Genomic DNA, 1,153,433 nt, shown 5'->3' with positions numbered 1-1,153,433 from the left:
CTATCATTATGAGCCAAGACAATTTCTTTCTTAAGGTTATTTCTGCCGAAGAACATGACTAAGAGATACTCTTTCCCCAGCGATAATACAGAAAACTTATGTCAGAGGGTAGAAGCCATTTTAGAATTCTATCCAGAATGCGATTGTTTTATGAAATGCATACAATAATATAGAAATACTTTGCAATTTATTCTGAATATGATTTTTTAAGGGAGCAAAGGCAAGAGAACCATGAATATGTCATCTATGAAGCTGAACCATATGAAAGGGCCATTTCCATGGATTAAAAATAGTAATATGTATGTATATATACACACATATGTACATATATATGTCCACCTACTATATCTACTCAACAGCAGAGCTCACAAAACATTGTAGAGACAGCCGCAGAATAATTTTTTTTATTAGTGATTCATTCATTTGCTCCATTCATTGCTTCACACATTTGGGCTGGTCTAGTGTGTACTAGCCATGGAAAAGAGCACGTTAAAAAGAGAAAGACATCATCTCTAATCGTCAAGGCTTTAGGATCTAATGGAATTTGAGTCCTCCTGGTTTAACAGTGCAGTTGATATTAAACAAAGCTGCTTCCATCAAAACTTAAAGAAGCAGCACACTTAGCGATTTCGTGTGTCTAACCTCACATTGTTTATAATTCAATGACAAGAACAAATGGAGAAAATAAATTTAGAAGGAACTGTGCCACACAGGCCCTGAGACAAATGGAGTTTACAGTTTTGGCAAGCAGCCTCCAAGGTTTTTCATTGTTTGCTGGCATCCTACTTTGTAAATACCTTTCTTAGTTTCTCAGCAACGGTTCAGATATGACAAACAATTCTAGTTATCTCCTTTTTTGGTTTCAAAAATTAGCATAAGCACACATGAACATCTATCTTCTCATTTCTAAAAGTCTTTCCACATGAGCACTTAATCTATGACTCTGTGCATCTTACTTAGAGTCTTCCAAGAATTGTTCTGCAAACTTTCCTGGACACTTAAAGTTTCCTCTATAATGTTACTCAAAATTCTATCTTTTCTCGATTTGCTTTTCATGTCATTGGTCAGAGGTGGACACTTTCTGCTGTAGATATGGACCTATTTAATTCTGTCCTGCCAATGATGACTTTATTGAATTATACCATGTTACAAAGACAATTTCCAAGTCAGTTAACTTTGTTGTGCTCATATAGTTAAAATAATAAACCAAACAATAGAAAGCACCTTAGACCAGGCTAGTCAAATTCTCATATTTGAATTTTTGCTGCACAATAATACTACTAATATTTTTTGAACATTGGAATTGAAAAGGAATTCACTAGGAATAAAACATTAATAGCAACATTACTTTTGGTTCAATTATCCAAGGGCACAAATAATTAGCCAAACCGAGGTGGGCCATGAAACAGATACAACTTCCCCTACTGTGAATTTTGCTAAGCTTTCAGTTCCCTTAAAAAGGCAGAAACTAACATGTTTCACAAAGTACAATAATGACTGAAGTAAGAAAATAGTCTCTCTCTTTTTTTTTTTTTTTACTTCAAGACCTTTATATTCAAGGTTTTCCATCTGTTATTGGCAGAATTCATATCCTGGCCCCTAGAACTCAGGACTTTGTTCTAGGCAAATGAAGAGTTTAGTTTTCAAATAGAATTAATGTTTCTTGAGAACTGACTTTAGGACTGGGGGAACATCCTGTATCATCCATGTGGGCTCAACATAATCACAGTCATCTCTTGAAGTAGAAAAAGGATGAACAGGAGTGGTGTATTATGAAAATAAACCTACTAGCCTTTGACGGCTTTGAAAGTCAAAGCAATCATGAAGTAATAAATTCAGAGGCCTGTCAAACCAAGAAAAGTTAAAGAAGAATTCTTTTCATGAAGACATCCCTGAGAGATCTTGATTTTAGTGCAGTGATTTGTTCTAACAATCATTTGGTTTAAATCCATTTTGTATTTCTAACCTAAAACTGTATGAGATTGAATTTGTTATTTTCAACAACTAAGTTTTGGTTATTTTATTATAACAGCAAATACTAAACTAATACACTGTCTGACTTGGTTGAGTTTTAGAAACTGAAAAAAGAATTCACATGAAAGCATTTTATTAGGCAATGTTCTGTGCACCAGCAGTTTAGTGTCTTTCTTTAGAATAGCATGGAGTAAATGTGACCTTGTTTTCTTTAAAGGTCATCCAAAGTTGTTAGATTTTAGCTGGCATAAAGGCCTTCAAATTTTGAGTCAGTTTCACTAAACCACTGTTATCAAGAAGTATAAAAGTGTGTTATCTTAACATCACATATAAAATAAGCTCTCTGTTCTTCTCTGTTATTTTCTGTATTAAGTATCTAAAGTAAAAATGGCACTAAAGATGAGTTGTAGTAAAGTTGCAGCTAAAGTTGCAGTCTTTGCTCTCAACATTAACACATTCAATAGTATTAAGTTAAACAGTAATTTCCTTCTGCTCCTATATTTTTAAGGACTAAATTGAATGATCTATTTTGACCCTTTAGCTGAAAAGCATATATGTATACACAAATAAAAACAGAAGAAGTTAGTTCTTTTTCACACTTTTTTTTCATGACATGAACAAATCCTTTGTAATATGGAGTCTTAAGGTAAAAATAAACAATATAGAGTACATTAACATCATGTTAATATTTTTCAACCAGTTTTTTCATCAACAAGTGAACATTTTCCCTTGTATAGTACATTTATATAATAGCACATAAATTGTTTTATTAGGAACCTTAAGAAAAGACTGGAACTACTATTGGAAATAGAAAATAAAATTACATTTTCTATGAAATTTGGCTACCTTCACTTACTTTTTCTTTTTCAAATGTCTTTGCTGAAACAAAATTCACATGTTTTATATGTAATTTACTTTTTTTTTGTTTTGGTCAGTCATGGGGCTTGAACTCTGGGCCTGGGCGCTATACCTGAGCTCTTTAGCTCAATGCTACCACTTTACCACTTGAGCCACAGTACCACTTCTGGATTTCTGAATGGTTTATTGGAGATAAGAATCTCACAGACCTTCCTGCCCAGGCTGGCTTTGAATTTTATTCCTCATATCTCAGCCTCCTGAGTAGCTTAGTAATTCTAGCTTAGTTTACTTCTTTAATGGGAAAAAAAAATGGTTCCTAGCAAAGATATAGCCATCACTATGGACCATGTGAGAATATTTTTTCACTTCAGATAGGAAGCTTGTGTTTTTAGCTTTCCTTGCAGGTTTCTCAATCTATAGCCTTTAATCTATTTCCTAAGTTTACCTATTCTGGATATTTTATATAAATTGAATCATATGATGCACTTTATTTTATATAAATTGAACCCTAGGATACATATTCTTTTCTTAACATAATCTATTCTGGATTACCCATGATATGGCATATATCAGTAGACAAGTACCACTTCACCGTAGAGACACTTTCTGAAAAATGTACTGTAGAGACTTTGCCATTCTGTGACCATCAGAGTCATGTTTTATAATCAAGTATTATGCTTTATGTATAATACAGTTGTATTACTCTACTTCTGTATGACTGGCTAAACAGTAGTTTTGTTTATACCAACATCACCACAAATGCATGAGTAATGCATTGTGTTAAGATGCTATGTAACATTAGTAGATGATGAGAATTTTTCATCTCCATTATGAAGCGATGAGGCCACCTTTGTGTGTGACCATCATTGAAGAAAATGTCATCACACACATCACCGAACTATATTCATTATTCTTATGGATGAATAATATTCTATTACATGAATATTTCATGCCTTGTCTATCAGTTGATATACATTTTGATTATTTCTACTTTTTAGCTACTGTAAATAATTCTTCTATAAATGTTTGATAGTTATGTTTTTGTTTTTGCTTTATTATGGAAACGAAATGATTTTAATTTCCACTGGGTACATGCCTAGGACCAGAATTACTGGGTCAAAATGTAGCTATGTTAAATCATTTGAGGACTTGGATACCAAGGCATTCCCTGGTTTGCATTCCTATCAGCAAAAAAAATTTGAGAAACCTGTGAGAGGCATGATTTGATTTTTATCCCAATTGGTTTGATGGCTTGATTTTATAGCATTCATTCCTGTGGGAAACAATCCACCCCCAGAAGACCTGACTCACTTCTATAAGACAACATTAAGCTATTCATGAGATGCCATCTTGACCTAGTTATCTTCCTCTAATTCTAATTTAGGATTCCACCACTTCAAACCACCTCTTTGAAGACCAAACAACCAGTACATGGACATTTATGGAACAAGCCATGGCATATCTCAAATATCTGACTTATCAACACATAACTGCAGTCTTTCTTTTCTATGTAGAACTGATAACAAGGTCTCCTTTTTAAGTCTGATTTTGTCTTTATTTTTAAAACTTTTTATTATTATTATAAAATTGATATACAGAGGGATTACAGTTTACATAAGTCAGGTAAAGAATACATTTCTTTTTGGACAATGTCTTCCCTTCCCTCACTCTCTCTCTGTTTTTTCTTTCCAACCCACCCACCAGTTACATAGTTCATTTTCAACATAGAGTTCAGTGAGTGTCATTGCTGCATTTGTTCATCCTTTGGGGTCTTTATTTTTTAACATAAGCAACTGTCACTGAATTTTCTTCCAAGCACTTGTGTCTCCCAAAAGTTTTGGTAGATGTGTCTCCAGTACTGTTTACTTTTAAACTTGTTCTAGTTTTTTCTTATAATTTCTTTGTTAATATATTTGTCAATAAGGAATATATTCTAAATATCCCCATATACATGAATTTTCCAAATTTTGCTGTGGTTATAGAAATGCTTTGCATTATTTCTGTTTCTTGAGTTTGTTTTATGCCTAGTATATGGTCTACCTTCAAGAATGTTCTATGAGTACTGTGTTTTAAGAATGTATGTTTTAGCATGGCACAAATGGCTCATGCCTGCAATCCTAGCTACTCAGGAGGGTGAGATGTGAGATTCACAGTTTGCAGCTAGCCTCCAGTAAGAAAGTTTGTGAAACATTTATCTCCAATTAACCACTAGAAAATCAGAAGTGGTGCTGTGGTTCAAAGTGGTAGAACACTAGTCTTGAGTGAAAAAGCTCAGGGATAGCACCGAGGCCATGAGTTCAAGCCCTACAACTGACAAAAAAATTGTATGTTTTATTATTGGACAGAGTGTTCTATTTGTGTTGTCTCTTAAACATATTGTCTACCAAATATTCAGTTTCCTTTAGATACTCGGTATCATTTTTCCATTTATTACATGCAATACTGAAATTGTTATTGGTGTAGATCCAGGTACTCCAAATAGATTAGGACTGGCTATACATCCTAGAAAGCCAATTAAGGAAAGTAGTTCTGACGAAGTGGTGAAAGACACTATTCTTAGTGTGACTTGGCTGGGAAGATCAGAGATCTAACCGCCTGAGATATATCATCGAAGTGTTTACAGCAGTCTCAGTATCATACAGGAATGAGAAACAAAGGTGAGGATAAGTGTTTTTATGGTAGATTTTCTTTGTCTGGCTAGAGTCTGGCTGATCATTACCACAGGCCATTATTTCAGGACACATGTTCTCTGATGCTTTGGAGATAGTTTTTGTCTTTTATGCTAAGATTTTCATCATTAGGCCTGTCATTCCTAGCATCTAAGGTAACTGGGAAAATGACTGGGAGAAGTTAAACATAGGAAGAGAAACAACATAGAGCCCAAAACAAAATTTTTTAATGTTTTATTGCTAAGTGCATATTAATTTATGATGACTATATTTTTCTTAATCTATAGACCCTTTTATTATTATGAATTGTCACTCTCATTGCTAATATTTTGCTTTAATGTTACTGTAACCACCATGGTATTCTTGTTGTTTGTTGCATGATGTATTTTCCATCTTTTTTGTTTTCTTTTGTTTTGTTTGGTTTTTTGTTGGTCATGGGGACTGAGTTCTGGGCCTGGGCGCTGTCCCTCAGCTCTTTAGCTCAAGGCTAGCGCCCTATCACTTCAGCCACAGTGTTACTTACAGCCTTTTCTGTTTATGTGGTGCTGAGGAATCAAACCCAGGACCTCAGGCATGCAAGGGAAGCACTCTACCACTGAGTCACCTTCCCAGCCCTAGTATTTTCCATCTTTTAAAAAAATCTGTTTTTAACTTTTGAATCTAAATTATATCTCTGTAGGCAGATATAATTGGTCTTGTTTTTATATCATTCTAACAATCTATCTTTTGATAAAAATGGATTCCATTCATGTTTATTATTACTGTTGTTAGATTTATGTTATTGAAATTCTTTTTCTTGTGTTTCATGTGATTTCTGTTCTTCTGTTCATCTTTTTCTGTGTTCTATACATTATATTTTCTATCACAGAGTACTTCTTTAATGATTTTTATTATATATCCCAAGATAGTTCCTCAGCATTAGTTCTAGAGCTCACCATATACACCTTAATTTGTTAGAATCAGTTTCATATTTATAGACTACCTCTCAATGAGATCTAGAAACAACACTATTATAATTTCTTTCCTTTTCCCTTTTTAATAGCATATATATATATATATATTTGTATATGTAGACATGTATGTTTATTACATTTTATTACATAATATTCTATAAATACCCAACATTTCATAGTTATAACTATTACCTGATATAATTTCATGCTTCTTAAAAAAATAAAAACAAGTAAAAGCCTTCATACATTTACAGCTCCTGTTATATTCAACTTATTATCATTTCCGAATCTAGTCATTTGTTCCTGTAAATTTGAGCTACCATCTGGAATCATATCCTTAGTCCAACTGAACCCTGTTCCTATCCAACTTCTTTTTCTGTTATTGGCAAATATATTACATTCCTATTTTATTATATATGCTTTGTTTTACTCGGTTGCTATTTAAATTAGTTAAAAGGAGAAATGTGCATTTCTATTCCTATAATTGCATAATTATCTTTACAGGTGCTCTTGTGTGTGTGTGGATTTAAAAGAATAGTGTCACATGATCTCAGCCTATAAAACTTGTTTTAAAGTTTCCTGCAGAGTGGATTTGCTAACAACAAATAATGTTTTACTGTCTTTTATCTGTTTTTAGTTCTGAAAGGTTTTCTGAGAATAGGATCCTCAGTAGTTGGTCTCATTTTTCCACTGAGTACTTTGGTTGTACTATCAATGCCGCCCACCATCAACCACCATCATATCCTGGTTTCCATTGTTTCTGATAAGAATTTACCTTTACTCTCATTTAAATTTTCTTATAAATGATGAGTCATTGTTCTTTTGCTTCTTTTAAGTGCCATTAATGTTTTAGCCAAAAAAAGCATTTTTTTTTTACTGTAGCTTATCTTTACATAAATCCTATTTAGAGTTTGTTGAGCTTCTTAAATATTTAGGTTCATATTTTTTGTTAGATTTTGACACATTTTAGCTATTAAGTTTTCAAACGCTTTTTAGCTCTTTGCTCTCTATTCTCCAGATTTCATAATTTCTATTCATTTATCTTCAAGTTAAATCTGGCACATGTTCATTCACAAGACAGTTTAGAGTGTCTGTTTTCTTGGATTATGTATATTCTTGTTATTTCCATGTTTCATAACCCTAGTTAGAAGCCACATTATAAATAGTGTGCTAGAGAAAATCTAGCACACTATTGATACTGCTTTTGATATTTTTTAGTGGTTGACTAGATTATTTCAGGAGAGCAAATTATCTACTAAACTCCTACCCATTGGTTTAAGAAGGCTCTAAAGCTGTTATCTGAGGACACAGGTTTGGATAACAAATAATCACACTGAGATGACAATAATATTGGCAAATATTTACTTACTTCTTTCTTAAGCCATACCCAGCTATTAAGTTCTAATAATGTCAAATGATTCCCTGGTGTCTTCAACAATGTTCTTGGGCCTGAATTATTCCACAGACTGATCTACTCAAATTTGTCTATCTTTGAAGGGATAGCATTTTAGGACAGAGTTGAAATTTGCTTTTGCCAAGATAAGACTCCATCTAGCTGTCTCTTTTCCTGGCTCTGTCTAACAAATTAGCAACTCAACAATTTATCCTAGGTCCCAAATGAATTTACCAACCAAAAGTCTCTTCCTAATTACTTGTTTCCACAATCCTCTAAGCTTAAAATTCTCGATATTCTGTTCCAAATAAAGTCAGTTCCTTTGGGAAAAAATTCAGCACTTGAGATTTTATATTTTGTATTCTATTTCTAATTTTTTTATTGTGAAAATATTGTACAGAGGGGTTACAATTACATGGGCAAGATAATGAGTACATTTCTTATCAAGCATTGTAGCCTCCTCCTTTGTTTCCCCTTCCCATCTCTTCCCATCCTCCCCCCCCCCCACAGCTCTCACCCAATCCTCCCCACCCCCCCTCATTTTTCCCCTAGGAAAAATGTATATGTTGTAGCTATGATACTGGAATAGAGAAAATAGTGTGTTTCTCTATGTTTACCTTTCTTAAAATGTTTGAAAGAAAGGTGGGAGAATATAATCATATTATTCAATGTACATCTGTGAGAATGAAACCAGGTAAACTGAGAAGTTGGGTGGATTGGGAGAGATGAAAGAGAATGATGAAAGAATGCCATTGATCAAGATGCACTGTACTCATGAACTGACCTGTTGAATTAAAACTCCTTTGTGCAACTACTTAAAGGTAATTTTTAATTTGAAGTTTTTAAAAATATATTTGTTATCTATAAGTAGTTGTACAAAGGAATTGCCATTCAACAAAGCAGTTGATAAATACCATGTATCTTGGTCAATGTCGTATCTTTCAATACTTTCACTTGTCTCTCCCAACTCCACCCCTTCCCTCACTTTTCTTAATTTCAATGTAGGATGTACATTGAGTTCCTGACTGCTTCTTCCCCACCCCACCCCTTTTTTTTTTCTCTTGGAATAGCAAATCTAATGCTTTGGAAGGTATCAGCTCAGTTTGCCTCTCTCAGCCTCCATAAAAAGCAGGAGGAAGGACAGGACACAATACCATCAGTGGCACTACACCCAAGAAATTAAAATCTTTGCTCCACGAGTGAGAGATGAAAAAAAGGAAGTAGTTCTCACTTCTCTCTAACACTTTTCAAAAACTCAGCTGAAAGCTGAGAAGCTAGAAGCATGATAAATACCTGTCCTGTGATCACAGTCTTCTGTCCTAAAATCAGGATGAGAGGGAGTCCAGCACCCATGGTTGCACAAGTCTGGAACAGATTTTGCCTCTTACAAAAGAAGGAAGGAGTCTTAGTTCAAATATAACAAATACTTACTCTTCATGTCAAATTTTAGTACATTTTCTTGAACAAATATTGCTTTCTATTCTGTATCCTCTTACATCAATTTCTTAAGACTTCATATCGCATTTTATCTTTAAAGATTTCGAAATGCTTTGACAGAAAGTTCTCCATGAATCATAGATGAGCACTGGTGGCTCATGCTTGTAATTCTAGCTAACTCAGGAGACAGAACTAGGTGAAAATTGTTCAAAACCAGCGTAGGCAGAAATGTCTACAAGTCTATTACTAATTAATCAAAAAAGTGCAAAAGTATAAGTATGGTTCAAGTGGTAGAGCTCTAGCCATAAGCAAGAAAGTTGACTGAGAGCCAGAAGTTCTGAATTCAAGCTCTAATACCAGCACACACATACACACACACACACACACACACACACACACACACACACACACTCACACTCTGAATTATCACACATCCTTTGTGAAGTATGCATCATTATCTTTTTAGACAAGCAGTTGGTATCTACTCTATATCACAAATCATTTATGGTAGAAATTTAAATCATTTTTTAAAATGAACTTTGCTGCCCCTTCTTTTAATATATTGTACTAATTGAATAACGAAGTGAAAATATAGAAAAGAGATGATTAGTTCAGAAAAATTACTGAGGTATTTACTTGAGAGTCTGTGATATATTCACTAATTATTTTTGTACTTATTTTTCATTTATTTATTTTTATTTTTATTTTTTGTCGGTCGTGGGGCCTGAACTCTGGGCCTGGGTGCTGTCCCTCAACTCTTCAGCTCAAGGCAAGCACTCTACCACTTGAGCCACAGCGCCACTTCGGGCTTTTTCTGCTTATGTGGTGCCGAGGAATCGAACCCAGGGCCTCATGCATGCAAGGTAAGCACTCTACCACCAAGCCACCTTTCCAGCTCTGTCTTTTGTATTTTAATAAGGACTGTTTAATAATAATCTGTAAGTAGTTGTAGTTGTACAAAGATGTTTTCATTTAACAAAGCAATTTGTGAATACAATGCATGTTGATCAATGTCACCTCTTTCAAAATTCTCACCTACTCCTCTGACCCATCATCAGTCTTCATTCTTCTATCAATTTCCCGTTGCGCCCTCCCCCTCGTCCCCTCCTCCCCTCCTCCCTCTTTGAAGTACCCACTTTCGGATTTCTTAATAGGCCAGTAGTTAATACAAAAATCAGTTCTATGGGGATAACATTGAATCTCTCTGCACAGTCTATTTTTAACTTGAGATGATATTTATCTTGAGATAAAATATGATTATTTTGTAGATTCTGAGGGTGAGTTCTATGAAGAAAAATTTAAGATAGATAAGAATATTTAAATAAAGCAAACACAAATCTATAAGCAAATAAGTCATTATTACTCACACTTTATATTTTGACCCCTGTTAATTCAAAGCCATGGTGAACATACAAGCATGCAATATGCTTGTGGTCACAATGCAGCTCCATAAATCTTGAAAAATGCTTATGCTCTGCAAATTTTCATCTGGTTCACAAAATGAAACAAATTATTCTTTTACTTAATGTGTAATAATATGCAACTGAAATACTTTTCTAACACTTTATATATTTTGTATAATTAATATGTAAGTAAAGTCAGCCTTATAAGATAATAAAATATCTTTCAATTCTGCTAAAATGATATTTCAGGCACAAATTTCAGTAATTACACTAATTAGTTTTGTGTATACTTTCAAAGTTTATTTTAAATTTACTTCTTACAATATAATTTTTTTTATTTTTTAGAAAACTGAAGACCTTTATATGAATGGAATCTACACATTTAGCACCTCATGGTAAACAACATCCTAGAAACAAATTCAGCCAATAAAATTACCCATCACTAGGACAATTTGTCTACATATGATACTCAGACAATATGCAAAAGAAATTTCAAGAACTTTTCTTATAAGCAGATGAGGTTCCACTTCATCATCTTTCAGTCAGTGTAGCTCAAGAATTCATTTTTACTAATATTCCCAGGATGATTCTAATACACCCTAGTATTTGAGAATCTGGGATCAGAATATCCAAATATTAGCCAGGTACAATGGTTCAGGTCTGTAAACTTACCTACTCAGGAAGCTCATATCAGAAGGATCCCAAATTCAGGCCAGATTAGGTCTTCTCAACTAATACCTGGGAATGATGGGGCATGCCTGTCATCCCAACTATGAAAGAAGCTGAGGGAAGAAGGCCTGAAATCCCAGGGTAACCTGGACAAAAAATATTCACAAGAAGAAGCTGAATGTAATAGTGTAGCATTGTCATGACAGTTGTATGGGAGTCTGGGAATTTATCTTCATGGAAGAATCTGGGCATGATAATATGCAACTGTCAACCCAGGTATATCAGAAAGTATACATTTGGAGGATCACAGTCCTGGTGGCTGCCTGGGCAAAAAGTAAGACACTATCTCAAAACAGCCAGTATGTAAAAGGTCTGGTAGCAAGGCATCTGCCTCTCAACCACAAAGCCCTCAGTTTAAATCGTAGCATTGCCAAAAGTATTCAAATCCTAGAAAATAGATCCTCAATATCTAACCTTTTCTCTAATTCCCTAAATATAGAGAGGTTTGTTAACCTCCATAGAAGATACAGGAGCAATTAGAGAAGAGAAGGGGTAATGGGAGGGGAAGCTTTCATTGCCAGTATTTAGAGTATATGTGTAAGTAGACTGTGTAAGTCAAACGAATAAAATGGGAAATGTTTTGGTTGATATAAATAAATTACAAACCACATACACAATCAGAATAAATAAAAAATATTTTTAGTCATGTGTGAACAGACATAATCATAAGTCCTCAATCAGTCTTGGCATATGATACAGTAGTTTACATTTTATATTTCTATTTTGAAAAATAGACCTATAAAGGGTATGAGAAGAAAGTGATTTCTCTATCCTTTGTCTTAGGGTAAGTGAGTAATGGTACATTTAAGAGCTAGAATTTTTTCAAAGGTCATTTAAGCAAAGCACTTCAAGTACTCATTTTTTACAGAGACTATATTTTCACTCACGCACTTTTCAGTATTTCAAAATGAAATTGCTCTTAATTTTCACGCCAAAACATCTTTACAAAAGTTGTTACAGATTATTTCCAATACCTTTGCTCAGCAATTTGGCATCTACTCTATTCAGGCAACAAAATTCATATGGTAATAGTTAAATTTGTTTTTCACGAGGGGCCTCTGAGCCAAATTTTCATTTCCAGCCTGCACATGCTAAACTCTAGAAAGTGCTTAAACTATTTGAGTTGAACATGAGTATTTCTAAATCAATTAATATCAGATAGGCTGCCATTTTTTACGTAACAATTGCTTTTGATCTTATATTTTAGGTCCCAGTTAGACAGAAATGGGTTTATAGTTTAACTCTTGTTTCTTGGCTGCATGACATTGAATGTTAACCTTTTTAGAGATCACTTTCCTTCTCTTTAAAATAAAAACAATGCTTGGCTTTTTTGGTCAGGAGTAAGAAAGCTGACTAGGATACTCAGTACATAGTAATTGATTTCAATTTTTAGTGCTCCCTAACAAACTAACTCAAAACTATGGGATCAAACACTGTACTTTGATGCTTGTTCATTGGATGAAGAACTTGGGGAGGGACTTGTTTGTGCCATTCATTACAAATGTCTCTGATAAGGTTGGGCATACTTATAAGGTAGAATGCAGTCATCCCAAAACAGCAATGAACTGAATGTCACAGACAGCTCAGTTGAAGGCTGGCACTTGGAGATGTGTAAAGATCCAGCTCTAGTTTCCTACTGCAGACACTGAAGAATTCAATGAAAGGACCTCCTTTTTTTAATATTCTGTCTTTACTTATTTATTTATTTATTTTTATTTTTTATTGTGAAAAAAACTGTACAGAGGGGTTACAATCACATGGGCAAGATAAAGACTACATTTCTTATCAAGCATTGTAGCCTCCTCCTTTGTTTCCCCTTCCCATCCCTTCCCAGCCTCCTCCCCCCAAACCTTCCCTCTCCCCGCAACCAAAGTTGTAAAGTTCGTTTTCCACATGACAACTTGTACTTCTCATTGTTGCAACGGGTCCACCTGTATCCTTATTTAAACGACTTGTTTTTCCCCTTCCCCTCCACAAATTATACCAACATCAAATACAGTGAAAGCAGGGGTTATACTGTGGAGGAGGGACATACAAAGCAACAAAGAAATCATCTTATAAATGCATTAGAAACAAATGCATGAAAGAAAAAACATTTAAATACATATCTTAGGGTTCATTTTCTTAACATCACCTTATCTGACCTTTTCTGCTTGACTCATACATATACTAACTATTGCAAATGAGGGAAACCATGGGACCTATGTTTCTTTGGCCTTGGCTTACTTAACTTAATATAATTTTTTCCAAGTCTTTCCATTTCCTTACAAATGAGGCAATGTAATTCTTTCTGATGGAGGCATAGAATTCCATTGTGTATATATACCACATTTTCTTGATCCATTCATCTACTGAAGGGCATCTGGGTTGGTTCCATATCTTAGCTATGGTAAATAATGCTGCAATAAACATAGTTGTGCTGGTAGCTTTAGGGTGATCTTGTTTGTAAACATTTGGGTAAATGCTGGGTCATAGGGGAGCTCTATGTGGAGTCTTTTGAGGAACCTCCATACTACTTTCCAAAGTGGTAGAACAAGTTTACACTCCCACCAACAATGAAGTAAGGTTCCCTTCTGTCCACATCCCCTCCAGCATCTGTTGTTATTAGAGTTCTTGATTTTTGCCATTCTAACTGGGGTGAGGTGGTATCTCAATGTTGTTTTGATTTGCATTTCTTTTATGGCTAGGGAGGTTGAGCATTTCTTCATGTGTCTATTGGCCATCCTTCTTTCCTCTTCAGAGAAGTTTCTCTTTAAGCCTTTAGCCCACTTATTTATTGGGCAGTTGTGTCTTTGAGGATTTGTTGTTGGGGGATTTAATTTTTTGAGTTCCAGGTATATTTTAGAAATGAGACCCTTGTCCGTTGTATGGCTAGTGAAGATCTTCTCCCAATCTGTGGGCTTTCTATTGATCTTGCTAGCTATGTCCTTTGCCATGCAGAAGCTCTGCAACTTCAGGCAATCCCATTTGAAAGGACCTCATCGTAAAGGTATTAGCCATATCTGCTCAACCAAAGTGATGCTGACATAATGAATTATGAATGAAGAAGTCATTGCATCAGAGATAATAGGAAATAGCATGAACTTTTTTCCTCATCAGGAATGAGTCAGCTACTGCCATTGATAAATGCCCTTCCAAAAGCAGCAATGTGGCACCTGAGAAGAACAGCCAATCATCTCATTTCAATGTCATTATACTGGACTTCTTTCACCAGGTGTCATGCTTGTCTGAACTGAAACGTGGTTTTTCCTTTCACCCCTATTATTAGGGATAATAACTGGCCATAGTTACCAAAAAAAGGTACACATTGAGGTCATGCAGATGACGAAGATGCAGTGAGATGTCTTTTTTTTTTTTTTAATTTTCCTATTCTCAGAAATAACAGAATCAGCAACTAAGGATGAATTGCTGGGGTCCCTTCACCAAGCAGACCTGCTACTGGCCCAATGGAAGAGAAATTCAAAATGGATGGTAGAGAGAAAATACTGATCATAACTTTAGGACAAGCTAAAGTAGATAGGGCTATAATTCATTCATAACCCTCTGTTATAAACTCGCTAGTTTAGGCATCATGTTGAAAGTGATTTTGAAATAGATTGGAGAGAACAAGAGAAATGGAGAGGCTGCAGGAATGAGGGATAAGCGCAAAGGATGGCTGGAATAGGGCTCTCCACATCCTACTCCAGGAAGAATGTGGAAAGCTGTACTTTGAAGACTTGGACAAATCACAACTTGATAGTATTTGACACAAGACTAGGCTATGGCTCTCTTAATTCCTACATCATTCAGAAATATGGTGGGATAAGCACCATTGACCAATAAGAAGCAGGAAGTGGATGCCCACTTCTTTTGCTAGACATTTAGCCACTTTTGAAACAAAATTCTAAGGCTCTTCAGACGAAACTACAAAGTTGAATACGTTAGATATTCTCAATTCAGTAATACATCATTAATTTACTTTCTCTCTCTCTCTTTTCTATTAAACCTTCCACCACTTCTTACTTTAGGATATCACCTCACAAAAAAATAAATTTCTTAAATGGAAGAATGTCTTAGAACTTGACTTCAGACTTCTAGGATGAATATTAGGGAATTTAAGGTCACAAGGAAGCAAATTGGAAGAATGTTTAGAACAGAAACATGTTAAGCAGTTCAAGAGAGCTCTATTTCTACATAAAAAACTGAGAAATGTTTGTTTATTGGATCAGGACTTGGTACAATTAAATAATATTTGAAACTGGGGTTATTTCATTGTGATTTCTGATTCCAAGCCTGGAAAACTATCATAATATCTAGGTTCAAAAGAACTAGAACATGATACATCCAGCTCTGGAAAGATTTCAACATGACACTCCCATTTATGTCATTGGGATGGGTACATGAAGATCCCAAAACAATGGCTGGCTGGCCTTTAAACAAAGGGGAGTCTCCATTCTCCTATTGCAGATAGGTGATGACGCATGTCTTCTTTTCTGATTTCAAAACACTTCCAACTCATCTCTGAACAGTTCTCAATAAGTTTGAGAATTGGGTTTGGGGCTTGCAGGCATTTTTCTCGAATGAACAAATGATGAAAACCTGAACAGTTTTATGGTGATGGATGAGATTTAGATAGAGATTAGATAAAAATATAATTCAAATATGATTGTCAGCACATTTTAATCATTGGGATTTTCAGGTTTGACACAATTCCGACAGGAACACATCTAAATAAATTAAACCTGAACATTTGTAGTTTGAGAAAACTTCTTCAAACTTATCATGGTACATGACTCCCGTATCAAGAAATTTGGAGGGTAATGAATATTTTTTGTGCATTTTCATATTATACCCAAATGATATCTCTATGTCTCTATGTCAAGTTACCAATTGAAGGTTACATGATATTTTTTTTGTCAGTCATAGGGCTTGAATTCAGGGTCTGGTTACATGCTATCATTAAACATAGAATTGTCTTTTATAATTAGTATATTATTTATTTTATTATTAGTATATTCCACTAGGAAAGACCTGGGCTTAATAACAATGGTTGTAATGATATTATAACTAACACCACTGAACACTTTCTGTATCACAAACTATTTGCTAACATATTCACACATTATTCTATTTAACTGTCAATTGTATCAGGTAGGTCCTGATACTAACCACATTTAGTGGCTGCAATTACTCAGGCTCAGTGATATTAAAAAGTTCTATAATAACATCTAGCTGGTAAATCATGGAACAGATGAAATGTATTCCCAGAACCAAAAGAGAAGAAACATGCTTCATACTTCTCTGATATATGTAGTTGTAATTGTATTTTTCAATGTAAAGGGATGAGATTAGATTAAATGGTGATAGTTGATAGTCTCTTAAAATACTTTCAGTTCATTATAAAGATCTTCAACAATTCTAAAAAGTCATGTAGAAACTGAGACTTCGAAAGGACCCTTAAACTATATATTGCAATTGTGACAAGGCAATAGGACTTCATGTATATTTTGCTGGACTCTGTGCACTTAGAATGAAGAACATCTGTTCTTCAGCTTCAGTAAACATGTCTGTCGTCCTATCACCAAATGTTGAACATAAATTCATAAAACCTTTAGCTTTGTTGCTAAAGTATGTGGTCATTCTACTCAGAATTTCTCTCTTCTCACAGTGCCATTGTGTTTGAGCAAAGTGCCTTGGGGTTCCTCATGTTTGCTTAGAAAAAGGCAGCTTTCTGGATCCTCTGAGGATCCTGAGGGAACTTTGCAAATCATCCTTTCCCAGCTGTTCATTTTCCACCTGGATGTGTTCCAAGGAGATGATGCAAGGCTGTGAACTGGGACTCGCCTAGGATCCAGCTGAGGGGAAAGCCAGCAGGCGAGGTCATAGCAACATCAATATAAACAGACCCATGATTTGTATGGCTTTGGGATAGCAGGATGAGAGGTTGTTCTCCACAGAGGAGAGCACACAGACAAACATTCAACATGCTTGGTTCCAGATATGCTATTCATCATTTATTGGACATTGAGAGGAACTTCTGACGTTGTTTGCCTTTGTTGTTAATCTCATTCCACAAATGTTGCTATAAATTATGTTGCACAGTAGTGAAGCATGGAATGCCATGACCATGATGATGAACCAAAGCAGATTCACCTACTTGAGTCTCCTCTTCAATCAACTTTGCCTTTGCTCTCCCACTGGATTTTGAATATTCTTCAATGGGTCTGAAGTATGCTAACGTATCATGTTTCATGCCTGTGTGTTATCATATGCTCTCCTTAATTAATGATTTACTGTTCCCAATCTTATCCTACCCTACAGTGCACTGTTCCTCTCTTCTTCTTCTGTCACCATGAATTCCATGGTCTTGATTTGGCATGTAGTCCCCAGTAGATTTGAAATTAATATGGGATTTGGGCTTGCATATTGACAGTCCCTTCTAGAAATGATCTGTTAGGCCAAAAGAGAATTTTAAGCTCATTTGACACGAGCAACTGTACTTTCAAATGTGTTTCCTTCTGTTTCTCAGCCATCGTTATCTTCCCCATATTGTATCTATGTAATTGCATATTTTGATCAGCCCTAAAGAAGCATGTAGACATTTCTTAATTCTTTATACATTATTCACCTTATGATGCAGTCATTTTTCTCTATGTGTGTAGAAGAAATCCCAGCATTTTATAATCCAGATCTGAGCCTCTCCAATCTGTCCAAATGTCTTCCAATTTTCTCTTCACTAAAACAAATGCCAAAGTAAGTATAGGTAAGAGTGAAGGATAGGCAAAAGATGAAAGGTGGGTAAATGCAGTCATTATATTCAATGCACATTATGTAAAAATTGAAACACATAACTTGAGTGTAGGGGGGTGGGAGGAGGAAAATAGGAGAGAATGACAGAATAGGTGACATTAGCCAAGTGCATTGTACTCATTAACTGACTTAGGAAATTGGAATCTCTTTGGAAAACTACCTAATCTTTAAAAATAGGGTACCAAAGAAAAAATATTTCCTCCAAACTTCTAGCATTTAAAATATAGGATTTTAATTAATAACCTGACTTACTCTAACTCTATGTGAGCCAATATTTATATTATTCTCAAAAAACTCTTTGATTTAGTGTCATATACCTAGGGAAAGACATACAGAACCTGGAGTCCTTAAAAAACTCAACTCTCATCTCTTCTCCTTATATCTGTGTGGACTTGGTCAAAATAGCATCTCCCCAGGTCTCAGTTTTCTGAATTAAAAAAAAAATGATTGCCGTAAAACTAAGTTAAATTTTATTTTGTACAACATTTTGTTTATTTTTTGCTTACTTTTTTTAATAAAAGGAAAGCCAACTATTCAAGGAAAAAGAAAATAACAACCAGCCAGAAACAAATGCTCAAGAATAAGTGTGGAATGGCACATCCTATGCCAAGATTGTGCACCCTCTTCAGGAATGTAGATCTCTCTAAAAAAAGGTACAGTCTACTCTGGTATAATAAACAAAGGCTTCTGGAACCCAGTCTGTTCCTTTCCAGACACTGTCCAGTGCTTTATGCTTTCACTCTAAGGTTATATCCTTCATATCAAGTTCCTTGGCTTCCTGAATTCCCCTGCCAAATCACATCTCATTACTTTTGCATAAGCTATTCTTCAAATGTTTTTATATCTTAATCTCTTGAAGAAGATACAACTTCTTTATGAAGCTTTACCTTCATATACACATGCAAACACACAGCCACACAGCATGCATAACTGCACACACAAGTATTTGTATATCACCCTACTCTTTCACTGTGCCCATAGTATACCACAACAGTTCTAAAGATGAAGTGAAAGCTTGTGTGGACTTCCATGACTAACCTTCAAAACAGTAAAAAGCCTCTTGATATTATCTGTAATATTTTCTTCGTCTTTCCACATTTGAAGTGCAGCATTTCTAATTTTTATTTTATAATCAGGCAGGTCTTCTTCCAAATATCTTTTTGTACCAAAATAAAACACAAATAAGGAAAGTTCAGAGAAAGAGAAAGAAAGAAGGAAAGAAAGGAAGGAAGAAGGAAATGGAAAGAAGGAAGGTAAGTAGGAAAGAAAGAAGAAAAGAAGGAAAAAAGAAAGAAGGAAGTTCTGTTTGTCGGTAAAGCCTATGATCCAGGAGAATATAGGAACCATTGTTTGCTGATCAAGACAGGAATCATTATTATGGGGCAATATTTTTTGCCGATATTAGATGTTATTTATCTCTTTTCCAATCCTCTATCATTTTCTAAATGCTTGAAATGTATTTGATGCTTGATTAACTGCATTCACAGGAGAGCATTCTCATGCTATTAGAAATAATGGTTGCACTGCTACATAAGAAAAAGCAACATTATGAAACCAAGGTCCATTCTTACCCAGTCACCCTTAGATTAAAAATTGGTTGGTGCAGTTCACAACTTGCTAATAATTAGTGTTTTTTCTCCACACAAAATTAATTATAGCATCATAAAACTCAATGGCATTTGCTCTCCATTCTTCTCTGATCTGCATTCTGTTGTTTATTCTCATTTGTTCTGATAAGGTCCATTGTCTCTAATGTTGTTTCATAAAGGGTAAGAAATAAATCAATGGTATTTAGCTTTTCTTACCATCTGGTCTGGCAAACATCCCCAAATGAATGTTTAAATCTTTGTGCAGTTAATGTATTTTTGTCTTGTCTTGGGGAATCTCTAGAGTTAGAAAATCTGGGGTAGGAATCTTCCTTCTTATGTCACTGAGAAATTGGAACATTTCATAGAGATGACTTCATATTCAGCTATAGAGCAAAGGCTATAACTGGCTCGTTGAAAATTTTCACTTAGAACATGTTATATTTTACAACAGGCGTAAGCACACTTCCCTAAAAGGCCAGAAACTTGGAATCTGCATGAGAAGGGATATGAAACTTCCCAGCAGAACTTTCCAAAATTCTTGATCATACAATTATGAGAAAAGTATCTTCGTCATGTAAAGACTTTTTTAAGCTCTATCCTATTCCCTGACACCCATATTAAATGACTGGTCAAGATTCTCTTCTTCTATCTCTAGGGTATTTTCATGAGTCACTCTCCATTTCCAATGAAACTTCTATATTTCCAGCTAGTATTTCTAATAAAGAACATATCTGATGTTAAGATTCCCTTAATTGAAAGAGCATAAATGGTTCCATGTATAATTAAGAATATTCTTCTTCATCCCACATTTCTCTCATTAGATCAGAAATGGCTATGTGGCTTCCTGCTGGTTCTCCGAGTTATTCATTCTGGGCAGCCTGTCACTTTATAAGTACATGACTCCTCATCTCATTAAGAATACTATTCTTAGCTGGGTGGGCATGGGAGAGATGGGGGAGAATGATGAAAGAGATAACAGGGTTCAAGATGCATTGTACTCATAAAATGACATATTGAATGGGTGGAATTTGGAGAGATGGGAGAGAATGACAAAGGGAATGACAATGATCAAAGTGCACATACTTGAAGCATTCAGTTGAAATCCCTTTGTACAATCTCTTGAAGATGATAAAACATAAAAAAAAGAAACCATTTTGTACGACTACTTAAGGATAATAAAAAATAAAGGAGGGAGGGAGGAAGGAAGGAAATAAAAACAATGAAAAGACAACTCCCACTAGTACAAACCCTAAGCACCACTGTGCATTCACACCTATATATTCATACCTGTCCTCTTAACATTTTATAGAGATTTTTCCTATCCTAGATTTATTATACACCATAATCTTTTATCAATTCAAGGTCCAGCAGTCCTTTCTTTTCTCTTGTATCATCCATTTTCCCTATCTCCTGAATAGTTTCTAATAGCTTTAATTCAAGTTAATATCCATATTAAACAAAGGAAATCAACTCTGACTCACAGACAGCCTCCAGCTACCTCTCCACTCTGGTTTTCCCTTTATAAATTGTTATGTTCATTGCCTTTAATTTTTGCCTCCTTTATCCTTGAACTCCATATTGCTTCTTTTTTCTACTGTTCTTCTAAAACTTCTTTTCAATATCACCAATGGTCTCATCCTTGACTCAGTCCATTGACTAATTCTCAAAGCTCATCTCATACCCATCCCTTTAGGGTCTGGCATTGTTCAAACTCTTTTCTTTTTAAATCTGGCTGCCAAGATTTCACAAATGCCTGTTTATCCCCTCCCTCAATGTCCCTCCCTAGTTTGTTTTGTGATCACTTGGGCAAAAATGACTAAAGGAACAACTTAGAAGAAGGAAGTGAAAGGATCAATTAAAGGATCCATCACATCCATGCCAGGGGACCATGCAGAGGCAGACAAGCACAGGAGAAAGGTTATTACAAGGTTTATTAGAGGAGCCATATTTCTCCTGGAGAGGGAGCACACTGCAGCCTCCACTATCTAGGTAGCAGCAGGGTCTGAGGGATAGGAAGTGAAGTAGATGGGGTTCAGGTGGGTCTGGGCAGAGAGAGGGAGGGGCCAGCTCTGTGGTGGAAACTCTGGGGCAGGGAGGGATCAGGTCTGAGGGGAGCTGAGGACATAATGGTGGGCATAATGCTTACATTCCCCACTCTGCAGTTTAATAAAAATAGGGGTTACCAGGCCAGGGGTGGGGGCAGCAAGGGGGGCCGGGGTGACGGGTATGGGCAGAGGTCATTTCTTCTGGAAGTACTTCCTGCGGTCAAGGGTCAAGTAGTCAGGGGTCCCTGTACCATCCAAGAAGCATCGGCTTGATAGTGGTTGATAAAGGTCCTCCTTTTTCTATGACAAGAGTTACCTAAAATGCAAGCAATTAATAAAAGGCAAAAAATTGTTGTTAGTTCCCCAAGAGAAGAATATTCCATGGAAGGACTGATTCCCAGAAGGAGTGATCAAAGACCTGAAATTGCCTTTTCTGTCTCAGATTGGCGGAGGTTAGCAGAGATATTTAAAGGAACCAGAGCCAAGGGGTGTCCTGGGCTCTTTTGGTTACTTCCTGCTGGCTTGGAGGCATCGAGGAATCCCTGGAACTGGGGTCTTTAGGATCTGGGCCTGTGCTGGGCAAGGCAGGGCAGTGTGAATGATGCCTCTGGGTGTGCGAAGGAACAGGATGGCCTTGACTTGTTCCCAGGTGGTATCCTGGGCAGGGGAGGTTATCCTGTTGAAAGAGACTTTTGGAAAGATCAGGCAAAAAGCTGACAAGGTGACAAGGTCAGTTAACATGAATGACATAGGAGATCACACATTGGCCAGGGGCCAGAAAAGTTCCATTTGGAGTATAAAACCCAATTTCAGCCCATTACAGAGAAGGAGGAATAACTGGACTTGGGGCAAGGAATGGAGAAAGGGTGTCTAGGGTCTTTTGTGTAAATGGGTAGGGGAGAGCATAATGGACTGGTTGGGAGTACCAGTCAGAAGCTACTATAGATACAAATAGCAGGTAACAAAGGCAAGACTGTTAACTTTCTGTCCAGTTAGATGGTAGACAGGAATGGACATTAGGTGGACAAGCAACTGTTTCTCTAGACCTCTGGGCTGTGATTAATTTGAAAGGGCAAGCATAAAGTGTCTCCATTTAGGATGTCATCTCCTCTTACTCCTCTCTGTGGTTTTCCATTGTCAGGACTGACTGTCCTGCCAGGTGTCTTAGCATCCGTTGCTGGGATGGCTTGTCCCAGTTGGCATTTACCAGGTTTGGACTCAAGACCTGGGCACTGTCCCTGAGCACTTCTACTCAAGGCTAGTGCTCTACCACTTAAGAGTCACAATGCCACTTTCAGCCTGTGGCTGGATAGTTAGAGGTGAGTCTGGAGCCGTGGCTCCAGCCTGGCTCTGTACTGATTAGCAGGGAGATGGAGTTTTAGAGGGACTATGTGCTCAGGATGGCTTTGAACACAAAAGGAGGAGTCTTTGTCACAAAAGCCCTTTTATATTTCCAATTAAAGCAATAAGGATGTCAATGGGATAGAGGTTATTTATAACTTGTTAACAATTGGCTAACAATTACTTGCCAGAGTTTTCAAAGAAAACCCAGTAGATGTTTTTAAACTGGCACTGATTGGCACTCTAAGTACTGCCCATTGCCTCTGGGCGTCCTGTGGCTTATATCTTGGGCTACAGCAGGGTAGCCTGTTTAACACTCTGGTTTATAAAGCATTTTTCTGGCTGGCTGAGGAGCCTGATTTAGGCAGACCTCAATAGAGACACAATATCAGGTCTCTGATAATGTTAATTTATCTTTTTTACCTTGAAATAAATCTTTAGGACAATTTTATCTTTTAAACTTTTTGTCTGGGAGGCCAGCCACTCTCCACAACTTCCCAAATTTTCTCAAAGGGGTCGCCATTTTTGAATCCCTTTTTCTAAAGTTACTTTAATCTGCATGTAAATGCTGTATTGAAACACTGGGCTACACCCTTGACCTCTAGGGTGAAGATTTATCATTTGGCCATACAACTCCTTTTGGTCCAACTTTTGGGGATTAACATGACAAAAACAAATATCTAAGGTGGCTCATGTTTTATCCCAAATTAGCACGCTTTTGGTCACATGTGATGGAGCAAGGCTGGAGTCTGGGCGAGTCTGTGGCATTTGTCGCTGGTTACCTGCAAAATTTCTACATGTATTGGTAGTCAGACCTGGTTCACACTGGCTTTTGCAGACTGGTGCCACTGGTTTCATTCTGGTCCCTTAATCTTAAAGGGAGTTGATTGGCACACAGGGAGAAAATGAAGAATTAAAACCTTGGCCATAGTTTCTTTGGCTTATAGTCAGGTCACACAGTAGACAAGTAGACAGACAGATATGTTTGTGCACAGATTATAGAGTGTGCCTAGATTTTAAAATCGGCCATATAAAGTTTTTTGGAATTTTACTTTGCCTAATTATGATGGAACCATGTGGTCAGTTTAGAACACAAAACTTTGCCAACAAGAAACTTTTAGTAAACAGGAGACAAGAACAGACATGTGACATGATATAGTAGTGCCACTGGTCAGGTCAGAGGGGGGAGGATCACAGAATCAAGTTGAGTAGGTGCAAAATTGGGTTGATGCAAAATAGCAGCTGAGCTCCCACGATGCCAAGATGGCGCACCTGCCACATGGTCAATGCTTGAGAGAGCTAAAGATTTGACAGTGAGGGTGCATTGCTTCTGGCACAACTGGAGCTTCAGCTTCCACCCCCACTACAAAGGCAGAGGAGGGGTCCCACAGGGAAGTGGGGGCCTCACAGAGGAGGCCCTTCAGGGGAGGGAGCCTTGCAGAAGAGGCTGCAGAGGAGGGGGAGTGCCTCACAGGGGAGGCCACAAAAGAGGAGATACTTTGCAAGGGAGGCCACAAAAGAGGGGATACCTCTCAGGGGAGGCCGCAAAAGAGGGGGTACTTCACAGGGGAGGCCGCCTTTCAGGGGAGGGGGTCCGCAGAAGGGTTTAAACTTAAACTCATCCATACTTTTACCTTCAATTGGAAGAGAGAGGTTGAGGGAGAGAGAAAAGAAAGAGAGAGAGAGAGAGAGAGAGAGAGAGAGAGAGTTCTACCTGTCCCAGCGCTCACATACCGGAGTTTTAAATGTAGGGCCAAATTTGGTTGTAAGGAAATTTACTTATTTTTATTTTTATTTATTTATTTATTTTTTGGTCCGGTCGTGGGGCCTAAACTCTGGGCCTGGGCGCTGTCCCTCAGCTCTTCAGGTCAAGGCTAGCACTCTACCACTTGAGCCACAGCGCCTCTTCCAGCTTTTTTATTTTTTCTGCTTATGTGGTGCTGAGGAATTGAACCCAGGGCCTCATGCATGCAAGGCAAGTGCTCTACCACTGAGCCACCTTCCCAGCCTCAGGTTGTAAGGAAATTTAAGACAGTCCTTTTCTAATGTAAGTGATGGTGGAACCAAAATCTGACTGCAAGCATCCCCGGCATCGAATTTGGCTCAAAAAGTGGGAAACAACTAGTGGGAAATGTTATCACATTTTTCCAAGGCATCCCTCGGCCACAGAGGCCATCAGCTAGGAACTTTTCCAAGTTTGGGGGTTTTTTGGGGGGGGGAAGGCTCTGAGACCCCCTAAGAGAGGCAGAGCCTGCACAGTAATCTCATACCTGGAGGAAGGACTTAATTAGCCGGTGTTGGGCAGCAGGTACAGTGCTTGGTCAGGAGTAAGTTACCTTGTTGGTCCTCTGATGATAGGAGTATAGGATCTCAGGCTAGGTCCCAGGGAAGCTGATCAGACCCCCATCTGAAGTGGAGGGAGGGGAGCAAATCCACCCGGAATCTACCCCCCATAGAGCCACCAATGAAAGGATCCATCACATCATGGCCAGGGGACCATGCAGAGGCAGACAGGCACAGGAGAAAGGTTATTACAAGGCTTATTAGAGGAACCATATTTCTCCCAGAGAGAGAGCACATGGCGGCCTCTGCGATCTAGGTAGCAGCAGGGTTTGGGGGATCGAAAGTGAGGTAGATGGTGTAAGAGGATTGGACACATCCATCCCAGGGGACCACAAAGAGGCAGGCAGGCACAGGAGAAAGATTATTATAAGGTTTATTAGAGGAGCCATATTTCCCCCAAGAAGGAGCACATGGCCTCCGTCACCATCCAGGTAGCAGGAAGGTCTGAGGGAAAGGAAGTGAGGTAGATGGGAGTTCAGGTGGGTCTGGGCAGAGAGAGAGAGGGGCCAGCTGTATGGAGGGGAACTCCAGGGCAGGGAAGGGGTCAGGTCTGGGTGGAGCTGAGGACCAAAGGTGGGCATAATGCTTACAGGAAGCATTTATTTTAACTCATTGTTTCAGTCTGTTATGGCAGGAGGATAGTGGTAGAGTTGGACAGAAAACAGACTGGAGTAGAAAGAAATCTAGCCCCCAAGGACAGACCCCTCCCACACCACATTTACTTTCCTCAGCTTGGCTCATTTTCCACAATTTTACCACTTTGCAATAATCTACTCAAATTTTGAATCATTTCAATTGATTAAACCACATTAATTCAGAAACCTCATAAACTAGTCATCTTTAGAAATGCCCTCAGAGACATACCCATAGTTGTATTGTACTAATCTCCTAGGCATCCTCAGTCCAATCAAGTCGGCAATCATGATCAGCCATGCTAGGAGTTCTGCGAATTCCTTTGCAACTTTCTCCTTCGCTCTGCAAACTCCTCACAATAGATTACCCAGCATTCAGTTCTCAGATCCTTCTCTTTTCTTATTATATACACTCCCCCTTTAATATATTAGTCTTTGGAGTTTATATATCATTTATATAATGATGATTCCAAAACTTAAAATTTGTCTCAGGATTTCTCCATTCCAGACACAAATACTTACTTTACTGCCTAATTTTTATGTCAATTTTGAGGTTTCAGAGATAACTCAAACTCATCATATCTCCAAATCTTCTACTACCAGTTTCTGTCTGTTGTGCCCAGGTTGCAGGACCCGCACCAAGAAGACCACCAAGAGTCAGACTTTACAGCTGTTTTAAGGTTTTATTTAGATGGGCTGCAGCTTGGGCCTCGTCCTACCCTCCGACACAGCGGAGCCTAGGAGGAGAGCCCCAAGCTAAAGATTTGCAGGGCTTATAAAGGCACACAACCAACCAGATGTTTGGATTACCACCACGTGTTGCTCTGCTAGACAGAATTTGTTGATCTTAGGTTTAGTTTAAACAAGCAACAAGTGGTCACTGCCTCAAGACTTTAACCCTTCACTGTCAATAGTGAGATCTTCTTGTTTTTCAATTAAAATTTGGAAGTTATCTTTCAATCTTCTTTGAATTTTCTGACACCTCTTCTGCTAGCAGAAATGGTTGGTTCTATCTTTACATTGTTGTATCTACTACTTCTATCTTTTACAAAGCCTCTTTTATCTGGTTACTGAATTACTTCAATAGCTTCTTAACTAGTGTGTGTCTGCTTCCACACTGATTCTTCACAAACCTTTTCATTGGGTTCTTGCCCCAGAATTCATGCTCTGGTGCTACAATGAGGCCTTTGACATCCTACCATCTTCATTTCCCTCTTCCTTCACTCTCCTGTCTCTGTCTCTGGTTAGTTCTCTTCCAGAACTGCTGGCTTCTCTGGATTTATGAACATTCCAAGCATGCTTTGCATGCTTCTGTATTGTGGCTTTCACTGTAATTCCTGTGCCTAGAAAGCTCTTTCTTTAGGGTTTATCACTCACTCTCTTTATTGCAGTACAGTACAATGTAGCTGACAACTTTCTTATTCCACATGGGAACAAAAGTGATAATCATTCCGAACTCATCTTGAGTTTAAATAGATTCTGTGATAGGTGTTAAAATAGTCTCTTCTGATGCACAGCAGTAGCAGCGATTGCAGTTTTGTCAGTCATTTAATCACCACTTAATAATAGATACTCACTTTAGAGTACTAGTTTCCATGCTATCATATTCAGTAGGCTAAGTAAACAGCTGCATACATTCTGTCCTTGGGATAGTCACAATTCCAGAGAGCTTTATCTGGATGTAACCACTGTAAGTTCAGAAACATTTGTATTCCCAGTGAGGTTTTCATTGATCACTTTTGTAAAAAATAAAAGAAAAAAAAAGTAGTTGCCCCATTTCCTGCTGGTGCTTCCTTTTCCTCTTTCTTCAAAACCATTTAGCATCCATTGCTATTTCTGCCTGCCCCCACCTCCCTCTCTACAGGCAGAGATACATGCATGCTGTGCAGCTGAGTGAAGTGGTATTGTTACTGGTGTATGAATTCACACTGCTGGTGAGATAGAGAGAGGAAACAATGAAGATGTCAAATGGTCTAATCAGCCCTAGAAGCCAGCATAGATTTGACCATTTTTCTATTTAAAGCATGACCTCTTGGAGCATCTTTGAAATGCTTGTGTGGAAACAGATTTGGCACAGATTTCCATTTCTCTATATGTATGACCCTTTACTTATCCCACTGATCTTCTATTCATCATCATTTCTTTCCCCATCTCTCTTTTTAAATGTATGTTCACTTTGCTGTACTTTCAGTACACAAGAGGAAAAAAGCATTTGGCATTACTGATGAATCTTTATACTCTACTGTGCTAGTGTATTCTGTCTCTGGAAGGGTGAGCTTGCTTCTGAAGGAACAAGGACATAGATAAATTTGGTCATATACCCAATTTTGCCTTTATCTTAACAAATTAATTTAAAACTCCCATCTTAACCACTTAGTACAACTAAGTACATACAAAAACTACAATTCTCAATATGTACATGTGCATATTTACATGTATTCAAAACTAAAGTGAAAATAGGATTTAAGAATGGTTTTTGCAAGTTACAGATGTCCTGATAACTCATAAGGAGTGAAATAATATAAGGGCAACTCTAATGAATGAAAACATTTTTTATTTCACACTTCCCATGTCATTTTGCTCTATTTGTAAAAAATTGTGAAGATGACTTGACTATTTTAACATTTTTAATGGTAGTTTCAAGGATGAAAAATTGAAAACAAATCTTTGTTGCACAGTTTGATATTGTGACACTTCCATTTGACAAAATGAGTCTTTGGAATCTTTAAGTTGGTAGTTAAACATTTCTCACAATTCCAAGTCTATACAATAAATTCAAATGCTTAGTTTTCTAATTGCTGTAAATAAGTCCTCTTTACACCCTTTCAGATAGCAGACTTTTCTCTGCATGTTTAAATACCTAATAGATTTCTGAATAAAAAATAATTTTAATGAATGTATTCATATTTTACAGAAATTCAGGTATAAGCTTATGATGTAGAAACATATTGATTTCAAACCTTACATTTTTCCCATTTGCAGCATTTCAAAATTCATGGGGAAACCTCAAATCTTAAGTTTGAATTACTCAGTGAATAATTGTCCTAACTGTTCCTATATTCAAAATACATGCAAGTGTATCATTATGACCTTTATATTAATAAGTTTACTTTCTTTAGTAACTTGATTTAAGTATAAAGAAAGGAGAGAATTCAGATGTGTTAAACAATTTGCCATATAACAATATTCCTTAAGTCTTTACAATAGCTTTGTGGAGCATGCATTTCTACTTAGTTTCATTGTTACTGACTTAAGTTTCAAAAAAGTTAGGTCACAATTATTCATTTCAGGTAAAAATCATGTTAGAAGAAAAGAAGGAAATGTAAAATCCTCACTTCAAAGAATCAGCAGAAATAGGGCATCTATTTAGAGACTGAATAGGACAAAGGTATGAATAGACAGAAAAGACCCAGTTACTGGAACCAAACAAAGTGCAAAGCTAGGCATGTATCACACGCTACAGCCATAGTATGTGTATGTGGCTTATACAGTCCTCTAATTTTTCGTTAAAAAATTACTCTTGTAATTGAAGTGGGGTGATATGATCAAGGCTTTTTGTAACATGACTTATGCCATAAAGAAATCTACCTGAAAAAGGAGCTCAGGAAACCAACACAGATTAAGAGAAAGAAAAGTTTGATTACATGATCTAAATCTTGTTAATTTTTTCCTGGAGCCCTGATTAATATAATAATAATAATAATAATAATAATAATAATAATAATAATAATCCTTTGCTTCTTATGACAGTTGGAACTATGTGTCATTTTCAACTTAAAGAACTTTACTAAGAGCCAATATAAGATGTGATAGATGATTAAGAAACAATTGTCTCCACTGGGAATGTGAAAGATGTGAGTTCTTCTTTATTTTCTCTCTGTGTGTGTGTGTGTGTGTGTGTGTGTGTGTGTGTGTGTGTGTGTCTGGTAATATGCACTTATCTGAAGACCTTACAATAACCAATACTCTACCACTTGAGTCATACTTCCAGTTCTTTGGCTTTTCAGTTGATTAGGCTTGAAGCAATATCTTCCTACCTCTTCTTCCTATATAGTTGGTATTATAGGCATCATCACTTCGAGACTTCTCTGACTCTTCCAACTATAAACTTCAGTTACTCTATCCTTTAAGATTCACACATAACAATACAATATGGAAATTCTTGAACTCTGGAAAATTAGCATTTTCTCCTTTGTTCTATATTTATATAAAGCGTTTATAGCAGAAATGCTTGGTAAGAAATGTATGCATTATCCTGCCCATGTAATTGTAACCCCTCTGTACAATATGTTCACAAATAAAATAACATAAAATAAAAAAAGAGTTTATAGCAGAATTATTAACTAGGATATGTTAAAGCAATATGTTTCATTGTTTTCTGTTTAAAGAAACGGTGTTACACATTTGAAATAAATGGCTTATACAAGAAAATAACTTTTGAGACACAAGATAAAAATCTCAATGAATTCATTTGTGGACAGTTTCTCTTGCACTGAAAAAGTATGAGAATGGGAACATGTCTTCCAAAAATGGTATTTTCCCAAAGGTCATTTTAAATGTTAATCACTTAAAATTTAATAATTTATTCTGATTAAATTGAGAGTTACAGATATTGTTATCTCTTTATTTATCAATTTATTTATTTACTAATATGAGGTCTCCATACATTGCCCAAGCTGCTTTTAAAATTGAAATCCTACTGACTCAGCATATCAAGCAATCCAGTACAGAGGCAGGCTCTACCATATCTAGCAAAGTCATTTTCAAAAGTAGTAGCTGTTCAGGGACTGGGAAGGTATCTCAGCGGTAGAGTGCTTGCCTTGCATGCAGGAGGCCCTGGTTTGGATTCCTCAGCACCAAGCAGAAAAAGCCAGAAATGATGCTATGGCTCAAGTGGTAGAGCACTAGTCTTGAGCTGAAGAGCTGAGTGACAACGCCCAGGCCCAGAGTTCAGGCCCCACGACCGACCAAAAAAAAAAAATAGTAGTAGTTGTTCAAACATTGATGGCAGAAAAATGACACTATTAACTGGAGTGAGTTAAGGGAGAAAATTAATCTATGTCATTTATCAATTTACAAGTACACTCTACACATACATAGGTACTCAGGATCATCCTTAAGCCAAAAGTGGGCACACATTTCTTCTTTCTACACACAAATTTCTACCCTGTCCCTTACATGAATTGGATATCTCTGACTCTTAAGCCTCTATTTCAGTGTTTAAAGAAGAAATTAACTTAGAGTTAACTAGGCTTTGTGACGCATGATGTGATGTTCAGGCTGTGGTTTATGAACAACCTCAGTTAAGAGAATTGAGGTGATGTGTGGACCAGGAAAGAGAAGGGTGCACATAACTGCCCTGCTGCCACTGCTCTGTTGACAGCGAGGACTGAGCCATTCTAATCCCCTTGGATTTTTTATCTACCAAAACAGCTTGGGCCCATCAGCAAATTGCAGTGGCATATGGTCCAGGTTTACGAGTAATCTGGCACATGATTAAGGCAAGGGGGATGTCATCCTTCACTAAATACTGAAAATACTATCAAAGAATTTAACGGTATTTCAAAAAGTCAAACTGAGAAAATTATAATTATTAAATACCTCAACTCAACAATTTGGAGTTTTTCCAAATTAAATGTGTCTTTACATATAAGAAACTACCATGAAAATGATTTAAAAAAATAGAACCCAAGGTGTTAGGAATTAAGAGTCATGCCTTTCAGCATTCCATTGAGTGTGCTGATCTTCAGGTTTCTATGGATATACATATATATGTATGTGTGTGTGTATATGTGTATGTGTATATGTATATATGTATGTATATATACTGAGACTGTTTCAAGGGGGATCACACTTCTAGTTTCCTGTAGTGAGATTCCCTTTGTCCATTCAGATATATTCCCAGGTCCCAGTGAGACAATCTGGACCTTTCAAAGAATGATATGCTGTGATAAAGATGACAAGCACAATCATAGGAAGTATCTAACCTTACCCCTGCTTTTCAGACTGGAGATAGTTTTATCTCTACATGAAGAGGAAAATCATCTGGGGAGTGTATGAAAAGTATTGATGTTAAAAAGCTGCCCATGGAGGTTAGGGATGAACAAATCTTGAGTTCTACCCAGGCCTCAGCATCTTTAAAGGCATGCCCTCGTATTTCCACCATTCAGCTACTGTCAGATGCCACTGAATTAGGGCAGCATGCCATTGTGCCAGGTGGTACACAAAAGTATAGGATAAAGAATGATAAGAAATTCCATTTAATTCAAAATTGGAAAAAAGGAAAACTTCTATTGTCGTTTTCCCACAATTACTGCTATAAATATGCAGCAAAATACAAAATTCATATGAGATTTGGGGAGGTAAAATTATGTCTCAGTTACCTTAAAGAAATATGTTGTATTTATTCCTGTTTTCCTTTGTTTATCAGCCCCTTTCCAAAAGGCTAGAACATATAAGATATGATTTCACAGAGACTTGGAACTCTATATTTCTCCCTTTTGTTTTACTTACACACACAAAATTTTGTTAGCAACCTACTTAAATATTCATCTACTCATCAATTTAGGAGTATGTATATATGAAAAACTGATAATTAAAAACCTTGCATTCTAGCTTGTTTCTGTGTCTATTATAGATGTCACAGGTATGCTCACAGGACCTGGTTTACATTCTAATTCTCTCACAAATTATTTAACTATTATCATTGTAAGGTCCCTGAGTAACAAATCAAGCAACAAAAAGAAAGCAGGTAAACATTTGTCATCTCATTCTGCATAATGTTATGGTGATCTTCAGAGTGAAACTACAGCAAGCAGGTTTTCTAACATACTATTATTTTCTTAGGCTGCTTATTGGATGAAAGCTGGTTTATAGTGAAGAAATTTATAACCAAAAAATACAGCATACTTATAGGAAAGCAGTAAATTTTCCTTCCCCAAGATTCTAAACACCTATCATATGTGAGACAGGACAAGTTTGACTTCTCTGTTTTCTTCTCTTTGACCTTGCCAGTAATATCTGTTGGATTCAGGAGATGTCTAGCAACTTCCTCTACTGACAACCTACCTTCCTTATTTTTCTCCCATTTTTCTCTTCAGGGTTAATTAACCTGAAAGTACATATTGATCCAACTTCACTGCGGTGTTCAAGCAAGAAGGGGGAAGGGCATTTTATTTTACTCTCAAAGTAATTTTTTTCATGAACTCCTGCAGGGAAATCACCCACTGACTACTTGGCCAGTTGCAGAATCGCCACAGCAACAAGGTCGGTCACCTCATCATGTCAAGACCCCTGCGAAAGGCATCTGGCGGTACAGAGGGTACAGAGAGGAGTAGACATAACAGATTCATAATCATGGCCCTCTTAGAAAAAAAAAGTCTCAAGTCTTAATTGAAAATTATACTGACTATGTCTGTATCAGGAAAATTCCACAAGCACAAATCCACTTAAGGTCTTTACATTGGAGCAAAGCATCAAGGAGGCTCCAAAGTTCAGTGATGGATGGAGCAGGGAGAATGAGGAAATGGGAGAACTGGAGCTACTCAGGTGCTTTCCAACAGTGAAAGACTTGAAGTTGCCACCTCCATTTGGAAGGATCAGAGTTGATGTTGATGAGTGCCATGGAAAGTTGTTTAGGTGGACAAGAGCTTCACTGCAGTCTGCATTTATTTTAACACGAGAAAGCAAAAGGTCACACTGCATGAGAAAACTGTCAGCTGAACCAGAATCTACAGTAAAAAGCTGGAGCACAAATTTCCTGGCGTAGGCAGGAGTCGTGCACCTACTAAAGACATTAGAGTGAGTTTTGGCAAAGGAGTGAGCTACTGACTGCCAACGAAGGTGTTTTCAGGGATGACCGAAGAGAATTAAAGTAGCATAAAGGCAAGAAAGTAGAAGGGCACTAAGATGTAAGATCCCACTGCAAACCCAGGGAAAGAAACACACGTCACACTTAGGCATGAATGGGTCTGCTAAGAGAGGTCAAAGCCAGAGTGTACACAACTTCGGTGCCCTGTCCACTCCGCCAGCACACTCTGTTGAATTGCCAGCTAGCCCCTTTGCACTGCTAGTAACCGTGACTGCCTCCTTCTTATCTCCTATTGTCCTGATTTCTCCTGTGAATAATAACCCTCATTCAAATCACTCCTTTGATTGCTCCCCAGTTCTCCTGCCTCCTGCTATTGGCTCTGCCCACGATAACCCCAATCTGGCCAACCCCACCATCGCTGCTACCGAAAATAGTTGGAGAGGGAATAAGGCATAAAAGTGCAGGTCTGCCACACAAATTAATAGGGTCCAGTTGGCCCTTCACATTTTCCAGAAAATCCTGTCGTGTGTTTCTAATCAGCTTGCCTCTCACTCGACAGATTAACCCTTCTTAGCTTGACTGCTTTCACAAGCTTCTTTTCCCATAATCTCATCCTCCTCTCCCACAAAAAGGCCTCCTCTCATAGTTTACAGAGAACAATCAATGCAATCAGGTGAAAAACCTGTCCAATTTCACACTCACCCACCCACACAATCGCTTTTTTTTCTTTCTAGTTATTTTAACCGGTGTCTCTTTAGCAAAGATATCCTGTTCATCTTTCAGAAGTGAATTGCTCCACCCCATCCTACTCCTTCAAATGATTGAAGTTGTTCAATCATTTATTCTCATATGGTAAATTCTCTGATTTGTCCCTCTTCTACACATATGATTGCTCAAGTCTTTGCTGTGCAAAAATGTTCTTTTTCCCTCAGACCATCCCAAATTATAACTTAGTTTCCTTTAAGGTAGTTAGTTCCAAAAATTGTTTCTATCTAGAGACTTTGGTGTTTGACTCACTACCTCCCAGGTCTTGTTGTCCATAGATACCACACCTACCCTGCTGAAGTAATTCTTGAAAAGACAAGAAGGACATAATTCTTTACCAAGAACACTCTTATTTGTACCTGTTATGCTACCAACATTACTAAAAACAATTTTTGAGGCCAACCACAAAGACTCATTCCCTAATTCCAACTACACAGGAGGTAGAGAGTTGGAGGATTATTGTTTGAGGCCAATGCAGGCAAAAAAATATTTTTTTTAAATGAGAGAACATCTCAGTCAAACAAATCTGGACAGGGCAGTTTCACACCTGCAATACTAGCTCTGCAGGAAACATGGGCAGGAGACTCACAGTCTGATTTCAGCCTCAAGCAAAAATCTTAAGTCTTTTCCATGAAGAAAGAAAAAAAAAAAGCTTTTGTTCTCACATCTATTCTATTTTAAATGATAATGTATATAATTTCTGGTCTGCTTCCCAATCCCTCATTTGTTCTGGTACACTGCAGTAATTTCCTCTGTAACAAGCTTTTTCTGTGAATTACCCTGACTCTAGGAGGCCACACTCCTACTTTGCCACTTAGCTATTCCTCTTCATCTCTGTAGTGATTTCCAATTTCTTTGCCTGCTTTGTGTAGTACTGTTACAGGTTTATCCCTTGGCAGATGATGTATCTGTGGGATAATGTATCTGTGCTAGTGATAACAACTTACAATCACACAATAAATTCCAACTGCACCTCTCTGGTCTGGACCTCTCTCGTGACCTTTACCCTCTATGTGAAGCTGCCTGAGTGAATCACCATCCAGATGCCTACATGGACACTGTCAGCAAACCCCACCTCAATGTGCAACACTGGCTTCCCACCAGATCAGTTCCTCTCCCCAGACTACACTACCCTGGGGAATGCGAGCACCCTCCCACAGAGATCAAACCAGAAACCCAAATGTTGCCTTGGACCAATCAGCTTCCTTCTTCCCATTGCATATCAAATTTGTCATCAATTTCAATTCACTCTGCTTAAAAAAAAACTTATATTTTTGACATTCACCAATGGTAACTGTGTTTAACTTGCTTTAGGACTTCCTTATGTTTTACTTCATTTACTGTTAGAGTCTTTCTATTCCCATTTGTAATTCCCTTTAACCCATTTGTCCTCGCTACTAGTGTGACCTTCCCATGTCTTACAGTAGCTACACTGTAACTTCTGTCACCACCCTTTATAGTGTTATTTAACTCTGCCCTATATTGACATTCATAGTCTAGCTATATTCAATTAAAATTACTAGTCTGAACCAAGTCTCTCATACTTTCCAAATGTTTCTGTATCACCTTAAATGGACTCTCTTACCCACCTTCTCCTCCAAATTCATTATCTCATTATCAGCTCATTCTGAGAGGCCTCCAGGCTAGAGTAGGTACCTCTTCTTTTGCATCATCATTTGCTTCTTGTCATTGCAGAACTCATGATTCTGTCGTGTAATTGTAAAGCTTCTCTGTATTGCCAATACCCTGTGTATCCATCACCCCTCACACCTGGTGTCAAAGAGGCACTCAATATTGGTTAAGGAAATCATTTAATAGTAGATTACAAGTCAAATGAAATTTTATCTCCAGACGCTAATGGCTCACTCCTGTAATCCTAGATACTCTGGAGGCTGAGCTCTGAGGATCACAGTTATAAGCCAGCCTAGCCCGGAAGGTCTGTGAGACTCCTAACTTCAATTAACTACCAAAATGCCAGAAGTGGAGCTGTGATTCAAGTGGTAGAGCATTCTCCTTGAGCAAAAATGCTCAGACAATGCCCAGTATCTTAATTCAAGCCTCAGGACTGACACAAAATTAATAATAATAATAATAATAATAATAATAATAATAGTAATAATCTTTTATCATAACAGTTAAAATACAACTGAATAAAAATTTTTTTAAAAAAAGAAATAATATTTCACTAAGAGAAGAAGTTAAATTTAGTCCAGAGATTTTAAAAGTTTGAAAAATATTAGGAAATTGACTAAGTTTTGTTCCACATTAGGAGGCAACCACATTGTACTCTACCGTGTTATGCCTATAGTTTAATTTGGTTCTTTGTTAGTTATCAGTTTCTTATTTGACTATGAAGTCCATTCAACTGTCCATTGAAGTATATTAAATGTATGTTTGTATTCAGGCTTTCAAAAATGCAGACTCTATGGTTTCTTTTTAAAAAATTATTGTAAAGGTATGAATAGTAGGATTACAGTTACATACCACTCCTCACTCCCCCCTCTCCCCAACTGTAAAGTTCATTTCCAACATAGTGTCTAGTGAGTATCATTGTTGCATTAGTTTATCTTTTGTCCTGTTGTTTCTGTGATTCCTTTTCCTTTCCATGGATCAGAATAGCTTATATATAAGACAAAGGGTACAGAAAACTAAAACAGGAAGAAAAATAGAGATAACTGCATACAGGACATAATAAGAATCTCTTAGCTTCAATTCTTGGAGTTCATTTTGATGTGCTTCATTGTCCTATGCACTTAGCAATTGGACTATTGTGATCCCCTGCTAAGAATATCACAGTCTTATTCTAGTTATTACAAATGAGGGAAATCATGCAACCTATATTTCTTTAGGCCTGCCTTGATTCATTTAATATACTTTTCCCCAGGTCTTTATATTTCTTTATGTAAGGGGATATGTTATTCTTTCTAAAACAAGCATAGAACTCCATTGTATATTTATACCTCCTCCTCCTCCACCTCCTCTTCCTCCACCTCCTCTTCCTCCACCTCCTCTTCCTCCACCTCCTCTTCCTCCACCTTCTCTTCCTCCTCCTCCTCCTCCTCCTCCTCCTCCTCCTCCTCCTCCTCCTGCTCTTCTTCTCCTTCTCCTTCTTCTCCTTCTCCTTCTCCTTCTCCTTCTCCTTCTCCTTCTTCTTCTTCTTCTTCTTCTTCTTCTTCTTCTTCTTCTTCTTCTTCTTCTTCTTCTTCTTCTTCTTCTTCTCCTTCTTCTCCTTCTTCTCCTTCTTCTCCTTCTTCTCCTTCTTCTTCTTCTTCGCCTTCTTCTTCGCCTTCTTCTTTGCCTTCTTCTTGGTCTTCTTCGCTTTCTTCACCTTCTTTGCTTTCTTCTTCGTCTTCTTCATTTCTTCATCTTCTTTGTCTTCTTCTCCACATCTTCTTCATCCATTCATCTACTGAGGGGCATCTGGGTTGGTTCCATATCTTAGCTATGGTAAATAATGCTGCAATGAACATTGTTGGTTTCTTATCTTCTAAAAGTGCCACCTGTTTGCAAAAATACATTTTATACTCTGTCCTAATGCTTGTGTTTATGCAATACTTGTAAATTAGATACTGTGTTGTAGAGACTTGCGACATTAGATTACTGTTCTTTTATACCCAAAGGATGAAAAATAATTTCTCTTTTGTTTTTTAGTTCAGTTGGGAAATAGAATAATTTACAATTACCTTAGAAAAAAAAAAGGAAAACATTTAAAAGAAATTCAGGATCTAAAACAAGCTTCCCGATTAGCCTTGTCATCTCAACAAGAAAGTACAAAATATCCAGATACTAAGAAAAGAAGCAACCTAATTATGCATTGAATAAGCGACTTGTATTAGTCTCTTTGAATAACAATAACAAAATTCATTGAAAGATAACATACTCAAGCTGAAAAATGAGAGATGCTATAATTTATTGCTATGAATTTAGGGTTGTGCCCCCCAAATTCTATGGTTTGAACCCCCAACCTCTAATTTGACCTGGGATTCTCAGACTTTAATTAGGATTAGGTAAGGTCACCAGGGGGGGTGGGTCCCATGATGAAACTACTGTCCTTAAAAGGAGAGAAAGACAGATTGGAGCACTTGGGTGCATTCTCAGTCTCCACAGGGAGAAAATGCCTTTCTTCATTCCAGGGAGAGAAGACTCATCAGAAAGCAACTGTGAGGCAATGCTGACCTCAGACTTCAGCTCTAGGGCTAGAAAGAACAGTTTTCTGTTGTTTATGCCACTCAGTCTATAGTAGTTTATTATAGTAGTCCAAGCTAAGGGATACATTTATGGAAAACACAACTAAATCTTCCCACAGGAAGTTTTCTTTTTGTTTCTTATTTGTTTGAGACAGGATCTTATTAAGTCCTCCAGGCTGATCTCCAGCTCTGGGGCTCATGTGACCTTCTTACTTTGGCCTCTTTAGTAACTGGGATGAGAGGCATCTGCTACTATGCCCAGCTCGCAGGAAATTTAGAAGAAACTAAAGTAAAAGAAATATTTCTGATTTTACTCAATTTCTGCTGAAAAGTTATAGCTTTTCCATACTCCCACAGACTGAATCTCCAAACTCTTCTCACCAAGAATTCTGTTGATATTCACCCTTCTTCCTTAACTTTCACTTAAACATATACTTCTCAATAGTCTTTACACATTGATATAACTTTGGGGGTGGAGATATTACATATCATCAATTCAAATTTAAGACTGTCTATCCAGAAAGCTTTCAGCATCTTAGGACAAAGTTTGTTCTCAGGAGATTTCCAAATAAAGTTCAATTATATGCGCAGCTATTAGTAATCTCAGTAAGAATAGAATGAAAGATTTCCCCAACCATGACCCCAAATATAATTTTAAAAATGGGACTTAACCTCTCAGAGCCATTAAGTGTCCCCTTAATCTTCACAGAGTCAAAACCTAAGCCCCATAACACATTCCTCTCTAATTACAAACATCAGCTGTTCAGTTGTGAAGGTGTGGCTGATGTCAGTCAAACCGCAGCCAAAACAAGGTCAAGGTCACCATTTGTTATCTGAAGTCTGGTGCCATCTGGTGAGTTCTAAGGAATTCAGAACATTCCACCTCCACCGAAGAAGCCAAGGCACAGTAACCATTCCTGAAGACTCAAGAAAGAAAACAAGAAGGAATGACAGTGATCAAGATGTGTTATATTCACGGTCTGGCTTGTGGAATCCAAACTCCTTTGTACAACTACTTAAAAGTAAAATGAAAGGAAGAAGGAAAACAAATGTATGACCAAGCAAAGAAAATGCTGATTTGGATAGCCATACCTTCAAAGCAAGCTCATTGTCCCAGGAGAGGTTTTCAGCTCATCTATTCAAATGATTCAAACAATTTAAGTTGATATACAAGTGAATTGTTACCTAATCAACTGCCACAGATGGTTGCTGTCTTTGTCAAATAATCTCTCAGTGCTGCTGATATAAATGACCTTGTAACTAAATTATGGCTATAGAAACACATGGGCATGTTGAGAGATGCCAAATCAGAATGTGGGGAGAGAGAGAGAGAGAGAGAGAGAGAGAAAGAGAGAGAGAGAGAGAGAGAGAGAGAGAGAGAGAGAGAGAGAGAGAGACAGAGACAGAGACAGAGACAGAGACAGAGACAGAGACAGACAGACAGACAGACAGACAGACAGACAGACAGAGAGACAGACAGACAGACAGACACAGACAGACAGACAGACAGACAGACAGACAGATGGGGGGGTGGGAGGGAGGAAGAGAGAACGAACGAGAGAGAAGAAAGGAAAGGAACAGGATTCCCCCAACTTACCTGACAGTTTCAAAGCAATCTCAAACAGAATCCTAGTGGGTATTTTGTGGATATGAACAAATAAATTCTAAAATTTATGTTAAGAGGCAAAAGATTCAGCATAGCCAAGAAGACACTGAAGGGGAAGAACAAAAGTTACACAACTTCAAAACTTACTGTAAAACTATAGTAATGCAGACACTACGGTATTGGTGAAAGGAAAGACAAATGAAAAGAATACAGATCCTAGAAATACACTCACAGAAAAAAATGCCACATAACGTTTGACAAAGTAGTAAAGACAATATAATGGAAGGAAAAGAAGGTTTAAAATAAATGGTGTTAGAACAACAGAACACGCTCATTGCAAAATAAGAGAGAAAGTCTAAAGGGATGATATTTTGCAAAGAGATTTTTCATATGAATCAGCAACTAGAAGAAAATTCTTAAGTAGACTATTAACTTTCCATGATTCATGATCAAAAAACACAAAAAAGGAAAATGAGACTTCACTTAGTCTGGAATCTAATATTTTTTTTCCAGAGGATATCAAGAAAAATCTGAGTGATCATTTTGAAGTATGGAGATCAGGTCTGGCCGGCGCCATATTGGCCACATGGTGGATGGTAGGGTCTAGCATCTTGTCTTCATGCTGGGGGACGGCCCCCCCCCCATCACCTGCCTCCCAGGTGATGGGCATGCCTGGACCCCAGGAGGCAGGGGCAGGCACTTGGCTGATAGGTTATTGAATCTGTCAGTCTAGTGCCTGGAACTGGGAATTTCCTAAGGATCTGCCCCCTGCACTGACCTGTTTAGGCCAGGACCAGCCTAGCCGCGAGACTCCATGCCACGGGTGTCTCCGTGATGGTGTCCTGTGTCCTCTCTCCTGGCTCGTCTCCAGTCATCATGGAGTCCCAATTCAGCTCTCCATTGGAGCTGAGTTGGCTTGTTGGTATTGTTCTTGTTACTTCTTTCCTCTTTAGCATGTTTCCTAGCTGTGTTACGTGTATTTGCATGCTGTAGGCCTTTGTAACAACTGGTGGCCTGCAGCCTGTTAACTGTATAATAAAATATTCTATATTTTAAAATGTGGCTTCTGGGATGATTTACCTTACAACAATTTGACTTCTGAACTTATTTTGGCATGTCTAGGGGCATAGCTCAATTGGTAGAGCACTTACTTTGCAAATCCAAGGCTCCAAGTTCAAGCTCTAACGGCTAAAAAATAAAGAAAGAAAGAAAAAAGAAAATGAATTATTTTGTGTCAATTTTTCCTTTTGGAAGATCAGGCATAGTATAGTAAATTGTGCAAAAGGAATGAGATATGTTCAGAAAATATTACAAAGATAATGGCATGTCAAACAACATTTTAATGCTTGAAGTCCCACATCGCAGTGACAATTCCAAAGAAATGCTACTATCTCTAATTATATTGTGATGATTCTGAGCTCACGTATTTCTCTATGTCTAAGTCTCCCCCTAGCATGTAGGATATGCTGGACCAAAGTAAGTCTACTTTAGCTATGAGTAACAGCATCAAGACTTGATTTCAGGGTTTCAATTGTAGAAATTTAGATATAGAATAGAATGAGAGATAAAAATTTAACAATACCAGGCCAGGAACAAGTCCCAGCATCTTTTCACTTGACTCACCTCCATTGAGAAGTGAGTGGTCTGGCCCTAAGATCAACAGAGCCTGAGAGATGACTTCAGATAATCTTTTGAAATTTCTAGGAGATTCTTCTTTCTCATTTAAAAATTCACTGGCACCTGTGACTAACAGTTTGCTATAAAGCAAAAATTCAGCATAAGGCAAGTCCATATTGAACCCTATCCAAAGGGTTTTAATTACTGAATCACCAAAAAAAAATCTTGTTATAAAATGGATTTACCCAAAAGGCAGCCAGATGGCCTAGTTCCAATGTATTACAGAGGATAAAAAGAACAAGAAACATGTTGTTCCTCCACCCCACCCCCAAAGTATTTGCTGTGTCGCTTACAGGAGTCAAAGCCCAGGTAATAGGAAGAGGTGGATGACAGGAAAGGAGAGAAAGCCAGCTTTATAACGCCCTGGGCAGGCAACTCAACAGAATGCCAGAGATCCCAGCAGATGTGTGGGAAGAAGGTTCATCTAGATCAAGTTCATTGTTCCCCAAAATGTGGGTGCTTCTTGCCTTCATAAGCTACTGTATCTTAGGAACAGAAATTTTAATTGACTGAAACCCACTGTGCAAAACTGAGAATGGAAATTGGGTTCTCCACCTCCGCAGCACCTTTATTTTTGGCTATAAAGCTTTGGAAGGACAGCAGGAAATATAAACTGGGTATTGGTTGTGTCCTTTATTATTCATTCATTTACCCGTAGGGGGAAAAAAATCCACCAGAAACCATTCTGGCTCTGAGGAGCTTAAAGGAATATCCAAATGACTGGGAGAGAAGAAATTTGTGCCTAGAGCTTGTGAAGTGGAGACATCATTTGTTTTATAATGAAATGAAAAGTTATGATCTGTAGTATCTAGGAAGTTTGTCAACTGTCATGAGTCTTCTTCATAGTTTCATTCTGTGTACTTATCCTTTTGAAGATGGAGACTAGATCTTATTTATCACTAAAGCCAACACAGTTCCTGATCAAATGAAAGATACAAATTCATCAACATGCATTAATAAAATAGCCAATCTGCCCTGGTCAAACTTCTCTAAATCATGTGTGTGTGTGTGTGTGTGTGTGTGTGTGTGTGTGTGTGTGTAAACACACACACATATATTTGTATCTATATATACACACATACATATATATGTATAATGTATATACAAACAGCATATTATAGTTTAGAAAAGATAAAACAATCTGTAGGAAAGGATCATAGAATGAAATAGCATTTCATTTTCTTGAGACCTAAAGAAATTTAAAATACTATATTGCCTAGAAGAAGATCGATGATGTCTCAAGAATTTGAAAAATATCTAATATATAACCATCGTGAATTCCAAACTATTTTAATTATATCCATCCTATCTGGCTCTCCACTTTCTACCTTTTCTATTCCTGCCATAGAGTTACCCAAAGTATGGAAACTATTTTAAAATTAGCTAAGAAAAAAAATCATATGCTGAAGTAGATTTACAATATATATTAGCAAGCTCTTCCCTACAGCAATTTCTGAAGACTGACCAGATTGTAGCACATAAACCGCCTTGTTTGAAGTTCAGGATGAAGGAAGGATCAAATTGACAGGATTTCTAAATGGACTGAATACTAGTTTCACAAACTGGCCACAGAATTGGATATAAAAATGCCAATTAGATTACAAGTGCCATGTGTCCAGTAGACCTGATTCCTGGGCAATGTACATAGGAGAACACGGTAGCCCCAGTACTACCCTAAGTATAGCACCCACCTTACATAAGAACAAGTGGCCTGCAGACAATGCCACTCACTCAGGAGGTTTCACTGCAAACTATAGTCTTAAGTAATTTTCTCAAATGTCTGGAATTTTACAATTTGGGGATTACCAGTTTGTCGAAATGCAAATTACTCTGGGAGACTTTCTACGTTGTTTTTTATATAGAATGATTTAGCACCGGGGAGGTAGATAGATAAAGGTTCCAATTGAGGAATCCCTACCCTTTTCTTCTAGGTAGACAATCCTAAGAAAATAGGCCTTTAGAATGGCAGTATTTGGGAGTTCTTTTTTTAATTCATTCTAAGAAAAGATTTTAAGTTTTATTGTGTAAAATCATTTCAAGCAATCAACTGGATGCTGTATATAAAGTTTCATGGAGGTTTTAGAGAAGAATAAAAAGACAGGAAAGCAATGACCATTCCCGGAACTTGATGGCTAAGCATCTTTCTCTGTCTGAGAAAGGACGCCTTTTCCTTTCTGGTTCAAATGTTGATCCATGTGTTAGTTAGCTTTCCATCACTATAACAAAAAAACCTGAGATAATCAAGTTACGAGGGGAAAATGTGGGTTTGGGCTCTTGGTGTTTTTGTAGGCTAGCCCCTGTTTGCTTGTCCTTTCTGTGTTTGTTCCTGTGACAAGGCAAACACATCATGGCTGTAGTGTGTGGCCCTGTAAAACCTATAATAGCTGGCTGGGAAGTACAAGAGACCAAAAAGAAGAGCTGGAGTTCTGAACTTCTTTGAAGGTATGTCCCCGGTAACCCAAGATCTCACACATCTCCAAGTTTTCATCACCCATTAATAGCACCAAGCTGGACACTCAGACTTTAACTCATAAAGCTGGAGGGGTTATTCCAGACTCAATCTCTAATAAGCTGCATGATATTAGACAGGCCACCTGCTTTCTCTGTTACTTTGTTTCTTTGTTTATAAATACAGAATAATAGTATATGCCTCATAGTTTAGTGTATAGATAAGATGAAGAAATAAGATGTAGGCAACCTGAGAGGATGGATGGGGTGGGAAAGATGGGGGAGAACAATGGAAGGGTGACATTGATCAAGATGCATTGTACTCATAAACTGATAGATTGAATTGAAACATCTAAACTGCTACTTACAGTGTAACTTTATTTTAACAAAAGAATATACTAGTATTTGAAATCAATAAATTCATCACTTTGTTCCAGACAAGGTAGCAGGCAGCAGTACTTAGGGACTCCTAAAGTGAGAGAAAGCAAGTCAGGAGAAAAGGCAGATGTTAAGGAGCCTTAATAGAGTATAGAGTGGAAAGGGTTTATTCTACTAATTATCTCAGTCAGCGCAGGGTTATCTTTATTTGCCTACAACCCTCTCAAAAATACTAAAACCTTTTCGTTAGCCTTCTAGACTTCTTAATATGAATTTGTTTTATTTGATTTTAAACCTAAAACTACTATGTAACCGCTAAGCCTTCTGCCAGCACTTAAAATGAGCAAGTAACAGCAGAAAATATTTGCCTCCCCACCCTTCCTGGAGACTGCAGATGAGCCGTTCTTCATTTCACAATAGGATGAACAGATGAAGCCCGCCCTGTGGCCTAGAGATTAACACCCTTAGGCTGATGAGACAGCAAAACAGCAGACCTGGGCTCCAAATCCATGGCTTCTTCACCCTGCTAGCAGACTCAAACATTCAATAGATGGATTCCACTAACAGGAGGATTGAGGCCTGAAGATAGATACAATTGAAGAAACTACCTGCCTTTTAAGATCAGAAGCTCTTGGTTGCTAGTTAGTGGGTATTTGTTTGGGTTTAATGGGCAGGAGTAATGGAAGAACTATGCAGCTGTTGACATAGATGGATGGTCCCAGGGAAGTAAAACATGGTCAAGTGAGTTCCACCCTCTCTATCTGGCTGGACATGGAATCCTGCATGTGTCAGATCGATTCTCACACTTCACTCCTGATCTACCTCTTTCTATTCAGTCAAAATCGAAGGCATAGTTGTTTCCCTTTTGGCCTCTCAAAAAGAAAATTTTTGAAACTCATCACATTTTACTCACAAGTATATCTTGCATATATCGAAATATTTGGAGTTTCTTTGAGGAATTTGATGAAATGACATCATTATGTATGGAACAATTACCCAATCAAGACACAGATTGCCTTGGTCTCTGGAAGCTCATTTTCTGGTAACTATCTATCGCCTACTCCTCACTACTCCTTGGAATTTTAATTTCCTCAAACTTCAACTCCTATAAATACAATACCACTTATGCACTCTTTTCTACTTGTTCTTTTCTACACAGAATAATATTTTTGTCATCTGTTCATGACATTGAAGGTATAATTTAGCTTTATACTGAGTATTTTTTTCCTATTACACAATTTGGCATCTATCAATCTGTCTTGAACATTGGATGGTGTGTAGTTATTGAGTATTATAAAAGCTACTATGGGCATTCATATACAAGTTATTTGTGCACAGATGTGCCTTTATGTTGGGTAAATAATGGTAGTAGAATCAATAAAGTTTTAAACTACTCATGTATTTATCTTTACAAGGACTTACTAAACTGTTTTATAAGCTGTTATGCCTTCTTACCAATGTCAGAATTGTTCTATTCCGCATCATTGCTAACACTGGGTATTACCTATTGTTTTTATTTATTTATTTGGGGGGGGGTGGGGTAAGAACAGCTTAGCATGTGATCTAACGTACTAACATAATTACTGCGGCGTTAATTATGAGCACAACATTGGACAACAGGTCCATAGAATGTATCCATGTCGCTTAAATAAAACTTTGTCCTCCTCATTTAGCAATTGCAGCTTCCCAGATAAGAGTTTTTTACTCTTTTAGATTTAAGCCAATTTTTATTCTATAAGTCTACATTCTTTATTCAACTACTCTAGTGAGGGCTTAATGTGAATTATATTGCTTTGCAATTGAATTTCCCTGATGATTAATATTTTTGAAAATGCTTCATGTACTTGTTAACTGCTTATGCATCTACTTTTGGAGATGTGGCAGATTTACTTTTTACATTTCTTTGTGTGATTCTGTGATTTGTGAACATCATTTATAACAGAAAAACAACAAATATAGATACAGTAATTTTACTATTATATTGTATTACATTTGTACAAAATACTGTTAGTATCAGTATGGAATTTTGTGTCTTGAATATATGCCTTTATTGCTCATAGACTAGTTTAAATGTTGTTCTAAGCAAAATGTTGTCCAGATACAAACAGTTTAAAGATGACTTAATAAGCAATGAACAAAACTTTTTGCAATCTAGTTCCATACCCATTATGAGATATTAGTATTAAATTGGTTTTTATCATATATCTAAGAGAATTCATGATATTTCAAGATACCACTTAGTAGAAAGCATAAATAAGTCTTATGCACAAGGGTTTGGAAAATTTATTATCATTTTATGTATGTTAATGAGTCCACTCAATTGGCCTTTATATTTTCAGACACAGCATAGATAAGTCAATATTACCAATGCAATTAAAACTACAACATAAAAGAAATAAGTTTAATAAATGTATGCAGTTAATCTTATTTAAATATTTCATAATATCGTCATAAGTAATGAAAAATGTGTGAGGACATTTTCTAAATGTGGAACACATAGTCCATACTGATCCCAAAGACTCTTCCCTTTATTTCTTCCCCCAAGAATGCCATCCTATTTGTCATTAATAAGAAATTAAAATTAATTATTCCCTTGAAATTTTGTATTTCATGGAGAAAACGAGGAAGAGGAGGAGGAGGATGAAGAGGAGGAGGAGGAGGAGGAGGAAGAAGAAGAAGAAGGAGGAGGAGGAGGAGGAGGAGGAGGAGGAGGAGGAGGAGGAAGAGGAGGAGGAGGAGGAGGAGGAGGAGGAGGAGGAGGAGGAGGAGGAGGAGGAGGAGGAGGAGGAGGAGGAAGAAGAAGAAGAAGAAGAAGAAGAAGAAGAAGAAGAAGAAGAAGAAGAAGAAGAAGAAGAAGAAGAAGAGGAGGAAGAGGAAGAGGAAGAGGAAGAGGAAGAGGAAGAGGAAGAGGAAGAGGAAGGAGAAGGAGAAAAAGAAGGAGAAGAAGAAGGAGAAGAAGGAGAAGAAGAAGAAGAAGAAGGAGAAGAAGAAGAAGAAGGAGGAGAAGAAAAGAAACTTTATAGAAAGAAGAATTCTGTAGATCAGTCAATAGTACAAAGAGAATTGGGGGGAAAAAGCTAATTATCTTACTTACATAACTGTAACACCTTTGTATATCACCTTGACAATTAAAAAATTAAAGAAAAACAAAATGGATCTTGTATATAGAATTATTCAAGCACTTCATTCAAACCAAAGTAAGCCTCATAAAATACCTGTAAGTGTTATTAGAAAGTAAATGAAATATCCAAATGAAAAAGAGCATATATCTACTTACTTTTAGGAATTCTTTAGTATGAAATATTTAGTTATTTTTTGTTTATGAATTAAAACAATAGGAAGAAATGGTGTGGTTTCAATATGCATTTGCTATCTTCAAAAGTATCATTTAATCCACTGCATTCTTGCTTGCCTAATCATTGTTTTGTTTTGTTCTCTAGTGTAATATAGTGTTAAAAAACACAATTTCCTGTGTGTTAGTCATAGCTTATGTGTTTTTTCCCCCAAATCAAATACTGATATACAACCTGCCTGCTTTGCTAATATCTTCCTTGGAACCCTTCAGAGACAGATGTGTTGGCTGGCTTTCAGTTAACATTAGTATTTCCTTAAGGAGAAAATTATTCATTTAAAAATGATTTAGAGGCCGTTCTACTCAGAACAAAAATAAAAATAATTTTGTTCAAATACTTCTCTAACATTAAGTGAATCAAGATGTGGAAAAATTAATGTATTTCATGTGCAAATAAATGTATCACTGTCCTTTTAATTTCATCTCAACGTTTAGAAATTGTGGCTTGAAAATATACTAATTTCCTCAAGATATACATGATATATATCTCTATATATATCTATATATAGATGATAGTTTGCGCATTCTTGCTCATTTTGACATTGCATAATAAGAAGTAAAATGTAGGCTTGAGTTTGAAATTTTATAAAGAAAAACAGATTGAAAAACCTCTGAGGAAAGGGCAAATTCTTAGGTTTTTATTAAGGGCTTGTTTTGGACAAGAGTGCCAGACAGAACACTCTTGAATGGCTACTTGCTCTTGAGTAAATGAATGATTAATGTTGTTAGTGGAAAGACTTGGGGACAACAGATAGCTCAGCAAATCAGTCTGCTGTACCAGATTTATGAAGCTTGGGTTGATATAAATTGTTCTAGGAGACTCACAACCTTGTAATTCACTAGAGAACAAGGATTGAAATGAAAACATGGCCTTGATGCGGTCTTGGTTCACTATTTTCATTGGCAGATGTATAATTGAATAAAAAACAGTCTTGGTCTTTAATGAGCAGGTGAAGTATGAGAAATAGCCCGCCTTGAAGATAGTCTTCAATCTTCAATGATGGTTCAGGTGTAGAAAACAAAGGTGAATTTTAAAGGGGCAGAATCTACCCAGCCTTCCATTAGAAGACTCCTCAACCCATTTCCCCAGTTGAATTAAGGTATTTATTTTTGTGGTTTTGATTTGTTTTTTTTTTTTTTTTTTGAGCAAGAGGATTTTCTTAATGTGTTGCAAAGAGTCAAGTATATACAAACACACGGCTTGTCAAAAGATGCAACAGCTCAACATAATTCAGAAAGTTCTCTCACTTTGAAGTTTATTTTAAAGTCAAATGGAAACAGCCATGCATTCTATTATTAGCATGAAATATATGTCCACATCGACAATTGAAAGGGCCTTGCAGGCCATTAGGCTAAAATAACAAAATAGCTCATAAACATGGTATCAAGTGTTTATTATCACCCTCTTGCCATCTAAAGGGCTCATTCTTTCTAAGGCATCCATTTTATAGTTTATATTCTTTTTAGAAAGCTTTCATGCTCTAGCAAAATTGTTTCCATCACTAATGGCATTGTCTGAATTATATGGTCCTTTGGAACGTGTTTTTAGTTACTCGGAGAGGAGAGGCACTTATATTTTGTAAGAAGCACTTTCTGGATCTGAAATGATCAGTATTTAATCACAAGTGCAGTGATGAAGGCAAAGGAAATCAATGAGAAAATCAGGTAAGACTTCCAAGTGAAAAGCAAAGTAGAAATTTCGTATTTAAGTGTGGTCTTCTCAGTGGAGATGGGCTTTACATGCTGCGTTAAGAGACATTTTGTATACCAAATCAACTTCTAAAAACTAGTTTCTTTTTTTCTTCTTTTTTTTTTCTTGGTTGTGGGGCTTGAACTCATGCTTGGTCACTGTCCTTGAGCTCTTTTGTTCAAGACTATGGTGTAGCACTTTGAGGCAAAGCCCCATTTCTAGTTTTCTGGTGGCTAATTGTAAATAAGAGTCGTGCAGATTCTCCTGTCAGGGCTGGTTTTGAATCCATGATTCTTAGATCCCAGCCTTGTAGCTAGGATTACAAGCATGAGCCCCCAGTGCCCAGCCAGCTAGTTTCATTTTTTTTAATGACTATGTTGGCATAACTTAAAAATAAAAACTGCAACATCAGTATTTTGCATTAGTTTATCTGTTAGATGAAAAAGCTAGGTATTTGGAACCAAATAATTGAACATTTTTCTCACCTGTCACCTGAAATGAGAAGCAAGAGTATATGAATATATTATGTATACATATAATGCAAGTTTATATAAGTATATAAATACAATTCAGAAATTTTGGCAATAAAAGCTAAAATAATAAAAGTTCTTAATATTTAATACATCATATTACATAAGCCCAAACAAGGTTGAAAATGGTAGGTTTCTGCTCATTTGTGGAAACTAGACCTAAAAGACATGCATTTTCACGAATATAAGCATGGGTAAACATAGAACATTATAAATAGGGGATTACTTAGGAGGAGAGAGGGAAGGGGAAAAGAAAGGTGAAGGATAATTTTGACATGAAAGCTGTTGATCAATAGGTTAGTATACTAGCAAGAAGTTGAGCTAATGAGAGCAAACAAAGATGCATACTGACAAAAATAGATTTTTCCCCCTATAGTATGAAAGCACAATCCTCAGATCTCAGCCTTCTGAATAGTTAGGATCACAGGAGTGAGCCACTGGCACCAGGCCCTAACTGGTAATTTTTAAGATTGGGTCTTGCTTCCTGCCTAAGCATTCCACCTGTTTTAGGGTTCTTGAAATAACTGGGGTGAGAAGCAAGTATTGCCATGCCCGGCTTAGTTCCACTGATTTGGAGTCTCATGAACTTTGGGACTAATGTGAAACTGTGATCCTATCAATCTCATCCTCTCATTTAGCTAGGATGAGAAGTGCATGCCACTGTGCCCAGCTATTGGTTCAGCGGGAATTTCACATGTGTGCCTGGAACTTCAAACTGCAATACTCCAGGTGTTAGCCCTCCAAGTAGCATGATTAAGAGATGAGAGCCACTAGTACCTGGTCACCTGGTTTACTTATTAGGTAAGACCTTTCATGTTTATTTGTGTCAGCAAAAGATTTGACACATCAGCTTCTTAAACCTTTCACTCATTTTATATCTACTAGAGGTAACAAAGTTCACGTGTTATTCCCATGTATGCTTTTTTGTGCTTTTTCTCTTAATGTTTTTTAAAAAAATTTACATTTAAATTTACCACACAGAAATTCTTTGGTAGATTTTTTTCCCATTTAATGCTACATTCTGGGACTATATCCAGTTATTGTACATGAACAATACATTGCTTATTCACCCAGTAGCTCACAAGAAATAATTTGGTGACTTCCACTTTTTTACACATACTGATTTCCAATAAACACTTTTACCCAAGACTCCATTTCACCCTTTGCTTCCAGTGAAATCAGCCTGTGTTTCTCAGGGAATTGCCCCCAGACATTGATAATAGTGTTATTTGTGGCAGATTAGTTTCTGGCTTCTGGGATAACTATCCAACTTCTCATTACTCATCACGCTCACTACCCTTTTTTTTTTTTAATCCTTTTTTGTTTCATAAACTGAGCTCCTTCTGCAGGTAGAGTGCCTTGTTTTCCTGCTGTGCAGATCCTGATGGAATATTTTCATTCTCATGTTTTTCTCCCCAGTCCCAGACACACAAAATGATTTCCGATGTCCTTTACCTAACAAGGTATGCATCTGCTCTCTGGATCTTGTTCAGTTCCTGTGGGAGTCTTATTCTGATATTGCCTGGCCTCCTATTAACTTTCACTCAGTTTAGACCATAAATCAATTTAAGTCATCCTGTTTTAAAAAGAAGCACCAACCAATATAACACTTTGATCCTACAAAATTCTACTTCTGATATTTCCAGCCAATCTTCCAATTAACTTCTTGGCTGAATGGAATTGGGCTCTAGCTGATATTATTTCTCTGAAATTATTGTTATGAAAGACTCAAGCCAAAAACATTATTATTGAATCCAGTGGACAATTTTCCATCCTTATCCTACTCTATCAAGTACATATAACAAATATGACGTGTTGCCTACTATCCAGACTAAGTAAATGTCTTTTGAATATTTGCTTGAAGCCTTGTTGAAACTAAATCGAGACATAAGAAATATCCAAAAATGCTGCAGTGAACATAGTTGTGCTATATATCTAGGATAGTCCTAGCAGAGGATCACAATAGCTACGTACATAATTTTTTTTGGTCGGTCATGGGGCTTGAACCCTGGGCCTGGGTGCTGACCCTCAGCTTTTCAGCTCAAGGCTAGAGCTCTACCACTTGAGTCACAGCGCCACTTCCAGTTTTCTGGTGGTAAATTGGAGTAAGAGTCTTACAGACTTTCCTGCCCAGGCTGACTTTGAACTGTGATCATCAGACCTCCTGAGAAGCTAGGATTACAGGCGTGAGACACCAGCGCCCAGCTTGCTATATACATATGCCCATATAAAGTGATGTTAATTGAAATGAATTCCAAGATATGGAAACAAGAGAGCTTTTGTGCATTGTTTTCAGTTATTTCTTTTTTTTTCATTTTTTTCTTTGGTTTATTCCCTGTTGTCACTATTTTTTATTTTGGTACCCTTTGTCTTGTACATACATTTATCTGATTTGGGGAAGGGAATGGGAATCGCAGAAATGGTGGGACAAAGAGTGAACCACTGCAACAGCAATACTCACTAGACACTATGTTGGAAATGAGCTTTACAACTTGGGAGGGGAGAGATTTGGGGGGGAAAGTGGAAGAAAATGAGGAAAGGTGTAACACTGTTCAAAAGGAAATGTACTCATTACCTTTTTGGTTCCTCGGTTTCAATTCCATTGACTTCCGTATTTATTATTTATTTGCCAGTACTCGGGTTTTAGTTCAGGGATTTGTGGTTCTCCCTAGGCATTTGTATTCATGGATGATGCTCCACCACCTGAATTCCAGCTTTTGCTGGTTAATTGGAGATAAGTAGCATTAGGGATTGTCTGTCCAGGCAACCTTCAAACTGATAACTTCAGTTCTCAGCATCTTGAGTAACTAGGATTGTAGGCATGAGCCACTGGAAACTTCTGTTATATCTATTGTTTTCTGTGTTCTTCATTGCTAGAATGCTATTTTGCTCTTCTTTTTGTAGTTTGCCAAGGTAAGAATTTAGGTCATTGACTTTTTTTATTATTTAACCTTATTTTTTTATGATATAATACTTTTTATTAGATACTGTAAGTTTTCCAAATGGCATGAAGTTAGCTGTCATGTCACATATTTTGATAAGCTCTATTTTTTTAAGTTTTTCCATAAATTTTTATTTTCATTCAATTTGTCTCATCATTCATTATATCATTTAATTTCCAAATGTTTGGAGAATTTACTACTGTATTTTTGTTGCTTCTAATTTGATCCAATGTGCTTCAATAGCATAATCAATGTTTTTGAATTTTCAAAGCTCGTTCTATGGCCAATATTATCTTCTACACCATTAATGTTCCATGAGCATGTAGGGAATTTTATCTTTGGTTGCTGTTTGGGAGCTATTGCTCCATACATGTCAGTTATAAACTATGGGTTGGCTAGATTACTTTTATGACTTTTCTCCCTTGTATTTCTACCCTTTGATGAGAATGAATTATTTTAGTTCTCAGCTATAATTGTGGATTTTTTTTGTTCTTTAGTCTATCCTATTAACTTATGTTTCTTGTGTTTTGAGGCTCTGTTATCTTTTGTGATCATTTTGGTTCTGTTTTTGTTTTCTCAGAAGTATTGTTTAGATATTGTGTCCATTTAAAAAAATTGGTCATTGGTCATTACAAAATGTATTCATCTCCAGTATTTTGGGGGCTATGAACAAATTTTTTTTAAAATTTAATACTAATATACCTACTCTTGTTTTTGCGATATTTATACTTGCATAACATATGTTTTCACATCCTTTAACTTACAATCTATGTCATTCAATTTGAAGTGCGTTTCTTGTGGGCAGCATATCATTGGGAAATCTTTTATTCTACATTGATAATTACCATTTAATTTTTGTCTCAAAGAAGACATTAAGTGATTTAAAAAATCTATCTTGTTGTGCTTTACGTAGTTGGAAAGCCCATTTCTACTAGAAGTCTGAATAATTATTTATTATCTCATGTATATTGTGAGCATTCTATGTTCCATTTCCCAGGCTAAGTGTATAAGACTGACAGAAGAAAGAAAGCAGAAACAGAGAATGGGAGTGAACACTGTGCACTCATTCTCCTACGTTCAGCAAACATTTTACTGCTTTCTCTCATGATTCACTTATATGCACTAATCACACTTTAAATTTAACCTTTACAGAATTTATAACACTTGTGTTTTGACATTCAATGCCTGTCCTCACTTGTCCACTGGATGGCTGAGACCAGTACGTCTTTTCCATTGCATTCTCCCATTGTCTACTGTAGAGACTGACACAAGTTAGACATCAGCCTGGAAACTGAGCTTTTTTTTTTTTTTTTTTTTTTTTAAACAATTGGGGGTCTTCATCTCTATACTCTCCAGGGAAGCAGAATGTCTGCCTACTGACTTTGAACAATTTTTAACTATTTTTTCTTGGCAATAGAATGAAAACCCGATTCCTCATCCTTCAGTGAGTTGTTGGGGTCTTTTTACACAACTTCCCATAATTCCTGGTCTCCCCAGTCCCCACCAACATTGTTTCTCCTGTTCTGTAGGGATGATTACAAAGCAGAGTGCTGCGAATGGCTTATCAGTGGCCGTTTCTGGTGCTACCTGAAGCAGCAACGTTCTAAAAGAAATTGATTGGTAAAATAAAGAGGGAAACACAGATTTCAGAGCAGATACGTGTTTGGAATAGTTCCTACTCATGAGAAAGAACAAAATATAATATCTTGTTCAGTTTTCTTTTATAAAATGCTCACTTCACCATATCATTTCCTTGGAAATTAAAATTATGATTCTGAGTTAACTATCCTTTCAATGTCTTGGGCTTTCTTACTTTTCTTGTTTAAAGGTATACCTCTGAAGTTACCTTTGAGCAAAGATCTTCATTATGTCTGTTAGCTAGCCCTCAAAGCCACCTCCTATAGAAACCTCCTTTATTTCTGGGAATTGTGGCAATCTCAGAGCCATCATTTTCACTTTTTGTTTGGTTTTGCTCACCCTTAGAGGACATTAAATTTTTTATGTGTCTTATGTGAGTTAGAGCAGAGTAATGTTTTGCAACCAAAAGGATAATTCAAAAGCATTTTGATTTCTTGAGAACACTGTTAATAGACTGAAAACTGTGTAGCAGCAAAATGAGATGTCCCTCAGTGGTGTGGAGTTTGTCTAGAGTTGTTCATATAAAACAGGCCTCATTTCACATTAAATTTCATTTTATGTGATCAAGGTTTATTTTTAAATAGGCCACTCAGGATTCATGGTATGACATTTTACTGAGAATCATCAAAAGTCTTTCCACCCTTTGTCCATCTCATTAGAATATAACTTAGCACTAAATTTTCCTTGCTTTTGGCCAAATTAGCACAACATACATATTATATATGTATAGTATATATACATCATAAACTTTTTTGTAGAGCATACATTTATAAATAAAATAATAAATAATATAGGTTGAAGGCCCCTGGACATTGTAAAGTAACATATTAATAGAAAATGTTTTCAGGTGGTTTGTGTGTTTTGTTAAACAAGTTAAGAGTATGTTATTTACAGATGTCAAAGTCCTTCACATGAGTAATCACGGTCTTATGACCACAAAGTATATAAAAGTTCATGCTGTGAGTCATTCATAATGTTTTCAAATAGATAAATGAACATCCTAGAATTAACTGTCTCCACATAAAATACAAAATACAAACCATGTGAAAAATGACTTCTCCTGCATGTATAGAATTTAATAACAGGTTACCAAGAATGCTGGATGCATGATATACATCTTATTTTTGTTTAGGGAGAGTCTTCCTGAAGCGCAGCAGCTCCTCTTAATTATAATCATCCTAATGATTATCAGTTTTATTAATGACCTTGGTCAGGTCATAATTACTGCTTGAACAATACTTGATATACATGTTCATTTTACTGGAATTTGAAATCACTCTTGCTCTCAAGAGTGTTCAAAAACACTAAGTTATGGGAAAAAACCCAACACTTAGCAGGTGGGGACAACTTCTGTTTAAGGTCTGTATGTCTGTTGCTGATGATAGAATTAGAATACTGACTTACTTTTGTATTTTGTCTCTGATGATATTTCAATACTTTCCTAAAGGATTTTCAGAATGACAGCAGAAAGTATTACAAGGGCTAACTTCGGGTTAACTTCTGGGCTTATGCAGGCAGGCCAAGTAATGCTCTAGAGGCAGTAAAACTCTACCCATCTGCTTCTTAGTCTTATGAACAGTTTTTCATCTGGCAAACATCTTCCAAGAATTTATCCCTTGATCTTTTTCCTTGTGAGAAATCTCAAATAAAATGTAAAATGAATCACTTCCCCACCAAAAAAAATCACTCTAGTATGGCAAGAAGTAAAATTTGAACAACTCAGGATCTAATGTCGAAAGTTCAATTCACTGAAAATGCTGAAGAAAAGGGAAAAGGGAAATTATTATAATCTTTGTGGTGCATTTAATAGTGGCCCTTCAAGGTGACTACGTGATTATTCTCAGAAACTTTGATTGTTTTCCTACATGGCAAATTGAGAATCATCAGAAATAGCCATGCTAAGGATATGACACAAGGTGGTCCTGGATCATCCAGGTGACTTGAGTACAGCCACAGTGGTCCTGATGGGAAGAAGCAGGAAATCAGAGAGATGCCAGGTAAAAGAGAAGTTGGTGTGGTACACTTTGAAGATGATAAAGAGGACAGACAGACAAGGGAAGCTGAGGAGGTCAAGACAATGAATTCTCTTCTCAGAGATTCCGGAAAGAACTAATTTAAACCCAACTCTTAATTGTACTTTAATGAAACTCATGTTTAGATTTCTGGCCATCACAATTGTAAATAAATGTATTTGTATTGTTTTATACTATTGTTTTATAACTTAAATTTCATTGATTTAACTTAAGTGTATATTAATTTATAAATGCAGTAATAGGAAACTAATATAAGCTCTCTTCCCCCAATTCAATTGATAGCTTTTTTCAAAGTTAGAAATTATAAACACATATGCACTTATATCTAGAGTTTATTTGACTAATTTTTGATGTTAAGGGAGAAACATTCATTATTTAATGCAAAGTTGTAACCACCATTCAATAAGTTGAAGACTATACTATCTTCATGAGTCAATGAATGCTACAATTTTAAAGCATTCATTAAGTGGCTTTTTTTTTATAATTTTGAATTAGCATTTGAGTTAGCCTAATAAATACATCAGTCCAGTGCTTTCTGTAAAAAGTAACTTGTATATGGAGACACTGAACAACATTAATGCTATTGTAATTTTCTTCTTAAGTGTTTGGCTGCAATACTGTAAGCATACAAATGGAACTGGAAAAGTACACTGAATACTGTAGACCAAAATTTGGTACTTAATAATCTTTTAACTTTGATTAAAAATTCTCTAAGATTTTCTGGAATATCCAGTTCCTTTGGAAGAATCCCAAGATACTCATAAAAGTCCTGAAAATTCCCTTCATTTTTAAAAACACTAAGAATTTGTTCAAGACTTTTACACTTGAACATATTGTTTAAAATATAATCTTTCTTTCTGTGTGACAGCCTCACACAAACAAAGTATTTAAAGAAAATGAAGGTCTGTCATTGCTCTGTTTAATTAACAGAAACTTTTAGAATTAGAGAATGTTTAAAAAGAAGAAACTTTATTGTGATGATGATAATCATTTTATTTCACATAAGAATCTCAGCAGGTAGGGGCTGGGAAGGTGGTTCAGTGGTAGAGCACTTGCCTTGCATGCTCAAGGCCCTGGGTTAGATTCCTCAGCACCACGTAAGAAAAAAGCCGGAAGTGGTGCTGTGGCTCAAGTGGTAGAGTGCTAGCCTTGAGCTGAAGAGCTGAGGGACAGCACCCAGGCCCAGAGTTCAGGCCCCACGACCGGACCCCAAGAAAGAAAAAAAGAAAAAAAAAAAGAATCTCAGCAGGTAAAAATCCTGTTACAGGTGTTATCTGGTAGAACTAGTCAATTTTGCTTTATTTTGTGAGTTTTTTCTCTCTAATTACTTTTACAAATCAGATAGCAGAGGACTTAGTTTTTATCAGATATAAACTATATTATCAGTTGCATTTGCATAATTCTTTGAAAGAAGTTGCTAGTAAATTACACCATTAAGGCTAATTATCAAATTACATATTAAGGCTCATAGTTTCTTTTTGTAACTAAATGAGAGTTTAAAGAATTAATAGTGCTGAGAAGGTGGCTCAGTGGTAGAGTGCTTGCCTTGCATGTATGAGGCCCTGGGTTCCTCAGCACCACATAAGCAGAAAAAACCGGAACTGGCACTGTGGCTCAAGTGGTAGAGCACTAGCATTGAGCTAAAGAGCTGAGGGACAGTGCCCAGGCCCAGAGTTCAGGCCCCACAACTGACAAAAAAAAAAAAGAATTAATATTATTGTGTTTTATAAATAGACAAACGAATCATTAAAACTTTGAGACTTACAAATACTATAATTTCAGCCTGACACTTTGGCTCACACCTGTTATCCAGCTACTCAGGAGGCCAAGACATGAGAATCACAGTTCAAAGCCAGCCCAGATAGAAAAATCCAAAAGACTTTAATTCCAATTAACCAACAAAAAGCCTGAAGTGGGGCTGTGATTCAAGTAGTTGAGTGCCAGCTTTGAGCAGAAGCACCCAGGTACTGAGTTTAAGTCCCAGTTTCAGAACACACACACACACACACACACACACACACACACACACACACACACACACACACACACACACACACAAACACTTCATATTAGAGTATCATAAGAGCTAGTAAGAGCTTTATATACCTTCAGTGAATCTTAATGTCAGCAAATGACCTGGTGGTTTAGGATCTTCACCACTTAGTCCTTAAACTATGCCTCATTGTAAAGAAATCTAAGAAGTACATTTTAATATAAAGTTACATGACTTGCTATGTATTTTCTTCATCTTCTTTTGTCAGAAGAACACAAAATATAGCATCCTGGACATCATGATCAAGATGGGTTGTAATCACAAATTAATATGTTGTTAATTTAATTTGTAGACAAGTGAATCTGAAACATGATTATAGTAATCATAGGAATTAGAAAAGAGTTGCAATAGCCGGGTGCTGGTGGCTCACACCTGTAATCCTAGCAGCTCAGGAGTCTGAAATCTGAGGATTGCTGTTCAAAGCCAGCCTGGGTAGGAAAGTCTGTGAGACTCATCTCCAATAAACCACCAGAAAACTGAAAGTGGCTCAAGTGGTAGAGCTTTAGCCTTGAGTTGAAGAGCTGAGGGACAGCGCCCAGGCCCAGAGTTCAAGCCCCATGACTGACAAATAAAAAGGGGAGGGCAGCAATAGTGTGGACATGAGACAGAGAAATTTAAAAAATTACAATGAGTAAATCAAATTAAGTAAAATATGTCATTGGGAAAAGTACTTTTTCTTCACTCAATTGACAGAATTACATTCTGGTAAGTAAGTATTCTCATTATTGTGCCATAAACATTCACTGACCACAAGATTAATCTAATCCTCAGACTGGCATATGAACTCACTAATTCAACAAATGAAACAAAGGTCTCTAGCTTCACCAGTGTCTTTCTTTGATTATGTAAAAGATATTCCAGGGTTACTTTATGCACTGATATTACATATTTCCTTTCTTATATATATATATGAATATATATGTATGTAGATGTATATATTTGTATATATATATGCAAAGTCTTCACTTGCCAACCTTTTCCAGTAGTAAAGCTCAAATAAACTTCCTAAAGTAATGTGATGTTGAAAAACATCTATTCAAAGTGAACCAAAATAATGTGGTGCCAGTGGCTCATGCCTGTAATCCTAGCTACTCAGGAAGCTGAGATCTGAGGACTGCAGTTCAAAGTGAGCCTGGGCATCAAAGTCTATGAGACTTTTATTCCAATTAAATATCCCTCCCCCAAAAAAGCCAGAAATGTTAACTTCAAGCAAAACAAAAACAAAACAAAACAAATCCCCAAAGCTTAACCATAATACAATACACGCATGAAAGAAGAAGTAACAATAAATCCTAGAACACATATTTATAATATAATGATGCTTTGCCTTCTTACCTTTAAAAAGTAACATGTTAGTGGTTCAATCAAAATGTTTTAGCTACTTTATTAGGCATAATATAAATTTCATTTTAATCATAAAATAAGCAATAATTCACCCCTGAGCAATAACATTCAGATAACACATTCACAAACACACTCAAATGTTATTCCCACTAAGGATTTATTTTTAAAAATAGAGAATAATTTATTATTTAACTGGTTAGAATAAAGATCGAGGGAAATATAAGCAAATCTCTTCTCAAACAACTTGAAATATAGGGGATTTTAAACCTTTTACATTTTTGTCAAAATAGCAACTAACCATAGATGACAGATGCTGCTCCTTAGTCAATGGAGACTCAAATTTTACTCTGCATCTCATTGGGAAGGAAATATAAAATTTTAAAATAGAATTAACTTGGGGAAAGGCATCAGTGCTGCAACTCTTAGCACCAAATGTTTTTTCTTAGAGTACCAAATGCTTTAAGGAAAACATTCCAAGTATCAAAGTTTTCAGATAGATAAATATTTATGGATCAAATCCATAAAGAACAGACATTGTTATGAAATATATATAGATGCCTTCAAAACTTTCTTTCTAGGCAGAGTAGACACATAAGTTAGGAGTCATTTCCCACTTAATTGTTTTGCAACCTTATGCAACACAAATGGATAATGGATAAGACTTACTCATTTGTACACAGAAAGTATATCTTGACTCACATCATGTCCAGAAAGTTGCATGGGAGCTATTTTTCTCCACATATATAAAAGTGCCATAAAACTTTAAACAAAAGGAGTTATTCTAATCAATTTTCCTGATTGAAAGGTACAGAGTGTTTTGATCTTGTCCTTTGGTAAGAGAATGTTAACACAAATTCTTATTTGCTGGTTAGAATCATCAAAGAAAGGCGTAACACAGAACTGGTATATGTCCTTAAGGGCAATGAAATTGTATCTGTCTTTGAACTTCACAAATCTGTTTTTCAGCCTACATATAAACCAATGACTGTCCCTCTTCATTGAGAGCTCTCTGTAGTATCTGCATTATAAATCTCCATTACAAATTTATCATTTAAAAACAGTGGTTTATTTACATTGCTCAAGTAGCAAAATACAAGTGTGTTATATGATTCTGGAGAAATGTAAATTATCAAAGAAGCATTAGCCATAGGTTCTGTAGCATCCTTAATACTCTTAAAATAGGTGTGACTTGATCAGAAATGAAACATCCATTTAAGGAAATAACTATAGGTCCTGTTCCAGATGCAAATAGAGAACAGATGTCTACAAGAACTCACTGCAACAGGGTTGGGTGTACTATATCAGGCTTCCATGTTGGATTGATACACATAGATTCTGCCAAGAGTATCATCTGTGAACATGCTGGATATTTTGGAAAGGGATAGAATACCATTCCGGAAATTAACCAGGGCAATTATATATTCAACCAAAGAAGGCAAGAGCTTTGAGAATGAACTGAAAGAAAATGATAGTGCAGACACAGATAAAATTTTTATTTATGTATATGTGGACACATGGCTTTGGATCCAGCCAGCCAGAGACATAAATAAACTTGTGCAGAAGATTCAAGCTAGAGAATGCATGTGTGTGTGTGTGTGTGTGTGTGTGTGTGTGTGTGTGTATTTGTGTGTGTACATAAGGCTTCATGGAGCAGTGACATAAATCTGGACACCAACCAACAGTATCACTTCCGTCCTTTGAAATTTCCATTAAAAGCACAATAGGGGTAATTATACCAGGATGCTCCAAACCGTTCTTTCCATCTTGTGCACTCATATGCCCGCCAAACATGAAGTGTTCGCCTTTCTCCCTTCCAATGTGATGGTTGTTGAACTTATTTTTAGTGTCATTTGATAAGCCTTTGTGCTCACAGAGAGACATCCCACTGACCCGGCCACTGGTCATTGTCTATACCAGTTCACATCAAAGCAGGCGCGCTTTGTCAGGTTTCTAGTCGAATATCCATTTCGCATCTGAAGTACAGTATCGAAAGTGACTAGATCATTTGAGCTGTTTTCTTCAGCTGCTGCCTTCTTCCTCCCCCACAGTGCTTCTGCTCACGCTAACATAATTTGGCATCGTCAATGTGACACAACGGTGATTTTTCTAAAAGAAATTATAATACGTACATTGTCAATGGGTTTTAATGGCGACCCTCCTGAAAATTTAATTTATAAACTGAAGACAGGAGATCCTTTTCGCCTCTTAAATCACAACCAAGGTAGAGTGCTCCTCAAAAATCCAAGTAATTCGCACACAGTAATAGGTCATTCAATGTCAAAAGGCATAAAAAAGATGAGCAAAATCTTCACAGGCTGCTGCTTGCTGTTGCCTTTAATTATATTAATTAAACTTTGAAATTTTCATGCAAAGAGAGTTGCTGGCTTGTGACGCTGAAGAGCCCTTGGAGACGTGAAAAGTAGGAGGAAAAAAATTTTAAAAACCCTGAGTGGAAGCTTTGTACATATTGCTCCCTTAAATTAAAGGTAAAATAAACTCCTAGGTATGTTTACATATGTTAATGCTTTCTGTACTATGAAACCATAAACACAGGAAAAGAGGGAAATCTACGAGTCTCATGAACAAGGTCTTAAATCTTGAGTCTTTAAAGTCTGCTGTGGATCTTTGGTTTGAGGCTGTCTTCCTTTGGAATAATGCTCTGTTGATTTTCTTGTCCCAAGTGCATGATGAAAGAAAGGTGTCTTTAAAAATGAAGGGGCACCATCTCACATGCTACCAATACCTTGAGGCATGTTGTCTACATTTTGTCATGCATGTGCACTTTTCAGTACTAGAATGACAAGATTTTCTAGTCAGAAACTTCCCGTAAGGCATATTGTGATAGGGGGGCTTGGAAAGATTTTGTGATCTGACATCGCTAAAAGGCAATGGACTCCATTGTTTGCTTCGCCTGCTGGTACATTTCATACTCTGCCTGTGGCTAATGATCATGCCATAAAGAAAGCATGAGCGCCGTATTTCCGTGTTCAGAAGTCCTGGTTCCATTGAAGACTCATCATGGCTACCTGTTCTGTGGTCCCCGGTTTTGATGTCATCTTTACATTGTGGCTGTTGTGACATTTGATTCTTTTCCTAACATTGAAACAAGTTTTCTTGCATAAACCATACCATGCAGATTAACCTTCCTCTTTATTTCCAATGTCATGAATCACTAATTACCACTGAGCTTCAGCACCTTTCGTGAACAAGTGTTTGAAATTGTTTGGTGCAAATAAAGCAGAAGGCAGAGGAAACACTTTCTGACAGTGAAGAATGAAGCTTTCCCAAGAGTTTCTGAAATGCACCTAACTTTTTTCATTTAGATGAAATCAGCATTGTGAAAATGCACCATCTAAGTACCTTCTTCATCTTCTTGCTTTCCTTTTACTGATGTGAAACACGAGAGAAGTTTATGCATCGGCCCTGAGGGAAGAAAGAAATCAACGTTGAAATACTGAAACATTTCTTAAGAAAGCATATGAACATTCAGATTTTATACCATGACATAATAATGATTAATCATGGTGAGAGCAGTGTTCACATGAGACACTTATTCACACATTGTTTCTCTTGGGTCAAGGTCCATTTTGTATGGAAAAAATGTTGGGAATTAGAACTTTGTAATATTGTTTTATGTATAGATCTACTATGCTAACAACCAAGAAACAAAGCTACTATCTAATCTCTTCTCATAGAAAATTGAAATGGAAGAATTCTCTTATATAATCTGCTTCTAAAATGTGTATGAGGGACATATTTAAGTAGTGCCAGGTGCCTGTGGTTCATTCTTCTGATGCTAGCTTACTCAGGAGGCTGAAATCTAAGAATCACAGTTCAAAGCCAGTACAGACAAGAAAGTTTGTGAGATTCTCATTTCCAAAATGCCACTCCCCCCTCAAAAAGCTGGAAGTGGTGCTGTGGCTCAAGTGGTGGAGTGCTAGCCTTGAGCAAAAAAAGCTTAGTGATTGTGCTCAGGCTTTGAGTTCAAGCCCCAGGACTGGCACAAACGAACAACAACAAAATAGTGATACCTGAGGAGAAGAAAGCATGTGAATGAAGGGATGCCATCTGTGTGACTCTATTTTATGAAAGGCTTTTGCAAAAGAGAAACCAATTCTCTCAGTCCTGCCATTAGTGTAGACCATTTCTCACACTTAGACACAACCATGATGTATGTTTTCCAAATGGAGAGTATTTACTCTTCTATACATTTAAAACTCCTACAATCTATAGACAGCATTCTCAAAACATTCTCAAAAGAATCAATCAACAAATTAACTCTAAAAAAAAGACCACTAAGGGAATGCTTATTAGGTTAAATGTTTTATAGCACTTAAGAATTTTTATATATCAATACTGACATGATTGTATTATATGATCTTGGCATGGCAACATTTTACTAGACTAATAAATATCATAGATTAAAGTGGAAAAAACTGCCTTGCTTTTAATGAATAATGCTTTATGTAACCTTATATTAAGCAAAGTATTTAATTAATGAGCAATTCTATAGCAAGAATAAAAACCCTCACACCTTAATAGTGAAAATATTAACTGGAAGAGTGTATAGGATAAGCAAACTACAAAAATATGGTCTTTACCTCGAAGTCAAAGCAGACACTCTGAAAACATTACAGGATAGAATAGGAGAAACCCTAGGTCTCCTTGGCTCAGGCCGAAATTTTCTGAATAGAGACCCGGAAACACAACAAATCAAAGAAAGGATGGACAAATGGGATTGCATAAAGTTGCAGAGCTTCTACAGGGCAAATGACATAGCTAGCAAGATTAATAGAAAGCCCATGGATTGGGAGAAGATCTTTACTAGCCATACAACGGACAAGAGTCTCATATCTAAAATATACTTGGAACTCAAAAAATTAAACTCCCCAACAACAAATCCTCAAAGAAACAACTGCCCAATAAATAAGTGGGCGAAAGACTTAAAGAGAAACTTCTCTGAAGAAGAAAGAAGGATGGCCAATAGACACATGAAGAAATGTTCAACATCCCTAGCCATAAAAGAAATGCAAATCTAAACAACATTGAGATATCACCTCACTCCAGTTAGAACGGCAAAAATCAAAAACTCTAACAACAACAGATGCTGGAGGGGATGTGGACAGAAAGGAACCTTACTTCATTGTTGGTGGGAATGTAAACTTGTTCATCCACTTTGGAAAGCAGTATGGAAGTTCCTCAAAAGACTTCACATAGAACTCCCCTATGACCCAGCAATCCCACTTTTGGGCATTTACCCAAATGATCACAAACAAGACCACACTAAAGCTACCAGCACAACTATGTTTATTGCAGCATTATTTACCATAGCTAAGATATGGAACCAACCCAGAAGCCCCTCAGTAGATGAATGGATCAAGAAAATGTGGTATATATACACAATGGAATTCTATGCCTCCATCAGAAAGAATGACATTGCCCCATTTGTTAGGAAATGGAAAGACTTGGAAAAAATTATATTAAGTGAAGTAAGCCAGGCCCAAAGAAACATAGGTCTCATGGTTTCCCTTATTTGCAATATCTAGTATAGGTATGAGTCAAGCGGAAAAGGTCAGATAATGTGATGTCAGGAAAATGAACCCTTAGATATGTATTTTAATGTTTTTTTTTCTTTCATGCATGTGTTTCTAACGCATTTATAAGATTATCTCTTTGTTGCTTTGTATGCCCCTCCCCCACAGTATAACCCCTGCTTTCACTATATTTGATGTCAGTATAACTTGTGGAGGAGATGGGGAAAAACCAGTTGTTTAAGGATACAGGTGGACCTGTTGCAACAATGAGAAGTACAAGTTGTCAAGTCCAAAATGAGCTTTACAATGTTGGTGTGGGGGGAGGGGGAGTTGTGGAAGGGAGGGGAAGATTGGGGGGGAGGGAGGAGGCTGGGAAGGGATGTGAAGGGTAAACAAAGGAGGAGGCTGCAATGCTTGGTAAGAAATGTACGCATTATCCTGCCCATGTAATTGTAACCCCTCTGTACAGTATGTTCACAAATAAAATAAAATAAAATTAAAAAAAATATGGTCTTTAAATGGTTTTTCTATTCTTTGACTCAGGAATTTCATTTTGAGGATACAGTTCTCAAAAATGACTACATAGAGATTTAATGATATTTACCACAGAATTTTTATAATAGTGAAAAATATAATTTAATAATTTATCTTTATTTCTCTCCAACACTTCAGAGAATAAATTATGATTCATTTACCTAACTCATCATTCAGCCATTAAAGAGAAAATGACAAGTATAAAGAAAAATACAAATTGTATATATAATTATATATATACACATAAACACATATATGTATATTTCTGTGTAAATATACATATATTTATGTATGATGGCAATTATATGTCAAAGTAAAAGACTAACAGATAACACACTGATAAAGAGTGTGTTGTATGTTGAGTTGCATAGTTTCTTACTTACTTTTTCTTTTATGTATTTTCCATATATTCATATACATTCTATTTTAAAAGTTAACTTTAGTTTTCAAATTAATTGAGTAAGCAATATGAACTGCTTTATAGTTGTGCATATGTTTTTTAATGTCAGTGCAAGAATCTGTTGAGTATTCACTAACTGCAAACCATGTCAGAGCATTTCAGTGTTCAGTGAATATGTGTCTGGAATATATTTGACAGTTAATATTCTAGTGAGCTCATCTGAATGCAGGTCTCCTAAGAACATAGATTTTATCAATAAATCTTATCATCTATATTCAAAAACTTCTAAGAAATATATAACCTATAGATAGTCTTTAAAACCCCTAATCTGAGCTGGGAATGTGGCTTAGTGGTAGAGTGCCTGCCTAGCATGCACAAGCTAGGTTCAAATTCTTCAGTACCACATAAACAGAAAAAGTCAGAAGTGGCTTGTGGCTCAAGTGGTAGAGTGCTCGACTTGAGCAGGGAGAGACACAGGGACAGTGCCCAGGCCTGAGTTCAAGCCCTAGGATTGCCAAACAAACAAGCAAACAAACAAAAAAACCTTCTAAATTTGCAGACAGCAGGGGCACTTTCTTCTTTTTTTCTTTTAATCCAGTACTGGGGCTTGAATTCAGGGCCTGTGTACTGTCCCTGAGCTTTTGTCTCAAGGCTAGTATTCTACCACTTCTGCTTTCTAATGGTTAATCAGAGATTAGAGTCCCACAGACTTTTCTGCCCAGGCTCATTTCAAACATTATCCTTTGATCTCAGCCTCTTGAGTACTTTGGATTACAGGTGTGAGCCCTTGGTACCAGCAGCAGTTGCACTTTTACAATATAAAATTTTAGCAGTCTAGTCGGGCACCGGTGGCTCATGCCTGTAAACCTAGCTACTCAGGAGGCTGAGATCTGAGGATCTCGGTTCAAAGCCAGCCCAGGCAGGAAAGTCCGTGAAACTCTTATCTCCGATAAACCACCAGAAAACTGGAAGTGGTGCTGTAGCTCAAGTGGTAGAGCACTTGCCTTGAGCTGAAGAGCTGTGGGACAGCGCTCAGGCCCAGAGTTCAAGCCCCACTACTGAAAAAAAAAATTAGTAGTCTTAGTGAACTGACTGTCAAAACATCTGCACAGATCCCAGTTAGTTATCTAATTTGTTTGTTGTTGTTGTTTGTTTGTGGGGCTTGAACTCAGGGCCTGAGCACTGTCCTTGAGTATCTTTGTGCTCAAGCACCACTTCCAGTTTTTGAGTGGTTTATTGGAGATAAGAGTTTCATGGGGACTTTATTGCCCAGGCTGACTTGGAACTGTGATCCTCAGATCTCAGCCTCCTGAGTAGCTAGGTGTACAAGTGTGAGCCACTGCCCGGCTCAGCTAATTGTTTATGTGTGTTTGTGTGCATGTATACAAGTACATGGCAGCACACATACAACCTATGGTGTGCCTTTTATATCCTTCAGCAAATGTGAAAATAAGGGAGTCTCTTCAACTTCTCATATCACATCAGACTTTCTAAGCACATACACAGGATCTGGGGCATATATTTCTCTATTTGATTAACAACATAGAATATTCATGTTACCGGCACTTGTCAATGGAAACCTTAGAATCATTTCTCTCCAGATCTATTGGCATAATTTTTTTCAGAAGGGAAGCACTAAGTGAAATGTTAGCCATCTGTTTTTCTAGGTCAGTGTTCTTTTTTTTTCATTCTTTAGTTTATGAAGTCCCATGGGTTTACAGGTGTCTCCAAGGTCAGCAAGGCAGGGGTGGTACATATGGATGGAGCAATCAGGCACGACTGCAGACCTCTGAAACCTGTTTTGCCCTAAGCAGGTCTGGCAGCTGTTTTTTGTAAACTACAATTCTATACTGTAGGAAGAATCTGTCTAGGCTAAGAACGCAGTTTGATAGCTAGGAATATAGACATTTAAATGCCTACTAACTCAAGTCAGATCAGCAAGGAGCTTTCTACCCCTAGACTCAGTTTCTTCTTTTACAAATGTTTTTTATAGATCTGTGACAACAATACATTATTGTTATACATTTTGGTCATTACATCATTCTGGGTGAACTAATCTTTGTAGTACTTGGAGTACATTTTCTGGTAAGGCAATACCTTGACTCTGCTTATTACTCTGTCTATTTTTATTCTTTTTAGCTTTTGTTGTATTTTTTTCTATTATATTTCTTTAGAAGTCAAGCAAATATAAGTGAATATAAACTACTATAGATTTCTATTTTTTTTTTGGAGGGGGGTCCGGTAATGGGGCCTGAACTCTGTCCCTCAGCTCTTCAGCTCAAGGTTAGCACTCTACCACTTGAGCCACAGTGCCACTTCCAGCTTTTTTGTTCTGCTTATGTGGTGCTGAGGAATCAAACCCAGGGCCTCATACATGCAAGGCAAGCGCTCTACCACTGAGCCACCTTCCCAGCCCCCTACCATAGATTTCTTATGTCTCATCTTTCTCAACCATCATGAACATCCAAACATATCTTAACCTCTAAAATCCTCCACTACATGTTATCTCTCCCTCTGCCTTATACAAAAAAGGCCTTAGAGTATATACCTGGCTTCTATGCTATCCTTTCTTATTCTGGTAGGATTTAATGGAGTACTGTATAGATGGTTAATGTCCAATTATTACATCAGAGCAAAGTGAACATAGCTAATAGAAATGGATGTTTAAACATGCAAAAAAAGTTGAAACTATACTATTCTTCATACAATCTCAAAAGCTCTTCTACACAAGCAGTTCCTCTAAGTGTACAGACTGAAACTTAACTTCATTTTCTTTGCATGTTAGAAAAATATGATTCTTTACGAAATGAAAATATATAAGTATTTCTACTTTACTGCTTAGCCTGAGCTCTGTGTATAAGTTTTTCCAACCCAAACTTCCTCCCAGTAAAAGAAGGAACGAGGTGTACCAGGTATAAATCACAAATAAAACCCTGGTCATAAAAAAAGGCAAAATTCACAATCAGAAACTGTCAGCTTTAACTTTACTTAAGTTATTTTCTTTCAGGAAATATCTAAGTATCTATGAAAGTGAGGAACTGATTGGCAGAAATCATTATTGGCAATACCATCCTCTAGAGCCTCACAATCAATAAGAAAAGGAATGAGATATTCCCTCCAAAATGTCTGACACTAAATTACTATGTTGAAGTTAACTAGCCCAAGAGATGAAAGCAAGACACCAACAGGGATTGATCTGCTTGCTCTTGGTTGTGGATATAGATTCCAATTCTGTGGCAATATTTAAGAACTGACTTCATCCCCTCGTTTTTACTGTGGTCAGTTAAGAACAGCATTACCCAGACCAAGTACCATGTTTCTCCTCTCTTCAGCATTAAAATTCCACTGGCATTAATGCGTGTGAGTTCCTTTACTAGCTATCTGCACAGGATATATTTCACTGCTATAACCGTTACAGGATTATGCTCATCCCATAAATATCCATTGACAAGCTGAAGCAAACAACTGCAGTTTAGTTTAGACTTTTCAAACACAGATAGCTGATTTATTTATATCTCCACTTTTAAAAAGAGGTTACTAAACCTTCATTCTCTGGGCAATAGTAAACAATGTTTCAAATTTAAAATTGTACACAAAGCGCAGATACATGTTGATAGATATATACACAGAGACAAATGGAGCCGTCAAAGAAGTTGCTATTATAAGGAGAGACTTGAGGAAACAATAACCTTTCAGAGTTTTCTATAGAACAAGACTGAAGACCAGATCCATATTAATCACTGTAAAGAATGTGTGCTAGATTTTGCTCAAAACAAAGCTGCTAGAGTATGTGTGTGTGTGTGTGTGTGTGTGTGTGTGTGTGTGAGAGAGAGAGAGAGAGAGAGAGAGAGAGAGAGAGAGAGAGAGAGAGCTTGAACTCAGGCCAGGTACTCACCCTTTACCATTTGAGGCACACTTTTACTTACAGTTTTTTTCTGGTTAATTGGAGACAAGAGCCTCTCAAATTTGGCTTTGGACAAGGATCCTCAGATCTCAGCTTCTTGAGTTTCTAGGATTACAATCATGAGCCATGGGTACCTGGCTCAAAATTTTTGTGCACATAGGTGGCTCACACCTTCAATCCTAACTCAGGAGGCAGATATCTGAGGATCATAACTGAAAGCCAATCCTGGCAGGAAAGTCCTTGAGACTCTTACTTACAATTAACCACCAAAAAAGCCAGATGTGGAGGTGTGGCTCAAGTGGGAGAATTCTGGCCTTGAGCCAGAAAAGCTCAGGACAGTACCCAGGCCCTGATTTTAAGCCCCAGGACTGGTATACACACATCACCACTACTACCACCATCACCACCACCACCATCAAAAACAACAACAATAAGAAACACTTCAATTTTTAAAACTGAAATAATTCCACACAGTATTTTATTTTAGAAACATTCTAGAGCTCATTCTAGAACTATCCCATTTTAAAGTAGGAATCATACATCACATGGATATTTAGTATGCATCATAAAAGGGATTGATTAGTTTGCTTAAAATTTCCACCCTCAAAATGATTTTGTCTCTTTATTCTATCATGAGACTTGTAAAACTGTAGTGACTCTACACATTCTGTTCATATTAATTTTTGTAAAATCTCTCTTTCAATGTTTCTTGAAAGTTAAGCATAGAGATGGCAGTGAATGAAACACTGAACCATAACTCATAATAAAATATAAAATTGACCCTTCTACATTATAACTGACAGCAAGATATATACCTATACCTAGATTCTGATATAGATATAGACATAATTTTGACAGTTCTCTGGAAACCATTCTTGGAAATCCTCACCAAGGTTTCACATGAGTGAAAAGTTGATTCTCAAAACACAGATTAGATAAAGATACAGATGTGTACTCAAAATATAATCTATATATCTTATTAGTTACTTAATATTTATTTTGTTAGACACATTATGTGTGTCTAACATTTCCTCCGCAATCTCAATTAGAGTGCAGATTATATTTTAAAGCTGAACCTAAGATCTAGTTACATATGCAACCTTAAAAATAATAGAAACCTGAAAAAAATTATATAAATTGAAGCATCACTGCTTTTTTGAAAGATTAAAAAATGACCCAAACATTCATTGTAAGAGGAACAAAATAAATATACTAAAAGGATGAGTGTTACAGAACACTATATATTATGAGGCTATTAAAAAATTAAGATCTCTATAAGGGAATGACTAGGATTACTAAGGGAAAGATTCTTTGTCAAAATGAATGTAGTATGCGTATTATATGTATTTTTATATTACTAAGGGGAAAATACAGCAACATTAGTATATCATTATATTGTAGAAAGAAAAAGAATAACAATCTTTAAAACAAAATCAGTTATCAATAGGCAGAGAGAAGGCACAAAGAAGAATAAGGAAAGCTGTATATAGATACCTTTCAGAGGATTTTTTAATATGACACTAAATGTACACATGTAAATATTTACATTTGGGGATAAAAGTTATCTCATAAAAACTAAAATAGTTTTTATTAAGTAAAGGTAAAAATCTTCCCAAAACACAGGATATGGCAGAAAAGCTGACGTGGAGAAGGATGATACCATAGCAAGTGAGTATTTCCTTGAGAGCAAGGAAGTAGTTAGTTGAAGGACGGGAGTTGAAATAAAACCCTACACAATCATAAGGCAGGAGGACAGATAATTATTTCTTTCTCCAATGTTGATTTGGGCCTTCTTCAAGGAAAACAAGCATCCCACTGAGGGTCTGGGACAGAGCAAGACTTATGAAAACAATAGCCTTGTGAGATTAGGGCTTTCTCCAATCACCACTCTGTTAAAACTTGAGTAGAACTAAGAAATCAAGGCCCTGGTCAGCAAAAGGCTGTAGACAGGGAACCAATATAGAGACACATCTTTCAAGATATAGAAAGTCTTTCTGGGACTAAAGGTTATGATAGTTAAGGAGCACAGAGACATTTCTTGCAGCTCAGAAAGATCAGAGTTAGGCTGTTCAGGAAGAAAAAGAGAGAAAGCTCTACTGCAGGAAATCTTGATCTTGTCTCAAAATTGTTGATGACAATAGTAAACTACAACTAAGACTGCAATGAAACCAGACTCCACTCAACTATGACAGAAACAATGGAACATACTTTTTATAATGGTAGTATTATTTATACCACTTTCTCTATATTTTTATAATTCACACTAAGGAAAATGCACAAATTATAGTACACACAAAGAAGTAGAAAAATATGTCCCATAAACAACAGTAAATTCAGCCAATGTATCTAGCCTACATCTTGCTGTTAACAAATAAAGACTTCAAAATGGCTATAGAAAAAATATTTTGAAGCCTAGTGAGAAAAGTGAATGACATGCACAATCGTGTAAGGAACTTTAAGTCTAATGCTGGTGGTTCACTTCTATAATCCTAACTATTCAGGATGCCTAAGTTTCAGAATCATAGTTTAAAGAAAGCTTGGGGAAATAAATCTGTGACATTTATCCCCAATTAATCAGTAACAAGCTGCAAGTGGAGCCATAGCAGGCCAAAACAAAAACCAAAAATAAGTGAGACTGCAAAGTGTGGGTTCAAGACTCAATACTGTCTGTCTGTCTGTCTGTCTGTCTGTCTGTCTGTCTGTCTGTCTCTCTCTCTCTCTCTCTCTCTCTCTCTCTCTCTCTCACACACACACACACACACACACACACACACACACACACACACACACACCATAAGCATATTGGGAACTTTAATGGGAATTATAAATAAGAAGGGAATTTTAAAAAGCTAAAATGAAAATTGTAATATCAGAAATAAAGAATATATTTGATTGACATAAAAGTATACTAGACACAATGGATATAAGACTGATGAAGCTGAGGCTTCAAAAAATTTCAAATTGTGAAACAGCAAAAAAGGAATCAGATAATCTGTATAATATATAGCAGTGTTTCATATTAGTAATCAGGTTCTTATGAAGAGAGGAGAGGAAATGGGACAGAAATATTGAAAAATAATTTCTAAGAACCTACTAGAACTTAGGAAAGACATAAATTTACACATCAAAGAAACTCATTGAACGCTAAGCAGAATCAATGCATAGAAAAGCAGGAAACATACAAGATACCTTCGAGAAACATCAAAGAATACCATAAAAGCATACAGAAACAGCAATAAGCATAATGGCTGACCATTCCTTGGAAACAATGGCAGATACCAGACAATGGAACATTCTAATGCTAAAATTTAAGACTCAACTAAGAGTCCTATATCCAGAGATAATATCCTATACAAAAATAAGCAAAGTTGGGCTGGGAAGGTGGCTCAGTGGTTAAAGCGCTTGCCTTGCATGCCTGAGGCCCTGGGTTCGATTCCTCAGCACCACATAAGCAAAAAGAAAAAAGCCGGAAGTGGCGCTGTGGCTCAAGTGGTAGAGCACTAGCTTTGAGCTGAAGAGCTGAGGGACAGTGCCCAAGCCCAGAGTTCAGGCCCCATGACCGGATCCAAAAAAAAAAAAAAAAAAAAAAAAAAAAAAATAAGCAAAGTTAAGACATTCCCAGAAAAAACAAAAGCTTAGATAGTTGATCTGCAAATAAACAAATTAATTTACTCAGTGTGGAACAATGCTGGCATGAAATTACTAACTTTTGCTGGAGTATCTCTTTATCTCAAATTTTAACTTGTTATTAATATCACAAAGCAAAAATTTTATACGCTTGTGTATATATTTGTTCTTGGAAACTCACATATTGTGACAGTGCATTTGCTTTATGAAACTGACTTTAGCACATTTAAAGAGAAATTTTTTTATACATCATTAGTGCTTTAAAATGTATGTTAAAGACCAGTGTTGGTGGCTCACCTGTAATGTTAACTACTCAAGGAAGCTGAGACCTGAGTATCAGTATCAATGCCAATCTGGACAGGAAAGTCTGTCTCTAATAAACTACTCAGAAAAAGCTAGGAGTGATGCATGGCTCAAGTAATAGAGCACTAGCCCTGAGCACAAAGAGGCTCAGGGACAGTGCCTAGGCACTGAGTTCAAGCACTAGGACCAGAAAAAAAGTTTGTTAAGTAATTTTCTTCATGTATATGGCCCTAGTTATGTGTCCAAGAATGAAATTCTCACTTTAAAGACCCTTATGTCATATATGTTGTCAGAAATTAAAATATGCTGATGATTTAGCCTGTACTTGACTTATACAGATTTTCATGATGTTTTTATTTAAAAATAGCCACTACTATTTAATTGTTAGACAACTAAATTCCTAGCTATTTGGAGACTAATGATTATTTAGCAGACCTCCTAAAGAAAAACAAATTGTTAAAATCTTTTTAAACTTTTTAAATTGATATTTCATGGATTATATCAATTAAAATAAATTGTAAAAATGTACAATTTTTAAAGTCACTTTAAGGACAATTATGGATTAATTTCTTAAAGATGATAAGGAAATAACTTTTAATGAAAATCTTGCTAAAGCTTAAAATTAGTTACTATGAATCCCCAAAGTGAGTTAATTTTGAATAGTTATTTTAGACTAATATTTAGATATATGATATAAGAGGATATGTGATAAAAATATGACACTATCTCTAGAGAAACAATTTCAACAAAATGAAAATCATAAACCCTTAACAATCTTTTCATATAAAAGCACAGATATATCTATGGATAGATAATAGTGATTCTATTTGAAAATACTAATTGATTAAAAACTAATGAGTATTAAGTTTTCTGTATATACAAAAAGTACGTTGCTTGTTGGGCTACAGAAATAAAAACTGTTGGGGCTATACATATTTAATAGTCAAATAACAGTTAGCTGGGTGTGTAGCTCAGTAACAGAACACTTAACTAGAATTCACCAGTGCCAGAATGCCACACCCAGCACCATATTTGGAAGGAAAGGAAGAAGGAAGGAAGGAAGGGAGGAAGGAAAGAAGAAAAGGAGGGAGGGAGGGACAGAGGGAGGCAGGGGAAAGAAAGAGACAATAAGAAAGAAAAGAAAAAAGAGAAAGAAAGAGAAAAAAGAAAAACAGAGAAAGACAAAAATTATCAGCTAACAAAGATTATTTAGTCATGATATCATGTTTCTAAGAAATTGTTCAACAAAAATCACAAAACTGGTGGTGAAAGCCAAGCTTCCAGTGGCAAGTTGCAAACGGCAAGTGAACCTGGCAAGCAAACCTGTGTTTGCTATTTGGTGGATCAGAGATCTTTGTGTTAAGAAAGGCAGCCATGGAGAACACTGAAAATTCAGTGGACATAAAGTCCATTAAAACTTTTGAAACAAAGATCATCTATGGCAGCAAATCGATGGACTCTGGGATATCCTTGGATAGTAGTTACAAAATTGATTATCCTGAAATAATTAATAATAACTTTCATAAAAGCACTGGAATGGCACCTCAGTATGGCACAGATACAGACACCACAGCAGCCCTCAGAGAAACATTCCTGAACTGGAAATACAAAGTCAGTAATAAAAATGACCTTACACATGAAGAAATTGTAGAATTATTAAACAAAGTTTCTAAAGAATATCATAGCAAAACGAGCAGCAGCTTTATTTGTGTAATTCTGAGTCATGATGAGGAAGGAAAAATTTTCTGGAACAAATAGACCTGTTGACCTAAAAATAACAAGCTTCTGCCAAGGAGATTATTGCAGAAGTCTAACTGGAAAACCTAAGCCTTTCATCATTCAGTTCTGGTAGGATACAGAACTAGACTGTGGCATTGAGACTGATAGTGATATTGATGATGACATAGCCTGCCAGAAAATATCAGTAGAGGCTGACTTCCTGTGTGTAGATTCTATAGCACCTGGTTATTATTCCTGGCAAAAGCCCAAGGATGGATCCTGGTTCATCCAGACCTTTTGTGCTAAGCTGAAACTATGTGAACAAGCTTGAACTGATGCACATTCTGATGCAGGTTAACTGGAAGGCAGTGACAGAATTTATGTCTTTTACCCTGAGAAGAAGCAGATTCCATGTTTTGTGTCCATGCTCACTGAAAAAATGCTGATTATCTTTTTTCCTTTTTAGTTTCTAACCCAAATGAGAAAATAGTAGGTAATACTTTGCTTTCTTCTCATTTAAATTGAATGTGATAGTCTAGATGATATTTGTACCATACCACTTCCCAGAATGACAGTCATGCTACTTCAAACTCAGTCAAAGGTAGTTGAAACTGAATGTGAATAGGAACAAATAAATATAGAGCATGGTACCATTATTATGAAAGGCAATGATTATAAATTTCTATTTGTCATGATTAGTAAGATTTGAGGGTACCGTGCTATGAATTGCCAAGTAATTATGAGGAAGTTAAACACAGCAATAATGAAGTTAAGATCCTCTCTCCCTACATTATGACTGTGAAGTCCTCGCTTTTGTCAAACTGTAGATGTGGAGATGTGAAATCATAAGACCCAGCACTCTGAGATCCAAGGGCTTTGGTCAAATTCTTGAACTTCCATTTTCAAACTGATTTATGGAAATGAATTTAGATTGTGTTATCACAGCTCGTGGTTTTGTGGTTTGTCCTGAGCATGTTGTAAAAAAAATTACTATTAAAAAAGAAACTAAATATTTTATTTGAGAGAAAATATGAGTAAACTAAGTTGATTCCTTTAAAGGTAATGTATAACATTAAGAACTTTAAGGTGCTAAGATCTACCAGCAGTTTTAGTCTCATCTGTCTTTATACAAATCAGGTGAGATGTACAGACCAGCCAAACTTTTTAAACCTCAAACTTGATTATTTAGGATGATAAGAAATTACATATATTCCATTTGTACAATAAATAATGGAACATAAGGAAAATAAGGATAAATGGATCCACTAATGTATTTATCCATTTGAAAGGCCTTAACAAGACATGGCTCAGCCTATTTAACAGGAACAGAGCTCTAGCCAGGCTCTGGAGAAGGACCACCAGCTGACTTCTTCAGACACACAAGTATAGGTGGGTGTGGAGGATGTCTCAAGCTATAAATCACCATGTAATAAAGTAACCAACCCAGAAACTTCTGAAGTGGAACTTTTCCTAAGGTGATGGGAATCACGATGAAGACAATGATATTTGTTGTAAAATTGGTCAGCCTGTGCTTTTCTGATGAAGTTTATAAACCAAAGCAACAGCTTGATAATGTTTATACTGTAACCTGGATAATGTTTATACTGTAGTATGGAAAAGAGATACACCCAGGATTTTAAAGGCTTCCAGTCTGAGAGCCCCCCCAGAGCACAGGGGGAAAGAAAAACTCACAACTCGGTGCCCCCAGCAGAGGGGGCTCCAGGCTTCCTCCCTCCCCTCACTGATTCTCAGTCTGACATTTCACAGAAGCTTCTTACTCAGACAGAACTCATATTTGTAATCAACAGCTATTTTGTTTTGGTTAGATCTGTTAACTCTTTCTAAGTACATATATGCAATTGTATTTTAAAGTGTTTCCATGTGTCAATTTTATTTAAAAATAGTATTTTACATTTTTAAATTTCAAAACCTTTTAAACTTAAAATCATTTAAAAATATCACAAAAAGGTCTACTTACAAGTCAAAAATTATCCTAAGTAGGTAGGTAGATAGCTAGATGATGGATACATAGAGATGGATGCTAAATAGGCAAATGTTACATGCCTCTGTAGATATGGACACAAATTTAGCTTAGAGAAAAAAAAATTCTGATATTCTAAGCAAAAGGATGGTGTGTTTTTTGGTGGTGGTGGTGGTGGTGGTGGTGGTGGTGGTAGTGGTGGTGGTGGTGGTGGTGGTGGTGGTGGTGGTGTATGTGTGTGTGTGTGTGTGTGTGTGTGTGTGTGTATCTGTGTGTGCGTGTGTGTGCGCCAGTACTGGGACTTTAATTCAGGGCCTGGTCATTTCTTAGATTTTTTTTTTTTTTGGTCCAAGGCTAGAGGTCTACCACTTGAGCCACAATTCTCCTTCTGTTTTTTATTTGTTTGTTTGAGTGTTTGTTTACTGGTTAAGTCAACAAAAGGGTTTCAGACTTTCCTGCCCTGGTTGACTTTGACTGTGGTGCTCAGAGCTCAGCCTTCTGTGTAGTTAGGATTACAGGTGTGAGTCATTGACACTTGGCACAAATAATAACATAACTAACTGATCAGGATATGAACTAGATGATAGTAAAGTTGATTATTAGAACAACTATTCGCATGTTTTTCTTTTACAAGTTTAAGTATTTCCTTATTTTTCATTGTTTCTTTGTCTATAAAGTATATTGATTGCCATTTTAGAAATGGCTATAACATATCTTGCCCTATGGTATAAATACTAAAATAGTAGCTGAATGATCATTAAAATATCAATTTGGGCTTGAAATTTGGACTTGGATATCATATTTTATGTCCAAGATTTATCTAATACATATAACTGATAGTACTACTTGTAGGAATAGTGAAAGCTTCAACTTCACAAGTAAGCTATAAAAATAAAAGGCAATGTCTCATTCAGTTAAAATTAAAAGCTCAAAACTACAGTTTTTGCTAACTGACTTGTAATTAAACATAGCAGCAACCATTCCACAGACAAAAGGCTTCTTTTTGTTACATGAATATTCACACAGGTCTAGATGCCCTTCTTCCTGCTTGTGGACCAATGACTGGCAGAAGAGGAAGTAGCTTAACTACAGGATGTAAGTGTTCTTCACCAGGAAACAAGGAGGTATCAGAGAGTTGAACTTTATGTCAGTACTAAGCAGATGGCAGGAAGTGGGGTATGTCTCATGCTACAAGCCATCACCAGACAGTAGATATAAGTAGATATTCTAGGTCTATTCTGATTCTCAGATCTAAATGTATGCGTGTGGACAAGCAGGAAGGGGTCTTTATGAGCAGCCTAACCCTGTGTCCAGAACCACAAAGTACTGAAATGTTAAAATGATACCCAGTTAACGGATTTCATGGGCACTTATGTCCTTCTATGTCTCTGTTAGTCCTTGTGAGGAAACTTGGTATTTGAAAAATAGAATTTTTCTTCAGAGAAATGCCATAACTTCTGCTCCTTCTGTCTTTATTGATAAAATTCCAGAGGCTAAGTTATACAACAAAAGGAATAGGTCTATTTTTATTGCTTAGTAACATAATAAAATGTGAAAATGCAAATATAGTGTACTATATTTCATGTAGATCTCTAAGAAAACAAGTATCATTAAAATGTTTTTTAAGCTTACAGTGTGAATGTTTAAGTACCCGACTGTCCATTAACAAGAAAGTATTTGGGATTTAAAAGAATAATGTGTGTGTGTGTGTGTGTGTGTGTGTGTGTGTGTGTGTGCGCGCGTGCGCGTGCGTGCGTGTGCGCTTGGCCTCAGACTTAAACTCAAGGCTAGTGCTCTACCACTTGGTACATAGCTCTATTTCCAGATTTTACATAGTTAATTGGAGATGAGAGTCTCATAGACTTTCCTCTATGTTCTGGCTTTAAACCATGATTCTCAGATCTCAGCCTACTGAGTAGTAGCTAGGCTTACAAGAATGAGCCACTGGGAGCTGAAATTATCTTTAAAATAATGAAATATAGCACAACTATGTTTACTACAGAATTATTCACCATAGCTAAGATATGGAACCAACCCACATGCCCCTTAGTAGATGAATGGTGAAGAAAATGTAATATATATATATATATATATATATACATATGTATATATGTGTGTATATATGTATACACACACATACATAGAATTCTATGCTTCCATTAGAAAAAATGGCACCATCTCATTTGCTAGGAAATGAAAAGACTTGGAAAAAATCATAGTAAGTAAGCCAGACCCAAAGAAAGATAGGCCTCATGGTTTCCCATATTTGCAAAATAATGAAATATAACCTGATTAAGCACTTTAAATTACTATATCTTATTTTATAATTAGTGGTAAAAGTACTTAACCTACAATGAATTATCAGAGTTGTTCTTCCTTTGGTGAGACTCTATTAAAAAAATTAGTAATCCATCAGGAGCACCAGAGAATAGGCATTTTTTAGAGTTAGGAACAAGCAAGAACAAAAAGTTGGGACTACAAAAATACTACTAATAATCTAGTGTTCATAACTTTGCTTTCTTTGATCAAGTCTCTGGTATACTTTTTTATGACTCAACACATCAACATTTTTATTTTACCTTTTATAAACCTTGAGCTGTTGATAAAAATACATACATTTCTAATTCCATTTGAAATATCTTGTATCTGGGACTGCTAGGTGTAATTGTTTTTTTTTTACTGTGAAAATACTGTACAGAGGGGTTTTAAAGTGAAACAATCAAAACACAATTTTAAAAGCTTGTCACTTGAAAATAACTCTTCAGTGACTGAAACAAACAAAATGTTTTACTAGTCATGCATCAGTATGCCATAATAAAAGCTGTCCTGAACAACTTAACCTATCATCCTACTACAGATAGAAAGGCAATGTGAGATGACAATGAAACGTTTTACTTGAATGACATCCCTGAGGAAAATGCAACTACAGCAGCATTTTTTGTTTTTAGGTTTAAATGTGGTAGATCGGTCATGCTAAATACATATCATTATATTTTCCATCAAAGTCAAAACCAATCTTTCCAACTTGCATAAAAGCTGAATGGATAAACTATTCTTCTGCTGGCAAAGCCCAAATATAGACAATTGTATCAGCATTTTCACTCAGTCTTTTCTGACAACAACAGTGCACCTTGGAAAAAAAAAAGAAAGCCAACTGATCATTCTATGTTGTCCTATTAAAAGTCTGTTTTACTGACTTTATATTCACCTTCTCCCACTTTGTTCCAAATGACAATAGCATTGAAGTCTTTGAAAATGAAGATCACATATTTTGTGGGGGTTTTTGTTACTTCTAGTTTTTATATATAAAACAACGTATGCTTGTAGATAAGTCTCCTAGACTTTCCTCAAAGCATCTGGATATAGGAAGAAACAAATCTAAATTCTAGACACAAATATTGATTGAAAAAATAATGTCATATAAATCTATTATAGTAATTCCAAATCTTGCAGAGACTAAAAAGTGATGTGAATGTGCTATTTTTAGCTATAATTTAGGAATTAGCATATCTACCATTGATATGTTATTATTCAAACTCTACAAACTTGTTAAATTTAAAAGAATTATACTAAATTTTTTTCCATGTATGACTAGGGTGATTTCTTATTGAGTGCTATTAGAAACAACATCTTTACCAATCAGTCAGTGAACAAATTACTTTGCAGTAAGTAACCAGTAGCAGTATCAGGGTAACGACTGTCATCTATCCACTTAGCTTCATTATCACAAATTTTCTGTCCTCAAAGTGTTGAGCAACCAAAGAGTGAAAAGAAGATTTAACATCATTCAGCAATACTCCAGACAAGATGAGTTTCTAAGGCAATTTTTCTTCTATTACTATTCACATTTATGGGAAAAGACACTTTATGCCTTTAAAAAATGGCTTTGGAAAGTACTACTGGATCAGCATGTCGTTAAACAATGACTTTAAAGTTCTATGCTCTTAACCTTCGGAGAACTGTGTGTTTAAACTGATAGGAAAAATAATGGCCGTAGCTAACTTTCCTAATTCTTGAAATTCTGTGGAATTTGTAGTGATTAATTTGTGCTCAGTAAATCAATAAAGAATTTTGAATGAAAATCTCTTTCTAACTTACTTAAGAATTAATAATACACATATGGTCAGTACGTACACACACACACACACACACACACACACACACACACACACACATATGGACAAAACTAATGAGAATTTTCAATTTATCAAGCCACAGCAATCCACCCATTTCTATTACAAAATAAGTTATCGTATTATGTTACCTGTGAGATGGAAAGTGTACTTCACTTGATGTCCCAGGGTCCTAGTTCTAACTCTATCATTTTACAAGCTATGTGTCAACTTCCAATTTAGAAGGTTAAGTTAGCTTACATAAAGGAATGGGCAGATTGCCCTATTGAAACACATGTTGAGATTTAATTTTAAGCCTGAAAGGAAAATGAGAATTTATAAAGATCTGTAAAGATTTGCATGTTAAATTGTCTATTTCATTGTAAAAATAAATCAATTTCATCAAATGTGAAGACAGCTAAGCATAACAAGTCTATAGATATTTTTACAGGAACCAAGAAGTTCAAATGCATTTCTTCCATATGAAATCTGCTATGCGGTTATGGTAACTTCTCTTATAAGTCTTATCTTCATTTTCTACACCAAACAAAATGCCTGAGCTGGATACACTCCTTTGTATATCACAGTCAGATTTTCAATATGGAAGACACAATGGCTGAATGTGTCAAGAGATTTAGTATGCATACAAAGGAGTACTATTCAGTCTTATAAAGAAGATCTTCCATTCAGGACACAATTGAAGCTGAAGGTCAATAAGCTAACTGAAGTAAGACAGACACAGAAAGAAAAATACTATCTGATCTCATTTATTTGCAGAATCTTTTGGAAAAAAATGAAGTGAATAGAAAGGGAGAGTCAAATGGTGGTCACCTCAGATAAAGATGGAGAGGAAATATGGAGAAGGAAAGGGCTAAAATTTTCAATTAGGTAGGAGAAAGAAGTCTTCAGATGTAATATTGCATTATTTACTAAAAATAAACTAAGAGTAGGTTTACTCTTCTGCAATCATTTCACTGTGTATATGTATACAAAGAACTATGTTCATATTACACATATATAATAAAAATAAATTGAGATGATATATTTATTACTTGCTTAAACATAGTAAGAAGTAGAAAAAAAGCTGCTATCCAACTTCATACCAAATAGAATAGTTAAAATAGGAAAAAAGGAAAAAAGAAGGAAATAAGGGAAAGCAGGCAACTTGTGTTTCTCTGGGCCTGACTTAATTTGCTTAATATAATTTTTTCCAAATCTTTTCATTTCCTTGCAAATATTACAATACCATTCTTTCTGCGAGATGAGTGAAATCCATTATATATATGTATGTGTGTGTGTGTGTGTGTGTGTGTGTGTGTGTGTGTGTGATTTGTTCATTGAGGGGCAACTGAATCGATCCCATATCTTTGCAATGGTAAACAATGTTGCAATGAACACAGCAATGTGGACAGCTTTAGTATGGCCTGGTTTATATTCTATTGGATAAATGCGCAGGAGTAGAACTCTTCTGTCATAGGGTAGAGCTAAGATGTTGAAGTGATGACACAGATCAAGATGCATTGTACACATGAACTGCTTTGTTACATGGCAAAAAAATTCAATATATAACCTAAAATTTGAGAAAAGTGAGGGAAGGGGCGGGTTGAGAGGGCTTGGTGAGAATGTTACAAGGGGTAACATTGATCAATATGCACAGTCTTCATAAATTCCTTTGGTGGATGGCAATTCCTTTGTACAACTATTTCAAGATAATATAAACTATTCAACAAAAAGAAGAAAATAACAAATGTTGGTGAGGATGTAGAGAAACTGAATCCTGTGCATTGTTGATGGAGAGACACAATGATCTAGTCCTCATGGAAGACACTATGATGGAAAACACTCAGACAGTGTTGTCATATGGTCCCCAAATTCCCCTCAAAGAATAGAAAAAGAGCTCACAAAGATATTTGTGTACCCATATTCATAGCAACATCATTCACCATAGCCAAAAGGTAAACAAGACTCACATCTATTCCTGAGTAAAGGGATAAACCAGAGATTAAGGAGAGGGAAAAAATAAGGAATGGGATAATCATAAAAGTTCTAGAAATGGAATGTAGTGATGGTCACCCAATAACTACTGGACTGAACATATAAAAAATAACATGGTAAATTTTGTTTTGTGTATTTTGCTATAGTAAAACTTTTGTTATTAATTATTAGATTTTAAAAGCAACTATGATGATTTAAAGAATTAAGTGATGATACAAATTCAAGGTACACAAATGTTAAAAGAAACTCCATAAACTAGAAATAATCTATATTTGGAATATTGTGAAAGATTTTAATTTCATTTATGAATTTTGACAGCCTTTCATTAAAAGTTTCTAACATGAGGCAGGCCCTGGTAGCTCACGCTTGTAATCCTAGTGATCTGAGGATACAGTTCAAAGCCAGACCAGGCAAGAGACTATTATTCTAATTAACCATCAGAAACCCAGAAGTGGAGCTGTGGTTCAAAGTGGTAGAGCACTACTAACCTCGAGCATAAAAGCTCAGGGACAGCGCCCAGGCCCTGAGTTCAAGCCCCACGACTGACAAAAAAAAAAAAAAAAAAAAAAAAAAAAATATATATATATATATATATCAAGAAGCTTTTAATTTATTGTTTTAATTCATTTTAATGCAGCAAAAGTAATGATGTACACAAAAGTAATGGGTAATACATAGTTTTACAAGTCTATAGTGGGAAAAACATTTCATTTTTGAAATGCAACTGAAAATCATATGCTACAATTATTTCTATTCTCATCTCAATAGGAAATTTAACAGAGTCAAACAAACTCCTAACTCTGTAATAGGTGGTTGATAAATTTCAAAGTAGAAGAACTGTTCTAGTTGAGAGAAGAAGGTAAAGGAAGTGCTGGCTCTCTACCAGCCCTGGGTCCTCAATCATGTACGTTGGCCCTGGGAGGGGTCTTTCTCCCTATTGCTTGCCATCTGGCAAAGAAGACGACCACTACTGGGCTTATAGGCTTGGCCACCAGACGAAAAAAAAATGTAGTGACTCCAAGTATCTTTGAAAGATTATAGTTGTGGTTCTTTTCTAATATTTTGGCAACCACTAATTTTTCTATTTGAGATAGGCTTCACAAGCCCTAAGAATAATACTCAGGGGCTTTTCTCTTTTGCCAACACAGAAATATCTTGGGGTACTGAAGACATATATAGACATATATATATATATATATATACATATATATAGACACACACACATATATATACACATATGTGTGTATGTATATAAAACATATATATATACTTATATATGTGTATCTAAAATGGTAAAGCAGAAAATTATTACAATTTTATTTTAAAGTATAATTTTAACTATATCTAACTGCATTCCAGATGAATATAAGCCAGTTTCCTGACAATAGCAATAATAATAATAATATCATCGAACCATCATACGATTTATTATGTAGTTAGGGCTTTATAATCACTGGAATTATTTAGTCATCACAATTGGTCTTGTGGCAGTTATTTTTATGCCAAATTTCTAAGTGATGATATTGCCATTCCACTGAGATAAATCATACACTAGAATTTCTACAGAATGTAAATATCAGGCCCAGGATTTGAACCTAGAAGCCTAAAACTCCAATACCCTCATTATAACCATTACAGCATTACTAAAATTCCATGTATTGGATCTTTATATAGATCTTTTGTACATGAAGATAATGAATTATTGCTACATGGAAACACAGGGGAAAACCACCTACATTTTTGAGATGTAAAATTCAGTAGGAATATAGGCGTTAGATACATATAAATCAGAAGAATATCAAAAAACAAATATGAAACGTGTTAGGGGAAGCTATTTGAAGATGTCTTGACCTATTTAATATATTTAATACTATTTACCTCTGCTACCTAGAACCTGAAGTAGAACACAGAGTAAGACACAGGAAAGGCTGTGAAGCAGCTATGATAGGAGATAAATTCCATTTGAATGGAAAGCTTTTCAAGAATTAACTCACATTTCCACCTCCCTAAAGTTGTTGTCTGTATATGTGCTCATGCTGAAGACAAAGCTTTGCAATTATAAATATTGATTATTACTAAATAATTCCATACTGTAGTGTTTGTCTGACTCATGTGTTTGTCCTCTCATTCTCTTCTTTGTGATGATCACCTCATAAATAATGTGTTGTTTCTATCTTTAGAGGCCCTCTGCCCCAATTCTATTTCATTAATTCTAACTTTTCAACAATATGGAAACCAGAGAGTTAAGCATGCTAAAAATAGGCACAGGATAAAAATAAATGTAGTACAAATTTGCTGAAACAGTTCAAAATCTATTTTTACTGATCAGAGAATTATTTATCTACTTCCAATTACCACTTAAAATATGCTGTTGGTTCAGGAGTTATTTTCATTGCAATAACCTAAGGTTTAAAATATTTTGATCTTGTTGGGTGCCAATGGCTCATGCTTGTCATCCTACTTACTCAGAGGACAAGGATCTGACAATCATGGTTCAAAGACAGCCTGGGCAGGAAAGTCCATGAGACATTTATCTCCAACATCATCAAAAAGGAGAGATGTGGCTCAAGTGGTAAAGCACTAGCCTTGGGCAAAAAAGCTCAGGGACAGCACTGAGGACCTGAGTTCAAGCCCTAGGACTGGCACAAAGAAAAAAAATACCAATATGACCTCAAAAGGTTCTAAAGAATAATTCAATATTCTGGTTATATATGAATATAGAGTCATACTTTTCTTAACTATAATTTTAAAATTAAATCAGAATTTCCACTTATTGGTCAAAACAAAGCTTGGTTCAAGTAATCTACCAAATCTAATCAACTACACCAAACCCCACATTATATTTATATTCACTGTCAAGTAAGAAGTGCACACATATTCAAATAATTTTCTCAACTAGAAAATCTTGTAAATGTGTTCTGTTGTATTTCCTCATTTAAATGCTTGATTTCCACTTCTTTTGCATTTTCACAGGCTAAAAATAAATAGCTATTATATTTTATTTTTATAAGGGAAAGCAAATGAGTAGAGAGAGCTTTGGAAGGGTTGAAGTCAAGGACACCAGCTGCAAATATTTTATGCTTACCAATGTGTCTCTTTTCCTAAATTCCACTTGTGCCAACAGTGAGTAAAATGCTTTATGATCTTCTCTCAATCTCTCTCCCTCCCTCCCTTTCTCTCCTCTTCCCCCTCCCTCATTCTCTCCCCCTACACTGCTCTCTGTTTCTCCACTTCCAGATAAATGCCAGTCATTTGGCCAGGGCTAACTCACAGAAGGTGCAGCAGGCACAGATGGCACTAATGCATAAATGTAATCTAGCAAAAGAATGCCAACGCCAACCCAGAAAAGGTTCCAAATAACTGCAGTGCACTTACAGGAAGTCTGTGATTGGCAAGGTTAAAGCTGCAACTGTGAGAGCTCACTGTTTGTTCCCAGATCAACAATAGATATTCTCAAGTAAATGAGCATATTTCTTTTATTTTCCACACATGCATCAATATAGATGGCATTTAAATGGATTCTATATCCTTAGGAATAGTATACATGTGTATGCGTATATGTACTGTGGTGTGAATGGGAGAGAGATAGTGTTCTTACTCTGTCCTCAGACTGGGCTCAAATTCACAATCTTACAATCCTCATTCTCCAGCCTCCTAAAAGCCAGGGTCATGGTGATATTGCACTAAGAAAATAGCACGAAATAAGGATCATCTAATTTGTTCAACTATCTGAGCACCTTCTAGCATTAAATACATTTAATTATCTATAACCCCCTTCCACACATTCTCTTTTCCTTTTTCTTATGTTTGTTATAGCAGTTTCCACCTGAAGTCATCATTTGCCTATGAATCTGCAAAATATGCCTCCATAGTTATTCTCATTCATATCACCCTTCCTATGAATTCACATGTCATGGTTATTTTGCAAATCTGTTTACTGTCTCTTCAGCTACAGGTAAACCCCACCAAAGGAATAGTAGATCTCTATGTGTTCACTTATTTCTCTCAAAGTCTGGTAATAAATTATCAAGTGAAGGAATATTAAAGTAAAATGCAGGATTACAACCTTATACATAACACAGATTTGACACTATTAAACTTCACTATTTATAAATATACAATCTTATAAAATACTGATCCATGTTATCTTAAGGATATTTTATCTTTTTTTAACCAAATCATATGACTATACTCCCAAAGTGGAATGTTTAACAAATATCCATTACTGTAGGAGTACAATGGTACTTGTCTGCAAGGAGAGAAAAGGACATGAAAAGGAAAGGAAGGAGAGTGGAGAGAGATAGGAGGGGAGGGATGGGTGAGAAGTACACACTCTAACCATTAAAATAAAAACTCCATTTCCTTTAGACTGCCTGGGCGTGGCCAGCGCAAATCAAGCAGTATTTCAGTAATACCGTCTTACCTCATCTTTCCCATTATTCCCTTAGTTTCTAAGTTTTTACAAAATATAGTAGGTTCAATCATAATGAAAATGAATAGGGACAGATTTGAGGCAGATTGTTTTAAGGATAAATACTGAATATAGAAAGAGATGTTCAAAGTCTATCTGATTGCAAAAAAACAATAATTAAAAGACCTAAAACTGGGGGAAAAAATTCCAAGGACATATAGCTAGGGTGAGTGAATGCTCGACCAAAGTATTAATATGAGGAATCATATTAAAAATCAAATTGCAATGCATTGATAGTTATGATTATATGACTAAGGTATATGTGAGTAAGGGATGAAGAAGTCTTATTTTGGCCACAGATGTTATAACATGAAGATTTTTAAAAATTTTTATGGTTTTTCTTTTGTCAGTCACGAGGCTTAAACTCAGGGCATGAGCAATGTTCCTGATCTCTTTTGCTCATGGCTGTAACAACCACTTCTGAGCCACAGCTCCACTTCCCGTTTCCTGGTAGTTAATTGGAGATAAGAGTCTTGGGACTTTCTTACCTGGCTGGAACCACCATCTTCATATCTCAGCCTCCTGAGTCGCTAGGACTATAGGCTTGAGCCATTGGCACATGAAGGAATTTTAAACATTTTTACAGTTCATCAAAGAACCTCATATTTAGCTGGAGGTATGGATCAGTAGCAGACTATGTAGAAAATGCAAGGGCTGGGAAGGTGGCTCAGTGGTAGAGCGCTTGCCTTGCATGCATGAGGCCCTGGTTTCAATTCCGCAGCACCACATAAGCAAAAAAGAAAAAAGCCGGAAGTGGTGCTGTGGCTCAAGTGGTAGAGTGCTAGCCTTGAGCTGAAGAGCTGAGGGACAGCGCCCAGGCCCAGAGTTCAGGCCCCACGACCGGACCCCCCCTAAAAAAAAAGAAAGAAAATGCAAGGCTCTGAGTTCAAACTCGAGTACTGTCTACCCCTAAAAAAAGAATTGTTTTTTTACAGAAGGAACGTGTGATGGTTCACATTCACTGACTGCAATATAGTACATTTCAATTTCATTCCAAATGGCTACTAATTGAAAAGAATAACGCTTGAGTTAATGTTCTGTCAGAAGACTTAGCTCCCCCTAAAATTTTTTTGAACTATGAATGTCTATTCCAAAATAAAAACATAAGGAACTATGATTCGATTCTTAACTTGTAACAAAATGGTATTAATTAGAATATGACATGTATATAGCCTGATTACAAGTTATATATTCTGATTTTGAGATATTATTCACAGTTCTACACACAAGGATAAAATGTACATAATTCTTAGTCTCATCACAAAGAGCCTTTGAAAAGGAATAAGATGCTTCAGTCATCATTGTTAAGTACCCAAAGTAAAATAATTACTAAGGCACAGGGACATTTTTTTCACTGGATTTTTAACCCATTTGTATTTAGATACATTTTTTTATGACACAATGAATTTGCTATCTTTTTTTCAAACCTTCTATCCTCAGGTCTTAGTTAACTATCTTGCAAAACTATTATCATTCTCCTTCATCACTCAGCACGAAGACTAGTTGCAGGAATTTAGATGCTTTTCACACACATTTTACCCCCAATCTCACTTCTTAAATGAACAATGAAAATATTCTCCTATTTGTCTAATTCTTTAAAAGTTCCTTGAACTTTGAAGACAACTTATTTCCTCCTAAGTATTATGAGGAAATATTACTGTTAGTGGAGGAAATAGGTAAAATCAAGAACTAGTTAAGTGAAATTAAACCTAATAAATAAAACAGAAAAACACAGATAAAATAATCAGAAAGCTATTGATTTAAAATCATTGCCTAGTGTTGAACTAATTCACATTAAGCTCAAGTTATTTACTAAGCTTTTAATTATAATGATCTCTTGTCCTGATAATCATTCCTATCTAACTTACCTGGGTAAGAACTATCATTATATTTTTATGTTTATGCTTTTCTTTCTGTTTCTTGCACAGTGCCATACATAAAATCGTCAGACAGTGAATAACATGAATATCAATCCATTCAATCATTTGAAGACAGTTCTCATTATAATCTTGGTTATAAAGAAGGAAAATACTTTACTTTCCTTGCTATACATTCTTAAGAAAATTAATTGAAGAATTAGCCCTAGCTTTTAAAGTTTTATAAACACTTAGAAATGTAATTAAGCTTTTAACTCAGTTATTTAAAAAAAAAAAAAAAAGACCAGTCTAGATAGTCTCAACAGAAGTACGAGGAAAACAAAGTGTCCATTTGCATTTGTAATGAGGCAATTACTACTAATCAGAAAATCTCAAAAGATTCACATTTGGCTCAAGTAAGTTCCTTGAGAACAAATCCCATATAATCATCTAAAATGGCAAAAAGTCAAGAAAGAGAAATTCCTTGGAAAATTGTTTACAATATTCATAAATGCTAGTGGTTTCTATTTAAAAGCATTTGAACGTCTTCATTGAAAGATTATGATACAACCATAGAACTATCTATTTGGAATGATTCTGCCAGTAACTTGGGCCACTTTTTCCAACTCTAATTTGTAATTTGTATCTATTCTGATAGACATGCTACCTTGCTTGTGCCATTCTCAAACAACAGATTCGTTTCACTCTTTAAACTTTCTTTACTATTTATCTACTTCTCAATCAAAAGTGACTAGCTCCCATTTTTCACTTTTAGAAATTTGATATTCCACCTCTTTGCAAAGGTTATCATGAGGGTGATTATGAACAGTATTAGTGATTAGACCAAGGTGATCAATGGGAAAGACTAGGAGTGAAATAGCAAATAGGTCTTTCTATCTCTGAAGGCAAGGTGTCATTCATTCCTTGTTTGAATCAAGCTAAGCAGGACCTGCCAGAGGCTTTGCAAAGCCTAACACCACTTGTAGAACTCCTTCTTCATCCAAATGATAAACTACTAACCCCTAGAGGACATTTTTGTGACCCAAAGAATGGTGATAGAATAGCAGGAAGAGAAGAGAACTCTAGACCTCAAAGCCTATTAAATGTATCCAAATTCAGTCCCTACAGTTAAAATTAAATAATGCTGAAACAGTAGCACATCACCTTAAGTATTACTACTTTGTTATCCACAGTGGGTAATATATCGCATTATATATAGGAATAATTGCTACTGCTCTACTCATTAAAAACCATTAAATCATAAAACCATTTTAAACTGCTGTAGTAGGAGAAAAATGTTCAGATTTTTACAGTATCATATTCTGGCACTATACCAAATAAATGATGTGCTGCACTGCTTGAGGGAAAAAATGTGGACACGAGTTATTGGAATTAAGTGTACATTTGTATTCTGTGTGACAAATAAGAGGTTTTTTTTCCCACCCTTCAAAATAAAGAAAAAAAGGGCTAGCCTATGATTCTCACAATATAAAAGTCAAGCTGTAGCCCATATGGTTCATATACATAATTGTGAATTTCGTATCACATGCTTTGTGTTGGCCATTTTAATATCAATAGTTCGTTAATCTCTTAAATACATTAAGCATGTCCATCACTGCTGGCAAGCTCTTCTACCCTTTCCATTCTTATTTCTAGCCCAATATTTTTCTCCCCAATGTTTTGAGGTTTCAGCAAAGATGACTCCTTCCCACAAGGAAGAAAAATTTAAGTAAAATTACAAAATTTGTAACTGCCCAGAGATACCACCATGCCCTGATCTTCAATGTATTGATTTCTTGGTGACTCGAAAATCACTCAGTAGGCTAATGGATATGTAAAAAAAGTTAACTATGAAAGTCTCAGTTTTAATGATATGCTCTGAAGTTTGTTTTATTGTATAATTTAACCTATCAACAGAATAATTTTAAGCCTCCAAATTCCAATAATTTGTTTCATCTATTTTACAGCACTTTGTTGGAAAAAGTGCACTGATTGCCAATGTCTTGTTATCAAATGCTAAAACAGTTTTTAGCATATGCTGATCATTTATTCCAGGCTACTCACTGTTTTCATGTTTCCCATGTATTAACTCATATAATCCTCACTAAAAAACAAACAGTGCTTATATGACATTAAGATAAAGTTGGGAAAGAAATGTTTTCTTTCTTCATAAACCTACATAACGATTTGAGATCCACAATATAAACTGGAACTAACACACTAGGGTTTTGTTAGATATCTTAGTATCAAGGCCATTCAGACTCTTTTATTTTTTGTACTTTTCATTTCTCATCTTCCTCCAGAACACTTAGCCATCCCACCTCTGATAGGAACAGACTCATTTGATTACTTGAGTAGCAAGGTCCTTGTTACAATCAGAATTGGTTTAGCATGACCATCATTCATATTGTGAAAACTATAAAAAGCAAAAAGCAAGACATACTTAGTACACTCAAAATGGGAATGTTAAGCTGGGAGGTGGTAGCTCACACCTGTAATCCTAGCTACTCAGGAGGCTGAGATCTGAGGATTGTGGTTCAAAGCCAGCCCAAGCAGGAAAGTCCATGAGACTCATCTCCAAGTAAATCATGGAAAAGGCCTGCAGTGGTGCTGTTGCTCAAGTGATAGAGTGCTAGCCTTGAGCAAAAGGAGCTCAGGGTCAGGGCCCAGGCTCAGAGTTCAAGCCTCAGAGCCAGCAGAGAGAGAGGGGAGGGAGAGGGAGGAAGAATGTTTATTATTTGGCACCAGCATAACACATTTTAACTAAGAGCTTGCAGTTACCCTTTACTGTGGGTGGTGTCAAAAACACTTACTGCACGAGCAGAGAGATCTGTGTTTCCTTTGCCACAGACAATAAATCTTTAGTGTCTTCTCATGATACGCATCACTCCACTTGCTCTCAAGAGGCACTATATGGCTCTCTGGCCACCTCCCTCACCTTACAAGGTCATTTCTGAGTGATAATACCATTTGTTGAAAAAAAAATTAACCAGCGTTCACAATAATTAGCATGTACTTGGAAGTACTTTGACAGCAAATGTTATAAAATGCTAAAGATTAAGATTTCTTCCCCCACATAATGTGTACACACCTTTAATTTTATAAACATAGACTTATAAAAGATGTCTCTCTTATTTGCTAATATTACATATACATTATACAGTATTTGATAAATTAATTTTAACTTCAGAGAAAATAACTGCAGGTTAAGAATGAAAATCATAGTGCTCATATTTAACTTGCTAAATCAAAGTGGTTTTTTTCCCCTCAGTTGATAAGAAAAGCGTGAAAATTTGTTTCCTTGCTAACCTTTTTTAAAGAGAATCCATGAGTGCACTGACTTAATACTCAGAGGTCTATGTGATAAAACATCTCAGTCAAGCCTTGCCCTAGTTTTGTTTTATCCTTGGGAAACAGTGCCTCAAATTATTTTCTCTGTTCCCTCATTCAGATAAGAGGCATCAGCTTAAAAAAATAAATAAATAAAAATTCTAAAAGAAAGTGGATAAGCTCAGAGGAGTTATAATCTTGCACAAAAACCAATCAGCTAGTAAATTAAAAAGCTGATGTGATAGTCAAATCTGAATTTTTGACAATAAAGCTGGGAAAAATCACATAGTGCATGCAAAGCATGTATTATTCTAAACTTCAAGCACAATTTATTTTTGTTTTCTTAAAGTCTTAAATTAAGATACACAGAAATTCAGAAGCACATTTTAGATGAACTCTCCTGAAGAAAATAAACCAAAACAGATGCTTAGGAATAGGAGTCTTAAGCAAAATAAAGACTACACTTGTCTGAAAACATTTTCATTTTCAATCTCTACAGACAAAGGAATTTCTAAAGTAATTGAATGATATTCAGGATTATAATGACTTTAATTTCTGATTAAAATCTTTCCTCCATTTTCTTTTCAGTAATTTGGTGAATCTCCTTTACAGACAAAATGAGAACGGGAGGTAGGGAGGAGAAGGAGGAGAAAAAGGAAAGGAAAGGATGGAGAAAGAGAAGGAGAAAAAGAAGAAAGCAGAGAGGGAAAAGACCTCTAACAATAACCCAAATCTTTGAATTAAAGCAATAGTTTTTAATATGGGCTTTATAAAATTGTGCAGATGATTTATAACCTTTGAATTTTACTACTTTCATGAGTCAGCACAATTCTTACTTTCTCTGATCTGTCCTTTTGCTCTCCAGTATTTTTTTTCAGTGTGAGAAAAAAAGACTCTAAATCCATGGGTCATGCTTTATGATTCAGAAAAAATATTCTCCTTAATAAAATGTCTGGCTAATATTTAAAAAACTAAGGAGAAGAGTTCTTTCAGTATGCATGACAAGATGAAAATTAATCAATTTAGCTATAAAATGGATGTGAACACTATATTTAACTAAGAGATAAGCAGAAGGCACAAGTACCCATACACTGGATTGGACCATGGGACATAACATGGGTTTGGTACATGATCACATAATGCTTCCATGTCTGGGTGACTAAGAGCTGTCAAATGGAGGATGACAGCTAGTAATTATTTTAATTCTGTACATGTTCACCAAAATAAGGATGGCTGGGGTCAAGTGTCAAATGCAAGCCACTAATGATGACAAAACTAGATTCTGAAGCAGCAGCTGCCACAAGGGAGGTGGAGAACCATACTATAATAGTCCTCATGGAGCTCTTTCTGGGGAAGTGTAGGCTTCTGTGACAGGTTAAAATAAGTATAAACACCAAGCAATCCACATAGAAACACACAGGCAAACTCTTAAGTGTCCTCAAAACACCAAGAACTTGGTAGATGAGAAGTTTCTAGTTCCAATGTAAGTGAAAGCCTTGATGAGATCATATTTTCTCAACTTCTCCTAAAGGAGAACCTCATGCTTATGGGGACTAAATAAGACGTGCAACCGCTGGCCTGTAAAAGGTGTGAAATAAAGTTTAAGTTTTCTCCTAAGACAACTTGTCTCTTGAAAAAGGTCAAATCTAGGCTAAAATTGTTTTGCTATTAGTAAACCTGTGTCATTCCTACCAAAATTCACTGAAAAGACATCCTTTCACAAATACTGTAACTTGTAAATGATCATCTGTTATTTCTAAAACAAGATGCACAATGGTTGATTACATCAAACTTTGTATGGTTAAGAAGGAATAAAACAATCATTATATTGAAGTGTCTTCTCTAAATATTCAAAGGTCCAAGAAAGTCCACAGAAACTAGACAACTTCCGTTCTTAAAAATATCTCAATGCTCATTAGTTGGGGCATTATCAGTTTACATTCTTTTTAACTAGATGGTTATCTTCAGATGTTTCAGTGCTCGAAAGTTATAAAAATAAAGTAAAAAATTATTTTATGATATTTTTATTAACATTCTTTCATAGTCTATTTTAACAATATTATTTGTATCACCCCTCTGAAAATAGTCTTTAACATTCATTTTTTCATATATAATTGCTCATAAAACCCTGCAGCCCCTCATTTCTCAGTTATGATCCTCTTTAATTACATGTATGAGCCTTTTCCATGTTTTAGAAGGAAAAAAAAGACCTATCTCCAGTACCAACCAACACATCTAATCACTTTAAAGGATGAAGGCACTGAATCTGGGCACTGGTGGCTCATGCCTGCAATCATAGCTACTTAGGAGGCTGAGATCTGTAGACAATGATTCAAAACCCATTGAGGCAGAAAAGTCCATAGGACTCTCATTGTCAATTAACTATGAAAAATCTGGAAGTAGAGCTAAGGCTTAATTGATAGAGCCCTGAGCAAAAAAGCTTAGGGACCCCCACCCCCAGGATCTGAGTTCAAGCCATAGAACCAGCACACAAAAACAAACAAGCAAAAAATAAACAAGTAAACAGCAAGCTTCTGTAAATAACAATAGCAAGTTATTGGCTCCCAACTTCAGCAAATAGCATTTCTTCTTTTCCCTTTCTTCACCCCTCTTCCTACTCCCATTGTTAACTATTCAAAACATGTTTGTGTGTTTCATGCAACCAAAAATGGCAACATACTGCTAAATTGGAGTGAAGATACTATTGAGAGGTTAAAAAATTTGGTTTTTAACCCCCAAGAGAGAAAAATACCTGATGTTAAAGGTAAAGCAGAACTGGTCCTCAGCCCTTTCCACATTTTTGGTGATCTAAGTAGCCTATCTCATCTGTATATCCAGGAGGGATTTTTCTGCCAAATTCAGTATTTCCAACTCCCTACTAAGCATTTCCAACTCTTTCTTCCAAGCTCAATTGCTTCCTCGGCTGAATTTTGCTTGTTCTGCTTTGAATTTTTGTTGTTGTTTTGGCTTCACTTTATTCCTTATTCTAAATCATGCCTGGATCAGTTTCCTTTGGCTCGTGTCTTTCTAACTGTATACTACCTGTCACTAAACTTTAAGAAAAAGAACAGGGGCTTGGAAAGAGACTCGGTAGTAGAGTGCCTGCCTTGCATGCATGAAGCCCTAGGTTCGATTCCTCAGCACCACATAAACAGAAAAAGCCAGAGGTGGTGCTATGGCTCAAGTGGCTAGCCTTGAGCTGAAGAGCTGAGGAACAGTGCCCAGGCCTAGAGTTCAGGCCCCGCAACCAACAAAAAAAAAAAGAAAAAAGAACAACTTGTTATAAATTTTAGAATAAAAATCAATAAAGTATTTATTTCTAATAAGACAGAAACATAGGTTGTTTTTCTTTAGACTTAAGCATGAAAAACTAATGTAATAAATACTTTTTGGATGTTCTTTAGCTAATTAGATACACTAATATAGTAGACTCTCCAGAAACAGACATTGCCTAGATTTGTTCTCTATTATTTCCTCATGTATAAGTTCCTAAATAACTGAATCACAGTCCCAGAACAAATTCATACTTTTCCACCTTTTCTACCTCTACAAATACTTCAAGACTCCTTCCTCTGTAAATTCTCACCTCAACCCATTATTTGAAATGTTTTCTTCTGTAACTCAAATGACAACTAATGCCTACAACTTCATTTGGAAATCAATCTAGAAACACTTTTGTGACATGTCTTCTTGAAATGGATTGATATTTAAACAGTTCATTATTTTACTTTTTGTTCCTTTGAAAAGGTGATAAATTTATTGGATAAATATTTTAAGTCCTCAGACTGATTGAAAATTGTAATAGTTAAGATAAAGTTAACTTTATTATTAGCTCTTTCATTTCTTAATTCCAGCATACTTTTTAAAATTACTATTATTTTTTCACATGGAGCTTTCAACCAGATATACATACATATCCATATATACATATATATTTAAATACTTTACATCACAACTTATTCATACATGTAATACTGAGAATTAACATGAAGCAAAAATATTTGATCTCTTCAAAATATACTAGTAATACTATTATAGATTGTAAGATTTAAATATATGTGAAGAATCCATTTTTCATTATGATTAAGTGATTACATAAATTTCACAGTATTGTGAGATAGTGATACTTAGTTAAAGACACAAACACATTCTAACCTTCATGGGGCAAATTGTCTTTATCGTGGTCTATAAAGTTTGTGAATTCTATGAGCTTTGACAATACAGATATTTCTTTCACATCGGATGATATGTACATGTCTTTCCTTTTGCTTAGTGTCAGCTGTTTCCTCTTTCCCTCTCATTCTCTCCCTCCCATCGCTGCAACTGAGTTGGTTTTGATCAATGTCCAGTGCAGCTGATGGGTCCTGCTGTTGTATGTTTTCCTGTTTCCCTCTGTTTCTATGTCCTCCTCCTAGTTTCCCTCAGATGTGTACATATATACCATATATGTTGTCAGCAGCATGGGGTCATTTAGTAATGATTCAACAAGATGAGTGGAGGTCCTTTGTTTCTCGAGTCCTGTTTACTTTGTCATATCTCCTAGCATTTTGGATTTAACATCCACATATCAGGGAGACCAAGTGCCGTTTGTCTCTCTGCTCTTGGCTTAGCTCACTCAAAATGATTTGCTCTAGTTCCATCCATTTCCCTGCAAATGCCATTAATTTGTCCTTTCTAATGGCTGCATAATATTACATCGTATACAGGTACCACAGTTTTTGGATCCACTCATCAGTAGTGGGGCATCTGAGTTATTTCCCTATCTTGGCTAGTATGAACAGTGCTGCAATGAACTTGGAGGTGGATGTGTTCTTGTATCCTGGTTCCTGTTGCTCAGAGTAGATGTTTAGGAGTGGTATGGCCGGGTCATAGGGGAGGTCTATATTTATCTCTAGACTGCTTTTCAAAGTGGTTGTAAAGAATCCATTTTTTAATTAAAACACATAAGCATATGTGTATGATTTGCACATAGCACAATAACTTCCAATTTTCTGAATATGGATTATTATTTTACCACACTTAAGATATAATAAAGTATTTTGGTGATTAACTTTTAAAAAAGGAAATTAGAACTCAACTGTAGAATTCACTGTTTTTTTTTATTTTTTCTTGAGTTTTCTTAACTGTATTTTGGATTATGGTTTTTAAGACTTTATCTTTCACTCAATAGATTATAATGAATTGACAGCATGTAAGGATTACTTAGTTACCATTAAACTTCAAAAATATATCTATTTCTCTGAAGTAAGTTGGGAGTAAAGTGATAGTTTGTTGCTCATTTTTCTAATTTTACTGACAGAAAATTTTGACCAAATACTTAGAAAAGGTGAGCAAAATACATGTATTTTCCAATATGCTAAAAAGAATTGTACCATTCATAATTTTTAAAAATTTCACCAGTAATCTTATAACTAAAAAATATCATGTATCATCATCATTATTGCTCATTATCCAAAAAGATTGCAGAAACACACAGATAATGTCTATAAATGATAAGAAGGCTGGGAATGTGGCTTAGTGGTAGAGTGCTTGCCTAGCATGCATTAAGTATTGAGTTTGATTTTTCAGTACCACATAAACAGAAAAAGTTGGAGATTATAAAACATGTTTAATATATATAACTTCAGCTTTCTTAAAGTTCATATAGTTGATATGGATACTTTTAATATGTCTTCAATCACATAGATGCCTTTATCATTACTATTAATAACACTAGCCCAATTCCTTTAATAAAGTGAAAGTACCAGGTACTGGTAGCCCATGCGTATAATCCTAGATACTCAGGAGACTGAGATCTGAAGATCATGGTTCAAAACCAGCCCTGGCAGGAAAGTCCATGAGACTCTTGTCTCCAATTAAATCACAGAAAAAGACAGAAGTGGAAGCTATGGCTCAAGTGGTAAGAGTGCTAGCCTTAAGCAAAAAAGCTCAGGGACAGTGCCCAGTCCCAGAGTTCAAGACTAAAGACCAACAATAAATTAATTAATTAGTTAATTAATTCACTAACTGGTCCTATAAAAATCTTGGAAACTCCGGACTCTTGTGTGTGATGTGAGGAATGCAAGGCCAGGTTTTACACTACAGGACATAGGGTGATAGCACCCAGACTGAAGAAGAGCCAACCTTAGATGCTTAGCCTTCAGTTCCCACTTACAAACTAAGGATTTGTCTTAAAAGGAATGACTGGCAGTCTGTTTGCCTCAATTTTTATTAACACACCTGAAGTGATACATTAAAATCCATTTCAGGGTTGTATTTTTGTAGAATGGTGCTAAGCACACTATTTTCAGATAGATCAAGGGGATAAATTTGGCATGTAGAATCAGTTGCTCCATAGATCAAAATGAGGGCTCACCCTCAGAGAGAATGATCTGGGAAATAAACAGTAACAACATAAATTTAACTGACACGATGGTGAAATATTCTCAAAAGTAGATTTTGAAGGGGGAATTATAGACGGTAAATTATACAACTGTGTCAATAATATCCCAAACCAAAAGTTATAGCTTTTCTATAGTGAAGCTGAGAGATTTGATATGTTGAAAATGTAATTGGAGTAAGTGAAAAAAAAAATCTTAGCAATGAGATCAGACTCTTCCTTTTGGTTTGGTTAAGAACAACAATCTATTTAAATAGTTTAACAATAAGAATAATATACTAATTGAAAAAGAACAACCTGTTAACCTATTTGTGTCATTTAATTATATTATATTTCTATTTTAAAGGAAAGTACATAAGCCTTGTTGTCTTTCTTATACCTTGTCCCTGAATAATATCTAAATAATACCAAAAAATAAATAATTTTTCTGAACTGAGTATCATTCGTTAAAATACTCTTTATGATTCACATTTGCCATGAGATTCCCGAATCACTTCACTATTTTCCATTTACATGTTAGCCTTTTCAATTTTGCTTCATTCTCAATTTTTTTCATTTAATGTATGTGCCAATACATTACAACCCAAACTACTGAATTCTAAACTGCTGTGCATTTTCTGTATGATTGATCAGTATATTTTGAGACATAAAACAGAATTTAAATGTTGACTACACTTTACAATACCCTAAGAAAAGTTCCAACAGGTTAATACCACTGACTGCCTACCTCTCTGCATATCTTTTAATTAACCTGAGCGTCCCAAGCCTTGGGTTCTTTGTCTTTAAATGGGGGTAAAAATACTTTGGGTCAAGTTGTTTTAAGAATTCAAGTAACAAGTATAAGGTCTCTAAAAGAGTGTACAGCACATATAGCTACTCTGTTACAAGTGATGCACATATCATGTCATTATTGATGATATCCTCAATCATGATAAAAAGATGATGATTTCCCTAGAACTGTATTGTCAAGCAACTTGTCAGTTAAATGTTTGCTCATGTTTTGACTTTTGATCTCTGCCTTCCTAGTCTGGGAGACCTTAATAATGGTATGATGACCTAAGACACGTTACATCATAGTCATTCCTGAATTTAAGTTTCCTGTTTTAAAAATAAAACTAAAGGTTTCTGTGTTTTGGTAGATCCATATACATTCCTCTAATAGTATATTGCCTGCTATTTCTATTCTTATTCTTAATAAAGTATTTATAATCTATGTTTAAAATATTTAGAGCCAAAATTTAAAAAAATATTTAGGGCCTAAGAATTGTAGTTAAAATTATGTCAAGTCAAGATTTTTCTATCAATAAATAATATCTAAAATGTATTTTAATATCCAGTTATCAAGTCATATGAGTCTGATCTAAGAATAAAACTAGAATCAAACTATCCTTCTAGGATTGTTAAAAGCATTCAGAGGCTAGAGGTCAGAGGCTAGACAAGTGTTTTTTATCTTTGGTTAGCTTAAGGGAAAAAGGCCACTTAATAAAAGTAGTGTATTTAGCTGATTTAAATCAACATGATTGATTTTCATTTAACATTTGTCCACCATTATTATCCCAAGTTGAAAAATCAATTTCAATGTGACTCAATGGGAGAACAATTCCATGTGTCTACCTATATATATTTAATTGCAGGAACATATTCATACAACTTCGCTTATAAGAGTTGTGTTCAAATGATTTTGCAGTTGTGACAAAAGGCATCTATATCAGAATGACATATCAGAATGACAATGGAGATAATCTAAGAGCACACATTAAAATCTCCTTTTATGCCAAGAAACAGAAGTTTTAGAAAAAAGAAGAACCTTAGTATTAAAATTTAGCTACACTCATCTCTTTAACCTGTGTCCTCTTTACTTTCTTCCATGTATAGGTATTATCAATTTATAGTAAAGCATAACAGTAGTAAATATCCACCGTAGATCTACCATGGCATTATTATAGTCATTAAATATATTTTAAGATACTGTGATGAATCTATGTCACTTTTAATTTTCGAATAATTTGTGAAATGTTTGTATATTCATTAATCACAGATTGACTTGCGAAATGTATAATTACTAAAAAGGAGTATACATTAATACAAGCATACTTGAAAATAGCAAACTAATTTTTACCATCATAAATTCTTTGTTCATCAAAGTGAAAGCTTGGTCTTTGAGAAACATGGGTAGGTTCCTTGCAACAGGAAAGGCTCCATCTTTACAAACTCTCTTGGTTGGAATTTGACTTTTTTAAAAAAAAGACAAGACTGATAAAATGCTGAGACATTTTTGTGATCATTTATGGCTCTATAAACAAATAAGAAAACCGAGGACCAGTGATATTGGGAAATCTGAGCCAGTTTGAATCCAATCGACGAACCTATAATAGAGTTCTCAAGTCTGCATTCTCTCAATGCAGCTTCTTTCCAAAAGGTGTTTAAGGATCTAGAAATTGCTTGAATTTTGCTATCCTTTCTACAGTCTTCCTATCCAACTCCTTATCTCTTGCCCTCACCTAGAAAACAACTTGCAATTCCTAGAACAAGTAACATATTCATCTCTTTTGTGCCCTCCCCTATTCTTTTTCTCCAAGGGCACACAACAAAAGGGTAGGGAAGTTGCAGTGTAGGAAGGGACTGAATGACAACAGTTGGATGCAAAGGTCCCTGGGTACTACCTATGAGCTTTCTGTGGAAATTACTGCCACTTAGGAATAGCAGATTTTACTTACAGTTGTGTGCAAAGCTAAATTAAATACTACTGTAGAATAATATACACACATTGTGAATATTGGCCAAAACAATTTATAAAAGTGTAAATACAAAATTGAAATACTCAAAGCATTTGCTTGCCTGTACAGTCACTCTGCTTCACTCATTTATTCACAAGAAAGTGTAATACAGTAAAATGACAGCCTAAAATAATGTATCACTCAACCAATAGAAATAAAAATTCTGTCTTTGAATCCAGATTCTACGACTTATCAGCAATAAAAACTTGAAGAAACCCAGGCACCGGTGGCTCACACCTGTAATCCTAGCTACTCAAGAGGCTGAGATCTGAGGATCGCCGTTGAAAACCAGCCCGGGCAGGAAAGTCCGTGAGACTCTTATCTCCAATAAACCACTAGAAAACTAGAAGTGGCATCGTGGCTCAAGCATTAGAGTGCTTGCCTTGAGCTGAAGAGCATAGGGACAGCGCCCAAGCCCAGAGTTCAAGCTCCACAACCAGCAGGGCGGGGCGGAAACTTGAGGAATGCCACTAACCTCTCAGAGTTTTCTATTCCTCATTTCTAAAAGTGAAAATGATACCTAGCTCTTACCCCAAAGAGACAAAATTGGAATATCATCACTGGGCATACTTAAGACAACAGTTAATTAACAAGTGATGAATCAATCTGAGTTCTAAATCTTTCTTCTATAAAGTCCCACCCTTTCATAAATTACAAGTTCCCTCAACAGATGGAATCCTGTACCACCTCTCTTTCAATATATAAACAGCCCTTCATATACCCACTGCATACACACATATGCACATATGTGCACTGTAAACATATTAGAACATAGCTCTCCTTAACTATAACTGAGAAGCAAGGAAGCAAACCTTAATAAAATCAGGAAACATCCAAAGCCACCAATTCTTTTTTTTGTTTTGTTTTGTATATACCAGTCCTTAGGCTTGAACTCAAGGCCTGGGCACTATCTCTGAGCTTTTTTGCTCAAGGTGAATGCTCTATCATTTGAACCACACCTCCACTTCCAGCTTATGAAGCTTAAGGATTTTCCTGCTTACAATCATGATCCTCAGGTCTCAGTCTCCTCAATAGGCATGAGACACTGGTGAATCACTGGTGCCCTGATGGAAGACAATAATTCTTCACTATTCTAAAATGATCCTAAGCTGGTGTTCCAAAAAAAGGTGAAATGTTTTAGCGGGACAAAGTGTTCATTTTCCCATGAATCCACTTGAACACTTCATTCATTAGACCTACTGTATCACAATTTTTATAATTCACTTATGAATTATAATGAACCCTACTAAGAGGTAATATAAAATATATATATATATATATATATATATATATATATATATATATATATATATACTGATGTATAGGTCAGCTACAAAGAGAAACATTTCTGTTACAAATCTGCTTGAGAAGCTTCCAAGAGAATAATTCTAATTTTCTTTGGATGTTATCACTATAGCCCAGCTCAAAACTTTTACTGGCTTTCTGTAGCCTGTAAAATAAATCTAAACTCTTGACAGCTGCAGTCTTCTGTATCTCAATAATTAGTTAATATATGAAAAATAAACAGGTGGGTGAAATAAACATATGATTTCACTTTTATGTTTTATTATTAATGTTAAAGCAAATTATAAAAGGAAGACACTGCTACAAAAAAGAAGTATATCGCAAAGTCAAATATGTGATTATAAATTTGCAGACAATAATATTCAAACTATCAACAACACTACCTTGAAACTGAAAGTTAGCTCATTTCAGAAGTGTTGTGTGAAAATTAAAATAACTCAGTATGTTTTTTTATTAGAGTTCTAAGAGTAGTATGAAGTATAAAACTGAAAATATGTTTTTGAAAATGTTAGCCTTCTTTTTAAAAATAATTTTGGCAGCCAAATTACTTATGATCACAGAATTCATAGTAATTTCATATTGAAAAGTGTCGCAGCATTGTACCACACACTTCACAGTAAAGAGAGATTAATGACAAATATGATCACATCAGCCACAGAAGGAGGGGAAAATGATTTTTTAAGATAGCTTAATCTGTTTATTTCTGAGTGATTAAGGCTTCAATAGTAGAATATGCAACCTTAAATACAAAATTTATAGTTTATTATTTAAATAAACACTTCCTATAGCCTGCAATTTTTTCAGAGAAATAATACTTCCTACTTTTCATCTCTTTTTTTTCAATTTTTTTTATTCTCTTTCCCTTATTCTACCACTTGATTTTCCTTCTATTACAGCCTAAAATCTGACATTTCCCCTTCAGTGAAATAGTTTGTATGCTGGTAAACATGAAAGCAATATTATTCAGATTTACTGCAACTGCTGTACCTAGGGATTTCATTTGGATTTATTATTACTTGTCTATCACTTTTAACTGTCTGACAGTAACTGTCAAAAGGTGAAGACTTGAATATTAACCCAGGGGAATGTTTGAAAGATATATATGAAAATATTTGTGTAAGATGAACACACACACACACACACACACACACACTCCTACACATACACTTCTATACTCCTCTCCCTCCTAAAATTCTTATCTCATAAAAGGTCACCTCGTGCTGAAGAAGTACAAACAGTGTACTACATACAGGCTTAACTTCAGTATTAATAACTCAGACTGAAAACTCTTGACAATTAATTAAGATTAATGACAGCAGTCATTCCCTTTTCCCCAATGTAGAAATAGTCCTCTCATTTCCTCAAACTTCAACCTGTCTACTATTTCATATTCATTTCAGGCTTTGAAAACAGAGGTCCTGAAAGTAATCCTGATATTTGCTGCTTTTTGTAGCTGAGATTAACATTAGCAAATTTACACTCAACAGCTCAGACAGCAGCCCTACTTTAGGCTGTTAATGGAAAAAGAACTAATCTAGTTAAGAGTATAGAGCTAGTTCGTAAATCTGGTTTCAGAGGACATTTAAAACCACACCTCTTTTGAAAAATAGGATCTGAATTAAATTGCCAACCTTCTTCTCACTGTTTAGAGGAACGAGCATTTCTGTAAGTTGTATGAATGGGATCCTTGGAATTAACATAAAGTAAATGAGTAGGTAAGAGACTGAGTACCATTAAATTATATGGTTTGTTTGAAGACTATTCTTGCTCACAGCTGCTGCTCTACCACTGGAGCCGTCTTGAACCACCTATGCCTGCCCACTGAAATCTTTTCTTGTCTCGTGTATGCAATAAAGATCTATTTAAAAATAAATTAGAGTAATCCCCCAACAACAAATCCTCAAAGAAACAATTGCCCAATAAATAAGTGGGCTAAAGACTTAAAGAGAAACTTCTCTGAAGAAGAAAGAAGGATGGCCAATAGACACATGAAGAAATGCTCAACATCCCTAGCCATAAAAGAAATGCAAATCAAAACAACATTGAGATATCACCTCACCCCAGTTAGAATGGCTGAAATCAAGAACTCTAATAACAACAGATGCTGGAGGGGATGTGGACAGAAGGGAACCTTACTTCATTGTTGGTGGGAGTGTTAACTTGTTCAACCACTTTGGAAAGCAGTATGGAGGTTCCTCAAAAGAACTCCCCTATGACCCAGCAATCCCACTTTTGGGCATTTACCCAAATGATCACAAACAAGACCACACTAAAGCTACCAGCACAACTATGTTTATTGCAGCATTATTTACCATAGCTAAGATATGGAACCAACCCAGATGCCCCTCAGTAGATGAATGGATCAAGAAAATGTGGTATATATACACAATGGAATTCTATGCCTCCATCAGAAAGAATGACATTGCCCCATTTGTTAGGAAATGGAAAGGCTTGGAAAAAAATATGTTAAGTGAAGTAAGCCAAGCCCAAAGAAACATAGGTCCCATGGTTTCCCTTATTTGCAATATCTAGTATATGTATGAGTCAAGCTGAAAAAGTCAGATAATGTGATGTTAGGAAAATGAACCTTAGATATGTATTTAAATTTTTTTTCTTTCATGCATTTGATTCTAACGCATTTATAAGATTATTTCTTTGTTGCTTTGTATGTCTCTCCCCCACAGTATAACCCCTGCTTTCACTGTATTTGATGTTGTTATAATTTGTGGAGGGGAAGGGGAAAAACAAGTCGTTTAAGGATACAGGTGGACCTGTTGCAACAATGAGAAGTACAAGTTGTCATGTAGAAAACGAACTTTACAACTTTGGTGGGGGGGGGGAGGATTGAGTGGGGGGTGGGGAGAGGCTGGGAAGGGATGGGAAGGGTAAACAAAGGAGGAGGCTACAATGCTTGATAAGAAATGTACTCATTATCTTGCCCATGTAATTGTAACCCCTCCGTACAGTATGTTCACAATAAAAAATAATAAAATTAAAAAAATAAAAAAATAAATTAGAGGGGGCTGGGAAGGTGGCTCAGTGGTAGAGCTCTTGCCTTGCATGCATGAGGCCCTGGGTTCGATTCCTCAGCACCACATAAGCAGAAAAAAAAGCCGGAAGTGGCGCTGTGGCTTAAGTGGTAGAGCGCTAGCCTTTAGCTGAAGAGCTAAGGGACAACGCCCAGGCCCAGAGTTCAGGCCCCACGACTGGACCCAAAATAAATGAATAAATAAATAAATAAATACATAAATAAATACATAAATAAATAAGAAACATTCAATTTTGAGCAAAAATAAGCATATCCTAATAAATAAAATAAAAATAGAAATAACAAGCCTTTATTCAGAATTCAAGTAGTCATGATTAGAAATTTAGAAAAATGCTTAATAGCTATGATATACCTTTAAAAAGTGACAAATTCTAGCCCCATATAAAAATCATTCTTATGTATGAACATTTTTTGCCATATCTTAATAGAAAATAATTCAGTTACTAAACTTTATAAGCATACTGTCTTAATTTTCTTAGCTCCTTAGTTTCAAGCATCATGAAGATAAAAATAATCACAACAGAAACATTTAAATTCTTCAAAGTCAAATCACCAAGATCTAATTCATTTAATTATCAGTCACTCATTTTTTTCTTAATTGTACTAAAACTAAATGGGGTATTATTTATATATGCAATTTTAGGGCTGATGACATTGCTCAATGGTAGCTAGAATAACTGCTTAGCTAGCATGAAACCTTGAGTTCAAACCTCATTACCATAAAAAGAAAGTGTATACACAACTTTGCTCCTTGAATCAATATTGCTGAAATAGGACACTACACCCAGAATCAGAACTTTGGAATCTTGACTCTGCTCATCAGATTGTGGGAACCACAATGAAGTGCGTACATCTATTGGGCCTTAGCTTAAATACATCAGGTAAATACATGCGAGAACAAATGACTGAAAAGGGCATTATATAACGAAGACCGTAAAGCCATCCACAAGGACTACGTTAAGTCCAGTTAAATACAGATAATATGGTGACAACAAGGCATCCAAGTGGAAAATCATGCATGCTCTCAGAGATACGCAAGTAGGAGTCAGGAGGGAGGACAGAACTGCTCAAGAGTGAAGTGTTTAATGATGATAATAGTGTAGTGAGCGCCTCTGGTGCTCTCTAGGGGAAAGTGGGATGTGAGAACCATATCAGGGGTTAGGCCTTAGGAATCCATCTATGTTAGGAGAGCAAAGAAGGAAGAGAAACAAGAAAGACTAAGGGAGAGAAATTTCTCTTCACGATGGAACTTTAAAATATGCTAAATAAATAAAATATTAAATAAAATATGCTATTTGAATTTTTACTGAAGTATGTTTTGCAGACTTACAAGCTGCCACCAAACTAAATAAAAACCATGTATGTATGTGTCTGTGTCAAATCTTTACTAGAGTAGATATTAAAGCTATGTGAATAAAATATATTGGATTCATAATAGACTGCTAACAAATCATTAGTGCCAGCAAATGGCTCAAGTAGAAGATTTATTTCAATTGAGGAATTTCAGAAAAATGGTTAGAAATCTCCATTTATTATTCAAAACAAAATAGCAGAGTAGGTGCTGGTGGCTCATGAATATAATCCAACTACTCAAGTGGCTGAGTTCTGAGGGTCACAATTCAAAGCCAGCCCAGGCAGAAAAGTCCATGAGACTCTTATTTCCAATTAAACAGAAAAAAAAAAAAAAAGCCAGAAGTGGGTCAAGTGGTAGAGTCCTAGCCTTTAATTAAAAAGCTCAGGGACAGCACTCATATATATGAAATATATATTCCACCCATCTACATATGAACCAATATTGCTGACTATAAATTTGGTAATGTCTACATGCATTGAGCTTCAGGAAAAAAATCCTGAACAACTTAAGTTAACTTGTATTTAAAAAAATATTCTCTCAGTATGCTTGAAGATGACAAAATATTTTATTTATAAAATTAAATGATATTTACTCTAAGATAATATTTTTGTATCTTGATTATCAAAAGATTTCTGGACTATTTTAACCAAGATGTTTTTTATCTAACTTAGAAGTTAATACATAAAATGTGTCATGATGTTACTAAGTAGCAATAATAACTTTATGGGAAAATCAGTTATCTATCCACATTCTATTTATATGATTTTAAAAAATAATCTTTTTTGGTAGTTTTAGTGTCTGCATTTTGAATATTCTTCATTTCATTCAGGGAACCAGACTGAGTTAATACTTTTGCCAGCTTATATGCATAATTTTAAAAGTTTTATTTAAGCTAAGAAAGCATTCTTAAGCACTCTCTTTCATGAATTTGTTATTTTCTACTGAAATAGACATTAGTTGATGACATACTCAATGAGAAGATACATCCCATGGTGTGAATATGTTTTCATTAAGCATGATATATACATATATTTATGTATAGACTATCCTAGTCAGTGGATTGTAGAAATAACATGTTTATTACATGGATTATTCAAATATGTACAAACCAAATTATTTCAAATAAGCAGGATAAAATGATATTTTAAAGATGCCTTAAAATTTAGAGTCCACAGCTAACAAAAGGGAAAGCTACTAGCAGCAATGTATAAAATAAGAGTCTGGTAACATCTAACCAGTATTCTCATATCATAATTGGCATAAAAGAGGATAATACATTTCAGATTTCATGAAAATCAAAAATAAATATTAGGCTTAACATTTGTATACTTCCTCTGCTCTCTCATTTTAGTATTAAAAAGACAGTATAAAAATGTATGTTAGCTGTGAGCAAGTGGCTCATGCCTGTAATCCTAGCTACTCAGGAGGCTGAGATCTGAGGATCACGGTTGAACACCAGGCTGGGCAGGAAAATCTGTGAGACTTTGAATTTCAATTAACTCACCAGAAAAACCAGAAATGGAGCTGTGGCTCAAAGTGGTGGAGCATTAGACTTGAGCAAAAGAACTCGGGGACAGCACCCAGGCCCTGAGTTCAAGCCCCATAACTGACAAAAAAAAGAAAAAGAAAAAAAAGAAAAAAACCAGAAAACATTATGCCACTCTCTGTACAAGAAGACCTACCCAGACTACCCAGACCTTAGAGTCCCTAATATTGTTGCAAAGTTTAGCTATATGACCCAAAATATTTAGACTGAATCTAAAGACTAAAATTCAGAATGTAATTCTTTTAAAGCAATTAACATCTTTAATATATTTGTTGCAATTCTGGAGATGGAGCTGATGGCTTTAGGTATAATAATCAAGTGGGCTACTACCGATATACATCCACAGACCTCCAATTTTTAATGACTTAAGAGATGCTATTAAGTAACTCAGACTATCAAATAATGTAATATAAAAATAAAAAGAATGTTTTCCCAGACTGAAAATTGAACTCAGAATTTTCAATTGTTAGGCAAGTGCTCTACCACTTGAGCTGGGCCTCTAGAACAAGAAACTTGAAAAAATATTTAGAGGAAGAATGCAGTCACTAACAGCGTAATTCCAGGTATTAAAAGCATTCAGATAATAGATCACTTAACTCCAGGCTCCAAACAGCTCTAAAAAACTTTTACAAGTGATTTATAGCCTACAAATATGGTGGCTCGGAATATAAGATCAGGTGCTGAAAACCTCCGCTATCAGGCTGGGTTTTTTTTGTTTGGTTGGTTGGTTGGTTTTGTTTTTTTCAATTTGAGGATGAAGTGGCTTAAGAGTGCTGAGCACTGGGTGACATAAGCACAAAGAGTTGGGAGTAATCCTTGGAAAGTTTGGAATCATTGAGGGAATTGTCATTATACAGTGGCTTTTACAGTGGCTCCCCGCTTTAATCCTAGCTACTCAAGATACTTTGATCTGAAGATCTCTGTTCAAAGGCAGCCCAGGCAGGAAAGTCCTTGAGACCCAATTAACCACCAAAAAGCTTGTAATGGAGCTAAGGCTTAAGTAGTAGAGCACTAGCCTTGAGAAAGAAATAAATGACAGAGAGAAAGAAACACTCAGGCAGAAAGACAGGAAGGCAGGTAGGCAAGAAAGAAAGCAGGCAGGAAAGAAGGCAGGAAGGCAGAAAGGAAAAAGAAAGCAATCAGGGGCAGTGTCCAGAGCCCAAGTTCACCAAAAGAAAAAAAAAAAAAAAAAAAGCCAGTTTGTTTGTTTTGAGCATGAGAATTCAGAAGTAGAGCTGACAAAGATAGGAATGCAAATGTAGGAGTCGATGATGGAAACCAGAAGTAGTGCCTAAATTATTTGCTTTGGGAGTGGTCAGGCTTCTCCAGTGTCTTCTAAATGAATTTGTGCTACCTATGTTCACAGATCCGTTTTGTTTTGCCATATAGACTTCAATAAATTTAAATCTTGGAAGGTTTTAGATATTGTGCTCTGTTACAATGGAATTTTTGAAAAAGCAGATGGCATCATTCATTTCAAAGAATGCAGAACGCATCTGCATAGCTAACAAAAGCTCTCTCCGTGTAATATGGATACCTTAATTGAGAACTCACTGTGTACTTGCTGCTTAGTTCACCACTGACTGACAGAAACTGGGCCACACATTAGTATCTATCCCAAGGCCACAGTGCTCCCTGGCTATTTTCTGGTCCAAAGCCTACCTTTGAGCCTGCAGTCCTTCTTCATCTCACCCTGCTCTCTCACAACAGTCATGCATCTACTGCATGGGACAAGTAGCCTAACATTTATGAATGATAGTAATTCACCTTATCATAGAATCTTTATGTTCTTACCTTGTCCTGGAGCTTTTGCTTACCAGACTGCTATTTTAATTGATTCTATTGTCCTATGTGTATCATGCCCAATTACTGAGTTTTTGCAACCTTTTCAGGGAAAATTAAATAAATTCATGAGTTGAATACGGTGAGGAAAGAGCGGAGAAGCGAAGAAACCTCCCCCGAAGAAAAGTACTTGTTTTATTTTAGGTTTATAATTTTAATTTGGCATCTAACTACAAGTAAAGAAGCCTTTATAAATAACTAACAGGTTGAAGTGAATGTAATTTCCAGATTAGCGTATGTATATATATCCACCTGAAAATACATCTCTAATGATATATCCATTGGAATAAGAGATTCTATAAATTTAAAGGCAAATAAACAGTGGCCAAAAAAAAAAAAAACTCCAGTGGCTGCACTTTACTGCTGTTTACTAGGATATTTCTATCGACAAACTGTTCATTGTGGAATGAGGAACTGCTGTCTGAAGGTTAACATAACCTCGATTACAGCCAAGAAGGCCCTTCGAGATTTAATTGGCTTGTGGAACAACTCCAAAACCAGGGCGGCGCTTTCTTCTTTCTTTGCTTTTCTGCTGCTCTGACTCGCTTTTTAAATTTTTTTTTAAAAAAAGGAAAATGCATGGTCATGCATCATTTATAAATTACCTTGTTTGAAAAAAAAAAAAAGCTCACACACACACACACACACACACACACACACACACACACACAGAGCTTTGAAAACCAAACAAACTCCTGCTGTGGACTGGGGCATGTTTGATGGAGGCCCTTCAAAAGAGTCCACTGCTTAATGGAGGCTGTTTACGTGGAGACTTGGATCTGTACCTGCTGTCCCCTGTCACTCCCTGGAAACTGGGCGGCAGATGTTGCAGCGTGAAGGTGTCTCTGAAGTGGCTTTCTGTCCTCCTCTCCCCACCGCAACGGAGTCAAACTGCATCAGATCTCTTATTTGTGCCTAAGGCATATTTGGGAGCGCAGCTGTGTCCACCCCCGATCCTACCTTTGGTGTTTCAGGCCTGCAGGCAGCGTGTGGGAGACCCAAAGCTCCTGGAGCTCTCAACCACCTCTGCCCGCAGCGCACTCCGTCGCGGCGCGCACCGGGGAGGCCCGCAGCCGCCGCCGCAAACAGATGTTGGCGACAACCTGCAAGCGCGCACCTGGGCGCGCGGCCTCACCTGGCACAAGGCGCTGAAACATTCATGACCCGGAGGAGCTCCCGCCACCATCAAAGCCCCGAGCCCCGACGCAGAGCCAGCCTGCAGACCCCAGCACCTCGGTGGGAGCCAACCATGGCCGGGACCGGGCTTTGATACTTCCTGCCTGAACTCCAATTCCTTGATCAAGGACTTGAATTCAGCAGTGAGTTCTGGCATAAAGGAGTCCTGCGCGGCCCCTTGAGCCATTAAAGCAGAGCATGTGGTTTGAAATGCATGGTGGCTGGTGGCAAGGCTTGCCTGGTAAATGTGTGTGACTCCAGGTTTAGATCTGTGTGTGCTGATTTGTTTATGAAACCAGACTCTCAGGAGGCAGGATGTGCAGTAAACAATTTATAAACCAATGACAAGATTTTTTCTTTTTTCTAAAGTAGAAAGCCTGCTGTAGAGCAGGTAGAGGTTGTGTTATTTCGAAATATTAGTCACAGCTGGAAAAATAATTGTGGTTTTATTGTCTCTGGAGAAAAATAACTTTTTTGTTTTGTTTTTGGCTTTTTTTCTTTCTATATAAGGATGTGACTGTTCCTATACAACTCAGACATGAAAAAAGTATTCTCATTTGTGTCTTAGCAGTGTAAAACTCACCACATCCATTTCTAACAATAACAAAGTTTCCAGGCCTTCTTAATTGTTACAAAGTAGGAATTGCTTTAACACACACATCTCCTAGACCAATACAAATATTTCACAAATAAGTATAATTAAACGTAAATATTGCACAGAAAGCGAATTCACAGAATCATTCAAAAGATTCTTGTCATGCAATTCTAGCATATATTCTTTGGGAAAGTCCAAGTTGTGGTTCTATATTTGCGTGGGAATGGGGTATCTGTACTGGTACTACTTACCATAAATAAACAAAGCTTATTGCCTATGTTGAATTAATTCAAGTGCTAACCTTCTTAATAATGGTTGTGAAATGCAGAAAAACAAGAGGGGAGATAAAGAAGAGCAAAGATTTCTCAAGTTGTCTAAAGTGAAAAGTTGTATACTCATGACCTTGGTCAAAAAATTATATATATATATGTATATATATATATATATATATACATACATATATATACAACACTAGCAACAATTTGCAGCAAAAGGGCACTCATGCTATACATACCCAAACAAATAATTTTGTGTGTAGCTAGATTAAATAAATCTACTTTATACTTTCAGTTCAGTGAGAAATCTTATAATATATATAAAATTTCCTTGAGATGATAGGGAAAACTGAGGTTGCATTGTTAGATGGGTTTTCAGCTTTAACCTAGTGCTTTCAATTAATTGTGGAATGTCACCCCATTGAAAGATTTCCCCGAGGTGCCATACTGAGTTTTAACAGTGACTTGAGATATGAGAAAAAAAATTCAGGTGACAAAATGTGGGGAGCAGTAAACCTATAACGAATAGATATGATGCTGAAAGTGTAAAAGTGCATCAGGCACACATCAAATAATATATATTTAATTTAAAACAAAGCAATTAATTGAAAGAACTATTGATAATATGACACCAAATTTTGTGTCCCACATCTAAGGACAAATAAATAACAAATAGCATAAATGTAAAATTGAAAAAGAATGATTTCTTAGTGAATCTCACACAATAAAACCCTACCATCTTTTATCTATAACTTGGAATCTGAAGTCTTCAAAGATTTATCTTAAGTCTGTCACCAAAATATATTTGGAAGCAAAATCTAAACTGAATTAAGATTTTTTTTTCAGCCTCAATCATCTTGTAATAATTAACATATGAATACTAACAAGAGCAAAATGTCAAAGCAATGTCATTAGAAAATGATGTTTTATGACTGCTACTAAATGCTAGAAGAAAGACTTTAGCTCCTAGTTGCCCATCTGTTGTTCCCACCACATAAAAGCTCAAAAGATGTCTTCAAAGTCAAATGCTGAAGCAATGAATGAGCTTATTAAAGTGTGTGTACATGATTTTTGTTCATCACTTGAATGATGAAAATTTATTCTAATAAGACAGAATGTAGTAAATACTCTACGTAATGGTGATTTGCAGTAGACAATACTAATCCTGCTGCTCCTTCCAACCTCATCCCCATAAACAAACCTCATCTCCTTCCTGAGGTCGCATCAAGGACACCCGGTCGTATTGCCTCCTCAACAAAGCCCAGAGCGCATCTAGACGGCCCTAAAAGGAAATGAGATTTGTGAATTCCCAGAGAGTGACATCAGCTTCTACTTTAACAAAAATAAAGAAGTTAAGCACATTAAAAACTTGTGCAAGCTCTTAGTCTGAAAACTATAAAATGAGTCATTGGATCTACTTTAGTCCTCTTTGAAATTTTGGGAAGTGTGGGAGGTAGGAATTGGGGAATATAAAAGCTATAGTTGCTCTAGGAGGTTTAAGTTCAATGACACAAGTACATCTGGACAAGTACCTTAATCGGCGTGTACCACTTTGTCTGAGGAGGTTGGTGTGTAGATTTGGGCCGAGGTGGTTTGGGCCTGATGGGCTCCTCTTCTTCTTCAGGAACCGTCACCACGGCATTTTTGGCTCTTTCTAGCCTTGCTCCTTCCTCAGTAGAGCCTTTATCACCCCAGCGAACCTTTCAAATCAAGAGAACGCTGTTATTAGAAAGTTTGCTACAGGAACAGCTCCTATTAGGTTGGCTTTTGACTCTGAGTAAGAAGGTGGGTAGGTAGACTAACTCCTAACTTATCTTCAGAGATTTAACAGTTTTCATTTCTTTCCTTTCCCTTCTTCTTTTATTCTTTCAGTGTGCTGTCCCTGAGCTATTTTGCTAAAGGCTAGAGCTCTACCACTTGAGACAACTCTATTTCTGGCTTTTTTTTTTTCTTTTAAATATTCAGGTAAGGGGTAGGTTTATTCAGTAGACCTGCTGGGACCAGGCAAGGTTGGCACTCCGCGTGGCTGGGAAAGAGAGAGAGCAAGAAAAGAACAGAGAGTGAGCTAGAATAGAAAAGAGCAGCAAGAGCAAGAGCAAGAGCAAGAGAGAGGTAAGAACAGAGAGAGAGCAGAGAGCTAGAAACGAACAGAGAGAGAAAAGGGAGAGTCAGAGCTAGAAAAGAGCAAGAGCAAGAACAAGAGCAAGAGCAAGAGCAAGAAGAGCAAGAGCAAGAGCAAGAGCAAGAAGAGCAAGAGCAAGAACAAGAGCAAGAGCAAGAGAAGAAGAGCAAGAGCAAGAGAGCAAAGAGCAAGAGAAGAAGAGCAAGAGAAGAAGAGCAAGAGCAAGAGAGAGGTAAGAACAGAGAGAGAGCAGAGAGCTAGAAATGAACAGAGAGAGAAAAAGCTCTATTTCTGGCTTTTTAAAAATGTTTTTTACTGTAAACATACTATACAGAGGGGTTACAGTTACATGAGTAAGGTAACGAGTACATTTCCTATGGAGCATTGTTACCTCCTCCCTTGTTTTTCCCCTACCATCCCTTCCTTCCCCACTTCCCCAAACTCTTTCCCCCACCCCGAAGTTGTAAAGTTCGTTTTCAACATAGGGTCTTGTACATCTCATTGTTACAATGGGTCAACCTGTATCCTTATTTAAGCATTTTGTTATTTCCCTTCCCCTCCCCAAATTAGAAAAATGTATATACACGATGCAGGGCACCGGAATCAATCCAGTGACCACAGAGGTTATACCATGGGGGAAGAACATACAAGAGAAACAAACAAAAAAAATTGCATAGTACATTTTAAATATGTTAAAAACAATAGCAAGAAAGAAAAAACCACTTCTGTCCCTATCTTGGGGTTCATTTTGCTTAACAACATCTTATATGGTCATATGTACATAGCTTTTGTCGTTTTCTGCTTGTCTTAGACATATACAGTGCATTGGAGATAAGAGTCTCATGAGCTTTCCTTCCGAAGCTGGTATCAAACCACAAACCTCAGATCTCAGCCTCCTGAGTGGCTAGGATTATAGGCATGAGCCACTTTCTTACACTCCAACCAGAAGCAAAGAAATAGGCAGTTCTACCCCGGTCAATACCAAAGACGGCAGAGATAAGTGAAGCTCTAAGAAATATATAAAAAAGACCTGTCCAGGGTCCACTACGATACCACATATTAATGATTTATATAAAAGAAAAAAGTAAAGCCTTATAACCATTTTAATGACTTCAATTGGCAGATAGGGATACAGGTGATTACTGTTCATAGAAAACTATTCCTGGGTGGTTTTTTTTTTTTTTTTTAATAAGGCTTAGCTAGATGTTTTTACCTTTTCTTAACTACAATTTTAGAATGGGCTTTCAATTTCAAGTGGACCCCATTGAGTCATGAAAATGTATCTGTATATTTCAGTGTGATCAATGGTACTAGAATGTTCTTTATGAGGTTGTTAAAGTTGTCTTAAACACCATTAAACCTTTAGAGCTTGACAGTTGGCTTTCCTTCCAGAAAAAATGACCTTCTCTTTCAAATCACCGTGTCTTTACCTAGATAAACTAACATTTGTAAAAATCTTTAGAAAAAGCTAAATTAAATTACAAAGTCTAAAGTTTATTCAGGACACATCACTCCCAGTTAAAGAGTTGTAATTTTTAAGGAGACAAAGCAAAAATTGAAACAAAAGAGGATAGACAGTAAAATAAACATGAATGTCCTAAGTTAGGGAAGTAATTCAGAATAGAAATGTAAGTAGAGAAAATTTAGATCCATTCAGAACTAACAGATTTTAACATATACAGGTCTCGATGCTCTCACTATGTACATTCATTTTCCAAGTATAATTGGCATCTGATAACTGATTAAAAAGAAATTTGGAAGCTAGCTGAACTCCAGTTTGACCCAATGTGACTTCTCTAGGGTCTATACTTGTGAATATGGTTGCTGAGGCTTAATTAAATAAATTCATTAGCATTAGTTCATGAAGAAATTGATTCATTACCACAAATAATACTTTCTAGAAATTTCCTGTAACTCTTAAAAGCAATCATATGCATGCATGCATATATATTTAAATATGCAAACTATGTTTTAACTTGTAGATTGTTTAAAAGGACAAAAGAATAACAAGATGAATTGCTAAAGGAAATCTTAGTAGGATGTATACATCTAGCTTTTTAGCATGGAAAAAAATAGCAGCTGTAAGCTTGATAGCTAAATTCTTCTAAGTCTACTTGGCTTCCATTATTAACAATTGAGATTCCAAAATTTCTAGAGTATATTTGGATACCTTCTTTTCTGGAGTATCCAGAAAAGAAACAAAAACAGTTTTACGAGGATTTGGCAAAACCACACATTTGAAGCCGTTAAGGATTAGCTGTACTAACAGCTGTTATTAACATCAGCTCAGTTCCAGCTTCCTGAAAAATCTCATTACCATAGTACTTAGATGAATATTTAATTTAAAAGAAGAGTAGGAGAAAAATTCTAGGTAAAAGCTGTAATCCTAAAAGTAAGCTCAATTATGAACATTTGTTCTGTAATTCAGATGATCTCATAATTTCTACACTTTGACTTTCTCCAATTTATTTCTTGTAAAGTGAAGTACGCCATCACTTTGAATAGTTATCCTTTAAAACAAATTAAGTTTTGAACGCTTCCCCCTTTCTAAGTTCATATAAACATGAATTTACTTAAAAGAAAGCTCAATGCTATTTAATTCTCTGTTGCATCTTTATGTATATTTTATATACATATTTTATATTCCCCTTTGAAATTTCTTTGTCATTTTGCTTTGTCATTTTCTGCTCATTCTCAATTCTCTGTCATTAATGGAATAGACAATGTGGCCCAAATCACCCAAGAGACCCAGATACATTGAAAATTGACTGAGTATTCTTTTCTCAAAGTCTCTTTAACTGAAAAAGGATGGGTGGGCAATATAATTTCACATATTAGAAATCAATAACTTTTGAAAATTGAATTCAACTACTTGGGAATATGCATATGCTCTTTCTTTTTGTTTTGTCAGCATAAACCAATTCTTTAGGAATTGGTCCAGGATTCCCCCAAAGGTCCACTTGTTAAAGGCTTGGTCTTTAGCTGGTGATAATAGATAGTGGAATCTTTAAGGGGTGGAACTTAGCAGGAGGTCGTAGGTTATTGAGAGTTCCATCAAAGGGGATTGTAATGCACTGGTCTCGCTTTTTGCTTCCCAGCTGCCAGGAGGTAAGCAGTTTGTTCTACCATGCACTCCTGCTAGGATGTTCAACTTCACCACAGGCCACAAAAGCAACACAATCTAGGCTGGTATGTTAAAATTTCTGAAACTGTGAGCTAAGATAAACTTTTCCTCAAGTTGATATATCTCGTGTTTGTTATGGTAACTGAAGGCTATAGAGTTCTTACTCTGGAGCATTTCAGAGGCTCTTTTAGAAATAGATCTCAATGCTTGAACACTGGAATATTGCTAATGAAAGTGTAATATCAGTCATAGAATTTTCAGCAAGAACATTATCCAATTAAGACTCACAAGCTAATATATCCTTAGCTCATTTTAATATGGCATATTAGTGTGTGGATTTGGAAATGGATTAAATTTACTATGAGCACATATAATCCATGTTCATTTTCAAGCAAATTATGAGAAGACAGGAGATATATATATATATATATATATATATGTATATATATATATATATATGTATATATATAACACACTGAAAATTATTCCATTCAGAAACAACCTACTCACATTTTTAAGAATACCTTTCAAACTTTTTACCCTTACATACTTTTTACACACATATATTAGAATGAAACTTTAAAAAAAAACAAAAAAACCTAAAAGCAGTGCTGTGATCATCTTTCAATATTTGCACATAGTAATTTTACTAACTTGTTATGTTTGATACATACAGAAACATCTACTCCATTCTTGTCTGGTTTTCCACACCAAGAGAGATGCAACATAGACAAGGAGAAGAATGACAATAAGCTATAGTCTGAGTATGTCCTTTCAAACTGCTGAGATTCACAATTTGTGACAATGCAAACATATAAATTCTAGCACCTGCCTTTTATCATATCTTATTGGCAATGAAAATAACTCTGAAGAAGACATTCTGAAAGTATTCAGCAAAAAGGTGAAAGCTCCTAATAATGCACAATAATATGCATATTTTAAGACTAATATGGTGAAGAAAATGAGAAACACTGTCAGATGACTGACGAGGGGAATCTTTCCATGGAAATCTGAATTTTACTGAAATGTATAAACAGAAAATTGCCATGCTTGTGAAGTTTTTAAGTTATTGATTTTTGCTCGAAGAAATAGGACAAAGAGAATTTGAAAATAGGACATGCGTAATGCTGATAAAACACACCAAAACATCTTGACATGAAGTAACTTTATGGGATAACTAATAAGCAGAAACTGCAGGTATCTGTCTTCAACCATAAAGCCCAAGTGTCAATGACAAAATTCCTCAGATTGCTCCTTGGAAGGAGTGGTTGACTTACTTACACTTACGTAAGGAGGCCATTGCTGGCAATGACTGGTTATTATCAATTAATCCATCACTTGCAAAAATATGTCACAGAGATAGAAACCTCATTTGATTTGTAAGATATAATATTCCAACTCAATTATAATCTATACTTTAAGCATGCTGGAAAGTTCAGTGAATTCTATAAATAGCAATAACTATTAATTAGAATGGTTCATAAGTAGTAATTTAAATCTGTCCTACATTTTAAATGTGTTTCCTCTATTTGTGCTAAAGACTTACCCCTGCTTTTGAATATTTTAATATTTTCTCTTCTAATATATAACTACTAGATCTTTTCAAAGAAAAGCATTGTTACAACTTTTAAATAGCTGGCTTCTTCAAAGCTGATGATCCATGCAGTAATTTTTTCCAGCATACTGAGAAAAATCCTAGCTTTATTTGTGTCCTTCAGGATTCAAAGACTGCATCAAAGCAGTCCTTTGACTTTACAAAATTAGTTCTTGAACAGTTTTTAAATGCTTCAGATGATTCCATAGAAATGTATCCAGAAAAGACCCAGTGTTGCATAAAAATGGGCTATATTTTAATAGTGAATTGTGAAAAGTATTATTTTCATGACTTAAAAGCTGAGTAATACACATTCCAGATTTGCAGCTTCTATTTCCTTTTAGAGATACCAACCTCCATTCTTTTAATTCCTCCAACCCCTCGACCGCCATAATAGGAGGCATCTACAGTTGGCCATTTTTTATTCGGTAGAGGATCTTCTTCTTCTTCCTATGGAGATATAGTTTTTTAATACATTTAATTAATTTCTTAAAATATTATTGTTATTATTCTGGAAAATGCAAAAGTTATAAAGAGGATATACGAGTGTATATTGCATTTATGCATTCATATATAAACTTCAAGTTCTACAAGGTATAAGAAGTCCTTTCCTTCCTCAGATTTTAAGTATCTCCTGTCATCACCCCTGGGTCACCAGAACTTGTTCTTTAACTGTGAACCTCGTTGTTTATTCCAAATCTATTCATTGCCTCATATTTTAAAAGATAAAGCATTTATATTTTTTTGTCAGTTATGGGGCTTGAACCCAAGGTCTGGGCACAGGTCCTGAGGTTTTTTACTTTAAGCCACAGTGCCACTTCCAGTTTTCGGGTAGTCAGTTGGAGATAAGAGTCTCATACACTTTCCTGCCCAGGGTGGCTTCAAGCAGTGAATCTCAGATCTAAGCCTAATGAGTACCTAGGATTATAGGTGTGAGTCACTGGTGCCTGGCTTTCAGAAAGCATTTTAACAATCATTTAAAGCTCTCTCTCTCTCTCTCTCTCTCTCTCTCTCTCTCTCTCTCTCTCTCTCTCTCTCTCTCTCTCTCTCTACATATATATATATAAACACACACATATATATGAAAGTTTGAACTCTGTGAAGTTTGTAGTGAAAGGATAATCAATAGAGAAGCTTTAAAATGCAAAATAGCAATACATTTCTTATTTAATGCAGCCAGTATGATTCTGACTAACAGATTCATACAGAAAGATTAATTTCTTTGAACTTTAAACTATTTAGGATCTTCCAAATGTTTGAAAAGAAATGCCATTAAGACTGTTAATACATTATTATAAAAAGTAAGTTATATATCTATTGAATTATTAAGTCTTATGGCCAGTCTTTGCCCACCAAGGAAGGTAAGACCCATTCCTCTAGCAGATGAAAGAAATCACCTATAAAATAAAAAACGATAATGCGTTATCATCAATTAAAACATCAATACTTAGGTATCGTTTTTAATAAGAAATGGACCTGATGAAATTTGAGGATGACATCCATGCATAGAACAGAAAAAGACTAGTATCACTTTGTTAAATACTCATTTACCTCTTTCGGTGCAGGAGGTGGTGGTGGAGGAGGATCCTTGATAACCTGTCCAAATAAATAAATAATTTGCTTAAATGTAAAAAGTTCCATGGCATAGAGACAAGATAGAGTAAAGAAGTTTAGCAAGTTTTTTTTTTAACTTGGGTGAAACCTGCCCCCGATGCCCCCTTTGGAATCTGGGCTTACCCTTAGCTAAGTTCAACCATTTGAATGAAGGAGAATTGGCACCACAGGGCTCCTGAGGCTAAGAGCAAAGAAAAGTTTCCCATTCTCCTCATACCCTTGGGACCTCATTTTGTCAGAACTACCCTGAGACCATAAAACTATAACGAAATCTATGACTATCTTGTAGAAATCAGATGGTAACAGATGCTGGCTAGTCCACAGCTGTCTCAGGCCATGCAAGCAGATGAGCCAGCCATGTGAGAGAAGAATGGATCTTGGACTTCTAGACATGTGAAGGTGTCAGATGGTTCACCTGAAGGACATCTGCAAGAGGTTCCTAGTGTGACCCTCCTAACTGAGGTAGGCTAATCCACAGAACACTGAGGATGTAAGTTGCTTTTAACAAATGAACTTTTTAGTTAAGTTTCCTTTCCTGTAAACCATTATTCATGACACTATATGCATTCTTCATGTGAAAGAAATGGAGTCTTTGGTCTAATTTGAAATAGTACTGGGATAGTTAAACTTTTGCCTTTATGATAGAAAATATCTTACTAATGTCAATGGTTCCTGAAAATTCAGGTACATATTCAAGCTTATATCCTAAAGAGAAAAACCTTAATGTAACGGCTTCACTTCATTGAATATCAATATTTCAGATACGTTATTATATACTTAAAGGTTTAAAACAACTTGACTTTGAGGATGAATTGTCATATCTATTTCACCAAAGATTTACTGTTATTCATTAGAATATCACTACTTTCATGGCTGTTTTTCAAAGATTATTTGAAAATAAGTTATTTCCAGATAAGATGTCATGATATTTTCATCAAATTATTTGGGATGAAGAAGTAAATGAGAGTATAGGTTAAATAAGACCAACAAGAACTTGACAATCATTGAATATGAATAAGAACAGAAAGATTCATTATATTAGTATATTTGTAAAGCATGAGTGTGGATCTAAAACTTCAGAAAAAATATACAGATAATAACTACAGCTATATGAATATAACTGAAAATAATTGGATTTGGCTGAATCTTCTTTTAAATACTACAAAAAGCCAGGCACCAGTGGCTCATGCCTATAATCCTATCTATTCAGGAGGCTGAGCTCTAAGGATGGCAGTTTGAAGACAGTCCAGGCAGAAAAGTTCCCATGAGACTCTTATCTCTAATTAACCACTCAAAAACCAGAAGTGCTTCAGTGGCTCAGGTGGTACAGCACTAGCCTTGTAGACAAAGAGGCTCAGGGACAGTGCTCAGGCCCTGAGTTCAAGCCCGACAACTGACAAGAAAAATTAAATACTATAAAAGTGCTATTTATTTCTATTTAGCACTTATTTTATTCAGTCTTCATCTATCAATAAACATTCATTCTAGTTCCTAATATATTAGGAACTAAACGATGAAAAAAATCTATGATTTCTTGACATTTATTCAAGAGATAAGTACCATTAGAAGACTAAGATTTAAAATAATATTATACTCAAACAAAACTAATTTAAGACTATCAAACAATGGGTACATTTCCTTTATTATTATTATTAAGAGTATTATTATCACTACAAGTATTATTATTATTATTATTATTATTATTATTATTATTATTATTATTATATCAGAACAAGCCAGAAAAACCAGATTTGTCAGCAAGGTCAAAACCAACTAGTCATTCGTTTTTAAAAATGAACTCTCCTCAGCTTCCCAGTTTCAAGAAAGCCACTGTGTGTAACCACAAAATATTGGCATTATCTATAATCTTTGTCAGTTCTAAATGACTTCATCAAATTATTTCTATCTGCAACAGATTCTTTAAAACTCCCTCTCCATTCCTGTCTATCTTCCTGTACCCCTTCTTTTCTCTCTCCCTCTCTTCTCCCCCTTTTCTCCTTCTCTTCTATTAATTCCGCACCTTCCACAAACAAGTAAGAGTCTCTTGATACTACCAATGTAATGCTGCCAATTGTTCCTTCCCCAGCATTTTTCAGAGTTGATATTTTTATCCAAAAACACTAAGTTCCATGAAAACAATTTTCTGTCTTTCTTGCTTCTCATTGCATTTTCAGTATCAAGTTAATTATCCAATACAAATTAAACTTGCTAGGAAGTAAGGCAGACATTAAAAAAGGAAGTAGGCAGAGAGAAAATATGAGGGAGACATGAAGGAGAGGGAAAGCGGGAAAAGGAAGTGATGGGAAGCTGAAAAGGGACAGACAGGAAAAGAAAAACAGTATTCTTCCTATTCCATTCCCAACATAAATTCAGGGTTCTCAGGAGCATAAAAGTGTTGAGTATAACATTTTGAAAACACTCCAAAGGCACACAGATCCCAAAGTTCAATATTCTGAAAAAAAAAAATCCCACCAAATAGTAATTCAGCTATGTTTGCACTGCTGGAATAGAGAAAATCACTGCTTCACAAAGCAATTTGTTCCATTCACGCAGAATTAATCATTTGCAAGTATTTTCCCCAGATAAAGCCAAAGCTTCTCTCAGGCAGTTTCCATTTTTTAGTCCTGATTCTACAATGTGGAAACAGTCTGTCTCTCTGTCTGTATCTCTCTGTGTCTCTGTCCCTGTGTCTCTCTGTCTGTCTCTCTCAAACACACACACACACACACACACACACACACACACACACACACACACACACACTTTTTTCTTCTAAACAAGATGAATTCCAACCAGGTGCCAGTGCCTCATGCCTAAATCCTAGCTGAGATTTGAGGATCATGGTTTGAAGGGAACCTGGGCAGAAAAGTCCTTGTGAGATCTTATCTCCAATTAACCACTCAAAAAACCATAAGTGGGGCTGTGGCTCAAGTGGTACAACGCTAACCTTGAGCACAAATAAGTTCAGGGAGAATGCCCAGGCCCCACAACTAACAAAAGAAGAAAAAAGAAAAAGAAAAAAATCCCACTCTAGAATGCTAGAATGATTACCATATTTCTATTGAGGTTATCTACTTGGAAGCCAAATGTATCAGTCATTCCTCATGAAACGGATTTTAGTTATTTGGTGAACTTTTCCATTTCTTTAGTATGTATTCAGCTAGTTAATATATGGAATGGGAGGGCTGGTGCATATGGTGATAATTATGGGCACACATACCAGTCCCATTCCACAAAACCATGGAGTCTGTTCTTCTTGAAAAGATATGAACAAACTTGTTCTTTCTGAAATTTTGTATGAGTAAAGTCATGATCTGTTGTAAATTGAAAGTGATTTTGAAGTCCTGGCAAGTGTATTTTTTACATTGTTAATAATGAAAACAAAGCCCTTAAAGTTCTACCTACTTTAAGCCTCCATCTAGTAAATTCAGAGACACAACCGTCCTACAACAACAAAACAAGAGGTGAGACACATGTGTGCCATCCTTTTTAGTTATAACAACCATCCTTTATCAGCATCGTCGTGTGACAGACACTCAATTTGTCTCTTATTTTCATAAACCTGTGCATTTGCTATGCTTATCTCTATTTCAACTAGCGAGAACGAAGATTCTAATTTCAATAATTGTCCAAATACAAAGAGAAAACATGGATTCAGGTCCCTCGACCTCCAAAACTCTGAGCTCAACTTATGCCATATGACATGTCTTTAAAATAAATATTTAGACTGCCAGATTTTTTGAGCCGTTGTTACTTATTTGGATGGATGGGCTACTTCTTAAATGACAGAAAATCCAAAGTTATTTAAAGCTCGTGATAAGTATGTAAGACTTAATCATCATTTTGGAGGAACAAAAAATGTTAACAATGATGCCTAACATCACTCACCTAGAAATTCTGGTTGAGAAAATAAAATGGTTTCCTTGTGAGGCTTCAACATGCTTTGTCTCTCCATTCTAACACACCAACCTCATAAATAACGAGAGAGGGTGAAAATAATCTGGGGCCAAATGGCTCCAAATCCAAAAATGGCAAAAAATCTGTGCTATACTAACATTCCTACATTTCAGTAAAACTAGTTCAAGAGAAAAAGAAAGCTTAATGTTGTCCAAATACATTAAAAATAACAGTCATGAGAATCCCATTCTTATATTAAATAGTGGAAGAACACATTCATTTCAGAATAGGATGTATTCATATGCACCATATTTTATGAGAATTTGCAGATTTTAAAAGGCATAATATTGCCTACTTGCCAGGGTTTTTTTTTTCCACTTTGCATCCTTCAGCTCTGTATTGAAAATTCTGGAAAACACTTTCACCACTTTATGAACCATATGCAGAGTTTGATTCTTCTCCAATTTTTTTTCATTTGTTATTATCATCATCAGGGAGGATTACATCTCATCTACTTAGCTGCTAGAATGAAGATTTCAGTTTGGAGAAGAGCCGATTTCTTTTTTTTAAAAAAAAAAAAGGAAAAAGTTAGCTGCTTGAGGCAACAGTCCTTTTGATCTGCTCATTAACACTTTTCAAATGTTCGAGTGATATGGGCATTCTTTGCGCTAGAAAATGTCAGCACTGGAGCCTGCAGCCAGCTTGATGTGATCATATGTTCTGATATTCAGAAAAAAGTGAAAAGAGCTGTCAACATTGAACTGCTTTGGAATTAAAAAAAACAGATACTGTACAATGATTGTAAATCAAGTAGTATTTCAGAAGCAAGTCTTGCTAGTGACAAAGAAATGTCCAATTCATCAGAGATATCAGCTAAATGCCTAAGAGACTTTAGACAAGAGAGAACACATACTTGGTGTTCACAAGTCATTTTTTAAAAATATATGTCTGTCTTCCTTTCATTCTTTTTTTTTCTTCTGATAAGAGCAGAGGACTAGAATAGTCCATTTCTTCTGAAGTATGTAAACACAAAGCTTATTATATTTGTACTTGGGAAGCCTCTCTTTTATGAATTCCATAGGGTATCATGTTTTCAACATCCAGACCAAAATAGGGTTCAGGCTATCTCATTTTTTTTCCTTTCCTTTTGGCAAACTCACCAATGGTCAATGACTACTTTGCAGAAAATAAGTCAATGACCAGAAATGTGGGCAAAATTACAATGTGAAATGCCAACTGTGGTCTGGGAAGAATGGTGTGAGAGAGTATCCTGCCAAGAACTAAGTAAAGATGCTGCTGTCAGAGCAAATAAACCAAGGCAAGGAAGAATTTGATACCCTGGTTCATAAATGATGTTCTGTTGGAAAGCATCACCATGGAAGCGATATTTTCAAACATCACAGTATATTTCAATGAGGCACCCAAACATAAATCATTTTAATTAATGGTGCAAGGAAAGCATATTAAAATTAAACTACTCCTGTTTTATTGGCCATTCAAAAAAAAATCAGGCTGCTCTGAAGGTAACTTAAGAAAAGACACCACACCAGAAGTCCTCCTCAACAATAATGAAAAATGTTATTCTTCTTTAGCAAGAGCAGCACAGCTATTGTTGGCTAAGAAAATGATTCTAGACTGCATCATTGTGAACCTCAACTTACAAACTGGCCTTTAAAAAGTTAAGTTTAAATGGTCTTCTAAACTAAGATTCATAAGACGTTTTTGCAATGTCCTACATGTACTGAAGCAATGTGAACTTTTAATCCCCTGAGGCTAGAGAAGTTTGGCCAAGGACACTGAGGCTGAGTGAATATTTGTCATTTTTAGCATACCAGAGATTTGCAGCTCTCTAACCATCATGACCACTGAAGAAAGCCTTGATTTCTCACAAGTCTAGCCTTGCATCTGTAATGTGGTGTAGTAGCATTTAGTTATGTCAAAGGATGTATCTCTACCAAGGTCATTGTTGCTATCCTGATGAGTGAGACAACCTACCATAAACTCAGCATATCCTCTGCTAAATAATAATGAAAAGCTACATTTTCTGATATCACATTCATCATTCAGTACATAGTAAGTTTTCGTATAACCCTCCAATCTTCTTTTAAATTTAAGAAGGAAAGAAAAGGCTCTACTGATATCTTTGTTAAAAGGAAAACAGTTATGGAGGCTGAATGTGAAGATACTTGATAAGTAGGGCACAAACTTACACAGATGGTAAGAAATGGCATTACATAAAAAGAAGAAACTTAGCCAAGCACCAGTGGATCACAGATGTAATCCTAGCTACTCATGAAGCTGAGATCTGAAAATTGTGGTTCAAAGTCAGCCCATGTAAGGAATTCTGTGAGACTTTTATCTCCAATTACCACAAAAAACAGAAGTGAAGCTGACTCAAGTGATGGAGTATTAATCTTAAACACAAAAACTCAGAGACAGTGCCCAAGCTCTGAGTTCAAGCCTCAAGACCTACACACACACACAAAAAAAAAACCCTAAAAAACAAAAAAGGAAAACAAAAAGATGAAGAGAAGCTTTCTACTTACAGGGGAATTTAAAAGTCACTCTCTAGTTTTTCAAGAGATTCAATGGGTTTGTATCTAAATTTGAATACATATATACTGTTCATTTTTGCTAGCAATATTACCCTGAAAAACCTTCCAATAGATCCCTGGTGTGGAATAATTCTAGTAAAACAGATGCTTTAGACACTTCTGAAAATTGTAAACACATTTCATCCAAAAAAGTTACTCAGATGCAGAAAATGTATTTTATTCCGTCAATAAAGTATTCATATACCTACTTCACACTTATTCTTCCCAATACCAAAGGATTATTCTAATTCTATATTGTAAAAATTCAATAGCTCTATTCAGTGCTTTCCAACTCAGGAATATCAGATGATTCGGAAAACACATTCAGTTCTCATTGATCTTATAACAAATTGTTACAAACTTAGTGCTTTAAAACAACAGAAATACATGCATTTTATGTTGCTTCTGGAAGTCAGGATTCTGAACTGAATCTTTTAGGGTTAAACATCAGGTATTAGCAGATCCGGTTCCTTCTGCAGCTTCAGAAGGCCATATGCTCCTTGTCTTTTCCAGCATTCCTTAGCTTGTGGCTGCATCACTAATTTGTTTCTACTACCCATCTCCTCTTCCACTGTCAAGTTTTCTTCTGCATTCCTGTTATAAAAACTCATGACTGCATTTAGGATCTACCCAGTCCATCCTGAACAATCTTCATATCTCAAAAACCTTCATTTGATCTCATCTGCAAAGCCATTTCTGTCATATCTGGTTACATTCATGGATTTTAGAGATAAAGTCCTGGAGATATTTAGGAATCTTTATTGATCTGACCAAAGGAGCCTTTTCCATATTGCACTGATCTCTGCCATGTCTCGATCCACCCACGCTTTCCTTTCTGTGAGAGTCCATACTATCAAAAGCTTGACAGCCACTGCTTGAAAGACTTTGTGTTACTGAGGTAGAAGAATAAATAACTCTGAAAAATCAAGGTCCAAACTGTAAGTCATAATATCATCCCTGAATTGTTGATAGATTCCTATGTAATTTTATTCTCTGAACAATACATTATTTGATCATTTCCTAAATTATTATCCACTGTATCTTATTTCAAAATAGTATATAAGATATCAAATCACTGAACTGGGAACATGAGACATATATTGATGTTTCTGTTCAAGACAGGTCTTGATAATCACTCTTAAGCAGATCATGTCTGTGGAGGGGCACAGTAGACACCTTCTAAATGTGCCTAAGAACAGAGGCTATGAGCTTCTTGAGCAGGTTTTAAGTGAAAGAGAGGGGTTTAAATACTTAGTGACTGTACTTAAAATATATTCAAATACAAAGAAATGCATATAACACCAAGCCAAAACAAATGTTATTTAATTTCCCAGTGTTAAAATGTCTGTGGGCTTGGAGGTATGATTCAAGTGGTAGATTGTTTGCCTGGAAAGAATGAGACCCTGAGTTCAGTCCTTAGTACTAAACACACACACACACACACACACACACACATACACACACACACACACACACACACACACACACACACAAAGTTACATTATCAGTAACCGTATACAATCAAAATCATATTATCTGTAGTATTTTAATGCTGCTAAAAATGATTTAAATGGCCACCCTCTAATTTCATCCTTGTACAAATGTATTCTGTAAAAGTAGCAAAACAAACATCCTGCAATTGTACTGCACCACCAGTTTTAAATACTCAACAACTTTAAAAAAAAATCAGTTCCCCTTTCCTGTTCTTTTCATCGATTCTTTTTTTCATTTTTCTCCAGCCACTTCCATTCTCTCTTTTTTGTGTGTGTGTGTCCGGTCGTGGGGCCTGAACTCTGGGCCTGAGCGCTGTCCCTCAGCTCTTCAGCTCAAGGCTAGCGCTCTACCACTTGAGCCACAGCGCCACTTCTGGCTTTTTTTGCTTACGTGGTGCTGAGGAATCGAACCCAGGGTCTCAGGCATGCAAGGCAAGTGCTCTACCACTGAGCCAACTTCCCAGCCCCACTTCCATTCTCTTTAAGACTCAATCACCTATACTTTGCTAGAAATACTTTGCTCTGCCCATAATAAGTTGAACTGCCACTGACTTCTCACTTCAATTGTCAATAGAACTTTGTTGGACAGTCTTAATTTCCATCAAGACCAGAAATGGGCACTAGTGTACAGCAAATAAAAACTCTTTTCATGCAGTAATACAGAACATATTTGTCCACTGCCTTCTTGGTGTCCCTGGGATGATTTCGGGGTTCATAAAAGAAATGAAAGGCCTTCCTTCATAGGGTGCTCAAGAATGCTAGCCACCCTAAAACAGCCATATCTAGGATAATCAAGATTAGAACAGGAAACAGCATACACTGCTAAGGCAGGAAATTGATTAGATCAGCAAAGAGACAGGATGTTGCCTGTCTGTCTTTGAGTTAACTCTATGCCTCCTCCACAGGCCAATTGCTCTGAGTTAAAGGATTGTAAAGTTGCTTCATGAAAGGAGACTGAAGTAAAATTAATAATAAATATAGGGGTAATACTAAATACTACAGAAATTGCAATTAAACTGAAATCAGTCAGTAAAGGTGAAGGAGGGAAAGGAAATCTAGTAAAAGCACGCAAAGCACTACTATGATCTACAGAATATAAAGTTCTACATAATGTGCTTTTAATAAAGGGAACACTTTCATGTGGTAGGTATACTTTGAAAAAGGCCTTGTTTGAGATAACCTTTTCTATACAACCTGCATTATCTAAATTGGATGAATTGAAATATATTGAACTGTCTTAATTTACTACCCTGTAATAGACAGAGTAATGCCTCCAGAAAGTGGTCCATCACTTAAATCCCTGCTATTGTGAATAGATTGCCTTACACAGCAAAAAGGGATTTTGTAGAAGTGATTAAGATTAAGGATCTGGAGTTGGGAGATGATCCTGGATTATCCAAGTGGGTCCAACCTAATCCAGGGCTCCTTAACATTCGATGGTCTTTCCCAGTGAGGTTCAGACTCAAGGGGGAATGTGACAACAGATGAACCATCCAAAAGATTTCAATGCTGCTAGCTTTGAAGATGGAGAGGATGTGGCTTCTTGAAGATAAAAAGATAAGGAGGTTGACTCTTCCTTAGAGATTTAGAAAGAGCTACATCCCTCATATTCTTTCACTCCAGTTAAGTCCAGTAAGACCCATGTCAGAGATGTAGTTACACACATTAGATAATATAGTATTGTTTCCTTATACTACCAAATTTGGGACAACTAAAGAACTAATATTGGCTTCTAATCTTTCACCAGGCTATATACAAACATGAAAAAAAATGACACAAATGAAACTTAACCTAAAATGACTATTCAACAGAAACCCTAACATTAGCATTATGCTTATATCTAAAATGTTTCTTTTTCAGAGACAGAGCAGATTTTGAAATAGGTGATCCCATGAAGAGAAAATAAAACATTCAGTAAGCACTTAAATAAAAACAATTGTGGCAGATTACCTACTTCTCTCAATGAATCCAACAAGAAATGATCATTAGTTTCATAGAATTTTCCTTGTGTTTGAGTACTTCCCTGACACTTCTCAACCCTTCCTCCCATAAACCTGATACTGACACATTTTGTAAAAGATGAACTTTTATGATAGATATTTTCTCCATGTTTTTTAGAACTCATTACAGCAACATAATAACTGAAATTCTAGTTGCTAACTGTGAAACTGCATAGGGTCACATATATCTCAGATTTATTTTATGTCCTAGTGATTAAAAAAATAACTTAAAAAGAATTACAAATATTTCTTACTCACCACCTTGCAGCAAAGAGGCCAAAACCACCACATCAATCCAATGCCCAGAAGTAATAACAACACCAGAATAGCAATGAGGGCCGCGATCCCATTAGACTACAGTAGGCAAGAGAAAATAAAGTCTCAGCAAGGCTTAGGACAAAAATCTTACATGCATATTACTGTAAATAAACAGAAATTAATACACATAGCATCAAAATGTCAAACCACATTTTAGCAATTTTAATTATCTCAAATTATTTAAATTTTATAAATTTCTTTCTACTACATTATACATATATATGTATATATGTACACACACGTCAGGTTAAAATATAAAATTATAAATACAAAATCTTCCAAAATGTTACAGACTTTCAAATATGTCTTTTTAACGTAGAAAAATGTAGAAGAAAAAAGTCACAATTTGGAGTTACAGAAATGGTTTTATAGGGATTTTTGTGTCTTAGTGAGCATTGTATTGGTTCAAGCAGTATGGTATAGCTAGGTATGAGCAGCTCCGACCTATAATGCTATACTCAAGAGGCTGAGATCTGAAGATTGCAGTTTGAAGCCAGATTCTGACAGGAAAGTCCATGAACTTTTATCTTCAATTAGCCACTAAAAAGCCAGAAGAAGAGTTGTGCTCAGGCAGTAGAACAGTAACGCAACAAACCTCAGGGATTGTGCTCAGGCCCTGATCTGTGTGTGTGTGCGCGCACACACACACACAGACACACACACACACACACACACACACACACACACACACACACACACACACACATACAGATCACACATATTCTGCATCACGTAGCCATTATGATAAAAGGTGTATATCCTATGAAATTTCTCCCTATGAAATTTCTTCCCCAATATCAAGGTCAAGCATATGTCTTGAGATATAAGAGCCCAGTAACCATATAATGTTCCATTGCTAAATTAGGAAGCTTCATAATCTGATTCATGCAGCCCTAAGAATTGAGAATGTCTGGAATACCCAGTAACATTCCTACCAGGCCCAGCACTTATTGAAATAAATGCTCATTCTTTGTGCATTACAATTGTGAAAAAAGATTGCTATAAATACTTACTTCCCTTTTTCTTAGAACTTAACACTCCATGTTCACAAATAAGGGCAGGCAACTATTGACCACAAATCTGATAAAAGTTTAGTTGTTACTTTGTACTTTTTGTGCAAGAAAGGAACAGGAAATTTCCATGAACAGGAAATTCAGAAAATTGTGCTGACACTTGGAATATATATAAAGTAGAATGGCTGGTACTTTGTACCTATTAAGGATAGGTACTAAAAATTCTTGGTTTTCATTCACTATAAAATGGCTCTATAAGTAAAACTGACAAAACCACAGATACTTCCTGATAAAAATGTACATTTATTATAATAATATTATCATCTTTAATTATTCCAAAAATGGTCTCAAAAAATTGAAAGTACAACCTATACATGTAATCTTTATTATATTAAAGTCAAGTGTGATAGAAAATAGGCTTAGAGGAAGACCATAATTTAAATCAGCCTGACCTTGACATGTCAAGACTGAGATACAGTCTCTAACTTTAGCTCAGTTAATTGGATATCAAATCCATTTCCTTTGTTTTGGCTCTCAGGGCCATTATCAGAAAATAGAAAGTCACAAAAGGGAAATCATATTATTGTTCATATAACTTTATAAACAAATTTAGGAAAGGTCAAATACATAAGCTTCAGGCTTGTGATTAGACATCATACTATTACAAACAAAACTAAAGAGGAAGTGGAGTTAGGAACTAAGTAAAATAATACCCAGGTCTGCATCATGGGAAGAAATGAAGCTTTTCATTTCTACTCAGGACAGACCTCAGGTCAAAAGAATCCTAATTCAACATGTGATTGATACTTTTATTTAGCAAAATTGAATAAATATGATTGGAAAGCTGAAAGCATTTTTTATTCAACTAGAAAATATCTGATGATCCCCATGCTAGAAGGGTCTTCACATAGCCCACAAGTGACAGAGCTAAACCTTAAAGAAATAGCTGCAAATGTGAAAAGAGTGGGAGAAGACCCAACCGAACACCTGAAATGGGGAACTAACTGCACTGGCCACGTGGCTCTTCTTTAAAATTACTAGGCACTGTCTCACTTTAGGCTTTATCCTGGCAACTCTTTCTGCATGGAATATTCTTCCATCTGATGGTGTTCAAGGCTCAGTCCTTCACCTTCCTCAAGTCTTGACTCAAAGCCCATCTCAGTGAGAACTATCTTGACCCATTCTTTAATATTATTCCTTGACCGCCCCCTCTCTCTTCTCTTCTCTTCTCTTCTCTTCTCATCTTTCCTCTCTCTTACCCTTTCCATCTCTGACACAGCCCATATACCTTTTTATGAAATCACTTCGCTATTAAATTACTCCTATCTCTCTTACCTTTCTAAGAAGTAACAAGACTTAGCTAAGACTTCCTTATAAGCAATCTATAAACTCTGGATGAATCATTCAATCTCAGCTTCTTGCATAAGGCTGAAAGACAAGAAAAAAAGACTTTTCCTGCTTTGGGAAAAGAGGTCTAAACAAAAGACAACTGCAGATGAAGAATAAGAAGGAGGAAGAAAAACACACCATTTTAGTGAACTAAGCATTGAGAAAACTACACACAACAAATGTTTGTGACTTCAACGAACCACATTGTAGAAACTAGAAAATCTACACATTACAGCATCCAGGAAAACCTACAAATTGCAAAACATACTACAGACAACATTTTAAAATAAAAAACTATTTCCAAAATAGAAAGAATAAACATTAAAACGATCTAGAGAGTTCAAAAATGACACAAGAGTCCACCTGGATTCACTTATCCCGGTGACAAAGGCTTGTAATGACAAACACAACTGGCTTTGCACTGGAGATAAAACACTATAGTGTTTTATTTTGATTCTTAAGTGGGAGTATCTCCTAAATTAAAAATAATAAAATCATGAGATTTGAGAAATCTTAAATTTTGGTTCTGGTCCTTAAGAAGACAGGAATTTTTTCCCTCCCTTCCTCCCTCCCTCCCTCCCTCCCTCCCTTCCTTTCTTCCTTCCTTCCTTCCTTCTTTCCTTCCTTCCTTTCCTCTTTCTTTCTTTCCTTTTCTTCCTTCCTTCTTTTCTCTTACTTTCCTTCTTTCTTTCTTCCTTCCTTCCTTCTTTCCTCCCTCCTTCCCTTTCTCCCTCCTTCCCTCTTTCCCTCTCGGCCTGCCTTCTTTCCTTCCTTCCTTCCCTTCCTCCTTTCCTTCCTTCCTTCCTTCCTTCCTTCTTTCTTTCTTTGGTTTTTCTTTTTTCTTTCTTCTTTTCCTTCCTTTCTTTCTTCTTTCCTTCCTCCCTCCCTCCCCTCCCTCTCTCTTTCTTTCTTTTTTTAATGTACAGTATATGTGTGCATGTACACACACATACATGCACATGTACACTTGTGCACACCAGTCCTAAAACCCTGGGCCTGGGTGTTATTGCTGAGCTTTTTGCTCAAGGCTAGCACTTCTGGCTTTTTGGTAGTTAACTGGAGATAAGAATCTCACTGAGTTTCCTGTGATAGCTGAGCTCAGCCACTATCCTCAGATCTCAGCCTTCTGAGTAGTTAGGATTTTAGACATGAGTCAGCAGTACCTGGCCTGATTTACATTTCTTAATGAGGAAAAGGTACTTAAAAATAGTAGCCACATACTCATTCCAGTTAAGTAGTTCTTGTTTTCATGTTCTACAGTTTTATATCAAAGCTTTCCCTAAGTTCAAAAACTTAAATGTGTGGAAACAATACTGTCATATGAATCACATTTATATTTTAAAACATTGCATTTTAGGCAATAAAAATCAATAATCTCAACTAAAATACAGTTTTCAATGTAATTTAAGATACCAACAAGATATCAAAATCAAATTTATTACTTCTATGAGAAAGCACCCACAATTAAGATGCACAAAATACGAAGTCAGACATTAAGATACACTAATAGTTTGAAACAGGATATACTAATTCTAATCTTCACAGCAGAAAATCATTTCTACATTTTTTTCTAAGAAATGTACCATCTCTAATTCTTTTATCTGGATTTTCAATATGATTTTTGACCATCTCTAATTCTTTTATCTGTATTTTCAATATGGTTTTTGAACTGTGGAGCAACCAAGATCAAATATTTACCAAATTAAAATTCCTTTCAAACAAAGTTAAGTTAAAAAAGCTAAAATACATTCTATGTAAGTTTTTACTTGTGATATTCTCAAGTGGTATTCTTTGTTCCTTTTTCATTGTAGTAGTCAACAATATGGTAACTCTTAAGACTTTCTAGATAGAGTTAAACTAACTTTTTACTTACACATTGTGTAGCTGTGATTAATATTGAGCTTGAGATGATAGACTTTCCTCCATTAAAGCTCACTGAAACATTAAGAGTTCTAGAAGACAAATGAATAAACAATGATAAAAAATAAATTAGAAAGCATAGGATTGTAGGAGAGCCTTATCTTCTTATATAATTTAAAACTGGCCAGAAAATATATTTATAAAGTAAGGATCCTTACTTTTGATCATTTATTTCAATTTTTTCTTCTTTAGTAATATAATCCAATAGCCTTACTTGACTTAATTTTTCCTTCTTAAAAGCATTAGCATGAATAGTAAAATTAAGAAAACTCCTTAAGCTAGAGAAATAAAATCTCTTTCAGATTCACAAAAACCTAATTCAGGGGAAAATCCTTCAATCCAACTTACCTTATTTTTCCCTATCTCTAGATATTACTATCATCAAAGAACAACTGTTTCAGAACACAAAATTTGAAATAATATGCCATCAAGTAAAGAAATACAGAGAAAATACAAATGAAAAGGGGAAAAATGAAGAAAAACAGGAGAAACGATGAATGGATTTGTTGTACAACAGTTTGAGGATATTAAGACAAAAAAATTATAGACTCTAAAGAGAAACCTAAGTTTATGATCTCAGGATATTAAAATATCCACACAAGAATAAAAAAAAGGAACAACTTTTTGTTCCTGGCTAAAAAGTATTAAGTGTTGAAAAATATCTCTCATTTGAAAATATAGCTTCAACCAATAAGTACAATTTTTAAATTCAGGTCCTGTTAATTTATTACTTAAAATCAGTCCAGAATCTATATCTTAAATGAATAATACCTATAATAAGACAAATAACAAGAAGATGTTAAGGTATGTTAAAGAGATGCCACTGTGCTCTTCCTGTAAGCAGCCTGAGGTGACCTGTGAAAATGGCTCACTACTCTCCAGAACCAGAAAACCCACAAAATCATGTAAGTCACGAGGTTCAAATCTTCATATTCACTTTAAGAACACCAAAGACAGAGACCAGGCCATCAAGGGTGTGCATATCTGAAAAGTGACCAAGTATCTGAAAGATATCACCTTAAAGAAGCAATGTGTGCCATTCTGGCATTGCAATGGTGGAGTTGGCAGGTGTGCCCAGGCCAAACACTGGGGCTGGACACGGGGTCGGTGGCCCAAAAAGAGTGCTGAGTGTCTGCTGCACATGCTTAAGAATGCAGAGAGTAATGCAGAACTGAAGGGTTTAGATGTAGACTCCCTGGTCATTGAACACATCCAGGTGAACAAAGCACCTAAGATGCACTGCCGAACTTACAGAGCCCATGGTAGGATTAACCCATACATGAGCTCCCCCTGCCACACTAAGATGATCCTTACTGAGAAGGAGCAGATTGTTCCTAAACCAGAGGAGGACGTTGCACAGAAGAAAAAGGTATCCCAGAAGAAACTGAAGAAACAAACACTTATGGCGTGGGAATAAATTTAGCATAAAATAAATGCAAATAAATGTAAAATAAAGAAATACCACTGTTCCAAACCATTTTATAAAGTATATTACCATTTAATCAAAGCTATCTATTTACTAAAGCCAATGAGATTTTGCTAGTCTGTACACTATTAGGTTTTTTTAATACTTCAAAGACAAATTCTCATAAAAATACTAAATAACAGGAATTGAAAGCCAGTAACTGCCTTAACTAGTTTGAATTTGTAGAATTTTGTTATTATAGTCTTTGTAATAGAAACAGGAAAATTTTCTTCTATTGTCAAATACTACTCATTATAGAAAAGACTAATCAGATGCAATATCAAGTTTCAATGATTATCAGAAATTTCAGTGACTATCAGAGAAGTGAAAGGAAAACTAGTGTTTGCGAGGAGCCAGATGATATAGGCATTTTATGGGCACCCCTTTGATTAATCTTTATTAAAAGCCTTTGAACTAAATATCAGTTTCAAAATCTTACAGATGGATCCCATATGAGATCTAGAATTACTATCTCACAGAAGGTAGTGAAAGCTCAAATTCTACCTAATTTATAATTCTTTCTCACATGCTACTGAGGAAATGCTGGGATGAAAACTTTTAAGGTACTTCCACCCTTAATATAATAGCTGGATTCATACAACAATAGACATAGGGACAGATACTCATGAAGTTCAAGCTACGTTCTTACTCAAAGTTCAGAAATACTCCTATTTAAAATATAATGAATACATTTCAAAAAATTAATTTAAAAATGGTTTAAACTGGGTGCCAGTGGCTCACACTGCTAATCCTAGCTAACTCAGGAGGCTGAGATCTGAGGATCGCGGTTCAAAGCCAGCAAGGAAGGAAAGTCCATGAGACTCTTATCTCCAATAAACCACCAGAAAATCAGAAGTGGGTACTGTGGCTCAAGTGGTAGAGTGCTAGCCTTGAGCTGAAGATCTGGGGGAGAGTGCCCAGGCCCAGAGTTCAAGCCCCATGACGAAAGAAAGAAAGAAAGAAAGAAAGAAAGAAAGAAAGAAAGAAAGAAAGAAAGAAAGAAAGAAAGAAAGAAAGAAAGAAAGAAAGAAAGAAAGAAAGAAAGAGAAAGAGAAAGAAAGAAGAAAGAGAAAAAGAGAAAGAAAGAGAGAGAAAGAAAGAAAGAAAGAGAGAGAAAGAGAGAAAGAAAGAGAGAGAAAGAGAGAAAGATAGAAAGGTTTAGCTTGGTTAGCACTAGTGATTCATGCCTGTAATCCCAGCTACTCAGGACATCTGAAGACTGCAGTTTGAAGCCAGCCCAGGCAAGAAAGTCAGTGAGCCTCCTATCTTTAATTAAACACCAGTAAAGCCAGAAGTGGACCTGTGGTTCAAGTGGTAAAGTGCTAGCCTTGAGCAAAAAAAGGTCAGGGACATCACCCAGGTCCTGAATTCAAGCCCAGTTTCAGCACCAAAAAAGAAAAAAGAGAGAGAAAAGGGTTCAGCCAAATTTAGAAAAGAATGAGAATTTTGAGTGTTTATATCCAATTAACTGAATTTTTGCTCTATTCCAAAACAAAATGCCAAGTAGCCTATTTAAGAAAGGAAATTTAAACATAACTGCTCATTCAGCATAACTGAGTGCCTTGTTTTGATTTGTTTTGTTTTGATGACAAAGCATAACTGAATCCAAAGATAAGTTTTCTTTGTTCCAAAGTTCTCTAAAGTGTTTACTAGAAATCATTTGACAAGATAGGTCATGTTTTATTTGGGGGAAAGATTATTTTGATTCAGAATAATGCATGCTTGTTGGAGGTAATCTTACCTCCTCCACTTTAGAGGATTCTTCCCAATCTGGCAGTTAGATTTCACCAGAAAATAAACTGGGTGTTGCTGGGTCATGCTTCTAATCCTAGCCATTTAAAAGCTAAGATCTGAGGATCAAGGTTCAATGCTAGCCCAGGAAGACAAGTCCAAGAGACTCATATCTTCAATTAGCTAGCAAAAAGCCAGAAGTAGATGTGTAGCTCAAGTGGCAGAGCTTCAGCTTTGAGCAAAAAGCCAAGCAAGAGTTTGAATCCCAGAATTCAAGCCCCAGTATGCCCTTATGCACATGCACAGGGAATTTAGAAATGAACCAGTTCTCTGCTCAGAGAAACATTGACAACTTTCAGTGTTTACCAAACAGAATTAGAACATGAGATGTATTTTTAAATCTAAGTTCACTCAGTCTATGAAAATATGACTGGTATTAAGTAAAACAGACTTGGTATTAAGTATTAAATTTCCACAACTATGGAAATTTACTTGATTGTTCTGATATATGAACTTCATGGAAATAATAGGACATTTTCCTTCCTGACTATCTATAGTAGAGGCAATATCAAAAACAGCAACACTAATAATAATTACAGACTTTATTCACTTTTTACTATGATCAGACACATCAACTCATCTTTCCCATTTCATTCTCACAGTAGTCCAGTGAGTGCCACCCTAGCATTATTTCCACCTTCCAAATAAAGAAACTGAAGCTTAAAAACCAGATTTTTTTTCTGACTGTACACAGTCAAGAGAATTTGCTTCAGCACAGACTTTCAGTTCAAAAATTTTCTAGCTTACTCCCCACATAGTTGCTATAGGATCTTATTATTAATTTTTTCTCATGCATATTAATTTAATTCTCATGCATATTTATTTAATTTAATCTTCCTGTTTTTTAAAATATAGTCATCTATTCATAGTTATGAAACTGTATCACACTACTGTTAATTTTTCATTTCTCAATCTGAAAAATGAAGAAAATTATAATTATTTCAGTTATTCTGAAGGAAGAGCTTAATAAAATATGTTACTTCCTTCCTTTTTTTTTTTTTTTTTTGGTCAGTCATGGGGCCTGAACTCTGGGCCTGGGTGCTGTCCCTCAGCTCTTCAGCTCATGGCTAGTGCTCTACCACTTGAGCCACAGAGCCACTTCCAGCTTCCTTCCTTCCTATTACAGAACATCTTGGTTAAACTCAACATTATTGCTCTTTTGAGCTGCATGCCTAAATCTCATGCCTAAAACCATACTTCAACTTGGTTTGTGAATGTTTGCCAATAAATTCATCGAATACTCATGCTTTTACTAGTTAAATGAGCAAATATATTTTAATTGCCTACAATAGCAATAATAACTTATAAAAATTGCTCAAAATATGCTGTGCTTAGTAGCAGAGCTGCAATAGCAAAAGAAATTAAGTGTAATTAAATGGAAAACAAATAGACAATTACAATGGAGTAGTTAAATAAAATACATAGTCACGCGGTGGTATTAGAGGACCTTGTGAGAGGAGAGCTTATCAAAATAGGCTTACCATAGTCACCTAGAAAGAATGGTCAGTAATCAGGAAATGCAATTTTAAAAGTGCCCATGCACACTGAGCATCTTGCTTGCTTAAGCAAGAGAACAGCATAGGACAATCAAGTAACTTCATGTCATTTGAAATACCAGGATTGTAAGTGTAAGAATAAGGGAAAGAAAAGTGGTCAAAGTTATAGGAGCTTTAAACTACAACAGAAATATGGCACAAATTAGATTTCACAAATACCATTCTTGTTCATACTTGTACATATAAGGCATGATTCAGAATAATACAGTTTTAGAGTACAAAGATCAGCTAAGAAAGTCTCTTGTCTACTGGTCAATGGTGGCTCACATTGCCTAGCTACTAAAGAGGCTGAGATCTGAGGATGGAGGCTTGAAGGTAATCAGGGCAGATAAGTCGGTGAGACTCTCATCTCCAGTGAACTTCCAAAAAAGCTGGAAGTGGAGCTTCTGAATATTTAAATGGTAGAGTGCCAGGCTTGAGCAAATAAGCTCAGGGACAGTGCTCAGACCCTGAGCTCAGGCCCAGAAGAGACAGAGAGAGAGACAGACAGACAGACATAGAGAGAGACAGAGAAACAGAGAGACAGAGAGACAGAGGAAGAAGAGAGAAACAGAAAAAGAGAAAGGGGGAAAGAGAGGAGAGAGAGAGAGGAAAAGAAAAGAAAGTCTCAGTCTATTTTGAGTAAGAACTTAAGTAGAACAGAATCGGAGCAATGAGGGCATGGGGAAATGAAAACAGACATTAAGGGGAAGAATGAAGAGGACATGGGTATCTGAAAATAGAAGGTGAAGACAAAGGGATAAAGATGACTTAAAGGCTTTTGTCTTACAAGTAACTGACTATTCTTGTAAAGGAAACATGAAAAGGAGCAAATTTGGGCAAAGAGTCATGACTTCTTTTTATAAGTTTAGCATGCCTATTGGGAAATCCAATTTCCTAAGTAAACGTTTGTATAATAGATAACTGGATAGTGGACTTACTGATAAAGAGAGGATCTGGAGATTTGCAGCTCATCAGCAAGAAAAAGAAGCCTTTGAGAAGAGGAATTTATGGTTCAAGACACCAACCATGATGAAACTGACAGCTAAAGGAGTCTAAGAAGAAAAGGAACCTGGGACAACTTCTGAGAAAAAGTAAGCAGGAAAAGAACTCATGAAACATAGAGAAGTTTTTTTTGAGACAGACAGATTGGACCAAAATACAGATGATTCAGGGAGATAAAGGGACATTAAGTTTTTCTTTTTCTACATATTGGTTCTACATCATTTAACATTTGTTATAAACAATCTTAAGCTATTATTGTTCCATCCTAGGAATAGTTTCTAAGTGTTTTTCATGTAAACTGGTACTTAATAATGATAAACTACATACAAAAATAAATACCAAATTCATCTACAAGAAAAATTAAGGGAAAAAAAGTGTTTAAACAGGGATACAAGTTGACCCATTGTAACAATGAGATGTACCAGACACTATGCTGAAAAACGAGCTTTACAACTTTGGGGGGGGGGAGTAAGTTGTGGAGGTGGGAGAGAAGGGATGGTAGGGGAAAAACAAAGGAGGAGGCAACAATGCTTGATAAGAAATGTACTCATTATCTTGGCCATGTGATTGTAACCCCTCTGTACAGTATTTTCACAATAAAAAACTTATAAAAAAAGAAAAATTAAATAGCAGGGTAGTCATTCAACTGAATAAAAAATCAGTAAGTCCTAGTAACCACAATATTTTTATTTAATACCTAATAATTTACGATTGTTCCAAAATAGGAGAAGGCCTCTGTGAAATATGTCAGATCCTTTCTGATCTGAGATTTCATACATGGTTGAGATTTCCCAACACAGTCACTTATTTGCAAAGTATATTTGCTACTGGCTTTATGTATATCCAGTAGATCTTCATTTTATGATCCACTAAAAAGGATGAAAACATTTAATAAAATTGTGAAAGACATTTGCTTGAAGTAATAAATAATTTATGTCCAATTTGCACATACTGAAAATTAAACTGGCAACTACTCAAAAAGTTATTAAAATTATGGTGACTTAAGATATTTTGAAACCAAGTGCTACCATATTCTGAAGAGCTTTTTTTAAGTTAGCTTGATGAACAGCAAAGACGTAAGTTGAGCAAGGAAGCTTCATATTTGTGAACAGTTGAAATTTTTCACTTCTAGTTGTGCGTAGATTTGTGAATTAATATTTTGTCTAAGGATATTTTCTTTAATGTGGTTAAAAGATTCTTGAATTAAGCAATTTTTAGATAATGTGCATAACTAGAACACTATATATAATAAATATTACAGCCATTAAGATTATTAGATTTCAGGAGAAAAAAATATCTTAAGTCAAAGATATATTAAATGTCACATCTAAACTTGTGTTATGAATTTTTTCATATTACATTGAAAATCTCATTTTGAATGAATTTTAATAAAATAGTATAAATGTGTTGGAAAACAATCACTCCATTTTAATGACATTCATTTAAAAAATGTCAACATTTTAGTAATAATAAAAATGTTGATAAAAGAAAATTTTAAACTAATTATGTAAGCACATGCTTTTAAAAAAATATCCTCTTCGGTATCATATAGACAATGCTCTATGAACACTTTACATTTACCATAGAGTTCATTATCAATTCTAACTTTTAGAGAGCTCTTAAATGAGTCGAAATATGCTTCCCTTTACCTTACACTTTTTCTCCTTTCTTCAAAGGAATAAAGAATAAGTCAAAGATGGATACTAACGACTCACACCTATAAACCTAGCTTCTCAGGAAGCTGAGACCTGAGGATCTCAATCAGAAGCCCGACAGAGCAGAAAAGTCTGAGACTTTCTCCACTAAAACTACCAAAAATGCCAGAAATGGAGCTGTGGTTCAAGTGGCAGAATGAATGCTAGTCTTGAACACAATGAAAGTCAGGAACAGAGCTCAGGCCCTGAATTCAAGCCCCAAGACTGGAGCATGTGTGTGTGTGTATGTGTGTGTGTGTGTGTGTGTGTGCACGTGTGCACAGCAGTCAAATCATTTACAGGACATATTTTTTAGTGTTTTGGCAGAGCGAATGGGTCCTACCTGAATTGTGCCTTTCTGCAGTATTGTAAAATGTACTTCATTTGACATTTTCATGCATGACAAAATTTTGTGGAACCCTAAGATATGTATCCAAATGTTTTTTTCTTTCATGCGATTTTTTTCTAACACATCTATAAGATTATTTCTTTGTTGCTTTCTATGTCCCTCCCCCACAGTATAACCCCTGCTTTCACCGTATTTGATGTTGGTATAATTTGTGGAGGGAAAGGGGGAAAACAAATCGTTTAAATAGGGATACAGGTGGACCTGTTGCAACAATGAGAAATACAAGTCATTATGTCGAAAATGAACTTTACAACTTTGGTGTTGGGGGGGTGGGGGGCATGGAGGATTGAGTGGAGGGGTAGGGGTAGGATGGGAAGGGATGGGAAGGGGAAACAAAGGAGGAGGCTAGAATGCTTGATAAGAAATGTACTCATTATCTTGCCCATGTAATTGTAACCCCTCTGTACAGTATTTTCACAATAAAAAGAAAAGAAGAAAATTTAAAAAAAAATTTGTTGGCAATTCAACAAAATGACTGTGTACTCAACAGAATTATTATCACTTCCCCTCTTAAAAAACTATCTGGAACTGTGTATACTACTTAGGGTAGAGTTACAATATAGATTAGGTGAATTTATCACACTGATAAGTCTAATCAGAAAGCCACAAATTATGAGAAAGAAAAGATAAACATTCTCTTAGGAGAGAGACACAGAAAGGACCCTGAGCTTTACCCATTAGAACCACCAAGATTCTACTACATTCCAAGTGATGGAATAACCAATGTTCTTGTATCCATGACTGAAAAAAAATAAAGTTTCATTCCTTACCAAAGAGCCATGATGGGTGGGAGAAAGATGAAGTTACGGTTTTTAACACTTGCTACTAATACAAAGGAATTAGGGGATGTGTAGCTATGTATACACAAACATATAGGTACGTTTCTGTAAACAACAGAAGCTGTAATAAAAGAATTTAGTCAACCAAGAAAACAAGTGAAATTAATCAATTTGATTCCAGACAAAACAAGCCTGGCTTAATATTGAAAAAAAAAAAAAAAAAAACCAGGTTGCGGGAAATAAAAACATTTGATTTCGGGGCTGGGAAGGTGGCTCAGTGGTAGAGCGCTTGCCTTGCATGCATGAGGCCCTGGGTTCGATTCCTCAGCACCACATAAGCAAAAAGAAAAAAGCCGGAAGTGGCGCTGTGGCTCAAGTGGTAGAGTGCTAGCCTTGAGCTGAAGAGCTGAGGGACAGCGCCCAGGCCCAGAGTTCAAGCCCCATGACCGGACCCCCCCCCAAAAAAAAAACCATTTGATTTCTCTCACCCCTATTAAACACACTGTTCATCTCAGTGATTCTTTGGTATCAGGTAGTTAAATCATACATTGATACCCACCACCTCTTACTCAAAACACTCCGTTAAGTATCTTCCCACACTGCCTTTTAAGAGGACTAATACTATCATTTTCATCTGATTTAGATATTTACTTCATATTTGCCAGAAGATTCTGGCCAATGTTTTTGAAAGCACATTTAACTATACCATATGCCACCTTAAATCATCTCTATCAAACAAGCTGTAGGATAAGACTCCGGTTCGTTCTGTTCTGTTTCTCTTTCTTCACAATGTGTTTGTGTATATTTACCCAATTTGTTCTGTTCTTCTTGCCAAATTACAGGTTTGAGATCTCAACTCTTGCGGCGCAGCTGTGCTATTGTTGATGTCTTACAGAATAAGGGTCAGAGAATAAACACATGCTATAAGTTTGTGAGATACCTGAACATTATAAATTATGACGCTATTACTTTCAGATGGGGACAAATGGAAGGTAATTTTTCTTCAAACTTGAAAAAGGCATTTTGGTACCAACGAACTACAGCAAGAAATCCACTCGTAAATAATGTACAGCTTATGGTTGGTTAGGCAGTTTGCTTCATCCTCTGGTGTTTTCAAAGTAAAATGAGCCAGTAAAAGACAGAAAAAAAAACAGCCTCACCGCTACCCTGTATATACCTTCTTTCTGTTTAAATGCCTAAAAATCCACATCAAATAAGCATATATAATAAACATAGATCTTTCTCAAAACGAGTTCCTCAAAGTAGTCTCCTCGTAATGCTGGACAATCATATTTCTGAATAAGATCTGCTTGGGATCTTTTTAATTTTTGTTTATTCCATAATATCCATTTCTGAATGCTGAACAATATCTTATGGCACTGAGACATTCTTAGTTCCCTGTGTTCCCTGTGTTATTATCTTCATGTTAACTCTCTTTTAAATAGAAATCCACAAGCTCAATGTTTTTTTTTTCCAAAAAATAACCTTTTTATTAAAAGTGCAAATTTGGGTATAACACAAAGACAAGAGAAGACTTGCTAGAGCAGGCAAATGAAAAGAGGCACATGTCCATGGACCCAGCTCTGAGACCATGCATCTGGCTTTGAGGCTGCCCGTGTAGGGCTACTTCACCAGTGTGTTGTTAATTATTTAAGTGAGAGAACAGGGGGGCCCATCACCACATCTGTCACCCTCACACAGGAAAGACCTCTATTCATTGCTAGGCCAGATGTGTTTATTTGAAACATAGACTAACTAGCTATTTAATGGGTTTGAATCCTTAGCCAAAAGCTAATTAGGCAAACATATTAAGCATCAGTCACCTTACAAGGCTAAACTGTTTCAGTTGTGTTGGTTTTCATCCAATCTCATAAGCGCTCATCACCTACAAATGTATCTGAAGAAAATTCAAGGCAAAGAAAAAGGCCAAATTACCTGCAACATTCTAAGTAGAAAAAAATAATGATGTCCCCAAATACCAAATATGTTAATACATAAATTCTAAAGCTTTGTCTCACTGGTAGCCCATGCATGGTACAATTTGAAAAGCAAAGTAAGACAAAATAATTCTTTTAGATACCTCTCCAACCCAAACATTCTACAGCAGTGATTTCTCATAGCCAGAATTAATTGTAATCTTATGTTTGGCTGGAGGCACACTTAAGTAGTAGAGTATTAACTGAGCATGCATGAGGCCTTGAGTTCAAGCCCTAGTAGCTTTCCCTCCAAAAATAATTCTCTCTCAAGTATTTAGTATAGACGAATTTAGTATAGACGAATTTAAGTGGCCCTTATAGTACTCTATTGAAAAGCAGGGCTATATTCAAAGAGAAAACAAATTCAATGCCTGGGACGGGGTAGACATATTGCATTCTATAATTGCATATTGCACTCTATATTCATATTGCATTCTTACTTTAGAGAAAAATGTATGCTGCTTTCTTTAACATCATATAAATAAAAAGTCATGTCATTCTCTGTTCTTTTTTTTTTTATTGTGAAAATACCGTATAGAGGGGTTACAATTACATGGGCAAGATAATGAGTACATTTCTTATCAAGCATTGTTGCCTCCTCCTTTGTTTCCCCTTCCCATCCCTTCCCATCTCTCCCCCATTACCCGCACGGCCCCCCCCCGTCTCACCCCCCCACCCCCCGACTCCGGCCAAAGTTGTAAAGTTAGTTTTTTGACATAATGACTTGTACATCTCATTGTTGCAATGGGTCCACTTGTTATGTCCCCCAACCCCAAAATGAGTTGCTAACTATTTTTCTCATGGCTGTTATAGGCCCCTCATGACAATCAATCAACCCTTCTTCAGTTCTTTACAGTGCTAAACTGATATATTTGAGGAGAATTCATTCGACTTTTCATCTAACAAATGCCTAGTGAATCTGCTTGTCAGGTACATACTAAGGGGAACATGACATGAAATTTATCCTAACCAAAAGAAGCCATACGATAATAAAACTAAATAAATGATTTGGGAGAAAAATGAAGACATCTAAAGGGAGCAGGGTCAAGGGAAAGAGAAGATTTTTTTGATCAAATAAGGATACCAGAAAGATCTTTCTGAGAAGGTGTAACAGGAGGTAATATCTGAAAGGGAGGAAGGGCATGACACTTGTATTTTATAGAACACTGCAAATATCAGCATTTTACTCTAAATGGATGAGGAACTTATTACAACTTTAAGTGGAGCATAACATGAACCGAACCTATCTATGTTAACAAGCTCATCCCTGCTGGAATAAGAACAAAGGCAAGCCAAAAAACTAATTATCACAATAAGAGATGATAGTAACTTGGTCTAAGATAGGAAAGTGGTGGTAGTGCAGTAGTAAGCTGAGAATGAATTCTAGATATACTTTGAGATTAGAGCTGAAAGGGTAGATTGATGGAGTTTGTACCCAATAGAGAGGAATCAATAAGTCAAGGAATCAAGGAATCAATGAATCTGAATGATAAAAAGAATGTAGTTGCCAATAATTAAAATAGAAGAAGCATGTTAGGAGGAAGCTCACAGAGTGAGAGGGATAAGACTCCCAACATAACATTACAAATTCAATAAAAGGAAACTAAATGTCAATAGATTTGTCATGGCTAATTCAAGGAAGCCATTAAATCCATTTTTGTCCCTTGCATAGGTAACCTGCCTCAAAAGTCCAGTACCAATCTAATTTAGCCATAGACATGTTATCATTGTCACTAGATTATTATTATTATTATTATTATTATTATTATTATTGTTATTATTATATAACACTGAAAATGAATAACATTTGTAATTTATATAATGCAGGATCTTTGGATTGATTGGAATAGGAGGCTAATACTACCCAATTTGTTTGTCTAACTAGAAGTGTTATTCAAAGAATATCTTGTTATTCAAAACATATCTACAAAAGCAAAGTGTTCAAGTCAACTTAAAAATGCTAAAATAGTTCTCCTTTGATCCATAGAGGAAAATATAATCTTAATCTTCTGAACTCTAATCCAGACTTTGGGTTATTTCTCTGTTCTGTGAAAAGATCATTATGAAGTTCTCCCACAAGTAGTATTCTATTCATTACTCGAAACAATTGCCTCTACCACTATTGGAATGATTAAAGAATATTTCAACTATTTTCAATAATTTGCTTCATAATAGAAAGAGTAGGAAAAAAAATCACAAATGGAAATACTATTAAAATTATTTTGTATAGCTAGCTCAATTTAAAACCCTACATCCAAACTAAAGGTCTCTTATTTTAATCAGCTATCATAAAGTTTTATTAATACACCAAATATGCTAAAATAGACCTTAACATAAATGTAAGATAAAACACCTATTAATAAAAATGTTCAAATATTGTCTAATCTGAAGAATATCGTAATGAGCTATATTCAAAATTGTATTTAATAGTTACTAAATGTTATAAACACTCAAAATCATACTTCAGAACTCTGGATGAAGTATGTGCGTATATGTGTGCACATGTGTACATAATTTTAGTGCCCAAGAATTCAAAATTATAATCATGGCTCTGATGATGTGTAGCCTCTAATAATAGTTCTTAAACGCATCTAGGCAAATATTTATGAACTTTTTAATCAGTATTTGGAAACAAGATTAAAAACTACCATTTTCAGCTATCTAAGATAGATGATGTATAAATTTCAAACTATAATGCACATTCTAAACTGTAGATATAATAAGGCTACTAATTTATATTTGTTATTGTTTAATAATTTGTTGCTAAATGTTTTTAATGAAGTACTTACTCTCCAGCTTTATTCAGTACAGGTGCAGGACACAGCATAGAATCAGATTGTACACTTACTGGTTTTACATCTAAAAAATAAAATATCACTGAATTAGCCAAGTTTATGTAGGTAACAGAGTCCTGTTAATGATATGTAATCAGAGTTCAAGTGTTGATTATTATATAGATTAATATTTTAGACTAATGAAGAGGTGAAAATGGAAGAGATTATATGCTTCATTGACACATAGTTATTGGTAAATCATAAATTCAGAATTTCTAGAAAAGTTAGCATATAGTTGTCAGTACTATATAAAAATATCGCCCTTTGTTCTGTATATTTCAAATATCTCAAACCTTGAAGAATAAAATCCTTTTAAAGAATAATTTAAAATGAAAAGAAAATAAACATACAATTATTTCATAATTCTAACAAAATAGCCATATCTACAAATACACAAATACATTTTTTTAAACTTTCTTTATTTTTTTAATTTTTTTTATTTTTGGGTCCAGTTGTGGGGCCTGAACTCTGGGCCTGGGTGCTGTCCCTCAGCTCTTCGGCTCACTCTACCGCTTGAGCCACAGCACCACTTCCGGCTTTTTTCTTTTTGTTTATGTGGTGCTGAGGAATCAAACCCAGGGCCTCAGACATGCAAGGCAAGCACTCTACCACTGAGCCACCTTCCCAGCCCCCACAAATACATTTTACTAAGCTCAGTGCTTAAATTTTCCTGTTGATCTTTTTTTTTTTTTGGTCGGTCATGGGGCTTGAACTCTGGGCCTAGGCACTGTGCTAATTAGTGTGTTAAATGTTATCAGAGAAACAGCAAATTTATGGATGAGTCTCTCATAAAACAACTATGCCAGCATTTAGAGAATTACACTTTGGGGGGATTGTTTGTTTTATGTGCTGGTCCTGGGTCTCAAGCTCAGGTTCTGGGTGGTATCCCTGAGTTTTTTCACTCCAGGCTAGTGCTCTACCACTTGACCCACTTCTGACTTTTTGGTGGTTAATTAGAGATGGAATTTCCTGCCCCATCTAGCTTCGAACCTGGATCCTCAGCCTTCATGAATAACTATTCAAAAAACTTCTTGAATAGCTAGTATTATAGACATGAGCTATCAATGCCTGGAAATATATGGCTTGTTTTACAAGACAAATTTTTAGAATGGAAAATAATCATCTATAAGGAAAAGACCCCAAGCTTGTTCAGCTTGACTGTTTAGTTGGTAGTTGGAGCTCTATTTTAGCCACATTGTCAGCCCAAGTTTTGGCCAACTTCTCTGTCCAGGCTTCAAGCTGCAATCCTTCAGATCTCAGCCTCCTGAATGGCTAAAATTTTAAGTATAAGCCACTGACACTCAGAAGGGAAAAAATATTTTAATCGAGTTCCAAACTCTAATAATAGTGATAATATGACAATATGATAATAATATTGATAGTATGACAATTATCAATAAACACTATTGTGGGTGAGTAATGGAAATACAAAAAATACAATATAAAATCCTCTGTTTTCAAGAAACTAACAAATTATTAGAAAATTAGATTTAAGAAAACAATGGCAAAACTTAAGATACTATAGAAGGAGTCTGAGTCCAAGATAACTACTTTAGGGGCTGGGAAGGTGGCTCAGTGGTAGAGCACTTGCCTTGCATGCATGAGGCCCTGGGTTCGATTCCTCAGCACCACATAAGCAAAAAGAAAAAAGCCGGAAGTGGCGCTGTGGCTCAAGTGGTAGAGTGCTAGCCTTGACCTGAAGAGCTGAGGGACAGCGCCCAGGCCCAGAGTTCAGGCCCCATGACCGGACCCAAAAAAAAAAAAAAAACCAAGATAACCACTTTAAAACAAGAGAAGCAAAGCCAGGTGCAAGTGGCTCAGGCCTGTAATCCTAGCTATTCAGGAGGCTCATTGCTGAGGATTTCAGTTCAAACCCAGACTGGACAGCAAAATCCTTGAGACTCTTTAATTAACCAGCAAAAACCTGAGAAGTATAACTTTGGCTCAATTGGTAGACCACTAGCCTTAAGCTAAGTGGCAGAGCACAGGCCCTGAGTTTTAAGCCCAGCCTAAAATGCATGCATGAGCACATGCACGCACTCATGCACACACACACACACACACACACACACACACACACACACACACACACACACACACACACACACACACACTGAATAATGAGGCTACTTCAGAAAGAGTTAAGCACTTTTTAAATTATGAACATTGCCATAATTGCTAATTGTTGCTACTTGTACCGTACTTGTACTTGTCCTAGAATTTTTCTTTCTTAGTTGATTAAAAACTATAACATAGCTGATCTTTGTTGGACAAAAGAGGCAAGCACTTGATGTTCACACACTGTACAGATGTTAGTGTGCCATCGGGATTACTGGGGACCTACTCTTTATATATGTGGCATTTACGGTGTAGGTGCAGCGAACACTGTCATCCCGACTGCCCAACGTGACTGCTCTTCCGCTCAGGACAACTTGAAATTCCTCTAAAAGTGAAAAGGAAAACATACATTTTCATCATTGCTTAATGAAAAACAAATTCTTCAAGTTAAGATTTTACTTGAAACAAAAGTTATCAAGGCAAAAAGTGAGGCTTTTCTTCTTTGTTGTTGTTTTTAATGTACTATGTGAATTCTTCTTTCTTTCCTGTGTGTGTGTGTGTGTGTGTGTGTGTGTGTGTGTGTGTGTGTGTGTGTGTTTTCCTTTTCCTATGACTTATCCCCTTTGTCACTGTATTTGATTTGGTAACCTGGGTATTGTATATACAGTTATCTGAATTAGGGAAGGGAATGGGAACAGCAAAATGCTAAGACAAAGGACAACAGGAGAACCAATGCAATATCAATACTCCCAAGACACTATGTTGGACTGTACAACTTGGAGAGGGGCTGGGAGGGGGGAAAGTGGGAGGAAAATGAGGGAGGAGGTAACAAGTTTGACAAGAAATGTACTCGCTACATTATGTATGTAACTGTAACCCCTCTGTACATCACCTTGACAAAAAAAAGGTAAATATCCACTAAAAAAAAGTGAATTTCTGCATTCTATTCAGTCAGTGACAATGAAGAAACAGTTCTCCATTTCCAACTGGGCTTGCTTTCTTCACCACTTTAGATAAATGCAATGAAGGTTACTTTTAACTACAACCTGAAAACACATTATTTTATTCTCTCAATGAATATTTTCTAATAGTGACCAAGGGATTATAATTAAAATCTTAACAAACTTTCACAGACATACCAAATCTCCCAATTGCTATCCTTACAAAATGATCAAGAAAGAAGTCTCTCTGTTTTTACTTTTCCCACTCTTGGTTATTGAGTTTTGGATATACAAACAAAACATATAATGTATTCATGTACTATGTAGAACCATCACTGCATGCCTGAAAACATAAATGTTGCTGGGCTCTGGGGGCTCACACCTGTAATCTTAGCTACTCAGAAGACTTGAGCTCAAGAGTTCAAGGACATCACCCAAGCCCTGAGTTCAAACCTGTGACTGACAAAAAAAATAAAACAAAACAAAAAACACGAATGTTTTGTCTTAGTATGTCAATATATGTCTCCCCAATACAGAATTCTTCTCCACTAGCTTCTTTGCCTTACTAGTCCTTACTTTATTTTTTATTGCATACAGACTTACAAATTATCAGAGGTCATATATTTTATATTACTAATATCTATAGCCAGTAACTAAAAAATTTTAAGTACTTATTCCTTCCTATAGAGGCACTAATGTTAATGGAAGACATGCTACAAGAAAAGTTAAAATCGTGTTTACTACTTGATTACCACAGTGTATATCAACTATTTTAACAGTGATTAACTCTTACTACAAAGGCAAACTATGGCACATAAAATGTTGGTTTACTTGAGCAAATCACAGGTCATAAATTGGGCAGCTCCAAGACAGAAACAGTAAGACAAACATAGAAGTAACACAAAGAAACATCTGACTGGTAACAGTAGCATAGGACTTTATTTGGTTTACCCTGTCAGAAAGTCCCTGATTTCATGATTTCTAAATGTGGTTGCTTTTGACTGGTTGAGCTGAAGTCCTACTTTTTTTCTTTATTATATTATATTATATTTATTTACACAAAACAGGTCAAGCTTTACATATGTGTATAAATCCAGAATAGGTCTCTAGTGAGGCCTAACTGGTTTTGTCTGCTCAGGATTCTTCAGGCTTCATCTGCATTTCCCTTCATTCTAACACCTTCTATCTTCTCAAACTTTTCCCATCTACCATAATCCAACACACATACAGTCACTAACTATGACCGACAAGCTACAAAGCTATCAGCATCCAATGTCATATGAAAGAAAGCTCATGTCTATAAATTCATATAAAGTACAAATAAACATTTGATGCTGAAACATTATACATGCTGACATTATACATTTGACAGATACAGATCTAACAGAACAATCACTATCAACAGCCACTAAACTTTGTCTGCCTCTGTTTCGCCAGCTTCAAATCAGGGATTTGAAAACTGCCAGATAGTGTTTTGTGAAGCTTAGGTACAATTACATATGACGATGACCCAGTATAGAAAGAGCAAAAAGTAGATTTTAATGAAAAAGTAGTTATTATAGTAATATTACTTCCATTTTTTGTTTTCTCTATGAATTTGTACATCTCTGTCGTTAGAAAAGATGATCACTTCTCTTACGCATCTCAATGGTACTTCATTAGGAAGTATAGAAGGTCAAAGTTTAAGATTATCTCCACTGGGGAGGAAGGTTCTGTAGTAAAATAGACAATATATTTTCCCCTTTTATCCCTATTAGACTCAATATTTTTTCTGTTTCCAAGTTGTTTCAGGTTGAAATGAACTCTAGATCAAACCTGAAGAATAAAGAAAAATAAATCAGCAAGAATCAGACTCTCTAGACAAGGATAGATGGAAGGTACAAAATCCTAAGTTTTTTGGGGGGGAGGGTTGTGGGGTTTGTTGTTATTGTTGTTGTTGTTGTTTTTCTGAAGAAGCCATCTGCTTCTTGCAGACTGCCTATAAGTCATTTCCTTTTGTGCCTAGAGCTGGCAGATATCATATTTGGCCAGGTCATCAAGGCATGGAGCTCAAAATCCATGGATACCTAACTAGTCAGATAAAAGATTCCATATTTTATTTGCCATAAGAAAGGTCTCAAACATGAACTAAAGATACAGAATATTCTAAAAGCCTGTCACACAATATGCTCACTATTTAAAGTAGCACTCCACTCTTAAAAATTTGAATTTAAAATAGAAATATTTCAAGGAATTACTTTAAAAAATTCTTACACAAAAAAGATGCCAGAAAAGTTAATTTCTGCTATTCTCTTTGCAACATGAGTCTCAAATAATATATTTTAGCTAAGAAAAAAGTACACAGCTCTTACATGATATTTTAAATTTTTAAACACTTACCCCCAACACAGACACTTGAGGGTCTTAATTCCAGGATTTCAGTACATGACTTATCTAGTATCTAGAAAGGAAAAATAGGAGACCAAACTATAACAAATTATAACAAGTGAAGTGAAGTAAGGATTACCAGTAGTCATTCTTGAAGTACTTGAGGTCTTCTCCTCACTTCAAGACAAGGCAGAGAGTCAGGCACAGGTGGCTCATCCCTGTAATCCTAGCTACTCAGGAGACAGATCTGAAGATCATGGTTCAAAGCCAGCCTGAGCAGGAAAGTCTGTGTGATTCTAATTTCCAATGAACTTCAAAAAGTGTTGGAAGTTCAGCTGTGGCTCAAGTGGTAGAGCAGTAACTTTGAGTAAAGTAAAAAAGTTCAAGGACAGCAACCAGGCAGGTTTCATCAAAGGAAGGAGAGATGGAGAGAGGAAGAGAGGAAAACAAGAGGGAGAGGGAATGAGAGAGGAAGAGGGGGAAGAAAATCAACTTCTACATGTAAAACTACCAAACTTTAAGGAAATTTCTACATGGTGTATTTTAAGACTGTATACTGAAGGATTTTTACTGGATTAGAGTAAATCTAGGGAAAGGGCTGGATGCTTCCCGGAAGTCTGACAGTCAGTATGAATAGATAGATGGCTAAAATTTCCCTTCAGCATACACTCAACGCTGGCTTTTTCCATTAGGCAAAAGCAAGATAGCAAATGAGATCTTCTATTTAATAATGTTGGTGTGGATTCTATTTAGAAGTTCAATATGTTATCAATAAATAATCAGTTCTTTATTTGAGAGTGACATTCCTAGTTCATGCTCAGACTTAATTCCTATGGGAGTTCATCTGTTTTGTACATATCAAACATTACACTGGTAGAGCACAGAGTCCTTGTGGGAGCCAAATTTTATCCTCAGAAACACAGGCTCTGTATTCAGGCATTCCCAAGGCACTGAAACAGAATGGCTCTACTTCTGCTTCTCAGAAATATAAACCACTGTACAAAGCACAAGTCTACAAGTGAAAAACAATGATGAAACAAGCTGTTCCAAATAGCCACAACCCTGTCTTTATTTTTAGAACATCTCTGCACTACATTATCAACATCAGACAAATTCCAGATGATCTTCAAGCAGTGTTTCTTTTCTGAAGGAAGCTGAAAACTGAGCTGTGCAGCAGTTCATAGTAAGTTCTGCTACCAACTAGAACAGGAAGGAAGGATTGCAACCAGAAAAAGAAATGCCTCCTATGTTTCTATCATTAACAGTGAGATACAGATGCTCGATGCCTTAAACCAACTGTTGATCCAGAGAATTCTCACTGCTGGTGTGCATGCATCTCTCAAAAGAGGCAGTGGGCCTTGTAGTACTGTTAAAAATTATTTCCCAATGAATGCAATGTATTCAAGAATTGAGGACCATTTCAGGTTATTGTAGCCTCTTGGAGAAATGATACTCAAATCACTAAGATCTTTAAATATTTTGACATAATTCAGATAGAAGGATTCTGAAGGAAATAGGATAGAAAACTTTTGCAAGAGAATGCAGAGCTAAAACTTCTCCAATTAACAAAAATGGGCATTAATAGATATTGCTTTGGACCACTTGAAATTTTTTTAAAAAGAGGAGAGGTGAAAGGGGAGAAAAACTCAAAAGAAAAATACAAAATTTCTAGATATGTCTGCTACCAGTTCTGAAAACACTTATTTAAAAATAGATCACATTACAGGGACAATTGCATCTTTCAGTTTGTAATATCTTTATTATTTATTTAACCATTCCTCTTTCAGTATTATTGAAACATGTTTTAAGTAGAAAGGAAAGTTATGAGAGAAGTTAAAGGCTTCATCTATTTGAAATTGAAATCAGTGCTGGACGCCAATGGTTCCTGCCTATAAACCTAGCTACATAGGTGCCTAGGATCTGGAAGACTACAGTTCAAGGGAAGCCCAGGAAGAAAAGTCAAAAAGATGGGCTGGAGTTTAGCTCAAGTGGTTGAGTACCAGCCTTGACCAAACAAGCAGAATAAGCATGAGACCCTGAATTCAAACTGTGGTACCAGCAAAAGATGTAAAGAAAAAGAAATAAAAAATTATTTTCCTGAATCTCCTAAAGAAAATGTATAAATTACAAAAGAGCTAGGTGCTTGTGCTCATGTCAGTTAATCTAGCTATTCAGAGGACTAAAGATATTGGGGACAGCAGTTCAAAGACAACTCTAGCCAAAAAGTCTGAAAAGCTCCAAAATAACCAATACAATGCAGAGCTAGAGACATGGCTCAAGTGATAGAGCACCATCTTAACAAGCAAGTCAAAGAAGCGAGAAGCATATGTTCGAGATCCAAAATGCCCCCCAAAAAATTACAGAGGGATTTTTCTAGGGTCTATATCAAAGAATATGCATTCCATAACAACTGCTATGAATTTATTAAATTTATTGCTCTGTCTTACTAATACTGACCATTGCTCACATAATACTTACTAGTAAACGCTGGAGAATAAAGCTGTCTGCATATCTGAAACTACACTGCTTATCTCTTGCAAAGTATTTTCATTTTGAAGTAAGGAATCAGGGTGATTTAAGTAGTCACATTACATTAAACAAAGTTGGGCACTGTCCCTCAGCTCTTCAGCTCAAAGCAAGCACTCTACCACTTGAGCCACTGCACCACTTCCAGTTTTCTGGTGATTAAATGGAGATACTCACAGACTTTCCTGCCCAGGTAATGCATTCCTTGAAAGGCAGCAGTTCAAGTATGGAGTTATAAAATTATCAAGGCCATCTGATACAACCCAATTGACTTTCTTCAACATAATCTCATCTTCTCTAAAGTTTCTTTAATTCTTAAGATTTCTTTGATGCCAGGTGCTGGTGGTTCAAAGCCAGCAATGGAAGTTAAGACCATGAAACTCTTTTTTTTTCTTTTTTTTCTTTTATTTTATTTTATTTTATTTTATTTGTGAACATACTGTACAGAGGGGTTACAATTACATGGGCAGAATAATGCGTACATTTCTTACCAAGCATTGCAGCCTCCTCCTTTGCTTTACCCTTCACATCCCTTCCCAGCCTCCCCCCTCCCCCGCAATCCCAATCCTTCTCCTTCCCCCCCATTCCCCCCCCCCGCACCGACGTTGTAAAGCTCGTTTTGGACATGACAACTTGTACTTCTCATTGTTGCAACAGGTCCACCTGTATCCTTAAACAACTGGTTTTTCCCCATCTCCTCCACAAGTTATACTGACATCAAATATAGTGAAAGCAGGGGTTATACTGTGGGGGAGGGACATACAAAGCAACAAAGAGATAATCTTATAAATGCATTAGAAACACATGCATGAAAGAAAAAAAGCATTAAAATACATATCTAAGGGTTCATTTTCCTGACATCACATTATCTGACCTTTTCCGCTTGACTCATGCATATACTAGATATTGCAAATAAGGGAAACCATGGGACCTATGTTTCTTTGGGCTTGGCTTACTTCACTTACTATAATTTTTTCCAAGTTTTTCCATTTCCTAACAAATGGGGCAATGTCATTCTTTCTGATGGAGGCATAGAATTCCATTGTGTATATATACCACATTTTCTTGATCCATTCATCTACTGAGGGGCATCTGGGTTGGTTCCATATCTTAGCTATAGTAAATAATGCTGCAATAAACATTGTTGTGCTGGTAGCTTTAGTGTGGTCTTGTTTGTGATCATTTGGGTAAATGCCCAAAAGTGGGATTGCTGGGTCATAGGGGAGTTCTATGTGAAGTCTTTTGAGGAACCTCCATACTGCTTTCCAAAGTGGTTGAACAAGTTTACATTCCCACCAACAATGAAGTAAGGTTCCCTTCTGTCCACATCCCCTCCAGCATCTGTTGTTGTTAGAGTTCTTGATTTTTGCCGTTCTAACTGGGGTGAGGTGATATCTCAATGTTGTTTTGATTTGCATTTCTTTTATGGCTAGGGATGTTGAACATTTCTTCATGTGTCTATTGGCCATCCTTCTTTCTTCTTCAGAGAAGTTTCTCTTTAAGTCTTTAGCCCACTTATTTACTGGGCAGTTGTTTCTTTGAGGATTTGTTGTTGGGGGGTTTAATTTTTTGAGTTCCAAGTATATTTTAGATATGAGACCCTTGTCCGTTGTATGGCTAGTAAAGATCTTCTCCCAATCCGTGGGCTTTCTATTGATCTTGCTAGCTATGTCATTTGCCCTGCAGAAGTTCTGCAACTTTATGCAATCCCATTTGTCCAACCTTTCTTTGATTTGTTGTGTTTCCGGGTCTCTATTCAAAAAATTTTGGCCTGAGCCAAGGAGACCTAGGGTTTCTCCTATTCCATCCTGTAATGTTTTCAGAGGGTCTGCTTTGAGTTCAAGGTCTTTGATCCATTTGGAGTTGATTCTGGTGCAGGGTGATATATAAGGATCTAGCTTTTGTTTTCTACATGTAGTTAACCAATTTTCCCAGCACCATTTACTGAAGAGGCTGTCTTTCTTCCATTCTATTGTTTTAGCTCCCTTATCGAAGATTAGATGGCTCTAGGTCTGTAGGTTCATTTCTGGGTTTTCAATTCTATTCCATTAAGACCATGAAACTCTTATCTCCAATTAACTACCAGAAAACTAGAAGTGGCGCTGTGGCTCCAGTGGTAGATTGCTTGGGTTGATGAGCTCAGAGACAGCTCCCAGGCCCAGAGTTCAAGCCCCATGACCAAAAAAAAAAGATCTCCTTTGATTTTATGTTATACTGAGTGTGTAACTTGTCTCATCCATAAAAAGCTAAACCAGGATAAGTCAGGCTAAGCCAGGATGAAGTTAATTTTTGTGACAAAGCATCTAGCCCTTTAATTATTTTGAATGTTGAAATATTCAAATTATGACTGCCATAACTTAAAACAAAATGTTTATACAGTTAATAGAAAATAAATTGTGATCTAAATTTGTTTTTAACCTAGAGTTTATCATATTCTATATTCAGAAAACAACTCGAAGTCAAAATAATTTGACGTTTGAACATAGTTAACATCATTTTTAAATCAGTTCCATAAGTCAAAATAGCTCATAAAGTATTCTTATCAAGTAATTGTAAAAGTTGAAATGTTCAAGATATTAAGATGGATCTATTACATTAAAAATGTTGCCAAATGCTGTTGGCTCATGCCTATAATCCTAGCTACTCAGGAGGCTAAGAGCTAAGGATCACAGTTCAAAGCCAGTCTGGACAGAAAAGTCCCTGTGAGATTTATCTCCTATTAATCACTCAAAAACTGCACGTGGTGCTGTAAATCAAAGTGGTACATTGCTAGCCTTTATCAAAAGAGATCGGACAGTGCCCAAGCCCTGAGTTCAAGTCCCACTACCAACCAAAAAAACAAAAACAAAAATCAAAAATGTCATCATTATTCAACAACTGATGAAGAAATGTATTTTTGAACACTCCAATTTTTACCAAACTAAATAATCTTCCAAATGACAAACCATGTATAACTGAGATATTTTTCCCATTCTCTACTTCCATCATTTGTTCAGTTCAGGAATTCGTAAAGATGTTTGTTCAAATATATATTGCATCTGCCTTCAATATTTCTCATTAGAAACAGAAAGCATTTTCTACTGAAGATTGGTTTTAGTTGCCTAGAGAGACCCAATAGCATCATGGACCAAATCTACAAACCACATGCCATTAACAGAGCAGATCTCTTAAGTAATGTATACTCTAAATTCAAGTTTTATTATTTAAGATTTGGGGATATGTGCATATCTGTGTGTGCACAAAAAAACTTACTTTTCACTGTGAAAAAAAGTATACTACTCCAACGTCTTATCACTAGAAATAGTTTAAGGAATTTTATAAATGAAAAATAAATACATAAATTTTACCTATTTCTGGCTAAAACTTTGAGTTAAAACTTTCTACATTAGCTAAAAATATGGTCAAGAAAATTTTCTTAAATCTAGCATGATGATATTTATCATTTGTTGCCTCTTTAAATTTCAGTAACTAAATTTCTTCAGTTAACTCTCATCACTGTAATGGATACATATTATTGTCTGTTTCATAGGTGAGGAAAGTTAGAGCTCAGGTGGCTTTTAAAGTTGCTCTAGAACTGTTTGCTCTTAACTACTAAGGCAGATAACTCTAGGCTTGATTGAGAACAAAGCTCATTCTCCTAATCAGCTGTTAACACTGAGTAAACTGTTAAAATATTATCTGATTGCTTTATGCTACCTAATACATTCTAAAATCTGGCTTATATTACCTTCAAAAGTCGATATCTAAGCAGAAGTTTTTAGTTCTATCTCCAGATAGATATGTAGGTAGGATAGATAAGAGACAAAGACAGACAGACAGGCAGACAGACCAACAGACAGATGTGGTTTGGATAGGTGCTCTCCAATGGCACATGTATGAAAGTCTTGTTCCTTATTCTGTGAAGCTATGGGGAGGTGGTGGAACCTTTAATGAGGTAGAAACTATGAGGAGTCACCATCCATGGGTCATGGAGTGAAATTTCTAAAACAGAGTCATAATAAACGTTTTCTCTTTCTAAGCGGATTCACCTCCAATAATTATTACATACACATCAGCGTGTATGTATTTTTCCTCTCCCCTGGAGTATGGAGCCAGCCTTGGATAATTCTTTGATATAGAATTAGTTACTCCTTGGTCCTTCCCACCCAAAGTCTCATTACATTGCTGGATACACACAGTCACTCAGTTCTTTTCTGCAGATAGTAACTATATAGGTTTTTCTCTCCCTCCTCAAATATGCCATTTCAATACATCTCTTCTCATGTCACAAACTCACTAATATTATATGTATATATGTGGCCTTTCAGATAATCAAGATACATATGCTTGTGAAAACCCTGTAGGTGGAAATTTAAGTAATATAACTACTAAAAAGCAAGAAATGCAAACAATGAAGAGGGACATGTTTCCTAAAATGAGTTTCTAACCTGATTGAGAAACCAGATCTGTCTTCCTGAGTTCTATTTCTCTTCTGTTCTTTTTCTTAATCCTTTCCTTCTATCTGTGAGCCATGAGGTCTCCAAAACCTTTTTAATGGACAGTTGTTCCCATAGAGCAGATGCTGAGTAAAAGATAAAAATGTGGGGGCTGGGAAGGTGGCTCAGTGGTAGAGTGCTTGCCTTGCATGCATGAGGCCCTGGGTTCGATTCCTCAGTACCACATAAACAGAAAAAGCCAGAAGTAGTACTGTGGCTTAAGTAGTAGAGCTCTAGCCTTGAGCTGAAGAGCTGAGGGACAGCACCCAGGCCCAGAGTTCAGGCCCCACGACCGGACCCCCCCCCAAAAAAATGTGGGCTTCCAGAGGAAAGGGGTCTAGGCAGAGTGGCTAGTGGTACACAATACCATTTGTAACACCTGGGTTTACAAACTGGTGAAAATCTATCATAGGAAAAAAAGGTTAAAATATGAAATTGTAAATTCTATGTTTTTTTCTGTAAAAACTCTATATTCCAAACTATAAATTTAAATGCACATAATAAGATCCTTGGAACTTACTCTGTTAGTTCCAATTTATTTGTTTTGAATGTTTCCTTTAAAAATGTATGGAAAACCTTGCGCATGTAACTGTAACCCCTCTGTACAGTATCTTTACAATAAAAATTATATATTAAAAATGTATGGAAAAAAATTCCTGTCAGGTCTTAACAACCTAAACTCAAAAACCAAGTATTCCTCTTTTCTGAGTTAAGATAATGTTGCTAAGGAACTAAATATGTTCAATGCTGAGAAGTTTTAATTCTTTATTTTCTGTTGCTTCTAACTGGTTGTATGAAACTGTATGCTGTACTTTTACAATTCAGAAATCTCTCCACAGTTTTGTAAAATTGAAAACACTAATTTCATGGGATTTCTCTGTTTGGCAAGAGGGGAGAGGAAGAGAAAGACAAGGCTGTTTATGTCTCTCCTCCAGGTTTGGTTTGGTTAACAGTGATGCCAGATGCAGCCTTCATTGCCAGCTGGGACTGTGCTGCCTGTTGGCCTCTTTGAGATACAGATGTTTGGCAAGAGATGAAAGTAGATCCCACTGCTGTCCATTCTCTGCAGCCCAACTTGCATGAAGTATCAGAATGGTGTTTCACTCTGGATACTCTAAGCATGTTCCAAATTAGTGTGGATTGAGTTGACATCTAGTGTAATATCAAGTTGTAGAATTTCAACAGGCCAAATTGCTACACTAGAAAACAAGTGCCGACATGCACCCTGGAACTAGAATTGGCAAAGTTCGTGGGGCATTGAGAACCCTGGCTAAATCAGAAGCCCAATTGTTCCAACAATTTCATTGGTTACAAAGAGTTTTTTATCTTGCTTGTCTATTGGGTTACAATCACCTCTTTATAATTACTGGATAATAACTCGATAAAGTGATGGTGTTGTCAAGGAACTGTATATAGCATCAATAACTGGACAGCATGAGAAGGTCTGAGCTTTGTAAAAACCTTGACTTGATTTCTATCTTAGAGGTTGTAAGCTTTGGAGCCATATTGTGATTAAGATGATATAAATCCCTGAATGATTTTCCATAACTGGCACATGTTATAATAGCAAATATAGGACATTCAAGATGTAAAAACCTTATCACAGCCTGATTAATATAGAAATAGATATGGCTTTTTCATTCTGGTATTTTTAGGATAAAATGCAATTTACTAAGGGAAAAGTGATGGATATACTCAAGATGAAAATTTAACATAGAATAAATGTAGGTATCTCATTGAAGTAAAAATAGATTCTTTCCCCATATTTCAATTCACATACACTATTCAAACTTTTCCAACATTTGTATAACTCTATTAAAAATTCAAATTCTCATCTAACTGATTTGGAGTATATGTATACACAACACTGACAACAAAGGATAATTACAGGTAAGCTAGTACCATTTCTCTAAGGTAACAGAAGGAAGCATGTCAGAAAACATCGGTAAGGGTAAAGCGAAGTCTAATATCATGCATCTTGTTCTATTGAGTCAATGAACAGCTATAAACACTACAAAAACATGCCCCAAATATAAAAGATTCAAGTTTATAAGGAAAGATAAATAAGCAATACTGGTTTTAAAGGTACCAACAAATGGTAAGTTTTCATTACTTGCCATCCATGTGCATAGAATAAGCAGCTGCAACCATTGAAAAAACCTCTCCCATATTTTAATTGTTTTCCTTTCAAAATTCAGATATGTAATTTGTATTTTCTCTGTGGCTGCCAAACATCCCAAGCAAGTAATTTTTTTCTCTGAGAGATAATACTTTAATTCAAAATAATTGGTACTTGTAATCACGTGTTTTGGTTGAACCCAACTTTTCCGAATGCTTGGAGCTTCAAAAATGTCAGTTGCCCAACAGCATGCAACACTCTGACCCTTTGTAAACCCAGATACTCCCTTCCTTCATAAGTTAAGTAGGATCTCATTAGTGACAAAATCCTAAACAAGCTTATCCTAAGAAATCTAGAGAAGCATTGTAAGTTAGAATCATTTTCTTATTCTTCCCAACTGACAGCACAACACATACATAATTACATAATTCCAATTGAAGGAAGCAAGGAAGGAAAGAAGGAAGGAAGGAAGCAAGCAAGCAAGTAAGCAAGCAACATAACATAAGTTTTTTTATATTTCACAATCGCAATGTTATAGCAAATCATATTAGCAGGTATTCCTTTTTTTACTTCAACTCAGAAAACAAATTATGATTTGAAACAAACATTCATCTGCATCCTAATTTTTGTTTTTTGGGGGGGTTCATAATAATCATTTAGTGCTCCCTTGATGGATCAATAGGCTTTCCAGGAAAAGCCTTAAAACTATAATAAAAAGTAATAGTGAAAGTACAATTTGTTTCAGAACCTAAACAAAATTGTGTGTCAGCATATTTCTCATTCTGATGCAAATGTTATGCCCTAATACCCAGAATTGCCCACATTGCTTTTTATCAATGGGAACATGAAATAATTCTGCCAAGCATTCTGCCTACATATTGTTCCATAGGATTATTCATAAAGGCATACAGACAAAATGTTTCCCTATGCAATGACAATTTAAAAAACACGTTTTCTCCATTCTTCTATCAATTTTATAAACATACGTGTCAAAAGTTATAAGTTGTGGGGGCTGGGAATATGGCTTAGTGGTAGAGTGCTGGCTGAGGGACAGCTCCCAGGCACAGAGTTCAAGCCCCATGACCATCAAAACAAAGAACTGGTAAAGCCTTTGCAGGACATTCCATTTGTAACCCAGAAGGTTGATGTCATCAATAAAAATGTGCCATTTACCTTTGCCTGCAAACCACAATGCCGTTAGTTTTATTTCCTCACAAGACCGAAAGTATTTACTCAAAATAGATTTGATTTCCTTAACCTATAATTGCAATTCGATAAAGTATAAATAAGGAAAGAATAATGTTATGTAACATTTTCATACAAATACAAATAAAATACTGGACCGTGAGTAGAAGCTTGTAAAAAGAAAAAGTGAGTGATAAGCAACTGAAAGCAAAACTCACTTTTATCTTTTAGTTTCGTGAAATTGAGAAGAAGATAACTGATTAGACTCGATGTGAAAAAAATGTTCAAAGTGTTTGGCTATTACAGAAGACTTTACTAGCTAGGCTTTTTCCTAACCAGAGCACTTTCGCATCCTTTCTCTTCTGTGAACAATGCCTCCTTTCTATTAGAGACTCAGTTCACCACTCTACATAGTCCCACTGAGACTATCGATCACAATACCGTCTGTTCCCTCTCTGTCTTGACCCCTACCCTTGTCCTAGGGGCACAGGAGGCATATTAGCCAAACCGATCTAAATAATACTGACATCATTAGTACAACAATGAGCACCCAGAGCTGAATGTAGTGGTTCATTTATGTAATCCTAGTAGCTTGAGAGGCTGAGATTTGGGAGGACGGTGGATTGAGGCTTGCTAGAACAACAACAAAAAAAAGTTCACAAGATACTGCCCCCACCCACCTTTATCTCAAGCAATAGCTGGGCATAGTAACATAAGCCTGTTATCTCAGCTCTCCAAGGGCTGAGATCAGGAAGATTAAGGTTCTAGGCAAGGGTATTGAGATACCATCTCAACAGAAAAAAACTGACTGTGATGGTACACGCCTATCATCCTAGCGAGGGCAAGAAGCATAAATAGGAGGATTCTGGTCCAGGGTATCCCATGCTAAAAGAGCAAAGTTGGCTGAAGGTGTGGCTCAAGTAGTATCATACCTGCCTAGCCAACAGTAAAGCCCTGCATTCAATTCCCAGTACCACACACACACAAAAAGGAACATATAAACTAACTGAGCTCTTATTCGGGATGCAAAAGACTCAAGTGATGTTATTATACCAATAAACTTGCTGGCAGGAAACCATATATTCCTGACACCATTTACAATTCCCATTCTCTGCCATTCCTCCAAATATAAACTAATTAAGCAAATGAAATATTGGCAAGATTTACTAAGCAGGAAGATCCTAAGAACACAGTTGATTCCCCTGGATCCAGCTGTCCCGAATATTATTTTCTTCTCAATGTTGCAATCCATAGCTGGGAGAACTTTTTGCCACAGCTGGCTTCAATTCACCCTCCTCCCAATCTCAGCCTCTCCATTGAACTGGATTACATCAATGAGGCACCACACCTGGAGTGAGTTTTTTTTTCTTGTACCAATGATATTATTTATGTTTATACTAATGACATCAACGCATTTATTTTCCCCCTTAAATTCTTAGCTCTTGACATTTGTGATCAAAAGAATCTTCATATGATATCTCAATGTTGTTTGGATTTGCATTTCTTTTATGGCTAGGGACATTGAGCATTTCTTCATGTGTCTATTGGCCATCCTTCTTTCTTCTTCAGAGAAGCTTCTCTTTAAGTCTTTCGCCCACTTATTTATTGGGCAGTTGTTTCTTTGAGGATTTGTTGTTGGGGGGTTTAATTTTTTGAGTTCCAAGTATATTTTAGAGATGAGACCCTTGTCCGTTGAATGGCTAGTGAAGATCTTCTCCCAATCCGTGGACTTTCTATTGATCTTGCTAGCTATGTCATTTGCCCTGCAGAAGCTCTGCAACTTTATGCAATCTCATTTGTCCAACCTTTCTTTGATTTGTTGTGTTTCCGGGTCCAACCCAGATGCCCCTCAGTAGATGAATGGATCAAGAAAATGTGGTATATATACACAATGGAATTCTATGCCTCCATCAGAAAGAATGACATTGCCCCATTTGTTAGGAAATGGAAAAACTTGGAAAAACTTATATTAAGTTTACAATGTCAGTGTGGGGGGGGGAGGGGGTATAATTGGGTGGGGGGAGGGGGGAGGCTGGGAAGGGAGGTGAAGGGTAAACAAAGGAGGAGGCTACAATGCTTGGTAAGAAATGTATGCATTATCCTACCCATGTAATTGTAGCCCCTCTGTACAGTATGTTCTCAAATAAAATAAAATAAAATTTAAAAAAAATTATATTAAGTGAAGCAAGCCAGGCCCAAAGAAACATAGGTCCCATGGTTTCCCTTATTTGTAATATCTAGTATATGTATGAGTCAAGCGGAAAAGGTCAGATAATGGGTTGTCAGGAAAATGAACCCTTAGATATGTATTTTAATGTTTTTTTTTCTTTCATGCATGTGTTTCTAATGCATTTATAAGATTATCTCTTTGTTGCTTTGTATGTCCCTCCCCCACAGTATAACCCCTGCTTTCACTATATTTGATGTCAGTATAACTTGTGGAGGAGATGGGGAAAAACCAGTTGTTTAAGGATACAGGTGGACCTGTTGCAACAATGAGAAGTACAAGTTGTCATGTCCAAAACGAGCTTTACAACGTCGGTGCGGGGAGGGGGGGGCGGGGGGGAGGGAGGGGAAGGAGAAGAATTGGGATGGGGGGGAGGGGGGAGGCTGGGAAGGGATGTGAAGGGTAAACCAAAGGAGGAGGCTGCAATGCTTGGTAAGAAATGTACGCATTATCCTGCCCAGGATGTTCACAAATGAAATAAAATTAAATTTAAAAAAAAGAATCTTCATATGATAGAATTACTTAATTATTTGGAGGCAAAAGCTAACTTTTGGTGCTCAAATACTCCATTAACTATACTACAAAAATATTTTCAAGAACTTGATGGCCTTTATTTATTCATCCATATGAATTATGCAATGGTAGATTGTGGCTAGCTGGGGCAACATAAATTAGATGTTACTTAACACGCTATGTTAGACAATAGGCAAATTAAACCCAGGAGTTGGGTGAACCTGGACATGATTTTCATAGCATTGGTGTGATGATGAGATGCCTCGTCTCATTCCGTGTGAAGGATCATTATTAGATGAGCAGAACTCACAATCTAATTTATCTTTACATCACAGCCAGTCCTTTATTAATAGGAGCCTTGAAAACTTACTTCCAATCACGAGTTGACCTTCAGCATTTTTATTTCTTTTCTCTCTATGAATATGTTGTTATAACTGCTTAGACGTTAAGCTTTTCATCAAAGTCTGATTTTACAGAGTTTTCCACAAGCAAGCAGTCAAGATTCAAAGCACAGCCTGCAAACATCACTTAAGCTAAAATCTTATCAGAATATTTATTATGTTCTCTCTCTTATAAAAATCACCTGCCTGGAGAAAAAATGAGTTTGCAGTGTCTTCACAGTCCATTTGAATATACTTTCTGACACCTTTCTTGGATACTTTTCCAATAAAACAACAGACATTACTGAGTAAAATGACTTAGCTCCAAATGTCATATGAAGCATTTATTTCCAAGTTACTTCTTGAAATATATATTACACATTTTCCTTTTAGAAAACATCTAATACAGTGTTATTTAAATGTCCTACAAGAGATAATCCCCTTCCTATTTATACTCCTATACTTTCCAATTAGCAACTGATAAAATCTGGTAAGACCTGCCATCGGATGTAATTTTTTTTAATTCTTTGACACCAGGGTATAGTTATAATGTTATTTTCACAAATGGTTTGTTTCTTTTTACTTAATACTGTCTGAGGTACTCTTATTTAAATATAAGACTCAGGAAGTAATTCTGAACTGGGAAAATGCAATGCTCCTGTTTATAGAAAAGAGGAGTAGTCACAAAAGGACACACTGAATTTTTGTTCTTTCCACATGATTCACCTCTCTGTGGCTTTGTTTTATTTTTAATGTTTTCTTCCACAGCACTGAATTGCGCAACCCTCAGCTAGAGCCACAAGGTACTCACGTGTCAGTCTGATTTTTAGTAGTTCAAATAAAGTTTCATTTTCAAATATAAATACTGCAATCATCTCTCCTCCCCCTTCCCAAATAAAAGAGTTGTTGTCTGTTTACAATTGTAACTTGAAAAAAATAGATGAATTGCATACTTGTATCTGTGGCCAAATAGGGGTAAAAGAATAAATGGATGCACATTGACAAATCTGAAATTTTCCAGTTTTAACATTTCACTGAATCTTTAGTTCCCTTAAAGAATGTTCCCCACTGGAATTTTTTCTCAAGCTCAATTTGACTCTAGTTTCTTGTCCACCAGTTTCTTTCAGTTCTACTCCATAATACTGTCTACTCAGTAATACTGGCCTCACTGTAAAAGCAGATTTTACTGTAACTGCTGCTAGTGATTTACATATTTAGGAATAAAATATGAAAGTAACTTTTGACTCCTCTGTCCTTTTAATCCTGTTATCCAGTGATTTCCCAGATTCTACTAGGTTTTAATGCTTCTCAAACTTATTATTTTGTTTCTAATTCCACTGCTATCACATATATCATCAAAATCACCAGGAGCCAGTGGCTCATGCCTGTAATCCAAGCTACTCAGATCTGAGGATAACAGTTCAAAGCTAGCCTGAGCAGAAACACTGTGAGATTCTCTTCTTCAGTTAAACACCTAAAATGTTTTAAATGGAGTTATGGCTTCAATGGTAGAAAACTAACCTTGGGTACAAAAGCTCAAGGACAGTGCCCAGGCTCTGTGTTCAAGCCCCAGGACTGGCACAACAAAAAGAAGAAAGAAGTTCATGCATGTGTTTCTAACGCATTTATAAGATTATTTCTTTGTTGCTTTGTATGTCCCTCCCCCACAGTGTATTCCCCGCTTTCACTATACTTGATGTCAGTATAACATGTGGAGGAGATGGGGACAAACAAGTCGTTTAAGGATTCAGGTGGACCTGTTGCAACAATGAGAAGTACAAAATGTCATGTCAAAACCAGCTTTACAATGTCGGTGTGGGGGGGGGAGGGGGGTATGATTGGGTGGGGGGGAGGGGGGAGGCTGGGAAGGGAGGTGAAGGGTAAACAAAGGAGGAGGCTGCAATGCTTGGTAAGAAATGTATGCATTATCCTGCCCATGTAATTGTAACCCCTCTGTACAGTATGTTCTCAAATAAAATAAAATAAAATTTAAAAAAAAGAAGAAAGAAGGAAGAAGAAATACAAGGAGGAGGAGGAGGAGGAGGAGGAGGAGGAGGAGGAGGAGGAGGAGGAGGAGGAGGAGGAGGAGGAGGAGGAGGAGGAGGAGGAAGAAGAAGAAGGAGGAGGAGAAGAAGGAGACGGAGAAGAAGGAGAAGGAGAAGGAGGAGAAGGAGAAGGAGGAGAAGGAGAAGGAGGAGAAGAAGAAGAAGGAGAAGGAGAAGGAGAAGGAGAAGGAGAAGAGGAAGGAGAGGAGGAAGGAGAGGAGGAAGAAGAGGAGGAAGAAGAGGAGGAAGAAGAGGAGGAAGAAGAGGAGGAAGAAGAGGAAGAAGAAGAAGAAGAAGAAGAAGAAGAAGAAGAAGAAGAAGAAGAAGAAGAAGAAGAAGAAGAGGAAGAGGAGGAGGAGGAGGAGGAAGAGGAGGAAGAGGAGGAAGAGGAGGAAGAGGAAGAAGAGGAAGAAGAAGAAGAAGAAGAAGAAGAAGAAGAAGAAGAAGAAGAAGAAGAAGAAGAAGAAGAAGAAGAAGAAGAAAAGAAGAAGAAGAAGAGGAAGAGGAAGAGGAAGAGGAAGAGGAAGAGGAAGAAGAAGAAGAAGAAGAAGAAGAAGAAGAAGAAGAGGAAGAGGAAGAGGAAGAGGAAGAGGAAGAAGAGGAAGAGGAAGAAGAGGAAGAGGAAGAAGAGGAAGAAGAAGAAGAAGAAGAAGAAGAAGAAGAAGAAGAAGAAGAAGAAGAAGAAGAAGAAGAAGAAGAAGAAGAAGAAGAAGAAGAAGAGGAAGAAGAGGAGGAAGAGGAGGAAGAGGAGGAAGAAGAGGAAGGAGGAGGAGGAGGAGGAGGAGGAGGAGGAGGAGGAGGAGGAAGAGAAAGGGAAAGAAGAAGGAGAAAGGGAAGGAGAAGGAGGAAGAGATGAAGAATACAGGAGGAGGAGGAGGAAGGAGGAGGAGGAAGAGGGGAAGAGGAAGAAGAGAAGTAAGAGGAGGGAAAGAAGAAGAGGAAGAAGAGGAGAAGTAAGAGGAGGGGAAGAAAGAAGAAGAAGAGATGAAGAATACAGGAGGAGGAGAAGGAGGAAGAAGAAAAAGGAGGAAGAAGAGGAGGTGAAGAAGAAGAAAGAAGAGGAGGAGAAGGAAGAAAAGGAGGAGGAGGAGGGGAAAAAGAAGGAAGAGGAAGAGGAGAAAAGAAAAAAGAAAAAGAAATTATCACAAGTTGTATGTATTAGCAAATATTTGCCATGTTACTCAGAGACCAACAAATCAGGAGATAATGATTTTGTATCTGGAGATTGACCTGACATAAATCCATTCAAGGCAAAGAGTTAGAGGCTTCCCTAGTTAGATCTTTGGGCTAGTTTTATTTTGAAAGACATAGAATCCCTGTACCTAACCTAAACCCTAAAGAACTACAGTTCATAGGAATATTATTTCCCTCTAACAGCTGGGTTTCTTCAATGAATTTCTGATTAATATTGCAGGCTACTTCCTCTCTACCAGAGATATCATGGCTTTTTTCTGAATATGATGACCTGACATTTTAAATCATTCCTATCATAGGAATACTGAGTCTCATTCCCCATTTGTTGGCTGGGTCCTGATCCCTTGGCCTGAGCACTGAGGACTAGTGCCCAGTCAAACACTTAAGACTGTGAAGTTATGCCAAATAAAATGTCCTCTTAGGACCCAGTGGGTGAATTTGATTCTATTACATACTAGCATCTCATCCTTTCATACTGAAAACCTTGACATATAGATATTGCTAAGATATCTACCCACATAGACTGCCCTTCAGAAAGATCGATACCTTCCTCTTACATGGCCCTAGCTTCCTGTTCTTAGCTTCCTACCAAATGTTTCAAAGTCCAATCCCTCTGACCTAGATTACTCTTAATCATTATTTCATAAGGCAATAATCAAAGGAAGCATAACTCATCATTGCCATTTGAAGAGAATTTTTAAACACTGAGAGATTGTATTATGGATAACAGCCAAACCACATGGCTAGGCAGTAAGTGGCAGAGCTGGAATTGGTACTGGGACTTCCCTTTTCCCAACCTGTATTATCTCCACTACATTCGCTTTCTTCTTACCATATTCCTTGAGAACGTCATAAAGAAGTGTTTACCTGCCTCTCCAACTTACAATCAATCAATACATTCATATAAGAGAGCCCTTCCTAAACCTGTATGACCATCACAGAAATCTCTGGCTTCAAATTGATATTAATCTTTCCTTGATTATTTGTGAGCTGAATGTCAGTTCCCATCCAGGTATGCAATGATCTTCAGCATAATTCAACAGCCACATGCCAACATTTATCCCTCATCCTACTCAGCTCAGGCTGTGCTCCAATTTTTAGGGGCCAGTCCAAACCCCACTATAAAAAGCTTTCCATAATCACATCACTGAGCATATTCTATTTTCATGTCATTTTATATTATAGCATTTCATATTTTATATTATTGTTTTATATTATCAGCATTTAACAACAATTGCAATGTAAGATTCTTTTTTTTTAATCCATAGTCTAACTCACTAACATTTCCCTCCTCTGAATCCTTATGATATGCAGTAAATTTTGCAAGTAATTATGTGTGGATATATGTGTGCCAATACTGGTACGTGAACTAGGGGCATTGCACATTCCCTTGTTGGTTGTTTTATTTTTTCTTTTTTCCTTATGGATGAGGTTCTACTACAAGAGCCACAACTCAACTTCTGGTTCTTATTGCTGGTTAATTGGAGATAAGAGTCTCATGGTAAGCTGAGCACCAGTGACTCATGCCTGTAATCCTGTGTATTCAGGAGGCTGAAAACTGAGGATCACGCACGGTTCAAAGCTAGTCTGGACAGGAAAGTCTGAGAGACTCTTAGCTCCAATATGCTACTCTGAAAAAGGCAGAAGTAGCACTGTGGCTCAAGTGGTAGAGCATTTACCTTAAGTACAGAGAAAGTCAGGGGCAGAGCCCAGACCTGAGTTCAAGCCCCGAGACCAGCAAAAAAGGAAAAAAAAGTCTCATGGTTTTGTCTGCAGGCTATGGCTCAGAATTCAAATATCTCAGCCTCCTAACTAACTAGGGATTATAGTTGCAAATTTGATATTTAAGTTTGTGTTCGTTTTTTCCAATCCTAACACAAAGGCCTTACGGATAGTATCCTCAGTAAATGAGTGTTTGAAAATTATTTAACTGAGGAAAGAAGGCAGAAAAAGAAATGTATTCTACCACTGTTTACTTGAAATAAACAATAAATTTTGCATTTTCATATATACTAATTAGGTTTTGAAGTAACACCAAAGAATATTACATACATGTTTTCCTGGGTAGAAAATCTAGAACTGTTGAAATAATAGATTTTGTAAAATATTAAAATAGAATGCTTAAATTGTTCCTTAATTGAATAAACTTGTGAAAATGCACTGAATTGTTAACATCAGATGCTCAGAAAAAAGAGGTCTTTGTCAGTCTGTTGAATTTTTAATTATAAAAAAAATAACTACTACAGTATTTCTTCTTTTTAATTATAATGAAAAAGGTCTTCAAAACTAAAACCTCTACCTTTTGTGATTAAAAACTTGATTCATAGCCAGTAGCAACTTAATAATATTTGATATCTTACACAGTAAGAGGAAAAACATATAAGGCCAAGACAATGCACATAAACACACACACACACACACACACACACACACACACACACACACACACACACAAACGTGTTTAAGATAAAAAAAATTCTGTTAATTTTTCTCAAGATTGACTTCAAAGAAGTTAATGTTCTGACAATAAAGAAGCTAGAAGTACTTAAATAGCCTCTAACAAGAAAAGAAACTGCCCATCAATTTAGCAAATATTTTGCCTTTATAGAGACAAATTCTGAAAAACTTAAGTTCTCTGGTTTCTTCCATTTGCTTATTAGCTTTATGTAAAACATTCATAGTACACTAGTTTAGCAAATCATTAAGAATAAAAACCTTGTATTTTTCCTCAGATTGTGAGGATTTGTTTTAAACATTAAATATATATTTTTTGAGTAAGACAAAACTATGTAACAACTCAAGTTTGAAACAGAACTCAAATTTTGAGGTTTTGTTTATCACTAGGAGTAGAGTAATTTCTGTTCTTGAAGAGGTATGAAGAAATAAATTTCTTCAAATTTCTATAAAGCGTGCCAAAATCCCAAGATATTATTACCATACTGAAAATTTCTCAGCAATTATTGGTCATGAAGGCTCCTTTTCTTAATGCTGCCTCTGCTAGACATTGCTAAGGTTTCCCAAGAAGCTAGTTTACTCCTGAGAATGACTAAGTCCACCTTTTATGACTAAGTATTTTGAACTTTGCTATATGTTACCATAGGAGTTATACCCATCATCCCCCCTGTGGACAAAACTCAAGAGACCAGTTGGCAACTGGTGGCTAAAATATTACACACCTTTCTTATTTCAGCACAATTTATGCAACTAAATGTCCAGCAAGAACTTCAGTCCTGAAGGACTATATTGTACTTAGAAACTACATCCTAGTTTCTCACTGCAAATAGAAACATGAAATTTAACAAGAAAATATATAAAAATAACCAAATGTCAACTTTATTTCCTTTGGTGGTCAACTACTAATTTCTTGGCGTGGAACATTTTAAAAATAATCCATTATAATAGGATATTGTAAAGCTAATCTGTCATCTGGAGAAGTCTGAACTAAACTTTTATATAGAAAAATTAATAATTTTAAATAGTTTATATGTCCTAATGATCTATTTATTGGGGGAGTCACATCAGTCGAATTTTCCTTCTTTTTGCATTGCCTGACCTTTTACCTGTATTTAAACCTTAAATTATACAGATATTTAAACTAGACACAACTATAAAATTTTGCTACTTTTTACACTATAATTTTTCCTTAAAAATGATGTAATAATAAATATGAACTCCCCCAAATAACTGAATCTCTGTTCCATTTTGCATTTACATTGGTTTGACCCCTACATGTACTGAAATGAGATTGAACCAAATTATGTATTTTCTCTAAAAAGCTCCATTAGCTTTTTTTTTAAACCACATGATACTAAAAACAAAATCAATAAATCTCACTCTGGGTTTCTATCAAATATGATCCTTAAAGAGTCAATTCTAAACAATAGAGCCAAAGTTAGGAAAATGTAAGGTGTAAGATGTTGTTTTCCTTTTATAAATATCTAAAGATTAAGGGAAACAGTTTTGTTAGAGAACATATATTATCCACTTCCACTTTAGGACTGTGTTTTCCAAAGTATCATAAATACTTAATAGCAACTGTTCCTAGTACGTACTTCTAGCAAAGGCAGTAAAACGAAACATAAACCTCAGCGGTGAAAACCAGGAGCATTGCTTGGCATTCATCACGCCTTCCCCAGGCCCCACTCAGGAGAGCCAGAGTCTAATGATCACCAGAGACAGCTCCGCTGAATCCCAAACAGATCTACGATGAGTTCCAGGAAAACTATTAATCATCTAAATGGAATGAACAACTACTGCAGTCAAACATTCTACCAGTAGGTCAAGTTGCCTGAATGAGATCTACCAGCGTTAAAGGAGCCAGTGATCACATCCAATCCAAATTTTTATTTCATATTTCTCCTAGAAAGCCTAGAGAAAGTCTCAAGATATCAAAATAGTGAACTCCATATTCAAAGGGTTGGAAGTGTCTGAGACAGTTTATGGAAATCTTAAACTAGAAATCACAAGCAGAGGATGGCAGAGCCAAGGGTGCAAAAATTAGTAGCAATATCCTGATCTTTTTAATCACACTGTGTTTGCAATAGCAGACAAACCTCTCCCGCCCCCTCTCTTCCTGCTGATTGATGGCCACCTATACCAGCTGGTTAAGTCCAAGTTACAATGGGAGATGTATGTACAGTTATCCTCCTCTCCTACCCCCCCTCTCCCCAAACATACTCACAGAATTGATTATTCCTTTAAGAGCTTGAAATCCACCTTTGACAGGAAAGACTTGATCCTTGGAATCGGCAATTCTTTCCAACTTTAGAGAAAGGTGAAAGTTTAGTGAAGGGAAGACTGAGACAAAAATACCTTATAAACTTACATCTGAGCTCCTATGTAAAACTAAATTTTTAATTATGTTTATATGAAAAGTTATTCCACAGGAGTAATTCACTAGTGTGGCCAGTGTTTAAGGCGGAGGACTGAAAGTGCTGAAATTGGTGTTATTCTAAATGCATCGCCATTACATGCACTCAGGCCAGCCACAACCCCCTTGCATTGGACTCAAGTTCCAATTTCTACATAGCACAAAACTCCGTCTACCACTGGCACAAGACAAGAATCTAAGCCTCACAAAAAGAAAACTGCATACATAAAATATAAATGTAAATGTAAAATGACTTTGTGAAGAAAACAGGGAAAGCTATCAAAAACGATACATTAAAGGGAGAACTCAAAACATTAAAGGAGATGTTAAAGAGACACTAAAGGAGAGTCAAACCATTCTATAGAAAATCATTACAATAAATCGCTATAATGGGTGAAAATAATTTAAATATCCTTCATGCAATCACACGATTTAAAGTTTAGAAGATCTGTTGTTACTCACCTGAGCTTGTTCGAAATCAAGGACGCCAACACAATAAACATTAGCACCAAGTGATCTGGAAGTCTTTGCCTACAGACAGTAGGAGGGGAAGAGGGAGGGGAGGGAAAAAGGAGGAGAGAGGGAAAGGGAGAAGAGGAGGAGGATAGGAAAGGGAAGAGAAAGGGAAGAGGAGAGGAAGGGGAATGGGAGGAGAGAAGGAGGAGGAGAAGAAGGGGAGGAGAGTGGAGGAGGTGGAGAAAAAAGGATAGAAGAGGAGGAAGGGAAGGGGGTGAGTAGGGGAGGAGAGAAGATAAGGTGAGAAAATTATTCAAATATCAAGTCTTACTGGCAGAGGCAGGAAGTTCACTGGAAAGATGTTCAGTTCGGTACTCACCTCTTTCTCTGCATATGATGGCACCAGACCGTCTAACTTCCCATCTGTCAGAGCAATTATGATACTGGAGGTCTTTAAGCCTCCTGCTTTCCGAATTTGTTCATTCGCCTGAAAATGAAGAATAATTATCCAATTCACAATTCCATTTTAACTTTTAACCACCATGCTCCATCAAGCTGAATTTATAAGACTGACAAAATAAAAACATTACTGGCTAGCTTTTCAAAGAGGATATTTTGTGTTAACTCTTTTACTTTTAACATGTATATTTTTTACTTGAAATATGTGTATTTTCACCTATATGTGTATATACTACTGGGTTCAAATGTACAGAGCATTAACTATGGTCTGAACAATACCAAAGAGGAAACTTCCTTTAGAGATGAAAATGAAAATGTTTCTAAGGAAGGTCTACAGTAAGTGGAAATGATTTTATAACATCATTTCCAGAATAACTGAAAGCATTTAGAACATTTAAAGATAAATGTGTAAGATTGACAAACACTTGAGAAAAAGTGTATTTCATTCTTTTTTGGCCTTTCATGTATGTTTGTTTGTCCAACCCCATATTTACATATATGTACATAACTATTTTTGTAATATTTTAAAATAATTTTGGTTACTATGCAATATTTTCTTGTTCGTTTAAGTTTCTATATAACAGCTTGAATAAAAATATTAATATATTAATAAATACCTACATATTGGTTATCTTGCAAAAAATAAATATGCAAAGGGGTTTATAAGCTTTTCTAGAGAATTACATTTTATTACAGAATAAGAAAATACTTTCTCCCATACTTACACATGCAAATTAACTTACTAGCTTTAGTCCTTCATGGATATATGTCTCCCCTACAGGGCTAACATTCTTGAGATCCTCCAAACCTTTACTGATTTTGCCTCTGAAAATAATGAGTCACAATATTAACTTTAAAAAGAATTGAGCAAAGACTACAATAAACACTTCTCAAATAACATGACAGTATTTCAACAAAATCTTCTGTGACAAAATAGAGGGTAGACTTTGAGGACAGAGAGTTGTTCATACTCTTCAATTTTAGTAAGTAGTTAATAATTTCTGTGTTATACTTTGGTTTGTTTTTCACAGAGTATAGGCTGGCCTAGGTTGACAATCCTTCTGTCTCGACCTCATGAGTATCTGGGAATTCAGACAGGCCTAAATAATTTCTATATTTCTAGCATGAAAAAGTAAAAGTACAAAATAATGTCTTGAACACAGACAGCTTCAATGGTATCTATTTTACTAAATGCTAAGGAATGAAACAAAACTACAAGTATTTATGTAGCTCAGCTTCACCAAGAAAGTATTTCATGTGACTATCAGTTTTCTAAATCACATTACTGGACTCTCACATGAGAAAATTAACACTTCTCTAGTTTCACAAAACAAAAAAGTCTTATGCCTGATTTATACACCTTTATAGTATCTTTTACATATTCAAATACCACTACATTCTCTAAAACACTGTAAGTACTTAATATGTATTTTATAAATGAATGAATAAATGGACTGATAGCTGGCTGGCTGGCTGGCTGGCTGGCTGGATGGATGGATGGATAGATGGATGGATGGACAGATGAATGAACCAGAGTAATTGATTCTTGACAGAGGCTATATGAACAAAAAAAGATGAGAGCAAAGAATATCTTTTATCATGACTAATTCATTTTCTATTTAAATGAGGTATGACTACAGTATTATGAAGACCTGTTTTGTACGGATGAGTAAAAGAAGACAATTTTCAGTTTTCAAACATAACTTTAAAATCCCTTTAAAAAATTCTACAAGTATTTTAAGAGAAATAATATCACAAAGAGATGTCTTTGAGATACTATTTTTGGAAGTCTTGGTTTTCAAGAAAAGCAAAGAAAGTCTTTTGAGATGTAAAAATATAATTTTTGGCAGTTCTGAGGTCTGAACTCAAGGCTTTGTGCTAGACTGGCACACAGCCACTGAGCCATGTGTCCAGTTCACAAATGTAAAATTCATGAAATGGTAAACAGAATTCTAATTCTTTGAATAAAAATATGAATGTGGCTGAGTCCTGGTGGCTCACATCTATAATCCCGGCAACTCAGAAGAGTGAGATGTGTGGATCACTGTTTAAAGCCAGATCAGGCAGATAAATTCAACAGACACATTTCCAATGGACTAGCAAAAATCCAGAACTGGAGGCCTGACCTGAATGGTAGAGCCCCTCAACTGGTAAAAGCCACTATGAGCAAAAAGGAGATGGAATGTTCTGCAAGTTCTTGGATCAGCAAAATCAATACTCATGAAAACCATTTAATATGATCCCCTTCAACATTTCAGTGTCATTCTCACCAGAAAAAGGAGAAATATTCTCTAAAATTCATTTGGAGCACAAAGGCCTTGAATAGCCAAAGCAATCTTGTGCAAAGGAGTAATTCTGGAGGCATCACAATGTGTGACTTCAAATTATACTACAGAGCCACAGAAACAAAAACACCTTAGTACTGGCATAAAAAGTGATGGGGAATGATGGAATAAAACAAAAACAAATCTACAAATAAGCTCAGGTATAGCCATCTGATTTTTTAACAAACACACCAAAATCCTACATTGGAGAAAAAATAGTTTCTTCAACAAACAATGTTGGGAAATCTGGACATGTAGAAAACGGAGTCTTTTTTAAATGCTAGATTTTGAATATTTTCCTATACTCAACTGTTTCCAGCTCTCTATTCACTACCATATTCCACTTCTATTGTGATGAACAATTTGTCTCTTAAAAACACTCTACTTTAGGGGCTGGGAAGGTGGCTCAGTGGTAGAGCGCATGCCTTGCATGCCAGAGGCCCTGGGTTCGATTCCTCAGCACCACATAAGCAAAAAGAAAAAAGCCGGAAGTGGCGCTGTGGCTCAAGTGGTAGAGCGCTAGCCTTGAGCTGAAGAGCTGAGGGACAGCGTTCAGGCCCAGAGTTCAGGCCCATGACCGGACCCAAAAAAAATAAAAATAAAAAAAAAAAAAAAAAAACACTCTACTTTAAAATAATTTAACTAATTTCATTAATTAAATTTGATTTCACATTTTTACTTCTCAACTCAATTGGAAGTTTGCAACGGGCTACCCGTGTCTTTCATTTATGATGTAGTCCCCTGCTATGCACTTAGTACATGCCTTTTGCAAAGTAAATGCTCAATAAAACTTTCAATCTAACAGAAAATTTCATAATTCCACAGATGATGGAGTGTATTACATAATTTATAAGCTTGTTTTATGTAAATATTTATGTTTGATGTCTATGGAAACAACTCGAAACTGATTATGACTGAATGCAGATAAAAACCAAATATTTGGTGCTTCCCAGAAATGAGTGGCAGTGTGTCCTCAAGCATTAATGTTTGCTGCCAAAAGGAAAAGGAACAAGACGACTGAAATGTGAATTTGCACAAACAGATTCTTCACAGTAAAAATAGCCTTCCCATTCCATTCAGATCAGCTCACCACCACATCAAGGACCAGACAACAGGAGAACAAGACTTGGGATGGAGCAGACTGAGCATGCCCAGTTTGCTATCCATACACAAGCCTGCCACTACGATATCCTAAACCACCCTGCCTTGCCATAGCAATAAACTGATCCTTGCCTGTAGCTCACAACATTAACACACAAAGGCCTACTATGGGGTTTTTCCTGGGTAAGTACCCAGCCCATCAGCCTCTTCTTAATCAGTTTAGGGAAACTGGAAGTCAAAACAAGACAAAGCAGATATCAAAGGACCTAAACTTCATTAAAATAATAGTAGTAATAATAATAACAATTTCTAAATTTCTAAACCAGTAAATCATTAAATGAGAAAAAGTAGAATTATACAGGAGGGTGAACAGAGAACTCATTCATAGACATTGTGGTCTTAAAGAAAACTGGAAAGGAAGCAGGGCACCGGTGGCTCATGTCTGTAATCCTAGCTACTCAGGAGGCTGAGATGTGAGGATCACAGTTCAAAGCCAGCCTGGGCAGGAAAGTCTGTGAGACTCTTTCCAATAAACTACTCGGAAAAGGCCAGAAGTGATACTGTGTCTCAAGTGGTAGTGCAGACTCCTTGAGCACAGAGAAGCTCAGGGACAGCTCCCAGGCTTTGAGTTCAAGCCCCAGGAATGGATGATAAGAAGAGATGAAAAGAAGGGAAGGGAAGGGAAGGGAAGGGAAGGGAAGAGAAGGGAAGGGAAGGGAAGGGAAGGGAAGGGAAGGGAAGGGAAGGGAAGGGAAGGGAAGGGAAGAGCTTGAAAGGGAAGTAAGCAGGGAATTAAAGAGGAGAAAGGAAGAGTGGGAGAGAGGATGAGAAGTGGTTATATATAAAGGTAAGCTCAAAGCTACCATCAGTTTAAAAGATCAGCTTCCCAGGGTTTAGCTCTCTAAGGCACAGTAATATTGAAACCACTTCAGTATTTGTTGTGATGATGTTGCCAAGGATACAGCTGTCACGCAAAGTCCCCTGTAAAGAATGACAGCAGAAGTTTCTTTGTCACCCCTCAGTAGATGCTATACACTTCCCCGTTTCTGTTATTTACAACTATGCAACTTTTTTGTGCCTGACTATCAGGAAGCCTACAGTAAACGTCTTACTTATTCACCAAATTCTCTTAAGCTCCTATAGTTATCAATCTGCTTCATTCTCTTCTCCAAGATCTTAACATTTATTACTTTTCAATTGTTTAGTACGTTATTATGTTCTGAAATATGTTTTGGAAAGAGGCATGATTTAAACATATAAAATGGTTGATTAAACTTCTGGCTTTGAAATTGAGGATCAGGGAAATAAACTCTATAGTCAACTGGAAGAGGGAGACCGAAATAAAGGAGAGAGAAAAGTTTTAAGAGAGAGAGAGAGAGAGAGAGAGAGAGAGAGAGAGAGAGAGAGAGAGAGAGAGAGAGAGAGAGAGAGAGAGCCATATGTAACAACTAGTATTTTTAATCTATGAACTTTCAGTTTTTAGTGTCTCACAAATTTCTCTGCTGAGAAGTAAATAGAAAAGGGAAGATAAGGAATGATTCCACATTGTTCTAGTTATCCAGTCAGGATGAAGAACCTCTGATCTAACCTAATTTTTAAACCTTCTCATTTGTTGGAGAGCTCTTTCCCTCACCTATGTTGCCATTAGTCTATTTAAGAGGTTTGAAATGAACAGAATAACCTCAAACTGTGGACACATTTTCTGTGATAATATAGATTAAGGTGACCATAGGCTGGTAGAGAAAATATGGGTTAATTCCAAGTCCCAACTTGTTTCTCATCTATAAAATAGATATACAGACACCTTACCCATGGGACCATTGTGAGAATAGATGGGGGCGGCTGGGAATGTGGCTTAGCAGTAGAGTGCTTGCCTAGAATGCATGAAGCCCTGAGTTGGATTCCTCAGTACTACATGAACAGAGTAAGTTGGAAGTGACACTGTGACTTAAGTGGTAGAGTACTAGCCTTAAGCAAAAGAAGCTCAGAGACAGTGCCTAGGCCCTGAGTTCAAGCCCCAAGACTGGCAAAAAAAAAAAAAAAAAAGAATGGGGCATAACAAATACTAAGTAGAGGAACTACTGACATCATTGCTGATAGTGGTCACTCGTTTCTTGATTTTGTTCATCTAGTCTGTGGTTCCTCCTGATTCTAACCAGAGCTTCCAAAGCAAATTGAAGGGCAATGTTTTTTAATGTAGAGACCAAACTGGGAGAAATAAAGGAAAAATTAAAGAGGAATTAAAATTTTTAAATTAAATAAAGGAAAAATTAAATTAAAAATCTTGTGAGAAAGTCCTGGAGAAGAATTAAAGCAGGCCCTTTTATGCACAGGTAGATTCAACCAACCATAAATCAAAATGGTTTTAATTAATCTCTACTAAGCACATACATAAAATTTTCATGTAATTATTTCCTAGCAACTATTACCTACTATTAATGGCATTAGATATCATGAACAGTCTATAGATGACTTAAAGTATATGGCATTGTATATATACATACCTCACTGTAGTATTTCAATAATATGCCGTCTTGAAAAACAGAGTTACTGTGTAAAAATTTTCTAGACTTTCATGTAGACTAATTTCCTCCCAAAACTAGATGCACCAATTTATGTTATCAATTATTTATGGAAAACTACTACTTTCCCATAGGGAAATTTTAACTCATTTTTAAAGAATTAGAATAAACTATTTCAAATAATAAAAATGTATATATTGTCCAAATGTTATTAAATGACTTCTCTATAATTCCCTACAAATTTTGTCTAAGATCTACTTTTTTCTTAAGTAACTGAATTGTGTGTTCAGATCAAACAATTACAACTTTGTCAACTGGGGGCAAATACATATATTTAAATTAAGTCAGAAATACACAAAATTGACATAGAAGAGTAGGACTGAGAAATGTAGAAAGCAAGGCTCTATCATGTGGTACATCTATAAAGACAGATGACATAGGGTTAATAAGTCAGACTAAGAAGACCCAGAGTACAGAAAGACCAAATATTCTAATTGGGAAACAAGCTTGACATGTTCCTAACACAGGAAGATTGGTTTAGACTACAGGAGAGCTATAGAAGGGGACTGGATCTTTGAGACCATTGGGAGGCATTTGCTTTCTGTGCTAAGACATTGTGTTTTAAGCATAAGGGTGGCAGGATCTGCTTTAAGCTTTAAAGGGTCATTCCCACTAACACTTCTTGGTACTTCCTAGCTGTGTCTCTTTAGACAAGTTACACATTTTTATTAGCTTCTTTTTCCTCTTTTGTACAGTTGTAATAGTAACTATCAATTACACAAAATTGTCAGGAGGATTAACTGAGGCTTGCGATTTTGCACATTGCCTACTGCCTGGCATATAATAACTGTTGGATAAACATTTTCTACTAAATCAAAACTACACCATTAACAGAATGTGATTTTTTTTGTTTTTTGCTTCTCTTGTATCTTCTTCCCCCATGGTATAACCCCTGTTGTCACTGTATTTGATTCTGGTGCCCTGAATCTTGTATATACATTTTTCTAATTTGGAGAGGGGAAGGGAAATAATAAAATGCTTAAATAAGCATACAGGTTGACCCATTATAACAATGAGATGTACAAGACACTATGTTGAAAACAAACTTTACAACATCAGGGTGGGGGAAAGAGTTTGGGGAGGTGAGGAGGGAAGGGATAGTGGGGGAAAAACAAAGGAGGAGGTAACAATGCTCGATAGGAAATGTACTCATTATCTTACTCATGTAACTGTAACCCCTCTGTACAGTATTTTTACAATAAAAAACATATAAAAAGAGTATTTTAAAATAATAAGCATATAAAAATATGCTTATATATTTTATATATAACTGAAAATGTTCCTGCCATAGTTATCATCTTATTTCTGCATTTACATGACATTAACACCTTATGAAATTTTTAACAGAAGATATGGCACTGCTGTCACTACCTTTTGGGTTTGCCTCATTCTCTACAGAAAACCTTTAGCAACATCCTAAGAAACATGAAAGAGTTTACAAAGGTAATGAAGATCATGAAGAACGGAACTGAAATTGTGAAACTTGTACTTTTCCTTTGCTTACTACTGCTTTCCAGATTCTACAGCTAAATGAGACATTGAAAAAGTTTATATGTAGTCAGGATTCTAGTTTCTAGGCTTTGAAGCAAAGTCCCAGAAGAGTTGTAGGGACATTTATTCAGTGCTCATGTATCTAAATATGCAAATTAATTTACACACTTAAGGTTCTGTAATAGAAGAAAAGTAATCCTAAAGCCCAATATAGAGACCATGGAATTTTAGAAATTACTGACTTAGTAACATTAGTGAAAGAACAATGCAGAAATAAAATGGCATGCTTATTGAAGACTACTCATTTTTCATGCAAAATATATTTACATACATCATCTTTTGGCTTTTTATTTTGTGTGTTTGGAGCTTGAGCTCCAAACCTCAGGCTTTCTCTTGGATAACACTTGGTGCTCTATGACTTGAGCCAGGCCTCCAGTTTCTGCATCTTGCTAGTTAACTAGAGTTAAGAATATTGAGGATTTGTTTAGCCTGCTTGAGTCACTGGCACCTGGCTTATCTTGTTCTTATCTTTCATAACTTTCTAAGAATACTTAACAGATTTTATATCCGTATTTCACAGACAAAAAGACTGACACACTGAGTAGATGACTGACCTCCAAATCATTAAAGGGAAATACCAGAACTCTCACTCAGAATTTCTCAGTGTAAATTCTGCCATCCCCAAACCAATTTAACATATCTCAATTAGTGAAATCCATTAAAAGAAGTATTTCTAACTACAGCCAGAAAAGGTTGCAAATAATAATATTTACACACATCCTGGAATATTATAAATCCATGTAAGCAGGCTAATATTCTCTTTATATAAGTATAATTCTTCCCTAGTGACTAAAATACCACCATATTAAAATACTAAAATACTAGTAGTAGTAGTAAAGCTTTTATGTCTTCAATACTTTTTTTTAATTGGACTCTGTTACATTCTCCCACAGTTTCAATTCTTGTATCAGCTGCGTAAGATAGCCTTTTCCATCATCATTATCATCACCAACATCACCACAAAGAGGTTATCCTTAACCATTTGATTAGTAAACTGGAAGAAAGAATTTTAACTCAGATAGACTTGGTCCAGTATTAAGTTCAACATTATACGGTCTGTTGAGAAAGAAACCTCTTGTCACACCCATTTTAGTTGTTTCTCTGACTGCATTCCATCACTGGTAATGAAAGGATCTCTATCATAGACAGAAGATGTAAACTCCTTCCATGCATGTCTAAGCATCTGGGCGACCAGCTACTACACTTCATCTTCAGCATACTGGAGAAGCATATGCCAAATGCCTAGCAGAGAACCTGGCACAATGTATGTAGCTGTCAATTACTGAGTCTTTGTGTCTGGCATTGTGCTAAGTGCTTTTCTATCTATATGCATGCGGTAAGTGTTAAAAATTGTTCTTTTTTACTTGCTTCTCTGGATCCAAACCTGGCTGTTTGGAAATTAAGCTGGGTAATGGAAAATCCTTCTCTTTATAAAGGCAAAAATTTTTTTTCACTAAGCAGGGAAGATTGTTGTACATGGCTACAAGGAACTAATGTTGGTCTAAGCAATGATTAGAACCACATGCCCTCAAGAAATTAAGAAAGTGGCGTGCCAAAGGGAAGACTGAAATGCTAAACTGGAGCCACCATTTATAGAGAGATGTTTATCTCCAAGACAAGGAAAACAGTGAAAACATTAGATGCTTGTATGCACAGCCTTTCACATCCAGTTAGTGCAATATCAATTAATTCTATCCTTGAAACCCTTTTACTTTCATGCTTTCTTGAAAAAGGTCAGGAAGCACCCATCAATTTTTAAATTGATTTTAACCAGAGACTTGTATTCCACAAAAGTTATCAGAAATTTACATAGCATGCAAAACAAAGTATTCTGGCCTCCCTTGTTTAAAACTACAGATTGGAGAACTTGGATTCCAAAATAAAGTTAGTCCCATGCATTCAACAAGAATGCATCAAACAAGATCTTGTAAACTTTGTGCTAGATTAAGTAGATATCAAAACAAAGACACTCAGCCCTGTGGCTTATGCCTGTAATCCTAGTTACTTTAAGAGGTTGGGATTCAGAGATTGATGCTAGAGGTCATCCCAGGTAAAAAGTATGTGAGACACCCCCCCTCCACAAATCTTAACCAATAAAAAGGCTGAGCACAAGATTCAGGCCTGTTATGCCTGCTATGAAGGATTACAGTACAGACCAGCCCAGGCAAAAAATAATAATTAAAGCAAAAATGCTGCAGGAGTGGCTCCAATCATAAAACAAGTTTGTAGCAAACATCCAAACCCCAGCACTGCTGGGAGAAAGGAGGACTTACAATTATGTAATTCATACTTCAATAAGCAAAACTGATTCCATGTAGACATTCTTTACTATGTCAGTGACTACTTGTAACATCATGTTATGATCAAATGATACAGAAATTGTTGCATATAATGTATAGAATTGTAAATATATATATAGAAATTTATTGGTGAAAGAAGAGATAGAATGAATGCATACAACAGATATAAATATGTGTGTATGTGTGTGTTTCTTTATAAAGTTGAATATATTCAACATCAGTAAATCTCAGAGGAAGATTGAAATCCAGGAAGTCTGTACTACATTATCTAAGTAGAACTCTCTTATCTTTCACCTCCCAGTCATCCATTCAGATGCCTTGTGAACTAATATATCACATCTGGATAAGAAAAATGAAGATCTCTTTACAGTTACAGAGAAAGTTAGGAAATGGTGATTATACAACCAAGACAGAGATCCGGGCTTTACTCTACCTTCCACAACCACTATAAATGATAATGACTTTTGGATGATCTGTTCTTTTATATTTCTCCTATCTCCTCCCTCTTCTATTAGTTCAGAGATCCAAACTGTCTGTGCTTTCTCCTGATTCCACCCAGAAGAGTGAGTTAGCACATGGGAATATCAATCATGCTTTAGGATTCATCTCTCCTAAAAGCCTGCAGTGAAATGATAATGCACTAACCTGTCTCCAGTTAATGGCAAAATAATGGTTGCTTGAGAAGAAAACACAATGAAAGATAATCTCATTTCAGGGCTGCAAAACAAGAAAAGAGGCAGTTAAAACATGTTCTAAAGAAATATTGATACAATACAGAAGGGTGGCTAGCAAATCTTTAAAACTGGTTGCACCGAAGACTGTAGGCTTCTTTGAAATGGAGCTAAGTAGATAAACTCTGTTTAATATCCTCTATATGTTGACTTTGGTTTAGTCAAAATAACTCTCAGCTCTCAAATACTCCTCCATAAACCATCAAGATTTATATTTTAAAAGAGAGCAACTGAAGAGATATATTCTAGAACATACTTCTTCCCTTGTTCCAGACACATTCTAGTGACTCTCATACTTAAGGATGGAGAGCCACCAGTTAGATTTTGCAACCACAAGTACTGTAAAAGTCCATAAAATTTTATACTGAAGTAAGAATACTTGAGTGCCAGGGGGAAAAAAAATAAAGAAACTAACAAGATGGTTTGTGACAAGGCCTTTTCAATTTTTCTACCTCAAAACTCTTATTACCAGGAATGATGCCCAGTCAGCTGCACCTTCCCAGGAAGATACAGGAAACTGTTGAGAGGAAACTCTATGCAAAATTTGCTAAGATCTGAAGCCACAGCTCTGAAACTAAAACCTACAAACTGCAGGTCAGCATTATCTCAAAAGTTTACACATCCTTCTCTTCTGTCGTCACCCTTCGTGGTAGTTAACTAGGAACTGAGCAGCTGGACATGAGCCAGGGAACAGTGTATTATCAAATTTCAATTGGCAAACCAGACCAATGAATAAGAGTTTCATTTTTCTTCAAATGTTGTGTTGGAATGATCCATTGCTTTTGAGCAACGCTACACAACATTCTGCACATTCAGAAGATTTATAAACAACTGTCTGTTCTGCTTTGACATTTCAGGATAAAGGGTCTTGTTTATTTTTCTTTCCGAGACAGCTTTACCTAAGACCCTGCACAGAAATGAGAGTGCTATACTTGCCTTTTTAAGCAGGGGACTGATGATTGAGCATGGACAGGCATACATTTTTATAGGGATTACTTCACTGCTGCCAATAACTGAAAGCAAGGATTGCCTAGGCCTCTACAGATTGTTTGAAGTTACTTGCAACATGACTTTCAAAATGTTTTGATCATCCAAGCCTGTTTTACAGAAAACATTTGGGCTAACAAGACTGAAAGAAGCAATATTTAATGGTACAGCTCCTATTCATGTCCTTTCCATTATCTTGATAAACTTGTACTTGCTCATTATTTTTTTTCTTTAAAATAAAAAGGAAAGGGAGGAAAAGAAAAAAAAGCCCCAAAAGCCGAGAGTCCTTGGATTATTTTTAAATTGGAGATGCCACTAATTCCTAGTTACCTCTTAAATGAGAGAGTAAGCTGGATTTCCTAGCAGTAATGCTTTTTATAGAAGATTGCAGTCTTTCCTAGTGAAGTTTATTGCATATATAGAACAGTTAAATTTTAAACCAGCCACACACCCACACGTTGTGTAAACACAAGTCATTGCTTTAAAAACACACACAAGTGCTTTTTCTGGTAGTGGGTTATTAACACATGTTCATTTGAAGTTTTGCAACACTTCCTTTTCTTTTAAATAAGGATGTCTACAATGCTAAGAATTGTGTGGAAAAGAAAGATATACACATATATATATGTTATGGATACTATTAGCATAAGATTTATTTTTAATGTGATAAATTACGAGAAAGCATAACAAATTCAAAACAGATGAAAACTGGAAAAGGAAAAGACATTTGGAATATTATTTGAAGATGTTTCTCTAGAGTGTGAGCCAAGTTTCTGTGAGCCAGATGAAGTGAGCCCCCAAAGGGCTGCCTGAAGGGCGGTACTAATGACAAGTGTGTGATAATAACCACCTTGAGACAGTTTTGTAAAAATCAACATTTTGTGAAAACCTTTCTGCAAAAGGTTTTATGACAGGGGAAACTCTATACTTTGGTCTCCTTTCCTTCTCCTGCCAAGAAAAGTAAAATAGGAAAAAAAAATTACCTTACAAATCTCTCTGTAAGTTGCTGGACAAAATTGTAAATTTCAATCCAGTTATTTGCCACACTCCCAGACCTGAAAAATGAAATTGTGCTGATTAGAACAGAAGAAGAAGGAAGAAGAAGAACAGGAGGAGGAGGAGGAGGAGGAGGAGGAGGAGGAGGAGGAGGAGGAGGAGGAGGAGGAGGAGGAGGAGGAGGAGGAGAGGGAAGAAGAAGAAGAGGAGGAGGAGGAGGAGGAGGAGGAGAAGGAGGAGGAGGAGGAGGAGGAGGAGGAGGAGGAGGAGGAGGAGGAGGAGGAGGAGGAGGAGGAGAAGGAGAAGGAGAAGGAGAAGAAGAAGAAGAAGAAGAAGAAGAAGAAGAAGAAGAAGAAGAAGAAGAAGAAGAAGAAGAAAAGAAGAAGAAGAAGAAGAAGAAGAAGAAGAAGAAGAAGAAGAAGAAGAAGAAGAAGAAGAAGAAGAAGAAGAAGAAGAAGAAGAAGAAGAAGAAGAAGAAGAAGAAGAAGAAGAAGAAGAAGAAGAAGAAGAAGAAGAAGAAGAAGAAGAAGAAGAAGAAGAAGAAGAGAAGCATGGGACTGAACAATGTGACGATTTCTTAATGTCTTCACTACTTTTCCTACCTCCTGCATGAAAATAGATACCCTGTGCTGAAACTTGGGCGCTAGCCAGTCAAGGATGTCAGCCTGTCTTTGGAGGGGAGTAGCTGTTTGGGAAAGAGTAATACACGCGGCTTTTCACAGTCAAGTACAAAAGCTTTCTTTGGCAGGAAATACAGCCACATTGACTATATTAAGGCTTTTCCTGGCTCCAGTGAAAGCACTGTGATCTGGATAAAACGAGGCAAACTTTACAGCATGTGTGCTAGTGGGGAAAGAACTCGAGAGGTCAAGGAAAAGTCTCGCGTGAGTCTCTAGTAAAATTGTGTGTGTGTGTGTGTGTGTGTGTGTGTGTGTGTGTGTGTGTGTGTACATGCTACCACAGATGGTCACATTTCTCAAGAGACCCCAAGAGTAGCAAACGCTAAGCAACTCTGCAGAACCGTCCTCACCCCAACCACCCCCCCCCCACACTCCCCAAACTGTCTCCAACCCCAACAAATCCGCAAGCTCGCTGGCCCTGGTTAGGGAGATTGATAGCAACAGGGCCACAAAAGCAGTTTTCCAACACCCCTACTCAGGACGCCCGGACTCCTGGATCTCCCCAGCCCCAGCTGATCCAGCGCCGCCTTCACCCACAGACCCTCCGGCTTCTCCCCCGCGCCCCTCCCTGCCTCACTCACTTGTCCAGGACGAAGTAGAGGTCAAAGGCTTTCTTGCAGGAAGGCTGCTCTTCGGCTCGCAGCAGCCCCCCGGGATCGCTGAGCGCCAACAACCACAGTAGTCCGGGCAACAGCCAGCTCCCGGGGCCGCGCGCCGGGGACCGGCTGGCCACCATCCTGCCCGCGGGGGCCGGTGACCCCCCTCCAGATCGCAGCCCCCCTCTGCTCCTGCGGCGCAGGGACACCCGGGAGACCGGAGTCACCAGGGACTGACTGACCACAGGGGCCTAGGGGGGGCGCAGGCGCCCAGGGCCGGAGCCTGGGAACGAGGAGGAAGATCCTGGGGAGGACAAAGGAGATTCGGTCGCCGCCGCAGCTGCCGGAACTCCAGACGAATCCCGGGGGAAGCGCAGTCAGGTCCTCAGGCGCCTGATTCTGGAGAGTTCCCGCGGACAATGGAGGTCCCAGGGCCACAGCTCACAGATTAAGTTCCTTCCCGGCCTCCAGCGCAGCCTCGGGCGAGGGACGCGCACCCGGATCGGGGATGCAGGGTTGGGGATGGGGGGGGGGGGGTCCCGCTTGCTTCCCGGAGGACTGAAGTCCGGCCGCTGCGGGACTGGCCACCCCTCGGGGACGCAGCGGCCCGTGGCACAAACTTGGGAGTGGAGCCCCTTCCAGGCTGCTTCCTTCCAAGCGAGCGAGAGAGCGCTGGCCCAAGTCCTTCCTCGCGCCGCACAACTTTTTTTTTTCTCTTCCTTCTGTTGCGCTGGGGCGCGGCGTGGCCGGGCGCTCCCCCAGATGGGAGGAGACCGAGCGGCCCCCCCGGGCGCCCGCAGCCGTGCCAAGGCCCCGGGGCGGGCTAGCGGGCAGGAGGGCGGGCGGGCGCGCGAGGGCCCGGGCTGGTCTCGATGTCAGTGTGCGCTCCTCCCGGGGCAGGGCGGGCCCCAGCTGGAGGCCGCAGGGCCACACTCGCACACTTGTGGGTTCGTGCCGAGCTGAAGATGACTAACGCAGGCCAGATTTCTGAAGAGGGAGAGGAACTGAGAAAAACAAATGTCCCCTGGGCACTAAACCTACGGACTTATTCTGCAGGCCTGACCCTTTTTCTCCAATGATGCAGGAACAGCTCTCTTGGGTGGTGTGGGGACTCAGGACCTGAGATCCCCTGGGAGGGATGGCCTGGCTCACACCTTGCCCCACCCCGCCTCCACTCACAATCACACAACCTAAAAGATTAAGGGAACTTCCTTCCTTCCTTTCTTCCTTCCTTCCTTCCTTCCTTCCTTCCTTCCTTCCTTCCTTCCTTCCTTCCTTCCTTCCTTCCTTCTTCCCTTCCATCCTTCCTTTCTTTCTTTTTTGTCCTTCTTTTCTTCTTCCTTCCCTTCTTCCTTACTTCCTCTTTTTCTTTCAAAATATTTCATCCCAACTGTCAATCACTCCCGGCTCCAACTGTCAAGAATTTCATGGAAATGGCAAATGCTTGAGGAGACAGATATACTTTGTGCATTATATATGGAAATATCAATACTGACATGTACAGTTTTTATGGTTTTATGTATAAGCTACAAAATATAAAATCAGGTCTTTGTTTTGGTTTGTGTTAGTCAGTTCTGGGGCTTGAACTCAAGGCCAGGATGCTCTTCTTTAGCCTTTGCACTGAAGGCGCTACCATTTGAGCCACAGCTCCACCTCTGGCTTTTTGATGGTTAGATGGAAATAAGAGTCTGACAGACTTTTCTGCCTAAGTTGGATTCAAAGCACAATGCTCAGCTCTCAGCCTCCTGATTGATAGCTAGGATTATAGTTGTGAGCCATCAGGCAGGCTCAGTTAGTGTTATCCTAGAGCAAACTCACCAAACTCTTGAGGAAGCTTAACTTCCTATGCAATTTCTCTACTTACTCATTCTATATCCTCAGGATGTCCACCTGTGACACCACCCTTGCTTTGACAAACTAGCTTTTCAACTTAAGTCTCACTGTATCCCAGTAACTGACAGTAACTGAAAGTGTAAGGTGTCACTTCCTCTTTCTCAGTTAACAAAGCCATCTAGTTTATGTGGTGCCTACATGTTGTCTACCTTTTGGCACCTCTTCTATTCTTTGATGTGTACATGTAACTTTTCATTTGAGTTACCTCTGATACACACCTAGATCTGTGTGGGATAACAGTTGGGAATAGAAAACAGTTACTATAACAAAGGTTTATTGAATACTATTTGCCAGGTGCTTTTCAGTTTAATACATAGAACAAGACTAAAATTCTCCTCTTTCATATAGCTTACAGTCTGGTCTCCATTTTCAACTTTAGTCTTAGTCAAAACAGCAGTGAAGCTATTCTGTACACCTTTTACAATTCACATGCCATCAAGATACAATTGAACAAACTCTGGAAGGAAAATCTGCTACAAAGAGTGACAGGAAGTGTTATGTTAGAAGAGGAAACAAGGTGAAGAAACATAAGACATGATGCTAACCATGTATTCTGTTCTTGTGATTAAGTATTTTAAACTCACATCTATTGGCTTCCTTTTCCCTTACCTTCTTGACTCATTGTCTACTCAACTCCACTCTACAAACTGGTCTAAGGATTCGCCTTCTTTGAGGCCCAAACTAAAGAAAAGGAACTTAATTAAAAATGTCTCTTTTTTTTTCTGGGTACCAGTAGCTCACAACTGTAATCTAAGCTGCTCTGGAGGTTGAGATCTGAGAGCCATAGAAAAGCCAGTCCAGGCAGTAAAGTCGGAAACTCTTATCTCTAATTAACCACCAAAAAGTCAAAAGTGAAGCAATGAGTCAGGTGATAGAGTGCTAGCCTTGAGCAAAACAAAACCAAACAAGACAAAAAAAACAAAACTCAGGGATTGTCCCTAGGTCTGAGTTCAAAATGCAGGACTATAGTGTGTGCACACGCACGCCCGCATGTGTATGCGCGCACACACATACACACACACATACACACACACACACACAGAACACCTCTTTTCCTCAAAAATTTCCAGTTGTTCCAGAATTTTGGGTTCATCTACACAGCTTGTCCTTGATTATAAGTCTAGCAGCAGTGACAGATATACTAAAATGCATTGTCCCTCCTTCGTTTGTTTACTTGCAGTTTGCTCCTGAGCTAAGATCTATAAAGTAAATCAGGAAATGGCCTTTCCTAAAACAGAACAAAAAAATTAACCAACTCACTTTCATCTAATAAACATTTGTGGGTAATTCCTTAATTACTAGGATGACCAGCTGTCCCAATTTATTGCAGACTTGGGGGGGGGGGCGGTAATTCAAGGACATGGGCTAGAGCTAAAAGTGGGTCAATCCCTCCCAGGGATGGTCTCCAGTAAATGAGATAGCTAGTCAGGCTTTTCACAAGCAATGAAGAAGCCAAAGCAAGCCTGAGAGTCTCTCTAAGCTAGGAAGTAGAGATAGCATCAGCAATATTTGCCCTTTACCATTAGAGAGAGGACTCAACATCATGTCAGCTGGAGCCCAGCCGGGCAAGGTTACAAACTGATTTTTGAACCATGACAGTCATGCTGGCATCCTGTCTACTTTTGATTTTAAGCCAAAACTAGGAAAAGGAAGGAGGAGAGAAAAAGAAAAAGGGAGAGAGACTTTAGACTAATATATTTACACAAATAAAATGGAAAACATTTTAAATTTTAAAGTTTAAACATCTAATTATTTGGTTTAGGCTACAATATGTTGCTTTACAATGCATTTGTGCCTCACTTTTTGAAACCTAGTCTTTGTACCAGGTCAGACTTGTAACTCGATTTTAGAATGTATCACCCTGGTGAACACCTATAATACTAGCAGCCAGGAGTTCTAGGGCAGTCGGGCCACATACGAAGACCTTATTGAAAAACATACACATACACACACACATACATACATACACACACACACACACACACACACACACACACACACACACACCACAAACAAACAACAAAAAAAAACCCAGTGGTTGGAGATGTAGCTCAGTGGTAGAGCACATGTTTACCAGACGTAAGGTCTGGGTTCAATCTCCAGTACAATACATCCACAAAACATATTATTTCCTAACACCAAAATATGAATGCTAATACATCCCAAAACATTTTAGACTTAGTTTAATGAACAATAATACCATGAAATTGACACTCGATGGTTACTAGATTTTGCTGGCTTTCTCATTGTCCATTTCTACTGCCTGAAGATTCTGTTGATGTGTATTCAATTTATTTATTTATTTACTTATTTTGGGCTGGATTGACTTTGAACACAGGGCATGGCATTTACACTACCAAAGGCCTGAGCCACACTCCAAACCTTTTTTGCTTTAGTTTATTTTTCTAGTCTGGTCTCACTTCCACAGGGGCTGATCTGAGATCCCTCATCCTCTAACATTGGCCTCTCATAACCAGCCACCATATGGAGCCCTATATTATTTAGCTACTACACTTGATTTAACAGTTGTTTACTGATACTTACTGTGTATCTGGTACCATTGTCAGTACAAATACTAGACTTTTTGCTTTTAAAAAGTTGCAGTAGAAATTAACTTCTTCTTTTTTTAACCTAGTAAACAACAAAAATGTCAAATAAATGATAATAACAAAATAAGACACTTTTCAAAATATCTTTTTGGTACTAAACATAATATAGTCTATGTTATGGCATCCAGGACAGCAGCTCTGACTCTCCCAGGACTTTCCTGCCATCCTGGAAGTGACTCAGATTCACATCACATGGGAAATGATTCATTATATGGTGTCTACTGTGATTCAAAGGAAGAAAATAAATCTCTACCTACAAATGACAAAGCTTATTTCAACTTTTATCAGGTAGAGTCATTAAAGAACTAAGTCTCTCCAGGTCTGAAGTAGTTCCCTAGAGCAAATAAAACACTTCTGGAAGCTACAATCACTTCTAAATAAGTATCTCTACATCTGGCCACAGGGATGCCAAATGTCAGTGAATAATGACCAACACCTGCACTTGGGAATGGACATGTTGTGGATACAGTTTCTCAGCAACATATTTGAGACTAAGGTTGCAGGTAAGAGGTATGTTGGGGCATGCTCCCAAGAGCAAAACTTATGGAGGAGGAAGGAAAAAAGAATGGTCAAGAAGAAGGAAGAACTGTAATAAGACTGCACAGGAAACCTCAGACAAGTTCAAAGGTAATTCTGGAGCTGGGCTGGTCTTTTATAGTTCCTTTGCATTAAATGAATCAAGGAAGCCAGTGTTTTATGTCTCTTCATGGCCAATCATCAAATGTGGGTCGTCCCTTTAGAAGGTACAAAACTTCTGGTAAGGGAGATACCTCTGCTGCCACTGGTCAATGGCAAACTCTTATAGTGGGAACGAGTGTCCCAATCCTGAAGGAAATGCCTGGGCAAATACAACTACAGAATCTACCATCTGTGCCCAGAGCATTCACAAAAAGCCCCAAATATCCAAGAGCTACTGTAAGGAGTATCCTCTCTCATGTGAAAAGCCATGCCTTCACAAGTCAGCTCAGGCTTGTACTGACATCTTAAAAGGGTAAAGTCAAAGGACAGAATCCTTTCACCAAGACTTTCTATTATATCCCTGATCCAGGTCACTTTCTCAAGTCTCAATGAAATTAGTGTAGTAATATTCTGTCTCCTTATATCATTTGCATATTTCAATAGTATTAACATTCTGAAGGACAAAAACGATCATATTAATTACATACCAAGATAATGTCAAGGTAGTATCATTTCTTAATAATTTAAAGGCCTCACACAGGATCACACCTTTGATCTATATCCTACCTATAATAACTATAAACCCCTCAGATACTTCATGTTTCAGAGAAACTATGATGGTCATTGTTCCCCACCCCCAACACACAGTTTCTCTTGAGTCTTACCTCACTTTGTACCCCCATTTCCCTAACACCACATTCCAGATGTCAACGTCTGTCTCCTGTCCATTCCCACCGTGAGCAATTCAAGTCAAAAGCTACAGGAAGGACCAACTAAATAGCTGTCAGGGTTGAGAGAAGGGAGTGTTAGAGGCTGAGCAGAATATGCAGAGTGCCCCATAGCACAGAGAGAAGAAAACTGGAGCTGCCCCTGCCCCAAGGTAGACAGAGATGAAGCCTGAATCTAGGCTATTGGGACCTGAGAAGGTTGAGGGAGATGTCCACATAGGAAGACAATGGCTTATGCTCAACGTGCCTGAAAGAACAAGCCAAGAAGTGAGTCGCAGGAGGGAGTACACTGTTGTGGCTTAGCCTAAGCATGATGAGGAGGACTCCTAGAGGAGGAAGTGAAGCAGAGTCCTATAACAGTCATCATATTGTAGGGGTCCCAGCATAAATAGACAGAGAAGACAGTCTACGCTCGGAGTCAGTACGTTATCTCAGAATGTCAGACCATGGCGTGGGGATGATAACATGTAGGCTCTAAGAGCCTAGGCATTGCATATGTAAAGGAATTCTGGAAATAGGAGAGAATCCAGAGTTGGAGATCGAAACTGAAGCACATAAGAAGGTGTTCAAAACGGGGAGAAGTTTAGAGTGAGGGATACCCTCTAGAAGTCTCCTAGCCCAGGTGGGTTGTAGAAGGTACCCAGGAGGGCTGCAGCTAAGAATAGTGTCAGTCTGAGAGGGAAGCAAAAAGACTTGTGTATGCAGAGAAAGGCATGGGCAGATGGCAGCAACAATAAGCACTCTAGCAAGATGAAGAGACCCTGCTCCAGGTAAGCTCAGCATGAGGATCAGGGCTGAATGAGAGTCAGAGGGATGGTAATGTCAGAATTCAAGGAGGATTATGGAACTGGCTTGTGGAGAGGATGTGTGTGGTAATGCAAAATTGACTCATTCAGGGAATGTCTTCTTCTGTTAAAGTTACTGTAACAAAACCTCATAAAGTATGGGACTTAAATCACAGAAACTGGAATCTAGGAAATCAAAGACCAAGGCATTGGGTGACTCAGGGCCTAATGGAGGTTCCTATTATTAAATTGGGTTTAATTTTGCAGGGACTCATACATCGAATCATAGCAGTGGAAAAATGGTTAAACTGTGCTACATCTATACCATAAATGACTAATGAAAATTAAAAATTAAAAAATTGATACATACAACAACTTGGATCCATCTCAAGGAAAGTATGCTGATTTTTCTTTTAAAAAGCCAAACTAGCCGGGCACCGGTGGCTCTTGCCTATAATGCTAGCTATTCAGGAGGCTGAGGATCACAGTTCAAAGCCAGCCCAGGCAGGAAAGTCTGTGAGACTCTTATCTCTAATAAACCACTCAAAAAACCGAAAGTGGCATAGTGGTTCAAGTGGTAGAGTGCTAGCTTTCAGCTGAAGAGCTGAGGGACAGCATTCAGGCCCAGAGTTCAAGCCCCATGAACGACAAAAAAAAAAGCCAAACTTAAAGGGTTATATCCTTAAGTAGTCTATTTATTTAGCATTTTTGAAATTATTAAAAGACAACAAAGCATAGAAATTGACATCTCATTGGTGATCCACGGTGTTAGGATTGTAGTTGGGAGGGTATGAGTATGGCCTTAATGGGGTAATTCAAAGGAGACCAATGTTAAAGGAACAATTGTGTCTAGCTTGTGTGCTAGTTATTATTATTCATAAGGAATAAAACTGCAGACAACTATGTAGAAATATAAAACTAAAAAGAAATCGTAATAAACTTTGTAGTTTACTCCAATATCAATTTCTTACTTTATCTTGTGGTGTGGTTATTTAAGATATTATTATCTAAGGAGACAGGGTAAAGGACACACAAAAGAACCTTCCTGCACATTTTTTCCCCATTCATCTCCCATTCATTCTAAATAAAAGGTTTCTTTTTAATGAATGATAGAAACATAAAGCTACAAGGTAAAAATTGTAGACCATGAGTCTATACTAATATAAGAAAGCATATGAATTAATTCAAAGGTTGATAAAAATAGAATGTTATTAGAAAATTTATACCTATAAGCTATAACAAGAAAAAAATTAAGAATCCAATGTATATCCTACAAAATTAAGAAGAGTGAGGGAAGGATGTATGAGAATGTTGATCAAGTACATTGCAGTCATAAATTGCTTTGTTACATAAATGACAACTCCTGTACAATTACTAGAAGATAATAAAAACAAAGCTAACATGAGCAAATAATATCAAAGTTTAAAAAAGTAAAATAAAGAAAATTAATCAAATTTACATTGGGTAAATCTATAAATCACGGGGTAAATCACCTTATCAAAGTCAACACCAGTAATCATGGAAAACAAATGTATTCCGACAGGATCCTCATAGTGTAGAATGCACTCTCATACATTCAAGTTTCCCCTTCAATCAGAACTAAGTTATAGAGGGAGAGAAGCAGGATACAAGGAGCTATCCTTGCTGGTTCAAATTAAGAAGCACATGCAATGCTTTGCAGAGTGAGCTGCTGTCCTGCAGTATAGTACTGGATTGTTGTTTGGAAAGCTGATTAGTAATCCACATGTCCTTGTGAGATAGATTCCTCTTAATATATTTCTTTCAGTAAATTCAGATTCTGTCTTCAAAGACATAGACAAGTCCTAAGTGTCTATAATCACTAGGAAATTTGAGTTAGTCATTTGGCTGGCATTTCCAATTCTGATTTCAAAATATGATAAGGAAAAGTCATGAAGAATTGTGAACTTTTAATGTATGCTTAACATTTATTTGCTATTAGTCCTCTTCTGATAAACTCAGATAACCCTGAAAGACAGAAAAAGCAATGTTAGATTTTCAATGAAGGAGGAAGTGAGCCAATATAATTTGAGATTTGTACTTAAACAAGCAACACAAAAATATGGGTTTTAGATAATGAAATTCAAAGAATGAGATTGATTATAGAAAGAGACAGATCAAAATGGAGACAAAACAAGTTACAACTAGGAATGATTAAAATAGTCAAGGATATAAGTAATCTTTCAATCTGTCACTCCCAGATTAAACAATTTGCATATTTATACATACTTCTGAGTTTATAATATATAACAAATTAGAATAACTTAAAATAGTAATACTTATTTTGTGTCATAAAATTTAGAAAATAATAGAAACAATTTTCAATAATATATGGTTTTTAAGGTGCTTCTGTATACATATTTGATTTTGTTATTGTTACTATAAAAGTGATGTACAGAGGCATTACAGTTACATAAACCATTTCTTTTGAACAGTGTCACCCATTTCCTCATTTTCTCCCAGTTTTTCCTTCCTGTCCCCCCCCCCAGCAAGTTGTATGGTTCATTTTCAACATAGTGGTTAGTGAGTATCCCTGATGCATTTGTTCACCATCCTCCCACCATTTCTGTACTCCCTTTTGTCTTCCCCCAAACAAAGAAAGCTAAAAAAAGGACAAAAGTACAGTAAACAAAACCAATAACAAAGGGGGGAAAAGCGCTCTTGTTTCCATTTCTTTAGTTCATTCCAATAAATATCATTTCATATGATTGTATGCACATAGCTATTGTGCCTTGGTAATCCTTTCCTAAGAATATCCTCCTATGGTCTCACTGTGTGAATGTTTAGAGTCTAATGTACAAGTGTATTTTGGGGGAGGAGGGGCAGGGCTGTCCCTGAGCCTTTTTGTGCTCAACGCAACTCTACCACTTGAGCCACAGCACCATTTCTGGCTTTTTCTGAGTAGTGTATTAGAACTGAGGGTATCACAGACTGTTCTTCCCAGACTGGCTTCAAACTGTGATCCTCAGATCTCAGTCTCCTGAGTAGCTAAGATCATAAGCATGAATTACTGATGCCAAGTGTATTTTTTTCTTTTACCATCCAGTGTGTTTACTTGTAGATTTATAGGCATGTTCTAGTAATGACAAATGAGGGAAACCATGCAACCTGTTTCTTTGGGTCTGGCTTACTTTGCTTAACATGATTTTTTCCAAGTCTTTCCATATCCTTAAAAACAGTACAATATCATTCTTTCTGATGGAAAGTATAGAATTCCATTGTGTATATACACCACATTTTCTTGATGCATTCATCCCCGAGGGGCATTTGGAATGATTCCATATCTTGACTATGGTGAACAATACTGTAGTGAACATGGTTGTGTTGGTTATTTTAGTGAGGCCTTGTTTGTGGTCTATTGGATAAATGACTAGAAGTAGAATTGCTGGGTCAGAAAGAACCTCCAAACTGATTTCCAGAGTGGTTGGACAAGTTTACATTCCTATCAACAGAGCAGTATTGTTCCCTTTTGGCCACATCCCTGTCAGCATCTATTATTGTTGTTTTCTTGACAATGACCATTCTAACTGGCGCAAAGTGGAATCTCAATATTGTTGTAAAATGCATTTCTTTTATAGCTGGAAATGTTGAACATGTCTTCAAGTGTCTATTGGCCATTCATATTTCTTCTTTTGGGAAGGTTCTCTAAGTCTTTAGCCCATTTATTAATTGCATTGCTTCTTTGGGAATTTATTTTTGATGGCTTAATTATTTAGCTATAAATACAGGCTAGTAAATATCTTCTATTCTGTGTGTTTCTATTTATCTTGTTAGCTATGTCCTTTGCCATTCAGAAACAGTTTGATGAACATATTGGATTTTTTGTAGCACAATTTAATCTTTATGCCATTTCTTTTTAATTTTTATTTTACTGTTTTTTATTTTATTTTATTGTAAAGATGCTGTACAAGGGATCACAGTTACGTGAGTAAGGTAATGAGTACATTTCTTGTCAATCATTCCCACCCCTCCTTTGTTTTTTTCCTACTATGGATTTTTTTAAAGAAACATGTTTTCACCTTTAAACAAGATAGCTTTTAAAAATTTTTATAATCTATTTTTTAAATACATCTTTAAGCAGTTGTTAAAAGGAAGTTCAACGTCAAGTATGAGTAAAAAATTATGAGTCATAATATTTGTATGTATATATATGAATATGGAACCAGGTGACTTGAAGGGAGGGATGGGGTTGGGAGACATGGAGGACAATGATTAAAAGGATAACATTGATCAAGTCAGCTTTTGATGCATTAGTAAGTGTTTCCTTCTAATTCTTCCTTGTCCAGAGCCTTCCTCAAAAAAAAAGTATGTTATTCTGAATAATACCTAAGTGAAAATGGTCTCATTCAATGCATTCAACTGAGAAAATTCTGGATTGGCTACATCCTTGCTCCTCTATCTTCAGTCTTCTAAGGTGCCAACAGTCAAGTTTCCACCATGTCCATAAAGAGAACTGTCTCTTTCAGTCTAAGCACTAATTTAAACACTTTATAGGCAACATGAAAAATATCAGACTTTCGAAACTGGTTTCTTACTTGTTGATCTAATATTTTTAACTCAAAATATTTCAGCTCCAAGGTATTTTAGCTTTAGATATTTAACTTTCTTTAAGATTGAAAAAATTTGAAACGTAATTTTCCTCTTTAGAATGAATACCATGATTACTTTAATTAAAAAGATTTTTCACGTTTTGGAGGCCTTGTGTTTTTCATGGAAACCACTGTGATTAGTGCAAATCCAACTTTATCTTATCAGCCCATATGGCCCATAGATAATCCATCCCAGTTTTCTTGGGAAATCTTTGTAAGAAAGTTGTCAATCATCAAATGGTCAATGGATTTGTAGTGAATTTGGGTAACAAAAATACAACTGTAGTTTCAATAATACTGGGCCACAAATACCCCAGGATACACATTTTTGTTTGTTTGTTTTTAAGATTAGTCCATCAAAGGTTTGTTTTTTACCTGATTTTCATACATAAAATGAAAAGAGCTCCAATTTGGATAAAAGTATTTTTTAATTTATTATTCAAAAATCATTTAATGTCTACTCTTGGTAAGGCACTCGGCTATGAATTTTGGAATACATGAAGTTTCTGAAGAGAGATGCCGTTAATGGATATTGTTATACAGAAAAATTAACCAGAATACCAAGATTAAAATGAGTGCATGATAAAAGAAAAATAAATAAATAAATTCTGTTGGATAAAATTATTTATAGTATCTGACCTATATTCCTCTAAGTCAAGTTCACCAAACACAAGTTAACTTCGGAAACTGTAAGGAAATGAGCAACTTAAAAGGATATAATAATTGAGGATATCAAGTCAAATCAAGGAAATCAGAAGAACCTATGAAATTTAATTAATAAAATATATTAACAGTGATTCATCAGTTGTATCAAAACTAATGTACTTATATGACATGTGAATAATAGAAGTTGTATCCAGAAAACAAAAGTAAAAAGGAATTCCAAAGATGGAGAAATTACTTAAAATTCTAGAGATGAGAGTTTACAGAGGACAGAAGATTCAATCTTCATCTTAAAAATGGGTAGAACTATAAATGTTGGCACAGATGAGGGCTGAGGACTCTTAAAGGGGAGAGTGATTGTCTAGTAATCTCAAGCCCTGGAGTTCAATCCCCAGTACAAAACAAAAAGAGAGATTACGATAGATGGCAGAAAAAAAATGTGTAAAAAGAAAAGATCTAGGCAACTTTCATTTCAGGGTACGAGAATAATAAGATGAAATCATTAATTGGGATAAAATCATACTACAAAACAATTTTTAATATATATTTTTATAGTAAAGATACTGTACAGAAGGGTTACAGTTACATGAACAAAGTAATGAGTCCATTTCCTATATAGCATTGTTACTCCCTCCTTTGTTTTTCCCCTACCATCCCTTTTCTCCCCATCTCCCCAACTCTCCCCCAACCCCAACCCTTGCAAGGTTGTAAAGTTTGTTTTCAACATGGTGAAGTTTGTTTTCAACATAGTGTCTTGTATATCTCATTGTTACAATGGGTCAACCTGTATCCTTATTTCAGCATTTTGTTCTTTCCCTTCTCCCCAAATCAGAAAAATGTATATACATACATATATATATATATTTATATATAATATGCAGGACACTGGAATCAAATACAGTGACAGCAGGGGTTATACCATGGGGGAAGAACATACAAAGAAGTAAAAACAAAAAAAATCACATTATAAGTACATCAACAAGAACAGCAAGAAAGATAAAATCTCTTGTGTCCCTATCTTGGGTTTCATTTCGCTTAGCATCAGGTTATATGACCATATGTACATAGCTTTTGACCTCTTCTGCTTGTCCTGGACATATACTAGCTATTGCAGATAAGAGAAACAATGAGACCTATGTTTATTTGGGTCTGGCTTACTTCACTTAATATAATTATTTCCAAGTCTTTCTATTTCCTAACAAATGGGGCTGTGTCTTTCTTTCTGATGAAGGCATAGAATTCCATTATACACACACACACACACACACACACACACACACACACACACACACACGTATATATGTATATATATGCCACATTACAAAACAATTTTTTACCACTTCTTACTTTGTAACATAATCTTAAATTCTAGAGTTTGTTTTTGTTTTTGTTTTCTTTAGACAGGGCCCAGACTGGCCTCAAACTCTTGGTCTCACGTGATTTTTCCACCTGAACCTCCTCTAAAACTGAAAAGATAGCTATGTCCTTCCACTCCTAGTTAGACTGGAGGGGTGGGAGTCTTAATTAATATCTTTTAAATAGGGGAAATTGCTTTGACATATCTATATTGGTTTACAAGTTACCCTTATTAGATTCACTTCCTCTATCACTCTCTCCCCTCCTTAAAACAATCTAGCAGTTTAATTGCTCCATTTCCTACATAAAGATAATGTACTTCCACAATATTTGCTCTTTTCACCCTCACTCCTACAATTTACTAGATATATAATTCATTTGTCTGTGTGTGTGTGTGTGTGTGTGTGTGTGTGTGTGTGTGTGTGTGTGTGTGTGTGTGTGCTAGTCCCGTGTATTAAACTCAGGGTTTGAGTATTGTCCCTGAACTTTGTACTCAAGGCTAATGCTTTACCACTTGAGCCCCACAGCTCCACTTCTGGCTTTTTTGAATTGGAGATGAGTCTGACAAACTTTTCTGCCCAAGCTGACTTTGAACCAAGACCCTTAAATCTCAGCCTCCTGAGTCACTAGGATTATAGGTATGAACTACAGATGCCCCTCTATAATTAATTTTTTCAGATGTGCATTGATTGTTTGAAGAAATTTCACTGCGTTATTTCATCTTTGCAGTTGTTTAATTACATTTACCAGCTGAATTACTCTTTTCCCCTTCCTGACTGCCTATTATTCATGTTTTCAGTGAGTTTTGTTATACGATATTGATATACATATACAATTTCACAATGTTTCACTCCCTAACAGTTTCTTTTCCTCTCCCCTACCCTTTCGTGCCTTCAAACAATTTTAAAATTATAAATATGTTCTCTATGTATGTTTACTTTTGTACATATTTCTGTATGTATTTATATTTATGATTATTTTTTATATCTAGCTTCCACATATGAGCAAAAACCTGGTTATTTGGCTTAATATGATAGTATACAGTTATATTCATTTCCCTAAAAATGACAGCATTCCCTGTATTTTGTCTCCTCCAGGGTAGCTGCATCACACATACAACAAATAATGCAATAACAGATTTCCATAAAGTTTATGTAAAGACATTGCTTATAGAACCAGCAGTTTTTAGAACCAGCAGTCACCATTCATTTCAGCCCTGTCCGTATCAATGAGCAAAGAATCATAGAATAGTGAATGGACTTAATGGAACAGAAAGAAACTTACTTTCACTGGTCATTTGGAGATGTGGAGGGATACAATAAAAAGTAAAAGATACAAAGCCCAATTTTCGTCAGTCCTGCCAACCACCTGTTTTTATAGCTTTATTGGAAGCAGCCATGTCCATTTGTTTACATTTGGTGGATACTTTTTGTACTACATCAGCAGCAGAATAACTGAAATAAAGACTATGTGGCCCACATGCTGAAAATAAATATTATCTGACTTTCCATTAAAGAGTTGCCAAATTATGCTTTATTTAAAAATCTTTAATAGGGTTGAAAAGTTGGCTTAGTGGTAGAGTGCTTGCCTAGCATGCATGAAGCCCTAGGTTCAATTGCTCAGTACCACATAAATAAAAACTTCCAAGTAGATGAACCTTCTCTGTAGATAATACAGGGACAATCATAACGTTTAAATATAAGAGAGATTGAAAGAGAGCAATTTCCAGAAGGATATTTAAGTGATAGTCATAAGACAAATTATAAAGGAAAGGCAGATTGAAACTAGTAGAAAAATGACACTTTTAAGAGGGAGAAGGCCAGCATATTTCCATGCCTCAGAGAAAAGTGTGTAATCTGGAGAAAGCTATGCCTGGAAAAAGCTGAGCGGCCATGACGTGGGTAGGCTGAGAGGAAATAAATCGCACATGGCAATCTCATTGTTGAAACTGGGTATCTAACATGTTGACAGTAAACAGTGAGCCAACATTTTCTATTCAATCCATAGGGTGTACTCAGAAGGAAGAAGTAAATTTGATGTTAGATACCAATATGAACTAAGTAAGGACAAGAGGAAAACATACCTCATGGAAATAAAAAAAAGGCTCTAAAGACGTATCTGCATGGATGTAGGGCCTGTTCAGCCTTCAAAACAACACAATCTTGGAAATTTGAAATTGAGGCTTGGATCAAAATGCACCCTTTATTGCAGCTTAAATTCAGAGTAATGATCACATAACCAAAACATGACAGAAAGCTTCTTCCTGAAAAAGTAAAATAACATTTCTTAGAAATGGGGTACTTGAAAGACATCTCAAGAGGTGCCTTTCATAACTAGTGCAAACCCGTTTTTGTTTTGTTTTCAGGTCATTGAATGGAGGGAACAAGATTCATGTTACAAAATTTCTACTTAGTGTACGCTATCATATTATTTATGCACTCGATTTCCTGTGTCTAATATATTTTTACATTAAGCTCAATTACAAAAACGGCTGAAAATGACTTCTACAGTTCATAAAAATCAGATTCAACATTTTGATTGATAATCTAAAAGCTGTTAAGGAGAAATAGAATGCAGTACAGGTTCAATCAACAAGCTTCTGGTTTTGTTTTGTTTTTTTTTTGAAATTTTGACCTTGACAAATTTGCATTTTAAAGTCATTCACTAATGATTTCCTTTCTGTGGAACTATTATTGAATATAAACCAATGAGGCCAGTAAACCCAAAATCAACATGATATAAAAGAGATTGTAGATAAATTCAATGCACCTCAAGATGATTGGTTTAAAACTCATTGAATTTTTTGGTGTTTGAATTAATATTATCTTTTGTTCATACATGACATAGTACAGGAAGAATCATGCGGCAGTCAAAAAGAATAAAGCAACCAAGTTGATATCTTCACTGTTCATCATTTCCTTGACACTTCTATCAGAATGGTTTTCTGCCCTGAATTGACAGTCAAAACAGAAGCACTTCACATAGAATTTTAAACTACATTCATGTTAAGTGGTAACGCGATGCCATACCAAACTCCTGAGATCAAACACATAATTTCTCTTTTCCCTGAAGGAGACTTAAGACATGCATCATCCCTTTTAACTAGTAATTTTTTCTACAAGAGTAACTTGTAGACAGTAAAGTGCCTTGACATTCTTCATACATGATTATGTTCTGAGATTTAAACTGAAAGCTAGCTCCGTGGGGAAAGAAGGCAAAACGAGTGTTTTTAAGTCTCCTGGTTGGGGTTTAATAAGAGCTCTAACACTGAAGACTGAAAATGCAAGTCTGGATAAAATAAATTTCTGAAGAAACATGACAAAATATTTTTCAGTCACCCTCTTGCTAAAAGCTATGAGCTATCCCATTCTTAATGTATTAGGGGGACAAGCCCCTCCTCATGAACATCGACTGTTGTTGATCCTACTCATTCAGAGAAAAGGTTAGAGGATTCTTTCTGATACTTTTTTTTTTTCAGATTTATTGGTGTCAGGTGTATAGACAAGTGTCTCCAAGACGTCTTGTCTCTGAGTACCTTTGAGCAGGTTAGTCACTTTCCATGAATTAGCCTCAAGCCTCTCTTGAATTGTCTGTATTATCTTCAGATTAAGCTATTTTTCAGACTTTCTTCTTTCTAGGGATCTGTGTTTAGAGCTTTTATAAAAATGAAATCATCTTAGTTTCAAAAGGCACTTTGGGGGGGGCAGGTGCATGGGGTGGGGGAGTGTTGCTAGTGATTCTTGAATCCATCTCCAGACTCTACTCAGGAGGCCCCTTTCCTCTGTGGTAGCATCTGTCTGGCTGTGACAGGCAGGTGCCAAATGAGAGGTGGAGAGGACATAGATATCCAGGAGCCAGGAAATGCATCTTGGAAGGTGAGCTATGTAGTGTGCCTTAAGGAATCTTTCCCTTTGGGCTTCACAGGGTTTCTTCTTTGTATTAAAGAAGATGGCAGAACAGAAGTATCCAACATGTGCGTGCTCCTCCACCAAAACAAACAAACAAACAAAAAAGCAATAGGTAAACAGCTGCATATTGAAGCAACGTCTGGAAAACACTAGGATTCAAGATGAGAAAATCTGTAAAACTCCGGAGACTTGGGGCAAAAGCAGAACAAGAGAAGAAAGTTATCCTAGAACCTGCCATCCCTGCTCCACATCCAGAAGAAGCCTCCTTTCCAAAAAGATAAAGGTAAGAGACCCAGGAAACTGCCAGCACAGATGCTGACAACTTTCTCTATTGTCAGGTTTGCAACCCTTATGGGTAGGCAGCCTATCTAGATCCAAGACCTGGCTAGATAAGTGACCTTAGCCTACCCAGGATTGGGAAAGGAATTTCCCTCTTCTCCTAACAAACACTCAGGAGCCATCCAGGGAAGAGACTTATTGGAATTTGGACTGATCTAAAGGTCTCATATGCTGTCTCTGGACCCCCACAGACATTCCAGGATGCTGGCTCCATGAGTGGCCATTGCACAATCACAAACTTGGCTCAACAGAGTGACTGCTGAGAACACGGCACTCATTATGGGTTCTTGTGACATGGAGGGGGAAGAAAGAGTAGCTCTCAGGAACTAGAGGAAAGGGAAAGATCCATTCTAGACCTGGGGCATGGCCAGTGGTCTGTGGTTTTACAACAGGCCACTGGCAGTCACCTACAAAGTTCTATCCCTATACTTGCCTGTCATTGTCAGGGAAGAGACAATGCAAGTTCAGAGAGAAGTTAGGTGACCGCAGCTGAATTTTGCTCTGACTCACTCTTGTGAGCCTATCAGTGGAAAGGACTTTTGTCAGGCTTTGGTGGTGAACCACTCCTGCTTCATCTCTGAAAGCACTAGAGCTGTGAGAACTGGGAGAGGGGAGCGATATTCCTAGACTTTGCTCCATCTCTTGGTGTGACGCACAAAAGGGCAACTGAAGTACCATTCTTAAGCTGGCATTCTTTTTTTTTTTTGCCAGTCCTGGGGCTTGAACTCAGGGCCTGGACATTGGCCTTGAGCTTCTTTTGCTCAAGGCTAGCACTCTACCACTTGAGCCACAGGCTCCCTTCTGGCTTTTTCTGTGTATGTGGGCTTCATGCATCCTAGGCAAGCACTCTACCACTAAGCCACATTCCCAGCCCCTGACATTCTTATAGTAGTAGCAGAAGAACTATACAACTTCTTTCACCATCAAGGTAAGTCCCATCCACAGATCACTTCACACCTAGTCTGATCATGCTCTACGGACAAGACTCAATATGAATGCCACAGGGGGGATGTTGTGATTCAGGCCATCACTGCTTTTCAGTCATGCACCTAGTCCCATACCACTGTCTAATCAAAAAGACAAGGGCTGCAGACCCTTTAATGCTATTAATGCAGCCAATGAAAGAGATCCTTACAAAAAACAATGTGAGCAGCAACAAAATTCCATCACCTGATCTGGCCTCCAGTCCCATTTAGGAGCAGCCACATAGGCTGCACCACACATGTTCTGCTGTAGATTGTCTATTACATACTGTCTGAATGGCTAAATGTGTCCCTACTCTCTGTGACTTACAGAAACCGTGGGTCTCTATCTCTATTATAGTATGCAGTATATTACAAAGAAATTATAGGAAGTTATCCTAAACTACCCATCCAGAAATAAACAGCATTAAGATACATCTTCAGGAGAAAGTTCCTTACTAAGAAGGCCATTCTATAATAATGGTAAAGATATGCTTTCTACCATATACACAAATCTCAACATAAGATTCCAAGAAATATAAAAACCCATGGTAATGCAATAACTCCAAACATCATAACTCTCTAGTAACAGACTATAAAGATATCAAGATGGTTGCACTGCTTGATAAAGAATTTAAACAAATTGTTTTTAAATACTCAGTGAGGTCTGAGAATATACAAATAAGCTATTAAATTAGGAAGACAATGCAGATTGTGAATGACAAATTTACCAAAAATATAGAAATTTTGAAAAATAACCAGTCTAAAATCTTGAAGAGGAAGAACTCAATAAGTCAAATAAATTATTTAGTTGAAAGTCTCAACAAGGAACTAGATCAAGTCAGGTGCTGGTGGCTTATTTACACCTGCTATCTTAGTAAACCAAGATCAAGGACAGAAGTTAAAAAAAAAAAGACCACAGGTCTCTTATCTCTAATTAACCACCAAAAAGCCAAAAGTAGAACTGTGATTCAAGTGTAGATCCAGCCTTGAAGAGCAGAAATGCTAAGGAACAGTACCCAAACCCTGAGATCAAGTGCCAGTAATGGTACAAATAAAAGAAAAAGGAAATGAAAATAAAGTATATTGAGTGGGCAAAAGAAAAGCAGAACTAAAAAATAGATTTTTCAAAGTTTCAAATTCAGACAGACAAAAAGAAAAGAAGAAAGAATCAAGACTTTCAAGGGCATCATTAAAGTTATCAAACATCCTTATCCTTGGCATATCAAAGATAGGAAATAAGGGCTGAGGATATAGATGGACTACTAAAAATAACAATAACAGAAAATGTCCTAATGTTTTGGAAAGGCATGGACATCCAGGAACAGGAGAGGCTTACAAAACCCAAATAGACATGAGCAGAAAAGATCCTCAGTATAACATATTATAGTCAAACTGGCAAAGGTACAGGATGAAAGAAAACTTGTGTTAATCTACAAGAAGGTATCACCATATCACAGTTAAGAACAATCCCATTAGAATCATGGCAGTTATCTCAGTAGAATGCTACAAGTTAAGAAGGCATAGGATGATGTCTTTCAAATCCTAGAAGAAAAAAATGTGAGTCAAGCTGACTATACTCAATGAAGTTATTCTTTAGAAATGAAAAAAAACTTCCAAGTTATGCAAACCTGAGGGAATTCATGGCTATTAGAATGGCCTTACAAAAGATGCTTATGGGATTCCTCCACCCAGAAATAAAAGAGAGAAAACTATCCTTATGCTAACATGTAAAAGCATAATTTCCATTATGATGGTATATATAAAAAAGAGAAATAGAAAGTAACCAAACATTAGCAAGAAAAAATCAAACCACAAAAATGAATAAGAGAGGGCTGGCAAGGTGGCTCAGTGGTAGAGCGCTTGCCTTGCATGCCTGAGGCCCTGGGTTCGATTCCTCAACACCACATAAGCAAAAAGAAAAAAAAGCCAGAAGTGGTGCTGTGGCTCAAGTGGTAGAACACTAGCCTTGAGCTGAAGAGCTGAGGGGCAGGGCCCAGGCCCAGAGTTCAGCCCCCCCCAAAAAAAAAACAAAGCTAGTAATTCAAAAATGAATGAGAGAAATAAATGAACAAAGAATATATTCTATACTAGAAGAAAGCCAACAAGATGATAAGTACATGCCTATGACTTTGAATAATATCAATGAATGCAAATTATCTTCATTAAAATATACAGACTGGATTTGATTGCAAAACAATCCCAATAACATGCTGCTACAAGAAATTTACCTTCCCAGTAAAGACATAGACAGATTGAAAGTGAAAGGATACAAATGCAAAGTAAATGGAAATTTGCCCACAACCAACAAGTAAATGTATTTTTTTAAAAAAACAAGAGTAGTTGTACTAATGTGTGACAAACTAGATTTTAAGGTTAAAATAGCTCACCAAACAATGATCAACTAACCAACTTATCAAGGAGATACACCCACTGAGAATCTTACATACTTAGCAATAGAATACTTAATTTTATTTAAACACCAAAAAAACCACCATGAAACCTAAAGGGGGAAATCTATTAAAATAATTCGGGATAATTTCAGTAGCTTGCTTTCACCAATAGAGAGGTCAGAGGAAAATGCAACACAAATTATCAAGGATTAAACTATACTATAGCTCAAATAGACCTAATAGATAGTTACAGAACATTCCATTCAACAGCTGCAGAACACATATCCTTTTCCAGCAGTGTTTGGAACTTGATCAAGAATAGACCATGTATTAGGCCACAAAATTAAACAAATTTTTTTCAAAAATATTATATCCTGTATCTGATAATCATAGACTAAAACCATAAGCAAGATAAATCACCAAAAAATATACAAATATATGGAAATTAAACAACATTCTTCTTCTCTTGTTTTTTTCTTGTGGGATATGGAGTAGTTGTGTACTTCTGAGCTTTGAACTCAGTGCACATGCTAGACAACAATTGTATCACTTGAATCATACACCATGTATTTTTGTCTTAAATTTGTTTTAATTTTTTGTGCGGAACTGGGACTTGAACTCAAGGCCTGGCCACTTTGCCTAAGCTTTTTCGCTCAAGGCTAATGTTCTACCACTTCAGCCACAGCTCCACCTCTGTCTTTTTGGTGGTTACTTAGAGGTAAGAATTTCACAGACTTTCCTGCCTGGACTGGCTTCAAACCGCAATCTTCAGACCTCAGCCTCCAGAGTAACTAGAATTATAGGTGTGAACCACTGGTACCTGGCTAGTTTGTTTTTAGATCAGCTCTAAACACTTGTACTTTTGTCTAAGATGACCTCAGGGTATAATTTTCCTATCTGTAATTCCTAAGTATCAGGTATAAAAGATATGTTCTACTACACCCAGACTGGACAATACAGTTTTGAATGAGTATTGGGTTATTGATGAAATCAAGCCGGGTGCTGGTAGCTCATGCCTGTAATCCTGGCTACTCTACAGGCTGATATCTGAGGATCACTGTTCAGAGCCAGCTGGGGCAAGAACATCCTTGAGTCTCTGACTTTCAATTAACCACCAGAAAACCTGAAGTGGCCCTGTGGCTCAAGTGGTAGAGTACTAGCCTTGAGCTGAAGAGCTGAGGGACAGTGCCCAGGTCCATAGTTTAAGTCCCATGATTGACAGAAAACAAAAGAAAGAAAGAAAGAAAGAAAGAAAGAAAGAAAGAAAGAAAGAAAGAAAGAAAGAAAGAAAGAAAGAAAGAAAGAAAGAAATTAAAAGGCTTTTTTAAAAAAATCTTGAAACAAAAACAGAAACCTAGCATCCAAAAACCTACATAAGACAGAAGATGAAGTTCTAAGAGGAACGTTTATTTCAATGTGAATAAACAACTTAATGCTTCATCTCAATAATTTAGGAAAATAGCCAGGCGCTGGTGGCTCACGCCTGTAATCCTAGCTACTCAGGAGGCTGAGTTCTGAGGATCGCGGTTCAAAGCCAGCCCGGGGAGGAGAGACAGTGAGACTCCTATCTCCAATTAACCACCAGAAAACCGGAAGTGGCGCTGTAGCTCAAGTGGTAGAGCGCTCGCCTTGAGCTGAAGAGCTGAGGGACAGCGCCCAGGCCCAGAGTTCAAGCCCCACGACCGACAAAAAAAAAAAAAAAAATTAGGAAAATACTATTCACACAAAAACTGATAGAAAGAAATAATAAAAATATCAACAGAGATAAATGAAAACCTAAATGAAAAATTTAAATGATCGATACAACAAAGAATTGGTTTTATCAAAAGAGACAAGGACTGAGGGCAAGGCTCAAGAAAAAGAATAGGGAGTAAGTAAAATTAACAAAGTCTTATCTAGACTAACCAAAACAGTAAGAGATCTAAAAAGTAGACATCACAACTGATGCCACACAAAAATCATTAAGAGATGAATTTGAAAATATATATTAACAAATTGAAAAATATAGGAGAAAAGGACACATATGACCCACCAAAAGTGAACCAGGAGAAACAGAAAACTCCCATTATTTGTAATTGGTTTAAAATGAATTTTCTACCCCTTTGCTTTGAGAGTTCAGTGCAGAAAATCAATTTCCTGGACCGATATGTTGAAATGATTCCTTTGTCTTCTCTTGGAGTTTGAGTTTCAGGCCTAAAATCACAGAAACAAAAGCAAAACTAAAATTGTATTGTATTAAATTAAAAAGCTTCCATATACCAAACATAGTAAAGGGATAATCTACTCAATGTGAAGAAGTATTTGCCAAATATTTACCTACAGAGTATTTAATAACAGTATTATCTGGACTACTTGCAGAACTGAAAAATCTCAACAACAACAAATAAGCTAATCCAATTAAAAATGAGCAACCAGTCTGAGTAGAGCCTTCTCAAAAGAAGAAATGCAAATGAAAAATGTGCAATATTACTAGCCATCAGGAAAATACAAGTCAAACTACAATGGCGTACTCTCTTCCCTATCACACCGGTTGTTATGAAAAGATTAATGATAATAATGCTAACTATAATTCTCAGAATCTTTTTGTTGTTGTTGTTGGTCATGGGACTTGAGCTCTGGGCCTGGGCACTGTCCCTCAGCTCTTCAGCTCAAGGCGAGTGCTCTACCACTTGAGCCACAGCACCACTTCTGAATTCTCAGAATCTTTATGCATATCCAGGTATAAGGAACCCTTATATATGGTTAGTGGTGTTGAAATTAGTATATCTACTGTGGAAACCAGTATGGAAGCCCAGGTGATGGGCTATATCTATAATTCTAGCTGTTTCAGTTGTGGAGATAGGCAAGAGGATTGAGAGCTTGAAATCAGCCTAGGAAAAGTCTATTTTAGTAACAAAAGTATAAATACAAGGGTTGGAGGTATGGCTCAAGTGGTAGAACACTTGCCTAGCATGCATGAGGCTCTGGGTTTGATATCCAGAATCTTTCTTTCACATGTGATTGGGATTACAGGTATGTGTCACCATGCCTGGCTCCCCCAACCTACTGTTTATAAATTACCTTCCCATGAAATTATCCTATTTGAATGTTTTCAAACCATTTCATGCTGGGAACATAACTGGAATAGTGTGTCCTGAACAACACTAGCCAATGTTTTGATAATTCCAAATTTATTTCCCATTTCTACCCTGATCCTTCTCAATCACTCTTCCTGATTTTTATTAAAGATTCACTCTTTCACTTCTTCACTAGCTCTTTAAGTTTTCTGTTTCTCTTCTCCATAAAGTGTAACCAATCCAATTTTTAAAATGCATTTGACATTCACACTAATGCATGTATGATATAAATACTCAATATACTGCCTTACTCTGTCATTAAGCTGAATGAAAGTGTTTGCATATTTTCCTTAATCCCAAAGAATAAATATGTAGTGGCAGAAGGCCAAGCATCTGTTGCAGGTGGGTTATGGTCAGATATTTTTGAGCTTGTGGGCTTAAAGGGGTTGTGGTTGAGGACAGGAACTGTCAACTGTCCAATTCAAAGCTGTATTTAAAGCACTTAACTTTCTCTCTGTGTGCTTTGAACGTGTTTGGTGATAAAAGCATGGAGTGGGTAGAAAACAAAAACATATCAGTATGAAAACAGAATACTTAGGTACAAGAAGGCATAACTTTTAAAAATGGAATCTTTATGAAAGGTCTCTAAACTCATGCATGGGACATTTGCTTACTAAATATTCAAGGGGGGGCGGGAAGCCGAGAACAGTGAGGGGTAAATATTGTATATGTGCTATAGATGTTGTGTGAAAATCCTACAGTGAAACTCACCAAACTAGTTAAAGGGAAATAGGAGAAGGAAGGAGAATTAAGACAGAGAAACACAGATGGGGTGATTTTTTTTCCAGGTTTCATTGTTCTATTTTCATGAAATGCAAGCACACAACTTTTTCTATATCATTCTTTTCACCCTCATAAGCCCAATTTTCGCCCACTAGTGCTCATCCCAATGAATCCTGTTTCTCTGTTCCCTCCCCCAGTCCCTTCGATCAATAGCCTTCATTAAGATTCTTCATATTGACTCATATATAGTTGCAATGTTTTTCAACTGTACTTTCCCCCTTTCTATTTCAATGGTGTGAAGTTTATCAGATAAATAAACATTATACATACCACGATGAAACTCCTTTGTGCAATTAACTCACACTAATAAAATATGCAAATATTTTTCTTCATTTTAAAATATATGTAATCATATATTTATAAACATATTCTCTATTACTCCCTGTAACCATTCTCTCCTTCTTTAATATGGCTAAGTCTACAGTTCAACTAAATAAAATAAACATTTAAGAACTACACAAGTATAAAAATGTCCTAAGGACTTTTTTTAAATAGACACATTAGAGGAACAAAAAACTGGATCGTCTGTACCTTACCAAATAATAACCCAAATAAAAAATATGCTTCTAGACATGTACAGATGGCTGTTTTATAATCACTGAAACTTAAGAAGTGATGAAATATGGCTGGCCTTTAGGTTTTCTGGATGAAGTCTATTACAGAATGATGCAGCATCTGAGGATGCAGAGGATGTATAACAAGTGTTATCACCAAAATAATGTTGGATAAAGTCTTCAGTGGAGCAGAAGTAAGAACACAGCCTGGGGCCTTGGAAACCTTCTGTTCGACCCGTGGCACCGTTGTCTGCCATCGTATCTAGTCTGTACAGAAACCTTATTTTAATTTCACTTGGGATCCATATGTTTCTACTGACCTTTCCTTGCAAGGATGACTTTTTTCCCACATTTTGCTATTTTCTGCTTTCTAAGCATGTGGATTTTTTATTTAATTCTTTTGGTTTTGTTGAAGTGACATTTTCCTAGCTAAGACAAACAAAGCTTCTAACATAAGGGTGGTGATTAAAAGAGTTTAGTAGCATCTTAAATGTATACACAACATCATAAAGAATGCTTCAGGCAGCACATTCTATATTCCCATACTCACTGTGGATTTTGATGCCATATTTGTTTAATCCAAACACATTAATTTTCTTTGGCTTCATTTTTACTGAATTCATCCTCATCAAATTCTTATCAAAATGCACTAGAGTTCATTTTAGTCAGTTTTTTAAGGGCCTTCTTAAAATTCATTTATAAGAATGTTAGAAAACCATCTAGGTGTGGTGATGCCCAACGATTATCCAGCACTTGGAACACTGAGGCAAAAAGGTTGTGAGTTCAAGGCCTCACCAAGATTCTGCTTCAAATATATATATATATATATATATATATATATATATATATATATATATATATATATATATTTGAGCACTACGTGGATCCATTATTCATTTTTAAGCCCTGCAAAAAAGTTTTTAGATTTTTATGTAAAATATGTAAGTGTCCAACAAGTTGGTATGCCTGGAACCAAACCAACTGTAAAATTGAAATATACCTGAAAAATAGGTACCACACAGTCTGTATGAAGCCACAAGCCACAATGCACTTCCATCAGTATAGTAATGAAGGGGCTTAATCACCAGACATGCATTATTGGTAGAAGGTTTCAAGAGGCCCTGTACACCATCACTTGATGATATTAACCAGTAAGGTCACTCCATAACAGTGACTTTCTACCAAACCACTTAAATTGCCATGAAAACTTTTGCAAACTATTTTTTGGTAACTTTTGTTGTGTTTTTTTATAGGGGAGAGAATGTACAGATCAGGGAATATCAGCACTCCAGTCTATTTGGCACTTATACTTGTCACTGAGAGAGTTATGAGATAGTTATCTACAATCAAGTTATTGTTTCTGACTTGCTTTGGTAGCTATGCTAATGTATAGTAAACTGCTATAGTTTTCTGGGTTTTGAAAACACTTTTTGCTTAATTCTTACCTTCTAACAAAACCATCTGTAAAATGGTAGTCTACCTATTGTGAAGGGCAATGGTAAAATGATTTGAAAGAGGCTATGTAAAAATGCTTTTATTAAAACTAACCATCATTAATTTTATAATGGAATCTAGTGCCTACCCAAGGTAGCTACTATATCTTTTCATTCATTTGTTTGATACCTGTTCTACAATGGAATTTGAATGAGTTAATTTTTTAATCCCATAGGATTGATATTGGTTTAAACTAAACAATGGACAAATATACCTATTTGCTAGAAGTTTTACTGCATTAATTTCTCATTCATGTCCCATCTGTTAATGCCTCTGTATGTGCATTTACTCAGAGTCATATTTGTTCCTCTTCTTACACTGAGTTGATTTCTACACCTTCATTTAAAAAGTTAGAGGCTGATGGTATAGAGTACTAGGTTAGAGACCTGAATTCAAACTTAACATGCAAAGAAAAAGAACAAAGAAAGAGGAGGAGAGCAAAGAGGGGGAGGAGGAGGAGGAGGAGGGGGAGGAGGAGGAGGGGGAGGAGGGGGAGGGGGAGGAGGGGGAGGGGGAGGAGGAGGAGGAGGAGGAGGAGGAGGAGGAGGGGGAGGGGGAGGAGGGGGAGGGGGGGAGGGGGAGGGGGAGGAGGAGGAGGAGGAGGAGGAGGAGGAGGAGGAGGAGGAGGAGGAGGAGGAGGAGGAGGAGGAGGAGGAGGAGGAGGAGGAGGAGGAGGAGGAGGAGGAGGAGGAGGAGGAGGAGGAGGAGGAGGAGGAGGAGGAGGAGGAGGAGGAGGAGGAGTTGTTTTGCTCCCAATTTTAAAGATTCCAGTCCATGATTATGTAGATCTGTTGTTTCCCAAAGACCTCTTACAGTGTCTGCCACTTTCAAATACAATGCTCGAAACCAAGTCTTTACTTCATAGGACTTTTAGAGACACTTAGCTCCAAACTAGATGCCTGGTATCTCCAAGAGCAAGACCTCTGGTTAAACAGTTGACATCATTGCTTCTGCTTGACCAGAAGAGGGTAAAGACAGAGCTAGAGTGCTTCCTAATCATACTGTGAACCTTCCATCCTGCTTTCTTTCACCCTTCATTTTCATTCGGAAGCACCAGGTTCTTTCCATTCCTGAGCATTTCCCAAAGCTCAGCAACTTTAATTAGGTCACTGATAGCTTATGCTTCAACTTGCCTAGGTCTGCTCAATCAGTCACTATGTATCTCTCTGTTTGGCAGCTTCCAAAATTATCAGTTGTGAGTAATTGAGAGGTGAGGTCTTATACTTGGAACTGGCAAACCAAATCTACTGATCTACAGTATTCTCAGTATACTGTCCTCTCCAAAGCTGTTTTGGGAATGAGATTATCCAATTTCCACTTAAATCTACAATTAAATAATCATATACAAAAATCACTTGTAAGATTGCTTCCCTTCCTCACATTTTTCCTAGACTCTTTGCTCATCTCTGAAAGACTCTCACCCACTAGAACATATATACTTTTTGTCCTGTGCCCAACACAGGACAAACCATTACTATTATTCAGTAAATAATCATAAATATCTATCATACCTCAGCGAGAGATTTAATTCAATTTAACAAGAAAGATTTAGGATTTATCTTAGTGATTTTTCAAAAGGAGCTATATTGTATCAATATTGGTAGAATGATTATAGGGATTGGTAAAGTTTTTGTTTGGTACTTTTATCTTCATTAGTATCACAAAATAGAAATCTTTCTTAAGATACTCTAACTTTCTACTTTGGATTGAAAACTTAGTCCTTTGAGGATGCTATAATATGATAAAGTGGGTAAATAGTAAGCATCAGACATTTATTCCTTACCATTCAGGAAAATGGAAAGTTCAAATGTAAAGCACTAACGGATATAGTATCTAATCAGATTTTCCTGGTTCTTCTGCCTCTCAACATGGCAAGAGAGCAGGTGAGCAGGTGAGCGGGCTCTGGGCAGGCAAGGTGAGGTGATGGGTGGGTGGGGTCTCTGTACAAAGACAAGACTCCCATTCGTGATAGTACTGTTCTTATAACCTAATCAGTTCCCCAAATCTCACCACTTGTATCATCATCTGAAGAGTTAGGACTTCAACATAAAACATTAGAGGGAGACATAATTTCCATCCCGATAGAATATGAAACTTCAAAAAAAAAGGAAATACATGGACATGATGTTTGTAGGTTTTATATTAGATGTTCACTCTCAACTCAGATGTTTTAAATTATGTAATGTTATGTATTTTTCACTGATTCTTCTAATGTCTGCTGGAGTAGAAAGTCACTAGCACGATGAAACAATTTCAGTTGACTTGGCGGCTTCCCATTCTTTCTTCAAGTACACATCTACAAAGGCCTTCCACAGGAAGGGCTGGGAGAAGGACAGGTGGCATCTGGTTTTTAGTACCATCTGTCCTCATGGCACATGCTAACCAACATCAGTCTACAAGGGAAGAGAAGGAAAAATGAATTTAGGAGGACAGAAATTTTTCAAGAAAAGCTTAAGATCTTAAAAATACGAAGCCACCTCTTCTAATTGGAATCTTGTGTTTTTCATCTTAATATTCTCACTCAAACTTCTTTCTTTCCTGTTTGTCCTTCAGCCAGCTCTCTGTACTCCTTCCCTTATGCCCCAGGATCTATTTCTCCAGGCCCAGGCTGTTTGTTTCTGTCTCACAGCTGTCTTGCTGCCAATAGGGTGGGATGATCAGGCTAAGCCAAGCTATCTGGATAATGTCATTGCTGGCAGAAAACGAGATTTGCAGCAGTGATGCACATTGTGCCTTTCTCACATTCCGGACACTCCCAGGAATCATGTGGGACCCACTTACACAAAATTGGCTTTCCACTTCATTCATCTGGCAGCCAAGACCTGTAAACTAAATCCAGTTTCCAGAAACAGCCGTGGTAACATCCATATCAAAACTGGTTTGTTCTATTCTCCAAGTATAAAAATTTTGTTTTTATTTGCTTTGACAAGTACTCCTGCAAGCAGTGCTTCTAGAAACCATTCCAACCATTATTTTTACTGAGATTTAACTTTTTATTGATCACAGAAATAACCGCAAGTGACATACAGTGAGCACTTTTCTAGGCTTAGGCTAAATGGTTTACATATCTTGTCTCTCTAAATTCTCATAACAATTTTGTCTCTATTTTACAAATAGCATGCTAAGAGCGTGGAGAATTGTTGTATCACTTGCATAAGAATATGTGAGTTGAGACTTAACCAAGACCTATGCTAGAGCCTAAATTCTTACCTACTCTCTGCCAACCAAGTGATAGAAGAATTTGTCATCTGTAGCTTACAAGGCAGTACCAGAGAATTGGTATCACTAGGAAAAAATTAAATATAGACTCATTAAGGAACTGAATGTTTTTTATACTGGGGGTTGAACTCAAGACCTTGTTCTTCTTAGGCTGGTGCTATACAACTTGAGGCATGCCTCCAACTGAAATGCAGACTCATATGAACTGTTCTGAATTAAAATAATATTTCTTTCCCCAAATACTAATGAATACCAAAATGTATCTTAAAGTAAGTCAAAATGAAGTTATCTACATTTTAATATTGGAAACACATTCATAACTATCACAATGACAAAGTAATGACCATGAAACCTTGCACAAGTAATTTCTACTCTTCTATTTTAATACATTCATGTTATAAAAACACAGATTAAGATAACTACCACTGACTTCTAATTTCTATTAGAAATTAAGATTAAGATAACTAAACTACCACTAAATGAGGAATCAAAAACTACATTTAGTACAAACTCAATTATTCACTGGCTATGAGAACTCAATAAACAATTTACTTACTCTTTCATAATTGAAAAAAACATTGTGCAGTAAGAGGGCTGGACTGAACACACACATGTTCTCTCCAGCTTGAAAATTCTATTATTTCAATTATGTAGCTCAAATGACCACCATTCTTTTTCTGAACAGGCCCAGAGGGAGTTCCTAAAGAGGAAAACATACCAGGAGATTCAAAATAACAAAGAATCTATCATTACAGATCAAGTCCAAAAGTTCCCCATTTCTAAAAGATAAGTAATTCTAGTCTTTCAATTGTTTGTATCATATAAGTGTTGTTGAAATATACCATAAAGATGCTTTTACCTTGAATATTTGTCTACTCTTTCTTACTGTTACTTGTTATTTTCTCTTCTTATTTTAAACATAATTTATTCCAAGAAGTTTTCCTGGACTTTTTCTGGGAAGATAGTGCACACTTCATGCACCTTGGTGCACACTAGTACTTGTTGAATTTCCTAGTACACGTTTCATAATGTATTATACTTGGGAAGTATAATCAGGCAAGATTTCTTATCTTTCTTTTTTTGGATTCCTTTTTCTTTTCTTACATGCAAATTATTTAAAAGTTACCTCTTTCTAATGCTTTGGGGCAGAAAAATGAGCATACCTTTCCTCAAGTAAACCATCCAATTATTTAGATGCAATGATGTCACTCATTCATCAAATACACGAATACCAAGGATATGTTGTCAAAAGTAAATGTCAAAAGCAAGGAGTCCATATTAAAACTTCTTGTAAAAAAATCTATGTGTTTCATATCAATATTATAACTTGTAATTTAGATATTATGAGTCAAACTCATAATATGAAAAGTAAGATGCCTGAGAATATTTGTAGGCAAAAACCTGCCTAGACAATAGAGAAAATATGATTTTCTTATTTAGGTTTTTAGATCTGTAAATTCTGTGTTGTTACCTAGTTTCAACTAGGTAAAGTAGAACGTAATTCCTTTATATCATTGTAATCAAAGGAAATTAGCAGGGTTATTGACTGACTAAAAGTAAATAAACCTCTTCAACCCAGCCTCATTGGGGACTTTTTATTCTTCAGTAACTAAAGGAATTGTTGTATATGAGGGTAGAAGCATCACATTTTTAAGATCATCCTATTTCACCTACTTTTCTAGACTTCCAGTGTGTGTGTGTGTGTGTGTGTGTGTGTGTGTGTGTGTGTGTGTGTGTGTGCGTGCATGTGCGTGCGTGCACATGCGCCAGTGCTGAGTGTTATCCTTTAGCTTTTGTTCTCAAGGATAACATTCTACCACTTGGGCCACAGCTCTACTTCCAGCTTGTTGGTGGCTAATTGGAGATAAGTCTTGTGGACTTCCTGCTGGAGCTGGCTTTGAGTTGCAATCCTCATATCTCAGACAGATATGAGCCTCCGGCTCCTGATTCCATTCTTTATCAATAATAAACCCTAAAGGATTCTTGCATCAACTTCCCTCTCTACCCTTGCTTTCCTTTATCTTGCAGCTGGGTTGGGTGTTACTTGTTGTTGCATTTCTACAAAAAAAAAAATACCCAAATGGTATAATGGAAAAATACTTCTTCCATCTATCCTGTTGTCATTTTATTCAACAATCAGATCCTAAGATTTTTTCTCAAAATTTCTATCAGAGAGAGAGACAGAGAGAGAGAGAGAGACAGAGAGAAAGTATGTGAGAGAGAGATCCTTAGAATAATAAGTGATCTCTTCTGTTCCAGGAAGTAAGGTTGGGAAGAAATAATAACCCAAGGGAGAAAAAGTGATAAAAAACAACTGCTTATAGCGGTGTTTGGAGAAAATTATGTAAATATTTATGCAAAGACAGCTTTGCATAACACGTCGAGCTACATCAGAACTGCTCGTGCCAGTGTGCACAGGCAACCTCACAGTTGGATCAACAGCCTGAAAAGCAGATGTGCCAATTTCCTGTATTTGATTATGATGATTCCTAATTATGCCAAAGCTGTGGCAATGTCCTTCCCTAGAATGACTCTTAATTTTGTTTTGCTAAACCACACACACATACAACCTGCTTTGGTCGTGGAATTCATTGTCATGTTAAGTCTATGAAATACTCATTTGTGTGCTTAGTTGTTTGGAGGACAATGGTTCACATGGATACTACTTTCTTTTATAATTTGGTATTCTCAAATTCACAGGGAAATAAAAGAAAGAAAACATGCCTAGTGAGTAGCCACGTTGACTCACATCAATGAGTATAGACTCACTTACCACTGTCAACAAATTCAAATGCAGGCATATAGTTATTAAAAGCCCCCTTTACTTGTTATTTTTTTCCGTACTTATAGAAAGAATATCATAAACAAGTAAACTTCAGAACCCTTTATGGTTAGGCCAAGTGACGATTATAATTATGAGAGCACTTAAATTCTTAGATCTTAGCTATATGATAGCTGGGGAGAGAAAAGCAAAATATTATTCAATTCAGTCAAAAACATTCTATTTAAGCCTTGTAACCAGATTTGAATTGATAAACCTTTCTACCCATCCAATACCAGCTCATATTTGCTTTACAATGTAAAATATGCATTTTAATTAACAATCCTTTCTGTACACAGCACAGAAATCCTAGGAGTTGTACATCCTTATATCCTTTCTTAGAGATTTAGAGATGAGCACAAAGAAGTTAAGTTATGCCATCAAAATAAGCCACAGAACAAGATCTTAAAGTCCATGGATCAGTATTTGAAAGTACATATTTATTAACTAGGCTTGATCCTTACAAAAAATAACAATAGGTAAAATTTGTGTCTGGCTTTCTACTATAACCCTTTTTGATGAGTTTAAGTCAGAAGGAGACATACTTACTCCCTAACTTCCTGACCAATGAATCAAGTATGCTACCAGAACTTTAGCATAACCAAGTTGGCCTTGGTGTTTATGTCTAGCAGGTAAGATGCAAACGTAAGTAAAGGTGATGAAAAGTTTGGTGGAAGAGAACTATGACAAAGAGAACAGCCGGCCACAGGGAAGGCAGCATTTCAGACACTGGCAGTCATCTTGAGCCATCTTTTTTATTGGGTTAAATAGTAAGAATTGGAGTGCTTAAAGATGGTTTTCTGACTAGTGGGTTTCCTTTTTGTTACCTGGAAGGTGGTGATGCCGAATATTTGCTGCCCTGTTCTTATTTCCTCATTCTCTCCTCCTTACTTTCATAGTCCTTTGCCCCCATTTCATTATCAGGCAACTTTGGGGGTATCAGCTGATCCTGCCATCTGCAAGTTCCATAGGCCATAATTCTGGAACTTTCCTGCTCTTCTACTAACTTCTTCCACTACCCCCTCTAATTTTTTTAGGGGGGGGTGGATATCTTCTATTATCTTCAAATATACAAGTACATAAAGCACAAGGTCATAATTCAACACATGCATAGATGTTACATGATGATTGAATAAGGGTAGTTGACATTTCTTCCTCTTTTTAAAATTTTAATTAACATAAGTAATTGTATTCAGACAGAACTAACTTCCATTTCTATCACTTTCTTCTTAATTAGTACTAGGGGTTGAACTTAGGACCTTGTTCTTGCTAGGCAGGTAGTTTGCCACTAGAGAGATGTCGTAAGCTCATGGCTTCCACTTGTTTTTCCCTGACCATGTATGAGATAGAACAGTACGAGGTAACGCATCTGTTTATGTGCTAATGTGACTTCTGTAGCTCTTTGCCCATTCTTATTTGGTTGGTTTTTTTTTTTTTGTACTTCAGTTTTAAGAGTTGTTTGTATATTTTGGAGAAAATCCTTTATCATATATGCCTTTTACAAAATTCTTGAGGGCACTATTTGCAGAGCAATTTTTTTTTATTTTATTGCAAGTTTACTTGCTTGAAATAAAAATAATTTGGTTCTTTTGTTTTTTTTTAATTTTATTTTATTTGTGAACATACTGTACAGAGGGTTACAATTACATGGGCAGGATAATGCGTACATTTCTTACCAAGCATTGCAGCCTCCTCCTTTTGTTTACCCTTCACATCCCTTCCCAGCCTCCCCCCTCCCCCCCAATCCCAATCCTTCTCCTTCCCCTCATTCCCCCCCCCCCCACCGACGTTGTAAAGCTCGTTTTGGACATGACAACTTGTACTTCTCATTGTTGCAACAGGTCCACCTGTATCCTTAAACAACTGGTTTTTCCCCATCTCCTCCACAAGTTATACTGACATCAAATATAGTGAAAGCAGGGGTTATACTGTGGGGGAGGGACATACAAAGCAACAAAGAGATAATCTTATAAATGCGTTAGAAACACATGCATGAAAGAAAAAAACATTAAAATACATATCTAAGGGTTCATTTTCCTGACATCACATTATCTGACCTTTTCCGCTTGACTCATGCATATACTAGATATTGCAAATAAGGGAAACCATGGGACCTATGTTTCTTTAGGCCTGGCTTACTTTGCAGAGCAATTTTTTTTACTTTAAGGAAGTTTAGCTTTTTAATTCTTTCTTTCTTAGATTTTTTTTCTTTAGTGTGGTACCTAAAAAAATTACCAAAACATCTACACATATCTAAGTTTTCTCCTATGTTGTCATCTAAAAGTTATATAATTTCAATTTCTTTACACTTATTTCTGGGATGTGTTTTGAGGATCCTGCAGCCTGGGCAGGAAAGAACATGGAGATTCTTATCTCTAGTTAACCACAAAACCAAAAGTAGAGGTGTGACCCAAGTGATAGAGCACCAGCCTTGAGTGAAAAAGATAAGGGACAGTGCCTATGCCCTGAGTTCAAGCCCCAATACTGACAATACTGGAACAGAATAAAGAACAAAGCAAGAAAGAAAACAAGGAAGAAGGAAGGAAGGAAGGAAGGAAAGAAGGAAGGAAGGAAGGAAGGAAGGAGGGAAGGAGGGAAGGAGGGAAGGAAGGAAGGAAGGAAGGAGGGAGTGAGGGAGGAAGGAAGGAAGGAAGGCAGAGAGGAAGTAAGGAAAGGAAAAGGAAGGAACAGGAAGGAAAGGAAGGAAAAGGAAGAAAGGAAGGGAAAGGAAGGATGATGAAAAGAGAAGAGAGGGGAGAAAGAGAGAGCGGGAGGAAGGAGGGAGGGAAGGAAAGACAAGAAACAGGAAGAGGAGAAGGGAGGAGAGAGGCGAATGGTAGGGTAAGTGTAGTGTTTGAAGCATGAACAAAGTATATATAGGAACTCAGAGGAAATAGCATTTAATTTTGTGTAAGTAGAACAGCAGAAGGAGAGAATCCCTGAAAGTATTCTTAAAAGAGGGTTATATATTAGCTAAATAGAAAAAGGGAGGAAAACATTAATTCTGCATTAATATCACATAAATTGCAAGTAAAATGCAGTGTGTACTGAAGGAGCTACAAGTTATTATTTCTGAAATAAAAAACACTGGTGAAGGATGGTGGGATGGTAGTTAAGGACCAAGTCTTCCCACTATAAAGCTCATGCACCACCTTAGGGCAAGATGGATTATGGAGGAATTGCTAAGTATTGTAAGACATTCTTCAAGTTTTGTTGAGAAACACTTATTCCTTCCTTGGGCCCATTAATTAAGTATAATAAGCAAAAGCTAGGTATCCCAGCCTCTTTCATTTTTGGGTGGGGGATGGAGGGGATCAGTCATGGGGCTTGAACTCTGGGCCTAGGTGCTATTCCTCAGCTCTTCAGCTCAAGGCTACCACTCTACCACTTGAACCACAGCACCACTTCTGGTTTTCTCGTGGTTAATTGGAGATAAAAGTCTCACAGACTTTCCTGCCCAGGCTGGCTTTGAACCACGATCCTCAAATCTCAGCCTCCTAAGTAGCTAGGATTACAGGCGTGAGCCACCGGCACCCGGTAAGCCTCCTTCATTTTGTGTCTATGTTCTTAACCCTGGGCTATTCTCTTATACAGTTACTCTGCACCCATCTCAGAAGCCAGGAAGAAAAAGACAATAGACTCGACCTCCTGCTAATCTCTCTTATTATAATGAAGATTCACCTGGCCAATTCTAAGACAAGGGACAGTCAGACTACTTCTAAAAATTCCTCTGATCATCTCTGACACTCCTGTGATTTGGGACTGTTATAAACTATGTATACCTTGTCACCCCTTCCTCTAACTCACCCTATTGAACTTAAAGTTCATCTCTATACACTGGAAGATGGCTGAATGTGTACCAAAATGCTGTCTTATTGTGTCTGCCATTAATGAGTCTCTTTCTCTGTTCTTCACCTTTGTCTTTTATCTGCCATATTGAATCAAGTGGTCAGACCTGACAAGTGGAACTCCTGTTGTGAAAACAAATTTTACTGTAGCTAGCTGAGTTAAGTTTGTTTGGAAGCAATTCATTCCACTAAAGGGATTTCAAAATCTCATAACAGTGATCTATTTTCAATTGATTTATAAATAAAATAAGATATTGTAAAATGATTTCATGGACAAAGTTTATTATAAGGTTTCTGAAACTTGGACAAAATGAAGACATATAATCAATACCAGAATGATGGCAATTTGCTCAGAAAAATCCATTTTGGAGATATGTTTTGAATTAATTGACTTTTCTCTATTCTCACAGCCAGCCCATCTTGGTCCTCGTCATTATCCTTCCTCTGGAAAATTATATTAACATCCTATCTGATTTCTCCTTTCTTACTCTTAGCAGTCATTTGAGCATATTTTACAAAGCACTTAAGTTTTATAAACTACAAATCTAGTGTCATTCTCCTCCTAAAATTCCTTAGTAGTTATTTCCTCTCTTTAGGACGAGATGCATATTCTTAGTATTATGGCACTGCCAACAACACCAGTACATCTTGGGCCATTCTTTCCATATATTTTATGCTATAGGCATACCATCTCCTTCCTAGGTTTGTCTTCTTCAATGTCTATGAACATGCTAACAGCTAATTCATTCTGCTCAATACCTGGTAATCTTAAATATCACTTCCTCACAATAGATATCTTCTCTCAAATACTAAATGTCCTCCAAATCAACATGAAGTCTACTTCAGGTTGAGTTCTCTGGGAACCGATTGAGTTCACAGATCCCGAGATGAAGTTAGGAGTAAATGTTTTTATTGGGGGTGGGGGGGAGGTTTGGAGGGGATGAAGGGTTTGGGGAGGGAGCCAACACCTGTTCAGGAAAGCTAAGGAAGCAGGATTGAGTAAGGGCACATTCAAACTACAATGCCAACTTGACCCAAATCTTTAACAGTACATCTAAGAGACTTGAAGATTGTCAATTGTAGTGGCTGAGCTCTACACAGAAATGTCTAGGGCCTTTTACTTCAGTCACTTTCTTTAGTCCATTTGTTTAAAACTGGAATTAAGCCTAATGACCAAAGACAAACATCTAGCCAACAGTTTTGCCTCTGGGGAGTGAGTTCTTGAAGGCAGATCTGAGAAGCCCAACTCCACATCTAACACAATATCCCCATCTCTTTGCCTCAAAGCACTTGATACATTCCTTTTACTTATAATTTCAAATTGTTCTTCATTCTTGGCTTTGAAGTTTTTGTATTTCTGACATCTCTTCACTTCAAAAATGTCCTCAAAATTCATATATGAAATACTGGATCATATTACTAATTTTTCAGCTAAACAGTCCTCTTGAATTGTAGCTGCCAGTCTTCATTTATCTGGTCCATGCCAACCTCCTCCACCAGAGAGTTCCATGAGAGTAGAGGTTTTTTAATACAATGACTTGTGTCTTGTGAGACTGCAAATGTTTTCCAAATGAGTAAATAAACCTTGCTGATTCTTGAGGATAAATTACGAATGGGATCATTGTAATTGGGATTCTGAGAAGTCAACACATTCAAATCACCTTGTTAGTAGCTTAAGAGAATTCTTAATGTTCTGTTCAACATTGGAGATATAAAAAGACATGATTTAATGGTAACCCAATAATGTAAGAGCTATCTAAAATAATGGTTATAAAACAATCCGTCCAGATGACTGAGGCTTCTGTAAAGATTCAGAGGATTCTGATGCCCCTTTGAGGGTCCTTGGTAATTTAAGTTATAATCTCTAGAATATTTTGATCTCGGACTCCTTTGTGCCCACTCTGTTTGCACTTGCAGCTCAGCATAACTTATTGCCTGTGCCTTTTAGCATCTGAATTCCTTTCACCTTTTGCAATATATAAAGTAATAGAGATCTACTGTGGATAGAAGGCATGGTGATTCCATCAGCACATTCACTAACAGATACTGTGTCCTAGTCCCTCCCAAATCCAACTCTGCTTCTTTCTAGGTTTTGAAGATCTTATGTTTCTAACAACTCTTCTCTCTAACAAATCCCTCTGAATTCTGTTAGGTCAAATGAGGTCATACTGCCCTCTCATCAGGCAAGCAATCTTCCTACTTGGTGGCTTATATACTCCTGATTGTAGACAGGAGGGGCAATGGCTATTAAGGCCATCTGAATATTACAGATTTTAAGATCAAACTACTGAAATTTTGACAAGGCCAATCTCTGTCCAATTTAGGCTTCGCCTTATGATTTTCAATAACAATTTTTGGGAGGAATATAGGTCATTTACATGTTACAATTTTTTAAGTAGCAAGAAAAGCTTGGAGACTCCAAAGATGGTCCATTTGATACCTTCACACAGGGATAACCTCATCCCAAATGACCATTAGGAAGGTTCATACAATTTCCTCAGTAGGGTAGCTAATAAAGAAGATCTGTAGAGCTGGAGTTAGATCCAAGCTCTACCATGTATTAGGCTTCATCATACTGGGCAAATTGCTCAGACTTATCCGTGCCTACATCTTCTAGGCAAAATAAAAGCATCCAATCTCAAGATATTGGTGAATATTATTAGACCTGGCCATAGTGGCTTTTACATGTAATCTAATCTTTCTAGGAGCGGAGACAGAAGGTTCAAGTGAAGGAGACCCTAATTTAAGGAGACATGTCAGATAGAGACATACCAAGACCCAGGTGAAATGCACAGGTGAGCCAAGCATGCAAAATGGGCCAGATGGAAACTAGATATGACAACTGAGCTCTCAAAAGTTGCCACATGTGTGAAATTTACAAAGAAGCAGCCAGTCAATAAAGTTCACAAAAATGGAATTAACAAATCAGCAAGATCTCACTAACTTCAAGTCTGTGACGACTGAATCTTTCATGTTGCCTGTATGATAATAAGTGTTGGTCTCCTTATTTTCTGTCTCAGTAAATTCTTTTACCAACTTGTAACTAAAACAAAATCCACAGTTGATCACAGTTTGAGGCCCATGTGGACAAAGTGGGAGACCCTTTGAAAGAAAATAAAAATTATTAAAACAAAAACAAAAATAAAAACAGCCAGGTGCCGGTGGCTGACACCTGCAATTCTAGCTACTCAGGAGGCTGAGATCTGAGGATTGCAGTTCAGGCGCTGTGGCTCAAGCGGTAGAGCGCTAGCCTTGAGCCGAAGAGCTCCATGACAGGGCCCAGCTGCAGAGTTCAAGCCCCACAACCTAAAAAAAAGTACTTATGTTTCAAGCACAGAACAGGCCTCTAGAGTAAGCCCCAATGTATTTAAAAGTATATTTGCAAGGATTGAAGACACAAACATTTTCTGGCATGAAATATGCTCATGAAATATTACTAATGATTGTTATTACTTAAATCACATATCTGCTTCTGCTCAATTGACACTATCTCTCATCTCCTTTTCTTTTCCTCCCTATATTTCTTTCATCTCATCTCAGGACTTTTTCATGACCAGGAAAAACAAATCCTTATCTACTCACACCTTCATTGAAACATTAGCGATTCATTGTTATTGGAAAGCAATATTGTACAATGGTTGGGTTGGTGAGCTCCAGAGATGGATAGTTCTGTTCTTTGTTATATATTCAGTTTTCCTCCCTGAAATATTCACATAATTTGTTTAATTGTGAAAATGCCATACAGAGGGGTTACAATTACATGGGAAAGGTAATGAGTACATTTCTTATCAAGCATTGTTGCCTCCTCCTTTGTTTCCCCTTCCCATCTCTTCCCACCTCCCCCTGCCCCCTGCCAAAGTTGTAAAATTCATTTTCAACCTAACGTCTTGTACATCTCATTGCTGCAATGGGTCTACCTGTATCCCTATTTAAACAATTTGTTTTTCCCCTTCCCCTCCACAAATTTATACCAACATCAAATACAGTGAAAACAGGGGTTATACCGTGGGGGAGGGACATACAAAGCAACAAAGAAATCATCTTATAAATATGTTAGAAACAATAGCAAGAAAGAAAAAAACATTTGAGTCCTTATCTTGCAGTTCATTTCACCTAATATCAACTTATCTGACCTTTTCTGCTGTCTCAGACATATATTAGTTATGGCAGATAAGGGAAACCATGGGACCTATGTTTCTTTGGGCTTGGCTTACTTCACTTAATATAATTTTTTCCAAGCCTTTCCATTTCCTAAGAAATGGGGCAATGCCATTCTTTCTGATGGAGGCATAGAATTCCATTGTGTATATATACCACATTTTCTTGATCCATTCATCTACTGAGGGGCATCTGGGTTGGTTCCATATCTTAGCTATGGTAAATGATGCTACAGTAAACATAGTTGTGCTGGTAGCTTTAGTGTGGTCTTGTATGGTCTTGCTTGTGATCATTTGGGTAAATGTCCAAAAGTGGGATTGCTGGGTCATAGGGGAGCTCTATGTGAAGTCTTTTGAGGAACCTCCATACTACTTCCCAAAGTGGATGAACAAGTTTACACTCCCACCAACAATGCAGTAAGATTCCCTTTTTGTGTCTGCTTCCTGGGATTTTGTGAATAAAAAATGTATAAAGTACATGGTAGATATATGTTCTGGGTAAATATTAACAGGTTTTCCTTTCTTCTAGGTTTTCAGATTTTTTTCATCAGGAAAGAGAATTGTTGATAACCTCTGTCTTGAAGGCAGATGACAAGTTACTTCTAAAAACTTCAAACTCTCAGTTGAAGACCTTGCTTTAGCCACTCTCCCCCGTGGCCATCTGTCTTTTGTTGTTGGGTTTTGTTTTTGTTTTGTTGTTTTGCTCAAGGTTAGTGCTCTACCACTTTGGGTCTAGGCTCTACTTCCTGTTTTCTGGGGTTTATTGGAATCAGAGTCCCACAGATTTTCCTGCCGGGGCTGGCTTCAGACCATGATCCTTAGATCTCACCCTCCTGAGTAGCTAGAATTATAGATGTGAGCCACTGGTGCCTGGCACACCATCTGTCTTTTAACTATTTTTTCCCCTATTTTCCTGGAAGATTTTTCCCTGTTTTGCTTGTCAGTAAGTCAGTTTATACTCTATGTTGTTCAGATTTCAAACCACGTAGTGGCTGGTGAATCATTTCTTTATTCTGCTTCACCATTTGCTTTTTCTCCCTTGAATTCCCAGGGAGAAGCAAAACAAGGAAGTGAAATGATATTTAGACCAAAACAATAGTCACAGAAACTCAAGGCTGGAAAGATCTTTGAATAAGTCTAATTCAAGTGTTAATCAAAGAAACCTTGTTTCTCACTGCTTGTCATTGTAGAGCCCTGAGTTCTAGCCTGAACTCTTCTTCAGTGTCACTCATGAGACCATGAGTATAAGCACATTTGTTCAGTAATAGATTTTCTACATTGAAAAGACTCTGGAAAATGTTATCCTTAACAAAAGAGGTAGGAGAAAGAGAAAGGGAGAGGAAGAGAGAAAGGGAAGATGAAAAGAAGACCAATAAGAAAAAAGGAGTGAGTTGGGCTGGGAAGGTGGCTCAGTGGTAGAGCACTTGCCTTGCATGCATGAGGCCCTGGGTTCGATTCCTCAGCACCACATAAGCAAAAAGAAAAAAGCCGGAAGTGGCGCTGTGGCTCAAGTGGTAGAGCACTAGCCTTGAGCTGAAGAGCTGAGGGACAGCACCTAGGCCCAGAGTTCAAGCCCCACGACCGGACCCAAAAAAAAAAAAAAAAAAGGAGTATGGGTGAGAGCACAGGAAATGAGAGAGGCAGAATAAGAAAGAATTTGAAGATACCAATAGGAAGTAAACAATACAGACTAACCCTGTCATAATTAACCTAGCGATTAAAAGAGTAGTAGTAGGGATATGCTGACTGCTCACATTACAACTTTACCACTCTCGAGCTAAATAATCCAGGAAAAAGTAATTAAATGTTCAGTGCCTCAATCTTGTTATCTTTAAAATGGGGGTGATAGTACTACCTACCTCACTTTGTTTAATAAGATTATTCGTGGAAAGGGTTATATCTAATACCCAGAATGTAATAAGTGCTCAGTAAGTGTGCTTATGGTGATTAGTGGTTAGAATATTAATTCTTACAATTAGGGTGATCCTAACAATTGTGTTTCTTGAATTATCACTATTAATAGTTTCTACCAACCCTAAATTATCTACTAATGCAATAATTAGGAAAAAGTCTTACCAGAGATGCCCAATATATTTATCAGTGATATTGAATGTTACTATCTCACTAAGAATGTGTTAAAGAAAATTCAAAAAAACAATTTATTTGATTTAATTTATTTATTTATTTTTTTGTAGGTCGTGGGACCTAAACTCTTGGCCTGGGCGCTGTCTCTCAGCTCTTCAGCTCAAGGCTAGCACTCTGCCACTTGAGCCACAGCGCCACTTCCAGCTTTTTCTGCTTACATGGTACTGAGGAATAGAACCCAGAGCCTCATGCATGGAAGGCAAGCACTCTACCACTGAGCCATGTTCCCAGCCCCAACAAACCAAATTTTTAACAACATACCCAAATGTGCTGCAAACATTCAGGAAAAGAAAAAGTCTAACTACATTTTACATTGGATTTAGTGTATTTTAGACTCCCTAGTGCCATCCTACAGGCAGGACCTCTTGCTTTAAACCCTTAGGGTGTAGAGGAAGACCTAGATCTCAGTCATGGTATATGCTTCCATACACTTCACAGGGAGCTCACCATACATTACAGCACATGCATATAACTGTCTCGGGTACCTGAAAGTAAACAAAGTGGGTAACCAGTCTTGACTGTTGAGCCAACATAAAAGATCTAATCAGAAATATCTTCTCATCAAGCTGTTCACTTATTCAAAAGTTTACTGTAGGGGCCGGGAAGATGGCTTAGTGGTAGAGTGCTTGCTTTGCATGCATGAGGCCCTGGGTTCGATTCCTCAGCACCACATAAGCAGAAAAAGCTGGAAGTGGCACTGTGGCTCAAGTGGTACAGTGCTAGCCTTGAGCTGAAGAGCTGAGGGACAGCGTCCTGGCCCAGAGTTCAGGCCCACGACGGGACCCCCCCCCCAAAAAAAGTTTACTGTATCCCAGAATGTGTTGACATGTTTACTGTGATTTGCAAAAGAAATAATAATAATGGAGACATCTTTTCCACTTAACAGGAGGTTTCAACAATTAGGCTCCTTGAGGGTTTTACAGTTCAAGCAGGTGAGTGACAGACGTGATTATGATCACGAGAAATGGAAGCTAGATTACCCACATCTTCTGGAACCCACCTCTCTCCTCTGAAGTGCTTCACAGGAGGATGGGAAGGGAAGATCAGAGGGTGGGGGAAAGATGGGGGAGGTGAGTAGTACTCAAGATTGACTCCCATTCCTAATCCAGGCTTATTGTCTAGCCCTGCTGAAGCTTTTGGTCCTGAATCATGTATTTTTCAAGTTAAAGGTGAACGAATCTTATTGTCCATTGTCATTTAGAGTCAGCTACAGAAAAGACAGATCTGATTTTAAACTGAGAAAAATAAATAAATAAAAAATATCCATGAAACTGTCAAATGATACACTTCCACAAATACATTCACAGCCCAGTGACACATATTCAAGCTGTTGTTATCAACTAGTCAAAGCCCTAATGTTTCTTGGATTTGTGTTATTTGGAGATTGCAGAACCTGAGCACGTTCCCTTTCACCATTATCTGACATTGTCATTTTATAACAGTCAGAGCAGGATATGAGAATGCATCCCAATGAAGTGGAAGACAATTATATGAAAACAAAGAAAAAGAAATTTCGAGACCAGGCTTTTGCCACTATTCATGGTATTGCCATCTAAAAAAAATGAAAACAATTATTTTACATATAGTTGCAATTTCCATAACTTTTTAGCCACACTACACATTAAACTTTCTCAATTATCTTAAGAATACTTAATTTCTAAGGTTACTCTGTATTAAATATCCTACATTCTTATAACCCTACCTTCTTGATCCCAAAAACAGAGTCTAAAATCATGAGAAGAAAATTTATGGCAAAATACATACTCTTCATCACTTTTGTTTCTATATTTTTAGTTTTTCTTCTCAGAAAGGAGTAAGAAGCTCTTACTCAGGCTGGGAAGGTGGCTCAGTGGTAGAGCACTTGCTTTGCATGCCTGAGGCCCTGGGTTCGATTCCTCAGCACCACATTAGCAAAAAGAAAAAAGCCGGAAGTGGTGCTATGGCTCAAGTGGTAGAGCGCTAGCCTTGAGCTGAAGAGCTGAGGGACAGCGCCCAGGCCCAGAGTTCAGACCCCACAACTGGACCCAAAAAAAAAAAAAAAAAGAAGCTCTTACTCATCAAAAGTCAGCTTTGTTTAAATGTGGATTTTTTTTGTTTTATTTTAGAAAGGGAATGGCTGGGGGCGAGGCACAGTGGGATTTGAATTCAGAGCCTTATACTTGCTAGGCTAGAGCTCTACTACTTGAGCCATACCTCCGGGCCTGCTTTTTCCTATATATGTTGGAGTCTGGTGATTTGTCTGTCTGTCTGCCACATCTCCTAAGTAGTTAGCATTACAGGAAGATGTCACAGGTGGATGACTGTTAGTTTATTTTTCTATAAATAATTTTCACTTAACTCTTATGTTTATTCCAATGAAAAGTTTAATCCTGCTAAGTTGTTTTAGTCAGTTACAGAAATGCTTTAGTACCTTTAAAGAAAGAAAAATCTGTCATTTCATGCTTTTTCCCTTTCCCTTCTTGCTAAGAATAATCTAAGTTCTGGGGAAGCCTTTTCTTTGTCTGGTATCATGTCAGAAATGTGTATGAAGTACACCATTCCTGGTTGTCACTAGCCAATGCTTAGTGTTTGGAAACCACTCTGTCCCTTGAAACATGTCTGAGACTTGAAGACCATTTCCTATCAGGACCTACCATCATCAGTTTGCAAACACTAACCCCTTTTGGGATTATTGCCTATGTTTAGCCCTTACCACTGAGATGCCTGGGGTTCCAAAAGGCTGCCATGAGACCTATTCTCAGACAGTTCCTTCAGACCTGGTTATCTTCTCCTAAGTCATTGTACAAGGATTAGGACTTCTCTATACTCTCCAGCTTAGATGGTATACTCTATGAAGTTCTACCATGATTCCATCTATTCTAAGATTTTCATTCAGTTAACCAGGCTTTCTTTCTTCTGACTTTCCTCTGAGGTTGACAAGTAAGGAGAACCCTTTCTGGCATTAGGAGAGCCCTTTTTTTCTTTCCGACTATTTGATGGGAATTTCATCTCTTCTGTCATAAAGGGCTGACAGAAAGAGAAAGCACTAACTTTGGAACTCTTTACAGTTTCTGATATAGATTATTAATAATCTCTCCCATCTACTGTTAGCATTACTAATAAACCATTGCTGGGCACTTTTCTCAAGAGACACAATGCTTAGGTTGATGTCAGTATAAGATTTACCATATCTCTGATGTTATATAGATCAATCTTCTGAGTTTTTTTAATGTTACATTCTTTTTTCTATATTACTATTGGTGTCAATGCATTATACAAGAAGATTTTAGGTTAACATGGGTATATATTCATACAACTTTGATGTAACTATGATCTGACTCCATCTCCCATCAATCTTGGGAAGATTCACCCTCTCCATCATCCTCCCCTTCTCCTCAAACCATTCTCAACAAGCTTTATTGTTCATTTTTTTTGAAGATTTTTTTCTTCTGGAAAAACTGCCATGATAATAATAAAGATTCCTATCTCAAAGAGTCATTGTGATTAAATAAACTAGGCACTTAGTACAGGTTGGGAATATATGTGGTAGTCAGGAATATAGCAAGAAGTTACTTTTGCTACAGTAGCTGTCAAAACTATTATTTCTTAAGAATTTAAAAGTAATTTATATCCTGCTAGGTTCTCTTGTGTTTCTCAACTTAAAGCAAGAACCCACAGTCCATCTGAAGAAACTTTGAAGCATATCATGCTACTCTAATGAATGTTAATGCCAATGTATACCATTTACACTTTACTGAACATAAGTCAAGTTGTAGTGACAATTAAGACAGGGACAATACTAGAGAGAAGGCTACCTCTTTTTAAATTGTGTCTAGGTTTATCTAATTTTAGAGTTAGGATATTTAATTTAAAAAAAACTCATCACAAAATTCAACCCATTCTATGTCTTTCAGCTATCACCATACTGTGCTTTGGTATTGCTTCCTAATACCATTCCCCTAGCACCACCACAGAAAGCTAAATATTATCACTCTCCTTTGAAGTGACACCTGTTTCTGTCCCTTATGAAGCAGGTTTTGCCTATTGAATCATTTTGATTTTGCTTCACTTGTCTGCAACTTCCACCTGGATTCCCAGTTCAGTTTCCTTTCCTAAAAGTGTCTACTTCAAAACAAAAGGTTACAAATAAGTGTTGCTGAACTAAATTTAAGAGGCCATGTCTATGACATATAAGTAAGTTGTAGAGCAAAAGATTCTAAGCATTACTAGATGAAATGAACTTAATGAAGTGTACTAACAGACATTGAGTCTTCAACGGGTTTAAATTATAGCTTCTCAAGCTTTGTACAAAAGTCTTCAAGGTCTTTTTTATCATTAAGATGTGGACATTGTCAGCTATATGATAAAATAGTTATGAGGACTAAAGTTACTACCAAATTCTTAACCACAGAATTTGGCATATAGTAACCACTAGTTAATAGTAAGTATTAAGCTTGGGAACGTGATGTGCATAGTACCATAGTTAGAACTCAAGGCCTTATGCTTGCTCGCTAAGCTTGTTTGCTCTGCTGCTGGTGCTCTACTTGAGCCACTCCTCCAGCCTGGCTCTTTGCTAGCTATTGTGGAGAATAAATTTCTCAAATTTTTTATGTTTTGTTGGGGTTTGAGTGGAGATCCTCTATAGTGCAGCTTTCTGAGTAACTGGGATTACAAGTGTGAGCCACTGGCATCCCAGCTATGACACAAAATATTTTATACTTGCCTTGAGTTTTCCTTACTGATTAATTCTGACTGAAATTATTTAATTAGAAAATTAGAAGTTCAGGTAGACTGAAAAATGCCAGTCTAGATACCCATGTCCTAATTGCCAAAGTTTGCAGTTGTTAACCATATATGTCAAGCATGCACTCTGCAGATCTGATTATGATAAGCATCTTGAGATTAAGAGACAGTTGTGAAATAACCACATGGGTTATGAGCAATCACAAAGGTTTCATAAGGAGGAGGTAGAAGATGAAAGAGAGGGTAGAAGATGCAAAGATAAAAGAGCAAATTGTAATGACTATGAGCCACAACCTAGGGGCAGCTATCAGAAACTAAAAATGACAAGGAAATGGGCTCATCTTCCTGTAGGAACCAGTCTATTGGCTGGTAACCCTACAGTAAATCCCTTGACATATTATAATTCTGTAATACTGTAATTGTAATACCTCAAGACCATAGCAATAAATATATAGTAACTCAATAAATATATAGTAATTTGCTATTGCAGCAATAATAAGTACTGAAGTTATGTACCATCAAGGTATGGCTACTACAACAAACAATTTGGTAATGTATGATAAAGTTAAACATACATTTACTATATGAGCAAACAATTCCAGCTCTAGTTACTTACCCAAGAAATATGAAGACATGGGATTTTATACAGAAATATTTATTGCAGCTTTAGTCATATTGACTGAAAACTGATGACAACCTATATGTCCATCTATAGGTGAATGAATAAACAAAAATCACATTTAAATAATGAAATACAATGAAAAGATGCTACTGGCAGAATAACACAGGTGAATCTTTAAAATATGCTAGCTGAAGTGACAACAGTGTACACACTGTCCTTCCCTTCTGATAAGGTCTAAATAAGGCTAAAATATTTTTATGTGGTAGAAACCAAATTGTCGATTGACTAAGAATCTGAGGCAATAGTATAAAGGAATGTAACCTGGGCTGAACATCTTATGGGGTTCTGTTAGTTTATTGTGCTGGCCTTGGGGCTTGAACTCTTGCCTTGAGCACTGTACCTAAGCTTTTTTAGTCAAGGCTAGTGCTGTGCCACTTGAACCACAGTTCCACTTTTACCTTTTTAGTAATTAATTGGAGCTAAGAGTCTCCTGGGAAGCTGGGTGCTGTTGGCTCATGCCTGTAATCCTATCTATTAAGGAGGCTGAGGGTCTTGGTTCAAAGCCAGCTCAGGGAAGGAAAGATTGTGAGACTAGCCTTAAAGCAAAAGAAGCTCAGAGACAGCATCAGGCTCTGAGTTCAAGCCCCAGGACCCCCTCCAAAATTTTTTTAAAAGTGGGGGGGTAGGGGTGGGCTTTCCTGCCAGAGCTGGCTTCAAACCATGATCCTCAGGCCTCAGCCTCCTAGGATTATAGGTATGAGTCACCAGATCCGATTGCATTTTATGTTTTGATTGTGGTAGTGGGTGCACAGGCTATGTAAATGTAAAAATAACAAGGGCCATTATATTTAAGACCTTAATGATACTGAGGAGATAAGTCTACATGAGATTATTAAATCCACATGGATTCCAATGTTCCTATTTGGAAATCTAATTTTCAGAAAATAGTACTGAGAAGTTGCATGAACGAATATTTATTTGTAGAACTGAGAAGCCTTAAGATGCTGTTCAAAATACATAAAACATGAAAACTTGCTTTAGAGTATCATTTTGGGAAAAGAGATTGTCCCTTGGAGCAAGGCATATGGGTGAAATTATCTTCTATGTAGGCTAAAGAAATCAAATCTCAGCAATTCTATATAATTTGGCATAATTAAAAATCAATTTTTCAACTATCTCCATTTCATTATCAAATGTTAAAACATAAGCAGTTCATACTTTTCTTAGAAAGTATATATATATACACATATATAATATTTAGTATATTATATATTTATATATCACATATTCAAATGAATATCCTTTTCCAATGTATACTTTAAAAATTATAGTAGAATGGTTATTTTATTCCATCAATTGAATTTAAAAGATAGTGTATATTTTTAAAGCATTTTTATATACTAAATGCTGTCGGTTTAAAACACCCTGCATATATTTACATTCCAAATCAGTGTCACTTGCATCATATGTTACCATAGTAGAGTGTTTCTTCTGTAGTGAATTTAAAAAAAGAGCAAAAACGCAAAAACAGGGTATTCTTAAGCAAGCAGACTTTGACAAGCTGCTCTGAACAGCTTAAGTGCATGCTTTTTTGATTAATTCAGGTATCTATAATTATCTAAAAAGCATTCTAGATAGAACCAATTTCAATCAAATTCAGGTCACTCCTTCAAAGTCTTCATGCCTCTCTTCACTGGCTAAAATGATGGTTTGGGAATACTCTCTTCTTGGGTGGGAATAACACAGTTAAGATTACAATCTATTTTAAACTTAAAATGAAGTAGGGGGAAATATACCTCTAATCCCAGCTACTTAGAAGATTGAGAAGCTGATGATTGAGGTTGGAAGCCGGCCTAGGCAGAAAAGTTCTTAAGACTGCATCATCAACTAACCAATATAAAGCTGGGCTTGGAGTAATGGTTCAGGTGGTAGAATACCAACTGAGCAAATAAGAGACTGGCGCAAGAAAGAAGCCTTAAATTCAAGCATGGTGCCAGCAAAAAATAATAAACAAGATGTCAAAGAAGTATACGTTTGTATGATCTACTCCTATTTGGTAGTAGCAACCATAATTGTTCAGGAAGGATGAGAGGTAGGGGAAAGGCTATAATATTTATGCTTTTATCTTGCTTTTGGACACAACTAGATGAAATATAATAGAATTTAGATGGACTATTTTAGTCTTTATGAAAATATGCATATGAAAATCATAGTCCTATAAATCTTTTTTTTTCTTTAGCTGGAAAGGACTTGAGTGAATTCAGAAAAGCATGAAGTTCTATTTAAAAGAAAAAAAGAATACAATGATTTTCTTCTTAAGATGGAAGATGGAAGATTTAGAACTTCTACTTCTTATTATAGAATAATATCTGCATTGTTAAATATTTAGAGATAGTACTTCTACCAGAACAGGTATCTAGCCTGTCTTCCCCACCCCCACCACTCCATGGTAGGTGCCTAGGTACTTAGGGAGTATCAACCCCATATTTTTCAATTTTTTATTTTTATTATCCATTTATTTCAGAAAATAAAATGTCATTACTATGCTGTTCTTAATTTTTTCTGTAAAGATGTTTTATAGAATTTTCAACATAATTCTCTTCAAAGCAATCAATTCCTTTCTGCTAAAAACAAAAAACAAAAAAAAAACCCATCTACTATTTCCAACATCTTATAGCCCTTTTATCCTCCTAGTAAATCGAAACTTCAAAATTCCCTAAAACTGAAAATTAACAAAGAATACAACTTTAAGTGTGGTTTTCTATTTTTATTGGTATATCCAAGTCCACATATAGTCCAGAAACTGAAATTAACTATGTTTGAGGGTAGGAAGACATATTTTAAATGTCTTCTTTTTGAAATGAAAATAAACCCTTCTTGATTGTTTCTCCTTAAATAGCCCTACTTTGAACCTTGTTTGTCAGCTGGGGGAACTGAATATCCTTAACTTGAATGGGATAGCGAGGTAAGATAGTATTGATCGTAACAGAGAAACAAACAGGAATTTTATTTTCTGTATGATGTTTTTAACTATTCTTTGTGTCTAACTGGGAGGCAGTGAATACTGATTATAAAAGACACACTGGTGCACCCAACTTCAGTCCGTTCTATCCATCTGGGTAGAGAAAGTTTGACAGGCGTGCGTGGGTGTGGATGTGTGTTATGAGAATATATAAGCAGGAATACAGGCTTGAGAGAGCGAGAATGTGAGAATGAGAAAATGGACTGTGAAAATTTAAGTCTACCCCAAATCCTGATTAACAAGACTGCTATTTATCTTAACTCATTCAGTAATCGGGGCACATGGACATCTTCCCAGGCCCCCTCCCCAAAGAAAGCGTTCTCTGATTAGAAATGCAGAACCAATAGAGCTATCTATTGGTTCTGCTATCTGAAATGCTTCTCTGGCCCTTGACTTTAGATGTCTATCAGCAAATACAGATAGAAAGGAGAAGTTCTCAAGTTTAACAACTATAACAAAGAGTGGGAGAGTAGAATGGTGGCAGTAGTGTTAGAAACAGATAATCCAAATATAGACTTCTTGTCCGGTGCACTCCCTTTGGCCCTAATATCTTAAACTCTGTAGACTACTTTCATTAACTTTGCCTTATTACTTTTCTGCCTAATTCCTATTGTTGGGTATATTTTGGGGTTTTCTCCTTGATTTGTCTTTCATCTTCCAATTCTTTTAGCTTCTCTAATTTCTCACTCTTTTTTCCTCATGCCCCTGTTATCATTTATGTCAGCTATTACAACTTTTCTTTCTTGCCTTTAAACCATTTTTTTTTACAAATTTTAACATTTCTTTTCCTCTATAAAAGTACATTTCTTAAAACTTTAGAAGTAATGGGTAATCTGATTATTTTAGTAAAGTAGATAATACTGCCAGCCCTTCCTTGGATTAATTTACTTCTCATTTAGTGAAAGTGCACAGAGCTAATTAGTCTGTGAAAATGTTCTCGGAGAAGAAAACGGCACCTGTCAACTACTGACTCAGAGTGCTGTTAGCAGTAATTAGTATTTATAGGTGGTTTTGACAAAATTCTTCTCACTAATACTATGTAATTCTCACACATAATGATTACTAGAGTTCTATTTTATGAAGAAAGAACCAAAACTTAGAAAAGCTAAGCCCCTTGCTAAAAGTCACATAATTCCAAATGGAAGAACAGAACACAAACTTAGTCCATTACTTGCAAATACCATTAGTTTTTGTTGTTGTTGTTGTTGTTGTTTAACATGAAGTTCTGGCCAGAAAGTAGGTTTTAAAGTGAAACTTATCATATAAAAAGTTGTACTAAAGAGGCAAAGTCAAAGGAAGGGGGCAGACAAAGGGAGAGAGAAAAGGTTAATGAATAGAGTCATAGTGGTCAACGTACATATGTAAAAATAGAACTTGGAAAACTGAAAAATGAATGGGTGGGTTGGGTGAGATGGTAGAGAATGGAAAACTGAAAAATGAATGGGTGGGTTAGGGGAGATGGTGGAGAATTATAAAAGGGGTGAAATTGATCAAGATGCATTGTACTCATAAATTGACATGTTGAATTGAAATCCCTTTGTACAACTACTTAAAAGATAATGATAAAGAGGTTTTCTGTGAAATATAAACTATAACATCGTTACCTTAGAAAGCTTATGCAAGGGGCTGGGAAGGTGGCTCAGTGGTAGAGCGCTTGCCTTGCATGCCTGAGGCCCTGGGTTCAATTCCTCAGCACCACATTAGCAAAAAGAAAAAAAAAGCCGGAAGTGGTGCTGTGGCTCAAGAGGTAGAGTGCTAGCCTTGAGCTGAAGAGTTGAGGGACAGTGCCCAGGCCCAGAGTTCAGGCCCCACGACCGGACGCCCCCCCAAAAAAAGAAAGCTTATGCAAGTTACATTTCATTACTGTCTCCTCACTCTTTGATCAGATGGTGGCTGTCCTAAAAGCCAGATGAGAGGACTATTGCCTGTTTTGTAAATAATATTGAGACAAATAGCCACAAGAATTTGTTTATGCATTGGCACTCCACCATAGTGATAGGGGTAAATGGATACTACAGGGATTATAAAACACAGAGTGCAAATAATATTTATTATTTTAACTTTCTAGAAAAATATTTGCTGATCTCTTCCTTAAGTGATTGTTTTGCTACTGTTCATCCCTAAAAATTCAATATAAAAGAGGAACCACATTTTAACTATCAAAATACAATGTTCATACAAATTATGTCTATGCATGGTTGCTAAATTAATCATTTTCAAATTGTTGTCTATTAAGATTTGGTGTAAGTCACTGTGAACCCTGTATGTGTGAGAACCCTGTGTGTGTGTGTGTGTGTGTGTGTGTGTGTGTGTGTGTGTGTGTTTGTATGTGTGTGTGTGTAGGCGCGCGCATACTGGGCTTGAACTCAAGGCCTCCGACTTTGTTTGGCTTTTTTTTCTTTTTTTTTTTTTTTCTGATTATAAGAGTCTCAGAGACTTTTCTGTCCAGACTGGCTTTAAAACTTGGATCCTCAGATCTTAGAGTACTTTTTATTAGTTATTGAAAATCAACAGTATTAAAATGATTAGTTATGGTCCAGTCATTTTAAACATATAAACTCAAAGCATAGAAGAAATTTCTGGGGTTTGAGGTTGTTTTCAGCAGGGATTGTGCTGATATTGGCTAGTTTTTCCTAGACAAGAATTAACTGATTTGCTTAAGAAAGAAAAATATTGAGAAATGTTTCTGTGTTTTACAGAGATTAAATCTGTTGGATGTTTGCTGCCTTGTCTCAATAGTAACTAAACAATATGATGTGACAGATGTTTGAGAAACTCATGTACTAATTATACATCTCCATTTTTAACTTCTCAACTGACAATACTATTGATCTTAAAGAGTCACTTTTCTTGTCTCTTATGGAAACCAAAAAATAAGTAATAAGAATGCATATATATGTTTTTATGGATAGATATATACATGCATGCATATATACATACTTTCACTTGTATGTGTCCCTCAAAGTTCATATATTGAAATTTTAATTCCTCTGTGGAATAGTATTGCCAGGGAACTTCTAATAAAAGCTGAGTAAGTCAGGAAGACTTTGCTCTCATGAAAGAAATCATGATATTATTACAGGAGTGGGTTCATTATCATAAAAGTGGTAGCATAAGCTTGTGTAAAATAACATTTGTTATTTCAGTGCATAACATATCATTTGATCCATGTTATTTAAAACATTGACCAGTTAAACAAATAGTTAGGAAAGGTAAAGCCATAAAGGGACTCATATGTATTCAAACTTACGGACTGCAGGAAAATGCTCTCCTCAACAAGAGGCAAATGATAAAATAGTTCAACAGTGTGAATTTGAGGTTCTTGTTGAAGATTATTTTGTAAGCCACTACCAGGATAAACCACGCTGGTGCTCTTGTCCCTTAGCATTAAGGATCAGCTATACCAAGTCTTCTTCTTAATATACATAAACATAACAGAGAATAAACTAGAGTGTTTCAACAAAGCTTTATTTAATGCCTGAAGGGAAAAATATACATAGAAAGAAACTTGTATCTCAACGATGGCCAATAAAGCACTCATTCCAACTAGATAGTTGCTCTTCAACTTACAACCACGCCATGGCAGAAGCTTTCACATTTTTGATTTCTGGTTGGGAATAGCCCTCAAAGTCAGTACAACATAAAAGAAATGTTTTCTAGATCAAAAGAGAGAGAGAGAGAGAGAGGGAGGTAATGATATAATGAGAGAGAGGAAGATGGAGAAAGGTATGGGAAAACATAGAAACACAGCTATAGATAGGTGGCAATAATCATATCTCTGATAGGAATAATGACTATCACTATTAGACATCATTATTGTAATTGTAACGATCAGAATAGTATTCTGATAGACATTTGAAAAGATACGAAACGAATCTAACTTGGCCTTGTGAAAAAGCAATATTTAGCTCTCCCAGGCCAACAAGCCAGGCCGTTGTGGATGCGATGAATGGAGCAGAGGATGGTTCTCTTCGAACCTTCCCGCTTCACCGGAGCAGAGGCTTTGTTCAGCCTTCCGTACATCCTGGGAGATCCTCGTAGGACTCGGTGGTGGCTGTGGCGCACAGACGTCGTGCAAGCGCCCAGCCCGGCACTGGCTTCTGCGCGCATCACTCCACCTCTCTCCCCTCAGAAGTTGGGAGACATCAACCACCACCCAAGACAACCCTCACCAACCGAGAAAGCTTCCGTAGCAACCAACTGGCCCGACTTTTTTGGTGTCTCACCATCTAGGAAAGCCAGTTCCAAGGGTGCATTCAGAGGAGCCGCCGGGAGGGACCGGGATCCGCCGTGCAGGCCATCTTCCATCACGCATCCTCTCTGCACACTCGCGCCAGCGTTAGGACACAGCCTCCCTCTCCACCACTACCGGATAAACCACCCTGGTCTAGTCTTAGCCTGAGGTTTGACCCAAGATGGCACACCACAGGCTTGTCATCGAACCATCCATTTTCCTATGGGGGGTGGGAGGGGGGGGTGAACAAACCAACCAACCAGTCTAAGATCGTGGGCAGCATGGATGTCAGGAACAAAGAACCCTGAAGAGCCCACCCACCCCCGATCACCCCCCCACCCCTCCCCACCCCTCACCCCTCCACCCTCACCCCAGCCCCCAGGCGCCCAGGCCAGCCTCACTCTGACTCCGAGGCCCTGCGCGGGGGGGGGGGGGGGGGGGGGGCGGCAGCGGGTTCCAGGCCTGGCCTCGCGCCGCCCTGACCAGTGGCGGGCATCGGTCGTCGTCGTCGCCGCCCTTCGTCGTCGTCCTGGTCCTGTGATCGTTGTGTCGTGACAACGACACCCCGGGGGGTCGTTTGTGCGACGACAGGTACACAGGTGAGCTGCTGTAGCGGCCGGGGGAGGGGCTCCGCGGCTCGGCCTGGTGGCCTCTGTCTACCCGCTGCTCCTCGGGGGACCCCACCAGCAGCGACCCTGAATCAACAACCTCCTCAACGGGCCATGGCGACCTCGGCGGCCTCGCAGCCGCCCCTCAAGGGCATCTTGAAGAACAAGACGTCGGGGGCTTCCACGGTGGGGGTCACGCCCCAAGAGTCTCGCCAGAAGGTGGAGGAGGAGATGAATAAGAAATCCCAGAAGTGGGATGAGATGAACATCCTGGCGACCTACCACCCGGCAGGCAAGGACTACGGGTTCATGAAGGTGGACGAGCCAGGCACGCCCTACTTCACCCTGATGGACGACGACCCCGACATCTTCTCGGATCCCAAGGCCTCCTCGGGAGGCATGGTGAGCCCGGCCCTCCTGGCGCAGAAACTCTCGGCGGCGGTGGGCTCCGAACCCAAGTTCCGCCTGCGGCAGCGGGAAGGCAGCAGCACCGACGAGGAGGGCGGCCTCTCGCCCCAGGACCAGGAGAAGAGAGAGAAATTCGAAACGCAGCGCAAGCTGCACTACAGCGAGGGACTGAGCATCAAACTGGCCCGACGGCTGCTCTCACAAGAACTCTTCGAAGATGACGACGAAGACGTGGGGTCTGGGACTGCGGAAGGGGGGACGACGAGCAGCAGCGCCAAAGCCAAAGCCGGAGCCTCCTCGTCCAGTCCCGGGTCGACCTCAAAGGAAAAACAGCAGAGCAAATCACCCAGTTCCTAGAAGCAAACCCGTTCTGGCTCTTGGCCCTGGTCGGATGCAACTCCCTGTCACTCTATCCACACACCTCGCTTCCTTTGTCGTCCGCGATGTTGGTGACTTAAGTACCAAACACGAAAAACCCCAAAACAAAAACAAAACAAACACACCAAAAAAACAAACAAACAAACAAAAATGCACACCCGTTATGACCTATCACCAAGAATTAAATGGTAATCTCAGAAAAAAAGAAATGATTGGACTGCCAATGCCTAATTCCTGTAGATATGCTTTTTGCCTCTTGAAAAGTCAGTCCAAAACAACTCTTAACTTTCGTTAAGGAGAAGCTGGTTGATTTGTATAAGATATTCTATTCCATAGTTTTTCATGCTTTTTGAGGTTTAGATGTACATTGTCTTTGGGGGTAGGGGAGTAGGAAAATAACTTTATTTTTTTGCCAATGCTAGATGTGATAACCTCTTAGACAAAGCTTGATTTTTTTTTTAAATCAAAAACCAATTGGAACAACGGGATTCATAGATGAATCACTATAGTCAACCTAGAAAGTATTTTTTTTTAACACTTCTACTTTGTCTACTTGGGAAGGAGTATAAGAGTTACTGTTCTGTGTTCTGACCGTTATATTTCCTGTTGAGTTTCTTTATGCTTACAAGTAAAGGATTTAAACTTTTCTCACAAAAATCTAGCTTTTTTTTCACAAATAAATTATCAATTAAACTTACACTGATGTCTGCTCTGAATGTTTCTTTTGTTACACTGTGCAGACCAAATTAGATTTTCTAACAAATACAATCCTATTGTAGCTGTTTACACTCTCTGAATAAACTTGTCTTCCCCTCCTGCTTTTGTTTCCCACTGCTTTCTTTAAGTGCACATAGGGTTGTAAGGGTTGAATTAAAAGAAGATGAAGGGTTTTTTTTTGTTCTTTTGTTTTATTTTTGTTTTTGTTGGGGGGGGGCAGTCGTGGGCCTGAACTCTGGGCCTGGGCTCTGTCCCTCAGCTCTTCAGCTCAAGGCTAGCGCTCTACCACTTGAGCCACAGCGCCACTTCCGGCTTTTTTTTTCCTGCTTATGTGCTGGGGAATCAAACTCAGGGCCTCATTCATGCAAGGCAAGCGCTCTACCACTGAGCCACCTTCCCAGCCCTTGTTGTTCTGTTTTTATAAGTCTTACTATCTGTAAGTTATACAGAGGAATTACTATTCAACCATTGAGTAAATAAGTACACTGCATCTTGATCAGAGTCCTCTCATCAGTTAACCCATCCCTGAAAACTTAACCTCTCCACTCAAATTTTCTAGTTTTCAAAAGATATTCATTGAATATTTATGACTGCATTCTTCCCCCTTCCCTTTCCCATGAACCACTCACCAGTTTCCTGGTACTCATTCTGTTGGATTATGAATTCGTTTGCCTAAGGGATTAGACGATTTGAGTTCTCTCCTGTAAATACCATACTCCAGTTAATATGTTTGTATACACTTGCATACCACCCTGTATGTGTTTACTTGCAAATATATATATATATATATATATATATATATATATATATATATATATATAAATTAGATCTAGCTTCTACATATGAGAGGAAACCTACAAAGGGATGGCAAAGTTTGTCACAACATTAGAAGCTCTGCTTTCTCTCACATAGTCTGTCAGTTGCTGTAAATAGAGAAATGACCATTTTCCCAGCAATGCCTACTGGTCCTAATAAAAAAAAGGCAGACTAAAATCAGGACAATAGTTAAGAAATATAACGTAACTGTGCAATGTCTATATCTCTCTGACTTCTAGCATGAAAATTAAATGGCTATAAGCTCATTTGACTTAGACATTAGTAAACAATTGGTTATTTTGTAAAATGAGAGAGAGAATTGTTTGTAACCAGCGTTAGTTCCTGGATGACCAGACAAAATAAAAGAACTTTTTTTTTCAATTTAAAGATTCTAAACTGCCCTGCTTTGAAGGAATATAAAAATGTACTTTATTTCAGTGGAGTACTAATTGCTTGGATTTCGTTTCCTGAAATAAAGTGGAGACCCTGTGGATCTGGGTTTAGTGATGGTTTCCTTTCAGGTAAAGTGATTTTAACATATTTTTTTGTTTATACCAAAAGAATTTATCATAGGAACAAGCTTTCTAAATTACATATATATAAATCATATGTATAGAAATTATATATGTATAAAATGTGATTTATAAATTATATATCTAAGATGTATATATACGTGTGTGTGCATGCATATGCATATATATGTATGTGTGTGCATGTGTGTGATCTATGATCTAAGCTAGATATTTCTCCTTTGGAGCAAGCTATTTATGAATGTTCAGTTCTAGCCAAGGTAGATTTTGAATTCAGTTTTTAATTAGTATTACCTCTTCTCTTAACTCTTTAATATCACTTTCTCTGTTCACTCATCACTCTAAAATCCAGCAGGAAGTCTCTTTAAAGACTAAGACATTATAGTATAAATGGGTTGTTAAAAGCAACTTTAATTTCCAAATTAAAGCAAAATGCCATTTTGCCCTAGAGAAGGAGAAATGATTTGGTCACACCTATTTGTGAATGCCTGCAATCCCAGCATGTGAGAAATAGGGGTATGAATATCAGGGTTACAGATGTATGTAGTTGGGGCAAAGAGCACGTGACTCCATCTGAAGAATAAAGCAACAAAGGGGTGTGGCCCAAGGTCTGAGTTTAAACAACAGTAATACCAAAAAAATTAAAAATTAAAACAATAACTTGATAAGGAAGCAAAATTGTAGAAGAGCGACAAAATGCGTAACAGTCTTGCCAAAGTTGTAGAAACATGTGCCTGATGTAAAAACTTGTAAAAAAAATTAAAAAACTGCAAGTCTAAGTATAGATATGAACTGTGGAAGAGGAAGAAACTTATTCAAAAAGAACCATATTGCAGAACCATGTTCAGTAAATCTTGAACTACTATCCTATGGTTTCAAGGTATAACAATATTGGAGTGGGGATAATATCTGCCTTTAGAATCCTGTTGTGGACTGTGGAGTAATTAAAGAGACAAATATTAAAACATCACCTAGTCTTTATTGCTTAGAATCACTTACAGATCAAGGACTTGCCTTTTACCTATTCATTCAGTCACAACTGACAGTGAACCACAACAAGCAAGTGTGAGTGGAGGGCTTGCCTCTATAAAACTTGTGACAAGAGCCAAAATTGTGTGTGTGTGTGTGTGTGTGTGTGTGTGTGTGTGTATGTGCTATGTACTAGATCCAAAGAAAAACTATTGCTACATACCTGCCTAGTTACCTAATTCCTTCTTCCAAATGAGATGATCAAATGTCCTCTTTCCTCTCTAGGAAATGAGGAAGAATATGACATACATGTCACACCAGCTAAAATTTCCTATACAGAATGACTGAGAAGTGGGGGAAAACAAGATATGTACCACTCCTTCTAGGTTGGGCATGAGTAACTGGGGATCTGTCATCATCTGAAATATCATAGCTTCCTAGAAGCCTTGACATTTTCTAGGTGCTGTGAGGAAAGCAAGTATTTGGTAATACCTGAGACTACAAAGCAAGTATGGACTACTATTATCTACCTAAAGAATACTGGAAAATGAACTATCCTGAATTGCTTCATTGAGTTGAGTTTCCTACACACAAGGAAGCCTGGAAATATGAAGATTCTCAAGGAAAATCTTCAACAGATGCTAAAGAATTATGAGATTAAAGAAGACATTGTTTTAGTTTTTAAAAATAAACGTTTTTTACATCAGTTTTAGGTCCCCAACAAAATTGAGAGGAAGGACAGAGATGTCCTGTAACCTTCCCCTTAACATGCACAGCTTCTCTTAAAAACATCTCTAATCCTGTCAAAACTGTATTTCAGACCTAGTTTTTAGTCTTACCTTTTTCTTGTCTTAGAAAAAATGAAACAGCTCAGCCCTGGTGGCTCATGCCTATAATACCAGCTACCCAAGAAACTGAGATATGAGGATCACGGTTCAAAGCTGGTCTGGACAGGAAAGTCCAGGAAACTCTATTTTCCAATTAATTCCCACACACACACAACAACAACAAAAAAACGAAGTGGAGCTGTGGCTCTAGTGGTAATGCACTAGCATTCAGCAAAATAGCTCAGGAACAGCACCCAGGCCCCAAGTTCAAGCCCCAGTACTGGTACACACACACACACACACACACTCACACACACACACACTAATGAGTCTGGTGCTGGTGGCTCATGCTGTAATCCTAGCTAGTCAGGAAGCTGAGATATGAAGATCATGGTTCAAAGCCAGCCCAGAAAGTCTGTGAGACTGACTCTAATTAATCAGAGAAAATAAACAGAAGTGACTCTGTGGCTCAAGCAGTAGGGCCTTAGCCTTGAACAAAAAGGAGCTCAGGGACAGCACCCAAGCCCAGAGTTCAAGCCCCAGAACCCAGCAAAAAATAAAAATAAAAATAATGAAACAGTTGTCTAACTGTTGGGTTCAGAAAACACAATTGAAAATAGTATCAGAAAATAGATCTCTGGCTATTGGAGAAACATTTGTGCTTTGGTAGGAGAGAGTTAATATGGTAGAGTGTTAATAATTCCTAAATATTAAATGTGTGAGTTTCATTCTTGGAAGTTTCAAACTGATTTTTCAAATCTAATATTATGTTTGATGTTTTAGTAAACTTTTTTCAAATGAGATATTTGCAAGCCACTAACAATTTCTACTATACATGAAGGCATTTAGGTGAGCAAACCTCACTAGTCAATGTTTCCTAATGAGGAAATGAGGTATTTCCTGTTTTACTCCAAGTAACTAACGTCAACAGAACTGTGTAACTCATTTTTGCTCAAAAAAAAATGATTGAGCAATGTTTGTGTGCAAATGTTCTGCTTCCCATAATGTTGTACATCCCTGTGATTTTTCCCCACCTCTGCTGATTTAGCCACTTCTCAGCAATCTATTATACAAGAAATTTACATTCTGAATGCTTCCTTACTTAAAACTTAAAGGGAGTAATGGCTGTGTGGAATTTTTCCAACTCATTGGTAGATTTCCCCAGAGAAATTCCTAAATACAAATATCTCCACTTTCAGTCTTTTTCACTATTTCCTCTACTAACTACCATCTCATCCATCTATATTCAAAAAGTGAACATTATTATATAAACTGAAACCAAAACAAAATACATATCATGACATATGTAAACACACAAGTGTATTGTGTGTTTGTGTTAAAAGGTAGGTAATGTTACTATACCTACTTTTTATGGCAAGCAATATTGTTGGCTGAACAATATTTCATTCTTACTTCTACCTATTACAGCCTTTAGGAAAAAGAACAAGTTCTTTTTCAGTGGTTAAATACCAATTAGGTCAAGTAACATTGCTCCAGGCAATGAGATAAGAGTTGCTAAATCTTCTTGCAACTGAATCCTTTGAATATTCTTCTAGAGGAACCCATACTAATACAGCTGGTATAGTAGCCGCACAATGTTATACCCATGGTGAACTGGTATGGGCTGCAAGGTGTGGAAGAGTAAATAAGATGTAGAGATCAGTTTTTTCCTGCTCTAGTTAATCCATATTGGATAGAACAGTAACTTTTAGACTGTGCTGGGCCCTAAAGCCATTTTATAAAAGAAAAGTTTGCTCCATCTTGAACTCAAATGTTGAGGAAGAATGACTACATCTTGTTTGTGTAAGTAGGACTACCATCATTCTACCACACACTATGAGGCACAAATTAATAAGGAACTAAATTGCAGAAATAAAATGTTGCTACCAATAACTTACCAAATCATTAACCCATGGACACATGGGGATACCAAACTTGTATCAGAAAACCAGGCCTATGAGCTTATGGAACACACCAGGCCAAAGAATGATACAACTTCCTCACCTAGTCCAAATAACAGCAGGGCCACCTAACTCTGGGACATAGTGACACCCATTGACATCATAGGAGATCAACTAAATCTGTCCCAGCCTCTTTGGCTCCATAGAAACCCCCTGTTCAATTGCTGGTCAGACTTAGTTGGAACCCAAACTGTGCTTTGATAGCCCTGTGCCACAAGACCTCTGTAATTTATCTTCAGTGACCCTCTGTATCTGTATCAGATCTCTGCTTTTTCCCCCAGTAAAGCCTCTTTGACAGGAACTGCCACTTGTTTCCTTTTGTTAACCCATTTGGTAACTACGGTATAATAGCTGATTTGAGAGTTAATATGAGTAATGAAAGGAAATAAAAGAATCTGTGATTTCCAGTGGTCCTGGCTACCCAGTGAAACCAGTAATATTGAATTAAAGCCAACAAAATTGATGTAGCATGTTAATTTATAATTATTCACTGAATTCTGACATAGAAAGACACAAGGTATGTTTCTGACACAGCTTAGTCATTTCGCAAGGTTAATGCAACCTCTTTAGGATTTGACAGACCAGGGGACATGATCTTATCATGATCTTGATAAGATCTAGCAGGAGTTTAAGTGTGCCAGTGACATAATGAAGGAAGAAAATTCACAGTGTCATAAGGTAACAGAAAGTGCAAGCCATTGATGTCATGTGAGTATTTAATGAAACCCCCATTTTCCACATTCAAAGCACAGATTGTTTTAAAATCAAGATACTGGCATTGCATCAGCTTTAAATAAATATGAATTCATAGTTCACTGGCAATTCATGCCAAAGTCATGATCCTGGTAGAGAAAAGAAGACAAACCTAGAGTAAGAACAATTATACAAGTACATGTATACACATGAAAACCATTAATTTCCTAAAACTCCTTACCTTCACTAAAGCAACTGTACTTCTTGGTATACTATCACAGTCTCATTTTACCTGGAGTCCATGAAAAGGCCTTACCTGAGACAGATGGCCTGCATCTGACTTCCAGCTCCAACTTTGCTCATGGCTCTACATGAATATTTCTCAAACTTTAACCTGTATATGTATCCCCTGGAAAGCTTGATAAGTCATGATATAATGCATCCCTAGAGTTAGATATACTGATTTAGTAGGTTTAGGGTAGGTCTTGGAAATTTATATATCTAACAAGAAGTCACATTTCTAGAACTACGACTTCAGAAAAATAATAAGGACGATCTCTCCACACAGTTTAGACTAGGGCAATCTCCTGAGGCAAAAAAAAAAAAAAAAAAAAAGTTTCTCACCAAAAAGAAATTTGTTCATCATAAAAACTGACTCGGTTTGAATGACTCAGAATTAATCTAATAGAGAAGGAAGAATATATATAGGTATTCATTAACTGCAGACACTTCAAATGACAGGATACTGTGAACCAAACTGCTTTAAACCCTCTCTTACCTTACTGCTGGATCAGGAGGCTGAGGGTTGCAACTCAAAACCAGCCTGGATAGGACAGTTTGAGAGATTCTTTTCTCCAATTAACTACCAAAAATTTAGAAGTAAAGCTGCAGCTTGGGCTGGGAAGGTGGCTCAGTGGTAGAGTGTTTGCCTTGCATGCATGAGGCCCTGGGTTCTATTCCTCAGCACCACATAAGCAAAAAAGAAAAAAAAACAGAAGTGGTGCTGTGGCTCAAGTGGTAGAGCACTAGCCTTGAGCTGAAGAGCTGAGGGACAGTGCCCAGGCCCAGAGTTCAGGCCCCACGACCGGACCAAAAAAAACGCTGCAGCTTACATGGTAGAGCACTAACTTTGAACTCAAAAGCTCAGTAATAACATCTGAGCCCTAAGTTCAAGCCCTAGCATAGATACACACACACACACACACACACACACACACACACACACACACACACACACAAACACACACACAAAATAGTAAAAGAAATAAATTACTAAAATTGCCTTGATAGAATACTGACAATAGGATCAACAGCTCATTGAAAAGGGGATTTATTACATTTGACCCACCCACTGTGTCCCTCAATGGGCTTCAAGGAAACTTCTTTTATTAAAACAATAAGGAATGTATCAGATCAGTGAGTAGAGGTGGCTGCCCTTCATAAATCAGAGATAATAAGAAGGGATGCTACTTGAGATTTGGCCACCCTAGTTTCAATAGGTAAGAAAGGATTCCAGAATAAGCAATGTTAGATTGATGCACTTAACACAAGTGGGGGAAGGGATAGGCAGCGAAACAAGAATGACAGTTAGGAATACTACTCATAGAAGCGTATAGCAATTGCTAACAGACCTTGAATTTCTAAGAGGCAAACTACATGAGGAGAGAAAATGGGCACTACCTCACTCATATAACCAGAACAGAACAAAAACAAGAGTAGAGGTTGATACCAACTAGCTCAATGAGAAGACATGATCTTTCATGCAGTCTGGATATCTGAGTCTGTTCTCAGACACAGAATTCATTGTTCTTCGGTGACATCGTGGTATATCTACCAAGGAGACATATGAACTTTCCAATAAACTTAAAGCTAAAGCTGGCATCAGGTTGTTCTGCTGGCTGGTTGATATGAAATAGGGAGAAGCAAGCCTAGAGAAACATCTATAGGAGTTTCCATGAGTCATGGTAATCACAGATGGAATAATCCATAATAATAACTTACAATAATGCCACAATAACTGAAGGCCCAAACCATTACGGGTGAAGATTTGAAATAACTCACTTGAGTAAGAAACAAGCAGAAGTACTAACTATAGCTAAGAAGAAAGTAGATGTGTACTAGCGGGAAAAAGAATACTAACTTCAATTACAAACTTCGTATTAACTGTATGAGTGTGATCTGTACTTTTTCCCACTTAGCTACTTGCATTAAATGGTTTCTTTGGAATTACAGTATTATTTTGTATTTCCAGAGCTGTGATCTGAGCGACACATTTGAAGGCTCAGTGACAGACCTGGTCATGGGTCATTAGTACATCCAAATGTTACTAGGAGGAAGTTTGGTCGATGCTGCTAAGGCTCCAGCTATATCTCCTCAGCTTTTACTATTTGCTCATGCCAACCAAGCTTCAAACTACAGCACCTACATCTTTTACCTGGTGCCACCCATGCCTACTTTCCCTCCACACAGAGCAGAGGGAAGTTCTTGAAAGCGAGTGTCCTACAATATCTAATCTATTCCAACCAATGACTGGTGAACATGGAACATAAACAGGCCAGCTCCCTCTGCTGTAAGTAGAACAACCTCATGTCAGGTTCTACTCTGTTCTGTCCTACATTAGAAGCAGCATGGTAGCATGCTCTTCACTGGCTTCTCTCTCCCTGGTCTCACTTGCCTACTTATTTCTTAGAAAAAAGGAAATGTTTTCATAGATCCTCTCCCCAGCACAAGTAAATACCCCACAACAAGTAAATACAAGTAAATATTGTTTTTGTTTCTGGAAGGGCACCTATGAAGATATACACGTAAACAGAAAGAAAAAAATCAATGCTCTTTCCTTTTCTTCTTTGGAACTCTTGGCAGAGTTCTAAATCCTCAGATGCCCATCATCACAAAAGAATGTCTAATGGAAATTAAAATCTGTTATGAAACTCTAGGGACCTGAAATGGCACCTTCAGAGCCTTTCTCTTGTGATGTTTATAAGAAATGTATAGATTCTTATGCAAAAGTGAGTTAAGAATCAGAGGGCTGCTGGTATTGTCAAAGCCTCTGAGGACTAGAAGGACTGGAAGTAATGGTAAGACTTGCGGTGGGGCCAGCTCTGCACATGAAGAATTGCTGCTGCCTGGCCATGCCATGATCTACCACACATTTCAGATACAGATCTTTGTTGGAAACTCCAATAGACAGCCTCAAAACTATAGGAGACTAAAGACGTTTGCCCAGGAGCCAAGAAAAAACTCAAAGTCCCATAGAAATCAACTCCCATTTTGCCCATGACCAGGAAGAAACAAGTCTCCTGGAACCCAAGTAGCATCTTCTAAGTAGGCAGCTGACCTTTCAAATGTCTGGATGATTATATCTAGAGGGGTGGCTTTAAATCAGAAAAAAAAAACCCTGAGATTATTTTAACTGGCAAGGTTAAATTCTACCACCACACGGTCCGCATCATGAAGCAAAGGAGTTTCAAAAAAAGTTATGTGCATGTCCCACTCCATGTAGGTTTTCAAGAAATAACTGAACATGTACTTCTTTATATGTACTTCCCTGCCCTTGTTGAGGGAAAACACTCTTTTGATAACTAATTCTTTTTTTTGGAGGGGGGGTCCCGGTCGTGGAGCCTGAACTCTGGGCCTGGCCGCTGTCCCTCAGCTCTTCAGCTCAAGGCTAGCACTCTACCACTTGAGCCACAGTGCCACTTCCGGCTTTTTTCTTTTTGCTTATGTGGTGCTGAGGAATCAAACCCAGGACCTCATGCATGCAAGGCAAGCGCTCTACCACTGAGCCACCTTCCCAGCTCCAACTAATTATTTTCATGCATCTGTAACCTAGGTCAAAAGTACACATTTCCACTTGAATGGATATAGAGGAAGAGAAAGACAAGTACTTCAGCACAGCAGGCTACACAGAAAAACAGGAAAGTCCTTGGCATACAGTCAGCTATACTGACCTGAGACCAGGAAAGAGATGGTGTCAACAGTAAGACAATCCTGGACCTCAGAGAACTTAGAAACTGGACGATTAGCAGACAATAACTTTGCTTGTCCCTTTTCCTTCTCCTCCAAAACTCTTGTCCCCACTCACTCCCAAATCAGTCTTATGTCTTATCATAACAATTTAGCCATTCTAAGCTCAAATGCTATTTAGAAAGTTAATCCCATATAAAGGAAATCCCTAACTACCTTGAACTGAAAGAAGTTTATTCGGAAAAAGAATGAAGTCTTTGTATATTAAAACTCATTTAAAATATGAAATGGGACCAAACACAGTTTTGTTAGGACAGAGAGAATTATGAATATTTCAGTTACTTACCTATGCAAATTAACCTGTACTCCAAGCCCACATCAATCTTTTTTTGTACATTTTTATTGTAAAAATACTGTACAGAGGAGTTACAGTTACATGAGCAAGGTAATGAGTACATTGCCTATCGAGCATTGTTGCCTCCTCCATTGTTTTCCCCCTACCATCCCTTCCCTCCCACCTCCACAACTACCCTCCAGCCCTCCCATCCCTCCCCCTCCCCCCCACCAAAGTTGTAAAGTTCATTTTCTTTCTTTTTTTTATTGTGAAAATACCATGCAGAGGGGTTACAATCATTTTCAACATAGTATTTTGTACATCTCATTGTTACAATGGGTCAACCTGTATCCCTATTTGAGCATTTTGTTTTTTCCCTTCCCCTCCCCAAATTAGAGAAGTATATACACAAGATGCAGGGCACCGACATCAAATACAGTGAAAAGGGGTTATATCATGAGGGAGGAACATATAAAAACAAAAACAAAAAAAATCACATGGTATGTTATAAATACGTTAGAAACAATAGCAAGCAAGAAAAAATTGTGTCCCTATCTTGGGGTTCACTTCGCTTAATATCATCTTATATGGTCATATGTACATAGCTTTTGACCTTTTCTGCTTGTCCTATACATGTACTAGTTATTACAAATAAGAAGCCCACATCAATCTTAAGGATTATGCCTTAAAATACAACTCTGTAGAATACTTTGCAAAGTGGTACAGTAATTGTAAATACAAAATAGAAAAGATCATGCCACATATACAATTTCCTATTCTGACTCAGGTTTGAGAGCATGGGGAAATCACAAGTGGGAAATAGGCTTTCTGTAGCTGGAAGTCAGGGGACTGTTGATAACGAGGGGACCAAGGGGATCACTAAATCCTATTGAGGAGGACTGCAAAGCAAAATAATTAAAACCCAGCTTTGCTACCAGATGGGACTGGATTTTAATCCCACTTCTGCCACCTGCTACCTGTGCCATCTTGACCAACTTAGTTAACCTTTCGTAGAATTAGCTAAATGTTGTGCAGATTAACTGAGATCTTATGAAGTTTCCACAGCATCAAAGAATTCCAATAATTATCATCTTTTCATCCAGTTCATCTAGGAGAGGGAGAAGTGAGACCTAACATAAATAGAACTAAGGCTACACAGAGTACCAGGGAAATATAGAAAGCAGAACTAAAACAAAACAAAACACTGCAGAAGGCTCCTTGGTTTTCTTTTTTTTGGGGGGGGGGGGGGAGGGGGTTTGGGCGTGGGGCCTGAACTCTGGGCCTGGGCGCTGTCCCTCAGCTCTTCAGCTCAAGGCTAATGCTCTACCACTTGAGCCACAGCACCACTTCCGGCTTTTTTCTTTTTGCTTATGTGGTGCTGAGGAATAGAACCCAGGGCCTCAAGCATGCAAGGCAAGTGCTCTACCACTGAGCCACCTTCCCAGCCCAGCTCCTTGATTTTCTAATATATGTCTTCTAATAAATCACAGTAAACTTTTCTATCTAGTCAGAGCAGCCAAGTGCTCAACCAATATGATACCGACCAGGCCATGTCCTGCTTCCTGAAAATCCTTTGGAGTCCATCTGAGCTTATACCCAATCTGGGACGTCAAATAAAATTATTTTCAGGCCCTTACCCAGAGATTCTAGTTCAAAATATCCTACTTCATATTTGCAAAAAATATGAGACCCCTATATTTCTTCCCATTTTTGACTACTGTTCCTATTTCTTCTTTTTATTCTTCCTCTATTTAGTCAGAATTTGCATTACTTTTAGACAAAAATTAGAAACAGAAATCCAACTCAATTCTGGTAGCTGATGACTATAACTCTATAATCTGGAGGCTCAGATCTGGAGGACTGAGATTCAAAGCCAACCCAGGCTAAAACAGAACAAAACAAAATCCATGAGACTCCTATCTCCAAGTAATCAACAAAAAGCCAATTTGAAAGTGCTAGAGCACCAAGTAGTAGGGACAAGGTTAAGCAAGCATGAGGCCCTGAGCTCAAACCTAGATACCAGAAAAAATAAAAGATTAGTTTTCAAGAGATCTTGAAATTCTAAGAAACTTATTTTTGAAGAGTAAGAGCAAAAATTATATCATAAATATGTAGGGAAGAGTTAGATAATCTTCTATTTTCCACCTACCCTGATACCTAAGAAGAGATGGAGTTTGTCTACCTGGAAAGAGGGAGCTTGCAGGGCAGAAAAGAATTAGACTTGTTAGTCAGTTTTCCACTACTGTGACATACACAGCTTACAAAGAAGATTTCTTCTGGTTCACAGTTTTGGATGTTTTGGTCTGTGGTGTTTAGCCTCATTGCTTTGTACCTGTGGCAAGCCCAAAAATCATTGAGGAGCGTGAGGTAAGGTAAACCTGCTCACTTTGTGGCAGCCAGGAAGTGAACAGAAAAGAGAAGGGTCTAGACTTCAATATAACTTCAAGGACATGTCCCCCTAATCATCTCAAACTAGGGGCTCCCACAAAATTTACAACACCTAGAGGAAGATGGCAGATTGCTACCCCATACCATTTTTCCCATGACTCTATCAACTAGAAATCAAACTTTAAGAAAAAGTGTCCAAGTAAGATAGGGGAGGACACTAGTAGAAGTCTAGTCCAATAGTGGCTAGAGAAAAAGGTTAAATATTAACTTTAAATCTCTAAAAGGTAAAAAGAAGCAACTTTTCTTGGCTAGAGACTGAAACCAAATTATGTAGTTGGATAGGATCATTTCAGTGTCTTTTATTTTTTTCTTATTTTCTGTTTCTGGCAAGAGCCACCTGTCAAACACTCTGTACCATAACTGTCATCATGTCCTATATTGTATATGGAAAAAATGAGCATTAGTAAATAATTTGACTAAAGAAACATAATAGAAATGTACTGAATACCAGGAAAATCGACTTCATATTCTAGTCTCTTAATCATGCTGAGATCAAAATATAACATATTAAAAATATTATTTTTAAATTGTAAGTATATGTTGGAATATTAAGAATTAATTTCAAATAACAGTATGCCTATCCAGCCAATATGTCAGGTGTTTACTGGATGCAGATGCTTTAGATACTGAATAGAGACTATGAAGAACTATCAAGTATCACCAAAATTTCTTGTCTAGGTCCTTACCAAAACTTTAGGGTCTATTTTCTCTCTGCTTTGATGGTGTGTGTGTGAGAGAGAGAGACGATGGTTATGCATGCTAGACCTAGAGCTTGAACACAGGGTCTGGGCACTATCCCTGAGCTTTAGGAGCTTAAGGCTAGCATTCTACCACTTGAGCCATAGCTCTACCTCCAGCGTTTTGGTGCATAAACAGAGATAAAAATCTCATGGATTTTCCTGTCCAGGCTGGCTTCTAACTGCTACCCTTATATCTCAGCCTGTTGAGTAATTAGGATTACAAATACGAGCCACTGGCCTCAAGCAAAAATTTACTTTTACTATATGCTTCTAAGTCTAATCCCAAAAGTAGAAATTTATTTATAAAGGCTCTTAATTTAAAAACAATTTTTATAGTTTGAGATCAAAGTGAGCCAAAACATATTAATTGCTATCTATAAGATTTTTCTCAAAAGAATGTAGTCAAAAATTCAATGGAGCCGAGGGCCGAGTGCTTGCCTTGAGCTGAAGAGCTCAGGGACAGTGCCCAGAGTTCAAGCCCCATGACAAAAAAAAAAAAAATCAATGATATGGTACAAAATTAAGAAAAGTGAGGAAAGGGGTGGGGAGTCGAGGGATGGGTGAGAACGTTGAAAGAGGTAACATTTTTCTAATTTGGGGAGGGGAAGGGAAATAACAAAATTATGAAATAAGGATACAGGCTGACCCATTGTAACAAGACACTATGTTGAAAACGAACTTTACAACTTGGGGGGTTAGGAGGGAGGAGTTGAGAAGGTGGGGAAGAGAGGGATGGTAGGGGAAAAACAAAGGAGGAGATAAAAACACTCATTAGGAAATGTACTCATTATCTTACTGATGTAACTGTAACCCTCTGTATAGTATTTTTACAATAAAAATATATACAAAAACAAGAAAAGAAAAAGGAATAAGCAATATCATTCCTATGCATTGCCATTGGGAAAACTGCAAACCCCAGGGTCCACATTGATAATAAGAAAATTGCAAAATGAGAGCCTGTAGGCAGACAGCTACTTCTCAGCAATATTCTACCCCATGAAAAGTGTACTTGTCAAGGCCGAGTTATGAACACCAACTGCATTTAAGGTTAGCCAATGAGAATTTAATATGAGCCATTCATTTATAAGGAGTCTGAATAATTTAAAACAGAAAATGAACAAAGATAAAGGTGGGTAACCTGAGATTTGCAACTATGTAAAAGCATAACTAACACTGAAGCCCTGAGACTGAAGGCTCAGGGGGGAAGAACGCAGCATGGCTGGCGTCGGGAATGGAAGCCACGCGGACAGGCAGCAACTCCTCGTACCGGCGGCAATCACATTTGATCTGTTCAACAGGTACGAGAGTCATGGTGAGACTCTAAGTCCTAGAGATTCCACTCATAGGAAATACAGGGAGAAATTGATTCCTTTCTTCTAGATACTTTCAATTCCCTACCTGTAATCTGTGCTACCTATTGGGCAAGTTTGACCAAAAGAAGTGTGTTTGTTTTCCCATTGCTGTGACAAAAAAAAAAGACATAAATAACTTAAAAGAGAAAGGGTTTCCGGTAGCTCAGAGTTGCACAGCTTTCAATTCATGACTGCGAGGCCTTGGTACTATGGGTGTGTAGTGAAGCTGTACATCATGGCAGAGGGCTATGGTGGGGCAAAGCTGCTTGTATTGTGGCCAGGAAGTGGATGATAACAGAGGGAGTGTCCAGGGACACATATACCAAAGGCAGGCCTATTAACGACCCAACTGCTCCACCTGATGATATTCCTCTCACCTCTTCATAGCCCATGTAGTTCTAAATTCACCAATGAGTTAACACATTAATGATGTCAGCACCCTCATGATCCAGTCACCGCTCAATAGTGCCACCATCTGGGAACCCAGTTTTTAGGAACATGAGCCCTTTCCAAACTATAATAGTAAGAAAAGAGGTTTCTGTATTACAGATCAGGGTCCTAAATGGAAAATTAATCAGCACTGGAAGAAGCATGAATCTTTAGTGAACATCTAGCGATTTCAACTGCATTCCTATGTGAAATGCATAAAATGAATAATGATTATGTATACCTTACTAAATATAAAATTACCTATCACAATTTTAAAAGATAGTACAGACCCACATCTTAAAGAGCAATGGCAAATTCACCGAGAGACTGATTGTCCTTGCCTAAGTGTCACAAAAACAAGTAATCTGGCAATTAAGGTAATGAATATTAAGCTTTGAGACCCTTCACTTACACAAGTCCCTTTTAAGCACCAGGAGAGGTATGAAGAAAACATATTAATATGATCATATTTTGTTAATTCATAAAAAACTTATATTTAAATACAAGTAAGACTTTTTATCTTTGTACTGTAAACCTTCTATATTATTCGTGGCGTTGTTGGAATCTAGTTAAAAAGTAAAGCAAGGGCATATTGAGTTTGACTTTCTTGAGGTGGACTCACATGCACACTCAATCCAGGCTCAATTTATGTTATTTTGAGCCATTTCATTAGAGAAGTGTCTCCCCATGATACACCTCAATGTGCTGACTTACTTGAGGTTGTGACACAAAAGCACGGAGCCAGACTTGTAGCAGAAAATGAGAATACCCTTGTAATATATAATAATAAAGGAAAAATACGTTCAAAGAGTTCTGACCAGGAAGCTGCTGGTCAAACTCTGTGGCACCTCACCAAGTACCAACTATGCAAAACTGTGAGAGACAAGTCAGCTCTCATAATAATCAATATGGAAATTCTCTCTACTGATAAATATATCAGATAATGTATTTGATACAATTATAAATTCACCCCGTCTCTTCTGTTATAATCATAGTGAAATTATACTTGATAAAATGTGTAGAAATCCATGTAACTGAAAGGCACCAGTCTGTAGCCGTTTTACAAATAGCAAGGATGAGCATGTGGAATTGGAGATGATGTTTATGCATGTAACTTGTGAATTATAGAAAAGAAATTTCAATTAGCTATGCAAAAAATCCATTTCCTTTATTAAAAATGATCCTACATAATTTTTGAAAAAGTATTCAAAGTTTATGTATCATAAAGTAGAGGAAAATATCATAAAGTTATCATTTATTTCAAAATTACATCACTCATCTTGTTTTCTGGGTTTTGTTGTTTATCAATTTTCTAAACTATTTATTTTTTAATGCTTTTTTCTCCTTAAATAGTCCTTATTCTACCTAAATTTTTATTTGTTTTCTATCTTTGTCTTTACTGAACATCTCAAAAATTCTACAGACTTCAAACCCAATAAAATCTGGATTGTGCTAAAACACAAATTTTAAGGTCTACTTAAAATAATGTCTCATTGTATACCACTAAAATGTGAAGCACATTAGGATATAATTAAATTTATGAATGCAACATTCTGTATGCTTCTTTCCAAAAATATGGTTCTGAATTATCAATGAGATCGTTGATGGGAAAGCACTCTGAAAAGTAGTAAGTGCTATATCAATGCAAACTACCGTCTTTATGATCCTTTTAAATACAAGCATCTGGAGCTCTCAACATTTGTTTGATAACTATTTAGTGATCTTCCACTAAGTGCATGGCACTCTTGGGGATGTAAAGGGTATAAAGATGAAATACTTTGAATCTTGCCTTCAGGGAGTTCACCATCTCCAGCACAAGAATATTGTATTGAATCTATGTTGGTGATTTTCAATGTTTCCTCTTATTGCAATTCACATTTCAAAGTGGAGGTGACATTCCAATAAACACATACACACACATTCCTATACACACTAAAACACAGGTTTCACAAAAGACAGCACTTCATGTTTACCATACCCCCTCTCCTCTTTCTCTTTCTGTCTTTCTCCTTTCTTCTCTCTTCTCTTTCTCTCTCTCTATCCCCTCCGTCTCTCTCCCCCACATCCCTGTCCTTCTGTTATAGTTTTCTACTTCATTTTGTGAAATACTGGTCATAATCCTGTAAATCAATTCCATACCCTCATAATGGATCATAATCTATCATTTGGAAATACTGTTTTATATGATCATTTTGTCCTGTAGTGTGCGTACTTAAACATTTGGAATAAGTATAACCAGAATGAATATTTCTATTATCTCTAATAGAAATTTTTATCCTATTAGATGAAAGGCTACTGAAATCCTAATAGACCTTTGCTCTCAATCATTCATCTATTCGTTAGGTAAAAGACATGAGCTCTTTTTATATATACTATATATTCATTAGCACATGTGTGTGAGAACAAATACTCGCATGCCTTCACTTCCTGTATCTATATGTTAAATTGAATTGCTTTTGCCTGATGACAACTGCAATGAAAGCTCCCTGCAGGGAATCACAGGAGTCTGAGTGAAGGGGTTATTTTAGTGGTTTTTCACCATCCGAGAACTGCATTGAGCCACAAGAGCTTTCTGACAGGACTTGGCAAGCTTTACATTGTAGACAAGATTGTTTATTCTGTTGGCAAATTGTTCATAACAGGGTTTGGCTCTCTTTTGAAGTATTTGTGAGTATGTATGTACATGTATATGTATACATTGATTTTTTTATTTCTACATAATGTATAGATACAGATGAATATATGGAACATTTATCTTAAATCTTTATTGGCAACATTTATCCTTGAGATTTCATGTCATTATAATGATAATTAATTGTTTACTTGGAAAATACATCCTATTGATAGAATATTGCTGAGATCCTACCTTCTCACCACAAAACTTAATCTATATTTAAAATGAACTTTCTGTCATCAACTCCACATGTCTCAGAAAAAAGATATTTTCAATAAAGGCAGTAAAAAAAATATGCTTTAAAATACAAAAAATAATGTTTGTCAGTAGCTGCTGAATACAAGGCTTATTGAATTCATTTGTATTTACCTCTACAGAAATGATACCATTGTTCTTTTTATACTGTACTTTTAAAAACTGTTTTGTTTTGAAACACAGTCTTCAACTTAGGGCTTGGACATTGTCTTTCAGATTTTCACTTACAGCTAGTTTCAACCACTTGAGCCACAACTCCGCGTTGGCTTTTTGCTAGTTATTTGGAGACAAGAGTCTCACAGGTTTTCTTTCCTGGGCTGACTTCAAATTGCAGTCCTCAGATTTTAGCTTCCTGAGTAGCTAGGATTATAGGCTTAAGTCACAAGTACCCAGCTATAAAGCAGTCTTCACCATACTTTGTCAGTAAATTTGCTTCCTTTGACCACATCAGGAATGAGTAAAATCAGACAAAAGTATGGACATGTCCTTGAAACTCGGGGAACCAAGAAATGTCTTTGGTATAATTGCTGGAGCCATTCCTTGCTCCACATGGTTGCTCTGAAAGCCACAGCAGTATGTTGAATAGCTATGGAGATGTAGGATTGTAGGATGAAGGAAATGAATACGTAAGAAGATGGAGCCACCAGTTATTGCAAATATATGACTCCCAATTGCCATTTGTGCAATTTTGCTTTTAAGTCGGTTGTGCTTTGTATTTATTAGGTGAACACGAATTGGGCTCACCAAATTTAGTAACTGCAGTTCTTAATGCCTCAAATCTGTACATATGGTTCATCTCTTGAGTTTGTCTTTGCTGTGACCCATTTTTCACATAAATCTAAAATTTTAATATCTATACTAGTCTAGATAATATCACCTTTAGGCTTTTAAAATATATTAATGCTGTTTTCCTAACTGTACTGTCTTTTCTCCCTTTCCAAACCCACATCCCGCAAAATCAAGCTTGAAAAATTCTCCCGTGGAGTCTTCTCTGGTCAATCCCCATGAAGTGAATTCCTGCATGGTCTCAAGACTTTCTATTCTTCCTCCTCTACAAGATTATACATTCTTGAGAGTTGAAACTGTGTTGTATTTATACCTTTTCCTCCATGGCTCTAATGGAAACTGATTTGGGGATATTAATAAACAGAACTGTAAGGAAAAGTGGGGGGAAATGTAGCAGTGAGCCAGCACTGGTGACTCATACCTATAATCCTAGCTACTCAGGAAGCTGAGATCTGAGGATCACGGTTCAAAGCCAGCCTGGGCAGGAAAGGCTGTGAGACTCTTATCTCCAATAAACCACCAGAAAAATGGAAGTGGCACTGTGTTCGAGCACTTGCCTTGAGCTGAAGAGCTGAGGGACCTGTGCCCAGAGTTCAAGCCCAACAAGTGACAACAACAACAACAAAAAACGCAGCAGTGGTCCTCACTGGACACAGAGCAAGTGAACTATACATAAATTCATGGGTGGAGATGGGAGGGAGAGACTGGGAGAGAGTGAAGGAAGCGAAGAGCCTGTACAAAAGGAAATGTACTCATCACCTGACTCATGTAATTGTAATCCCTTGGTATATCACTTCTCTAATAACAATAAAATAAATTAATCTAAAAATAAAAATGAGATTAATAATAAATAATAAATTTAATTCATTGATTCATTCATCTGTGCCTACTCTTGCTTTTTTACTCTTCCTTTTTCTCTCTTTCTCTTTTTTGCAGGGCACTGTCCTTGAGCTCTTTCACTCAAGGCGACCACTCTTCCAGATTGAGCCATAGCACCACTTCTTGTTAATTGGAGATAAGAGACTCCCCGACTTTACTGCCTGGGCTGGCTCCAACTGCAATTCTCAGATCTCAGCCTCCTGAGTAGCTATTACAGGTGTGAGCCAGAAACACCTGGCATCTACTTTTCTTTTATTCTTGAATTTTTCAACATGTATTTATTAGACATTTATCAAGATAGTTTTTTATTTAATTTTATTTTATTTGTGAACATACTGTACAGAGGAGTTACAATTACATGGGCAGGATAATGCGTACATTTCTTACCAAGCATTGCAGCCTCCTCGTTTGTTTACCCTTCACATCCCTTCCCAGCCTCCCCCCCCCAATTCCAATCCTTCTCCTTCTCCCCCCTTCCCCCCCCCCCCCGCACCGACGTTGTAAAGCTCATTTTGGACATGACAACTTGTACTTCTCATTGTTTTTAGTTGTTTAGAAACCTGGTTCTTTCTTTCCTTCCTTTTTCTTTTCTTTTTTTTTTTTTTTTTTTTGTTGTTGCTAGTCTTGGGGCTTGACTTGAGGGCCTGAAGTGTGTCCCTGTTTGGAGTTTTATTTTGTTTTGTTTGCTTTCTGTTTTGCTCAAGGCTAGCACTCTACCATGAGCCATAGCTTCACTTCCAACTTTTTGGTGGTTAATTGGAGGTAAGTCTCCTGGCCTTTCTTGTTCCTGCTGGCTTTGAACCACAATCTCCAGACCTCAGCCTTCTGAGTAGCTAGGATTACAAGCCTGAGTCACTGACACCCAGCTTATTACGTGTATTTCTAACTGAAGAGGTCTCCTTAGTAGAGCAGATAATCTAACTAGATCCAGTTTAATAATACCACCAGGATAGCAATTTATTTGTTTCTGCCAACTCTGTGGTTGATTTCCTTGCTAAGCAAGACTTCTGTTTAAAGATGACAACTTCTGTTTGTGGTCCCTGAATAAGTATGATTTCTCAGTAAGTGAGGTCTAACTGTAGAGAGTTTCTCATTCCTACTTTATAGTTCTCTGCATATTTGTTTGATCTCCCATACTTGGAAGGAGCAAAATGTTCCTACACATTTCTCTTACTGTTTTCCAGGAAGCATTTGGAACCTTGATGAAATTCAACTATAACTTTCTTTTGTCTTGCTTGGAATTCAGTATTTTGTATGATATGAGAATCCAAGCATATCAAAATACTAATGTAGAGCTGGGTGCTGGTGGCTCATACCTGCAATCCTAAATACTCAGGAGTCTGAAATCAGAGGCTCATGGTTTGAAGCCAGCCCAGTCATGAAAGTCTGTGAGATGCTTATCTCCAATAATCACCAGAAAAGCCAAAGTGGAGCTGAGGCTTGAAGTGGCAGAGTGGTAGCCTTGAGCTCTGTGACAGTGCCCATGCCCTGAGGTCAAGCCCTTGGACAGGCACAAGAAGAAGAAGAAGGAAGAGGAGGAGGAGGAGGAGGAGGAGGAGGAGGAGGAGGAGGAGGAGGTGGAGGAGGAGGAGGAGGAGGAGGAGAGGAGGAGAGGAGGAGGAGGAGGAGAAGGAGGAGGAGGAGAAGGAGGAGGAGGAGGAGGAGGAGGAGACAAAGAAGGAGAAGGAGGAGGAGGAGAAGGAGAAGCAGGAGCAAGAGGAGAGGGAGGGGGAGGAGGAGGGGGAGGGAAAGGAGGAGGAAGAGGAAGAAGAAGAAGACGAAGAAGAAGGAGGAGGAGGAGGAGGAGGAGGAAGAGGAGGAGTAGCAGGAGGAAGAGGAGAGGGAGGGGGAGGAGGAGGGGGAGGGAAAGGAGGAGGAAGAAGAAAAAGAAGAAGAACAAGAAGAAGAAGAAGAAGAAGGAGGAGAAGGAGGAGGAGGAGGAGGAGGAGGAGGCGGAGGAGGAGGAGGAGCAGGAGGAGGAGGAGGAGGAGGAAGTGGAGGAGGAGAAGGAGTAGGAGGAGGAGGAGGAGGAGGAGGAGAAGAAGAAGGAGGAAGAGAAGAAGAAGGAGGAGGAGGAGGAGGAGGAGAATTATTAATCAGGTTATGGTGACTCATATATGTAATCTTAGCCATTTGAGTGCTTAAGATTAGGTTCACAGTTCAAGGCCAGCCTGGCATACATGTTAAGACACTTTCTCAACCAACAGGCCAGGCAGCGGCAGGCACTTGTCACCTCAGCCATTTGGGAAGATAACATGGGGAAGATGCCAGTTCCTGGCCTGCCCAGACAGAAAAGTTCATGCGGCTATCTCAGTGGAGGAATCTTGGTACAGTGGTACTTTCTTCGTTTCTAACACATTTATAAGATTATTTCTTTATTGCTTTGTATGTCCCTCCCCCATGGTGTAACCCCTGCTTTCACTGTATTTGATGTTGGTATAATCTGTGGAGGGGAAGGGGAAAAACAAGTCGTTTAAATAAGGATACAGGTGGACCCGTTGCAACAATGAGAAGTACAAGTTGTCATGTCAAAAACGAACTTTACAACTTTGGTGGGTGGGGGGGAGGATTGAGTGGGAGGACGGGGGGAGGAAGGGATGGGAAGGGGAAACAAAGGAGGAGGCTACAATGCTTGATAAGAAATGTACTCATTATCTTGCTCATGTAATTGTAACCCCTCTGTACAGTATTTTCACAATTAAAAAAAAAAGAAGAGTAAAATAAGTGTATCATGGTGCAGGTCCAGTCAGACAAAAATCAAGATTCTATCTCAAAAATAATCAGTGGAAAAAAGAGTTGAAGACATGGCTCAGTAGCACTTGTATAAAGCCATGGAAAAGAAAAATTATTATTACATGGGAACATTCAAGAAATCTCAGGTACTAGTGTTTCATACCTGTAATCCTACTCAGGAGGCTGAGATCTGAGGATTGCAATTGGAAGCCAGCCAGGGCAGAAAAGTCCATGAGACTCTTATTTCCAATTAGAAGAGCTCAGGGGCAGAGCTCACTCCCTAAGTTCAAGCCCTCAACTAATAAGAAAGAAGAAAGAAAGAGGGGCTGGGAAGTTGGCTCAATGGTAGAGTGCTTGTCTTGCATGCATGAGGCCCTGGGTTTGATTCCTCAGCACCACATAAGCAGAAAAAGGCAAAGTGGCACTGTGGCTCAAGTGGTAGAGCACTAGTCTTGAGCTGAGGACCTGAGAGACAGTGCCCAGGCCAGAGTTCAGGCCCCACAGCCAACAAAAAAAGGAAGAAAGAAAGAAAGAAAGAAAGAAAGAAAGAAAGAAAGAAAGAAAGAAAGAAAGAAAGAAAGAAAGAAAGAAAGAAAGAAAGAAAGAAAGAAAGAAAGAAAAAGAAAGAAAGAAAACTTCAAAATAGAAAACAATTCAATTACTAATGGACAAACAAAATTGAACTGAGAATTCTCAGAAAAAATATAAATGACTAGTAAACACATGAAGAAATGGTCACTATCCCTGGTCACAAAAAAAAATCCAAATCAAAGCTACACTAAGATTCCATCTTAATCTAGTCAGAATTATATCTATCAAGAAAACAACAAACATTGTTGAGGCTGAGAGGAAGAAAAGGAACCCTCGTACAATGCAGGTGAGACTACAAACTAGCATGGCACTATTGAAATCAGTATGGAGATTGTTCAAAAAACTTTCCCTATGACCTCATTATACTACTCTTAGGCATATTACCAAAGGAAATAAATAAATGTACAAGGAAGAAAAGATACTTGCATATTGATGTCACTTTGTTCACAGACAAAGTTAGGAGTGTGTGAGTAAACACACACACACACACACACACACACACACACACATACACACACACACTAGAATGAAATCCACAAAAGAGAGAGGGAATATGGTAGAGATGGTGAATTTGTTCAAAGTACGATGTGTACATGTATGGAAAATCACAATGAAATCCCCTCATATTACAAATATACATATGCTCAGAAAGAAAAAAAAGGAACAAAGTAAAAGTCCTCAAGTGTATTAAAGAACCAATTTTTCCAGACAGTTTCAACTACAATAAGAACAATTTTATCCTCCACCTGCTAACACCAACAAGACCCTAAGTTGGTAATAGTTGTTCTGATGAAATTCTGGTTGGCTTAATATTAGCTTTTCCTAGTGTTTAAATTTTACCTTCCTGCTTGGAACATTTCTATAGTATAAGAATTAACATCATTTTTAAGTATTCAGTTTCTCTTAATGTTCTTTTTATCTATTCAAGAATGTATCTTAGATCTCAAACTAAATTCAAGGTAGTTCACACATCCTGCAGGCCATTTCCCCACATTCTTCCCAGTACCCTCAAATGATCATTGCCACTGCAATGAAGAATTATGAGGTGGACTATGAGGTGGAGAATAGTTCAATAAGCTCAGCAAGAAATGGAGGTTGGGCTGGGAAGGTGGCTCAGTGGTAGAGCATTTGCCTCACATGCATGAGGCCCTGGGTTCAATTCCTTACCACCAAATTAAGCAGAAAAAGCCGGAAGTGGTGCTGTGACTCAAGAGGCAGAGCGCTAGCTTTGAACTGAAGAGCTGAGGGACAGCGCCCAGGTCCAGAGTTCAAGCCCACAACCGAAGAAAGGAAGGAAGGAAGGAAAGAAGGAAGGAAAAAAGAAGGAAAGAAAGAAAGAAAGAAAGAAAGAAAGAAAGAAAGAAAGAAAGAAAGAAAGAAAGAAAGAAAGAAAGAAAAAAGAAAGAAAGAAGGGAGGGAGGGAGGAAAGAAAGAAAGAAAGAAAGAAAGAAAGAAAGAAAGAAAGAAAGAAAGAAAGAAAGAAAGGAAGGAAGGAAGGAAGGAAGGAAGGAAAGAAGAAAGGAAGAAAAGAAAAGAAAAAAAGAAATGGGGGGTTGGGGTAGTGTAAATGAAAATTTCACATTAGAGAAGTATTTCAGGATTATAATCAAAATAATTTGTTAACTCTTGGAGTTGATGGAAAAGGAAGAATAAGCAGAAATAAACAGAAATGAAACAAACAAAAGCACTTATAAACAAAAATAAAAATCAGACTGCTTTTCTAGTTACTTGTTACCTCAGTAACTTGAAAGGGAGAATTGGATGGGGGGGGAAGGGAACAGAGACAGCAAAACAGAAAGACAGGGGAGAGAGAATCCATTAAAAACAGTGAAGGAAAGCCAAAGAATTGTCTTATAATAGACCATTTTTAACCTATAAAAATGCCACGTTTATTTGATTCATTCTAAAAGAACTAAACACAGACAGGGTCATTCTATTATTGACTATCTCCTTGGCACTTTACAATTTTCCTTTGGCAATATTATGATTTTGTGGCTTCAGAAAAATACTCCGTGGTAAGTAGTATTAGCCTCCTTGGCTCTCTAAACTACCAGACAATCTATAGATGGTTTCATTTTAATAATAATAATGCTAGATAAGAGCACTTTCATAAAGATTATAGCATACTAACCTCATAGTAATATGCCCCAGGGAAGATGTTATCCTGATCACAAGCTCAAAGAAACAAACTCAGAGAGGTTAAACAGTTGGGTGGTGACAAATCGAAAATGAGTTCTGAGTACTCTGTTCTTTTGCACTTTGCATGAACTACTTTCAAAATGGAAAGAAAGAGCTTAGGTCTATTACCCATTAGCAATGTCCAGAGTAGCAGAAGAAAAAAAATCAACTTTTATTCCCTAAATCGTGATTATTGTACACTGGCTCAAATGTTTACAGCAGTGTGAAAGCTATTAAGTTTATCATCATTCCCCCTTTCAGACTACTTACATCACTACATGAATCTGAGTCGCAGACACCATTAGACAATCTGCCTAAAATACTCGTTCCTAGTGTTATCTGTTCTTGCCTCACGTCTCTGTGTTTTCTGGAGAACATGCCTAGTAAATTTTTTTTCTGCTGTTCACAGAAGGACTGCAGAAGAGTCTGGATTCTTTTTTAATTTGAAAAATAAATAAATGCCCTTGAAGCATGATGAATGGTTGTATTACTAAGATTCTTTTGTTGCTATGAGCTTCATGAAATACAGAGTTCAGTAGTGGGGTTCAAGGTTAGAGGGAGAAGACCACACAAACTCGGAGCTTTAAAAAAATAAGAGAGGAAAACATGGTTTATTAGTTATACTAGTTACAGAATGAACAGCATATTGTATGTGCTGTGTTAGAGGTATGTTATGAATAACAAAAGCCCTGGAGCATTTACATATTTGTTTTCAGCAATCCTGGCAGTTGGATTTCACCATTCTATGCCTCTTTGCCAGAATCACTAAACACTGGTACATATGGCATCTGAAGTACCATATGCCATAGAAAATGTTAGCTGATGCCTATACTTCTATATTATATTTCTATTTCAGATTTTTGCAGTTTGAACAAAGAAGAGTAGAAAAAAGAAAATATTGGACAAGCAGTAAACAGTAAAGTGAAAAAAATGCCTTTAGAGAAAGCAAATAAAGAAAATGAGTCTACCATGAGCTAACATGGCTTCTATGGTAATGAATCAAATATGAGAAGTAATTGTTTCACATTAACACATTTACATAGCCTTTCATTCTATTATTTTGGTGCTAAAGATTGCAACATGAAGAGTGAGAATTGGTTTATTTTTTTTACCTTATTCTTTCTGACATTTCTTGTAAAAGCTCAAGTTTTCCTTTGATTGGAACTAATTAGCAAGGCTACAGTCTGCAACACCTAAAATGTTTCCAGTTAAAAAACAATTCAAATATCAGAAATTAAGTTTGGAGGGTGGGGGGAGAGGGGAGGCTGGGAAGGGAGGTGAAGGGTAAACAAAGGAGGAGGCTGCAATGCTTGGTAAGAAATGTATGCATTATCCTGCCCATGTAATTGTAACCCCTCTGTACAGTATGTTCTCAAATAAAATAAAATAAAATAAAGAAAACAAAAAAAAAAGGAAATTAAGTTTGGAATGACTATTCAGGTTTTTCAATGGGATTTTCCAGTTAGTATCCAGGGTTATTTTTGGGGGTCCTTTTATATAGGAGTGCTCTAGAATTAAAATAGATTAGATTGATGGCTTAGGAGCGATGGGTGACAATATTGTCAGACACTTTGTACTCATATACTGTTTTGTAGAATGGGAACTTCTTTGTACAACTACTTAAAGATAATAATAAAATAATTAATTAATTAAAAATAGATAAGATTGAATAATCATCTTTGTTAAAAATACAGAAACAAGCAAAAACCTTTCCCCCAAACCCATTATATATCAGGTCATCCCATTGGGATGAATATATTTCGAATATATATGGTTGAATATATTATTCCTGGGGGAGTGGGAATGAGGTTTCTAAGTGCAAGTTACGTTTTAAAATAGTGTTGAAAACTGAACACCAAGCTGGAGGCATGGCTCCAGTAATAGAGTTCTTCCCTAGCAAGTGAAAGTCCTGAATTCAAACCCCAGTACCATCAATTAATTAATTGAAAGAAAACTGGACAGAAAGTAGTCAGCAATTTAGATGGCGGCCTAGAATAAGTAGTGCCCAAATCTCTGAACACAGATAAGGTCAGATAAATGGTAAAGGAGTGAGTCCAATGGTGTAAAGGTGAGTATAAATGTTAGTATGAAGAATAGAAGTTAAAATATTTCAGTTAAAATCATTTAACAATATTACTAGCCCTAAAGTACACTGTATAGTGCTTTATACTTTAGAAGTATGTTCACAGTCTGTCTCACATAAAAGAAACACTTCTGGGGGCTGGGAAGGTGGCTCAGTGGTAGAGCGCTTGCCTTGCATGCATGAGGCCCTGGGTTTGTTTCCTTACCACCACATAAGCAAAAAGAAAAAAGCCGGAAGTGGCGCTGTGGCTCAAGTGGTAGAGCACTAGCCTTGAGCTGAAGAGTTGAGGGACAGCGCCCAGGCCCAGAGTTCAGGCCCCACGACCGGACCCCCCCCCCAAAAAAAGAAACACTTCTGCAAGTTAGATAATAGTACTTCTCTACACTGCAGATGAGAAAAACAGGTCTGAAAGGCTTCCCTCTTGTCTATTGTAACTATACACCGGAATTACATTTCATTGTAGAAATGCCCCTGCATGAATTAGAAGGAGATTAAAAGCAAGATACCCTGTTCAGATGAATTAGGCCATAAGATACAAAAGTTGTTCCTATAAGTTTAGTATTGGTAGAGGCTGTGAGGAAGTGGAGGTAAATTTGAGGCTGGGTTTCCATGTCTTAATCATTCTCTTGTTCCAGGTTCCCAATGTGCACAAAGAAAGCAAACATACATCCATGCTGGTCCACAATGGCAGTGTTCACCTCCTTCCCAATGCTAAGTCTATAAAAATAAAGAACTAGATGTATTTTTCCCAGTAGGTCATGGTAAAAAAAATTATCATACTTTATAGTCTAAATCAATATCAATTGGTGTTACCCATAGCTCAAAGTCCAAAACCAAGCTGGCGCTCTCTCCTCTCTGAGTCTCTAGGAGAGAGTCCTTTCTTGCCCTCTCCCTCATAACTCCAGGAATTCCTGGCCTTGAAGCTGTACCAATCGAAGCCCCACTCATGTTTCTCTGTGGCTCTTTCTCTCTCTCTCTTTTTTTTTTTTGTCGGTCGTGGGGCTTGAACTCTGGGCCTGAGCGCTGTCCCTCAGCTCTTCAGCTCAAGGCGAGCACTCTACCACTTGAGCTACAGCGCCACTTCCGGTTTTCTGGTGGTTTATTGGAGATAGGAGTCTCACGGTCTCTCCTGCCCGGGCTGGCTTTGAACCGCGATCCTCAGATCTCAGCCTCCTGAGTAGCTAGGATTACAGGCGTGAGCCACCAGCGCCCGGCGTGCTCTTTCTCTCTTCATCTTCCCATATGTCACTCTTCTGTGTGTCTTTTCTCGGACATTTGTCACTGGATTTAGCAAAAATGCATCCAATTCATATTGTTCTTGCTTTTTTCAAAAATTTATTTGAGGGCTGGGAAGGTGGCTCAGTGGTAGAGCGCTTGCCTTGCATGCATGAGGCCCTGGGTTCAATTCCTCAGCACCACATAAGCAGAAAAAAAAAAGCCAGAAGTGGCCCTGTGGCTCAAGTGGTAGAGCGCTAGCCTTGAGCTGAAGAGCTGAGGGACAGCGCCCAGGCCCAGAGTTCAGGCCCACAACCGGACCCCCTCCCCCACAAAAAAAAATAATAACAAGCTTAGCAGGGTGCCTGTGGCTCACACCTGTCATCCTAGCTGTTTAGAAGGTTGAGATTTGAAAATCGCAGTTCAAAGCCAGCTTGGGCAGGAAAGTCTGTGAGACTCTCATCGCCAATAAACTACCAAAAAGCCAGACATGGAGCTGTGGCTCAAGTGGTACAGCACAAGCCTTGAGCAAATGGAGCTCAGAGACAGTGCCCAGGCCCAGAGTTCAGGCCCCACGACCAGACCCCCCCTAAAAAATTATTTGAAAATGCTAAAATCAGAGGGCTTTGAGTTATGTAAGTTGGGCAAACAGTATATTTCCTTCTGGAGAATGTCACCCCTTCCTTGTCTTTCTCCCAGTTTTTCCTTCCCATCCCACCCACAAGTTGTAGAGTTCATTTTCCTTTTTTTTGCATTGTATTTTTTGTCTTTTCTTTTTTGGTATTGGGGATTGAACCCAGGATGTTGCACTTGCTAGACAACCACTTTGCCAGTCATTTTTAACATAGTGTTCAGTGAGTACTATTGCTGCTTTTGTTTACCCTTTGTCCTTCCATTTCTGTACCTCCTCTTACCTTCCTAAAGAACATATAGACAAATAAGCAAGACAAAAAAGAAAAGAAAACAAGCTAGGAGTTTGTGGCTCGTGGCTGAAATCCTAGCTTCTCAGGGGGCTGAGATCTAACAATCATGGTTTGAAGCTAGCCCAGGCAGAAAAGTCAATGAGACTCTCATCTCCAACATCTACTCCGAAAAAGCTACAAGTGGCACTGTGGCTCAAGTGGTAGAGCACTAACCTTGAGTACAAAGAGGCTCCGGGACAGTGCCAAGGCACTGAATACAAGCTTCAGGACCAGCAAAAAGAAAAAGGAAAAAGAAGACAAAAACAGCAAAAAACAAAACAACTTTTGTTTCCATTTCCTGAAGTTCATTTCAATAAAATTATTTTATATGATCAGATGCACATAGGCATTGTGCCTTTGTGATCCTCTCCTAAGAGTTTCCTCCTTTGGTCTCACTGTGTGTGAATGCCTAAAGACCTGTATAATTGATTTATGTCCCAGTGTATTTTATATCTAGCTACAGCATATGAGAGAAAACAAATTCTCTGAACTTGGCTTACCTCACTTAACATGATTTCTTCCAGTTCCATCCATTTCCCTGCAAATGAATGTAATGTAATGTAATGTAATGGCTGCATAAAAGCCCATTGTATATAGGTATCACATTTTTTTGATCTGCTCATCTACTGTAGGGCATCTGGGTTGTTTCCACAACTTGGCTATTGTGAATGGTGCAACAGTGGACATGTATTTGCAAGTGTTTTTATGGTATCCTGCTTGTTATGTCCTGGGTAGACACCTGGAAGTGCTATGGCTGGGTCATTGGGAAGATTTATGGTTTATGTGGGGGTTTTTTGGCACCTCCAGACTGCTGTCCAGAGGTGTTATATTAGTTTACATTCCCATCAACAGTGCAGTAATGTTCCTTTCTCCCCACATCCAAACCAACATTTGCTGTTGTTTGAAATCATGATGTTGGCCAATCTAACTGGAATGAGATAGAAGCTCAGAGTTGCTTTGATTATGGTCAGGGATGAAGAGCATTTCCTCATGTTTCTTTGCCATTCTTACCCCTTCTGAGAAATCTCTCTTTACTCTTTGCCCATTTAGTGATTGAGTTATTAGCTTTAGGGATGGGTTAGTTTCTTGAGCTCCTGGTACATTTTGGAAATTAGGCCTTTGTCCAATGAATTGCTGGTAAAGATCTTCTCCCAGTCCTTTGGCTCTCTTTCTACTTTATCAACATGTCCTTTGCTGTGCAGAAACTTAGTTTGATATTATCACATTTGTCAAGTCTCTCCCCTATCAACTGTACCCCTGGAACTCTTCAAAATGTTTCTGCCTATGCTTGTGAGTTCTAGTGTTTCTCCTATTCCCTCTTGTAGTAGTCTCAGAGTTTCAGGTCTGATATTGAGGTCATACGGTTCTCACCTTGAGATCAATAGCTGAGATCCATCAGCCAAGACTTGTTCTCTTTTTTTATTTTTTAAATTTAATTTTATTGTCAAAGTGATGTACAGAGGGGTTATATTTACATATGTAAGATAATGAGTACATTTCTTTTTTATATGTTTTTATTGTAAAAATACTGTACAGAGGGGTTACAGTTACATAAGTAGGGTAATGAGTACATTTCCTGCCAAGCATTGTTTTTCTCCTCCTTTATTTTTCCCCTATCATCCCTTCCTTTCCCACCTCCTCAACTCCTCCCTCCCTCCCCCAACTCCAAGTTGTAAAGCTCATTTTCAACATAGTGTCTTGTGCATCTCATTGTTACAATGGGTCAACCTGTACCCTTATTTCAGCATTTTGTTATTTCCCTTCCCCTCCTCAAATTAGAAAAATGTATGTACAAGATGCAGGGCACTGACATCAAATACAGTGAAAACAGGGTTATACCGTGGGGGAAGATCATACAAGAGAAATGAAAAATCACATGGTACATTTTAAATATGTTGAAAATAATAGCAAGCAAGAAAAAACCACTTGTGTCTCTATTTGGGGTTCATTTCACTTAACATCATCTTATATGGCCAAGACCGGTTTACTAAGCACACTGTATATATTTACAGAAATATTCCAATAAAACTCCTATATAATACCAATTGTATGCTAATTCAATTAATAAAATAATAAAAATAGCATAAGAAGTGGATTTGGAGTTATTTAAAACCCAGTTCACTTATTTTTTTTAATACTCCATGAAATTGCACTTGTTATAAGTAAGACAGATACCAAATCTGTAAAGACTTGCTGCTTCTAGAACATTCAGGCCTAGAGAATCCCCACTCGGCTGCTGAGAGACACAATGTCTCCTCCCTCAGGGAATTCCCTGGTCCTTCTCTTTTCAATGGTGGCCCTTGTGTGCCATAACCTCTGGATAGCGTCATGCAATCACAGACTTCCTCTAATGTGCCAATCTACCCAAATAAAGCTTGAATGCACTGCTTCTAGATCATCTAGTCTCATCTTTTCCCTACTCAGCTACTAAATGCAGCTCATTCCCCTACAAATAACGAAGAGAATGGCACAGCCAGGCTCCTGTTTTAAGAATTAGCTAAGTAGCCCCCACCACTTTCCAGAACTATGCTTTCATCTTTTTTAAGAATGCCACATACGAATGGATCAAGAAAATGTGGTATCCATTGTGTATATATACCACATTTTCTTGATCCATTCATATACTGAGGGGCATCTGTGTTGGTTCCATATCTTAGCTATGGATAGTTTCTCTTACTTGCAATAATTAGTACATGTCTGAGAAAAGTAGAAAAGGTCAGATAAGATGATGTTAAGTGAAATGAACCCCAAGATAGGGACACAAGTGGTTTTTTCTTTCTTGCTATTGTTTCTAATGTATTTATAAGGTACCACGTGATGCTTTGTATGTCCCTCCCCCATGGTATAACCCCTGTTTTCACTGTATTTGATGTTGGTATATTTTGGGGAGGGGATGGGAAAAAACAAATTGTTTAAATGGGGATACAGGTTGACTCATTGCAAAGATGCTATGTAGAAAAACAAACTTTACAATTTAGGTTGTGGGGGGAGCGTAGTTGTGGAGATGGGAGGGAAGGGATGGGAGGGAAAAAACAAAGGAGGAGGCAACAATGCTTGATAAGAAATGTACTCATTACTTGTTCGTGTAATTGTAACCCCTCTGTACAGTATTTTCACAAGAAAAAACTTATTTAAAAATAAAAAAGAATGCCACATACATACATGTGCACTTTGCCTGACTTATGTAACTGTAACCTCTCTGTTTTTGGCATTTTCAAATAAAAATAACACAAAAGAATGCCTATACACAATATCACAAGTTTTTTAGATTATCCTATTTCACTCTTCCTAATGCTTTGGAAGTTAAACTGAGATTTTTCTATATATCACTACTTTATTTATTTTCCTTGCTAACCAATACTTCATGGGTATGAATCAAATGTATCATCCACTGAGGATATTGAATTGTTTTTAGTTTGGGCAGTTATGAATAGAGCTCCTATGGATGTCAGTAAATAAGATTTTGTAATTTTTTTTATCTTGCTAGGATAAATAACAAAATCATAGAGAATAGGTTATGAAGTATATGTTTAACTTTTTATGTTTAAAACACTGGCAATGGGCTGGGAAGGTGGCTCAGTGGTAGAGCGCTTGCCTTGAATGCTTGAGGCCCTGGGTTTGATTCCTCAGCCTAAGCAGAAAAAACAAGAAGCCAGAAGTGGCACTGTGGCTCAAGTGGTAGAGTGCTAGCCTTGAGCTCAAGAGCTGAGGGACAGCACCCGGCCAGAGTTCAAGCCCCAAAACTGACACCAAAAAAAGAAAAAAAAAGTACTTACATTTGTATGGATCCATTTCAGGATTTTTCTACCTTTTTTCCACAACTGCTCTGGAGTGATTGATGAGTGTATTCCTTTAGCAATGTCACATCATCCTGATTATTAATAGCTTCAAAGTATGGCTAGAGGTCAGGGGTTTCTAATTCAGTAACTTTATTTTTTTTCAAGATTTAGCTACTCTAGTTCCTTTGCCTTTTGATGTAAATTTTAGAATCATCTTTTCTATAGTTAGAAAAACTTCTTCTGTAATTTTTTTTTATTATAACTGTGTCAAATCTGTAGATTTGGGGGTAATTGAAATTTGTCCTACATTGAGTGTTTTACTCCATATGTCTAAAGCATGTCTCTTCATTATATAAATTGTCTTTTATTTACTTTATCAGCATTTTATAGCACTCAGAATATAGATACTCCATAGTTTGGTTAGTTTTATTACACGATATTCATCATTGTATGGGCTGCTTTTATAATTTTTACAAAAATAACTTGGTATCAAATTGTTCATTGCTAGAATGATTATTGTTATGTGTTGATCTTGTGCATTTGTTTTCCATGACCTTGATTAGACTATGTTTATCCTCATATTTCAAAACATATTGCTGGGAGTGTGTAGGTGTGGATACAGACTCTGATAGATATAGATACATACATTACTGCTGAGGATCAAATCTAGAACCTCAGGTTTACCAAACAAGCAATCTACAGCTAAACTACAACCCTAGGCTTTGGGAATCTTTTTTTAAATTGGAAATCCTTTCACCTATAAATAAGGAAAATTTAGTTATTCCTTTTAACTACATATAATGTTTCTTGCTTTATTGAAATGACTATGATTTCCAGAATAAAGTCTAATACTAATAATGAGGGCAGACATTCTTGATAGCCTTTAGTCACAGGATAGGAACTTTCATTCATTTTCTCTACAATAAGTGCAATATTAGCTAGAGATTGTAGATGGGCTTTTTCAGGTTGAAGAAGCTCACTTTGACTCCAAATTTTTATTGAGAATGGATGTTGACCACATTCAGAAGAATGAAATTAGACCCTATCCCAACTTAGATATAAAAATCAACTTATATTGGGCTAAAGACTTTAATACAAAGCCTGAAAATGTAAACCTACTGATATAAAACAGTGAAAAAATTTTACAATGGAGTATTTTTTCACCATCTAGAAGGACAAAATGATGTAACTTGTAAGACAATGGATGGAATTGAAGATGATGTTCAGTGTGCTAAGACAAGTTCCTAAAAACCACATATCACATGTTTTCTCTCATATGTGGAATATGGGCTTAAAATAATGACGATGATAACAATAATGAGTGTGCAAGGAAAAGAATCTGTGGTGAGAAGAAAAACAAAAGGGGAAGAAGATCAAAGTATTTTTGTGTGTAGTTGTGTATGCTATAAACAAAAAGCATGTATTCTTTCTGTATAGATGTGTGCGCACATACACACACACACAAGATAGCACTAATGTGTCCCACCAAATACTGAAAAAGGAGAAAAGGAGGGAGGGGTATGGGAATGTAAGCAAGGACACTGCACACATCTATGAATTTATCATAATGAGATCCCTTGTACTAATGTACCATAATGAAATCCTTTCATACTATAAACTCCTTGTACTATTTTTGCATGAACAAAAAAATAAGTGTAAAGTCTGATTTTTAAACAAACAATTAAAAATCCATTTTTGACAATTGTCTTAGCAAAATGGTTTGCGATATCCCCCAAAATACCAGAAGTAAAACAAAAATAGAAAAACAGGATTTCATTGAATTGAAAGGCTTCAACATAGCAAAAAAGCAGCAGAGCAAAAAGACAACTTACAAAATAGGAGAAAATATTTTCAAATCATACATTGAAATGTGATACCCCAGATACATAAGAAACTCAGGTAACTCAATAGCAAGAAAACAAATAGCCCAATTAAAAATAGGCAGAAGACATGAACAGACATTTCTCAAAAGGTATTCAAATAGCTAACAGGTATATGAATAAATATTCAGTATCACAATCATCAGGGAAACAAAAATTAAAACCACAATGAGCTATCGCATCACATCTGTTAGAATGGCTTTTATTTAGAAGATAAAAGATGGTTTATGTTGATGAGGGTGCTGGGAAATGGAAGGGAGCACTAGAATACTGTCGGTGCGTATGTAAATCAGTGCAGACATTATGGAAAACAATATGGAGTTTTCTCAAAAATTAAAAATAGAACTGCCATATGATCCAGAAATTCCACTTCTGGGTATTTATATCCCAAAGAAATGAATCCAGCGTGTGAAAGAAATCTCTCCATTCTCATTTCAATTACAGCATTATTCAGAATAGCCAAGATAGAAAATCACCTAAGTGCCCATCAGCAGATGAATGGATGTAGACAATGGGGTTCACATTCATGACAGAATACTTTCACCTTAACAAGGAAATCCTGCCATTCATGAACAAATACATAAACCTGAAAAATATTAGATTAGTGAGCTAAGGGAAGCTCAGAAATTAAATACTATCAGATCTCATGTACATAGGAAATCTATAAAGATGAGATTGAAGAGGTAATGAACAAAGCAGTGGATGTCAGAGGCAGGTTAGGAACTGTGGGGAAATGGGCAGATATTGGCCAAAAGATATTAAGTTTCAGTACAAGAGCAGGATCAAATTCTAGAGATCTCTTTTCCAGTATGTTGATTATAGTGAGCAATGAAGTACTGTGCAGTCATAATTTTTTCAAATTTCATTTTTATTATCTTTAGGTAGTTTATGAATACAATATATCTTGAGCAATGTCAGCCCTTTTAACATTTTCCCTCATCCATTCCCTACCTATCCCTTCCCTAATTCTTAATTTCATAAGATACAAAATTTTATTAAAACCTTGATATGAATAGTTTCACCATAAAAAGTTAAGCACATGATTTAATCATTGAACAATGTAAACAGGTATGAAAACATCCTATTTTCCCCACTTCTATTAGCATATATTTGTTGTACAGAGTGGTTTAATTTCTATTGTGACATTTTTATATATACATACAAATGTCCAGGTTGTGTTGTACTTCATAACTGCATACAATAATTTTAATAATGTATGTTGTGACAGTAGAGATAACTGAGCACCCAAATCCATTGTGCCACTATTCAGAGTAGGCAACTTATGGAATCAGCCTAGATGCCCATAAACACATGGATCCATTAAGAAAACCTGGTGTATATACACGATGGAGTTTCCTTCAGCCATAAAGAACAACATTTTACAGGAAATTAGATGGAAGGAGGGATCATCATGTTATATAATAAGCTAGATTCAGAAAGGCCAAGACTACATATATTCTCTCTTATGCAGAATCCATAATTTTAAAAAGTAGCGGGGCAGGACGGCACATGCGTAAATCTAGCTTCTTGGTGAATACAAACAGGAGGGTGATTGTTCCACTCTAGCCTACATGAAAAGTTTAGTACTCTTTCTGAAAAACAATCTGAGCATGAAGGTACACATTTACAATTCCAGATGGATATGGTAGCACATTTCTGTTATACCAGTTACTTGGAAAACAGATTTTGCAGACCAAGGCCAGTCCAACAAAAATCATGACATATTATCTGAAAAATTAATAAAGCAATACCACCACCAGCTGCGGGCCAACACAGGAAACTTTGGAAGAAATTCCAGCCCCAAGCTCTAACAACCATTTAAACTATTTTCAATAACAGCGTGCGCTGACTTTAAGTACGTTCACATTGAGGTGCAACTTTTATCATTATCTCCAGAATGTTTTCATCACTCCAAGCTGAATCTCTGTACCCAAGGAGCCATAATTCTCCTATCCTTCTCCTCTCCTTCCTCACCATCCCACTTTCTGTGTAAATAAATGAAATTACACAAATTTGTCTTATTTTGTCTGGCTTATTTCCCTGCATGCAACGTGTTCAGGTTTATTTGTATTGCAATTCATAACAGCATTCATTTTTATGGCAAAGTACAATGTCAGAATATGAATATTTTGTTCTGATTATCTATTTATCAACTGGAAGATGTAGTTTCCACTTTTTTAGCAATTATGAATAGCTCTGCTAGAAACATGTGAGCACATGTTTTTGTGTGAATGTATCTTTTTAATTCTCCTGAATGTGTATCTACTAGTGGACTTGTTAGATCATGTAAACTCCCTTAGAACTCTCAAGTTCTTGCTAACACTTTTTACTGGTTGTCATTTTTTTCTACAGCCCTGCTAGCGATAGACTCCCATTGGGTTAAGTATACTGATGAACAAGGCTTGAGTTCAAACTGCAGTACTAGCACACATGAAAAAATAAAAACACATAAAGGACTGAGGACATAGCTCAAGTGTTCAAGTGCCTGACTAACAGGCACAAGGCCCTGAGTTTATACCCCAGTGAAAAAAAGAAGTGGAGCTGTGGCCCAAGTGGTAGAACACTAGTCCTGAGCAAAAGCCTCCTGTCTTCCTCCATCTTTTTTGCCAATAGGCTTTAGTTGAGGTTCCAGAGGAAAGGACAAGATAGCAAAATTGGGAAGGGGGAACATGTCTGCCATCTAACGTTTATACAGATTCTACACTCAAGGGATAGAAGGGATTTCCTCCTGCTGTGGGGTTGATTTGTTATAAGGTAGTCATATTTATTTATTTATTTACTTACGTATTGCTGAAGTCTGGCTAGCCTCCCTGTGTCATCAAATGACCAAGTAAGCACAGCAACACTGGTCATGGCACCGGAAACCACAAAATGATGAGAGGAATGCTCAAAGAAAGGAAGTAAAAGAGAAATCCTCAAACATTCCTACAGGTCTTAGCTTGTCAAGCTTTCCAAGACTTCGGAACATCTTTTTATAAAGAGCTGATTGAAATGATTCAGCTCTGAAAAAATGATTGTTTAGCTGGGAAGGTGGCTCAGTGGTAGAGTGCTTGCCTTTCAATGTATGAGGCCCTGAGTTCGATTCCCCAGCACCACATAAGCAAAAAAAAAAAAAAAAAAAAAAGCCAGAAGTGGCGCTGTGGTGGAGTGCTAGCCTTGAGCTGAAGAGCTGAGTGACAGCATCCAGGCCCAGAGTTCAGGCCCCACAAAAAAAAAAAAAAAAAGATTGTTTAAAACATAGATGCTTCAGTTTACAAAGTCCTTTCAGATTTTAATTCCAAGCCAGGCATGGTAATTTGTAACAGTAATTCCAGCACTTGAGAGGTAGAAATATGAGGGTCATGAGTTCCAAGCCAGCCTTGGCTACATAGTAAGACCCTCATGTAAAAACAAGCAAACAAACAAAAAAAAGAGACAATGTTTTATTTCCAACTGGACACATCTTTTGTTGTTTGCTGTAGGGTTTGTAGGGAATTGTAATGGTGAATAACTGCTAAGCAAGTTGTTCTTTGTCTCCTCCAAGACTGATTCTGTATCCTACTCTCCTCTGCCTGGCTCTCTCTCCCCAGAAGCCAACCCATGCAAATTTATCTCATGCTCTAGCACATTGCTGGCTAGTTTCCAGCTAGATTTGGCCAATGCATTCCAACATTAGCATGAAATTGGAGCATGAAAGAAAAGAAAGGTTGATTATTCCTTCAACCCTCCTTTCTGTACTACTGTCTTTCTGGTGGTAGTATGTCTTCATTTCTTATTCTCCTCTATGATTCTCCGGGCTCTAGAAATACTAATTTCTTTTCCAACCAATACTTGCTATACTAATTTCAGTGTGACTCATTGTCTTGGTCCATTTTCTGTTACTATAAAAACAAGCCAGATTCCAGTGGCTCACATCTATAATTCTAGCTACTCAGGAGGCTGAAATGTGAGGATCATGACTCAAAGCCAGCCCAGGCAGTAAAGTCTGTGAAACTCTCATCTCCAATTAACCACCAGAAAACCCAAAGTGGTGTTGTGGCTCAAAGTGGTAGAGTACTAGCCTTGAGCAAAAAAGCTCAAAGACAGTGACCAGCCTCTGAGATCAAGCCCCACAAATAACAAAAGAAAAAACAAACAACAACAACAAAAAACCCTAACTAAGATAGTAATTTACAAAGGAAAGATAACTTATTTTTGGCTTATGGTTCTCAAGGCTAGGACAACCAAAAGCTGGATTCCAACTTATAGGCCTAGTAACTGTACCATAATGTGGTGGGAAAAGAGGAGGACCAGCAGACTTGTCTGAATGGAAGAAGAAGCAAAATAGCTATAGTTGTTGTCATGAGTTTGAGATCACTTCTGGAAAATCCTGCCATTAAATTATAAAAATCAGATTTCTGGGGCTGGGAAGGTGGCTTAGTGGCAGAGTGCTTGCCTCGCATGCATGAGGCCCTGGGTTTGATTCCTCAGCACCACATAAGCAGAAAAAAGCCGGAAGTGGCACTGTGGCTCAAGTGGTAGAGCGCTAGCCTTGAGCTGAAGAGCTGAGGGACAGTGCCCAGGCCCAGAGTTCAGCATGACAAAAAAAAAAAAATCAGATTTCTACTTTGTGTGTAGGACAAACTCTTCACCCCATAGTATCAACCACTTCATTTGTTTCCACAACTGCTTCCCACTTAGTAGCAGCCTCAGTGGCTGATTACTTTTTCCTGCTGGGTTTTTGGGAGTTAATATCTTTTTTTTTTTTTTTAATATAAGTTGTTGTTGTTGTTTGGGTCCGGTCGTGGGGCCTGGGCGCTGTCCCTCAGCTCTTCAGCTCAAGGCTAGCACTCTACCACTTGAGCCACAGCGCCACTTGCAGCTTTGTTCTTTTTGCTTATGTGGTGCTGAGGAACCGAACCCAGGGCCTCAGGCATGCAAGGCAAGCGCTCTACCACTGAGCCACCTTCCCAGCCCTTAATATAAGTTTTTTATTGTGAAAATACTGTACAGAGGGGTTACAGTTACATGAGCAAGGTAATGGGTACATTTCTTAACAAGCATTATTGCCTCCTTTCTTTTTGTGGAAGTGGGAGGGAAGTGATGATAGGGGAAAAACAAAGGAGGAGTTAACATCTTTTAAAACTAAAAGTGGTTCATGCTTGTAATCCTAGCTACTCAGGAGGCTGAGATCTGAGGATCAAGGTTGGAAGCCAGTCTGGGCAGGAAAGTCTGTGAGACTCTTCTCTCCAATTAACCACCAAAAAGTGAGAAGTTGAGCTGTGGCTAAAGAGGTAGAGAGGCCAGCCTCCAGCAAAAATCAAGTGTCCTGGTTCTGATTTCAAGCTCTAGAATAGGCACACACACACACACACACACACACACACTTCTATGTGTGACCTGACCTTTAAGCCTTAGGATAACGCTACAAGGCATTAATAGCATTAACCCATTTTGCATATGAGGAACTATGTCTTAACAAGTGAATCACACACCTAGTGAGCCACAGAATTAGAGTTGAACTTACCTTTCTAGCAAGAGTCATTTCTTTATTTAAATGTACAAGAAAGTTCATTCTTGCAAAGGCAAATTAAGTCCAATTTTGTTACCTGTTGTACAAACACATTAATCAAACTCAAGCTCTTATACTAAAATAGACGAAAGTTAGAAACTTCTATTTGTGTGTGTGTGTGTGTGTGTGTGTGTGTGTGTGTGTGTGTGTGTGTGTACTGATGCTGAGGCTTGAACTCATACTTCACACTTGCTCAGCTTTTGCTACTCAGTGCTAGCTCCCTCACTTGTGCCACACCAGGAAACTTACAGATTGGACTGGGAAGGTGGCTCAGCGGTAGAGCGCTTGCCTTGCATGCATGAAGCTCTGGGTTCAATTCCTCAGCACCACATAAGCAAAAAGAAAAAAGCCAGAAGTGGCACTGTGGCTCAAGTGGTAGAATGCTAGTCTTAAGTTGAAGAGCTGAGGGACAGCACTCAGGTCCAGAGTTCAGGCCCCACGACCGGGCCCTCCCCCTAAAAAAAATTAACTATAACTTTCTTTTTTCTTTCTTTCTCTCTCTCTCTTTCTTTCTTTCATTCTTTCATATATTTTATTTTTGTTGTTCATTATTTACTTTTGTTTGGTTATTTTTGAGGCAAGGTTGTTCTATGCTGGCCTATTTCATTCAAGGCCTTTATTTATGATAAAATCTGATGATGACTATTATTTGCTACCAACATTAATCTTCCTTTGCTCTTCAGTTGTTTGATAAGAATTATGGATTGCAACCCAATTACAGTTCCCAACATCTTAACCTTATTTTTTTACACTTAAAGGCTAGTTTCCCCAGATTCCTTTGTAGGTATGTGTGGCTACATGAATATGTTCAGCTAATGCGGTTACTAATAAAGTCATCACAGTTCTTTGTCCCTGTTCCCTTTCTTCTACTTAAAATTCTGATGTGATAGCCAGGCACTAGTGTCTTACACCTGTAATCCTAGCTACTCAGGAGGCTGAGATCTGAGGATCATGGTTCAAAGCGAGGGGCAAGAAAGTCCATGAGACTCTTATCTCCAATTAACCACCAGAAAATCGAAAGTGGCACTGTGGCTCAAGTGGTAGCTCACTGGGCTTGAGCGGAAGAGGTCAGGGACAGCACCCAGGCTCAGAGTTCAAGTTCCATGACTGACGGAAAAAAAAAATGCTGATGTGATAGCAGTTACATTGCCATTATGAACTAATATATTTAAGGTTGGTATATAGAAAAAAACATGGACTACAAGATCATAAACAAATGTATAAGATGCCTAGTTAAATGAGTTACAGATAAATCATGAATATATTTGTAGTGTAAATATGTCTCAAATGTTTTGCTGCACATATTAGGAGTATGTGATTTTATAAACAATAGCACACACTGAGTAATTACATTGTGACCCAAAGTCAACATATTCAGGTTGCTAGATAAAAATTTGTTTGGTTCAATTTGTATACTAAATGCCACAAACGGTAATAACATTGAATTTTGTCATTATCATTTTTATTTTTTAAATAATGGATGAAAGGATATTTATAAAGCATGTGTAAAGCAAAAGATAAACATGACATTGGACACCAGGCTTACCCACCCCCTACCCTAAGCCAACCTATGTTCAATTTTCTTTTCTTTTTTTCTTTCCTTTCTTTTCTCTCTTTCTTTCTTCCTTCCTTCCTTCCTTAATTTCCTTCTGTCTTTCTCTTGCTTGCTTACTTGCTTGCTGTCTGTCCCTCCCCTCTCCCCCTCTTCTGTGTGTGTTTGTGGGGGGAGGGGTTCCTGGGACTTGAACTCAAGTTCTAGATGCTAGCCCAGAGTGCTCAAGGTGAGCCACAGTTCCACTTTTGGCATTTTTTTTCTTTTTGCTTATGTGGTGCTGAGGAATTGAACCCAGGGCTTCATGCATGCAAGGCAAACGCTCTACCACTGAGCCACCTTCCCAGCCCCACTTTTGGCATTTTGGTAGTTACTTGAAGATAAGTGTCTCACAGACTTTTCTGCTGAGGCAGACTTCCAACTTCGATCTTCAGATCTCAGCCTCTTTAGTACCTCGGATTACAGGCATGAGCCCTTGGTGCTGGCTGTTCAATTTTCTTTGACTTTTAAACATCCTTTCATTGGGAAGTCTAGAAACAGGACCTTTTAAAATGTAGCTAGGACAGCCTAGCAACCCCCTTCCCTACACTGATTGCAAAGCTGAGAAGCAACATTAAAAATAAGAGAGCATTCTATCTCCCGAGGTAGAAGTTGGTTTCCACCGAGCTACTTAGGTTTCTAGACAGAGGTACCAGATACAATCCCACACGGGGAAGTGTTTGAAGTTTGTGGGGTTTCTGTGTATTTTCTGAGAAGTAACCTCAACCTCCAGGTTTGGGGAGCGGTTCCTCTTCCTGTCCTTCAGCTCAACCCATTCAGACAGACCGCTGCCCGAGCCTCCCTCCTGAGATCTGCACAAGCTTTCTTGCCAAATGACTCTTCGCTCGGTGATGTCCTCACGGGATGCGTCTGTGGGGTGCCTCGCATCCCTAGCTCCCTTTCATCTTCTCGTGTCTCCACACATTGTTTCCTCCAGTCCTGGTGCCAGGGTGGGAGGGAACCATGCTCCACGGCCGCGCTCTGCGATTGGCTGCCAAGGCATGATTGGCAGACGCGCTCTGGGATTGGCTGCCAAGGCATGATTGGCAGCCGCATCTCGGTCAGCGCTTTGGCACGCCGCAGAGTAGAAGCCCCGCGCTAATGAACGCCATCTACACCTACCAGATGTGCCACTGGGTGACATGCCAGATCTTTTACATAATGCCATTCTGCCGGACACGAGACAGCTGGGGGTGGGGAATATCTTCGCATGGAGCCTGTCTTTCCTTTTTTTATTTCATTTCATTTTGAAATCCAAGCCACTGTCCAGGAGGCCACACCAGCTTCTTCAACTTTGGGTTCAAGCGTCTAGTGGAGGGTATTTTGTTTTTCTTAGAGACAAGCTTCCAAGCTGGAGAGATGAAGTTTCCAGAACAAGTCCTCTCCACCAGCCCTCCCCCGCCCCAGTCTTCAAATCGGTCCCCTGCCCTGGTCCGAAAGCAGGAAAACTCCAGGAACCAGAAAAGCAGCCCTGAACCGGAGGAAGGGAGCGGCGGTGCCGCCCACCCGGGCTTATCCTGGTGCGCAGTGGGCAGCGCTGAGTCCCCCCCACTCCCATCCTCGGTGCGATCGCTCTCGGTCCCCCCCCCCTCCCCTCCACCGTCCCCGGGAGAGCATCCATCCCCAACGCGCCCTCCGGCCAGCGCCTGTCCCGCCGCGTTCCGGCCAAAGTGGTTGGTCGTGCCCGGACGGTGGTGGCGTCCAAACCCCTCCGCCGTTGGGAGAAGAGTGGGCCGGACGAAGTGGGAGGAAGAGGGAAATGAGAAAACCGCTTCTGCCGGGTGTGCGCGCCAGGGTGTGCCCGGAGGGGGAACAGCGGGGTGGAGAGGGAGCGATGCCCAGCTGGTCCGCTCCACCGTCGCCAAACTTGCCAGTCGGGGCAGATCCGGAGGACGTGGGGAGGGGGGGGCAGGCTTCTGCTCTCCAGGGACCACGCCCGCCACACCCACGCCCTCCCCGGGCACCCGCCCCACGCTGCCCCCTCCGCAGGCGGCGGGCGCTCGCTGCCAGGCCCCCTTCCCTCGCACCCCGCCCCCGCCGGCGGCCGAGGCTCCAGATGGCTGCTCCCGCACGCGGCTCACCGGACCCCAGACGCAGCCCGGCCGCCTCCGCCAGCCGCTCCCTCCCTCCCAGCTGCCGTGGTCCGGACCCGGGACGCGCGGCGACGCAGGCGGGCGGGCGGACTCTCGATCCAGCTAGTGCGTGGGGGGGGGGGGGTTCGGGACCGACCGTGGCCGAGAGCCGCAGAGGGGACCGCAGGAGCTCCGCTCAGGAAGCGAAGCAGCCCACAGCCCGCAGGTAAGAAATCCCGCGGGAGGGTGCGCACGCCGCAGCGGGGAGTCCCACTGCCCGGGGGTCCCCCCAGCGTTCTGCCCCCGCCGTCCGCCCGCGCGCCCCGGGCCGAGCAGCCGGGGAACCGCGGCGCTGGCGGGACCGCGGGAGCCGCGGGGTACGGCCAGGAGGGGGAGCCCGGCACCCCGGAGCCCGGACCGGACGCGGCTGCTACCGAGATGTCCGGATCCCCAAGGCTATTGGGGTCCTAAAGGTGCCCCCCGTGCCTGCCAGAGAGAGGTGATCATCCCCGATCATCAATATCTCTCTCCTCTCTCCTCTCTCTCTCTCCTCTCTCTCTTTCTGCCTCTCCCTTCTCTTCCCTCTCCTCTCTCCCCTCCCTCCCCCTTTCTCCTCCCTCTCCCTTCTCTCTTCTCTTCCCTGTCCTCTCCTCTCTCTCTCTTCCTCCCTCTTTCTCCCTCTTCCTCCCTCCCCCTCTCTCTCCCTCCCTCCCTCCCTTCCCTCTCTCTTTCTCCCCCCTCTATCCCTTTTGCATAGTGCCTTCCCCTTACTCCGTCCTGGGCCCGGGGAGGTGGAGAGAGAGCGGTGTTGTCCACAGGTGCCCCTCGCTGAACAAGACGCGTGAAGTTCAGTGGCGGGATCGTGAGCCCCTTCCTCCCAGCGAAAATTCAAGACCCCAAAGTGTCCCCTTCGCTCCATACTCCCCCGCGCACGCGCGCGCGCCCTCTAAAAACTCAGGTTCCCCCCCCCCCCCGCCGCGGTACTGTTTTCTTCTGGAAGCAGTTGCGCTGGAGGAGGGGGGGTGAGGAAGAGACAGGTGGGGGGGGAGGGACAGCCCGGGGTCGCTGGGTCCCCGATCTCGGCCCCCAGCTGACATTCCCAGTAATCCCCCCCCCCAGTGCGCCGGCCAGTGCCCTCCCCCCGGTGCCCTCCTCGCGGGCCCAAGGCTTTAGACCTCACAGGTTCCCTAAGCTCCCCGAGTTAAATCCCCTCGGAAATACTAATCACCACAACAGCGAAGGCAAAATGTGTGTCCGTGCGCGGTCTGTCTTTAATCCCAACGTAATTCTGGAAAGCAGAAGCAGACAAGAGCTCGATTAATCCCTCCCCACGTGTCCTTGAGATCTCTTACCGAGTGGACTCGGTTTCCCCGCACCAGCGTTGGCTTTCGTGGGGAACCACAGTGCAAAAAGCACAAGCCTCAGCGCACTGGCGCATTTATGGCGTGCGCTTACTCACCAACCCTGAGGTACAAGTGGGCTTCCTAGCCGGGACGCCAGGAATGGGACCGGGATGTTGGGCGAGAAGCTCTTAGGTGTTTGCAAGCCGGGTTTTGCACCGGGAGGCTGTGCGCGGAGGGAGGATCACCCCCCGCCAGGCCCGGAGTTTGCTCCCCTGGGGCCTCTTCCTTGCACTTGAGATTTCACTACCATGTCGTCCAATTAATCACATTTCCCTTCTCCCATTTTATTCAAACTCGTCTTTCAGTTCCCTCATAATCGTAATTTGCGCCATTGCCTTTTATCTTTGATTAATTAGGAAGCTGAAAATGATCGTGGAGGGTCGGGCCAATAAATTAGCTTTAGGAACAGACGGACCCAAGTCGGGGGGGGGGGCTGCTGAGTGGGTGGGCACTGCGCCCTGACCCTGGTGACTTGGGAGTGGGGGCGTTACCCTAACTTAGGAGTTGAGGAGAAGGCTCCTTGGCCACCCGGGGGGGAGGGGCTGCTGTTGAGCTATTCCAGTTTGGGCCTGAAAACGAAGGGAAGGGTGGATGGGAGCACTCGTGTTGGACTAGGCCTTGCTGGACAAGCCAGAATTTAGGTTAAAAGTCTAGGCCTTGATGTGGTTTGAGTATATTCCTTTCCGAGCTAGAAAGTTATACTTACTTGTCCATTGAGATGAAGACTGAAAGATTCAAAGGTTAGTGACTCCCTGAGTCCAAGGGAGAGCTGGAGAGCTCCTGTGGCTCCTAGCCCTCCCTCGGGCAGGGCGGGGGGGGGGCGGGGAGAGGCTCCCCTAGCTGCATCCATGAAATCGATCACGCCTCTAGACGGCTGAAGGAGAGCACTTTGGCACTCTTCACAGCTTCGTCCCAGCCTCTTTAGCTTTCAATTGAAAACCAATTAAAGGTTTCTATAAATCTGTTAGCGCCCCTTTTATCTAGGGACCCCTGATGCATGCGATATTGCCCTTTAGATGCCTCTTCCGTGTTTTGTTTTACAATTGTTGTATCAATATAATGCGGCCTTTCTTCTCCTGTCTCTATAGATACAGATACACAAGGAGAACCAAAGCTATTCAGGCTCCTCATTTGTCCAGCAGCCTAACAGTGGTGCCCTTTCTCTACGGCTGCTTTCCCTGCTTCAGGAACAGCAGTTATGGTAGAAGCAGATGGCTACTGATTGGGAGAGCTTTGTGGCTCTAATGCTGAATACTTTATGGAAAAGGACTTTATCATGCATCGTTGGGCAGAGGAACAAGGAGATGAGATTTACAGCCAGGAAAAATAAATCTTTTCCCAAGTTGTGGCACCTTCTCACCAGTGTCTCCTTTGCCTCTCCTCTTCCAGGTCAGACGCAGAGGAATTGGTTTTATTTTCTTTGATCTGCCTTTCTAATCTCAGCATTTTTTAAAAAGCATTTTTTAAAAGTCTGAAGAAAGAATAAGTCTAAGAGTCCGAACTTTAGGAAATAACGCAGGTGGTAGTTGCTGTGTCAGAATTCTCTGACATAAGGAGCAGAAGGGCAGGGTCTTAAATGTTGTTTGGGGGTCATACTTTCCCATATGTCCTAGGTGAATCCTCAGGACCTATCTCATACCATGATCAGTAAGGAACACCAACAATAAGATGGTAAGTGCTCCCACTGGAAAAGTTAGAGAACACAGTCACTGAAGGCCAGAGAAAGTCATACAGGTATGATATAGATATGCCTCCCACTGAGAAAGGGTGAACTGTGAAGAAGATGACATCATGTCAGTGAAAGTAAAATTTTCAACTTAAATCAAGCTTCCGGTTTGGGAGAATACAAAAGTGTAACTCTCTGCTGGAGCCCTAGTTTATCCCATGATAGGCCCATATTTTTCCTCCTTTCTTCCTCTCACCTCAACTTCAGGGACACAGACCCTTTCTTTATCTGGCCTTTCTCCTGCCTTCAAAATGTTTCTTGTGGAGAAGTGTCACTCCCTCCCAGAGGTCTTCCTCTCTCAGGAGTTGTAACTGGAGACACACCTAAATGTTCCTTAGTATAGTCATGTCTGACTCCTGGAAGCCTGGTACTAAGAGAGGGTGGCTAATCCCAATGCTGGGGCTCTCTTCCCACTTCAGCACGAGTCCCTGTCCTGCTTTTTGAAATGTCCTCTTCCATTCAAAACCCAATTGTTGATACTTTTCATGTTCTCAGCTTATTTCCCCTGCCTTTTGCATTCCTTTACCTAGCTCTTGGAAAGTGAAGAGGAAAAGGCTGCTTCCAAAAAGGTCACCTAAACTTGTACTCTAATCTTTACCCTCCCTGCAAATACTAGCAATCCACATCCCAGAAGCCCAGAGAAACATCTTCTGGAGCAAAAGCAGTAAATGGATGTAGTAGGAGAGCTGAGATTTCAAAATTCTATTTGCCCACCATGTCAAACTCATACACTCACTTGGGGCATCTCTCTTCATGCCAGACCAAGTGCTAGGCCAACCCTTTCGCACTTAATTCCTATAATGACCTTTTTTAGTTAGGTGTTGCTATCTTTGTAGCTCCACCTGTTTCCCCAAGAAACAAAGCCACAGGGATGCTAACTAGTGGCCCAGTTCGCCCTCAACCCAAGTTTATCTTTGCAATATTTGTAACACTCTATGAACTGATGAGTTTACTATATACTTTATAAATGAAGAAACCAGGGAGTTCAGAGCGCTTATGTAATTTTTTTTCACTGTACAGCTAGTAGCTTGGTTGCAGATCCGGAGTTTAAGTGTTCAGGGACCCCGCCCCCTATTTCAGCTTTTACTTACCATGTCCTATAATCCTTTAGAAAGAGGGGACTGGTCCTGGGTGCCAGGGCTAGGCTGGGGATTTCGTCAAGGCAGAAACTTTGGGCGAGGGGATCAATGAAGCCCCTGCTCCGCATTTGGGCACCAGGTTGGAAAAAGAAGCTCAGCAGTGCATTTCCCCACTCGACAGGGGGCTCTGTGAGCCCAGCTGCCCACCTAGTTGTGGGGTGCAACTGACATGCTGATGCCAGCCACAGCTCCAGGCTCCCCTAAGCTCCACGTGACTGCTTCTCTGCAGAGGTTTCCTGTTCCTTCCCAGCTTGCTTCTCGGGTGTTAGGGAGGACACTGAGGCCCACCCTGAGGTCAGAGCTCCTTAACCCCCTGGGAAGTTAGGCTGAGCTGTGGTGGGTCACCGACCTTGGCTTTTTGCTAGGACTTTAGAGTTAATGGTTGTGTATTTTCCATCCCACATGCATTAGGCCTTGCCATCTTGGCTCCCCATTTCTAATGTTACACCCCAGCTCATGGTATCTCCACCAGGCCTAAGGAAAGTAGTCCCGAATAAGCACGAAAGAATTGGAGTCAGCAAACTAACCCTTCTTTCCGAAACCGATGGAATGGAGGAGCAGGCAGGAAGAGCAATTAGGTCCTCCCAGTTACATTGCTGAGCCCATCAGCTGTGAAAGGGGTCTTGAACAGATTCCTTTGCCGACTCCAGCGCCCCTAGAAATAAAGACATCTCCAAATCCCACCTAATCACTTAGAAAACTGATGAACAATAAACTTACCAGATTTTTCTGGTGACCAAGCAAAAGCAGTATTACTAACAAAAAGGTAACCAGATGCTGGAAATTGTTCAAAGTGCTTGCTCTGTAAGCAACTCAGAGCTGGTGATAATTTTGGGGAAAAAATGTCTCTTTAATTGCTTTCAAGTTGCAGAGGAGGCCAGAAGCATCCATATACCCAAGAACTTCCCTGGAGCAGTAGTATGTAGTCTAGTTTCCTGGTGGTTTTGTGGAGTAACTAAGCTTGAGTTGGTCCTTCTTGGTCAATCTCTAAAGAGACTGACTCTAAGGAGACCAGTATCTTAGTCTAGTCTCTACGGAGAATGCTCATTGATTTAAAAAAACAAAAACAAAAACAAAACAAAGAAAAAACAGAAAAAGGCATTACAGTAAAGCTACCAGCACAACTATGTTCATTGCAGCACTATTCACCATAGCTAAGATATGGAATCATCCCTTCAGTGGACAAACTGATAGAGAAAACATGATATATACATACAATGGAATCCTACTTATCCAGTAAAAAGAATGATATAATACCATTTGTAAGGAAATGGAAAGACTTGGGAAAAAATATGTTAAGCACAGTAAGTCCGGCCCAGAAAGAAAAAAGTTGCTTGGTGTCCCTCATATGTGGTAGCTAGAATTAGCCTATAAACTAATGAGTAAACATATCGGGTAGTATGCAAGTGGTTACAAATGCATTATCTGAAACATGGTAGGTTTTAGGAGAACTCAAATAGGGTAATTCCTTAGAAAGTCAAAGCCTAACAGGGTAAGCAAGTACTTGTAAGGGGAAGGGGACAAGAAGTGAGAGTTGGAAAAATGAATTCAGAAAGGGGAGGAAAATGCAGTCAAGAAATCAAATGTATAATCTACACAATTAAGAAAAGTAAGGAAGGGCTGGGAAGGTGGCTCAGTGGCAAAGCACTTGCCTTGCATGCTCGAGGCCCTGGGTTCGATTCCTCAGCACCACATAAGCAAAAAGAAAAAAGCCGGAAAGTGGCGCTGTGGCTTAAGTGGTAGAGCGCTAGCCTTGAGCTGAAGAGCTGAGGGACAGCGCCCAGGCCCAGAGTTCAGGCCCCACGACAGGACCCCAAAAAAAAAAAGTAAGGAAAAGGGTAGGTGGGGTGATAATGCTGAAAGGAATGGAGCTGATTAAGATTCATAAGCTGCTTTGTTAAATGGCAACTCCTTTGTACAATTACTTTCAAAAGTTACTTTAAAAACAAAAAGGTACTTATCCAGTGCTAAAATGAAAATAGCACTGCTCCTGGAAGACGAATCTGACCTTTTGCTCAGAAACTGGTTTCCCAACCCATGTTCACCCTCCTTCACCCACTGAGTTCTAACTGTGATCCTAGAGGCCAGCATTAGTACCTCCAGAGGAGAGGTGACTAGGCTAGGATATCCACAGGGCAGTTAGTAGGAATGGGAAACATTGGCTTCTGTTCTTCCAGGGGAAGCAGGGCTAACTGCACAGCAAGGTCTCTAGGGCAGGTAAGATGACTGTCTGATAAAGGAATGCATACTTCCCAAGGCACTACCCAGGACACTTTTCTGCTTAGAAATGGTAGTTTAGCAGGAGGTGAATGTGGGCATTAATTCCTGAGAGGCAAATGGATGGAGGTTAGGTAGCTGCACTTGATCACTGATTTCCCCAGGTGCTTCTGGGGTGTCCATGGCTCCTTGATCCTGTGACTTCTTCGTGCTCCAAATTTACAGATTGCGCCTTTGCTTCTATAAGGACACACTTCTTCTTTTGCTCAGATTCCAACTGCTGGTGATTTGCTTTCTTTGATGAAACAACACAAATGTCACTAACTGGAGTGGTATCTGCGTTTCCAAATACTGTAAAGCAGGGCTTTCCTTTGAGCTTGTCCTCTGGCCTTCTTTGCAGCCCTTAGTACCTTCACTATGCCTGCTACTAAGAGCTCTGAGACAACAGAAATCAGGCATGTCCTGGTATAAAAAAACATTGCCAAGCTTTGCCTTGTCTCCTAACAGGTTCAAGGGTCACTGGACCAGAGCTGTTAATGAGTCTTCCAGAAAAAAAAAAAAAAATAATGAAATATGCTGTACTTGGTGCCTTGGTTTTTCTCTGGGGGTGGGGGCACTTTCACAACTGCAGGGAAAACAAGTGTCTGGAAACAGAAACACTATCCTACTAGGGCCTCCAGAATAAATTCTAGAATGTTAGTGCTTTGAGTCATCTAGTATGCACAGGCATTACACAGTAGAAGTATACTCCCTTTATAACTCGGCCTACTTTGCCTCTCCAGACCCAGTTGCTCTGTTCTCTGACTTCACATGAACTATTTTCCCAAAATCATCTTACATGAAAACATTTACCATAAAGCACTGGTTACTTTGTGGACCTGAAGCCAAAGAAAATAAAAACCTGAAATTTATTTTTTCTAATTAATTTTTGATAGCCTTCACGCCCACACTGCCTTAAACACACATACGTACCCATTGTGACAAGTTGATCTTGAATTCTTTCAAAGCTTAAGTATTCACATTGAAGAAAATCTTGTATTGTTGGGTTTTTTTTATTGTGTTATATTGGTAGTTTTAAGTGCTGTGAGAATCATTTGCATAGCTTTCTTTGTAATGTTTGGGAAGACATCTTCCATTGATATTGATATCAAATTGATTCACAGAACACTTGTAATTCATTTGAATTCAAATCATGAAAGGTGGCTTTTACCAATTCAATGGATGATATAAGCTGGGTAGTAGTTTTGTGTTTGGTGAGCACCAAGTTTCTTACAATGTAACATAAATCATCATTATTGTTACCAATTGATATTGGGTCTCATTCCCTCTTGTGAAAAGTACACCAAGGACAGGTTCCAAACTAGAAAGGCCTAGGTACATGTGCCTTTGCTTAGGCCTTTTCCTTAGAAGAGCCATGCTTTTTGCTGCTCATCTCTAGAAACTCAAAACCCCACAACTCAGAAGATCAGCTGAACTTAGATGCCAGGGATTCAAGTCTACACACCATGTAGCAATCAATGCCTCTCTCAGCAATTTCATACTTAATAAAGGAAAGGGGGAGGAAATTCAGATGGGGTAATATCCTTTCTCCTGCCTAAGTCAATCTGATATAGAGTCTCTCAGTTCAATTACATCCCAAAGCCTATGCTCAGTCTTTTCAAAATCTCACTTAAGTCTGCTGGACATCCCCTGGTCCCAGTGTGGCTAGATAGCTTGACCCACAGGATGAGGTCACTCAGATTGAGTGACTGTGATCTGGCTACATTTCCTTCTCCCCACTCTATACTGATAAGTTCAGAGGCTGTGGTATCTGATTCTAAGAAAAGCATTGCATTTGACAGAAAAAGCAGCTCTTCCTTTCCAGATCTCTAAACGTTCATGTGGCCAGGAGTATAAAAGCTGGAAGAATCCAGGAGGTCAAAACATTGGGTAATGGATTAAAATCACACAAGCAAGTATAAAACATTGATCTTAGATCTGTAGTAGATCACTACCGTTTGCTTTCCCTGTCAGAAGTGATATCCAGAAGCTACTGAGCCAGAAGACTAAAACTCAGACCAACAATAAGGTGATAAAAGATGAGTATTACAGAGCTTTCAAAGAATTAACTGTCAGCTGAACCTCAGCAGATATGTAAGTGAAGCTTGAGGGGAAAGAGAGAGGGAGAGAGAGATTTAATTCTGAGAAAGGTAAACTATAATTGAAATAATGGCAATAGCAGTAGCTGCAGTACCATTGATTAAGAAAGAAGGAAAGCCAAAAGAGAAATGGTGAGTCAGGAGTAATGATCCCTGTCTTTGGGAACCTGAACTCTCTCCTGATAGTCCTGAACTTATGCCCTTTCCAAGACTTGATTGAGAAAAGTGTGTTTATTTATCATCCAAAGGACCAACTGGATAACTAGGTGAGGAACAGATTGACAAACTGCTGACATTGCCTGATTCATTGGAATGCTGCTGTCTTCAAGAGCAACTTTCTTTTCACCATGAATTGTCATAGTCATTTGTCAACCAAACTACTGCAGGTGTTCCAAATCCTTGCTTTGGAAATTTGGATTAGAGGGTGATGACAAGATTTAGGAAGAAACAAAAAAGTAAACAATGTACTTGCATTCGACAAGGTAATAATCTTCAAGATAATTCTTTGCGGGATTACTACAGAAGTTATAATATTTTAGACCCCAGTTCCAGATCTTGGAGGAGAAAGAGCTTTCATACTCAAAGTTTTACTGAGAATCAGATTTCTTTTCTTGTTCATTCTCCACCCTCTCATTTAGGTCATAAAAAGAACCACTCTGAGCATCATTCATCAATTTCTTACACCTTTCTCTTCTGTAACAACAATGCAATAGTCTATCCTATCCTATCAGAAGCTTTGCTAAATAAAGCATACAAGGCAAACATACTCATTCTTTGTTGCTTTTCCTCTAAACACTTAATTGGAAATAAAATCCTAGAGAAAAGAGCTCCAAATATAGGCATAAACCCATTGTTCCATGTCAATTACATAAACCTATTGAATGGGGTATGTTTTATGGTACTTCCTGAGGCTGAATAAATGCCTTAACCCTTCACTTAATATCAGTGAATTCTAACAAGTGATTCCAAAGTAGTTTATTCATCATTTTAGCCAAGAAATTTCTGCAGAAATAAGAATAAGTTCTGGAATTTCTTTATCTCTTATTAATGCTTGTCATTTAGACAATATTGTCAAATGAAATATGTGCCACTTAAAATACTAGGAAGCTTTCCAAGTAAGAATTCCAACTTAATCTTATTCTGTGTGTGTTTTTTCTTATCATGTCATTCATTTGATCTATAGAAAGAGCTGGTTGGAGACATAAAATGTGAGGAATTTAAAATTCTAGATATTTACTGGGAGCAGGAGGAAAAATCTATTAAGAGGACAAATGAACTTGAGATGAAACATCTTATGGCCAAATTCCTTATAAAAATACATATTTTAAAAATCCTATCTTTGATTTAGGAAACTATATATATCTACATATCTATATCTATACCTATATCTATATATATATGCTTGAGATTTGAAAGGTCAAGCTCATCTACAGCCAACTTAAATACCAGAACTACTACTTTGTACAAACTGTAGACAAGGTTTCTGTACTCCCAAGAGATACAGGATAAGATGAAAGGAGACATCCCCTATAATTCAGAAGAGTAGGGACAGCAAAATGTCTTCCATTTAGTTCATTTTCTAGATGTTCACCTTTTGGAGTGGATAGTTTTAAGTTTACAATAAGCAAGATGGTTATTTAAAAAAGTTACTTGCATGAACAGATTACCTTTTCCAGGAAAGACAATCTTTGTATCTTCTAAAATACAAAGCAAGCACAAAGGAGTGATCTATTCAATTCATTAATGAAACTAATTAAATTCCTCAACCCCTCCACCCTCACCTACTGCATTGTCACCTGTACCAGGCTATAGTTTCTATAGAATCACAACTCTCTCATGACTGCTTTCCTAACTTATTGTTCTTTGGATGTGGACCCTCTTTCCCTTTCTTTTTTTTTTTCTTTTCTCCCCTCCTCTTAATTCGCTTAAACGTCTGAGTACTATTCTTCAGTCCTGAGGTTCAAGGTGTTTAAGACCATTATTTGCAACATTTCTATTCTCCTACCCTTCCATTGGAGAAGCAATGGGGGGGGTGCTTTTGTGGTGTGTGTGTGAGAGAGAGAGAGAGAGACAGAGACAGAGACAGAGACAGACAGACAGAGACAGAGAGAAAGAGAGAGAACATGAAAGAAAAAAAGAAGAAGAGGTGAGCTAGATATTTCAATGATTCAGCCAGTCAGTTGGCAGCTAAATACAGCTGTAGATTTCTACATGTAAATAATACAGCTGGGGATTTGGACATGCAAAGGCCTTTATTGCACTGAACTTCTTAGATACACTATTTTAAGCTGTTTTTGCATAAGAAAAACACCTGCAGGTAAATGAAAACTGCAATTCTACAAGGTTTCTTGAAAAATCAGAGACTAATCTGAACGTTTAGGAAGATTTTTGCTCTTTCTCTCAACATAAAGAGGTTTCATAGCCTTCTTTCCTGGAGTCTTACCGTAGTAAAAGTCTCAGCTAATCAAAAAGACTGGACACTGACCAGGAACAGGGGTACTGACCAGAAAAAAGGGGGGTGGTGGTAGACCATGAGAAAGGAAATCCCTCACCCTTTTATTTCTTTTTTTTTTAAAGTTCCTTGGTGCCTCTGTACCACAGGTGCCTTGTTACACCCCTGAGCTCCAGAGAGAGAGGTCTCACATTCCCAAGAAGATCAAACTAATAAAAGAAGATGTTCTTTGCCAACCTTCCATACACTCACCTCATTTTAACCCCTATGGCAAGGAACCCGGGATTGCCTCCTGCTTAAATCATGATTCTGCTTCTTGCCCTTCAGCCAGTATGCTAACAATCGGATTTATCCTAAAGCCGAGACTGTCCTCGTGAATGCGGCAGAAAGAAGCGTGGGTGCGCGTGGGTGCGAATGGAGGGGTCGCGCACACTATTCAAGGGCCTTTATTTCCCTAGGATCTAAGAGAGTCGAGCAGCAAGGAAAAGAGGCGGAGAGTCCCCAAGCTCTTGGTGGCCCCCAGTGAATCTCGCTTGGTGGTCCCCAGTGGAAGGAGTCAATTTACACGCTGTTAAGGACCTCTAGTCATTAACATGCATTTCGGCACTAAAGGACAAGCCAGCCGCTATGAAGTGGCTTAGCGCGCGAACTAGGCTGTTGGGATGGTGCGGGCAACTCCATCCATTCCTTCCTCCATCACCCGCTGCTGCAAATGAGAAGCTCTCCGGAGCCCATTATTTGGTAGTTTGACACATTCTCCTCCACTGCTAAGTCTTACGATCCCTGCCACCCCCGTGATGGGATCCTTCCCGGACCCCGCTGAACACAGCCTGCCAAGGAAGGAAAAGCAGTGATGGGCTGGATGCAGTCCAGTAACTTCGGCTCTCCTCAGCCACGTCCCCTCCCATTAGCACCCAGGCACCCTGGTCCTGGGAACTGAACGCCTTGTAAAATCCCCTTCGGGGTCTGGTAGTGACCCCACTTTAACCCCTTATCCTATCTCTGGGGACACGCAAGGCAAAGCCAAGTTCACACCAATGCATACCCTTTGCGAGTTAGGCACGGGAGGGCTTGGAGGTGTGAGCGCTTCAGAAGAGAGCGGGTGCTCTTTGAGCTTTAGCAGCTCCAGGCAACCAGCTTGCAAATCAGTTGGGGACACGAGGGACAGAGAATCTCTCCAGGCTATTCCGAACCCTCTCTGGTCCTCCGAACTCAAGTGCGAGGGATTATGCACGGAGTTTGGGTGCACACTACATGTCCAGGTCTTGGTCCTACATCCTCCAAATGATAGGCAAATGGGAAAAGACCATCTCCAGTCCTTTGGGTACCTTTCTTGCAGATCCCGAACTTGATTGAGTCCTTCTGCCAGCCCCAAGGGCCCCACGCCTTTAGGAGGTGAGCCAGGCTGCTCTAAAAGAGGTGTTGCCTGTTTGGGAAAAGTGCTCAGTATCTGCTAGGCGCCGGCAGGCTGGGGAGAAAGGCTGGGAGGCAGGCGCCGCCGGAGGGAGCGCCCAGCCCAGTAAAGAGTTAAAGGGAGGGGACGTGGGCTGTCACGCGTCATTGGGCAGATTATGTGCAGCAAACAAAAAGTGTGTGTCTGCGTGCCAGTCAGTCACTGCATCGGGTCCATCTGTACAACTCTCTCCGTTTCTATTCCTCTCTCTCTCTCTCTCTCTCTCTCTCTCTCTCTCTCTCTCTCTCTCTCTCTCTCTCTCTCTCTCTCTCTCTCTCTCTCTCTCTCTCTCTCTCCCCCTCATCTTGTCTTCTCTTTCTCTCCCCCATCTCTCCATATCTCTCTGTAGGCAGAACCTACAAAGCAGCAACACCGACATCTCTTGACATGGAAATACACTGATTAAAATACGCCAAAAGAAACACTAGCTTGCGTCCTGCCGGTTTCAAGTGGCCTTATTTGGGCGATTGGATCCTGACCTTATTCCTGGTAAGTCTATTTGCATGGATGTAGGAGGGGGATGGGAAGAAGGCAGGTTCAATGGGGGGAGAGGGGAAAATGTTGTCCTCCCCTCTCCTCATTATCCAGAAAGGGGGGGGGGAGGATTGTGGAGGGGATCTCGGTTGCCAACAAGATTATACAAAGAGAGGAGCTGGTGGGGAGCACTTTGCTTGGGAAGCAAGGGACTGGGGAGCGAGCAGCCTCCAGACAATGCCTTCCTAGAGGAGGGCTGGAGCGACGGCCGCAGCTTTCGGGGCGAAGGTTGAGGGCTCTGGGGAAAATCGGCTGGGAGGTTGAGAACCCGGGACTTAGAGCAGCAGACGGAGCTGTGAAAGATTAAGTCTCAAAGGCGACCGCGCACGCGAGAGCAATCCTAGTCTATTGCTCAGCGGTTATTGTGACCGGCTGGAGGCTGGGAAAGCAGCCTCAGCTACCCCGACCGGTTATCAGTGCCGCGTATCGAGGACCTGGTCGCCGTATTGTTAGGTAGGACTGCATTTTAATGACTGCGTCCCTGCGGTTGCTCGAAGTGACCCCCTGGCACAATGAAACGCCTGTGTGAAAGACTTTTAAAAAAGAAGAGGGAAAATAGGGCATAAAACATTGAACTAGGCAGCGTGTAAAAGGGGAGAAGAGGGTTCCATTGAAAAGGAGACGTTCTGTTTTGGTTTTAAATGTATTTTAATTTGCATTTGAAAATCTAGACGACTGTCTTGCACGCCACACACTCACATACAAAAATGCTCCGAGTTCGAGATGTATCCTATGAACTTTACCGGTTATTTTCTTTAATTCTGTTCTGTGGAAAATGCAGCCCAACACTCACCACCGAGGACATGCAGAAAATGAGTGGGAAAAAGAGAGACCAAAGTTTTGGGCTCTGTTAGCTTCAAAACAGGGGAAAACACAATCAATCAAACAAACAGCACCACCTTGTAATCACATTTGCAAGACTAATTGGTTAATAATAGTCATCATTGTGACAATAACCATTATTAGTATTTTCTTTCACCAATGGCTTTGCAATAAAAGAATTAGATCTCCTCTTTTCTGTTACTTCAACTACACAAAATGGACATAAATTACTATCTATGGTGAGATTACTAGGAAAAAATCAACTTATGGATAATTTGATCATGTGGTCGGTCAGTAAAACAATGTCACTAGTTCAAATCTAGTTTTAAAAAACTTCAGATACCTGTTTTTAAAATAAAAAAGATAGTCATGTGGGGGGTGTCCAGTGGCAGATGAAACGAAATGTCCCTTTATGACAGCTTAATAAAGAGCCCTCCATTGGGGCATTACTTTCTAAATTACTGTGGATTAAACAGCTGGAGAACGCACGGAGAGCTATTCAAGCAGGACTGCCCTCTCTTGCCCAAACAGGATTGTATCTGGGGGAAGTGAGAATTCACCAGTCATTACACACCACATTTCAGACAGGGGACACTTCAGGCCTGCCCTATACCTGCTCACTTCATGGGCCACATGTGACTCAATCCACCCTCTTGTATAACAAGGTAACTGGGATTCAACCTCATCCATAAATAAGCATGTCGAAGAAAAAATAATTACCTCTGCTTGCTGCTTTTAATTAAAGCCTCAGAGGGACAGTGTTGGATTATGGTAATGAGCAGACATACGTCCCTTCTTGTAGGCTGCAGAGAAAGGTTAGCTGACACAGAATTAGTGGCCCTGACACTTCACTTGAAATCCATTCGCTATGCTCCACTGTCTCTGCCTGCTTGCTAATGCTGTTTCCCTCTTAGGAAGAAAGGGGGGAAAACCAGCTTCCAGGCATCGAGTTCAATATATAAGAGTAATAGAGCTTTTCCCCAAAGGCAAGAAGTTTTTCTCTAGTCAGGAAAGTCTATATTTGATCGATATATATACATATACATATATATACATATAACAAAATATCTCCTTAGCCTTTATCCTCAAAGTACTCTCCATCCATTCCCAAACTAATGCAGAAATAAGCTAGTCTTTTTAAGCAAATTCTTCCTAGCATTTAGAGGGCTTCTGATCATTAAAAGATAAAGGAAAATACTTCTAAAATTGGCATATTTGGAACATGTCAGACTACTTTGCTTTATTTGTTTAGCAAAGGAGCTATGCAAGTGTGTTAAAAATATGTCTGGTAATTGAAATGTTCTGGCTGCGGTTGTGGTTGTAGCGGTAAAGGCAAGAGTGTAACTCGCTTCCCTGTCCTTGTGTCTGTCTCCAGTGATGGAGGATTCGGGAATCCAGAGAGGCATCTGGGATGGGGACGCCAAGGCTGTGCAACAATGTCTAACAGATATTTTTACCAGTGTTTATACAACCTGTGACATCCCGGAGAATGCTATATTCGGTCCCTGTGTTCTCAGCCACACTTCTCTATATGACAGCATAGCTTTTATAGCTCTCAAGTCTACGGACAAGAGAACAGTACCCTATATCTTCCGGGTAAGTCTCAGCTGGAGCGGCAGAGGCAGATGGAGGGGGGGGGGTAATATCCTGTTGAAAACCGATTAAGATCATTTTAGTGACAAGTGCAGTCTTTGAAGACAAAAAATAATGCAGGAATGCAAGCAATCCCGGTGTATATACCGAAATTTTTTCAAAGAGTAAAAAAATGTATACTTAAATTGTAATTGATTATAATCGGAAAAGAAAACTCGAATTGTAACGATTGTTGTGGAACAAAGGGCAACATTTGATTTGGGATGCTGAATATGTCCTAAAGAGTACCTCAGACAGGTTTCCTCTTGATGATCAAGACTTTCTACATTAATAGGGAGATTTCACTGGGCTGAGGGTATTGGTGTTAAGTACTTTTTAAAAAGTATTGGTCATGTTACATTCTGATTTAAGAGGCCTCTTCCTACATTTTAGTTTCTTCAGTAACATTAACTAGTGCCCAGAGGTTCTATTTAAGTAAAAATGTACTTGTTTGGACAGTAAAACATCAATAAGCCCCATCTGTTTGAATTCGAAGACAACAGGCCTCTCACTCCCTATTCTTTCGCTAAAACAAACAAAAAACACTTCTAACGGTTCAAACCACAATTAGCAAGATGGGAGGGCATAGAATGATTTCTATGACCTACACTTGCTTTTTACTTCAGAAACACAATTCTACTTACTTTAACAACGTGCAATAGCTTTGGAGCAAATTCTGGAGAGGCTAACACTAATCTGCATTGCAAGAAGAAACGTTGCTCATTTCTTATTCAACCAATATATGAAAATGATCACGTGAACGATCTATATAATGGCTACAGTGTCTCAATGGATAGTTATCTTGCCCACTAGTTACAAACACTTGGGCTGATTTGACTCTCGGTAGGATGGCTTCAGATAATTCTTTGCAAAGCCAAAAGAAATGGTCCTGGCTCCTGTGGCTTCAGTCTCTCACGCGGGTCTCCTTTTCTTCTTGTCTTCTTTCTACAGGTAGACACCTCGGCTGCAAATGGCTCCTCAGAAGGTCTCATGTGGCTTCGACTGGTCCAATCAGCCAGAGACAAGGAAGAGCAGAACCTCGAAGCGTATATCAAAAACGGACAGCTGTTTTACCGCTCTCTCCGCAGGATTGCCAAAGACGAGGAGTTACTAGTTTGGTACGGGAAAGAACTGACTGAGTTACTCTTGCTCTGCCCCTCTAGATCCCACAGCAAAATGAATGGTAGGTTGGCTCAAGACTTCCTCTGTGGGCCCTTGGCTAGTTGGGTAGAGAGGATCGCAGAGGGAGTAGGGACTCACCCCCCTGAGCCTTGGCTGGTGCTTCTGGCCCACCTTTGGCATCTCCGAGGAAGCGTCTCAGATGGAAAGCTTCCAGGACAGACAGGTGAGGATAAGTTGGGGCTCGATTACGTGGCTCCCCTAAATCGGGCGGGAAGCATGAGGTCAGATCGGATAGTAGATTCTTTCCTTGGGCACTGGGAGTCTGAAAGGGAGAAAGGTTTGGAGGATTTGTGAAAGGGGGATGCAGGCCAATGGCCTGGGAACGTCGCTGAGTAATCGTGGTGTGTGTGTGTGTGTGTGTGTGTGTGTGTGTGTGTGTTTGCCAAGCAGGGTCGTCCCCCTACACATGCCTGGAATGCAGCCAACGTTTCCAGTTTGAGTTCCCTTACGTGGCGCACCTGCGTTTCCGCTGCCCCAAGAGACTTCACAGCGGCGACCTGAGTCCCCCAGACGAACAAGGCGGCGGCCTGGGCACCAAGGACCACGGGGGCGGCGGCAAAGAGCAGCAGCAGCCGCCGCCGCAGCCACAGCAGCAGCCACAGGAGGCCTCGCTGGGTCCCAAGTTCTGCAAAGCCGGCCCCCCCATCCACCACTACCCGGCCCCCTCCCCGGAGAGCAGCACCCCAGCCGCCAACGCCGGCGGCGCCAGCGCGAAGCCATCCACGGACTTCCACAACCTCGCTCGGGAACTGGAGAACTCGCGGGGAGGCAGCAGTAGCTGCTCCCCGGCCCAGAGTCTGGGCAGCGGCGGCGGCCCCGGCCACCAGGAGGCGGAGCTGAGTCCCGACGGCATCGGCGCGGGCGGCGGCTGCAAAGGGAAGAGGAAATTCCCGGAGGAGGCCGCGGAGGGGGGCGGCGGTCCGGGGGTCGTAGGGAGCCGGGCCCGCTTCGCCGAGCGGCCCCTGCCAGCCTCCAAGGAGGACCTGGTGTGCACCCCGCAGCAGTACCGCGCGTCGGGCAGCTACTTCGGGCTGGAAGAGAACGGGCGCCTGTTCGCGCCGCCCAGCCCGGAGACGGGCGAGGCCAAGCGCAGCGCCTTCGTGGAGGTGAAGAAGGCGGCGCGCCCCGGCGGCCTGCAGCCCGACGACGCCACCGCCGACGGCGGGGGCCCCGCGGCCGAGGACAAGGACGCAGGCGGCGGTGGTGGCGGCGGCTCCTCCACGCCCGCCACTGCGTCCCCCGCGGGCACCGAGAAGCTGCTGGCCCCGCGCCCCGGCGGGCCTTGCCCCGCGTTGCCCAGCCGGCTGGAAGGCGGCAGTCCCGCGCGGGGCAGCGCCTTCACGTCGGTGCCGCAGCTGGGGGGCTCGGGCGGCGGCGCTGCCGGGGGCGGGGCGGGCGCCGGGGGCGCGGCCGGCGGCCAGGGCGCCGCGTCGGACGAGCGCAAAAGCGCCTTCTCGCAGCCCGCGCGCTCCTTCTCGCAGCTGTCCCCGCTGGTCCTGGGCCAGAAGCTGGGTGCGCTGGAGCCGTGCCACCCAGGCGACAGCGTGGGGCCCACCAGACTCTACCCAGCCGCCGCCGATCCCCTGGCCGTGAAGCTGCAGGGCGCGGCGGAGCTGAACGGCGGCTGCGGGGCCCTGCCGAGCGGCGGGGGCGGCCTGCCCAAGCAGAGCCCCTTCCTCTACGCCACCGCCTTTTGGCCCAAGAGCTCGGCGGCCGCGGCGGCGGCGGCGGCGGCGGCGGCCGCGGCGGGGCCCCTGCAGCTGCAGCTGCCCTCGGCGCTCACGCTGCTGCCGCCCTCCTTCACCTCGCTGTGTCTGCCCGCGCAGAACTGGTGCGCCAAGTGCAACGCCTCCTTCCGCATGACCTCCGACCTGGTGTACCACATGAGATCGCACCACAAAAAGGAGTACGCCATGGAGCCCTTGGTGAAGCGGCGGCGGGAGGAGAAACTCAAGTGCCCCATTTGCAACGAGTCCTTCAGGGAGCGCCACCACCTCTCCAGGCACATGACCTCGCACAATTGACCCGGAAAGGATCCCACCCCCACCCCCACCCCCCTCCTCGCCCACCTCCCTTCGACCCCCAGGCTTTCCTTGCGCTCACACAACACGCACCACCTGCTGCAGGAACAAACAACGCGAGGACCCCCCCACCCCACCATCCATCGTTTCCTTGCGACTGGACAAATTCCTGCACACAGACACACCCTCCCAGGGACCTTCTCATTCAGATGTTTACCCGGGACACACACACACACACACACACACACACACACACACACATACACACCACACACCTCAGCCAGGAAGGTGGATTTCTGATTGGGTGGGTTGTTTGAGGGGCGTTTTCCTTTGAATGCACGCATTTTCACTTTCCCAAAAAAAAAAAAAAAACAAAGGTACATTTTTAAAAATGTCATATATTGCAACATATTGATGCATTTGTCATACGTTTCTACTTAAATTATTAAGCACTTAACGGTTTAGATGTAATAATTCTATGTAAGGGGAAATTTTATTTTAGATATAAAGTCACGGAGGAGGGGGAGATGGTTTCTGCATTTCTCGACGACAGCTTGTGTTCTTATAAAAATGAGCAAAACGAATAAAAAGGGTGGGGGTGGCCATTCAGTTTTAAGTTTCCAGGGGAAAGTGCATGTATCATGAAGTGATTATGGACTTCAGTGGAGAATGTCATCAATATGTAAATATGTATTTCCTTTTAATATAAAGTGAAATTTTGTGCCAGTGACATGGAATCTGAATAGTTATGTGTTTCTTTTATCCCTGGAAAGATTTATTAAGCTTTATAGTTTATCCAGGTATGTTGGATGCTTTCACAATAAATGACTATTTTCTTCAAAATAATTACTTGTAAAGTTTTTAACATTTGTTTTTGGAGTCAAGTGCTATACTTTGTTTACTTTTTTGTGTGAGTCTCACAGAAGAGGGGGGAAGATAGTAGGAAAAATAACCCCCATTTACGGACTTACTATACTCTAATTTTCAGTCTAAAAGTTTTATCAGCTGGAAAATCTTTATTGGAAAATGTCGATCTTCATTATTTCATTTTTGAATAAGAAAACAATAATAGAGGGGTCCATTTTGATGACTGTGTAAGATGCATACAGTACATTTCCTCTGTGGTATTCCCAGACCCTATCAGTGTTTGGTGATTACATTATACCGCCTTCAAATATATGACACATATTTAGTCTTCACCTCTCAGTATCTTTTCCTTTCCCCCTCCCCTTTTATATCTTTTATATCACTTATTATTATCATCATCATTTTAGGTCTAGATACCACAAACAAAGTAAAACATGTGATACTTTACTTTTGAGCTTGGTTTATACCATTCCACATGATGATCATCCACTTGTCCATGAATGACATAATTTCATTTTATTTATTAATACCCCATGAGGTATTTGCATGTATATGTATATGTCATTTTTAAAAACTCAATTAATTGGTTATTGGCCACCTCTGATGATTCCTCACAGTTTGGCTCTTTCTTATGAACAGAGCTGCACAGCATTGAGTATGTAGGTATCTCACTTGCATGATTTATATTCCTTCAGATTATATATGCCCAAGTATGTATGCTCAAGTGGTATGGTGGGAACATAAATCAGAGACACCTGCCACGTAACTTGTCACTAGGATGTCAGTATTCTTTTCAGCAGCAGGATACTTCCCATCTCTACAAATGTCCAGAGATAAATGATTTTCGGGTCTGCATCTGGGAGACCAGGTGAAAAAGACCACTTTAGGTTCCAGTGATGAGGTTGACATGGACTTGCCCTGCAGGACCTTTAGCATTCTAGTAAGAAACCCAGTAGAGATTTTCCCTCAAACCAAGTTTTTAATCCTAATAAAGTCTAGTGTGCGCGCGCGCGCGCGCGCACACACACACACACACACACACACACACACACAGAGTCTTTGAACAATACTACCAGGAAAAATTATAGTACAAAAAAACCTGATAACTTTTCTACTCTACCCATTCCGTTTCTTAGGAAAGACCATTATGTCATCTTCACATACTACCCCAAATTCTTAAACAAACTATACATATGTAAGTATATATGGTAAATACTGTACTACTAGACATAAAACCAAGTGTCCAGTATTGCTGTAGATGTTAAGGCTAGATCCTTATAGCCTATGCGGTCTCTGTGGTCACTCTAGAGATATGTGAGAAACAGTGCACTGGTTTTGCTATCATAAGAGTGAGATTTCCCATTCTCTCACCCTTTTTCATGTTCTATTAACATTCCCCTAAATCTGATATTTGTGAGACAGTCCAAAATGGGACATTTACAAAATATCTCATTACAATCTTTTCAGTGATTTCCTAAAGAATTTATAAGTCTTCATTATTTTAAGAACACCAGAAGACCCATTGTGATTAGAGTAGGAAATAGGTCTAGACTAGGTGCAGGTCAAAGAAATCTACTGTGAGTGTGACCAAGGTTAGGGGGGAAAAAAAGCAATGAGCTTCTTTAGGATAACCCAACATTCTTTCTTGTGTGGTATTTTTTTGAGATCTGTTTTCACAGTTTTCCTAGGCAAGTTTTCTGATTGCCACTCTCAACCCTAGCAAGGAATGGTGAGAGCAATTCAGAATTCCAGTCCTGACACTTCTGTTCTTGGCGACTATGGCTGTGCATCATTGCTAATGTCATTTGATTTAACTGTACATTGGCCTTCTCATCGGTCAGATAGATGAGGCACATTCTACTAGGCTTGCAGCACTTCTTAGAAGTCCTTATAAGACATGCCTTTTTCTAATGAGCTAAGCAATTGAACTTGAAGGAGCTTTCTAGAGAAAGACCAAGATGATTAGTTATGTAGAAAACCTGAACGACAGGAAGTGAAGATATTTAGGTGGGGCATATGGGAGGTGGTGCTTAAAAGATCCTTAAATCACGAGACCTGAAAGGCAGACTAAATTGTCTATGCCCCGAAGAGTAGTGGATTTCTGGAGCAAAACTATTAAAAACAAACCTGTTGTCCTGGGATCTAATTTAAAAGAAAGAAAAAAAAAAGAAAGCCAACCTTAAATGCCCTTTTCTTCTCTAGCTGATCCTTCTGGAATCTCCTTTTTGGCCTCATTATCTGCTGGGAATTTAAACAGGAATGAACTGGGTCTCTGGAAATGTATGAGCACATACTGCTTTTTGAAAAAGGCTTTCCCCTCCCCACCCCACCCCCCAATCATGACTTTAAAACTTATGTTTGAAGATACAGACTCTGCTGCGGGGGGGGGGGGGGGGGGGGGTTCTTTTGTGCATTTGCGAATTTTAAGGCAGCAGAACCTCTTCTGAGTTATTGCCCTAAGATCCAAATGGAGGCAATCATGGCAGATACTTTAGGATATGATATCTATCCTGTTGATCAATCTGCACACTGAGGCGACCTTGGCTGGAGGTACTAAGGGAAGGATGCCCAAAGCTAGTTTTACCACAAGCCAAGACAAACTCAGCACTGTTTTATTTTTATGCTGCATTTTCAAGCTTTCAGATGTACTATCATCCTCTCTTGTATTTGAGCCTTTCCAGAAAGGAGCTTTTAGTGTTCTATCACCCGGTCTTGTCTCCCCAGCAAGCTGAGATCGCCGGTCAAGGCTGTGGTTTACATGTCTGCACACGGCTGTGAAGAGATCAAGTTCACAGGATCGTGCGGGGCATCTAGACAAATTGGTACCACAAACTCCCCCCACCAGGTGGCCAGATCGTTCCACCCAAGCCGAAGGCCTGATCATCCTGTGAGCAAGCATAAGAAAAGCCGGTCCTCAAGCCAAACCAGTTGCTTCACCGGCATCTGTGGTGTGTCGGTCGGTGGAAGAACGCCAGGAATTGACTCTGCTTCTAGGGTCTGCAAATTCTAGGCGGGTTCCAGCACGGATCCTCAATCCACTCGCACCAGACCTTAGCAGGAAGAGTCGCCTTTATTTTCCAGCCTGTGCTCGCAGCGTATGGCCATGCACCCACCAGCCTGTGGAACTAGAGGGGCCAAAGGGTTGTGCGTGGCATGCATCTCTTCAAGGGTCCTGGAAAACAGACAGAAATCGAGCCTGGCTCGATTGGGAAGGTTCCCAAGGTCCGCAGCACGCAGCACTCACTCTAGAACTGTGTCCCCCACCCCCACCCCCCGACAACGCCATGGCCTGCGTGTTGCAAGTCACCGTGGCATTGGGGACTCAGTAGTGTGGACACAGTTGGACGCTGCTGTGTTTGGTAAGGGCTCAGAGGAGCCAGACTCTCTCCCCCAGCCCTCTAGACTATGCTAGCAGTGGGCTGTTAAATCCTCCCTCCCCCCACCCCACCCCAATGTTAATTCATTAGGCCAGCAGCCCGGTGAACTTGACCTCTAACTGGGAACTCTTGAACAGCCAGCATCGGAAACACTTAGCCAAGAGTGTTATCTAGCTCCCTTCAAGATCGCCAGCCGCCTCTCTCCTCCAGGGCCTCTCCACTCTCTCAGTGCCTGTCGAGCTGCAGGCTGGGGTGGAGGGGTGGAGGCGGGCGCGCAGTTGGCTGCGGTGGTGGGGACCCTGGCACAGATGCGGTGGCGCTGCGGGTCACCACCAACGCGCCGCGCCACGCGGAATGCCATCCAGCACCTGCCCGCAGCTTTGAGCTAGTCTCTTTTTCTTCTGTCTTTGCTCAAGTCCAACTTCTCAATGAAATGGGCTCATTCTCTGGCATCTCCTGCTTTCTATATCCTCACCTCTTCCTCCTCACTTCCATAACCTTCCTGTCTTTTAAGGCCTTGTGGAGCTTTTTGATTCTGCCTGTGGTTTTATGAGGCAAGTTCCCTGGGTGACTTTCCACCACCGAGGTAACAGGCTCCTGGGGCTGCACCAACAGCAGCCCATCTGGAAACTGCACTGAGATTACCTGCTCCTGGGATTGGAGGAGACTAGCAAGCACCCACCTCCCCCTCTCCCTCTCAGACCCCCTCCTCTCTCTCTTCCTCCCCCCCCTCTGTCTGTCTTCTCCATCTCTCTCTGTTTCTGTTTCTGTCTCTGTCTCTGTCTCTGTCTCTGTCTCTGTCTCTGTCTCTGTCTCTGTCTCTGTCTCTGTCTCTCTCTCTCTCTCTCTCTCTCTCTCTCTCTCTCTCTCTCTCTCTCTCTCTCTCTCTCTCTCTCTCTCTCTCTCTCTCTCTCTCACACACACACACACACAGAGCCAGTCTTCCTAAAACTCCCCCAGCTTGGAAATCGCTTTTCCTTAAAGGTGAAAAAGAACGTCCATGGGAGCAGAACATGGATCCTGCCCAAGAGTGGAGCTAAAAAAACGGGGGACGGGGTGGGGTGGGGGAGCAGGAAGCAGGGTTGCCTACTTTTCCTCTTCTGAAAGGATCTTAATAGAGTGGAGAGTCCCCGAATATTGAGACAGAAACCCATGCTAGCCGGTGGCCTGAAGAATGGCTGCCTTCAGGTGTGAGGAACATGGCTGGCCCGGAAGAGGGGCCCTTTCTGCTGTACAGATCACACCAACTCCTAACTCCTAAACCTTCGCATTCTTCCACTTTACATTTAGGACTTAGAACTGTTTAGAAACATGACTAACCCCTCTGTACTTCACCCTTACGGCAAAATATAAGTAAATTTTTAAAAAAGAAAGAAAGAAATGTACTTATTCTCTAGAACTACAGGATAAAAGAATAGAAGAAAAGCTTTTTAAAAATACCTACTTTTTAAATCTCTAGGGGCAGAGAACTATGTGGCATAGGTGTCTTGCTTGCAATGACTGGTTATGTTCGTTATTATTTATTTTATGCCTTCACGAGTTACGTGTGTTCAAGAATCTTTAACCATACATCCTCATGTGGATACATAAGCAAACATATAGGCAATATATATGGAAATATAGAGAGACAGAGAGAGATACAGGTATGTATATATACTACATGCAGATTCATATATACAAACACCACACATTCATATTATATGCATATATATGTGTGTGTGCATATATGTATATGCACTAATATGGCAGAAAGTAGCCTTAGTCATTTTCCTTTATTGACTTGATTTCATTCTCACAACCTACACAAGCACAAAGCTGTTGAGGCCCTCACTCCATAACATTTTAGCATTCTAGGATTAATATTACTTTCATCCTGGAACAAAAAAAGTAGATATAAGCAAGCAAGAAAAAGAATACTAGCTCTTCATTTAGAACTATGAAATTCTGTGGCCTTTTTGTCAATGCATTTCTGTTTCCTTTACTTGAACATATGAATAACACCACCTATAGACTTGCCACAGCATCTTGAAAGGACAATAAAATTATACATGCATACTTCCCCCCTGATATTACAAATGGCTGGCCTTCCTGCTATTTGAAGATGCTTTCAGCCTCACCTTGACTTCCTTAGGTTGTCAGGAATCTTTTATGGTTTTCACTCCTTTGTAAGAATGCTTGATGATTTTTAGTCTGATGTGTGAGTAGTATTTGGTTTGATGGTGTACATGTGTATGTAACTACTTGGGACTTCTTCCATATCCAAAGCTTACAGGAGAATCACTATAAAAATAAAAAAAAAGTTCTGAAACATATACCCAAGCAAGCCTGTAAGTCCATTCATTTACCTATATAAAGTTTTAATTGGCTTAACTTCAATGATCCTGAATTATAAGTGCAGTTATCTGACACTATTTAAAAACTATAAGCCAGTATGATATTGAAGATAAAAGGACTATTAGAGCATCCTAGCTGCAACTGCCCTGCTATAGAAGAGATCGTCAAAATGCAGAAGAGCAACTCATTGCCCTTCCTGGTTACTATATAATAAACAGCACTTTGCTTAAAAAACAATGTTCTGCTGCTCTACTTGCTCCCTCTATAGACCCTGGAGATCTATGGTAGATAACCATCCATCAGTTAAAATTAAAATAATCCAAAGGGACTTATGATGCTAGATGAAGATTTTAGTGTTTTTAAATGGAGTGACTTATAATGCATTCGTTTATCATTGATAACCACTGTTCCTTTACAATGGAGATGTGAAGAATTTATGACATCTCTTCTCCTTTTCAAATTCTTAGGGGAAAATATTGAGATCTTTTATGCAGGTAAAGATTCCAGAGGTATAACCCCTTTGAAAAACTATTTTACAGTTGAACAAAATTGAAGCTGGAAACGTGATGTGTGTGTGTGTGTGTGTGTGTGTGTGTGTGTGTGTGTGTGTGTGTGTGTGTGTGTGTATGTGTGTAAGGTCAAAAGAAGGGGGTCAGGCAAATGGGGAGAGGGAGGGTGAGCAAAGGCAGTCATAATATTCAAAATACTCATGTGAAAATGGTATCTGGTAACTTAAGTGATGGGTGGGATTGAGAAAGATGGGAAGAATGAGGAAAGGAATGCAGTATAAGTACAATGATCAAGATGGAGTGTACTTATAAACAGCCATATTGAATTGAGACTCCATTGTGCAACCACTTACAGATAATAAAAAATAAATTTAAAGAAGATCCTTTCAACCAAGAAATAACCGACAGCCTAGAAGGATGACACTTGGGGCTGGGAAGGTGGCTCAGTGGTAGAGCACTTGCCTTGCTTGCATGAGGCCCTGGGTTCAATTCCTCAGCACCACATGAGCAAAAAGAAAAAAGCTGGAAGTGGCGCTGTGGCTCAAGTGGTAGAGCGCTAGCCTTGATCTGAAGAGCTGAGGGACAGCGTCCAGGCCCAGAGTTCAGGCCCCACAACCTGACCCCCTCCCTCCAAAAAAATAAATAAATAAAAGGATGAGACTTATCAGGAAAAAAAATCTGGACTAACAGAAACAAATTCATAGTTTCCCTTCACTGCTCTTTCCCAAAATATCTACCCAACAATTCCAAGTTTTTCCATTCCTCTTTGGGTGTTTTTCAAGGGAAAACAACAACAACAACAACAACAAAACAAAACAAAAACAAAAAAAATGCCCAAATTTCAGAACAGAGATTAAGAGACCATGGCTAAGGTTTGACCAAGATCTCTATGCACAACTGACCCCAGGGCTGAGTTCTGCACAAATGTGCAAGGATTTCACTTCTCTTTGGGGGTTCATCTCTGGTGGTTGTGCCAGTGTTGCACAATTACCTATGCAACTCAAAGTAGCTTTTTTCCTATGGTTTGGTAAAGAATGAAACTTAAAAAAAAAAAAAAACTTTTGACAAAGCATTTGATGGCTTCTTCCCCCTCCCCCTTCCCCCTGAAAAGAAAAAAAAAAGATGAATTAAGATCTGTTTCCCCTCTGGCAAGATTTTTCACTGGGTCTTTGAGAAAGAAAAAGGACAGCCCACAGTGACACCCAGCCTAGAAATCAACGTAAGTCATGCAATTAGAAAACCTTAGTATCTGTTCTGTTCACTCTTTTCCCCTAGCCACCCCAGGAATCTATCCTAGCAACCAAGTGAGAGCAGAGGAAAAGAAAGGGAGAATATTACTGCAGGGTCTGTCCCAGAAAGATAAAAGTCAAAATTCTGGGAGGGGTAATTAACTTTTCCATTAAAATGCTTTCAGTGAGAGTACAAGTTGAACTATTTGCTTTAGGAGGACTAGGTAGAGATAAGTAATGAATGTCAGAAAGCTTATCTTCAGGGACATTTAATCTGCTTTCTAAATTCCATCCTCAGTTGCCTCTTACTTTTAGACTTTATTAGATCTGCTTTTCCTTTCCCCTCCAGCAAGGAGGTTGTATTCAAAATTCCCACCGGTGTGAACAAATAGCCAGGAAGAAAGTTTGAATTTATACAAAGGTACTTTTTGGAAGGCTCCATTTGCTTTTTTTGGCTTAATTTCTAATTTTTGAAACATCTAAGTAAAGGTGAAACATTGGTATGCAGAGTTCTTCTCCACCCAGGGTGACACTGCCTAGAACAGTTTCCAAATCAGATGGATTTGATTTTGAGGCCGTGCTTTATTATGCTTCCAAACATGCCTAAACTTAAAATCAGGGGAGCTATTTAGAAAACCTAGCTTTCAAAAGTCAAATTCCATGCTTAGTCAAGATAATAACATGGTAAAACAAGTTTCATCAAGTTACACATTTGTCAGTAGCTCACATCTGAATTTCTTAAATCCTTTAAATAGTCAAAAAACATTTATAACAACTCAGAAGTAGACTTGTTATTTTATCTATCTATGAATTACAAACACATTCTGTGGGATGGTAGCTTTCCTTTATAAACACTGTAGGACTAGAAATTTATTATCTATTATTATTATTAGTAGTAGTAGTAGTGGTAGTAGTGGAGTAGTAGGAGTAGCGGTAGTATTTTTTGAGAAAGAGGAGACAGAAGCTCACTATGTAGTCCAGGCTGACCTTAAATTGGTGATTGCTCTGTCTCAGCCTCCTGAGTACTGGGATTACAAGGCCTGTATCACCATACCTGACAGAAGATATTTATGGTTCAAAATATTTAGTTTCTGGGAGTCTATCATATTAGCTGCTGCTGTTGCTCTTCCTTCTCTTCCTCCTCTTCCTCCTCCTCTTTTTCGTTCTCCTCTTCTTTTCCTCCTCCTTCTTTCTCCTCCTCTTCATCTTCTTCTTTTTTAGGTGGTAGGACTGGGATTTGTACTAAGGACTTGAAGTGATCTACCAGTCCAGTCCTTTTTTTCATATGGCTTCTGATTTTGGTTTGAACCATGAGCATCCTATCCACATTTCATATGTAACTGGAATTACAATTTGTGCCACCACACAAAACCTATTTGGATGAGATGGGGGTGGGGGGTATTGTTAACTTTTTACTTGAGCTAGCCTCAAACTGTGATTGACTCTCCTGCCTATACCTCTTAAGTAGCTGGAATTATAGGTATGAACCATCCCATCTGATCTTCACACTAGCCTCTTACAACAGTCTGCTCAGGGTCTCAGTCAACTAGAAGAAAATCAGACAAGGATGTTGAAAGAGGGAATCTACAATGACTTGATCTCATTGATTCAGTAAAGAAGGACTAAAAACAAAAAGGTAATTTCTCCAAGATCCTCATTCTCAGAAACTTATGAATAATAGCCATTAGCAACTTACAAAGGAAAGAAAAGTAACAATGACCATAAAACATACCCGAGTTCCGAGAGGAAAACATTCCCTAACCCAACTAGATAGCTGTTAAAAAAACACATGTTTTATAGATAGTCAGAAATGTGATATGGTTCTTATGTAGAAATCAGAACCTCACATGTAAAGCAGTCTTCTTCAAGTCCTAGAATAGATGTCCCTTGATCCACACTTAGACTAAGAAGGGGTTAACACTAGCTCTATGAGAGCTTAAAATGTAATATAAGTAAAAATGCTATATGTGTGTAAGATATGTAAATGTAAGATATATGTAAATATAAACATATAAATGTATGTATTATATATATATATATATACATACAGTATGCCTCTGTGTGTGTGTGTGTGTGTGTGTGTGTGTGTGTGTGTGTGTGAACCCGTGCTGGGGGGTGGGTTGAGATCAAGACCTGGGCACTGTTTCTTAGCTTTTTGACTCATGGCTGGCACTCTACCATTTGAGCTATGAATTTATTTCTGGCTTGTTGGTGGCTACTTGGAGATAAGAGTCTCACAAACTTTTTCTCCCCAGGGCTGACTTCAATTTATGATCCTCAAATCTCCATCTCCTGAGTTAGCTAGGGTTAGAGGCATGAACAATCAATGCTCAGCAAGAGATATTTTAGAAAATGTAATATGTGGGAAATGTCGAGGATAAATAGAATTGTATAGTTATAAGTATAGATTGATTTTTAAAAATCTTCAGTGATATTCTACCTTTGTTTCAGATTGATCTGCACATTTTGTTCTTCCTTTCCCATTCAAGTTTGGGTCATACTAGAAACAATAAAAGTTGTAATTCATGAAAAAAAAGCCCCTATTTAAGAAAACTTTTAGATAAAATCTTCACGGGAAACTGTTTAAATGTTTCTATGCCATTACTCCCCCGAGTTTCATTTCATTTTTATTTTGGGGGTTTTTGATACATGAGATTCTCCAAAACTACTTATTTGTATTATAAAAAGTCACAACTTTCACCAGTTCAAGCGCTGACACAAAAGTCCTAAGGTTCTCAATCCAAGCTTGAGAAAGCTAATCACACTAGAACTGAAAATCTTTTGAGTTCCCATTTTGTCTCTGCTCTATTGTGCCAGTCTACAACAATTGCTTCTCAGCCAACTGATGCCCGGATAGAAACTGCCACTTTCTGATGGGGAGGGGCTTTAAGCTTCTGTAGATTCAGAAGCTACCAACATCTGCTGCAGAGGCGATTGGTGCCAGGAAACCAAGTCTCCATGCATTATTCTTCTATGTAGAACTTAACCATGAGTCTTGGGGGCCAGAAGAGCTCAACAGCCCCAAGTAGATTGCTGGACACCATGAACAATCACCCATCAGTTCTGACACTGTTCATTAGCCTTGAACACATTAAGAGCTCCTGTAATGCATCCTGTATGTTAGCTTGTCTGCGCTAACTTAGCCTCACTAACTTTCTAGATAGGTAAGGGCATGACAGAATAAAAGATTGAGTGCAGTCTAATTCTGGGCCACAGCTATAAAATGCATACCTATATATGTACACAGAGAGTGCTACTAACAAGTCATATTAGGTGGCAGGAGATTTGACAGGTGATCTCATTGTGGCTATGCCATTTCCTTACTGTGTGACCTTGAATGAACTACTTCTCTAAGCTTCAGGATTTTCACCTATAAAATAAGAAAGATGAGATCAGAGTTCCTCAGGCCACAGAGTCTGTAATGCATATTAGCAAGCTGGAAAAGTGGGTTTTCCTGTATTGCTGGAGATTCAGAATGAGTGGGACAGTGGCTGGGGTAATGGAATTTAAGTTTCTATCTTTTTTGTGCTTCTCCTCTACTTTTGGGAAGTCTTTGTGTAGATCAATGGTTCTCTATTATGTTCTCATTTAAAAAATCCTGCTGACCAGTCCACCAAATTAATTCATATGACTGTCTGGGAGTAAGGTCAGGTCATTGATATAATTTAAAAATATTTTTTTTCTGCAGCAAGGGTTGAGAAATAAGTGCATTAGATGATTTTCCAAAGTTCTTAGTTTTCAAAACCCAATTTCCAGTCTAGGTCTTTGGGTCCATGTTATACTGCCTCAGTTTATAAGGTTGGAGGTGTGGCTCTAGTATAGAGCCCTTGCCTAGCAAATACCTGCCTAGCAAGTGTGAGGCCTTGAATTCAATCACCAGTGCTGCCAAATGATAGTAGTGATGATATTAAATAATAAGAATGATGACAATATGGTATATGTTGTATGTTTCCTAGCTTTTAAGGCTGAAATGTGTCCCCCTCCCCTCAATACATTATTGGATCTTAATCTAATATGACTGTATTTGGAATTATGGGTTTTGATGGGAAAATTAAGGCAAAAAAGTGAGGTATCCATAGCATATCTTTATTTAGTATGTATGACTGATGTCCTTCAAAGAAAGATGGGTTAGGACATAATAGAGCAGAAGGTGACTATGTGGAGATACGGTGAGAAATACGACCTTGTTCTAGGCGTCAAGAAGAGAGAAAGCTCACTTGCCAGTACCTTGGTGTCAAACTTCTCATCTCCACAATTGTGAGAAGATAAGCTCTTGTTGTTTAAGACATCGAACTTGTGGTCTTTGGTTTTGGTCACTCTAGCAAACTACTCAAGACAGAGTTTATCCAAACCTACTTGAATAAAAGAAAATATTGTCTTCTTAGTTCAGAAACAATATATTTTAAGTAAAAGCACAAGTAAACTTAAAACAAGAAGCCACCTTATCTATATATAACTGACGAATGGGATTTAATAGTATACCCTCCTTCGAGTCATGATGGAAAACAAAGTTTAGGGATAAGTAAAACATTTTAAAATACTATGAACTATGCGCAAGGATGATATGTTAAGTAACAGGACTAAGAAAGAGCAGGATTAAGAAATTTTCAGTGTCTTTTGATATCAGCAATAAATAATATTATATCAAAATAATAAGTCACTACTAAAATTTCAATGTAGTTCTATAAGATTTAATGTTCACTGTAATTATGGGCTCACTGTAATTATGAAATACAACTTATTATTTTGGTTTTGAGGCTGACTATATCCCTAATTTCCACATCTCCTTGTTAAGCTTTCTTTAATGTTAATTTTTCAACAGTTTACTCAATGCAAAAATTACTCAGATAATTCCATCTTTTTCCTTACTTTGGAAAAACACTTAGATTGTAAAGAAAAAGATATATTGCCACCTAGTGGAATATAGGAGGAATCAATTTTTGTAATTCAGGTTCTAAACTGCAAAATGTTTAAACTACAACCAATGTCTTTAACTGATTTTTAGTTATTAAATAATTATGCCATGCTAATTAAAAATGCCTTCCATAGTTCAGTATGACATTACTTTAAGTTACAGATTTTAATGTTTTAACAACCACTTAGAGGCTTATGCGACTGCTTTATGCTCTGTCATGACATTGCACATTGCCTTTCTCAAAGATACATAACTAAAATGATTTTTAAAAAATCAACAGCATGGTAAATTCACAATGTAAGTATAGTAGACTTAATTTGAACCATTCTATCCCTGGATGTATTTCCTCATCTAAAAATATGCGGTTTAACTACATGACTGTTAAGATATTCTCAATTTTAACAAAATAAGGCCATACATTTACAATAGACTTACACTTTTAAGGTCAAGTTGTTTTTTTTTTTTTTTTAATAACTAGGGGATTGCTCAAGTTTGGCTTAAGAAAAGTGCTTGTGAGTGAGTAGATGTTGTTCTTGGAATAAGGTTTCAGCACAGAACTAAAAGAAGCTTATTAATGGGAAGGAACTTCCTATCTATTTATTTGGTTGCCAGGTTGCCAGAGATTTTTTTTCTCCACAAGAGTAAGGTCACCTGGCTAATTTTAACTCCAGCAATTACATTTTTATCCAGCCAAGCGATCCTTACAACTTCTCTTTGGATATACCATCTTTTATTGTTTCCTGTCCTGAAGTTTAAGGTAAAGTTGTTATCAAGGGATATACTGCTTTTGACTTTTAGCGGTGGTGGATGGAGGATGATAGTAACTACTTAATGACCCCCAAAAGACCTTTTCACCATAGCCCAGGAAAGGAAAGGAGAAGTTTAATACTTCTTTTAGTAGCCCTTGGTATGTCTTGAGAATGTAGCAACCCTTAGTCACTTCCATACTATGTGGATGTCCTGTGGAAGGGTTTTATTTCAGATGATGTCACTCAGGAGAGCTTAAGTGATCAAATTGGTTTGGATTAAATTGTTGGTTAAATTTCCTTCTATACAGCACAGAGATAAAAGTATCCCTTTAATCATTTTCCAAATAGGATGAGTTTCATGTGAAAATGTCAAGAAGCGTAAAGGAAATTAAGAAGTATGTTAAATTCTGGACGTAATGAAAAACTACAAATAACTAGTTGGCTACAATTGCTTAACTTTAGAATATTAAGTTATGAGAAAACACAAATTGTGTGTGTACCTAGAGGACATAGAAGAGATTAGTATTACTTTCTGGTGATAGCAGTACTTTCTAGTGGCTCCCTTGTTTCACCTTTTTATTCTTTTCTCACAACAACAACTAAAACAAAAAAAAGAGAGAGAAGGAATAATGGTTAACTTTTCAGATTATATTTGGTCTGAATAAAGTCTGGGAAAATTGGAACGCTGAAAGGAAGAAAAAAGATTGGATCTCATTTTTCTTTCTGAAATTTTTTTTTGTGTGTTCTCTTTAGAAATAATTCTTAGGTGAATTTTACAGAACCTATTGCCCATTTTACCTTCTCTTTTGCAATAAACAAGGTAGCAGAAAACTTTGAGTCTAAAGTAAGAGGACAAAAACATCCTGCCTTCTTAAGTCCTATTGTTTTTCTTCTACTGTTTTTATATTACTAATAATTGAGCAGCCAGAATCACCTAGTTTCAGAGGTAAACATATCAGTTTAGCATATAAAGTACTCTGTTCTATCTCACATTGCTTTTATTGTCAATGTCACCAGCCTATTATGGATCTTCTAATTTCTCAATTAGGCAGCTAGCTTCCACAATACAACAGGGAAGAGGGATACTACATGCCTAAAATCAACAGTTAGATGTGACAAGGACAAATTAAAGGTCATGACACATGTCAATAGGGAAACAATTTCTACAGGTTTGAAAGAAAAATCATTTGGATTGATATATGACTTGAATTTCAACATAATTTATTTGTTGGCTGAATTGACACATCTGTCAAATTATTATTATTATTATTAGTAGTAGTAGTAGTAGTAGTAGTATTAGTATTAGTAGTAGTAGTAGAAGTAGTATCCATATGATTATTCTCCTTAAGATGGGCACTTCCCTATGTTGTGATAGTACTACTAGGTAAGCAACCCAGTGATAAGATCTTACCAAGTAACCTGTAATTAAAATAATCCATTTTACAAAAGATACCTGAAAGACCTGGAAAAAAATCTTATTAAGTGAAATAAGCCAGACCCAAAGAAACATAGGTCCCATGTTTTCCCTTATTTGCAATAATTAGTATATGTCTAGGATAATCTTAGCAGATGAGCAGAATAGCTCAATAGCTATGTGTATATGACCATATAAGTGATGCTAAGCAAAAGGAACTCCAAGATATGGACACAAGAGTTTTTCTTTGTTATTGTTGTTTCTAATGTACTATGTGATTTCTTGTTTCTTTTGTGTGTTCTTTTCCCTACGGTATATCCCCTGTTGTCAGTGTATTTGATTTTGGTACTCTGGTATTGTATATACATTTATTTGAATTAGGGAAGGGAAGGGGAACAGCAGAATGGTGAGACAAAGGACAAGGGGGAACCAATGAAATAGCGATATACACAAAACAATATGTTGGAAATGATCTGTACAACTTGGTGGGGTGAGGGTGGGAGTGAGGAAAAGTAGAAAATTAAAGGAAGGTGTTACAAGTTTGACAAGAAATGTACTCATTACCTTACTTATGTAACTATAACCCTTCTGTACATCACCTTGACAACAAAAAAATAAAATAAAATAAAGAAAACATCTCAAGTGCAGACCCATGAATAGTACTTTATATTACTTACTGTTTCAATTGTGCTCTTTACAGTTTATAAATTATTAGCTGATAATTAATCAAATTATTGTTTAATAAAAAGAGGTATATTCCCCCAAATGCCTGCTCATTTGCTACACATTCCAGGGAGACTAATCTTAGAAAGGTAAAGGTCTTATTTTAAAAAATGAACAGGGATTTCTGAAGTTGTACATGTTAAATTCCATGCATTTTTGTATGGTCCTTAATAGAAAAATGTGGTAGCCTAATGTAATACTTTGGAAATGCTGTTGCTACACAGAATTTAGAGAATGTTCTGCTGGAAAAATGTCTGAGAAACATAGTCTTACAATACTGATCTATTTAGGTAATAACTCTCAATTCTATTCAATGCAATTATACATATGCATGATAAGAAGCTTATTTATATTCCACAAAACATTCATTTTTGGCAAGCAGCCTAGATTATTCTAGTGTTCTAAGAGTCAAACAAATGCCCCAGAGATTCCAAGTCTTTGTTTCTTTTTTCAGTATTTCAAAGCCTAATAATGCTTTGTCCTCTTGTTGCTTCAGTCTAAAAAGTACACTAATTGACAAGTGACACAAGCTACCTCGATGCATTCCGTATCCACTTTAGAGGGAGAGCATTCACTAGAGAATTATACTTGGTAGCAGTAACACCTTTGTGTATTCGAGTGAATATATTTAGCTGTCAGAATACAGGAGAAAAGTCACAATTCCGAGTGTTTTAGTTCACTCTGTGTTTCCTTTTAGCTTTCTTTATTAGAACATTGGTGAGACAGAAAGTAAGTCAGAGTTAAGAATTACGCAGCTAATAAAAAATATCCAGATACTGAGATCCCTGGTAACTTGAAGATTAACCAATGACCTTCCTTCCCTTTTCTAGACTGTTGGAAGGTAGAATAGAAGAAGAAAAGGGAATCAGAAGGGAACCTTCCACGACCACTCAGTGGCCATTGCAATCTGAACTGTCACCAAAAATCTAGGTGACTCCATGTTCTGTTCTGTTATCTGGAATATTGAACACTATGTGGTGGTATAGTAAAGTCTTCAGATAAACTATGGAAATCTCAGTCACATCGAAGATACTAAAGTAAAAATGATCATTTTCCCAATTCCCCCCTTGCAGGTGAATTTTCCATTCCCTGTGGCTCCAGAGGTATAAACATATTTCTTCCATGTGGACATGGAGAAGAGATTTCCTGTGATCTTTCTGTATATAGAAAAGGATGATGGGAAACAGTGGAAAAATATGTCCAAGGATCTAAACTGTTTCCCCTTACCTCCTTTTCTGAGAATTGAAGATAGGAAATGAACACCAAGTCCAGTATGAACCCAGAAGCCTCCATTCCTCAGAGTAGATTCCTTATCTTCCCTAAACATCTTAGTAAAAAATCCATCCCCTCCCTCCTCCCCCCTACTGTTTTGGAAGCTCAGCACTCCCCAGCTCCCTCCCCTGGTGGTCTGGAGGTCTGGAGGAGCCCAGGAATGCTGGCCTTTAGGGCATAGGCCAGACCTGTTTGCTCACTCCAGCTTGGAGTGAGCTGTGTGGGAAGGTGCTGATAAATTGGCTACTTCAGAGTCTAAGATGCTTTCTGAGCGTTTGTATATACTGTGAGACAAGCTGTCAAATGGTCGCTAAGGAGTCTGTATTCTAAAAGAATTAAAGCATGGATTTTATTACCATACTATCTGGTGAAGCCCTAAAAAATTCTATGTAAAATACGTTCACAGATATATATATATATATATATATATGTATATATATATATACATATATATATATATATATATCTTTGGAAAGTAACCAGCTAATTTCTTTAGATTTTCTCCTTTTTTAATTACTTAAGTGCTAGAAGAATCTGAACCAAAGTAGATATTTTATAATAATGGTCTAAATATAATGGTCTATAAGTCATGTAAAAAAAAAACAACAAAAATCATACAGGGTAAAGGAGAATTGTTTAACTCAGTCTTAGCTGAATGAAGTTTTAAAGTAAACATGAAAAATAGACAAAAGTAATATTATGATTATACATTATTCTATATCCCATTATCTTTTCAAATTTCTATGACTAAAGTAGGGTTGAACTAGCAAAGGTTTCATAGTTACTGAAGCCACACAAGTCTTATAAAATGGCATAGTATTAGCTGGAGAAGACCTACACAGAGTTCAGCTTCTACAAATTTGTTAGCTTCCTACTTGGATGTGTTGCTCACATGGTACAGGACAACTATGGGGTACTGAGTTCAAACCCTGGTACCATCTCTAAGTAATAATTTTTAAAAATGCTCAATCTTAAAATGACCACTGTTTGTACATATTTATTGGGGAATGTCTATAGAGTAACTGTCTAAAAATTCTCTTACCTGAAGATAATTAGAGTGGACAGATAAACAGTAAACTGGGCCAGGTTTCATGGCACATGTCTAAAATCTTAGTATGGGAATCATTCAGGGTACTTCTATATGTGATTTGGAATTTGCATACAATTTCTAGGCTTACAGGGAAAATTTCCTCGAATCCTGCCTTCCCTTTCCTACTCTCTTCCTTGCCCTGCCTTGCACACCCCTCTCTTTCCCTCCCTTTCCTTCTGCCCTTCTTCCTCCTCTTCCTCCTCCTCCTCTTTTTTTCCCCTGTGCTGAGGATGCTGGGTAAAACCTCTACCATGGAGCTATATTCTCTGGCCCTAAATTTCTTATTTTGTTTAAATTTTGTTTCATTTTCCCCCAACCTTGGGGAGGGAAGGGGGAGGGTGGGCGGCATCTATGTATGTATGTATATATGTATACACACATATGCTTGGTGAAAGAAATCACATCTTTTACATGGTGAAGATTTCTTTCGCTTTTCCCCTTTTATTACATCACCATAAATCAACATCTTGTGAGCTTTTGAAGTGAATTTTCTTCATGTTCCTGAAGTCAGAGAGCAATTGGTGCTGATTGATGACCTTGTTTAGCAGATGATCTGGGCTGTGTCAGAGGATTGGACTTACTGCAGAATCCCAGTGCTCCGCATGCGCGGTGTCAGTCTTGAAAACGTGTGCTGTGGACCTGCTACGTGGGAGGTAAAACACCTGGACGGATGAGCTCGGCGGTTCTTGAGTCTAAACGGTATCTGTCACAGGCTGAACAAACATGCATTTTGCCCGATAAGCTGCATACAATGTGCAAAAGGTGTTTTTAAAAGTTTACCTTGTTTTAAACATATTATTGTACTGGGGGAATGTGTGAAACGACTCAACTACTGAGTTTTTAAAAGTTGAAATCAATAAAACTAAGCACATGTGTGTTTCAATATGTGATCCAGATTTTAGGTCTTCAGTGACTCATAATTAAAAGAAGAACCATCCCCCTCCCAGGACTCACCCCCTTCTCCCCCCCAAAAAAAGAACCAACGTTATTTTATTTATTTATTTATATTGTGAAAATACTGTACAGAGGGGTTACAATTACATGGGCAAGATAATGAGTACATTTCTTATTAAGCATTGTAGCCTCTTCTTTGTTTCCCTTTCCTATCCCATCCTCCCCCCACCCAACCATCCTCCTCCCCCACCAAAGTTGTAAAGTTCGTTTTCAATATAACGACTTGTACATCTCATTGTTGCAATGGGTCCACCTGTATCCCTATTTAAACATTTTGTTTTTTTCCCTTCCCCTCCACAAATTATAACAACATCAAATACAGTGAAAGCAGGGGTTATACCTAGGGGGAGGGACATACAAAGCAACAAAGAAATAATCGTATAAATGTGTTAGAAACAATTGCATGAAAGAAAAAAACATTTGAATACATATCTTAGGGTTCATTTCCCTAACATCACCTTATCTGACCTTTTCTGCTTGTCTCAGACAACCCAGATGCCCCTCAGTAGATGAATGGATCAAGAAAATGTGGTATATATACACAATGGAATTCTATGCCTCCATCAGAAAGAATGACATTGCCCCATTTGTTAGGAAATGGAAAGACTTGGAAAAAATTATATTAAGTGAAGTAAGCCAGGCCCAAAGAAACATAGGTGCCATGGTTTCCCTTATTTGCAATAACGAATGTGTCTAAGAACCAACTTTATGACTGAAGCTAAGAGCCCACTAGAGGTCACTTTCTCAACTTATTTTCCTTAATAACAAGAATTCAGCCTTGATTACTGTTGCATTCTCTTTTACACATTTATTTCATTAGACATTCATGCGAAAACTTTTTTTCCTTCCAGAACAATTTTTGTTATTTCTCAAAACTTTCCCCCATCTTCCTGATACTTATTCCTCAGAACTTCTAATTATTCCTTGGGATCACATATCCTTAATTTCCAAGTACAATGTCTATTGTTACATTTGTGTGTGTGTGTGTGTGTGTGTGTGTGTGTGTGTGTGTGTGTGTGTGTGTCTGTGTGTGTGTGTGTCTGTGTCTATGTCTGTGTCTATGTGTATGTGTACCAGTCCTGGGATTTGAACTCAGGGCCTATGTGCTGTCCCTAAGCTTTTGCTTAAGGCTAGCACTCTCCCACTTGAATCAATCCCCACTTGCAGCATTTTTGTAGCTAATTGGAGATGAAAGTCTCATGGACCTTCCTGCCTGTGCTGGTTTAGAACCAGCATTTTTATACCTTAGCCTCCTGAGTATCCAGGATTATAGACATATTGTTACATTCTTAATAATCTTGTGAGTACCTAATCAAATCTGTACTACTTCTCATTATTTAAAGGTTTCTACTTCAGCCTAAACAAGCTGTGTTTATTTCCTAAAGTTTAGCAAACCTTATACTGCTGTCTTAGCAGCAACAAATCAGAAAGTATACAGATGTTTTAAGACTGTGAAAAAAACTGTTTGAGGGCTGGGAAGGTGGCTCAGTGGTAGAGAGCTTGCCTTGCATGCATGAAGCCCTAGGTTCGATTCCTCAGCACCACATAAGCAAAAAGAAAAAAGCCGGAAGTGGCTCTGTGGCTCAAGTGGTAGAGTACTAGCCTTGAGCTGAAGAGCTGAGGGACAGCACCCAAACCTAGAGCTCAGGCCCCACGACTGGACCCCCCCCCAAAAAAAATATCTGTTTGATTTCTGCCTCTTGCTACAAACATCAATATTACTGAAAAATGTTGCATGAAAACTTTCTGAATTTTAATCTTTGGAATTTGTTAGTCCTGATTTGATTTCACTAGTGAAACTATTTTTTGAGCTGTTGTTTTAAAAAATCAGTAGTTTATGACTACTGATAGAGCACTTTCTTAGCATGCTTAAGACTCTGGATTCAATCTGTAGCTCTGCAAAAAGCAAGCAAACAAACAAAAGGCCAAAGCTGTTAAGATATAAATGCTTGGTGTATTTTGTTTAACTAAAGGGTACTTATTGGACCATTTTCTCAAGCTAGAGTATGACAACCTTCATACTCAGGTGGTTTAATTACTTGTGCATAAGAAGTAATATTACAAACATAATCATGTGTATACACTATTATGCCATCTACTATAATCTTACATTCTGACTTCCCAAATGCTTAATATCCCCTTCCTATATCCATGACTATATTGATTTAATTTTTTTCTCCACTCTCTTTACAATTCAACCTAAATAGGCAGTTTCAAACTCAACGCTATATTCTCATTCATCATCATCTATTTATGTGTCCTGTAACACAGGCTGCTTTTACAAAATTTCTTACACTCTTGAAAAGACATTGCTGCTGAAAATATGTAATTCTGTCAAAAAAATGTTAAAACATCAGGTGTGTTCTCAATGATTGCATGTGTAATAACTAATTTTAACAGCATTATTTGCTAAAATTAAAATTGCACATGAATATTTAGCCTGTGTCAAAGGGTGAATATTACAGATAAGACTGGAGTTTCCATTCTAATCTTCAAATCTTCTCCTTTATAATTCCTTTTGTGTATTCTTCCCGATCTTTTGCTAAACATGTGCACTCTAATGTATGCCTACTTAGAATATATACTATACTATTTTGGGTCTATATGTATTTGAAATTGATGTTATAGACCACAGAAAAGTTCCATTTAGGTGTTCAAGTTTTGTTCCATAATAGATATTAGAGATATATGTTGTTTACTATAAGTCTTTCTCTCTTTTGAAGGACACATACTGCCCTTGAGAATGAATATACGTGTAGTGAACTTACTCATTTTTATTAAGAAGAGCGTTTAGTCTGCTTTTCTCTTCCCCTCTTACTATCTGGTCACGTATATCTTTGTATGTATGGTCAAGCACTCTTCTATAGGAGGTACTAGAATATGATTGCTAGACCACAGGAAAGGGTGGGGGCGGTGAACACTTTAATAGATAACACCAACTTACTTCTCCAAGTGGTGCAACAATGTCTTAATTAACAGACTTCAAAAATACCAGGTTCCTTACACTTTTTTTTCCTGCAGGTGCCATCAAACTAAGTTGTTATTCTTTGAGACTTTTTGTTTTTGTTTGGTCGGTCCTGGGCCTTGAACTCTGGGCCTGGGCACTGTCCCTCAGCTCTTCAGCTCAAGGCTAGAGCTCTACCACTTGAGCCACAGCACCACTTCCTAAGTTGTTATTCTTATTTGAAAATTACCTATTAATTCTATTTAAATTAATCATCTTTTCATAATTTATTATCTGTGCTTCCCCTTCTGTGACTTGTTTGTTCTTTTTTGCTCAGTTTTTCATTCTATCATGTACTTTTTCTATTAATCTTTGGTTTTAAAACACCTTATTTACAAATGTTATTTGCTATATTTATGCACCAGTTCATCTTTAGTTCTGACATTGCTAATCATTTCTGCCTTAAAGATATCATATAATGTTGAATTTCTCAATTCTTTGGATTTTGCTTTTAGTATCTCGCAAGCCCATTTCTATCCCTAAAACAAGTGTGTTATCTTATGTCTTTTGTAATTGATAAAGCAATTATATTACTATTCCTCTCATTTAGTTCTTATTGTACAAGCGTTATTTTCATGTGCAACTATACAAATCTCTTCTCAGTCCTTTTTTGCTCAAGTAAGTAACAAAGATTCCTGGTATTTTTTTACAGGTTTTAAATTATACTTTTATCATAATGAGAATTTAAGAAAAATTTTGGCATAATTATTCCTTATTTTATTTAATTCTGCAATATTTCATATAATTTATTATACTAATAAATTATTAATATTCAGGTATTCTTGTATAACATAACATTGTACTTAAAAATTGGTAACTTTTTCTAATTTTTATTCTTCATTTTTGTCAAAGTTATCCCTGTTATGGAATCAGCTTTTCAAAATTCTACCAAAATTCTATTGGAAGTGAGAATGACACTGAATTTACATATTAATTTGGGATGAAATGGTGTATTGAGCATATCATTCATAAGTGTATCTCTGAAATTTTATGTCAAGAACATTCTCCAGGTGACTTATAGTTTCCAGTTGACTAGTCTTGCAAGGTTTCTTCCTAGTCGTGTCATGGGTTTTAGTACTGTGAATCCAACCTTTTGTCTTCTGCCCATTTCTGGTAAATGGAGTGTGAAGAAAAGCCACAGATGGTTACAGATTGAGCTTGTTTCTTTCTATTTTGCATCTTTTTCATTGTTTTCACTAACAAGCTGCCTTAAAAAATGGGTTGCAATTAAGTATGGATCCAAAGGTTGACTGTTTAAGTGATTCCTCTTTTAGAAGTGGTCCCTCGGGTTAATTTTAATTATTAATTCTAATAATTTGCCAGGCAATTCTCCTGAATGGTTTTAATGTCAGTGATCATTTCATCACCAAGTAATAACAATGTGCTTCCTTTTTTATCAAGATATAAGCTTTTACATAACTTATGCAATGCATTGCATTAACAAAGACCTTTAAAATGCTGAGTGGAAGGAACATTGGCCATTCATGTTTTCATTAATTATAAATAGGAAAAAATTAATACCTCATTCTTATGATTTTTTAGGGGGGGTTCTGGTCATGGGGCCTGAACTCTGGGCCTGGGCGCTGTCCCTCAGCTCTTCACCTCAAGGCTAGCGCTCTACCACTTGAGCCATAGCTTTTTTTTTTTTTCTGCTTATGTGGTGCTGAGGAATCGAACCCAGGGCCTGATGAATGCAAGGCAAGAGCTCTACCACTGAGCCACCTTCCCAGCCCCTCATCGTTATGATTTTGCCAAAATATTTTACTGCCACCTTTTATTCAGTTAGGGAACTTTTTTTTTTTTAATTCGCAAATAACAATACAAGCAACTAACCTTTGGATCCATTCTTAATTTGTTGTTCTAAAGCTGCTTGTTAATGAATACTGTTGCAAAGATATAAAGAACATACCACTGGCATGTTTTTTTTAAAATACCAAATTAAACACTTGTGTAAACTGTAAACACTTTGTCCTTAGCCTAGGTTAAATACAGTTCTCTACCTATCACATGCCAGCACTACACAACTAAACATGGTTAGTAAAATATACACAATCATGCTACTGCTCACACTTTAAGTTCAGGACTTTGACTAAGCACAGCCCAGAAATCTTGTTATGCTTCACGTGTTCATTGTCTTGGAAAAGCTCCCTGCATCTGCAAACATGCTGTATTCCTTTTGATTAGCTATGTGTCTCTCTGCAGTTAAGCCATCTAAATGGATCTTGGGATTTATTGAACATTTAGCTGAAGAAATTATTCTTTTGCTCTTTCATCCTCAAATTTTGTCTCATTCCTGGGCCATTCCCAGGACAAAAATATGGTAATATCTCCATACAACATTCTCCTCCTCCTCCTCCTCCTCCTCCTCCTCCTTCTCCTCCTCCTCCTTCTCTCCCTTTTTCCCTCTTCCTACTCTTCTTCCTCTTTGCCTTCTCTTCTTTTTCTCCTTCCTTCCTCTCCACCTCCTCTCCTCCCCCCTCTTCCTTCCCCATCTCCTATTCCTTCTTTTTCATGTAACAACAAAACTCCTTGAAATACTAATCTTTGCTCACTTTCTCTTCTTATATCCTTTCTTGACTCCATTCCATAAGGCTCTCTTCCACAACACTTCCATGATACAACTCTTGGCAAAGGCACTAATAAATATCCTACTGTAAGATCCAATGATTATTTTTATCTTTAATTAGCGCATACTGCTTATATACTCTCTTTGAGACATTTTCCTTTGCTTATTTTTTCTTTTACTGACAAGTAGTGGTTTCTACCTTTATTTGTTTTATTTTTGTGATACAAATTAACAAGACATTAAAACCTTTTTTGTTTTGCTGTTACATACGGTCAGCTTCCTAGCAAGATATGAGTCCCCACAAATGGCTGTTAGAAAGTGAAGAATAAATTGTGTTTCCTCCTCTGTTAAAGACAGAACCCTTCATGAAATATTTTCTTTATTTGCCTTCTGAAATGCCTATCTTGGATAATTCCTCTATTGAAACCTTTTAGTTTCCTTGGTTGTTTGCTTTTTATGTCCCTTAACTCTTACTTCAGAGGCATACCAGAGTCTACTGCCTGACCACATTTCTTCAACGGTTCTACTTACTTGTCCTTACTTATCTTGTCCTATGTCTTTAAACATCATTATAAGCTGGTAATTCCTAACCAGATAAACCTGTGTGAACCACTTTCTTAAAGTTCAGACTGATGAATACCCAGCTCTTATTTGATATCTTCAATGGTTGTGTAACAGACAACCACATTTTAATATGACCCAGACATAATTCTTAATATCTAACCCTCTCTCTTATGATACTAGTTGTTGCATTAGAGCAAGTAAATACAAGTTATATACTCATGGGTTCTCATACTAAAAAATCTTTTTTTTTTGGGTCCGGTTGTAGGGTCTGAACTCTGGGCCTGGGGCTGAGCTCTTCAGTTCAAGGCTAGCACTCTACCACTTGAGCCACAGTGCCACTTCCAGCTTTTTTCTGCTTATGTGGTGCTGAGGAATCAAACCCAGGGCCTCATGAGTGCAAGGCAAGGACTCTACCACTGAGCCACCTTCCCAGCCCCCCTAAAAAAATCTTGAGTTATACTAGATTCTTGTATTTGTTTTTCCTACTCCAGAATTCATGATGACTTTAAGATCACTGATTTAATAAAAATAATATCCCTGTGTTACCATCTTTTTCTTCCTACTCTGAGTAGATCTGATTTAAATTTCAAAGTAGCTATTCTGATAGTGATACTGAGAATTGACTATAGAGGAGGGCAAAAATAAAATCAATTTGATTAAGAGGTATTATAAGAATTCACAATGGAGATGGTTGTAACTTCACCTAGGCTTTTGGTGGCAAAGATAGTGACAGTAAAATAAAAATCATGGATGCTTTCCATTATGAGAAAACTTAAATATATTTGGATTTTAAATATATATGCAACCAGGAATAATAACCACATGTACTTATACCTATCTTCTAGAAGTAACAGTGATTCATTCATGAGTAATTCTTTTTCTTCTGTCTTCCTACTCCTTGTTTTACTGGATTATTTTAAAGCAAGCTCTAGGAGCCAAATTAGTTTGGTATGTAATCTTCAAACAGTAATACTATATCTGGGTGCTGGTGGCTCACAACTATAATCCTAGCTACTCACAAAACTGAGAGCTGAGGATTGAAATTTGACGCCCGCATGGGTAGGAAAATCTGTGAAATTCTTGTGTCCAATTACCCACCAAAATAAAATAGCCCAAAGTGGAGCTGTGGTTTGAGTGACAGAGCACTAACCTTGAGCAAAAGAGCTATGGGCCAGACATGGGCTCTGAGTTCAAGCCCCAACCCCAGCAACCCCCAAAAGAAGTGATACTTTTAAAACATAAATTATAACCTTTAAAAAGTTAAGAATAAGCATCATTAAATATCAAATCAGTGTTCAATTTTTTCCCTATTGCTTTATGATAATTTTATAATGTTTGACTTAAGAATTAAATTGCAATTAATTTATGTATGCCTTATCTATTTTTAAACCCAAAACTTCCAGCTGGGCACGGGGGTTCATGCCTGTAATCCTAGCTACTCTGGAGGCTAAGATCTGATGATCATGGTTCAAAGCCAGCCTGGGTAAGAAACACTGTGAGACTCTTATCTCTAAGTAACAACTTTCAAAATAAATCAATAAAATAAAATAAAAGCCAGAAGTGGCATTGTAGCTCAAGTGGTAGAGCATTAGCCTTGAGTGAAAAAGTTCTATGATAGTGCTCAGGCCCTGATTTTAAGCTTCAGGACTGGCACAAAACAAAACAAAACAAAAACTTAATCTTTCCATCCCCTTAAAATGTATTTCACAAAAAGAGTGGACATGTCCTATAAAATATATTATGTTCTAGATTTTTCTTACTGAAATATCACATCCCTCTGGCACTTTTTCTTATATCTGGCAGATCTTTAGAGGTTGGTTATAATTCTTCTCAGCAGTTGCACATCTGATTGTCTCCTTTAAGAATGATAATTATCATTTATATCAGTGCTTTGACAACACATGATTTTGAAAAATGGTGACATTCATTCTATACTTTAGTTTTTACCTAGAATATTTCTGTTTCATTTACATCACTTCAAAAAGTAGAGCCTAAGACACAAACTTGGCTGCAAATAGTTTACTGTGGAAAACGATTCCAGAAAAAAGGACATAAGGGGAAGGGAATGGTGTGTTGTCAAGTTGGTCACCACTGTGAGCAATGGTAATACAATCACACTGGGATTTCCTGAGGAGCGGTACAGAATACACTTCATAAATGTCTCATCAACCACAAACAGGCAAACTAGCTCTGGTCCCTTGTTAGCCAAGTGTTGATCCATGGAGCATTAACTCCTTTCTATATCTAGCTTATTATATAAGAAGTAAGCCAGATACATTTCAGTAAATAGTCCAAACTGAAGTGATTGAATCTTCCTAGAGCAGGAAGAATGAGACTTATTGGTACAGCTAATGTGTTTGTAGTTTACAGTCCTGGAGAATGTAGAGCAAGAGGCTAGGAGACAGTGAAAAACTTCTATAACAAAATCTTTATAATTTTTGATCACTACAAAGAATAAAAAAGTAAATTGATCTCACTTTATTTTCATTGTTTTCAGAATAATGAGTTCTTTCCTTAGAACCATAACCAAGATATAGTAGTGCATATGTATGTTTTTTTAAGATCATAGTGAATTGATAACATAAACATATTTAATAGGGTTAAATCCATTTTACATAAATCCTATGGGAGTTTTTCTAAATATAGCTAAATTATTCAATTTATTAAGTTGGCTCCTGAGTCTTGGAGAGTCTTAACAGTTTTCTTATTCTCAGGTTTAACAAAACAGCAAATTTCTGCTCCATACCCGATGAGCCATGAGTTTAAGAAGTACAATTCTTCTAATAATGATATTTAGAGATTACCTTTTGGATAGCAGAAATGTATATGGTCTGAAAACCTAGGCAACAGAACTTCCAGAAAGGACTTGATACAGAGCATGAATGAAAGGGGGTGCAATAAAAAATAATTCTGTCTGGCTTGTTCTGTGTCAGCTCAAGATGTCTAGAAGCGTAAGGTTGTCGGCAAGTGAGAGAGCAAAGGCATAGGAATTAAAATGGAGTATGATCTGGACAGGATGAACGTTAAGTGTGGATATGTAATTAGATATAGGAGGCTGGATTGGGTGCATAAACATACAGATATATGTATCATCATGAGAATTCTTGAGCTCATCAACAAATACAGTTAAAGAAATGAAAGAAACCAATGACAAAGTCCCCAGACAGGTATTACTCCTGATTAAGAGGTTGGTGAAAAGAGTGGAAATCAGAAAAGGTGTTAAAAATAAGACATGCCTAAGAAAGAGTGTACAGAGACCTACCAAGTCAATGGAGGTGGTATCATTGAGTCCAGGTGAGAAAAGTGTTTCTCTATAGATTACGACTAATTGGGTTGAATGCTGCTGAAAAGGGTAAAAATCATCAAAACTGGGAATTTTTGGTTATATTCAGCACCTTCACAACAATAGTGATAGAGAAATTTCACTGGTCTATTTGGAATAAGCACAGAACTGAATGATTGTAAGCTATATATGCCAAAGAGTTTATAAATCTTTTTTTTTGGGGGGGGGGGTCCGGTCGTGAGGCCTGAACTCTGGGCCTGGGCGCTGTCCCTCAGTTCTTCAGCTCAAGGCTAGCACTTTACCACTTGAGCCACAGCGCCACTTCCGGCTTTTTTCTTTTTGCTTATGTGGTGCTGAGGAATCGAACCCAGGGCCTCAGGCATGCAAGGCAAGCGGTCTACCACTAAGCCACCTTCCCAGCTCCCCAAAGCGTTTATAAATCTTTTTGTGTCAGTGATTCCTTCCTTCCTTCCTTCCTTCCTTCCTTCCTTCCTTCCTTCCTTCCTTCCTTCCTTCCTTCCTTCTTTCCTTCCTTCCTTCCTTCCTTTCCTTCTTTCTTTCCTTCTTTCTTTCCTTTCTTCCTTTCTTGCCGTGGGGCTTGATCTCCTGGTCTGAGTGCTGTCCGTCAGCTCTTCAGCTCAAGGCTAGTGCACTACCACTTGAGCCACAGCACCACTTCCGGTTTTCAGGTTTATTGGAGAAAAGAGTCTCACGGACTTTCCTGACCGGTCTGGCTTTGAACCTCAATCCTCAGATCTCACTCAGCCTCCAGAGTAGATAGGATTACAGGCATGAGCCACCGGAGCCCGGCTGTCAGTGATTCATTTATCTATGTGTGCGTCCCCACTGCAACCTCAAATGACCATAATTTAAAAATAAACCTTATCATCTAATGGAGCAAGAACCTCTTCCTCACTTTTCAGAAACATCTTCAGAGTTCTTGGTCTTTTACTCAGTGTAGACAGCAACAAATGTTCCAAAAGATTCCACATATTATCGAACTAATTGGAGCATTTAGCCAAATGGCTAGATTTCAGACTCAATTGCTTTCTTATACATGGAATCAAACAGCTAGAAAATTTGATTAACAAAAGGTATTTTAACCAAAGCATTAAAGAACGTGAAATATGTTGGCAGTAAAAACATTTGTTTTTCTTCTTTAGGAGGAAAATTATAAAACCTTATTGAGTTTTAAAAATTTATAAAAACTTTATAAACCCTGTTCTCTTTAATTTAAATTAAAACCTAAATAAATGAACAAGTATATCATGCTCACTGAAAGGAGATTAACCATTACAAAGGAAACAGTTCTTTTCATTGTATTATATCATAGGTATTGAAGAAGAAGATAGAGTCGTAGGGAACATTTGCACTTCTGAATGGGAAGCAGAGAAGTCAAAATAGAGATTCTGCAGGATGCCTTGTGTTCTGCATTGAGTGTCATGGGAGAATGTTTGGGAAAATAAGGCTGGAAAACATTGTCAGAAGGACTGAACAGCCCCTATTACCTCTGGCTGTTAATGAAGAGTTTTTATATCTAGGTAGTATGAATCACTGCTGTATTTTGAAAGAAAAGTTGCACAAAGAGATGTGGATGGGTAGAATGGAAATGGAGACAGTGATCTAAGAAGCTGGAAAAGATGCCAGTTCAAGGTGACAACGATTAGTCAATAGAAAAAAAAAATGAAGAAAAGCATTGAGAAAATTTGGCTTGACATTCAGACTGAGAAGGAACATAGCAGAGTTAACAGAGAAGATTGGTGACCATGGAAAATAGTATAATGTTTGTCCAAATTTTTATTTCTGAAAAAAGTAAAAGGCTGTGACCAAATAGTAAATTTTACTTTATCCTGTGAATCAATAAAATACTGCATCTTTTTACTTTCTAGAAGCCTCATAATTTCTGATATGACTATAAGCTTTGTCATTGTCTTGATTTCCCATGACATCAATTTGCATCAGTGGTTCTTTTCAAGTTTATGACTCTCTTTCTCGTAATCTCAGCTCATTCAAGTTTCAGAACAACACAGTGAGGCTGGTTTAGCAGCATTGACTATATTGCAAGTGAGAAAATGGAAAACAGTTTTCTTTCATGGTCATAAATAGTTGATTGTTATAAAGTAGAACTAAACTAAGTCTGTTTGACTTAGCCATAAATAACGATGCCATCATCAGTGTTCCCAGTTATGTTGCTGTGGACACAAGGAATGGATGAGTCAGAGGCTACGTTTGTGCAACTTCATTTAATCATTGCTAATTTGGCACACCTGAATGTTGTGAATGTCATGCAGTCAGGATGGTGCCATAGAATATATAGCTGGGGTAGGAATGAGCAAGCAGAAATAATTATCAGAGAATGCAACACAAGCTGTGTAAAACTTACAAGTCTGTTCTGATTTGACTTGAGAATTTAGGCAAGCAATTCTCTCTTGTCAGACTAGAGAGAAATTCTAAATGTTTTAAAATAAAAGTTGAACTTTTTCAGTTACATTTAGCATGTCTTATAGGATTGAAAAATTAGAAGGGAGCCCAATAACCAGTGTTCTAAGGAAATTAGACTGAAGAATTAGTGGAACTTTGTGCTGGTTTTGAAAGGACAGATTTTAGAAATATAAATGCTGGAATTCCAACATAGATAATTTCTTTTTTTAAAACATTTTATTGAAAAGGTGATGAACAGGAAGGTAACAGTTACATAAGAAAGGCTATAAGTACATTTGTTTTGAATCATTGTTACCCCATCCCTCATTATCGCCTTATCCCCCCCAAGTTGTAATGTTCATATCCCACAGAGTGTCAAGTGAGTATCAGTGTTGCTGTGGTTCATCTGCTGTCCTGCTGTTTCTGTGATACCCTTTTCCTTCCACATATTGCGTTGTCTATTATGCAAAACACGAGGTACAAAACACTAAGAGAAACAAAGAAAGAAAAAAACAATTGAGAAAAAAGAATGAACTATATACAGGGTCTAATGAGAGCCTCTTGCTTCTATTAGTTGAAGCATGTTAATATGCTTCATTATATCTAGTCCTATGCACTAAGCACTTGGGTTATTGAGAACCTCTGTTAAGAATATCATATACATATTCTAGTTCTTACAAATGAGGGAGATCATGTGACTTTCTTTTCTTTGGGTCTAGCTTACTTCACTTAATATGATTTTTTCCATGTCTTTCCATTTCCTTAGGAATGGAGTGCTGTTATTTTTTTTCTGATGGAAACATGGAATTCCATTGTGTATATATACCACATTTTCTTGATCCATTCATCTACTGAGGGGCATTTGGGTTGGTTCCATATCTTGGCTATGGTAAATAATGCTGTGATGAACATAGTTGCACTGGTGGTTTTAGTGTGGCCTTGTTTGTGGTCATTTGGGTAGATTCCCAGAAGTGGGATTGCTGGGTCATAGGGGAGCTCTAAGTGTAGTCTTTTGAAGAACCTCCTCACTGCTTTCCAGAGTGGTTGAACAAGTTTGCACTCCCACCAACAGTGTAGTAGCATTCCCTTTGGTTACATCCCTGCCAGCATCTGTTGTTGTTAGATTTCTTGATTATGGACATTCTAACTGGTTTAGGGTGGAATCTCAATGTTGTTTTGATTTGCATTTCGTTTATAGCCAGAGATGTTGAGCAATTCTTCATGTGTCTCTTGGTAATTCGTATATCTTCTTCAGAGAGGTCTATCTTAAGGTCTTTAGCCAATTTTTTAATGAATTTTTTTTCCTTTGGGGGGTTTGTTTTGAGGGAATTTAATTTCTTGAGCTGTTGGTATATTTTAAATATGGGACCCTTGTCTGTTGTACAGGTGATGAAGATCTTCTCCCAGTCTGTGGGGTTTTATTTATTTATGTATTTATTTATGTACATATTTATTTATTTTGCTAGCTATGTCCTTTGCCATGCAGAAGCTCTGCAGTCTAATGAAGTCTCATTTATCCAGCCTTTCTTTGATTGGTTCCAGAATTCTAACATAGATAATTTCTTAAATTTTTAGAAAGGGCTATGGTAGAGAATGCCTGTAATCATAGTACTCAGGGGGGGAGGCAGGAGAATCTCAAATTCAAGGCCAATCTGAACTAGGTAGCAAGATTACGCAAATAAATAAGTAACAAGATTTCCCTCAGTATTGCTGCTACTTGGTAGTAGAGTTGTTACCTAGAATGTAGAAGGCTCTGGGTTCAATTTTCAGTTCCACAAAAGAAAAAAAAACTAGAAGCAAGTTTCCATACAATCATGTTGCTTTAGTATTAATATGTTTAAAATGACTATAGCTATTATTCCTATTAGCTAAATTTTAAACACTTTCTAAGATAGAATAAAACATATTGTCAAAATATATTTTAAAAATTCATACAATGGTCAGGCATTGATGGCTCATGACTGTAATCCTAACTACTCAGGAGGCTGAGATCTGAGGATCACAGTTCAAAGCCAGCCCAGAAAGGAAAGTCTGTGAGACTATTAACTCCAATTAACCACCTGGAACCGGAAATGGTACTGTGGGCTCAAGTAGCAGAGTGCTCTTCTTGAGCTGAAGATTTAAGGGACAGTGCCCAGCCCAGAATTCAAGCCCCATGACAAAAAAAAAAAATCATCCATTATATACACACAGCTCTCATTCTTTATTCTCATTCATTCTCTCTGTCTCTCTGTCTCTCTCTCTCTGTCTCTTTCTGTCTCTCTCTCTGTCTCTTTCTGTCTCTCTCTGTGTAGTACTGGGTATTAGAATCTGAATCTTGGAATTAGGGCTTGCTTGGTTGGTACTCTATCAGTTTAGCCACATCTCCAGTTCTTTGCTGGTTACTTTAGAGAAAGAGTCTCTTGTAGTTTTCTGATCAGTTTGGCTGCAAACTGTAATCCTGTGGATCTGAGTAGATAGAATTACAAGTTACAGATATCTGTCTTTCATATTATTTATAGACAGACAGACAGACAGACAGATATTGGGGTTTCAATTCAGAATTTTGGCTTGCTAAGTAGATGCTTGGCCACTTGACCCATTCTTTAAGCCCTTTTTGCTCTGGTTATTTTTCAGATAGGCTTTTGCTTTTTGTCCATGTTGGGCTTGGGTTACAATCCTATTTGTGCTTCCCATCACAGCTGAGATGACAGATGCATACTACTATATGCAGGTTTTTTTTTCTTTTCTGTTGAGAGGAATTATGTGAATTTATTTTGCCTAGTCTGGCCTGAAATCACCGTCCTCCAGATCTGAACCTCCCATGTAGCTGGAATGGTAGGTACATGCCAGTGCACTGGCTATTGAGTGAGTTAGATGGCTGGCCTCAAACCTCAATCCTACCTATCTAGCTCTGCTTCCCAAGTGTCTGGAGTTACAGGCATGAGCCACTGGAGTCCCACCCTGACTCCAGTCTTATGGATTTCCATTTCAATACTCAAAACTAAAAATTATTGGAAAACAAGTATTTGAGGTTGCTTTTTCAGGTTACTTGTGTACAACTTTTGATCTATCTATCTATCTATATACAGAGAGAGAAAGAGAGAGAGACAGAGACAGAGAGACAGAGACAGAGACAGAGACACAGAGAGATAGATATGTTACTGTAAAGATACTGTACAGAAGGGTTAAAGTTCATTTTCAATATAGTGTCTTGTACATCTCATTGTTACAATGTGGCCTTAATATTTTTGTTCATACTGGGGTTTTGGTCTCACACTTGCTAGGCAAGCACTCTACCACTTGATCCATGACTTTAGCCTTTTATTCTTTAGATTAAGCTGGTTTTAGAACCATATCCTTCTCAGATTCTCATGTAGTTGGGACACAGACACACGCCACTCTTCCCAAGTTGTTTTGAAATAAGGTCAGACTCACTTTTTTGCCTAGGGTTGGCCTTGATCTATAATTCTCCTGCTCTCTACTTCCCAAGTAGCTGGAGTTACAGACATTCAACAAGATGCCCGGTTCCTGGACAATTTTTCTTGTAACTTCATTCAATCTTCCCATAAAATTTCTCTCCCTGGGCCGAGCCCAGGTGGCTTCTGCCTGTAATCCTAGCTACTCAGGAGGCTGAGATCTGAGGATCACAGTTCAAAGCCAGCCCCAGCAGGAAAGTCTGTGAGACTCTTACCTCCAATTAGCCACCAGAAAACTGGAAGTGGTGCTATGGCTCAAGTGGTAGAGTGCTTGGCTTGAGCTGAAGAGCTGAGGGACAGCACCCAGGCCCAGAATTCAAGTCCCACAACTGACCAAAAAAAGCAAAAACAAAAAAACAAAAACCCTCTCCCTAGTGCCCTTTCCCCCATTATTACAGTGGAAATAGTATTTTTGGCACCTATACTTAGATTTTAATCCTACCACTTTCCTGACAGTGTGGCTTTGGAAAATTTACTTTGTCGATGAGCTTCCTTTCCTTCATTTTAAAATTACTCTTATGACACATACCCCTTGGGCTTGCTGTGAGGTATCAGAGGAATGGCATGGAAATGCCGAGCATGCACTGTGTGTCTTATATGGAAGGTAATGGAGGCTTTTTGTTTTTAAAGCTGCTTGTTACTTCTTCCTTAAACTTCTGCTTGAGGGATTTGTTCACAGAAATCATTCTGCACTAAATGGAGCACTTCATCTTTTACAACCCTAATTTCTTTCCCCTCTTCCCCATAGGTGTGTTTTCTTTTCTAACAATGTACAATTCTGTGCACATTTCTGTAATTGGTCCATTTACACATGCTTCATTCAGATTTAACTGCAGAGTTCTTTGTGAAAGGAATGCACGGGCAGATTACTGGTGAGTAAATTGAGAGCCAGAAATTGTAAAATAACTTCCTCAAATACACATGGTACTGTTGCTAGGTCTCTATTTCTAGGTCTATTCTTGATGATATGGACCTGGAAAAATATCACTAAGTACAGTCTTTGAGAGACAAAGAAGGCATGTTTTCTCTCATATGTGGAAGTTAGATATAAATTATAAAGATATATATAAACATATGCATATATGCACAAATGTATTAACTAAAGTATGATGTGTGCCAGGGGGATTCTAATGGTATAGCTCCTTTGAAAACTTAACTTACTGTCTAACAAAATGAATACCAGGAGACTGAAACTACATGTTATAGGGGTGAAGAGGTCAGGGGAGGCAGGCAGATGAATAGAGAGAGGAAGAATAGGAGAATGCAGTTATAATATTCAATGTATATATGTGAAAATGGAACGAGGTAAATCGAGGGATGGGATAGGGTGGGAGAAATAGGGGAGAAAAGTGAAAGGGGTGACATGGATCAAGATTCATGGTGTTCACGAATTGACATGTTGAACTGTCCTTCTGTAAAACTACTTAAAGATAATGATAAAAGAAAATCAAGTCTGCAGTTCTATGACTTCCGTCTTGTTTAGCATGTTAAATTTCTTTGCAATTGCTAAATGACAAGTTTTTGTTAGCTTAACAGAATTTGAGGGCTCAAGAAGTGCTGGAAGGGGTTTTGGGTTACAGTAAGGAGGTGATGCAGAGAGGCTTGGCTACACATCTTTTGCATGTTCCAGCATGCAAAAAAAAAGGCTGGGAGTGACCATTTTCCAAACCCAAAAGAACACTGCTGTGAAACGTACTCAAGTATAATTATCCCCAGCTTCTTCCATTCAACTTGTCTTTCTGTCTTTCACTATTCATGATCGAAGAAAAGAAAGAAAAAACTTAAGGCTTAGATTGTTAGCAAGAATTTTACTAAGAAAGCGCTTTACCAGATGAATCATGTTTCCAGCCCTTTTGCTTTATTTTTTATTTATTTATTTTTTAAAATAGAATCTTCCAATTCTCCCCGAGCAGTCCTCAGACTGTGATCTTCCTAGTCCTGCCTGCCTCCTGGGTGCAGGGACTGCAGGCATGTACTGCCACACTCTTGTCTAGGCAGCTTTGAAATATTTATAACATTCTTTTTTTTTTTTTTGTTGTTGTTCATGGGGCTTGAACTCTAGGCCTGAATGCTGTCCCTCAGCTCTTTAGCTCAAGGCTAGCACTCTGCCTCTTGAGCTACAGCTCCACTTCTGGTTTTCTGAGTGGTTTATTGGAGATAAGAGGCTCACAGCCTTTTTTGCAGGGGCTGCCTTTGAACCGTGATCCTCAGATCTCAGCTTCCTGAGTTGCTAGGATTACAGGCCTGAGCCACGGGTGCCCGGCTTTGTAGCACTTTTAAAACTTTATTTTTCTCTAAAGGTGAAAGGTATATCTTATCTGCTCTAGTTGGGTGATCAGAAATGAATTTTAATGACTTTTTTTTCAGGAATAACGAAGTTTAAATTTCTTTAGTATTTTATTTTATTTTTTAATATATATTTTATTGTAAAGATACTGTACAGAGGGGTTACAGTTACATGAGCAAGGTAATGAGTCCATTATCTATGGAGCATTGTTACCCCTCCTTTGTCCTTTGTTTTTTCCCTACCATCCCTTTCCTCTTCCACCTCTCCTACTCCTTCTTCCCCCCTTTGCCCCCCCAAAGTTGTAAAGTTCCTTTTCAACATAGTGTCTTGTACATCTTGTTGTTACAATGGTTCATTAGTGTTTCATAGTAGTCACACATATTTTCTCATCTGACCTTCATAACAATCTTGTCAATAAAAATTGCAGTCTTAAAATTAATAAATAATGCCTAAAAAGTATCATAACACATTTATTTCTCCCATCCTAATGTTTGAATTTCTGTAAGAACATTTTTTTGAAATCATATACTAGCAACTATAAAAATGCAACTAATGGAGAATATCAGGGCTTTGTATGAAGCGAATGAAATTGTTTTCTGGGTGTCATTAGAGACAGTTGGGTTGATAACCTACCATAGTCAGTTATAGTTTATAATCACAACTGAATTTGTTTAAACTGAGCAATTCTTCATTGCAATACACTTTCTATGCTGTTTTCTAGGTCAAGCATTGAGCACAGGGAAAGAGGGAGCTGAGTAAAAAGCCTCTGTTATTCAGCGAGGTCACTAGTGTTAAGCACAATTCAGCATTTCCTTATTACAAAACATTCATACAAAATATCATAATGGAGAGAGGATGTTGAAATAAACAATTTGCAATGAGGAAAACAGAAAAAGAAATCTGTTGAGGGAAACTATTTCTTAGAGGGAGGTGTGATGGAGGGGGTGAAGTTGATTGGAATACAGCCTTTACATGTGTGGAGATAAACAGTGAAATCTCCTCTCCCTGCTTAACTGATATACGTCAATAAGAAAAAAAACACACAACAACTAAAAAGCAAGCAAGCAAGAAAGTGAGCAAGCAAGCAAGCACACAAGCATATGAAGAATTAAGAATACGAAAAAGATCATAAAAACCAAACCCAAGCTACCAATTTCCTTGAACATGTCTCATGCAGAATGTTCTTCCAAGATTTAAATCCTATACACAAGTCCTTGAAGTCAAAATTGTTGCAAAACATTCTTTCTTACTGTGACAAATCCAAAATGAATTTGAACTATTAAATGTTAATGAGTAATCCTAAATAGAATCGTGTTCTTACTGTATCACCTGCTTCAATTTTTAATTTAAAAAAAAATTATCAACATATTGATAATCCATACATACATAGCACATAAATTCTAAGATGCTCCCTATAATTATATCTAAAATAATTTTGTAGAGTTGAATATATATATATATTGCTATTTTTTTATTTTTTATTGTGAACATACTGTACAGAGGGGTTACAATTACATGGGCAAGATGATGAATACATTTCTTATCAAGCATTGTAGACTCCTCCTTTGTTTCCCCTTCCCGTCCCTTCCCAGCCTCCCCTAACCCTCCCACCCAATCCTCCCCCACCAACCAAAGTTGTAAAGTTTGTTTTTGACATGACAACTTGTACTTCTCATTGTTGCAACGGGTCCACCTGTATCTTTATTTAAACGACTTGTTTCTCCCCTTCCCCTCCACAAATTATACCGACATCAAATACAGTGAAAGCAGGGGTTATACTGTGGGGGAGGGACATACAAAGCAACAAAGAAATCATCTTATAAATGTGTTAGAAACAAACGCATGAAAGAAAAAAAACATTTAAATACATATCTAAGGGTTCATTTCCCTAACATCACCTTATCTGACCTTTTCTGCTTGTCTCAGACATATACTAGATATTGCAAATAAGGGAAACCATGGGACCTATGTTTCTTTGGGTCTGGCTTACTTTACTTCATATAATTTTTTCCAAGTTTGATTAAGTTCTTCCTGCTGCGTTGCCTTCTTGACATTTTTTTCCGGTGACCACTTTCTATTTTGAAGTCAGGCTTCTTTCCCTTCTGCTAACTTTCCATACCTTTAGAAGAACACATGAATACTTGGAATACCTTTTCACACTCATACTTCCTCTCTCTGAGGTTTCACTTTCCTTCCTTTTCCTTTCTCAGGGATCCAATTTCTCTTCTCTCATGTCCCTTCATAACTTTCCTCCCTAGTCCTTTCTTCCCAATGGAGTCCTCAATTCTGGAGAGCAAAGAGGAGGGGAGAGCAAGTGGGAAAGGAAGGGGGAAGGAGAAAGGGTCAGGGCAGGGACAGGGGCCAGGCTGGGGAAAGGGCTGTTCTTGCTTCTCCTGCCCAGCCTTCCAACCCATCACTTTTCCACTTCCACAATTCCACCTTCCTCCTTTACAAAGGTGCTCATTCTCTCTGTTCTTCCTATCATTGGTAATTTCTTATAATTGGAAAACTGACTGGAATTCCTTCAATCAATACTCATATCTTCTTGTTTTGTGGGTTGTGGGGCTTGAACTCAGGGACCCTGTGCTGTCCCTGAGCTCTTTTGCTCAAGGCTAACACTCTTCTGCTTTGAGCCACAGTTCTACTTCTGGTTTTCTAGTGGATAATTGGAAATAAAAGTCTCACAGTTTTTCTGCCTGGGCTGGCTAGGAACCGTGATTTTCAGATCTCAGCCTCTTGAAGAGCTAGGTATGAGCCACCAGTGCCTGGCAAATACTTATATTTCCTTATTTTTCACTTGGTACTCATCTTGTTACAGCCTTCAGGATAAAAAGATAAACTGGTGGCAAACAGGAACAAGTCATATTGTAGTAGTCACTATAACAGTTACTATTGGAGTTTAGGTGGACAAACTCTCTCTAAACACTTCCTGGGGTTCCTTCTCCTCCTCCTCTTCCTCTTTCCCCCACCTCCTCTTCCTTCTTTTTCTTCTTTTCTTGTGTGTGTGTGTGTGTGTGTGTGTGTGTGTGTGTGTGTGTGTGTGTGTGTGTGTGTGTGTGTGTGTGTGTGCTTAACTGGAGGTAAGAGTCTCAGATCTCAGATCTCAGCTCTCAGCCTCCTGAGTAGCTAGCATTAAGGCATGAGCCAGTGTCTGGCTTCCGGCTTGTACTTCTTAAATACCATACACTGTTAAGGTGGATCTTGGTTTAACACTGCTAAAATCCACACCAGAAGGGAGTGCTGTGCTCTTGATGTGAAGTCAGTATTGCATATAAAATACCTATACATGGCGGATTGAGATGGTTTTCCCCCTTCTATTCAATGTCTGTGGATCTTGTCAGTGTCTTAAAACGGCATATCTTTTGAGTACTTAAAGAAGCCTTGAGAGTGTACACACTCACTTTAATTCACACAGAAAAAAGACATATTATTCTTTATTTTCCAGGCCCCCATGGAAATCATTCACAAGAAAAATCCACAGGCATGAAATCAGGAATAATTATCTCAAAAACAGGCAGTAGTAGAGACACATGATAGCTGTCTTCAAATAACCAACAGTGCTATTTGTTGTTGTTTTGTTTTTTATCGGTTATGGGGCTGGACGCTGTCCCTGAGCTCTTCAGCTCAAGGCTAGTGCTCTACCACTTGAGCCATAGTACCACTTCCAGCTTTTTCTGCTTATGTCTTATGTGGTACTAAGGAATTGAACCCAGGGCCTCATGCATGCAAGGTAAGCACTGTACCTCTGAGCCACTTCCCAGCCCTCCAACAGTGCTATTTGAAGTTATTAAATGGAATAGCAATTCAATAACTACATTTCTTTCCAGAGGATGGTAATTAGACCAAAAGCAGATTTTTTTTTTACTGCTATAATGAAAATGAGGGAACCTTTCACCTCATTTTATATTTATATAGGTTGTGTAGGTTAGACTCCTTTTCTGAGGTTTGGCTGCAGGGAGTATTTATGGAAAGAATTTATAGTGAAAGTCCTTCAGACCTAGGTTGATATATCAGAGGAACTTAAAGGAATGTATTAAACCCTTTTGTCACAGTTGTTCTCAAGGAGAGCTGATTTTATTCCCCAGGAGATATTGGTAAGCTCTGGAGACATGTTTGGTTGCACACTGTGGTGGGTTGCTACTAGGAAGAAGCCAGACATGCTGTTAAACAACACAGGGTGCTCAAGATACTACTGCCCCGAAACCAAGACAGTGCTCAGGAGGAGAATCCAGGCCTATCCAGACAATAGCCTCATTTGCAAAGGGAATTCCAATTAGTCCTGCTGCCTAATCCTGTTTTACATGTCAGAAGGAAAACTTTACTTCATTCTTTCTATGTTTTCTATAAATCTTTACCACCCTACCCTTCCCTGGTGGTTGGATAGTTGTTTAAGGCTTGGTGGAGAACATAAATGAGGAAAATGCTTACCACTGGAAAAAGTTATCCTTGTTAAAAGTCTTTCCACATGAGCTAGTCTCTGGTGGCTCACAGCTTTAATCTTAGTTACTTAACTACTCAAGAGGCTGAGATCTAAGGATCAAGATTCAACTTCTACCAGGGAAGAAAAGTCTCTGCGACTGTTATTTCCATCAAAAAGTCAGAAGAGGAGCTGTGGCCCAAGTGGTAGAGTGCCAACCTTGAGTGAAAAAGCCAACTGAAAACATAAGGTTCAGAATTCAAACCCCAGTACTGGTATATATGCACGTGCATGCGCGTGTGTGTGCACACACACACTGTTTTGCATGTTTAGAAAGACACAAACAACTTCATATGTCTAAACAGCCTGAGATATTAGTTACAATCCTTTTATCTCTGTGCTGCCTCTTTATCCAATCCCCACCTAAGCAAGTGGCGGCATCTACACAGCACTGAATTAGACAGATTTCATGGTCTGTAGAAACCAGACAAAACTTATAACGCTGTACAGCACTAAATCCAAGTGCTTAGGAGAATTTAAAGGTTTTATGGATAAAGGCAGGATAAGAGAACTTATGCACAGGGAATCACAGGGACACAGGTCAGAAGTAGCGCCCTCTGCTGGTAGATCTAATGGGAGACCCTCCCAGGTTGTTGGGAAGTTCAGTCTGGAGCTTTGTGATTCACACAGCCTTGTCAGAATGAAAGAGATTAGACAAAAGTGACTAGTGGATTCATTTTGAGACAGAACATATGTAACAGATGTTTGAAGATCATGCTACCATAGTTCAAGAAAACAATGATCAGCCCAGTGTCCTCTTAGATTAACAACTGGTTAATAACTTCTACCTCCTAAATTACCCCAGAGGGGGACAGCTCAGGGATGACTTGTTAAATGTAGCCATTATGACACAGTGAGAACTAAGAAGTGAACTTGATTGTAAAATTTACAAAATTGTATTTCCTTTGTCACATACGATACCATGTGCATTTCAAGGGACTTGAATGTAATTCTGCAGTACTGAACAGTGTTTGCAAAAAAACCCCATTGGTTCTCCTCAACCATTCATGACCTGTTTAAGATAACATTTTCCTACCAACTCAGCATGGTCTATTAGTGGGTTGTGAAATCAAATTAGCAAGTTATACACATTTGGACAAATGAAAATTCACATAAAAAAAAAGAAACATCACACAACACGTGGTTCGCTGAAACATTGCTTGGTAAAAGTGTGCAATAGAACCCACCAAAATGTACTGCAGATATAGCATTTCAAAGACACAGTTCCAAGAAGTCATTTAGACGCATTCCATTTTTGTCTCCTTCCCAGCATATTCTCTTTATAAGGACTCTTTTATTGCCACACAACTTACTATACTTCCTCTCCTAAGCTTTTTACTCATCTTCTTCCTTCTTAAATATTTTCCACAGTCCCATCTGGAATTCACGTTGTACCAGGAGGTAATTCCATGACCTCTTCAAGGATAATTTATTTTTATTTTATTTTATTTTTTATTTTTGGGTCCTGTTGTGGGGCCTGAACTCTGGGCCTGGGCGCTGTCCCTCAGCTCTTCAGCTCAAGGCTAGCGCTCTACCACTTGAGCCACAGCGCCACTTCCGGCTTTTTTTTTTTTTTGCTTATGTGGTGCTGAGGAATCAAACCCAGGGCCTCATGCATCAAGGCAAGCGCTCTACCGCTGAGCCACCTTCCCAGCCTTCAAGGATATTTTAAAAGGCGCTCTTTGTCTTCTTGCTCCAACTCAATCTTCATCTCCCCTGAAGACCCTGCTTCCTCTAGTATTCTCTGAAGTCACAGATGTTTCTGTCAAGCTGCTTGTGCCAGAATTACTATAAGGGTTCTTCCAGACCATCGCTCCACTTTCTTCCTCACACCTCAAGCTTTGCAGCTCCCGCAGTCAGAGCATACCACCTACCCGCTCTCTTGTTGAAGACATGAAAGGATGTCTCAGTCTCTTGACTTCTTGAAGACATTGTGTCTACCCGTTCAATATGACTTCTGTTTTTCCTCTTATAAATTACTTCTGCACTCATATTGTATGTCCTTTAATACCCTAGCCTCTCAATTCCTTGTTCTCCTTTTGTCTCTTGATCTTATGCCACCCACAGCCACAGTCTAATGCCTTAACCATGCTGACTAGTTTTCACTTAAGTTCATGGCCATTTTCTTTAGCTCTGTCCAGCAATTCAATTATTTGTCTTAGTCCATTCTCCCTCCCACTCTCCAAGAGGCTGCTTCTCTTTTCCAGACCCCAATGTCTTCTTTTCCCTTCTTACTCTCAGATGAAGCAAAGTCAATCAGAACTCATTCCATGTATTGCTAGTCCTTCCAGTCTTCATGATTATCTGTATCCATGATTGCTTAGTCTGGTCCCATAGCTGAGCTTGCCTGTACTTTTATCTTAGACCAACTCCTATGCAAATGTTTCTCAACTTTCAGTGATTTTTACTGTCTAGAATGCTTTTGTGGTCATGGTGGGGGGTGGAGGGTTAGGGGAGGGGGTGTGGAGCACAGAGGCTCCCGCCTTCAAGTGGGTAGAGGCTAGGGATGTTACTAAGATTGCACAATGGGCAGGATGTCAATGGTACCAAGGCTTAGAAATCCTGTCCCACTCAAATGCACAAAATCCACCACTTCCATTTCCTCTCCCTATCTTCTTTGCATCCTTAAGTTGTTCTTCTCACATAATCATTACTATACTCCCACAAACACACAGTTAATTTGTTCTTTTAACACAAAAGTTTCCGTCAGGTGTGGTGGTTCATGTCTATCATCCCAGCATTCAGGAGACTGAGGCAAGAGAACCACAAGTTGGAGGCCAGCCTGACCTACACACTGAACATTTGTCTCAAAAACAAATGACAGCCACAACAACAAATAATCTTCCTCACCCTCATAGTTTCTTTAAGCTACTTCTCCACTTCTATGATCCCTGTGAGCCATCAGCATTGGTGACTAGGTAGCAAATCTTATTTTCCAAATTTTATTTTCTTACTCTTTTTTGAGCCCATTGTGATTACAATTTTTGTTAGTGTTTATGATAATAATGTACTATGCTGTAAAAAATCATGGTGTGTGTGTGTGTGTGTGTGTGTGTGTGTGTGTGTGTGTGTGTGCACGCCAGAACTGAGGCTTGAACTCAGAGCTTCAAGCTCATATTGTTTTTTCACTCTACCTGTTGAACCACATCTCTACTTCCAGCATTTTGCTTATTATTTGGAGATAAGTGCCTTTCAGATTTGTCTTCCCAGGCTGGCCTTGAGTTCAATCCTTTGATTCCAGCCTCCAGAGTAGCTAGGATTATAGGTGTAAGCTACTAATACCCAGTTGGTGTTGTAAAATTTAATGATCAGTTCTTATTCACCATCTAATTTGACTTTTAGATTTGACATGAGTGATCTCCTCTTGCTTTTTAGATAAAGTCTTTAAGTAGTTGTACAAAGAAGTTGCCATTTAACAAAGCACTTTTTGAATACAATATATCTTCAGCAATGTCACGCCTTTCAATATTCTTCCCCATTCCTCCCAACACACCTCTTCCCTCATTTTTCTTTTTTTTTTCTTTTTTTGGGTCCGGTCGTGGGGCCTGAACTCTGAGCCTGGGCGCTGTTCCTCAGCTTTTCAGCTCAAGGCTAGCACTCTACCACTTGAGCCACAGTGCCACTTCCGGCTTTTTTCTTTTTGCTTATGTGGTGCTGAGGAATCGAACCCAGGGCCTCATGCATGCAAGGCAAGCGCTCTACCACTGAGCCACCTTCCCAGGCCCATCTCTTATTTTTCTAAAATGTTGTAGGATATGCATTAAATTTTTGACTGCATTCTTACCCCCTTTTCTCTTAATTCTTCTCTAGATTTCTGAGTTTTTCTCTTACTTTATTGGCTGGGGCTTTTATTACCTTTTGCTTTAACTTTACTCATAACATAACTTTGAAGTATGTAGGTTTCTTTTTAATCTGTACTCGTTTCCTGGATGCCATGTTCTTTTCTCATAGCTTTATGTTTTTATATGCTGGGGCTTGAACTCAGGGTCTGAATGCTGTTCCTGAGCTTTTGCGTTCAAGGCTAGTGCTCATGGGCCACAGCTCTACTTCTGGCTTTTTGTAGTTAACTGGAGGTAAGGGTCTTTTGGATTTTCCTGCCTGGATTGGCTTCAAATCATGATCCTCAGATCTCAACCTCCTGAGCAGCTAGGATTATAGGTATGAGTCACTGACACCCAGCTGGTTTCTGAATTTTGATCATTAGAACCAATTTCTTCCAACACTAAACTTTTATATTCAAAGTATATTCAATATTTTTATACCAAAATAGAATACCGAGTTTTCTCTCCCAAACTTATTCTTCCAGAAATCTTTCCTATTTAGATGAGTAGCATAGCCATTCTGTCCATTTGCTTGGTAAAACAAACAAAACAAAGGCTGGATGTGAGCTACATATAGTGCAGTCTCAGCACTCAGGAGGCTAGGATGGTAGGATGATGAGTTCAAAGCCAGTCTGAGGGCTGGGAAGGTGGCTCAGTGGTAGAGTGCTTGCCTTGCATGCCTGAGGCCCTGGGTTCGATTCCTCAGCACCACATAAGCAAAAAAAAGCCGGAAGTGGCGCTGTGGCTCAAGTGGTAGAGCGCTAGCCTTGAGCTGAAGAGCTGAGGGACAGCGCCCAGGCCCAGAGTTCAGGCCCCACGACTGGACCCCCCCCCCCCAAAAAAAAAGCCAGTCTGAACTACACAGTGAGTTTAAGTCCAGCCAGGTCTACAGAGCAAGATCTTGTCTCAAAAATACAAATGACTGTTATTTCTAGCTTCCCTTCTTCCCTTCCCTATACTTTTTATCCCTCAGATATTCCTATTCCTCTATTAACAAATTATATCTATAATTCAACTAGTTCATTTTATTTCTATTGCAACTTTAGTAGTCCAAACTACATCACCTTAGAATTGGATTCTTTTGGGGGTAATCTCTTAGAACTTTCAGCTTTGACTGGAGTCCAGTACATTCCAGCATACACTCTAGGTGTATGCTCTATCCAACACAAGAGTGATCATTCAGAAAATTTAAGGCAAGTCAGGTAATTGTGTTCAGAACTCTTCAATGACTTCCTTTATATCTCGGAATAAAATTCACAACTTTGTATGGTCATATGTGCAACGCCCCCCCTCCCCTTTGACACGGCCACATCTCTCAGTATCCTTCATTGTCTATCAATCACATTGACATCCTCGTTCTTCCTGAACTATACCCAGCATGTTTTGTTTTTCCAGAATGTTCTTTCTCTTCACAGTGGCACAGCTTGGATCCTCACTTTTCATCAGCTGGTGGCATTTTGTCACAAAGGTCCTCATTGGCCAATCCCCTGTAACCAGCAGCATACCTTGCACAGTCTGATACTGTAGTGTACAATATTGTTATTTATTTAACTTTTATTGTGAAGATGCTGTGCAGAGGGGTTACATTTACATGGGTCAGGTGATGAGTACATTTCTTGTCGAGCATTTTTTTTTAATGTGTTTGTGGTCATGTGCCTCCACCTATTGAAGTAAAAGTTCCACAAAGGCCATTGTTCTTTGATCACTGCTTAAACTCTTACCTCTGGAACCCAGAACAGCACCTGGAATGATGTAAAAACTAGAAAAAGAAACAACCTTTTCTTATAGATAAATGAGTTTTGATGTTACCACTAGTTTATATTTTTAAACCATCACCTAAACTTATCACTCAGTAGATTAGAAAAATATATAACCGTAAGGCACATATTGTACTATATTACAATGAAATTGAAATTTATCTTAATTTTACTTGATTTTATATTAAAATGAACCTGAGCTTTCTAAGTCATCTCTCTCTGGAGCAGGATTGACATTTCTGGAATGTTGTCTTCCTAGAGGAATACCTTCTTGCATGAGACAATTTGTCAAGGCAAACATGATGAAATATTAATGGTGTTCTATCACATTGAATTAAAATGTCTTTACACGGGGTGTCAAGGCAACATCGAAATCCAACATAGCCACAATCCTCAGTGACTCACTGTTGTTCAGAACTTTTAGGCAGCAATCTGGCATGAGTAAATATTTACTCAGTTGAAGCATATGAGGGAAGAATCTTACACTCATCTATAATTAACCATCTTGATGTAGGGTCTTTGCACAGTGAAGGAGCGGTTAAAGTTGAGCTCTAACAAGATGTGCTACCTCTGAGTCCCAGTTCAAGAACTCTGGGTCCCCAGAGTTGTAGAAGATGTCCAGATGCTCATCTCAAACTCCTGTTCCTCGAGTAAAAAAAGAATTAAATACGTAAATCAATACACAAAAAGTAAAACACCACGGAGGTGCATTTTTGTTTTCCCCTTTCTATGTTGCTCTCGGGTGCCAACTTCTTTCTGGCACATGAGCTGTAGTGACTTTCAGGTCTGCTGGCATCTTGCAGGCTTCCCTGTCCATCATGCGGTGATCTTCCCAAGCCACTTTGGAGCCACGGGCCACCACTTCCACTCCCATTACGGTCCGTTTGTGCTCGTTCAGGGGGTACCTGCCATCCTGCTATGACAGTCTGTTCTGCCTACTCCGCTATCCTGTGCTGTCGTCTCTGCGGTTTCTCCCACTATCAGTAGTTCCTGAACTCTGGTTGCCGACAGCTTGCCAACAGCACACTCTATGCCCTTGTCATCGCTTGCCTGCCACACCTGCTGCTGCCACCTGTCCCAGTACCTTGCCAACATCTCCCCTACTGCCTTCATAGCTGGCCAAGCTCCTTCAGGAGGATAAAGGGTATTTTTTCCCCCTTTCTTTCTTGTAATAAGTGGCTGCTGCAGGACAGTCACACAACTGAACGTTGACATCTGGGAAATATCATCATCTATCCTTGAGATGGTGAGCTACTTAGTCTCATGGCTGCCAATTCTGAGCTCTGTGATATTTATTGTCCTACATATATATATATATATATATATATACATATATATACACACATACATACATATATAAACATATATATACATATAAATGTATGTAATAAACACACAAGCATATAACTGTACACATGTATATACATATATAAATATATGGGTATCATGTATATACATACACATACACAAATACATACATATTTCCTGGCTTTCTAAGAGCTGCAACCTCTACAGAAATAAATGCCATTACTTAAAAATTTCCTCAGGAAGTCTTGCTTTGGAAGTCTTCATCACTGATTCTCATATCAAAGTTTGATATGGGGAGAGAGGGAGGGATGTATAGTTGACAAAAGTTTGATTCCAGCACCACTGACACATTAGCTACCAAGCATAGAAATAAGTCCACCATGCCGGGCGCTGGTGGCTCACGCCTGTAATCCTAGCTACTCAGGAGGCTGAGATCTGAGGATCGCGGTTCAAAGCCAGCCCGGGCAGGAGAGACCTTGAGACTCCTATCTCCAATAAACCACCAGAAAACCGGAAGTGGCGCTGTAGCTCAAGTGGTAGAGCGCTCGCCTTGAGCTGAAGAGCTGAGGGACAGCGCCCAGGCCCAGAGTTCAAGTCCCACTACCGACCAAAAAAAAAAAAGAAATAAGTCCACCAAAAAAACTGTATATTGTTTATAAGGAAATCTAAATCAAAATACAATTTGAAGTGAATGGTAATGTTAATAAATGATCTATAAAAGATAACTATCTAGGATATTTGCAAGTAAAATATGTCCTAGAATATTCACTTTTTTTCTAAGTGCTAAAGGAAAGATGGAAAGGAAGGAGGAAAGCAATGAAAGAGGGAGAAAAGGAGAACATTGTTTATATATTAATAAAAATTAAGGTTGTTTTTGATTTTCATATGTATAGAATAATAGGTTAAGACAATGAAGAGCAAAAGATAATTGATTCAAAACTTATGAATATACTATTTAAATAAAAATTATTATGCAAATAAGAGGATTATTTGGGAAAAGAGTAGTTTGAAGCAACAGCTTCTAGAAGTAGAACTGCCCATTTTAAAAGAAAGTCAACATGGTCTATACAGGTCTCTGGGAATTCACACACAGTGAGACCAAAGGAGGACATGCTTAGAAGAGGAATACAAAGGCGCAATACCTATGTACCTCTGATCATAAAATATTTATTGAAATGAACTCCAGGAAATGGAAATAAGAGGTTTTGTTGTTGCTGCTGCTTTTGTTTTCCCTTCATCTTGTTTGTTTTTTTTTTTTATCTGTTTTGGGGAGGGGAAGGAGGGGCAGAGAAATGGAGGGATAAAGGGTGAACAAATACAGCGGTGCTGCTCACTAGACACTATGTAGAAAATGAACCACACAGCTTATGGGTAGGGATGGGAGGGAAAAACTGGGAGAGAGTAAGGAAGGAGTGACAATGTTCAAAAGAAATGTGCTCTTTACCTGACTTATGTAACTAACAGTAACCTTTCTGAATATCACCTTTATAATAACAGTAAAAATGCATGAAGAAACAAATCAATCAATCAATAAGCAAATAAAAATAGAAAAAGTAAAAAAAAGTCTATTTTGTTTTTGAGCAGTTGAAATTGTTGAAAAATACCTTAAAAAGTTATTTTCATCATAATATTTTATTTTTAACTTCCAAAATAGTTTATCATTTTCAATGCTCTTTAAATCATTAAGGATAGCTTTATAAAAATATAAAGCTCAAATAATGATTCTTGTAAAAGTGAAGACTCAAGAACCTCAGGGACTTAGGAGAATGAGGCAGAAGGATCTACAGCCTGGCTTATACAGTCAGATCCTGTGTCAAAAAAGGGAACAATCTAGGGGTGCAGCTCAGTGGTAAAGTTCTTACAAACATGAGGTCTTGTGTTTAGAGAAAAAGAGTTCAAGCATTCCCTGGGGACTGTGGAAAGTTCTGTAATGTTTTGAAAATGAATCTGACCATATATTTTGAAATAAAAAGTAAATTTATATAATATGTCTCCCTACCCATCCCAATTATAGAAAGCTACATCACAGGAAGAAGATCATTGGCACATTTAAAGTTTTATTAATGCATTTTAATAAATGGAAAAGGAAACTGAAATAACTTGAATAACTATTAAAGAATATGAATTTATTATGTATCATCCTGTATAATATAAAACATCTGTATAAGAAAGGGAATTAGATTCATGTGTATTAACCTAGGGTAAGAGACTACCTTTACTATGCTTTTATGTGAAGAAGAACAACCACAAAGATTATATGAAATACTTATCAAAACTAACAAAAGCAACCCAAATACATATTTTGAGATAGATATTTCATAATTATATTTTTAAAGGTCTGGAAAATACATTAATTAATATTATTTCTATTTTTAATATACTTTTTATTTGACTATATTATTTCAAATACCTAAAATCTGAGATGTTTAAAAAGTGTAGTACTTGTTTATAATGTTATATGACTACACATGAAGTTATGGTTTTTCAAGGATTTCTTTTGCATTTAGATATTATAAAAAATAATTTTCCCAGTCACAATGACTAATTTAAACCTAAGTAACCTTCGGTTTTCATACGTGAAAATACTTATTAAGAGTTGTTCAAGCTTAATGAAGTTATGGCCACAGGTTTTTGTCACCTTTCTGTTGCTTTATTTTGTTTCAGGTTGCCTGGATGACCTTCCTGCCTCAGCCTCCCAAAGGGTGGAGCTTCCCAGGGAATGCCCCACTCTCCCTGGCTCCTTTGTCATTCTTTGGGTTAAACTTGGGAATATATTCAATGAATGTCAAAAAGTTACAAATCCAGGTGTAATCTTTCAATTCTGTTTTCTATGCTAAACTCCAAATCTTTAAACTCTGTGGCAAAGGATTTCCCTCAGTTTCTTAAGACATATGTTGGTTACCACTCTTCCATTCTAGTGTAAGATAAGTTGTTTTGTTTTGAAAACACTTATACTTATCTTTCTGCCTAGTTTGCAAAAGGTCAGAGGTAGAGCTGTGGCTCAAGTGGTAGAGCACTAGTCTTGATCAAACAAACAAACAAAAAACTCTAGGAGAGCTCCCAGGCTCTGAGTTCAAGACCCAGGACACACACACACACACACACACACACACACACACACACACACACACACACACACACACACACACACACACTGACTTTAGATATCAGAATCATAGGATATTTGCTCTTACCTGTTTTTGGTAGTTTCCTATATTTTTAAATGACATTTAGATGGAAAATCATACCACTTTTAAGAAAAACTTAAAGTAATCTTCATTGTGTTTGAGCAAATTCTTTTCCTCTTGCTAACTCATTAGTATCAATGAGTATGTTTCTATGAATCTGGCACTATGTAATTAATGAGGCAATTGGTGAACTGAGCTGATGAACAAAGTGATGCTAAATACTATTTTAATAAAGTGGCTGTAAAAGTATTATGAAAATCATTGATTAGTGTCTCGCTGAACCCAAGGTGAGGTTTATCCTACAGAAGCCCTGCAAGTGTTGTTCCAAGACCACCTGCATGAGAATTGCTGAATGCCACTGCAAGTTACTTCCTTTCCCTATGTGCAATAAACATGTAGTTAGCAGACAGTGTGACATTGTGACAGATGGTGAACTGGCACATCCCCAAAACTAAGGAGAAGACTAGACAGTGCTTCTGTGATGAGATAACTGAGAGTAATCTTGAAAGAGGACAAAGAGGGATGAGGCAAAGAGACAGAGGGAAGTCAAGGAGATGGGAGAGTAGACTAGGAGTTCAGGAAAGCAGATCTAGTTCATTATCAATGAAACAATGAAATGGAAAGATAAGCAAGGGCCAGTTCAAGAAAGCCCTTGTAGTCCATATCTGTGTATAATAAGCAGGTTTGGACTCCATCCTTAAAATGAGGACAATTCTCTGAAAGATCTCAAGCAGGGGTTTAACAGGGTTGGATTTGTAGTTTGATATCCTGATGGCAGTGAGGGGCAGGACCGAAGAAAACCAAAATAGAGGTAAGGAAGCAAGTGGAAGAAGTCTGGTTGAATGGAAAACTGGCCTTGCGGACGCACAGAGAAAGGGAAGGATTCCTGGTTATTAAAATGGTGAAAATATCTTAGTGGTTCTAATTTTAGTTATTTGAAGAACTTGTTTCATCTATTGTAGTTGTATATTTTATAATCCAACTATCCTACTTCTGTACAAGTTAAGAATTGGAATTAGGGTCTTGAGCATGCATGACATTCTGGGTTTGGTTCTCAATACCAAACAAGCAAAATAATAGTCTAAGTTCTTAAGCACATTTAGAATCAGAAGTTTATTTGGTATGCCTTTTTTCTTCTCACAGGTGACCATACACAGCTTTAGTTTCTTTTTAGAGACTTTTCTATCCTTCTTGAATTTCTACAATTGTTGTGCATAGTGGAATCTTCCTAACTTCTCTGCACCTTTATTCTAACAAACACAAATGTTGTTTGGATGTGAGCTAACATGATAAAAGATATTTTGACTCTTCTGGGTCTTGTTAATATAAGAAAGATTTGTCACACACTTAAGTGGGTTTTCCTTCCCTCCCTCCCTCCTTCCTTTCTTCCTTCTTTCCTTCCTGCCTGCTTGTCTTCCTGCCTTCCTGCCTTCCTTCCTTCCTGCCTGCCTTCCTCTTTCCTTCTTTTTTTCCTCTTTCCTTCTTTTTAAAACTACGTTTAAGTATCCAATCTGTCCACATGTCACATCTTATTTGGTACGTGGTATCAGAAATGTCGAAATCTGGACATATCCACAATCTTTGGCACCTTCCCAAAAGTTAAATGAAATTCTCATACAAATGAAAGCTGTCTGTGTCCTGGCAAGGTAAAATTATACTGCTTGTCAGAATTTTTGTCTCAAAGAGAACAAAGTGAAGTTTGGGAAGATGAAATGAATATAATCTTGTACTGTTGAGGACTATTTTCTTTGTGGCAAGAAATACTAGTATAATCATGTGGGGATTTTTTGTTGTTGTTGTTTTTTACTTTAGGCAACTTTGGGCACACATGAGAAGTCTCATCTTCAGGGTGATAATCTTCTCCCATGCTTTTTTTCCCCCTTTCCCCTGTTTTCTACTGACTCTTTATGATCCTTTTCAGAAATAACTATTTTCTCTCTTCTTTGTTAAGTTTAGATGACTTATTTATTTAACTCAAGTTTAAAGAGTATTATTATAAATTGGATACTTAAGTGACAGAATTTCCAAGATTTTCTTCTTTAGAAAAGCACAGCTGGAAATAAAACATGGATTCTGGTACCCTCCATCTTCTTTATACACTTATCTGATTTGGGGAAGAGAAATAACAAAATGCTGAAAAGAAGTACAAAGGATGACCCACTGCAACAATGATACTCAAGACACTATGTCAGAAATGAACTTTACAACTTTGGGTGGGGGAGGACTTGAGAGGGAAGGGATAGTGGGAGAACAACAATGGAGTGGGTAACAATGTTCAGCAAGAAATGTCGTCATTACCTTTCTCATGAAGCTGTAACCCTCTGTACATCAACTTTACAATAAAATAAAAAATAACTCAATGTTGATGCTGAAAAAGGTTTAAAAAATCCTTAATATCCCTTGAGGTTTATACATAAGAAAATGAAATCCATACCATTCAAGTGATAGTGATATGTAAAATGCCACAGGCCAATTTTTCTATCATGCATTGTAGCTTGGTTGAAACAGGCTTTGATGTGGTCAATGTAGACTGAGATTAACAGTAGACATAAAAACTTTTTGTTGTTGTTGCTGATCCTTATGTTTATGTCATTGGCCCAGTTTTTATATCTGTGTGTGTGTGTGTGTGTGTGTGTGTATGTGTGCACACGCACACACATGTGAGTGTGAGAGTGTATGTGCTTGTCCTGGGGCTTAAATTCAGGGTCTGGATGCTGGCTCTGAGTTTGCTTTTTTCTCCCCCCATCAAGTCTACTGCTCTACCACTTGAGCCACAGATCTACTTCTTGCTTCATTGGTAGTTAATCAGAGATCAGTCTCACAGACAGACTTTCCTGCCTGTGCTGCCTTCAAACCACTGTTTTCAGATATTAGCCTCCTGAGTAGCTAGGATTATAGGCATGAGTCCCCAGTCCCCAGCAAGTGAGTCCAGTTTTTAAAACTACCTTAGTGGGTTGAAATGCTTTGAGCCATCTAATCTAATGGTTTTTTTCATATATATATATATGTATATATATATACATATATATATATATGTATAATGTATTTGTCGGTGGTAAGGCTTGAACTCTGGGCTTGGGCACTGTCCCTGTGTTCTTCAGCTCAAGGCAAGCACTCTACCGCTTGAGCCACAGCACCACTTCCAGTTTTCTAGTGGTTTATTGGAGAAAAGAATCTCATGGACTTTTCTGTCCAGGCTGGCTTTGAACCATGATCCTCAGATCACGGCCTCCTGAGTAGCTAGGATTACAGGTGTGAGCCACCAGCACTGGGCTCAGAATTTATATTTTACAGAAGAGAGATGGATAAATGACAAAGGAAAGTAAACTGGTCCAATCATATGCTTTCTCAATGTCAGAGCCAAACCATGGCAGATTCTTTCATTCATGCATACAATAATGCATTCACCCATACAATAAATATTTTTGGAGTGCCTTCTCTGCTACAAGTAATGTAGATTCACTTCAGTAGGGACTAAAATAGCAACCCCATTCCTCAAAAGTCCACCAGTAAATTATCACTGGGTTGCTATATATCCAATATTAACATCAGAAAGAGAACTTGGAAACATTTAATTGTGGAATAGGAAGAATTCCTAATGGACCAAACCTTGAGTCTTGTGGCCTCTTCCCATAGTCTAAAAATATAAAATATTCATAGTCTTTTGCATCTGCTTACCATATCGATTCTTTAAAAGACTGAGTAAACCAACTTTTTTTTTTATGTACTAGCCTGAGGAACTAGGAAGAAGAGAATGATCATTAATGCCCATTTCCTCCTGGTTCTTGTGTTTCTGAGCTTCTGTGGTGGGTACATTCTTCTCTTTGTTTTCTGGTTCTGTTTCAGTTGGCGAACTGAAGGCAAAGTTTGTAGGTTTACAAATTTTCAAAGCTAGATCTACTTGAGTGGATCCATCATGGTTCAGCTTTTTGTCCAATGCAAAAGATTGTTAAGCCGAGCATCGGTGGCTTATGCCTGTAATCCTAGCTACTTAGGAGACTGAGATCTGAGGATAGCAGTTCAAAGCCAGCCTGGGCAGAAAACTCCGTGAGACTCTTATCTCCAATAAACCACTAGAAAACCGGAAGTGGCGTTGTGGCTCAAGTGGTAGAGCGCTCGCCTTGAGCTGAAGAGCGCAGGGACAGCGCCCAAGCTCAGAGTTCAAGCCCCATGACCGACCAAAAAGAAAAAAAGAAAATGACTGTTAAGGATAACAAATTGTAGAATCTAATTCTAGATGGCATGAGGCTGGTGGGAGGCCATGTGTCATGTCTTGGTTGGAAAATAAACTCCTATAAGTTCATATAAAAGTGATCAACATTTGACTTCATTCCTGTACCTTATACTCATAATGCCAATTGTCAGTTAGATACACTGACACTTACACAACGCTTGTCTAATCATTAGCAGTAATTTGGTAAGGGGGAGTTAAGAATCTAATAAAAAGAATTAGGCTTATTCTAACCTAATGTCTGGAAAAGATATTGTTGAAATAAAAAAAATATGTCATGAATATACTGTCCATTCAACTCTTATTTATTTATTTATTTGAGAGAGAGAGATAGTGTGCTATGTAAATGGGAAACTTGATGTGACTGATAGGGGAAGGCAAAACAGGGAAGACCAGGGAGATGACAGATGGGGTGATTCTGACAAGGTGCACTGTACATAGAAATAAAGATGTTAAATGGTAACTCCTATGTATAACCACTTGTAGATTAAAATATAAACTTAAAAAAGTAAAAATAGGGCTGGGAAGGTGGCTCAGTGGTAGAGCGCTTGCCTTGCATGCCTGAGGCCCTGGGTTCGATTCCTCAGCACCACATAAGCAAAAAGAAAAAAGCCGGAAGTGGCGCTGTGGCTCAAGTGGTAGAGCGCTAGCCTTGAGCTGAAGAGCTGAGGGACAGCGCCCAGGCCCAGAGTACAGGCCCCACGACCGGACCCAAAAAAACAAAAACAAAAACAAAAGTAAAAATAGGGGACACAAAGCATTGTAGAAATGACACTCTGTGGATTTAATTATTCATGCAGGGATATGGGAGATAGAATGAAACACTGAAAGTATGTCGTGGAAGGACCTAATCTAGATTTGGGGTGGGGATGAGTCAGGGCAAGCTCATCTGAGAAAGATTTTAAATGAAATATTAGTACTGTAAGTAAGGAAAAGGAAAACATCGGGTTCATGGAGGGTTCATTTCAGGAGATAGAAGTGCAAGTACCTTTTCTCAACATTTGTCCCCTCTTTTATGTTTTCCCTTTGAAGGGTGAAGTCTGGTACACTGGCATTTAAATTGCATTCCACATTTCTTAGGGCCAATTAAAACTAAGTTAAGATCTTGATTGTGGTGATAGTTTCATGACCACGCCTTTATAAAAACTCAGATAAGTACAGCAAAAGAATGAATTTTATTGCACATAAATTAAACAAAATAGTGCACAAATTAAATCCATCACTGACTCCTTCAGTGTGTTCTTTTAGCAAGAAGTAGCATGAGAGATGAAGTGTGCTTCCTGGAAATTGTAATCTTCCCCTTGGGTATGGAATGCTCAGTCTCTGTTTCATTTGTTTGATTGTTGTATATTTCTAACACAAGACGGTCTCTTTAATAAAGCATTAACGTGTAGACAAGCTAGGGAAATCCCCTAGAAGAAAAATATGTTTTGTAACATACAGATTTGACAAATGAAGTGCCATTTTTAAGGCTTCATTCTGGCACTACATGACAGGTGCCTTTGTTATCTAGAAGAGATATAGCTACATTCAGAAAAACACATGATAGAGGTGTCTGAATGCCATCACTCTTGTAACAAGAAGGCATGAGAGATCATTATTTCATAGCTTGCAAGACTCTTGTACTATTGTACCATTGTTAAATTGGAGGGCTGCCATTTTTCTGCCTGTCATCTGATAGCATTATCTCATATACTTATAGCAAAAGAAATACCTTGTGATCTTACTACTCAGGTTAAATAGTATTTTCTTTACCTTTTACAAAATTGAATTAACCTAACTTAAAAAAGAATGTCTATCAATAAAGAGAGGAAGGAGGAGAGAATGTAGTGATAATATCAATGCATGTCCTACACAGTTAAGAACATTGAGGGAGTGATTGGATTGGGAGGGATGAGGGAGAATGATGAATGGGATGACATTGATCAAGATGCATCAATAAACTGATTTGTTGAATGGTAACTCCTTTTTACAACTAATTGAAGAAAATATAAATACAATTTTTAAAAGCGTGACTATTTAGATGCATTTGTTAACTTACATCCTCAGTCTCCTCTAAACTTATTTTTTTTTCTAAAATCGACTAGAGAGAAAAATAGAGATTTCATTTTCATGGTCAACAGTATTACAATGTGCCGGATATGGATATTATTGATTCATAAGCTCCTTAATTTTTTCTGATGTTGCTGTTTTTTTTTTTATTGTGAAAATACTGTACAGAGGGGTTGCAATTACATGGGCAAGATAATGAGTACATTTCTTGTCAAGCATTGTAGCCTCCTCCTTTGTTTACCCTTCCCATCCCTTCCCAGCCTCCCCCCCACCCCTCACCCAATCCTCCTCCCCCCCACCAAAGTTGTAAGATTCGTTTTCGACACTTGTACATCTCATTGTTGCAATGGGTCCACCTGTATCCCTATTTAAACGATTTGTTTTTCCCCTTCCCCTCCACAAATTATACCAATATCAAATACAGTGAAAGCAGGGGTTATACTGTGGGGGAGGGACATACAAAGCAACAAAGAAATAATCTTATAAATGTGTTAGAAACAATCACATGAAAGAAAAAAACATTTGAATACATATCTTAGGGTTCATTTCCCTAACATCACCTTATCTGACCTTTTCTGCTTGACTCAGACATATACTAGATATTGCAAATAGGGGAAACCATGGGACCTATGTTTCTTTGGGCCTGGCTTACTTCACTTAATATAATTTTTTCCAAGCCTTTCCATTTCCTAACAAATGGGGCAATGTCATTCTTTCTGATGGAGGCATAGAATTGCATTGTGTATATATACCACATTTTCTTGATCCATCATCTACTGAGGGGCATCTGGGTTGGTTCCATATCTTAGCTATAGTAAATAGTGCTGCAATAAACATAGTTGTGCTGGTAGCTTTAGTGTGGTCTTGTTTGTAAACATTTGGGTAAATGCCCAAAAGTGGGATTGCTGGGTCATAGGGGAGCTCTATGTGGAGTCTTTTGAGGAACCTCCATACTACTTTCCAAAGTGGTTGAACAAGTTTACACTCCCACCAACAATGCAGTAAAGTTCCCTTCTGGCCACATCCCCTCCAGCATCTGTTGTTTTTAGAGTTCTTGATTTTTAGCCATACTAACTGGAGTGAGGTGGTATCTCAATGTTGTTTTGATTTGCATTTCTTTTATGGCTAGGGAGGTTGAGCATTTCTTCATGTGTCTATTGGCCATCATTCTTTCCTCTTCAGAGAAGTTTCTCTTTAAGTGTTTAGCCCACTTATTTACTGGGCAATTGTTTCTTTGAAGATTTGTTGTTGGGTGATTTATAGGTATATTTTAGATATGAAACCCTTGTCCATTATATGGCTAGTGAAGATATTTTCCCAATCCGTGGGCTTTCTATTGATCTTGCTAGCTATGTCCTTTGCCATGCATAAGCTCTGCAACTTCATGCAATCCCATTTGTCCAACCTTTCTTTGATTTGTTGTGTTTCTGGGTCTCTATTAAGAAAATTTCAGCCCATGCCAAGGAGACCTAGGGTTTCTCCTAATCCATCCTGTAATGTTTTCAGAATGTCTGCCTTGACTTCAAGGTCTTTGATCCATTTGAAGTTGATTCTGGTGCAGGGTGATAGGATCTGGCTTTAGTTTTCTACAAGTAGTTAACCAATTTTGCCAGCACCATTTACTGAAGAGGCTGTCTTTCTTCCATTCTATTTTTTTTTAGTTCCCTTATCAAAGATTAGATGGCTATAGGTCTGTAGGTTCATATCTGGGTTTTCAATTCTATTCCATTGGTCCTGAGGTCTGTTCTTGTGCCAGTACCAAGCTGCTTTGATTACTATGGCTTTATAGTAGAGTTTGAAATTTGGTATTGATATTCCTCCAGCACTGTTCTTTCTGTTGAAGCTCCTTAATTTTTACCACAGTATGGCTGAGATTATTGCTATCTCCATTTTTATAAGTGAGGACACTAAAGCTCAGGTAAGAGGCCTGCTGCAGGCTGCAGGGCAGAGAGAGAGAGAGAGAGAGAGAGAGAGAGAGAGAGACAGACAGACAGACAGACAGACAGACAGACAGACAGACAGACAGACAGACAGACAGACAGACAGACAGACAGACAGAGACAGAGAGACAGAGAGAGACAGGCAGAGAGAGAGAAAGAGAGACAGAGAGACAGAGAGAGAGAAAAAAGAGAGAGAGAGGGAGAGAGAGTTGTGTCTGTCTAAGGGTTTTGTATGCTTCATGTTACCAGAATCAGTATGCTAGTAGGGAAGTATAGTACATAATGCGGGGTAGCTCATGCTAACCCCCTATTTTATTTAGCTCTATGCTGATTTCTTCCTTCCAGAGACCTGCATCTTATATCAATTCTTAATCCTGAAATTCACACTGAGTTCAGCTTGCTGCAATTCCTTTTAGGGACTATCACCAAAGAATTATTTCAATGACGAATATTAATTATGAAACAAATGTAAAGGAACTGTAAAATTTTCCCTCTTTATCAATAAAAGATGATAAAGATTCTAAATAATAATGTCAAATATTAGTAACAAAACAATGGTGATCTTTGCCATTGAAATCCACAAGTCATTTATACTTCTAAGCTTGTCCCCTCCTTTTTCCCTCTCTTCCTTCCCTCCCTCCCTCCCTTTCTCCCTCTTTCCTTCCTTCCTTCCTTCCCTCCCCTCTAGCTCTTGTTCCTTATATAGCCCATACCTGGAACTCAAAGTCCTCTTGACCCCTGAGTGCTGGGATTACAGATATGAGTCACCACACTCAGGATAATTCTTTTCTTTAAAACATACAGAACTTTTAATTATGTCTTGCATCTGCTCAAAGCTGTTGCTAAAATAGCATGTTGTATTCAACATACAGTCCAGTAGTGCACCTTCATCCAAACAAATCAAACCATATGACAGATCAAATAATTCAGTAAGAGCTCCTAAAAGACCATTCCTAAGCTTTCACACTTAATTGGGAAACTCTCAAAGGTGCATTATTTGTTTCTTTGTTTCACCAATGGAGAAATTGAGGCAAAAATGATTAAGATTTTGTTTTCTCTAACCACACAACCCCTTATGAAGTTATTCCGGTGAGTTAATATGAGATTATCTACTTTAATTTAGGACACATGGTTTTAACTATTATGGCATGAGGGCACCTGCTATAGAGGTATTTTGACATGGAAATCTGAAGAAAAAAATCCGTTGCAAACAACTTGCCAGTTATCGCCGTAGAGCCACACATTCTACAAAGTGTTACACCGCTGGATGCTAGGAGCTGAGAAACGGACCCTGGTGACTTTTGCGACCTGTATATAGTTCTGGCAACAAAAAAATGTCACTGAAGACAGTTGAAAATAGAGTTGGACTTCTTTACTTCAATTTCCTTAAGTGTTGTCTTTTAGAATAAATAGATGAATCTCATGCACCTATAATCTACAAATGTTCGTGAAATTGTCTTTAGCTGTACCATTTCTAATAGGGATTCACAATCCAACCTTGTAAAAAGCTACCTGACCAATCCATTCTGCCATAAATTATGATATACAAGATCCTTGATTTTGTTTTACTGCCTGCATTTCTACAGGTCAAAATTATCTGACTAAAAGATTTCTAGACTCAGATTCATATTTTGATATATTTAACATAAAATTTTATTTGTTTAATGACTGCATGCATAGTAACACTTGCTTTTCATTTCTTTCAAAATCAAGGGCTATCAATATAGAAATTATTACCAGTTTTTTACAGAAAATATACATAAGGTTCTGAAGTTTGGCCTCTCTCTCTCTCTCTCTCTCTCTCTCTCTCTCTCTCTCTCTCTCTCTCTCTCTCTCTCTCTCTCTTTCTTTATCTGTCTATCTATCTCTCCCGGCACATATATGTGTTTATTTGCAATGGGGTTATAGAATTAGATTTCAGACCTCACTTTTATTAGAGATTCTTTCCACTCTTCCCTCCCTGCTGTCTACAAACTATCTTGGACCTCTATGGTCTTCTGCTCTGCTCTTCTGGAATTTGAAAAGAGATTTGGATATTATCATATTCTTTGTTCCAGGTGTGCCTAAGTGTTGTTTTCAAGAGTGGGTACCATGAAGAATCAGCCGTGTGTATAATGCTGTCCCTATCTTATGGCTCCAAATCCTTTTGTGGTTGTTACATGAACTGCTCTCAGGAAGCAAGGTTGGATATGGTAAATAAGTAGTATTTGGTTTGTTTGTACAAGAATGGGAGTAAATACTGGACTTAACTTGTCCTTTCCTGAGTTCCCCTCACACTTAACTCCTCCAATTACAGGGTGGATGAAACTGTAAGAGAGTTAGCAAAAACACATCAAAGCATCAACTCAGTCTAAACCTGAATGCCGTTTCTCCCTGTTTGTTTTGCCAGGTGACTCTTGAGCAGAACTCAGGTACTGACGTACTAAAAAAGAGGGTGTTTTGTCCATGAGCCTGAAATAGTGGATCTCAAACTGGAGAAGTGACCTTCAATCATCAAGTCCATCTGTTCACTCAACAATTAATTATCGAATACTAAGAATGTATCAAGCATCGATCTAGGTTTTTCACAACTATTTGTAAACCGAGGAAAAGTTTCAATTAACATTGCACTTACAAACTAGCAGGGTAATGCACAATATCTAGCACTCATAATAATATGCAAATATATAATGTATATACATATATGTATATACCCTATAGTGAATCCAGTGATAAAGAAGTATATACTATAGTAGGTCAAGTGATAAAGAATAGCCAAAGTAACTGACTCCTGGAGCCACACTGTCTGAGGTTCCTGAGATGGAACCTCAGCTCTACCATGTCCTATTAATGTGACTTGATTAAGTTACTTACCTCTATAGGCCTGCCCCCACCTTTTTCTCTGTGCTAATCCTGGGGCTTGAACTCAGGACCTGGATGCTGTCCCTGAGATTGTTTTGCTTAAAGCTAGTGCTCTACCATTTGAGCCACAGCTCCACTTTCAGTGTTTAGGTATTTAATTGGAGATAAAAGTCACAAGGACTTTCTTGCCCAGGCTCGTTTTGAACCATGATCCACAGATCTCTGCCTCTTGAGTAGCTAAGATAACATGTGTGAGCCAATGGTATGTGGCTTTTTGTGCCTCATTTTTTTATGATCTAAAGACTCAAGACCAGAGTGACTTTTCCCTAAGGTAATTATGAACATTAGCTGAATTAATATACAGCCAATTTCCCTGCCTTATCGTGGATGCTCTGTACTGTATATTAAAACTACCATGGAAAAAATTTTAAAGGAAGAGTAGCATGGTATTATAAAATATGTGAAGGGAGTCAGTTTTTATAGACATTTATGTAGCAAAGACTTGAAGGAGATGAACAACTCAGCCAGACACTTGAGAGAAGAGCAGCTCCAGCTGAAGGAAAGGCCACTGGTAAGAATGTGACATTGATTTGAAAGAATATCTAAGAAGCCAGCATGGCTCCAATAGGGTGAGCCTGGAAATCAGCTGGACACATGGCAGACATTGGGCAGATTTTAGCTTTTATATTGAGTCAAATAAGACATGATGGATAGTTTTATGAAGAGGAGTGTCATGAACCAATGGTTACCTTTGAAAAAAAATTACTTTGCTGCATTGAGAATAAATTTCAACAGGTCAAGGCCAAAGGCAAATAGACTCACAATTACAGGCACCACACTTAGGGGCTTCAGGGAACCTGGCAAGAAGACTTTGGATCAGGAATATAGTTGGGAGAGAAAGCCAAAGGAAGGTCCTGATGGATTGCATATTGGGAGAGCAGGAGAAAGAAAAATCAAGGATGAATCCAATTCTCCTAATGGTCTCTCTTCTGCACTTCCTGCTTGAAATTGCATTTGTCCACCTCATTTTCCATTGGTATCCCCAAAATAGGAAAAACTATAATTTGAGAAAGAAGAGTAAGTTTATGAGACAATGGGGCAGAAGCCAGAAGCAGCCACCCAGAGAAAGAAGACAAGCTGGCAGCTCCTCTCCCAGAGCATCATGGGAGCAGTTCTAACTAGAAAGAGATGCAGAGGGTTGATTACCATATACAGCTCTATGGGCAATCTTTTATAGGTCAAAGTAGGCTCCAGAAGTTTCCCTGAGCCAGTATGGATTTCTCTATAGCTTGAGCTTAGGGAACAAAAAGTTAGGGTATTTTAAAATGAAGAATGGTGTTACGGTCTTGTTGAAAAAAATAACTTTAAATTTTTGCTTCTTTTCCTCTCAAGCTTACTTTTTAAATGTTGCTGTTTTCCTCAATCTTCTATCTGTGAGTATAAGCCATATCTACATACTTAAACGGTCAAAGAAAAATCAATTGTTTCAGGAATCAATTCTGACTTCTTCAATGATGTCTGCTATCCTAGTTTCTTCTGACTTTACATGGAACCAGCTTAGTACCATCCGGGCACTCAGAATGTGACTTAAGGAAATTATCATAGAGGGAAAAGCTTTTTTGTCTCAATGTTCATATCAATGCTTCTTTGCTTTCTCTTCTTTTTCTCCTTATGGTCCATCCCCCACTCCTATCAGCTGAATATGCACCGGTACCATTGCTCCTATCTGTTAAAGTCGGTTCATTTAGAGAGGAATTTTCTTGGAATCTGAGTGCATTTATTCACTCATGAACAGATGTTGTGGCCCCGGGCTGCAGTTCTTGGGAGCAGATAGATAAAGGAGAAGGATTCACCAACATCTTCTGTCAGAAGTCAATAAGCTGTCATTCGGCCCTCCTGAGCCCTAGGCAGGTGCTCTTCTTTTCTTCTGACACTAGCAAAGGTCCCCGAGCCCCCATGGCAGTCCTGTTTTAGCACTTAGCTGCTCCACTGACAGGTGTTTCTCTGTATAACCAGACAACAGGTGCTTGCTGGGTGCAGCATGCCAAAAGTCAGAGATTTGGAGTAGAAAACAAAGCCCATTTGCAAAAAATGATTACTGTAATTAAGAGCTATGGTAATGCAAATGATGAACACGCACATGCACACACACAAACACTTATGCTACTCTTCTAAATCCTCAGGCCTCACGATTTGAAGAAATGACAGCAAATCAGCCAGTATTACAATACACTTTTAAATGCAAAAGTTCTCACTCCTTGGGGTAAGAAGAGCAAGACATTTAAACGATTATGTAGCAGCTTCTGAAGCCATTCTTTGCTAGGATCTTCACGTAGGATTTACATTATCATGCATTTTGGAGATTACAAGGCAGTATATACCAAAAGGAGATTACCTTTGGGGACCTTACAATTTACTTGCGATTATACAAACCCAGGAGAAAAGTGAAGAGGCAAAGTCATAAGCAAACAACAATGCCTCTTTATTCAGTGATGACCACAAAAAGTTTCACTGTGTTGCCCCTCTGGCTCCCAGCAGGAAATTGCTTCATTTGCAACCAAGAGAAATCGTGATTGTAAAATGCTGTGAAGTCTTCAATCCCTCCCTTAAGTTGCTTCAAAGACAAGGCAGACAGCAGGGTGGATTGCATTAGGTAAATTCTTTACATACAGGCTGAATATACACTAACCTACCTCTGCCCTCCTCCCCCTTCTTTTTCCTCCTCCCCCTTCCCTCCTCCCTTCTCTCTTCTCTCTCTGCTTTCCTCTTCCCTCTTCTTTCTGCCTTTCTCTCCCTGTCTTTCTCTGTGTCTGTCGCCTGTTTGTCTATCTGTCTCCCTCCCTCCTTCTCCCTTTTTGAAATAGGGTCTCCTATCTAGGTATGATCCTTCTCTTCCAAATAGGGTAGTGGGGCCTACAGAAGTGTAGCACAGGTCACTGTCCCCAGCAAAACACTTTTTTTCTCCTCAGGGTCCACTCACTGTTTCATTTGCATCAGCTACTGGAATGAGAAGAAGAAATTTAGACCGGAAACACTACATAGTTGCACATATGCCTAAATCTCTCTGATATTAGAACTAATAGCAAAGTCAATTACAAAGGACAGAACGGGCTTTGCTTTGGAGGGAGAGCAGGTAGCATGGGGTCAATCATGACATGTGTATCTATGGGAAACACGCACAGGGAGCCCTATCTTCTATGGCTGGCTTTCTACTTTAAGAACAAATGCTTCTCTGCAATCAGACATGGCACAGTAAGAAACTGAGGTCTGTAGTGCTTTGGGACCCAGTACATGGATGTACCACAAGCTAAAGCAAACCTTACCACTAGATTAGTGGAAAATACAGGAGTTGATAGGGGGGAAAATGAGCTCATTTGGGTCACAAAAGACCTCCATTTAGCAACTAAGGCTACTTTATTATTTGGCATTACCCAAATAGCAGAAAGTGGGTACCCATGGCTATTTCTCAATGGCCACTACCTCATGGCTCCCTCTTTGGAGAAAAGCAGTGGACTCTGGAGAAAGGGAAAGAGGCGTAAACTCTTCAAACCACACTTCACTCTCTGCTGTTTTCTTCTCACATAGCCAGCTTGTTCCACCCTTCTCAACCTGCTCAGCCTGCTCCTTTACCCACAGGCTATTTGCTGTTGTAGCTGCTGCCAACTGGGCTGGTAGGAAGGGAAGCTAGACCTGGAGGGAGCTGAGGGTCCTGGAACCAGTGTGGACTGAGGACTCCACAGGTTAGTTCCCACTCCGTCTACAAGGCAAATGTGCATCTGCCTTTCTTAGGCAGCTGTGACAAGAATACCAAAGCCAGGGGGATTTTAAACAAGAAGCATATGCATGTATACACACACACACACACACACACACACACACACACGCACACGCACACGTCACAATTCAGGTGTCTGCAAAATCTGAGATCAAGGTATTAACACAGCCAGGCTTTGGTGAGGACCCTCTGTATGAGTTCTTCATCTGGCAGGCAGGGGTGGGGGTGAAGCCAGATGTTTCCTTGGTCTCTTCTTCCAAGGGCATCAATCCTGTTTTAGGGTCTCTATAACCTAACTAAATACTGCACCATTTCCCAATACCATCACATTGGAGATTAGCGGTGCAACAGCAATTTGGGAGCAATACAGACATTCAGTCCACAGCACCTCCATTTAAAATTATATGAAATTAGAGGTCGTTGGGAGATCCCCAAGATGTCGTTAGCAAAAAGTATTACCTGTTGTTCTGTGGACACAGCCTCTAGCATAGAAAGGCAACAAGAAATAGGGGGCCTGCAAGAATTTTTATTAAAGCCAGGATTGAAGCCATTTTCCAGAACATGCTGTAAACCCCTGAGCTTTTGTTTGCTGAGATCAAACAGAGGAAAAGAGGCCTGGCCTTCCCGTTGCACAGCGTGGAAAACCACAGAGCAGATAAACTCAACAGCATGTTCACACCTCCAGGAGCAGCGATCTGGCTGGACCGAGGCTTTGTAACAGAAACCTGGCACTGCAGCAACCTGCTGCAGATTAGGAGCCTCCTGGGACTGGTTTGCACAGCCCTGGATTGCTCATTCTATCCCACTGTCTGCTCTTGTGCATCTCTCCATGTACTTTAGGATGTGTTCCCTGGCATCTTCCTATAACCAGAGGAGAGTTGTGGGTGGGGAGCTTGGCCCTTGGGTGAAGGGAACTTTAGGCAGGGATTTCTTTATCTCATGTCTTTGTTTGTTTAGATTCTAGACATAGGGTAGAATAATGCATCTAGAAACCAGATGATAAAGAATTTCCCTTCCAGGATTTCCTCAAGGGAGACAGGAATCTTGGAAGGAAAACTCAGATGCTTGGGGGTGTAGAAATGATAGCCTGAAGTGATAGAGCTTGTAGACTATCAAGGCTGCAATAGGTAAGCCTGGTTAACCTATTGTATAGTTTTGTTTTTTTTTGGGTCCGGTCGTGGGGCCTGAACTCTGGGCCTGGGCGCTGTCCCTCAGCTCTTCAGCTCAAGGCTAGCGCTCTACTACTTGAGCCACAGCGCCACTTCCGGCTTTTTTCTTTTTGCTTATGTGGTGCTGAGGAATCGAACCCAGGGCCTCATGCATGCAAGGCAAGCGCTCTACCACTGAGCCACCTTCCCAGCCCTTGGATAGTTTTTTTGTGTGTGTGGATTGTGTGTGTGTGTGTGTGTTCTGTTAGGTGGTTGTGAGTTCTTTGTGTTTTTTTTGGGGGGGGGGGTTCGGTTGTGGGGCCTGTACTCTGGGCCTAGGCACTGTCCCTCAGCTCTTCAGCTCAGGGCTAACGATCTACTACTTGAGCCACAGCGCCACTTCCGGCTTTTTTCTTTTTGTTTATGTGGTGCTGAGGAATCAAACCCAGGACCTCAGGCATGCAAGGCAAGTGCTCTACCATTGAGCCACCTTCCCACCCCTCTTTGTGGTTTTTGTTTTCTTTTTTGAGTGGTTAGGTGGTAGTGTTAGGTGGTAGTGAGTAGACACTAGTCTTCCAGGATCATCATCTTCATCTAACTAGGAGCATGAATGTTCTCCATACCTTGCTTTCTGGCCCCAAGAAAGGGAATGAGTGAATAGTGGATCAGCTGTGAGCACACCTGTATGCCTCAGTTATGGGAAGCTTATCCAGACATCCTTGAGATAGTAGAATGTTTCTAGTAAGAGGATTTGGGCAATTGCCTACCAAAAATGTGGTATACATCTATGTTCTCTTTAGGGTAGAATTTGTAGGAGAAAGTCAGCCAGGGTGGCCAAGAGTAGCCAAGATACTGAAATGAGATTTTTTTCTGGGGGAGGTTGCGGGTTGTGGAGCTTGAACTCAGGGCCTGAGTTTTTCTGCTCAAGGCTAGTGCTCTATCTCTTTGAGCCATAGCTCCACTTCCAGTTTGCTGGTGATTAATTGGAGATGAGTCTCATGGACTTTCCTGCTTATGCTGGCTTTGAACAGCAATCCTCAGATCTTAGCTTCCTGAGTAGCTAGGATTGTAGGTATGAGCCACCAGAGCCTAGGGTTGAAATGAGATTTTTTTTTTTTTTTTTTGCCTCTTCAAATGCTGAACACAGACTTGGCAAGACTGGAACTGCACGCATGGCCTAGTAGTTGGGTTGGAAGGTGTGTTATCACCATGCAGTTGTGGAGGGAGCGTACCTCATTGACAGGTCTTCTGTGGTCTTCACAGTCTCACTGGTCAGTCTTTGCAGCACTTTTTAAGGAACTCAATGTGGTTTGGTCATAAATTTAAAAAAAAAGTGATAGTATCTACTCTACTTGTGTGAGCACTTTCTCCCTACTATAAAAGACAGTTTAACAGCCCACCTCCGCTTATTCTGAGAGTTTAATCACACTTAAGCACTACCCACAACAGACAGACACACTCTTGTTTCATCTCAGTGAAAACATCCCCTATTCCATAGACTCTAGAATCCAGAAGCACACAGCATGCACCTGTACCAGCAGAAAGAAGGTTCCATTTGACAGTGCTTTACATAGCCCGCCAGGTGCTGTGTACTTCTGTGTATGATATAGGCCCTGGCTTCTGCACAGTGACTTCATCCAATGTTCCAGGTGACTTTGTTTTTTAACAGCTTCCTCCATGCTAAGTACTTTGTTTGCGGAAGATTTGATATGCTTTTCATTACTGAAATAAGACATCTTAAGTGAATACTCAATAATGGATCGGGCTCTCTCTTTGGCTTATGAGTCAATTACCACAGACTTTTCATTAAAAATGACCAATGAAGAATGTATCATAGCTTCATTTTCAAACGCTTCAGATATGTTTTTTAGGCAGAAGTATTCCAAGAATGCAAGTCAGGTATATTTCTCAGATAAATACTAGACAGGGTATTGCATGGGGGGGGGGGGGGGAATTCTCTGTTCTCAGGTTTCCTGAAGTTGGAATCCAGTGTGCGGGTCATTAATCATTCATTGGGGTCGGACCTCCCTTCCGTGGCACGTCTGAGTAAGCCGAAGAGGGCTGTTAGCTAATCCTTCCTGCCAAAGTGATCCTGCAGCGCCAGGGGACAACTGGGCGGTGGAGACACGTGCTGGTATCCAATCCAGTCCCCATTGCCTGGACCTGAGCATGGGCGAGCCTGGGTATGTGTGTACAGTATCTTCACTCACCTGCCTGAACACACATTCGATGTCCTAGAAGGACAAACAAACGAGGAATACGTTCCATGGAGAGAATAAGACCGAGAGAGAGTTTGCGATAGGAAAGCAGCTCCAGTCGTGGCGTAGTGATTCATAGTGGTTTTCGAAACGCTGAATGTACCCATGCTTGGGCTCATTAATAAACCAGCAACAACAACAACAACAACAAACAACAACAACAAACCGTCCTAGTCTCCCAAGCCGCCCCTCCAAAGCTTTCCCAAGTGGAGTTGAGAATTCGGGTTTGGTTCTCGCCGAAAGCACCTGGGATCCCTTGCCAGGGGGCAGTGGGGAGGAGGAGCTGATGGAATCTAGCTGGCAAAAAGAAGAGCAATCTGGAAAGACATCAGGGCACCGGGTAGTGAAGCGTGTACTGCCTGCCGGGACACTTGTGCGCGGTAGAGGTGGCAAAAGAGGCAAGCCCGATTCCCACGTTCCCACCCCCCTTCCCCATCCCTTCATCTCCCCCTCTCCCCGCCCCCCCCCACCCCTCCAGGTTTCTGTCTAGGTCCCTGGAGGACTCAACTGGGAACCGAATTCCGCGCGCGCGGTGTGGGTTGTCGCGGTGTCTGGGTCCAGGTGGAGAGGGAGGTGGCGGCGGCGTGGCGCTTGAGAACGGCTTTGGGGTGCGCGGCCCTGGTGTGGGCGCACCCAGCGTCCGGGGTGCAGCCGGCCTCTCCTCCCACTCACTCTCTCCCATCTCCTCCTTCCTGCACACCCCCCTCCCCGCCCCCGGGGACCCAGAGGCTCCCTCCCCGCACCGGCCCCAGTGAGTACACAAAGCGGGGTGAGGGGAAGCTTCGCAGGCGTTCACGGAGCAGTGAGATCACTGGCGTTATAAATATCCCTGTGCCAGCGCGAGATCCGCTCGGGTGGCCTCTCTCTCTCTCTCTCTCTTTCGTCTCTCTCTCTCTCTCATCTCTCTCTCTCTCTCTCCCTCTCTCTTCCCCGAGGCTATGTCCACCCAGGGCGGCGAGGGGGGCAGCGCCAGAGGCTCGCAGCCGCGCGGGGGCTACAGAGCCCAGAAGCAACCCTACAAGATGCACTTAGGACCCCCGCGGCTGGAAGCATGAGCTTGCCCTTCCTCCTCCTCCTCTTCCTCAGCCACCTGATCGTCAGTGCTTGGGCTCACGGGGAGAAGCGTCTGGCCCCCAAAGGGCAACTCGGATCGGCTGTCACGGACAAGAACCCGGGGGACTCCGGCGACCGTGGGAATAGTAGTAGCGCGCGTTGGTCCTCGTCTTCCTCTGCCTCCTCTTCCTCCGCCTCCCTGGCGTCTTCGGGCAGCCCGGGGAGCGGCGCCGAGCAGGGCAGCTTCCAGTGGAGCCCCTCGGGGCGTCGCACCGGCAGCCTCTACTGCAGAGTGGGCATCGGGTTCCATCTGCAGATCTACCCGGATGGCAAAGTCAATGGTTCCCACGAAGCCAATATGTTAAGTAAGTTGTTTGCTCTCCTTCCAAACCTGTGCTAGGCGGGATGGTAGAGAGGTAGCAGGGCACGCGGCTGGGCATTCCCGGGTTCACATCCTGGAGCCCCAGCTTCTGGGACGCAGCCCCTGGTCCCAGAAAACTGCCCGGGGAGAGCCTGGATGGAGATGCGTCTTGATGGCGCACACGCACCCCTCGCTTGGGCATGAGCCACTGCGATTTTGGAGGTACAGGTTACCCACAGGCTCTTTCCCGGACAGGCACCTTGCTGCCAGGATGCCTTGGTCCCAAAGATGAGCTTCTAACCCTGCCTAGAGAAAAGCTTCCCCTTCCCCGGCACTTCCTTCCTTCTCGAACGATTTCTCACCTTCGGCTTACAAACTAGGCTGGGGCTGGCGTTTGTCACTAGGAGTCAAAGTGCATCATGTTTTCCTATGCATAGCTTAAGTTGGTTGGTCGGTTTGTTTGAGGAATGAGAACTCCAATACTTCTTTGCTCTACGTGCTACCGTGAATCCCCAATTAGTATCGTATGAGCATATGCATACACCTAAATGTGTAGATGTCTATGTGCACATGCGTTTGATCTGTCATCTATTTATCTGTCTGTATCTATATTTGGCTAGATGGATAGATCCATATAGATAGGGGAAGCAGAGGTTCCTGTCTGAAAGAAGGCAGTGAGGTCTGGAAAACTGGGTATGTTCTGAGAAGACATGATGAACATTGTGATTACTAACTCCAGGAATTGGGTTTAGCGATGTTCAGTGTGTTAAGACCTTGTGAGAAGGCTGGCCAGCTTTTTCATTGGTCCCCAAGGACAATGAGAGGGAAGTTATTTATTTAAGCAAAATACTGGCTAATACAGTCAGTATTATACAGTGCAGAACTTTTAAAGATGAAAACAAGTTATACATTGTCTTTCTGGGTTTCCCCATTAGTCTCTCTCCCTCCCTCCCTCCCTCCCTCCCTCCCTCCCTCTCTCTCTCTGTCTCTCTGTCTGTCTGTCTGTCTGTCTGTCTGTGTCTGTCTGTCTGTCTGTCTGTCTGTCTGTCTGTCTGTCTGTCTGTCTGTCTCTCTCTCTCTCTCTCTCTCTCTCTCTCTCTCTCTCTCTCCTTCCTTCCACTAACTTTCTAGAGCATCACAAGTGCTCCTCTCATGTCTCACACTGCCTCTAGGAAGCTGAGGGGAAAGATGGTTGAAAGGTGGCTTGGGGATTGCTTTTCTTGGGGGGAAGGGAGAAAGAGGTGAGATTAGTCAGCCATATAAAAAGCACAGCTCGGGCCTCTGGGATACCCAGGAAGAGAGGAAATATGGCCAGGAAATAGAATCCTAGGCACAGTCACCTGCCCTCCTATCAGCGGGTTAGCTCACAAGTGTACCTAACTTGTTGTCAAAGGCCTTTTTGGCATACTAGGCTTCTTATTCAGGAGGAGCCAGCAGTGCAGGCTTCAAAGAGTGCTGACAGTCTAGCAGGGGCCCATGAAGTGCTTCTTTCAGGGGTGCAAACATCAATGGCAGGGGAGGTTGGGGGAGGTTGGCTGACAAGTCTCTGGAAGGGTTAGGGGGCAAGGAGCAAAAACCCTAGTGATTCTTACCAGGATAGGAGCAGGTTCATCTTCTGAGCGTTGCATGTGTTTAATCTTTTAGGTTTTAAGATTCCAGCTGGTTTAGGCACACACACACACTGAGGTGAATCTGAGCACTCAGAAGAGGGTGGGCCACATGCAATACCTAAGCTCCTCAGAGAAACCTATTTTGGGGGTTTAAAGTTTATTTCGTCCTATCAAATAACTCCCATCTTTGGGAGGAAAAAAAAAACAATCTGTTCCAGTGAAGGTGAGTTTTCTGATACTTAGAAGCACAGAAGATTACTTGTGTTTGTATTTCTATTTATCTGTCTCACATTGTAGATTGTCAGACACCTGAGCTTATTCTCTACTGAGAAATCTTCCCTCTTCTTTTCAGGAAAAAAAAAACAACCCCTATTCTGTTTTTGTAGTTTACCTATGAAATCAGTGCCAGCCCAGGATAACCTTTGTGTGCTTAAGGAAAGTCCCAAAGTGGCCAGGCAGCAAGCAGCAGTTGGAGCCCAGGAGCTAAATCAATGTGTCTAGGGATCTCTGAAAACAAGGCACATTCCCAAAACATTTACCCTTTCCTCTACAAAGACACCGCAATTAAAGATTTTATAGCTAGGCCTTGCTAGTGAGGAAGAACTGATCAACAAAGAAAAGCATTTCAGCTAAAGAAGACATTGACCCATTATCTGTTTTTAAACAAAATACAACTTATTTTTAAAACCATCTTAAAAAATGTCTTCAAAAGAGCAGGAATGTCACCTGAACAGTGACTGCATAAAATGTAATTAGCTCTTTCCTAAAGTCTTACTGTTCAAAACAATCCAGTGTTCAGTCTGTGTCTTTCACATGAATTGCTTTTATTCACTTATTTGTCCATTCGTGCACTTGTTGTAGAAGACACACTGCACGAAATATGGTTATTTTGGTGCTAGCTTTGTTGTTTCATTTGTTTGTTTTCACAGAGGAAAGTATGTCTTAAAATTTTCAAGTCATAATGATGGCTTTGTGATGGCTGGGCGGGTCAATACTGCTTTGTAAAATTTTACTACTGTTGTTCAATTAAGACTATATAGCACAATCTTATATTGAGTAGGTTGGTATATAATTGAGAAAGTTAAAAAGGGTCTCTGTCCTAAGATAGCTACGAAAAAGGAGCAGCAACAGCTTGCTAATTGCAGTTGGTCATTCACCTCTTTGAAGATAGCCCTGGATAGTTTCCGGACATTATATAAACTGTGGTGTTGGTCATGGACTTTTGCTTAGAGCATCTGAAGAAATACTGTGTCTTACAAGAGAGGCTGGGTGAGCTGGGTCAAAGATCAGAGAGGATAGATTGGTTTTCCATTATCATCTGGTTCTACTACTGTCAGAGAGTTAGCAAGAATAGAAAATTGATATTCTTCTTTTCTATAAGCCAGCTACTTCAGAAAAAGTGAACATTTTGCCCTGGAATTTCACTCTAGTAGCTATTAAGCCCAGTAATTTTATTTGTCAGACAGAATGAATATCTGTGTATTCACAGTTTGCATTCAACAATAAATATTTTTTCAAATTGTGAATATTTTCTAGTCTTATAATCAGAACTATAGTCTGCTCATACATATTAAAATATGATTTCTTTAGTTTAGATGTGTCACTTAGTCCAGTCTTAATTTCTTTTAAACAGTAACGATCCCAAGTTTTAAAAATAGAAAAGAAAACCACATTTATTGCAAAAAATCCTTTATTATGAGGAAATATTAGGGAAAGATGAAGAAAATAAATAAGACAAATACATAAAAAATAAATAAGAAAAATGAATAATCCAACCATTGTGCAGGAACAAACCAATTTATTTAACTTCCATGCTTCCAAGTATCTTTATGACCTAAGGTTCCAATTGACTTACCTGGTACCAGTAAAATTAAGAAATCAAGTGACTCAATCCAGGGAGGAAAAGTTGAAACTTATGGCTATGTAAGCCAGAGCATTCACAGAGAATGTAAAAGATCTCATTTACATTTTTATGACAGAAACTCTAAATTTTACTAATTTTTTTAAAACTCTGGATTGCTATTAGTTGGTGTCATTAGTCATTAACCCTTGATAAACCACATAAACCTTGATAAACCAGGCCTTTATAAACCAGGATTGAATCAATTGTTTGGAGCTCAAGTGGAAATTTTGTTACTTAATAAATCTCAGATTTGATAAAGTGGCATAGCATACCTATTATTACATGGATGCATGTAAAGAAACTTCAGTTTTAAAATATTCTTCTTTAGGAATTTTTAGATGAGCAGTTTGAAGCTTCTGCACAAATGGGGTATCTATATTATTCTAGATTTAGTCATCAAGTCTGTAACTCTGTTGTTATCAAGAGTACTTCTATATTAGTAATCTGTATAGGATTAAGGTAAAACAAAATACCTACATGTGTTTTCTTATTGAATTAAATTTCCTTAATAAGTTTATTTAAATAAATAAAATTAAACTAAGTAAAATTAAATTAAGTAGAATAAACTGGGTATGTAATCTCAGATGCACCAAGAAATTCTTGCCTCTCTCTCCACCTAGATGTCCACCCTGAAATTCTACCAAGGGAGACTTCCTTATGTGAATTATTGACCCACTTCTTTTAGTTCTCCTCAACATGAATACCTTAGGGAAGATAACACACCATCACTAATACTCTCTTGTGAGTTAATTTATATGGAAGCAGCCCCACCATCAAATAGGAGATGACCAAAAGAGCAGTAACCAGAACACATGTCCTTATATGAATACATATCAGTTGTCTTGAAGCAGGGAAAATGATTCTGTGAGTGTCAGAGAAGACAACTGAAGCTTCAGGCAGTCATTGACTATGATCTGTGAGACAAGCTTTATCTTATATGACTTTGCTGAAGTATACGATCTTGGCACTCATAAGGCAAACACTATGGATTTTCACTGACACCCCCCTCCCCCCCCAATGCTAAGTCATAAAAAAGTCAATGGTAGAAAAATGTTTTCTGGAATTTATAAATGGGCAGTATAATGTACATGGGCTTAAAATACTATGAGCAATTCTCTAATGAGCTATTGAAGTATTGTATGAGGTATTGTAAAATAAGTAAAATAGCCTGCTATATTTCAGGAAAGGGAGCAGGAAGTTACATTGTGAGGCAGATAGAATTTACACCAATCTTCTAAAAAATAAGATAATGTGAAAGCATTTCTAATATTGCAGTGTCATAATCTTAATAGTGAGTCCAATTTTAAACCATAATTACATTAACATTTAAAACATCAATACTGATGTTTGCTTGTGTGAAAAATAATTTAAAAAATTTAAGTGCACTTTTCTCTGTTTACTGTTCTTCACTGTAATAAATAGAATTTGTTGTATAAACATTTGTTTTTAAGCTTCTGGTTCAATTTCTTAAAATTATCAGCTCTTTCTACCCTCTGGTAAGAACTCATTTGTACACAGAAATTTATTAGGAAAAAAATCTCACACAGTCTATAGAATTCATTGCAATGGAAGTTATATACTCTGTATATACACAGATTGCACAATGTATTTACATATGCAAGTTAAATGGGTCAAAATGAGTTTTCTTTTAAAAATAACATATAAGAAGTAGCATTTTTATTAAGTAAGTATTTATGAAGCCCTTTTATCTCAGGATCTTGAAAGTCAGCTTGAAAACACATGCTTATGAGAAGGATTTTTGTTAGTATTATCATATAGTTTTCATTAATATACAATTGATTTGCATTTATCATGCCAGATAATTTTCCAGAGAATGAAATAAAAACTTCTAACAATGCATCTAACAATGCATACATCAATAGTAGCCTAGTCTACTTTTCAACCAGCTCCACATTGTCTCCTTTGTATTTATCAACGCACATAGAAAGTTTTTTTTTTATGTTTTCTTGTCTTGTTTTTGACAACAAATGTTTATACAGAATTCACAAGCAAATCATGCTCTGCAAAATATCTAAAATAAATATGTAATGTTCCCAATATCATTCTTGTATCAGATGTTCTGGGCATATTTTAGCAATGCTATTATATTATGCCTTTGTAATTTAACTTTGTAAAGTTAAATACACTATGTTAACATGGTAGATTCGTAATTTAGTGGTTGTAAATACACTACTTAGTTTACATTTGCATAAAATACTTTATATACATATATGAAATATGCAATCATATTTATATAATTTATATTTTTATATAAAGTATGTAGCGCTTATATATCTGTAGAGTAGTGTAATTAACTAAAATTGTAGTCTGTGTACTTTGCTATATGATACAGTGACATGCTAACATGGTTGAGTGGTAATTTAATAGTTGTAAACACACTACTTAATTTGCATTTGTATAAAATACTTTAAATACGTATATGAAATATGCAATTATATTTATATAAGTAATTTATATTTTATATAAAGTATGTACAGCTTATATATCTGTAGAGTAGTGTAATTAACTAAAAATGTAGTCTATGTACTTTGCTATATGTTACAGTGACAATTCTTTGAAATCTTTTGTGTGTATCACTGTTGGACAACTTTTGTTACAAATTCTAATGCAAACAGCATTTTTAAAACATTCTGAAGGAAAAGATGTATGGGGCATCTTTTTTTTTTTATTAGTTTCTTTTTTTTTTTTTTTTTTGGGTCCAGTCGTGGGGCCTGAACTCTGGGCCTGGGCACTGTCCCTCAGCTCTTCAGCTCAAGGCTAGCACTCCACCACCTGAGCCACAGCGCCACTTCCGGCTTTTTTCTTATGTGGTGCTGAAGAATTGAACCCAGGGCCTCGAGCATGCAAGGCAAGTGCTCTACCACTGAGCCACCTTCCCAGCCCCCTTTTATTAGTTTCTTACTAAAGTAAAAGTAACTTATTTCCTCCCTTTTTCCATAAAAATAAATATTTTATTGTTATTGCTGGAAGCCAGGTGCTAATGCCTCTATTCCTAGCTACTTAGGAAGCTGAGATTTGAGGATCATGGTTTGAAGCCAGCTCAGGCAGGAACGTCCATGAGACTATTATAATAGCCAACAAAAACTACCAAAAACTAGAGCTGTGGTTCAAGTAGTAGAGTGCCAGACTTGAGCCTAAAAACTCAAGGACAGCTCTTAGGCTTCAGGCCTGGCACAAAAGAAAAAGAAAAGAAAAGAAAAAACCCTAAGTTGTAGCCGAAGTTTTCCTAAGATATGTTTTATTTTTTTCTGAGCCAAGAATATTCGTAATGAAAGTATTGTTTGAGTTATTTCCCTTTCTCCATGTACTTTCTAACCAATTATTTTTAAGAAACCAAGTAAGAAGCAATATTTGTTACAATTATAGGTGCTCAGTTTTCATTGTGGTATGCACTTGCTCAAAATTTATTCATATACATTATATATACTCTTTTTTTGTCAAATGAATTTTGTATGTATAATTTTAGTATAAATGCTTCAAGCAGTATACATTAACATTTTGGGATATTCTTTATCCTTCCCTCTTTCTTTTCCTTTTTTCCTGCTTCCCTTTGTTCCTTCTAATAAAGATTCTTTCTTAGGTCTAGTGAACTTTGTTTTATGTGTTTACTTATTGCAATTTCAGGTAACTAACAAAACATTATGCTTTCTCATATAAAATTCTATGTGATTTTATGCTAAATGAGCAGCCTTCCCAATTATATGTATATGTATATGATTGTGACTTTTATCTTAAAATATTTGAATTGTGGTGAGCAATTCTCACGACTCAGTAGATGTGGATTTTGCAATACTGAAGGAGAAAGACATACTAAAACTACCTATGTCAGAAGTTACAAAATAGTAACAATAATGAAATAACATATCTCATTAATTTTTTAGGACATGATTAAAATGCAATGTGTCTCAAAGCATAATCCATCAAACAGTTCACTGAGATAATAATTTCAAGTTATTACATTTTCAGTATCTTGGTATGTATAGAATTTAAGGGAACCACCAGAAACAATTACGTATGGTATATACTTTTAATTTGCGATAATTTGCGAAGAGGGATTTATTTTATGTAAATTACAGCTCTTTTCCAGGCTTTGGAATGACTTATACTTAAAGTGGTATATTGTTTTCAGTGCCAATTATAATGAATGCAAATTAGTTTTTAAGAGTTAGAAGATGTCTTTTCTTTTAGAACTTGAAAATAGTCTATTATCAAGCTTTTTTTTTTACTAAAAGCAACTTGTTATGTACAATAAAAATAGGAAGTACTGATGAAGCAGAACCAAACTTTTAAGCTTTGAAATTAATCATCATAAATTAATACTTGAATGCAAGCCATTTTAACATAGTGAATAGCACAAAAAATAAGTGTCTTAAGTACTATGTTTTTACTTGCAGTAATAAAGCATATGTAGAAATTTAATTCTTCACAAGGATATGTAGAAGAGTTTGTGTTTTATTTTGGGATTTCTGTCATCCTAGGTATTTTGGAAATATTTGCTGTGTCTCAGGGGATTGTAGGAATACGAGGAGTTTTCAGCAACAAATTTTTAGCGATGTCAAAAAAAGGAAAACTCCATGCAAGTGTAAGTAGAATCATTTATATTTGCTAAAGGTATTATGAAGATTTTACTTTTGTAACGTGCTATGAAGTGACTTCCCAATTAGTTGATAAGGCTGACAACTTGCTCAGAGAATTTAAAATTTTTTCTTATAATACATACTTATAGCCAAGAGAACTGTTTGCATGTCTATTAGTAATCATTTAAGTATTTTGGGATTTTTTTTGTAAAGGTATTATATAACCTGACAAAATTTCAGAGGTAAATGCATTTGGAAATAGCCCTCTCAGAATAGTTGATACCTTTTATGTCTTAGAAAGGCCCAAGGAAGAGAGAGCGCTATTATGGTAATAAGATATTATATAGCAGTTTAATTTTACAGGTTGATGTGATGGCATGTGTGTTTAGTGCTTAATATTAAGTTTGTAAATGACTCATGATGCTGAAACATGAATGAAAGTAGTTATTTTTCCTTAAAAACGTTAGTAAGGGAGAAACCATGATTAACTCAGATATCTCATAGGGAAAATTGATGAATTTGAGGACTTTTATATTTTATTTTGTATTTTTGTCAGATCAAATATAATGGCTATTAAAGACTAATTTTGCTCTTAAAAACTCCTCTGTATAGTATTTTCACAATTCAAAAAGGAAAAAAATTTCAGTGTTCTCTCTCTCTCCATATATATATATATATATATATATATATATATATATATATAGTCAATCATGGGGCTTGAACTCTGGGCCTGGGTGCTGTCCCTGAGCTCTTCAGATCAAGGCTAGCTCTCTACCACTTGAGCCACAGCGCCACTTCTAGTTTTCTGAATGGTTTATTGTAGATAAGAGTCTCATGACCATTCCTGCCTGGGCTGGCTTTGAACCACGATCCTGAGTTTACAGCCTCCTGAGTAGCTAGGATTACAGACATGAGCCATTGGCGCCCGGCTGCACTTCTATGTTTTATGATCAATCTATAAATTATTTCTTTGCTTTGTTATGAAAATGTTCAGCCAACTGGAAAATATGAGATATTTAAAAGTTAACAAAATATGTCTAGATTAAGTTTCCCACTCTCAGAATTTGTTTATTTGTATTAATATTCATGACACTTAGAAGTGATTTAAGCTTTTTTCCCTGTGGTATTTCTGTGTCAGTTCTTTATTTTCTTTAGTTTGTATTAAATAGATGGCCAAAATATTACTCTCCAAATTTTCAAAGTATTTTGATGATTTTCAATTAATAGTATAACCAACTTAAACTTATTTGTATTTTTTTAATTGTATAGATCTTTACAATTTCAGTGAGATTTCTTCTTGGTTCTATGTATAAGACTTTGCAACTTTCCATTCCTTAGCATCCAGAGGTGATTTGCCAATAATTTTTAAAGAATACTGTAGCGATGGAGCGAGTTCTGTAGTTATTTAAATGAATCAATATGTATCATGTGCTTAAAACAGTACTTGATACTTTAAATACTCAATAAATATTACCTATTATCATATGTAATAAGTTATATATAATATAAATACAATAATTTACCAGTCTTGGTTTACTTAAAGAGCTTGAAAACTTGTTAGATTCTGAACTCACTTACTAGCAGAATTATAATTTCTCTTTTTCATTTTCTGAGCTGATTATTGCACTGTTGCAAGTTATGATATAATATTTATAAAATAACCATTCAGATTGAGCAATTGAATATAATTGGTGTTTTCATTTATTTCTCTTAAGAAACAAAATTATGAAAGACAGACATTTCATTTTATTTAATACAATATTTGAATTTTAAAAATCTACATATGGCTTTGAAAATAATGATTAAATACTTCTGAACAGATTAATCTCTCCTCAGTGTACTTTAAGGTTGTAAAAGATTGGAACATCTTCAAACTCTAAAAATCATAATAATGTACAATATGTGTGAAGGGACTTTTATTGCTTTGTTTGTTATGGGTAAAAATCTTCACTTTGAAAACAATTTTGATTTATGCACAAGTCTATGCAAAAATTAGATGAAACTTGGACCTGCTTAAGATAATTGCCACAGACAGTAAAGTATTATAAATGGATGCCAATTAGAAAGGTCAAACCAAGAGGTTAGGATACATGATTCCTCTGTCAAAAGCAAGTAACAAATTTCTAGAAATCTGACCCAAATGTCTAAGGAGGACTAGTGGGAATAATGCAGATAATGCAAAAACAGCATCTGTTATTCTTTCTCTTCTTGGCAGGCTAAAGTTATTTCATGGAATAATGACTTTTACACACTACAAAGCAAGTCTTGCTCCTGTCATTCACCAATGCTCTTTGATAAAAAAGTCATTCTGGTGACTTTGAGCTGAATCGTAGATAAAAAAATTAAGCCCCATGATTATGTGGATTCTTTTAAACCTATTGTCCAAACTACTTTCTCTTATCTGAGCTTTTACTAGCACTGTGTGTTTTTTTTTACTAGCTGGAAACCTAATTAAATTATAAAGTGATTTATTTTTAAAGAATTTGATCTAAGAAATAAGTATTAATCCTAGTAATTATCAGTTTTATGCCCAGCTGGTTTCTTTCCTGTTTTCAGTTTCTAATTAAGCATGTTGAAAATATGTCTTTATAACTTTAAATGTGATTATTTTATTAGATTTAATTTGTATACAATCACAGTGTTGCCATAAAAGGCTAAGATTAAATATATATTAGACATGTAATTTAAGAGTTGTACCGTGGCATATAGAGTATCTATAAGGTTGTATTTACAAAGTAAGTGAGAATTAGAAATCTGAAGTATTGATGTAATTTGGGGGCAAGTCCTCTCCTATTACAATGAAAATATTCATAGGTAATGGTCAATTTTCAACCTGATTTTTTATGCCAATAGAGTATTAATTAGTTACCAGGCAGGGGTAGTTCTGTAAAATTTCTTTCACTTACACTATCTTATTAGATAATGAGGTGAGGAAAGAATCAAGAGATGTGAACTGTTTTCCTAAGGTTACAAAGTAAAGTGATTGGACCTAAAACTATGCCCTCCTACTTTTTCTTCTTTAAATACTATAAAACTCTGTAGATGAAAGTTTACTTAAAATTATGTACTATATTTGAGACCAATTACATTGTTTCTATCTATTTATAGGATCAATTAAGTGCAGGACTTAATATTTGCACATAATGTTAAAAATGAGCACTATAAATTACTTCCTAAGAGTAATTCAAACACTCAGCTAAATAAGTAGGAAATTTTAGACATGCAAAGCAACAAATTTCCTTCTTCTTGTCTCTCTCTTTCTTTTTCTCTCTGACCAGCTCCTCTTTCTCTCTCTGATTCCGAACTCCTTTTTGTCCTAGACTTTCCTCAACATTTCCATTTATCACTTTTATCTCCAGTACTTGATTTTAGAGTCTAGAGAGTTGGGACTACATCTGCCATAGAACTGAACACAGACTTTTCTAAGTGTTGGTTCTTCAATGTAATGATGTGTCTCATAAGGAACTCCTCTCCAGATGAACGTTCAAAAAAGTAAAAATAGTTGCTTTGTTCATAGAAGTCTTCATTTGCTCTCATTGTCAGTGGATACAAAGATTAAAACAATGTTAGGATGGAGCAGTTAGATTTAGGAGACATTGATGCTGGGGACATTTTCTTTGTGTGTGCTGTTTGTCAATTCCATGAGCTTTTTGGTTTTGTTTTGTTTTGTTTTGTTTTCAGCCCCACCTGTCTACATACCTGAGGTTCCCTGATTGGTTTCAACTTTCCTTAAAACTTTTAGTATACTTTAAATATATAAAACAGACAAGTTCTTACCATGCAGTGGTTTTCAAACATTCCTTACAGAATAAGGTTTGTTGTCTTCTCCTTGTCAAAATGTGTCAGGCATCATGGAGAGTAGAAAGAGGTAATTGCTTCCCAGAGCGCTGCAAAAGTCAGGGCCATCCTTGATCTTCACGTTCTCAGACTATGCCCTTCCCTGCCTGTGACTACCCCTCTGTGTGTTCCTGTTTATTCAGAGTGAGTCCTTATTGAACCCTCAAAGAAGTTTCCTGAATTTTTCTGAGGTGGGTTCTGATGTTAAGAGTAAAAGCCATTGGGGGGAAAAAAGCCATTGACTGCGTGGTTGAGTGTACAGTCTGATTGCCTAAGGCTGCGCTATATACCATTTACTGGGTCATTATATTTAGTATTTCTATTCTTTGGTTTTATCAATAGTAAAAGTACCAAAATTGTAGTAACCACATGAGTTAATACATATAGAACACTTAGAATTTGAAAAGCATTCAACTTAGTATTTAAACGGATCCTCCTGAATATGCTGTCAACTGGTTGACTATTCACAGTTTCTTTCTTCCTAATTTTGAGCTTAGGCAACTGTGTTATTTAGGCTAGCCTCTAAAACCCTACTTTGTATTGACCTTTTATGCTTGGCCCCAGACTTAATGTTCATCATAGGCTGAGCTTTCCTTTCGTCAAAACCAATTTGGGAGCCAAATTTCTAATCTCACACTCTGCAAAAAGCAAGAATTTCCTAGTCATAATCTTGTTATTTGGGGGGAAAGTCTTGCTATCCATATGGTTTAATTTCTCTAAAAAATAAATGGATAAAGAAAATACAGTAAATATATATCTATATATCTATATCCTAGGAAAGGCAGTGCCATATTCTCTTTACTCTTTCATAAAGCTTGATTGCTTGTTGTCTGTTGGGGGAAAAACATGTTAGCTAATTTTAAAGATCCCAAGTGAAACATGTGGTAGAATTATTTTTGTTTCTCAAGGTTTTAGAGGATCATGTTTGGAAGGAGGCTAATTGCAGAGTTTACGAAACAGGCATGGAATGCACCCTTGATCAGCTTAAGGAAGGACTAGAGAACCCTCCTTTTCTGGATTCACAGGGTGCCAGCTGGCTTATCTAGGGGAGAGTCTAGGCTGGACTTCCGGCACTGGGAGCTCAGAAAGGAGGAGTTGACAGCCCCTAAAGCTGAGCATGTTTGATGAAAGTGGATATGGGACAATAGGTCTTATCATCATTAAAAAAATAATCTAGTAAACTCTACTTTGTGGGTCAAGACGGTAAACTACAGCAAGACATTTGCAAAGAAACATCCTTTCCCCTGAACTGGTTTCCTGTGACATAGTAAAAATTAGATGCCCAGTAATTCTGGTCACCCCCTCCCCCTGCCACCACACACACACACAAAGCTTTGTCATTGCCATTTAAATTTGCTTTTTAAATTTAATTTTATTGTCAAGGTGATGTAGAGAGGGGTTACAGTTGTATATGTATGGTAATGGTACATTTATTATTGAACATTGCTACCCCTCCCTCATTTTTCTCCCATTTGCCTTCCCCTCCAACCCCTCTCTCAAGTTGTAAAGTTGATTTCCAACATACTGTCTTGCGAGTATCATGGTTGCGTTGGTTCACCCTTTGTCCTTTGTCTCACCCTTTAGTTGTTCCTCTACCCTTCCCCAAATCAGATAAAGGTATGTACAAGATACAAGTACCAAAATCAAATACAGTGATGTTTCACTGTGCAAGTCTGGTGAGAAGGTGGACTTCACTGAGGAAATTTGTGTTCAATGAACTGATGTGCAGCATCAGAGATGCATGTTGACCTAAAAGAAGGGATGGTATTACATTTCACTGATGGTTTGGGGAATGGCACTTGGCATTTATCAGTATTTTAACTTGGAAGGACTTGAAAAAAAGTTGAGAGACAGATTTGGTTATCCTACATAATTATTAGAAAGGACATTAGGAATCAGAAGTTAGACGTAAGTCATATGCCCAATCTGGCATGTGGTAAGCACAAGGATTTAAATGGATTGATTTTTTTATTTCCCTGATTGAAAGTCAAATAATAGTATCTGAATAGTCACTGAATTACTATAAAAGGTAAATAGATTAGTGAACTGGTATTTGATAGTAGTAGCCTTGAATAGCCCAGATTTTTAGAACAATTAAGGGTATCAGAAAGAAAGTGTCTGTCATCCTTTACTTTTTTCCTGATTTGATCTTTACTTCACCTGTATCAGAATCACCCAGGATGCTGACTGAGGCAGTACATTTAAGTTCTTCTCCTCACAAGAACTAAAACAATCTTTGGACATAAGGCTTAGAAAAAAAATCCACATTTGAACTGACTCCTGGAGTCATTTTAAGTCAGTTTCTGGAAAAAAAAAAGAACACAACAGAAGTCCTCTGCCTCTGAATAGAGATAGAAGAACCTGCCACATGAATATGCACGCAAAAAGGAAACTGCCTAGAACATGATTTGGTCAATAATTGTTTTGTTACAGTCCATAGTAACATCTCAATTTTTGTACTTATTATTTCTTAATATGGTTTTCTCAGGAGAAAGAGACAAATAAAAAAACAACTAATTGAAATGGAGACTTAAAAGTGATTAAATAGTTCACAAAGTCCGAGGTTTATACTAGCATCACTGTTCATATCCCTTCTATAGCTGAGAACTGTGTTCTGAGAACTGGCATTTGCATTGCTCCCATTCATTCATTAACAAGACCCTCCATCATCATAGAATATATGATCGTTGCTAAGAAACATCTCTGTTAACAGATTTTTAAGAATATTGTTTCAGAAAGAATTATCTATTTGGTTTAATTGATCCTCTGTTTAATTACAATTTGATAGAATTAGTCTTTTCTAGAGTGTTCTATTTTGCCTAAGTTTGGCTTTTTAAAAACTTGATCAACAACGTCCTGTTTTCCCTGCCCCCAGCCCCCCCCCCCCCACACACACATACACACATACACAATTTCTGAGTCAAGGTCTGAATATGGAGCACAGGCTTGCTTCTATGGCTAAGATTACAGGGAAAAACCACCTGGCATCAACATGACTTTCATTAAGTATCTGTTATTTTTACTTTATTTTATTTTATTATTTTGTTAGTTGGGAGACTTGAACTCAGGACTTGGGTGCTGTCCCTGAGCGTTTTTGCTCAAGACTAGCATTCTACCACAGCTCCACTTCCGATTCTTGAGTGGTTAATTGAAGATAAGAGTCTTATGGACTTTTCTGCCCTGGCTTTGAACTGCAATCCTGAGATCTCAGCCTGAATAGTTAGGATTACAGGCGTGAGCCACCAGCACCTGGAAAGTTATCTGTTATTTAAAATGGACTTTTCCTTATAAGAAGAAATGAATAGACTCAAGATGGTATCTTCTTACTATTTTTTACAAAAAGAATTTAATTTCTTTGGCAGTGTATTTTTCCTCCTTGGAATAATTTGAATATTCAAACACAGTTCAATTTGTGTAAGACTTATTTGTTCTGAAAATTAATATTAAACTCATTTAAAACTAATGTCAGTATTAAACTACAATGAATTAGTTGATTTAAGCATTTTATTTTGACTTTTAAATTATGGCTTGTTGAGTATAACATGAATGAAAGAAAATTAAAGACAGAATCCAGATAAGTAAGTTAAGATACATCTACCTATTTTTCTTGGCAGGACCAGGACAATATATGCTGTTTTCCTCTCTAGAAGTGACAATCAGCATACTGCCTGGTGTGTGTTAGGGTCAAACATCTATTAAGACTGAATTTGGAACAAAAATAGAGATGATGATTATTTTTGTCCTGGTAGCTAATGGTGGTAGGGAAGTGAAGAGATTTGTTTTAATTTCAATGGTTTATTTGAAATTACATTTACCTCCCTATTTGACCCCGTAACTGAGTGACAACCTGCATTTTTTTTTCTTTTTTCATTTTTTGTACTGGGGATGGAACCTAGGACATTGTGCTTGCTAGGAAAGTGCTTTGCCACTGAGCTACATCCCAGCTCTTGCATTTTTTCTAGAGAAATATTTCTGTTATCAAAGAAGCAAATGTTTTATTAAAGGATGGCACATGATTCAAAGGAGAGCTTAAACATGAAGATGAGAATAGAAACCTTACTATCCAAATTTGTTTAGCAATCCATTCATATGGTGACTGTATTGTCTGATATGCCAGGTGTGTTAGTGAGTACAATGACGTACTACTTGCGCTTACTATCTTCCCTGAGGGACCAGGAATCCTGACAGGAACAATCAATCTTTCAAGAAGAAACTAAATCTCCTGATGAAAAACGTTTCACTGAACTATTTGTTCAAATGGCTATGTTCTGTGAGAGGTGGACGAATTTTTCAGACAAAACATTAAATAAGAAGTCAATTAAGAAAGCCAAAATAGTCCTATTGCTTTTACTCTAGTGTTCAGGAAGGAATTAGAACAGCTGAAATGCTGCATAATGTGTGAGTCCTGAGAACTCTGTGCTTTCTACTCTTAGTGACATCTAGGTGACCCTGGAAAATTCTACAGCCTGATCAGCCATCTCTTTAAAAGGACTTCTTTTGAGAAACATCTTTTCAATATGAGTCTGGAGGGGAAAATGACAAAGTCTTTAGTTAGAATAATTTTAGGGGTATGGTAGGTGAGTTTTCACTCCTGAGGAATTCTTGGATAGGATTGATATAGGTTTTAAAGCGAACTTGTGTGTGTGTGTGTGTGTGTGTGTGTGTGTGTGTGTGTGTGTATTTTAGTGACTTATTTTGCATAATTGAAAGTTGAACTCAGAGCCATGTGCTCCATTACTTGAGCCACATCTCCAATCCTCAATGACATTTTTTTTTGGGGGGGGGGTCCAGTCGTGGGGCCTGAACTCTGGGCCTGGGTGCTGTCCCTCAGCTCTTCAGTTCAAGGCTAGCACTCTACCACTTGAGCCACAGCGCCACTTCCGGCTTTTTTCTTTTTGCTTATGTGGTGCTGAGGAATCGAACCCAGGGCCTCAGGCATGCAAGGCAAGCGCTCTACCACTAAGCCACCTTCCCAGCCCCTCAATGACATTTTAAGAAGAAAATATTTCTCACATGTGCTAAGCAAATGTTCTAACACTAAGCTACAGGTTTAGCTCCTGTCACTCTATTAAATAAAATGTTCCATGTCTTTCTAAAATGCTTGTCCTTAATGAAGTCAGAAAGATTCCAGATGATGGTAGCTTTTATTTTAAAATAAAACTTTGGGATTATCTAATTAAACGAGAGAGCCCTCATGAGAGCTACGCAGCTATAGACAAGTCTATATTTAACTTGTAAGAAAGTAATAAAAATGGCAGCAGTAACTGATTTTCTAAAGCAATGTAATCACAATCATCCTTAGCCTAGGCCTCGGCCTAGGACAGGAAGAGATGATTCCACATACATGTGGTAGTTCTTTAATAATACACTTGCTTTCAGCCTGCTAGAGACCAAATCTGGAAAACCATCAGTAGACTGGTGGAAGTTAAACTCATAGTCCTGATATGGCCGTCCCTTAGGTAAACTGTTACATTTAAGGTAATCTGCTATTGGAAATACTCTGGTACTTGGGTCTCTTCTGATATTGTCAGGACTTGGCGCAAGTCTTTGTGGACCTCTGTAAATTGCTTTACAGTATTCAGATTTTTAGATTACAATGTTGGGATCTGTATTGTAGAAAAATGTTTTAGAAAAACATTATTAGAAAAAGCAAGGAAAAAAGGGTTCTTTTATTCCTGTGAGAACTTTTCTTGTTTGATATAAAGTCACTCAGCCTTTAGAGATTTTATATATTAAGATGAACTGTTTCTTTTTCCCCAATCCCAAAAGGTCTATGCAAACAGAACTGTATGAAATTAGAAACCTGGTAGTCTAGATTCATGCGAGATTGCTAATTCTTTGGGAGTTATGGATTTATTTTATTTGGATGAAAGATATAGATCTCTATACTAGGACAAATACTTTGATTTTTTTTGCAATAATCCTGTGGTCAGAAGGCATGTGGACAAGAAGCTTAAGATTAAGAGCACAATTGGCAGAATTGGTATTTGATGGCACATCTGACTCCATACTCAAGTTTGTCTTCTACTACATGTCTTCAAATTCCTCAGAATGGCAAGTCACAGCCTTCAATGTTGCTATGGACTTTCTGTGGAAGTCTCATCACTGGTTCTTTCTCCTAGCCCTCCCAAATGGATGACACACCACCAAACTACTTAGAGGGGTTCAAAGTATCACATTGATCTTTGAAGCCCTCATTTCTGATTCCTGAAAATTCTCATTTCACCGCCTCTCTTATAGCAACTCTAAGTAACTATATTTGAAGACACGATTCAAAAATGAGGTTTTCTAAGATGGCTTTCCTGCCCACCTTGCCTCTCTAAGATGTTCTTCCTCTCAGTTGTCAGTGAGCCTTTTGCATATTGCTGTCACAATTCTGTTCATCAAGCTGTGCCATGGTCCATGTCTAGTTGCCTGCTTTTTCCCGGGCATTTTAAGGCCTGATTGTGTGTGTGTGTGTGTGTGTGTGTGTGTGTGTGTGTGTGTGTGTGTGTGTGTGTGTGTGTGTGTGTGTGTGTGTGTAGATATGACGTTTTGCTGATGACTCAAATGGCTTTTTTTCATCTTGGAATCTGATATACTGACCTGTTTCACATGTGTAAAGATACATTTTTTCCTTAAAGAACTTTAGCACATGCAATATTAATTGGGCCATATGTTGCCCCTCTCTCAGCAGCATGAATTACACTGATAACAGTGAAAAACGTATGCTTGTTTCAAATGAATAATTTGATCCTATTTCTGCAAACAAGTATTCATTCATGTTTTACCAGGCAGTTATTTCTTAATATACAGTCCTATTTTGTTTTCTCGATAATGCGTTAGAACAAATTTTAAAGTTCCTTTTGCAGCAGGAACCATTTAGCTGTATTAAATAAAATGAAAAGTTCTAGTTCTCACATGAAAATACATTGGCATTATGTCTCCAAATGAACAGAATATAGTGATAAATGATGAGTAAAGTAGGACTATAGAAACAAAACTTAAGAATTTTATAAAGGAACTCTGAAAGAAACAAGCATGTCTTTATAAAAGGAAACAGAGCAGAGGGGCCAGTAATCAATCAAATTTTGGATTTCCTTTTTGGTTCTAAGTCCTCATGCTTTGTTACATGTTGAAAAATATTGCTACAACTTTAATTTCCCTTTTTCCCCACTTTTAGGCCAAATTTACCGATGACTGCAAGTTCAGGGAGCGATTTCAAGAAAACAGCTATAATACCTATGCTTCAGCAATACACAGAACTGAAAAAACAGGGCGGGAGTGGTATGTGGCCCTGAATAAAAGAGGGAAAGCCAAAAGAGGCTGCAGCCCGCGTGTGAAACCACAGCATATATCCACCCACTTTCTACCAAGATTCAAGCAATCTGAACAGCCAGAACTTTCTTTCACAGTTACCGTTCCTGAAAAGAAAAAGCCACCTAACCCTGTCAAGCCAAAGGTCCCCTTGTCTACACCTCGAAAAAATCCCAATACAGTGAAATACAGACTCAAGTTCCGCTTTGGATAATTCTCATCTTCATTTTGGGAGAAACTACTCTTTACTCTCAGGAGTTTCTGCAGGTGTCTTCAGAGCTTTGAAGAACTGTCAGACACGATCTCAGACTGAACTTAGACTGTATGGAAGTCAGGTCATATGTTTTGGTTTGACTAAAACAAAAAAAAATGCTTTCTTTGCTATTAACAGAACTGGATTCTGTGTTTTAATACAGGGAGTATACCGCTTCAGCTCAAAAACACATAAAGCCTTTTGCTTTGTGTTTAGGGGATATTTAGAATTCCACATTTTTCAGAAAGTTAAATAGTCTGGACTATGTATTTTTCTGACCTTTAGAGATCCACTTGAAAGAGCAGACATGATACATTTTATTTTTTTGGTTTCCAAAGAATATTTTGATGCAGATAAAATATTTTATTAACTTTTTTGTTTTGTTTTTCTTAAAGTACCTCTGCATTGAGCATATTTTCTTACTTTTATTATTCTAATTAATATGATGAACAATCATTTTAATGCTGTTTTTGAATTACATATGTGTTCCTAGCTTATGTGTAACATGGGTATTTCCTTTGTATTTTTTAACTGACTGTGTTTTTTTTATTATTTTATTAATCATACCTCAGATAATGTAAGCTTAGTTCAAGATTTTCAAATGCTTAAATTCTCCTCCACAAAACCAAAGGATCAGCATGGATTTGTGTGTGTTGACACAAATTCATAGCATTATGTGGAATCCTACCCCTTTAGTGGCCAGGGTATAATGGTTAGAAGTAAAGAGACAACAGAACATTTTGGTGAAATTAAAAGTTGGAGGTTAAAAAAAAAGGATTAGAGGTTAAAAGTACACTAAGTTTGCAGCATTTATTGAGATCTAAATCTGTCTTCCTTGGTTTCTCTTTTCATCTACCCCTGCCCTCATTCTCAAACAGCTGAAGGAATACATTTTATTCTGTCCATCAAGCATACACTATGAAACTGGAGTGCTTAAAAATACTTCTCTGACCTTGTTGTCCTTACTGTACAGATCCACAGGGAGTAGCCACTTATAAGGGGCGGATGGAGAACTGGAGATGAATCGTTGACCAGTTGCCCATGTTGAGCCCATTGTCAAAAATTCTTATTATTCAGCTAGATACCTTTTGAAATTCCTATCCTAAAAGGAATCATTCCAGTGAATAGATCTACCCTTTTATAAAGAAAGTTTCTGATGTATATTTTTTACAAAAATTCTGGCCTGGTGATATGGGAAACTTAATTTGGGATTTTGATGAGCTGAAAGGCATTTTATGCTCAGCCCCAAAGTTGAATGGTGGACACAAATCACAGTAAATACAACTGACAGTGATCTACACCATTTATTTTCTTAGATAATCATTTTTATGGAGTTCCATGAAATGCAAATGTTCATCTTATATTCAGAAATGTTGCAATAAAAAAGCTATAGCTAATGTTTAGAAGTATGTCATTTATAGTAAAGAGCAAAAGTTTGTGGTTTGCACTTATGTATATTTATAGAATATTGATGAACTTTTATTATTTTTTTCTTAACGAAGTTTGGCTTATTTGGTGCAGAGCGAAAATGTATAAAAATTGAACTTTGCTTGTCCCCACAAATTGTATCATTTCAATGGAAACAAACTACTCCTGTATATATTATGTATATAAAAATCCATCTACCAATTAAAATATTACCCATATACTCTCGTATAGTATAGTAATTCATCAAAGTCAATAATCTGACTAAAAATTAGTTGCATTCAATGCATGAATTTAAAGTATAAAAAATGCTACAAAAGTTTAAATTAGTTTGTTCTTTAGATTATTCTTGGGTTGAGTAAAATAATGTTTTCCAACAAGCACCTCTCTAACTGGCAAAACACCTTATATACAGAGCACAAAGCTACAAATGCCCTTCTAGTTTTTTCTAATCTATTGTCAAGAATCGTGAACTACATACTGAATTCTTAGACTATATAAAGTATTTAAATTGTAAAACAGGAAACTACTATCTGTGTTTGTAAATGGATAAAGGGCAGATGATAAGAACAAACTAATATAACAAATAGTTTACACTAAAATAAAAAGAAATTACTTATCTTGTACTCTTACTTTTATTTGATTTACATATGACAGTTAAATTAGGATAGCTACCAAATATATATTATGCAAGTCAGGACTCATTAATTTTAAGTTTTAAAGCCCATCTAAAATTTAAAAACAAATTATCATTGTCTGCAGTTTACTGATCATAAAATTGCATTTGATTAATGCTTAGTTAAGCATAAATTTACCTAAATTAATTCTACATGGACTCATATAGATATAACATGCATAAATATAACTCCTTAGTCCTAAAAGCGTATATAGTTTTGGAAGTAACTAGATCTAGCATCAAATGAATGTGATAGTTATTATGCTTACCTAAAAATAAATGCCAGTGAATCTTATACTAATATGTAGGGACTCAATTTATTTCAAAGATAGATGACAAATGTCTTCACTCAGACATTTTAGTTTTATATTGTTTAAAATTTAATTTACTACTTATTTGGAGCATTTCTAGAAATATATGTTTACAAATAAGCCATGTAAAATTGAATTTTTACTTCACAAAGTCAATTTACTTCATTCTAAAATGAGCCCTTACATTTAAGAATATGGGTGTGTATATAAGCTACTCTAGTGTTTTTGTGTGTGCGTGTTGTTTTGTTTTGTTTTTAGTTATAATACTCTAGGAGTTGGAAATTATGTGACAAAAATGAGGGATGCTGGCAAAAGTTGCTTTTATGTATATATATAACCTAGTAACTGAAAAGGAAACATCAAACACCAAGTAGGAAAATTTTCTACAAAATTCATCTTACAGTAGCAAAATGATTTTCTTACCAGTAACATAATTTTTTGTTTACCTTTCCAAGTGAGGGAGAAACAAAACCATGACTTCTCACACTTTCAAAGGCAAAATGAAATTAATACACTAATGAAAACTCAAATAGATTCCGGTTTTACAGTTGTAATGATAAAGATAGTAAATGCAATGGGAAAAAAAGAAGTAATTTCTCAAAGGAATTCTACACTTCCTTTTTAAGGTTTTACTTCATTGCCACATGTGAATTTTGTGCATATAATATTTATTTATTAAGCCAATGATATTTTTTTAAAAAACATGTTTTTTTCTTTCTTTCACAGAAGGAAACTTTGAGATAAATGAGAATGGTTCATTTATGGTAGGCAGTCCAATTGTACTGGATAGTTTTGAAAGAAGGTTTTCATATGAATAGACCCTTGGTTCTATTTGAAAATCTCGTCAGAGGTGGTCTTTTTAACATCAAAGAAATCACAAAGAGCATCAAACCATTTAAGTGAAATAGCATCAACCAATATTTAATCAATGTTATTTAAAATAAAAGAGGTAGATCAAAAGTCTTATATATATTTTCAATTATTAAATTACATCTGGTTTGACTCTGTCATAGACATCACATTTTTGCCTCAACTATTGGATCTCCAACATCACTTTCAGCTTTATTAATGATTATGTGAGTCAAAATGTTAACAGTTCTACTGAGGTAGGAAAAAGGGACATGGTTCTTCTTCAGATGAAATAATCCATAGCCAGATAAAACAAGAAAGCTACATGACAATGTCCAGAAAATAATATAGATTTTTTTTTCTTTTAAAAATATCATTTTAGTTTAAAAAACAAAAGCAAAACTCAGGGCTGGGAATGTAGCTCAGAGCATTTGCCTAGCATTTGCCTAGCTTAGGTCTTCAACATGAAAACCGTTGTGTGAGTGTGAAATTGGATCAAGAGACTTACAAAATTGGGATCAATCCCAAATTTAGTGTTTTATAAAGGTCATTGAAAATTTGAATGAATCCAAACAGGAATTACCAGAATGGTATGGTTATTGGTAATAAATATTCTAGAAACATAAACATAAATTTTGAGTATCTTTTCATGATTGAAGTTCCATATTCCCCACATGTTTCACAAAGAAATATGAGCAATATTTATTGGACAGCCGAATAAAGACAGCTCACAATTCAACTTTCTGTCACCTTTTTACTGACTTTTCTACTGACTCAAGAAGTGGTTTTTCTGAGATCCTGCCTTGTATAAAGCACCCAACTATTTCCTCAGTATTTTTTCAGTATATATATATATATATATATATATATATATATATATATATATATATATATATATGTAGATACTTGCATCAGTGTCCTCTCGTATTGTCAAACTCTGGAGGGAATACATCTGATCTCATTGAACTGTGCACAACTTAACATCAGGCTAATATAAAGAATCTAAGAAATTCTCTTAGCTGATAGTAATTTTGAATGACATGTCCTTCTGACCTAAATATTTTATAAAGGCAATTAGATATTCTACTTACTCGTAAAGCTTAGTATGTATATTTCTAGGTTCCTGACATATGCTAGTTGCTCAAAAATGATTTTTTTTAGGATGGAGAGAGTTGCAACATAAGATTTGTTTAAAGAAGATAAAGAGAGCCGGGCGCTGGTGGCTCACGCCTGTAATCCTAGCTACTCAGGAGGCTGAGATCTGAGGATCACGGTTCAAAGCCAGCCCGGGCAGGAGAGACCGTGAGACTCCTATCTCCAATAAACCACCAGAAAACCGGAAGTGGCGCTGTAGCTCAAGTGGTAGAGCGCTCGCCTTGAGCTGAAGAGCTGAGGGACAGCGCCCAGGCCCAGAGTTCAAGCCCCACGGCCGACAAAAAAAAAAAAAAAAAAAGAAGATAAAGAGAATTTCATGTTAGATACAAGACAGCTCCTACAATAAGAACAGGAATGTCCACTGGCCTCTTGTCCTTGAATTTCTTACACACGAATTTTGAGATCAAACTAAAAGCATCTGGCCCTTCAAGCTGCATTTATGTATCAATAAATTAGTTATCCTGTGACACTTCAATTTCATTGGCAATCGTAAAAATAGGTTATATGAAAATTCTGATGGTTTTGCTATTTGTAGGACAAACAAGTAATCCAGTGAGATGTCAGTAGGTAACAGAGGAGAGTGAAGACATTTCTTCTTGGTAAGTTATTTCTAGATGTGTTATTTTTTTCCCTTTCCTCAGATAAATTCCCTCAGAGAAGACTTTTTCTGTACCCTACAGAGAGATTAGTGAATGCATAATCACGCAGTGACAGGTCCCAATCCAATGTGTTTCTCATTAAATTCTCTGTTGTCCCCTCTGTGGGAAACTGAAAAAAAAATTTTTTTATCAGATTTTCATACATGGAAGTGAATTTCTGCTGAGGATGCAACATAGTGTCTTTTGCTCTCCAGAGAGCAATTACGACTGTGCTTCCAGCGGTAGTAATTCATTTTATGATAGGGCTCTCTTTGTGGGATGTATGCATCCCATAGCCTGTTTTCATGCTCTGACACAGGTATATATATATATTTAAAAGTTTGCTGGTTGTCCTACATTTGCCTCAATAAAAGGCTCCCAAGGGTAAATGTCGCTGTGTACTAAAATATTAAATTTACCAGGAGGATATACAAAAACCTCCAAAACAGCCCTCATCCTAATGGAGCATGAGAAAGAACAATTTTAATTTTTGGAAAGGAAAAGCAACATGAAAGTTGTATGTTCTCATTTTTTTTTTTTGCACAAAGGATGCCTTACAAAGGGGTGCAAACATGTTTTCTGTTTAAGTCATTAGAACAATAACACTCATCACAATGGCTTCCATAAACTCACTCTAAGGTTTGGAATTCTTGTAAATTGTGATTAGGAAAAGAAATCATTCCAATTCAGGTTGCTGCATTACTTGTCTTGCTGTGGTCAGCTGTGGCCAGCTCTGACTGTATTTACTTTAGAAATCATACTGCCTAAAATTTATAGCCTTTGCTGTCTAGAGAGAATGAGAAAAAATGAGAGAAAAACACATATGTTCCAGCTTGCTCATATGGAGCACAGACCATAAGACCTCAGGATTCATCTAGGGAGTTTATTGTTGAATGATGCAAAATTAACTCTGTTTAGCAAAACCCCAAAGTCTAAAGAAGCCAAGGCAAACTAAAACAATAATGATTTCTTGGTTGCTAATAATGCATGACAGAAAACCACTAATAAATTCCACATGAGTACCTTCAATATTCATTTAGCACTGTATAGTACACCTGCCATTTTGATGGAGTTCTGGGGATAGAATTAAATATGATACCTGTTTGGAGGAAAACTTGAATTTTGCTTACATTATCAGAGCAGTAAATTCTATCTTTTGAATGTTATATACAGTTCTCAGTAGGTTAAAAGTGGGACTTATTCTTGCTGAAAAAATTTAACATGTTAGCATAGTGTGTCACCATGTTAGATTCAAAAGACTGAGCTGCAGTTTATAGCATATGTTTTGGATGTAACTCACAAATGTACTTGGTATGTTTGTTGGAAATTTATAGCATCTTTTCTGGGTTATTGACCTACAGGGTATTGTCAAGGCTGCAAGGTTTTTTTTTTCTACTCTCTTTTAAAGATAGAGGATTCATTAGAACATAGAACAATAATATATAGGAATTTTTTAGGGGAGACCTCAAATTCCATCTGTTACAGACAACACTGACCTAACAGCTAGAAATGGATGCATGATTTCAGGATTTCTCAGCAACTGGAATAACTGTCTCCTGCTTTCCAGAATTCAATTCATTTCACAAGAATGACAATAGTGCAGACATAAGGGCTGAATTAAAAACAAAATCAGGATGCGAATGTGGTCCTGAATCTTGCTGTTTTCTACCTGCTTGCTGGGGGAAAAATTGCTAACAATTTAGCACATTTTTAATAAAACATCACCTCCCACTGTTGGCCTTCAAGGAAGGATTATATATCAGACTCCTTTGGAGAACAGCTGCTGTTTTTTGGACTGCTGGGATTAGTGCAAATGAACCTCCCCCAGGACATTTGAGGGGGCTGGCAAATGTTGCTGTATCTACCTTGGGTGTTAGAGACACCTTCGCAGTGGTTTCAGCCAGCGTTCCTGTAACGTTGGCCTGCAGTCAATAAATATTTCATGTCTCTTTCCCCAAGGGTGTGCTCAGAGGACCACCCTGCAAGTGTCTGCGTCTGTGGTCACAGCCTCACTCCGTGGGTGTAGAGGTGGGTGTGGAGCCAGAGGCAGGATGGGTAGGCAAGATCCAATGTGGTTAAACTTTGGGATCACTAGTCTGGCTTTAGGGAATCTGGAGCCTACTTCATGTCAACACCCAGTCTGGAAGGAGAAGCATGTCCACCAGAGGATTATCATCAAGCATCAGTGTGACTCACTCAAGGGTTAATGGAAGGGAACATTCATAAGAGGTGAGGTTGCTGGTTAAGAGAGAAATAGAGGCCTCTTATATTTTTTTTCACTAGGTAACACAGAATGACTTCTTCGCTTGAGGAAATTGATTCATAAGGTTTTCAAAAGTTCCCAAAGGGCTCCAAGTGAAAAAGGATCTGTTTCCTTTGTAAAATAGCATCATGAGTGATACATGGAAGAAGAACTCACTAAGTGAACATCTAATGAACCAAGTGATTCAGGGATTGGTCAAGAGTCTAATTGCCTAACAATGAAACTCAAAGGTCAGGGAAAATAGAGACAACTTTGTCTGTCTCACATTGATTTTGAGGGCCTGATAGGAAGCTTCCTGTTGCTCTAAAAGAAAGCAGCTCTAGCTATTATGTATTATAATTTGGTTGGCTTGCTTGGTTAGTCTCTGGTTTCAATAGCTGTGAGTTGAATAATAATACATGCTAAACAGGGCACTGAATGTTGAGAATCTAGAGATAAACAAGACAAGTTTCTTCCTTACACAAACTTAATGGGTCTAGATGGATAATGGATATAGTCATATACATGCTTTGTACTATAGTGGAGGGTTTGAGCTCTGGGTAAAATACTAGTACGGCATTTTACTACAGCAGTCACTACTTTACCTTTGAACAGCCTTTTTTGGTTTTGGCTCAATGATCTTAGGTTTCAGAATACATTTAGTTACTTATTTCATTAGAGGCAAAGGCAAATAATCAGAAAGGAAGTGAAAAGCTTCTGAGATGTTCCTGGGGACCTTAAAGTGTAGTTGTCCAGGTTCCTTCTTCAGTGCTGTGACACATCCCAAGTTTTGGAAATGCAACTGGTAAAGCTGCGCCGCCCCCCCCCCCCCCACTTCTTGGCTTTAGAAAAGCCTTGACTAAAGTCATACTCATTCCCAGTGGTTTTTATTCTAAGGCCACTGGCTGGCTGATTCAAGCATACAATTAACCCAGCTTGATTATGACTGTAATAAATTTTAAGGGCTATGCCGTCTTCTGACTCTGCTAATATCAGCTGAGGCCTCAGTTGTGAATATAAGATCACTTTTTCCCTTTAGCTTGCTCTTTTTCACTTCCATATAAACAGAGACACATGTCGAATACAACCCTCACCATTAGTCGAATTGCAGACAAATAAGCCTGATTATCAAGATACTCTTATTATTACAAAATTACATGAGCATCTTGCATTAAAAATTTTAAATTGTTGTTTATAAAGATGTTTTGCAGGGGGATTAAAGTTACATAAATAAGGTAGAGTACAATTCTTTTTGGACAATGTCACCCCTTCCCTTGCTCTCTCCTAGATTTTCCCTCCCATCTCTACCAAGTTGTGTAGTTCATTTTCAACACTGTAGTGAGTAGCCCTGCTATAGAATCCTGTATTTTTTATTTGTTAACCTGCAGCCTATTTATGAATAACATTCTTGAAGTCTTCCCAGTAAATCTCTATACCACTGTCAGCTCCAGTGTTCCTAGATAAAGGAATTATGGTTAGTAAAAATGAAGGAGTACTATTAAATTGAAAAGAAAACTCAAGCAAAATAGGATCTAAAAGAGATCTTGTTTTTATATTTGGAGGGAGATATTTCCACATTCTCATGGGCATAAGCATTTTTATACAATACTCATAATTCACACCAAAATCAAAAGTTTCATTGTAGCTGGGTTCTAGTGGCTCATGCCTGTAATCGTAACTACACAGGAGACTGAGATCTCTGGATCATGGTTCAAAGCCAGCCCCAGCACGAAAGGCTGTGGGACTCTTATCTCCAATAAACTACTCAGAAAACTGGAAGTGGAGCTGTGGTCAAGTGGTAGAGCGCTCACCTTGAGCTGAGGAGCTGAGGGACAGCACCCAGGCCCAGAATTTAAGCCCCAAGCCAAAAAAAAAAAAAATCATTGTCTACACAAACCCTGAAATACTTATTCAAAACATGTTCATAAGGCATTAATTCTTTGCTCACAAAATACTAGCTAGGAGCATGTGTTTCTAAGGACTGTTCTAAAACACATAGACTGTATTTCCGTAAATGCACCTGTGACTTATCATGAACATTTCTGAAAGTCTCTCAAAAAGTAAATCACTTTCTCCTTCATGAGACACATTATTTTTTTAAACTTATTTTCCAAAAAAAAAGGATCATCCTCTGGGTGTTCAGACGGTTCCTTTCTTATCTCTGGCTTTTCCTTCTTTTACCTGACTTTTCAACCTGAGGATCACAACACTCAATTTCTGCCTTTTTTCATTCATTCATTCATTCATTCATTCACTTTGCAGCTTCATTGTTCTGATCTCATCTCAACTTTAAATGTCACACATGAACTAAATCAAGTTTACATCTTCAGCCTGAATCTCTTCCTGAGCTTTGATTCACATAATCATCTGCCTGCTCGCTATTGCTTCTTGGACATCTAGCAAGAAAATAAAAAACAAGTCTCACACTCAATTCTGGTTCTCAAGCAGGTAAAGTTTCCCACTTAAAGAGTTTAACAAACAGTATGGTGATTTATTCAATGACTTGAGCCAAATAGCTAGAGATAATTCTTGTGTCTTATCTTTTTGCACAAAGCATTTATTTAGCCTATTAGCAACTTTCATTAGCTAAATCTTCAAAATAAGTTGGGCTCTGCCATTTCTCTCTGTCAGTGTTCAGTACTTAGTCTAAATCATCTTATTAATATAGCTTCCCAATTTTAGCAATGGATACATTGGGTTATGGCAGAAATGAATGTCTTTTATCCTCATAAAATATAATATTAAGTGTACACCTCAAATTAAGAGTACATCATCAATATGTATATTGTATTTCATATACATATGTATATTGTATTTAATATATATATTAATTTGGTGTACACCATCATACTTTCATTACAGTGTCAAATAAACTTGTATCTACCACTGAAACACGTCTCCAGTGCTGGCTATTTTTGAGATGAGGTCTTGCAGACAAGCAACTAGACCAAAATCTTGTTTTTCTCCTTCTACCACCTAGACTAATAAGCGTATTCTACAATACCCAGCTTCTTCCATTGAGCTAGAGTCATCTGAACTTTTCTGTCATGTCTGGTCTGGAACCGAGATCCTTCTGATATTAGCCTCCCACATATCTAATGATAGGTGCATACCAGGGCACCTAGCGATCAGTTAAGAAGGCTTACTTCTGCCTTGAATTAGTCTCAAACCACAATGCTCCCAATTCCAGCCTCCCAAGTAGCTAAGATGATAGGTCTGAGCCATCATATTCTATTTTTTAATGTTATCAAATAGCCTTAATCTTATCATCTTTGAAGTAGGTTATCTTTTTGAGGTTATGTTTACTTTGGAAAATAAAATGAAAACACATAACTTAGATAGTTTAGGTCCAAAGTCTGTGATGGATAATGCCTAGAAATGTTGGATGGCATATTTTTTCTTATTGGTTCCAATAAATTGAGTTGACAATTATTTGATACTGGCTTCATTTTATTTCTAGATCATATATTCATTAATTATTAAGTAGTCAGTTTCAAACCACACAATCAGCAACAATTAAAAATAAAACACGTTAATGTTTAACAATATATCAAATGTAGTTTTAAGATACCATACATGTTCTTATCAGATAATATTGATCAAATCTACAATCTGCAGATAGATTAAAATGATGAGAGAATATTTTCTTCTCTCATTTTTTTTTTCTGTTGGTCATGGGGCTTGAACACTGGGCCTGGGTGCTGTCTCTCAGCTCTTCAGTTCAAGACAAGCCACAGTGTCACTTCCAGTTTTTTGAGTGGTTTCTTGGAGATAAGAGTCTCATGGCCTTTCCTCTCTGAGCTGGCTTTGAACCGTGATTCTCAGATCTCAACCTCCTGACTAGTTAGGATTACAGGTGTGAGCCACTGGTGCCCGGCTTCTTCTCTTTGTTTACCCATGTTTGTCTTGTTTCATTGGTTATACAAGTTTTCTAAAGCTGCAATCATTTGAATATACTCTTTATTGTGGGAGAGCTATAGTAGTCTGTGTTCTGAAATTAATCTTGCCATGAATTCATTGGAAAGGTTTGAACATCTTATTGGGGGTTGACTTGATAATGTATAAAATTCTCTAGCACTGTGAACTGGCTTTTCTACTATTTCCCTCTAGCCAGTTTTCAAGTTGGATGCATTTAGAACTGAGTTCTCTTGGCATACCATACATGTTGCAGAGAACTCTTTTCTTCCACCGTAACTTTGTTGACATCTGTAGGCTCCCTTTAGAAACATCCTGGTAGACAGCCATGGTTAAGAGGAGGCTTTCTCTTAGGATATGCAGTCACTGAAAGTTTTTAAATGATGTACTAAGTAGTGACAATTTAACATTTACTTATAGGCAAGGGGTGGTTAGCTTAACACTTAGTATAACTGAATGGGTGAAAAGACCAACAAACATAGGTTCATGTCTTTTGTTGCTGTACATAAATTCTCAAATACCTTTTAATGTCATTCCATTCTAGGTTGAAAGAGAGTTAGGCAAACCCCTAAACTCAGCTACTAAATTAAAACTTTGTCTTCAACTTAACTCTCCTAAGATAAATCACACTTCATTAACCTCTCTTCCTGAAGTTCATTTCAATTCTAGGACTCTTTTATTCTTTCTCAGAGTAAAGTCTTTACAAATGAAAAGAAAGGGATGGAGAAAATATCTAACAATTATAAACATGACTTAAAAATCAAGGCAAAGACATAAATGTATACACAAACATAGGAAGTTGGACTAAGTTGCTGCTATGGCACTAAGTCTTTTTTTTTAAATCCAAAGTTTAATAAAGTATGTAAAGTATACTCACTAGTAGTAAACATGTTGGTTAGCCATCTGCTCCATCAATTATAATAAGGCATTCAACCTAAAGCTTAGTAGGGTAGAAATACAAGAAGCAACCTTAAATATTTCAATGATATGCCACATATTCAATGGTAACTTATTAATTCAGAAAGCTCATGATCTTGTCTCTAAGAGTTTTGATAAGATGAATTTCCCAAATGTCTTGAGTAGGAGAAATGAGAAGATTATAATTGTCAATGACAACATGGAAAATGAGTAGACAGATGAATTTACAAAAAATGTTTTGTCTTCAAAATATAGCCAAAGGCAGAAAAAGGACACTTGAGAAATGCAAAAGTTATGACCACTCATATGATTCAATGTAAAATGTGTCACATCTGGACAGTAGCCTCATGTTCGCTATTGTGCTAATTGAACTATGTACTTTTGATGCATTCCCTATTCATGTTAGAGTAGGGAACAAATGATAGAAGAGTCATGACAACTGAACACACTGGCTATCTTTCTTCTGTGATTCTGAGTCAGTCTCCTCAGTGGATTACTAAACACATTCCAGAAATCTCATAAGTTACTACTGGTCTAAAAATGGATATAATTAAAGATGAGTAAACCTACCGCAGAGCTTGATGTAATCTTTAAGCTAATTAACAAAAACTATTTACAACAGACTTTTATTCCACTTTTCTAATGATTGCATATACGTTACTACAAGTTCATGGGTCTTTCCATTACAAAAAATGACCCCTGTATCAGCATAGTAAAACACAGAAAGGAGATTTCTGCATTGTAACAGATCTAGAGGAAGCTGAGCTAGTTATTGTGGTAGGGAACAACAACCATGGCCAGCTCAAATGTAGGAATTCTTTATGAATTCCATTAATGTATAGATTTACCAGTAAGATGCCTCTGGATGTGGGAGTACTAAGAGTTGGAGGAAGCCAATACCCAAGATCTGATTACTCAAGCTTGGTTGTTTTTATTGCTATGCTACCAGCTGCTTTCTGTGGGGAGGAGAGAGATGATTCACTTGGAAAATTCTCCTTCTTTTCAGGATTGGCAAAGTGTTAGTAAATTGTAGAAAACAAGGCTCCATCTTCTAGGATGTTCTTAACTCAGACACCACTCCATAGCAAGACTTTAGTTTCTTTCTTTATTTTTATTGTAAAGGTGATGAGGAGAGAGGTTATAGTTATTATATAATGAGTACATTTCTTTTTGAACAGTCTTACCTTTTCCCTTGTTTCTCCCAGTTTTTTCCCCAGTTATATGGTTCATTTTCAACATAGTGTCTAGTGAGTATGGAAGACTTGTAAGTAGTAGGAATTTTTGGTTAATTTGTTTTATCTTCACAGTCCTATTTGACTATAGTACAGATACTGTGCTGAGAACTTTCACCTTAGCTCTTTAGACCTTACAAAAATTGCTTGTGTTATATAAAGCAATTTCTCCCTTTGGAGTTCTAAGAAACTGAAGTTCAGACATTATATCAACCTGTCAGGGTCACAAGACAAAGTTGAGTATCAACCAGGTTGTTTATTTCTTGTCTTCTACCTGCCACACAGAAAGCTATTGTTTACTAAGTTTTAGTTTCTACATGATGTAGAAACTCTATATTATAAATAGCTCAAAATCTAATTACCCCTTTTCTGTTGAGATAGAACTAGGGGTGATATAGAGTTTAGAAAAGAACAACAAATGATCAGGTATAAGTTTGGTTGGCTGAGCCTGAACATGGATGGAAAAACATGGTTTGTATGTTGGTGCATATGAGAAATGCACCACAAACTTACAAACTATGAAGGTGGGAATGGACTACAGACTTGAGTTTGACCTGCTTTTGTCACTTGGTACTTCTACAAATGCTCACCGATCTTCTGGTATATTGAATCATTTTTTTCCACGCTAATCTTTTGAGAAATAACAGCATTTTTCTTTCCATAGTTATACATCTAGCTATGCCTAGCTGTACTTTCATATTTCTTTTAAAATCAAAGAATCTGCAAATTACAAGAGTCAATTGTCACAAAACCCAGCACCTAAAGCTTATCTTTTGAGATACCTTAGTCTCATTATAATTTGACCTGGTATTAACTTTAGAAGTTGTTGAAAATATTCCCCTTTTTCTCAGCTGTCAAGATCCAGTTGATATATCGCAGATCCCTAAAGCTATGTAGGGAACTCTCCCCTTAATTCCATCCACTTCATTTCTAAGCATCTGTAATACGGCCGGCTGGGTTCAGTGAGAGTTCTGCTTGCTATGGGCGTGAGATCATGCCCTGTGTAATTACAGTGAGCGTGCAGTGAAAATATGTGGTGAATATAATGTCAGGAAATCATGCAAATTTTATTATCATCAGTGAAGTGGTAGCTGGTGGAGAACTTGTCAGTATTTGCAGCTTGAAGCCTAATTACCTTGATTTACTTGTAGTACCATTCATAACCTTGCTGCCGTGCTGTTCCTGACAGCACTTCAGCATTTTACAAGAAAGGAATAATGCCATGTAAATAATTTAAAAACAATAAATCATTTAGAGTGGCTTTAAACCAAAACCTAATGCAGTAGCTGGCTGAGTACTTGCTATACTTGACAGGTTGCTGGCATGCAGAATACATCTGCGTCTAGGAGGTATTTACTCTTAACATCCACAAATCTAAATCAGGCAGATGCAAGGAAAAAAAACGAGACCTAAAGCCTCCTCGAACTTGAGGAGACCTTTTCCCCTCTTTGACGTGAAATGGCAAGTAGAGAAATTAAAGTCTGTAGAGCATATTTCTTCTTTAAACAAGGATTTGCTGAGTTATGCTGGCTAAGTGACTAATTAAAGCTGCCTCTGGAGCAGAGCTGGCTGAGTGTTAAAGGGATACTTCAACATGCCTAAGGTGGCACCCCCAACTTCTCTCACCCCATACCAGAGCTGGATGGAAAAGACTGAGAAGTCTGGGAGCAGCAGGAGAAAACCAGGCTGATAGGTCACAGCTCCAGGAGGTCAACACTGCTTTCTTCCTGGTCATTTCTCCTCACACAAAGCAGATAATGAAAAGCAAAAGCCCTTGGAGAAACCTTCTGCTTAAGAGAAAAAGGTAGGATGACTTCCATTATGCCGGAGGGGGAGTTGGGGCTGCCAGCTGCTTTTGGACAATTGCGTTCCTACTGGGTGCCAAGCATGTCATTATCTCTTTTAATCCTCACAACAATTCTCTGAGGTAGGTATGATTATCCCCTTTTATAGATAAGGACAAAACCTGAGTTAGATTAAGTAATTTGCCTGAGATCACCAGCTAGGAAGTAACTATCAGGATTAAGTCTGAATCTGTCTGACTCAGCCAACACTCCTTCATCCCCTGCTCAGATCCCTCCCCCTACCTATAGGTTTCCTTGCTTATGAATTCACTGGCCTTTTGGACATGGTTTTGAGGGTAGTGCTCTGAACATTCAAAGGATGGAGAGGGAGTCTGAAAGGTAACTTGACAAGCTGTGTCTAAAACAGCTCTCCTATGCTTCCCAGCAAGGGTCTTCTGGCTTATTCTGCCCAACTGAGCCATAGGCCATAGGTGCATTTGCAGCATGCCTGACACACCTGTTAGGGCCATTTCTTCTTCTGAGTCACTTTGCCCCGCTTTCCCAGGAAGCTTCTTTCCCTTATTATGTATATCTCTTTGAGGAGACATCCAAGTCTATTGAAACCCAAAGTGTGTGTTTGGTTTTACGTGTTTTTTTGTTTTGTTTTATTTATTTTTAGAAAAATTTACCAGTATTCAAATAGTTATGCCTTTGATCTTTGGTTCTCAAATGTTAGTCTGCCTGAGAATCACATGGAAGGCTTGCAAAAAGAGATTGCTGTTTTGGGAATTAAATATTCACAATGCAGGACTCTGGCTTTAGTAAATGTTGGTTCCTGTTCCATGTGTTTTCCTCACTGAAGGGGATCTTATGGATTTCTAGCCTTTGAAGTTCAGTTTCTATTTACCAGCAACAGTTTCCTTGAAACAATAAATTCCAGAGGAAAATTGGTAGAACATTTTAACCAATTTACTTGTATGGTGTGAAGAAGCAAAAGAGTGACATATTTGTGCCCACCCATGTATATATATAGCATAGCCAGGGGACATGCTAGTGTGCTATACTTGAAGAAAACCAGCATGCCTTTGGACAAGTATTCACTCAAATGCTCAAAAGCCTGTAAAATGTTTTGAGGGAAAGCAATTTATTCTTAAAAAGCTAAGAACAAATGACAGAGCCTAGCAGGTACAATCTACCAGTGGCTTACTGGTGTGATTAGGAGGTTAGTGTCTTTGCTAGAGGCCCAGCTCTGATGAGAAGAGATGAGTTCAGGGCTGAGGTGAGCCAGTTGTGAAGAGTCTTTCTTTGTATGATGAAAAAAAAATCATTATGGAAGAAGGACTCTGGTGGGCTTTTCTCAACTATGTGGGATTCTCAGAGTAGAATTCTAGGATCTGAGCTCAACAGCATCACCTGGGATCTTGTTAGAAATGCAGATTGTCTGGTCTCACCTGGCATTTACTGAACCAGAAACTTTGGGCATAAAGCCCAGAAAGCTGTTGTAGCAAGTTCTGCAGGGGATTCTGATACGTAGGAAAGTTGGGGAACACTGTCTTAGCACAACTTTTTAAAGGAAAGTATCAAAAGGTTTAGAGAGTGCATTGACCTAAGATTTTAGTTGTGATTCTGTTTGACTACCCCTAGTAGAGATTTCTGTAAGGACAAGTAAAACAAGAAGAAAACTTCAGGTAGCTTTTCTACTGGAAGAGTGGTCATTCTCCACTGCAACTGGATAATAGGGTCTCATGCAGGTGCTTTAAAAATACCATTCAGTGCGTTTGTGAAATCTGATGAATAATAAATACAATTATGTATTGCCTAATGACAAGGTTACTGTGCATTTTGAGGACTGTGTCATTCAGTAATTGAGTCATGATGAAAATATCAGAGCATACTTACACAAACCTAGTTAGAATAGCCTAGGCCTTATGATGTGTGCTGTGGCCATTTGCTTCTAGGCCTGTGATGCACACATCAACGTGAGGGTGTATCAAGCTGGAGAAAATATTATGCAAGCAAAAGGTAGTTTTTATACAGTCTTAAAAGAGGATAGGGGAAACGTATAAAACATTAACAGAGTGGTTGATTTCATTATTGAACTTTCTGCAGGGCCATGTGTAATTGGAGGTGCCCCTTCATCCCAAGAGCAGGTCAATGAGTTTGTTTATATAAGCATCACCACATGTAGGCGATTAATGTGTTGCACTACACTACCACAATGGCTATGATGTCACCAGGTGATAGGAATGTTTCAGTTCTATTATAACCAATGGGCCAGTGTCCTACATTTAAGTCTGCTGCTTCATGAGACAACGTTTCCTATAACTATGCCATTCCAGGATACCTCCTAGAGCCCCCAGGCCTCCAAATATTTTTAAGAGCTCTTCAAATGGTTCTAACATTGAGAGTCTCTAGTATTTCTGACTCGAATGGCTTGGGTTGAAAAATCACTGTTGTAGAGACTTACCTTAGAATATCACAGAATTTAAACTTGTGAAAGTTAGTGATGATCCCTTAAAGTGAAATTTAGTTTTGTGCTAGAAGGTGACAGCTACTGTTCAGTTGAGTAATTGGAGCTTCTGCCACAATGAGTGGAATCTCCAGACCATCAGGCCACTGTCCTTGCTCCTTGCATGACCTTATTTCACAGTTTTATAGAGCTATCTGGGCCCATACAGAAGTACAGACGGCCACCTTTAAAGCAAGTTCGCACTGTCCTCAGTGCAAGGGAGAAATAGTAAAATGCATACGAAGAACTTTGCTTTCAGATTGAGAAATTCTACATTACATTGGAGTACCTGCACTTCTATCAACAATGTCCAAAACTGAGTCAAACAATGGAAATATCCTGCCTCTGTACTGTTCAAAAAATAAAATCTGTAAGAAAGCTATGATCTTAGTTTCTTCAGCCCTTATGTAAAGTGGCCATTTGCCTATTTATAGCTTACACATACCTATGCCTTCTATATGTAAGAGAGCATGTAGTCCATTGCACCACAGATTTTGATCCATGAATCTTATTCTTTGAGGCTTTTCATTTATTAAATTTAACCTTTCACTTGAGTACATGAAAGTGATGTTCCAAGCAAAGTGTAGAAATTACTAGAATTATGTTCACACAGCAAAGAGAGAATGTCTATTTTGTTTCTTCAAACTATAAAGTCACAAGGAACAACACATTAGCTGGCCGCTAAAATCAAGTTTTCATAAAACAGATTACCCACAGAAGGTAAGATGCTGCTCAAATGGAACTTGTTACACTAGCATAAGATGTGCTGATGACTCTTTTATTATTATGAAGCCAACTCAGAAGCTAAAATTGAGAAGAACTTGGCTGACGTACATTCTTTTCCTCTCATAAATGATGCTCCAGACAGCGTATGAATCTAAAAGGTACCATATGAAGCGTATCAAACAATTATTACACTCCATTCATCATGGTTGGTTTCAAATGCTGAGTTTGGAAACCATGCAGGGATCCAATTCTAAATGGAGTACTTAAGAAGGAGACAGATAGAGCCTCTGTCTTTATTACCCCTGTACTCCATCCCACTTGCATTTAATGCTGTAAATATCTCTTCTGCTGTGGCATAAAGGATGTCTTTCTTTTCTTTCCTCTATCCCCCTTCACCTTCTTTCCTCTTTGTCTCCTGCTCTAATATGTTTCCAACTATTAAGCCAGTTCAAAGTGTCTTGTAAACGTTTGTAATTGTTGAAGCACAAATTAATCATTATATTCCAATTTCTCTTTCTTTTTTAATAAACATTGATACACATGTGTGTATGTACATAGTTGCAGATTCTTCAATTAACAGTTTCCTTTCCTTGATCCCAAACATGATCTTGAAGGCAATCATATCACTTTAACACAAAGTGTTAAATCGAATTGAAAAAAATATTGTAAAGGTGATGTACAGAGGGGCTACACTTACATAGGTAAGGTTTTTGAGCTGTATTACCACCTCCTTCATTTTCTCCTGTTCCTCCCCACTTCCCTCCTCCACAGGTTGTAAAATTCATTTCCAACATAGTGTCTGGTGAGTATCACTGTTGCATCGGTTCACTCTTTGTCCCACTGTTTTTGTGATTTCCCCTTCCCTTCTCTAAATCAGATAAACTTGTATGCAAGACAGAAATCAAAAATGGTGATAACAGGGAATAAACCAAAGGGGAGAAAAAGAAAGAAAAAAATATAACTTCAAACACTACAGTAACAAAAAACCTCCTATTTTCATTTCTTAGAGTTCATTTTGATAAGCATCTTTTTATATAGGCACATAGCTATTGGGCTATTGTGATCCTCTACTAAAAATAGCCTATCCATATTCCAGTTATTACGAATGAGGGAAACCATGCAACCTATGTTTCTTTAGGTCTGGCTTACTTCACTTAATATATTTTTTTCAAGTCTTTCCATTTCTCAATGAATGGTTCTGCCAAACTAATATACACTCAGTTCTTCATGGATAGCAAAAGTCTTATCTGAAGGGAGTGAGGGTTAATTAGAGGAGAAGAATGAATGAAAAGAGGAATGGTGGGCAAATTGAGTCATCATACACATGAAGACAGATGAAAATGAAGTTAGGAAAGGAGAAGATGGGTGGGGTTGGGGTGTACAGCAAGGGAGGGTGACGGAAGGGGTGACACTAATCAAGACGCGTTGTGCACATAGATTCAATTGAAATCCCTTTATACAACTAGTTGAAGACAATACAAAATTATTTGAAAACCTTGGTGTTGATAAATGTCTGAGTGTAAAATTGTTAAAAATATGAAACAAAGCTAGCCAGGTTAGAGGACAACTTCTTAAGCCTTTTCTGTGACTGCATACATTTCCTATTTAGAAGCATGTACTGCAATAGATCTGAAAGCAGAACTAAAGTTACGTTACAGATTAATCTGTTTCTTCTGACATGGGTCTTAAAGTTTTTCTGAGAGTAGCAATTCAGTTTTTCTCTTTGTCTCCCTCTGTCTCTGTCTCTTCATAAAAGAGATGATATTTTTCATGAAGAAACTTCATGGCTGTATTCCATAGAATAAGCCTTGGATTCTGGAGGCCATTGCTTGAGGTCAAAAGGTTGCCTCTGAACTGTTCACTCTCTGTGCTAAAACACTAACCTGACAGTTGAGCTGCTTGATGAGTGTACCCGAAACACAATTCTAATGAAGACAGTTAGATGGGGATGATAGATGGACTTGGGACTGAAATGGAGAGACATGTTGAAAATGTCATGGTATTTTGGGAACATTACAGATTTCTTGTCTAATTTTTTTTATTACTTTGCTATCAGACTTGGGCCAGATGCTAGTAGTTTTAAACTTTCTTTTAAAAAGGTAATGTGTTGCAAAATGATTCCAGAAGCAGTTTTGTCTGTAGAGAGAAATAGCCATATGTAGTCTATATCAACATTTTATGATATTGGGGGCATGGGCATTATGGATTTAATTTACAGACTGATATTCTATAATATTGTTTATATTACCACAGACTTACTGCCACCTTGGGGATATGAGAATGTTTTTCTGTACTTTTCCAGGTAAAATAATTTTGTAACAAAAGTCATCTAATTTTGTTGAATCAGAGACTACCGACTATGTATTGTTGGAGAATATACTCTTTAAATAATAGTATCTTATTTTAGCAGAAGAGTAGCAGTGGGTTTCACAGTTGGGAGGCAGTTAACAAAGGAAATAAATGTCAATGCAATTCATATTAAAGAAAAAAAGTAAAGAAGAAGAGAAATGTCTTATTGGAAATAATTACACAGTAGTGAAAATTAGATTTTTACGGAATGAAAAATCCACAGAAGTGTCTAAGTATACATTTGGATATAGTAAATTCAGTGGGTTCATTTATGGCAAAATTAATTTGGAGTGTTTCAAAATAATTATTAAAGAGTAAAACGTTGTTGCCCAATAAATAAGTGGGCGAAAGACTTAAAGAGAAACTTCTCTGAAGAAGAAAGAAGGATGGCCAATAGACACATGAAGAAATGTTCAACATCCCTAGCCATAAAAGAAATGCAAATCAAAACAACATTGAGATATTACCTCACTCCAGTTAGAATGGCAAAAATCAAAAACTCTAATAACAACAGATGCTGGAGGGGATGTGGACAGAAAGGAACCTTACTTCATTGTTGGTGGGAATGTAAACTTGTTCAACCACTTTGGAAAGCAGTATGGAGGTTCCTCAAAAGACTTCACATAGAACTCCCCTATGACCCAGCAATCCCACTTTTGGGCATTTACCCAAATGTTTACAAACAAGACCACACTAAAGCTACCAGCACAACTATGTTTATTGCAGCATTATTTACCATAGCTAAGATATGGAACCAACCCAGAAGCCCCTCAGTAGATGAATGGATCAAGAAAATGTGGTATATATACACAATGGAATTCTATGCCTCCATCAGAAAGAATGACATTGCCCCATTTGTTAGGAAATGGAAAAACTTGGAAAAAATTATATTAAGTGAAGTAAGCCAGGCCCAAAGAAACATAGGTCCCATGGTTTCCCTTATTTGTAATATCTAGTATATGTATGAGTCAAGCGGAAAAGGTCAGATAATGTGATGTCAGGAAAATGAACCCTTAGATGTGTATTTTAATGTTTTTTTCTTTCATGCATGTGTTTCTAATGCATTTATAAGATTATCTCTTTGTTGCTTTGTATGTCCCTCCCCCACAGTATAACCCCTGCTTTCACTATATTTGATGTCAGTATAACTTGTGGAGGAGATGGGGAAAAACGAGTTGATTAAGGATACAGGTTAGGGATACAGGTGGACCTGTTGCAACAATGAGAAGTACAAGTTGTCTTGTCCAAAACGAGCTTTACAACGTCGGTGCGGGGGTGGGGGGGGGTGGGGGGAGAAGGCGAGGGATTGGGATTGGGGGGGAGGGGGGAGGCTGGGAAGGGATGTGAAGGGTAAACAAAGGAGGAGGCTGCAATGCTTGGTAAGAAATGTACACATTATCCTGACCATGTAATTGTAACTCCTCTGTACAGTATGTTCACAAATAAAATTAAATTAAATTTAAAAAGAAGAGTAAAACGTTGTTATGTAGTTAGTCCTAGGAAATCAACAAGTAGGAGAACTAATGAGTAAATCCAGCCAGAATATGACATACAAGAGTAAAATACAAAATCAATTTATTGTATCATTATACTCCTGTAATGAACAATCCGAAAAGACTGAGTAAACAATCCCACTAAAAATAACTTCAAAGTGACTAAAGTGTTTAGGAATAAATTTAAAAAAGGAAGGATAAAACTAACACTTGAAAAACTATATACCACTGTTAAAATGAAAGTAAATATTTAAGAACACAGAAATATATTCTGAGCTCATGGATTGGAAGATATGTTACTGTTAGGATGTTAAAATTCCCCTAAATTATTTATGGATTCAGTACATCTCATATGAGAATTCCAGCTGGCTTCTTTATAGATACCAATCTTAAAATTCATGTGGAAATTGAAGGGACTTACCCCAGCCAGAATAATTTTTAAGGAAGAACAAATTTGGGAGGATTTGCACATCCCAGTTTCCAAACTTACTACAAAAGAAATCAAGTATTACTATATGGAAAGGTATATTATATATACACATATATCATGCATGTGCATAGAATAACACATTCTTAAATAATATGTATACATTATATTTTATCCATAGAATACCCAAAAATAAATTCAGATAATCTGATCAATTAATTTGATTTTCTCTTCTATTCCTTCTTCCTTTCCTTCTCTACTCCCAGCTCTTCGTATATAGGGTCTTACTATATAGTGCAGACAGGCCTCAAATTGTGATCCTCCTCTTTCAACCTCCTGAGTGCTGGGATTACAGGCCTGTACAACCAGGCCCAGAACTTTTGATTTTCAACAAGGGTGTCAGTACTATTCAAAAGAAAAGGAAAGAGTCTTTTCAGTTAATAAATCTGTGCTAATTTGAAAGTCATTGAAGAATGAAATTAGACAATGATCTCATTCTTCATAACTAATATAAAAAATTAACTTGAAATTTATAAAGGGATTCAATATAAATGAAATTATATAACACATTTTAGATATAAGCCATAATTCCAAATCAATGTTTCAACTGTCCTATTATTTTATCAAGGGGTAAGCTAAGCATTGTGGGAGATTTAGAGAAATGCAAGATATGGCTCTTTTCCCTGAGAAGATTCATAGCAACAGAAATCATTCATGACATGAATGAATGAAAATTTCAAGAAAAGAAATAACAAAGCAAAAATGTTCCATGATGAGAATTTTATTCATTACATGTGATTTCTTTGTGAAATCCAATAGTTGTCTCCATATACTCTGATTTTTGGGGATTGTTTATAATCAATGTAAATTTATTTTTGGCTTACATGTTTCATGAAAGAAAAAATTGATGAAATAAAAGATAAAATAATACAACTTAGTTGGTTTTGAGTGACATATACCTATAATAATTGTAGCTATGCAGTAGGTTGAGATCTGGAAAGTTGTGTTTCAAGGCTAGCCTAGAGAAGAATAATTCACTAGATTCCATTTCTGAAATAGCCATCAAGAAACAGGGCTAGAGGTCTGGCTAAAGTGGTGAAACATCACACTAGTAAGTGGAGAGGAACTGAGTTCAAATCCCAATACTACCAATGAAACAAAACAAAAACAGAACTACACCACTCTTAGATGTAAACATAAGGACAAGTTTATCTTAACCTTGTTTTTAGTATCTCTTTCCTACATATGTTATACTAGCATGAGCATCAGAAAAACAGAAAAAAGATGCTTTGAACTCTATTAGAATTTAAAATGTACACTTCAAATAATACTAAGCAAAAGTTTTTTTTTTTTTATTGTGGATATACTGCACAGAGGGCTTACAATTACATGGGCAAGATAATGAGTACATTTCTTATCAAGCATTGTTGCCTCCTCCTTTGTTTCCCCTTCCCATCCCTTCCCATCTCTCCCCCCCTCCTCCCCCCCCACTCACCCCTCCCCCTCCAAAGTTGTAAAGTTCATTTTTTGACGACTTGTACATCTCATTGTTGCAATGGGTCCACCTGTATCCCTATTTAAACATTTGTTTTTCCCTTCCCCTCCACAAAGTATAACAATATCAAATACAATGAAAACAGGGTTTATACCATGAGGGAGGGACATACAAAGCAACAAAGAAATAATCTTTTTTTTTTTTTTTTTTTTTGGGTCCGGTTGTGGTGCCTGAACTCTGGGCCTGGGCGCTGTTCCTCAGCTCTTCAGCTCAAGGCTAGCGCTCTACCACTTGAGCCACAGTGCCACTTCCGGTTTTTTCTTTTTTGCTTATGTGGTACTGAGGAATTGAACCCAGGGCCTCACGCATGCAAGGCAAGCGCTCTACCACTGAGCCACTTTCCCAGCCCCAAAGAAATAATCTTATAAATATGTTAGAAACAATAGCAAGCAAGATAAAAAACATTTGAATCCTTATCTTGGGGTTCATTTAGCCTAACATCAACTTATCTGACCGTTTCTGCTTGTCTCAGACATATACTAGTTATTACTAAGCAAAAACCCTCAGGATGAGATGAATCAGTTGAAAATCATAAATCTGATAAGGAAATTATATGTAGAATACAGAAATTCCTACAATTTGATAGTAAAAAGACATATAACCCAGTTTAAAACCCAGGCAAAGGATGTGAAGAGAATTCTTCACAGAAGATATAGCAATGGTTAAGAGACAGAAAAAAATTATGCGATATTTTATTTTTTTTAATTTTATTTATTTTTTTGTGAACATACTGTACAGAGGGGTTACAATTACATGGGCAGGATAATGTGTACATTTCTTATCAAGCATTGCAGCCTCCTCCTTTGTTTACCCTTCATATCCCTTCCCAGCCTCCCCCTCCCCAATCCTCCCCCCCCACTGCACCAACGTTGTAAAGCTCGTTTTCGACATGACAATTTGTGCTTCTCATTGTTGCAACAAGATATGCAATATTTTAATTCATTAGGGAAATACAAACCAAATCCACAGTGAGATTCCACTTCACAGGTCCTGGGATAGCTATAATAAAAATCTCAGGTAACAACAAGAGTTGACAAAAATGTGAAGACATCAAAACGCTTATACACTGCTGCTGGGAATATAAAACAGTACAGAGAGTTTGGAAAGCTTTGTGGTGGCTCCTCAAAAAGTTAAATACAGCTGGGTGCTGGTGGTTCACGCCTGTAATCCTAGCTACTTAGGAGGCTGAGATCTGAGGATCGCAGTTCAAAGCCAGCTCTGGCAGTAAAGTCTGTAAGATTCTTATTACCAGAAAACCAAAAGTAGAGCTGTGGTTCAAAGTGATAGAGTGCTACCTTGAGTATAACTAAGCTCAGAGATAGATCCCAAACCCTGAGTTCAAGGCCCAAGTTTGACTTTAAAAAAAGTTAAACATGGAGGGCCATTGTACCAAGCATTTCTACTTTGTGTTATGTCCAGAAATGTATCTATACAAAAACTGTATAATAATATTCATAGCCTCAAAAGTCATAATAGTCAAATGATGGAAAGAATCCAAATATTCATGAACTGTTTTATATATATATATATATATATATATATATATATATATATATATAAACTACTTTACCAAAAGTAGTTCAACGAATCTTTAAAATATTATGCTGTGAAAAAGAATTCAGTCACAGAACACATGTTTTGTGATTCTATTTATATAAAATGTTCAGAATAAGGCAAATACACACAGACAGAAAGTAGGTTATTGATTGCCTAGGGCTGGGGATGTGTGTGAGTTTATGTGTGTGTGAGTGTGTATGTGTGTGAGTGTGTGTATTGAGGGATTACTAAACTAAACAGTGTGAAGGTTTCTTTGGGGTTGGCTAAATATTCTAAACTGATAGTGTTGATTGATGCACATATTGGTGAATGTGCTAAAATAAACCTATCAAATTATCCATTCTAAAAAATTTTTGAATTTTGATTGTGAACTATATTTCAAAAAAGATTACCAATAAAATAATCTTATTTTGAAACAATAGTTATACTCTGAATATTAAGTATGTGGTATTAAGTATATTCAGCATGAGGTTTCTAGTAAGTAACACCTATGAAAAATAGGGGAAAATTGCAAACTATTTTTTGATGAGAACTTTGGTCTGGGTGCATAAATATCCAAAATACTTCTAAAATATGGATTCATTTAAACTCAGTGTGTTATTTATTAGCACTGTGAAGTTAATGGCCAGAAAGGTCAAGGGATATGAAATAGGAGAACAAGTTCTTTGGGTTTTTTTCATTTTAAAACAGGTGCACTCTATCTTCAGAAACAGTTGGTGTAACCTTTAGATCCATTTATTTGGTTGCTGATAACTGAGTAGAAAATACTATTTTCAGAAAGTAGAGTCTTGCCAATGAACTATACATTATTTATAACCTATTATTCTTTTCTAGCCATGAAAATAATCACAGGGCATTGAACCAGAATCCTGAAGAGCTGGCATGAGAGCCAATTTGGTTGCCTCTTGCGCCTGCAGGCTTTACTACTTAATCTGAAAAATGTTGTAGGTACAATAATTTGGATTCTGCCTTCCTAAAGCTGGGCTCTAAGTGAGCCATTCATTTCTGAACTAAAATTTTTCTGTTTTTTTTTTCCTTTTGTCATCTTTCACCCTGTGCTTTTCCAGACCCAAAATGTCAAAGTATCAAGCAGATGGAATTACATTTGGAGCATTGCTTTGGTTGGGAATGACTCCATGCCTTTGTAACTTTTTTTTTTTTTTTTTATAAATGAGCCGTTAATAAAAAATTCATTGAATCCATTTCTCTGCCTCAATTAACTACTGTATCTAGATAAACATATTTCATAGTGTAAAATAAAATCAGCACAGTGCATTTGCTAAGGACCCTAAGCAGTTTTAGTAGGTTAGACTGTTGTTTAGTTTCTTTAGTTGACAGTAGCTGAAGTGCACTTCATGTACTTTAGTTTCATTCATCCTCCTTTTCCCTTTCTCTTCTTCCCTCTCTCCTCCTTCTTCCTCTTCTCCCCTTTTACCTTTTTTTCCTCCTCCTACTCTTCCTTTTTAGTTTGTATGGCCCTTAGAATCTACGACACTTCCTTTGACTCCATTTAAGCTGAAGGTAAGAATGACTTCCTCTTTGCAGGTCTTAGTCCCATGGAGCACCATGCAAGGACATTTTGTTATGCCCCTTAAAAGAATTGACAGTGTAATTTCCTTAATGAGCAATTTACAGAAACACCTGTTTCTGATTGGCAGTGCATTATTTCAGCTTTTATTTTCACTTTCTCTTCTCCTTTCACATTTTGGCTTATGGACCTACATAACGAGGATTAGATCTTAATGCACTGCTGAACATAGCTAGGGAAAATGTGTGGATAAATGCTGGAAAAGCCATTGACCAGGAATCAAGTGTCCATCTGGCTTCTGTTACTTGATCTGCCACTGGATACTATTTTCTTCATTCAACAAGTATTTTATGGTGGCCAGATGTGGTGGCTCAAGCCTGTAATCTTAGCTACCCAGGAGGCTGAGAATGGGAGGATTGTGGTGTGAGGACAGCCTGAACATAAATGTTCATGAGACTTTAACCCAACCAACTATGATGTGAGCCTGTCATCCCCAGCTCCATGGTAGGTGAGTGGCATAGAATGCATCTGTCATCTCAGTGACAAAGGGAAGAACAAATGGGATCATAGTCAAAGATGATCCTGGTATAAAGCAAGACCAGCTCTTGAAAATAGCCAATACAATGATGTGTCTGGGGCAGAAGACCGTCATCCTAGCTACTCAAGAGTTTGAGATCTAGAGGAACCTCATCTGAAGCTAGCGTGGGCAGAAAGGTCCATGAGATTTCATCTTCAAAATAACCAGCCAAAAGCAGGGTTCAGGGTGTGGTTCAAATGATAGAATGCCAGCCAAGCAAGCAAGTAAAGTTCAAACCCTTGTACTGAAAAAGAAAAATCAGTACAATAAAAGACAGGTGGGGTGGCTCATGTTGTAGAGTGCTTGCTTAACAAGCATAGTGACTGAGTTCAAATCTAAGTCAGGAAGGAAGGAAGGAAGGAAGGAAGGAAGGAAGGAAGGAAAGTACAATGCACATGAGGAACCATGTAGCCCAGCACTCAATAGCAAATGCTCCTGACTATAGATGTAGACATGTCGTGGGACATGAACCATTGCATAAAGTGCCTTGGTGCTGATTATGGATGCTTCTGTCTGTCTTGCTGATTCAGTGTACTTCATGGTGGGAAGTGACTATGACACTCAGTTCTGTTCCTGCTCCTACCAAGGAGAGACATACAAGTGGCCAAAATATGTTCACCAGGGCCCACATCCTTCTCTACATCCTTCTCTATTACACTTCAGGTACCCAGGGTTCCAGAATTTCCTGTAAATAGGGACTGTATGAGACCCATGCTCATAGGCAACTGTGCAGACTCTGCCTTAGAAGTGGTTAGGATAGGAGTGGATCCGGATTAAGTGCTGCTTGGACCTCTATATGCCTGTGAACCACAAATGAAAAGCAAATGGGAGTAGGCTCAGGCCAATCAAATAGTGAAGCTGACCAGGGAGTCAGTATTGACTATTGGTTATGAAAATATCCTCCTGTCATGTATGTTTCTATGATCACAGAATCTCTTTGATTCTGCAGGGAACAGGGCTATGTACCTTCAAAGCAAGTTAACTGTAAATTGTTAACTGTTAACTGTTAAATTGGTTATCATCACACTTTAAACTGGATGCCAGTGGTGCATGCCTGTAATTCTAAGTACTCAGGAGGCTGAGATCTATTGATCTCTATTTGAAGGCAGTCTGGGCAGGAAAGTCTATGAGACTTAACTCCAATTAACCACCACAAAGCCGGAAGTGGGGTTGTGGTTCAAGTGGTAGAGCACTGGTCTTGAGCAAAAAGCTCAGGCATAGCCCTCGGGCTCCAAGTTCAAGCTCCAGAATGAGCATCAGAGAGAGAGAGAGAGAGAGAGAGAGAGAGAGAGAGAGAGAGAGAGAGAGAGAGAGAGAGAGAGAGAGAGAGAGAGAGAGAGAGAGAGAGAGAGAGAGAGAGAGAGGAGAGACAGAGACAGAGACAGAGACAGAGAGACAGACAGAGACAGAGACAGAGACAGAAAGAGACAGACAGAGAGACAGAGAGACAGAGACAGAGAGACAGACAGAGAATATCATAGTTTAGTCTTCTCTGTTCCCAGTTTATGAATCTTTTAGTGTTATTGACATTTTCTTCTCAAAACCCTAAACAATCATACCATAATCTCTTCATTTAACTTTGATTGCCTGTAACAGGTAACCTTGCCTGGACTATGACTCAGTCCCTGGATTCTTTTCTTCTCTCCCTACCTTAAATCAACCTAGGTTTTCCATTTGTACTAGAAAAGCCTATGTTATTGTCAGTCAATTAATTAAATGTATCTTTTTTTTGTCAGTCGTGGGGCCTGAACTCTGGGCCTGGGTGCTGTCCCTCAGCTCTTCAGATCAAGGCTAGCACTCTACCACTTGAGCCACAGCGCCACTTCCAGCTTTTTCTGCTTATGGAACCCAAGGCCTCATGCATGCAAGGCAAGAGCTCTACCACTGAGCTACCTTCCCAGCCCAATTAAATATATCTTTGACAGCCCATTTACTGACTCATGTGTTCTTTCAAACAACAAAAGGTTTAGTCTTGTTTAAATCCACACATGCTCAGAAGGCATTTAACAGGAAAACAGCCAGCACGTTAGAACATCCTAAGCTCTGAGTTTGGTCTTGATACCATCCCTATGTGTCTGCTTGGATTTTCTCATTTTTGATGACTGTTTCACAGCTTCTGTGAAAACGTCATTCTTTTCTGGCCCTTAGTGAGGGGGCCAACCTTTAAAAATACATTTTTCTTTAGCAATGTAAAGTAAAAAGAAAGGGACACAAACAAACTGCAAAGCACATTATGCTTCGCTCATCAAGTACTGTCTGTTTTGCTATCACACAATAATTGAAATCTTAAACTTCTAGTTCTTAGTAATTATGTAAGAAAACAATTATTTCAAGAGGCAAAGGCTGGAATAGGGGCTAGAAGGGCTCAGATTCAAAACAACAAAGTTATTTTAAGGAGCAACACTAATGATCCTTGGCTGGGATTTTCAGGAAGACTGCCAGGGGAGCTTTGGGTTGGCAAGGCATAATGTTCTTCAAACCATCCCGTAGCATGGCTTCACCTGTGGGAAAAGCTGATTCTGCAGGCTACCTTGGCAGAGAAGATGCAGGAATTGAATCTTGCATTGGGGCTGGGGAGACTCAGGCAGGAGCGCCACCCACAGGAAATTAAACTAAATGCATTACTTAGAGGACAAACCAAGATGCTGCATGGAAGAACTATATACATCTCTAGGCTGGAAGTGACAGTCAAGGTCATCTTTAGGAAAGTAAAGTACAGTATGGTTCAGAGGGCCAAGTTAGGCAAGGACAGATTTAATCAGTAGTAAAAAAAGAGAGAGATTGGTATGAATGCAGTGGATAGATTAAGTCATTAGGTTCTAGACTGACTCCTGACATAGGATCAAAAGCTAGCTGTTAAATTGATATTTTGATTGTAGATCTCATGGGTTGAAGATAAAGAAGACTTAAACGAAAAAGCAGACAGCAAGGTCTGTTTTATGTAGCTCATTTCTTCCAATTAACTTCACATTTAACTATAACTTGACAGAAATTAATTATCACAATCTTTTAATAGGAAAAATGAGATACAAAGGGTTGGAGAGTTTGACTAAGATGCCAAAGTAAATATGTTTAAGAACTAGGATTAGGCCTTCATTGTCTAAAACCTAAACTCATACTGTGTATCTATTAAGTTTTGACTCCTCAAAATATTTTTCTCAAGAAAATGACTGCCTTCTTGACCTACCGCAAAAGCTTCATTACTTTATATTTGTGTAAGTATCCAAAGACCTACATTAAAATCACATTCAAATCAAAAAGCTATTATTTAACATTGATTAACATGTGGAGGAACAAATCAGTCATGTATATTATAATAGTCAATAAATTATATAGCTTTTTAATGGAAAGCAAATATTTCATGAAAATAATAGAATTATTCACTCCTCTTGAATAATTATAGAGGTCAAATATCCAGAATCAGTAGGAGACTAATTTTAATAATGTTTTTAGGATTTTGAATTAACTATTAGATTTCTCTTTGTACATCAATACTTACTTGGAAAAATTTAAGTGATTGAGGTTAATTAGAATATTTGCCAGTAGCCACACTGTTCTTGACTGTTTTTTATTATAACAGTTCTTTGAGGAGATGAGTGGATCTTTAATTGAAGCAAGGGATAATATTGTTAAACTACATTTTTAAGAGCCCAGGAACTGACTGTATACCACATGTTCACTTTCTGGAATATGTAACCTATTGGGAAACATTAGGGAAGAACATGGGCTAAATAACTGTGCTGCTCTTAGAGTGGTTGTTGGAAAGGCTCTCAAAGTACTCTGAAATCAATTTTTATTATCAGCCCTTTACAAAACCCCTTCAAGATCCAAAGTCTAATAATTGGCTCATGAAACTAAATAATAAAAGAAAAGGGGGAAAATTGGAAGCATGGTGCATTATACATTGTATAATAAATGGAGGCCTAATTTATCAGTACCAGTACACTTACTGATTGATAAGTATGCAGATAGAGCTTCATTCTAAAGCTTTGGTCTTAATATCTTCACAGACTCAATATGGCCTTTGTGTTGTATTACTGCCACACCCTTTTTGTGTCTTCCTGTTCAATCAATCATGGAAATCCAGGGAAACTATTAGGGCTGACCATGAAAGAAAGCTATTTCTGAAGGTAATAATAATCTAAAGAAATAAAAGCTGGGTACCAATGGCCTGTACCTGCAATTCTAACTACTTAGGAGGCTGAGAATATTCTAAGCCAGCTTGGGCAAAAAAGTCATCAATAATCCATTTCCAATTAACCAGTAAAATGCCAGACTGGAGGTGTGGCTCAATGTGCCAGTCATGAAGAAGAATGCCCAGAGGCACTGAGGATTTTTTTTTTAGTGTCCCAGTACTGGCACACACACACACACACACACACACACACACACACACACACACACACAAATTTACAGTAAGATGTGGTCTGGTAAATCTCTATTAGAATATCCGTATGATAGTTAATATCCTGAATAAACATAGAGAAGGACACGCTTTTGGAGAAATGTAAGAAAGCAGAAAAATAAAAATGTTAATGAGGTAGTAGCACGAAAGGGAACCACTGGGCATCCTTTAATGGACTCATGATAGTATAAATTTATTTATGGCATTTAAATAAGTCTGCATTAAAATACCACTGCAACACAGTAGTGGTCAGAAATATTCACTCTTAAACTAGGTACTGGTGCCTCACACCTGTAATTCTAGCTACTCAGGAGACTGAAATCTGAAGATCAGCCTGTGCAGAAGAGCCTGTGAGACTCTTATTTCTAATTAGTCACCAGAAGACCAGAAATGGTGCTGTCTTAAAGTGGTAGAGCACTAGCCTTGAGCAAAAGTGCTCAAGGACAGTGCCAGGCTCCTAGTTCAAGTCCCATAACTGACAAAAAGAAAAAAGAAAAACGAAAAGAAAAAGAAAATGAAAAAAGAGAAAAAAAAGAAATATCTTCTCTTGGTTTAAAAAATTATAATTTCAATTTTATACTTTTTCACAGAAGATAGCATTTTTTTTCCTGTCCCTAAAGATCCAGTTTCTTACATGGGCTTTGGTGGAGTCTTAGGTCAGCTCCAATGACTCTAAATCAACATGGGAGTGTTCAGTCCTTCCTGAGTTCACAACCGCTCCTGAGTTGTGAGTTGTGCAGCTCATGCACTAATGTAGCTAATAATGGTTGGTGCACCCTGACCCCAGAGACTGTCACTTTTGGGCATGCCTTGGATGACTGTGGTCTCTATTATTGTTTTCAATGAGGAACTTCTTCATGTCCGTGTGCTTGGACACACAACAGGAGCTTGTGCTTACAGAGAAGAGGCTGCAGATAGAGACATTGAAAAACATTGTATTGGAGTTTGAATTCAGGAATTCAGGAACTGGAGTTTAAATTCCTCTGTTTGTGTTCTACCACTTGAGCTCTACCTTTAACTCAGCTTTTTGCTGCTTAGTTTTGGAGATGTAATCTAGTATGAACTTTTATGCCAAGGTTGGCTCCACCATCTTCCAGATCTCAGCCTCCTGAGTAGCTGGCATTATGGGTATGACCCACTGGTACCAGCCTCAGAGCCACATTTGGTATGACTATGGTTCTTGTCTCCCTCTTTATCTCCACTGCCTCTCTTCATTTGGAAGCAAGGACCCTATTCTTACTTATTACTGTTGGTATTATGCTCACCTTTGGTCCTCAGCTCTACCCACACCTGGGGGCCCCCCTCCCATTCCTGGAGTTCCCTCCATACAGCTGGCCCCTCCCTCTCTCCGCCCAGACCCACCTGAACTCCCATTTACCTCACTTCCTGTCCCTCAGAACCTCCTGCTACCTGGAGGCCATGTGCTCCCTCTTGGGGGAATATGGCTCCTTTAATAAACCTTATAATAATCTTTCTCCTGTGCCTGCCTGCCTCTGTATGGTCCCCTGGGATGGATGTGTCCAATCCTCTCAGTTCCTAGGAAGCACGTCAGTCAGCACCTCTCTCGATCGCTCGGGCTCTCTCTGTATCTGTCTCTGTCTCTGTCTTCTGTCTGTCTGTCTCTCTCTTATTCTGTCTGTCTCTCTCTGTCTCTCCCCCCCCCCCCATGGGCCCTGAACTCTAGGCCTGGTCTCTGTCCCTCAGCTCTTTAGCTCAAGGCTAGCACTCTACCACTTGAGCCACAGCACCACTTCTGGCTTTTTCTGCTTATGTGGTGCTGAGGAATGGAACCCAGGACCTACCTCGTGCATGCAAGGCAAGCGCTCTACCACTGAGCCACCTTCCCAGCCCAATTTTTTTGATGACAAATATGTTCAAATTATTTGGCTAACAATATCATTATTCGTGTCTGAATTTTCTTAAAAAGAATATCCATCCTATATTTTTGCACTTGAAAATTAAATTGGTGACGGTAAATGGGAAATTTCCCCCAATGACTACAGTTAATAACCTTCTAAGCTAGCATTTGAGGGCTTGTTAAAATGCAATTTTATCTTAAATTAGCCACTTCAATCCCACTGCCACATTGTTTCTTACAAATCAGACCATATTGCTAGAAATTCTAATTCCAGTTTTATATGACTGACTGGCCATCTGGACACATAGTGTAGAGGGATATTTTAATAAAGCCATTCCTGCCAGCCAGAGTGTAGAAAATAGTCCTATTTTCTAAGTTGATCAGGATGGAGGGAGTACCTTCTTGCCAGAAACTTCGATAATTCTGTACCTTAAGTGGGACTACACGTAAGGAGAGAAAAGATACCTGCAGTCTTACCAGCTCTAGGGGTATGGATAAAGATGGGTGCAGTAACCATAGGATCAAAGCTGTCCAAGAAATTTTTTGTAGGGTAAACTTGGTTTAAAAAAATAACCTTACCCAGTGGCTCACATAGGATTATACCTGTAATACTAGCTACTCAGGAGGCGAAGATGTGAAGATCAAGGTTTGTTGTCAGCCTAGGCAGCCCAAGCAAGAGATGGAGGCTTGGAGTTTAAGGCCCAGTACACGCTCATGCACACCACACAAACACACACACACACACACACACACACACACACGAATACATACATTAAATAAATAGAAACTAAAAATATTAGTCTTCTTATTTATTGCTAGAAATTCTGCTACTACACAAAGGAATTCATTCAGAAATTGCAAGATATTAGATATTGGGAGGTAATTCAGTCTCATGTAGTGGAACATACCTTCTCTGTTTAAAGTGATGTGCTCCTGTATGCTTAATACCGCTATGTTGCATTTATTTATATATCTCTGAAGAATGTATTAGTATAGGTGTGTGTGTGTGTGTGTGTGTGTGTGTGTGTGTGTGTGTGTGTGTGTGTGAACATGTGTGTGTGTGCTATGATTCAGGAGCCTGTAGTCTGTTTAAGTCAACTCTCTGAGCAGTTTGGGAAAAGGAGGAAATGAAGGAGGTAAATGGGGAAATATTAAAATAGCAGAAAAGTACTATGAAGTTAAGTTTCAACTGTAATTCACCTGAAGCTTTATGTCTAGCATGCTAATCACTGCATTCTGATGATGCTTACATCAGTTTTCACCCACCACAATAGAAAGCACTTTCAGAATATTACCAGCTGTAGTCCCTTCTGAATAGTTGACCTTTTTGAAGGACTAAGTGATTTCTTACAGGTTTTAGTAGGTTTAATGAAGCCAATTAGAAATGAATGTGTGAGTGATTGGTGTTTGGTTTAAGGATCATTGCTTTAAAATTCCTTTATTAGTTTCATGGTAAGGATAAAAATGAATAGTTTTATGACAGTTGTCTTCTTGCAGTCATTAAATCTTAATTGAGTACAAAGTATATTCTAGATACTATTTTCAGTACTGAGAATGTAGTAAAGAAGTCTGGGTAGATGATATTCTTCTCACATTGCCTTCACATTTCACTAGATGAGTGTAAATATGTGTGAGTAATTAGCAATATGTAGAGAATCAGATAATGGGATTTGGCGGACTTGGTTACCATGGCTTGGGAGTTTGGTATTCTCCCTGGTGTGTATCTGATAACCTGATAAGAGAATGACAGAAAGGAGCGGAAATGATCATGCCAAGGAGAGAGAGAAGGCCTTCTGAGCCTAAGGAAAATGATCATCATAGATTCTGCAGACAGAAAGAAAATAAGTATGAATGCATGGTACTGGGGGCTAAGGTAGTTCATTTTTTCCTTTGGTTTATCCCCTGTTACTGTATTTGATTTTATTACCCTGTGTCTTGTATATATGTTTATCGGATTTGGAAAAGTGGTGAGACAAAGGACAAAGGGTGAACCAGTGCAACAATGATACAAGAAAATATGCTGGAAATGAGCTTTACAACTGGGGGAGGGAAGTTGGGTGAGGGAAAGGGGGAGAAAAATGAGAGAGGGTAACAATGTGCGGCAAAAAATGTGCTCAACTGTAACACCTCTGTGTACATCACCTTGACAATAAAATTAAATTTAATTAAAAGCAGAGTGAAATGCAGGAAACTGATTTGGAATTTTTTTCATAATTGCAGAAATGTTGTTGATTTTAGCAGAAGAGTGACATGATCTTCTGGGTATTTTTAAATAAAAGACTCCTTTACTGTGGGGAGTCTGGATTAAAGAAGAATATGAAAGGGAAAGTAGTAACTTATTAGAATTTTACAGGTTAAAAAATGGTTCTGTCTTACACTGGGATGGGAGCAGTACAGATGGAAAGAAGTATATGGATTAGAAATTATGTACTGGCAGTTGGGAAAACTAAGCTTGTGCTTAAGTGAACACCTGGGTTCTTGGCTTGAGTAACAGAATGAATGACATTGCCCTTTGTTGAGAGTGCATCACTGTGGGTAGAAACAGAAAGCAACATGTTCGGCCATGTTAACTCTGAGATAGCTAATAGACATACAAGTCAAAATGTCAAGTAGACAGGGATGGGAGTCTGGCATTTCGAGAAGAATTTGAGACTAATGTTGTACATTTAAGAATCTGTAATATGAAAAAGTCATTTACCATCATAGAATTAGATGAGATATTACCTAGGGAGAATATATAAGGTATAGTGTTTTAACTAAGAAGGTGAAACTTTTGAAGTAAACAAAGACGAAATGAGTAGTATAGTTTGAGTGTGGTGTATGGAAGATGAGAAAGTATTTCACAACCAATAGATGAGTCAGCATGTGTTCAACGCTACACTCAAAATGTCAACCAGATTTGATTGCCCGGAAGTAGCTGATGACTTTGGAAATAACAGTCTTAGTCAAGTGGTGGTAAAACAGTGTAGCTGGTGATAGCTTAGAAGAGATGAAGGAGTGGTGATGGTAATGACAGACTACTCATTCAACAAGTCTTTTTTTAAGGAAAATAATTTCAAAAGAGTTTGCATCTTTTAAAGATGTCTAAACCATAAATAGATATGTATATGTAAACATATACAGGGTTATATACATATGTGCCCAAACATCTAAACTATGGTATATGCTGGGGAGGATTCCAATGGAGAACAATATCAGGTGGATTCCTTTGAACAATACACTTACTGTTTAACAAAGTGTATAATAGGGAGTTGAACATGTGTTGTTGGGGATAGATGAAACCAAGGGGAGAGAAGGAGAGAGAAAGGGTGGGTGAATGCAGGCAGAATATTGAAGTACATATGTGAAAGTGGAAGTAGGTAAAATGGAACCAAGGAATGGAGGGTTTGGGAGAGATGGGGGGAGAAAGATGAAAGGAGGTGATATTGATCAAGATGCATTGTACTCACAAGTTGACAAGTTGAGCTGAAACCCTTTTGTACAACTACATAAAGATAATAAATAAGTAAACAAATACATATAAGTAATAAATATGTGACACCTAGAATATATTCATATGAGACTGGCTGTGATTTTCAGAGCAGAGGAAACAAATGAGGAAGTGCCCCACTGCAGAATGAAGAGTCCTTGAGGAGGTAAGGTGAGATTGTATCTAGAGCAGCAGAGGACATGTATGACATTTCATAGAAGTGCATCCCTCATAACCAAAGAGAGAGCAAAGGCCATCATGAGCATCGGTGAAGGAAATCATTAGATTGGGAACATGATCACTTGTACGTCTATATTAAGCATGGGGTAAGAGTCTCACCTGAAAACAAGTATGGAAAAAGATGCCATGATCAATAGGGAGGGATGTAGAGCTGTGGCACAGTGTGTTCCAAAGGAAAAGGAGGTATGTCTACAAATAGGAATGGAGATGTGATGTTAAAGAAAGCATTTAAAAATAAGACAGTAATGGTACTATGATCAGGCACACTTTTATTTGTTGTACTGAAATATGTTAATGAAATCCAGTGCTTGCTTCTGCCAAAGCACATGATAGGTGTTCAGTCATACGGCTGTTTCCTTTGGATAAATTCAAACACTTAGTGGGAGTATAAGGAACAATGTATTACAGAATTCTGAAGCTAGATGTGCCTTCAGAAATCAGGTAGTCATACCTCATTCTATTCCAAAAGATAAATTTATTTCCTGCTGATTTCTTCTTCTTCTTCTTCTTCTTCTTCTTCTTCTTCTTCTTCTTCTTCTTCTTCTTCTTCTTCTTCTTCTTCTTCTTCTTCTTCTTCTTCTTCTTCTTCTTCTTCTTCTTCTTCCTCTTTTTCCTCCTCCTCCTCCTCCTCCTCTTCTTCTTCTTCTTCTTCTTCTTCTTCTTCTTCTTCTTCTTCTTCTTCTTCTTCTTCTTCTTCTTCTTCTTCTTCTTCTTCTTCTTCTTCTTCTTCTTCTTCTTCTTCTTCTTCTTCCTCCTCTTTCTCCTCCTCCTCCTCTTCTTTGTTCTCCTTCCAGTTCCTCCTGCTCTTCCTCCTCCTTCCTGCTCCTCCTGCTCCCCTTCCTTCTCCCTCTCCTCCTCCTCCTCTTCCTCCTTTTCTTTCTCATCATCTATGTCTTCCCCTTTTTCTTCTTTTTTTTATTTTTTACCTTTGTGTTCTTTTGGTAGTGACATTGGAAATCATGGCCTTATGTGTGTTAGACAGGTGTTCTAGCTCTCGAACCATGCCTTCAGTCCTTTACAATTTTAGTTATTTGATAAACAGGATCTCTGATTTTCAACCAGGGCTGGCTTCAGACTGTGATCCTCCTACCCATGCCTCCTATGAAAGTGGGACTGCAGACACAAGCCACCATGCCAGGCTTGTGTGTTGAGATGGTAATCTAAGTTTTTGTCTGGACTGGCCTGCTATTGATTTCTTCAAATACATTGTTCTTGTATTCTTTCTATTATGTCTGTCCTCACATACAGACTGACTTACATTCCATACTATATACATGTTTTCTTTCTTTCTTTCTTTCTTTCTTTCTTTCTTTCTTTCTTTCTTTCTTTCTTTCTATCTATCTATCTGCATATATACATAATAAAACCACACATACATTTTTTCATAGTTCAAACAAGTTTTTATCTTGGTTATTCACAAATGTATACCTCAAATCTGTCAAGGTTATTTCTATTCCTTTACCCAACCAACTTGATTAGAATATCCCTGAACAAAAGCATCTAGCATTATTTTTCTTTTACTCTGTAGACCAAGAAATGTGCATGACTTACCTTTGCTTACCTTAAATGATTGCTGATGTGAATAAGTTTCACCTTTGTTGCAGTTCAGTTCAAGTCAGTCATATAGACAGAATAAATAGATCAAAACACTTTCATTGTGATTAATTGACCTGTAGTCAGAGAGTGTTTCATGTCCTGGTAAAAGCAGGGCTGAGTCCCATGAGTTCAATTAGCTCTTAATGGAATTGACACCCTTTCCTTTCATGCTGCTTTTAGAAAGTCTAGTGATCTTAATTTCTTTTTCCTTTCTGCATTGGCTTAGCTGTGACTGAGATTGCATTAGTACCATAGCCACAGAAGTACTTGAGTACCTGATGAGTTCTGACGTTGTACTCAGAAGCTAAAAAGAAGATGCTGGTTTAAAATAGATCATGCCTCTCCTCTTAGGAATTCTGTAGAGGTCACTGCGTATTTTAGAGGGGCTAAATATACTCCTCAGAGAGGCAGTCTGTTTCCACCTTGTCTCTGGGGTTTTAGAGATGTCACTTTTTATTTTCTCCTGAAATTTCATCTGAATTTCTTTTTCAGCCACAAGTCACTGCTTCCTCTTTTGAGTTAAGTACCAGCAAGTTTTCATTAAATATCCACTACATCATTATATTCTTATTCTGAGCCAGCTAAAGTTTGATCTGAAGCAAAAATCTGCTGATTCTTGCTCAAGGGTAAAGTGTGTACTGAACTTGAAATCAGTTTCTTGTCTGTATAAATCCTTCTTCATGTTTTCTTAACTCCATCTTTCCTGTAGCTGCTCTCACATTCAAACTTCCCCTTCTCTTCTGTATCCTGACCTAAGACATTTTCCTTTCTACCTCCAGACATTCACAGCTGTCAGGAGAATTTCTCAAACTGCAGTGCTGAAGATCAATAGATTTAAAGTTTCTCTTTTGCCTTTTATTTTTGGCTTGGTGTATAGGTTGAGGTGTGAGAGTGTGTGTGTGTGTGTGTGTGTGTGTGTGTGTGTGTGTGTGTGTGTGTGTGTGTGGTAACATAGGTTCTCAGGATCTTATGCACCGTTTAGCTTGTGTTCTCAAGGCTGGTACTTTACAATGTGAGCCATACCTCCAGTTTGTCATTTTTTTTGTTTAATTGGAGATATGAATTTCATGGACTTTCTGGTTGAGCTGGCTTTGAACCATGATCCTCAGATCTCAGACTTCTAAGTAGGTAGGTTTATAAGCATAGAGTGCTGGTTAAGAGCAAGGTGAGATATCTGTAAATGCAGAGCACAGAATGATCTCTTCTGAGTGATGTTCCCATTCCCTCATGGATACATCCTGAACCATCATCAAATTTATCCAACATGTTTCTCTGAACATCTTCTCTTCTTCACCTTATGATTTTAACACAATTGATTCACTCCTATGGCCATTTAATCAGTGCTTCAATTTGTTAACCCTATATGTCTAATTGAGCACAGAAGGTAATGTCAGGTTTCAAACTTTCCTTAATCTCCTCTAGTTGGAATTGAATTTCACTTCTCTGAATTTGTGTAGAATTTCAAAACTATTCCTATCTTGTGTCATTATTATACTGGTATTATCAAGTTCCTTTCCAAACCCAACAAATCAGGCTATTATATATATATATATATATATATATATATATATATATATATATATATATATATATAACATTCAACTTCCTGTGCTTTGACTCTAAGGAGTATTGATAGCAAATATTTTATAAGGTGAGATATTCAGGTCAAATTGTGTATACGGGAGCTTTTAGAAAGTGCTGTGCTGGGTGACACACATTCTGTGTGTCTCTCTATACCTCTATGTGGAAAATTACCAGATAAATGGGACAAGTGTGTACTGTGTAAAAGGGTTCTAAGCATGTGCAACAGTATATATTTAAGACTTATTGGGAAAATATGATGGTTGCTTTGAAAAGGAAAGCCATCTTGTGTACATGATACACTTCACAAGGGCGAGAGAAGGTGCTAGATGAGGGTCTATAACATGGTCTCATAAGCCATGTTAAGAAAGAACTCAAACATAACTATTCTGGGAGCTACATTGGGTCTCATGCCTATATTCCTAGATACTCAGGAGGCTGAAATTAGAAAGATTGTAGTTCAAAGCCTGTCCAGGCAAAACTCTTATGAAACCAGATTTCAACCAACAAAAAGCTGCATAGTAGTGCCTGTCATCAGCTACTGAGGAGGTATAGTTAGGAGGATTGCTGTATAAACTGGCCTTGGAATAAATGAGACATTATTTAAAAAAACAACTAAACACAAAAGGTTTAGGGTATATCTCAAGTTATAGAGTGCCCGTCTAACAAGTTCAAGTTCTTGAGTTTGAACCCTTGTATTGAAAAAAAAAAAGGATGAACTTGGGAAACTAAAGTTTTGGGAGAGGCAAGGGCCAAGACTACCAGGTAAGTTGGTTCCAGGAATCACTCAGAGAAGCTGAGGCAATATGTGAGAGGCTCTATATTCAACAAGCTTGCTAAAAGCTTCCTAAGTCTTGTTGCCTACCAGGAAATCAAGCAGTTCCCCGAAACAGCAGTCCCAGTGAATGACTGAATACTCAAAGCATCCAAGGGAATAGGAAGTAGTACGTGACCACACAACTGAAAATTCACATTTGTATATAGTAGTAGTGTCTGTTAGACATATATGAAAATATGATTTGAAGCTCAGATGTGGGAACCAACTAAAATGTACATTAGGGAAGCATATCCCTGGAGAACACTAAGAAAGCAGTGACATCCATAGTATCCCAAGAACTAGAATGTACAGCATTAAAGACCCAGGATAAATATAGCAAGAATAGACCAGGCATAACCCCTAAGAAGGTGGATAACATGGCAGGTATTACCAGATACCTCTCAGTCCTAACTCTCAATATCAATGGACTTAACTCTACAATTAAAAGACATAGAGAGACTAGCTGGATCAAAAAACAAGAACTGTCCATCTGTTGTCCTCACGAGACACATCTTGCCAACAAAAGCAGACACATTCTCAAAGTGAAAAGTTGGAATAAAATCTTTCAAGCAAATGGCCTACACACAGGCCAGATAGCAATTCTAGTATCAGATAAAATAGACTTCAAATTAAAATAAGAAGAGACAAAGAAGGATGTTACATACTAATAAGGAAAACTCTGCTACTGGAGGATATAACAATTCTAAATATCTACAACCCAAATGCTGGGGCACCAAACTTCATCAAACACAAACTACTTGACCTAAAAATACACATAGGACCAAACACCTTGATTGTTAGGGACTTCAACACATCATTGTGACCTCTGGATAGATCCTCCAGGCAAAAACTCACCAAAAAGAGTTCAGACCTAAATAACTGCATTGACCAACTAGACTTAGCAGACATCGACAGAATATTTCACCCAGAAATATCAGAATATACATTCTTCTCAGCAGCCCATGGAACATTCTCTAAAATAGATCATATTTTAGGTCACAAAGCAAATCTGTGCAAATTAAAAAAAATTGAAAGTATTCCTTGCATCCTGTCAGCCTACAAAAGATTAAAATTAAAGCTCAACAGTAAAAGTGATCATAGAAAATTCTCTAACTCAAAGGCAATCCAGCAATTCATATGGGACAATAAAAGGCCCCTGAATAGTAAAAACAGTCCTTAGTAGGAAGAACAGTATTGGAGGAATATCAATACCAAACACCAAACTCTATTAAAAAGTCATGGTAATAAAAACATCTTGGCACTGGCACAAGAATACGCCTGAAGACCAATAGAACAGAAGACCCAGAAATGAATCCACAGACCTATTGCCATCAAATATTTGATAAGGGAGCCCAAAACACAAGTTTGAAGAAAGAAAGCCTCTTCAACAAATGGTTCTGGCAGAATTAGCCATACATGTGCAGAAAACTGAAGATCTGGCATCACAATAAATCAAAGAAAGACTAGATAAATGGGATTGCATCAAATTGAAGAGTTTCTGCAATGCAAAAGACATAGGAAGCAAGATAAATAGCCTACAGAATGGGAGAAAGTTTTTACCAGCTATGTATTAGACAGGGGCCTCATATCTAAAATATACTTGGAGCTCAAAATTTAACTCCCCACAAATAAACTCTCAAAGAAATAATACCCCAATTAATAAATGGCTAAAGACTTAAAGAGATTCTTAAAAGAAGAAGGAAGAATGGCCAATAGACATGAAGAATGTTGAACATATCTGGCCATAAAAGAAATGCAAATCAAAACACATTGAGATCCACTTCATCCCAGTTAGAATCACCATTATCAAGAAACCTACAGTAACAAATGCTGGCAGGGATGTGGTCACATGGTTGGTAGGAATGTAAACTTGTTCAACCACTCTGGAAAGCAGTATGGAGGTTTCTCAAAAGACAAAACATAGAGCTTCCCTATGACCCAGCAATTCCAGTCCTGGGTATGTATACAATAGACCACAAACAAGGCCACACTAAAGCTACCAACACTACCATGTTCATTGTAGCATTGTTTACCATGGCCAAGATATGGACTCAGTCCAGATGCCCCTCAGTGGACAAGTGGATCAACAAAATGAGGTGTATATACACAATGGAATTTTTTGCTTCCATCAGAAAAAAATGGTATTTATGCCATTTGTAAGGAAATGGAAAGACTTGGAAAAAATTATATTAAGTGAAGTAAGCTAGACCTAAAGAAACATAGATTGCATGGTTTCACTCTTTTGTAGTAATGGGAATGTGCCTATAAGTCTACAATTAAACACACTGGATGATATATCTATATCTATCATCCATCTCTGTGTGTGTGTGTGTGTGTGTGTGTGTGTGTGTTTGTGTGTGTACTGGGCTACGACAATTACACAGGTCTCTAGACAGTCACACAATGAGACCAAAAGAGGATATTCATAAGAGCAGCACAGAAAGGTTCAATGGCTATATGCATATGATCATATAAAATAATATTTCATGAAATGAACTCCAAGAATTGGAATTAAGAGATTTTTATTGTTGCTTTTGCTGTTTGTGTTATTTTTTCCCTTTATCTTGTTTATTAGCTTATTTGTCTTTGGGAAGGTAAAAGGGGGCACAGAAAAGGTAGGACAAAACAGCAATTGTACTCACTAGATACTATATGGAAAATGAACTATACCACTTGTGGGTGGGGACAGGAAATAGAGAAGGGGTGACATCGTTCAAAAAGAAATGTTTTCATTACTTGATTTATGTAACGAACTCCTCTGTATATCCCCTCTACAATAACAATAAAATATACAATTATATATACATATATATATATATATATAAAACTCTAACTTTTCAAAACTATGTCTTATGAGAATTTATCTACTTTGTAAAATGCTACCTGGAAAGAATTAAAAAGTACATGCTAAGTGGAAGAGGAAAGAGAGGGGGGGGGACAGACAGAGACAGAGACAGAGAGACAGAGACAGAGACAGAGATCAGCTAGTGTTAACCAGATTCCCCAGAAGGGAATCTTGAAGAAATGAGAGTAGTCAGCAGGTCACTGTTTAGAATTTGGCAGTATAAGGACAGAAAAATATTTGTTGTCCATAATGGTAAAAAGGTCAAAGTTGACTTTGGTGACAAAGGTGATTTTGGGTTATACCAGATTGGGGCAAAAAAGGGAAGGCAAGGAAACGTACACCATGGTGATCAACAATTCTTTCTAGAAGCTTTGTTGTGAAGTTCAAGACAGCTTATAGCTTAGGTTACCTGTGAACTTGAGGGACGTGTGTTTCTTAGTTCTCTTCCTTTTCCTTTTCCTCCTACTACATTTAATAGGAAAGGAGGTAGGGGAGAGAAAGATGGAGAGAATAATCAAAGCCAGAAGTGTTGTGAAGAGAGGAGATACAAGCAGTATAGGGTTAAGATTTAGGAGAAGGTAGATTTCTTCTTTTGAAACAGAAGGGATGAACAAAGGATTAGAATGAGTATGAATAAGCTTGTATAACTCATGAGGAAATCCAATTCTGATGATTTCTACTTTGGGGAAAGTAATAATAAGGTTCATCTGCTTTGAGACAGAGGAATAAAAGATCAAAGAGAGAAGAGAAAACAGGAAAGACAGTATAGAAAATAAAAGAAAAAGTAAATGATGAGTGCTGGGTACCTTTTTGAAACTGACAGATCTGCATCAATTGTGTGGCCAATTGTGTGTGTGTGTGTGTGTGTGTGTGTGTGTGTGTGTGTGTGTGTGTGTGTGTGTGTGTTTGTAACAGTCCTGGGGGCTTAAAATCAGGGGCCTGAGTGCTGTTCCTGAGCTTTTTGGCTCAAGGCTGGCACTCTGCAACTTGAGCCACAGCTCTACTTCTAGATTTTTGATGTTTAATTGGAGATAAGACTATCACCTGCCTGGACTGGCTTTGAACCTAGATCTTCAGGTTTTGGCTTCCTAAATAGCTAAGATTACAGGCAGGCTTGAACCAGTATTGTCTGGCCTTTGTGTGGCCATCTTTCACTAATTACTTGACTTGTTTTCTGAGTGTTCAATCACTTCCTGGGAGTGCGGTTTCAGGGTAGTGCTTGATTTCCTTATAGGCAAAGAGGTTTAGGGAGCTTGAAGCATGCTTATTGGGAATATAGAGCCCTAGGAGCCCAAGTTTTACTTTACTGGAGTTGGCTGCAATGGTCACACCCATCATCTAGTCTGTAACACAAGAGCAGTTTTCATCCTTTTCTTTTCTTTTGTTTGTTTTGTGCTGGTACTGCAGCCTGAACTTAAGACTTTGGCTTTGTTTGTTCCTATCTATTTTTGCTCAAGGCTGGTGCTCTACCACTTGAGCCACACCTCCACTTCCAACTTTTGGGGGGTTAATTGGAGATAAGCGTTTCATGGACTTTCCTGCCTAAGCTGGCTTTGAACAGGGACCCTCGGATCTCAATCTGCTAAGAAGCTAGGATTACAGGCATGAGCCACTCAGTGCCCATCCTAGTTTTCATTCTTTATCAGGGGCCCATATGAGGAGTCCAGGGAACAATTCCATCTTCTATCATTTTTTTTTCTGGAGTCTTTCTTTCATACTATCAGATATTGCGAAGAAAGGAGAAAACCTGGGAATTATGACACGAATACATTCTGTGTCCACCAGTGAGAAGCAGACAAGCCCTAACGGAAGCACCCGAGAATAACAGATGGTGTGGAAGCCCAGTGACCTCATCATAAGAATAGCTTACATAAATTCAGTGTCATCGTTACTGCGAAGCTCAAAAGAGCTTATCTTGGCTCATGATGAAGCAATAGCTCTCATCTACAGTCACAGACACTTAATAAGCAGTTGGGCAACTTCAGACACAAATCTCTTAGCAGAGTGAGCTGATGTTTTTATTTCCGACAATATGGTCATGTATTAAGTCTCTCATAATGGAGCTTTGAGTTCTGAGTCAGAGTTCAGCATTTATTAGCATTATTAAGCAAAATGTCCCCCTTTACTGTCATGTGAACAGGCTGAGGCATATTGTCTATTCGTTTTCTTAGCTATCATAGATTATCACTAAACATTTGGGAATAGAAAAAATATAGTGTTTAATTTGAAATTATTTGCATTACTTCTGCAGGTTGGTGTAATACCAAAGCCTGTTTGTTGCAAATAGATACCTTTTCTTTGCTGTTGTTATTGCTTGGTTTTGCCTACCATTTTTAGTTTTACATGATACCTTTTTTTTTTTTTGAAAAAAATCTCAGTAACTAGGATAAAGATGGCATGCATTTTGTTATTCTTACATGACATATGCTTCTCATTTCCTACATCTTGGAGTTTTGTGTGAATATACAAAACCCCTGCTTGTCTTTTGGCAAAGAATGGAATTTCTGAGATTGGTGATAAATTCCAGAAGTCAATATTTAAAAATGTTGGACTTGAAGTAGAAAAAAGGATGCTACCCCAAATAAAGTATTTCTTGATCATAATAAAGGTTTTACCATAGGAAAGAGAGACCTAATAAAACTCATTCATTTTTTTGCTGTCATTCTTCATGCATTTTCTCATTCACCATTTCGTGTTTTGAAACGTAAGTTGAAAGTTGAAATAAAAGACAGTTAGGTTTATGATAACTAAAGTTTTTGTGTTTGTAACATGGCTAAACTTACAAATTTTCTTTTTCATTTCACTTTTAGTAGAGAACTGTGAGTTGCTAAACACCCTAAGTGTTTAGAGGTGTAGTAGTGTACTGGAATCATGGACTGAAAGTATTTTCATGGTTGGTAAAATTTAGATCCTTTTGGGATTACTTCACCAAAGAGCTGTTGACTACGTGACAGATTTAATGAGGTTTCACTGGAAATGCACAATCCCAATGGATCATACTAGAGTGATGGAACCACTGTTTACTAACTTAGAGCTAAGGCCTTGGAATCAAAGTGTTATAAATGTAAACATTCCTCAGGTACTTTATTGTTTCTTGTAAGTGATGAAATCTTGAAGTAGGAGGATTTCAAGACCAGTGTAGAACATATCATAAAAGCCCTCTAGAGATATGAGCGGAGCTCAGCAGTGTGTGGTCAATACTGAAATCCTTTTGACCTGGAATATCCCTCAGTAGAGAACATAGGTGCTGACTTGCAAAGTCTTCATTCATTTACAAAAATTTCCCCCACCATTTCCCCCACTAGGTAGTCAGCTTCTTTCCCTCGACTCAGCTTATTGGGCACCTCACACCTGTCCAACCAATTTGTTGCTTTTCTCTTGAGAGAACAAGAATCTTCTTAGAAAGGCAAGAATCTTCGTGACTTTATATCTCTGAATGTGCTATCCTTTGGTCTTAACATTTGTGCCATTCCATATCACTTGCTTACTTATTTTGTTTTGTTTTTCCCCTACTAAATAAGCAACTGTTATCATTGGTTCTGGGTGGCTCTTCAAAACCTCTTGACTTCTGCTTTCTCTTTGTTGTGGGACTGGCAAAAATTCATGTTGACTTTTTTTTTATTCTTTGGAATTTTGACTAAGTCATTTAAATTCATTCTTGTGACTATTTTGAGAATGACACCAGTGTTACTTTCCAAGTGAGTTTTTTTGCCATGATTAAAAGTATTTAGAACAGGACTGGCACATGGGAAGGTCATATAAAACATTGTACACTACAGCCAATATTTATATTCTTAGTTAGTGGCTAAAGCTGCTCTAAGCTTTCCATCATGCTCACTTCACCTAGAATCATGACTTTCAGGAAAGACTCAGAATTTTAGATTACCAACAAATCAAGATCTAAATCCTTTAGTGTTTTTGCTGATTTACAGTGATTTGATCTCCACATCAGGAATGATGACGATGATGATGATGATAACGATGATGATGATGATAACGATGATGATGATGATGATGATGATGATGATGATGATGATGATGATGATGATGATGATTTTGGTGCTGGTATTGAGATTTGAACTCAGGGCATCAAGCTCTTGCTTAGCTTTTTTTGCTCAAGGATAGCATTCTATCACTTGAATCCTATTTCCACTTCTGGCTTTTTTTTTTTTTTTTTGCTGGCCAATTGGGGCTAAGTATATTTCAGATTTGTCTGCCCCAGCTGTTTTGGAAACATGAGCCTCAGATCTCAGCTTCCTAAGTAGCTAGGAAGCCACAGGTGAAAGAATCAATGAAAGGATGGGTCATATCCATCCCAGGGGACCACACAGAGGCAGTGAGGCACAGGAGAAAGATTATTACAAGGTTTATTAGAGGAGCCTTATTTCCCCCAGAGAGAGAGAGAGAGCACATAATGTCTAATATCTTTTCAGATATTAGATAATATTAAACTGCTGCTGATTGCTTATTTTATTTATTTATTTTTATTTATTTTATTTTTTTAATTTAATTTTATTTTATTTGTGAACATACTGTACAGAGGGGTTACAATTACATGGGCAGGATAATGTGTACATTTCTTTTTTTTTTTTTTTTTGTCGGTCGTGGGGCTTGAACTCTGGGCCTGGGCGCTGTCCCTCAGCTCTTCAGCTCAAGGCGAGCGCTCTACCACTTGAGCTACAGCGCTACTTCCGGTTTTCTGGTGGTTTATTGGAGATAGGAGTCTCATGGTCTTTCTTGCCCGGGCTGGCTTTGAACCGCGATCCTCAGATCTCAGCCTCCTGAGTAGCTAGGATTACAGGCGTGAGCCACCAGCGCCCGGCTAATGTGTACATTTCTTACCAAGCATTGCACCCTCCTCCTTTGGTTTACCCTTCACATTGATTGCTTATTTTAATGCAAATACTAGTCAATGAAATAACCCATCTTTTGGCACATAAACCGAGTACTCAATAAATGTTATTACTGTTATTATTACATGTTTTCTTTCTGTTCTTTCAAATTCAGTGATTTTTGCCCTTAAAAATAAAGCTTTAAGTGCTTTCTAAAAACATTGCATAACATTTTGTTAAATAAAACTAGCATCACATAGATTAGTGTATATCTATGCCACTTAAAATTGCACATTTATAACTTCCCGGTTTTTTTAACGAGAAATTAAAACTAGAGGTATGGCTCAATAGTAGAATCCCTTGCTTAATCTGTGGCCCTGAATTCAAGCCCCAGTGCCACTCACCCCACACTCTGTGAACCTCTCACCCAAAAAGAAAAAAAGAAAACATAACATTGTGTAAGAGAATTGAAAGAGAAATACTTATATAAATTTAGATGATGATGATGATGTAGTTGTACAATTCTATAAATCAGGCTTTTAGTACAATGCTTCTTGGTTAATGTCACCTCTTCCTTCATTCCTCCCCATTTTCCACTTCCCATCCCCTACCCTCAAGTTACATAGCCCATTTTTTTACACAATGTATATTGAATATAATGACTACAATCGTTCACCCTTCCTCCCTCAGTTCCTGTGCCCTTTCTAAACCTTTTTTTTTTAAAGGCCCTTTTCATTATGGCTTGACTGAAATTTAAATAGCAAAAGGTAAAGAAAATTATAAAACAGAAACTTGGAGCCAAAAGAGGTCCTCAAAGATACTTCCACTGGAGTTTTTTTCTTTCCTTCTTTCCTTTTAAATCCATGAATTGTTCCTGGCACCCAGAGGTCATCAATACTTTGATCTTTGGGTTACAATTTGAAGTAATCGAACAAAATCACGAATGCCCTCTTTGTAGGGCTTGCTCCCAAGACCATTTTCCTAGACTTCTACGTTGGTACACATTTGCAAAGTACTGGTGTATTTCTGTCACTCACAAAACGTGAGGACATGAGCTTGCATGGCTTTTTAACACTTTGAGCACCTGAGCATTGTCACACTTGGGGTGTGTGTGTGTGTGTGGACTTAAACTTTTCCCCACATCTCTGGGAGGTGTGAATCAGTCGGCTGGGCCAGAACTTGAATGTGGAGTGGGGGTAATTTGAGACCCAGTTCCGCAGGGTAGAAGCTTTGGAGACCCCTGGAAACGCAGGGGGCGGGGCTAGCAAGCCAACGCACAGCCGCCCGCAGCTGATTGGAAGGAACGAAGTAGGCGGAGCCTTTCCGCCCCTCCCCGTAGCTGCTGTTGCTAGGGACGCCTAAGCCCAGGCAAAAACAATGGCTCAGGACGATGCGATGACGGCCGTGGACAACATCGTCACGCAGTTCAACACCTATGAAGATTTCCTGGACTCGCAGATCACCACCGTGGACTTGTACTACCTGGAGGTGAGGCGGGGCTCGGCGGGGGCTCGGCAGGGGCGGCGGCGCCGGTGCGCAGCGTGCGCCCCCTGGCGGCGCGCGGCGCCATGACCGGTCTCGGCTTCGGCCCAGCGGCGGAGAGTCGGGTCCCGCCCGGCCTGCGGAGCCCCGGCCCCAACAAAACCCTGTCTCCCCGGTCACAGCGCAGACCCTGGCCCGCTCTCGCTGCGGAGAGCCTGGAATTGGTGCGCTTTGGCCTCCCCTGTCACTCGCTTGTACCCATCAGCCCTGCTGATCTGGGGCAGGAGGAGGGGGAGGGGGCAGGGGGAGGGGAGGGGGAAGGGGGAGCGAACAGGGGGAGGGGCAGGGGGAGGGGAAGGGGGCAGGGGGAGGGGAGGGGAGCGCTGTAATTCAGGGTGGAATAAGTAACTCAGAGAAACTATTTTCCTCTGGGGTGCAAATTCTACTCAAGGAACAGAACACAGGTGTGATCTTGGCCAGTTGGACCCATGAGCAACCACCCCACTCTAATGGATTCCCAAAGTGCCTAAGTAAATCTCTGTCCACGTTACAAGTGCGGGCATAGAGTTATCAAGTTGTTGTGGAGGGGAGGAGGAGGGGGAGGGGGAGGGGAGGGGAGGGGAGGGGGAGGGAAAGAAGAAGAACAACAAGAAGAAGGATCGTTCTCCGCCTCCACTGTGTTCTGAGAACTGGCATTTGCATTGCTCCCATTCATTCATTAACAAGACCCTCCATCATCATGGAATATCATCATTGCTAAGAAACATCTCTGTTAACAGATCTTTAAGAATAGTGTTTTCAGAAAGAATTATCTATTTGGTTTAATTGGCCCTCTGTTTAATTACAATTCGATAGAATTAGAAATGTGCCAATCTGCCACATTTCTATTTACTCTGTATATTAGTGAACTGACTGTGGAACTCCAAAGTTTGGATGATAATGCAGTTTCATTGGAATATAGACGACAGGTTTGAAAAGCATTTATCTTTCAAAAGCACATTCACGATTTTAAGAGAAAGGCTCTGATTTCAGCCTCCCATGTAACTAGCATTGCAGGGGTGAGCCCCTGCACCTGGCTAACATAATGTCTTGAAATATATATATAGATAGATAGATATAGATATGTTAATATACTAAATAGCATATATTATTTTTTTTATTGTGAAAATTCTGTACAGAGGGGTTACAATGACATGGGCAGGATAATGAGTACATTTCTTATCAAGCATTGTAGCCTCCTCCTTTGTTTCCCCTTCCCATCCCTTCCCATCCTCCCCCCCCCCCAAAGTTGTAAAGTTCGTTTTCGACATAACGACTTGTACATCTCATTGTTGCAATGGGTCCACCTGTATCCCTATTTAAACGATTTGCCCTTCCCCTTCCCCTCCACAAACTATACCGACATCAAATACAGTGAAAGCAGGGGTTACACTGTGGGGGAGGGACATACAAAGCAACAAAGAAATAATCTTATAAATGTGTTAGAAACAATCACATGAAAGAAAAAAAAATTGAATACATATCTTAGGGTTCATTTCCCTAACATCACCTTATCTGACCTTTTCTGCTTGACTCAGACATATACTAGTTATTGCAAATAAGGGAAACCATGGGACCTATGTTTCTTTGGGCCTGGCTTACTTCACTTAATATAATTTTTTCCAAGTCTTTTTATTTCCTAACAAATGGGGCAATGTCATTCTTTCTGATGGAGGCATAGAATTCCATTGTGTATAGATACCACATTTTCTTGATCCATTCATCTACTGAGGGGCATCTGGGTTGGTTCCATATCTTAGCTATAGTAAATAGTGCTGCAATAAACATAGTCGTTAAATAGCATATATTATATACCATATATTATATACTATTATCTATGACATATCATAAATACAGTCTATATATTGTATAGATAATATATCTTTTATATACTGTATATATAGAGCTGCCTAAATAGAGCTAATTAATATCTGTTGCCTTACATAATTACAATTTTATGGTAACAATACTTAGTCTACTTTTAAAACTTTTTTTTCTGTTCACAGTACTTACTGATTGGGGCTTGATCAGGGTCTTGTGCTTACTAGCTAATCTTTCTACCACTTGAGCCATGACTCCAGCCCTTTTTGCTTCAGTTAGTTTTTAGATAAATTATCATATCCTTGCCCAACGTAGCCTTGGAATTAGAGACATACAACGCTGTCCTGGCCCCTTCCTAGCATTTTGAAGTGCATGATCTACTGTGACTATAGCTAGTTAATATAGATTAGCTATAGTCACAATATATATTTCATAAAATTTTATTGTAAACGTGATGTACAGAGGGTTACAGTTACATAAGTCAGATAATGAGTACCTGACCTATAATAGGATTTATAGACTAAAAATCTTATATTGGAAAGAAGAAAGATCTAAAAATTAATGATCATAGCATTCACACTGTGAAGCTACCTAAACACCAAATTAAGTCTAAATAAGTAAACAGAAGGAAGATGTTAATAAAGATAAGAGCTAAAATCAATGAAATAGAAAAATTGAAAATTAGAGAGGACCAATGACATAGAAATTGTTCCATCAAGTATCAGGAACATAGAAAGGGTATACCTCAGGACCTCGGGCTGACTAAGCAGGTACCTTGCTAGGTGAGCTGCATCTTCACCGCATGGCTCTCTGGTTTTATTTTTGGATGCAAGTCTGTCTACTTTTCAGAAAATTCCTCTGGATACTAGAAATAGGGGACTGTCATGTGTCAGCATTGACATTATACTTTAATTGGCATTAGACTTTAAGAGAATTATTTTGGGAGTTGGGGAAAAGGTTATGTCAGATTTTGTAAGTTATTTTAATCCCTCCTCTTTTCTGACAACAGGAGCTTCCTGGAATAATTTTCCTTGACTTAGTAGTTTTTTTCCATACAAATTTGCTTTATTTACGTATTTTTATTGGTATTGTAAAGGTAATGTGCAGCGGGGTTATAGAAAAAATATTAAGCAAAATAAGTCAGACCCAAAGAAACATAGTTTGTGTGGTTTTCCTCAGTAGTTGTAACTAGAATGTGCCTATTAATCTACAAGTAAATACACTCGATGGAAAAAGACAAAAAAATACATGCTAAATTTTACAGGGCTCTAGACGTTCACACTCTTCAGAGAGGACCACGAAGGCTCAGTAACTATGTACACATGATCATATAAAATGTTTTATTTACTCATTTATTATATTATCTTTAAGTTCTGCCATGGATTTGCCATCGAACAATGTTGTTTATCAATACAATGCCTCTCCATCAATGTTACCCCTTTCAACCTTCTCACCCCATCCCTCCCCATCCATCCCTTCCCTTACTATTCTTACTTTTGCAAGATATACATTGGATTTTTGATAACATTCCCCCATTCTTCTACTTTGCCCCTGACTCTATTTTCCAATTAATATTGCCTTATTTTAACACTTACTTTTTGATCTTCAATCCTGCTCTTTATCTTCCTAAGAAATTTTATACATTCAATAGAAATTAAAACTGATTGTATGTATATACAGATACAAATACATCTATGATTTAATATAGGTGTGCTCTTGACTAGCATGTTGCAGAGATATAAGAAATACATTAACAAAGTGTAGAGATGATGAGTGATTCCGCCAGCTACAAAGGTTGACGTTTTGTTTAATCAAATGATTTTGACTACTTGATGCAGTCTATATTATTCTGCTGATTGCAGAATAATCCAAATGGTTTTGTCTAACCCAGATAAGGCACCAAGGAGTACAAAATTCACTGAGTATGCAAAATAAACATAGCAACTTCTTAATGATCTATAACTGTTGACCATAAGAAGTTTTTAGTCTTACTGAAGCGTACTACAGTCTTTCAGAGCTGAATCATTTCCATAACTTTAATTTTAGTAGTATATTTAAGTAAACTTGTTCAACCACTTTGGAAAGCAGTATGGAGGTTCCTCAGAAGACTTCACATAGATCTCCCCTATGATCCAGCAATCCCACTTTTGGGCATTTACCCAAATGTTTACAAACAAGACCACACTAAAGCTATCAGCACAACTATGTTTATTGCAGCATTATTTACCATAGCTAAGATATGGAACCAACCCAGATGCCCCTCAGTAGATGAATGGATCAAGAAAATGTGGTATATATACACAATGGAATTCTATGCCTCCATCAGAAAGAATGACATTTCCCCATTTGTTAGGAAATGGAAAGGTTTGGAAAAAATTATATTAAGTGAAGTAAGCCAGGCCCAAAGAAGCATAGGTCCCATGGTTTCCCTTATTTGCAATATCTAGTATAGGTATGAGTCAAGCGGAAAAGGTCAGATAATGTGATGTTAGGAAAATGAACCCTTAAATATGTATTTTAATGTTTTCGTTTCTTTCATGCATGTGTTTATAACGCATTTATAATATTATTTCTTTGTTGCTTTGTATGTCCCTCCCCCACAGTGTAACCCCCGCTTTCACCATATTTGATGTCAGTATAACATGTGGAGGAGATGGGGACAAACAAGTCGTTTAAGGATTCAGGTGGACCTGTTGCAACAATGAGAAGTACAAAATGTCATGTCAAAACCAGCTTTACAATGTCGGTGTGGGGGAGGGAGGGGGGTATAATTGGGTGGGGGGAGGGGGGTAAAATTGGGTGGGGGGAGGGGGAGGCGGGGAAGGGAAGTGAAGGGTAAACAAAGGAGGAGGCTGCAATGCTTGGTAAGAAATGTATGCATTATCCTGCCCATGTAATTGTAGCCCCCCTGTACAGTATGTTCTCAAATAAAATAAAATACAATTAAAAAAAAAAAAAAGAAAATGCATACACAAATTAGCTCACTGGTTAAACAACTCCCAGGTCTATGTTGCTGTTCCTATTAAAGAATAATTCCACTAGGTGGAGACATTTGCTCAGTTTTGTGATCAAACTAAATAAAGTGTATAGCAATAGAGAATCTAATAAGAGTGCTTCAGAAACAAGACCCATAGCTTTGGGCCTCCCAGCCTTGTAACTCTGTGTGTGTGTGTGTGTGTGTGTGTGTGTGTGTGTGTGTGTATGCGCGCGCGTGCGCGCGCGCATGATCTGTATGTAAATATCTTAGTTTGGTTACTAAGCTACTATTATAAAGTTAACATATCAAAACCACTCCCCTTTTCCCCTCCCAGTTTACCATAGTTAAATATTTTATGTAGGTCTGTTGAAGTCCATATCTGGGAATGCCTTTTAAAACTTGAGGCAATTTCTAGGTAGTCATGATTGAATTTCAGTGTTTTTTGGATTAATAATGTTGTTGTTGTTGTTGTTGTTGTTGTTGTTGTTGTTGTTGTTGTTCTTCTTCTTCTTCTTCTTCTTCTTCTTCTTCTTCTTCTTCTTCTTCTTCTTCTTCTTCTTCTTCTTCTTCTTCTTCTTCTGCTGCTGCTGCTGCTGCTGCTGCTGCTGCTTCTCCTCCTTCTCCTTCTCCTTCTCCTCCTCCTTCTCCTTCATAGTAATAGTAGTTGTACAAGGTTGCTTTATTTGACATGTCCATTTTGTATACAGCTCATTTTGACATAACCATCTCTCTGTTATGCCCTTCCTTCCTTCTTCCTCTTCCCAAACCAGTCTTGACTAGTTTCCCTCTTTCATTTCTATGCATGTACATAGATTATTATGATTATATTCACCCTTTTTCTTCATCTCTGTTTGTTCAGTCCACTCCCACTAGTACCTAGTGTTCAGAAAGTTTTGCTGTGGCATCTCATACTTTCAAATACCATATTTTAATATCATTGACTATATGTATGTGTATATATATATGTGCATATGTAGATCATACACACACACACACACACACACACACATATATACACTCACATATGATCCGGTACATGGTTAAACATATGTTTATGTTTTAAGGATAATATCTACAAATGATAGAGAGCATGTCACCTTTGTCCTTGGGAACCTGGCTTACTTTACTTAAAACGATATATTTCATATCCATACATTTTCTGGCACATGACATAATTTCATTCTTTTTTATGCCACAGCCTGTAACTTTGCATTGTAATAAGTTTGCAAATATATGTGTTTAATCCATGTAAATGCAATGGAGTTCAGTATTTGTTTTTATCCATTGAAAAAGAAAGTAATAGGTTTAGTATCTAAATTAATTGGTTTTGCTTGAATACTTTTATTTTAAGAGTCACTGTACATTGAAAGATTATTAATCATCTTAAATGCCCTGATTTGTTAGACAGTTCCTTCATTCAATACTCATGTACTAATTAATGATCTATAGTAAAAAGGTATATGCTGTTCTTATTGTATTTTAATTAAGATGGTAATGACTGAAAAAACTGGGAGAAAATGAGGGAGGGGGTGGCACGCTTCAAAGAGAAATGTACTTATTACCTGACTTATGTAGTTGTGACCTTTCTGTCCATTACCTTTACAATAAAATAAAAAAACTTTAATATGATTCTGTATTTTAGCAGTCAATTTTAATTGACAACTGAAATATAAAAGACCTAAACTACTGGGAGGATTTGTCAATTTGAAGCTTGTTGTGATTATCTTCTTGGGAGTCTACTTTTTTTTTATATCTACCAACATTGTATGGAAACAAATCTTTCCAATTAAGTGAGCAATTCATCTGTTCCACTTTAATTATATTTGAAGTTAAAATGTTGTGTGTCATCAGTTACTTAACTTCAAGGAACCAAGTGGGAAGCATTGAACTTTCTGAAAACAGCTGAATTCTCTTTTGGTGCATTTGATTTTTCAAAGTCTTTCTTCTATGAACACTATTGTTTCTAACTTTATTGTTTTAAAGATACACTATTAATTGTCTATTGCTGGTCTCAGAAATTTATTAAAAACACAGTAGACTTTTGTCTTTCAATCCCTCAGAGAAACTAGTGGTTGATGCTGTTTCTCCTTTCATTTTGTATCTGTGGTACACAGAAAGACATGTCTAAATTTATGGTGGAAGAGCTAGTTTTTAATATCTATTAACTAGTCTCACTTTAAAACAATACATTCAATTTGTCAGCTTACACAATTGCTTAGTATACATTGGGGGGAAAATACCCTCACTTACCCACACATATACAAATTTATTTTCTCCACAGGATGAAGGCCTGGCTCGCCAGTTGGTGGAGCTAGGCTACCGAGGGACTGGAGAGATTGTGAAAAGGGAAGATTTTGAAGCAAGGAAGGCAGCTATTGAAATTGCAAGGCTAGCTGAAAGAAATCAGAAAAAGTAAGTGTCCATATTCCAAGTCCAGATTTTGGTATATTCTAGGACCTATCAAAAAGTCCATTTTTCATTTTGCAATAATTTAGAAGCATTGGCTGGAGCAGGTTAAAACTTAGAACACCCAGAGCATGTGCTCTACAGATCAGGAACTGGAAGAGCTATAATAGACTTGCAGTAAAGTCACATGCAGCTTAGAGCTGCTAATTCAAGAAATACAAATACCAAAATATGATCATCATACCAATAAAGTGCTGTTAAAAAGTAACTCACTATTATTGCTTTTTATTCATTTGTACACTGAAAATATGAGTGACACTTGCCTTAGAAATCTTTGTACTTTGGAGGCCTGTAAACTTTAGTATCATTTATGTTCTCAGATTTATTAAACATTGATTCAGTCAACTACATTAACAATCTCTAGCTTTTGTTAATGTGACTAATAGGAGTTTATATATAATATATGCAATAAAATATGTTAAAATTTATAATGAGAAGTATTCCTGAAGTGAAGTGTATCAAACTGGTATGACTATTTCAAAATGACTTGACAAAGGGATCATATGATAAATCATTAATTTGTAAATGTTGGTAAGATGATAACTTTGAATTGCTATATTATTTTTATTTTTATTTAGCTTTTGTAAAATTCTAGAAGTGTGTGTGTATGTGTGTGTCCTAGAGCTTGAACTTAGGGCCTGGGCACTATCTTTAGGTTTATCCTCAAAGTTGGAGCTTTACTACTGTATAACAATTTCTGACTTTTTTTTATTGTGGGTGTGGTAAGTTGGAGTTAAGGGCCTCACAGATTTTACTTTTTGGGCTGGCTTCAAACTATGATCCTCAGATCTTAGCCTCCTGAGTAGCTAAAATATTTAAAATGTTTAAAATGTTTAAAACATTAACTATTTAAAATAGATTTTAAATATTAAATTCTTAAAAAATATTCTGTAATTATAATTAGATATTTGCAATGTATTCATTAGAAAAATAATGAGAGATGGATGTGTATGTGGGCATTCTAATGGTTATTATTTTAAATTGTTACTGTAAAATGTGGTACAGAGGGGTTACAGTTATATAAGTCAGGTAATGAGTACATTTCTTTCTGTACAATGTCACTCCTTCCCTTGATCTCTCCCAGTTTTTCCTTCCTTTTCCCATTCACAAGTCGTATAGTTCACTTTCAACATAGTGTCTGAGTACCACTACTGCATTTGTCTCTCCATTTCTGTGCCCACCTTGCCCTCCCAAAGACAGATAAAGGAGCAAACAAGACAAAAAGAAAACAAAAACAACAAAGAAAAATAATATGTTTCTATTTCCTGGAGTTCATTTCAATAAATACTATTTTATACAATCAGAGGCACATGAGCATTGACACTTTTTTTATAGCTTAAGAACCGTAGACTATTAGAATTTAATTTTGGGGGGGAATATTATAATTCGCCATTGCGGCCATAATAAATTATGGTTGAAACAGTTTCATACGGCATATCTCATCCGAGTCCTGTGACAGAACTGAAGTCTGCTGTTGGTTGAACTGGGCTGGAGGCTCTGAGGATTCCAGATTTCAGGACTGAAGTCCCCCATGTCCTTATTGGTTGTCATTTGAAGGCTATGTTTTGCTTCTAGAGATGATTTTCATTTTCATGCTTTCTATGGTCCCTTCCTTTATTTTTTTATTGTGAAAATACTGTACAGAGGGATTACAATTACATTGGCAAGATAATGAGTACATTTCTTAACAAGTATTGTAGCCTCCTCCTTTGTTTCCCCTTCCATTCCTTCCCATCCTCCCTTGGTCCCCCCCCCCCCCCCCAATCTTCCCGGCTTCCCCCAGTCCCTTCCTTTAAACAAGAGGGAGTCAGAAACCTCTCACCCCTCTCTTTCTCTTCTCCACTGACAACATTTCTCCTAATCTGGGCAGAGAAAGATCTCCCCTTTAATGAGGCGGGCAACCGTTCTAGATATTCTGAATGAACTCTGTATTTTAACATATTCTGCTTTCATTACACCTTCAAAGTTCCAATTTGTATGAAAAGTAACCTATCTATAGGCACATGGAAAGACATCCTTAAGGGGCATTCTACCCACTACAGGTAATTTACCTGAAACTTCAAGAATTCATTGTGCACACGTGCTCACTTTTAGTTTTCCTAATTGAAATGACACCAGCTGTCTGTGTGCAATCCTCTATGTGAGAATCAGTGTCCCCGTGTAGGGAGTCAGGAGCGGAAGTGGAAAGAACTCGGTGAGACTTTTGCAAGGAATTTATGTTTACTCACATGTAACTTTATAAGACATATAAACTCTTTCATATCAAGAGGAGTTGGCCTCATTTAAAGTACAAGTTCCATCTGGGTCACGTGTCCCTTTTGTGTTAAAGGATCAAAGTGGGTATTTCCTCTGCCATGGCCTTTTTAACTAGTCAGAGCTGGAAGTCATCAGGCTACTTAAGTGCCCGTGTTGGGAGGCTGATCCTCAGTTTCTAGGATCGGAAGGCCTTTCATCTGCAGAGCTTCTCTGGTTGCCTTTGTGTTGGGATGGGTCCCATATGTTGCTTCTTGTCCCATGTGGGAGCCACTTTGCTCTCTTCCCTGCTAGCCCATTTTTAGAGCTGTTGGCAGCAGAGCCAGCAGAGGGTGCCCGAGAGCCAAGAATATTTGCCCAGAACAATGGGGAACTGTGCTGGGGCATCTGATTGTCTATTGACACTGACTCAGAAACATTTGGTCTGATCTAAGAGACACCCCACGGTAACTTCTCTAGTTCTGCAGATCACGACTTAGGTCACAACTCTCTGGTGGAGCAATTTTTTAGAGCACCCATTGGAAAAGGTGCTAGTATCTAAAGATGTATTACTTACAATAACTTCATAGGAAAATTAAAGACACCAGAAAGAAATATTTTGATGAGGAGAGGTGCTATAAAATGTAAGGTAGGAAAACCTATTTGGGACTGTTATTAAATCATGTACAAAATATTTCTAGATAACTATAATGTGTTAAGCATTATGCTATATTCTGGGAATACAATAGAATGCAAGACCTAGTTTCTGCTCTGAAAGTTTTAGGGCTAGATAAATTAAAGAAATTATATTGTCAGTTCAAAAAGTTAAATATATTGTGACTATGTATGGCCCAACATTTCTGAGTATGGGAAATGAAAACATAGGTCCACTTACGTACTCAGCCATGAATGCTCATTACAACATTATTCATTGGCATGTAGCAAAAAGCAGGAACAACCCAAAGCCATAATGGACAAAAATGTACTATCTAATTTTAATAGAAGCTAGTGGCTGATGGTTCATCCCAGTAACCCTAGTTCCTTAGGAGGCTGAGATCTAAGGATCATGGTTCAAGGCCAGCTCAGGTAGGAAAGTCCATAGGATTCTTATCTCCAATTAACCACCCAAAAGCCAGAAGTGAAACTGTGACTAAAGTAGTAGAGCAGCAGCCTTAAGTGAAAGAACTAAGGGACAGCAACTAGGCCCTGAGTTCAAGTTCTGTTACCAGTACCAAAAAATAGCATAATGGAATACCATATAGTCATAAAAAATAGAAAGTACTGTTTCATGTTACAATGTAGATACATCATAAAAATGTAAAACTAAATGAAAGGAGTATCTAGACAAAAATATATTGTATAGTTCAATTTATTTAAATCTCTGGAATTGGTAAATACATAGGGTAGCTTCATCCTTGACAAGGCTTGAAATGAGGACTGGCAAATGATGGTTAACAGATAGGAAGTTTCTCTTGGAGGATGATAAAATGTGTAATTATAAACTCTCAAGGATTATTGTACATGTAGTGTGATATATTTTTTAAAAACTACACAACTGTTTTTACTAAAATTGTTCTCCATAGTATCTGATTTTTAGCTCAAAAGAAAAGATGATTAAGACAGAGGATAATGAATGAAACTGCAGGAACTGTGGTATCACCCTGAAAGACATTGTAAGTGAAGATTTGGGGGAAGGACGTGAAGAATAGGGAAAGGTCTTCTTTAGACATAACAGCTAAGTTATCTTGTAAAGAATGAGTAAGAATTCATCAGGCAAAGAGAGGTGTAAAAGTGAGAACATCTGGTCAGCCTCGATTCTGATAACTCTGCTGCATCACAAATCTTTTTCTCCATTTCTGTTTTAATTTAGGTCTTTATTTTCCTAAGACATTTCCCCCCCAAAACTATCCCAGCTAAGAGGCCACCATTCCCACACTGGGCTGTACTTGGTGGGGTGGGGTGGGAGGAGGGAGTGAACGAGAACAGGTTCTGTATTAGCCCTCAACCTTTTCTTTCAAACTATCATGTAAAAATCATGTTTAAAAAAGCTCTCATTTCTGATTGTAAGAGTTACAGATAGAAACTATCAAGGTTGGACAAGAAGGATGAAAATAGTTAGTCTTTGTAAGGACTGAGTAGTTTTTCTCTTGCAGAAGCTGATTACATTTTTTTTTTTTTGGTCAATCATGGGACTTGAACTCTGGGGCTGGGCGTTATCCCTCAGCTCTTCAGCTCAAGGCTACCATTCTACCACTTGAGCCACAGCACCTCTTCTGGTTTCCTAGTGGTTTATTGGAGATGAGTCTCACGGACTTTCCTGCCCAGGCTGGCTTTGAACTGTAATCCTCAGATCTTAGTCTCCTAAGTAGCTAGGATTACAGGTGTGAGTCACCAGTGCCCAGCTCTGATTACATTTTTAAGTGAGGAAGTTCCTTGCATATAGGCTCCTTTCCATTTTCAGTGAGAAATTGAACTGATTTCTATAGGTAGAACAGAGATGGATCTTGGGTGTTTGCTTCACAAGCTGAGTACTGGGCTCTTGTGGTCCAGTTTATGATTATAGCTGAATCATCCCTCTGGGTGGACAGTTTCTAAGATGAACTTGTAATATCAATAGCCATTTCACATTGGGTCAGTTTATTTAGTTGGATGTGAATGAACGCCTCTTGAAACTGGCTCTAACCTTACTTACTACAGTATAAATTCTGTAACATTGTTGGTAGGAATACTTTGTAGCTTTAATAGACCTTAATTGAACTGGGTTGGCTGTTGCTATCTTCACAGAAAACTTGGTAATGAGGCTTTGAAAGTCCTGTGAAGAGTTACCTTGAAGCACTGGAGGCATTTGTAGTTCAAGTATTAGAATGCCAGACAAGTGAGCAAGCTGGGTATGCACAAGGCCCTGGGTGCAAATCCTGGTAAGGGCAAAAAAGTAAAAGGATTGTCTGTTAGGAACTTAATTGTTCTGATTGTCTGTTAGATACTTAATGTACAGAGATTTCTGGGCTCTTTTCATGGGGAGCGGAAGGGGAGGCAGAAGTGGTGGGACAAAGAGTTAATTAATTCAGCAGTGATACTGATTAGACACTATGTTGGAAATGAACTATATGACTTGGGGGGAGAGAGGATTCAGGAGGGGAAAACTTGGAAGAAAATGGGGGGGGGTGACACTGTTCAAAAAGAAATGTACTCAGTACTTGACTTGTGTAACTGTAACACCTCTGTACATCACCTTTACAATAAAAATTAAAATTAAAATAAAAAGAGTATTTGTTGGGTGACTCTTAGGGTAGCATATTAAATGTAAATGTTAGACACATCCTCCAACTTTCTTATACTAGGTGATCTAATCAATCTATCATCTGTTAACCTGTCCTTTCCGGAATAATTTGTACTTATATCCTTCAATTTGTTTTTCACAATAGGAAATGGAACTATTAATGAAAAGAATATTCTTTTAATTTTATATGGATGACATTGGATAATAGGGTGACTTTTCCCACATAATATGGCTTTCTGTCATCTGATTGTTTAGTTTTTGGTTAAAGTTTTTTTTTTTTATTGTGAAAATACCATACAGAGGGGTTACATTTACATGGGCAAGGTAACGAGTCCATTTCTTATCAAGCCTTATTGTTGCCTCCCCCTCTGTTTCCCCTTCCCATCCCATCCCTTCCCATCTCCCCCCACCCCATGACACTCTCCCCTCCTCTACCCCACCCTCCAAAGTTGTAAATCTCCTGAGAACTGAGTGCTATAGACCTGAGCATGATTTGAAGGAATTTATATGTTTTAAGTGTGGCTTTGAAATGGTTTCAAATTTTTGCTCAGCTTCACATATCATAATTTTAAGCAGTTATTCTATCAAGGCTTGTAGTGCTCAACCTCCTCTCCCAGACCTCGACCATGCACTTGTGATGGGTTGCAGCTCAGAAGTTTCAGCAAGCAGACAGTGCAAGTAGGGCGTGCCCATGGTTCTCTGGGGGAGGAGACACAGATGAGAGGTGAAACAAGGCATAGGGACAGACCCAGGACAGAAGCTTGCTGCCATATTTACAGCCTCTCCCATTATAACAGAGAGCTCCCAAGTAAGAGCTTCCAAGTAAGAGTCCCATATGGGATACATCAGCTGGGTTTTAGTCCTCCTCTTGTGCCCAACCATTGCCAATCATTGGCTGGAGGCTGCCTCTAAAAGTGTGAACTCAGCTTGCAAATTGAGGCAATCCCTGAAGAGTGAACAGCTGGGTCCCTCAACTTACCAAGATCCTCACGGCTGGCAGGGGGACCTTTTGTTTTCCAAGGGGTATGTGTGTGATGCATCTCCACTTCTACCATAGTTCACCCCTGTTGCACACAGATCCACTTCAGTCTGGAGTAAGCTCCTCCAGAGCATCATGGCCATTTTCTCCAGAACGATGCTAGCTAGTGGGATGCACCAGAGCCTTTATTACTGTTGGTTTGCTAGCCACAAGTGGTTATAAAAGATATATGTGTACATATATATACTATGTATAATACGTATATAATTATAATCTTTAAGTAGTTGTACAAATGGGTCACCATTCACCAAATCAGTTTGGAAGTACAATGCATCATGATCTAGATCACACCTACAACCAGTCCTTATCATCTATTCTAGATCTCCCCAGTTAGGGTAGACAAGAACTCATTCACAGTCACAGTAATCAGTTGTCACCAGTAGCACTGTAACAATCCAGATGAGATAAGATTCACCATAGGGGATGTTCCGAACGCCATATCTGACAGTGGACCTAGCATAGACTAACACTTGGTCAGGGTTCCACCTGTCATCTTCTGTCCCCTAATACCATGTGTTAGGATCTTCTGCCTCCTCTCAGTCTGCCTCTTCTGGAAACTGTCAGGAGATAAGGATTGCAGTCTCCAACTCTATGGATTTGTCTTATGGATCTTTTTAAGTTTATTTGTATATATTATATATTTTTCATGTTATATGCATAGCCTTCATGGTTTTAATTTCTTTTTGAAACAAGATTGTATACTATACCATTATTTACTCTCTAAGCTTGATTTGTGGCAAAATTTATTTCATAAATCTACTTTTTCTTGATATTCATATAGCTAGGATTTCTTTGAAGAATATTTGCTTGAGATATTTTTCTCATATTTTTACTTTTACCTATAGTTATGCATTTAAATGGATTTTTATGGACAGTATATTTGAATCTTGCTTTTAAAGAATGCTCTGTCATTTATTCCCTTAAATGGATATATTTGAACCACCTAATCTTTATATTTGTCACCATAGATGTACCTGGATATATATTTGTAATCATAGATATACAAAGTATACCATGAATATACTTTGCCAGTTCTCTTGTATTTGTCAACTTTGTTCTTTGTTCTTTTTTTTCTTTATTCTGCTTTTCTTGGAATTTAGATTTAAAATAAACAATTCTGAAGTAATCTTCACTATTGACTTAACTATGTAACCTTCCAAACTTTCGGTTACTACTTAACAAATAAGCTGCTAAATAGATTGTGATATTTATCTTTTACTTTTATATAACGTCTACTTTCAAATGATATTAAACCTCTTATGAATTAAGAGTCTTACCATAGTTCTAGTAATTCATCCTGTATTTTGTGATACTTTTTTATTTTTTTGGCAGTAATGGGTCTTGAACTCAGGGCCTGGGCACTGTCCCTAAGCTTTTTTCACTTAAGACTATCACTCTTTGACTTTGAGCCACATCACCACTTCTGGTTTTCAGGTAGATATTTGGGGATAAGAGTTTCATGGACTTTCCTGCCCTGACTTACTTTGAATTGAGACCCTCAGATCTCAGTCTCCTGTGTAGCTAGGATTACAGGCATCAGCCACAGGTGCCAGCCCTGCTTGCCGTCTGTTTTAATTCCATCCATGTTTTAAATCCTGAACCTCACTGTTAACATCTTCACAAAGGACTGTGATTAAAATACTTTTTAATTATGAAAAAAACTTTACATTTTCCTCTCCCCCCTATATCTGGTCATCTTTGTGTACATAGCCATTACTGTTTGAGAGACAAATGCTTCTGAATGAGTATCTGTTTAACATGTCTTGTCAGGTCCATTGGTCTTGTGATGCATGTCCTCATCAGTCATTTGTCTGTAAAAGTGTTTCATTTGGATTTTAAAATTTTAGTCTACTCTCAGAAGTCCCTGTACATCGGTGCCATGGTGGTGGGTGCAGGCTTTATACCACCCCAGTCTCTTGTTCTTCCCTCAACAACTGAACATCTTTCTGTCATATGACTGACCTTTAATGTTCCGTAGTCTGTGGTCAGCCTGTTGTAGAGGTTGCCGTTTCTGCTGCATGAGCTTGGTCAAGATGATTGCTCTCTGAGCTCTAAGGATGGAAAATTTCTATCTCTTAGGCTTGTAGGGGGTTAAAGACTATAAGTGATTTATTATTACTTTGTATAATATTAGGTGTAATTTAACTAGCCAACTACTTCTTAAAGTACTATGTTTCAATACTTACAGAATTCCCATAATCCAATTCATTAAGCATGAATTTTCAGCTAACATTGTATTACTTCATGAGTTTTATTTTACTTATTAGTTAGGAAATAATTGGTGTTGTTTCCACATTTAGAACTCTCCTAGGGGGCTGGGAAGGTGGCTCAGTGGTAGAGCGCTTGCCTTGTAATGAATGAGGCCCTGGATACAATTCCTCAGCACCACATAGGAAAAAAGCCGGAAGTGGTGCTGTGGCTCAAGTGGTAGAGCGCTAGCCTTGAGCTGAAGAGCTGAGGGACAGTGCCCAGGCCCAGAGTTCAGGCCCCACACTCGGACCCCCCCCCCCAAAAAAAAAGAACTCTCCTAAAATTTTAACCTTTCTGTATGTAGAATTTATTACTATTATTTCAAATGCAGTGTTTTTCTCTTTTCTTTCCTGGCCCCTTCTGCCCCTCCCTCCCTCATTACCTGCTTGCCTTTTTTCCTTCTTTTGTTCTTTTCTTGAGACAAGGTATCACTGTGCAGTTCAAGTTGTCCTCAAACTCACTATGCAGTCCAGTTTTGCTGCAAAGTCATAATCTTCCTGATTTTGCCTCCCCAGTGCTGGGATTACAGGTTTGTGCCACTATGCATGGCCTAGAAACAACTTATTTTAATACATTCTGTGTACAAAGAGCCTGTAGGAAGTTTTACCTTATAGGAAGCTACTTTCTTGGGTAACTAAGTAAATATCTAAATAAAAATAATTTCAAATACAGCACTAAATCTCAAAATTATATTATGCTAATTAATGTTCACTATTAAGTAGATGTTGTATCATTACTGAGACTACATATTGAACTTTTTCTTCCTTCTTTCCCTGTATCCTTCTCCTTCACCTTCACTCTTCTTTTTTTCTCCTTTTTCCATACACAAACACACACACATCAGATAAGCAATTAATTGCAGATGACATAGGTAGTTTTAAAGAGCAATAAACCTATTTACTCATCCATTTATCAAGAAAATCACTTTTATTTCATTGTTCTTTTGTCTTATGCTTATGTGAACATGTTCATATATGTAGTTAGACCAAATTGTCCAGTAAAAGTACTCATTTCTTAGATAAATTGGCTGTCTTTATATTTGCGTTGTTATCATTTTTATATTTGATTCAAGGGATTAGCTTATTTTGAGGTTAAAATAAATTTATAAAGAAAATTTTTAGACAAAAATTATATAGAAAATTATATAGATTAATCAATAGTAAATATTTATTTTTTCCATAGATCAATATCCAAAATGTATTTTTAAAAATTTGAACACTTAAAGAGCAAGTTATCCAATCCAATCAACAAACGAGCAAAGGAATTGAAATAAATACATGAATAAAAGTATCCAACATCTCTAGTCACCAGGGAAGTGCAAACCAAAACAACATTGAAATTTCATCTCATTCAATCCTGAATGGTCATCATCAATAATACAAAAGACAATAAATGCTGGTGAAGATATGGGAGGTGGAAATTGACACTTGGAAGTGTTGATGAGGTAGCAACTTAGTGCAACTGCCATAGAAATCAGTACAGAGGTTCCTCAAAAATTTTAAACCAATTTCCAACTATAACACTTCTGGATACATTCTCCAAGGGATCATACTCAGCATACTTTAGAAATAAATGCAAACATATTCAACACTATCTAGGTAACATGTATCACAACACTATTGTCAAATAAGCAAGTTAATCTAGTTGCCTATTGATAGGTAAACATTTAAAAATGTAGTGTATATGTATAAAAATGAAGTGTTAAAGAAGAATGAAACTTTGTTGTTTGCCAGAAAATGGATAGAACTGGAGATTGTTATGTTAAGCCAAGATCACAAAAATAATTATTGAATGTTTTTCTCTTGTGTTTGGAGTTGGGAAAGCACAAGAAAATGAAAGGGGAACTAACAAGGAGATAGAAAGGAAGAATGGGGAGTAAGGGATAAGAAAGGGTAATAAAGGAAGCAAGTATCATCAAAACATGTTATATGCTTGTATGAAAATGTCATCAAAAAACTCATTACTCTCTACATTTTACAAAAAATAATTCAGGCTTTGGAGATCTCTGACTTCAAGTCCTGACATAAGTTCTTTCCAGCTGAGTTGTCAAGAGTAAATAAAATTTATACAGTTAACATTTTTTCTTTTGCTATTCAGAATATCATTTAGATGCTTGTTTTTGTTTTTAATGTACTTTCAGGCAAATTTGAGGACCTGTTCTCAGATTTACTCTACTTGCTTGTATTCTGCTACTGAGAAATTATCCATTTCAAAAAAAGTTTCTGTACTCTAACTTTTGTTACTTTATAATTTTTCATTTGTCTTTTATATTGCTGATGTCAGCCACCTTTGTTGTATTTTCTAATTTGCCATTAGTGTGGATCTTTCTGAAAGCACAGGTCTTTTGTTTTTACACCTCTTACATTCTACCACTTTTGTATCTCACCCATTTTTATCTTTTCAGTTAACAAAGGTCAAATTTCCAAGCTTGATTGCTCTCTCTTCTGGACTACATATCAGTTTTGTACTATAATATTGTCAAATCAACAATCAGATACCTTAATATAGCTCATTGTTCTTTTACTGAATTCTTCAGTAAAACAAAAATGCTAGTTAGTAAAATTCTGGTAATACTTTTTTTCTCTGTGAACTATATATTTTGATACATTTTCAAAATATGCTTGATGAACAGTTCTCACTGGAAATCAACAACAGACTATTTTATTCTTGTTCTTACATTCATAAATTTTTAATTCTTCTTACACATTGGATTGGCTTAGTTTATTACAACGTTCTAGCTATCTGGTGATTCTTTTTTTTTTTTTTTTTTTGTCAGTCATGGGGCTTGAATTCTGGGCCTGGGCGCTGTCCCTCAGCTCTTCAGCACAAGGCGAGCATTCTACCCCTTGAGCCACAGTGCCACTTCCCGTTTTCTGGTGGTTTATTGGAGATAAGAGTCTCATGGTCTTTCCGTCCCTGGCTGGCTGTGCACTGTGATCCTCAGACTCAGCCTCTTGAGTAGGTAGGATTACAGGCGTGAGCCACTGGCGCCTGGTGCTATTTGCTGAATTTTAATTTGCTTCATCCATCTCAGGTCTGAACGTGTTCCTGAGAAATAGCTTTCAAAACATTCTTCCTGCTTTTTCTCCCATTATTCTCTTCCCTTTGTGTACCAATTGCCTACAACCTGCATTTCTACAAAACAATGTGAGATGGCTTATGAGGGAAATAGTACATCTTGTGCCAATAAATGTTTAAGAGCTGATGAGAAAGAAAAGGAAATGTTGAAGAAATGGAGTAAGGCTGAGTTGGGGTTAATGAGCAAAATGTTTGTTGGCTTTAAGTAAACAGACCAGAGGGAAATACTTACATTGCCTTTTTTCCCCCTGAGGATGAGGCTTGAATTAATAGACTAAGCACTATCCCTGAGCTTTTGTGCTCAAGGCTAGCTCTCTACCACTTGAGCAACAGCTCCACTTCTGGGTTTTTGATGCATAATTAGAGTTAAGAGTCTTACAGTCTTTTCTGTCCAGGCTACTTGGAACCACAGTCCTAGGATCTCACCTTTGGCAGTAGCTAGTATAGCCACCAGCTCATTGCATAATTATTAAAATCCACTTAGAACACGAAATCATTGAATAGAAGAAGCATACATGTTTTTATTATTTATTTATTTATTATTAATTAATGAATTTATTTTTGGGGTCCGGTTGTGGGGCCTGAACTCTGGGCCTGGGCGCTGTCCCTCAGCTCTTCAGCTCAAGGCTAGTGCTCTACCACTTGAGCCAAAGCACCATTTCCGGCTTTTTTTTCCTGCTTATGTGGTGCTGAGGAATCAAACCCAGGGCCTCATGCATGCAAGGCAAGCACTCTACCACTGAGACACCTTCCCAGCCCCATGCATAGATATTTTTGACTCTAAGATTTAACTTTAATTTTTCTTCTAAGGAGCCACATAATGAGATAGAGTGGACCATATCTCAGGTAACACTCTATGACTTTAATAATACCAGAAAAAGTGACTCCTTTGTCCATTAGGTTCAGTAGTAAACCTTTAAACCTTTCATTCCAATGGTCTTGATACTTAGCACCACAGTTCCATATAAAGTCTTGCTATTGCAAAAACTAGTAACTCACCACTAAATGATCCAATCAAATTTCCTAATTTCATCTACCAACATTTATAGTTATTTCAATTTATTAGGTGAGTATGTCCAGTATTTTCCTCATTCTCTTTCCCTCATTAGAATTTAAAAAGTTGTAGATTCTCAGGAATAGATAATTTTCCTGTGTTTTGTAAGATGTCCCTTTGATGGATCTCTGATGTGATATATATGCATATACATATATATATATATATATATATATATAACTGGAATAGGACTTGGCATGGTTTCTATAATAACACTAATTATGAAGCTCAAGAGACCTTGAAACTGCTTGATTTTGCCTTTTATTCAATGTTTATTACATAGCAAGGACTCTTATCCTTCTTCCAGTGATTGTTTTCTTTACATAGCTTCCCTTATCCATTTGTTACATTCTCTTCCTTCAAAAACATACATATATAAAATATTTTAATGGCATTTATATTCTTTTTAATGCATGATTATGAAATACTTTGACCATATTCACTCCTACATTTTTCCTTCTACTCCTCAGCTACTGATTCCAACCTCCAACCAGGCCCATATTTGAAACAAAATGTGATTAAGAAAAATAAGGATAACAGGAGCTCAATAGCTATGTGCATATGATCATATAAAATGATATATAAAATGAGAGTTTTTAAAATTGTACTGTTTGTGGGTTTTTTAGTGTACTGTTTGGGTTTTTTTCCCTCTTGTTTCTATTTTTGATTTCTGTACCCTTTGCCTTATATATAAATTTATCTGATTTGGGGAGGAGAAGGGGTAGCACAGAAATGGTGGGACAAATTCAGTAGTGACATGCACTAGACACTACGATGAAAGTGAACTATGCAACTTTAGGGGTAGGGAGTCAGGAGGGGAAAAACTGGAGAAAATGAGAGAGGGGGTTACAGTCTTCAAAAAGAAATGTACTCATTACCTGATTTATGTAACTGTGACCCCTCTGTACATCAACTTAACAATAAAAACATTAAATAAGGGTTATATTTTCTTAAAAAATTAATAGAGGGAATAATTTGACCAAAATACATTATATTCAAATATAGAAATATCACAATAAACCCCTTTGTACAATTTAAAATTGTATAATTACTTAACATTTTATTGCTAATAAAGAAGAAAGCCCCCAAATTGTAATCCAATGTATCATTTATTCTATTATCTAATCACTCATATTTTCTACCAACCAAGGAATCAAAACTCTTAACTCTGAAAATACAAAGGATGATTGATAGAGATGCCATGACACTATGCTTAAAAGATCTAAAGACTCCACCAAAAAGCTGTTAGGTCTCATAAAATATTTTGGCAAAGTAGCAGGATTCAAAATCAATATTAAAAATTTAGTAGCTTTTCTATAGAATAATAACGGACAAATCAAGAAATTAATCCTGGGGAGTAATCCCAGAGATTTCAATGTAGATAGTCATATCATGTAAAAACCGTGCTGTTTAAAGCTGGGTGCCAGTAGCTTAGCCTTATAAACCTAGCTACTCAGGAGGCTGAGATCTGAGGATTACAATTCAAAGTCAACTAGAGCAAGAAAGTCTGTGAGACTATTATCTCCAATTAACTAGCAGAAAAATCAGAAGTGGTGCTGTGCTCAAAGTGGTAGAGTGCTAGCATTGAGTGAAAAAGCTCAGGGACAGCACCTAGACTTGAGTTCAAGCCCCATGAATGACAAAATTTAAAAAAGTATGAATATTTACAATGTACCGTTATGTTTTTGTTTACAAACACATTGTGAGATTACCATATGCTAATTAACATATGTATGTTTATGTGCATGCATATATTTGTATATATATGTATATACATGTATACAGGCCACATGTGTATGTGTGTGTGTGTGTGTGTGTGTGTGTGTGCGTGTATGCAAACTAAAAGGCTTCATACTTGTTATGCAGATGCTCCACAACTGTCCTGATATTGTTTTCTCTTGTAGTTATTTTTCAGTGTCATGTTTTTGCTCAGGCTGACCTAGAAGAAAGCCCTCCCATTTATGCTTTCTTTATGATCAAACTAAACCACCATGCCAAACTTATTACAATGGGGCCTTTAAAAATATTTTAATTGTTTTAGCCCAGCCGTCCTCAGACTGTGGCCTTTCCAATCTCCACTTCCTGAATAGCTGAGATGACAGGCAGTAGTCACTACACCTGGTCTTCAAACATATTTTTTTGTAAACACTTAACATACAATGGCATATGTCAAACATGTTATTTTCTATTTATAATACTCAGTTACTCTGTTCTAAAACTTTATACAATGAATTGCTTTAGCATCCAAATTATTTTTAACAATGGGTGATAGTCAATGAAATCTTTCTAGTGTACATATACCTCGTAGGAGAATTGTTCTATGCAGTATTGTACGTGGTCCGTTTACTGTAATTCCTTTTTTCGCTATAAGACTGAAAGATGTGGATACATCTCTGAATGGTAGACCTTTTCCTTGAGAAAGAATCTTACTGGGTTAAGGATTACCTCCAACTTGTGGTTCTCCTGCTTCAATACCTTGAGTCCCCCTCAGTCCCAAGATGGGGGGATCACAGTCCAGTGGGACTGTTTAAATTTAATTGCTGTGTTTCTGTGTTCCTTTTTTTTTTTTTTTACCAACTTTTCAGTGTATAACATTTTCCAACTTGTAGTTACTTTGTCTTTATTTTGATACATTTTTAATTAATGTATTAATGTATGATGTATATGTATCTTCACAAAAGTAGAGAGACCTGAGCATATTTTGTATATAATATTGTCATATTAACCAGTAGGAATAATGTAACTTTCATTTACTGATATGAAGCAGGATTGGTGAACTACACACGTTTTAATTTGTTTAATGCAGCTGTTTTGGTGAATGTAAGGAAGTAATATAGTCTCTATTTTATAGATGAGGAAACAGTACACACAGTGGTTATATCTAAATTTAAGTACAACTAGAAGGAGTTAGAAGTAATATTAAAACTCATTCTACTGTCAGAACTTGATTCTTAGCTACACTCTCCTGCCTCATATAATAAACTTTGTTGGTAAATACTCTTATCTTCACAATGCAACATTTTCCTTAGACATTATGCTACTTATTTTAAACTGTTAAGTCATAGGGAAAACCTAATATTAATGTAAAGTTGTAAGTATCAAATTGTTCTTGACAATATTGAGTTGGAAAGTATTTCATAGAATGGAAGATTCTCAGAATCCCAGTAGCCTGTTGAACTTACTCCAAATAGCAGATAGAGCTTTGGAGCTTTTTGATGACTAAACATTCATGTCCTTAACATGCTTACTTAACATAAAGTTAAATCAGTTTTGAAGAGGTGCAGGTGTGTTTGGGTAGCTTTTCTAAGCAGTGAATTTGTAACATTAACAAGTGTTTTTGCACCTGGATTTGAATAGTTTAACTTTCTCAGCCTAAGAATAAAGTGGGACTAGCATTTAATTTTTTTCCTGTAATTTTAATATACTTGAATTCTAAATAGTTTTGGAAAAGTCAATGACAGCAATAAATAAACAAAATTTGTTTACATAGTTGCTACAGAGCATTTCCTTTTAATAGAGATTATTGCTGTTTTGGAAGAAGTTAAAGTTAAAAAGGCTTCACTACGGGAACTAATTTATGAATTGCAGTGTTACCACATATAACTTTAATATGCTGTTGTTTTAAATTGTTTTCCTGTTTATTTTACCCAATACTAACTGACAGCTCTGTTTTTTTTTTATTCCTTTGTGAATATGGGATTGTTCCTGACAGAAAGTCTTGACATAGGTTTTTTTTTTTCTATTCAGAAATTGTGTTGCTTGATGCATCATTGTATAGTGACTCCTTGTTACTGTGATCCTACCTTGTATGTCATTTCCCCATAGACATCTTCCCACACTCCATCTAAGCCAGACAGCCAGTCACTTGCTAGCTGATCTGTTTAATTTTGCTCTGAGTCTCCTTTCTGCTACATGCAGCTCCGTTCATGTCTCGTGCCAGGGAGTTCTGAGTGAGTAGCTGTCTTTTGTTTTTGCTAACCAATGTCCCCTCAGAGTCTATCAAATCACTGGATAAGTATTTAGACTTGATTTAATGACTTTTTGATTTAGACTTGAGAGTTCCATTGCTATGTGGGTTTTGAATAAAGTGGCAGTGAGGTGATTTGCCATTCGAGTGATTTGTCATTTGCAGTGCAAATCTGGCAGGTAGATAGAATGGATGACAGGGTTTTAGTATGTCACCCACGGCCTAGTCTAAGAGTTTAGCAATTTGACCATGTAGTTTGAACCTACATTATTTTAAAATTACAAAAACTAATATCGATTTATATTTTCAATCTTAATTTTTATTGTGTTATAAAATGCTTAGGTAAATGGCTCCTGAGTGAGAGTTCTAGGTCAATTGTTTCATTGCAATGATAGATATGTTAAAATATTATACATGTGGGTATGTGTGTGTAGAAACATAATTTTCAAATAATTTTTTACTTAGAGTAAAATATACAATTTCAGTTTGGTAGTTAAGCATATTTACATTAAAATGCAACCATAAGTACTCTTTTTCAGAACTTCAATTGTACACAGTTTAAATAACAAATCACTTTTTGCTCATCACTCAGCTTCTGGCAATTTCTATTCTGCTTTCTTTTCTGTTTCTGTCCTATTCTGCTTTCTTTCTTTCTGTGTGACTCTCACTACTCTAGAAATCATGCACTCTTGTTGTTTTGTGACTGGCTTCTTGAAACAACATTCTGAGGGTCATATAAACTGCAGCATTCATCCAAATGTCCTTTTTGGAGATTGAATGACATAAGATTTTATGAATGTACTATATCTTGTTTATTAACTCATTAATACACATTATGTTGTTTGTACCTTTTGACTTTTGAGACTAACGCTACTATGAACACACACTTACAAATATTGAGAACCTGCTTTAAATCTTGGATATATCCAGAAGGAGGATTGCTGGATCATATGGTTATTTCACTATTAATATTTTTAGATGAATCATACTGTTTTCTATGTAGCTTCATCATTTCACATTCCCCAAAACAGTACATAGGAGTAGGTTACTCCTCATCCTAGTTAATTCTTGTTATTTTCGGTATGTTTTCTTTCCAGTTTTAATATCAGCCATTCTGATGGGTGTGAAAAGTAGCAGTCAAATTTTAACATAGGACATTAAACACATATCCCTTGATGGATCATGGACATTATGTTGGAATTGTTACAGGAGGTATAGACCATTATGGACCATGAAGCTTTGAATCTTGTTGGCTTCTATACCTGCCCAATGTAGGTGTCATCTCCCTGCACTGACCTGCCTTAATTTTGTAGGAAAGAGGTGTTTGACCTGGCTTGCCAGCAGTGTGTTTTCTGTTATCCTGCAGACTGGCACTATGTATCTTCTATGCTGGTCTCAAGAACCAGTGTTGACATGGCCCTAAAACAGACTCCTGATAGGCACTACAAAACTTCAGCAACACTAGCGTTTAGTCATGAGTAGACACCTAATTTATTCCTGACATTTAAAATATTTGAAAGGATGTTGTATGATTTGATTTTCTATTCATGAAACAAGGGTAATTTTTCCTACTAAGTCTCTAAATGTTATAACTTGCTAAATACTTACACATCTTCTTCTCAGTACAGGACAAAAGTAAATTATATATTATATAAAATATATTATGCAATATTAATTATATATATTTATATAGAGAACTAACAGTAACAATAACAAATGTCTCCCATAAGACCGAAGAAGAATGATTTTTGATAGATAATATAGAATGTTGGTATATTGGTTCAGGGTTTGACCAGCAAGCAGGTTATTTAATGTATTTGTAAATTTGTTTAAAAAATATCAAAGAGTATGCTATGAACCTTGTACATTTATATTAATTGATATATGTGTAACAGGCTTTTAAGGTTATCTTGTTGATATCAATTTGTATCTATCTATATCTATCTATATGTATCTATATCTATATTTTTCTATAAATACCCACACACATGTGTTACTATATAACTATCTTAGGACACCCTTCTGCTCACATCTAAATCAACAATACTATTTCAAATTTGACAAACAGCATTAAGTTTATGTAAGGACTACGAATATAAAGCTATACTCCATTTTATATATATATATTTTTTTTGGGGGGGGGGATCGGTCGTGGGGCTTGAACTCTGGGCCTGGGCTCTATCCCTCAGCTCTTCAGCTCAATGCTAGCTCTCTACCACTTGAGCTGCAGCACCACTTCCGGTTTTCTGGTGGTTTATTGGAGATAAGAATTTCTGGACTTTCCTGCCTAGGCTGGCTTTGAACCGCGATCCTCAGCTCTCAGCCTCCTGAGTAGGTAGGATTACAGGCATGCGCCACCAGCACCCGGCTTAAAGATATATTTTTTATTGTAAAGATACCATACAGAGGGTTACAGTTACATGAGAAAGGTAATGAGTCCATGTCCTATCGAGCATTGTTACCCCCTCCTTTTTTTCCCCTGACTATCCCTTTCCTCCCCACCCCCTCAACTCTGCCCTCCCTTCTCCCCCCCCCAACAAAGTTGTAAAGTTCGTTTTCAACATAATGTCTTGTACATCTCATTGTTACAATGGGTCATCCTGTATCCTTAGTTCAGCATTTTGTTATTTCCCTTTCCCTAAAAATGCATATACAAGATGCAGAACACCAGAATCAAATACAGTGACAACAGGGGTTGTACCATGGGGGAAGAACATACAAAGAAACAAAAAAAAAATCACATAGTAGTACATTATAAGTACATTAAAAAGAACAACATTGTAAAGCATCTGACAATACATTTTATAATTTTCTGGAGACCATGTTGTTGTTTTTATTTAGTCTTTTATTAGGTTCTGAGAGAGTATTCAGATATAATTATTAGATAATAGCCCCCAAACAGTTTTCAATTATATCAGCTAACACACTTTATTACTATCTCATCAAAATCTATGGCATATGGGTGATATTTTTGATTATATCTACTCTTCATAATATGCAATGCTGTAATGTAAAACAATGGCAACAGCAACAGCAAGAGTGGCCCACATATGACCTAGGGGGAATCATTTTTGATAGATAATGTTGGATTCAAGGTTTGAGAAGCAAGCAGGTTATTTAATAGGCTTTTCACATTTGCCTCCAAAATACCAAAGGGTATGCTATAAACTTACTATTTGCCTTGAAAATAACTTCTTCAACAGACACATAAGTCCTAAGTAGATATATGTAGTGTATTTTTTTCCTTTGTGATGTGTGTGTGTGTGTGTGTGTGTGTGTGTGTGTGTGTGTGTGAGAGAGAGAGAGAGAGAGAGAGAGAGAGAGAGAGAGAGAGAGAGAGAGAGAGAGAGAGAGAGAGAGAGAGAGAGAGAGAGAGAGAGAGAGAGAGAGAAAGCTGTGGCTTAAGTGGTAGAGTGCTAGCTTTGAGCACAAAATCTCAGAACAGTGCCCAGGCTCTCAGTTCAAGTTTGAGGACCTTCGCTAAAACAAAAACAAAACAAAAAAAACCCCAACAACACAAACTTCCCCCTCCCCCAATAAAACCCCTAAAAACCATCTCTTCAGTCCTTCTACTGGGGAACTGACTGACATGATGTTGGGTTGGCTGGGCTTATTTTTGGATCTGTTGTTAGTTGGTGAGTTGTCCTGGGTTACCTTACCTTGGTAGGATGATGCAGATTTCCTTCATGTGGCTTCTTAGTCTCCATCTGACTGGCATGTTCATATAACTCTTGGTAGAGGCAGGGATTAGTTAAGATTTGTGGTGCTAACATTGATGTACTGTCATTCCTATTCACCAGTCAGTCAGAGGGCCAGTCCAGATTCACAGTATAGGTAGACTCCAGTCACATATGAGAGAAACTGCAAATTTATGTTGGAAAAGAGATATATACAGCATACAGGGACTAGGTATTTGAAAGTTGGGTGCATTCTTTGTGATCAGAGTCACCAGTATCCTAAATTCTTTGCTCATTATTTTCTTGCTTCCCTTTTATAACAGTTTATTGTATCTATATGTATTCCTCAGAAGTATATATTTCAAAATTGATTGTTTGGGCTACAAAACATGACATTACTATGTGTAACCTTTTGAAAACTATATTCCCAAAAATATTTTATCATAAAGAATTGTTCACCTTTGTAGGTTGTTAAAAGAAACTCCAGCAGTCCAATGTGATTTTCTAATTTATTTGAGGGAATATTTTAAATTTAAGTTTTACTTATTTAAGGTATTCACACATACACACACACACACACACACACACACACACACACACATATTTCAAGTATCTTGTCCTAGCTGGTAATCCTTGTTTCCATTTTAAGTTTTTGGCAGTCAGATATGAAAAAAAGCTTGAGGATCAAGTTATTAGAAGCCACAGCATGAGCTCTATCTTGCATCTGCATCACCTTTTTAAATTTTAGTCAATTAAATGTTTTATTTTTATTTTTTATGCTGGTACTGAGTCTTGAACTCAGGGCCTGGCTGCTGTTTCTTAGCTTTTTTTAATGCAAGGTTGATGCTTTACCACTTTAACCACACATCCACTTGCAGATTTTTAGTGATTAATTGGAGATAAAAGATTCATGGACTTTCCTGCCTTGGTTGGCTCTGAACATGAGTCCTCAGCTTTCAGCCTCCTGAATGGGTATGGTTGCAGTCTTGAGCCGCCTGTGCCCAGCTAGCTATCTTTGCATCAGTTTGTATGAAGAGGAAAGATGAGAACTGACCTCTCTTTCATTCATGCCTTAGGTTGTTTGCTGACTTCTGAGAGAATGGTTAAAGCATGGCTGATGCTCCTGAATGAAGGGTAGAAGGAATAAGGAAAATTCCTTGCTTTTCTTAAAAAAATGGAATTTCTAGAATCAAAGCATACTCATCTTGATTTCTTAGATCATCATAGTACTTTCTCTGTCTTTGAGTTTTAGCATTGCTACACAACAAAATAGTTAAGTAGTACATTGAAAAAACACAAAAAATAAAAACAATGACCATATTTGTTAGGGAAATACACTTCTGCTTTAAAATGTTTATAACTAAGAATGTGGACTTAATCAGGTATTTTTATAAATGTAAACAGAAACAAAAATGCAAGAATTTCACTATTTTCAAATATTTTTAATAGTTCAACATAAAACATGATAAGTATTGGCAACTCTAAAACCCTTAGAAACATATCACTAGATAAATACACGCAAGCATTTTAACCAATGCTGATGTCAATTTAAATCAACAGTGCAGAGTGTAAATTTAAATTGCAAAATCCATATCAGATTAAAAATATTCTAAGACTCAACATTTTCACAAACGTATTGCTATACTTTTCTGAATAAATCTCTGGCCTTTTGTTTTGCTCTTTCTATGCTCTGTTTTAAAGGTGCTCCTGTAAAGCTTATTAGATTATTTCATTCTTGAGTTAGGAGAAGATGGATTTCTGTGTATATATCAAGAAGAAAACATGTTTTTAAAATGTCATCAAGATGTTAATGTTGATGGTTACTTCATGGATTGCATGAATTTTTATTTTGTTTGCACAGCTTTTCTATTTTAGCTTTTATAGAAAGTAGAAAGAAGTTATGAAGCAGTGCACTTCTAAATTTGTTCTTTACTGACAGGAATTATTCAAAGCACCTGAAATTTGATACAAGCCTTGGAGAAAGGTACCACAAAATGATAGGACACGATTACAAAGCAAAGAGCCTCAGAAAGAGCAATATATTTTTGGAAGTAAGGGCAAGCACACCACTTGGAATGTTTTATCAAGAGAGGGACACAGAAGTGAAAAGTAATCCTTCTGCTTTATTTGGCCTTATTGCTGTGTTCGATTTTGGTCTTTGCATTTGGCAAAGAATACCGAGACTCTGGAGATGGTCCAGCGAAGATCAGCAAAAGTGATGTAAGGAATGGGGGCTAGGTCCTGAGAGACAGCTCAGTGGGATCAGGACTGTTTAACTTGGAGGAGGGAAGACGAAGGGGTGATTTAACTGTCTTCAAGTATTTGAAAGGTTATTATATGGAAGATGCAGAACAGATGTTCTTTACTTTCACAGGAGACCAAATAAAAGGAAACACTTTTGAATTGTAGCAAGAGAAAAAGTTCAGTTGGTCATAAAGATGGACATAAGTAGAAAAAGGGATTAAACATTGAGACAGGTAACCAAGGACTATGGGGAGGCTCAGTCCTAAGAGAGCCTTAAAACAAGGAAGACATAGCCATCTGCCTGGGGTGATTTAAATGCCCTCCCACCTTAGTTGCAGGGAGCTACTCCGTGTCTCCTTTTGAAACACTTCCAACTCTTGAGATTCTATGCGTATTGTTTACACTCTTGTGGAGCTATCTGGAAGACAGTCAGTTAGGAGCATTTATCCCTGAAGGGAAGCTAGCATTCAGCAAAGGCAGAGATCAAAGAGCTACCTGCTATTTCTATGCAGATCTTTGATCTCCTCTTAACCCCACATGTCTTCAGTGTTGGGCCTAGGAAGAAAAAGTGTTTCTTAAACTTTTTTTTTCTCTGAACTTTATGGATCTGCAGTGGTAATTCAGGGGATTAAGGTAGCTACTTTTATATTGAAGATCAGGTATTAAATAAATTATCTCTCTTAATCATGCAGAGATTCCATGTTTCATTTTACAGATGAAGAAATAGAGGTAGCTAAATTTAGTTATTAGGATAAGAGCCTTTAACAAATCGATGCAGAATTTAAGCCTTGGCCTGCTTATTTTTTTGCTATTCTATGCAGAAGTTTTATAAGTTTAGATTTATCATTTAGTTCTTAATACTGATGTATATTTTCAATATTAATCGTAAGAATGAACTCTGAAAAGTGTCTGCATTTGGAGAACTGGAGAACATAGAGAAATCTGCATCAAATGAATGAGATACAAACTTATGTTTGGGATAAAATTTGATGAGGTTGTGTGATACATGTCATAGTTTAATTGTTGTCCTTCCATCAGTTACACTGTATATAACCAAGGAATTTTAAAATTATTATCCGTAAGCAGTTGTACAAAGGAGTTTCAATTCAATATGTCAGTTTTTGAGTACAGTCATCTTGATCAATGTTACCTTTCATAATCAAAGATTTATTTCCTTGGCTTGGGGAAAGGCAATGAAAAAGAAAAATGAGTGCAATATTTATTATAAATGCCTTACTGACTTAGAGATTTTCATTTTTGTAATAATTGTCTTTGTGGTGTGTGTGTGTGTGTGTGTGTGTGTGTGTGTGTGTGTGTGTGTGTGTGTGTGTGTGTGCACGCACGTGTGTTTGTGTGTTTTCCAAAGTACCTGTTCAGTGATATGAGCAGTATGGGTAATAGTTTAATTGGAGTGGATTCAAGAGAAAATAGAAGGATTAGAATTATACAGAAAATATAGAGCCCAATCTAGAGTCACATTGGTGTCATTATTTGAGTATTGACTGTGATGCTGCCCTCTACCTTTAGGTGGTTGTTAGGAGGCATCTCTGGGAGGAGATAATAATGTGTCTGAACTTATCTGTGACACATTTCAGGGTGGGGCTTGGGGACTGGAGAGATTTATAGGTGTAAAGACAGGAATTCGCCCTTCCAAATATAGCATATTACCTTTAATGAATTAAAGGTGCGTGAATTAAAACAGTGGGAAAAAAATCTGGGACAAGGAAGAGTCTAAGGAACTGGAGGAACTGTTGGATGTAGTTGACTTCAAATTAAAGGAAAAGACACCCATTTTATAGCTGGGTTTCATGAGTCACCAGAAGCCAGGAACTCAGAAATGAAGTCGATTCAGTGTGTCTCCCAGATCCTCATGCTTGCTCCTTTTTGTACTCGGCTGCATGTCTGTGTCATTCTTTCCTATCCTTAACTAAAAAGCCTGTTGCTCTGATCTTCTGTGTTTATGCCAGGAAATGACTGATAGTCTCAAATGTGCTTCTGTCCAAAGACTCAGAACTGATCAAAGTTGTGATTCATAATTGCACATTTCCTAGGAGAAAGAATCTACTTGATTCGGGTCCAGTCTATTCTGACTAGGAGGACAAGGTCATTTTAGCAAACAAGAATGCCATCCCAAATGGGAGACTCAGTAGTCTCCTTGGATGGAGTGTGAGAGGCATGCAAGATGCCCAAGAGGGTTTCCAGGACCATGGAATGTGGGAAATGGAAGTAAAGAAGAATATTATTCCAAATCTGATTTTTAAATAGAAAGTAGTTTATTTTTTTTCTAGAAGATCAAAGGATTTTCACATAGTTCTAACCCATTTTTTTTTAAAAAAACATTCTGTTTAAGGAAGAAAAAATGAATTAACGAAGCAAATGATTTTGAAAGCTTTTTTCTTTTGTTTCTTCACCAGAATCAGTTTTGCAAATGAAATCTCAGGAGTAACTCCACAAGATAAAATAAATCCAGGTGAAGTGTGTTGGATGTTGTCAAGGGCCATGGGATTATATTCTCTGAAGAACATATATTTGAACCCAATAGGCTCCATTTTATACTTTTCTTACATCTGTATAAAGCTACTTTTGAATTACTTTGGGGGGATTTCAGCTTTTGTAGTCAATTATCTAATTGTACCCATTATTCTGCCACAAATGTCTTATGTGAGAGTTTCATACCCATCTGTGTTAAGAACCATGAAAAGAGAGACTTTAACTTTTTAGTATAGCATTGTGACTTTACCCACACTAACTGCAACTTGATATGTAGAGTGCTGAAGCAATAGCTGTAACCAATGAATACTGATAAGTAAATAGATCTATTTATAGAGGGGCCCTGTTAACCTTTGAAAAGATTCTCTCAGCAAGACTCTAGTATTCAAAATAAATACTTGCTGAACTAAGTTAACTTATAAAATGTGTTCTTTATTACTAATGCTGTGTGGCAATATTGACAGTCATTCTTGATTAGCCAATGTGTGATTCAGGCCTAACAAATTACTGAAGTACTTAAAGCTGCTACTAATTTTTTTAAATGTCTTTATGTCATCAGAAGCAGGTGAGGTTTAGTGAAGTTTTCCTTTGGGTATAGGAACAATTAATTCACTTGGGGTCTTGACTTCGATTGCAGAATAAGAATTTATAATGTACTGTATGATCTTTTTTGTTTATTTTGTATGTTCTTCCCCCATGGTATAAATCCCTGTTTTCACTGTATTTGATTCTGGTGTCCTGCATCTTGTATATACATTTTTCTAATTTGGGAAGGGGAAGGGAAATAACAAAATGCTGAAATAAGGATATAGGTTGACTCATTGTAACAATGAGATGTATAAGACACTAGATTGAAAAATGAACTTTACACCTTGGGTGGGGGAGGAGAAGTTGGGGAGGTGGGGAGGGAAGGGATAGTATGGGAAAAACAAAGGAGGAGGTAACAATGCTCGGTAGAAAATGTACTCATGTAACTGTAACCCCTCTGTACAGTATCTTTACAATAAAAATATATATTAAAAAAGAATTTCTGGACAAGTCACAGTGATAGGAAAACTTGATGGAGCTTTATTGAGGAAGTAGATAAGCAGGTTAACACACATGCAGATAAACAGATACCTGAAAGGCAGGGGCACCTTGACAGACTATAGGTGCTCTCACAGGGAGCTAGACACACACACACACACACACACACACACACACACACACACACACACACACACACACACACACACACACAGCTGCTTGGGCTTTTGGGGTATTTATATGGTAAAGGCAGGGGTCTGGCTTTAACATTTTGTAAAAATAGATGATTTATCTAAGTTCTAATCAAACTTGGTGTTACTTTCTGAGTTTCTGGGTAAGAATGCTTCCTACTATAAAACAAATCCTTACATTTGAGATAAGGGGGCACCCTGTTATCTGCATTTGGGGCAGGAGGTGGTTTAAGTTTGGGGAAACAATTTTCTCAGGAAGGAATGAATCTTGTTATCTCTCTTTGAAGCCAAGTGGCACTTCTGTGTTTCTAAATACCATATTTCTTAGTTGCCTTTACCAGGCCTCATTTACCTTAAGTTATCCTGTTTCATTTTCCCCTAAATAACTTTGGTCCCTTAATCTTGAGAGAAGTACATGAAGGAATAGCTCCTGTATTTGCTGTAAGTTTACTGTAAGGTTTTCAGGTTGAAAAAGAAAAGTTTGTTCTGAAGTGCTGGTCCCACATGTGGTGGAGGTGCACAGAGAAGGGGTGGCATTGGGGTTAATGTAGAAGAGAGAGGGCAGGGAGGAGATGTCCCATGGCAGATGCAGTTACGTGACCTAAGAGTCCCAGATCCTTCATGGTCCAAAGGAGGCATGGCCAGGGCAGTCCAGGATATGACCTCAGAGAAAGGGGAGGTAACTGCCCCCAGGTGTGCAGGCCACCTGAGTAACACAGGTACTGGGAGAGATGTTTCTAGGGAAGACAGGTGTCATCAAGCATGAAAAACAGAAGGGGAGGAGGAAGTCTTTGTGTAGACTTGAATGGAGAAAAACAGCCCCATTCCCAGACAGAATGAACATTCTAGCCTGTTGATAACTATGAAAGGGACACTGACTCTCTATGTCTACTTCCTCGGGCAAGGGGCATCAGTATTAGGGGTGGGAGGCAGAGATGTCTGGTCTGGCCTGGGAGAAGGCAGCAGTGACTATTCCTTGGTGGTGAACATGCAGTATGTGTCTTTGGATGAAATCTGAAAAAAATCTTACAAAGCAGGAGCTGAGCAATAAGAAAAAAAATTAGAGGGTACACAAGTGGCAGAAGGAAGGGTTAGACAATTAGAAATTAAATGACTTTGTCGAAAACGAACTTTACAACTTTGGTGGAGGGGTGGGGGAAGGATGGGGGGGGAGGAGGATGGGAAGGGATGGGAAGGGGAAACAAAGGAGGAGGCTACAATGCTTGATAAGAAATGTACTCATTATCTTACCCATGTAATTGTAACCCCTCTGTACAGTTTTTCACAATAAAAAAAAAGAAATTGAATGACTTGGCTAGTTTGGCTAGATCTTATCTCCTGTGTTCTAGGCAGTCCTGGAGTTGGTGGAAAATGTCCCTAGCTACTTCTGACATCTGACAACTAGAAAAGGGAGAGAATATGGTAGACTGGTTAAGAATAAGCAGTCAGAAGCTGAGGCAGGATTGGAGTGATTAAGGGCCTGACAGGAGGCCTTGGTAGATGCTTAGATTATAGAGTATGTATGGGAGACCCAGGAAGCTGCCAAGGCTTACTGTCATGTGTCTAAGACTCACTTTAAGTTTCTGTCCAGTTGGAAGACAGATGTTGTGAACATTAGATAGGCTGCTCATTGGCTATTTTCTTTTGATCTCCTGGCTCTGGTTACTTTTGAAAGGGCAGACACAAAGTGACTCCATTGAGAATGTGACATAATCTTTTACTCCTCTCCATGATCCCTAGTAACCAGGACTGGCTTTGTCCTGGAGGTCTGCTTGTTGCTGGGATGGCTTGCCCCAGTTGGCATTTTTTGCTCATTGGCCTACGTGCTGTCCTTGAGCTCTTTTTGCTCAAGACTAGTGCTCTTGAGCCACAGAGCAACTTTCAGCATTCTGCTAGTTAATTAGGAGGAAAAGTCTCAGAGGGACATTTTTGTCTGAGCTGGCTTTGAACTGCGATTTTTAGATCAAGTGAGCCTTTGCCACAAAACCCTTTTTATTTCCAATTGAAGCAACAAGTTACAGGGCTTACCTGTAACTTGTCAAGAATTCACCAACAAATGGGGCAGTGTCATTCTTTCTGATGGAGGCATAGAATTCCATTATATATATATATATATATATATATATATATATATATATATATATATATATATATATATATATATATCACATTTTCTTGATCCATTCATATACTGAGGGGCATCTGGGTTGGTTCCATATCTTAGATTGATGAATAATGCTGCAATAAACATAGTTGTGCTGCTAGCTTTAGTATGGTCTTGTTTGTGATCATTTGGGTAAATGCCCAAAAGTGGGATTGCTGGGTCATAGGGGAGCTCTACGTGGAGTCTTTTGAGGAACCTCCAACTGCTTTCCAGAGTGGTTGAACAAGTTTACACTCCCACCAACAATGCAGTAGGGTTCCCTTCTGGCCACATCCCCTCCAGCATCTGTTGTTGTTAGAGTTATTGATTATAGCCATTCTAAAGGAAATAACAAAATGCTAAAACAAAGATACAGATGGACCCATTATAACAATGAGATATACAAAATACTATGTTGAAAACAAACTTTGTGGCTTTGGGGGGGGAGGGAAAGGATGGTAAGGGAAAAAAAGGAGGGGGTAACAATGCTTGCTAGGAAATGTACTTATTACCTTACTCATATAACTGTAACCCCATTGTATAGTATCTTTACAATAAAAAATATATATTAAAAAAGATGTAACCTGGAACATTGACTTTTGACATGAGAGGTTAGTGGCTAGAACATGAAGCAAAAATACAGGAAGGTTAACACTGGGCATTATTGTTCAGATCTAGGAAGCAATATGTGCAAGAAACCAAGGTTTTTTTTTTTCTTTACCGGATGTTTCATTCATTCATTAAAAAAAATTAGGACAGGAAGTGGCGCTGTAGCTCAAGTGGTAGAGCGCTCGCCTTGAGCTGAAGAGCTGAGGGACAGCGCCCAGGCCCAGAGTTCAAGCCCCATGACCGACAAAAAAAAAAAAAAAATTAGGACTGGGAAAAAAGAATTAACCAACAAAAACTTGCAAGAGTTATTTATCTGTGGGTCTGGCTAAATGTTGCAGAGAATAAAATCTATAATGACAAAACTCACTAGACATGATGAGAGTTTGCAAACAGCAACTGATTAACTGAATACTTTAGGATACTCATTGAGATTAAAACATTGTTGATATCACTAAGCCTTTGGATTACAATGAAGAATGCAGGAATTGGTGTCCTTTTAGGTCTGGCTTACGTACTTGAGAAATACACATTAAAAACTTGACAAACTTAATAGTGCACAAACAATTACTTTTGAAGATGGCCATAAAGAATGACATGGTGAGTTTATATCAGTGTATTAATCTTGACCTTATTTAAATCATGGTCAACTTAGTTATATACCAACTTTGTTCATAAACTTTTTCTTACAAATTCAAGATATACTCATACCATGCTTTAGATATTGACCCTAAAATACTATTGAAATTTAAAATTCCATGTTAGGCTACGGTACATATGCTAACTTACATTGAGACCAAATTGCATTGTATCAAGAGATCAGCTTTTTTTTCTTAAACCTTCCTTTTAAAAACTTTTCCAATGTTTTTCTTTTAATACATCCCAATAGGGAGTTTTTAGGAATACTAATTTTATTACCTATTTACCATCAGTTTTCTCTGATGGTGAAAAAAAATTAAATTGATCACACTTATGTTTATCATACTAATTCCCAATTTTTTTTTTTCTTGTCGGTTGAAGGGTTGAACTCTGGGCCTGGACACTGTCCCTCAGCTCTTCAGCTCAAGGCAAGTGCTCTGCCACTTGACCCACAGTGCCACTTCTGGTTTTCTGGTGGTTTATTGGAGATAATGGTCTCATGGATTTTCCTGCCCCAACTGGCTTTGAATTGTGATCCTCAGATCTCATCTTCCTGAGTAGGTAGGATTACAAGACAGCCATTGGCACACAGCTCTTAGTCCCAATTTTTAACAGTGGAGAGGATTGAAATAAGAAAAAAAGTCCCTACGCCCTCAAGAAATTTCTGTTTTGCTAAGCCAAATAAGTCTTGATTACAGTGCCAGCTTAACTTGAACAAGTTTACACAGACACATACATACACACATGTATGTGTGTGCACACGTATACACACACACACACTTGTGTATATAGGTTTATAGCTTGCAAAAATGAATATCAGCTGTAATCTGTTTTGGAATTCCAGTAGCAAAGTGACAGTATTTTGCCCAATATGATAGAACCATGTGGTCAGTGTTAGAAAACCTAAAATTTAAAAGCAAATTCTTTTTGCCAACAAACAAAATTTTACTCAGCTAACCAAGATCTAGGTAGCTAAGACATTAGCATACTAACCCATCTTTGAACACCTGACTTGGGTAGTATGAAAACCCACCACGTGGCTAAAATGGCAAAAAAAAAACAACAAGTCAGGATGGTAAGAGGATTTGGTGGAGTAAAGTAAGCAAGCATAGGAGACATGGGGGGACTGCGGATCAAGGGAAGTTAAAGTTAAGCAAGTGAACAAGCAGACAAGCAGGAAGGCAGGGGCACGGGGTGGGAGTGGGGAGAGAGTCAGAGAGAAAGACAGAGAGACAGAGAGAGATAGAGAGACAGAGAGACAGAGAGACAGAGACAGAGACAGAGAGACAGAGAGATAGAAACAGAGAGAGGAAAAAGAGAGAGGAAGGAGAGAGAAAGAGAGGAGGGAAGGAGAGAGGGAGGGAAGGAGAGTTTAGAGCACAACACTCAATAGAAGCAGAGAAATGGTGGCTAGCAAAGGCAGAGTCAGGAAGTCCTGCATGGAGTTCCTAAGGCAGTTCAGTCCATGAATGGAGTGGTCAGGATGCTAATTAGTCCTCAGAAAAAGAAAAGCTGAGAGAATTCTGCCATTCCTGATGCAAGCCCCTCCTGGGTTTCGGCACCATTATGTAAGGTTTGCTGATGGAAAACTGCCACGAGGTCTTCAGGGGGAAAAAGAAAAGTTTATTCCAAACTGCTAGCCTCATACATAGCGGAGGTACCCAGAGAAGGGTTGATATGTGGCGGGATTGGGATTCATGTAGGGATAGAGGGAGGGAAGGAGGTGTGGCCGCAGTGGATGTGGATGTGACGTCAGAGTCTGGGAACCTCTTGAGGCTTAAAGCAGGCCTGACAGGGCTGTCCAGGATATGACCTCAGAAAGAGGGGAGGTGACTGCCCCCAGGTGTGCTGGTCACCTGGGTAATGGACAGGGGGCTTCTGAGGAAGATGCCTGCCATCCTACATGGGAAACAAAGAGGGAGGGGGAAGTCTATGTACAGATTTACATGGAGAAAAGGGCCCTTTCCTTGGGCAAACCTAACCTTTTCCCCTAGTCTATCTGGCTTCAGTAAAGCAGTAAAAAAGAAATAATAATTGACTTAATGGCTTTTTTGAAAAGCACCCCTTTATAGAAAAAGCATTAGAGTAATACAAATTGTCAGTATAATTATGAGAAGACCAGTCGATACTCATTCTCATTTAACTCTTTGATACTCCATGATTAGTAAAAAGTCTGTGGGATGTCTCTATGATGGTCAGCTTGATTCTACCATTTAGAATTGTGCATTTAAAAATTAATTAGAACATTGATAATCTTCAAATTTATTCAGATGAGTTCTATTCACTTGTTTTATGATTAACATATTTTAATAATTACACTATCTTCATCTGCATTTTCTGTGTATGATCATTTTTTGTATTTAAAAAATAAAATTGTGCTTTTATTACATGATTATTTTATGACTCCATGCTTGACTGCAGTTTACCTATTGCATATTTTATTATTTTTATGTTTAAATTATTTTTGTTGTGATCATCTATGATCTGTTGTGTTAACAGGAGAGATAATACAGAATGGTATCATTGAGTAAGCAACAAGACTACTTATTTGTCTGATCTTTGTATATTGACACATTTTCTTTCCCATCAGAAATAAAAGAAATATGCCTTTTTTGACATTTCACTTCTTTCCATGAAGTTTATCCTGCTAATAATCACTGAGGGAAGCTGTGAAAAAGATGCCAGATAATTGATAGGTATTGTGTAAATTGAATTGCTAAATCATACTTGTTGACTTGAAGATTGATTTACAATTATTTCTTCTTGTGTAAATATGGAAGCCTAGTGATTTTACACTGAAGGCACTAGAGCAGTAGTTTATCATAGTAAAGCAGCCCTATGGGAAGACCTGAGAACAAACAAACACTTTACCTAGTGGTGGCTCTTTCTTGAAGTGATTATTCATTGTTTTAAGTCTCCAGTTTAAAGGTAATACATTCTTTTTCCTGGGACAGGCAGATTAGCTCTGAGATAATTGTTTCACAATCGGATGTGAGTTTGAAATACAGACATGTCACCTACTCTATTACATTTAGAAGTGCTTTAAGTGCTTTTCTCTCCCCCCCACCCCCCGCCCCCTTGGGATGTAGGGTGGTACATTGCGCTCTTGGAAGATTTTCACAGCAGGAGGTTGTGATATGCTTCATCAATCTAGCCTCTGTCCCTAGCTCTGCTCTTCAATTTCATATCCTGTTCTGTCCCCACTGAAGCATAGCTGTGTTTTTGCTGTTCTGTATCTCCAAACTCTTCAGCAAGTTGAGTTCATCCAGTGTTCCCGGCAAATTTCCCTGTAACACTCCCTTTCATTTACTGTTGTAAAAACTAACTATTCTCCTCAATAACAGCTTTGGACTGCCTGCTTCTTGCCTTTCCATGTTGCTTTGCTTATTCTTTCATGAAGTAGCTATATATCAAGGCCTGCTCTGTGTAAAGCATCACTTTCTTTTTTCCGCTAAGGACAATGTCTTTCATACACTTCTCATTATCGTATTATTCTTATTATCCTACCATAAAATCTTCCTTGCTGTTCCCTAAGAACCTTTTTCTTTTCTTTCCCCTGGATCTCATGGTATATTATCATACAATCTGTGTTTTTTCCCAAGTCACATTCTGTTCTGCATTACGATTTCTCATGCAAGACCGTTAGTGTTTCTATTAAATTACAGACTCTTTGAGGCACACACAATGTGTCAGTACCTCTCCATCCCTAGCATGGTTCTTTGTAGATTCTCATGAGCATTTGTGGAATAACTAATATTAGATGTTAAGCCAGATAAATATAGACTGTTTTCTACATTGAGAAATTGTTAAAGTGATATATTTACTCTGTAAGGTTTTCTGGTCTTGCTTTCAAACTTTCTAAAATAATGAACATTTATTACACATTTTGTAGTTACATGAATTTTCATTTCCCTCAGATTTCTCCTTACTCAAACTATCTAGACAAGAAGGAGAAGAAAACGACATGATGTGAATCTACAGGCTTTAATTTTTAGTTACCCACCTCTATTGGAAATAGATCTCTGTGATTAGACCTTCAGAACCCTGGGTAATCCATGCAACTGTAGCAAACTCTTTTTTTCTTTGTTGACTGTACTTTTCCTTTTTAATTTTTTATTATCTTTAAGTAGTTATCCAAAGAAGTTCCCATTTTACAAAAGAGTATAAGAAGACAAAGTGTCTGACAATATTGTCACCCATCACTCCTAACCCACCCTCTCTCTCACTTTTATTTTCTGTCTTTTTAAAAAATTGAGATTGGTGATTACATAAATTTCACATACTTCACAGGATTGTGGAATAGTGATACTTAAAGTCACAAACACATTTTAACCTTCACAAAGCAAATTGTCATTATCATGGTCTATACAGTTTGTGAATTCTATGAGCTTTGACAATGCAGTTATTTCTTCCACATCAGGTGATGATTACCTTTCTTTCCTTTTGCTTAGTGTATGCTGTTCCCTCTTTCGCTCTCACTCCTCCCTTCCCATCGCTGTCTTTGGGTTGCTTAGTTCTTTTCATCAACAGCCAGTGCAGCTGATGGGCCCCTCTGCTGTATGTTTTCCTGTTTCCCACTGATTCTGTGTTCTCCTCCTAGCTTCCCTCTGTTGCGCACGCATGCACACACACACACACACGCACACACACACACACACACACACACACATATACACACACACACCATAAAGGTGGTCAAGAACATGGAGTCGTTTAGTAATGATATGACAAAATAGTAGCAGTCCTTAGTTTCTCAAGTCCTGTTTACTTTGTCATATCCCCTCACATTTTGGATTTAGCATCCACAAATCAGGGAGACTATGTCTCATTTGTCTCTTTGCTCTTGGCTTACCTCGCTCAAAATGATTTACTCTAGTTCCATCCATTTCCCTGTAAATGCCATTATTTTGTCCTTTCTAATGACTGCATAATATTCCATTGTGTATAGATACCACAATGTTTGGATTCACTCATCAGTAGTGGGGCATCTGGATTGTTTCCATATCTTGGCTACTGTGAATAGTGCTGCAATAAACATGGAGGTGCATGTGTCCTTATATCCTGGTTCCTGTTCCTCAGGGTAGATGCCTAGGAGTGGTATGGCTGGGCCATAGGGGAGGTCGATCTTTAGCTTTCTGAGGTACCTCCAGACTGCTTTCCAGAGTGGTTGTATTAGTGTACATTCCCACCAGCAGTGCAGTAGGGTTCCTCTGTCTCCACATCCCCTCCAGTATTTGTTGTTGGCTGAATTTAGGAAATTGGCCATTTTGACTGGGGTAAAGTCGTATCTCAAGGTCATTTTTATTTGCATTTCCTTTATAGCCAGAGGTGATTCCTCATGTGTTTCTTTGCCATTTTTCTCTTCTTCTGAGAAGTCTTTCTTTAGCTCTTTGGCTCATTTCATGATTGGTTTGTTAGATTTGGGAGGGGTTAGTTTCTTGAGTTCTGTGATATAATGGATATAACCTCTTGTCTTATGTTTCCCCAGTTAGTTGGCTTTCTTTCTACGTTGATTGTTATTTCTTTAGCTGTGCAGAAACTTTTTTATTTTAAGGTAGTTCCATGTATTGAGTCTCTCTCCAATTTGTTGTGACCTTGGAATTCTGTTCAGGAAGTTCTTGCCTGTGCCTGTAAGTTCAATTGTCTCTCTTAGTCTGTCCTCAGTAAGTAGTTTCAGATTATAAGGGTTGATGTTAAGGTCTTTAATCCATTTTGAGTTGATGTTAGTGCATGGTGACAGGCTAGGATCCATTTTCCCAGCACCAGTAGTTGAAGAGGCTGTGCTTCTTCCACTGTATGTCTTTGGCTCCTTTGTCAAATATCAACTGACTATACATATGCAGTTTTATTTCTGGATCCTCCAATCTGTTCCATTGGTCAATAGGTCTCTTTTTGTGCCAGTACCAAGCTGTCCTTGTTATTATGGCTCTATAGTAGAGCTTGAAATCTGGTATTGTGATCCCTCCTGCATTCTTTCTTTTGGCTATTATAGATCTTTTGTTGTTCCATATGAATTTTTGGACTGTTTTCTCTATTTCAGTAAATTACCTCATTGGGATTTTAATGGGAATTGCATTGAATTTATATATCAATTTTGGCAGTATGGCCATTTTCACTTTATTAATACTGCCTATCCAGGAACATGGAATTCTTTCCTTTTCCTGGTGTCCTTTATGTTTCTTTTTAGACTTCTATAATTTTTATGAAATAGATCCTTTACATTTATGGTTAATTCCTAGATATTTTTTTGAGGTGATTGTGAATGGGGTTGTTTCCTTGATTTCCCTTTCTCCTTTTCTACATTGCTGGTATACAGAAAGGTGACTGAATTTTGTGGGTTAATGTTGTATCCTGCTACTTTGCCAAAGTGGTTTATAAGCTCTAAGAGTTTGGGAATGGAGCTTTTGGTATCGTTAAGATATAAAATCGTGTCATCTGCAAAAAGAGATAGTTTAACTTCTTTCTCCTCTATGCAGATCCCTTTAATGTCTTTTTCTTGTCTTATTGCTCTGACTAAGGATTCCAGAACTATATTGAAGAGGAGTGGAGAGAGTGGGCATCCTTACCTTGTTCCTATTTTTAGGGGAATTGGTCTGTCGTATAAGGCTTTTATTGTTTTAAGGAATGTCCTTTCTATTCCTATTTTTTCCAGAGCTTTTAACATGAATGAGTGTTGTATTTTATCAAAAGCCTTTTCTGCATCATGGAGACAATTATGTAGTTTTTGATCTTGGATCTGTTGATGTGATGGATTACATTTATTGATTTACATATGTTAAACCATCCCTGCATCTCTGGGATGAAGAGTACTTGATTATAATGTATGATTTTTTGATATGTTTCTGGATTCTGATGGCTAAAATTTTATTGAGGAACTTTGCATATGTGTTCATCAAAGAGATTGGTCTGTAGTTCTCTTTTTTTGTTGGGTCTTTGCCTGGTTTGGGGATGAGTGTGATAATGGCTTCATAGAAAGAGTATGGGATTGCTCCCTCTGTTTCTATTTCTCTGAAGAGCTTGAGGAGCATGAGTATTAGTTCCTCTTTAAGGGTCTTATAGAATTCCATAGTGAATCCATTTGGTTCTGGGCTTTTTCCTTGTTAGAAGACTTCTGATTGTTTCCTCTATCTCATTGTAGGTTGTTGGCTTATTGAATTGATTTATTACTTCTTGGTTCAGTTTAGGCAATTTGTATTTCTCTAGAAGTTCATACATTTCTGCTAGGTTTTCCTTTCTTAGTGAGTATAGAGTCTGGAAATAGCTTTTTTTTCTTTCTTTTTTGGTCATGGGGCTTGAACTCTTGGCCTGGGTGCTGTTCCTCAGCTCTTCAGCTCAAGGCTAGTGCTCTTCCACCTGAGACACTTCCTGGAAGTAATTCTTTATAATTGTTTGGATGTCTTGGATGTTTGTTGTAATTTTCCTGTGGCCTCCCTGATCTTATTGACTTGGGCCTTCTCTCTTCTTTTTTTAGTTAATCTTGCTAGAGATCCATCAATTTTATTGATTTTTCAAAAAACTAGATTTTTGTTTTTTTAATTTTATTTATAGTTTTCTTAGTCTCTAGCTCATTAATTTCAGCTCTAATTTTGGTTATCTCATTCAGTCTAGTAACTTTAGGATCAACTTTTTCTTGGTTCTCTAGCAGTTTTAGTTGCATCATGAGATTGTTTACTTGGTCTGTGTCCATTTACTTGATGTGTGCTGTAGCAAAATCTTATAGGTAAGCCAATAGTTTTGTTGTTTGTTGAAGGGAAGAGAAAGGAGATTTATTTTGTGGTGCTCATGGGAAGACAACACTTCAGTGCATCTTTGTCAGTCTTTGGAACTGGGTTCAAAGGCAAGAGGCATGCATAACTAAGAGTCCCAGCCACATGCCATGCTTCACCATTATCTCAGTCTGTCTCTTGGTGAAGTTATTATTTCATCTCGTAATAGAAGCAGGGAAAATGCAGTGACTATAACTTGGCAGGTGGACCATCCTGAGCTTTTTATCTTTTCTCTTTCTTTGGGGCAGTTTTACATCTTGCCACAGGTTGATAAGAGGCAGGAATTAACTGTCTGAGGGACAGTTTGCCTTGTATTACAAGATTATTGATAAATTCTGTCCTTTAGGGATCTCAAGGTGCACAGGGGCCAGCACTTTTTATCCAATTCCCAAAGATCTTTCATACAAAACCAAAACCAAATAAACTCCACCATTCTGGTTAAAAGTCTTTGTCATCCATTTACTTTAGTATGGCATTGTAAGGAATATCATATGTGAAAGGATTTTAGAAAGAATATTTTACATAGAAATCATTTTTTAGAGGTTAACAAAGTTGTTAGTAAAATTCTATATCATGGAGAAAGCCACCGAATATAGTTTTCTAAGCAACTACTCAAACCCTATTAGTAGGATCTTATATTCATTTCTAACCATCACCAACTGCCACTGTATGTAAAAAAATGGAGATATGCTTGGCTGGTAATGCTTAGGAAATATTATTACCTATATGTTTTTCTCTTTTTTTGTACTTTTTTATTGTAAAAAAATGCTGTACAGAGGGGCTACAGTTACATGAGCAAGGTAATGAGTACATTTCCTATTGAGCATTGTTGCCTCTTTTGTTTTCCCTCTACCATCCATTTCCTCCCACCTCCACAATTATTCCCTCCCTCCCTCACCAAAGTTGTAAAGTTCGTTTTCAACATAGTGTATTGTACATCTCATTGTTACAGTGGGTTTTTCCCCTTCCCCTCCCCGAATTAGAGAAGTGTATATACCAGATGCACTGACATCAAATACAGTGAAAATAGAGGTTATACTGTGGGGGAAGGAACATACAAAGCAAAACAAAAATCACATAGCAAGAAAGATAAAAGATATTTGTGTCCCTATCTTGGGATTCATTTTGCTAAACATCCATCCTATTTGGTCATATGTACATGGGTTTTGGCCTTTTCTGCTTGTCCTACACATGTACTAGTTATTGCAAACAAGGGAAACCATGGGACCTATGTTTCTTTGGGCCTGGCTTACTTTACTTAATGTCTCTATTTTTAGTCAGGGTCTTGCCTGTTGTTCAGGCTGGCTTTGGACTTATGATCCTCTTACCCCAGTCTACTTAGTGCTGAGATGAAATATGAGTACTCTAAAGCCTGATATATATATATATATATATATATGTATATATATTTATTGAAAACATTATTTTAAGAAATAGTCTACATAATAAAAATTAATAGTGGATAAATCATGGTATAAATGTTCTGTTGCTGATTCATGAAGTGAGCAAAATGTGACATGGCTAGAAGTGCCAGATCTTGCAAATGAGAACATAACATGCTCAGCTGAATTTAGTTGCTGTTTCAAAGCACTTTTCTCCCAATATTCTTAGCTATGTTCTGGTTTCTGGGATCCAAATAGTCTGAGACAAATGTTGTGATATAGACAATGCTTGTCTAAGATTTGAACTTTATGGGCTATAATTTCCATGTCTCCCACAGAGGGTCAGAATACTAGTACTCCATTTTTCTCAAGTAGTCAAATAGATTTTCGTGGAGTTCTAAAACTGGATCCTGTGGGGCTTCTTGAACTTTAGCAGTGCAAAATTTCCAGAGGTTGATATGCTAAGCCAATCTTTGATGGTACAATATTTTGTTCTTGCATCCCATGTAAGATTAGGCCAACAAAAATGGTACTGCTGTACTGATTATAGTTGTTGAAGGCTAGTGGATAAATACAAGGTACTGGGACACTGTGCCTTCAGATTATGCTGCTTGTGGGACCCATATATTGCCCAATGGAAGGTCTACCTGCAGTCTAATTTACCAGGGAAACTGGTTTTCTCTCTAGTACCAAGGAGGTCCTTTCAGGTGATCATGCCCCAGGCCACTGAAAGACTTCAGACATGTGTTCTATAACATCATATGAAGACATATTTCTTCCTATTAAGATTCTTCTTTCTGTGGCTATGGACTCTCTATAGGCTCCTGTATACTGTTAGTGCTACGTAGAGGGTTGCAGTTTCAAATCAAAGGAGTTCACTTTCTAGAAATGCAGTGAATGTGCTCTAAAAAGTTCAAGAAGTGGCTCCACTAGGAGGTCCATTTTGTATTACACAATTCTAAAGGGTATATTTTACATTACCCAAAGAAGCTTTTAGTCAATTTTTCCTGCCTGTGCTGGCTAAGCCTCACTCTTGTAACCATCATGAATGAAGCACAGTGTCATCTTTTGAGTCCTGGCTGCCAAGGTGTCACCAAGGGAGAAGCCGTTTCCAAAGAAATGATGTAACCAGCATGAAAGGAGTGGCAATAAAGAACTAGAGAAGCAAGAAGATCTATATTTCATAGCTGAAACTGGAGGACATTTTATTAAATGAAATAAGACAGACATAGAGAGGCAAATATCACATTTTATCTTACATGTAGAAATAACAAACAAAATTGGACTTGAAAATAGAAGCGAGATTATTAAGGCCTGGGAAGGATGCACATGTAAAAGGTCATATGGATATGATGTGTGCATGATGTACACAAGGACAGTGATAATTGATATATAATTAGTTGATAAATCGCTGTTAATAATATTGAATAATAATAATAAATCGCTGTTAATAATAATGAAATTATCTTTATCATTTTAGTGCAAACAAGTTCCAAAGTGCCATGACATTATGCATAAGAAGGGTATTGTTACATTTTCATTCCTGACAGAGAAAATATTAAGCAAGAACAGCATAGAACAGTAAAGATTATGGAGGGATAGCTTCCTACTTTCTCTGGAGGAGTTACTAGCTGCCTAGACATTTGGGGAAATCTTCACATTCACTGATCAGACAAATTTAAAAATAACTAAGTACTAGCTCTCTACCTATTCTAATCCATTGTCATCAATCACTGGATGTATTAATAAGGAACTTCCATATATTATTTAATTAGATTGTGTAGGGGGAGGGCTTGCACATATCAATGGATCCCAGTCAGAACCAGCATAAAGTCCGTGAATTGTTCACAGGACCTGAGAGATAGGTCCGTGTTTTACTTACTTGTAGAGTGAGAGAATCTCTCCTCTTTCTCAGAAATCTTACAAAGCCTTGAAGCTACAAGACATGGCCCTTGTAGTGGTTTGAATTAGTGTTGGAAACTTAATTTCCAATAACTGCAACATGTTGGGAATGGGGGCCTGATGAGGGAGGATTGGGCCAGATGGGGGTCAGGTAAATGGATTACTGCCTTTATTGCAGGAGTGGGTTCTGGAAGAAGGACTAATTTGATTCCCTTTTTCTGTCTCCCTTTTTACCATGGGATGGCACAGCAATACAGCTGCTGCCTTGTGCTAGTCCCTAGATCTTGGACTTCCTGGCCTCTAAAACTGTGAACCAATAACTTATTTGTCATAAATGACTCCACCTTTTCTGCTTGTCTCAGACATATACTAGTTATTGCAAATAAGGGAAACTACGGAGCCTATGTTTTTTTGGGCCTGGCTTACTTCACTTAATATATTTATTTCCAAGTCTTTCCATTTCATAACAAATGGGGCAATGTCATTCTTTCTGATGGAGGCATAGAATTCCTGTGTCTGTGTGTGTGTGTGTGTGTGTGTGTGTGTGTGTGTGTGTATCACATTTTCTTGATCCATTCATCTACTGACAGGCATCTGGGTTGGTTCCATATCTTAGCTATGGTAAATAATGCTTGATAAACATAGTTGTGCTGGTAGCTTTAATATGGACTTGTTTGTGATTATTTGGGCAAATGCCCAAAAGTGGGATTGCTGGGTCATAGGGGAGCTCTATTTGGAGTCTTTTGAGGAGCCTCCATATTGATTTCCAATGAACCCCAATATAGGAATACAAGTGTTTTTATCTTTATTGCTATTGTTTTCGATGTATTTATAATGTACCATCTGTTTTTTTTGTTACTTTTGTATGTTCTTCCCCCATGGTATGACCCCTGTTATCATTGTATCTGATTCCAGTGCCCTGCATCTTGTATATACATTTTCCTAATTTGGGGAGAGGAAGGGAAATAACAAAATGCTGAACTAAGGATACAGGTTTACCTATTGTAACAATAAGATGTATGAGACACTATGTTGAAAATGAACTTTACAACTTTGGGGTGGGGGTTGGAGGAGTTGGGGAAGTGGGGAGGGAAGGGATGGTAGGGGAAAAACAAAGGAGGAGATAACAATTCTTGATAGGAAATGTACTCATTACCTTACTCATGTAACTGTAACCCATCTGTACAGTATTTTTACAATAAAATATTTTAAAATGACTCCACCTTCGATACTATTTTAAAGCAGCACAAAACATTGACAGTCATGGATATATATATGGAGATGGAGGTAGGAGAGGGAATGTCCTCTCTTTTGTATGGAACTGAAATAAAAGAACAGTTGGGCTAGGAGTTGGTGGCTCACATCTATAATTCTAGCACTTTGGAGATAGAAGTAGGGGTATGGTGAGCTGGAGGGCAGCCTACACTATACAGAACATACCAGACAAGCTTGAGCTACATAGTGAGACCCTTCCTCAAAAACAGCAAAGCAAAAGACCAGTTAAGATGAATGGATTGAGAAAATGTGGTATATATACACAATGGAATTCTATGCCTCCATCAGAAAGAATGACATTGCCCCATTTGTTAGGAAATGGAAAGACTTGGAAAAAATTATATTAAGTGAAGTAAGCCAGGCCCAAAGAAACATAGGTCCCATGGTTTCCCCTATTTGCAATAACTAGTATATGTCTGAGACAAGCAGAAAAGGTCAGATAAGTTGATGTTAGGCAAAATGAACCCCAAGATAAATATTCAAATGTTTTTTCTTTCATGTGATTGTTTTTAACATATTTATAAGATAAATTTCTTTGTATGTCCCTCCCCCATGATATAACCCCTGCTTTCATTGTATTTGATGTTAGTATAATTTGTGGAGGGGAAGGGAAAAAACAAATCATTTAACTAGGGATACAGGTGGACCCATTGCAACAATGAGATGTACAAGTCCTTATGTTGAAAAACGAACTTTACAACTTTGGCCGTGGGGGGGAGAGGGGGAGGGAGACATGGGGGGCAGGGGGAGGGGAGATAGGAAGGGATGGGAAGGGGAAACAAAGGAGGAGGCAACAATGTTTGATAAGAAATGTACTCATTACCTTACCCATGTAATTGTAACTCCTCTGTACAGTATTTTCACAATAAAAAAAAGAATCCACTCATTTCAACAATTACCATTAAAGTTTGGAAAAGTGTTTACAAGTTTCAAAATTAACTATTTTTTAAAAAGCAAAGTTCATATAGGAAGTGGTAGAATACTCATAGGAAGATAGAATCATATGGCATAAAGAAATTTTATTTTTAATTGCTTAAAAATGTATGTTTTATTTTGTATTTCCATGTGTATTAATAGTATTATGTGTACACTCTCACATACGTGTCTACGCCTGAATCTGTTGATACATATACAATGACAAGACAAAAGGTTTGTCTTTAAAATAGTTGAGAGTTGAGATGGAATATAAGACAATAGATAATCAATAATTGTGGAAGCTGGATTTAAGATACATGCAATCAAGTCAATAATATCAAGCATGGCAAGAATCGTTGCCTCTTCTTCTTCTTCTTCTTCTTCTTCTTCTTCTTCTTCTTCTTCTTCTTCTTCTTCTTCTTCTTCTTCTTCTTCTTCTTCTTCTTCTTCTTCTTCTTCTTCTTCTTCTTCTTCTTCTTCTCCTTCTTCTTCTTCTCCTTCTTCTTCTTCTCCTCCTTCTCCTTCTCCTTCTCCTTCTCCTTCTCCTTCTCCTTCTGCTTCTCCTTCTCCTTCTCCTTCTCCTTCTCCTTCTCCTTCTCCTTCTCCTTCTCCTTCTTCTCCTTCTTCTCCTTCTTCTCCTTCTTCTTCTTGAATTACCATGGCACTCTGTTACTATCTATTTGCTACACATATCTGCTTACTAGTGATGTATTTATTAGTCTGTTTTTTCATCTTTTTTATGGTTTACCCTCAATCTCTCATAGGATCTTTTATTCACACCATATGCCAAGAACATGTCTGATGATAGGCTGTCAATAAACATGTGTGGAAAGAACAGTAGATGTTTAGCACATACCTATTGAATTGAAAGCAGTGATTTCATAACAAGTGACAGAATAAATTCTTAGTTCTTGATCCAAGTAATTATGTTTTATTTTGAGAGATTATAAGGAATATTTACCATTATTCAACAGTACACATGAATTTTGACAACACAAGATACTTTGGGGATACTTCTGTTAGGTCAAGGTTTATTTTTACCCTTTTATTTTGTTTGGGGAAGGACAGGTTCAAGTGTCTGTGAAAATAACACTTAGTACTTATTTCTTTCTTTCTTTATTCCATTATCTGTCTCTAAGTCTTTTACTTGGAGTCTTTGTGCACACAGCTGTAGAAATAGACTTGCTTTCAATTAAATGGAACCTTGCCCGTCATAAGGCTCTGAACAGTCTTGCGTGGTACCTGCAGCAATAAAATCGGAGAGAGATAACGTGCCAAATTTTAATCACTTGTTGCCTTGTTACATATTCAGTGTGGAGCTGTTGTTAGTAAAAGGGTGGTATTGTCAGTTAAGCCATGGAATTGCTCAGGGAGTGATTTTACACTAGGGAATGGTTATAATCTTGTGTAAAAATAGAATCTCAGGTTAAAGTGAAAAGATCTGGTCAACAAACTTGATGAAAGCGGATCTCACCAGAAATGATTTTAATGTGTGTGTATGTATTGAAACTCATGGAGAAGTTTTCATTTTTTATTTTTTTATTTTTTGTCCAAGTATACAAAAGGAAACAATCATTGTGTCAACTGCTATGCACATGAACGGAAGCCTTTAGAAAATGGTTATCTGAATCTTCAAGATGCTTATTAGTTTTCTTTGTTTTTTCCCCCTGCTTTCACTGTATTTGATGTTGGTATAATTTGTGGAGGGGAAGGGAAAAAACAAATCGTTTAAATAGGGATACAGGTGGACCCATTGCAACAATGAGATGTACAAGTCCTTATGTCGAAAAATGAACTTTACAACTTTGGCGGGGGGTGCGGTGGGGGGGAGATGGGAAGGGATAGGAAGGGGAAACAAAGAAGGAGGCAACAATGCTTGATAAGAAATGTATTCATTACCTTGCCCATGTAATTGTACACTTCTGTATGGTATTTTCACAATAATAAAAAAGATGCTTATTAGTTTTCTTTAGTGATATTGGACAGATTTTTTTGTTGTTACTCATGAAGCTAGGAGTTGTTGAGACATATGAAATGATTAGGAAATGTATAGATACTACTAATTCTGTAGCGTATAAAAATTAGGAGTCCTGGGCACTGTAATCCCTTGGAAGAATTCACATTTGTAGACTCTCCCTATTTTTCTTCCTAATCTTTATTCCTTAAAATAGGAGCCATCTCTTGATTCAGTGTGAAGTCAATCCAGCTTTCTGTGTGTCAGGATCTGTCTCTTTTTATATAAGCTACTTGCTGAAGAGCACAGGGTAAGTGAGCATTTCATCAAGTTCATGGAATCTGCTATTTGCAGAATTCTTCTTGTGACTCATCATTATAGTTTGTAGTCTCATAGCTCATGCACCTATAAGAGAAAGACAGCTTAACAAGATAAAAGCACAAAATTGTGTTGAAATTTTAGGTGAACCAGTCTTCCAAAACGAAGATCCAAAGAATAGGTAAATGTGTGCCGTTCTATGTAATTTTGATGAAGAGGAGAAGGGGGATATATAGAGGGTAGGATCTAATCATAAACTGGGGAGGGGCCTAGCTAGGCCTGATGGTTCAGATTCTCCTCTGTGGCTCAGAGATATGTATGACCCTTTCCTCTGAGTTTGAGAGGACAGCTCATAAAGGTGGGTTTTATGATCTCCTTCAGGGGAGAAAGGTATTGGAAAGTTAAGAGGCACCTTCTTACTTCTGCTGTTTCTCAAGTGTTAAAGGTTACCACGTTTGGGACAGGGTGTTCTTAGGCCTTTTACTCTGTCTTCTTGTTGTTTGGGTCTATGACAGAATTCATTGCGAATCTAGCTTTCTCTTTTTTATACTCTGTAGTGAGTTGTACAGGATGTTTTCAGCACACTGCTGATAAAACATTGACCTGCCTTTAGTTTTTAGTTATTAGAGACTGCTGAGCAAGATTTTGAGGCACTTTATCAGGCTATTCCAATTTTTAAAACCTACTGGTTTCACCACAAAGGTTTTAACTTGTAGGTAAAACTCCCAGGGAAGTTAGACTCTCTTTTCTGTCTTTGCTATGTCACATATATGGTGTATTTAAGCTGTCTTACATACTCACAGAAAGCAAATGTGTCTGTCATTTCCTAAGTTTGTTTCTAGCTTGAACTACAACATGACAGGACTATTCACAAATTGAAACTCCAAGTTGTAAAAATTGCTTCCCATGCCACCCCGGGCTGGCTGTTAAGTACGGGCCAACATTCTACTCCATTTACCTCAGAAAGTGCTAGATTTTCATGGCCTGTGCTTATTTTGATGTGTCTCTCCTATTAACTCATCAATTTAAAAATATTTAGAGTATGAAGCTCACAGTAGAAGATAAAAATCACAACATTCTTAAGAGACATAGATATTCCTTGCTTTCTAGGAATCCTCCCATTGTTAGAAATGTTCTGATCACATAAAATCATATTTATTGAATTGAACTCCAGGAAATGGAAACAACAGGTTTTTTTTCTTTGTTTTTGTTTTCTTCTTCTTTTGTCTTGTTTGTTCATTTATCTGCCTTTGTGAGGGAAGGGGGCACAGAAATGGAAAGACAAAGGGTGAATAAATGCAGCAGTGGTACTTACTAGACACTATGTTGAAAATGAACCATACAGCTTATGAATGAGCACGGGAGGGAAAGAACTGTGGGAGAGCAAAGGAAGGGGTGACATTGTTTAAAAAGAAATGTACTCTCTATCTGACTTATGTAACTGCAACCCATCTGTATACTACAATATATAATATTATAATAATATTATATATTATAATAACAATAGCAATGCACAAGTGGTTTTACTTTTCTTGTTGTTTTTATGTACTTATAATGTACCATGTGATTTTTTTTGTTTCTTTTGTATGTTCTTCCCCCAAATTATAACCCCTGTTTCCATTGTATTTGATTCTGATATCCTGAATCTTTTTTTTTTTTGTTTATCACAGCTTTATTCACCATAGCTAAGATATGGAACCAACCTAGATGTCCCTCAGTGATTAACAGATTAAAAAAAACCTGATATATATATATATATATATATATATATACATATATATATCAGGTTTATATATTTTTATTGTATTCTTTTTTATATTTTTTCTTTTTTTATTGTGAAAATACCTTACAGAGGGGTTACAATTACATGGGCAAGGTAATGAGTACATTTCTTTTTTTTTTAAATTTAATTTAATTTTATTTGAGAACATACTGTACAGAGGGGCTACAATTAAATGGGCAGGATAATGCATACATTTCTTACCAAGCATTGCAGCCTCCTCCTTTGTTTACCCTTCACCTCCCTTCCCAGCCTCCCCCCTCCCCCCACCCAATTATACCCCCCTCCCCCCCCACACCGACATTGTAAAGTTGGTTTTTTTTTTTTTAATTTAATTTAATTTTATTTGAGAACATACTGTACAGAGGTGCTACAATTACATGGGCAGGATAATGCATACATTTCTTACCAAGCATTGCAGCCTCCTCCTTTGTTTACCCTTCACCTCCCTTCCCCGCCTCCCCCTCCCCCCACCCAATTATTACCCCCCCCCCACCCAATTATACCCCCCCCCACCGACATTGTTAAGCTGGTTTTGACATGACATTTTGTACTTCTCATTGTTGCAACAGGTCCACCTGAATCCTTAAACGACTTGTTTGTCCCCATCTCCTCCACATGTTATACTGACATCAAATATAGTGAAAGCGGGGGTTACACTGTGGGGGAGGGACATACAAAGCAACAAAGAAATAATCTTATAAATGTGTTAGAAACACATGCATGAAAGAAACGAAAACATTAAAATACATATTTAAGGGTTCATTTTCCTAACATCACATTATCTGACCTTTTCCGCTTGACTCATACCTATACTAGATATTGTAAATAAGGGAAACCATGGGACCCATGCTTCTTTGGGCCTGGCTTACTTCACTTAATATAATTTTTTCCAAACCTTTCCATTTCCTAACAAATGGGGAAATGTCATTCTTTCTGATGGAGGCATAGAATTCCATTGTGTATATATACCACATTTTCTTGATCCATTCATCTACTGAGGGGCATCTGGGTTGTTTCCATATCTTAGATATGGTAAATAATGCTGCAATAAACATAGTTGTGCTGGTAGCTTTAGTGTGGTCTTGTTTGTAAACATTTGGGTAAATGCCCAAAAGTGGGATTGCTGGATCATAGGGGAGATCTATGTGAAGTCTTTTGAGGAACCTCCATACTGCTTTCCAAAGTGGTTGAACAAGTTTACATTCCCACCAACAATGAAGTAAAGTTCCTTTCTGTCCACATCCCCTCCAGCATCTGTTGTTGTTAGAGTTCTTGATTTTTGCTGTTCTAACTGGAGTGAGGTGATATCTCAATGTTGTTTTGATTTGCATTTCTTTTATGGCTAGGGATGTTGAACATTTCTTCATGTGTCTATTGGCCATCCTTCTTTCTTCTTCAGAGAAGCTTCTCTTTAAGTCTTTCGCACACTTATTTATTGGGCAGTTGTTTCTTTGAGGATTTGTTGTTGGGTGGTTTAATTTTTTGAGTTCCAAGTATATTTTAGATATGAGACCCTTGTCCGTTATATGGCTAGTAAAGATCTTCTCCCAATCGGTGGGCTTTCTATTCATCTTGCTAGCTATGTCATTTGCCCTGCAGAAGCTCTGCAACCTTATGCAATCCCATTTGTCCAACCTTTCTTTGATTTGTTGTGCTTCCGGGTCTCTATTCAGAAAATTTCGGCCTGAGCCAAGGAGACCTAGGGTTTCTCCTATTTCATCCTGTAATGTTTTCAGAGTGTCTGCTTTGAGTTCAAGGTCTTTGATCCATTTGGAGTTGATTCTGGTGCAGGGTGATATATAAGGATCTAGCTTTAGTTTTCTACATGTAGTTAACCAATTTTGCCAGCACCATTTAATGAAGAGGCTGTCTTTCTTCCATTCTATTGTTTTAGCTTCCTTATCGAAGATTAGATGGCTATAGGTCTGTAGGTTCATTTCTGGGTTTTCAATTCTATTCCATTGGTCCTGAGGTCTGTTCTTATGCCAATACCAAGCTGTTTTGATTACTATGGCTTTATAGTAGAGTTTGAAATTTGGTATTGATATTCCTCCAGCAGTGTTCTTTCCGTTGAGGAGCGTTTTTGCTATTCGGGGTCTTTTATTGTTCCATATGAATTTTTGGATTGCCTCTTCTATTTCCTTGAAGAATGAGGGTGGAATTTTGATAGGTATCGCGTTGAATTTGTAGATAGCCTTGGGAAGTATTGCCATTTTCACGATGTTAATCTTGCCAATCCAGGAGCATGGGAGGTTTTGCCATTTTTTAAGTTCTGTGTTGATTTCCTTTTTCAAGATTTTAAAGTTTTCGTCATAGAGGTCCTTCACTTCTTTGGTTAAGTTAATTCTTAAGTATTTTATTTTTTGTGGGGCTATTACAAATGGAGTTGCTTTCCTAATTTCAGCCACACTTTTCTCATTGTTGGCATATAGAAAAGCCATTGATTTTTGGGGGTTAATTTTATAACCTGCTACTTTGCCAAAGTTTTGAATCAGCTTGAGTAATTTGGGAGTGGAGTCTATGGGATTCTTTAAATACAAGATCATGTCATCTGCAAAGAGGGAGAGTTTTATTTCTTCTTTCCCTATTTGGATCCCCTTTATGTCTGCATCTTGTCTTATTGCTGTAGCTAGGCATTCTAATACTAGATTGAAGAGAAGTGGACAGAGTGGGCATCCTTGTCTTGTTCCTGAGTTAAGAGGAAATGGCTTTAGTTTTTCACCATTGAGTATAATGCTGGCTGTAGGTTTGTCATATACAGCCTTTATTGTATTGAGGAATGATCCATGGATTCCTAATTTTTCCAGAACCTTCATCATAAAGGGGTGTTGGATCTTGTCAAATGCTTTTTCTGCATCTATTGAGATAACCATGTGGTTCTTATTCTTGCTCCTGTTGATGTGATGAATAATATTAATTGATTTGCATATATTGAACCAGCTTTACATCTCTGAAATGAATCCTGTTTGATCATGGTGTATGATTTTTTGGATGAATTGTTGAAGTCGATTGGCCAAAATTTTGTTGAGAAGTTTTGCATCAATGTTCATCAAAGAAATGGGTCTATAGTTCTCTTTCTTTGATGAGTCCCTGCCTGGTTTTGGGATGAGGGTTATGATGGCTTCATAGAATGTGCTCGGTAGTGAGCTTTCTCTTTCAATTTCATTGAAGAGTTGGAGGAGTACTGGTGTGAGCTCTGCTTTGAAGGCCTTGTAAAATTCCGCTGTAAAACCATCTGGTCCTAGACTTTTCTTAGCTGGGAGGTCTCTTATTGCTGTTTCTATTTCAATGCTTGATATGGGCCTGTTAAGCTGGTTTAACTCATCTTGGTTTAGTTTTGGCATGTCAATATTTGCTAGGAAAAGGTCCATTTCTGTCAAGTTCTCAAACTTATTAGCATAAAGTTTTGAGAACTATTTCGTTATAATGTTCTGAATCTTGGTTGTTTCCGTGGTGATGTTTCCATTCTCATCTCTGAGTTTATTAATTTGGGTGTGTTCTCTCCTTTTTCTGATTAGATTTGCTAAGGGTCTGTCAATTTTGTTAAGTTTTTCGAAGAACCAACTCTTTGTTTTGTTGATTCTTTCTATAGTTTTTTTGGATTCTAATTCATTTAATTCTGATTTAATTTTGATTATTTCTTTCCGTCTACTGGATTGGGGTTTATCTTGCTGCTCTTTTTCAAGGAGGTTTAGATGTGTCATTAAATTGTTAGTTTCCGATCTCTCCAATTTGTTGATGTAGGAGCTCAGAGCTATAAACTTGCCTCTGAGTACTGCCTTTGCTGTGTCCCAGAGGAGCTGGTAATTTGTGTGTTCATTTTTGTTGAATAGCATGAACATTTGAATTTCCTTTCTAATCTCTTCCATGACCCACTCATGATTCAGCAGTGTGTTGTTCAGCCTCCATGTGATACCGGACTTTCTTTGGTGGCTTTTGGTGTTGAGTTCTAATTTTATTCCCTTGTGGTCAGAGAGAATGCAAGGTATAACTTCAATGTTTCTGAATTTAGACAAGTTTGCTTTGTGGCCTAAAATGTGGTCTATTTTAGAAAACGTTCCATGTGCTGCTGAGAAGAACGTGTATTCTGATGCTGCTGGGTGAAATGTTCGGTAAATGTCTGTTAAGTCTAGTTGATCTATGCAGCTGTTTAGATCTGCGGTTTCTCTGTTGAGTTTTTGCCGAGTTGATCTATCTAGTGGGGAGAGTGGTGTGTTAAAATCCCCAACAATTAATGTCTTTGGATCTATCTGGGATTTGAGGGAAAGTAGTGTTTCTTTGATAAATTTGGGTGCTCCATTGTTTGGCGAATAGATATTTAGAATTGTAATATCCTCCTGAAGGAGAGATCCTTTAATTAGTATGTAGCGACCTTCTTTATCTCTTCTCATGAATTTTAATTTGAAGTCTATTTTATCTGATATTAGGATTGCAACTCCCGCCTGTTTATGAGGGCCGTTTGCTTGGTAGATTTTGTTCCAGCCTTTAACCTTGAAGATGTGTTTGTTTTTACGGGCAAGATGTGACTCCTGCAGGCAGCAGATAGAAGGGTCTTGTTTTTTAATCCAACTAGACAGTCTATGTGGCTTAATTGGAGAGTTCAGTCCGTTAACGTTAAGAGGTATTTGGGAGTTCCTGCCATGTTATCCACCTTCCTGGGGGCTGCGAAAACTGGGTTCTTCCTAAGGTTCTTGGATTTTCAGTTTGGGTGCAGTTTCTTGGCCTTTGTTGCGTTCTTGTTGGTTTTCTATGTGTAGGACATCTTTAAGAATCTTTTGTAGGGCTGGTTTGGTGGAGATGTATTGTTTCAATTTTTCTTTGCTATGGAAGGTTTTTATTTGGCCTTCAGTTATGAAGGAGAGTTTAGCTGGGTACAGTATTCTTGGTTGATAGTTGTTTGTTTTTAGGGCATGGCATACCTCATTCCAGGCTCTTCTTGCTTTGATTGTCTCTGCTGAGAAATCTGAGGTGATTCTAATTGGTTTCCCTTTATAGGTGATTGCCCTTTTCTCCTTGACAGCTTTAAGGATCTTTTCCTTGGTCTGGGTTGATCCTGTGTGGAGTATAATGTGACGGTGGGATGTCCTATTCTGGTCTGGTCTATTTGGGGTTCTAAAAGCTTCTTGTATCTGAATAGGCCTATCTTTTTGTATGTTTGGGAAGTTCTCTGCTAGGATCCTGTTAAACAAATTTCCTAGACCATTAACTTCTGTTTCTAGGTGCTCCTCTACACCCATTATCCTTAGATTGGGCCTTCTGATGGTGTCTTCCAGGTGTTGGATAGACCTATCATATTTCTTGGACTTGTCTTGGATGGTTGTATGTTCTTTCTCTATAATACCTAGGCTGTCTTCAATCCCTGAGATTCAATCTTCTGCATGGTCTAACCTGCTGTCAAGACTCTACTTTGTTTTTTATCTCTTTTCCTTCTAATTGGTCAGCTTTGATGGCTTCAAGTTCTTTGTTGAAGCTCTGTTTTAGGTCTTGTATGAATTTCTTTACTTCCTTAATTTGGTGGTCAGTGTTTGTTCTCAAATCACTTAGTTGATTGGTTATGGTTTCTTTGGACTCCCATTCCTTCTGTTGGGTTCCATTCAGCATTCCCTTTGTGGTCTCCCTGGCTTCCTTCAGCTCTTTGTTAATGGATTCCATGAATGACTTTAGTGATCTTTGTGTATTCTCTACCTGTTCTCTCAATTCCTGAATTACTCTTTGATTAGCTTCCTCCCGTCTGTGGGATTCCTGCAGTTCTCTTTCTTCCCGTTCGTGGGATTCCTGCAGTTCTCTTTGAGTGTTCTCTGCCTGCTCACGCCATTCCTCCCTTTCTCTTTGAGTATTCTCAAGTTGTTCACGCAAATCCTGTATCAGTTTTTGAGTAGCTTCCTCACGCTTATGATATTCCTGTATAAACTTCTGGGATGCCTCCTCTCTGTCCCTATCACGCTCATACAGAGTCCTTTGTACATTGTCAAACTTCTCATTTATCATGTTTGCTAGTAGTGTTTGTAGAGCTATTTGGGAACTCTCCTCTGGATTATTCTTTATCTGTTCTAATCCCTGATTATCAAGATTGGGAATTGAGATACCCGAATTTGCCATTTTTCTTGTGTTTTTCCGGCTTACTCGGCCCATTTGAGATGAAGATTGCACCAGTTTTGTGCTAGAACACTATCTTTAGGCAACCATCAACCAAAGTTTGCGTTTGTACAGTCAATAGTCTACAGATACAATCTAGTTCAACAAATACATCTATTCAACATCAAACGACTATATGTTAAAGGACTTCGAACCGCAGAAAAGAATTTGGAAAACCAGAAATTATTAGGATTAGGGAGAGATGTGGGTAAAAAATAGGAATAGATTGGTGTGGGGAGGCACAGGGAGAGTTAACTATGTCCTAATTACAATGCAGGAAATGGGTTGGGTAGGATGCAAGTAGAGAGAGAGAGAAAAAGAAGAGACGGAAAGGGGAATGAAGAGAGACCAGAAAAAAAATAGAAACGTAAAAATTAATGTTTTTATAGAGGTTAAAAGACCGTCTATTTAGAGAGGAATGTGAATATGTTCAGAGAAGGGGAGGGACATAGAGGAGATGTGAAAAACTTTAAGGATGGGAAAGGGAGAAGAAAAGATCAGAAGTTCAGTAGAGCTAGACAAAAAACAAAAAGATAATTAAGAAAGAAAGAAAAAGAGAAAGAAGACAAGAAAAGAAAGGAAAACGCTCATTCACATATTCCTAAAATAAAAATTATAAGATGAGAAAAAAAAAGTTACTGGAAAACAATTATTTTTTCAGAAGAGGCAAAAATTAAAGATTAATAAAAGTTTTAGAAGGGAAAAAAATTTATATATATATATATATAAGGTAACAAAAAACAATAAACAAGCAAAAAAAGGAAAAGAAGAAGAAGAAAAAAAAAAGAAAAAAAGAAAAAAAAGTCTTTTGATTTTTTTTTTTGGGGGGGAGGAGGAGTGGGAAGAATCCTGTATCTCCCTTTTGTCTGTAACCAGTCTCTTGTTGGAGTCTCTGGTCAGCTTGAGGTCCTGTGGCTTGATTGGTTTCTTAAGTAGGTTGTTTGGAAGAGGCAGAAAAATGCTCTGCTTTACCCAAGATTTTGAGATCCCCCTCCCAGGTTAGTTTTCTGGGAGGGTGATCTGCTTTGAGAATCACAAAAGAGGGGGATGTGGTGATGAGGCTAGGTTCTGGGTAGAGTTGAGGCCTTTCAACAAACAGTAGCTTTTCCCTGGGGCTATTTTGTGATAAAGCTCACAGCGCCCACCTGGAGCCATTCTCAGGGTTTCTGTTTTTCAATTGATTGTGGTGGCTGCTAGAGGGAGGGGCAGCCTCTGGCTCTGGTTACCCAGTGAGGTGAGGCACTCCAATGGCTGGCGCCTGAGCTGGGTGACTTTTCCCTGGATGGTGCTGAGTCTGGCAGGTCACTTCGCCGTTAAGTTCTTGTGACCTGCTAAATGACTCGTTTTATTCCAAGGCCTGAGCTGGAGCTAGCAGCTCCTCCGAGCTTTGTAGGTATCCAAGATGGAGATCACCGGTGCTGTGGGGGGAGGGGTAGCCTTCCCTCCTCTGCTTCCTGAGAAGGAGTGAGGATGTCGGGCTTGTACTCACGCCGAGTCTTGGATCCTGGGTCGTCTCTGGTCTGCAAACAGCAGGATGAAGATTTCCGCTCCTTGTTGGTTCTTGTTGGTGTTGAGTAGAATCCGCTCGTCCGCTGCGTCTGGCTCCTTCGTCATGGACTCTCTGTGTCTCAGGTATGACCCAAGGGTCGCTGCCGCGACCCTGCCGCCACAGCGGCAGCTGATGTGTTTCCTTGGCTTCCCCTCTCTTGTCTAACTCTCTGTCCTGTGATGGCACACTTGGTGTGATTCTCTGGCTTAGGACTGTTCACTGGAACTCTAAAACTGCTTTCTATGCGAGAGCTTGTTCAGATTCCAGCTTCTCCTCCACCATCATGAGTACATTTCTTCTGATATCCTGAATCTTATCTATATATTTTTTAATTTGGGGAGGGGAAGGGAAATAACAAAATGGTGAAATAAGGATTTTTTTAGGATTTGACCTTTTTTATATTTTTTGTATTGCAAAGATACTGTATAGAGGGATTACAGTTACATGAGTAAGGTAATGAATATATTTCCTATCCAGCATTGTTACCTCCTCCTTTGTTTTTCCCCTACAGTCCCTTCCCTGTAAGTTGATGTTGTCCTACTGAGTCAAATACCCAGCCTTGTTTCTCATGGGTTATTTTTAGGATTAAAGTCTTGCTTAGATGCATGTATCTGGACTTAAGTATGACTTCTTTAGGCTTCCTATACTTGCTAGGATCATAAATAAGTACATGCTATGGCATCCAACTACTTTCCATGGAGATGAAGTCATGGAGACTTTTCTGTGTGGGCTTGCTCAGACCCTTGATTCTCCCAATTTCAGCTTCCCATGTAGTTTAAGATGGTGTAGCATGTAACCCCTCTGTACGGTATTTTCACAATTAAAATAAAAAATATGGTATAGCAGGGGAGGGGAGGGTCTCATGAACTTTAATGCCCCGAGTGGCCTCAAATCACAATCTTGCCATTTTCAGACTCTCATTGAAAAGTTGTGAAAGATTATCTTTTTTCATGGAATTGGTCAGTTTTACTTAATTTGTCATTTTTTAAATATAGTTCTTTAGACTTTTTGTGGTTCTTTTGATGTACCAATGGTTTGTAGTTATATTCAATTTGTCATTCCTGACAGTCCTAGATTTTATTTTCCCTTTCTAGATCTGAAAGGTTAACTAGGCTTGATGATTTTACTGATTCTAAAAAAAAAATACCTTGAACTGGGAATGTGGCTTAGTGGTAGAGTGCTTGTCTAGCATGCATGAAGCCCTGGGATCAATTCCTCAGTACCACATAAGCAGAACAAGACAGAAGTGGTGCTATGGCTCAACTGGTAGAGTGCTAGCGTTGAGCAAAAGAAGCTCAGGGACAGTGCCCAGGTCCTGAGTTCAAGCCTGGAAAAGAAAAGAAAAAAAACAGAAAAAGTCAGGCTTTGTTCTGATGCCTTACTCTTATCATTCAGCTGTTTAGAATTTCATTGATATGTTTATTTTTCCCATCCTTTTTCTTGTTTAGAAATTATATATCTTTTGTTCCATTTAAAGTATGCTGTTTAGGCCTACACGTTTGTAGGCTTCCACACTGATACTTTATATTTTATTTTCATGTTTATTAATATATAGTTGATTGATGAAGTCGTGTATATTTGCATAATGCAAGTGTTTAATAAATGTGTATATTTTGATATGCTTAAGTCAAATGAAATAATGTATCATATAACATTCCATATTATACTATCTTACATATTTATTACTACTTTTTTGTAACAACACAATAGATCTCACCACAATTCCATTTTTAGGCATGAAATGCAATATTATTAACTGTAGACATCATGCTTTGCAGTAAAGCTTCATCTTTACAGTTGGTTTCCAGTTTAATTCTTTTGTTGTTTACAAACCACATGGCATTTGATTTTTATCCTTTTGAATTTGTTTGGGATTGTTTTATACTGAGAATATAGTCTATCTTGATATCCACTCCTTGGACATGTAAAGAAAATGAGGAATGGTTTTGGTGGAATCTTTATAATCATTGAGTCTCTGTTGGTAAATGATATTGCTAATTTCTTTTGTATTTGAACATCTAAATCTACTCAGTCATTATTGTGCTTTTATGCTAATGCCTAAGCTTCTTTGAAGAGGAACAAAAATGAAAGCTAAATGTAGATTTTTATGCATTCAGTACTGACAAATATGAATTAAAGCAGTTGTAGCTGAATGACATGAGTACTCTGAAGATTCTGTGTGACATTTTGTATACAAGATACATACTTCTGCCCAAGGATCAATGTTTCAAAATTAACCCCTAAAAGAGTAAAACCCAGTGCTAGTAACATTGTTTCCATTCTCAAAGCGTGGAGCAGCATTCAGCAACAATTTAGGCATCTAAACAAGATATAAAACACATTATTATTCACTGGTTGAAGGTGTTTAGAATATTTTGTCTTTGACTTCAACTTCTTATAATGCTTAACATATCTATAAAAAGACATTTTTATTTATTTTGAAATATTTTGAAATAGTTGCAGATTTAAACTTTCACTTGTCTTGATGTGTCTATTATTTTTGTCTATTAATTTAAAGCCATTAGTTACCAATATATTTGATGACATGAAAAGAAGTAAAGGAGAACCAGCAGATAATTTTAAGTAACAGCTCTTCATTTGTGCCAGTTCATTTCTCAGGATAACTTTCAAAGTTACTATACTAGACAGAATGTCAACGCAATAACAAATGAACCAGTACAAATGAAATTTCAGAAAAATAAGTTTTTGCTGGAGTCATGGCCCTACACCTTACCCCAGTGGTATGGCTTCTGGAATCTACTCTAATGTTATTCTTTTGCTTTGTTTGTGTAGTTCATCCCATAAATGACTTTCCTTTACTTTCTGATTAATTCTAAATTTTGTAAATTTTCCATACTCATTTTTCTACTATTCTTATCTACCTAGTATCTTATAAAATGTTAGTTTTAATTTGAAAATCAGCAGGGGCTATTCTTAATCCATATTCCCTAAAGTGATGCAGACAGGATTTAAGTCACAGAGTATAATGTTATAAGTTTGCATGATACTATGTGAAAATTGGGGATGGTGAAGGAACAGAATTCGAAACCTTGATCTGAGTAGCATCATGTATTTACAAACCAAATTAATTACTCTAGGAAAAAAAATACACACACATAGTAACATAGGAAGAAAGTGTTTCCTTGAGGGGAAAATTAGCTCATTATGGTATAAATATTTCAGCAAAAACACCATGGCATTCTTTGAAAGTGAAATCATGAATAGATGTAAACTAATATTTCCATAATTATTGATGCTGTGTTCACAGTATGTGTATTTTTCTTGGCCTCAAGGGTTTTCCCACTAAATAAAGTTCATTCCTTTTGACAAGAATTACAGAAAGAACATGAGGTTATTTTTGGGATGTGTGCTTGACAAGTTCACACAATGTACAGTTCAGAGTTCAAAGTTGACATCACAACACTGGTTTGCTTGACAAGTTCTCTCTGGCAAATAGCCTAGTAAAATTCTGGTACATTTCCACGCATCCCATCTGATATTCAAAAATCATTCATCAACTAGGACTAACAAGTCATTCTAAAGGTATTTAGATGACTATTAGCTTTGTTGGAATGTTAGGGATACATTTAATTGAAAACTCAAATATGTACTCTTGCCTAAATTTGAAAATAAAACATACGTTACACTTATATCTGTGAGAATATGAAATATCTTAGAAAATTATATAATTGTCAAGATATAGAAATTAGTATGCATTTATGCAATATGACATGTATATAGTATAAATGGAAACTTTTCAGAAATGTTTGTTTAACTTCATTTAAAAACATATTTCTCTAGCATTTGAAATGTGCCATCCATGTTGTTCATTTGTTCATTGTTCGGTGGATATGGTACTGAAACTTGTTGTCATTTTGAACTATAAACTCAGCTCTTTTGAAATCTTACACATTTGCTTTGCTTTCATCCATGTCCCTCACTTTCTCTCTTACCCTTTCCTCCTTTCTTATTTTTCCCCTTCTTTTTATTTTCTCCCCTGGTCTTTCCCCTTTCTTCTTCTTTCTCCTCTCTCTCTTCTATTTTTCATAGCATGTTTGGGGAAACTATTGCTTAGGGGCGGTTTTCTCTTTCAAGCTAATTCCCTGTTTCAGTGGCATCTGCTTGGGAATGTGGAAAAGTTGTATGTGGGATTTTTTGAGATGAACTTGTCTGGAACTTCACAGAGATCTTCTTCACCTAGAAGTTTGACCATTACCTCTACTATTTGAACTTTGCTGCTAGCAGCTTAGTCACCACTAAATAGTACTGACATTATGCCTAAAAATTATTTTCCAGTGGCTTGTTCCTCTAATGAGCATCCGATGTGCTGCTAGCATTATTCCTATGGCCATTTTTTATGTACTATTCAGCCTAGCTTATTGTTCTCTATGCTAGTGCATGGGGAACACATGAAGATAGCGACATTTTCTGAATACTATGGCCCAGAATTGTACCTAGTTCACAAAAAGAACACATGAGTATGACTTGAATGCATGAATTTTAAAAAAAATCTCATTTTTAGGTATAGTTAGGAATAACTGAAAAAGAAAAATAAATATAGGAGGTAATTTATGATGGTAGAATATTAGGGATGAGCACTTCTTCCTCTCAGGAGTGAGCCAGGGCACTGGCTTATCTTTAATGGAAGTCAGCTCCTACCTTCTTTGTGTGTTTTCCTAATAGAACACTCAATGAGTTTGTCCACTGTCAAAGAATAACAACTCTCATCTGAGGAGATTTCAAACAAGATACATTTGCCATGTGGCATAGTAAGAATTGAGCAGTTATTTTTCTGTAGCTATTGTCCTTATTTTGGTTCATCTGTTCTGAATTATGAAGAATCATAGAGAAAAGGGCTTATAAAGAGATAAAATTTTGCGTTTGCTCCTAAGATGATATATCTTGGAAACCATGGAGATGCTATATACTGGAGTGGTTAAGGAAAGTGTTTTATGTATGTGTGTGTATAACTCGTTTTTCTGAATGTGTTATAAATAACACATATCATTGTTTAGCATTATATCTTTTGAAAGCTTTTCCATAGAATACCTAAGTTTTGCTTTTAGGAATACAATAAAAGAAAGAAATATTAATGGAAAAATAAAAATGACCATTTTAAAGCTGGGTCCTCATAGCTTATGTCTGTAATACTTGGTATATACTTAGGAGACTGAGATCCAGAGGACTGAGACTTAAAACCAGCCTGGGAAGAAAAATCCATGAGAATCCATCTCCAAGATAGCACAAAGCAAGCCTAGAGGCATGACTCAGTGATAGGGTGCCAGACAAACAAGCAAGCCAAGCAGCCATGGGGGACTGAGTTCAAACCTCCATAACAGAAAAAAAGACTACGTTAGCCTTAAAAACTGATGTTTCAAAATCTGCCATTTTTAGTTTCTGAAAATTTTAAATTTATTCTTCAGAGAAAATCACAACAAATGGTTTGATGGGTTGAAACAGTTCCTTGTCATTAATTTAAATTATATCAAGAATTCCAACTTTAGCAAATACATCTCATGATTTCATATGACATACAGTTTTTAACTAGAACCATAAGTATGGACAATTTGATTAACAACTTTATGTAATGTAAAAAAATACATAATCAGTGATTTCATTTGCCGTTAGAGTAATTTTGTCATTAATGCAAGGTAAAAGAAGACATTCATTTTTTGTCATTTTGCCAGTTCATTCTTCTTTTTGAATGTTTTTATTATTTTTAAATAGTTGTACAAAGGCGTTTCCATTCAATGAAGTAGTTAATGGATACAGTGTATCTTGATTAATATCATCCCTCCCAACATTCTCACCCATCTCTCCCAACATACCCCTTCCCTTATCTATCTTAACTTTTGGTTTTGTGTGGAAATTTTTTGCCATTTAACAAAACACTTCATGTGTACAATACATCTTGCTCTGTGCCACCACTTCATATCTCCCCCCCACTTCGACTCACCCCTTCCCTTAGATTTCTCAGTTCTGTGGTCTATACAAGGAATTATTTCCTTCCTTCCTTTCTTCCTTCCTTCCTCTCTCTCTTTCATTTCTTTCTCTCTCTCTTTCTTCTCTCTCTTTCCTTTCTTTCTTTCTCTCTTTCTTTCTCTCTTTCCTTTCTCTCTCTTTCCCTTCCTTCCTTTCTTCCTTCCTTCCTTCCTTCCTTCCTTCCTTCCTTCCTTCCTTCCTTTCTTCCTTCCTTCCTTCCTTCCTTCCTTCCTTCCTTCCTTCCTTCCTTCCTTTCTTTCTTTCTTCCCTTTCTTTCTTTCTTTCCTTTCTTTCTTTCTTTCTTTCTTTCTTTCTTTCTTTCTTTCTTTCTTTCTTTCTTTCTTTCTTTCTTTCTCTCTTTCTTTCTTTCTTTCTTTTTCTTTCTTTCTTTCTTTTTCTTTCTTCCTTTTTTCCTTTCTTTCTTTCTTTTGTGGTTGTGGGGCTTGAACTCTGGGCCTGGGCACTGTCCCTCAGCTTTTCAGCTCAAGGCTAGCACTCTTCCACTTGAGCCACAGTGCCACTTCCAGTTTTCTGGTAGTTTATTGGAGATTGGAGTCTCATGGACTTCCCTGCCTGGCCTGGCTTTGAACTGTGATCCTCAGATCTCAGCCTCCTGAGTAGCTAGGATTACAGGCGTGAGCCACTGGCGCCAAGCTATACCATAAATTCCTGCCTGCATTCTCCCCTTCTCCCGCCCCCCCCATTCTTCTTTTCCTCTCCCTTGGCCCCACTCTCCTCTCTTGCATGTATTCATATTTTTGGTACAAATTTTGTTGGGCTTTGACTTGGTCTTTTTAGACTTGAACTATTTTTGTTCTCCATAGATTCTATTACACTTCTGTTAATTCATTGGTAACTCCTTGCTTGCCACCCATTGTGTTTACTTACAGATTTATAGGAACATTCTATGTACCACAAATGAGGAAAACCATGCAACCTGTGTTTCTCTGGGTCTGGCTCACTTCACTTACATTTTTTCCACATCTTTCTATTTCCTTACAAATGGTACAATGTCTTTCCTTCTGAGTAGAATTCCACCAAAGACACCCAATTTTTGTATTAAACTTGAAATTATAAAAAGACTTGAAGAAAAATACTTACGTGGAAAAATTATTTTCTATATAATCATGGAGAAATTTAGTGAAATTTTCCTAATTATTATACTAAGAACCTTTATTAGCTGTACTCAATGCTTCAATTTTTTAGTACCATCAAGTAAGAATACTATCACCATCTTCTATTATGGAATCATATCATATCTAAAAATATTTGGTGTTGCACTTATATATAGTCAATCACTGTATATATATATATATATATATATATATATATATATATATATATAGTCAATCATTGTATATATAATCAACCATTGTAAGTTTCTTATTCCAGTCATTTTTCACTAAGCAACTATAAAATATCTATTGTTTATTAGTCATTTAGTACAAAGATACATTGCAAATTTACATATATTTACACTAAAATTTTTACTCTACTTTGGTACCTTGTGAAAATTCCCATAAATGTTGGTATTCACATGATGCTCTAGTCAACTCAGTTCTTTCTATTCTAACAACAACTATGTGCAAATAATACTATGTGCAAATAAATAAATTACTTGTTGTAAAGCTGCAAAATAAAAAGTTGTGTTCCACAATAGTCCATTCTCTCCCCTTCTCCCACAAAAAAACTTTTTTTTAGGAGGTCATGTGACTTTAGAGTAAAGATTGCATTTTTCTAGCTTCCTCCAATGTGCTTCTGAGCATCTTCTGACATGCCCTTTAAAGGAGATATAGTTAGCTCGTTAGCCATCTTTTTTTCATCCTGTTGTCATCATTATGTATTCCTTTCTTCTCTTTGTAGAGAAGAAAGAACTACATGACTGAAAAAAAAACCCAGTTCCTCTTGAAAGCCCTGGACTACTTCAGACAAGAGTGAGAAAAGAGTAAATCTCCATTTTTTTTCTTTCCCTTTTTCTTTTTCCTTTCCTGTCCTCTTCCTCCTCCCCTCTCCTTTGCTTCTCCTCCTCCTCTTCTCCATGTTTGACCCTTTGTTACATATTTTAAACCAATAGCCTAAAATGTTGTGCCATATATGATATGCTCAAGAGGCATAGGCCAAATATGTAGCATATTAGCATATTATATTTGGTTTTTGGAGGTCGGAGGAGCACAAGTATTGGAGGCTAAAAGCTTGATTGATTCTTAAGGGTGCTGAGGCAAAACCATTGGTATGATTGCAGCTTGACATGTTTTAGCAGGCAGGCCACATGTTAACTGAGACCATAACATTAGAGAAAATCATAGAAGAGTGGCAGGATCTTGATGGATGTTGACTGCTTCTTGCTCTTCTGGCAAAATCCTATGACAAAGATGAACTCAGACTAGTCTGCAAGCAAGCAGAGGTGGAAAGGAATATAGTTTTGCTAAGAAAGTCTTTTTGTGCTGGGTTAGCAAAATAAAGTCACTGTGAGCCCTATAATTTGAGGCTTCTAAGGGTTGAAAAAGTCAACTCCTTCACTACTCCAAACCAAAGTGATTATAATTGGTGGCTTCAAAAGCCACTGCCTCAGAAGGAGATAAGCTCACTTCTCTGCCAGATTTGGGAGCCAGACCCAAGGCAAAATCGAATTAAGAGTGTTGCTTTCCCACCCAAACAAAACGGTTCAGATAGCCCACATGTAGCCTGTCTCCAAAGAGAGACTGAGCAAAGCACACAGGATAATGAAGACAAGCATCTTTCAGCTTGAAAACTACAACTAGATTAGATCTTTGGCTACAGTTGCTTACATATGGAACAAATCCAAAACAAATTGCCTAGAAGCTTACTAAGTTTTAAGGGAATTGTATGGATAAAGAGCAACAACATGCCCTGCAAAAGCCTGTAATTGTTCAACGTCTAATGAAATCCATTGGCTTGTCAAACCAGGCCCGGCAAGAAGCAGGCTTCAGTAACATTTCAGTCTCACAGGGGCGTAATCTCTCAAATGCTACTTGATTCCCAGCAAGGGAGAATACAGATAGGAAGGCACCTTTCAGAGGGTAGGACTAAAGACTTTGGAAGATACCGTGAATTTTTTCAAGACAAAATTAGATAGGCCGAACCAAGGAATGAATTCAACCATGATTGGGTCTGGTAATACTGTAACTTCCACCAAGTGGGATATGATTATTGCTATGGCCCAGCAGCCTTCACTCCTGAAGTCCAATTTAAATTTGCCATTTCCAATGCTTTCTCAAGCCTTGCATATTAACTACATTGAGGAATGCTTAATTTACAGTTTGGTTCAAAAAGCTCCAAACAAATGGCCTCTGTGTAAGGGACTACACACATCACCAGTGGTAAGAGACTTAACTGGGCACAGTACTTAATGGGATTTGGGGGCTTGCTCCCTGGTGGTGATGAAAGTGTTCTTTAAATGGTTGTACATGAATCTTTGAGATGGCATACCGAGAAAAGAATGTTAGCAGTTCACATTTCTATGCTTCTTACCTTACTTGGAGTTAGGTATGACTGTACTACTTACATGTGGATAATACAATGTGAGGAAACTTGATGGCATAAGCCCTGACTTGGGATATTTTTCTTTTAAAGTGTGTGTGTGTGTGTGTGTGTGTGTGTGTGTGTGTGTGTGTGTGTGTGTGTGTGTGTGTGTGTGTGTGTGTGTGTGTGTGTGTGGCTTGAACTCAGGGTGTGCATGCTTTCCCAGAGCATTTTTTACTCAAGAATAGTGTACCACTAAAGCCACAGGTCTATTTCCAGCCTTTTGGTAGTCATTACTGGAGATGGATTTTCTGACTTGGCTGTGAACTGTGGTCCTCAGATCTCAGACTCCTGAGTAGCTAGGATTACAAGCATGAGACACCAGCACCTGGATTGTTTATTTTTTATTTTTAAGGAATGTGTTGCCTTTATGCTCTTTTATCTCACAGTGTTTTTTGAAGATAGATAAGAAATGAGCTATCATGCAGTAAGAGCTAAAGTGATTTGTACTCATGTACTCTAGTATAAGAACCACAGGTCTATTTCTAGCTTTTGTCCCTGGGCAACATTATTTAGAAGACCCAAAATAATAGCCCTGAGTCACCAACCTTTAGAATGTGACATAAAATGTATCACAACAAATATTTTGATATTTTGTGTCTTGCAATAGTGGTATCAAACTTGCTACATAAAAAATATTAAAGTCTTAGTGACATAAAAAATAGACTGGTGGTTCATGCCTGTAATCCTAGCTACTCAAGAGGCTCTGATGACAGGATTGCAGTTCAAAGCCAGCGTGGGCAGGTAAGCCTGTAAGATTTTTTTAATCCCTAATTGATTACCAAAAAGCCAGAAGTGTGGCTCTAGTGGTAGAGTGCAAACCTTGAGTAAAAATATTCAGGGACAAACACCCAGGCCCCGAATTGAAGAAAAAAAAGGCATTCATTTTTTTTTACTGATGGTTTTATGGGTTGCTTGGAACAATTCTGTTATATTCATATAGTTTAATAATTTCCACTTTACATATCATCTCTTATCTTTTGCTTGGAAGTGTATGTCTAGCTAAGATTAGTATGTTTCATGTAGCTTCCAGGTATAATAACTAGATAAATGATTTTGGTGAACTGTCCCATACAAATATTCTGAAACTGAGCATCATCTAAGCAAATGAAAATTGAGGTGAGATCTCTAAGGCATCATTTAATATTGCATTGGTTGGAAATAAATGATTATGTCATTGCTAGTTCTCGTGTATATAAACACACACACACACACACACACACACACACGCAAACTCTTGTCACATTACCATCTATCTCTTTACAACTCCAAAAGACCTGGGATGTTTATCCTCCTTACACATGGATTGGTTCGCCTGACATCGTTTAATGGATGCTGGCAGAAGACCAAGACTTCAGGGTCTGAGAGGAAGGGGAATTTATTATTCACAGCAATGACAGCAGCAAGAGTTTCTGTTATTTGAATCCCAGTTTCCCAAAGAAGAGCATAACAAGGCTGAATTAATGCCTGCATATTCAGTAGGGTGCAGTTCAGAGGAGCAATCCTGAGAAGTGGAATGTCCATTTAAAAAGTAATAATCAGGAAGCATGCCTGCTGATGGCTCTATCTTTTAAGATGTTAAGTAAACCTACATTTTGTTCTAGAAATAAACACTATGCTACATCTTCTTAGTCTGCTTACTATTCAGATATCCTTGCAAAGGTATCATTAAACAAAAGACATTCAGTATTTCTGCTAGGATCATTTCTGGTAATATAAGAGATCCATGGAAAATTATGTCTCACACTACTTAACAAAGTCATTATTGACATCTTAACTTTTATTCTAGTAACCACATTAAAAAAATTAAGTAAGCCTTTCTGCAGCTTACAGCTGTTTGCTCATTGTCACTTTCCCTTCATTCTGGCTTCAAGTTGCACTATTTTCTATGTTTTCCTTTAACCATTCATTTCTCTCTGTTTCCTCACATGCATTTTGGGCTCTCAGGATGCTCCACATAGTCATGTAGGCAACAAAAAAGCATATTTGCTAGCTTATAATCTAGTTGAAGAAGTGAACAAGAAACATAAGTAAATGAAGCAACAATGAGAAGCAACAATGAGAAGCTCTAGGAAGACACTAAATGGGAAAGGAAGAAGACAGGGAGAGTGACTGAGTTATGCTTTAAAAGCAAAGACAGATGAGGGGCTGGAAAGGTGGCTCAGTGGTAGAGTGCTTGCCTTGCATGCCTGAGGCCCTGGGTTTGATTCCTCAGCACCACATAAGCAAAAAGAAAAAAAGCCGGAAGTAGGGCTGTGGCTCAGGTGGTAGAATGCTAGCCTTGAGCTGAAGAGCTGAAGGACAGCGCCCAGGCCCAGAGTTCAGGCCCCATGACTGGACCCTCCCCCCCCCAAAAAAAAAACAAAGACAGACGAGAAGGTAAATGGAATAAATATCAGACAGGAGAGAGATGCTCAAAGGTCTATAACAAGCCAACAGTAAAGTCCTTGAGTTTGCAATGGTTCTAGTGTATCTGAAGAAGAGCAAGAAGGCTCCTGAGTAGCTAGGATTACAGGCGTGAGCCACTGGCGCCTGGCTCCATTCCACTTTTTATTTTGGAAACAATTTCATCATGCTTCATTGTTACATTTTTATATGTGGACCATATTCATCTTAGTCCTCTTATATGGCACTCTAAGGTATGTATGGCTGGAAGTGTCAGAAAAATCTTAAGAGCTGCATTATTGACTGTTGATTCAAAAGTATTTAAATCATTTAGGATTTTTTTAGTTCCTTCTAGTGTTCATTGATTTCAAGCTCTAATCATCTTTCTTTTACAAAAAAATTGAGAAATTTTATGAAGGTACAGAAAAATAATGATCTGGTTGGTTTGTTTATCTTTGGGATGTTACATAATATAACATTATTTCATGGTAAATATTATTTTTTTGCCATACTATAAACATGACAATGTTAAACATCACATGACAAACTATTTAAGATAACTTTAGAAATAGGTAACTGTAAATTACCTTATCTTATCAATAGATCTAGGTCCCACCACTACCTAATGCTGGGGATACAAGGAGCTTTCTTCTGTGTTTTGGTGTAATTGAACACAGTGGAGAAACTCATGTCTCTGGACCCAATTTCTTGTTGTTTTATTATTATTTTACAATTTTAAGTAGTTGTTCACACAAGTTGGATCCAATTTCAAAAGTAATTTAATTCATTTTCAACTTAAAGAAGTTGTCAGGATGTTGATTGTAGGGTTTAAAAATATTCTGCCAAAATTATGCTATATTCAGAATAGAAACTTACCAAACATATTTCTAAATGAGAGAACTTTGTGCTCTGGGAAATGAGACTTTTATGGACTGGGGCAGTCTTATCTTCTTATGAGCAGAGTTAAATTTAAGAGTATCAGGTGAAATAGTTTATATACTTATTAGATATTTAGATCCTACAAGAAGTCTCTCATCTTCCTCAGATATATCTACTAAATTATATCAAATTCTTTGGCAGGTGATCTTATATCCCCAAAGGCCAAGAGTTACCATTTTAATAATGACATGGAAAAAAACCTCTCCCTTTCTTTTCTACTTCTGCTATTTGAATAGTGATGTTAATTAATGAGGGTTGTGATTTGTAAATGCAAGTAAAATCTTTTCCTTAACATTTGATTTATCCTAAGTTTTCAGATGAAAATTATTTATTATTTATTTTGTTATTGCTAATTATCTACTAGTAGTTACTTGTAAATAATTATTTTAATACTTCAGCTTTCATTATAGCTTTCCTATTTCCTTATTGCCTATTATAGTACAAAACAATTACAATTATTGCATGGCATCAGTGGATTACATCTGCAATCCTAGCAACTCAGGAGGGTGAAATCTAAGAATCATGGTTCAAATCCAGTCTAGGTAGGAAAGTCCATGAGACACTTACCTTCAATTAACCACTAAGAAGCCAGAGTAGAGGTGTGACTTAAGTGGTTGAGTACTAGCTTTGAATGAAAAAGCTTAGGGATAGTGTTCAGGCTGTGGTTCAAACCCCAGAACTGGCACAAAAAGAAGGAAAGTAAGAAAGCAAGTAATAAAGAAAAATAATTATCCAATCTGATCCTTGATGGCATTTTACATTTTTTTTTAAAATTTAGAGGCTTGAACGATTATGTCTGCAGACAAGGGACTTATATCTAAAATATAATTAGAACCTCCAAAATTAACCCCCCTCAAAAAAATCCTCAAAGGAACAACAATCCTAGAGATTTAAGAAACTTCTCAGAAAAATAAGAATGGCTAACAGACACATAAAGAGATATTTAAATTCTGGCCACAAAAGAAATGCAAATCAAAATGACATTGAGATTCCACCTCACCCCAGTTAGAATGGCCATCAAGAAAACTAACAATAACAGATGCTGGCAGGATGTGGCCAAAAGGGAACACTACTACACTGTTAGTGGGAATGTAAACTTGTTCAACCACTCTGGAAAGCCATATGGAAGTTCCTCAAAAGACTAAACATAGAGCTCCTCTATGGCCCAGCAATCCCACTCCTGTGTATTTATCCAATTGATCACAAACCAGGCCACACCAAAGCTACCAGCACAACCATGTTCATTGCAGTATTGTTTACCATAGCCAAGATACAGCATTAACCCAGATGTCCCTTAGTGGACAAATGGATCAAAACTGTGGTACATATACACAATGGAATTCTATGTTTTTATCAGAAAGAAATGATATTGTCCCATTCATAAGGAAATAGAAAGACTTGGAAAAATTATATTGAGGAAAGCCAGACTCAAAGAAACATAGGTTGCATGTTTCCCCTCTTTGTAGTAATTAAACTGTGCTTATAAATGTACAAATAATCTCAAGGGATAACTTGGCACTGGTGACTTACGCCTGTAATCCTAGCTACTCAGGAGGCTGAGATCTGAGAATTGTGGCTCAAAGCCAGCCTGGGCAGGAAAGAGCCTGGGACTCTTATCTTCAATAAACCACCAGAAAACTGGAAGTGGTTCAAGTGGTAGAGCACTAGCCTTGAGCTGAAGAGCTGAGGAACAGCACCCAGGCCGAGTTTAAGCCCCATGACCGACAAAACAACAACAACAAAAACCAAAATGCTTAAATAGGGACAGGTTTACCCATTGTAACAATGAGATGTACAAGACACTATGTTGTAAACAGAACTTTACAATTTAGGCGGGGAGGGGAAAAAAGGGAGGGAGGATGTAGTTGTGGAGGTGGGAGGGAAGGGAGTGTAGGGGGGAAAACAAAGGAGTAGGTAACAATGCTTGATAGGAAATTTACTCATTATCTTACTCATGTAACTGTAACCCCTCTGTACAGTATTTTTACAATAAAAAACATAGAAAGAAAGAAAAAAAACCTCAATTGATAGTAAAAGACAAAAAATGACACTTGGACATAATAAACATTACTCTAAACATTCATACAGTGAAACCAAATGTAGATATTCTTAGGAGAGGATCACAGGTATGTGTATATGATCATATAAAATGATGCTTATCAAAATGAACTCCAAGAAATGGAAACGAGATTTTTTTTATTTTACTTTTTGCATTTTTTTAATTTGTAGCCTTTGTTTTCTTTTGTTTTTAGTTTTTCCCCTTTGTTGCTGTTTTTGATTTCTGTACATTCTTTTTATGTACAATTTTTATAGTAAAAATGCTGTACAGGGGGTTACAATTACATGAGCAAGGTAATGAGTACATTTCTTACTGAGCATTGTTGCCTCCTCCTTTGTTTTCCCCCTACCATCCCTTCCCTCCCACCTCCAAAACCACTCCTCACCCCCATGATTTCTGTACTTTTTGTCTTGTATGTAAGTTTATCTGATTTGGGGAGTGAAAAGGGAAATACAGAAAAGGTGGGACAAAGGGTGAACTAATTCAGCAGTGATACTAGACACTGTGTTGAAAATGAACTAAAAACTTGTGGGAGAGAAGGGTAAGAAGGGAAAAATCTGGGAGTAAACAAGGGAAGAGGTGACACTGTTCAAAAAAGAAATGTTCTCATTTCCTGATTTGGTAACTATAAGCCCTCTGCACATCATTATTTTTCAATAAAAATAATTTTAAAAACCTTAAACCATGATCAAAAAGGAAATTATTACAAATAAAAAAGGACATGATGGAATATTTTCAAAAAGCAGAAAACCAAAAATTAACTGAATATAATACATCAATTTTATTAAAGGTAATGACATACCTTAATAAATTCAGAAAATTAACACATTTAAATTATGATCATTAGTTAGGTTTAGATTTTAATTTTTATTATAATGAAGTTCAATAAAGTAATTTGTTAGTATTTTTTAAGATTGCTAACCACTGTGTTATTTTTTTTACCACACATCTTGTTTTGTATTTATAGAAATGCCACAACTGAATAAAACTGAAAAAAATACTTTAGCAAATGTTTTTCTGAAGCCTTAAAGGCCCATAATGCCTTAAATGCTTTACATTTAATTTTATTTACTATTTATAGGTATTAATTTTTTTTATCATAGACTAATTTTTTTCAATGTTTGCTAGGCTACAGGTGTGATTTTGCTGAGCCACATCTCTAGCAAGTTATCTGATTTATAAAACCAAATATTTTGTCACTAATTGAGCAGTACAATGGGAAGTAACCTGTATTGTTTATTCCGTGCCATACTATTTTTTTTCTTTGTCTGGCTATGTCTTATTTTCCTGAAATAGTTATATAGCAGTGTAACATAGTAAAAAAATTATGTTGTTACAAAATTTTGAAGATATTTTGACATTACTCAACATAATATCAAGTAAATCTCCATACTCTAGATGTAGGGTAAATGACCAAAGCTAGGGAGTGGGAAAAAGACAGTTTATTGCTAAGTTTTACAACTTATATGAAGAAAGTTACAATGTTGTATTTGAGAAGGAACAATAATAGAAAATAAATAAATGAACTGATATTTTTGCCAAATATAGTAGGGATATTGTGAATCTATATTAATTCATTCAAAGTTTTTATTCCATTTGGATGGTTTCACATGGTAGCATATATCCTCACTTATCATCAGACTACTTAGCATCGCATGAGAAATACTTAAGAAGTATATTGTATTCCAAAGGAATGTTACAATGAACCGCTGACAATAAAGTATTCAAATTAGTAAGAGCCATACTTAAAACAAATTAATTACTGAGGAAACACTGGGTGTTTTGTGCACTGATACTAATGAAATGACAAGTCATAGTAAAGATTTACAAGTTCCTTTAAAACTCTGCAGTTCAGAAGCTTTATTGTTTAGCATTATGTGATGTTTACATATGTCAGTGTTCACAGATGTACTTTCACATTAAAAATGTTATAAAATGGTAAATACAGTAAATGCCATTCTGTCAAAGTATTATTTTCAACTAAGAACTATCAACAAACACTTCTTCATACTTAAGCATATTAGCTGGCTGCATTAGAGGTATGCAAGTTTTTTTTTAAATGATTGATTAATTGGGGGGAGGCAAGCTAAGAGGAAGGGTCTGATAATGCAGTATATCAACTCATATGTCCACAAATGAAATCCCACTTTTTTCTACTAAAAGTTTTGAAAGAAAATTGGAAAATATCAGTTATTGAAATATTACAAAACCTTTCCTACTACTTTGCATTATGTTTATGCTATAAACATAAAAACCCAGAAAAATTTAGTTTTCTTCCACCAAGCACACATAGATTCTCTCCCCAAAACACTTTAGAAAGTGATATTTTATAAAATATCATGAAAAGCAAAAACTCTGATTCTCTAGTTGGTGAGATGATCAGAGCTGAAAAATTCAGAGTTTTAAAATAGGTAATGAAGAAGGTAGTGGTTTCTAACCTGTCCAAATGGCTCATATTATAAGGTTGTAATCATTCTTTAAAATGTTTATTTTTTGGTGACAAATATAATAATGAAAGTTCTTGTGGCACTGCTGATTTCTTGAACCCTCAACTAAAATTACTGAATATTTTCCTCAAGCCTACTAATTTCAAAAGCCAGTTTTCATCAGAATAAAAAGGAGACAGAGCAAATCTGAAACAGGATACAGAAGATAAATCATTTTGCCAGGGAGTAGAAAAGCTTTTAGCTGCAAAACTTGAGCTTTAACACTTGAACCCTACTTGTAGCAGGTTTTTGAATCAGTGTTTTGGTTTTGGTTTTTGTTTTTAAATGGGAGCAATGGTTTTTCCATTTCCAAGTAATGATAACTCAATTCTGATAATTCTTTCTTGTACACAATTAATATATGGTATTTTTTCTATGAGAAATGCTTTCATTCAAACTCAATTAAGTATTTCATTACTTGATTCAAAATTTATAGTCTTTGGACATGATTGTGGTTTCTTTTCTTTTCTTTTTTTGACAATGTGCTTTCTACACAATGTTCCAATAATAGTGGTTTTAGATTAACTTAGTCTCCTCCTCACCTTTTCCCATTACTAGAAATAAATTATGTTGTTGACAAAATGGAGCCTAATTTGACTCAATTGATCAAATAATAATCCAGTGACAGAGTAGATCTCACAGATCTGAATCCTGTGTGCCACTTGGAAAACATTTCCTGGAAACTGACTTTCAGCAGTAAGTGCTTAGTCTTGTCAACTGTCAACTTGGGCCTAGCTGCAGGAAGACAGAAACTTAAGTTGAAAACATTTTATGGGAATGGAAAATATAAACCACCAATAGAAGTACAAATACAATTTCCAGGATGCCTGAGTTGATTAGGTCTTCACCCTATAGAAGACACTATCCTGGTAGTGGATACACTAAAGCCTGCCCTCTGCTTGGGAGTGCTGCCACAGAATACTGGCGCATGCAATCTGCTGCATGTTGTAACGTGCATCCTTTCCTTCCATTAAAAGAACATGTACCTTGGCCGGGTTCTGTGGGTATCTTTCAGTCAATTACATCATCCCGTTAGAGCCAACAGAACCTCAGCTATTCATTTCATTCCATACTTGTTCCTGTTCCTACCCACCCACAGAATAAATTATAGGACATGCGAATCCAAATTAGTTTTTCCTGGCTACTGCCATTTCTAGGAAAGAGGAGAGGATAAAATTACTTGTAGGATTTCTTCTGAGAATTTATTGGTTTCTTAGCTTGGTGAAGGCCACGGATAACCTACATGAAAGTAGCTAAGTTATGTTAACACGCTGCTTTTTGGGTAAAGGCATTGTATATATTGTAAAATATATCTGATGGTTGATTTATTTTATATCATAGAAATTTAATGCCTTTTTGGAGCTAAAGCCACTATTGTTAATATTGTTAACATTAAAGGGGCCATCAAATCAGGCTGAATGAGAAAAATGTGGGACAACAATAAGTTTGAAAAATAATGTAATTAAATTATTATATTTTACTTGATTACTTGTTAAGCGGTAGAAATTGTGGGGGTAGATTATGGGATTTGTTTGAAGGGATATAACACATTTTCCCAAATGAAAACATCTGCCCACATTGGTGTTTTCCATTAGTCATCTCCAGAGATGTTAATTTAACTTAAAACAATTCACACTGCTCTGCTGATGATTAATTTCAAAATGATGTTTGCATTATTAGTTGAAGTCAGAGACACCATGTGAAATGGGAGTGGAAACAGATGGCCATGATGATGCATGTGGTACTTTGAATGTTTACATTAAAGCAGCCCCTGGTGTTTGCATAGAGATTGAAGCAGAGAAGAAACTAAAACTGGCACAAGTTATTCACATGCCTGACTTAAAGAGTCCATGTAAACCCTAATTAGGTCTCAAAGAAACCACAGTCTTACCAAGTTTTATGTGACTGAAGTAACATGCACACACCTATTGTTCTGCATAGAACAGGGTAGGAAGTGAGAACCCAATCTCTTCTCATTATTTATGCTTTAAGAAAGGTTTGAAAATCATAGAAGATACTAGAAAACAACATGCTTTAGTCCACTGTACCTTGCATACCACAAATGTTCCAGTTTTTAACTGTCAACAGTGAACATATTTTCTCTTGGGATGCAGACAGAGATGTTTAACCTCCTTTACGGAATACAAAGTAAGAGGTGCCTCTTTACTTATCATCCCTTTAATTAATTACTTCCCAATTTTTATTTATTTTTATATTTTTGCCAGTCCTGGGGCTTGAACTCTGGGCCTAGTTGCTGTCCTTGAGACTTTGTGATCAAGGCTAGCACTCTACCACTTGAGCCTCAGCTCCACTTCTGGCTATTTTTTTTTCCTGTGCTTAATTGGAGATAAGAGTCTCACAACTTTTCTGCATGGGCTGGTTTTGAACCGTGATCCTCAGATCTCAGGCAGCTAGGATTACAAGTGTTAACCACCAGCACCAGCTTCTCCCCTAAATTATGTGCATATATTCTGTCCTAGAAGTTTTTGGTGTCAGTCCAGTATTCTAAAATTTAACCATATTTCCTTATCTCTTAATTGAATAATAGTTTTCACAACATTATATCTCAAAGTATATAATGAAATACATAATACAATAGATGGTCATAAGGCTCTTTGGAGATAAATTAAGCAAAACGAGAAAATAAATTGATGTTAGGAGTAGGGTTGTCATTTTAAAAAGGATGACCAGGGTAGAATGAGAAGAATATTGAACAAATATTGAAAGAATGTCATTAAGGAGATGTTATGTGAACAAAAAGCTAAATAAACCAAGCCATCAGCTTTGAGGATAGATAGGGATGAGTATTTCCAAGCAGCGGGTGAAGCAAGCACAGACACATTGAGGTAGGAGCAATGGTGCTGTGCTTGGGCATAACAGGAAGAAGACAGAATTGCCTGAGTGGAGTAATTTAATGTCAGATACCATCAGGGATATAAAGGAAGTGAATAGATTTATGACATGACATAATGTAGCTTCAATTTTTGAGACAGGAAACCACTGGAAGGCTTTGCTCAGAAAACTGACAAGATCTGGTGTCAAAGGATCTCTGCTTGGATATAGCAAGAAGAGTTGGTAGTGTAAAATTGGAAGCTAGGACAGTAATATTGTATTAGCCAAGTAAGACACAACACTATCTGGACAAGGATAGTAGTAGTAGAAGTATGGAGGAGGATTTGGTTGTACTTGTAAGACAAAACAAAAAGAAATTTCAGATGACTGGCTATGAAGTATGAGAAAGAGAATGGCTCAAGGATGACCGTAAGCAATTTGTATATTTGAAACCATGAAATTGTCACTCAGCTGCACGGAGAAGATGGGGAGAAGTGGGTGAAATCAGGAGTTTGTATTTCAGACATGTCAAATTTGAGAGGCTGCAATGGCTTGGATATGGTGTGAAGGTATTTCCCAAAGGTTCATTTGTTGGAAGTTTTGTGCTCAACATGTTGATGTTAGAAAGTATTTGTTGATGTTTAGAAAGTATTTTCAGGGCAGGAGCTTAGGGCAAGGTCCTTAGATTGCTGGAAGGCCTGCCTTTTCTTAGAAGGAAGCTCTTACAGAACCTCAATTAGTTGTCATGAGAGTGACTTACTATAGAAAAGCAAGCCTTACCACCTCTGGTCTCTGTCTTACTGTTTCATTATATAAGAGACTTTGCTTCACATGTTCCCAACGTGATGATATCCACCAGGATGCCCTCAGGAGAGGGGTCAAACAATGAAACTGCCAGAGCTTGAACTGCCCCCCAAAATGTGAGCTGAGTAAGCCTTTTATCCTTTACATATTACTCATCCTCAGGTAGTTTGTTATATACATAGACTAAGACAGACGTTAGGTAGATATCTATATAGAAAAGGAAAGCACAGTTGGATACAAGCTGCTTGCCTTCATCCTTGAGTCAACCTCTTTCTTATGGTTGAGGTGAGGTACTTGGAGATATTAATTTATGAATCTTACAAGTATGGTAGAATTTAAAATTAGGTAAACGGATAAAATAGAGAATATGTTTAGGAAATGAGCCCCGCAACTTCCCATCATTTAGAGGTTTGGGAGTTAAGGAAGAACCAACTAGCGGCAACAGAAAAAGGCTAGCAAGAAAAACCAAAGGAAGTATGATGATCTGGATAACAAGAGAAGAAAGTGTTTTGAGGAGGTAATTCATCATTCCAAATGTTTCTTTAAAGAAAAAAAATGCAGATGTTTTCATCTGTAAATGGGTAGTGGTAAGGTTCTTATTATATGAGGCTATGAGAACACATAAAAACGGAAGAGTTATGTACTGCACAAGTAGTTTGCATTATACCAAAATGTAGCCACTTCAAATATAACTTTGAAGTAGGCAGAATTAAAAAAAATCATTCAATTAAACATTCAATTGAAAGGCAAGAGTCACAATATTTGACAATCTACAGTCAACATTTTCCTCACCCTCAGAAATAAATCATGAGGGAAATTGAGTAATTTTGTAATTACCCAATGTCCCAACAGCATTGCTAAAAACCTAAAATCACTACTGGGGCAATTTGGAAAGTTGTTTATGGTTATTTCTGTTGTTTGGAGAAAAAAGTCAAGTAGGTAACCTTGTTGGTGGCCTTTAGAAATGTATTTTTTGTGTGTATTTTCACACTTAGGCAAAATTAAATGAGGTGCTGAAGTCCTTTGGCTTGAATGGATTGATAGGGTAGCAGGAAATTTTCTTTCAATATATTCTTTAAGTATTTGGAGTTATAAATATGTCAACTTGTGGTGAGTTAACTCATTGAGTTAGTACTTGTTGGCTCTCTCCCTATATTTCTCTGTACTCAAGCAGATAGGTTCTTTGTATATTTCCTCCTCTGTTTTTCTAGGCCTCCTGGCATGGAGTCCTGATGGGGAGGAAGGGTCCACCTTTTGTACATTAGGGAGAGAGAAAGATTTTCTTTCTCACTCAGTCGATTGGAGGCCGGTAGATCTTCTGTGTAACAAGGGCTACATCCCCTCTCCACAAAAGCACCCTGTAGAGTGGGACTAGGAAGCCTGGATTCTAAGAAGGAAGGGGCCGACCCCACCACAGATTTTATGCCTCACCTGTGATATAGGAAAAGCCCCAAACCTCCAGGTTCTTCTATTTTTTTTTCCCCATTGATTTCTAAGATACTGTTCAAGAAATCCAAGATAGCTTAAATCCAAGTTATTGTCCTAGGTTTTCTAAGCCAGCAAAACTGTGCTGCTCTACGAGTGGATCATTTTCAGATGTCCTCCAGGCCTTCTATAACCACATTCCACAGGAACACTCATTTTTCATCGAAGGCTCCATGCGTCTCCTTTGCCCTAACTAAAACTAGGCCCCCCCTGCTGAGGACACACGTTTTCTGGCAAGTGTCTACAGTAGAGACTATTTATTCATCCCATGCTTCACAGAGCTTATAGCAACTTGTTGTTTTTCTGAGTCATTATTCCCGCATCATCCACGAACAAACTTGATTCTACTTGGAATCTTATTCTGGACATCCATTTCAATCCTTCCATGACTTGTTAGCCTGTCTCTTGAGTTTGTCAAGGTCATTGGCACCTAGGTCACAATTTTCCTTATGTACACACACACACACACACACACACACACACACACACACACACACACACACACACACACACACACAGATACACATTTGGACTGAGTACTTCAGAATATGATTGGACAAATTTCAACTCTTATTTGGATTTGTGCCCAAATCTACCAGCTTCATCTTTAACTACATTAAGAGTTATACTCAGTGTTGATCTTATTTTAGATTGCTTCCTTTTGTTATTTCTGTAAATAATTATTTTAGCTTCTACTATGAACATTCTTATTTGTGTGAATAGATTTGCATCTCCAATATCAAAGAACTGAAACAGACCAAAACAACCAAACGATTGCCTTTTTCTCTCTGTGTGCCAACACATCTATGTTCATCATGATGACTCTATCCCATTTCTGTGAGTGGACTTGAGGTGAATGACTTCACTTGGACCCTAATCTTACCCCAATCTCGCTTTCCTTCTTAGAAACTTTGGGCAGGGGGACTGGGAAGGTGGCTCAGTGGTAGAGTGCTTGCCTTGCATGCATGAGGCCCTGGGTTTGATTCCTCAGCACCACAAAAGCAAAAAGAAAAAAGCTGGAAGTGGCACTGTGGCTCAAGTGGTAGAGCACTAGCCTTTAGCTGAAGAGCTGAGGGACAGTGCCCAGGCCCAGAGTTCAGGACCCACGACCAGACCCCCCCCCCTCCGCAGAAAAAAAGAAACTTTGGGCAGTAAAGAACTATCTTATTATGGCAGAATATCATGCTAACTCAATCCATCCTTGAACCTGCAATGTGTAACATAGAGCATGGTATATCATAGATGTTCAAAACATTCTTTGTATTCTTTGTATTTTCATATACTTTATTTATTTTAATTAGCATCTATTACTTGTGCAAGGAGCTTCATTTGATATGTCCAACTATGCTTATAATACATCGTGACCAGTCTCTCGCCCTCCATCTAAACAATTTCCCCTCAATCTCAATAAGCTTCATTATTCCATTTCACAGTTACATATAAAGTAATTAAATCATATTCACCCTCTTCTTTCACCCACCTTGTTCTGACTAGTATCCAACCTGCAGACAGGATCTGTTTTATTCCTTGCCATTCATTTCAAAACAAATTTTAATAAATGTATTTTCTCTCTCACATTGTCAATATCTTCCTTTTTACTTTTACTACCCTTTCACACTATCCTTATTTAAGTCAATACACTTAATTAAATGAATGCATTGGATCTTGTCTTCCCAGTTTACAGCAGCCGTAACTGATACTTAGTTGCACGTCAGTTTACTTACCTAGTTGTTTAACATCTCTTACTTGGTGATCTGTAGAGGCTTCATACTCAACACTCAGCAAGAAGTTCTCCTCTTCCTCAATTTCTCTCTCAATGAGTGACATAGTCCTAATAAGAGCACATATGGAAAAATTTGAGGTATTTTAAAAATAAACTACTATGCTAAAGACACAGCAACCAAATTAGAAAGACAGCCAACTAACTATTGGACAAGGGGTTAATATTCAGGGGACTCAAGTATACAGGGAAATCAAGAAATGAATCCTCCCCTCTCCCCCACCCAGACCCATCAAACCAATTACTAAATGGGCAAGGGAACTAAAGAGAGATTTCTCAGAAGAAGAGATAAAAATGGCAAAGAAACACACTAGGAGATGTTCATCATCCCTGGTTGTAAAGGAAATGCAAATAAAGACAACCCTGAGATACCAGTCAGGATGGCCCACATCCTAAAGTCAGCCAACGATAAATGCTGGAGGGGATGTGGAGAAAGAGGAACCCTATTACACTGCTGGTGGGAATGTACACTTATACAACCAGTTTGGAAAGCAGTCTGGAGGGTCCTCAGAAAGCTAAATATTGACCTTCCTTATGACCCAGTCATACCACTTCTAGGCATCTATCCTGAACAACAGGAACCAGTATAAAAGGACACATGCACCTCCACGTTTATTGCAGCACTGTTCACAATAGCCAGGATATGGAAACAACCCAGATGCCCCATTACTGATGAATGGATCCAAAAATTGTGGTACCTATATACAATGGAATATTATGCAGCCATTAGAAAGGACAAAATAATGGCATTTGCAGGGAAATGGATGGAGCTAGAAGAAATCATGTTGAGTGAGGTAAGCCAAGAGCAAAGAGACCAATGGCACATGGTCTCCCTGATAAGTGGATGTTAAATAAAAAATGTAAGGTGATACAACAAAATAAACAAGACTAGAGAAACAAAGGACTTCCACCTATCTGGTCGAATCATTACCAAATGACCCCATGCTGCTGATCACATATATGGTATATATATGCACATCTGAGGGAAACTATGAGGAGGACATAGAAACAGAGGGAAACGAGAAAACATACAACAGCAGGACCCATCAGCTGCACTGGACATTGACCAAAATGAACTAAGCAACTCAATGGCAGCAATGGGAGGGAGGGAATGAACAAGAATAGAGGGAACAGCTGACACTAAGCAAAAGGAAAGAAATGTACATATCACCTGATGCAGAAGAAATAACTGTATTGTCTAAGCTTATAGAACTCATAAACTTTGTAGACCACGATAGACAATTTGCCCCATGAAGGTTAGAATGTGTTTGTGACCTTAACTAAGTATCACTATCCCACAACACTGTGAAATTTGTGAAATTTATGTAATCACTTAATCACAATAAAAAATTGCAAAAATAGACATATAACATGAAAACTTGGAACACTCAAAAAATAAACTATTACATTTACAGTACTGAAGAACGGGGGTAGTATGGGAGGGAAAAATTGACCCCTCAGTACAATGGGTAAGTCAGTGTCTTTCTTCTGGCTTCCTACTGTGCCCTTACATGATCTCCTTTTCTGACAGTGACACTTCTCCTGTAAGATTAGGTTCCACTATTATGACTTCATTTAATAACAAATTCTTCCCTAAAATCGCTATCTCCAAATATAGTTTAGAGTTTAGGGCTTCAACCTAAGAATTTTTTTTGTCAGTGCTGGGGCCTGAACTCTGGGCGTGGGCACTGTCCCTCAGCTCTTCAGCTCAAGGCTAGCGCTCTACCACTTGAACCATAATGCCACTTCTGGCTTTTTCTGCTTATGTGGTGCTGAGGAATCAAACCCAGGGCCTCATGCATGCAAGACAAGCACTGTACCACTGAGCCACCTTCCCAATCCTTCATATGAAATTTTTATGGTACAATTCATTTTTGTCATTACTTTTAGGAGAAGAGAGGTTCACCAGAGTTATGATTTGCTATGTGTGCAGTATTAGTAGTGCATGCATAGCTTTGTGTGCACACACATTAAGGATCTGCCAGTTGGACCTGGTCTTCATTATCCACAAGTATCTGCAACATTTCATTTTTAAAGTGAAACCTGATTAGAGATGGATTAAAGTATCTATATTCAGCCAAAATCATGTTGTTTTTGGCTACCCTTGACTAAATAATAAGAAAACTAATTTTGACTTTTATTTCATGAAAAAAAATTACACACTCCAATCAAGCAGTTCTATGCCAAGTTTAAGACTGGAACAAATGCTCAAACCAAATTACAACTCCCTAAAATGTGGGAGGTTGCTAGTTCCTCAACATCTCTATACCATCAAGTGTTTGTTGCAATATTTGCTTACATTACTAGTAGTGAAGCTAAAGGAACCAAGTGCATTTGCATAATTCACGATACATGAAACCATCTGTGTACTTTTCCTACATTTGACTCTTTTGACCATTCATTAGGAAAATGGAGAGTATATTACCTGAATGTGAAAAGGATAATTTTCATTGGCTGTTCAAATTATGGTGCTGTTGTAACCATGGTGTGTGACGCAAAACTTTACAAATGATGGATGTCTCTCAATTTTCCAATATTTAAAACTTCTCCAAGCACTTCATAGCTTTATTCATAGAGTATATTCCAGGACTCCAAACTTCAAAGGCTTAAAAAATAAACGACAAACTAGCAAACTGTTTGTTTTTGTTTAACTAACCTTTCCTTTTTAAACACACTCTTTCTTGAATTTGCCATTTGCAGATAAAGTTAGTAATATTAAAATAATTCATTCTAAATAAATTCTAAGTGTGTTAACTTTCTGTGAGTTGGACCAAATGACATAGAAACTATAAACTCCAGAAATTTTATAACTTCTTCTCCCTTGTCAAAATATTTTGACATGTCCTAGTGAGCTTCACATTAAAAAGACACCTGGAGTATTATATTGTTTAATAGAAAAATGTAAGAAACCTATTTTTTTCCAGATAATTTTTGATTTTGTCGAAGACAGCTAATTTTCCTCTTTTGTGATGAGGCTAAACCTTTTTTTCTTTTAAAGGATGACATTAATATTATAAATTATTTCATAATTATAGTTAAAATATGTTCCTATGGCTAAATTATACTAGTTTATTTTTATAATTAATAGAAGAATATAACTTATATTTGATTCTTGTGTATGGAATATTCCAGATTATCTGTTAAATTACTATTCTTTTTAATGTATATGTTGGAGCTTACTTTTCAGCAGATGAAAGTCATAAACAGAGAATAGAGCCAGGTGTTGATGGCTCATGCCTGTAGTCCTAGCTACTCAGAAGGCTGATGAGGATCAGTATTTGAAGCCGTCCAAGCAGGAAAGTCCCTGAGGCTCTTATCTCCAATTAACTACCAAAAAACTGAAAGTGGAGATTTAGCTCAAGTGGTAGAGTGATACCCTTGAGCAAAAACAAAACAAACCTAAGGAACAGTGCTTAGGCCCTGAGTTCAAGCTTCAGGACTGGCACAAAATACAGAGAAAGAGAGACAGCAACTGAGAAAGAGACAGAGACAGAATAGAAAATAACAAGAGTATAGAAAATAATGAAAGAATAGAAAATACAGACAGAAGAGAAAAATAAAGACTATCAAAATGCCAATAAAAATTCTAGAAAACCCCCAAACCAAACAATAAACAACTCACCCCCCCCAAGTTTCTAACCAGGAATACAAAGCTGACAGATAAGGAAAAAGATAGGAGAGAGCTCCTTCCCTTCAGGAAGTTGTCTGAGTTGGGAAAAAAGGAAGCGGTGAACTTTGTCACCGCAGACAAGACACAGTAAAAGGTGGCAGAGGCAGAAATCTCAGAATGCACCACAAATCCTGAGGGCAGTTATGTATGTGCAGAGATGGCTCCAACTCCTCCATCTTTTACTGGTCCTCTACTTTTCCCATAGTCAAAAACCTCTTGCTATATTGTGAGGAATTTCAAACAGGTCTTTGGCCTTCACTCACACCTCCCTATGCCTTGAAAGGCTGTAAGAAGGAAAATAAAGAGAAGAAATAGTAATTCAATAAAAACAAAAACAAAACAGATGAGTACATGTAACCAATGTAACCTTCCAACATATTTTCAGCTCTTCCTCAATAACTCAGCCCTGTTTTTTTCTTTCCTTGCACATACATGAGTTATACTTCTGAACTAGGCAGTCCCAAAGAAAACAAAAAAGGAAAGCTTAAGGAATAAACACTTCACATGATTAGCATTCATGGCCCTGAGGATTGCAGTGGGCGCTCCAGGCTGTATTTTACCACACGGAACCAGTGTGTGTCTCTTCTTTCATTTAGCAGCAATAATTTCTCAGAAGAAACAGATCTTCTTAGAAGACTGGGGAGCATAGCAGTTTCCAGGATTTAAGGCTCCTGGTTAAAATGTTTTAAATGAAAAATTTTAAATATTTCAGGGTCCCTTGAAAATCAAAGTTATTTTCTGGTCATTTGAAATGCATATCAGTTAATGAGGGAAAAAAGTAGGTTTCATGTAATGCTTCTCTACACTAGAAAGTTGTCTTCCCAAATGTTAAAAAAAATGGCATAAAGTACAAATTAGAAAAACCTTTTGTGAACCAAGATCTCTCTAAAACCTTTCTGTGAACAGAAATAATGAACATGTAAGTAATGCGATTAATATTACAAATATGCAGTGTTACATTCCTTGGGGCTAAGTATCTTTAGACTCTAAAAATGGCTTATAAAGGCTAAAAAATGTTGGAAGAAAAAAGGCATATAAATATTTCTCTAAAATAGATTAAAAGTTGCTAGAGATGTGTTTTGAAATATTTAATCAGAGTCCTACTTTTCTGGTATGTTTACCAGCATTAGAACTAAGGTGAATTATCCTGCAGCCTTCCACTCCTACATGAATCGCTTTCCTTCTAATTTCCTGGATCCAGCTGTGGGATAGTTTCTCTCCTCTTAAGGCATTCTGATCCCTCAGCTCCTGGAATGAAGTCTAGTAATGACTCTAGCACTTGTACTACAATAGGTAGAGCAGCTGGTGAAATATATCTGTACCAAAAGATGGCAAAATTGTATGCCTGTTTGTTTAGAAACTTGAAGAAAGGCAATCCCATGAGTTTCTATGACTACAGAGAAGAGATTGTTCTTGACCTTTTAAAGCAAGATGATGGAGTCAGTATTTAGCTGAAGGCTGTGGAGAAAGCTATAGAGCTATTGACTCCTGCCTTATTCCCCCAAGTCAAGCAAAGCACCAGGTATCTGCTTGCAGGCTGGCCGTGCCAACCTGGGCTCAGCCAAAAGGCCTCATCACCTCAGGGGAGTATTCTACTCTGGGCCTGTCCAAGAACACAGCCCTTGGCCCCCAAGAGATCATAGTCCATGGTGGTTGTGTTTTTTTTCTTCTGCTTCTTCGTTAAGACCATATATAAACCCGGCCTCAAATCCAGTCTCTTGCACCACCTCCAAACCCTGCAGGAAAGTCTATGCCCCTTGCTGGCAATAAACAGTCCTAGCCTCTTGGTCTAGTGTATTCCTTTTCCATTCTCCATTTTCTTAACAACTATTTTGTGTCTTAAAGATGCATTTGAAACCATAGCCTACTGCCTTCACTTCCGTTGCTTTTTTGGAAGATGGGCTTGGAGTTTTCCGTGAAGAGAAGCCTACATTCACATGCTTGCAAGTCAGTTGGGAAGTCTTTTCCCAGATCAGTTGTTTGCTGATAGCTTGAAATGGGCCAAGGTGAAATTATTTATACCAGTGGCATTGTCTAATGCGATCAAGCAGACTGTCTATCATGATCAGACTGTCTATCATGATCCCCAGATAGGTTTAGGTATGTTGATGATAAAGAAATCAGATAGAGTATTTTTTTAATATATATATATATTATTGTAGAGATACTGTACAGATGGTTACAGTTACATGACTAATGAGTCCATTTCCTATCAAGCATTGTTACTCTCTCCTTTGTTTTTCCCCTACCATCCCTTCCCTCTTCACTTCCCTAACGCCTCACTCCCCCCCCCACACCCCAAGTTGTAAAGTTCATTTTCAACATAGTGTCTTATATATCTCATTGCTACAATGGGTCAACCTGTATCCTTATTTCAGCATTTTGTTATTTCCCTTTCCCTGTCCAAATTAGAAAAATGTATATACAAGATGCAGGGCACTGGAATCAAATACAGTGAAAACAGGGGTTATACCATGGGGATAGAACATACAAGAGAAACAAAAACATCACATAGTACATTATAAGTATATTAAATACAACCACAAGAAAGATAAAACCTCGTGTGTCCCTATCTTGGGGTTCATTTCACTTGGCATCATCTTATATGGTCATATGTACATAACTTTTGACCTTTTCTGCTTGTCCTAGACAAATAAGTTATTGTAAATAAGAGGAATCATGGGACTTATGTTTCTTTGGGCCTGGCTTACTTCACTTAATATAATTTTTTCCAAGTCTTTCCATTTCCTAACAAATAGGGTGTGTAATTCTTTCTGATGGAGGAATAGAATTCCATTGTGTGTGTGTGTGTGTGTGTGTGTGTGTGTGTGTGTGTGTGTGTGTACATACATACATATATATCACATTTTCTTGATCCATTCATCTACTTAAGGGCATCTGAGTTGTTTCCATATCTTAGCTATGGTAAATAATGCTTGATAAACATAGTTGTGCTGGTAGCTTTAGTATGGCCTCATTTGTCATCATTTGGGTAAATACCCAAAAGTGGGATTTCTGGGTCATAGTGGAGCTCTATGTGGAGTCTTTTGAGGAACCTCCATAATTATTTCTAGAGTGTTTGAACAAGTTTACTCTCCTACCAACAATGCAGTACAGTTCCCTTTTACAGTTCCCTCCAGCCTCTGTTGTGGTTAGATTTGTTGATTATAGCCATTCTAACTGGGGTGAGGTGGTATCTCAATATTGTTTTGATTTACATTTCTTTTATGACTGGGGAGGCTGAGCATTTCTTGTGTCTATTGGCCATTCTTATTTCCTCTTCAGAGAAGTTTCTCTTTACGTCTTTAGCCCACTTATTTATTGGGCAGTTGTTTCTTTTGGGGATTTATTGTTGGGAGATTTAATTTTTTGAATTCCAGGTGTATTATAGATATGAGACCCTTGTCTGTTGTATGGCTAATGTGGAATTATTATTATTTTTTGGTCAGTCGTGGGGCCTGAACTCTGGGCCTGGGCACTGTCCCTCAGCTCTTCAGCTGAAGGCTAGTGCTCTACCACTTGAGCATCAGCCCCACTTCCGGGTTTTTCTGCTTATGTGGTGCTAAGGAATCGAACCCAGGGCCTCATGCATGCAAGGCAAGCGCTCTACCACTGAGCCACCTTCCCAGCTCAAATCAGTTCTTTTAACTGTGTTGAAAAAATAAAAATCTTGCTTGTTTTTTCTTTTTTCATCATCTTCATTTTGCTCAAGATTTTCTCTTTATACCCATTTTTCTCTTTCCACTTTCTCTACTCTTCATTTAAAACTCGCTTTTCTTCTGGATTTTATCCAGAAAGAGTTTCTCAATCCTCCTGCTCCCTGTTGTGAACTTTTCTGGTAAACTTATAAGGTCACTAATTTGAGTTCCTCTTAGTGAACATAGAGAAAAATATATTCCCTTTCTGAGCCTTCCAACTCTGGAATGTGAGTGTAATTTTGTCTAAATAGTGTAGAAATTATGGGTAATTGATCTGACACAGGTGTAGATGAGACTCAAATGATTACCTACATGATAATTAACTTATCCAAAGGGAAAAAAGTTGATATCCCAGAGGCATAATGTTATCTATTTATTTTGCTTTCTTATAACTCTAACGAGCAGTATATATTTTCATGTTTCAATATTAAACACCTAAAATATATTAAAACAGAAGCTCCTTTTAATATAGAAGACATTGAACTCAAAGTTGAGCATAGGGTCCTCTGTTAACTTTAGAAACTCATTGGCAAATGCAGTTTAGAAAGGAATAACATTTCTATTTTTCCCTTGCCTTCTTCCATTATTATTCTCCTCAATGGGTGATCCTACATTTGAGACCTAAATAACATTGCTAAATAACATTGCTAAATAATGTCAGATGACTGAGTAAAAGCAATGAGCAAACATATTTTATTGAAAGTATAATCTACCTAAGTCTGAGCTAAGAGTAGTAAAATTTGAGGTCTCCAATCAAATCCAAATGAACTTTTGGAAAAAAATGTAATGGTTGTTTAACAAAAAAGACACTAAATGGCAAATTTCCTTTATGAGTTTAATACAGGAAGAATAACATTTTTCAGGCACTTAAAGTATGTTTATTGTGAAACAGTACACACATTCATGTAATGAATAAAACATAGCTGTCAGCTTACTGAATAGTTGTAAGTATACATGTAAAAATCATTAAAGTGAGAAATATGCAGAATGACTAATAACTGCTAAATCATCTTTCATCCATTACCACTTTTCAATCCTCCTATCCCTCCAAACATAACTACATTCTATTATGTTTATAGCTGTTCTGGGGTTTATAGATTCATAGGGGAATATTATAGCTGAAAAAATATACATCCTTATTAATTTCTGCTAATGTGAATTAAATCATTAATGGCATAGTACTCTCAGGGCCAAATTTGACAGCAAGTCATATCAATTATGCCAGTGCTCTTATTTAATATAATTTACTTGTTTGGTCCCCAACTTATTTTCATCTATCTGTTAAAATTACTTTATTTTATCTAAGTCCTTATTAAGTTCTCTCATGCAGTTTTTAACTCTAGTGAAAGAGGAGGAGGAGCAAAAAAGTTAGGAATATAACTTGATTCGGTGTGAGACTTTTGCTGAAGGAATTTATACTAGTAGAGTGTTCACAATAATGTCTCTGTGTCATCTTTGCAGTAATTTTCTTTCTCAGCCTCTACATTTCCTTCGCATAATGACCCAGAATAGTACAAAAGTTTTTAGACATTACTCACGAATATGAAGAACAAATCTCTGCTGTTTAGACATGTTACTACATGTATTATATTCAGATGCCTTCTTTCTTAAATGGACTATGAAGAACAAATAAGAAAATGTGTGTAGAAATGATTGATAAGCAACACAATTCTAGGCAAGTGCAAATTGTTGTATAGAAATTTTTGGTCATAAACATACAGTTTGTAAAGAATAACTAATAAATAATGAATTCTGAATTTCTTATTTATAAGTTTATTACTTAAAAATTCTAAATGTATAAATTCCATTTCTAGTATAATATGAGTGCATTATGTTTTGGGTCCGGTCATGGGCCTGGGCACTGTCCCTCAGCAATTCAGCTCAAGGTTAGCGCTCAAGGTTGAGCCACAGCACCACTTCCGGCTTTTTTTTTCTGTTTATGTGGTGCTGAGGAATCGAACCCAGGGCCTCATGCATGCAAGGCAAGCGCTCTACCACTGAGCCACCTTCCCAGCCTGAGTGCATTATGTTTTGAAATACAACTTATGGTAATATTGTAATGGAAAAATTAATTTTATTATTAGGAATATAATGTATATGTAGATAATGTTCTGCTTGTAAGCATCTCAGGCAAATGCAATTGTATGTATCATTAATGAATTACTATATACAAGATAATGACATCTAAGTTGGGGATAGGATAATTATCTTAAATTCATGAAATTATTAGATTGATTTAAAAATTACTTATTTTTTTTTATCCAAGACTGATAGCACAGCCACACTAAAACTACCAGCAGAGTCATGTTCATTGCAGCATTGTTTCTTATAGCCAAGATGTGGAATCAACCCAGATTTCCCTCAGTGGACGAATAGATTAAGAAAATGTGGTATTTATGTCATACAGGAATTCCACTCATTCATCAGAGGAATAATTTTGTACCATTCATAAAGAAATGAAAAGTCTTGGAAAAAATTATATTAAGTGAAGTAAGCCAGACCCAGACAAACATAGGTTGCTTAGTTTCCCTCATTTGTGGTAGCTAGAATGTGCCTATGAATCTACAAATAAGCACACTGGATGGTAACAGATAAAATGGGACATAAAAAATTATGCAGGTCTTTAGGCATTCACACACAGTGAAACCAAAAAAGGACATTCTTAGGAGAAGAACACAAAGGTGCAATCATATGTACATCTAATCAAATAAAATAATATTACAAAATGAAAGCAAGAGATTTTTTCTTTGTTGCTGCTTTTGTTTTCTTTTCCTTTTCTGTTGTTTGTTCCTTTATCTGTCTTTGGGAAGGTAAGAGTGGGCACAGAAATGATGGAGCAAAGCAGTGGTACTCACTAGACACTATGTCGAAAATGAACTATACAACTTGTGGGTGGGGATTGGAGGGAAAAACTGGGAGAGCGGAAGGAAAGGGTGAAATAGTTCAAAAAGAAAGGTACTCATTACCTGAATTACATAACTGTAACCCTCTGTACATAATCTTTACAATAAGAAGAAATACATAAAAGACTGATAGTATAGTACTTTATTAATGAAGCTATTATTTCACAGCCCAATGTAGTAGGATACATATATTTTAGAAGAGAAATTAGTTACAAATATATTTTCATTTTCTAGCCATTCACTTATATCACTAAGCATATTGAGAAAATATATCAAGTGAAATGAAATTCTAAATGAAATAAATTGATCTTACAAGCAAAGAGGTAACAATGTCAGTAATAATTTTTTTATGCTATTATCAGGCACTGGACTGAGTTTCCTGTGCATTAAATTATGTTGTTCATGAAATAACTTCCTACTCGGAGCTATCTCAATTATCCCATGTTATAGGAAGATCTTTGACTAGAGAGTTTGCATAATCTGTTCAGGGCTCATATAGCAAGTTGTCCAGCTAAAACATGACCACAGATTGCTAAACTGTATTCATAAACATTGACTACCCTAACATTATTGCACAGTAACTTAACATTACTTTTGATAATAAGCTGATAAAACAGAAAACTAAACTAACCACTCTAAAAGTGTTTTTTGTTTGTTTTAGAAACAACAACAACTCTAACCTAGTTCTGGTGGCTCATGCCTATAATCCTAGCTACCTCTGAGGCTGAGATCTGAGGACTGCAATACAAATCTAATCTAGCCCCGGCAACAAAGTCTATGAGACACTTACTTCCAATTAACAAGCAGAAAGCCAGAAGTTGAGGTGTAGCTCAGGATAGACCACTAGCCTTGAGCTGAACGCCCCAAGCTGAAGCCCTAGCACTAATACACACACACACACACACACACACACACACACACACACACACACACACACACACACACACACACACAATCCTAAACAGATTGCAAAGCAAAAAACAAAAACAAAAAAACAAGCAAAAAGCCTTGTAAAAATGAAAACAAATGCCTTCTTATCCAAACAAACACTTTAGCTAATGTTATTGTTATAAATGAGCCTCTAGATAATATATGGCACATTTAATACATATTTTATCTTAAAAGATCACTGTTTTACTATTGAACAGACGAGCAGTGAAAATCCTGTAGTGACATTAATTCCATCCATGCAACCATAAAAAGAATCCTTGCTAAATGCCAGCAAATGAGGTGGTAATAACTTCAGGCTACTTTTCTCAGCGGGGAGAGAGTCTGGGGTTGGGTAAAACTGCTTTCCAATATCTCATATTTTCAATAGAACACAGTGACAGGAGATTCAGGTATGCCTTAGGGGCTCATAACGCCGAGGATGTGTTAACAAATGAAATAGGATGGATCCATTCTACAAAAATGAGACAGGCTTGAAATGTGGCATTGGGATTCCACAGCTGAACTGCTGGCGTTTCTGCAGTGGAGAGACAGCACAGCCCTTGCACCCCTTCCCACACACCTGTGTTGACTTTGAGGCCTTGGCAGCACCTGACCCACAGTCATCCTTCAACTCACAGCTTTTGCTGTGCTTTCAGCCATGGCAAGCCACACTGCCTCTGCACTTTCACTAGCAAGCCCTGTTCTATGTTCCAGTGTTGACTTAGCAGCCTGAAGCTTGGACTCTAATAGAAATCACTCTGTTGAATCTCACTCGGTTTAGAATGTTACCCAGGAATTTTCTTAACTCCTAAACAAGAATTGATTATGTCTTGTAAACACTGTTGAACTTTAAAGAGGGGAGCAGTTTTCATGTAACCTTTTGCTTTTTTTTATGGACTTAAGATATTTCCCCTATTTGCATCTCTTGGATTTCACATTTCCTAACGGTGATGGGAAAAGAGATGTTTTTAACAGAGGTTGCAGATTTGCTATATTAAAGCAAAAGAACACTGCAAAATAGAGTTAAAGATTTTGGATGCTATATTTTTAATGAAAAGTGTGAGGCATATTATTTTTTTAACCCTCACACCTCTACCAGAAACTGATGGGTAATGGAATGCATTCATCTCTTGTTTTTTTAGTATAAAGTGGGTACTGTAGTTATAATCAAGTATGGTGAATGCAAATGAATCATTACTACATTCACTGATGGATGAAAATTGATTATAAACTGCTTAATAATGGTGAAAAATTTAATTAGCTGCTTCTATCAAAGAGCTTAAATTTATTAGGGGTTAAAGGTAAGCAAATGTGCCATTATAATATGATATAAATACAAAAAGTGCGGTGCAGAATACCCTGTGGACCTAGAGGAAAGCCCCATACCAACATGCTGTAAGGCCAGGCAAATTTGTACAGGGGAAGGTGTGATGAAGCTGAGCCTTTACAAATGAGGAGTGGTCAGTCAAGGAAGGTTCAAGATCAAAACATTGTCAAATTTTTAAATTTCAGGCTCAAGGTAAAATAAACAACTTGACATATTTTAATTTAAAGACCAATATAGTTGGTAAGTTAATTCTTCTTTACAAGTTCTTTTTTTCTTTTCCTTTTTTGGTATGTTTTTTATGGTAAAATTGCTGTACAGAGGGGTTACACTTACATGAGCAAGGTAATGAGGACATTTCCTATTGAACATTGTTGCCTCCTCTTTGTTTTCCCCCTACCATCCCTTCCCTCCTCACCTCCACAACACCCCCTCCCGACCCCTGCCAAAGTTGTAAAGTTTGTTTTCAACATAGTGTTTTGTACAGCTCATTGTTACAATGGGTCAATGTGTGTCCTTATTTAAGCATTTTGTTTTTCCCTTCCCCTCCATGAATTAGAGAAGTGTATATACAAGATGCAGGGCACTGACATCAAATACAGTGAAAACAGGGGTAATACTATGGGGGAGGAACATACAAAGCAACAAAAAAATCACATGGTACATCATAAATATTAGAAACAATAGCAAGAAAGAAAAAAGATATTTGTGTCCCCATCTTGGGATTCATTTCACCTAACATCATCATATATGGTCATATGTACATAGCTTTTGGACTTTTCTGCTTGTCCTATACATGTACTAGTTATTGTAAATAAGGGAAATCATGGGACCTATGTTTCTTTGGGCTTGACTTACCTCACTTAATATAATTTTTTCCAAGTCTTTCCATTTCCTAACAAAAGAGATTGTAATGTCATTCTTTCTGATGGAGGCATAGAATTTCATTGTACATATGTGCCACATTTTCTTCATCCATTCATCTACTGAGGGGCATCTGGGTTGGTTCCATATATTACCTATTGTAAATAATGCTGAGCAAAACATAGTTGTGCTGGTAGCCTTAGTATGGCCTTGTTTGTGATCGCTTGGTAAATGCCCAAAAGTGGGACTGCTGGGTCATAGGGGAGTTCTAAGTGGAGGAACCTCCATACTGCTTTCCAAAGTGGGAGCTAAAATAATAGAATGGAAGAAAGACAGTCTCTTCAGCAAATGGTGCTGCCAAAATGAATCACTTGTAGAAAACTAAAGCTAGATCCTTATATATCACCCTGTATTAGAATCAACTCCAAATGGATCAAAGACCTCGGAGTCAAAGCAGACACTCTGAAAAGATTACAGGAAGGAACAAGAGAAACCAAAGGTCTCCTTGGCACAGGCTAAAATTTTCTTAATAGAGAAACAGAAACACAACAAATCAAATAAAGGTTGGACAAATGGGATTGCATGAAGCTGAAGAGCTTCTGCATGGCAAAGGACATAGCTAGCAAAATTGATAGAAAGCCCACGGATTGGGAGAAGATCTTCACTAGCCATACAACAGACAAGGGTCTCATATCTAAAATATACCTGGAATTCAAAAGTTAAATCCCCCCAAAACAAATACTCAAACAACTGCCCAATAAAAAGTGGGCTAAAGACTTAAAGAGAAACTTCTCTGAAGAGGAAAGAAGGATGGCCAATAAACACATGAAGAAATGCTCAACCTCTCTAGACATAAAAGAAATTCAAATCAAAACAACATTGAGATTCCACCTCACCCGTCAGAATGGCTATAATAAAAAAACTCTAATAACAACAGATGCTGGAGGGGATGTGGCCAAAAGGGAAACCTACTGCATTGTTAGAGGGAGTGTAAACTTTACAAGTTCTTTAGAGGAGAGCTTAATCCTTTGTCTTAATTTTTATTTAAAAATTTTAATGTTTTTTATTGTAAAAATATTGTATGGAGGGATTACAGTTGCATGAGTAAGGTAATGAGTACATTTTCTATTGAACATTGTTACCTCCTCCTTTGTTTTTCCTCTACACTCCCCACCTCCTCAACTCCATGGAACCCCCACCCCCCAAGTTGTAAAGTTCCTTTTCTACATAGTGTCTTGTACATCTCATTGTTACAATGGGTCAACCTGTATCCTTGTTTCAGTATTTTGTTTTTCCTTTCCCCTCCCCAAATTAGAAAAATGTATATACATGATTCAGAGCACTGACATCAAATACAGTGAAAACAGTGGTTATACCATGGGAGAAGAACATATAAGAGAAACAGAAAAATCACATGGTACATTATAAGTACATTAAAAGAACAAGAAGAAAGATAAACTCTCTTGTGCCCCTATTTTGGGGTTCATTTCACTTAACATCATCTTATATGGTCATATGTGCATAGCTTTTGAGCTTATCTGCTTGTCCTTGACTTATACTACTTATACTTGCAAACAAGGGATACCATGGGAGCTATGTTTCTTTGGGCCTGGCTTACTTCAGTTAATATAATTTTTTCCAAGTCTTTTCATTTTCTAACCAATGGGGTGATGTCATTCTTTCTGATAGAGGCATAAAATTCCATTGTGGTATATATACACAATGGAATTTTCTTGATCCATTCATCTACTGAGGGGCATCTAGGTTGTTTCCATATCTTAGCTATCATAAACACCTTCTGGACCTAGAGGAAAGACCCACCGTACAGCCAAGGTGCTGTAAAGCCAGGCAAATTAGTACAGGACAAGGTGTGAAGAGACTGAGCTTTACAAATGAGGAGTGGTCAGTCAAATAAGGGTCAGGATCAAAATATTAAATGAAATTGTTGAATTTTAGGCTCAAGGTAAAAAAACCCAGCTTGACATATTTTACTTTAAATACTGATATAGTTTGTTATCAGTTAATTCTTCTTCTTTACAAGTTCTGTAGAGGAAAGCTTAATACTTTGTCTTAATTTTTTATACATTTTTTTTATTGTGAGAATACCGTACAGAGGAGTTACAATTACATGGGCAAGATAACGAGTACATTTCTTTTCTCAGCTCTTCAGCTCAAGGCTAGTGCTCTACCACTTGAGCCACAGCACCACTTCCGGCTTTTTTTCTTTTTGCTTATGTGGTGCTGGGGAATCGAACCCAGGGCCTCATGCATGCAAGGCAAGCGCTCTATCACTGAGCCACCTTCCCAGCCCCAATGAGTACATTTCTTGTTGCAAGACTGGGAAACAGACTCGCTATCTGATGTTTGCTCATTGTGTGGTGTTCTACCAACTGAGCCGGGCTTGCAACAACAGGTCTTCTGACTTGTGGCACATACTACACCAGTGGAAATACATGCCTAGCATGCCTTACAATCATACACTGCAAAACTATATATTTGAAATTTTGCAAATTACATAAGAATTAGAAATGTAATATACAAAGAAAACTTGATTATTTTTTCTATTCCAAGGCTTTTAAAGTATTTTCTACATAAAGTTAAGGTTTATGAGACATAACTTCAGGAAATTCTAGGTTAAGGAAGTTCAAGTTGATTTTTATTATTGCAAGATTTCTCAGACCATTTGACAAACTAATAACCTATCAAAATGGAGAAATTGATCTTGCTGGCTATGTCCTTTGCTATTCAGAAGCTCTGCAATTTCATGCAATCCCATTTGTCCAACCGTTCTTTGATTTGTTGTGTTTCCGGATCTCTATTAAGAAAATTTTGGCCTGTGCCAACAAGACCTAGGGTGTCTCCTATTGCATCCTGTAATGTTTTCAGGGTGTCTGCTTTGACTTCGAGGTTTTTGATCCATTTGGAGTTGATTCTGGTGCAGGGTGATATGTAAGTATCTAGCTTTAGTTTTCTACAAGTGATTAACCCATTTTGCCAGCGCCATTTGCTGAAGAGGCTGTCTTTCTTCCATTCTATTTTTTAGCTCTCTTATTGAAGGTTAGATGGCTATAGGTCTGTGGGTTTGTTTTTGGGTTTTCAATTCTATTCCATTGGTCCTGAGGTCTCTTCTTGTGCCAGTACCATCCTGTTTTGATTACTATGGCTTTGTAGTATAGTTTGAAATTTGGTATTGATTTTCCTCGAGCACTGTACTTTCTTTTAAGGATTGTTTTTGCTATTCAGGGTCTTTTATTGTTCCATATGAATTTTTAGATTGCCTCTTCTATTTCCTTGAAGAATGTGGTTAGAATATTGATAGGTATCACATTGAATTTGTAGAAAGCCCATGGATCTTCACTAGCCATACAACAGACAAGGGTCTCATATCTATAATATACTTGGAACTCAAAAAATTAAATCCCCCAACAACAAATCTTCAAAGAAACAACTGCCCAATAAATAAGTGGGCGAAAGACTTAAAGAGAAACTTCTCGAATAGGAAAGAAGGATGGCCAATAGACACATGAAGAAATGCTCAACCTCCCTAGCCATAAAAGAAATGTAAATCAAAACAACTTTGAGATACCACCTCACCCCAGTTAGAATGGCTATAATCAAGAACTCTAATAACAACAGATGCTGGAGGGGATGTGAACAGAAGGGAACCTTACTGCATTGTTGGTGGGAGTGTAAACTTGTTCAACCACTTTGGAAAGTAGTATGGAGGTTCCTCAAAGGACTCTACATAGAGCTCTGCTGTAACCCAGCAATCCCACTTTTGGGCATTTACCCAAATGATCACAAAAAAGACCCTACTAAAGCTACCAGCACAACTACGTTTATTGCAGAATTATTTACCATAGCTAAGATATGGAACCAACCCAGATGCCACTCAGTAGACGAATGGATCATGAAAATGTGGTATATATACACAATAGAATTCTATGCCTCCATCAGAAAGGATATTGCCCCATTTGTTAGGAAATGGAAAGACTTGGAAAAAATTATATTAAGTGAAGTAAGCCAGGCCCAAAGAAACATAGGTCCCATGGTTTCCCTTATTTGCAATAAATAGTGTATGTCTGAGACAAGCGAAAAGTTCAGATAAGATGATGTTAAGTGAAATGAACCCCAAGATAAGAACACAAGTGTTTTTTTTCTTTCTTGCTATTGTTTTTAATGTATTTATAAGGTGATCTTTTTGTTGCTTTGTATGTCCCTCCCCAACAGTATAACCCCTGTTTTCACTGTATTTGATATTGGTATAATTTTTGGCGGGGAAGGGAAAAAACAAATTGTTTAAATAGGGATACAGGTGGACCAATTGCGACAATGAGATCTACAAGACGTTGTGTCGAAAAACCAACTTTACAACTTTGGCGTGGGACATTGGCGGGTGGGGGAGAGGTTGGGAAGGGATGGGAAGGGCAAACAAAGGAGGAGGCAACAATGCTTGATAAGAAATGTACTCATTATCTTGCCCATGTAATTGTAACCCCTCTGTATGGTATTTTCACAATAAAAAATGGAAACATTATTTTTATAGTCTGCGGAACACATTGGAGGAAAGATCAAATTATACTTTATGTACATATTTCTGTCACTATTTGATTTTCAGCTCATAGGTAAGATGGTGACACATTTCTAGTCCAAAGCACAATTTGGATCATTGGCTACATGCTGATAAAGTACTTAATTATTTAATATGAAAACTGGTTCATTTTGAATAATAGCGAATGTAATAAAACTGCATCCATTAAAACATGCAGATTATATTTTACATTTATGTAAGCATATAGAACCCAGGGTAGCATCATGATCAGCTATCATATGGATACCATAAGCATGCTTAGTTGACACAATTAGCCTACATCTTGGAGTTTTAGATAGGAAAATAATCTTTATATTGGTACTAGGTGAATTAAGTGGACACCTGGAACATTAACACATCTTGGGAAGTCTTAGGAGACCAAGTGACAAAAAGCTCACAGGCTGTTGCCAGCAATTTAAAACACATGTTCTAAGTCACACAGGCCAAGTATCTGCTAATGGTTGTATCCAGGTTTTTATTTTTAATGCTTATACCCAGCTGTAGTAATTTAATGTGGGCCTGGGAAAATCTAGTTAATGTACTCTTTTTCTCATGTACTGGACACTTTTCTTAAATATAAGTTAATGCAAAAATTTTTATTGTGTTATTTTTCAGATATTATCCTTAGTCTTCCAGGGATTTCTATAGAAGGCAGTCCAAATGGACATTGTAATGAATATATGTTGTGATTGTTGTGAAAAGGCAAATTGAGGCACAATAACATTTGAAGGGTTTATTTGATGAACTCTATATGTGTTTCAGGAATTGGACATTGCTGAATCACAAGTACTTTTAGGGATTCTACCAAAGATATGGGGCTTTAATAGGTTAAACAGACCTAATGAAAATAGATTGGTTCAATTTCATATATGCCTGATGTTCTGCTCACAGAAAAGTACTATTATACTCCATGTCAGTTGTTTGCTTCTGATTGCTTGAACTTAATTTCTGTTTCATTCTAATGTAAATATCTTTGAGAACTGGCTCAAATTTTGCTGATCACTGAAAAATTAAGGGCATTTTCTCTTCCTATCTAGATTTATTTGCTCATCATTTTCAGGTTTATCTCTATGTTAATCTACATCAATTATTAGATGAATTATTTCAAAAATTACATCTTTGTGCCCTTATTTTGGTTTACACTCATAAAGCAAGTGTTGTCTCTTAGTAATTTTTGTCACTCAAGTCTGGTGTTCTAAAACCACCTGAGCCATAATTTTACTTCTAGCTTTTGGGGTAAATTGGAGATATGTTATGGACTTTCCTGCTGGGGCTGGTTTTGACCTGCGATCCTCAAGTCTCAACCTTTTGAGTAGTTAGGATTACAGGCATGAACCACATTTATATAACTATAGGTGAAGATAGCATAATGAAACTCTCCAAATAAAGATAATTATATTTCAAGAATACCATCTATTTTATATATTAAACTATTAAAATTCTAGCGCAAGGTTATTTTTGATCACTGAAGCTCAACTCCATCTAAAAGGCATTTTCAATGTAAAATACATTTTGCCCATAAGCATATTTAAGTCATTCTGTATTGATTTACCTCATAAATCATTTAAACACACAAATGATATTAAAGATCAACTGATGTCCAAAAACGTGCCCAGTCAGTATTCCTGGAAAAGTACCAAATAACCCAGCAGATGTATTTTTACATAACTAATTTCTCTAAGCCACATAATCAGAAACGGCATGTTCTAAGAAAATGATGTCATGTATGACAGCTGGGAATATTCAATCCTAGTACCTCTCAGAAGAAACAACACTGTTGAATAGGTTATTATAAGCACAGGCAAAGGATTTCAGGTTTTACTAAAGATAAATAGTCCATCTGGGCTCCAGTGGCTCCTGGAGAGGCTAACATCTAAGGATCTCAGTTCAAACCCAGCCAGGGCAGAAAATCTGTAACTCTTGTCTCTAATTAACTACAAAAAAAGCTGGAAGCAGAGTTGTGGCCTTGAGCAAAAAAGCTTAGGCTGTGAGTTCAAGCCCTACAACTAGCACAAAAATAGACAAACAAACAAAACAGATAAAAAACAGTCCAAATATTAAGCCTTCTTTGAAAATGGAAATGATGTTGAAAAGTTTGCAACTGGTTGTTTTTGGAATGTTTCTGTGTCACAAAACCAAAAGTATAACGTTTTTAAATGACCAACCAACACTGATGAAATCCCCCTCAACATATAGCAAGTGTTATATTTTTAAGATCTATGTATGACCCGACTCACTGTTAGGTATTGTGCTGAACTCAAATAAGGGTAGTTACTTTTTTTTTTAACTCTGTGGATGGTTCATAATAAATTAATTTATTTTACTGGGTTTCCAAAGCTTCTATGCAGTAATTTTGTTAATGTGATTTTTTTCTGTATAGAATGTAAATGAATGACTATAGTCACTAAATGCTGGTAAAAATTTTTAATACTGTAAAGGAGCTTGGAGACCTAGTCTGTATTTCCCTATTTTACAGATTGAGGAAATCATGTGTGACCCTGGGGTTTTAAAAGTCATTTATTTAAAAAAGTACATGCGAATTAGTGGCAAGGCTGGGATGAAAATGCAGGTAACCCTAGTTTTACACAAGGGACAAAGTGGGATCCTATGCAACAGCAGTACACAAGACAATATGTTGGAAATGATCTGTACAACTGGGGGGGGGCATTCATGGGGGTAGGGAAACGTAGGAAAATGAGGGAGAGGGTAATAAGTTAAACAAGAAATATACTCATGCCGGGTGCCGGTGGCTCATGCCTGTAATCCTAGCTACTCAGGAGGCTGAGGTCTGAGGATCGCGGTTCAAAGCCAGCCTGGGCAGGAAAGACCATGAGACTCCTATCTCCAATAAACCACTAGACAACCAGAAGTGGTGCTGTGGCTCAAGTGGTAGAGCACTTGCCTTGAGCTGAAGAGCTGAGCGACAGCACCCAGGCCCAAAGTTCAAGCCCCATGACCAACAACAACAACAAAAAAAGAAATATACTCACTACCTTACTTATGCAACTGTAACCCCTCTATACTTCACCTTGACACTAAAATTTAAAAAAAATGGAAAGAGAAAATGTATTTGAGCTATTACATATTTATTATTAACTACACGTGGTGGTATCAATTCTTACCATTCATTCCCCCTCCATTCTGTCCATCAGAGAAATTTCCAGAATGTGCCTTGTTTAGAATTGTGATCTAGTGCATGGCTAAAATTATCAATCACTTAATTTAGAAACTCCATCTAATGATGTGAGCAGACAGAATATTTTTGTCCTAGCAAACTGGGAATTTGAAAATATGGGAATACACTTTCTTAGAATGATAATATGAGAAATGGTTACTATCTGAACCTAGATAGTAATAAAAGAAGTGGATGAGTTAGATCTTGTAAAATGGCACTATAACTGCACAGGTGGCAACTCTATCTGGGAATATATAATTTAAGGAAAGACTTTATTATGCTTGAAATTCCTTTTGCAGAAGTGTGTACTTGATCAATAAGAACATCCACATTTGACATTTCAGTAATATCAGCACTGGCTCTACCAGCTTTTCTCTTTCATCTGATGATGAGCAGATATTAATGATTGAGAAGAAATTGAGAGGAGATTGAACTGTCATCTTCATCCAGATGATATTTCTGTGATTTCTTTAACAGTATTGTCCACAAAGTGTTTTGACAGTGATTAAAATACTATTCAAGATTATACGTTTCCTAAGTAATCTCTTAAATCATCCAAGTAACAAGACAGTTTTAACACTTGCACTTAATAAAATATCTTGACTTGTTGGCTATAGTGACACATGCATTTTACAGATAGTTCAAGTTACAATAATAATGAACAATGCAGCAAGATGAAGAAAAAGTTTTCACTGGGTTGACATCATAAGAGGCAACACTTTTTTATTTTACTGTTTCCAATAGTATAGTATTGGCCTGCAGTTTTGGTGCTTATTCGACTTAATTTTTCTTTATTCTCTCAACAATCCTATAAACTGTTAGTTTCCCTATTTTTTAGCTTAGCAAAGCATTATACCATAATTTTGGAACATTTAATGACTCCGTCATTAAATATTGACAGTAAATTAGGCGGTCCAATTCAATGAATAATGGAACAGGTCATATATAAAAGTTGATCTTTAGTGAAAATATCTAAATCATATTCATTAAAAGATATCCAATAAGGTTCATTTTTGTGTTAACAAATGTGTTTTATAAATATTAGCTATGAACTTATCTGAATGAGTGCACATAAATACTGAAAACAAAAATTGTTTAAAGAACGAAGTCACAGTTGAAAATTTTTTGTACACTTTGTTTACCTTTCTCTGAAAAAAGTAACAAATTTTAGTTTTGATTTTCCATTATTAATATAACTTCATTATAGAAGATTTAAGAAAATTATTATAAATTTCAGCATTGGCTAAAAAAATGGTGCAAACATGATTTTAAATGCATGTACATTTATATATCTGTACTGAAGGAAATGAGCATTGTCCTGTCATGAAGATTATATTTCAGTGTAGAAATGACCCAAGGTGATGAAAGAACATTCCTTGTAGAAAATCCTATCTTAATAATATAGATGAAATCAGCACTTACAAATCACGTTTTATAGGTACGTGGTAAGTTATACAGGATTCTAGATACTCGCTCACAGTGAGTCCAAAGGAGGATATTATTAAGTGGGTAATACAAAGGCCCAGTGCCTTTGTGCCTTTGGTCATGTACAATAATATTTATCGAAATGAAGTCCAGGAAATAAAAACAAAATGCTTTTGTCTTTATTGTAGTTTTCTTTCCTTTTTGTCCTGTTTGTTCATTTACCCATCTTGGGGAGGGTAGAGGAGCACAGAAATGGAGGAACAAAGGGTGAACAAACGCAGCAGCGGTATTCCTTAGACACTGTGTTGACAATGAACTATACAGCTTGTGGATGAGGGAGGGAGGGAGATACTGAGAGAGAGGGAAGGTAGGAGGGAAATTCTCCAAAAAGAAATGTACTTTTACTCCTCTTATGTAACTGTAACCTATCTGTATATCATTTTTATAACAATAAAAATTTGAAAAGGATTTATTAAGTCACTAAGATCAATGAATGATGAAACCATTAGGAGAAAGACTGGTAAGGAATTTTGTGATGGAAAGTGTGGACCTAGTATCATCTAGAGTTAGTAAAACTAAACAGAGGTAACTAGACAAGGGGCGTACCTGACAAGAAATATGGTGGTAAATATTTGCCACCATTTTAACCTGAATCTGATAACAATAGCTATCATGTACCTGATATATGGAAAAATAAAAGAAGAAGAATTTTTTAAATGGCATAAAATACAATATCCTGAAGAAATCAACACAATTTTGCCAGTGGCATGAATGGGTGAGGGTGAGTAGATATAAAAAGAATTGTTCTTACTTAAAAGACAAAACTAAATTAGACATGTAGAATTTATGATGCCAACTTTGATAAACTGATTCGATAAATGCAGTTTTAAAAGTAATTGGATATGTATGACATTAGTCAATCTTAATGGAGTCTTACTAATGTTTTTAGGCATGATTACTGTAATTATATAAGGAATATTTTCATGATATCTATAGAAATAATTGAGGGAAATGACATCATGTGAGGGGTTCGATTTAAATTGAGAAGACAAAGGAAAGAAAAAAAATGGGGAGAACAAAATAGTAAATGAGACAAAGATAGCAAAATGTTGACCAAAAGTTTTACTATTTATCACAATTTATGCTAGTGTCCCAATCATGTAATTCAAAATAATGTAGTAAGGCTCTTTTTTTGAGATATTGTTCTCCAATGTTAGTGGCTTCTCCAGGGCTACTTTTCCAGGTGAGACTTAACACTCACAATCCTTTCACTTAGCGCTGGAATTAAATACCCCCTTACCTAGCTATAAAGGCTCTTTTTATTTGCTACAGTGCCTTAGGTGATAATTCTCTAAATTTCATTTCTGAAATGAAGCATTTATAACCTTTGTGTTAGGATCATAATCACTAAATTGTAATGTAAGCAGATTAGTGACTATTAAATTCTCTGATGGTCTTAAATAATATTTAGATTCTGGGTGTCTACAGCTCTACAATGTAGACATTGTATGAGACTCCTGCTCCTGATAAACTATCCTTAGTTTTTTGAAGGTCTTCCAATGTTAGTGGTTTCCATACTTACAGGGCCACATGCCTTTTGAGACAAGTTCTAACCATGTTGTATAAACAATGCTCTGATAGGATCTTTAAATTCCAAAAGGGCTATGTTTTTCCTTTAGCACTCACCAAATTAGGGTCACGGATGTCCTGGGCCAGGTTTAAGAGCAGAAGGAAGAACTCAGGTTCACGGTCTTTGATTGCCAAATGTTAAATCTGTAGCTCTCACACTTTTCCCCCTTTGGGAAAAGGATTGACCTGCAAAAATAGATTGTAAAGAAACCCTTTTCTCTTACTCTGCCAGGGTTCTAGTGCTCCTCTACAGACAAATGTCCAGGATTTAGTTTCTGTGATCATGTTTTGTCTGTGGGTTGGAAAGAGATATGTGGTTACAAAGAGATATGTGAGTAGACCAATGCTGTTGCCTAAGTAGTTCTCATAGTTTTTTTTTTTTTTTTTTTTTTTTTTGTGGAAATACCATACAGAAGGGTTACAGTTACATGGCCAAGATAATGAGTACATTTCTTATCAAGCATTGTTGCCTCCTCTTTGTTCCCCTTCCCATCCCTTCCCATCTCCCACTGCCCCACCCCCCTGGCCAAAGTTGTAAAGTTCATTTTTCAACATAATGACTTGTACATCTCATTGTTGCAATGGGTCCACCTGTATCCCTATTTAAACAATTTGTTTTCCCTTCCCCTCCACAAATTATACCAACATCAATACAATGAAAACAGGGGTTACACCATGGGGGAGGGACATACAAAGCAACAAAGAAATCATCTTATAAATATGTTAGAAACAATTGAAAGAAAAAAACATTTGAATCCTCATCTTGGGGTTCATTTCATCTAACATCAACGTATCTGACCTTTTCTGCTTGTCTTAGACATATACTAGTTATTGTAAATAAGGCAAACCATGGGACCCATGTTTCTTTGAGCCTGGCTTACTTCACTTAATATAATTTTTCCAAGTCTTTCCATTTCCTAACAAATGGGGCAATGTCATTCTTTCTGATGGAGGCATAGAGTTCCATTGTGTATATACACCACATCAAGAGCAGCAAGATACGCAAATCAATTAATATAATTCATCACATAAACAAGAGCAAAGATAAGAACCACATGATTATCTCAATAGATGCAGAAAAAGCATTTGACAAGATCCAACACCCCTTTATGATGAAGGTTCTGGAAAAATTAGGAATCTAGGGAACATTCCTCAATACAATAAAGGCTGTATATGACAAAGCTACAGCTAGCATTATACTTAATGGTGAAAAACTAAAGCCATTTCCTCTTAACTCAGGAACAAGACAAGGATGTCCACTATCTCTACTTCTCTTCAATCTAGTATTAGAATGCCTAGCTACAGCAATAAGACAAGATGCAAACATAAAAGGGATCCAAATAGGGAAAGATGAAGTACAACTCTTCCTGTTTGTAGATGACATTATCTTGTATTTAAAGAATCCCACAGATTCCACTCCCAAATTATTCAACCTGATTCAAAACTTTGGCAAAGTAGTAGGGTATAAAATTAACCCTCAAAAATCAATGACTTTTCTATATGCCAACAATGAGAAGAGTGTGGCTGAAATTAGGAAAGCAACTCCCCTTGTAATAGCCCCACAAAAAATAAAATACCTAGGAATTAACTTAACCAAAGAAGTGAAGGACCTCTATGATGAAAACTTTAAAAACTTGAAAAAGGAAATCAAAACAGAACTTAGAAAGTGGCAAAAACACTCATGCTCCTGGATTGGAAGGATCAACATCGTGAAAATGGCAATACTTCCCAAGGCTGTCTACAAATTTAATGCAATACCTATCAATATTCCACCCTCATTCTTCAAGGAAATAGAAGAGTCAATCCAAAAATTCATATGGAACAATAAAAGATCCCAAATAACAAAAATGATCCTTAACAGAAAGAACAGTGCTGGAGGAATATCAATACCAAATTTCAAACTCTCTTACAAAGGCCATAGTTTTCTATATCTAAATTTCCACAGCCTCTGTAGGGGGCAGTATTGATCCATTGGTCCCGTAAAACACCCCACCTGCATTTAGTCCACAATCCAGCATTGGCTGGATCCCTCATTAGTTGGATTTGAGCTTTTATACAATGTCCCAGGTGGCATGAGATAAGATGTCAGGCATGCACAGAGTCAGGGCTCAAAGCAGGAGGAGGCTGTGTGCTGGGAGCTAGCCAGCTACTCTGAGTAGTGAGTACTTGGATTCACAACTCCATTTACTCCTGGAGACCACTATAAATTTAGTTGCAACCAAGGCTTATATGTTATATTTAAGATACCTTAATAATTAAATAAAAATGATTAAAACTTATTCAACCCCTTCTTTAACCTTTTTAGAACTTGTAATAAAATCACTTAGCTCCCTGTAATAAGAATTCCATGACAGAATTTAATATACTCCATTTCTGATGAGGACTCCCTTAAGCCTTTGAAATTTCTTTCCCCAATTTGATGGAGAATATTAAAATAATATTGAATAAGTCTTACTCTACCAGTATTTGGGTGTACCTCATTCCTTTATATTTCTAATTCTTTTTTTGGTATTTTTTATTGTAAAGATACTGTACAGAGGAGTTACAGTTACATGACTAAGGTAATGAGTACCTTTCCTATCAAGCATTGTATTTAAATTAAACTAAGTTATCATTTAAATTTATGGTATTTGTGATACTTAAATATAGAGGCTACCAACTTTGAATTAGACAAGATTAAAGAGCACATTTTTTCTACTTATCTTGCCCATATTTTTATTGGATTTTTTTTTACAGACAAATTGAGAAGACTAGAGAAAGAGAGAGATACACACAGGGAGGAATGAGTTCTCACTTACAGTGTTGCCAAGAACTTTTTCCTGAGTCTACAAGGCAGAGTGACACTAATTTAACTTCCTCTCAGCTATGCATCTTGATTATTAGCACCCACGAGAGAATTTATTCAGATGAATATTCAATCACAATGAATCTGTACATTGTCTGTTTTTCATAATTCTGATGGGAAATGATGAACATTAGCCTGCAAGCTAGTGCATGCTAATTTTTAAAATACGAACACAAATAAATTTGACACCAGTATTAATAACAATAAGATTGGAGATTTCGAAACTGTGAGTGGTATGATGTTTTAGCTTTGGTCTGGGTCATAGAAGATAGGAAAATAATATAGAAGAAAAGGGACACAGATGTAGAAAGTGAATATAGCTTTTCATTTAGCCTGCTTATGTTATAGATGGCAAGTAGATATCTAGCAAGAGATGAGCAGGAAACAACTTTACAATAAACAAATTACTTTCTTTGAGGGTTCACCTCCTATTACTATTAATAGCTATGCTCTATTAGACTACTAATTATGACTTCTGTTTTTAATTGACTATTGAGATTGCTCAGTTATGTCCTTTAAAACTCCATGGCCACTGAAGCAACCTTCAGACTTTAAATTTACTTCTTTGGTAGAATTTCCTATTTTGAAGAAACAAGATGATTATTTACTAATGCAAATTTGATAGCGTACTTGCAGTTGTAAACAATGAAACAATGATTTTCCATTGGCCTCTTCAAGGTTTAGTTAGTAAATAAATTTCCTCTGAGCCTGATGGACTGAGGAAATCTGATAAAGTGACCAGTGAGCTACTTCAGCTATTTATCACCCTTATAACTGTAACTAGACCTTGAATTTGTGTATATCTATGTACATCTTCTGTATCATAGCAATCTACTGAGTAGAGTTTGATTTTTGCATGTCATGTCTTAAGTATATTTGGGCACTTTCTCCCTTCTCTCTCCCCATGTCTGTCTGCAGCCTTAGTGTAACATTATTTCAATGATGTCAAATACTTTGGGAAAATTACCAAACCTAATGTTGAATTAACATCTAAACTCTCCGAGTTAGTAATTTTAAGCTAATGTTTAGTACGTTAAAAAAACATCTTCCTATTCTTGTCTTTCGGTTTGAGCCCCTTAGCTGATTTATATCTCACATTCACTTTTACTTCTACTTGATCCTATAGAGGAGAAGATCCTTGGGTCCAGAAACCTCAGAGTAGTTTCTGGCTAATAATGGTTGTTGGATATTGCATAAACATGAAACCAGTTGGATACATGTCATATTATTCTAGGAGCAGAATAATATATACGTTTTGGGAGTTCTCAACTTACATTGGTAGTAAATGTAACATGGTAGCATGACTTGTTCTTAGAAAAATCAAATACATTTGTTTGTCATCCGACAGTTCCAGCCCATGTCACTGCTGTTGAGCAGTCTCCTACATCACTTGAGCTAACTAAACCACTCCCTGATCTTTAACTTTCTGTCAGTTCTGCTTATTTCCTTTAAAAAAATCAATATTATATTTTTTAGTTATTCATGTTGTTATTACTGTCTTTCTGCTTGAATAGTATATGTCTAAGATAATCTTAGCAAATGAGCAGAATAATAGCTCAATAGCTATGATGTACATATAACCATCTAAGATGATGGTAAGTGAAATGAGCTCCAAGACATGGACATAAGAGGTTTTTCTTTGTTGTTGTTTTTTTAATGTTCTACATGATTTCTTTTTTCTTTTTTTTTCTCTCTATGGTTTATCCCCTGTTATCACTGTATTTGATTTTGGTACCATAGATGTTGTATATACATTTATCTGAGTTAGGGAAGGGAAGGAGAAGAACAGAATGGTGAAACAAAGGACAAAGAGGAACCAATGCAACAGTGATACTCACAAGACAATATGTTGGAAATGATCTGTACAACTTGGGGGGCGGATGGGGGAAAGTAGGAGAAAAATGAGGGAGGAGTAACAAGTTCGACACGAAATGGACTCATTACCTTCGATATGTAAGTGTAACCCCTATATACAACATCTTGACAATAAAATTTAAATTTAAATTAAAAAAAGAGGGTTTAGACCCAGTCTCTCTGCCCCTTTCTTGTGTTTCAATCCCATTTTCCTCTACGTTTTAGTGACTAGGACATAATAAGTGACATCTGTTGAACTAATAAACATATTAATGTGTGTGGTAAGCACTCAGAATTATAATCAAAGTGATCATTTACAGCAATCAAGGGTCTTAATTGTATTTTATCTGACTCCAAATCCAGAAGTTCTCCCATTAGTCCAAAGGGATATGTATTAACTTAACTGAATATATTTTAAAAGGAAACAGTCATAGCTTATGCATTACATTTTATTTTGTTTTATTAAAGAATATATAGATAGGCTAATTTTTCTATTTTTGGTGTTCTCCCACAATGTTAAAATGCAGTATTAACTTAGTTTTATAATGCAGGCAGCAAGAGGAAGAAGGAGGAAAATGATGAATTTGGCTAAAACAATCATTTCCTTCCTGAAATGTATATTTGCCTGGCTTACTTTACTAACAAAAAAGATCTACAGTAAGGACAAATTTTGCATTGTATATTTTAAATAACATTTTAGGATGTTATATAAGGAAACATTACAGATATATTTAGCAGCCAATTTTTGGTGATCGTGAATTTTTTAATGGTTTTAACAATAAGTTTAGTTGCCTATTTTCTTCTTGTTTAGAAAGTGAGTCTCCATTATTTGCTTAAATAGTTTTACAATTCACATCAAAGCTCCATTTTGTTAAGAATCTCTCAGAGTAATTATGCTATTTTGGTTAAATACAAAGTGACAATTTATTATTTAGTTTGACAGATTTTCCTTATATGACTTTGATATAAATTACATTTGAAATAAAGTATGCTAATTTAAAGTAAAAGGTGATTCAACAAGACAAGAGCAGTAGTATTCTAAAGGTAACTTTGTGTGTGTGTGTGTGTGTGTGTGTGTGTGTGTGTGTGTGTGTCTGGTCGTGGGGCCTGAACTCTGGGCCTGGGCGCTGTCCCTCAGCTCTTCAGCTCAAGGCTAGCGCTCTACCACTTGAGCCACAGAGCAACTTCCAGCTTTTTTCTTTTTTGCTTATGTGGTGCTGAGGAATCAAACCCATGGCCTCATGCATCATGCATGCAAGGCAAGCGCTCTACCACTGAGCCACCTTCCCAGCCTCTATAGGTAGTAACATTTTATATCTGATATTTATTATAAAGTATGACATTCTATAACAGAATTATATTAACATTTTTATTATAGAATATAAAATTTAAGCAAAAATGGTAGTTTTTTTTGGTTATTTTATAAATTGTATGTTTTATCCCTTCATCTCCCCACATCTGGGAATCTATATTTTATACACTATCCTATATTTCTAATCCATATTTTATACAATCTATATCTTATACAATATTTTTATTACATAACAATGTATAAAATTTTATTATGTTATACATTCCATTTGAATCTTTTATTTAAACTGTAAACTAGTGTGTTATGGAGAATGTTCTGAGGTATCAAATATTTTTCTGTAATTTTACTTTCTCTTTTTTTTTTGTCGGTCGTGGGGCTTGAACTCTGGGCCTGGGTGCTGTCCCTCAGCTCTTCAGCTCAAGGCTAGCGCTCTACCACTTGAGCTACAGCGCCACTTCCAGTTTTCTGGTGGTTTATTGGAAATAGGAGTCTCATGGTCTTTCCTGCTCGAGCTGGCTTTGAACCGAGATCCTCAGATCTCAGCCTCCTGAGTAGCTAGGATTACAGGTGTGAGCCACCAGCGCCCGGCTACTTTCTCTTTTTTAAGTGACTCATAAAAATGACATGTATTAATGGGGTACCCTGTAATTGCTGGGTACATATATACATTGTATAATATTAAATCATTTACAATATTTTTTATAGTGAACCTTTAAAAATAATTTCGTATACCTTTGTGTGTGTGTGTGTGTGTGTGTGTGTGTGTGTGTGTGTGTGTGTGTGTTGGTTGTGGGGCTTGAACTCAGGGCCTAGATGCTGTCCTTGAGCCTCTTCATACTCAAGACTAGCGCTTTACCACTTGAGCCATGGCACCACTTCCAGTTTTTTTTTAGTGGTTAATTGGAGATAAGAGTCTCATGGGGATTTTTCTGCCCAAGCTGGCTTTGAACCACATCCTCATATGTCAGCCTTCTGAATAGCTAGGATTCCAGGAGTGTGCCACTGGCACCTGTCTTCTAGCTTTTTGAAATGTCTACTACTGTATTGTGTATATTATCTATTTTCATCCTACTATGTAAAAGTCAACTAGAACCTCTACCTGTAATTACCAATTGATTAGATTTTTTTCTTGTCTCTCCCTACTCTCATTTTTCTATTTTAAACTTCTATAAGACTAACAGTTTTTAGATTTTTCATATGCGAGATAACATGGTACCCAATTTTCTCTTCCTATTTAATTTCACTCCATTCCATCTCTGTTGTTGCAAATGATAGGTTTTTATTACTTCTTATGGCTGAATAGTATATACTCCTCTGGTCTATATGTGAACCTTTCATTTATCTATTCATGAGATGATGGAATCTTAGTTTCTTTCTCTTTGTTGGAGATCATTAATAATGCTGCAATGAACATAACACCAAAATTTTTAGTGACATTGTCATAACATTGACCCATGGTGCTTAGATTTTATTGCATTTTATATTTCACTAGATACACTTTCTTCTTCTAATGTAGTATAATAATGATCTTATGCAAATGGAATTCTATTTCTATAACCCTGATACTTTAATGATCTACCCTTGGCTCTATTTCTGAGACTGGGCATTTTGCTAGCATTTGTCTTAGTCATCTTCCTTATCCTTTATGTTTTAATTTTGTGTGTTTTGATTTACATGTGTCTCTTACTAACCGTAGGTACTCCAGGTTATTTTTTTGTGTATTTATTTAAATGGTAAATCTCTGATAGTTAAGAGGGTGAATTTAAGTGTTTTTGGTCAATATCTATTATGTTTTGGTTGTGACTCAGATACATGAGTTGCTACTGCCATTTTGGTTTATCTTTTCTGAAAGTTTTAGTCACCCACTTCTACTACCCCTTCCCAGCATCAGAAACAGTATTTCTCTGAAGAAAACATCTCTTACTGAGAAAATAAGAGAAAAATACCTCTGGTATTTTCTTGCTATTTTGGATTATTGTATTTTTATAAAAAAAAAAAGCAAAGCTAATAGAGCTCTAAGGAATTTAGAAACCTATTTATTTTATTGAGTTTTTGATAAAAATGACAGACTTTGGCAGTTTTACTTGGAAATAAATTTATATTTAGTTTTTACAGAATTCTTAGATAAACTTCTCTTTACTTTGTATCCCAGTGCAGTTTGTATTCAATTCCATTTCATCTAAAATTTCCTTGGCCAATATATCCACTGATTTTTAGAAAGCAACTCTTTGGTCACTTAATTTTTCTATCCTAACTAGTTTCTCTGGGGAGCATATGATGACATCATGGAGACCAGATTTCTCAGAAGGTAGTGGGAACTCAAGAGAAAATGGCCTTCTAATGAATGGACTCCTCTTATTGGTCTCTTAGTACATGGAAAATACCTTCACTGTTCTCTTCTGCCTTAATTTCTACTTGGGAGAGCTCATTTAAAAACTGTTTCCTAATTTTTCACATACAAGTGCCTGATGTCTTTTATTAACACAAAACCCTATAGTTGAAATTTGTGCAGGTTGTAATGTATTAATAAGATTCATCAGTATCAAACTATCCTATTTTAAAGTGCATTAATTCTACTAGTCCAATAGTCTTCTCATTTGTGGGAATTACCTGTTATTTTGTTGGAACGGCTGTCAAAACAATAGTAAATTTATTCTACAATGGCTTAATACTTGTGGCATTTGGTAGTGCATGCAATAAGTCTTTAATTGCATTTGATAGAAATACAAGTTCCATCTGTCTCACACGTGTATCCTCTTCTGAGCAGGCACCAATGGCAGATCTGTTTCCGATGCTCATAAATAAGATACCAACAAACCCACAATATTGGTACAGACTGTTCTGCTCCAGGTTCTAAAATGTTAACCACAGGAAGTGATTTTAGTTCTTTTTTTAAAATCTCTTTTTCCTCCGCATCAGCCTCCTACGTGCTCAATGTGGCACTTCAGATTTCCTGAATCCTTAAAGTACTCAAAATTGCTGGAATAGCCATGTGGTAGGTGATCTTATTTATTTAAACAAAATGCACAGAAGGAAGCACTAAAACGAAAGCTATCTTAAGTCTAAGATTGTTTTAGTTGTTTTTTAAGAACTGCAGGTTTTAATAAAGTTAATTGAAGCTTGTAAATATATGTATCTAACGGGATAAGTAGTTCTGAAAATTTGTAAGAAAACTTGACCACTTCTAAGTCTACCTTACCCCATCACCATTTTTGGTCATTTGTATTTACACTATGAATAAGTGCTTATGGAGTTTTAAATTATGTTAAATGATTGCTTTAAAATTATGTGTGTTTAATTTATAAGTGAATGTGTTAGAAATGTTATGTTTTTTTTTTTTTTTTTTTGGGTCCAGTCGTGGGGCCTGAACTCTGGGCCTGGGTGCTGTCCCTCAGCTCTTCAGCTCAAGGCTAGCACTCTACCACTTGAGCCACAGCACCACTTCCGGCTTTTTTCTTTTTGCTTATGTGGTGCTGAGAAATCGAACCCAGGTCTTCAGGCATGCAAGGCAAGTGCTCTACCACTGAGTTACCTTCCCAGCCCGTGTTTGAAATGTTAGAACTCAGTTTTTCCCAGCAAATGCTTGCTTCCACGATATCAATATTTTCCATGCATCTATTTTCCACTATTATCATCTAAAGATGGTATATAACTTTGCATAGAAAATGACATATGCTTACTTTCTAATAATATGTATACCTATAAATATATAATTATATGTAAATGGATACAAATACCATGAATTTATTAAAATTAAACTATTCATGTAACTTTCAATAGGGCTCTAAAAATATTTTAAAAAGTGAATTTGTCTCAACATTTTTTAACACAAAAGTGTCTATAGTGTTTAAAAACAAAATTATTTTGGTGAATATTTATCATCTTTATTTTTCTTGAATGCAACATAACAAAAACTAAAGCATATTAAGCATGGTATTTCAGTAAACGTTTTGCTATTTTCACTTTAAAGATTAATTCAAATTATTATGATCATCTTTCTATGTCAATTTCAGTGATTTATTCAGCATCTTGCTATTTTGGTGTATTAGTTCTGCTCAATTTTACCTAACTGCACCACCTGGCAAACAATTTGACATTCTTTTATGTTTTGGGTGGTCCATGATTCATTATTCTTAATCAACTATGCCTGCTTTGTTAAGAATACTCTTATGTAATACTTTTCCTATTGCTTTTATAGTGTTAGATGCTTATCCTAGGATGAATGAACTCATATAGTATAATGTATATGATTGTGACAAATCAACTTTATTTAAGATCATGGAAAATCAGAATCTATTTTTATCAAGATTTATAATGTGGAGATTTCACAGTTGTCTGTTTCATAGGTGATTGTTAAATAAAATAAGGAGAAAATAAAGTATGTATATATTCATGTAAAAACCAAAGCCGTAGACTGGGTTGTCTTGCTTATCAATAGTTTATATTGATGCCGTAAAGAGCAAGTCAATATTAAAGTTGAGGACCCAAGGTTTACATTACATACCAACTTAAATATTAAATTTCCTTCACTAAGATGGTCTTTTGTCTTTTTTTCTAGATAGAAATAGATGCCAATGAAAGGATCATAATTTACTGCTTTTATCTTTATATGAACACTGTGTGGCATTTTTTTTCATTCAAAATCAACACCTGCTGGGCACCAGTGGTTCATGCCTGTAATCCTAGGTACTCCGGAGGATGAGATCTGAGCATTGTGATATTTAGCCAGTCTGGGTAGGAAAGTCTGTGAGACTGTGTCCCTGAAATTCAGGAACAGCTCCCTTAATTTTTGTCATAGACTGGAAAACACACACACACACACACACACACACACACACACACACACACACACACACACACACACAGACCAAAAACACAAAACAAAAGCTCCCAACACCTTGATGTTTTTTCAACTACTGTCGACTACGTCCATCTTCCTTCATGTATTCTTTTTTTTTTTGCCTATATTCCCTAATCTACTTCTGCTTAGAGGTCCTCCATTGATATTCTCTATTAACTCCATTACAGTCCAGTCCAATTCAATACAGCCCAAGCCAATCCAATCCACTTCTTTATCTTCCATTTGCCTTTTTTTCTTGGTTTATCTCATTCAGTCTTACGACTTCAATTACTGAGAATTTTCTGTCTTCTGTTCAGCTTGGTTTGTTTACCCAGGAAATAAAATTACAAACTGTAGTAGGTGTTAGAATAAGACACTAGAAGCTATGAAAAAAATAATTTTTTAAACAAGAGAAGATTCTGACCTAGTTGGCCAGAAGTAGTTAAAGTACCCTTTCTAAAGGAGCTGATCAAGGAGTTTGAAATTAGTGATAGAAATGAGGTATGGAACTGCACTGATCAAACATCATTCTAATAATAACAATACTTAACTAACACCCTTCAGTGTTACCTCATTATCTACAAAATAAAGTTAAAATTCTTTAGTTGAGGACTCAAAGTACTTCATATTCTAACTTAAATTATGTTGAATTTATTTTTATCTGATTCCTAGCATGCCTTCTGACCTGGTAACTGATTGCTAAATCAATTGTTAAATCAGCCTTCTAGGCTTTTTGATTTGTTCCATTTTCTTTGTATGATTGATCTCTTATTTCTATCCCCCTTGGTGAGCATCGCTTATTCAACATTCAAAGCTCAATAAAATATGATTGTGCTTTTGCAATTGATCCATCCAGTGGCTTTGAATAAAATATTTTCAGGGCTTTGGTATATTCTTATCATTCTTTAGAGGTAAGAAGAATGGATAAGGATGCAGGCTATTTCGCATCAGAATGATTCCTACATTTATTCACAGTGATATTGTACATGGTAATGATAGTACTTACTTCACACAGTTGTTGTAAATGTCCAGTGTTTACATATCTGAGAACAGTGGTTCATACATACTCAGTAGTCAGGTCTTAGTTGGTGCTATTACTATCCACTAATTTCAGGTTTCAAGCTCCTGGGAGACAGGCATATTCACACACACACACACACACACACACACACACACACACACACACACACACACACACAATTTGTAGACTGAATAAACAGGATGCCTAAGGATTACAAGTTAACCTTTAGTGAGGTGATGAGTGGAGATTTTCTTTCACTCATCAGAACTGTGAACTACATGTAGTAATCAGAGCAATGGGTGAATTGTGCAATCAATCATGGTTCAGTTATGAATTTTACAGCATCATGGTCAAGAAAGATATGAAACATTGTGAAAATAGGATACATATGTAAGTCAGCATGCATCATGCTGTTGCAAGGGTGCTTATTATGGAGGTTGACTAGATTTGGAAAGTTATAAGTGACTTTTTAGAGGAAGTGACTTACCTGTGTGGGATAAAGTAGTAGGCCTCACCTTGGTGCTGGGGGGATCTGGAAAGCAGGAGGAGAATATGGCAATTTGTCTGGGTCAGAAAATGCAAAGCAGATCCTGGTGGGAGATGGAACAGTGTGGGTAGGTAGGTATGTTGTAGAGCAGAATAATGTTTTATGTTATAAAAACAATGAGGATGGAGATATGGCTTAAGTGGTAAAGTGCCAGTGAGCAAGCAAGTTGAGCAAGAATGAGAACCTGAGTTCAAGTCTCAGCTTCCGCCTCCCACACAAATAGAGCAGTGGGAAAAATAATATTTTAAGAATTGTATGTGATCACTGTAGCATTTAGAAAAAGAAAAATGAGGTTGTGGATGTGGCTCTGTGGTATAGTCCTTACACTCTGTATATAAGATGCTGGGTTCAGTCCTCAGGTCTGAAAAAAATCTCAGCATGCAATATGCAAATAAAATGAATAAGATGATAGTTTAGGCAGAAGAGATGATCTTCTTAGGTAATTGTGGTTATGTTGGATTAGAAAGACTGAATTAGTTTGATGAATTTGGAAAACAGAAACAATAGAAAGTTTTAATAAGATACATTCTTGATCCAGAAAAACTAATAATTCCTTTCCAGAACTTACTTATATCCAGGAATAACTTTCAAGTTTCATCAAGGAGACAGCTTGCTTTGTGGACAATGAGGGATAAATCAGTGCTGTAGAAGATTATGTGGCATATTTAAGGGGGGTTGGCTTGAGAAGAGGCTAGCACAGGGTTTGCCAAGGCCTAAGAAACAAAAGTGAAAGAGTAGGAGAGAAAGACACACAGAGAGAAAGAAAGTGGCAGAGAGAATGAAAATACAAGCAACAGAATGCGCATTACCTTTTTCACATCTTTCCTAGAACAGAAGTAGATTAGGTACAACTTTAATTTCTTTCAGTGTTCTTGAGAACTACTGAACTATACTGCCAAGTTACATGTGTAGTGACCAAAATTTAATTGAGTTATTTCCTGAGCAGGGAAACTAACTTGGTACAGTTGAAGTAATGTTTCCCCCCTCATTAATTTCCCTGCATTGTTGATAACTTTCATGTGACATGGAATTCTTACTATCACCACGCAATGAAATAAAATGCCATCACCTTTCATGTGAAGTTGAATTTGTTTTGACAGAGACTAGGAGTAATATAATGAAGCCTTTTAAAGTAAAATTTGACAAAATGGCTGCTACTGTGTCTTATAAAATATTAGGCAGGAACAATGAGATATACAAGTCCTTATGTCGAAAAACAAACTTTACAACTTTGGCAGGGGTTGGGGGGTAGGGGGAGAGAATGGGAAGGGGAAACAAAGGAGGAGGTGGCAATGCATGATAAGAAATGTACTCATATCACTCATTATCTTTCCCATGTAATTGTAACCCCTCTGTACAGTATTTTCACAATAAAAAAAAAGAAAAAAATATTAGGCAGGCACCTGTGGTTCATACCTGTAATCCTAACTATTCAGGAGGCTGAGATCTGAGAATTGCAGTTTGAACTTGGGCAGAAAAGTCCAGGAGACTCTTTTTAAAAAAATTTTAATTGTGACGGTACAGAGGGGTTACAATTACATGGGCAAGATAATGAGCACATTTCTTATCAAGCATTGTTGCCTCCTCCTTTGTTTCCCCTTCCCATCTTCCTCCTCCTCACCCACCCCTCGCCTGGCCAAAGTTGTAAAGTTTGTTTTTCAACATAACGACTTGTACATCTCATTGTTGCAATGGGTCCACCTGTATCCCTATTTAAACGACTTGTTTTTTTCCCTTCCCCTCCTCAAATTATACCAACATCAAATAAAATGAAAGCAGGGGTTATATCATGGGGGAGGGACATACAAAGCAACAAAGAAATCATTTTATAAATATGTTAGAAACAATCACAAGAAAGAAAAAAAACATTTGAATACTTATCTTGGGGTTCATTTCACCTAACATCAACATATCTGACCTTTTCTGCTTGTCTCAGACATATACTAGTTATTGCAAATAAGGGAAACCATGGGACCTATGTTTCCTTAGGCCTAGGCTTACTTCACTTAATATAATTTTTTCCAAGTCTTTCCGACTCTTTTTTAAAGTTTTTGAAATTTTATTGTAAAAGTGATATACACAGAGGGGTTACAGTTACATAAGTCATGTAATGAATAAATTTCCTTTTGAACAATGTCACCCCTCCATCATTCTCTCCCAGTTTTCCCTATCCTGATTCCTGCCCCTAGTTGTATAGTTCATTTCCAATGTAGTGTCTAGTGGGTTTCACTGCTGAATTGGTTCACCCTTTGTCCCACCATTTCTGTGCTTCCCCTTCCCCCCAATCAAATAAACTTATATACAACACAAAGGATACAGGGCTGGGAAGTTGGCTCAGTGGTAGAGCGCTTGCCTTGCATGTCTGAGGCCCTGGGTTCGATTCCTCAGCACCACATAAGCAAAAAGAAAAAAGCCGGAAGTGGCGCTGTGGCTCAAGTGGTAGAGTGCTAGCCTTGAGATGAAGAGCTGAGGGATAGCACTCAGGCCCAGAGTTCAGGCCCCATGACTGGACCCCCCCCCCAAAAAAAAAGGATACAGAAACCGAAAACAGTGTTAGAAGGGAAAATAAACCAAAGAAAAAAGGAAAGAAAAACAAAAGAACTGAAAACAGTACAATAAAAAGAAACCTCTTGCTTCCATTTCCTGGGTTTATTTTGATAAGCATCATTTTATATTATTGTATGCGCACTTAGCTATTGATCCCTTTGGATCTTCTCCAAAGAATATTCTCCTTTGTTCTGACTGTGTGAATGTTTAGACTACTGTTTAATTAATCGTATCCAGGTGTAATTATTTATCTTTTACTATTCATTGGATTTACTTGTAGATTTATAGGCACATTCTAATTACAAATGAGGGAAACCATTAGAGTAATTTTTTTCAAGTTTTTCCGTTTCCTAACAAATGGGGCAAGGTCATTCTTTCTGATGGAGCCATAGAATTCCATTGTGTATATATACCACATTTTCTTGATCCATTCATCTACTGAGGGGCATCTGGGTTGATTCCATATCTTGTCTATAGTAAACAATGTTGCTGGGTCATAGAGAAGCTCTATGCTTAGTCTTTTGAGGAACTTTCATACTGCTTACCAGAGTGGTTGAACAAGTTTACATTCCCACCAACTGTGTAGTAGCATTTCCTTTTGACCACATCCCCACCAACATCAGTTATTGTTAATTTCCTTGATAATGGTCATTCTAACTGGTATGAATTAGAATATCAATATTGTTTTGCTTTGTATTTCTGTTATGGCAAGAGATGTTGGACATCTCTTTGTGTGTCTATTTCCAATTAACCAACAGAAAACTGGAAGTGATGCTGAGTCTCGAAGTAGTAGAACACTAGTCTTGAATGAAAAAGCACAGGAGACAGGGCCCAGGCCTTGAGGAAATAGGAAGGAAGGAAGGAAGGAAGGAAGGAAGGAAGGAAGGAAGGAAGGAAGGAAGGAAGGAAGGAAGGAAGGAAGGAAGGAAGGGAGAGAGAGAGAGAGAGGGAGGGAGGGAGGAAGGGAGGGAGAAAGAAAGGGAGAGAGGGAAGGAGGGAAGGAGGAAGAAAGGGAGAGAGGGAAGAAGGGAGGGAAGAAGACAGTATGAATAATGACCAATGTCTTTCAGATAAGACTATACTAAGCATTGTAGAAGGGTGCCCAATAAAGCATAAGAATATAAATAGTTCTGTAGGTAAGCCTAAAATAGTCCACTTTTAATTAGAAGCCTTGAAAGGTACTTTATGCACAGGGTTAACACACATACTATATGAAGAAAAGTGGCATTTTTATGGGCTTCCAATGAATTCCTATTCACTCAACCTTTGTGTTCTTAATAACTATGTCTGCTTGGTAATTTCTACTCATCGATGAAACTGAATGCACTTATTTTGTTTTATTATTTTTCTGTGTGGATAATGACATTTAGATATTAGTGAAAAATGTCATTTTAATCTCTCCCAACTTTACATGTAAAAACTGCCATTCATAAGTTTCCAGACTGGATTTTGGTAGGTAGGTATTTCTTAACATTAGTTTTCATTTTAAAAAGTTTTGGCTGCACTAAATTCAGATGGGATAATTTGAAACAGACTTTCAAATAAATTCTTGGATGTGGGAAATCTTAATTTTATATTCAGATGGTTACTATTGGAATCAGTGGGAGTTTGTATACATATGAAAATAATAGCACTGTAGTTGAGATAGTGTGTTTGTCAAAGGAGAAATCTCATTGAGGTTAGACTAGTTAAATAAAATTCTGCTGGTTTACTGTTTCTAAAAATGTTTTGAATTAACTGAGCTACTGTTCTTACATTAATTTAAATTATTCATGATTTTTCAGGAAAAGAAAAATTGAAGAATGAAGTTTAATTTCTCCATGATTTGAACTGGTTGTCAATATACTGATTCTTAGATTGTTGCAAGGAATCTAGGGAGTTTTACTCAATTGTTAGGTAGACAAAATTAATTTTTGGTCTCTCACTCTTTTATTCCTCCTCCTCCCCCCTCCTCCTTCCCCCTCCTCCCCCCTTCCTCCTCCTCCCCTCTTCCTCCTCCTCTTCTTCCTTCTCCCCCTTCTCCTCCTCCCCCTCCCCCTCCTCCTTTTCCCCCTCCCCCCTCCTCTGAGAAACAAATGAAGGTGATAGAAAAAGAATAAATGGAGATGTGTTAGTATTCTATTATAACAATGATTGTTAAGTTAAGGAAATGTTAGTAAAACATAAATAAAAGAAAGAACTAGAGGTGTGCCTCCAGTGGTAGAGTACCAGATGAATCCTGAGTTCAATAGCTAGTACCAACACACACAGTAAAAGGAAAGGAGAAAAGCTGTCCATAGGGCATGAGGAACCAATTCTGTGAACTAAAATCTAACAATATTTTGATTTTTGCATGAAAGAGCAGCATATTTTCCAGGGTTGTTTACATTTTAATTGAGAATTGAATTTACTTCTGGTTAAAAGGAATTCGTCTCTTGCTCATTTGAAGCTGAATGCCACATTGTTTTATTATGTATAGCTCTAAAGATGCTGTTCCTCTCAACTCTCAGATCTATTCATGCTCTGTCATGGAGATGTATCCCTTGGTATTTATTACAAGCATATATGTGCTTGAGTTGTCCCTTTATCAGCTTGCTTGGCCTTATGCATGGGTACCTGGTATCCGCACTGGGGAAATTCCATAGTGACAAGTTTTAGGCAGTTGTGTTGAGAGTGATGTTCTTCTTTAAAATTATACTTTCATTATCTTTAAGTAGTTTTTCAAAGGAATTACCAATCAGTGATTGAGTTAATAAGTATAATGAACCATTGATTGATTTTACCCAATTGAGAGTAATAATCTTCACAACATCACATGTTCTTGCTACTTCATATATTACTAACATAGGTCCTAATGATGTTAATTTTAAAATATTTTTCATGTATTTGGGAGCTTTAAGAATTGTAACCTAGGGCTGGGAAGGTGGCTCAGTGGTAGAACGCTTGCCTTGCATGCCTGAGGCCCTGGGTTCGATTCCTCAGCACCACATAACAAAAAGAAAAAAAAGCTGGAAGTGGCGCTGTGGCTCAAGTGGTAGAGCTCTAGCCTTGAGCTGAAGAGCTGAGGGACAGCACCCAGGCCCAGAGTTCAGGCCCCACGACCAGACCAAAAAAAAAAAAAAAGAATTGTAACCTATGAAAAGAATTCAGGTAACTTTTTAATGTAGTGCATTCAAAGTTTTGCATTATCATATGGTTTACAACACCAGTTTTGGTAGCATGACTTTCTTGATACTTTTACAAGTCTTCTTTTGGAAGATTCAGTCTTAATTGAAATCTAGTCTATCAACAAATCATGTTGATTCTGCTTAAAATAATTCTGCTTAAAATATATTAAATTTACTATCATCCATCTGTTATCACTTTTACTGTCCTGGACTAATCTCATTGCTGATAGGTATGTGATTTCTTCTGCTCCATTCTCTACAAGCTCAAGTCTGCTTCTTTTATGATGCGAACCCATTACCACTGTAAATGGTAAGCATAAAGCAACCTTGATGATGGGCTCTTAGGTTCAAAAATCTACTTACAGGGATTTGATTTTGGTTTCCTTCACTTAAAAATAATAAATTATAGCTGATATCCCTGAAGACAGATGACACTTAAAATAACAGTTGCATTCTTATACCATACACTGTAATTATTCGGATCCAAAATAACTTTAATTATACTAGCCAGATACATTTTTAAAACTGGTCTCAGCTGGTATACAAGAATAATCCATAATTGAGACCTTAAAAGTTATGTCATGTCTACTGTACTCTAAGGAGAAAATAAAATAAAAACTATATTTAGATTTTATTGAAAAGGTGTTATTTCTTTACAGGGGAGAAGTTAGTATGAATCTGAATTTTCCTGTTGATTTGCTAATTTTCTGAAATTGCTACACTTCTTTCCTTCCCTTTTTCTTTTCCTTTCCTTTCCTTTTTTTTTCTCCTTTCCTTCCTCCACTTACTTCACTACAGCCACACTGACTTTGACTGGCCAGGCAACTCTTATCACAAAGATTTTCTTCCTGATAATCTAACCTGCTCCTTCAGCACTTATTAACTTGGGATTTATTATATATTTTCTTATGTACTCATTTATATTTGCATATGTTCTCATTCCCTATTTCAACATTGGAATGTAAGCCTCCTGAGGACCGAAATTTTGGTCGACTTTTTCACTACTAATTAACTTATAAGTGCCCAGAACAGTGACTGAGTTATAGGAATATGCATTGAGTGAGTGAGTGGAGCAAAATCTTTTTTTTTTTTTGGGCCCGGTCGTGGGGCCTGAACTCTGGGCCTGGGCGCTGTCCCTCAGCTCTTCAGCTCAAGGCTAACACTTTACCACTTGAGCCACAGCGCCACTTCCGGCTTTTTTCTTTTTGCTTATGTGGTGCTGAGGAATCGAACCCAAGGCCTCATGCATGCAAGGCAAGCGCTCTACCACTGAGCCACCTTCCCAGCCCATCAAAATCTTCTTTACAATAAAATAAAATTAAAAAATAAATTTTAGAACATTTTTAGTAATTACAGCTTGATTATTCTCAATTTATTAATAATGTATTAAAATGAATAGATTGATTTTCAAGTAATAATCTTTCTGTACTAGTGGAAATGAATGTTGATTACCCATGATCAGATTAAAATTTTAGACAAAATCCAGGTTCACTGTCTCAGATATTATTCATTAGCGTTATGATCTGTATTTTCAAATGTGCCTCACTTTGGGGGTAAGAAGCCAAGCAAGTTGCTTTGGATATATCTCAGTTCTTTGGTATTTCCTCAAGTACCAAATGACTTAAGATTGAATTGAATTGTAATGATGAAAACCAAGTAGTGGTTGTCCTTAAGGCTAACTTAAAAACAAAATTAAAAATTAATTTTTATTTTATCAGAACTATATGAAGCAAAATCTTTCTAACCAAATCCCTTGTTTATACTTCCATTTAAATATTCTCAATGTCTCCAAATAGATCTGCACTATGAGAACCTTCTAGAATAGTAGTCATCATCAGCACCATATTCATCATTCAGAATTTATACTTTCTAAGGAATTACCAATATTTTAAAACATATGAAAGTATTTGGGTACATGAGAAATCTTTTAGGTGCTCTGCTTATGTCTGTACTCATTTCTTTATTTAAGGAGTAAGTACTTTAGAAAGTAATGTACCTTAGAATAATGCACATTAGAAAGTACATTAGAAAGTAATCTCCATTATGAAGATTATATAAAATCATTAGAATAGCCAGGTCAGGTGTTCTTGCTTGTAATCCTAGCTTCTCATGAGGCTTAGTTCTAAGAATCATGGTTCAAAGCCATCTTGGGCAGGAAAGTTCATGAGAATCTTGTCTAATTAACCATTCTTTGCGGTGGTGATGCATAGTGGCATTACAATTAGTAGTGGGCATTACACTGCTTCTGTTAAAGTCACTGACCTTAACAATCTAGAATTAGATAAGGGGAATTTTGGGGTTGACCAGATGTGTGAAATAGGTAAGCCAGAACCACTGAAGGAGGAGGAAGCAGGGGTGTGGCTGAAAATTAGGATGATGAAGTGTCAGTTAGAGTCAGTGGAAATACACAGCCAAGTAAAGTTTTGAACAAAAAAAATGTGGAAGCTGTTGGACTTCTTGGAGGACAAAAGAGCAAAACAGATTATGAGTTATATAACAAAGCATCTAATTCTGATAAAATTGCTGGTGCAGCTTTTGCTGAAAATAAAAATTCTGAGACTAACAATACTAATACTAATGGGACCCATGAATCTGATAGAAACAAGGAATCCAATAACCAAACAGATGTTAATATAAGTGGATTTGAGAACAAAATTTCGTATATAGTGCAAAGCTTGAAGGAGTATGAAGGGAAGTGGTTGCTTTTTGATGATTCTGAAGTAAAAGTTACAGAAGAGAAGGATTTCCTGAATTCTCTTTCCCCATCTACATCTCCTACATCTACTCCTTACTTGCTATTTTATAAGAAATTATAGAGTGTATTTTCCTTGTGTATAAAACAGACCTGGACAAACATTGGTAACGTTGATTACATCAAAGTCTTTAGCTATCTTTTGAAGCTATTGGATATTGTTGGTCTCTCTAGGTTTTTATATAGTGAAATTTGAAATACTGAAAACCATGTTAATTTTTAGAATTTATTTTCCTTAGTAGAGACTAGTGATGCATTATCTTCAGGGAACAGACTTGTATAGATTCTTAATTATCCAAAATGGAAGCATTTGAACACTTTGGGATTTACACCGTTCTTTTGTGTTTGCTTTTTAAAAGTGCTGTATTTGTATTCTCTATATTTTGGAGCAGTTACCTACATGATCTTTATAGGTCTGTGGTTTTTCACTCAAACATAATCTCATTCAGTACATTTAGTTTTATAAGTCATGAAGCCAGATCTTTGATGGGCTGTATCAAAGGCACAAAGTCTAGAACATGTATATTCACCATAACGTACATTTTGTGCCTTGAATCATTTTGGAAAGTGTCTTGGAAAACCTGGACAGTCCCTCTATCTTCATAAGAATTTATATATGTATTGATGAAGATGATTCTGTACTCTAATAAACTTTTTTGGGCATGGAAAAAAAAGTTTGGAAATGACACTGCAGCTCAAGTGGTAGAGCACTAGTCTTGAGCAAAAAAGCTCATGGTCAATTGAGTGAAATATGGCAGCTCTTTGTGAAGCTCTAACTGGGAAATACTAATTCCTATAGGGATTCTAGAAATGGATTTCTTTGACCTTTCAGGCAGTTGCAATTTATATAAAAGAAAAATCTAGATATTTCCTAATATATATGCAAAAGCCACAATGAGTGAGTGACAGTTGCTGTTTATTGTGTCTAGCAATTAGTAGATTGAAGCCAAGCTAGAGGTCTCCAGGCTTTAAGACCTAACATAATAATTCCAAGTTCGTGGTGAATTTCTTCCTCCCCTCAATATTTATAGGCTTATTCTGGAACACAGCTCTCCAGACACCAGAACAGGCCAAATGACAGGCTGCCAACAGAGCAGTGTTGGATATGGTTGAGATCCCTTCAGAATTCAGAACCTTATTTCTAGAGCTGACCTTCAGCTGAAAATCAGCTCTAGACATTTAGCCTTTTTATTGCTGTTGGTCATAGGGCTTGAACTCTGGGCTGAGCTCTGTCTTGTGTTATGAAGAGAATGTGATTCAGGGTTACAGAGTACCTTGTGCTCCCCCTTTCATGACTGAAGTTTATGATATTGTTTATATAGCAGCTTGAACAGATTAGTGCTAATACCTGGTACATTTCATGCCAGATGACAGTATCCCATGATGTTAGAAAAATGACCTTTTTATCCTGGTTTATTTGAATGCCAATCTAATTTTCTTTCTTATTAAGTGTTGTCCAAGACCTAATTGCAGGGGGAGTAAAATTTTCTCCATTATTGTAACTTCATAGATTTACACTTCTGTTTAGCTTTAGTGTATGGTTTTACTAGGCAGTTTCAACTCCAAACCATAGCTTTCCTTCTTATAAGTTTTAGAGATCATATTTTAAAAAGTATGAACAAAATTATAACATTATTTGAAACATAAGACAGTGATATTTAGAAGATAAGCTGGTCACTGGTGGCTCACATCTTTTATATAATTTAAGCTCTTTAGGAGGGTAAGATGAGAGGATCACAGTTTGAAGCTACTTGAGGCAGAAAAGTACATGAGATTCTGTCACTAAAATAATCAGCCAAAAACCTGGCTGGCAGCATGGTATAATGGTAGAATGCCAGCCACAGGCAAATGTACTGAGTGTGAGGTCCCTGTGTTCACTCTCCATAAGTAGCAAAATTAATTTTATGAGTACAGTAAAGTTTACATTAATAAAAACATGAAAATGAGATTCATCTAGAAAATCCCAAGAAATCTACCAAAAAAACTCCTAATCAATGAGTTCACCAAAGTAGAAGGATATACTATCAATACACAAAAATCATTTCATTTTTGTATTTTAATATTAAGCAGGTGCAAATGGAAATTTGAAACAATGACATTTATTATTATTCTGAGAAAAAGAAATACTTTGATATGCAAATACCAAAGAATGTTAAGGATTTTCGTGTTAGAAGTTTACTAAAACCTTACAGGAAATAAAAGAAAATCTAACTAATTGGAGAGGTATGAGTTCATAGGTTGGGTGGCTCAACATAATAAAGATGTCAGTTTTTCTCAAATCACAATGAATATCTACCAAAATCCTGTCAAAGTTTTCTGTAGAAAATCTGTATATAAGTCACAAGACTGAGTTAGCTAAAATAATTATTGCAAAGAAAAAGTATGAGGAATCACTCTACCAAATATAGGGGCTGTGTTGGTGGAGAGATACATTGATCAGTGGAACAAAATAATAAACCCAGGAATATACCTATGCTAATATCTAACTGATGTTTGATGAGGTAAAAAACAATTCAGTGGCGTAAAAATAATCTTTTCAACAAATGCTATTGGAATTAAGTGGAGATCCATATGCCAAAAGATAAAAACAAAAAAAAAACTCTTAACATCTTAAACCTCAGACAAAATGAACTTAAATTGAACACATACTTAAATATTAAACGTAAAACTTGTAACATCTTAGAATAAAAGATTGGAGAAAATATATAGGATTTAGAGTTGGTCAAAAAGTTTCATACGACATGAATAGGATTATCCATGAAAAGGAAATTAGATAAGTTAAACTTCATTAAAACTATAAATCAGATTTATATAAAATCCACTGTGAAAAGGATGCATAAAGCTACCAACTGGGAGAAACTAGCTGCATACCATATTTAAGAAAGTCAACAGAACTAAAAATAAGATCAGAAAAGATGATGAGGTATTAGAGCAAACAATGTATACAGATGACAAACACATAGAAAGTCAACATCTGTACGTGTGTGTGTGTGTGTGTATGTGTGTGTGTGTGTGTGTGTGTGTGTGTGTGTGTGTGTGTGTGTGTGTATGCAGAACTGGGAATTGTATCCAAAACTTCTGCCTTGCTAGGTAAGTGTTCTACCATTCTAGCTATGCTAATGGCCACATAACCTCTCAGTGATCAGAGAAATGCAAAGGAAACCGCAATAAATTATCATATACACCAATAAGAAAAGGCGAAAGATTTATTCGATCTGAGGGAACAAAAAAACCGTAAAGTTGTGAAAACACTAAATGCTGACAAGGAGGAGAAGCTTTATCGCTCACTTCTAGTGTAAATATAAAATGGTAGAACCATGTTGCAAAACAGCTTGAATGATTTTGTAAAAGTAAATATTCAATTATCATCCAACTCAGTAATTGCAGCCTTGGGCATTTATCCCAGAGCAATACAAATTTGTGTTCTTATAAACACCTGTACATTAATAGTCACAGTAACTTTATAATAGCAAAAAAATCTGAAATTAGCCTTCATGCAGTAAAACAGATGGATAAATCAATAAACTGTGCTACATATTCCATATGTAGTACAGAATAATTTTCAGCAATAAAAAGAAATGGCTTTTTGATTCACACAACACATTGGGTGAATCTTCAGGAGATTTTGCACACCAGAAAAATGCCAATCCCAAAGGTTATATACCAGTTATAAAGCATTTTTAAATGGTAACATTTTAGAAATGAGATAGATTAATGGAAGCCAGAGTGTTAAGGGAAGTATTGGATTTGCAAGGGTAGACATACACACAATCTGGAGTTAGGAATCTAACTTAGTTGTAAATCAACTGCTAAACATACATGAGACTGTGTTTAATGCCCAGCAACACACACACACACACACACACACACACACACACACACACATGCACTAACACAAGTGTAACTAGAAATCTAAATGATACTGGATTATATCATTATATCAATGTTAAAAACTAGGTGTGAACACTCTTTTATGATAAAAGCTCTGGAGAAGCTGGGACTCCATGGAATATTCCTTAATATAATAAAAGCTATATATACAAACCTACAGAAGCATTATGCTTAATGGTGAAAAGTTAAAACTATTTCCTCTAAAATCATGAACAAGACAACTCCTATTCAATTTGGAATTCCTACAAAATCAAAAAGGCAAGAGAAAAACATAAATGGGATCCAAATAGGGAAAGAAGAAATAATACTCTCTCTCTTGGCAGATTCCCTATAGATTCCTCCCCCAAATTACTTTAGCTGATCGTAAACTTTTGCAAAGTAGAAGGGTATAAAATCAATTCACAAGGGCTGGGAAGTTGGTTCAGTGTTAGAATGCTTGCCACGCATGCATGAAGCCCTGGGTTCGATTCCTCAGCACCACATAAGCAGAAAAAAGCTGGAAGTGGCTCTGTGACTCAAGTGTTAGGGTACTAGCCTTGAGCTGAAGAGCTGAGGGACAGTGCCCAGGCCCCGAGTTCAGCCCCCACGACCGACAAAAAAAAATCAATTCACAAAAGCAGTAGCTTTTCTGTATGCCAACAACATTCTTCAATGACATAGAGAAAGGAATTGAAAAATTTGTATAGAATAGTAAAAGATCCAAAAAAGCAAAAACAATCCTTAGCAAGAAGAACAGTGCTGGAGGAATATCAATGCCAAGCTTCAAACTTTATTACAAGCCCATAACAACAAAAGAGCTTGGTACTGGCATAAGAGTATGCCTTAGGGCCAATGGAACAGAATAGAAGACCTACAGACCTATAGCCACCTAATATTGGGTAAAGGAGACAAAAGCACAGGTTGGAAGAAAGGCATCCTTTTCAACAAATATCACTGGTAAAATTGGCTATTCACATGCAGAAAACTGATGCAATATAAGGCCAGGTACCATGAAAATATCACAGGAAGGAGTAGGGGAAACACAAGGGTTCCTAAGCATGAGTTGAAACTTCTAAGTAAAAAATCAGAATCACAGCAAATCCATTGTATGGCTAGTGAAGATCTCCTAACCCGTGAGCTTTCTATTGATCTCGCTGCCTATGTCCTTTGCCATGCAGAAGCTCTGCAACTTCATGCAATCCCATATGTCCAAACTTTCTTTGATTTGTTGTGTTTCTGGGTCTCTAGTAAGAAAATTTCAGCCTGTGCCAAGGAGACCTAGCGTTTCTCCTATTGAGTCCTGTAATGTTTTCAGGGTGTCTGCTTTGACTTCGAGGTTTTTGATCCATTTGGAGTTGATTCTGGTGCAGGGTGATATATAAGGATCTAGAGCTTTAGTTTTCTACAGGTGATTAACCAATTTTGCCAGCACCATTTACTGAAGAGGCTACCTTTCTTCCATTCTATTTTATTAGCTCCCTTATCTAAGATTAGATGGTTGTAGGTCTGTAGGTTCATTTCTGGGTTTTCAATTCTATTTCATTGGTCCTGCTGTCTGTTTTTGTGGAAAGATTGGATAAATGGGATTGCATCAGACTGAAGAATTTCTGCATGGCAAAGGACATAGCTAGTAAGTTAAATAGAAATGCCACAGAATGGAAGAAGATTTTTACCAACTATCCAATAGAGCTAAAAAAATTAACACCCACTCCAAAAACATACCCTCAAAAAAAAAAACAACAGTCCAATTAATAAATTGGCTAAAGATTGAAAGAGAGACTTCTCAGAAGAGAAAGGCCAAAAGACACATGAATACATGTTCAACATCTCTGGTCATAAAAGAAATGTGAATCAAAACCATATTGAGATTCCACCTCACCACAGTTAGAATGGCCATTATCGAAAAAATGAACAATAACAGCTGTTAGCAGGGATGTATCCAAAAAGAACTCTACTACACTTTTGATAGGAATGTAAACTTGTTCAACACTAGAAATCAGTACGGAAGTTCCTCTATGACCCAGGGATTGCACTACTGGACATCTATCCAATAGCACACAAACAAAGCCAAACTCAAACTACCAGCACAACCATGTTCATTTCAGCATTGTTTACCATACCCAAGATATGGAATCACCCTGGATTTCCCTCAGTGTGTTAATGGATCAAGAAATTGTGGTGTGTATACACAATGGAATTCCGTGCTTCCATTAGAAAGAATGGTATCTCTCATTTGTAAGGAATTGGAAAGACTTGGAAAAAAATTATTAATTGAAGTAAGACAGACCCAAAGAAACAGGTTGCATGTTTTCCCTCATTTATGGTAGCTAGAATGTGCCCATAAATCTACAAGTAAACACACTGAATGGTAAAAGACAATAAAGTATACTTGGACATGATAAATTCTACAGGTTTTTAGACATTCATACAGTGAGATTAACAGAGGATATTCTTAGAAGAGGACCACAAAGTCACAATCGCTATGTACATATGATCATATAAAATATTTATAGAAATTAAATCCAAGAAATGAAAACAAGTGTTTTATTTTTCCTTTGCCATTGTTTTTGTTTTGTATGTCAGTTTGTCTTTGGGAAGACAAGGGGAGGAGCATAGTAATGGTGGGACAAAGTATCAACAAATGCAGCAGTGATATTCACTGGACGTTATGTTGAAAATGAATTATTCAACTTGGATGAGTGGGTCTACAGGGAAAAACTGGACTTGGGGAAAGTGAGGGAAGGGGTGACACTGTTCAAAGAGAAATGTACTCATTACTTGACTTATGTAATTGTAACCCCTGTGTACATCACCTTTAGCAAAAACAATATATATCCTTCATTTAGAGTTTTCTTGCTAACTGATTTGTTAGAATCATTAAGCAGAAGCTGTATATGGTGGTAGGTGCTTAGAATCCCAGCACTTGTGATGAGGTAGGAGGACCAGGATGAAGGCCATTCTACACAAGTGGAGAGACCCTCTCTCACAACAACAAAGAACAAAATGGATTTAAGATATGATTTATTGATAGTGTACTTCTCTAACATGAGTGTAACACTAGGTTCAATCCTTCCTACTATGAAAACCCTTGAAAAAGTACAAAAAAAGTAAATTAAGTTGTGAAATTCTAGGATAATTAATTGTACACAGTGAAGGAAACTGGGTAAAGTGTGTGACGATATCTTTGTATTATTTCCATCAACTTCATGTGAACGTCTGATTTTCTTTTTTTTTTCTTTTTTGTTTGGCGGGGGGGGGGGGGGGGGGGGGGGGAGGGTGGGGGGGGCTGGGGGGGGGAGGTCCGGTCGTGGGCCTGAACTCTGAGCCTGGGCGCTGTCCCTCAGCTCTTCAGCTCAAGGCTAGCGCTCTACCACTTAAGGCACAATGCCACTTCCGGCTTTTTTTTTCTGCTTATGTGGTGCTGAGGAATTGAACTCAGGGCCTCATGCATGCAAGGCAAGTGCTCTACCACTGAGCCACCTTCCCAGCCCTGAACTTCTGATTTTCTAAATAAAAATATCTATAAAAATTTCTCAGTGACTTCCAGAAGAAATTCTAAGGTAAGAACTCTTAATTATAAATTACTACAATTTGGTGGAACCAGAATTTGAACTCAGTTTCTCATGCTTATTAGTCATATGTTCTGACAGGTGAGTCAAACCCTTAGCCCATTTTTTCCTTTTGTTTATTTTTTTCAGGTAATCTTTTGTTTCATCCCGGGACAGCATTTAACCAAAAACTTCCTGCCTGTGCTTCCTGGTTTATAGACATGACCCACTACACCCTGCCTATATTTAAATATTTAGCTTTTGTCTTATTTTATATCAAGAACAGTTTTTTTTTATTATTATTCTTGGGGCTTGATCTCAGGGCCTGGGCACTGTCTCTGAGCTTCCTTTGCTCAAGGCTAGCACTCTACCACTTCTAGCTTTTTCTGTTAATGTGGTACTGAGGAATCGAACCCAGGGCTTCATGCATGCTAGGCAAGCACTCTTCCACTAGGCCACATTACCAGCCCCTTTATTTTTATTTTTAAATGTTATTGTCAAGGTGATATACAGAGGGGTTACAGTTACATTCGTAAGGTAGTGAGTACGTTTCATGTCAGACTTGTTACTCCTTCCCTCATTGTTCTCCCATTTTTGCTCTCACCCAATCTCCCCCACCCCCAAGTTGTACAGATCATTTCTAACGTATTGTCTTGTGAGTATCACAATTGCATTGGTTCCCCCTTTGTCCTTTGTCTCACCATTTTGTTGTTCCCCTTCCATTCCCTAATTCAAATAAATGAACAGTTTTAATATCTAATTTTGTTAGTTGTTTACAAAGAAATTTTTGAAAATTAGGAATGGAAAGTTTACATTTAATTATATATATATATATATATATATATATATATATATATATATATATATATATATATATTACTAAAGCTTGAACTCATGGCCTTGTACTTAGCCTGCTCATGGATGGTGCTTCTCCACTTGAGTCATACCTCCTAACCTTATATTTCTTATGTAAATCTGATTCTAAGGTATAGAATATTATTGATTTTCTTTTTGCTCTGGGAATCAAACCCATGGACTTCTATATGCTAGTTAGGTACTCTCCCATGAGCTACATCTCTAGCTTCTATTGTTTTTTTTTTAAATTAATAATTTAAATTTTTTGATGAAATGGAGCTATGCATAGTATTTTCTGAGTGTGGGTGGGGGGGTTGGGGGCTTATTCATATGTGTGTCAGAAGTAGATGTTTAACTGACTTAATGCTGTTACCAGGAAGATTTAAATAATTTATATGAATCCTTAATTAAGCATGAAAACCAATATTTCATTGCAGTTGGAAAAGAATCTTGGCATAGAATAGAGCAATCTACTTCAGCCTTTAACTTTTCCTTCTTTATTTTCTTACAAGACTAAGTGTAGCTTCTTCTACATGTCTTGAATTACTCAGGTCACCTCACTGTACATCCTTTAAAACCTAATAGCAAGGAAAAATGGATGAACTAGGTTTTTACAGTTACAGGGCATTTTACAGCCTACAGAACTGAAATAATACCTACAGAACTGAAATAATTTTTACCATATGATAAGTTTCCATATTTTCAAGCTTTCTGTAAATTTAACAAAGGAAAGAAGAGAGAGATCTCTTCTATAAATCTTTTCTCCCTCACACACCACCTTGTGAAATATTTTTAAGTTTTTGTTTATTCATTTACTTATAATTATACATCAGGGTTTAAATTCTACCTCTGTAATTTTAATAATCTACTACCTGTTTGTGCCTTTCTTTGTCTTTATCAAAATAACCTATTTACCTCATAAGGTATTTATGAAGATACAGTATGTGAATATATATGGAAAGATGAGGCGAGGGATTCATGGGAAGCAGATGGTGTATATAGATGGTGGCACTTTTTATCATTGAACTGAAACACAGAAGGAACACATGGCATCAGTAATCTATTTTTGAAGCAAATATAGCTATGTTGAACACTTGTTCATAGATGAAATTTACTGTATTATAGAAAATAACTTCTAATTCAATCAATCTTTCTAGAAAATAACTATTTTAATTTAATCAATCTTTCTAGAAAATAACTACTTTAATTCAACCAATCTTTTCTAGTAGGACATAAAATCAAGGTATAATATAATTGTACTTTGTTGTAGTATTTGAAACCACTTTTTCATGTTTTGTTTGTTTTTGACTGAAGTAAATAGGGCTGATGCTTAACTACTTGCTTTAGAAGTCACTAGTTAGTAATGGTAAAGACAATAGCCACAACTTGACTGTAAAGTTAGCCACTGTAAGCACTTAGAGTCAGCTGCTTTTCCTTGAATTTTATTAAAAACCAAAATCTTCAAAGAACCTATATCATGACATTTTCTAAAGCTAATGACCCCAGACTCAGCACATAACCTAAACGGTGAAAAAAAGAGTCTCTTAATATCTCTTAATGATATGTGCAATAACTATAGTTAAATCAAGCATAAAATAGTAGGTCTACTTTTCTTTATGATTAAATTTACACAGTGATTATGTTAATGTCACAGTCTGTTAAGATCATTACAGAAATTATTACAGCAAGGCTATATTTTGAAATGAAAATTTCGGATTAACACACAAAGGTATATGCATTCATATTTAGCATTCTTATTTCAGAAATTACTAGCATTTTTAAAGATTTTCAAAATAATACTATCCTCCCCTAAATGTTTCCAGCAATTGGACAGATAATTTGTTTGTCCCCACTTCCAATACTTTTCTGTGAGATTGGATTGAGATAAATATTAAGTACAACCTTAGAGGAGGAACAATCCATATTTAATTTGTACTTAAATGATAAGGAAAGTGATAAGTAAATTCAACTTAATTTTACTTTGAAGAAATATAAATTTACAGATAGAAGCATGAACTGTATGTATGTATGTATGTATGTATCTTATGTATGTATGCATGTATCTTATATATGTATGTATGTATGTATGTATGTATGTATGTATGTATGTATGTATGTATGTATCTATCTATCTATCTATCTATCTATCTATCTATCTATCTATCTATCTATCTATCTATATGCTTTCCTTATCAGGAAGCAGAATCCACTTCCCTGATGATTATCTAATATCTGTGAGGTTGGGGAATGTGGGAGAAATATATTCTACTATAAAAAGTGTGTTTCAAATAAGAAAAATGATGTACCTAACTTTTGAAAAACAATGAATGCAACAATACATGTACAGAACTCATGTGGCAAACAGCTGTAAATGGTAATGCGAATACTTATATTTTAGATCTGAGGATATAGTTATCAGGGATTTTGGCAAAAACCTAAATAATAAATGTGAGATATCTAGTAGAATGACAAGTCATTAATAATAAAGAAATGAAGGGAAAGTATTGCAGATGTGATGTTCAAGAAACCACATTCCATGGGTTCAAATTAACCAGCTGTGGGCTTCAGGGAAATTGCTTAATTTCTCACCACCTGTATTGTCATTTGAAGCATAGTGATAATAAGAACTATACAACAGGGGTCTTAGAAGGTTGAATGAATTATTATACTTACAACAATAAGAATACTGAGCAATCAGTCACACACTCACTATTCTCATCTCCATTAGCTGATAATTTAGTAATTAACTGTTCATATCAAATTCAAGAAGAACCTTTCCAGGTTTGATTTCTACTGCAAGTGATTAGAGTTCTAAAACTTATCTGGGATTTGCTTTTTTTTAAATACCTGTTTCCACATTTATTACATTATTTGAAAATAGTAAGTTTGAAATGTTTTGTAATCCATAGATGTTTTTGACATGGTCATTTTACACTACGCAGAATGTCTATTAGTTAAAACAACTCTGTAAACATCCAATTGACTTCATTATGTTTCTCATAAATATAACTTGGAAGACTGCAATTGTAAACAGGAACCAGATGCTAGGAGTCTTTAACATATAGCTTCAAAGTTCTTGCACAAGAACAGATTTTCCAAACTAAATACAGTCACAAATATTTAGCTGTCCAGAACTACTGTAACAGCAAGATACATGGTGTAGTAAGCCCAGAAGGAAGGTCAAATTCATATTCTAACACAATTCTAGAATTTAAATTGATGCCAAAAGCTAACTGGTGCAAATAAAATACAATATTGGTTGGTTTGTACTACATGTACTCACTTAAAAAGTTGAATACTTAAATCAAGTAAATCCTCAATGTAATTAACATGTTTATTACATTCAGTCATGGGGCATATGAAGTTATAGTTTTATGAAGTACAAACTTGAAAATTAAATTGTAAGCATAAATGCCAGTAGGCTGTAAATAACTGTTTCCTCACAGGCCTCTTTAAGCCTGGATACACACACCTACAGGATATCATAGTGGTTAGGGCCCAGACACCAATGCTAGAGCTTTGACCTCCTGATTGTGTGGATATTTGTATGAACTTGTTTACCTTCTTGGTATGTCAGTCTCTTCATTTCTGCAGCAAATTATTCTAGTCACAGCTTCATAAAGTTCATGTGAGGATTAAAGTCACATACACACAGAGGGACACCTACCTAGCTAGAGAGTCATATCTCTGTAGTATTTGCTTTCCTCATATTCTGTTTCTAATCTTGTTTCTTTTCTGTATTCAAACAAGAAGCACACTGGGATTTTAAATAATATGTTCATTGTCATAGGCTAAAAAATGATAAAAAGCGTTGGCATTTGTGTGTTATCCTATCCTATCTGTTTCTGTACACTTTTCTTAGCACTAAGTACTTTCAGTTTGTATTATAAGGATACTATTTGTGTTTCCTACATGTATTCTTTTTTTTTTGGTCAGTCATGGGGCTTGAACTCTAGGCCTGGGCTCTGTCCCTCAGCTCTTCAGCTCAAGGCGAGCGCTCTACCACTTGAGCTACAGTGCCACCTCTGGTTTTCTGGTGGTTATTGGAGATAGGAGTCTCACAGTCTTTCCTGCCCGGGCTGGCTTTGAACCATGATCCTCAGATCTCAGCCTCCTGAGTAGCTAGGATTACAGGCGTGAGCCACAAGCGCCCGGCTTCCTACATGTATTCTTGCCAATGCTTTCCCTGTGTCTACCTTCTTACACACCAGTTGGATAACTATTTCTTATGCCTGTATCCCATCCTATCTTGCCCATCAGTTCCATACTACTCTTTTTCTGATGACTAGCTTTTATCCCCCAAACATATGCTTATTAAAATGTAACTGATTAGTAGCATTACCTTACTGTTTTCCCTTGATGGAAAACACTTCCCCATCCTTGGAGTAGGGAATTTTGGAATTGCACATTTTGACTGTTATTAGTTAATATGAATAGTTGGAGAGGTGAGGACACCTTCTTGGAGTTGGGCAGACTTTAAAGCATAGAGTGGATAGTTTCACTACTAATAGTTTGTGGAAGTAAGTATCATCTGAAAATGAAAAGAGACTAAGGTAGGTAAACACTAAAGTTTTTACTGAAGCGTTTTTGTTTATTTCGCATAGCTTTGCTGTTTATTTTCTTAAAAGTACCAAACCATTACACATATTGCCGTAATTTTGTGAGAACTAATTTGGTGTTCTGTGGATGTTCTTTACCCATTGTACTTCTCAGGTTATAAAATGATAGGTGCCAATATTAGTCAGTTTTCTTTAATAGAAGAAAGTATCTGAAGCAGCTAACACTGCGAAGAGAAAATATTCATCTAGCTTGAAGCTTGAATGTATAAAATAAGATGGAGAGGTGAGTGTTATTGTGGCCTATGGAGAAGGGGACAGGTAGCAATAGCAGCTGTGTGTGTGTGTGTGTGTGTGTGTGTGTGTGTGTGTGTGTATGTGTGTGTGTGTGTGTGTGTGTGTGTGTGTGTGTGTGTGTGAGAGAGAGAGAGAGAGAGAGAGAGAGAGAGAGAGAGAGAGAGAGAGAGAAACCAGTGTCCCCATAATTCCCTTTGAGAGCACACTTCTGATTACCTAAGAACATCCACCAGGCCCCATTTTTTGAAAGTTTCACCACTTCCTCTAAGAGTACCATCATTGAAAATCAAGTCTTCAATCATGGTCCTTTGTGGGACACCCATGAAAATGGATAGCAGTCTCCAGTAAATTCCTGGTAAATCCAAAAGACAGAAATCAGTCTATTTCATTTTGACCATTTTAGATCGCTGGCTTTAGTAGTGAGTATTTAAGTAATAGCTTAATTTGAAGGGATTTTAAATGAGGTTTAGTGATGAATAGAGATATTTGCAGAACTCCTCAAATGCAACTTTTGCATTCTCAGTTCTATTGACATGGGCATCTGCACTGGTTGTAGCTACAGTAATCCTTGGGCAAGTGTGAGCTTGACCAGAAAATGCACACATGATGCCAGTACCACTATACCAGTGAACAAAACCAGAGCAGGACCAGGACATCTGAACCTACTTTTCTCTTGAAGAGATGTGTCACTGACTCTCTGGGTCAGGAAGTCCCTTTGAAAAGCATGTAGAATTTCATCTTATAAGTAGAGCTATATTAAGGGGGAGCAGTTGGGCCATTGTATTTAAATAAATAATTTTAAGTAGCTGCTGAAGCTGCAATAGAAACTTCATACAAGTGCCTTTGGTCACTTCTAAACTAATATGTTAATTAAGCAAGACCTATAGTCCAAACTCACAGAATCTATGCTACAGATGTAGTGGAAAAAGCATCTCTGGCTGCCAAAAGTATAAAAATATTTATCATTAACAATATTAATACACTATTAAAGATAGTTGATAATAATTTCAAGGAAAACAAGAATTTATACTTCCATCTATAGGATTAGCTACAGTTACATATAATCCTGTATTTGACATTTTCAATATTTTCTGCTGCCTTTTTTCCTCTGAATTTCTTTTTACCTATTCACAATTAATAATAATCACTAAATAAATGAAATAATATTGTATATGTAATTTTATTACAAGTATCAGACAAATAGTAGATCAAGAATTTTACCAATTATAGTCTAAATTAACTTCAAGTTTTACTTTGGTTGAACTCCATGTGAACAACAATGTATGTTCTTTGATCCCAGATGTTACAAGGATTATATGCATTTGATTTGGTTTGGAGAATCCCAATTTGTCAGTTTTCCCAACAAAACTGATTTTCCATTTCCAAGTGAGAAATGATTCAAAACACTTGATTTTACTCTCAAAAGTGTTTTTTATTGAATAAAGCATACACATATCCCACCTGATATAAGGAATTTGAATGTGAAGTGCTGTTATAAGTTAAAAAGAAAACCCCTCTGGAATGGTTGAGGTTGCAGCTGTGCACCACAAGTAGTTGTAAAAATTTGCATCCAATCAGCTGCATCAGTTCTTGTGGTTCATCATCCCTACTGGTTTGCTTTAAGATGTGTTCCTATAAATATTTTCTGTCCATATGTAGTAAAAGAAAAAAAGTATCATCTCATTCTAGAACATGTTATTTAAATTGTAAAATGAAGGCTGACTTCTTTTCTCTTTCAATATTTTAATCTGTACACTACTTAATGATTTGGGTTATTTCAGCAAAGTAAAGATAATTTTGGAGGCTAGATTTATGTTAGGTAATTTTATCTCTAAGTAAACTCTAGGTCTCTGGGAGTAGCACAATGTCAACAATTCAGAAGGCACCTTTTATTTGTAACAATAATTAATGGTTTTATTATCTTTTTAAACAATAATATGAATGATGATAGTTAATGGACTTTTTTCCAGTCAATAAAACTACAAAAAATGATAACATTGTTACTCATGGAATCTCTCATCATTTCTATCCATAGTTATTGGAGTAAATAAAATATACATGCATACTAAAAGAGGTTTAAATCACCCCACATAAGATATTAAGTAGGAGTCTTCAATATATATGTGTTTTAAAAATGAAGGAAGAAACAACAGGCTTAGTGGTTGACTCCTGTAATCCAAACACTCTGGAGTCAGGAGGACCATGGGTTTAATTCCATCCTTCCTGGGCTACATAGTGAGACCCTGTATCAAAAAAATGAAGGAAATACAGGAAAAGAGACAACAGAACAATTTGAAATAATTGAATTTCTTGCGATGAACCATGTCACAAAGAATTTCTCCTATAGAATTATTATTGATAGCTTTCCAATAACATTATGGAATCCCTGATTAATGTTTTTTCCTGATATACTACAAATTCCTTTCCTGATCAAAAAGATGGCTTGTGATTTCAGCCTAACAAAAGAAGTGATTGAGTTGCCATTAGGCCATGAACTTTCCATGCTATAATTGGAAACCAAAGTTTGAGAAATACATTTTAAAAGGTGGGTTCTGCCCTTTGATTATGTTATTAATCTTTCAGGAATTTAATAACACCCAAACTTATTTAACTAAGAAGAGGTTGCTGATAATTACAATAAGCTTTAAGTGCCTATAATAGCAGGATGAGAACAAGGCAAGGTCAACAATAGAATAGGTCACAGTGTTAAGTCTTTAGTTCTTATAGTCGATGGGAAGAGAGTTGTTGGCTTAAAAGTAGGCAAGCCATCACCAAATTAAAGTGGTTGTTTAAAGTCAATAGTTTTCTTGAAGATATAATTGTCATCACATCAAAGACTTAAGCTTTATACCTTCTTGTCATTACTAACCACATTTTCTTCACCTTTGTTAATCCTCTCTATTGGTTTCATTTACTTCTTGAGTAGATTCTAGTTATTAAGAAAAAGAATAATTTTCTCTCTTTGAAAAAATATATCTAATGGAGATAAAAGCATGAGCATATCAAAGTTCAGTGACAGTTACAAAATTGCTCAAGTAGGCAAAAAACAAACATTTTAATATCCTATTTCAAATGATTGCACCAAAGAATAAGCTGTTTGAAGTTCAAATTTAATTTGATAATACCAGTTTTCTTAATGAACAGTATAAAAATCAGTAATGGACTAAACCCACCCAGGGATACACTTGTGAAATAGAAAAGGATAAATTGCTGGCCACACATTTCTTGAACTAAATTTCTATATTTAGAATATTGATAATTTTATAATATTCAAAACAAATATGAAATTACAAGCTACTCTCTAGTTGTTTTCATTGCTTATTCTCAATATCTAGTGACCACCACCAGATAAGTAAGGAGGAATAAACAAAATATTAGGACTCCTTAGCATGGGTAGGAATTTTCTAAGTAAAGATTCAGAGGCACAGTAAATCAAAGAAAGACTTCATAAATGGGGCTGCATCAAATTAAAAATTTCTGCATGGAAACGAATATAGACTACAAGCTAAAAAGTCAGCCTACAGAAAGATACACATAAATAAGCTATTTACTGGGAAGAATGTAGAGGCATGAAGAAACTGGATGCTTTTTCTATGATTTAAGAGTTCATGCAAGTGAACTAACTGAGTAGAATTTAGAAGATAGACAATTGTGAGTTTAAGTAGTAGTTACAGGTGATAATGAACTTGATAGCATGGATGTGAGAGTTGGTTGGTAAAATAGAAGAAAGATTCCTTGAACAATGTGAGGAAGCAGATGAGTAAATATGTTAAAATATGTTTATATAAAGTTTGAAGATACCAGGTTCATGATAGCATTGTATAAGAACCAGTGCTGGGGCTGGGAAGGTGGCTCTGGTACAGAGCTTGCCTTGCATGCATGAGGCCTTGCGTTTGATTCCTCAGCACCACATTAAGTGGAAAAAGCCAGATGTGGCGCTGTGGTTCAGGTGGTAGAGTAGTGCTCTTGGACATCTACACATAAGATCTGAGAATTAAGAACGGTGATAAACTACTATTCTGATTTTTTCAGAAAGAGAATGAGAAGATGAATACATCCCACTTGCTAGTTCTTTATGAGAAAAACAGGTTTATTTGAGTCAGAATTGTAGAAGACATGACTGTTCAGAATGCAGGTCACTTAATTTCTTTATAAACTTTTGGTATTTGTTTTGGAGCACACAGATTTCTGGGGGAAGAAAAGAAAATCTTAGATGAAAATTATGGAATAATGTAGAGGTATGAATCCAATGATGAGAAAATGAAGCAGCTTACGTGCTGGGTAGTGTGGAAAGCTGGGTAAGCAGCAGGATGACTGAGGCATTGCTACCTTTGGATGGCTATCAAGTTTCCCTGCTGAACTAAATGGGAGCATGGGACCATTGGAGTGCCCCAGATTGATCACTAATAACCTGGATTAAAACCAGGACTTGAGCCGGGAGCTAGTGGCTCACGCCTATAATCCTAGCAACTCAGGAGGCAGAAATCTGAAGATCATAGTTCAAAGCCAGACTAGGCAGGAAAGTCCATGAGATTCCTGTCTCCAATTAACCACCAGAAAACTGGAAGTGGTTTTGTGGCTCAAAGTGGGAGAGCACTAACCTTGAGCAAAAGAACTCAGGGACAGCACCCGGGGTCAGGCCTTGAGTTTAAGCCCCACAGCTGAAAGAAAACAAAACCAAACAATAAAAAAATCTAGGACTTGGAATTGAGTGGTATTTTGCTCAGGTCAGAGAAAATGCATAGGAGGAGAAGGAAGAGCATACACTGAGACATGCACGTGGCAACAAAGTGAATGCTGATAGGACAGAGCCATAGGATATGTATCAGACCCATAAGTGCTAATTGTAGAGAAGTCAAAACTTTCATGAGTGCTGGAGACTAAATATAAACTAATTTTTACTTTCATTTCTGTGATTTCACGGCTTAGCATTTTTGCTAGAACATAGAAAGCACTAGGTCAGTGTTTGTTGAGCAAATAGAAGTACAACGACTTAAAACTTTGAAGGATAATGAACATGTGTGAATTAGGATTGAAAAAAATAGGATGACAGCCTGGAATTGGCCCAAAACAATGAGAAATAATGTAATATAATGGCAAATATAAAATCATAAATTTATGTTCAAGAAGTCTCCAACCCAAGTACAGATGGAGGTAGTGGTTTGGTTGTGAGCCAGGCTTAAGAAAAGTCTAGTGCTACAAAATATAGGAAGTTTAATTGACCATAGCCAAATATATGTCAACACTATCACACAACTGCCCTCCAATCTTGGGTTCATAAATAAATTGCATATTGTAAGTTCAACAAGCAGGTGGGAAAGTAGCTCAGTGGTAGTGTTGCTACCTAGTATATATAAAGCTCTGGGTTCAATTCTGAGCACTACAAAAACAAAAATACATTTCAAAAGCAAGTCAGACTGGCCTCATTATGAGTTATTTTTTATTTTTAAAAATCTTATTGTAAAGGTGATATGCAGAAGGGTTACAGTTACATATAGCAGGTAATGAGTACATTTCCTTATTTTCTCCCAGTTTTTCCCCTCCCAACCTGCCCTCCCCATCAAGATGCATAGTTAATTTTCAACATAGTGTCTAGTATCATTGTTGAGTTGGTTTACCTTTCGTCCCACAATTTCTGTGCTTCCCCTTCCCCTTCCCAAATCAGATAAACTCTTGGGAAGACAATGTGTACAGAAATAAAAAACAGTGACTGAATGGAATAAACCAAAGAAAAAAGGAAAGGAAAACAAAAACAGAACCGCCAACAGTACAATATAAAACCTCTTGCTTTCATTTCTTGGAGTTTATTTTGATAAGCATCATTTTATATGATCATATGCACATAGCTATTGAGCCCTTTCAATCATCTCCTACGAATATCCTCCTTTGTTCTCATTGTATGAATGTTTAGTCTGCTTTTTAGTTAATCACATCCAGGAGCAATTATTTGTTTTGTTTTGATTTTTACTATCCATTGAGTTTAGTTGTAGATTTATAGGCACATTTTAATTATTACAAATGAGGGAAACCATACAGCCTGTGTATCTTTGGGTCAGGCTTAATTTGGTTGGTATAGTTCTGAGTTCTGAGTACAGAATTGTATGATTCATATTATGTTGAAACTGCAGTTTGTGAATGTTGAAATGGACTAAGATGATAAAGGGAACTATAGAGAAAACTTTTGTAGAGGGAGTGGAGGTAGAATGCGGTCATAATATCTAATACTTATCCTATGAAACAAGGAAAATTGAAGAGAGGGGCTGGGTTGGAAGGGAAGAAGAAAAATGATGAAAGAGTAATATAGATAGATCAAATGTATTGTATTATAAACTGATTTGTTTAATGGTAATCCCTTTGCATAATTACTGAAACATAATATAAATATAATATAAAAAACAAAGACTGTGATCATGGCTCAATAATGCCAGGAGTTGGACATTTGCTAGAGCAAAAGGGATGGGGGGAGAGGGAAGAGGGAGGAAAGGGAGGAAGAGGGGAGGAGAACAGAAGAAAGAGGGAGCAAGAATGGGAGCAGGAGATGGAGTGCAAGATGGGGAAGGAGAGGAAGAGGGAAAGGGAGGGGAGGGGCTTTAGACATCTTCCTGTCTTCCTGTTCTAGAAAAATACTACACTGAATTCTCACTGGAGAATCTGAAATGGGTATTTAGAAACAGCAGGTGATGATGAACCAGAGATACCCCATACTTGAATCTCCATCAATCTAAAACAAAACATCAGATGTATGCCAGAAGACATGGGTGGAAAAAGCAAGAGAGCGAAACAGCAAACAGTTGAGAGAGACTAGGTGAAACTTGAAAACTCTAAACTTTAGACTTATTTTTTTTTCCCAAAGGACTCTGGCATAAGATGTTAGACAAATTGGAAGAGAATGGAATGAATACTCTCCAATAGGACTGGAAGTAAAAGAGATAAAGACAGACTTAGAAAGCCTGGGGCACGGGTGCACATGCTGGCACAGTATAATTACAAAGATTAAGACAAGAGCTTCTCTGTACATGCACCAAGCATAAGCCAGAGAAGGGCCCCTGTCCTTACTGCTGAACTTGAAGGACAATCATCTCAGAAGATGTCTTTTAGTCAGACTTCTCAGCTGGGGAGAGTAGAAGACTCTTATTAAGTCTCCATCCATCCCAAATCCCAACCCCACCTTTACTAGCTAAACAAGTGACCAGTCCAAGAATCCGTGTGAGACCGGGAAAGAGTTATGACTTGGACTCAGATTTTCTTTGATGATTTTTTTCCCCCTTGGCTTCATAGAGGCTTTTGTCTTGATGTAAGCTTTTTTTTTCATTCTCCTGCCACAGAGATCTTTCTAGGTAAGATCTTATCCTTCTATTTATCCAGCTTACTTCAAGGTACAGTTCTGATCTTCCTGGAGATTATCATCATTATGACAGTTCCTCCTTTTAGAATTGTAGGAGTTCTGTCTTTCCCATTCACTACACAAGCTGTATGAAAGCAAGGACTGGATGAGTGCCTTAGTCTCAGCATGGATCACTATACTTGGCACATAACGGAAATTTCATTTTCTTTGATCTTAATGGATAAACGACTGATCAGAAAATTAATCCAAGAAATTAGTCATATAGAAGATATAGATCCTTTCAGTAAGACTTTTATTAACTGTTTCTAAGATGAAAGCAGTATTTGCATGCCCTATTTAGCAATTACATATCTCATAGCTCCTGCATTCAGGAGTATGGGCATAGGTTAGCTAGGCAGAGGTGCCCTTAGATTTTCAAGACTGTAAGGAAATAACAAACTTGAACTGAAACATAACTCTCAGTAAATTCTGACCAAGAAATTAAGAAAATGTATTCATTGGGAAAGTGGCTCAAAATAGTTTATTTTGGCATACAAAGTGGAAGATCCATCATATAAGAGAGAGCAGAACTTCAGAAATTCTCTATTCCATTAGGGATTCTAGTGTTTCCACTATTCAGTTTAAAAAATGTTTCATGTAAATTTTACTAAGACATACTAAGTTAAAATCATAAATCTCTAGAGTAAGAACATAGTCTCTGCTATTTATGATAATGCACACTAAAGAGCAAATTTAAACTACATAACTCATTTTAAGTATCTTTTTTCTTAGATTAAATAGTTACTGAAACATTAATAAAGTCTAATGATTTTAAATATCAATATGATCCTATGTTTTCCAATTTGTAAATGAATTCAATCAACAAATTAAAATTAAATAAATTAATGTAAATAACAAATTAAAATTTGTTGAATAAAATATTTGCCTTATTCATTGGCATTTACAATTTTGCATTATTTTAGTATAATGGTGACTATAAAGTCACATTCTATGATCCTAATTAAAACGAATAAATTTGAAAGTTGACATGTATGCATACCAGAATAGATTCACTTTGCTTTTTCTATTACAATTGCCCTTTTAAGTTTCAAGTCTATACACATTCAAATGTACTTTTAATTAATTAATTAATTAGTTGGCATCAGGTGCTTGTATTAGGGGGCTTTATTTTGACACTTCATATATGCATATCATGTATCTTTTTTTCAAATTTTTTATTGTGATTAAGTGGTTACATAATTTCCCAAATTTGACAGTATTGTGGGATAGTGATGCTCAGTTAAAGTCACAAACACATTCCAACTTTCCTGGAGCAAATTGTCTATCACAGTCTATAACATTTATGAGTTCTATGAGCTTTGCGATACAGTTATTTTTTCCACATTGGGTGATATGTACATTTCTTTTGTTTTGCATAGCATCCGCTGTTCCCTCTTTCCCACTTGTTCCCTCCCTCCCATCGCTGCCATTGAGTTGCTTAGTTCATTTTGGCCAATGTCCAGTGCAGCTGATGGGTCCCGCTGTTGTATGTTTTTCCCTGATTCCCTCTAGTTCTGTGTCATCTTCCTAGTTCCCCTCCGGTGTGCACATATATATGGCATCATATATGTGATTTGCAGCATGGGGTTATTTAGTAGTGATTCGACCAGCATATCATGTACCTTGATCAGACTCATTCTCTTCCATCACTCTCCCTTATCTACCCATCCCCCTTCTTAAGCCAGTTTCAGCAAGCTTTATTGTTACATTTCATAAGCACATATATTTTGATTATATTAACCTTTTTTCACCCTCTCTCTTATTCTTTTCCCCTCCCATTAAGTAATGAGTATTAAAAATACTCATTAAACTTGTTCAACTTTATTAAAGTTTCACCCACTTTTTAAGAAAAAAATGGAAGTGAATTATTTAATTTAAATTTGCTCTTTAATATGGATTAGCTATATAATATGGATTTAATATGGATAAATATCAGAGAGTACCCATACAGGAGTTTTTTTTTACTTTTATTTGGTAAAATGCATCATAAGTATTCAAAGTAGCTTCAACATGGTATTTTACATGTACTTATACCTTAATCCAGTTGACTCACACATCTACTCTCTTTTCTTTTTTTTTTAATTTAATTTAATTTTATTTGTGAACATACTGTACAGAGGAGTTACAGTTACATGGGCAGGATAATGCGTACATTTCTTACCAAGCATTGTAGCCTCCTCCTTTGTTTACCCTTCACATCCCTTCCCAGCCTCCCCCCTCCCCACCTAATCCCAATCCTTCTCCTTCCCCCCTTCCCCCCCTCCCCCCCCTACCAACGTTGTAAAGCTCGTTTTGGACATGACAACTTGTACTTCTCATTGTTGCAACAGGTCCACCTGTATCCTTAAACAACTGGTTTTTCCCCATCTCCTCCACAAGTTATACTGACATCAAATATAGTGAAAGCAGGGGTTATACTGTGGGGGAGGGACATACAAAGCAACAAAGAGATAATCTTATAAATGTGTTAGAAACACATGCATGAAAGAAAAAAACATTAAAATACACATCTAAGGGTTCATTTTCCTGACATCACATTATCTGACCTTTTCCGCTTGACTCATACATATACTAGATATTACAAATAAGGGAAACCATCTACTCTCTTTTCTTGACTCTACTAATCTTATTTAATTCAGCAGCTTTCAGTGAGTTTGGTTTTGCTGTCTTCTTTCACAGATGTAATGTATTTTAATGTTGTTCACCATTTAACATTTCAATTGCCCAATAAATAGTGCTTGACTAACCACATATACATAATATGGCTTTTATTTTAGAATGTTATGACTAAGCAACAAATCTATTTTTGAGTTTTGTCATCTCTTTTCATAGTATATTGTATGAGATCAAGAAAGGAGCTGTGTGAACTTGTGCTTTTTGGAACTATATTCTCACTATCCAATACCTATCTCAACTGGTATTGTGAAGATGAAATGAGATCAGTCTCATAATTCACTAATGGCATGTATATTTCATGCTGAGCATATCTAGGAAATGCTAGCAACTTCATGTTAACTCATCCTTCTCTTTGTTCTGAGTACCACAACATGCTTGCTTGCCATAAAATCACTGGGACTTGCTAGGAGGAATTTTTAGTATCAACAGTAGCATTTGTTCCTGTAAAATGAGAGCTACTAACTAGACTAGAAATCATTTTCATGACAAATTAGGGCAGGAAAAAATAGGAGGTATTGGGAATCTCTTTCTCCACTATGTTGGCTTTCTTTATCTTCATCAAATGCCACCTTTTTCATCCTTATATAAAAACTTTACTAGACGTGTGGTGTTAAGAGCTTGTGGAGTCAGAACTGGTGTGTTAAACTCCCTCCCTCACCAGATCATTTCTCATAGCTTTCAACCAATTAAGATTCTAACTACTTCACACTACAGGCCAAAGTCTGCTGTGGTTTCCATTTTACTGAAATTGTGTGACCTGTCTCACCTCCACACTTTGGTTCACGTCTCTCCTTGCCTGGTGTGTCCATTTTATTTAGGAATTTATTAGATGGTTTTAGGTATTAGTTTAGATTTAAAATGCTGTTCAAAGCTGGGTGCTGGAGGCTTACACCTGTAATCTTAGCAACTCAGGAGGCTAAGATCAGAGGATTGTGGTTCAAAGCCAGCCAGGGCAGATGACTCTCTGAGACTCTTAGCTCTAATAAACTACTCAGAAAAAGGCAGAAATGTCACTGTGGCTCAAGGGATAGAGTACTATATGTGAGTAAAATAAGAGCTCAGGGACAGTGGTTAGGCCCTGAATTCATGCCCCTGAACAGGAAAAATAAATAAATGTCTTCCAAGGTTCATATGCTAATTGTTTAGTCACTAGCCTGATGAAGATAGGGTCTAGCTGGAGGAAGTAGGCTACAGAAGACCCTGGTCCATGCTTTGCATTGTGAGGACATGAGGTGACAATTTAATGTTATCATGCACTCCCATCTTGATATTCTGCCTCATTACACACCTAGAACAATGAGGGGCAAGCAAGCATGGACTGGAATAGTCTACCAGAATAAATCTTTCCTACTTCTTTCTCTCCCTAAAACTCATGTTAAAAAATTTAATTGCTCTTATAAAGTAGCAGAACCTTTGAGAGATTCTGGATTAAAGTCATTATTGAGGGAGGAGGTCCTTTATTTTTTTTTAAATTTTTATTGTGAAAATACCACACAGAGGAGTCAAAATTACATGGGCAAGATAATGAGTACATTATTATCAAGCATTGTAGCCTCCTCCTTTGTTTCCCCTTCCCATCCCTTCCCATATCCCACCTCCCTCACTCACCCATATTCCTCCCCCCACCAAAATTGTTAAGTTCATTTTTCGACATAACATCTTGTACATCTCATTGTTGCAATGGGTCCACCTGTATCCCTATTTAAACGATTTTTTTCCCTTCCCCTCCACAAATTATACCAACATCAAATACAGTGAAAGCAGGGGTTATCTTGGGGGAGGGACATACAAAGCAACAATGAAATCATCTTATAAATATGTTAGAAACAATCCCATGAAAGAAAAAAAAACATTTGAATACTTATCTTGGGGTTCATTTCAGAGGAGGTCCTTTATAAAGAGGGAGTTTTAGTCCCCTTTTTGCTCTCTGCTCTTTGCCAGGGGATGATGCACAAAAAGGCCCACACCAGTCCCTTGATTTGGGACTTTAGCCTCCAGAATTGTGAGATACAAATTTCCATTAATTACAAACTATTCATATTGTGCCATTTAGTTATAATAGAATAAAATGCACTAAAATATTACTAACTTTTATTTCTAAATCTATGAAGTGACACATATCTTCTGTTATATCATGTGGGTTTTTTTGTTTGTTTTTTGTCAATTGTGGGGCTTGAAATTAGAGCCTAGGCATTGTCCCTGAGCTGTTTTGCCCAAGTCTAGCACTGTACCACTCTGAGCCATGGTTTTCTGGGGGTTAATTGGAGATAAGAGTTTCATGAGCTTTCTTGCCTGGGCTAGCTTTGAACCATGATCCTCAGATCTCAGCCTTTAGAGTAGCTAGGATTATAATGAGAACCACCAGCACCTTGCTCACGTTTTGGGTTTTTTGTTTTTGTTTTTGTTTTTAGCACAATGCATTTACATTGCTGCCTTCATTACTAGACTGTGTATTTCTTGATCATCAGAGTTATATTTTATTTACCTTGACATTCTCAGTCTTTAGAGCTGTATCTAGTTTGTAAAAGTTATTTAATGAGTGTTTATTAAGTGAACAAGTGAATAAATGAATAAATTCAGTGACAAAGGATTTTGAGGAATAGATCAATAGTATTTATTTACTAAATTACATAAAGCTTAATAACTGTGGAAGTATGAGGGACAGAGCAGAATTTATATGCAGCTAGATAGAAGAATAATAGAAAAATTTAAAACTTGTAAGAGAGATCAAACCCAAACATACAGATTTGGGACTTTTTTTTTTAAAGTTCATTCTGAAGATACGCTCCTTGGGAAACATCTGTTTTACATTGATTAATACACCTAAGGTCTACTAATTCTGTACTTCTTTTGTAGGATTTTTTCATGCTCATTCATGTATAAAACTGTGTATTGGCTATCTCCATTTGAACTTGTTACAAATGGTTAGTGGATAGCTACCATCTGCCAAGGTTTTTTAAGTGATAGGAGTAGGTATGAAGACAGATACATATTTTTTTATAAGTTTTATATTTGCTGAAGCAAGGGAGTGGGATAAAGCATTCAACCTATCAACAAATGCATATGTAACTTCAGGCAATTATTAGAACTATGAAGAAAATCAAAGGTCACTAAATGTCTAGAAAGAGACAGTCAGGGAAGATAAGTGGGACTGAGGGCAGGAGGAAGCTGTGCAGGCATCTGGTGGAAGTGTTTCCAGCAGGCAGTGTGGGAACAGAGGCCTGACAGGGCTTGTCAGAGGAGGGTCAAGGACAATTCTGAGGAGGACACAGAAAGTTGACCAGGAAAGAAATAAATTTAGCTATTGTGCTAAGGATTTTTTTCCCTGTGGGCAATGGCTGGGTCCTTGGAAGGCTTTGAGCCAAGCAGCCTGAAGCCGAAGCTGTCAAGTTTAAAAGGATTTCTATGAGCCAAGCACACTGATGGCTAACAACTATAATCCTAGCTAAGGAGAAGGCTGAGATCTGGATCCTGGTTCAAAGCCAGCCCAAGCAGGAAAGTCCATGAGACTTTTATCTCCAACTAGGCAGCAAAATGCCAGAAGTGGAGCTGTGGCTCAAGTGATAGAGCACTAGACTTAAGCAAAAAGCTCAGGGACCATGCTTAGGCCCTGAGGTAAAGTACCAAGGACTGGCATGTGTGCGTGTACACACACACACGGAATTCTCTGGGTGCTACAATGAAACATTAGTTGTAAAAGAATAAGAAAGATAAAAAGAGGGCAATTAGGAGACTGTTGTGACAAAAAGCTAGGAGAAAATAGGGGACTTGTGGCTCATTACTTTCACTTTGGCTGCTCAGGAGACTGAAATCTGAGGATTGTGGTTTGAAGCCTGCCCAAGCAGGAAAGTCCATGGGACACTTATCTTTAATTAAGCATCACAAAAGCCCTATGTGAAACTGTGGCTCAAGTGGTAGATAACATGCTAGTCTTGAGAAGAAAAAAAAAAAAAGCTCATGAGCTGAGGTCCTGAGTTCAAGCCCCAGGATAATCTCTCTCTCTCTCTCTCTCTCTCTCTCTCTCTCTCTCTCTCTCTCTCTCTCTCTCTCTCTCTCTCTCACACACACACACACACACACACACACAAATTCTAGAGAGAGATGGTAGTCGTTTTAAATTAAGGTAAAAACAGATGACAAAGAGGCTGATTCCTTGCTCTCTTCTCCTTGCGGCTCACCACCTCACCATTTAGATACAGTGGCTTTCTTCGCTTGGCAAACTCTCCATGTACTGTCAGGACCAGGATAGTGCTATGGGCCTAAGGAAAGAGAATTGAATTATACATGAATGAAGCTAAAAGGTGGTAGATGTCTCTTTTTCTATAATATGGTACAAAATCTTCACCAATTTATTTTATTTTGAAAGCAGTTATTTGAAAACAAGAGAAAAGTAACCATGATCTGGAGTAAGAAACTGTATGTTACCAATACACAATAGATACAGAATTTTAAATTGTATATTAATTAGCAAAGCCAGTCACAAATTCATTAGTATAGTGAAAATATTTCTGTGAATTCCACAGATTTGAGCTTTCAAGTGTTTGCTTGGGTATGTGGGATGTAATTGCAATGACTTCTCAAAAAGGATTAAAAAACCTGTCTAATCAGTGTGGAGGTTCCTCAAAAGACTCCACATAGAGCTCCCCTATGACTCAGCAATCCCACTTTTGGGCATTTACCCAAATGTTTACAAACAAGACCACACTAAAGCTACCAGCACAACTATGTTTATTGCAGCATTATTTACCATAACTAAGATATGGAACCAACCCAGATGCCCCTCAGTAGATGAATGGATCAAGAAAATGTGGTATATATACACAATGGAATTCTATGGCTCCATCAGAAAGAATGACATTGCCCCATTTGTTAGGAAATGGAAAGACTTGGAAGTGAAGTAAGCCAGGCCCAAAGAAACATAGGTCCCATGGTTTCCCTTATTTGCAATAACTAGTATATGTCTGAGTCAAGCAGAAAAGGTCAGATAAGTTGATATTAGGGAAATGAACCCTAAGATATGTATTTAAATGTTTTTTTTCTTTCTGGTGATTGTTTCTAACACATTTACAAGATTATTTCTTTATTGCTTTGTATGTCCCTCCCATGGTATAACCCCTACTTTCACTGTATTTGAGGTTGGTATAATTTGTGGAGGGGAAGGGAAAAAACAAATCATTTAAATAGGGATACAGGTGGATCCATTGGAACAATGAGATGTACAAGTCATTATGTGGAAAAACGAACTTTACAACTTGGGTGAAGGTGGGGAGGAGGATTGGGGGGGGCGGGGGAAGGATGGGAAAGGATGGGAAGGGGAAACAAAGGAGGAGGATACAATGCTTGATAAGAAATGTACTCATTATCTTGCCCATGTAATTGTAACCCCTCTGTACAGTATTTTCACACACAAAAAAAATGTGTCTGGAACTATGATCATGGTGCTTCAGAATGAATAGTAGCAAAAATATACCACTGTTAATGTTGGATATTTCTTTCAGAAATTACACAGACACAGACACAGACACACACACAGACACACACACACACACACACACACACACACACACACAAACTTATGGAAATTCTCAAGTGAAATGATTTAAGGTACTTTATCAAGTATCCTAATCTCAAGATATTTTCCAGATAATGTAATTTATAGAAGTCTTATTCAAAAAGTCCTTTAACTATGTCATAATTCTTTTTTTCTATTGCTGAAACATACACCTCCTTTCTTTTGTTTAAATAATTACATCCTTCAAGCAATTTAACAAATACTTTTATCCTATGCCAAAAAATAGTTAACAAAATAGTTTCTGTTTTGTGATGATGTTACTCCTTAAAGCTAAGCAAGACCGAAATCAAATAAGTCAATCGTATAGTGTACTTTAGAGGATGACCAGTGCAATAGAAAAGGAAAACAAGAGAGAGAGATTGGAGGAGGAGAAGGTATGCTGTCACTTTTTCATAATGGCACAGTAGAATTGGGAGGATGCTAGAAAGAGATGAAAGGGAAATGAGGCAGAAAGCAGAGAAAGTTTCAGAGAGAAAGTGTCCCATGCAAAGCAGAAGCTCATGGAAAGACTGTAGTTGTTCAGTGAGAGTTGATAGAACACAAATTTAGGACCTGTGGTATGGGGTCCACTCTGTCAATGGACAAACTTCAAAATTGCTTTGAAAAAGACTGCAGTCTTTCAGATGATTTTAAGTGGACAGAAATTGTCATGATGAGGGTATTTGGAAGAGATTTCCCCAATAGAAGAGAACATTGTACTTGACTTTCTGAGAGAGAGAGAGAGAGAGAGAGAGAGAGAGAGAGAGAGAGAGAGAGAGAGAGAGAGAGAGAGAGAGAGAGAGAGAGAGAAACCTCCTCCACCAGGAATGAATTTCAACGTAATCTACCCAGGAGGCACACAAGGCCAGTAGAGATTTACTGAGCAGAGGAGACAAAGACAAATCAGGGCGGCAAGAAAAAAAGACAGAGAAGGAGAAGGAAGAAGAAGAGGAAAGAGGAAGAAGAAGGAGGAGGAGGAGGAGGAGGAGGAGGAAGGAAGGAAGAAGGAAGAAGGAGAAGAGAAACAGAAGAAGAAGAAACAGCTAGAGGACTTTCTGAAAGTAGGGATTCCTCTGCTAGGACTATCCTAGGCATATACTAATTATTACAGACGAGGGAGACCATGGAGCCTATGTTTCTTTGGGTCTGGTTTACTTCACTTAATATGATTTTTTCCAAGTCTTTCCAACTTCTTATGAATGGAGTGTTGTCATTCTTTCTGATGGAGGCATTATGTGTATATACACCACAGTTTCTTGATCTATTGATCTATTGAGCGGCATCTGGGTTGGTTCTATATCTTAGCTGTGGTAAATAATGCTCCAATGAACATAGTTGTGCTGGTAGCTTTAGTGTGGCCTTGTTTGTGATCATTTGAGGAAATGCCTAGCAGTGGGATTGCTGGATCATAGGGGAGTTCTATATTGTAGGATACTCTTAGCAGAGGTTCACAAAGCCCCAAAACTATGTACATATGACCATATAAAATGATGCTAATCAAAATGATCTCGATAATATGGAAACAAGAGGGTTTTTGATGTTGTTGTTTTTCTTTGATTTCTTTTCTTTTTTGTTTGTAGTGTTTGCAGTTATTTCTTTTGTCTTTCATTTTATTCTCCTCTGGTTTATTCCTTGTTTTCACTATTCCTGCTTTTGGTACCCTTTGTCTTGTATATAAGTTAATATGATTTGGGGATGGAAAAGGGAATCACAGAAATTGTGGGACAGAGGTTGAACTAATGCAACAGCGATACTCACTAGATACTACATTGGTAATGAATTTTGCAACTTGTGGGGTAAGGGGTTAGGGAAAAGCAGGAGAAAACAAGGGAGGGGTAACACTGAAAAGAAGTGTACTCATTACCCTACTTATATAACTGTAACCCTTCTGTACATCACCATTACAATGAAATAAAGTTTCAAAAAAATCACATATAACATGATTCTCGAGTTGAAAGAGATGTGTCCACACAGATTCTATAGCTAGCAAAATTATGCTTCAGAAATTAAGAGGAGGGCTAGGATGTAGCTCAGTGGCAAAGCGCTTACCTAGCAAGTGCAACGTCCTGGGTTCGATCCCCAGTACCAAAAAAGAAAAGTTGAAAGAAAAAAAAAGAAATTAAGAGGAAATAAAGACTTTGATAGAAAATTTAAGAGAATGTTTCCACAACTTATCTGGACCACATGAATAACAATGAAGATTTTAATGCCTTGAGAAATAAAGTATTTATTAATCAAATATATTTTTTAAACTGAAAAAAAGGAAGTAGGGGTTCCATGAGTGGTGTTGATCCCAGGGTGTCTATGTCTTCTAAGTACACTGAGGTTTCTAGTTCAGAATTGGTCACCTGAATGTATGGTTACCTAGCAACTTCCCAGTTATCCTATTGTTTTATAACTCAAGCCTAGAAACAAAGGGCTTGGAGTTTTCTTACAAAGTTTTGTGACAGGGGTGTCTGTCTTTTCCGTCCCTTTTTAAAGTTATTTTTGTTCTAATAGAAGACTTACCAAAAAAGACACTCCCAGATCCAATTACTTTTACTTAGGGGCATTCTATCTCACTTAATATCTGAAGGCGAAGAGGGGTGATGGAAAGACTGTGGGTTTGCATGTTCTTAAATTATATGTCAATTTCTTGCTGTTTTAGAGATTTTTACAGACTTATTTCAGCTCCTAAATCTGGATTAGTTTTGATATATTTTTGTACTTCCTTGTCACTTTACCCTAGATGTCTTGCCTCAAAATAATGTGCACCTTGTAAATGTGGTTGTGGCTGCTGGGATTAAAAGCACAGGACAAAATGGGAAGGTGGTTAAGATGCTAATTTTAAAATCCAGGCAAGAGATGAAGATAAAATGTTGTCACCCACCTGTAACCCTAACTACTCAGGTAGAAAAGTCTGAGAGATTCATCGCCAAAATAATCAACGAAAAACCAAGCTGGATTCATGGCTCAAGTTAAGTATCAGTACCAGGCTAAAACCCTAAATTCAAGCTCCTGGACCCAAGTACTGGGACTAGCAAAGAAGAATAGAAGGAAAGGGAATAGGGAGAGGGAGAGAAAGAGAGAAGAGGATTAGACCATGATGATAGGAAAGTGAAAAAAATGTGATCAGATATATTATGAAGGTTACTCTCCAAAATTTTCTTATACATTTGTTATGAAACATAAAAAGAAATGAAATAACTTAAAATTATTAAAAATACCATGTGTTTAAATAATTTAATCATATATTCATAATATATTTCTTTATAGATTTCTTTTAAATGTGTTGAATATAACTTAAAATGTTTAAAAATGTGAGACAAAGTGCTAGTAATATACTAAATTTCAGTATCTTAGTTTTTGACTCAAAACATTTGCTTTAAACTGCCATTCAGGACACTGGGCACCAACTGAAGCAGACATAATATTCCAATTCAGAATTATGCTAAATCAATGTCTTTTGTTATACTTTGAAATCAAGAGAAAAACCATAAAGAGTATCCTGGACTGTAAGAAGTTCCTGATAATGACCTGTTAAATACTATTTCTCCCCTTTCTCATTGAAAAGAGATCCCTGTCTTGGTTCAAGGTCACAAAATTCCCAGCTTAAAAAAAATACCTTCCCAGGCTCCTTTGCAACTAGTCAACATTTTTGATTAATTACGTGTGAGAAAAATTTACTGATAGACTGCCTGAAAAGGCATTTTTTTAAAAAAAAACACAGAGATGACATGTTTCTCTCTATTGTTTTTTATTCTCTTGCTCCTACTTATGCTTGAGCAGAATACTGTATGTCCGCAAATCTCAAGTGGGTATTTCATCTCTCGGAAAGCTGGTTATTTGGTATGCCTGATCTCATCTTATTTTTTTCCAGTAAGGAAATTATCATAGAAAAGAATATGGTACTTTTTTTGGATTCTTTGATGTTGTGTTGGGAAGAAATTGTCAGAATATGGTATTCAAAAGTGGGAATTATTTCCTGTAAACTTTTTGACTTTAAAAATTCTCTTGTACTTATTACGGATGTAACTGTAACCCCTTTGTACATCACCTTGATAGTAAAATTAAATTTAAAAAATTCTGTGCAATATAAGGAATTGAAAAGTCACATTTATCTTGGAAGTCTACCTTCTAAATTGTCTGGTTGAGTAAAAATGGTCCCTTGCTTTGCCATAATTTTTATATGACCTTGAAATAATTCCTGTTCTTTTCGTTGGCAAAATAAGATTGCTATGTTCTCATTGATTTGCAATGACTAAGTCTCATATAATAAATTATGTGAATCCTGTCACATAGTAAAATCCAAATCAAAAGGTGGCTAGGTGCTGGTGTAATCCTAGTTACTCAGGAGGCTGAGATCTGAGGATAATGGTTCCAACCAGTCCAGGCAGACTCTTTTCTCCAATAAACTACCAGAAAACCAGAAGTGGTGCTGTGGCTCTAGTGGTAGAGCGCTCACCTTGAGCTGAAGAGCTCAAGGGACAGAGTTCAGGACCAGAGTTCAAACCTCATGACTGACAAAAGAAAAAAAAAAGGAAAAAGCAAAAGATCCAAAATGTTAGTTATTACAATAATAGAGTAAAATATTTTGCAAATAAATCTGAGTTACACATATCATTTATTTAAAAAAGAACAGAAAGAAAACTTCGCAGATCTGAAGGCAACCTTGGTCTGATAGAGTTCTATGGAGGTGGCTACCAAGAGAACATGAAGGCCTTCCCACAGGGAAAATGCTTGGAGGATTGCTAAGAATTCTGCCCTGCCTTGAGGTTTTCATTATTTTAATTTCACTGGGCCAAGCATCTCAATACTGCAAACATTATAATGATTTGTTGTCCTTTTGTTGTGTCTCTTTCACAGTTGACAATGTTTAAACCCTATGTCTACTATGTCCTATTGAATTCCTTGAAAGTATTGTCTCCATCTGAAAAGCTATTCACCTGCTCTGCTGTAATCTGAGTTGAGCAATGTCACATATAGGTCTGTAGAGCAGGATTTAAGAACTCATTAGAAATATTAAATCTAGAGGCAAGCACAGGTGCAGGACTTCTGGCTTCAATTTCATTTGCATAATAGCAGTTGGGTAATTGAAGCTGCCACTAGCTACCTGACTAAACACTAAAGATTAAAAATGTCATGTTCAAGCATTGTTCCCAGAATCTACTTTTTGGTTTTTAAGAAGTTGAATGAATGTTTTTAATGTTTATTAGTATACACAGGTGTGCCATTGTGAGATTCTATTTGTAAATTCTTTTACTGGAATGTTCCAGTTTTCTTCTTTGAGATTTATTTTTGACTACTCAACTAGAAAGGAAGATTTTTGCCACTAAAACCTTTTTTTTTTTGTCTTTTTTAGGGTGGGTACCTTTTTCAATTTTAATTATAGAAGAGCCTTAACTGTTGGCAAAACAAAACCATTTAACTTCCTGCCTCAGGGAAATTTTAAAAATAGATTGGACTCTAGGATTTTAGGAACAAACATTTAAGATTCAGTCATTTCTCAATGACTTTTAAAAAGACAAATTTTCAAACCCTAACAATAATTTAGTAATGTTTTTAGATCCTATTCAATGTAAATTAATTCTCTCTCTCTCTCTCTCTCTCACACACACACACACACACACACACACACACACACACACACACATACACACACACACACACTTCAAGGATCTTCATCAAAGCACTTATTACAAAATTCCTGAGAAACTTTCTACAGCAAAATGTAAAACATATATTCAGTTAGATACTAAAATATCCTGTAAAATGATATTGTACCAAACTGTCTTATGACTTAGGAATGTATTTTGATTTATTATGTAACAAATAAGCACAACAAGTAGGTATCTTTTATGTATAAATACTGGGAATATGGAAATGGCATTGTGGTTCAAAGTGATAGAGCACTAACCTTGAGCAAATATAGCTCAGGGACAGTGCCCAGGCTGTGAGTTCAATCCCTATAGCCAACAACAAAAACCAAGCCAAACCAAACCAAACCAAAACAAACAAATGCTGGGAATATATGTAAACATTGATTATATCTAGTGATTTCCTTAGAAGAATTGCAACGCAAATATGGAATGGAATACCTTGATTGATTTTTTGCCACCTGCCATGGGTAATGGAAAGAAAACAGCACTTTGATTGCTATTTATTTAAAAATTTTGAAAAAAGTTATAAAAGTGAGCTTTTTTTTCTGGTGAATGAGATGAAAGAGAACTTTATTTTTTCTTATGTTTATTTATTTATTGTTTTTAAACCTTAGAGGAAGAGTATTTCTATAATAAGCAAAAAGTATATACTTTTAAGAATTTTTCTTTTAAAATATAAGTGATCCACAAATTAAATAGGAAGTTTATTTACAAATAAAAATTTTCTCTTATATGCTGGTTAAGGGTTAGGACAGTTCAACTAATTTTTTTTTTTTTGGGTCCGGTCGTGGCCTGAACTCTGGGCCTGGGCGCTGTCCCTCAGCTTTTCAGCTCAAGGCTAGTGCTCTACCACTTGAGCCACAGTGCCACTTCCAGCTTTTTTCTTTTTGCTTATGTGGTGCTGAGGAACCGAACCCAGGGCCTCAGGCATGCAAGGCAAGTGCTCTACCACTGAGCCACCTTCCCAGCCCTCAACTAATTTTTTAAGACAAACTTTTCCATCTTATTTAGCTGTTGGCAGTGTATGCTGTCTTGATCTTAACAATTACATGTATTTAAGGAAAATATTCAACTAATCTCAGTGATCAGGTATAATATTCATGATAACTGATATAGAAAATTATCTCTTAAGGTTTTGATGATTGATTCTCTTAGAGTTTATATAATTTACTTTTATTTAATTACAGAAATGACCCAAGGTGGTATACAATCTGTTGGATATAAAATATAAAATCAGATTTTTAATTTTACACTATTTTTTGCCAGTCATAGGGCCTGAACTCTGGGCCTGGGCGCTGTCCCCCAGCTCTTCAGCTCAACGCTAGTGCTCTACCACTTGAGCCATAGTGCCACTTCCAGTTTTCAGGTTGTTTATTGGAGATAAGAATCTCACAGACTTTCCTGCATGGGCTGGCTTTGAATGGTGATCTTCAGATCTCAGCCTTCTGAATAGCTAGTATTACAGGTATTACAGGTATGGGCCACTGGCGCATGGCTAATTTTACACTTTTAAGTCTGGATTGAAGGAGTATTTTTACATCTCAGAAAATAAGCCATGGGCTGGATAATAATAGAAATATCTCTCAAGACATTTCTCGGAACTGACATAGCTACAGGAAACAAAAATTTGAATCACCCTAAAAATTTTATGAAAATAGTCATCCTCCATTTTATTGAAAATAAATGAATTTATTACCAACATTTTCAATTTTAACGTTGTCTATCTCTTCTTTTTTTTGTTTTAAAGTATAAGAATGATTGAAACTTTGATCAATAGGAGTAATCAGAGGAAGTCATAAGAATTCTATTCATCTTATTTCTGTATAATAAAAAAATAACAACCATAAAGATTTAAATCAAACTGACAGCTCACTCCTATGCCTGTGCTGGAGGAGATGATAAGAGTCACAGTTTAGCTAATTTATTTGTGCGTGACCGCATTAAGAAGAATCATGCTCAATCTGGGTAGGGCAAAGCTCCTATCATGAAAACAATAACAAGCCAGGCGCTGGTGGCTCATGCCTGTAATCCTAGATACTCAGGAGGCTGAGATCTGAGGATCACAGTTCAAAGCCAGCCTGTGCAGGAAAGTCCATGAAACTCATCTCCAATAAAATACTAGAAAACAGGAAGTGGTGAGCTCTTGCCTTGAGGTGAAGAGCGCAGGGACAGCACCCAGGCCCAGAGTTCAAGCTCTTCAACCGACAAAAACAAACAACAACAACAAAAAAACCCAAAAAGAATAATAACAGTGAATAAACTATGAAAAGTAGCAATGAAATATATTTTCTGTTTCACATTAAGCTGAACAGACATTTATTCTGATTTTAGAGCCATCTCTAATAATAGGGGAAAATAAATCATTTTCAAAAGTTCCAGACTGAGGAAATTAATGTCAGTCCTCAGCCATTTTTTGATTGGTAAAGTGGAAATAAAAATTAAGACGGATGCCACTTAATCAAAGAGAGTGGAATTGTACTGATAAACTGCTTTGTTAAATGGTACCTCCTTTATAAAACTACTTAAGCATAATTTAAAAATTAAAAATAAAGGAAAAAAAGTTTACAGGCGGATGAAAAAAATAAAGAAATTGCATTTGACCATCTGTAGTTAACCTATAGACCCAAGACCTTCAATCATGAAAGAGTGCTGTTTAGAAAGAAGCTGCTGGCAATACTAGGAATTGGAGTTTCCAATGACTGTATTTCTGTTGGCTGTCAGACTATTCCAAATTGATGATCCCCTTGAGTCAGCCCACTAGCAACCATCCATATAGCTTACTCTATGAACAGACCTGAGAACAATCAAAATCTGTTCATGACAACTTGTGAAACAAACAGGGCAAATCATAAAATTTTATTTCACTTCACCCCATTTTGCAATTATTATTTTAAAAAGTATAGTTAATTCCCTTGGAATTTTATTTACTTACTGAGCATATACCTCCCAATTTGCAAAACTATTCTGTACATGAAAAACAACAGCTTTTACTTTTATTTTAATATTAACATTTTTTTGGTTTACCACAAGAACTTTTGAGTGTCAGCAAAATAAGCCTTAACAAGCTAACTGCTTTGGACAAATTTTATACCTTGGGAGTAACTGATCTAACTCTGTGCTTTAATTGAGTGTGACTGATCCTTGCAAATATCTTGGGCAATTAATTAAAATTTTAAGGTATGTTAAGACACATATGGCTGTAAATGCTTAACAGTATAGGACACAAGTGATCCTACTACTGTAATTATGAGAAATAGTTTGCAAGAAATACTTTTGCATTGGAATACATTCAGGAGAGGGCTGTCAAGCTGGTGAGAACTCTAGAACTAATGAAGATATTAAAGTGTAACTAAAATCTGCACTGCTCACAGGGTAGGAAAAACAGCTTTAGTCAAGGACCAACAATCTCAGGGAGATGGAGGAAGTAACTAACTCCAAGCTCCATGTGGAAAGAAGGATCGAGGGCTCAAATAACTTTTAGTGTGAAGGTCCATTGGGACAATAGGCAGGAATGCTGTATCTAAGAGGGTTTTTCCTCCTCTGAGACCTGTTTCTCCTGTTAATTTTCTTTCTCTTAATGGAACATGGCCACAGATCTTTAAAAAAAAACTCAGCAAAATAAAATTCCAATTTATTGTTGGACACCATTGTTTCACACATATATCAAACAGGCCAAAAAAAAAAAATACCACAGCAACTTCATAGACAAAAAAAGGAAAAAAAAGTTTCTTATTTTTGGCCTTTTTAACCATCTCATACAAACCAACTACTTTATAGTACAGCTAAGTACACACACACACACACACACACACACACACACACACACACACACACACACACACACACACAAGTTACTGGAATGCTTGGAAGAAGATTTTTTTGTTGTTGTTTATTTTGCTTTTTTTTTTTTACAAGTTTTTTTTTCTCCTTTGAGATTATAATGAACATGGTCACACCACAAGTAGTCAGAAGGACAGAATGCTCTGAAGGCTGATTTGGTCATCCGAGGTCATTAAAAATGGCTGACCCCTGACAATCTGTACAAAAATATAAAACGTAAATAAAAAAAATACCAACAAATGTTCCTTTCTAAAGTACTTTTAAGAAAAAAGCAGGGCCTTGGAAGTTTTGGTATTTTCTTCCCCTGTTGCAAATTCTCCTTGTGGTTTTGGTGGGGTGGTGGAGAGCTTGATGATGACCTTTTTTTAGTCAACTTTTTAGTTTTTGCTGTCTAGTTATCCATACCAGTCTTCTTGGTATTGACATCATCATCCTCACCATCCTCAGCTGCCCGTTTGCTTGTGCCTGCTTCTGCCTCTTCATCTTCATCTCCATCCTCCTCCTCCCCCTCCTCTTCCTCCTCCCCCTCTCCCTCTTCCTCCTCCTTTTCTTCCTCGTCCTCCTCCTCCTCATCTTCCTCCTCCTTTTTCTTACTTTTCTTCATCATCTACCTCATTATCAGCCTCCTGCTCCCAATTTTCCTCATTAGGATTCCTGTTTTCAGGGGCGTCTCTTCCATTCTCTGCCTCCTCCACAGGTTCCTTCTTCTCCTTCAAGTCTTTGGTGGTGATCTCGGAGCTGGTGTCCACAGCCAGGTCTGACATGGTGGGGGCATGCTGGTGATCCAGTGCAGCGAGGGAAAAAAGAAAGGGCCTGGCTTACTTCACTTAATATAATTTTTCCAAGTCTTTCCATTTCCTAATAAATGGGGTGATGTCATTCTTTCTGATGGAGGCATAGAATTCCATTGTATATATGTATACCATATTTTCTTGATCCATTCATCTACTGAGGGGCATCTGGGTTGGTTCCATATCTTAGCCATGGTAAATAATGCTGAGATAAACATGGTTGTGCTGGTAGCTTTGGTATGACCTTGTTTGTGATCATTTGGGTAAATGCCCCAAAGTGGGATTGCTGGGTCATAGGAGAGCACTATGTGGAGTCTTTTGAGGAACCTCCATACTGTGTTTCCAAAGTGGTTGAACAAATTTACACTCCCACCAACAATGCAGTAGGGTTCCCTTTTGGCCACATCCCCTCCAGCTACTGTTGTTGTTAGAGTTCTTGTTTATAGCCATTCTAACTGGGGTGAGGTGGAATCTCAGTGTTGTCTTGATTTGCATTTCCTTTATGGCTAGAGAAGCTGAGCATTTGTTCATGTGTTTATTGGCCATTCTTATTGCCTCTTCAGAGAAGTTTCTCTCTATGTCTTTATCCCACTTATTAATCAGACAGTTATTTCTTTGAGGATTTGTTGTTGGGGGAGTTAAGTTTTTGAATTCTAAGTTTATTTTAGATATGAGACCCTTGTCCGTTGTGTGGCTAGTGAAGATCTCCCAGTCTGTGGGCTTTCTATTGATCTTGCTAGCTATGGCCTTTGCCATGAAGAAGCTCTGCAGTTTCATATATTAACTGAAGTAAGCCAGGCCCAAAGAAACATAGGTCCCATGGCTTCCCTTGTTTGCAATTTCTAAGATAAACAGAGAAGGTCAAAGGCTATGCATATATCACCATATAAGATGATGTTAAGTGAACTGTATCCCAAGACAGGGACACAAATGGCTTTTTCTTTCTTGCTATTGTTTTTAATGTACTTATAATGCACTATGTGGTTCTTCTGTTTCTTTTGTATGTTCTTCCCCCATGGTATAACCCCTGTTTTCACTGCATCTTGTATATACATTTTTGTAGTTTGGGGAGGAGAATGGATAGAGTGGGATGCTTAAATGGAGATTCAGGTTGACCAACTGTGATGAGGAGATGTACAGGACACTATGTTGAAAACAAACTTTACAATGTGCAGGGAGGGGGAAGACTTGGGGAGGTGGAGAGGGAAGGGATGGCAGGGGAAAAACAAAGGAGGACATAACAATGCTCAAAAGGAAATGTACTCATTACCCTACTCGTGTAACTGTAACCCCTCTGTACAGTATTATATATATATATATATATATATTATTACAGTATTACAAAATTACAATATTATGGTTTTATGCTGTATTATATATTTTTTATATATTATATTATGAGACTGACACTACCTACTGCGCTGAAGCACCTTTATATTATATATATATATATAGAGAGAGAGAGAGGAGAGAGAGAGAGAGAGAGAGAGAGAGAGAGAGAGAGAGAGAGAGAGAGAGAGAGAGTGTGTGTGTGTGTGTGAGAGAGAGAGAGAGAGAGAGAGAGAGAGTGTATCCGGGGACTCGGGTGAAAAAGCTACTGGAGTTCTTGGCTGAGGTGGCACACAGCGCAGCGGAGGAGGCTGAGGCAAGCTGGACCCAGGAACAATGCATGCACAGTGGCTTTTCAGAGCACCCAGTGGCCACAGATCGTGATCATCTACATCTAGCTATTGTATCTTCCTAAAACAAATATTGAATTCAGTCTTACAGCAAGTTATGTATCTTATGGCAGTACTGAAGGCTAAAGAGGGTAGTAGCAAAGTAATCATATATTAAAGTTTCCATTTTTCTAAATAAAGAGTTCATAGGTAACATTTTGACCACTCAGTGGGACTTCTTTTCAGCAAAGATTTAGGAGAGGTAGAAAGTCAAAGAGAGAGGGAAGGGGAGGACAATTGCAAATGAGTGACCCACTAACAAAGGAACTCATAATATGTAGTCTTAAAGAAATGAAGATTTAAGAGATAACATAATAGCTATTCTCAAGTATTTGAAGAGTTTCCTGTTGGACAGATATAGAATAATTTGAGAATTTTGTAAAACAGAGTGATAAAGAGTTAGTGGTACTTTCTGCCTTCTGAGAAAGGAACATTATCTGATAATGGGAATGGGGAAAAGAAATCCTCAATCCATTCTCCCAGTTTCCAGCCTGTTTCAAATAACCTGTGCATAAGTCACAGGACATAAAATTGTGACTACGGCTTGTCTAAGCAGTGCTGCATGTCCAGGAGTATGGGATTTAGAGGGGTTCACAAGGTGAGGGAAAGAAACACATAGAAGACACTTTTTTGGGTCAACAGTACATGTTTTTCTTGGGACCAACAGGAAATAATCTTTTGGATCTAGTTCTATAATTTTTAGTATAGTTATGGACTCTGAAAAACCTGGGGTGCCTGGGACAGGTACAAAAGGAATAGTGTTTTAACCAAAGCAATTAATTCAGTGTTACTGATAGTTTTCCATAGTTCATCATTTCTGAGTTTAGCTTTCTGGCATTTGTGGAAGTTCTGGCTCCATCTGATGTTTCTATAATGTCTTGTGCTTTACTTATACAGAGTAGATTCTGTTGTTTGCAACTGAGAACATTGGTGGTAAGCAGTGAATTCCTAGATACTTTTCTTAAATTCAACAGGAAAAATTATTTCCTGAAAAGAGAATCCAAATCTAAATAGTTGAAAAGGATTTTAAACTACCAAAGTGTGTATATGTGTGTGTGTGTGTGTGTGTGTGTGTGTATAATATATATGAACTATTTATAATTTGCAACATAATTAGCTATTTTATTATAAAATGAAGTGGTGACATTGTAAGAGGTAAAATGTCACAAAATTATGAATTTCTAATACCTTCAATAAAGGGCAAAATAACTAGCTTGTAAACTAAAATTGTAAGTGTAGCATTTTATAGCTATTTTGGTGGCACAAAGAGACTTATGATTAATTGACTAGAGAGCAATTTTAGACACTAAAAGTCTGTGTATGGAAAAATGAGAAGAGTAAGTGATCATACATCATGATATCTGGAAGATGTGTTATGTATTTTCTCCATGCATATGTAGGCTGCATTCCCATGTTTTAAAGTATACATTGTACACCGTGAGGTGTAGAAATAATGAAGCACCCTTTATATGACACAAATTATACTAATTTTTAAATAAGTTTTTTTTTGGTGAAAATCCTGTACAGAGGGGTTGCAATTACATGAGCAAGGTAATGAGTACATGTCTTATCAAGCACTGTTGCCTCCTCCTTTGTTTTACCCTACCATCCCTTCCCTCCCACCTCCACAACTATACTCCCCCCTCTTCCCTTCCCCCCACCCCACACCTAAATTGTAAAGTTTATTTTTCAACATGTAATAGACCTTTACAGTGACAAGAAGGGACCTATTTACCAACTTCGTTTAACTTTGGTCAAACTGTCATCTGCTCCTTCGATGGGGATTGTTCTTATCAGAGCTTCTAGCTACATAGAAGGATCAGAGAAGCAGATGACTTAATTTGTGCTCCGTCGAATTAAAACCTTGCTACAAAAGAGAAATTTGCTTCTGCTAAGAAATTTCATCGTCTATTTTGTCTTTCCCCAGAAACATTATGGAGATGCTATCTTGTGTGATTTAGACATAATATTAACAGAAAGTATACATTTCACATAACAGTAGAAATTAGAATTACTGCAATGCAGTTTCCCCTTAACTCTCCTTAACATTGAAGCAATATGATCTGTTTTAGTGTATTTCATATAAACAGACTTAGGTTTATTTGTACTCTTGGTTACTTCATTGGGGTTGGTAATTCTGACCAATATAAGTATTATGTATTTCTTCAAAAAACAGATGAATTATTTCAATCAAAGTTTTTAATCTAAGAGAACCTAAGATTTTTTTGATATGGTATTGCACATCATTTTCTATAGGCTTATTTGGTACCCAGTATAACTTTTAGCATTGCCAATCCTCTTTCAGTGATCTACTTAATATTTTAGACTCCTCAATTCCGTTATAGTCCTTCAAGACAGAACCTACACCTGATCACAATTCTACTTTTAGCTCTTGTTACAGTAACTGATGTAGTATGCTGTATAATAATTCATTTGTTTCACAAACATTTATTGAGGCACTCTGTTACTCATTGGGTATGAAGAGTTATGCAATAGAGGTAACATTCTTGCTCTTACTAGACTTGATTTAGGATAATATAAATTTCATAATAAAACACAAAAATAAATATTGTAAGGGAATAAAGGAAAATACAAACACTTTGTTGGAATGCATGGTAACCTTAACCTAACGTGATAGAAATTCCTAGTTGCTTACCTGTTTCCATGGTACTTGGCTACTGGTGAGTTGTTGCCATGGACAAATAAGGGAATGAATCTAGAACGTATTCATAAGCAAATATCCACCTACATAACTAATTAGATAAACTCAGATATAATAAAAGCTCAGGTCTATATGAATGCAATGTGTTTTTCTCTTGTCTGACTGAGGGCTGCTGAAGCTTTACTTTCTAAACCCCCTCTCTCACTTTCTGAATCCATGAAGAGATGATTCCATTGTTTCCATCAGCAAGTAGTTTGCTTAAATCATTCTCTTTCTAGAATTATTCTTTTCTATAATAAAACTTCAATTCTAGTCTGCACATTATTCAGCGGATTGCTCTTCATTTAAATGTGTCCTGGTACATTATTCAACCTAAATTAAAATGGATGTCAAGGCACTCAGGACAGGACATGCAGCAATTGCAGATTGGCAGGGATCAAGGACCAAACCAGGAGGAGGAAAAGAAGGGGATTAAGGGGAGGAAAATGGGAGGAAAAGTAAAAACAAGAGATGTGAGAAGGGATGGAGAAGACCTTACCTGAAAAATAACTAAAGCAAAACAGGACTGTGGCGTTACTCAAGTGGGAGGGTACCTTGCTTAGCAAGCCTGAGGCTCTGAGTTCAAATTCCTGGTCCAATGAACAAAATAAAGAGAGAACTCTGAGTGAAGATGGTTAGGATGAAGCAGAGGGTAAGAAATGGGTAGGTATGATCACTTGATCTCCACTGTTCTGATATTTGACATAAACCATGACAGTGATTTGGATAAGGATAATGACAAAGAAACAAAGGAATCTGAATGGACTCCAGACATATGCAGAGGGAGATTTCGTAGGACTTGATAAACAGTAAGTAAGAAGACCACATTAATTAAAAGCAACTGAAATATTTATCCCTGAAAAATGTATACTATAGTATATTTAGTATACATATGTTAGCGGATGTTCTGTGAAATGACAAAAAAGTAACTCTGCAGGAAAAATGGAGAACTACTGGTGTTGGCCAAAGTTAAGGAGTTTCTTATGAACTCCTTATAATTTCATAATTACTGTGAGCATAGTGATAATTGCTATTAATTTTATTCAATACAGATTAAACTTGCATATTACTGTAGGTTTTATCTAGCAATCACTGAGAGCTCTAATCTCTATTGGACATGTGTGACATAGATTTATGAATAGCCATGATAATATCACATCTAGTAGACATTTAGTCAATATTCACAGTAGTTGATTGGCATGCACAGATTATTATTCACAATTTGACTGAGTTGATTCACTATATCCAGCCCTTCTCTTCCTACATTTAAATACAGCTCTGAGTATGCCTAAACATGAATATGATAATGGTAGATTATATGTTTTAAGAAATTGTGTCAACTTAATGATCAGATATCTAAGAGTTTGATGAGGTAGGATTATCTCTGGCTTAAGAGGTTTAAAAATGGGAATCAACCCAGATGCCCCTCAGTAGATTAATGGATCAAGAAATTGTGGTATATATACACAATTGAATTCTATGCTTCCATCAGAGAAAATGATATCACCCCCATTCATAAGGAAATGGAAAGACTTGGAAAAATCATATTAATTGAAGTAAGCCAGACCCAAAGAAACAGTCTCTATGGTTTCCCTCATTTGTGATAATTAGTATATGTCTAGGATAGTCCTAGCAGAGGTTCACAATAGGTATGTACATATGACCACATAAAATGATGCTAATCAAAATGATCTCCACGATATTGTTTTGTTTTTCCTTCTTTCCTTTTTTTTAGTGTACTGTTTACAGTTATTTCTTTTGTCTTTCTTTTTTCTCCTCTTGTTTATTCCCTGTTTATCACTGTTTCTGATTTATATATAAATTTATCTGATTTGGGAAAGAGAAAGGAAATGACAGAAATGATGGGACAAAGGGTGAACCAACACAACAGAGATACTCACTAGACACTTAGCTGGAATCTTTATGACTTGGGGTGGAGAGAGAAGTCGTGGGTGAGAGAAAGTGGGAGAAAACAAGGGAGGGGGTAAACTGATGGAAAAGAAATGCAATCATTACCTTACTTATGTAACTGTAACCCCTTTGTATATCACCTTTACAATAAAATTTTTTAAAAAAAGATTCTGTAGCTGAGGTCCTGTGGTGGCACAGGCCTGTATTCCTAACTCTTCAGGAGGATGTGACACAGTGGATGGCAGTTTGATGCCACCCAGTGCAGAAAGGCCCAACTAACTTGCAAAAATCTCTACTAGCAGTGTGGCTTAAGTGGTAGTGTGCTAGCTAAGCTAATAGCCAAGCAAATGTGAGGCCTTGAATTCAAACCCCGGTAACCAGAAAAAAAAATTCTATTCCTTTGTGAATATTAATTACACATATAGAAAAGGATTTTAGACTTTGACCCTGGTGCCTCTTCCTTCCACCTTCTACATTTTAAAAATCTTAATATTTACATTTTCCCTAGCTTAACTTCTCATATGATTCAGGAATAATTATGTAAAAAAATATTTTCTAAATCTGCAAGGGTATAGCAACACACACACATTTCCAGACACACAAAGTACTAAAATATGAAAATACAAAGGAAAGAAATTATCTCCTTACATGTCCTGACGCATGTAAAAGCATACAGAAGAGCCTCTCCATTTCCTTTAATCCCCTTTTCTGGAAGCATTGGGTTTTACAAAGTTACAGAAAGCTGATTTTAAAAAAAACTTTAAAAACTATACTGCTAATGCTGGCTAAGTGTCATGGGGCCATGCTGCTGGTAGCTCTGTGAACTTTTAAACATTTGTGCCAATATTTGGTCAGGTGTGAGCGTTAGTGTAAGCCAAAACCCTGATAACCGTGGAAACTGTTCAGCTGAAGTACACGAGCAACAATAATATTTTGCAAAAATCATTTACTCTGTGGAGTTTCATATGTCATATAGAAAGTACACTTTTAACAATTACTTGTCCATTAAACAATAAAATATTTCATATTAATGTTCTTACAAAGGCATTTCCTGTACATTAGATTATGCAAGTTGCAATCAAATTTTGTAATAGGTTTTTCAGCTGACAACATGCCAACAATGTCAAAATGACTAACAGCCTAGCTTTAAAAAATGACTTCCTAATCCAATTATTCTTGTAAGGGATAGCACATTTCCAAAAGTTCTTTAGATGAAATATAAAATATATAATAGAAACAGTATATATGTATTTAAAATACATTTATTGTGGTGATTTGTCCATTCTTATTCCTAATACATATGCATATCTTTAATTCAATACTTTGTACTTGGTAGCACTTGGTACTACAATAAATAATACCAAGTTGTAGTGCCATAAGTGCTATTGTATACCATACTACAAGAAGTATTACCAGGTACAAAAATAGCTAGATTTTTTTTTCTCAGATTGAGGTCTAATTTTATACTTGGAAATTTATATGTGCACTTCTTCAAATATTAAAGATAATGTTTCTTCCTCCAATTAGCATTTTAATTTTTGATTTTTGTATTAACTATTATGTAATTTCCCTGCTAGTATTTTTTAAAGTAACTAAAAGCATTGATTTATTTAAGCTAAAAACTTTTTATCCTGTATTTTTCCAGGAAATGTTCAGATAGAAATAATTAGTTGTTAGAATGTAGCTTGGTTTCTTTATTAGGGTGGCACAACAAACAAGTGTTGGCTGAAGTCTGAATTAATAAAGACTACTAAAGATGACTGATCTAAGTGGGGAATACGGGGCTGTGTAACTGAGCTAACCATGTATGATTGCTTGTATAATTGGGAAAATGTAAATAGAGCTGCTTTTACTGATGTAATGAATGCCCTCAAATGGGAATGAAAACAAAATATATCCTTTCCCTGGCACTGACCCGTTAAATTCTTTCATAGCACAGATGTAACTGTACCCTAACCTTGAGCCAACCAGGTGAAAATCTCAACCAGAATAGTATGGATCTTAATACTCTTTATTGGAAATGAGTGGTTTATTTTATTATCTGAACTTTAAAGTGTTCTAATATGTCTCTTAAGTATTTGCATAGCTCAAAATATTACCAGGGAAGCTGCAGAAAGAAAAGGATTATGGAAAAAGGGAAATATTTTGCTAACATGAAAGCTGGCTTTGAAAAGGATTTAAAATATATTTTCAACAAGTTTATTGCTGTATCCAGCACTTTTGTTCTTAATGTATATGTGAAGAGCTAGATATACATGATAGTCACATTTATCAAAATAAAATTTGACTCTACATTTTTTTTATTCATTACATATGAAAACAATTTATTTGAACCATCAATAAACAAAATGGCTTAAAATGAAAAAAAAGAAAAGCAAAAAAAGAAAAAAGAAAACAAGGTTTATAAAAGGGAAAAAAGAAAAGCAATAAAGTTTATTTTTATACAAAAATAATTTCATTGAACACTTTCTTTTTTTTTTTTTTTTTGATCAGTCTTGGGGCTTGAACTCTGGGCCTGGGCACTGTCCCTCAACTCTTCAGCTCAAGGCGAGCACTCCACCATTTGAGCTACAGCGCCACTCCTGGTTTTCTGGTGGTTTATTGGAGATAGGAGTCTCACGGTCTCTCCTGCTTCTGCCTGGGCTGGCTTTGAACCGAGATCCTCAGATCTCAGCCTCCTGAGTAGCTAGGATTACAGGCGTGAGCCACCAGCACCTGGCTCATTGAACACTTTCAAATAAATATTTGAATAAACATTTCTGCAATACACATCATATCTTTTTTTTGGTCAGTTGTGGGGCCTGAACTCTGGGCCTGGGCACTGTCTCTCAGCTCTTCACTCAAGGCTAGCACTCTACCACTTGAGCCACAGTGCCACTTCTGGCACTTTTTCTGCTTATGTGGTGCTGAAGAATCGAACCCAGGGCCTCATACATGCAAGGCAAGCACTCTACCACTGAGCCACCTTCCCAGCCCCCACATCATATCTTTTAAATGTCTTTCATTTTGCTCTTCTGTGAGTAAAGACTTCAGAAATGGCCTGACTATGAGTTGGTCTCATTGGACTGAGCGGAGGTGCACTTACATATTGACTTTCTCACTCACACATTTGGGATCTTACTATTTTCACTACTCTAGCTAGTCTCTCTCACACTGTCTCTCTGTTTCTTTCACTCTTTCTCTTCTCTCAGTAGTCTGGAATCTTCCTATCTATATAGTTCTCCTTCCTTTTTGTCTCTTCTTCATCTTTTTTATCTTTGTCTCTGTCTGTCTGTCTGTCTGTCTCTCAGCTCATTGTTCAGGGTCTTTCTATAATGTTGGGATTGTCATAGTTGCTTTTCTTACATCTTTCTAATAGGAAACATCACGGTACTTCTCTCCCTGTTGCCTACTGTCCATTATACTTAGATTCAGGGTTGCAGAGTGGAAAAACTGCTCTTCATGGCAGGAGGGATGACATGATCACAACATACAACAACACAAAAGTAAACTCAGAACAATATTTGTCACAGGAAATATGGGGAAACAATCCATACAACCATCAGTAGTGAAGTAACTAAATGATAGTATCATCCTACAGTGCAGTATCTGCAACTGAGAAAAGAGAGAAATATCTCACTAGATCACAATGCTCTGAATAAAGTTCTCTGTGAAAAAGTAAGATTAAGCTAAATGTGTATACTAGGACACCACTTAGATATTTGAATATATAGCTTCTGGTTAGTTCACAGATACTAAAAACAACAAGAATGGTGGAAATAAATCTTTTTAAAAAATTGAAATGTATGTAGAAAAGAGGGAATAAAATAGGATAGATAGGACTAGGAGACATGCAAGCTAGATGTATTGGTTAGCTTTCTGTTTCTATGACAAAGTATTTGAGATAAACAGCTTATAATGAAAAAAGGTTTCAGAGGTTTCAGTCCGTGTTCAGTTGCCCTAGTTTGGGAGTGGGGGGGGCGGCAAAGGATGGGCCTATGGCCATGAAGAACATCATGGAGTGTGTGGAGTAGCAAAGTTGCTCACTTCCTAGTTGCTAGGAAGCAATGAAAGAGAAGAAGAGGTCAGGATTCCAATGTTCATTTGAAGGGACTGTCTCCAAAAACTTAACTTCCTTTTACTAGGTCCACTTCTTAGAGGTTCCATATCCCCAAATAATGCCAGAGACTGACAATGAAGCCAATAGCATATGGATTTTGGGAAACACTGAAGTTCTAAACCATATAACAGACTTCTCTACATTTTCTTTCAGTTCTAAACCATATAACAGACTTCTCTACATTTTCTTTCAATTACATATTTGAATTAAGAATTAAGTAAATATTTTTTATGATTATCAAAAAATTGAAATGTCTTAAAGATTAAAATAAAACCAACAAATAAACCTAATTGTGTATGTAGCTGGTATTAACCTGTTGCACTTTGCATTATAAATGTCTCTCAAAGGCCTGTGTGTTGAATGTTTCCCCCTTTCCTCCCAACCCCCAGGCTATGGCACTATTAATTGGTGGTGAAACTTTGAAGTGGTGGATTTAGTAGAAAGAAATTAAGCTATGGAGTTGTGGTCTTTAAAAGAATATTGGAAACCTAGTCTGTTCCTATATCACCCTTTGCTTCCTGGATGTAATGAGGTGAAAAACCAAAAGACCTCCTTCATTCTGTACTCTGATTCATAATGTGCTACAATGTCACTGTCTAGAAGCATGGAGCCAAAATCCAAAATCTTTGTTCCTGGTAAGTTGATTATTAGGTGTTTTTTTTATAGTGAATAGGAAAGAGACTTATACTGTAGATATTTTTAATGTTTTTATTATAAAAATACTGTACAGAAAGGTTACACTTACATGAGGAAGATAATGAGTACATTTCCTATTGAGCATTGTTATCTCCTCCTTTGTTTTCCCCTACCATCCCTTCCCTCCCCACTTCCTCAACTCCTCCTTCCTGCCCCCCCCAAGTTGTATAGTTCATTTTTAAAATAGGGTCTTGTACATCTCATTGTTACAATGGGTCAATCTGTATCCTTATTTCAATAGTTTGTTACTTCCCTTCCCCTCCCCAAATTAGAAAAATGTATATACAAGATGCAGGGTACTGGAATCAAATACAGTGACAACAGGTGTTATACCATGGGGGAAGAAGATTCAAGAGAAACAAAAAAATCACATAGTACATTAAAAAACAATAGCAAGAAAGAAAAAAACCTCTTATGTCCCTATCTTGGGGTTCATTTCACTTAATCATCATCTTATATGGTCATGTGTACCTAGCTTTTGACCTTTTCTGCTTGTCCTAGACTTATACTAGTTATTGCAAATAAGGGAAACCATGGGACCTATGTTTCTTTGGGCCTGGCTTATTTAACTTAAGGTAATTTGTTCCATGTCTTTCCATTTCCTAACAAATGGGGTGATGTCATTCCTTTTGATTGAGGCATGTAATTCACCACATTTTCTTGATCCATTCATCTACTGAGGGGCATCTGGGTTGATTCCATATCTTAGCTATGGTAAATAATGCTGCAATAAACAGAGTTGTGCTGGTAGCTTTAGTATAGCCTTGTTTGTGATCATTTGGGTAAATGCCCCAAAGTGGGATTGCTGGATCATAGGGAAGCTCTATGTGGAGTCTTTTAGGGAACCTCCATCCTGCTTGTCAGAATGGTTGAATAAGTTTACACTCCCACCAACAATGTGGTTCCTTTTAGGGAACCCTACAGCAGCTGTTGTTATTAGATTCTTGATTCTAGCCATTCTAACTGGGGTGAAATGGAATCTCAATCTTATCTTGATTTTCATTTATTTTATGGTTAGAGAACTTGAAATAAGAATGGCCAGTAGACACATGAAGAAATGCTCAACTACTGTAGGTATTTTTTAAAAAGAAAATTTCCAGCTCTAGAGACTTTAATTTTTTTTCAGACATTTGAGCACACATTCCTACTAGGATATACTATAAGGTTACTATAAGTACTACATAAAATCTTAAGTTGTTTTCAGGATCTTAATGGTAATATTAAAGCACTGACTTCTTTTTGCATTTGTGAATTGTGACATGAATGAAAAGACATTGTGGCTATAGGGAGTATAATTGGTACAGGGTCCTATTAGTTCCTCTACCCAGGGCACATCTTCCACAGGCTGGTTCCCCTTCAGTGACCAGTATAGTGAGGATATTTAAGCAGATGATTCCTGAACCCAGTTCTCTTTACTGGTGGACTTGGCTAAAAGGACACCCATATGATTTCTCTATCTGCCATAGTAGTCTAGGATGCTTCCAACTTTTCTCTTTATTCTCTATTCTGCCTTCAGCTAATACTATTCCATTTTCTCTCTGTCTTTCTCTCTCTCTCTTCCTCTCTCTCTCTACTATTTGGGAGTCAGATTTACATTGCAATTTACATTGCAATTAAAGAGGTAATATACAGGTGTATTCAGAGAACTTTATGCAATAAGTTTTATTGTTCTCTCCAAAGTCCCACAGTAAAAGCTCTCTTCTTTCATCTAGTCCCTTCCCCCATCTCTGTCTCTCTCTGTCTCTCTCTCTGTCTCTCTCTGTCTCTCTGTCTCTCTGTCTCTGTCTCTCTGTCTGTCTCTCTGTCTCTCTGTCTCTGTCTCTGTCTCTGTCTCTCTCCCTCCCTCTCTCTCTCTCTCTCTCTCTCTCTCTCTCTCTCTCTCTCTCTCTCTCTCTCTCTCTCTCTCTCTCTCTCTCTCTCTCTCTCTCCCTCCCTCCCTCCCTCCCTCCCTCCCTCCAGTACTGGAGCTTGAACTGAGGGCCTGGACACTGTCCCTGAACTTCTTTTGCTCAAGGCTAGCACTCTACCACTTCAGCCACAGAGCTATTTCCAGCTTTTCTGTTTATGTGGTACTGAGGAATTGAACCCACATTTCATGCATGTTAGGCAAACACTCTACTGTTAAGCCACATTCCAAGTCCCCCCATATAGGTTTTTGTTCATTTTTTTGTAACATGGTCTTCCTGTGTAGTAAAGCCTCACCCAAAATTCACTACTATGTCACTATACTGGTCTCAAATGTATTATTCTCAAATGTCTTATCTTTCCACTTTCCAAGATTTCAGATATGTGTCACTATGACTAGCTCCACAATATACTCCTATCCAAGCATTCAGGGATCACTCTTCCTGAGCTAAATGGTGCATCTCCCACCTTGTGTAGTTATTAAGAAATGCAGTATGAGCTCCCACAATGACTACTTTTCTTTGGTGAAGAATTGCCCCCTGGAATCCCATTGTATTAGGTAACAAACAAGAGGTCACTTTCTTTGATTTATTTGCTTTTATTGGCTTTCACTGCATAAATAGGATGAGAAAGCCAGAAAGTACATTCTAAATCAGGATTAAATATGTAGCTACATCTTAGAAGAGAATAAAAGTAGTTATATTTTAATGTTTTTCTAGAATAAAATCAAACACAAAGAACAATACCGTATTTAAGAAATAACTACAGAAAATTGGCCAGAAAAATAATCTATGCAGAGACAATTTCTCACACAGAAGTCAACTCACTTTGTTCCCTCAAAGGAAAACAAAGTTATCATGTAAAGGTAGTAATGTTTGACTGATTTAAGACACCAGTTATTTTGGGATTCCCACTCGGGTTTTCCTTAACATGGAAAATGAAAAGCAGCAGCTGTCTAGGGTACATGGGAGCACTTCTTGTCTTTCTTTTGTGTGTTTCTGACAGTGGAAATATTTCCCAGAGTAACATTTGATTTTTTAAAGACTCTTTCACATAGAAAAGGATATGGGAAGATGTGCCATTTTTTTTTCCTCAGTGCACTTTTGATACTTTCTTCTTTTTTTTTTTTTTAAAGTTGCCTCCTTTAGGAAAGTTATTAGAATGTAATTGATAGCTCTTGGAAATTCTATAGAAATTACATTACATACATACTATAAATGTTCCTAAACCATAAATCCCTGTAAGCATAACCCATATCGACTCAGCTCCTAAAGAACATTGTTTCCATCAAATTAAAAGAAAATAAAAACCACAAGAATAGTTTGCAAGACACAACCAGAAGCTTGAAACCACATGTAGGATTTAGTTCCACTATTTTCCCATCCTACCACACCTTCAGATCTTGCAAAGACAATCCCTTTGATATTAGAGATGGATTGTCCTGTTGAATTAATATTCAAAAGAACAGTCTTAAAAAGTTAACTAGGTGCTTTCTTTGTTGCAGATAATTTTGGATTAAAACTTCTATTTAAAAAATTATATCTCATTATCTTCATATGTATTAGCATATGTATTTTTTACCTGCATACACACAGATAAAGAAAATTATACAGAATCTAGGAAAACAAGCTAGTAATTCATTTAATTATATAATCAATAAAAGTGTCACCTTTACAATAAAAGCCTTTTTGTTCTATCTATCTATCTATCTATCTATCTATCTATCTATCTATCTATCTATCTATCTATCTATCTATCTATCTATCTATCTATCTATGTATCTATGTATCTATGTATGTATGTATCTATCTATCTACATTCATTGCCTGCTAATTCAACATACAACTTAAATTTTTTTGAGGGAAAGACACTGGTATAACATGTTTTAAAATTCACAACAATAAAAGACTATTCCTAAAAAAAGTTTAAAATGCAAATATGATTTCTTCTCTTTCTTTCTTTCCTTCCTTTGTTCTTCCTTTCTTTTCTCTATTCTTTTTTTTTTTTTGCCAGTAATGGGGCTCAGAATCAGGCCAGGGTTCTATCCCTAAGATTTTATGCTCAAGGCTAGCACTCTACCACTTGAGCCACATCTCCATTTCTGGCTTTTTGGTGGTTAATTGGAGATAAGCTTCTCACAGATTTTCCAGCCTGGTCTACCTTCATCCCATGATCCTTAGATCTCAGTCTCCTTATAGTATGAGCCACTGGTGCCCAGCAAGATATATTGTTATCAATTAGTACTATACAAACACAATAGATCAATAAGATGCATTTACCTTCTTCCAATTAATCAACAATTTTAAGTTTAAATACTATTGCATTTGTCAAGTTACATTTAATTGTATATAGAATTTTAAACTTGGAAGTGAATCATTTATGATTATAATTTAGTGAGTTAGAAAATATAAGAAACATCTGAGCATCAATGGCTCATGCCTATAATTCTAGCTACTCAAGAAGCTGAGATATGCAGATTGTGGTTCAAAGCCAGCCCAGATAGGAATGTTTGTGAGATTCATCCCCAATACACTGCCAAAAAAGGTGGAAATGGAGTTGTGACTGAAGTTGTGGAGCACTAGCCTTAAGCAAAAGAAGCTCAGAGACATTACCCAGATCATGAGTTCAAATCCCATATATATATATATATATATATATATATATATATATATATATATATATATGGGATTTGTGTATATATATATATACACACACACATATATATACACATATACCTATATGTGTATATACACATATACACACATATACATATATACCTATATGTATATATATATACATATATATACACATACATATATGTCATATATCATTATATGTTTCTGAAAATAATGTCAGAAAATTTACACCCAAACTAAAAATTGAATTTACAAATTGTATCCATTTTCTACTCACTTCCAAGGAAATAAAGGAAAAATATCTATAGGAACAAAAATAAAACCATAAAAGTTGAAGTCGTTGTTCAAATAGCCATGACATTCAAAGATGTTTTTAGTATTTATTTTGATGACAAAATTTTACTTAGAAGTAATAAAGAAAATGAAAATAAAAAAGAAGAGGAGGACAATGAAGATATGCCAAAGCATATCTTAGAAAACTAGGAAAATTGAGGGGAGAGTTTTTGTGTGATCAGGGAGGATGATGAAAGGGATGATATTGAATGAGATGCGTTGTTCATAAATTGATATGTTGAATGGTAACCTCTTTGTACAATTACTTAGATACTAAAATATGGAGTTGGGGAGGTGGGGAGGGAAGGGATGGTGGGGGAAAAACAAAGGAGGAGGTAACAATGCTCTATAGGAAATGTATTCATTACCTTATTCATGTAACTGTAACCCCTCTGTACAATATTTTTACAATACAAATATATACAAAAAAAGAAGAAAATGCAAATTCTGTGAGATACTAGTACATATATATGAGTTTAATTGTAAACATTCTACACTATGTAGAGCAAAAGGAACTTTCCTGCTCCAGTAATAGTGTATAATTTGGTTTAACAATTTTGGATACTTTTTTTTTTTTTTACTATTTTGTGAATTTGAAATTATGGATCATTCTGTATTACTAGCCATAGATTTTAGAGAATTCAATATTCAAGATAGATGTACAGGAATTCTAGCAGCATTTTTATAATAGATTCAAATGAGAAGAAATTCTGTGGTTTATAATTAAAATGCTAAATAAAGTATCACATAATCATATAGCAGAAGTCAGTATAAATAAGGTACAGCTACATACATTAATTCACATGGAGCACAAAAATATTCATGAAATAAATAGCATTTTATAAACCTATAATTTGTGATTCCATCTTTAAAAATTTTACAACCAGACAAAATTAAACTATATTGTTTACTAGTACTTATGTAATAAAAGGGAGTGATTACTGTGATGGAAATGGAATCAAGAACAAGGGTGAATATGAGAAAAGACAGAAAACAGGGTTGGAGGTGTGTTTCAGGTGGTAGAGAGTCAGTGGGTAAAAGCACAGGACCCTAAAATAACAGAGGCTGAGTTATATGTTTAAACATCTGTTAGAAAATTGGCTATAAATTCTAGAAATATGAATTGTAGGCCATGCCAGAATTCAATGTGTTTAAGAAAATCAAAAGTATTACTCAACAAAGAAGTTAACAGGAACTTTTGTCTAAATTAGAACATGGCTGTGCTTGATTAGCTTTCCATGAAAGTCTCAAGATGAAGATTTCAGGCCTTCCTCCTTTTCCTACAAACACTCTTTCTCATTAGAACATTCCCAATTATATATTAAAATTTTTGAGACAACTAATGTCACAAATATTTACTGAAGAAATATATATCTAAGTGAACTCTTAAGCAAATAACTCTTGGAAATAAGTATTTTGCTTTAAGTTTCCATCTTTAACTGTCATTCATTTATTCTTCCTTTTCAAATATTAATCTATTATTTTGAACATGTGTGATACAATGCATAAATGCCAGACTTAAATTAGAAAAGTAGCCTAATTGTCAGGGTTAGAAATATGTTTATAGTCATTTGTATAGGATTATATGATTCCTTTAGCTAATGATTAAACACAGTTAGTAAAGAGTAGCTAACCCATATTACCTTTAGTCCATTTTGAAAGTGGAGTTAAACAACTAAAGTATAGAGTATTTGCTTTTACAAAACACAGATTTTGTAACAGATTTCCTTTAATTCTTGAGGAAGTAATTTCTTTTCTAATATTTATTTAAGCATGTTTTTCCAGGTCACTATTAAATAAATCTAGTTAAATAAAGGTAATACATGTTAAAGATTTAATAATTCCTTACCACACACACTTTATATTGCCTTTCTGTCATTTCCAATATTCCCACTTGCAGAGAAATTCCAACTTGTCAGCTATAGCATGGTGTAAGAGTGATTACTTATGTAATTTTCCCCGAGCTCTAAGCCTTTATTCTCATGTATACATCTATATTATAATTACCTATTTATTACATCTTATACTTACCTATTTATCACCTATTTATCCTCACTCTATATATGTTTACAGGTATATGTATATGAGAGAATGAGAGTTCATATCTATATGTATGTGTGTAGATAGATAGATAGATAGACAGATATAAAATATCTAGAAATTAACCTTGACGAATGCATGTAAAATTATTAATGATCGTTGCCTTCTGTGCTGCTGGTATTTTTTGAAGCAAATTGGATCTTACTTAGCTATAAAGTTATAAAGTTCTAAAATTTTACAATAAAAATATTTTGGGAGGTGGTAGGAATAGAGTAGGCTTAACACCTGCAAACCTGTGGGAACTTGAGACTGTCTCAACTGGAAAGCTCTTTGATCAATAACAGGTTTTGTTTATGAGCAATGTGAACAAATTCTAATGAACTAAAAGGGGACTTACTGGAAGAACATTGATTGTCATAATTTCAAAGACAAAAATAGAAAAATATCATAGTATATTTGGGAAATAATTTTTATAAGTGTGAACCCTTGAGGTCTGGGTCATTTGTTTCTTCAGCAAAACCAACCTAGTTCTGACTGAAGTCCTTGTAAAACTATTTGTTGAAACCTTATAGAGAATTTCTAACATACTGATTCTGAACAGACCACAAACAGGAAATTGACAATGGGATTAGCAATTTATCCTGTGAGCAGTGGTGGAGTAGAGCATGTTTTCTGAGTAAGCAATTGACAAAATGAGTTTTACACTTTAGAGATTTAGTATTACAGCAGTGTATAGGATATAGGAACAGAAAAACGAATGAAACATTCCCAAATACCTGATTTTCCTTGTCTATGTGAATTAGTGGTTGTATTTCCCTTGCATTTGGTTGTTTGGATTATTATCACTGCTCCTGCAAACCCCCTAACCCAAAACTAGCAAAACAAAAGGAAGCATGGTCAATTTAAAGAGTTGTATTTCTAGATCATGAAACCTATTTCTAATGAAACCTGCAGTAATCAATGCTTAAATCTTTGCCCAAAGCAGTCACCAATCAGGCCCATTTTCTTTCTACCCTCCAGCACTGTTTAACTCAGCTAAAGTTTTAAACTTGAAACAATCCTCTAATTAATTCACTCAATATTGTTCTCTTCTGGCTGTTCTTCAAAGGTGTCAAATATGAATTTAGCCATTTTGTTTCCTCATGTGAAGTCTTTGGGGTTTAACAGCTCCAGGAAGACAAGGTCTAAGCTCCGTAAGCAGTCTTCCTAGAAGGAAAACATCACCCCGTGTTTTAGGACTGAGTGCCCTGGGTGTGAGCCCAGGTTTTCTTCCTGCTAGCTGTGTGGCCTTACTAAATATCTGCCATGGGATGTCTATGCAAGTGGCAACTTTTGCTAATAGTATGTGGTTTCTCCCTTGCTTCCCAAATTTACTTTCTATTTTGCCATTACCAAGACTTGTCTTGAAATTATTTCTCTTTTATTCCTTTGCAGTTATAGACACCTTTCCAATCTTCCACCCCTACTCCATGAATGGCTAAAAGTGTCTTATTTTTTAACATTCAGTTTAAGAATGATTGTTTTTCTTTGTAATGTTAAGTGAATTATTTTGAATAGGTAGAATCTTTTCTTAGGAACTCTGATACTATGTGTTAGCCTTTTCTCCTCCATCTTCTTACCTAGTCTCCCACCTTAGTTAGACCTTGAGCAAAAACAAAACTGCCTTTCCTTAAAATCAGGTGACTCAGGCCTTCCCCCGTAAACAGGTGACACAGGCTTTTACCTGAAAACAGGTGATGCAGGTAGCTGCAATCTCAAATGGCAGCCCCTTCTCAAAATGCAATTTCTCTCTACCTTGTTTATACAGATACAACTGTAAATGTTAACCCCTTCCACATGAACCCAGCCCTATAAAACTGTGCTTATAACACCATCCAGCTGTTACTCTACACCCATAAGGTAGCCTGTCAGGTTCCTGACATTAAAACTCCTTTTCCTATGTATGTGACCATATTTCTCAATGCTTTTCTTGGTAAGGCTTTCACTATGACCATATATATCTCTGTTAACACAGTTATGATCTAGTATATGTATATGGCTATACACTTACCTTTTCTCTGAGACTACAAGCAACTGGAATGGTGGGGAATTATAATTATTTTTCTCCTGAGACAATTCCTGGGACATAGTGGATATATAATAAAAATATAGAAAATTACCATATAGAGGACATGATCATTCATTTACAAATCCCTCTTAAACTCACTCTTTGTTACTTTAGATGTTTCTTTTGAATTTTCTTTAAATATAATTTCTGTGAAAAGTCATTTTTACCTTGATTTCCCCCCCTCTTTTTAAATATCTCAGTGACTTAATGTTGTAATGATGTTTTTAAACACTAGGCTAACATATGCTATCAAAATTTACTTCTCAAACATCGAAACTAGAACAACAAAATGATACATGTGGTTTCATTTCTGATTATCTCTGTATTTCTGGTGGACATTTTTTCTGTAGAGACATTGAAATACACTTCTTCCTGATAGGGACATCAATGGCTTCCCCAATCTTTCAAGGACAGAAACAACTTGTGATATGTGTGTGTGTGTGTGTGTGTGTGTGTGTGTGTGTGTGTGTGTGTGTGTGTGTGTGCCTATGTGTTCATGTTTCCTGGTCTTCTGGAGTTGTGCACATAGCAATTTAACTCATAATGCTTCCTTTTATCTACTAAAGACATCACACTCTACATTCTTGCCTACATTTCTTCTTATAATCTGATGTCTATCCACTACCAATACTAGCTTAGCTACCTCATAATTTTCAGTTTCTTACTTGAATTAATTATACTTAAATCACAGACAATTAAACATGTTTGTGGCACAAATATTTTGACTATTCGTGGTGTAATAAGGAGAATAAAATGAGAATGTAAATGAAATTAATTGTATCTGGGATGAGTATTGACATGGATATTTATATTATTTTTAGGCTAATTTTTATCATTTACAGATAAAGACTATACAGCTAAAATTGAAAAATCTAGTACACAAAAATGATTGTGTATATAATTTCTATGTCATAAAAAAACTGTCTGTTGGAATAAAGATTCGTGATTGTTGACCCCATTTGACAGTAAAACACTTTAGTGTAACTGAAGATTTTCTTTGTGCAGGACCTTGACAAGTGCTGGTAAAGATCTGCGGGACAATTTTCTGAAGGCCCTGGCAGTAAGGGAGGAAGACAATCGCACTGGGAAAGTGAGCGTGAGTACATTTCACCCCAAATCTTAATGTATGTACAGTGATTGCACAGTTAACACCAATAATGTCTTTTACTATCATCCTTCTAAAACAGCTTACGAGGGATAAAATATGGCTGTTTGATACTTGGATATTGTAGGAATATATGTACTGTGTCATTTCATTTCCATCACATCTGTAGAAGTTCTCCCCAAAAAAGTTGTAAAAGTAATATTCTAAACATGTCTTATAGAAGAAACTGATTGCAAACAGATTGTCATCTCCATTTTTGTGATAGTCCTGCTTCTTATGTCCTGTTCTTTTCAGTCTAATCTCATGTTTCACTCACAACCAACTTGTTATCACCCATGGACCTCCAATGCTTGGCCCCTCCTGTCTGATTTTATGAGATGACTAGAAGACAGTTCTAGAGCTTCTTTATAGTCTTACCTTGGAAAATGTGATAGAAAACATATAATACAAAGATACAGTCTGAGTTATCCAAGAGAAATTTGCTTTTGCTTTAGTAGAACGTGGGATAAATAAAAAATGTAAAGATTACCCACAAATAATAAATAATTATTACATATTAAGCATATTATATATACTACATATAGGCATGTATTACAGATGCTAGTGACAAAATTACAATAAGGTTTAAATATTCTAAGTTAAATTTAATATGAAGACACTCATGCTGAATTATAGTGACTTACAGAAAAACAATCAAAAGTGATGTGGTGAAAAATTTAGAACTACAGAAGAAATATGTGTATAAGGAAGTCTTATTTATGAATGTTTTCTCAATAAAAATATTGGAATTTTCCTATTAGGTTGATTGACAATTGGACATGGAAAAAATAACCTTAAATATAGTTAAGAAAAAGACAACAATCATATTATGGTTAGATGATTTAATATTGTAAATCCATGCTTGAAATAAGGGCTAATGTTAGAAGAGGCAGGCTGTGAGGGATTTTTTTTTGGGGGGGGGGATTTTTTTTTGATGTGAGGATAGAAATATTGACAGAAACTAGACTCCGCTGGGCCTTGCAAATTACAAAAAGGAGTTAGGAACGTGCCCAATTCTTAATAGAAAGAACAGCTTAGAAAGTTGGAGGAGAGGCAGAAAATTGTATTGTCATAGTTAAAATTGTGTTTCCTAGTTAAAGAGTTTCAAAAACTGCAAATGATCCTCAATGGTCAAGCCACAGATTAAAAACAACAATAACCTCTGATGAGAACAAGTTTTACTCATATTAAGGATGGAAGTGAAATTCTCTAGGTTCAGAAAATTATCCACAATTAGAATTCATATGAACAAACAGTATCAGAGACCTTAAGCTGGCATCTTTAACGATACCAGTTTACTTCTCAGAAATACCTTCTTTATGATGCTCGTGGTTCACACCTGTAATTGTAGTTATTCACGAGACTGAGCTCTGAGGATCATGGTGTGAAGCCAGCTCAGGCAGGAAAGTCCATGAGACTCTCAGCTCCAATTAAGTACTAAATCACAGAAGCCTAAAGTGGATCAAGTAGCATTGTGGCTCAAGTGGTAGAACACTAGCCTTGAGCAAAAATCCTCAGAGACAGTGCCCAGGTTCTGAGTTCAAGCCTCAAGAGTGGAAAAACAAACAAAAACCCCTTCTTTAATTTTGCTTTTCCAGCAGGATCTCCTTTGACAAAGTATTATCTGAACATTTATTCAGATAATAAACATAATAGTTATTATAGGCTCTTTACCTTCACTCACCCATGTTCTCTTAAATGTAAGTTTATCTAATTACTTATTACACCATTTCAATCATCATTTACCTTGGCGCAATGGCCTTCTAATTGATATACTTTTTTTTCTTTTGTATTTAATGCAGGGAATGTGTAGTCAATATTACCAGTGAGCTAAACATGGGAACTTTTTTTGTGGGGCTTGAAATCTGGGCCTGGGCACTGTCCCTCAGCTCTTTAGCTCAAATTTAATGCTTTACTACTTGAGCCACAGTGCCACTTCTGGTTTTCTGGTGATTTATTGGAGATAAGAGTCTCAAGGACTTCCTGCTCGAGCTGGTTTTGAACTGTGATCCTCAGATCTTACCCTCCTGAGTAGCTAGGATAACAGGCTATGGATGCCCAGCTTAAATGTTGGAAATTTGACACAAGGAAACAAATTTGTTAACTCTTTTTTTTTTTGGGTCCGGTTGTGGGGCCTGAACTCTGGGCCTGGGCGCTGTCCCTCAGCTCTTCAGCTCAAGGCTAGCGCTCTACCACAGTGAGCCACAGCGCCACTTCGGCTTTTTTCTTTTTTTGCTTATGTGGTGCTGAGGAATTGACCCCAGGGCCTCAGGCATGCAAGGCAAATGCTCTACCACTGAGCCACCTTCCCAGCCCTAAATTTGTTAACTGTTAATGGTTACTATCCACATCTGAGATTGTAGAATATCAGTCTTATGGATATCTGAACAGACATTGTTAACATAGAACACAAATCTCACACAATTCCTTCCTTGACTTGTATAGTATGTGTGTGTTTGTGTTTGGATTGTGTTTGTGTTAGGATTATACCTTCTTAATCTTGAAATAATTCATTCTGAGCTTGATTGGAAATTTAAAAGGCTTATATAATCCCCAGTGGTCATTATTGATAGGGAGTTAATTTTAGATAGTGGATGAGAGAAAATAAGTAAGACAAAATAAAAAGGTAACAAATATAACAATCAGTTTCTGCTTTGGATAGATACTAAGAGAACAAAACCTAGAAAACTGATTTGACAGAAATTGACTAGAGATTGGTTGGCTTCTTTAGCCATTATAACTAAGAGAAGCATTTGAGTAGGTAATAACTGTTGGCTTGCATGAAATGAAGAGAGTAGATGAAGAGTTGAGTGAGAAACATGTCAAGAAGGAATAGCAAATGAACACCAATTATGTTATATTCAAGAGATGGAAAAATCATATTATATCCAAGAGACAGATGAGATCAGAGAGAAAGTCATCAGACAGCTTACAGTACTGGGGTTTGAACTCTAGGCTTTGAATTTGACAGGCAGGCACTCTACTGTCAAGCTATACATCCAGGTCATATTGTCATATATTCTTAATTATTGTAATGGAAAGTCAATTGACAATCTGAAGATTGAAGTGACCTGATGTGGTAGATACTGTAGAAAGACTTACTTTACCACTGGTATATGATGTTGATCAAGACGTGAGTAAGCAGAGGCAGAGCAGAGGCAAGAAGACAAATCATAGTGTTCTTGTGGTAATATAGGAGTAATTAAAGCAAAAGAGTAGTAGCAATGGAGATGGAGAGATGCCAACTAGTCATGCCTATGTTTTGAAAATAGAACTCAGAGGGCTCATTTATAGCTTAATATGGAATATTAAAGAAGTAGTAAAGTAATGTGACTTCTAGGTTTTTAAGCTGAGCAAGTGGTTACGTCCTGGTGCCTTCATTAATGCAGAATAAATGTGAGATATAAATTATTTCAGCTCTCATTGAAATGGTTTTCTCCTGACTGTACTAATTCTTATTGGACACCCAAGTAGAGAAGCCGATTGGCTATTTGAGTGTAGATTTGGAATGTAGATGGTAGTCTTTGTTAGAATTATACATAGGAAAATTATTAACATCTAAATGGTCTGTAAAGCAATGGACTTAAGAAAGTTTAAGTAGCCAGAAAATATAAGGAGAAATCATGGCATTATGACCATCTTTAGGATACTCCAACATTTTGAGATCTGCCACATGTTCAACAGCCAGCAAAAGATTCCTAGTAGTAAGAGGTTGGAGAGGAGTCAGGTGACAGTGATACTAGAAGAGAAAAAAATTACTAGAAGAGAAAAAATAATCAAAATAAGAAGCAGACTTTATTGTATTAAATATTGTTGATAGGTCAAGCAGGATGATGTATTAGTTTCCAATGGCTGCCATGACAATGTTACATCCTGGAAGGCTTAAAACAAAATGTTATTCTTCACACTTCTGGAGTCCAGAAATATGAAATTAAGGAGTTAGAAAGTACATTTCCTTTGTAGTGATTTAGCAGAGGCTCTAGAGAAAGTGACCTTTCTTGTAGCTTCTGTGATGCCCATCATCCTTATATTTTATGTAATGTGGGACTATAAACTAAATGGAGAATTTCACCCAGAAACACTCTGGCTCCTAGTCATCTCCCTGAAAGAATATGCAAGAAATTTTACCATATGCTTTTAGAATTGCTTTAGTTGATTTGCATGTCCTTGGTAAAGCCTGAAGTACTAATTCCATAGCAGTTTTCAGGCACGGCTCTGATATTCTTAAATGGAGTTAAAAAATTAAAAGATTAGATTTTCTGTTCCACATTCACAACTTTTATCTTACTTTGACTCTGGTGACCCCAGGTTTCAAATTCTATTTTGTGCAGTTGACCCTTATGTATTGTTTGCTCCTTCTGGCCAAATTCAAGATATTCCTGTTCTCACTGTATCTGAAGTCGGTGCCCTGCATCTTGTATATACACTTCTCTAATTTGGAGCGGGGAAGGGAAATAACAAAATGCTTAAATAGGGATACAGGTTTGTCTCATTGAAACAATGAGATGTACAAGACACTATATTGAAAAATGAACTTTACAATTTAGGTGGGAGTGGGGATGGGGTGGGGGGCTGGTTGGGAAATGTAGTTGTGGAGGTGGGAGGGAATGGATGGTAGGGAAAAAACAAAGGAGGAGGTAACAATGCTTGAGAGGAAATGTACTCATTACCTTGCTCATGTAACTGTAACCTCTCTATACAGTATTTTTGTACAATAAAAACATGTTAAAAAGATACATTGTTGCAGTTCTATTTACTTAGTATGCACATTCATCTTCTCATAAGCTTACTGCTTTGACATGTATGTAATCTTTGGACTATGACCTGGGAGGGAATAGATTTGGGGGGAAATTAACAGTGTATAAAACTACTAAGAATAAACACTTGCTCCCCTTTAAAATTTTCAGCTTAATATTTCAGATGTTGTTGGCATAGTTAATTTTTTATTTATTATTCTTGGGAGGTTTAATCTGTTAAGCTCCCTGTATATTGTTATTAGTCCCATTTTATATGTGTGTGTGTGTGTGTGTGTGTGTGTGTGTGTGTGTGTGTGTCTGTGTGTCTGTGTGTGTAGCTATTAGATTTTGGATTTTTAGCATCTAAGTTTGTGAGTTATATTCTTTTTGTAAAAAGCTTGTTAAGTCAAAGGATGGGAGAGAATGATGATGAAAAGGGTGACATTGATCAAGATTTGTTGTATTCATAAACTGTTTTGTTGAATGATAACTCCTTTGTATAACTATATAAAGATAATAAAAATGTATGAAAAAAATAAATCTAAAATAAAAAGAGAAGTTATTTGTATTGGAGGTTATAGCTTAAAATGTAGAGTACCTGTCTAGTAAGCAAAAGGCTCTGAATTCAAATCCTAATACAACCCCAAATAAAGTAAAACAAATGGAGGTAATTTTATTTAAGAGTCAATATGAACTCATGAATCCTTTTTTAATTTCATGTATATGTGTGCACATTTGTTCTGTGTATATAGATACACATACATAACATGTGCTGCATATACAAAAACACACTTTTCTTCCTTACACCCTTCCCAAAATACATTTGTATTTATGCACTTCGTTTTTTAAAAAAAGAACTTAACTTCATGTAATATATCTGCAACTGCATTCAAAAGAATTTTGATAACTTGTATTTGAAATGATAGGTTAATTATTTTGTCAGAGTCATTATTTTAAAAATTTTAATTTACCCATTTATGTTTGAAAATTTTTTCTGATGTCTCACAGCATTTAAAACTTAAAACTTCTTTAAAAAATCAAAGATCATTCATTTCCCTTTGCTGTCTCAACTGTGAGCATGTTGTTTCCTGAGAAAACTGAGTTTTCTGATTCCTCGTTTTATGAAGTTTTTAATGCTATCATCACCATTAGACATATATCAGCCATTTGCTTAGGACAAGAGCTTAGCAGAGCATATTAAACAGGTCTGGATCTGGACACCCAGAACTTACATTTGAGGCCAAGGGCAGGGGATACAGACCCTTCTAACTCTTCAGAGAAGGGAACACCTTCTGTCAATGTAAGATATTAAAAAATGCAAATCTTCATTAGAACTAATGGAAAAGATACAAAAGTTAAAATTTTAAATAATGCTGAATGTAAGGGATGATTTTTTAACCTCAGGAAATATTGTTTTTTAGAGTGTTTTATAAATCCTTAAATAGTTGTACAAGGAGGTTTCTGTTCAACATAGCAGTTTGTGAGTACAGTGAATCTTGATCAATGCCATCCCTTTCATCTTTCTCCCCATCTAACAAACCCCACCCACCCCAGAAATATTTTAATAGAAGTAATAGAATTAAAGCGGACCTTTTAATGAAGACATATACCTCAAGAGTATTTAATAAAAATTTAGCAAAATCTTAGGTTGTGAAAATAAGATGATGACATGAAGAAAAGGCTGTATAAAAATTAAAGATATAAATTGGTTCGTTTTGGGATAACAATTTCCATTTATTTGTAGACTACTCTGAGTTGTGTAGGTACTCAATTTGTCTTTCTCTACCATCTTGTTGTTTATGACATAGTTATCCCATGGATTTCCTACTTCCTTCTGATTTTTAATCTTAGTGTCTTTCTGGTAATGATTGTTGATCACAGTATATCCTCTTTTGCCCTGTGCCTTTTTCAGAAATACAGCTTGCTTCAGTGTATTATCTAAACTCAAGATCGCATTGCTATATACTTCTTCCTAGATCTTTGTTGCTCATATACTGATTTGTTAAATTAGTCATTAATTGAATAGTGACAACTGGCTTTACAGCAGGCATACTAGGCATACTATGTGCAAGATGGCAAATACCTGCAGAACTTACCAATTCTTTGAGAAGAAATGAATAATCAAGTAAACACATCAATAAAATTAGAGTTGAAACCATGATAGATATTGTGACAAATACACAAACATCGGCTGGTATGAAAGGGCTTTGTGGGTTTTTGTGAGACATGAAAATGACTTCATAGATGGCATACTGATATTTCATGTTGAAAGCATCCCATGCCTTCAGTTTAGAAGAAAAAAATAGAATAAAGCAGATGCCAGAAGATGCCTTGCAGGACTAGATAAGAGAATATGAGAAGTGCGATGGTAGCTGGAATCAGAAAAATGAAGGTAATTCATTCCATAGTCATTTGGAGAGTAAACTTGACAAGATGTGGTAATAGAATATGGTCACATAAGTGAAAAAAGTGCTGACAGAACACTCTCCCTCATAGGTTGATAAATACGATGTGTTTGACTGTTGATGCACACACATATACAACCCCCCCCCCCCACACACATACACACATACACTCACACATTATTTTTCATTTTTACTGGGCTTTGAAGTTAGAGCCCTGTGCTTAGTAGGCAAGTGTTCTATTCCTTGAGCTCCAGTCATTTTATTTTAGGTTTATTTTTTCAGATAATCTTGCTTTTTGCCCAGGCTACCATTGAACAGTAATTCTCTCCTGAACCCTAATTAGCTCTGTGTCATCTCAGGTAAATCTACAACTCACTAATTTTCTTTCCCACTTTCATTCATTAAGTCTTATGTCCAGTTGGTCATTGTGCCTGGTAGATAGTCCTTGAATAAGTGTTGAGGAAGAAGGCAAGGAAGCCAGGGTGGTGACTCACAGCTGGATCTAAGGAGTCACTTGCTGTGGTCAGAAGCATGAAAAAGTGGCCCAAGGATGATTGATATCCTGGAAAGAATTTAGACCAACAGTTGACATGATCAGACATGTATTATAAAAGTACCTTAGCATCAGGAAATGGGAAGAAGAATATAGGGATGGAGAATGATGTATGAGGCAGGCAACACAACGGAGAGGCCATTATCATAGTTAGACAATTGATAATGAAAGACTGGGATAGAGAAATTAAAGAATTGATATTGGAGTTTAAATAACAAATTAAGAATTTGTGTGGTTGTTTATGTTGGTGCTAGAGATTGAACCCAATATCTCACATATGCTAAGCACATGTTGTACCACTGAGCTGCATTCTCAGACCTAAAGTGATTTGTTTTGATGTAGGAAATAGAGGGTTTTTGGAAGGCTGTTCTCATGCTTCTATTAGGGGGGGACTCAGTATAAAGTGAACAGCTGAAGGTAATTTTAATAATGGGAAGAGAACTATAGTACTGAACTTAGAGGATTTTTGTTTTGCTCAATGGCTAAATAAAAATAGACGTTGGAGATGCACCCGGATGAAATTCAAGTTCCAGACTTAAAGCTGATTGAGTACTACAAATTATTTACAAAAGCAATGCTTGATAAGAAATGTACTTATTATCTTGCCCATGTAAATTGTAACCCCTCTGTAAAGTCTTTTCATAATAAAAAATATTTATATTAGGAAAATTAGAAAATTAGGAAAAGTTTTGGTGTAGGGAGTTCCTCACATATTTAAGCCACATTGTCCTCTTCTTTTTTATTTTGTACATTTTTATTATAAAAATATTGTACAGAGGGGTTACAGTTACATGAGTAAGGTAACGAGTACATTTCCTATCAAGCATTGTTGCCTCCAACTTTGTTTTTCCCCTACCATTCCTTCCCTCCCACCTCCACAACTATACCCCCCACCCTGCCTAAATTGTAAAGTTCATTTTTCAACATAGTGTCTTGCACATATCATTGTGACAATGGGTCAACCTGTATCCTTATTTAAGCCTTTTGTTTTTTCCCTTTCTCTCCCCAAATTAGAGAAGTATATATACAAGATGCCAATATTTGCTAGAAATTTATTCATTTCTTCCAGATTCTCAAGCTTATTAGCATAAAGGTTTGAGAAGTATTCTCTTATAATGTACTGAATCTTGGTTGTTTCTGTGGTGATGTTTCCATTCTCATCTTTGAATTTGTTTATTTTGGTGTGTTCTCTTCATTTTCTGATAAGATTTGCTAAGGGTCTGTCAATTTTGTTATTTTTTTCAAAGAACCAGCTCTTTGTTTTGTTGATTATTTCTATGTTTTTTGGATTCTAGTTCATTTAATTCTGATTTAATTTTAATTATTTCTTTCTGTCTATTGAATTGGGGTTTAGCTTGCTGCTCTTTTTTCAAGGAGGTTCAGATGTCTCATTAAATTGTTGGTTTCGGATCTCTCCAATTTGTTGATGTAAGAACTCAGAGCTATATATAAACTTGCCTCTGAGTACTACCTTTGTTGTGTCCCAGAGGAACTGGTACTTTGTGCATTCATTTTTATTGAATATCATGATTTTAATTTCCTTTCTAATCTCTTCCATGACCCACTTGTGATTCAACAGTGTGTTGTTCAGCCTCCATATATTACAGGACTTTCTTTGGTGGCTTTGGTTTTGAGTTCTGTCCTGTAACACAGGGAGGCCGAACAACACACTGTTGTCCTCTTCTTTAAGGTGTGGATTAAAAAGTATATTCTTAGCTTAATATTGAGTTTAAATAGAAAATAAAACTACATATTGGAATACTGAATGATACATAGCAAGGACTTATGAAAATACCATTTCTGAACTATGATTATGATTACCAAAATTTTGACTACCAGAATTTTAAACAAAATAATGTAATAACATACTATGACTTTCTGGTAGTTTAAAAATATTTAGTGTTATTGTTAATAAGTACAATTCTTCTTGGACAATGTCACTCCTTCCTCTGTTTTTTCCCAGTTTCCCCCTCCCATCCCTGCCCACAAGTTGTATAGTTCATATTTTACATAGTGTATATTGATAAACGTAACTACATTTGTTCAACCTAGTGGTGGTTTTAAGAGAAGAATTAAATAGTTTTGAATTTCCCTTTACAAAATATAGGTGAAAGAGTTCTTTGTAACAAAGTTTCTTCTTCATTTCATTAGTGGTTTTAAGATTGTTAGCCATTAGCAAGATATTACAGAAATTCAAATATTTAAAAGAACACTTTACAAAGTGATTTTTAGTGCCATAGGAAACTCCAATCCATTTTCTTAATATTCTACTCTGTACAAAGCATTTTACTATTTGTTTTAGACAAAGATGGAAAGACATGGTCCCTCCTTACAGTATTTCTATTGTAACACAAGTATGTAGTTCTTTTATTTATTTATCTTTATTGTAAAGTTGATACACAGAGAAGATTAGGTACATAAGTCAGGTAATGAGTACATTTTTTTTTAACAGTGTTACCTCTTCCTTCATTTTCTCCCAGTTTTTCCCTCCTGCCCCTTCTCCCCCACAACATTTAAGTGGCTAAATAGCACAGGATAGACTGCCATTTTTCAGATGTTAGTAGCTAAAAATTCTTGATTTGTGAATGGAAACGACAAAAATAAAACATTCCCTACATAATCAGAAACTTATGATGAAAGATCACATACCATTCTGGGTGGGACCTTCTGATTCTTATTTTCCCCTGAATGTGACTATGTAAACAATTACATGGCTGACTAGTTTGGGCTTTGAAATATGCATTATTGGAGCTGGTATGAAAACATTGCTTACAACTTTTCCTTCAGAGTCATTCAAAGAAACCACTGTACCTGAGTCAGGAAAATCTATGAATTAGGCCGTTTCCAATATACTTATTTCCTGTGTTGAAATCTCTATGAAACATAAGATTGTGTTGTGTTTGACCAAAAACATTGTGTTGACATGATCTTTTCCCTCCTCTCTATTTTCCAATTTTTATAAAATGTTCTCTTTCAAGAAAATGAAGGTATTATACAAAAGTTTATTTCCTTTCTAATGGAACCCATGCTTTCCCACTAATAACCCCTCATGGAAATTATATGACTCATAAAAATCTTACTTTTATTTTAAACAAATGACATCACTGCAAAATAAAACACTTATCAACTTCAATTTCACTAGAAAAACATAGTGGATATATCTTTATCTTATTTTTTATTCCCTAGATTAAAAATATACTGATACTATGTGCTGAGACAAACAGTATGGAAAGAGTTGACAGAGCAATGGTATCTGGGTTTGTGTAGGGTTTAGCACTTACTGCAAGTTAAATACCTGACTCAACTTTATCCATACTCATAATGGGGAGATAATTTTTACACTATCAAGACATTTATAGAACAAAACTGTACAATGTGTAAAGCACATACCTGTCACATACATTTCTTTTTTATTACATACAGTTTTATTATCTTTATGTAGTTGGACAGTTGCTATTGAACAAAATAGTTTATGAATAAAATGTATCTTCATCAATGTCAACTCTTTCAACATTCTTACCAATCCCTCCCAACATACCTCTTTTCTCATTTTTCTTAATTTGTAGAATATTTATTGAATCTTTTTACTGTACTCTCCCTTCCTTCTTTTCTTCATTTGCCTCTCCCAGCTTCTTGACCCTATTGTACCCTTTGCAAGTATCCATTTTCTGGTGTTTATTTTGTTGGAGTATGATTTAGCCTTTCTAAGGAATTACAACAATTTGAGTTCTGCCATATTTCGGTTAATAGACTTGTGTACACTTGTATACCACCCAACGTGTCTTCTTACATAAATATGTAAGAATAAACTAATAAACTAATTCTGGCTTCCACAGATGAAAGAAAACATGTAACCTTTGTCTCTCAGGGCCTACATTCACTTCATGTAGCTTTTTCCAGGTCTGTCCATTTCTTTGCAAATGATGAAATATCCTTTCTAATGAATGAGTAAAATTCCATTATGTATCTACCACTTTTCTTGATCCATTCATTCTTTGTTAAAGCAACTTTTAAATAAGTTTTTTATTGTGAAAATACTGTTCGGAGGGGTTACAATTACATGAGCAAGGTAATGAGTACATTTCTTATCCAGCATTGTTGCCTCCTCCTTTGTTTTTCCCCTACCATCCCTTCCCTCCCCACCTCCTCAACTACATCCCTCAACCCCCTACCTCCTCCTCGTCTAAATTGTAAAGTTCATTTTTTGACATAGCATCTTGTACATCTCATTGTTGCAATGGGTCCACCTGTATCCCTATATAAACATTTTGTTTTTTCCCCTTCCACTCCCCAAATTATACCAACATCAAATACAGTGAAGTCAAGGGTTATACCGTGGGGGAGGGACATACAAAGCAACAAATACATTATAAATACATTAGAAACAATAGCAAGGAAGAAAAAAAACACTTTTGTCCCTATCTTGGGGTTCATTTCGCTTAACATCATCTTATCTGAGCTTTTCTGCTTGTCCTAGACTTAGACTAGTTATTGCAAATAAGGGAAACCATGGGACCTATGTTTCTTTAGGCCTGCCTTACTTCACTTAATATAATTTTCTCCAAGTCTTTCCATTTCCTAACAAATGTAGCAATGCTCATAAAAGAAATGCAGGTCAAAACAACATTTAGATTCCACCTCACCCCAGTTAGAATGGCTAGAATCAACAACTCTAATAACAACAGATCCTGGAGGGGATGTGGCGAGAAGGGAACCCTACTGCATTGTTGGTGGGAGTGTTAACTTGTTCAACCACTTTGGAAAACAGTATGGAGGTTCCTCAAAATACTCCACATAGAGCTCCCCTATGACCCAGCAATCCCACTTTTGGGTATTTACCCAAATGTTCACAAACAAAATCATACTAAAGCTACCAGCACAACTATGTTTATTGAAGCATTATTTACCATAGCTAAGATATGGAATCAACCCAGATGCCCCTCAGTAGATGAATGGATCAAGAAAATGTGGTATATATACACAATGGAATTCTATGTCTCCAGTCATTCTTTTATCAAGAAACATCTGGGCATATTCCATACATTGGCTATGGTGAATAGTACAGCAATGAATATAGTTATGCTTTGCAGTATCCTTGTTTCTAATCACTTGGATAAATGCCCAAGAGTGAAGTTGCTGGATTATAGAGTAGTTCTATGGTTAGTTTTTTGAGGAACATTCATATTGCTTTCCAGAACGGCTGAACAAGTTTACACTCCCACCAATAGTATATTAGGGTTCCTTTTTGTCCACATGCAAACTGTGTTTGTATTTTTGATGATAGCCATTCTAATTTGGATCAGTGGAATCTCAGTGTTGTTTTAACTTGCATTTCCTTCCTTCCTTCCTTGTTTTTTTCTTTCTTTTTTTTTTTTGTCAGTCATGAGTCTTGAACTCTGGGCCAGAGTACTTTCTCTGAGCTCTTCAGCTCAAGGCTAGCACTCTATCACTTAAGCCACAGTGCCACTTCCAGTTTCTGGTGATTAATTAGAGATAATAGACACAGACATTCCTGCCCAGGCTAGCTTTGAACCGAGATCCTCAGATCTCCGCTTCCTGATTAGCTAGGATTACAGGTGTAAGCCACAGGCACCCGGCTGCATTTTCTTTATTCCTCAGAATTGTTGAGCATTTATTTGTGTGTCTATTGCCCATTCTTACCTCATTTTCTGAGAAGTCTCTCTTTAGCTCATTAGCCCATTTATTAATTGGGTTGTAGATTCTTTGAGTGTTTAATGTTTTTAAGTTCTCAGTGTATCCTGGACATTATGTCATTATCTGATGTATAGCTTGCAAAAATTCCCATTGTATAGGCTGTCATTTCAGCTTGTTTATCATATTCTTTTCCATACAGAAACTTTTTAGTTTGATGCAATCCCACTTATCAATCTTATATACATTTTCAATTAATTATAATCATTGTGTACAATGTTAGGTCAGGCTGCCTAGAAAAATATCTTAGGATTCAGGTTCCATGCAAGTGACTTACTGGGGGAACTTCTCTCATTTGAATTTATAATGACATGAGATGAGCAAAGATAGCTCCAATGGAAATGTAGTTTTTAATATGATCATGCACAGATGATGAACTGTGTCATAGACTTCAACTTTAAGGTAAAGGGTTGTGTACCTCTCTATATCTCCATTTTGTCTTTCTCCTCCCATCAGTTAATCACTAGCTGTGATAAAGATGAAAGGGGGAAGGAGGAGGAAGTAGCAGGTAGACACCAGTAAGGTCTTATAACTGGGTGCATTTGCCAAGAGTAGAGGTCTAGAAGAGTTACCTCCAACATCTGCTGCAGAGCTGTAGTGCTATTGAGTGTGCGTATTTCCATATATAAGCTTTCTCAGTGCACTGGAAATTAATAAACTAAGTTGTTAATGCATCACATATTTAATGATAATTGCACCTCTCATTTACAAAGCCAATCACATGTTTGGTGAGAAACAAAAGTCGTAATAAGCCAGGCACTAGTGGCTTTCTTCTGTAATCTTAGCTATTTAGGAGGCTGAGATCTGAGGATTATAGTTTGAAGCCAGCCCAATCTGGAAAATCTGTGACAATTCAGTTTCCAAATAATCACACACACACAAAAAAAGATGGAAGCAAATCATTGGCTCAAGTGGTAGAGTGCCAATCTTGGGTAAAAAAAAAGACTAACGAACAGCATGCAGGCCCTTAGTTCAAGTATTATCCCCTGAACAAAAGTTTGAATAAATATTGACTTATATCCATGTACATTTTCTGGTTGTAACACCATGATAGAAATATAAGTCAATTGAAAAAGAATATCATAATTACTCACTAAGAAAAAAATGACAATAAAATTTACAAAATATTTAGAGCTAAATGACAGTAAAATTACTTTAACTAATATGTTAACTACAAGAAAAGTTGATAGGCATAAATTGACTCATTTAAACAACAGGAACAATGAAACTATATACATGTCTATCATTGTGACAAATACCTAAGAGAGACACCTTCATGGGTTTCTGAAATGCCATGGTCAGCTGTTTCCATTGTTATGAGCTTGAGTTGAGGCAGGACAGGACATCATGGCAGTAGGAGCTTATGGCAGAGGAGAGCTGCTTGCTTAGTTGTGGCCAGGAAATAGAGAGAGAGAAAGATAGAGAAGCATTAGCGTCTATCTTTCCAGTTATGAACTTCCTCCAACTGGGGCTCACCTCCTACTTCCGGCTCAATAATGCAATTGTATTAGGACAAGGAAAGAATGGACTGATTTGGCAGAATCCATAGAGTCCCATATCTTTGCAAAATCCTTACATCCAAGCCTTTAGCACATGAATCTTTCCAGATAGTTCAGGCTCAAACTGTAATAAACTATCAAACCCATGAGCTAAGGTACAAAAAGTCTTAGCAAAATAAGTCTAAAATACCAGAAGAATGAACATTTTGATAACAAGAACATAGAAATAGGATTGGCCATATTGGAAGTTGATTCTTTAAAACACTAATACAAATGATAAAAACTTTAACAAAACTGATGAAGAAAAAAAATAATTTGATGGTATGAATTTGATTTCAGGGTCCTGTGCTTGCTTGGCAATATTAGCCAATTAGCAATATTAGGCTCTTTATATTTTTTTCAGATTGTATTTTAGAAAAGGTCTACCTTTTTACACAGGCCAGCCTGGAACTGAGACCACATTTATGACTTCTGTGAAGCTGGGATATGGTCATACATTACCATGTCCTGATTATCTACTGGGATGGGGTTCTCACTAATTTATTGCTTTGCTGGCCTAGAAATATCATTTTCCCAATCTCTCCCTTCTGAGTAGCTGAGATTACAGGTGTGAGACACCACAGCCAGCATTGTGATGAAACAAAATTCGAAAGCCATAGTGTAGTTTTTAAATTAAAAAAATGACTGTAGAGATTGAATATTAAAAGTATTTTTATGTAAACATTTAAAATTAAATGTTGTGAACAAATGTTTAGACAAATGTATCTTGGCCAAAACTGGTATTGGAAGAAATAGAATTCAATACACCTTTAATCATTTTAATTGAATTAATAAAAAGTGACTTCTGATTTTTGTTAAGATAGTTTTGCTATAATATACCAGAAGATGATATACGATATTTAGTTCTAATATTTGGAAGGAACACACAATGTCTGCCTCCGGCGGAGTGGAGAGCAGAAAGGAGAGAGCAACCTCTTTTCTATTTGTTTTCTAAAGGTTGTACAAACTTGGTATCAGAGATAGTAAGAAAAAATTTAGAAAACTTCATTTGATTAAAGTCATAGGTAGTGAATACTTAATTATTTCAAGTATATTGTAACCTCATATGCATTCTGACCCAGGAGAGACTTTCATAAGACATTTAATTTAAAGCAATTTGTTAAGGAAATAGTCCACATTGATTCATAGAGACAAACCTATATGCAATCTTATCATCTCACTAGACAAGAACCATATTTAATACATTTTAATAAACATTTATTGAATGCTTTTTTGTATACACCAGTTTCTGGGGCTGGAATTCTAGGCCTGGGTGCTGTCTCTGAGCTTTTTCACTCAAGGCTAGCATTTTACATCTTGAGCCACAGCTCCACGTCTGGTTTTTTGTTGGTTATTTGGAGATAGGAGTCATCTCATGGACTTGCTGCTTGGGGTGGTTTCAGACTGTGATCCTCAGATCTCATCCTCCTAAGTAGATAGGATTACAGGCACGAGTCCCCTGCACTCTACTACTAAACACTTGTAACAGGCTGGGGATACATTTTATGATTCTTACAGTGGTTCTAGATCAGCTGGGAAAAAAATTTGATCAGACTTCATTTCAACAGCAACAAAAAGCCAGATGTGCTGGTATGCATATGTCATTCCAGCTGTAGGCAGATTATGGTCCTGGCAAGCCTAGGCTAAAATAAAAAAAAAAAAAAAGAAATTTCTGAGAACTAACCAAAGCAAGCAAAAATGCTAGGAGCGTGGCTCAAATGGTAGAAGCTCAAATGGCAAACATGTATTCTGAGTACCAACAAAGAAACAAGTGTTTATCAAGATATTTAACAATGCAGTGTTAAAGGCAAGCGGTATCTATGTTCAATTATGATATCTTTTATGTGCTGTGTGTGTGTGTGTGTGTGTGTGTGTGTGTGTGTGTGTGTGTGTGTGTGTGCGCACGTACGCACGCGCTCGTGCTACTGGGCTTCCAGGCCAATTGCTTTTGCTCAGCTTTTCCACTCATCCTGGTGCTCTACCATGTGGGCCACATCTCCACTTCTATCCTTTTTATTTTCTGTATGGCTAATTGGAGATAGACTCCCTCTTGCATTTGTCTTCCTAGGATGAATTTAAGCCAGCATTCTGAGATCTCAGCCTCCCAAGTAACTACGTTTATAGGCATGAGCCATTAACACTTGGCTCATAAATCTTTTAAAAAACCGTTTTCACAAATTAAAAAAAATACCAGACGATTTTATCAATAAAGGTGTAGACTACAATAGATGACTCAAAAGCAATGCAGGAAAATTGGTTAATAAGTAAATAGATATTCTACCCGTACTAGCAGTCAGAAAAGCGACAATGAATTTTAGTTCACACCCACAAATCCACAAAAATGAAGGACATTTATTACAAGTGCAGGTGAATAATGGACATGTAAGAAATCATGTCTACTACAGGTAGGCAAATGCATAGAATATTAAGAGCTTTTCATATTAATATGAAAATTAATATTAAGAGCACTGCAGAATAACCAAAATGTTCAAAACCACAAAAAATTTCATGCTTTTGAATCTGAGAATAACAAAGATCCATTCCAGTAATGTTTCCATTTTGTTTTAGAGTTCCATTTTTGGTTGACAGCTAAGGGAACCTAAACTATCGCCTTCAAAGAGTAAACTTATCATTAGCACAGTAAGAATCATTTAGCATAATCCTCAGGAAAATAAATAGTTCTAAGCTTTCCGTTGGTCTGACAAAATACCTGAGACATTGAATTTAGAGGAGGAAAGATTCATGTTAGCATGAAGTTCTAGAGTTTCGCATTCTTTGTGTGCTTGTGGCAAGGTGATCCTTCATGGTGAAAGAACATCAAAGCGGATCATCTCACAGTGATCCAGACAGGAGTAATAAGAACAAGAGCAAGCACAAGAAGGGACCACGGATAAGATACAGGCTTCAGGTTCCATCTTCTAAATTGCCACTAACTCCAAAGAATGCCTCCTAGAGACAAATTATCAGTAGATTAATCCATGGTTGAGATCAGAGCCTTCATGATCCAATCCACTACGAAAACCCTGCCTCTGGACACTTCTAAACTGGGATTATGTCTTCAGTGTAGGAGCCTTAGGGGAAAAGTTAATTTCAGTTGCAAGCTACAATGTGTTCTTTGTGTATCTAGAAAGATATTACTTCCTCTATAGCTGGTCCTTCATGATTTTTTTTCACATATCAGTGCAAATAATAATTGATAACTATTGAAAAATGACTATAGTTTTGCACAAATATAGCACAAAATATGGGGGGACCAGTAAAATATGTGTTGACTTCTTTGATATATACATATGTATATACACATTATACATATAAAGTATGGAATATATATTATGTACAGCATATATGATTATATATATGTGTGGACATACATGTGTTAAATTTTTGTGATTTATGTGCATACATATATAAATACATTATACACATATGAAATCAGTGAACATGCCCACTAATTTTATTTTATCTGCCCCAGTAACATATGCATAATTACAAGATTTTATTATGCATAATATTTGTATATTTTATTATATTTTATTGTTACATATTAATATTTTATTATATATAGTATTTTACTTGTTAAAACTAACAAGTTAAGGAAGAGAAAATTATAGATTTGGACATTTGGAATGAGATGGAAACATTCATCAGACTATTTGATATTTTTCTTATTTATTGATAAAACATAACATCAATATTTATGTCCTCAATCCACAAAATATAAGGAATAATTCTTTGGGTGTTCAATGGCTTTCAGTTTGTGAATAATGCAAAACAAGCAATGAGGAAAGAACATAAATCTCTCTCTATACAATATACTATTAGAACTGAATGAATTAAATGGTTATTTCACAACAAATAGTTCAACTTTTTGAATATTAAATGTGTACCTCATAATGAATGTTGTAGTGAAAATAAGCTGTCAGAAAGGTTTGGATTGATAACACAAAATGTTCAAAGTCTTAAAAAAGCTGTAACAACGATTATGCTTTAAACTGTGTGAAAGTTATCACTCAATCTACTTTGCAAAATGTAATAATAAAACCAGCAGAGAAAACCTCTCATTGTCATACGTAACAATTCTCATTTAATGTGTACTATTAGAATGCAATTACATTGCATCATATTCATACCTTTTTCTTATTTTCCAGTTGGATATAATTCATCATTTAGACTTAGGTATACATTCTCAGTCTGATTTTGCAGCACAAATAGAAATATGGCAATTATGTTTTCTTTATCTCTGGAACTCTAGTATACGGGAGAATTTCGACTTGACAGCCTAGATTTAAAGCCAATTTCTGTCAAGTTCAATGGGGTAGCTCAAAGGGCGTGCTGTTGAGCTGTTCTGTTTCTTTCCCAATTCCTGATACTTGGGGAGGTAAGGTGAGGAAAGGTACATCTGGACCATCACAAGATTATGTCTTTTTGATGAGAAAAACAGTGAGTATGTTGACAAGGGTTCATACACCAGGTTTAAGGTAACTGACTCTTGCTGTTCTCTTCATTTATTCATCTGAAGTAGAGCAGTTAAAGGGGAGGGTCCAGGTATGAGCCAATTATGCCATTAGTCTAAACGCCAAAAAAATAGAGTTGGCCATGGTGGTGCATTCCTGTAATGCCAGCTATTTAGAAGGCAGTGAAAGGGATTCTCAGTTTGAGGCCAACCTAGACAAAATTAGTAAGATGCTATGTTAAAAAAAGAAGTAAAAACAGAAGATCTAGGGGCATAGCTCATATGGTAGAGAAATTGTGGTAAGTAGGTTCAATCATCACTAAAATAAAAATAATGTAACATTAAAAATAGCCAAATAAATGCTTTTGAACTTAATTGGGATATATCTCATAATACATACATAATACATGATACGTATACATTGATAAATATTTACAATGCATAGACATATTTATAACATACACATACTTATGTATACATTACACATACTATATATGTTTATATATACATGTATATGTATATATGCTTTAGTTGTTGAGAGAAAAGGAAAAAATAGTAAATTATCTGTCACTCATTTTTCAAAAGCCTCTCATCCTAAAGGAAGGGGTGACTGGTAAAGAAGCACTGGACACTTAAATATTTTAACCTCCTTTGTACAATCTGTTGAAGTTTAGGGAAAAAAGCAATAAAAAATCTGTACTCCTTTTATTCATATTTAACTAAGTTTAAGGCCTTTGAAAATGCCAACAATTGCAATTGTAATTAAGGAAGTTGCATTTTATTGAGTACTTGCTTTGTGTTGCCTCTTGTGCTTTGTCAAATTACTGGTATAATATTATTTATAAATTTCCATGTCATTTTCATGACTGCAGGGTTTATAGTGATACCTATACTTTCATTCCTGCTACTGGTAATTTGTGTTATCTTTTTTTCCTTGAGTGTATCAGCTAGAGATTTATTAATTTTATTGATCTTCTCAAAGAACCAGCCATTAATTAATTTTGTAAATAGTTTTTTGTTTTATTAATTTTATTAAAGTCTGCTCTTCATTATTCTTTTTTCCTACTTATTTGCATATGGTTTGTTAATCTTCTAGTTTCTTAGATGGAAGTTTAGGTCACTGATTTGTGATCCTTTCTCTCATTATTTTGTTTTATTTATTTATTATTTATTTATTTATTTTGGGGAGGGGTCAGTTGTGTGGATTGAACTTTGGGCTTGGGCACTGTTCCTGAGCTCTTTAGCTCAAGGGGAGTGCTCTACCACTTAAGCCACAGTGACACTTCTGGTTTTCTGGTGGTTAAATGGAGATAAAAGTCTCACAGCCCAGGCTGGCTTTGAACTGTGATCCTCAGAGCTTAGGTTCCTGAGTAGCTAGGTACAGGTGTGAGCTGTGGGCTCCCCACTCCTTTCTCTTTTTAAAGTAGTTCTTTCAATGTTATTCATTTCCATTTGAGCTCTGCTGTTCTCCAGCAGATGTTTAGACAATCTCTTCCTTCCTTTTCATGTCATTTGATTACTTTCTACTTTTTATTTCACACATGAATTAGCTAAAACTTTTTTCAATAATTATGTGGCTGTTTTCCTCCTCCTTCCTTCCTTCCTTCTCCCTCCTTCCCTCTCTTTTTTCCTTCCTTCCTTCTTTCCTTCTTTCCTTCCTCCCTCCCTTCCTCCCTTCCTCCCTTCCTCCCTTCTTCCCTTCCTTTATTTTGTCTCACTGTGTGGTCCAGATTGGCCTCGAAATCATAATCCTCCTGATTATTGTAATTACAGTTATACACCATCATGACCAGCTAAATGTTTGTATATTTTCCAGCTTCTCAGATTAAACCAGGTTTTCTGAAATTGTCATCTGAATTAATTTTAATGACTCATTTCAGTTCTTTCTGTTCATGATCTTATCATTTACTTATGCTGGGGCTGAGCCATACAGGTATATTTCTGTTCCCTCATAATTACCCTCTCTTGGGCAAAAAATATGAGCAATCTAATTTATATGTCCTTGTCATTTTTATCACATATAACTTTGATTTTCTTTTATCTTAGTTTTTTATATCTTATTACTTAATCTCTGCAAAGATTTTGCTTTTCAATTTTTTTTCTGTTCCCTGGATATCTTTGTCTTTGATAAATCTTTCATATATATATATATATATATATATATATACACACACACATACATACATACATACATACATACATACATACATACATACATACATATGTTTTCATTACATTGGGAGCTTTTACTCAAATATGTAGTGATCCAGCTATTCATTCATATTAAGGAAATATAACATAAAAGCTGATAAAAAGGTCTATGTACTTGACTAGAGCCAACTTGTTGCTTGTGACACATAGGTTTTACATTAATTAGTGTTTAGAGGAGAGAGCTTGCCACTAGGCAGACATCTTCTTTCATATGAGGAAGTTGATCTTTAGTACCCAGATGCAAGCTGTCTAGTCTAATCTCGTCAGGGATTTTGTTCAATTACTGTAGATGTTACTCTTCAGTATGTTGCCTGATCACTGGAGGAGCATGATTGCCTAGCTATTGATGTTCCATTTATGAGGGTAAAGCATGTTCTTCCTTTTTGTCATGTTTTCTTTTTTTGATATGTGAGAATTTATTACCAATTAACATCAATTTCCAAGAGCTACTTAACCATCAAATAAGCATAGTTTTCCAGAATCTGTATTATTATTAAATATTGTTACATATTGTCCATATTATTAATAGATATACAGGGGCAGAATAAAAACAAATCTTACTAATCACATAAACCAGAATTTGTGTTTCACAGATTTTGAAATCAAAGTTGAAATAAAGAAGAGATTTTGGACAGGGCCACATACAAACGATAACTGAGTTTATAAACAGAATTCAGATCACCTAGATCTTATTGTTGAATATTCATCTTTGTCTGTGTTCTTTCTGCCTTTTCTTAGGTCTTCTCCATCCATGATGTTTAATGTTTGCATTTTCTGCTCACAGAGTAACAGACAGGTTTGAAATTATCAACTTCAATATCAAGCCTTTTCCAGAGGAAAATGTTCTCAACTGATCTTATTCACCACAAGTTGTCATGGTTATTGAGTAGAGAATTGAATAGCATCTAAGAAGCGAAGATGGTTGTACATTGTCCTCTTTATGAGTTTGAAACAAGAATATCAGTCATTTAGTCCTCAGCAGGAAATCTTCCCTCGGCACACTTTATCGCTCTGGTAGCTGGCATAAAGCAAATTGTAATTGATCTACTCATCTTAGCTCTAAATCAGATGTTTTACCTTCCAAATTATGGAATTGTTGGATCCTGAGCTTCATCAGATCTGTATGGCTAAGGTGGCGTTTCTTCTTAAATACAAACTCCTTTCTTTCCCACTCTCCCTCTCTCTTTTCCTTCTTCCATGAAATCAGACCAACTATGCCTGCTTCCTTTTCATTAATGGTGTCCAGTACTGGTTTGTCCAAATTCTGTATGTATTTGCTGTTTTGCAGCAGTAACAATATGACTTGTATATCTAATTACTCTGTATCAAGTGGATCAGTTAAAAAGTAATCATATACAATGGAATCTCAATTATTTGAGAGAATATGCTGGAATGAAAGTCAAATTTAACATATTTCTGTAGTGTTGGGGGCATCTGTGAACCTGAGAGATGGAGGCATTATGGCAATGATACAGCATACCACTTTGATTCTCATAATCTGAATGAAATATGTATTAAGTTTTGTAGCAAGAGAAATGGTGCACATAGTTTCTTGTACACTTTCTGAGATAGTGATGTTCTCCAAAATTCTTGGGAAAATATTTGGGGAGGAAGAATATCCAGTTCCAAAATACTTTCTCCTCTGGGGTAAGTGGAGTTGGCATGGGAGACAAAGCTCTTTGAGGATGACCCCTGCTGAGGGGCTCATGTACAGCTCTAGGGCTTTGTGGAATTTGTTGGAATGAAGAATTGAGAGGATTAAATATCTCATTTTCTGTTGTTATCATTGTGTGAGTGGGGGAAGGGAGAGAGAGAATGTGAACTGAGAGAGAGAGAGGCAGACAGACAGAGAGAGGGAACGGCAGGAGCTATGGAAAGAGGAACAGATAACATGTTTCATGCCAGTTTATCATAGGCTAAAGCATCTTAAAAATGAATGGAGCAAATTCCATCTTATTCAACTCTATTACATTAACTTTGTGCCCATTCCCTGATGGCTATGCATCTATTCCTCAAATAGCTTAAGTATTTCCATCCCGGCTTCTAATTTCTTTGTACGTTGTTATTTCCATCTCAACAAGTTCTAATAATTATTCTGTGAAGGGAAAAATATGCCTTATGTCATTACTGGTCTTCTAGGGCAATAGAAATAAATTTGATTTCACACTGTGATATTTGAAGATAGATTTTAGTTTTTCTTTAATTTTCTCTATGCATTTTAGCTTAAAATTGTGAATTCCTTTAATCACTGATTAATCTCTTCAGCATTTTGGATAGCTTCTTGAGACTCCTTAAGCCTCAATATCCCTAAAACTCTTTTTATTTAGAATTGAAATTTAGCATAAGTATATAGAACCACATTTTCAGGCTTCTCTTACTAAATTATTTTATTTGTAAGAACTACAATATTGTCAGGTATAATTACATTATTACACTTTGATTTTGTGGTAACAATATTTATTTATTTCTAATTTCACTGTTCTTATATGGTAGACCACAGTACTTGGCTGTTATGAATCATGATGCTTTTAATATCTTGTAGATATTTTTGCATGAAACTGTATATGGGTATCATTTATAGGTATACAGGACATAAATGAAATTGTTACGGTATGGGACAACACACACATGTACACACTCATGCACACAGATGTTTAGCTTTATTTAGTAGATAATAAGGAAAACGTTTCCAAGTGTCATGGCCAATTTGCATTCTCGGCAACAAAACCATCACTATTTCACAGTCTTGGCAGCATTTCAATTTTAATTTCTGATGTTAGATACTCTAATACAGTAATGTGAAATGTTACATCAGCTTTTAAAGGTGCATTTCTCTGAATACAAAGTTTAGTTTTTATTGAGATGTCTGTTTAAGTACAGTTTTCTACTGTGGACTTGTATTTTTATGTAAAGGCATTTTCCTGTACATCAGGGTTTGAAAGAATCCTTCTTGATTATATATACTGTGAATATGTTCTATAGGAGCTTACCTATTTGCTTTCCTAATGAAAATTCTTGCTCTTAACATTGAGCAACTTTCTTTTCCCTTATGGCTAGAAATTTTCCATTTCAGACCATCCAAATTATCCATTGATCACTAATACCTATTTTTTTGTTACATTCTAGAAATTTTATTGTTTGTATTTGGATTATTTAAGATAGAGATGACTAGTTTTCAGGTAATATGAAGTTGATACCTAAACATCAATTTACAATTACATCTTACATCTCTTGACAAAGTCGTCAGGCAGCATAGATCTATAAATATGGATTTCAATGTGGAAGCATATGTTGATACTAAAATTTGGAGAATCTTTAGTGTACAAGTTCTACAATATTTATCATTACATTAAATGAGTAGACATTGATTGAAAAAAAATTGAGGATAAAGCAGAGGAGTATGCAAGCATGTTACCCCTCAAGTAGACTTAGTACTTCAAAACCTGTTAGCATGTAGTATACTTTAAACCTATGGAGCAATGTGTGCTGTAGATTCTTATAACCTGGGTATTTCTTTCAGTAATACATTCTATGTATTGATATACTTCGTTGGTTTATGCCAAAGTGAAATCGCAACCTCACCTTAAATATTCTATTAAATCAGGCAGTAAGATTTAAATTAATAACAGATATTAAGCTATGTCCTTCATTCTGCCACACAATAGGCAACCAGCAAAAACAGGAAAGGAGATTGTATTTTAGAATGTATGTTTTCAAAGTATTCTCTAATTATCTGAATTCCATTTATATTTGTTGTTATTCCTTTTTTCTTCTCTAATTTTATTAGTTTGTGTTCATCAGTTTTAGACTTTTGAATACCTAGGATCGCAGATATGAGCTACTGCACACAATGCTAGTTTTAAAATGTAGGCACTTACAGAAGTAAACATTCCTCTTAACACTACCTTTGCTATGTCTCAAAGATTCATTTCATTTTCTTCTAAGAATCTTTTTATTTCTTTCCTTTTTCTTTGGTCATTTAGTGAGTTTCTTAGTTTCCTTGTATTTGAATATTTTCTGTAGTTTGCTATTCGTTTTTAGTTTTATTCCATTGTAGGCTGATAAAATATAGAATTGATTTGTGTCCTAAAAATATATTTTAGAGAAAGTTTTCTCTGGTATTGAAAAGAATATGAATTTTCAGTATGAATGAAATTAGTATGAAATTAGCTGGGGTATTCTGTGCATGGCTCTTAAGTTCATTTGACCGAAGGATTAATTCTGAAGTTTCCTTGTTGATTTTTTTTTGTCTGAATGACTTATTGGTGAGAGTATTAAAACCTCCATTGTATCTGGATCTCTCTTTTATGTCCAGTAGTGTTATTTTTATGAAATTAAGTGTGCCAGTGTTTTTGTGATGTATGTATACGTGTGTTTGTGTGTGTGTTTGTGTGTATATGTGTTGTAGCCCCTTGCTTCAATCTTTCCTTTATTAATATGAAGTGATCTTGGACTCTTCTGACTAATTTTGGATTGAAGTCTGCTTTGTCAGTTATAAACATGGACACTTCTGTTTGCCTGTGTGCTCCATTTTTTTCTTCTCACCATAAGCATGTTTTACTTTGTCAGTGAAATGAATTTTTTTGTAGGCAACAGATGGAGAAATCTTGCTTTACATTTAAGACTTTGCTTGGAAAATTGAGATAATTAACATTAATAATTATGATGAAATGTTGGTAATAATTTCCATTATTTCATTGTTATATTTTTATTTTTGAATTCTCATTTGTTTATCTAATTTTCTAGTAAGATTAATTTCCCCATATTTTTTTCTGATTGCATTTCTTTCTACATCTGTGTGTACAATCACTCATGAATTCCTTTAGTTTTCTTTGCTATCATGGATAATGTTTATTTCTTCTTCCATTTCAAAGGTCGGATAGTTCTGCTAGATACAGTAATATAGGTTAGCAGTTATTTTCTTTCCGGGCTTGAAATACACGATTCTGCATCCTCCTTGGTTTCAATATTTCAAATGAGGAATCTTCTGTTATTGTAATGGGCTTGGCTTTGTTTGTGACTGGTTGCTTCTCTTTTGGAGTTTTTCATATTCTTTTTTCTTTGTTCTGTGTACTAAGAATTTTACTGTGCCAGGGAAACTTTCTTTTCTTATATCAGCTACTTGATATAACAAAATGACCATTTCTTTCTTAAGATTTTGGAAATATTGTACTATTTGTCTATTGTTTATTGCCTATATACATTTGCATTCTATCATTTCCTTCTATGACTGTAATTCATAAGGTTGGTCCCAGTGTCTAACATGTGCCATTAATTACATCTTATTTTTTCTTTATATTAATGATCTAATTCATCTGCTGAGTTTTTATTTGACTTTTGACTTACTTTTATTTCCAGAATTTCAAGTTGATCTTTTTCAGAATTTCTACATTTTATTGAATTTCTCCTGCATATATCCTGCATATAGCTTCTTTATTTTTCTCATTTTTTAATTTGTAGTTTGAGTATTTACTAGTGTCCTCTTTAATTTAATTCATATCTCTTTGACCATTCTTTGGGATTCCATCTGCTTCATCATCCTTATTGTCAATTGTTGTGGAGTTGTTTACTTTCCATGTTAAAAATCTGTTTTTGTTTTTGGTTTTTGTCAGTAAAAAGTTTGTGGGCTCAGGCCTTTGTGATTACAGGCGCTCTGCCACAAGAGCCCCATCTCTGGTCCTTGGGGGTGTTGACTTTGATTATTATTCATGGTGCTGTATTTCTACCCTGGTATTTGTGCACCCGAGCGCAAATTATTGGTTGTAATAACATAGATCACCTCATGAATTTGCATGTACTTCTTGTCCAAATATCATGTTAATCTTCTCCATATCATTCTAATTCTAGTATATATGTTGCCTGAGTGGGTGCCTGTGACTTTTTATTGTTTCCTACTGCCATATATAGGGATAACAATGAACAATGAGTTTTGGAAAGATTAATCCATTTTCTTAGTGAGTCAAACCAGTAAGTCTAAAAATAATTTCCATGATCTCTAGAACTACTGGATGTTTTTAAACAAGTCTGTAAATACAAGTTCAAAATTTCAGAGTACTGAATTTATTTTTTTGTGTATAGTTTCATTGTAAAAATACTGTATAGAGGGGTTACAGTTACATCAGTAAGGTAACGAGTAACATTCCTATGGAGCATTGTTAGCTCCTCCTTTGTTTTTCCACTACCATCCCTTCCTTCCATACCTCCCCAACTCCTCCATCCCCCCACCCCGCCCCGCCAAGTTTAAAGTTCATTTTCAACATAGTGTCTTGTACATCTCATTGTTACAATGGGTCAACCTGTATTCTTATTTCAGCATTTTGTTACTTCCCTTCCCCTCCTCAAGTTAGAAAAATACATATACAAGATTCAGGGCACCAGAACCAAATACAGTGACAAGAGGGGTTATACCATGGGGAAAGAACATACAAAATAAATAAAAAATAGAAGACACCATCAGAGCTACTGAGTTTAAAGACCCCCGTTAACAATAAATACAAATTCAAAATTCTCTTAGTTGTACCTCATGATTATACTATTATGGGCTTAATGTAAAATGAGTTTCTACTTCTCATCATCTTTCTTACCATGATTATTACACTCTCAGGAAATCTTTAGGGTCTGAGAGGGTTGTTAGGGCTCATTTGTTCCTGAAATTTTGGAAACAATGTTTTTTTTAAGACATGTGACCAAAGTATAATATACTCCTTTAGCAACGAAGCAGTAGTAGTTGTTGATATCAGTAGAAAATATGTATTTTATACACTTTAAACTGAGTTACAAAGGAAAACTAAAAACTTTAACTTCATCAGATCTCAAAGGGAAAGTTTAGTAATACATGAATAATAAACAGGCAAAATATTTGTAAAAGGCAGGATGTCCAAATACCAATGACATCAGTTTAACATATATGAACCCCCTCCCCATGTATATGTGTATATAGCACATTACTAAAGTTCAAACAGTCTTTGGCCATGTATAAGGGCAATATAGAATGTGGTCTTCTGAAACAGTCTTGCAATATATTAGGCACTAAGATGCTTTCCTTCCATGGAAGGCATGCAGAACTTTTTCCCACCTGTTTATTTTTCCTTAAGCAAACATATTATCTGACCTAACCAGTCCAAAGAAAATTTTCTCTTCCTCCATGTGAATGAACTTCCCTCTTACCCTTTTGCTAAGTCCTGGAGGGTTTTTTTTCTTAATGTAGTCAAAAATCTTTTTTTTTAATTTAATTTTATTTTATTTGTGAACATACTGTACAGAGGAGTTACAATTACGTGGGCAGGATAATGCGTACATTTCTTACCAAGCATTGCAGCCTCCTCCTTTGTTTACCCTTCACATCCCTTCCCAGCCTCCCCCCCCAATCCCAATCCTTCTCCTTCCCCCCCTTCCCCCCCCCCCCCCGCACCGACGTTGTAAAGCTAGTTTTGGACATGACAACTTGTACTTCTCATTGTTGCAACAGGTCCACCTGTATCCTTAAACAACTGGTTTTTCCCCATCTCCTCCACAAGTTATACTGACATCAAATATAGTGAAAGCAGGGGTTATACTGTGGGGGAGGGATATACAAAGCAACAAAGAGATAATCTTATAAATGTGTTAGAAACACATGCATGAAAGAAAAAAACCTTAAAATACACATCTAAGGGTTCATTTTCCTGACATCACATTATCTGACCTTTTCCGCTTGACTCATACATATACTAGATATTACAAATAAGGGAAACCATGGGACCTATGTTTCTTTGGGCCTGGCTTACTTCACTTAATATAATTTTTTCCAAGTTTGTAGTCAAAAATCTTATATTACATCCATGTCATTTTTTGGAATCACTTCCATGCTGTAATATCCTGAATTATTTAAAACCATTTAATCAGCTTCTGTTCTAAGTCACTTTTCTTCTTTGTTAGCATAAATTTTTATTTTTCAAATCCAAATGTATTATTTCAAATCCAAATGTATTATAATACAGACTAGAGTCCTTATGCTGGTGTAAGATTTTAAATGAAAAATGTACTTTGTTTTAATGATTTTTATATCTGCCTAAGTTTAAACATTAAAAAATGTTTCATCACTCTATACAAAAGCTTTCATAGGAATATACCATGACTATTTATTTTCCTTTCTATCATGAAAAATGTCTTATTTTTTAAACCTCACAGGAATAATAATGAATTTTCTGTGTTCCCAAATAAAAAGAAAAATGTTTCTTATAGTTATATGTAGCCTTAATTCTGAGCAGAGATAGTAGGTTCTAGAATCAGAGTTTTATTCAAACACATTGAGCTTCTGACATTAGCTGAAACAATTTGGGAGATTTTTACAGCCTTTCCTAGGCTCAGTTTCTTCCATTGAGGAATGACATAGATAACAAAGGCTCTCCATGAATTATAGAATGCCTTAAATCAGATAGAATAGGTGATGTGCTTGAGATAGTTTCTGGTTTTTGAATGCTTAACAAATATTAGCTAATAGGACATAAATCTGAGTTTATTATATAAGCTATCAACATTCCAAAGAATCAGTAAAACAACACCCTCAAATGTTCTCCTGCCTTTCATTTCTGGATAATGAAATTGACTCAAAGAAGTGATTAGCCTATTACCTCCATCTTAATTATCAAAAAAGGGGAGGTGAAGCTTCTAATTTCACAAGTGTATCACTTAGCATTATTTAAAGTGGGCATGTATACTTCTATAAATTATTTTTCCTGAATTTTTAGGTTTACTAATTCGTATATTTATTAATTTTTCCTTTGCATTTATTGCCCTTGATTGCATACCATATGTAGTGCTTTTTGAAATATAAATAATACAAATAGTATTTCTTTTTGGTCAGTTGTGGCGTCTGAACTCCTGAACTTTGGGTCTGGGCTCTGTCCCTCAGCTCTTCACCTCAAGGCTAGTGCTCTACCACTTTGAGCCACAGCGCCACTTCCAGCTTTTTCTGCTTATGTGGTGGTAAGGAATTGAACCTAGGGCCTCATGCATGCAAGGCAAACACTCTACCACTGAGCTAACTTCCCATCCCAAAATTTTGGTTTTTGATGGTATTGTTTATGCATGACTTCTCTATGTATATCTGATTTAAATTTAGAAACAGGTTAAAAGTCATCCTAATGTCAGATAGAAGGTTAAAATAATCATAATTCTCCAAAAGATAGGTCTACATGGGAATAATGATTAGGGTGAGGGAAAAATGGGATTGCTATTGTCATCATTGACCTTTGTCTAGATGTTGGGGAAGCCAATCTGAAGGAAAGTTCATTGGATGTCATGAATCACCACAACACTGCACAGTCGATATTTGTTTGATTAACTCAAAAATGGTATGGGAATCATGAACTACCTCCTTGTCCATTTCCATGGAAAGTAGTAAATAATAGAGCAATTAAAAACATTCCCACTAAATGAAAAAAAAAGAAAGAGGAGACACTAGGTATATGGTCCCTAAAATTGGACTGCTTAGTAAGAATGCCTGCAAAGATTGATTAAATAAGTTGATAATTATTCTTGTGGCTCTAGCTTAAGAAATTATATAGTGAAAATGTGTAAACATGGAAAAAAGTTCAAAGTTTCAGTAGCGAATGCAAATGAAAATGCATCCAATTTCAAAAACACTAATTGAAAGAAAAAAACCACTTGTGTCCCTACCTTGGGGTTCATTTCATTTAACATCATCTTATATGATCATAGGTAACAATGCTTAATAGGAAATGTACTCATTACCTTACTCATGTAACTGTAACCCCTCTGTACAGTATTTTTACAATAAAAAAACATTAAAAAATCACTAATTGAGCCTGTTGCTGTGGTTCATACCCTTAATCTTTGATACTGTGAGAGCAAAGATGAGAAAGATCACAATTTGAGGTCAGTCTGAACAAAAGCAATTTTTCCAATAGATTATCATGGTGGTATGTGTGCCTATCACTCCGGCTAGGCAGGAGATTTAGAGTGAATGGATCACGGTTCCAACCCAAAAAAGTTCATGGGATTAGAACTCAACAGAAAAAATGGTGTGATACCTCCGTCATTCTAGCTGTCAATCTAAGCCATTTCAGGCTAGTCAAGGCAAAAAGCAAAATCCTATCTTAAAATTAATCACAGCAAAAAGGTGTGTAAGTGTTGCTCATTACAGAAAAAAAATAAACCAAAACAAGCCTGACTGAAGAAAATCATTAAAATTGCTAATAATATTTTACAAGGAGATTAAATATTAGATCTCTGCTTTACACTAGTTGAGAAAGCTAGGAAAAAGGTTTAAATACAGAAATTAAACATCAATTTGGGTTGATGAGAGACAATTCCAGGTTGAGAGACAAATCTATATTCTTTCCTACTTTGCTTAGCAGAGCAATGTCTCAGTGTGTCTGAGTCAGTTTAGCAAAAGGACCATACTGGAGCCCAAAGATTCCCACCTTCTAACAAGGCCATCCTTCAAGGGGGAGGTGTTCCTTGTTAAGGATCTCTTAGATTTTCCTTCTCCTCACTCTTGTAAATACATGCAGCTTGACTGGTGGCCACACCCTGCTGAGATGTTGACCAAGTACGTGAACATTGGCACAACAGATGATGCAAGGTAAGAGATGAGGACAGTATGTATCCTACTGCTTCTCTGCTTATCAGCTTTCAGTAACCTCTGAACTTTGTCTGTGAGGTATTGCTTGTGTATCCACTGTATAGTGAATAGAGTATAAGCAAATGTTCACATATTTGTAGGTAAAGATATCCAAGTTTGATATGAAAGCTAAAAAGACAAAAGTTAAGAATTATAAATTTTACTAAGTAAAGTTCTGACATGTTAATAGTCCCAATGTAAGCAAAAATGGAGACCAAAAATGGCCAAATGTGAAAATTGTATTGGTGTAGTTTACATAGCAATATATACCATACTTCCTTCCTTCAGGGGCTTATGTAAATATAAACACAAAATAAAATCCCTTCCCAAATTGAGAAATTTTACCCTCTCAAATGTAGCTATGATTGGGTGTTGAGAATTAACACCCAAGGATACATTTCACTGTTAGTAGAAACTGTTTGGTGATGTGAGTAGAAAAGTTACTTTTAGAAATTGTATCTCAGAAATATTTATGAATAAACATGTTACTTAACTATGATAATAGAAATATAAATAAATATTTATGTTTATTTTCATACATTGTTAGTACACAAGGGTATTTCACTGTAAGAATTTTATTGTCAAATATATATATGCACTACTTTTTCATTTAAATGGGATAATAATACAAATTCTAAATGCAGAATGTTTCAACTTGTACGCTACTCCATTATATGATGGAATATTATATAACTATCACTGAGTTTTCAGAAAAATAGCCGATGGCTTTCAAACTGCTGTCAATGTGTAATTTAGGAATGCAGTCCATCATCTGTCCTATAATCTCATCCAGACAGGCTATTTACAAAAAACCCTTATATCCTGTGTGAATACATATCTAGGATATTTTTTCCTGTGGTTGAATTATGGAAACTTGAATTTGTTTTTTTGCATTTCTCTTTTTTTCCCCTCAAATTTATCTCTACATATTATTTCATGTGGTCACAAAACCAAAATGTTCACTTGAAAAAGCAACATGGAAAAGCAAATTACATGTTGGATTCAATGTAGAGATTATAAACCCCGGATTTTCACTTGTTGAACCCATTATACTTGCCATTGCCAGACTTCCTTCCTTGAAGAGTTTGTCTTAGGGAAGGGATGACCCAAATCTAAATAAAATTCAATGTCTCATCACAGAAACAATTTAAAAAGAGATCTTTTTTTCTGAAAAGTTGGGTTTGAGGAGAAGGAAAGATTGTTTGAGAATCTACAGTTTGAGGGACTGAGGGTATCTAAATAATAAAGTTGAAGAGGTGAGGAATGCAAGATAACAGACTTTTTGCTCATTGCCACCACAGAAGACTGGCCAACAAGCGGTCAGTGAATTGGAAGCATATTTGACAAAATCATAGACATTATCATGTCCCTGGGAAATATTACAGTGTCTCATTCTCTAGACATATCTTTCCCATTTTGACATACTAACAAGTCAAGAGGACTCAGTATATGTATTTGGAGAATGCAGATGCGTGTGAGGGAGGTATTCCACATGGTGGCAATGATGTAAGATCTTGGGCAGGTGTCTCACAAAGTCAAGTTTATCCAGACAGATATAAAAGAGGTCTTGAGTTCCTGAGTTGGAGGGTACAATGGATGAGGCTGGCAACAGTTAAGCAAACTTGGGAGAGCCATGCTTTGAGATTGAATGCTGAGAAGACAAACACCAAAGCATGAATTATACAAAAGCATGGATTTCTTATTACATCAGCTGTCACAAAAGCAAGACTGATAGGTATCAATAACCTTCCGTTGGATCCTGGTCCCAAGGAAAAATTTAACCCTAGGGAAATGAAAATGAGAAAAGGGAGAATTCTGAACTGATCTAATATTTGTGTCAAAGGAAGTGTGTACACTAAAAAGGAAGTAACTGAGTTCATTTTATGTTGGCAAGGTCACAAGTTTTGCCACCAAGGAAAATGGGGTTTCACAGGCAACAGTTATAGAACTCCAGTTTCATGCCTGAGTAATATATATTGCATATCTTTATTCAAAGATCAATGCCTATTTGTAACTGTGCTTTAGGTCTTGTTGAAATAATCAGCTTACATTTTAATGAAAGGGAGCTGGATGGGTTTCACTGAAGAGATGTTTCTGTGCAGATGCATTTTTAGTTTACTTAGTTTAGTTACTCTAAGTACAGACTGGAAAACTGAAAAACTTGATTATAAAGCCAAGAGGAAATGATATTATGAAATGCTGCTTCTTACTATGTCTTTTTGAATTAAAAAAAATAGAAACAAATGTCAAAAATGTGTTTTCAAGAATTAGCTTACAGCTTGTGGTGTTTTATTCAGGCCCTAAACATAACCTGCAAATAAAATTTTAGCACTTGTTTATTTGTTTTTATAAGAATTAAAAACAATTTGCATGTGATCTACTATGATTTGCATATCATTATGCTACCTTTTGTTTGAAAATATTTAAATTATAGAAAAAAATAGAAGAATGAAAGCAACTTTTCATCCAAATTAACCTACTCTTACATATCCTTTTATTTTGTTTTTTCTTGCTTTCTTTCCTTTTTCGTGTATTTATTTACTTATTTATTTTTTAAATGCTAGTCCTTGATCTCGGGGCCTCATGCTTGCTAGACTGATAGGATACCTCTGATCCGTGCTTCCAAGATGAGCTATAACCTGCTTACTTTTAGTCTTTCCATCCTCACTGGGATTACAGGTACAGTTATATACAGTTTAACTTCCATGGAGACCTTTCTTTCTGACCTGACACCATTATTCCCTCAATCTCAGCCTCCCAGGTAGATCGAAATGACAGGCACACACCACTGTTCCCATGTATGTATTGAGAGGGCCTCTGAATAACTTTTTTTCCCAGACTGGCCTCAAATTTCAGTACTCCAATTATCAGCCTCCCAATTAACTAGGAGTATAGCACCAGATATACATTTTGAATTTTTCCATGTTTTGCTTAATGGATTGTTCTGAACTTACTTTACCCATGTAAAAGTGTCTTTTGGTATTATTTCATATAGCTTTACCTTATTAAAATTATTTTATAGTTATTATAAAGGTGATGTGCAGAGGGGTTATAGTTATATAAATAAGGTAAAGAATATATTTCTTTGTGGACAATTTCACCCCTTCCTTCAAGCCCAGTTTTTCCCTCCCATCCCCCCACAAGTTGCATAGTTCATTTTCAACATTGTTTCCAGTGAGTACCACTGCTGCCTTTGCTCACCTTTTGTCCCTCCATTTCTGTGCCTCCCCTTACTTTCTCAAAGACAGATAAATGAACATAAAGAGTAAAAAAATGAAAGAAAACAAAAGAAGCAAAAAAAGAAAAAAAACTCTTGTTTTTATTCCCTGGAGTTCATTTCAATAAATATTATTTTGTATTATCAGATATATCCCCGATCTTTAAAAAAGTTGAGTATTTAATTGTATAGATGTGCCAAGACTTGTTAATCCATAGTCTAAATGGTATGCTCTTAATTTCTTTCCTCTTAATTATTGTTGATCAAAACTGAAAACCAAAGATTTGCCCTGTATTTCTCCTCTTTCGGATTTGTACATTTAACTTGTAATAATACTTGCTGGAATAATTTGGTCTTTGGTTTATAGAAGGAAAGAATGAAGGGAGGAAAAATAGAAGAAAGGAATGATATCAGACAGCTAGATTTGGGGGAGAAGTAGTTCCTTTTTGTAAAGTGAAAAATACAGAGTCCCTCAAGTCAAGGTTATGACTACGGATAGGGTCTGAACTCATGGCCTTACAATAGCTTGGCTTATTGTGCTCGTATCTGTTTCTCTGTCACTTAATAGTGCCATTTGTCCTACTTTGTGCTGGTTAGTTGAAAATAGTGTCTTTTCTGGTTAGACTGACTTCAAACCTCAATCCTCCAAATCTCAGACTCGAAAATAAATAGGATGACAGGGAGAAGCCAGTAGCACGTGGCTATGATTGCCTTTGTTTGCCTTCCTTAGGAACGATTGTATGTCAAATACTTCTATTGTATGAAAAATAATATGCCAGAATATTTTCATCATATTTGAGCTTTTTAATGGCTGTCTTCTTAGATAGCAAGAAGCAAGAAGTGCTGCTTTAGAGACCTTTTCTGTCTTGTTCATATATTCATAAAAATGCTTTAGGTGGTCTGCACTTATTTTTAAAAAAGCCAGATGAAGTGCTTAACTGCTGTCATTCCAGAACATGGAAAGCTGAGACTAAAGGACAAGTTCAAGGCCAACCTGATCTAGAACCTGGAGGAAGGGGAATTCATTTTTTTTTTAAAAAAAAAAAAAGGTATCCCAGCATCAAAACATCATCACTACCACCTCCAACAACAACCAAAATGGAAGAATAAGAAACGGAGAAATAGTAAGTTTGGGAGAAGGAGGAACAAAAAGAGAGGAAGGGAAAGAAGGAGCAAGAAAAATGAAAATGCCTAGGATTACAACTGTGGATATGGAAGAAAGTTTAAAAATGAATTGTAGGGAGAAAAAAAAAGTAGAAAACACTCTGATATGAGAATTTCGGTCTCTTCTGACTTCAACTCAGGGAAACATTGCGTTTTCCAGAAAATCAAGGAAATTGATGGTGTGATGATAACTTGGCTTCTGGATGCAGATGGAAACTTTAGAAGGGCACTGCTTTGGAATAAGAGGTAAAATACCTGCTTTCTATTCCCAAATGCTGTGGGAATAGAAATTTAATTATGGTCATGAATCTTGCAGAGCTGACCCAGTATGGAAATTGCATTGAGCTAGGAGCCCATATAATATAACAATATAAGAATTACGTGAAGTAACTTTGCTTATTTTGACTTTAGGTTAGAACTTTGTAGAGACTTTTATAAAGCATCTTTTTCTAGCTAACATTTGTTTTTGTTTTTTTCACATTTAATGATAATGAAGATAGTTACATTAAAAATTTGGTGTGTGTGTGTGTGTGTGTGTGTGTGTGTGTGTGTGTGTGTGTGTGTGTGTGTGTGTGTGTGTGTGTGTGTGTGTGTGTGTGTGTGTGTGTGTGTGTAGTGTATGCCAGTCCTGGGCTTGAAACTCAGGGCTTGGGCACTGTCCTTGAGTTCTTTTGCTCAAGACTACTACCCTATAACTTGAGCCACAGCTCAACTTGTAGCTTTTTGGTGGCTTATATATATATATATATATATATATATATATATATATATATATATATATATATATAATATTATATATAATATTATATATAATATATAATATATAATATATAATATATATAATATAATATATAATATATAATATATAATATATAATATATAATATATAATATATAATATATAATATATATGTATATATATTCACTGTCTTTCTTATGAACCATGTTCCTTGTTTTTACCAACACTGGTAAATAAGTTCATGAAAGAAAAGGAATTGAAAGTCCAATAATACTATTTGCCTAACTTTTGGTTCCATTTGCTTATCAACAGTCGCATAGATATCAACATGTCTTACTGATTGCTTAATTCCAATTGTACCAAAGGGTGACATCCAAATATACATTGGCTAGGAGGACTTGGTTATGTATGGAATATACCTCATTTGGAATTCCTTTCTTAATTTATTGAAGCTAAATAAACAGGAGCCCGGCGCTGAGTGTACCTTGAAGGAGCAACTGGCAACTGGCAACTGCTCATGGAAAAGTTTCCTTTACAAGTTAGAAAAACATTTTGGCTTCATCATATAGACATATTCTGCTCCAAGGTCCATTGCTACTGTTTTCCGAATTACTCACTGGATTTGATGAATGGCACTTACTAGTAGTGCTTTTATGGCAATGTACAGATGTTGATATTTTCCATGATTTTCTTAGATTAAATGGATGTGGAAAAACTCATTTTGGATATAATAAAAAAAACACTTAGATTTCTACTTAAAAAAATTGATGAACCACATCTTTTTTTTTTTAAAGAAAGTTTGTTGAATCTGGGTGCCAGTGGCTCACACCTGTAATCCTAGCTACTCAGGAGGCTGAGATCTGAAGATTGTGGTCAGATGCCAGCTCTGTGAGACTCATCTCCAATAAACTACTCTAAAAAGCCAGAAGTAGTGCTGTGGTCAGGTAGTAGAGCACTCACCTTGAACAAAAGAAGCTCATAGCGCCTAGGCCCAGAGTTCAAGCCCCAGGACCAGCAAATAAAAAAAATAAAAGTTTGTTGAAGGAACCTGTCCTACTTGTCATTGGCATCGATGGAAAGTATGTTACCAATAAGATAAAGCTAAGAAGTTTAAGTAGAGTAATAGAAATAGTATAATCTTGCTGAGTTTACTAAATGGGTAAAAATATGTGTGTAAAACTAAAAAAGTGTGTAAAACAAGAATGTGTGTGAAAAAATATACCTGTTTGTATGCAAACACATATTCAGTGCACATATACATTCACTGAAAGTAACAGAGTATGTAATTTTAGAAAAGATAAAAGTGGGATTATTGCTTAAAAATGCTGCATGATAAAATCCTCTTTTGTAATTAGGATTACCTACATTTATATTTATTTATTTTTTAATTTAAATTTTATTGTAAATGTGGTGTACAGAGGACTACAGTTACATAAGTCAGGGAATGAGTACATTTCTTTTTGAATAGTGTCACCTCTTCCCTGTTTTCTCAAGATTTTTTTCCTTCCAACCTCCCTCCCTCCTAAGTTTTATAGTTCATTTTCAACAAAGTATTTAGTGAGTATCACTGCTGAATTAGCTCAGCCTTTGTCATTTATATTTATTTTAACTGGGCTGTTGTAGTTCAGATAATTGGCGAGATATTGAATTAGTGATTACAGACCAATATAAGGAATATAGGGATGAATTCCTGGAAAAGTTTCCAAGATCTTTAGTATATAAATATGTGCTGCTTGAACTATGTACTATGGTCAGTGATAGAATATGAGTTTCAAAATTAGTTTGCATTATGTGAAACATAATGATTTTAAATAAAAACTAAATACGACTTGCCTTTTGTATATTTAAAATAGCAAATATATCTAGTGTAGTAGTGGGATTAAACTCAAGGCCCTTCATACCAGCAGGTGCTATACACTTGAGCCATTCCTTCTGTCCTTTTGCTTTTTGCTATTTTTCTAACAGGATCTTGTTTGTGCCAGAGTTGTCCTGGACCTTAATTTTCTTATTTACATGTAGCTAAGATGACAAGCATGCAGGGTTTTTTTTTATTGGTTGACATGGACTCTCACGAAAATTTTACCTAAGTTGTCCTTAAACCTGAACCCTCCAGATTTTACTGAATGCCTAGGATTATCTCTCCAGTGATATCTAAAGAATGTTTATCATTATTACAGAGGTTTTTATGATATCACTTAGCTATGTTATGTACTCTTGATAATTATTGCCATATTATTTTTAACAATATTGCCAAGTTCTGGAAGCTTCATATTGAAATAAGGAAACTGATGTATAGAGGAACAACCTTGTAAAAAAAATGTTGCAAGATATTTATTGTAATTATGATTCTGTGACTTGCCACTTTGGGCTGGATTCAGAATCTTGAAGTGGAAGCTGTGTTTCTTTACCTGTTGTTTTCTATACTCCAGCTGTGGATTGTTTTCATCAATCTCCCTTACACATCTGGATGATGTGATTCTTTTCTAGATCATTTGTCATTCTATAGCAGACTAGCCCTGGCTCCTTCCTGTGGGAACCTTTACAAAGAAGCATCGTGGCTTAGTCCTGAAACCTCATTTTTCACAGTCTATTAGACAAAAAAAGAAAAGTGCATCAGATTTAGGGGCATTAGATTTAGGGGAGGGGAAGGAGATTCCATCTTCTAATGGAAGGAGTTGCAAAGTTATGTGAAAAATGAAGAAAAAGTTACCATGTCTATTACTTAATGAAGGCTGAAATGTAAGTTTTCTATTAGGAAAAATTAAACCATAAAATATCTCTGTCAAAAAAGTATGTGAATTTGTGTCGAGTGCCAGTGATTCCTGCATGTTATCTTAGCTACTCAGGAGACTGAGATCTGAGAGTCAAAAGCCAAGCCAGAGCAGAAACGTCTGTGAGACTCTTAACACCAATTAACCACACACACACACACACACACACACACACACATACAGAGAGAGAGAGAGAGAGAGAGAGAGAGAGAGAGAGAGAGAGAGAGAGAGAGAGAGAGAGAGAGAGAGAGAGAGAGAGAGAGAGAGAGAGAGAGAGAGAGAGAAAGAAAGAAAAGTGACAGAGTAGAAATTTCAGAAGATCTATGTTTACAAATTAACACTTTAAATTGAAAACCATCATTTTCTTTTAGTTTTTTTTCCTACATATATTGTAGCTCTGTCTATTTATCTGGCTTAATGTCTCTTACGTATGTGTGAAACTTACTCAGTTCTATGGAGGGTATTTTAAGTGCATGGAATATTGGTTTATCTTCTTCACTTCAAAGCAGAAATCAGCCATTAAAATGATTTTCAGCAGCAAATTTTATAGCTAATAAATATTTCTGAAACAATAATGCCAAAAAAGAATATAAGCTAAATACCACAATCTTCAAACAATATTCTTTAACCTCCCAAAATGTTGCAAGGTTTGCTCTGCATGGCTTACTTATTTATTTTGGAGATGCGGTGGTTTAAACTTACGGGTTTTACACTTGCTGGGCAGATGCTGTGCCAACTGAGCCATGTCTTAGTCTTCCTCCCCATTTTTTGCTTTAGTTAGAATAGGATCCTACAAATTTATCCACAACTGGCTTTGAACCATCATCCTCTACGTATGCCTTCTATATACCAGGAATTATAGATCTGAAAAACCATGCCTGGCTTATTTGTTGAAATGGAGTCTCACTAACTTTTGTCCAGGCTTGCCTCCAATTATGACCCTCCTGATCTCTACCTCATGAGTAGCAGAGAGTGTTTAAGTCATATTTATTTACAAGTTTATGTAGGAATATTTTTTATATATCCTATAAATTTCAAGCAATCTGGAATAATAATTTCAAATATTATAAATATTATTTTTGTGCCAATCCTGGGGCTTAAACCTAGGGCCTGGGAACTATGACTGAGGTCTGTTTGCTCAAAGCTAGCACTCTACTACTTGAGCTAGAGCTTCACTTCCAACTTTTGGGGGTAGTACAGTAGAGATAAGAGTTTTGCTGACTTCCAGGTCTGGCTTCAAACTGCAATCCTCAGATCTACCAAGTAGCTAGGATTACATGTATGAGCCACCAGTGCCTGGCTTAAATCTTCTTTTTATTTCGGGTTTATTCCTGAAATGAGTCAAAATAATAATGAGATTCAAAGTTATTTTTTCATAGAATACTTAAATATTTCAACTTTTCCTTATTTATATGACAACTTGTAGAATTTTTTCTTATTGTTATTTTATGTGTGTATATGTTTTCGTAGCCTTACAGTAATAGTTATCCTAACTATGTATTTGCACATTTGCATGCTACATTCTATACATTTGGGTACTCATATGTTGGCTGGCAAAATAATTTTACCTGAATAGTCCATAATAACTCTCAAAATAATAGAGTTCAAAGTAGTCAAAATTCTATACTGTGTTTGAATAAATCCAGATTACTTTAGTATTTCCAAATCACATAAGTGCACCATTTTATCAATGAGAAATTTCTTAAGACTTTCTGTTAGAAATGCTGAATAATGTTTATTAGTGTCTATAGAGCTGCAGACAATTTACATATGGAATTTACCTTTCTGCTTTATACAGTAGTTTTAAGTAATTTCTCAATCCAAGAGATTTTAACCCCTTCTTTGCCTCTTCTTTTGGGTCATCCAATATTTTACACGTAATAGAAGCTCCAAAAATAAATAACAACAATAAGATGAAGGGGGTGTAAGTGCCTGAGCTCACAGAAAACATTTCACTGATTCCCAGAATTCATAGCTACAACCTGGGTTTAATGCTGGAATGGTGAAAAGATCCACATTACAGGAAAAGAGCACATTGAAACCAAATGGAATGCAACTTTAGTGCCTATGGAGAGATTGCCATGTCTTGTTTCTATCTCCCATGTTATCTGTGTCATTTTTACTAGTATATATTAGAGATACATGACGAGATTTCATTTCCACACGTGTGTAAAATGTAATCCAATCAACTACAGCCCACCACTTCCATTTAACACTTTACCACGTACTTTGTCCTGTTATAGAAATTAACATTTACCTAGCCTCTTTTAGAGGTTTTATATTCTTAAACTCAATATCTCACTTTGTAACTAGAAAATTAACTACACAGAGTACAATAGTACAATAGTACATTGATTTAATTAACATAACTTAAAGAACTTAATGGTTTCATCAGACTAAAGCCAAAGCTGAAAAGTTCACACAGACTTTATTTTCAAGTCTATAAAATCTATGAAAGCACTTTTCCGAATGCCAACCTGTAGTTCATATTCACTGATCATAATGATGATTTTTTAATACCCAGATCTTGATATCAGTCCAGAAATTTGCTGTCAAGATGGTTTCATCTATCACCGTGAAATTGCTTTGGGTGGCCTAAAATCGTTATGTCATTATCAGATGACTTAATCATTATGTCATTATCAGATCAGAGATGAGTAGGCCACACTATCGTTTTATTAAATTGTTCTATCAGCTTCCAGAAATAAATGCAAATAAACGGGCTCCAAAGCTCTGTAGAACACACTGTATGTCTTTGTAACTTCATGGCTAAACAGTAAACGTAAACCACAGGAGCATATGACTCAATTACCCTGAGACAGTCGTGTTATTCCTGTCAGACTTTTTCCCCCTCATTCATCAGCGGAGAGCTTTCATCTGCTTTTAAAGTCATGGCCTCTGAAGTAGGGGTGAAATTACACCTGTCAGTAATAAATGTTCCTAGTGCTCTCTGTCATTTTTGTCATTTCACCAAAGAAATGAAAAAGGAAGTATAGCATATTCCATTTTCAGCTAATAATCCTTTCTTGTCTTTCTCTGTATCATTTAAAAATATTCTCTGGTTATGCAATGGTGCAGATTTTGAAAATATGCACTCTATGGGAAGGACATGAGAATGTTGGGTAAGGTTCCCAGGTGAGCTATACCTTACATTCAACAATTGCATTAAACTTACTTGACAGAAATATTTAACTATGCACCCAATCTACAATGGCAATCTAGATGTGCCCCTTAGCACACTTGTTCTGTTTATTTTTTCTACATTACACTCTAATAACTTTGTGGTTGCCCATAACACCACATAGCAGGCGCACCTGTGCAGCCACGTTTTTTATTTACCTAGAGAACAAAGTTAATGTTTTATCAAATCCAGGCCACACCTGGGCTGGAATCTTACTTGGCAGCTGAGTTCAAGTTAAAAACTGAAAGTTGCTGTTAGCCTGATATTTGAACTCCATTGAGCAAACTCTTGTGGGTTCTCTTGAAGGTTTTGAGAACTCAGCTTGTGAAGTCCCCACAACCAAAGGATGACAGGAGACCCAGGAGATGTGGAATACATAACCCATAGACCTGCCCCTCGCCAGTGTAGGTCATGACTTAGGAAATAAGGATAACTACATTGTGCTACTACCTTCTCACACTACACCTTGTCCCGGGTAGATAATTCTTTTACGAGTCAGTGATTTTTAATATATGCACAGAGTTGTGCAACTCTGTGTGAAATTTAGAAAGTTTTATTCACACAAAAATTAAAACCCTATTCATTTGCAGTCTCTCCTCATGTCCCCACAGCCCTTCTAGACGTAAGAGACCACTAATTCTTTCAAGTATTTTTCCCATGTTCACATGTTATAGGAATGCACTCATATAATATATAGCCTTTCATGGAAGAATTCTTTCACTAAGTCTTAATATAATGTTTTAAAGGTTCATTAGTGTATTGTTCTATTTACAGAAATAGCACATTTTACTTATCCATTTCACAGTTTGTAGAGTTATTTTTTTCCTTTCTCATCATATTTCATGGAAAACTTACTGTATGGTATATATTTTTCTCTTGAATCTATATCTGGGAATGGAAATAGTTAAATATAAATGTGTTTGGTTTCATGTATCTATCTGAGTGTGAGAAATGTTTTGATCAATATCCACAAACTGAAATAATATGCATGATTCCTGCCACCCTCACAAATCACTGATGATGGTCATGTTCTAATGCTTTTGGTTCTTTGTATTTGTTTTTTGCTTTCATCCCTTAAAGAGAGAGTATGTGCCAGTTATTTTAAATACCACTAAGAATACATGAAAATAATTAGCCACCCACAGTTACTAGCAAAACATGTTTTATTTTACACAGAATTAAAAAGGAAGTATAATTCTATAGTATCTTCATTTCTTTCTTTCTCTTCTGCCTGCTAGAAAGAAAAATGTCTCATTAAATTGGAAAACAAAGCATAAGACCTAATGCAAAGGATGAATGTACCCAGTTTGTTATTAAAGACTTAATTTAAAAAATACAGGCTGACATAATTTCTTTAGAAATGATTGCATGCAATATCATTAGGGTTTTATATGAAAATCCTACAGTATTTAACCTTCAACAACTACTATCCTTATTTATAAAAATAACCTCATCAATATATAAGGCTGAAAATGAATTTCTTTTTTAATATTATGTTTGTGAAACCTCTACATCTAGACAAATAAATAATTTGCAAAATCATATTATCACTATTCTGTACCATGTTGATGATGATGATGATGATGATGATGATGATGATGATGATGATGATGATGATGATGATGATGATGATGATTCAGGTACCATAGCCTGAACATAGGGACTTACACTTTCACTTGGCTTTCTTGCTCATGTATGATTCTCAACCACATGTCCCATTTCTTCAGTACAGCATTTTGTAGTTAATTTTAGAGATGGAGTCTCACATCCTTTTCTTTTTGGGCTGGCTTCAGCCACAATCCTCCAGGTCTCAGCCTCCTGAGTAAGTAGGATTAGAGCTGTGAGCCACAGGCACCTGGCCCTAATTCTTTTTGTATCAAATAATTTTCCATGATTTAATTTAAAACATCTCAATGATATTTCACTTAATGAGAGCTAGAACCTAACATTCTCAACTGTGTGAGTTGAGTACAAAATGCTTTTGAATAAGTCTATCACTGAAGTCTTGGACTCGTGCTTGGATCTTCTTCCATTTATCTTTTAGCTCTTAACAGGTTTCATTATCTGTATTTTTTGTCCTTTCAAAGATAAGACACTGAAAGAATCAAGCCATGGCAGTGCAAAGAGAAAGACTAACAGCCTAAGAGAGAAAGAAAAGTAGCAGTGATGTGCTGGACTTGTTATTTGGCTTTCAAGTAGATGATTAGCACATTCCAATCCACAGTTGATGGAGTTTATTACTCAATTCACAAATAAGCAAGCCAAGGCCCAGGGAGCAATGCACTATCCCCTAGACTACAACAGGGCAGTAGTGCAATTTTAAGATCAAGATATTTCATCTTAGCTCAGCAATGACACAAGTAAATCATACCAATCAATAAAGAAGCAAACACTTGCTCCACCCATTTCCTCCGCTAAAGTATTAGCTGTACTTTATGTTCTACTGATATACCTCCAACAGGGTTTTGTGAACTGCAGTCCTCTGTCAGAATCACCCTTATATTGCTTTTAGGGTGCTGCTTTAAATTAGGAAGGGTAAAGTGAGGCAGTAGGCTCATTAAAGTTTGAGACCACTGCCTTTTGATAAGACATTATTTCCATTTGCATGTTCAGATGGCGGTGCTCTGTAACGGAGTGTATTTCACAGCTCTATGGTACCCACAAAGACTAAAGCTTCGCCAAACCACTGTTGACAAAGACAGAAATAACTGTGACAGAAATAACTGGTGACTTTCTTCATCATTTTCTATAGATGAAGCATATTTCAATTCCCATTCTCCATTTTACTTTATATATAATTACTGTTTCCAAGCATGGAGTTGGGTCTTGTGATTTGAAACAGCAGTTTGTACACCTCTATTTTATCTATTAAGGATATTTCTGTGTTTTTTTCCACTGTCTTTTTCATGTTAAATTTATTCCTACTAAATGTTAATGGTGGTTTGCACTGAAATTATGCTGTTATTTCTATCTTAGTAGAGTTTTGATTACAGTTAACTATACCTAGAATATTTTCATTGTTCAAGAAGTGATTTTTTTTTGTCGGTCGGGAGCCTGAATTCTGGGCCTGGGCACTGTCCCACAGTTCTTCAGCAAAAGGCTAGAGCTCTACCACTTGAGCCACAGCACCACTTCCGGCTTTTTCTGCTTATGTGGTGCTGAGGAATTGAACCCAGGGCCTCCTGCATGCAAGGCAAGCACTCCACCACTGAGCCACCTTCCCAGCCCCTCAAGAAGTGATGTTTTTAAAAAAGGGAAAATGTGTTCCTGACAGAAAATGTCCTATGAAATGAATTTATGTGACTAGTAATGATTTGTTCCCATAACATTATATTTAATAGAGATGACAGACAGTCCGTGCCAGTAGTGAGGTTCTGACTTTAAATTAAGGTCCTTCTATTGAAAGAAGGTCTTGATCTAGATATCACAGATATTGTAATTAGAAGAGATGGCTTTGATTTGATGTGGATAATGAGGAAGCCTCCAGAGTTAGGCACTTTGCCTATGTGTGTACTAAGAAGACAAGTCATCTACTAAAACCGTGTCTACTAAAAGTCAAAGAAAATTAGTTGGGACAATTCTTCTCTCCTTATTCTCCTTTGTTCTTTTCATTCACTCTCCTTCCTTTCTACCCTTCCTCTTTCTTTTTTTCCCATTCTTCCTTTCTTCCTTCCTATTGAAAGATTAAATACTGAAAATCACTGGCAGTGCGTCTTCTTGTGAATGTGGTTACAAGTGTTGAATTTCAAAGCGCTAGTCCAATTTATTTTAAAATGTTGTGAAAACATTGCTTACACATGGTGTTAAAATGTTGTTTGAAGTTGAAATGTTTTGAAATAGTATCTGATCAGAAGAAAAAAAACATGATGTTAATGTCAACATGTGGGAAACACCTTTGGTTGTATTTTTACCAAAACATTGTGAGCAGTGTACATAATTATAGCCCGAAGTTTCCCAGTTATTCATTGATGCATTTACATGGTTGTCTACTGATTATATTTTTAGCACCATATTATGTTATGGATTTTCTCAGTGATAAAGAATTTTAAAATTATCTTTATATTTAATAGCTTCCTATATTTGACAAATATAGTTTTATTGAACAAACTCTTTCTTGCTTTCCACTCAATGCATTTTGACTAATACGGAGAACAGAATTTACTACTGCTTACTAATTGAAAAATAAATTTGCTAGATTTTAGGAACTCTAATCTGAGCGTAGGGAACTACAATGGGAGATCAAATACTATTCATTGGTAAGATAAACCCAGATATGGATATAAACTGAAACAAATGCAAAGTAAATAACGAAGTGCTTGTGTTCTTAATATTTGTAACAAAGTATTGGGAATTACTGCAAGTCAACCTAATTTACAGAACAGAGCTTTAAGAATATTTTGATTCCCAACTCTGGTATGTCTACATTAGACACCACCAATGAATGCCTTAGGAACCCATGGATCAAAATCCAGTAGAATTGTCTTCACAGTAACTTTGTCTTTTCTGTTGAACTCACCATAGTCTACAAAACCTTTAAGAGATATTAGGGTGTCTCTATTTAAAGAAACTATGTTAATGGTCATGGTCTGTGGAATGCAATGACTTTTTTTCTGGCCCCTCATTAATATCTTTGAAGTATAGAACTATTATGAGTACCCTCATCTCCATTCCTTCAGTCATTAAGGAGCTGGTAATTAGCACTAATTACCCTCTACTTCCCATCCTCCTCTGCAGGAGAAAAGAACTATTTAATTTTGCCAGTTAATATAATCTCAGATGTTTAATAACTTCACACACAGTTATCTTATGTTATTGCCTATATGCTATTTCTCCGTAAGTTTTTGTTATTTGTCTTCCCACCTAAATTGCAAAAATGTATCAGTGTATTTAGTACTAGAACCAGGCCAAAGTGTTCCTTTTTTTTTGTACATTGTTTATTGTAAAAATGCTGAATAGAGGGGTTACAGTTACATGAGAAAGGTAATGAGTACATTTCCTGTTGAGCATTGCTGCTTCCTCCTTTGTTTTCCCCCTTTATCCCTTCCCTCCCACCTCCACAACTACCCTCCCCCTTGAAGTTGTAAAGATCACTTTCACGTATTTAAGCATTTTGTTTTTCCCCTTCTGCTCCCCGAGCTAAAGAAGTATATATACAAGATGCAGGGCACCGACATCAAATAGAGTGAAAACAGGGGTTATACCAAGGAGAAGAACATACGAAGAAACCAAAACATCACATGGTATATTATATATATGTTAGAAACAGTAGCAAGAAAGAAAAAAGATACTTGTGCCCCTATTTTGGGGTTCATTTTGCTTAACATCATCTTATATGGTCATATGTACATAGCTTTTGACCTTTTCTGCTTGTCCTACACATGTACTAGTTATTGCAAATAAGGGAACCTATGAGGCCCATGTTTCTTTGGGCCGAGCTTACTTCATTTAATATAATTTTTCCAAGTCTTCCCATGTCCTAACAAATGGGGTGATACCATTCTTTCTGATGGAGGCATAGAATTCCATCATGTGTATGTGTGTGTGTGTGTGTGTGTGTGTGTGTGTGTGTGTGTGTGTGTGTGTGTGTGTATCACATTTTCTTGATCCATTCATCTACTGAGGGGCATCTGGGTTGGTTCCATATCTTAGCTATTGTAAATAATGCTGCGATAAACATACTTGTGCCAATAGCCTTAGTATGGCCTTGTTTGTGATCATTTGGGTAACCGCCCCAAAGTGGGATTGATGGGTCCGAAGGGAGCTCTATGTGGAGTCTTTTGAGGAACTTCCATACTGCTTTCTAAAGTGGTTGAACAAATTTACACTCCCACCAACAATGTAGTAAGGTTCCCTTCTGGCCACATCCCCTCCAGCATCTGTTGTTATTAGCATTCTTGATTATAGCAATTCTAACTAGGGTGAGGTGGAAATCTCAATGTTGTTTTGATTTACATTTCTTTTTTTTTCTTTTTATTTAATAGAGTTTTTATTGTAAAAACACTGTACAGAGGAGTTACAGTGATATGAGCAAGCTAATGAGTACATTTCCTATCAAGCCTGTGACCCCCTCCTTTGTTTAACCACTACCTTCCCTTCCCTCCCACCTCAGGAACTATACTCTTCCCCTCCCTCCCTTCCCCCCTTCCCGCCTAAATTGTAAAGTTCATTATTTAACATAGTGTCTTGTACAACTCATTGTTATAATGGGTTAACCTGTATCCCTATTTAAGCATTTTGTTTTTTTCCCTGTATATAAAAGATACAGGGCACTGATATCAAATACAGTGAAAACAGATTTCTTTTTTGGCTAGAGAGGTTAAGCATTTCTTCATGTGTATATTGGCCATTCTTATTTCCTCTTCAGAGAAGTTTCTCTTTTAAGTTTTTAGCCCACTTATTTATCTGGCAGTTGTTTCTTTGAGGATTTGTTGTAGGGGGATTTAATTTTCTGAGTTCCAAGTATATTTTAGATATGAGATCCTTGTCTGTTGTATGGCTAGTGAAGATCTTCTCCCAATCCGTGGACTTCTATGGATCTTGCTAGTTTATGTACTATGCCATGCAGAAGCTCTGCAGATTCATGCAATCCCATTTGTCCAACCTTTCTTTGATTTGTTGTGTTTCTGACTCTCTAGTAAGAAAATTTCAGCCTGTGCCAAGGAAACCGAGGGTTTCCCTATTCCATCCTGTAATGTTTTCAGGGTGTCTGCTTTGACTCTGAGGTATTTGATCCATTTGGAGTTGATTCTGGTGCAGCGTGATATATAAGGATCTCACTTTAGTTTTATACAAGTGAATAACTAATTTTGCCAGCACTATTTACTGAAGAGGGTGTCTTTCTTCCATTCTATTTTTTTAGCTCCCTTATTGACGATTAGGTGGCTATAGGTGTGTGGGTTTATTTCTGGGTTTCCAGTTCTATTTTATTGGTCCTCAGGTCTGTTCTTGTGCCAGTACCAAGTTGTTTCGATGACTATGGCTTTGTAGTAGAGTTTGAAATTTGGTATTGATATTTTTCCAGCACTGTTCTCTCTGTTAAGGATCATTTTTGTTATTTGGGGTCTTTTATTGTTCCATATAAATTTTTGGATTGCTTCTTCTATTTCATTGAAGAATGAGGTTGGAATATTGATAGGTATCATATTGAATTTGTAGATAGCCTTGGGAAGTATTGTCATTTTCACGATCTTGATCCTTCCAATCCAGGAGCATGGGAGGTTTTACCACTTCCTAGGTTCTGCTTTGATTTCCTTTTTTAGGTTTTTAAAGTTTTCATCATAGAGTTCCTTCACTTCTTTGGCTAATTCCTAGGTATTTTATTTTTTTGTGGGGCTATTACAAAAGGAGTTGCTTTCCTGATTTTGGCCACGCTCTTCTCATTGTTGGCATACAGAAAAGCCATGGATTTTTGAGGGTTAATTTTATACTCTGCTATTTTAACATGGCTCTTCTTTATGACCTCAGGCTTTCTGTCTCTAAACATATCAAGTCGCTGAATTTTGATGCTGAGATCATTGGGTATGAAGAAAATTGTGGTCTAGTCAGACACATTAATTTGCATTATTTACATTCTTTTTCTGCTGGTCAACTAAAAATATATTAAATAAATTCCATTCTCATCATCTTCCTCAATTGAGCATTAGGTGGCTAATGATGAAATTTTATTTGATGTAATAAGAATATGTGATGTTGGTATTAAAATGAGTTGTTAACTATGAGATCAAAGGGCTTTTTATAATAGAAATGAAGTGACAAACATTTTAAACATATGTGAAAGCCATATTAAATGTTAGTCATTAAGATATAGGGGAAGTTTGACGTGAATATTCAAAAATATATTTTACTTATGTGATTTTGACTACCTCAGCATTTTTAAGTCACTTAGGAATTAAGGACAATTTTAAAATTAGGATATTTCATCTGTATTATTGGATGGTAATTGTTTTGTGTGGTCTTATGAAAAATAGAAGCAAGATATGAAAATATTACCACAATAATAATAATATCAAGGTACGAAGAGTTTACTCACCAAATAATTACTTAGGAAACATTCATTCTGATATGTTAAGAATGAATTTACCATAGCTAAGATATAGAACCAACTGAGATACCCCTCTGTAGATAAATGGATTGAGAAAATGTGGTATATACATACAATGGAATTCTATGCTTCTGTCAGAAAGAATGGCATAGCTCCATTTGTAAGGAAATAGAAAGACCTGGCTGAAATAATATTACATGAAGTAAGACAGACCCAAAGAAACATAGGCTCCATAGTTTCCCTCATTTGTAATAATTAGTATATGTCTAGGATAGCCCCAGCAGAGGATCACAATAGCTCAATAAGACCATATAAAATGATGCTAATTGAAATGAACTCCAAGATATGGAAACAAGAGGTTTTTTAATGTTTTCTTTAAATGTACTGTGCAAAGTTAATGATTTTTTTCTTTCACTTTTTTCCTTTGGTTTACCCCTTGTCACTGTTCTTGAATTTGGTAGCCTGTGTCTTGTATCTATGTTTATCTGATTTGGGGACGGGAAGGGGAATAACAAAATGGTGAAACAAAGGAGAACCAATGCAACAGCGATACTCACAAGAGACTAAGTTGGAAATGAACTTTACAACTTGTTGGGGAGGGGAGTCAGAGTGTGGGAGGGGAGAGGGAAGTGGGAAACTTAAGAGACAGCATAACACTGTTCCACAAGAAATGTACTTATTACCTTACTTATGTAACTGTCATCCCTCTGTACATCAGCTTAACAATACAATAATTTTTTCTTAATATATATTTTTATTGTAAAGATATTGTACAGAGGGGTGACAGTTACATGAGCAAGGTAATGAGTCCATTTCCTATCAAGCATTGTTACCTCCTCCTTTGTTTTTCCCTACCATCCCTTCCCTCCTCACCTCCTCAACTCCTCCCTGCCCTCCCCCCTCAAAGTTGTAAAGTTCATTTTCAACATACTGTCTTGTTCATCTCATTATTACAAAAGAATGAATCCCATATCAAACACACTGAATCAAAATGCCACAAGGTGGCAGTGGCCTGCTCAAAGTGGTGGTCTTTATAGCTACACCAAAGGACCCAGAGGATCTGCCTTGTGTTGAAACCCCATTTCTATCGTATTTTTACTTTAAATTTTAAATTAAGTGGTTGTACAAGAAGTTTTGGTTCAATATGACTTACGAGTTTTTAAAAATAAACTTCTTATGAAGTCATGTGGAAATATCAGAATATATTTGATGCTGAACACTCACATGACTATTCCCATGGTCTTTCATTACTTTTTTCAATACTACAAGGAGGAAACAAGAAACCAAGAAGGATAGAAAACTTGACTCACTCTTGTTTCAAGGTTCTCTTAAAAGACTGAATTCAGTAGTATATTATCTTTATCTCTAAACACAATATAGCTAGCAAAGAGATATTCACTCACTATGCACCCATTAAAACAACTTTTAAAATAGTGTCTTAATCTCCAGATACGTATCACTGGCTGTGACAGTGGATTTGAACTGTGTTCCACATAGATGGTTTATGTTTCAGGATATATTGTATTGTGTGTAATACAATGATGTTATATCATCTCTTTTTTTTGGGGGGGGGGTCTGGTCAGGGGGCCTGAACTCTAGTCCTGGGCACTGTCCCTCAGCTCTTCAGCTCAAGGCTAGTGCTCTTCCACTTGAGCCACAACACCACTTCCAGCTTTTTTCTTTTTGCTTATGTGGTGCTGAGGAATCGAACCCAGGGCCTTAGGCATGCAAGGCAAGTGCTCTACCGCTGAGCCACCTTCCCAGCCCCTATATCATCTCTCTTTATAGTCATCATAAAGTCCATTAGTGTTAAGGTGAGATTGAAAGAATTTGTGACCATAATGTTAATTTCATTAATTTCATAATGTTCATTTTCTACTATGAAATATAACTCTTTAAAAATTATTGACTAATTTTCACAGAAACATGTTTGTACATAAATAAGAATACTACCAATAATCAAAAGCATTCAGAGAATAAGATGACATAAACTTATGGAAACAATTTTCAAATACTTCATATAAAATACAGAATCATTACATTGCCATTTTTATATTTCTTGGATTAAATACTAAATATTTCATGTTTTATATCTATGGGAAATTATATAAAAATATCCTCTGCCTCCCATCAGCACACACCAGATCCCACACCTGTATAAAACAAAATAGTTCAGTGCAGTGAATTTATACACACAAGAATCTTTGGGGTTACATTTCTATCTCTACCCTTGCTTGTTGGTATATTAAGATCAGTAGTATAATGCATGAGTCCATTTATGGATGGCTAATCAGTGACTGACTCCAAAGGAAAATTAAAAGAATAATAATGTAGAGATGGGAGCAAATATGGAGTTGTCAAATCTGGCCTGGTGATAAAGGATATATTGCTCTACTGTTAAGGAAATTCAACAAAATTATTGAGATAACAATGTGACTTTATCCCAAATGACCACTTAAAAACTTTGAAATGAATTCAATACATCCCGAATTTGTATTTTGGAAGCTTTATCTGCTCTGAAATTGGATTAACTTAAATTACCTTGCTATTGCATGAAGGACATAACTTGATCACTGTTGACAAGCTGATAGGTTCAGATTACTCTCTGTAATCCCGTCCAAGTTCTCCTCATTGGATTTAATTAGTTCATGTTTTATGTCAACTTTATGTAGACTGATTGACAACCTCTACCAATTCTTCTGCCTTCTGCACTCTGTTCCCTAGCTACAGGTAGTCAACTGAGCATTGGCTTTGCAATAAAGTATGTCTGAGTTCAAATTCTGGCCTAATCACTTTCTAGCCATACGATTTTTGGCAATTCAACATCGAAAAACTGTCAGTAATAAAAAAGAAGTTTGTGTTTAGGTGTTGGATAATGATGAAAACTAAACAGCACAAATATATAGAGTTCCTGGAAGACCAAGATCTCGCAGTCCTGTAAAGCTTCTATTTCTGTGACCACTATTTGCAGGTTCTGCACTTTCTTTGGTAAGAAAATGCAGGAGAAACCAGCCACCAGAGGATCACACTTGTAATCCTAAATGCTCAGGAGGCTGAGATTTGAGGATCTTGGTTCCAAGCCAGCCTAGTCATAAAGTCCAATTAACCATCCAAAAGCCAAAACTGGAGCTCTGACTCAAGTGGTAGAGCTCTAGCCTTGAGCAAACAAAGTTTGAGGATGGTGCCCAAGTACTCTAGTTCAAGCTCCAGGACAAGTGCACAAAAATTAAAAATAAGAAAAAGAGAAGAAAGGGGGAAGGGAAGAGAAGATGACAAGAGAAGAAAGAAGATGGGAAGAGAGAAGAGAAAAGAAAAGGCAGAAAATAATCATTAGGTCAGTAACCTTTGACAAAGGACTTATTAGTAATGACACTTCAAAGAGTATCTCCAGTAAAACGGTTCTTTCTTTCAATTATTGCCTCACACATTTGATGTGACATGAAAATGGAATACTTTTTGTAGGACTTAATGGCAAGTGAGAGCTGCATTCAGATTTATCTAAGAAGATTTGAATGTTCCCAGTTAAAGATCATTTCTTCCTAATGGGTAGGTTTAGACTACTGAACACTCTCAACTGAGTTCATATCACAATAGTCAGGAATAATTTAACATTAGATTCTTTAAAATTTGTTTTTGTATATAACTATAAAAGTTCAACTAGTAGTTGAAAGCAATTTTAGTCTTCTCTTCTGGATTTCTTTATCTATTTTTTAGTGTTTGCATGTTTTGTAAACTTTCTTTTCATTTTTAGCATTCTTCTCTGGGTGATCATTTGTTGGATTACTGTATCTATTCTTGCTAGAGTGTTGGATGAGGAATATTCTGGTTTGCAGGTAGATTATTACCAGAATGGGTTGATCATCTGATGTATGCCAGAAATATTGAAAATTCTGGAATGCAACAAAGACATTTTCTAGAAAGGAGAAAGTATATGAAGTTATAAAAGTTATTTAGCAATAATTCCACATAACAAATACCTCAAGAAGTTATTAATCCAATGTGATAACTGCTTTAACATGAAAGCATAAAAGAAGTATTGAGACAGGCAGAAAAGCAAGGTATTTAGCGTCTTAATGAAAGTAAGAAATTTCTAGACCACTTAGAGGTGAAGTCTGCTGAGGGAAACATATTGGGAAGAAAAGAAAATATTTCTATTAGAAATATTCAGGTTGGAAGTGGCACTGAAGCTCAAGTGGTAGAGTGCTTGCCTTGAGCTGAAGAGCTGAGGGACAGCGCCCAGGCCCCCAGAGTTCAAGCCCCACAACTGGAAAAAAAAAAAGAAATATTCAGTTAGCAATTTCCAATACAAGGTAGCAATTTCCAATAGAAAGAAAGACTTATTGTCATAGAGTGATACACTATGCTTGGAAAGTTTTAGCTGAGAGAGAGAAAACATTTGGATTTTAGCAGAATAAGCTGAGATTTTAAGTAAAACCAGATCAAAAAAGGCTTTCAAACTCATATTATTTTTTTATAAGCACAAAGAACTATTAGATTCTTTAATGCAAAGAGTTTCCATGATTATATTTTGGAATGAACTTCTAGATGTAAAAGGAGAGGCTAGCAACAAGCAACAATTGGAAGACTGCTGCCAAAATTCACGTGAGAATGAATAGAAGATGAACTTAGCAAAGGGCAATAGTACTGGACAGTGCTGTGACAGGCCTGATACATTCTTAAGAACAGAGAACTTTTACCTCCTTCGCCCCCTCCACAGGTCAGCACAGACAATTCTGACTACATCATGCTCTTTCAATCTAGAGTCTTCCCTGGTGAATTAAGCCAGATAATATTAATTAACATTGGTTCTGATTTGGATATACCAGAACATTTTTGTATACATGTATACAAATGTCTTTTATTTTTCTGAAATCATCTTTCCTCACAGTATGTTAGCCTCACTTCCCTTTGTAATTATTTTCATCAATATGCCCTAGAACATCTGGTTCTGATAGCTCAGGGAGTTTCTACTGTAAGGACTACTTCTGTTCCATATAATAACTCTGAAAGAGACCTATAAAGAAAACACAAAATATATTGTACTTAAAATGGGATGGGAAGGGATGGGAAGAGGAAACAAAGGAGGAGGCTACAATGCTTGATAAGAAATGTACTCATTATCTTGCCCATGTAATTGTAACCCCTCTGTACAGTATTTTCACAATTAAAAAAAAGTGAAATCAGTATCTTGTGAACCAGAAACTTCAAGTTGTGAGTATATGAAACTATAATCTGCTAAGAGTCTAGCTCCTACATAACAGTTTAAAATTTTCTCTAGGAAATACCAGCAGTAATTTTAATGACTTACTACTTAACCTTTGGTATGGAAATCACTCTTGTCAAATCTGATTCATCTCAGGAGAGGAGCTGAGAATGATGGTTCTGATGGTGAACATGGGACTCCAACTTTTCAGGACACTGGAGGCCAAAGTGATTAAGACTAATATGTTACATTTTTAACATTGGGAACTTAGTTAAGTTGTCCATTGTTTTGGTTACTAAATCTATTATCATTGATGCCACTATGGAGAAGGACATATTTTTTAGTTTGATTCTAAACTTATTGGGAACAAAGTTCAAAAGAATAATGAGGGCTTTTAATAAGAAAAGAGTAAAAAAGGGAAATTTCTTTCATTCGATGACATTGCAAGTTGTAATTCTAAAGTATACAACAGACTAATGTTGCTGGGAAGGTGGCTCAGTGGTAGAGCGCTTACCTTGCATGCATGAGGCCCTGGGTTCGATTCCTCAGCACCACATAAGCAAAAAGAAAAAAAGCCAGAAGTGGTGCTGTGGCACAAGTGGTAGAGTGCTAGCCTTGAGCTGAAGAGCTGAGGAACAGCGCCCAGGCCCAGAGTTCAGGCCTCACAACCAGATCCCCACCCCCAAAAAAAATAGGATCGTCAAGAGGACAAGAGTAACAGTGTTACATTACCTGCACCATCCCTCTCCGAAGACCAGGCAACACAATGAATATAGAGCTATTGCCCCCGTGAGAAAGAAAGGTGGAAATATTCCTAGGAATTTTTCTTGGATCCTCAAACTGGGCTGACAGTGAAACCCACACCAGGAAGACACCGTGGTATTATACTTCAGACTAGTACCTGAGATTCTAGACTTTTCCCTGCCAATGGGACCCACAGAGCCCCAGTTTGGCTGAGTCTGTCTCTGGTGTATATCTGGTGCATACTGCTTCTGGGCTAATGCTGATGGCCTTGAATTCCAGGCAGCCCTCAGAAGTAGGCAGCTCCCAGTGGTCCCAGACTTCTGGAATGTTCCAGCCTAGCACCAACTGCCTCAGATTTCCTTTGCTGTTCCTTTGCTGTGGTTGTTTTGGCTTTCCCAAAGCAAGTTTGTACAAACTCCAGTAACTTGAGAATCAAGAACAATCAGGAAGATGTGGTATCACCAAATGGGCCAATTAGGTTGCCAGTTACTACCCCTAAAAGAAAAATGTATGAATGCTTAACCAACTGCTCCAAAATAGCCCTTTTAAGAAAACTCAGTGAACTTCAAGAAAATATACTAAAATAATTCAAAAAAACAACACTGTTCAAAAAGAAATGTACTGATTACATAACAATAAGCAATGGAAAACTGAAATAGATAACATCAATAGTATCACTGAGGAGAAGAAAAATCTGTTTGAATGACACATTTTTGAAAAATAGCAAGTGAGGTGAAGTGAAAAAAATGATGAAAAAATGAAAAGGCTTATTGCACTCTAAGAAAAGATCAAATGTTTGAGGCATAGGGATTTTAGAAAGGGAAACAAAAAAATAAAGGGGTAGAATGCTTACTAAGAAATATTGACAGAAGACTTTTACAAATCCAAGGAAAGATGTACATTTCCAGATACAGGAAGGAATCATTCACTTGTAGAACTTTTGAATTCAGTGAATTTTTCATGGCTTAAAATCTATCATAGTTCAGAGGGAAAATGTTTGTTTAGTATGTACTAGGCCCAAAGTTTGTTTTCTAGAGCTATGAAAAATTTGGTGTTTTCACGCACTAATAGTAAACTATCTAGAAAATAATAAAGAAAATGTTCCCATTTCAATAGTTACAAAGTATTTAGAAACATATTTACTCATCTAGATAAAATTATTATATTGAAAGCTGCAAAATACTCATGAAAGAAGTTGAGTACACAAAGTAATGGAAAGGTACTCTGTACTTATGAGTGGAAAGAATTGAGTGCTAAAAATATCCATACTATCCCAAGTAATCTACAGGTTTAATTCTTTTCAAACCATCAGTGGAATTTCTTACAGAAATGGGAAAGCAAAATCTTAAAATTCATATAAAGCCACTGAAGATACTCAATAGCCAAAGCATTTTTTTCTGTGTTAAACAGATAAAACTAGAAGCATCACATTATTAAAGTATACTACAAATTTATAGCAATCAAAACATCATAGTACCAGCATTAAAAGCAGATATGAATCAGGGAACATAGAAGTGGCCAGAAATAAGTAAATGCATTTATAGCCAATAAATTTTCCACAAATGTGCCATGCTTTGGTTCTGAAATGATTCCACAAAGGCCACTTGCTACAGGCTTGTTCACCATTCTACACTATTGGGAGGTGGAAACTTTAAGAGGTGGAGGATAATGAAAGGGAGTTAGATCATTGTATATGTGCCAATAAAAGTGACATTAGTAACCTGGCTCCTCTCCCCCGCCCCCCCCCCCCCACTCTGCCTCTTTACTTCACAGCCATCATGAAGTAAACAAGCCTGCTCAACCATGTGATTCCCCTATGGTACACAATTTATCCTAAGTCCAAGAGCACTACTACCAACTGCATATAGATTTAAACATCTGAAATCATAAGCCCTAATAAACCTTTTTTCTTTGGAGGTTATCTCAGTCCTTTGTTATGGTGATGAAAATATAACTAACCCAAAAGCCATTAAGAATGAACAACTGGGAAAAGAATAGCTTCAATGAATTGTGTCGGGAAAATTGGATCTTTACGTACAAAGAAATCAAATTGGACACTTATTTCACACCATAGTAAAATTATAGTTCTAATGCATTGTATTGATGATCAGTGCTTCTGTAATAGTAGGTGGTTTGTGCGTTCAGACTTTTAAGCATTAAACATAAGTAACTTCTAAAACATAGATTAAAGCACCAAAGAAATGAAAATACTAGAAGACAATACAGGAGAAAAATCCTTATGACAACGCTCAGGATACAAACACTTAAGTGGATTCCATATTTAAGCAAGTGAATGGTTAATTATCCAGAGACTCTTAAGATAAGTTTACTAAGAGATATATTTTCCATAGTCATCTTAAAATTACAAATTACAAAGCAGCTTCTTGGTGTATAATATTTGAACATATTGTTTTAATTTATTTCTATTGTTACATAATAATTTTATGTATTTATCAGATCTTGTGTGAAATTTTGATACATGTATACAATGCATAATGATAAAATCAGGATAATTATTTTCAACCTCTTAAATTTTTATCACGTATTTGAATTTAGAAGCATAAAACTAATTATCTTCTCATTCTTTATAAAATATATAATACATTGTTATAAACTGTTGTTACCTGTAACTGTTTTTCTTCTGCATCTTCTCACTCCCCTCACCCCTTATTTTCCAGTAATTATTATTATACTGTCTTGTGAGAACGCATTTTTGTAGCTTTTTTAGATGAATGAGTATCTATGTCTAACTAATTTCAATTTCCAACTGCGATCCTTGGATCTCAACTTCTTGAATAGCTAGGATTACAGATGTGAGCTACTGGCACCAAGTGTGAGTTTATCATTTTAATGAAATCAACTTCCATGAATATTTTTTCAAATACTTTTAGTTTTAATCCATATCACTGTGTTTTATTATTGTTCTTGCTTTAATAGTGTTAGAAACAATTGTTAGAATTAGAATTATTGGGACACATTGAATCAGACTAATTGCTTTATAGTCCCTGCCCGCCCCCCCACCCCCAAGGCTGGCACTCTACCACTTGAACCAAACCTTGACTTCCTCTTTCTACAGTTTCATGATGCTCAATTTATTGATTTGTGCTACTGATCTAAATATTTGTAACACTTTGTACTTAGTAAATTTGAATACTAACCCCCTAAGGTGAGAGTTTTAGTAACTGAGTTACTTGCCAGAGTGAATGATATTCAAGGAGAAACCCTCATTAGTAAGATTAGAGTCCTTTTAAATGAGGGCCCAGAGAACTGTTTTCTATCTTCCAACCTAGAAAGAGACATTAATAAGAAAATTATATTAAGTGAAATAAGCCAGGCCCAAAGAAACATAGGTCCCATGGTTTCCCTTATTTGCAATAACTAGTATATGTCTGAGACAAGCAGAAAAGGTCAGATAAGTTGATGTTAGGGAAATGAACCCCAAGATAAGGATTCAAATGTTTTTTTTTCTTTCTTGCGATTGTTTCTAACATATTTATAAGATGATTTCTTTGTTGCTTTATATGTCCCTCCCCAACAGTATAACCCCTGCTTTCATTGCATTTGATGTTGGTATAATTTGTGGAGGGGAAGGGCAAAAACCAACTGTTTAAATAGGGATACAGGTGGACCCATTGCAACGATGAGATGTACAAGTTGTTATGTTGAAAAATGAACTTTACAACTTTGGCCGGGTGAGGGTGGGGGGTGGTGGGAGTTGGGGATGGAAAGGGATGGGAAGGGGAAACAAAAGCGGAGGCAACAATGTTGGATAAGAAATGTGCTCATTACCTTGCCCATGTAATTGTAACCTCTCTGTACGGTATTTTCACAATAAAAATTTTTAAAAAAGAAAATTATCTGACTGATCCAAGATTTTCCACTCTCTAGAAATATAGGAAATAAATTTTCATTGTTTGTAAGTCACTCAATTTTTAATAATTTTGTTATAACTGACTAAAGGTACTAAGATAATTAGTCTCACTATGAAAAACAATTCACAACAAAAATCATTTTCTCATACAAAATAGTTTTATTTTAAGGCCAATTTGGTTCTCTCTTTGCAAGGTCCAAATGTACCTTATTATGATTAAAATTTATTCATTTCCTTTTTCCTATTAATTAATTTATTCATACCTTCAATATATCTATATTTGCTCAGCATCTATTAGGTGCAAAGTAAAAGCTGATTGCTCATGATAAAACCCCAGATGCTGTCAGTAAGTCACTTGTCATCATTGAAATTACTGTGGCTGACAATAAGCAAAAATGAGTAAAAATAGTGATTATTACAATAGAATAAAGGAATGAAAGAACAAGAATAATGGTATGTGGGAGGCAGGGTAATTTTGAGATAGAAAAAATGGAGAGTTAAAAAATAAACCTCTATGTGGAAGGGTAGAATTTCACTGAATAAATATGTGTAAAAAATACACTATGTGTAAAGCAAAGGGGAATCCTGGGACTATTTTAGACTTCTGCTAGTTTCCATTATCCTATCTTGGGCTGTCCCCTGACATCACATTTTTTGAGAATAAGCTTAAATTGATGTCCTTAAAAGAAAATAAAGCTCTATGAATGGTGAAGTTTTAATAACCAGAATTTATAATGTGCTGAAAGATCACATAATGATGAATGGATGATCTATGGGTGAATTAACAATATTTTATGAATGTCTTAATATCATACTTAAGACAAATGATACTAGAACGAAATATGCTAATTATAGTTACCTTTCTTCCCCTGAAAATGCTTTTATTTGAAAACATTAAACTCATTTAAACATTATAGTCTTTTCTTAAAACTGGAAAACAAGTAAATTATAAGTCTATTATGAATGTACCGCGCTCAGTTCTCTCAAATGTGAAGCAGAGATCTGAGGACTGCCGTTCAACCAGACCCAGGCAGGAAAGTTGGTGAGATTACCCACAAAAGAGCCAGAAGTGGAGTTGTGCCTCAAGTAGTAGCTAGCCTTGAGCAACAAAGATCAGGAACAGCACCCAGGCACTGAGTTCAAGCCTCAGTTCTGCCCCTACCATGCACACACAAATTACCATGGCAAACTGAATGGACCTCATGACTTGGTTAATCTTCCATTCTTAAGGGGCATTTTTCTAGAGGAAAGCCTCTAACTTTAGAGTTTTATAAATGGCAAGATACTATCAGGAATGCTGATAATTTCCTTCCTGAATTTTCTTTGCTTCTAATTAAGACCTCAAGTAAACTACTCATTACAAAATAAAATTAAATCCTGCTCCTTTGCCTGCTTCTGAATTTCATGGGATTATAATTTATTTTTAACTGTACAGAATACTTTCCTCAAAGACTGAATTTGTATATTATCAATTATATTATTGTATAAGAAGGAATGGTTCCTGAAAGTAATTAGCCTTAATTACAGGCTTTTTTCCACATGATTAATATTTTCCCTCACTAAATATTTTTAATAATGTAGAGAACAAAAAGAAAAAAAATATGGAACTATTAAAGTCAAAATGGAATGTAAACTCTTGGTTACAAGAAGAAAACACTTGAGATGATATTGCACAGTATTTAAACACGAGTGCTCTAGAGCCAGAGCAGATTTAACTTAAACCAGTTCTGCTCCCAACTTCTTGGGCAAATTATTTGATTTCTTTCTCTTCAGTTGTTCAAGGGCAAAATGGAGAAAATAGGATTTACCACAGAATGCTATTTTGTTCTATATTGTTATGCTGTGTGCTTCATTATATGCCTTCATTTTATGATGTTATTTTCATCATATGTTATAGTAAGATGCACTTAAGAGAGTGCCTTTTGTTTCATAACATTTTTGTTATTTCTAGCATTTTCTATTTAGATACTTAAAACATTGTGTCATAGCTGCCCTTATCATAAGCTGGATTGGTTTGGAGCATACAAGTTGGAGAGATGTTGTACAAAACAGATCAGTGGGACGCTATAATTGGAACTTTAGAATGCGTTCAAAAGTACAATCACACTGCACCCCATAACTCAATATTTTTATAGTTACAAAAACATTTTAGAGGCTTTTAGTTCCTTGAAAACATTATTATAAACATCGATTATCATTTAATTATAGTTATGTTACAATTTTGGTTGACAGTTCTATTGAATGAATGCCAGCTGAACTAGAATTTGCTGAAATTTAAAACATGGGGAATATCTTTTGTATAACCTGAAATGAACAACCTGGGGATAGTGAAACACAATGAACATTATGTATTCCACAGAGGTCTTTGTAAATCATTTCTTGTGCTGTCTCCTGAAGGATTCCAATTACAACATGATCAATATCCTAAAAATTGTACTTTTCTTAAAACACCTGTCCTTCAAAAAGTAATGTAACTCATTTCACTTTATAAACTTGAAGTTATAAGGTAAAAATCAAGCTTTGTGTATATTTATATACACAAAGTTTCATTTTGACAGTTCAAATCTCTTTCTCCCAACTTGGCTTTAGTATAATACCATTAAGGCTGAAAGCAGCTAAAATTGTGATTATCATATCCAGTGGTTCTAATAATATTGTTTTCCATTAAAGAAGAAACTGTCATAGAATAACCAATTTGGAATTATATCATCTGATCTAGCTAGTTAAAAGATCTAGCATCTTTCCTTTCTCTTTTCCAGCTACAAATGACCTTCCTAACACACAGAGTCAATTTCTGTTTCCTGTTTTAATTCTTTTACTCCTAGCAAAAATAATGAAGAAAGCAAGCTTAAATTTAAAAACTTTGTTTAGCATAATATTTTATTAAAGTTTGAGATAAATCCTCCAAAGTAAATTGATTGCAAATGTAATGTATGTTACAACTGCTATGTCTTCCTTATTCTCTGTAAGTATAAGACTGAAGTGAAAGATTAACAGGCTGGTTAATGTATATGCTCATTTACATTTTTCACAATTAGTCTCAGATTCCTTGCAAGTAATGAGGAGTAGTATGCTAGAAATCAGATTTTTATGACCCATGTTATCATTGATGGTGGCAGCAAGAATATTACCATCTAGCATTTAAAGGCTAGATGGTAATATTCTAAAAACCATGAGCCCTTTCTTACTCAACTTTATTTGATCTTAGATCTCCTGTGAAAATGGCCCACTGATAATTGGGTAGTTTCATATTCTGATAAGAATTAAAATCATGTATTTCTTGGAAGAAACCTCAGTATAAATTCACTGATAACCAAAAGAAATGTACCATGAAAGTCAAAACTTATAAGCATTTCTGCTTTGTTAATAGAGAGCCCATACTGATATCATAAAGAAACACTAGAATACAGAGGTCAAGCAATCATGGTAGAAATATATTTTAGGAGGCTTGCAAAAACAAAGTGTAGGCCAGGCATGGTGATATACATCTGTAATCCCAGCCACTAATGAGGTGAAGGCAAGAGGATTGTAAGGTTGAGGCAAACTTGAACAATTTATTGGGAGCCCATCTTAAAACAAAAGTTAAAAGGGGCAGGGGGCATACCTCAGTTGTGGAATAATTGCCTAGCATATGGGAGAATTGCCTAGCACATGGGAGACCCTGGATTCAGTCCCCAGCACTGCTAAATAAATAAATACACAAACAAACGCTCATCTTTCACATGCAAATGGACCCCCTTATTCATATGTACAGACAGAAATGAGTGAGAAAAAAAACCAAGATCAGACAAAAAAAGTGGTTTTTTTCTTTCTTGCTATTGTTTCTAACGTATTTATAAGTTGCTATGTGATTTTATTTTGTTGCTTTGTATGTCCCTCCTCCACAGTATAACCTTTGTTTTCACTGTATTTGATGTTGCTATAATTTGGGGAGGGGAAGGGAAAAAACAAAATGTTTAAATAGGGATACAGGTGGACCTATTGCAACAATGAGATGCAGAAGACACTAGGTTGAAAAACAAACTTTACAATTTTGGAGGGAGGGTAGGGGGGAGAAGTGTAGTTGTGGAGGTGGGGGGGGAAGGGATGGTAGGAGACAAACAAAGGAGGAGGCAACAATCCTTGATAAGAAATGTACTCATTACCTTGCTCATGTAACTGTAACCCCTCTGTGCAGTATTTTCACCGTAAAAAAACTTGTTTGTTTGTTTTTTTTAAAGGAACATCTATCTGGCTGGACAGATCACTAGCTTAAACCATCATGTCCTTCACCTTCACATGTCTTTCATTTTAATGTGACTCAAGTCATCCCCTGAGTCTTCCCTTCTGACACTGTCTGTTATGAATCAATAGAACATTTCATGAATAATTATTTTGAACTTGAATTGAATAGTTTAAGATATACCTCTCACGGTAAAGTAAAAATAATAAAATATTTTCCAGAGTATAATTTTTAAAACACAAAATATTGTCATATGTCAGCATTGAGCTTCATATTTACATAAGAATGGTCAAAAGGTTAGTCCGGGATCTATAGAAATATTAGTATTTGATAACCACTTAGGTCAACCTCCTTCAAATTGCAATTGAGAGAGCTAAGGTAGGTTAAGAGACATGCCTAAAGTTGACTTACCTGGTAGAAATTTTTTTTTCTTAATTAACATACCCTAGCACACGTGTTATATTATGTAGACTCAGATAAGCTAAAAGTTAGCAAACAATTACCTATAGCCTGCTGTTTACTTATGTAAAAATTGCTTATCAGAAGAGCTAGGACAAGACACAAGTGATAGAGGACTTGTAAGCAAAGATCTTGAGTCCAAAGTCTAGTGCCACCAAAAAGAAAAAAAAGGAAAATATTTATCAGAACAGGCTGTGTTCATTTTTTTATATTGTCTACACACTACACTTACACAAATGTTAACATTAACTAATTCGAACACAAACTGTTACAAACCTAAAATGTTAACTAGTTCATTAAAGAAAAATTTGCCCATTTCTGACATAAGAAAAAAATGTAAAAAGTTAAGTGTACATATCCAATAATACTCAGATATTTCAGTCTGAGTCTCTAAGCAAAAAAGCAAAGACTATGTCTACTCATGGATAATACAAGTAGTTCCATAATAACTTATTTTCATTCCACTATTTTTTTTAAATCAGGAATTATAAGCCTGTTATATTTAAAAAAAGAAAAATGTTGGTATGGAAAGTCAGTGAAAGAGATATGGATAATATTTCTTAATTGTATTTCATCAAAACAAAAGGAAAATGAGAAAAATGCCACTGTCAGCAAGGTGTAATAGGTATAATAGAATATACAGTAAAAAAGGAGAAGTGATAGACATGCATTTTTCCCTTGTGAAATGCCTTTACTTTGGAAAGAAATGGTTGTCAATGCCTGTGTATTTCCTTGACAGATTATACCATGCTACACAATGGCAGCATTTGTCTTTGGTCTGTCGACCTAAGACAGTCACTATCGATAGGCCCTTTTTCTGTACAGGTAATAATAAGGTGGTCAGTCATGCAACCAAAAGATCGAGTTTAAAGTTAAAATTAAAGAGGAATTCCCAGCACTATAGCATTTCATTTTATGTAAAGCTTTCTAGCATTCAGGCTCGTTTCCTTGTCACAGAGACCCAAATGAGATATACAGGGTTGACAAGAAAGATAAAAACATGTAAGGTAGTCTTGTTCTATAGAAAAGGGGCTAACAGAACCACTACAACAGGGCTATTTGATGCTGTAAAGAGAATTGGAAAAAGGAGTAATGATCAAGAGCATATGACCTCTATCATGTCCTTTATAAAACATGACCAAGCAGTGGTTCAACTAGAGGTCATGATGATTTATGTCTGTGTTTTCACTGGGGAAGCCTCATTTACAGTCACAACAGGTTTTGCTTTTCTTCTGTCATACAAAGTTGTGTATCCTAAAAGTAAATTAACTTAAAGTATCGTAGTTGCTGTTCTGCAATATGAGCATTCTTTTTATTAACTTTCTACTTGCACAAATCATTTATGTAGAAGGGAAGTTTGGTAGCTGTGGGAAATTTAGAAGTGGGTCCAAGAGTTCCAGGAGATCCAGCTCACCAAACCTCTTCTTATTGACAGGTGAGAAAACTGAGGTAAAAAGGGCATTATTGCCAGACTTAAATAGAAAAGTAGGAACAAGACTGGTAGGCCAGCTTTGCAATGTGCCAGCCTTACTTCTTCTACTTGGAGAACTTTTATTTTATAGATTTTATTGTGTGAAAAGGAGTCAATTTATCAAAGGACTGACAGATTTGTTAAAGTAAATACATCAAGTACTGGTTTGTTGTATATATTTATGTTAATATATTTTAATGTGCTAATCAATAAAACAGAAAAAAGAACAGTTCAACATTTCAAGGTTATTTCAAGGTGAATTTGTGCTACTGTAACTTTTGAATACTGCTTAGCTGTTCTTCTTGGGTCTGATTTTGAACCCTACATTTGAATATAACATTGACGTGAAATGTACAAGCAGGAAAGGTAGCCATATTCCAAAGAAAGGAGCTACAGATTTTCTGAAACAAAAACACAAGCCCATTGATGTATTTTAAACCTTGAGTCTAACACAAGCCAGGTCTCCTTGAACATTCAGGACAAGTTTACAGCTCCCATTTTCATAGGCTAGATAAAATCCAGAGTTTCTGGGCTACCAAGATAATCACATTTCCTGATGGGAAATTGTATTGTTCCTATTAGATCTTACTAACTTGGAAATCAAAGGTTGATCCATTATCAGTGCATGACTGAGAAATGCTTTGAGTGCTTATCTCCCAAGAGTTCACTTGTTGGAAGCTTGGTCCTCAGGGTAGAAATGCTGGAGTGAGGTGGGGCTGTTGAGAGGTGTATTACATGGAGAAGGTTATAGAGGTCCTAGTCTCTGGAAAAGGTTATGGAGTTATTGTAAGATCCCCGTGAGTTCTCATAGTAGTGAATAATTTGTGATGAAGAGTATAGCCTCCTGGATCCCTGAGAGTGCTCACTCTCATTCATATGCTCTCAAATGATACCATACCATCCACTGGGAGGTTCTCAGGAGAGCTGCCTCCACAGAATGGATGAGCTAATAAACCTCTTCAATAGTTCCCAGCCTCAAGGGTCAACAATAGGAAATAAACTACTACAATATGATTCCAGTTACTTGAGGTACTTTAGAGTACTTCTAAGTAAGTGGGATATTAGGGTCTGCAATGGAGGAGAATGAGGAGTTGTCAATTAATGGTTAGAAGATTTCAGTTGAGACATACAAATGAAGACAGGAAGATTGGAGATGGATGATGGCAATAGTTGCACAAAGATCTGAATATCCTTCATGTCCACCTTATATGGTAATCATATATCCTAGTAAAAAATGATGAGCTAAGTGTGAGGCCCTTCTTGGTCAGGATGCTATGGAACTGCCCAGGAGTTATATCAGTTATATCAGTTCTAATTTGCATCATGCTAGGGAAATAAGAAGTCAAGAAATCTATCTAGAACGCTAGAAACAAGTATGTGTATGTGTATGCCAGGGAAGAATATATTGAGACCAGACTGGGCAGACAGCTTTGCTTACTTACCCAACCCAAAGACTGCAAGTTTTCTTTTCCTAAAGTAACTTGTGTTCAGATATGCCTGTCTTCCCACAGAGTAAACCTATCTGTACTCAGAACTTAATAGTCATTAGTCTGAAAACAGAGTGACATTGGGAGGATCCACATTTATATATATATATATATATATATATATATATATATATATATACACACACACACACACACACACACATACGTATTCTATCATTCGGAAAGTGATTGAAGGCATCACAGTAATCCACACTAGGGAACATCATGTAGCTATTAGAAAATAAATTTTAGTTCTATATCTGTCATACTCTAGGGATTGCTGACATATCTTTGTTAAGTGAAGGAAACCAGTTACAGAGCAATGTGCTTATTGTTATCTCTGCATTTATAATAACAAATAAAGCATGTGTCTGTGCATACCTTTGAATAGTATTCTACTATGATGAAAAGCATGAAGAGGATCCATATTAAATCATATTTACATTTGTTGGTTTTTGGTGGTAAGAATGAAATTAGGATAGAAGAATGAACATTTATACTTAGATCTTTTCACTGCTTCACTGATGAGAAATATTTTCCAAATTAAACACTAATGCCAAACTAGATCTACAAATTCAGCATTGTTATGTGTGTGTGTGTCCTGGAGCTTGAACTCAGGGCTTTGTTCTTAAGTGCTTTTGCTTAAGGTTAGTGCTCTACCAGGTGAACTGGTTAATTAGAGACAAGAATCTCATGGAATTTCCTGGGCTGGCTTTGAACCCTGATCCTCAGATCTCAACCTGCTGAGTAGCTAGGATTACAGCTTTGAGCCACTGGCACCTGGCTTTGACAAGTTTTTTGTTTTTTTTTTTGTTTTGTTTTGTTTTGTTTTTTGGTCAGTCGTGGGGCCTGAACTCTGGGCCTGGGCACTATCCCTCAGCTCTTCAGCTCAAGCCTAGTGCTCTACCACTTGAGCCACAGCGCCACTTCTGGCTTTGTGTGTGTGTGTGTACTTATGTGGTGTTGAGGAATCAAACCCAGGGCCTCATGAATGCAAGGCAAGTACTCTACGACTGAGCCACCTTCCCAACCCTCGACTAGTTTTTAATAGTGAACTTAACACTAGAAGCCTGGCTTGTTCTACTATTAAGATTCTTCTTTTTCTTTTTTCTTTTTTTAAATTGAAATCTTTACTGACATCATAGTTACTGGACTTTTTTTTCTTAATCTCATTTACTTCTATTTATATCCTTGTGGAATTATAGATCTTGGCCCTTGGAATGGAGAAAATAAGCATTTATGAATATTCCATGTATTTTAATTTAGACACACAGAAGATTTAGGTAATTCTAACTTCTGTTTTGTGAGTCAGTTTTGTGCCACAATTGAAAAGATTTTATTCCAGAGACAGACAACTTCTTTCTCCATGACTCTGGTCCGGATCTACATTCTTGGCCTCCTAACTGCTCTGCCTTCGAATTAGCACCCACTTTTTCAGTCCACTCTTTGAAAAGTATTCAGCTGAATCATAACAGTGAGTTTTAAATTAGTAAATTACTTCTCATTGTTCTTAGGATACCATGGCCATAAGCAGCTCTAAGCTCTGCAATGTGCCCTGTTGACCCTGGGCTTTTGCGCATAGAATGTTTGCTTTGGGTGATGTTTTATACTGGTATTCTCTACCTCATTAAGCCCTATTCAAGCTTAAGATCTCATTTTTTCTCAGAAAGGTCCTTCTGAGCCTTTCAGACTAGGCAAATTTCCATTAAGAGCTTACTGTAGTGTGACTCTCTCCTTTGTTATTATTATTATTATAATCAAGTCTAACATTTGGTTAATGTCTACTCTCTAGCAGAAATTTCAATTATTTTTATTCATCGCTGCATTTCTAGTGTTCAGTAAATGAGTAAATGAACTTGTATAAAAGTTACAGTCTACCAGCATTCTTTTGTTAGTTTATCATTTCATAGCATTCATGTTATAAAAAATCAGAACAATATGTATTTAGGTATTGGGATATGTTAAAAATTTAGCATAAAAATGAATGGATAATTGACCTGTCTTATTTAAAACTATCACTATGTTAATTTCTCATCTCAGTTTCTATTATCTGGAAATCTATTTTCAGACGATTATTTTATTTTATGTTTATATGTTTTAAAGAATTATCTTTATGTGTAGTAGCTTAGAACAATTCTTTATTTTACAATTCTGAGGGTTTGAAATAAGTTGTAATGGGATAGAGCCAAGCTGTTGGAGATTTGGTAGAAGAATTTGTTTTTGCCACTGCTCCTGGTCAACTGCATTCCTAGTTTTGTGACCCCTCTAGTAATGTTGGATTGTTTCTTTCCCATACTACCAGCTCTTTGGATTCTCCTCTGTTGCCTTTATCTTTTTCTTTTATAATGACTCCTAAGATCACAAGTAGCATACCTGGTAATCCAAGATAATCTTCCCAACTCAAAGTGAGTTGATTAACAAATGTCATCCCACTTTTACCCTTAATCCTCACTAGCCATCTATTGCAGTGCATTCACAGATTCTTACATCAGGGTTAGGATTTATCAGGGACTATAGGTTCATTCTATAACATGTATGTTAATAACAAGCACACACACAAGGGGCAGGTGGATATAAGTTAAATACTTTTAAAGTAATTGGGGAGAGAATATGTGATTGTAAACTATGATATGAGTAAAATGAAATACTGTAAGTCAGAGCTATTCCTTACTTTATTATGTCTTTTAAGTATTCTAACAAAATCACATTTTGTAAAATCTTGTTTAGAAACAAAGCACCCTAAGACAATAATGAATATTGCTTTCAAAAGATAATGAATGGTTATTCATTCTCTTTCATCCAATCTTTTTGTTGTGATGACATTGTCGCTGCCACCCACATTCTGTGTGGCTCAAGCTGTGCTGAGGAGACAATGGTTTTCCGAGAGTGGGACCGGACATCTGACTGAATCTCTGCCTTGAAGAAATTTTCTTTGTGCTCCAGCTTACAATATATGCCCCTATCTAGAAAATAGTTTTTCTTCTCTTACAACTCTATGACTTTTATGGTAATACAATCCAAGAATCATAGGGACCAGGGAAAGCTCCACATTGTATCATAGTAATCTATTTTGTCATGAAAGGATAAATGAAATGACCTTTCTTATATCAGCAAAACTGGAAACATGAAGACCAGGTTCAATTTCATTTAATGCAAGTTAGTGCCTAGATTTAAGACTGACTTAAAGGAAGTAGTGCTAGTAGTACTTCTGCATCTGCAGAAGCTGGGCTAATTTAATAAATTTAAGATGACCTTCCTGTGGGAGAACTCAGAATTTAGGATTTAGAATTTAGAATTTAGTCACCAGTCTTCTAAGTTGGAGGATATGAAATAACCAGGGGAAAAACAAGAGGCATTAACTGGATAGTGCTGGGTAGGTAAAATATTTCTCCATCACTGGGATTATTTTTAAGGTTGAGAGGAGATATTTTCCTTGTGTCATGTGCTACTCTTTCTTACAGTTCATGTATTTTCTGTAGCCTTCATGATTTTGAAGGTTAAGTGTCAATGTGACTTTGCTCATAAACATAGAAAGTTAAAAAATATGGGGCACTTTGGCTTCAACCCTGTGTTTTTACTGTGGCTGAGTTTCCTTCAATTTCAAGTATTCAGATTTTTTAGCATGATCTTGAAACACATCGTTCCTTCCACTATTTTGCTTTCAGGATTTAGCATTTACCACAGCGGTCCCTGAAAAGGCAGCATCATTTCCTAAATGTGGTAGTATCTTTGAACCACAGCTAATGAAAATGGAAGATTTTTAACTGCCAAACCACAACAGGGCCTACAGTGTCTGTAATCTTGCTTTGAGCTGGTACAAATGCATGTGTTTTGCATCTGTAGTAGAGAGGTTGGCCTTGACATTCCTTCATCCCATGCAATGTTTATTAAATAAAAGAAAAAGAAAGGAGTCAGCCATGCTTTACCCAGATGTGATATTTAGTCAGCTTGGAAATTCTTTCACCATGATTTTACTGTCACCCAACAGTATCCACCAATGCTGGTGTCCTGCATTGAATTTAAATTGATGATTGCTGGTGACTTATTAGCCCAATTTCTAATCAACAAATTATAATAGATCTACTGTCCCAAAGAAAAGGACTGCAGTTTGTTCCAGTAGAAGCTCTAGCCTTAGGATTATGTTTGCAAGTTCTATGTTTAAAATTTTTTTTTCTAAATTATATTAAGTGAAGTAAGCCACGCCCAAAGAAACATAGGTCCCATGGTTTCCCTTATTTGCAATATCTAGCATATGTATGAGTCAAGCAGAAAAGGTCATATAAGGTGATGTTAGGAAAATGAACCCTAAGATATGTATTTTAAATGATTTTTTTCTTTCATGCATTTGTTTCTAACACAATTATAAGATTATTTCTTTGTTGCTTTGTATGTCCCTCCTCCACAGTATAACTAACCCCTGCTTTCACTGTATTTGATGTCGGTATAATTTGTGGAGGGGAAGGGGAAAAACAAGTCATTTAAATAAGGATACAGGTGGACCCGTTGCAACAATGAGAAGTACAAGTTGTCATGTCAAAAACGAACTTTACAACTTGGGGGGGAGGGAAGGATTGGGTGGTGGGGAGGGAGGATGGGAAGGCATGGGAAGGGTAAACAAAGGAGGAGGCTACAATTCTTGATAAGAAATGTACTCACTATCTTGCCCATGAAATTGTAACCCCTCTGTACAGTATTTTCACAATAAAAAAAAAAGGAGAAAATGAAAAAAAATTTTTTCTAAAGAGAGCCACTTTGATTTGTAAATGTCTTCAAAAAGGAGAGAGAAGGTCATGGATGGTCATGAAAGTGGCCCTGTGGCTCAAGTAGTAGAGCACAGGCCTTGAGCTGAAGAGCTCAGGGACAGTGCCCAAGTCCAGAGTTCAAGCCAACCCCCCCCAAAAAAACCCAAAAAAACCAAAACAGGTCATTGTCACAACTTCATCATATTAGCTTCTGAAAAACAATGCATAAAAATTCCTATTGCTAGGTATTGTTTTTCTTGTTGTTGTTTTTGTTTGTTTGTTTGTTTTTGTGGGTTGAGAGGCTTGAACTCTGGGCCTGGGCACTGTCCCTCAGCTCATCAGCTCAAGGCTAGTGCTCTATCACTTGAGCCATAGTGCCACTTCCAGTTTTCTGGTGGTTTATTGGAGATAAGAGTTTCATGGACTTTGAACCGTGATCCTCAGATCTTAACCTCTGGAGTAGCTAGGATTACAGGCATGAGCCACCAGCACCCAGCAAGGCATTGTTTTCATTTGTCCCTTAGTCATAGATCCAAGACATTGGAAATCTTGATGTTTCTCTTCTTTCTTTCCTCCCTTTCTGAATATTCACTATACTAATTTTTTCCTTCAAAGCCAGAAATCATATTTCATTCTGTGAATGAGGTGACATATATGAAGAATAGATCAATAACTTATTTGGTTTCATAGAGTATTCTCTAATCAGACACCCAATAATGTGGTTTAGAATTACAGAATGAAAATGAAGAGACATTGAATTGTTTTATTTCAATTTTTTGAAAAAATACTAATTTCTAAAGCACTGTGAAGACCAGGATTTATTGTTCAAGGACATGGGCATTTCCTCCTAAAATGGCTTTAATCATGTAATAAAGAACATAGGGCACTTCTGGACAAGATTCTCCTCTCATCAAATTACAGAGAAATGGTCTTCATCCCATAAGATAGTCAAAGTCTTTTCCATATAAGTTTTAAACCCACAAAATGTGCTGCAGAGCTTTTTTGGGGTCTGCTAATTTGTTAGTTTATGAGCACAGTGTATTTAATTTTTAGACAAGTTATACCCTAAAATGAAATTAGAGCATGCACATTATAACACATGAGTACTTGAATAGAATTTGTAAATATCCATTTTGGGGTAGACATATATGTACCTAAAAGGCAAATGGATAGAGATTTAGGTAATACTCAAGCATTTTTCATGTGAAGACATGTGAACAGAAGCAGGAGACAGCCACATGCTAATAGATGTTCTAAAAAAAGAAATAAATCTTTTTATCTTCATACTTCCAGACCTTGCCACAGTTGGTTGCATGTGTTGGAAAACAATAAATATTTGTTAAATTAGTTAATAGATGATCTTGGCATACTTGTACAGAGCTCAATCATGCATTAGTTAAATCTCAGCTATCTGTTTAACACATGTTCTTATCAATATACTTAGCTAAATATCCAATCATTTTCATTGCAAATAGTAAGATGATATACTAGATAACATTTGAAGTTTTACATTTTATAGTTAGTCCAAATATTGTTAAAAGATTAGTTCAATAAAATGCTAGAAAATAATCCACTTTTTCTGAAACCCCTGTGTCCTTGTGTTCTCCAGGTGGAAGGTCACATTCATTGAAGTGTTTGCTTGCTGCTCATGTACTTTGTCTTCTCTACTTGTTTTATACACTTGTTTTATACACATTTGTAATCTCAGTACTCTGGAGGCTGAGGCAGGATGATTGAGAGTTGGAGCTACCCTGGCCTACCTAATGAGAAACCATCAAGAGGCAAAAAAGACACTTGTTTTTGTTTTCAAATTTGTTCATGCTACAAGTTCTTGTTATTTGCAATTAAATTGATGTTACCATTTAATTTTTTATGTTATTGGATCAGATATATGCATATCAAATGTAAGGAAGAAAATGCTTTAAAGAGCATTAGAGTTTGAAGATGACACATTAGAAGTAATCTGCGTAAGAAAGGTAAGAAACTCCATCGATTAGCTACGTGCTTAGAAAAGCCCTTGTTTTAAAAAAAAATGGCAATTACAGGGGCATTTGTATATTTTACATTTAAAAATTGCCTTTTCATGATTCTGTCTGCCTGCACTAGCCATAAATCACATACTCTGGATGTTAGCCTTCTGAATAACTAGGATGGAAGTCCTGAGACCAGTAGCATACACCTTCAGCATTTGTTGGCTTAGGGTTTTATGCCCAGGGCCAGACTAGACAGTGATTCTCCTACCTGTGCTTCCCATGTAGGTTGGATGACAGATATATACCACCACACTCAATTTATTGGTTGAGATAGTTGTCTCACTAATCTTTGGTCTGACCTGATGTTAAATTACAATCCTCCAGTGTAATGGAGATTACAGATATGTGCCACCACACCCAGCCTGATTTTAAAATATTTCTGAAAGATTCCCATTTTGCATCACATGTTTTAAATGCAAGTATCTTTCTTTAAGATAAATATGTTCATTAGACATCAGGGAATTTCCTCAAAAAATCACTGGAAAATATGTTCTTTTTCAAACAAACTTCCAATTTTGTACATTATTGCAAAAAGAAGTACAATAGTATGATTTGTTTTCAATACTGTACTGATTTTGGTTGGATTAGCCTACTAATAAATATGTGGGAGCTGGAAAGGTGGCTCAGTGGTAGAGCGCTTGCCTTGCATGCCTGAGGCCCTGGGTTCAATTCCTCAGCACCACATAAGCAAAAAGAAAAAAAGCCAGAAGCGGCACTGTGGCTCAAGTGGTAGAGCGCTAGCCTTGAGCTGAAGAGCTGAGGGACAGCGCCCAGGCCCAGAGTTCAGGCCCCACAACTGGACCCAAAATAAAGGAAGGAAGGAAGGAAGGAAGGAAGGAAGGAAGGAAGGAAGGAAGGAAGGAAGGAAGGAAGGAAGGAAGGAAGGAAGGAAGGAAGGAAGGAAGGAAGGAAGGAAGGAAGGAAGGAAGGAAGGAAGGAAGGAAGGAAATGAAAAAAAGAAACAAAGAAAGAAATGAAAAAAAGAAACAAAGAAAGAAAGAAAGAGAAAGAAAGAAGTGAAATAATGACAAAATAGTTTAATTTTGCAGCGTTTATGTATATAAAATGTAAATGTTATTTTAAAATAAACACCATGTAAAACAATGTTAAGAAAGTAAATAATTGCAAATTTTTCTGAAGTCAAACATTCATACATAGAGAACTTTAATTTTGAACTTTAACATTATAATTTTAAATTAACATATAACTTTGAAAAATCTGTTTAAAAATCTCAGTAAAACAAACAACTAAACCAAGAAACTATTTCATAGGTTGTAACTACTTTGGTTTATGCATAAAAGTGTGTAGATGACAATTTGTTAAACTTTTTCTTTCTGAAAGTCACAACTTTTTGGTCCTTAATTTAGTGTTATTTCGTTAGTATTTTTAATATTGCAAATCATTTTCTTTTTTTATTGTGAAAATACCATACAGAGGGGTTACAATTACATGAGAAGGTAATGAGTACATTTCTTATCAAGTGTTGTTGCCTCCTCCTTTGTTTCTCCTTCCCATCCCTTCCCATCTCCCTCCACATACACACTCCCCGGCCAAAGTTGTAAAGTTCATTTTTTGACGTTACGACTTGTACATCTCATTGTTGCAATGAGTCCACCTGTATCCCTACTTAAAAGATTTGTTCTTTCCCTTCCCCTCCACAAATTATACCAAATTATATCAAATACAGTGAAAGCAAGGGTTATACCGTGAGGGAGGGACACACAAAGCAACAAAACAATTACCTTATAAGTATGTTAGAAACACTAGCAAGAAAGAAAAATCTACTTGTGTCCTTATCTTGGGGTTCATTTCGCCTAACATCACCTTATCTGACCTTTTCTGTTTGTCTCAGAAATATACTAGTTATTGCAAATACTATGTTTCTTGGTTGTATGTATAATATACATTTTGTGAATTTATTCAGAAAGTCTTTATAACCTAGATTGCAAATGTTTTTCTTCTCTTATTTTTGCTTTGATATTTTGCTTAGGACAGTTTTTAAATGGCTGAATTTGTATTTTTTGTGATTTGATGAGTCAAATCGAAGCACCTTTTTGGTCCTCTCCAGAATGTTCTGTAGGCACATACATTTGTATGTGTGTGTGTGTGTATGTATGTGTATGTGTGTGTGGTGGTCTATGTGTTGTGGATTATGTTAAATGAAGATAAAAGTGAAAAGTACAACTCATATTTGAAATACTAATGTTTTGTATATCATTCAGTGTCACTTAAGATAAAGTCTAAGAGATTATGTAAGCAGTCCACAGATTTATGAATTTGGGAATCATTTCATTTATGAAGGAGCTTGACAATACTGGAGGGCAGATTAATTTTTCCCAAAAGGAATATTGCTTTTACAATTAAAAAAAACTAAGACATAACCTTTCCTGAAATCATGTATTAGAGTGGTTTTGGATATACAGAAGAAAGAATTCTCAGGAATATAAAAAGTTACATGAATGCTAGAAGATACAATTTAGTGCTATGATCCAGTCTTTCAAAACAGGCATTACAAATTAGGCTGCGAATGCCACACTAAAATTTTTATCTGATGAGAACTTGAAGGTGACTGATGATGCCAATAAGTGTTTCCCATTAAAAGTGATATTGTACATTTTTGATGAAAAAATACTACAGCTAATGGATGTCGAACTTTAGTGATGCCAGAAATATTTCATCAAGTAAATTCTCTGCATGAGGTAAACTTTCAGCAAGTTTAAAAATTTTTATTAACAATGTTTTATAAGATATATATTTCTACATTTGGCAAGACTATAGAGAAAAGCAAGAAATGAGGAACATAAATTTCAGGGTGGTAGTTTCCTCTGGGAGAAAAGGAAATAGGTGTAATCAGGGAGGGCAAGTAAGGGGCAAAAAAGTACTGGGAATGTCTAATTTGGTGGTGGTTACATAGGGCTGTTCAAATACATTTCTTGCTGGGTGTGCTTGGCTCACTCCTATAATCCTAACAACTCAAGAGGCCCTGAGTATCAAGGTTCAAAGCTAACCTGGGAAGGAAAATCTGTGAGACTCTTATCTTCAAAACTACAGAAAGCCAGTAGTGAACCAGTAGCCTTAAGCATGAAATCTCACAGACAGTGCCCAGGCCCAGAGTTCAAATTCTAGGACTGGCATGCTTGCACACACACACACACACACACACACACACACACACACACACACACAAACATACACACACACATACTTATATGTTTCTTTACATTATGTTTTAGTTTTGTCTGGATAAGGTTATAATATTTTATTTACTTTAAAGGAACAGAAATGCTTATTGTGAATACAGTAGTCATAGTTATTTGAATATATGCTGTGTATCAGGCTCTTCCTTGAAATCCTCCTCCTTCTTCCCAGTCATGTTCCCACATACTGTGGACATCCTACTTAGCTTGTCTCTTGGCTCTTTACTAAGCTGTCTGACATTTTCTCTGCAGAAATACCCTAGACAAGAACTCCTTCAATATCACAAAATGAGCATGAGCTCACCCCTTGTTGCCAAATTGATTTATCCTGCTTGGTTGCTGGTCTCAGATTCATTCTGGATGATTGCTCAAATGGAGAATGTGGATCCAAAGATCATCAAAGACAATATTCCCTAATTTTACTCTGTAATGTGAATGTGACATGCTGCTTTATTTCCGTCTTCATTTCCCTTTCTTAGTCCCATACTTCTAGGACCTGTATATGCACCTGTTGTATTAAATGATTATGAAATGGATATATACTTCCTCACCCCTCTCCAATACCTTCTCTTTTTATTTTTAAAACAAGGAGATAGGCTGTCTCAGGTTAGGGTTACTGCCCAGGGGTGCAAATAAGACTCCGTGCCTCTCTATTTTTAGTGAGGCCACTTTTACTATCTGTTTTTCTGCCCCTCACATGTAGTTTTCAGCCCCATTTGGATTCAGCTGTATTATATATGTTGGAAAAAAATACCAAATGGCTTCATTGATCTATGATGTCTCTTTTTCAAATTTATTTTCTCCAGAGTGAGTACTATAGCAACTTGATCTGCCAGTACCAACAAATTAGATACCACACTAATTTTAATTTGTTCTACTATGCTCTATATACTTTTTGGGGGGGCGGGTGTGGAAGTGGAGAAATGGTTTGTGTCCTGCTGCAAAGAACTTTCTCAGAGAATGCAATTCATTTTCATGACACCTGAACTAAGTTGAGCATTGTCATCAACACACAATATTTTCCTGGCTTCGGTGACATTTAAGATTCAAGATAAGCTGTAAAATACATGTCTTTTTTTTCTGAAGCAGTGCAATGTGTTCACTTGACAAATGAGTGTTCTTTGCATTCTTGTTCTTATATGAAAGAACCTGGTACTTTGCCTTCAAGAACAAATTGAAAAGATATCCAATTTTAACTTCATCTGAGCCTGGACTAATTACTATGGCACCATATCTGGTGAACCTACAAGTTATCAAAGGATTTCAATTTCTAGTAGTTATTACACCAGACAGGGAGTGAAGGAAGAATGTCCAGTCCAAGTTCAGAGCAAAATATTAAAGCTAATCTCACTTTTGGAATATTCATAAATGACAAAAATGGAGAGGATAATAATTACATCAAATATATTAAATAAAATGTCCATATGGAATTTTTAAATTAAATTGGCCACTTATTTTAATTCAATAAATGCTCATAAAAATAGTCACTTAAGCTGGGAAGGTGGCTCAGTGGTAGAGCACTTGCCTTGCATGCTCAAGGCCCTGGGTTCAATTCCTCAGCACCACATAAGCAAAAAGAAAAAATAGTCACTTAACAGACTAGTGGCTAATCAGAGATTCTTGAGAACGGAAAACTGACTACTGGTCTATATGTTGGAAAAGGTTATTTTGTAATATGAACATCTATGTTATTCTTGAAAACTCAAAGCAAAGAGTAATATCATAGAAAGTAATAGCACAGAAATTTCATCACATAGAAAGAAGTAATATCACACAGAAAGAAGTAATATCCTAGAGAGTAATATCACAGAAATTTCATCAGTAAATCTAGACAGACTTTTTTTTTAGGTCCTGGCTTTCAAAACCTTTTTTTTTCACACATCTCACAAGTGCCCTTTTGGAAGGCAGAGGCCTGGCATTAATGAGGACCCAGTTGGTGTTTAGAACTTTTACAAATTCCACAAGAGGAAAACGTGTTTGTTCCATATGGATCAAATCTGCTTGTGTTTGAAGTCAAAGCTTTATTTTTGCTCAGCTTTCTTCCATCACTTTCTGTGGTATTCCATCCATCCATGGATGTGGAGTGATAACAGTACTAAGTTTCTCTTCACATATATTGTGCACAGTTCTGCCATGATCTTTCCCTTACCCACAGACTGTAGGGTTTTTTTTAATTGATAGATTTTTGAAATTTTATAAGACATCAAAAGTGAATATAAGGTGACAATTTATTAACTTTCTAAAGATGCATGTCTGGGAGTTTTAAACTATTCAAAATTAATAAACACAGTCAAAGACTTTAGTGAAACTGATTTAGGATATGTGTTATCTATTAAATTATTGGTCATTCATCAAGTATACACAGGTCAATTTTAGTAATACAGCTTTTTGTTAAGCAGTTTCTCTGCAATGGCTAGGAAGACAGGATTTCCTAGGAAAGAGAGGATTTTCCTATTTAAAAAAACCACTACAGGGCTGGAAAGGTGGCTCAGTGGTAGAGTGCTTGCGTTGCATGCCTGAGGCCCTGGGTTCGATTCCTCAGCACCACATAAGCAAAAAGAAAAAAGCTGGAAGTGGTGCTGTGGCTCAAGTGGTAGAGCGCTAGCCTTGAGCTGAAGAGCTGAGGGACAGTGCCCAGGCCCAGAGTTCAAGCCCCACTACCGGACCCCCCCCCCCCGCCAAAAAAACTACAATAAAAGTTTTCTATTGATACCCAACTAAATGTTAATGAAAAAACAATTTTAAAAACAAAGATTTTAGAATCACAATATAATCTACGTCATGTGTATTAAACTCACACCTGTAAAACCAGAAGGATCCTTGTAGAAAGAATTGGTGTAAGTGGGTTCCACAACTACGCTGGCTTCACAGAGTTTTTTGCTCTTTTTTTTTGGGGGGGGGTGTTCCAGTCCTGGGCCTGAACTCTGGGACTGGGCGCTGTCCTTCAGTTCTTCAGCTCAAGGCTAGTACTCTACCATTTTAGCCACAGTGCCATTTCCGGCTTTTTTTTTTTCTGCTTATGTGGTGCTGAGGAATCGAACCCAAGGCCTCATGCATTCAAGGCAAGTGCTCTACCACTGGGCCACCTTCCCAGCCCTTTTGCTCTTTTTTTAAATGTCAGTTGAACTCAGGTCTAGGCACTGTCTCTGAGCTCTTTTGCTCAAGACTACACTCTACCAGTTTGAACTGCTTCCACTTTTCTGAAGCTTAATTGGAGATAAGAGTGTGAGCCACCAGTGCCCAGCTATTTTGCTCTTTTTAATATTATCTTTAAGTATTTGTATTAAATATTATTATTATCTTTAAGTATGAAAGGATTTCAGTTCTACATATGGATTTATGAGTATAACTCATCTTGATCAATGTCATCTCTTCCATCATTTTCCTGATATGTTGTTCTTGAAGAACAAATAAAGAACAATCCCTTCATCTTCTAAAGGCATAGTCCTTTTTTTTTCCTTTCGCAAATATGGTTTGGTTTTAAATACAATTCTCATTTCATTTTCTTAAAATGCTTGAAGCAGTGAGATGTGTCAATTGTAAGACACAGCTTTCCAAAGATGAGGGACAAAAGATGCCTAATAATATTCTCGAAGTGAAATTGAAATTGTGATTATGTGAATATCAGCTACTGGCATTATAAACATGGTTCCCCAAGAGGAAAACTGGAAAGCTTCCAACTACATTTTATAAAAACCGTTCACTTAAATCACAGAGATATTATTAGGATACGACCCCCCTCCTCGTTTCTAGGGAAAGAACTTCTCCTCACTCTCTAGTTGAAGGTACAAGTGGGCTGGCTGCAAGTTGCCTTAAGGATTTCCTCTAGCAGGCTCCTTCAATGAGCAGCTGTACCAAATTACCCCATAGAGTTTTGAATATGCATAGCTCAATGAAGCTTAAAGGGCATGCAAAGTAATTTTATCTTCTGGAAGGCTTCAATATTTGCACTGAACACTTTGAGACTTAAAAAAATTGATACACACCAAATTACTGTTGCAGTTTAATATGAAATAAGAGCATTATTAGCATGGAAAGTTGGAAAAATAATTTTGATTATTTCTTATACACTCTGCAAATTCCTAGTAACCTCGAAAGAAAGCTAGAGATATTTTTCTTTTTAAAAGTGTTTGAGTTGAGCGCTGGTGGCTCACCTGTAATCCCAGCAGGGCAATATGTTTTTCTCTTCCCCAAGCAGCACCAGTTGCCTCCAGGCCTGCAATGGAAAATGGACACAAGTAGTAGAAGATTATGAGGGCAAAGCTCACAGATGTGCTCTCTGCTTATTCTAGATACATGAGCATAAGATTTCATCTTCAAAGTTGAGGACTTCCAGAGGGGTGAGCTGGAGGAAGCAGGAAAAGTTCACAATTTTGGTTAACTCAGCATCAAGCAAGAGTAACTTTCAGAAAAGCAAATTTATCCACACCTTCTATTGCATCATCTGACTCTTACCTCTGGAAGTGTTTCCTCTTCCTTTGGATAGTACACAAATAGGTATCTTTTATAAGAGTTCTCTGGTCCTAGATCCCCCTCTACCCGGACTCTGCTCTCCCTTCTTTCCAGATCAGTCCCATAGAAACCACCCACCTCCACCTCCAGACCCTCTCATTACCTATCTCTTGCTCTTTTTCTTTTGTATATATTTTTATTGTAAAAACACTGTATAGAGGAGTTTTAGTTACGTGAGTAATGTTATGAGCATATTTCCTATTTAGTTGCTCTTTTTCCTTATTGGCCAATAACTACCTATTTAAATGGACCTTCATTTTCTTCCCAAATACAGCTTCTATTTTACATAATATTCAGAAATTGTCTGCTATGTTATATCTTGGGAATTCAGTTGTAAGGTATAGAAACAGAGAGGATTAGATCTACTTTATCTAGTCTAGAACTATAAATCAATCCATATTTTAAATTTTTCCTATGATAATTTCTGAGACTTCGCATTTTTAGGGTCTTTTTCACACATCTAGGATTATTTCTTAAGTGTCTTTCATTAACTTTTCCTTTTCTATCAAATCTCCAATCTAGACATTCACTAAGGATTTATTCCAGTGCCTCTTCACTCCTTATTACCTATAGTTTTTTGACAGTGAGAGTCAATCTCTGGACCAAATTTTCATTTCCATATCAATATCAATATTCTCAGTTCAGTCTTCAGATCTTTGTCATTGTATTTCCAGCTGGACACTTCTACTTGATTATTCTGTAACAAAAGGTAATATTCAGGAAAATCACAAAGGATTTTTATTTCTTCCTTATGAATAGATAAGACACCCAGCTGTGTGTTTGACAAAGATGATCACATAGAGGATGAAGAAAGAATTAATAGGGAAAAGTATAACATTTTGATTTTCCATAAATTGCCAAAGAAACTTAAAACACTTCTTTTTTTGCCAGTCCTGGGTTTGAACTCATGGCCTGGGCACTGTCCTTGAGCTTCTATTGCTCAAGGCTCTATTACTTGAGTCACATCACCACTTCCGGCTTTTTCTGTTTATGTGGTACTGAAAAATCGAGCCCAGAGCTTCATGCATGCTAGGCAAGCACTCTACCACTAAGCCACCTTCCCAGCACTAAAACACAAACTTTGAGGATCTCAACTCCTTCACCTTCTACTTAGCATTATCAAGGCTTAGTTCTGGAAAACTCAATTGTGCAATTGTTCCTCTAGTACCCTAATTTGTTTGCTTATACTTAATCATGAAGAAAGAATTCAGAAGGATGGTTTTATATATAAAGAATACAAAGGGGATCACTGCCTGTCTATTTGCAGGGGCTTGCTGAAGTAGAATGCTGGTAATAGAAAGGAAAAAAGACCTGAGGGTTAGAGATCATGTCTGTCCTTCTGTAACAATGCTGGTAAGAATATGAGGTGACTTTGGGAGCCTCTTGGAGGCTACTGGGAGGATTGCAAGGGAAGAGGACTTTCCTTGGCTCTTGAAGAATATTGTTCTGGGAATATCTGTGCTCCTGCCCTGAATGGAGACATAAAGGACGAATGATCTTTATCCTGGTTAGTAAGAGGATCCCTGAAACCATTATACTAACTTCGTTCAGTTATTCTGCTGTGGAAAGGCTGTAGACCTGGCCTGAGATCTATATGTGAGGAGGAGTGGCTGTACACAGCAGTGAAGCCACACCCATTTCTGAGGCTAGGCATACCAGTCAAGCTTGAGTCTGTGATGTTGTTGCAAACAAAACAAAAACAAACCCAAAAGCAAACAATTCATATTGCTTTCCAGAGTAGTTGAACAAATTCACTTGCCCACTAACATTGTAGTAGCATTCCCTTTTGGCCACATCCCCACCAGCATCTGTTATTTTTAGTTTTCTTGATAATGGCCATTCTAACTGGGGTGTGGTGGAATCTAAATGTTTTAATTTGCATTTTTTATGGGCAGAGATGTTGAACATTTTTTTAAGTATCTATTGATCATTCTTACTTCTTCCGAGAAGTCTCTTTTTAAGTCTTTAGCCTGTTCATTAATTGGGTTTTTGTTTCTTTGGAGGTTTATTTTTAGGGGTTTAAGTTTTTGAGCTCTAAATATATTTTAGCTATATGGTCCTTGTCTAATGCATAGCTCATTAAAAAAAAAATCTCCCGTTCTGTGGGCATTCTATTTACTTTGCTAGCTATATCCTTTGCCATGCAGAAACATAGATCTTCCCTATGACTCAGCAATTCCATTTTGGGGCATTTATCCAATAGACCACAAACAAGGCCACACACCAGCACAACCATGTTCATAGTAGCATTGTTTCCCATAGCTAAGATATGGAATCAAACCAGATGCCCCTCAGTGGACAAATAGACCAAGAAATTGTGAGAAATATATATATATATTCCATTATTTATATTATATATAATGGAATTCTATGCTTTCATCAGAAAGAATACTATTGTACCATTCATAAGGTAATGGAAAGACTTGTATAAAATCATATTAAGCAAAGTAAGCCAGACCCAAAGCAACACAGGCTCCATGGTTTCCCTCATTTGTTGTAACTAGGAAGTGCCTATTAATCTAAACATAAACACATTGGATGGTAAAAGGTGAAAACACACATTTGGATATGGACTCCAGATATTTGCACAGTGAGACCAAAGGAAGAAATTTTTAGGAGAGGATCACAAAGGCTTCATAGCTATGGGCATATGATCATATAAAATGATACTTATTGAAATGTACCCTAAGAAAAGGAAATGAAAGGTTTTATGTTATTTTTGCTTCTTGACTTGTTTTTTTAAAACTTTTTTCCCCTTCATCACTGTTTCTTTATTTCTATACGTTTTGTCTTGTATGTAAATTTAACTCTTTGGGAAAGGGTAAGGGGAGAACAGAAGAAATGGTGGAACAAAGAATGAACAAATGCAGTAGTGGTACTCATTAGACACTATACAACTTGTGGGGGGTTGGCCAGGTGGGAATAACTGGGAAAAAACAGAGGAAGAGGTGACAATGTTCAAAAAGAAATGTACTCATTAAATGACTTATATAACTGTAACCCCTCTAGATATCATCTTTCAATAACAGTACAAAAAACAATCCACAAAGAACAATAATTTATGTTACCATAAAGCAAGGACTGAACAAATTTTGTTCATCATACTCAAGCCAGGAAGAGCCTACATAGAGATCTAACCCCCAGAAAGATGAGGGAGGCAATGTTAGAAGGGTAAGTAAGACAAGTTGGACTGCGTGATGTGGTTGTACAGCTTTCCTGGCAAAGAAAATATGTATCTTGGGAGAAGTTTTACACCCTTGGTCCTGAGCAACCCTTCATATTCTATATTCTTAGTGAGTGTCTTAGACCACAAAAGTTTTCATTCTTTTTGTGTGTGTGCATGCCAGTACTAGGGCTTGATTTCGGTGCCTAAGCACTGCCCATTTAGCTTTTATTGCATAAGATGGTTTTCTACAGTAGTGCCACAGCTCACTTCCAACTTTTTGCTGGTTAGTTGGAGATCAAACTGTCACAGATTTTCCTGCTGGGGCTGACTTGAAGCTGAGATCCTTAGGTCTCAGCCATCTGAGTACCTAGGATTACAGGTATGAGGCCTGGTTTATAATTTTATGTTTTACATTTATATCCATGATCAATTTGAGTTAATTTTATGTAATGAGTGAAATTTAGGTTGAGTCTAATTTTTTATTACCTAGGAATGTCAAAATTACTTAGTTACTTTTGTGTACTTGTTGATTTTGGGACTTGAATTCAGGGCTTGGGAGCTGTCTCTTAGTTTTTCTTTTTCACTCAAAGCTGACATTCTACCACTTGAGTTTTGCTTCTGGATTTTTGGTAACCACCAAAAATTGGAAGTAAGATTCTCACAGACTCCTGCTTGGGATGGCTCCAAACCATGATCTTCAGTTCTTGGCCTCCTGAGTAGCTAGCCATGAAACACTGACACCCAGTCACAGGTTATCATTCTAACACTGAGCAGTTGCTTCAGAGTATCACAGGCAGCTAAGTAGGCCAAGGTGAGCATGGTGTCTCTTTGAGTCACTTCCCTACAGGATAGGCACTGGTTTATCTGTTCATTGCCACTAAACCCTTAGCCCCTCACTAAAGATTTCCACCTGCAATGAAGACTCTGATATCTCTGTCTGAACTTGTATTGTTGCCCTGGGAAACTTAAGGGAAATGAAGCTGGAGAAATGATGTGGATGCTGTAGTGTTTATGGTAATAAACTTATGCTAACCCATGAGGTGCCCTTAGTTGCCTTGGACAGGTGGGAATTAAATGACAGCTTTACTCCTTGCCATCTTCACTTAACAGCACTCTTGGCCCAAAGTTACCTGTTAGACAAATTTCATATCTTGCTGGAATGGCCTGATATAGTATCATTTGCCATTCCTGTTACTTGTGGCAAGTCTGGGTGTGGTAAAGGTTCAGTGATAGACTTAGTTTCAACCATGTTGGATTTCAGCTACAGCTGAACAGTCTTGATTCCTAGGACTCAGCATCTGTAGCAATTATTATTGTCCCTCAAGTCAAGAGGTCCTAGAGACACAGATCCACCCTGCATGAAAACAGTACACTAAACATTGACATTAGCTTCTCTTTGAGAATAGTGAGTGCTCCCTTGTGACTTTCATGAGTGGCTTCACAGAGGACAGTTGAAGTTCATTGATAAACAATTTCCCAGGGATCCTAAAGTCCAACAGCCACACTGAATGAAATCCTCACAAAGAATGCTTTTTAATTCTTGGTATATCATATCTAATTAATACCTGAGTCTGTCTGTCTGTCTGTCTGTCTGTCTGTCTGTCTATCTCTGTAACCTATTGGGGCTTGTATCTAGTAAAAACCTATATTGGAAGTTTATAGACATACTGATGATTTGTTTACATTTAAAAATTTTTGTGTATAGCAGGACAGGGACTTGAATTAGGGACTCATACTCTTGCTTGTGCTTTTACACCTTTACTTCCAGCTTTTTGCTAGTTTATTGCAGGTAATAGATTCACAGACTATTCTGCCTGAAGTTGACTTTGAATCATGCTCTTCAGATCACATAAGTTGGGGCTGGGAAGGTGGCTCAGTGGTAGAGCGCTTGCCTTGCATGCCTGAGGCCCTGGGTTCGATTCCTCAGCACTACATAAGCAAAAAGAAAAAAGCCGGAAGTGATGCTGTGGCTCAAGTGGAAGAGTGCTAGCCTTGAGCTGAAGAGCTGAGGGACAGCGCCCAGGGCCAGAGTTCAGGCCCCACGACTGGACCCCCCCCCCAAAAAAACAAAAACAAAAACAAAAACAGATCACATATGTTATCTAGGATTACCCGCATGAGCAAGTTTTTTTTTTTTTTTTAACCTTAAATTGGAAATGTCTATCTGGTGTAGGCCATCTTTTTGGCAAACAAAATTTGAAGCTCTTTGAAAGGCATAATATGATCTAAGTCTAAGTGACATTCTAGTGAAGGGTAAACTGCACCATGCTGTACTGTTTTCACCAAGAAACAAAAGCCAAACATTTCCTGCTGTCTCTAATGGGAAATTGTAAATTTAGAAGTTGTGATTATTAGCACTATGAAGAGAAACCCAGAGTTTCTTCCTTTAGTAAGTAAGTGGACCCAGACTTTTGCAAGCATTATTGGAAACTATCATATAATAAATGATAAGAGTAGCTGATATTCTTTGCAGTTGGAAATAATCAACAATCCTATTTAGCCATCAATAACAATGACCAATAATAGTTGTCAGTAGTTTGACATCTAAGATACCTTAGTCTGTAGATGAATGATTAACAATACTGAAATTATGTGTCAGATCTGGATAAAGGGGCAAACCCATATTAACATATGTTAATTTTCTTACTCTAAAGTATATACACAGATGTAACTCTTCTCATGGTATGTTTAAGTACTGATTTGGTTAATTTTTGCCAGCTTAGAAATTAGAAAGGTACTTTGAGGATAATCAAGGATAACCTAGCCTCTTTATAGAAGCCAGAGAAATTGAAATGAGTTTTCTGAGGTCTCATGCCTCAGTAGCAGTTGAGACACTTATTTTCCCATTCGCTTTAGGTTAAGAAATTACTTGGTGGTGAGGAGGGTTTCAGGAGAAGGGGGACATGGAAATGGAGGGAAGGATGTTGAGCAAACAGTCTTTATAATCAATGCACATTATATAAATATTGAAGTTAGTAATGTGAGGATAGGGATGGAATAGGGAAAGATGGGGGAGAATGATGGAAGGCATTATATTGGTCAAGATGCATTGTTCTTGGTCAAGATGCATTGTTCTCATAACCTGGCTTATGTGACTGAAACCCCTTTGTACAACTACTTAATAAAAATTAAAAAGAAATAATCAACAAAGAACAATAACTTATTTTGTATCATGGCAACATAAAAATAGAATTGCTTCTGTTCATCATACTCAAGTCATTATTTCTAGTGACCAGGCCTTTAGTAGGCGCTTTTGTCCCAGTGTCTCAGCCTCAGCTCTACAAATACAATCTTACAATTTATAAACTATACAATTCCTACCTCTCCCACAAAGAATTATCTAATTACCCTAACTGGAAGTATATATCTCTTACCTTAATTTTAACTTTTATGTTGAAATAGATATAGAGAGAGAATCTTAGAAATTATAAATTAGGTTCATAAAGATTTTTGCTATTTCATTGTTTTTAACTTTCTATAAGAAATGGTTTGCATTTTTGTACCTCCATAACTTTCAGCATTATTTTTAGATCATAAGAATTTAAATTTTTTAGATGAATGCTTACTTTTAACTAAAGCTTACAGAGATACAAATGTATTTATCAACCAGATTTTTTTATTCTAGTAAAATGTACATTATATAAAATCTACCATTTTACCAATTTTTAGTGTACATTTAATGGTACTAAATACATTTATATTATGCAGTGACCACAGGTACCAATCTAGTTCATATTCTTAAGGCTGAAACTCTGCATCCACTGAACAATAATTTTTCTCCCCAGTAATTAGCCCTACCCCTGGGAACCACCAGGCTCTCTGCCCCTATGGAATCACACGGTATTATTTTAACTGATTTATTTAGTATAAATTGTCTTCAAGTTTCATCATGTTGTACCATGTTCAGCATTTTATTCCATTTTAAGACTGAATAATATTTCACATTAGTGCATGCTATACGTTCATTTGTTGTTGAGAATGTTTTCATGCATTCAATTGAACTTTTCTATTGCTTTGGGAAAAGTGTGTTCTAGTTTTTTGTCCATGTCTTAATTGGGATCTTGATTTAATGTTGCTGTTGGCAATGTTGTAGGAATTTGTTTATATATTCTGGTTACTAATACATTTTCAGATGTGTAATTTACAAATATTTTCTCATTCCATGTGTTGCTTTTTTATTCTGTTGAGAATCTCCTTTAGTGAACAAAAGTTTTAATTTTATTAAATTCAATTTATCTAGTTTTTGTTACCTCTGTTTTGGTATCATAGCTAAGAAATCATTGTGAGTACCAATGTTCTGAAACTTTCTCCGATATTTCTTTCTGAGAGTTTTATAGTTTCAGATCTTATGCTTACCTCCATTTTGAGGTAATTTTTGTCTATAGTTTAATGTAATAACCCAACTTTAATTTGTTATAAGTAGGTATCCAGTTTTACTCTGTTTGTTGAAAAGAGTACACTTTGATTAATGAAGTTTCAGTAAGCTGTGAAATCTGGGGGTTGAGACCTCTGATTTTCTTATTTTTCAATGCTACTTTGGCTATTAGAAATCTCTTGAGGTTCCATATGAATTTCATTTATCAACAACATTTTTTCTCCTTTCTCAGCTAGGCAAGGGATCCCAAGAATAAAAGCAATTAGTATCTCAGGACTTTTATTACTGCATACCACACTATTAAAAATATTAATAATCTAATTATCAGAATACAATAGTTAAAAATGGAAACAGTTTTAGAAGTAGGAAAGTTAAGAATCAAGTTCCAATGTTGATTTATCTGCATGGTCAACAGCAAGCTACTGAAATCTTTTGATCTTGATTCCTCCATCATCAACTAGGAAAACTGAAATATTAATTCTGGTAACAGTATATTACTGTTCAAATCCCTTTCCCTACCTAGTCTTTACAAATTTTAATATTATGAGATTGACCTTCTCTGTTGACATATATTCCTTTCTATGGCCATCTATATTTGTAGGTTCTGTTATTATCAATTACAGACTCAAATTGGCTATTGTTCCATCTATCAGGAGGTTGATAGAGTAGAAGTCTAACAAAGGATGAAATATAGGTTGGACACAGATGTGCACAGAGAAATAGTCAGCAAGAGTAATCATCAAGTGTTTAGTGTCAGAGTAAATGTTTAGAGACTCATGAAGGAAAAGAATAAATTAAACATTTGGAATTTGAATGCTGGAAACTTGAGCAACAAAGGACATTTCTACTTTGACATCAGAAAAAATTAGGTCTGTACATTTCTTTACTCAGGAACCTTTAGATGTAAAAAGACAGGGAAAGACAGAAATGTATTTGGAACACTGAGAGAAAGGAAGAGCATAAAGATCAGGATGAAATTAGAAATGCAATGTAATATACCATGGGATTAGCCAATGTGATTTAATAGATGGCAAAAGGTATAAGATGTATAATGTGATCAGAATTGGTGTTTACCGTGAAAACAGTTTTCACTGTATTTGATGTTGGTATAATTTGGGGAGAGGAAGGGAAAAAACAAATTGTTAAATTGTTTAACTAGGGATACAGGTGGACCCATTGCAACAATGAGATGTACAAGATGTTATGTCGAAAAAGGAACTTTACAACTTTGGGCGGGGGGCTGAGAGGGGAGCTGGGAAGGCAGGGATGGTAAGGGGAAACAAAGGAGGAGGCAACAATGCTTCATAATAATGTACTCATAATCTTGCTCATGTAATTGTAACCCCTCTGTTGGTATTTTCACAATAAAAAAACTTTTAATAAAAAAATCCAAAAAAATTAGTGGTTACCTAGACCTGGGCACTTTCCCACTTTTATTTGCTCAAGGCTAGTATTCTGCTTGACTAACAGCCCCACTTCTGACTTTTGGTAGTTAATTGGAGATAAGAATCTCATAGACTTTCCTGCCAGAGCTGGCTTTGAACCATGATCCTCAGCCTCCTGAGTAGCTGGGATTAGAGCTGTGAGCCACTGGCACCCAGCCCCCAATCTTAAATCTTTAGAAATCATTATGCTTTCTAGCTAAAACCATCTAGTCCATAATAACTAAATTTCATGAAGTCAAATGTCCTATGTAAGTTTCTCTTGGTTATCGAACCTAATGTTTTATTTTGTCATTTCTAAGAAATATTTAACAGAAAAAAACTATTTGTTTTGTAATACACACAGGCATACCTTAAAAGACTCTACCTTGTCTCATTAACCTGTTATGGCTCTATCAGCATTAAGCTTAATGTTTTATCTCTTGAACACATTTATATTTTAGCTTAACTTTTAAAGTTATAATGAGTTCCATATGTTTACTACTTCATTGCTTAAGGCAAGTACTTTTGGAATCTTTTTATAATGCCAGTTTTGGAAAATATGAATAACACCTGCCTTGGCAATCAACCCCTAACACTGCATGTAGCACTTGCATTTCTGAGGATAGAATTGGATTGAGGCTAACCTAATTTCTGAGGTGTTTAGTAAGCATGCACTGTTTACACTGAACCTTATTCATAGCAGATGCTCAATAAATATTTAAGTTACTGGTGTGTTATCAGGGAAATCTAGTATATTTCCTTTTCTGCGTTATGATTTTTCCTTTTCTGAGTTTTAAGCAGTACATAATTAGTTCTAGTATTTTAACATTAGGCAAGTAAGCCAATTTCTCATAACTTTTGTAGAATTTCATATACTTCAAGACGTTTTAAAATTTCACTTTTGAACCAAGGTTGACCCCAATATTGTCTTTTATAACCTACTAAACTTGTTATTGTCAATTTTGCAATCTTTGTTAAAATACATCATATCCCTGTTGTTCTACAACTCATTTGCCTAGGATTGTCTTAAGGCGATTTTGTATATTTTTTGTACCTTTCTGTTAATTATACCAACATGTCTTTTTAAACTAATACCTCTGTGCTATTTCAATTTATTAGAATCAAAAAGTCAATATATTATCTCAACTACACTTCTATTGTAACTGAAATCTATTTCCTTCTCATTACCAAATCATAAGATTTTTCCATAATTTGCCATCATTTATTAGTTCTTTACCACAATAAAACTCTTATTACAACCACCATCATACTTCCTCTTTCTTGGTAAGGAAATGTACATCTTCCTATATATTCTCATATCTACCATCTCAACATTTCTCTGTTCACTAAGATACTTCAGATGTTTATATGAAATTATATTAACACCAAACCAAAGGATTGTGATTGAACACAATTAAAATCATAAAGTTAATATAAATAAATACAATCATAATTATATTGGTATATATTATTTTGTGTAATCAAGGGTAATACAAAATATAGTAGAAAATCATTTAAAATTTGTGTGTGAATGTTGCTTTATTAAAGGCAACAAGCAGGAAATTTAACCTTAAAATATTCTATGCAATATTATCTGCTTTAAATTTTTCTTCAGGGGAAAAAAAAACTGTAAATTTGGTCCCATACATTCACCTAATTTTTCTCTAGAGTTTTTATCACTTATTCTAGAAGCTTTTGTACAGAAAATAAATTTTCATAATGTTATTAAATATTTGGGTTACTACTTTCTCAGATTTAGTTTGAGATCTCTGAGGGGAAAAAAAAATCCAAGGCTTCAGCATGAGCTACCCAATGCGTAATGTCTGCATTCAAAACAATGAGCAAGGAAATATGACCTCGTGCTTGGGAATTGAAATCTTGCCAGTTGCACTGAAGTGTTACATTCATTATGTCATACCACCACATCTGATAAGGGAAGACATAAGGCTGTTGGAGAGTTTCTTGTATACAAAACTCTATAAGTCCAGTAAAGAGCTGTTTTTCATTTAATATCTGAACTATGCAGGTGCTAATTTGCACCATATGCAGCACAATGAAGAAATATTTTACTCCACAGTGAAATAGTATTGTGTGTGAGAGTTGGTATTAAAGGGAATTTTTGATTAATTAAGGTACCTATGTTCTGGTTAATTTAAGCCACAGAAATGCAATTGACATAACTTTGTTTTTTAAAAAAATGAAGCTTGTAGAAAACTGTCACAATGCTGAGATTTTTCCTGTTCCTTCTCCTCACACACCCTGACTTTTTGAAGCTCCCCATGGACCAGTTCATTTGAGAGAAACATATTGGACACTGGGAAAGGCCAAATTAGAACTGAGGCAGCAATTGACTCTCTCATTAAATATGCCTGCCATGGGATCTACATAGTGTATCTGGCATAAGTAATTCTGAATGATTCAGGTTCTTAATATTTTTCATCTTCTTGTGGGAACTAAGTTGGAAAAAAGCTCCCAGAGGTAACATGGTAAGAACCATTTTCACAGTTTAATTGCAAATTTGCACTAAGCAAGTATAGCCTACATGTTGAATCTTAAAGAAACTCATGGTCACTTTGATGAATCTCTTATTTTAGTACTAGAATAAAAATTCTGAGTATATTTTAACTTCCCCATCCAATCTAGTGAAATATGTACACTTCCCAGTTCTTACTCTTTATTTTTACATACCTATAGAATTTTGTACTCTTCTTATGTATCCTTTTGAGAGTATGTTATAAAAATTCTCTTATTTGTAATGCTAATATTATTGTCTAACTTCTTAAAAGTTTCATGAGAATTAATTTTTTACTTCATTATAATTACACAGACATATGTTGAGAAAACATTGGGTCAACATGGAAGCATTATCCTGGTTCTCATTATTTTGTGTGATTTTTTTTTAACAAATAAACACATTGAGGCCTTTGTTGTGGTGGTAGTATATGGATATAGCTTCCCATTGTAAAGAATATGAACATTTCAGTAGAATATAAATACTAATTGTACCATTGATACTGAACCAGAAGGATGATCTTTTCTTTTCCTTTTTTTTCAGCAACTTATTTTAAAATTTTATTGGCATAATTTTTATCATCTTTAAACAGTTGTATGAAAGGGTTTGAATTCAACATGTCAGTTTATGAGTATTGTGCATCTTGATCGATGCCACCACTTGCATCATTCTTCCAAGGACGGCCTTTTCGAAGCAGACATTTCAATTAGGACATGGAAACTCTATTAAGAAAAATGAAAATATGAAAAATTTCTCTCTTTTAATCTTTTTAAATGCAGTAAATGAAGGTAATTTACTTGACATATTCTTATTACTTCAGGTACACTTCTGGCCTAAGTGAAGCCCTTTGTATTCCTAAATTGCTGTAGCTTTTGCATTACTCTTATACCCATAACACACCCTAGTTATCATTCTTAGGACTCCCAATAAACTATACTTTGCAAAAGTTATATTTTTAGAACATATTTTCATATCCAAAATAAAACTTGTACCCCCAGCTAAACAATTAAGTCATTACGGCATCTGGCTCAATCTATCAGGTTTCTGCCCTAGTGCTCTTTAGTGTTAGTTTCCACTCAAGCAACTTGGTCCCATCTTCTGAAACTATTACATCACCTCCCTTTAGTTCACCCTATTCCATTTCCTTGGAATGCGCTCCTCCCTCCTTTCTGTTTATTAAAGTCCCATATTTCACATTCCCATGTCAAACCCAGCTTTACCACCCAGGATCTCCTCAACCTTTTAGTTATTTATTTTAGAATCCTGGATGTCATTCCTAAAATCAACTTTGTAAATGATCTGTTTTAATATCCTCATTTAATAAGTAGTAATATTGAGACTCATGGAGTATAAAATTACTAGCTTATTATTTCAGGAAGATTTCAAGATACACAGAGGGTAGAATTTGCATCAAAATGGGCATTACTATTGTTCTTTCACATCAAGGTTAAGCCTTAAATCATTAACCTAACATGTTGTTAGGTGCTTTGGAGCTATTTGAAAACAAAATATATCATGATGAGACAATGTAAAAGAACTGGATGACTATTTTTAATTATCTGAAGTCCAGCTACATGTAAAGCATTAGCTTCCATCATTAGAAAGTTTGTAACAAAAATTTGCAAAATTAATTTAATAGGTTATTGCCCTTATTACTACCATGAAAAGCTAAATGGCTATTAAGAAATCATCCTGCAATGTCTCTGACTGTTGCTTAGGTACAAAATTTATACAAAACCTTCTATCTGAAAAGAATTATTGGGGGTAAAACTGCCACTGACTTTAAAATCTTCGTTTTCTGGCTTACCATTGAAGGTCAGAAATGAAACAGTTGAAAGCCACACACGCGGTTACCTTCTCTGGAATTTTCTCTGTTTGATCATTGCTGAACAACATGCAGAGCTTTTTCACCTGAATAAATAGTCCTCTACATTCACACTTAGAGGTCAATACATATGTCACACAAGACAAGAGATCTTCAGCTTTTTTCCTGCCTGTTCCAATGAAAACAAAAGGCTCAGCATTTCTGCTACCTGCTTAAGGTTTGTTGAAAGGTGACTTGTATATAGTGGAAGTTGTGAAGTGTTACAGAAAAAAAATGATTCAAGCATCTATAGTGTGGTCCTGAGCTCTGTACCTTGAGCATTCACATTTTCTCTTCAGTGGTGATCTCCTTGGAACTATATGCCCATTGATACCAAAGGTCTATGACACTTGAGACATATAAAGGGTTGATAAATACACATTTTAGTTATGGCAGCTAAATTTTTACAAATACTCATTTCTTAAAGGAGTTACTTCTAGATCTAAAAATTACCTCTGTTCAGTAATACAGAATTGAAAACTCTGAAGCTTAAATGGTGATCGGTGATTTTATAGAATTATTTTAGGTAAGTGTCTTATCACTGTGACCAAATATTTGACATAAACTATTTAAAAGGGAAAAAATACTCTTTTTTTCCCCTCCTCACAGTTTCAAAAGTTTTGCAAGGAGGACGTGGTGGAGCATGCTCTCCCTTCAAATATCAGCAGAACTTCCCAAAATAGTGCCACCAGCTGGGCATCAAGGGTTCAACACAGGAAGCTACAGGAGAGTTTCCTATTCAAACCATAATATTCCACCTCTGCACCCCAGAGGTTCAGGGCTGCCTCCAAAGGTCGGAGTACATTAACTCATCTTCTAAGCATCCCCTTCACAGTTTTAGGACACTGGACACCAGTGGTTTATGCCTATAATTGTAGCTACTCATGAGGCTGAGATCTGAGGATCACAGTTTGAAGTTAGTCTGGGCAGGAAAATCTGTGAGATTCTTGTCTCCAATAAACTACTCTGAAAAAGCTGGGAGTGGTGTGCCACAAGTAGGAGCACTAGCTTTGAGCATAAAGAGGTTCAGGACAGTGGACAGGCCCTGAGTTCAAGGCCCAGGACTGGAAAAACAACAACATTTCCAGCATTGTCTAAAAGTCCAATTCCAAAGTCTTCTTTGAGAGTCAAGGAAAACTATTAGCCTAAGTCCTTATATAATAATAGTAGTAATAATAATAATAATAATACGCAATGGCACAGAGTAAGCATTCCTATTTCAAAAGGAAGGAATAGAACATGAAAAGAGGATGTTGTCAAAGACTGAAACGCAGCAAGGCAAACATTAAAACATATAGAGTTCCTTTTGGCATCTTGAGCATATGGTATCATGATCTAAGTTTGAATGGGCTTGGGAATCCAGCTCCTCTGTCCTTATTATGTAAAGTCCAAACTGCTTCTCTCCTGATCTGATTGTACTTGTGCTTATAGCTTTCTTTGGCAGACATACTGTGCTCACAGCATACCTGATATTCTGGCATTTCCACTGCCGTTTAGGCTTCATCCTCACAACTTCATGCATCACCCCTTCAGGGCCTGCCTGCAAAGATCACAACCCTGCCACGCAATGCCTGTCCTCAGTTTTCCTTTGAAATCAGAGTGGAAGATTCCTTGATCCCAGAACCTTTGTATTCTGCCTATCTACACAGCTAGCATCATGTAGATTACAACAGTCTCCTTCCAGTTGGAGCAGCAGCCTCACCCCTTTGGACCAAGGTTTTGGGAGTCTCGGAGTGCCTGGACATCTGAATGTGGTAAAAACAAATCCAGGGAAACAATCTCCTAGAAAGTCTTGTGCAAAATGGGCACCAGAGAGGCACTTCCCCAAGAAAAAGTGTCAAATGAGTTCCCTCTTTTTTACTCTTAAACCTGAAATGGTGGGACGAAAACAATTCCTATGTCGCCCACCAGTCATCATCTTTCCTATTGTCCCAATACAAAGTGCTTGGCTTATTTTAATTTCTCCAGGCTCCAGAAATCATGATATCTTTAGTTTCCACTTTACACTAGCTTTTCTGACAAGCCCTACCAGATCTTATTTTTGGGGGCTGAGGGTTCAATTCAACATGTCACTTTATGAGTACAGTGCATCTTGATCTTTTTTTTTTTTTTTTTACTGTTCTCATTATAAACCTGATTAAACATACTCAGTGATAATCTTGCCACCGCTGCATACTGTATTCTCTCAAAATTTATTCTGTCAAGTGAACTGCTCCATTCAAAGTCTTAGAACAAGGAATAAATGTAGAGAAATTCTTTTCCAGATTGTAATGTGAATGGCCACTAGTCTGATTTCTAATAGAGTTCTGTTCCCATCTAAAATCCCATGAGCCTAGCCTTTCCTGTCCACATTCCATAAAGCATTGTAGTCTTCATACTGGGGCTCCCACTAGAATCTTTCTTTAAGTTCTGTTTATAGCATTCTCGGACTTGTTTATTTCATTTCTTCAAATGTTTCCAAATTCCTCCTGTAGACCAGTTCCAAAATGTGGCTTAGTGGTAGAGTGCTGGCCTAGTATGAATGAAAACCTGGGTTCAATTCCTCAATACCACATACACAGAAAAAAGCCAGAAGTGGTGCTGTGGCTCAAGGGTAGAGTAATAGCCTTGAGCAAAAGCAGCTCAGAGTCAGTGCCCAGAGCCTGAGTTCAAGCCCCAGGACTGGCAAAAAAATACAAAACAAAACAAAAAGAATCTTATGGTTAGGTTTAATGATAGCAACACCTCCACTTCTCTGGTACCAGTTTTCTATATTACTTAGCTTTTTTAATCCCTCAAACCAAATACTTGACTTAAAATATGTAAACAGAAGGATTATTTTCTTTTAGTATCAGAGGTTTCATCATGATGAGAGTGTGCAGTATATGTGTTAAACTCAACCACGAGGCAGAAAGGAAGAGTTCAAAGACCAAAGGTTATCATGCCCCTTGAGACTTCCTTCCTTCAACTAGGCCCTTTCTAGCAAAGTTGGGAGAACCACCCAAAATAATGTCACCTGTGCTATTTGTAACATGTTCAACCCATCAGCCCGTGGAGAATATTTTATATTTCATTTTTCCCCATCCCCCTTGTCCCTTCCCTCCAATCCCATAAAGTTTGCTACTTCCTTTCTCACATATGTACATCCGTGTCAGCCCATCATTCCTTATTCCATTCATCTGCCTCTTCCCACTAATCCCCATTAAAAAAAGCAAAAACATGTTTCATTTCCTTGCATTCACTTGTTAACTTGTCTGTTAATTGTTCAAAAGGTTTAGACTATAGAGTTTCACTCCTATATAAACTATACTTAGCTTTATCATGCATATACAGCTTTGTGTATTTATGTGGGAGGTTATATTTTGGGTCTAAGATCCACATATGAAAAAGAACATATGCCCTTTGTCTTTCTGGAGATTGATTATTTCACTCAGTATGATTTTTTTCTCCAGATCCATTCATTTCCTTGCAAATGACGTGTTTCCAATCTTCCTAATGGCTGTATAAAACTTTCTCTTTCTATCCACACACACACACACACACACACACACACACACACACACACAAACACACATTTTGTGTGGATAGAAAGAGATAGAGTTTTATACATACATACATATGTACGTACATACATACATACATACATGTGTGTATGTATGTGTATTAGGATATATAAAACTCCATATATATGTGTGTATGTATATACAATAGTATACATACACAATAGTATATATACTGCATAATATATACACAATAATATGTAATATATAATTGTATATACAGTGGGTTCATATTTACACACACACACACACACACACACACACACACACATATCTACCATATTAACTTGATCCATTCATCATTTCTTGGGCATCTGGAATCTTTCCATAATTTAGCTATCATGAATAGTGCTGCAATAAACATAGATATACAAATACCTTTATTCTGTCTTATACTTTTTCAGAGAAATGCTAAAAACTAAAACATGTTTAGCTTTTTGAGGAGTCTTCATAATGATTTCCAACTAGCTGCACTAATCTACATTCCCACCAATGAAGCATTTGTGTTTCTTCTTCCTCCTATCCATGCCATGCCAGCACTTTTACTCATACTCTTGATGGTCATCCTGAAATTTCAATATCATTTTGATTTGTACTTCCTTTATTGGCCCTGTAATTTCATTTCAGTAATATGGCATAGGATAGTATATCCCAAATATTTTGAGATAGTATGAGAACAAATGTTTTGCTTTGACAGATGTACATTAATTGTAATGTACGCTAAAATAATGTAAGACTTATGAAAAACATGTAACAAAGAAATAAAGTCAAAGATTTCATGGATATTTGTGTTTTGGAGAAATTCAAGCCTGACATTCTTAACTGAAAAACTACTTGACATGATGAAAAAATAGCTAGTGTCAAAACTGAATGGTGGAAGACTGAATAACTAGCATTGAACCAACATAGATCCCTCAAATTGAAATTCTGCCTCTGTACCTGTGTAGCTGTGTGACTATGTAAATTAGTTGAATCCTATTTCTCATCAAATGGGGCAAAATATATATCACATATATATTTCATTATTGTATTGTAAGAATTAAACAGAAGATAATTCATTGGAATATACCATGATGCATGTCCTATGACATGATCCAACTTAACATTTTCCACAACTATGTTCTTGCACTGCTGATCTTTTCAGGGCAAGAATTTGTTTTTTTTTTTTTGTATTATTATGTCTCCAGAATCTAGCCCAGTGTCGAGGAGTCAGTGAATGTTTTTGAATGAATAAAAACAAGATAGATATATGGATGTATCTGCTTCTGAATCTCTTAACAGATTAATTTGACTTTTCCATTTCTATTCAGTCCAATGTAGTACATACTTTTCAATGCCTCATAAGTATTAAATATTATTTTAGAATAGATAGTCATTAACTTGCAAACTTATATCATGTGTTTTAAAGCTTATACTAACATAAAAGTAAGGCAGCAAGAAGATAAATTGCTTATGGAAAATTACTGAGTCTTAAATACTTGTGCACCGTTTGAATTTTCTTAGCTTCCATACACTTGTCGGTACCAAAGTAGTCACTTACCAGTAATAGTCAAACTCTGCTTCCTCTTCGCTAATTGTAATAATTGCTAAGGGCTCTTAGACCCCCTAACTGATACATGCTTATAATAACTTACTTATGTCTGAGATTAGTTAAGTACTGTCGGTCTCAAACATGTTAATTAAAAAGGAAACAGCTCTAAACAGATTTGGTATTTGCTTTCTTGTGCGTATCTCTGGCTCCCTTACAGGGCTGTGGGTGGCCTGTCAACATAACACTATGTCCTACTTCATGGCCACTCCAACAGATAGCAGCTTATCTGTTTCTGCCTCTCCACTATTCCCCTTGAGCTGACGCATTGCTTCCAGATGCAGAAGCCCTGTCACTTTCTCACAATGCAGTAACAGAGTACCTTGGATCCTCATAGAGCCCACGATGGGAGGCAATCCATAGCAAACAGGCAAAGGGGAGGGGAATATCCTCTAATTTACACATGATTACAGAGACCTAAGAAATATTGCTAGTGAATCAAGATCAAGAAAGTATTTGAAAACACAGTTGATGTACTATATCTTATTTACCTACTGAGCTCTGTGAACTTTTACTTTTACTATCAACTTTATTTGTTGTACTGTTGAGAAGCTCATTGGTTCCTTAAATTCAGCCTTGCAAATTTTTAATACATTAAGTTATCTCTGAAATTTTCTTCGATTCTTAATGTCCTATTTTAGGTTTGGGGTTGGTTTTGGCTCTGGCTTTGAACTGTCACAGGTTTTAATTATCCAAGAGTCTCTTGGTAGGTTATGATACAAGCTTGAACTTAGCTCTGAAAACAGCCTTGACTTAATTTGGCATCTCCACTCTCCTGGAATAATTCACCCAAGCAGAAACTGACCAGATTTGATTATGAAAAGATAGCATATGTTTTCTGAAGCTTTTCTATCCTTAAAGGAATTGAGAGCTAATGAAAACAGGGAAGTAACACACCAGAACTTAATACTAATTTCATACTTCTTTTATTTTTTTCTCTCTTTTGAGTTTCATTTTAATCACAAGCTACCACTATTGTAGCTGGTCTTTAACTCACTGTAGTACTAAAGTCGGCCTAGAATTATCCGTCCTCCTGCCTCAACCTTCTAAGTGCCGGAATTAGAAGCATGGATTACTGAAGGTTGGAAAAGATGGATCAGAAAGGACTGTATGTGAAGAATGCTGAAACTCATGCTTGAAGAAGTATATTTGATAGGGAAATTGGAATGAAAACTAACAGAAGTACTATTAACCCAATAGAGAAAATGAAGGAAAAACAAAAGAGAAATCACGGATGAATTCCATCTTTCTGATTACCTGACTAAATTCTATGTAATACAGTGGCTACATGAAAATGAAGGAAAACAAAAGAAAAATCACTGATGAATTCTAGCTTTCTGATTACCAGCTAAATTTATATAATAAAGTGACTATATGTATATGTTCCAAAGGTAGAAAAAGCCTCAAGTTTGTAACAGACTTGGAAAGTCACTTGAGCTTCTTCTTTATTAAACAATAATAATAATTACTTCATAACTTTACCTTTTGAACTTCAAGTTAATATTTGTAAATACTCTGGATAATGCCTGGCACAGGATAAATATTTAATGAGTTTTATTAATTGCTACTGGTATTCATAACTATTATGATGGTGCCTATTATTGTAACGCTATTGATCAGATTATGGTAGTGTCACTAGCTAAAATAGTAATAATTATAGAAGAGGCCAAACAAGTTTAAAAGATAAGATAGTATTTTAATTTTAGATTGAGTTTCAAGTGTTAATTGATTTTCACAAATTTTTTTTGAGGGGGTGGGGGTTTGGGTCCAGTCATGGGCCTAAACTCTGGGCCTCGGCGCTATCCTTCAGCTCTTCAGCTCAAGGCTAGTGCTCTACAACTTGAGCCACAGTGCCACTTCTGGCTCTTTTTTCTTTGCTTATGCGGTGCTGAGGAATCGAACCCAGGGCCTCATGCAAGCAACACAAGCACTCTACCACTGAGCCACCTTCCCAGCCCTCAAGTGTTAGTTGAATATTCAGGTAGCAGTGTACAGCAAGAAAATATACCTGGACTTTGGTGGGGGGGGGGATGGGAGGTAGATTGGGGGGGCTGGGAGTGGGGGGAAGGATGGGAAGGGATGGGAAGGGGAAACAAAGGAGGAGGCTACAATGCTTGATAAGAAATGTACTCATTATCTTGCCCATGTAATTATAACCCCTCTGTACAGTATTTTCACAATAAAAAAAAAAAGAAGATATACCCGGAGCTCTAAATGATTCTCTCAGTGAAAAAAATGTGAGTATGTGAGATTGCTTTTTTAAAGGGCCTGGAAAAAAGAAGTTTGGATTCTAAGAAGCTACTCGTTCATACAGGACAAAATGACATGAAATGTTGGCAATAAGAAGATTACCCTATTTTTTCAAGAAATTTATAGGTAAGAAGGTTTGACAATTAACAGTTGTAGGGATTAAAAAAAAATAGGATAGATTTGATATTTATAAGCAGTTTATAGAAAGCCAGAGAGCAAGGCAAGGAAAAAGATCACAATGTAATACATATTAATGATTTTGCTAGTAGAATATAATATTTATTTTGTGTCATAATCATGCTAATCACTTATATGCAAATTCCCACTGAAGCCTCAGAACTAAACAAGCATTTGGGCTAAGTTGAAGTTAGTATTTAAATCCAATAGCTATCAAGTTTTTGCCTTTAAACAACATATTGTTTTGCCTCTCATACCTAGATCAAAAAAGACAGGTGGATTATATATCTAAAAAAAAGATTAGTAGGAAGTTAGAATTGAGACCATAAATAGAAAAATAGAGAACCCAGTAGCTGAAGTTATAGTTTAAGATACAGAAAGCTGATTTCTCACTGTCTGCCCTTGTGAAAATAGAAATTGTATTATTTTTATTTTAAAATGTCGCAATTCCAATATTTAGTTGTCAAACACGATTATCAAACACATTTAGTTAAGTTACTGCTTTTTTCCCCAAGAAATACCTGAGTGTTTTAGTTAGAAAACTCTTGCTTACAGTCTTTTGGTAGGCAGGGATTTGGAAATTATATTAAAAATAAAAATCTTAGATATGATCTATTCTTATCAAGCATTGTTGCCTCCTCCTTTGTTGTTCCCCTACCATCCCTTCCCTCCCACCTCCACAACTACACCCTCCCACCTAAATTGCAAAGTTCATTTTTTTACATAGTGTCTTGTATATCTCATTGTTACAATGGGTCAACCTGTATCCCTATTTAAACACGTTAAGACTTGCACTTTTCTTTTCCCTAGTTGTTTAGGTATGCAGTGTTTTCCCGATTTGGTTCACAGCAGACTTATAAAACAAAATGTATCCTTCTACTTTTTATAGGCAAATGAAATAGAATGGTGATAAACAATAAGTTTGCTTAGGTGATAGTAGTAATCAGATTGTTTAAACAAACCTCAAGTCATGTGCCAAATTTCTGCCATCTTGTGAAGATGCAGTTTATGTTCTTTCTATGTGGACAGATTTTATTGATGTTATAAGGCAAGGAATTCAATTTGTGTATGGTCAGTAATGACATTAAGTCCTGTACATACTTCCAGAGTGTATCTTTTCAAACAGGCGGGAAAATGAGGAGGGGTGGGAAAAATGAAGAGATTAAGAAACAGATTTATTTTTTTTTTGGTGCTTTTCCCCAAATCTCAGTCTTTCATTTTTTTATTTTTTTTAATTGTGAAAATACTGTACAGAGGGGCTACAATTACATGGGCAAGATAATGAGTACATTTCTTATCAAGCATTGTAGCCTCCTCCTTTGTTTACCCTTCCCTTCCCATCCTCCCCCTGACTCCCCAATCCTCCCTCCCCCCCAACACCAAAGTTGTAAAGTTCGTTTTCTACATAACGACTTGTACATCTCATTGTTGCAATGGGTCCACCTGTATCCTTATTTAAATGATTTGTTTTTCCCCTTCCCCTCCACAAATTATACCGACATCAAATACAGTGAAAGCAGGGGTTATACTGTGGGGGAGGGACATACAAAGCAACAAAGAAATAATCTTATAAATGTGTTAGAAACAATCGCATGAAAGAAAAAAAAATTGAATACCTATCTTAAAGTTCATTTTCCTAAATTACCTTATCTGACCTTTTCTGCTTGACTCAGACATAAATTTAATCAAATGAGTTACAAGATTATGAAGTTATCATTGCCTACTTTGTATTTTTCCCTGCTTTAGCATAATAGAAGACATACTTCAATCATTATAGTTGCTTGTTTTTCCATAATCTCTTTTCACATGTGTTTGATGAATCAGTAGTTGGTTTATTCAAGGATTTCGTTCATCCAAGTGTTTTAATTTATTTATTAAAAAACAAATTTACCAATTATGGTATAAAATATCCTCTTGGAAATATTGAAAAATCTGAATTGCTTCTCTATCCTTATATAAGAACTGAGTTATTTCTTAAGTGCAGCAAGGTTAAATGCCTTAGCAAACATCTGAAATGTTGGTATCAATGCAAGTTAATCAGCATGTCTGTGGTGGAGATTAAGTCATTCTGAAACATTGCGCCCAGATAAGACCATAGAGCTATTTTTATTTATCCCTTGTTATATCATTATTATTTGAGTAAATTTTGGAATTGTATTGAATGTGATTTTTTCCTGGCCATCTTTCATGTACTAAGTGAAAAACAACATGGCTACAAATACTTTGCATTTTAGGTTTTTAAAGCAGTCATTTGGGGTCTCAATAAAAATTATTGAAAGTGTGTGTGAGAGAGAGAGAGAGAGAGAGAGAGAGAGAGAGAGAGAGAGAGAGAGAGAAGAGAGAGAACAGGTGCTAGGCTTGAACTCAGGGCCTTGGTGCTGTCCCTGGGCTTTTTGCTCAAGCCTAGCACTCTACCAATTGAACCACAACTCCACTTCTGGCTTTTTGCTGGTTAATTGGAAATAGGAGTCTCATGGACTCTCCTGCCTGACTGGCTTGGAACCATGATGCTCAGATTTCGGTCTCTTGAGTAACTGGGATTAGAGGTATGAGCCATCAGCTTTCTTGTTTTTATTAGGCATTTATTCTTATTAATTGTGAGTAAGGCTTCAAATATGGTATCATTGCTAACAAATAAACCTTAGTAAAATTCAAAACTGTATTTGAATCTGTATTTGGATTCATGGAATATTTCTGTAATAGTCTTGGAAAAGATGACATAGTGGAAGAAATGCTACTTAACTTTCTGGAAAGGTCTGATGGAAATGAGCTGTACCAATGGCATCCTTCTCAGGGAGGCCAGACTTCAGTGCTTATATTTTATTGTCTCATTCCTACTTGAATCTATTTCTGCTCAGGTGACCCCTCATTGATTTAGTGAGATTTGAGGGGAATCTCAACTTGCCCCTGGACATAGACATAGTCTACAGCAACTTAATAAGACGTTACTGAAATGCTAAATGTGAATCCCAGTGGAGAATCTATAGTTGTTCTCTTTATTACACTGAAGACCTCCACTGTCTTGTTTAGGTCGTTACCTGTTCACCAACTGGTCTCTGTCACAAACACTATTACCTCAGATGAAATATCCATGTCTGAAAAGCTAGTGAATAATCTCATTGCAGTCTATCTTCCGAAAATCAATGAAATGCTAAATAATCCCTTGGATTATTGAGATGACATTGATCATAGAATGTCTTTAGTCTTTTTGTGCTGTATGAGAACACTTTTCTTGGTCCATTTGGTGTTTCTATAACCATATACCCAAGACTGGATACTCTATTAGGAAATGAAGTTTATTTAGCTAACAGTGTTGGAGACTTGTAGTTTAAAAATACAGTGATAGCATCTGTTCTGGTGAGGAGCTGGAATGGTAACACAGTGGAAAAGCAGAAATGCAAGCAGGTGCATGCGGAAGAGATAAAACACATGGAGTAGTCTTGCTTCATAACAGCTTTTTCTTGAGGTAATTAATTCAATCCTGGGAGAGTAGTGTTAATCCTTCTTAATAACTAATCACCTCTTAGAGGCGCGCTTCCTAACTGTGACACAACAACAATCAGGTTGCAACATGAGTTTTGGAGGAGACAAGCCACAGTCAGTCTAGAGCCACATTTTTTTCTTGTAACTAATGATACAAACATTAAGAAATTAGTCTTGGTTTCAGAATTTCTTTTCTTTCATGCGATGGTTTCTAACATATTTATAAGATGATTTCTTTGTTGCTTTGTATGTTCCTCCCCCATGGTATATCCCCTGCTTTCACTGTATTTGATGTCAGTATAATTTGTGGAGGGGAAGGGAAAAAATAAATCGTTTAAATAGGGATACAGGTGGACCCATTGCAACAATGAGATGTACAAGTCGTTATGTCGAAAAATGAACTTTACAACTTTGTGGAGGGGGAGGATCGGTTGGGAGGGATGGGGGGGATGGGAAGGGATGGGAAGGGGAAACAAAGGAGGAGGCAACAATGCTTGATAAGAAATGTACTCATTATCTTGCCCATGCAGTTGTAACCCCTCTGTATGGTATTTTCACAATTAAAAAAAATTGAACAGTATGAAAGTAAAAACTATAAAAATTGAAATATTGGTGGAACTTGTTTTCGAAAAAAAGAGTATATCTTTTGAATTTTCCAGGCTTTTTGTTCTATTTTCCTACATGCCTAAAAAGTAACTTGACAATATTCCACCTGTATGGAGATTTTCCTACTTATTCTTCTCTCCAGAGCTGGGATGGAAGGTACATATATACCCAGCCTTTTCTATTGAAATAGGATCTTATGAACCTTTTTTGCACAGGCTGGCATTGAACTGCCATACACCTAGTCCCTGCTTCCCAAGTAGCTAGGATTACAGGCTACTGTTGTCTGGTTGAGAAATGTCCTGTGTTTCCTATCTGACAACAAGTGAACTATTCATTAAATTGTTAATGGGAAACAAAACATAGTATCTCTTCTTTCTGGACACTTTTACTTTTGTGAAGCAACTCCTTGCTTTTATTATCTGCATAAAGTATCTGTACTATTTTTAAGACAAGAAGGTACAACAGTACTATGGTAAAGAGAAGGCCTGGCTATTGTCTGACATATCCTGTCTGTTCTGTCAACTATTTACAGGGCCTTTATCCAAAACTGTGACTTCTCTGAGCTACATTGTTATTTTAAGAATTAAATGGTTAATAAATGCAAAGCTATAGAAAAATGTCTGGGACATAGAAAGCAATCAATAAATATCAGTTTTGCATTTCCTCTCAGTAGTTATACACATATTAGGTCAAGCATAGACTTGCTTCATCGGACACTGGAAACATCATTATACAACATAACTCTATGAAAAAGTCCAGAAGGAAAGGTGACAACTATATCATTTTACCTCCTGAAGGAGCGTGTATGTGTGTGTGTGTGTGTGTGTGTGTGTGTGTGTGTGTGTGTGTGTGTGTGTGTGTGTGAGTTTCTTATTATAATCAAACTAATTTGAGAATGAAAGGTATCACAATCAACTGGAAATCCTGGAAGTGACTATAAGCAATTGTTTCTTGTGAGCTAGATAGATAATCCATTATTAATTGGTTATCTACACATTCAGATTTCTCTTCCCTATCTTCCCCATCTGTCATATGTCATGTGAATTGTGGCCTGTGAAAATTTCAGTTTTGATGTGGCAAATAAAGATGTCAGGTATGCATTATGAGATAAAGACATTGATCATCTGATAGGGTGTAAATGCAGAAAATTATATAACAAGAATTAAGAAATAGAAAAATACTGGGAGGTAAGACTCAAAAGAGAAGCTGTGGTGCTTCATTTACCTATTTTCCAGGAAAATTTAGCTCATGTTTTTGTGCTTTCAGATTTTGTAAAGTACTTAATTACTTACAAATAATTGCAGCAAAACCATTGATGCGCTATATAAATCTTGATACATGTGTTCTCTATTATATTCTACTTTTCCATTCCTTTCCTTCATCTTTCCCATTAAAACAATATAATCCTACTCTATCCAAAAAACATTTTCCTCCAATCTTACCTTTTTATGCCATTTTGCTTCTGCTTCTGTAAATATCTTTCACCTATCTTCAACTACAATATTCAGCCCACTTTATCAAATATATAGATTAAGACAAAATAAAAGACCAGTTGCTGGAGATAAGACACAGAACATATAAATGATTCTTTTAAACATTTATTAGTAAAAAAGAGTAAAAGGTTATAGACAGGTAATGTGTGTATGTGTGTTTTACATGTGTGAAGAAAGATAAGTTGAATTTTGCTTTAGGACAAGAAAAAATAAACACCAAGAAAGAGAAGAATGAATGTGAGGAGAAAAACAGGAAGTGAAGTAGAAAATCCAGAGGAGGTGCAAATACATGGAGTTATGGGAAAAAAGATAGAGTGTTTCTGTAGTCCAGGTGCTATGAAATAAGGCAGGAAGTAAGGAGTCATGCATCTGAAGATAAAGGTAGGTGAAAGGGGAAGAATTTGAGTAAGCCATGTAGGATGGCCTGTATCTTTTCCGTATTTAACTGCTGAAAATGAGAAATGCAGGGTTAATGGTAGACACTTACTAAGCTGAAAATAAGATAGGTTTTATAAGTTAAATTGAGACTTGCTAGTGATTAGATACTTAGAGAGATGATGCAGGTTTCACTGATGGATTATCATAGTTTCCTTTTTCATTTCTAAGATATGATATTTACAGTTACTTTATGGCTAGGCTCATGATAAATATAGCAGAAAATGGGAATAATGATAGGTCAATGTTATTTTTGGAAAGAAACCAAACATTCCTGGAATTCCAGAAGTAGCATTCCTTCAAGGCTTAATTATAATAAAATGGGTAAGTGTTGGCTGCCAACATAATCTAATGTTACAATTCTGACCATTTTAGGTGGAATTATGTGTGTAGCTATAGCAAGCACTTGTAGAAGTTTTAGTCAATTCTAATTCATTTTTTATTTTAATTTTAATTTTTATTGCAAAGGTGATGTACAGAAGGGTTATGTAAGTCAGGTATTGAATACATTTCTTTTTGAACCATGTCACCCCCTCCCTCATTTTCTTCCATGCTTTTCCCTCCTCCTCTCCTACCCCTTGCAAGTTGTATAGTCCATTTCCAACATAGTGTCTAATGAGTATTACTACTGAATTAGTTCGCACTTTATTCCACCATTTCTGTACTTCATTTTGTTCTGTAAAGTGTACGTATGCATGATTTTCTATTATGAGAGTTTTCAGTCAAAAAGAATTATTTCTTCAGAAATAAATGGTCCTGCCGGGTGCTGATGGCACACGCCTGTAATCCTAGCTACTCAGGGGGCTTAGATTTAAGGATCACGGTTCAAAGCCATCCTTGGCAGGAAAGTCCGTGAGATTCTTTTGTTTGTTTGTTTTGTTTTTGTTTTTTTATTGTGAGAATACCATACAGAGGGGTTACAATTACTTGGGCAAGATAACGAGTACATTGCTTATCAAGCATTGTTGCCTCCTCTTTGTTTCCCCTTCCCATCCCTTCCCACCCCATGCTCCCCCCTCCACACCCCCCCCACCGCCACCAAAGTTGTAAGTTCGTTTTTTGACATAACGACTTGTACATCTCATTGTTGCAATGGGTCCACCTGTATCCCTAGTTAAATGATTTGTTTTTGCCCTTCCCCTCCACAAATTATACCAGCATCAAATACAGTGAAAGCAGGGGTTATACCGTGGGGGAGGGACATATAAAGCAACATGGAAATCATCTTATAAATATGTCAGAAACAGTTGCGTGAAAGAAAAAAAAACATTTGAATACTTATCTTGGGGTTCATTCCGTGAGATTCTTATCTCAAATAAACCACTAGAAAAACAGAAGTGCTGCTATAACTCAACTGGTAGATCACTCACCTTGAGCTGAAGAGCTGAGGGACAGCGCTCAGGCCGAGTTCAAGTCCCATGACCGAAAAAAATTTAAATAGCCCTTTTTGCTAATTAACATATGCTAGTTAACATATGTGTAAATTGAATAAGTCTCACTTATGTGTCACTTATGGCTATTAAAGTATATCTTTAGGCTTCAATATAGGATTAAGTGGAAACTATTGATGATAAAGAAGTCAAGATCAGCACAGTCTTGGAGAAACAATTGTTGTCCTCATTATGTTACATTGGGCAATGGTAACTGCTAAAAAATATTGACTCCAACATTTATAAATGTTTCAACAACTGGAAATTTATTTGCACACGCATTCACTCTGGGCAATTCAAGTTAGTGAAATTGTAGCTTAGTAGTGGATAATTTGTTCTACTCAGTCATTCAGAGATCCAGGTTAATGAGGTCATCTTTATATCATATGTTTTCAGGGGTGTACAGTTGTCCCTTTCTAACAAGTTGTTAAATGATATCAGAGAAGTTGATGTATGTGAAGTACGATGGACGAGCTTGAAGGAGCTGTATATTACTTATGCTCATGCTTCACTGTCCAAAAATCTGTCATGTGGCCCAATCTAATTGCAAAGGAGTCAGAAATAATCTAGCTGTATGTCTAGAAAAAGCAGAAAAAAAGGGTTGGAACAACTCCATCCCATAACCATTGCTGTATTAACTACTGATTCAGAGGTGAGAAAATAGCCACTGGAAAATAGATCAAAAAGGAAAGTCATTTCCTCTCCAACTTAAATCTCCATCTAATAAGAATATGTGACTAGTTTCCTCTGTGTGTGTGTTTGTGTGTGTGTGTGTGCTGATCCTGAGGTTTGAACACAGGGCTTTGGGGCCTTATCCATGAGGCTGGTATTCAAGGCTAGCACTCTTCCGCTTGAGCTTCTATGCCACTTTGACCTTTTTTTGGCCATTAATTGGAGATAAGAGACCCATAGACTTTTCTTGCATGGTCTGACTTTGAAGCTCTCAGTTCTTAGATCCCAGCCTCCTGGGTAATTAGGATTATAGGCTTGAGCCATGAACTCCCTGCTGTAATTAGTTTTTGTATGAACAATTTTTAAAAATCACCAATTTACATGCAAGTAGATACAAATTTATTTGCATGACACTATTTAATGATTTTTTATTTAATATATTTTATTGTAAAGATAATGTACAGATGGGTTAAAGTTATAAGAGTAAGATAGTGAGTACATTTCCTATTGAGCATTGTTACCCCCTCCTTTGTTTTTAAGGTAATAATGAAGCAGCCTGAAACATTCTTATGAATATAGAAGTCAAAAAGTCTGATCCACACTACTATTATCCACTCTATGATTAACAACAATAAAAATAATGAGTAGCTGGGCTCAGGTGCTTTACGCCTGTAATCTTAGCTACTCAGGAGGCTGAGATTTCTGAGGATCACCATTCAAAGCCAGTCTGGGCAGAAAAATCTGTGAGACTCTTATCTCCAATAAACCACTAGAAAACGGGAAGTGGTCTTGTGGCTCAAGTGATAAGGTGCTCACCTAGAACTGAAGAGCTGAGGGATAGCTCCCAAGCCCAGAGTTCAAGCCCCACGACTGACAAAAAAAAAAGTATATTTATCAGAGAATTTGAGAAGATTACTTTATTAAGGTAGTAAGATTTTGTCCATTGTTAGTTTTTGTTTGTTAAATTTGTAATATTTCTACAATCAATCAAAAATATTCCTTTAAATGAAAGTTCAGTAGTTTCAGGTGTGCTTAATGTGCATGTTGAGGCATGGCCACGTTCATATTTATATGAAGGCCACATGAGATGTTCAAATTTTAAATTTTACTTCATAGTTCTAATTTGACTTCAAGCATAGAATCTTCTAAGCAAGTATAGCCAGATGCGTTCATAACGTATTTATAATGTACCATGTGATTTTTTTTGTTGTTGCTTTATATGTTCCTCCCCCATGATATAACCCCTGCTTTCACTGTATTTGATGTCGGTCTAATTTGGGGAGAAGGGAAAAATCAACATGTTTAAATAGCCTTACAGGTTGATCCATTGCAACAATGAGATGTACAAGACACTATGTTAAAAAACGAACTTTATGATTTGGGGAGGGGGGCGTAGTTGTGGAGGTGGGAGGGAAGAGGGGGTAGTGGAAAAACAAAGGAGGAGGCAACAATGCTTGATTGGAAATATACTCATTACCTTGCTCATGTAACTGTAACCCCTCTATACAGTATTTTTACAATAAAAAACTTACAAAAAATGGTCACCATTATTGGTCTTTCTTGCTCCATGGTCTGTGCTATGTCTTAAACAACTTTTTTGTTTCTTCTCATATTTCAGTGTGGGGTTTTGTGAACTTATTATAAAGCAATACAAATTTTAAGTAAAACAAATGAAGATATTTTCCAAACCTCTGTATTTCAAAAAGTTAAATGAAAAATCACTTATATTAGTCTTGGCCTCACAGCATAATTTCTAAGTTCCAGAAAATAAGGTTTTACCAAAAGAAAGATTTTTGAAATTAACAAAATTAATATCACATCTAAAGTTGCTCTTTACTCTCCTGATATTTTCCCAATATAAAAATTTACAAACTCAGCCAGGAACCAGTGGCTCATGCCTATAATCCTAGCTATTCAGGAGGCTGAGATCTGAGAATCACAGTTCAAAGCCAGACCTAGCAAGAATGTCAGTGAGACTCTTATCTCCAATAAACCACTAGAAAACAGGAAGTGGCTCTGTGGTTCAAGTGGTAAAGTGATAGTCTTAAACTGACGAGCTCAGGGACAGAGCCCAGGCCCAGAGTTTAAGCCCCATGACCTTACTGATTTTGTGGAGAGTCAAATCAAATTATTTAACACAATGAAGTTGAATACCTACATTCTAGTAACAACTGTTTTTAATGATATAGAAAATTATGTGTGTGTGTTTGTATTATATATATATATTTAGCACATATGCCCAGAGTGTGGCTTGGCTTTAGTAGTAGAGTACTTACCATGCAAAGCCCTGGGGTTAATTCCCAGTATTCCCCCAAAACATTTTTAGTGTACATATAAGACTGAATTTCCAGTTGAGAACCTGGAAGAAATGGACCTTTTCCTAGCAAATATCGACATGCTGAAACTAAACCAATATGTGTTAAACCAACTTAACAGGCCCATAATAGAAAACTGAAATAAAAACAGCAATAAGAGACCTCCCATCTAAGAAAAGCCCAGGACAGATGGATTTACAGTGGAATTCTACAAGGCCGTCAAAGCAGAGCTCACACCAGTACTCCTCTAGCTCTTCAATGTAATTGAAAGAGAAAGTTCACTACCGAATTCATTTTATGAAGCCATCATAACCCTCATCCCAAAACCAGGCAGGGACTCATCAAAGAAAGAGAATTATAGACCCATTTCTTTGATGAACATTGATGCAAAACTTCTCAACAAAATTTTGGCCAATGGAGTTCAACAATTCATCCAAAAAATCATACACCACGATCAAACAGGGTTCATTTCAGGGATGCAAAGCTGGTTCAATATATGCAAATCAATATAATTCATCACATCAACAAGAGCAAGGATAAGAACCACATGGTTATCTCAATAGATGCAGAAAAAGCATTTGACAAAATCCAACACCCCTTTATGATGAAGGTTCTGGAAAAACTAGGAATCCAGGGAACATTCCTCAATACAATACAGCCAGCATTATACCTAATGGTGAAAAACTAAAGCCATTTCCTCTTAACTCAGGAATGAGACAAAGATGTCCACTCTCTCCACTTCTCTTCAATCTAGTATTAGAATACCTAGCTACAGCAATAAGACAAGATGCAAACATAAAAGGGATCAAAATAGGGAAAGATGAAGTAAAACTTTCCCTGTTTGTAGATGACATGATCTTGTATTTAAAGAATCCCACACTGACTCCACTCCCAAATTATTCAAGCTGATTCAAAACTTTGACAAAGTAGCAGGGTATAAAACTAACCCTCAAAAATCAATGGCTTTTCTGTATGCCAATAATGAGAAGAGTGTGGCTGAAATCAGGAAAGCAACTCCATTTGTAATAGCCCCACAAAAAATAAAATACCTAGGAATTAACCAAAGACGTGAAGGAACTCTATGATGAAAACTTTAAAAACTTAAAAAAGGAAATCAAAACAGAACTTAGGAAGTGGAAAAACCTCCCATGCTCCTGGATTGGAAGGATCAACATGGTGAAAATGGCAATACTTCCCAAGGCTATCTACAAATTCAATGCGATACCTATCAATATTCCAACCTCATTCTTCAAGGAAATAGGAGAGGCAATCCAAAAATTTCTATGGAACAATAACGATCCTTAACAGAACGAACAGTGCTGGAAAAATATCAATACCAAATTTCAAACTCAAATTTCAAGGCCATAGTAATCAAAACAGCTTGGTATTGGCACAAGAACAGACCTCAGGACCAATGGAATAGAATTGAAAACACAGAAATGAACCCACAGGCCTAATCTTCAATAACGGAGCTAAAAAAATAGAATGGAAGAAAGACACGCTCTTCAGTAAATGATGCTGGCAAAATTGGTTAATCACTTGTAGAAAACTAAGATCCTTATATATCACCCTGCACCAGAATCAACTCCAAATGGATCAAAGACCTCGGAGTCAAAGCAGACACTCTGAAAACATTACAGGATGGAATAGGAGAAACCCTAGGTTTCCTTGGCACAGGCTGAAATTTTCTTACTAGAGAGTCAGAAACACAACAAATCAAAGAAAGGTTGGACAAATTGGATTGCATGAAGCTGCAGAGCTTCTGCATGGCAAACAACATAGCTAGCAAGAAAGCCCACGGATTGGGAGAAGATTTTCACTAGCCATACAAAGGACAAGTGTTTCATGTCTAAACTATACCTGGAACTCAACAAATGAAATCTCCCAACAACAAATCCTCAAAGAAACAACTGCCCAATAAATAAGTGGGCTAAAGGTTTACAGAGAGACTTCTCTGAAGATGAAATAAGAATGGCCAATGGACACAACCTCCCCAGTCATAAAAGAAATGCAAATCAAAACAACATTAAGATTCCACCTTACCCCAGTTAGAATGGCTATAATCAAGAACTTTAATAACAACAGATGCTGGAGAGGGCTGAGGACAGAAGGGAACCCTACTGCATTGTTAGTGGGAGTGTAAACTTCTTCAACCACTTTGGAAAGTAGTGTGGAGTCAAAAGACTCCACATAGAGCTCCCCTATGACCAAACAATCCTACTTTGGGGCATGTATCCGAATTATCACAAATAAGACCATACTAAAGCTCCCAGCACAACTATGTTTATTGCAGCATTATTTACCATAGCTAAGATATGGAACCAACCCAGATGCCCCTCATAGATGAATGGATCAAGAAAATGTGGATTATATATACAATGGAATTCTATGCCTCCATCACAAAGAATGACCTTTGTTAGGAAATGGAAAGACTTGGAAAAAAATTATATTAAATGAAGTAAGCCAGGCCCAAAGAAACATAGGTCCCATGGGTTCCCTTATTTGCAATAACTAGTATATGTCTGAGACAAGCAGAAAAGGTCAGATAAGTTGATGTTCGGCGAAATGAAGTCCAAGATAAGGACTCAAATGGTTTTTCTTTCTTTCGATTATTTCTAACATATTTATAAGATGATTTCTTTGTTGCTTTGTATGCCCCTACCCCATGGTATAACCCCTGTTTTCACTGTATTTGATGTTGGTATAATTTGTGGAGTGGAAGGGAAAAGACAAATTTTTTAAATAGGGATACAGGTGGACCCATTGCAACAATGGGTTGAAAAACGAACTTTACTACCTTGGGCTGGGGGGGGGAGGGGAGGGAACAAAAGAGGAGGCAACAATGCTTGATAAGAAATGTACTCATTACCTTGCTCATGTAATTGTAAACCCTCTGTACGTTATTTTCACAATAAAAAATTATTAATAAGAAAAGGCTTAGTTTCCTAGTTTCCTTTTGTCCTAGCATTAATTTGTTTCAGGTATTTATTGAGTGGGTTTATTCCAGTTGATTTGATATTTCTATGTATAATTACATTTGTCTACATAATTTCATATTTTGAATACAATGTAAATATATATTGTATATATGTGTATGTATGTACATCTGTATACTTATATGTGAATATATATTTTTTTCTGGGTTCATGTATGAGCATAAAGTTCTGATTTGGTCCTTTATAATGCCTAGCAACATAACTCTATTTTGAGAAAATTATTCATGTACATTGGTATAACTTGGTAGACTACTAAAGGTTTAGATTCGTAATGAAATAAAGTATGAGGAAATATGAATATGTATTTCTAATAAACACTTCACTTTCCCAAAATGCTTGATCCTTGGACCACACATGAAGAAATGCTACCTCAAGGAGCCAATCTGAAGCTCTCTGTGTTGGAATCTTTAACCATCTTGCATTGAGGCTTAGGCAAAATGATGTTACTGGTATTTTGTGTATGTCCAGAGTCAGATTAAATATGAATTGTACTATGACACATAGAGACCTTGACAAATAGCTATGGCCTATTTTGCTTTTAAGCATAAAGCATCTAAGCTGATTAAGGGGCTGGCAAACCATGGCCTATGGGCCATATCTGCCTGCTGCTTGGTTTGTAGGGTTTATTAAATAGTTTGTATAACTTCAAATGATTAATAAAAACCAAATGAAGAATAATATCTCATGAAATTAAAATATTGGTTTCTATAAATAACATAGCTTAGAATATAGCCATAGTGACCTGTTTATTACCCATGGCTGTTCATGAATTTCAGCAACAAATCTAAGTAGAAAGATTCATTTGTTTTGTTTTTCTCCATGCACTACTAATCACAATGACACAAAAATATTTCAACCATATTTCAGGTGCCACACATTTAGTTATAACATAAGCCAAGCATTATGCTTATTATGCTTATTCTAGTCATACTAAAGTAACATATGTCAACATCATTATCTCCAACTCATCATTATATTACAGAACTCAAGTACAATTAGAAAATGTAAAGTAAAAAAAAAAAAAAAACAGAAAATGCAACCAAAGATTCTGAGTCACTCATTTGTTAATCAAGAAAGGAAATTCACTTGCTAATCTTGAGCTAATAGATTCATGTTTTCTTTTGGTGACCGAAGAAATTTATCCAGGGAAAATAAATTTGCTAATGACCATTATCTTTTTTTGTGAAAACAGTTGCTCAAATACTTGAGGTTGTTGGAAATAACATTAATTATAATTTGAAAAAGTAGAAGAGCAAATTCTAGTGGTTTCCATAGCTCTTAGTTAAGCTAGAGATGGTGCCTATATTGTTTCCATATTTTTTTGAGGAGTCAATCTTGTGACTGAAGAATCACGCTATTTAATTCTATTTGAGGAAGAGCTACGGGCAAGAAATTTTTAACTTGAGAGACCACAAATTCATTACAATCTGAAATAGGATCAGATATGGTGTTGAAAACATGTATAGAGCAGATTAGTTGGTGCAGATTTATAAACTATGAGAAAATGTAAAGACGTTTAAAATAGTAGTTACTACTAGAAATTTTGTAGAAAATATTTTAGTGCTTTGGAGATTATGAGACCAATATTGTAAACAAATATTTTATTTAATGTTTCTAGTACCATGATTTTTGACTGAAACAGAAATAGCAGAAATGGGTGATCTTGACTGGCCTTATCATATTAAGTCATCTAGTTTTCTGATAATTACTTAACTCAGAACTGAATACAAAGAACAACTCTGAGCCACAGTATTTATATAGTGAGTGGCTTAGGAAATATGCTTGGCTTCAAACAGAACAGTGTGCTTAGATTTAGCCTAAATGATATGTAAAACAGGGATTATATGTGAAATTTTATTGTAGTAAAATCACTTTAGTGACAACTTACATTATTTGAGTCAAACATATCACTTTTCTATGGCTCTGTAACACATTATCGCAAACATGGCTGCTTTAAAACAACACCCAGTTATTAGCTCACAGATCTGTAGGCTACAATTAAGGTATTGGCGAGCCTGAGTTCTCATTCGAAGACTCTTGGGGAAAAATCCACTTCCAAGTTATTCTTGTTGTTGGCCGAATCCAATTCTTTTTAGTTGTGGGACAGAAAACCAAGTTTTCTTTATTGGCTGCTAGCCAGAGGTCGCTCTTAGAATCTAAAGTTTGTCCACATTTTTCTATTTGACCCTTTCTATCTTCAAGCCAGAAACAAGTCTATCAAATCATTCTCAGAATTCTCTGGTTTTTACCACCTTTGATCTCTAGACCAAATTTAAAGGATTAATGTTTTGAAGCTTATTCATGGGAGTGAACTGTATATCGTTCAGCTTCCCAGGTATTTTACAGTCTACTCATCTGTGGCTGTTTACACACTAAAATAACAACATTAAAATGCCACCACCGAGGCCACATGTAGCTTTCCCATCACTCAGAACTTAGGAATGGGGATATTAGAGTCAACTTCCTGCCACATACAAGTAGTATCAAGGAACTTCATGCATATTCCTGCTGTCAGAAGGTAAAATAAAACAGAAGAAAAGAAGTGGAAATAACAAGAGATGTCCATTTCCACAGAAATTCACAGCAGATATATTGTTCCAACTCAAACTAAAAAATCTAGTAGTATTTTTCAGGTTTTATTAAGTACAAAGGAAATTTCCATGCTTAAAAATCCATGTAGCTGTGCTGTTGGAAAGTTTCCACAGAACTTTCAATTGGAAATGATTAATCTACATTGTAATAACAAACGAAGAGGAAAGTATCAAGAGAAAAATAGAATAGAATTCTGTAATATCTTCCAAGCAGTAAATATGCTCAATTAAAATCATGTCCTTATGAATTGATATCAATATTTGGTGATATCTATGTGTGTGAACAAAAATAATTCAAATAAGAAATATTCAAACACTCATTTTTATCAGAATTAACACATAGGAATTTGCCATTGATTTTGATGCCAGAACAATATTGAACTCAAATTAAGCAAAGTATTCTTAAAACCAACAAAGAATTGTATTTGTTACTAGTAAACTTTATTTACTGAAAGTAATAACCTGGCATTGTTTGAATTTCACCAGAATTTATTTTTGTTATTACTTGCACATCTCAAATGTTCCTCTTGACTCATAACAACCTATTTTCTTTTTGTAAATTTAATTTAATTTTACTGTAAAGGTGATGTACAGAGGGGTTACACTTACATAAATAAATAAGGTAATGAGTATATTTCTTGTCAAACATCCCTTTATAGGAAAAATTTATTTTCTCTGCCTTTACAACCTGGTGCTTTGGAAGCATCATGGGACCATGAGAGTGACAGTCTCCATATTTTATCATGTGTTTCTATGAGTTATCACACGTAATATTGACTGCACAGCAGTCTAGTCCAGAATGACTGTATGATTTCCTTGTATTTGACCTTCTCTTTTGACCATAGGTTTCTATGCATCTTTAACTCCCAGGTAAATTGAATTTATTTATAAATTTCACATTCTAAGAATTTCCCAATATGTAATTTTTCTTTTTCTTTTCTTTTCCTATTCTTTTTTGTATATATTTTTATTGTAAAAATACTGGACAGAGGGGTTACAGTTACATGAATAAGTTACATGAGCATAGTTACAGTTACATGAGTAAGGTAATGAGTACATTTCCTATCAAGCATTGTTACCTCCTCTTTTGTTTTCCCCCTACCATCCCTTCCCTCCCCACCTCCACCACTTCTCCCCCCTCCCCCCAAGTTGTAAAGTTCATTTACCACATAGTGTCTTGTACATCTCATTGTTACAATGGGTCAACCTATATCCTTATTTCAGCATTTTGTTACTTACCTTCCCCTCCCCAAATTTGAAAAATGTATATACAAGATGCAGGGCACCAGAATCAACTTATCAAATTTTAATGTTTTTCCTATCACTTTTAGTGAATTTCAAAGCTACATGTATGTATGTATGTACATATACATCTATAATGCTTATAATAAATTGTGTAAATGTATTATATATGTTGTGCATATATAATATGCACATATATATTATTTATATAATACACATACACATAATATATATATATATAAATACTAAAATGTGTGCAAGTAAAAATGATGTGGGGAGTTTATTTCTGAAAGTTGTCATCAATAAGTATTTTTCTTTTATTCTTAAAACTTGGGGTTTAGAATGAATGGATGAATGAAAAATAAACAAAAAACTTGGGTTCATAATGGAACTTGCAAGTACATTATGATTTTATGTAGTTTTCTGAAATCAATTACCACTCTCCTAGGAAATGTTCACCATCACACTGGCAACATATTTCTACATATCCTTCAAAACTATAAAGCAAACCTTTGTGTATTTCCACAAGATATTTCTATGTATCCTTAAAAAATATAAAGTAAACTTGTCTATTCCCACTCCCACATGTGACTTCCATTTTTAGAAGAATGTACTTTATGGTTTCCTAAGATAATATTATTTTCCTGCTTGGCTTCAAATTTTGAAAACTGAAAATTTCAGGGTTTTTTTTCTTTGCTTAAGGAATTGCAAACTATCTCATTTAATATTTCTCAAGCTCATATGGACAAGAATATATCAAAGTTAACATGCTCAAACCACATTTATTTCTTTATTGTCTCCCAGAACAGAACAAAAGGAAGAAAAAGACAAAACCAAGAAAGTAAATTATTCTCCATGGTTTGTCATGGCTTCTTCACCTACCCTGCACATACTATTTTATTTCCATTTAAGAATTTAATAAACTTTTAGTATATATTATGTGCCAAATACTATATAATTATTGTGAGAAGTTGTAAACAAGAAAATCTAGTTTGGGCAGACCAAAACCAAACCAGAATTAAGTAACATATTAATAAAATAATTTAATAAAATAAAAAGAGACAAACATGGTGTTGGTGGCTCAGGCCTATAATCCTAGCATTTCAGGAGGCTGAGATCTGAGGATCATGGTTCAAAGCCAGCCTGGGCAGGAAAGTCCATGAGGCTCTTCTCTCCAATTAACCACCAAAAAGCTGGAAATGGAGCTATGTCTCAAGTGATAGAGCACTAGCCTTGAGCAAAAATACTCAGAGACAGTTCCCAGGCCCTGAATTCATGCCCCAGGACTGTAGTGAATTTACACACACACACACACACACACACACACACACACACACACACACACACACACACACCACAATACACTCATGATTTGTGTTTAATGTTATTCAGTCATTCAAAATACTTACCAAATCAAATACTCTTATAGATATTGTGGATTCATCAGTGGACAAAAACAAAGAATGAAAAAAGTATTTCATTATGTTGTATGTAAAGGGAATTTTTTCCTAAGAACTATTTACTAAAATAACAAAGAATGCATTTAAATTTAAAAGAACAATCCATGTAAAGATACTGAGGCAGTATCTGTTATTTGTTGCATAATCCCAGCACCTGGTAAATATCTGCTAAAATTGTTTCTGTATCATGTAATGTGGTATGTAAGGAAAAGAATGTTGCAAGTAAGGAGGAACAGAAAGATTATTCAATGGATCACATACTTCAAAAGCAAGTTAGATTTATTTTAAGTATAAAGATAAGCCAATGAAGAATTTTAGGTGTGGGATGATACCACTGATTTATGTTTTGAGAATGTGCTTTGTCACATCATTACTTTGCTCAGCATGCTAACAAAATGGTACGTTTCCTCATTCTCTAAACATTCCATGCCTGTATATAGGCATACATTTTTTTTTTTTTTTTATCGGTTGTGGGGCTTGAACTCTGAGCCTGGGCGCTGTCCCTCAGCTCTTCAGCTCAAGGCGAGCGCTCTACCACTTGAGCAACAGCGCCACTTCCGGTTTTCTGGTGGTTTATTGGAGATAGGAGTCTCACGGTCTCTCCTGCCCGGGCTGGCTTTGAACCGTGATCCTCAGATCTCAGCCTCCTGAGTAGCTAGGATTACAGGCGTGAGCCACCAGCGCCCGGCTAGGCATACATTTTTAAGCCTACCTAAAAGATTCTTATATTCTTCTTCTTTCTGTAATCATCTCCAATATGCTGTAAGACAGGATTCCATCACTGTTATGAAGTCTTTCCTTAGACACACTTAGTTTCTCCTTTTCTACCATCTTCCTTACACCTTTGATGTAACTATATTCCATTCTATCCAATGAGAGCTTCCATTAGTTTCCACCAATTGGGATATGAACTTTTCAAATATAGCCACCAAGTCTTTTTCAAGTTCATGTACTCAGATTTTTAAACAATTATACCTGATACATAATAGTTATGGAGACTCTTGACTGAATATTAATGGCCTTAAAATATTTTGCTCTGATATTAGATTTAGTTAATTCTACTTTCCAAGAGTAAGCATTATTTCCAGGACACTGTAGTGAATTTACAAAATGTAGGCAATTTTTACTGGTAGAAGCAGAATAAAATGGATTAGTATTTTTGGCTAGACATAAAAAAGAAAAAAAGTATAAAAAGGTTTAGATTCCAATTACTCATGCCCATTCAGATTACTTAAAAATACATGTTCACTAGCTATACAACAGACAAGGGCCTCATATCAAAAATATATCTAGAGCTCAAAAAATAAACCCCCAATAACAGACCTTCAAAGAAACAACCACCCCATTAATAAGTGGGCTAAAGAACTAGAAATAGGCTTCTCTGAAAAGGATTTAAGAATGACCAATAGACACTTGAAGAAATGTTCAACATCTCTGGCCATAAAAGAAATGGAAATCAAAACCACACTGATATTGCACCTCACTCCAGTTAGAATGGCCATTATCAAGAAAACAAATATTAGTACATGTGGACAAAAGGGAACATTATGTTGGTGGGAATGTAATCTGGTTCAACCACTCTGGAAAGCAGTAGGGAGGTCCCTCAAAAGACTAAACACAGAATTCCCCTATGATCCAGTAGTTCCACTCCTGGGTATTAATCCAAACAAACACAAACAAGGCCACATTAAAGCTACCAGCACAATTATGTTCACTGTAGCATTATATACCAGAGCTAAGATATGGAACCAATCCAGATGTGCCTCAGTAGATGAATGGATCAAGAAAATGTAATATATATATATATATATATATATATATATATATATATATGTATGTATAAAGTGAAATTCTATGCTTCCATCATAAAGAATGACATTACTCCATTTGTAAGGAAATGCAAAGATTTGGGAAAAAATCACATTAAGTGAAGTAAGCCAGACCCAAAGAAACATAGGCTCCATGGTTTCCCTCATCTGTAATAATTAGTATATGCCTAGGATAGTCCTAGAAGAGGATCATAATAACTCATATATGACCATATAAAATGATGCTAATCAAAATGAATTCCAAGATATGGAAACAAGAGGTGTTTTGTTGTTGTTGTTTTTAATGTATGGTGTGAAGTTAATTCTTTTTACTTTTGTTTTCTTTTCTTTTTTGTTCCTTTGGCTTATCCCCTATTGTCACTGTTTTTGTTTTTGGTACCCTGTGTCTTATATATAAATTTATCTGACTTGGAGAGGGAAGAGGAATAACAAAATGGGGAGACAAAAGGGTGAACCAACGCAACAGCAAAACTCACAAGACACTATGTTGGAAATTAACTTTAAAACTTGGGTGGGGAGAAATGAGGAACAAAGCAAGAAAGGGGGTAACAATGTTTGAGATGAAATGTACTTGTTGCCTAATTTATGCAACTGTAACCCTTATAAAAACAGTTTTACAATATAATTTAAATTAAATTAAATTTTAAAAAGTACATGTTCAGTCAGCCCTAAAACTCTGCTCTAAATGGGTTGTTTCATAAAGTTCAGTTGTTTCTGGATTTAAGTATATGACTTATTTATTTTAAAATATGAATACTAGAAAAATGGGTGACATTCAATTGAGTTCTGTATTAGTTCTAAGAAAGAACTTTTTTATGTGTTTCAATTGACACTCATTATTACCTATAAGCAAACTTGTATCTACATATGCGTACATATTATCCCTATCTTCATTGTAAAAACACTTACCTATTTCTAGCACTTGCTTGAGTATTATTGAAATGTACAAAGGATTTAAGCAAAATTTAGATAGCTGAAGAAAAAGGTGAATGCATTCATTCTCAAGTTATTCAATTACTTTCTTCACCTATCAGTTGTATTTAATTCAGAGATGTCCACATGTGTATTGACACTGAATTTTCTGATCTGGTTTTGGTTCTGCTCAGTTTTTAAAGCCCTCCTGTCACACTCTGGTTTTTACACAGATATAAGGCTGCTCCGCCACAAATGTTCTATCTCCCGTGTTACCAAATTTATAGAAATACAATCTTCTGTATTTTTCATCTTCTCCAAAATGTTGGTAACTAATTATAGTTGCCATTCCCATCACAATTTCTGTTGTTTTCTTCTTTTTGCATTTTGTTGTCAACCTCATTCTTTTTTTATTCAATGAAAATACCGTACAGAGGGGTTACAATTACATGGGCAAGGTAATGAGTACATTTCTTATCAAGCATTGTTGCCTCCTCCTTTGTTTCCCCTTCCCATCCCTTCCCATATCCCCCTCACCCCTCCTACCCGATCGTCCCCCCCCACCACCAAAGTTGTAAAGTTCATTTTTCAACATAACGACTTCTACATCTCATTGTTGCAATGGATTCACCTGTATCCCTATTTAAACGATTTGTTTTTTCCCTTCCCCTCCACAAATTATTCCCACATCAAATACATTGAAAGCAGGGGTTATACCGTGGGGGAGGGACATATAAAGCAACAAAGAAATCATCTTATAAATATGTTAGAAACAATTGCATGAAAGAAAAAAACATCTGAACACTTATCTTGGGGTTCATTTTCCTAACATCAACTTATCTGACCTTTTCTGCTTGACTCAGACATAAACTAGTTATTGCAAATAAGGGAAACCATGGGACCTATGTTTCTTTGGGCTTGGCTTACTTCACTTAATATAATTTTTTCCAAGTCTTTCCTTCCATTTTCTTAACTTGTTGCTTCCTTCTGTTAGTCACATGGTTAGTTAACTATTCACAGAATACCAGGTATTCTTCTTCACTTTCTAACTTCATAGTCCTTCCCTAATAATATCCTTATATTACTTTGATGTCAAAATCCTTCCACTTTAGTCCTTGGCATAGTTATCAATTACTGGGACTTTTTTTTTCTTTTTTGAGCCACTCCTAAGGCTTGAACTCAAAGCCTAGGACTGTCCCTGAGATTTTTTGTTGAAGGCTGGCTACAGCTCCACTTCTGGGTTTTTTGTTTGTTTTGTTTTGTTTTGGTGGTTAACTAGAGATAGGAATCTCAAGGACTTTCCTGCCACCCTTGTCTTTAAACCACAATGCTCATATCTCAGCCTCCTGAGCATCTAGGGTTACAGGCATGAGGTACTGGCCCCCAGCTAGTTGCTTTGTCTTTTATAATTGTCTGTCATTTGTGCACATACAAACTCTCCATTACTATAAGTTAATAGCTCCTGTCTCTAATATTTATTTCATAATGCTGCTTAATTCTCATTCCTCTGAGTCTGGTCATATAAATTAAATTCGATTGTCTCACATGTTTCATTAAACTTTATGCCTTTTATGTGGGCAGTGATTCTGTTATATTTAAACTGAAATATGTTAAACTTCAGCATGTGATTCATACATAGGGCTAAATTTTAACTGTCTGTGTAGTAAACTGCAAATGGGAGTAAATGAGCACTTGATTCTAGTTCAAGAAATTAATATTACACATGTAGCTATATGCCACAATAACTCTAGCTGTCATTAATTAGATTAGTGGTCTTGGGAGTCAGGAAAACTCAGGAATCTGATGAGGGACTTTCTGAAGTTCCCTCATGCAAATTACAAACCTTCAGTTATTATCCATGAGAGACAGATAGTTTAAGCCTGGAACTATTAGTTTCAAAATCAGGATATTTAGAGTCAATATCAATAGTAACAAGGCGTATGGTAAGCTGACAAGTATATCCAGGTTGCAGCTGCTCACCCAACTCTTGGCATGTCTTTAAGTTACCTTGTTTCATTTACTGTAATTTTCAGTTTGACCATTTGATGGATTTACAATCCATATAACAAATATTAGAGTCCAAGTAGTTCTTCCCTTTGGTTGGCTTAACAAAAGAAGACTAATCAATCTATGCTTCATGCTTACATTTTTATTTCTTTATAGACCATCTAGAAAAGACACCAACTTTATAGAAAATGGAGGTATTTTTTTGTTCTTTTGCTCTTTATGTAAATATTTTCTAGATCCACTTTAAAGTCCAGCATTCCACATATTGTCTGCCATATTCTTTATTAGATTCAATGTATAAGTTACTGTTTAAATTATATTCTTCATGGACAAATTCAACTGGAAAGAGTGTTGGTTGATTCTTTTCCTTATAAGGTTGCTAGAGTTCTAAGATGATGTACAGATATTGATGAACCAGGAACTGGTGACTCATATCTGTAATCTGCTCCCCAGAAGGCTGAGATCTAAGGATTGTGGTTCAAAGCTAGCCTTAGCAGGAAAGTCTAGGAGACTCTTTCTCCAATTAACCACCAGAAAACCCAGAGTGGTTCTGTGGCTCAAAGTTGTAGCATGCTAGCCTTGAGCAAAGGAGCTCAGGGGAAGCTCCCAGACCCCAGGTTCAAGTCTCATAACTGACAAAAAATGGTGTTTTTGAAAAAATACCTTTAATGTTAATATGTTTAACATACTAAAACTGAGTGCATATGGACCTGTCCTGATATCTTCCTTTCAATGGAAAGAGGCATTTGGGAACTTTCAAAGTTGTTAAACAATAAGCTCTCTGCCTATGATCACTCACATAAAAAAAAAAAACCAAAAATGAAATTACTATGTAGCTTAGAATGTATAAAATTTAAGGCTAATGCTTTATGAAAAAAGGTTCTTGGATTTAAACTTCTCACTACCAATAGTTAAATAAACTACTATAAGCTTTGTTTTCACAGGTAACAAAAACATTTTTAATGATTAATATAGACTATCAAGACATGGTTTCTTTACCATCATATCAATAGACTATTGGCTTTAAAACTATAAAAATCATACAAAGTAGATGTCAGTTCTATTTGTATTGTTATAAAGTCTGTGATTTACTAATGTATTTACATTTTTCAATAGTTAGAAAAAGTGTGCAAAGTAAACCCAATAAATGTTTAAACTAAGAAATGTATTCCTATAAAAGATATTTTACATATAGCTGTCTTAGTTCTACCAAGAAAAACCCAGTTTTCTTTTCAAAGTTTCAAGTGTTTTGTTTGTCCATGTGTTTTACATTTACTAAAGGATGTGGCTCTTTTAAAAGATGTTTGGCTTACAGCCTTTGTGTTGTATGAGTAAATGAAAACAAATTATGCTGTAGTAAAACATAAAGACAAAACAAAAGTTTGCCAAGGTTCGAAACAAGCATAAACCTATAACACTTAAACAAAAATCTTGATTAACTATCAAAATTGTCAGATGCATTATTTCCAGGTGCTGTTCTTCTCTTAATATACTTCTACAATTAACAGTATTGCTCATGTCTCTGCTCAGTTTAAATTGCTGCTTCAACATGAATGGATCAGTGGGCTACCTATTTTCTGCTAGTTCAGATTCTAGACAATCTGATCCAACAGAAGCCTGTAATGTTCTGTTATCCATAAGCTAGATAGAATGTATCATAAACAGCGGCAAGCTCCCTGGGGTCACTAGGCACAGGGTTTCTTAGACTGGTTGAACAAGAAATGTATTTGACTAAGTCAACACCTAGTAAAATGATCCAGATTTCACACGTGTTTTTAGCAGTGTGCAAAAATTTGGGTACACTGCTTCAACACTGAATAAAATATTTGTGAGGAGAGAGCACAGGAAGAAAGAATGAATTGGGGGCAATTGTTCACTTTAAAGTTCTCTTCCATTTCTATTGCTTATTTAAATAATGCAAAACATATTTCAAGATATGGTGGAAGGTAGTATAAGACTATGGGCTCTGAAGCCAGTGCCATGTCTTAGAGCTTTGTGAGCTCAGCCAAGACACTTAGGCCTCAGTTTCCCCATCTGCAAAAGTGATAGTAATATTAATAACATCACATTTTCACATATAAATTTAATGAGTCTAGAAAACATGTCAAGTCTCGATGACACCCATAAAGCACAGGTAAATATAAACATCAGTTTTTGTACTTGCTATTTACAGGTGAACAGGTTACTGCTTCATTTCCTACCATATCTGTGAGAATCAATTCAAATTTATGATCATTAAGTACTGATCAAATTAATACAAACTGAAAAAATTAGTGTTAAGACCATGAGAATAATGAGTCAAGAGTGGTGATAATGAAATAGTTGGAAGAAAATTGATAGAATTAGAAATTGTAACCAGCTATGCATGGATCAAATAATTCATTATACCTGAGTCTCTCTATTTCAGGCACAGAGTTGAATTCAGCAAAAGCATTTGTTTTCCCATTGCTGGGGATAACTGACAAAAATAGTTTTAACTTGGTCCAAGGAAAGCAAAATGCAGAAACGAGAATGTTAAACCATTTTCTTTTTTAGGGATTTGCGAAAGAGAAATTTGGGATTGAAAGAAGAGGGCTCAAATAAGTTGATGTTAGGTGAAATGAACCCCAAGATAAGTATTCAAATGTTTTTTTTTCATGCGATTGTTTCTAACATATTTATAAGATGATTTCTATGTTCCTTTGTATGTCCCTCCCCCACGGTATAATCCCTGCTTTCACTGTGTTTGATGTTGGTATGATTTATGGAGGGGAAGGGAAAAAACAAATCACTGAAATAGGGATACAGGTGGACCCATTGCAAAAATGAGATGTACAAGTCATTATGTCAAAAAACGAACTTTACAACTTTGGGGGGGGGTATGGGAAGGGATGGTAAGGGGAAACAAAGGAGGAGGCAACAATGCTTGATAAGAAATGTATTCATTATCTTGCCCATGTAATTGTAACCCCTCTGTATGTTATTTTCACAATAAAAAATAAAAAACATACTGGAAAAGTAGACTATTTGATTTCTGCCACCAAACTTCTGGGTAGTTAGGACAAGGCCCAAATGTGTTAGAATATTGAGCAGCATTATAGATTCATGGCCTAGAACAAATTCAATAAAGTAACATTTTGGTTATTTGTTTTTATTTATGATGTTTAAAGGATTTTGAACATCTTTCTTTTTAAAAAAGTGATATTTCCCAATTCTATCCTTCTCCACTTCCTGACTCACCTGCTTGGTTCCTAGAAGCAACTGATTGTGAGATTTCTGTATTCCTTTTTTATTATAAATAATTTTTTATTCTGAAAATACTGTACAGAGGGATTACAGTTACATTAGCAAATATATGGGTTGGTTTCATATCTTAGTTATGGTAAATAATGCTGCAATAAACATAGTTGTGCTGATGGCATTAGTATGGTCTTGTTTTTGATCATTTGGGTAAATGCCCAAAAGTGGGATTGCTGGGTCATAGGGGAGCTCTATGTGGAATCTTTTGACTCCATTCTACTTTCCAAAGTGGTTGAACAAGTTTACACTGCCACTATCAATGCAATAGGGTTCCCTTCTGTCCACATCCCCTCCAGCATCTGTTGTTATTAGAGTTTTTTATTTTTGCCATTCTAACTTGGGTGAGGTGGAATCTCAATGTTGTTTTGATTTGCATTTCTTTTATGGCTAGAAAAGTTGAGCATTTCTTCATGTATCTACTGGCCATTCTTATTTCCTCTTCAGAAAAGTTTCTCTTAAGTTTTTAGCCTATTTATATATAGGGCAGCTGTTTCTTTGAGGATTTGTTTTTGGGGTATTTAATTTTTTGAGTTTCAAGTAGTTTAGATATGAGACCCTTGTCCGTTGTATGGCTAGTGAAGATCTCCCAATCTGTGGGCTTTCTATTGATCTTGCTAGCTATGTCCTTTGCCATGCAGAAGCTCTGCAGCTTCATGCAATCCCATTTGTCCAACCTTTTTTTGATTCGTTGTGCTTCTGGGTCTCTAGTAAGAAAATTTCGGCCTGTGCCAAGGAGACCTAGGGTTTCTCCTATTCCATCCTGTAATGTTTTCAGAGTGTCTGCTTTGACTTCGTGGTCTTTGATCCATTTGGAGTTGATTCTGGTGCAGGGTGATATATAAGGATCTAACTTTAGTTTTCTACAAGTGTTTAACTAATTTTGCCAGCATCATTTAATGAAGAGGCTGCCTTTCTTCCATTCTAATTTTTTAGCTCCCTCATTGAAGATTAGGTGGCTATATGTCTGTGGGTTCATTTCTGTATTTTCAATTCTATTCCATTGGTCCTGAGGTCCTTGGTACTGTGCCAGTACCAAGCTGTTTTGATTACTATGGCTTTATAGTAGAGTTTGAAATTTGGTATTGATATTTTTCCAGCACTGTTCTTTCTGTTAAGGGTCGTTTTTGTTATTGGGGGACTTTTATTGTTCCATAGGAATTTTTGGATTGCCTCTTCTATTTCCTTGAAGAATGAGGTTGGAATATTGATAGGTATCACCTTGAATTTGTAGATAGCTTTGGGAAGTATTGCCATTTTCACGATGTTGATCCTTCCAATCCAGGAGCATGGGAGATTTTTCCACTTTCTAATGTATTCCTCTTTTTATTCTCCTTTTTGTTTACAAAATGTATTTACTCACGTGTATTGTCTGTGGAATGTAAATGAACAGTAATAAGTGGTTATTTATTTTGTATGCTAGGACTTAACAAACCTATATTTCTAACTTGCAGACTAACCTTATGGGAGAGGCTAACACTATAGATTGTTTTTCATGTGAGGAAACTAGGGTTGTGGGATGTGAAGTGCCTTCTCTGGCAGGTCCAGCATCATCCTAATCTCTACCTACATGAAGCCAAAGCTGATGTTTCCCTACTGCTATCTTGTAAAAAAAATTTGTTTGGAAGCCCACAAAGGAGTATTTATCTGCAAGATAGTCTCATCCTGTGTGCCATATTTTTAAATTTATGCTGGCAAAATGGATTGTTACCTTTTATGGAGATAAGAATACTACAAGATTAAACCCTCAAGTAGGCTTAATGGATACTTCACCCAAACTATGTAGAATACCTCTTCAAACAGACTAAAGTTTTTAGTTGGTGTTACCACCCCAACATTTAAAACTGAATTCTTTGTTTACATTTCTAAAATGCACCATTCTTCTGGGTTAATTCCAGCATTGATGATAAGAAGGAAATAGTTTCCTTGTTCGAAATGTAGTAGTTGAGTGTATGTTTCTTCTCAGAAGCTCAATGAAGCCAAGCTTCTGGTAGATTTACAGTTCCTGAGACTGCGGCTAAGAGGCAACTTCCCTGAATACTAATGGTGCAAGTCTTTAACAACAGGCCTCCTTATGTACTTACATACGGAGGCTACATTTGTGTAGCCACACTCTTTACAGAACCAGTCCGCCCTAACCTCTGTTCTTTAAGTACTATTTGAATTATGACAATTTAGCATAGTGAGAAAAAATGGTACTACTGTTACCATTACAAAGCTTGTACAGCTGGGATAAAGTAGATTAGTTTCATTTCACCTCAAGTATCAACACAAACTTCAGATAAGTACTGATTCAGAATCTAGGTTATATGTGATAACATGAATTCTGATGAAGACCAACTTACAAGAGCAAGCTTAAATTCTTAGCTACGAGCTGTAGCTTGTAGCACTGGCTGATGAAAAAATGTCTTGTTTTTACTTGAACAAATTAAATGTGCAAATTTGTAATCATGACTAATTGTATGATCCATACTTAACAATTTTAAATTATTTTCTTCCCTAAAATTAGTTAACTCTAAGCTTGCAAATCAGCAACTAAATATGGTAACATGTATACAAAGACGTAAAAAAATCAGATACAGAAACTATTTAGTATGATTTGTCAGTTGATTGATTTTACTTACCAGGGAATGTTTTATCCTAAAATAATCATACTTTGAGACCTAACAAAATGTGTACTACAAGTTCTGCCATACTTTCAGGGATCATTTCTATAGTTTGTTATATATATATACCATGTTTATAGTTTGAGCAATATCATACTCTAAATTTGCAAATGAAACTTTTCTTTGCCTACGTGATTTTATCTCTCTTTAGTTGGATACTGTATTAGAGGAGTAGTGTTTTTTTCATCTACCCATTCATTGAGTGTCTCCTGTGCATCAAGCAGTACACTGGAAGCTGGAAGAGTAGTGAATAATTCATTGAACTAGGAGGTTAGGCGAGATTTAAGTTCTGATTATTGAAGGCATTAATGTAGGCATTAACCCAATGGAGGAGGAAATAAATTCTAGTAGAGCAAAGAGATAAGAGTAAACACAAGTAAACACAAGTACCTTGCAAAAGACTATAAGTAGGTTGGTGAAATGGACCACAAATTAATAAGAGGAAGGGGAAAGAAGCTGGAAAGTTAAGAAAAAGCTTGGAGGCAATGACCTTATTAATTAAAATGTGCTTTATAGAGAACCTTTGAATCCTTAATATTCAGAGCATTGCATAACTAGCTGTATCATGGGTAGTCTATAGTTTCATGTGTTTTCAGACTTTAGGCACATCAGTCAAAGAAATGAACATAGTCAAAACTAAGCTTTCGTATTGTTTCCTTATGAAAAATAGTTTTCAAAATGTGGGAAGAACTTGAGGATAACAGAGAAATCCCACAAAGGCATCACTAATAGCAATGACAGAAACATTAGTGGTAACACCATTAGCAATCAGAATTTATGAAGCACTTACTATGCACCAGGCATTAAGCCCAACACTTTGCATGCTCCACTGCAATCCTTACTACCAATGTGTGAGTTAGGTTCTCTTGTAAGTTTGAAGAAGCTCATATAATTAAACCATAGGTGAGCTGACTCCATGTTAGATATTTTTCAATGTTAAATAAAGCCTTTACTTCTATGCTATACAGCAAAGCTTATTTATTCTTACCCAAGTAGAAATAAGCTACTCAGCACACCCCATTCAACTTGTCAAGCAATACTTCTTGCCTCTTCACTTCTATTTCTTATTTCTTTCCTTTTCCCTAGGTTATGTGAAACCCAATGCTATCTCCCTCAACTCTTTGGGAGAAAAGTTACCCCATTCGTGATTTAGTGGATATTTCTCCTTGAGGATTGTTCATGTCAGAGCAAACGACAGGGAATAAAAGCAATAAAGAGGCAAGAGGTTCCCAAAGTACTTAGAAACCCTGGTCTCAGGAAAGGATTAACTCAACTTTTCTAAAATTGTTATTGTGAAGGATATATAGAGGGGTTACAGTTACATAAGTCAGGTGATGTGTACATTTCTTTTGGAAAACTGTCACCTCTTCCCTCATTTTCTCCCATGTTTCCCCTCCTGAACCTCCCCCAAGTTGTATAGTTCACTTTCTTTTTATTTTCTTTTTTCATTTAAATTTTATTGTAAAGTTGATTTCCAGAGGGTTTAGAGCTACGTAAGTGAGGTAATGAGCACATTTCTTTTTGAACAGTGTTACCCCCTTTCATTTTCTCCCACTACCCCACCCCAACTCCCCTCTTCCCCCAAATTGTGAAGTTCATTTCCAACATAATGTCTAGTCAGTATCACTGTGGTGTTGGTTCATTCCTTGTCCCACTTTTTCTGTGATTTCCCTTCCCCTCCCCAAGTCAGATAAACTTAGATACGAGACAAAGGGTACAGAAATCAAAAACAGTGACAACAGGGAATAAACCAAAGGGGGTGGGCGAAGAGGAACGAAGAAATAGCTGCAAACAGTACAATAAACAAAACCTCTTCTTTGCATTTCTTGGAGTTCTCTTTGATATACATCATTGTATATGGTCATATGTACATAGCTATTGAGCCACTGGGGTCCTCTTCTTAGAAAATCCTCCCGTGTTCTCACTGTGTGATGCTTAGGGTGGTGTTTAAGTATAATTCATTTCCATCATAGAGTCTAGTGATTATCACTGCTGGTTTAGTTACTCTTTGTTTCCCCCATTTCTGTGCTCCACCTTACCCTCCCCCAAACAGATAAACTTATATACAGAAAACAAAAAGAGAGACAAAGGAGTACAAAAGAACAAAAACAAAATACAAAAGAACAAAAACAGCATGTTTTCATTTCTTGGAATTCATTTTGATAAACATCATTTCGTATGATCATATGCACATAGCTATTGAGCCTCTATGATCCTTTCCTAAGAATTTCCTCCTTTGGTCACAATGTGAGAATGTCTAGAGTCATGTATAATTTATCATGTGCAAGTGTAAGTTTTTGTATTTTGCCATCTCGTGTGTTTAATTGTAGATTTATAGGCACAATACAGTTATAACAAATGGGGAAGTCATGCAGCTTATGCTTCTTTGGTCTGGCTAATTTTTGAATAGGCATCTGATGTGATGAACTTTGAAATTCACACAGTAAATAATCTTTATTCATATTTCAGTCCTGAAAGCAAATTAATGGGTTTTATGATTTTGAAAAACATATAATTAATAAATTTTATTTGCTGAAGTTATACCACTAAACCTCCAATTTTGTAATATACACTTTTAAAACCTGTTTGGGATATTTACAGAAGTTGAACAGATTATACACTATAAATAAATTTCAACTCATTTAAAGAAGTATTTTCTGTGTGGTTGGACTGCTTAGAGAGAATACTTCTGAGTGATGGATTAATTAATCCATCACTGAGACACATGGGTCATTATAGTTGTTAATGATAATTCTTAAATTATTTTCTGTTTCTCTCTGTTATTATAGCCATTAGCTTTGATTAATGTGAGTCAATTCTTAAGGCAAAACTCCATATCTAGAATATTTACAAATAAAATGTATAAGCCAGGAGTATTGAAGAAAGACCTGGAGTAATGCTCTTTTTAATATTGTTTGGCAGTAAACTACTTTGTTTTCTTGCTTTATATTCTTACCTAGCTATGTTATAGTCTTCCCTTTAGACATGCTTCGAACCTGTTTAGAAAATAGAATTCTAATCATCCCAAGACTTGGAAGGGGGATAGAATTAGAATTTTTGATAAGGCAGAATATTTCATTAGCTCCAGAAATCAATGTAGGAAAATTGGGTTCATTTTTTGAAATCTACTAATCATACTTCTGACATTGAAATGTTTTTTACCCAACTCTAAGGAAAAATATCGGTTTTGACAGATGCTTATTTCTTGTAATTGCATTTAATCAAAGAGTTTATTTTGGAGTTACCTAGAGTTCTTTCTGCATTCCACAGGGCTGACTTAACACAAGTAAGGGGACTGATAGTAATACTAAAACCTCATAATTTTCCAGGTAGTTCCATGTCTTACCTAACAAATCTCTGTTTCTCTTCTCAAAAGTTATTAGACTTCCTAGACAGTAGATCAAGTTGGGCAGATGTTTTAAAGATGCGCTGATCAATCCAAAGTAGGAAAGAGGTATTTGGAGTTCACTATATAAACATAATGGATCTAAAATTTGGCTGTGTGAATGGGGAAGAACACAAGTAAAGAAAGAAAGCATCTTGTTGCCTTGCTTTAGAGAAAGGGAAACAATAAGCAAGTTGGCTTACTTCATATATTTTGATCTCTCCTCAAATCCTGACAATACTTATGTCTGTTTGCTGCTGAAAATAAGAGTTCAAGCAATTCTTTCCACAAAAAAGCTTTGTTTTGTGTTTTGTAATGACAGAAATTAGTTTTATTTCTGATGTGGAAATAACAAAACTTTTTAATTTCCTAAGGGTTGTCATAAGAAATACACTTCTGAAAGACCAAAATGAGACTAAGGTTTGTGTTGTCAACAATTGAGTTAGCATTATAGTATTCACATTTTAGAAATAAAACAATTGTCATAAAAAGAAATGAAAACTAACTTTAAACATATAAAATATGCCTTTTTTCCTAAATGCACACTTCCATACTTGTAATAAAGCACAAATTCTTTATAAGATTGTTATTGGAACTGGGATAGAATTGGGTGATTTTATGAAGCTTTAAGTTTATGAACTCCATTCTATGAATGAGAGTTTCAAAACAGAGATCCCAATGCTAATCAAGGTAAAGCTGTGCATTAAGAGTCAATTTCAGTATAGTTTATATCAGACCTTGAATGTGTGTACCCATTTTAATGTTAATTGGTTCACAACAAACTTTCAACATAAGCAATTGATATCTTTCTGAGAACTTGATTTTATATCTTTTATATCTGAACTTGGAAATGACCTGACAAGGCTAATTCTAGTATGACTGAAAGAATATAAAGCTATATAGTTTATACAACTCAAAATGAATATAAAAAGGGAACAAAATTTTCACAATAAAATGTAAAGAGTAAGAAAATACAGTAGGGCCATTAACAATTCATTTAAAGTTTGATGTGCTATATTAATGCACATTAATAAAGATACAAGGCATGTAATCCTTTACATTTTTCAGAGGGGAAAAAATGAGTCTTAGAAAACTCAAATAATCTAATCTCTGACAGCATGTGAATACCAATAAAGATAATTCTAATGTACACACTACAAGAAATATAATGTGTGATATATAACACAAGTCAATTTGGACATTGCTTGGGTTCATTGATAACATACAAAAACCTGCTTACACCCATGAAAATATGTGAAGCACCATCAAATTGCCATCCTTTATGGCAAAACATTCACTGAAAGCTCCATTAGTTTAAGTACCTTGGTTTATATATCTTTTTCATCTTTTACATGCATCTGAGGTCTTACAGTAACAAGCTACAATATTTAGTTCTAACGATATCTTTTTAAGCCAACCTCCCTCCCTCCCATCCTTCCATCCTCCCATCCTCCTTCCCTCCCTTCCCTCCCTCCCTCCCTCCCTCTCTTCCTTCCTCCCTTCCTTCCTTCCTTCCTTCCTTCCTTCCTTCCTTCCTTCCTTCCTTCCTTCCTTCCTTCCTTCCTTCCTTCCTTCCTTCCTTCCCCTTTCTTATTTGCACTCCTGTGTTAACACTTGCTAGGCTAGCCTCTACATCTTGAGCCAGGACACCAGCTCTGCTCTTTGCTGATTATTTTGGAATTAGCAAATTTTCCTGACCTGGCTGATCACAAACTGTTATCCTCTAGGTTTCAGCTTCCTGTGTAGTTAGGATTACAGACATGAGCCACTGGTGCTTGACCTTATTTTTTTTTACTTAAAATTAAAGTGAATATCTTTGCTCGACAAAAAATGTACTCATTACCTTACTTATGTAACTTTAACCCATCTGTACACTAAAAAATTAAAAACCTGAAAAAAGTAAATAGAATAAAGTGAGCATTTTGTCTATTTTTGATTGGATGAAATAACATACTAAAGCATCAAGCTCTTAACCTTGTACTTAAGTTCTAAATTAGTTGAATTGGGATTTGTGCATATTCAATGTATAGCTTTAGATTGAGGAGTCCGAACTGGTTCTAAAACCATGCCCACCTGGAAGGCCTCTGAGCATTAGTGTGGTGGTCAGTGATAGACTGCCCTTAGTTGCAAGCAGTAATTCAAGCTTTATTCATTTCCACTAGAGGAATGAGTTTGCATACTTACCAGTGTCCATTTACTAGAGAACTTATTCACTTATCTACTCAATCACTCAATATTTATTCAGTAGCTAATATTGACTTAAATTTGTGCTCAGTGCTAGAGTTACAGAAGTGAATGAAACAGACATGTCTTCTGTTTTTATGGCATTTCTGAAATATGATGAAGAAATACAACTGAAAAATGTTAAAATAGGGGAATATTAAAATGGGTGAAATTGAGAAGGGGACTTAGGAACACATAGAAGAATACCTAACCTAGCCTAAAGGGATTGGCTTCATTTTGAAAGTGTAGATGTGTCCACAGAAAACTAAAGGATGAGTTGAGTTAAGCTGTTTTTAAATAAAAGAAGAGAACCAGAAAGTCTGGCAATGATTTTCTCCTATGTAGTTCTAGCTTCTCTTATGACAGATGAGATACACAAAGTCATATTTGAGTGCTTTGTTATGACCACTGTGTGTTACTGGAAATATCAGGTCAGCAGAAATTACATATGACTACTCCTCCCCTCCAACTACTGGTAGACAAAACATTGGAAACCCTGCATTTCCCCAAAATGTATGCTATAAAGGTCTTTAAATTATTTCTGTCTCAGGCTTACTGTTGAAACAAAGAAGATATACATATATATATATCGATAAGATCAAATGAATAGCCATGAAAGCAAAAACTGCCCTCAACTCAATGTTTTCTGTCAGGAGCATTGTTTTTTCATCAAATTGTTTTAATGTCATTTAAGTTTTGGTTTTATTTTTAATTGTGAAAATACTGTAGAGAGGGATTACAATTACATGGGCAAGGTAATGAGTGAATCTCTTTTTTTTTTTTTTTTTTTTTTTTTGGGTCCAGTCATGGGGCCTGAACTCTGGGTCTGGGCGCTGTCCCTCAGCTCTTCAGCTCAAGGCTCTAGTGTTCTACAACTTGAGCCACAGCGCCACTTCTGGCATTTTTCTTTTTTGCTTATGTGGTGCTGAGGAATCGAATGCAGGGCCTCATGCATGCTAGGCAAGTGCTCTACCGCTGAGCCACCTTCCCAGCTCCATGAGTGCATTTCTTATCAAGCATTGTTGCCTCCTCCTTTGTTTCCCCTTCCCATTCCTTCCCATCTCCATCCCCCTAATCCTGTCCCACCTCCCCGCCCCCACGCCAAAGTTGTAAAGTTCATTTTTGACATAACATCTTGCACATCTCATTGTTGCAATGGGTCCACCTGTATCCCTATTTAAACAATTTGTTTCTTCCTTTCTCCTTTACAAATTATACCAACATCAAATACAGTAAAAACAGGGGTTATACCGTGGGGGAGGGACATACAAAGCAACAAAGAAATCATCTTATAAATATGTTAGAAACAATAGCCAGAAAGAAAAAAAACATTTGAATCTTTAACTTGAAGTTAATTTTGCTTAACATCAACTTATCTGACCATTTCTGCTTGTCTCATACATATACTAGTTATTGCAAATAAAATGGATTTGCACATGTTTATAGGATATTATTAGTAATAGTATTATTGAAAAATCTCATAAAGTTGATATTTTTAATCACTGTGTCCTATGAATAAAATTTCCATAGAGATGAACCCAGTTTATTCTCATTTTATTATCTTAATTATAAAGTTTATTTTCATAAAATATTAGATATACAAACATGTACAGGTTGAAACATTACATTTTCTTCTCACAAATATCTTATTATTAATCACTGTGATTTTAAGAATTTTTTAATTTTCAAATTATGATTACATATTAATTTTCTGATAGCTGTTGTAATGTCCTACTGAACACTGAAGCCACAGTATTTATATTCAGAAAAAAGTAAAAGAGAAGAGGGTGAAGTGAAAATGGTACAAATTTGTTACTAATGGTTAATGTATTTTTTTCTGGATATAGCCTAAAGGATTTGTAACTGATACATGACAGTACTAAGTCTGTGTAATACTATACTTAAAAATATAGAAACAAAATCAAAGAGGAATCATAGTAAAACAGAGAGAGGAAATACACCACACAAAATTTCCTCTGGGACAGGAGTCATGTCTTCAGCCTGATATTTCTAGTATTTAATACAGATATAATTTTAAATCTTTTATATCTGGTAAGTTGAATACTATACTGATGGATGAGAAAGAATCTCTTAAATTAAAAAGAAGCTCCACTTTACGATCATCATATGGGAATTGTGTCTGTGTAAAATATTTTGGAAAGTTGTCAAGAGTAAGCAATTCTAAGGACAGTTCAGTGATCTTAATGAAAGTAGGAAGAATATATGAGAAACAATGAAGATAAGAATGGCCAATAGACACATGACAAAATGCTCAACTTCTCTGACCATAAAAAAATGTAAATCAAAACAACATTGAGATTCCACCTCACCCCAGTTAGAATGGTTATAATCAAGAAATCTAATAACAACAGTTGATGAAGGGGATGTGGCCATAAAGGAAAATTACTGCACTGTTGGTGGGAGTGTAAACTTGTTCAGCCACTCTGGAATGCAGTATGGAGGTTCCTTAGAAGACTCCACATAGAGCTCCCCTATGACCCAGCAACCCCACTTTTGGGCATTTACCCAAATGATCACAAACAAGGCCATTCTAAAGCTACCAGCACAACTATGTTTATTGCAGCATTATTTACCATAGCTAAGATATGGAACCAACCCAGCTGCCCCTCATAGATGAATGGATCAAGGAAAGGTGGACATATATAATATATATATATACATATATATATATATATATATATATGAATGCTATGCCTCCATCAGAAAGAATGGAACTCTTTTATTTGTTAGGAAATGGAAACACTTGGAAAAAAATTATATTAAGAGAAGTAACCCAGTCCCAAAGAAACATAGGTCCCATGGTTTCCCTTATTTGCAATAATTTGTATGTGTCTAGGATAATCTTATCAGATGACCAGAATAGGTCAATAGCTATGTACATATGACCATATAAGATGATGTTAAGCGAAATGAATTCCAAGACATGGGCACAAGAGTTTTTCTTTGTTGTTGTTGTTTCAATGTACTATGACTATGTTCAACCTGCCATATTTTACCAAAAGCTTGGACTCTTCTTCTGTGACACAGTTAGAATAACATTCCAATGATGTATTAACAACGTCTGTAGTTTCTAAGTGTTTGGAAAGCTTTTTTAAATGTCTTGTTATGTGATCCACTAATATTTGGTAAATTTTTTCCAATAATTAAGGAAAGAAGATATCTTTTAATATAACCTCATATTTTCAATGCATTTAAAAATAAATAGTTCATTTTGTTTATGTAGTGTTGACTACATTTGCTTACCTGTCTTTTAATAGAGGCTTGTGTTGATGGAGGCTTGCAGATTTTACACTGTAATTTATTGTAAGTGAGATGTCAATGAAGGCTTTTTGCAAAGGCTCAGATCACAAATATCTTACTATTTGTGGGCATATGGTCTGTTGCAGTCATTTAACTCAGTTGTTGGAGCAGGGAAGCCGACACGGGCAATGTGCATGCAAAGGGTTGTGTTCCAATAAAACTTTATTTGTAGATAAAAATTTAAAAAGTAAAATACATATCTACCACTTGTGTTCAGAGCTGAGTGAAAAATCATCAAATTATGCAAATGGAAAAGAAAGAAAGAACAAACCATACTAAGAAGAACTGAGTATTTTTCCACTCTTCATGCGTGCCAGAATGTGTTATGAGCTACCTTTCTCTGTAATGCTTTTGGCATTTGATACACCTAGCAGATCAACACCAGCATGTGCTTTTTCCTTGATTTTCCATTTCTTCACTAACTTCAACATTGTGCAACTGGCTGTATTACTTACCAGTGGTGGAATAAAGTAGTTGGCTTGCAGTTGATTTAAATTAAATCTGATATTTCAAAGATACAAATCCTATTTTCATAGTATTACCACAATACCCTTGAGATATTAGTCAGTAGGATACAGGTATATGTTTATCTATGTGCCTTTTATCATCTTGAAATACTTTTCATTATTAGTACTGTCTTTGTTTTAATGTAATAATTTAGTTCATGAAAACAATCTTCAGTATTCTTCTTTCATACCCTACCCAAACTTTACAAAAAAATAAAATAAAAACTAAATTTAAAAAATGCTCATTAGGTCCTGAGATACAGTTCTATACATTCCAAGGTAACATTTAAATATTTTAGGAAAGTATTTCCTTTCAATATAAAAGAACATCTGTTTAACCTTTCTAGGAAAAATATTTTTATTTCAGCTTACTATCAAGATATGATAGTGAGCAGAATTTTAGGTTATTTAATATTGGTATCTACATGTTATTGATTTCTTTCTGGAATATTATGTTTTACCACTATGATATTTTAAAAGTTAAGATGCCTTTATAGAAGTATTTAAGTATCCTATGCCTTATTTTCCTTCTCCAAAAGTGTAAGAAAAAGTACAAACTGTATTAAAGACGTGCAGTAAATCTTAAAGAGGTACCTTTAGAATAACAAATGGTTTAATAACCAATCAAGAAGGTCAAAAATAGTGAAGAGCAATAGATTCTTCCATCAAACTAGCTGAGTTCACACCCTGATTTCACCACTTACTATTTTCTGGATCTATGGGTCTTGGGTTCCTCACTTCTAAAGTAGACTAATAATTAATGGAAATGTTAAGAAGAAAGGCACAATACATATAAAGCACAAAATGTAGTGTCACTTCCTTATAAATATACTAAGTGTTTCCTATTAATTATTACCATTATAGTAAACCTCTTTCTTATAGCTACCATTACTAACAATTCATTTTAAGATGTTGTCCATAAACATCTAATGGTAGATTTGTGATAGTGACTCTAACTTTGAATTTCTCATCCTGTTCTTCAGTTGATTAGCAAAATGTTTTTCACAAAGGAGTCTAGAAAAATATGAATTTTTTGGTCAAATAAAAATAGAAAGTCCTTCATAGTATTATGAAATGATAGTAAAATTAATATTTTAATATAATATTTATTAAATATGATTGTTTATTGATTACTTAAATCAACAAGTTTCTAAATTATTTCTCACATATCTTTTTCTTTGTTTACTCATTTCATTTTATTTTTTATGTATGCTTTTATTGGAAAAATACTGTACAGAGGCATTACAGTTACATGAGCAAGGTAATGAGTACATTTCCTATCAAGCATTGTTACCTCCTCTTTGTTTTGCTCCTACCATCCCTTCCCTCCCATCTCCACAACCACACTCCTCCCTGCCCCCATGTCTAAATTGTAAAGTTCGTTTTTCAATATAGTGTCTTGTGCATCTCATTGCTACAATGGATCAAGCTGTATCCCTATTTCAGCATTTTTTTCCCTTCCCCTCTCCGAATTAAAAAAGTGTATATACAAGATGCAGGGCACCGACATCAAATACAGTGAAAACAGGGGTTGTACCATGGGGGAGGAATATACAAAGAAACAAAAAAAATCACATGGTACATTATAAATACGTTAGAAACAATAACAAGAAAGAAAAAATCCACTTGTGTCCATATCTTGGGGTTCATTTGGCCTATCATCATCTTGTATGGTCATATGTACATAGCGTTTGACCTTTTCTGCTTGCCCACGGGTTATAATAGTTATTGCAAATAAGGGAAACCATAGGACCTTTGTTTCTTTGGGCCTGGCTTACTTCAGTTAATATAATTTTTCCAAGTCTTTCTTTCATATATTTTGTAACCAAAGAAAAGTTCAGATCAGTTATCTATTAAATAAACAACAAAAACCTAACTTCTGTCCTTGAAATCAGGAGTAGCAGAGATTTTCCTCCAAAAAATATTACAGTATATACTCAATGGGGCCAAAGTGCAGCTCAGTAGTGCAGTGCTTACCAGGTATGCATGAAATACACACACACACACACACACACACACACACACACACACACACACACACACACACACACACACACACACACACACACACCACAATGGATGTAGAGAAACTAATCCTAATCCTATATCTAGACATCTATTGTTTGATAGACAAAAGAATGTTCCCACAAAGAAGACCACATCCTAATCCCTGAACTTGTGAATATATGAGGCTACATACTAAGAGATTTTGAAATATGATTAATAATCTTCTGAAAAGAAGAATTTATGCTGGTTATCTAGCTGGGAAAAATTTCATCACATGTATATGTGGAAGCCTATCCAGAGTATGATCAAAAAGGCATGGTTGAGGAATAAAGGCCAGATGGATGAGACACAATGTTTATAGTTTCAAATAAAAAGGAAGGAGAGCCGGGCGCCGGTGGCTTATGCCGGTAATCCTAGCTACTCAGGAGGCTGAGATCTGAGGATCGTGGTTCAAAGCCAGCCTAGGCAGGAAAGTCCGTGAGACTCTTATCTCCAATAAATCACTAGAAAACCAGAAGTGGTGCTGTGGCTCATGCGGTGGAGCACTTGCCTTGAGCTGAAGAGCTGAGGGACAGTGCCCAAGCCCAGAGTTCAAGCCCCACGAACAAGAAAAAAAAAAAAAAAAGGAAGGAGAACATAAGTCATTGAATGTTGCCAGCCTCCAGAAGTTAGAAGAAATGAGGAAACAAATTCTCATGTAGACTCTTCATAAAAATGTAGACACACTGATATTTTTATTATAGCCTAGTGAGATTTTAGTCAGACTTCTAGCCTATAGAATGTAACATAATAAAGTCATGTTGTTTAAAAACTACTACAATTTAAATTGTAGTAGTAAAACACTTTCTGGCTAGATTTGGAAAGGAAACAACACTCAATATTTCTGTTCTCAAAGCTCACGAAATAATTTTCCAATTGATAAAATTTGTTCTGCTATTTCCTATGATTTTATACAGCCTTTAAAAAATAATTTTATTATTACTATTTAAAAAGTGTTTTTGGTATTGAGGAGTCAAACCCAGGGCTTCGTGCGTGCTCAGCAAGTACTCTACCACTAAGCCACACTCCCAGCCCATACATATCATTTTTTGTTGTAATATTCTTTATTCTAAGACTAGATCTTTATTCTAAGACTAGGTGGGGGGGGAGAAGGGATAGTAGGACAACAATAAGGAAGGGAAGGGGTAACAATGATCAACAAGTAATGTTCTCATTACCTTACTCATGTAACTGTAACCCCTCTGTACAACATCTTAACAATAAAGTAAAAATTTTTTTAAAAAAAGACTAGAACTTTGCCTTTTAAGTTCAGATAAACATAGCTTTAATATCTTTTACATTTTCCAAAAACAAAGGAGGAACAGATTTAAAAGATACTGTGGGGAAACTAAAAATAAATATTTAATTCCCCCAAAATAAACCCTCAAAGAAACAACAACCCAATCAATAAATGAGATAACAGCTTAAAGAGAGACTACTCAGAAGACGAAATCAGAATGGATAATAGGCACATGAAATATTCAACATCTCTGGCCATAAAGAAATGCAAAACACTTCCTTATTTCTGCTTTAACAAGAAATCCTGAAAGAAACAACTGCCCCATTAATAAGTGGGCTAGACTTACGAGAGACTTCTCTGAAGAGGAACTAAGATTGGTCAATAGACACAAGAAGAAATGCTCAACCTCTCTAGCCATAAAAAATGCAAATCATGCATATCATATATATATATATATATATATATATATAAACTTCTCTAATTTGGGGAGGGGAAGGGAAAAACAACATGCCTAAATAGGGATATAGGTTAGCCCATTATAACAATGAGATGTACAAGACACTATGTTGAAATTGAACTCTACAACTTATGAGGGTGGGGGTTAGATGTGGAGGTGGAAGGGAAGGGATGATAAGGGAAAAACAAAGGAGGAGGCAGCAATGCGCCATAGGAAATGTACTCATTACCTTGCTCATGATAACTGTCACCCCTCTGCACAGTATTTTTACAATAAAAAAAATACTATAAAAAGAAATGCAAATCAAAACAACACTGAGATTCCACCTCACCCCACTTAGAATGGCTATAATCAAGAACTCCAATAGCAATAGATGCTGGAGGGGATGTGGCCAGAAGGGAACCCTACTGCATTGTTGGTGAGAATGTAAACTTGTTCAATCACTCTGGAAAGACTCCACTCCCCTATGACCCAGCAATCCCACTTTTGGGCATTTACCCAAATGTTCACAAACAAGGCCATACTAAAGCTCCCAGCACAACTATGTTTATTGCAGCATTATTTACCATAGCTAAGATATGGAACCAACCCAGATGCCCCTCAGTAGATGAATGAATCAAGAAAATGTTACAGATAGTCAGACAGACAGATAGACAGATAGATAGATAGATAGATAGATAGATAGATAGATATAATATATATATATATATATATATATATATATATATAATGGAATTCTATGCCTACATCAAATAGAATGACATCTCCCCATTTGTTAGGAAATGGAAAGACTTGGAAAAAAATATATTAAGTGAAGTAAGCCAGACTCAAAGAAACATAGGTCCCATGGTTTCCCTTACCTACAATAACTAGTGTATGTCAAGGACTAGCAGAAGATGTCAAAAGCTGTGTACATATGATCATATAACCTGATGCTAAGCAAAATGAACCCCAAGATAGGGACACAAGAGATTTTATCTTTATTATTGTTCTTTTTAATGTACTCATAATGTACCATGTGATTTTTTTTTGTTTCTTTGTATGTTCTTCCCCCATGGTACAACCCTTTTTGTCATTATATTTGATTCCCATGTCCTGCATCTTGTATATATGTTTTTCTAATTTAGGGAGGGGAAGGGAAATAACAAAATGCTGAAATAAGGATACAGAATGACCCATTGTAACAATGCGATGTACAAAACACTATGTTGAAAGTGAACTTTACAATTTTGCAGGGGAGGAGTTGGGGAGGTGGGGAGGAAAGAGATGGTAGGGGAAAAACGAAGGAGGTTGTAACAATGCTCAAGAGAAAGTGGACTCATTACCTTTCTCATATAAGTGTAACCCTTCTTACAGTATTGTTACAATAAAAATATATTTTTAAATTTTTAAAAAAGAAATGCAAAATAAACCAACATTGAGATTCTACGTCAACTTAGAATGGCAAGTATCAAAAAAAAAAAACTAACAATAACAAACACTGGTGTGGATGTGGCCAAAAGGGAACTCTATTACACTGTTGGTGGGAATGTAAACTTGTTCAACTACTCCAGAAAGCAGTATGGAAGTTCCTCAGAAGACTACACATAGAGCTCCCCTGTGACCCAGCAATCCCACTTCTGGGCATTTATCAAATAGAATACAAACAAGACCATACTAATGTTACCAACATAACCATGTTCATTGCAGCATTATTTACTATAGGCAAGATATATAATCATCCCATATGCCCTTCAGTGGACAAATATATCAAGAAAAATTGTAGTATATGTACACAATGGAATTCTACTTAGACAAGAATGATATTGCACCATGTGTAGGGAAATGGAAAGATGGAAAAAAAAACTATATTAAGTGAAGTAAGTCAGACCCAGAGAAACATCGTTTTCATGATTTATCTCCTTTGTAGTAGCTAGAATGTACCTATAAACCTACAAGTTTATAAACCTACACACTGGGTGGGACTGATAAATTATACAGGATTCCAGGCACTCTAGGCATTCACATACAATGAGACCAAAGGAAGATATTCTTAGGAGAGGAACACAAAGATGCAATACCTATGTGCATCTGATCATATAAAATAATATTTATCGAATGAACTCCAGGAAATGGAAAGAAGAGATGGTTCCTTTTTTAAACTGTTTTTGTTTTGTTTTCTTTTTACGTTGTTTCTTCCTTTATCTTTGGGAGGTGTCAGGGGGTCACAGAAAAGGAGGGACAAAAGGTAAGCAAATGCAACAGTGGTACTCACTAGACACTATGTTGACAATGAGCTATTCATCTTATGGGTGAGGATGAGCAGGAAAAACTGGGAGAGAGTGAAGGAGGAGGCGTCATTGTTCAAAAAAGAAATGCACTCTTTACCTGACTTATGTAACTGTAACCCCTCTGTACATTACCTTTAGAATAACAACTAATTTTTTTAAGGAAATAATACTTTTTCTAGTAGCACAACTTTTATTTGTCAATTTGTCAATGTTTTTTGACCTTAGATTTAGGAAAACATTCAGTGCCATAATCTCTAATTGGGATTTCTTATTTTTTTTTCAAATTTGTATTTTCTTCCCTATTCTGAATTGATCTTACTAAATGAATTAATATCCTCATAACAAACTTAAATCATTCCTATTTTCAATCAGGCACCAACACCTATGCATTTTGCTTTTTAACTGCATCTCAATTACATTTTTTTTCTTTCTTGTCTCTTCTACCCTCCTTTGAGCCCAAGTCTACAAAATGAGAATTAAAAGAAGCAGTTACCTATTATGGCCTATACTCCTCCAATCTACTCTTTCTCCACTTTAAACAGAAGGGGTTAATTATTGGCTTATTTTTTACTTGTGAAGTTGGCTTTATGAGCAAATAAAGTGTAGACCTTTCTCACGCCTTTCCCCCTAGGTAAATGTTTGTAGCTCTTTGTTTTTCCACAAAGCTATAGAGCCATGAGTCTCAAGAACACTTGAGACTCCACACAGGAAGCTTTGGATCATACCACTGCAAGCTAAATGATCTGCTTAACATGCCATCTTCACTCTATCCCTTGAAGTAAATTCATACCTGTTTGTGGCCCCAGTTATCCTTGACCCCTAGTAGGTGTATATTTATGCAATCCTCTCCTCTTAGCTGATTTTTCTGAGTCATTTCTAACATGGGAAACTCCAGAAATAATATGAGATTCAGTTATAGAAAGAATTCTCCTTCTTTCTTGGAGACTCTCTCTTAGATCATTCACTCTGAGAAAAGTAAGTCATCCTGCTGTAAGCAGCCTTGGGAAGAATCTTCTTCAGAGGAACTGGAAGTGGATATTACTTCATTCCCAGTCAGGCCTTGGTGACTTCAGTACTGTCCAGTGGTATGAATAGCCCAGAAAAGAATCAAACACACATAGTTAGGCACAGATTCTTGATTCTGAGAAACTATGGGATTATAGATAATTGTGGTTTGAAATACCAAATTTTGAGTTAATTTGGAAAAATGAATAGCAATGGGCATCAGACAATACATGTTTTCCTTACAACTGTCAAACCTGCTTGAAGTGACTACTAAAGCCTCGTTATAGTGCTAAAATATTGAACTACTTACACAATATGTTGCTGCTTCCTTCTTTCTTTTTATCTATGTGAATGCCATTTGCATTTTTGTTCTGCTCTTTATCTCTCTTTGTTCTCTAGTTCTCTTCTAGGATGACCACCAAAATAGCATCTCCTCTCTTACTTCAGCACTTTACATCCACCATTATTTTGCCTAGTTGCTGTTACATAGCAATTGTTTGAGATACAATGACTTACAAACAGACAACCTAAGTCTGCATGCCTTTTTTTACTGCTGGTGTTTAAAGATGATACCTACTTTTCCGTGTGCAACACGTAAAGTAAACCATCTGTGAAGGAAGGAAGTGCCTGGTTTATTTATTTATTTTAACTTCTGAATACTTTGAAAGGCAAAATCAAATCACATACTGAAGCCAGTAGAAGGTGGTTCCAGGATGCTAAAATAAATGTCAGAGTGTGTGAGTAAACAAAAACAGGCACAGTAAAAATCACCACATCTTCTGCATTTAAAACAGTGGTATTTCCTCAGCCCCCCCCCCTCCTTCCCCACCGACTATAAAAGGGAAGGCATACGTGTGGAAATGCACCATAATTGCTTATAAAATAATTTTCAAATTACACCAAGTCAAACATTCTGGTTTCTGAGGGGCTCACTAGCCATTACCAAGTTTTAATGGGTGTGGGTGCAGTTGTTTCTTAATATGTTTTTGTTTTTCACTTAATCTCTTTATCTCTGGCTATAACCAGTACAACTCCATCTGCTTGTTCCTTCTCCTCTCATGCTCACACTCTTGTAACACTGCCATGATACAATTTGCCAACAGAAGGTAAAAAAATGTTCCCTGATTTTAACACACTCACATAGTGACAGACCCTTTGTTTTTTAGTAATCATGATGTCATGATTACTACCTGTTAAGTATTGAATTCTAGAAAAAACCCACACTTGAAACATGGCTATTGGTGTTCTTTTTTTTTTTTTTTTTGGTTGGTCGTGGGGCCTGGACTCTGGGCCTGGGTGCTGTCCCTCAACTCTTCAGCTCAAGGCTAGCGCCCTACCACTTGAGCCACAGTGCCACTTTTGGCTTTTTCTGCTTATGTGGTGCTGAGGAATCGAACCCAGGGCCTCATGCATGCAAGGCAAGCACTCTACCACTGAGCCACCTTCCCATCCCTGGCTGTTCTATTTTTTACAGTGCATAATTCTTAATTTATCACTTTGTCCATGTACTTGTTGTAAGATATCAAACTTGCTCAAAACTTTCATAAACTTTTATCCTCATGATAGGCTATTTTTCCCTTTAAAATGCTATGCACAGATTTCTCTTTATTAAAAGAAGCAATGCTCTGTTTTGAGTGTAGATACTCAAAGCAGGAAAAAGACCAATCTGATTGGAAAAGTTCCAGAAAGACTGGAATATTTGAAGGAAATGATTCAGTTTCATGCCTTTCCCTGATAAATCTTGTTTACTTGGAGAAACGCCATAGATACTCCAGAGTTTGGTTTGACGATTCCACACCTTTAACTATGAGTTTCTGGCCACTCTTTTCAGATGGATTGAAAGCCCATGTTCCACTCATCAATCCTAGTTTCTCCCCTCTTCAATAAATAATAATTTTTCTTCATTTTTGCCTAGAAACACAAAAAAGAGTAATGTCACACACAAGAATTAGTTAGAAAATATCAAAACTCCCTATCTACACAGAAAAGAATTAACAACTGGGGGAAAAATTTTGGAACACTCTATTAACTTTTACTATTCAAATTCCACTTTTAGAAGCAGAGGAACACTTGTCCCAAATGGTCCTTATGTTCTCTTTATTTCCCTAACAATTGTCTCTTCTGATAACCAATTTCTTGCATGAAGTCTTCATTGATACTCTGTCCTGGAACTCCACATTGAACACTTAACCACATTTGCATTGTGAACTCATTCTGCATTCCTTGTGCACAGAAATGATGTTTTTTATTATACATGTCAAACAAATATTATTGAGGAAAAGAAGCAAGTGAGAAGTTCTCCATATAAATATTTCAGCAGCAGTCAAAAAGAGTCTTGATTGTGATCATTTGGGTAAATGCCCAAAAGTGGGATTGCTGGGTCATAGGGGAGCTCTATGTGGAGTCTTTTGAGGAACCTCCATACTGCTTTCCAAAGTGGTTGAACAAGTTTACACTCCCACCAACAATGCAGTAAGTTTCCCTTCTGTCCACATCCCCTCCAGCATCTGTTGTTATTAGAGTTTTGATTATAGCCATTCTAACTGGGATGAGATGGTATCTCAATGTTGTTTTGATTTCCATTTCTTTTATGTCCAGAGGTTGAGCATTTTTCATGTGTCTATTGGCCATTCTTATTTCCTCTTCAAAGAAGTTTCTCTGTAAGACAATACTAAAGCTACCAGCACAACTATGTTTATTGCAGTATTATTTAGCATAGCTAAGATATGGAACCAACCCAGATGTCCCTCAGTAGATGAATGGATCAAGAAAATGTGGTATATATACACAATGGAATTCTATGCCTCCATCAGAAAGAATGACATTGCCCCATTTGTTAGGAAATGGAAAGACTTGGAAAAAATTATGTTAAGTGAAGTAAGCCAGGCCCAAAGAAACATAGGTCCCATATTTTCCCTTATTTACAATAATTAGTATATATCTGTGACAAGCAGAAAAGATCAGATAAGATGATGTTAAGCAAAATGAACCCCAAGATAAGGACAGAGTGTTTTTTTTCTTTCTTGCTATTGTTTTTAACATATTTATAAGGTACCATGTGATCTTTTTGTTGCTTTGTATGTCCCTCCCCCATGGTATAAACCTCTGTTTTCACTGTATTTGATGTTGGTATAATTTGTAGAGGGGAAGGGAAAAAACAAATTGTTTAAATAGGGATACAGGTGGACCCATTGCAACAATGAGATGTACAAGACACTATGTTGAAAAATGAACTTTGCAATTTAGGTGGGGGGAGGAGAGGAATGTATTTTTGAATATGGAAGAGAAGGGATAGTAGGGGAAACAAAGGAGGAGGCAACAATGCTTGATAAGAAATGTACTCATTACCTTGCTCCTGTGATTGTAAGCCCTCTGTACAGTATTTTCACAATAAAAAATGTATTTTATAAAAAAGAGTCTTGAAAGCAAATTTAGTGGTATTTTCTAACTCTGGATGTCTAAAAGTCTTATTAAAGTGCTTTCAACAAAATTTCTAGAAATATACACATACAAGTCAACATTAATGTAATTGTGGTCCTTTATGATCTAGATGTGGCTATAATTTTGAGATAATAGTATACAAAATTCTAGACATATGTCTAAAATATTATAATAATGTTGAGATGTACATATGTTTCTCACATGGAACTAAAACCGGAAAATCTACAATGGTGTGTTGGATGTGATTTAAAACCTGTAAGGCATACGTATTAGCTTTGAATGCACTACTAAATTACTTTTTAGATGTATGGAACTTTTGATGATGTATTTATCCTTTTTGGGAATACCCTTATAGAGGTTCCCAGAAGTGTTCTTTACTAGTTTCCTAAATATTTTCCAATACAATCAAGTTAATAGGCAAGATTAACCATTACAGCTGGCTGTAGTAGTATAGATCAGTAGCCCCAGTCCTCAGTAGGCAGAAGTAGGAGGATCTACCAGAACTCATGGCAACCCTAGGCTACCTGGTAAGATCTGATGTTGGTCATGGACCTTGAACTCTGGGTCTAGGTGCAGTCCCTGAGCGCTTCAGATCAAGGCAAGCACTCTGCCACTTAAGCCACAGAGACACTTCCGGTTTTCTGGTGGTTAATTGGAGCTAAGAGTTTCACATACTTTCCTTACCCAGGCTGCCTTTCAGGCATCCTCAGATGTCAGCCTCCTGAGTAGCTAGGATTACAGGCATGAGCCACCGGCACTGGCTCATAATCCTCATCTTTAAAAAAGGAGATACTTTCAATAAGATAGAACCTTTAAACATTACAACCTCAAATATTCCTTAAATAATCACATTTAAATATACTATTTTCCATTTACTGTACACATGTATCTATGCATATGCTAGAGAGAGTGGTTTATAGGATCTGGCTTGCTTTTGACCTTGATAAAAATAGGAAGTATATTTGATGATAAGCTAATGCCAATCATATATTGATATTCTGTTATAAATATAAAATAATATAATTGAAACTTGAGCTTACCATATATTATGATTTAGTTTTCATAAACTAGTTTCTTGCTGCTCTAAGTATGGATCTTAAAAAGAAACTATAATTTAACTGCACAGTGGTATTTGAGAATGAGTAGAATTGAAATCTATAAAATATGACTGACTTTGCCACGTGTCAGAAACTATAAAAGCAAATGTATCTAAAGGTCTTTCATGCCTGCATGTATAACATGAGTGGTCTTTTTCATCATTTATAGTAAATATGATTATTGCCAGATTGTAAATGTGCACTCAGGCTGTTCCTTGGGAAATATGGTTCAATCTGTTTGCAACTCTTTACAGATGTTTTCCACAAAAATCTTATCTTTGTATTCTTATATATTTGATTAGGTTATTTCATTTATCCCTTCAAAATATAAGATAAAATTATTTACGTTAATTTGTGTTAGAATGATTGAATGTCCATGGTTTCCCATCAAAATAAGCAGAGGACAAAATGGAAGAAAAAGAAGATGGCGGTCTTTTCAGTATAGAAACTTGTCTCATTACAAAGATTGCCCTAACATATGTGCTATTACTGCTTTTTATTGCCTGGATGCCCTTCCAAGGATCCAAGAGCAGTGTTCGCTCATCTCAGGTCCTAGTTTTGAGCCTTCTTATGTTCTGCATCTAAGTTTAAGAGTCTCCTTTGAACCTGACCTGCCAGCTCAAAAGTTGGTTCACAAGAATTGGTTGAGGTCATGAAAAATAGATAGTTATTGACCTCTACTTCTGGAAAACGCAATGTTCACATTTTACTTACATGTATCAACCCTGAAATTATGGCATGTGAAAGGGCATCTAATCCTCTGCGTGTGAACTTCACTTGTCTCTATCTTTGATGGTTTTCTTTATTAACCTCTTACTACATAAGAGCTGCCCAGGATATAAATCACTTTTAGTTATTATATGTTGATAAAGAAGTATATTGTACAAAGAGTGAACCAATGCAACAGCGATACTCACAAGACAATATGTTGGAAATGAACTTTACAATTAGAAGGGCCTTTAGGGGAGGGAAAGTGGGAGAAAAATGAGGGGGGGGGTAACAATGTTTGACAAGAAATATAGTCACTACCTTACGTATGTAACTGTAACCCCTCTCTACAACATCTTGACAATAAAATTAAATTAAAAAATAAATAAGCATTGCTTTAAAAAAAGTCAGCAAATAAAATACAAGAAGTACATTGACTCATTAAGAACTGAACATTTCATATAGTAATGGTTAATCTTAAATTTCTTCTGAATTTGTGAAAGTAACTTCCACAGATTAAAAAAAATAGCTAAATCATCTCAGGCAGATCAGTTTACTTAAGGTTTATGCAAAATGCTCCTCTATTATGTAGAGGTGGTGGTGATGGTGGTGGTTGTGGTGGTGGTGGTGGTGTATGTATGTGTTTTGGAGTGTGAATGGCCATCTTACTTGATCAGTAAAAATTCTTGAAGGATATGAAAAGATTTCTGATAGATGAGTAATGAATGCCATTCTGCACTGAAGCTAACACTTCAGTGTTTCCACTAACCCAAAACAAGACAAATAATTTTGTGAAGGACTTCAATATAAATATCATAAGCATGTGAAATACCTAAACAAAATTTATAAAGTTCCTTCTTTTTATAAAGAATAGAATAACATAAGCTGGAGGCAGAAAGAGCAATCACACATCACATTGTTATAGTATGTCAATACTCAGGTTCATGTTTCGTTCAGATGCTAAGTACCTAGTATGCAATAAAATCTCAAAGGGGTATTTCTAAACTGCTCTGCTTGCCCTCTAGCAGTTTTCAGATGGTTACAGGCAGGGTTAAAAAAAGGTTTGATCTTTCACACTTAAAAATGATGATGTTTAATAGGGTAGCAATATGTTTTGAGAACTTACTATGTGAAGATCTTACACTAACATGGATATCAATATCTCATTTCATTCTAATTCTTGTCTCCATAGCTTACATATTGTTATCCCCATTTTGCATGTAAGGAAAAAAATTGAAAGAACTTAAGGAAATTGTAAATGGTTATGCTAGATGGTAAATATGAAAATAATGACACAGCAAATGGAAACAAAAATGTAACATTATTCATAGATCTCACTTAGTGAAAGAGAATTATAGAAGCATTTGTTTTGATAATCTTTTTCAATAATTTTTACAATACATTACAATCTACAGAAAGCATATGAAAAAACATAGCATTTCTATGTACTACACACTGACTTTAAAATATTGTTAATGAGTATATTTGTATGATACATTTATCAAAATTAATGAACCAATACTTAATCATTACTGTTAAGTAAAACCCATTTTTTATTCTTATTTCTTAAGCTTTAACCTAAGGCTGTTTTTCTCTTGCAGGATTGCTTCTGAGATTAACTCATTACATTTTGTCATTTTGCATCTTTAGACTTGTTCTCAGTTGTCATGAAGTCTAAAGGGTAGGGGTTATTGATGAGTACTAATGATGAGTGGTTTTGAGTGTTTTTGATGAGTACTAATCAAGACTCCAGATAAGAATATTCCTTTGCTGGGATTTATCTAATGTGTTTCTTAAACCAGGAAATCTCCCAAGAAAATACATTTATATCACAATTTTCTTTAGTCTTGTGGTTATCAATCCCTTCTGAGTTTAGGAGATTATAGCATAAAAGACACCAAAGAACAAGTAATTTAAGACCTAGTTTTTCATATATGTAAATAATTGAAAGTATCCAGGGAGAAAAAGAAACCCATACTTGAGTCTTGGTTCAACCATTTATTAGACTGTTAGAGTTGGGCAAATAATCTCTTGCATACTGCTTACTCACAAATTAAGGGACACCTTTCATTTTAGAAAGTATTCTAAGAAATGAAAGAGTGTGCTGCATGCTAAGTGTCTAATGTACTAAGACACGATATATTAAAAATAGAGCACAGAGTAGGCTTTATAGAAATCGACAAATGAGTGCTTGAAAAAACATGTGTATTTAGTTGTGAAAATATTTCATTTGGAAAAACATATTCTCAGAGGAAAAGTGATATTTTGCATAAGATTTCACAACCATGGCACCCTTTCTCCAAGTAAATAATCATTTCTTCTCTGAAATTGTACAGAAGGGTCTTAATTTAGCATGTCGGTTTATGAGTACAATGTATCTTCATCCATGTCACCCCTCATTATTCCCCCCTATCTTTCCCAACCCTATTTATCTCCTTCAGTTTTCCTACTTCAGTTTATATATATGTATATAAATATAAAAACTGAAGTTTTATATATATATATATATATATATATATATATATTGAATATTATGACTGCATTCACTTACCCTTCCTTGGGAAATACTCTCCCTTATTCCTCATCGAAGTGAGAGTTTGATATCAATAATGTTGACATGACTTTCTTCAGAAGGAGAGATGGGTTTGTATTTTAGTCATTGATCACAATTGAGAAATACAGATTTATGTTGCAGTCATAGTCAGTTAATTATATAGAGAAAATGCTCTACTATTGGAACAAACAGCTGTTTTCATAAATTTGTATCCCATCCTATAGTGAAAATAGCATGAGATAGATACTGTGTAGTCTTACTTATAATGTACTTTTCAATTAGAATAAGATTGAAAGATCATGATAACCAAGACTGTCCTTTTTACCCATGGCTTGAAAAGAAACCAGAATAGGTTCCATGGAAATTGGGCTCTGAGCCCAAGAAGAATTAGGCAGGGAGCCTAAAGGAAATTTAATGTTCTCTTGCTTCTCCTTTCTGCTTTCTATTTAATTTGGTTTTGGAAGAAGTTTCTATTTGTGAGGTGATTTTTAAGTTTATCTGAAGCAGGTGGATGATGACTTTAAGTTAACTGAGAGGAGCAGCAGAGTAAGAAAACACATGATGGGGACACCAACCTTTTAGTAAATGTCAGATGGGATGTGGAAAATACTACAAATAGAATTTTATCTACTGTAATATGAAGGCATTTTATAACTTTTGCTTGGGAGAGCTGGACATTTGGTAGTTTATCTTTATTTTACAATTTAGTTAATATGTCCTATATTATTATCATAGAATTCTTTTTTTTAACTTTTTTTTTTAAACTTTTTTTGGGGGTCTGGTCGTGGGGCCTGAACTCTGGGCCTGGGCGCTGTCCCTCAGCTCTTCAGCTCAAGGCTAGTGCTCTACCACTGGAGCCACAGCGCCACTTCCGGCTTTTTCTGTTTATGTGGTGCTGAGGAATCGAACCCAGGGCCTCAGGCATGCAAGGCAAGTGCTCTACCACTGAGCCACCTTCCCAGCCCCTAGAATTCTTACATTGTATAATCTTCAAAAGAATTTGAGTAATTTTTTACTAGATGTTTTCATCAAAAAAAGGTTCCCTGTATCCATAAAATGTATCTAAGCATAAGAAACATTTTATGTACTTAAATCCATTCTTATTTTTAACAACATGAATATAAAGAATGAGATAACAAGCAAAATGTCACAAAAATCTTGTGTGTAAGGAACTTTAAAATAATACGTTTCTGAGAAATTTGTAAGTCAGTTTCCTTCATGTCTCCTCTTAGTGAATGTCAAAATCAGCCTAATAGAGATTTAAATCTTTGTGAAAATTATTGAAATTTTATTTTATGAAGGCAAAACAATAATCATAACAATGACAATCTAAACAGTTAAGATGAGCTCAAACTGAAACAGACAAAAACAAATGGCAGAGATCTCAATTTAAGATACTGAAATATCTGACAATGAAAAAAAAAAAAAATTCCTTTCCGATTTCAGGCACTGAGGTCGAACTCAGACCTGGACTCTGCTTCTGAGCTTCTTTGTTCAAGACTAGTGTCCACAACTTGAGCCACAGCACAAGTTTTTATTTCTTTGGGAGTTAATTGGAGATAAGAGTATTATGGGTTTTCTTATCTGTGCTAACTTCAAATCAACGTCCTCAGATCTCAACCTCCTGAATAGCTAGGATTTCAGGAATGAGCCACCAGCACTTGGCAGGGGGTTAACTATGTTTAAATTGAAATGATCACACAAATAAAACAATAGAAAGTCAAAGTAAGAAGGAGGATATGTAATTATTATAGCAAATGATTAAATGATGCTAACACAGTACTTCTTTTTTTTTCTTTTTCTTTTTTGGGAGGGGAGTCCGGTTGTGGAGCCTGAACTCTGGGCCTGGGCGCTGTCCCTCAGCTCTTCAGCTCAAGGCTAGCGCTCTACCACTTGAGCCACAGTGCCGCTTCCCACTTTTTTCTTTCCTTATGTGATGCTGAGGAATCGAACCCAGGACCTCATGCATGCAAGGCAAGCACTCTACCACTGAGCCACCTTCCCAGCCCAATACAGTACTTCTTATAGTCAAATGGCTTTATAATTAAGATGTTATGGATGTGATCTTATAAATTAGAAATATAAATATCAAACACAGACTAAATATTTTAAATGAAAATGAAAATCAATTTGATCAGAATCTTGAGTTCTATTAAGCTTTGTTATTTCCAATTCAGTTTGTTTTGAGCTAATTATTTTCATATTGGCACCATATATGAATTGGTATATTTTATCTGTAAGTAATATTGCTATTTAAATTAAATTAAATATAGGCATCAATTAAATATAGCCATCAAACATGTAGAACATTGTAAAGTATCATATATAAATAATGTCATTGATGTCTTTGTTAAGGTAATATGCCTTTCATACTTGTTAAATTTAGCTTTACAACTGGACATAGTTCTGGAATAAAAAGTTATAGATATTCTCATTCTTTGATGCTTTGTAATAACAAAGTATCATTACAATTAATAAGATGTATAGTGCTCAATAAATATTCCTAAGCACATTTCACAAAGATGGAATAACAAAATTACAAATGAAATATTTGCAAATGGTGAAAATTCAAAAATCTATTATTCAATTGTTGTGCAATTGATAAGTGAGGGTTTTCTAGTCTGCTCCCTTAAAACTATCTTTGGTGCGGGGGGAGGGGGGATGATTAGATGGGGGGTCGGGGAGAGGATGGGAAGGGATGGGAAGGGGAAACAAAGGAGGAGGCTACAATGCTCAATAAGAAATGTACTCATTACCTTGCCCATGTAATTGAAACCCCTCTGTACAGTACCCTCACAATAAAAAAATTATCAGTGATTCAATGGAGTTATACTTTAGTACCCCACTGTTGCTTGCCACTAGAGATGAATAGAAGATGTTTGTCATGCTGAAAAATGTAATTCCAAAGTCACTGAATAGGAGTTTGATCAGAGAAGGATTTGCTGAAGCAACTATGCAAGTTAAGATTTGCTGAAACGAGCAAAGGTATTCCTGAATTGAAAATAAAAGTACACTCCTTAGGAGATTAAGGTTGATCATGAAACTCTGGGTCTCACAATCTTTTATGAATAACACTTAATGATTATGCTAAGATATCTATGTAATTACAGAACTTTCTTAGAAGTTTCTTTATTCTCAGAATGTGTTTCTAAGAATGAAAGAATAGAAAATGGTTTTCCTACCATGGGGTCTTCAGAGTCAAGAATATTGTAAGAATGAAGGTTTTTTTCATGAAACCATAACTATAATAATATACACAGGAGGTATCTGACTAAACTTTATGGTTGGAAAAGTCCTTGTCAGAGGGCTTTTGGACCAATCAATTTACTCATGATCAACTATTCCACCAAGATAATAGTGGAATAGGGGATTTTGGTTGGTGTTGAACCTATTTCCATGAGAGGAAAGTAGTGTTTCCTGCATATTTTCACAATACTAGAATGAGTGGAACAAAAATGCTCAAATGGCCAGTGCAGATGAAATATTAGCCTACAAGGAAATGCAGAGAAAATTAATCCCATACTTCCCTACACCACACATACTTAGCAAAATGGGTATGAAATGAACAAGATAATGCATGACAAAGGGAGGTAAAATTAGAAAGAAGGCAAGATTAGACTGAGTCCCACGGACAACTTAGGAAGTCAGGACACAATGAGATCAAAACCTTCTATAAAAACCTAATGAGGTCTGTCTTTTTTTCTTTATATATGGGGTACTCATATGTATAACTTCAAGAGGGTGGAAGGGAAGGTACAGTACTTGAGGGAAAAAAGGTGAAAAAGTACAGTAGTGGAGCTCACTGGACACTGATGGATGTGAACTATACAATGATGGATGGAGACAGGAAGGAGGGAGTGGGGGAGAGGGAGGGAAACAAAGACACTGTATGAAAGGAAATGTACTCACTATCTGATGTGTAATTGTAATCCCTCTGTACATCACCTCTGAAATAACAGTAAATTAATTATTTTTTTAAAAAGAGTTAAAAAGGGATAAGCCCACAGAGATGCATCTGTGTTTTCACATTGTTCCTACATGAAGTCTAACTCATAGAATGTGGGAGGCCTAATGCCCATCTGATTCCCTGACCCTCTCATAATGTCATGGAAGTCTTCTATCAATGAACATCATAGTGACATTTAATTGCCCAATTGGGTAGTGTTTCTTGTTTGGCTTTGATCTCAGGAGACTGAGAAATCAGAGAAAGGGGACAGAAAGGGAAATTTTAGTTGAAACTCGTCAGTTCATCTGTAAGGTAGTTAACCTCAGCTGGACCTAATATCCCCCAGCATATCCTGCCACAACCACCAAATATTTCTTTGGTGACAAATAGATGAAGAAACAAACTGAAAAACAAAACAAAACAAAACAAAACTTTAGGGGCTGACACACAGAGTAGTCTTAGCAGAGCAAAAATCTATTGAAAAAACGCAAAAATGAGATTTACTGAAGGAACAAAAACAAAAAATTACTATTCCTGAAGCAAAGCAAAAGCAACAGCATATCCATATAGGACATTGCAGGTACTCCTGTGAACACGTAGCAAAGTGATAGCAAAGTGATAGCAAAGCATAGAGCTCTAAAGTCTCAGGCGCTTTTATGGATATGGCTTAATAATTATGCTAAAGATAATGTACACACGCAAAAGGATTTCTTAGGAATGGGAGGGCATTTCCAAGAACCAGAGAATGAGAAGTGGTTTATCTAATATAGTGCCAGTATGGTGATTTCAGGGGGAGGAGTGTACATGAAACCACAGCAAAAATGAGATGTAGATAAGGCCTCTGGTTCACCTTTCATGCAAAGAAAGTCTCTGTTGGGAGACTTTTGACCTCTACACAAAAGAGTAGGCTCAACCATGCCCAAGTGTTATGCCCGGACAATAATGGAGCAGGATGTTTGTTGAAATTCACCTGGATATACTTATGCATCCATTCATAGTTTCCTTTGTTATTAGTCCCTTTCTGCTTGCCTATCCAAAATACCTATCTCTAAAATAGTCCTAGTTTTCAATCTTTTATTAATAATGGATAGAGTGAACCAATGACCTTCTAAGTTATCAGCTTACATTAACTTATCAAATAAAAACCTTTCCTTGCTTTGAAAAGTTATCTATTCAGAATGGAAAAATTAAGCCAGACACTGATGGCTCACATTTCTAATATTCAAGAGGCTGAGAGCTGAGCATTTCAGTTCAAAGCCAGACTGGGCAGAAAAGTCAGTGAGACTCTTATCTCCAAGTGGAGGTGTGGCTCAAGTGGTAGCGCACTAGCCCTGAGCACAAAAGTTCAGAGAACATTCCTAGGCCCTGAGCCCAAGTCCCAGGATTGGACAAAAAATAATAATAATTCCCTATAACTTTAGTGTAATAAAATATTGATAATCCTTTAAAGAAGCTTAAATAAGGAAATCTGACTTAGTCTTTGCAACTTCTTCAGCTTTATGTCTTACCATTCTCCTAGGTGAATCTCTGCCTTCTTTCCTAGATTATAAATTCTAGAGGAACATCTGTCATTTAGTGATATAACATTTTAATTGAATAGATAGAATTCATGATTTTTTTCTACTTTTTTATTTTGATTCTGGTTTTAATTGTTTATTTCAATTGTTTTCTAGGAAATGAGAAAAAAAATATTTTAACTGCAACCATTCATCCTTGGGTCTCTCAGGAGGTATCTTCTTGTCACTATTCTCTTTAGAGTTTTTGTCAGTATTTGCTTATAGGCTGGAGATTGGCTTTGACTCTTATACAGAATAAGTGTCTTTTAATCATTTGACCTATGTTTACACAATGAATTCTTTGATACAATAAAGCAATGGGCAGAGATTTTTTTATTTTTCCTCTGAAAAAATGCAAAGCCCCAGAATAAAGACAATCTATATATAAAACCACAGTATAATAACCATAGATTTTCCAGTTTCATTACTCTTTAATGATCCCTTTATCTGAAAAATATGAAAATATTTTTATTCACCATCCTTATTTTATAGGCAGTAATTATGTAGGTTTGAGATATATTGATTGATTGATTGAGAGAAAGAGAACATTCTGTTGCTTTCTCAGATGAATAAAGACAATCTATATATAAAACCACAGTATAATAACCATAGTTTTTCCAGTTTCATTACTCTTTAAAGATCCTTTTATCTGAAAAATATGAAAATATTTTTATTCACCATCCTTATTTTATAGGCAGTAATCATGTAGGTTTGAGATATATTGATTGATTGATTGATTGAGAGAAAGAGAACATTCTGTCGCTTTCTCAGATAATCTATTTTTTAAAAGTATTGAACAGTTAGAGAATCCTAATTAAGAGTACTACCTGCTATTTACTGCCTAGACAACACTACTGCATATTAGATATAAAACTGTAGAATCTATAGCCTAGATTGGACTTCATTCAAATATATAATATCTATCTAAACTACTTGCCCTGTCTTTGTATTGGATTCCTTACATATAACATAAAATAATAAGATAATTTCTTTTGTGTGCTGTTGTGCATATTATAGGAGAGAGTATTTACTATGAAGTATCAACTACCTGATAAGTGATTGGTAAATTTTACCAATTACTAAAGTAAAATTTTGGATGATAAGTCTTTCATTTGAAATTGTTGTTTAGACTTTGAATATATTCTATAATATTGGTATATAACAACATATTATTTTTTCTTAAGTTTAATTTTTACTATTGTATCACAGAAACACATAGTAAATCATTCATTCAAACTATGAAGAACAGTATTATAATGAAATCTTTCTTTATCATCTTTATACGATTATCTTTCAAAGTAATATTTTAATAGGATAGCAATTTTATTTTTTTAATTTTTTTAATTGTGAAAATACTGTACAGAGGGGTTACAATTACATGAGCAAGGTAATGAGTGCATTTCTTATCAAGCATTGTTGCCTCCATCCCTGTACCCCTCACCATCCCTTGGGATAGCAATTTTAAAGTACAGATGATTGTTTCTTATAGCCAGATTACAAATTGCTAAGTATATTTAATACTAAAGTGACAAGATGATACTACTGTTAATATTTGTGTCATTATTAACTATTGTAACATACTGACATACTTTATTATAATTATTAGGTTTACATGTGGGATAATACCATTATGAAGTTTATTACATCAATAATAACAATGAGATATCTGAATAAGAGTCATATATCTACAATAGATTTCCACCTGTGCATTTATGACCTTGGAACCTAGTCAAAATTTTTCAACACCAGTGGAATTTTTTTGACTATCAGATACAAAAAAACAGTGGTCATTAATTATAGTTCTTTCTTTATTATGGTATAAGCTTGGAACAATTAATGTTATTTACAGGACAGGCTTTGGGTTTAAGTCATGTTGGAAGCTGCAGACTGTGTATGAGTTATTTTGGCAATATCATGATATGATTTTGTAATAAAGACAGAAAGAAAATGTGCTTTGGATTATCTAAGTATCTAATGAAACTATTCTTATTTTCTTTGCTGGCCCTGGGGCTTGAATTCAGGGCCTGGGTGCTGTCCCTGAGCCTCTTTGTGCTCAAGGCTAGTGCTCTACCAGTTGAAGCCATAGAACTACTTCTAGCTTTTTATTAGTAGATTATTGGAGATAAGAGTCTCATGCATTTTCCTGCCCAGGCTGGCTTTGAACTGCAATCCTGATATCTCAGCCTTCTGAGTAGGGAGGATTATTGGCTTGAGTCACTGGCACCCATTCTTTAAGTATATAGCTTCCTCCAATTTACCCAAATGACCACAAACAATGCCACATTAAAGCTACCAGTACAACCATGTTTATTGCAGCATTATTTACCATAGCTAAGATATAGAATCAACCCAGATACCCTTCAGTATGAATGGATCAAGAAAATGTGGTATAGATACACAATGGAATTCTATGATTCCATCAGAAAGAATGGCATTGCCCCATTTGTAAGGAAATGAAAAGACTTGGAAAAATAATGTTAAGTGAAGTAAGCCAGACTCAAAGAAACACAGACTGCATGGTTTCCCTCATTTATAATAAGTAGAATATGTCTAGTATATTCTTAGCAGAGGATCACAATGGCTCAATACCTATATGCATATGACCATATGAAATGATGCTTATAGAATTGAGCTCCAAGAAATGGAAATGAGGAACTTTAAGTGTACTATCTACAGTTATTTCTTTTTTCTTTCTTTTCCCCCCTTTGGTTGACACTGTTTTTGACTTCTGTGCTCATTGTCTTGTATATGTTTATCATATTTGAGGAATGGAAGGAGAAATCACAGAAACAGTGGGACAAAGGGTGAACCAATGCAACAGTGATAGTCACTAGATACTATGTTAGAGGTGACCTTTAGAACTTTGGGGCTGGGGGAGGGGGGGAAGTAGAAGAAAATGATTACAAAGGCTTTCCAACTCGAGGACTATTTAACTCTACTTCTCAAAGTTTAGGAGACTATTCCTGTCAATCAAACACCCATAAACAGAAAAAGAAGACCTGGTTAAAATGAGATTTTATTGTATGCAAACCACTTGCAGATTGTTTATGGTATTTTTTAGTTTACACTTAAATCTGCAGCACTAAAAGCATGTTTTCATTTTCAGCTACCTGTGCTTGATCATTCTTTTACTAGGAGTAAAGAAAACCTATGGATTATCTAGCTATGTCCAATATGATAGCCACTAGTGAGTCACATGTGGTCATTAAATAGCTAAAATGTGTTCAGTACAAGGTCTGCTGGGGGAAAAAATCTTGAAGAGAGATGAGATGGGTGGGCTGCAGTTGGGTCAGAGAGAGAAAAGGAAGAGAAAAGCACAAACACATTAACTGTGTATTAGAAGGCCCCTGGCAACATTTTAGTACTGAAGTAGAATCCCAAGAGAAATGCTGGTTGGGTCCAATGTGCTCTTTTACAGGAACAAGGTACTCGAGGGATGGGAGAGGACCAGTAGCTAGGAAATGAATCCATGTGGGAGGGGGATAGATCCACTACCAGGATCAAAAACTTTCCACTAAGGGGGAGTTGTGGCACTAAAACTGTCTGGAGGACTGAACGGTGAATAGCTTGGAGGCAATCTAAAACATGAAAATTGTGAAGTAAGGAAAGCAATTATAAAACAATGCAGTATAGCTGTTACTGTCACTCATCATCTGAGCTCTGAGACAAGTCCCACCCACCCTGGTCATGAGAATCTGCAGCACAAAAAGTCCAGGACAGTGGCCTGAGGGTGTCTTCTTGGGATCACTGGCTGACTATATTTTGTGATGAAGGTCATGGTCATGAATAGACTTGCATACAGCCCAGCTGTGAAAGCACCATCCTGCCATGTCACTCAAGTGCACAAGGTAGATGGGGAAGGGGTGGCAGAAGCAGCACTCATCTTGACTCCACTCATTCTGCCTAGATCACAAGGATTTAGGCACACTCCCTTTCCTTTCGTTTCTCTCTGACCAATGAGGTACAAGAATTGAAGCCACACTCATTCTGTGCTGCCTAGTACCATTGGCATTCCCTGGCTTGCACCACTACCAGTCACTGAGGGAGGAAGAGCTACTACATGGTGACTGAGATGATTTTGGAAATCCTGTAGAAAGTAGACATAGTTGGTCATGATAGTGAGAACAGCAGTGCTTTCAGAGTCTGGATGTGCCTCCCTTACCTTCTCCACCCAAGCCCTGGGATATCCAAACAAAAATGATTTTAAAAATACTAATAAAATAGCTGCAGGAAAGAAATCACAGCAAGAAAGAAAAAAAGAAAGAAAGAAAGAGAGAGAGAGAGAGAGAGAGAGAGAAAGAAAGGAAGGAAGGAAGGAAGGAAGGAAGGAAGGAAGGAAGGAAGGAAGGAAGGAAGGAAGGAAGGAAGGGAAGGAAGGAGATAGAAAAAGAAAGAAAGAAAGAAAGAAAGAAAGAAAGAAAGAAAGAAAGAAAGAAAGAAAGAAAGAAAGAAAGAAAGAAAGAAAGAAAAAGAAAGAAAGAGAAAGAAAGAAAGAAAAAGAAAGAAAGAAAAGAAAGGGAAGAAAAGGAAAGGAAGGAAAGGGAAGGAAGGAAGGAAGGAAGGAAGGAAGGAAGGAAGGAAGGAAGGAAGAAAGGAAGGAAGGAAGGAAGGAAGGAAGGAAGGAAGGAAGGAAGGAAGGAAGAAGCTAAGGAGAGAAAGAAAGAATTAAAAGGAAGATAACCCCAAAACAAACATTGGTAGGGACTGTAAATCAATCAGGGTACAACCACAGCCTACCATGACGCTGAGCCTCCCCCTGGGCCCTTTCTTGCCCACACCATTTCCACTGACACAGGATTGGTAATAACATGTCAGAAGTCCTACTTCTTCAATTTTCAGTGAAGTTTCATCTAGAAGTAGTAGGCAACTGGTTCAAAAAGTAATGGAAGAGTGGGCATTGCGGGAGAGAGAACTAGAAATAATGAGGGAGTTAGTGACAAAAGTAAGTTTGGAAGGAGACAATATTGCAGAACAGTTAAGGGCTGAAAGCCCCCCACTGAAGGATAAGGCAACATCTCTTGGAGCAAATGAGCCAGCTGAGGGAGGAGAAAAAGTAAAGAGTTAAGGCAGCTTTTCTAACTACAGAACAATCTGGTGGGACTAAGAAGGCAGGTCACAGAGCTGGTGCCACCACAGCAGTTGAAGAAGGAGATACAGAACTGGAGGAGCAACTTTACATCCAGACACAGGAAAACCAGAGCCTCAGTCTCCAGAACCTGGAACATCAGGAGCAGCTGTAGTTACTAGTGTAACAGGCCCAGGTATGGAATCAACATGCCCAGGATTGGCACAAGCTCTGGAGTCAATGGAAAGAGAACATAAGACTATATGAGGTGGAGGGAAAGAGAAGTTGGGGGGTGGGGAGGGAAGGGATGGTTGGGGAAAAACAAAAGAGGGGGTAACAATGCTTGAGGAAATGTACTCATTACCTTACTTATGTAACTGTAACCCCTCTTTACAGTATCTTTACAATAAAAATATATATTAAAATAAAAAGATTATCTGAGATGCACAATATTGCATAACTGAGAGATCAAAGGTCAGCTGGCCCACCTGCAGGATGCCTTTAATAGGGTGCGCAGTGAGAGGATAGAGTTCACCCGTGTCCTGCACTAAGAGCAGCAGGTAAAGAAAAATCTTCAAGAGAACTTGGACCAGCTAGAGAAGACATTAGGAGAACTGAGACAGATGAATTAAAGAGCCAGGCAACTCAGAATCTGCTAGTACCTGATCCAGCTGCAGGGACCTCCAAGCCACCTGTGAACAGCACAGGGCCTCTAATCAGCAGCTGACCTCAGAGAAGGAGGCCCTGCTGCAGCACCTGCTGAAACAGACCCAGCGCTGCAGCAGCTGAAGCAGGAGCAGGTGCAGAGCTACTTGGGAACACAGAGGGTCTGTCAAAAGTTGCAGAGCACCCTGAAATGCCTGCAAGCCACCAGAAATCATAGTGCCAAAGACCCAGCAGAGCCTTTCGGCTTTCCTTGGGGACCATGTGAGGGAGTGAACAAAGACAAAGTAAAGGGTGAGGAGGTGACTGCACTTGATGTGGCTGTCCCAGGGGATATGTGCAGCCCACATCCTTTGTGGGATTTGTACCTTGAAGCACTCTCCTCCACTGCTGAATCAGAGAAGCAGCTGGACCCATGTGGTGTCTGAGAAGAGGATGCTGGACACACAGGAGCTGCTGGACACACAGGAGCCCAAGAGGAAGCTGAAAATCTGCTTCATCCATGGCATGCCTTACAAGATAGACTATCAGAAACAAGCTGATGCACTCCACATCAAGGCAGCCAGGTGTCACATGCACACCATTGAAGAATCCATTGTATTCTTTACAGAACCGATTTTTGTCCTGGATGAGCTGTTTCAGGAGAAAGATCAGCATGTCAGGCAGCTGGCCCAGAAGAAGAGGGAGAAGTAGGAGCTGAGGGAACTTCTGTTATGCCTTGCAGTTGAGGGCACAAAGTGCCAGGACAAGATACTGACAGATGCCAAGACCCCTGCTGCTGATGCCACCTGAGCCTTTTTAGTCCCCAAAACATGGAAGATTTGGAGGAATAGCAAGCATTCGAAGAGGTAAAGTATGAAGACAACATGGATCCTGCCCAAGAAGGGGCTGGGTGACTTAGTGCCTCAAGGATCCCACTCCAGAGCAGACTGTGCCACTGTGGCTCAATATCCAACACCTGAAAGAATTTACAGGCTTGGGCAATGACCCCTGCTTCCCATTCTTCCACAAGACTGATGCAAATGATAAGTTGGAGATAATTATTACCTAAAGACTTGGCACTTCCACCTTCCACCCTTCCACCTGGAGAAGTGTGGGCGTCTGTCCTCTAAAATGTACCTGGGTACATGACAGCTGGGTGGCATTTTCTCAGGCCCAATTATAATATGGTAACTGGGGATGGGTTGCCAGGAAGTAGCACAAACTCCAGGGATATCTACCAATCCATTGGTTGTTATGGATGGGGCCCAGGTGAGGGTTAATACACAGAATAAATTCTTTTTTTTTTTCTGCTTACGTGGTGCTGAGGAGTCGAACCCAGGGCCTCATGCATGGAAGGCAAGAGCTCTACCACTGAGCCACCTTCCCAGCCTACAGAATAAATTCTTTACAAAGAAATAGTGATGTAATTATTTTATGGCATTATTGAGAAATATTGTATTATTTCTCATTTAATGTCATCATTTAATAATACTGTTATCTTAATTTTATAATGTATTTCTTAGTTTTTATATAATACTTTTATATGACTATATCACAAGTTATATTAATCATTTCATGTTATACGTTAATCCAGTCATAGTACAGTTGCTTGTATTTTTGAAAATGAATTGAATTCTGTATCATTGATAAAGAATTTTCTTCTTGTATGTTAAAATACCACAACGGGGATATTGAAATGAGAAAATAATAAGAACGGTGGAAACTAGAAATCATTATTACTGCTGAATGTTTGGAACAAAGAAAAAATGTGAACAACTGGAAGTGTGCTGCAATTGAAAAACATTCGCCAAATGGAGTATAGAAATGCAATCCAAAAATAAGAGTATAGAATTATCAGATATCTACAGAATATTTCATCTCAATAATTTTTCAGTGAAACATACTTAGTGGGATATATTGGACATTTGTAAAATATTAAAATTCAAAAAAGAAAGACAAAATTATGAAGCATGTTTCAAGACTTCAGAAGTTGATGCAACATTTGCTTGTCTACTCGTAATAGTGACCTGAGAAAGGATTCCCAGGCTTTGTTTAAGAGATTTAACTTTCTTCTTTTTTCAATGTATTGAGCACTTTAGCTTAATATTACTCATTTTTTTTCTGAAACTTTGATTTTTCTCCACTTTGTCTTTCCCAAATATAAAAATGTCTATTGAAAAGTTTATGTTCATTATGGAGAGAGATAGATAATGAGAGAGAGAGAGAGACCCAGAGAGAGACAGAGAGAGAGAGGAAGAGGAAATAATAGAAGAAAAATGAAGAGTAAGGAGGAATAGGAGAAGCAGCAGCAGAAGGAAAAGGAGAAGCAGAAGCAGCTCTTCTTGCCCTCCAAGGACTAAGATCTACCCATTTGAGCTGTCACTGGCTAAAGAAAATGTACTATGTACCATATTTTTTGCTATATTTCTGCCATAACCAGGTTCCTCAGATTGGTGGTTTTAAACAACAGAAATTTATGTTCACAATTCTGGGGGCTAAAAAATCTCAGCTAAATGTGTCAGTATACTTGATTTCTTTTAATACCTCTCTAAGTAGCTTGCAAATCACCATCTTAATCTGGTGTGTTTATGTCTACAGTCTCTTCTCTCTGTGAATGTCAAGAGTCTTGATTTACTCCTGTAGGAGTACTAGTCCTGTTGGATTAGGGCCACCATATACCTTCATGTTATCTCAATTATTACTTTACAAACCTTATCTCCTAAGCACTTTTTGAGGTAGTAGTGAGTAAGACTTCAACATAGGAATTTTAGAGGACTTGGAGAACAAAATTTAGTATATCACATATACTCTAGTAGAAATGACAGCAATTTAGAATACAAAAGGAATGGCACAATCAATTCAGCCTGAGAAACTAAGGAGAGATTCATAGTAGAGAGAATATATATATGTACATAGTGCATATACTTATATATATATATATATATATATATACATATATATATATATATATATATATATATATATATACTAAATCATTTTTTGGGGTCCGGTCGTGGGGCCTGAACTCTGGGCCTGAGCGCTGTCCTTCAGCTCTTCAGCTCAAGGCTAGCGCTCTACCACTTGAGCCACAGTGCCACTTCCGGCTTTTTTCTTTTTGCTTATGTGGTGCTGAGGAATCCAACACAGGGCCTCAGGCATGCAAGGAAAGCGCTCTACCACTGAGCCACCTTCCCAGCCCCTATATACTAAATCATTTTTAGGTGTTATCACGAAATAATAAACTGGATTTTAGGGCTCTTGGCAATTTAAATTGCCATTTAATATGTTGAGTATGATAATATCTGAATAGACTTAATTGTTCAGGGAGTGAACTAAGCATAATATCCTTGGCTGCTATTTATAAAGAAGCAATATTGAAGTACCCCTTGCATTAACATTTAATTAAAGAAATATTTTATAGTAAAGATAATTTTCCTTGTAAGTGTGTACATGAACTGTTGTCTAAAATTATTAACCAATGTGTTGTCCAAATGCATTTTCCCCCTTGTTTATTGCTTTGCTGTTACGTTAGAGTAAGACCATGAAACATAAGAGTTAGGTAATGGGGTTTGGTTAAAAATGACAAGACAATATATCATATAAGCTTATTTAAATATCAAATGTAAAGTAAAAATTAAGGGAAGGTATGCAAGGATTCTGATTTAAGTTGTTTTATTTTTGTTTATTTATTTTCTGTCATGGGCCTTGAACTCAGGGTCTGGGCACTGTCCCTGAGCTTTCGTTCTCAAGGCTAACACTTTACCACTTTGAGCCACAGTGCCACATCCATTTTTCTGGTGGTTAAGTGGAGATAAAAAGAGTCTCACAGATTTTCCTGCCTGGGTTGGCTTTGAACTGCAATCCTCAAATTTCAGCCTCCTGAATAGTTAGGATTATAGGTGTGAGCGCCCAGTACCCAGCTATTTTTGTTAATTTTTAAAAGAATGCTCGTATAGGGCTGGGAAGATGGCTCAGTGGTAGAGTGCTTGCCTTGCATGCCTGAGGCCCTGGGTTCGATTCCTCAGCACCACATAAGCAAAAAAGAAAAAAGCCGGAAGTGGCGCTGTGGCTCAAGTGGTAGAGCTGAAGAGAGAGGGACAGTGCCCAGGCCCAGAGTTCAGGCCCCACAACCGTACCCCCTCCCCAAAAAAGAATGCTGGTATATTTTTTATAAAACCAATAGACTAAACTTTGTGTTTCTAATGTTTGCAATTATTTCTATACTTACAAGTGAAACATTTTATTGATAGCAAGAATTGCTGCTATTTTGTACTATGTTTATTGTATAAAGAACAATTTCAAGAAATCCATCAATCAAGGGAAAAAGCCATTTCAATTACTTTCAATTGAAAAAAAAATCCCTAAAGCTAAAATCTAATATACAATAGGATTGTGGTTTCATATAGAGAATCTGATTATAGACTGATTATAAAGTACTTACTGGATTGTAGAGATTAGGACAGGAATGATAGTGATCATGGAGATAAAGTTAAGTTTCCACTAAGCAAATATAAGTTGGAAATTTAGTGCCTGTTTATCCCTCCTGGTCCAAAGGAACCAGGGGATTCTATACATTCTTCAAAATTCAATGCTTCTGATACACACATACCCTTCTGATACCTTTATATACCTTATATTTTCCTTTATATCTAAAGTAATATTGACCCATTAGTTATCTTATATTTCTATGATGATAATTCTTGCTCAACTGAAATGTACATATTATTAACCTGAAATTTTTATGAATCAATTTTTTAGCCTAAATGGAGCCAAACAAGGGAAGTATACCTAAGTGACAACACTTCCTAAAATTTGCCTTTTTTTCTCAAAGAATTTGCATGTGCATTTAATTTATTAGATTTTGTTCATTTGTTTTGTGAGACAGATTCTTGTTGTGTAGTCTATACTGGCCTGGAACTCACTATGTAGCCCTTGCTACATACTCAGCCTGAGTGTTGGGATTACAAACTAGCTGACTAGATATCACTAGCTGACTTCATTTGATAGTTTTATTTAATAGCTGTCTATGAGTAATACATGATTATATTGTTCTGTCATCTATCAAGTGATTCAGTATATAGTGTTTTAGAATACTTATTTTAAACTAGAGTATATCTAGTAGATGATCTGTCAGTAGCTTTACTGTTCTATCACTTTTATGACAAATATACAGTTGTTAACTTTTAAATTTTTATTAATAGTCCATTAATAGAGACCCATACACTAACCTAAGTGTGTAGTTCATCTGCTGTCACAGAATGAGGCTATCTGTACCTCGCAAGAGCAGAAATAAAATACTCCAGTATTACAGGGACACATTTTATACACTGTCTTTAATATGCTATTCCTTTATCAAAGCATTGAAATTTATATAAATAAATGATATAATATATACTTTGGACATTAGTTTTCAAAATTATTGTGGGTTAATTGATAATTCAGTGAGTAGCAAGCATTTGTTCATTTTCATACTTGAATGTGTGTCACGTGATATTCCCCAGAAGCAAAATCATTTTTATTAAGATAATCATATTGTTTCTGATGGGAAGAAAAAGAGCAGAATCAGGAAGGTTGGAGGTCAAGCACAAGAGCATGACTAAAGCAGAGTTCCCAGGAAAATACTTGCCTTACAGGGATCTCTGGGCTCACTTCCTCGGCATCTTGATCAGGGGCAGTAGAACTGGAAAGTCTAAACTCTTCCACCTGTAATGCATTGATAAAGAGTTGTCGATAAAATGCATAATTTTCCAGGTCCTGCTTACTTTCTGAGTATGAAATAAGCTGTATTCCCCAAATCTCAAAACAGCCTTTGATAAAGATGTAGGTGTTGACTGTTGAAAATGAAAGTATAGGTATGAAAATGACAGGGGGATCCCCCAAGATTTGAATGGAGCACTGAAAAATCTGTTACAAATCATTCAGATCATCATTTATGACTTGCTACACTGTTGACAGGAGTTTGGGTTGACTTGCAGCTTTAGGTTATGATGAAAAATGTTGCTATGTTGCATCTTGGACTTGTCTTGTATACATTTTTATCACAATGGAAGTAACATTAGAATTGCTGGATTGTAAATAGTTGTTCACTTCTCATTTAATAGAAAATATTAATAGTTTTCCAGAGCACTCTTAACAATTTATACTGTCATCAAAAGGGTATAAAACTTCCAAGTGTCAATATCCATGTCAAAACTTGAGGTGATCATTCAGTTTTGATAATACTGGTGGTGCCTAATTGTGATATTAACTGTGCTATTACTTTGAATTTTCCTGACTTAAGAAGAGATTGCCTATATTTTTCATGTTTTCAGACCAAATATTTGGATGTTCTCTTTGTGAAGTCATGTTTACTGAGTGATTATACAATTTTAAAAATTGGATTTATTTTTACTTATGGAGTTGGAAGAGTTATCTATAAAGTTCAAATTCAAGCTTACTAGAAGTTACTGTGTGGTAAGCTTAATAATGCCTTCTTATATATATTAGGTCTCCCTAAGTGTATCAGGTCTTAATCCTTGGATCCTACAAATGATCCCTTATGTAATAAAAACTGAGCAGATGTGATTTAAGATTTTAAGATAAAGACATTAAACTATCCAAGTAGGCTATAAATACAATCTTATAAAATGTTTGAACTGGGAATCAGAGAAAGGATTGGCACTTATTCAAGAGATAAGTTAATAAAGGAGAGAAATCCTGGACTGATGTAGATACCAGAAGCTGGAAGAGGCAAGGAACAGATGCTCCCCTAGGGCCTACTTTTCTTGCCTGGTGATACTAATGTTAGGCTTCTGGCATTAAATTAAGAAACAGGAAACAGCATACTTATATTGTTTTACTTCACCAAGTTTGTGATAATAAGTTAGGGATTTAATATACATAGTTACAAATGCTCGCTCTACCCTTTGGTGGTGACTTACTCTTCAAATACTAACTACTCAAGAGGCTGAAGTCTGAAAATCAAGATTTGAAGTCAGCCTGGGCAGGGGAGCCCATGAGACACTTGCATCCAATTAACAACCTAAACTAAATATAAATAATCTGGAAGCAGAAGTGTGGACAAGTGGTGGAACTAGAGCCTTGAGTGAAAAAGCTAAGGGATAACATCCAAGCTTTGGGATAGTACCCAAGCCCTGATTTTAAATACCAATAATGACATTAAAAAAGATACCTTTACTATATTAGTCTCAGTCTCACTTTCATTTTCTTGATGGTGTCTTGGTGCGGAGAGACCCCGATCTGAATATGGCCAATTTATCCATTGTTCTTCATTGTTAAAATTGTTTCTTTTGCTGTATCCCAAGCACATGAAGGTATTCTCTCACATTATCTTATTTTCCTCTAAAATTAGCAATCTTTAAAAATTTTAATATATATTTTTATTGTCAAGATACTGTACAGAGGGGTTACAATTACATGAGTAAGGTAATGAGTACATTGCCATATGAGCATTGTTATCTCCTCCGTTGTTTTTTCCCTACCATCCCTTCCCTCCCCACCTCCCCTCTCTTCCCACCCCCTCCCCAAAATTGTAAAGGTTGTGTTCAACATAGTGTCCTGTATGTCTCATTGTTACAATGGGTCAAACTGTATTCTTGTTTCAGCATTTTTTTAATTGTATTTTATTTTATTTGAGAACATACTGTACAGGGGGGCTACAATTACATGGGCAGGATAATGCATACATTTCTTACCAAGCATTGCAGCCTCCTCCTTTGGTTTACTCTTCACATCCCTTCCCAGCCTCCCCCCTCCCCCCACCCAATTTTACCCCCCTCCCCCCACCCAATTATACCCCCCTCCCCCCCACACACCGACATTGTAAAGCTGGTTTTGACATGACATTTTGTACTTCTCATTGTTGCAACAGGTCCATCTGAATCCTTAAACGACTTGTTTGTCCCCATCTCCTCCACATGTTATACTGACATCAAATATAGTGAAAGCGGGGGTTACACTGTGGGGGAGGGACATACAAAGCAACAAAGAAATAATCTTATAAATGCGTTAGAAACACATGCATGAAAGAAACGAAAACATTAAAATACATATTTAAGGGTTCATTTTCCTAACATCACATTATCTGACCTTTTCCGCTTGACTCATACCTATACTAGATATTGCAAATAAGGGAAACCATGGGACCTATGCTTCTTTGGGCCTGGCTTACTTCACTTAATATAATTTTTTCCAAACCTTTCCATTTCCTAACAAATGGGGAAATGTCATTCTTTCTGATGGAGGCATAGAATTCCATTGTGTATATATACCACATTTTCTTGATCCATTCATCTACTGAGGGACATCTGGGTTGGTTCCATATCTTAGCTATGGTAAATAATGCTGCAATAAACATAGTTGTGCTGGTAGCTTTAGTGTGGTCTTGTTTGTAAACATTTGGGTAAATGCCCAAAAGTGGGATTGCTGGATCATAGGGGAGATCTATGTGAAGTCTTCTGAGGAACCTCCATACTGCTTTCCAAAGTGGTTGAACAAGTTTACATTCCCACCAACAATGAAGTAAGGTTCCTTTCTGTCCACATCCCCTCCAGCATCTGTTGTTGTTAGAGTTCTTGATTTTTGCTGTTCTAACTGGAGTGAGGTGATATCTCAATGTTGTTTTGATTTGCATTTCTTTTATGGCTAGGGATGTTGAACATTTCTTCATGTGTCTATTGGCCATCCTTGTTTCTTCTTCAGAGAAGCTTCTCTTTAAGTCTTTCGCCCACTTATTTATTGGGCAGTTGATTCTTTGAGGGTTTGTTGTTGGGTGGTTTAATTTTTTGAGTTCCAAGTATATTTTAGATATGAGACCCTTGTCCGTTGTATGGCTAGTAAAGATCTTCTCCCAATCGGTGGGCTTTCTATTGATCTTGCCAGCTATGTCATTTGCCCTGCAGTTGTTTCAGCATTTTTTAAAAATTTTTATTTTATTTTATTTTATTTGTGAACATACTGTACAGAGGGGTTACAATTACATGGGCAGGATAATGCATACATTTTTTACCAAGCATTGCAGCCTCCTCCTTTGTTTACCCTTCACATCCCTTCCCAGCCTCCCCCCTCCCCCCGCACCCAATCCTTCCCTCCCCCCCCCCCCCCCCCCGCACCGACGTTGTAAACCTCGTTTTCGACATGACAACTTGTACTTCTCATTGTTGTAACAGGTCCACCTGTATCCTTAAACGATTTGTTTTTCCCCATCTCCTCCCCAAGTTATACTGACATCAAATATAGTGAAGGCAGGGGTTATACTGTGGGGGAGGGACATACAAAGTAACAAAGAAATAAACTTATAAATGCGTTAGAAACACATGCATGAAAGAAAAAAATTAAAATACATATCTAAGGGTTCATTTTCCTAACATCACATTATCTGACCTTTTCCGCTTGACTCATACATATACTAGATATTGCAAATAAGTGACCCTTACCTGCCCCAAATTAGAAAACTGTGTATACAATATGCAGGGCACCGAGGTCAAATTCAGTGACAACAGGGGGTATAACATCGGAGAAGAACATACAAAAGAAACAAAAGAAATGACATAGTACATTATATAAGTACATTAAAAACAACAGGAACAAAGATTTAAAAAACTCTTGTGTCCCTATCTTGGGGTTTATTTCACTGAGCACAATCGTATATGGTCATATGTGCATAGCTTTTGACATTTTCTACTTGTCTGGTAAGTTTATCCTAGACATACACTAGTTATTGCAAATAAGAGAATCCATGGGACCTATTTTTCTTTGGGCCTGTCTTACTTCACTCAGTATATTTTTTTTCCCAAGACTTTACATTTCCTAAAAATGGGGTGATGTCATTCTTTCTGATAGAGGCATAGAATTCCATTATACACACACACACACACACACACACACACACACACACACACACACAACATTTTCTTGATCCATTCTTCTACTGAGGAGCATCTGGGTTGGTTCCATATCTTAGCTATGGTAAATACTTCTGCAATAAACATAGTTGTGCTGGTAGCTTTAGTATGGCCTTGTTTGTGATTGGGTGAATGCCCAAAAGTGAGATTGCTGGGTCATAGGGGAGCTCTATTTGAAGTCTTTTCAGGAACCTCCATACTGCTTTCCAAAGTGGTTGAACAAGTTTACACTCCCACCAACAATGAAGTAAGGTTCCCTTCTGTCCACATCCCCTCCAGCATCTGTTGTTATCAGAGTTCTTGATTATAGCCATTCTAACTGGGGTGAGGTGGTATCTCAATGTCGTTTTGATTTGCATTTCTTTTATGGCTAGGGAGGTTAAGCATTTCTTCATGTGTCTATTGGCCTTCTTCTTTCCTCTTCTGAGAAGTTTCTCTTTAAGTCTTTAGCCCACTTATTTATTGGGCAGTTGTTTCTTTGAAGATTTGTTTTGAGGGGATTTAATTTTTGAATTCTAAGTTTATTTTAGATATGAGGCCCTAGTCCGTTGTATGGCTAATGAAGATCTTGTCCCAATCAGAGGCTTTCTATTGCTCATGCTAGCTGTATCCTTTGCCATGCAGAAGCTCTGCAACTTCATGCAATCCCATTTGTCCAATCTTTCTTTGATTTGTTGTGTTTCTGCGTCTCTATTAAGAAAATTTCAACCTGTGCCAAGGAGCCCTAGAGTTTCCCCTATTCTTTACTGTAATATTTTCAGGGTGTCTTTTTTTACTTCGAGGTTTTTGATCCATTTGGAGTTGATTCTGATGCAAGGTGATATATAAGGATCTAGCTTTAGTTTTTGGCAGATGTTTAACCAATTTTGCGAGCACAGTTTACTGAAAAGGCTGTCTTTCTTCCATTCTATTTTTTTTAGCTCCCTTATTGAAAATTAGATGGCTATAGGTCTATGTGTTCATTTCTGGGTATTTAGTCCTATTCCATCAGACCTCGGGTCTGTTCTTGTGCCAGTACCAAGCTGTTTTGATTACTATGGCTTTATAGTAGAGTTTGAAATTTAGTATTGATATTCCTCCATCACTGTTCTTTCTGTTAAGGATTGTTTTTGCTATTCGGAGTCTTTTATTGTTCCATATGAATTTTTGGATTGCTTCTTCTATTTCATTGAAGAATTAAATTGGGATATTGATAGGTATTGCATTGAGTTTATAGATAGTCATCGGCAGTATTGCCATTTTTACAATCCTGCATGGAGCAGCATGGGAGGTTTTCCACTTCCTTAGTTCTGCTTTAATTTCCTTTTTCAGGTTTTTAAAGTTTTTATCATAGAGGTCCTTTACTTCTTTAGTTAACTCTTAGGTATTTTATTTTTCATGGGGTATTACAAAAGGAGTTGCATACCTGATTTCAGCCTCACTCTTCTTATTGGCCATTGATTTTTGTTGTTGTTGTTGTTGTTGTTGGTCATGGGGCTTGAAATCTGGACCTGGGCACTGTTCTTCAGCTCAAAGCTAGTGCTCTACCACTTGAGCCACAGCACCTCTTCCTGGCGATTGATTTTTGAGGGTTAATTTTATACCCTGCTACTGTGCCAAAGTTTCGAATCAGTTTGAATAACTTGGGAGTGGAGTCCAAAGGGTGCTTTAAATAAAACATCATGTCATCTGTCCCTATTTGGATCCTCTTTATGTTTGTTTCTTGTCTTATTGTTCTAGTTAGTTAAATTGAAGAGAAGTGGAGAGAGTGGACATCCTTGTCTTGGTGCTGAATTTAGAGGAAATGGCTTTAGCCATAATGCTGGCTATCAGTTTGTCGTATACATCCTTTATTATATTGAGGAATGTTCCATAAATTTCTAGTTTTTCCAGAACTTTCATCATAAAGGGGTGTTGGATCTTGTTTAATGCTTTTTCTCCATCTATTAAGATAATCATGTGGTTCTTATCCTTACTCTTCTTGAGGGGATGAATTATATTAATTGATTTGTGTATATCGAGCCAGCTTTGCATCCCTGAATGAAACATGTTTGATCATAGAGTATGATTTTTTTATGAGTTGTTGAAGTCGATTGACCAAAATTTTATTGAGAAGTTTTGTATCAATATTCATCAAAGAAATGGGTCTATAGTTCTCTGCCTGATTTGGGGATCAGGGTTATGATAGCTTCATAGAAAAATTTGGTAGTGAACTTTCACTTTCAATTTCATTGAAGAATTAGAGGAGTATTGGTGTGAGTTCTCTTTGATGGCCTTGTAGAATTCAGCTGTAAATCCATCTGATCCTGGGCTTTTCATGGGTGGGAGTTCTCTTATTGCTATTTCTATTTCAATGCTTGATATGGGTCTGCTGGTTTAAATCATCTTGGTTTAGTTTGGACATGTCAATATTTGCTAGAAATTTATCCATTTCTTCCAGATTCTCAAACTTACTAGCATAAAGGTTTGAAGTATTCCCTTACAATGTTCTGAATCTTGGTGGTTTCTGTGCTGATATTTCCATTCTCATCTCTGAATTTATTTGTGTATATTCTTTTTCTGATATGATTTGCTAAGGGTCTGTCAATTTTGTTAATTTTTTCAAAGAACCTACTCTTTGTTTTGTTAATTCTTTCTATTGTTTTTGAACTCTAATTCATTTAATTCTGACTTAATTTTAATTATTTGTTGCCATCTACTAGATTGGGGTTTAGCTTGTTACTCTCAAGGAGTGTCAGGGGCCTCATTAAATTTGTTGATATAGAAACTCAGAGCTATAAACTTGCCTCTAAGTACTGCCTTTGCTGTGTGCCAGAGTAGCTGGTAGTTTGTGTGTTCATTTTTGTTAAATATCATGAACATTTGGATTTCCTTTCTAATATCTTCCATGCCCCACTGGTGATTCAACTGTGTGTTGTTAACCCTCCATGTATTACAGGATTTTCTTTGGTGGCTTTTGGTGTTGAATTCTAATTTTATTTCCTTGTGGTTTGAGAGAATGCAGGGCATAATTGCAATGTTTCTGAATTTGAACAAATTTGCTTTGTGAACTAAAATGTGGTCTATTTTGGAGAATGTCCCATATGCTGCTGAGAAGAACGTGTAATCTGATGCTGCTGGGTGAAATATTCTGTAGATGTCTGTAAAGTCTAGTTTATCTATGCAGTTGTTTAGATATGAGGTTTCTCTGTTGAGTTTTTGCTGGGTGGTTCTATCCAGCAGGGATAGAGATGTGTTAAATTCCCCAATAATTAAAGTCTATGTGAGATTTTAGGGAAAGTAGTGTTTCTTGGATAAATTTTGGTGCTCTGTTATTTGGTGAATAGATATTTAGAATTGTAATATCCTCCTGAAGAAGAAATCCCTTAATTATCTTCTTAATCTCTTCCCACGAATTTTAATTTGAAATCCATTTTATCTGATATTAGGATTGCAACTCCTGCCTGGTTATGGGGACCATTTGCTTGATAGATTTTAGTCCAGCCTTTTGTTTCAGTATATTTTTGTTTCTTTGGGGGGTGGGCAAGATGTGTCTTTTGAAGAAAGCAAAATGATGAAATGATGGGTCTTGTTCTTTGATCCAACTGGTCAATCTGTCTTTTAATTGGAGGGTTGAGTCCATTGATATTGAGAGTTAGGATTGAGAAGTGTTTGTTCCTGCCTTTTATCCATTTGGGGGGGAATGGGGGAGGCTGTGCCTTGACTGTTCTTGCTGTGATTACATAGTTCTCTGTAGGCCATTTCACTGTCAGTATCCCTTTCTTGTTGGTTTTCTATGTGTAGAATGTCTTTGAGGATTTTTTGTAAAGCTGCTTTGGTAATGATATATTATTTCAGGTTTTCCTTGCTGTGGAAGGTTTTTTTTTATTGTGAAAATACTGTACAGAGGGGTTACAGCTACATGAACAAGGTAATGAGTACATTTCTTGTCAAGCATTGTTGCCTCCTCCTTTGTTTTTCCCCTACCATCCCTTCCTTCCCACCTCCACAACTACACTTCCCCCCCATGCCTAAATTGTAAAGTTCATTTTTTACATAGTGTCTTGTACACCTAATTGTTGCAATGGGTCAACCTGTAACCCTCCCCAAAGTATACCAACATCAAATACAGTGAAAATGGGGGTTTCACCGTGGGGGAGGGACATACAAAGCAACAAAAAAAAATCATATGGTACCTTATAAATACGTTAGAAACCATAGCAAGCAAGAAAGAACCACTTGTGTCCTTATCTTGGGGTTCATTTCGCTTAACTTTATCTTATCTGGTCATATGTACATAGCTTTTGACCTTTTCTGCTTGTCCCAGACATATACTAGTTATTGTAAATAAGGGAAACCATGGTACCTATGGTTCTTTGGGCCTGCTTACTTCACTTAATATAATTTTTTCCAAGTCTTATTGTCCTTCTGCTATGAATGAGAGCTTATCTGGGTAAATTATTCTTGGTTGGTAGCTATTTGTCTTAGGGTGTGCCATACCTCATTCCATGCTCTCCTTGCTTTCATGGTCTCTGCTGATAAGTCTTAGGTTATTCTGATTTGCTTACCTTTATAGGTGATTGCTCTCTTCTCCCTGGCAGCTATAAGAATTGTTTCCTTAGTTTCTACTGATCCTGTATGAACTGTAATGTGGCGGTGAGATGTCCTATTCTGGTCTGGTTTATTTGAGATTCTAACAGCTTCCTGTAGCTGGATGGGCCTGTTGTTTTATATATTTGGGAAGTTCTCTGGTAGGTTTCTGCTGAATCTATTTCCTAGTTGGCTTCCCTCTCTAGGCCCTCCTCAATACCTATTAGTCTCAAATTAGGCTTTCTGATTGTATCTTGTAGTTCCTGCAATGATCTATTATCTTCTTGATTTTGTTATGAATATTGGTATGTTCTTTATCTATGGAGTCTAAACTACCCTCTGCCTCAGAGATTCTGTCTTCTGCCTCCTCCATTCTGCTTTCAAGGCTTTTTACTTTGCAATTTATCTCCCTTCCTTCTTGCTGGTCTTTCTTAATGGTGGCCAGCTCTTCATTGAGGTTTTCTTTTAAGACTTGACTAGATTGCCTTATGTCCTGGAGTTGGTTTTTGGACTACTCTTTCAATTCCTTTAACTGGGTGTCTATCTTCCCATTGGACTTTTTTCCTTCTGTTGGAGTTCCTTTATCTTTTTATTTGTGGAGACCAAAAATTCAGCTATCAATTTTTGGTTGGCTTCATTACATTCTCATTTGGCCTCATGCAGGGTGTCCACCTTTTCATCCAGCAAATTTACCAGCCATGCTTTTTAAAATATCTTGAGAATTATCCTCTGGGTCATTCTGAGACTGCTCTATAGGTTGTTTATGTGGAGATGGAGTTGGGATTAGCTGATTGGCCATGTTTCTTGCATTTCTGCAGTTAGTTCTACCCATTTGGAGACAAGAGCCACTCTAATATGACACTAGGACACTCTTTTAGGGCAGGATCCAACTCAATGTCATGTACATGTATAGAACTTAAGATTTCAAAATTATGTGTAGGTATTTCCCTATTTAGCTCTCTTTTTCTTTACTTGGAGAGTGGTGTTGTGGTTCCAGGGTGTAGATTATATGTAGTTGTAACTTGTGAGATGATCTGGGTTTGGCTGTTAAGTAGTCTGAACCTTAGGGTTAACAAAATGGGACCCTTGTACTCAGTTAAAATGGAACCAACTTCAAGATGGCTCAGATATAAACCATTAGGGATCAATGGTCTAGAGAAAATGGAGAAGAGAAGGGTTAGGATTGGAGAGATATGAGTTTAAATTAAGAAGAAAAATTGGGTATAATAATAGTAGAGGGGTAAGAACAGCTTAGAAGAGAGGAATTTGTATTAGGAAGAGAATAGTGGCCTTGTTTTAATGTGTAAGAAGTAGAAAAGAATTTGAAGTAAGATTATGTAAGGAATAGCTTAGAAATCTAGATGAAAATAAGAAAAGAAATTATATATATGTATATTTGGGAAAATTGCTGATATAAGAAAAAGTTTTATTGAAAGAGTATTGAAAAGTTTATTATTCTAAGATAATTCCTGTAATTATTATGTTTACATACATAGAAGGCCTTACTTTGTGTATTGAACTAGCTCTGACAGAGTAGTAGTGGAGAGAAACGAAGAGGAAAGAGTGAGAGGGAAAAAATTAAAATTAGAAAATTGAAAAGTGGAAGAAAAAAACTAAATAATAGTGAAAAATAGAAGATTTAAGTAAAATAGCAAATCCTAAAAACAAAACAAAAAAGTAACACAAAGAAACAAACAACAAACAATAAAAAAAAAAAAACCCACCAAAATCTCTAAAGAGTTTTTTGGCTTGTTTGGGGGAGCTTGAGTCTCCACATAGTCCTCTAAACCGATTTTTTTTTCGGTTGTGGGGGCTGAACTCTGGGCCTGGGTGCTATCCCTCAGCTCCTCAGCTCAAGGCTAGCGCTCTACCACTTGAGCCACAGCGTCACTTCCAGCTTTTTTCTACCCAGAACCTCATGCATGAGAGGCAAGCACTCTGCCACTGAGCCACCTTCCCAGGCTCAGATAGCCTTTTGACAAGGGAAGGTGATTGCTACCTAGAATCCCACTCTCAGGTCTAATGGCAGGGAGTTGGGGGGATTTGTATTTTAGTCAGCTATCACAGGCATAGAGCTGTGTTCCCAGGCTTTCCCAGGTAACCACAGGAGGTTTAGGAAGAGAGCTTAGATCTGTGTTCACTTCTGATGTAATCCTTCCCTTGTGGGTGGGGGCTTGGGTCAGAGGGCTTTGGGAACCTGCAGAGAATTGTCACCACCAGGGAGTGGACCCCAAATGGGTTACTCACAAGAGTGCATTAGACCACCTAGCCTGTGTTGTGGCGGCCAGGAGAGTGTTGGCCTGTTCTCAGTGGGAGGGTCTGAGCATTGGCCGAACCAGGTGGGGGGGTGGGGACTGCAGCAGCTGAAGGGTCTTGCTTTGCGGTGTGGGGAGTACGGGCTCTGGGAGGACCAACGCAGCTTGGGATGGTGGGCTGTGGCAGTCATGCAGAGGTGGTGGCGGGTGGCGTTGTTGGGTGGTAGCGGGTCATTTCTTGTATCAAAGCTAAAATTTTTTGATAAATATAATTTACCATTCTGTTCTTTTTGTAAGTCATGCTTTTGGAGGCTTAAGAAAGATATATTTGTGTAATCAGGCATGTACTATGTTTTCTTCTTGAAACTTTATAAGTTTTAAGAATTTCTGTTTTCACCCATTGACAATGAACTTGTTGAAGGACACACAGTGTGTACAGAGGTTCCCTTGTATGTATGTGGATATCCAATTATTCCATCACAGTTCACTGAAAGTGCCAATTAAAAGTAATCCATATCCAAATAGCTACACTGGCCCAAGAAATGGATGGAAGATCTTCAACAAAAATAGTCTTGTTATTAAAAGAGGAGATAGACATAACAAGAGAAAATTACATATCAATATCTCTCATAAACATAACTTACACCTTCAATTTTAATCCTATGATGGTTACTGATTTATATCATTTGTGAATTTTCTGCTTGTGTTATCATTTGAGAGAGAATCACAGCTGTAAATTACAATGCCTTTATACTGAAAGTGAGTTTATTATAGCAACAAATATTTGGCTCTTGCTTTTTAAAAGTTTAAATCTGACAGTCTTGGTCTTTCTATTCAGTCTTAATATTCTTATTATATTAGTCATATAAATGGGCCAACAAATTTAATTGATTTTATTGTTCTTTGTTTCTTTGTAACACTTTTACTTCTTATTTTGCACGTATTCATAAATTGATTTTAAGCTCCACTAATGACTTTTCAACTGTGCATCCTCTTAAAGCTTTTTTTAAAAAAATTACACCATAATTTAAAATATAGTATAAACCTTTTTTTTTTTTTGGTCAGTCTTCGAGCCTGAGTTTGAGGCCTGAGTTCTGTCCTTTTGCTTAAGGCTAGAAGTCTACCCCTTAGCAACAGCTAAAAGTCTACCCTGGCTTTTGAATGGTTAATTGGAGATAAGTGTCACATGGACTCCCCCAGGCTGGCTTCAAACCACACTCCTCAGATCTCAGTCTCTTGAGTAGCTAGGAATACAGGCAAGAGCCACGGGCGCCAGGCTTTAGTATATGGCTTTAAATTTTTGTTTAATACAAAAAAAATTACATTATTCACATTTCCCCCACATTCCTGTGCTACTATTTTCATCTATTTCATTTAATTTAAATTTATTTATATTAAATTTTTTGTAATTGATGTGTAAAATATAAGCATTTTACATACAAATTAGGTAATGTTATATTTTGACACATATATAGATATACTGTCTAATGTCTAATTCAGGTTTGAGGAGTCATACACCTTCATTTTACATATGCGATAACATTCTGTATGTTGCTGCTCTTTGTTAGGTTGCTTGCATTTTAAATCCATTAAGAATGTATATGGCCACTCAGTCATGTATAGCAAGGATTTGAAACCATTTTAGGGAAACCACTCACAGATGGGGATCACCCTAACAACAGAATGTAGGGCTAAGCTCTCAGAGCTGCATAACAGCTGCCCCACATTAGGAATTTCTATTCTTCTTCTATTCACTGAAGGCCTAGGAAGCAGAAAGAAGCAACTTCTGTATCTAAAAGGCAACCAATGGGCCATCACTGGCACCCATCTCTAAAGGCCAAGATTTGGTGACCTTTAGCCCCATGTCTAAAATGTATGCATGAAGTGTGTTATGTATATTAATAGCAGTGTTCCTTGAGGAGAGGTAGACTCATTACTTCTTAGTGGACTTTCTTTAATGAATCCTATAGCCCTATAGGATTATATAATCCTATAAATTATAATCCTGTAATCCTAGTAAACCTATAATTACCTTTAAAGAAAAAAAGTGAATGTTATATTTTTCTTTTTTCCATTTTATATTTCTTTTTTCATTTTCCCTTTCTGTTAGTATGCCTAGATCCAGAATTTTCTCTTGAATCATATCACTTTTGCTTGAAGAACTTTCTTTAGTTTATACTGAAAGTCTACTGACAGTGGATTTTTCTCTCTATTTGCCTGCAAAAGAATTTATTAACTTTTATATATTTTGACTGGATTAAGAGGACATTTTTTGCTTTCTAAAAATCTATAAGTACCTTAAAGATTTCACACCACCTTAAAGCTTATATAAATTCTAGAGAAAATTCTTCTTTAAACTTTATTTCTGTTCCTCTGTAATATATCTTTTTATTTTTCTAGTTGTCATCAAAAATGTCTTTCTGTTATTTGTTTTTAGCAATTTGAACATGATTTCTAGTTCTTTTCTTTGTTTTGTTTTAATCTATTCTGCATAGTGTTCTTTCAGTGTCTTTGTGGTTTGGTGCTTGACATTAATTTTTGAAAATTTCCAGCCATTTATTCATCTAGTATTTCTCTAGTCTGGTGTTTGTTGGTTTTGTCAGCCATGGGACTTGAACTCTGGGGCTAAGCGGTGTCCCTCAGCTCTTTAGCTCAAGGCTAGGGCTCTACCACTTGAGTGACCGCGCCACTTAGGTTTTCTGGTGGTTTATTGGAGATAAGAGTCTTATGGACTTTCCTGCCTAGGCTGGCTTTGAACTGCAGTCCTCAGATCTCAGCCTCTTGAGTCACTAGGATTACAAGCATGAGCCACTGGTGGCTCCTGGCTCCAGTCTGCTTTTATCCTCTTCTTCCTTTACATTTTCAGTATGTGTCTGCAATACTATTGGATAATAGCTTTCATATCTTGGATGCTCTGTTTTGTTGTTTTGTTTTTCTCCTCTTGGTTCTTAACTTTGGAACCACTTCTATAGTCTCATCTTCAGCTTCACGGATTCTTTCCTGTGCCATGCATGTCTCATTCAATTCAGAGACATTTGAAAGCACTGCCAATCTATAATTTTTGGTTTGTTTAATTTCAAACATTTCGATTGGATTCTTACGGTTTCTGTCTCCCTGCTGAAACTATCCACCTAATCCTGAATGTTGTCCCCATTTTCTACTACAGTTTTTGACATACTAATCTGAGTAATAATGTGAATCTAGTCCTGTTTATTGCTTTGTCTCCCACCCATGTTGTTTTCCTTCCTTTATGTATGCCTTCTAATTTTGTGTTGAGAGCTTGACATATTGCATAACAATATAGAAGTAAATAGATTTCATGCTTGGAAAGGGCTCTCTTTCCTTTTCAGTGACCCTGTTCTAGCCTCACATTTAGGTTTGGACCATACATATATTCTTCCTTCTTCCCCAGGGGCAAAGTGGGTATTTTGTATTTCCCTTCTTCTAATTGTAATGGTTTTCACAGAGACCCTAAGGGTGATAATGTTTGTTGTCCTTACCAAACAATTTCCCTCCCCCATGGAAAAAATGGGGGAGGGAAAAGAATCTGTTCGGGATTTTATGCCTTTTTGAAATTGTTTTTACAGTGCTGCTTTTCCAGTCCAACAGTTCTACATTTCTTAGCAGTCTTATTCACATCTTCCATTTGTCTTCTATTGCAAGAGCCTGTTAAGTAGTATAAATTGCCTGTGCTTGCAGTTCTCAAATGTTCTGCACTCTCTTGGTACCCAACAACTAACCTTTGGCAAAAAATTTAACTGGGTCTTCCTAAGAATGCATTGGTATCTGCACCAAGTGATGAGGTGCTGGCTTAAGTCTCTATGTGTTGCGCGTTTCCTTAGAGTCCATGCTTATTGGTTTGCACTATCAGATCCCTAGTGAGTTCCCCCCTTCAACACACACACAAATACACACACAGAACAAACCATCAAAAACTCATGTGTGTGAACATGGATCAGGTTGGCATAGTGGTTGTAAGAATGGGAATGGAGCACCTTTTAATTGTCTTTTTCTTATGTGGAAATATTCATTTTGAAGTTGTTAAATTTTCAGAATGCCAGAAGAGATATTAGTACTAAAGATCCAAAGATTAGTAGAAGCACATTCTCTGGGTCAATATAAACAGGTAAGAATGGAGAAATCCTAACATAATTATAACAGAGGGAGAGGTACATAGATGGACAGTGATTTATATTCCTGTTATTTTTGCCTGATTACTTTATAGAAAGCTTCTTTACCTAACACTGGGCTTGCTGCTTGAGAGGCCTGAGGCCAAATGCAAAACTGACTGCTTAGTAGTCAGATCTAACAGAAAATAAACAAAACAACAATCATTAATTTAAAAAAAGTCAACTTCATTGTAGGACATCACATTTACTACTTCCTCCAGTTTTACTTCGTGATTTTGAAACTATTCTTCAATGTTTTCTCAATGATAAGTGCTAGCAAAATATTTTAAGAATAAAACTAGTCACTTGCCCATGTAATTGTAACCTCTCTGTACAGTATTTTCACACACAAAAAAGAACAAAACCAGGCAGCCATAAATCATGCCGAATAGATGCTTAGAAAATTCTACATTCAGCCATTAAATTCACTCTGTACCCTTCAGGGTGATAAGTGGATAATGAAAGGGACATTTGAACTGGATAGGGAGTGGAAACCAAAACAATCCAATGCTTGAAGAATCCTAGATTTGACACTGCTCAAAGAGCAAATGCTCCATTTCTAAACTGTAATTTTTGTACAAGGGGCAGAACAGTTTTTATTAGGACTCTGTGGCCAGCAGAAGCATCTATTTCATTTATTTGACTAGCAAGTATTTTTATACTTTTATATGAATAAATAAAAATGGCCAACTCTGACAGTCCCATTCCTTTCCTTTAGTGCTTTTCTAACACTGTTCTTGACTTTGAAGCATCCCTGCCATCCTGCCTACAGTCCCTTTTCAGAGATATCAGAGAAGCAGAAAGCGTAGACTCCTCGCTCCACATTCAAGAAAGCATCAGATCCCCTGTTTCATGGTCATGAGGGAAAAGTCTCTGTGTGAGCCCCTCATTTCCCATTCAAATTTCATCTTTTCAAAGAGAATCAAAATGTGTGTGCTTTACACTTATAATATAGAAAATAGTGGTGACTGTATTGAATCTGTCGTAACAGTTCTCCATCAAAATATCCAATAGTAAGATAGATTAGTCTTTGGAGCACTGTTGATGTTTTTTAGAACTTGAACCATTCCAATTCCCCCCACTTCTTTTTTCTCCTATGAAGGAAACATGGTTTGATGTTTGAGTGGTTGTCTTTGCAGAATCCCACTGCATGTATGCAAATTAAATAGTAGTTTATTCTACCAGGAAAATGTATTTAAACCAGCTCATTTGCTGTCCCTGACCACTATTCATGAGCTAGAAATGGACAGCCAACAATTGCAGACAGTGCAGGAAATCATCAATACTTTAAATGACAACCTATGACCTATAAGCTAACTCCACCCCTGAAGCTAAAGAATGTTTGTAAACTATTGTTCCTTTCTTCCTTTTCTCTTTCTCTCCTCTCCTAGTTTCTTTTTTCCTCTTTCTCCCTTAATTCTCTTTCTCTCTCTTTCTCTCTCCTTCTCTCTCTCCATCTCTCCATTATTCTCCTCCTTTCTCTTACCCAATCTTTCTCTTCCTTTTATTCTCCTGCAATGATGGAAATTTAGCTTACATCTTCACTCAATTGACTTGAGCCATGCCTCCACCCCTTTAGTTTTTATTTTATTCTTGAGAATAGGGTTTTGCTATTGAAATTTGACTCAAATTACAATAGTCTTGACTTCACCTCCCGAATATCTGGCACATATCCCACTATACCCATCCCCTCCTCTTTTGGGGGGGGGGGATTTTCTAACAGGAAAAAAAATTAGAACAATGTTTCCTAACGTTATCTGATATTCAACTCATGAAGATCACAAACAAAATTTTATTAGAACACAGCCACATGCATCTGCTTCTTAGACATTTTTTATGTTTGTGTTCAGGACACAATGGTAGAGGAGGACAAGTTGCAGCAGAGCTATGTGACCCACAAAGCATGAAGCATTATCTAACAATTTGCAGAAAAAAATATTTCTGTCCCACAAAAAGTGCATAGGTGGAAGTCAGGAAAGAGTTGAAGAGTAGATGATGCATACTGGTGAATATTGACATCCTTATAAAGGATTCGGTGACTTTCTAAAATATACGGACATTGCATAATAATATATTTGACATTTGTGAAAGCATTCAGCTGACACTGAAAGTTCACATACCATGATTTGGATTTTAAATGTTTCATATTAGAATAACTTTGAAATAATTTAAAATGAGTACATAAATCACATAGAAGTTAATGTTTTTTCTATAATCACAATGCATCTGTTCTTTGTTTTGTTTTTTGCACTGGTAAATTAATTTTTTGGGTTCTCTCTTCATTTATTTCATATAAAAGAAGTCAGAAAGAATTATGTAATAAGAAAAATTATAATTATAATTAAAAATATATTGTGAGATACTTGGTATTATTCAATTGTGTAAAATATTGTTTTAACCAAAGATCTGCTTACTAGTATATTTTACATTATTTTTTCATGACAATGAGCAACTGAATTTAGAAGTGACGAGGATATTAATGGTTTCAAGATATTTCAATGGGAATTTCCATTCTTTATATTTCTGCTTTTCATTCAAAATATTTACTGAAAGCTAGCTTTGTTATACTGAAGTAATATTCATTATAATCTTACTAATGTCATGAAAATGCTTCTATACTAGATTTTGGTATTTGTTTTTCTTTTTACCAGACCTAACATTCCACTATTAAGCTTGATAGTATAATGTTACATATTAACATGTGAATATAGATATTATGTCATTGTTAAGCATTAACTATTAAGGTTCCATAAATTCAAATTTTATTTAACTGGCATCAGCTGAATTAAATTGATACCTCCTTGTGGGGGAATTTTTCCATAAAATATTTATAAGCAACAGAAGATATAAAGAATGTCTAAATAACAGTTTGTGGACCTAAAGATATTAAGATATATAGCAGTTAATTTGGTCACATAAATCTGTGTTTATCATACAAACATGTTATATTTTCTTGAAACCTCAAAACAGAATCTTAACTGTCAAAATGACTACAAAAACAGAAAAACTTACCAGGCACTGGTATCTCATACCTGTAATCTTAGTTACTCAGGAGGCTGAGAAATGAAGATCACAGTTCAAAGCCAGATCAGGCAGGAAAGTCTGTGAGACTGTTATATCCAATTAACCACCAGAAAATTGGAAGTGGAGTTGTGTCACAAAGTGATAGATAAAGCACAAGCCTTGAGCAAAATAGCTCATGGACGGGACCAGGCTCTGAGTTCAAGCCCCAAGACAGACAAAAAAAAACTGTCTTAATTATGGTTAAAGCAGAGCATATTACTCTTATAAATATTAAAATAATGTGGAAGTATTATTGATGATTTTTGTACTACTTTTAGGTATGTATTATTTTTTATTGCTTCCATTTTTTTTATTTGTAAAGATGATGTACAGAGAGGTTGCAGTTACATAGGTCAGGTGATGAGTTCATTTCTTTTTGAACAGTGTTCAATAGGTCTTTATTCTTAACACTAGCTCTAGAAGAGAAACAATTATTGCAAAAAATACATACTACCATAATTTGTAATTAGTATGTTATATAATATATAAAACATTGGCTAATACATTATATTATATTAAACATATATAGAAAGGTGTATAATATTGCAATGCATACTAAGATAGTTATAATTTAGATATGTGAATTTATATATATTGTTGTTATAATGAAGTTCCAGTATCAGCATACTGAAATTTAATGCCTGTTTTACATATACCTAATACAAATAGAAATAAAATGATTTTGCATTATTTACCAAGTAACCTAGTTAATTTCTGAGTGAGTTTTCAACTTTATTTCTTTAATGTAACTGTAGACTTCTCATGCTTCTTTTATAATATCTAGGTCTTATCATGGCAATATCTTATTTGAATTATGCTATCTAGAAATATGTCTGCACCTGCATGCAACCTCTTCAAAAGTCTAGGATGTGTTTAAGGCCAGAGAAATATTTTATTTTGTTTATCCTGATTTAGTCTGTTTTTGCTGATCTTTGAAAACTAAAACCTACATGTCTTTCCATGTATTTTGATTAGTTCAATTACTTTGTCTACAATGAAAATATAATAGGAAGTTATGAACTTTAAATTTTAACATTTAGCTACATTTTAAAATTAAGCAAGGTATTTACTAATGCCAGAGAGATAATATGTTCTTAGTACTATTTAAGTCATAAGTGTTTATAATTTATTAAAAAAATTCAGAATTAATGTAAGAATTGTTACTTTATAGAAGGACAAGGCCTTATATAATTGTAGAAGAAGCTGAAGAATTAGAAGGAATTCTAGAAGGAAAAAGAGTTGAATATTGAGCAAGGGGAAATGAGGATGAGCAAGGACTCATTACTACTTCAGCACCTTCTTCCACCACCATAACCTGATTGAGAAAGCATGATAGCTACGGGCTAATTTCCAATTTCCTAACTTTGTTCATATTTCTTTCTTGCCTACACTTAGCCATGAACTATACAGGGAAGAGGATTCTGAGAAACAATTTCAGTTGATAACACTTTTGCTATTTTTAAAAAATATTTCGGGTATTTATTCATTTATTCTAAAGCTCTTTGATAGCTGTTAAAACTGTAATTCTAAACGAAGTCCTTGCCCTTTAACACTCAAAAATTCTTTTTCAGGCTAAAAATTATAAGAAATAGCCAGACAGACACTGGTGGCTCACACCTATAATCCTAGCTACTCAGGAGGCTGAGATATGAACATAACGGTTCAAAAGCAGCCTGGGGAAGAAACTCTATGAGACTCTTACATCTAGTTAACCACTAGAAAACTGAAAGTAGCAATGTGGCTCAAAGTGGTAGAGTGGCTAGCTTTGAGCAAAGAGCTCAAGAGTTCAAGCCTTCAATTATGAATACTTCAAGAAACACAGGCAAATTTGAGAAACTTCCTGGTACCCTTACCCATGGAGTTTACCAGGGAAGCTTTCCCAGGCAATAAGACATCTATGTTGACCCCTGATAAATTGGAAGAAAGGATGACGGGTAGGAAATCATGAAGAAAAGTCAGGTGTAAAATTCCCCAGACTAAGAGCGCACACTGTGTTTTCCAAGAGCTAAAAAGAGTTCATTGTAACTATAATTCTGAGTTCTGAGGAGGAATACATAAGCTTTGGCATACATATTACTTTCTTTTATAAGCTGTTATAATTTTTCAGCTCCCATCCCCATCCTCACTTTGACAGAAGTTGAGTCATCGAAGTTACCTTCGTTTTAGAAGTCTCTCTGATTGTACAGGGTGTTTTAATAAGTATTATTGTCTCCTGACAGATGTTTTAGAAAGAATTAAGTCTGACAGAAACCACAGCTTATTTTAAAATCTCCATTTAAATTTGTCTAAAAGTATAATATAAACAGGAACATATGTTTAACCAAATTCTTTTTCTTTTCCCCTTTCCATATCCTCCCACTAAAATGTCCTTTTACTCTTGGGTGGTCACCATTGCAATATTTGTTTTTATACAAAGGAAAATATAGGAAGGTGCTCCTGTAAAGTAAGTCAGAATGGAATTTTGCTTAGCATTGGACTGTTAAACCACAATCATGCATTACATCCTATGGCTGTTATTAGCATGGCCAATCTCTGTGCTCAATGATATGCTGCAATTTTCAATGCTGAGACATTCATATGCTTCTATGGAAGGGAGACGTGAGGATGCTTTAGCTTAGATCTAAACATTGCATCTAAAAACACCTCATTGTTTATTCAATGAAGTTGGTGAATACAATTGTATATAGGGAAAAAGACCCCTCCCCCAAATGCCTTCCTCCACATCTGTGATAGTTGATTCTGGAAAGGAAATATTTTCTTTATCATAGTTATAAATAGTGTGTAATTAATCAAGTAAATAATAAGACTATTAAAATAAAATCAACAAGAATAAACAGTTTCTAATTAATATACTATGTTCCAATTAAATTTCCCATTGGAACCTGATGCCATTAGTCATCAGGTGTTTTGTTTTGTTCTATTTTGAGACAGTGTCTTACTATGTCACCTAGATTCTGCTACCTCCACAGGCTGAAATCTGGCACTGTAGGTAGACCACACCTCACTTGGCAATAATAGGATTTTAATTGTATTTTTTCATTTTTTAACTGACACTAGGGTTTGAACTCAGAGCTTGTGCTTGTTAGGTAAGTTCTTTACCACTTGAGCTACACTGCAAGTACTCTTTGCTCCAGTTATTTTTCTGTTACAGTTTCTCAGTTTTGCCAGGGTCTGCCTTCATTATTGGGGTTACAATATGACTACCATTCTAGCTGTCCTTCAAGTTAGAGTCTCACTAGCTTTATGTGACTAGATTTGTCTCAACCATGATCCTCTTTTCTTTGCCTCTTACATACCTGGATTACACATGTAAGCTATGGTATATTCCTTGATATTTGTTTTAACTACAACTAGCCTAAGAAAATATTAAGAAAATAGAAGAGTGTATTTTATATGAAAGTAAATTACAAGTATACATCTGATGAATAAGTAGACAAGAAGATTAGTTAAGTTTTTTTAATGTAGGAACAGATTTCAGTGCTTGAATATTTGTGTAAAAATGAATGTGTATGGGAGCGACTTAAGTGTATTAAAATTCTAATTAAGTAAATGAGTAAATGTTTCATGCCAGATTAAAAGATTCATGGTGCCATTTTCACTTGGTAAATATAATGGCAGATACATAAACTACATTAATAACTAAAGGTTTCAACGTATTTCATTTCCTCTCCTGAAAGTTGATAGAGTAAGATAACATTAAAATCTTTCCACATCTACATAGAAATGTTGCTGGGAGGATAAGAAACAACCAAAACACTGGACCTTTAGGATGAGATATAAGAAAGAAACTTTAAATGAACACTTTCTTTACAATTTATCCGAGTCTGTAGTAATGTGCATTTGTACTTCTAAAAGCATCTTAGTTTGGATAACTACAGTAATTGTAAATAGAAACTTATGTACTATTAAATGACCTTAAGTGTGATATAAAGTTTCTATTTTGATTTCAGAAGTAAAAGTGTAAGTTGGATGTCTGTCTGGGAATAGAGGATGAAGATAACAACTCAGATAGATAGGAATCACATTTGTATTTCTATAGGCCTGAGATAACATCATAAAGCCAACCTTTATCAAAGTAGACCCTCTTTTTTATCTGAATAATCAAGCTATTATTCTTTTAATTGTCCCCTACATATTTTTGTCAAAGAAACTCGTATTAGTATTAGCTTTTCATATATCATACTAAAAACAACTGCTCAAATTCTTATGAGAACACAGTGTTTCTTGTTGTACACAATCTGTTTTCGTTGGATATGAAGATACATTCGTGCTTCATTTTTGCAAGTATGAGAATTTTAATAAGTGAAGTCCATAGTGGCATCAATGCTTTTGGCACCAACTATCTTCCCTTCAGGAAGGATGAGTCATCAGTAAGCAAACATTAATAATAACACCTGAAGTTCTAAACAGAGCTTTTGAAAAGCACAGAGGGTTTCACTGCTGTTCTTAAGAAGTTTTATAAACACATATGAGAAGTAGGACAGAATCAACTAAAAGTTACTTGGATCAGGTTGCCCTTTTTTATCATAAAATGCTTGCATTTGATTTCTCCCAATATTTTATGTGCATTAATTATGTATATGGATGGGAGGGGGTTAGACATTCCTATATATGCAAACAATTATCTAGGAGTGATGCTAGATCCTCCTCCGCTACATCCTCCTCTATTTCCAGACTAATCTTAATGAATGTCATGGTTCCATTTGCATACATGTATATAAAGTATCTGGAACATATTTTAATGAATTTTATAAATTACCTGGTTGGGTCATACTGCATCAAAACTAGCATAAAATTGTAACAGTATTAAAGGTAAATTTATCTTTTAGGCACAAATGTATTTTCATTATTAACCCTCACTATATACATTGGTTTGCCTATGAAGGTCCAATATTCAACCACTAAAAATAGAAAAAAATGTCATGAAATATTGAAAATATTATAGTAACTGAATGCATTGCTCAGAATTGCCTTCTTATAATTCATTTCAATTCTACTCTGTACCAGGTGTTTTGTTTGAGTCTGTGGTCAAGGGTCGCGGGTACAAAGAGAAGAAACAAAAACTGATTTACAACAGTTTCCTGTCTCATCAGAAGACAGTCATGTAAAGCACTTGTAGGATGAAGTAGGCCTTAAATAGAACTTCAAATCCCAAACCTGTGGTTGGTAGCTCAGAGGATGGATTGATTGAGCTAACTATGGGGTTTCAAGCTAAACCTTCTGCAGAAGGAGATGTTTAAATTTGATCTGTAAGGTGCAGGTGCTTTTTAAAGACTTTGTAGGAGAGCAGATTATATTATTTTAGGTGAAATCTTTGTGAGATGCCAAGATACTTTTTTGAAAGAAAAAATGTAAGTCCTATTTTTTTGTTGTTGGTGTTGGTCATGGAGCTTGAACTCTGGGCCTCGGGTGCTGTCCCTCAGCTCTTCAGCTCAAGGCTAGTGCTCTACCATTTGAGCCACAGCACCACTTTCAGTTTTCTGGTGATTTATTGGAGATAAGAGTCTCATGAACTTTGAACCTTCATCTTCAGATCTCAGCCTCCTGAGTACTAGGATTACAGGCGTGAGCCACAGGTGCCCGGCTTAATTATTTTTGAAAATAATGACATGTACATGTTGATAAGTAATTTCTGGATAATCGGCAGTTTTCTTCAAGCTTAATAAGAATTATAATGTTCACTTCATTATGGTATGACACTGGTATTATTATCCTACTTGGCTGACACAGGGAACCGCTTGCTATTTTCAAGAACATATACCTATGCTAAATATTATTTCTGTACTTTTAAATATCTTCCTGGGAGGTGGGAGAATATTTCATACTGAAACTCTTTTCTCCTACTATGCTAATACAAAAATAAAATAAATCTGTTTGGTGTGTGTGTATGTGTGTGTACAAATTTAAAAATTACTTTCTCGCTTCTTTAAAACAATATATATTTCTTTGAAATCAAGGGGTTACCATTTATTTCTTTTGGTTGTAGGAGTAAGGTCCCATGTGATTTGCTGTTGGTTATTTAAAGGTCAGGAGTCAGGTGCCACAGGCTGTTTTCTGGTCCGTGCCACATGGTCAACTCTCACATTTCCAATCTTTCTGACCGTAGGCATTCTGGTCCATTTTTTAAGGTAGGGTTGAAGTGTATGCTCTCCATTTTGATCAACTCTAAGTCAAGTGATTAATAACTAACTATGGGAATTATATATCACTGTACTCTCAGGTTCTCTGCACGGTCAAGAGGAAGAGGTTATCCACTTATACCTAGGGAATAGGAATCATAGGGGTCAAATTAAGATTCTGCCTTCTAAGTGACATACTCATAATTCAAATCTGGATCTCTGTTATTCTAAAGCCTTTGTACCTTATATTTATGATACCCCACACTTTCATCAAGCCACTTCCAAGCATATTTCTTAATATGATAAAACTAACATCCATGTGTATGCTTTCTCCAAGTGTCAGGCTCAGGCCAAAATTATTCACTTCTCACCAACTCAGAAATAAAGGCATATTTATCTCTAAAATTCAGCTGCTTGTAGAGGAAATGTTTTGCACATATACCTATTAATCAACTTAATAAGTGTTACAGCTTATTATTTCTTTTTCTCCTACTCATCCAGTGGAATAAAATCATTATTGTTTTTGGCTATCAGTCGACCAACTGGGCCACACCTCCATAACCTCATTATTGTTTTTAAATAAGGAAAAGTGGTTTTTTACATTACAGCATATGTTATCAGCTTGTATTTTCAGTCAGAAGTCTTTTTCAACCATAATAAACGCTGAAGTTCTACCAACAACAATGAAAACCTACCACTCTCACTCTCTTTTTAAAAGTAACAGGCTGATGACTAGGAACATTTAGATCCATTTTCCTGGGTCCTGGAAGGGATCTGTTCTCCTCCCCTAAGGTGGCTTAGGCATCTTAAATACATTTCCCAACACGTGGTTTAAGTTGGCCTCTCCAACTCTTATCATAATTCCAGCTCACATGAAAGGCAATTACAGAGAAGGAATGGAAGTTTCTTTTAAAGAAATGACCAGAAATTGTATGCATTAATTTTTCCCACATACCATTTCAGTAGACAGCAACTGAATGCTCATTCATAGCTATAAAGGAATCTGAGAAAATGTCTTTGCCAAATATATTATAGAAAAAAAAGAAAAATAGAGATAAGAGGTCCACTAGTATTCTAGCACTGATTGCTACATGTTTAGTCATCATGGTCCCAAGATTTTACTGGCTTATATATTATTATAAAGAATTTTCACCTATCATTTCTGCCTCATTAGAGGCAAGTAACTAAAAGTACAGGGGTATTATACAGGATATGAATATCTAAAGTTTTATTGCCTTGATGTATAAACTTCCTTAAACTATCAGGTAAGGAAGCAGATGGTAATGATCAGTGGTCAATAAGGGATTATTTGATATATTTTGCTTTGTAAAAGGCATGCAAACATCCAGGCAGCCTGGAGAAAAGTAACAAAAATATTTCAAGAATTTCATGGATAAAGGTAAGGTGCAGATGTCTGATCATTGCATAGAATGTAAAGAAAAGGAGATATGCCTGTCTATGTATGACTCAGGAGCATAATAACTCACTAGTATTATTCCATGTTGATTCAGTGTGGTCTCATTTCAGGTAACACAAATTAATGTTCTAAATTGAATAATGAAGCTGTGAAAGTCATTCAAATAAAAATCTTAGGTATGATTAGACCAGCTTTTGTCTGTGTTCACTTGAGAAAGCAAATCTTATATACATTTATTATTTACTGTTAAACAATACTGAGATTTGAACTCAGGGCATTGCCTTTGCTAGGCACATATTCTACCAATTGAGCTGCACCCCCAGCCTTAGTGTTCTTGTCATTTTTCAAGTCTATCTCTCTTTTTATCCTGGGCCAGTCTGGAAAAATATCCTAATATTTATGCTTTGCTGTGTAGCTTAGAAGACAGGTCCATACCAGTTGTCCCAGGTTTTTGTTGGTTTACTTCTAGGGCACTGGGGAGACATGTCTCATGAACTACTTGCCCAGACTGGTCTTGAACTACAGTCCTCCTGATTTCTGCTTCCTGATAGGATTACAGATGTTATTCACTGTGCCTGGCTGCAAAAGCATATCTTTAATATGGTGTATTTGCCTTTACTACTATTATTAACATGACTGGAATAATTTTAACCACAGTTTTAACCAAGTTTTAGGACACATATGGGATGCAGTCATGTATCTTTTAAATTTCCATCAGAGTTGGTCAGATTATATTGTAAGAATATTTAAGAAATTCAGAATAATATGAAGCAAGAACTAGATTTTCTGTGATCTAAAAATGTTAACTTACCTATTGGTCTGAGGCTATGGATACCAACCAGACAGAAGATGATACTTTTGAGTTAAGAGGGTTCATACTATTAACCTATCTTACTTGGAGGGTATAGGCTAAATTTCATGGTCCACATAATAGCTGGAGAAGTGGCCTACAGTTCTCCTAGTGGTGAAGGGGAAAATCTACCTGCTATCTAAGGACCATTCTTAGTCTATCATGGTTTGGGAATGGTAATTTAAATTTTATTTTATTTTACTTTAAATTGTAAATATGGACCATAAAATGTGACAATTATCATCATAGCTTCCCTGAATTTTTCTTTTTTTAATAAGTTTTTATTGTAAAAATACTGTACAGAGGGGTTACAGTTACATGAACAAGGTAATGAATACATTTCTTATCAAGCATTGCTGCCTCCTCCTTTGTTTTTCCCCTATGATCCCTTCCCTCCCACCTCCACAGCTAACCCCACACTGAAGTTGTAAAGTTCATTTTCAACATAGTGTCCTGTACATTTCATTGTTACAATGGGTCAATCTGTATCCCTATTTAAACATTTTGTTTTTTTGCCATTCCCCTCTCCAAATTATACTAACATCAAATACAGTAAAAACAGAGGTAGAGGAATATACAAAGCAACAAAAATATTGTATGATACTTTATAAATACGCTAGAAACAATAGCAAGAAAGAAAAAAACCACTTGTGTTCCTATCCTGGGGTTCATTTCGCTTAACTTCATCTTATAGCTAAGATATGGAACCAACCCAGATGCCCCTCAGTAGATGAAAGGATCAAGAAAATGTGGCATATATATACAATGGAATTCTATGCCTCCATCAGAAAGAATGACATTGCCTCATTTGTTAGGAAATGGAAAGACTTGGAAAAAATTATATTAATTGAAGTAAGCCAGGCCCAAAGAAACATAGGTCTCATGGTTTCCCTTATTTGCAATAACTAGTATATGTCTGGGACAAGTAGAAAAGGTCAAAAGCTATGAATTTTTCTTTTAAAAATGTTATCCTAGCTACTCTGGAATCTGAGATATGACGATCCCAGGTAAAAACCAGCCTGATTAGGAAAATCTTTGTCTCTTATCTCTAGTTAAACAGCAAAAAGCCAAAAAAGAAACTGTGGCTTAAGTGCTAGAGTTCCAGCCATGAGGGGAAAAAGCTAAAAGAGAGTGCCAGGTTCTGAATTCAATCTCCAGTAATGGTATACACCACACACACACACACACACACACACACACACACACACACACACACACACACACACACACACACACACACGGGCATGCATGCATGCGTGCACTGAAATGGAAAAGTTTCTTTGAATAATCTTTTATTAGCTATTTGAAATATATTAGTAATGTAATTAGAAGCATTAGACTATTCGGCCAGTTAGTATTTGATTATGTATTTGAATAGCTATTTTTAGCTATAGTCACATTTTAGTTCAAATTTTATAAATTTTAATGACATGCCTCAAGTTTACTATATTTTGGAGTTTAATGCTATCCCATTTATCCACCCTTTCCTTTATTTGCTGTGTTCCTGGACCTTTATTAAGAAAGTTTTGACCTGTGCCAAGGAGCCCTAGTGCTTCTCCTATTGCTTCTTGTAATATTTTCAAGGTATCTGCTTTTACCTTGAGATCTTTGATCCATTTGGAGTTGATTCTGGTGCAGGTCTAACTTTAGTTTTCTACACGGGTGTAGCCAATTCTGCCTGCACCATTTATCGAAGAGGCTGTCTTTCTTCCATCCTATTTTTTGGCTCCCTTGTTAAAGATTAGGTGGCTGTAGGTCTGCGGGTTCATTTCTGAGTCTTCAAATCTATGCCATTGGTCCTCAGGCTAGTTCTTGTGCCAGTACCAAGCTGTTTTGATTGAAATTCCTCCAGAATTGTTCTTCCTGCTAAGAATTGTTTTTGCTATTTAGGGTCTTTTGTTGTTCCATATGAAGTTTTGGAGTGCTTCTTCAACTACTCTTGAAAGCAGTGTGGAGCTCTTCAAAAAACTATAGATAGAACTCCCCTGTGACCCAACAATCACACTTTTGGGAATCTACCCAAATGCCCACACTAAACCCACCAGCATGAAGATGATCATCACAGCATTATTTACCATTGCCAAGATATGGAACCAACCCAAATGCCCCTTGATAGATAAACGGATCAAGAAATTGTGGTACATAAACGCAATGGAATTCTATGCTTCCATCAGAAAGAATAACATTGTTCCATTCATAAAAAAAATGGAAAGACTTGAAAAAATTATATTAAGTGAAGTAAGCCAGACCCATAGAAAAGCAGGTCACTTGATCTCCCTCAGAAATCTAGAATATGTAGAAGATAATCTTTACAGGGGATCTCAAGATCCCAAAAACTTAGTGCAAAGTGCTATGTATAATGAAGGATATTAACATGAACTCCAACTTTTGGCAAAAACAGGCTCTCATTAGACCTTCTATACAGTTCATTCTTTTTCTTTATTGTTCTTTTTTCCCCATAGTTTCTCTCATTTGCAATAATTAGTATATGTCTAGGGTAATTTTATCATATGAGCAGAAAAGCTCAAAAGCTATGTACATATGACATATAAGATGATGCTAAGTGAAATGAACCCCAAGATATGGACACAAGCAGTTCTTCCTTGTTGTTGTTTTTAATGTATTATGTGACTATTTCGTTTCCTTTGTATGTTCTTACCCTTATGGTATATCTCCTGTTGTCACTGTACTTGATATTGGTACCCTGAATCTTGTATATACATTTGTCCAGTTTGGGGAGGGGAAGGGGAATAACAAAATGCTGAAACAAGGACACGGGATGACCCATTGCAACGATGATACCCACAAGACACTATATTGGAAATAAACTTTACAACTTCAGGGGTGGGGGAGGTGGGGAAGGGAGGGGACAGTGGCAGAACAGCAAAAGAGGGAGTAACGATTCTCGACAAGAAATGCACTCATTACCTTACTCACGTAACTGTAACCCCTCTGTACGGCATCTTTACAATAAAATAAAATTTAAAAGCCAAAAAATATGTTTTTATAAAAAAATACAATAAGCAACCATTTGGCAAAACTTTAGAAATGGCTAATAAATTATGTGAAAAGTACCCAAACTCATATTCAATTGAATAAATAAATATATATTGAGATAACTAAATAACTCCTACGTTGATTTGGCAATCATTTCATGAACAGTGTTTGGAAGCAGTGATTTGAATGAACACTCATCCTATCATGGATGGCAGCAGGGACTCTCAACACTTTCCACAACTACTTGGCAATACATATTTAACATCTTAGAATAGTCACAGTCATCAGTCTGATTATTCTTTTCCATATACTTATGTGCATGGACATTCATCAGAGTCATAATTATTAAAATAGAATAAAATAACAAAAGACTCACTTAAAAATAAGGTAAATGTTTGTAGAATGTATAGCCATTAAAAACTTTTCAGAGTAATAGCATGGGGATATATTTACTGTAAAACTAAGATATAAATATACATACATCTATATTTATAACTTACATATGAACCTCTACAAACATGTTTCTAATTTAAATAGATGTCTATTTAAGTAGATGTCACAACAATTCATTTTTAATTAATACTAAGGTGTTAATAAAAATAGAACACATTTGTAATACCTCAGACACATTGTAATATTTCAGCATAGTAGAATTACTAACTCAAATATTTTTCCTTATATTATTCTTCTAACCAGGTTTTCTTCAGTAAGCATACATTAATTTACTAATCACAATGAATTATTTAAATTGTAACAACAGTATTTATTTCATTTATGTCTTTATTGTATTTTGTGATTTATTATAAGGTCTCTTTCCCTGTAATACACCGTGTGTGTGTGTGTGTGTGTGTGTGTGTGTGTGTGTGTATGTGTGTGTGTGTGCGTGCGCGCGCTTGAACTTGGGGCCTGGGCATTGTCCTTGAACTCTAGCACTCTACTACTTGAGTCACAGCCACACTTCTGGTTTTTGCTGGTTAATGAGAGATAAGAGTCTCACTTGCCATTTCTGAGCTGGGTTTAAACTAAGATCTTCAGATCTCAGCCTCATGAGTAGGTAGAATTACAGGTATGAGACATAACATCAAGCATCGCTGATGAAATTTTAAAGTCATGCAGTTAATCAGGTTGAGAAGTGAAATGAGAATGCTCCACTAATTCTATTCAAGCATTGTGTGACCTTGACCACCCTGCATATTAACTACGAGTCAGCTCTTGTAATTAGTTTTCAGGGTAGGGTACAAAATATATGTGGAGGTAAAATTAGAAAAATTGAGAGAATGGGTAGGATTGGGGGAGATGTGGTGCAATGATGAAAGGGTAATATTAATATTTATTAAGATGCATTACATCCATAAACTGACATGTTGAATTATAACACCTTTGTACATCTATTTAAAGGTATTAGAAGCATAAAATTATTATTAGCAAATCAAGACATTTCCCAAAGATTTTCAAAGTTATTAAAATCCTCAACCTTAAAAAAAAAAGTCCTAAAAGAAGCACTAGAACACTAAAAAAAATCAGTTCAAATATGTTTGTATAAAGATTTAAAAATCTTAGGTTTGGGAGAAGTTTGGAGAATACTTTTTAACAACTGGCCATCCAAATAAAACATGTTTGTCTGGGATGAAAATTCATAAACAAAATAGCTGTATAAAGTGAGAAAGGCATGAGTCTTTGTTTGCTTCGATATTATTTTTAACACATTGGAATATTCCAGTAACTGATTTGAATTTCAATTTGAGAACCAACCAAGTGAACAAAATAAATATGACAATTTGATGCCATTTGAGGATATTGGCATTTTCTAAAAGAAATTATCTTGTAGAGCAGATGATGGTTCTGGCTAAAGTTGCATCTCTTTCTCCTTCCCCTGTCCCTGGATGAAGATGTGGCCATCAGGCTCAAAACACTTCTGTGCAAGTTCCAACACCGTGGAAATAATTGAAGGGTAGAATGGATGAAATGCTTCAGGCTTTTGCAACTGGTTACTGTACAAGGAAATATTTGTATAGGTATCCCGGAGAGGGACTATACAAACATAACATGATAATTTAGACATCACATAATAATTTAAACATAACATGATATTTAGAACCACTGCCAGGAGTTCATAAACCCATGTTCCTGTTTCTACAATGTCACATCACCCTAGTTTCTCGGCCTTTATTTGTGTGTTTCTAGCTCCCAGAGAACTCTCAGTCTCCTGTTTTGTCTTGTGGTTGTTTTTGTTGTTCACAGTTTGAGTTTATAGATTACATTGGAGCCCCATTATAAATTACAAGGTTTCACAGCACTCTGTATCTTTATGCAAATGTTGGTTGTTCAGGTTATGGCTTATGCATTTAATCTCAAAAGCCTATCTGATTTCTAATAAAGAATCACTGCCTCAGTAATGGATTCTATTTTTACTGAAATCAAAGAATTTAAAAAATCAGATACAAAAATAGGACTATAAAAACAATTTCTTCTTCTCTGTCACCCAAGTCCATTGGGATGATGGAGAGATACAATGCACAGATTGAAATATAATTTCTTTTAACATAATTCAGTGCAACTCATGTCTACATGGATAGATAAACCAAGATCTGCCATGTTGATAATTTTTGAAACTTGCTCATGAATGCAGGAAATTCATTGTGCTATTATATAGTTACTTTATATATTAAAACATTTCTATGACAGAAAAGACAAACTTTAAAAAGAGATATTTACTTCTATCTGTTACAGTTGCTCAAATTTCAATTAAAAAGTCATCTCTAGAAGTACTTCCCATTGCCTAAGTCCTAGGTGTTTCCACACAGAAAAAAATTAAAGCTAACAACTCTAGCTTTTGAACTTTCAATCTGCTTATGGAGGTTCAGAATTCATTTTTTAAAAAATTATTTTAAAGGTGATGTACGGAGCGGTTACAGTTACATAACTCAGGTAATGAGTACATTTCCTTTTGAATAGTGTTACCCCCCTCCTGCATTTTCACCCAGTTTTTCCCCTCCCTAACCCCCCCCATAGCCTCCCAAATTGTTGGGGGTTTTGTATATATTTTATTGTAAAAATACTGTACAGAAGGGTTACAGTTACACAAGTAAGGGAATGAGTACATTTCCTATGGAGCATTGTTACCTCCTCCTTTGTTTTCCCCCTACCATCCCTTCCCTCCCTACCTCCTCAACTTCTCCCTCCCCACCCCCCTTAAAGTTGTAAAGATCATTTTCAACATAGTGTCTTGTACATGTCGTTGTTACAATGGGTCATCCTGTAACCTTATTTCAGCATTTTGTTATTTCCCTTCCCCTCCCCAAATTAGAAAAAATGTATATACAAGATGGAGAGCACCAGAATCAAATACAATGAGAACAGGGGTTCTTACCATGGGGGAAGAACATACAAAAGAAACAAAAAAAAAATCACATGGTACATTATAAGTACATTAAAAGCAACAGCAAGAAAGATAAAACCACTTGTGTCTCTATCTTGGGGTTCATTTCACTTAACATCATCTTATATAGTCATATGTACATATCTTTTGAACTTTTCTGCTTGTCATAGACATGTACTAGTTATTGCAAATAAGGAAAACCATGGGACCTACGTTTCTCTGGGCCTGGCTTACTTCACTTAGTATAAATTTTTCCAAGTCTTTCCATTTCCTAATTAATGGGACAGTTTCATTCTTTCTTATGGAGGCATAGACTTCATATATATATATATATATATATATATATATATATATATATATATATATATATATATATATATATCATTTTCTTGATCCATTCATCTACTGAGGGGCATCTGGGTTGGTTCCATATCTTAGCTATGGTAAATAATGCAGTAATAAACATAGTAGAGCTGGTAGCTTTAGTATAGCCTTGTTTGTGATTGTTCAGGTAAATGCCCAAAAGTGGGATTGCTGGGCCATAAGGGAGCTCTATGTGGAGTCTTTTCAGGAACCTCCATACTGGTTTCCAAGGTGGTTGAACAAGTTGACACTCCCACCAACAATTCAGTAGGGTCCTTTTTTAGCCTCCCATTTTTTTTGTATAGTTCATTTCCAACATAGTGTCATGGTGAATTGATTTACTCTTTGTCCCACAATTTCTGTGGTTTCCCTTCCCCTCCCCAAATCAGATAAACATAAATATATATACATATATATGACACATATATATATGACAAAGGGTACAGAAATAAAAAAAGAAAAAAGGGAATACACAAAAGAAAATGAAAAAAACTGCAAGTATTATAGTATAAAATCTCATGTTTCCACTTCTTAGAGTTCATTTCCATAAGCATCAATTTGTATTACCATATGCACATAACTATTGAGCCCTTGTTATCCTCTTCTAAGAATATCCTCTTTGGTTCTCACCGTGTGAATGTTTAGAGTGCTGTTTAATTAATCATGTCCAAATAATCATTGTCTTTTACTATCCATTAGGCAATACTGCCTAAAGATATCTACAAATTCAATTCAATACCCATCAAAATCCCAACAATATTATTCAATGATATTATAGAAGCAATCCAGAAATCCATATGGAATAATAGAAGATCCAAATAACAACATCAATCCTTAGCAGGAAGAACAGTGCTGGAAGAATATCAGTATCAAACTTCAAACTCTATTACAAAGCCATAGTAATAAGAACAGCTTGGTAATGACACAAGAATAGGCCTGAGGACCAATAGGAAAAAGACCCAGAAATTAACCCAAGACTTATAGCCACCTAATATTTGATAAGGGAATCAAAAACACAAGATAGACAAAAGACAACCTCTTCAATAAATGTTGCTGGCAGAATTGGTTATACATGTGCAGAAAACTGAAGTTAGATCCTTATATATCACCCTGCACCAGAATTAACTCCAAAAGACCTCAATGTAAGACCAGATACCCTGAAAATATCACAGGAAGGGAGATGGGAAACACTAGGGCTCCTTGGCACAGGTTGAAATTTCCTAAGTAAAAATCCAGAATCACAACAAATCAAAGAAAGACTGGATAAATGGGATTACATCAAACTGAACAGTTTCTGTATGACAAAGGACATACAGAAGCAAGTTAAATAGAAATCCCTCAGAATGGGAGATCTTTACTAGTTATACATTAGACAAGGGCCTCATATCGAAAATATACTTAGGACTCAAAACATTAATCCCTCCAAAAAACAAATCTTCCAAAAAACAACCATTCCATTAATAACTGGGCCAAAGATTTAAGAGATTTCTCTGAAGAAGATATAAAAATGGCCAGTAGACACATGAAGAGATGTTGAACATCTGTCTGTAAGAGAAATGCAAATCAAAATAACATTGAGATTCCTCCTCATCCAAGTTAGCTATTATCAAGAAAATTAACAATAACAGATGTTGGTGGGGATGTGGCCAAAAGGGAGCACTAATATACTGTTGGTGAGAATGTAAACTTATTCAACCATTCTGGAAAACAGTATGGAAGTTCCTCAAAAGACTAAATATAGAGCTCCCCTATGACCCAGCAAACCCTCTCATGTTCAACCCAAATGCTCCTCAGTGGACAAATGGATCAAGAAAAAATATATATATATATATATATATAGTGTGTGTGTGTGTGTTTGTATGCATGTATGTATACACCACACACACACACACACACACACACACACACACACACTGAAATTCTATGCTTCCATCAGAAAGAATGGCATTGTCCCATTCATAAGGAAATGAAAAGGCTTGAGAAAAAAATTTTATTAAGTGAAGTAAGCCAGACCCAAAGAAACATAGCCTGCATGATTTCACTCATTTGTAGTAATGAGAATGTGTCTATAAATCTACAAGTCAATGTTTTGAAAGTTCTTTCTTTCCAATTCTTTTTCCTACTTGTCAGGCTTGAACTCAGAGCCGGGGCCACATCCCTGACCTCTTTTGCTCAAGGCTAGTACTCTACCAGTTTGAGCTACAACTCCACTTCTAGTTTTTGAGTGGTTATTTGGAGATAAGGGACTTTTCTCCTGGGCTAACTTCAAGCCATGATCCTCATATCTCAGCCTCCTGAGTAGTTGGTATTACAGACATGAGCCAGTGGCACCGGACTTCAATTTTTGCTATAGAGACTAGCTCAAGACTTTCTGGTTGTACTATGCAGATATTTCGAAATGGCTTGTGCAAACTGTGCTTAACACACCAGTTTGGAGAGGAGCAAGGCTATCTGTACCATCCCCTAGAACTCCCCTGTGAGAATGAGAATCCACTCACTGGTGGCGGCAATTTATTTGTTCTGACTATTGGCTCTAGACTTTGCTGATGCTTCAGCTGACTCTCATTATGAAGTGAACAAACAAATGGTCTTCACTACCAATTAAGCTAAACTTTTATTTCTTACAAGTACTAGTTTACTATTTACTACTACTTAAAGGACACTGCTGGTACAAACTATTAAAGGCCTTAGTATATGACTTTTCTCTCCCTAAATTCATAGTCAGTCTTCCCTTTCACATAAACCAGTGAGATGCAGCATAGTCATTTCCTCCACATTTCTTATTTTGTGATAATTGAGATATTTTGAGATAATTGTAGATTTACATGGGCTTACAAGAAATAATAGTCCTTATGCAGGTTTTCACCATCCTACAAAAGTATTACATAATATCACAACCAGTATATTTACATTGTTGTAATGGATCATCATTCTTACTTGGATTTCCTCAATTTTACTGAATTAATCACTGTATGTGTACTTGGTTCTATGCAGTTTTATTCACATGTATAGATAAAGTCATACATTTTTACTTGTATGACTTTATCCAGATACTTTATCTGTAGAAAATTTTCCCTAAGACCATGAGGTACAGTGGCTGGGAAGGTGGCTCAGTGGTAGAGCGCTTGTCTTGCATGCATGAGGCCCTGGGTTCGATTCCTCAGCACCACATAAGCAGAAAAAGCCGGAAGTGGCGCTGTGGCTCAAGTAGTAGGGTGCTGTCTTGAGCTGAAGAGCTGAGGGACAGCGCCCAGGCCCAGAGTTCAAACCCCATGACCGGCAAAAAACAAACAACAACAAAACCCTGAGGCACAGAGAAGGTAAGGATTTCATCATCTCTTGTATTTTTTGATAGTAGTTATCTTGATGAGTGTAAAGTGATTTCTCATTGTGGCTATAATTTACATTTACCCAGTGATTAATGGTCAGTTTTAATATATTTGGAAAAATGTGTGCTCAGAATCATTGTTCATTATTTGATTTTTTTCTACTATTGAGTTGTATGAGTTCCCCATACATTTTAGGTATTTAGCTTTTATTAGATACATGGTTTGAAGATAGCTTTCCTAATTCATAGTTTTCTTTTTTATTTTACATGTTTTCTACATTTTTATTACTATGAAAAATCCTTTCACATTAACTTAAAGTATTCCTTTTTTGATTTGGTTTCTATAGTTTCATCTTTTGATTTGATAATCAAAAATTTTACCTAGGCAATGTTAAAGAACGTTTCCACTGAGCATTCTTCTAGAAATTGTATAGTTTCAAGTCTTTTAGTCATTTTGACTAGATTTTTGCATATAAAATATATAAAATATTAATATATTATATAGAAGCATATATATATTATAAAAATAAGCATCCTATCTCATTCGTTTTGCACATGGAAATCGGAAACCACTCATTGAAGAGACTATGATTAGACTTTCATGGGTAGCTATCTATCACCCCCTTATGCCAATGTATCAAATTCACAGAAATGCAGAATTATTCTTTCAGAGCATCTGTAGTGCTAATTGTTTCTTTTTTATTTGTAGGATCATAATATTCTAGGACCACAGTCTAATTGTTTCAGGCTACTTGTTCCTAGATTCATGTATTGAAGACCTTTTTTTTGTTAACTACAATTTCTGGAAGTTTAAAATTGTAGGTCTTTGTGCAGACAAATTTGTTTAATAACTAAATAGATACATATTCTTAAGAGAGGATCACAAATGCTCAATACCTATTTGCATATTACCATACAAAATTATGTTTATTGAAATAAACTCCAAGAAATGGAAACAAGAAGTTTTCTGTTATTTTGCTTTATTTTCTCTCTGTCTCTCTCTGTCTCTCTCACTTTCTCCATCTCTCTCTCACTCTCACTCTCTTCTGTCAGTTTTTGATTTTTGTACCATTTGTCTTGTACATAAGTGTAAAGTCTGCCCTGGGCCATGCAGGCTCTGTGCAGATACCTCCCTACCTCTAGGCTAAGTTTCTGTCCAGTATCTGTTACCTAGGTAACTGGCACACCTGGAAGCAATCCTCTCTCCCCCTTACATCCTGGGCAGCCCCTAATCATGCCTCCCATAGGATCAGGGAGGATCCCAGGCCCTGAGGTCACATTCAGATCCAGTGTAGCCACACCTTTCCCTCCACCTTGCTACATCTCTTCCTGTCCTTGGCCTAGATTAAGTCCCAACCCAGGGGTGAGTCACCCCTTTCAGCCATGACTCTCCACCATGCACGGCAGTGGCAGCAGTTTGGTAAATAAACTTTTTTCTACCTGAATACCGCATGGTGTTCTCGTCATCGACGACCTAATGAAACCTACCTACTTAATATACCTTACAGTAAATTTATGTGTTTTCAGGACAAAAGGTGAACAAATGCAGCAATGATACTAACTAGACACTCTATTAAAGATGAACTATACAATTTAAGGGGGAGTGGGTAAGAAGGGAAAAGCTGGGAGAAAATGAGGGAAGAGAGGACCCTGTTCAGAAAGAAATGTACTCATTATCTGACATACGTAACTATAACTCCTTGGTAAATCACCATTGCAATAAAAATAAATTAATTAAAATCGATATGATTTATGGAAAAACAGGATCAGTAGTTTAACTAGACAGAATGAACTCGGGATAGAAGTTTAATCTATTTAGGCATGATTACAGTTATTTCTTAAAGTCATATGGTATTTTCTTAGTGATTAGTTTACACAGATATTAGGTTTTTTTCATTAAAAGAATCTATAATTGGTTTCATCAACATAGAAAGTTCCCTGCTTTATAATACAGCAAAAGTATTTCAGTGAAGTAAAGCAATATTTGTAAAGTAAAATTTTTTGAATGTGGCAATAAAATTCTCTATGTAGAGCCAAGCAGAACATTTTTAAAGTACTTATTCATGTTTTTTATGTCAGAAATGTGTCCATATATTTTCTACAAGTGTTGCAATTTGGTATTGTCATTGTCTTTAGTGCTATCTAGCCAGTAAGCAGCTTGTTCTGAATTCTAAATACACTAGTGCTAGGTTATGATGAGTAAAATAGACCTTCTCTTTGGTGGGCTTACTGTTTCTGCAGAAATAACTATGGTACTACAGGCTGCTTTGTGCCATGGTTTTAAAAGTTAACCTTAGTGTAATTAAGTCATATTTTAGTGTAGAAAGAAGGTAAGGGGAGGGGAAATATTAATGACAATAAAAACATTGCTGTCTAAATTACATTGACTATTTGATGTAGTAGATTAAAATGTAGTAATCTCTAACTCTATGTATACTCAATAGCCCAAGGGAGTTTGAATTTCAGATTAATAAAGCTATAAAGACAAATTGCCACATAGGTGATTTGTTACTTTCAAATATGAAATGCTTTAAAAGCTAAAGTCTAATTATGGACTCTAGTTATTCTGCGAACATTAATAAAAGTTTGACCAAACTTAAATTATGCTCTCTCCAACTTTTTAAAAGTCAAATGAAAAAAAAAAAAGAGGCAAACCTCAACCAATTATAGTAACAGTGCTGTGTAGGAGGTTTGCAAATATATGATACATTTTGACAGCTGTTTTTTACTGGAAGCCTATCAAGACAATCACTAAAATATTTTGGAATGCTTAAAATGAGAGGATGCTAAATTTGTAGCTGTGCCTCAGCCACCAGAGGCCTCAGAGTTCGAAAGTGTTTTTTGGTTGCTCACTTGCTATTAGTTCTTCCAGTCTGCCACTTCCTGGAACACAGAGTTTCCCAAATTACGCTAATGATTTACTTTAAGTTCAGTCCTTTACTATTCCAAAACTTGGTACCATTTGTGCAAAATAATGCGCTCTTCTGACACACTTGTTCAATAACAATAAGATGGTCACTATAAACTAGATATGATATTCCCAAATGTATAAACAACAGAAGGCTGATTAGATACAGAAAGGAATCAATGGAAATGTACAGTGAGGAGTCTTGTCTCTGTCAATATCAAGAACAGGTCAGATACTGTCCTATCACATGGTCTGTGCACTGAACGTGTATAGAAATTAGTTACTATGCACGTATATATGCACATGTATATGTATACACATATGGACAATCTCAATCTCCCATCAATGATTGCTGATGTTTTTGTTGCCTATTCCTTAGCTTTATTTAAAATGTGATTAATTAAAATACTTAAAATACCTTTTCTTATCCTTCCACCCCTCATGTTTTTTGCACTCTACTTCAGTTCCCTTGGGTTAACCTTGTTACAGCCCAGTTGGACTCTCTGGCCTTTGCAAAGCACCTGAGTAGATGGCTTTCTTCTGACTCTCTCCCATTATGTCCCTCTTGGAAAGTAATGTGTCTCCCAGAGAACATCCTGAGCAAGCTCAAAGGAACAGTGGTTAATAATAGGAAACCCAAGTTTTACAGAAACATCACTGCCAGGGCTTTTTCATCCTAGTCATTTGCATTTATTAGAGCCCCTGTTCTAAACACTTGATGAAACAAGGCCTAAACTATTCAAGATTTTTAGCTTTACCCTAGAGTCTTTGACTCTGCTCTTCAATCTCTAGGAATATCTAGCACTTAGATTTTTCTATTTCTTCCTATCTGAAAAAAAATGTAAAACTCCCACCCACAGATCCAGGATCAATTCCTTCAGGAACTTTTTCACCACATCTCCAAGAGAAATTATATGTTGCCTCTGGTTCATGTCGCTAGCTCTTTTATGTGTATGCTTATGATTCTCAAATGTCAGTGTTTACTAAAATCACCCATATGCCTTTTAAAATATAGATTCCTACTTGGGGGGAAGCGGTTGGAAAAGGGAGGGATAGTAGGAGAAAAATAAGGGAAGGGTAACAAGTTTGACAAGAAATATACTTACTACCTATATAACTGTAACCCCTCTATACATCACCTTGACAACAAAAAAATTAAAAAAAATAAAATATAGATTCCTGAGACCTACTTCCTGAGTTTCTGATTCAGCAAGTCTGTAATAGGTTCTTGAGAGTTGCATTCCTTAAAAAGTCCCTAAAGATGTGGTTGCAGCTAATCTAAGGATTATATTTTAGATGCAACGTTCCAATGTTTATTAAAGATAAAAACATAGGCTACAGTTACCCCAATTCACTGGTGAATGTTTGAAGGCAAATAACTTGGTCTTTTCTGTCTATATGTACTTTTAGTACTTGAGCACAATGCTTGATATTCAGCATGTGTCCTAGCCGGGTTGTGTGTATTCGAGTGCTTGCAAGCCTTTGTAACAACTGGTGGCCTGTAACCTGTTAACTGCATAATAAAGACTCCAATATTCTATATCTTAAAGTGTGGCTTCTGGGATGATTTACTTTTCAACAAGGTAACATGTGCAACACAAGTTATGCAAATCCAAGTTAAGCTAATTACTAGTACAGTAAGTAAGCTCAGGCTTGTTTCTAAGATATAGAATATTGGAGTCTTTATTATACAGTTAACAGGTTACAGGCCACCAGTTGTTACAAAGGCTTGCAGCACCCAAATAAACACAACCCAGCTAGGAAACATGCTAAAGAGGAAAGAAATAACAAGAACAATACCAACAAGCCAATTCAACTCCAATGGAGAGATGAATTGGGACTCCAACCAGGAGGCAGGACACAGGACACGATCACGGAGACACACATGACATGGAGTCCAGTGGCTAGGCTGAGCTGGGCCTAAATAGGTCAGCGCAGGGGGCAGATCCTCAGGAAATCCCCAGTTCCAGACACTAGACTGACAGATTCAGTAACCTATCCGACAAGTGCCTGCCCCTGCCTCCAGGGATCCGAGTAAGCCCATTACCTGGGAGAGGTGATGGGGAAGGGGGGCAGGTTTCCTTTCCCCAGCATGAAGACAAGATGCCAGACCTATAATCCACCATGTGGCCAATATGGTGCTGGCCAGACCTGACCTCCTTACTTCATCCCCTCTTTTTTTTTTCTTGTGTACATGATATCAAATCATTGATTTCTCTGTAAAAGAACGAAATTTTTGCCTAGGCCGTTTACTCTTGTAATTTATGGAGTCTCCAGCAGTTTAAAAATTGGCTCCATATGGTTGGTACCCATACATTAAGGGGACTTTGCCCTTCTTTTCCATGTTAGGCAGATTCTGATTTACAAATCTATGTCCCACAAAAGAATGTCCTGCAACCAAAGTCTTAGATTAGGCAAGTATCAGCTGCAGGAGTCCAGTCCACTTTGACCGTGGTGGAGGTAGTCAGGATGATGATGTTGTCTCCTTCAGATGCTGCCAGGCTGTTTTTGAACTTTACTCACACAGGAATCTCCAAATTAGAAGAGATGGGCTGGACAGCAGCAGCAGTGCCTCACATAGATTGTCACACCTCCTGCCGAGGTCCCTGCCATTTCTGCACAAACTGGTTAAAGAAGCTTAATCTAATGTCTGACTTTAGTGAAATTTCCCACTTCCTTCCTGGTTGTACACTGACTCTGGAGCCCTATTGGTTTTTAAGGCACTTTAGGTACTAGCTTCTCCTGGGTAATTTACCAAGGTGACAACTTTTTAATAACCAGAGAACTTATTCAAGCTGACTCAGGCATTGAGACACCTAGTCTCAATACCTATAACCTTAGCCTATTTTACCAATGGGTTGCCAGGATGCAATGTTATTAGTGTAAGGTCTGCTCCTGGATGGCGAGCAGACTCCACCCTCCTCACAGCAAAGTCTCTGCCCAGTACCTGTGTTACCTAAGCAACTGACACACCTGGAAGAGATCACATCTGCATCTGCTGAGGTCACATCTGAATTCTATGTGGTCACACCTTTCCCTGCCCCTACCCTAGATAAGGCCTAACCCAGGGCCAGATGCCCTCTTTCCCAGGTCTTTTTGCCAGGCCTGTGGAGTGCCAACCTGGCCTGGTCCCAGCAGGTCTACTGAATAAACTTACCCTTTACCTGAATACCACATGCATGGTGTGGTTCTTACTTGACTACCTCTTTTGAAAAACCTAACAATTACTCCAAACTAGAGTAATTTTTTTTATATACAGCATTTAACTTTTAACAAATGCACAGACCTTTTCTCCGGCTACAGCAGTGTTTAGCAAACTAGTGTGCAAAAGCATCTTTCTGGCTAGCTTAGGAACGTGATCTCTAGTGACCCTAACCATGCCTAAGTTACCTGTGTAGGCCTTTAGACAGATCTCAATGGGGACACAATCTCAGGTCCACAACCTTCTTTCCTGAATAGATGAATTTAGGTGGCTGCTGCCAGCCCAAAAGTTTCTGCCAATAAGAAGTTTGAGCAAATACAAGGGAGGTGAGGTTTTAAACTAGCCCCCACACTTTACAACCTTAGCTTTTTACTATTACCACAGATGACTAGCAAGTTCCTGTCCCTTTACAAGGTAGATAATCATGGACATTAGGCATGCTTACAGACTATCTTCCCATGACCTTCTGGCACTGACCAATTTTTGAAGGGCCATGCACAAATGACTCCAGGATCTGACACCACTTCTGCCGTCCGAGCAGTGGCTTACTGCCTCAGGATGCTCCATCATTACCAGGGTCCCAGGAGTGCATTTCTCCATGCTGGAATAAATGCACCCTTAGCATTTTCCTTGGTTGGTTGCTGCACTTGAACTCAGGGTTTGAGCGCTGTCTTTCAGCTCTCCAGCTCAAGCCTAGCACTCTGCCACTTTGAGCTCCAAAGCAACTCTGCTTTTCCAGCACTTTGCTGGTGGATTAACAATGACAATCCCACAGGGACCTTTATCTGCCCAGGCTGGCTCAGAACCAGTTTTCAGATCAATGAGTCTTATACATAGGGCCACTTTACCCAAATTAAAAGCAACAAAGATGGTCATTGGAAGTAGTTCCATAAGCATGGTCTAACCTGGAACTTTTTTGTCGGTCATGGGGCTTGAACTCTTGGCCTGAACACTGTCCCTCAGCTCTTTAGCTCAAGGCTAGCACTCTACCACTTGATTCACGGCACCACTTCTGGCAATTTTTTCTGCTTATGTGGTGTGCAGGAATCGAATCCTGGGCCTCCTGCTCTACCGACTGAGCTAGCTTCCCAGCCCCTTACCTGAAACTTATTAAGAGCCAACATCTGGTAAACTTGCGAGTCTGCTGGAAACTGTTACAAAAAACCTATGAGGGAAAACTACAATAGCAATTAATGATTTTCGTAATCCTAATTTACCTTTATGGATTTGTTTTTTCTCTCTCTCTTTTTTTATTATGAAAATACCATACAGAGGGGTTACAATTACATGGGCAAGATAATGAGTACATTTCTTATCAAGCATTGTTGCCTCCTCCTTTGTTTCCTCTTACCATCTCTTACCATCTCTCCCCCCACTTCCCCCCCACCTGCACCCCTGGACAAAGTTGTAAAGTTCGTTTTTTGACATAAAGTCTTGTTATTGTTGCAATAGGTCCACCTGTATCCCTATTTAAACAATTTGTTTTTGCCCTTCCCATCCACAAATTATACCAACATCAAATACAGTGAAAGCAGGGGTTATACTGTGGGGGAGGGACATACAAAGCAAGAAAGAAATCATCTTATAAATATGTTAGAAACAATCACATGGAAGAAAAAAACATTTGAATACTTAACTTGGGGTTCATTTTGCCTAACATCAACTTACGTGACTGTTTCTGCTTGTCTCAGGCATATACTAGTTATTGCAAATAAGGGAAACCATGGGACCTATGTTTCTTTTGGCCTGGCTTACTTCATTTAATATAATTTTTTCCAAGTCTTTCCATTTCCTAACAAATGGAGCAATGTCATTCTTTCTGATGGACGCATAGAATTCCATTGTGTATATATAGCATATTTTCTTGGTCCATTCATCTACTGAGGAGCATCTGGGTTGGTTCAATATCTTAATTATGCTAAATAATGCTGCAGTAAACATAGTTGTGCTGGTAACTTTAGTATGGTCTGGTTTGTGATTATTCAGGTAAATGCCCAAAAGTGGGATTGCTGGTCATTGGGGAGCTCTATGTGGAGTCTTTTGAGGAACCTCCATACTACTATCTTTTTAAAATTTTTTTTTATTGTGAGAATACCGTACAGAGGAGTTACAATTACATGTGCAAGATAACGAGTACATTTCTTATCAAGCATTGGTGCCTCCTCTTTGTTTCCCCTTCCCATCCTTTCCCATACTCCTCTCCTCCCCCTCCATACTACTTTCCAAAGTGGTTGAACAAGTTTACACTCCCACCAACAATGCAGTAGGGTTCCCTTCTGGCCACATCCCCTCCAGAAGCTGTTGTTATTATATTTCTTGATTATAGCCATTCTAACTGGGGTGAGGTGGTATCTCAATGTTTTTTGATTTGCATTTCTTTTATGGCTAGAGAAGTTGAGCATTTCTTCATGGTCTATTGGCCATTCTTATTTCCTCTTCAGAGAAGTTTCTCTTTAAGTCTTTTTCTTTTTTTGCTCTTTTTTAATTTCTTTTTTAATTTTCTTTTTTTATTTTTATTTTTTGTGAACACACTGTACAGAAGGGTTACAATTACATGGGCAGGTTAATGCGTACATTTCTTAGCAAGCATTGCAGGCTCCTCCTTTGTTTACCCTTCACATCCCTTCCCAGCCTCCCCCCCCACACCCCCACCCAATCCTTCCCGATTTTCCCCCCCCTGCCCACCCCTCCCTGCACCAACATTGTAAAGCTCGTTTTCGACATCACAACTTGTACTTCTAATTGTTGCAACAGGTCCACCTGTATCCTTAAACGACTTGTTTTTCCCCATCTCCTCTACAAGTTAAACTGACATCAAATATAGTGAAAGCAGGGGTTATACTGTGGGGGAGGGACATACAAAGCTACAAAGAGTTAATCTTATAAATGCGTTAGAAACAAATGCATGAAAGGAAAAAAACATTAAAATACATATCTAAGGATTCATTTTCCTAACATCACATTATCTGACCTTTTCCACTTGACTCATACATATACTAGATATTGCAAATAAGGGAAACCATGGGACCTATGTTTCTTTGTGCCTGGCTTACTTCACTTAATATAATTTTTTCCAAGTTTTTCCATTTCCTAACAAATGGGGCAATGTCATTCTTTCTGATGGAGGCATAGAATTCCATTTTGTATATATACCACATTTTCTTGATCCATTCCTTTACTGAGGGGCATCTGGGCTGGTTCCATTCTTAGCTATGGTAAATAATGCTGCAATAAACATAGTTGTGCTGGTAGCTTTAATGTGGTCTTGTTTGTAAACACTTGGGTAAATGCCCAAAAGTGGGATTGCTGGGTCATAGGGGAGTTCTATGTGAAGTCTTTTGAGGAACCTCCATACTGCCTTCCCAAGTGGTTGAACAAGTTTACATTCCCACCAACAATGAAGTAAGGTTCCCTTCTGTCCACATCCCCTCCAGCATCTGTTGTTGTTAGAGTTCTTGGTTTTTGCCATTCTAACTGGAGTGAGGTGGTATCTCAATGTTGTTTTGATTTGCATTTCTTTTATGGCTAGGATGTTGAGCATTTCTTCGTGTGTCTATTGGCCATCCTTCTTTCTTCTTCAGAGAAGTTTAGCCCACTTATTTATTGAGCAGTTGTTTCTTTGAGGATTTGTTGTTGGGGGATTTAATTTTTTGAGTTCCAAGTATATTTTAGATATGAGACCCTTGTCTGTTGTATGGCTAGTGAAGATCTTCTCCCAATCCATGGGTTTTCTATTGATCTTGCTAGTTATGTCCTTTGCCATGCAGAAGCTCTGCAGTTTCATGCAATCCCATTTGTCCAACCTTTCTTTGATCAGTTGTGTTTCCGGGTCTCTATTAAGAAAATTTCGGCCTGAGCCAAGGAGACCTAGGGTTTCTCCTATTCCATCCTGTAATGTTTTCAGAGTGTCTGCTTTGACTCCGAGGTCTTTGATCCATTTGGAGTTGATTCTGGTGCAGGGTGATATATAAGGATCTAGCTTTAGTTTTCTAGAAGTAGTTAACCAATTCTCTTTAATTCTTTAGCCCACTTATTTATTGGACAGTTGTTTCTTTGAGGATTTGTTGTTGGGGGATTTAATTTTTGAGTTTCAAGTGTATTTTAGATATGAGACCCTTGTCCGTTGTATGGCTAGTCAAGATCTTCTCCCAATGCAAGGGCTTTCTATTAATCTTGCTAGCTATGTTCTGTGCCATGCAAAAGCTCTGCAGCTTCATGCAATCTCATTTGTCCAATCTTTCTTTGATTTGTTGTGTTTCTGGCTCTCTAGTAAGAAAATTTCAGCCTGTGCCAAGGAGATCTAGAGTTTCTCCTATTCCATCCTGTAATGTTTTCAGAGTGTCTACTTGACTCCAAGGTCTTTGATCCATTTGGAGTTGATTCAGGTGTAGGGTAAATATATAAGGATCTAGCTTTAGTTTTCTACAAGTAGTTAACCAATTTGGCCAGCACCATTAACTGAAGAGGCTGTCTTTCTTCCATTCTATTTTTTTAGCTCCCTTATCGAAGATTAGATGGCTATAGGTCTGTAGATTCATTTCTGGGTTTTCAATTCTATTCCATTGGTCCTGAGGTCTGTTCTTGTGCTAGTACCAAGCTGTTTTGATTACTATGGCTTTGTAGTAGAGTTTGAAATTTGGTATTGATATTCCTCCAGTACTGTTGTTGCTGTTAAGGATTGTTTTTGCTATTCGGGGTCTTTTATTGTTCCATATGAATTTTTGGATTGCCTCTCCTATTTCCTTGAAGAATGAAGTTGGAATATTAATAGGTATCGTATTGAATTGTAGATGGCCTTGGGAAGTATTGACATTTTCATGATGTTGATCCTTCCTATCCAGGAGCATGGGAGGTTTTGCCACTTTCTAAGTTCTGTTTTGATTTCCTTTTTCAGGTTTTTAAAGTTTTCATCATAGAGGTCCTTCACTTCTTTGATTAATTCCTAGGTATTTTATTTTCTGTGGGGCTATTACAAAAGGAGTTGCTTTCCTGATTTCAGCCACGCATTTCTCATTATTGGCATATAGAAAAGCCACTGATTTTTGAGAGTTAGTTTTATACCCTGCTACTTTGCCAAAGTTTTGAATCAGCTTGAGTAATTTGGGCGTGGAGTCTATGGGATTCTTTAAATACAAGATCATGTGATTTGCAAAGAGGGAGAGCTTTACCTCATCTTTTCCCATTTCGATCCCTTTTATTTTTGCATTTTGTCTTATTGCTGTATCTAGGAATTCTAATACTAGATTGAAGAGAAGTGGAGAGAGTGGACATCCTTGTCTCATTCTTGAGTTAAGAGGAAATGGCTTTAGTTTTTCACCATTAAGTATAATGCTGGCTGTAGGTTTGTCATATACAGCCTTTATTGTATTGAGGAATGTTCTATGGATTCCTAATTTTTCCAGAGTCTTCATCATAAAGGGGTGTTGGATCTTGTCAAATGCTTTTTCTGCATCTATGGAGATAGCCATGTGGTTCTTATCCTTACTCTTGTTGATGTGATGGATTATATTAATTGATTTGCATATATTGAGTTTTGCATCCCTGAAATAAATCCTGTTTGATTGTGGTGTATGATTTTTTCGATGAATTTTTGAAGTCGACTAGCCAAAATTTTGTTGAGAAGTTTTTCATAATGTTCCTCAAAGAAATGGGTCTATAGTTCTCTTTCTTTGATAAATACCTGCCTGGTTTTGGGATGAGGGTTATGATGGCTTCATAGAATGAGTTCAGTAGTGAACTTTCTCTTTCAATTTCATTGAGGAGTTGGAGGAGTATTGGTGTGAGTTTTTCTTTGAAGGCTTTGTAGAATTCTGCTGTAAAATCATCTGGTCCTGGGCTTTTCTTAGATGGGAAGTCTCTCATTGCTGTTTCTATTTTAATGCTTGATAGAGGCCTGTTAAGATGGTTTAACTCGTCTTGGTTTAGTTTTAGCATGTCGATATTTGCTAGGAAAAGGCCCATTTCTGCCAAGTTCTCAAACTTATTAGCATAATGGTTTGAGAAGTATTGCCTTATAATGTTCTGAATCTTGGTTGTTTCTGTGGTGATGTTTCCATTCTCATCTCTGAGTTTATTTATTTGGGTGTGTTCTCTTCTTTTTCTGATAAGATTTGCGAAGGGTCTGTCAACTCTATGGTTTTTTTGGATTGTAATTCATTTAATTCTGATTCAATTTTAATTATTTCTCTCCGTCTATTGGGTTGGGGTTTATCTTGCTGCTCTTTTTCTTTTTGGATGTTTAAAGAAACTTTTAGGACAATTTTAATTTTAAACTTTGTCCCGGAGGCCAGGCTCTCCCTTAGTACTTCACAATTTTTACAATGAGAATCCCATTCTTAATCCCTTTTCCTTAAAGGCACATTAATTTGCATTGAAATGCCCCATTGGAAGACTACCTCTCAACCAAAGGTTTTTAAACTGGCCATGTTTTGTTTTGTTTTAGTCTGAGTTACAGATAGGAAATCAGTAGTTTTCTTAATGCAAGAATTACAAACACTAATACTGTACCAAGAATCTAGACTCAGCATCTTTTTTGTCCTTTTAAAAATACATCCAATTGCAAAAATAGTACAGAAATAAAATTACATCACATAAACTCTTTTAAACTCTGCTTTAAAACTTTTTGTATTTAAATACATTCCAAGGGGCAGTTTTAGAAATATTCCAATACCATTTTTTACCAACAGGTTTCCAGTGTCCATCTGCATGGAAAAGAGACAGGATGAAGATGGGCCAGTTGGCCCATCCCAGAATGGACATACACCCAATTTGACTCTGTAGGGTTAGATGAACTGCCTTTGTGCCCGCTTACCCTCTTCCACCATGCATGAACTCCCCCAGGACCTGTCCCACCATGCATGGAGCTGCTGAGCTGCACCTTTTCCAGAGTACCCTTCACCCCTGAAGATAAGCACATCCCTGAAGATAAGCACACAGGCGTATCCTAAATTTTCCTGTTCTTTTTAATCTCTGAGAAAACAAACAGTTTAGACACACAGAAGAAGCAATGTCTTTAACAGTGGTAAACAAAACTTTACATCCAAATTCTAGCACTCACTCCCAAGTTTTAGCAGTGGTGGGAAATAAATCTTAAGTTTCCAATGTGTTTTGCTAAGCCAGATAACTTGATTACAATATAAACAGCCTTGTGCATCAAAACAGCAGATTTTTGGTTTCCAAATTATAGAATCCATACTAAATCTTTTAACTAAAGTTCCTTAACACAAATGCAATAGCCCTTTTACATTTTTTGGTAATGTCTAAACTTGCTGACCTTTTTTGCAGTTTAAACCTAACATACATTTTTTAACATCATGATGACAATTTTTATCTTAACAAGTTCATACATACATTTTTGTGCACAAAGATCTTAAAATGTATAAAATGAATATCAGCCATACATTTTCCTGAATTATAGTGGCAAGAGATCTTTTTGCCACTCTTACTCTCGGTGACCAAGATTAAAACAAAATTTTAACAAATTACTTTGCTGGTTTACTTTTTCTAGGATTAGCTTGTTCTACCAAGGCATAATAACATATCAAATATTTCCACTGAAGAATGCTGGTTGGGGGTTCCCTGGTGCCCAAATTTGACCCACCCAGTACTTGACTCTAGTTTTATTCCAATTGTCTAGAGAATTTTACACATCAACTGACCTTTTGAATACCATCAACTGGAAGAAGGAAGAGGTTACCTGAAGCTAATCTCTCAGCCCACCAGGCTGCTTGAATTTTTTTTTTTTTTTTTTTGCCAATTTTAGCTAGGAGCACTGAATTTAAACTGCTAAGATTAGCTAGTTGTTTGAACCAGGCCCTCAGCTGCCTGCAACTCTCCCAAATGCCTCCTTGCAGAAGGGGGGTACAGCACATAGCAGGCTGTACAAAGACACCAAACCAAACACAAGAAGAGACACAAGACCAAGACAAACATGGAAAAAGCCTCTCCCACCATGAATGGAACCCCCAATACAACCATATCCAGAACTCCCTACTGTATCAGAGTCACAGAAGCTGCAAAACTCTTCACAGTACCAGAGTCTGCCAAGTGAGCCACTTCACACTCAGCACCACCAGAATCTCTCAGATTTGTCAATTGAGAGGAAGAAGGATGGGGTAAGGAGCCCGTCTGCTCCCCTATCCTCTTCAATTTCCAGATGGACCAGTCCCCAGGTTTCAGAAAAACATACAAACACAATCTAGGACAGAGTACAGGACAGAGAAACAGGGACTTACTTCTGGAAGATTTCTAAGTGACTACAAAAAGATGTTTGGATTTCCCGTCTGGTGTTGATGTCAGAGTGACCACAGGGCTGTAGAACTTCCGAGGGGGTGTGCATCCCCTGTAGTGGTTTCGATCTCATGGCAGCCCACCAAGACCATCCACCAGTGGCTTCAAGGAACCCGATGCCCTACTTGGCACTGGGGCCCCACGTTGGGTGCCATATGTTGTCAGGTAAATCATCCCTGAAGCCACATTTTAAAGTATAGAATATTGGAGTCTTTATTATACAGTTAACAGGCTGCAGGCAACCAGTTGTTACAAAGGCCTGCAGCACACAAATACACATAATCCAGCTAGGAAACATGCTAAAGAGGAAAGAAATAACAAGACAAGCCAACTCAGCTCCAATGGAGAGGTGAATTGGGACTCCATGATGACTGGAGACGAGCCAGGAACCAAGACACAGCAGAGACATACATGGCATGGAGTCCAGTGGCTAAGCTGATCCGGGCCTAAGGGGCAGATCCTCAGGAAATTCCCAGTCCCGGACACTAGACTGACAGATTCAGTAACCTATCCAACAATTGCCTGCTCCTGCCTCCAAGGATCCAGGCATGCCCATTACCTGGAAGGCAGGTGATGGGAGGGGGAGGGTTTCTTTCTCCCAGCATGAAGACAAGATGCCAGACCTATACACCACAATGTGGCCAACATGGCGCTGACCAGACCTGACCTCCTTACTTCAACCTGTGAAGCCTGTGTTTTTTATCATATCCACTTAGGATTAAAAAGTAATCCTATCACATCTGGTTATTTTGAGAAATTAAATTACATTTGTTTACATAGGTGTCACATTTATTTGTGGTATGTGTATGTGTGTGTGCATGCACACAGACATTTTCACAGAGAAGCCTGTAGTTATAAAGTTCATAGTGTGTAGGCTCATTGGCTAATATATCTTAAGTACTTAGCAAATAGTATATTATATATGTATGTGTGTGTATCTGCATATGGGTTTTCTAATCATATTAGATATATAGATATAACGATATGGGTGGGACAAGGGAATCCAGAGAAAATCTAGTATATAAAGGAAACAGGAAATATATAACAGGGCTCTGAAACATAATTTTCTGTGGCAGTGGAAAGTCTTTGTGTAGTAAAAGTGGTTTCGGGTGAGACAATATGTTCTTCGATTTTACAAAGACTTGGTTTTCATTGGAATGCGTTACCCTTTAAAATAAGTGTGGTTTACTTAACACAAACATCGATTATTTTTTCATCTCTTCTATCTACCCTCCTCAGAACAGTGCCCAGTCATTGAGGGTTGCTGAAATAGGGCTCTTGAATAATAGTTTACATACAGGATGAGGTTCTATTTCCATATGGAGATTTTACATATGGACAGACTATGTAATTAAAAAAATCCCCAATTCTAGGAAATATAAGTAATCACTATTATGTACCTAAATATATAGAGTTGCCTCTATTCTGACTATTAATAGTTAACAAGGAAGGTGTATGAGACTACCATGGCTCAGGACTTCATCTGGGTTATTCTTACCACCTCAGTCCTGAATACTGAGCCCACCTTCGTAAACATCTTCATCTTATACTAAAATGGATAATAACAAAAAGAAATTGACTCAGTATTCTGGTGAATATTTGAAGTAAAATATTTTAGAAAGCATTATCAATTTCAGTTGGACCACAATCTATCTACTGTAGATAAACTTATTAATTTGGACAAACATAACTGCTAATGGAACATTATCTGATACAGAATTCTAGTTTGGTTTTATTACTATTCTGATAAATTACTGTCACTATAGCTTGATAGGTGCTCAGTGATTTTTGCCATCTGTAAATAAAAAATAGAAATATCATTAGCATTTGTTATGTTTCAGGCTCTTTGACATATATTCATATAGATATTGTTCACGGGATTTATTTATTTGCTGGTACTGTTTGAATTCACAACCTCTCATCTGAATAACTGGCAGTCTACCACTTGAACCATACTTCTAGTCCAATTTTTTGGTGGTTATTTTGGAGATGGAATATTGACTTTTCTGCCTGTGCTAACTTCAAACTGCAACTCACCAAATTTCAACATCCTGAGTAACTGAATTACAAGAATGAGTAACCCTTCATTATTCATTTGGTTTATTTTTGTCATTACTTTTGAGATAAGCCCATAAAGTGCAGAATAAGAGATTATTTTAACCCTTGGGAAGCAGACTTGAGACCAATCTTGTGTACAATCTAGAGTTGACTGCATTTCAGGTAAGCCTTTCATATTAGGAGAATCTATTCACTTGATCATGTATTTAAAGCTGCATCAGTAAAGTTACTATGAAAGGGTTACAAAAACAAGCTATGTTCTGTCAATATAAGCAACCCCCTTTTTAGGGAAAGGACTGTGAGAGGCAGAACAGGGAGCAAAGGACAATTCCCAAAAAAAGTGCCTGTTACCGAATGAAACAGACACCATTCATGGATTTTTATTTTTAAATGCATATAATTTTTTTATTATTGTACTCCAAAAGTATCATCTATGAAATAAAATTCAGGTAGAGTAAAAAATGAATGGTCTATCTTTACTAGAAAACAAGTTGTTAACCTTAATTAGAAATACTATGATAGAAATATGAAGACAGACTTCCAATTAAATTCACGTCTATGAGAAAAAATAAAATTTGTGTTTTAAGACAACTTTAAAAATTGTTCTTTTTTCTATTGCTCCTTCTGATGGATGGTTAGCAGAAGATATGACAAGTGAGTTAATTGTCCTTGTAGATTGAAAGTGGATGTTTCTCAAATTCCATACTATTATGATAACATCTGAGAAGGACAATGGAGAACAAAGCAGACCACTGATAAAATTGGAAAACAGGCAAATCCTCTTTCACAAAGGAGAGCTTCTAGTGTTCACAAGGGGGGTAGTTCAGTGAAATAGTGACCCATTTTGCCCAAAGCACTCTGTTTTCCCACATTTAAGCTCCTGTGAAGTTCACTAGAAATGTAATCCTTACATATTTTATTTATTTTCAACTAATTCAAGACGATATTTTGCAAGCAATTTTTCATGTCAGAGAAACATGGTTTTTGTTTCCTTTTTTTTTCTTCTTCATTTTTGTGTTTTAAAAATACTGTACAGAGGGGTTACAGTTACATGAGTAAGGTAAGGAGTACATTTTTTACTAGCATTGTTGCCTCCTCCTTTGTTTTTCCCCTACCATTCTTTCCTCCCCCACCTCCCCAACTGCCACCCCCTGCCAAAGTTGTAAAGTTCATTTTCAACATGGTGTCTTGTACATCTCATTGTTACAATGGGTCAACCTGTATCCTTATTTAAGCAGTTTGTTTTTTCCCTTTCCCTCCCCAAATTAAAAAAAAAAAATGTATATACAAGATGCAGGGCACTGGAATCAAATACATTGAAAACAGGGGTTATACCATGGAGGAAGAACATACAAAAGAAACAAAAAAAATCACATATTTCATTTTAAGAACATTAAAAACAACAGCAAGAAAGCTAAAACCATTTGTGTCCCTATCTTGGGATTCATTTCACTTAACATCATCTTATAGGGTCATATATACATGGCTTTTGACCTTTTCTGCTTGTCCTAAACTTATACTAGTTATTGCAAGTAAAGGAATCCATGGGACCTATGTTTCTTTAGGCCTGGCTTACTTCACTTAATATAATTTTTTCCAAGTCTTTCTATTTCCTAACAAATTGGGCAATGTTATTCTTTCTGATGCAGACATAGAATTCCATTGAATATATATATACCACATTTTCTTGATCCATTCACCAACCCAGATGCCCCTCAGTAGATGAATGGTTTTTGTTTCTTTAAAGCCATTTTTTGTTAGAGCAGGAAGTTACAAATTAGCATAGAGAACAAAACAGTAACATTTTCAAAACATGATCCAAAACTTCAAAATGAATTACTCTAAAAGATGTTTAAAAATAATTATTTTAGCCATCACTTTAATTCAAATACTGAAACACATCCTTATCTCAAGCTTCTCACTCACTTTATGAAAGAGTGAGATTAATTCCTGGACTGCAGGAATGGAGTGATCACTAACTTTAAATATATTTAAAAAGCACCAGGACAGAAGTTTTTAGGATATTTGAGGCCTGGTTTTACTCATAAAACATGTTTTTAGAAGTGGGTATTTTGAGTTGTGGTATAGATTATTAGCTTTTTGTTTGGTTTTCACTTTTATTCTCATTCTATCATGTTTCAACTTAAAAGAATAATAGAATTTCAGGTTTTCTGATGCATGCTTTCAATGTGACTTCATTATTAATTGCCATGATGTTGGTTCATTGGTGGTCACCTTTGAGCACATTGGAAGTTTCCTACACCATCTTAGAACGGTCCCAGTTACCCTCTACTCTTTCTGCCATCAAAAACAATCTTTGATATTTGAAACCTAGGACATGTACAAGTAGTTCTGGAAAATATGTCAGTATTTGACATGAGCTCCACCAACCTTGACTTCTTTCCTTTCTTTTCTTGATATTTCCTCATGAAAAGATTATATCATATTTTACATGGCCTTCCTATGACATATGAATTTAGTGCCAACTCAATTATAATAAATTCATTAATTTAGAAAAAATTCACAATTAAAAATTTTATAAGCCATATATTTCATAATGCAATTGATATCTGTATTATGGCATTTGTATTATTGGTTTATATAAATATCAGCAACTCTTTTATACTGATGTTTTTAATCCCTTAAGGAGATAATTTAGAAACATTTTTTTTCTTCCTTTCTGCCTTGTTAAATGCCTTTACTGAAGCCTCAACTCAGATCCTGGGTGCTGTTCTTTAGCTGTTTTGCTCAAGGTTGATCCTCTACCACTTGAGCCCCAGATTCATTTCTGGTTTATTGGCAGTTAATTAGAATGAGTCTGGCTGGCTTTGAACCATGATCCTCAGAGCTCAACCTCTTGAGTATCTAGGATTATACTCATAATCTATCAGCACCTGGATAACATTTTTCTTTTATGGACTATAAAGTTAAATAGCAAGGATGCTGATATGAAAGGTATATTTAGGGGTGTGGATGGTCCTTGGGCTTGATGGCTCTGTTCTTGAGCACTTTTTGCTCAAGGATAACACTTGACCATTTGAGTCACGGTTCCACTTCCAGCTCTTTGGAAGTTAATTTAGATAAGAGTCTCATAATCTTTCCTGCTTGAGCTGGCTACAAACTATGATTCCCAGATCCCATCCTCCTAGAATTACAGTTGTGAGCCATTGGCACCAGTAAAAAGTACATTTACTTAAAAAAGTATAAAGTGATATCTATAGAACAAATATTCAACTCAATCCCTTATATCATCTGCATGCTGGAGTCCAAATAATTTTTTTCATATTTAAAAGTCTAATCTGTGATGGGGGCATACTTAAAGGTAAATTTCTTTTACTACTACTATGTCCATTTATATTATTTTATTCCACAAAGATATCTAGGATGTTTGGAGAAACCCCATATCCATATAGGAGACAAGTATATAGTAGAAATTATAACATAGTTTATTAGGAGAAATCACTAAAAATATAGATAGATAGATAGATAGATAGATAGATAGATAGATAGATAGATAGATAGATAAGAGAAGATTTCAGAAAGGAAATCATTGAAATACATTATAAAGTTCTTTTTAGGAAGTTAAGGAGATCAATGAATAGAGAAGGTTTCTGTCAAAGAGAATAAGGTATATGGAAATCTGAGTCTGCCAGGTTGCCAATGGCACATGCCTATAATTTTAGCTTCTCAGGAGACTGAGATCTGAGAATTGTGATTCAAAACCAGCCTAGGCAGGAAAATCCATGAAATTCTTATCTCCAGTTAACCAGCAAAAGCTAGAAGTGTAGCTGTGACTGATGTAGTAGAGTGCTAGCCTTAATCTCATATCTCAGGGACAGTGGCTCCGAGTTCAAGCCCCAAGACCAATACATGTATGTATGGGCACACACACACACACACACACACACACACACACACACACACACACACACACACACACACAAAGGAAGCTATATGAGAGCTTCATTTCATGGACAACAGGGTGATAAAAAATCATAATCCTGACCAGCCTCATTTAAGATAAAAGTTAAAACAAGAGAAAGTTTGCATTTATTTTAGAGTTACTATCTAATAGTAATATAACTCAGGGTAGATATGTAATTTAAAATTTCCTAGTAGGTATGCTTTAAAAAAAATAAAGGAAAATAGAAGTTGGAGGTGTGGCTCAGTTTGTAGAATGCTAGCTAATGAGTGAAAATGGATTCAGGCACCAATTTGAAGTCCCAGTCTCAGACAAAGAAAAAAGAGGAAAATAGCAAATGGTAGTTTTAATTATACATAATAGATTGCATTTAATAAATAACATGTAAAATTCCTTTTATTTAACTCAAAATTTCTAAAACATTTTCCTTTTCTTTCTTTTTTTGTCTTTCTTTCTTTTTTTTTTTTTGTCGGTCATGGGGCTTTGAACTCTGGGCCTGGGCACTGTCCCTCAGCTAGCTCTTCAGCTCAAGGATAGTGGTCTATCACTTGAGCCACAGTGCCACTTCTGGGTTTCTGGTGGATTATTGAAGATAAGAGTCTCACGGACTTTCCTTTCGGGGCTGGCTTCTAACCACAATCCTCAGATCTCAGCTTCCTGAATAGCTAAGATTCCAGGTGTGAGCCACCAGTGCCCAACTTATTTTTTCCAATTTTTATTAGGGTAAGATAACCTGAAATTTTCTATCTTAATTAAGTGTACAATTTGATGGTATCTATATCTATGTGTGCTAATACCGAAAAAAATCACAGACAGTAATTTATAAAATTAAGAAATTTATATTTCATGCAGTGGGTCTTGAAAGTTTAGATATTTGATGTTTGATTTGGACTGCTTTTCTGTATCCTCATGTGGACTAGAAAGCAAATAAGTTAGAACAAAAGTTGTGGAGGAGCAGAAAGGCAAATGAGCTAACCATTGCCTTACCTTTTTATTTCTATGTATGTTTAATTGATTTGTCAGGTAATAAGTACATTTTTTATGGATAATGTCACCCCTTCCCTGGCTCTCTCCAAGTTTTTCCCTCTGCTACCCATCCACAAGTTGTATAGTTCATTTCCAGCATAGTGTCTAGTGTGTACCACTGCTTCATTGGTTCACTCATTGACTCCATTTCTGTGCCCCCCTTACCCTCCCCAGAACAGAGAAACAAACACACTATACAAAAAGAAAAGAAAACAAACACAACAGAGAAATAAAACACTTGTTTTCATTTCCTGGGAGTTCATTTCAATAAATGTTATTTTATATGATCAGATGCACATAGACATTGCTCCCCCTAAGAGTATTCCACTTTGTATGTGAATGACTAGAGTCTCATATAATCTACCATGTCCCCCTGTATTTTAGATCTAGCTTCCACATGTGAGCGAGAACATGCGTTCCTTTGCATTTCTGAGCTTGGCTTACCTCACTTAACCTGACTTGGTCCAGGTCCCATCCACTTCCCTACAGATGACATGATATCATTATTTCTAATGGCTGTGTAAAATTCCATTTTGTAAAAGTACCACATTTTTTGGATCCACTCATCTATTGTAGGGCATCTAGGCTATTAGGAATAGTGCAGCAATGAACCTCGATGTACAATGTCACAACACCTGAAATAAACAATTAATAGAAGGAAAGATTGATTTTCACTCATCGTTTCATGGGTTTCAGTCTATGATGTAATGGCTCCATTGCTCTTAAGCCCAGGACAAGGCAGAACATAGTGGTGGAAGGAAAGAGAAATGAGAAGGGAGAGCTCAGGCACAAGGCAAACCCTACCTATATATGCCTCCACTTACCTACTTCTTCCAGTTAGGTGTTACTGCCAACTGAACTTAGGTGTTACCTCCCATGAACTTAATGATGTAGATCACTCTTGATCTAACCACCTTTTTAATGAAAACTTAACATCATTTTATCGTCAAGGTGATGTACAAAGAGGTTTCAGTTACATAAGTAAGATAATGATTACATTTCTTGTCTAATTTGTTACTCTTTCCCTCATTTTTCTCCCTCTTTCCTTATCCCCCCCAATTCCCCACCCCCAAGTTGTACAGATCATTTCCAATAGGTTGTCTTGTGAGTATCGCTATTGTATAGGTTCTCCATTTGTCCTTTGTCTCACCATTTTGTTGTTCCCCTTCCCTAGTTCAGATAAATGTATATACAATATCCAGAGTACCAAAATTGAACTCAGTGACAACAAGAGATAAACTATAAGGGGAAACACAAACACACACACACACACACACACACACACACACACACACACACACACAGAAAAATCATGTAGTACACTGAGAACAACAACAAAAACCTCTTGTATCTATGTCTTCATTTCACCTAGCATCATCTGATCTGGTCATATATACATAGCTATTGAGCTGTTCTGCTCATCTGCTAAGATTTGCTAGATGTATACTAATTATTGCAAATAAGGGAGACCATGGGACTTATGTTTATTTGGGTCTGGCTTACTTCACTTAATATGATTTTTTCCAAGTTCTTACATTTCCTTACAAATGTGGTGGCATCATTCTTCTGATGGAAGAATAGAATTCCATTATACATATATATGTAAATATATATATATATATATATATATATATATATATATATATATATCACATTTTCTTTCACCTTTTAACAGTGCTATTGCCTGGAGGTCAAGCTCTCAGAATGAGTCATTTGATTTCTGTACCTTTAGTTTTGTATGTCAATTTATTTGTTTGAAGGAAGGTGGAGGGGAGCCTAGAAATGGGACAAAGGGTGAACAAATGCAGCACTGATATTAACTAGACCGTATGTTGAAAATGACATATATAACATGTATGGGGAGGGGATCAAAGGGGAGAAAAAACTAGGAGAGACCAGGGGAAGAGGTGACAGTGTTCAAAAAGAAATGTACCCAATACCTGACTTATATAAATGTAGCCCCTCTGTACATCACCATTACAATAAAATAAATTTTAAAAACTCATTTGATGGAATAGAATTGAAATCCCAGAAATGAACCTACAGACCTATAGCCATCTAATCTTTGATAAGAGAGCTAAAACAATAGAATGGAAGAAAGACAGCCTCTTCAGTAAATGGTGCTGGCAAAATTGGTTAACAGCTTGTAGAAAACTAAAGCTAGATCCTTATATATCACCCTGCACCAGAATCAACTCCAAATGGATCAAAGACCTCAGAGTCAAAGCAGACATTCTGAAAACATTACAGAATGGAATAGGAGAAACCCTAGGTCTCCTTGCCTCAGGCCAAAATTTTCTGAATAGAGACCCGGAAACAAAACTGATCAAAGAAAGGTTGGACAAATGGGATTGCATGAAACTGCAGAGCTTCTGCATGGCAAAAGACATAACTAGCAAGATCAATAGAAAGCCCACGGATTGGGAGAAGATCTTCACTAGCCATACAACGGACAAGGGTCTCATATCTAAAATATACTTGGAACTCAAAAAATTAAATCCCCCAACAACAAATCCTCAAAGAAACAACTGCCCAATAAATAAGTGGGCTAATGACTTAAAGAGAAACTTCTCTGAAGAAGAAAGAAGGATGGCCAATAGACACATGAAGAAATGCCCAACCTCCCTAGCCATAAAAGAAATGCAAATCAAAACAACATTGAGATACCACCTCACCCCAGTTAGAATGGCAAAAATCAAGAACTCCAATAACAACAGATGCTGGAGGGGATGTGGACAGAAGGGAACCTTACTTCATTGTTGGTGGGAGTGTAAACTTGTTCAACCACTTTGGAAAGTGGTATGGAGGTTCCTCAAAAGACTCCACATAGAGCTCCCCTATGACCCACCAGTCCCACTTTTGGGCATTTACCCAAATGTTTACAAAGAAGACCACACTAAAGCTACAGCACAACTATGTTTATTGCAGCATTATTTACCATACCTAAGATCTGGAACCAACCCAAATGCCCCTCAGTAGATGAATGGATCAAGAAAATGTGGTGTATATATACACAATGGAATTCTATGCCTCCATCAGAAAGAATGACATTGCCCCATTTGTTAGGAAATGGAAAGACTTGGAAAAAATTATATTAAGTGAAGTAAGCCAGGCCCAAAGAAACAGGTCCCATGATTTCCCTTATTTGCAATATCTAGTATATGTATGAGTCAAGCAGAAAAGGTCAGATAAGGTGATGTTAGAAAAATGAACCCTAAGATATGTATTTTAAATGCTTTTTTCTTTCATGCATTTGTTTCTAACGCAATTATAATATTATTTCTTTGTTGCTTTGTATGTCCCTCCCCCACAGTATAACCCCTGCTTTCACTGTATTTGATGTTGGTATAATTTGTGGAGGGGAAGGGGAAAAACAAGTCGTTTAAATAAGGATACAGGTAGACCTGTTGCAACAATGAGAAGTACAAGTTGTCATGTCAAAAACGAACTTTATAACTTGGGGGGGAAGGTTTGGGGGGAAGGGAGGATCGGAAGGGATGGGAAGGGTAAACAAAGGAGGAGGCTACAACGCTTGATAAGAAATGTACTCACTATCTTGCCCATGTAATTGTAACCCCTCTGTACAGTATTTTCACAATAAAAAAAATAAAAATTAAAAAAATTTACAGAACACATGAATATGTGCAATTAGCTTGTACAAATAAAAATAAACAAATATAAAAGTAAAAAAAACTCATTTGATGCTGAAACAAGGTCACAGGATGACCCATTGCAACAATGATACAAGACATCATGCTAGAAATATCTTTACAACTTTTGGGGGGCACAGGGAGAAGAGGGATAGTAGGAGAAAAATAAAGGAGGAGGCAAAAATATTCAAGAAGAAAAGTGTTCATTATCTTACTCATGTAACTGTAACCCCGCTGAACAGCATCTTTACAATAAAAGAAAAAAAAATGTTTAAAGTCATTTGAGTGGACACTTTATATCCAAGTCATAATGAACTGAATATCTTTTTCCAGTTATTTTTTCTTCTAAAACAGGAATTTTGTTTTATTTATTTATGTATATATTTTTATTGTAAAGATACTGTACAGAAAGGTTACAGTTACATGAGCAAAGCAATGAGTCCATTTCCTATGGAGCATTGTTACCCCCTCCTTTGTTTTTCCCATACCATCTTTTTTCTCCCCACCTCCCCAACTCCTCCCATCCCCACCCTGCAAAGTTGTAAAGTTCATTTCAACAATGAGATGTCCAGTTATTTTATTTTAGTATCTTTTTATCTTATCATCTTGTCTTTGTCTCTTTGTATCTTTTTTGAGAAGGTGAGTGAGGTTTTTTTAATTTTATTTCTCTTTCTAATCTCTGTATTTTTGGAGGAGAGTTTAATTAACATTTATTACTGATAGAGTGGGACTTATTCCTAACATGTTGCTATTTTCCATATAGCATACCTATGTGTATTTCTGTGTTTATGTATACATACCTTCTAAATTTGTCTTTCCTTTCATGCATTACTATTTTTAGGTTTACATTATTTCTTTTTTAATATATATTTTTATTGTAAAGATATTATACAGAAGGGTTACAGTTACATGAGCAAGGTAGTTAGTCTGTTTCCTATTGAACATTGTTACCCCCTCCTTTGTTTTTCCCATAACATCCCTTTCCTTCCCACCTCCCCAACTTTTCCCTCCCCCCTCAAAGTTGTAAAGTTCATTTTCAACATAGTGTCTTGTACATCTCCTTGTTATAATGGGTCATTCTCTATCCTTATTTCAGCATTTTGTTATTTCCCTTCCCCTCCCCAAATTAGAAAAATGTATGTACAAGATGCAGGGCACTGGAATCAAATATAGTGAAAACACTTAATTTCTTTATCAAACAATTTCTTTTGCTTTATATTTTATAGCCATTTTATGGTTACAATGAACATTAAACAGCTTAAAGTTATAATGATATTTGAATATTTGAATATATTGGCTTAATTTCAAAACTACATAAAAACTCTTGCATAGCTCTTTAGACCTTCCAGGTGACAATAAATAAGGGACAATCCTTTATACATTGTGTGTTCAAAAATATAAACTAATAATTTTTATAAATGTATGGTCTTTTAAATCACATTAACAAAAATGTAAGTATAAAACAAATGTACAATAATGTTTGCTTTTAAACCAATAACATTTCAATAAATTATGCTTCAAATCATGTTAAAAATGGAGTAAAAATTCATTTTATACTAGTTTTTGTAATTGCACATTTCACTTTTAAAGGTGAAAATAAAGGGTTTTTTTTGTCGTTGTATAGTTTCAAGCTAACACATTTGTATTATTTCATTTCATCCTGGAAAATTCTTTCAAGAATTTAGAAATGTACTCATTATCTTGCCCATGTAATTGATACTCCTCTGTATGGTATTCTCACAATAAAAAAATAAATAAATAAAAAGAATTTCTTTTTCTAAATAAATTTTTTATTGTGAAAATACTGTACAAGGGGATTACAGTTACATGAGCAAGGTAATGAGTACATTTCTTATCAAGCATTGTTGTCTCCTCCTTTGTTTCTCCTCTACTATCCCTTCCCTCCTACCTCCACAACTACACTCCCCACACACACACCTAAATTGTAAAGTTAGTTTTTCAACATAGTGTCTTGTACATCTCATTGTTGCAATGGGTCAACCTGTATCTCTGTTTAAACATTTTATTTTTTCCCTTCCCCTCCCCAAATTATACCAACATCAAATACAGTGAAAACAGGGGTTATACCGTGGAGGAGGAACATACAAAGCAACAAAAACATCACATGGTACCTTATAAATACATTAGAAACAATAGCAAGAAAGAAAAAAACCACTTGTGTCCCTATCTTGAAGTTCATTTCACTTAACATCATCTTATCTGGTCATATGTATATAGCTTTTGACATTTTCTACTTGTCCCAGACATATACTAGTTATTGCAAATAAGGGAAACCATGGGACCTATGTTTCGTTGGGCCTGGCTTACTTCACTTAATATTATTTTTTCCAAGTCTTTCCATTTTCTAACAAATGGGACGATGTCATTCTTTCTGATGGAGGCATAGAATTCATTTTCTTGATCCATTCATCTATGAGGGGCATCTGGGTTGGTTCCATATCTTAGCTATGGTAAATAATGCTGCAATAAACATTGTTGTACTGGCAGCTTTAGTATGGTTTTGTTTGTGATCATTTGGGTAAATGCCCAAAATTGCTGGGTCACAGGGGAGCTCTACGTGGAGTCTTTTGAGGAACCCCATACTGCTTTTCAACGTGGTTGAACAAGTTTACACTCCCACCAACAATGCAGTAGGGTTCCCTTCTGGCCACATCCCCTCCAGCATCTGTTGTTATTATATTTCTTGATTATAGCCATTCTAACTGGGGTGAGGTGCAATCTCAATGTTGTTTGATTTGCATTTCTTTTATGGCTAGAGAGGTTGAGCATTTCTTCATGTGTCTATTGGCCATTCTTTCCTCTTTAGAGAATTTTCTCTTTAAGCTTTAGTTTTCTACAAGTGATTAACCAATTTTGCTAGCACCATTTATGAAGAGGCTGTCTTTCTTCCATTCTATTTTTTTGGCTCCCTTATCGAAGATCAGGTGGCCATAGGTCTGTGGGTTCATTTCTGGGTTTTCAATTCTATTCCATTGGTCCGGAGATCTCTTCTTGTGCCAGTACCAAGCTGTTTTGATTACTATGGTTTTGTTGCAGATTTTGAAATTTGGTATTGATATTTCTTCAGCACTGTTCTTTCTGTTAAGGATCGTTTTTGTTATTTGGGGTCTTTTATTATTCCATATGAATTTTTGTACTGCCTCTTCTATTTCCTTGAAGAATGAGGTTGGAATATTGATAGATATCACATTGAATTTATCGATAGCAGAAACTTTGGCAAAGTAGCAGGGTATCAAAGTAACCTTCAAAAAGCAATGACTTTTCTGTATTCCTTCAAGAATTTCTTAAAAGAAGGTTTAGTTATAATTACTCCTGCTTTGTTTATCTGGGAGTATCTTAAAATTTTCATCCTTATTTTTTGGCAGTACTGGAGTTTGAACCCATACTTGTTAATCAAATGCTCTATTTGAGCCATGAATCCCTTCTACTTAGCTTTTTCGCCTATTCAAATATGCCTGTAAATCGCTCTAATGATATTTATATATTAGATATAATCCTAAACTCTGTACTCTCTTTATTGGCTTCTTTTTAGTTTATTTTTTGTCTTAGTTGACTTTTACACATTATTTATATATCCTTTTCTGACTTTTGTTTCATCTTTCTTCAGTTCTTTGAGCTTTTTTAACAGCTGATTTGAAGGATTTTAATCTAGTAAATCTTCCCCAAGCTTTTTTGGGGGGGACATTTTTCTACCTTGGAGTGACTTTTCTCTGTGTGTGTGTGTGTGTGTGTGTGTGTGAGAGAGAGAGAGAGAGAGAGAGAGAGAGAGAGAGAGAGAGAGAGAGAGAGAGAGAGAGAGAGAGAGTCTGTACTTTGTAACTTTTTTAAACTGAACATTTAATCTACCAATGGGTTTAACTTTTGAAATTTTCTTTTTCCCCAAGTTTCTCTGTTGTTTATTATTATTTGTATTATTTGTATTATTTTATATTGTTTTATTGTTAGAAATTATTTGTGTCAATGATCAGTTTAAGGTGTAGACTCAGAGATTTCTTGGGTCTTTTCTGAGTTTATGTTCTTCCCTAGGTATGTGTGGTTATTTTCTAATGTTTGCCATACATGAAAGTGGTTTGCAATGTCCAAGGAGATGTGGGGGGAGTACAAGGGGTGTGGGGGCAGGTTTCAGGAATTGAGGGCAGGGGTGAGAAGAATGGAGCAGTGGAGAAGTTAGAACTGTCCCTTTAAGTCTCCTGGAAGTCACTTCAGAAGGGGAGAAGAAAGCAACTCAGTAGTGGAAGGAGGTAAAAGTGCCACTAATAACTTAAGACCTGTGATCCAAACCAGCAAACAGTATCAGAAAACAAATTCCTGACATTTGGAGGATATGATCCTTTTATGCATTTTGCTTCAGGAATACATGCAAATTGGTCTGCTGGACTGGCTAGGAGATGAAGATGAGCACACATCTTTATGTGCTAGGTGGTGAAATAAACAAAGTTAGGTACATTTTACTATTTGTTCTTTACCCGGTAATTGAGAGTCTTAGATATACTCTAGAGTTCTAAATAGTAAGAACAGATCAATGTATCCCATGAGAATTTTTTCCTAAATGGGAAAAGAGTAGTTTGCTTCTTTTGTTATATCATATTTTCAACATTCTCTAAAAATGTTATCATTTATAAGAGTCAAAATATAATTAATTTGACATTTTATCTATTTGATTCTGATTTGTCAAAATCTCATGTGTATTTAATACTAGCACCACATTAAAACACAGATTAGCTACACTTGAAGTACTCAATAGCTACATAGATTTTTGTCTACCATGATAAGTGATTTCTTGCTATAAATAAGAAAATATGTTAGGCAAAGCAATAGCATAACAAACAAAACATGCTTGTTTCATTCTGATGGCATTTTCAATTATTGAAAAACGATGAACAGATGGAGAGCAAATAAATTGAGCTATTGAAGTAGTCCATGTAATGAAGAGGATTTACACTAATGTGATCATGAAGATATCATGGAATGAAAGAAGGATAGTTTAGGTGAATGGACATGATTGGTTCATGTGAAGTGAGTATGATAGCACAGAAACACCCAAGAATAATACCTTGTCTCTGACATGGACAAATCTATATGGTTGTTTGTCTATTTTATTAATATAAAAAACAAGATAGAACCTATGTTGGAATGGAAAAGAATTAGTTTTGTTTTAGATATGCTGGAATGACTAAAGAAATGGGTATGGGCCAAGAAATCAGGATAGCAATTAAAGGACATTATTCTCAGCAGCAGAAGGTAATACAAAACGCCTGAGGAATAAATATAAAATCACTCAAATGCCTAGAGTTAGATAAAATGAAAGTTAAGGTTGGTCGCCAGAGAATAACCATTAAGTGTACACAGGAGAGCCAAATGAGGTCATTGAGATGGTAAATAAGAGAATGTCTGGCCAATGTTGAATTCTTAGTCTCAATAGATGGCATCTTCATTAACGAATTGGTAAAACAAAAAAATTGAGAGGCCTTAAAATCTCTTCCTTTTCACAGTTAGCACTTTTACTTTTGGAGATTAACCTTAAAATATTTTACATAAGTTAACGTTTAATATGAAAATATTCAAAAGTTCATAAATCAGCTCTGTGCCTGTAGCTCACAACTGTAATCCTACTTACTCAGGAGGCTGAGATCTGAAGACTTTGGTTCAATGGCAGCACAGGCAGAAATGTCCAGGAAACTCTTATCTCCAGTTAACAAACAAAAAGATGGAAGCAGATAGAGCACTAAGCTTGGTTGAAAAAAACCTAAGGGACAGTATTTAAGCCCTGAGTTCAGTCCCCAATACACACACACACACACACACACACACACACACACACACACACACACACACACACACACACACACACACACACACACACACACACACAAATTTATAAACTTACATATTTAATCTTTGAATTCTGATAGTCATATATTGAGCTAAATCAATTAATTTAGCTTGAGGTGTTTTTTCTAAGGTGTATAGGTACCCAGTTTGACATTTTCAGAGCTCTCTTGGCTTTTGATGAGAATTGTATATGAAAAAGAAATCTGGACTTCATGGAAGATGATATTCTGCTACCCTGGATGACCTTTGTGAACACATTAGCATGCAAAAACTACAGGAGTCAAACCTGAAATACCAAACACAGTGATGTGGTGTTGATCAGTAACTTATTTCCCTCCAGAATAACACTATAATTTCAAGAAGGAATGTTGAACTTAATTTAGAATTCAAATGTATGCCCCCAAAATGCCCTAAAATACTTTCTTAATTCTGACATGCAGGAGATGTATTGAATTTCACGAAGTAGAGGACTCTGATTTTAGTGTGTGTTACATAGTCAGCCATACTGCATTTCACTGTGTATATTGTGATTTTCTCTGTCTTTCCATAATGCAAGTACTTTTAAAGCTGCTAACCTACTACTCCATTTGCTGCACATGTTAGACATTAACTAATGTGATTTTTTTTCAAGCATCTCATACAAGTGACACATTTAGGACTAAATGCCTGTGAAGGTCTTGATTCTGAGAGCCACAATTATAGGTTAGAATTCATTCTCCCTTTTTATTTGTGGTTCGGTTTTAATGTGGTCACGGTACATAGTCACATGATTTACAATCAGATGAACTAACCACGGGCTTATGCCTCACAAAAGCATTATAAATTCAGATGCATACCTTCCAGATGCAAAGAAAATGCAGGGACATTTTCATAATGGATTATTCAGACCTTTTTTTTGGGGGGGGGAGAAACTGGTCCAAAGCAAAAACAATTTTTACATATGGCATCCATAGCTCCAAAGCTGTTTTGCCAAAGTATTCAGATGAAGCAAAGATGTCCTTGAGAAAGACAAAAAATAAATTAAATAAAATAAAAGAAGCCAACAAAGTATTTATAGATGCAACTGTCAAATTTAGAGTAAACCTTTTGCCTCTAACCACATTTGCAACAGAACTCTTCTCACTAATTGCAGGCTACTCCTGCTTCTCATGGAGACATCTGTACTGTGGCACACCCTATAATTATACAGGAAGGGATCACTCATGATTTTGTTGATAGTGTATTATAGCTAAATTCTTTGGGGTGTGAGCAGGAGAACTGCATTGTTTCAATCTAAAGAAAACTAGTGAAACTTTCAAGAAAATAAAATTTTCCAAAGGATAAACCCATACAAGTCTTCCATGATCATGTTTAATCCTCTTAACTGTTTACAAACATCCTTAAATATCTTCAAGAGAAAGCAGGGAGGAGAGAAGATAATCTGGACACAGGCAGAATTATTCCCTCTAGTGTGTTTGAAATGAGTCATAATCCCCACCACCCTGGGTCCTTATCATCTCTTGAAGATTTGTTACAAAAGTACTAAATCCTCCTGCAACCTTCATAAAAGCTTTGTTCTTCATTCCAACTTGATCACTAACCAGTGATTCAAACTTCCTTACACTGTTTCCATTATATTACACGTTTTCTCAAAAATTTAATGACTCTCATTCTTACAGAACAGAGAATAGATGCTTTTTATACTGCTTTTACAAACCTCCAAAGCTGCTGCCATCATCTTTTCTAGCTGTTTCCCCACTGATAATGCAGCATCAATGGTGTTTAGAATCCCCTGTAGTCACCTGAGTTCAGTTGGTTCCAGTTTGAAGTTTAGCATCTCACTGCTAAGTAGTTAATAATGATCAGGCTTAATTTTTTTACCCTTAAAGTAGGTGTAATAATTATTCTCAATGTTCAGTATTTTCATGAAATTTTAACATAATAAGAATGCATCATTTCTTATCAACTTTTTGCCTCCTCTTTTGTTTCCCCTTCCTATTCCTTCCCCAACCCCCTTCCTCCTTCCCCCACCCCCTCACCCCCCCAAAGTTGTAAAGTTTGTTTTTCGACATAATAGCTTGTACATCTCATTGTTGCAATGGGTCCACCCGTATCCCTATTTAAACAACTTGTTTTTTCCCTTCCCCTCCACAAGGTATAGCAACATCAATTACAGTGAAAACAGGGGTTATATCACGGGGGGGGGGTGGGGGGGAGGGACATACAAAGCAACAAAGAAATCATCTTGTAAATGTGTTACAAACAATCGCAAAAACTAATCTTGAGATGAAGTTTCCCTGGACTTCTATAGGACCATATATCCATTGAGCATTTATTTCCATTCTAAGAAGATGAGCATGACAGGACATGAAGAGGTGAGAATGGAAGAGATGGCTATGAAGGACTTCTAGGCCAGTGAACACCAAGGATTTCTAGCAATCACCAGAAGCTAGGGGGAAAAAGCTAGAAGAATGTCTGATATAAATCCTCTGTAATGAACCACCTCTGCCCACACCGTTATTTTAGACTTCCAAATGTCATAACTGTAAGACAACCAACTTATTTTGTTTGAAAACACCTAGTTTGTGGTGATTTGTTATGAGAGGCTATAGGAACTACATGATCATGGTTCTATCCTGAAAAACTCATTTCAATTCCTACCTGTGTAGAAAACCATCATGAAGATTGCTCCTGCTCTAAACCTCCACCAAAGCAGGCTGCCTGATCCATTCACTTGGCTATTACCTTCTTGTCTTCTTTCCTTTATGCATACATATGTCTTATTTCCACAGTGAGAATATATTCTTTGTAAGAAGGGAAAACTTAAACTCATATATTTTTGCAATATACATAAAATAAGACAATTGATATGTCCAAATAATTCTGTGTGTGTCGTGTGTGTGTGTGTGTGTGTGTGTGTATGTGTGTGTGTGTGTGTGTGTGTGTGTGTGTGTGTGTGTGTGTGTGTGTGTGTGTACTATTACTTCAACTCAGGGCCTGAGTCTTTTCTGAGCTTTTCTACTCAAGGCTAGTGCTTTACCACTTTGAACCGCAGGTCCACTGCCTATTTTTTGGAAGTTAATTGGAGATATGAGTCTCATGGACTTTCCTGCTTGGTTTGGTTTTGCACCTTGATCCTGAGTAGCTAAGATTACAGGATTGAGCCACTCATGCCCAAAATAATTAGTTCTTAAATTAGAGTAATATAGAAAGAAACTGAAATAATGACATACTAGTTACCTAAATTGCAATAATCTTTTACCAAGACACTGTCATACATGAATTGCATATTTAAAATGATTTTCCACCTTTTCAGTGTTGTCATGATACATTGACCCAGTATGCATTCTGAAAGGATATACACGCATACACACAGACCTATTATATAATGTATATATAGATGTATATTTAATGTATTCATATGTTATATATAATATGTGGCTATCACACTATCGCTATTCTTTAAAACATGACATAGCTGTTTAAATTGTAATCAGTTATAATAATGATTACCTTCTCATATTAGCTTTGTATTTAACAAATGAAAGTATTTGCCTGTTTAAAAACATGTTATCTGAATTTACCACTTCATTTGGCTGATGTATTGGTGAATATTTCACTTAATTAAAAAAATTAGTACATTTAAGTACAATAGTCAAGGGTCATGTTTTGATCTCTGGTGGTCTGGTTAGTTTTACTCTAAAGTTTAGCTACAGAAGCTCCCTTTGGCAATGATTGGCTGATTCACATGTTTGTGGTCACTAAGAGAAGTGATCTACCACAGAGGTGGTGGTATCTGTTTTGTGTTTAAAGGACTACTGGGAATGGGGTGTGGATTGGCAGGATTACATCTCGGAAGATTCAGTTGCAAAGGAATTCAGTGATTGAAGATAAGGCATCTGACGCTTGTGACCATGAGTTTAATCTTACATCAACTGCAAACTCAAATCCAGAAATGTACAAGAAGAACACCAGACATCAAATCATACTGAAACATAGTGGGAAAACATGGAAGGAGACAGGTATTCATACAAATATGTAATTAAGTGAGCATATTACAGAATTAACAACTTTTTCTAAATGTAATATAACAGAAGGTATAATCTTGAGAAAGGATTTTTCAATAAAGAGAAGCAAAAAAGACAAAACCAGAAAGTTTCTGTAGAGGGAGATTGTTCCTTTTTTAATGAGACAGAGAGGAATGCATTCATATATTCTAAAATTCTAAATGTAAGTTTATAACAATGGTGAAAAGTATGTGCCAAGGAGGATAAGTTGATCAGTGAGTCACTGCTGGATTTGTGATTGCCTATTATGTGTCACTGCTTTTCTTGCAGGCACAGGCCCTGTCTCCAGTGAGACTAACAGTAAGGTAGACAGCTCTATTCAAGTACAGGGTGGCAAGTTTTTTGATATAGATTTGCATGCAGAAGATAACATTGCATGTTGTTTCCTTTCTCTTACACTGGTATTTCCTAAGGGATCCCAAAAGAGATGACTCCAAAGGTGAAAAAGAAGGCTCAAATTGTGTAGAACACCCTAAAATCCAATATAAGTAGCTTTCATTTTTTCCATTCATTTATTTAGTAATATTGAACCATCTAGTATTGCCAAAGTACCACAAAGGGCTTGAAAACCTTTCATGCCCTGTAATGTAACCTGGACTCTGTAGTCTAGTGCAGACCATCAACATAGTAAAATTAGCACCAATAATTTCACTGTTACCCAAGTAAGGCAAACTAGTCCCACTGATGGATAGTTTTGTCTAGAAAATGGGGCATTTATATAGAAAATTTGAAAGTCCGTTAGTTGATCATAATTTACATAAATAATTTTCATGTCAATTTATCCCAAAGCCTAGGTTAAAGATATTGTGAAATATGCAAGAAATTGCTATACAATTCATTGTAATATATGTTAGTTTCATATTTCATGTGTAAGACTAGTGATATGACTAATATAAGCATATTCATTGACATCTAAGGACATTTCTGTGAGAGAGTATCAAAATTTCATAAGAAGTTTCAGTAAACTTTCAGAAAATATTAAATTAGAAGAAAATGTGTTTCTTTAAATCTTCGAAGTACTTTAACTTTCATATTAAAACAAAGAGCTTAACAGATATGTACATTCTTTTCTATATGCGTGCCCAAGTATTCACATGTATATAAACTGTATACTCGCATTAAGGGGAAGTTTGCATTACATAAGTGGAGAATGTTGTTGCAATAAGAAACACTTTGAGTCTTTACCACAGTAAATTTAAGGGCAGTATTCTATCACTCAACAACTAGATTTATGAAAGGCAAATTTCCAAGAATGAAGGAATTTTTCTGGAACTTAGATATTTATTCATAAAATGATATTAAATTCCTCAAAAGAATTTTCATAAAAATCAAGGAGACTTGTATACGGGAAATTAAACAATGGGTCAAAGTAATTCTCCATATGTATTTAGAGAAGATACATCATTTTCTAAGTTTCTTTATATAATTATTGGAGGTAGGTATCCTGTCCAAGTAGTAAGCCTTTTGGGCTTATGAATAAAACCAATGGATCATCAACTGTATCTGTACCAAACAAGACAGAACTCTCAGGAATGAATACTTTGACTTAATTCACATAGAGTTCAGAAGTTTAAGAAATGAGTTCATTTAAACACCTGTTTTTGAGGAAAAATATATATGTGAGTAGCCATAACAACTATTTTAAGACAAACAAGAAAATACTACATTTATATCATTGGCAGAAGTTTAAGTATAAATTATAGGTCAACATTTCAATGAAAACAAAACTTTGGTATAATCTTTTACTCAGTAACCACAAAATAGTAATAACTTCAGTTTCTGAGGGAATATTTTCAAAGGTTTTATGTTTTATCAGTTTATATGTAGTTATTATTAATTCCAGGTAGATAACATTTATTGATTTTGCTCTTTCCCACTTAACAATATACATTTTAAAAAGTTAAGATACTCACTTTTTATACTCCTACCTTCTGTGATTACTTATAAGTTAGCTAATTCTCAAGGGTACAGGAAAGTTTTATTTAATATGATTTTTTTTCTTTTTATGTCTTCTGTCATTACTTTTTCCCAAAGCTTGGAGTGGATCACACTTAAAGTTTGTAAAGTATGTTTGAACAGGTTGAACTCTATTGCACTTCATCACTTGCCCTAAAAAGTGAGCTAATGATGTCCTTTGCTTTTAAAATGTTTGTTGAGACATTCACATGTGTTGCTCAGCAATCCCCCAAACTTGTGACGAGCACGTGTCTGTATCCATGCTCTGGAAGTATGCCTTATGTTGGCACTTGGTATTAAGCACAGATGGACACAAATGTCATCATGTCATTAGAAAACTCATAAGAGATTTCCCCCCATGTTTATAGTAGATTTTGAAGGTCTTTGGATAGTTTCAATGAAAGGTGGATACTTGAGCCAGAACACACATTCCAAAGAAAAATATGCAAGAAATCAGCTCCCCAGTGAGCTCTGTTCATAGGATTCTTTACCCTGAGACTTTCGTAATGTGGGAGTAATTTTAATGTCTATAACTACTTTGCACTCTGAGCATATGATTTAGAGTACTTCCTTAGAGTATTTAGCAAATTTAATTATTTTTACTTTAATGCAGCTATTAATTTAAAATTAATTTTTTGGTCTCAAGATATTAAAGTTTGGCTGAGAAGAATTCTCAAGTGAATACTGACATTAGAAAAATAAGCACAGCAAAACTTGACATAACTTCTTATCTCCATAAGGATAATTAGGGGGTGAAAAATTAATTAGCAAAATGTGCTCGCAGGATAAAATATACATTGAAATTTCTGACTGACATCATAACTGTGCCTTGAAGGAATGTAAAATCTAGAAGACATGACTTTCATCCATTCATCTTCAGTAGACACACACACACACACACACACAAACACACACACAAACACATGCACAAAGAAATTGCCAGAAGCTGGGCACTGCAATCATCCATTACATTCCCCAAAGGTGAAGTGAACTTATTGAATCCAAATATAAACAAGTAAATCAAATGTGCCAAATACATGATAAAAAAACAATTTCCAACAGCAAAAACAGGAAAACTTTCAATTGGCACCTAATGTACTGAAGAGGGATACAAATAATTCCTCTGTAAAACAAAATTTCACAGTCTACTGTGAGAAATAAGTAAGAGTTTTCTAAATTAAATATAAGATGTGGTAGAAAATGACCTATGTAACTCATGGGAAGGAAATGGGGGAAAGTGAAGGAAGAGGTGACATTGTCCAAAAATAGAAATATACTCATTACCTGACTTATTATTATAGTGCAACACCATAATAATAACAATAAATTTGTACTTAAAAAAATAAGATGTAGTAAATGCTCTAGATATATGCTTTTGCTCCACTCTGTCCCAACTCCATCACCCACTCTAATGCGTGTCTGAACAGAAAACTCTGTATTTCTCCAAGTCCTCTTTCACTTGGGTTTTGTGTGGGACTTAGCTACTTTCTTCATGGATATTCAGTGTATGGGTTTGGAAGACAATGAGTGTGTGAGTGCAAGCTTCACTTCGTCTGTTTTAGTGCCTGCTCACTGGTACACCAAAGGAGGCACTTAGCTTTTCTGTGGCAACTCGAGTAGTGGTCTAAGTTTTGGTTGTCTGGATTTATAGAAATACCTGTGACATCTGTTTGCTGGTGCAAGTCAGAACTGAAATTTCATTGTCTTAAACAGTGAAGAGATAATGCAGTGGTAAAATCTCCACATTGTGGCTGAAGCCTTTGGACCTAGAGCCAGTAATTCTTGTAGGAGAGATCTGACATTGTCAGAAGCAGTCCTTGTGTGTCAAGTTCTACCATCTTGCCCCTAGACTTTTGATGACAGCATACTCATTTTGACATTCAGATGATTTTGTAAATATCCATTCCAGCTATTTAAACTTGTGCTTAAAAGTAGCCCAAGTGTTCTAGAATCCAACTAATATGTGTAGTGGTCTAAATAAAACTTCACATTCAGAATATGGAGCAGAAAACACCTTACGTATATTTGAAGACTGAACTAATAAACTGGAAGATGAAAGTTATTTCTAATTCAGCAAACAAAGAACTGAAGATGGAAAAACAAAAATAAAAGATGTGTGTAAAGATACAGGCTGAATAACCCTTCTGCTAAGGATCAGAGTGTTCCTGATTTCTGATTTTCTTTCTTACATTTTAGAATACTTACATATGTATGTTGACATATCTGTAGCATGGGACACCAATAAAATATATCTATGTTTTATGTACACCTTATACACACGATCTAAAAGGAATTTCATATAGTATTTTTAGTGCACCTGCATTTTGGCTGTGATCTATCAGATAGAGAGAGGTGTGAACTTTCCCACTTGTGACATCATGTCAGCTACTCTCCAAAGATAACTTGATCCAAAACACTTTAACTCAGAAAAAGATAACATATTACTGAATCATAATGCTGCCATTTGAGAGATCATCATCATCATCATCACATAGTCTACAGCAAAATCTGAGCAGCTGTTTAACAAATGGAGAATATATATCCTCTTGAATTAAAAATTCATATAACATATATACAAAATTTTCCCCAAAGCAATTCACACTAGCACTTAATTTATAACTGTGGGTGGGTGAGTTTCTTAATCTAGAACCAACTTTCAGAAATACAAAAGTAAATGTAGAATCTACCTTAGGTCTCGAAAAGAGAATTTAACAGAATTTCTTCTTTAGCAACTCAAAAAATCACCAACTAGACAAAATGGTAGAATGGGACCACCTCAGTTTGAAAACAGTATTTTTTCCCATCATTGACCCATTGTTAACAATGAGATGTACAAAATACTAGTTGAAAATGAACTTTAAAACTTGGGGGTGGGGAAAGGAGGAGTTGGAGAGGTGGGGAGGGAAGGGATGGTAGGGGAAAAACAAAGGAGGGGGTAACAATGCTCAATAGGAAATGTACTCATTACCTGATCCATGTAACTATAACCCCTCTGTACAGTATCTTTGTAATAAAAAATATTTTAAAAAGTTTTTTTCTATCAATTTGTTCACAAGAGGTGTTCAGCTTAGAATAAAATGTTCAGGTCAGCAAAGACAGATAACTCAGTCTTCATGTTAGTTGTATTTCTCAGCAAACATTGAGTTTTGCGTGCATGTATTGTGTTCATGTGAATCTGTTTCTTCATTCCCCATCATAGTAATGGATGTTTAATAAGAAAATGTGAAAAATACTTTAGTAAACCAAAAGTTCATAATTGATTTCACCTTGATGTAAAAATACCAAATAAAATTAATTGGCTTTACATTATTAATATAGATACTTTAAATGTAATTAATCTACTATCCTGGTCTAGATATAAAAATACACATTAAATTCCTTTGTTTAATGTCTTATATCATTTCATTAGATTAGAACCCTTATGAAAACAGAAACCATCAATCACTTTCATTTAGGCCAAATCTGATTGTTACGCAATAAGAGCTAGGAGACACTCCAACTAGTCCTGAAAATTAATATTCACTAAAAAAAACATTTCTGTATATAGATTTAAAATATTTTTCTTCTTTTTTTTCTTCTTTTGGTGTTGGTCCTGAGGTCTGAACTCAGAGCCTGGGTGCTGTCCCTGAGTGTTTTTACTCAAAGCTAGTGCTCCACCACTTCAGTCATAATTGGAGAGATGAGTCTCAGAATTTGCTGCCCAGGGTAGCCTGGAACTTCTATTCTCAGATCTCAGCTTCCTGAGTAGTTAGCATTTACAGATGTGAACGTCCAATACCCAGCTTATTTTTCTTCCAATTTTTTATTTGTTTCTTAAAATTTACAAAAAGTTATTTCCGGTAGACGTATTCCCACCATGACTTTGCTGGCAAGCTAAGTATGTTCACCATGATCCCAAGTTTCTTCAAATGACTGATAACTATGCCTCAATATCCATAGGAAATTGAATCATGGATGCACACATCCTCGTCCTGTGGCTCTTCAGATATATCTCTTCTGTATAAGGAAGTCAAATTTCCACAGAGCCCAAGAACATCTTCCCCTATGTTTTAGTTTAGTTTAGTGTAGGGTTTGTCTGTGTGTGTATATGTGTGTGTGTGTGGAGTGTGTGTGTGTGTGTGTGTGTGTGTGTATGTATGTGTGTGTATGCTGGTACTAGGGTTTGAATACATGATCTGGGCACGGTCCCTTAGCTTTTTCCTCAAGCCTGATGCTCTACTACTTGAGCTACAGTTCTACTTCTGTTTGTTTGTTTGTTTGTTTTTTGGTGTTTATTTGGAGCTAACACTCTCATAGACATTCCTGCCAGGTCTGGCTTCAAACCAGAATCCTCAGATCTCAGCTCCCTGAGTAGATAGAATTACAGTTGTGAGACACTTGTGACTGGCCCTCCCATTTCCTTTAAATCACTTCTGGATTACTTTTATTTTTTATTTTTTTAATATTAAAAAAATCTTATCAGTCTTGGCTGACTAAGTCAATGGATGTGAAACTCATAGAGATGAAGAGGTATTCTTACTAGTGATTTTTGAGTTATTTTATATTTCAGACAATCTATTTTAGATTTAGAAGGTAATTATTTTGTTATTTGTTTAGTTCCCAATTACATTCTTTTCCTCTAAGACTTTTAATTGAATAAGCTATCCTTTCATCCACTCCATGAAACACTTTTTGCTTACTAAATTATTTGATGTGCCCTTGTCTCTGTCTTATTAGTTTTCATTGTGTACCTCGGTGTGACAAGATCTGTGCTGTAGTTAGAATAAGAAAGATATTTTAGCTTCAAAACATTCTTTGCACTTAGTTACTCAGGCTATGCTGTTCATTTAAGTGTCTTAACTTCTTTCAAAGGAACATAAAGATAGATTATTTATTTATTCATTTATTCATTCATTTATTTATTTAGTGGGTCTTGGGGACTGGAGCTGTTCCTGGGCTCTTTTGAGAAGGGCTAGTGCTCTAGTATTTCACCACAGCACCACTTTCTGTTTTCTGATGGTTAATTGGAGATAAGAGTTTCAACTACTTTCTTTCCAGGGCAGGTTTTGAAACTCGATCCTCAGATCTCAGCCTCCTGAGTAGCTAGGATTACAGGCATGAGCCACTGGTGCCTGGCTAAATAATTTTTTATTTAACTACCTTCACCTATCAAAAGTGGAGGGTAGACATACAAAGATTTTCCCAAAGGGAAAAATGAAAAGGCAAGGGAAACTCCCATCACCTAAATAACAGCTAGACACAGGCACTAAAAATAGTTGTCATGTTAATGTTACTTGGCACAATGGAAACATGCTATTTACTTCAAAATGGTTCTAAAATCATTCAAATTATCCTTAAGCGTAAATTGACTCAGAAGTACATCAATGACTGAAGCACACTGAGAAGAGGTAAACTAAGAATATTTCTCCCTCAGCAAATGGCTTGTGAGGGAAGACTCTGTCTGGTGTGCTGTGAATTATAAGTGTGTGAATGTAACTGGAGGAAAAGTAATGACAAGAAAGAACAATGGATATATGTAATGTAAGGATAACAGGAGAGATGCAGTTTGCTGTGATTTAGGTTTAAATGAAAGTCATTGTGTACCAAATTCCTTTAATGAGTGGCAAGAAAACTTGAGCAACAAATTCTCTAGTAGGAGCAGAAGCAATCTAGAATTTATGAATGCCTTAAATGGGCAATATATTGTGTAAGAAGCAAGGAAGAATTCACAGAATAAAAACAAACTTTATCTGCAGGCTGAATAAGTATCACAGAAGTATTTTTGAAGAGCTTCACTACAAAAGTACTCAAAGGGTGAACCAATTTAACAGTGATACTCACTAGACACTATGTTGGAAATGAACTTTACAACTTGGGTGGGGAGTTTTGGGGGGGGAAGTAGAAGAAAATGAAAAAGAAAGGTACTCATTACCTGACTTATGTAATTGTAATCCCTCTGTACATCACTTTTACAATAACAATTAAATTTAAAACAAGCAAATAACAACAAAAATATACCCAAAACTACTCATAAAGGCCCAAGTCTCCTCAGGTGAGTGCAGGTGGCAGAGCCCCCAACTGTTTTCTGTTTAGTTTTGTTTCATTGCTTTTGTTGTCAGTTCTGGTTTCCAGAGTCTGAGAAGTGATTTTTAAAAATTACCTACAAATTAAAATGGCCATCCCACAGCAACTGAAAGAATGATCAGTAATATAAGACATATTTCGTTTTGTGACTTCAGAATATTCCTCTATATCATGTACATTTTCTGGTTAGTTAAGTTTACATTTTAAGAAATGTTTTCAGCTATATATGGCAATATTATTTACTATATAATCTATTTCTAATTTAAGAATACACTATTTCTTTCATTCTTTCAGTAACTTCTTTATTGAAGTTTTACTTTCTGAAGGGAAGTTCTGGAGACAGGAAACACAAGAGAGACACTAAAACACCAAAATCTCTGTCTTTGGCAAACTGAAATGAAGTCAAGATGAGACAAAACTAGAGATTGGAAAAAAGAGTTTGATGAGAAGGAAAGAAGAAAGGCAAAACAACTAAGAGGGAGGCATTGGTCCAACAGGGAGACAAGGCAGATGCTCACTAGATTGGAGGAACAGCAAGAAATCATGTTGTGGAGTAGCATGAGGATAAGAAAGGGAAGCAATAGGAGGGTGCAGAGGGGGTAAGGACTCAGAGTGTCCTGTGAGGTGACAGCAGGCATTTTCTGCAGAAGAGCTATGTGCTCTGACTCCTGTTTTGATCCTGTGGTAGCTAGCTACAAGCAGCATGGTGGGCGGGGGGGGGGGGGGGGGGGGACATGGGGCTAGAAGGTCAGAATCTCCTCGTCCCTACAACCTTGTGGATATAGCACATATTCCAGAACACACAAATGGTTCGGTGAATATGCAATGAATGAAACTGCCTTATGACTGATTACAGAATTTTAAGAATTAATAAAGCACTTTCACGATAGTCATTTGAGAAGTTATTTCATTGTGCATACTTAAATGGAGAGCAGTTTTTTTTTTGTTTTTGTTTTTGTTTTTTAACACTGAGAACCAGTTAAAAGCTTCCCACATTAGCAATGTTGAGCTATATCAGATTTTACTAGATCCCCTAGTAAGGTTTTGTGAACAAGGTCAAGAAAATTTGAGGGGCTGTCAGAAAGATGACAGTGACAACCATGGAACTGATTTGTCACCAAATAATTGTGCAGATTTCAATAAATTAGAAATTCCATCAGCAAAATTCTGCTTTGGAATATTTTGATTAAGACAATAAACGTGATCAATACTTTACTATGAAGGAACCTATGAAGTAAACCCATGGGAAAATCATTCACACAACACAGCAAGCTCAATAAGTAAGCTTCATTCTTATTTTTACAGCCCTGGAAACATAAGCTGGGGATGAAAAGGATTCCATTTTAAAATATATTTGTGTGTTGTGAGGAGGAGAAATAGAGTGAAAAACAAAACTAGTTCAGAATCATTCAAATAAGTCTTAATTCCTTTGAATGTAACATGCCCTTCCAAAAAAAAAACAAAAACTCAACTATTTTGGGAAAACACAGTCATACAAACAAGCTTCTGAAGAGAAATGTTTCAAAACCAAGCAGGAGATGTGTTCTGGTAGCAAGGAGAAAGCAAAAAGCAGCACACCTGCTTCCAGCTGGGCCACCCCTCCCCCTCCCTTTTGCAAATCTTACAGTGCCTCTCCATGTGAAGTCTCAGCCAAGTCAAACAAGTAGCAATTTTAAAGTAGCACCTAAAGAGGAACTTGGGCAGAATCTGCCAACAAAACCCGAGACCCTAAAAGTTCCTGCTGTACGGGCTTTATTTTCATTTCCTTGACCCATTTGCAGAGAGTTGTTACTGATGGCCCGCTAGGCCTCCCTGTACACAGTGCACGAATAATAAACAGAGGCCAGCTGACACCCTGAGACACCTGCAGAACATTCACAGTGCGGGATTGTTCACCCAAGGGGAAACATTTTCACTGGGGGTAGGTGGGTAAGCATCCATTGGCTCATTACATACACAGGCATGCATACACACGCATACACACACACACACACACACACACACATACAGAAAAACACACATATATACACACACCTGAAAGTTTACCAAGGAACCTTCTGAGGGCCTACTGGCTTGCCAAAAGAGCTAGTAGAAAAGCACTTCTGACGGAGGGAGCAGTGTGTGAAAAGATCTTTGTGTGCAGGCATCGTCTCGTATCCCAAACCTTGGATTTGCTGAAATTCATTTTGCAAAAGTTTGGTAGAAACCACATGCAAACTTTTGCACAAAGACTTTAAGGCATTGCACTTCTTACTCCACTTTCTTGAGCTCCAACTTCTTATTTATGCATAAACTGTGTATTTGCCAATAAAAATACTTGGTTGAAGGTCTGATCAAGCAGGTGCATTGAAGTAACCTGAAAAGCCTTCACTAACATTTGAAAACTTTTCAGAATTGCATTTCTTGGAATTGACAACAAAGAGCTATTTAAAAAAAAAAGTTCCATGAATTCAAGGTTGAAATATTATTTTTTAAAATAATACAGAAAAGATGACTTTGGCTCATAATAGATCAATGAGATTATATAGAATAACATTCATTATATTATGAAAATAACTTATTTTAAATATTTTCAAGTATAAGGATTAGCATTGTTAAGAAACCTGCTTAGAACTAGAACTGTTCAGTACATTCACTGCTTTGGATGAATGCTGACTCATTAAACAAAATACTGATTGTAAGATGGATTATTCAATTCATCGTATTTGGGGACTGGATATAATCTGTCTGAGCATGTAAGTGAAGAAAAATATTGAACCTAAATAAACGTGACAAGATGTGACTAAAGGCCATAAGATCAGAACAGAGTTGGTGTTAAAACAGAATGCAATTCTCTAGCACTCTAACATTTTTTTCTAGAATATTATGCAGTGCGAATTTTTGATGATATCCTAACATCCTGTGAGAAAACTGAATTAACTGAATTTATATGGTTTAGAGATTCCAGCATATTGAAATCTTGTTTTTGTCCCCCTCCCCATTTTTTTTTCATTAGTAAAGTCCATCTTTCTGATGGTCTTTAAAATCACTTACATCGAGTTTTAGGAATGGTCCAAACTATTCTTGGACAAAAGAGAACACACCAGCTGTGGTTTAAGCAGCAATGCAGCTGTTGCAAGTATGTGAGTAAGACCTGGGGCTGGAGAAGAGCCAGTGTGCTTTAAAGAATTCCACCTGGACCTACTTAGCACCTCCCTTGCCCTAACCTTAAACACACATCCTGAGCCTCCTTGGGATAGGAATGGAACCACTAGAGAACAAGAGGGGCTTAGGACATATTTCGTGTTGGAGAGATTGTTCCAAGCTCTTTACCCGAGTTTGATCCTTCCCTCGATGCTGCAACAGAAAATTGTAGCTCAAGCCTGGAGACATGTTCCCTATTGATAAATCAGAAACAACAGTATTTCTCCATATTCTCTTTTTATTATTTTGATGAAAGAAATCCAGAGAATATGCTGGAACTCGTCTTTCACTATGTGTAACAAGAATAGTAACTGGATTGGTCAATTCTTTTGTAGAAACATTGATTCTGCAATCAACATCAAAAATATCTACATGATTCTGTTCTTCGGTATATTTTTCCTTAAATAGAGACAATGTTCTATAGCCAAAAGCTAAAAGACAGTTACCAAATTTCTTGTAGAAACATCTTTAAGATCTTTGTTATGCCTTCATTTGTTCAGTCAGTAAATACTAATTATCAATGTTATATCTTGTGTGTGGTGTTGGATTAAGTATTCTGCATAGACTGTATCATGTAAACATTGCAGAAATGAAGTTCTATGATTATCTGTCTTTTCTATATAAGGAAACTAAAATTCACAAACAGTAACGGAAACTTGCCCAAGATTACCCAGCTAAGAAGTTACAGAATTAGTATTTGTTGATTACAAGAATATTACTGATAGAATGTAGAAACCATCCTGTAATTTTGTTTACTGTAATTCTGCCCACTTTTCTTCATGCTTTTAAATATTCATAATAAAATACCAGGAGGAAAATAACTTTTATTTTCATTATCATGAAACTTTTGTGGATAAAAAACATTGTGATTTGTTTGATAGTCACTGGGTTCAACATTACAAATGATAAGGCAAAATATAGGCACTAAGCAGATGCTCAGAATTCAGCAGGCACAGGGCAGAATCTGTGTGGTATAATTATTTTTTGAATCTTGGAATACAATGAGGCTCGCAACTTTCCAAAGACATGTTGACAGTTTCAGCTCTTAACAATAACTGAGCATCCCTTAGCCCTGCTTCAGACACAAGGCATATAGTTGGGCATATGTTCAGGCAACAATTGGCATACAGCTTTCACGAGATGGAGTAGGGAAAAGTACCTGTCCAACAAGTGTTGAGAATCTGTATCCTGATCACTGGGTGTTGTTTCTGCTCATAGAGGTACACACATGGAGGTGGTCAGCCATGGTTGCACCTATGTGCACTAGTGCTGTTGTAAGTCTCTCCCTCGAAAGTGACTCCAGTAATTAATTTTGTTCCATTATCTCTTTGCCATTTTGGAAGCAAATATTTAAGATTATAACATTCAAAAACAACTATGGGGGGGGAATGTGTTGGCTGGTGGGGGAGGGAGATCACTGTGGGTGAGGAGGTTTAAGTTTATAGTTCAAGCTTTTCCTCACATGGATGTAAGTTAAAACAACAGCAGCAACAAAATTGAGGAAAGCTAAATAAAAAATGCAACAAAAAGGCAGAAAACCTCCAGGGAAGAGGGAGAATCTAATTTCCAGATTTACCACATCATTAGTTTCAAATGTCTGCTTTTCAACAAAATTTCAGGAGATACTGAAGAAATAAAACCAGAAAAGGACAACTGATTCAGGGTAAAAAGAAAGAAAAAGGGACATGAGAAGGGGGTGAAGAAAGGAGGGAAAAAGGGAGAGTCGTAAAAGGAAAGAAAAAAGGAAAGAAGGAAGGAAGGATGGAAGAGAAGGGGAAGAGAAGAAGGGAGAGAGGAAGGCAGGCAGGCAGGCAGGCAGGAAGGAAGGAAGATCTTCAAATAATAACCAGAGGACAAATCTACTAAGAAACACAACAAAAACAAAAACTTTCAAATGAATGCCATAAAAGTACCATGAATGGGATGACCCATTGCAACAATGATAACCACAAGACAGTATAATGGAACTCAATATACTGGGGGGCGGGGAGGTGGATGGGGGTGTGAGGGAGGTAGGAGGGAAGGGATAGTGGGAGAACAACAAGGGAAGGGGTAACAATATGTACTCATTCCCTTACTCATGTAACTGTAATCCCTCTGTACAGTATCTTTACAATAAATAATTTTTAAATGTACCCTGAATGACATTGAGGATATTAAGGAAGTTATATTTTTTGTACAAAATGGATTCATCATTAAAGAGATTGAAAAGAATCTGAAAAACAGTTAATGCTAAAAATACAAAAACAATTCGCTAGAGAATTGAAAGGCAAGATTAAGCAGGCAGAAAAGTGCATTAGCAAACTAAGTACAATGGAAATTATCAAACAATAATGAATGAAAAACCACAGAAGAAAAGCAAACAGAGCTAGAAGGACCTGTAGAATATCATGAAGCAACTGAAGTGCATTGAAGGAAACAGAAAGAGAGAGAGCAAGACATAGGTTATTCGAAAAACTAAATGCTAAAAAGTCCTCCCAAGTTTGATGAAAGACATGATTATAAGAACCCAAGAACCTCTATGAACACCATATATGATAACTTTATGCTGAAGCATTTTGTATGTTATTTAAGCCATACTGATATGAACTAAAATTAGACAGTCATCATAGTAATCATCATAAAGATGTATAAACTAAATACAAATAAAATGAGAGTAAAACACTGGCCTCAAAGTATCACCTAAACACAAAAGAAGACAATAATACAGGCAATGAGGGAATAAAACGCTAAATGGTAAAACAAACATTAAAATGACAGAAAAAAAATGTCCTTCCATTTCACAATTACTTCAGGTCTAATTAGACTATAAATATTCCAATTGAAAGGCAGATGTTATCAAAATGCAAAAGCAAAATTACTTCAAATCAGAAAATATTATAAGGAGAGGAAACACATTTTAGTTTCATTATAGCAAGCAGATACGATATTTTAAAATATTTATGTATATATAACCATAACATCAACATCTGTGAGGTAAAAATGCATAGAATTAAAGGGAGAACTGAGCAGTTCCACAACAATAATTAGAAATTCAAATACCCTACTTTCAGCAATTAATAGGACAACTAGATAGAAGAAAACTAAAGAAACTGAGTACATGGCCAAAAACTAAAAATATGTTGTGGATTCTTATCATTCAACAACCACAAGAAGAAAACAACATACTTGATCAAAAATAGACAAAGAACATGAACATTTCTGTGAACAATACATCTAAATTGACAATAAACCCCTGGGGGAAAACATCCTACCATATCACTGATCCTTTGTAAAAGCAAACTCAAAATCTCTATGAAGTACCAACGCTTAGCTATTAAAGTAGTTACTGTCGAAGAAAATAGAAATTCACATGTATTGGTGAATGTGATATAAAAATTCAGTCCTCTGTATTTGATGTCAATTTATAAATAACGAGAGTGGTGTTTTACACAAAGGAAATGAAGTTTTACTTTGCCTGGCAAAATGAAGAAGACGAAAGCCTCATTCCACACAGCTGTGGTCATGCTCAAAGCAGGGAGGATGTTTGGGGTTTTCTATGTTTAAATAGTCTTGTTTTCTTTTAAGTAGTTGTATAAAGGAGTTTCCATTCAACAAAGCCGTTTATGAATACAGTGCATCTTGATCAAAGGGACCCCTTTCAACATTCTTACCCACCTTTCCCAACCTACCCTTCTCTCCTTGTTCTTAAGTATTAGGATATGTAGTGCTTTTTTTTCTATTTAACAGAACGGTTTTTGTATACAATGCAAAAACCCAGTTTTGACCCACCCCTTCCCTTAATTCTCTCGCTTCGGTGGAAACGCCATGGAAGGTGGGCTCCTGATGTTCATGCTGAAGCGGGAGTTTGGAGCAGACAGTGGCCTTGGCTGTGCTTGTGTTTCTACATACTGACATTTATCCCCAGAGCTGCACATCTTGTCCTGCATGTTTCTGTACTTTTGCAGTCACAGAGATAAAGAGGAGCATGATGTCCTTGCCTAGAGCTGAAAAAGATGGTTCCTGGGTTTCCTGACGTGGGGGCATTTGGAAGAGTAGAAAAGACAAAGAGAAAGAAAAGGAGAAAAAAAGTATCTGTTTAATACTTTTGTTCAAAAACTTTGTGTAATTGAAAGCATACGGCATAGTAAAGTAAATTACTTACTGAGCTAATTACTTATTGGGTTAAAACTTCATCTGCGAGCATCTATAGGAGCCTGTTCTTGTTGCAAGGATGTGAAAAAAATAAAATTAAGAATGATGGTAAGGATGATCTGTTCAACTTGGGAGAAGGGAAAGCGGTAGAAAAATGAGGGAGGGAGTAACAAGTTTGACAAGAAATGCACTTGCTACCTTACTTATATAACTGCAATCCCTCTGCACATCACCTTACAAGAAAATTTTAAAAGGAAAAGAGAAAAAAAGGAAAACTGGTGTTGCTGCTAAGGAAAACACCACGACAGTTCCTAGAAATGATATGAAAGCTTAGAGTTATATGCAGTAACTAGAAGTTAATTCCATTTAGTAGTAGTTCTCAATCTACTTCCAATCAGAATCACTTGTATCATTTCAAAAATCTGTACCGTTGGGGACTTCAGCCATGTACTGGATCTGTAAAGAGGTATCAGGACTTCTTAAATTTCTCACAAAAGCCACTTCTAAACCCTACCATTTGCAGTTGATGGCATTATTTTTCAAAATGGAACTGTGGGATTAAACAAATATGTATTAAAATGTGAATTCCAGGATTTTTCTTGTGCTTTTAAATCAGAATCTCTAGGAATGAGTCACAGAAACTGAATGTTAATTCTCAAGTGAATTATATCCTATAAATTTTGGTAACAATGAGCCTGTGGCATTGATGTACATTTATGTTACAAAGATATCTTAATGGAAAAACACATCATTAGTCTTCAAAATATGCATCTTTGATATATTCATTGAGGATATAACATTTTCTTTTTAAACAAAAGGAGAATTTATTTGCAGGTGAAAGGAAACCTGTAAAAGGAACTACCTGAAATTCTTCATCTGGAGAAGTAACTAAAGAACAATCCTGAGGACACATTTTAACATCTAACAGAAAAACATAATTTTCTGTTCCTGTTAATCATTTAAAAACATGTGGGTTGGGAAGGTGGCTCAGTGGTAGAGTGCTTGCCTTGCATGCATGAGGCCCTGGGTTCGATTCCTCAGCATCATGTAAGCAGAAAAAGCTGGAAGTGGCACTATGGCTAGAGTGCTTAGCCCTAAGCTGAAGAGCTGAGGGACAGCGCCACAGCCCAGAGTTCAAGCCCCATAACCGACAATAAATTAATTAATTAATTAAATAAAAACATAATAACTTCCTTGTCCATCATTCCTGAATTAGTCATACTTGTATGAAAGAGAGAATATGAATCCATGAATCAGTAATCACTAGTCCTGTTGTAAGCAACTTTGCATGTTAGGACAGCATTATGCCATTCATAAAAAAGTGAAGCTGGGCTGGGAAGGTGGCTCAGTGGTAGAGCGCTTGCCTTGCATGCATGAGGCCCTGGGTTCCATTCCTCAGCACCACATAAGCAAAAAGAAAAAAGCTGGAAGTGGCACTGTGGCTCAAGTGGTAGAGCACTAGCCTTGAGCTGAAGAGCTGAGGGACAGTACCCCAGCCCAGAGTTCAGGACCCATGACCGGACCCCCCCCCCAAAAAAAGTCAGGCTATGGCACGCTTGTAAGAGTTCCTTCCAAGTAAGGCTTAGATAGAGAATGTGTCAGATTTGACCTTTTGTGTCAGAAGAATGAGCATAGTATGAATGGATTTTATTTTTTTTTGGTGCTTCAAATATTTATTGTTTAATGCTCAGGGACTTTAAGTCTCTGCTGAAGCTGATTTCTCATAGGTCTATAAGCTAGGGTTATCTTGTATCATGACACTTGTGTAATATACACAATGCACAACTCCAATAGAGAATATCCATATTGTCTATGATATGCAATGTAGTAACATTGCTGAGCCAATGATCATGCCATAAGGGAATTTTAAAATGCTAAACCAAATCATGTGCTTACCTATTTCCTGTTACATCTCATTGGTGAGATGCAAATTTGTTCACAAAAGTGACTTAAAAGCATATTGATAAATAAGAGAAAGGCATATGTTAACTAAAGAGAACATTATTGTCAATTTGCAAAAGGGCAGATGTTTTCTCTCATGTGGGTAAGTTAAACCTCAAATATAAACATACGAAAACACAGGTTCATAGGCATACAGACACAATCAAATTGAGCCACATGGATGGGATTCTACAGTGTGACTTCTTTGAAAATTAACAGTTAGCTTAACAAATCTAAGAGCCCAATATTTGGGCAGGTCTATATGTAAAAACATATGTTCACATCTAATACCTTCCATGATATTCTCTTAATTGACAAAATGCCCAAATTCATCCTTGTATTACATTTAATAATGCATTTTCTAATATGGAATAAATACCAGCTGAGCCTTCTTGACAAATCATACCACTTGAATCTTAGTGCTTTCAATTTTCTCCTTTCTTCATTCCAGTATTTTCCTTCTCGTTTCAAATGATATAAGAAGCTATACATTCATCATCTATAAACATTTCTAATGTCTTATTTCAAGGCATTACTTTCCTGCAAAACTTTATAACTAATTTTCTTCAAACCATTCAGTCCTTATCCTAGCTATCTTTAATTTTTTTTTTCCTGATTTGTCTATCGAACTCTGGTTTCTGGTTTTCTTAGCAAGAAAATTCTGAAATTCAACTTCTTTGTAATTGTAAAGTGACCATAATCTGACACTGAGTTGACAATTGAGGACAACCGAGCCCTTTCAAGCAATCTCCTTTGCACAGGAGATTTGTTTCTCCTCATATTTACATTCATATTATTCAGCAATACATTCACATATTTTCCAAGATTCAAATACTACTGTAAGTAATGTCTTAAGCATATATGTGTTATTATTTTCAATTTGCCTTCTAAAATCTATACTTTGCCAAGGTTATGCTATCCATCAAATCTTAGCAGTATGCTTTTATAGAAAGCTTGTATGATAAATAATATTTGATACTCCTCAGAATCATTGCATACTATAAATTCATTTAACCTAAATCACAATTAATTGTTCTTATTCTAACTTATAATTGTAAAATTTTATGTCTTACATACTTATATTATCTTAAAATAAGTTTGCTTGCTCTTGAGTTAAAAATAAACTTCTCAACTATGGTGTTACTTTTTTCTCTTTTCCCAAATTTTAAGATATATTTCACTGAAGACCTCATTTTATTCTTCAGCTGTTCCTGAATAATATACTACTACTGAAATCTCTTCATACTTTGATTTTACTTCTTATTGTGGAAAATGATAATTTCTTTCTACTTGTCTTTTCAAATCATTTCCCTTCCATTCTTCCCATAGAATTACATCCTAATTTTGTGGTACATAATTATTCATTGCTTACAATTTTAGCAACATTGAACTATTGGCCACAGTTTGTAGAATCAGAAAGGTCAAAGTATTCTGGTTACAATGATTAGGTTTCTTTTAAAGATTTTTTTGTGGACACTGGTGCCTCATGCCTGTAATCCCACTACTCAGAAGGCTGAGATCTAAAGATCATGGTTCTAAGATAGCCCAAGGCAGGAAAGTTCATGAGACTCTTATTTCCAATTAACTAGCACAAAGCTGGAAGTGGAGTTACGGCACAAGTGGTAGACTGTACCTGGAGCAAAATGTCATAGAAAGCATACAAGCTCTGCATTCAGGCCTTAGGATTGTCACCAAAAAAAAAAAAAAAAGCTTTTAAACTCCCTATGAAGTTAGTTGTCATTGTTTTTTTCACTCCCTTTACTTTCTATGCACCAAAGTATTAATCTACCATAACATTTCCTGCACAACCTCCAGTGTCTTCTTAATGCATCCATAGCCTCTCACTTATTTTCTTTGAGACATTTGCTTGGTTGTTCACTGTCTTCTTCATTTACTTGCACTTGATTCTTTCTAGCTTAGCACTGACTTCATTAAGGGGAATTCTTTCACCAGCATCCTTGGTCTTCTCAATGTTTCTGACTTAGAATCCTTTAACACATGTCTAAAACTACTGTTGTTTTTGTATTTGCTACATTTATGTAATGGTTGAGGTCCTTTCAGACTACAAACCGTATCTCTAACTTTGTATTATTAACATGTCTCCTGTCACCTAGTTTTATGGCAGGTAAATAAGCAACCGTATTTTTGGAGGCAATTACACAAAGGCTGACAAACTAATCTTCTCGGGATGTATTTATTTAATCATGTGTCATATAATCTGTCATGCACAGTAGAACACAATGAATAGCACTGAAAGCTTCATTTATTGAGGTTTTGCTATATCTTCGGAATTCCTCTCATTTAATCCAAACCCCCATGACTCATAATATAGGTGCTATTACTAATCTCATTTTACAAAAACTGAAGTAAAAGGAGAGTAACAGCCTAAGGTCATTTGGTTAGTATATTAGTCAGTATTCCAAAAGGAAACTATGGCAACACATGTTTATTTACACAGGGACTAACAGATAGCTTGCAGGGTCATGGTGAGGGATATTACATGAACCTGGGGCTAGTAGTAATAAAACTGACACCATTCCAGCTGTTAGCCTCTCCCTTACCCTATTTCCAAGATCAGAACTTAAAAACAGAGTTGTATAGATTGTAGTCATTGAGAAGAACACAGATTTATTTCAGAAACAGTTGCAGGCAATCTTTTTTTTTAATTGTGAAAATACAGAACAGAGGGGTTGCAATTACATGGGCAAGATAATGAGTACATTTCTTATCAAGCATTGTTGCCTCCTCCTTTGTTTCCCCTTCCCATCCCTTCCCATCCTCCCCTTGTCCCCCCACCCAATCCTACCCCCATGCCCCTGCACCAAAGATGTAAAGTTCGTTTTCAACATAACGACTTGTACATCTCATTGTTGCAATGGGTCCACCTGTATCCCTATTTAAACAATTTGTTTTTCCCCTTCCCCTCCACAAATTATACTGACATCAAATACAGTGAAAGCAGGGGTTATACCATGAGGGAGGGACATACAAAGCAACAAAGAAATAATCTTATAAATGTGTGAGAAACAATCACATGAAAGAAAAAAAATTTGAATACATATCTTAGGGTTCATTTCCCTAACATCAACTTATCTGACCTTTTCTGCTTGACTGAGACATATACTAGATATTGCAAATAAGGGAAACCATGGGACTTATGTTTCTTTGGGCCTGGCTTGCTTCACTTAATATAATATTTTTCAAGTCTTTCCATTTCCTAACAAATGGGGCAATGTCATTCTTTCTAATGGAGGCATAGAATTCCATTGAATATATACCACATTTTCTTGATCCATTCATCTACTGAGGGGCATCTGGGTTGGTTCCATATCTTCGCTATAGTAAATAATGCTGCAATAAACATAATTGTGCTGGTAGCTTTAGTGTGGTCTTGTTTGTGAACATTTGGGTAAATGCCAAAAGTGGGATTGTTGGGTCATAGGGGAGCTCTATGTGGAGTCTTTTGAGGAACCTCCATACTGTTTTCCAAAGTGGTTGAACAAGTGAGGAGTTGGAGCTTTACACAGCCAAATCTCATCTGGGTAGGATCAGAGCCATAATAATCTACAGTACTCTTCTTTGAAGTAGGCTCCCTGATCAGAGGCTAGGATGGAAAGGGGCCTCAAACAGCCAAACTAAGTTATTTAGAACAGTTTGTGGTAGTACTGGGATCTGAGTCTAAGACCTTACTATAATGCTATGTTTGTGAGGAGGGAGTCAGGAAAAGAGAATCAATTCTCAGTTTGGACACTAAGAATGAAGTGGGATTTTTTTCTGACCAAAAGGATTTTGATCCACATTTTTTTTCTATTTGCATTAATATACATGCACCTTACAAAGAGAATGTGATTGCTTTGGAGAAATAGAAACAGCCTTGGAACCTAATAGCACAAGGATTAAAACAGTGTACATACATTCTAGCTATCAGGGAAATAGGCATTTGGAAAATAGGACTATCGGGGAAATAGGACTTTTCAGGCTGTTGGTTTGTAGCAACAAGCTTCAGGCACAAAGGAAACCAAAAAAAGTAACAATCAGAAACAAAATAGTCTGAAAAAATTTGGTTATCCCCATGGAATAATAACATCCTAAAACAAATAATAGGCAATATAATCAAGCCAGAGAAGAATTTAGTGAATTAACCAGACTGGATGTGAGTTAAAACCATTAACAACCTGGCTTGCTAGCCTTTCTCCCTGCTCAGCTGGAAACAGCAAGTAGACAAGGAATAGTTCCCTTTGTGTTGGCTGTCCTACGCCCTTCAGCATCATAGGCTTATGATCTTACTGACAGATTTAGAGGCTTATGATTGGAGGCTGAAGAATTTGATTCTTAGCATTCCAAACTTTAAAACCCAGATACTATAGTTGTAGGGTATCTGAATTTTTAATGCCAGTGGCCCAACTTAGAAGCTATTCTAATCTTCAGCTTCTAACAGTAGCTAGCAGGAGTGGAAATCAGTGCCAATTAATGTAGTTTTCCAGATTTAACCTTGGATCCTTGGCTCCTAAGGCTTGGCAGCTCCAGAAAATTCTCCCAGCAACCAGGGGCATAAGCTTCTCAATTTTTTTTTTTCTGTTGTGGGACTTGAACTCTGAGCCTTGGTGCTGTCCCTCAGCTTTTTACCTCAAGGTTAATGCTCTACCACTTGAGCCACAGCACCACTTCCGGTTTTCTGGTGGTTTATTGGAGGTAAGAGTCTCACGGACCTTCCTGCCTGGGCTGGTTTTGAACTGCAATCCTCTGATCTCAGCCCCCTGAGTAGCTAGGATTACAGGCGTGAGCCATTAGCTCCCAGCTAAGCTTTGCATTTTTAACTCTAAAATCTTCACTGTCTACAGTCTTAGTTTGTTAACCATCTCTTTCTCTATGCTTCCATAGTTCTTCATTGTCCCAGCTGTTTTTGTTCCTGGAAGCTGCTACACCTCCTCACTTTCTAGGTATCTTGAATTGTAAGCACAACCTTATATGCAGACCAATTACAAGTCTCACATAAAGACTTACTGTATGTCTTTCATTGCATCAAGCACAGAATCATAGGAGAAGTGCTCTTCATCCTTCTTGGGTTGAAAATAGCATGCCGGGTGCTGGTGGTTCATCCCTGTAATTCTAGCTACTCAAGAGGCTGAGATATGAGGCTCAATAGTTCAAAGCTAGCTCACGTAGGAAAGTCTATAGACTCTATCTCCACTATAGTACCCAAAAAGCCAGAAGTGGAGCTGTGGCTCATGTAGTACTAGTCTAGAGCAAAGGAAATTCAGGGACTGAGCCTAGACCCTGAGTTCCAGGACCAGCACCAAAAACAAAAACCCTACAAAAACAAAAACCAAGAAGTAAACAAACAAAACCAACCAGCGGCAGAGTCAGCAGAGCCACCTAGAGTTTCCCAAAGTTGAGTGTTCAGTGCCAGTTCAAGTTGCCTGGGGTGTCTGTGACTTAGGTAGATCCTCCTTGATTTGTAATTTGTGGCTTCAGCAGCACTATGGTTGCAATAGTCTTTGCACTTGGAGTTTCCTTTAGTCAGACTTGAAATGTTAAGTGCATCTGGACTGCCATGATTACAGTCTGGCCATCAAAAGAGGGACTGCCTATTTGATAACTCCCATTCAAGCCAGCCAGCCACTAGAGAAAGGATCTAACAACTGTCTATCAAAGGACCAGTAGTCAACCAAGCCCTTAACATCTTAAAACTTATTTGAAAGTTTAGTAACCAGTAGTGGGCATTTACAATAAAGGCTTATCATTGACATTAATTTTCCTAACATTAATTAACAGTGCTTAACTCAGCCCAATACCCTGAGGGAGATTAGAACTTCTCTGATCTAGTTCATGATCACATAAGCTTGTAAGGCAAGGCTACAAGTTGATATAATAACACAATGTATAAGTTTTATAATTCTTTAAAAATAAATGTGTGGTAAATTATTTCTAGTTCTTATTGACTGTATTTTGTCAGCCTCAAAGTTTCTGTTCACTTTTTCTCTAACATTCTGAGTTTTTTTTTTTTAACTCACATATTTTGAAAGGAATGAGTGGCTCACACCTATAATCCTAGCTATCCAGGAGGCTGAGCTCTGAGGACCAAGGATTGAAGCCATGCTAGGAAGGAAAATCCATGCAACTCTTATCTCAAATTAACTAGCAAAGAGCTGGAAGTAGAGCTATGGCTTAAGTGGTAGCACACTAGCTTTGAGCAGAAAAAAAGCTCAGGGACAGCAGTTAGCCCCTGAGTTCAAGCCTCAGGATTAGCACAAAAAAATCTACATATTTTAATATTAGCATCTGAATAAAAGAAGTCAAGCTATGCTTGGGGGGGGTGTGATTATTTAATGCTTAGTGAGAGATAATTGTGTGTCATATGCTGTCTTAGGTGCTAGAGATATGATACCTATCAAAATAAGATCTTGATTTCATGAAGTACATACTCTAGTAAAGAAACCAAAGAAGTAGCATTGTAGCTCAAGCAGTAGAGCGCTCACAGGGATAAGTGCTCAGGCCCAGAGTTCACCCACAACCGACAAGAAAGAAAGACAGAAAGACAGAAAGAAAGAAAGACAGAAAGAAAGAAAGACAGAAAGACAGAAAGAAAGACAGGAAAGAAAGAAAGAAAGAAAGAAAGAAAGAAAGAAAGAAAGAAAGAAAGAAAGAAAGAAAGAAAGAAAGAAAGAAAGAAAGAAAGAAAGAAAGAAAGAAAGAAAGCAAAGAAACTCCAAGCTCTTCATTTGGAAACCTGGAATTAACTTCCTTTCCTTCATTGTACCAATCTCTGCTCCCCTGCAGGGCTCAATTTTCCCTCTATAACCATATGATATATCTTATTTGTTCATTGTCTCTTTGTCTTCTATTTAATTTTTAGCTGCTGTGAACAGAAGACCACAGATATAGAAATAAATAGCTGCACATAGAAATACTGTGTTATGAGAACAATAGAACTGATAGTAAGAGGAATTCGTGCACCAGAGAAGGATGTTGAATCAGATCTTTCTAAGAATAAAATGTTTCATGTGAAACTTGAATAGTCATGGGAAGGTACAATCAAAAACAGCCCAGAAAAAAGGGACCATAAACTCAATGTCTCTAAGGCAAGAAAGAGCTTATATTTCAAGAAATCAAAAGAAGGTCAATGTGGCTCGGTTATAGAGACATCAAGAAAGAGGCCAATTCTGTAGGTCAAGGAGATTCTGAATATGGTTTTAAATCAATCTAAATAAAATAGGAAGAAGTTATTGAGCATTTTTTTTCCAACAGAAGGTGAGTCCGATTTTTTGTTTAATGACACCTCTTTTTTCTTGAATACATTTTTTATTGTGAGAATACTATACAGTTACATGGGCAAGGTAATGAGTACATTTTTTATCAAGCATTGTTGCCTCCTCCTTTGTTGTTTTCCCTACCATCCCTTCCCTCCTACCTCTACAACTACACGCCACCCCTCCACACACATAGTATCCACATAGTGTCTTGTACATCTCATTGTTGCAATGGGTCCACCTGTATCCCTATTTAAACAATTTGTTTTTTCCCTTCCCCTCCCCAAATTATATCAATATCAAATACAGTAAAAACAGGGGTTATACCATGGGGGAGGGACATACAAAACAAAACAAAAAAATCACATGGTACCTTATAAATACATTAGAAACAATAGCAAGAGTGAAAAAATCACTTGTGTCCCTCTTAAGAGATCAAAAGGTCATATGGAGAAGCCAGTGGGGCTGGGCAGGTGGAACTATCCATAGAACTGTAGGTGAATAGAATAGAAAGCTTGCTGAAGAGAATAAGATGAAGTTTTGCTCCAACCCTTTATGATTAAGTAACTGTTGCAGCAAATATAAGCAAAAAAGTAACGATTTCTATTTATGCACATTGTAGATCATATTTGGCATTTAACTTACATATATTTAAATGCATGGTACTAAGGTCAAATTTACTGAGCATATTCCATCTACAGAGTATAAGGGAATTTTGGGCTAGTGAACATTAACTCTACTTGGAAGCAATGATTGCAGTACTTGCTGCTATACCCTGAGACCTGTAGATGATTTTGACATCATTAAGCCCATTTTACTGAGTAGAGAACTATGACTTCAAAAGAAGTATTTTGCCCATGTTAATTGAGAGAACTAGAATGAAAAGCCAAAATGTCAACTCTTGTGAGTTTTTCATTAGTTCATTCTCTGCCATCCTGAAACTAAAAAAAAGTTGAAGGGATCCATCAGTAAAACAATAAAAGAGGGCTGGGAAGGTGGCTCAGTGGTAGAGTGCTTGCCTTGCATGCCTGAGGCCCTGGGTTCGATTCCTCAGCACCACATAAGCAAAAGAAAAAAGAAAAAAGCCGGAAGTGGCGCTGTGGCTCAAGTGGTAGAGCGCTAGCCTGGAGCTGAAGAGTTGAGGGACAGTGCCCAGATCCAGAGATCAGGCCCCACGACCGGACCCCCCCCCAAAAAAAAAAAAAAACAATAAAAGAAAGCAGTGTCAACTGGTACTCAATGTCTATGATAGAACTAGTTAATAACTACCAAGTTCACCCATGCTGCAAGTAGTGGAGCTAGAGTATGCACACACACACACACACACACACACACACACACACACACACACACACACACACACACACAAGAAATAATGTGAACTGTTCAAGAGAAAGCAAGTATATAAATATTTAAGAAATATATATGTTCAAGATATATATAAGTAACATATATGTTCAAGAAATAGCAAATATATGTGCAAGAAATAGCATATATTATATATATATATCATACAGTATGTGTTACATGTACATACAAATAATTTAGAGGGAGACCCAATCCAAGTCTTCCATTTCTTCCAGCCTATCACTTTTCTTCCATTCTGCTTCTAAGAAGAAATGATAAACAGGTTTAAGATATGAACCTAGCAAGAAGTACTTGAGATCATCCAGTTTTTTTCCCTAATACACTTCTTAGGCTGGAATAATGGATTTGCCCTTGTTTCTTGATTTTAGAAATAATTCTGGCCTTTCTTCTTGACAAAACTTCTTATCATTAGACTAGTAAACACAATTAATAAGAGGGTTTGGGGTAAAATGAGATAAAGTCCTTGAATTTTATCATCCTCTGATTAAAGCAAGAACAGTCAGAATGGCATTTTTCATGTGGTTTTAGCTTAGTTTAATCTTGGTCCTACTTTGAGTTTTAAGGGAAAAACTCCATTTTAAAAAGAGGGTTCATGGGAAATGGGGAAGATCATAAGCATGTTGAATGATAACCCCATTGTACAACTACATAAGGATAATAAAAATATAATTTTAAAAATAAATAAAAAGTATAAAAGAAGCTTTCTCCACTGCCTGTGCTCTTACCTGAGAGTTCTGGGCATGAAGGCTGTTATCACGTAGGTTTCAGGATTCTCAGTTTTGAATCAAATATAATTATAATTCAAACTTAGCTGTAATGTCTCTCAGAGCAATTATTTTCAATTTTTTAATTAATCAATTTCTAAAACTATTATTAGAGGGTATATTTGTGATATAGATTTCTGGTCCTGTGTGGACTTAACTGCTCTTTGAGTGACACAATACAGTAAGTGATTGTTTTGAGACAGCCAATTGAATGGTCATGAAAGAATAATTGCACTGGTAGCACTACATTGACATTTAAGACTAATACAGTAGAGGTAGATGTTTCTTGTTATACAAGAGCAGTTACTGACAGTGAAATCACACACAACGGGAAACAGAAAAGCCCTGTCTTCACATGAAGTATTTCCTACCAAAGATGGTGTGTCTGAGAGAATGAAACAAACCCAAACCCGACCAGCATGTCAGTGGTTCAAAGGTTTATATATTGGTAAAGTGTTCATTGTTACTGTGTACTTGCCACACAGGTTAATAAAACACCATCCCTGCCTATAGTGTTCTTATATTCTAGTGTAGAATTCAGTGTTTATCATTCTTGGGGACACAGCTATTACAAATGGCATTTTCCTATAGTGGAAAGAGTCTCCACAGGGTGAAAGTGAAAACATCTCCCAGTTGTACTCTTAGCCAGATGTGACCACAGACAAATAATTAAACTCTTTGGGGCTCAGTTGCTTCATTTGTAAAAGCAAGGGGACAGGACTGGTAGGACATCAGTTCTTTTGAAAATCTAACAGGGAAAACCAATTGCTTTGATTCTACTCTAGTTTGATGTTTTCCAATAGCTCTAAAATAACTTATTTGTTTAATAAATATTAAATTAAAATAAGGTCATCTTAATCCTCTCCTTCCTTTGCTCCTAAGTCTCAAAGGATCTTTAAAGAACTCAAAATTCTTATGTATCAAGCCAGAAAAAAAATCAAAACAAACCCTGAAAGTAAGTATCAGATAAAAAGAGCTGCCCTTAAACTTAAAGTCTCTAAAATCCAAAACATGCAGGATGTGGTTTAAGTGCAATGAGCAAATACAACATTGTGATCTCCAGATAAAAAATAATAATAAATGTATGTTTACCTTGTGTTATCTGCCCATGTGAAATACTTTTGTCTTAGTGGTAATAATTTAAAAAAATAGCTCAGTAGCATTTATCTTTTATAAAAGTATCAATTTATCTACTTTAAAGGATGTCAATTTAACATATCAGCTAATCTGTGTCCTTTCTGCTTCTGTGATTATGTGTATACCCAATTTACTCTTGATTTTTAAAACAATAACCATTTTTGATGGACACAGTCATAGTGAGTTCTACACTTGCTTACAACACACTGTACACCATCTAGCTCATATTTTAGTTATAGGATTCATTTGCTTGTCTGTAGAGTGGGGACAAATAGCACCCCCTCTAACATCATGTTTCAGAGTGGGATTGGGTTTTTAGGGTTAGGAATTTGATTACTACTTGATGCTTTCCTAGAGACATGGGGCCTCAGAAACAAGCAAAGCAAATGAGTTGTTCTAGATAAGTGTCACTATTTGGTAGAGCAGAGCTGTACTTTCATTATCACAAAATGCATACAGAAGAGTTAAAATGAGAAATCTGAATTCCAAAGAGAAGCTCTCTTATAACAAACAAACAACACACTGATCTTCTTGAAAACTTTTGTCTGTTAGTTTTAATATGATCTGAAAAAACAAAAACTCTGGTTTATAAAAATATTTTACCTTTTTACAGTGAATTATGTCTCCTATTTTCTTATTTTAGCTATACTATATTTCAATAGGGAACATAAGGACAACATGGTGAATATTTAGGGGCCACCCTGTATAAACCAAGACAGCATTTTCCTTGCAAGACTTTTAATGGGATTACAATAACAAAAAACTTTATAGAAAAAGATGAAACTGGTTCCAGAGACTACAACTTGAGGACCGCTATCTCCTCTATAAGAGTTGATATCATTGGGTGGGGGGGGAGGGGGGAGGCTGGGAAGGGAGGTGAAGGGTAAACAAAGGAGGAGGCTGCAATGCTTGGTAAGAAATGTATGCATTATCCTGCCCATGTAATTGTAACCCCTCTGAACAGTATGTTCTCAAATAAAATAAAATAAAATTTAAAAAAAAAGAGTTGATATCAAGAGGATTGGTAGCAGTCTGTTGTTTGATCTGGGAGTTTGATTGTGTTTGTATGTAAAACGTGTTTTGTGTTTGATGTATAAAACAGGACCTTAGAAACATTAGAGCAGAATCCTCATTTTTGTAAGGTCTTCAAGTGATTTCTGTGAATGCTGAACACTGGAGAAGCACTGTTCAGAAAAACACTGGAAGCAGACATCAGAATTTATTTGATAAGTGATTGGATGAAGTAGCTGGCATTGAGGGAAAGTAAAGAGTAGGTAGGGAGGCAAAATCTTAGACTTTACAAAACTTCCATTTTAAAGGAAAAGGATTTGTAAGTGAAAGAAACAAATAACTTCTGGATAAACTTCTAGAACTAAAGAATGCAGACATATTTGGAGTCAGTACGTCACCGAAGTCTTTGAACTTATCCTCATAGTATTATCTAGTACAGCAAAACCTTCTTCATTCAAGTATGTTTACTAATGAGCATTCTTCCCTTTCCTGTTCTTTTTTTTTAATTGTTAAAATACTGTACAGAGGGGTTACAATTACATGGGCAAGATAGTGAGTACATTTCTTACCAAGCATTTTAGCCTCCTCCTTTGTTTACCCTTCCCATCCCTTCCCAGCCTCCCTCCCTCCCCCACCCAATCCTCCCCCCGCCACCAAAGCTGTAAAGTTCATTTTCGACATGACAACTTGTATTTCTCATTGTTGCAATGGTCCACCTGTATCCTTATTTAAACGACTTGTTTTTCCCCTTCCCCTCCACAAATTATACCTACATCAAATACAGTGAAAGCAGGGGTTATACTGTGGGGGAGGGACATACAAAGCAACAAAGAAATAATCTTATAATTGCATTAGAAACAAATGCATGAAAGAAAAAAACATTTAAATAAACTTGTTCAACCACTTTGGAAAGTAGTATGGAGGTTCCTCAAAAGACTCCACGTAGAGCTCCCCTATGACCCAGCAATCCCACTTTTGGGCATTTACCCAAATTTTTATAAACAAGACCACACTAAAGCTACCAGCACAACTGTGTTTATTGCAGCATTATTTACCATAGCTAAGATATGGAACCAACCCAGATGCCCCTCAGTAGATGAATGGATCAAGAAGATGTGGTCTATATACACAATGGAATTCTATGCCTCCATCAGAAAGAATTACATTGCCTCATTTGTTAGGAAATGGAAAGACTTGGAAAAAATTATATTAAGTGAAGTAAGCCAAGCCCAAAGAAACATAGGTCCCATGGTTTCCCTTTCCTGTTCTAAGTGACTGCTAAAACGTAAACTTGTCACAAGAAGACTGTGGTTCTCAAAATTTGTCATTCATGATCAGCAAAATCAGCATCTTCTAACAAGATGAAAAGAAATGCATCTTATTAGATAGCATTGCTGCTGACCATGTAAAGTTAGAAACTCTGGTATGAGACACAGAAAGCTGCTTTAAAAAGCTAATAATGCCAATGTCCCACACTGTGAAGTTAGAGTACCATTCAACAAAATGAAGTGAAGAAATTAGAATGAAGGAAGGGAAGAGGAAGAGGGAGAGGAAGGAGACTGAGGAGGGGAAGTGGAAGGAAGAAAGAGAGAAAAAAAGTAACAAGATTCACAGAGAAGCTTCAACGTGAAAGTTGCTTTCTTGGCAAATAAAAAGTTTGTTTCTATGTTTTCCTATATATCCATTTTGTAGGTTTGCCTATGTCTAGGCAAAGAAGGAGACATGAACAATATATTTGGATTTCCTCTATTATCACATTCTCCTCAAACTAGAACCCTATTTCTCTACTTGGCAGACATATTTCTCAAGGATTATATAAAGTTTTGTATGCTTATTTAATAGTAATTACAAAGATGTACAGAGAGGTTATGTCACATAAGTCAGGTAATGAATACATTTCCTTTGCTCTCTCACAGTTTTTCCCTTCCATCCTTACCCACAAGTTGTATAATTCATTTTCAACATAGTTTCTAGTAAGTACCACTGTGGCATTTGTTCATCCTTTGCCCCTCCATTTTTGTGCTCCCTTTATCCTCCCAAAGACAGATAAACAACAATCCAAAAACAAAAAGAAACAAAAAAAGAAAAAAATCTCTTATTACCATTTCCTGGAGTTCATTTCAATAAATATTATTTTATATGATTATTTTATATGATTTTATATGTGTTTCTTCCCTAAGAGTATCCTCCATTGGTTTCACTGGGTGTAAATGCCTACATATGTATTTTTATTTCCTCAGTTCTTACTTCACTCTCAATTGATTACAGTTGCCCATATCACCTACTGAAATAACCTGGTAATACACAGTTCTGTCTTTTCTCTTCTTATGAAAATGTCAACAATGTAAACCACAATTTGCTACAACCACTTCCCTTGAGTAAGTACATATATGTTGAGAACACCAAGTTATTGATTTAACAATTTAGAAGCTATGTATCCTAACTACAGAAAATTGTTAATATGTGTGTGTGTGTGTGTGTGTGTGTGTGTGTGTGTGTGTATCTTCCATGAAGAAAGACAAATATGGCAAAGAGACAGACTCTGGAATTTGTGTTCTATTTTAGTTACAGTGATCAGGAAACACTATAAAAGGAGTGAACTTTTGCAGAAACCCATAAGAAGTGAGAGACCAAGCTTTAAAATGTCTGAGAAAGATTTTTTTGCCAGAAGAATATGTCATAAAACAGGGAAAATCAACAGAGAAACAGTGTGCTCAAGGGAGTGGTATGACTGGAACAGAGTGATTTATGGGATCAGAGTAATATTTGAAGCAATATGTTTACGTTGAACATTGAGGCAATAGGACTGTCAATAGGTTAGAACAGATGTGAGATGTAATGAGAAATTGATTTTTTAAATGTTTTTAGTGTAAAAATAGTGTACAGAGTGGTTACAGTTACATGGGTAAGGTAAGAAGTACATTTCCTATCGATCATTGTTACCTTCTCCTTTTTTTTCCCACTACCATCCCTTCCCTCTCCCCCAACTCTCCCCCACCCCCATATTGTAAAGTTCATTTTCTACATAGTGTCTTATACATCTCATTGTTACAATAGGTCATCTTGTATTCTTGTTTCAGTATTTTGTTATTTCCCTTCCCCTTCAACTAGAAAAATGCCGGGCACCGACATAAAATAAAGTGAAGATGGGTTATACCGTAGGGGAAGAACATACAAAAGAAACAAAAAAAACCCACATAGTACATTTTAAATACATCAAAAACAATAGCAAGAAAGAAAAAAACAAGTTGTGTCCCTAACTTGGGGTTCATTTCAGTTAACATCATCTTATAATGTCATATACACTTAGCTTTGGATCTTTTCTGCTTATCCACGACTTATACTAGTTATTGAAAATAAGGGAAACCATGGAACCTATGTTTCTTTGGGCCTGGCTTACTTCACTTTATAATTTTTTCTAAGTCTTTCCATTTTCTAACAAATGGGGCAATGCCATTCAATTCCCTTATATATATCACATTTTCTTGATACATTCATCTACTGAGGGTCATCTGGATTGGTTCAATATATTAGCTACGGTAAATAATGCTGTGATAAACATAGTTGTGCTGGTAACTTTAGTAAACCCTTGTTTGTGATCATTTGGGTAAATGCCCAAAAGTGGGATTGCTGGATCATAGGGGAGATCTATGTAGAGTCTTTTGAGGAACCGCCATACTGCTTTCCAAAGTGGTTGAATGTCAAAGCAGACATCCTGAAAACGTTACAAGAAGGAATAGGAGAATCTCTAGGGCTCCTTGGCACAGGCTGAAATTTTATTAATAAAGACCCAGAAACACAACATATCAAAGAAACGTTGGACAAACAGGATTGCATGAAATTGCAGAGTTTCTGCATGGCAAAAGTCATAGCTAGCAAGATCAACAGAAAACCCACGAACTAGGAGAAGCTCTTCACTAGTCATACATTGCACAAGGGTCTCATATCTAAAATATACTTAGAACTCAAAAAACTAAATCCCACAACAACAAATCCTCAACGAAACAACTGCCTGATAAATAAGTGGGCTAAAGACTTAAAGAGAAACTTCTCTGAAGAGGAAATAGGAATGGCCAATAGACACATGAAGAAATGCTCAACCTCTCTAGCCATAAAAGAAATGCAAATCAAAACAACATTGAGATACCACCTCACCCCAGTTAGAATGGCTAGAATCAAGAACTCTAATAACAAAAGATGCTGGAGGGGAATGTGGCCAATAGGGAACTCTACTAAATTGTTGATGGGAGTGTAAACTTGTTCAACCACTTTGGAGAATGAATTTTTGCTTCAACAATTAGGTAAATGATGTTGCTTATTTCTTGAAGAAGAAAATATTTGCTCAAAGTGATCACATGTTTGATCAATAAAATAATTTCATGAAGGCCATGTGGAGTTTGAGGTGTCCATGAAACCTCTGAGAGAAAAATTGTACAGACAACCATCTTGTGAGTTAATACAAATAGAAAAAAATATGAGAACTGAGCCTTGACAAACTTCAAAACTTAAAAAATCAGAAAAGACAGAAAAACCAATTAAGAAGATAGTGATAACAACTCAAATGTCCTACAATAGATGAACGGATCCAAAAACTATGGTACCTGTACAGAATTTAATTTTACCCAACTGTTAGAATAATAACATGCCATTTGCAAGAAGATGGATAGACCTAAAATAAATCAAGTTAAGTGAGATAAGCTAAACCCAGAGACATTTTTCTCTCATGCAGAAGCTATATCTAAAATACACTGGATCAGGATAAATTGTAGAGGTCTCTAGGCATTCACTGACATTGATATCAAAAGAGGATATGCTTATGAGAGGAACACAAAGGTGCAATGTCTATGTGCATATGACCGGATAATATATATTTATTGAACTGGACTCCAAGAGATGGAAACTAAAGGTTTTTTTCTTCATTTCTGTTTCTGTTTTCTTTTTGTCATGTTTATTCATTTATCTGTCTTTGGAGAGCAAGGCGGGGCACAGAAATGGAGAAACAAAGGGTAAACAAATGCAGCAGTTACATTCACTGGACACTATACTGAAAATGAACTGCACAACTTGTGGGTAAGGACAGAAGCAAAACTGGGAGAGAGAAGAATTGGGGTGACAGGTCCAGAAGGAAATGTACTCAGTACCTGACTTATGTAACTGTAACATCTCTATATATCACCTCTGTAATAACATAAAAATGCATGAAGAAAAAAAAAGAAAAAGAAAAGAAAAATATGAAGATCAGGAAGTGACATGCTTGAGCCAGGCACTGGGGTGACTCACTTTTGTAATGCTCACTATTCAGGAGGCTGAGATCTGAGTACTGTGGTTTGAAACCATCCAGGGCAAGAAAATCTGTGAGACATCTCCAATTAACCAGAAAAAAAAATGAAACTGGAGCTGTGGCTCATGTAGTAGAATGCTTGACTTCAGCAAAAAGCTCTGAGACAGTGCACACACCCTGAGTTAAAGCCCCAGGACCAGCACCAAAAAGATAGAAAAAGTAGGAAGGGAAGAAAGGATGGATGGAGGGAAAAGGAGAAGGACATGCTCAAAGACAAGCATTGTGAATTAAGGGAAGGGTAGTCATTGCAGAAATTATTCTGTATTCAAAAGTATTTATATTTCATACATACCCAATTATATACATGAGCATATTTTAAAAATATTTTTATTCATATACCACCAGTAATAGTATATTTATTATAACTTATTATATCCAATAATTCAAGTTATACTGCTTATTCTAATTTTAAAAAATTATTATTCTTAATCATTTGTTTATGATAAAATTTTAAGTAATCAGAACTATTCCTTTGATATTTTGCTTATAATTTCATTATATATTTACTTTATAGTAAGTTTTCTTCAACAAGAAAATTGTTTTCCTACTTTCAGCATTTTCTTATTTCCTTTCCTCTCCCCAAATTAGAAAAATGTATATACAAGAAGCAGGGTACCGGAATGAATACAATGAAAACAAGGGTTAAACCATGGGGGAAGGACATACAGAGCAACAAAAATATCACATGCTACATCATAAATACATTAGAAACAATAGCAAGAAAGAAAAAAGATATTTGTGTCCCTATCTTGGGGTTCATTTCACTTAACGTTATCGTATATGGTCATATGTACATAGCTTTTGACCTTTTCTGCTTGCCCTACACATGTACTAGTTATTGCAAATAAGGGAAACTATGGAACTTATGTTTCTTGGGCCTGGCTTACTTCACTTAATATAATTTTTTCCAGCCTTTCCATTTCCTATCTAATGGAGCAATGCCATTTTTTCTGATGGAGGCATAGAAGTCCATTATAATGCATATATATGTATATATATGGTGTATATGTATAATGGACTTCTATGCCTCCATCAGAAAGAATGGCATTGCTCCATTAGTTCGGAAATGGAAAGGCTGGAAAAAATTACACACACACACACATATCACAAATATATGTGGAGGCATAGAAGTCCATTATAATGTATATATATGTATATATATGGTGTATATGTATAATGGACTTCTATGCCTCCACATATATTTGTGATATGTGTGTGTGTGTGTGTGTGTGTGTGTGTATATATATATATATATATATATATATATATATATATATATACCACATTTGCTTGATCTATTCATCTACTGAGGGGCATCTGGTTTGGTTCCATATCTTAGCTATGGTAAATAATGCTGCGATAAACATAGTTGTCCTGGTAGCTTTAGTATGGTCTTGTTTGTGATCATTCGGGTAAATGCCCAAAAGTGAGATTGATGGGTCATAGGGGAGCTCTATGTGGAGTCTTTTGAGAAACCTCCATACTGGTTTCCAAAGTGGTTGAACAAATTTACCCTCCCACCAACAATGCAGTAGGGTTACATTTTGGCCACAGCCCCTCCAGCATCTGTTGTGATTAGATTTCTTGATCATAGCCATTCTAACTGGGGTGAGGTAGAATCTCAATGTTGTTTTGATTTGCATTTCTTTTATGGCTAGAGAAGTTGAGCATTTCTTCCTGTGTCTATTGGCCATTCTTATTTCCTCTTCGGAGAAGTTTCTCTTTAAGTCTTTAGCCCAGTTATTTATTGGGCAGTTTTTTCTTTGAGCATTTGTTGTTGAGCGGTTTACTAAGTATATTTTAGATATGAGACCCTTGTGCGATGTATGACTAGTGAAGATCTCTTCCCAATTCGTGAGTTTTCTGTTCATCTTGCTAGCTATGTCCTTTGCCATGCAGAAACTCTGCAATATCATGCAATCCCATTTATCCAACATTTCTTTGATTTCAACAAGAAAAATTTAAAGATATTTTAGCAAGATTTTTAAGATTTATACCTTTAGAAAAGATTTTAACAAAAACATTTGGTAAATATAATTTTAGCAAAAGGCACAAAACAAATTAAGATTACTTCTCTGTAATAATATCTAGTACAGAAATAAAGCTTTATTTTGTGTGGCTATTTTTTTGTTGAATTTATAAATTGAACTCTGTCAAGTGTTTTTATTCAATGACTGGTATTTTCTAAGCAAAATATTAGTTTCATACAGTAATGATTTCATTTTCTCCTTTATAGTACTTTAGAGCCTTTATTTTCATTCATTAAAACTTACGGAACCTTCCAGATACTAATGGTGGGACCAGACATTCTTAAATCATTCCTATCATCACAGGTAATACAAATCATATAAACAGGAAAAAGTTATCCTAGCCATTTGTAAAATGGATATATATCCATTTTAAACTAGGAGAGAAAAAGTAAAGTAAACGACTACTTTAGGAATCAAATCCCCAACTATTGCAAAATGAGCAAGCCAGCTACACATAGCACTCTTAGTTCTTTGTAGTAAGTTGTTATTGATTGTAAAATTGCCACAGTTCTTGACCCTTTTTGAAATGATGTTTGGTAGCTCTTCCAACCAAGAAAAGAGCAACCAGAAAAGATCAATAATTTTTCCCTGCATCAACAAGTTATAGAAAAAATATTCTAGTTTCCATCTAAGGCACCAAGGGGAAAAAAGGCAAAGTTCTGTCTTATACATAGCTCTGGAAAAACACTGAAAATATCCAAATGAAACTGAACAAGAAGATGCAATTTAAAATATTATAGACATTTTACAACATAACTAGTTTCAAAAAGTTATACTGACAGCTCTATAGAAATGTTACAAACATACATTGGTTCCCAAAGTAATGACTCCATTTGAAAAATTATTTTTCTTTGGAAATGAATAGTTTCCTTAAATGTATATTTAAGGCCTTCCAGAATACTGAAATCATATCATAGCAGATAACATTCTCTCAATTGTCTCTATGAGCACAGTTAAAGTGAGAATTTCAGAAGGGAAGCCCAGAAACTTAGCTTTGTTTGACAGCTCTCATTTCCCCAAAATGGATATTTTCCATTTTACCACTTCAATTTTCTGCTTAGTGTGCTTTTTTGTTGTTGTTTTTGTGACTTGGGCTTCCCTGTCATCAAAATCCCATTTCAGTGTATCAGGTTTATACCTCCTCATTAGTATTGGGCAAGAAAAATCAGGCAACTTGTGTAGTCAATTCATTACAAGTTTATGAATTTGTATTTTAATCCACTTCTGGGGAAAGATAAGCAGCCAACTATCTAAATGATATATTAATGCTCTTAGTTTTACTCTAATTCATCTTTTACCAACTTACAAGAAGTCATGAGGACCTAAGTATTTATTCTGAGTCTTTTTCTACTTCAGATGGTTCACTTTGATATCACAAACTCTCTCAATGAAATCTTAGATTCCACATGCTCCTTAGTATCTGAGCCTCCAGCTCAATATTGGGAATAAATATGTATTGGTATTTTTCAATTTATGGTTTTTATAGGCTTTTTATTTCATTTTTGCTGTATTCTTCTTTGTTTTAGTGATTTAATACAACTAGTGTTTTTGGATTATGTTGCTAAGAAATGTAAGTCAATATATACAACCTCAAATGAGATATTTAAGATTTTTGATACATTTTTGTTATATCTTGACTTATTCTAGGGAAGATGAAAAGACTTTAAGAACTTGTGCATTCTAGAATTTTCTCTTTTATATAACATTATTTAGAAGAGACTTCTAAAATACAGTTTTCATTTATCTTTTGGGAAACTAACTGTAATAAATACTGTTATTAGAATGAAAAGGGGTATATATTATATGATTTCATTTATATGAAAATGAAGAAAATTTCATCTATAGAGACAGAAAATTGATTAGTGATTGCCTGAGGCTGGGGTGGGAATATAAATGACTGCCAATGTTCATCAGGGATCTCCTTGGGTTGATAGAAATATTCTAAAATGACATTGTGTTCATCAGCTGTATAAATTTACTAAAAGTCATTAAGCTGTATGCTTAACTGCCTTGTATGTAAATTAAACCTCAACATAGCTTTCATAAAAGAAAATATTATTAGAGAAGCCTAAGCAATTATTTCTAACATCTTTCAACTATTGTTAAAACAGCAGAGTGCTTCAAATAACTGAGCTTTCAGTGATTAAACTATGTTGCTTTTAGGTTAAAATTAAAACTCAGTCTTGAAAAGACTCCATGCTAGGTACAAGAATTATGGCTTTATTGCCAATTAAATCTACCAGGCATATAATCAATAATGCCTAAACAGTCTGTTTTAATTTTAATTACAAAATATATCCAAAGTTTTAGTTAAATGATTAAGCAAATGAACCATGTACTTGAAGCTAAATATAACTATAAGCAACTAGACAGATAAATTCTGACATGATTTCCCATTTCCTTGTTCCTAAGGCACTAACCAAAGAGTCAAAGTAATGTAACTACAATATCGAGTGGTAAAGTTTTTTAACATCAATAGATACCACTTACTGAAATCTACTGTGTGTTTAGCAGTGTTTAGTGCTTAAAAATAACTGCTCTTAGGGACAGTGTTAGAACCACTTTGTAATAAAGGAAGCTTAATCTTAAAAAGTATAAATGGAAGGAACATACAAAGCAACAAAAAATCACATGGTACATTATAAATACATTAGAAACAATAGCAAGCAAGAAAAAAGATATTTGTGTCCCTATCTTGGGGTTCGTTCACTAAACATCAACTTATAGCGTCATATGTACATAGCTTTTGGCCTTTTTCTGATCCCTGTTTTCACTGTATTTGATGTCGGTACTCTGCATCTTGTATATACATTTCTCTAATTCAGGGAGGGGAAGGGAAAAAACAAAATACTTAAATAAGCATACAGGTTGACCCGTTGTAACAATGAGATGTACAAAACACCATGTTGAAAACGAATTTTACAACTGGGGGTAGTTGTGGAGGTGGGAGGGAAGGGATGGTAGGGGAACAACAAAGGAGATGGTAACAATGCTCAATATGAAATGTACTGATTACCTTGCTCATGTAACTGTAACCCCTCTGTACAACATTTTTACAATAAAAAAAATGTACAAAAAAGTGTAAATAGAAGGAGTGAGCAAATGAAGTCATTATATTCAATGAACATTATATGAAAATTGAACTACATAATGAAGTTAAGGATAGGAGGAAGAAAATTGGAGAAAATCAATAGGAATTATACTCATAACCTGACTTATGGAATTGAAACCTATTTGTTCAACTATATAATAATAATAATAATAGGTAAAAGAGCTCATCTGATTTGCACAAAAACTAGATGGCAAAGCTAGCACTTGAAAACAGGTCTATTTGTTCACTTTACACTGAATCAAAACATAAAGGATAATGGTAAACTTACATGGGTGTGAGTGTAGGTGTTCCACTGTAGCTACATACATTTGGAGAGCTGCTGAAACTCAATGCTTTCAGATTCTATATTTATAAAATAAGGGTAATTATGTCATCTATATATTACAGAATTTTTGAGAGCTCCTTATTATTCGCTCCAAATATAAGGGCCTCTTAAGTATAACAAACAATTTATAGTTGCAGTCATTATTGTTCACTTGGAGAAAAATGCATGCTAAATTAATCAAGAGTGTTGATTAATTTCTTTGTAATTCTCAAATCACAACATACAAAATAAATGAAACATTAAGATTTCACCTACACTATATTTTGTTGTAACTATTGCCTTTTCTCTTGAATTATATCTCCTTATTATCAACTCTTCTAACCGTGTAAACACAGGCTATGCATTTATAATGATGTACTCATAAGTTAAATGTTAAGTTAGAATACGTTGATAATTTTTTATCCCAAATTATCAACCTCATTAGTTCTAATTAAAATTTTAAACAAGTGATTAAGAAATATTTTCATGGAGAAGATATTTTTAACAAATATATTTTATTTAATTAAAACACTCTTTAAATTTATTTTTGCATGTATATGACCATTCTAGAAAAGATAAGAACACAGGAATTTTTATCTACCTTGAGCAGATTTGTATAAAGGGAATTGAGTGCTTTCTCATCTTGAAATAAAAGAAATTGTAGGGGTGTTGGGGCAGGAGGAGTTGGGGAGGTGGGGAGGGAAGTGATGGTAGGGGGAAAACAATGCTTGCTGTGAAATGTACTCATTACCCTACTCATGCAACTGTAACCAGTCTGTACAACACTTTTACAATATATACATACATATATATATATATATATATATATATATATATAAATTGTAGAAATTAAAGAAATTCTCATTTAGCCATGAGAATTTCCATTAAAAAATAAACAGTACTGGGATATTGGTATGGTGCTTACAATTTCACTTTTAGGATGTGAATATCAAAATATGAGTTGAACAGTGCCAGGCAAACAAAAGAATGTCATCATGCTGTTTCTCTACCTCTTTGCTGAAAATAACAAAACAAAAGAAAACAAAACAAAAAACAAAATGAAGAGAGATTTGCTAGGTGACTGAACTAAGGATTTTGGTGGTTTGTTTGGTTTAGTTTTGTCTTGTTTTGTTTATCACAGACACTTTCTAGATTTTTCAGAAGCCTGCTCAGGAGTATCAGACTTGCAAATACAGAAGCAGCCTAGTGACTCTGAGGGATTTGCTCCAAAATATTCAGTAAACTTAGAAGGACTCGATATTTACATCCAATTGAGCCTCACTTGAGCTTTTCTAGTTAGAAAGGCTCAAGATTCACAAAAACCACACGGCAAATACTGAAGTCTAAAAAGGGTGAGAAAGTAAGTTTGGAAATACAGATCTCCATGTAAAGGAAGGGTAACTGCCATGAAGGTTTTCAAACACATGCGCATGTGCGTGCACACACACACACACACACACACACACACACACAGAGGTATATATGTATAATAACATAACATGATAGTGAAGCTAATGGAATATATGTAATCTAAGTTTATCAGGCATTTTTTTCATAAGAACATTCAAGAATAAATATGCTTATTTACTTTCTTAAGATTAACACAAAGCTTTCAGGCTTGTCTTTTCCAATTCTTTTAAAAACCTGTGTTAACTTTTATTTATGTTTATATCAATGCAGTGATTATCTGCTTAATCTAGAAGATAATGATAGAGACAATCAATGTTAAACTAGTGTTAGGAATTTAAACAAAGAATTTGTTAAGAGCCTCATATACTTTCCCAACCCGCTTGGCACTGACTAATCTATGAAAAATCAATAAGCAGTACTTCTTTATGTACTGGAGGCTTGGTTCAAAGGCAGAAAACCAAGCAAATTTGAGTTCCTTAGTTTAAATCTCAGTGTTGCCAAAATTAAAGAAAATAAAACTCCATGAATTACTGTTCACTTAGAATTTGTGCTGCACATTTATAAGATTATTTCTTTGTTGCTTTGTATGTCCCTCCCCCACGGTATAACCCCTGCTTACACTGTATTTGATGTCGGTATAATTTGTGAAGGGGAAGGGAAAAAACAAATCTTTTAAATAGGGATACAGGTGGACCCATTCCAACAATGAGACGTACAAGTCGTTATGTCCAAAACGAACTTTACAACTTTGGTCGGGAGGGAGGAGGATTGGGTGAGGGGATGGAAGGGGGTGGGGGGGAGAGGATGGGAAGGGATAGGAAGGGGAAACAAAGGAGGAGGCTACAATGCTTGATAAGAAATGTGCTCATTATCTTGCCCATGTAATTGTAACCCCTCTGTACAGTATTTTCACAATAAATAAATAAATATAAAAAAATTGTGCTACAGAAACTGAAAATTGAAATCTCTTTGAATTTAATGACATGGAGATATGTGGGAATAATGAGGACTGAGAATTGAAGTCTATATAAGATTCAACACAGGGGCTGGGAAGGTGGCTCAGTGGTAGAGTGCTTGCCTTGCATGCATGAGGCCCTGGGTTGAATTCCTCAGCACCACATAAGCAAAAAGAAAAAAGCCGGAAGTGGCGCTGTGGCTCAAGTGGTAGAGCGCTAGCCTTGAGCTGAAGAGCTGAGGGACAGTGCCCAGGCCCAGAGTTCAGGCCCCACGACCGGACCCCAGGGGGAAAAAAAAAAAGACTCAACAGAGGACTAACAAATATTTGTTCCTCCTCCTGCCATGTCGATGGGATTTATAATTAACCCACTGTTTTTTGTCCATTTAAAACAAGAAGCTACCTTGGAATCCTTCTCAGCACAGTATTTGCCACACCTAGTGTCAAACTGACAGGCAATATGAAACATGTTGGTAACACAACCACACATTAGAAATTGTGTCTGTTACATTACTGTTTGTTCAATTAAGATATTGTTGGCAACATGTCTTCTTAGATTCAGTGGGGGAAAAAACTGAATCCCCTCAAATTCCCAACTTCACTTTTTGAAAGCTCTGGCATTTAGTCACCTGTATCAAAGCTTCTTATTTGAAAGCCCCAAACACTAAACAAGTAACATCCAGTGATTGCTGGAGAGAAAAAGAAAGTCTCAGGGGTTCTCCTAAATATAGAACTATATTGAGAAAAAGAAAGTCTCAGGAGATCTCCTAAATATAGAATATGAAGTTCTAAAATTCGATCTCTACCTGAAAATAAGTATATTAACATTTCCTATTTGGAGGTTATTTATTGCTTTTGTTTTTCTGTTTTCTTTAGAACTTGAGATAAATGGCATTTCTCCCAAATATGTTTCCTTGTTGCCTCTTTCCTTCTTTGTCCTACCTAAGCCGTTTTCATGAGCCTCCTATTCTGCTCATTCCTACAGTCTTGACAATTTGAGGTCTTTTCTTAATGCCTAAATTAGCACTTTACACATGGGCACTGCAGGCTCATGTAATCCCTAGCTACTTAGTAGGCAGAGATCTGAGGATCACGATTGGAAGCCAGCCTAGGGTAGAAAGTCTGTGAGACTCTTTATCTCCAATTAAGTCACACAAAAAGCAGAAACTAGCTCTGTGGCTCAAGTGGTAGAGTACTAGCCTAGCATTGTTGGTGGGAGTGTAAACTTGTTCAACCACTTTGGTAAGTAGTATGGAGGATCCTCAAAAGACTCCACATAGAGCTCCCCTATGACCCACTTTTGGGCATTTACCTAAATGATCACAAACAAGACCATATACTAAAGCTACCAGCACAACTATGTTTATTGCAGCATTATTCACCATAGCTAAGATATGGAACCAACCCAGATGCCCCTCAGTAGATGAATGGATCAAGAATATGGATCAAGAATATGTACACAATGGAATTCTATGCCTCCATCAGAAAGAATTACCTTGCCCCATTTGTTAGGAAATGGAAAGACTTGGAAAAAGTTATATTAAGTGAAGTAAGCCAGGCCCAAAGAAACATAGGTCCCATGGTTTCCCTTATTTGCCATAAGTAGTATATGTCTGAGACAAGCAGAAACATTCAGATAAGTTGATGTTAGGCAAAATGAACCCCAAGAGAAGGATTCAAGTGGTTTTTCTTTCTTGCTATTGTTTCTAACATATTTATAAGATTATTTCCTTGTTGCTTTGTATGTCCCTCCCCCATGGTATAACCCCTGTTTTCACTGTATTTGATGTTAATTTGTGGAGGGGAAGGAAAAAACAAATTGTTTAAATAGGGATATAGGTGGACCCATTGCAACAATGAGATGTACAAGAGTTATGTGGAAAACCAAACTTTACAACTTTGATGCAATTGAGTGGGGGTGGGGGGGTTTGGGAGGGGCAGTTGGGAAGGGATGGGAAGGGGAAACAAAGGAGGAGGCAACAATGCTTGATAAGAAATGTACTCATTACCTTGCTCTTATAACTGTAACCCCTCTGTACAGTATTCTCACAATTTATAAAAAAAAAAAAAAAAAAGAGCTGAAGGACATTGTCCAGGCCTACAGTTCAAGCCTCAGAATTGACAAATATAAATAAATAAATAAATAAATGTTTACTACCAATTTAATCTGTAGCTAATCATGTTCTTCACTACTATATCACAGCTTTCATTCATGGGGAATACTCATTGTTTTACACATGTTGTCTATGTCTTTCCACCAGGCCATAAGTTCTGGGGCTCTGGAATTTAGAAGTATTGGTTATTACTGCATTATTTCACAAAAATGCCAGAAAATGTAGGAGGTGCTTAATGATATTTGTAATGTAATTACTATGAAAGAGCAATATTTTGAAGGATACAATTATCTTAATTTTTATTTGTGGAGTTTTGTAAAGGGCATTTGATTCTTGTAATAGTGAGATGAAAGGTACTCTACATGTAACTCTATTAGAGAAAATATACAATGGTTCAATTGGAAGAAGAACGCAATAGGACCACAAATGCAAGCCTAGGTTTGAATTTCCCGTTTGCCACTTGCTAGTTGTGAGACTGACTGACTCAACATTCCAAGTGGAGAAACTGATGATCAAAAAGAAGGCAAATGGAGTGCCAGTGGCTTATATCTGTAATTCTAACTACTCAAGAGGCTAATATTTGAAGATCACAGTTTGAAACCAGCCCAGTCAGGAAAGTCTATGAAACTGATCTCCAGTTAGCCATTAAAAAGCCAAAATTGGACTCTACAATTGGCACAAATTGTAGAGTGCCAACTTTGAGCAAAAGAGCTCAGGGACAGCGCTGAGGCCCTGAGTTCAAGCCCCAGGACTTGCACACAAAGAAACTAAATAAATCTATTCCAAACAATATCATCTTAGAAAGGGTTGTATAAGTTATTTATTGGTGTTACTGAATAAAATTACTATAAATATATCTTATGTGTACACTGAGTTAATTTTTATGTTTCTTTACCTGCTAGGAAAAAATGGTTGTATCTACCTTACAGAATCATTGTAAAGTTAAAACAAAGTCATTGGAAATAGCCCTGATGAATACAATTGTCAATAGCTGTAATTTTTATTATCAAATATAATGTACTAACATGACTTTTGTCTCCCTCCATTCTTTGTTCTTCTATGCAATCGCCAGTCTGTGATCTTCATTCGTGACAAAAATACTCATGGGCAAGAGATATCGGGTTACATCGATTATGCCCACAGACTCAAGAATGAAGATTTTGAAGTCTACTTTAGTGGGAAAAAAAGACTTCTTCCAAGGACCACAGATTTGAGGTAAACTATACACAAACCTTGCAACTTAAAGGAAGGAGAATAAGTTTTTTTTAAGTTTTAGTCTACTTTGTACCTAGAATGCTATGTAGTAGAAATAGAATATGATTAGCTGTTTTTATTATTAATTTGACAATAAATACAGATGTATTTTCCCCCTCTAACAAACTAAAATAACTTTTGTTTAATGTCATCTCATAACTAATTTTCCCTTTTTCATTTCTCACTAGTTATCTCAAATGGTTGATCAATCAAAACCCAAATAAGAGTTTCTTATTCATCTGTTTCACTTTATAACAATTCTTTCCCTTCTACACTACCTATTTCTAATTTTTCTTTACTTCTAAATGTTTTTCTTTCCTGTATCTGTGGATTGAATTCAGGGCACCTAGCAGAGCTCGATGGCTGGTGCTCTACCACTTGAGCCACACCTCTACTTTCAGCTGCTTACTGTTAATTGGAGATAAGAATGTTGCAGATTGGTCTATCTGCCCTAATTCCAACCTGTGATTCTCAGATATTAAACTCCTGAGTGGCTAGGATTAAAGAGTCTTTCACTGTCATCTGGATAAGCTACTGAGGTTTCTTAGAAAAACCTTCGTTTCTCTAGTTTGAAATATGAGATATTTCAGGTGTCTTACATCCTCAATTTGACTGATAGTCTCATAAGTCTTTTTATAATCTAGCTTTATATCTTTATTTCCTGTGAAATGACTGGAACAAATAAAGTTTTCCCAAAATAGGAAATTGTAAATGTGATCTAATATTCCCTATTGCTCCGATTTTACATCTCCTCATTTTGATCAGTATATGCAAATAGAATCAGCCTAAAGACTTTATTGGTGTAACCTCAGATTTTACCCAATAATTTTTACATTTATTCATGAAAGCTACTTAAATATTTTAACAAAGTTGGTTTTTATAAATTTCACTCATTTATCTTGTACTTTAGCTAGAATTTTTTCATACAATAATTCTTCCTCATCACTTATCTGATTTGATTACCTTGATATCTTATTCAATTTATTTACTTCCTTGGTATATAAAACAAAAGTAAAAGTAGAATTATACAAGTAGTAGAATTACACAAGTGCACACAAGAAGTATCAAATTATTTCTCAAAGTAGTTATACAAGTTTGTAACCACAAGAGGTAATGTGTATGAATGCTCAGGTTAACACTTATCTTTCCCAATAGGTGATATTAAAAAACATTTTTCCATTCCTTGCAGGAAAAGGTTCAGATTAGAAGCACTTAGATCTTTCATTTGCACAATCTTGAAATTGGCCTTATCTTTGGTAACTTGTGTTTTTGGTGCTGGTCATGGGGCTTGAACTCAGGACCTGGGCATTGCCCCTGAGCTTATTTGCTCAAGGCTGATACTTTACCATTTGAGCCAACATATATGGCTTGTTGGTGGCCAATTTGAAGGTAAAAGTTTCATGGGCTTTCCTGCCTGGGCTGGCTTCTGACCTCCATCCTCAGAACTTAGCCTCCTGAGGAGGTAAGATTACAGGGGCACTAGTTCTTTGCTGCTTTTTAAGGGCCTTGGAATAGCAAGCCCACACATGTTCTCATCAGCTCAAAACTCTCATGTGTGGAGCCAGACATCTGGGTTCAAGGACACCATTGCATTATTTCCTAAATGATTCCATTTTATTCAGCAAACTCACAAGTCATCTGTGAGTGGATTTGCTTTACGTTTTCGGATTTTGACATGAGTTAAACAGATTCCCGTCTTCCTTGACCCAGGAGAGGATACAAACAACAGTTCTAGGGGCTCCAGATCGGAATAGACTTACCATTTCATAATTATCACCATTTTCTCTTCTGCCTGTGAGCTCACTTCTTTCTGCTACCTTCATACACACACACACACACACACACACACACACACACACACACACACACACACACACACACACACACTTTTTTAAAATTTGATTTTATTGTAAAGATGCATCACAGTTACATGAGTAAGGCAATGAATACATTACTTGTCGATCATTGTTTTCCCATCCCTTCCTTGGTGTTGTCCCACTATCCCTTCCCTCCCCCACCTTCCACATTCCTCCCCATCCTACTCCATTCCCCCTTCCACCCCCTCTCCAACTGAGGTTGTAAAGTTTGTTTCCAATATACTATCCTGTGGGTATCCTTGTTGCAATGAATCATCCTGTGTCCTCGTGTCAGCATTTTGTTATTCCCTTTCCCCTCCCCAGATTAGACATATTGTATATACAAAATCAAAGTACAGTGACTATAGGGGATATCCCATAGGGAAAAGAACCTACAAAGGAAACTACAACAACAACAACAAAATGAAATCACATGGTACATTTAAAACAATAACAATAGAGACAGACCTCTTGAGTCTATATCTTGGAGTTCATTTCACTTAACATCATCCTATATGGTCATATGCCCATGACTTTTGAGCTTTTCATCTCATCTGATAAGATTATCCTATATGAATACTAATTCTTGCAAATAAGGGAAACCCATAGGACCTGAATTTCTTTGGGACTGAGTTACTTCACTTACTATGATGTTTTCCAAGTCTTTCCATTTCCTAACAAATGGGGCGGTGTTGTTCTTTCTGATGGAAGCATAGAATTCCATTAAATACACACACACACACACACACACACACACACACACACACACACACACACACACACACACACACACACACACCACATTTTCTTGATCCATTCATCTACTGAGGGGCATCTGGGTTGGTTCCATATCTTAGCTATGGTGACTAATGTTATGATAAACATAGTTGACACACACAATTTTGAGGTATGTCACTTGCTTAAATCTCTTGCTTCAAGGATGTCAGGAGCCAGAATGCTACCTAAGTAAAAGTCTTATTCTGAAAGAATAAGATTACAAATGTTACATACAGCTGTACCTAGATAGTTATAGGGGACTTGACATTACTGGAATCACATTGCTAAGCATACAACAACATGCCCAGGCCCAGAGTTCAAGTGCCACAACCGACAAAAACAAACAAACAAAAAGCATACAACAACAACAACAACAAAACCCATAGCATCAAACCCTGGCAAGTGATTTCTAAGTTGGCAAGTACCCCAACATTGTCTTGGTCTGTTTTCTTTCGATATAACAATAATACCCAAGACTGAGTTACTTTATAAAGACAAAGTTTTAATTAGCTCACAAATTTGAAGGCTGGAAGTTGAAGACTGAGCACATTCATTCATCCCTTCTCTGGTGAGGTCACTATGACATGCATCCAAAATGGCAGAGAAGCACAAAGAGAAATGGCCATGTGCAGAAGGGGCCAACCTGGTTGGGCATCATATGTTGCCATCATATATTCTCACAAGAACTAACTCATGTGAGAGACATATGTTCATTAACCCCAAGAACAGCAATTAAAAAACCTACTAGCTTCCACTTTAACCTATGTCCCAAAGCTCCCACCTCCTCCACCCCACTACACTGAGGACCGGCCTTTCAATAGATTCACGCCATATTAGAACCATAGACAATGTCAACAACATCTCACAGATTCCAGTCACTTGGATGAAATAATCAGACTGGAATTTGAGTGGATAGTAAGAGCATGCTAAAAATCTCTTGGAAAATGTATAGAAATGAAATGTGATAACGTGACTGTCATATTTCTTCATCAGTTCAGCGTGGAAAATCATGACTACGTTGAATGAGTCTTTTCTTCACTCTTCTTTGCTACTCTTTGGGGCCTTTGTCACTGTGTGTGTGTGTGTGTATGTGTGTGTGTGTGTGTGTGTGTGTGTGTGTGTGTGTGTGTGTGTGTGTGTGTGTGTGTGTGTGTTTGTGTGTGTGCCAGTCCTGGGGCTTGAACTTAGGGCCTGGGTGCTGTCCCTGAGTTCTTGTGCTTCAGGTTAGCACTCTTCCACTTAAGCCACAGCTTCACTTCCGGCTTTTTAGGAAGTTAATTAGAGATAAGAGTCTCATGGGCTTTTCTGCTGGGCTAACCTTGAACTGTGATCCTCAGATCTCAGCTTCATGATTAGTGCATATTCTTAAGAGTACTATCAAGTAATTGGTCTATCCATTGGTTGGGTCTAAAATAAATAAACATTAAAAAATTTCCCATTGTGGGAAGTGTAAGTATAAATGATCTATCATTATGGTTTAAATTTCCATTTCCATGGTTACTAATAAGCTTGGACGTCTTTGGTGGGCTGGTCAGATTTTATTTCTGTGAGTAATCTATTAAGATTTTCCCTCATTTTAAAAGCTGGAATAGTCTGCCTCTAGTGAATTGTAAGGATCTTTTTTATTATGAATATTATTTAATATTTTCTATCTTATATGTGCCAGAAATATCATCTTTCATATCCTTTATTTTCATATAAGTTTTAATAACCAAGCTAATATATTTTAATCTTTTCTTGCAGTTTGAGCTTTTAGGTTTTCTTTAATAAATCATCTTTTGGAGGTCATAGACACTGTTACAGAGTGTTACAGCTTTGCCTTTTCACTCTATCCTTTGAACTTATTTGAGTTAATATTGCATATGGCAGTTAGTCAGTTGTCAGAAGGGGGGAATATACCCTTGTTAAACATAGCTCCATACTTGGTGCAACTCATAACTAAAGCAAATATTTTTAAAGTACGATTTTTATAAAACTCATTCCGTTTCCTTACCTTTTGGCATACTGTTTTATGCTGTGTAGAGAAAGACATTTATACGATTAGAATTCAGTCATTCAATTTTACTGTGGAAAAATATATAAATGTGGAAAGACAGCTGCAACTATTTTTGAAATGCAGCAGTGGAAAGGTGCCTTAGAACTTGATCAACTTGTCAACCCAGATTCTATCTTGACCAGAATTTTCAGGCCCAAATCCTTCTCAAGATACATTGGAACAACTTATGGACAGAAGAAACATTATAGTTTGCCAAGTTCCTTCACATTTCCCTACAACATTATAATATAGTATATCTATCTATCTATATAACATTATAATATAGTATATATTTATATATGTGTATATATATAACTGTAGTATGTATATATATCTGTGATATTACAGTTTTTCATAGATATATATTACACGTATAGTATATATATTGTATGTATCTGTATATAGTATATATCTGTAGTATGTATATTTGTACATATCTATAATATATAGTATATATCTGTAATATACTATATTATAATATTATACTATATTATGATATAGCACAAAGGCATTGTTCTTAGCATCTGAGAGAAGTCAAGCCACTTGATAAAGCTTACAAAATATAATGAGCATAAATAAATTCTCAAGTTCTTAGACATTTTACTACACTGCTGTTCTCTATATATTTTAATGTTTTCTATCTTTTTTTAATTAATGTTTCTTTATTGTGAAAACATGAGCAAAGTAATGGGTACATTTCTTTTTTATGGGGGGGTCCAGTCATGGGGCCTGAACTCTGGGCCGGGGCGCTGTTCCTCAGCTCTTCAGCTCAAGGCTAGCGCTCTACCACTTGAGCCACAGCACCACTTCCAGCTTTTTTCTTTTTACTTATGTGGTGCTGAGGAATTGAACCCAGGGCCTCATGCATGCAAGGCAAGCGCTCTACCACTGAGCCACCTTCCCAGCCCCAGGAGTACATTCTTTTTTTTTCTCTTTTTTTATTGTGAAAATACTGTACAGAGGAGTTACAATTACATGGGCAAGATAATGAGTACATTTCTTATCAAGCATTGTAACCTCCTCCTTTGTTTCCCCTTCCCATCCCTTCCCATCCTTCCCCCACCCCCTGAGTACATTTCTTATCAAGTACTGTTGCCTTCTCCTGTGTTTCCCCTTCCCATCCCTGCCCCCTCCCCCATTGTTGTAATAGGTCCACCTGTATCCCTATTTAAACAATTTGTTTTTTTCCTTCCCCTCCACAAATTATGCCAACATCAAATACAGTGAAAACAGGGGTTATATTGTGGGGGAGTGACATACAAAGCAACAAAAAAAAATCATTTTATAAATATGTTAGAAACAATAGCAAGAAAGAAAAAACACTTGAGCCCTTATCTGGGGGTTCATTTTGCCTAACATCAACTTATCTGACCGTTTCTGCTTGTCTCAGGCATATACTAGTTATTTGCAAATAAGGGAAACCATGGGACCTACGTTTCTTTGGGCCTGGCTTACTTCACTTAATATAATTTTTTCCAAGTCTTTCCATTTCCTAACAAATGGGGCAATGTCATTCTTTCTGATGGAAGCATAGAATTTCATTGTGTATAAATACCACATTTTCTTGATCCATTCATCTACTGAGGGGGCATGATCCTTATATATCACCCTGCACCAGAATCAACTCCAAATGGATCAAAGACCTCGGAGTCAAAGCAAACACCCTGAAAACATTACAGGATGGAATAGGAGAAACCCTAGGTCTCCTTGACACAGGCCGAAATTTTCTTAATAGAGACCCAGAAACACAACAAATCAAAGAAAGGTTGGACAAATAGGACTGCATGAAACTGCAGAGCTTCTGCATGACAAAAGGACATAACTAGCAAGATCAGTAGCTCACAGATTGGGAGAAGATCTTCACTAGTCATACATTGCACAAGGGTCTCATATCTAAAATATACCTGGAACTCAAAAAAGTAAATCCCCCAACAACAAATCCTCAAAGAAACAACTGCTCAATAAATAAGTGGGCTAAAGACTTAAAGAGAAACTTCTCTGAAGAGGAAAGAAGAATGCCCAATAGACATGAAGAAATGCTCAACCTCCCTAGCCATAAAAGAAATGCAAATCAAAACAACACTAAGATACCACCTCATCCCAGTTAGAATGGCTATAATCAAGAACTCTGATAACAACAGATGCTGGAGGGGATGTGGACAGAAGGGAACCTTACTGCATTGTTGGTGGAAGTGTAAACTTGTTCAACCACTTTGGAAAGTAGTATGGAGGTTTCTCAAAAGACTCCACATAGAGCTCCCCTATGACCCAGAAATCCCACTTTGGGGCATTTACCCAAATGCTTACAAACAAGACCATACTAAAGCTACCAGCACAACTATGTTTATTGCAGCATTATTTACCATAGCTAAGATACGGAATGTTTTCTATCTTTTTAATATATTTTTTATTATCTTTATGTAGTTGTACAAAAAGATGTTCATTCAACATGTCAGTTTGTGAGTATAATGAATCTTGATTAATGTCACTCCTTTCATCATTCTCCCTCATCTCCCCCAACACCAACCATCTTCTCAATTTACCTGCTTCCATTTTCATGTATGAACATCCTTCCTCTTGCAATCTGTCTGTCTTCATTCCCCTGCTACCAGAAACAACCCATGTTTCAGCATTCTGATATTAATTGTGTAAATTTAGTTAATGTGTTTTTGTACATATGTTTATGATCCTGTGTGTATATATACACATATTTATGTATGTATAATTATAAATTAGAAATTACTTTCACACAGGAGAGCAAGCATGCATTCTTTGTCTCTCTGTGCCTGACTTACAACATAATTTTCCCAGGTCCATTCATTCTTCCGGATGAATGAGTAAAATTTTATTATGCATAACATATATAATGTATTATATATTACATATAAATACATATAATTCAGTCATTGAAGGGCATCTGAGCTGTTTCCATTACTTGGTTATGGTGGCTAGTGCAGCAATAAACATGAATGTGAAACTGTCTTTAGTATATCCTGACTTTAAGCTTTTATAGCCCAAGGATGATACATTATGTAGAATATTTGATTTATTTTCTGCTGTACAAACTTCTTCTTGTATTTTTATATTTATGTGTTTATTAACTAGAAGACCTAAGGCCTATCTGTGAAGCTCAAATAAACCCTAAGAGAGGATGGTTTGGAGGAAATGAAAAATACCTTTCTGCATTTCATTTCTCTTTGAAGAGTCCATGAAATATTCATATCCTGAGCCAGGAACTCCCCAAAATACTAAAGCTTTCAAAGTTATTATTATCAAATTTCCCTTATACTCCTATTGTCAGTTTTATGAAAATATTTAGTGTTCCAAACCCCTGAAGTTAAAATGATAAGTACTTATCCTGTGCTTAAGTGCATACTTATGAAATCATCTGATAAGATATTGACAATTTCTTAAGCTTAAAAAAGTCTCTAGGAACAAATGGCCAGTGATCTTATCAAAGCTATATAAAATATTAATTATTATTAAAAATGTTAAAGTTTGCTACAAAATCAAACACAGTCATTAATCATTAAATTATCAGTTTAGTCTCATCAACAGGTATTCATTAAATTTCAAAGAGAGGAAAATACTTTGGTACAAAAGGAAATAGAGCAAAAGAGCCTTGCCACAATCACATAGGGTGACACATGAACCTGCAGGACTATAAGAAGGGAAGTATTATAGTCTCTGTATCATCCAGTGCATCAGAAATATTGCATTAACATGATCCTCAAACTGTTACATTTGCAATTTGTCCTCATCCATTGATGTAGAGACAGCAAAACATAGGAGGCTGAGTAATCTGTAAACAATAAGTGTTTCTTATAGATGCATACCACAGGATATATTTTTCTCTTTTGTGGAAGTTTGATCTGAATTATAAATATATATGTGCAAGCTTCTATAGGGTCATAAGCATACATGCACAAATATATTAACAAAAGTATGGTATGTATATTGAGGAGAGCATGCCAATGGCAGAACTCTTTTGAACAACTAACTTACAGTTAAACAAAATAAAATACCATGGGGTTGGGGGTTGAGAGGTAAGGTCCAGAAAGTGGGGCACACAAATAGAGAGAGGAAGAGTTGGCAATTATAGTCACAATATTTATATGTAAAAATGGAACTAGGTAAACAAAGGGTTGTAGGAGGTGAGGTTGGGAGAGATGAAGGAGTGGATGGAAGAGGTGGAATTAATCAAGTACATTGTACTCACAAACTGACACGTTGATTAGAAGCCATGTCATACAAGTCCCTAAAGATACTACAAGCATATAAATTAAAAATAACAAACACATAAATCAAATCGATACTTTGTCCTAGTTAGGACTTGTCATGTAAAGATAACATTTTTCCCTGTGGTCCTCACTGGAGCCCATCGGTGGTCAGTTCATCTTTTTCAGCTGTGTGTCTCTCTGACAAGACCTAATTTGGGATTGTTTTTCAGAACTTTAAGCAATCTTGCTGTCCACACTTAAGGTTAGGGAATTTTGACCATCCTGTACCCACCCATTCCACTTCCTCCTTTCATTGAGCTTGGTAGAAAACAACCCTTTGTACTTAACCAGGCTTTCATTTTCAGTCACTGTGAGTAAGAATTACAGCATCCCATAGCTTTGTGTGTGGAAGAGCTCTGAAGAGACCTAAAAGTGGTCTATAATTGTGGCTTTAGCCTAAAAGTCTTTAGGGAAAAAATTGGCCCTGACTTGTTGAACCTCAGTTACGTCCCAGGATACTTTTAGAATCTATTCATATCCTCTACTGTGGCCCACATGATTTTTGTAAAAACCTACTTTGAATTCTTTTACAGATAAATTTAATTTTCCAATACTTAACTCATTTTAGCTTCTCGTTATCCTTCGCTGATGAAATGATGAAAAAAGAGAGGTCTCAAAAATTGTATGCAGCTACACTACCCCCTTCTTGTTTCTAAGACCCAAATAGACTACTAGTTCACAGTTCGTACCAAATCCTTACTGCAATATGTGTCAGCATCATCCTGGACTGAAATTTCATCCAGACCCCATCTTATTCATTGCTTTATTAAAAAAAAAATCAAATCTAGAGCATTCTTCTGGCATTCTTTTAAATCGTCTACAGTGTGCTTCATGTCTCTGGGTAACCCTTAAGTGAATAATGAGGGTTCTGACACAGCCTCTCGTTTATTGACAACACTGACTGCGGTTCAGACAGGGCTCTGCTTTCCACATGAATTTCTCCAACTTAGTGTACATTTTGGTAACATATTCACAGCATAAAATTTACCATGGAAACCATTTTAAGGGTATAGTTTACTGATATTAAGTACATTTAATATTTTGTAAATTTTCCAATGTATTATCCTTTTTAAGTGTTTAAAATTTTTCAAAATTTCAACATAGAGGACATTAAATATGAATGTATTCACTACATAGACTAAACAACTACTAACATATTTTTAAGAATTTGCTTCAGCTTTCTCTAATATTTTGGGGTGTTTGGATTTGTGTGGTATTTCTGGGGTGGGGGTGGGGGTAGTTACTGTGTGTATACTACCTGAAAAGAGCTTAGATATTTTACTGCTAAATATTTTACCATCACCTTAGGATAACAATTTCCATACAACACCACTTTCATCCTACATAAAAAAGTATTTTACCATCATGCAATGGCCATTTATTCCTAGTTACTCTCCAAATGTGTTTTATTGTTAGTTTTGTGACCTATAATCCAATCAACATATAAAGTTTTATTGTTCAAGTCCCTTGACCGTTTTTTTTACTTTAAAACCCAGCTGCCCAACCAGATTTTTATTTTCTTGGTAATGGCATTGACTTTGTTTTGCTTTTGTTTTCTGTGAACATTTGCTAGTTCCTTTTGCTTGGTTTTGCGTCTGTGATCCGATCTCTTTATGTAGTCCAACAAATTTTAAATTTTCCATTCTTCTGTGTGTCTCTAAATGCCTGGATTCCAGCAAAATAATGACTATGTGAAGAGTTTACCTCAATAAACTCTTATTGATGATTCACAGTATCATTTGTGTTAGATATAAGTGAGGAGATAACCTAGGTTTATTTCATTCTGGAAGCCTACTTGTATTCAATGTAAATATTTTGTTAAATAAAATTTCTCTTGGGCTGGGAAGGTGGTTCAGAAGGTGGTAGAGTGCTTGCCTTGCATGCATGAGGCCCTGGGTTCTATTTCTCAGCATAAGCAGGAAAAAAAAGCCAGAAGTGGAGCTGTGGCTCAAGTGGTAGAGCGCTAGCCTTGAGCTGAAGAGCTAAGGGACAGTGCCCAGGCCCAGAGTTCAGGCCCCACAATCGACCCCCCCCCAAAAAAAAAATGTTTGTAGCAAATTAACTTTTCCCTTCAGGTTATTTCCCAGTCTTCTGAGTTAGAAGAAAGTAATATTTATGACAATATTTAAAATAAATTAAAACTTGTAGTTGTGCAAACGCAAAAATGCATTGGCTTATAATTTAGAACTTACTCCTAAGTATTTTTCCCCTGTGGATATTTTCTTAGTAAAGAAAATAACTTTTTTTCAGATCATCCTTTAGATTTATAAATCTGTTTATCTATGGAAAAATTTTTGTTCTATGTAGTAATAAAAAGTCCTTGTTTTCCCATTACTTCCTGTGACTTCAGCTGTTACCATGACTACCTTATCTGGGATTTAAAAAAAGAAAAAAATCATGAGTTACTATAATCATTATTCTTTAGAAATCTTATCTGTGGTCATCACAGAATCCAAAAAGTGAAAGCAAAATCAAAACAGAAAGTAAGGCAAATCATGAATTTTCTTTTCCACAGGAAATAATAGTTTCTGTTCTACATGAAAATTGTATTTTCTAGGTGTATTCTGTCTAATTGTCCAATATGACTTTATAAACTCCAGAAATCCATAGATGCTTCAGTGGAAATCTCTAACTTAGAACAGAATTAACTTGCTGATTGATCAAAAGAACAGATAAAAGTGAATCTAGATTCAAGATATCCTGATGCCTAGTACAGACATTTTTCAACATTCCAATATGTTATATATTTTTCTATTTGTACATATGAATCCCTTCATTTTTCTTTATTTTTAATACAATTCATCTTGATCAGTGTCACCAAAAACTAGTTTATTTTTAAAAGTGGATAATTATAATTACATATCACCTGTGAGTTTTCCCTTAACTATGTCTGAGCTCAATGCAAGAAGAAGAGACATTAGAAACACACGAACCAAATCCAAATCCAAATCTTTTCAAAATATTTCCCATTGAGAGATTCTGGAGGGATTCTAAAGATAAACTTAAGCAAAATTTCTACTGTCACCACATCCTGATTCCATTTACCTCAGAAATTCTGTTCTATATATTAGAAAAGTCTTCTCGAACTTTAAGAGTCTAGATTATAAATCAATAGCCTCAGATTCTATGCAAACATCTAAAGACAAATAATTTCTAAGACTCATGTCAAACTTCGTATTTTTAAATGAGAAATTTCTATCAAATATCCCTGTCTTGTTTCCTGTGTCTTCTAACCTTGTTACCTTTCTTCTGCCTTAATAACAAACAACTTCTCACAATTCTTGTTTTCCAAAGTACTTGATTCAAATACCTGTGTTCAAGTTCTCCAGTTGAGGGACCCTTCCTGAGGACACAAAAGAAATGTGGTTCCCTTTTCAAAACTCTCCAACTCCATGGAAAGAGGTAGCAAATAAACAAGAGCAAGTACATTTATCTATACATCTGTATGTGTGTACAAGCATGTGAGTTTATATATCTATATACTTATAGTAATTAAAATTACAGTATAATTATGTTATTATTTTAATAACCTTTCATACTAAAATGTTACAGAAAAAGGAAAAAAGGCTTGCTGACACATTAATATTCTTAGTCACATATATTGAATCATGCAAAAAATGTAAAGCACAACAGAATTCACATATATTGTTGGTGATATGTATATCAAAGTATCATACATAAGCTGGCCATACGGGCTCATGCCTGTTTTTTACCCTATGCAGGAGGCTAAAAATAAGAGAATCACACTATAAGACAATTCCGCTGGAAAAAATAAGACCGTATAAAAAAAAAATAAAGGAATGAAGTTGTTATTTAAGGGGTAGAACACCTCTCTGCAGACTTGCAACCTTGAGTTCAAACTCCAGAACTGCATATACATATATATATAATATACATATACACATATGCCGATATACACATATACACATATACTGATATATACATATATATGTACATATATAAAGATATATATAAATATATACATATATGTATATATCAGTATATGTGTATATGTATATATACATGTAAAAATCCTGTTCCTTTTTTCAATATTTATATGCATAATTTTTACTATTAGTGCTTATATTTTACTTTTATTTTTTTGGGGGGGGTCCAGTCATGGGGCCTGAACTCTGAGCCTGGGTGCTGTCCCTCAGCTCTTCAGCGTAAGGCTAGCACTCTACCACTTGAGCCACAGCACCACTTCCAGCTTTTTTCTTATGTGGTGCTGAGGAATCAAACCCAGGGCCTTGAGCATGCAAGGCAAGTGCTCTACCACTGAGCCATCTTCCCAGCCCCTTATATTTATTTTTTGCATAATCTTTTTAACAGTGTAAACCAGGCAAGCCCTCATACATTGTAATTGTTATAATTAATGAATACATCTCTCAATCTGCTGATGTACATGCATAGACTTTTGTTCAAAATTTAATGACATGGATAATTACATTTTTAAAGTCATTAATTTGCTTCAAACATAACCTAAAACTGACCTTTTCTTTTACATTTCAAATAAAAAAATACACAAGTTCAAATATAAAAGGACAAGTCACTCAGAACACCAATATCTTTTTACTTATTATAATCTCCATTGCTTATTGTTAATATAGATGGAAGTTTTCAAACTAAAGTTTTAAGTATTTTATTCTTTAAATTATAGAGTAAACTGGTGCCAAAATGTTTTGACTATAACATACTATTAATAAAGTTCAGAAAAAGCCAATGAAGAGGACAGAAAGACAAAGAAAGAAAAGAAGGAGGTATGAAAAGAAAGCAGATCATATGTTAGATTAAAAATCTCTCAACAAAATTAAGATTGGCATCATATACTATTTTGCAGCCACAATAGTATAAAATAGAAATATTTAATAAAATTAACAAACATGTTAAAATTGAACAACATAGACTCCTGACAAGTACTCCTAGATTCAAGAAGAAATCAAAAGGGAAAATCCTAATATTTAAGGGAAAAACTAATATTAGGACATACATAGTTGGAAACAATGTATCAGGAATTATGTAATATTATAAAGGCACTTCAAAGAGGAAAGTTTATAGTGACAAACACCTATATAGAATAAAGTTGTAAAGACCTCAAAAAAAAAACTCAAATAAACAACTTCAAGGAACTGCAACAAGGAAAATAAGCCCAAGAGAAGGAAGGAAATAACAAATATCAAAGAAAAATAAATTATATATAGAATAGGAAAATATACATCTAAGAACTGCTTTTTGAAAATATAAACAAAATTTATAAGTTTTACCTAGACTAAGAAAAAAGAAGATAATAAAATATAAAGGGGCAGTCAAAACATTTTAATGGATTTCAAAGAAATATGGAAGTCTATTGTAAGAAATTAATGTAATTACATGCCAGTATACTATGTAATCTAGAAGTAAATTAATCACTAGGATCATACAATCTTGTGAGACTGGAATGTGAAGAATAAAAATGAATCTTTATGAATTAATAAAAAGTAAGGAGAGTTAATCTTGAATCCGGATTTCAACAAGACAAAGTGCATGATCACATGGCTTCACTGGAGATATCTGTCAAGCACTGAACAACAATTAATGGCACTCTCCAACCTTTCCAAAAATTTAAGAGGAGGGAACATTTTCAAATGTCTTTTACGAGGCCAGCATCACTTTGATACCAAAGCCAGAAAAGAATATTGTAAGAAAATAAAACCACAGACAAATATCCAAGATGAACACACATGTAAAAATCATCAATAAAGTACTAGCAGTATGAATTTAACAGCACATCTGAAGGGTCATGCAAAATGATCAAATGGATTTAAATGTGGGAATAGGATTAGTTAACATGCAAATCAAAAAACATAATGCATAACCTTTATAGAATGAAGAATAGCTCATATAACCACAATAGATGAAGAAAAGCAATTGACAAAAAGTAATAACATTGTAAGATAAAAATTTAACAAACCAAGTATAGAAGGAATATATTACAATACAAGAGAGGCTGCATATGGCAAGAGCATGGGTAATGTCAAGTTCAGAAAAACAGAAAGCTTTACCTCCAACTAAGGGACTAAGGAAATAATGTTCATTTTCACCACTTCTATGAAGCACCATGCTAGAAATTCTAACTAGAGCATTAGGGAAGAAGAATGAAAACAAATACAAAGTGAAAAGAAAGACATGCAATTGTCTCTATTTTTAAAAAATCATGATCATATATAGAGAAAATCCTAAAGACTATACAAAATGTGTTTGAACTTAAAAATTAATTTAGAATACAAAGTCAACAACTAAAAATCAGTTGCATTTATATAGACTAACAACACACAATCTGGAGAAGAAATTTGGGAAATATCCCATTTATAGTAACACCTCATCTCATTGTTACTGAACACTTGCCTTTATGTCTTTTTCAAAATTCTAGGCATTTTCTTCCAAAATTATTCAAATTCTAGACATTAGCTTTTAACGAATGCCCATGATTTGAAGGATGTATAGCTAGATAATGTTTGTTGCTTTCCTGTATTCAAGTTTCCTTGAATACTAATTCAAAAAATTGTACAGCAATGACAACTTTCCTCAAAAGATTTTAAAGTTCTTCTCTGAAAGCCGTAAAGGTTTTGTCTACTTTTTTAAAGATGAAAATGGACTATTTAGCTCATCTGTGAAGCAGCTGTGTAGAACTGTAGAAGCCCATAGTAAGGAGAAACGTTATTAGTAAACAAAGATATACAAAGATATACAAAGGATAAAGGAACAAGAAAATAAAATGTATTCAAAGAAAACACACTTGGATATATGGAGGAAGAGACCTTTGTCTACTAACTTGGTAAATCTTTAATCTGGAAAATCATGTTCCTACATCTGGCTTATGTTTAATATTGTAAATATTACTTCTTTTGTTATTTTATGTAAATTTCAGATTATTAACAAAAATAAAATGAAAGTCAGTGGATATGATATCTATTACTACAAATGTCAGACATTTCAACCAAAAATATCTCAAATACAAATATTACATGCTGTGTTACATGTTTCTGAATGAAAACTGAAAACACTGGAAATAATAAGTATTTTATATGTATGAATATGAAACAACTAATATGAGAATTAGATTTGTTAATTCTCAAGATGACCAGGAGAGAAGTTATTTTGTGATCCAGACAACTCAGCATAATTTCAAGGTGGATATAATTCATTTAAAAGACAATTAAAAGGAAAAAAAAGAAGAAAAATGATTTGTTTGCACTTGCTAGTTTTAGTATTACAAACATCTGTATCCACAAAAATGACCCAGTTCCAAACTGAATTATTCTTTTGTGTTTTGAAAAACTCCTAAGAGATCCTTCTACTCTTAACATCAGCTCCATTAATTAATTTGAAGCCTTTTGTGGGCTTTCTGCCCTCATTTCAGGTCTTGAAGAAGTTAGCTCATATATAAAGCAAGTAAATTCAACAAAATAAAAATAAACAGATAAATTAGAAGTTTGTTCTCTGGGAAAGAAAAGTCAAATTTAAGTGATTTTTCTCTACTTCTGCAGAGAAAAATATATTAATTGTAATTTCCTTTTATTTAGTTTATTGAGGTCATTTTAATATAGCTTTCCCAATGGATGTTATATTTTACTTATTATAATAAAATGATTCAGAATAATAAAACTTATCTTACTCTTCTACAAGTGCTATAATGAAGTATCTGTGAAGTATGATAGGAACAGGGATTAAGATGTAATTAATCATTGGGAAAGTACATGAAAGATTCCTTCAAGATAATAATTCAGGGGCTGGGAAGATGGCTCAATGGTAGAGAGCTTGCCTTGCATGCATGAGGTCCTGGGTTCGATTCCTCAGCACCACATAAGCAAAAAGAAAAAAAAAGCCGGAAGTGGCGCTGTGGCTCAAATGGCAGAGTGCTAGCCTTGAGCTGAAGAGCTGAGGGACAGCACCCAGGCCCAGGGTTCAGGCCCCACGACCGGATGCCCCCTCAAAAAAAAAGATAATAATTCAGCTTGCACTTGAAAGGAAAAAAAAAAAAAAACATAGGTTGTCTGCCCAGTAAAAATGTGGGGTTAGGGGTTTGAAAATATAAGCAGAGACATGAAGAAAGGAAAACAAATTTTAGGACTGTGAATAGTTGGTACTTATACAGCACCCTCAGCTCCAGAGATAGATTCTAGAACTGCTGATATGAAATATAAGGAATTCTTTACAAGATATTTCAGAGCATCTGTTACCATTTTAAAAGAGACAAAGCTTTTCTAAAATTTTATGATTCCATAATCATATATTTTATGTATATTATTATATGTATCATTATATTATATTTATAATAATTTCTAATAGTTATTGGTCAGTGTAACAGTGTAATCAAGGCTAGTGCTCTGCTGCATGAACCACAGTTTTACTTCCAGTTTTTGGGTAGTTTACTGGAGATTAGAATTTCACAACTTTTCTACCACAGTCCTCAAATCTTAGTCTACTAAATAGTATTACAGGCATGAATCACCAACACCCTGGTGCTAGTATAATGCTATATATATATATATATATATATATATATATATATATGTACATATACATATATAATTAGTTTTATAGTAACATCTACTGTGAGCTAAGGTGCGTCTGGCATTGCGAATCCACTGAAGAATAAGATGCTAACTTCTCTTTGAGTACTCATAAACATAACAATTATTAGATGTACTGATGATGGTTCATAAGCACAGATAGCAAGGTCCACCAAAGCTGGCTTAACTGAAAGGAATTTAAAGAAAGATAAAAGTTCACAAGGTCCATGGAATCACTCAAGATATGGACTCTAAACTGAGCCTTAGGAATGATTCCTAAGGCCACATGTCAAAAAACAAGTTGGTAAAGAAGCGCCACAGCCTTTGCCACAAGCAGGAAGCGACATAATCAGGAAGCTTTTGTTACTGTGGCTAGTTCTGGGACAAATGCATGTAGCAGGAGCTACCAAAGCAGGAACCTTTCTCCATAGCTGGCCTCTTTAGAACTACAACACTGTTCCTCCTTATGTTTTCTTTCCACATAACTTAGCTCCAAACTGATCTAAACCACAGCCTTACAATAATCTTAGAAAAGTAGCTTTCTTACCTCTGTAGTACAGGAAGACATACCAGAAAGGGATTCCAATGGGGGTATTAAACAAAATGATCCTAGACACTTGACAAAAGTGGTGAATGAATTGAGGAAGTAATTTCCAAGAAATAAACAGAAAGACAAGTCTGAGGATAAGCCATCAGGAGCTATTCTGAGATGATAGGAAATCACCTCTAAGAGGACATCAGATAAAGGCTGCCTTCCTAAACAATGAGAAGGCATGAATAAAAGTGGAAAGCAGCATGCAAGGGTGTGTGTGTGTGTGTGTGTGTGTGTGCATGCAAGGGTGTGTGTGTGTGTGTGTGTGTGTGTGTGTGTGTGCGCCCAACCAGACACACCCTTGTGCATGTGTTACTGTGATCAGATGGAAATAGTATTCTATTATCAAAGAGAGAGACTAAGACAGAGATTCACAGACAGGAGATATAAGCGCCAAAATCAAGTGACAAGAGACCCCTAGCATATGTATGTGTATATGTGTGTGTGTGTGTGTGTGTGTGTGTGTGTGTGTACATGTATATGTGCATATATGTGAATTTATATATATGTACATGATCATATTCATTCCTCATCAACCTCTCTTGTTTCCACCATTATATGGTAGTTTCTCCTTAAACAATTCCCCTTTTAGATCATGTTATTTTTATCATTATTATTATCATTTATAGATTCTACGTAAGAGCAGAAAAATGCAATACTTGTGTTTTGTAACTTGGCTTAACTTGTTTAACATGAAGAGGTCCAGGACCTCTTAATAACACAAGACAAGCTGCCCTGTCAGGTTTTCCTTCCTAGGAGACTCTTCCATGTTGGTCCATTTCTCTCTATTATCACAGTTAGACTTGCTCTAACCACTTAAGATGAAAAACTTATTCTGCCATCTCTTCTTTTTAAAATATAGACGCAGCCTTCTTTATTTTATCCATATGAAATTACTTTAGATGTCCCATTTATATCCTAACCAACAAGGTGATTTCTGTCTTTTTGCTTGCTTTTTATTTTGTTTTTGTTTGTTGACTTGGTCAGCTCCCAGAATCTACCAAGAAAATCATTCTCTCCTGTGGGGAAATCACCCAAGAAACAAAGCAATTATGCAATTTGTGTTCCCAGGTATTATAACACATTCCATCCAAGTAAGAGTAAAAATGGAACAGAAGTCATTTGCTCTGTTTACCCATAGTCATAAACAATTTTTGGAACTGTATTTAGCATCATTTTTGTTTTTTTTCTGTGATACTTTGTGACTTTTAGATATTGCTACAGGTGTATTACAGCCTATTTGATCTGGTTCTCACTTTAAAACCAGCTGAAATTGGATTCCTTGCTAAGTTTTATCTTATTCTACTGTCTAGAGTAATAGATTTTTTCAGACTAAATATTGTGTTTATTAATACTTTACCTTCTTAGCCTTGTCATTGTTATTGGTCCAGTTCCCTGGTTTTTCTCAATTAGAGACATCTAGTTTGACTTTCATATGACCAGAAAGCCTTGAAACCTAAAATTTCCAAAAAGAACTTGGAAATTTAAAATTTTCTTTAATGAAAGTTTTAGAAGTTTTGATTCTTCGTTCCCTTTAGAGATTGCCAGCTGAATTCTATCCCTTCCTCCCACATTCAGCCAACTAGCTTTTGGCTAGAATAAAATTCATCTCTTTCCCTTCGTATTCTGATCTTGTTTTTCTAAAATTACACACGTTTGCATACATATCCATATGTATGTATGTATGTATTGTGATGGACAGTTCAACAGAAATGCTTTTCAGCAGTGAAATTGGGATATTTTTTAACTAAATTTTTTGCCTCCCACTTTCTCCCTGTAAAATAATCCGAAGTTACATTTCTTCCATGAGGAAAGCTTGCATGGTTTTTTGGTTTGGCGGTGTCTTTGAGTTTTTCTTTTTCTTTTCTTTTGTGGTAGGTAGGAGAGAAAGAGGCATGACATGTCGGGAATTAAGGCCTGTGCCAACCATCTGTTTGTCCACAATAAATCTGTGGCAAAGGATGACTTTTGTTTTTATTATCATTCTTTCCTTTTTGTTTTGAATCTGATTTATGGATTCTCTGAAGTATTCCACCAATCTGTGACAGAAACAGGAGGCCTGGATTACTAACTATATATGATATCGTTAAGCTTTATATATCATTATTTTTATGTAAATTAAGACTTCTTGAAACAACTTTCCAATAACTTCATTAACCTTTCACCTCCAATTGTATTTGGTAACTCTTTAAATCCAAGAAAATGCATACTTTTACAAAGTAAGATAGTATATATAGGATATTATGTTATTGTTTTATAAACATCTTACAGGGGATATTTCTTCTGCTACAAAGAAACTATACCTATTTAGTAAATATAATTTCATATAAAGGAGTATACATAACCAGAGCAAGATCCATAAAAACCTTAGTTCACTTAACACTCATTTTTTTTTGTTTCTCTTATATGTTCTTCCCCACGGCATAACACCCATAAGCCTCTTCAGTAGACGTATTGATAAAGATAAAATGGACAATCTTAATCTTTTGGTGAGAACATATTAGTAATTTCCCTGCTTTTCTGGCTAGGGAAGTAGATGAAACCTTACAGGGCAATGCCATCTTCCTAACATTTGGCTACACTTCAGAAGTCCAATCACATGTCTGAGACAGAATGATTAGGGATACGAAGTTTTAAAATTTTGTACACGGCCAGTTCATTCATCTGCATAAACCCGAGAAAGATTTTTTTCTTATTCAACCAAGAAAGAATCCAAATTCTGAAGAAATAACACAATGGAAAAAATGACATGTTTAATCATTACTCATAACCCTGAAAAGGTAATTTCTTTTTTGGGGGGTGGGGGGGAGGTCCGGTCGTGGGGCCTGAACTCTGGGCCTGGGTGCTGTCCCTCAGCTCTTCAGCTCAAGGCTAGTGCTCTACCACTTGAGCCACAGTGCCACTTCCGGCTTTTTTTTCTTTTTGCTTATGTGGTGCTGTGGAATCAAACCCAGGGCCTCATTCATGCAAGGCAAGTGCTCTACCACTGAGACACCTTCCCAGCCCTGAAAAGGTAATTTCTTATTCTTTCTCAGTTGCATAGAAAAAAAAAGACTTGAGATCCCATCTTAATTTTTTTTTTTCATTTGTGGGGCCTGAACTCTGGGCCTGGGTGCTGTCCCTCAGCTCTTCAGCTCAAGGCTCTACCACTTCAGCCACAGCGCCACTTCTGGTTTTCTGGTGGTTTACTGGAAATAAGAGTCTCACAGACTTTCCTGCCCAGGCTGGTTTTGAACCATGATCCTCAGATCTCAGCCCCTGAGTAGCTAGGATTACAGGTGTGAGCCACCAGTGCTTGTCTTTCAACAAATTTTTTATGGCTAACTTCCTCATTATTATAGCACTACTTTTATTCCAACTATAAAACTTTTGCCCTTACTAAAGACCATACAGGCAGTATATAAAAGTATTATTAGATCATGCTAAACATGACTCTAAGTAGTCTCTGGACAAATCCTTAAATAACAAACTAACAGTACATAAACAAACTGAAAACCTAACTTGAAATTTGCTTTTGTAATAAATAGCTAAATCTTGGTCAACCACAGGAAGCCATCTATTCAAACCATAGTCATATAAGGCAAACCAATCTAGCCATTTCTGTACCTTGCTTTTCCATTTTCTGTATGTTACTCCCTCTGGTCTGGCTGCAAGTGTAACCTGCATTTGTAGTGGGATGAAGTATTCTAAATCATTTTGGTCCAGATTACTGCTCAACTTAAGAACTTCAGTTAAATCCAGCTAAGGGCTGGATTTTGTATCTTAATAGAATAAAATAAATTAAAATCACCCATAATTAAAAATCACTCATAATTTTACCCTAACAAGACATAAAATTGTTATTAGTTATTATTTTGGAGACTTCTTTTCTTCTAGTAACTTTTATTTATAGAATTATATATGCAACCAGGTAAATATTTATATTAATATAGATAAATACATAAAGACTAACTTAAATTTTTCTCAAACTTTGAAACATGTACAGAAAGATCACAATAAAAGCTTCTGTACAATTAATATGTTAGTGAAAAAGAAAGGATTATCTAAATTTTCTACTATAATAAAACAATTTTAAAAGACACATTTCCATTTATCATACTTTTTAATATTGAAGATCCTCATTTCTTAAATTGGGGAAAAAAGCCTAACATTCTTCCATTGCAAAGAAAAATCCTGTGCTTTATTTGACTGGCAAATTTTACCATTTTAATTATGTGATCATTTCAGTTCACAATGTGTTTTAATCTGGTCCATTCAGTGAAAACAAGTAAACAAATGAAAACTTCTAGCTATTTGATTACATTAAGCATTGATATGGATTGTTGCTTAAGAGATGCTTCTAAACTGGAAGACTGAAATTATGAATTATTTTGTTCTTCGTTAAAATACATTGGACCCAGGAAATATTACTCTTTATTGTTAAGGAAAGCCTATAATTTTTTTTAAATTTTATTTTATTTTATTTGTGAACATACTATACAGAGGAGTTACAATTACATGGGCAGGATAATGCGTAAATTTCTTACCAAGCATTGCAGCCTCCTCCTTTGTTTACCCTTCACATCCCTTCCCAGCCTCCCCCCTCCCCCCCATCCCAATCCTATTCCTTCCCCCCCCTTCCCCCCCCATCGACGTTGTAAAGCTCGTTTTGGACATGACAACTTGTACTTCTCATTGTTGCAACAGGTCCACCTGTATCCTTAAACAACTGGTTTTTCCCCATCTCCTCCACAAGTTATACTGACATCAAATATAGTGAAAGCAGGGGTTATACTGTGGGGGAGGGACATACAAAGCAACAAAGAGATAATCTTATAAATGCGTTAGAAACACATGCATGAAAGAAAAAAAACATTAAAATACACATCTAAGGGTTCATTTTCCTGACATCGCATTATCTGACCTTTTCCGCTTGACTCATACATATACTAGATATTACAAATAAGGGAAACCATGGGACCTATGTTTCTTTGGGCCTGGCTTACTTCACTTAATATAATTTTTTCCAAGTTTTTCCATTTCTTAACAAATGGGGCAATGTCATTCTTTCTGATGGAGGCATAGAATTCCATTGTGTATATATACCACATTTTCTTGATCCATTCATCTACTGAGGGGCATCTGGGTTGGTTCCATATCTTAGCTATGGTAAATAATGCTGCAATAAACATAGTTGTGCTGGTAGCTTTAGTGTGGTCTTGTTTGTAAACATTTGGGTAAATGCCCAAAAGTGGGATTGCTGGGTCATAGGGGAGTTCTATGTGAAGTCTTTTGAGGAACCTCCATACTGCTTTCCAAAGTGGTTGAACAAGTTTACATTCCCACCAACAATGAAGTAAGGTTCCTTTCTGTCCACATCCCCTCCAGCATCTGTTGTTGTTAGAGTTCTTGATTTTTGCCGTTCTAACTGGAGTGAGGCGATATCTCAATGTTGTTTTGATTTGCATTTCTTTTATGGCTAGGGATGTTGAACATTTCTTCATGTGTCTATTGGCCATCCTTCTTTCTTCTTCAGAGAAGTTTCTCTTTAAGTCTTTCGCCCACTTATTTATTGGGCAGTTGTTTCTTTGAGGATTTGTTGTTGGGGGGGTTAATTTTTTGAGTTCCAAGTATATTTTAGATATGAGACCCTTGTCCGTTGTATGGCTAGTAAAGATCTTCTCCCAATCCGTGGGCTTTCTATTGATCTGGAAAGCCTATAATTTTAAAGACAGCACCAATATTCTTGGTGCTCAAAAAACCTAATACTTTCATGTAGGAAAAAAAAGAAATTTATTGAGATTTAGGATTTCCCAGTTTTCTGTACAAGAATGGACATTAGTTTCAAAGGGATTCTGGTGTGGAAGACACCCCATCTCCTCCTTCCATTGTCCAAGATGTTTTGCAGCTGCCCTCCTAAGTTAATGGCTCTCATTATTTGGGTCTCTTCCTTCTTTCTTCCTATTTGTTTTCTTATTATTTAAAAATTATCTTGTGCTGGGCTGGTGGCTCAGTGGTAGAGTGCTTGCCTTGCATGCATGAGGCCCTGGGTTCGATTCCCCAGCACCACATAAGCAAAAAGAAAAAAAAAAACAGAAGTGGCGCTGTGAATCAAGTGGTAGAGTGCTAGCCTTGAGCTGAAGAGCTGAGAGACAGCGCCCAGGCCCAGAGTTCAAGCCCCATGACCTGACCCAAAAACAACAACAACAACAAAAATCATCTTGACCTATTTGTACAAAGGGGCTTTTAATTCAGCAACTCAGTTTATAAATGCAATGAGTCTTAATCAATCATCTTTCCTATAATTCTTTTCCATGGTTCATTTTTCACATATATACATGGAATGGAATGATTGTATTCATTCACAGTCCCTCTCTCCATTTGACAACTATAATAATGTAAGAGAGAGAGAGAGAGAGAGAGAGAGAGAGAGAGAGAGAGAGAGAGAGAGAGAGAGAGGAGAGAGAGGAGAGAGAAGAAAAAAGGGGAAAACAGGAGGGAAAAAAGTCCTTAAGTCTACCACGAGGCTGATACCAGGAAGCAAAGGAACTTTCTCACCTCTCTGACTGCTACACTGGGGAACAGTATTAGTTCTCGTTGGCTTACAGTGCTGAGCTTTGCTCTGGCAAAGGGCTTGTCCCTGCAGGTTATAATCGTGATTTTCATCATAAGATTAACAGGCAAATGCTGAGTGATTCCAAGTTCTGTTCAGGGTCTTGCTCATGGCTGTATGACTTTTTCAACTCTCATAAATTCTCCCCATGGTCCAAACTATTTACTAACTTAGCAAGTGTGTAGTGAACCGTGGATATTACAGTTGATGCTACTCTGTAGAATGGCAGCTGAGCCTCTGGTAGGGGATAGATCCTGTGGGTTACATTCGTCAGAACTGCCAAAAAGTCACCAAGCACTAAAGCAATGACACATCATTCATTTTGAAGGTAGAATGTCCCACAGGATTTCAATTTTCAACGTTTTCTTTAACTTGAGATATTTTTCTTCTCCTTTCCTTTTAATAATTTTGGGAATATAGATTTAGCATGACATTCCTACCTGCTTAAGTAGCAGTTTGGAAAAAAAATCAGTGGAGGGGTGACCCAACATGGAGTGGCTCACAGAATTTGCCTCTTCTATACACTGGTTTAGTGGTATACCAGCCCCTACACACCTGCCTGTATACACCACTGTAGCAGATAGAAAACAAAGGAGGGGGTAACAATGCTTGACAGGAAATGTACTCATTACCTTACTTTTATAACTGTAGCCCCTCTGTGCAGTATCATATATATATATGTATATGTATATATATATATATATATATATATAAACACACACACACACACACACACACATATATATATAGAGAGAGAGAGAGAGAGAGAGAGAGAGAGAGAGAGAGAGAGAGAGAGAATGTCTTTCTTATGGTGCATCTCATTACATCTACAGATCAAAATGTTCTTTAGAATTAAGCTTAACAGCCAGGCACTGGCAGTTCACACCTGTAATCCTAGCTATTCAAGAGGCTGAGATCTGAGGATCAAGGTTCAAAGCCAGCCCAGGCAGGAAAGTCCAAGAGACTCTTATCTTCAAATAACCACCAGAAAACTGGAAGTGGTGTTGTCACTCAAATGGTAGAGCACTTGCCTTGAGCTGAAGAGCTCAGGAACAGCACCTAGACCCAGAATTCAAGCCCCACGACGAACAACAACAAAAAAAATTAAGCTTGACAAGCAAGCAAAATCATAAAATTAGTACTGGTGTACCAGATTTCAGATAACATTTTATGATCACTTAATTGTCAGTACACTAGAGCTATAAATATTTATTCAAGAAGACTACAAAAATTACCAATGTAAGAAGCTCATGTTCACTCATTTCTTTATTATTATGCTTGATGTAAAAATTTATATCTCCATACATACAATTTTATGAATTCTCACGTTTTCTACAAGTCATAAAAGCAAAGATTGAAATAATTTACTTAAAGTTCTATAGCACAGGTTGTAAATTAAAATTTCAAAGTTTTACCAATTGCCTTTATCTTTCCACTATTTGATTGTTTATAATTAACAATATTGGGTTTAGTCATTTCTAATTTTCAATAAATATTTGGGTAGTTCACCCTTGCAATAAAATAGAGTTCATGCTCTTCCAATTTCCTTTTTTCCTTCTTTCCTTCCTTCCTTCCTTTTTACCTTTTCTTTCCTTCCTTCCTTCCTTCCTTCCTTCCTTCCTTCCTTCCTTCCTTCCTTCCTTCCTTCCTTCCTTCTTCCCTTCTTACCTTCCTCACTTCCTCTTTCCTTACCTTCCTTCTTTGCTTCCTAATTTTCTTCCTTCCTTTCCTCCTTCCTTCTTTTCTTCCTTCCTCCCTCCCTCTGTCCTTGCCTTCCATCTTTTCTTCCTTTCTTTTCCTTGCTTTTTTTCCTTTTTTCTTTCTTTTTTAGCTGGTGGTGGAGTTTGAAGTCAGGGCCTTTCATTCATTCAGTTGGATTAACTGATGCTTTAGCACTTGGACCATGTCTCCAGCCCACCCTTTGGCTATTGATTGGGGAGAGTCTCCCAGACTTTTGTGCTTAGACTGACTCAAAATTGTGATCCTATAGATCTCAGTAGTCTGAGTAATTGAGTACAGGTGTTAGTCACTGGTGTCCAACTGAGTTCATTCTTTTCTAAATGTGTTTAACCAGAGATTTGATATAAGATTTAGTTTCTGACTGGCACTAGATTAAAAATTTGCAGCAAGTTTTAATAACGTTAAAATGAATTTTCAGTTAACTATTCTAAACAGATACGAAAAATCAATCAACTGTGTCATGGTCAAATAATATAAAGAAATAATACATAATTTTAGAGTTCCAGAAAACATTTAAATATATATATATATGATACATATTGTATGTATCATGGATCTTGACTTTTTCATTCTGAGGAAGTTTTATTCATTACGCCTTGCTTTTCTTAAACTTCAAATGGAATAAGTACTTCATATAAAAAGTGTCATTCACTTTTAAAACTTGATACATTTCAATATCCCAAACTCATAACTGAATTATCTGTGATTTTAAAGAGAACATAGTCAATATATGGCCATAAAAATCTTAGAAAAGCATTATGCTTTGGAATGTGTTAAGTGTCTATACTTTTCTGGAATAAACTTAAAAAATTTTTTCATTGAATTCAACTAATAATTGAATTTTTTGACAAATTAAACTCACACAGTTGATTTTATGATACCGTTATAGCAAATGCTTGAATTAATTCTTTTAAAGACACACAAATTTGTAATTACTTCTAAGTGTAACATATACAAAAAATATTCCATAACAGAATATATGTTTTATCTCTTACAGTTCTCTTAGAATAACAGATTAGCATACCAGTTTGTGTATAAACTTTACCTCAGAACTGACAATTCATTTTAGATAAACGAGCAACTTTCTCCAAATATGTCAATGATGACAGTTGACTCATTTTGAGACACTCTTGAAGTGTACTAGTTCAGAAAATACGAACTCAAAGTTCCAGCAAGATTTGTTCTGTTCTCTCCAGCTGTTAATAACCACAGGGTATTAGAAATGCTTCCAAATTAAAAGCCATTCTTATATTAATATTTTTCAAATAAAAATTTCTATTAAATGTCCTTAAAATGTTTATAATTGGGCATTTTAGAGCATTTAGATAAAGTTAAAGCTGAGTTTTTCCTGTCTATGTACCTGTCTTTGAGTTTCTCTGTTATTTCAAAGTTATCTCATCTTTTATAAGCTTTTGTTTATTTTAAACTTTTAATTTTAGTCATTTTATTTGACTTTTATCTTATAATGATTCTTTTTCAACCCTTTCCTACTTTTCCACTCATACACTCTCCTCATTCTACTTAGCCAAACTCACATTTGAAGACATTTTTTCAGACATAAATACAAATCCATTTACAAGAATATTCATATCAAAGTTATGTGTAGTTAAGTATATTGATTTGAAAAGAATGGGAATAAAAACCTTCCTTTGCTCAATTTTATTATTCACATGAGGTTTTGATAGATTTGAAACTAGGTATCTATGCCAAATGGATTTATTTGTCTGTATTCTAGAAGGAAATTCAAATTGAGTGTATTCATCATCCAAATTGATGTCAGGCTTAGGTTATTGAGGAAAAATCTGGCTGCAATAAAATTCTGGTCAATTCCATAAATTTCCTGATGGCTTTCATGTCATACTAAAGTACCTCACATCGACCTCTAAAACCATACCACATACCAGAGAAAGGAAAAGAGAATTACCCCTGTCAGGATCAGCTGAATGTCATCAGAAGTACTTTCCAAAGAAGAAAATGATTTACCAAAATGCAAAAGACATTTGTTTTACATTCAAGAAACTTGGGTCAATTTGTTTTAACTTTTTATAGAATTGAAAAAAAATTGATTCGTTTTTGACTTCATAACAGAACTCAGTTCAAAAGGAAAATTTTAAGTTACCCTGAAAATATATACATATATACACAAATGTGGATGTGTGCATATATGTATATAAAATCTATGTGCATGTGTATAGCTTAGTTGTGTACTTTTATTTTGAGAAACACTGATCTATGTACATTAAGACAACATGATTTAATATTATAATGTTTTTGTTCTTTTTTATTATAATGTTTTTTGTTCTTTTTTGAAATGAGATTTTTTAAAAATTATTCCAAGCTGGCCTTGAACTCATAACTTGATCCTCCTGCCCCATAGCCTCTCATGCTGGGAGGCATTTGTCAATGCTAGGCATTTGTCAAATGCTAGGCATTTGTCACTACGTACAGGTTAATAACATCTTTTTAAAAAGAAAATTATAAACATTTCATGTATTAAATTAATTGTTGTATTTCTTAAGAAGATTGAGTATTCTGTGGGCATTTCACTCTATAAGACAAAAACAAACAAGAAAATAAAAAGCACTCTAGTACCTAACAGAAATTCCCACCAGGTAGAAAAATGCAAAGGAATTATAAAGTATGGTCTCTCTTCAAGATATTAAACCAGAAAAGTTGACCGTTAGCGTTAATGATAGAGAATAGTTAGGTATCAAATTATCAGCATACCCATCTATTGCCTACTCCTGAAAAATGATATCACCATATCCGTCTGAATTATCCATTAGAAGGGTCATTTGGCACAAAAGAACAATGCAACGATCATCCCTAGGAGATAATAGGCTTGGCCATCTTGGAAAATTGCATTCTTCACTATATGATGGAGTTTGCAGAAGGTTCTTGCAATCTGTACAGAGACAGGGAAGAGTTGGCATATTGGATCACACATAAAGCTAAGGTCAAGAATCAGCAGTAACCCAAGATTATGACCCAGAAATCCTGTGTTTTCAACGCAAGGGAAAATGGACACAAGGCAATTCTCCACCCCATTTTGGCAGCAGCAATTGATGTCACTCTACTAACTCAATTCCCTTCCTTCCAATGGAGCCAATCACTGTCCCGGTTCTTGAACTACTTGGGTCCAAGGTCAGGACTCATGATGGCCCCTAAAGGACTGAAACCTAAGTTCCTTGAGCTTTCTAGTGGGATTGGATAAGATGGAAAGTAAGCGTCCTAAAAGGAAGGGAGAGGTATCAGGAGCAGCAAAAGTGTGTTTGTTCAGTGTGATTTATTAACTAAATAGTCCTATCCAGGTTCACCCTCAGCACTTTCTGACACTCGGAGGGTATGTAGACAAGTTTTCCGGTGATATTTCTTTACCTTGATGGGTCCAAGGACAGTTAGGTTGAGAAGGAAGGAAATGGAGGTGGGCTTTGAAAGGTAGAAAGGAGATTCTCGAGAGGGACTTGCTAGTGAGTGAGCAAGAAAAGTGAGAGATATGGCTGGATGATCCCAAATGCTAAAGAAGCAAACACACAGGGTACATGAGCGAAGCAGGAGGAACCAGCTGGTCACCACTGGAAGGTGAGGTGAGGAATTGCGGGTACTCTGGAATCGCTCCTCTGTTTTGTGTTTCGGTTGATGTCCCTAATGCACTGTGGAACCCAGGTAGCTACAAAACGCTGTGCGCTCATACCTCTCAGACGCCATCACAGCCAGGATCCTGGGTGAGAATCCGGTTTCCTGTTTCATTCTGGAACTATGTTGAGGGAGAGAAAAGAAGACCTTAAATGCTCAGTAGGGGGATTTGTACGAGGGCTAAGAAGTTTGCGCTTGCATGGGAAGGCAGCTTTCTACCTGGGCAGGTTTCCTGATTTGGACAAAGGCTGAGTGGTACTGAAACAGACAGTTTTAAAAAGAGAATTTCCCACTCTTACATGCAGTTGTTTCTTCTTTTTTTCTTCTTCTTCTCCTCCCTCCTCCATCTCCTCCTCCTCCTCCTCCTTTCTGTTCCTCCTCCTCCTCCTCCTGCTCCTCCTTCTCTTGCTCCTCCTCCTCCTGCTCTTTCTTCTCCTCCCTCCTCCATCTCCTCTTCCTCCTCCTTCTTTCTCTTCCTCCTCCTCCTCCTCCTCCTTCCTCCTCCTCCTTCACCTTCTTCCTCCTCCCTCCTCCTCGTCCTTCTTTCTCTTCATCCTCCTCCTCCTGCTCCTCCTTCTCTTGCTCCTCCTCCTCCTCCTGCTCTTTCTTCTCCTCCCTCCTCCATCTCCTCTTCCTCCTCCTTCTTTCTCTTCCTCCTCCTCCTCCTCCTCCTTCCTCCTCCTCCTTCACCTTCTTCCTCCTCCCTCCTCCTCCCTCTTCCTCCCTCCTCCTCGTCCTTCTTTCTCTTCATCCTCCTCCTCCTGCTCCTCCTTCTCTTGCTCCTCCTCCTCCTCTTCCTCCTCCTTCCTCCTCCTTCTTCTCCTTCTTCCTCCTCCTCCTCTTTCTCTTGTGCTTTTCAGTCATCCTCTCCTCTTCCTCTCCTCTTCCTCCTCTTCCTCCTTTACCACCTCTGTTTCCTTGTCCTCCCCTAAATTATCAGGTTTTCTTTTTGAGTAGAATATAAAAACAGTCAAACTTCCTGATTTCAAACAATACGGCTCATAGTTTTAGCAAATATTCCTATATTGAAGACTTACAATCATTTTGTCACCTTTTAAATATACCTTTGGCCATTTATAATCAATGTTCAAACCCCACAACTATTCATATTGATCCACTGTTTTAAAATTACTGTAGTGTCTCTTTTTCTTTAAGTTTATATAGATGGGATTAAACAGTCTACTTCATGAATGTGGCTTCTTCTCAGAGATTAACCCCTTTTAGACCCATTCATACTTTTGCATAGGTGTTATTTTTTGTATTAGATTTCATTGTAAAGAAACACTACAATCTGTTTATTGGTCAGTTGATAAACATTTGAATTCACAGTTTATAACGATTATGAATAAAGTGACTGAAGAAATACATTTCTATGGATATGTTTTCTTTGGGGGTGTAAATAGGAATTATAAGACCATTGGATATAATTAAAACATATTTAACACTATCAGAAACTACCAAAGTATTTATTTCTATAGACAAATAATTTGTGCCATCTCTTTTTTATTTTTGCTCAACCTACCTAGATGTTTCTCAGATTTATTGATCTTTTCAAAGAACAAGTTGTTGGTTTGATTTTTTTCTCAATTTTTTTTCTGTTCTCAGTTTTACTGATTTCTACTTTTTTATTATTTCTTTTCTTTGTACCTCATAACATTGTTTTGTGGTCATAATTTCTTTTTCTAATGTATTTATTTCTAAAGTTTTCCTCTAAGCTCTGCTTTGGCTTCATCTTACAAATATTTACTTGTGTTTACTTTTCATTCATTTCCAATATTTTATTTATTTGTTTGTTTGTTTGTTTTGTGGGTCATAGGCTACAAACTCTGGGCCTGGGCGCTGTCCCTCAGCTCTTCAGCTCAAGGCTAGCACTCTACCACTTGAGCCACAGAGCCACTTCCCGCTGTTTCTACTTATGTGGTGCTGAGGAATCAAACCCAGGGCCTCATGTATGCAAGGCAAGCAATTCACCTCTGAACCACCTTCCCAGTTCCCATTTCTAACATTTTTAAAGGCTTTTGTGGTATTTGCTTTGACCCTTGGGTTATTTGAAAGGCTTTGGAGATTGTTCTCAATCACTTTCAATTGTAAATGTCCTTGTTTTGCAGAGTGTAGAATTCTATATTGACAGTGTTTTTTTAAGTAATGGTTTTATTTTCTTTTTTGTTTTAATAAGTTTTTTATGGTAAAAATACTGTACAGAGGGGTTACAATTACATGAGCAAGGTAATGAGTGCATTTCTTATCAAACATTGTTGCCTCCACTTTTGTTTTTCCCCTCCCATCCCTTCCCTCCCATCTCCACAATTACACTCCACCCCCCCACCCCTCCCCACCCCACCTAAATTGTAAAGTTCATTTTTTGACATAGTGACAGGGTTTTTTAAAGTACTTTAGAAATATTACTTCAGTTTTCTAGCTTGCATAGACCTGATGAGATATCTTCTATCCTTCACATTCTCTCTTTATTCTCTGCATATGAATGTGCCCTTTTCTCTGGCTTTTAAACTTTTTCTTTTGTCTCTGATCTTCTATAACTTGGCATATTTGTGAATTTTCAGGGGGGTGTTACATTTTTTTTCAATGTTACACCTAGATTTCATTAAACATTTTACAGGTATGGCTTATAGTTTCTGTTAGATTTGAAATGAATTTGAACCATTATTTCTCAAGATTTATTATTTTTTATGAACTTACTTTTTTTTTTTGTCAGTCATGGGTCTTGAATGCTGAGATTGAGCGCTGTCCCTGAGCTCTTCAGCTCAAGGCAAGTGTTCTACCACTTAAGCCACAGCCTCACTTACATTTTTCCAGTGGTATTTCTGCCCAGGCTGACTTTGAACTGCAGTCCTCAGATTTTAGCCTCCTGAGTAGCTAGGGTTACAGGCATGAGCTATTGGCATCCAGTTTGAACCTACTTCTTACCATTCCCTTAGATCCTCATCCTGCATCTTCTCACACTTGGACTTCAATTACAAAAATTCTAGCTCAGTGAGCCCCTGTAAATGTCTCCATTCTTTCTATTGCTGTTTTTTTATCTTCTACAATATCTATTTTGATTAATTCCATAAAATTGCTTTTTATTCCAGTTATCTATTTTTTCTTCAAACTTAATTTGAATTATGTTCATATTGCTGGTACTATCGCTTTACCATGTACCTATGAGGCCTCTCTGTATGGTAATAGAGATACAGACAGATTTGGTGACAGTGGTGTTTAAATTTCACAGATTTGTATGTTAATTTGTCACAAATTTATGTTTTTTTCCAGCTGTACATCATGTGTTTCCTCTTCTTCCTTTGAATTGTGTATTAGTTGCTTTTACATGTTTGGTGCAGGATATTTCTGTATTCTTTGAAAGAATGCTGCCCTTTACCTTTAAGTATAATTAATCCATAGGGAAACAATTCTCTCTGATGCTTACTTTAAAGCTAACTTTGAGCAGATCCAAAACATATTTAAGTTTAAATTTAGGTTGCCTCTAGTTTTTGCCCATGGATTATGAGGCCTTAGTACTTTGGCTGGTAGGAACTTCATCTATTTCCAAATCTCCATAAGTGTTGTAAAATATTACTTAAATATTTTAGGTGATACAGTCTTTATGTATTCAGTGTTAGCCATAGTGTATTCCAGACAATAATAAATAAAAGAGGAGAAATGATCTTTGCTGAGATTATATAAATAAAAGAATGTAAATTATAAAAGATATTGAAACTCAGGCCCAAATGACAAATTAGAAACAAGAGTAGAGGTAGAGCTACTCATTTTAGAGATGTTAAATGATATAGCAAGCAGGAAATTAAATGTGGTAGAAAGTAATATATCCATTGTATTCAGGAACACAAAATTTTAAAATAAGCAGGTCTACTAGAAAATTGTTGAAGTATTCTCATTAAGGATAGGCATAGAGCAAAAGGAAGAGGGAACATGATCATAATGAGCAATACTTGGAAGGAAAAAATTATTTGGAAGGAAAAATTTAATGACAAACTGGGTTAAGCAATATTAGGAATAGAAAGGTAAGAATCAAAGATGACTCCAGAAAGAAAAAGAAACTGGTCAAGGAAATTTAGTGAGATGTTGAGCAAGTTTTGGACTTGTGTTTTATGATGAAAGCAACTCACCCAAGTAGCTGTTCTGGAGACCATTGAAATCTAACAGACTCACAAAACCTAGAAGGAGACAGAAATCTGGAAAGAGAAAAACATGGTCAATATAAATGGGTTTTGTTGCTTTTCAGATACGTTGCTGTTCATAGACATGTTTTCTTGTCTTTCTTACTTGCATTAAAATAAACTTATGCAACAAATAATATTTATTTTAAATGTCTCTTGGTGTCTGGATTGTAAAAGGAATTAGGAATATCCTAACAATGCAAAGACAGTTACTCTTCTGAGCAATTACTGACACAAGAATTGGAAGTCTCACATGAAATGTTGTGTTTGAGGGAACTCCAGCCATATTCTTTATCAGAGTTTTGGCTAACCTTCAGATAAACAAGCCTCCAAAGAGCTCAATAGTCACCTCTGGCAATTGCCAGCTTAATGCTTTCATTTCCTCCGCCTGGCTCTTGTCCCAAAGAATCTGAACCTTCTGGGTTGTGAGGAAAGTTTTCATGCAGTAAGAAATATACAGTAAAGGCACAACACATTGTTATTTTGCTGTTTCTGTGGTATTGAGAATTGCCAGAATGCATCTCCTAATTATATATTCTCTACAAAAAACAAATGTCCTAGGGTAGCAATACATTCAATACTGCTGCTCTAATCACAAGACAAAGACACAAAACAGCTATCTAGGGCATGTTAGAAATCACCTGGCAGGAGATATAGTGGTTGGTCTAGATTTTTACAATTTGAACTGGAACTAAATTTCATCATATTTTAATCAGTGCTATTTGCAGTACCATTAGCTCTGCTCCTTTAGTAAATATTTTTTAATTATCTTAGGATAAGAAGATATCAATCATACATATTTTCTATGATTTTTTTTCACCTTGTCAGTAGTGTATGCTGTCCTGGTGTTTGGTTATAAGCAAAATACAGCTAATTAACCCTGAGTAATCTTCAATTGGCCAACGAAAGATTCAGTTGATTTCATACCATATCTAAAACCAGTATTTTTTTTTAAACTTTTGTTGCTACATGCCTTGTCTCTGATTATGAGATAAACTTCTAGTTTCTATAGCTATGAATAATAAAGAGGTGAATTTGCTCCTAACCTCAAAAGTTGGGAACTTTAACAAAGACATCCTGCGTACTGACTAATCATACTTAGCTTGTTCTTGTAGACCTCAATTTTTCAAACAAGCTTGTGTTCCAGAAGTCTATAAACTATTAGAAATTAGAAACAAAGTATGTTCTCAACCATATTTTATAGGCAACTTAGTTAGATATGTATCTTTTACACCGTTGTATCTGTGGTATTTGTGTATGTGTGAAAACTAATAATGAGAACATTCTTTATAAAATAAAAATTATGTATAAAATATTTTGGAAGTTCTTATAGTTGTCACCATTGTTACCCTTCGTCAGTCCTAATGGTGGATGGATACCCTTCTTACTTCTGCCCAGGCGTAGGTTTCATAATAGCAGCCTCATTCAAAGAAGCTTGGAGGAAAGAAGAGAAAGAAGCAAATGGGATCTCACAGCCATATTGAGAGTTTCAATGGCAGCTGTACCAAGCAAACTTCAGTACTTGGAGAAGTGGTACTTTTTGTTTTGCTTTTCAATTTTCTTTTAAAATTAGCATCATCACTATGATTCGCAACATTTCCATACACACATGCATACATGCATGCATGCATACATATACACATGCATGCATACATGCATGCATGCATACATACATACATACATACATACATACATACATACAATGGATGAGCATACCCATTCACCCTCCTTCCAGACTCACCCCTCACCCTCCTGCCAACACTCAGCAGTACCTAGTAAACTCTATTGTACTTTCAGGACGGCATTGTTTTAGATTATAGTTGTGAAGGATAACATAAAATACTCATCTTTCTGTTAGTATAGAATCTGTTATTTCACAGTAACGAGCAGTATTTGAATTTTTTTTTAGTTTGTTATTGCTTGCTTGTCTTGGGGCTTGAACTCAGGTCCTAACTGTTCCTGAGTACTGTCCCTGAGTTGGTTTTGCTCAAGACTAGTGCTCTATCACTTCGAGCCTCAGCTCCACCTTTTGTTTGTGCTTAATTGGAGATAACTGTCTCACCAACTTTCCTCTCCAGGCTGGCTTCGAATCACAATCCTCAGATCTCAGCCTCCTGTGTAGCTAGGATTACTGACATGAGCCACTAGCGCCAGGAAGGATTTGACTTTTTTTAATGGCTGAATATACTAGATTGTGCCTATCTAACACATTTTCTTTGATGGGTATGTAGATTAATTCCATACCTTAGCTACTGTGAATATGGACACAGGACAGTCCACAATAAACATGGGCATGTAGGTGTAGCTTTGGTATATTTAATTTCCTTTGGATACATACATAGGAGGAAGATAGTTGGACAATATGGTTACTCTATTTTTATGTTTCTGAGGAGCCTCCATACTATTCTTTATTTACAGGGCTCACCTATGGGAAAGCTAAGGGAAAGTATATGGATAGTTGGAACAGGGGGTTGAGAGGTCTAGATAGCAAGAGTTCTTTATTTAATTTAATACAATTTAATTAATTTAATTCAGAACCTACAACTCTGACAACCTGAGTTAATTTTTCCTCTGACTGTTTCAGTATATCTACATCTTCTTCTTATAAACACTAGCTCTAAAATAAGCTGAAAGTTGAGCAAATTAGAAAACAGAATATTTCTATTTAGAATGGTTTCCAGATCCCACAATTCAGGTTGTAATCCAATGTACTGTATCAATATTTTAACCTCCATATGCTTCAATAACCAGGTTGAATTACCATGCAACCCTGTAATTCAACTTATTGGACAAATGTGGTATATGAAGTTCAAGAATTTAGCCTCTGGTGGCAATCATGTCTAAGGCAAAAAATGCAGTCATCTGCACATTATAATTCCAGTTGAAGGAATTTTCTATTATAGTTTCAGGGTATTATACTGTTTTCCATTTTCAACTGTTGGTATGAGGTTCTCAGGTAAAGTTGAATTATCCACTACTTACACTTAAAATAGCTCATGTTCTTTCCAAACTACTAAGAATCTGTTTTTCTTCTAAGTCCATGACTCACAAATTCAATATGTTTGGATCATTTTCTAATGAGGTGAACATTGTTTCTTTCTCTTGTTTTATTCCAAATTTATCTACTTCACATAGAAGTAGGACATCCTGCTCATTCAAACAAAGTTTATTAAGTGTCTATTAATTCCAGGCTTGTATTAGATAGTACTATTGTGACAATCGCCATCCAGATCAAATTGAGTGTAATTCTTTCTGCATGAACCCAGATCCCTCAGGACTCAAAAGTTGGACACATCCCCAAGGACATCTGCACAAAGAGAGTTAGGGTATCTCTCTTTTATAAGAGCTTGTTTGGATACCCTGTAGCTCAACAGTACAGATCTTGAAGAAAACATTTAAAAATTTTTAAAGAATTGTCTAACCTGATTTTAGAATTAGTAAAATAAAGAATGAACTTGTAAAACCCGCTTTATGTAAAATACTACAATTATTTGATGTATCCCTCTGATGCCCACCCAAAGAATCATACACTGCAGTTACTTCTACCGTTATTCTGCTCCCTTTTGAACTTAAAAGGCAAGACAAATAACCCCCGTCAAAATTTAATTATGACAAATGTTATCTGTGTGTTTGGTATTTACTAGACCAATATGGAATGAAGCTCCTCCCTCAAAATGTGGCTTATTAAGTATATGCTAGAGCCTACGCAAGGCAGAAGCATTCAGCCAAAGGGAACACTAAGCCATAGCTAAATAGAGCAATAGCGATAGTAATAAATAACACATGCGCCATTCTGTAGTATTAGCATATCTAACCTGCTTCCTTGTACTACAGAAGGAGGACAGTCATGTGACTTATGCCACAGATTTCTCTTCTTTCTTCTATAACACACTGCATATATAGTTGCTCATCCTTTAAATCTGGCCTCCATTTCTTGTTTTTCTTCCCATTGTCTCTCTTTCTTTCAGCTCTTTAACACATAGTACAACTAAGACCCATCACCTTTTACTAAAAAGAATGATGGCCCCTCCCCCATGGTATAACCCCTGCTTTCACTGTATTTGATGTTGTTATAATTTGTGGAGGCATAAAAATAAAAATTAAAATTAAAATAATTTGTGGAGGGGAAGGGAAAAAACAAATCGTTTAAATAGGGATACAGGTGAACCCATTGCAACAATGAGACGTACAAGTCCTATGTCAAAAATGAACTTTACAGCTTTGATGGGGGGGGAGGGTTGGGGGGGAGGATGGGAAGGGATGGGAAGGGGTAACAAAGGAGGAGGCTACAATGCTTGATAAGAAGTGTACTCATTATCTTGCCCATGTAATTGTAACCCCTCTGTACAGTATTTTCACAATAAAAAAAAAAAAAGAAAACAAAACAAAACAAAAGAATGATGGCTTTTTTTCCTTTCCTTTCATGGCTCACAGAGAGTGTCAAGAAAGTCTCCTGATCGTCAGTGATTTCTTAATGTGTCAGGAAGGGGTAAGCCCTTGTCTCAGTTTCCCCTATCTTTTTTGGAGCACATGTGAAGATTTTGGAAAGGAAGGGATGAGATGTGGTAAAGTAAGGATACGAGTTGCTATTCTTAGCTGTGGCCAATTTTCTCAAAGCACTGAAATGCAACCCAATTTGCTACTAAAAATGCTGTTTTCCTGAGGAAGATCACTTAACCTAGTCCTTATGTCATACACACATTCTTTATATTAACTGGCTTTTCTTCTATTCTTATAAACTGTGACCAGTTTTTTTCAAACAGTATTAACAAGAGTTTATTTTAGTAAAACAGGATTCCCTACCTTCCCACATGAAGGATATGCGAGTTAAAGACTCAAAAATAGTGATTGTTATTTCCTACCTTTATTCTTGCTGAGCTGCAGGGAATCTTCTAGTGACCCCTAATCCTTAGACAACAACAAGAACAATTCTTCTTTGCTAAAGGTATTTACATTCCCTTCTAAATATCTGTGTTCTTGTCTCAATTTATCTGACTCAATTTCTCCCACATTGACAAAGATAAACACTGAGTTTTTTTTTTTTATTGTGAAAATATCATACAGAGGGGTTACAATTACATGGGCAAGTTAGTACATTTCTTATCAAGCATTGTTGCCTCCTCCTTTGTTTCCCTATACCATCCCTTCCCCTCTCCACGCCCCAACCCCCACGCCTCCCCACTTCCCCCCACCACGCCAAAGTTGTAAAGTTCGTTTTTCGACATAACACCTTGTACAGCTCATTATTGTAATGGGGTCTACCTGTAACCTTATTTAAATGATTTGTTTTTTCCCTTCCCCTCCACAAATTATATCAACATCAAATATAGTAAAAACAGGGCTTATACCATGGGGGAGGTACATACAAAGCAACAAGGAAATCATCTTATAAATATGTTAGAAACAATCGCATGAAAGAAAAAAAAAACATTTGAATCCTTAACTTGGGATTCATTTCATCTAACATCAACTTGTCTGACAGTTTCTGTTTGTCTCAGACATATACTAGTTATTGCAAATAAGGGTAACCATGGGACCTATGTTTCTTTGGGCCTGGCTTACTTCACTTAATATAATTTGTTCCAAGTTTTTCCATTTCCTAACAAATGGGGCAAGATCATTCTTTCTGATGGAGGCATAGAATTCCATTGTGTCTATATACCACATTTTCTTGATCCATTCATCTACTGAGGGGCATCTGGGTTGGTTCCAGATCTTAGCTACGGTAAATAATGCTGCAGTAAACATAGTTGTGCTGGTAGCTTTAGTATGGTCTTGTTTGTGATCATTTGGGTAAATGCCCAAAAGTGGGATTGCTGGGTCATAGGGGAGCTCTATGTAGAGTCTTTTGAGGAACCTCCATACTGTTTTCCAAGGTGGTAGAACAACTTTACACTCCGACCAACAATGCAGTAAGGTTCGGTTCTGTCCACATCCCCTCCAGCATCTGTTGTTGTTAGAGTTCTTGATTATAGTCATTCTAACTGGGGTTAAGTGGTATCTCAATGTTGTCTTGATTTGCATTTCTTTAATGGCTAGGGAGGTTGAGCATTTCTTCTTGTGCCTATTGGCCATCCTTCTTTCCTCTTCAAAGAAGTTTCTCTTTAAGTCTTTAGCCCACTTATTTATTGGGCATTTGTTTCTTTGAGGATTTGTTGTTGGGGGATTTAATTTTTTGAGTTCCAGGTATATTTTAGATAGGAGACCCTTGTCCATTGTATGACTAGTGAAGATCTTCTCCCAATCCGTGATCTTGCTAGCTATATCCTTTGCCATGCAGAAGCTCTGCAGTTTCATGCAATCCCATTTGTCCAACCTTTCTTTGATTTGTTGTGTTTCTGGGTCTCTAGTAAGAAAATTTTGGCCTGTGCCCAGGAGACCTAGGGTTTCTCCTATTCCATCCTGTAATGTTTTCAGAATGTCTGCTTTGACTCTGAGGTCTTTGATCCATTTGGAGTTGATTCTGGTACATGGTGATATATTAGGATCTAGCTTTAGTTTTCTACAAGTGATTAACCAGTTTTGCCAGCACCATTTATGGAAGAAGCTGTCTTTCTTCCATTCTATTTTTTTTAGCTCCCTTATCAAAGATTAGATGGCTATACGTCTGTGGGTTTATTTCTGGGTTTTCAATTCTATTCCATTGGTCCTGAGGTCTGTTCTTGTGCCAGTACCAAGCTATTTTGATTACTATGGATTTGTAGTAGAGTTTGAAACTTGGTATTGATATTCTTCCAGCACTGTTCTTTCTGTTAAGGATTGTTTTTGGTATTCAGGGTCTTTTATTGTTCCATATGAATTTTTGGATTGCCTCTTCTATTTCCATACAGATTGGTGCCACAACACCTTGTTTCTCATAATATTCTTAATCCCTGAGGGGTTTTTAGAAACAGAGATCAATATAACTTTCAATTCATTATTATATTTTAAATGTATATTATGATCCTACTATACCTTGAGAACAGTGAGTGTTTTGGAACATGATAAGTAAGACACAACACTTTCCCCTGAAAGCCTCATTGTTTTGAAAAATTAGACAATTATAATGTGAGATGGAAATACAATGAGATAGATATTTCCCAGTATAATGCAGAGTGGAGGAGGGATTAATGTGAGGGAAAGGCTAGGCTTCCTAGAGGAGCTGCTAGTATAGTAATTTTTAAGGACTGTATAGCCATTTCTAGACGTGGAAGATAGGGAAGTGGCATTTAGACAAAAGAGATAGCATGAGTGAGGGTATACCTGTAAGCCAGCACGATTCAGAAAAGAGCAACTATTAGCAGCTCAGGGTTGCTATAGCATAAATCTGAAACTGACAGCAGTAAGACAAGAAAGCCGTGTCAACCAAACTAAGAACTTTGGAATTTATGGGTGGTAGTGAGTCATTCATTGCAAGGTATTTGCACCAAAGAGCAATGGTTAAATCTGTGTCAGAAACAGCCTTACAGGCTGCATGGGAGAGGGATTTGAACAGATAGAAGACAGAAGGCAAGGAAACAAACAAGCTACTACTGAGGATATGCATTCCAGCAAGATGATAGGAGACCCAATATGAGAATGATTTAGCAGGAAATAGCTTGCTGAGTGGGAATGGGATATGAGGAGAGAGAAGACACAAGCACAACTTGAAAACACACATGTTTCTCGATAAACAGAGGTGCCTATAAATATAAGAAAAAAGTCAGGTGACCATAATTCAAAAGGAAGATCAAGGCCTCAGGTCAGAACATGTTGTACTTAAACTTCCTGTGCTTTGTGTAGACTAGAGTACATTATAGTAGATGGATATGTAAGTCTGAATCTCTGATACAGCTACGTAAAGAAATGTGGGAGTTATTTTCGTGTAACTAAAACAACGGGAAAAGATAACTTTCTTTCAGCAGGGTTTGCTTTGTGTACAGGCCATGCAACATTGTTTATAGCAGCATTGTTTATAGATCCTGAAGGATTTTTATAATTGTTTCGGGCATTTCTGAGTTGTGCATATTTTTAAGATGCATAGTTTGCAGATATGCTTAAACTTTTACTTGTAAATTTAAACATGTAAAAATAAGGAAACAGGCACCATTGATTTTCATTATTTTATAGACGAAACTTGGAATGTTCTCTTAAATATTGCTTTTAACAATAATGTAGTAGTAGTTCTGTATTTACAGATGGATTAAATACTAATTCTTACAGGCCTACATAAAAATCATAGAGACATAGTTTCTCAAAAAACATTCCCAATTTATACTCTAAAATTGTTCATATGAGCTTACAAAGTGTAACACATTGAGACAGATACACAGCACCAAAAAAACCATATTGACATGCACGCTATAATAAAGGGATTTATATAAAAAAAATATTTTCTAGAGAACCTGAGATGACATGTTTAAAGAACTGCACTTAGTAAGGAAAGCTCCAGAGAAATTTGGGAGTGGCAGTTTATAGAAAGACTAGAGAGAGAGAGAGCACTTCCAGGTTTCAAGGAGTTTGTGTCCTAAGCTAGAGTGTGTTCAGCAACTTTTAGAATAGGGAAAGTAGTTTAAACAGGGATATAATAGCTGCTGGCAAGATAGTCTCAAAGAAAACTTGTTTCAGAGGGATGATGTGTAGACCAAAGGTGGAGAGGGCTGATGACTGATTGTGAAACTCTCATATCCATTAAGGTAAGAGTTGGTGTGTAATACTGCATTTAGAGAGGTACATGTAGACAGAGGAGAGATTAAGAGTAAGATAACATCCCTAAATCTTGATGAGAGACAAGAGGATGCAGGGTAAAGGAGAAGGAAAAACCCTAGGCCAACCCACATTTCTAGCCTTGGTGACTCGGTGGGTAGTAAGTAGTATTTATTAATGACTCATATCCATCAAAATGTGACTCACAAACATGATAAGACATTGATCCTTCCTGTTTCACTATGACAATTTCAAAAGGAAGAAGAGCAATCAGTTGCAAAGGAAAAGATTGACTGGTATTGTAGTCTAATGAAAAGAGTAATTATATAAGAATTTACACATGAAATATAGGACAATCTCTTACTTGTGAGTATAAATCAATCAACATTTTATTATCTTGAACAAGCAAGACCTTTAGAAGATATGTCAAATGGGAAAGCTTGGCTGGAGAGACTTTATTCTGAACCTTCTCTTTCCTTGGTTCTTACTATATTACCTCGGATGCAACAAATAGCTGCCTGCAATTTGACTGTGTTCCAGAATAAACAGAAACATATTTTCTTGCTTTAGCTCTGTATAGTTCAGTAGATTGTGGAAGTCCTGGAACACTATACCTGATCTCTTTTGCTTAAGGCTAGCACTCTATCTCTTGAACCATAGCTCCACTTCTGACTCTCTGACTTGTGTGTGTGTGTGTGTGTGTGTGTGTGTGTGTGTGTGTGTGTGTGTGTGTGTGTGTGTGTGTGTGTGTGTGTGTGTGTGTAATTGGAGATAAGAGTTGCACATACTTTCTTGCCCAGGCTGGCTTGACCCGCAGTCCTCAGATTGTAGCCCACTGAGTAACTAGGATTAGGCATGAGCTACTGGCTCATTGGCAATAGAACCTTTTCTTTTTTTGGCTGGGGGGGTCCAGTCATAGAGCCTGAACTCTGGGCCTGGGCACTATCCCTCAGCTCTTCAGCTCAAGGCTAGCACTCTACCACTTGAGCCACAGCACCACTTCCAGCTTTTTTCTTTTTACTTATGTGGTGCTGAGGAATTGAACCCAGGGCCTCATGCATGCAACGCAAGCGCTCTTCCACTGAGCCACCTTCCCAGCCCCTAGAACCTTTTCTTTTTTAAAGACAGTTTCCCATATGTGGCATAGAAATACACAACTGTTAAGAAAAGTTCAAGACAATTAAGTTTTTCATTTTCTTTGTGCCTAGGGTTGTTTTGCTTACAATGTGGATCTTATTCCACACTGTGTTGTTTCAGTGTTATTTTTGTTATTTCTCCCAGATTACATTGTAGCTATAATTATGTTGCAGTTATAATTCTTGATCCCTCAACTTTGAGTACAAAATTAGATCATATTCCTTTGATCAGTTAAAATAGGTTTTGAGTTCCATTCTATCCCCCAACTCTAATCATTCTAAAATAATAATTCTTCAACATGTTGCCTTTTTTTAACCAAGATCCCGGTTAATATATTAGGTTTCCACTATCAAGTAACCAATTACTACAAATTTAGCCATTTCAAATCGCACCCACTTACCATGTCACAAGTTCTGTAAAGTGGCACAGTATCTCAGACCATGTTTTTCTAAAGACTGTAAGAAAAGTATGCAGGGCTGTTTCCTTCTAGGTGATCTGGGAAGAAGTCATCCCCCACCTCATTTACATTGTTGGGAGAATTCTGTTCACTTTGTCTGTAAGTAGGAAGTCTATGTGGCCTTTCCACCTTACAGTATTCAATAGCATACTTAATCTTTTCCCCGCAAGGTTCAGAGGCTTATACCTGTAATCTCAGCAATTCTTAAAAGACTAAGAAGATTACAGTTTGAAGTCAGCCTGAACAAAACATCCACAAAAGGCAATTTCAATAAATAAACTAGATCTGGTGGTTCATGTCTGTAATTCAAGCCATGTGGGAGGCAGGGGGAAGAGGATCATACTGTGTGGCTGACAAGGCAAAAATGTAAGATCCTCTGTAGAAAATAACTTAAAGGCAGCATGGCTTTGTGTACGTATGTGTGTGGTTCAAATGGTAGAGTACCTGCCTAGAGTACTGTCAAGAAAAAAAAATGCCTTAAAAATAGTAATGAATCCTTCTCATTCTCAGAATTTCCCCAACTTCTTTCTTTTCTACTTCAAACAGATCATGTGATTGCACTGTGCCTATCTGGATAATCAAAAGTATTCTCCTAAAGTCTTTTTAAGTCTCTGTAAAGTCCCTTTGGCCAAGAAACAAAAGCAATGCCAGAGGCAAAAGTTCAGGAAAGACATTTTGAATTCTGCCTACTCCAACTACCCATTACTACGTTATCATGTATCTACCTAGGAAAACTCCTGGCCACTTAAGAAAGGCACTTTAATGACCAGGTACCACACAACTAACTTGACAATCTCTCCAAATAGAGTAACAGAGAAGGATATCTCTCTCTTCCAGCCTCCAAGCAGCCTAATTCTCAGTCTATGATCCTCATTATGATAATATAGCTCTTTAATTTCACAGCTTTTCTAGTTTTTACAAGTTTAGAGCCATTTTGCTTTTGGCCACCACTATAATATCTGAGGGTATGAGAAAGTCTGGTTTTTCCCAAAACAGACCTGTAAGTCTTGGGGGAATGGCTCAAGTAACAGAACATCCAACTAGCAAGCAGAAGATCGTGAGTTTAAAACCCTAGTCATAATAAAAATAATATATCAAGCCAAGTTTTTGCCTCCTAACTTCTCCGTCTTATCCTTAGAATTGACGCACTGCCATAGTTTCTTTTCCCCTGAACCTGTTCTTTCTAAAGAAAAAAAAAAAATCTTTAATCTGGTTATGACTGGAAAATTGTTGAAATGTATCCACAGACAGGAAGAAAACCTACAGTAATTCCAGTTCAAGAGTTGTGAATAATGTAGAGATTTCAGTAAGGTTAAAGAGCATCTCAGTCTTCACAACATAAAAAAAAAGAAAGATGAAGTTGATGGTGCAATCGTTCAAAGTATTTTCATATTCAAAAGAGTTGCCAAGATCTTCTATGACAGAGTGAATAGGCTAAATCAAAGAATGTTTGTTATCTCTAGAGAACAGAATCCTAATCTTATAATTTCAATGCAATCCACAAAAAATACTTTTCTATAAAACCTTCTTAGCCTAGGATAAATACACTCTGTCCCCTAAGCAAGTTACCAATAACAATTGCCAAATTGCTTCTCACCATATTTTCATACTTTTTATACCCTTTGATTCCCATGATATCTATCCTATTAAAACACTCCTCTTACATTTGTGTGCAATTCTCAGGTGTTTACAATATATCATAAATGTGGATGTCCCGGAAGGTCTGTTTAGAGTCAACTGCTCTCTTTCCCACAAAATCAAGATAGCAAAAGATTGGTATGTCTATTGTCAAGAAAAAAAGTCCCTTTATTTAAATTAGAGGTATAGAAAATTAGTTTCCCTCCAACCTTATGTGTGGCAGTACCATTATCTATCCAATCTCTCAAACTAGGATCCTAAGAGTCATCTGCAATACTTCTTGCTTCTGTAAATATCCCCTAGAAATTACCTCCTCTTCCTGAACATCATAACCTATAATCCTTTTTCAAATCTTATCTAGATTACTAAAACAGATCCTAAGCTCTTCCGCACCCTAGCATTTAGCATTCTCCAACCCCAGCCTCTACTAGGCTGCAAACCGCTTATCTTGCCATGAGGCTTAGCTGTTTATTGCACTTAGATGTTCCCCTTGGCTGCAGAATAAAGGTTAATGTTATTTGGTGCATAGGAAATTCTGTCACTGGTTCTCTGGGTTTGTCTTCAATTTCGTTTCTTACACTTGTTACTTTCTGTTTCACTGATACTTAGTCAATGGTCATTCAATTGCTCAATGAATTTCTCTACACTGTCTGAAAAAGAGACGCCTTTCTCCAGAAAAATCACAGATTTCCATTTCAGCACTGGGAAGCTCTCCTTAGCTGGGTTCTCTTCTCCCAGTCTGGGTTGGGCTTCCTTATCCTGTCTTTTTGTTTTGTTCTGATACTCTTACATTGAATGACTTATCTCCCCCTCCCCCCTCACACAACTGGTGGATCCAACCAAAATCTAAAAGGTTTTCTATCCTCTAACATATGTGAATCAAGCTGGGTATTCAAGACAAACCACTCTGTGCTCTCCCTGAGATGAAATAATTCCTCCTTCTTGGTTTCTTAGTCAACTCAAACTTAGTCAAATAAAAAAATCCTCTCTTGGAGTTAATTCTTTGTCCCCTCCATACAGTTGGCTCTGAGGGAAAAAAACAAACACACAAAAACAAAATGACTACTGCTATGGTAGAGCAGGATTTTGGTGTTGGGTAAAAAGCCTGATATACACTAATGCTTAACCAAGATCAACAATAAGCAAAACTCATCTTAAACTCATAGATTGAATATTCTGTGATTTTTTTCTTTAATACCTAGTACATTCTATGAATACCTGAAAAAATATTCTAAAAACACCTAGAACATTCTATTACTTCAATTCTGTTTAATAATACTTAAAAGAATATAGTAAAATCCTTACAGATATCAGTCAAGTTTCAAAAACAAAACTTTTAGTATTACCCTGTGCACATTACATGGTTGAGTTGATCTGGAGAAGTTCCAAGTCAGTCTTGAGTTATCATCAGTTGTGTGGAAATCATTGGGTGATCTACTGAGTGTTTCCTGTAGCCCGCCCCCCCTCAAACCCCCCCCCTAAAAAACGGTGCTTCAAAACAATGAAAAATGGGCTGGGAAGGTGGCTCAGTTGTAGAGTACTTGCATTGCATGCATGAGGTCCTGGGTTTGATTCCCCAGCACCACATAAGCAGAAAAGCCAGAAGTAGCACTGTGGCTCAAGTGGTAGAGCGCTAGCCCTGCTCTGAAGAACTGAGGAACAGCACCCAGGCCCAGAGTTCATGCCCCATGACCAACAAAATAAAACAAAACAACAACAACAAAAAACGTAAAAGTTATAACAATTTTCCCAAGCCCCAAAGGGCACAACATGTGCTTAATTTGATGAAGTAAACACATTAGACTTGTTGAAAGCTGCATGTCTTCAGCAGAAGTTGTTTAGCATTATGGAAAAATGAATCAAGCTTTTGCAACTGATCATGATAGATTGTATTTATACACTGCCTTGTCAAATGACAACTCCTTTGTACAACTACTTAAATACAATAGGAAAATTTTCTAAAGAGCATGAAATAATATTTCATTTTTGGTGAGCAGTATTAATGTGTGCAACAGTAATTTGGTGGTAGCAATGCAATACTATTCCATCCAGTTTCATGTAATAGAAGCTCAAACTTACTCTATGTGCAACACTTTTAGAATAATTTTGGAGTCCTGCATTCTGGAAATTCTGAATATTCATGTTTTCTTTCAGTAGAAATCTATAATGATGAATACCAAAGGTCCACTATAATATATACATCCAAGCACACATATACACATACATATGTACATACAAACATGATCTGTCATAACATTATTGTACATATTAAATAAGACTATATATTGATAGCTTTGCAAAGGAGAAAACATTTATTCATAGTAGCATCATTGGAGCAGTATCAAGAGGAGGAAATGAAGTTATGTTTATCTGCCACACCACCTCACCCCTACATCATACTCCTCCAGAACTTGCACTAGAAAGGCTTTTCTATTCAGCCTTTTTTCTTTTCATTTTTCTTTTTGTTTCTTTTTTGATAACCGCATTTGACCATGTAATATAATTGATACTGGACTAGCTACTGGCATTCTTGCTTGACTTTGAGGTTCTGTCACTTTTTTGCAACTAGCATGTAATGCAGGATAGCTCTAATACTTTTAGTTTAGTTCTAGATGTTTATAGATAGTTCTAGTACAATTGCAAAATTAAAAAGAACTGTGTGTAACTGTAAACCTGCCTCTCTAACCCCACTATGGGGAAAAATCTTGAATATCTGTTATTATCACCTCCCTCTCCCAGTATCTGAGGCTAGTGATGAGTCATTCCAGTTGCCCTTCCAGGGGGTTCCAGTCCTGTTGGGAGATCAGTTTACAGTTAAGATAAATGGAAGCAATTATAGAGTCTTTCATCAACACCTCCATCTATAAGGAGAGTCCTTCTGGACAAGGAGTTCCTCTGTGATAACCTAAGAAATCTACCCATTAGGCTACTTTATTGTTTATCCTGAGGCTCTACTGTCTTGAGAAGTCCTAGATATCATAATCCTTTTGCCTTTTCCTCAGTCTTCCATAATCATCCATCCACTTGACACCATATTTTTAGTTCCTAGCATATTACATGATGAACACACCAGACAGGGACACATCTGTCAGCTTACCCAGGTGAGAATTTGTAGTGACTGCTACTTGTCCAGACTCTCCTTTATATTTATCTGCATGGAAGTATAGAAAAGCCAGCCTCACCAGCCCTCTGGGCTTCCTTCTGGTGCCCCAAACTGAAGACACACACAGTCAACATTTGTGCACTTTTGTTGAAGACATTTAAGAAATAAATTTCACAGTTAATTCTCAGCCCACAGTAATTTACCTTTTGCCTTGTCCTTTGAGGTAGTGCATTCTTCATGACCAACACTCATGAACACATTTTCCAGTTCTTATCAAACCTAACCTTCATGATGCATTTCTACCTCAAAACCTTGGTCATGTGGTTTTCCATCAGAAAAATTCCTACACATACACACATACACACACACACACACACACACACACACACACACACACACACACACACACACACACACACACACACACACACACACCCCTTTTTAACTTTTAGGATCCAAAAAATCCAGGAAATGAATTTTTATTGAATTATCTTTCACACTCTTTTCATCTTAATTTTCTCTCTAATTTTTGACTCTTGAAGATAAGACCCATTTATGTTCATTATTATCTACCAGGAACCATTCCTGATCCTTTTGAGAGTCTCTACCTCTTGGACTTTTAATGTTCATTATATTTTTCCAATATTTACTATAGGTATTTCAATAGTTGTCTATATATATAAGTAAGAATTTATGAAACAGCTGATTGAAATTAGAGGTATGATCTATAGCCATAAATAGGAGCCAAGTTAACTAATATAAAAAGACTGAACTTTTAATTTTCATATTCTTACCACCCAAAATAACTGGTCAGACACATTTTTACATGGAACATGGTTTTTCAGAAAAAAATTGATTATAAAATATTTTGCTGCTGTGATCCTATTTGAAGCATAGGAAAAATGAATGGGAATATTTATTATTCTCTATTAAATTTTATATCTCTGTACCACAGTTGCATTCCATGTAATATAATTTTTCTACAGCAATCAAATAAAAAGGATCAATGATAAAAAGGCATATTGTAGCATTGTTTAAATACTTTTATCATATTTTGGTACATCTGTGGAAAACTTTGGAAATATTTTACATAAACCTTAGGTAAATCAATTGTAAATCTAAAACATTAAAGTGTTTTGTAGATGTGGAGACCACACAATCTCAGGTATATGAAGGAATAGTTCAGATTTGATGCTTACTGTTACAATTCCGTTTTTAATAGCAGCTCCTTTCTTTTCAAAAGGGTCCTTGTTTATAAAATAAACTTAAAATGTTAGTCTGCTTACATGCTGTCTACAAAGAGATAGAAAGAGATGATAATATTTGACACCTCATAATTGATAAAAATGTCTTTAACAATTTTATGCATGTATATAATTATTTGTATTTGAGATGTACAACTGTGAAATAATGTATTGTGAAACAATCACCGCAACTAAACTAATTAACAATGCATTATCCTATGTAATTACCACTTCTTCTTTTTCCTCCTATTTTTCTTTCCTCTTACTTCTCCTTTTCCTTTTTATTTTTGTGGTGAGAACACTCAGGATATACAGGACAATATTCTTACCTGTAATTATTATGACACAGAGTAGATGTCCAAACCTTACTGTTTATCTTGTAAAACTGAAAGTTTAATCCAATTGACTTATTTCCCACTTACTTTTGGCCCTAGAAATTGCTGGTCCCTTTTCTGTACCTGTGACTTGATTATTTTAGAGTACATATATGAGTTCAAACAGTATCTATATTTCTGGGTCTAGCTTATTTAATGGATGGCATCTATGATGTTGTCATATACAGCAAAGGTTTTCTTCACTTAAGATGGGATAATATTATATTGTATGCATTTCCCATATTTTATCTATCATTTCATCAATTAATGGACATGTAGATTATTTCCACATTTTGGTTGCTAAGACTGAGATGAACAAATGAATACATATTACATTCCAGACAGCACTGTACCAGTATTCCCCTTTCATTACATTCTTGCCAACTGTGACTATCTTTCTTGGGTTTCTTGTTTTGTTTTGTTTGTTTTGTTTGAGATACAGTCATGCAGTACAGTCCAAGCTAGCCAAAATCTGACCAGCTTCCTGAGTGTCTGAATAAGAGGGTGTGAAAATAACCTTTTTGATGATCATTTTAATGTATATAAAGGCATTAATTCATGGAGATTTTGATTTCAAATTCACCAAATATTAGAAAGATTGAGTATTTTTTCCATATACCTGTTGGTCATTTGTCTTATTTGTGAAATGTCTAATCTAGTCTTTTGCCTATTGTTACAGGGTTATAAGACTTTGATTTTTTGCTATTGAGCTGTTTTATTTTCTATAATATTTGGATAGTGTGGTTTACAAGTATATACTCCAGAATTGTGGGTTGTCTCTTCATTCTGTTGAATGTTTCCTTTGTTATGAAGAAGCATTCTAGTCTGATGAAATCCCATTTGTCTATTTGTCGTTATTACCTATGCTTTTAGGATCATATACTAAACAACAATAAAATTATTGTTCAGCCAAAGTCATGAAGATTTTTCCTTATGTGTCCTAATAATTTTACTATTTTCTTCTAGTCTTACAGTTCAATTTAGTCCATTCCCCTGTATGTAGATATTCAGTTTTCCCAGTACAACTCATGGTTGGATTGTAAATAGACAAATGGTTTAAAGTTTGATAGACTTCATTTCGGTGATGTTTTATCTGTAGTGTCAAATTTCAGGTTCCTATAGTGGTGGTTTTATTTTTTCTCTATGCTTAACACATTGGAGATTAGCCTGTGTGTATTAGGAGAAAATGTGTATATATACACAATGAAATTCTATGCTTCCATCAGAAAGAATGACAATGCCTCATTCGTAAGGAAATGGAAAGATGTGGGGAAAAAAATTTATTAAGCAAAGTAAGCCAGGCCCACAGAAACACAGGCTGCATGGTTTCCCTCACTTGTTATAACTAGAATATGTCTAGGCTATTCTTAGTAGAAGATCACAGTGGCTCAATGCAAGTATGATATTTAAAATGATGCTTATCAAAATGAACTCCAAGAAATGGAAGCAAGAGATTATTTTCATTGTACTGTTTGCAGTTATTTCTTTTCTCTTTCTGTTTCTTTTTCTTTTTCTTCCTTTTCTTTCTTTTTTTCCTCATTGATTTACTTCCTGTTGTCACATTTTATTTTCATAACAAGTCTTTTGATTTTATTTTTGCCTCTTTAAAGTCTTCTGTCTATTTCCTTTCACACCTTAGAAACATAATTAAGAATATTCCATATTAATAAAAATAAATTCTGTGACTTCAGAAGTGTTCTCTTAGTTTTCTTCCTTCACAAGTAAATGATTAAAAGAATTAATTTTATTCAGTGATCTTCTTCTTACTTTTCTTTTCTTCTCTGTTATCTGACTTTATGTTACCATCACATCACTGTATATGATCTCCTTGAAATAGTATTTTCCTTTGTATTTTTTGGCCATGTTAGCCATCCCTTTAAGCTTAAGCATTGTGGATACTTCCAAATCTATTACTTACTCTGAGAAACTATGTTTTACTACATTCTTAATTAATTGAAGGCCTGCTTAAATTATCCTACCTTCGCTGCAAGACAAACAAATAGAAACACACAAAGTATTTATGGAGCTGAATGATGGGAGAGAACTCACATTCCCAGGAATTTTCTATGGATCTTAAATTAAGAAACATTGTGCTCAACCATGTTTTATTTCATAGGGACACATAGCTATAAGACCTGATCAGACTATAACAAATACAAGTTAAATGTTTTAAAAATTAATAATTTATGAACCAAAACATCTGGCACCATCTCTAATTTCTCTATCTTCGTTGAACTCAATCTTAATTCATTTGTTTTCTTGAACTCTATTTACTTTAAATTAGCCCCAAATTATGATACCAACTACATAAAATGATAGACATTTTTGTTATTTCTTATTAACACAATTAATTTAAATTGTCTGCCTGGTAAGAAAAAAAGTGATGTGTTAGCCATATATGTTATATAAATATAAAAGTATATGTTATATAAAGAGCATATATTATATATAAAATCTGTAAGGATTTCCTTGAAACTTTTAATCTGACATCTGAGCAACAAGATAGGAATGTGTGATATAAACCATGCCACTATAAGAATAACTATGACTCAAGCATTTTTCTGGAATTATCCGTATCTCTGGATCTCATAAATAATTAGAGAATATATATATATATGTCAAGTTTAAAAGATCATGTCTTTCATGCCAATTTAGCAATCTTTCTGCTGAAGAGTCAGTGAGAAGGAATACAAATTGCCTTTTTTTTTGGAGGGGGGGCGTCCAGTCATGGGCCTGAACTCTAGGCCTGGGCACTATCCATGAGCTCCTTTTGCTCAAGGCTAGCATTCTACCACTTGAGCCACCGCACCACTTCCAGCTTTTTTTTCTGCTTATGTGGTGCTGAGGAATCGAACCCAGGGCCTCATGCATGCTAGACAAGCGCTCTACCACTGAGCCACCTTCCCAGCCCCACACATTGCCTTCTTTCTGATAGAATAAACTGAACTAGAAAACCCAACTTTGATTCAGCTTAGGAGGCAGCGGAGTTAAATTAGTTGCTTCTTCTTTGACCAGTGAATTGAATTTGTCATCAGGTATGCTCTGTGTTGGCCATAAAAAGAATAGTGGAATCTGAGCAGCCCAGGAAGGAAGTACTGTGAGACTCTTATCTTCAATTAATCACCAAAAAAGCTGAAGTGGTGCTGTGCCTCAAATGCTAGCCTTGAGCAAAAGGAACTCATGGATAGTGCCCAGGCCCAGAGTTCAAGCCTTGTGATTGGCAAAATAAAAATAGTGGGAAAAGGAAACATGTGGTTCTCTCTATGAAGCTCCATCCTGATGGCATAAATATAAAACCTATATTAGCGGATGCTGGTGGCTCACATCTGTCATCCTAGCTACTCAATAGGCTGAGATCTGAAGATCGGGTTTCGAAACCTCAGCCTAGCAGAAAAGTCTGTGAGACTCTAAAAGCCGGAAGTGGAGCTGTGGCTCAAGTAATAGAGCGCTAGCTAGCCTTGAGCAAAAGAAGCTCGTGACAGTGTCCAAGCCTTGAGTTCAAGCCCCAGAACCAGCACACACACACACACACACACACACACACACACACACACACACACACACAGCCCATATATAATCAGTCCTTTCTGAATACTGAAGAATTTGATGGCAAGCATAAAGTTAGGTAACAAAATATAAGTAGTAATATTAATGTCTCAAAAAAGTCCAGTATAATTCAGAATGAATATAATCAATAGAAACTTTCTTCATTTGGATGGAAGGGAATGAGAGGACTAAACAACCCACAAATAGAACAGAGGAAAACAGATTTAAATAAATGCTACAAATATTGGCATAATTTGTGGAGGGGAAGGGAAAAAACAAATTGTTTAAATAGAGATACAGGTGGACCCATTGCAACAATGAGATGTACAAGACTTTATGTTGACAATGAACTTTACAATTTTGGCGCAGGGGAGGGGGGGAGTGAGGAGGAGGGGAGATGGTAAGGGATGGTAAGGGGAAACAAAGGAGGAGGCAACAATGCTTGATAAGAAATGCACTCATGACCTTGCCCATGTAATTGTTACCCCTCTGTATGGTATTTTCACAATTTAAAAAATGGTAGATGGGCCTCAAAGCTATACATGTTATTGTGCACATAATTTTAAAAACAAAGCTAGTATTAGAAATGTTTTAATAAGAATGAGATATGTAAAAGTACATATATTAAGGATGTTTCCACTTCCAGTATATTATATTCAGTTTTGCTGTGTGCATAACAGGTGGGAAATAGTACATTTCCAGGGAAATTTACTAGTTAATATAAAAGAGAAATCTTTTTTAGTTCTAAACTTTATTTTTAAGTAACATTTTTATTGTTTTCAAGTAGCTGTACAAAGGAATTACCGTTCGACCAATCAGTTTGTAAGTTCGAGGCATCTGGATCGATGTCATCCCTTTCATAATTCTCCCTCATCCCTCCAAACTCATCCCTCCCCTCCATTTTCTTAGCTCCATAGGATGTGCACTGAATATTATGACTATGTCTTCCCTTACTTTCTCTCTTCATTCCTCTATTCCCCTCCCTGAAGCTCCTTCCCCACCTTCCAAGTGCCAGTTTTCTGGTATTTATTTTGTTAGACTGTGTGTTCATTTTTTTTGAAGGAATTACACCATTAAATTCTCCCCCCACAAATACTCTATTCAGTTAAAATATTTCTGTGCACTGCATACAACCTCACATGTGTTTACTTGTACCTTTATAAGTTAATTTGAAAAGATAAAATGTTAGAGGGGAATGTTGAAAAAATTGAAAGAGTACATGTATGCTTTCAAACGCACAGGTTTGGGTTGAAATATTATCCACATGACATTAGCTGTAAGACCTTCATCCTGCTAGTTGAGCTTGCCTCGTCATTTTATCTTGAGCATGAAATGATAACAACTTCATAAGGTGTTTTGTTAGAACATATAACATTCTTCCTTACATAATCACTGAAACATAGTTTCTCCAACTCCCTAGGTAATGAAACAGAGAACTTGAAAGAAATTAATTTGTAATTGTTTTGAATGAAAAAAGATAACTTTACCTGCCATTCCTCTTGTAAACATTCTCTTTATAATCTAAAGAGATTACAGTAGAATATGTAACCTTAAATTGCATCAATGTATTCTTGAGTCCAAGAGAAGATAATGTCAGAATAAGTTCTAGGCTCCATAATGTCCAAACCAGGAAAATCATGCAAAAATCATTATGAGTATATATTTACTTATTGGAGAATAACTCAATCTAAGTTGTACTGAAAGGATTTAAATCTCAGCTCTGTTCTTTCTGCATGGTTGTAGGTACTGTAGCTAACTACTTCTCTTGAGACTAAACTGCCCAAAATATTCTCTGAAACACTGTGTTAATTTAATGCATGATATATCTTAACTTCTAATTAATTTTTTTGTAGCTTTTACAACTGGGACAGTCATGTTGTTGTTTGCAATTCAAGTTCCAATTATCAAGTTATTTCTGACAATCCTGACGGCTTACTTTTCAAATATAAAAGAGACAGAAAAATTCTCAATGTGGATCCAAAGGTAATTTTGTTTTATAATTATCTATCCCTTCACATGTTATTATATTCCAACCATTATTCCAAAATCCATTCATTATTTGGTAGCTCTAAGTTGTTTTGCTTAGAAATAAAAACCTGTTTTGAAATTCAGAACAAGAACTGTCTTAAAAAATAAACTCCAAAGCTTAATAAAATATGACATTAATAAGAAAGAGTTTAGAAGGAATTTAAGTAGACCTGGTAAGTAGGAATACTTCTATAAAACTGAACAGAATTAGGTTTCAGAACCAGTACCCACTGGCCAGTACCCACAATCCTACCTGACTCCAGTCATATTTTACTCTCAGTGGGCAGGGAGTTGGGGGGCTGGTAGAGGAGATGGGCTCTCACATTTGTACCCAGAATTTTAATCCCCATCCATATTTGACCAATACTGAGAACAGTAAAATGGTATGTGTCAATGTACTTTCTAAGTGCTAATTTAAAAGACCCATCTTGGGTATTTTAAATCCATATGCATGACACATACAAAGTGCTCAGTAACTATGTGCCCAAAGAACACAGGGATTCAATTCCATAGCAATAAGTAGATTCACCAGGTGCTAGTGAATCTAAGATCACACCTGTGATCTTAGCTATGCAAGAGGCTGAAATCTGGCTGATCTTGATTTGAAGCCAGCTTGGACAGAAAAGACCACAAGATTCCCTCTCCAATTAACCAACACAAAGCTAGGCTAAAGGCATGGCTCAAGTGATGAGTCTCAGCCAGCAAGCAAGTGCAAGGACCCTGAGTTCAAGTCTCAGTACAAATTAAAAAAAGTAAAAATGAAAGAGTAGATTAGTGTCCACAATCAGATTCAACTGGAAATATTATTTCTCTTGGCAATCCCAAGAGAGTGATCAAAGTTTCTCTCTCACATAATTCTACACAGTGGAAGTTCAATGCTAAAATGCCAGCCTCTATCATCACATACCAAAATAGTCAACAACACTCATGTTTCACACAGGACACTTAGAGCTGGGTGAGAGTTTGCATGGATATGCAATCACTGCTATTTAAAGAGGCTTCTTATACACTTCCACACAAATGGTTCCTCACCACCCATAGTCATATAATTGGCTCTAGCTGTATGAAAGGCTGGGAAATATAATCTTTCTTAGGGAGACCATGAGCCCAGATAAAACAGAGGTTAGGGATAGGAAGAAGAGAGATTTGGACAAATAACTAGCCACTTCTGATACTACTTCAAGACTGCACTACTGGTTTTGGGTCTCAGGTTTCTCAGTACTTAAATGAAGTTCTAGATCAGAAAATCTACAGAACCATATTCATTATGAAACTATGAGTAATAAAAAGAGATTATTAACATACCTTCTCTGTAGTAGTGTCTTTTTATTGATCTAAACTATCAAAATGGCATCTATTTATGCAAATACAGAAAGCTTAATAAACAGTATTCAGTCTTTTCTTGAATAAGCTAAGCTGTACAAGTAAAAAAAGCCTAAAATTATTCATTGCTTCTTTAAAATGTGTGAAACAAATCTTTCAGTCAGCTTTGAATCACATCATACTTTAGGTATTTAACTTACTTTAGGGCTCTACTAATGGCATACTTCTTGAATGTATGTCATGAGTTAGAGTTGTTACGGACTTTGGGGAATCATTATTGAATACAACCTATTACTTGAACATGGCTCAAATAACTTTAAGGCTCTTGGTTCTGATAATCAACTATACGATTTTAAATACTTTGTAAATAGTATGTGACATATAACACATGTCTTCCTATTTTATGGAAGGAAAAAATGCATTTAAAAGAAGTATTTCCAAATCTTGGAAAAAGAGCAATGATCCAGTTCATGAATGATAAAAGACTCCTTCACTAAGACACATGATGATATTTAAGTACTTAAAAATCATATTCATATTATTTTTTCCTATTTTATTTTAATCTTTACCCTTTTGAAGTTAAAGTAAACAACAGAGCTGGAAAGAAATTTCTGACCTCATCAGCAAAGAAACTTCAAGACCTTTACTTGACTATATTGCCTTGACAAATTCATTTTAAGTTTCCTGGGTTTTAATATTCAGAACTGGAGCCTAAGAATTTGTTCCTCATTGTTTAATTGCTTTACTCTGATTAAAGTCCTTCCTTCTAATACACCAGGCTCAATTCTTCCTCAGCTAAACCCCAAAAGTACATTCTTTAATAAGCTGTCATTGTGAGTATACAGGTTATCAATGAACCACAACTTAAGAACACTTTCTCCATAAAGAGACAATAGAGACATCAAGAAATCAGACATTCTATTCTGAAATATAAGTAGAAAAAACACATTGATTTTTGGCTTTTATGGACAAGATAGATGTAAAATCAGAATGTATGGGCTAGGGCAATGGCTTTAGTGGAAGTAATAGATTATCTGTTTATAAGCACAAGATCCTGAGTTCAATTCCCAGAACTGCAAAAGAAAAAGAAAACACAGGAGGGAAAGGAGGGAGGGAGGGGAGAGGAAGAAGAGGGAAGGGAGGAGAAGGGGAGAGAGAAGAGAAAGAAAAAAAGAAAGAGAGAAAGAAAGGAAAGAAAGAAAAAGAAAATTAGCATGTATACCTCTGACATAATCCTTTACCTTCTAAAATGCCTGGTGTTTTACATTTCTATATTTTATACATCCAACATAATATTTCTTAATGACATACAGGATAATAAGTAAATTAGAAATTAAGAAATAAGATCAATGTGTATTTTAATAATGGTAAATGTTAGGAATTATACTCAACATTCTTCTTAGTAATTTTCTTCAAATTCTTCCAAGATGACCATCTTAGAACCCCACCATTTAAGGTTCTGTAAATTATTATGTGAACAGTGCCACTCTTCTTTTCCTTCAAGTTACCCTCTTTGAATATTTTATGCTTGGAATTAAAGGGGTCAGATAAATGAAAGGTAGAATCAGTGGTAAACAGGATGTGTTTCCTTTGTGCAATGCAGATGTAGGCTCATTAATTCTGAACTGTAGTTCCCATGAAACACAGTTGTTTGTGAATGGTAACAGTGGAAAAAAGAACACCATGCAGGTCTTAGTAATATGAGTTCATTGGTTAAGAAATTCCAAATGCAATAAGAGTTTGGTTGCATTGAAAACAGGACCACTGGCTTTAACTTCCCTGCAGCTGTATAACATCTGGAACAAATAAGGAAAGTTTCTATTTTTGAGTAAGAATGCTTGTCTGAGTGATTCACACCCACCAAAATGTTTCCAGTGTATTATCTTTAGAGGGCTTGAGTGGAAGTACTTTACACTCACTCTTCTGTATTAGTCAAACAATTGAAAAATACGTATTTTCTCTTAATGTTGGAAAGTAATAACCGTGTTTGAGTGTCACCATAGCAGACTAGCTCTAAAACCAACAAGATGAAAAAGATATATAGAATATACCAAACAGGAAAAGAAAAAACTTTTCTTAATTACATCTCCTATTTTCGTGGAAAAAGTCCATGAGAGCCCATCACTTAGAAAAATACCTCTTAATAAGTAAATGATAACTAATCATGAATAAATAATTGAATGAATGATCCTAAGAGCAAATAATAATAACAATATAATAATGATAATGTCACACTAATCCAAAATTGAATAGATATTATCATTCATATTTGGCATAGCAATGGTGAGTACAGTCATCCTACCTTATATTTATCCAAATAAATCAGAAAAAAAAAAACTGCAGGAATTTATCACTGGGAAGAGGTTTGGTAGAGGTTAGGGAGAAATCTTTATTTTGCTTTCAAGTCTTCTTGTGTGGTCCAAGGAATGTGTAATTTAAGTTATCTCAATGAGACTATTAAATTAGAATGTATTTTTAATTTCTGAACAGACTCCAGCAGTTTAAGTGATCTGCTCAAGGTCACACGGTACATTATTAGTAGAATCCAGCAGTGAAACTTAAACTCAAACATTGAGACAGCCTGATTGGGTGGGGGGATGGAGGGGGGGGCAAAATTAAGTCAGTCTTTGTTCTTTAGCTTCTTTTGCTTTGAGGCAGAAGCTAGTAGAGATGACATGTAAGGGGATGGCACAGAAATAAACGTTACCTAATAACAGAGAAGGAAATCTTTCTTCTTAGCTGTGGCTTGAAAGATGATGAGAAATTGACTTTAAAGAGAGGAAGAGACAGTCAGTAGCAGGAATTGAGTCCATTAGCCAACCTTCACAAGTATTAAGACAAAGGAAATTTTAAAAATAATTTGATGGAGTGAGTAGGAATTAAGCCCAAAGTCTCACAAAACCTTTCCTGCAGGACTGATGAGGATTGTGGACTGGGTGTATGGGAAAAATGCCAAACCACTTGTGCATAGAAATAAAAGGGTAAAAACATCATGTTTTAAAAGGATTGGAAGGTGTACATCAACACATACTAGCAAGGGGGACACAAAGAGCAAATAAAGAGCAAAGATTAGAAGAAATAGAGCTCTTGTCATAGCTAGTGCATTTGGTTCATGGTTTTAATAGTCCAACTGCCTGATTATTTCAAGAAAGACCAAACGTGGAGAATTTATGTTTCTAGAAGTGTTTTGGGAAGATCTCACTCCAGCCCTTAGAAAGAAAGAAATACTGGAACATATCTTGAGTCTAATTGCTTACCAAACGAAACAGGCAAACAAACAAAGCATGCTTAAAAGATCACAGAGGGTATGTGGTTTCTCTTAGATGTAGGACAATGGTGGGAAAAAAGACATTATTATAGAATAACATATGTATTAATTTGTTCATAATTAATTATGTATGCATTAATTTGGCAAGAAATAGTTCTCCTTTTGCTTTATGTGTCAATACTCTTGACTACATCTAGGAACTCAGACTCCTCTTTTTAAAAAAGAATTGTTCACAATTTTCCAGTCATAACAGTTATTGGGCATGTAGACTGGGAACCCACAAGCTCTTTATCAACCTCTAGCCTACCTCTGCTTAATCATGAGTGATGGCTATCAATTCACTAAAGCATTTCATCTTCTCTCCTCTTCATATTAGGCCAATCAGGAGAACTTCAGGCTCCAACTCTAGCAGTCACACTAATCAGTCTGTGATGAAGGCCAGAAGTTTATATTTTTAAAGTGTCCCCAGGTGATCCTAAAGATTAGCTAGATTTGGGCTGGAAATATGGGTTAGTGGTAGAGTGTTTGCCTAGCATGCATGAAGTCCTGGGTTCAATTCCTTAGTACCACATAGACAGAAAAAGCCTGGAATGGTGCTGTGGCTCAATGCTAGCCTTGAGCAAAAGAAGCTCAGGGAGAGTGCCCTGAGTTCAAGCCCCAGAACTGGCAAAAAAAGAAGACCAAGACGAAGAAGAAGTTTAGCTGGATTTGATGCCCACCATTTTACTTAGTAATATTTTTGGGAGGGAGGGAGTCAGTCATGGGCCTTGAACTCTGGGCCTGAGTGCATTCCTCAGCTCTTCAGCTCAAGGAGAGTGTTCTACCACTTGAGCCACAGCACCACTTCCTGTTTTCTGGTGGTTTATTGGAGATCAGAGTTTCATGGCCTTTCCTGACTGGGCTGGCTTTGAGCTGCGATCCTCAGATCTCAGCCTCCTGAGTAGCTAGAATTATAGGCATGAGCCACCAGCACCCGGCTTTTACATAGTAATATTTTACTAGCTATTGCTTTACCTTACAATATATGCATAAAAAAACAAACTTTATTCCATTAAAATGAATTTTAATTCAAGAGTCTTAATTTTAAATAGCTTAGATTACACATTCCTGGGAGTGCACAAAATGACCAGACTTCTAGACAACCTCCACAAAATACAACCATACTGTATGCTTCCACTGATACATAGAATATACCAGACTTCTAGACAACCTCCACAAAATACAACCATACTGTATGCTTCCACTGATACATTGCTGATATTTAAAAAAAATAATTACAGAAAGATGAGGGGCTGTGGATGATACCTATTTTTGCTATCACTGTGATCTCAAGAATTAGTTTATGAAGTCCTTTTGTACATAGTCTCAAATTAAACATTAGTGACCAAATCTTATAAAGATTTGGTCTGATTCTTTTACCATTGTATTGCCAGTGTTAGTGCCATACCCACACATGGTAGATACTCAATGACATCTGTAAAGTGAATAAATTGAATATTAACTATTTGCAAAAGAAATGAAATAGTAGACCCAAAAATAATCCTGGAAACTTTTGAGGTTAACTCCAAAATTCTTTAGGATCTTAGGGACTAGAAACATATGTAAAGCTAAAAATATGTTTAGTTGAAAACTACCAGAATAATTGGAGCTTGTATGTTTTTTTCTTCTTGGTAGGTGCATTAAACCACAAACATTCTTAGCTGAGCCTTGAAATGCTGACTATGGATGTCCAGAGCAATGACATTGTATCATATATATAGTTATATAATTGAATTAGAGACTTAGTCATTTAAAAAAAACAAACTTATTTTTGTCATTATCATTGTCATGTATGCAGATGCTTTAAGCAAATATGTCAGATGCTGATTGTTTTTAATTTTCTTAAATTTTATTGTAAAGGTGATGCACAGAGGGGTTACAGTTACGTAAGTCAGGTAATGAATACATTTCCTTTTGAAAAGTGTCATTCCCTCCTGCATTCTCTCCCAGTTTTTCCCCTCCTTACTTCCCTTCCCCCAGTTGGATAGTTTCATTCCAACATAATGTCTAGTATCACTGCTGAATTAGTTCACCCTTTGTCCCACTGTTTCTATGCTTCCCTTTCCCATCCCATATCAGATTAATTATATACAAGATAAAGGTTACAGAAATACAAAACAGTGACCAAAAGGAATAAACCAAAGAAAAAAAGGAAAGAAAAAAAACCAAAAAAGCATTACAATAAAAAAATTCTTGTTTCCATTTCTTGGTATTCATTATTTTATATGATCATATGCACATAGCTAGTGAGACCTTGAATATCCTCCTTTGTTCTCACTGTGTGAATGTTTAGAGTGCTGAATCAATCATTTCCAAGTGAATTATTTCTTTTACTATCCATTGGCTTTACTCACAGATTTATAGGCATATTCTAATAATTATAAATGAAGAAAGCCATAGGCTGAAGATTTAAAAAGGGACTTTACCAAAGAAGAAATAGGAATGGCCAATAGACACATGAAGATGTTTGACATCACTGGCCATAAAAAAGAAATGCAAATCCAAACAACTCATCCCAGTTAGAATGGCCATTTTCAAGAAAACTAACAATAACAGATGCTGGTGGGGATGTGATCAAAAGGGGACACTACTACACTGTTGGTGTGAATGTAATCTTGTTCAACCACTCTAGAAAGCAGTATGGAGGATCCTCAAAAGAACTCCCCAATGATCCAGCAATCCCATTCCTGAGCATATATCCAATGGATCACAAACCAGGCTACACAAAAGGCATCAGCACAACTATGTTCATTGTATTGTTTAGCATAACCAAAATATGTAATTAACCCAGATGCCCCTCAGTGGATGAATGGATCAAGAAAATGTGGTATATATACACAATGGAATTCTATGCTTCTATCAGAAAGAATGCTACTGCCCCATTCATAAGGAAATGGAAAGACTGGGAGAAAATTGTATTAGGCAAAGTAAGCTGATTTCTTTTACTATGAGCAAAAAAATAACTAGGTCAGTTTGATTATTAAATAAATTTGGTTAAAAGAAAATAACTGAATAATTAGGCTTTTATTTAATTTGGAGAAAAATTCCAGCAGCATCAATTTTCTCCTCTGTTCTCTCACAACAGTAAGTACCACCCAGGTACTGCTATTAGTAGGAAAGGTGTTAATTGCCTCCTTCACCTTGGGTCTACTTCTAAGTCCATTGATTGCTCTTAGTTTCCCTTGCCACCCAGACCTTCAGTCCCAACCCATCACAGCCTACAACCATTGTTGTAAATGTAGAAGCCCTTACCATTCTTCAAGCAAATGGTTCCTCTGTTCCAACCTCTATTGAAGGGGATCAGTTTTGCAATCTGTCTTTTCACAGGAGACAGGTATATTTCCTTTAGAATATTAAAATAAAAACAAGCTATGAAAGTGTAGCTCAATGGCAGAATGCTTGTCTAGTCTGTATGAAACCCCAGGTTTGATTCCAAGCATGGACAGAAAATCACAAAGTGGAATAACTGTAAGCAAAATTTAAACACTCTACAAGAATGTCCCCTCAGACTCTACTGAAAAACTGAAGTCTGGGCCAGTAGGTCTGGGGCCACTTACTGAATCACCAACACCACTTTTTTGGCCCTTGGCTTTGCCTTGGAGGCTGCTTGTAAAATGATGCTTTTTAACTGTGGCACAGTTGTAGTCATTAAGTAAAACTGAGATCTTGCCAACTTTCTGGTTTTGCTGCCCAAATTACTGAATATTTGGTTGATTATAGCCTTAAAACACCCACATACTAAGTAGCTTTTAAACATTTCTCCCCTGGGCAATCACCTGGTGTATCTGAACTAAATGTCCACCACATATAAATTAAGTATTTACTCAACTAACTACTGCTAAAATCAATGGCCTTAAGGAGCACATTAAAATTACATAATTGAACTTGGCTTTTATGAATTAAAACTCCTGAAGCTTAAATTCCATGTCCTCCTCTTGACCTGGAAGAATGACTTTAATTTTACATGCAGTATTTATGGAACATGCCCTAGAGATAAGCACATTGCTGTAAAGTATCCAAGGTCTGAACATATATTTGAAATAGAGCACACAAAAGATGAACTGGAAGAAAGAAAATAACAAATACATAATTTTGAATTATTATATAACTCCCATGACTTTCACCACACTAACAAATCCTTAATTTTCTCAGGCATTGAAACACCAAAGCAAGATGAGAGATGTTAATTTATTAGAATATGAAGCACACTAGCATGAATGATGACAGAAAATGAGAAAAATCCCAATAGTGACAATGTCTAAGTGGATGTTGCTTGTTTGCATATCTTCAGCACAAGCAGTCATGGCTTAGACTATGTGCAATGCCTTAAATAGCCAAAGGAAGAGTCAAAATTAATACTAATACAAAGTAACACAACCTTCCCTCCACCCCACCCCCCGCGAAAAATGGCAGCCCCAACTTACCAGCCTGAATAATTACCTCTTAAGCACAAATGGCTGCTGCAGAGATTAGATTCTTAATCTTTTGGGAAGCACTACTTTTTAATTTTGATAATCTTCATAAATGTATCGGAAACAGAAAAGAATACACACCTTGCCATGAGCAGAGTAACATAATACGGTCAGGATGTTCAAACGCACATCTAGACCACTTACTCACTTGCTCATTTGAGGTTTACTGAGAGTTACTCCAAATATCTGGAAACAGGTGAAATGGCTAAGAATGGCCACAAAGTTCAAGAAGGATAAAGCCATTTAAGAGGGACAATATTGTAAGTGGGTTGGAGTTACAGCAATTTTATCAGCTCTGTAATTAGGAAAAATCGCTTAACCTCTATGAATGCTGCTTCACCTCTGTTGCACCATGTATAAAAATCTATGCAAACAGTAATTTTACAAGAGGTTTTCCTGAGGGAAAATGAGAGAATGTGTCTAAAATGTCTGGTATCAAGTAGGTACTTGAATACATATTTCTTCCTTGTGGGATATTACTTTACACACTGCAAATATCCTAAATGGAAACACTACAAGGAAAAAAATGGAAATAGTCTGTATGTCCATGATTGAGCAATGTTTAAAAGATTACTCTGCATTTACACAAGAAATAGAATATAACAGTTTTAATCTGAAGATGATTATTAAGTGGAAAAAATAAGTTTCAAAATAGTGTAGATAATAGTTTTTTCATTTTTAGCTATAATTCCTCATCATCACATAAGAATTTTCTACTCATAAACATTAAGGTTAGTTCTTGTTTTCCTTCAACTAACAGCTCTACAACTGTCAGTGGGAAGCCCCACAGATACTTCAGACAGACTTCTAAAGTGAAATCACTTAGTTTGTAAAGCCTTAAAGAGATACTGTCAAATTGTATTACACCTGAACTCTTGTAAGACTCATTTGCCATGTTCTATTTATTTTGCAATTTAAAATACAATTTTATTGTTCTCAATAGAGTGTTGTACACAGGGGTTACCATTTTATTTTGTAGTTTTTGAACTTTGTTCATTCTGCAGAACAAATTTAATTGAAGTCAATTTCTTTACATTTTTGTTACTGGAAATAATATTGATTATTAATCAGCAGGTCAACAATGCTTGAAAGGAAATGGACTCATTGCCTTGCTCATGTAACTGTAACCCCTCTGTACAGTATCTTTACAATAAAAATATATATTTAAAAAATAAATAAAAGGGGCTGGGAAGGTGGCTCAGTGATAGAGTGCTTGCCTTGCATGCATGAGGCCCTGAGTTCGATTCTTCAGTACCACCTAAGCAGAAAAACCCGGAAGTGGCGCTGTGGCTCAAGTGGTAGAGTGCTGGCCTTGAGTTGAAGAACTGAGGGACAGTGCCCAGGTCCAGAGTTCAAGCCCCACACAACCGGCAATAAATAAATGAATATATGACCAGTAAAAAAAAAAATGTGAAGATGTGTGATGATTCACCTTGGCAATAGAAGGGCTTAAATTTTATAGACATTAATGTTTGCTTTTGGTTACTGTAATTTTCATTTTTTCCTTTGATATCTCCTGTACATAATGAAAAGGAATGGTGCACTTTCAGATGACTTAACAGTAATAAAGCCTAAAAAATAGCCCCCCCCAAAAAAGAAAAGATAAAGCTCAATTCTGTGAATTTTTGTGTGCATGATGGTCCTGGGCTTTGTGGGTTCTGTCCCTGAGCCTTTTTCCTCAAGGCTAATGCTCTACCACTTGAACCACTTCCAGCTTTTTGGTAATTAATTGGAGATAAGATTTTCATGAATTTTCCTGCCCACGCTGGCTTCAAACCATGATTTTCAGATCTCATCTTCCTGAGTAGCTGGGATTATAGACATGAGACACTGGCACCCAGCTTCACTTACATAATTTTAACATGCTTTCCAAAGCCACTGATTTTTAGCAGTAATTAAGTAAATACTTAATCAAAATATCCATATTCATCTATTGATTTTTTTCTTCTCTAATTGTTACTACTTTCTTCCTATTTTCCTAAAATTTTGGTGGATTTTTTTTCAAATGAATGTTTAAGTATTTTATGTGCAATTTAGAAGATAATTGTGTAAGCCTTTATAGTGGTTTATGGTATGTGTAGATTTAAACATGGCCCAAACTAATTCTTTCTCCTTCTGAGTTTTAAAGTTCACATATTAAGATTGGGAAAATACTTTCCTATACATTTATCTAAATTTGTTTGTCATTTCTTTAATGCATTGAAATCTGTGATTCTCCTCATAGTAAGTTGGAATTTCTTCACTTCTCACTTCATCCATATTTCTCAGAAATGTATTACTATGGTTATCATCTTAGTATCCTGTTTTACTCATATTTTATACTTGGCTTTGAGTCCAGTCTCTTCTAGGACCTTGCAATGATCTCAGACAGAGGTGTTTAAAAGCTTCATATACTGGGATTTTGAAGTGAGAACATTCCATGTGCTGATTCGTCTCTCTCTGCTACAAGGCTTGCTCTTGCTAATTTGTATGTGTGATCGCTATTAGCAATTTTATGACGTATTATCAAAGAAAACTACAGGGCTGGGAAGGTGGCTTGGTGGTAGAATGCTTGCCTAGCAAGCATAAAGTTCTGGGTTCAATTCCTCAGTACCACTAAACAGAAAAAGCTGGAAGTGGTGCTGTGACTCAACTGGTAGAGTGCTAGTCTTGAGCAAGAGAAGCTCAGGGAGAGTGCCTAGGCCCTTAGTTCAAGCCCCAGGACTGGCATAAAAATAAAAAAAAATTAAACTATAAGGCAATATAATTTTAAACAAATAAGAATTTAAGTTCTTTTTGGAAATCTCCATATGGGATCTCAAATTGGGCTTTTGAGACCTTCTGTATTTATTGTGCTGAGGTGAAAAAAACAAGCCCAGAAAGTCATTCCATCAGAATTTACCTGCAAAAACTATAAATTCAGATATATTTCTTTTTTTTTTAATTTTATTTGTGAACATACTGTACAGAGGGGTTACAATTACATGGGCAGGATAATGCATACATTTCTTACCAAGCATTGCAGCCTCCTCCTTTTGTTTACCCTTCACATCCCTTCCCAGCCTCCCCTCCCCCAATCCCAATCCTTCTCCTTCCCCCCCCCCCCCCCCCGCACCGCAGATATATTTCTTTTATTTTTCTTTATGCCAGAATAGACAAAGGTTACTTCTTTGAAAGAAATTACATTCTTGGATACAAAAGATAGGCCAGTTTGCCTACAATCAATTTGAAAGCATTACATCTTTGAGAAAAGTTCAACTAGATTAAATGAGCAATGTTTTCAAGTATGACACTGCACTTAATTTCTTGGTTTTATAATTTGTACAATTATATCCTGGTATAAAGGATGAGAGCTTCTGATTGAACATATGCAAATTCATACATTGAAAGTAAGGAGCCTTAATAGAACCCTCTGAATTCTAGACATGTAAGTAAAAAATAGGTATCATTTTTAAATACTGGTACTGGAACTTGAACTCCAGGGCCTTGTGTTCTCACTTGGCTTTTCCTTCAGAGCTAGTACTCCACCACTTGAGCAATGCCTCTGGTTCCATCAGAAAGAATGATATTGTACCATTGCTAAGACTTGGGAACAATTATATTAAGAAAAACTTCAATCCTCAGATCTCAGCCCCCTGAATAGCTAAGATTATAGTTAGAATACATTGAGACCTCACTCAGATATCATTTTAAATGGTTTATTTAAGTTTACAAAAGTAGAATATACTAGATTCTTGTGGGTTATTGAATGTTTAAGTGGGAGGAAGGTGTTTTTAATACATCTGGAAAACACAACACTAGACTATAGGCATAAAAGCTGTCTACCGTTCATTGATTCTAGTGCTATCCTATTCTACTGGATCTCATGTTAATCATCACACACAACCTTTCCTTTGGCCCTGAAATACTCATAGAAATATTGACTCAGTCTATCCATGAAGCAATTTTACATTGCCAGTTCTGTACTGTTCTATACTGAAGTGTAGATGCTGGAAGGATTTGATACAGAGATTCTGTAGTGTTTCCTTCTTGCTGAGCATAGAAATTAGGGCCTATATCCTGTCAGAGATTTTGGAGATGCATGAGAATAAAATACTAGGCTAGAGAGTATTGTTGAATTATGACTAAAAACTTACCATTGCACACAGTTAAATGAAAGTTAGTAACAAGAATAAGAAGCAAACCAGGGCCAAGATAACAAAGCAATGCAAAACAATTTAGGCAAATTAAATGTATTTTCAAAGAGGTCTGTGAATAGTGTATCTGATTTAAAAAATGATTAAAAATAATTTCATTAAAGAAAAAACTCTTGAAACATGACAGAATAATCCCAAGATATAATTATCAACACCATATGAAGGTCAGGTAAAGAAAGTCAGTTAATCTGTAGTAAAATCTCAATATTTATATTTTTGCCAGTAGCTGGAATTATAACTAATAATTTATACTACTGTTATCCAGTTACCATCAAACAAAGCACAACTAAAATTCTCACAAATAGAAGAAAACCTAGTAGGAATATTCCTAAGAGGTGTAATCTGTGTTTTCCCTGGAAATGAAAACATGTAAGAAGCTAATAACAATAACCAACTTCCTATAACACATAGAAAAATGTCCAAATTCTTATATTAATACTATCAAATCAACACAAATTTACCTAGGATAGGTTGATCATCTCCTCTGACTTGACAACTGCTCTGGTTGGAGTATATAAACAGACTTAATTATTTTTAGCACTATTTTTCAAACACACAAGACTGAATCTTTATAATTGTTTTTCTAAAGTTCCCTCTAGGAAATCTCAAAGATTTTGAACATGAAAGAGAGCAGTTTGGGGCATAAAAGAGAGCCTAAAAGTTTTTTTTTCAATAACTAGGATCTAGTTATGAAATGAAAAAGTCAGAAAAAATTGTCAATGGGTATTCATATACTTTATTAAATCAAGCAACCAGAAACATACTGAGTTAACTACTTAAGTAAACATTTTAAACAATTAAGTATTTTAAAAATGAATAGAAGTGGGCTGGGAAGGTAGCTCAGTGGTAGAGTGCTTGTCTTGCATGCATGAGGCCTGGGTTCGATTCCTCAGTACCACATAAGCCGAAAAAGCTGCAAGTAGCGCTGTGGCTCAAGTGGTAGAAAGCTAGCCTTGAGCTGAATAGCTCAAGGACAGTGCCTAAGCCCAGAGTTCAGGACCCATGACTGGCAAAAAAATAAAATAAAATAAAATAAAAAATAGAAGTTAACATACTTGTGTTCTTGTAAACAACATGTTTTGTTCTTTGTTTTTCTTATTTTCCTTAAATAATCACGCATTTAATGAATATAACATAGGGCACAGAAAATTAGTCTTACAAGACAGTGAATCTTTGGTATATAGGCAGATTACACAGAAGCTTTAAAATGACTTTTTTTCAAAAGAAGAGTCAAGCATTAAACAAGCCTATCAACACTAAACAGACAGTACTGCACTCCAGAATAGAAAATATATTCTGCGTTCAGATAAGAAAAAATAAAGATCTTTCTAACTTGTAACTATCAACACATAGAGAAATATACATAGCTAATAATCAGGACCCAACCTTAGCCACAGATCAATGCAAACATAACACAAGAAAAGAAAATCACCAGTCTACATGTCCAGGACTCATCTCCAGTCAGTGCAAGAATCTCAATTTAAACTTAGATGAGTAGACAAATAATACAAATAAAGTTCTGGAAAATCAATTGTTTCTCATCCAAAAGAATTTGCAGAGGGGACAAGAGTTAGATCATAAAACTATATTCTGAATCACCACTCTCCCCAATGGGGTATAATTTATCAACTATAAAAAATTCAAAGACAAAAACACAAAAATAGTCATAGGGCTAATATGGAAAGCAACAATGGACCCGAGAAGTTAGCAATTCATTGCTACTTTTTTCCTCTGGCAGTAAAGAAAGATGGACCTAGGATCCTAAGAGGTGCCATCTTCTCCTGGAGAGAAGGTGAGTCATCCTCCACAAGCATTCAGGGTGCACTTCAGAGGGTATAGTGATAACCCTCATACAGACACAAAATGAATTTGCCAAAAATACCCTTTAATTCATTGATTATATATGGCACTGGAAATATAATAAATGAAAAGAGAATTCAAAGGCTATATACATATATATATATATGTAAAATAGATTGCTTTTTATTTTTATTTTTTGTTATCCTTAAGTAGTTATACAAAAGGTTTTCAATTCAACATGTCAAACTATGAGTACAGCGTATCTTGATCATCCCTCTCATCATTCTCCTCACCATCAATGCCAGCTTTACCCAACTGCCTCAAGTTACCTGGTTTCATTTTCATGTGTATACCTTGAATATTGTGACTATTTGCCTAGCCTTCATTTCTCCACTCATTTCACCCTCCCCCGTTGAATCCTATCTCCTGACAAAACATGTTCAGCTTCCTAGTATTTTGTTAAACTGTAAGATAGTTGAACAGACTCATCCTTTGCACATACCAAACTTTAGTCAGGTTGTCTAGTTATATATGCTATTTGACCCTGTATGTTTTCATATGTGTTTATAATTTACATCTAACTTCCACAAATGAGAGAAAATATGTACCCTTTGTCTCCTTTGAGCCTGACTTATTTCATTTAACATGTTATTTCAGTTGCATCCATTTCCCTGCATATTGTATAACAATTCTCCTTGATTGATGAATAAAATTCATACACAAACACAGACATATATGTCACTATAAGATCATTACTTTCAGTACATTGGATCCAAACAATTTACATTTTATAAACAATAACAATATAGGCAGTTTTTACACCTTTAATAATTGCAAAATAAAACAAACAAAATAACAGCCAAAAAAAAAAAAAAAAAACCAAAGTAAAAAATGACATGAATGAACCCATTTGATTTGCCCACTTCAAGACTACAGTTTTTCCAGTCCTGGTTAATAAAACATGGGTCAAAAATATCCTTCTGTGACTGACACAAGAAAATAAATACTAGCAATGGAAAAGAGCAACACCAAAACTTGATTCTACCACCATTTCTGAGTTTCTTTTTGTTTGTTTGTTTTAAATACATTTTTTATTGTAAAGATACTGTACAGAGGGGTTACAGTTACATGAGTAAGGTAATGAGTCCATTTCCTATTGAGCATTGTTACCCCCTCCTTTGTTTTTCCCCTACCATTCCTTTCCTCCCCACCCCCTGACTCCTCCCTCCAACCACCCCCTACAAAGTTTTAAAGTTCCTTTTCAACATAGTGTCTTGTACATATCATTGTTATCATGGGTCAACCTGTATCCTTATTTCAGCATTTTGTTTTTTACGTTCCCCTCCCCAAATTAGAAAAATGTATATTCAAGATGCAGGACACCAGAATCAAATACAGTGACAACAGGGGTTATTCCATGGGGAAAGAGCATATAAAGAAACAAAAAAAAAAATCACATAGTACATTATAAGTACATTAACAAGAACAGCAAGAAAGATAAAAATCTCTTAAGCCCCTCTCTTAGGGTTGATTTTGTGTAGCATCATCTTATGTTTTCTACGTTATTTTCACAATAAAAAAAATAATAAATTTTTTTAAAAAACCAATTCTGAGTTTCTTACCATTTTTCTCTATAACCGATGGAAAGAGTTGTTCCCAAGGTAGCTCTCTGTGAACTTGTCATCATGTGGGAAATCCCAAGTAAAATAAAGAGATTGTTTCTTTCTCACTGATTATAATTTGAAAGGGGGAAAAACAGCAGATCAAATCCTTTTGAAGATGATAACAAGTTTTATTGTCAAGCCATAATGGACAGGTATTTTAACTGACTTGAACCAATTCCAACTTTGAAGCATTGGTCTAACAAACTAGAAATCAAGATAGAATTCTTTTTAATTATGAGCCTGAAGTGTCATGTGTTTTTAAAGCCCTACATTAGGATTTCTGTAGTTAGTGACTCACAGCGTACAAGAGAATCTAGACCAGAGTGAATCTGGGATGCTCTTTGATCCCCAGTACTTTTAGTAATGTCACAACCCTGTGGCCAACAAAGCTCATAATGGAAATCATCACTGCTCCTGAGACAAAAAGAATCATCAGGGGTGGAGTAGAATTAACTCCGTGGGAATAGCCATTTTAATTTTGTTTTCGGTAAAAATCCTCTGATGCCAATTATTTGTATGGACTTGGTTAACAATGTAATTTGTATATTTTAGGCTCAACCTGGGGACAACTCTACTAGAATCCCTATCCAGACAGACCTCTACATACAAGCTGTCATTTTTGACCATGTTTCCAGAAGGAAGAATTAAGTACCAACATGTTAAATGGTTCTCTAATTGTTTGTTAAATTAAAATTAATTCTGTAGTTAAAAAAAATTGGAACCATAAACGAGTCCTACAACTTGAAGGCAAATTAGAATAATAAAATTTAATAAGGAAATTAAGAAAAACAGTAATTTTGTCCATCTTTTTATTGTGCAGATAGCCTCTTGATCTGAGTTGAGGTTTTTGTAATTTTTTTCCCCCTGAACATGGAAGCTGATTGCAACAGTTCATGGAAGAGAATCTTGTTGCCACTTCAAAGATACACTAATTGGTGACATATTTTGAAGCTCAGATTTTCCAAAACAAAAATGTTCCAGGTCCCACAATTGCCAAATCTAGCGTGCCAAACATTATGCCATGTGGCTCTGCTGGCAGTTCTCATCCCTAAAAAAGTCACTGAATATTGATAAGGAGCCCCAATTTGGAGGACAGGCAGAGGAAACACCGTACGGATGCAAGTCTTTCGATAGCTCTGCATCTATAAAATACGAAATAGTCTAGGAGATTATTTTAATATCAAAAAAGGCTTATATGCCTGGACAACACAAGCCCCATGCATCGAAGTTAAAAATAATGAAATCTAAAAGAAGCTCAAAGACTTCATAAGAGAAATGAGCATGTTTTCCTAGTGTGTTCTGCAGGTGGCTTTGTGCAGAAAAGAAATTTAGAGGCAATCTTTTATTTAAAATTAATGTTTGGTTCTTCCTCTTCTTTCCAATTCTCTTCCTTTGCTATCCAGTCTATTACTGCAGCAATCAGGAAAAGGAAAACAATGTGGGCTTCTGCCCTGTGATACTGGGTTAGAAGAGCCCAGGACAGTGTCAGGTTCAAATGGGGTGAAAAGTGTATGTTCATGGGGGACAGCAAGAAAGATTAGATCCCAAGCAGGGTGCAAGAGGACGATGTGTTAAACTGGAATTCGATGTCATAGTGTGATCTCATAGTCTTCAGTATATACCACAGATGCAAACTATGCAGATCTGTATTACTATGTACTCCTAATATACATTGTATGGATTATGCACACATATTACTTTCTCCGTGGAGAACATCCCAATACCCTAGTAGGCCTACCATCCATATATTAATTTATTAGAATAATTTTTCCATCAAAAGTAAATAAATGCACAAATAACTAAATAGTAGAGATGCTGGGGGAAATGACTGATTTAAGGGTGAGGCGGGATAAAAACAGGACCCTTAAAAAGAACTTGCTAGAAAACAAAGAAGTCCTCAACTAATGAAAATGTATCAAATAGACCCAGAACCCACATTGAAGGGGTTCTCAATGACCAAGTCTGAGACAGTTTGAGTACCCAAATAAATAACCATAAGACTAGGAATCAAATTGGAAACTGTGCGTCTATCGTGATCTTTAGACTGGAGTAAACTAAAAGTTGGTAAGGAAAAGGCTATTTACAGAGGACCTCTGCACAAAATATTTACTTGCAATAAAGGAAACAAGCTAAGAATGGCTGGGTGCCTGCTTTAAGAAGGTAGTTGAAGAGTACCATCAACAATGAGGAAAAATGAATATTTGCCCTACCAAGTAAGATTCATGTCTGAACCAATCAAATGTCACATTTTAAGTTGGAATAGCCAGGCTTGTCAGATGCAAGAGAGAAACACAGCGTTTTGGTAAAAGTCCTGCTGAAGTAATATAGCCTGAGTTGAACAAAAGAAAATGCAGCCAGGCTCAAATCCAGAAACATTAAGCAGAAGAACTGGCTTATAACTTCTGCAAAGTATCAAGATCACAGAAGTGAAAGAGAAGACTGAGAAACTATCCAACAGCCATAACAACCATATGTAAAACATACTGCTGAGCAGGATTCTAATCCAAAACTGGGGGCAGCTGCTATAAACTGAATGACTTCTGAAGATTACACAAAAGGAAAGCTTATTCTTGACTTTTATGATTATATTATGGTTATTTAATGGAATGTTCTCAATTGTAGGATATTACTCTACAGCATTTGAAAGTCAAGGAGCATCCTGTCAGCTAATTAGTTATAAATTCAAAGAAAAGGTTTTGGTTAGTATACTTGCAACTTCTCTGCAAATCTGAGACTGTTTTGCAATGAAGTAAATATTCAATGTATTTTATTTGTAAAAACGGTATTTCCTTAAACTTGAAGTAAACTGTGACATTTTTATTGTTCCATTTATAGATTTAAGTAAATATCAACAGTTGATTTGATAGATCCCTCCATATTTTAATTTGATAAATTCTTTTAAATATTTAAATTTTCCTACATAAATTTCATTATATTCTCTAACGATTTCAATATTTGAGTAAGACTTTCTGTATTTTTTTTGGGGGGGGGTCCATTCATGGGGCCTGAACTCTGGGCTTGGGCACTGTCCCTCAGCTCTTTAGCTCAAGGCTAGCGCTCTACCACTTGAGCCACAGTGCCACTTCAGGCTTTTTTCTTTTTGCTTATGTGGTGCTGAGGAATCGAACCCAGGTCCTCAGGCATGCAAGGCACAAGTGCTCTACCATATATGTATATATTTACAGATTATTGTTACGTATAATCCCAAGATTTAAAATAGTTTAAAGTCAATTCTATCATCTCTGTTAATTGTTACATCAGCCTCTGAACTCAACTTAAGAGTAAATACTTAACTGAAGATCTGAATGGATTAGAGGAAATATTGTTCAGCCTGTATTTGTTATGAAAGGATAGCAAAAAAAAACCAAACATGGTGTGGGTGATGTGATCATATATGCCTGTAATCCAAGATACTTGGGATGGAGAATCAGAAGTTCCAGGCCAGCTCAGAAAGAGGCATGATAACCCTCTCAGTCTTGTCTTACTTTGTTTTCACAGTTGTAAGGTTTCATTGATGGAATTATTGGAAGCTCTCTACATTGAGGCTCCTTAAGGTAACTTCCATCCAGTAGGAAAGATAGATCAACTAGAAAATTGTTTTGCTTGAGCAAACAGGGAAGTACCTTTAACTGAAGTTAATGGTTGAATGCAGGGTCCAGGAGGGAGATATATAATGGATATTAGAGTCAGCAAAAGGAACAGTGAGCCAGAGTCAGTACCAAAACTGGGCTAGCCAACTGAAGAGAAAGGAAACAAGAAACTAGGCAATGCAATAAAGAATAAATAGTCAAGCTAAAGTTGGTTATTGGCCAAATCACTTTATCTCCCCAGATTTTGGATCCTGAAGGTCTCTACAAAATCCAAAGCTATCTCTCTCATGTATTTATAGACTCAGCTGAAGAAAAGTCTTGCAAGTCTCGTTTTCTCCAAGTGATATTTAACTATAATATTCAGGGATTCTAGATGGCTGTAACAAAATCCAATCTGAATCTTTATTATTATAAAAACACAGAGTTATCTCTCAGACCTGGAAGAAAAGAGTATGTCTTTATCCAGAAATAATATAGTAAAAATCTGGAGGGCTGGAGAATAATAGCTCAGTCGAAGAGCACTTGCCTAGCATATGCAAGGCCCAGTGTGTGATCCCAATACTGCAAATATGTAAATAACTAAAAATTGAATACCATCCAAAACTCCATCTCTAACTCATTATTGCATCCTTACTGCAGCAGTATTCTCTTTTGCTGTAGAAGCCTCTGTGTTTCTCCCAATCTCTTGGTAAGAAATATGGCTCAATGAATGATTCTAGACTCTCATTCATACTCCCATTGTTCCCATACCTTTCCATGTCCCTTCAATCTTCTATTCTTCCTTCTCTCTTCTTTTACCAGAATCCCAAAGAAGAGACCCTTAACTCAGCCTCAAGAGTCCAGTCAACCTAAATTTAAAAATCTCAAATGAGGAGGCTGTGCAGAATCGTATTTTAAGAATTACATCAACCATGATAACCACATGGATGAATAAGAGTATCTATGAAGAGACAATATATAATCTGCACAGACATATAATCTTAGGTGATTTTTTTTTGTCAGTCATGGGGCTTGAACTCAGGGCCTGAGCACTGTCCTTCCGTTCTTCAGCTCAAGGCTAGCACTCTACCACTTGAGTCACAGTGCCACTTCCATTTTTTTCTGATGGTATAATGGAGATTAGAGTCTCACAGACTTTCATGCTGGGGCTGGCTTTGAACCGCAATCCTCAGATCTCAGACTCCTGAGTAGCTAGGATTACAGGCATGAGCCACCAGCGCCCAGTTTCTTAGGTGATTTTTTTTCCCATGTTAATTATAGATCTTCATGATTTTTTTTGATTTGTTGGTTCTTTACTATGTAAACATTTAAATTTTAATATATCTACTGGATAAGTAGTTTTATTTCTTACTATAAATGATTTTGAGCAAAATTTTATACATTTATTGAACATTTTGAAATATTTAATTTTTTTCCTTTTAAAAAATTCATTGTTCGGAACCAATATACAAGGACACGTGCACCTCCATGTTTATTGCAGCACTGTTCACAATAGCTAGGATATGGAAACAACCCAGATGCCCCACCACAGATGAATGGATCCAAAAATTGTGGTAACTATACACAATGGAATGCAGCCATTAGAAATGACAAAATAATGGCATTTGCAGGGAAATGGATGGAGCTAGAAGGAATCATGTTGAGCGAGGTAAGCCAAGAGCGAAGAGACAAACGGTAAATGGTCTCCCTGATAAGTGGATGCTAAATCCAAAATGTTAGGTGATACGACAAAACTAACAGGACTTAAGAAACAAAGAACTCCCACTCATCTAGTTGAACCACTACTAAATATCCCCACACTGCTGATCACATATATGGTGTATAACATGTGAACACTGTTATATGTTACAGACTGTGATAGACAATTTGCTCCAGGAAAGTTAGAATGAACTTGTGACTTTAAATGAGCATCATTATTCTACAATACTGTGAATTTCCAGAAATTAAGTAATCACTTAATCACAATAAAAAAAAAAAAAAAAAAGAACCTTGGGGAAGGGAGGGAGGGAGGGAATGGTAGGGAAAACAATGGAGGGGATAACAATGTTCAAGAGGAAGTGTACTCAATACCTCACTCATGTAACTGTAACCCTCTGTATAGTATCTTTACAATAAAAAAAATTCATTGTTCCTTATCTTCCAAGAGACTTGGAAATGTTTGAGATATACTATTTTATAAAATATGAGATGAGAATATTTTACTTCATTTATTTTTTTCTTAATTTTTATGGTAACTTTGGTTCTGCTAAAAAGATTTCATTTTTACTTAATCAAGCTCAGTTGTACTTTTATTAATAGTGTTTATATTTTATGGCAGAAAGAATACTTGACTCCAAAATAACTGTTAAAATTATTTAACAGTTATTAAATTATTTCACATATAAAATACTTTAGGTGTAAAAGTGTAGCATTTGATACTTGTTGAAATTTGAGAAAAGGGTAAGAGGAGAATTGAAAGTAATAGATGGGTGAGTTTGGGGAAAATAGGAGCAGTACTGGGGCTTGAACCCCAGATCTGGGTGCTATGCCTGAGCATAACTGTACCAGTTAAGCCATAGTTCCACTTACGGGCTTTTGTTTGTTTTGGTTTTTTTTTTTCCTTTTTGGTTTTGCTTATTGTAGTTAATTGGAGGTAAGAATCTTACTTTCCTGCCTGGGATAGATTTGAAGTATGATCCTCAGATATCAGTCTCCTAAGTCGCTAGCATTACAAAATACACTTTATGCTTATATAGATATAACAAAATGAAATCATCTTGTACAACTAATCAATGCTAATAAAAAATATAAAAGATATTGGGTATTTTTATCATTTTTAAATGTACATTTTTGTCCTTTAGTGATTCATTTGCATATAAAGCATGACACAGGAATTAAGCCTATTTTAATTATTAAGAATTTCCAGTGTCATTTTTCAAAATTACCTACTTTTACTTCTTTCATCACTCATCATAAGGTTCTCTACTTTTTCAGCTCATTTCTAGTGTCCATGTTATTTGTTGAAAAGAAGTTTTCATTTTTTATTGCAATAGATTTCAATTCTTTTAAAATAAGATATTGTTCATTGAATCTCTTTATAATTCCTACAATGATTTTTTTCTCATTTTTGCAGTCTCAATGTATCATAGATGGATTAAAGAGGCAGAGTAGGCTCTTAAAAATACCTAAAAAATAAATAGCATAGTAAATATTCAATAAACTATAACTCTATAAAAATTACCACTCAAATGAAGTAAAATCAATTTAGACTTTGTGTGGCCTACCAGAAAAATTGATGGCATTTACATTGTCTTTACCTATTTTCCCTTGGATAGTGCTGGAATTTTTCCACTTATATCTGTTCCTTAACTACAGCCAACTTTCTGTATTGATCCTTAGAGCTTATTTATGTGTACATAGGCAGGACTTAGACAGGACATTTTCTTCTGCCATGGATGCCAAACACCAATGAATATCATGAAAACTGTCATTATCACAAAATATGCTTTTGTCAACATTTGTCCTGTTCCTGCCTGAGCATTTTGTATCCTCCAAGGAATATCTATCACTATAAAGACCTCCTTCACTTGCTGCCCAGTTATTTGAAAAAGATTGACAGAAGGATGCTACTTGTGTCTTGAGAGCAGTGCTTCATAAACTGTATATCTCAGAACCCTGAAGTTATGCTAAGAGCCCTAAGTTCCACCTCAAGGGTTCTGGGAAACAAACTAGTGGAACTTTGAGACTCTAAACCAGATCTCCTTCATGTTTCATTCAAATGGTGACGTTATTTTAAAAACAAAGGTCATGTCTACAATCCCAGAATTGGACTAACATACTTACATACTAACAAAAAATGGGTGGAGGTGATGGGAAATGCTGGGGCTTGAACTGAAGTCCTGGGCACTGACCCTCAGCTTTTTATGTGGAGGGCTAGCACTCTATCACCTAAACCTCAACTCCACTTCTAGCTTATTGGTGGTTAGTTGGAGATCAGATTCTCATTGACTTTCCTCCTTAGGCTCACTTAGAACCCAAATCCTCAAATCTCAGACTAATGAGTAGCTAGGATAACAGGAATGAGCCGCCAGCACACAGCTCAAAAAAAGAATAATGATGCAAAAAAATTTAATTTCCAGAGGAAAGCAAAACAAAGAAAGAGAGATTCCCATTGATTTTCAAGTATAAACCAGGATTCCTCAACATCAGCATTACTGATGATGGATAATTTTTTATTTTAGAGGAAATGTCCTGTACTGTAAATTTTAGTTACTAATGAAAGATGGCCATGAAATACCAACACAAAGCAAGAAAACTTAGGCTGAGCACAGTGACTCCCTCATCTCAGCTTCCCAGGAAGCAGAAATCAGAAGTCCAGCCTGAACAAAATGTTAGCAAGATCTATCTAAACAAATGAAGTGGGCCATCCAGCTATACAAGAAGGGATAAATAGGAGGAATGTGACCAGGCTGACCAAGAGAAATGTGCAAGAACCTTAGTACATACATATATATAGCAAATTAAGCTAACACTTGAGCCACACCCTAGCTTTTTGTAGTATTGTTTCTTTGTTTTCAAGACAAGGTCTCACTAACTTTGTTTAGGCTGGCCTTGAACTCTTGATTCTGTTGATTCTATCTAATCATATTTTATTTTCACATACTTTATTTTCTATATGGTCAGTTTTGGACCTTTATTTCTCTAATATTTCATTTCTTCTAGTTTTTTTACACTTTGGAAAATGGATCCATAGATAAGTTTTTTGAATTTTCCTTTATTTCTAAATTTTCATAACTGATGAGTCTTATTTCACTAGTACCTATTTTTAAAGATCAGATCTGTCAATTCCCAAGTAACAGTAATACTCAATTTAATTTAAAAATGGCTTATTACCAAAAACAGCATATAAGAAAGATTTCTTTTCTCAGAAATAATTTCCTTCTCTAGAGATATGAACACTCTCAGTAATATGCTGGGGTCACTTTTTTCAGGAAATCAAATAAGTAAGTATTTAAGTAAAAATACTTAAAACTGAAAAATAAATTGTTTTTTTTCTTGGCCATTTATTTATTCCATAACTGGAATGAAATAAGGCAGAAAATATGTACTTACTATCCAAGTTATAACCACACGTCTAAGTTCAATGATTAGGGAACTTGTAAATCTAATTTGTAGTTTTTAATTTGCCAATTGTTTTTGAAAAACAGTATTTCTTTCAATTTATAATTGTAAGAAGCATTAACTATTGTAATGATGAGAAATTCCAGTGAAGTCTAAAACCACACAAAGTAAATAGCTTATGAAGCTGTAAGAACTGAAAACTCTTATATACAGCAAGGAGAAGAAAAGGAGCTCAAACAAAGAAAAAATCTTTGCGTCCTTGGATATCTGGGTAATAAAAACAATTATTGTGAATTCATGAATCTAAAGTTCCATTTGTGAAATTCCTCCTGCAATTCTTATTGCTCACTGGAACCCAGACATAGCTATAGGCAAAAAATTATCTTAAGTAGGACAGATAATTAACAGATCATAAACTATAAATAACAAAATATAGCATATAAAGGAGCTGCCAGAGTGCATTCCCTGTATCATAGGTGCCAATACATTCTAGAGCCCTTCATCAACTTAAAAAGACTCATGCAGTGTGTTTGATTGAGATTTTTTTAGTGGGTCTAGGACCTCATTCCCTCAGCTGTGCAATTCTAACACATCAAAATTCTTTGCCATTAAACACATTATAGAGCATTGTGTGAGGGCCTCTCCCTCCTTACAAGTTTAGGACTAGTTTGTAAGACCTGCAATGGTGGACAAGTATATTCAGCATGCAAGCAATGACATCTAAGATCCTGCATCTGAAATTGTTACAAAGTGTAAAATGCTTGGAATGATTATTCAGTACCCAAGCAATGACCTTGTTGAACAGAATGTCCATTACTATTCATGAAACAAATACTTATTAAGCATCTACTAACCTAATATGTTCCAGATGATCCTCTAAGATCTGGAACTAGAGTAGTAAAGCACATAGTTATTGGGGGTTTTTTCTTTGCCTTTTTTTTTTTGTAAACCAAATGCAAATTTTATTTATTTTTGCTATAAAGGTGATGAACAGAAGGGTTACAGTTACATAAATTAGGTACATTTCTTTGAACAGTGTCACCCTCCCTCATTTTTCTCCCCTTCCTCCCCCTGCTCCCAAGTTGTATAGTTCATTTCCAACACAGTGCCTAAGTATCACTGCTGAATTAGTGCATCCTTTGCCCACCATTTCTGTGCTTCCCCTCCTACTTCTTGTAGTCCATTTCAATAAGCATCATTTTATATGATCATATGCACATACAAATTAAGCTTTTGTGATCCTCTCCTAAGAATATCCTCCACTGATCTCACTGTGTGAATATTTAAAATCCTGCTTAATTTATCATATCTAAGTGTGAACTTTGTGTCTTTTACTATCCATTAAGTTTACCTATAGATTTATAAGCATATCCTTATCATTGTTTCTGATACTCAAGATCTTACCTTCCAGTGAGGAATACAGGCAATAGACAAAAAAAGGAACACAAGAAAACCATTGTCTTATAAATTATCTTTTATTTTCCTTTCATGCATTTGTTACTGTTATTATAAAAGTGATATATAGAGGGGTTATAACATAAGTCAGATAAAGAGTATATTTCTTTTTGAAAAATGCCACTCCTTCTCTCTTTCTCCCAGATTTTCACTTTGGTCCTAACCCACAAATTGTATAGTTCATTTTCAACATAATGTCTAGGATTTATTACTGCCGCATTTATTCACCCTTTGTCCCATCATTTCTGCGCCCCACTTACCCTCCCAAAGATAGATAAACCAACAACAAAGAAAAAATCTCTTGTTTCAATTTCATGGAATTCATTTCAAAATATGATTGTATATGATCAAATGCACATATACCTGTGTGTTCCTATCCAAATAATATCCTTCTTTGATCTCACTGTGTGTGAATGCCTAAAGACCTGTATAATTTACCATGGCCCAGTGGGTTTGGGGGAAGTTTGTTTGTTGTTGATTTTTACCAACCAGTGTGTTTATTTGTAGATTTATAGACACATTCTAGCCACCACAAATAAGGGAAACCATGTAACCTAAGAAAACCTACAGACTGGGAAAAGATTTTTTACCAGTTGATGAATCAGACAAGAGCCTCATATCCAAAATATACTTAGAGCTCAAAAAATTAAATCATCCAAAAGTAAACCCTCAAAGAAACAACAACACAATTTATAAATGGACTAATGACTTAAAGAGAGACTTCTCAGGAGTAGGAATGACCAATAGACACATGAAGAAATGTTCAACATCTCTGGCCATAAAATACATGCAAATCAAAATTAATATTAATAAATGATGGTGAGGATGTGTTCAAAAGGAAACTCTGTTGCTCTGTTGGTAGTAATGTAAACTTGTTCAGCCACTCTGGAAAGCACTATGAAGGTTCCTCAAAAGAATAACTATTGGGCATCCCCATAACCCAGTAATTCCACTCCTGGGCATTTACTCAGTAGAACACAAACTAGGCCACAGGAAAGCCACCAGCACAACCATGTTTACTGCAGCATTGTTTACATAGCCAAGATATGGGATCAACCCAAATGCCCCTGAGTGGATAAATAGATCAAGAGAATGTGGTATATACAGACAATGGAATTCTACTCATCCGCCAGAAAGAATGATATCATACCATTCATAAGGAAATAGAAACTCCTGGAAAAAAATTATGTTAAGCAAAGTATACATTATCTTAAACTTTAAAAATTCAGAGACAGCTCTAGCATAATTCATGAACAATGATTTTAGACTCAAATCTGCATTTTTATGCCTATTCAGTCAAATTTTAGTTAAAATAAAATGTAGAAAAATGTAAGGTTACTTTTTGTTTTTGAGCAGTACATTCTTTTTCAAGTATTAATTTGCCTCATAACTGTCCTTTTGATGGTTAATGAAAAATTCAAAAGCACCCAATAGTGCAAAAATATTTGTTTCTCAATACAAAACATACCCTGATGTTCTATTAAGTTCAGTACAACATTAGTAGGCAACGTCTTAACAACACAAGCAAAGTGCCAGGAAAGAATTGACTAACTATCCCTCCCCCAAATTAAATTCAGAACATTCTATCTCAACTGTTAGCATTTATGAGAAGCATTTCTCAATACATGTATTAGACTGAGATAAGAAATTATAATATTTCAAAACGTTTCCCTTTTTATTTATCTTTTGAGAATATTTCCTTGAAATAGACACCCATTTTTAAATGTCAAAGCTATACTGGGAGAAACTGTTAGTCCAATGAGACCTATGTCAGACTTGTTCCTCAGAAAACTATAAGATGTAAGTCTGAGTCAACCAATTAGATGGGCTAATGATTTAAAGAGAGACTTCTCAGAAAAAGAAGTAAAAGTGGCCAATAGACAGATGAAGAAATTCTCAACATTTCTTCACCCTAGATAGAATGGCCAGTATTAAGAAAACTAATAGTAATAAATGCAGGTGTGAATGTGGCCAAAGAGAACTCAATTACATTGTTAGTGGCAATATACACTTGTTCAACTACCCTGGAAAGCAGTATGGAGGTTCCTCAAAAAAAAAACTAAACATGGAGCTACCTTATGATCCACCAATTCCATTCCTGGATATTTATCCAGGACAAACAAGGCTACAGTAAGTTACCAGAACAACTATGTTCATTGTTGTACTATTCGCCATAGGCAAGATATGGAATCAGCCCAGATGCCCCTCAATGCAAAAATGGATCAACAAAATGTGATATATATATATATATATTTATATTTATTTATCAAGAAAATGTGATATATATATTTCATTAGAAAGAGTGATATTGTACCATTCATAAGGAAATGGAAAAAATATTAAGTGAAGTAAGCCTAACCCAAAGAAACAAAGGTTGCATGGCTTTTTACATAGAATAGACCTATAAATCTATAAGTAAATATGTTGGATGATATGCAAATGGTTGCAAATGAATTAACTGAAGTATAATCAACTCTATGGAGAGCTCAAATAGTATAATCTTTTTAGAAAGGTTGGGTCAAAGCCCAAGAAAATAAGCAAAAAGAAAGGGATATTTGCAAAAGTGGGGAGCAAGGGGAAAAGAGCAGATGGATGAAGGGGGTAGGGGAGAATGAAGTCAAGAATTTATTGTATATATCACAAAATTAAGAAAAGGAAGGGGTGGGTTGAAGAGCTATGAGAATGCTGCCGGGGATGACAGGAATCAAGAGACATTGTATTCATAAACTGCTTTGTTAAATGGAATCTCCTTTGTACAACTGTAACTTAAAGATAAAAAAATCAAAATCAAAATAAAATAAATCTGGACCATGTCATTATAATCATTAAATTTATTATCTTTGAGTTTGATAACTTGTTATAGGGGAAATAGAATACTAAACTTCATGTACTGCTAGTTGAATTAATTTAAGAACACAACTAAATGATCATTCCTAATCCCTTATTCAAACTCAGGTTTCTTCACAGTGGACCAGACATGATCATGAATGCTTGCAATCCTAGCTATTCAGGAGTAGAGAATCAAGAGTAATCTGGCAAAGTTAACTTAAATGCTATCTGATAAACAAACTAAAAGCAAAAGGTTTGGATGTGTTGCCCAAGTGATGAACTGCTTGCTTGGTTAAGTTTAACTTCCTGAATTCAATATCCAACACTGGACAAGAAAAGAAAGGAATAAAGGAAGGAAGGAAGGAAGGAAGGAAGGAAGAAGGAAAGAAGGAAGTAAAGAAAGAAAGGAGGGAAGGAAAGAGGGATGGAAGGAAGGAAGGAAGGATGCAAAGAAGAAAAGAAAGAATGAAAGAAGACAAAAAATTTTTTACAGCAATCCTTTGCTTATCAGAAGTAATTCCACTGGTTCAACCTTCCACTTGAAAGCTTTTATTAGCTTATTGCAACATCTTCCTATTTTGCCTTCATCTTTACCAAACTAAGAAATGTGTGTAAGCCATTCACCACACTGGTCCTTTACTTTCTCACTATCTGCTTTTGCATAATGCTTTTATTAAGTTACTTTATTGTTTATTATAGAGGTGATATACAGAAGTATTACAATTACATGAGTCAAGTAATGAGTACATTTCCTTTCGTGCAGTGTCTTCTGTTCCCTCGCTCTCTCCCAGTCCCTCCCTCCTGTCTCCATCCACAAGTTGTATAGTTCACTTTCATTACTATCCCGTGAGCTCCACAGCTGCACTTTTTCACCCATTTTTCCCTCAAATTTGTACCCTCCCCCCAGCCCTTCTGAGGATGTACACTTGAATACACCACATATAAGATAAAGAAGTCAGAATCATTAAAAATTAAAAACTAAAAAATAGAAAGAAAGAGAAAGGTTTCCTACACATCTTTTTTTTTTTTTTTTTTTTTTTTTTGTCAATCCTGAGGCTTGAACTCTGGGCCTGGACGTTGTCCCTCAGCTCTTCAGCTCAAGGTTAGTGCTCTACCACTTGAGCCACAGTGTCACTTCCGGTTTTCTGGTGGTTTATTGGAGATAAGAGTTTCGTGGAGTTTCCTGCCTGAGCTGGCTTTGAACCGTAATCCTCAGATCTCAGCCTCCTGAGTAGCTAGGATTACAGGCATGAACCACTGACACCTGGCATCCTGCACATCTTTTTGTTTGTGATGTTCTTCATCATCATCTTCACTTGCTAAAATTCTGTTGTTCTAAATATGAAATCCTTTATTACTTCTTCCTCTATGTGTTTTTTTAATTTCTCTATCTGTAAATAAAACATTTGCCCGGTTTTTCATTCTTGACCTTTGAGTGATGCCTCTTAATTTTTATATCATTCTACCTTTTTATGCAAAAATGTTGCCTTATACTTAACTCCACACGCTTTTCAAAATGAAGAATCCTCACTTTCATCTTTTAATTCAAGGTACTGCACTGAATAAGTGCTTGAGAATTTTCTTTGCTGGAGAAAATGGACAAATTATGAATCAAGCCAGGCATGATGGTGCACATGGGAAGTCTCAGTACTGGGAGGCAGAGGTACAAGAGTTGTGTTTTCTAGGTCAACTAGACTACATAATACATAACTAAAACCTATCTCACAAAAATAGGAGAAAGAAGAGGAGGAAAAGGAGAGGAGAAGGGATGGATGTATGGACAAAACATTCCTATTTGTGTTTATAAAAGACATAGTATAAAATAACTACTTTGCTTTAAATGAGAAATTTTAAGTTATCTTTGTGATATCATAGAGAAAATATCATAATATAATCTTATAAGACAGTCCTAAGTTTTTTTTAAAAAAAACTTCTGATGCAACAAAAACATCTGTCTCTCCATAACACATTATATAATTAAGAGATACCCTTCAGTCCATAAATAGTCTCATAGTCAGGACAATTTGTCTATGTTTGGTACTGTTCTTTAAAGATTTCCCAACGTTTCCTTCCTTCTTCTCTGACTTGCTTATTTTTCCATATTTCAAGAATAACAATTTTGCCTTCTCTAAACATGTCCTTTCAGAGCCCTAGGCAGAGGACCAAGCAAGACCAATATGCCAAACATATGGATGACAGGAGGATGATTTTCCTAGAAATGGGAGCCACATGGAAGGCCTCAGCGTTCTCCTGGGCATCAGCACTTTTAGAAAATACAAACTAAAGTGGCTGAAGTTCAGGTTAGATAAAAGAAGAGATAAGGATACTGTGTCATCATTTTAGAAAAGAAAATATCCTTCTCGATGTATAAAACGCCTTCATTATTTCTAAATATTGACTGTTTCTAAAATGGTGGGGTTGGTAGATGATAATTCAATAGATAAAAAAACACTGATGGTGCAACAAACAAAACTTAGGGACAGATATAGAATAGTTAATTTCTACTGGGGCACCATAGATTAAATGCCTACTCTGCTGGGCACTAGAGTAGAAATTAAGTTGGTAATATAAAGCCTTGCCCTCATCAAGGTTAAACATTAAGACAATTCATAGTTCATTAATTTATCAAGGGGCTAACTAGCTCTCAATACTTTGTTCTGAGTAATTTTAGTAAATTGACTTGCCTCTGAGAATTTCTCAAAAGTTCAACAAACACAGACGATGGTAATTAGAATGAATAAATGAATTATTTTAACTGAGTCATCATTACGAGTTTTTACAAGATTCTGATAATTAAGATATCCAAATTCAAATCCTTGGAACTTGTGCCTACATTATTATGAGGCAAAGGATAACGAAAATCACTTCTCAGCTGGCCTGAAAAGAAGATAACCTTGACTTCATTGTAAGAGTCATTGGAAGTGGAAGGGGAGACAGAAGTGTCAGTGAGAGTCAGAGGAGGCAAAGTGACTATGGAAGCAGAGACCAGAATGTTGTGATGTGCGAGAAACTTGATTGGCCATGGTTGTCTCTGAGGATGAAATAGGCCATGAGACAAGGAATTTGAGCATTCTCTGGAGGGTGGAATATGAAAATGGATTATCCTCCAAGATCTGCAGAAGCATACTGCCCTGATTTATTCAAGGTGACTAATTTGGATTCTGATCTAAGAACAATTTTTTTTCTTCATCTATTTTATTTTATCATAAAGGTAATGTGCAGAGGGTTACAGTTACATAAGTAATGTAATGAACACATCTCTTTTGGAAAAGTGTCACCTCTCTTCCCTCATTTTCTCCCACTTTCCCTTCTCTCCCAAGTTGTAAAATTCTTATCCAACATAATAATGTCTAGTGAGTATCTTTGTGGCATTGGTTCACTCTTTGTTCCACTGTTTCTGTGATTCCAAGAAAATAAATTTTGAAGTAAAAAAAAGGATTCTGATAATTTATAGACATCTAAAGATTATTTGAAATCTGTCAGAAAAGGTGATCTCTAAGGTCAGCTTTGAAAAAGAGGAAAAAAATCATCAAAGATTAGATCTTTTGAATAGTTAGAACGGGATATGCTGAAGGTCCTTTTAGTAAATTGGGTCTTCTAAAACAAAATGGCTAAGATAGAATATGAATCAATAGAAGACCAGCTCATGGAAGCCCTTGTGCACTATGCATATATATATAAGCATATATATATATATATATATATATATATATATATATATATATATATTTCAGAAGCCTAGGAAAACTAAACCAAAAAGGTTTAAATATAAGCAGATTTAGATGGACTGCACTAAAGACTATTTTAATATGTAGGTTGTATGGAAAGGAACACATGAGACAAAGAGGGAGAGAAAAGTTGGACTGGAAAGATGAGAAGCTGGAGTAACTTAGAAGGAAATGCAAAATTCATGAATAAAAACAAGTCACGAGTTGTGACATATTTAGAAGGAGAACAAATGAGCAATATTTTGGAAATGTAATTAACATGACTTAGCGATCATTTGGTTAGGAGAAGGATGAAATTGTCAAAAGCTGGTGCTCTTTAACTTGGTAGATAACATTGAACCTAGTAGAAGTGGAGCAGAGTTCATTGTAGCACAGGATAGTAGAAAACTTGCTTTCTATGATGTACCAGTAAACATCTATCTTCATAGAACAGTGAATTTACCCAAAATTGAAATTTTTGTAGCATTTTTTGGTTTTGCACTTAAAATGCTTTCTCTACTTTTATCCAAACCATGAAATTAACCCACAAAACAAAATATATGAAAGAGGCTTTTATATCACTCTTTTCAAGTACTTTGTGTATTTTAATTAACAAAAGGAAAGGATAGTAAACTCGCTGAAACACTGTATTCAGACAATTTCAAATATTTTTGCATACTATTTCTTTAAAACAAAATTGGAAGAAAATGAGTCACAGGAAGTTCAAGTAACTCCAAGAGAATGAGCCTAAACTTTAACTTTGTAAATTCTTATCTCCCTACATCTAAGGTAATAGACTAGTAAATATTTTCTTTTGTAAGCACAAAGGCAATTTACTGTACTGAATAAGGCTTTACATTTGGGGGACATTCAGTTTTGTATATCTTTGGTAAAGTGGTAATCCATTTGGTTTTATGGTATATATTTTATGGTATATATTATTTGGACATCTTATTTTGGTCTTTTGAATAGCTTGTTGTCTTCTTTCCTATTTCGGAGATAATTTTACATGAGGTTGAAAAATCAAAGCTTCATTTGTGAAATCATAATTAATATCTGGTTTTCTGAGCCTTGTATGGTATTTTTGCCAATGGAAAGTAGAACAGGCAATTCAGTAATTTGGCTGAGCCCAAACATGTCCAACAAGTCAATCATATTATCTTTGATGGAAACAATACACATAGCAAATTAATTCTAGAAGATCTTATAACAAAATTAAGAATCTGAGCATATTTAAATAATATCTGTTCCAGTGGAAACTGTGAATTATCAATAATTGTGCATCATTCACATCTGATGAACATATTCAGAACTGGATGTGGTCTGGGTGTGAATATGTTTCACTGGCCCTAAATTGAGGAATCTGAAGAATCTTTATAACATGGAACTGTTTGGGACTACATGACAACAGATTAGGAATTTGGGATGAAAGAAACGCGGGTAGCAGTCAGCTGGCTGAAATTTGGTTTCAAAACAGAAAAGGAAAATAGTATGTGGAAAGGAGCCATCATCTGATATATCTCTACACTGAAAAAGCTAAGACTTTATGTGTCCTAAAGAAGGAATTAAAATATTGTTATATATTATGATAGATATTATATAGTATATAATTTATAGCATGTGATATAGTATATAAATATACCATATAATATATAGCCTATATACTATATATTTTATATGCTTATATATTATATAGTGTGTGCATGTACATATATGTGTGTGTATATATATATGTGTATATATATATATATATATATGGTTGTGTTCTTGGGTAGATTTTAAAGATGTGACTTATAACTAGAATTGTATAAGTTTACAAACTAATACAACAAATCCTTTAGAGGCTAAATTCTTTGAAAGGTTTTTCATGTCCTCAAATTGTTAGAGATGTACCTTCACAATATATTGAAAATCAAAGCTACTGCATAACTCACTCAAGCCAGTTATGGTCCATAAAAGCACAGATCATGGCCCTATCCCTGGGCAGTGTCTCAAAATGGTAATAAGGAAAAACAATGTTAGAAGTTTTTGTTTAGCAAAAAGAGCCTAGAGAAGTTCAGCTGAAGGACAACAAGGCACACAGATGTGTGCTTTATCTGGAAGGAACTTATTCTTCTCTACAGTGGTTGGTCAATCCTTGCTAACATTTTCTTTATAGTAAAAAGTGACATTTGGAAATGTAGGGGTAACTCACAATCACCAGCAGCAAAAATTTGTTTCATGTGAACAAATTCTTTAGTATATGTTTGCCACTCAGTTCCATCTGCTTTACTCTATGGTTCCTATGAGTTTACCTAAGATTTCTAAAAACTACATAAGATGTTGGCGATACTAGCATAAAATCATCTTACAGACTAAAGAAAATAAGCTCAAGAAAATAGGTATATTTTATCGGATTTCAATCTTTCTAATTTCTCAGAGCAGGATTGAGGACAGGTAGATCCGCTCTGAGTAGCTGACTGTCATTTTCTAAGTATCAGCATCATGCAGAAGGAAAAATATATTTGTTTAAACAAGAGTATACATTTTTGAGCAGTAGAGAAATAAATAACTTCAATAATTGTATAACTATGTAACCTGTTCTTTCTATGCAATTTCCAAAGACTTGTATATTGTATTATTTTGGATCCCTGGTTATATTTGTAATGAGGCAACAACAAAGACATACAGGCAAGTGGCTATCAGCAGAGATTCACAAAGGCCGTCTTCCAATATCCAGAGGATTCTCAGCTTTTGGTGAAATATTAGAAATAATTTGGAAAGTTGAGACTCACTTTCCCAAACTACATCCTAGCTTTATGCAATGAGGACTTCTAAGCAGTGGCACATTCACACACGATGGTCAGAACTTGTGACACAGCCTGTTTCAGTTGGGGTGCCAGGACCACTCAGGCAGTTGTCAGTGATAGATTTGTTTCAAGAAGACTCAGTACTAGCCATTACCCTGAATAATTCTTGCTTTATTTTCCTGCCAAGAGGTTGGAGACCAGCTTAGACAAATTCAGCCTTCTTTCATCATCCTGCTAAGTTTCCCACTTGTAGAATTCTACAGGTGGGAAGAAATTACTAATTAGCATTACCACATGTACTTCCTGTCTCAAGGGAATGTGTATGGAAATTATGCCTGATACGTTAAGTCTTATGGCTACACTTGAGCCCATATTTCAGCTGCTCTGTCAATACCCAGTGCATACTCACCAATTCGCCCTACATTTTTTCTGAACTTAGAGACCCTCACTGGGCTTGGAGAAGAAGCCACCATCTTTCTTCTGTATAAGAAGAGAAAAATCAACTTTCCCACCCCATAAATTACTTTAGAAAAGTGGTCTTTCAATATTATGATTTTATCTTCTAAATGAAGAGACTTGCTCTGTCCAACACAAGTCTAGTTTGTTTATCATGTTGAAAAATGCAGATAAATTTAGTAACTCTCTATAATATGTATTTATTTCTAGATTACATCAATACTTAGGGGGAAATTGCCTTTAACTTCTTGTTCCACACATACTTAAGTGAGTTGAGTACAATAAAAGTCATGTGGAATTCTTTCTCATGATTCTAGGGGCTAAGCTGATTCCATCAGCCTGATCTCTCTCATTAATCTCCACCTGAGATTTCTTTGCAACCTAACCATTGTGTAGTCCTTCTGTTAACTTAAGTAAATCCAATCTCAACTAGTTTGTACCAAGGTAAATTTTAAATTATTTTCTGCTCTGAGAATTTTCAAATTGATTATTAAGGCCTTTTAAACTCAATATTGGCCATAATGGTCAATTTCATGTTATTTGCATCATAACAATTGACAAAGAATTAAAAAAAATCAGAGTTCTGGTGGATGTAAATGTTCAGTTTATCCACACCAGTCAAGAAAAATAATAAAATCAAATGTCTAAATTAGAGATATAGCTCAATAGTAGAGTTCCTGCATAGCCTATGTGAATCCCCCAAACCACAACTAATATTAATAACTATTATGAATTCACAACTGATATACATAATTAATAAGATGTTGATTTTTTAATGTAATAACTCCTCTTTCTTCTAGCTCCGAGTCTCCAATTAGCTCTAAGCTTAGCTATCTACAATGAAAGAGAGAAACGTGACTGGCCTCTTCTCTATAGCATTCTTTTGTGGGTTTATTTTGTCCTGTTCTTCTGCTTGCACATGCTTTCTCAGTCTTTCACGGTTTGGCTTCAGGAGAGAAAGTCAGGGTGGTGGCTGCTGCAGTTGCATTCTGGCTCTGTTCCCCAGCTGTGGCAGGGGCACAATCGCGGTGCTATCTTCGAGGCCACTTTCTCAGAATGAGGTCTTCTGGCTGATGGTCCCTGGATACTCCTCTGATTTCTCATGTCATTCCCTGAGCTTTTGGACTCAGAGACTCAGTCTTCTGCTGAGGTCACCTGGCCTCTCCTCTTAGATGAGATTCCTTTAAAAATAACACATGCCCCCAGCAAGGCGCCAGTAGCTCCCTCCTGAAATTCCAAGCCATTCAGGAGGCTGAGATGTAAGGTGCTCCTGTTCAAAACAGCTCTGGGCAGGTAAGTCCCATGAGACTCTTATCTCCAACTGACCACCAAAAAGCTGGAAGTGCAGCTGTGGGTCAAGGAGTAAAGTACCAATGCACCCTGAGTACAAAAGCTCAAAGAGTGCCCAGGCCCAACGTTCAAGATCTGGGATTAGACCTGAGCACAAGAGCACTGCGCCCCACCTCCCTGCTTTTGCCCTCCAGACTCAAGCAGCACTGGTCAAGGTGTGTTACTCTCTCAATGCACACTTTTGCTCTTGGCTAATTGAAGAATATATCAGAAAAATACCCCCAAAATGTAATCTTTGGTCACATTTGTTTTTGCAGCTCTATGATGATGAATGGAACAATGAGGCCCACTTAAACTTTCTGGCTCTGCAGTATATCCCGAATAGTCTTGCTCTATGATATGAACAGTTATATATATATACATATATAGATATGTATATATACATATATATATATATAAAATCTCATTATTATTCTAGGCTTGCCAGTCTCTCTGCAGGTACTCTAAGATAATAATATATATGATAGATAGTGTTTTCTATGTGTACTTGTAAGTATGCCTGAAAATATACACGAATTATTTCAAACCGCACATATACACACAGGCATACACACACACACACACACACACACACACACACACACACACACACACACACACAAAACCTCTGTGCTTTCTTACTCTACATTTCTCTATAGTACATAGTTCAATTGCATGCTACTAATGCATTATCATTATATTAAAGCAAACACATTGCTTTGGTGCTTATTCAAGTTTTAGAGAGAAAATTCACATAATCAATTACCTTATGTAAAGAACTTACTGCAATTTGTGACTATTTTATTACCTGTGCATGTCTTTACTGACTGCCTTACCCACTAGCCTGTACTGTCCACTAGTATATTTCTAACATTAAACAGTTAATAGATATTCATGTTAAAACAAATATAAGAAAAGGAAAACCAAGAGCTAATAAAAGAGTTTACCTACAGTAGGTAAGTATGGTACAAATGAGTACTGGTGCTTCACTTCCTATATATATATATGTTAATCTTATTTAGGGTTTCAGATAATATTTTATTTTACATTATACAGGGTTTTTTGTTTTTGTTTTTGTTTGGTGTTGGTCGTAGGGCTTGAATTCAGTCCCTGAACTTTTGTGCTGAAGGCTACTGTTCTATGAATTAAGTCCCAGCAATATTTCTGGCTTTTTGCTGATTAGTTGGAGATAAATCTCTCAGAACTTTCCTGACCAGGTTAGCTTTGAACCAAAATCCTCAGACCAGGATTACAGATGTGAGCAACTGGTTCCTGGCTTGTGCAGGTTTTTAAAAAGTGGACAGAAGAAAGAAATTCAGGGGGAAAAATGAATGTGTTTCTACATATATGTGTAAAAATTCTCTACATCCTGAACACTTAAATATCTTGTATGGTGAAAACTCTAAGAAAATTAGAAAAATACCAACACCATATAATATTTTGAAGATCATTTTTGCTGAGGTCAGATTACCAACTCAAAACCATTCTCTATTCAGTGTAGGCTAATGTCACTAGTCAAGACATGTCCTTTTGTGTAAAAGATAGTTTAATCAAGTGATCTTTACAAAATTATAAAATAATACGTGTAAAGGTACCCTATAAGAAGTAACGTGATGCAAATCATAGTGTACCTTTCTTTCTTCCTTTCCTTTCTTTCTTTCTTTCTTTCTTTCTTTCTTTCTTTCTTTCTTTCTTTCTTTCTTTCTTTTTCTTTCTTTCTTTCTTTGGAAATATACCCATGATCTTGTGTGTGTGTGTGTGTGTGTGTGTATGTGTGTGTGTGTGTGTGTGTGTGTATGTGTGTGTGGCTGTGGGGCTTGAACTCTGGGCCTGGGCACTGTCCCTGAGCTTTTCAGCTCAAGTCTAGCACTCTACCACTGGAGCCACAGACCATTTACAATTTTCTGATGGTTAATTGGAGATAAGAGTCTCATGGACTTTCCTGCCCGGGCTGGCTTTGAACTGTGATCCTCAGATCTCAGCCTCCTGAGTAACTAGGATTACAGGCGTGAGCCACCAGTACCCGGCTAAGTTATTTCTTTTTTCTTTCTTTTTCCCCACTTGGTTTATCCCCTGTTATTACTGTTTTCTTAGGATTATAGGCATGAGCCACTGGTGCCTGGCAGTGTAATTTTCTTATTTCTAATTCCTTCCATTTGTGGGCTATACTTTATTCTTTTTATACTGTACTCCAACTATTAACTTGGAACCTTTTGGGGAACTTTTATTATCATTTTCTGAACATACTTTTTTTTGTCAAAATTGGCAATGGAAAAGTGATCTTTCCAAGGGGAGATGTGAGTGGGCATTATAGCTTTGACTCCAATTCCTCTGAGGTTCACCACCCTTCTGGAATGGCTGTCAGTTATGGCTGCTGTCACTTCAGCCTCAAGGGATACTACTGTCCTTTTGTCCTTTTGTAGCTGGGACATAACTTCCTTTTATTGCTTTTAAGAACAAGCCAACCGTGGGGCTGGGAAGGTGGTTCAGTGGTAGAGTGCTTGCCTCACATGCATGAGGCCCTGCGTTCGATTCCTCAGCACCACATAAGCAGAAAAGGCCAGAAGTGGTGCTATGGCTCAAGTGGTAGAGCACTAGCCTTGAGCTGAAGAGCTGAGGGACAACGCTTAGGCCCAGAATTCAGGCCAATAAAAAGAATAAGCCAACCCATCAAACAGACTTTACTAAATACCTAGAGAGAGCCATAGTAGCAGTATTAAGTGAATATTTGGAGACAATGAAAAAATAGGGAAGGCAAAGAAAAAGCAAAAAAGGAGAAAAAGAATGAAAGAGCATGTGACCCAGTTTGATGCATTACATCTAAGAAAGATACATTTGATCATATCATATTATTCATAAAATAGTTTCTTTTTTTAAGAACCATACACTCTCTACCAGCCTAGCAATTGTCTCCATGGAGGGGTTTCCTGGTTAGCACAGACTGTGAGAAGGTGCCCAGTGAACCTCATTGTAACAATCAAATGCCTTATCTAAGAATCAGACACACATACAAGCACTCACATACACGTCCAGCTGTTTTTCTACTTCAACTTAATGTAATTTAAAGACATTCATTAATGAGGAATGTTTCTGCATGATTCAACAGATAACGTAAGATATATCTCTTACAAGATCAAAATTTTAAGGGATTCCGAGCCTCAGAAAAACAAATGTATTGGTTTTAATTTGACATTCATACCATGATTTGTGTTGTACTATTAAGCCAAAGAAATTGGCACATACAACTTGCTGAATAAAACTAAAAACTATTTTTCAATGGTTCTTTTCCAACTTAAATTGGGCTTAAATAGTCAAAAGAAGAAACAAACAGATCAATTTTAGGGCTCTATAAAATTCAAACATTTCTTATAGGTTATAATATAAAACTCAAATAAAAATTTTTTGCCCCCAGGGGCACAAAAATGCCTTCTCTATTTTCTTATTTAATAACTTAATGTTTTAATAATGATGGTCTTAAGACTCAGGAAGTAAAACAAGATAAGAAAGACATATAAAGTCTTTTGCAAGAATAAATGGCCCCGGGCACAGATCAAACAATGGGGTTTACTAATTAAATTAGTGAAGAAGAACCAAACTTCACAATGCCAAGTTGATTCATATAATGAAATGAATTCACTTTCTAATGTGAGTGTATCACAAATATTGTGTGATGATGTAATTTCAATACTCCAACATGAGGAAGCAGAGAACAATAAACAAGTATTCAGGAAGAAAATCCAAAATTACATAGAGATGAGTGTGCACTTTCTACTAATTAAGAGTTCAGTTTGCACTACATTTTTTATTGCCAAGGTGATGTACAGGGGTGTTTCAGTTACATAAGTAAGGTAATAAATATATTTCTGGTCAATCTTGTCACCCTTTCCCTCAATTTTCTCCTAATTTCCCTTCTCCACAACCCCCCCCCCAGGATTTATTTTTTGAATGGTGTACATAACCATTTTAAATACCAACTTCTCATGGAGCTAACCATCTGTAATTCCCTGTCAGACAAATAATCCTGCTTCTGGAAATTTATTGAGAAATATTGACAAAAATCTAGTGATACCACATTATAAAAATCTGAGATACCACATTAGTCTCTAATTATTACATGTTTAAAACACATCCAATGAGCATATTTTATATATCCATCCCAATGGCATGCCACTGCCATTATAGGATGTACTGAAAATAGAAAAAAAACTGATTAAACAATGAAATATAACACAATATGATAGATAACATGGTGGTAGAGGTAAAGTGTTTCATGGAAGTCCAGGGAACAAGCAATCAAACATGTCAGTGGATTTGTGAATGTTAAGGAATTCCTAATAAGCCAACTTAAAATTAACTTTTATTAATTAAAATTACCTTTTATTCCACCTCCATCCTGCTCCATTTTTTGTGTCACTCTTTTCATTCCCCAGATTTCTAGCTTTGCTTTCCTCCTGTCCCAACCTGACTAATATTTATTCCTTCCCTATGTCTGCAGTTAGAACCAACATAGAAATTGCAAAACAGTTCTTATATCCCAAATTCACTTCATTCACTCCTCAAACCTCACAGAGTCTGTATTTACCTTGAAGAATCAGTTTCCACCTGGTAATCACAAGATCCAGATTCAAACTCTGATTTTACCACCCATAGCTACATTGCCAAGAAGAAATAGACTGTTAGACTCTTACTGGGATCCTCTTAGTAATAACTGTCAATGTATAGGTTATGTTGCAAAAAAGAAATGTTAAGTAAAATGTGTATAAAAGCAGAGGGAATATTATCAAAGGAATACATAAACCAAAATATGTCTAGTTTGTCTGAACTGGGAAGTGTGTGAGTGTCTTTCCTTTGAGAAATATAAAAGGCTATGTGGTAATTGAACCATCTCCAAAATCAATGAAATTTGCAAAGATGAAGAACTTGTCAGTATTCTGCAGCTGTGTGTTTGGTTTGTAATGAATTTTGTTAGTAAAATATAAGTAAGTGAACATGGCTGCTAGAGTTTTCAGGAATACTTCTTAGTGATTATAAATGGATCATATGCCCTACTCTTTCCAGGATTTATAGAGCTTTTTCTTGATAAAATAAAAGCTTCTTACTATGTGAGTCCTGGAAACACATTGTCTGTCATTTAAATATGGATGAAGGAAGCTATCTAAAGCATGACTTATAGTTCCAAATACTCAGACATGGGTTTACAGTACTTATAATCATCTATATGTTTATTTCAAAGCTAAACACTATTGAGCATTCTATTCTTTATTTTCCATTATCTTCCACTCTGCCATCCTCCAAGAAACCTAATAGCTCAAAGAAAGGAAAAATAATCTAACAAAAGTGACTTACCATGTTCTCTTGTATTTACAGCTGCCTGTTTCCAAGACCTAGAGCGATAATCCAATCTTGTCTAGCAATGTTTCCAGACTGAGTGAGTCACCTTTAGCAGAAACATTTGGATGAATGTATTTTTAAACTATAAATATTCTTGCATTTTATGAAAGAATCCTGTTGATTTTTCTATCAAATGGTTTCAAAGGTATCTTTCTTTGAGTAAAGCAATGCTTAGTTCAGGGCATTTCAGAGAATATGTTTTTCTCCTATTGTGTTTCTTGAGTTATTTGGTCATTCTTCAAGGAAATATTTGACACACTAGGATGTGCCAGATTCCCTTTCGATGCCTATTTTAAAGGTAAAGATACGTGGATAGAGACAAATAAGGAAAAATCAGCTAAAAGCCTAATGAGGCTTTCTTTCTGTTCACCATGTCTTCATGGAATTACTCCCCTGATAAAAGCATACTCAGAAATAAATGCCAAATTCTGTTTTGAGTCTTTCAATAACACTCCATTCACTTAGGGGGACACCTCTGTATTATAACTGGGATAGTTCAGGTTTCTGCTTTAGTGTCTATGCTATATTAAAACCTAGGAGGTGGGGGATAGGCGTCAGCTCCCCCTTGGTTATAGGATTTGCCACCTAGTGGTAAGGTTTAGCAAAATGTCTATTACAGCAATTTACCTGGCTATAAATGGTTCTTTTCTTAGTTCTAAATGAGTCTCAGCCTGGCTCAGCCACCTCCAGTGATCAGGGCAGACATATTTTCACACTGACAAATTATTAGGCAGAGTGTTGGGGATGACAAGACCACTCTTCCTTTTTTTGATAAAAGAGTAAAAATGCACTCTTCCACTGCTGCCTTTTTTGGAAATGATGCCATTCTGCATGCAACAAAACCCTGCAGGCACAAGCTGCAATGAGAGATGGCAACACAGAGACAGCTAAATTAGCATTTAGGGGTTTCTAGATTCCTGACTTCTCTGCCCTTTTCTTTCTCTAGCTTTCAAAAGAAATCTTGGAAAAATATCTTACTGTTTTTGGACTTGAACTCCTTTTCACTTAAAAAAATGCAAATTCCAGTCTTTCTTATCAAGTGACAAAAGTAAAGTGCTTTGGGATTTTTTTCCGAAGAGCACTGACATTTGCCAAAAATGTCTAAACTTGAAGTCTGAGACTTTAATTAAATGACCAGGCATAAATGTAGAACATTGTGAAGCCCTGAGTAGGCCTACATTTATTTTTTTTTAATTTCTGCTATAGCCCAACTCTGCCACTGAAACACTCGGAGCACTGAGATTTTCCTTTGGAGTGGGAAGACGTTGACCCACCCATTCTGAAATAAATGCCTCTGTCAGCTCCATGACTGTGTGTGAAGCAGATGGGGGCTCCTGCTGCATACCAGGCCACTGTGCTTCATCAAGGAAAACAAAAACCCAGGTGCAGTCTATACTGGGACAGTGCAGATGGGCCTTCAGGGGTGTCCATTGTTTACAAGAGAGAAGAACTATGTTCTCATCGCTGAGTGGCTAACTCTTCCTTGTGATCTATTTCCCCCAGCTGGTCTCAAACAGAATAGCCCTAGTCTCAAGCAGAATCGCCCCTACCCCTTAGGAAAAAAAAAAAGGCTCAAGCTGCAGTTGTCAGTAACCTCTGCCCCTTCACAGGGAGAGGCTGGGTGGCCCCTTTCACCAGGTCAGGAAGTGCTAATTACTTAAATAAGGGAGAATCTTCGGAGCCTATATAATGCAACAGTGTTTCTACAGCTTGTCTGACCCCTTAGACATCTTTCTTCTCTTGCCTTTAGATCCTTTGAAGGAAATAAGTTTACATATGTTTCTGTACAGATTCCTGGCATCTTTTCCATCCAGTTGTGTGTCATCAGCTCCCAGTTATGTCTGAGACATACTAACATTGTAGGAATGAAAGTCAGACCTAGGAATCAGGGGTTATAAAAGAGAAGTCTCTAGAGATCTGAGCTGCACCAGGGACAAGTCCATCATGCATAGAAATAGCTTCATCATAATTCTGAGAGAATATTCTGATTCATATTCAACAGATGTGGAAACTGAGGCTAAAGATGGATGAGAATCTTTATGGATCTCCAATCACTCCTTATTGTTTACACATCTAGGTTATCCTTCCTAAAATATGACTCTTGGTTATTTCATGCTCGAGTATTCAGTCATTGTCTCATAAATTAAGTACAAACTGTCCCATTGGCCTTTTTGGATGTAGTCTCATCTGGACCCTCCAACCATGTCTCAAACTCTTCAGTGACACAAATGTCACCAGGTATAGTTCAAGTGTCTTCCCTTCCTCTATGCAATTCAGTCTTCACTCACCCAGCTACTTGGTCTTTATTCCTGCTCTTCTCACACGAATCTTGACCATATCTCACAGTCAACATGGAGATTGTCTCCCTCATCAAACTATTTATACCCATTTTATTTTATTTTATTTATTTATTTTTGGGTCTGGTCGTGGGGCCTGAACTCTGGGCCTGGGTGCTGTCTCTCAGCTCTTCAACTCAAGGCTAGCACTCTACCAGTTGAGCCACAGCGCCACTTCCGGCTTTTTTTCTTTTTGCTTATGTGGTGCTGGGGAATCGAACCCAGGGCCTCATGCATGCAATGCAAGTGCTCTACCACTGAGCCACCTTCCCAGCCCAATTTTAACTTTCTGTTACAGAAAGTTTCTGTTACAGAAACTTTCTTTACAGAAAGTTAAGAATCTTAATAATTTGTAAAGAAGCTTTTACAAATTTCTACAGTGGAAATTCTTGACTACAAATACTTTCATCTTAAGCTATGAGCATGGCATATCTAACAATGGAGGTAGAAGAAATATCCAAACCTGCCTCGTAGAAGCTAATATCACACCTCTCTATCACTACTGTAGAAGCTAATAACTATCCCTATTAAGCAGATGAGGAAAGTGAGAGTCAATGAGATGTTGACACTTGTGTGGGATCACACAATAGATGTATGGGAGACATGTGCTTCTAATCTGATATGTTAGATTACAAGTTCCCCTCTTCTTTGATGGAGCCTTCAATCTGGAACACATCAGCAAGTCAATGAAGAAAGTAAGACGAACATAGGCACCCCTCATCCAGGAGTAAAAAGTTAGAACACAAAGGAATAGTCACATGCTAAGCAGATCTTCCATAAAAGATGTCAACAGGGAAGAAAGCTCTGGTAGCAGAGAGTGACGGTGATGTTTCTCAGAAATATAAAGATAGTAAGAATCAAGTCTTTTTTTTATCATTGGTCATTCCTCTATCCTAGCCCCTCGCTTTCTTTCAAACCAGCCACTGTCCTTTGTCCTTAGTCAAACCACAGTGAATTTCTCCTTAGTCTGTAGTATTGCTTCCCCACATTTCTTAGTTTTATAACCTGACATGTTTTTTTCTGTTCCCCAGCTTGACAGAAAATTAGAAGAAAAATGGGTGGGAGTATAGAACTAAGCCAAAAATGCTGGAGACAAATAGAAAAACAGGCCTGACCCATGTGCAGGAGACACTACATTCTATAGAACTATGATGAACAGAATTAAAAGAATGTGGTAGAGCTCAAAAATACTGCAGATTTTCCAGAATTATTCTTTATTTTTCCTTTCTGTTTTCCCTTTTACTTTCTTCTCCATTTTTCATGCTAATATTATTTTATTCTTATTTTGTTTTACATTATATAGGCCCTAAATACATGTGCTATTTCCCAGGGATACACATCAAACATAATCCTGAATTGTCAGGACAGTTTGCTTCGATAAGATGTGAAAGAAGCAGTCAGAGAAACAGGAGTGTACAAAAATTTGTTAATGGAGTGTACAGAAGTTTGTTGTGAAAGTAAAACAGCTTTACCCCAAAACATGAAAAACCTTCACTGAAAGTTTGAAGTACAAAATTAATTTCTGGAATATCAAGCTATCTTGGTTCTTTTCTATATATAGAAACATGGGTTAAGGTGCAAATTTTTATGCATGTAACACTAGATCCCAACATTTTACCAAGGAAAAGAACAAGTATTATAAGGAATAGCGGAGTATATTTCTCCAGTTTCTAAATGAATTTGCCACATATAGTTTAACACTTTTAATTTCTAACTTAGCCTCTATAATAAATAAAAAAGGAAAAAGGACCAGTGTAATAATGGTTGATGTTACAGGGCTGGGAAGTGCTCACCTTGCATGCTTAACGCCCTGGGTTCGATTCCTCAGCACCACATAAGCAGAAAAAAAAAAAAAAGCCGGAAGTGGCGCTGTGGCTCAAGTGGTAGAGTGCTAGCCTTGAGCTGAAGAGCTGAGGGACAGCGCCCAGGCCCAGAGTTCAGGCCCCACGACCGGACCCCAAAAAACAAACAAACAAACAAACAAAAAAACAAATGGTTGATGTTACATACCAATTAAGGTCGAAAACCTCATGTCAAAAAGAGCTCTTTTAATTAAATGAAATATGATGGGGTTTTTTTGTCAGTTGTAGGGCTTGAACTCTAGGCCTGGGCGCTGTCCCTGAGCATTTTGGCTCAAGGCAAGCACTCTACCATTTGAGACACAGCACCACTTGTGGTTTTCTGGTGGTTTATTGGAGATAAGACTTTCATGGACTTTCCTGCTGGGGCTGGTTTTGAACCATGATCCTCAGATCTCAGCCTCCTGAGTAGCTAGAATTACAGGCATGAGCCACTGATGCTTGGCAATATGAATTTTTTAAACACTCAAATATGGGCTGGGAAGGTGGCTCAGTGGTAGAGCGCTTGCCTTATATGCCTGAGGCCCTGGGTTTGATTCCTCAGCACCACATAAGCAAAAAGAAAAAAGCCGGAAGTGGTGCTGTGGCTCAAGTGGTAGAGCGCTAGCCTTGAGCTGAAGAGCTGAGGGACAGCGCCCAGGCCCAGAGTTCAGGCCCCACGACCGGACCAAAAAAATAAAATAAAATAAAATAAAAATAAAAACTCAAATATGCCTGGCACCAATGGCTCAGACCTAAATCCTAACTACTCAGGAGACTGAGCTCAGGATTTCAATTCAAAGCCAGCTCAGGCATGAAAATTCATGAGACTCATCTCCAATTAACGACCAAAAATTTAGAAGTAGAGTTGTGGCTACATTGGTAGAGTACTATCCTTGAGAAGAATTTAAAAAAAAAAAACCTCAAGGACAGTGGGTAGCCCCTGAGTTCAAGCCCCAGGACAGCCCCACACACATACACACACACAAAATCGAATACTTGAGTCACTTGTTGCACTTAGTTTTTGTCTAAATCATTTGCAAATAATTTAGAGGAGCCAATAGGCCAATCATCCACCCACCAGCATCTTCTTAATATCCTCCAGTTTTCAAACCATTTGTCATCACACAGCAGTATCCAAAGTGTGTGGAGTCTGCTATAGTCTTATCTGGACTGTCAAGCAAAGCTATCCTTAGTCACTTATACTGCAATCTCCATTAAACGAAAAGAATCACCCTCCATGAGAACAGTCACTACTGCAATGGCCTCATCCAGGGCACCATTAAAAAGAAAAGTGACCAACTAATTAAGGATAAAAACAAAATGAAAAGAAAAAGCAAAGTAACAGAAGAGCTTAAGATATATGAAGATCAGACCCTGTTCATCCAGGACTGGATTTCTTCCTCTTTACATTAGGCATGATGTTTACATCAGAAATGAGGGTTTTTTTTTTTTTCCTTTAGAAAAGCATCACCTGGCTGTAGCTTACATTCTTAACTGTATAGATAAGATTCAGGGATTCACCAAGCAAGAGTACACTAACTTTTAAGTCACTTTCCCTAAACAGGGGAAAGTGTGATAAACCAGTCAGTGTGTGCTTTGGAGCTTTGCTTGGTGTTAGAAATTCTGAAACAAAGAATATAAAGATCTCTTAGAGAGGATGCTCCCACTGGGGGAGATCTTGACCTCCAGCTAGCATGCACACTGTGTTCAAGGCTTTGAGTATAGACCCATAAAGGCAGGGCCTCCTTTAAAGGCTGCAGCATGGTGGTAGAGCTGGGCATTGACAGAAAAGTTTATATCTAAATAGGTGCTTCACTGCACTTGGAGGTGAGAAGGTCCAAACTGGTTAAATAAACCTCAATTAAGGACCTTGTTAATGATGTTCCTGACCATGCTTTTCAATATTCAACAGAATGTAATTGCTCTCATTTTATGAGGACAATGAAGTTCATAAACAGTGAGTAATGTAGTCCACATCATACAGATTTAAGAAATAGACAGGGCTTCATTTTACACCCTTGTCTCTCTAACTCTAAAGCTAATTTGCTTAAATAGTCCTCAACTTACTTGACCAAAATCTCTTTGGATGTCTCTTTAGGTTGTTGTACAGAACCCAGATAGATGGGTGGGGGGAGTGTTGGTGTAAATCTAGAGGTACATGATTAAGGAGCAAAGGGGAGTAAGTGTCTTTGTCGTTCTTAAATAAACAAGTTTAGAAGTGATTGTTTTGAATGCTCAAATATGTAAACTTCTGTGCAATTCTATATTGTTTAAGTACAAGTTGACAGAATTGATCCGAATCTAAAATGCCTACTTATAGAATTTGAACAAGAAATGTAGATAACAAGGACAGTATAAAAACCAGGTTAGACTGCCAGCCTACTCTTTCTCAGCACATGAAGAAGTAGCCTCCTCTCAGAAGGGGGCCTGGGAGAGAGCAAGCATGGAGAATCCTCACCATATGTCTCCAACAGAGGCTGAAACCTGACAAGGGAGCCCGTTTGTACAGTGTTCTTTAAATTGGTCAGGTCTAAGTCTGTACTGATAAATTCTTGCTCTTTGTCTCTTCTGGCTGACCCCAGTCTTCCACTGATACACTTTTAATCAGTCACAGGGTTCAATAACATTGACTATGTTATGGTTCTTGTTTTTAGCTTCTGAAGAAATAGTTTTGATTACCTCCATTAGAATGGAACCCATACCTGATCAGCCCCATTAATTACACATCTGCAAACTATTTCTTCAGCAGAGAATAGTTTTATAGATAATATAAATAGCTACCAGTTATATACACCATGTGCCAGATACTGTTCTAAGAAATGACTTGTATTATCTTTATTAATATTCACAGTACCTTGTGGAGGAATTACTGTTCATTGCCCCCTTTTTACACGTGGAGAAACAGGCACAAAGACATGAAGTAAAATTCTGATGGTTTAACAACTAAAAGCAGCATGTCTGGTGGTCTATGTGGATGTTAAATACAAAAGGTAAGGAGATACAACAAAGTAAGCATGATTTGAGAAACAAAGGACTAAATAACCCCATGCTGCTGACCACATATATGGTATATATGTGCACAACAGAGGGAAATTAGGAAGACACAGAATCAGAAGGAAACAGGGGAAAACCTACAACAATGCCAATCAGCTGCACTGGACATTGATGAAAATGAACTAAGCAACTCAAGGACAGTGATGGGAGGGAGGGAATGAGAGGGAAAGAGGGAACAGCTGACACTAAGTAGGGGAAAAAATAAAGAGGGTGTAATGATGCTCCACAGGAAATGGACTCATTACCACAGTAATGACAATTTGCCTCATCCAGGTTAGAATGTGTTTGTGACTTTAACTAAGTATCACTATCTCACAATACTATGAAATTTGTGAAATTTATGTAATCACTTAATCACAATAATTTTTTTTTAAAAAGCAGCATGTCTGGGAGATAAATACATACTCCAAAGCCTCAGTTTACAATCTTTTCTACCCTGATACATTCTTCAAAGAATATTTTCATACTTATTTTTGCTAGTTTTATTGTTTTAATGTTGATAAATGTATCTATACACTTAAGATGACTAAAAAAAGACTGTAAATGTAATAAAGGTTCAATAGACATTGTATTTTTCATAGACAGGAGAAGGATATCATGAAATGAAAATACTTTTCAATATCTCTTTACCCTGTTTCCATAAGTACAATGCCCACCCTTAGTAGGTGATTATTTTAAAATTATATAACACAAATTCTTATTTTATTTTTTATTTATTTTTTATTTTTTTTATTTTTTTTTTGTCGGTCGTGGGGCTTGAACTCTGGGCCTGGGCGTTGTCCCTCAGCTCTTCAGCTCAAGGCGAGCGCTCTACCACTTGAGCTACAGCACCACTTATAACACAAATTCTAAGCACAAATGTCACTCGGAATATTAAATCTATGTAGCAAAACCATGGCATATAAACACACCACTTCTTTCCTCTGGTACTTCACCTTCCTGATGTTTGTTTAGATTTTTCTTACTCATAAGCTATTTCAGAATCACCAGAACTTACAATTTACTTATGCTTTCTAATTTATATTATTTCCTCTACAGTACTGCTGCTGATGTTGATGATTGAGTCCAAGCTAAACTAACTTATATTTGATCAAAGTATTTACATGCATGTATTAACTATCAAATGAAACTCCTTTATATGATTATTTTCTAACAAAAACTAACAGGTTTAAAAACTTTTCCCAACATCTCTTTTTTTATTTTTCATGCATTTGATTATTATTATAAAGGTGACAGAAGGGTTATAGTTACATAAGTCACATAAAGATTACATTTCTTTTTGAACAATGCTACCTCTTCCCTCATTTTCTCTGAGTTTTTCCTCCAGTCCCCAATAACCAGTTGTATAGTTCATTTTCAACATAAAGCCTAGTATCACTGCTGCATTTGTTCACTCTCTGTCCCACCATTTCTGTGCCCTCCCAAAGACAGGTAAACAAACAAATAAAACACAAACAGCAAAAAACTAAAACAGTAATGAAGAACAGTTTATATGTATTCAGGGTACATCACATAATGCTAAACTAATCCTGCTTTTAAGTTTAGTTTTTAAATGATCCCTTTGAAAATCCAGACATCAGGAGGTGAGAGTTTGCAAAAATAGTAACAGGCCAAATGCAAGCTTTGTTTCCACTGGGTTTCTCCTCTTTAATGTGACAACTCAGTGCAACTGCCTGGAATTTCCACACTAAGTACAACTTGCTATTGCTATGGGGTCTCTGTGAGACTGAGAGAAACAATGATATGTATTTTCCAAGAGTGTCTCAGGAACCTCTACCCTCCACTGGAAGTTGAAAATAGCCAATGGTTCTCTTATGAAATGGTTGTTCTATCAACAAACAAACTGAGGGTGCAAACATTTTTCCCTTTCCCATTGCTTTAATTAAATCTTTGGTTAAAAACTACAATCCATCCGGGGGCCAGTGGCTCATGCCTTTAATCCTAGCTACTCAGGAGGCTGATATCTGAGGATCACAGTTCAAAACCAGCCCTGGCAGGAAAGTCCATGAGACTCTTATCTCCAATAAGCCACCAGAAAAAAAAAAAAAATCTGGAAGTGGCTTTGTGGCTCAGGTGGTAGAATGTTTGCCTTGAGCTGAAGAGCTCAGGAACAGAGCCCAGGCCCAGAGTTCAAGCCCTATGACTAACAAAACAGACAAACAAACAAACAAAAAAAAACTTACAAACCACTCTACAGCATTTCACTTCTAGTCTAAGCAACTTGTGAATGCAACCTAAATTACAATTGCCTATACGTAAAAGGGGGGAAAAGCATGAACTGCTAAGCATTTAAACAATTCACATATTACCATGAAAATTAATTACTTCAAAAGATTAAATGGGGGTGGAAAAAAGATTAAATGGGGCCTGGGAAGGTGACTGAGTGGTAGAGTGCTTGCCTTGCATGCATAAGGCCCTGCGTTCAACTCCTCAGCACCACATAAGCAGAAGTGGCACTGTGGCTCAAGTGGTAGAGTGCTAGCCTTGAGCTGAAGAGCTGAGGGACAGCACCCAGGCCAAGAGTTCAGGCCCCATGACCAAAAAAAAAAAAAAAAAAAGATTAAATGAGTCAGTTACAGGTGAATGACCAACTGGACACCAACAACCCTTGGAGGGAAAATATCAGATAAATCTTTGTTTGTAGAGAAAGTTCATGCTGACCATCAAGACAAAATATCTCAAACTGGGCAATTTATAAATAACAAAAAATTATTTACCTCACTGTACATTACCTTCTTAGTAACAATATTTTTTTAATTATTTCATATAATTCTAGGAGCTAGGAAGTCCAAGATCAAAGTGACTTTAGATTCAGCATCTCTTAAGTCCTCTGCCCCAAAGATAGTACTTTTATGTACACAGAGCAGAAGAGACCACGAAGTACCTCTGAACAGTTTTTATCGTGGCACTAATCACAAATGTGAAGGGTTGCATCTTCATAACTTAGTAACTTTCCTAAAAGCCCACTCTTTTAACATTTCACACAGAAATTAAGGCTCAACATAGGTATTTTAGAAAAACACAAATATTCAGACCACAGCAAGGAGAAATATCAAGCATGCACCTTATGTTTAAGATCTTTGGGCACATATAAATGCCAAATATTAAACATGGTTAGGACAATTTTGATTTCAAATACTCTGTTCTCCTTGTGGATTTATCTAGTGTCTCCTACATGCCTTACAGAGCACATTCTATATTTCCTGAGATTTGTTTGGTAAATATGGTTAGAATTGACATATATTCATTTTTTTCTACCATCAACAAGCTTTCTAAGGATGAGATTCCCAAATATATCTGAAAGAATTTCTACATAAAGGAATTAGTTTCAGGGGTTGGGAAGGTGGCTCAGTGGTAGAGCGCTTGCCTTGCATGCCTGAGGCCCTGGGTTCGATTCCTCAGCACCACATAAACAAAAAGAAAAAAGCTGAAAGTGGCGCTGTGACTCAAGTGGTAGAGCGCTAGCCTTGAGCTGAAGAGCTGAGGGACAGCACCCAGGCCCAGAGTTAAGGCCCCACGACCGGACCCCCCACCCAAAAAAAAGGAATTAGTTTCAAGAGTCCATATTTTTAGAACTAGCTTGCTGTTTGTCTTTCTAGCTCTGTGAACTAAGAGATATAATTAAATGTCAATGGTCCTTACTTTCCAACTGCAAAATGGGTCATGACAGGGCCACCTTTATTGAGTTGTTAAGGTAATTACGTAAGTTATGAATATAAAGCTTGTAGAATACTCCACACAGGTTCAGATTCAATAAAAGTTAACTCTTAAGTTTTTACGCATGATAACTATTGAACAAGTTAATTGACCATTGGATGAAATCTATACAGAAATGTTGCCATTTTACTTCTCAGATTGTAGCTCAGTGGTAGACTGCAAAGTATGTTCAAGATTCCATCGCAAGCAAAACACACACACATACACACACACACATACACACACACACAAATGGTTGTGTATAACATTAATTTGTGCTGAACTTCTAAAATTTAACTCAGTTCTAATAAGCTGTTTTGCCTTTTACCTTGCTTTGATGAAATACAGCTCTTACGTTGTTGTGTAATAAGTACTTTTGTAATGTGAGAAAATATGCTTGTTTTAAGTAGTATCAATATTATCCTACTTCATATTTCACTAAAGACAAACCCTTCAGGTGGGTAATAACACACCTCCTCATTAACAGTCCTTATACATATTCAAATGAATGAAACTGGCCTAATCAGCCTATTCACTAGTACCAAATTATTTCAAGTTGACATCAATGGCATATTGGTTTATTATTCTCTTCTTTGATCTGTGTATTATGAAACTCTAGAGCATTATATGTAAAAATCAGGTAACTTTAATTCAATACCTAATTAAAGTTTAAAGGATGAAAAGTCTATGTGCTTTTTTCTTAACTGGATACAGGAAATGTTTATATTTGTCACCCTCTTCTTCAGAACAGATAACCAAAACAAACAAAATAATCTGGAATAGTATATGAACAAGAATCCATTAATTCTCGAAAAATGAAATGCTACAACATGCCATGGCAAAAGCCCTAATTCTTATCGACAATCAGATTTCCTGGATCCATATAGGAAGATATTAGGGCTTATATGAAAATTATTATGCTAAGATTATTATGTTAAGATATTAGGGTTTAAAGTTCTCCCTACTAAAAGAAAAAGTTATTACAACTTTCAAATGACAGTACTCTCTAAAGTTCACAAAATGATAGACAAAATTAAGCTATTTTGATTTCAAATTCTTTGAAAAAATTAAAAACCACTGATAGGTTTTTCCCAAGTCTCTTCCACTGTTATCAACATATATACATATTTTACATACATATATATGTATGCATATATATAAGTACACAGTGTGTGTGTGTGTGTGTGTGTGTGTGTGTGTGTATGTATAAAGGTGTGGGATTCCATGAAGGAAAAAGGAAATATGGGCCTTGGTACATAGGGAGAAACTAGAATATCTCTGCCATGTTTCCCATGATGAGTCACAGGCTGTGTCTATAGAAGGCATGAAGTGAGAGCAAGGCGTCATCATTATTTCCTTCTGTATCACATGAAGCAAAGTGTTGGGAGTCACTAAGGAGGAAGTCAAAGGACCACAAATACAACCTAAGCAGAGTAGTCACTACAAGGTTAAAGTGTTCAAAGTGTAAGTTGTTAGGCAAGTCTCTTTTAGCCTTCTCTCATGCTCATCCCTGGTCATGTGTGAGGGGCCAGACCCTCTCCTCTGAGAACAGAAGCATGTCAGGTGGTGTGGGGGTGGGTCAGAAAATAAGAACCAGAATTTCCTAGGTTCAATATTTGTTCTATGCGGTTAGAAGTTTTTAAACAGACTCAGGAGTTGCTATTGAAATGCAAATGTGTATTTTCTGTCAGGAAGGAAATGTTGTTTCTTAAAAAAAAAAAAAAAAATAGACAATATCCAGAACTGGAAATTGCCCCTAGGGGCCAAGGGAAGATGTTGGGTAAGAATAAGAACATGAAGGAAGAATGGGCAGAAGAGAGAGGGCTAAGGAATAAAAGGACCAGAAAGAAGTAATAAGGGCCTCTCAGACATCCCAGGAGAGCTGATTAAAAAGCCACAGCTGAGCCCAGCCTTTACCACACCAAAGAAGAATTCTCCAGACTTAATGGGCAGAGTGGTCAACTGGTGAGGACTGGAAGTTCTTTGCCAAGACAGCCCCAAAATGGTAAAGCGGAAATGCCCTGGTATACGTGCTTAATATGCTGCTCCTAGAGAGATGGGCCCTCCTCTTTATATTGTAAAGTCAAGTTTAGGGTTTAAATTTTTGAATTGGTATATATTGATACTGAGCAAAAGGTTTTAGCATGGCATTTTCATCTATGCATATAGCATACTTCATTCATAGCGAAATCAATTTATACCAAAGAAATGTCTTAGCTACTCATAGATGTGAAGGATCAAAACTTTAAAGCCAGTTGCAGCAGCTCATACCTGTAACCTAGTACTCAGGAAGCAGAGACTGGAAGACTATGGTTAAAGGCCAGCTCAGGAATGGTGTTAAGTACTTGGTAGCTAAGATGCAGAGGAATCTCAATGGTTGGGCATGATGGTATGCTCTTTTGAAGTAAATTCCAGGAGAAAGCACAAGTAGAAAGACCATAGCCCAGGCCAGTGTGGGCATAAAGCAAGATTCCATCTGGAAAATAATTAAAGCAAAAAGAATTTGGAGGCATAGCTTAAACGTGAAGCCTAGAGTTGAGTTCAATCCGCAGTATCACCAAAACAATAGAAGGGAGGGAGAAGAGGGGAGGGGAGAGGGGAGGGGAGGGGAGAGGAAGAGAGGAGAGATGGGAGGGGAGAGGGGAGGGGAGAGAGGAGGGGAGGGGAGAGGGGAGGAAAGAGGGGAGAGGAAGGGAGGAGAGAGGGGAGGGCAGAGGGGAGAGGGGAGGGGAGAGGGGATGGCAGAGGGAAGAGGGGAGAGGAGAGGGGAGGAAAGAGGGGAGGAGAGGGGAGAGGAAGGGAGGAGAGAGGGGAGAGGGAAGGGGAGAGGGGAGGGGAGAAGGGAGGGCAGAGGGGAGAGGGGAGAGGAGAGGGGAGGGGAGGAAAGAGGGGAGGAGAAGGGAGAGGAAGGGAGGAGAGAGGGGAGAGGGAAGGGGAGAGGGGAGGGGAGAGGGGAGAGGGAGGGGAGGGAAGGAGGTCCTGAGATAAAACTCCAAAGTACCAAAAATAAAATTGAATTGCTTGAGCCAGGCCTAAGGAGCACTCCTGTATTCCAGCTATTCAGGAGAAGAATATCATCATTTGTGGCCAGCCCAGGTCAAAAGTTATCAAGACTCCTTTTCAACATATTGGCTAGGCATGGTGGTTGAACCTATAAATCCCAGCTAGTAGAAGTAGGAGTTTCTAATTTAGATGGGAAGATCTGATCATGGCCCAAAGCCAGCCCTGGGGAAAAAATGAAATTAAATTTAAATTTAAAAAAAGACTCTATGTTTTCGAAAGATAAAATGAAGCCAATAAAGGATTGAGGCATGGTTGAAGTGGTAGAGCCTAGAAAGCTTGAGGTGAAATTCAAACTCTACTTCTACCAAAACTATAATTTACAAGATTGGAAAACTGCTTCCTGAATAGTTAGGACATAGAGATGTGATTAAAGGTGTGTCAGTGGCAATACAAAACAAAGAAAGGATCAGATCTTTGGCAGAACTGGCAAGAGTCACCAACAGTTAAACATTGGGCAACAGAGGGAAAGGATACAAATTGGTCTGATTTAGCTAGGAAAGTCTACATGATTAAAAACTTCCTAATGTAAATAACCCAAGAAATCAGAAAAACACAAAATGTTTTCCATTCCTTCTGCTTTTCTCTCTGGGTAGGGGCTGATGAGATACTGACAGGCCCAAGTGCAGTCAGCAGTTCTGACAGAGGTCAAGGGTGCGGCCTAGACTACCAAGATACTTACCTCTAATCCATCAGTGAGATCCTTAATGTTAACATAGCCTGCATTAGAGCTAATTGTTTGTTTTCCAATTGGTGGGAAATACTCTTTATCTCATCCTAATAGTAACTGTTGCTGGAAGAGCAACACATTTAAGGACGATCCTTGTTTATTCTTCAGGACCTCCAGTCCTGGAGCAGATCTCCATTATGAGATCACAACTTTGTCTCAAGGATCCCAAATTTAAGGCTGAAAGGTAAAAATCCAAGGATGAGTTTTAAAGAGCATTGCATCAGATGGACCATTTTTTCCCCTAACCTTGATATGTCATTTACTGGTGCTGTAGCGACTTAGCTAAGAAGGGCAAGGAGTCATAATCAACACACTGAGGTAGAAACTTAGTTGTTGTTGTTTTTTTAATGATAGGCACTATTTGAAAGTTCTAAAGGGTTATAACTGAAACAGAAGAAGCGTGCCCACAGACCTACCTACCAGGGAAGATTACAGAAGTCTGGTGGACCTGGTGTAAACCACAAAGGAAACCAAATCTGAGCTTGGGCTCCAGGGCTGGGCAGGAAAGTTCACATGCATATGCTAAAGCAGTTTTCCCCACACATTAAAACCCATTGAGGGAAAAAGGTGGGGAGGGGAGAAATGAGTGAGAATGTTGAAGGTGGAACTTTGATGGAGATATATTGTACTCATAAACCCCTTTGTTTAATGGCAACTCCTTTGTACAACAACTTAAAGATACTAAAAATTAATAATGATTAAAATTAAAGATAAACAATTTTAATTGAATTAGGTTTGAAATGTTGAAATTTGAAACCAAACTTTAAATTCTAAACTGTAAACTTTCTTTTCCCAAACTATTTTCTGTGATTTCTTTGAGATGAATTTCGTAAAGTAGATTTCTAAGTTGCCTTTTACAAATGATGTATTGCAACAACATTGTAAGGTATTTACTAAATGATCTTTAGATTAGCGTGATATGGAAGTCTGAAAATCTAGCCACAATTTACCAGAGTCTACTTTGTGCCAAGCACATTATATTATTTTACTTAATGTCTGTAATATTCCGGTGGCAGAATCAATTCTCATTTTTCACAGTAGTTATGGTCTATCAAGTCACTGTGAATATACTGAATTAGTGAATACTAAATCATGACTCTTGAAATACAAGATTAGACTCTTGGAGTCTCTGATCATAAAATTTTCACCTCGTAATCAATGCATAACTTTATTTGTGCTTCTGTTTGAAGACACCCTTCTCTAAAATATATTGTTGATTCACTGGCATTGAACTCATAGACTTTAACTCATGGCTGCATGAAGCTTGTCTCATAGATGTACTTTCTCTGTAAGGCACTACAAGCCCCTCTTGTTCTTCAAAACACTAATGAGCAATTTAGCACAAAGCTTGGGGGCTGTTTTAAATAGCAAAAGCACCAACAGAAAGCATAAACAATGCAAATAGCATGTCACTTAATAGACTGTGGGAAAAACAGCTGCTCCTAGCATGAAAGCTGAAAGGAGAAACACTGTGTCACCTTGTTTAACTTCAGCAGGACATGTGTACCCTGGGATGGACTTTTTACCACTTTGCATGCAAATGAATGAATGGCTGCAAAAAGAAAAGTCCCAGTATCTATTGGTTGGATGCAAATTAATTGTAGCAAATAGGTGAATTTCCAAACCAGGAATCTGTGAGAAATAAGGACTGTCATTCTCTTTTTTTTAATTTTTTTTTATTGTGAACATACTGTACAGAGGGGTTACAATTGCATGGGCAAGATAATGAGTACATTTCTTATCAAGCATTGTAGCCTCCTCCTTTGTTTCCCCTTCCCATCCCTTCCCATCCTTCCCCCCCCCACCCCCCCCACCCAATCCTCCCCCCCAGCACCAAAGTTGTAAAGTTCGTTTTCGACATAACGACTTATACATCTCATTGTTGCAATGTGTCCACCTGTATCCCTATTTAAACAATTTGTTTTTCCCCTTCCCCTTCACAAATTATACCAACATCAAATACAGTGAAATCAGGTGTTATACTGTGGGGGAGGGACATAAAAAGCAACAAAGAAATAATCTTATAAATGTGTTAGAAACAATCACATGAAAGGAAAAAAAAACCATTTGAATACATATCATAAGGTTCATTTCCCTAACATCACCTTATCTGACCTTTTCTGCTTGACTCTGACATATACTAAACATTGCAAATAAGGGAAACCATGGGACCTATGTTTCTTTGGGCCTGGCTTACTTCACTTAAGATAATTTGTTCCAAGTCTTTCCATTTCCTAACAAATGGGGCAATGTCATTCTTTCTGATGGAGGCATAGAATTCCATTGTAAGTGGGCTAAAGATTTAAAGAGAAACTTCTCTGAAGAGAAAGAAGGATGGCCAATAGACTGTGATTCTCTTTTTGCTACTACTCAATAAGAAAATAAAGACTTGGAGAGCCTGCATAATTTACCCAAAGACATCCAGCTAGGAAGCAACTGGCTCAATAATTATTCAAATTTAACCTCCTCTAAGGAGTTCAACATTAACAAAGGAGGAGGCTACAATGCTTGATAAGAAATGTGCTCATTATCTTGCCCATGTAATTGTAACCCCTCTGTACAGTATTTTCACAATAAAAAATAAATAAAAATTTTAAAAAAAGACTTCAACATTAATTACATTTTCAAGTATTGTGGTAGAGGGATTAGGAACTAGGTTCTGAAATCTGTTAATTCTACCATTTATTATCAACCTCTTGAAACCTGCTTGTATCATTGGTGAAGACATCAATAATCGTTCTATTACCAGAAGATTACGAGATTTAAATAAATAGTGTTCCTAAAGTGATCAACACCAATCTTAGCCTAGGAAAGTATACACTGAATGTTAACAACTTAATCTCTCTGTTGCCAGCCTACAACAAGTGTCAGGTGAATGAAACACTTAACCAGGTAGAGAGCATTTGATCAACTCCCTAATAAACTTACGACAAGGAATGGAAAAGGTATGGATCAAAGAGTATACAAATAAACATCAATAAATCCCAATGTAGTGAAAACATTAAATTGAATACTTAAATTTTTGTCAAGAGGGTAAATTTTATGTTAACTTTTTATATAAAACAAAGAAGGAAGAAGGAAGGAAGGAAGGAAGGAAGGAAAGAAGGAAGGAAGGAAGGATGTCAGTCACTAAACCCTGGTGGCTCATGCCTATAATCCCACCTACTCAGAGGCTGAGATCTGAGGATTGTGGTTCCAGCCAGGAAAGATCAGGAGGCTCTTATCTAATTAATCAGTAAAAAAGACAGATGTGGAGCTGTGGTCATATGACAAAGTGTTAACCTTGAGCAAAAATGCTCAAGGACAGCACCCAAGCCCTGAGTTTGAGTCCTTAGAAACACACAAACATAGACACACACACACACACACACACACACACACACACACACACACACACACACAAAGGAAATAAGAAAACTTCTAGAGGTAATAATAATGCAAAGAACACTTCAGTTTCCAATGGCTTTATGGGTTTATGTTTGTCTTTAAATGCATTATATATTTATATGCACACATCTATGTATATGTATATATCAGATACATACAGATATTTTACAAGTTAATCAGACCTCAGTTTTCATGTGTGTGCAGGCCTGGAGCTTGAACTCAGGGCCTGGGCTCTGTCCCTAAAAGTTTTAAGCTAGTGCTCCATCACTGCACCACAGCTCCACTTCTGGCTTTTTGTGATTAATTGGAGAATAAAATTCTCAGGGACTTTTCTGCCCAGTTGATTCTGAACCACAGTCCTCAGACCACAGCTTCTTGAGTAGCTAGGATTACAGGGGTGAGCCACCAGCACCTAGCTAAGATTTTACTTTATTTTTTAATGAACTTGATTATAGATTAGAATTGTGGTGCCATTTTTATTATAATAGGTTATTTAAAAATCAAAAGAAAATACTATAAAACAATTCAATCACAAGGTCAATATATTGAAATTTTTCATACTAACATGAATATAAAGTTACTTTCTAAGAAACTGCAAAAATTTACAAATTAGAAAATAAAAAATATGAAAAAGAGTTTAAAGACCACTCATTTCATTCAAAGTAAACTGAGAGTCACAGAACTGTATAAATCACAGAAATGTATAAATGTGAGATAATCAGTAGCAGCCCACAAACTTACATTCAACCCTTGAGTCAGGCAGGTTTGTTCGCCACTTCAACTGTAATCTGCTTTATGCTGTAGGACCAGGATTTGAAGGATAGTCATTTGACAGGATGAGATGTATGGGAGCAGAGCATGCAACCTGTCTTTGACATGCCTGGTACAATCAAATGAACTAGAAACCTTATCATTGAATAAGTAGTTGCTTCAACACCTATTCTGCAAAATTTTATATAAATATTTACAACTATCTCCTGTTGAAATTTTGTCTTAAAAGATAGTGTATATATATATATATATATATATATATATATATATATAATTTTTTCCCTTGCATTTCTTTTGAAATACCTTGTTTCCATTGCTTCTGCAAGATTGTGATATTGTGGTCATCACAATTTTCTTTAAGGTGATCAATTTTGTGTTTACTTTATTACATCACAATGTCCTATAGTTTCATCAGTCACAAGCCTAGCTGTTGCTGTGAAGGAATTTCTGAATATGATTAACATTTTACAACCAGTTTTCTTTAAGTAGAGCTTATTACTTACGTTACTTGACATTCCTAGACATTATTGTAATCCATTAAAGGTATTAAGAACAAAGACTGAGGTTTCTGGAAGAAGAAAAATATCCTGACTCTAAGTGCAACATAGATACTACTCTTTAGTTTTTATCTTTCCGGCCTGCCCTACAAATCTCAGACTCGCCAGGGTCAAGTCGAAAGAGTCAATTCCTTATAATAAATCCAGAGAGAGAGAGAGAGAACAAGACAGACTGAAATGCTAACATAGGAGAGATAGATAGATGGATAGATAGATAGATAGATAGATAGATAGATAGATAGATAGATAGATAGATAGATAGATAAAAAAGAGAAAAAGAAAGAAAGAAAGGAAAAAAGAAAGAAAGGAAAAAAGAAAGAGAGGGAGGGAAGGAAGGAAGGAAGGAAGGAAGGAAGGAAGGAAGGAAGGAAGGAAGGAAGGAAGATAACAAGAAAGAAGATAATGTTTAGATGCTTGCTGGATATCTCTTATCTTAATTTCTCTTGACTATCACTGATTCAGATTTCAGAGTTCTTGGGGGTTTTGGAATATTTGCATAGTTTTAAACCAATATAGCATTTCTAATAAAAATATACAAAATGTGAAACTTTTTAAGCTTCATATTGATACTTGAAACATTTGGACTTTGGAAAGTTTTGAGGTTTTTATTTTTAGATTAAGTATACTCAACTTGTAACTTCTTCCCTCTCCATCTCTCTTTCCCTCTCCAGAAATATCCTCATTAATACAGAGAGCAACTATTCTAGTTTGCCTGGGACAGAGATGTTGGGAAGGATGTGCACATACCCAGTACTAAGGAACAAACAAGGCCAGTTGTTCTCATTCTCCTCTAAGTAACTTTGACCTACAGTAAATTGCCTGGTATCAAAGAACAGTAGCATTATACAAGTGTTCAGGATTCTCTTCACGTTTTCTGGCACAATCTCAATCCAACCAATCACAAGTTAATTGATACTAAATTCACACTGCACTATGGTGTGTGTGTGTGTGTGTGTGTGTGTGTGTGTGTGTGTGTGTGTACCAATGATGGGCAAATAGTACTACTTTGTTTTCAGAACATTTCATCACCCCAACTGGAAATAGTTACTCTTTCTAGTTCTTGGAAACCACTGTCTGTCTATGGGTTTAGGTACTCTTGGTATTTTGTATAGGTAGAATCATAAAATATATAGTCTTTGTGTTCAAAAAATTCATGCAGATATTTATATCAGTTCTATTTACAATAGGCAAAACAATAACAACTCTAAAGTCCATCAGGAGATGTATGAATAGACAGATGTATATCTAGACAAAGAAGCACATTTGGAAGCAAAAGGATTAAGTTGCATGAGGCAACAAAGAAAGCATGCTCATAGTGCTGTTTTATTTTCTTACGTATAGAAAACAAAATATAAAAAGAGGCAGATGATGGCTTACTCCTGTAATCCTAGCTACTCATGAGGCTGAAATCTGAGGATGCAACTTCAAAATCAGCCTGGGGAAGAAATGAGCCACTAAAAGTTAGAAGTAGAGCTAAGGCTGAAGTGGTAGACCACCAGTCTTGAGCACAAAAAGGCAAGTGAGAACCCAAGTTCCTGAATTCAAACGTAGTTCCAGCACCAAAATTAATTAATTAATTATTTTTATTATGTTGGGCCACAAGCAAGTCCTTTCCTAAACCTATTGTTCCCCTACAATGTATCCTGCATGAACGAGTCATTGTAGAAAACTCTTAGTAACTCTTACCACTACCAAGATGTCTTACAGATTGAAGAGATAGGATTTACTAATTTAATACTCCAAATAGCTTACTCATGTCATATACATATAAGCAGAGGGGTCATGCATGTCTCTATATGTGTGCATGCATACATGTGTGTCTTTCACAGAAGAATTAAGGTAAGAGTAAATTAGAAATAAGCACTTATGTCAATGAATTAAGAGATAATTACTAAAATTAATAAGATCACATTTTGATAAAGACAAAATTAACGCCCTGCTGACACCTAAGCTCACTCACTTATATATAAAACCTGTATTAAACCATGAACACATTTCTACAAAGCAGCAAATCAGAGGAATTACATGCCAATTTAAGTATGAAGTGTTAACAGAAGGATGAACAGAACCGGATGAAATCAGTCAAGGAACTTGTAGGATTGAATATGCAGTGTACATCTAACTATGTAACCAATGGAATTAAAACACTGAATAAAGGCATTTAGATTTTTTTAATAATTATGTTTTAGGAATTGTGTTCCAAATCATAATTTGGAGACTATAGGAATATAGATTGGAAAAGAATGAGAAAGAAATATTTCCAAGCTGAAATTATTTGCCACTTTTGTTGAATGGCAAGCACATATTAGATGTCTCTCATAGTTCCTTTTTTTGTTATTATTATGAAAATACCGTACTGAGGAGTTACAATTACATGGGGAAGATAATGAGTACTTTTCTTATCAAGCATTGTTGCTTCCTCCTTTGTTTCCCCTTCCTATCTCTTCCCATATCCCTCATTCCTCCCCATGTCCCCCCCCCCCCCCCGCAAAGTTGGAAAGTTCGGTTTTTGACATAACGTCTTGTATATCTCATTGTTGCAATGGGTCCACCTGTATCCCTATTTAAACGATTTGTTTTTCCCTTCCCCTCCACAAATTATACCAACATCATATTCAGTAAAATCAGGGGTTATATCATCAGGGAGGGACATACAAAGCAACAAAGAAATCATCTTATGAATATGTTAGAAAAAATCACATGAAAGAAAAAACATTTGAATATTTATCTTGGGGTTCATTTCACCTAACATCAACATATCTGACCTTTTCTGCTTGTCTCAGACATATACTAGTTATTGCAAATAAGGGAAACCATGGGACCTATGTTTCTTTGGGCCTGGCTTACTTCACTTAAGATAATTTGTTCCAAGTCTTTCCATTTCCTAACAAATGGGGCAATGTCATTCTTTCTGATAGAGGCATAGAATTCCATTGTGTATACATACCACATTTTCTTGATCCATTCATCTACTGAGGGGCATCTGGGTTGGTTCCATATCTTAACTATGCTAAATAATGCTGCAATAAAAATAGTTGTGCTAGTAGCTTTACTGTGGTCTTGTTTGTGATCATTTGGGTAAATGCCCCAAAATGGGATTTCTGGGTCATAGGGAAGCTCTATGTGGAGTCTTTTGAAGATCCTCCATACTACTTTCCAAAGTGGTTGAACAAGGGCTGGGAAGGTGGCTCAGTGGTAGAGCGCTTGCCTTGCATGCCTGAGGCCCTGGGTTCGATTTCCCAGCACCACATAAGCAAAAAGAAAAAAAGCCGGAAGTGGCGCTGTGGCTCAAGTGGTAGAGCACTAGCCTTGAGCTGAAGAGCTGAGATACAACCCCCAGACCCAGAATTCAGGCCCCACGACCAGACCCCAAAAAACAACAACAACAACAACAACAAAAAAAAAGCAACAAATTGGTTGAACAAGTTTACACTCCCACCAACATCCCCTGTCCACATCCCCTCCAGCATCTGTTGTTATTAGAGTTCTTGATTATAGCCATTCTAACTGGGGTAAGGTGGTATCTCAATGTTGTTTTGATTTGCATTTCTTTTATGGCTAGGGAGGTTGAGCATTATCTTCATGTGTCTATTGGCCATCCTTCTTTTAGAGAAAGTTTCTTCAGAGAAGTTTCTCTTTAAGTCTTTAGCCCACTTATTTATTGGACAGTTGTTTCTTTGAGGATTTATTGTTGGGGGATTTGATTTTTTGAGTTCCAAGTATATTTTAGATATGAGACCCTTGTCTGTTGTATGGCTAGTGAAGATCTTCTCCCAATCCGCGGGCTTTCTATTGATCTTGCTAGCTATGTCATTTGCCATGCAGAAGCTCTGCAGCTTCATGCAATCCCATTTGTCCAACCTTTCTTTGATTTGTTGTGTTTCTGGGTCTCTATTAAGAAAATTTTGGCCTGTGCCAAGGAGACCTAGGGTTTCTCCTATTCCATCCTGTAATGTTTTCAGGTTGTCTACTTTGACTCCAAGGTCTTTGATCCATTTGGAGTTGATTCTGGTGCAGGGTGATATATACAGATCTAGCTTTAGTTTTCTACAAGTAGTTAACCAATTTTGCCAGCATCATTGTCTTTCTTCCATCCTATTTTTTTAGTTCCCTTATCAAAGATTAGATGGTTATAGGTCTGTAGGCACATTTCTGGGTTTTCAATTCTATTCCATTGGTCCTGAGGTCTGTTCTTGTGCCAGTACCATGCCGTTTTGATTACTATAGCTTTATAGTAGAGTTTTAAATTTGGTATTGATATTCCTTCAGCACTGTTCTTTCTGTTAAGGATCGTTTTTGGTATTTGGGGTCTTTTATTGTTCCATATCAATTTTTGGATTGCCTCTTCTATTTCCTTGAAGAATGAGGTTGGAAAATTGATAGGTATCACATTGAATTTGTAGATAGCCTTGGGAAGTATTGCCATTTTCACAATGTTGATCCTTCCAATCCAGGAGCATGGGAGGTTTTGCCACTTTCTGAGTGTTTTGATTTCCTTTTTCAGTTTTTTAAAGTTTTCATCATAGAGGTCCTTCACTTCTTTGGTTAAGTTAATTCCTAGGTATTTTATTTTCTGGGGGGGGGGTATTATGAATGGAGTTGTTTTCCTAATTTCAGCCATGCATTTCTCTTTGTTGGCATACAAAAAAGCCATTGATTTTTGAGGGTTAATTTTATATCCTGCTACTTTGCCAAAGTTTTGAATCAGCTTCAGTAATTTGGGAGTGGAGTCTGTGGGATTCTTTAAATATAAGATCATGTCATCTGCAAAGAGGGAGAGTTTTACTTCATCTTTCCCTATTTGGATCCCTTTTATGTTTGCATCTTGTCTTATTCCTGTAGCTAGGCATTCTGATACTAGATTGAAGAGAAGTGGAGAGAGTGGACATCCTTGTCTTGTTCCTGAGTTAAGAGGAAATGGCTTTAGTTTTTCACCATTAAATATAATGCTGGCTGTAGGTCTGTCATATACAGCCTTTATTATATTGAGAAATGTTCCCTGTATTCCTAATTTTTCCAGAACCTTTATCATAAAGGGGTTTTGAATCTTGTCAATGCTTTTTCTGCATCTATTAAGATAACCATGAGGTTCTTATCCTTGCTCTTGTTGATGTGATGAATTATATTAATTGATGTGCATAAATTGAACCAGCTTTGCATCCCTGAAATGAATCCTGTTTGATCATGGTGTATGAGCCTCTCATAGTTCTAAGACAGTAACTGTATTCAGGGCTATAGAGTTTACCCTGGAGATGAGCTATAATTGGCAATTATGTTAGGTGCATTTATTGAATGTATGAGGAAGTGGAAATGAAGCTCATAGAGTGAATATAGATATCCTTAAATTCCTCACATAGACATTCAAATATCAATTGTTAGTCTTTAGATTTTTGGAGAAGTATAAAATGAAAGGCAATTTTGGCTATCCTACTCCTGGTTTTGCATTATGGAAAGAGACACGGGGCACACACAAGCAATCATTCTGTATCAGCATGAAGACAAATATATCTTGTCATTGAAGAGTAAGATAAGAGTAATAACTATGGAAACAGAAAGTCTTCTCACTTTTTACAAGATTAAAAATAAATCCCAGCCCAGACTGACTTTGAGCTGGGATAGGCTATGCATTGGGATATTATGCTCAGATAAGAAATACCATTAAACACCTGTGTTAGGTAATAAACTCCAACAACATCTCTTTTATATTCAGACCTAATCTGTATCCATTGATATATAGTAGGACTTCCACCATGGCCTGGTAACTAGATACTAATAGGGCCACTTCTCCACAGAACTAGAGATAAGTACTTCCACAAAAGATTGCTGTTTCGATGCTACTTCTATCACATTTACAATCCCATCATAAAGTCAACAATAATACTTTGTACTTAGGAATTGCCTCACATTGAAAATCTCAAATGTTTTATAAGCCATAATTTCTCCCAACACCCTTCACGAGATAAAGAATAATGACACTCTCAAATTAACAGGTAAACTGGAAACTAGCATTGCTGAATAACTTCCCAAGGTGAGTGAGGTAAAGCAGAGTCCACTTGTTCTGGAGGCATAAGTGGGGCTGATCTGGACAAAATAAAGAGCAAGGTAATGCTGGCCTCAGGCTGCAGTTTCTCTTCCTCTTTCTCTACTACCTTTTGGCAACTCTCCTAAGTTTCTCTTAAGGTGTGAACTGATACTATTTGATAATGCTCAAGGTGTTAGCCTTCAGGGATATCTGTGTTTTATTAGGGGACTCTTGAAGCCTGGCTAAATGTCAAGAGTCAAAGAAAGGAACTCTTTGAATTACTGGTAGAAAAACTGTTCCCTTTTTCATAATGCACAAAGTGTATTAATACCCAGGAGGCCACACACTCCTGTACTCTGCCACCCTAAAGAACATCCCCAAAGAGAAACATTCTCTCCTACTACATCAGTTCGGGAGTAATGAAATCAACTTTGTGGTCATCATTGCCTGACATCTGGATGGGACTGAATCAGTTAGAATCATCTCTGAATTAGGAGGGAGTGCCTAAATCTCATTTGTAACTAATCATCATCTCCTGACATTTGCTGGGAATAGAACCCAAACAATGGGTTTCTTTCAACTATAGGGCAGCCATTTTCAAAGATGTAGACAACATTTAAAATCTCTTCCTACCTTGAGAGGAAGAAAATGGGATCATTTGAAACCCCTAGGCAAATATCTGGTTGCCTATTACTTTCTGTTTTGGACTTTATTTGATTTTCTGGATTCATTTCCAAGAGCAAGACTATTCATGATTTTAGAGAAAGGTAGGAATTAGGAGCTCGAGGAATGATGTTTGCTATGTTAAATGATCATTCCCAAATCTTTTAGAACATGCATAGTTTAAATGATATGGAGAAGATGATCACCATTACATTACAAATAAGTGCCGACTGTAAAGAGTAATATATTGAAAACATTTTTTTTGGTCAGTTGTGGGGTTTGAACTCAGGGCCTGGGCACAGTCCCTTAGCTGTTTTGTTCAAGGCTAGTGCTGTACCACTTTGAGCCACAGCTCTACTTCCAGTTTTTGAGCAGCTAATTGAGTAGTTAATGGGAATAGTTACTTAAGAGTTCCATGGGGACTTTTTTAAAATAAGTTTTTTATTGTGAAAATACTGTACAGAGGGGTTACAGTTACATGAGCAAGGTAATGAGTACATTTCTTATCCAGCATACCTGGGCTGGCTTTGAATGGTGATCCTCATATCTCAGCCTCCTGAGTAGCTAGTATTACAAACATGAACCACAGGTGCCCAGCTGCCTATTTTTAATCAATCATTTAATCACTAAAAATCAAATGACACAGGCAAACAAATTTCTGTTAAAAGTGAAACAAAGTTCTAGCAACATAATGCATAGAATATATTCAAGTTCTCAACTTTTACTTTAGCTGAAAGAATTTGAATATTATTGATTGTACCTCAGTCACCACCTTCTAAAGGGTATTTATGGATACATACTGTTGCAGAGAACTCTCCTGACATCATACATGACTCTGTAGCTGCTTCTAAGTAGAGAGAAAATGTCTTAAAATGTCCATTTATGTTGTCATTAACTCTAATAAGTTTATGTATCAAATCATAATGGCCTGGGAATCATGAAGGAAAACTTCATGGAAACAAAAAAAAAGAAATATGAAGTTTAACAATCTGGAGAATATTAACATCTTGGTTGAGTTGTGTGTCACGTTACCAGGAAATCTGCTCTAGAGTATTTGAAGACAAGAAAAACTGCTCCAGGACAGCAAGACATTCCTTGGGGTTAGTCCTTGTCAATGTCTCAGAATTCACAATTATCTAACTGAACTCAGGTAAGCCTGAGTTTCTGTAACTCTCTGTACTTCCTTCAAAAACATGTAGCTCAGCAAAAAGTATATATGTGGGATCACACACACACACACACACACACACACACACACACACACACACACACACACACACACACACACACACAGAAAAGCCAAAACCTTTGCTCTTCCCTAGTGAGGATCTGTCAGCTTCCATTCCATTGTGATCCTGTCTGGTCAAATCCCATCCAGCATTATCCAGGCACTCCAGCTCTGTTTACAGTTAGCAATAGTTACCAGGATTGACAACATGGATACTTGAAATATTTATATAGCGTTTATGCAATCACTTTTCATTGCCCAGGAAAAGAACTGGTTTGCAGGGCCTGGCTTCTTGCCAGAGCTATCTTGATCTTAATTTTATAAGGCAAGAATTAACCCCAGAGTTCAAAAATTGAAAAACTGGGTGGAGGAGTTGTTGGTAGGAGATCATTTGTGGTCAAGGAAAGCTATTTGCTGTTCTGTGGGCAGATATCCAGGGGCAGTTTAAAATGACTTCCCTCAAGGAAGAAATGCCAGAAAACACCTGGAAGCCCTGAAGCAGAAGTCAAGAATGGAATTAGTCCCCAGTGGTGATAGTTATCATTTTGACACCCCCATCTGCCCATGTTTGTAAAGAATTCACCACCAAGCTTAAGCAACTTTAACTGATCCTGTTAAGGTTTTGCAAGGATCATCAGAGTAGCGACACCTGGACATTTGCAGGGTGAAAAGGCAGAGACTCAAAACCATGCTACTGAGTAGATCTCTGAGTTACTGAGTTGACACATAAGATTATCTCCCTCAAATGATTCATCTTTAGATGCTGGAGACTTAGAACCTTCTTCTGTCTATGGCAATGCCTCCACCCTTCTGAACTGCATTAGAGCTCAGAGAAGCCAACCAGAGGTAATTGAGCTCTAGAACAGCAGGAGGGAGCAGGAAGAGACAGCTTCAGGAACTGCAGAGCCCCTCTCTTTCCATGGGCTCCAAGCAGGCCCACTTAACAATAACATGAATGACAATGTACATTAAATTGTGGAGGGCCCCATTGCCAAGTCATGATACATTAATAATTAATTTTTTAGAAATTCAATTCAGGAGCTATTCACCAAAAGGGATGAAGTAGAAAAAGAGATGGACTCTAAAAAGAAAAAAAAAAAATCAATGTAACAACTTTTCCCAAAAGACAAAAATAGGATATTGATAGACTGCTATGTGCAGAAATGGCTGTTAAGACTTAGTGAGAGAAACCTCTGAGTAAAGGAAAGCCTTTCAGAGGCCATAAGAATTTAAACCGAGCTGGGAAGGTGGCTCAGTGGTAGAGCACTTGCCTTGCATGCCTGAGGCCCTGGGTTCGATTCCTCAGCACCACATAAGCAAAAAGAAAAAAGCCGGAAGTGGCGCTGTGGCTCAAGTGGTAGAGTGCTAGCCTTGAGCTGAAGAGCTGAGGGACAGCGCCCAGGCCCAGAGTTCAGAACCCACGACTGGACCCCCCCCCAAAAAAAAAAAGAAAGTAAAGAATTTAAACCGAAATTACAAAGGGAGGATGTCACCTACACAACCTGCAGGGAGAAACTGATTAGAAAGAGGACCATGGGTACCACTCCACAGAGAAGCTCTTGCAGAATAAAAACCAATGCAGACAATACCTGGTCAATCCCTGCAAGAACCAGGGGAGTCATGAATTAACAAACCAGGGGAGCGAAACTTCCAAGGGAGAATCATAGAATGCTATGACTCAAGCACAGTTCAAATCACTCCACCAAAAGGAAAATTATCAGGGAGAACTAAAATGTTAACATGCTCCATAAGTAGAGTCGTGACTTTCCAATCAAAATTTTTAGTGGGGAGAGGAATTACAATTGAACAATAAAAATATTCTCCAGGCTGTCACTCAGTTTGTTCATCATGAAGAAGGATAGAAAATAGCATACAAAAAATTTTACTCTCCTTATAAGAATATTTTTAATAAAAAAAATCTAAATGCAATATGGTTATAAAGATATAATCAGCACAGAAATATTCTACATCCTGGGCATAGAAAATGACAGAGAGGGAACTATACCCTAAAATACTAATTTTGTTTTTGTTTGGAGCCTGTGACTGCGGGTGATGCAAAAATATATAAAAACTGTTTTTCCCCTCAAGGAACTAATTCTTATTTCTTATTATTTTTTTCATATCATTAAAGTTTTAGAGACTATCTTAGTGGAAAACTAGTTGAGGTAAATTTTTAAGAAGGAGAAAAAACCACCAACTGCTAAATTGTGTTGTTTTGTTCAGCAGGAATATGAATAAACTTTTTTTTTAAATTCTGTTTATTTATAAAGGAAAACAAATGTGTTTGGCAAGAGGTATTTGATGTAATGCCCCTTCAGCTTATCATTAGTAGATTGGATTCAGCTCAGCAAATATTTGGTAAGAAGGTAAAAAGACAGAAGGAAATTCATAGGTGTCATTGAGGAAAAGCTAAACAGCAATACCTGTCTTGGAGTTATGAGCATGCAAAAAGAAGTAATGATTCTGCCACCTCTCCCTAAATAAGACCAAACCTTTGGGGAGAGCCTTCTGACTGTCTGAATGTTTTTAATACACATTATCAAGAAAAGGAAACATCCTTAGACACTGGACAGTGCTCACAAGCTGTATGACTAGTTTTTACTCTTGTTGTCTGGAACACTTTTCTTTTGGAATCTCTGTTTATCTTTCAAATCAAATGCAATGTTAGTTTCAATGCAAATGTTAGTTGGTCTGAGAAGCCTTTCCTGACCTTTAGCCTCCCATAACATTGCCTCTTCCAGCCCCAAACACACACACACACACACACACACACACACACACACACACACACACACACACACATCATTCTTGATCCTATTACTCTGCTTTATTATCTTCATGTTATTGTTGTGAAATTCTTTGTTTTCTTTGTTTCAATCTATCATCCATTTGTCTCTGTATATAAACCTTATGAAGATGAGGAATGTCATCGGTTTTACAGGACTATATCTACAGTTTCTAGAATACTGTGTGGTTCATAATGTATACTTTAGGAATACTTTTGAACAATGGAGAGAGGAAACATCACCTCTGACCCTCTGGACCTTTCTATTTTAATCTTAGACTTTGAAATAAGACAAACTCCATTTTATTCCTAGCTGTATGCCTTGCACCTAGAAGAATGTCTTATATATAGTGATTACTGAAAAATGGACAGTAAGATAGAAATCATGGAAGAAAAGAAAGAAAATAGAGAGTGAAACTTCCTGTCAGAAAGATTATGCACCTGTGTTATCTTTGCATGCTTATTTCTATAAATCTTCAGCCAATTATTTTTTGGTCAGTTATGAGGCTTGAACTCTGGGCTTGAACGCTGTCCCTCAGCTCTTCAACTCAAGACTAGCACTCTACCACTTGAGCTACAGCGCCACTTCCAGTTTGCTGATGGTTTATTGGAGATAAGATTTTCATGGAGTTTCCTGCCTGGGCTGGCTTTGAACCATGATCCTCAGATCTCAGCCTCCTGAGTAGCTAGGGTTACAGGTGTGAGCCACCAGTGTCCGTCTTCAGCCAGTATTTTACATTTAGTTGATAATGAGTAGCTTCTTATTGATTCCTGGTAAAATTTATAACAGGAATGGACCTACATGAGAAAAGGGCATAAGTCTAGTGGCAAGGGACTTTGATGTTATGGTAGGCAGGATTCTAAAATGGCTTCCAATGATCCATGATCTTGTATGATCCACTACCTCTTGCACATGGAGGGAGATGTGGTTGTGAGGGGATATCACTCAGATGATTAGGTATATCATAGGGCAAAGGTGACTTGAAGAAAAGGAGAAAATTAGTGGGCCTAACCACAAGTAAGCTTGTTAAAAGGATAGGTGATCTTTCTGGAAATGAGATTTAAGTACACTAGTAAACATGATAAATGTTTCATTGTTAGTTTGAAGGTATAGGGAAATATGTGTCAGAAATAGCAGATGTTTGCTAAATGTTAAATAACAGGTGCTGTGTGAATGGAAACTCCTTTGTACAATTATTTAAAGGTTAAAAAGAAATTGTAAGTGGCTCATAACAAGCCTTAAGTAACAGCCAGTAAGAAGAGACTTCATTTTTTAGCAGTAAGGAACTGTGAAAACCAGGATTTATTTGGAAGAAGATTTTTACCCAAAGTCTTCATATCAGAGCCCCACCTGGCCAATGAGCCTTGAGCAAAGAACTCAGCTGAGCCCAGCAGAACTTTTGGACTACAGAACTGTGAACTAATAAATACACATTTCAAACATATAGGTTTGTGTTAATTTGTTATGCTACAATAGAAATCAAGTACGGTTAGAGTGGAGAGAAATTGGACATTAGTCAAGAGAGTTTGAAACTAGTCTAGAATAAGCCTAAGACTTGGGACCTGGATGGCTGAAAGGGGAATAGGGCCATTCATGCAAGTTTAGATGTCAAGAATGTGTTTGGAGGGTGAGAATCATCAGGTTCATTTTATGTTATTTATTTTGATTTTGATGTGATGAAATAGGTTTATTCATTTAATAATTCCACACTGTGAATATTCCAAATGTTACATTTTAGCCCATAACAGATAGAGTATGCAGTTAAATACACAATTTTTAAAAATGTAATTAGGATGCCATAAACATCATAGATTAATTAATACCTGTGGTACTCAAAATTATTTCATTCATGTATGTATTCATCATTAGGGTATTTATTTTTATCCTACTAGTAATTAGGTCTATCATAATGGATGTAGACACTCCTTTCTCAATGCTTATATTGAATATGGACGGAAAACTGAGATAATTCAAAAACATCTATATAATTGTAATTATCATGACATCCAGAATGAGAAGAGACCCTGATTAAACTCATTAGCAGGATTTCTCTGCTGGGGATCTTAGTGATAAGCCTGTAATCCTAGCTACTCAGGAGGCTGAGATCTGAGGAGCGCAGTTCAAAGCCAGCCTGGGCAGGAAAGTGCATAAGACTCTTATCTCCAATAAACCACTTGAAAACCGGAAGTGGCGCTGTGGCTCAAAAGGTAGAGCGCTCACCTTGAGCTGAAGAGTGCAGTGATAGCTCTCAGGCCCAGAGTTCAAGCCCCATGACTGACCCCCCAAAAAATTATTTAAGAAGCATCAAAAACATCCCTCATTGGTATATTTTTGCAGATAATTTTGATGCTTTCATTTATGCCTTGCCCACTCCTTTTAAAATATTCTGTGCCTGTAACCATCTATGAATTTGGTTGAAATGTATCTTCCCTTAGTCATACTTGCTATTCTTCATACATAAGAAATAAGGTAGCCACAATTTGGTTTTCCTCATTATATTTATTATATAATATGTTCTCAGTAAATGTGTGCTGCAGAAGTAAATTGAATTATTTCCTATTGCATCCATATTTGATAAACTGAAATCAAGAAGTTGATCACACATTTATTGAGAGGAGAGGATAAAGCACTGTAGAGAAGTCAGAGTGAGGAATGTCATTTGGGCACTCTTGATGACTAAAGAAAAATACATGGCTAATGCAAATTGAGGAAATAAGCAGAGAAGAATTGCAAAAAGTGATAAGAAGATCCCAGAAGCTCCTTCCCACCTCTATGTAGATGATATTCTTCCTCTGCCTGGAATATCCTGTTGGAAGTACTCTTAGAAAATCACCTGGTTAACTTTTAATCTCAGCTCAAGTATGCTGTCTTCCATCAGCACCCCTGCTATCATCAGCAGATAAAAACACTTAGCCAGAAAAATAAACTATATTCAGATCTCCAAGTAGGCTGGTTCCTTAAAGGAGGAGGCATATGATTTGATTTTTTAGCCTCGACAATAAATTTTGTCAAGGCCACACTGAACACTATTTATTGAGAGAATGTGATAAAAAATATGAATAATAAAAACAATAGGGAGAAAGTAGAACTTAAAAATGCCACTATGGCTCAACATAAGTACTGAATAATTTTATGCAAAAATTTTAGAAAAGGAATGTATATAATGCTCAATGATGTCAATAAAAACATAAACATGAATAGAGCACATATGCACATAGACCCACAGGCTTTTGTATTCAAAAGTAGAGGTCAACTTGACATAATGTACTAGAATTTCAAATTTGTGTTTGCTTTTGTTTTCTATTATAGATAGTTTTCTTAGATTTTAAAGAGAAGATGTGTCCCATGTTTCCAGAATTGCCTGTAACAGTAATATTGATATAAAGTAGGAAAGTCCTATGATTTAAAAATAAAACACTTTTATTGAGTTAATCTGACACCATAGAGAAATCAGATGTGAGGGACTTGAGCCCTAATATATTGAGCTCTGAAGTAACTCTACTTGGGAAGCTGTGGATTTTTCCATAAATTAAGGAAAACTGATGCTTAGCCTGAATTACGAATCCTCCAATCTAGTGGTTTGGGGGGGAAGTATTTAAGGATGCCAGCCATATGAAAGAATTTAATCCATCTAGATTGGAGATTCTTTGGCCTCAAACAACGAACACACTACACCACTCACGCTCTTGGTATATCTTAAGATGGCATCTCTGGGTGTTCTGATGTGAGAATAGCTTACTTCCAATTCAATTTCCTTTCAACAATTCCCCAAGAGTTCCTTACAAGGTTAGCAGTGTGCCTCTGCTTATCACTGCTGGACATGCTGCTCTTGACTTTACCCATTTCATGTGTTGCTCCATCTTCCTGGGTATATTGGTTGTACATGGATAGTATAAAGTTTAGGACTGGCCTCCTAACAGTATTCTGTACTTTGCTGGCTTCCATATTCAGACACTTGGTTCCAGTCTTACAATTACAGCTGACACTCTCTGTCAGGAATTATTCTATATATTGAACATCTTGTTGCTTTGCTTATTCTGAATGTAATACCTGGTCCCCAAAATAAATAGGTATGGTCATCTCTCCCTCCCTCCCTCCCACCCTCCCTTGATCTATTTTCCTAGGAACAGATATATTGTTCAAGCTAATATTGAACTCACAATCCTCCTGCTTCAACATCTCTAGTATTATGACTACAGGTACATGTTGGTCATTTTATGACATGGGCTATCCAACTGTAAATTCCTATAAGACAGGAACTATTATTTTGTGCTTAATATTTAAATCGAGGTAGGCAAAGGGGAAGGAATAGCCAGGAAGAGGTAAAAAATACAATGATGACATTTACTTATCTGCAGTAATACACCATGGCTTCCTACAGACTAAAATTTATGTTGAGGACAGAACAACAAATGAGCTGAAGGAAGGCCTCTGGGGTATTTCCAAGGAAAGAAGATGAATACTAGCAATGAGGGCTCCCGTTGGAGGAGACCCTGATCTACACTACTCAAAGATCTGAAGTAGCCCTTGGTGCAGCAGGAGTAAACAACAAATTTTCTTCTCAATTTGGCTTTCTCCCAAGGTACTGTACGAAGCAGTGAGAACTTTAAAGAACTCATCTCACCGAACTCGCAACAGAAAGGAGAGGAAACAACTCAAGATTCACAAGGGAAAAAGTCCTACTAAGGCCTATTGAATATTGGTCTTCATTATCAATCACAAAAGCCATTATGTTCTCTAGGCCAGGCAAAGATCACTCTCTTGATCTCATTAAATGATTCTAATCGTTCTTATTTGTTACTATCTGCAGAACAGTCTCCAGGGTGGCTTAGGGCAAAATCCAAACCGCAGTTGGTTGAGAAGTGAGTGACTGAGAAGAATATAATTAGTGCTTGAGATAAATTTGAGCAAAAAGGGCGGGGGAGGGGGAATGGATTGAACCACTACTAAAGCTTTGTGAACAAAATTCTAAAAAGTGTGTGTTGCGAAGAAGAAACTGAGATGCGGATGTTGGATTTTATCCGGAGGCTTGTCTTCTTTCCACTCAAGTTCACGCTGCATAGGGGAAACAGAGCTGAAAAGAATTTTGATTGAGGGTTTTGTTGCACCTGGTAAGGAACTGTGCTAAGAATCTGCACACAGGTTGTTCATTTTAATTGCTAGCCCAGAAGTTATTCTCTGGAGTGTAGCGCTAAGTGGAAACTAAGTGTCCAGTCACCACTGGTGTGTAAAATAGGCTTCATCATGAAAATTCTCTGGAAATGGTCATGTGAATGTCAAGGCAGGTTAAATGATAGCTAGTCCTTTACTCTCCATTTTACAGCCCAGAAAAGGGAGTGTGAACGAGGGCCTCAGCTACTTCACTCTTGAGTTAGGAGAACACTTAGGGGATTTGGGGAACCCCATTCTACCACCACCACACCATCTGGCAGGAGATCCTGAGGTGGTGAGGAGGGGACGGGGGGGGGGGCGCTGTCCGGGATGGGAGTGGGCTTCCCCAGTGCTGGCCCCGTTTCCAGATGTTAGCTTGGGATGGGCTTTCCCGCTTTCGGGAGAAGAGGAGAATGTGTGTAAGGGAGGGGTCCTTGACAGCTTAGCTTCTAGAACAGGTAGCAAGGGCCCTGGAGGCACAGGTGTCTGGGCCTGCGGCTGTCCCCGAGGCCCAGCAAAGGGGGTAAAGTTAATTTTCAAGAAGCGACTTTGCTTGGAATCTGAACATGAAATGCAAAATAAAAAAAAAATCCCACCGGAAGACACTCTTCTATTTGTCTCTCCGTCTGTTTTCTAAGAGATTTTTTTAAAGTCCCTCCTACTCTTTCTTCCTCGATCTTCCTTTTTCCCTCCCCTACTCAGCCACCCCCACCCCCCACTTCCTCTTCTCTCCCTCCCCCTACTGGCTCGCGGGTTATTTCCCTCCTGGCTTTCCTGGCTTTAGCCAGGTCGGAGCTGAGGGCTTGGGAGAGCCTGAGGGCGAAAGGGCTGCATTGGCGGCCTGGGGAGTGGGCAGATCAGCTGGGAGGGGGGCGGAGGGAACGCTCTCTCTCTCTCTCTCTCTCTCTCTCTCTCTCTCTCTCTCTCTCTCTCTCACACACACACACACACACACACACACACACACACACACACACACACACACACACACACACACTACGTTTATTCAAAAACTCCTCGGACGCTCCTCCAGTCTGGAAAGAGCGGTGGAGCGCCCCGGGGACCGCTGCGCGCACCCCGGGTTCCCGCACACACGCCGGGCAGCCCCGATCCTCATCCCCAGCGGAGCCGCCGCCCCCCGTGCGTTCTTGAAAATAAAGTGAGGAAAGTGGAGAGAGAGCCAGCCAGGCAATTCCCGCAAAGACCCAGGCCACACGCGCAGACCTCCAGCTCGTCCTCGGCGGTGCGGGGGAGCGGCGCCCGCAGCGCCCGGCGCGGGTGAGGTCCGCGCCACCGCCGGGGAGAGCCCACCTGCCTCTCGGCGCTCCGCCAGCGCCCGACGCGGGGCGCCCCGCTGGGCCCGGGGCTCCTAGCGACCCCCCCTCTCCCGCCTCCACCCCGCCACACCTGCGGGTGGACCACCCTCGGCTCGAAGGTCGGCGCCTCGCACCTCCCGATTGTGTCTCCCCCGGTGATCCAAGCGGCGACGGACGCGCGACACCGCCCCGGGACGCCTCGCCATGGCTGGGGCGCTCAGGCTGCTCTGTGTGTGGCTGGGCTGCTTCTGCGTGAGCCTGGCGTGGGGAGAGAGACCGAAGCAGCACTTCCCCGAACGGCCCAGGGCGGTGCGCGGCGATCGCTCGGCAGGTGGTGGTCTCAGCCTGGAGCTGCAGCCGCTCGACCAGGTGTCGGAGCACATGCTGCGGCTGTATGACAGGTACCGCGGCGGCGGCCGGGCCCCGGCGGCGGCGGCGGCAGCGCGGAAGCCGGGCTCCGGGGAGCGGGGCTCCCAATCCCTGCGCCCTCACCCACTGCGCCAGGGCAACACCGTGCGCAGCTTTCGAGCCGGAGCAGCAGGTGAGTGTTCGAGATGAGACCCCCCCCCATTCCCACCCCCGCCTCGCTTCTCGCGTCCCGCCCCGGCACCCCAGCCCCGCGCCCCTGGACCCCTGGACCCCCGCCGCTCCCTCCTGCGGTCTTGGCGCCGAGTGAGCTGCCCCGAGATCGTTCCTCTCAAGCCCCCAAGGTGCCTTTCTGCCAGTTGCCTTCCGAATCGGCTCCGTTTGGGAATGGAAGAGTAGAGGGGACGAGATAGGGGTGGGTGAGTAGTTGAAGGTAACTGCGTGGAAAAGGGGGGAAGGGGAGACACCCCATTTGCAGCGAAGCCCTCTTGCCCTGGGTGCGGGAGCAGGGCCGCGGGACCTCAGACTCTCGAGCGATTCCTCAGTCAAGCTGTGGAATTCCCCGCCCTGGTTTGGACTTTAGCTATGTTTATCCAGAAGCAAATGCCATTTTCTGCCACCCCAGAGCCATACATAGATTAGAGAGAGAGAGAGAGAGAGAGAGAGAGAGAGAGAGAGAGAGAGAGAGAGAGAGAGAGAGAGAGAGAGAGAGAGAGAGCAACAACAAAATAACACACCAAAACCCCGCACTTGAACTAGACACCTCGGGAACTCTGTGGTCCAGACCTTACACCCACTCCTAACTCGCTCCCTCCGTGTGTTACTAGGCTTGATCATCTCTGGATGGCAAATACACCAACTCAGGCGCTTGAATGTCTAGCTTATTAAACACCCATCTGGGCAAATAGGGGATGTATCATCTACCCCAAGAGAAGTGGATGTGTGCGGGGGGGGGGGGGGCGGGGAGGCGCAGTGGTGGACAGTAAACGCCTCTTGGAAACTACAGTTAAAATCTGCTCACCCTATTTTTCAAAGCAAATCACTGCAGATTGAAATTCATGGCTTAGCGAGGTTTTCCTCTTAGCCTCTGTGGTGAAGGGCATAACTTATACTAACAGGCTCCCTCCCTTGTGCTAACAGCTTGAGGGAAAGTTTCTTGGCCACTCAATGCTGTTTGTATGCTTTCAGGATGCACCAGGCGCTTTTTTGTGTGTCTTTTTTTTCCTTCCCCACCTACATTCAGGATAAAGGGAAATGTGACCGCAAAGCGCGTCTTCGGTAGACCTTTGAGAAATAGTCAAGAATCTTCAAGGAAGGAGGCTTTGTCTCCATGCTCTGTCAATTCTGTCAAAATCACTAGAAAGTTCCTGAAACTTTGATATTTAGAACTCCTAGGGAAAAAAAAAAAAAGGAAAACTAAACCATCCATCAGGCAAAGCCCTAGGATGACACTGTAAACACTCTTAGCTCACAGGCATGATGACATTTACAATAAATGTGAGTTATGCTTCCTAATGCAAAAGCATTTAGCTAAAGACTGAGTTGAACCAGATTTCGCCTTCCTCTTAGAGCCATGAGCAAGATCAGAAATAAAGCTGGCCTCCGCTACAGACTAGAAACCTGCACTGAACATTATCCAAAGCATCCCAGCCACTTGATGAAGCTGTTCTGACCAGGGACCACACCAGTGACAGATCTGTTTACTTTAGTGCATCTCTGAGCTCTCAGCTTGGAGAAGCAGCAACCTGGGACTAAGGAGATTAGAAGAAAATTGGGGAGGGGCACAGCAGGTGGTGATAAGAAAGATACTCAAATCACTCTTCCCTTGATAATCATTTTCTTCAATAGCTTTCTAAGGGAGTGGTTGGGGCATCTAAGAGACAAACAGTATTTTTTTTTTTTGTAACAGCAAGTTTTAGTTTTAGTATAAATCATAGACTTAGGAAGGAGACTGATTTTGTTTTGTTGGCACATATTGTATAGCTTTTTATAGTGGGTATAGGGGAGGGGAAGATTTGGATATTTGAGACATATTTTGTGGCTTCTACTAATTCTATTTATTATAATTTCACTGTCCACTGTCAGTCTCACTGTGGTTTTTTATCAGCAAATGATAAACTTTGATACCAAGGCCAGATGTTCTCTTGAAATGATGAATTGGAGCTTAAAGCATATATACAAGGCTGTGTGCCCCCCGATAAGAAAACTAATCCCTTTAGCATCCTAGGGACTGTCCTAATGACTTATTCATCAAATGTAGGCACTGGTTTTTGTGGAAACTTCAGTGTCATGTTACCTGGTTGGAGACTCCTGGAGAGGTGGTTCATGTTGGACCTCTTCCAAGAGTGTTTAGTTACTAACACACTGAAAAGACTTCATTATTAGGCAGTTCTGGCTATAATAAGGCAGGACTCCAGGAAGCTGCCAAGGGTTTTGAGTGTGTCAGTTCCTTTTGCTTCAGCCATACCAGCATTTCCGTAACACCCTTTGAATTGGGACTTGTGTCCTGATGTACTGAAAAATACTGTTTGCATTAATAAATGAGAAATGTTTCCCAGCCCAAGGTGTATGGAATTAAAAAAACTATGATCCTCTCTATACCAAAGATGCTGGAGGATTTATGGAAGGTGATGTGGTGTGTTTTCCACATGGGGTGATTTTGGGGGGAAGGCACTGGGGCTTTTACTCGGAGCCTGGGCACTGTCCCTTAGTTATTTAACTCAAGGCTGGTGCTCTACCACTTGAGATACAGCACTACTTCCAGATTTTTAGTGCTTCATTGGAGATAAGAGATTCATGGACTTCCCTGCTTGGCTTGGCTTTGGACAAGATCCTCAGATCTCAGTCTCCCAAGTAGATAAGAGTAAAGGCATGGTCCATTGGCACCTGCTGGAGTGATTTTGTGAGTGCTTGTTTATAGTGCTTTGTTCCTTATAATAACATACATTATTAAAATTATTTATTGTTCTATACCTAAGGTCTCTTTGGTTGAAATTTAGCGGCTGTGGTCTCTCTCTGGTTACTTTTACTTAATCTATTACTTGATGGTGGGTGGCACCCATCCTAAGTACACTTGCTGCTAACCCCTTTTCTCTTCCCTCAACGCCAGTCAGTTGGTTGCCAAAACCAAAAGCCCGAGGGTTTATAAAGTTTGTGTGTGTGTATCTGTGTGTGTGTGTGTGTGTGTGTGTGTGTGATATGTATGGGTTTACATCTTGATAAGAATTTTATTTTGCCCTTTGTAAAAGGTGACTTACTAAATTATTGATGACAGCTTGATCAAAATAGACCATTTGGAGGAATGACAGAAGGAGGTGAAATTAGTTTTTATTTGCATCTCAATTTAAGTATGTTCTCAGATACTATGAGATAAAAGGATAACATTTTACAGTAGGTTTTCGCCTGTCTTGATCCATATGGTAGCTAATTTTTGTCTATTGACTCTTTTTTTAATAAGTTTTTTATTGTGAAAATATTGTACAGAGGGATTACAGTTACATGAGCAAGGTAATGAGTACATTTCTTATCAAGCATTGTTGCCTCCTCCTACAGTCACTTCATCCCATTTTTTTTTAGCCATTAATGTAACCTTTTAAAGGAAAGCAATTTTAGTGAGTTCTTTTAAGATACATGCAATTACAAAAAACATTCCATTTCAGTGGATATGTGTCACCTTTATAAAAAATAACACATATCTCATGAATAAGAGAAAACAGTATTAGGGTACTCTAGGCCCACCAGGGAGGAAGAAAAGGGAGATGCTTTCCTAATAAGAACAAAAACATTTGAACATAAAGATTTTTTTCTGGGCATTGGTAGCTCATGCCTTCTAGCTACTCAGGAGGCTGAGACCTGAGCATCACAATTCAAAACCAGCCCAGGCAGGAAAGTCTGTGAGATTCTTATAGCCAATTAAACACAGAATGAGAGAGAGAGAGAGAGAGAGAGAGAGAGAGAGAGAGAGAGAGAGAGAGAGAGAGAGAGAGAAAGAGAGAGACACAGAGAGAGAGACAGACAGAGAGAGACAGAGACAGAGAGACAGAGAGAGGGAGGGAGAGAGGTGGAGTTGTGACTCAAGTGGGACAGCACTAGCCTTGAACAAAAAAGATCAGGGAGAATACTCAGGTCTTGAGTTCAAGCCCCAGGACTGGCACACCCAGAAAAGGGAAGAATTTTGGTTTTGGCATGTTTCTGGAGTACAAGGCTAAAATAAAAAGCTCCAGGAAAGATGGTATAGAATCAAGGGCATGAACCAATGGGAAAGCACACTGATAGATTTGATGGCAAGGCTCTGAATTGACTTTATCAAAACATAGTTCTATCTTAACATACCCAGCATTGAGAAACCAGACTTGAAACTAAAGAATACTTGGATTATGTGATGTTTTTGTTTAAAGGACAATAATACATCTGGAGATGAGAAGCTGGATATGCAGCTGCTTTGAATTACACAGTCCTTTGAATACATGATAGCCTTTAATGAAGTTCTTACTGTAACAGGCAAGACAGCTTTATAATCTCTGACATTTAGAAATCCATAATACCATGAATTCTTGATTATCCATGCTCAATGGAAACGTGAAATAGAATGAATTACATTAAAAAAAATCAAATTCAACCAGCTTTGTAGTATTGCTAGACATTCAAAGAAGCCAAGAGACCATGACACAAAACACCTAAGTGGATAATTCATTCAAGAATATTATTCATTCAATATTTTTACATTAAGTTATACACATAATCAATAAATAATTTAGAAGGTTATCTATATTTTGCCTAAGTACTGAAAGTTCAAAGTACTTGACAAAAAGGAGTTAGATCTATTTTTACTTAAATAGGGATAAGAATATCATCTACTTCTAAATATTTTTGCATTACATTACAGAATTTTTTATTTGGAGAGACTGAAGAAAATGAGCTCAAGCTCTCCAATAGGAGAAGAAATGGCCATTATAATACTATTTACCAGACAAACTAGCAAATGACAAAGTTATGATTTCTAACGATCTGATCTCATTTTTAAATTAACTATTATTATCCTTCCTTCCTTCTTTCCTTCCTTCCTACCTTCCTTCCTTCCTTCTTTCCTACCTTCCTTCCTTCCTTTCTTTTCTTTTCTTTCTTTTTTTGGTTAGTTGTGGAGCTTGAACTCAGGGCCATCTGATCCCTGTCCCTGAGCATTTTCCTTCAAAGCTAGCAATCTTCCACTTTGAGCCACAGTACCACTTCCTGTCTTCTGGTGATTAATTTGAGGTTGAGTCTCACAGACTTTCCTGTCTGGCTGACTTTGACCTGAGATCCTCAGATCTCAGCCCTCTGAGTATCTAGGATTGTAGGAGTGAGCCATTGGTACTGGACTTCTGATTTTATTTTCTCAGGGAATATTTCATGAAAAGAGGTGCTGGAAGATGTTAACTGGTGTTACATAAAATTAGGTCATGTGGTCAAATGAGTTCAGAAAGAGTATCAGTTTGCTTTGCCTTGAGGTCCTTGATTGCTAATGAGTCTCCTAAAAGGAGCACACTTTCTTCTGGAAATAATTTTTTGTTGTTGGTGGTGGTTGTGGGGCTTGAACTCTGGTTCTGAGTGCTGTCCCTCAGCTCTTCAACTCAAGGCTAGTGCTCTACCACTTGACCTACAGTGCCACTTCTGGTTTTCTAGTGGTTTATTGGAAATAAGAGTTTCATGGAATTTCTTGCCCGGGCTGGTTTTGAACAACGATCCTCAGATTTCAGCCTTCTGAGTAGCTAGGGTTACAGGCGTGAGCCACCGGCACCCAGCTCTGGAGATAATATTTTATAGAATTGTTGTTAAGATGTATAGTTTAGGAAACACAGGTTAAGAACCATCTTAATTTAACAAGAAAGGTCTGCAAAACTCTCTGAATACAACTGGAAACGATCTCAGTTCCTCAGTTTCCATCTCCGATTTGCTGCTTATCTCAGGATGCTTACTGTATTACCTTTAGAAGTTGGTCCAATGGACATTCTACCATTGTCCTGATTGATTTTTGCCAGTCCTGGGTCTTGAACTCAGCCTTGACGCTGTTCCTGAGCTTCCTGAGTGCTCAAGGTTAGTGCTCTACCACATGAGCCATAGTGCCACTGTCAGCTCTTTTGAGTAGTTTATTGGCGATAAGAATCTCATAGAGCTTCCTGCCTGGGCTGGCTTCGAACCAGGATGCTCAAATCTCAGCCTCCTGAGTAGCTAGGATAATAGGCATGAGTCTCCAGCACCCAGCTTGTTCTGTTTTTATGTTAATAACTTTCTGAATATAATTTTAGAGTTTCCTTATTATTCTGCTTTATATTCATCTCTTTGTGCTTCCTTAATGTTTTCTTCTGTATGGTTAATACGTTATGACAGGTATAATGTTTTAAAAAGAAAAGCTACTTTGAAGAAAAATACAATAGAGATTATATAAGTCATGTGGTTGTTTCATCTCCATTCAGACCTTCATGAAAGACATATTTATTCAAGCATCTATCAAATCCCTTAATACCCAGTATTGTCATATTTGTTAGATAGAACAATTATTAAGCAACCTGGTATATATTTTCTATTGGCTAGATAGGAATTTTGCTCTGCAGTATCTGGCTTAACTTTTCTCCCCCAACTTTGATGGCTTTTGAATTTTTTAATTTCCATATTCTGGTAATCAGTTATATTTTTCTGTGTATGTGCCAGGACCAAGGCTTCCTAGTGGTTCTCAGCTTCCTTGTTCATGCCTGGCCCTCTACCACTTGAGCCATTTCCAGTCCATTAGTTAGTGTCTTGATAGTTTATTGTAGTGGTAAATAGTTGAAAGGAATAGCCTCACAGATTGTCTATACATGAGCTATCTTATGCCAATTTCAGTCAAGTAAATTTTTACAAGTATGTTATAAATTCATGAAAATGGATTTTTAAAAAATGAGAATACGACATAGTATTAGTGAAATGATACACAAGGTGACACCTTTTGGTTAGTGGCAGGTAATGGCAGTATAACAAAAGAGCCTTCAAGTATGAGAGAGACTCAGCAAGTAATGAAATTGATGGCCTTTTCACATGTCAGTGGTGACTGTAATACAGATTTCTTGAGATTTTTAAAAGACAAGAATTTCCCAGCGTATCTACAACAGATAGATTGATGTACATACGTTGGTTAGTGCCATACCTATTTAAAGCCCCTTTTTTCCTAGACCGGACAGTAAATAGAGAGCAGTAAATAAAGTCCCTTTCATTCATATTTGTAATTGGGAATATTATGAATAAAGCTGATTGGGAAGAAGATCTCATCAAATGACTACTTTCAGTTAGTTCCTCTGACTTTACCAAATAAAGTACTTGTTAAGTGTTTTGTTTGTTTATTTGCTTAGTACCTCTCCTGGGGCTTGAATTCAGGGTTTGGCCCCTCCCTGTCTTGGAACTTCTTTCATCAAGGCTAGCATTCAACCACTGGAGTCACAGCTCCACTTTTAGCTTTTTGGTGGCTAATTGGAGATGAGAGTTACACAGGCTTTCCTGGCTAAGCTAGCTTTGAATTGAGATCCTCAGATCTCAGCCTCCTGAGTAACTAGGATTACAGGCATGAGCCACTGGTGCCTGGCTCAAATAGTCTTTTACCCAGTAGTTGTAGAAATTCAAGGTTCTCTGCCTAGCCCTTTCATGCGCCAATTAAAGCAACTAATTTTGGTCAGATATACTTTTTTTTTTTTTATTATTTTTCCTTCAAAGACTCTTAATTTCCTTGCACAAATTAATCTAAAGATTGAATTGACAGTGATTGCTGCAGGTATAGGTAGGAAAACAAAATTGCTGAATATTTTTTTTTTGTTCTCCTTCCCAGTTCTCTTTTATCTTTCTTTACATTTCTCTCTTTCTTTCTCTCTCTCCTTCCTTCTTCCCTTTCTCTTTTCTTTCTTTCTTCCTTTCCTCCTTCCTTCCTTCCTTCCCTGTCTTCCTGTCTTCCTTCCTTCCTTCCTTCCTTCCTTCCTTCCTTCCTTCCTTCCCTTCCTTCCTTCCTTCCTTTCTTCCGTCCTTCCTTCCTTCCTTCCTTCCTTCCTTCCTTCCTTCCTTTCTTTCTTTCTTTGCTAATACTTGAGCTCAAATCCCTCATAGCCCTAGCTTGAAATCCCTCATATAAAGGTTCAAGCTCAGAAGTTTGATCAGCAATAGTGTTCTATCACTAGAGCTATAGCTCAGTTCTGCCTTTTTGATGGTTAATTGAAGATGGATCTTTCAAACTTTTCTTTCTTTTTTTTTTTTATTGTGAAAATACTGTACAGAGGGGTTACAATTACATGGTCAAGGTAATGAGTACATTTCTTATCAAGCATTGTAGCCTCCTCCTTTGTTTCCCTTTCCCATCCCTTCCCATCTCCCACCCACCCCCATCCCACCCCCTCTTTCAAACTTTTCTGTGTGGCCTGGTTTCAAACCTCAATCCCTGAATCTCAACCTCCTGAGAAGTTAGGATTATAGGCATGAGCCAACAGTGCCTGACTAAAATTTTATTTTTCTATTACTTAAGGCTAAGAGTTAGGAGTATTAAATTCAAATCTTGACTGAAACTATCAATTGTCATCTCAAACTGCTATACTCATTTTGTCATCTATCAAATGGTTTAAATCAGACATTATGTGTCTCACAGAAAGAGAGTGAAATTCAATTGAGAAAATAAATGAGAGATACATACATACATACAACCCCACATATATTCTTAATATTTTAATCTTCAGACACTGTCTCCCTCTAGCTTCCCACAAAGCCTTAAACATGTCTCAATATTGATATTAAGCATTTGTTCGAGGCATACTACATATTTGGGTGACAAGGTAAGCATACAGATGATGACAACTAGCCATCTTTGACTATATACAAACCTAAGACAATCAAAACCTATATTCAGCAAGCTACTATTTCTGGGTAGATGAGAGGTGCAAGTTGTACTTTTCTTATAGAGATTTCTTGATGTTAGTCTAATAGTAAAGCTCCTGGATTAGCAGCATCAAAGTCACCTAGAATTCATCAGAAATGCTGTAGTCCACTCCAGACACTGGAACCAAACTTTGGGAGTGAAATTTGAAGTTTGTAAGCATATATATGTATATATATATATATATATATATATATATATTTATATATATATATAAATATATATATATATATATATACATTCACACACAGCACACATACATATGTATGTTTATCATATATGATATGTGTGTGTGCACGTGCACACACACACACACACACACACACACACACACATGTGCCAATACTGGAGCTTGAATTTAGGGCCTGGGCACTGACCATTAGGTTTTTTCATTGAAGGTTGGTGCTCTACTACTGTGCTACAGCTCCATTTCAGGCTTTTTGTTGGTTATTTGGAAATAAGAGTCTCATGGTCTTTCCTGATCTGAGGATCTCAGTCTCCTGAGTAGCTAGGATTACAGATTGTGTCTTAAGATATTTGCGTTTTTCTGATTCAGGTTTAAGAAGTACTGTTCCACTGAGCATCATCTTATATGCACATATGTACATAGCTTTTTAGCTTTTTGGCTCATCTGATAAGATCATCCTATCTGTATACTAATTATTGCAAATAAGGGAAACCATAGGACTTAAATTTCTTTGGGACTGGCATACTTCACTTAATATGATTTTTCCAAGTCTTTCCATTTCCTAACAAATGGGACAGTGTTGTTCTTTCTGATGGAAGCATAGAATTCCATTATATATATATATACACACACACACACACACACACACACACACACACACATACACACCCATGCACACACATATACATACATATATATATATATATATATATATATATATATATCACATTTTCTTGATCCACTTATCTACTGAGGGGCATCTGGGTTGGTTCCATATCTTAGCTATGCTAAATATTGCTGCAATAAACATAGTTGTGCTGGTAGCTTTAGTATGGTCTTGTTTGTGATCATTTGGGTAAACGCCCAAAAGTGGGATTGCTGGGTCATAGTGGAACTCTATGTGGAGTGTTTTGAGGAACCTCCATACTGCTTTCCAGAGTGGTTGAACAAGTTTACACTCCCACCAACAATGCAATAGGGTTCCCTTTTGGCCTCATCCCCTCCAGCATCTGTTGTTATTAGATTTCTTGATTTTAGAGGTGAGATAGAATCTCAATGTTGTTTTGATTTGGGTTTTTTTTAATATATTTTTTTATTTTATTTTTGTCGGTCATGGGGCTTGAATTCTGGACCTGGGCACCTGAGCTCTTCAGCTCAAGGCTGAACAACAACACCACTCCTGGTTTTCTGGTGGTTTATTGGAGATAAGAGTCTCACGGACTGCCCAGGCTGGTGTTGAACTGTGATCCTCAGATCTCAATCTCCTGAGTAGCTAGGATTACAGGCATGAGCTACTGGCATCTGGCTAAATATGTATTTTTTATTGTAAAGATACTGTACAGAGGGGTTACAGTTACATGAGCAAGGTAATGAGTCCATTTACTACTGAGCATTGTTACCCCCTTCCTTTGTTTTTCCCCTACCATCCCTTTCCTCCTCACTTCCCCAATTCCTCTCCCCCTCCACCCACAAAGTTGTAAAGTTTGTTTTCAACAGTCTCTTGAACATCTCATTGTTACAATAGGTCAACTTGTATCCTTATTTCGGCATTTGTTATTTCCTTTACCTTCCCCAAATTATAAATATATACAAGATGCAGGACACTGGAATCAAATACAGTGACAACAGGGGTTGTACTATGGGGGAAGAACATACAATGAAACAAAAAAAATCACATAGTACATTATAAGTACATTAAAAAGAACAACAAGAAAGATAAAATCTCTTGTATCCCTATTTTGGGGCTCATTTCGCTTAGCATCAGGTTATATGCTTATATATATATATATATATATACATAGTTTTTTTATCGTGAGAATACTGTACAGAGGAGTTACAATTACATGGGCAAGATAATGAGTACATTTCTTATCAAGCATTGTTGCCTCCTCTTTGTTTCCCCTTCCCATCCCTTCCCATACTCTCCCCCACCCCCCACCCAAGTTGTAAAGTTTGTTTTTCCGACATAACCACTTGTACATCTCATTGTTGCAATGGGTCCACCTGTATCCCTAGTTAAACGGTTTGTTTTTTCCTTCCCCTCCACAAATTATACCAACATCAAATACAGTGAAAACAGGGGTTATACCATGGGGAAGGGACATACAAAACAACATAGAAATCATCTTATAAATATGTTAGAAACAATTGCATGAAAGAAAAAAACATTTGAATACTTACCTTGGGGTTCATTCCTCTAACATCAACTTATATACATAGCTTTTGACCTCTTCTTCTTGTCCTAGACATATACTAATTATTGAAGATAAGGGACACCATGGGACCTATGTTTCTTTGGGCTTGGCTTACTTCACTTAATATAATTTGTTCCAAGTCTTTCCATTTTCTAACAAATGGGGCGATGCCATTCTTTCTGATGGAGGCATACACATTTTCTTGATCCATTCATCTACTGAAGGGTACTGAAGGGTTGGTTCCATATCTTAGCTATGGTAAATAATGCTGCAATAAACATAATTGTGCTGGTAGCTTTAGTATAGTCTTGTTTGTGATTGTTTGGGTAAATGCTTAAAAGTGGTATTGCTGGGTCATAGGGGAGCTCTATGTGTAGTCTTCTGAGCAACCTCCATACTGCTTTCCTAAGTGGTTTATGGCCAGAGAAGTTGAGCATTTCTTCATGTGTCTATTGTCTATTGGCCATTCTTACTTCTTCTTCAGAGAAATCTCTCTCTAAGTCTTTAGCCCATTTGTTGATGGGGTAGTTGCTTCTTTGAGGATTTGTTTTTGGAGGATTTAATTTGTTGAGTCCTAAGTATATTTTTAGATACGAGGCCCTTGTCTGTTGTATAGCTAGTGAAGATCTTCTCCCAGTCTTTGGGTTTTCTATTGATCTTGCTAGCTATATCCTTTGCCATGCAGAAGCTCTGCAGTTTCATGCAATCCCATTTGTTCAACCTTTCTTTGGTTTGTTGTGTTTCTGGATTGTTATTAAGAAAATTTCTGCCTGTGCCAAGGAGCCCCAGAGTTTCTCCTATTCCTTCCTGTAATGTTTTCAGGGTGTCTGCTTTTACTTCAAGGTCTTTGATCCATATAAGATGATGCTAAGTGAAATGAACCCCAAGATATGGACACAAGAGGTCTGTCTTTATTGTTATTGTTTTAAATATACTATGTGATTTTTTTGTTTCCTTCTATGTTATTCCCCTTATGGTATATCCCCTGTTGCTACTCTATTTGATTTTGGTATCCTGTGTCTTGTATATACATTTGTCTACTCAGGGGAGGGGCTGAAAGGACACAGGATAACCCATTGTAACAATAATACCCACAGGACAGTGTATTGGAAAGGAACTTTACAACTTAGGGTGGGATGGGGTGGGGTAGGGGGAAGGAGTGTAGGAGGTAGGGGAGGGAAGAATAATGGGACAACAACAAAGGAAGGGGGTAACAATGATCCATAAGTTATGTAGTCATTGCCTTACTCATGTAATTTTAACCCCTCTGTACAGCATCTTTACAATAAACTAAAATGGCAAAAAAAAAAAAAAAGGAAGCACTGTTCCAATCTTCTACCTCTCCCCCTTTTAATTTAGAATTTCACGTTGTAACCAGTACTTGTAATTTAGGACTGATTAGTGTGCTATTTCGAGGCATCTGGTCCTTTTAGTTAGCATCTTCATGGACAATACACTTTCATAATGCTGTTTCTTTTGCTTTGAGTGGTATGTAACTGTGTATCTGACAGTTTTTGCCCTGAAGGGAGCTTCAAAGTGAGTTAATCTAGACTGTTTGCCATTCTCTCACAGCTGCCGAGATGTGACCTAGCAGATTAACTGAAAGGAAAATCTTCCTAAATGAGTCTCTGGAGGGCCTGGAGTCTATTTCATTTCTCTTATTCTGAGGACCTGACACAGTTTATCATGTAGCTTGAATTTAGTAAATACTTAATTTTAATTGATGTTGGGGCGATAAGAAAATATAGTAGGAAAGCTATCAGCCGGGCACAGGCTATTTAAAAATAAACTTGCCTTAAAAGAATTTCCCACAAGCTTATTAAAATTTGTGTACTAAATGGAAATACTTATTCCACTTTATCTAAAACTGCTCTAATAATTATTTTCTAATAAATTGGCAGGAAAAAATATATAGTACGTGGGCATTTGCCACCTTTGGAATTTGAACTTAAAAGTTTTCTCACTTCAGTGTTAGGTAGGAAACACTTTTGAGTCTAGTAAGTTTGAACAATTGGTCATTTAAGAACTCTAACAAATAATTTTCAGGAGATAGATGCTTCAGACTGTGTGAAGTAAGCATGAGGAATGCCCTCTGAAAGATCACAGTCTAGCAATGCCCAGGGCAGACACTAAGAGGAGATAACTGATTAGTAAACGCTTGTCTATTCTAGAAAAACATACATTATATCATCTTTGGCCATGTTTTACTTTGGATATAGAGAAGGATTGTTTTGAGATCCCATAAAACTCAGTCATTGGATTTGGACCCTGTAAGAAAAACAGTTCTATAACTTCGTGTTCTCCTACAAGCTAGCTCTTCATCTTGTCTGTGCCTGAAAGTGAAAGGTGTCTTAGAGAAAAGTTCAGGCGAATACCCAGATAGTGACTTTGAATGGGTGTGTGTGTGTGTGTGTGTGTGTGTGTGTGTGTGTGTGTGTGTGTGTGTGTGTGTGTGTGTGTGTGTGTGTGTGTGTGTGTATGTGTGTGTGTGATCTACTCCTAGGCACTCCAACTGATCTTTGTAGCTGAGCTGTGTTTGGAGAAAGAAGTGGAGGGAATAGGGAGCTGTTCATAGTTACATATTTTCTGTCTGACTAAAAATGTTTTCCCTGTTTCCTAGGGATTTAACTAATCATCAAGATTTCATTTAGTCTATTTGCTTTCAAATCAGACCTTACATAGAAAGTTTTCCATTATATGTTCTCATTCCCTTTGCGAATGTTCTGTGCAGGCCAGCATGAAGGTGCATTCCCATGTCATGCCAGTCACAGACATAACCCCCTCAGCCATTCCTGGAGAGGAACTCAAGTTCTTGGTTCTAAGGCCTGCAATTTGAGGCCAGCATTCCACCCCGAATATTTGTCTTCATCAGGCCACTGGTGTTTTGTTTTCTGATAAAAACCAAAGTAAACCTTGTACCTTAACTTAATGATCATGCTTCTTTAAAAAAAAATCTAAGTAATAGACAACCTGGGTTTCTTCCCAAGCTCAATTAGAAATTAGTCAGATAACGTCTAGAGTCTTTCATGTAAAGTTCCATAATAAGTAGTTTGAGTGTTAACATTTATTTATTCATTACAAAAACCTTTTTTACAAGGCACGGGTGTAATCCTAACTATTCAGGAAGCTGAGATCTGAGGATTGAAGTTTGAAGCCAGCCCAGTTGGCTTATCTCTTATCTCCAATAAAACTGCTCAGAAAAAAGCCAGAAGCAGTGCTCTGGCTCAAGTGGTAGAGTGCTAGCCTTGAGCACAAAGTGTCTGAGGAATAGCTCCCAGGCCCTGAGTTCAAGCCCCACAACTGACAAAAAAAAAAAAAAAAACCACTTTTAATGAATAAATGTATTTTAATACTGTGTATAGTTTATGCATCGAACTCTGTGTTATATTACAGACTGGGTATAGCTTATGCATCAAACCCTGTGTTATGTTACAGGCTGTAGAGTATAATATAAAATAACATTTTATATTTAGGGAATTTATAATTTTAGGAAGGAGGGACAGTATAATGCATTGCAAACAGAGACAGGATCCTAATCAAGGGTTGTTACAACAAATTTGCCTTAGGAGCAAATCTGGGGGCTGGAGGTATATGTCCCTAGCAGAGTACTTGTTTAACATACACGAAACCCTGGGTTTGAGCCCCAGAACTGCAATTTAAAAAAAAGAAAAGAAGAGATACACACAGTGATTCATACATCTGGATTATGAAAGTAAAAAAGGCTAGGAAGAGGCGTTGCAGAGAGAAACAAGCACCCACAAAGGCAGAATCCCAAGTGTGTAAGAGTGTGGCTTGCTCAGAAACTCACGTGCTCACCTGACTTCCACACTCCCTTTCAATGCTCAGATGTTATGACCCAGAAATTTCAAAATAGAAGACTGTAATGTAGATGTAAACCTTTAAATGGACTGCAAGTAGATTAATCCTCAGCAAGGAAAACTGGGCTTTTCCTGCAGCCAGCAAACAGTATGAAAATAGCACCACCTATTGGTAGCTGTTATTTAGAATGAAAAACATTTTATTTTTATTTTTATTTTTATTGTGAAAATACTGTACAGAGGGATTACAATTACATGCGCAAGATAATCAGTACATTTCTTTTTTTTTTGTTGCTTACAAACATCTGGGAATTTTATTTTTATAATTTTTTAAAAATTCATGTTTTAAAATGTATTTCAAGGTAAATAAAATCATGTTACATTATAAATACAAAACTAACGATTTTCAAAACATACAAGACACATACAATGAAAAAGCATCTTTACATATACAAGGTCCAATGTAATTTCTCATACAAAAAAGAAAGTAGAGAAAATGCTTTACAAAGCTCATTGGTATCAGGTGTGATGGCACGCACATGTAATCTCCACATTTATGAGGTTGAAGCAGGAGGATCATGAGTTCAAAGCCAGCCTGGGAAACAAATCAAGACTTTGTCTCAGGAAAGAATGGGGAAAAGCAGCAACAGCAGTTCACCTGCAAGCTACAAGCATAGCTCCCTCCATCAGTCCGGTGATGTGCCTTCTTTCCTTGGGCTGCCTCATCATTACTACTTTTCTTTTAAGACAAAGCCCACCCAAGACTTTTTAAAAGATGATGTCCTGTTGCTATTTTACCAGTCAGGTGGTTTTTAATTCCAAAAGTCAATGCTTTTATGCTGAGTGATTGAGTAGATGAACCCTAAACACTAAAGGAAAACAAGATTTTTGACTTGGCAAGCTGAGTGAAGCAGTTTTTACAGAAATCTGTCTGTAGGGGCTGGGAAGGTGGCTCAGTGGTAGAGTAATTGGCTTGCATGCATGAGGGATGAGTATATTTCTTATCAAGCATTGTAGCCTCATCCTTTGTTTCCCCTTCCCATCCCTTCCCATCCTCCCCCCAAGCCCCCACCCACCAAATCTTCCCCGCCCCCCCCACCAAAGTTGTAAAGTTCGTTTTCGACATAACGACTTGTACTTCTCATTGTTGCAATGGGTCCACCTTATACCTATTTAAACGACTTGTTTTTCCCCTTCCCCTCCACAAATTATACCAATATCAAATACAGTGAAAGCATGGCTTATACTGTGGGGGAGGGACATACAAAGCAACAGAGAAATTATCTTATAAATGCGTTACAAACAATCGCATGAAAGAAAAAAAAACATTTGAATACATATCTTAGGGTTCATTTCCCTAACATCACCCTATCTGACATTTTCTGCTTGACTCAGACATATACTAGATATTGCAAATAAGGGAAACCATGGGGCCTATGTTTCTTTTGGGCGTGGCTTACTTCACTTAATGTAATTTTTTTCCAAGCCTTTCCATTTCCTAACAAATGGGGCAATGTCATTCTTTCTGATGGAGGCATAGAATTCCATTGTGTATATATACCACATTTTCTTGATCCATTCATCTACTGAGGGGCATCTGGGTTGTTTCCATATCTTAGCTATGGTAAATAATGCTGCAATAAACATAGTTGTGCTGGTAGCTTTAGTGTGGTCTTGTTTGTAAACATTTGGGTAAATGCCCAAAAGTGGGATTGCTGGGTCATAGGGGAGTTCTATGTGAAGTCTTTTGAGGAACCTCCATACTGCTTTCCAAAGTGGTTGAACAAGTTTACATTCCCACCAACAATGAAGTAAGGTTCCTTTCTGTCCACATCCCCTCCAGCATCTGTTGTTGTTAGAGTTCTTGATTTTTGCCGTTCTAACTGGGGTGAGGTGATATCTCAATGTTGTTTTGATTTGCATTTCTTTTATGGCTAGGGATGTTGAACATTTCTTCATGTGTCTATTGGCCATCCTTCTTTCTTCTTCAGAGAAGTTTCTCTTTAAGTCTTTCGCCCACTTATTTATTGGACAGTTGTTTCTTTGAAGATTTGTTGTTGGGGGGTTTAATTTTTTGAGTTCCAAGTATATTTTAGATATGAGACCCTTGTCCGTTGTATGGCTAGTAAAGATCTTCTCCCAATCCGTGGGCTTTCTATTGATCTTGCTAGCTATGTCATTTGCCCTGCAGAAGCTCTACAACTTTATGCAATCCCATTTGCCCAACCTTTCTTTGATTTGTTGTGTTTCCGGGTCTCTATTCAGAAAGTTTCGGCCTGAGCCAAGGAGACCTAGGGTTTCTCTTATTCCATCCTGTAATGTTTTCAGAGTGTCTGCTTTGAGTTCAAGGTCTTTGATCCATTTGGAGTTGATTCTGGTGCAGGGTGATATATAAGGATCTAGCTTTAGTTTTCTACATGTAGTTAACCAATTTTGCCAGCACCATTTACTGAAGAGGCTGTCTTTGTTCCATTCTATTGTTTTAGCTCCCTTATCGAAGATTAGATGGCTATAGGTCTGTGGGTTCATTTCTGGGTTTTCAATTCTATTCCATTGGTCCTGAGGTCTGTTCTTATGCCAATACCAAGCTTATTTGATTACTATGGCTTTATAGTAGAGTTTGAAATTCGGTATTGATATTCCTCCAGCAGTGTTCTTTCCTTTGAGGAGCGTTTTTGCTATTCGGGGTCATTTATTGTTCCATATGAATTTTTGGATTGCCTCTTCTATTTCCTTGAAGAATGAGGGTGGAATTTTGATAGGTATTGCGTTGAATTTGTAGATAGCCTTGGGAAGTATTGCCATTTTCACGATGTTAATCTTTCCAATCCAGGAGCATGGGAGGTTTTGCCATTTTTTAAGTTCTGTGTTGATTTCCTTTTTTAAGATTTTAAAGTTTTCATCATAGAGGTCCTTCACTTCTTTTTTTTTTAATTTAATTTAATTTTATTTGTGAACATACTGTACAGAGGAGTTACAGTTACATGAGCAGGATAATGCATACATTTCTTATCAAGCATTGCAGCCTCCTCCTTTTTTTAACCTTCACATCCCTTCCCAGCCTCCCCCCTCCCCCCCAATCCCAATCCTTCTCCTGTTAATTCCTAGGTATTTTATTTTTTGTGGGGCTATTACAAATGGAGTTGCTTTCCTAATTTCAGCCACACTTTTCTCAATGTTGGCATGATTCTAGCCATTCTAACTGGGGTGAGGTGGTATCTTAATGTTGCATGGTAATGACATAGCTAGCAAGATCAATAGAAAGCCCACAGATTGGGAGAAGATCTTCACTAGCCATACAACGGACAAGGGTCCCATATCTAAAATATACTTGGTATTCAAAAAATTAAATCCCCCAACAACAAATCCTCAAAGAAACAACTGTCTAATAAATAAGTGGGATAAAGACTTAAAGAGAGGGACTGGGAAGGTGGCTCAGTGGTAGAGCGCTTGCCTTGCATGCCTGAGGCCGTGGGTTCGATTCCTCAGCACCACATAAGCAAAAAGAAAAAAGCCGGAAGTGGCGCTGTGGCTCAAGTGTTAGAGTGCTAGCCTTGAGCTGAAGAGCTAAAGGACAGCGTCCAGGCCCAGAGTTCAAGCCCCACGACCTGACCCCCCCCCCAAAAAAAAAAAAGACTTAAAGAGAAACTTCTCTGAAGAGGAAAGAAGGATGGCCAATAGATACATGAAGAAATGCTCAACCTCCCTAGCCATAAAAGAAATGCAAATCAAAACAACATTAAGATACCACCTCACCCCAGTTAGAATGAAAAACATTTTTTTTTTTTGTCCAGTTATTGGGCCTGAACTCTGGACCTGGGCGCTGTCCCTCAGCTCTTCAGCTCAAGGCTAGCACTCTACCACTTCAGCCATAGCGCCACTTCCGGCTTTTTTCTTATGTCGTGCTGGGGAATCGAACCCAGGGCCTCAGGCATGCAAGGCAAGTGCTCTACCACTGAGCCACCTTCCCAGCCCAGAATGAAAAACATTTTTTAAGGGGAGACTTGGAAACAAAAATCCCAGTTGTAGCTACTCACAACTTCTTACAAAATAGTTACTTACAAAAGTTCATCTTCCACACCTTTGCTGCCACAGAGACATCCTTCTATGATTGTTTTAAATTGTGACCATGTTTAAGCCCCACAGGTAGTTCTCAATAAATTAAGACAAATAGAAAGTCATGACTTGGCCTGAATCTGGCCTCCATTCAACTATTACGTGTAGATTTAATTGACCAAGGTTACCTCTTCCTTATGTATTCCTCTGTCCTCTACCTGGGACAGCTAATGATTTCACCCTAAGATCATTAATAGTTGGCCCTATGGTTCACATCTGTAATCCTAGCTACTCAGGAGGCTGAGATCTGAGGATCACAGTTCAAAGCCAGACCAGGCAAGAAAGTCCTTGAGACTTTTATCTCCAATTAACCACTAGAAAACCAGAAGTGGCACTGTGGCTCAAATGGTAGAGTTCTACCCTGGAGCTAAAGAGCTGAGGGACAGTGCTCAGGCCCAGAGTTCAAACCCCATGACCAACAGAAAAAAAATCATTAATACCTTTGACAGTGTTGACATGCTATTATTCTTCTCCATTACTATATAAGATTACCGAGTCCTCCCACTCTCCACAATGAGGAAAAGGGACATCTGTTTGTACAGTCCTAAATCCCAGCCCAAGTTCTATCACCAGAAGGTATTCCATTCATATCTGTTAAATAAAACATTTGTTTTTCTTTGGTATCTGTTCTTCACTGGTTGTGATATATTTGTATGTACAATGGGAAGATGACGTCATGGAAGCTGTGTTGACAATTCAGTGTTTTAAGCCCTGTTAATAGACTGTCCATTTGCTCTATTCTATATCAATTTCTTATCCTTAGACTTTTGGCTACAGTTTGAAATGGTTAGCTAAAGCTAATAGGGAAACTAAAAGTAATCACCACCATTGTCTTTATCTAATATGGTCTTCCTTGAACAAGTATGTTGCATTTCAGGAAGGCAATTTTTGTTCAATTTACTATTTGTTTTTTACATTTATGTTGTGAAAAATCTGGAATTCTTTACTACATCTGGAAAAAAGTGCCTTTTAAATTTCCGTTGGATCCTATGAGTATAAAACTAGTGGTTATCCCAGACAACTACTATCATCACCCAATAGAGACTTAATTTGAGCCACAACATTAGCCACATATATAATTTAAAAAATGTGTAGTCACCTTTAAAAATGTGAGAAGAAACAAAGGAAATTATTTTTAAAAATTCATTATGTTCCACCCATTTCAATACATCTAAACTATAAAATGTATTAACATAATCCTTTGGACACATTTTTGCATAAAGTCTTAGGAATTTACTGTGTATTTTATTCCTACAACTTATCTCAGTTGGGATTTAAGTAGCACATCATGATCTTGGTTCTAGTTAACTTGCATTTTCTGAGTCTTCTATATGCTTTGGGCCTTACCTGAATTCTTTTCATCAGTCTTCACAAATCTACAGTTTATACCCCCCAATTCATTGTATATGTGAGCACACTGACATTAAAAAGCTGGTCATTCGTCTGAGAATTGCTATTGGCTCCCATGGTCTTTGGATCTGGTAATAGGATTTTGACTTCAACATAATCCACAGATCTGAAACAAGAGTGGTGGGAAAAGACCATGTGACAAAGTCTGGTATTTTGAAAGGTGATGTTGACGATTATACCCACAGACAGAGGCAAACATAACTGCAGATCAAAAAATGACAGCAAAAATATTTGAAAGAAGGAAACAATCAAAATGAAAACCTGGGGGAAAGGAGTAAGATTAGTTTACCAACTGAAACAGTACCACCCTTGTACCTATCCCAGAGTTCATTTACTTCCTGCCAGGGTGCTTGTGTGGCAGCCACTGCATTACCACATACTTAGAACTGAATGGCTTCTCTTCCTTTTATCTGCTACACGGAATTTGGGTAAAAGTATATACTATAGTGACTGGGATGAATTAAAGCCAAAGTCTCTGAGCAACTCTGATGCCATGGCTTTGTTACAAAGGTCTGTAAAATATTACCCTGGTGTCATGGATTATACAATGTGCACAAATGGCAGTTTCCTCCTTCTGCTTCACACAATATTAAAAAGGAGTAAAATATGTTTCCCATTGCAATTCCCTTGTGCTTGGGGACTCAATGAACTCACTTTAAGTTTCCATGTCTTTATAAAACTGTTTTGTTTTTCACTGAAACATGGTTTTGATCAAGAACATAATTTTGTGATTGCGTGTGTGTTTCTGAAACAAATATGTACGTGGGATCTTACATGGAGGAAGGCTTAAGTTCCGGTGGCTGATCCCAAGACAGGAGATTCTTGAGTTCTAACTTCAGCCAACCACACCATCAGACATGTTCATGAGAAAAAAAAATCAGCTTCTGTCTTTACTAACCAATCTCTTGCACTCTTTCTGTCTCTTCTTTCTGGATTCAAAGAACTGGAACTACAAATGAATCATACCAAATTTAAATTTCTATTTAGATTTCTTGTCATTTCTGGTAAGCTATCTAGGAAATTAAATGTTAAATTCATAGAATATTTAACTTCAAAGAGCTATGCAACCAATTTTTTTCCATGTGTTGGAATGAGAAGCTCATCATTAAATATATTGTATGAATATTAAGATATATTATCCTGTTTAGACAATAGAGATTTCGTGAGGTAGGTAGAAAATATAATTCCTTTAATTCAGTTAATACTGGCACTAATCACAAAACAGTTTGTCATTCAAAACACTTATTAGATCCTTTAGAACTGCTTTATACATGTCTCATTTAATTATGATTGGAGGTTGATGTTTTTAAGTAGAGACTTAATCCAGAGATGCAATTCTAGTGGATCACAACCAAGATTGACTACGGTTCCTTGCCCCAGAAATCAATCAGAAATTAATGCTAGTGAGGCAAGAAAGGAATTTAATCAATGTGGCCACATTGAGAAGATAGGTATCAAGTACATTGGTCTGTCTTTGGAGTGTCAGCATGAGCTTTAAGTTTAAACATAGGAATAATTTGGGTTGAGGGTGAGAGGAATGGATAAGTAAGCAGTGTTGATCAAATTGTGATCTGATGGGTCACCATCTCAGGCTCTGTTCTGTGGTCACTCTAGACAAGTCTTTATCCCTGGAGGAGACAATCCAGTTTCTGTGAGATGATTTCTCTTGCTGTGGAGGACAGAGAGGACAGCTTCAGTTTCCATCATGGAGTAAATGCTCCCTTTTAGAGACGGATGTCATCATGAGGTGATCTGGTCTGGGAGGTGCTCTGTTCCTGGAATCCCAGGTGACTGTAGGTTTTAAGCAATGACTGGAGACCACAAGCATCATTTTGGGAAGAGGTCTGGAAAAGCTGTAAAAAGCTGACAGCAAAATGTCTCTGCTACCCTTTTCTCTGTGCCTTCAGCCTTGATGAGGGATGAGCTAGTTTGAGTATACTGAGGCCTAATCACCCTGTATCGCCAGTTTTTTAGACAGGCACTCCTTAAGTGATTAACATGCCTAAGTGTAGAAGGGAGCAAGAATCAGATCCAAACTAAAGGAGACAGATATAAGGTGAAGGGAGAGAGAGATCCCAGGTTTATTTTTCTTTTTGTTACTTTGTGGATTCCAGTGAGGAGATAATTTTCTTTTTAACGGTTTCTTAACTACATGTTATAATATTATCTGTTGAATGAATGAGTATATTAGATATTCCAGAGCTACAAAGTTAATCAGTGGCAGAGGCAGTGTTAAATCAAGATAATATAAAACCATTGGCTTGTGACCAGCAGTTTATATAGGCTTTAGAGATACTTTGCTGAATTCATAGAAATAATTCTTGGTAGTATGTAGAACACTCAACATTGTATGGGGGAGGGGTTAAAATCCTGTTACAATTGCCACATATTTTTGCTACTTCAGTGAAGAAAAGAAATAAATTAGTAGAAATAGCTAATCTGTGCTGTAACCCTTTTTTTTTTCTTTAAAAATTACTCCAGTTGAGCCAGGTGCCCATGGCTTCCATTTGTAATCCTAACTACTCCGCAGGTTGAGATCTCAGGATCTTAGTTTGAAGCCAGCCCAAGTACAAGAGTCTGTGAGACAGTCCTTTCCAGTTAACTACTGAAAAACTGGAAGTGGAGCTCTGGCTTAAGTGGTAGAGCACCAGTCTTGAGTTTTTCTGTTTAATTTAGCATAATGTTTTCAAGGTTTATCTACATAGTAATACATTGTAGGAGTCTTTTATACATATTCCACAATTTATTTCTCTATTCATCCACTGAGGGTCATTTGAACTATTTCTGCCTTTTGGCTATTGTGACTATACTTTTCTGAGTGTGTATTTTCTATTTGAAGGGAATTCCTGGGTTGTAGACTAATTCTATGTTTGCATCTTTTAGGCACTATAAAACTATTTTCCCCACTATCTGAACCATTTTTTGTTTCTCCACCAGTAATGAGAGATGGTTCCAACTTCTCCAAATCCTCAGAAACTTGCTGGGTTTTATTTTTTGCCCTCTTGCTTGCTTGTCTGTTGTCTCCATACTAACACCATTTTCATACATTTATTAACCTTTTGTATGTCTTTCATGGAGATATATGTATTCACGGTTTTTACTTCTATTTTGCTGTGGAAATATAATTGCTATTTGTATTTGCTATTTTGAATGTTAAACTTTTCAACAACCTAGTTATCAAATATTTATTTCATTTTGTACATTAGCTTTTCACTTTCTTAATAATGTCATTTGATACAGAAAAGCTTTGGTAAATTCTAGTTTTTCTATTTTATACATGTACTTATATGTCATATCTATATATTTTTATCACATTATATATGGCACATATGTTATTGTCCATGCTTTTGGTGTCATATCTAAGAAGCTATAATCAAATCTGAGACCATGGCAATTTATCCTTCTAATAATTTTATGATTTTTAGTTCGTATTTAGGGCACTGGCTTAGGTTAATTTTTTTTAATGTGGTATGGAATAGAGATCCTGTTTTCTTCTCTTCACTTAGTTTTTCTTTTGTTCCTTCTTAGGAACCCTTGAAAACAAGGGACTGCATATTTTTAATCTGACTTCTCTAACCAAGTCTGAAAACATTTTGTCTGCCACACTGTACTTCTATATTGGAGAGCTTGCCAACATCAGCCTGAAAATTTGTCCATTGTCCGAAGGATGCTCTGATCATGCTCGGAGGAAACACATTCAGCTAGATCTCGCTGCATGGATCCTCAAACCCAACCCAAACCAAAATCATCTACTGGGTCATTTGTCAGTCGATGTAGCTAAGCCTCATCGAGAAATCATGTCCTGGCTCTCTAAAGACATCACTCAGCTCTTGAGAAAAGCCAAAGGAAATGAAGAGTTTCTCATAGGATTCAACATTTCCTCCAAAGCCCATGAGCTGCCAAAGACGATGTTACCTTTTCAGAAGCCTTATATCTTGGTATATGCCAACGATGCTGCTATTTCTGAGCCAGAAAGTGTGGTCTCAAGCTTGCAGGGACATCGTAATTTCCCCACAGGAGTTGTGCCCAAACTAGATAGCCACATCAGAGCTGCCCTTTCTGTGGAACGAAGGAAGAAACGCTCTGCTGGGATCTTGCTACCTCTGCAGAACAATGAGCTTCCTGGGGCAGAGTATCAGTACAAGGAGGATGGAGTGTGGGAGGAGAGAAAGCCTTATAAGACCCTTCAGACTCAGTCCCCAGAGAAGAGTAAGAACAAAAAGAAACAGAGGAAAGGACCTCACCAGAAGAGCCAGACACTCCAGTTCGATGAACAGACTCTCAAGAAGGCAAGAAGAAAGCAGTGGATTGAACCTCGAAATTGTGCCAGGAGATACCTTAAAGTAGACTTTGCAGACATTGGCTGGAGTGAATGGATCATCTCACCCAAGTCTTTTGATGCTTATTATTGCTCTGGAGCCTGCCAGTTTCCCATGCCAAAGGTAATTATTGCTCTGGGTCCTGTACTTCCTTCCTATTTCCATTGCGTAAAAGGCACACTGAGTAAGTTAAAGTGTGTGTGTGTGTGCATCTATGCATGCACCATCTGTCCCCTTATATATTACATTCTAAGTGTAGCAAGTCCTATGGCTATGCTTGAATATTTTTTTTTAACAATTGTTAATGTAAGATGAGGTCAGCACTGGCATGAAGGGTATAAAAATGTTAGGGATAAAAGAAGTATTTTGCATGGCTTCCAAACATGAAAAAATAGCATGTTTAGCTGTGTGGTCACGTGTGAATCAACACCTGTCCATACTGTAAGCTAGTCCCAAATGGAAGAAGGCTGATATTTCAAGAACATTCAGAGAAGGGGTGAATATTGTGGAAACAAAAGAAATAACTCAGAGATTTATGCCACCAAATGAAGCCCAGAAATTACCCATCTATGCCCCAAATCAGTATGAACTGTATTGTACTATATCTGTACTCAGTAAACTGGCAAATGTATTTTACAAGTCTCTCTAACTCTCAATTGACAGTTCTCTTTGAACTTAGAATGTAGATCTATACTAGTAAATAGTAAAATGCAATTATACTTACTCTCCAACATTTGGCTAAACTGGTTGCTGTGCCTCTCTATTCTCAGCTTGAACGGTTTAACTCACTGTTGTACAATGAAAATTCCCTTAACAGAATTCAGAGGAAAAAAAGAGGTTTTTACTTGTATCAAATTTACCTATTGTCTGGTACTAGCGAACAAAAGATCATTTGTCTCCAGATTTTTTCTCCTAGGTCTTTATAACAGTGTTTTTACATTCTTATCCTATAAGCATTGGGTAACAGATATGTAAAAAATAAAGGGTGAGTGCACAAGGCCTGTTCATTCTCAGGGCAAGAAACTTGACTGAAATTCCATTTTTCTTGGTAGAATGTGTCAGAAAAATGAGCGTCTTTCATTTTCTAGGATTTGTCTATCCCCAAAATTTTTTATGATTTTGTGTTTGTAAACACAAAGTCCAGATAATATATACTTACAATGATTTAAAGAACATTTACCATGTCTAAAGAATTATAACAAACGAAACATGTAAAAACCCTACACAGCAAAGATGACAAATGTCACAAACAGAGATGAATTCTTCTTTTACAGAGTAAATTACCTGTGGCATTGAGAAACAGCAATGGATGCACAATCTGTTTTTAAGCCCAGGATGACTGATTTTAGGTGGGCTTTTCCAAATAATCTCTCATGTATCCTGTAAATTTCTCCCAGGTAGCCTGGGGATAAAGTTTTCTCTTCCCTCTGAGATTCCACTTTTAAGTCCCTGAGAGCTGTTGAGAACTGGCCCAAGCTCTGGAAAACTGGCTCAGCCTCTATTCTTCCCCAATTCCTCTCCATTCACCTTGGTTCTATGCACTTGTACTGTTCAAAACCCTGTTGCTTCAAAACAGCTTCACTATGGTTATCAGAGATCTAAGGAATCATAACTTAAAACTTAACAAGAGGTAAGTTAAGAATAGCAGATATAAATTTCAGGAGAGAAATATGTTAGTGTGGCAGAATCATTAAACAGATCCTAACAGAGTTTCAAATGTGCCCGTAAACTGCCTGGGATCATGTTAATATACAGGTTCTGATCCAGGGCATTTGGAGAAAGAAACTAAGATTCAGCACATTTAACAAGCTCTGGAATGATACTGACACTGCCTATCTACATATTGGACTTGCAATAGTAACATTGAAAATTAAATCCTTCTGGCTTGAATCTTGCTTCTACCATCGACTAGTAACAATTATTTGGCTCAGTTACCCAAACTGTCTACATTTTAGTTTTATCATCCTGAATGGGTAAAATAGTAACAAAAGTAATAATAACAACAGAAAGATAATCGTAGGAAAACACTACTAAGAGCAGTACGTAAACAGCAGATATGTGGGTAAATATTTGGTATTGACATCATGAATGACCAGTGTTGAAACTGAGAAAAACAGAAAGCTAAATGTTGATGGCTGGAAGTAGATTACATAGGAAAAGGGAGTACAAAAATTCCAACTGTACGGCAAGACAAAAGTTTTGTGAACGTTTCTAGTCTCTTTTCAAACATCACCAAGTTGAAAATAGGATTCTTACATGAATGTGACAGTCTGCTAGCTGTTCAGTGAGGCAGGCTTCTTTGAAGAATAATAAGACAGTGTTCATTGCAACAACTGGACTCATCATGCTGTTTGTCAAAACTTGGAATAGCATCAGAGCTCCAGGGAGACATAACAGGGATCAGTGGGAAGGTTATTTTCTGAGCTTGAGGTTTCCTTCTGCCAAGTTGAGAGTAGAATTTGGCTGTCACAAATAGTTCTGGGTCTCTCACCTTGTGTGGAGTGGCTTAACTTTTAAAGCTTTCTAGTGGTTCCCTCTTCAGGCTTCCAGGCTTTGTATCTTTCAAGTAGTACAGTAAGCAAAAGGATAGGGTTGGGGAACATGAAGTAAAAGGAATGGATAAATAATAAACATCACTATCCGCACAGTGTCTAATAGGACAACCCAAGAAAATTACTTAAGAATGCAATCTGACCAACAAAGGAAAAGGAAGGTATTTGATCAGATCGGTACAATAGACAAGGAATAACTGAAGTGCCATTTTTTTCAGACTTTTAATTTTTTTGGGGGGGTGGGTCCAGTCATGGGACCTGAACTCTGGGCTTGGGCACTTTCCCTCAGCTCTTCAGCTCAAGGCTAGCGCTCTACAACTTGAGCCACAGCGCCACTTCTGGCTTTTTTCTTTTTGATTATGTGGTGCTGAGGAATCGAACCCAGGGCTTCATGCATGCAAGGCAAGTGCTCTACCACTGAGCCATCTTCCCAGCCCCTTTTTCAGACTTTTAGATATACATTTTGTCCCAGAGGAAAGTTCTCCCAGGCTATACTCTTCTGTTAGCCCTCTTCCCCCTCCCCGCCCCCTCCTGGGCAAAAGCTTGCTCTATATGGCTGGGCGCTCTGTCTGCAAAACTTGACAACCTGCTCTGTAATGCAGAACAGCTGTGTTTCTGTCTTTCCCAGATTCTAAGCTTTGCCCTTTCACTGATTCCAATTAGATAGTTTCTGGGCCATCACACCCATATGGGCTGGACTGCAAGAGTGTGGAGCAAAACCTCATGAGCTAGGTCAGGAATGAAGGCTCTTAGCTGATGACATACTCTTGATAGCTAATGCATTTGTAATCAAATTCAACTCGAGGAGCTTGGCAGGTGCATGCTTGACCACTACAGATTTCATTCACGCAGCAGTTTGGATTTTTTAAAAACAATTTCCAGCCCTTACAGCCAATCTGTTCTCTCAGAGAGAGACTCTTGGAATGCTGTCATGAGATGAAAAATATCCAGATAGCTAAAGCCAAGTTCCATGCGTCTGCCTCCCTCACCAGCTCAGCAGAGATGGAAAACAGAAATTTCAAGTGAAAATGATAGAGCCCTTGCTGCTGACAGAGATCCAAGAAACCCACAAGGGTTAGAGGAATGAAGTTATTTTTGCAAGGAATGGTGCAAAAGCTAGAAATAGTGAAGATAAAGAAATAGGTACAAATGATAAAAAAAAAAAATTGAACCACGTACCTTGTTACAAACTATGTTTAATGAGTTCAAAGTAATGCATTCTCAGTGAATTTCCTGCATTTCCAAGTTCTAATCTCTGATGAGGAAGATAAATAAACAAAACCAAAAAAAGATTAAATACTAATACGTTAGGTTATCTATGCTAACAGTTGCCCGAGCTGATGAGAGAAAGAGCATAACACTGCATGTGTGGTTAATATGTTTTTGTCAGCATGGTACAGAGAGTGATGGAAACATGACCGGAGCTCAAAAACAAACAGAAATTATATACTGGCAACATACTTCACACCAGCAAATTACAGCACAGATCCTTTGTGCATGACATAATTATTTCTGATATTGGCCACTTGATCAGAGGATTCCATAATGAGAGAAAGAGGGAAACTCCCTAGTAATCTTGAGAGCTTTCTGATAAGAAAAATCAATCCAGAATAAAAGGTTCAGGCCTAAATTCTGGTGCGCCCACTAGAGACAACTCATCTACTCATAGTTTTTGAATCCATCATTTATGAATTTCTGGAAAACAGAAATTTCAAGTGAAAATGATAGAGCCCTTGCCGCTGACAGAGAGCCAAGAAACCAACAAGGGTTAGAGGAATGAAGTTATTTTTGTAAGGAATGGTGCAAAAACTAGGAATAGCAAAGATAAAGAAATAGGCACAAAATAAAAAACATTAAAAATGGACAGGGAATTTTCCTAGGAAACACCCACGAATAGTTTCCATATTGACGACGGGTCATTTTCACAGAAGCTTTTCAAAAATTTTTTTGATGGGGATTATTTCCAAAGACATAGGTACAATGGAGGGTATATATTTTTTTAAGTAAAAATTTCCATCCACTTATCAAGTATTTCTTCGAGTTTGGAGTTTGCACTGTTCTCAGCACAGACGCACAGACATACAGTGAGGCATATCAGCACTTATTGCCTAGCGTCTCAGCTCCTTCAGTTGATCTGCTCTGTATGAAACTTAATATTTTAGTAGCTATTAAACATAAACAATAACAAAATAGTGTCAGAAAATCTGTTTTACAAGTCTTTTGGGGGCTTAGGAAAAGTTGTTTGGATGATTCAGTTCTTAGAATAGCATTAAATCAAGAGAGAAAAGTGGAAATGACCAATATTGATGAAATAGTACGCAGTGACTTTGAGTTCTTATGTAATCATAATGGAACTTTGTATAAAGTGCCCATATTTTTGTGGTTTTTAGTAGTGCAAATTAATCCTAAAGAATGAGTGTCATTGTGAAATTTTAATACATGCATATAACACACTTTGATTCCCCATTGTCCTTTCCTCTCCCAACTCTCCTTTTTGCTAAAGGTCCCTGGAATATAAAGTTTACATATCTTGTTAATGTAGGCCATATATGATACAAAGTGGAAGAGCCTGGATATTTTTTTTGTTTTGGTTTTGGTTTACTTGGAAGAGATACTCTGCACTGCCATTAATTAAAGCTAATTCATTGCAACTATTTGTTTCCACAAGTATTTTTCCCATATATGTTGTCTCTTAAAAGAATAAAAGTAAGGGCCTCTAATAAAAACTAATTTTTAATGATTTCTTAATTTTACACGATGATTACAATCTAACATACAGATAATTTTTTTCATTAAAAGTTGAAAGATGGGCCGGGCGCTGGTGGTTCACGCCTGTAATCCTAGCTACTCAGGAGGCTGAGATCTGAGGATCGCGGTTCAAAGCCAGCCCGGGTAGGAGAGAACGTGAGACTCCTATCTCCAATAAACCACCAGAAAACTGGAAGTGGCGCTGTAGCTCAAGTGGTAGAGTGCTCGCCTTGAGCTGAAGAGCTGAGGGACAGCGCCCAGGCCCAGAGTTCAAGCCCCACGACCGACAAAAAAAAAAAAAAAAAAGTTGAAAGATGGGATGACAAAAATCAGACAGGCCCAAAGAATCCATTTTTGGGGAGTTGTATCTGTTTTTGTTTTGGTTTGTGTTTTGAACTTGTAAATTAATTATTAAAAATAGATTTAGTTTTAAAATCTAGTTTTTGATATTCTCTTTCATCTCTCTTTTCTCTGTCCTTCACCTCTGAGTTAATTCCAGTTTTCCATGCTGGAGTTTTAAACAAAAATCCCAGTTGAACAGGAGGGATGAGTTTGTGCCTCTGGTCCACAAGAGAAGTGGTAGGGCTCAAATTCTACAATTATAAAGCCACAGTTTTAGGTTAAGTCTTATTCCTGATTTGACTTGATCTCTGATAAGTTTATCTCCCTCCTTCCCTTCCACCCTGTATCTTACTTTCCCCCTCTCCCTCCTTCTCTCCCCTTCTTTCCTCTCCCCCCCTCTCTCTTTGCTGTGCTTTGGATCAAACCCAGTCAAGTGTTCTAAATGTATGTAAAACAGTAGTTTCACTCACCTGAAAAGAGACACTGATATTCAAAAGTGTGACATTTCTTCCACAGTTCTTCTAACCATTTTGGCAATATCAAACCATTTTAGGCTTACAAGAGTAAAGCTGTATGTAGGTAGAGTAATTCTGTATGAACTTTCTAAATGAAACCACATGTTTTACTTGGATGTTAGTGGTAGCACTTAGCATTTTCTCAGGGAAGAGATTTAACTCAGACTTCTTTGTCAAACTCTTGACATCCGTGGGATAACCTTAGGAATCCACCCTCAACCCCTAGTTGATTGCCAGAGGGCATTGTCTACTCTTAGAACACACTGCACTACCTAGTGGAGGTCTAAACCTATGGAGTAACAGTGACCCCCAGTGGTGAGTAAGGCACTCTTTTTTTCCAAATGCCAATGTGGGGATTGAATTAATTAAAGTACTCACCATCCAGTTCATCCTTTTGGTAATAGGAGGCCAGACTAAAGGTGCAATGATGGAAGGTTTTACAGAACTGTTGAAACAAATGAATTCATAACCATTCTATGTCATGCAGGCTGATAAGCGCAAAAGCAGTTCTGCCTAATGCATGTGTCCTCTCATTTCTTTTTTCTAGTCTTTGAAGCCATCAAATCATGCTACCATCCAGAGTATAGTGAGAGCTGTGGGAGTCGTTCCCGGAATTCCTGAGCCTTGCTGTGTTCCTGAAAAGATGTCCTCACTCAGCATCTTATTCTTCGATGAAAATAAGAATGTGGTGCTTAAAGTATATCCTAATATGACAGTGGAGTCTTGTGCTTGCAGATAATGGGGCAAAGAACTCATTTGAATGCTTAATTTGATTATTTCCAAGGACTTTTATTTTGCACTGCCAATGCATTTTGTCCCAAAAATTTTCTTTTTTTTGTAGTCGAAAGAGAATGAACAAATAGATTGAAGATATCCGCTAGGCAGAACTGAACTGTATTTTTTTCTGAATGTAACTAAAAGCAAGATTTTTGAAAATGATGGCTATTTCTTTTCCTTTTAATTACAAAAGAAAAACTTTCACTCAAGCTGTTTTAGAACTGCTATAGAACACACTGATTTATTTTTGTAATGGGCTTTAAAAGTAGATCGAAAAACCAGCAGTAACTAATCATTGATCTCTCATCTACCAAGACAAAAGGGAAATAGAGAGTAATTTCATATTTTAATAGGCTTATTGCCTTAAATTCCTGAGCATCCCAGCCAGTGCTAAATAATCTAATCAATTGTGATGTTTATCTTAAAATTTTTTGAGACTTGCTTGCCCTTGAGTTTTCTCCACAAGTCATTGTAAATCTTAAGTAAATGTATGCTGAGTGTTAAGTAATGTGTGTACATGTGCCAAGTCTCTGTGCCCTCTGTAAGAAGTCAGCTTGATAGATTTCTATAATCCAGGATATTCAAAATACTTAGTGTTTAGCTTTATGTTCTAGAAAGCTACATTTGGTTATGCAAACCCCGCCAAGAATGATGGAATGACCCAAGAACATATGCAGAGAGTGATCACTTAACCAATTTAATTGGAAATGCTGTTATTTTTATTCCATTGCCTCCAAGAAAGGGAATCAGCAATTCAATGTTGAAAATCCGGATGTAGTTTCTTTTCTCTTTCACAAGAATTTACAATTTTTTCCTCCTAATTTGAACTCAAGATTTCCTTGTGCAGTACTGGATGGACTACTAGAAATCTCCTTTAAACGATCAGTTTCATTGCAATAGTGTATTTATTAATTTCTCAATCACATACAGGTTCAAGCATACTTCACATATATCAGAGCTTTTGCCTCAGTCAAGGAATTGACAATATGGCAAAGCTCACTAAAAAATTATCCACCAAGAAAGAGAATCAAATACAGACTTCAGTCTACTTGTTCCTCCCTCCTCATTTCCAATTGTCATAATTAACTCCCCTTAAAATTCTGTCCTTGAAAAATCTCTCACTCATTATATTTACCTGAGAGGATAGAAGTGATTTCAGGCCATAGATAGTCACTGATGTATCTGTGATTAGTCTGCATTTAAGTTTAGTCTCAGCTGGTGATTAGAAATAAGTATAGTGTTTCAGAGCCCATGTGGTATCAGAAGTCAAAAAGATTTGTTTTATTTCTTGCTTGTTTTTTTTTTTTTGGGGGGGGGGGTCTGGTCGTGGGGCCTGAACTCTAGGCCTGGGCGCTGTCCCTCAGCTCTTCAGCTCAAGGCTAGCGCTCTACCACTTGAGCTACAACGCCACTTCTGGCTTTTTTCTTTTTGCTTATGTGGTGCTGAGGAATCGAACCCAGGGCCTCAGGCATGCAAAGCAAGCGCTCTACCACTGAGCCACCTTCCCAGCCCCCTTCTTGCTTGTTTTTATGGGGGTTCAGTCATCTCATAAAGACTCATGTATCATCTAGTTTGTAAAAGGCACAATATTAACTATGTATCTTAATGCCCACACCCATAAAATAAAAAGCTGACCATTTGAGTTGAATGGCCCCATAGGAAATGAAAGGTTGGGTATCTAACATGAGTTTATTATTTGGGACTCTTCCTTGAAGGGAGATAGTGATAGATATGAAAACATTGCAAGGATTTCTACTCATAAACTCAGTGCAGGAGTGGTTCATACCTCAATGTGGAATTTTCTGTGGTCTACATGGTATATTATTGGAAGCCATTTAAAAGATGATAGCCATAAAAAACACATTATTCGCCACTTTTGAAGAAGTATAAGTAAGTTGGTGTAGATATGTGTTAACTCTCAGACAAAAAAAAAGGATTAAGTTTTTGTGCCTAATTGCTGGATTTCCTCTAGGATATTTTGTTTTGTAATAAAAAGCTAAAGATTCAAACCAAGATAAGGATGAAATTACTTTGTAATACATTTCCTTACATTTCCTTACAAAGTTATATAACAGAAACTGGCTGTATTGGACATCATATACTAGTCATATTGTCTTTCAACAAGAGGATGTTTCTTTGTCTATGGCAGATTCAATGAAATTTTTAACTTAGTTTTCCCTAGAGATGGATTTTTTTCAAACTTATGGCAATTCTTAATTATCAAGTATCCACCTTATATATATCTCTTATATTTCTTAGTTTGAACCAATACCTGCTGGTCATAGATTGAATGTTACAGGGATCAAAAATCCTCTACACAATCAACAAGTTCAAGTACCAACTAATTACAATTTTATCTTAAGAGTAGTTAATGTGATGAAATTAACACACAGTAAAAGAACTTAGATAGACAATTTGATTTCTGGGTAACTTCTAGCCATCATTTCAACCTCTACTGAATTGATCACATATTGTGGGAAATATGGGAATAATTTTCTTCCCAAATAATAAATAAATATTAATTTTCAGTAGTGAAGGTTAAGGTAAATGGATTAATGTTTAAATTAATAAAAATGTATTTGAAATGAAAATGTAAGTGCCTACTTTTCAATTTATTATGTACTAGTGTCCATATTCTTCCTACATAATTCTTCCAGTATTAAATTGACATTGATGCAGGAACTACATTTATAAGGGCTGTTTTGTAAATCAATGCCCTTCCTTTCTCTCAGTCATATTCATAACTATTCCTTAATATGTACTTACCCATGCGCACACACGTACACACACACAAATCATTGAAGAAAAGAATTTTTTCTAAAATTCCAGTTAAGGTAGTTCCAGTATCTATCTGTGTATTTTAAGAATAATTTGTTGTAACTGTGTAAATACTATACAATTGATAGAATTTGGAGTTATATAACTTAACCTGGAATGTTGGATTCCTCAGATCTCAGGATTCCAGATTACTTAATTATCGTTATTCAATATAACATGTTATCCTCTTAATATTTCTGTATAAAAGCTCCTACTTCCCATTTGATATTTTTATAAGCCATTGTTGGGAGTGATACTGTCATCAGGCTGAGTTGCACAAGTTTTCATATAATTACACTAATTGGTTATTCATGCCATAGTCACTTTTCTCTGCTAACAAATAACTATTACCTGGTGTATAGTTCTTGTAACATTTACTACTTATTGAAGCAAGGCTGGTTGAGAGAAGAACTATGCTTGCTGATATGTAATATTAAAGAGGTGATTAAGAAATTGTGGATTAAATCTGACTTCTCTGCATAGCTTTTCTTCCTCAGAGAATTGTATTTGCTTGTAGTTTGTAGGTGATAAAAATGATCCTGCTTTTCTAAAAGCAAACCTTTCCCTTCATCTTGTCATACTTATTTCTGTAAATGTTTTAGTTAAGAATTTAATGCTTGTACAGTCAATGGCAATTAAAAATTTATATATATTATATGTATATGGAAAAACTTTAAAGATGCTTTTAATTTATTTAATGACTGTTGCTTTTCTATATTGGTAATAATTTTCATTTTTAGAAGGTGAGAAAACTCCTTTTTCATTCTAGTTCCTAGAAGAAACATTAAATTTGGTTCTTTAGTCAAATCCACTTAAAGAGTGTATCATAGTGAAGCTTCACTACTGATGGATTAAGCTTTGCTGATTTTGTATCATTTTCCTCCAATAATGAAGTGCTTTTCATTATATATTATGAGAATAAAAGATGCTTAATTGAACATTTTCTTGCATTCTTTTCTATTTATTATGAAAGACTATTTTCTAAATTGTTTCCAAATATGATGCATTTGAAAAGAGAGAAATAAGCTGTGGTACAGAGTTGAACATTTCAAAATGGTATCATGAAAGGAGCATCATATTATATTATCCACATAACATGATTAACATTATAAATACTCCTAAAGTATACTCATAAGAGTGCTTTCTGAAATAGGGAAATGTAATTTGAATCATTACATATGAGAAGCTCTGCATCAAGCTCCTGCTGCTTCTAGTGCTAGCTACCCGGGAAGCTGAGAACTGAGGATCCTGGTTTGCAGCTAGCCAATGCAGAAAAGTATGAGAGACTTATCACCAATCAACCAATTAAAAGGCAGATGTAATGGTGGTTCTAACCTTGAACAAAAAAGATTGAGGGACAGTGCCAGGCTCTGAGTTCAAGCCCCAACAAGTACTGGTACCAAAAAACATCCAAAAAATAAAAGGAAAGAAAGAAAGGGAGAGAGACAGAGAGATGGAGAGGTGGAGGGAAGAAGGGAGGGAGGAATGGAGGAAGGAAGAAAAGAAAGGAAGGCAGGAAGGAAGGAGAAAGAGGGAAAGTAAAAGAGAGAAAGAGAAAGATAGGAAAAAGAAAGAATGAAAAGGAAAATAAGAATTAGAAAAGCTCTACATCTTATTCCTGGAGATTTGGATTTAAAAAAAAAAATTGTCCTGACTATCTGTCTCACTATTAGTTCAATAGTGACTTTATTTTGACAGTAATTATTGTTAATGCCAATTTTACAATGATAAGGATTTAAATTTAATTAATCTTATAATTGGGTTGTGGTTTAGATTTTTCCTTAAAGATAAATTAATACCTTGAGGAAAAGAAATAAAATATGCCAGACAGGTACTGGTGGCTCATTCCTGTAATCCTAGCTCTCCTGGAGGCTGAAATCTAAGAGTCATGATTCAAACCCAACATGGGCAGGAAATTCCTTTAGAGTCTCCTCCCAAATAACTACTAAAATGGCAGAAGTAGAGGTGTAGTTCAAGTGGTAGAACATCCTCCTTGAGTAGAAAAAGCTAAGGAACAGTACACAGGTTCCTGAGTTCAAGCCCCAAAACTGACAAATTAATTAAGTAAATAAATAAAATATGCCTTCCGATTTCATTTTCTAAATCTGTTAAATTATGATATTGAATAACGCCATTTTGAGCACTTTAAAGTTTGGTTTGAGTTATATCTGTTTTTCCAGTTGCATTTAGTACAATACTGGATTCTAGGCTTGTACACATTGCTAAATTTTCCTTCCTGACATTTTCATTTTTACCTAAGTGAGCTTCAAAATCCCTTCTTATTCTGATATACTAGATTCAATGATCCAAATATCCATATTAAGTCAATACTTGGAAACATTGTTGTTTTGATAATGTCATAAAGGAAAAATAAATAACAGAAGTCATGACGAAAAGGAATGTGAGAATCTAAGAGTGTACCAGTGGCTCATGCCTGTAATCCTAGCTACTCAGGAGGCTGAGATGTGAGGATCACAGTTCAAAGCCAGCCTACGCAGGAAAGTCTGTGAGACTCTCATGTCCATTAAACACCAGAAAACTGGAAGTGGCGCTATGGCTCAAGTGGTAGAGTGCTTGCATTGAGCTGAAGAGCTCAGGGACAGCACCCAGGCCCAGAGTTCAGCCCCACAAGCAACCAAAAAAAAAAGAGTGAATAGATGTCTCTTCCCAAAGATCAGATCATAAAATGTGTCTTCTATCATACAAAGTTGGTAATAAGACTTTTCTACCTTCATATCTATATTTAAAGTTTCTAAACTCTCATTTTAATAGTAATAAATAGTTAAAACAAACAACAAAAAGAAAAATTAATCAGAGGCTGGGGGAATGGCACAAGCAAAGATTACCTGTCTATCAAGAGAAAGGCTTTGAATTCAAATCTCTATATATCACACAGACACAGACACAGACACACACACACACATACACACAAATAGATTTTATCCATTATTATTTAGAAAGTAAGTACATTATGGTAGTTAGAAGCTCAGGCTTGGAATCAAGCAATTTGCATTAGAATCCTAACTTGGTTATTTCATATCTCTGTGACTTTAAACAAGTTTTTAAGCCTCTCTCTGGTTTCCTGGCCTAAAAGGAAAACAAAGCCCCTACTTTGCATTATTGTGTAAAATACACAGTATTCCTAGCATAAAATAAATGTCCTATAAAATTAGCTTTTTGATTCATTAACTGCACTTCCTACAGTTCTAAGAAAGAGCCTACCTGACTCTGAATTGTGGTGGGCATGATTCTCATGTTACCTGTCAAGGCCAATAATGGGCTTTCCTTAGGTTAGAGCCATGTGAAAGGAGTCTACGCAGCTGTACCCATGCTCTAATTGTCCTGTTCTTTTCTACTTTTCTACGTATGCTTGTACTTCAAGAAAGCCAGTAATTATACTATGATCGCTCAGAGTTCGAATATATTTGAAGGAAACAAAACCAACATATAAGGAGCAAAAGGTAAATTTGGGTAATGGTAATGTTTGGCTATTGTTTGAGGTGCTTTCTAGCTGCCTTGAGCTTCCCTGCTCAATTTCAGAAAAGCTCCAAGGAGTAGAGAGACGTCTTAGAAGATGGGAAAAAATATATATTCTAAGGAGAAAAACTGAAAAGAGCAAGAAAGACGAAGCTATATACTCTTAGTTCCTATTTATTAACATCATCATTCATGCAGAAAAGAAGACAGCAGATAATGACAGACAATGTTGCTCTAACACTGCTTTCTCTGAACAAGTACAAGGGGATTTCTATTTGTGTCTGGGGCCGCTGGAAATAGGATATTATTAAGAGCCTCCCATCATCCACTGCGACCATATGCATATGGTTTGAGTGAATTTCAAGGGTTTATGCATTAGAAACTTGCTCCTCAGTGTGGCAATGTTGGGAAACCTTGAAGAAGTGGATTCTACCTTGTGCAAGGTGATATTGACTGAGGAAGGGATTAAGATCAGTTTTATAGAACCCAGTCTTGTGAATAAGACTGGCACTTCTTGTTCTCGCTCTTCCTGTCTCATCCGTCTCTCTTTTCCCTGTGTTCCTGCTGGGAATACCTCGCCAGACCCAGCACCATGCTGTTTTGGACCTTTAATTCTTCAATGGTACATAAACCTTTTTTTCTTTATTTATTACCTAGTCTCAGGTAGAGACTTTGATGTTCTAATGGAAATGGACAGATAACCCCTCCTACAATACTGCCATATAGGGGGAAAATGTGTTCTTCACTGGGGACAATTGAATTTTATTTGGTCCTCATTTTTTCCCAGAGCAGTGAAACATCACCCCGAGGGCAATAAGTAATTTAGTTCTAGAAAAAATTAAGTTGTAGGTCTGGGAAGGTGGCTCAGTGGTAGAGTGCTTGCCTTGCATGCATGAGGCCCTGGGTTAGATTCCTCAGCACCACATAAGCAAAAAGAAAAAAACCGGAAGTGGTGCTGTGGCTCAAGTGGTAGAGCGCTAGCATTGAGCTGATGAGCTGAGGGACAGTGCCCAGGCCCAGAGTTCAGGCCTCACGACCGGACACCCCCCCCCCAAAAAAATTAAGTTGTCGAGTAGCAGGTGTTTCTTCTCCCTTACATTCCCTTACTTGCCCCCTTCCCCCACACTTGAAGATGAGGAATTGGGGGGAAGAACAGAGACTTACCTGAACTGAACATCACTGATGCTGGGATAAGGGTATGATTGTGATCTCATAAAAATATCAGCCAAACTACTGATCAGAGTCTGCACGCAAGTAAGTTGTCATCAAGTTACAGTCAAAATTGGAATCTACCTTAGGGAGCTCAGGCCAGATGTGAACACAGCGGTCTAAAGAAAGAATCATGCAAAAGATTTTCCCCACAATGGACTTGGGTAAGAGAAAGTTTGGCGCTTGTAGGACATCAGCTTTGCTTTCTAATGTTATTCCATCATGATAAACACTGACATACATACACATGAACCGAGCATGGATTTTTAAAAATGATTATAGAGTTTATAATTTCATTAAATCATCTTAAAAAAATAAATGGCAGCAATTAATGACATCATAACCAAATGTTGGCAATTGAAACAGTCCCGAATGTTGTGTAGAAGCTGGAGCCTGGTATCAGCAAGGTGAATTGGAAGACTTAGCAGTGTTTGTAAACTCTGGATGCAGAGGTAGATGGCACATCTGTCCAGAGAGTGTGCATCCAGATGGAACCAGACCATTTGGAGCTGTGTTTCTGCTCTCCTTGATTTGAAGCATATCATTTAACACTTCCATGAGCTGACAACTTATTACAGAAACAGGCTCTAAGAGGTCGAGCTAGGATGAAGAGCACTTTGAAATTATTTCTAAGATCATCACTAGTTTCTTGTTCCTCTTGTGGTGTGTTAGAGTGATCATCTAAAATTTTATACCACTCCAATGAACTCTGGCTGAAGACACAGAGTGTTGAGATATGGAGACCATCTTTAGACAGGATATTTCTGTCTTGTAGTGGGAATACTTTTATTTTGAATTCTGTTGAGCACATAAGAAAATTGCTTCAGCAGGGTGCTAGTCCTAGCTACTCAGGAGGCTGAGATCTGAGGCGTGAGGTTCAAAGCCCGCCTGGGCAGGAAAGTCCATGAGACTCTTATCTCCAATAAGCCACCAGAAAACTGGAAGTGGAGCTGTGGCTCAAGTGGTAGAGCACTAGCCTAGGGACAGCACTCAGGCTTAGAGTTCAAGTCCCATGACTGACAAAAATAAAAAAGTTTCATACCTTGAGAACAAAGGAGAAACCTCATAAGAACATACACTGATTTAGAGTCAGATGTAATATTTTCTCTAAATAAGAAATCTTAAAATATAGCTTGGACTTAGTTATCATTCATTCTCTTTCAAACTTCTGGAAGAAAAATGGAATTTGAGAGAAGACTTTTTAGCCTCTGGTGTGGTGGTTAGGGACATAGAGATGATGGTCTATCTGGCTCAAATCTAATCTGAGTTAGACCATGAAGAAAAAAATAAAATAAATGGAAAATGGGATGACGAATTCCACCCATTTAATTAGTGAGCTTCCTATGGCTATAATAAAATACCCCCCAAATCATTAACTTATATAGAAAAAAGGTGTACTTTGGCTCACAGTTCTGAAGTTTCCCAATCTGAGACTAAGTGCCACTGATGGCGCAGTGCCTCATGGTGAAAATATGTGCTGGAGCAAGCACTGACCTCATGGGGCGGAAGGGAGGAGCTACGGAAAGAAGAGACCAGGATCCCCTTGAGAGCTGATTCCTCATGACTTGAAGACTTTCCACTGGGCCCTACTTCTAAAGGTCTCAACACCCCCCTTAACACCACTTTAAGGAGCTTTAAGACATGTAAGTCAAGCCCAGAGAAACAAGGGATGTTTATTTTCTCTCATATGTGGAAGCTAGACTTACTCTGTAAATATATAAATATATGCTTCTCGGCGGTATCCATGTGTATACAAGTATATTAATGAAATATGATAGATTCAGGAGAGAACTCAAGTGATGTCATTCCTTAGAAAGATGGTCTAACAAAATAAATACCAGAAATAGAGAACTGGAAAGTGGAAGAGTGGGAACGAGGAAAGGAGGTTAGAAGAAAGAAGAGAGGAAGGAGGAACAGGGAAAATTCAATGTATATTCTCCAGAATTAAGAAAATGGAGGGCTGGGAAGGTGGCTCAGTGGTAGAGTGCTTGCCTTGCATGCATGAGGCCCTGGGTTCAATTCCTCAGCAAAAAGAAAAAAGCCGGAAGTGGTGCTGTGGCTCAAGTGGTAGAGCACTAGCCTTGAGCTGAAGAGCTGAGGGACAGCACCCAGGCCCAGAGTTTAGGCCCCATGACCGGACCCCGCACCCCCCAAAAAAAGAAAATTGAGGGAAAGGTTAAAGTTGGGAAGGATGGAAAAGGATGATGAAATGGGTCCCCTTGATCAAGATTCATTTTATTCATATACTACTTTGTTGAGTGGCAGCTCCTTTATAGAGCTACCTCAAGATAAAAATAAAAATTTTACAGACATGCATCTTTGAAGGACATTCATTCTAATCATAACATCACTGGCTATTTATTAATTGGAACAATTTCCTGTGTTTAAGAATTTGTTGTTATTATTATTAAGATTATATACAGAGGGTTTACCATTTTATGTGTCAAGTAATGAATATTACTTTTTGGGCAATACCACTCCTTTCTTTTTTTTTATTGTGAAAATACTGTACAGAGGGGTTACAATTACAAGGGCAAGATAATGAGTACTTTTCTTATCAAGCATTGTAGCCTCCTCCTTTGTTTCCCCTTCTCATCCCTTCGCATTGCTTTTTTTTTTTTTTTCAAAATTCAGAGTCAAGCCCTGGACTTTTGGAACTTATGTAAAATAATTATTCTGATCATAAAGCTTCTCACCGAAAAATGTATTTGTTTTGAACTCCTGGGAATTTGAAGTGTGTTACCATGCTCATTTCCCGAGTCAAGAAATCTTTAGTAGGAATTTATTCATTAATTTATATAAGCAGTATGTATTGAAGAAACAAGCTAGAGAAAAAAAAAAACAACTATCCAGTCAAACAAACAAACAAAACAAAATAAGTTCTTTAGTCATCTGCATAACAGCCTCAATTTTAGTTCTGGCCTAACTTTTCAAGGTCTGGCATCCAACTACTCAGAAAAATTCTCTAGTGGACAAAGGACTTGGAAAGCTAGAGTCCAGATTGTACAAATGCCATAATCGCTAGCCATATGTAGCTACTTAACTTTGAAATAATTAAGATTGAATAAAATAAAAAATTGAGTCCTTCAGTTCAACTAACACCATTTCAAGCACTCAATAGAATGTGCTATTAATGATTACCTTTATTAAACTGTACAGAGAGTTGTGGGACAGCACTGATCTAAGAGATAAACATGAAATAATTTCACCTTAAGTCCACAAAACATTTTTTTTGTTTGTTTCTCTGAGGCAAACAAGGTGCAGGATAAGAAAGGAGCTCTTCAGCCAATATACAGCCCCTGGAAAATATAAAAGCCTCCACGTTCTCCTGATGGACTAAAACTTGAAAAACCATTACAAATTTATAACCCATACATAGGTTATGTGTTAATCGCTCTCTGATGTAAGAGCTGCCTTGGGTCATTTCTCTTGGCATTGAGTCCGGTTTTTATTCACCAGCAGTTTATAATACAGATGTTAATTAACATTTGAACACAGCTGTGCTTCTCAGTCCTGTGTTACACAACCAAGAAAGCTTCTAGCACATCTTTCCTTTGATTCTAAACAATTTAAGATAAAATTAAATCTGCCTGCAGTTATTCCCCATTCAGACATTCAGATTCACTTTTGTAAGAAACTCATCTTGTGCTGTTATGAATTTAGAGTATATGTAGATACATGGGCAGACAGACAAATATAACCAGTTAAGCATACAGTATTAAATCAGTTTACGCTGATTGTCCTCAGCAGTTATTTCAAAGGATTTGGCTAGGCAAAGGCGTTTGTTAGAACAAAGTAAATTTCATAGAAGAAAATCACAATGTTATATGGCAGCATGACTACTGAATCATTTATTGTTGCTTAAAACTCAGTTCTCAGAGACAATAAAATAACAGAAGGAAACTTTGAAATGGAATGTGTAAACAATGATAAATAATTGGGGAATGACAATACAAATGAACAAAGGGGATATATGAAGTATTAAAGATGAAATGTTTTATCTAGGCACTGGTAGCTCACATCTGTGATCCTAACTACTCAGGATGCTGAGATCCGAGGATTGTACCTCAAAGCCAGCTGAGCTGGAAAGGCCTAGCAGACTTTAATTTTCTATTAACTACCAAAAAGCTCAAAGTGGAGGTGTGTCTCAAGTGTCAGGGTACTAGCCTTGAGCAATAAAGCTAAGGCATATCACCCAGGCCCTGAGTTCAAGCCCCAGTATAGCACACACACACACACACACACACACACACACACACACACACACACACACACACACACACACACACACACACAGTTGAAAACTTTCATACATTTTGTCTAAGAAACCAGTAAATAAGAATCTTCTACAGAGAGTAGAGTTCTAAGCATTTGTTTTGAAATTCCCATGGCTCAGAATTCCAGTCACTAGAGACCTTTACCCAGAATTTCTTTCTCATTGAATCCCATTCTGCTATCCCTTTCTCAAATATGATGTGTGGAGACAAAGACAAGCCTTTGAACACATGCATGCACAATAAAGTTAAGGAAAGTGTTTCTCCAAATACATTCCGCATGTGACCGGCAAATCACCATTAAACTCTGCCCAATTCTCTCTGATACACCTGCATTCTGATTTTCTGGAGAGGAAAGAGAGTGGAAACTTTTGGAAGCTATCAAACTCCTCTTAAATCAACCAGGTAAATGAGTTACACATGGCTTTTAGTATTCACAGGAGCCCAAATAATATGGTAAGGAACAAATGCAATCCACAGTAATGCACACACAAAAAATAGAAAGAACCCACAGTTTATTCCTGACATGGTGAATAGTATATTTATGTAAATACATTGCATACCTGAAAGTACTATACAATATTAGGTGAAATTGATTTCCATCCTATCCATTTGTATCCTATCCATTTCTAATAATCCAAACCAAAGAAAAATGTCCTACTTTCTAATTTTGTTAATTGTACTCTTAGTTATTATAGGTGTGATGTGCATAATAAAAATCATATAGTTTTAAAGCCTTAAAATTAACCTAGATATTAATAATGGTGTTGGTAATATCTTTCACTAACTTCTTGTCATAACATTGAGTTTAATCTTAATAGCAGTGGAACCTGAAATTTGGGGAAGCTAGATAACATTTTCAAGATCTAACCGCCAACAAAATGTGATATTTAAACAGATCTTTCCAAATGCAAAGCTAATGGCACAGACACTATCATTTGTGAGCTTACTCTATTAACTGTAATTACAGTTTACAATGATGAATAGCATGCATGGTGCTGCACTATGAGGTTTTATTGTTATTCTCCTGCTAAGGCCATGGAAAATGAGGCCTGGAGATACGCAGAGTTTCTAAATTTATGTGGCAAATTGCAATATTCTTTCTATTTATTATTTTGCTTTTATCACAGCATTATTTATTTATCATCATTTATTCATCTCATAAAGATTTGTTAAGCTCTGTGCTTGGCACTATGGAATGACTGGAACTGCAAGCACAAATAAGACCATGTTGGCACTTGTGTTCAAATGGTTCGGAGTCTAGTAGGCTCAACATGAAACTAGGCAGGCAAAGCAAAGTGACCCTACAGAATGCCAAGGAAGCCGGGTGGTAAAACAACCCTCCCACTTTGAGGTGCCCAGTACATAATGCAGAAATCAGCAATCAGCAACCGCCATTCTTGACCCAATAAGCGGTAGAGATGATTGTCACTGCCTTAGGCTGACCATCGGAGTATAATTATCCAAATACTGGAAATCTAGGCATACTGCCAAGAACCACCCTGAAAGTGCAGGGGCCATTTCCTGGCAGCTGACACTAATAGTTTCAGGGCATCTGGTCATGAATTCACTGAACATTTATTGGGCATGTACAATATGCTGGGCTAAGAATGTAAATAACATACTATAGGGGACAGTACTGTGTGAATGATAGTTACTTAACATGTATACACACAGGACTCATGCTTGGGGAGTTAGCAGATTCTCCCAACCCTCTGCCCCAAAGAAATCATCCAGATCCAGTTTGGATAATAAATCACCAACCATTGTAAATGTCATACAATTAAAGTATCACATTAATAGTCTTATAACCAGAATGACCATCCATCTCAATTTTCCCAGGGCCAGCTGCCGACTTCATATGGCCTTGGCATAACTAAATCATTGCCCTTTCATCATCAAAAATTATCTCATTTGTTTAACAAATTATATGGTCAGCCAAGTTATGATAGAGGCTAATACCTGCTTTGCTAATACAGGGAATGTCTTGATTTTCATGGCCAGAACACTGAGTGGGTGATAGGCATTCTGGTTATGTCACTTCACCCTTTATAAGAAGTAAATGCAATGGTAATATCCCAGTTTGACAGATAAGAAAATCAAAGTTTTATATAGGTCAGTTAATTGTCTAATTGAAATCACATACTACTGCTGGTAACAGAGAATTCAGGCATGAAACTGTCTTGTTCCACTCCAATTGAATGTAGAATAAACTCAGCAACAATATTAAGGCCTACAAAAGTATATCCTCAGGAAGTTACCTGCCCAGGGCCCAGATAAGACACAATTATAACCTGAAATCTGTGTAGACAGGGGGTGAAGGATGTCCTTGACCCAACCAAGAAAGGTATATTCCCATGTTACCCCTGCTAGCCCTCTGTCTATACCTAACAGTCATTATCTTCAGCTTTGACACATGCATGTGCACACACATGTGTGTATTTCAGTCATTGGGATTGAACCAAGGGCCTAGCACATGCATGCAAATGCTCTTCTACTTGAGCCATGTCTTCCCCAGCCCCTTTGTTCCTATTTTGTTTCTGAGATAGGATCTCAATAACTTTTCTCAGGCTCGCCTTGCACTGGGTCTTCCTATCTGCCTACAGCTAGAATGACGAGTCAGAGACACCAGGCTGGGTTAACTCTCACATTTTGAATTTGGCTGCAATATGCCATGTCCTTTAGGGGGTTGTGTGCAAACTGAGAGGATGTGTCTGGACCATGTAACTTTTCTATATTCCTTTAAGAGAGGGTCTTTGTAAGTTCTTTATTTACCTCCCTCCATCTGGAATCCTAATGTAGTGTCTAAGGGATATGAAGAGATTTTTTTCGCTAGCAAAATGGAAATTTTATGGTCTATGAGAAGATGCATCTCTTTTGTTAACCCCTTTATCTACCTCTGCAGTACTATAAACGGAAACAGGAAATTATACTTTCAGATTAGAAACATCCTGGAAGTATAGTAAAAAATTTCATGATAATGTGCCCTAATAGCACAGTCTTTCTCCTTTTCAATAAAATTGCTTAATTGGTTTATTTTCTAATAAAAGTCATCTATCATAACTGTGGGAAATGTAGGCAATAGAAAAAGGTATCAGAGGAAAGTAAAAATTGCCTATAATTTTAGCACTCAGAGATAAGCACTAGCAATGTTTGAAATTTGACCATTATGGATATTTTCCATGGGAATTCATATGTAAACACACTATGTGAACTGTCCATATTCATTTGCAAGCTGTATTATCTTTCAGATATTATACTATTTTAGGCTTTACATGTAAATACTATTTTAGTACAATACAATATTTATCAAATATTTTAACACTCCAACATGGCAAGATATTATAGTCCATTTCTGCTGTCTCATTTTTCATTACATTAAATGCTACACTGAAGATTAGTACATATACAGCTGTGGGTAGTTATACATCCAGTTGTTGCTTTTAAACATACTCTGAAAAAAAATCTTCACAGTCTGCTTTCCATCATTAAGCTATTCTCCAAATGAATTGCCAATACTTATTCCTTTCTTCATCTTTTCTCCATAGCCCAAAACGTATTACTTTTCTTGAAACTCTGCTGCTCTAACCAGAATTTTCAATGTCTATTATTATAAATTGATTTTAGTTAATTAAAAGTTAACTTGACTGCTAATAAATGTAAATAGTTCATATTATTGGATATTGGTAATGTTTTTCTTGTCACTATGAAATTTATATTTTTGTTATTAATTTATAAGGAATCTTTTATATGTTAATAATAGAATATTGTTTTTGTTTTTGTTTTTGGTCCTAGTATTATGGCTTGAAATCAAGGATTTGAACCTAGAACCTCAGTCTCTTGTTTGCTTTTTTCACTCCCAGCTGGCACTCTGCTACTTGAGCCATATCTCCACTTCCGACTGTTTTTTCTGTTTTGTTTTGTTTTGTTTTTTTGCTGGTGAAGATAAAAGTTTCATGGACTTTTCTGCCCCGGTTGTCTTTGAACTAGGATCCTCAGCTCAGATCTCAGCATCCTGATTAGCTAGGATTTTAACTACAATTCACCAGCACCCAGCTGATCTTTCACCCAATGGTCACCTGTGTTTTGCTGGTTATCAGATTATCTTATTGACTATACACATATATATCTATATGTATGTTCATTTACATGTGTACACAGAAAAGAGATATACGTGTAAAGCTGCGAATAAGTAGGACAACATACACAGATTAATATTCATGACATATCCTCCTTTCTACCACTTAGAAGTAATTAGCCAGCCCTCAGTCTTCTATATGGAACTGTCTTATGGATTTCTGTATACACAGTCTCTGTAGCTTTTGCTTTGGTTTAAGTCTCTTTATCCATGCAGCTAGATGCTAGTGTGTTATTCTGACCGCTAGAGGGAGTCCAGCCATTAGCCTGAAGAATGAAGACTGCAGGCTTTCTATCCTAGCTTTGAGGTCACAGAAGGTGATCACTGCAGGGTGATTAGGCAGCACTTCCTTCCAAGAGCTACAATTCCAGATAAGGCCGGAACTCCTTTTCTCTGTTTTGTGAGCTGTTTTTCCTCTGTGAGGCTGATCAGTGGAATCTTGAAATAGCATTTGGATATCCATAACATACACAATTCACTGTCTCCATCTCTGTGTTGTCTCCTGTCTGTCTGTCTCTGTGTCACTGTCTCTCTGTCTCTGTCCTTTCTCTCATATTCTTTTATTTATTATCCTCAAAATAAAAAAGACCAATGCAAAGGTATAAAATATGTACACAGGGGAAATGTAGATGAAAGTAAAACTGGAAACAGCAATTATATAACACTATGATATGACCACATAAAATGATGCTGATCAAAATAAACTCCAAGATGTGGAAATAAGATGTGTGTGTGTGTGTGTGTGTGTGTGTGTGTGTGTGTGTGTGTGTGTGTGTGTGTGTGTGTGTGTGTGTGTGTAGTTATCTCTTTTAGCTTTCTGGTATATTCCCTGTGATCACTGTGATCACTGTGTTTGAGTTCAGTGCCCTTTGTCTTGTATATGAGTTTATCTGATCTGGGGAAGGGAAGTAGAACCACAGAAATGGTGGAACAAAGAGTGAACCAATGCAACACCATACTCACTAGACACTATATTGGAAATGAACTTTACAACCTGTGCAGGAAGGGAGTAGGGAGGGAGAGAAAACCAGAGAAAACAAGGGAGGGGGTAACACTGTTTCGAAAGAACTGTACTCATAGCCTTACTTATGAAACTGTAACCCCTCTGTACAATGCATAAAAATGAATTGCCTGTGCTTCATCAGGAGGTTCACCCAATCAGTTAAACTAATCCTTGTTTAGAAATAGAGAAAATATCATTTTAAAGACATGTTTATAGGGCTGGGAAGGTGGCTCAGTGGTAGAGCACTTGCCTTGCATGCCTGCGGCCCTGGGTTCGATTCCTCAGCACCACATAAGCAGAAAAAAAAAAAACGGAAGTGGCGCTGTGGCTCAAGTGGTAGAGTGCTAGCCTTGAGCTGAAGAGCTGAGGGACAGCGCCCAGACCCAGAGTTCAGGCCCCACGACCGGACCCCCCCCAAAAAAAAGACATGTTTATATGCCTCAGTTTTAAGTTTATACAAATAGAACTGAACATTATTTGGTCCAAAGAGCTCAACTTTGTAACACATGTTAGACAGCTCCCTGAAGCAGCCTTCACATAAGTTCTCTTTAGAATGCTTGAGAAATTCAAGACAGGCCTGGGAAAATAAGACATTTAATAATTCCAAACTACGGCTTACAAAATAGAATTAAAAAGATCTCAGGTTATAGCAAGAACCCTTTGCAATATTTTTATGTATTAAAATCTGTATACTGTTATTTTCCTTTGTAATATTCCTTTTTCTATGCACAGTTCAGGTAGAAAAATGATAGAATTTAAATTCCTTGGCAAATGCTATAATTCTCAGAAAAATCTATATATGAGAACAGATTAGCTCTGTCAGCCTGAGGGGCACTATTAGATAATGTTAATAATTTTATAGGAATTTTGTATATTTCATTTCATCCCTTTACATGCATAATTTATTTCATCCCTTTACATGCATAAAAAGAATTTTGCATTATCTATGTACAACTTCATTGAAGGTGTGTTACAATTTAACATATTAATTTCAGCACTCTTAAGGCCTAGACAAGACTACATTCAGGAAGCTGAGGCTTTAATAAGCCCAGTGCCCAGGTAAGACACAAGGAAAACCTGCAAACTGTATGTGGAGGTAGTAGCATCACAGGAAGTTCTGTGAAGAATCATTATGTTATGAAAAAAGTGAAGTTAGTGGGAGGCTATTAGAATTGCAATTCAAATGGGCTAAAGTTAAAAAAAATGAAATGAAATGCTTGAGAAATTTCATACTAAACTTTAGAATTAAAATAAATAGCCCCCTATACAAACAGAGGCAATGGAGTATTATCCAACTATAAAGCAGACGGAAATGATGTCTTTTGTAAGAATTGAATTGAATAGAACTGAGGTCAATAATGTTAAGCAAAGTAAGCCAGGTTCAGAAGGACAAAGGTTACATGTTATGTTTTCTCTAATATGTTGATGCTAGTCCTGAAAGAAAAAACATGTTCAAACTCACATCCAGGAGCACCCACCCATACCCACATGCAGGGCATATCCATAAGCACACATACCTATGCATGCATATAAACAGACAGTATCATACACATATATTCACAGATAGAGAGAAAACATAGTAGTAATTGTGAGACTGAAGAGACGAGAGTAAAGGAAGAGAGGAAAAGAGGATGTTAGTGAGTGAACAATACCAAAATACATTGCACAGGTAAATAGAAATGTTATAAGGAAACTCAGTGACAACTGTAGGAATGGGGAAATGAGATGAAGTGTGAGTCAATCGAACAAAATATTTTATGTCTCTCTGAAATTCCTTTAAATAATTAGCATACACTAAAAATACTGTGACAGGAAAGTAAAACAGGCCCTGTTTAGGCATGGATACTTGTGGGAGAAGAAGTAAATGGAGAGAGTGAATATTGTTAAAATACTTGGTGGTCATGGGTGAAAATGGAACAATGAAGCTTGCTGAGATTGTCTGGGGAAGGAGGAAGAGAGAAGAGGCAGAGGTAGTGAAGTGAGTCTGATCAAGGGACATTGTATGCATATATGGTAGACATGTCAAAAAGAACCCACATGCAAGTAATTGTTGTTAATAAAAATTATGTGGAGGGGCTGAGAAGGTGGCTCAGTGGTAGAGTGCCTGCCTAGTATTCATGAAGCCCTGGGTTCAATTCCTCATACCACATACACAGAAAAAGCTGAAAGTGGCACTGTGGCTCAAGTGGTAGAGTAAGAGTCTTGAACAAAGGAAGCTCAGGGTCAATGCCCAGGCTCTGGGCTCTCAGGATTGGCAAAAACAAAAATAAAAATAAATAAATAAAACCGCTAAGATTTTTTTTTTAAAGTGGGAAAAAGTTAGCTGTAAAAACATAAAAGCTCTGAGTTCAAACCCTAGTACTGCTTCATCCATCTTCCAAAAAGTCAATCACACAATGCACACCTTTGTTTGTGTAACAAAAGAACCTAAATACAACACAAATATGACTGAATCTCCTTTCTCTCCAAGCCCACCTTTATTCATATTCCTTGTGTTTGTGGACTGTACAGTGTATTCTATGGTCCATGTCAGAAACCTGCAAATCATTCATGGATTTTCCCTCATCCTGTTCCCTATCCCCAATCAATATTGAAGTTCCAATAATGTGTAACATTCCCACATTCTTCTTTAACTTTCATTGCAATAATTGTCTACTTATAAAACCATGAGGAAGGTGAAATTTAATAGCCTGGAGAAAAGATAAATTTCATTTGCTCTTTTGAATAATTTCTAAAACTTCTTTCAGTGAATCTATCCTGGATTTCTAGGTGAATGTAGGGCTAAGTTCTCCATAGACCGTGGTGCTAAGTGTGGTAGCCCTTTAACTCACCCAGAGAGAAGTGAGAAGTGGAGAAGGACTGGGGAGAGGAAAGATAAGGAACTATTTTTAATACATTTCCTAACAAGTTTGGAAATTTCCAATATACTGGAAATTGAGAAAATAAATGCAGGGTTTAGGTGACTTTTAATGTGACAGTTAAAAATGAAAAATGACTAAGCCCTAGCAAGTGATACAGTGCATATTAGGATAACAATATGAATCAATATTTAGCAAGCAGATTATAACTTACTCTGCTAAATGAGTGCACCTTCTCTACTGAATGTAATATCCTTTTTTTTTTTTTTTTTGCTGGTCATGTGGCCTGAACTCTGGGACCTGGGCATTGACCTCAGCTCTTCAGCTCAAGGCTAGTGCTCTACCCCTTGAGCCACAGCAACACTTTCGGCTTTTTCTGCTTATGCGGTGCTGAGGAATTGAACCCAGGGCTTCATGCATGCAAGGCAAGCACTCTACCACTGAGCCACCTTCCCAGCCCCTGTAATATCCTTTTGATGATGCATGGTTTATGTATATTTTATTATGCCCCTAGGTTATGAGGAAGTATTTATCTTTATAGTTTGTAGCATACGGCTTTGAATCCAAATGGCATTGTTTATCTACTTGCAGGTAGTGTCAGGGTTGGAGTCTATGAATTTTTGACCATATATCCTACATCATTCCAATTTTTAGAGCTTTCTTATGGTTATTACACAACTAGAACATTGCATTGGTCTGGAGGTAATTTTCCTGAGTGGTTAACTTTTATTCAAGCATTGGAAACAATCTTGTGCCTTCATTTTCTTCCTTAACACACAGTGAAGGCAACTATGACATTAACACCATCAATGAGCCCTGTGGAAAATGGCAGACAAGGGACAGTGATGGCCCAACCCTGCTGTGGAGAGCCAGAATTCAGCTTCAACATGAAAAAAAAGTGGAGGAAAATTGAGCCAGGAGTCTCTTTATAGTCTGTGTACTACTTGCATTTCATTAGCAGGAAGTATTTCAGACTTCCGTGAAAAGAAAGATAGAACGTCAGTAGCCACTGAAGAAAATGGTTAGAGTATTTGCACACACAAAATAGCTGGCATTCCAGAAATATGTTGAAGAGTAACTCCTTATCACATACTTAGTTACAAATATTTTTCTCAAATATTCTGAATAGAAATTTTTCTATCAGATATATGATCACAAGTACTTTCTTCCAACCTGTTGATTACCTTCACTATCAGTTGCTTGCTTACTGCTCTGGCACTTTTAACTGGTTGTAGTCTCACTTTTTTGTGTTTGCTTTTGTTGTCTGTACTTTTCTGGTCACATCAAGAAGCCATTGCCAAGGCCAATGTTAGGAAGATTTTCTTCTATTATCTTTCAGCTTCAGGTCTTGCATTCATTCTGAGTATGTTGCTGTTGTTGTTGTTTAATTTTATTTTTTATGCATATTTGTGTTTGGGATTGGATAAGGACTTAATTTTATTCATTGTTTGTGTGTGGCTATCCAATGGAATTTATTGAAGAGATGACCCTTTTCCACTGTGTGTTCTTTATACTCTTGGCAATTATCAGTTGCCTTTAAGTATAGATTTATTTCTAGGTTTTCTATTCTGTTCTAATGGTCAAAATGTCTGTTTTTAGGTTGGTGCTCCATTGTTTTACTTATTACACAGAACTCAGGAAGTATATTGGTTCAATCTGTGCTTCTTTCTTATGATTACTTTGGCTGCCTTTAAAAAATTTTATAAGCATTTTAGGACAATTTTTTTTCTATTTTTTTCTTTCTTTTTTTTTAAAACCAGAACTAGAGCTTGAAATCAGGTCCTCTTGCCCTCACTTGACTTTTTCACTCATAACTGGTGCTCTACCACTTTACACTAGCTTTTTATTGGCAATTAAGAGTATCATGAACTCCATGCCCAGATGAGCTGGATCTAAACCTGGATTCTCAGATCTCAGCCTCCTTTAGTAATTAAGACTCTGGATATGAGCCATCAGCACCCAGATGTCATTAGGGTTCAGATATGGGCTGCACTGAATCTGTTTACTGCTTTTGCTAGTCTAGATAGTTTAATAATATTTGGTCTTCTAATTTATGAATATAGATCTCTTTCATTTCCTTATATGTTCTTTCACTTCTGTTACTGGTGCTTTATACTTTTTAGTTCTTGAGTCTTTTATCTCCAAAATACTTTATTCCTAAATATTTTGTTTTTCCTCAGTTTTCATAGTGAAGAGCAGTTGAATTTTGTCAAATGTTTTCTCTGTTGAGATCCCCATGTGACTTTTATCACTCTACTTTTTAATTAAATGATTTGTACATGCTAGACAATTCTCATATCACAGATGCAGATGCTACTTATTATTTCAATATGTTGCTGAATTTGGCTTGCTAGTATTTCACTGAGAACATTTTCATCTATGTTTACCCAAGATACTGGCCTTTAATTTCTTTTCTTCAGTGTATTTGGGGTGAGTCACTCTCATAGAAACACACATAGAATGGTAGTTGTCTAGATGACAGGAAAAGAAGTTGCTGTTTAATGAGTATAATATTTCAAGCTGCCTAAGTTTTAGATACCTGATATACATCATTGTACTCATAGTTAACCAATATTGTTATCTAATTAAAATATTGTTGTCTAAAATTTTCACAGAGGGTATAACTCATGTTACAATGTCTTACAACAAAAGCAAGATAAAGAAGAAAACTAGACATTTGCCTCGTTACCAAAATATTTATTAATGACATTTGGGCTAATTTAGAAAAATAAATGAAGTGAGAGGATATTGAAAATAACTTATACTTCTACTACTCAGAGGTCAACATTTATTTTTCCTATAATGTTCTTTTATTCTTCTATCTTTCTTTGTACACAAATATACTATAACTATTTGAAGAAACTTAAGATTTAACTTTCTACTAGCAAAATACAACGATTCTTTTCATATGATACCCAATTCCTACATAATATAAAAATTGTCCTGGGCCAATGCTAAGTCATTAATATATAACACAAAAATCACAGAACCTTGGCAAACAACAATAACCAATAAATTCTTGGTGGCATTTTGTTTCTGTTGCTGAATGGATCATTTTGTGTATAAGCAGTCAAAATGTTTGTTAAGTGAGTGCTGAATTTCAGTACAAAAACAACAAGTAACTTAAAAGACCAAATAAAAATAACTTGTATTGCCTACCTTATCTTATTCCACTGAGTTTGGCATAGATAAAAAGTTAATGACTCTCCTATACTCCCATACCGATCACACTCTAGGACCTAATACTTGGCAATATTTTTATAGTAGTTGTCGAATTATTGAAATACATAGGACAATAGGAAGGATGAATATGTATTAGTAGTGGTTCCTTACTTGTTTAGTCACAGTCTGTCCTGATTCGTTGTATTATCACATTTGAAACTGTGATGAAATTCTCTGGTTTATGTATTTATGCAGAGGGGAAATTATTTTCTTTTCAAAGGATCAGTGCAATCTAGTTTTGGCTTCTTGGGAGACACCCTTGATCCCTTCTGAGAACCATCTACCTACAGATCAGTATTAGTCCCTTGGGGTTGTGTGGAGAAAGTCCGAGCTTTAGAAATTCAAAGTCCAATTTAGTCCCAACTATCCAAAATGTAAAAACAATCAAGCTTGGAGAAAAAGACCAGAGAGGTTCTCTTTTCTTTTCTTTTCTTTTTTTCTATGTGAAGGAAATCCATAAAGATAGAACAGAGAGCAAGGATTTCCTTCCCAGGAAACTGGAGAGGAAGAGGGAGGTAGAGTAGCTTCTTTTTCCTGTTTTGGGGGCTCTGCATAGGCATTGCTGGAAAAAGCTATAGCATAGCAACTTTGGGTGCATAGTACAGTTAGGCAGGGGGATCCAATGACTAGAGGCATCATCAGCAATCCCTTGGCTCTCTGAGGGCCTGGCTAGGGAGGGGCTGAACAGGATGGGCTTTGTAAGAAGCAGTTCTAATTATAACAAATTCTGCAAATCAGGTCTTAGCTAGAGCTGAAAGGAACCACCATGAAACCCTAGATGTCTTTAGTGCCAGTAGTAACTAAGGGAAATCTGAGCCATTGGAGGGAGGCCTTGTCCTAACTGGAAAGAGCAACTGGTGTGCGTCTCCAGTTAGATTCTGCGGCCATGAACATCAACAACATCAACAAGCTAGAAATCATGCCTTGCATACTGTCTTCAGTAAACGATATAATTAAAGGAAATACTAACACCTGGGCTCTGGTGTCTTATGCCTGTAATCCTAGCTACTATAGAGGCTAAGAGGATTGGGGTTTGAAGCCAACTAGAGCAGACAAATTGGAGATTCTTTTTTTTTTTTTTTTTTTTGTCGGCCGTGGGGCTTGAACTCTGGGCCTGGGCGCTGTCCCTCAGCTCTTCAGCTCAAGGCGAGCGCTCTACCACTTGAGCTACAGCGCCACTTCCAAATTGGAGATTCTTATCTCCAAATAACTGGCAAAAAACCAGGAGTGGTGTGGCTCAAGTGGTAGACTGCCAGTTTTAAGTAAAAGCTGAGTGAGAACATGAATTAAGCCTCAGTATCAGCATGCATACAAAAGGTTGCTAAGTGAGCATCTGAGCATTGTTGTTTAAGTAGGACTGAAGTTTTCACAAGAAAAAATGATCAGCTATGCCATAGTTAACAAGAAACACTGGCCTTGTCAACTAAAGCCAGAGGCTTAGACTCTTCAAAATGGGGTAAGGCCTGACTGTGGTAAATGTATAAACTTCCCCATAAAATGTCCTACCCACTAAAATTGAGAACCCTTACCCTAGAAGAACTATTTAAAGTAAGATTATTTCCTTCACCTTCCATTCCCAACTAGTGAGGTGGTAGAAGCTCAAAACAATGAGGTAAGACTATTTGTTTCATGAACAAATTTTATCTTGCGTTAACCTTCATTTGGTCTGAGCAGTTACTGTCGATCTCTTGCAATTAGAATGTTGGCTATATGTTAATTGAGAGAATCAACCAGTTAACTAATTGAATTGATCAATGTATGTGCAATGAACTAAGAGAATTTGGTATCAGAGATACTCTGCATAGGACAAGGGCAAAAATAGAGGAACACCATCTAGCTTGGTAGAAATAAAAACAATCTTTACAAACAATCCAAAATACCTAAAGCTACTGCTACCTAAACAGCAGGGTTGGAAATTTGTCTTCTAGTGAACTTGTGTTTCAATGTTAACATCAACTTCCATCTGCTTACAGAAACTCTCTATTTGCTCTACAAGGGTTCAAGGATTGAACCAGCAGTGTTATTTAAGCACCTCATATTTTTCTCCTCCTTCCTCCTACCCTCAATATATGCTTTTCTCCCCTTGCTGAAGATATTTGTACTTGCCAAAACAAATCTCTTGTTACTTAAGGTTGTACCATTTTCTTTAATTTATCAACCAATAAGGAAATAAACAATCATGTCTTGGTTTTATCTCCTTTAAAATTGAAATGGTTCAGTTATAGTTCATTTTAATGTTGCCTGAAATTCACCTGAGATACATTATTATTGCTTCTTCCACTGTGTCATGTGGTTTGTGTCTGAAATACATTCCAATACTGTGCAGAAAGAGAAAAGGCAAAGATCATTATTTAAAAACCCAAGCTTAAAAAAAAAAAACAAGCTAAAAAACTACAAGTAATTTAGACATATTTTATATCTTGATAATTTCAAAACTGAGCTACTTTATGTTTCCCAGAATTACGTTCTTTGCTGGGTTCTGATTTCAACTTTCTCTAAGAGGATTTTGGATATGATTCTGAAAGGCAGCTACACTGAACTCTGGATATCAGTATAAGGTCAACTGCTGCAGCTCATGCAGATTATTGATCTAAGGACTTAGCCTTCAGTAGACAGCAGCATTTAGACTTGGCTTCTCTAAATTCAACCAAGTGTTCCTTTGTAATCTTCAATTCCTAAACCAGGACCATGTCAGAGTACACACTGTAGCCCACTCAGAAGCCTAATATTGGTCAACATGGGAGAAAGATGAAAGTTTGTCTTCATGGCTTCTGGCCTGTCAATGCACTTTCTAGTATATTTTTCCTCAAGAATCAGTTTTCTTTCTCTTGTATTCCATTTATTTTCGTTCCCTCCACTTTATGTCTACTTCTACCCCATTAGTAGGAAACACTATGAAGTAGAATGCGGTAGAGTGATTTTCTAATGTAATCTGGGAAGGAACAAGGCCATCACTTTTGTAATATTTAATTTGTAAACTAGGAATTCACCAAATTCAGCCATCATTGAAAAGGAGAAAATTATAAAAGACAAGCATACCATAAGCAGAGTTCACTGGAAGCTGCCTACCATACCAGTTTTTTGTTTGTTTTTTGTAGGTTGTGGGCCTGAAATCTGGGCCTGGGCACTGTCCCTCAGCTCTTCAGCTCAAGGTGAGTGCTCTACCACTTGAGCCACAGCGCCACTTCCGGCTTTTTCAGCTTATGTGGTGCTGAGGAATCAAACCCAGGGCTTCATGCATGCAAGGCAAGCACTCTACCACTGAGTCACCTTCCTAGCCCCTACCATACCCTTTTAAACAGACCTTTGAAGCCTGTGCTATGATACACCCTTTCGTGTATAGAAACAGAAATTCTAAAGAATTGGTAGAATTTTCTCCTATCTTTCTAGGTTTTAAGCTCTTTCATAACGTAAATTGTGAATGTGTGTATGGAAGACAAATATAAAGAACAATCCATAGGAAGGAGGACTTAGACCTAAGCAGAAAATGCTAACACGTGCCAGGCCATCTTTCAGAATTACTACAGCCAAGCGACTGCTTTGTGTCTTCCCACTTTCCTAGCTCTCCTTAAGCACAAATATCTGTAAAGGTTCTCTTTCGCTCATTTTACTATCTAATGCTGTGAGTGTTCACTCATTTCATGGGCTTTCAAACCTGAAAGAATATGTTCAAGAAATTATACTTGAGTGGTACTGTCCACCTCTGAATTAGATTCAGATGGCAAGATCTTGGCTCTTGAGCCTGACCTGAGTCTGATGATATTTTTAGAGAGGTTCTGGAATGAAGTTGTTTTGCATATAAGGGTAATAAATAAATACTATGTAGCCAGAAAGTGGATTGCACTGAAAGTTTTAAAAACTGCATGCAATGTTTAAAAACTCTATTAAGAATTTGCACTTATATTCTGTTCTGTCACCTCCAGGTGTGGGCTTAGGTTCCCACCAAGAGAATATAGACGAAGCAATCTTATGTGTCTGCCAAGACTAGGAGCCTCTTTGGCTCAAATACTCAATCATGGATCCTGAGAGTTCTGGGAAAGAATCTGACAGTTTCAATGATACTATGATGTAGGGAATGTAACCATAACAATGACAAATTTAGACTATATGGTCTGCAGTCCTATTTGTTGAGTAGCTAAGTAGTTCCAGCTCAGGCACCAAGTATGCACATGAACAGCCTTCAGGTTACTTCAGTGCCCAGTCATTAAATTACCCCTAGTCTTTAAGTTTTTGCAACCAATGTCCAAAATATTGTCCTAGAGAGAAAGAACTTCCTAGCCATGTGTTCACCAATAGGACTTGGAAAAAAATAATATGGTCTTTCAATGCCTAGGTTTTGAGATAATTTAGAATAGACTCAGAGAAACCAGGACTAATCCAGGAAAACACATCATAAGTAAATTGTGAATAAAATAAATATTTATGGGCTCTATGTAGTTAGGGGGAAGGCAGACAATATTCAGTATGTTTATAATTATTTTAGAACCTGGATGAATGAGAAAAAATATAAGTGCTTCTAGCATACTGTCTAACAAAAAAGAATAAGAATTTATTATTAATCCAAGAGATATATGTAAATATTTATTTCCAACTGATTATTATCAATGAACTACTAGCATAATGACCTGATCCAAGGTTTTAAAACTTTAAATATCTATGATCCAACTCCTTTTTTTAATTTTAAATAGGGATGTGTTTTATTGTTTGAAGTCATGGAAATCAATAAGAAAGGAACCTCAAACTGAAGGCTTTTTTTTTTTAAAGCTAGAATCTTCTTATTTTCACTTCTACATTCTCCTTCCTACAGACATTTTAATATTTATGGAAAGATTAAGAAACCACAATTATGAAAATTTGTTCCAAAATGGAAAAATCTCAAGAACAAAAACAGCCTTATATCTTAGAAAAGACAGATTAGAAACGATTTAATGATTAAGAATATATTTGAATAACTTTCTGAATTTCTCTGTATATATCTTTAATTCATAAAAATGAAAATTAAAGTTAGATTAATAAAGCACTTCTTCTTGGTAAAGGTTAGTCTTTCTTCAAATACATTGAAGTTTGATCAACCACTTTTACTTCAGGATTGTAAATAAAAAAAGAAAGGACAGATACTAGATTTAATTGGAACAAGTCTAATACAAATGCCATTAATACATAATGTTCAAAACTAAAAAATAATTAAGCCCCTTTTACTTTTCATAGAGATAGTAATGGTAGCTCTCAACCAAGTAACAGTAATCATTTCACAACTACCAGGTAAATAAGCTATCTTATTTACTCTCAAAGACAAGTTTCTAAAGCAAATAGGACTTTATATTGCCTTTTTCTACAAATGTAAAAGCTATTAATCAAGAAAAGTAAAGTAATTTTCCAAAGGTCACTTAGCTAGAAACTAGTGGAGCTGAGATTATATGATGGTCTAATATCTCATATTTTTAACTTTATAAATGACTCCAAATGAAACACAATAAAAAAAATGACATGTGGGCTCCATATGACATGGCAAATCACAAGCAGAATTTACCTGGTGTATTCTTAGTTGGCTTTTATCTCTATCTACCTAGGGTTTATTTTTAATTACAACTATTGACCTCATTTGAGAATGCCATAGCTATGATATCTACACAGTTCTACTCTCCACCAATCATTATATGAGTTTTATACCTCTATGTTTTGGAATCATTAAAATATATACATGAAAAAACATGGTACATAGAAACTAAATGCAAATAAAAATAGTTTAAAAATTTTAGAAATTCTTTAAGCAAGTTATGCTAATCTTTGTTAAAAATGGTTCTTCTATGTACAATACATAATCTTTAAAAATACTACTCTAAAAAAAAACAAAACTCTTTGGTTCAGCAAAAGGACTCTTAAGCGTGGAAATGCAGTTCGTTAAGGATTCACTTTCTTGGTTAAGTTTTACTTCTCCAGCTTAACTTTTCAGCAAGCACACAGCTAACTTTCTCTGCATGATGCAAATATGTGCCTGGAGTGGGAGTAGGTTGCTTTGCACATAAACTACTTTCATATAAAAATATAAGCTGACGTTTGAAAAATGTGGGAAATCAGACATTAGTTTTACTTGCCAGGTTAAAAAAAATACAACAAGCAGTCTGCTTCTTACCCATTTGGAAAGGAGGCTAAGAGAGGGATCATGGTCAATACAAATAAGCATTCATAAGAAAAGTTCTTAGGTACTGGTGTCCAACTACTGGGTGTATCCTGTTTATTGTTTGGAAGGTTGCAAGGAGGAGTCAAGAAAAGGCCATATCCTGGGTATTTTTTTTTCTTTCTAAAATGCTACCACTTCTCCAATAGCTTGTGTTAAAATGATCAATATAGGCATGACTCAAATGTCTCTAAAATGATCCATTAACTCTACAGTGAATACAATGCATCAACACTTGCCAGGGACTTCTCACTAAAAGTTAACAGTGATAATACTGTATTTTTTTGCTTTATTAATAGCAACAATAACAAAATTGGTCAAAATACCTCAGAGTTTAAAAGACTCTACAACTTTGCCTACTAATATGTATTCTCTTTTATCTTTAATGAAAAGGAAAAGCCTTTATTCCATTTTAATGTATTTTCTACTTTGGTAGTGAATTTTAGTATGGCCTTTCCCAGGGCCTACTGTTCATTTAAGCATACACTATAACTGCTTTTAATAAAGTTTTTGAAAAATTTCTGAGGTATCACAAATGGTTACAGGAGAAAAATATTTCCCTTATATGTTTTCCTTTCTTCTTTAATAAAATACAATTACTTAGTTGGATTAATTGACTTGATTTTTATCAAGAATTAGTATCATTATGGAATATTCAAATTTGCCTTTTAGACTAGAATCAAAAGACTTTCAGTCATTTTTTCAAGCTTTCTAGGTTGAAAGAAGATGACAGTCAAGTCTAAAAACCACCATCTTAAGATATATTCATGCATACATAGAGTTGTTGAGTGATGAGGATATGTTTCAAAATTTATTTGCATTCCTCTTTCTGTTTGCATGACTTAATCATTCAAGTACAAGCTCCTTGTGAAAATTCACTGGGACTGAGACAAAAATGGCATAATTTGGGAAGACTGTAGATTTCAGAGACTACTATGCCACTGCAACAAAAATGGTTTTGATTGTAGAAAAGAGAGGTGAATAACCTTTAACATCTGACTGTAATAATGAATATTCACAGCATCTAAATGAGACTTCATCACTCAGAGATATATTCACCCATTCTCCACCTCTTGTGAAGAGATTTCTTGTCCTTCATGGTGTTCCAAAAGTTCATATAATACTTTGAAGCGAGAAATAATCAGTGTTGGGTTATTGATCCATATAGTCCTCTTCTAAGGTATAACAGCAGTAATCGCCTTGTCTTCTGTCAGAAGTCTTTATCCCAGCCTGACATCTCATCTGGTGGTACTCCCTTTTCAGGCGGATACTTGTCAAAGTAGCTGTGATCTATGGGTCCACTGATCTAATACAGAAAAAGTTGAACCAAAGACCAAGATAATGTTGACTAAGCATATTACAATTGAGCTGAAGCCTTTTCTTTTTTTTTCTTATATATTTTATTATCTTTAAGTAGTTGTATAAAGGAATTACCATTCAACAAACCAGTTTATAAGTACACTGTATCTTAATTGATGTCACCCTTTCAGGGTGATGCTTTTACTAGTTGAACCTTGATTTCATGATATAGACTCTTGTAAATTGCAGCTAATGAATAAAATGGTACATTACTATCATGTAGTCAGAGTCTTAGCCTTGTGAGCTCCCCTTCCTCATTAGAAACAAATGTTTTAGTCATTAGACTAATTCATGAGGAGATATCTGGTATGACAAGTTATTTTCTAAAAAACTATGCCAGCAATAATACATACTTTTTTATCAGATTTAAAAATATTTTAAGTAAATATTAAAAATTCTGTTTAAGATTTACATCTTCTACTTTTTAGAAGCTTCTGACCAATAGTGAATTTTTATATGGCTAACTCATTCCTATAAATTAAGTAATTTATAATTAAGGGGTAATTAAGATATTTATGACCTTGTTAAAAGGATGAAAGAACAGTCTGGTATTAAATTATTTTGCAAATCAGATAGCTTCAAATCCCTTTCTTTCCAGAAAAATTCAATAGTACCTAACTAAATAATAGATGACAAATCATTAAAAATACTCTATGTGATAGGTCATAATGTGTACGTAGAAATCATTCAGAAGTTCACACGACTCAGCCATTATGTACAGCTAGTGGATGTACAAAGCTGAATTGTCAAGTTCAACACGCCATCGCTTCATGCTAATATATTTTTCTGAAAGAAACATGAAAGCCTCATGGTGTACATTTGGAAACTGACACCTGATTTTTTTTTTTAAATAAAAGACTAAATAGTGGTGGGTGTCAGTGGCCTCATGCCTGTAACCCTAGATACTCAGAGGCTGAGGTCTGAGGATTATAGTTCAAAGCCAGGCAGCATAGGCAGGAAAGTCTGTGAGATTAACCAATAAAAACTGGAAATGGAGTTGTGGTTCAAATGATAGAGTGCTAGCCTTGAAATAAAAATCAACCAAAAGAAATGGTATAAACAGTATGGAGAATGAACACTTCTGTGATTATTGACACTGTCAAAACATTACCATAACTTCAATGAAATATATCTAGTATGATCTAAATACCACCAAGATTTGACATCCATCATTTAAACAGTAGAAATTTAAACAGTAGAAATTTCATATCCTTTTTGTTCTCTTTTTGTTTCCATTCCATTTTACTTATAAAATCCATCTTAATGTAACAGCATTTATGCTTGACAATATTACTTGATCATCTTTAAATGTCTTGCATTTTAGCTTATATTTTCAATTTCTGTGACAAGTATTTTTCCTAGAGTGATATAATGATGGTTTGAATAGCATACAATATCAAATGACATAAATAATCACAATCTCCTAAAGGTAATTCTTAAATAAGACATTTTATCTGCTTGTCTGTCCAACTCCATTTTGGGACATAAGTGGCATTGCCATTTGATTAGTTCTTGAAAAGTGACTTCACACTCATCAAAGAAGCAATATTATTGAATCTCTATACTCTGAATTACTAGTAAATTTTCACTTTTATTTCATTTAAACACTTAAACTGCCTTTTGCTTTTATTTTTATTTCATAATTCTATCTCTCTTCCTCACATATTTGAATATTGAGTATTGAGGAATTGACTACTGAGAAATTTAGCAACCTATCATTCTTCTATTAAAGGATTCAGCCTGATAACTGTCCAAGAAGCACAGTGACTCACCCAAATCACAGTTAAAAGAATCAGAGACCTTAGACCTTAACACCTAGATCTGTTCTATAATACAGGCCTTTTTCAGTTTGCCTCTTTCCTAATAAGATTTCTCCCCCCCCCACCCCCAACATGTGCCAAACTGTATTTTTTTTAATATTATTTTATTTTATTTGAGAACATACTGTACAGAGGGGCTACAATTACATGGGCAGGATAATGCATACATTTCTTACCAAGCATTGCAGCCTCCTCCTTTGTTTACCCTTCACCTCCCTTCCCAGCCTCCCCCCTCCCCCCACCCAATTATACCCCCCTCCCCCCCCCCCACCGACATTGTAAAGCTGGTTTTGACATGACATTTTGTACTTCTCATTGTTGCAACAGGTCCACCTGAATCCTTAAACGACTTGTTTGCCCCCATCTCCTCCACATGTTATACTGACATCAAATATAGTAAAAGCGGGGATTACACTGTGGGGGAGGGACATACAAAGCAACAAAGAAATAATCTTATAAATGCGGCCAAACTGTATTTTTAAAAAATATTGTATTAATTAATTTATTATCTCTAAGTTGTGGTAAAAGGAGTTGCCGTTTAACAAAGCAGTTTATGAATATATGTATCTTTGTCAATGTCATCTCTTCCAATGTTCTCACCTATCCCTTCCCTACATACCCCTTCCCTCACCCTTCTTAATTTTGTCCAATAAACAACAAATTCTTGACTGCATTCTCCTCCTTTTCCTCTCTTCATTCTTCTACTCTTTTTTTTCTTGAAAGAAGTGGGGTGGGCTCAAGTGAAAAACACTTTTAAGGAACCACCTAGGGGCTGGGAAGATGGCTCAGTGGTAGAGTGCTTGCCTTGGAGGCCTGAGGCCCTGGGTTCGATTCCTCAGCACCACATAAGCAAAAAGGAACCATCTAGATATGGTACGCATGTGCATGGACACACAGACACATCTGCCTTTGACACCCCCCTCCTTAAAATCTGTTTGGAAAAACAAATTCCAAGGACAAAATCAAGAAAGTAATATAGTAAATACCATACCTCTCTTCGTAAAGGTGATGGAAGGTTCCTTGCCTTCAGTCCCTCCCAGTTGAACCCATTTAGCCACCTGAGGAATGAGAGAATGTTGCTTATTTAATAAACTATTAGCAAGCTATGTATTCATCCATTTATATATTTCTCTACCTGATTTATCTATTTATCCTCTCTCTCTCTCTCTCTCTCTCTCTCTCTCTCTCTCTCTCTCTCTCTCTCTCTCTCTCTCTCTCTCTCTCTCTCTCTCTCTCTCTCTCTCTCTCTGTTGACCTGTCTTTGCTTCCACTTAGGATCAGTTCCTCTTCTGTATACTTGACTCCATTGCCTCTTTTCTATTCAAATCCATATTCAAATTCTCCTTTCTCCAGTCTTTGTTCCTGGATCATTATCACCAATATAGAAACACAATAAACACCAAACCCCATCCTTAACCTCAGTTCCCTTCTCTCAGTCCATTTCTCTCTTTCCCATAGTAGGAGAAAATCCTTGCAAGGGTTAACTACTCCACATATCCATTTTTCTGTTGATTATGCTACAGTCTGGTTTCATTCCCTCCCCCTCACCAAGTTCACCTTGAGTCTCAGTTTTCCTTTTACTTGCTAAAATGCTTCGTTCATCTGACTTCCACATTCTACTGCCTGAGTGTTATGCTTCATCCACTGTTATTTCCTGCTGAAGCGGGTGTGCTCCAGAACCCAGTCCTTCTCTTTTCAGTCATCCTGGTTTCCTGCATTAATCTCATTCAGTCTCATGGTTTTCAATAACATTTACATTCTAATTTCTCTCTTCCCACTTAGGAGCTTCCCAGTGGTTTAACAAGCTTCCATCTGCAAATGTTGTTATCCCTGTTGTTTAAGAGGCAACTAACATATACATATCATACTCAGATTGGAGCTCCACATTGTCTCCAGCCAACTTGCTTCACCTATTAGCCACCCAAGCATGCTAAGGACTCTCCCACTTTAAGGCCTCTGCACCCAATGATGGATTATTCTTTATCTCTCAGTATCTTCAGGTCTTGTCTCAAAGGTCACCCTCATAGCAGGGGCTTTTTAAGCCATCTACTATAATATTACAACCTTTCCCACCTGCTTCTCAATACCTTACCATTCTTCTCAGCCTTATTTTTATCTCATTACCTATCTCATGAACTGTCTAGCTCATCTTGTTGATTTCTTTGGCTTATCTTACTTTCTATTTCTTCCTCTAGGCTATAAGCTCCAACTCAGCAATGAGTTTTATCCCTTTCCTTAATACTTGAGGAAGTATGAGACACAGAATAGGGCTCAATAAATATCTGTAGAATCTTAAGCAGGAGCACAAACTTGCACAGGAGTGGCTACTATACAATGACATGGGAATGATGTCCCTGCTAATGTGAATATAAAAAGCTGCAAGACAGTGGAAAAACCTCCCATGCTCCTGGATTAGAAGGATTAACATTGTGAAGATGTCAATACTGCCAAAAGCTATCTATAAATTCAGTGTGATACCTATCAATATCCCAACCTCATTCTTCAACGAAATAGAAGAAGCAATCCAAAAATTCATATGGAACAATAAAAGACCCCAAACAACAAAAACAATCCTTAGTAGAAAGAACAATGTTAGGGGAATATCAACTAAATTTCAAACTCTACTACAAAGCCGTAGTAATAAAAACAGCTTCCTACTGGCTCAAAAACAGACCTGGGAAGCAATGGAATAGTACTGGAGACCCAGAAATGAACCCACAGACCTATAGCCACCTAATCTTTGACAAGGGAGCTAAAGAAATAGAATGGAAGACAGCCTTTTTAGTAACTGGTGCTGGTGAAATTGGTTAAACACTTGTAGAAAACTAAAGCTATATCTCTATATATCACCCTGCACCAGAATCAACTCCAAATGGATCAAAGACCTCAAGACCTCAAAGTTAAAGCAGACACCCTGAAAACATTACAGGAAGAAATAGGAGAAACTCTAGGACTCCTTGGCAAAGGCCAAAATTTTCTTAATAGACATCCAGAAACAACAAATCAAAGAAAGGTTGGACAAATGGGATTACATGAAGCTGCAGAACTTCTGCAAGGCAAAGGACATAGCTAGCAAGATCAGTAAAAAGCCCATGGACTGGGAGAAGATCGTCACTAGCCTACAACAGACAGAGTCTCATATCTAAAATATTTAGAACTCAAAAAACTAAATCCCACAATAACAAATCCTCAATTAAACAACTGCCTGATAAATAAGTGGGCTAAAAACTTAAAGAGACTCTTCTCTGAAGAGGAAATAAGAATGGCCAATAGACATATGAAGAAATGCTGAATGTCTCTAGCCATACAAGAAATGCAAATCAAGACAGCATTGAGATTCCACCTCACCCCAGTCAGAATGGCTATAATCATGAACTCTAATAACAACAGATGCTGGAGGGGATGTGGACAGAAGGGAACCCTACTGCATTGTTGGTGGGAAAGTAAACTTGTTCAACCACTTTGGAGTATAGAGGTTCCTCAAAAGACTCCACATAGAGCTTCCCTATGACCCAGCAATCCCACTTTTGGGTATTTACCCAAATGATCACAAACAAGGTCATACCAAAGCTACCAGTACAACCATGTTTATCACAGTATTATTCACCATAGCTAAGATATGGAAACAATCCCAATGCCCCTCAGTAGATGAATGGATCAAGAAAATGTGGTGTATATACGCAATGGAATTCTATGCCTCCAACAAAAAGAAAGACATTGTCCTATTTGTTAGGAAATAGAAAGACTTGGAAAAAATTATATTAAGTGAAGTAAGCCAGGCCCAAAGAAACATAGGTTCCATGGTTTCCCTTGTTTGCAATGTCTAGTTCAAGTCTATGACAAACAGAGAAGGTCAAAAGCTATATACATATGATCACATGAAATAATGTTAAGCAAAATGTACCATAAGACAGGGACACAAGGGTTTTTTTCTTGCGTGCTATTGTTTTTAATGTACTTATAATGCACTATGTGATTCTTTTGTTTCTCTTTTAAGTTCTTCCCCCATGGCATAACCCCTGTTTTCACTGTATTTGATTCCAGTGTTCTGCATCTTGTATATACATTTTTGAAATTTGGTGAGGGGAAGGGGTATAGCGGAATGCTTAAATGGGGATGCAGTCTGACCTTTTGTGATGATGAGATATACAGGACACTATGTTGAAAATGAACTTTACAATGTCGGGTGGCGGAGGGAGGAGTTGGGGAGGTGGGTCAAAGGAGGAGATGACAATGCTCCATAGGAAATGTACTCATTACCCTACTCATGTAATTGTAACCCCTCTGTACAGTATCTTTACAATTAAAAAAAAGTTTCAAGACAAGGGAGTATTTTATAGTGATATTTTAAAATGCAGAACTAGCTTGATAAGAAGATGAAGCTTTTCCTTACTTCTATAACATTTATCTCAAAGGACTATTCTCATATATATATTATATACACATATATGATACACATATTATATATATATTTATAAAAATTTCGCTAAACTATAAATGTAATACCAAAAATCTGGAGGCCTCACTTCTCTTAAACACAATCTCTCTCTGTTTGTCTCTGTCTATCTGTCTCTCAACCTCTTCTCAGAATCTTATAAATAATGTGGAATAATACACTTCGGTATCCACTGATCTTTTGTGTGGCGATACTGAGGTCAGCCAATAAAAATTTATGAGAAATAAAGGAAGAAAGGTGGGAAGTGGCACTGTGGCTCAAGTGGTAGAGTGCTTGCCTTGAGCTAAAGAGCTCAGGGACAATGCCCAGACCCAAAGTTAAATTCCCATGACTGACAAAAATAAATAAAAAATAAAATAAATAAAATAAAAAAGGAAGAAATGGAGAAGAGAATGCAGTCATAAAATTCAATGTAAAAAATTCAAAAGTAAGAAAATAATCAACTCTTTAAAAATTCAATGCATAATGCTTGGTAAGAAATGTATGCATTATCCTGCCCATGTAATTGTAGCCCCTCTGTACAGTATGTTCTCAAATAAAATAAAATAATATTTTAAAAAAATTCAATGCATATCGTACAAAATTAAGAAAACTGTGGGAAGTGGTGGAGTTGAGAGGGATGGAGGAGAATTATAAAAGGAGTGACATTGATCAAGATGCATTGTGTTCATCATAAACTGCTTCGTTGAATGGCAACTCCTCTGTGCAACTACTTTAAGATAATTTTTAAAATTATGGCAAGGCAAGTTAGTCTCAGATATCAAAAATGCAAAGATCTTACATTAAAAATGTTTTCATTTGGTGGGAGACAACAGACAAAAATCCAAGTAAATAATATAAAACATTTAGTTTTATATACTAACAAGTATGACAAAGTGGTAGATGATGGCTGGATAAGAAAACCGGGGTTATACCATGGGGGAAGAACATACAAAAGAAACAAAAATAATTACATAGTACATTAAAAACAACAGCAACAAAGATAAGACCTCTTGTGTCCCTATCTTGGGGTTCATTTCGCTTAGCATCATCTTATACAATCGTATGTGCATAGCTTTTGACCTTGTACTATGTGTGTTTTCTTTTTCTTTTTTGCTTCTTTTGTATGTTCTTCCCCTGTGGTATAACCCCTGTTTTTACTGTATTTGATTCTGGTGCTCTGCATCTTGAATATACATTTTTCTAGTTTGGGGAGGGAAAGGGAAATAACAAAATACTGAAACAAGGATACAGGCTGACTCACTGTAACCATGAGATGTACAAGACACTATGTTGAAAACGAACTTTACAACTTGGGGGAGAGGGAGGAGTTAGGGAGGTGGGGAGGGAAGGGATGATAGGGGAAAAACAAAGAAGAGGGTAACAATGCTCAATAGGAAATGTACTCATTACCTTACTCATGAAACTGTAGCACCTTTATACAATATCTTTACAATAACATATCTTTGCAATAATATATATATGTATATATATAATATACATATATGAAGAAGTAAGTTGGAGGTGTTGATTTTGGCTAGGTTGTTATTTAAAGAAGTGATATTTGAATTAAAACTATATAAAGAAAAGAGTGATGTAATTAGAAGATCCAGGGCAATGACTTTCCAGATAGGAAAAACTAAAATATAAATGTAAAGAAAATGGGGGTGGGAGAATGAAAAATAAAAGAGTATCTGAGAAATGGCCAAAGGCCAGTCCACGTTCAGATGTTTTAGGACATAGTAAGGAATCACATGGAAGACAGCTCAAAATTCTAAGGAAATGGTTCATCATCTTGGGAGAGAAATCTGGCTCCGTCAAGGGTGGTGGGGAGAGTGGGCAATGAGAGCAGGCTGCTGGGCATGATAACTGAGACTAGGACTTGTGTCATTCCAGGGAAACAGTTCTCTCCCACCTCTCTCAACCTCTCTTCACCCCTGAGTGAGTGTAAGTGAAGTCCTTGACTGGATTTCCATATCCAAGTCTAAGTTTAGCAGTTGAAAAGGAACTAAAAACAGAGAAGGCTGACTCTAGTGCATTCCATTTTAGTTAGCATTTTGGTAAAAGCTGCTGGAACTCCAGTCAAAGAGTAAGAGTCAGACAACAACCCAGCTGTTTTATGTCCTTCTTCTGTCCTTGCTGGCAAACCACAGAGGTTCTGTCCTAGCTCCACCCATTACCCTTCACACAGGCTGAAGCTCCATTTTCAGGGATTTCTAGGTACACAGTTCGGTGGACTCTGGTCACGGAGTATGGCAATCATTCCTTATAATGTATTTTCACAATGCTCTCTACCCAGTAGGTATTCCCAACAATATTAATAGCAGTGATTTTTTTTTATTAATCTGCTAAATCAGGCAGCCTGAACATTTCTTATGGTGGTGTACTTGTTGCAATTTGACTTATGTCAATATTTACTTAACATGAGTGGTCATTCACTTAACACTTGGAGTTTTGACACTAACCACATTTTAAGTAACCCAAATGCTAGCATGTGCTCTTGTGTGGAAAATATTCGCCAGAAATTATTAGCATCAGCAGCTCATAAATTGCTTCTTTGTTTTTGAGAGAGTTGTAGACATTATTCTTAAAAGTAAAAATAATCTTATAATACTGGAAACAAATCATTCCTATTCTTATCAAGAAAGGATTAATTGTACCCAGGTTCTTTAGTCTTCTTTTAAAGTAGGTGTTGAGAGACATGTCCAGTATTTAGTTACAAGTAAGTGCACAGGGGAGAGAAAAACTCTGTAATTATTTTTAAGACAAATAGTTTAACATAAAATGGGAAAATATACATAACAATATGGCATAATTAGCCATATCGCTGTTAAATAGAAAACTAAATGAATTGTTCTCTATGAAAAAATAGTTTAGGGAAAAATGAAAAACTCTAATGTCAAACCTTAAGAATATTCCTTTTCAATTCTGGTGGCAATGTATAAATCTTTTGTTTTAATTAAAATCCATTATTTGGAGAAGGAGGCAACTATCTTTTTCCCTAGATCCCTCCTAACTTTATAGTTTAAGTAGCATGAAAATAGGAAAATAGAATGATAGCCTGTTTCTGAGCTCAGAAAATCCACTATAAAGTTGTTGTATCTTATTAGTCAAATCAACCCAGCACTCTGCACACTTATTCCACTGCCACACATAGCAAATGCAGTCTTGCTTAGTAAGGATAGGCAAATCAATCCCAATAAGGAAGGATATTTAGAGGCCTTTATTACAATGCTTAGGTGAGGAAATCCTTTAGCATCCATTTGCATGTTTATCCAATCACAATCTGACAGCTACATTTAAATGAGTGTCAGGTAAATAAGAAAAAATAAAGGATAATGCTAGATGGAGGCTGTTAACAATTATATCACTTCTGTTTCCCAACTACCTCAGAGCTAGACATGCAAACTAGTTAATGAAGGGAAAGAGGACAAAATATGGGACAAATCACTGTAGTTGATGGGACACTTGTTTCCTCGAATGGTATGTTGATGTGTCATTTTATAATGAGAGAGAAACTGTGGTAACAGCGTGAGATGCAGGAAGAAGATAAATTAGAATCTAAGACACAGAATGAGCTTCAAAATTAAAGGCAATCCAAAGGATAATAAAGAAGATTAAAATACTGCAAGCACTCTGATGTCTATAAAATTCACAAATATGCCTGTCTTTTCCTCTCTTCTCTGTCTTTCCCTCCTTCTCTTTCTAATTCATTCTGAAGGCAGAGCTCCACACAAGTTTACAATGTTGAATACATGGCTTTATTTCAAGGAAGTTCATGAATACATAGAGGATAGTTGACAGCTTGGGGGTTTATTTAATTATTTATCTAGAGGCTGTGCTGCTACTGTTAAGGAAAATGAATAGTGTTTCTATTCAGTAGCCACCTCGCTTCCTTTTGCTTCACTCTGTGCTCCTAATTCTTCAGTGAAAATATCCACAGAAGGCTGGGGAGTGTAGTTCACTGATAGTGTGTGTTTAGCATGCATGAAACCTGGGTTCCATCCCTAGTGCCAAAAGAAATTTAAAAAAGAAAAAAAGAAGACAAAGAAGGCAAAGAAGGCGGGGGGGGGGGGAGGGGAGGAGGAGGAGGAGGAGGAGGAGGAGGAGGAGGAGGAGGATCCATAGAGGACTCAGCTATTTTGGAGGCATTTGCATTTTTGGGGGGGGGGTCCAGTCGTGGGGCCTGAACTCTGGGCCTGGGCGCTGTCCCTAAGCTCTTCAGCTCAAGACTAGTGCTCTACCACTTGAGCCACAGTGCCACTTCTGGCTTTTTTCTTTTTGTTTATGTAGTGCTGAGGAATCGAACCCAGGGCCTCATGCATGCAAGGCAAGCACTCTACCACTGAGCCACCTTCCCAGCCCGGCATTTGCATTTCTTAAGGTGAACACATCTGTTTTGTCAAAGGTTTTCATAATGAAATTCTCAGTTTTATTTTTGTTACCATCAATGTATTTTCGAAGTGATATTTTCTGTCAATTATAAACAAAATGATTACAGGACTTCCTCAGACACTTACTTTCCAACAACAAATGCTCCATGGCTTAAAGAGCCATATTTGACACTGGTGGCTCAAGCCTGTAATCCTAGCTACTCAGGAGGCTGAGATCTGAGGATCACACTTCAAAGCCAACCCAGGCAGGAAAGTCTATGAGACTTTTGTCTCCAATAAACCACCAGAAAACCAGAAGTGGCGCTGTGGCTCAAGTGGTAGAACACTCACTCATCTTGAGCTGAAGAGCTCAGGGACAATGCCCAGGCCCAGAGTTCAAGGCCCATGACTGACCAAAAAAAAAAAAAAAAAAAAAAGAGCCATATTTGAATATATAACCAAACCAGTTAGGATGTTCCTAAGGATTCTGAAGGCCTTTAGAAATTCATATGACTAGAAATGGCATGTTAGATTACTGCATAAGGAAAACACATTGTTTGAGATTTTGTGTAAACCAATGTACTTTGCCCCCAAAAGTAAAAATCAGCATGAGGCTTCAAATATATAATATGAATTAAAACCAAAATAGAATACAAATTACTTATGAGGAAGTCATATATTGATAAACTCTTTGTAAGTTGGAAGTGCCCTAAATAGAAATACACTTAACTTACCAAGTACCATGGCTAATGTAACAATCCACCCTAGAATTGGTTACTTTTCCTCCTAATTGTGATGTGGGTGGATGTGAGCTGTGCCCAGCGCCTCAGGACACAATTTTAACACTTATCACTGGTCCAAAGGAAGATCAAAATCAAAACTTGTCATATAATTTCTTCTACGTGCAGATTGTTCTTCCAATAATATGACCTCAAAATTCTCCTTAGCACTATATAGTAGTTGATTGAGCTGGCATAGTCTCTTGAATAGTAACAACAATAATTTGAATCTTTTTTAATTTACCCATTCAAAGTCATAATTAAAACTCAATTCCTTCACAGAATCCTAATTAATATTTGAAGATAATTATAAGAACAGCAGTGGATACAATGTAATTTTATAACTTGCCTTATGACTCACCCATTCTTGATATGAATTTCTAGCATTAAAAAAGCATTTGGAGATTGATTACAATAACTATAGTAAAACTAGTAAAATATCAAGGAGAAAGCAAAATGCCATGAAGGCAAAACTGAGTCTATAAAGAGAACATTGTCATTTATAAAAAGAAGCTACCAAGATTAGTATATTATTCTATCAATTGCTATATTTTTTTTCTGGCCAAAGTAGTAACTATATACCTGTGCTTCTTTTTTTTTTTTTTTTTTGGGTCCGGTCGTGGGGCCTGAACTCTGGGCCTGGGCACTGTCCTTCAGCTCTTCAGCTCAAGGCTAGTGCTCTACCACTTGAGCCATAGCACCACTTCCAGCTTTTTTCTTTTTTTTGCTTATGTGGTGCTGAGGAATCGAACCCAGGGCCTCATGCATGCAAGGCAAGCGCTCTACCACTGAGCCACCTTCCCAGCCCTACCTGTGCTTCTTTATGTCATTGATTCCATTCTTCAGATTTCCCAGCCTTTCTGTTGGATTTTGCCTGAAATGATAATTTTCCAAAGGCACTTTATAATATACTTATTTTTTGGTTAATTTAGTCACTCAAAACCATTCATCAAGTTTTTACCATGGGTTAGATGTCTGAGTAAAGGAAGCTATGAATATATTGCCCCTAATTGAGTTAGTCCTTCAAGTAAACTATGAGTAATGCTTACTAAGCCCTATTTTACATAAGGACTTAGTCCTTAAGTCCATAAATCCATGAATCCTATTTTATATAAGTCTACTCTAGAATTCCTCAGCCTTGCTGAGGAAAACTGGGAGAGTTTTACAGAATCACTTACATCTAAACATGCAGAAATTCCATGTTCAAAGTTTATGAACTTTCAATGCTTTATTGTTCAAATATGGGGGAAAGCAGCAGCACAATAGACTTTAAGCCCCACCCCTGCAAAAATCTGTAAGTCTCCAATTTTCTGATAAATGATTTTCAGTAGTAAAACGAATCTGGAACATTCAAAGTAAGGTAGAAAAGTACTCTTTAAAAAGAAAAAGAAAAAGAAGCAGAGATTGAAAGAAGCACATGTAGTAACACTATTATTATCACTGATTTTTTTCTCAAGATTGTAAGTTAATTCATTCATTTTAAAACAAGATGTATCCTTCTATTTTGTTCATAACAGTTCTATAAGATGATTTGCAAATGTAGTTTGCAAAACTGAATCCTTATACAGTGATTCTGTGACATGAGATAAACTTAGATGGTAAAATAGAAACAGCTTTACTTTAAATGTAATTTGGTAACACAGAAAAGCACAATAAGAAAATGTATAGAACTGAAACCCACAAGCCTTAACATTTTCTCCAAAGCAAGCAGATTCTAGGGGTTATTCTCACCTGCAAAGTCTCCTGATCAAATCCTCAGGCCGCCTTGTTATCTTTCTGGGAAAATCCATTTTTTCAATTCCTTTTAGAATTAAATTGTAGGTCATCATTTGGTCAATTCCAGAAAAGGGTGGGCTAGAGAAAATTCAAAATAAAACACTCTAAAACCATATTCTATGTCTTTTGTTCCTTCCTTCCTCTTCCTCTGCCTGCCTCTCTGTCCTTCCTTCTATCTTTCCCTTTTTCTCTTTTCCATTCCCCTTCTCCTCAACTTTCCTCCCCTTTTCTTTCTCTCCCATTTCTCTCACTTTATTACCAATTGTTTTATGAGAAATTTTAAATACGCTAGAAAGTAATTTCATTAATCTCATATCACATAATGGATGCATTTAAAGTGTAATCTGGTATCTAAAAATAAAATTAACACACACAGCATGACAGAATAAAGTGTGATTGTTTTTTAGCTACAGTGAAATAGGAATGAGCTACACTGTTATCTGTGGGCTGGAAACAGGAAGTAAAAAGTCATCATTTAGGAATGGGCTAGAGTGTTCTGGAACTATAAGGTGGGCAAGTGACTGGTGGAGTGGATAAGCAGAAAAGAGGTATAAGGAACACCAGTAACATCATATAACACTAGTGGGATCTGGGAGTATATTCTGAGCCATGATCTAATTTACAGTAACCAGAGTCATCTTTTTCTTTTTTTAATTCACAAGGAATAAACTGTGATGTAGGGATGGTCAAAGGCCTGATAGCTCAGTGGAGGGCAGTAGAATTGAAGGTGGTGAGACATGTTTAAAGTTTTAATCTATCTAGACTATGAAATGGACTGGCTATTGTGTCCTCCTATCAAATTTATACATTGAAACCTTAATCCCAGCATGATAGTAATTGGAGGTAGAATCTATAGACATGAGGATGGAATTCTCATGAATGAAATCAATTCCCTTTAGGCAGAGCACACAGTGGTGGCTAGTGGTCTTCCCACCATCTGATGATCAAATAATAAGTCAGAAGTTTTTAACTAGGATGAGTCCTTGTCACAACTCCATCTTCCTGACAGCCTGATCTGGGATTTCCAACCATTAACACAGTAAGAAATAAATGTCTGCTGTTTGAGTTACCAAGTTTATGGTGCTTTATTATAGACAGCTTATGCCAGGATAGATAGTAAAGCCAACAGGATTTGCTAATGGGGTGTAAGTCATGTGGAGGAGAAAGACAAGATTCAAGAACGATGTTAATGTGTTGTAGTCCAGATGTCCATAGAAGAGAGCTGTAAGCATCCATTATGAGCTTAAACTTGAAGTCCCTCTTCACTTACAGAAGAAAGACTAAAGTGAAATGGAATGTCCCCAAAAGGTTCATATGTTAAGGACTAGACTGCAGCCTCAGAAGGTGGTAGAACCTATGGGAAGTGAGATCTACAGAAAGAAATTAAGTCCCTGAGATGTGTTCTTGGATGGGATACTGGGACTTAAATCTCTGTGCTGTGTCAATCACCAAGTGAACATTCTTCCTTTGTCACACGCTTTGGTCATGATGCACTTTTCTGCTATATTTTCAATGCAAGAAAGCCAACTACTTCCTTTAAGGTGTTTATGTCAGGCATTTTGTCATAGCAATGAAAAGCTGACAACTCAATGGGGGTGCAAAACAGATTAAGTGGAAGGGACTCAAGGGTCATTGTGTGTGTGTGTGTGTGTGTGTGTGCTGCTTCTGTGAGTTGAACTCAGGGCTTGGACATTGTCTTTGAGATTTGTGCTTAAAGTTAGCATTCTACCATTTGAGCCACAGTTCCACTTACAACTTTTTGCAAATAAGATTTTCATAGACTTTCTTGCCTGGGCTAGTTATGAACCACAATACTCAGATCTTGGCCTCCTGAATAATTAGGATTGCATGTGTGAGCCACATGCACTTAGCCTTCAAGGCCTACTTTTAATGTTTTGGTAGTTCTGGGGTTTGGACTCAAGGTTTCATGCTTGCTATGCTGAGCCAAGCCTCCAACCCTGTTATTACTTCTTATCTTATCACCTGAGCCATGATCCACTTACTTGGGGCTTCTCATCAGAGCTGGGATCACAGCCCCATGCCACCACATCTAATTTCCCTTCTGTGA

At 36.8% G+C, this 1,153,433-nt stretch overlaps 7 protein-coding genes and 2 pseudogenes across 13 annotated transcripts in view; 6 read left to right on the top strand and 3 right to left on the bottom strand.

The window, feature by feature from the left end:
• Positions 1-62,077: 62,077 nt before the first annotated feature.
• On the bottom strand, positions 62,078-193,830 carry Antxr2 (ANTXR cell adhesion molecule 2). Of its 2 annotated transcripts, XM_070012987.1 has the most exons (18): positions 192,887-193,830; positions 191,613-191,684; positions 189,557-189,628; positions 179,797-179,878; positions 178,974-179,081; positions 178,601-178,669; positions 177,950-178,030; positions 156,617-156,677; positions 153,583-153,681; positions 151,194-151,263; positions 137,704-137,782; positions 133,369-133,464; positions 123,064-123,108; positions 121,867-121,962; positions 116,205-116,372; positions 115,874-115,954; positions 63,969-64,031; positions 62,078-62,714 (listed from the first exon to the last, which is right to left on the bottom strand). In XM_070012987.1, exons 1-17 carry the CDS (start codon positions 193,039-193,041, stop codon positions 63,993-63,995), a joined length of 1,473 nt encoding a protein of 490 aa, XP_069869088.1. In that variant the 5' UTR covers positions 193,042-193,830; the 3' UTR covers positions 62,078-62,714; positions 63,969-63,992. The 2 variants fall into 2 exon arrangements, with proteins under 2 accessions (XP_069869088.1, XP_069869087.1); XM_070012986.1 differs by having other exon boundaries at positions 62,078-64,031; positions 192,887-193,829.
• On the top strand, positions 76,285-77,095 carry LOC138820916 (caspase-3 pseudogene; annotated as a pseudogene).
• A 55,215-nt stretch (positions 193,831-249,045) lies between the features above and the next one.
• LOC138821081 (protein phosphatase inhibitor 2 pseudogene) lies at positions 249,046-250,158 on the top strand (annotated as a pseudogene).
• Positions 250,159-295,083: 44,925 nt separating this feature from the next.
• On the top strand, positions 295,084-313,750 carry Prdm8 (PR/SET domain 8). Of its 3 annotated transcripts, none has more exons than XM_070012543.1 (5): positions 295,084-295,169; positions 307,821-307,960; positions 310,203-310,423; positions 311,411-311,642; positions 312,032-313,750. In XM_070012543.1, the coding sequence occupies exons 3-5, from the start codon at positions 310,205-310,207 to the stop codon at positions 313,663-313,665; spliced, it is 2,085 nt and encodes a 694-aa protein (XP_069868644.1). In that variant the 5' UTR covers positions 295,084-295,169; positions 307,821-307,960; positions 310,203-310,204; the 3' UTR covers positions 313,666-313,750. The 3 variants fall into 3 exon arrangements, with proteins under 3 accessions (XP_069868644.1, XP_069868645.1, XP_069868643.1); XM_070012544.1 differs by lacking the exon at positions 295,084-295,169 and adding an exon at positions 307,362-307,413; XM_070012542.1 differs by lacking the exon at positions 295,084-295,169 and having other exon boundaries at positions 307,632-307,960.
• Positions 313,751-384,525: 70,775 nt separating this feature from the next.
• Fgf5 (fibroblast growth factor 5) lies at positions 384,526-404,535 on the top strand. The gene is made up of 3 exons (XM_070012378.1): positions 384,526-384,892; positions 392,901-393,004; positions 403,999-404,535. The coding sequence occupies exons 1-3, from the start codon at positions 384,526-384,528 to the stop codon at positions 404,344-404,346; spliced, it is 819 nt and encodes a 272-aa protein (XP_069868479.1). The 3' UTR covers positions 404,347-404,535.
• A 50,702-nt stretch (positions 404,536-455,237) lies between these two features.
• On the top strand, positions 455,238-1,012,904 carry Cfap299 (cilia and flagella associated protein 299). The gene is made up of 6 exons (XM_070012282.1): positions 455,238-455,382; positions 462,495-462,625; positions 647,101-647,191; positions 938,790-938,932; positions 995,223-995,352; positions 1,012,691-1,012,904. Exons 1-6 carry the CDS (start codon positions 455,272-455,274, stop codon positions 1,012,784-1,012,786), a joined length of 702 nt encoding a protein of 233 aa, XP_069868383.1. The 5' UTR covers positions 455,238-455,271; the 3' UTR covers positions 1,012,787-1,012,904.
• On the bottom strand, positions 625,550-625,922 carry LOC138820819 (prothymosin alpha-like). Its single transcript, XM_070012700.1, has 2 exons — positions 625,770-625,922; positions 625,550-625,735 (listed from the first exon to the last, which is right to left on the bottom strand). The coding sequence occupies exons 1-2, from the start codon at positions 625,920-625,922 to the stop codon at positions 625,550-625,552; spliced, it is 339 nt and encodes a 112-aa protein (XP_069868801.1).
• A 62,552-nt stretch (positions 1,012,905-1,075,456) lies between the features above and the next one.
• Positions 1,075,457-1,108,973, top strand: Bmp3 (bone morphogenetic protein 3). Its single transcript, XM_070012430.1, has 3 exons — positions 1,075,457-1,075,923; positions 1,099,923-1,100,836; positions 1,107,418-1,108,973. The coding sequence occupies exons 1-3, from the start codon at positions 1,075,587-1,075,589 to the stop codon at positions 1,107,607-1,107,609; spliced, it is 1,443 nt and encodes a 480-aa protein (XP_069868531.1). The 5' UTR covers positions 1,075,457-1,075,586; the 3' UTR covers positions 1,107,610-1,108,973.
• Positions 1,108,974-1,135,616: 26,643 nt separating this feature from the next.
• Prkg2 (protein kinase cGMP-dependent 2) overlaps positions 1,135,617-1,153,433 on the bottom strand; it is a 116,059-nt gene continuing 98,242 nt past the window's right edge. For all 4 annotated transcript variants that reach the window (XM_070012967.1, XM_070012969.1, XM_070012968.1 and 1 more), the window contains 4 exons: positions 1,151,321-1,151,443; positions 1,150,401-1,150,463; positions 1,140,994-1,141,060; positions 1,135,617-1,138,129 (listed from right to left, as the gene is read on the bottom strand). In XM_070012967.1, the coding sequence (XP_069869068.1) occupies positions 1,138,034-1,138,129; positions 1,140,994-1,141,060; positions 1,150,401-1,150,463; positions 1,151,321-1,151,443 (349 nt within the window). In that variant the 3' untranslated portion in view covers positions 1,135,617-1,138,033. The remainder of the gene's footprint in view (positions 1,138,130-1,140,993; positions 1,141,061-1,150,400; positions 1,150,464-1,151,320; positions 1,151,444-1,153,433) is intronic.

Source organism: Dipodomys merriami, unplaced genomic scaffold (assembly GCF_024711535.1).
Source record: "Dipodomys merriami isolate MVZ:Mamm:240054 unplaced genomic scaffold, mDipMer1.0.p SCAF_9, whole genome shotgun sequence".
NCBI classification, from domain to species: Eukaryota; Metazoa; Chordata; class Mammalia; order Rodentia; family Heteromyidae; genus Dipodomys; species Dipodomys merriami.
This window is presented reverse-complemented; position numbering and strand designations above follow the sequence as displayed.

Excerpts from the sequence above, each read along its gene's own strand:
- Antxr2 (XM_070012987.1), bottom strand. The coding sequence starts at position 193,041 with ATGGTGGCCAGCCGGTCCCCGGCGCGCGGCCCCGGGAGCTGGCTGTTG. Across the intron at positions 191,685-192,886 it reads CTCTACTTCGTCCTGGACAA|GTCTGGGAGTGTGGCAAATA; the intron begins GTGAGTGAGGCA and ends TTCATTTTTCAG. Across the intron at positions 179,082-179,796 it reads TCCATGAAGGACTAAAGCTA|GCGAATGAACAAATTCGGAA; the intron begins GTAAGTTAATTT and ends CTTCATTTTCAG.
- Fgf5 (XM_070012378.1), top strand. The coding sequence starts at position 384,526 with ATGAGCTTGCCCTTCCTCCTCCTCCTCTTCCTCAGCCACCTGATCGTC. Across the intron at positions 384,893-392,900 it reads CCACGAAGCCAATATGTTAA|GTATTTTGGAAATATTTGCT; the intron begins GTAAGTTGTTTG and ends CTGTCATCCTAG. Across the intron at positions 393,005-403,998 it reads AAGGAAAACTCCATGCAAGT|GCCAAATTTACCGATGACTG; the intron begins GTAAGTAGAATC and ends CCCCACTTTTAG.
- LOC138820819 (XM_070012700.1), bottom strand. The coding sequence starts at position 625,922 with ATGTCAGACCTGGCTGTGGACACCAGCTCCGAGATCACCACCAAAGAC. Across the intron at positions 625,736-625,769 it reads AGCAGGAGGCTGATAATGAG|GAAGATGAGGAGGAGGAGGA; the intron begins GTAGATGATGAA and ends AAAAAGGAGGAG.
- Cfap299 (XM_070012282.1), top strand. The coding sequence starts at position 455,272 with ATGGCTCAGGACGATGCGATGACGGCCGTGGACAACATCGTCACGCAG. Across the intron at positions 462,626-647,100 it reads GCTGAAAGAAATCAGAAAAA|GACCTTGACAAGTGCTGGTA; the intron begins GTAAGTGTCCAT and ends TTCTTTGTGCAG. Across the intron at positions 938,933-995,222 it reads CCAAGGACCACAGATTTGAG|CTTTTACAACTGGGACAGTC; the intron begins GTAAACTATACA and ends ATTTTTTTGTAG.
- Bmp3 (XM_070012430.1), top strand. The coding sequence starts at position 1,075,587 with ATGGCTGGGGCGCTCAGGCTGCTCTGTGTGTGGCTGGGCTGCTTCTGC. Across the intron at positions 1,075,924-1,099,922 it reads CTTTCGAGCCGGAGCAGCAG|GAACCCTTGAAAACAAGGGA; the intron begins GTGAGTGTTCGA and ends GTTCCTTCTTAG. Across the intron at positions 1,100,837-1,107,417 it reads GCCAGTTTCCCATGCCAAAG|TCTTTGAAGCCATCAAATCA; the intron begins GTAATTATTGCT and ends TCTTTTTTCTAG.
- Prdm8 (XM_070012543.1), top strand. The coding sequence starts at position 310,205 with ATGGAGGATTCGGGAATCCAGAGAGGCATCTGGGATGGGGACGCCAAG. Across the intron at positions 310,424-311,410 it reads CAGTACCCTATATCTTCCGG|GTAGACACCTCGGCTGCAAA; the intron begins GTAAGTCTCAGC and ends TTCTTTCTACAG. Across the intron at positions 311,643-312,031 it reads ATCCCACAGCAAAATGAATG|GGTCGTCCCCCTACACATGC; the intron begins GTAGGTTGGCTC and ends TTTGCCAAGCAG.